We start from the raw sequence: 1045643 nt of genomic DNA, 5'->3' as shown, positions 1-1045643 counted from the left end.
AATAAAAATAATATAGTAAAAAGAATGTTGATTCTGCTCCCAGTTTTGATGTGTGCTTTTTTCCTCCCAGCAAGCAAATCTCCAACACTTGCTGGGTATCCTACAAGTCCATTAAATTCAGACACTATGTACATGGAGATAGGGTGATACCACAGGTGAAGGGCTACCCCCAACCTCACTCCACTTCAGATTCCAGTCAGCGGTCCAGGTTGCCACCTGTGCTTCTGGCTGACCGGCTGTAGATTGGAGGTTCCAGTGACCTGCCTCCTTGGGTTCAACTGATTTGCTAGAGTGGTTCTTGGAACTCAGAGCAACATTTTGAACACTGGTTTATTATAAAAGGATATAACTGAGGAACATCCAAGTGGAAGATATGCATAGGTTAGTGATGCAGACACCGGCCCGCAGTGTCCGCATCATTATGGATGAAATGAGACATTCACACGGACTACCGAGTCAGGTGGAGGAAAAGGGACAGTATGGCTTTTCTCTCAAGGGGAGCAAAAGTCTCGACCTCCGTCATGACAGGCCTTTTATCTCCCTGCACATTACATTATGGTCCTCATTTACTATGCACAGGTTCACTTTAGGTGGTTACCTTTTACAGAAAACAGGAGCCAATGCTAATCACATCACAGAAGAAGGATATTTGCAAATGAAAAGGCAAAAGTGGTCGAACCGGTTACACTCATCCTTGGAAGGTTTAGCATGGTTTTTAGGAAGTTACTTTGCAGTAAATGTTTGCCACTGGGGGCTGGGACCAGGCCATGCAGGATGGTCTACTACAGGTTAGGTTATGGGGAAAGGGCTCAAAGCTCCCAGGTCCACCAAGAGCTCCACTCTCCCAGTACCCCCATATATTCCTCAACTCAGAAACTCCGAACCCGTCCTCTGAGGTTTTACATAGGCCCCATTGTTAGCTGGACTCAGTATCCAGCCCCTCTCACCTCCTTAGAGGCCCCACCCTCTGGTCACATGGTGGGTTCCCTTGGCAGGCAGCCCCGTCCATAGGCTACCTAGGGGCTTTCCAAAAGTCAATTCATTAGCATAAAAAAGACACCTTTCACTTTCATCACTTAGGAAAGTTTAAGAGTTTTAGGAGCTCTGGGCCAGGAATGGGAATGAAGACCAAATATGTATTATTATAAACACAATATCAAAAAGGAACAATAAGGGAATTAAAAAGATACACTAAAAAATATTTAACACAAAATAAGGAATAGAACACAGATATAAGATATTCAAAAACAAATAGCAGCTCTGGCTGGTGTGGCTCAGTGGACTGAGTGCTAGCCTGAGAACCAAAGGATTGCCGGTTCGATTCCCACTCAGGGCACATGCCTGGGTTGCAGGCCAGGTCTCCAGTTGGGGGGCACTCAAGAGGCAACCACACATTGATGTTTCCCTCCCTCCCTTCCCCTCTCTAAAAATAAATAAAATCTTAAAAAAATAAATACCAAAAATGTCAGGCATAAGTCCTACCTTATAGGTAACTATGTTATGTAAATAGATAAAATCCCAATCAAAAGATTGCAGAATGGATTTAAAAAAAATATGCTGTCTATAAGAGACTCGTTTTAGATTCTAAGACTAAAAAGATGGGAAAAGGTATACTATGGAAGCAGTAATCAAAAGGGAACGGGAGTAGCTTTACTAATATCAAAAAAGCAGACAAAAATTGTTTCTAGGGACTCAAAAGAGGACATTTTATAATGAAATTATAATTATAAGTAAATTATTCTTGTAATTGTGTCTTTCTAGAAAGATGTAATGACTGTGAACATATATGCATCTAGCAACAGAGTCCTAAACAAGAGGAGCAAACCCTGACAGGACTGGGGAGGGAGACAACTCAGTAATAATTTGAGGCATACGTAGCCCACTTTCGATAATGGCTAGCCAGCCAGCAAGGAAGGGAGAGATGTGAGCGGCACTGGGAACCCGCTGCACTTCACTTTCAGCAAAGAAATTTCATTTAAATATTTTTTCATTAAATTAATTGCTGTATCATATTAAGGTAGAATACAAGCATTCCAAAAGCAGTTTGGCAATGTGTAACAAGAGCCTTGATTTTTAACAGATGACTGAATGATTTAGAGAAAAAAGTAGTGTAGTGTTTAAAGATATTTGTCATAGCATATTATAATAGCAAACACCAGGAAGCCTGAATGTAAAATGTAGTAGGCTTTTAATATTTTTTGAAAGAATGGCTAAGTTATATTATACATATTTTCTAGGTAGTTCACTACTTCAACAAAATGTTCATTGAGCACTAATTGTGTTCTCATTGCTGAGGATTCATCAGTAAGAAAAAGAGGGAAACGTAATTCTTACGAGTCTTATGAGTCTGACAGGCATTCACCGGAGACGGAGATTTACACCATGAGTGTAACTAATCAAACACACTGTGGCCCCAACTGCTCCAGAGAGGGACAGTCTCCATGTGACTGTGGACTCGAGACTGTGCACTTGGAGAGGTTTCCTTGTCGGAGGTGGTGTGCACCGACTGTGCTGGGGCCCCCAGGAAGAGTCCTGGATCCAGGGGTGGGGAGGGGAAGAAGAATGTTGCAGGTAAAGGCTACGAAGGGAGGGGAGGGGAGGGGCACATTTGAGTGGCTGCAGGAAGGCTGTGGTGGCTGAAGGATGCCGGAGAAGATGTGGGAAAGGACCAGGATGTTCAGGGAAACCAGGGCACATAAAGGGCGATGACTCCGGGAAATGTAGGCCAACCCAGGCTCTAAGAGCAATTATGCAAAAGAACAGCATGATTAGATTTACATTTTAATAGGGTTGAAAAATGGCTTGGAGACGTCTAAGGGGTAGTGGAGTTGCTAAGTATTCTTGCAGAATAGGTGAGAGGCCCAAGTGGTGGCATTTGTGCAGTGCATGCCCTCCATGCTGACCCCGGTGGCCGAGGTGGGGAGCAGTGGATGGATGAGAAAGGGACCTTAGAAGGTGCCATGTAGAGATTGGCCACAAATTGGTTAGATTGGGGAGGAGGAATGAAACGTCCAGGATGACCCCTGGCTTGAGAACAGGGTAGAGACATGCCGTTCTCCAAGCTGGCTGGTACTGAAAGAGGGCCAGAACTGGGGGAGATCCTGAGTTCATCTGGGGACATGTAAGTGTTGACTTCTGAGGGGAAGGTCAAGACCGTTGTCAGGCATACAGGTCTGGGGTGGAAGGTGAAATGTGTGCATCATTATCGCAAGTTAATAATTAAAGCCTCAAGGAGGCCTGAGATCACCCAAGGAGACAGAATAAAATGAGGAGAGGCCGCGTCTCCAGGAACCCCAGCAGGTAGTAGGGGGCAGGGTGGGCAGAGAGAGAGCAGGGTGAATAGACTGGGGAGATGCACAGGAGGGAAAGCAGCCCTGTAAGTCACAGACACGCAGGGAGGAGGGCGGATCAGGGGAAGGTGAGCGACCAGTGCCAGAAGCCAGGGAGAGCTGGGCTGGGGAGGAAGGCAGGAGGCGGTCCTTTGGAGGGGAGCCAATGACGATGACAACCCAACCAACACTTTTTAGTGGAGTGCTGGTACCAGTGAAAGTTCTCGAAGCATTTTAGTAACCGAAGTTTGTTATACAATGCTAGGTCCAAAATATAGACTACAAATCACAGTTATCTCAATTATGTAAAAATCACATGTTTAGAATCGATGACTGAATATGTATTATTTTAATGACAATAATACAATAAATGGTATAAGGACGTGTATTCTGTACTTCTTTGTGGAGCAAGCCTCTCACCTTTTCCCTCAATAAGATCCTGAAATTGGAACTCAGCCTATAGTTGGAGTTAAATATATGCAAGACAGCATATTTTGTCGGCTGAAAGATTATTTAATCTTCTTTGTTCTTCCAGTGTGCTGGGTTGTTTTTCTCACTTTTTATTTGAATACAAATTGATGAACTCTTTCTGGGGCCCTACTGGCTTAATGCAAGTTGGCAGTGATTAATCTTGTTGGCTATTAGCCTGCTTAGTGCTTTTGTCCTTTACCAGTTTCTTTTCATTTAATATAATAAATCATGTTACTTTCATGACTAGGTTTTGAAGATGTTTGGTGCAGTGTTGTAAATTCATTACATTTTCTAGAGAAAAAAGACCCTTGTGTAGGAGGAACCCAGGTGCACTTAGGTTTATATTGATCGATTTTGGGAGTTCTGGTGTCGATGTTAGAGAAAGAGGGACTGGGAGTGGCCACAGACCTTATCACAAGGCAGATACATCGCAGCTGACTTGAGGGGAAGCACTCACTTCTGGGTGGGAAGCGAGGGCACGTGTTGTAGAAAACCTGAATAGGCGGCGTTTAGCAGCTCCTTTCCTGGTTTTTGCAAGTTCTTATCAAGACAGTGTGAAGCCCCAATAATGCCCTCACCTTCCTCCTTATTGAGAAGAAGACAGCTGCATAGCTAACTAACTGGCTCCCAGCGTGACCTACTAGAAATTCATACTCTGCTTATTGGCTAAGGAGAAGTTGAATAGCATAACTTGGGTTGTTGTAAAATCGCAATGTTCTTTTTGCAAATGGATCCTCACCTCCTGTCTCCTGCAAGGAGGAGTTCCTTGATCTGCCTGTCACTCTGGCAGTTAGATGGCCTGCATGTCCCCCGATATGGGCACCCCAGTCCTCCCCTTTGGAGGAGGGCTAAGTGAGGGCAGAGAGAGAAGGGCCCAGGAGAATCGCTGTTTCACGCCAGGGCAGCGAGGCAGGGTCAGCTGTGTGAGTGCATGACGACAGGATGGGCTTGGACCATTAGAACAGTGGTCTGAGCTCTGGGTTGAGGGCGTTCAGCACGAGTGTTGTGGTCAGGCTGTGATGTCTGCAGGGGCAAAGGGCGGTCCTCTTGTCTTTTGCTTGCTGCACACAGAATTCCTGGAGAAAGGCCCAGAGGCACCTGGGACATTGGGACTAGGGTCCCCCTGACTTGTCCCAGGCCTGTACCCTTCTTCTCAGGGAACCCAGTCAGTGCTTCCTCTGCCACAGTCAGCTTGTGATCCCGTGTCAGCGCTGGGAGCTGGGCTTCGGGATGGAGAGCAAGGCCCTCAGTGAGTCTGGTAGGATGTGGAGGTGTGAGTCAGGGAAGGTGCACCTGGTGGGGAAGGCGCCCCTGAAAGGCCCTTGGTTGCCGGTTATCGACACATGTTCGCCGCATCTTGGGGTTGGGGTGTTAGGTGTCGCTGAAAGAAGACTAGCAGCAGCCGCAGCCCTCTGGCTGATGTTCCATCAGCCTGCAGAGGGTGCTGGTGGACTCATAATCTCAGAAATATTAACACTGACCATTCATTGAGCTCTGCCTGCATACCAGAATGGGGTGCCTGACCTCTGCCCTCCAGACTCAGGGTTTAAATGGCAGGCACTAGTCAGAACTGTGACTCTATGCCTCACCCCAAACTCCATGTGCCTCCTCCTGTCCAGCTTCCAGCTTCACAGGCTGCACAGTGAGGGTTCTAGGGTGCACATCTGACCATGGCCTATCTACCCAAACCCTCCCATGTCTCCTTCTATCCTGCAGGTGAGTGCAACCCCTCAGCCTGACACAGAGGCTGTCCTCGGCTGTCAGACGTACCTTACTCCCCAGTCCTGCAGAGCAGCTCACTGCTCTGGGAACTGGGGGCTGCTCCCTCTGTAACCTCCGTCCTCGCCACCATCCCCAAACAGCTCTCCCTTGGTTTCTATACTTGGGCTTCTGGGTTTGTGATTTATGACTAATGTTAGATTATTTCACTGGCCTGGTGGTTAAAGTACACATATGCCTTGATTTTTGCCTTCCACCAATGGCAACTTAGCACAGAACTTTTCAACATATTTGCATAATTCATAGCATTTGTCTATGTTATCGAGGGAGATATGGCCCTGGTGGCAGAGCGGCCTTGTTTGTGTTGTCCTGTCCTCAGGACCACGTGGTGAGGACAGGGGAGGAGCCAGACTCACGTGATCAGGCAGCTGACCCGGGCCCTTTGGGTCATGCTCAAGCCACAGAACATTCTTATAAAATTGTTTATATTACTATACCATCATTACTGTAAGACTAGGTCCTGGCCCTGTCCAGAAGAAAAGCAGTACCCACGAGCCAGAGATAAACATCCAGTGAGGTGAATGCAAAAACTCTTGGAACCTGGGGACAAGAGTTTGGACTTAACTTGAAATAATTGGTAGTTGGAAACAAAACATGAACAATATTTTAATAATTGTCAATTTTGAGGTGTTTTTGTCTTCTCACTTTTCTAAACTGGTGCTAGATGGGAAAGCATGTTGTTTATACTGTCGAGGACCTCACTGTCATCATGTATCAGCCTGTTTCCTGATGCCAGTAACAGAATTACCCACTAAAAGTGGTTTTAAATACTACATGTTTTTCTTGTCTCATATGAACAATGTAGAAGTTGGTGGTTCCCAGGTTGGATCTAAGGGTGAATAACCAAAGATCAGGCATGATCTAGTTTTCCCACTGTGTCATTTTGAACGTGTTGACTGTTGGCCTCTTGGTCTCAAGATGGTTGCCACAGCTCCCGGCATCACATCCTCATAGTTGTGTTCAAAGACAGGAAGGAAGAGGACAAGGAAGAGAGCTCTCCTCTCTTGAGTTATGTTATTTATTGAGAAGCGGGGGAAAGCTCCTTGGAGACTTCTCTTTAAGTTTTATTAATCATACATGGGTCACTTGGCAACCCCCAGTTACAAGAGAGGCTGAGAGCACATTTTTAGCCTCCATTGTGGGGAAGTGGGTTCTGTTAGGAGAGAAGAAGGTAGACAACAACTCCATCTGCCACAGGAAATATACTCTTGCCTGCACAGTTCATCTACTTACCAAACAGGTATGGGGCACCTGTGCTGAGTGTCAGGGCCTTGTGCTGGGTGCTAGAAGGGGAGCTTTACACTGTAAGACTCGGTCTCTGTCCTGCCCAAGGACAGAAGCGGTACTCATGAGCCAGGGATGAAAATTCAGTGAGGTAAATGCAAAATACTCTTGGAGACAGGGAGCAGGGCTGAGAAACGACCTTGGTCTTGGAGCACTGAATGCTTCACCGAGCAGGTGACATTTGAGCTGTGTCTTGAAGGATGGACAGGAGGTTACCAGATGAAGAAATCAAGAAAAGGCCATTTTGGGCCAGGGGGTGGCCAGGGCAGACTCAGAACTCTGCAAAAGCTGCTTTTGGTTTTTTGGACCACCACATCTCCTCCTTAGTTACCCAGCACCCTCCTCCCACCCAGCTCTGAAGGAGCTCCACCCTGTCTCAGAGCTGAGCTTCACTGTCCATTCTGGCTGCTGGGCAGCAGAGGTGTTTCGCGCCTCTCCCCTCAGGTGCCCTTTGTTTGCAGGGACATCAGGTCCCTCAGAACAGCAGTGGGTGGTATGGGCTGCCGTGTGGGCCTTTATTCTTTGTCAGCCCGCGATGACATCCCCACTTTTGGGGGATGCCCTGGCTCTCTCCCACTGCATAGAGGTTGGGGTGGGCGGGGTCTGGTGATCACTGCCTTTGTCCTGACCCTGAGATTGGCCACATAACCGGGAGTCAGCCGCTGTACCGCTGCCTGGGTATGGTGATGAGTCCAGATGTGAGCAGGACTCGGGCTGAGTCCTGGATTTATTCAAATCAGCTGAAAGGCCTTCTTTCCCTCTGTGGGCACAGCCATAAGGATGAAAGATCAGAGCCCCTTCCTCGTCCCTGGCAGCGTGCAGAGGCTGCTCTCAGGGACCCAGGGCTATCCTGACTGTGGTCGATCCCGTATCCCAGCGTCCCTCAGCCCACCTTCCCCACACAGCCCCGTTGTTTTACTTGGATCCACTGGAGCTGGTTCTGTCACTTGACTAATGTAACAGTCCATCCTCAGCAAAAGCCCACTGTCCTGCTGTCACCTCTGCTGGTGGTGTCCCTGTCCCTGCAATGCCTTCTCTTTTGTTCTGCTGAGTCTGCTGGAGGAAGAAAAGTGCCTGCGAGGCCTTCCTCGGCCTCTCTCTCCTCCCATCTCTCCAGGACCTTCCTCCTCTGGATCCTTTTCGCTTCTGTCAAAGGGCTCCTGTGGGCCCAGCAGCCGGGGGTGGACCTGTGGGCAGCCAGGGACCTGCCCACAGCTGCATGGGGTACCAGGTCACCCATAAGTTTACCAGGAGCAGCTGGAGCCTGTTGCAGATGGCAAAACTCCCTCCACCTCTTCGCGCCCTTAGGAAGGAGTGTTCACACCCCTCACAGTAAAGGTGGGGGGTGGGCAGGGTTTGCCTGCTGGAGCCCATGAGCGCAGAGGTGCAGGCCCAGGCAGCAACGCGTCGCCACCCCATTGGATCTCAGTGTTCCCTTCCCCAGATCGCCCGCCCACCCACCCCTGCTGGGCTTCCTCTGGGCCTTCACCCACAAGCTCACCTGGCTTCCTGGTGCCCCTACTCCACCCAAACCTCCTGGGGAGAGGAGCGCTCCCTGTGCTGTGCATACAGGGGGATTTCGAGCTCACGGAGACAAGAAAGGGCACTGCCGAACACAGGAGAAGTCGCTGTCAGTGCTGACATTTCAGACATCTGAGGGGACATCTGAGGGGAGGGGCGGGCTTCTAACACCCTTCAAATGCCGGCATATGTCAGCCGTGCTTCAGATGCAGACGCAGACCCGGCGGCCACTGTTCCTTCTACAGTATTCCTTCGCCTGTGCCTGGCTGGGGGGCTCCCTTGTGGGAACCAGGCTGGCTCTGTAAAGAAAGCCCCCAATCCGCCCCTGTCTGAGCCAGCTGCTGTTTCTCCCTCGCCGCCGCGAGGACTCGGGAAACTCACTGGGACCTGGGGCCAGGGTGTCTAGCAGGCCTCCAGGGCAGCCTCCAACTAATCTTCTGTTTGGAATCCAAGTAAGTGTTCAGCTGCGGCCGTTGCCCACAGGCTCCTCTGTCTTGGTCGTGAGGCAGGGTCACCCCAGATTCTGTTCTGAGTCCTGCAGCCTGCCACCACCTGCTCTTAGGGCTGGCTGACCTGGGAGGCACGGGAGAACCACCAGGCTGGGGCCCCAGGAGCGTGTGAATGGGAGGTGGGCAAGTGCAGCCATCGCTGAGGGGTGGTCGTGCGCGGAGGAGACCGCAAGGGTCTGTCAGCGTGCGGTTGGTGGTGAGTGGCAATCCCACGTCAGTAGTGGCTAAAGCCACTAAAAGACATTCAATCATGCCATACAGCGGGTGTTCCGCATTTGCTTCAGTGGCTCAGCAATGCGAGCAAGACCCAGATTCTTTCTCTCCTTCCATTTTACTGTCCTCGCAATACGGTCACTGTCGCTCCAGCGTGACATCCACGTGCCAGGGCGGGCAGGCCGGGAGAGCGGCAGATCTCATGCTCGCTTGGCTCTCACCCCTTTCAGGGAACGGCGCCTTTCCCAGAAGCCTCTGAGCACACCTCCCCACGTGTCTCCCTGGCCAGAGCCGTCTTTGCTTATGCCCGCTGTTAGGCCTGGAACCAAGACAGCCTTTCTGCCAGACAAAGCAACTGTGCCTGGTACCTGAGCAAAGTCACAGGTGTGTTACCAGCAAGACAGGAGGTGCGGCCTTGGCAGCCACCACCCTAGATGGCTACTGGGAAGGGGCACCCAAGGATTCCCTGCCAAGCCATGCCCTAGAGAAGGTGCACTGGAGGAGTGAGATACACAGAGCAGGACTGGGAGGGGATGCAGCTCAATGTTGGGGCTCTGTGCGCTCCTCAGTGCCCTGGGGGGAGGAGGCTGGGCTGATGGGGGGCCAAGAGGAGTTGGGCCAAAAATCGGGGAACCCACTGAAAGTCCTTTGAAAGCCAGAATGGGGAGCTATCCACAGGGCCTATAAAAAGACCCCAGTTGTTGGGTGAAGCCTTATACACTGGCCTAAAAGAGGGAAGGTTTGGCACCCCCCACCCAGCCCACCCTTCCCAAGTACAAGATGCCGATCTTGTGCTGCGCTGGGCAGGCCAGCATCCGGCTGATGGAGAAGGCTGATGTTGCTCACCTGCGAGGATGTCACCACATCTAGTCATCTGGTTTCCGGAGCAGACTGTGCCCCTTCCTTCCCCTAGCCAGTCTCCGTCACTGCCAGGCCCACTCCTCCCCCACCCAGACCTCCTCTCAGCAGGGCCCTTCTGTCACAGAGAGGGTGATCTGGAGTCCTAGTGGGTGTTGGCCCTTGAGGGATCTACTGTGTAATTGCAAAATTATGCTTCCCCAGGAGGTCGTCCTGATCCCCTACCCTTGCTGGCAGGATTCCTGGGATACCTTTCTTAGCCTGTTCCAGTGAGCAGTGAGGCTGGTCTTCTTGGGTTCCTTCTAGTTCCTTTGTGGGGGGTGGGGGGATTCTGCTGGAGGTAAGTAGAGCCCTACCTGGCTCTTGTTCTAAAAGCTCATCATGTTAATTCCCAAAGCTTTTACAGGGGACAGGCAGCAAACACAGCGGCAGTAACGTACCCTGTCTGCTTTCTAATTATGACAATTTATGACTCAGAACCTCAAATTGGTCATTTTTTTGGCCACTGCACCACTCTTCCCAGCATGCCCTCCATAAGAGTCAGCCCCCACCCTTCCAGAAGGAGGGGACGCTGATGTAATTCATCATATTACACATCGTGCTGTGGAGGTGGAATATCGATGCTGTTTGCAGCAGGGTGACAGGAAAGACTAAAACTTATTTCATTAAAAAGCAAGGGAAATCACACTCGTTTCAGTTTGTTCTGTTTGCTAATGCTAATGTGTGTTTATTTAATTTCACTGGAAAATAATAAAATGCCCCCAAAATTGCTGTTTCACACAGTCACCCCCTAAAAGGAAAAAAAATGAATGTTTATGATGCTTGTGGACTTTACTGCATTGAGAGACCACCTCCCGGGCCTGGTGTGACCCTGACTCCCACCCACCGGGGAGCAGAGGCAGGCATGGTGTCAGGACACAGAGCTTCGGGTGGGGGCAAGTGCCCTGCTCCTTGGGGTGTCGAGTTCCCCCCAACCCCGCCACCCTCCCTCTACTGTGAAAAGGCTTTCATGCACATTCTCTCCATTTATGAGCCCTGACCCCATCCCTGTTTCAGGTTTCCTCCAAACAACTGGAAACTCCCCTCTAAACTGCAGCTTTGTTTTTCCCATTCTGATGAATGAAAAAGCAGGCGACAGGAAGAAACCTCCTTTCTTATCTCCAGCGGGTCCCCCTGTCGAGTCTGCTCCCACCTGGCTTCACTCCCAGTCCCACCACTGGGTCTGCCTCAGCCAGTGCCCAGGGATGCCCCAGCCTCAAGTCCAACAGACCCTTCCCCTTCATCCCCTCTGCTTCTCCCATCATTTGACACCAGCGTGGCTTCACTCTTACCTCCCCTCCCTGGGACCCCGAGCCCCCTGCCTGCTCCCCTGGCCTGCTGAGGCCTTTCCTCACTCTGTCTCTCACTGGTCTCTTTCTCTACCCCCTGCCCCCCGGCGATCTCAGCTTCCTTCCCTGTGCCCCTCGGAGCTGGACCACTCTCTGATGGACGGGCACAATCTCTCTTCTGAACCCTGAGCCTGTTTGTCGCACTGCCTCAGACACCTATCAGCTCTGCACACTCGGCTCACCTGCCCTCACAGCCATCCTGAATGGCACCCCAGCCAGTCACAGTCAGGGCCCAGCAACGGAGAACGGCAGGACTTCCCCTGGAGCTGCACACACCTGCCGGCTGCCATGGCCTCCTTACCTCCTGCTGGGCCCATGTAGGTCTCCCCACTGTCTGCCCTGCCTCTCAGCCAGGAGCCTCTGCACCTTCAGTGACCATGCACCCCCATAGGAGAACAATCCTAGCAGGCATTCCTGGGCATGCCTGCGAATTCATACATCACACTCGTAGATCTTTCACTCATATAAACAGTAATATAAATGGGGCCGGGGCTGCCATGCCAGGGAACTGCCTGTGCAGGTTTTATGCCTGGAGTCTTTGGAATGTTAAAAGGGGGCAGAACAAACTTTGCCTTGAACCTGAGTAATATTGTTCCCCAGGGAAATGTTTGCAAAGATAACACAAGGAAAAGAATTCCAAAATAATCAGGGAGGGCTGGAATTCTAAGACAGGGCTCAGCCAGTCTCCCCATTGTGAAGCAGGAAACTGGTGGGCCCCGATGGCCCCGGCTGGTATCTAGCATTGGGTCCAGCCCTGGGGGCAGCACTTGGTGGCCTTCTGTGGATCCCTTCGTAGTCACCACAAGAAAGCAGTTATTATCAGTCATTATGTCTACTGGACTGAAAATAAAAACATGGTTTAGAACTAATGAGACTATTTTATGTTATCTGCACCAATGGAAATGCCTTCCTTCTATTGATGTTCCCTTTCCCTTTCCAATTAATACCCCGTGTCTTTGTTTCCCAATCAACATTATTTGGGCTTCTGCCTGAATTAATGTTCGCAGAATAGCTATTCTTACTGATCTCAAATAAATGCTTATTTGCCTCTCAGTTTGAAAGGCCCTTTATTTTTAAGTGAACACTAACATACTATAAAATATTCACCAAAATAGGTGTTTAAAAAGATGCAATGCAAAATAGATAAAAATGCAAGCTCTAGTATTTTCTCTGGCAGCTCCAGGGTTCTCACACTACCTGGAGTCTTGTGGTCAAGGTTCTGGTACCCCTGAGACCTGCCCTCAGTGACCTGTCCTCTGTGACATGTCCTCTGTGACCTGCCTTCAGTGACCTACCTTCTGTGACATGTCCTCTGTGACCTACCCTCTGTGACCTGCCCTCTGTGATCTGTCCTCTGTGACATGTCCTCTGTGACCTGCCTTCTATGACCTGCCCTCTGTCCTCTGTGACCTGCCCTCTATGACCTGTCCTCTGTGACCTGCCCTCTTTGACCTGTCCTGTCTGACATGTTCTATGGTCATGGCAACTAATTGCCACAGATTCCGTGGCTTAAAGCAACACGAACTTATTCTCCTATAGTTCTGAAGGTCCGAGTCTGCAATGGTTTCGGGGCCCAAACCACGGTGGCAGCAGAGCCACGCTCCTTCTGCAGGCTTGAAGGGAGGGTTCCTTCCTCACCTTGTCCAGTTTCTAGAGCTGCATTCCTTGGCTCATGTCCCCTCCCTCCACCTTCAAAGCCAGACATGTAGCATCTTCAAACCCTTCCCTGCTCCCATCGTCTCATCACCTTCTTCCTCTTCTGTAGTCTAAGCTCCCTCTCCTTCTCTTCTAAGGGCCCCTGTGACTGCTTTGGGCCCTCCCAGGTGACCCACTCATCTTTTTAACCACAGCTCCTCCTACTGTTTCCCTGCCCAACACACAGGGCCCTGCCACCCTTGACTACACTCCATGCTCTAGTCATACTAAATGCTCAGAGTCCTGCCGGTGAGGCTGTGCATGGCCAGATGATCCGACTGTGAACTGAGCAAGGAAGCCACAGGTAAGTGGGTTCTCAGCAAGGACGTGTACTAATTTTTCCGAGAGCACAGAGGCCGTCCCATTGAAACTGCCCTCCCATATAAACCCTCACAGACACACACTTAGGAGAGCACACAATAAAATTCCTAACTGACTTCTAATACCATATAAAGATGGCATCTTTTCTAATCCCTATAATGTACACTGCACGCATAGAGGCAGCCCTGCTCCATGTGCACTGAGCAGTCCAGACCTGCTTGCCCCTGCACCTGCTGTCCCCCTCACCTTCTGTGTCCTCCCAGCTGTCCCCTTTGCTTGCTTGCTTGTCCACCTTCAATGCCCAGGCAAGATATCATGGCCCTTCCGAGACCTCCCATGCCCGCACGGAGGGAAACTGCCCCTTTCATTGTATGTACTTCTAAAATCATCCATTGCACATTGGGGTTGCAGTTTATTGGTTTAACTAGTTGCCTTCTCTTCCCCACCCAGACCTGAGCCCCTGAGCTGCAGACTGTGCCTAAATCACCCCCCTCAGCAGTGCCCACATCTGTGCAGGGCCCGTGCAAAGCCACTCTAAGTATCTGCAAGGAATGAATGTAGGCATAATTTCTTTTGGCAAGCTCACAAAATTTGTTTTCTTAAATTTTAAAATTTATTTATTGATTTTAAAGAGAGAGAGAAAGAGAAACATTGATTTGTTGTTTCACCCGTCCCTGCAATCACTGATTAATTCCTGTATGTGCCCTGACCGGGGACTGAACCCATAACCTTGTCTTGTTGGGATGAACTACAGGGCCAAGACTAACAGATTTCTAACTGCCCTAATTATCTTCCCTTCCCTCCTACTCAACCACTTCTCAGAGCCCTAACATCTCATGAATACTTTCTAATGCATGCATTTATAAAATTATTCTTTTCTTTAATAAGTCAGGGGTAACTCATCATGTATATTACTAATGGCTGCTTTCAAAATGTCTTGGTACCTCTTTTGGTTTTGAAATATCCTAATGGTTTCTCAGTTTCAGCAGGACCAATTTATCTTATACCAATCTATAATAAGAACATTTCTGAATGAGTCATAATTCTATATTATAGCTTTCTTGCAGTGGATTCAAATATTTTAATACCTTTGATACTTTGATCCTGATATGTCAGCAGACCAGGGCCCCCTTTCACATGGCCATGGCTCCCTGGGCTCTGCAGTAGTATATTGTTTGTCACACATACTCACTGCCCCTCTCTGGGCCCATCACTTCTGGACCCTCCCTGGGACCTCCCCCATGGGAGGGCAGACTTCTCTCCTATCCCATTGGCTTCATGCTTGGCTATTCAACTTATTTTGGCCAATGACATGTGAGAAGATATGACATAAATCATATCCCAGCAGAAGTTTTAAGAATCAATGAGTGTTGCCCTGGCCAGGGGGTTCAGTTGTTTGGAGTGTTATCCCGTACACCAAAAAGGTTGTGCCTTTGATATCTGGTCAGGGCACATACCTATGTTGCAGATTTTGCCCTGGTCAGGGCAGGTACAAGAGGCAACCAATTGATATTTCTCTTTCACACAGATGCCTCTCTTTCTCTCTCTCTCTACCATGTTCTCTCTCTAAAGTCAATAAACATATTCTCGGCTGAGGATTAAAATTTAAAAGAAAAAAGAATCAATAAGTGTTGCCAACACATAGATCATTGGAACAGAATAGAGAGCCCAGAAATAAACTCACACCTATATGGTCAATTACTCTATGACCAAGGAGGCAAAAACATACAATGGGATACACAGAATCTCTTCAATAAATGGTGGTGGAAGAACTGGAAAGATATATGCAAAAGAATGAAACTGGGTCACTTGCTTATACCATATACAAGAATGAACTCAACATGGATTAAAGACTTAAACATAAGACCACAGGCCATAAAACTCCTGGAAGAAAACATAGGCAGCAAATTCTTTGACATAGCACTTTATAGTATTTTTGGGGGCCATATCTCCTCAGGCAAGAGAAATAAAAGAGAAAAGTAAACAAATAGGACTACATCAAACTAAAAGTCTTTGCACAGCAAAGGAACTCATCAACAAAATGAAAAGACAACTTACTGATTGGGGGATAGTAACCAATGATACATCCAATAGGGCTCAATATGCAAAATTTATAAAGAACTCATACAACTTACCACAAAATACCCCAAAACCAGTTAAATATTGGGCAGAGAACCTGAATAGACATTTCTCCAAAGAGAACATACAGATACATATGAAAGGATACTCATGTCATTAATCATCAGAGAAATGTAAATGATCACTTCACACCTATCAGAATGGCTATCATCAATAAATCAACAAACAACACCTGTTGGTGAGGATGTGGAGAAACGGGGAACCCTCATGCACTGTTGGTGGGGCTGCAGTGCAGCCACTATGGAAAACAGTATGGAGTTCTTCAAAAAATTAAAAATAGAACTATCTTACAACATAGTAATTCCACTCCTGGGTTTTCATCTGAATAAATTCAAAACACTAATTCGAAAAGATATATGCATCCCTATGTTTGTTGCAGCATTATTTACAACAGACAAGATATGGAAACAACCTGTGCTTATTGGTAGATGAACGGATAAAGAAGGTGCAATACATACACAATGGAATATTTCTTAGCTGTAAAAAAGAATGACATCTTACCATCTGTGACGATGTGGATGGACCTAGAGGGTGTTATGGTAAATGAAACAAATCAGACAGAGAATGACATATATAATTTTACTTATATGTGGACTCTAACAAAAGAACAAACAGAAACAAATTCATTGACACAGAGAACACATGGATGGTTGTCAGATGGGGAGGCAGAGTTGGGGGACCGGGTAACAAAGGTGAAGGGATTAAGAAGAACAAATTGGCAGTTATGAAGCAGTCATGGGGATGTAGTCAATCATTTTGTAATAAATATATGTGGTGCCAGGTGGGCACTAGACTTATCAGGGGGACCACTTTGTAAGCCGTATAGATGTTTAAGCACTGTGCTGGGCATCTGAAACAAATATAATATGGAATGTCAACTCTAATTGAAAGAAAACCAATGAGTGTTTCCACCCACTCTCTTCTTTGCCCCCTTTGCCAAGAAGTAGACTGTCCCAGGTTGGAACTGCGCGTTCAGTTTGTCCCCCTAGAATGATAAAAACACTTGGATCAGGGCCACTGCGAAGTCAGTTTGTAACATGAGCAAGCAACAAAACTTTGTGGCTATACTTGTAGTAAGCTCCTGGGGTTTTTAGAGGTGTTCGTTGCTGCAGCTCAACGTGGCAGAAGCTGACTGATGCAGGTGCTTATGGTCACACAAAGAAGACAGAGGTTTATGTTTTGAAAACTCTAAGAAGATTTTCTTACTAACCCATTGGATCATAGGACACCTGCTAGCTTGCTAAAGGGGGTACATTTCAAAGAAGACTCATTATACCCCCAAAACCCCATTTCCCATTGCAGCGTGTCACAGTCTCCCAGTTTTAGCATCCATTCTTCCCATCACCATGGCAACACATATTCTGGGACAGGGGCAGGAATATCCTCAAAAGCCATGGGGAAGCAATTTTCACTTCTTCCTCTGACCTCTGAAACCTCATCTTACCTTCCAGAGCTTTATTATCTATAGTAAAGATGAAGGTAAACTGACCTCAGACAAAGGCAAAGGTAGACCAGGGGATCTGAATGGATGAGGAAATATTACCCCTGTAGCTGCTGCTGGAAGAGAAAGGGAGGGAAGATTACTCAGAGCAAATGGGACTGCAAGGGAATCACATATCTCTGGGACTCCAGAAGATGTTCCCCAAATCCAATGGAGCCACATTCTGCAGTAGTAGCTCTCAGGTGACTTGATACGGTGACTAGCCCATAGGTTACTAGGATCAACCACATCTCGCAACCACCATCTTTGGATGTTCTGATGAAATGTGCATATTATGAAATTGTTGAGTCTAAACCAGTACAAACAGCTTATATCTGTTAGGATCTGGCAAGTGCATCCTTTCCTTCTTGCATGGAAGTCTTGGTTTTGGTTTTGATTGGCTTCATATCCAGTCATGTAATATGAAAAATAGAGACATTTATTGAAGAAGATACAAGACACAAGAAACATTGTTCATAGGACAATGATGCCTCAGTCCCCTTCAAAGTAGGCATCATGGGACCTCACACAGATTTTTGTTGATTGCAGCCTGTATATATTCAACATTCTCAGGTGTTCTGCTTGTTGCAGGCCTTCCAGAATGTGGATCACTTTCAACAGATTCTAGGCCATCTTTGAAGTGTTTGTGCCACACTTCTATTTGTGCTGCACTCATTGCATCATCCCATAAGCCTTCTGAATCATCTGAGTAGTTTCCACAGAGGAATGTTCAAGCTTAATGCAAAATTTGATGCAGATCCATTGCTCTACTCACTCATTTTGAAGGAGATAGCCACATAGTGCACATGTTCACTAAACAGCATCTACCACCCCCACTGACTAGTACAGTGAAGTTGTCGTTGTTCACACATGTGCACTCCAGTCCACTGTCCTTGGCTGCCAGGTTACATCGATGTTGATGCAAACCATTCTTGTTATATTAACAGTGGCTGGAATTTTTCTGGACAGACCTCATACACCTGGATTTTTTTAAAAGAGAAGAATCAATATTGGGCTTAGGAAATAAATGTCCTGGTAACTTTCCATGCTCTCACCTGACTCAGAACAAAACGGGGCAGATGGGAGCAACATGCCTGTGCCATGCGTATGCATGTCATTCTGGAGAGCTTGGCTCTGAGGCACGACGGGAGGGGGTCGGCAACATGGGACTGCTGGGCCTGTCAATAGGGTTCAAGAGTAAGAGAACCAAAAGGAGATTTTATGTAGTGATTGAGAGGGACTGGCTCATGCAGTTTTGGGGGCTGAAGCGTTTGATGGCCTAGCATCTGCAAGTGGAGGCTCAGGAAAGCCCGTGGTGTAATCCAGTCTGGAGGCTTAGGGCCCAGGGGAGCCCAGTGTACACATTCCAGCCTGAGGGCAGAAGAAGGTGAGGTGAGATGTACCAGCTCAAGAACTGAGGCAGGAAAAAAGGAAGGCGAATTTTTCCTTCCTCCAAATTTCGTTCTATCCAGGCCCTCAATGCATTGCAGGATGCCCACCCACACTGGGGAGGGCTGTCTACTGTGTCTGCTGATTCAGATGCTGATCTCATCTGGAAATGCCCTCAAGACACACCCAGAAATAATGTTTAATCTGGGCACTGTGGGGCCGGCCAAGCTGACAAAGTTAACCTTCACCGGAGAGAAGCTGGAAGCAGACCCAAGGCTGGCCCAGAGCAGTGAGCAGGTGAGGTAGTGCCGGAAGTCTGGAAGGACTGGGAAGCCAGGCTCCCATCTGAGGAGGCCTGATGAAGCAGGATGGACACAGCCCCGGACAGGGTTACAGAGGCCTCAATAGTGGGGTCTCCGGGTCATCCATGGTCATCTGGACTCTCTCTAGCAGCTGGAGCAGGGTGGGAGGGTTGGAAAAAGAACCCAGGGGAAGGCGGGTGGCAGGAGGCCAGCAGGTGGGAGGGCCCCTTTGGAGCAGGCAGGGCTGAACTTTCTGTAGAGCCTGCCTGGGGTGCTCTGAGAGAAACCAAGGCAGACTTCACAAGACCAGATTTCACTGGATGAGCACACCTAGGAGGTCTGGAGAGGTCTGGAGCAGGACCCTGTGACTTGTGAACTTCGGGACCCCCAAAGTTGCCCCCAGAGTGGGGACACAGAGGTTCTGGTGGTACAATTCATTCCAGCCTCCCCCATGGTGAGCCTGCTCGCTGCACTGGCCCTCACCAGGTCTTTGCGGATTGTGTGGGGGGTGGAGCCCACAGACCCCCCCCCCCCAACCCCCCCCCCCCCCCCCCCCACCGCCATCCTCGACTCAGGACTCAGTCGGCTGGTCATCCCTTTAATCCCCGCAACTGCGCCTGACAGTTTCAATCTCCGGGGCTGTTAAGATGTCCATTTCCTTTCAGGTACAAATGGAAATTAGACGGAATAAAATGCCCTAGGATTGTTTGATGCTTTTCTAATTTGATTTCCAGCCGCCCTCTGAATCCGATCATCTATCTCATCATTGCCGCAGAACAAACTGTGAGGACACTGATGGGGAACTTGGCCTGCGTCTCTCCTGATACCGCGAAAACCATGTGCCCCCTGAGAGAAGAGAGCTGTTCCCATTTTGTCACAGATAGATAGATTCCATAAATTAATTGAAAGGCACTGAGTTGGGTTTTTTTTTTTTTTTTTTCTGAAGAAATACTGAGAGCGTTGTGTTCCTGTTTATGATTAATTCCTGTTTCCTCTTGCCTGTTTTCCTGGGCGGGAGGTGCGGGCAGGAAGGCGGCATTCAGGGGTCACAGTAACCGTGGAGCCTTGAACCCTGAGATGGGCAATGTGCTTCCATTTCATGAGTCTCAGTGAATGTTTCTGTCTCCTTCCATGTGGTATGGGGGCCTGGGCTGGGCGTGGGGATGCGGGTTTACTGGGCTCCACTACAGCTTTGCAAAGAGCTCCCGCTGTACCTCTGCCTGGGGTTGGGGGAAGAACTCCCTCCATCAGCTCCTCCAGCTCGCGCCTCTGGCGGAGAGGCCGGCACATCTCTGCCAGGATAACTTGCCGAATTTCTAATGAAAGGCAGAATGATACGGGTTAATAATGTTCCAGTTTTCCAAAATGGGTTGGAAATGAGCTACAACAAATTGAAGACTTGAAGTTGAAGCTTTTTAATGTTGTGCGTGTGTATGTTAAGTCTCTCCTATGAAATCTTCCCAATATAAATGCAGTATTAACCTGCCTAGTAACTACAGCACACAAGATGCAAAGAGACCTTCAAAGACCTTGAACCCGACTCCCAGCAGGTGTTTTGACTATTTTTACAGACTTCTGACCCGAGCTGTCCAGCACACTTTTACAGGGATGAACTCAGTACTGATAGATTCCTCAGGGCGACATGCAGCAAATCTTTCCCAGTCGTTTTCATGCCCTGGTCCTGGTTCTCACCTGTGGGACGGACAGAGCCGGTTGGAACTGCTCCCTGAGGTTCCCTTCTCCGCTCTTCTCAAGACCAACACTCCAGTGTCTCCCGCCATTGCCCATATGGCAAGGGCTAGAAACCCCTGGGATTTCTGGCATATTCTGTTCATCAGTCTCTGGTTTCCTGAGCAGGGAGGCCACTCCCCCTACATTGAGAACCTGAGGAGCAGATGCAGGGCACTGTGCTTTCCAGCTGACACACTTCCAGCTGATTTCCAGCTGACATATGCACCAGCCCTCCCCACCCTCTCAATGCAGATGTGTGCAAACAAGGACTAGAGGCTAGGTGGTACACTCCATGCCTGCTGAGGCCTTCAGGCCTTCAGACCCCAGGAGTGGGACCCTGGACCTGGAGAACTGAAGGCTTTTTATTTATTTATTTAAAGATTTTATTTATTTATTTTTAGAGAGGGGAAGGGAAAGAGAAGAGAGGGAGAGAAATATCGATGTGTGGTTGCCTCTGGCATGCCCCCTACTAGGGACCTGGTCTGCAACCCAGGCATGTGCCCTGAATGGTAAACGAAGGACCCTTTGATTCGCAGGCCAGCACTCAATCCACTCAGCCACAGCAGCTGGAGAAAACTGAGGACTTTTTAAGCATTGTTGTTAATGAATTGATTGAGGTATAAATGACCTACAGTAAGTTGCACATATTTAAAGTGTGAAATTTGGTAAATAGACAGGGATACATCCATGACACTCTCATCTCAATCAGGATAGTAGATTAACAGGCAACTGCTGTTCTGCTTACTATCATTAAAGATTAGTGTGCACTTTATAGACTTTTATATAAATCGAGTCATGGTACATATGATTTGTCTGGCTTCTTTTACTCAGTGTATTTATTTTGAGATCCATCCGTGTTGTATACATTAATAGTCACTCCTCTTGATTGTTGAATAGTGTTCCCTTGTGCAGATAAACCTCAGTTTGTTTTCCCTTTCACTTGTTAAGGATATTTGGGTTATATCCAGTGTGAGATTGTTACAAACAAAGGTGTTATGTCCATTGATGTATAAATCTTTGTATGAACACAGGCTATCTTCTTTCATCTAAATATACAGAAGTAGAATGGTGATCATAAGGAAGGTATACATTAACTTTCAAGGGAAATGCCAAATTCTAAAGATTTTTTTTATCATTTTACATATCTACCACTAGAATATGAGAGTTCCAGTTCCTCCACATCCATATCAATATATGGTATGTTTTAGGCGTTTTAATAAGTACATAGTGGTATCTCACTGTAGTTTTAATCTGAATGTCCATAATGACTAATGATATTAAGCATCTCTTCCTCTGCTCATTTGCTACCCACATATCTTCATTAATGAAGTTCAAATCTTTCACCCGTTTTTAAAAATTGGGTATTTTATTTGCTTATCATTGTCTTTTGGGAGTTATTTATAAATTCTGGATACAGTTTTTAAAATAAGATATATGGTCTGTGATATGTTCTTTTAATCTGTGGAATATTTTTCCTTTTATTCTCTTAGTAGTGTATTTGTAGAGCAGAAGTTTTTAATTGATAGTATAATGTATCATTTTGTTCTTTTATAAATCATACTTTTGGTGTTGTATTTAAGAAATATTTACCTAATGCAAGGCAACAAGATTTTTTTCTGTTTTATCTTAGACATTTTATAGTTTTAAGTTTAGTTCTCTGATCCATTTTGCATTAATTTTTTCATATGGGGCAAGGTATGGATCAACACACTCTCTCTCTCTCTCTTCTCTCTCCCTCCCTCCCTTAGCATCTAGATACCTAGTTTTTCCAGGACCATTTGTTGAAAGGACTCTTTTTCTTCTCTGAATTGCCCTTGCATCTTTATGAAAAATTAGATGTTCCTATATATGTGGGTCTGTTTCTGGACTCTTTTTCGTTCCATTGATCTATTTGTCTATTTTTACTTCAATATCACAATGTTTTGATCACTGTATCTTTATAGTAAGTTTTGAAATTGAGGTATGTTCCATGTTCCATACCTCAATTGGAGAACAAAAGTCCTCCAACTTTGTTCTTATTTTACAGTATTGTTTTGGTTATTCATGGACAGTTGCAATTCCATATAAATTTGAAAATGGGCTTTTACACTTCTGCAAAAGTGACTACTGGAATTTTGGTAGGAATTATATTGAATCTATAGATCAATTTGGGGAGAGCTGACATATTCACCGCAGTGAGTCTTTTGACTCATGAACAGGTATATTTCTTTCCATTTATTAGGTCTTTAATTTCTTTCAGCAATATTTTGTAGCTTTCAGGGGAAAAATCTATCATATACTTGGTCAGATTTTTCCCTTAGGTCATAAAGTCTTATCTATCTATCTATCTATCTATCATCTATCATCTACCTATATACTTATTTGAGATATACTTGACATGTAACATTAGTTTCAGGCGTACAACAGAATGATTTGATATTTGTATATATTGTAAAATGATCACCACAGCAGGTCTACTTAACATTAATCACAATATATAGTTACAAAAGTTTTTCTTGTGATGATAACTTTTAAGATCTACTCTCTTAGCAACTTTCAAATATGCAATACAGTATTGTTAATTACAGACACCATACTGTATATTACATCCCATGACTTGTTTATTTTGTAATGGAAAGTTTGTGCCCTTTGACTCATTTTGTTGTTTCCCCCTGCCCCTCCCTCTGGCAACCACCAATCTGTTCTCTGTATCTATTAGCTCAGTTCCTTGGCTTTAAATTTTTTTTTAGATTTTACATGTAAGTTAGATCATGCAATATTTTCTTTCTCAGTCTGCCTTATTTCACTTAGTATAATGCCTTCAAGGTCCATTCATGGTGTCACAAATGGCAAGGTTTCCTTCTTTGTTTAATATTTCATTGCATATACACCACATTTTCTTTATCCATTCATCCATTGATAGACACTTAGGTTTTCCCATACCTTTGCTATTATAAATAATGCTGCAATAAACATGAGGGTGTATATACCTTTTCACAGTAGTGTTTTTGTTTTCTTCAGATAAATACCCAGAAGTGGAATTGCTGGGTCATATTGCAGCTCTGTTTTCATTTTTTCAAGAAGCCCCCATGTCGTTCTCCACAGTGGCTGCTTCAGTTTACAATCCCACAGACAGTGCACAAGGGCTCTCTTTTCTCCACGTTCTCGCCAACACTCGTTATCTCTGGTCTTGTTGATAACAGCCACTCTAACAGGCGTAAGGTGATGTTTCGTTGTGATTTTGGTTTGCGTTTTCCTTGGTGATGCTGAGACTCTTTCCATGTACCTGTTGGCCCATCTCTATGTCTTCTTTGGGAAAATGCTTATTCAGAACCTCTGTCCATTTTTAATGAAATTACTAGTTCCCTTAGTTCATAGTTTTAATGCCATATGTATGTTATTATAATTTATTTGAGTTTTCAGTTGTTTATTGCTAGTTATAGAAACACAGGTTTTTTGTATATTAATCTTGTATTCTGCGATGTGGCTAAACTCATTTATTCCGGTAGCTCTTTTGAAGATTTTACTAATCATGTCATCTGTAAATATAGTTTTACCTATTCCTTTCTAACTTGAAAAACTTTTGTTTCTTTTTCTTCTGTGTGTACATGTGCCTTATTTCACTGTTAGAATCTTCTAGTACAATGCCATTTAGAAGTGGTAAGAGCAGAAATGACTGTATCTTCTTCACTGTATGGGGAAACGGTTCAGTCATAAGTAAGTATGATGTTAGCTATCAGTATTTTGTACATGGACTTTTTCAGGGTTGAGGAAATTCCCTTCTATTCCTAGTTTGGTGTGAGTTTTTATTAGAAATGGGTGTTCAGTTAAGTCAAATGCTTTTCTGCATCTATGGAGGCAATTGTGCTGTCTCTCTTTCTTCTTTAGTCTGTTAATAGGGTGAACTACACTGATTGGTTTTTGAATATTAAACCAACTGCCTTCTTGTGTTAAACCTCACTTGGTCATGGCCTGTGGTTTTTTTTATCATTCGATCCAATTTTCTAAAGTTTTGTTAAAACCTTTGCATCTATATTCATAAGAGATATTGGACTGCAGTTTTATTTTCTTGTACCATCCTTTGTCTAGTTTTAAAGTAATGCTGGGCTCAGAATGATTTGAGAAGTATTCCCTCTCAGTCAACTTTCTGGTGGAGATCAAGTAGAATTAGTTTTATTTCTTTGTTAAATGGTAGAATCCAACAATGAAGCTATCTGGGTCTAGCAGTTTCTTTGTGTGAAGTTTTAAAGCTACAAATTCAATTTCTTTGACATAAGCTTTTCAGGTTATTTATTCTTCAGTGAGTTTTGTGATTGTCAATGAAATTTGTTCATTTCATCTAAGTGATTGAATTTGTAAGTATAACATTGCTAATAATATTTCCTTATACTCCTTGTAATATCCATTGAAACTGTAGTGATATCATCTCTCTCATTCTGAGTATCTCCTCTTTTTGTATGACCTGTCCCTTCTAAATTCATTGTGATGTGCTTTATGATCTAGAATATGGTCTCTCTGAATACATGTCCTCTGTGTGCCTGAAGATAATGTGTAGCCTGCTGTTGTGGAAGGAAGTGGTCTACAAATGTCAGTCAGATCAAGAAATATTGTCCAAATCTACTGTAAACTTACTGATTCTCTCTACTTGTTCAGTAAGTTATTGAGAGAGGAGGTATTGAAATATCTAACCATAATTATGGATTTTTATATTTCCCCTTGAGGTCTGTTTTTGTTTCATTTGTTTTAAAGCATTGTTACTCACATTTAGAATTGTTATACCTTCTTGATTAATTGACCCCATTACTATAATGAAGGTAATATTCTTTGCTCTGATATGAATATATCCACTCCAGTTTTCTTTGACAACTGTTAAACAAACTTTTTCAATATATTTACTTTTTGTTTATTTGCATTTGTTTATACTTAAGTGCAATTTAAGGGCAGCGTATAATTATGTTTTGCTCTTCTTTTTTTTTTTTTTTTACCCAATTCGACTATTTATGTAGGATGTTTAGAGCAATTTAGATTTAGCGTGATTATTAATTTAGTTAGACTTAGATCTTATCAGCTTGGTATTTGTCTCAACTATTCTCTGTCCTTTTCCCTATTCTTTCTACCTTCCTTTGGTTGAATGAGTGTTTTTTTATGATCTCATTTTATCTCCGTTGTTGGCTCATTAACTCGTATACTTTTAAAGCATTTTACTGGCTGCTTCAGGGTTTATTGAACACATCAAATGATATTATACAACTTCATACAGATGATAAGAACCTTTCAAGAGCATACTTCCATTCCTCTCCCACAACTTTTATGATATTGCAGCCCTGTGTTTTACTTTTACATGTGCTATAAACTCGACAATACATTGTTTTCATTTTTGTATACTCTATCAGTTATCTTTTAGAGAGATGCATACAGCAGCAGAATTTTTTATTTACCATTTCTGGCATTCTTCAATCCTTTGTGCAAATCCATACTTTCCTTTGGTATAATTTTCATTATGCCTGAGGGAAATTCTAACATTTTTGTACTGTGACTTTGCTAATAATTAATTTAGGTGTTCTATGTTTGAAGACTTCTTTCTTTTACCTTCTTTTTTTGAAAGATATTTTCACTGAGTACAGAATTTTATGTTTTCAGCTCTTTTCTTTCATCACTTTAAAGATGTCACTCTTTTTTTTCCTTTTCATTTTATTATCTTTTTAAATCTGCTGTCATTTTTATCTTTGTTCCTGTGTATATGACATGTCTTTTTTTCAGCTGGCTGCTGCTTTTAAAATTTTCTTTTTTATTACTGGTTTTGAGCAACTTGTTGCTGACATGTTTGGGTATATTGTTTTCATGCTTCTTGTTTAGAGTTTATATCACAGTTGAACATTTTTCAGCTATTATTTCTTTAAACATTTTTTTCTGTCCCCCTTCCCCCTTTTTGGGGTCTAGAATTAAATATACATTAGTCACTCAAAGTTGCCACAGCTCACTTAGGCTCTTTTCAATTTTAAAAATTATTTTGTTCTCTGTGTGTTTTATTTTGGATAATTTACCCTGCTGAATATTTTTTAAAATATATATATTTTATTGATTATGCTATTATAGTTGTCCCATTTTTTTCTCTCCTTTATTCCCCCCTGCCCTCCCTCCATCATCCCTCCCACCATCATTCCCCCACCTTAGTTCACATCCATGGGTCATACATATAACTTCTATGGCTTCTCCATTTCCCATACTATTCTTAACCACTGCTGTCTATTTTGTACCTACCAATTATGCTTCTTATTCCCTGTATCTATACCCCCATTCTCCCCTGTTGCCATCCCCAATGATAACCCTCCATGTGATCTCTATTTCTGTGAGTCTGTTGCTGTTCTAGTTGCTTGCTTAGTTCATTTTTGTTTTTGTTTTTTTTAGGTTTAGTTGTCGATATTTGTGAATTTGTTGTCATTTTACTGTTCATAGTTCTGATCATCTTTTTCTTAGATGAGTGTCTTTAATATTTACTGTAATAAGGGCTTGGTGATGATGAACTCCTTTAACTTGACCTTATTTGGGAAGCACTTTATCTACCCTTACATTCTAAATGATAGCTTTGCTGGATAGAGTCATCTTGGATGTACTCCTTGCCTTCAATGACTTGGAATACCTCTTTCCAGCCCCTTCTTGCCTGCAAGGTTTTTTGTTTTTTTTTTTTTTGAGAAATCAGCTGATAGTCTTATGGGAACTCCTTTGTAGGCAACTGTCTCCTTTCCTCTTGTTGCTTTTAAGATTCTCTCCTTATCTTTCATCTTGGGTAATGTAATTATGATGTGCCTTGGTGTGTGTTTCCTTGGCTCCAACTTTTTGGGGACTCTGAGCTTCCTGGACTTCCTGGAAGTGTATTTCTTTTGCCAGATTGGGGAAATTCTTCAGTATTTTTTCAAATAACTTTTTAATTTCCTGCTCTTCCTCTTCTCCTTCTGGCAGCCCAGTTTTCTTCCCTTCACTGTTGGTTCCCTATACATTTTCCTTTTCATAGCCTTCACTTTTTCCTCTATTTTGTGACCATAGTCAACCAATTCTGTGAGCATCCTGATTACCAGTGTTTTGAACTGTGCATCTGATAGATTGGCTATCTCTTCATCGCTTAGTTGTATTTTTTTCTGGAGTTTTGATTTGTTCTTTCATTTCAGCCATTTTGTTTTTTGTCTCAGCATACCTGTTAAATAGTAAGGGGTGGAGCCTTAGGTATTTGACAGGGCAGGTCAACCATGTCACTGGGTTGTGGCGCTGTATGTGGGAAAGGGTCACAGAGGGAACAATGCGCCTTGCTCAACTCTCTGTGAGCTTTCAGTCACCTCTGCTGCTACCCACAAGCAAACTGGGCCTTTCTGGTCGTGATTCCTGTGTGGGTATATTTGTGTATATTCTAGGACCCAGTGTGTCTCTCCAACAAGCTCTACTGTGAGGCTAGGAGTTTCTCCTGCCACTTCAACCCTCACAGGTTTTTTCAGTCAGAGGTTTTGAGGCTTGATTTCTCTGCACTGGAACCCTGGGTTGCATGGTCTGTCTGTGAGTCCTCTCCGCCTGGCTGCACATCTCCAGCCCTCCTATAGCTCTGGATGAATGTTTCTTCTTTAACTCCTTGATTGTCAGACTTCCATACAGTTCAACTTACTGGCAGTTCTGGTTGTTTCTTGTTTTTGTTGTCCTGTTTTGGTTGTGTGAGGAGGCACACTGTGTCTACCTACACCGCCATCTTTCCAGAAGTCTCCTTCTCTTGCTAAATATTTGAGTGTTCTCTTCTTTGGCTAAGTCCAATCAACCATTAATACTATCCATCTTTGGCATTGTTTTCATCTCTAGAATCTTCTGTTAAACAGCTCCCATGTCTCTACTTTACAGAATACATTTACAATGACTGTTTTAGTGCTCCTTTTTAATAGTTCCAATGTCTTTGTCAGTTCTGGGTCATTTTCAATTGATTGCCTTTCCTCCTTCTGATGGGCCCTGTTTTCCAACTTTTCTGCATGCTTTATAACCTTCGATTGGGTGTGAGACATTATTCATTTTTCGTTACTGGGTGCTGAATATTTTTGTATTCCTGTATTCTTGACTTTTTTTCTGGAATGCAGTTAGGTAGTTTGGAAACAGTTTGATTCTTTAGAGTCTCACTTTTAAAGAATTGTTGGGTAGAACTAGAACAGTGTTTAGTCTGTGGTAATGATTTCCCACTATTGAGGAAAGACCTCCTGAACACTCTACACAGTGCCCTATGAACTATGGATTTTTACCCATCTGACTAGTGGGAACAGGTATTATCCCTGTGCTTATGTGAGCACTGGGCTTTGCTCACTCTAATCCTTTGAGTTGTTGAATGGGACTAGCTTCCTTAAGCACTGAGCTGTAGTTTCTGTGTAACTTTGCAGGAGGGTTGAGTCCTATTCTGTAAGGATATCCTGCATGGAATTATTCTGGGAAATATTAGCTTTCAAATTTTGAATTAAATTTAAAATTTAAATAAAAAAATTACACAGCAAAATAAAATCAAATCTGTGCAAAATACATGCCAGGGTGTAGTGGATTTGAAGTAGCACATATGAAAATATGCTAAGAGTATTAGTTGACATCATTTGAGTCAGAATTGATATGGCTGACTGACCACCCCCCACCCCCCAAAGTAACATGACTTTAGGTTGCATTCAAAGAAACATGATACCTAGGGCAAAGAAGGTGACATTAGCTCCATTCTGGTAGCCTGCTACGGAGGCAAGAGCCTTGATGATACTGTTGCCCTGCTCACCAAAACCAGAATTATTTCCTTCTATACTTTTTGACTTAATAGATAATTAAGTATCTATAATTTAAAGCTTCTTTTGGTTGGATATTTGATTACTTGCAGCTGAATACATCTTTACTAATGCAACCTCCTCAAGGGAAATTAATTGATCCCCACTATGAATGCTTATGTCCTTCACTGCTTAACTATGATCTTATGGGACTAGACTCATTAGCCATCACATAATATATTAAATATAATATAATACAATATAATATAGTGAAATATAATATATGTTGAATGGTACATTGGAAAATGGAACCCTGTACACATCTGACAGTGTTGCCCACTTTCCTCCATTGATGATTAATGACAGAATACAGAAAAATGATTCTCAGAGTCCGGTGTGTTCCAAACTTGTTGGTGTGTATTAAACTCTAGATTTCAGATTTCACTGCGCAGAGATTTACCTCAGTAGATGTGGGGTGGGGATCTGGAGTCAGCCTTTTGCATCAGCACACAAGAAGGCTCTAATGTTGAGAGTCTGTAAGCTACTTTGACAAACACTGACATAGAGAACCAAGAGTTGGTACACACATGAGGATTTCCCCATATTTAGAGGGTAAATTTTACTTACATTCACCACCCAAATTATCTTTAAAAGGTCTTTATGTGTCTATAAGTCTTTTCTGAATGTGTCTTTAAGTGCAATAGGTCAAAATCTCTTTCCCAGGATGTCATAAAGGTCCAGTTCAGCCTAGCCCAGACCCAATCCCAGGACAGTGGATTTCCTCGGATAGTCCCCTGAAGTCTTGCTCATGCTTACTGTTATCATGGCTCAGAAATTTCTCCCTACCATTTCCTAGGTCTTCTTGACACTATGTATTCTCTTTCCCAACAAACAGGTTCATCTGCTAAGCTTGGAGTGTATTTTTGTTACAAGTCTAGAACAGAGAAGAGAAGGAGAGAGGGAGAAAGGAAAGGAAAAAAAAAACATTAAACACAGATGGTCTATTAAGTCTTTTCTTTTCTTCTTTTTTCTTTTCTTTTGGAGAGTTAATTCAATTCCTCTGGTTGATCTTTTAAGAACATTTGAAAACATTTCCTTTTAATTCAGAAGAAAAATCTATGTGCTTCATCATTTGCACAGCAAAAAGACTCCCTACACAAAAGAGCATTGGAATCAACAACATGATTTTGAAACAAGAGAAACATATTTTCAGTTCTGTTAGCCACATACAAGTTATGCAGAAATTAGAACTTTTTAAAAAGTATATTTTATTGATTATATTATTACAGTTGTCCCAATTTTTCATCCTTATCCCCCTCTGCCCGGTATCCTTTTCCCTCCAGAAATTCCCCCTTAGTTCATGTTCATGGGTCATGCATACATATTCTTTGGCTTCTCCATTTTCTACACTATTGTTAAGCTCCTTCTGTCTATTTTGTACCTACCAATTATGCTTTTTAATCCTTGCACCTTTCCCCCATTCCTCCCTCCCAGTTGATAATCCTCTAAATGATTTCCATACCTATGATTCTGTTCCTTTTCTGGTTGTTTGCTAGTTTGTTTGTTGATTTTTTTTTTAGATTCAGTTTTTGATAGTTGTAAATTGGTTGCCTTTTTACTGTTCATAGTTTTGATCTCCTTCTTTTTCTTAAATAAGTCCCTTTAACATTTCATGTAATAATGGTTTGGTGATGATGAACCCCTGTTGCTTTACCTTGTCTGGGAAGCACTTTATCTGTCCTTCCATTCTAATGATAGCTTTTCTGGATAGAATAATATGCATTGTAGGGCCTTGCTTTTCATCACTTTGAATACTTCTTACCATCCCTTCTTGCCTGCAATGTTTCTTTTCAGAAATCAGCTGACAGTTTTATGGGGATATCCTTTAGGTAACTGCTTTTCTCTTGCTGCTTTTAAGATTCTCCCTTTATCTTTAACCTTTGTCATTGTACGTATGATGTGTCTTGGTGTGGTCCTCTTTGGGTCCAACTTGTTTGGGACTCTCTGAGCTTCCTGGACTTGTATGTCTATTTCCTTTGCTAAATTATGGAAATTTTCTTTCATTATTTTTCAAATAAGTTTTCCACTTTTTGCTCTTCTATTTCTCCTTCTGGCATCTCTTATGATTCAGATGTTGGCATGTTTGGAGATGTTCCAGAGTCTTTATATACCATGTTCATTTTTTCGAAATCTTGTTTCTTCATTCAGTTCTGGTTGCATGTTTATTTCTTCTTTATGTTCCAAATCATTGATTTGAATCTCAGTTTTCTTCCCTTTACTATTGGTTCCCTGTAAATTTTCCTTTATTTCACTTAGCGTAACCTTTATTCCTTCCTTTATGTTGTCATTGTACTCAATGAATTCTTTGAGCATCATAATCAACAGTGTTTTGAACTCTGCATCTGATAGGTCGACTATCTCCATTTTGTTTAATTCTTTTTTCTGGGCTTTTGTTCTGTTCTTAACATTTGGGCCATATTTTGTTGTCTCCTCAATTTGGCAGCCTTTCTTGTGTTTGTTTCTGTATATCAGATAGAGGTGCTTTGACTCCCTGTAAAAGGCACCTGTCTAGATGAATGTGACTCATTTAAATCCTTGGTTGTTGGACTTCCATGCAGTTCAATTTTCTGACAGTTCTGAGTGTTATTTGTTTGAGATTTAGATGTAATTCTTTTTGCTGTTGTGTGAGGAGGCAAAGCATGTCTACCTATGCCTTCATCTAGACCAGGAGTCAGAAATTAAAACTTTTTAAAGGAAATGTTCACTGTTATTTTTGGTCAGATTCATTGTAGAATATTTAGTTAATATGTAAAACTACAAAGAATACCATACATATCATTACTTACAGCTCAATAACCCAGATATAACCATGGTAAAAGTACTATGTTTACAAAAACAGGTATTTTAACTCTCAAAAAATTGGAACAATAATGTTTAACCTAAAACCTATGTCTTCTACCTAAATTATTTATGAACATGTTTATGCAATCAAATATTCTTAAAAAACATTTTTAGTGACTGCATCATATATATATCATAATAGATATAAACTAATATCTGCCTAATATTGCTGGATATGTGCCTAATATTGCTGGATATCTAGATTATTTCTCATTTTTCTCCATTAAATGTAAATGCTAGTCTGTATTTTGCCCTTTCTCTTTCCTTCTCATACTCTCTTTCCTTCTCTTCTCCTTCCCACCTTACTTTGCCTCCTAGTGTGAGGATGTCATTCAGAATCCAGGGAAGCAGGCTGACTGGAGGGAGTGAGGCTATGCAGAGGCCCTTGTGGGTGTTCCCAAGCACCACTGAAGCAGGCAAAGGAGTTGGCGTGCCAGGTGGGTGAGTGGGCAGTGTCCCCAGCAAAGTTTGCCTACATTTCTAGTTAATTCCTAGATATGGATTTAATGGGTCTCAGAGGCTGCATTTTTGAGGATTTCCAGGAGAGTCAGTGATATCATATTCTCCATATCAGTGTGCGGGGACCTGTCTAATGACATCTGACTAGTATTATTCCTTAAGCCATTGCCAGTGTGATAGGTTATATATATGTGATTGATTCCTGATGAATTTCAAAGTTCTTTATCTTTATTTTCTTATTTTTTGAATTGTTTGTTCATGTTCTTTCCCTATTTTTAAAATTGATGGGTTAATATTTTACATATAGATTTTTTTAAACTAATTATTTTAAAGGCTATTAGTCCTTTGTTTCCTTGGAAGTGTTTTTGTCATTTTGCAAATTTCCTTTTTTTGAATTTTTAAGTAAGTAACTGAATGATTTTTACATAGTGAAAATATAAGTCCTCTAAAAGCAATGTGTCTTGGATTGGATACAGTATATCCTGAATAGGAAAGAAGGCATTAGTAAAAAAAACTGGTGAAATTAGAATAAAGTGTTGAATTTAGTTAATAGAAATGTACCAATGTCAGTTTCTCAATTTTGAAAAAAGTAGTCAATACCATGGTAATGTAAGATAGCATTGGGGAAAATGGGTGAGGGGTGTATGGGAACTCTTTATACCCTCTTTACAGCCTTTCTGCAAATTTGGAACTATTCCAAAGTGAAAGTTTATGAAAAACAAACGGAAAAACCAGTCTTTTCATTTTTACTTCTACTTTCATTATTCTAGATTTGAAAAAATTTTGCCCATATAGAGATCACAGATATATAAATCCACATTTTCCTCTAATGTTTTCATGTTTTTTTCAAAGTATATTTTGTTGATTATGCTATTACAGTTGTCCCATTTTTTCCCCTTTATTCCCCTCTACTCTGCAACCCCTCTATCTCTAGCATTTTTCCTCTTAGATCATATCCATGGGTCATACATATAAGTTCTTTGGCTTCTCCATTTCCTATACTACTCTCAACCTCCCCTTGTCTATTTTGTACCTACCATTTATGCTTCTTATTCCCTCTACCTTTTCTCCCATTCTCCCCTTGCCCCTCCCTGCTGATAACCCCTCAATGTGATCTCCATTTCTGTGATTCTGTTCCTGTTCTAGTTGTTTGCTTAGTAATGTTTTCATGTGTTAAGGTTTTGTATTTTACTGTTTTGTCTAATTGTGGCTTATTTTGGCGTATGGCACAAAATCAAGAACTAATTTTGTATGTGTCTTCCAGACTTCCAGACTTTTGCTACTGATCAAGAGGGAATAACAGGTATGGGATTTACCCACTAGCCTGAAACAACCAAATATTGGGCAAAATGTAAGACAAAGCATGTGAAATAATGACTCCTGTGAGAGTGGCTGCCAGAAAGTGAAGAATGGCGATCCCTGAAAGACAGGAAACAATGAGATGAGTCCCATGCTTGTCTAAGAGTGTAGCCTAAGGTCAGTTTTCAGGCATGGGTACACGGACGGGAAACCAAGACAAAGCCAATGATCTCTCTGATGTGAGGATACAGGGCTCAGAGTCCAGGGAGAGCAAGCTGTGTAGAGTTTTCAGGAACAAGTACTGGGAGAGAAGAAAGCTGCATAGAGAGAGAATGCCAGAGGTCGGCAGGGCGTACCCAGTCTTTGGCTGAGTTCTGAACAAGGTGTTCATGTAAAGAACTACCTGGCATTGGAAAAGAACCCTCTGCAAAGGTTAGCAGAAATGATCCTCAGAGTGCAGACAGGACCAGGAACAGTTTCTGTCTCTCCCAGCCATAATAGCCTTGGACAGAGCGCTAAGAAGGGTTTTACCACAGTGGTGAGGAAAACAGAACAAAGAACATGTGAGGTAAAGAGAAACACGTAGCAAATGGTAGAATTAAACTCTACCATATCATTAATCACATTAACTAAATAGTATAAACACCTGTTAAATTAAATGACATATAGAGGCATCTTTTTAGTTAAAAGGCACAGATGATCAGATTGGATAAAATAATAAGACTAATTATATGCTGTCTTTAAGAAAATCACTTTAACTCTAAAACACAAATGGCTTAAAATTAAAAATGAATGAAAGAAATATACCATGTCAACTCCAATTTTAAAAATGCTGGAGTAGCTATATTGATATCAAACAAAGTAGATTTCAAGCAAAGAATATTACCGGACATAAAAAGTCATTTCACAATGATCAAGAGTTCAATAAATGAGGGAGGACACAACAATCCTAAACATTTATGCATCCAAAAAGAGAGCTTGAAATATATGAAGCAAAAACGCAGAAATGGCTATAACCATAATTATAGTTGAATATTTCAACAGTCCTCTAAATAACTGACAAAACAAGTAGACAGAAAATCAGTAAGGATGTAGAAGAGCTTAAATGACCCTCTCAATCAACTTAACTTAATCGATATTTATAACAATCCAACAACGGTGTAGGGAAGGGAAAACTTCCACTCTCCTAGGTTCTAGGGCTGGCCTAAGAACTAAACAGACATGTAAGAAAGACTAACAGGAGAAAAGCATACAGATTCATTTTATATTTTTACATGTAGGTAGGAATTTTCAGAAGAAAAATTAAGACCCGAAAAAGTTGTTAGGCCCCAAAGCTTATATACATTTTTACACAAATTATAAATTGTGGGAGTGTGACAAGGGCTGCAGTCAGTGAGTTGAGGGATAGTGATCAGGAAATATATGGGAGATGCTAAAGAAGACAAGGGTTATTTTAGGCAGCTTGGTCGTACAGATGAACTGTGTCATTGACTCTCAGTCTCTACTAATAAGAGTACTCTTCCTGGTGGAGTAAGAAAAGAGGAGTACTCTTCTTTTCCTTTTCTCTTCTTAATCTGCTTTTAGGTAGAAAGAGGGAGGTCAGAGAGCCCTTGTCATCTGCTGTTCTTCAAGTGCCTTCAACTCAAAACAATCTATGTACGAAAGTGGCATGTTTTGGAATGGCATATTCTGAGCCTCTGCAACCGCAAAGTACACTTCTTTTCAGGATAGACCATATTCTGGGCCAGAAGTCTTAATAAGTTTTAAAAATGCAAGTTATACAGAGTATAGTCTCTGATTACAATGGAATGAAATTAGATATTAATTATAGAAAGATATCTGGAAAACACCAAATATTTGGAAACTAAGTGACACATTTTATTTATTTATTTATTTTTCAATTACAGTTGACATACAGTTGACAAATATCAGTTTTAGGTGCACAACATAGTGATTGGACATTTATATAACTTACAAAGTGATCACCCTGATGAATCTATTACCCATCTGATACCATATATAGTTATTACAATATTATTGACTACATTTCCTGTGCTGTACTTTACATCTCTGTGACTGTTTTTATAACTAGCAATTTGTACTTCTTAATACCTTCCTTACTCCCCAATCCCCATCCCATCTGGTAACCATCAAAATGTCTGTATTTGTAAATTTGTTTCAATTTTGTTTATTTTGTTTCGTGGATTCCACAATGTAAGTGAAATATTGTATTTGTTTTCCTTTGACTCACTTATTTCACTTAGCATAATACCCTCTAGGTCCATCCATGTTGTCTCAGACAGCAAGATTTCATTCTTTGTTTATTGCTAAGTAATATTTCATTGTATGTATGTACTACATCTTCTATATGCATTCATTTATCAGTAGACACCTAGGTTGCTTCTGAATCTTGGCTACAGTAAGTAATGCTGCAATTAACATAAGGATGCATATGTCTTTTTGAATTACTGTTTTTGTTTTCTTTGATAATACCCAAAAGTAGAATTGCTGGGTCATATGGTAGTTCTAAATTTAATTTTTTGAGGAAGTTCCATATTCTTTTACATAGTGGCTGCACTAATTTACAATCCCACCAACAGTGCATGAAGGTTCCATTTTCTCCACATCCTTGCCAACACTTATTGTTTGTTGATGTATTGATATAAGCCATTCTGACAAATGTGAGGTGATATCTCATTGTGGTTTTAATATATCTGTCTAATATATCTTTTCATATGTCTATTTGGCATGTGTATGTACTTTGTAGAGAAATGTCTTTTCAGATCTTTTACCCATTTTTAAGTTGGGTTATTTGTTGTTGCTTTTTTTTTGGTGTAAAGAATGCATTTCTGAATAACTCATGAGTCAAAGAAGAAATTAGAAGAGAAATTAGAAAAGTTTTGAACTGAATTAAAATGAAAATAAAATACATCAATATTGGATATTCTAAGCAAAGCTTAGCAGGATATTTATAGCAATAAATGCTTATATAAGAAACAGAAAAGGTATAAAACCAGTGATCTAAACTTGTATATTAAAAAAGTAGAAAAAAGATAAAATCAAATCCAAATCAAACAGAAAGAAATAATAAAGATAAGAACAGAAATAAAATTATAAGCAAACAGCAGAGAAAATCAATGAAACTAAAACTTGTTCACTGGAATTTTATTAAAATCAATAAGCTTCTAATAAGGTTGACAAAAATAAAGAAAGAAGTGACAAGTGACTAATATCAGGAATGGAATAAGTGATATCACTACACATACCACACAAAATTCAAAAATAAAAAGGAAATGCCACAAATATCTTTATACCCATAAATTTGATAACTTAGATGAATGAACCAATTCCTTAAAAAAACTACAAACCAGTAAAACTTACTCAAGATGAAATAGATACTCTGAATTGTCCTATAACTATTACAGACATTAAATTTGTAGTTAGAAACCTTCCAAAAAATAAATCCCCAGCTGCATTAATTTGCTAGGGCTGCCATAATGAAGTTCCATAGACTAGGTGGCTTAAACAACAGAAATTTATTTTTGCATAATTTTAGACGATTGAAGTCAAGAAATTAGGAAGATTGTTGTTTTGAGGCCTCTCTCCTTGGCTTGCAGATGGCTGTTTTCTTCCTGTGTCTTCACATGGTTTTCCCTCTGTGTGTCTCTGTGTCCTAATCTCTGCAAAAGAGTATCAGTCAGATTAGGGTCCACTGTAATGACCTCATTTTAACTAACTCTTTAAACATCCTACTGTCCCAAAATGAAGTCATCTTATGAAGTACTGGGTGGTAGGCATTCAACATTTGAATTTTTGGAGGATACAATGAAGCCCATAACAACAGTCTAGATAATTTCAGTTGTGAATTTTACCAAATATTTAAAGACGAAATAACAGCAAGTCTATATAACCTCATTCAGAAAATAGAGAGGAAACACTTCCCAACTAATTTTATAAGACTGACATTATTCTAGTATCAAAACCAGAGAGAGTACAAAAAAGAAAACCACAGAGCAATATCCCTAAAAAATTGGTATAAACATACTAAATAAAATACTAGTAGATTAATTTCAGCCATATATGAAAAGAATGGTGAAATGCAAGGGTGACTTAGCATTCAAAAACCAATCAAGATAATTCATCATTAACACTCATGGAAGAAAGTCCTCATGTGGTTCTATCAATTGGTGTAGAAAAAGCATTAAACTAAATAAAAAAATTATTAAAAATCTTAGCTACTAGAAATAGAAGAGAATCAACTCCCTCAATTTGATAAAGAACATCTACAAAATACCCAAGGGTAACATCATAATTACATTAAAAATTAAATGATTTTCCCCTAGCATTAAGTACCACATTGAAATTACAACTAAATTACAGAACAAACACCCGTGAGAACCACTTGAAGACTAGCTGAACAGAACTTCTATAACTAAGGATATAAAGGAGAAGCCACCTAGGGACTAATAGGAGGGATGAAGACACAGAACAAGCAGGTCCTTCACCCACAGCATAGAGGCTAAGAAATGAGAGACATATCTTGGCTGTAGAAGCTCCCTCTGAGGAGTGAGAGGTCTGAGCCCAACACCAACATCCCAGCCCAATACTAAGCTCTCAGCCCCGGACTCCAGTCCTGGGAAGAGAAGTCTCTATAACTTCTGGCTGTGAAAACAAGTGGGGATTGCGGCTGAGTGAGATGGAGGGCTTCTAGACCTAGGTATTTCAGGTCTTAAAGGGCCTAGACTTACTCATTGATGGATTCACTTGCTCTGAGATCCAGTGCTGGGGTAGCAGGTTGAATAGCGTCAGGATCATTTGAAGAGAAGCTGAATTGACTAGCTTTAAGGCGAGGGCTAGAAGGGGCTGGAGTCAGGGCCGCTCATATCTGGGACAAAAGTGCTAGCAGACACCATTGCTCCTTTGTTTAACCCCCTTCCCTCCCTACAGACAGCAGATGCAAGAGGCTACCACATCCACCCAAGTATCCATCTACCTGGTTAACAGTATTCCCCCTGCCCCAGTGATTCTTAGAGATATTGCCCAACTTAACTGGAATGTCCAGCCCAAACCACTTCTAGCAGCTTTTCATACAAATGTCCTGTCTTGGCTCATGCTGCAGACTTTCCAAAAATATCTTCTTGGTCCACAAAACCTAGATAAGAGCAAGGGACTTCAGAGTACTTTGCACATCTTGCTAAGTGGTCCCAAGCCTGGCACTAGTGTCAGCCCACTTGGCTTTGCAGTCTGGCCTCTCCCAGGTGCCTATGAGCCCAGCACAGGGGACAACCATCTGCAGCTCAGTATGTACTTGTTACTACCAGGTAGTTCCCAGCAGTGGCTAAATTTGGCCTGCACCAGAGCCCCTACCAAGATGTCCCAGAACTAACACACCTGGTGGCCGACTTCAGGCCACACTGGAGCACCGCCCAACCAGCTCCACAAACAACACACACAAAGGGCAGACTTGGCGGGCACCAGAGCCCCACTGAAGTGAGTACCATTCTGTGGGGTCAGCCCCCACACAACAGCTCCTCCACTGTAGTCACTGCCGTTCCTCACTGCAAATCAGTTTGAGGGTCAACACACCACCTAATGATGTGCCAAATGCAATTCTGGGTCCACTGCAACAGGAGGGTTCACACAACCCACAAAAGGGACATCTCTGGAGCACCCAGCTAAGGTGGCCAAAGAGACTGTGCCACTGGGCCCCACAGGACACCTACTATACAAGACCTCTCGACCCAGACTGGGAGATGTAGCAGATCTACCTAATACATGGGAACAAACATAGGGAACTAGACAAAATGAGGAGATAAAGAAGCATGTCCCAAATGAAAGAACAGCAAAAGAAAACTCCAGAAAAAGAACTAAACAAAGTGGAGAAAAACAAGCTACCAAAAGCTGAGTTTAAAACATGGATTATAAGAATGTTCAATGAATCTAGGAGAAAAATTAATGAACTCAGTGAGAACTTCAACAAAGACACAGTAAGCATAAGAAAGGACATAGAAACCATAAAAAGGAGCCAGTCAGAAATGAATAATACAATGACTGAAATGAAGGATACATTAGAGGGAAACAATACATTAGATGAAGCAAGAGTTTGAATCAGTGATCTGAAAATCAGGGTAGCTGAAAACAACTAATTGGAACAGCAAAAAGAAAAAAGGAGTACAAAAATAAGGATAGTAAAAGAGAACTCTGGGAGAACATCTAGCATGCCAACATTTGTATCATAGAGACCAGAAGGAGAAAAGAGAAATCAAGGGATTAAAAATCTTTTTGTAGAAATAATAATGGAAAACTTCCCTAACCTGGCAAAGAAATTGGACATAGTAGTCCAGGAAATACAGAGTCCCAAACAAGATGAACCCAAAGAGGCCCACCCTAAGACACATCATAACTAAAATGCTGAAAGTTAAAGACAAAGAGAAAAATCTAAAATGTAGCAAGCAAAAAGCAATTAGTTACATAGGGGGAACTCCTATAAGACTGTTGGCTGACTTGTCTGCAAAAACTTTGCAGGCCATAGGGATTGGCATAAAATATTCAAAGTGATGACATGAAAGGATCTACAACCAAGATAGCTGCAAAGCTGTCATTTCTAATCAGCGGTGAGATAGTTTTCCAGATGTGAAAAAACTGGAGTTCATGATTATCAAACCAGTATTACAAGAAATGTTCAAGGGACTTCCTTAAGAGGAAAAGAATAGATCAAAAATATGATTAAGGAAATATAGGAAATAAAAAATTCTAACTGACAAAGACAAATACAAAATAAAAAGCAGTAGGTCAACAAACTATAAAGCTAGCACAAGGGATAAAAGGCAAAAGTAGGGAGAGCAACAATGTACAATTACAACAATAAATTAAGGGATAACACCCATAAAAAAGTGAAAAATAACAAAAAAATAAGTGTGCAGGGAATGTGTAAAAATAGTGATTTTACAATATGTTGGAACTTAAGTGACCACCAATTTAAAATAGATTGCTTGAAGATAGCTTGGTATATAGAAAGCACATGATAACCATGAACTAAAAATCTGCAAGAGATATGTAAGAAATTAAGAGAAAATAATCTCAACGCAAAACTGTACAAAGGCATCAACATTGAAGGGAAGCAAGCAAGAAAATAAGAAAGAAACCAAGAAAAACTATAAATCAGTCAGAAAACAATAAAATTACAGTAACTCCATACCTATCAACAATTACTTTGAATGTAAATTGTCTAAATGCTCTAATCAAAAGAAAAAGGGTGACTGAATGGATAAAAAAAACAAGAAGCATACATATGTTGCCTCCAAGAGCCTCCCTTCAGATCAATAGACACATACAGACTGAAGTAAAAGGGTGGAAAAAATATTTTGTGCAAATGAAAAAGAAAGAAAAACTGGAATAGAAGTAATTATATCTGACAAAATGGACTTTAAAACAAGGGCTGTAATAGAGGTGACAAGGGCATCTTGCAGTGACAAAGGGATCAACCTGACAACAGGACAACAGTCTCATAACACCTATGTAAACAGCATGGGACCACTCAAACATACAAAGCCAGCACTGATGGACATACAGTGATAGTAGGAGACTTTAACACTCCACTGACACATCAATGGATGGATTGTTCATACAGAATTTAAACAAGGAAACAGTGGCCTTAAAATGACACATTAGCCCAGATGGACTTAATTAATACTTTTAGGACATTTTACCCCAAAGCAGCAGAATACACATTCTTTTCAGGTGCACAGGGAACATTTTCCAGGATAGAACACATGTTAGGGCACAAAACATATCTCAATACACTTGAGATTGAATTCATACCAAGCATCTTCTCTGACCACAGTGCTATGAAACTAGAAATCAATTATAAAAAAACTGAAAAATACACAAACCCATGGTGGCTAAGTAACATGCTACTAAACAATGAATGGGTTAAAAACAAGTTCAAGGAAGAAATCAAAAATACATTGAGGCAAATGAAAATGAAAACACAAGGACCCAAAGCCATAGTACAGTGCCAAAGAAGTTATAATAGGGAGATTTAGGACTTCCGGCAAGATGGAGGAATAGGTGGTCGCACCGTACCTCCTCATACAACCAAGATTAGAAAACCAATAATTTACAACAATAATTTACTATCAGAATAACACCCAGATCTGGCAGAGGATTTATCTGAATGGAAGTCGGGCAGCCAAGAAGTTGAAGTAGACGCGTTCATCCGGACTGGTAGGAGAAGACAAGACGGCGGGCGCGGGGCTGGCTCGGGTCGGCGGCGCGCAGAGGTCGGGGGAAGGTTTGGCACGAAATCGGTGCAAAAGCCATCCGGCGCGCAAGAAGGCAGCGGTGATCCCTGAGTACGCAAGCTGTGGCTGGCAGACCCAGAGGGGCAGCGATTGTGGACCAGGGCAGAACTCGCGGCCCGGAAGCCCAGAAAAGGGTCTGAGTCCAGGGGAATGGAACTACCGCCATTGTTTGCTCCCGCCCCGCTCCTGCCCCGCCCCCACATATAACGCCACTATCTAGCGACCAGGGTGCCTAGCCGCGGTGAGCACCTAAGGCTCCGCCCCCCCACTGTAACAAGAGCAACCAGACCGGAAAAAAAAAAAAAAAAAAAGGAGAGACAGGGGGAAAAAAAAAACCCCCATGTTTTCAACAGAGCAAATCAGTCCCCCAGGACTCATCCTTTTGAGCGACCAAGAATTAGCCAATCTATCAGATGCGCAGTTCAAAACACTGGTGATCAGAAAGCTCACGGAACTGGTGGATTTTGGACGAAATTTAGATGAAAGAATACAGAGTACCATAAAACAGATGCAGGAAGACTCGCGGAGGAGAGCCAATAGTGAAAGGAAGGAATATGAGTCTCAAAACAATACAGTGGACCAGAAGGAAGATAGAATCAACCAAGCAGGAAAGCATGATGAAATAAGAATTCAAAAAATTGAGGAAAAGATTAAGAGCATCCAAGACACCTTTAAACGTTCCAATATCCGAATTATAGGGGTACCAGAATCGGAAGGGGAAAAGCAACAGATTGAGCACGTATTTGAACAAATAATAAAGGAGAACTTCCCCAATCTGGCAAAGGGAACAGTCTTCCAAGAAATCCAAGAAGCTCAGAGAGCCCCAAAGAAGTTGGACCCAAGAAGAAACACACCAAGGCACATCATAATTACATTAGCCAAGGTAAAAACAAAGGAGAGAATCCTAGAAGCAGCAAGAGGTAAGGGGACAGTCACCTACAAAGGAGTTCCCATCAGACTGTCAGCTGATTTCTCCAAAGAGACCTCACAGGCAAGAAGGGGCTGGAAAGGAATATTCCAAGTCATGAAAGACAAGGACCTACATCCCAGATTGCTCTATCCAGCAAAGCTCTCATTTAGAATGGAAGGGCAGATAAAGTGCTTCTCAGATAAGGTCAAGTTAAAGGAGTTCATCATCACCAAGCCCTTATTTTATGAAATGCTAAAGGGACTTATCTAAGAAAAGAAGATAAAGAAAAGACATGTATAGTAAAAGGACAGCAAACTCACAAATATCAACAACCACACCTAAAGCAAAACCAAAAGAAACTAAGTAAACAATTAGAACAGGAACAGAACCACAGAAATGGAGGGCACATGGAGGGTTAGCAGCAGGAGGGTGGGAGGAGGAGAGAGGGGGAAAAGGTATAGAGAATAAGTAGCATAGAATGTAGGTTGAAAATAGATAGAGGGAGGGCAAGAATAGTACTGGAAATATAGAAACTAAAGAACTCATAAATATGACAAATGGACATGAACTAAAGGGGGAAATGTGGGTGGGAGGGAGGGTACAGTGTGGAGGGGAGAGAAGGGGGGAAATGGGACAACTGTAATAGCATAATCAATAAAATATATTTAAAAATTAAAAAAAAAGAAGTTATAATAGGGAGATTTAGAGTAATACAAGCCTACCTCAGGTAAAGAAGAAAAATTTGAAATAAAAAATCTAAACTTAACCTTAAAAGAACTAGGAAAAGATGAACAAATAAAACCCAAAGTGAGAAGGAACTATATAATAAAATGTGGAGAAAGCGAATTCTTGTGCACTGTTGGTGGGACTGCAAACTGGTGTAGCCACTATGTGAAACAATATGGAGGTTCCTCAAAAAAATAAAAAATAGAACTAGCTCTTAACTCAGCAACGGCACTCCCAGCTATTTATCTGAAGAAATCCAAGACACTAATTCAAAAAGACACATGCACTCCTATGTTTACTGCAGCCTAATTCACAATAGCCGAGATATGAAGGCAACCTAAGGGTCTATTGATAGATGAATGGATAAATAAGATGTACAACTATAAAATGGAATATTACTCTTGCCAAATGTGATAACATAGGTTGACCTAGAGGATATTATGCTAAATGAAATGAGTCAGATTGAGAAAAACAAATACCATATGACTTTACTTATATGTGGAATCTAAAAACAATAAATGAAAAACAAACAGAAACAAACTCATGCATACAGAAAACATTTTGAAAGTTGCTCAATAAGAGGGGGTTTGGGAGAGTGGGTGTAAGAGGGAGAGTGATTAAGATAAGATGTACAAATTGCCAATTACAAAAACAGTCACTGGGATGTTAAATACAGCATAGGGACTATAGTCAATAATACAGTGACTTTGTATGGTGTCAGGTGGGTACTAGAATTATCTGGGTAATCACTTTGTAAGTTTTATAAATGCCTAATCACTATGTTGTGCACCTGAGGCTAATAGAATATTATATGTCATTAATTTAAAAAAGCAAAGTAGACAAATAAGTGAAGTGACACACCGTGTTCATGGATTGGAGGAGTCAACGTGGTCAAGATGTTGATTGTCCCTGAGTTGATTCAAAATATATGTAATAAGAAATTGGGTAGTTCAATGGATTGAGTGTGGGCCTGTGAGCCAAAGTGTCGCCAGTTTGATTCTCAGTTGGGGCACATGGCTGGGTTGCAGGCTAAGTTCCTGGTGGGGGATGTGCAAGAGACAACTACACGTTGGTGTTTCCCTCCTCCTCTTTCTCCATCCCTTCCCCTCTGTCTAAAAATTAAAAAGGATAAGAAAATAAAAAGAATGTTTAAAGAAAAGAAATTGGGCCTTACCCAAAGAGAGGTGTGGCCATTGTCTCTGGCTCACTCATAAACCTTTGACATGTCCCAAGTGTCTTTGTTATTCCTGGTGAGCCCTTTAGGCCAAACATAATAGTTTATGGTAATAAGCTTCTCCATGTTTGAATCCTTGGACCATGTAATATGAGCTCAGTATGCGAGAAATAGAGTATGGGGGCTGGGGATTGAGTTAAACCACTTGGCCAATGAATTAATTAGTCATGCCTACGTAATGAAACCACAATAAAAATCTCTGGGCACAAAGCTTGAATAGATTCTGTGGTTGGCAATTGTTTTTGTGTAACATGAGACATCATGGCTCAGAGGATATAACACTATCCGTGGCTTCATGGGGAGAAGAGTGACCCATCCCAGACTCTGCCCTATGTGTTCCTTGCTTTGGCCAGTTCTAATTTGTATCTTTTCCTTGTGAAAAAATTTGACCATAAACAATAGTTTTCAATGAGTATTAGGACTTATCCTAGCTGATTACTGAACCTCTGGGTGGTTTTGGGAAACCCCCAAACTTATAGTTGGCTTCAGAAGTCTTGAGCAGACTTGGCAGTCTGAAGGATTTTGCTCTCAAACTTTGTAGTCTGGCTAACTCCTGATAAGTATTACTGCAGATTCTATCAAAATCCCAGGAGGAATTTCTTTTGTAAGTAAGTTGGTTCTAAAACATATGGAAAGCTAAAAGGATCTAGAATAGCTAAAACATTTTTGAAAAAATTTGAGGGCTTACACTATCCATTTATAAGAATTACTAGAGAGCTGCAATAATCAAGACCATATGGTATTGTCAAGGGGATAGAAAACATATCAATAGAATAAACCCACACAAACACAGCTGACTGAATTGTGAACGAGATGTAGAAGCAATTCAATGGAGAAAGGATCATCTTTTTAACAAATGCTGTTGAGATTATTGGATATGCATTAACAACAACAACAACAACAACAGGAAACAAACCTCAACCTCACACCCTTTGCAAAATATGCCCTCAAAACTGATCATAGACCTAAACAGGAAAAGTTAAACTTTTGGATGAAAACATAGGAGAAAGTCTTGGAAACGTGAGGCTATTTGAATTTCTTAGACATTTTACAAAAAGCACAGTTAATAAAAGATAAAAAATGATAAATTGGACTTTATCAAAATTAAAAATTTTGCTCTGTGAAAATAATATTAAAAGGATGGAAAGAGAGCTGTGGACTACAAAACTATTTGCATTCATATATCCAACAGACTTGTATTTTGAATATATAAAGAACTCTCTAGCTCTGGATGGTGTAGCTCAGTGGATTGAGTGTGGGTTGCAAACCGAAGGGTTGCCAGTTCAATTCCCAGTCAGGGCACATGCCTGGGTTGTGGGCCAGGTCCCCAGTAGAGGGCACATGAAAGGCAACCACACATTGATGTTTCTCTCTCTGTCTTTCTCCCTCCCTTCCCTTCTTTCTAAAAATAAATAAATGAAATCTTAAAAAAAGAACTCTCTAAACTCAAGAGTAAGAAAACAACCCAGTTTAAAAATGAACAAAATATTAGAAGACATAGTTCAGCAAAGAGGATATAAGGATAAACAATAAGCACATGAAAAACATTTAATATCATTAGCCATTGAGGAAAAGCAAATTAAAGCCTTGATGAGTTACTGCTGTATATCTATTAGAAATAGCTAAAATTAAATATACTACAAGCTTCAGTGAGGATCAACTGATAGAGGAGTTGGAGCTCTTCTATATTGCTGGTGGGAATGCAAAATGACATAGCTACTCAGGGGAACAGCTTGTCAGTTTCCTTGCAATATATATTTACTACATGACCCAGAAATCACTCCCAAGAGAAATGAAACTTACATTCACACAGAAACCTGCACAGGAATATTTATAGAAGCTTTCTTTTTCATGGCCCAAACCTGTATGCAACTCCAGTGTCCTTTGATGGCTGAATGTTTAAGAGATGTGGCATCACACATCCATGTGATGGAATACTACTTAGCAACAGTATGGGAGGAACTGCTGACACATGCAACAGACTGGATGGATTTCAAGGACATTACATGTGGTGAGAGAAGTCAAACTCAAGAGGTTATGCACCATATGATTCCATTATATAATACTGTAAAATGACAAAATCATAGTGCCAGAGAACAGAGCAGTGTTTGCCTTGGTTAGGAGATGATGAGATCTTAGAGGGGCAGCATGAGGGAGTTTTTGAGGTAATGGAACTTTTCTGTATTGTGGTGGCTACACAAATACACATCACAAAATTCACAGAACCAGAGATGAAAAACCCACCTGAGTGCAGATAAACTTCATAAAATCCAAACGAGGACTGTATGTTAGTTGATAGGGTTGCATCAATGCCTGTATCCTGCTTTTGATCATTGTACTAGAGTCGTGTGAGACTTTAACATCAGGGGAAGATGAATGAAGCATATTCAAGAATGCTAGACACTTAGCAACTTTTATAGAAGTCTAAAAATATTTCAGAGAAGTAAGCGGAAAAAAAAAAAGGCAATTGGATCCTCGGCTCCTTACCTGGCTGTGCGGCCTGCACCTCCTCCACCCTGGCCCAGATCAGAGGTTTCTCATCTAAGAAGCAGCTGTGGGTTGTGGTGGATGGGGGATGTGAGGCCAGATGAAGGCAGGTGAACTGTACTAAGTAAAATGAACATTTATATTCCAAATTCGGAGACCCACCCCCAGCCCTCTTCCCTTGCTTAAGTCCCAATATGGCAAACAAGTTTTTGAAGATGATTCCAGCCAGCCCAGGAAAAAGACGTAAAGATCTTGACACAAAGTTCTCTCCAAGGAAATGGTGCAGTCAGACGACCTGCCATGCTGGGCCATGGCCTGAGGGCTCACAGGTTTCAGCCAGGTCTTTAGCCCTGGACTCCTAAGCATGAGTAGAGCTCCAAGGAATATCAGACGTCCGAGGAAATGATCTAACGTAAGAAAGTGTGATGTAGACAAACAACAGGCACCTAGGGGGGAACAGACAATTCAGGGAAAAGAAAACTTTAAAAAGAACTTTAATCAGTAATCTCAGAGAAGTAAGAACGCTTAATACGCTCATTAAACAAGAACATAATAGGACGCTACGTGCACGCGCACACACGGAACGTCCAGAACAATGAGTGCCTAGAAATTAAAAATGAGAAGGCATGACAAATTCAATATAGAATATTTGGAAGATAAAATTAAGAAGTATCCTATAAATCAGAGCAAAAGGATATGCAAATAGGAGAGAAAAGATTAAAAAATTCAGGCACTACTCAAAATATCCAACACCCAAATACTGCAAGTTGTAGTGACAGCACACAGAGAAAAAGAAGGGTACCCAGAACGAACGACACAGTTCCAGAGCTCCTCCTCAAGTAGTTGATACAAATGAAAACAGACCCACTCGGGACGTCCATTCGTTTCTCTGTCAGTAGATGCTTACTGTGGCCTCACAGGGCCTTTTCTGTGAACGCGCAAAGAGAGACATCCAGAGTCCCTTCCTGTTCTTTAAGGACACCAGTCCTACCATATTAGGGCCCCACCATTATATGACCTCATTTAATCTTAATTACTTCCTTAAAGGCCCTATCTCCAATATGGTCACATTGGGGGGTGGGGGGTGAGGAGTGGTGGTGGTTAGGGCTTCTTCAACCTATGAGTTTCAGGGAAACACAATTCAGTGTATAACAACTCCTGACATCAAATTTCATAACAAGATTTATTTTTGACACCTTTGCACTTTTTGGATATATAATATGTGCTGCTATTTATTTTATTTGTCACCATTATACATTTGAGTTCATGTTAAGTCTTTTTGCATCAGTCAGAACTTCCACACACTATAAAATAGTAATCATGCTTTTCACAAGCAATCAATTAAAGGGAAGGGAGAATAAAGATATTTCAGCTGTGCAAGGTTCTCAAAATATAATCTCTTTGCCCATGTATCTTCTTTCATAGTGTTACCAGAGAATGCACTCCAACAAAATAAGTCAGATGGAAAAAGTTAAGAATCATATGACTGCCCTAGCCAGTGTGTCTCAGTTGGTTGGACATCATCCGGCAAAGCAAAAGGTCACCAGTTCGACTCCCGGTCAGGGCACAGCCTGAGTTTTGGGTTCAGTCCCAATCAAGGGGTATATGAGAGTCAGCTGATTGGCAGGATTGATGTTTCTCTCCTTTTGCTTCTCCCTCCCTTTCTCTCTCTAAAAATAAATAAATAAATAAATAAATAAAATCTTTTAAAAAAGAATCATATGACTTCACTCAGTTGTGAGATATCAAACTGAATGCAAACAGCCTTGGCCATGTGGATAAGTTGGTTGGAGTGTCATTCTGTGCACCGGCTCCATTCCCTGTCAGGGCACATACCTAGGTTGTAGGTTCAATTCCTGCTCAGGGCATGTATGGGAGGCAACCAATCAATGTTTTTCTCTTTCATTGATGTTTCTCTCTCTAAAATCAATGGGAATCTATTTTTGGGTGAGGATTAAAAAATAAAACTGAAAGCAAAAAATGAACAAACAAGAAAAACAAACAAAAACTCACAGATAGCAGTATGGTGGTTACCAGAGGAAGGGGTTAGGGATAGAAGAGTGTAAAAGGGGCAAATATCCGGTGACAGAAGATTTGACTTTGGGTGGTGGGCACACAATGCAACATCCAGATGATGTATCATAGAAATGTACACTTGAAACCTGTATAATTTTATTAACTAATGTCATCCCAATAAATTTAATTAAAAAAATAAAAAAGAAATGAAAATGAGGGAGAAAACCAAGAAATAAGAAAACCAGGGACTCAGGAAATAGGGATCCCACACTGGTGCCTGTCCCCAGGGCCAGGGGGCAATAGGGTCCTAGGGAGCAGGTCAGGAGACACCCAGAGAGAGTTTTTCAAGAATATGAAATTGACAAATATCTGTTGCATTGTAATATGAGGAGGGGAGTTGCAGACAATGGAAAGAGCATTTAGTTGTGAATTAAAGGTAGCTATGTGGCCAGGTGCAATGAGACAGCAGAAAGATCAGTGGTTGCCAGGGGTCCTGGAGGAGGGACGGAGAGTTGGGGGAGGAGCAGCACAGGGGATTTTCAGGGCATTGAACGTATTCTGCATGGCACTGAAACGGTGGATACATGTCATTATACATTTGTCAACATGCACCGAATGTATAGCACAAGGAACGGACTCTCTATAAACTGGAACATTTAGCTAGAACTAAAGTACCAATATCGGCTCATTGATTGTGACAAATATGCCACAGTAATGTAAGATGTTAAAATACGGGAAACTGTGTGTGTAGGCAGAGAGGAGGTACATGAGAACTCCCTGTACTTTCCACTCAATTTTTCTATGACCCCAAAATTTCTCTAAGAAATAAAGTCTATTAATTTTTTAAACGTGCAATGAAAAACTCAAGAACTGTATTAACTGCAGGGAAAACAGAAGTTGTGTCTAACAGGAACAGGATTCACAATCTAGCCAGGGAGTACTGTGTAAACAGCATGATATTAGCGCACTGGGAACATGGGGATGGGCTGTTCCATGGGAGTTGTGGGAACAGGGCATGAAGACGGTAAATCCTCATTTTCCACAATGGAAATAACATAAAAATACGGGAAACCAAAAAGTCAAGAACTAGTCTTATGTCAGGGAATTGGGTGGGGGAGCGTCTTCTAGAACAATTTGACTTTTTAAAGTGTGCACAACACTTGTTAGTTAAAATAAAACCTTTAAAGATAATTCTATGTCAAAAATATATTCAATCTTAATGCTATTAAAAAATCAGAGAAATTTCTTGTTAAGTTTATTTTAGATATTTTCATGTTGTTTTTTAAAATAGATTCTCTCCCCAGTTTCTACTTTTTTCTAAGTGGAAAGCATTAATTTTAAAAGTTCTTCCTTCTTTATTGAATTTTCTTGTTAATTTTCAGAGTTTGATTTTGACACATTTGGATTTCTTAGGTATTTGATAATATGTGCTAATATTTACTCATTTGTGTCTGTTTCAAATCTTTTTGTATATCTGAACCTCTATAACCCTGTAAAGTTGTAATCATGCTGGCTGACATATTTTTTGTTTTTGTTTTTAATCCTCACCTGAGGATATGTTTATTGATTTTAGAGAGAAAAGAAGAGAAGAGGAAGAGAGACAGAGAGATGAGAGAGCGAGAGAGTGAGTGAGCTAAAGAGAGAGAGAGAGAGAGAGAGAGAGAGAGGAGGAAACATCAGTGTGACAGAGAAACATGGATTGGTTGCCTGTTGTTTGTGCCCTGGCCAAGGATTGAACCTGCAGCCTGGGTGTGTGCCCTGACTGGTAATTGAACCCACAACCTTTTGGTGTATGGGATGATGTTTCAACCATCTGAGCCACCCGAACAGGGCTAGCTGTCATCTTTATATTAGTTTTCATTTTATGGAAATACTGTTTCCAGCCAAAAGTATTCTATACTGTAAATGATACTGTTGGCTATTGAATTAAGATATAAAATCTTTATCAAGATAAAGAAGAATCCTTTCAGTTTTAGTTAATTGTGTTTCATCAAGAATGAGCATTAAATAGCATAGGTCTTTTGAGGCTTCTTTGAAATTTGTTGTTATTTTCCTTACTGGTCCTAGTTTTGGTGACTTTTTATAATATTAGACATCTTAATATTCACCATATTCAACATCTTAATGTTGCATTCTTAAGATAAACTCCAGGTTGCCATGACTCTTAATGTATCATTAGGTTTTGTTTGCCATCATTTTTTATTCTACATTTATAAATGAAGTTTCAGTAGAATTTTCTTTCATTTTGCCCTCCACCCCCTCCCTGCCTCAGATTTTGACATCAGAAGTCTTATTTTCTTTTTCGTTTCTGTATAGCATTAAAACCATTTATTCCTAAAAAGTATACGGTGTTCTTCTTTAAGATGTCAGACTCAACCCACCTTTGCCTTTCCTACCTCCTAAATTTGCTTTCAAATGAGAGTATGAAGAAGTACAAGAAGACATGTACATTGGGAGGGGAATTAAGGGTGGGGAGAAACGTAAGTAGACCGGAGATGTTGAGAAACTTCTGGGAGGATTTTGCAGCTTTGGTCTGAGAGCTGCTATGATGGGGGAGCTCTACGCTCAGTGGGGTCCCGGAGGAGTCTCAAGCCCACAGCGAAGGATGACGAGCAAAGGGGAAGAGGGCAGAAATTCAGGTGTAACCTAAAGTTTAGCCAGGGAAGTAGCCTTGTGCTGTCCCTCCTGTGTGCCAACTCCATCAGCCTTGTTTTTTTCTACCCTGTCTTCCAAACCATTGATTCGATCCTCTGCTTCATCTAACCTACTGTTTGTTCCTCCCAGTGTATTATTTATTTCAGGTATTGCATTCTTTATTTCTGATTGGTCCTTTTTTATGGTTTTTATGCCTTTTTTCATGCTGTTGAGTATTCTTTTAATCATTACTCTAAATTATTTGATAAATTGCTTGCCTCCACTTTATCTAGTTCTTCCTCTAGAGAATTCTCCTGTTCTTTCATTTGGGGTCTGTTTTTTTGTCTTCACATTTTGGCTGCTTCTTAGTCTCTTCCACCTTAGTTGTTAAACTAATGGTGATACAGCCTCAAGATATAATCAGCAGCTTAAGCACTACAGGGTGGGTGAGAGTAAATTGTGTGGGCAGGGCTATTGCTTCCCCTCTAGCCCATGCTACTTGGAGAGGAGTGTTGTGCCTGTAAACAATGAGAATGACACAGCACAGGAATTCTGGTGGACTGTTTGTTCAATTCTTTCCCTTGAGCCACTAACCCCAGACACTTCTCAAGTGTCTCTTGTCCACCCTGCCTTACCTCTGCCAGGGCCCAGGGTAAGTGCCTGCAAATGAAATTTTGAGCTTTGGCCCTTTAAGAGGCTCTCCGCATCTCTAGCTGTCTCTTTCTGGCAGATGTAAACCCAGCTGCTTTTCGCAGCTGAGTGTTATCTGGATTCTTTTCTGGCTCTGGTATTGCAGGCTGGGGAGTCCAGCTTGGGGTTTAGACCCCATACTTCTCAGGGGGAACCCCTGTACCCTAAATTATCCCTCTAGAACTTCAGCTGCCTCCTGTGGGAGCCCAGCCAGCCCTGTCGTGCCTCCTCGGGACTCCCTACTAGTCTCATTCTGGTGAAGTGGTGTGTTCTGTCCTTGGTTGTGAGGCTTCTCTCTAGCTAGTAGTCGATTGGCTAATCAGTATCTTTCTCCATAATTTAGCTGTAATTCCAGATTGGTCCTGGGAGGATGTTAGTGCAGCTTCTACTTACTCCTCTGCCATTGTGGATCTCCCTCCTCAGAGTTTTAGAATTTTAGCTCTTACATTTGGATCTTTGAATCATTTGTGGGTTTTTAAAAATATAGTATTGTGTAGGAGTACAAATTAATAATTTTTCATGTGATACACAGTTTTCCCAGCACCATTTGTTGAAAAGACTATTCTTTTATCATTGAATTTTCTTGGCATCTTTAAAAAAACTCTATTGACTGTAAATGTAGAGATTTACTGTGGAGTGTCTCAGTTCTCTTCCTTTGATCTATCTGTCTATCCATATGCCAGTACCACTTACTGGCATTTTGAAGTCAAGAGATGTAAGTTCTCCAAATTTGTTCTTTTTAAAGATTGTTTTGTCTGTTCTGGATCCTTTTGAATTTTCATGTGAATTTGAATATCAGTTTTTTTTCCTGCAAAAAAAGCCAGCTGAGCCAGCTCTCTTTTTTTAAAAAAAATTTAACTTACTTTTTTATTGTATTTTTTTCATTACTGTTTATCCCTCTTATACTCCCCACCCCCACTGCCAATCACCACACAGTTGCTCACTTTTATTTCTGCTTGGAAATGTTGTTAAATACCTCCGATTCATTCCATCCTCTCTCCTTGTTCCTTTGTTTTCTATGACTGTGTTGTCAAGTGGCTCTCATGAGCTGTTGACAATTGTTCTGGAAGTTTTGCTGAAGGTAGTTTTAATCGTTCAGGGCAGGACAGTGAGGCCCTCTGTGCCCTGGGACTAATGTGATCCAGAGCCCCCCAGTGTTGACATACACTGATTGCAGAAGAGTTAAAGTGTGACAAGAATGTGTGTGTTAGAACTGGTAAACTATGATACCTGATTTCTTTTTTCCATCCTTGCCCCAAAGTATACTTTTGTATACAGAGCAATGTGTGAGCTTTTAAAAAGTAAGTCGAACCATATCACTTGTTGGCTGAAGACCCTCTGACGACTAATCATGTCAATCATCGTAAAATCCAAACACATACCATCGTATTCAAGACTTTACAGCATGTGATTCCCACCAAAAAAAAAAAAAGTCAGCCTCTTAGGTGGCATCTCCTATAGCTCTCCGATGGCTCGTTCTAGTCATCCTGGCCTCCTGGCAACTCCTCAAACACACCAGGCACATTCCTAGTTCAGGCCTTTTGCACTTGATGCTCTCTCTGCCTGGAATGTTCTTCCTAGATACCCTCACAGCTTACTTCCTCACTTCATTTAGATTTCTGCTCAAATGTCACCTCTCAGAAAGGCCTCTCTCTTTGCACAGCTGATTAGTAGAGCCTCTCTTCCTAACACTGTCTCCTTTCTCTGTTATTTTTCATGTTACCACCATCACCTTCCTCCTCACCTAGAGCATAATCTCTGTGAGAGTAGGGAATTTGTCTGGTTATTACCCTGTGTTTGGAATGACCAGTGTGTATTAGGTTCTCACTCAGTATTTGCTGAATAAATGAATAGATGTATAAAGCACATGGAAACTGTTTACCCCTTGCTAATACTGGGTGAACCAAGTTTTGGAGTAGGAGCAGAAAATTCAAACATGTGAACAGGTCTAAGACAGTAGAGAGTGGTGGGGGTTGTGGAAAAGTGTTAATTTTTTCCTAAAGCATGTCTGTGGCTTAATCTGGCTCTGTGTGTGTGTGTGTGTGTGTGTGTGTGTGTGTGTGTGTTGGGGGAAGTATGGAGGGAAAAGAAGCAGATTCTGGTAGAAGGTAAAATGAAATTGAATGAGTAGCTTGAGAATGGTGGGGTTTCTTTCTTTGTTTTTTTAAAAAAGATTTTATTTACTTATTTTTAGAGAGGGAAGGGAGGGACATAGAGAGAGAGAGAAACATCAAAGTGCGGTTGCTGGGGGTCATGGCCTGCAACCCAGACATGTACCCTGACTGGGAATCGAACCTGAGACACTTTGGTTCGCAGCTTGCGTGCAATCCACTGAGCTACGCCAACCAGGGTGAGAATGGTGGGGTTTCTAATGAGGGTCTTCTCATCTTAGAGTAGTGGTCTCCAAAGAGACCGTTCATCAGGTAGAGTTCAAGGTAATCCACCAGCCTATGAGAAGGCAATATTAGGACTTTTATTTATATTTATTTTTATGAAAATAAAAAATTAAACTTTCCTGGAATTTACCATATGGACAACCCTGGCCTCCTCACTTTCTGTCTGTGTTGATAGTCATGGTCATGGGCACCACACAAGGGGTCCTTAGGGAAGAATGGGAGTAAGGATTTCAGAGGTCCTCAGTGCCTTACCCCAGGTATTCACTGTCAGAACATTGTGGTGTATTGCAGTTTGCATACTGGATGGTTGAGTAGATACTTGGATTGTACTGTCTAGTTTAAACTGACATAACCCTCACAAGATGGACAAATGTCTTTGAAATTGTCTGCGGAGAAACTGTAGATGAAAGGTAATACTAATCAAAAGAGGAATATCACCACGGCAAAATAGCAGAGTGCAGCACTAACCACCAAGTAAGAGCAGTAACAATCACTTCAAATTTGTACATTCACTTCCTTTGCTGTGATCACTAGTCACAGGTAGCAAAGAAATGTATTTTTACACCGTTAAATTTGCTAAACTAAAAATAAAGGGCCTTTCAAAGTGAGAGACAACAAGCATTTATTTGAGATCAATAAGAATAGCTATTTGGGACACACTGATTCAGGCAGAAGTCCAAATAGTGTTCAGATTGGGAGACAAAAACAATGAGTATTTATGAGAAAGGGAAGGAGAACAAGTCCATCAATAGAGGTAAGGCACTTCCGTTGGTGCAGATAACATAACATAGTGATGCTAATTCAAAACAATATTTTAAAATTTTCAGTCTGGTGGTCACCAGTCCAGTAGTCATAATGACTGCTTTCTTGTTATCTTTGCAAATAGTTTTTTAGGGTACAAGGTTGCTTTAGTCCCGGTCCAAAGGTACTTTGCCCTGTTTTCATCTTCCAAAGGTTTGAGGCATAAGACATGTGAAGCAGTTCCTCTGATGTGGCAGCTCCAGCTCCATTTTAAAGAGGCTCTGTTTATTTTATTTTTTGACATATATAAATTCTTTTACTGTTATTTATTTATTTATTTATTGATTTTTTGAAAATTCTTTTACAACTTCTATTTGTGTATTTTTCATAATAAACTGGTATAGTTGTACATGCAATTTGTAACTGACTGTACGTGTGTTGAGGTTGTGTGCACATTTTAAAGTTTTACTTTAAAACTTTACTGATGAGGCTGTATTGTTGGCCCCTGGGAGGGCTTAGCAGGCCTGGCTGAGCCAGACCCAAAAGCTCAAAATGAAGGGTGCTGATTATTCTGTTGTTCACCCTTTCAGAGTCACAGGGGAAAGGTTGGCCAGAATAATAAATGAATTAATGTCAGGAGAAGTAAGATCAGCTTTCCCTATTAAGTAGCCTAGTCCTTTTTTCATAAATGTAGCTGACAATTCAGGATCTCCACATATTTTAAGAAAGTCAACAGCATATAAGACAAGGATCAAGATGAATAAACAGAACAAGAAAATTCAGAAGAAACAGTTGACTTGGTAAAAACAGAAATTACATAATTCTAATTAATATCATCAGAAAGACTAGAGGAGATCTTGTACAGAATAAGAACCTAAAACTAGAATAGACTGCTAAAAGTGAGTAATGAGACAATAAACAATATCAGGTACATTTCAGATATAAGGAGGCAATCTAACAAGTTGAATATACCTCTATTTAGTATTCCAAAAAGAAAAAAGAGAAATCTATATTTATCTTTTTTCACTTTTTCTAATTACTTGTATGAAGCAAATATAACACTGATGCCACAACTTGCTAAAAACAGTACAATTAGAGCCTTGACCTGTGTGACTCAGTTGACTGTCATCCTGCAAAGTGAAGGGTCATCAGTTTGACTCCCAGTCAGGGCCCTCGCCTGGGTTTCTGTTCTGTCCCTGGTTGGGGCGGCTGTGAGGGGCGGCGGTCACTGCTTCTCTCTCACATTCTCCCCTTCTCTTCCTCCCTCCCTCCCCTCTCTCTAAAAAACAAACAAACAAACACATAAATAAATTAAAAAATTAAGGACCTAAATCACTTACGGATATTTATTTAAATGCTTTCTATAAAAGAATTCAACACCACATTACTAAAATGACGACGCATCATGACAAAGTGGGATTTACTTTAGGAAATCAAGGTTGGTTCAGTGTTTGAAAAGCCATTCTGTAATACACTGTGTTAAGAAATGTAGGTAAAAATATATGAGTATCTCCATATGTGCTGAAAAATTCTACAACATTCAATAACCTTTCCTGATAAACACACTCAAAAAAAAAAATTGATAATGATATATAAAAATTATATATACAATTTTATACAATTATAATAAATATAAAACTACATAATTATATATACTCACAAATATATGTTATATAAAAATTACATGTTATATAACTTAGGGATATTATATATTTGCATATATGTTTACATATATTTACATTTAAACATATTTCTACATATACATCATATATAAATTATATAATTATAAAATGTGTAATTATATAATATACAGTGGTACCTTGGTACTCATTAGCTTCATAACTCATGAAACCTGGTGCTCATCCCATTTTGATAAGAAAAAATGCTTCAGCACTCGGCACTTGCTCACCACTCGTCATACTTGCTAGTATCTGTATGAATCACGATGCCACTCTGCAAGAAATAATGCTTCATCTCTCATTGCTTGCTTGCCACTTGTTGGAATGAATTGACAATGAGTACTGAGGTACTACTGTATTATATATACTAGATATATTCCTAAATGAATTTATAAATCCAGTGTAATCTCAATAAAAATACTAACAAACTTTTTTAATGGAACTAGACAGGTGAAAACTAATTCCCCAATGCACTGGAATCTATTTTTATATGTGGTATGAAGTATGGACCTATTTTAACTTTTCCCAGTTGTCCTAGCATAATTTATTCAAAAAGTCCATTTTGCCCAACTGGTTTGAGATGCCACCTTCGTTATACACTGAAATTCCACAAGTACTTGCATCTATTTCTGGATGTTTTGTTCTAGCCACTGGCCCATATTCTGTTCAGATACCAGCACTACACTATTTTATTTTAATTATTAAACTTCATAGTACATTTCGATAGGGCTAGTTGCCTCTCTTAGTTTTTATTTTATAGTGGTTTCCTGGCTATTATTGAATGTTTATTTTTTCATATGAAGTTTATTTTTTACTGATATTTTCTTTATTACCTAATATATGATCAGTTCTTGTGAGTATTCCATGAGTACTCAAGAAGATGGATTTTCTGTTACTAGGGGTAAAGTTTAATACGTATTCATAAGGTCTATATATATTTTTTATTATGGTGGTAATTTATTTTACATTCTTACTTATTTTTGTATGCTTATTTAATGCCATTGAGCAGGCGAGATTTATCCAAAGGATACTTCAGTCCTGATGACTTTGAGGTTTAAACTTTTGTCCCATCAGTGAGAGATTTTCATTGGTTCATGCTGTGCTTCATAGAACTTCACCTGGATATGCTGTTTATGCTTGCCTTGCAGTTCTCTGTAGATTAACAGTAGGACGCTTGGCTTCTCTTTCCTTCCACACTCCCATCAATCACTTGTAAGCTTATTTTTCTGGCAAAAAATTTATGGTGGTCTTGAGTAAAGGTTTAATATCATTTTTACCATTTTCTGGTGTATACCTAAATCTGGGAAAGAATATTTTGGGTTATGGTACTGAGGCTCTGTCTGGGACAGAGGTGAGCTAAGGTTTCTGAATATGGACATAGGAAGAGAGTCGGGGAGTTTCTCAGAGGCTTTGGGTATTTGGTACCCTGGAAATGTTGGACAAAGTCTGGAGGAGCTTGTCAGGAGAGAAATTAACTTCATGCCAGCCTCTTTCTGTTTCTCCAGGTTTGCCTTCAGCACATCTGACTCTCAGCAAAACCTCTAGAAGGCATGCCTGGATGGGAGGGACGTCCAGCATGGCAATTTGAGTGGATTTTCATCCCCTCTAGACCCCCTAGGATGTCTCCATTCAGCAGTCAGCAGAGACTGGCAACTGGTGGTAAAGAAGGTGGACTTTTCTTAACATCCCAGAAAACCAAAGAGCTGGGGGCACTGGCTCTTCTTCTCATTCTGTTAGCCCTCTATAACCCATTGTCTTCCCCAAGGCGTCTTCTGTAAACTTTTTACCTGAATTGCCATATTGGGGTGGCCTTGGGTGACTGGCCTTACCCCCTCTTTCCTATGGCCTCAAAGCTATGGGGCCAGCCTCTGCACACTCCATGTGTGCATGTGTGTGTGCATGTGTTGTGCATGCACACATGCACAGGGAGAGGGAGAGACAAAGGGGAGTGCTGAGGGCTGTTCTGGAAGGAAGCAGGGAATTCATTTTCAGGCAGAGGCAAAGTAATCTGAATTTCCAAGTGATAACCTATATTATAAAAGAAAATTATGCTGCCAACCTTGAAATGGGGAACCCAGATGACATTCATTTTTACAAAGCCTGTGTTTCAATTCATTTAATGTACTCATTGGAGTTAGTTTTGTAAGTTTCATAATCCATCAGCCAGCTGGCCTTGTAGAATGATATTTCATCATGAAAATAGTCATCAGGGAGGGGCAAGAAGAATCAGAGACACTTGAGATTTATGACACACCAATCACAGATAGTAATCAGGTTTCTGTCAGAATCTTAATCTGTATATTACAGGAGTCTCAGTCCGAGCCTCAGCTGTGGCCAGCCACGGAGTTCACCCCCATGTGGTGTCTACCAACTCAGGAAATGGACACCTTACTGGAGAGTCATGACATAGCAGAAAAACAGGCCATTTGTTTCTCTCTCCTCCTCTCCCTCTTTATCCCCTCTATGTGTGACTAGATTTGTTTCTAGACTCTTGGAAATAAGAGTAGTTATAAAATATTTGTTTTTGTGAAATTCTTTGTGAGCATTTCCACCCTGACTAATAAACCTAGGCATTTCCACCCTGACTGATAGCCCAGGTGAAGCATTAGCATATGCAGCACATCCCCAGCCCTGGCCATAAGCCCTCAGAGATCTTCACAGCAAACGGGATGAGATGATATGTGTGGACCAAGGATGCTGCAGGATTCGTGTCCAGGTGCTGCTGAGAAAAGCACGACAGTTTCATTTAATAGATTGGGAAACAGACTCAGAGAAGGATTGTGGTACTGGGTAAATTGGTTTTCAAAAAAAGCCATAATAGAAATAAAGTTTGGGAAGATAGAAATAAGAAGAATGCATGAAAAGGAGAAAACAGAAACTCAAGTTAGCAAATTGCAGAAAACAGAAACTCAAGATTGCAGAGGGGAAGGCTAAATGCAACACGGAGTTGCATGTCTGAACCTTAGAAGGCTGCAGACCTCTTTGAATGTGGGGATATAGCTTGGGTTCAAATAGAGGAATGGTGGAAAGTCTATAACAAGAAAATGGATCTTCATAACCCTTCCCCGACCCTACAACTTTGGTGACTCTGCCCACCTTAACAGAACATTATAGTATTCCTCTTATGAGAGCTTGATCTAAATGAATCTGGACTCAGGCATATGGGACCAGGCACCACAATGACAACAGGGGGTTTAAGTACAAAGGAACACATTGAAGGGTTCCGGCATCCTGGCTCTTGCCCCTCATTTGCCACCTAGAATAACTCATAGCTAGGATTACACATTTGTACAAAACTACTGATAAGGGTAGAAAAAAAGCAAATGAAAATATGAGACAATCAGTCCTGGCTGGGTAGCTCAGTTGGTTAGAGTGTTGGCCTGATATGCCAAGATTTTGGGTTCAATTCCCAGTCAGGGCACATACAAGAATCAACCAATTAATGTATAAGTGAGTAGAACAACAAATTATTATTTATTTCTCTCTTTCTCTCTCCCCCTTCCTGTCTCTCTCTAAAATCAATAAATTAAAAAAATATGAAACCGTCATTATTAACCTAAAGTAAATGATTATAAGAGAGAAATTGTTTTTATAATATAACCCTCAGTCATGAATAATATTTATGTAAGCACTGTGTGGTGCTTTAACCAAAAATCACACTGGAACAACATTGGAAGAATGAGGAGAAATTTATGAGAAATTTAAATCTTCATCTAACATATTAGGAAGTCAGTAGTTAATACTGAAAACTGAGAAATCAAGAAATAGTAGGCTAAATATGCAATTCTATAATGTAAAGATAAGCACATACACACACATGGCTACAAAATTATGGACATATTTACTCTGTGCAGCAGGAATGGTGGAATTTATTTTAAAGTTTTGAATATATGTAATAGTAGTAAACAGAGACATAAGGTGTTTGAATTATAATTATATATAGTGTATATTATATGTAATACATATATATATACACACATAATATGGAGTAGGTAGAGAGGATGTCACAATTTGAAAGATAGGTCAAAGTGCTCAGATGTTTATGGATTGACACCTCCGATTTCAGACTTCAATCATAAAATGTTCTGAAGACTCCAAAGTCAAACATTTACCATCATGGTATTTAAATGAAATAATTCCCCTTAAGCAATTAGACAATGAAAACATAATATTCAGACCTCCCATCTCCCAAGGTCATAAAGTTTCTTCCAATAATAAGCACAGCAGGAAAATAAGTGTCAATAATTTATGAACATGTAACTCAGGGGTGTCAAACTCATTTTCACTGGGGGCCACATCAGCCTCATGGTTGCCTTCAAAGGGCCGAATACAATTTTAGGACTGTGTGAATGTAAATACACCACACAACCCAGGGTTCCAGTGTCAGGAAATTAAACCATCAAAACCTCTGGCTGAAACACCTGTGGGGGTTGTGGTGGCAGGAGAAACTCCCAGTCTCACAGGAGAGTTCGTTGGAGAGACCCAGTAGGCTCTAGAATATACACAAATACACCCACCCAAGAATCAGCACCAGAAGGGCCCAATTTGCTTGTGGGTAGCAGGGAAAGTAATTGGAAACTGGCTAGAGCCGAGCAAGCAGCATTGTTCCCTCTGTGAGCCTCCCCGACATACAGTGCCACAATGCAGTGAAGTGGGTTGTCCCACCCTGGCAAATACCTAAGGCTCTGCCCCTTACAACATAATAGGTGTGCTGAGACAAAGAAATATGTCCCAAATGAAAGAACAGATCAAAACTCCAGAAACAGAACTAAGTGATGACAAGATAGACAACCTATCAGATGCAGACTTCAAAACACTGGTAATCAGGATGCTCACAGAAATGATTGAGTATGGACATGAAATAGAGGGAGAAGTGAAGGCTATGAAAAGTAAAATAAAAATATACAGGGAACCAATAGTGATGGGAAGGAAACTGGGACTCCAACCAATGATTTGGAGCAGAAGGAAGAAATAAACATCCAATAGGAACAGAATGAAGAAACAAGAATTCCAAAAACTGAGGGGAGGCTTAGGAACCTCTGGGGAAACTTTAAATATTCCAACATCCAAATCATAGGGGTGTCAGAAGAAGAAGAGGAACAGCAAGGAATTGAAAACATATTTGAACAAATAATGAAGGAAGATTTTCCCAATCTGGTGAAGGAAATAGACTTCCAGGAAGTCAAGGAAGCTCAGAGTCCCAAAGAAATTGGATCCCAGGAAGAACATACCAAGATACATCATAATTACATTACCCAAGATTAAAGAAAGGGAGAGAATCTTAAAAGCAGCAAGAGAAAAGGAGACAGTTACCCACAAAGGAGTTCCCATAAGACTATCAGCTGATTTCCCAAAAGAAACCTCACAGGCAAAAAGGGTCTGGAAAGAAGTACTCAAAGTCATGAAAGGCAGGACCTACATTCAAGATTACTCTCTCCAGCAAAGCTATCATTTAGAAGGGAAGATAAAGTGCTTCTTAGATAAGGTCAAGTTAAAGGAGTTCATCATCACCAAGACCTTATTATATGAAATGTTAAAGAGACTTATCTAAGAATAAAACTATGAACAGTAAAATGACAACAAACTCGCAACTAACAACTGAGCCTAAAAAACAAAAACAAACTAAACAAACAACTACAACAGGAACAGAACCACAGAAATGGAGATCAGTGGGGAGGGAGAGGTAGAAAATGGGGGAAAAGGTGCAAGGAATAAGAAACATAATTGGTAGGTATGAAATAGGAGGAGGTTAAGAATAGCATAAGAAATGGAGAAGCCAAAGAACTTATATGTACAGCCCATGGACATGAACTAAAGGGGTGGGGAATGCTGGGGGGGTGAAGGGATACAGGGCAGAGAGGGATAAAGGGGAGAAAAAAATGGGACAACTGTAATAGCATAATCAGTAAAATATACTTAAAATGCAACTGAATTCTAAATATAAATTTTGTGTCTTGCTACTTTACTGAATTCATTTATGAGTTCTAATAGTTTTTTGGTGGAGTCTTTAGGACTTTCTATATGCAGTACCAGGTCATCTGCAAGTAAATGAGACTTTTACTTCTTTCTTTCTAATTTGGATACATTTTATTTCTTCTTTTTGTCTGATTGCTGTGACTAGGACTTCCAGTAGTGGGTTAAATAAAAGTGGTGAAGATGGTCATCCTCACCTTTTTTCTGATTGTTAAAAAAAAAGCTTTTAGCTTTTAAATATTGAATATGAGGTTAGCTGTGAGTTTGTCATATATGGCCTTCATTATGTTGAAGTATGTCTTTTCTGTTCCCCACTTTGATGGGAGATTTTATAAAAAATGGATGTTGGGCTTTTGTCAAATGCTTTTCTGCATCTATTGATATGATCATATGATTTTTATCCTTTATTTTGTTCATGTGGTATATAATGTTAATTAATTTGTGTATACTGTTATGTTGAACCTGCCTTGAGTGTCAGGAATAAATCCCACTTAATCATAGTGTGTGATCTTTTTAATGTTTTGCTGAATTTGATTTGCTAATAATTTGTAATGTGTTGTTCATATTGTTAAGAATAGTTGCATCTATGTTCATCAGGAATATTGGCCTATAATTTTTATTCTTTAGTAGTGTATTTGCCTGGTTTGAGATCAGGGTAATGCTGGCCTTCTAAAATGAGTTTGGGAGGGTTTCCTTGTCTTCAATTTTTGGAACAGTTTGAGAAGAATAGGTATTAATTCTTTAAATGTTTGGTAACATTCACTCATGAAGCCATCTGGTCCAGGGCTTTTGTTTCTTGGGAGGTTTTCTGAATAGTAATTTGATTTCATTGGCAGTTATATGTCGATTCCGATTTTCTCTCTCTTCTTGATTCAGCCTTGAAAGATTGTTTGTTTCTAGGAATATATTAATTTCTTCCAGATTGCCCAGTTTGTTGGCATATATTTGTTCATAGTATTTCCTTATATCTTTGTATATCTGGGGTGTTTGTTGTCACTTCTCTTTCATTTCTGATTTTTTGATTTGGTATATATTTTTTTCTTGATGACTCTGTCTAAAGATTTATCAATTTTGTTTATCTTTTTAAAGAATCAGCTCTTTTGAAATTGATCTTTTGCATTGATTTTTAGACTCTGTTTTATGTATTTTCACTTTGATCTTAATTGCTTCCTTTTATTCATTTTGGGCTTTGTTTATTCTTTTATTGCTAGCTCATTTATGGTTAAAGTTAGCTTGTGTATTTGAGATTTTTCTTCTTTCTTGAGGTAGGTCTATACTGCTGTAAATTTCCTCCTTAGAACTGCTTGGGTGATGTCTCCAGATTTGGGGTCATTGTGGTTTTATTTTCACTTGTCTCAAAGTATCTTTAGATTTTTTCCTTGATCTCCTTGCTAACCCATTTATTGTTTAGTAGCATGTCACTTAGCCTCCATGTGTTTGTATGTTTTTCAGTTTTCTCCTTTAATTGATTTCTATTTTCACACCATTGTGGTCAGAGGAGATGCTTGATATGATTTAAATGTTTTAAAATTTGTTGAGACTTGTTTTGTGTCCTAACAGGTAGTCTGTCCTGGCAAATGTTCAATGTGCTCCTGAAAAGAATGCAGATTCTGCTGCTTTGTGATGAAATATCCTAAAAATATCAATTAAGTCTATCTGGTCTAATGTGTCATTTAAGGCCATTGTTTCCTTGTTGATTTTCTCTCAGATGATTTATCTATTGGTGACAAAAGAGTGTTAAAGTCCCCTACTATATGATTGTACCTCTGTCAGTTTCTCCTTTTATGTCCAACAGTATTTGCTTTATATATTTTGGTGGTCCTATATTGGGTGCATAGATGTTATGAGAGTATATTCATTTGTTGGATTTATTCTTTTATTGTTATGAAATGTCCTTTGAGAGATTTTAGGGAATTCTGCCTCTTGAGCTGAGATGGGCCATTTGTGTAGAACAGCTGCTGGAGGAAGTTTGGGCCTGGCTTGGGAGTATAAGTTAGGTGGGGCAGGGTCTCAAGGAATCACTTGGGTGGGGTGAATGATGTTAGCCAAATTATGGGGAGCTCAGATGAGATGCCCACCTGTACCTGCCAGCTGTGTGTGTAGAGGGCTCAAGAAAGGAAAAATGTCACTTGCTCACCCTTCCATCCCTGCAGAGAACTTCCCTGACCCTTACCCTTCATGCCCTTGCCCTGAAGCTAGTTAATTCATTTCCTCTCTGAAAGTCCCTGGTACTTTTCAAGTTGTTGCTGCACTGAAGCTCAGAGCTAGGGAGTTTGTGAGCAGGCGAGTCTGTGTGCAGGTCCCTTAAGAGGAACGCTCGGGACTCGAGAAGCCCTTTGTTTCACTCAGTCACAGCCCCTGCTGGTTTTCACAGCGAGAAGTATGGGGACTTCTTTTCCTGTCACTGGAGCCCTGGGCTGGGGAGTCCAGTGTGGGGCTGGGACCCTTTACTTCCCAGGGGAGACCTCTAAATCCAAGTTATAGCGTTCATTTCTTAACAGCCACATGTGGGTGTGGGACCAGCCCGTTCTATGTCTGCGCCCATCCTACCAGTCTCAAAGTGGTTTCTCCTGCATACCTTTAGTTATAGAACTTCTGTTCAGCTAGTCTTCAGGTGGTTCTCAAGAATGGTTTCTCTGTAATTTTTCTGTAATTTTCATATGGTCATGGGAAGAGGTAGGCACAGTGTTTACCTACTCCACCATCTTGACTGGAAATCTTCTTCCAATTTTTTAAAAATTCCCTTTTGCTCCCCTTTTCCTGAAACTCCAATTACACATGTACTAGGATGTTTGATATTATGACTTTATCTGGTATTATTTTATGTTGCAGTTCTGTTCATATCTTTTTTTAAACACAGACTCTGATTAATTTTGACCAATTCTATTATTTGTCTTTAAATCAATAATCTTTCTCTTTCCCATCAGATCTTCTGTTAATGGAAGCTTACTTCCATTCTTCCAAAGCTTGTGTACCCCTAGTTTCTTACTGCTTTTGGTTCTAGGGTTTCTCCTTGGTACTTTTTAGTTTCCATATATTTTTTGAGATATATATATTCATTCTATCTATATTCATTCCATATATATTCTTTCTATCTCCATTCATTATACCCATTTTTTCTGTAAAATACCTTAACATATTTATTACTTATTTTAAAGTCCTTTACTTCTAAATCTTAAAAGTGGATTTTCTTTACTGACTGTTTTTTTAAATCTTGACTTGGCATCACATTTTAAAAAAATTTTTCACATGTATTGCGATTTTTTTATGGTAAACTAACACACCGAAGAGAATCTGGATGCTGTTACCTTTCTCTTAAGAATGTTAAGTTTTGCCCTGGCTGGTGTGGGTCAGTGGATTGAGCACCGGCCTGCAAACCAAAGGGTTGCAGGTTTGATTCCCAATCAGGGCATATGCCTGGGTTGCCGGCCAGGTCCCCAAGCAAGGGACATGCAAAAGGCAACCACACATTGATGTTTCTCTCTCTCTCTCCCTTCTCTCCCCTCTGTCTAAAAATAAATAAATACTTTTTAAAAAATGTTGAGTTTTGTTTTAGCTATTTAGCAGGAAGTCACCTGGATTTTGCATAGGCTTGGCTCTAGTTTTGTTAGGGTAAGTCAGATTTACTTTTGCCCTTAGTCCTGAGATGTGCTTCCTAATGCTAGGACATGGATATTTTAGAGTTTTATTAAAAAGCCTGATGTGTTGCCAAAACTCTTCTAAAGTGGGGAGACTTGAACTCTGAAGTCTGTCTCTACTGAAATTTCTGTTCAGTATTTTCTACCTTCCAGCTATTCTTTTCCTCTGGGCTCACTGGAGTCTTTCCCTGTGCATATGCATTTTCAAAGTCAGAAAGTATGTGAGGAGGTGTTTATATATAAATATAATGACCCCCTTATTTTTCATATTTTCCCAACATCTCAATTGCAAACTTCTCTGGTAGCCCTAAACTCTCATCTGATTCTTCAGGTTAATAAGACTATAGCTTTTTTTTTTGAACTTTAGTGCCCATTCTCTAGGCAAATTGGGAAGTACCTTTAAGAGAAAAGCTTGTTCACATTTGTGAATCTCACAGAGTTTGCTTATGTCTTTCCAAGACATCTATAACTCTAATTTCTTATTGCTTTTGGTTAACCCCTAAGGACTTATAACGTTGTTTTAATATTTTATCTATAATCTGTATTTGTCTTCAGCAGGTAGGTTTTATCTGATACAAGCTACCCTGCCATTACTAGAGATGGAAGAAAAAAAGAATTAAGAAATAAAAAAGAATTGAGAAATAAAGTAGTCTACTCCCATTACTTCTATTCCACATTATACCTGTGGTCTTAACAAGTGCAATAAAATAAGAAAAAAGAAAACATATATGAATTGGAAAGGAAGAAACAGAACTTGAATTATTTGCATATGAAATGAAAATTCAAAATAATCTATAAAAAATTTAATTATAAAAAAAGTTAAGGAAGGAAGCTAGATATTGGAACAATATTTAAAAATCTGTTGCTTTCTATACATCAGATTCAAGTTCCCTAGATTATATTCTAAGAACAATAAATATTTGTTTCAGATTCAGGTCAACCTTATCATCCCAATTCTCGTTCACATTTATCTGGTTTCTTGAAGCAAGTTGACTTTTGTTCTCTGTTATTTGCTACCAGAAGAGCTTTGGCTAAAAGAAAAGCAATTTCTCTGAGGTCAGATATGGAGAAGGTGGATAAGGGGTCCCTTGCTCAGGTGGTGTGGCATGGGCCTGCTGGGATGGGGTGAGGAAGCTAAACCAAATGAGCCTTTGGAGGCACAGACTGTATCTTATTTTTGCTGTATCCCCAGCAGCTAGCACACTGGGCCTGGTGCAGAGCAAGTCTCGATCAATGTTTTTTGGAGAAACATGGTTGCTGTTTTTAAGTATTTAAAGGTCTCACAAGGAGGAGGAACTGACTCAACCTGCAAAGGAGCTCTAAAAGGGTCAGAGCTGTCTGAGGACAGTGGTCAGAGTTGGGACCTTGAACTCCTGGCTGCAAAGATTCAAGTAGAGGTTAGAGGAATACCTGTCAGAGGTTTAAAGAAGGGATTCAAACAATAGCTAAGAGTTTGGATTTTGACATTCAGGATACCAAATGGAAGAAAAGCTGAATAGTAGTGTGGTAGCCATACTCCAAGAGGGCCCTTAATGATTTTTGCCTCCTAGTAGTCATGTCCTTGTATAGGCTTCTTCTGCATTGGATTGGGGCTAGCTGTGTGACCAAGACAGCATGGTAGATGTCATGGTAGGTGGTGGCCAAGACCAGGTCATAAAAGGCATTGTAGCTTACAGCCGGATTCCAACAGTCCTGTGGGAGGCCTATGTGGAGAGGGACAGTTTTGTCAGCATCAACTTACTAACTTACGTAAGTGGGGCATTTGGGAAGCAGATTACCCAGCCCCAATTAAGCTTTCAGATAATTCCAGCCCCAGCTGACATCTGACTACAACTTTACAAGAGACCCTGAGCCAGAACCACCCCACTGAGCCACTCCTGAATTCCTGACCCATGGAAACTATGAGAGATAATAAATTACTATTATTGTTTTAAGTTACTTGGCTTTAGGGTGATCTGTTACCCATAACCTTTGAGTTTCGGTGCTGTGGAATTTCATTCCAATTCTCATTAGCTCTGACAGTCTATGCTGTTTTTACATTTTATCACCTCCCTTTAGGTTGCCTTTGACATGGCACCAGAGATGAGTGTTCTGGGAAGTGTCCAGTTTCAGCAAATTCATGAGATTAGGGAGGTTGTGTTGAGCAGGAGTCCCAGCATGTGGCTGGAAGAACTCCTCCAATTGAGGAGTTCCTGGAGGACAAGAATCACCCCCAATGTTTGTATTACTACCAGCACAGTGCCTGACACAGTGTAGGTGCCCTTTAAGGGTTCTTTGAATAGTGAACACATAAAGGTGAGTTTGTCAGAAACCAGTCCTCTGGCGTCTCTTCACAGTCTTCTGATTTTCAGTTTTCCTGGCCGACTACACAGCAGAGGGCAGTGTAGTGCATGCTGAGATGCAGGAAAATTCATCTGTTGAAATAGACTTTTTCCCATTTCAAGGCTCTGTCATTTTGGGGATAATTTCTTCTTACAATAAACCTTAGATTTATGTATGACTAGAATGCTATACCCATAGAATACAGCTAAACATTCCTGAAGCCAAGGTATCCAGTGACTGTTGATATACAGAGTGACTATTGATAAACAAATTGATTTAACCCATCTTGGGAATAATACATGCCACCTACATTAGCTCACTAAAAGCTTCAATAAGTTGAACTTATTTTCATTCTGACTTACAATAGTAAGGAAAATGTTTGAGGATGGCCCAGAAGGCACAGTAGAATCTAGAAAAGATGCTGTAAGAACTATGAAAATAAGAATTCCTCTACAGCAGTGACTTTCAGCCAATGTGCTGTGGCACACTGGTATGGTGCAAGAATTTTTAAAACACGCAATACCTACTTAGTCAGGAGCACTGACCTCTTTTCCCTCAGATTGTCAAATAAAAAAAATGTCAACAGCCAACAGAACAATAGCCATCAACGTGAAGGAATCAAAATTATACCTATTTCTTGTTAGATCAACAAAAAATATATTTTTTGGTGTGCTGCAGAATTTTAATAATTAGTTTATGTGTGCCATGAGATGGAAAAGGTTGAAAATTGCTGATCTATAGCACAGATGAACCTTGAAAACGTTATGCTAACTGAAAGAGGCCAATCACAAATGACCACATATCTCATGTGATTCTGTTTCTATGAAATGTGCAAAATAGGCAAATCTATAGATATAGAAAGTAAATTAGTGACCTAGGGCTGGGGGGAGGAGGGATGACAGCCAAGGGGTGAGGAGTTTCTTTCTGGGGTGATTAAAAATGCTCTAAAATTAAATTGAAGTGATTGTTGCAAAGTTTTGTGAATATACTAAAATTTTGAATTGTATACTTTAAAGGTAAAATGATATACTTTGAATTGTATAGTGTGTCCATTATCTCTCAAAGCTCTGAAAAAAGAATTTCTAAAGTTCAGCCAAGCATTTACATTTATCTTGTTATCCCCCTGGTTTAGTCTCTGAAAATGGGTTAGTCATCTGTGATGCATATGATGAATTTCCAAGGACCAAACGTATCACTGCCCACACATCCAGGATCGCACATGCTAGCAGGGGTCCATGTAGAAACATGACTCTTGATGCTGGGCAGCCAGTCTGCATTCTAGTCGTTGGTGTTGTGAGGGGCTCATCTGTTGTGTCCACTCACAGGTATAATGCCCAGGCCAGGATGAGAGTCAGTGTTCTCACTCCACTCAGCAGCCCCACTACTGGAGCCATGGGGGCTGACCTGGAGGTTGGCACGTGCTCTCCAGCCCTGCTGGCATTAACTAGGAGCCTGAAAGAACCTGTGGCTGTGAGGAACAGCAGCCTCAGAATACACGCAGGTGGCAAGGCTTTGCTTACAGTTCTCACTCAGCTTGCATCTGAGATCTGCCTTCTCCAATTTGCATGGCAACTCCTATAGTGAGCACTTTCAAGAAGATGGCACTCTCTGAATCGCTAATCTCAGCAGTTTTGGGCAAAGTGAAATCCATCTTTAGAGGAAGCATTCCTGGCTGGGAATTAGGAGGCTTGGCTTCTGGTCCTTGCTGTGATAGTTGAATTGACCAAGATCACTCCCTGAGTTCTCTCTGACCTTGAGTATGTCAGTAAATCAAACTTCCTCTGGGGAATCAAGGCTAAGAACTGTAAGGTCATTCCCAGTTCTAAATTTCATGAGCTAGAACAGATTCACACTCCTGAGGACAAATGTAATTCAAGTGTTGAAAGCCAACAGAAAAGGTGGCAAAACTCTAAATTTCTCTTTCTTGTCTGCTCTCTCTCTTGCTTGCAATAGTCATAGTTTGAGAGGCTGTGGTTACTATGTCTACTGCCCATCTTAGGTGACTGACCCTTTGTGCCTGGCTGGGGTGCTGTGACTGGGAGCCTGGCAGGGTGCTGGAGAAGCTGCTTTTGACAGCTTGAGTCTCTTGTTTGGTCTCCATGGTTTGACCCATATCTGAGTTAAAGGGAAATTCTCCCCATTATGTGACATTTGCAGGAGGTGAATGGAACCAAAGCACCTTCAATGTCCTATAGCCTGAAACAGCATCTCAGCATTTTCTACTTGCAGAAAATATGATCCTTAATGTTCTTTGGGTCTTTGGCCACTTAGTGACAGGAAAACAATGCAAATGTGTGTGATGGCCTTCCTTGCTACTCCTGTGGTTACCGTTACCTGCCCCGCCCCCTGCCCCCACTGCAGCTGACTGCACAGAGCAGAGGCTCCTCTAGCAGAAGCAAGCCCTGTTTGCACACAGCAGTCCTGAACACCCTTGTAAGGAGCCTCATTGAATGCACCTAGGTAGAAAAACTCTTGTTGGGCTGCCGAGCCTGATGTGGAGTGTGCAATGTATGTTCATTGTACAAACTGTGGACAATACCGAACAATAGAAGGAGAAAGTTACGCCCGGTCTCACCACTCATGAGCCACAATAGTCAGTAGCTTCCGATTTTTGAGCATTATTTTAAGTACTAGGTACTCTGCTGTGAAATTGCAAACATTATATAACGTAATTTCCACGACAACTCTACGAGGTATCATTTCTACGCTATTATTTCCTTCTGTAGAGAAGGAAATTGAGGTTCGGAGAAGTTAGACAACATGCCCACGGCAGCATAGCTATGCGCCAGAGCTGAGACTGAAATCCAAATCTGGCTGACTCCGGTGTCACTGCAGTGTGTAACCAACCTTCCCTCCTAACATTGTGTAGTACTTTCTGCCAGTCTTTTTGTCTGCACAGGTTTTGTTTGTTCTTTCCTTGCATAATTGTGGTCGTATGGTATTCTCTAGAGGTGTTTGACCTGCCAGACTCCCAGGTTCTTAGGGGCTCTTGGGTGTTAGCTGTATGCAGAAACCCACACTATAGATGAAACCACTTCTGGAGGATTCTAGTGTACTCTGTTTGGCAGGGAGAACTCCTGGTCCCTTTTTCAATCTTTCTTCAGTCCCTAATCTCTTGAAGCTTTAGTTGCAATTCCTTTGCCTAAAGAAGCAAAGACCCAAAAGAGAGTTGTCTATTTCTGGGATGATCTCCACTGGGCTGTCCAGGGAGTCCCAGCTGGGAGCCAGGAGGCTTGGCCTCTTGTGAGGGCCCAGGCATGTGTGAGCAACTTGATTCCTGAGATGTACAATGAACACATTGAGGTACATGCCCCAGCAGCCTTGGAAATGAGGGAGTGCTGAGAAAGGGTCTCTGTGGGGCCCCACAGGGAATGCAGCCAGACTATTACAAGGGAACCAGCACGTATACCCAGTTGGGGGGCTCCAAGTTGGGGTTGCATCCTGGATGTGAGCCTCAAGCAGGAGCCTGCCCATTGAGCTAAGCCTTTCCCACCCATCCTCATGCAAATGATTGACTCCCGTAGCACACTTGATTGCCCCACCCCCTCTCCCCTTTCTCATTGCTCCTTCCAGTTTTCAGGAGTATGAAATAAAGGCTCTTTCAAGAGGCTCCCTTGAGGCAAACAGCCAAGAAGCAACATTTAGTGCTGCATTTCCTGCAGGTGAGCCAGCTTGATGGGATTCATCCACTTTAATAGAGAGACTCCTCCTGGAGATTTGACTGTGCTGGGCCTGATCTCTCATACTTCACAGGATACCAGGGTTACCCCGAGAGAAACATCTTATAAAGAAAACGTGAGTAAAAAATAAAAAGCTTCTGTTAAGAATATTTACAGATAAGATTGTGTCAGATATTGAAGCCCCAGAAGGGCCAGGGACAAGGATACTAAACAAGTGTGTCTTAAAGTTAGAGAAGCTGGGATGATTCTTTTTGGTAAAAGGGGGATGATTGTTCTTTTCTCCTGTGTTTTCAGAGAGGAGTCACCCTCTGGTCTGTGCCCTGGAGGAGGAGTGTTGGAGTGAAAGCTTCCACACCAGTTCCTGCCTGGGTGGGGAGTGGTGGATGTACTCACAGAACCCAGCTGTCACTGATCCATGTCATCAGGGGTTGAGCCACTGTGCTTCAGAAGCAAAACATATTCCACTACCACATCTCTTTAGATTGTCTGCCTCCTGGGTGGGTGAGAGAATCTATGGGCTCCCCTCAGCTCTGGATCCTGTGAGCCAGGACAGGGGCCAGGTTGGAGAAGTAACTGGGTATGTGAGGCAGGCCTGTGGTTCCCCCCCCCCCCCTGCCAAGCAGGCAGGGTAAGAGGAGATCCTCCAGGAATCTGGCCCACAGCAAAGCTCTAACAGTTCAGCAGAGAGCCCTGTTCTTTAGGAGCCACTGGTACTATGTGGCCCATTAATAAGGCTGATTCTCTGGTATCCGCGTGTCCACACACAGCATGTTCTCTTATCAGCTGGAAACCTGGAGAAACGGGGGAGTGAGCCTTAGTGTGCTTCTAAGCACCAGCAGTTTCCAGGGTAAGTACTCATCCTTGAACTTAGACTCAAACTGCTCCCCAGGCTGCTTTCTACTTTCTCATCCCCCAGTGGGAGGGCATTCTTTTCTTGTCTCAAAATGCAGAAGAAGCTTCTCTCCCAGTCTTTTTATATGAGTTGAGCCTCATAACCTCCTCTTTTGGTTCTCCTCTGGTACCTATTCATCTTTTCTTTTTTTTCATACTATTCTCCCAAATGGTCTACCCCTGTAACCTTTGTACATCAATGACCCACATCAAAGAGCAAGTAGAGACACATTACATCTGTGATAATTATATGTAAGTGTGATAATGTGTGATGCATAGCATGCGCCTGTGCACCATACTCCCTTGAATATTGTTGGACTTAGAACCCTTTAACATTTTTTTATAGATGCAAAATAAATGGTCCCCCAGATGCATTTTATAACTTTGTAATTAAAGGAGCCATTAAAATAATTTAATTTGGTGTTATATAAGTAAATCTACTAGCATAATACATAGTAGGTTGTGTGATCTTTATACGATTATCTTTGGTCAACTTTTCTGAAAGGTTTACTTTAAATGAGGAAAGATCAATAAGTGAATTAGAACAGAGACTGGCATTTGTTAAAAGCTAGGAGTTGGTAGTGTTGCCAGGGTGACACTTTTTATACTGAACTGGGCAGGTTTGATTCCTCTTGATTCCCCTGGCTTGAGAAAGTCAAGGAAGGATTTCTGGAATAAGTACCCTTCAGGCATATTATGAAGTTAGCACAAAAGAAGTCCAGGTGAGCAGGTGGAGCAAGAGTCTTTCAGGTTCAGGAAATAATGAGGCTGGGGGAAAGTCAAGGATGAAAGAGACCAGTGTGTTTGGGGGTGTGCTTGGACTGGGGCTCTGGGGACATGTACAGAAGTACCTAGAGAAGGGCTGGTGAAGGGCTTGGGGCCTGCAAGGCTCTGTGTGTCCTGCCCAGGAGTTGACAATGACCACAAATTCCTGTCGGATTTTAAACCCTGCAGGTCCATGTTTGAAGACATTTTCCTAAGAGCATAGCTTTCCTAGGCCTTCGGGAGACCTCCACAACCCATCCATTGAATCGAGAAAAACATCAACATCTTGGAAATAAGGCAAAGGAAAGAAAATATATTCTTTCAGTATCACACAGTGGCATTGTTACCCTCCAAGCAATGGTTAATGATAAGGGAATATACACTTGCTTGACTCATTAGTCATCATTGATTAAAAGCCCAGACATTGTGGGGTTACATGTTAACTTGATTTTTTTTTCTGGTGGAGATGCAATTGCAGATGCAATTGATTTCTGTCTGGTAGAAAGGATAAGTCCAAATGTTATTGTTTTATTGCTCTAACCTTACAACTTTATTCTAACATTTTCTTTAAAAAATCTGTGAATATCCCATTCCTAAAGTGCTTTTGAATCAGCTTTACCCAACCCTCCAATTCTCTCATTAAGAAGTTGAATAAATCTTTGATGTGTGTTCCTTTTACATTTGTATGACAACCATATTATTAACTTTTTGAAAGTCGTATTTTGACACTGGTGTTTCAGCCAGAAATCCCTGTGAAAAAGTAAGTAATGGAACTGGAAAACCTGGAAATAATTTTTCAGTCTGAGTCTTAAGATGCCCAGCTGAGAGGGCATCAGTGAGCTCCTGAGATAGTTGGAAATGTTACTTTGAGCATTAGGAGGAGGTGTCTTGACTTCAGTGGGCACCCTGGGACTTCAGCGGCTTTGACTGAGGGGCAGAGGAGCTTATTCAGCTAAGTGTGCATGCATGGGGTTTGGTTGGGGTCAACAGATGGGACAGGCAGGATTTCCTGCAGCAGGTAATACCAGAGTCAGACCAGTAGTAGCACCCCTCCCTGTATGCAAATCTGTTGAAGGCAGGTCTTGAACCAACATCTGGCCAACAGCCAGGGATACACGCATGCAGCAGGTTCAGCCCCTGTGGGAAGGGTAGCAAAAGTGTTCAGGCTGCAGAAACTCACATTTCAATGGATAAGTGAAAACAAGACAAAAGCTCCATCTTTCAGACCTGGCCAATGGGTTGGGGGCAGGTAAGAGTAAGAAGACTACAGCTTAAAAACATGTGAGGTCCTGGGGCTCAATCCCAAATATGTCAGGTATTCTGTCTGAGGTGAATAAGATCTGCCTACATTGCCTCATTTGTTCATTCATTCACTCAACAAGGGTGAATTGCCTAGCAGAGCCAGGCTCAGATGGCAGGTGGGAAGGTTTCCGTGACTATGGTTGATTGGGCCAGGACATGTGGTACCGTCATATCCTGTCTTTCTATTTTCCCTTTACCCTTGCCTTCACTGGAATGAGACTGGGAGGAGAAGAGCATTATTCTGTTTACCAAGACTAAATAGCACCTCATTATGACACCCCAGCGGTAGGCAGCTGTCATTCTTGTTAACACTTAGCTCCTTTGACTGCCCAGCCTGTGTTGGGAGAATTCCCTGCTTGATGTGGCAGCACCTCCCCAGTGTAAAGCTCATGAATAAACTTCCCAAGCTACCCCTGCAGCTGGAGGCAGGCATGTGCCTCAGGGTCTACCAGTCAAATGCTCCCTGGACAAACTTCAGTTTGGAAGCAATGACCCAGAGGTGGAGGCCACAGGGGCTCTACTTTGGTGAAGGTGGGGCAGAGGAGACACAGCCTCCAGAAGCAGAGCAGGTCCGGCCTGTGCCCAGCGATGGAGTGGGCATGTGTCCTCAGGGAGTCTCAGGGATAAACACCCACCAGTTGTTGGTAGTCCTTCTGCAGCATGTGGCTCAAGCTGGTTGCCCTGAAGCCCTGACGGTTTCCAGGCCCTTAATGGGGTACTTCTTCTAGGAGATCCAACTCATCTGTTTCCATTTAAGGATTCACTTAAACATCTAGAGATGTTTCACACAAAAGAAATTCTGGGAAACAGAAAACCCTATAAGCTCTGTCTTGCCTGTTTCTTTAATAGAAGTATGGGATGATGAATGATATTGCATCCCTTCCATCAAGGAGGGAGCAGTGAATGTATATAACTGAAATAGATATGCTATGCAAACATTCTGATGTTTGCCTTCCCTTCTCACCAAGCTTTTGACAACAATAATTTGTGTGGACTTGCAGGAACCCTTACTCCCTATTATGGTATCCCATATAGCACTTAAGAAATGAATTAATTAATCAAGAAGCCCATCTATAGCACAGGAAGTAAGAACATATAAAAGACTAATGATGTCTCTTCTGCCTGGCCTGACTCAGGGTATGCCTGAGTCAAAAGATCTACCCTCAGTGAACACCCTTCTAGAATAGGTACATCAGTTCTCAGAGTAGTCAGCACATGACAGGTCTCCGTGGTCATTTCCCGATTCCATTTTTGGGCTATTTATTGAGCAGAAACCCTGGGCTGGATCCTTTATATACCTTATTGCACATATGCCGTTCTTACATCAGTCCATTTTTCACATGACAAAACTGAGGGCCAGAGAGAATAAGTTGCCCAAGACTACAATAGCTACTAGGCTTCAGAATTGGGCATGAACCTCATCTGAGGACATGCTTATTGATTCTAGAGATATGGGAAGGGAGGGAGACGGGGGAAAGAAACATCAATGTGAGAAAGAAACATTGACCAGTGCCTCTTGTATATTCCCAGATTGGGGACTGAACCCATAGCCTAGGCATGTGCCCTGACTGGGAATCAAACCCACAGCCTTTTGGTTTACTGGACAGTGCTCCAATCAACTGAGCCACACTGGCCAGGACTGGCCAGTGGACTTTTGTCAAAGATGTTAAGACCAATCAATGGGAAAAGAATATTCTCTTCAACAAATGGTACTGGAACAATTGAGGATTTACATAAAAAGAATGAAGTTGGACTCCTACCTCACACCACATATAAAAATATAAACTCAAAATGGATCAAAGACCTAAGTATAAGAACTAAAACCATAAGACTCTTAGAAAAAACATAGGGGTCAATATTCATGACCTTGGATTTGGTAATGGAATCTTAGATATGACACAGAAAGCATAAGCAACAAAATAAGAAAAATGTGAATGAATTGGACTTTATCAAATCAAAACCTTTTGTGTGTCAGAAAACATTGAGTAAATGAAACGGCAACTTACAGAGTGTGAGGAAAATTTACAAATTGTATGCCTAATAAGCATCTATGATCCAGAATATATAAAGAAGTCTTACAACTCAACTACAAAAAGATAACCCAATTTAAAAATAGGCAAAGGATTTAAATAGGCATTTCTCTGATAAAAGATATACAAATGATCAACAAAGCACATGAAAAGATGCTCAACATTATTAGTCATTAAAGAAATGCAAATCAAAACCCCAGTGAGACAGCACTTCACAATTACAATGATGGCTATTAAGAATAATAAAAAAAAGGAGAAATGCTAGCATTGACTTCTGGTCCAGATGGAGGCATCAGTAAACATGGATCATCTCCTCATAAAACTAAATTATAGACCAATGATCACTCAGAACTATGAGAAATTGAGTTGAATGGAAGTCTTGACAACTACAGAACTAAAGAAACCACATCCATCCAGAAGGGTAGGAGTTGAGGAAATGCAGAATAGGTGGGTCCCCACACCCACACCCACACCCACACCCACATGTGGTGGATAAAAGTTTGGAATATCTTGGGTGTAAGGGGTCCCAGCCTCATGCCAGCCGCCCCCCCCAGTACCCTGAGATCATGGTACCAGTGCCAGGAAGATAAGTCCCTATACCTTCTGACTAAAAAACCAGTGGGATTTGAGTTGGTGAAAAAAACTATTGGAGTCCCTGGCAGTTCCTCTTAAAGGGTCCATGCCAGGCTTACTCAGATGTACTCCCTCTGAGCTCCAGAACCACTAGGGTAGTAGCTTGAAAGGCACCAGTGGCTTACAGGGAGGAATTGAAGTGTCTGGCATCAGGGTGAGTTGGGGACAGCTTTTTCCCCCACACAGAAAGGTGGGCAGAGGCCATTGTGCCTTTTCTGAGCCCTCCCCCAACAGAGCCACAGAATAGGTAGGTAGAAGCCATATCTGAGACTCCATTAACCTGGCTTACACTGTTTACCTTGCCCTGATGTTTACCTGAGGCTCTACCACACCCAGCTTATGGCCTGTCCCCAGACTTTCAGACCTCTGGCTAAGCAACCCCAGGCCCAGCACTAGCAGCAGCCAGCTTTGGATCACAATTTGGCTCTGCCTGGGAACCTCCAAGCCCAGCACAAATATCAGCCATCTGCATATTGCTTTGTAGTTCACACTGTCTGGCCCTGGAAAGAACACAGGTGGTGGCTGACTGTTACCTGCACCACCGGGGAGCACCCAGTGGACAGCTACAGACCACATCAGAGCACCACCACCTTTCCCCTGCACAGCTGATTCTCCACAGAGGGAGAAGGTTGATGGTCAGTGGTCACAGCCAGTCATTGCAGCTGATCAGCCTCAGTAAATCCCTCCCATAGACCTTCCAACAGCAATCAAGGCTCAGCTACAAGAGGAAGGTGTACTCAGCCCACATGGAGGGTGTACCTTGAGTCCCTCATTTGGGTGGTAGGGCAGGCTGTGTCACTGGACCCTATATACAGGCCATACTACTAAGACAAAGAGTCATAGTGACTCTACTTAATACACAGAAACAAACATGGTGGGGGAGCTGCCCAAAATGAGGAGGCACAGAAACAGGGCCTAAATGAAAGAACAGATAAAAACTCCAGAAAGAAAACTAAACAAAATGGAGATGAGCAATCTATCAGATGTAAAATTCAAAATATTGGTTATAAGGATACTCAAGGAACTCAGTGAGTACTTCAACAGTATAAAAAAGAGCCAGGCAGAAATGAGGGATATACTAATGGAAATGGACAATTTACAGGGAATCAACAGTAGAGTGGATGAAGCTGAGAATCAAATCAATGATATGGGACATAAAGAAACAAAAAACAACCAATCAGAGCAACAAGAAGAAAGAATCCGAAAAACCAAGGATAGTGTAAAGAGCCTTTGTGGCAACTACAAGCACACCAACATTTGCATCATAGGGGTGCCAGAAGGAGAAGAGAAAGACCAAGAAATTGGAAATCTATTTGAAAAAATAATGGAAGGAAACTGCCCTAATTTGGTGAAGGAATTAGACATGCAAGTCCAGGAAGCACAGAGAGTCCCAAACAAGATGGATGAAGAGAGTCCCACTCCAAGACACATCATAATGAAAATGCCAAAGGTTAAAGTAAGGAAAGAATCTTAAAAGCAGCAAGAGAAAGACAGTTATCTACAGGGGAGTTCTCATAAAGCTGTCAGTCAGTTTTTCAAAAGAAACTTTGCATGCTTGAAGGGGTTGGCAATAAATATTTAAAGTCATGAAAAGCAGGGCTCTACAGCCAAGATTGCTCTACCCAGCAAAGCTATCATTTAGAATGGAAGAACAGATAAAGAGTTTCCCAGGAAAAGAAAAAATAAAGGAGTTTGTTGGCTACAAATTATTATTATATGAAATGTTAAAGGGACTTATTTAAGAAAAAGAAGATCAAAACTATGAATAATAAAATGGCAATAAACACATACTATCAACAACTGAATCTAAAAAACAAACTAAGCAAACAAGAACAGAGACAGAATCATGTTGATGGTTACTTGATGGCAGGGGTGCTTGGGGGAATGGGTGAAGAGGTAAGGGGATTAAGAAGTACAAATAAGTAGTTACAGAATAGCCATGGGGATGTAAAATACAGTATAGGAAATAGAGTAGCCAAAGAACTTATATGCATGACCTATGGATGTGAACAAAGGTGGGGGGACTGCCTGGGGGGTATAGGGGGTGTTTGGTGGGAGGGGAAAGGGGGAAAAATTGGGACAGCTGTAATAACACAATCAGTAAAATATTTTTAAAAAAGAAAAAAAGTCAGTGAGAATGTGGAGAAACTCAACTTTTATATGTTGCTGGTAGGAATGTAAAATGGTTCGGCCACTATGGAAATACTTCAGCGATTCTTCAAACAGTTAAACATAGAGTTACCATATGATCCAGTAATTTTCCTCTTAGATTAATAACCCAAAGAATTGAAAGCAAGCACTCGAACAAATAGTTGTACCCCAATGTTTATAGCAACACTGTTTATAATAACCAAAAGGTAGAAATACCCTCAAAGGTCCATCAATGGATGAATGAATAAATAAATTGTGGTGTATACCTACAACGGAATATTATTTGGTCATGGAATGAAATATTGACATATGCGACAGTGTGGATGAATCTTGAAGATGTTATGCTAAGTGAAAGAGACCAGACACACACACACACACAAAAATCACATATTGTATGATTCCATTTATAGGAAATATCCAGAATTGGGAAATTCATAGACACAGAACCCTAATTGTGGTTGTCAGGACCAGGAGGTTGGGTGAATGTGGAATAACTGCTTAGTAGGTATAGGGTTTCTTTTTGTGTCTATAAAATAAGATAGAGGTGGTGGTGACTGCATTGTTCATTTTATGTTGAGTTTTACTTCAATAAAAAAAGATAAAAGTGAGACAACGGCCTGTTTCATAACAGAGGACTCCATCCAGAATGTGTTGCTGGTGGGGGTCCAGCTCAGATTTAAGCAGCAAATTGAAGACAACCAGAAGCATGTCCAGAGGAATGGAGTAAAGGAGATGCAGCCCCGCCAGCCTGGGTGGGGCTCTGAAGTGGGCTTAGAGGTTGCCGTCAGCCTGCTGGTTCTACAGCTTCTCAGGAGTTAATCTGATCCTCTGGAGGTTTTACAACGCTCTCTCTCCAGCTCCTCCTCCACCTGGCTGTCTGGCCAGAGAGGCCTGGCTGGACTCCAGGATGCTCACAGCTCACTTCTCCCTCTTGCAGTTTGAGAAGGCAGCCTAGCCAGGGTCTGGCACAACTTCAGTGGGCTCCAAGGGGCTGAACTGGGGGCAGCTCTGGAGTCGGGCTCCCCAGTGTGCAGGCACCAAAAAATCTATCTTCTCAGCCCAGCTAGCAGGATTGGGACCACTCTGGCAGATCCAGGGAAAGGTTTGGAACTTCCTCCAGGAACACAGGTAAGTGAAAAGGGCCTCATAAGGGGAATTAACAGGCAGTAACACATCTGAGTGTGTGTGACTCCACACTGGTTTCCTTATCTTAGACCTGCAGGAGGGTCTGTAGCCATTCTCCAAGGGAGGGGGATACTTCAGGGACATACTTTTGGTTAAATTTCCACTTGCTCTTTAGAGCTCAACCCAGACATCACTTTCTCCAAGACGCCTTCCTAAGCCCTAAAGTGCCCTTTCTCCGCATCCTCAAAGCATCCTGCATGTCGACATAACATTTTCTAAAAGCCTAATGACCCCTTGGTTCCCCACACATACTAGATGTGGACCACCTCATGGCCTGGTGCCCTCCTCCAGGCGTCCCCTTACTTTCAAGTCAGTGACCTTGTAAGTGTCTTGGGTTCTTGCTATTAACCTGGGGAAGGAGGGCTAGATCCTTTTCTTACTTTGACAGACAAGTGCCTGTTTACATGTGTGTACACACACACACACACACACATACACACACACACTCACGACCTCAAGGAAAGTTCAGTCTGTTCTTCAATCCAAGTCTCTGTGATAGAATTTAAAGAACTGGGTGGCAATGGTCCAAGTTGTGGATATTGTGGCCTCAAACTAATGAGCTCAAATCCTTGCATAATACCAATCATGGTATTTAGGGTGTTGGCCCCCATGTGAATGTCCTCTTGGTTGACAAGATCTCCTACTGGGACCTGTTTTTCATCCCCATTCTGCTCTGTTTTGCTTTCCTCTTTTCCCAGGCTGGGGCTATTCCCTTGGTTGGAGTGTCCCAGCTCAGCTCCTTATCAGTAGTAGAGTCTCCATTCATTTTACTGCTGCTCAGAGTGAGGGGGAGGCTTGGAACCTAGAGTCAGATTAGAGAAGGGAGAGGACCCTTGACCTGTGGGTGGAAGCTTGCTTTCTCTTTCTATTCCTTGATGATCGTCCCAAACTACTTTCAACAACAGATCACTTACACTGAAAGTGTTAATCTCATGCCCACACACAGACAGACTTCAATGATCTATGTACAAAATTCACATCTTTCTGTTAGCATAATTTTTGGACTTTATTATGCTGAAAGAGTGTCTGTCTCTTCCCCAACCTTGACTGTGACATTACAAAACCCTCTTCTGTCAGTTTGGCCTTGGAGAGCTCTGCTTTCAATTCCCATTTCTCATTTTCCCTGGCTGCCGCCATTAGGGGTGGGGGTACAAATAGGCACAGGGCATGTCTTAAAACTCAGACTGGGGCTGGGGGCACCCAGTCCACTGGCAGGTGCAGAAGGTCACTGCTATAACCTCCCACAAAGGCCAGTAAGACCAACCCCCTGGGGCTCAAAGCACACAGTCTAGCTTGTGTTTGGAAACAGAGAGGTGGCCAGGAATTTACAATATGATGTGATAGGTATAGATAAGAAGTACAGAGAACAGGAGCCTCACCTTGTGAATGATGGAAGACTTTCTGAATGAGGTGATGTCTGCATTGAGCCATGAAGAACAAATAAAAGTTATCCAGGAAATGTTCATCTGTACTCGGATCCCAAAATTCTCACTTTCCCTCAAGCTCTGAAGAGACCAGAGAGAGACACTTGAGATACCCTGCTGTGCTTTGTCCAGGATATTTGGGTTGGTAGCCTGGACTCTGCAGCATTAGTTGAGCTGAGAGTGCCTGTGGATATTCCTAGGGGACCATGGGCAGATATGGAGACGTGAAGAGGGACTGGGAGGTTCTCGGAAGCTTTGGGGGCTGATGGATGGTGTGGTACCACTGCTGGTTTCTGTCTGGGAGATTCTCAGACATGGGTTAAGTCTGTTTGGGACATAGGACCTTGGTGGTTTCTGCCTTCAGTACCTTTGCTAAGTGTTGGCATCTATCCCAAGGACTAAAATTTGGGAATCCAAGTAGAACCCATAAGGCATCCTAGCAGTGCCTTATCCTCCTGTGGCTGAGGAAGGGGACTGGTGATGTGGCTCTAACTTTACTTGAGTAGTGGAGTTATTTAGGTTATACTATTACCTGGGCCAGCTGCAACTGGAGAGTCTACAGTGGGCCTTGTTCTTCTAGGCTTAATGATCAATCTCACATGGGCTGAGGATCATCAAGCTGAAGGACTTGGTAGGACCGTGGCCACAAGGAACAGAGGGCTAAAGGAAAAAGCCAGAAATATGTGGGGTTAGCATGAAAGAATGGGCTAGTAGTGGGATGCCCTTGGGGTGGATGTGCCTAACATTGCTATTCGGCCATCACCATAATATGAATTTAAGCAAAGGACCTCCTCTTTCTCCCATTCTTCTCCTTCCTTCTCCTCTTCCTTCTTTTATTATTATTACTACTGAGGGGGCTATGGTGGGCTGGGAAATGATAATATACAAAATAAGAATGATTTTTTTTTATTTTGGAAGGAAACATTAATCCTACTTTGCCCTAGCTTTTAGTGGTATCCCTGAGTCCAACTGCATACAGGACCCAATAAAGAGACAGCTGTTTATTCATGACAGCTACGCAGGATCCAATAGAGCTTATATTACTGGTTTTCTGTACTTTGGATTGAAGCTGTATAAAGATCCATGGTGGGAGTGGGAGCTTTTCCCAGGGTCTCAATGACAGTGAATAAAATAAACTTCAATGGCAGTGACCCTGAATGGAGGCATTTGGGGAGACTACCTTTCTGCACTTTCTAACTTTCAATGATGAATGCACATTAGTTGTGCAGCAGTTGTATAGAATTAAAAAGGACTCTGTCCAGGGAAAACATAAATCCAGTCCAACCTCAGAATGGACCATGACAAGTGGCTAGGCTGAAGTGAACCACATGGGGGTCTTTTGGTTTGGGGAGGGGAGTGGGCGCTTTGAGCATCCTGGCAGCCCCCATCCCTTTTCCCACTCCAGCCTCCCTGCGTGGCTCCCACCAGCTGGCCAGAAAGGACCGTGGTTATAGGGCTGGCTGGTGGTTGTTCATACACCTGAGAGGCCTGACCTGTGCTGAAAACCTCATAGCTTGACTGTACCTCTCTCCACAGTGCGTTTTCTGTGTTTGGACCCAGGATACTGAGGCTGTACACATGGCTCTCTTTTGCTTCTTCTGGTCTCAGCTTGTGTCTGTACACACAGGCTTGTCTGACTGATCTGCTTTCTCAGAAATCGATGGTTTTATTGTTGGGTTTGGCAGCTCTTCTGGCAGTGAGGTTGGAGAAAAAGCTGGGCCTTTGAGCTCTGGTAGATGGCCTTGGCAAGTGACAGCAGCATGATTTAGGGAAGGGACACTGCCACTCACAATGAACATTATCCAGAGTGCCCTCCTGGGCCTGCTGTACTCTAAGAGACTTGGATGGCCTAGCCAGTGGTGCTGGTGGCCAAGGTCAGGTAGATGGAGCAAGGCTACTCATCAAACTGTTTGTGAGCTGCTCATCACCTCCAGGGGCCTTTCTGGGGACGCCTCCCTGCCTCCTTGCCTCTGGGGTCTGCAGTGTTAGTCAGCAAGCAGCTTGGGAAAGCCAATGTCAGCCTAGGCTGCACCTCTGTGTCTGGACTTAGAGAGGGCTCCCAAGGCTCAGAGGTCCCCAGTGCTCTGGGAACTGATTTTGCTAATGGCCCTTTTATTCTTCACCTGTTCTGTTCATGCTTTGAATTTGCCATGCTCTCTCATTAGATATTCTGTGGCACAGGAGTGCCACTCTCTCAACCAAGGGAGTGGGATAGAGAGAAGGAAGGGTGAAGGAGAGGGCAACTGGAGAGAGAGGAATCTGGGATGGTTGGACAGAGAAAAACAGGGTGTCATTTCTGCTATTTGCAAATCCGCTAGGCCCTTGATCTTCAGGGTCTTAGAGCAGAACACAGATTCACAGGTGATTCAAGAAGACAGAGGCCTGTGCCCTGCTGTGGGGTATGTGGATGTCAGGGAGACAATACCTATATCAAATCCACATCTACCAGGTAACTGTGGCCATGGAGCCTGACCCACGATAGGTCAGAGAATGGGGCCTAAGAGCTGATCAAGAAATTAGACCTGGGACTCAAGAGGAGACTTTGACCAAGAACTTACATTTATACAATTGAGCCCATGTGTTCATGAAAATCTCATGGGATGGGAAGTGTGGAGATTCTCATCTCTACTTTATCACTTGCAGAATGAGGTAGATGTCTTTCTACCTTTGTGGGGGCAGGCTGTAAGTTGGCTTTGAATTTGGTGCTATTGTTAGCTGATAGCTCCACATCCCATGCACCTGCATTTCATGCACATGGAAGCCAGGCTGTGTTGGACTGCTTATTCTCTAAATTGGGATCGTATGCATTTGTTTGGATTTAGCAATCATGGGCAAGACAAGAGGAGCAGTTGCCTCCAAGAGGCCTTCCGTTCTGGCATTTGTGTCCATCTACTTCTGTGGGTAGGAACATAGTGAAACAACAACTCTAGAAAATTTGACTAATGAGAGGAAAATTAAAAAATTAAGAAATTATGGCTTATATATTATTCTAACAAATAAGACAACTATTTACTTATACTTATTTACTTGAACAGACTTTCCCTTGATTACAGACCATTAGTATCTCTAGATTGTTGACATTTTATTAGAACTTTATGGGTATGAGTTTTACAAATTTTTCATTTTACACCAGAGAGCTAAGCTCACTTAGCTTATTAATGTGGAAATATATTCTTCAGTTCATTTTAACCAGAACTTGCTGTGGGATCACCCTATGCCAGGCACTAAGAATAGGAAAGCAGAGGACACCTGCCAGTGGCCTTACAGAGTGGGAGACAGTCATGGGGAAAGAAAAATGGATGTACTGTGTGGTGATTGCTGTAGGAGAGGTACGGACCTCTTTCTGCCTGGGAGAAAGAGGTGGCGGGGGAAAGCTGGTTCTTGGTGGAAGGTTTCCCAGAGAACGTGATAATCTGAGTAGAGCTTTGATGGATAAGTAGGATTTCACTAGGGTAGCAAAGAAAGACATCCCAAGCTGGATGAATGGCACGTGTTAAGCCCAGAGATGTGCAAGACTGGCCTCTCATGGGAGCTGCAAGTAGTTTCACGTGGCTGTAGCTGGTGTGGATTAGAGAGGATCTGGAAGGAGAAGAGAGGTAATCAAAGGCAGATTGGGTCAGTAGTTTATTAAAAGGCCTGTTAGGTAGATTAAGGAGTTTGGTTTTATCCCAGATACCTTCGGTAGCAAATATTTTGTATTTTAGAAAGATTGATCCAATTGTAAACTCTTGTTCAAGTTTCCTGCACTGTTTACTTGGATTGTACAACAGATTCTTTAGAAATCCCATACAGATGAAGGACCTTTTGTAGAGCTGCCTCTTGCATTATGCCATGATCCAACTTGGCCCAGTAGCAGCTCCCTTTCTCCCTTACCATGAAGTCTGCAAACCTCTCGAGTGCCCTCTGCTCACCTCTCCATCTGACCATGGCCTAGTCTCTCCCCCATCAGTGCTGGCTTTCTGCCATTCTCCATCCTTGCTTTGTGCAATTAGAGCCCATTCTGTCTGTCCAGAGCAATCCCTGCCCCCTCACAATGTCAACATGCACTTATCTTCCAGATCCCAGCTTTACCACCCTCTCAGGAGCCTTTCCTGATTCCCTGAGTCAGCCAGTCCTCTGATGAGAATCGGTGGTGGCACTCTGAATTTCCTGTTTTTTGTCCTCATCTTCTTTGCAATTGTTTGACATTTGTCTTTCTGCAAGCTCCTGACCGCCGCCCCCCCCCCCCCCCCCCCCCCCCCCCCGCACCCCGCAGGGCTGGACTTCATCTCCTCAGTTTGCCACTGTATCTCTGACACCTAGCAGGATACTAGGAACTATTTGTGAATGGATGGAGGTAGGGGATTAATTTAGGAATGTTTTGGAGGAAACTAGACGAGAGATAAAAGGGCTTGAGTGAAGCCAGCAGCAGTGGGAATGGAGAGGAGGGGCCTTGCATGGACCAGATCTCTGGGGTAGCACACAGTGGATTGTACTGGATGTAGCATCCTGGAAGAGTGGAAAGAGGCAAAGAAGATGATGTGAAGGACTGCAAACACATTTTGTCCGCTCTCCCCACCTTCTTACCCATGCTTGTGGAAGAGGGGACAGTTTTGCTCTATGTGAGTTTTGCCTTTCTGCAGCCCCTCTCTACCATGGCCTCCTAAGAGGAAGAGGCCTTCCTAATCACCAGGCAGAGGCTGGACCTGGATCAGCAGGGTCTGGTCCCTGTGTTCAGAAAGTTCACCACCATACACAGTTGCTGTGTTGCTCTTCCTGTCTTTATGCAGATAGCCTACCTGGACAGGGCATTGCTCAGAGCAGGCCTTGCCTTGCTGCCCTTGCTCTATGTGCATCTGGGTGATGTCAGACCAAGGCTTGCTCTCAGGTCTCATCACCAGGTGTCCAGTATGGAAAAGAAGACAATAGGGTCCTTCCTCGCATCTTCTGGCCGGCAGAACCTTGTCCAGGCTCTGCCCAGAGGCCTTTCATTCTTGGTGGGCCCTTCTCAGGACATAGATCCCTGAGGGAATGAAATAAGACATGAGTTAAGGCTCTCTAATTGCCTAATGTCTTGCACTGTCTGAGTTCCAAAGTATTAATGAAACGTACTAACATTTACCTAACACACCTAACACAGCTAAGTAATAAGCAGAGCAACAACATGTGCATTGGCCAGAGTTGTTCCCTGTGGGGCTGGCCTTCAGTTCAGTTCAGTTCTCTCGAGGCTGACTTCCTAAATTGCATCATGAATTTTTTGTTGTATTTTTTCCATTGCATTTTTTTCCATTATCATTTTATCCCCCTTATACTGCCACCCCTCCCGCAATCACCACGCAGTTGTCCATGAATTCAGTAGATCTAAAATTAGTCTGGGAGCATTTCTTTCTTCTTGATATGTGCAAATGTGGTACAACAATTCACAAATATGGGATATAAGGCTGTGCTTGCCAATGGGCTCTGACCTGCAGAATGATCTCAGAACTTTACTCTCTCTTGTAATTTCTTTTAATTTGTTAACATTTATATTAAAAATATGTACTATGTGCCAAAATGTTCAGATTATGCCTCGATGATGACTCTTAGAGCACTCCAATTTGAGATCTCCAAGGAAAATTCTTGTCCAGTCACAAACAAAACCACACTACATGTTTCAAACAGATGGCATTAAATACAGAGAATTAGTTACTCTGGACTTGCAAAGCTGAAATGATCCAAGAACTAATAATTGTAAGAATAGCTACTATCCCTAAGGCTGGGGAAACAAGAAGGAAAGAGGACCCTAGGAGGCTGGTGCTCAGAGCCCCAAGGAGGCATCAGGCCAGCAGGGCTGCCATGCAAAGGGGCAGGGTGTGTGGGTGGAGTGTGGCATGGCAGGTGGTCTGACTGCCGGGGGTCATGGCCCAGCTACTGCTGGCATCTCTATAGGTGAGCAGAGCTGGGGCTGGACATTTGAAAGGGGTGCAGTGAGGCTGGTCTTGGCAGTAGTAAAGTGTCCCTCTGCAGCTCTCTCCCTCCTGGCCTGTTCTTTTGTCTTTGAGTCCTCCTTTGGCTGAAGCAACAGGAAGCCTGTGGGTAGGATGCCTGGGAAGAGTGGTCTGGGAAGCCCAGCCTCAGCACTGCACAGTGTGAGGGTGGCCAGATTGAGGGGCCACAGAGAATAACCAGAGTCACAGAAGCAGATTTGAGGACAGGTTAATTTCAAGGCTCTGCACACTCACTCCTACCTTATATGGAGATTAGGCCTCCTGCGCTATATTCTGATAAGCTCATCTGGTACAAGTCCAGTAAAGTTAAGCTCCCTCGGATAGGAATGAAGAGGTGGATTTTTGTGTGTGTCAATCACCAGAGAAGAGGCAAGCCATTCTTTGGACAAAAGGGTGCAAATGGTGGGTCTTAGACTGGAGTGGAGGGAATACCTGCTGCTCTCCGGGCTGTTGGCTCTTCAGTCTGAACTCTGCAAGATGCTTTCAAAGGCACTTCTTGATGGTGGCCGAGGCAGAGCAGAGTGAGCCATTGCCTCTGCATAGAGCGCCCTGCTTTCTGTTGTTCTCTGGCTTCCTAGCCCTTTGTTCTGAGGAACCACAGAGAGAGTTGAGGAAAGGCTTATAGGGCATGGAGGCCTATGGAGGGACCTAGGACCAGCCCCCTAGGGGCCCCCGGGGGCCATCATGCTATAGTGATGTGGGGAGAGTTCTCCAGGTATACCCTAAGCAAAAAGGCGACAAGGTCATTGTTCTTCCTCATATGAGCATTCTCTTAGTGGTCAGTCTCAGAATTATGAGACCTAATTTTATTAATAAAACTGGGATTAATAAAATAGATCCCAAGGATTTGGGGACCAGGTAGTAGAGATAGAGCTTGGAATTTCCCTCCAGATGTTTCCTTATCAAGTGGTTCTTGAGCATCTCTCTGCCATGCCAACCTCTACCGATTCCAGAGTCCACCTTCCTCAGAGATTCCTGTGAAGTGGCACAGGGCTCTGGGTTGTAAGTCCGGGAACACTCTTCGTGCCAGGCACGCATCTCCCACCTCCACCCCAGCCCTGTTCTCACCATTTTCCTTGCTCACTTTCTCTAAAGGCGAGAAAGAGTGCCATATGCAAGTCTCCCTGGAAGGAGACAGGAAATTACATTGAACTGCTGTCTAAGTGGGTGATGGCAGACTCTTTGCCTGTCGGTGTGAGGGCTCAGGCATCTGAGGGTAGGAGGAGGATGCCAGGCAGGGGTAAAGTAGGGACAAAGAGGGATTTGCTGGAAAGGTGGGGAGAGACAGTATTGCTCAGTGATTTTGCCCAAGGTCAGCCCGGAAGTGCCCTCTCTTTCTGACCTTGGTCAGTCTGAGTTGGTTGTGTGCATGCCCCATCTCTCAGAGCAGAGTTTGTGGTTGGGGTGAGTGTATCCACCCCACTCCATCCTTCACTGACTCTGAAGCTGTTGGAGATGATTTTGCAAAGAGTTTCTAAAGATTTTTTAGCACATGCCTTCTGCTGTGTCTGTCCCCATCAGCCAAGATTTGGTTAAGCATAGAACATGCTTTCTAAAGTCCCCATGTTTTAACTTTTGCTTCCTCTCTCTGTTAAGAGCATTGCAGTTTAGTTTAAAACTGCCATTTCGCAAATGAGGAAATCCAGGCTCAGCAGGGGAAGGGCCACACACGTGGGCTTCTTCCTGGCCATGCTCTGTGTCACAACTATATCTCTTGGTGATCTACCTGTAATATATGGGTATATGGAGTGGTCATCTGGCTGGCTCCAGGCCATGGGCCTTTTCGTCTGCTTGGAAGGTGGACATGTGCAGATATGTGTATACATGGGCATATGTATGTGCACATGGGCAGATGTATGTGTAGTGCTAGGCATGTGTGTGTATAGGCAAGTATGTGTACCTGGGTAGGCACGTGTATGCATGGGCAGGCATGTGTACCCATGGGCACGCATGTGTGTGCAAGGGCAGATGTGTGTGTACATAGGCAAGCTTATGTGTACATGGGAAGATGTGTATGTGGGAAGGCATGTGTATGTACATGGGCAAGTATTGTATGTACAGGGGTAGATAGATGTGCATGTGCAAGGGCAGACATTTTTATGTGGATAGACTTGTGTATTCATGGGCATGTATGTGTTGTGCATGGGCAGATATATGTGTACATAGGCATATTGTTCACGGGCAGGCATGTGTGTCTGCACCTTACATGTGACTGTCACCCAGCAGCACTCTCAGGAGAGGAGCACACAGCAAAGACAAATCAAGTCCTGGGGCACTGTCCATCCAGCTCCACATTTGCAGAGGGTGCCCCTGATACTGCTTGCACCAAAGGGTCCCAGCTTTTCTCCCTGGTCTGGCATGTGGACCATTGATGCCCTGATTCAAACCATGCAGCCTGCGACCTTCCCAGCTGCACTTTTCCACCTCCACAGCTCTGTCTCCTTGCAGAAGTAAGAGGTCTGCAGGACGCTGTTCCAGCAGCAGCCACGGCAGCAGCAGGAGCAGCACCGGCACCCTCCAAATTGGGACTCTAGCCCTTTAAATCTGCTCAGTTACCAAAAAAGAAGAGGCATCAGACCCTGTTAATTAAAGCTCGCCCTGGTCCATCATTCTGAGGAGCTGCAGTGCTCTGCTCCTTCCTGATGGCTTAGAGATTCTCCTTAACTCCCAGCCATGGATCTTGGAGAATTTCCCCCGAGATCAGCAGGAGGTATGATCCTTATCGATGGCACTCTGGGGCTTATGTGGCTCTAAATCAATAATAAAACTGACTGCATGGATGCTGCCTGGCCCCTCTTCCTTTCCCTCTTCCCCTCTGCCTCCTCTCCAATTTCCCAGCTTGTGTTTAGTTGAGACAAATCAAGTTTTCGTGGGTTTCAGAGGAAGGGGAGGGGTTGGGGGTCTGCAGGTAGCTCCCATTGCATTTGCTTTGGTCCTGGCTTCACCCAGCTGCCAAAGGGGCTTGGAGGGGATGGGGAACATGTTTCTTCCAGCTCAGGATCATGCAAAACCATTTCCTCCTGACTGGGTGCCTTCCTTCAGGTTAGCATTAAAAGGGCATAACCCTGACTTGACTTGCTCCTTAAATCAATGAGCTGCCACTTGATTAGTCTGAAGATGGTTGCGCGGCTGTTCCTGTTATTAGAAAACTCGTTGCATACAACTTTCTCTACGAGCATTGTCCCGGCAGGAGCACCTGTCCTCCAGTCTGCCCTCCCCTTTACTTTGAATGCTGCTAGACTAAAATGCTTGCTGTAAGATTTCAGGAATTCATAACCCTTTCCCTGTGCCTTTTGAGGAAACTCACTTCCAGACGAGTCTAAGGTTCTGTTGCAAAGAGTTGTTTTTATTCAGGAATCTGCTCTAGCCTGGCAGAGAGAGGGAGATTTATCTTCTTTTACATTGCATTTTGTAAATTGTACTGGAGCCCAGGGAACATCTATCTGCAAATCCTTCATTGATTTGTTTTTGCCCCCACAGCTTCCTTCTGGGTGAAATGTTCTCTCGAGTCATACCCGAAGGAAAGGTTTCCTTTCAATCAGCTTGACATGACTTCACAGATGTCCCTGAAAGCCAGGCCCTGGCAGAGGGAGCCATTTTCATCGTCCTGAGGAACAGTTCCCAGGAACCCAGAACCAGGACCCATGTGCCTTGAGAGGGGGCGTCCAAGCTATACTCCCCTGTCCCCTCCCCCACCCCAGGGGAGTAGCTTAGGAGGGAAAGCACTTTTACAGATTTTTTCCAGGGGCTTTAAAACACTGTGGATGATTAACACTGCTTCTCAAGTCTTGAGAGGGAGCTGAGCCAAAACACAGCTCACAGGAGTGGGAATTTCCCCCCAAAGTTATTGCCTGCCGAGTTCAAAGCTGTTTACACAAACAGTAGTTATGATGTGTGCAGCTAAATCCTCTCCAATCCCCCAGTGAAGGATGGAACTTTCTCTGGGTAAAAGTCAGGGAAGTCAGCATATCTGCCTCCCAGTCCTGTGCATGCAATCTGATTCGTATTCTCAGAAGAATAAAACTCTCAGCCATGGCAGAAAACAGTCCAGTTAGGAGAGACGGTTCAAAGTCTGCAAATGAAGCACTTGGTGGAATTCCTAATCACTGTGCCCATCGGTGGACTGAGGCTCTGAGGGAGGCAGAAGGGAGAGATATTTCCTGGAAACAAAAAGCCACCAGGGAGGTATGATGAGGGAAGCCCCCAGCAGAATGGGGAGAGGAGACCTGTGGGAGGCAGCATTCTGGGTCTGGTGCTCTCTTCCAGGCTTTGCTTTCCAGCTGGTCTGTGAATGGCTCCGCTGAGGGTTGGGCTTGCGCCTGGAGCTGGGGATGTAAGGAGGACTGTGGCCCTAGTAAGCAGGGTGACTTTCTGAGCTCACAGACAGAGGGTCCAACCTGGGAGGTCCTCTCCTAGTTCTTCTTTCCTGACCCCCTTGGGGGCTAAACGTCCTGGGTCCTCTGCCTCTCTGGGACTATTGCTCCAGAGTCAATACTGTTTTTCCACCAAAAGAACCTGGGCATCACAAAACCCTTGCTAGGGCAGGGAGAGGCCGGGACAGACGTCACTACTGTGTAATCATGGCTTTGGACTGGCGGGACCTATGAACAATGCGAAAATGAGTAGACTGTTCCTTTGTGTAAGTTTTCTTTTCAGCTTAATGATGTGTAAATGTGTTTTGTTTTTTAATTTACTGGATGGCTGCTGGCTTTCAAGGAGCTGTAAATAGATCCTAATGGGGTGTGTTTAGACCTGGCAACTTTGCAGTTCTGTGGTCCATGGGTGTGCTTTTTGTGGCTTTAGTGGGTGTTCCCATTACCACGGTGCTGGAGCAGAAAGGGCACAGCCTTGGGGAAATGACAGATCTTCACTGGCATCTCAGTTCCACTGGCTTGTGTGTGGCCTAGGCCAACTAGGTAGTCTCCCGAGGCTCAGTTTCTTCATCTGTAATATGGCGACGTTGTCAGGGTTAAATGAAATAATTTAGCTACAGTCTGGGCACACAGCAGGTACAAAAGAAGCTTTCTCCTTTCCTTCCAATGAAGGCACCTGCCTTCTGTTAAGGAAACCTTAACATGAAGGATGGAACCACTTAAATAGGACCCTGCCTTCTCTAGGGCAGGGGCAACCTCTTCCTGTAATGAGGGGCAACCTCATTACATCTACCCCCGCCCAATGGCTAGTGCAGGACCTGATGTGGGGTAGAAACTACATAAAAATTTATGCCTGAAGGTCTGTGGACATTTAACCTTCAACATAGGTGATTTTTAATGACTAAGCGAAACCACTTCTCACTCACTTACGAAATACAGCTGAGCCAGACAGATCAAAGAGTCCCGTGACCATAATAAATCTGGCCTAAAGTATATTCTTTTGTGAATTGTAATAAAAAGACTATCCCACACTAGGACCTGCAGCAGGCACCTATGGATTCCTGGAGTGTGCCGGGAGCCATTCGGGTTGCTGAGGGGTGTCCAGGTGACTTCTGCCTTCGCTCATGAGTGCTACTTTCTCTTTTTCATGGTCCAAAGAAGAGACTCTGAAAAGGAAAAACAGCTCTGGTTGGAAAGAGGCACTTTACCCTGTCATTCTGGTGTGTAGGACAAGTCAATGAATTAATCAATAAGCCAGTCTGTGTATAGCCACTACTTATTGGGCAGATTCATTGATTTCATAAATATATATCAAAATAATGATAATGGTAGCAACTCATACCACCACTACAGCCTATTATTCACTGAGGGTCTCCCTGGCTTCAGGCTGGGTACCAACCTGAGAGTAACAGCTCCACTGCTCTGAAGTAGGGGACAGAGTAGTGAACAGTGTGGCCCTGGCAGACGGGTACAGGCTATGACAAACAGGAGTTGAGTCCACTCTGGGGACCCAGGAGAGATGTTTTAATATGGTTCTTCTAACTACTGTGCTGGAAGAAAGATTATAGGTGGCAAGGACAGATGCAGGAAGATCAGCTAGGAGGTGAATAAAAAAATCCCAGTGAGAGGTGATGGTGGCTGGATGAGGGGGAACAGAAAAGGATTGAAAGGTGCTAGGAATCTGGATTTTTGGAATTTTTTCCCTTCCTTCCTTCCTTCCTTCCTTCCTTTTCCTTTTCCTTTTCCTTTTTTTGGTGGAGGCAATGGGATTTGCTGATGGATTGGAGAGTTGTGTGAGAGAAAAGGATGAGTCAAGGATGACTCAAACTTCTTTGGCCTCCAATGGGGATGACTGGGGGTGGAGCATGTTTGGGAGAAAATCAGGAGTTCAGTGTTTCTCCTGTTAACTTCAAGATGCCTGTTGAGCATTCTGGCAAAGATGTTGAGTGGGCAGTCATGAGTTCATAGCCGAGGTCTAGCTGGATACAGAGCTTTAGGAGCCACCAGGGCACAGATGGTATTTAAAGCTGTATCAGATGAGATCATCAGCAGATGGATTAGGGATGGAGAGGACTAAGGGCTGAATTCTGAGTCATTAGGACTATTTACAGGTTCAAGAGAGGAAGTGAAGCCAATCGAGGAGACTGAAGAAAAGTGTCTCTTCCATTTAAGACAACTTACCCCATTCCTGTGTTCTCCCCCCTCTCCTGGGATCAAGATTCATAGACCATCCTCTTCATTTTCAAATCATTCCCTTTCCCCTGGGTTCTCCCCATTTCTTTAGAGACCTGCTCCGGTGACTCTAAAAAACCCCTTCCTTGACTCCTAAGTTCTCCACTAGCTTTTGCCCTGTTTTCTCTCTTCCTTTACAAATAAACTTCTTTATTTCAACATTAATTAAATACATAGTATATACTAGCTGTGAGGATGTAGAGACAAAAAGTAGACTTTAACCTACTTGAAAGAGTATCTATTTATTTCTACCTTTCCTACTTCCATAAACCATTTTGGATAGCATTTTGGATGTATATATATAATGGAATATAACATATATAATTAATTATAAACTAAACATAAAAATTTCATACTAAGGAAAATACAATTTAGAATACAAGAGTGAGCTAAGAAAAAAAATACAATGCACAAATAAAGGTCAAAAGATTCTGTAAGAATATAATTGAGCCACCAATCTGATCAGAATTTCTGGTTAGAAAAAGGAAAATGGAAATGTCTTTTAAAAATTTACTGATATATAGCCCCCTGGCTGGCATAGCTCAATGGATTGAGCGTGGGCTGCGAACCAAAGCATCACAAGTTTTATTCCTGGGTTGCAGACATGTGCCCTGCAACCACACATTGATGTTTCTCTGTCTTTCTCTTTCTCCCTTCCTTCTCTCTCTAAAAATAAATAAATAAAATCTTAAAAAAAAGAAGGCTACTGCCAACAACTGAGAAACCGAGACAAATTTCCCTAAAAAAGTTTTACTGACATACAAAACACATCCAAAAATTTCTAATGTAATTACATGGATCTATACCTTTTTATAAACTGAACACCCTATTTAACCAGCACCTGGATCAAGAAATAGGACATTATTCATACCTCAGGCTCTCCCTTTGTAGATATTTCTGTCTTCAGAGGGACTGACATTGAATTTTCCCATATCAAACTTTCTGGGAATTACTTTTTGAGTTTCATTGTTCATGAGATGATATGCTAGTACCTCAAGGAAAATGAGTTTTCTGGAATTTAATTCTAAAAAAATATTTTATTCTGGAATTTAACTTAAGAGACACTGAAAAATTTGGATAGACTATACCTTGTCTGTTTCTGTAACATTTTAGATGGCATATGCATAGATGTGTTTATATAATGAAAGATAAAATATAAAATTAGAAACTAAAGATTATAAAGGGCAAGAGTGGCAGCTCTTTAGCATCATTTGAAGCCTGACAAGGGACAGGCAGAAGGTAGAACATGGAGAGGATAGTGTGATAGATGCCAGAGAAATCAAGCAAGACAGGGGCTGAGAGTGCCCCTTGGATTTGCAAAGTAGGAGGCAGCTGGCCCAGTTTCCTGGAGTGATGGAGGCAGAAGCCACATTGAGGGAGGACAAGAATAGAATTGGAGCTTTGAAGTGATGGCTCTGAGTGGAGACCTCTATTTCTAGAAGGTCCATTCTCATGGAAAGGAGAGAAAGGGTGGTAGGCAGAGAAAGTTGCAAAACCTCTAGGTTTTGTTTATTTCTCAATAAAATGGGAGAGGCTTAATTGTGTTCTTGGTGAAATAGGCAGTCAAGAGGGAGACGAGATTGATAAAGGGGAGAGAAACAAAAAAGAAGCAAGGACCTAGATAAATCATCATACTGCGTATACACACACACACACACACACACACACACACACAAGTTCTCTCTCTCTCACATAAACACACACCCACTAAGTTGGTTTCTCCCTCTCTAACTTGTTCTGGTTATGGGCCCCTCTCCTTGCCATTGTTCTTTGTTTTGAAGCCAAGATGGCCCTCAGCAATGGCATACTCAGCAGGGGGCTCTAGGATGGGATCCAATCGGCTTTCTCCCTGAAGGGAGGGGCACTGTGGGGTATCTGCTGGACTTTACTTCGGCCATCTGTCCCAGAAGGTCAGGGCTGCAGGGGACCTTAGATAGTGTACAGTCTGTGTCCTTATTTTCCAAATGAGGACACCGAGGCCCATGCTTCCCTGTCAACGTAGAGCTGACAGCAGCAGAGCTGAACCCCAGACCTCTGGGCTGCTTGTTCATAGCTTTCGTTGGCCTTTCCAGAGCTCACCCCTAACCCCCTTCTGTCAACCTAGAGTTTCTCAAATTTCAGCATGTATCCAAATTGCCTGGAGGGTTTGTTAAGACCCAAATTCCCTGGGTCCCACCCCAGAATTTCAGATTCAGTAGGACTGAGATGGGGCCAAGAATTTGCATCTCTAATAGCTTCCCAGGTGATACAGAGACCTCTGGTCTGGGGGTCATACTCTGAGGACACCTCTGAGAAGGTGCTGGGGTCAGCAGTGACACAGAACATGACAGGGAGGGAGGAAAGCTAAACCTGGCTCCTGGGAGCTTTTCCTTCGGGCTGCTCTCATTTCTCTCAGGTGAGGCCTGAATGAGGTGGAGGTGGAGGTGGCCAGCAGCCAGCCCTGAGAAGATGAGCCATTCCACCTTCTAGCCACCAAAGATCCAAGGAATGCAGTGGGGCAGGCTGTACTCTGAGACTAATCCCGGCAGAGTCAGGCTGTTGTTAAACACAGTGCAGTCTAGCCTATTGCGTTCCTTCCCCATCCCTGGGGAGAGTCACAGGGAAACCCACTGTTTGGACCCCGGCTGACGTTCAGATATTACACTCCACTTCCAGCAACTCTGAGAGCTGCTCCCCCCGCCCCTGACCCAAGGGACGGGGGCTTGCCTTGCTGGGTGCGACCCAAGGTTTTTCTTCTGCATATTCCATTAACTTGGTGCTCAGAGCATATGTCAAGTGAATTCTGTCTCTGGCAGTTTTTTACGCACTGAATTAGTGTGGTGAAATAAAAGCTATAATAAAGCTGTACCAGACTCTTAAATTGTTAAAATTTATTATAAAATGTGCATACTTATTAACTGATATTCGCTTGTGTGCATTTGCCTGAGCCTGAAGGCAAAGAAGATGAAAAGTGACTCTGTCAAAGGGAGGCCGGGAGTTGGCTCCTGGAATCCTCCAGAGTCCCAATGGGGCCGCAAATTCACAAATTCATGGAGAGCACGCTGGCCTCGCCCCAGTGCCGATGCCCACAGCTTTCCACATCATGGTCCCAGGGGAGGGAAGCCTACCCTTCCACTTCACGGAAACCTCCGGGGCCAGCCAAGGGCAGCGTGCATAAATGGGACCTTGCTAGAGTGTTTACACTCAGAGGCTCAGTTACTCACGCTCTCTAATCCTGGGACCGAATGTTCGAGCCCTGGAGAGTTGCTGCAGACGGGCTTCCCCCTGCATTCACTTCTGCCATATCCTCAGGCCTGTTTCCTACTCTGCCTTTTGAAAACCATACAGAGGTGCCAAATTTCCTCCACTCAGCTAAGGCTGTTTCCTGATTGGCCCATCACCGAGGAGCTGGCCACTGGGCTGTCCATGCCTCCCAGGCATTCTCCAGAAGTGAGGTTGGTGTGTTTTCCCTGCCATTCCCCTGTGGGAAGCTGAAGGATGATGTTTTTCTCTGTTCGGGAGAGAAATGCTCTGTAGTGACCTTGGGATGGAGCTGGGCTTCTTGCACATTTTGAATCAGGTCCCGGATTGCTGAGTTGACCCTGGTTCCAACCTGCTTTGTGCTTTTGAGTGACATCCTCATTGTTTCTTTTAAAAGATTTTATGTATTTATTTATTTTTTAGACATAGGGGAAGGGAGGGAGAGAGGGGGAGAGAAACATCATTGTGTGGTTGCCTCTCACTCGCCTCCTACTGGGGACCTGGCCCACAACCCAGGCATGTGCCCTGACTGGGAATCGAACCAGCGACCCTTTGGTCCGCAGGCTGGCACTCAATCCACTGAGCCACACCAGCCAGGGCCTCACTGTTTTTCTGTTTTTGTTTTTTTTTTTAGCCATGGCTCCATATTGCCACCCTGAGACCAGCTAGACTGTAAATTCACTTGAAGTTGGAGACACCTGTACCCAAGAAAAAGTGGGAAAGAAAAGCTCAGAATGTTTCCCAAACGCCAAGGCTGGAAGTGTTCTTATGTCTCTGCCACTGTACCTTGGAGTTGCCCTTGGTGCACTGTGGGTTTCTACCCAGAGCTTCCTGGAACCACAGGCACCCTGGTTCTTGAGGTACTGGGGTCCTTGGGCCCTGATCTTGTGGGGCTCTCAGCCTCGTCATGATCACCTGTGTGGTCTGTATGAACTGAAAACCCCAAAGCCAGCTTGGGACGTCTCCTTGGTCTACTGTCCCACTGGCAGATATTCTCCTCCAGTCTTTTTTTAAAATTCTCACCCAAGGACACGCTTATTGATTTTAGAGAGAGGGGAAGTGAAGGAGAGAGAGAGGAAGAGAGACATCTATGTGAGAGAGAAACAATTGGTTGCCTCTCCTATACTACCTGACCAAGGAACAAACCCTCAACCCAGGCATGTGACCTGACTAGGAATTGAACCTATGGCATTTCACTTTACGGGATGATGCTCCAACCAATTGAGCCACACCAGTCAGGGCCAGCCTGTTTCTATTTGGCCCCTGTGTATAAGGCACTGCTGATGCCTGAGCCTGAGTTCACCATCCCACTAAGTGGGGGAGTACTTCAGAGTTGAGGTTCTGCTTTCCTGTGGATGTACTGCTTTTGCTGATACCTGTCCATCCATTTTCTGACCCTGGGATAATAGACTACCACTTGAGTGGGGTGTGGAGAGGCAGATGACATATATTTTAAAGACTATTGGATGGTACAGATTGCTTTCTGCCTTCCAGTCACTAATTGGAGAAAATAAAATTTACCAGCAGAAATTTAAGATACATAAGGTGCAATGACTACTCAAAGCCCCAAATTCTCCTTTTTTCCCCCTTGACCTCATCAAAGCCTAGAGATACTCCACAGGGAGTGAAGGGAGAGTAATAAATGTTTGGATTCAAACAGAGTGATGAGTTTGTTCCCTTTCCACCTCCCCTTGGCGTGGTTGTGTGGTATACACAGAACATAACAGGATTACATCAATATGCAACAAAGTGAAATCTAGTTAGTTCATCAGTGTCATCTCTCTGGCCTAGCAAAGTGATTTCCTGGTTTTCAAAGGCAGTGAAATTGCCGATGTGAGAGCTGGTGCCTGCTGAAGTCGATCATAAAGTGGGATGCTTAAGAGAGCCATGGTGCACTGCAGAAGCCCCACAGCTAGGATCCATTTATATGTGTTCCGCATTGTCCCTGAAAAGATGCAAGGTGGTTTGCACAGATACATATCCCACAGCAAGATGTAATTAAATGAAAATTAAATGGACAAAGAAAATAAGACAAAGGGAAAACAAGACAGAGAGAGCAAGAATGGATCTAGGAATAAGGTTAGAACACAAATTCATGGCATCAGACCCTGCATATTTGCTAGAGGTGGGACTCTGGGGCAGTCCTCAGCTGTCTCTCGCCAACAGAGGGAAAGAAACAGCTCTTTGCAGACACATCATCTGTGCAATAAAGGCAAAGCCACTGCTCAGAAAAGGCATAGCCATCCCTGTTACTGGAGGCAGGGAGAAATACTCCCCTTGGTCCTCACAGGGAGGACATGTATACTGCAACAAAGAGTGTCCCAAGGGGCCTTAGAGTCCACATGGCGAGAGTTTAATAGGCTACCTCTTGGAACTTTCCTCAAGGTAGGGGAGGTGGTGAAGGGGATAGATCTGCCCCAGAACACTCTCTGAAGGCCTGACTCAATCTTTTTTCTTTAAACCTTCACCTGAGGGTATGTTTATTGATTTTTAGAGAGAGAGGAAAGGACAGAGGGGGAGAGAGGGAGAGAGAAACATTGATGTGAGAGAGAAACATTGGTTGGTTGCCTTCTGTATGCACCCTGATTGGGGATTGAATCCACTACCTAGGTATGTTCCCTACCTGGTGATCAAACCTGCAACATTTTGTTGTATGGGGTGACTCTCCAAACAAATGGGCCATCTGGTAGGGCTGACTCAATCTCAATCAGAAATTAAGTTATCTATGATAGGCTGCCTTTCTTTAAAGCCAATTTCATGAGTGATTCTATGTTGTGTCAGAGGCTGCTGCAGTGTGTGTGTGTGTGTTTAGGGGATGGTGAAGGACAGGGGTCCACTGAAGGTTTATATATCCCAAGCCCTTTGTTCCTGTAATTTTTCATGTTGGGGTTCCTCATAAGACTTACTTGAAGAAGTAAAGGGTTCCCACTATGAATAATAGCTTAAAATCATGACTTAGGAAAATAGATGGATGTAATTCAATGGGTGATTGTTTTCCAAACAGTGTGAGAATTGGGCAATGAATTTTGAGCTGATTCTCCTTGACAAGTACTTGGAAGGCAGCATCCCTGGGCTTCTGGTTAGGTATAGCCCCATATGCTTTAACAGTTGGTAGAGCTGGAGGTGGCCCCCAAATCCTCCCATGAAAACCAAGGAGATGACCAGAACACTGTCCTGAACAGAACATTATTCAGGACCTAGCTACTGACATATCAGTTCCTTAGAGCATGTCTCTGTTCTGACAGGTTGGTGTTTGCCCAGCACCCATTCTGACAGGTCAGTGCCTGCACCCTAACAGTTGTTACACATTCAGAACATCAGTCTGCCGGGGAGCAGGACTTTGAAGCTCCTCAGGGAGCATTAGGGGTCTCCTGCGAAGTCCAGACCAAGGGTCTAAGAACTCCCCAAACTCTGGCCATGGCAGAAAAACTTTTAATCTAGAAAAAATTTGAACAATTACCTCAGACATTAACCACTTCATAAAAACCCATTCTGTTTAACTTTAGACACCATAATTTCCTCTGATAATAACTGGCCACAAATGAAATGCCTAGGTCCTGGAATGAGCTAACTTCATACACGTATTTTATACTCTAGTACAGTTCAGTGATGAAGAGTGTTTTTTGAAAAATGATGACATTGGGTTTCAAAATAGCTGATCTACATGTTTTCTTCCTGGCAATAACTTGAGATCAAAGCCACTTGTCTAGAACAGCCACTACTCATTCATGAGCATGAAACCTTGCCTTCTGTTCAAAAAAGAATGGTGATTATTTTGGTTATTCTGTTCTCTGTCAGCGTTCAGTTCACCTAGGAGGGGCCTCAAGTTATGAGGTAGCAAACAAGGAGGAAAAAATACAATTCTGCTTTATACCACATTCACATTTTGGGGTGTGTTCAGTGCACCATCTGCTATTCTGGATGCTGGAGAGAGAGCAAAGCACAGAACTGGTAAGGTTCCTGCTCTTTCAAAGCTCACATTCTAGTGGTGAAAGACAGACAATAAAAATTTAGAAAATATGTCTTTTATTCCAAAGTCTGAGGTTGGTGTCCATCAGTTTACCTTTCTCTTGAGTATGGATCATATTTTCCTGTTTGTTTGTACATCCAGTAATTCTGAAAAGTGCCCTGGACTTTGCAAATGATATGTTGTAGAGACTTGGGTTCTGTTATGTTCATCTGCAGAGTATTGATTTGCTTGTTGGTGTGTTTGTTTCAGCAGGAAATTAACTCAGCTGGACAATACTGAAGGGTCCATTCTGAGGTTTAGCTGAGCTGCTTGAGTCTTGCCTTGGGAGTCATTTAGAAGTTTGGCAGAATTTCGATATTTGAGTCTCCCCCTCCGTGATTCTCTTTGTTTCAATATGTCCCTCATACTTTCTAGCTGCTGGTGATGCTCTGAATTTTGACTTCTGATTCCACAACAGTAAGACTTCAATATTTCTAGCCTCACAGGGCACTGACAGGGGTTGGGGTTGGGGTGGGAAGGGGCTGCTTTCAGGTGAAAACCATAAGAAATGGGAACTCACCTGATGCCTTTCTAATGTTCAAATATCAACTGCCTGTCAGTTTCTTCCTGCTTTGGGTCACTCTCCAGTGCTTTTTGGGCATTGTGTTTTATATATTGCCCAGAATTTATGATTGCTACCTGTAGCAGAGTTGGTCTAATAGGAGCTACTCTGTGATTATTACAAGCAGAACTCCCAAACTTAGCAAACAAATAAATAAATCAGGTCATTCATCTTAGGTGGTGAGAAATGCTATGATGGAAAAAAAATAGCATAGACAAGTGGAGTGTGCATGTGGAGGGGGTATTTCACCTGAGTGACTAGGAAGAGCCTCTCCTAGGAGGTGACATTGAGCTGAGACCTGAATGATAAGGAGAAGCCAGATATTAATGGATTTGGGCTCCAGCACCCCAGAGAGAGCATCAGGTCTACACATGCCAAGGCAGGAAGGAGAGGGTGTGCTGGAGAGGCAGGGGTTAGGCAGCAGGGTTAAGGGAGCAGGTCATCAGAGAGGTGGGTGACAACCAGAGCATACAGGGCCTCATAGACCATAATGAAGCATTGGTGTTTTATTCAACATATGATGAGAAATCACAGGAGGACTTTTAAGCAAGGCATCATGGGGTCTATTTTATGCTTTCAAAAGATTGCTGTGGCTCTGCAGAAAACAGGCAAGAGTAGGAGCAGGCTGCTGCTGTCATCTAGGTGGGGGAAGACAGAGGCTTGGGCAAGAGTGGAGCCCAGCAACAGGCCCCACCCACTGTGGGTGATGGGCCCCAGCAGCGTAGAGTCTGGATGAGAAGTGAACACCAGGGGTCAGTGCTGACCATCTCTGACCAAGACCTAGATGTGGTGGACAGAGTGGTTCCTAAGACACTGCTCACAACTGAACAGCCCTGTCCAGCCCTGTCTCTCTGGAGCCTGGCCTGGGAAGTCTAGGCTCATGACTTTTCACGTACGGATCTAGCAGGCATTAGATGGGCCAAGAGCCTTGTCAGGATGGGCTGGGCTGGGCCCATACCTTCTGGTCCTTAGCCAGGTGGGGCTCTTTTGGTCAGTCCTGGGGTAAGTGGACTCAAGTCTTGACCTCATATCCTGCCCCATTTCCTTCAGTTTCTCGAAGACAATGGCAGAAAACCCCCTTGGCTTCCTGGCCTGAGCTGGGCGGCCAGCACAGCCCAGCAGAGAAACCCCGACCGGGACAGTAGCTCACCTTTGGTCTGAGGCATTTTGCTCCTTTTCAGCTGGGGTTCTTGACATGTTTGGCTCCTTTGAAGAGCACCTTGGAAAGGAAGGATGATCATTACAGTTATTGGAACCTCTTTCCCAAAGCCAACAGGGGCCATTTCCTGGGCTGAGAGAGGCAGTGAGCAGCTCATGCTTCAAACTCTGTGTACAGACAGGCGTGGGTTCAAATGTGGCTCTGCCACTTTCTGCAACCTGTTTTTTTAAAATCCCCACTGGAGATATGTTTATTGATTCTAGAGAGAGAGGAAGTGGATGGGGGGAGAGAGAGAGACATTGATGTGAGAGAAAAACATTGACTTGTTGCCTCTTGCACGTGCCCTAACTGGGGATCGAACCCACAACCTATGTATGTGCCCTGCCCAGGAATTGAACCCACAATCTTTTAGTGTACAGGATGATGCTCCAACCCACTGACCCACCTGGCCTGGGCTCTGCAACCTTTTTAAGCCCCATTTCCTCATCTGTCAGTGGAATAGGAACACCTCCTCCTTCTTGGGGTTGCTGTGCCGATCAGAGGAGGTACTGACAATGGCCTGCAAAGTGCTCAGCAGGACTTGGCAATAGGAAGCACTCAGTCAATATCAGCGGCAATAATAATAATACATATTACTTTCCCTAATTAAGGCTGGCTGGTAACCAAAATGAGAATGTCTTCACAGATCATACAGATTAGAGGTACCTGGAGCTACGCTAGAGTCATGACTGATGAAGAGTGCCACCATGGGCACCTGTGGCTTGATAGTCACAGTCCCTGGGAGAAACCAAACAGGAGGAGCTCCCCCAACCCCGGTAAGCCCAGTACCCATCTGACACCACACATAGTTATTAGCATATCACTGACTATATGCCCTGTGCTGTATATAATACATCCTGTGACATTTTTATAACTGGACATTTATACTTGAGAAGCACCTTCTTAAAATCCCTCAGAACAAGGGGCCTCAATCTGGAATTCATCACACGATAGAGGCTGGTGCTGGTGTCTCTCTGCCGTCTTTCCTGTGCAGGTGTGACAGACACTGTGGCAAGGCATGGCAGCCAGCTTTTTCTCTCAAGGTCCTGCAGCAATGTAGGTGCTAATGGAGGGGCCGTGCCAGTGAGCCTGGGAGCCTGAGGGTTGATTAAATCATTGTGTAGCATTCTTATTCCCAGGAGAGAACCCTCAGAGATGGGCCCAGCCTCAGCCCCACCCGAATCCTGAGAATTATGTAGTTCATCTAGCATGAGCTTCAGTAATAAATGTAGAAAACAAGAAGGATAGAATGAAATAATTGTTCATTCCATCACATTTTTATTTTTGTGGGGCCCATGGTTTTGAGGCGAGGTGGTCCTGAAATACTGGGTGGTGTTAACTTGTCCAAAATTCACCCTCACAATTTACAAGTGCCATCAGGTCAGGGCACTGAAAGTTTTGGTCCCCAGTTCTAGGAATTTTAGACCTTGAATATGTTAGAGCCCCAGAAGTGAGCACTGCACTGAAGCTGGGCCTCTGCTCCAGCAGTCTGCTAGAGCTAACGAGTCGGCGTCTCACATACTTGAGTACAGAGGCAGAAACATCTTTCTTTTTAAATTACAGTTGACATACAATATGGCATTGATTTCAGGTGTAGAACATAGTGATTATACATTTATATAACTTAGAGGGTGATACCCCTCCCCCATACATCTAGTACCTAACAGATACCATGCATAGTTATTAGAGTTTTGTATCCTGTGACATTTTTATAACTGGACACTTGTATGTCAGAGGTCTCTTAAAATCTCTCAGAGCAAGGTGTCTCAATCTGGAATTCATCGCATGACAGAGGCTGGTGCTGGTGTCTCTCTGCCATCTTTTCTGGGACTTGACCAGTCTTGGAGGCTCCTGTTCAGGGTCAGGAAGCCCGGCCCTGCACCCCATCTGGCAAGAGGGCACAAATGTGGATGCATGTATTTTCCAGAGAGAGAGAGAAGCTGGGCTATAGCAGGTATGGCCCCCTTCTTGAGTGCCTAGGAGGTGTGGGGCATCAGGATGCCAGGCCCTTTCTGCACAGTGGGTGTGTCTCCTGTAGGGAGGTGCCACCCTGTGTTTCTTGGGCCTCCTGAAGGTGAGGCTATCTGGAGAGCCAGCCAGATGGAAGGACTGGAAAGAAGGAAGAATGTCTCCTCTCTCACCTGTGTGAGGCCTGGCTCTCCCTGCCTTGGGGCTCAGCTTTCTGCTGGTGCCCCAGAAAAATAAAAAAGCATAGAGCAGATGAAAGGAAATAAGGGGAGCATATGTGTACAGTGATGCAGGACTGGTAGGAAGTAGAAAAACTGCGATTTGAGATTGAAGGAAAAATAAGAGGGAGTGAAGAGAAAAGGGAATTAAATAGAAATACAAATTCTGAATAATCAAACACATAAAAATAAAGGTGAGGTGATAAAAATAAGATGAAATTAATGATACCGGTGTCAAAGATAAAGCCAACAAGACAAGTTAAAAACAGGAAAATTTAAAAAAAGAGAAAGAGGATGAAAAAATGAAAAAAAAATTTACACAAAGGATTAAAATTAGGATGCAAAACAGTCATGGCAGCTCTGGGGGATGGACTACATCAGCCTCTGGACTCAGGTGACCCAAGGCTGCCTGCTGCTCTGAAGGCCAGTGCTTGAGAGGCAGGTGCTGATGTAAAGGAAAGTGGTTTATTCAGATGCCGGCCACTGGGAAGATGGGGGACTCATGTCTCAAAGCCCATCTCCCCATCTCAGTGGTAATAGAGGTTTTTATAAGGCAGGAGAGGGAAACAGAACAAAGATCAAGGTGGGGGACTGAAAAGTCATCCATGTGCAGATGAGCACGGTCCATTCCAATAAGGCAAGCAATGGCCCGGTGTGCGTCATCCTGCTTTAATCATCCCAGATTCACGTCATCCTGACTGCAAGGATGAAGGTCAGTGAATCTCCCAGAGCTGGATGCCTGAAGGTCGGAGTCTGTATCTTTTGAAGTTAGTTCCTAGGATTCTTATGCAAACATGCTGTCCATCTACAAGCTACATATTTAGTCAGAGTCAGCACTTACAGAAACAACGTCAGAAGGATGGTGGGCTGGGTTACAATTCCCCACTGTTATAATGTCCCTTTGCAAAGGTGCTGGGTGGAAGGGAAAGCGCAGTGCGGGCCCGCCCAGGTTTCTATGCCCAGGGGCCCCAGCAAATAGATGAGCCCAAGCAGGCCTCCTGAGACCCAAACTCAGTTGCCTTTGCTGGGTGAGTTTAAGAGGGAAGTTCCTTCTCCTACAGGGTAGGTGCTCAGGTGAGTGTGGATTCTCCCCTTCTCTGCACCCTGACACCTCCACCCTTGGGCATTTAGGGGTAAAGGAGCCCTGAAATTCACATCTCCATCTGAAGTGAGTGCAGCCTCTCAGGCAGCACCTACCTAGCAAGAAGCAAACACAGGCCTGTTTGGGGGTGTAGCCTCCTGTGGGGTGGAGGGCAAGATCAGGTCATTATTTCACCCTGGGTTAGAGCAAAGTTGTGCAGAGTGTTGGTTGTATCTGAAGCTTACTCGTCTGGCTACCTCTTGCCTTCTTTTCCCAAGCTGCTTTCTGGTTTTTCTGGTTTTGTCTTCAAATAACTTTAGGGTCAGGGAATGGTTAGCAGCACGAGGAGCACCTGATCTGCATACCCACCCTGGGAATGCTGGGAGAAAGGCAGGTCCCTAGGATGACTCAAAGCTGGGGAAATGGTGGGGTCTCTAGGACACCAGTGTTCTGCCGTTGGAACTAGGAGAGGCAACGGCACTCCCCGAATGCAGCCTCCAAGGACTGCCTGAGAAGGACCCTCAGACAGGATTGTCCCAGACAGGACCCCAGAGTTGAGATGATGAGCAAATGCTCTGTCCTGGTGCACCACAGGGCACATCAAAGGAAAGCTAGGTATTGCTGGGGTTTTATTCTCTTCGTTTTTAGGCTTTTAAGTGGGTGGGGTTCTGTCCAGCTGTCCAGGAGAGTTATCATTAGATTATGTAAAGAGCTTGAACCTGTGGAGACCTATCCAGAAAGAGTCAGCCAAGAGGTATTTTCCATGTGGGAAGCTCTCTGTAAGCTGGAGGAGCCCTAGGTGAGTTGGGAGCAGAGCTGAGAGGGATGGCTGCCTAGAAGCGGTAAGTACATAGCTCTAGGGAGCCCTGTGCTGGTGTTGGGGACAATGTGAGGAGAATGTTGCCTGTACTCTGGGAGGGAAGGCAGAGTCTTCTTCCTATGATGAGGGGTGGGCATGTCCTCAGCCAGTGTGGAGAGCTCCAGGTGGAACTTGGGCATTGCGTACTCCAGACCCATTGATGAGCACCCACCCCCAACCATGACCGAGAAATACGAAAAAAGCAAAGGACTCCTCTCCATTCTCAGAACTTCTGCCAACACTGCCACCAAGAATAATAAGCATGTAGAAACTAATTATACATCTGGACAAATCTGTTTCAGTTTACTGGATTGAACATAATCATATTAAAATATAATGAATACAATCAAACACACAATGTGTGATGGAATAACCACTTAGGAACCGGCACTGGCAGAGGACGCTGGCAGCTGGCTGAGAGTGGGGTGACTGACTGAGAGTGGAGTGGGGTGACGGGAGCCTAGGTCTGCGGTACAGTGGGAGTGAAGCCCCCCACAGGTCTGTGGCTGATTTCCTTGTCAGTTTTGGTGTGGGTCCTAACCTGCTGCCTTCCACCCTGATGCAGGCTCGCCCACACAAACCAGTGGTGGTTCTGCAGCCTGAATTTGTTGTCTGGTGTTTAATCTTTGTCTCATTTGGTGTGCAGGGGTACAGAAAGGGTTGTAGAATGTTTATGGTGAGGGCATACTGGTGACCATAGCCCTCGACCCTCTGGGCAGCCAAAGTCCACTGAACAGGTGGCCTTGCCAATCCTGTTGTGTGGGAGGTCTCGCCCATATCCTCCCAAGAAAGGGACCAAATAGCTCTGGTTCTTCCCCAACCCCCGGCCTCCAGATGCCAGCCTGGACCTCCCTCAACTGTACTTCCTGAGCACATGTTCTGGTCTCCAGTGTGGGTGAGACCCAGGCCTCTCCTGGGAATCCCAGAGAAGATGCAGCTCCTTGGCAGCTGACCTGGCACCTGAAGCAGGTTTTGGCTAAGCACACCCTAGACTGAGGCTTCAATTCAGCTCCCCATGGCTTCTCCCTGCTGCCCTGCCTTTCTCTGCCTCCTGGCCCCACCTGGCCCAGCCCGGCACAGTCCTCGGCTGAGTGTGATGTCGTAGGTGGCACTGGGAAGTGCCAAGGGCAGAGTGAGGGGCTTGTTGAAGCACCAGTGGTCAGTTCCCAGAAGAACAGCACTGCAGTGGGAAGCAAATTGAGTCTGGCCGACACCATCTGTTTTTGTGCTACCTCTAGACAGGGGTGCGGACTCCTGGACCCCAGGAGTACATCTGTGAGGGGCACCTGGGAGACTGCAGGTGAGGGGAGTCGCAGGTGAGAGAACCTGACTGTGCTCCCAACCGGGTCCCCACAGCTCTGCACGGTCAGGTCTGCTCCACACCCCACAGACACTCCTGCCCTGACAGGCCCCTGCTCATGACCTGGGTTCCACCATGTTAATCGCTGCTCAGGCCTTGGGTGCCTCACAGGCAGCGCCGGCCCACTGTCTTGCTGCTGCTGTTATTGTGTATGTGTTGTTGTCATTTGCTCACAAAGAGCTTTAAAACTTTGAAGTAGTTGCCGGCATTGAAAAATTAGCTGGTTAACTATTTACCTAAAAATCAGCTGATTTCTTTTTTAACAGTCCGATTTCCAGCTTCTCTTTAAACATTACCCCCGGCCATGCTGGGCCACACTCCCTACAGCAACAGCCAGTCTGTGACAAGCTGTGGCTGCCCCTTGGGACAAGGTGCACCATTGCACCATGGTCTCCTGCCACCTCTGGGATTGACATTTGGTTGCTTTGCCCCTTTCCATGACCAGGCAGTGCTGTGGACATCTAGGTCACCACACCCTGCTCTACATTAAGAAGGGGGCAGTGCTGGTGTGTGAGCAGTGGATCACACACTGGTGTGACTTAGACTCTAGTGCTCTGGCTGAGAGAAGCCTGTCAACCTTCTCTCAGTCAGCTGGGGCTGCAGGACAAAATCCCACTAACTGGGGGAGGGGCTTATACCCCAAACTTTTATTTTCTTACAGTTCTGGAGGCTGGACCTCTGAGATCAGGGTACCAACTTGGTTGGGTGCTGACGAGGCCTCTCTGGCTACTTCTCACTATGTCCTCACATGGCAAGCAGGAAGGGAGAGAGAGGGAGAGAGAGGGATTGACAGTATTTCCTTTTCTGATAAGGCCACACACAGCCCTCTGAGCTTAGGGCCCTACTTTTATGATCTCATTTACCCTGAGTTACTGCTTTAAAGGCCCTGTCTCCAAATGCAGTCACGTTGGGCTTTAGTGCTGCAACCTGTGAATTTGTGGGGGTGGGGGACACGGTGCAGCCCAGCACATACCTGGAACTCAGGGTGTGCCTATGGAGACAAGAAGACAGCCGTGGGGAAGGGAACATAAATGACCACTAGGAGTCTCAAGCCATCCAGTCATGTCGTGAAAATGGAAAACACACACACAAACGCTCGTGGCAGGGGTGGACTCAGCAACCGGAAGGCTGGGGCTCAGAGCACAGGTTCTTCAAGTCCACAGCTCCTGCCTCTCAGCAGCCCCAGGAGAGATACAACTTATGGAAAATTTTGGATATACTCCCTCAAACATTTGTTTGGACCATCCTTCTTGGCAGTTTATACTGGACATTTCTAAACTCTGCTACTCAGTCATATCTCTAGAGAGTCCTGTGTTTCCTTTCTGGAGTGACGGTGAGAGCAGTGTGGGACCGGGATGAGTGGCATGAGGATCCTTCCACTGCCTACCACGGGCGCCCCTGGTGTCTTGCATCAGGAAGGCTGCTGGCCTGTGAGAGAAGCTGTGTGACCTTTGGAAATATCTCAGCCTCTCTGAGTTTCAGACTTCTCAACTGTGAACTGAGAAGTGACTGGGTTGGTCTCCTTCACAGGTTGCCTTTCTGATTTCAGCATATAATTTTAATCCCTGGTTAGGGACCCATCCCTCAACAGGGCCCAGTCCCTGTCCCACCACAGACTGTCCAGGCCTCCCGTTAAACTCTCTGAATCTGGATCCTTCCACAGTCTGATTACGATTCCATAATGTGATTCAGCCTTCTCCTCCACTGCTCCCACCCAGTGAGGTTGATGAGAAGATATGGTATTAGCTGATAATTAAGTTATTAGCTGCCAAAGCTTAATTGCTCTTGGGAGTATTTTAATTTTAACAGGGGACTCTTAAGAACAGAAAGCCTTGGAGACAGCAGAAGGAAGGGGAACTGTGTGCGTGCGTGTATGAAGCAGAACCAACTTCAGCAGCCCCTTCCAGGATGCCCAGCAGTGGAAAAGCAGGTGTTGACATCTCCTTGTGCATGAGGTGGCCCCCAGGTGGGTTCCATGTGCCAACCTGCATGGCCTTCAAGGAACATTCTCAAGAATAGGACTAGCAGTGGGCCAGAGGCAGGTGGATGGACATTGTCTGGCCTGGAAATCAGGCCTGGGCTGTGGCCTCCATGATGTGGGAGCTTCTGTTTAGGGGGTAGAGGGATCTTACAGAGACTACTGGGGGCACTGGGGATTTCTCTGTCCTTTGCATGGCTGGTTTTAGAAACTGTTCCTAGGGCTGGGGACAAAGGGCTTTAACCAAGGCCTGCAGCTTGACTTGGAATGTGGCATATTTTTGATGTGCCAATTTGGTTTTCTCAAACCAGGTTCAGTGGGGTGGGGTGGGGTGGGGTCGGGGGACAGGGGCAAGGGGTCAATTCATTTAGTGGCTGGCCCTGGATGGCATAGGAACCTAGGGCACGCAGGCTCATCTATGCTGCAGATGACTACCAGGACCTGGCTGGGCCAGGGTAGGGTTCAGGCAGCAGTCCACATTCTGAGCCCACATTTGGGAGCCATTGGGATACTTTTCGTGGTCTGGGGAAGAGCTCCAGTGTGGCCAATCTTAGCTCGGGAGCCTGGGCCCTTGGGGACAGTTCCCTAGTGGGGGAAACACAGTGGATGAGGCAGGGGACAGGGCCCAGACAGGGTTCATGACAGGATACTGAGTGCCCGAAAGCAAAGACAGTACTCCTGGTCCTCAGTTTCTGACATGCATGCCAAAGGCAGTAGAGAACCGTGTTTGCTACCCATGTTCATGACATGACACATGTGGCTAGGGACAACATCGCACAGTGTGCTAAGTGAAGAGAGAGGCTGCTGCTGGCTAGAAAGGCCCTGCCAGGGTACTCCCGTGAACCCAGGGGCTGGAGGGAGGGATGCTAGCCAGGCGTCCCTGTGGCCTGTCCACAGAAGCTCCAAGGGCCCTGATAAGGAGATCGGATGAGCCACATTCGGGAGCGTAGCCTGCAAGTTCCTGATTCTGCCTCTCACCAGCTCTGCGCCTTGCCTCAGTTTCTTCATGTCTGAAATATTAACATCAGTCCCTGCCTCCTGGAGTTATTATGAGGATTAAGTGAATAAATTCATGGAAAGTACCTAGAAGTATGCCTTACATGAAGGGCTTAATTTGTGTTATTATGACTAGATATTTCACCCAACTCAGGACATCAATGAGTACAAAGGGCTCCCTGATTTCAGAGATGTTAAAACATGAAAATAATGAGTTTTGGAGCTCATTAAATAGGATATTATTTTGTGTTCATTATGAGTGAATCAGAACAAAGGGGTCTTGCATAAAGGGAAGCCAGATTCTGCGACCCATGGTGACACAGCAAGTAGGACATGATTCTACTTTGAGTCCCATTGCCCTGGGGTCAGAGGGTGGACCTGGGGCCAAGATGGCAGAGACTGGGTGAGATTAAGGTAGTTGGGAGCAGTCTGGGTCCCAGCAGAGCTATCTGGGGCTCAGAGGCCAGGCCTGGGGGAATTACTGACCACCGAGTCCTGCTTGGCCTGCCAGCCACACTAGCACCTGAAGCAAGGTTGAACCTATCAATGCCTTTCAAGGCCAGGGCAAGGCAACAGACACCCCTTCTTTCTCACTATTCCATGCAAGATTCTCTGGTTCTGTTACTATCCTTGTACTATGAAGTAAGACTAATGATACACTTCTCTGTCTTTTAATTGAATTTATTGGGGCGACATTGATTAATAAAACCATACAGAATTCAAATGTTCAGCTCTATAACACATCCTGTGCATACCACATCGTGCACTCACCTCCCAAAGTCAACTTGCTTTCCATCACCATTTATTCCCTGTTTGTCCCCTTTTGCTGCCCCTCACTCTTCTTTCCCTCTGGCTATCACCATACTCTTGTCTATGTCTGTTTATTTCCTTCTTCATCCCACTTTTCCAGCCAGTCCTCAAACCCTGCCTCCCCTCTGACAACTGCAGTCTGTTCTCTGTATCTATGAGTCTGTTTCTATTTTGTTTGTTAGTTAATTTTGTTTATCAGATTCCACATGTAAGTGAAATCATATGGTATTTGTCTTTCTGTGACTGGCTCATTTCAGTTAACATACTACTCTCATGGTCCATCCATGCTGTCACAAAAGGTAAGGTTTCCTTTTTTTTACAGCCAAGTAGTATTTCATTGTGTACATGTACCACAGCCTTGTTTATCCACTATACTGACTTGGCCGTTTCCAAGCCTTGACTATTGTAAATAACACTGCAATGAAGATAGGGGGTGCATATATTCTTTATTTTTATTAAATACTTCTGAATTTTATTATTGTTCAAGTAAAGTTTTCTGCCTTCCCCCCACCCCTCCCCACCATCCAAGTCATTCCCATCTCCCTCCCCTGTTTCCACCCCCCTTGTTTTTGTCCATATGTCCTTTTTTTAATAAAGATTTTATTTATTTATTTTTAGAGAGGGAAGGGGGGGAGAAAGAGAGAGAGAGAGAGAGAGAGAGAGAGAGAGAGAAACATCAATGTGAGGTTGCTGGGGGCCATGGCCTGCAACCCATGCATGTACCCTGAATGGGAATCGAACCTGTGATGCTTTGGTTCGAAGCCCACGCTCAATCCACTGAGCTATGCCAGCCAGGGCTCATGTGTCCTTTATACTTGTTCCTGCAAACTCTTCACCCTCCCCCCCTCCATTAACCCTTCCACTTTCTCCTCTGGTTACTGTCAGTTTGTTCTTAATCTCAATGTCTTTGGTTATATTTTGCTTGCTTGTTCGTTTTGTTGATTAGGTTCCAGTTAAAGGTAAGATCATTTTGCATTTGTCTTTCACCACTTGGCTTATTTCACTTACCATAATGCTCTCCAGTTCCATCCATGCTGTCACAAAGGGTAGGAGCTTTTTCTTTCTTTCTGCTGCGTAGAATTCTATTGTGTAAATATACCACAGTTTTTTGATCCATTTGTTTACTAATGGGCACTTAGGTTGCTTCCAGCTTTTGGCTATTGTAAATTATGCTGCTATGAACTGTGGAGTGCATAGGTTCTTTTGGATTGGTGTTTCTAGGTTTTTAGGATATAATCCTAGCAGAGGAATTGCTGGGTCAAAAGGCAGATCCATTTTTGTTTTCTGAGGAAATTTCATACTGTTTTCCATAGTGGTTGCACCAGCCTACATTCCCACCAACAGAGCACTAAGGTTCCCTTTTCTCCACAGTCTCTCCGACACTTGTTGTTTGTTGCTTTGTTTATGATGGCCATTTGTTGCTTTGTTTATGATGGCCATTCTCACTGGTGTGAAGTGGTGTCTCATTGTGGTTTTAATTTACATCTCTCCTATGGCTAGCAATAGTGAACATCTTTTCACATGTCTCTGGGCCCTTTGCATGTCCTCCTTGGAGGGGTGTCTGTTCAAGTCCTTTGCCCACATTTTAATTGGGTTAATTTGTTTTCTTAGAGTGGAGCCATGTGAGTTCTTTATATATTTTGGAGATCAAACCCTTGTCTGAGGTACCATTGGCAAATATGTTTTCCCATATGGTTGGTTCCCTTTTCATTTTAATGCTGTTTTCTTTAGCCATGCAGAAGCTTTTTATTTTGATGAGGTCCCATTTATTTATTCTTTCCTTTATGTCCCTTGCTTTAGGGGACATATCAGTAAAAGTATTGTTGCATGGAATATCTGAGATTTTCCTGCCTATGCTCTCCTGAGGGACTTTTATGGTGTCATGACTTATATTTAAGTTTTTTATCCACCTTGAATTTATTTTTGAGTATGGTGTAAGTTGGTAGTCAAGTTTCATTTTTATGCATGTAGCTGTCTAGCTCTCCCAACACCATTTGTTGAAGAGGCTATTTTTGCTCCATTTTATGTTGCTGCCCCCTTTGTCAAATATTAATTGACTGTAGAGACTTGGGTTTATTTCTGGGCTCTCTGTTCTGTTCCATTGGTCCATGTGTCTGTTCTTAATCCAGGACCAGGCTGTTTTGATTACAGTGACTTATAATACAGTTTGATATCAAGTATTGCGATCCCTCCTGCTTTATTCTTCTTTCTCAGAATTGCTGTAGCTATTCGGGGTTGTTTATGGTTCCATATAAATTTCTGAAGTGTTTGTTCTATATCTGTGAAATATGCCATTGGTACTTTAATAGGTGTTGCATAGAATCTGTAAATTGCTTCGGGTAGGATGAACATTTTGATTTTAATTCTTCCAATCCATGACTATGGTATATGTTTCCATTTATTTGTGTCTTTCTTAATTTCTTTCTTCAGTGTTTTGTAGTTTTCTGAGTACAGGTCTTTTACCTCCTTGGTTAGGTTTATTACTAGGTATTTTATTTTTCTTGTTATTATAGTAAATGGGATTTTTTCCCTGATTTCTGTTTCTGATATTTCATTGTTGGTATACAAAAATGCCTTTGATTTCTGAATATTGACATTTTTTCCAAATTCATTCATTAGGTCAAGCAGTTTTTTCGGTGGAGTCTGTTGGATTTTCTATTGCATATATTCTTTCAAATTAGTGTTTTGAATGTCTTCAGACATATGAGAATTCCCAAAAGTGGAATTGCTGGGTCATAAGGCAGTTCCACTTTTAATTTTTGGAGGAAAATCCACACTGTTTTCCACAATGGCTGCACCAATCTGCATTCTTACCAGGTTCAACAGTACATGAGGGTTCTCTTTTTTCCACATCTTCACCAACATTTGTGTGTGTTGATAGTCATTCTAACAGGTGTGAAGTGATAGCTTGTTGTGGTTTTAATTTGCATTTCTCTGATGGTTAATGATGTTGAGCATATTTTCATATGTGTATTGGCCATCTATATGTCCTCTTTTGAGAAGTGTCTATTTAGGTCTTTTGCCCATTTTTAACTAGATTGTTTGCTTTTTTGGTGCTGAGTTGTAAAGCTCTTTATAAATTTTGGATACTAATCCTTATCAGATGTATCATTGGTGAATATGTTCTCTCATTCAGTGGTTGTCTTTTCATTTTGTTGATGGTTTCCTGTGCTGTGCAAAACCTTTTTAGTTTGATGTAGTACCGTTTATTTTTTTTCTTTTGTTTCCCTTGCCCAAGGAGATATATCAGGAAAAAAAACATTGTTATGAGAAATGTCTGAGATTTACTGCATACACTTTCTTCTAGGATTTTTATGGTTTTGTGACTTACATTTAAGTCTTTAATTCATTTTGAGTTTATTCTTATGTATGGTGTAAGAAGGTGGTCTAGTTTTATTTTTTGCACTTACCTGTTCAATTTTCCCAACATTATTTATTGAATAGACCCCATCTTTACCCCATTGTATGTTTTTGCCTCTTTTGTCAAATATTAATTGACCACAAGAGCATGGGTTTTTTTCTGGGCTCTTTGTTCTGTTTCATTGATCTATATGCCTGTTCTTATGCCAGTACCATGCTGTTTTGATTATTATGACCTTGCAGTATAGTTTGATATAAGGTAGCATGATACCTCCAACTTTGTTATTCTTCCTCAAGATTCCTGTGGTTATTTGGGGTCTTTTGTAGTTCCATTAAATTTTTGGAATATTTGTTCTAGATCTGTGAGATACGCTATTGGTATTTTAATAGAAATTGCCTTGACTCTACAGATTGCTTTGTGTAGTATAGACATTTTAATGATGTTAATTCTTCTTCCTATCCATGAACACAACATATGCTTCCACTTATTTGTATCTTTCTCAGTTTCTTTCTTTGGTGTCCTATAATTTTCCAAGTATAGGTCTTTTATCTCCTTGGTTAAATTTATTCCTAGGTACCTCGTTTTTTTTTTGTTGTTGTTGCAACTATAAATGGAATTGTTTTCTTCATTTCTGTTTTTGATAGTTCATCATTGGTGTATAAAAATGCCACTGGTGCCCTGGTTGGCATAGCTCAGTGGATTGAGCATGGGCTGCAAACCAAAGCATCGCAGGTTTGATTCCCAGTCAGGGCACATGCCTGGGTTGCAGGCCACAGCCCCCAGCAACCACACATGGATGTTTCTCTCTCTCTTTCTCCCTCCCTTCCCTCTCTAAAAATAAATAAATAAATAAATAAATAAATAAATAAAATCTTAAAAAAAATGCCACTGATTTCTGAATATTGATTCTGTATCCTGCTACTTGACTGAATTCATTCATTAATTCTAGTAGTTTTTTGGTGGAGTCTTTAGGGTTTTCTATATACAGTAATAATATACTTCTCTTAAATTGCTTTACTATTACTAGTAACAACCTACTTGTCACTTACCTTATAACCAGTTATGGCTCACCACTGCATAGAGACACTACGTTTGAGAACAATTGTATTAATAACAATGCCATGGGCCAATGGAGTGTCTATAATTGTGGAAATTGCAGCTATTTTGATTAGCTTGTGTGAAAGGGATAATTTTGAGTGGAGGCAGATTGTTTGGAATGGATCACAGCACTTCCTGTAGATAGTTGACTTAATAACATCTGACACTCATTCAACAAACATTTGCTAGGTGTCTACTAATGCCAATCCCTGAGCATATTTGTAGGGACAAGCCTAGCTGCCAGGTCAGCGATCACAGCAACGGTGGCAGAAACCCACCTATCCATCTTACTTAGCCCTGGAAAGCTAAGAAAAGACTCTTGTCCTGTGCTCTAGTTTCTAACCTGGTTTCCCCACCTCCAACACTGCTTATTTTAGTCAATGGTGTTGAGTGTCAGCCCCCCTTGAATGCAATACTGACCATATAGGTCTAAAGCATATTTCTTTTCCCTTAATTTACACATGATGACCTTGCCAAGATTCATACTCACCAGGTTCTGTTTCTAACCATTAAACAAAACCATTATTGTGGAAATTTACAAATACACACAAAAGTAGAAAGACTACTATAATGAAACTACATGTATCCAAACACAAACTTCAGTAACTAATGATATTCTTCCAATCTTGTTTTATATTTCTTATATAACATATAATTCCACATGTGAATACTTCACTATGTATCTCTAACAGATAAGGTTGCTTTTAATATAACTAAAATACCATTATCACTCACAACAGAATTAACAATGATTCCTCAATGATAATCTCCATGTTCTATTTTCCCTGTTGTCTCCATTATGTAGTTTATTCAAATTAGGATTCAACTAAGGTCCATAGCTAACAATGAATAGTTCTGTTAAGTACTGTTTAATCCATAACAGTGCCCTTCTTTTCTTCCCATGCTATTTATTTGTAACAGAAATATAATTAGTCCTGTAGGATTTCCCACATTCTGGTTTTGGCTTACTCAGTTCTCTTGTGTTATTTAACATATTTCTTTTTGCTTGTATGACCCTATATTTAAATCTGGGGACTTAATTATATTTGTATTCTGTTCTTTATATAAAGGACACTTTTAGGTTGTGCTGTGTGCTTCCTATTACCTCATATGACAAGGCATTTACTATTTGGTCATCCCACTTCATTCATATTAAGGCTGAGGTTCTGTCTGCCTGATTTGTCCATGAGCAAGTTGTCTATCAACCTTACACCTAATGATTTTAGTAGGCATTGATGATCATTACCTAGATCTATTATTTCATCAGAGATAGCAAAATGGTGATGTTCTTTCTTTCTTCTTAATTGATTAAGTGTGATTCCTCTGTAAAGAAGAACTTGTCTTATCAACTATTTGGACTATTTGGTTACCTTATAATATAATCTGCATAGAAAATCTGTGTTATAAAATAGTCATGAAGATGTAAAGTACAGCATAGGGAATATAGTCAATAATATTGTAATAACTATGCATGGAGCCAGGTGGGTACTAGACTTACTGGAGGATCACTTCATAAATTATATAAATGTATAATAACCACTATGCTATACATATGAAACTAATGCAATATTGAGTATCAACTATAATTGAAAAATAAAAATTAAAAAATGAAAATTCGGGGTAATTACTTAATACTTTCTTTCATTTATCATTTACAAATAATAATTAGTTGCCACCTTAGCAGTTATATTCATCTCAGTTTTCAGAATAGTGAATTGTCCCATATCTGGCCATTGGACATGTCTTCACATTGCTCCTTCTGTCACTTGACATCACTGGGAGCTTACCTGTGTTTGAACCTGACAAGAAATGCCAGACTGATTTTCACAATTTCTCCCCTGGAGCTGATTATTTCCAGCTGGAAATGGTATTTAGAGATCACAAGTTGAGTGCTAATGGTGTTCATTGCTACTGAGTTTTATTACTTTGAAGCCTTTTCAGTGACAGGCATGCCTATCTGTCTGGCATGACTGGCATGCATATTCTTGAAAGAAAAAAAATTCTGAGTTCATTCTGATGTTCTTATTCAAATTAGATTTCAGGGTTTTTCTTTCATGTTAAAATTTTATATTTATATCTCTTTTCTCTAGTATAGAACACCTTGTTTTCTAATGATATTAATTTACTTATGATTATTCTGTGGTTCTTTTTGTCCTTAGATCTGTCGCACTTAGGATGTCAAGTCAAAATATTATGTTTTAAAATAATTTGAAAACATTCTTCTCTCTTCAATTAAGCCATCAACCTGAAATATAGTTGTATCTGCATGTTTTAATTTATTTTCTATTTTTAGAAATTGCTTTACTTTTTCTTTTGATATACCTTTTAAATATATAAAACTTCTAATTTATTTAATTATTTTTGCCATTGTAAATAGATTTTGCTCATAGATTACTTTTCTTGAGGTTGTTTTCATACATGAAATCTAATAAGTTGCTCTTAACTCCTGCAAATGTACTGAATTCTCTTATTATTTGTGATAGTTTTTTTCAAGAATTCTTTTGGGTTTTCCAGATACATAATCACATTATTTTTAAGGAGAGATAGTTTTATCTTGGTTTTTCTTTTCCAATCTTATGTCTCTAACTCACTTATCTGATCGTATTGATTAATGTCTACAATACAGTATTAGTAGTGGAGACAGTGAGCAACGCAGTGAATAGTTGTGGTGACAGTGACTTTTTACTGATTTTAGCAATTGAATCTCTGGCGTGGCTAGACTTTGTTGCTCATTAGCACTTCGAGCAGAGTGTTTATTTCTCTGACAACCTCTCTCATGTAGAAGGAGCATCAGTACTCACATGTCCAGTGAATGCAGGGCTCAGCTTTGGGGTCAGCTAAACCTCACACTAAATTGCTGATTTTAGCAATTGAATCTCTGGCGTTACTTGCTCAGTAAGAGGCTAGATGCTGGCTTATGGATTAATGTGGATTTATGTATTTATGTTAAGAAAATAGCCATTATTTCCTATTTTCTTATAATTTTCCACTTCAACTGCTCTGAACCACTTACAGTCTTGGCTTTCATTTTGAGGAACCAAGGTCAAGGATGTTTCCTGGTGTGGATCTGAGCCGGGACATGGAGGGGATGTTCAGGCTCCTGAGCAGCAGTCCGTGTAGAGCTGTAATGCAGGTGTTTCTAAGGAATCGGTCCTAGTTTTCAGACTTAGAATTTGGGCTTTGCCTGGGTACACATTTTATCTTCATGATATCCAATTGGTTTTGGACAGAAATAGAAAATGAAATTTAAAAAATTAAATTTGTTGGGGTGACATTGGTGAATAACATTATGTAAGTTTCAAGTGTACAATTCTATAACATACCACCTGTATATTGCACTGTGCTCACCACCCAAGTCTAATCACCTTCTGTCACCATATAGTTGACCCCCTTTGTCCTCTTCTTCCCCCACTCTGTTCCTCCCTGGTAACCACTCTTCTGTGGTCTGTGTCTGTTGAATGTGGTATTTTTGTTCATTTGTTGATTTCTGTGTTATACCCCACATGTGAGGGAAATTATATAGTTCTTGTCCTTTTCCATCTGATCTATTATGTTTGGCATGATACTCTCAGATCCATTTGTTTTTACATGATATGTAAGGGATCATTAGCATGTACTTCTGTGTTTTCAAGAGCTCAACAAATATTTTCTACATGCTAGACCAGCAGTTTATTTTTATCTTTTATATGTGCTTTGAATACTCCTTAGTAATAAACCATTTAATACGAAAAACAGTCGTTTTTACAAGATGACAGTGTCTCAGATTCAGTAAATACAGGCACCGTGGCTAGACTTTGTTGCTCATTAGCACTTTGAGCAGAGTGTTTACTTCTTTGACAACTTCTCTCATGCAGAAGGAGCATCAGTGTTCACATGTACAGTTAATGCAGGGCTCAGCTTTGGGGCCAGCTAAACCTCACACTATGCCTCTGACTTCAGGTTCTCAGCAAATTGTACTCCACTGAACATCATGTGGCATGACTCACTTCACTCCACATTTTGTCCAAGAGATACCTTCAAACCAGAATTATATTAAAGGGAACACTATGCACTATTAGTAAGAATATAAATTGCTACAACCACTATGGAAAATGGTATGGAGTTTCCTCCAAAAATTAAAAATAGAACTACTGTAAGATCCAGCAATCCCACTTCTGGGTATATATCCAAAGGAAATGAAATCACTATCTCAAAGAGATATGTGCACCCTCATGTTCTTTACAACATTATTCACAGTAGCCAAGAAATGAAAACAACTTAAGGGTCCACTAATAGACAAATGGATAAATAACATGTTGCACATATATAAAATGGAATATTAACCTTGCCAAAAGAAGAATAAGAGAAGAAGGAGGAGGAGGAGAAGAAGGAGGAGGAGAAGGAGGAGGAGGAAGAAATCCTGCCATTTGTTTCACTATGAATGAACCTGCAGGGCAGTACACTAAGTAAAATAAGGCAGACACAGAAGACAAATACTGCACGATCTCATTTATATGTGGAATCTAAAAAAAGAAAAAGTAAAAATCACAGTAACAGAGAATGTAGTAGTCTTTACCGGGGGCTAGAGTGTGGGGGAAAGGGCAGAGATATTGGCCAGAGGGCACAAACTTTCAGTTATAAGATGAATGAGTTCTGGTGAGCTGATGTACAGCATGATGACTGGTTAATAACAATGTACTATGTACTTAAATATGCTAAAAATAAGTTAAAAGTGATGAACAGAAAACTAGAATTATATTCAGTTGTAACAAAAATAAATTTTACTCGTGGGTCAAATTTGATGGCATGTGTGGAAGGTTTAGAGAGAAAAGATCCAGGTGCAAAACCCTTGTCAAACATTACAGAGGATACAATGATGGTTATACATGGCCACCAACAACTGTAAAGTGTGGCAGTGGCCACAGGCACAGAGACTCTAACCTGATGATGTGGTCAGAATGGAGGAAGTTTTTTTGGTGAATGTTTGAACTGAACCTTGGAGTATCAGTCTGGGAATCGCTGTTCCCTGGGGTTCCCAGAAACTAAAACCATCTACCCCATATTTATGAATTATTCATGCCAATAAAAGTTCATGCTTATACACTTTGTTCATAAACATTAGGTTTTCAGCATCTCCTGCTCCCACAGTGACTGTAATTTTAGACACTCCCAAAAGGACCAAAATCCATGAAGGACTGAGTTTGCCTGTGGCCCATACATCCAGCTGAATGCTCATAGCTACATATGCTGGAGTGACAAAGTTGGCCAGTTCACCCAGACTGTATCCCTATGTCTCTCTTCCTCAGGAGCAGGAACAGGGATTCATTTAAGAACACACTTTGTGGGATTGTAAGGGAGAATCAAAACCTCTTCTATCTGATACTATTAAGGACAAACTGACTCTTTGAACTGAAGGAATAGGAACAGACTCCTTCTTTGGTCTGTGTGTTTGTGTCTGTGTCCCTAGCTTCGTTCTCAGCTCGGTGGGACTGTACATGTTGTGGATTCACTCTGTACCTGCCTCCCCCTTATTCTACTATGGATTTAGCCCAACACCCATCTGAGCAGAGTAGGTGCTTAGATGAATAATGATAACTAGCATATGTAGTACTTACTTTGTGACAAACACTTTACAATAATCCTAAAAAGTAGGTGTCGTTATTACCAATCCATTTTGCAGATGAGGGAACTGAAGTGGAGAGAGGTTAAGTAACTTACCCAAGATCACATAGCTTATAAGTGGCAGAGCCAGGACTTGAACTGCATGGTCTGATTCAATTAGCCATGTTCTTAACTACATCACCACCCAATCTCTGCATTAATGGGTTGGTAAAAGTGATTGAGCTGATGGAACACCTTGAGGGCAGAACCAACATAGTGTCCCTTTTTGGATAGCCTAGAGTGCCTCACACTGGGTGGCCAGTTCTTGAGGAACATTTCAGGTGTTGAGGGAAGTTGGTAGGTCATTTGCCGAAACAAAAGCTAAAGACGTCAGTCCAGGAATTAGCACAAAACTCTACCATCAGGACTTGGGCTCATAAACCAGCTCCTGGCCAACCTTTTGGACGACGACAATAAGGGCAAATGGACTTAGAGGGGAAACTCTGGAAATTAATTGCCTCTAGGAATCTCATCAGGAAATGAGGCAACCAGTTAATTTGGAGACCAAGAGTCATTTCTCAGTAGGTATTTACTGTGGGTCCCAAAGTGCATAGACCACTGAGATCTTTGGAGGTGCATGCATTATGGCTCCTGTCATTGAGAAGCTCCTAGTGAGATGGGGAGCTGCATGATCATCTTCTCTGCAGGTGCCACCTCAGGCTGATGCATTAGTTGGCTGTGGTTGGCCTGTCCCAGCCTGTGGAGGGCAGCTTGGCTCCCTGCACTGTGTGTCAGGCCAGCCCTGACCTGCAGAGGAGCATCCCAGTGAGATGGCTTCTGGCTGGAGGTGCCAACTCCCATTCTGGCTGAGAGCCAGCCCCTTGGCTTTGTGATTTTCTGACAGAGAGTAAGTGCTGCAGTAAAGGGCATCAGAGGCCAGCTGAGCAGCAGGAGCAATTGTTCCTTATGGAGAAGTGCCACCTCCAGTGTCATGTTCCTATTGAGCTATGAGCAAGTTCCAAGTAATTAAGTGGATTGGGTTCTCAATCCCTGGTGACCATCAGCTTGGACATCCTTGCTGAGAGCTCCTGGCAGGTCCCATAGCTGGTGTGGCAGCTGGAATAGTGTTATGGTGTGGCCCTGCCCTGGTGTCCACTTTGCCTGGAGAGGACTGGTGAGGGGGAACACTTAGTGTGTTTGGAAGGTCTTGTATGTGGGGAGCTAATTATTCTTTTTAAATCTGCATTTGCCACCAATCACAGCTTTCATGGTTCTGGGACTGTCATGGCAACTAAAGACATATCTGAAAATAAAATGTCACTTTCTTTTTTCATTTCTACTGTAATGGCATGGGAAAATTGCTTTCCTTTTTAACTTAACACGATAACTAGAGATGAGTAAAAATATAGATGTGTGTATAGCTTGTGTGGATAAGCAGGTGCTGTGGTATATATGAACACATGAGGGGTGTATGTGTGTGTGTGAAGGTATGTATTGCTGTTCATGCTAATGGGGATGGTGTGTGCAGCTGTGTGAAGCTGCGTGGCTGTGGAGTGAGCCCTCCTTGTGAGTATGTCTAAGGATGGGGCTGAATGTAGGTCTGAGATCACACATGGGCTGTAAGTGTTTGAAGACTGGTCTGAGAGCATGTGTATGTATGTGTACTGTCCTGGTATGTGTGTGTGTACCTGAACACAAGTGGTGTTGGGTACATGTGTCTGAAGACAAGTGCTATTGCATGGATATATTATACCTGCATTGTTTGGTAAGAAAAGGCTTCAACCTTTCTTTCCACAAGGTGTCCCTGTGGGAGTGTCCACCCAGTCACAGGAGATAGAGCCCCTTTTTGCAGGGAGGACCCAGCTCCTTGCCATAACCAGAGCTCTTACAGGAGCACCGAGACACCATCTGGCTCAGTCCTGACCTAGATGATGAGGATGTATGGTCAAGGTGGAAGTTACAAAGCATAGTCAATTTTGTGTGTCTGTTATTCACCCATTCCAGTAACTGACATGTAACACATAGCACTGTGCTTATCTCCTTTGTCTGAGGTGGGACTGCCAGATTTACAAACACAATTCACAACAGTAATGACATTTGCACACACCTCTGCAAGGCTTCATGCTTTCTACAGTCCTCTTCTGAGTCCCATCTCCTATGGTCTGGCTTCTATAGGAGAACACTTCCCAGGTGTGGAAATACCCCTCTGGTTAGAATCAAGAGGCTGAAAGCTGAGCAGGGAGCTCCTTCCCAGGATGTGATATGCAGGGGCTGAGCAGTGAGGGTGGGGACTACTTGTTGCTGGGAGGAGCCTCTGCCCACTGTGGTGTGTAGCCATCCTCCACCCCACTTTGACTTTCTCAGGCAAGGACTCCATCCATGATGACCAAGGTTCATTCTGTTCATAACCAAAATTCTTCCAGTTAAATTCTGTACTTTACATCTCTTGAGATTCTTTGTTTTGTTATTAATTTTTCAACTTTAATAAAGGGAACCAACATTGATTAACTGTGAGTTTAAAAAGTGTTTATTGAGTACCAGTTATTGTAAGGTTGTCCCTGCCTGGGCCCAGATAATACAGCATGCATTTGAATTACTCTCTGCCTGGAGCTTTGCTCGGCGCAGTGTTGGGGAGAGAGAGGAACAGAAATCACATTCAATAACAGAAGCAGGCACAGAGGAGGGGTGCCTTGACCCAGTGGGGTGCCTTAACCTGAGTGGATTCATAAAGCACAGGTTAACCAGGGGTTAACCAGATACCCAGGAGAGATGGTGACATCCAAGGGACCCAGAGACTGACTCCCTACATGTGGGAAGCAAGTCCAGACAGGAGACTGGTAAAGGGGCTCTAGTCCTGGATACTCTTTGCTTTGTCTAAGGAAGTCAGGATGACATTGCTTCAGGATCATGATGGCATCACAAGCTTGGGAGTTTTGGCAAGAATCCTCTCCATAAGACAACTATCTCTAACTCTGTCCCCAACTTTGTTTCTGGGGCTCTGTTGATGTCAACGGCAAGGAAACAAATTATGCTGGCAAGAGGCTGAGCTTTCTTGCAAGTTGCAATCACATTGGCTGCTATAGCTCTCTCCACTTTATACTACAGCAAGTGCCACGGGGGTGTGCATGGAAAAGTACCTGTAAATATTAAGGTTGGTTCCAAAGGCATATTATTGTTTTATTGTGTAATACCCTCTGGTGACATTGAAGCCTATTAATAACTAAATATCTGTCACAACTGTAATTACATTTCTTGTGCCAGGATTGTGTTTCTACCATTGTCCTGTTTAAACTGGAAGGGAGGGCGTGAATTATTTAGGCAACTGACTTTGAGTAAATAACCAACCAGCACTGTGCAGGCAGTAAGTTTCTGTCACTCCTTGCAGAGTCTCATTGTCACCGCTGACGTTCCCTTGATGTGCTCACAAATCTCTCTGAGAACATCGCCCTGGACCCCCGATGCGGCTGCCTGAGCAACCTGGAGAGGGGAAGCCTGAGAATGAGGAAAAGGGGGGCAGAGGAGCCCCTGGAGGGGGAGAGGAGCCGCCGAGGAGCCAGGCCCCCGACTTCCCCACTTGGCAAGTCTTCTCCCCCCAATCCCCCCGGAAAAACGAGCTTTCTCAAGTGTTTGCTCAGGACTTGATTGTTTTCTGCCCTCAGGTAGGGGGTGGGGCAGGGTCTGGAGCCTTTGCTGCTGAGTGTTGGGGGGTGAGGAGACCAATGGACAGGACACCTGGGAGCATTCCTGAGAGGACACATGTCAGAGCTGGATACAGCGTTATGTGGATGGGTGAGGGGAATGGGTTTGGAAGCTGACTCTCTCAGGTACTAATTGGGTTGGGGTGATCCTTATTGTTAGAAAAACAGGAAAAGTTATCATTGATAGAGTTGGACTCTGTGTCGGCATGGAAGCGGGAGTGCTGCATAGATAATTTCAACTAATCCTCATAATAACCCCATAAGGGTGTTATTAGTGCCATTTTTTACAAGAGAAAAGTAAGACAAACATTAATCAACTTGGTCTAGATTGTACAGGCAAAGGTAAACCCATGATTTCTACCACAGATCTCTAAATCCAAAACTGGTATTTGTAGCCACTGGAAAGCCCTGCCTCTCCTCACTTATAGGCCAGGAGGTCAGTGCAGGGGGCGGGGTTTTGTGTTCCCAAGCCACAAGCTTCCCTGACTTTGACCCTGCTCTCTTTCTTCTTGGAGACATTCAATGCTGTATAAACTCAAGAGGAATTTCAACTCTGGGTGGTTATATATAGAAGGAAATTTTGATCTGTGTGATGCTGGCATTGAGGAGTTGGTCTGTGGTGAGTCCTATAAACAGGTATGTTCTGAAGTGGTCTCCTTAAGGCTGTTGCAATGGGACCACCAGCCCTCTGTGCCACCAACTCCTAACAGTGATGGAATGAGTTTATGGTGGGGCCATGAATTTAAGTTTATGCTTGTGGAGGAAATACAGAGATTTCTGATGATAGATTTGGGTTTTAGCAATTTCTCCCAGGAGCTGGGGGCTGGGCCCAGCATAGAATACTATGAATCTATCTAGAACCTTCTCCACCACAATTCATTGTTTGGGAACTTAAAGGTGGGGCCTGACGAAGTCCCTGGCCCAGGGCATGCTGATCTGCCGGGTGAGCCCTTCCCATCTACTCTGAGTAAAGGTCTGGAGGAGGGCAACACGAAGCTGCAAATGACATATGCTGCAGGGCAGGCCCAGAGTGAGTTCTGCTCAGGAGGTTTGGACAGGGACCAGAGCAGCCTGGGCTGGGCCTCCTCATCTCAGCTCACGCCTTCCAAGAGAGGAGCCCTGGTAGGAGGCATGGTCTAGTTCAAGGGTAAGATTCCTGGTTGGCTTTTCCTCAGGCTGGGATAAATGATAGCAGCCTGGGTACTTGTCCTGGGAAGGGGGGCATTTTGAGGCAAGGAGATAAGGCTGGGGATGACAAACATCTGCGTATCCTCCAGGGGCTGTAGCAAGTGACAAACATGGCAAATGCTACAGAGGAGAAGGACAGGTTCCTCCCTTAGTGCATGTGAGGGTATTATACAGCAAACAGACAAGATCTGATGGAGTCAAAAGTATCCTTTTTACTCAATATACTCCCAGATTAAATATTTTTCCTTTTGTTCCTGTGACTTTGGGATTTAGAGTTTGGGGGCCAGACCTGTGATGGGCACAAATTAGGCAATTTAACTGCCCCTGTCTCTGGAAGTAGCAATAGCCCGTGTGGAATGAACGAGCTTCTCCAAAACCATCAATTTCTTCTTGGGTCATTAACTCTTTTTGGATCCAAGACTGAAGGTCTCTAGGACTCCTGGCTTGTTCCCATCCACACCCATGTCCACACACAAATACACATAACACTTTTGCGTATTCCTTTCTTGGGAGCATACCTACCCATTTCTTAAAGATTTCTTGGTGCAGTGGGCAGGGAGATGCAGCTACAAAGGAGAGAGAAGAGATGGGGCCATGAGAGGGAGTCCTGTGGTTGTGGGCTCAGCACCAGGGATTGGATAGGAAGGGAAGGCAACACAGCTCACCTGGAACAGGTCCCCACATCTGTTTCCAGCGGTGAGGTCCCTCATAGTACATTGCCTCGCTGTTCTTCAGCCCCGTGGCTGGGGACCTCCTTCGGATAAAGCACAGGCTGGGCATTGGGACTACTGACAGGGTGTCAGGGGCCTTCTCATATCTCAGGCCCTCTGGGCGGTTGCCTAGGTGGCTGTGCCTGATGTAGGCAGGGTAGGCAACATTATAAAGTAGGGAGAAGTCTCCTCCACAGGTCCCATCTTCCCACCCCAGCTCAGTTTCACACTTCCTGGTGCCATTTTTGTTGCCACTAACAGAAGTCCAGTAGAGCTCTCCTGAATGAAAAGAGAAACATGTTAGAAAGACTTCGGGCAGGGGTTGGGGGAGGTGTCTCAGAATACAAGGCCTCAGAGATGGCTAAACAGAGGGCCTAGAGGGATTTTGAAAGCCAAATAAAGCTGCTTCTCTCTGCCTGTCCTCACCTTGCTGGTTTCTCTGACCACATGAAACTTATTCCTGTCAAAAGCTTCCAATTTGGCATCCAGCCCCAACTGGGAATTAGTACTGTCTCAATTTAAAATTCCCCAATGAACAGGCTCATTGCTGCCCACTTTTGGTCAAATAAATAGTACCCAGGGAAGAGGGTCAGAGATTATGAACATGGTTGTTTCCATTATAAATATGGGGATGGGAAAACGGGAGAAGCAGTGACCAGAGTGGTGCAGCACTTGTTCACCCCCGTTCTACAGATGCTGGTTTTGTATCCCATTCTGGAAGTTGGTTGGCTATCTATTAGATGCTGGTAAGGTGCTTGCTACTAATGCTTTAAGTCACAGTCTTTAAAAATGGTGGTCCCCACAGGGCCCAGAAAAGCGAAATATCACTGGTGCAACAAGCACAATGGGGTAGATAAAGTTGGCTGCAGGCACTGCAGTGGGGAGGGGGGGCAGTGGAGAGAGACCTTACACAGAGGGCAGGACCGGAGAAGTAAGACCTACTCCCAGCCATCCTCCCAGTGGGTTCTCCTCCTGTTTGTCAGCCCAGAGGATTGTAGAATCCCCCAGCCTGTCCATTCCTATGTTTTTGCCAAGGTGCGGCCAGGCTTTTTCTTGACATATCTGGAGGAGATGACCTGTAGATGGAGAATTCTCTCTCTTCTACTTCGTTTCCTCAAGAGTCTCACAAGGGCACATAGCAATGAAGCCCTGACTTGTCTTGGGTCCGCCAAAGTGCCAATTCCTCAGTCTGGTGGCCTGAAAAGATAGTTTTCCCCTTTCACCCAGACTATGAGATCCAGGGCTCTTTGGGTCAAATATGGAGCTGATTTATGGAAGGTCTGTAGGCCCAGGAGGCCAGCTAGAAGCGTGTTCCCAGAGGATAGAGAGATGCCCAGGTGGCTTCAATAAACTACAGCTAAGTAAACAATCCTACTACTATGGTGCTGCTCCAACTAAATCTGAAGAAAGACATTTCTAATATGGGGAGAAATGGATGTGCACTATTGATATAGAAGCTAAGAATAGCTCATGTTCCAAACAAAGTGTTTTTTAGTATTTTGAAATAAAAACTTGTAGACAAAGCAAGGAATTAGAATGTATGACTCATTAAATTGCTGACTCTGAGAGCAATAGAAATTCAAAAGAAATTTTTCTCCCCCTATTTCTCCCTCCCACCCCTGTTCTGAATAGCTTATAAAAAGAGTCTCTGCATAAACAGGACCCATAAACTCCTGCAAGATTTAAGGTCCAGCACAGTGGGAGGTAGAAAGAACTAAACTTTTACTGTCTTGTTATTAAGCTGGCCTCCCCAGGTAGACTGGAGTCATTGACCAGAGCCCCCATGGCCTTCTGATCCTCATTTCTCCTCCTCCTGTCTCCCTGTCCTGTCCCTGCAGGTATTCAGGAAATTTCATGGACCCATTGTGGGCACTGCTCCTCCCTCCCTCCCTCCTTCCTCAGTCCCTGGCTCTGCTGGACCTCAGTAGACTCAACTCATCAGCCGTGACAAGGATGTTTCATAAACAAACATCAGATCTAGAGGCTATGTCTTAGGAGAGGGTGCACACTGTGTGGTATGGTAGCAGAATGCAGCAGTGGGCACCTACATCAATGCACTGGGTAGTCTCGAGTGCATTTGAGTGTTGAATCGAAGGGTTGGGCCTCATCAGTGGTATTCAGGTTTTTTTTTCCCCTCACAAAATCCTTTCTAAAATAAGTCTTACAGGAATCTAGGACTTAAAACAGGAAAGAGAGAACACATTCTGGTTGGAGCAAGGCACATGTGTGTGTTTGAGAGAGAGAAAGAGAGTGAAGGAGAGAGAGAGAGACAAGACAATGGGGAGGTCCTCCAGGACCTCTGAGAGGAACAGCAAGATGTTTCACTTGAAGGAACTATTGGTTGACCTTCATAGCATGATTCCTTCTCACCTCCGACCTCTCCTTGCTGCCATCTGCTTTCCTTTTGAGCAATCCCACACTCCTTGAGAACTTTAGCAGCCTGTTCAGATATCTTCTCCAAGTCTTGGTGTCATATGGGGAAGCTGAGACAACCATGGGGATGACCAGGCAGCATTTCCACCTCATGTTGCCTCAGCTTCAACTGTGTGACTTTCTTCTTGACTTTCTCTCCCATGGCCACACCTTGTTCCTGTCACCCTCTAGAATACCCCACCTCTGAGACCCCACACAGCAATACTGCTGTCTTTGACAATCTCCTCTACAACTGTTTATCATTGCTAGACTACTTTGGGATGAGTAGCATACTGAGAGAAAATTTTATATGAATACAGGACATGGTTAGTTGACCCTACAGACTCAGCCTTCAACTCTAATAGGCCTTCAGTGTGGCTCAGCAGGTTTTTTAGTGGTCGGGTCTCCCCCTGCATTCTCCACCATGACTGTTCAACCCCTATCCATTGTTCTAAAGATGATGTCAGTTCCTCATTCACATAAAATACACAGGTCTCAGGAAGAAAATTCTACAACTTCCTGCCCCTCTGTTACCTTTTCTTCATTCATGTCCCTCTTCACCTCTCTCTGGCCATTGCTGTGGAGGACTGGGCCCTCTGCCGGGCCAAGGACCATCTGCCACATGTGCTTAGACATCTGTTCCCTCTCTTATGGGACCTAATCCCATCAAATGTACTTCCTCTGTTCTTCTTCAACTTCTTGCTTTTTCCCCTGAGCCCAAATATTTGGTCTAATGTCACTCAGCCTTTTTTTTTTAAAAAAGCAGATACAAAATTTTCTTCAAAATTTTTGTAAAAAAAATTGCCTACACCTGTTTTATTTCTTCCCCTGTGATCTGGCCTCTGCTACCCTCAGTCCACTGTGCACATTCTGGCCAGAACAGGATGGTGTTAGAACAGAAGGAGCAATGCCAAAGGAATGGGCCAGGTCAAAATTTAGTTCATCATCAGAATGTATCAACTGAGTATATAAAGTCTCTATGTGGTTGTCAGTTGTGCCTACTAAGCCAGTTTTCTCAAATAGGACCTGGAAATCGCTGCCATCAACTCCCTTCTCACTGGGACCCCCACTGATGGCTCTACAAGTCCTCAGGCACCCTGTGCGGAGGGTCTTTACTGCCATGGTGCCACACCAACAAATGTGCTTTGCACACTCTTGTCACATTGGCCAAATCTTTTTTCCTTTCCCTTTCCTCATCAATTATAGCCATCCACTTGGAATTTTGAGTGATTTTAGCCAAGAAAATTTTAATCACTCTTCTGGAGATTTTCTGACCCAATTCTTGGAAATCTTCCTTTCAACCAGGAACTATTTACCTCCTTTGTAATTCCTCTAATGCAACGTGTTACAAATTGATGATCCTCAGAACATCAATGTAAACAAATATCCTCTGAAAGTGCTTCATGGTCAGTAAAATTCTGATGATGCTCTACACTAGATCTACATCTTGGAATACACATTAAAATCCTAGAGATGCCTGAGAACTAAGAAAATGGCTTATCTTTTTCTAACTCAGCTTTTCCAAACACAGTTTGAGCCAAGGACACTGGGTATGAGTGAATGTGTGTGTGTGTGTTTAGAAGCCTAGAAGCCACATACTAAGTGTTTATTTCATCTTTCTAGGACATACATAGTTCTCAGATCAATGCAAATGACACAAAACTGACTTCCTCTGGGCCCAGTGAGTGGTTACATTGGTATTCATTCAATTGCCATTAGTTGGTGTGCCAGGCTCTGTGCTGGGTATTGGGGATAAAGAGAGGAATAATCCCTTTCCTCATTTAGTTTGTAGGCTCATGGAAAAGATGGATTAGCATTCACCATGGAGTTTATGATTTAGGATAAATTCATGCACAGGGCATGCCTAAGAGCTTATTAAGGGACACACACAACACACAAAGTTGCATAGCTCCAGAGTCCATCATTTATTTATAAAACAAGAATATGATGTGAGTAGTGCTCTATGAAGCTATGCAATACAATAGAATGAACATATATCCATCCAAATATGCATTGTTTGTTGTTATTAATGTGGTCGCATTACTTCACAAGGTTTTTCACTCAAAAATTTATTATCAACATCCTTTTGTATTGCACTGTGATTTATTTAACTTGTACCCTATTGACTGTTGTTTAGGTTGCTCTGTTTGCTTTCACAAGCAGGGCTGCAATGCACATCCTTGTATATTTATCCCTGTGAACTTGTGTAAGTATATCTAAATATAAATTTTCTAGAAGTGAAATTTCTGGGTCGGAAAGTATATACACTTTAAAAAAAATTTTGCTAGATTTGCCAAATTGCTCCAGAATTACTACCTAAGGTAGGGCTTCTGAGGACAGGAGACACTGGCATGGAGGAGAGGGAGGCAAGAGAGGAGAAGGGCTTGAAGATCAGTAATGGAGGCATGTCCCTGAGGAAGGTGAGGGGGTGTAGGATTGAGAACACAATTTCATGAAGAAAAACATTTTGTGTGTCAACCCAAGTGTAAATTATGGACTCCACAGAAAATATTACAAACACTCTCAGCTAAGAAGTTTTTATCACTCTTCCATCCTCCTGGAGATGCTCTGATCCAATTTCTTGGAGATTCTCTTTCCATGTAGAACCCACTTACTTTCTGCATGATTCTTCTAATGACACACATGACAAATTCATGATTCACATGAATATTAGTAAGTCTTTCTCTAAAGGCGCTTCCTGGTCAGTAACCCAATTGGCCCCTAGGAACCCAATGTCTTTGGAAGAGCTTTGGGCATCAGGACACCATGTGCTTGCCCTTCCAGCATTTGCATGGGGGATACAGAAAGGGACCAGAGCATATCCAGCATCATGGGACAAACAAGGTACATCTTCATGCAATGTCCATTTCATCTCATGCCAGATCATCTAGGACAGATTAATATTAAAACAAAGTTTGGTATGTTATGGTGCAGAATACTAGGTTTTAAGAGAAAATGTGGGACTTCAAAAGTGGTATCTTGCTTGCAGGCAACTGGTTTGGGCTATGACCACTTAATGCTCTGTCATCAGAAGCCCTTTGATGGAAAAATTTAGAATCATTGGGACAGGCCATATTCATCTAGTGCATTCCTGGTGTTTGTATCAAATTTTAATTGGGGCATTTTGCTCCTATTGAGAAAGTGAGGCAGGGGAAGGGGAGAGACAGTGAAGTTCATGCCCTAATAGACTTGCCATTAGCAGAAGACAGCACTTTACCTCAAGTTCAAGTCAGTCCTGCCCATCACAGAGTCCAAAGGGAACCAGAGAGACACAGAGGTCTCTCAGGCCTGCTCCACCAGGACCCCCTCCTTCAGTCTCTGCTCCTGGAGCCAGGCCCAGCTCTCAGTCCACAATCCACCATGTGGTTGTCATAGGAGCCTCTTCCTTATGAACCTCTTGTCTCTTAGTCCAGCTACTGTTGCTTTGTAACAAACCATCCAAACTCAATGGCATAAACCAACAAACATCTTATGCTCACTGGAGTCAGGAATTCAGTACAGATGGCTTCTCTGCCCCATAAAGTCTAGTGCCTCCAATGGAAAGACTCAGAAGTTGGGGATGTGAATCATTTTGTCACTCATATGCTTGGTACCTGGGCTGAGGTGGCTGAAGGATCAGCTCAGCTTGGAGAATCTACCTATGACTTCTCCATGTGGCTTGTGCTTCTCACAGCGTGGCGTCTGGGATGTAAGATGAGCATCTAGGGATGAACCTTCCAAGAAGGCCAGCTGGGAACTGCTTGGCCTTTTATGACTTTACCTTGTAAGCATCACTTCTGGTGTATTTTAGTGGTCAAAGCAGTGAAATCCTCCTAGATGCCAGGGGTGAAAACATAGACAGCACTTATTAATGGGAGAAGGTTCAAAAAAATTAAGGACCATGTAGTAAAACTGTACTTTTCCTTCATGGACCCTGGATCCTCTGCTACTTGCTCCAGGTGATGCACCTCTTTCAGCATCTTCCAGTTCCCTGTTCAGTGGTGTGGGAGAACAGGATGATGGAAGAGTCAAGATAAGGGGCCTTCCAGTGATCTGAGAATCCTGTGGATCACTTGGAACATTATTATGTTAGAAGTGTTTGTCTTCCTAAGTTAGCCTAACCAGAAAGAGGAAGGACAGGGAAGGAAACCCATGCTGGCACACAGAGGCACTTCAAACACATGTACTGGGACAATAACCAGGACAGGGTTTCAGGAAAAGTGATAACAAAGCACTTTCCAGGAAAGAGGGTGGCCAGCTGGTCGTGGCATATCCTTATGCAAGTGGTACACTCCACAACCCTAGGGGTTGCTTAGAGCATATAATTAACTGGGCCCTAGTCACACAGACCTTTTATAGGACACATTTAAGGGAAAGCAGTCACTGGTTCCATTGTGCCACTGTTATGCAAATGTCAGCCACAGGGTCATCTTCTCATATTATATTTGGGGAGACAGCTGGGCTTCAGATCTGTACATGAGTCAATTCACCCTGCAGTCTGGTTACCTGCTCCCATCCACTGGCCTAGCACCCTCTCAGCACTGTGCAGCTTCACTTCAGGGCCCTGCCTGGGACTCTGGGACCACCCCACCAACTTCTCTCAATGTGTAGCAGCCACCAAGTCCCCAGTCTCCAGAAGGGGGTGCTGGAGAGAAAGCTCAATTTCCTTTGCTGTATGGTGTCTCAACTTCCCACAGCACCACAAGCGTGACAGATGTATAGAAATCACAAATTTTACCAAAGACTTGGGAAAAACTGGGGAATCACCATGTAGGAAAAAAAATTACAATATACAAGAAAATCTTCTGGGAGTCAGAGAAATAAAAATATTTTTAAGGGGTCTTTTCATGCATGATTCCTTTGCCAATCTGGTCAAGCTTATGAATTATGTTTTTAAATGCATGAAATGAAGTAATTAAGGCCACCACAAAGGAAATCAATTTAAATACAATATCAAAATATTAAACAGAAACAAGCATGTGATAAAATAATACACGTGCTCCTTTGTGAATGTGTTAAATAATCGGCTCTAGCAGTGGGTGTAATGACAACCACAGTTTTGACATACTGCAGTGGTTAAGCGTAAACAACACTGTGAAATAATGGGTGACAACCGTAACCTGATGGAAGTAGATTAGTGACGAAAGCACAGTACCGCTGGTTCCACAGTGCCTTGTGGCTTGCACTCATAATTGAAAAAACATGCTAGCTTGCATTTAGAGGTTTATAAAAATAAAGGTATATTCTTCTCATCCGAATTCATGGACCCCTTGAATCCCATCCTCAAGTCCCCAGCGTCCCTCAGGATTCCCCAGCTAGTGTTCTTTAGCTGTATTTCCAGCCTCAGTGGCAGCCCTACCTTCTCATTTCTCGAGCCAGTGCTCCTGTCTTCAGGCCTCCCCAGAGAAAGTGTTTACTGCTCTTTAGGAAATTGGGTCCCCCACTACAGAATCCATCTTTCTGACTTCTTCTCCCACTGGGACAACCTGTAGAACTCAATCCACCCTGCCAGGAGGTAATAGGATTGATATTCTGACAAGTATCACACTGGTGCATGTTAATATTAAGGCTAAGCCCAAGTCGCTGATTTCCTCCCCCAGGTCAGAACAACAGGTACTTGACTTCTTAGGGAGACAGGAGGCTTCAAAGCCAATGCTCCTGGGCAGAGAAAACTTGCAAGATTAAAGGTTCAGACCTCAGAATTCCCTTCCTAGTGTAAAGATGATCTCTCAGACCACGTTTCAGGTTTAGTGGTGAGGCTGGAGCCAGGACAAGTGATGAGGAGGTAGGTGACTTGGAGGTAGGTGTGTTCTGCTTCCACCACTCTCTCGGCACCCAGGGACAGGGCTCCTACTTCAAGCCTGCATGGGGTCTTTGGGAGCCCACCAAACAGGGCACCTGTCCCAGGATGCTGCCTCTGGTCTAGCTACAAGTGTGGAGAGTGGAAAAAGGCACTCCCTTGAGTCTCACTGTGGGGCAGACGCTGAATGAAGAGCTTGCTAGTCAGCTGCATGGGCACAGCAAGGTGTCCCTAGAACAGAGGACGGATGCTCTCTTTCCTGGCCAGACCTGGGCAAGAGAGCAAAGCAGAGACCCAGGAAAGTGCAGCCAAAGAGAGCTGAGAGAAGCCAGATAGTAAGGGCAGGTACGAAGCCTCCTGAAAGCACTGCCCGTGCTAGAAGGCCTAAGTCTCCAGTTCTAAACTTCAGGTTTGGAGGCCAGGAGGACACCTGTGACTGTGTGACAAGACACATCACCTTGGGAGACAATATGCGAATCTACATAGTCTTTAAAATGAATTTTATTCAGTGGTAGGAACATTTTTAGATTTACAGCAACTTTGAGAAGATAGTAGGAGAGTGTTCTCACATACCTAACCCTCAAGTTTCTGTTGGCATTGAATGTGAACAGGATACACATTTTACAATTAATGAGCCAATACGACTACAGTAAGGTCCATAATTGATTCATATTTCCTTGGGTTTTATCTAACATTTTTTTCTCCTCCAGGATGTCACCCAGGATATGACATTACATTTAGTAGTCACACCTCTTTAGGCTCCTCTTGGTTGTGACAGTTTCTTAGACTTTCTACTTTTTTGATGACTTTGACATTGTGAGGAGTACTGGTCAGGTATTTTGCAGAATGTTTTTAATTGGGATTTTTCTCATGGCTAGACTGGAGTTATAGGTGTGGGGGGTTGGGGGAAAATGGTACTGAGGTAAAGTGCTGTTTTCAGGACATCATATCAAGGGTACACATTATAAAGGTAGGTTGATGTCAATCAACCAACCTGAGGTGATGCTTGTCACCCTTTCCCACTGTAGTCACTGATTTCCCATTTCCGTGCTGTCCTCTTTTGAAGAACGTCCCTCTGCACAGACCCCACTTGAAGGAATGAGGAGTTACGCTCCACCTCGGTGAGGGCAGAATCTCTGCATAAACTGTTTGGAATGCTTCTGTACAGGAGATTTGGTTTCTTTTTCCCTATTTATTTATTTAATTATCTATTTACATACATATGGACTCATGACTATTGATTTCGTATTTTGGGTAACAAGCCAATACGACTTTATTTGCTTTGTTGCTGTAATGGCTGTGGTCTTGGCCATTGGGAGCTCTTGGTTCCTCACTTTCTGATGCTAGAACATGCTCCAGGCTCTTCTTGTGTATTTCCTGCCCCAGTTCTCTGGCCTGATTTCTTTTATTAGGAAATGGTGTTAGAAACCAACATCTGAACATTAGGTGTGTTTGTTGCTACTGTGGTATTATTGCTTCTAGGCCCTCTCAGCTTTCCTCAGATAAGGAAATATATATCTGTGTATTAACCTATGTATATGCATACATCCATACATATTTCTGTATGTAACTATTCCCGCGTTTTCTAATAAAGGGAAACACGGGTTTATACTGATGTCTCCAACTCTAATCCATTACTACATGGATCATTTAGTGTCTTCCCCTTCCTTATTTGTAAATGTCCTTTCTAACAGTGAGAAATCAGGCTCTCACTATCCACCACCTGTTTATAGTTGGCCCTTGACCACTGCAGGCATTAGGGGCACTGACCCCCATGCAGTTGAAAATCCATGTATAGCTTTTCACTCCCTCATAACTTAACTATTAATAGCCAATTGTTGACCAGAGGCCTTACTGATAATGTAGACAGTCAAGTAAAACACATCTTGTATGTTATGTGTATTATATACTGTATTCTCATAATACTAAGCTAGAGAAAAGAGAATGTTATTGAGAAAATCATAGGGAAGAGAAAGTACATGTACAGTATTTATTGAAGAAAATTCACATATAAGTGGATCCGTGCAGTTCAAACCATGTTGTCCAAGGGTCAATTGAACTTATTTAATTGCAATGCTGATGTATAGTGGTATCAGAACTGCTGGCACACACACCTGTAGGAAACAACTTCGCCAACTAAAAGGCTTATGGACAGTGAGTGCCTTTGCCCTTTGTTTTACAGACTCTACCCATTTCCAAAGTGACTTATGTCAGCACTCTCCATGCTGCTCCCTCCCACGAGGCCATTTCGTACATTGTGAGACAGATTCATTTGTCACATTCTGAGTTTTATCCTGGGATTTGCTGACCTGCTCAAGGATTTTTAAAATTTGCATCCATTAAGGTTCACTCAGCACTGAAGTTCAGTGGATATTTGCCAAATGCCTATTTTCCCATAGCCACAACTACAGTATCATGTGGAGTAGTTTCTGTCCTAAAATATACCCTGTGTTTTACCTGTTCAAACTTCCTCCTTCACTCTTAAACTCCAAAAACCACTGGCCTTTTTATGTCTGTATAATTTTGCCTTTTCCATAATGTCATCCAATTGGAACCACATGGTATATAGCTTTTCAGACTGATTCCTTTCATTTACAGATATTCATTTATGATTCATCCATGTCTTTTGTGGCTTGATACCTCATTTTTATCACTGAATAATATTAAATTTTATAGATGCACCACAGTTTATGTATTCACCTACTGAAGAACAGCTTGGTCCCATCCAGTTTTTGGTAAATATAAATAAAGATGCTTTAAATGTATAAATCTCTATATATTTTTAAAGATTTATAAATAAATATTATGCTATAAATCTACATGCAGATTTTTGTGTGGACATAAGTTTTCAAATTAGTTAGGTAAAAACTTAAGGGTGTATTTGCTGGGTAGAATGATAAGGCTATGTTTAGCTTTGTAAGAAACTTCCAAACTATTTTCCAAGGAGGATGTGCCATTTATGCATTCCCACCAGCAAGAAAGAAAGTTCTTGCTTCATATTTTCACTAGCAACTGGTCTTGTTTTTTCATTTTTGGATTTTAGTCATACTAGTAGGTATGTAGTAACATCTCATTGTTTTAAATTTGCATTTCCTAATAACATACGATGTGGGGCATCTTTTCATATGTTTGTTTGCCATCTGTATATTTTCTTTGGTGAGGTGTCTGCTAAAATCTTTTCCCCATTTTCCGCATTAAGTTGTTTGTTTCCTTATTGTTGAATTTAATGATTTCTTTGTATAATTTGGCTGTGAGTCCTTTAATAGATACATGTTCTTCAAATATTCTCTCCTAATCTGTGGTTTGTCTTTTTACTTTCTTAGCAGTGTCTTTTGCAGAACAAATTTTAATCTTAATAAAGTCCAACTTACCATTTTTTTCATAGATTATGCTTTTGGTGTTTCATCTAAAAGCTCACTACCAAACACACAATCATCTAGATGTTCTATATTTTCTTCTAAAAACTTTATAGCTTTGTATTTTACATTTAGGTTTATGATCCATTTTTAATTAATTTTTATGAAAAGTATCTGAGGGGGGCCCCAAATCCCCCAGAATTATTTTCTGGAGGGCAGACCCCTTATAGTACAGACTTACCCCACGAGGTGAGTATTCTAGGAACCCATCTGTATCAGGGTACTGGCTGGTGTTGTTGCGAGAGGCTGTGTTCAGCTTCAGTGAGTTTTTTGATTAAAAAAAAAACAAAACTCTTTCAATACCTTTGCCCATTTCATGATGAGTAATTTACACATGTACCTGCGCACACCATGGTGATTGTTCAGCAGTTTTTGACCAAAGACAGCATGACCCCTGGCCCCACCCTCCCTATTCACCTGATCTTGCCTCCAGCAACTTTTTTTTGTTGTTTGTTTCCCTGGATGAAAAAAGTCCTCAAAGGGAAATGTTTTGCCAATGTGGAAAAGGTGAAACAAAAAATAGTAGAAGCTTTCCAGTTCCATCCATGCTGCCACAAACTAGAAAGCATTATGCTAAGCAAAATAAGCCAGGTGGTGAAACACAAGTACCATATGATCTCACCTTTAACAGGAACCTAAACAACAAAACAAACAAACAAACAAACAAACAAACAAAATATAACTAAAGATACTGAAATAGAGAACAGGCTGACCAGAGGGGAGAGGGGAGGGAATTTCAGGGGAAAAGGGGAAGGGTTTACAGGAATAAGTATAAAAGACACATGGACAAAAACTAGGGAGCGAGGCATGGAAATGGGAAGGATGTGGGGAGGGCTGGGGGTGGGTGGGATGGGAGTAAAAGGCAGAAAACTGTACTTGAACAAAATTAAATTAGAAAAAAGAAAAAAATGGTAGAAGCATTATAAAAGGCATCAAAATTGAGGAGTTCAAAAACTGTTTTGAGCAGTGGAAAAAACGATAGGTGAATTGCATCAAATGGAGAGTCCTTTGAAGGTGACTGAAGTTTAAACATGTAAGAATAAATACACAATTTTTAATAAATGCCATTTTTTGGGTTCCCCCTCATAGGTTCTGTGTCTAGGTTAATTTGTTTTTGCATATGGATGTCCAATTGTTCCAGTCCCGTTTGTTGCAATCAACATATGCTTTTCATTCTCCCTGTGGTCTTGTGGTCTCCCAGGACTAGATCTTGTAGAAAATATTCATGCATGCACACATTTGCAAACACTCACCTCCCAAGGACAAACAGTAGTCCCAGAGACAGCTCAGTATAAGTCCACAGAAAAGGAGAAAAAACTATTTTATTAAAGTCACTGTAATCTGCAAGATGTCTCCTGTCAATAACAGAGAAAGCATTTTGCCTCCTTTCTTTAGGTCATACTCAGAGATGTAATTGTGCACATTAAATGCAGAATGTTGTGACCATAATGTGACAACAGAGCCAACTGCTCTACATCCCCATCTTGAGTTTCACTGTGGATTGAATATAGTCTATGAAATCATTGCTTTCTCTATTGGCTGAGGAGGAACTAATTTTGAGACAGGGCTTTTATCCTCTTCAGTATGACGATGCATTCCTACCCCTTCCCAGAAAGCCTCTGGGAGGTGTGAATGAAGTTGTGTACTTGCAGTTATACAAGGATCTTCTTTGCCAGCTGCTAGAGACAACAGTGAAGATAGCATCACATAGGTCCTGTTCTTCAAGGGTCACATTCTAACCCAAAGTAGACTTGAGTTTAAAATGCAGTTAGGAGAACAGTCACCAGCATTTTTCAAGCAGCATTTTTCCGATTGTCTGTCACTCATTGGGAACTAAAGCTTTCCCAAGTCTACATCAATATTTCTCACATGTCTGTGTACACAGGTTCAAGAGACCCTTGCCTGGTGGTCGCCATTTTTCTCTGGTCACCGTCAAGGTGATGCTTCCTCTGCCTGACAGAAAATTTCCCATTGTTGCTCCTCATGGACGTGGCCAGTGCCAGGACACAGCAGGTCACTGCCCATGGACTGAGTCAGCTGAAGGACTTATCACCAACACAGTTTTGATTCACCTGAGAGTCCCTCTAAGAGACTTGTTTTCTTTTCTTTAAGTCCTCACCTGAGAACATGCTTAATGATTTTAGAGAGATGGAAGGGAGGGAAAGAGAGAGGGAGAGAAATAGTGATGTGTGAGAGAAACATGGATTGGCTGTCTCTCACACACACCCTGACTGGGGAGCAGACTTGCAACCCAGGCATGTGCCCTGACTGGGAATTGAATCTTCAGCCTTTTGGTTTATGGGATGATGCTTCAACCAAACCACACTGGCCAGGGTAAGACTTGGTTTTTCTTTGCTTGTTTTGGATTCTTTTTCTGTCTGTAGAAGCCAGTGATTTTGCTCCACATCCTTGAACTTCAAAAGTTTTACCAGTGTGTATCTCCATGTGGGTCTCTTCTGATTAATATTGCCAGGAAGGTATGATCCACTGTGATCTTCATACTTACCCCTTTATCAATTTAGAGAAAAATTTCTTTGGTTATATTTTTTATTATTACTTCTTTTCTATAGTTTGGGTTTATTTCTTGGGGATACCCATAATTTCTAGGTTGAGTCTCCATTTCTTTGCCCTATAATACCTAACACATTTTTCTTCCAACATGTTTCTTTCAGTCATTTTGAATGAAACAGCCACACAGTACACATGCTCACTCATTGGCATCTATCACCCCCACTGACTAGTACAGTGAAGTCATCATTGTTCATACATGCTTATTTTAGTCTTCTCTCTTTGGCTGCCGGGTTACATTGATGTCATGCAAACCTTTCTTGTTATATTAACATTGGCTGGACTTTTTCCAGACAGACTGTGTGTGTGTGTGTGTGTGTGTGTGTGTGTGTGTACTAGGCTGAACTAAGTATTACATATTATTATATTATGTTTATTTTTTCTTCTGGTTTTAGAAAGCATAAAATTAAAACATTTTGTGGACCTCTATATGTACTGTGGGCCCTGGGCACTATGCCTACTGTGCCTAATGATAAATCAGCCTTACTAAACACAGCAGATATTTTTTGCTGTTTTTCATATGATCTTCAAAATAAACCTGTGATATAGGTATTTTTATCCCTGTATTTCATGATGAGAATACTGAGGATCAGCAAGGTTATTTAAATTGTTTGTAAACAAACTAATCAATTTTAGAATCAAGGGTTAAACCCACCTGTGTTGGATTTTGATACCCTGCAGTTTCCAAATTACCAAGTCAAATTATTTTCTTGGTACAAAATATTCAAAATATTTAATTATATTCCTTACTGTCTACTGTCCTTTCTGCCTCTATCCTTTCCAAATTCTACCCTTCATCACTTAAGTACATATTTTATCATAACTTTCATCACAGAAGTATGTACTGAGTGCACATTTTAATTTATAGCAATTTACTTACTTTTAAAAATACAATCTGCCACGTAGGCATTAGTATATGTTTTCAAATGATAAAGAAACTAAGGTCCAGAAAAATAATTTGCCCAAGCTACTTTGTTAGCCAGTAGTAGACTCGTTTAGTGACATATGAAGGTAGCTTGTAAATACCATAGGGAAGAAAATCTCAGGTAAACCACTTACTTTTAATATAATTATTAACGTGTTTAGATTTATGCCTGCAACTTTATCGTTATGTATCTGTTTATGTCCTCTGTTTTACATTCTCTTTCCTTTTTCTTTCTTTTGGGCTATTTGAGCATCTTTTTAGTATTCCATTTTAATTTATTATTATTATTGACTATATCTCTTTGTATTTTTTACTTTCGCTGTAGGAATTACAATATACATACTTAACTTTTCACAATCTAATTAGAATCCATATTTTTAAAATTGTTTATTGAATGTATTTTACTGACATCAAAAATACGTAACATGAAATTCATAAAATTCATGCATTTAAAAAAATTAGTTTTTTATTGCTGTTCAAGTATAGTTGGTATATAACTGAGTGCTTGATAGTATATTTACAATGCTGTGCAACCATCACAACTATCTAATTTCAGAACATTTCCATGACTTCAAACAAAAATCCCATAATTCCCATTTCCCTCTTCTTTCCATCCTAACACAGCCACTAATCTATATTTTATTTGTTTACATTTGTCTATTCTGGATATTTCTTATACATGGAACCATACTACCTGTGGCCTTTTTTGTCTGAATTATTTCACATAGCATAATGTTTTCAGGTTCAGCCATGTTGTAGTTTGTATCAGTACTTCATTCCTTTATTTGACAGAATACTATTTTATTGTATGGATGTACTGCATTCTGTTTATTTCATCATCACTTGATGGACATTTTGGGATGTTTCCAATATTTAGGCTATTATAAATAATGCTGCAATGAACATTCATATACAAATTTTTGTGTGAAAACATATTTTTATTCTTTTTTGTATATCTTAGGAGTAAAATTGCTAGGTTCAATAGTAACTGTGTGTTTCATTTTTTGAGGAAATGCTAACATATTTTCTTAACTATATAATTTTACATTCCCACCAGTAATGCATAAGAGTTACAATGTCTCCATATCCTTACCAACACGTATTTATTATTATTATTATTATTATTATTATTATTATTATTTATGATTGTCATTCTAGTGGATTTTGGCCTCATTGTTATGATTTACATTTCTCTAATGATTAATGATGTTGAGCATCTTTTTACATGCTTATTGAACATTTATATATCTTCCTTGGAGAATGACTATTTAAATCTTTTGCTTATTTTAAATTGGTTAGTTTTTGTTATTGAGTTGGAAGAGTTCTTTATATTCTAGATATTAGATGATTATCAGATATATGATTTGAAAATATTTTCTTTCATTCTGTAAGTTGTTTTTTTACTTTCTTGATAGGGTCCTTTGATTCACAATTTTTTTTTAAAGATTTTATTTATTTATTTATTTTTAGAGAGGGAAGGGGGGGAGAGAGAGAGAGAAACATCAATGTGAGGTTGCTGGGGGCCATGGCCTGCAACCTAGGCATGTGCCCTGACTGGGGATCGAACCTGCGATGCCTGGTTCGCAGCCCGCGCTCAATCCACTGAGCTACACCAGCCAGGGGATTCACAAATTTTTAAAATTTTGATAAAGTCCAATTTATCTATTTATTCTTTGTTTATATTCTCTGTGTTATGTTTAAGAAGCTGTTGCCTAACTGAAGATCATGAAGATTTACAAGGGTTTCCTTCAAAGAGTTTCATAGTTTTAATTCTTACATTTAGGTCTTTTATCCATTTTGAGCTAATTTTTATATGTGGTGTGAGATAAGGGTCCAAATTTGTCCTTTGGCAATATGTATATCCACTAGTTCCATCATCATTTATTGAAAAGGCTGTTCTTTCCACAGTAAATGGTCTTGCTACTCTTGTCAAAATTTAATTAATCATAAACATATGGGTTTTATTCATGGAATCTCAATTCTATTCCATTTTATTTTTATGCCAGTACCACACTGTTTTGATACCTGTAGCTTTGTAGTAAAATTTGATATCAGGAAGTGTGAGTACTCCAACTTTGTTATCTCTTTCAAGATTGGCTATACAGGGTCCCTTGAAATTTATATGAGTTTTAGGATAAGCCTGTATATTTTTGAAAAAAAAAAAAAAAACAGTTGGAATTTTGCTAGAGATTTCAAATTTGGAGAGTGTTGTCCTTTAGTTCTTTAGATAGACTGCTTGTTATTTCTTTGAACATTTTTTTAAAGTAGTTCTTTTAAAGTCTATGTCTAGTAAGTCCAACACATGGGTTTCCCCAAGTATGACTCCTATTGATTGTCTTTTTTTGCAATGGGCCATATGGTTTTTTTTTTTTAATTTGCATGTCTTGTAATTTTTTTGTTGCATATAGATATTTTGACTATTATAATGGAATCATACTGGAAATTAGATCTTCCACTCCTTAGGGTTTGTTGTTGTTTGTTTGTTTAGTGACTTCTCTGAACTAAACATGGTGAAGTCTGTATATTTTGTCATGTGTTACCACTAAAGTCTCTGTTCTGTTAACTTAGTGGTCAGCTATTGAACAGAGATTTCCTTAAACTCTTGAAACCAAAATATCTCCCAGTCTTTGCACAGGGATTCTGTGTAGCCATGCCATCAATACTGAGCCAGAAGTTGATTCTCCCATAGTCTTCATTTTCTACTTGCATTAAGCCTGTAGGTCAGCCACAAGTGAGTACTTAGGGCATTCTCAGGTCTTTCCTGAGCATGCTTACAGCCCTGGGAATGCATGTTGCCTCCTAAATCCCCAGGAATTTGTTGAGGCTTTTAAAAATACTTTTTCCAAGTGCTGGAAGCAGCCTAAGTGCCCACAGGCAAATAAATGGATCAATAAACTATGGTACAGTTACACAATGGAATACTATGCAGCAGAAAGAAAGAAGGAGCTCCTACCCTCTGTGACAGCATGGATGGAACTGGAAAGTATTATGCTAAGTGAAGTAAGCCAGGCAGTGAAAGACAAATACCATATGATCTCACCTATAAGTGGAACCCAATTAACAAAACAATCTGGCAAGCAAAATATAGCCAGAGACATTGGAATTGTCAGCAAACTGACAGTGACCAGAGGGGAGGTGAGAGGGGAATAACATGAGCAAGAAGGGAAAGGGACGTAAATAAACATGTATGAGAGACCCATGGATTGAGCCAAGGGGGAATGAGATTGAGGGTGGGAGCTAGGCATGGGTGGGGCAGGGGAAGGTGGTGGTGAGAAAATGGAGACAACTGTATTAGAACATCAATTAAAAAAATACTTTTCCTCTTTAGGTGTTTTATTTCCCAGAATTACTACTTAAACTTCCTTGTTAGTCTATTGTTTACTCTAATTTTTTTTCGGAATTTAAAAATTATATAATTATTCTGTTTTCACTATATATTCTTTTTTTATTGTTGTTCAGTTATTGTTTTCCCCATTTCCCCCCCAGTTCTCTCCCCCTGCCCTACCCACCCACACTTCCCATTCAGGGCTGCCCCCAGATGAATTTGTCTTTGTCCATGGGTCCTTTATACATGTTCCTTTGACAAACTTTCCCCTTCTTTCCCTTGTTATCCCCCTCTGCCTCCCCAATGGTTACTGTCAGTTTGTGATTTATTTCCATATCTCTGGTTCTATTTTGTTCACCTGTTTGTTTTGTTGATTAGGTTTCACTTAATAGGTGAGATTATATAGTATTTGTTTTTCACCACCTGGCTTATTTCACTTAGCATAATGCTCTCCAGTTCCATCCATGCTTCTGTGAAGGGCAAGTTTTCCTTCTTTCTTTCTGTTGCGCAGTATTTCATCATGTAATTGTACCACAGTTTTTTGATCCACTCATTTACTGATGGGCACTTAGGCTGTTTCCAGCACTTGGCTATTGTAAATTGCACTACTATGGACATTGTGTTTAGACACAATGTTATTAGACAACAGTTACTAAAACATCTGCCTGTAAATGTTTTCAACTAATGACAACTGAGTAGTGGCTTTCACAGTGGGTGAGTTTTAACTTAGGTGAGACAAAGTCAAGACTTTAGGGCTACAAGACACATCAAAACAAAAACAATTACAATCCTTTTGAATAAGTCATTTTGTTATCTCTGGTATCAATACTGGCAATGTGAGCTGTTATTTTTGAGGCTTCTAGCAATCTGAGGATCAGAAACTAGGATCAGTTAGCATGCCACAAAGCTTATTGTTCTTACCAAAATTTAGCCGTTTATCTTGAATAAGTTGTTCCTGTGTTTCTACAAGCTTTTGGCTAGTTTCCAGACTTCAAAAAAAAAAGTTAATTCTGACTTTTAAAAAATTTGCCCTCTTTGTCTTACTTTATGGAGGGGCACATTTTAGAGTTTCCTACACTGCCATTTTCACTGATGTCACTTCCCTATCTTCTACTTCAAGTGGAATGTAGAAATTTTACTACCATAAGGACCCTTTATTCTCTCCTTTTATGTTGTAGTTTTATATCCTACATGCATTGAAAACCTCATCAGATGTTATAATTTGTACTTTCATCCATGAAGTGTATTTCAACAGAATAGTCAGCCAGCCTATCACATTAACCCAGATAACTTACCATTATGGTGTTTTTCTTTATTCTCAATATTCCAAGTTTCTTTTTTGTATTATTTACTTTCTGTCTAAAGAACTCCTCTTAGAAATTCTTTTAGAGTAGGCCTGCTAGCAATAAATTCTCTTTGTTTTCCTGTACCTGAGAATGTTTTTATTTCACCTTAATTCTTAAGGTTATTTTCACTGTATACAGAATTCTTGGTTAACAGTTCTTTTCTTTTGGCATTTTAAAAGTATTGTTGTATTTTCTTCTTGCCTTCCTGATTTCTCATGAGAAATCTGTAGGAGTGAATCATCATTTTCCTATAAGCAATTTGTTGTTCAGATTGCATGATTTTTATTGATCTATCTTCATGTTCTCTGCTCTTTCTTTTATTATCTCATGTGGAGCTTATCACATGTATTTTAAAGTTTTAAAATTTCCATTTAGTTATTCTATCTTCTGTTTTTTAGCTGAGACTTTCTATCACTTCTTTTTTAATTGTTTATTTTTTATTGTATTTTTCCCATTACCATTTATCCCCCTTACACTCTCTTCCACCTCCACCTACCCCTCACCCCCACACAGTCACCACACTGTTGTTCGTGTTCGTGAGTTCTTTTTCTTTTTTGCTCAATCCCTCCACCCCCAAACCCTCCCCACCCCAGAACTGTCAGCCTGCTCTCTATTTATGAGTCTGTCTCTATTTTACTTGTTAGTTCAGTTTGTTCCTTTTCATGTTTTTAAAAAGTATTCTCTTTTACTTCTTGGAGCATTTTATGATAACCATTTTAAAGCATTTGTCAGATAATTTTAATGTCCATGTCCTCTTGGCATTGGCATGAATCAGTTATCTTTTTCCAACAAGTTTCTATTTTTCAGGTTCTTTGTATTTTGAGAATTTGGGATTATATCCTGGACATTTACAACATTACTTATATGACTCAGGGTTTTGTTTATACACCATGGGCAATATTGAATTTTTTTTGAGTTAAGTAGTCAGACTGGTTGGTTTCAGATCGCAAGTTGCAACCAGTTTTATGTTGGTTATGATTCCAATTTCACTTCTTTCAAAGTCTTCACATTGTTATTCAGATCTGTCCAGTGTGTGACACCCATGGCTAATTTGGCAACTGGTCTATTGTCTAATATTACTATAGTGTTTGGTTCTCAAAGTCTGTATGTGCTCATTAAGGTAAGATCAATCTGCTTATGTGGGGTTAAACTCACAAGTTTATAAACAACTCAAAGTAGCAAGCTTTTAGCAAATTTTTCCCTATCCATGAGTTTGTCAGAACTTTTCATTTCCCTAGGACTCTCAATCTTGGTCTTTCAACTAGAAAACTGCAACTTAGTTATCCCAATCTACTGCCCCCTTCATGTGACTGCATTTGTGTCAGAGATAAGTGAAGGGATGACAGAGAAGGACAAGAAGCATTGGAAGGACTTTCGACTCTCTTCGAATCTTATATTATCTAATTATAAAGGAAGGTTCTTTGTTCTTAAAGTTTTAGGATACTAGTGGCTATCATTGCTAGTACTACTTCAGCTTCCAAGAATTATTGAGGGTCTGAGGTACAAGAGAATAAAGAAAAGAAAAAGAAAGAAAGAGTGGTGGGTAATCTCCATATTCTCTCTGAGTCTTGGGCAACTACTTTCTCATTCAGCAAGCCAGAATCTGAGGCATCTCTGGAGCTTTATTTGTTGTGCTAATGCTCACTTTCAAATTTTAGGCTACATTGCATTCAGGCTTGACACTACCAGAAGAAAGAAATTATAAACTCATCATTAGTTGGTATTCCTTTGAATTCTCATGTTCTTCTCTAATCTTATTAGTATTTGTATTCAGAGTCTTCAAATAGCTATTACATGCAGTCTTCCATAATTTTAGACTGTATTCAGTGGAAGATACAGGGTTTAATGATATGCTCATTTCATCATACCCAGAAGTGAAAGTCTAGTGAATTGATTTTTTAACAAAAATGCAAAGACAATGTAAAGGAGAAAGGATAGTTGTGTCAATGAAACTTGTTGAAACACTAGGATATCCATCTGTAACACACACACACATATATAAAAACATATATCCATACTTCAATTTATGTACCTCACCATATATAGAAGTTAACTCATAATGAATCATAAACCTAATTGGAAAGCATAAAATTATAAAAATTCTAGAATGAAACATAAAAGGAAAACTGTGATCTTGAGTTAGAAAGTATTTGAAAGATATGATCCCCAAACTATTATTCATAAAATTTTATTAATTTAATATACAAAAGAGACTCATTTAAATTAAGAACTTTCTTTTTGAAAGACACTGTTGTGAGAAGGAAAAGGCAAGCCACAGAGTGAAAATGTTTGTAGATCACTTATCTTATAAAGAACTTGTATCCAAAGCACATCAAGAGCTCTTCAAATTCAATGAGAAAAGAACCCAATATAAAAAGGGTAAAAGGCATGACCAGATAATTCAACAAAGAAGGTATACATATGGCAAATAATCACTTGAGAAGATCCAACATTATCAACATTAGGGAAATGCAAATAAAAATACAAGGAGAGGAAATTACATACCTATTAAAATGTCTAAAATTAAAATGACTAACTATACCAAACTATGGTGAGAGTGTAGAGCCGCTGGAATGCTCACACGCTGCTGGTGGACATGTGAAGTGGTATAGCCACTTTGCACCAGAATTTGGAAGTTTTCCAAACAGCTAAGCATACATCTTAATACATTAATTAATGCATTCCTAATATATTTATCACATAACTTGCCATTCCACTTCTAAGTATTTAACCAATATAAATAAAAGAATATATTCAGACAATGACTAAAACACGACTGCTTATTGCAATGTTACTTGTAATAGTCAAAAACTGGAAATACCCTGGCTGGTGTAGCTCAGTTGATTGAGTGCAGGCTATGAACCAAAGTGTCGCAGGTTCAATTCCCAGTCACGGTACATGCCTGGGTTGCAGGCCATGACTCCCAGCAACTGCACACTGATGCTTCTTTCTCTCTCTCTGTCTCCCTCCCTTCCCTCTCTAAAAAGAAATAAATAAAATCTTTTAAAAACCCTGGAAATAACCTAGATGTCCACCAATGACTTAGTAGGTCAATAAATTATGGTATATTAAAACAATGAAATACTACTCAGCAAATTGTTGTTACATACAAACTTATGGATAAATTTTGAAATAATTATGCTGAAATAAAGAAGGCAGATAACAGAAATGCATACAACACATTCTTCTATGTAATTCTAGAAAATGGAAACTATAACTCTTATAGGTAAGGAGAGAGGATGAGAGAAGTGGGTGGAAGGGATTAAAAAGAAATGAGAAAATTTTGGGAGCAGTAGATATATTTACAATCTTGATTATGGTGATGCTTTCACAGATGTATACATATATTAAAAACTTACCAAATTGTATAGTTTATATGCAGTTTATTATATGTCAATTATACCTCAATAAGCCTGTTTTAAAAATGAGTTTTCAAATGAGTTCTCTGTGATGGTGAAATCAACATAAATCCCCTAGTTTTTTGGCTTATGATTAAGTTTCTCTTTTCTGTGTGTGTGTGTGTGTTTGTTTATGCATAACTTCTTATGACACAGATTACTTTTGCCAGATTTTAAATCTTATTAAAATATGATCATGAAGCATGTATCTTACTTTGTCTGTCTTATTTCACTCAACATTATATTTGTGAGGTCCCCCCACATGGTCTAGGGGGTTGTCATTCATTATTGTTGAAATCTATTCTTTTTCCACTGTGTGAATATATCATAATTTATCTATTTTATTGTTGATGGTCATTTGGCTGGTTTCCAGTTCTGGGCTATTAAGAATGCTGCTGCTATAAATATTGTAGTGCAACTTTTATGAGCATACAAATGCTTTTTTATTGGTTATGTACATAAGAGAGATTGTTGGGTCAATACATGCAATTTAGGTGTACATAACTCTGAATAAATGGTATCATACGAGACAAGCTATTTTTAAATTGCTTTAATCATTGAAGAATAAATAATAGGCATCTTTCCATGTCAATTTATATTATTTATCATATGGATGTACCATACAGTAATCAGCTAGTTGTTTATGAGCATTTACTTTGCATATGATTTTTCAATAATATATTGAAACAATATATATATGTAACAATGCTATATTCCATATCTTTGTTTAGTTGACTGATTACTATTTTAGGATAAATATTTAGAACTGCACCTAAGGGTATGACCATGTACATTTAAAATCTGATACACATTATCCAATTTGCTTTATGAAATGAAGCACAATTTACAAATTTCCTAACATTGATGAAAAGGGAACATTTTCTTATATTCTCACTCACACTAGATGTTTTCTGTATTTTTAAATCTTCACAATATGATTGGAAAAGAATAAGCTCACATATTTGCTCTAAATTATATTTCTTTTTTAGCAAATTTAAACATCTTTAAATGTCTTTCTCATTTTACGTACATTGCTAATTATTTTATTATATTTTTCTCATTGATTGATAGTTCTTCATATACTCAGAAAAATAATTACTTGACTCATATCTATGTTGTGAATAATTATTTCTGGTTTTTGTTTTCCTATTAATTTGATTATATATGTTATGGTTGCTGTTGTTTTGGTACACATTTTTATTGGTACTAATTTTGCTTTTTTAGTAGTGGAATCAACTTCATAAATCTTTGCTTTTATGGTGTCTAGCTTTGTTTTATACTTATTTGGGGTGATCACTATGTATTTATGCCCCTTATAATTCCAAATAATTTCAAAATTTTCAATAATAAAATACATTTTGTAATAACAAGATACAATGTTTTTCAGGAAAGGAAAGATCTATGTTTTAAAATATTTCTTTATTTTTAAATTACAGTTGACATTTAGTATTATATTAGTTTCAGGAGTATAGTATAGTGGTTAGACAATCATATAACTTAGAAAATTTTCTCTGACAAGTCTAGTACCCATGTGGCACCATACTTAGTTATTGTAATTTTATTGACTATATTACCTATGCTGTAATTTATATCCCTGTGACTATTCTTAACTACCAATTTGTACTTCTTAATCCCTTCACGTTTTTGTCACCAAACCCCCAAACTTCCCTCCTATCTAACAGCCACAAGTTTGTTCTCTGTACAAATGAAGATGTTCCCATTTCTGTTTGTTCATTTTTTCTGTTTTTCAGATTTCGTGTATAAGTGAAATCACATGGTTCTTGCTCTCTGTCAACTTATTTCACTTAGCATTATACCCACTAGGTCCATCCACATTGTCACAAATTGTAAGATTTTATTCTTTTTATGGCTTCATAATATTCCATTGTATATGTGCCACATCTTTATCCATTTGTCTGTCAATAGACATGGGTTGCTTCCATATGTTGCCTATTGTAAATAATGCTGCAATGAACATAGGGATGCATATTGTTTTTAAATTAGTGTTTTGGAGCTTAAGATAAATACCCAGGAGTGGGCTAGTTGGGTCATCTGATAGTTCTATTTTAAAATTTTGAGGAACCTCCATACTGTTTTCCAAAGGGGCTCCACCAATTTGTAATCCCACCAACAGCGCATGAGGGTTCCTTTTTTCTCCACATCCTCACCACTACTTGTTGTCTGTTTTCTGATGATGGCCATTCTGACAGGTACTCACTGTAGTTTTAATTTGCATTTCTGGACTTCTGGCTAAGACAGAGTCATGGGTAGATGCATTGTGCCTCCTTATACACCCAAAAGAAGGATAATGATAATTTAAATACAAAAAACAACCAGAACTGACAGAAATTCGAACTGTATGGAAGTTTAACAACCAAGGAGTTGAAGAAGAAACATTCATCCAGACCAGTAGGAGGGGTGGAGATGGGCAGCAGGGGGGAGAGGACTCATGGAAAGGCAGCAGATGGAGGACTGGGGGCAGGCAAGGTGGCAGCTAGCAGACCATGCAAGGTGGTGGTTGGCAGGCTGGGTAGTCCCACATTCATGTGCAGGTAAACCAGGAGGAACGATTGGGGAATGAGACAGACTGTGCAATCCTGGGCCCCAGAGCAGGGAAATAAAGCCTCAAAGCCTCTGACTGTAAAAATTTGTGGGGGTTGTGGTGGCAGTGGGAGAAACTCTAAGCCTCACAGGAGAGTTTGTTGGGGAGACCCACAGGGGCCTAGAATGTACACAAACCATTTGCTTGTGGGTAGTGTGGAAGTGACTGAAAACCAGCAGAGAGCTGAGCAAGTGACACTGTTCCCTCTCAGACCCCTCCCCTACATATAGCACCACAACACAGCCATGTGCGTTGCCCCTCAAATACTTAAGCTCTACCCCTTACTACATAACAGAAAAAAATTCTAAGAAAAAAAATTGGCCCAAATGAAAGAACAGATCAAAGCTCCAGAAAAAAGTACAACTAAGCAATGACGAGGTAGCCAATCTATCAGATGCACAGTTCAAAACACTGGTAATCAGGATGCTCACAGAAGTGGTTGAGCTCAGTCACAAATGAAGGAACAAATGAAGGCTGCCTAAAGTGAAATAAAGCAAAATATACAGAGAACCAACAGTGATGGGGAGGAAACTGGGACTCACATCAATGGTTTGGAGCAGAAGAAAGAAAGAAACATTCAACCAGAACAGAATGAAGAAACAAGAATTCAAAAAAATGAGGAGAGGCTTAGTAACCTCCAGGACATCTTTAAATGTTCCAACATTCAAATCATAGGGGTACCAGGAAGAGAAGAGGAAGAGCAAGAAACTGAAAACTTATTTGAAAAAATGATGAAGGAAAACTTCCCCAATCTGGCAAAGGAAATAGACATTCAGGAAGTCCAGGAAGCTCAGAGAATTCCACAGAATTTGGACCCAAGGAAGCATACACCAAGGCACATCACAATTATATTAGCCAAGATTAAAAATAAAGAGAGAATCTTAAAACCAGCAAGAGAAAAGGAGACAGTTACCTACAAAGGAGTTCCCATAAGACTATCAGCTGATTTCTCAATAGAAACCTTGCAGGCAAGAAAGGGATGGAAAGAAGTATTCCAAGTCATGAAAGGCAAGGAGGACCTACATCCAAGATTACTCTATCCATCAAAGCTATCATTTAGAATGGAAGGGCAGATAAAGTACTCCCTAGATAAGGTCAAGTTAAAGAAGTTTATCATCACCAAGCCATTATTATATGAAATGTTAAGGGAATTATCTCAGAAAAAGAAGATAAAAATATGAACAGTAAAATGATAACAAACTCAGTTATTAACAGCCGAACATAAAAAAAAACAACAAAAACAAACAAACTAAGCAAACAACTAGAACAGGAACAGAATCACAGAAAAGGAGATCACATGGAGGGTTATCAGTGGGGGAGTGAGAGGGAAGGGCAGGGAATGTATAGAGAATAAGTAGCATAAGTGGTAGGTACAAAATAGACAGGGGGAGGTTAAGAATAGTATAAGAAATGTAGAAGCCAAAGAACTTATATGTGTGACCCATGGACATGAACTGAAAGGGGGGAATACACATGGGAGGGGGTGTGTAGGGTGGAGGGGAATAAAGGGGCAAAAATGGGACAACTATAATAGCATAATCAATAAAATATATTTAAAATATTTGCCTTTTTCTGATGATTAGTGACATTGAGCATCTTCTTATATGTCTATTGGCCATCTGTATATTCTCTTTGGAAAAATGTCTATTCAGGTCGTCTGTCCATTTTTTAACCGGATTTTTTTTTTTCACTTTCAGTTGTTTGAATTTCTTACATATTTTGTATATAAACCTGGTAACAGATGTATTGCTGATGAATATATTCTTTTAATCAGTAGGTTGTCTTTTCATTTTGTTTATAGTTGTCTTTCCTGTGCAAAAGCTTTTTAGTTTGATGTAATCCTCTTTGTTCATTTTTTCTTTTGTTTTCCATGCCTGAAAAAATATATCTGAAAAAAATATTACTAAGAGCAATTTCAAAAGTTTTCCTAAGTTTTCTTCTAGAATGTTTATGGCTTTCAGGTCTTTTATTTAAGTTTTTAATTCATTTTAAGTTTATTCCTATATATGGTGTAAGAAAGTGGTCTATTTTCATTTCATGCATGTATCATTCTAGTTTTCCCAACATCATTTATTGAAGAGAATGTCTTTAACCCATTGCATATTCTTGCCTCCTTTGCCATAGATTAATTAACCATATAAGTGTGGGTTTATTTTTGGCTCTCTATTCTGTTCCATTGGTCTGTGTCTATTCTTATGGCAGTACCATGCTGTTTTGATTACTATAATCTTGACATCATGTGGCATGATTCCTCCAATTTTGTTCCTCTTTCTCAAGATTGCTGTGGCTATTCAGAATGTTTTGTGGTTTGATATAAATTTTAGTATTATTTGTTCTAGTCTGTGAAAAATGCCTGTGGTATGTTGATAGGCATTACATTGAATCTATAGGTTGCTTTGGGTAGTATAGACATTTTAATGATGTTAATTATTCATATCTATAAGCATGGTCTACACTTCCATTTATTTGTATCTTCTTTAATTTTTTTCTTCAAAGTCCTAATTTTTTGAGTATAGGTCTTTACTCCCTTGATTGACTTTTTCCCTCAAATTCATATTCTTTTTGATGCAATTGTAAATAGGATTGCTTTATTAATTTCTCTTTCTGATAGTTTGTTATTGTGTATAAAGATACAACTAATTTATGAATATTAATTTGTATCCTGCTGCTTTAATGAATTTATTTATTAACGCTAATTTTTTTTGTGAAGTCTTTAGGATTCTCTCTATATAGCAGGCCATGTGCAAATAATGACAGTTTTACTTCTTTCTTTTTACCTTGGATGCCTTTTATTTTATTTTCTTGTCTGTTTACTGTGGCTAGGACTTCCAATAATATGTTAAATGAAAGTGGTGAAAGTGGACATACTTGTCTTGTTCTGATTTAAAAAAATACTGTCATTTGTCATATAGGCCTTTGCTATGGTGAGGTATGTTCTCTATATTTCCACTTTGCTGAATTTTTATCATAAAAGGATGCTGGATTTTTCCCAATGCTTTTTATGCATTTATTAATATAATATAATTTTCCCTTCATTTTGTTTATGTGGTGTATTACGTTAATTAATTTGTGGATGTTGAACCACAGTTTCATCCCAAGAATAAATTTCACTTGATCATGATGTATGACCTTTTTAATATATTGCTGAATTCAGTTTGCTAATATTTTGTTGAAGATTTTTTTCATCTATATTCACCAGGGATAGGGTCTTATAATTTAATTTTTTTGTAAACTCTTTGTCTGGTTTGGAATCAAGGTAATGCTGGCCTAGTAAGAAGAGCTTGAGAGCCCTCCATCCTCAAATTTTTTGGAGAAGTTTGACAAGGATAGGTTTTAGTTCTTCTTTGAATGTTTGGTAAAATTCATCTGAGAAGTTATCTGGTCCTGCACTTTTGTTTGTTGGGAAGTTTTTTATTACTGAGTCAGTTTTGTTGGTCGTAATTGTTCTGTTCTGATTTTCTGTTTCTACTTGATTCAATCTTGGAAGATAGTATGTTTTAGAAATGTTTCCATTTCTTTCTGATTGCCCTATTTATTTACATATAATTGTTTGTAATATTTTCTTATAACCAATTGTATTTCTGTGTTTCAAATGTCACTTACCTTTAATTATTTTATTTTATTTATTTGGGGTTTCTCTCTTTTTTTTGCGATGACTCTGGTTAAATGTTTATCAATTTTGTTTATATTTTTCAAAAAACAGATCGTGGTTCCATTGACCTTTTATATTTTTTAAAACTCTGTTTTGTTTATTTTTTATTTAAACTCTGATATTTATTATTTCCCTTTTTCTACTCATCTTGTGTTTTTTCTGTTTTTCTTTTTCTACTTAATTTAGGTGTAAATTTAGATAGTTTATTTGTGGTTATCCCTGCTTTTTCAGGTAGCTTGTATTGCTATGAATTTCCCCCTTAGGACTACTTCCACTGTGTCCCTCAGATTTTGGGTTGTTGTATTTTCATTTCCATTTGTCTCAAGGAATTTTTAATTTTTTTCTTGTTCTTAATGTTTATCCATTCATTATTTGCTAGTATGTTATTTGGTTTCCATGTGTTTGTGTGTTTTTGTTTTTTTCCTTGTAATTGATTTCTAGTTTCATATCGTTGTGGGCAGAGAAAATACTTGGTATGATTTCAATCTTCTTAAGTTAATTGCAATTTGTTTTGTGTTCTAACATGTGGTTTATTCTGGAAAATGTTCCATGTGCACTTGAAAAATATGTATATCTTGTTGCTTTAGGGTGAAATACTCTGAGAATATCAATTTAATCCATTTGGTCTAATGTGTTATTTAAGGCCAATGTTTCCTTGCTGATTTTTTGCCTGGAAGCTCTATCCATTGATGTCAATGGGGTGTTAAAGTCACCTAATATGACTGTATTACTGTCAATCTCTCCCTTTATGTTTGTCAATGTTTGCTTCATATGTTTAGGTGTTCCTATGTTGAGAGCATAACTGTTTATAAGGATTATATCCACTTGTTGGATTTATCTCATTATCACTATGAGTTTACTTTTTCTGATATAAGTATTGCTATCCTAGCTTTTTTTTGGTTTCTATTTGCATGAATATCTTTTTCTGTCATTTTACTGTCAGTCTGTGTGTGTCTTTCAATCTGAAGTGGGTGTTTTGTACATAGCCTATATAGAGGTCTTGTTTTCTTACCCATTCAGCCACCCTCTATCTATACATTGAAGCATTTATTTCTTTTACATTTAAAGTAATTGTTGATAGGTATGCAGTAAAGGGTATTTTATTACAATATTTATATTTTGACTTTCATTTCCTTCTTTTTAAAGAAGTCCCTTTAACACTTCTTGTAGTACTGGTTTGGTGGTGATGAAGTCCTTTAGCTTGTTCTTATCTTGGAAACTCTTTGTATCCTTCAATTGCAAATGATACCTTTTCTGGGTAGTCTTTGTTGTAGGTCCTTGCTTTTCATCACTTTGAATATTTTATGACAATCACCTCTGGCCTTCAAAATTTCTGTTGAAAAATTAGCTGACAGCCTTATGGGAGCTTTATGGGAACTCCCTTGTGGGTAACTAACTGCCTTTTTCTTCCTAGCATTAAGATTCTCTTTGTTTTCAACCTTTGGCATTTTATTACGACGTGTCTTGATATGGGCTTCTTTAGGTTCATCCTGCTGGGGACTCTCTGTGCTTCCTGGACTTGTATGTCTATTTCCTTTGCCAGATGAGGGAAGTTTTTCATCATTATTTCTTCAAATAACTTCCTAATCCTTTGATCTTTCTCTTTTCCTTCTGGTACCCCTGTGATGTGAATGATTTTATACATGATGGATGTTGTCCCAGAGGTCCCTTTAATTATCCTCATTTACATTTTTTTTTCTTTTTACACTTCTGACAGGGTGTTTTTTACTACCTTGTGTTCCAAATCACTGATTTGATCCTTTGTTTTACCTAATCTGCTATTGATTTCACCTAATATAATCTTCCTTTTAATTACTGTATTCTTTTATGTTTATTTTTATGGTTTCTTCCTCTTCATGTGAATTCTTATTAAGTTCATCCATTCTTCCCCTAAGTTCACTAAGCAATCTTATATCCTTTCTTTGGACTCTGTATCTGGTACATTGCTTACCTCCATTTCATGTAGTTCTTTTTCTGGAGCTTTGTCTGTTCTTTCACTTGGGATATACTTCTCTGTTTCCTCATTTTGGCTGAATGTGTGTTTTTTTTCTATGCATTTGGTAGATCTGCTCTGTCTCCTGGTCTTGGCAGGGTGGCTTTTTAAAATCCATGGCCTGTGGAGCCCAGTTTCCCTGGCCACATGAGCTAGGTTCTCCAAGGGCATCTCTTGTGTGGATTGTGTGTACCTTCCTATTGTAGTTGACCCTTGACTGCTGTTAGCATGTCAGTGGGTGCGATGACCCTCAGACTAACTGACTATGAGAAATGGCTGTGACTACAGTGAATGAGCTGTTGTTCAGGGGCTGAGTTGGCTGTAGCAGGGCTCTGATGCCTCCTGAGTTTACCCTTTGGGCGTGTCATTTGTGGGACTAACTGGGTGTTTCTCTGATGTGGTCTAAAGGCTGCCACTGAGTATATTGACCTTGAAGTCTTTTGGGAGTGACTCTAGTGCATGCTAAGTTCAGCCACTGCCTTTGCCTGGCCAGAGGCCACCTGGTAGGAGCAAGAAAGTGATCTGCAGTTGGTAGCAGCCTGTATTGGTCTTGGAGGTGCCCATGAGAAGCTATGATGCAAACTGAGGCTGGCTGCCATTACCGTCAGGTTTGGGGCCACTGAGCAAGAGGTCCAGGGCATGCTGAAGACAGTCACTGTTTGTATAGGGTTTGTGGATCTTTGAGAGTTTCGGAATGTCTGTAGCATGGGCCAAGGGTGGCAACTTGTATGGAACCTCTGCCGGAAGAGGTTAGGGGTGATGCACTAATTAGATGGTGTTGGGTCTCGAGGAATCACCAGGGTGTGGTCACTGGTGTTAGGCAAATTAATGGAGCCTCAGATTTGGTGCCCACCTGCACTTGCGGGCTGGGTTGGGGGAGATCTCAAGAAAAGAACAATGGTACCTGCCAGCCATTCTATCCAGAGAGAGCTGCCCCTCCAGCCCTCACTCTGAAGCCAGACCATTCAGTTCTTTCCCATATCTTCTTGGTGGTTTTCAAGATGCTGTCCCTTTGCTGGAACTTTTGATGTTTGTATGGAAGTAAGTCTGTGTTTGGGATGTACAGCTGTCCTGTCTCACCTCAATGGAATCCTTGCTGATTTTCACAGCCAAAAGTTGTGGGGTTCCTGGCATTGGTGGTCTGGCCTGAGGAGCCAGTGTGGTATTGGGACCCCTCACTCTTCAGGGGGACCTCCACTGCCGAGATAACCCCCCTGAATCTTAACTTCCACACATGAATGTGGGACCAGCCTATTTCACGTCTTCACACCTCCTACTAGTTTTGACATGGCCTCTTCTTTATTTCCTAAGTTGCAGGAGTTCTGTTCAGCTAGTGTTCAGGTGGTTCTCAATCATAGTTATTCTACAGTTTAGTTGTAATTTTGGTGTGGTCATTGGAGGAGTCAAGCACAACATTTGCCTACTCTGCCATCTTGACCAGAAGTCCCTGTTTTATACTTTAATAAGTATCTCATACTTTAAGGTTATAATAGTAATCTCTATTTTTCATGTAATATTATTATTATCTATTTTTTCTAGAGACAAAGAAACATCAATGTGTGGTTGCCTCCTGTGCAACCACAAATGGGGACCTGGCCTGCAACCTAGGCATGTGCCCTGACTGGGAATCAAACAGGCAATCTTTTGGTTCACAGGCTGGCTCTCAATCCACTGAGTCACACCAGCCAGGGCAATGTGATATTATTATGATTTTACGTTTTACAGTTACATTTTGATCCACCTGGAATCTCTTTATCTCTATAGGATGAAGGGTTTGGTTTAATTCCTTTTCAAACAACAAGCTAGTTTGTCCAACATTTTAATAAATTGTTTTGCTCTAATTTGAAGTATCACTTGATCATTATCTGAAATCCCTAAGTATCTGTGTGTCTATTTCTGTACTGAAAATTCCTTTCCATTGCTTTGTTCACCATTCATACAATAAATATTTACATGCCAGGCTCTTTCTAAGCATTTGAACTACCTCAGTAAAAAAAGAGAGTGAACTCTTCTCCTTACAGAGCTTACCATACCGAGGGAGATATAAAGACAGATAATAAACTAGAAACATTATTTTTATTTCCTTTCCTGAATTACTATGATGAAGTGTTAATTATTATAAATTTATGGTTTATTTTAATATCAGGTGGAGCTAGCTTTTCCACATTAATAATTTTGCCTCTTCATAAATATTAAGTCTTACAGATGTGCTTTAGAATCATTTGACAAATTTTAATATAAATCCCACTGAGGTTTTCATTGTAATTGTCTGGAATTTTGAAATTAATTTAAGGAGATTGACATCTTTACAATAGTTATTTCTTATCAAATAATAAGGTATTCTTCTCTGTTCAAGTTTCCTTTTATTCAAGTGTCCTTCTATGACCCTTAGTAGAATTTAAAATTATTCTCCAAATAGACTGAGTACTTTTTGTTTGCTAATGTAAGTGAAGTTTTATTTTTATATGATTTATACTTTGTTATTGTTGTATATGAATGCTATTGATTTTGGAAAAGATTTTCATGACCTCCCACTTAAGTGATTTCCCATGTTGTTCCTAATCACTTTTCAATTGATTTGTTCTTACGTTATTCACTGCATAACAGTACATTACAAATATCTTAACTGTGGTCTGCACTCTTATCACTACTAAAAGGTTCTCCTTTTCCCATTAACCACTTTCATTTTGAATTCAATTTTGTCTGATATTTACACTATAAGCTTCATTCTCTTCTTTAAATTGGCCTATGTTACTTACACTGTCACTTAAAAACTTGTTTTTCTGATACAAAAGATGAAGTTTGTTATTCAGACACCAGAAATTCTATTCTAACCCCAAATGGTTACTGCATTTCCGTTCTGGCACTAACCCCCTGGAGTTACCAGAGCCCCCACAGCCCCCACAGGTTAAGGGGGAGGTCTTCTACAAAACTGCCTCACTTCAGACACCACTCTGAAGTTTGCGTGATGCCCCAGACCTTGTACACTTTTGACCAACTGCAAATTTGGGGGTGGGGGTTCCAGGATTTCCTCTTTCGTAATTTGGTAGAATAACCTGAAAAACTCATGAGAGTGCTATACTTACGATTTCAAAGGATTCAACTGAGGAACAGCCCAATGAAAAGCCATGGAGGATGAAGTGTGGAAGGGTTCCCAGGGCAGGGCTTCCCTGCCCTCTCCCTATGGAACCAGGGCATGTCACCCTTCAGGGCACAGCAGTGTGTTTTACCTACCAGGAGCTCCACCAGTCTCAGTTTTCAGTTTTTATTGGGCTTTCTTTCCATAGGCAGGTTTGATCCAATCACTGGCCACCTGATAGAACTCCATCTCCAGCTTCCTTCCCTTCCTGGAGACTAGGCTTGCTCAAAGTCCCAGCCTTCTAATCACAGGGTCAATATTTCAGGTGACCAGCCCCCATGGTGAAGCTACCTGGGGGCACACATGAGTCATCTCATTAGCGTAAACTAAGGTATGATCCAGGGGCTTATGAATAAACACACTACCACTTGGGAAATTCAGAGTTTTAGAAGTTCTGTCCCAGGAGTTGGGAACAAAGGCCAGACACATTCCTTATTATACAACACTCATGTAAAAGTTTAACAGCATAGAAAATGTTGTATAGAAAACAAAAGTGACGCACAACCCACAACCCAGGGAACCAATGCTGAAGTTGGAAAGTTGAGTGAATGTTCTACAGCTGTTATCGGTGCACATGTCAGCATGTAAGTAAAAGTGCTTGTATGCAAATGTTACCATACTTAACACCCTATTTTGAAATTCATTTTTTTCCAGCTAATAATTCATTTAGGATCTATCTAAATATCACTACATATAAACCAAACTTGACCTCATTATTTTAAACCCTTGTATGAAATACACCACTGATTGTTTTCTCAAACAAAAACAGAACACCCATTAGTGGGAACTAGTGTCATTTCTAAATTTTTTCCCTTTTTTGGAAGTTAGCACAATTTTTCTGTCAATACCTTTGTGTATTTGTTCAAGTACACATGTAAGTTAAATTTCTATAAAAGAAATATATGGATAAAAATATGCATGCATTTGAAATTTTACCATATATTGTAAATAGCCCTTTAAAAACATTTAACTAATGTATATTTCCATCAATGAATGCCTGCTATCAATTCTTTTACTTTCAATTTTTTGTGTCTATTAAATATAAAACCTTTCTTTTTATTTTTTTAAAGATTTAGTTTATTTTTAGAGAGAGGGGAAGGGAAGGAGAAAGAGAGAAAGAAACATCAATGTGTGGTTGCCTCCTACGCGATCCCAACTGGGGTCCTGGCCCACAACCCAAGCATGTGCCATAACTGGAAATCGAACTGGTGACCCTTTGGTTCACAGGTTGGCTCTCAATCCACTGAGCCACACTAGCCAGGGCTCTTTTTTCTTACACAAGGTGAATTTTATGTGTATTTAAAAAATGTGTTAAAAATTCTTTTTCCTCTTTGGTGAGTTGCAATGTACACTATATATATTTTTATTTCCACTAATTTATAACTTTAATTTACATGCTTAAATTTATACATTCAATTAAACAACTTGTTTAATTGAAATTGTTTCTATTTGAACTTTTCCTCTGAAAGATAAGAAAACATTATTTTTTCCCAACTCTTCTACTCTTTCTCCTCTGTTTCCTCCTCCTCCTCAGTTGACTATTCCTGAGTTTGGTATATAACTCAGTAAACTTTTTGCAAACTATGCTATCATATAAATGTGATATCACTTGGTCCAGTGTGTAATATCATGGTAAACTTGAAAAAAAATCTACATGTACAAATAAACATCTGACGTTATAGGTAAAATCATTTTTACTTAACATCCATTCTACATAGTAATAGATTTTATGGGAAATGATATTCAAAATACTTAGCATCCAGCCTTAGGGACCAGTGTGCTAGACACTTCCCACTGAGCCCTGGTTGTAGGATGTGGGAAATCCAGGAGCTCCAGGGGCGGGGTGAAGAGGATTGTGGGGGCTACTTGGAGACACTTGATGCTTAATCCTGATTTGCACATGAATATCCAATGGAGACTTTTTTTGATTATGAAAAGTTAATTAGGAAAAGTCCAACTTTTTTGGACACAAATGATCAAAAACAATACATTCTCATTATAACAAATGCTAACAAGGCAGGACTAAATAGAGGAAGGAGTGTTGTAGTGCTTACTCCACTATCCATTCCTACCCTAGCCCACCCCTCAGGGGTGACTGACAACCAACATTACCAGGTGGCTTTTATTAAACCCAATTTTTTCTATGCCTATAGAAACAAGTGTGATTTCTTCATCATGTCTTCAATTTTTTAATTTAAAACATGTCAAACCGCGAAAAAGTTGCAAAAAATATACAAAAACACCCAGATACCCTTCACATTTTCTTTCTTTCCCTATCTGTTTGGAAACATTTGAAAATTAGATGAGAATACATTGAAGACATCATAACAGACTTCACCACTAAGTATTTAACACATATTTCCTAAGAAAAATTACAGTTGACCTTTGAACAACATGGGTTGGAATCATGTGGGTTCAATTTACATGCAGTTTTTCAGTAAATACCTGTGCTGTTTTTGATCCATGACAGGGAGTCTGCAGATGCAGAGGGCTGACTGTATGCATTGTTCAACACCATTTTATAATGTACAGGGGACTTGAGCATTTGCAGATCTGGGTATCCTTGGGGGGGGGCTGACACCAACCCCCTGTGGATACTAAGAGACAATTAAGTTTTGGGGGCACTACACACAAATTTTTGATTATGTGGGGGCCAGTGCCTCTAATCCCTGTGTTGTTCAAAGGTCAACTGTACATTCGTCCACCTGACCATAATATAATTATCACACTCAGGAAATTTAACATTGGTATAGTAAAGCAAATACAGACCAAACTAAAATTCCCCGATCATTGCCATAATTGCCACAATGTCCTTTAGAGTTGTTTGTTTAAATCCAAGATCCAATCATAATTGCACTTGACATTGAGTTGTCAGGTGTTTAATCCAGATGAGTTTCCCAGCCTCTCTATAGTTATTTCATTGCGTTGGCAGTTTTGCAGAATGTAGGTCAGTTGCTTTGCACAGGGTTTATATGATATTTCTTTGTGTCTAGAATAGGGTTATACATTTTGGCAGGAATTCTACATACGTGATGTTATCTTCCCAGTGTATCACATTAACAAACACATGATACTGTCCTTCTATGGCATTTATCCATTGGTTAAAGTGATGCCTGCCATATTTCCCCCTATCTCTTCTCCAAGTATCTTTCACCTAATGCAGAGGTAGGCAAACTTTTTCTATGATGGGCCAGATAATAATATTTTAGGTTTTATAGGCTACATTAAGTCTCTGTCACATATTCTTTTTTTTCCCGACCAGTAAAAATGTAAAAGCCATTCTTAGTTCGAGAGCCATACATAAATAAACAAGGAGACTGATAATTCTTGTCTGTATTAATCCTTACTTTAGTGATTGTAAAATGGTGTCTTAAAATTCTATCATTCTTTATACATTTATTAGTTGACATTCCTCTACAGAAAGAACTGTCCCTCCTCTCCTCCCTTACATATGTTTTTGGAATTAGTATAAAGTTATGAATCTGTGTCTATTTTTTAATGACTGCAAAAGATGCTGAATGTGTTATTTTATTATTCAGCTAGAATTTACAGAGTGCACACTGTGCTAGTGACTGGGTGCGTAATGTTAAACATAAATAGATACAGTCCCTGTCACCATGGCATGTACCTTCTGGTGAAGGAAACAGGCATTAATACAATAATTGCAAATGAATGTAAACTCTCAGCTGTAGTTTACTGTAAAGGGGAACATTTATCATGAAGATATGAGCTGGTCAGGACAGTCTACACCCCTAAGGAGGTGATGACCTGGCTGAGATCTGAAGGATAAGTACCATTACTTGTGAAAAGGTGCTGTGAGAAGAGAGACTCCTGAGGACAAGGGAGCAACCTGGAGATGGGTGGGAGCTGGGTGCACAGGTAGACCTAAATGACAACCTGCAGAGTGAAAAGGCAGAAAGAATGCACAGGAAAAAATCGTGTCAAATGAGCACAGAGAGGTCATGGAAGCAGGCCATGGGTGGGGAGCTAGGGGTCATTGTCCATAGAAGAATTTGGATCTTCGTCCAGAGAGCAAAGTGAAGTCAAGGAAGTGTGATTTATAGGTGGGGTGGTGCCCAGACCAGATGAGCCTTTGGGAAAATCTCTCTGCTAGTGTGAGATGATGGGAGAGACCCATCAGTCAGCCAGCCAGCCTGCCAGCCCTCAGTGAGGCTGGTAGAGAGAGGATGGCTATTTGGATAAAGTGCTCTATTGGCTGTGAGATTGGCAAATCAAAAATGTACAATACAAAAGCAACATGACTCTAAGTGTGGAAACATTCTATATTTTGATTGGGAGGTGGTCACATGGGTTTCTTTCTTTCCTTCCTTTCTCTTTCCTTCCTTCCTTCCTTTTTTTCCTTCTCCTTCCCTCCCTCCCTCCTTCCCTTCCTTTTTCACCTGAAGACATATTTTTCATTGCTTTTACTGAGAGGGGAAAACAGAGAGAGAAACATCAGTTGGTTGCCTCTGGGTCATTCCCCCAAGAACTGGGGATCGTTTGTACCCCAGGGGATCATATGCATCCAGACCAGGAATCAAACCCACAACCTAGGTCCTTTCCCTGACCAGGAATTGAACCCGCAACTTTTTGGTGTATGGGAGGACACTCCAATCAACTGAGCTACACCACCCAGGGTGCATAAGTGTATTTTTATCAAAATTACCAAGGAAGATTCAGGTACCTCATTACATGTAAATTTTACTTAAAAACAGTATCCTGTCAAGTGAGAGAGAAAGGTGCAAAACAATATATATGGTTTGGTGGTATTTGTATAAAAAAAAAAGCAGCACCTGTCTGTACAATATCTCTGGGAGGACACACAGGAAATAATAACAGTGCTTGCCTGGTGGGCAGAGAGCAGACTATCCAGAAAACAGAGGTGCAGGGAGGTGTTTTATTGAATACTGTTTTTTACTTTGGGATTTTGAACGATGTGAAGAGACTTGCAGATGTACTGGGGATGGGGTCGGGGAAGAGAAAGAATGACTCCAAAGTGGTCTGGCCTCCAAAATAGAGGGTTATGTCAATTATTGAGGTAAAGGTACAAATAAAAGATCTAGTGCAGAATTGCTGGGCAGCAGGGGGAGGAGGGAATGTGACCCAAAGCACGGAAGAGGGATTGGTCTGAGGCAGGAAGAGACAATGGGGCCTTTCAGTGAGGAGAAGCAGGGCAGGATACATGCAGACAAGGGCGGCAGGTTTGCATGGTTGGTGGCAATAAACATTACTTTTACATGTATTTTTGTTGACTTTGCCACTGCCGACAAATTGAGAGGGATCAATACATTGCACTTTTTTCTCCTTTGAGTTAAAATTGTTTCAAATGCTGGGGTCAGGCAGATGGGAATCAAAATGCCAGTTTTGTTATACTACACTTGAGATTAGGTAATTTACCACCTGGCCAGTCACTGGAGGTGAGGGACACTTGCAAGCTCGAAGCCAAACAGCATCCTTTGCAGGCAGGAATAGCCCACGAGAGACCACGAGAGGCTGAGTTACCAGTCCTTTTTCTTCTTCCAAATGTACCAATTAGAGAAGAGAGTGAGGAAGCAGTGTTACACTAATTGATATGACTGCATGTGGAAACATGAAATGCAAAGGAGATTCCCTACCACTAACTTTCCTTCAGTATTCCCATAAACATGTTTATTTCTCTACACTTCTACCAAAATTGGGTGTCATGAATACTTTTACATTTTTATCTATTGAGTGGGCTTAAACTGTTACCTCATTATGGAGAGAGTTTTCAACTACAGTTGCCTGGGACTCATTTTCATTGATTTCTGATTCAATTGGTTTGGCATGGCTCTCATTTGTGCATTTAAAAATGTTCAAAAATCTCATTCCTGGTAATCATGCTATGTATTGATAGTTACCACTGAAATAGCTCTGACATTTTATTGGGGGTGGGTGAGATGCTGTCAGCAAATACTTCTCTCTACCTTTGATTTTGTGCTTTGGTTATAAAATTGCTTTATTTCTAATCTAATCCCTCCTTTTCCCAATCAAAAGGCTGGGGTACATTAAAATTGGTGGTGGTGGGTCTGTAGCCTCTGCCCTATAGCTGATCAGAGGTGAGGGGGAAACCTTGCTCTTTCCAAGGCCCGCCCTCGCCTCCAGATCTCTGCTCCAGCTTGGCGTGGGGGTGCTGGGAGGAGGCCCTGGCCTGCAGTGCTGAGCTGGTTCCCCAGCTCAGGAAATGTGGTCAAGCCCCAGCATCCTATTTCATTTTGGTTCAAGTTGTGCTGTGTCTAGCAACTATTCTTTGCCATTTGTAGGAAAAGGTTAAGGTTGTTTGAAGTTTCGGTTTAGTTTTCATTTTAATTGTTAGTGCCTTTGTTGATTTTTGTAGGTTTCATGGAGGAGGCCTTAAAAATGTCTGTTTATTCTGCCATATTTCCTGGAACTTCTTCTTGCCTTCCCTGAATTAAAAGGAAAAAAAGCTCAAAGTGTTTATGTTGAAAAGCAGTAGTTTCTAGCTCTAGGTTTTCTCACCTGCCCTGAGGTGACTATGTTTAAACAGATGTTTCAGTATGCACCGATTAAATAATATGCTCAGACATTTTTCTCAATTTATAGATTTTAGATATTTTGATTCTCTTGTATTTATGTTCTGTTTTTAGATCTTTGCTTACTTATTAGATCAGTCATATTGGGCTACGTGATGTTTCTAATTCTGTTTATTTTGCTTTATATATTTTGAGTTATTAGCTATGTCTACTTTTAGAAATATTATGTCTTCCTGGGAGATAAACACTTTTATCATCACAAAGTGTCATTCTTTATCTGTAGTAATACTTCTTTACCTTAAAATTTGCTCTGTTTAAAGGAAACTAGACTTTTGGTGGTGAGCATACAATAGAGTACACAGATTCTGAATTGTAATGCTGTATACCTGAAATGTATATACTATTAATTTTTAAAGAGAGTATGCCATAAACTAAGGATTAGGATTAATTCAGTTCTGTGCTTCTGCAGTCTATAAACAAACAACCAAACAGTAAACCAACAGATATGGAGACTTAGAGGTCCAAGCTTTCACAGTCCTTTCCTGATCCTTCCCGTCAAGCTACCCCTCAATCTGTGTTATTAAAAGATGTAAATAAAGTTCACTGCTGAGACAAATAGGAACAAAAATTCACTGTGTCTGATAATAGTATATCCATGCCAGCTTTCTTTACTTAGTGTTTGCATATACCATCTTTTCATGTTTGAAAATCCTCATATTTAACATGTATTTATTATAAGCAAAATCTAGTTGGGCATTTGTGTATTTGTATCTAATCTAACAACCTTTGACATGAAGTCAGAATATATTCAGTCCAGCAATACTGAATGCGGTTACCGATTTATCTGGGTTTCAGTTTACAATCTTACTGTTTACTTTCCATCCATTTCATCTGTTTTATTTTGCCCCTTTACTCCTTTCTTCCTTTTCGTGGAATGAATCAAGTATTTTTATTATTACATTTACCTTTCATTAGTTATACAGTCCTTTCTTATTCTTTTATTGATTATCCTAGAGACTGCCATGTGGATCCTTGACGCCCTGGCATAAATGCTAAATTAGTAAATTTATTGCTTCAATACGATGCCAAGACCTGAGAAAACTTCCACTCCATTTAGCTCACCCCTACCTTTTGTGTGATTGTGATGAGTTTTATTTCTTTACATATTTAAAAACTTACCAAACATTATCATGAAGATGTATTATTATTAGATTAAAATATAATTATTACTTAGATTTACTACATATGGCCATTTCTAGTGTTCTGTGTTCTCTGTCTCTCCCTCCGGAATCATATTTTTTCTACCTGAATAACTCACTAAAACATAGAATGGTTGGTGACCAGTCCTCTGTCTCTATGTCTAAAATGTATTTACTTCACCTTTAATTTTTTAATCATAGTTTTTTTTAAGGCTTAACTTTTTTATGTTTTAAAAATCTACTATATTAAAGATAATTTACATGCAATAAAATGCACTTGTATTAGGGGTGCAGCTTGATGAATTTTGACAAATGTAGAAACCTTTGTAACTATCACCATAATCAAGATGTAAGCATTTCCATCAGTCCAAAGGTTCCCTTTGCCCCTTTGCCATCAACGCCCCTCCCAGTCTCTACTGTAGGCATCCATTGATTTACTTTCCTGTCACCATCGATTTGTTTTGCCTGTTCTAGAGTTTCATAAGAATGAAAAAATGGAGTATATATTCTTTTCTGCCTGGCTTCTTTTACCCAGAATAGTGTTTCTGTGATTCAACCATGTCATTTTGAGTATCTAATTCATTCCTTTTAGTGGGTGAGTAGTAACTCTTGGTATGAAGATTCCATAATTTGTTTATCTATTCACCTATTCATGAGCATTTGGATTGTGTCCAGTTTTGGCTATTAGGAACATTCTACTCCAGTTTTGGAGTAGAGCTGCTATGAACACTCATGTAAAAGTCATGTTGTGGGCTTTATTTCTCTAAGAAAAATACCTAAGACTGAAATTACTGAATCTGAAGTGGTTATATGTTTAACTTTATAAGAAAGAGCCATATAGTGTTTTTAAATTATCAAAGTATTTACATTCCCTACAGCATTGTATGGAAGTTCCAGTTGCTCCACATTTTTGTCAGCACTTGGTAATGTCATGTGTTTTAATTTTATCCGTTCTTCTGGTTGTGCAGTAGTATTCCATCCTGTTTTTAATTTGCATTTCCTGATGACTAAAAATGTTGGGCATTTCTAAAATGTGCTATTGGCCATTCATATGTCTTGCAAGGTATTATTCTAAACATTTGTCTATTTAAAAAATTGAGTTATTTTCACATTATTGAGTTGTAAGACTATATATATAATCATACATCACATATAATAATTAAAGATAATATTAATCTGTTTGTGACATGTCTTTCATTTTTTCAAAGGTGTATTCTGAAGTATAAACAGTTTTAATTTTGATGAAGTAAAATTACCATTTCTTTTTATTATGTGTGTTTTTTGTGTCCTATTTAAGAAATTTCTGCTTACTCAATGTTGCCAAGATTTCTCCTGTTTTCTTTCAAAAGTTCTGTGGCTTTGGCTTTTACATTTAAGTCTACAATCTACTTTGAGTTAACTTTCTGTGTATGGGATAAGGTTAATATCAAAATTAAATTATTTCTACATGAATATCCAGTGTCCAGCAAAGTCTCATGTAAAGACTATTCTTTTCTCCACTTAATTAACTTGGCACTTTTGTCAAAAATTGATTGACCATGTTTGTGTAGATCTATTCCTTATCTAGTATGTGCCTTGGATCTTCCTGTTTATTATTTTGCTAAAACCACAATCTCTTGATTAGCTTTACAGTAAATCTTGAAATCAGGTAGTCCTTTTCAACTTTCTTTTTTTTAAAAGTTGTTTCAGCTATTGCGTGTCCTCTGATTTTATATATAAATTTTAGAACCAGTTTTCAAGTTCTGCAGAAAAAGCTTTTTGGTATTTTGATTTGGACTTGTAAAGACCAATTTATTTTTGATCTTTACTGTCTCTCAACAGTGTTTTGTAGTTTTTAGTATACAGATCTTATAGCACTTATTAGCACTTAATAGCATTAATTTTGTTAAGCTTATTCCTAATATTTCATGTTTTTGGTACTATTGTAAATGGTGCTACTTTTCAAAATTCATTTTCCAATTTCTTATTTCTGGTGTTGATCTTTTATTTTATGACCTTGATAAAGTTACTTGTTGGTTCTAACAGCTTTCTTTTGCAGATTCCTCAAGATTTTCTATGTACATACTTATGTTGGCTTTCAATGAAAACAATTTTACTTTTTTTCTTACTAAATATGTACTTTATTTCTTCTAATTGCCTTATTTCACTGTTGGATCTTTCAACAAGTTTTCAGTCAAAGCCTGTTCCTGATTTTAGAGGGATGGCATTCACCTTTAGCTATTTGGTGTGATGGTAGCTATAAGTTTTTGTTGATGTTCTTTGTCAAGTTCTATTTCTACTTTCTGAGAGTGTTTCTGATAAATGTCTGTGGAACTTCATTCAGGGCTCTTCACGTACGCATGAGGATGAACATGATTTTCTTCTTCTCTGAATGTGATAAATGACACAAATTCATTTTTTTAAAAAAATCAATCAATTTAGTTTGCTTGGGAAAACTTCACTTTTTCAAGTTATATCTTTTCTATGCACTGCTAGGTTTAGTTAACTAATATATTGTTCAGGCTTTTGCATTTATATTCATTTTCTTGTAAAGAATTTATTTGATTTGAGTTTGGTAACAGGGTAACACCGGCCTCATAAAGTGATGAGACACGTGATCCTGTATTTTCTGAAAGATTTTAATAATATTGTTTGTTGATATTCATTAAATGTTTATTAGGATTCACCAGAGAAGTCATCTGGGCATGAAGGGGTTTCTTTTTGTTTTTGGAAGAAGGAGGTTATTAATTACAAATTAAATTTCTGTAAGAGATATAGGGCTATTCAGATTTTCTATCTCTTCTTGGATCTGTTTTGTTAACTTGTATCTCTGAAGGAATTGTTCTATTTACCTTTATCAAATTTATTGGAATAAAGTTGCTTATAATATTCTTTTGTTATTTTTAGTGTCTTGAGGACTTACAATGAATCCCCTTTCATCATATACAATCTTGGTACTTTTGTTTTCTCCATATTTCAAAATCAGATTAGATAGAGATTTATCAATTTTATTGAAATTTACATTATTTTTCTATTGTTTATCCATCTTCTATTTTACTTTTTTCTGCTCTTATTTTAATTATTTCCTTCCCTCTGTTTTCTTTGGGTTCATTTTGCTTTTTTTTCCTAGCTTCTTAAAGTGGAATCTTAGAATATTTGCTTTAAACCTTTCATCTTTTTCTAGAATAAGCATTTGAAGCTTTAATTTTTCTTCTCAGCACTGTTGTAACTGCATTCCACAAATTTTAAAATATTGTGTTTTTATTTTATTTGGTTCAAAACATTTTTAAACTTCCTCTGTGGTTTATTCTTTGACTCATGCATTATGTGAAACTCTGTTTTACTTATAAAATATATGAAGATTTTTCAGGTATCTTATTGTTATTTATTTCTAATATATTTCCATTATGGTCAGAGAATGTTTTCTATGATCTCAATAGTTTTGAATGTATTGAGAATCCATCTGTAGCCCAACATATCGTCTATATTTTATGAACATTCCATGTGTACTTGAAAAGCTTGTATTATAGTTATAGATACTCTATTAATTCGATTTAGTCAAGTTATTTGCTAGGGTTCTACAAGTTTTTGTGGAACACTAAGCTCTATATCTTTACATGTTTTATCTATTCTGAGAGAATTGTGTTAAAGTGTCCCACTATGTTTATGGACTTGTGTTTTTTTTCCTTTTTTAAGATTTTATTTATTTATTTTTAGACAGAGGAGAAGGGAGGGAGAAAGAAGGAGAGAAACATCAGTATGTGGTTGCCTCTTATGTACACCCTATTGGGTCTCTGGCCCACAATCCAGGTATGTGCCCTGAATGAGAATCAAACCAGCGACCCTTTGGTTCACAGGCCAGAACTCAATCCACTGAGCCACACCAGCCAGGGCTGGACTTGCTGTTTTTATCATGTATTGTGCTTCATGTATTTTAAACCTTCATTATGAGTACACTTGAAATGTTATATTTTTTAACAAATTGACCATTTATAATTATGAATTAACCCTATTTATCTTTGGCAATATTTCTTTTCTGATATTAATACAACTGTTCTTTCTTAGATTAATATTTTCATCATGTCTTTTTTTTAACAAGATTTTTAAAAAGATTTTATTTATTTATTTTTAGAGAAGGAAGGGAGGGAGAAAGAGAGAGAGAGAAACATCAATGTGCAGTTACTGGGGGTCATGGCCTGCAACCCAGGCATGTACCCTGACTGGGAATCGAACCTGCGACACTTTGGTTCGCAGCCCGAGCTCAATCCACTGAGCTATGCCAGCCAGGGCTTGTCATGTCTTTTTTTAATCTTTGTACTTTTAACCTGCCTGTGTTTGTATATTTAGAGTGTTTCTTGCAAATAGTCTTACTATATGTTTATATGGCCTGATGATCTATGATTTTTAATTATAGCACCAGACTCTGTAAATGAAATGTAATCCACAATATATTTAGGTTTAAAGTTACCACATTTTGTTTCTCTTCTATTTGTCCCATCTATTTTTTGTTCACTTTTTCCTCTTTTCATGCCTTCTTTGGCACTAATTATTTTCCACTAGTCCAATTTATCTCCTGTATTGGAGATTATTTGCTATATTTCTTTGTGCTCTAGAATTTACAAGATGCACTGTCAATATGTATCAGTCTAATGCTAAATAACATTATACCCCTCATCGATAATGCATGTTATAACTGCATCATATAATAGCATGCTCCGATTTTCTCCCTCCTGTCTTTTGTGTTGTTGTTGTTGTATACATTTTACTTATACGAATATCATAAATTCCATAATAGATGGGTATTATTTTTGTTTTAAACAGTCAACTGTCTTTTAAAGGAACATAAAAGTGAGAAAAATTATTTAAATTTACTCACAATTTCCAGCTCTCCTCATTCCTGAGTTTCTATTTGTTACTACTTTACTTCAGCCTGATAGCAATACATTCTTTTTCTTCCTGTTTATCTGAAAAACTCTTTATGTTACCCACATTTGGAGAATATTTCTGCTGGATAGAGAATTTTAGGGATTTTTGTTTGTTTTTGTTTTCTTTTTAAGCTCATTCAAGTTGCTGTTTGATTATTTTCTAGCTTGCATTATTTCTGAAAAGAGGTTGATGGTTTCTTATTTTTTGTCCTCCTGATACACATACTTTCCCTCTGGTCACTTTAAGATTTTATTCTTTGTCATTGGTTTTCAGTAATTTGATCATCATGTACCATGGTGTGATTGTCCTTGTTTTTATCCCGCTTGGGATACACTGAGCCACTTGGATCTGTGTATGTATAGCTTCTATTGAATTTGGAAAATTTTAGCCATTATTTATTCAAAAAGTTTTTTTTGCCTAACTTCCTCTCTCTCTCTCTCTCTCTCTCTCTCTCTCTCTCTCTCTCTCTCTCTCTCTCTCACACACACACACACACACACACACACATTTCAGATTTTAAAATCCAACTTGATAAATCGCTTCATGTCTCACAGGTAACTGTCATTTTCAGCCATTTTTTTTCTGTGCTTCTGTCTTTAATGCTGTGCTGTCAGGTTCACTTTTCTTTTTATCTGCAGCATCAAATCTTATGTCATGACCATCAAACAATTTTTAATATTAAATACTAAACTTTCAGCTCTAGAATTTCATTTGCTTTTTAAATAGTTTCCATTCTTTTGTTTATTGTGTTCATATTTTTCCTGTAATTTCTTGAGCATATTTATAATGGCTACATGAAAGCCCCTGTCTGCTAATTTCATCATTCCTGTTATTTCTGCTTCTGTTCTATGGGCACTGTGAGTGTTTATGTTGTAGAATTTCTGGATTTTGCTTTTGTTTTTTAAGAGTTTTGAAGTTTTTTTGTTAGGCAGATAAGTTACTTGAGAACCAGCTTTATCCATTTGATAATTTGCAAAGCTTTTTTAGGGTAGTGGAGAGCTTCTATTTTAACACTATTTCAGTCCTGCTGCTAATGTACAATCTATCTGGGTCTCTACTGTAATCCCAGGTGTTCTCTTTTTATTTAAATAAATATTTTATTGTTATTCTATTACTGGAAAATATTATGCGAAGTGAAATAAGCCAGACGGTGAAAGACAAATACCATATGATCTAACCTATGAGAGAAACCTAATAATGAAACAAACAAATGAGCAAAATAGAACTAGAGGCATGGAAACAAGGAACAGACTGGCAGTGGCTAGAGGTAAGCAGGGAGGGGGATTGGGGGCGGGGGAAGTAGGGGGAAGGACTTGCCAAGTTACATGTATAAATGACTCATGGACATGGACAATTGGGTGGGAATTGTCTGTGGGACCAGGTGTTCTCTTCACTCAGGTTCAACAGAACTTGAATGTCTTCCAGTTTTTTCTTACCCCTAGAACTGTTCAATTTACAGCTCTTTACCAACTTTTTGCCTGATCACATGGAGTTTCATCCTGTGTATGTACATCTTAGTTGTCAGTCAGTAACTCTAAGGAATTCCTATAAAGATATTCTCAGCTCTTTACCTATATAGCTTTCTGTTTTTACACTTCTGATTGAAAAATTCTAGTTACCTATGTCTTCACAAACTCTCATCTCTGTCTCTTCAACTCAGTGGGACTGCTGTGCTCTGTTTTGGTTTATTTTCCATTTACAGTGGTATGGAAAATGCCTGCATGCAGAAAGCTGGGCAACTGTAGGGCTCACCTCATTTGTTTCTCTTCTCTCATGGATCACAGTCCTGCATTGGATATTATCTAATTACTGAAAATTCGTGTATTTTGTCTAGTTTTCTAGTTGTTAAACACTTGGGGGGTTAAGTCTGGTACTAGCTCAGAAACAAAAACCCCTCACCTTTCCTTTTTCATGTGAATTTTCACAGTATTCAGAATTTTAGGTGGACAGTTATTTTCTTTTAGACTGTTAAAAATTATATCAATGGTTGTAAGTTTTATAATTTTGAGAAATCATCTGTTTTTCCTCTGAAATTAATGTGTGTGTGTGTGTGTGTGTGTGTGAAGGAGAGTGGAACTGGCATCTTTTAATATTTTGTCTTTGGTCTTTAGAAATGTAATTATGATTGCCTACATGTGGTTTTCTTTGTATATATCCTTCTTGGGGGTTCTAAAACTTCCCAAATCTATGGCTTAATGTCTTTATCAACTTTGGAAAATTCATAGCCAATATTGCATCACTTTCTTCTTTCTCTCCATTCCTTTTAAGACTTCAATTACATGTCTGCCTATTCACCATGTTCTGTGTATCTCTTAAGCCTTTTTCTCTATTTTTCATTCTTTCTTCTCTTCATAGTTTAGTAGAGTATTTTCTACTGGCCTAATAGTTCATTAATCTTTTCCACTTTATCTAATCTGCTTTATATACATGTATTTAGTGCATTTTTTGTTGGATTTCAGAATTACTATTTTTTGTTTTTAAAGTAAATTCTACTTCTTCCTTGATGAATTTCTGTCTTGTCATTTATTTTCTTGAACATTTATTGTAATTGTTTTATGTTTTTTAATGTTTGTTTTCTGCAATTTTAATAATGGATCACCTATGTTTTTATTGTCTGTTTTTTCTCTTTTCTTTTTCTAATTTGGCCCTGTCATCTGGCATGTTTGGAAAATCTTTATTAAATGCCAGATGTTATTTTTTTTAAATTGTAGCGGCTCCACATGTTGTACTCTCCCCTCAGAGATACTTTAATTTTCATCTGGCAGGCAGTTAGGATTGATGTAGATTACCCTTTGCTAATCAATAACTGAGGTAATTTGAAGATAGATACGAATCTCTGAAGGTTTTTGGTTTGCACTTAGTCTTAGTGGATATAGTCTGTCAAGAGCTTCAGCTGAAACCCTGGGCTTATCTGTGCCCTTGCTGCTTGGGAGATTCTAAACTCCAGTTTTTGTTCTGTTGGTGTTATGAGATTCCTGGGTATTCTCCTTCACTGTACAGTCACTTAGCTGTTGCGTTGTTCCTTTTCTTTGCCTTTTACCCAGTGCAGCATCAAATGAGGCAAATGTCATCAAGGGAGAAAATGGAGCAGAATGATGCAACAAGTTTTCTGAGGTTTCCTTTCCCTTGGGCTTTAGTCCCTCAGATCCTGGCTGTAGTGGTAGCCCTGAAACCTGATTATTTTCTCTCTTTGCCTATACTACTCTCAAGATCTCAGAGATTACTTTCTTTTTGACCTTTTGGTCCAAAGCTACTTGGAAATCAGCTCTTCCAAAAGGAAAGGCAGCAGAGAATGTCAGGCTAACACCAATGATTTTCTCTTCTCTCTGGACTCTTGGCCTCATTCTTGAGTTCTTAACTTTGATTCCATTTTTTTTTAATTGGCTAAGACAAGCCTTTGAGTATTTTTTTCCAGAAAAACTAAAAAGCCATCTATTTTCTCACTGGTTTCATTAGAAGATATTTTTCTCTTATTTTCATACATGATAACCACCTCAGTGAATGTACAAGTCCTGGATGAGACAATTTGACCCTTTAAATTGGTTCATTTTTCTTTTGTTATCTGTTACATACAGTTCCTGAAACCAACCTTGATTTCTTTCTTTGATGACAACTTGTTTTTTCTTAGTTGATAACTTGAATTTTTCTCTAGCCTAGAATTAAAAAAAATTATCAACTTATATGTCAATATAATTTCTTTTTATTAATAATCATGTAACAGAGTGAACCATTAGTTTTTTTAAAAGCAATGTGTTATTCTTGTAGGTATACTCTCTATATTTATTGCCTTGAAATAAAATAAATATAAGACTTTTTTCTCATGTTTTAAAATAGTAAGCCAATATTAAAAATATTTATTGTGTAACATTCATATGAAATATTTCTAAAAAGTAGAAGTCCTCCAATACCAATTCTCCAGAGTGAGTCAGGTAACTGGTAGCATTTCAATTATAGTGCATGCAGATGTATTATGTTCATATGGATACAAAGCTTTTTTTATATATAAATGGTATCATGCAAATTATTTTGCAACACTTCACAATATAGTTTGAACATCTCACCCAGTCAGAAAATTTTTCTGGTTATTTACTGTTGCATAACAAATCACCCCCAATTAAGTAGCTTAAAGTAACAATTTATTACTACCTCTTTTAGTCTGTGGGTCAGGAATTTAGGCAGGGCATAGTGGAGATGGCTTGTCTCCATCCTATAAAATACGGGGCTTCAGTTCAGATGATTCTATGGCAGGTGCTTGAGTAGATGGGAACTGGACAGATTTCTCTCTCTCTCTCTCTTTCACTCCCCACTCCCCCATTTCACTGCCTTCACACATCTTCACCACACAGCTAGCTTGGGCTGCCTCACAGCCCGGTGGCCTCAGGGTAGTTGGACTTCTTAGATGGTGATTCAGGGCTCCATGGGTATTCCAAGGGACAGGAAGTGAAAGCTTCAAGTTTCTAAAGTTGTAGGCCTGGAAACTGGTAAAAATAACTTTATTCTATTAAGGAAGTAACAGATTTTGTCCGGGTTCAAGGGTAGGGAGAGATAGATCCCAACTTTTTATTTTTCTAAGATTTTATTTATTTACTTTCAGAGAGAGGGGAAAGAAGGGAGGAAGAAAGGGATAGAAATGTCAATGTGTGGTTGCCTCTCACACACCCCCAACTAGGGACCTGGCCCACAACCCAGGCATGTGCTCTGACTGGGAATCAGACTGGTGACCCTTTGGTTTGCAGGCCAGTGCTCAGTCCACTGAGCTACACCAGCCAGGGCAGATCCCAACTCTTAAAGAGAGTGAATTTGTGGCCATATTTAATTTATCATAGTAAAAAATTATTTACATTATTCCAACATAAAAACCCCCCCAGAAACATCCGAAGACCTCAAAAGTTCTCACCTCCTGTAGAACAAGGCTTGATGTCCTGGTCCTGTTCCTCTAAAGCAGGTTCAGTTGAATAAATCTCCTTGGGTGAAATTCTCAATCTGAAGATCTGTGAACTGAAAAGACAAATTATTTCTTCCCTCCTCTTCCCTAAACACCCGACATACACCAGTGAGGCAAATATATAATAACTGTAACAAATACCTCATTCAATAATGGAGGGTATGAGAGGTATTTCTTGTAGCAGTGGCTGGTTCATAGCAATTTTGAAATCAGTCTGGGAATATGTTATCCACTCCTTAATTTAAGCCCAGTCCTGCTTCTTGGGAATGATTCTCCATGGCTCTTGACATCACCTTTTGGGCTCTTAGTTCCCTTGTCTGAGTCATTCTCCCCCTTTCGTTAGAAATGGCCCCTGTTTGCAGCCTGTTTATTGCCTCTTGGATTCAGGATTCAATACCTCCTTTCGTTTTTTTACTGTCTTTGCCCCTTCAGTCCCAAGCCAGTATACTTTATTTAAAAACATTGGAGGATCCCTGTGATTCAAATTATAATCCACCCATTAGACAAAAGCCATACTTACAAACCTCTTTAAGAATAGAACCTTCTCTATCTTCAGTCCCCAGTGAGGCTGCTGAGGTACCATGTCTATGAGATCTTCAGAAACTCTTTTAGACATGCCCTTAAATACGTGTGATGTCTTAACAAAGGACCTTATAGCCCCATTCTTAACTTAATCTTTATCTGGAGACCACATTTTATTGCCCTGGGTTTGAAGTTTTCACTTGGAGATACCAGAATGAGAAAGTTATCCTTTCTAATTCAGCAAGTCCTAGTTCTTTCTATTTCCTCTAAGTTCTACTCAAAAACCAAAGTAGTTTCTTCTTTAACTCATGTCTGCTTGTCTTTTAGCATAGGCAACTAGAAAAATTCAGTTGACACTTTCTCATTCAACTTGGAAATCTCCTTAGTCAGAGGCTTGAGTTCATTAGGTATCCTTTCCATTTGTCACATTTGGCTGTCCTACCAGCATATGACTCAGGTGCTCTTTTCTCCAGCTTCCATCAACAGTTTTCTTGGCTTTCTCCAAGTCCCCTCCCAGAGTCTCCCGTTATCTTGCAGGTTTTGAAAGGATCTTTCAGGGCACTTCTAGCTTCTCCCCATTTTCTAGTCCCAAAGCCAGTGTTTTAAGTTCTTGTTACAGCAGCATTCTACTTCCAGACACCACATTTTGTTCTGGTTATTTGTTGCTGCCTAACAAACTACTTGAAAACCTCTTGTCTCAAAGCAGAGAATGTGTTGGAAAGAATCCAAAGTATTCTATGCTCTGTATTTAATGGAATACAAGAAAAACTTTACCCTCCAACATATGCTTGCCCAAATAATTTTTCCTTTTCTGCCTATTTCTGTTGGGAATATAACACACCACTTTATCACTCCTACCCTTGGCTGTCTTGGGCACTGGAAGTAGATTTACCGTATTTTTAGGACTATAAGATGCACTGGACCATAAGACACACCTAGGTTTTAGAGGAGGAGAATAGGAAAAAAAGTTTTAAAGCAAAAAATGTGGTAAAATATTTAATAACCTATGACCCCACTCCATCACCACCACCCCCCCCAACAGTGAGCCAGGTAAGCTACATTCAGACTATAAGACACACCCCCATTTTCCTCCCAAATTTGCAGGGAGTGTGTCTTATAGTGCAAAAAATACGGTACTTACTGAGGGTAAAACAAAAGAAGGAAGGCTAGGGGAAGGGAAGAGATAGAGGCAGGAATGACTTTGGCCATGTGGTAAGGTAGCAATTGTCCAGGTGTCTGATTTGTGTGCCTCTGAGTCCCAAAGCTAGAGGTAGGTGGTTGAATAAAGTTAATGTTCATTTCTAGCTGTTCCCTGGAGGGCTGCATTTTTCTGGGTTGGACAGAATACTTATGCTAAATCCACTTGGAAATTTTTCATAAAGGAAAGTCTCTCTCACCCGTTTTGTTTTATGTTGATTTGAGTTCCAGTTCTTACAATGGTACAAGAGCAGACACATTTTGACCTTTAATAAATATATATATTGAACAAAAGAATAAAAGTTGGAGCAAGGGTATCAGGGTCTTTGACACTGTAACTCCCTTAACGTGGAAGTCCCCAAATCATCGTAGTCGGTGAGGACCAGAAAACTGCATTAGGCGTGCCCACCAAAGTTTGCCGCCTGGCTTCTCTAGTTCTTGAGGTCCCTTGAGCTTAGTTTCCTCAATTCCTCCCCCTCCCCAAGGTAATGTCTTTGATATGTGTCACTCACTAATTTATGCAGACATTTGTTGAAAGCTTATGTTATGTCTGGAACTGAGTTAGCTGAGGGGACTGCTATTCATGTCATCACATTGAATCCTTACAACATCTTTATGGGGAGATAAGTACTGTAATTATTCCCATTTTACAGATGAGGACGGTTGAGATTTGGAGAGAACGACTTGCCCAAATTCACACAGGCAGTAAGTGAGAGCAGAGGACTACTGCCAGAGGTGTCCCACCCTGGTTAAATGGTGACCCCTACATTCCACCATGTGTGTATATAGACTGGCCAAGGGGCTTTGGTGACACAGTTGCCATCCAGAAAGTGACACACAATTGCTTACATAAAAAACAGATTGGTACAAGATGCAGCTTTCGTCCAAACTAATAGGTAAGAGGGAAAGATCATGCCAAGACACCAGTAAGTCTATCAGTTCATCTGCCCGCAACCCTTCATGGAAACTCTTGGAAACATTTTCTATGCACATCTCTTAACTATGTACATAAGATTCAGCCAGTGGCTCAAAAGATTATTAGATAACTTGAAAAGTGCAGCTATTACCAGAAAAGATAGTAATAATACGGAGTAGCAAATGCTAAATGACAAAGGTGTGGTACCCTTAATGAGTGCTGTGGGGACTCAGGAACCACACCCAGGCTGCAAGCCAGGAGATGCAGACACGGAGGGGACCCTGCTTAACTTGTGCCGCTGGCTGGCAGTGCCAATGCCCACACTTCCTTGGCAGCTGCACCAGCCAGCAGAAAGGTGATGGCTGAGCTGTTTGGATGAAGTGCTTGTGGCAGCATTGCCTGCTTCATTTCCGATTGGTGTAAGAATTTCTATGCTCCATCTTTTCTTTGATTCTGGGAATTGGAGTTGTCTGAGCTGGTGAGCAGTCTCTCTGCCACCTGGAGCAGGCACAAAACGGGAGAACCTGGAAAGGAGAGTGCTGCAAAGAAAGGCCAGCATGCTCCAGCCTGGTGGGTTGTTCCTTCTCCGTTGGCACTCAGGGAGGAGCAGAAAGGAACTGGCAGGCTTCTGAGTTTGTCAATGGGACAGTCTGAGATCCACCTTGCTGTTTTTCTTTTTACTTACAACGCAAACCTTTCTTTCACTGTGTATTCCCTCAGCCTCCGGGCACATGAGAGGTAGACAAGTGGGGAATAGGAAAGGTGACTGGAGACTCTAAATTAAGCTAATATGCTGTCCTTGAGGCATGGGGCAGAAGAGAAAAAGGGGTCTGTCTGCGAATGGACTTGACAGAGGTCAGCGCTGGGCAGGTTGCAGATAGTCTTCAAGATTTCTAGCTCCCACTTGTGTCCAAGCACCCTCTCTCCCTCATCAATCTACTATTTGACCTTGGAGGTTGGCGGGCAGCGGCCAAAGACGTGCCTCCTTAGATGGTGGTAGAGGTGGGCACGCCAATCCTCCACCTCCTCCACCCACTTCAGCTGCCCCATGGACACACCACGGACGCAGGTGTGATTGTGGCCCAGGGGTGTGGGCGCTGGGGATGAAGTAGTTAAGGTGGGGGGCGCCTGGGTGAGTTGTCCAATACCGAGGAACAGCAGTTTGCCAGAGTTAACGTGGGCAGCTTCTTTGGGTAGGAAAGGAAGGAGGACCGTCTGCCAAGCTCCAGCTCGCCCCCCGCGTGTGCCTGTGTGTGCGCGCGTGAGTGTGAGTGAGCGCGCCGAGGCGTTCCTCAGGTTGCGCTGCCTGGAAACCAAGGGAGCTTGGTTATTGGCAAGGAGACGGAGTGGGGGTGGGGGCTCCCCGACCCTGGGAGAAGCTCGGCGCGGGCTGCCGAGGCGAGCTGAACCCCGGCTCCTCTTGCGCGCTAGGGCAGAGCGGGGCGGGCACTGCAGGAGGCCTCCAGGCCCCTGGGGGCCCGCCGGGGAGGAGCTGGGGAGGAGGCCGAAGCTGCATGGAGTTTCTAGGGCGCGCAACTCCAGCGGAGCCTCGGCCACTGGGCTCCCGGGCGCAGCGAGACAGCCGCGCACATGGGCTGAGACCGCGCGCTGGGGCTTTGCTCGGCCAGCGGGAACGGGAGGGGTAGAGCAGCGCGCCGTGCCGGGGTGCGGGGCACGCGTCCCCAGACCGGAGCCGAGGACAAGGACAGGGAGACACGCGCCCAGATAGCGCTCCTAGCCGAAGGGGGGCTTGTGCCGGCTCGGCGCGCGCTAGGGGAGCGGCCTGGGGCGCCGTGGGAGCCGGCGGCAACGAGGATGCCGGCGCGGGGACGCGGCTGCCGGCTGGGTGTGTGAGCGTGCAGCGGAGAGCTGCCCGCCGGCATCCGCATCCGCGCCACCCCCTCCCTGAGGGCCTCGGAGGGAGCCCCCAGCACCGCGCCTCGGCGCTACCGAAACCGGGCTTGGGGGCTGCTGGCCAGTGCGGCCGGCCCTGGCCCATCGAGAGGTGAGTGCTGCCTCCCTCTTGCCCCCTCCCCTAGTCTCCTGCCCTCGCCTTCCCCCCTGCGTTCTCGCCCCTCGGTTCAGTGCTTAAAGCCCACCGCTGTAGCTGCCCAGGTCTCTGGAGTGGGCGGGCAGGCGGGCGGCTGACAATGCTTTCCATACCTGTTGGCCCGGGCAGAGGGCATCCTAGCTTGCTTGAGCCACCTTGCTCTCCCTTGGGGTGGTTCCTGGACTCCCGCCGGGGGCGTGGGGCTGGGAAAGGGGCAGTGGGTGTCCCGCTTGGGTGTCTTGGAACTGTGCGGGCTGTAGGTTGGGAGCTCGGCGCCTGTGCGTTGGGAAGGGAAAGGAAGGCAGGGGAGCCGCACACCGCAGCCCAGGTGGGAGAGCAGCGAGGCTTCCAGGTCTTCGGGAAGCCGGGAGTCATGGCGATCAGGCGAGGCGGGAGGCGGGAGGCAGGATCCCCTCCACCTCCGGTCCCTAGCGCTGGCTGCTCGCCTTCCTGGACCCACGCTCCTGGCCGCCACCGGATCGGGGTCTGGAGCCCTGCGGATAACTGGGAAGGCCTCTGGCAGCCCAGAATGGGACCTGGTTACTGCTAAGCTGGTCCCCGGGCCACAAGCAGCTCCATGGGTCCGGCGCCCGGGCAGCGGCGGGCTTCGGCTCTCAGGGTAGTTCGGTTTGAAACGCGCGTTCTAGCCTCCCTGGACTGGCGCCACAGGGAGTGAACTTCCTGAGACTTGGCCTGAGGGCGCCTAGGCAGCAGCAGGTAGTTCTGGGACCAGGCTAGGGGCAAGGGCGAGTGGGAACGCCTCATACCCGCGGGATGATAGTGCGGAGGGTGAACTAAGGGGTTCGTTTTGCTTCCCAGGCGCCAGCCACGTGCGCCCTCTGCCCCCATCCGCAGCAGCCTTTCCCACTGCTCTTTTCGCTTCGGAGAGGCGAGTGTGAGGAAGGCACCTTTCTTACGGTTGGTATGAAGCCCTTAGCCCAGGTGAGCTGCTGACTGCAGTTCCTTGGGTGTCAAGACTGGGGCGCCATCCCCAACCCCTGAGCCTGGTTTTCGCAGAAAAAGGAGAGTTTCCTGAGCTCGGAGAACAGCGGCTCAGTGCCGACTTTGTGTGGCTGTGTTAGGTCGTGAAGTCTGATTCGTATTAATAACTACAATGTAGAGTGAATGACAGCAGCCTCGTGAGAAAGGTGACGTGACATTCTCTAGAAAAATGGTTAGATCTCTCTGCCCTCTGTATGTCCACACACACACATTCGTGAAATTCGAACACCCATTACTCTCAGAATTTTCATATTCTGCTTCTTTAACTGCTGACTTTCAGTCAGAAAGATAAACTCTTTTTTGATTCAGGCATCAGAGCTTTGGAAAGGGTTTTAAAGCCAATTGGTGTGAAATTGTCTTGAGGCTAGAGCAGGACAGTTATTTTCTTTTTCTTTTTCTTTTCTTTTTTTTTTTTTAAATCAAAGCTTGGGTTCAGTTCTCCTCCTTGGCTTGTTGATGTTTTTTATTTCATCTTCTTGGGGTGGAAAGAAGTGTTGGTGGAGTCCCAACTTTATTTGTTACTTAGGTCTCTGAGGCTTTGGTGGAAGCCTAGATGGCAACTGAGACCTCCCCTGTGCTTGCAGCTCTGTTGTGACACTCAGTTTAGGATGCATTCTTGGGATCCAGGAGCTGCATGCCTTTCCTAGTCCCTTTGGCAGTGGGTGGTGGCCCCCCTGAGTGCCCCATGGATGCCCCTGGGCTGCGTTCCCCCAGCGGCCTGCTCTGCTGGAAGCCCACGGCGGGGCCCTCCTTTCTGTGCTCACTGCAGAAGTGTGGGTTTTTCATGGCAGGAGCTGCCTGAAGAACAGCTATGTTTACTGAGAAGCTGGTCTACGACACTGAAGTTGGTTACTGGATACATCCAAGTGGAGTAATGAAAACAAAACTCGAGAAACCCAATCCCGAGGCTATTTTATTGGAGGAGCGCTAAATCCTCTTAGAATTGTTCATCAAGATCACCTTTCTCTGAACTCGGAATGGAACTATTGCCAGTAATCAGGCCTTCGGTGAGGGTGCAGAATAAGGGCTTTTTAGAAGGAAAATAATTTAATTCAGCTGGTTCTGTGGAGAAAATGATGGGCAAGACCTGATGAAAATACACCACTCCCTTTCCTCTCTAAAGGGTGGTGGGGACTGGGGTGGAATGAGGATGTGTGAGTGTGACAGCTGCTTGGTTGACTTTAACACTGAAATCCACAGTCGGAGGCCTCTGATCCGTGCTTAAGGTTGGGGAGAGTTGGGCTCCTATCTGGAAATTGCTTTTCTATAGCGAGTGGACCCTGGGCTCCTAGGTCATCAGCCAGCGAGAGAAGTGTCTGTGCACTGGTTCTTGAGCCTGAGGTCCAGGCTCCGCCAGCCCAGTCCACACTACTGACAGCCTGGTCCACTACTGACAGCCCATGTCCTGCTCTTGGGTGGCAGAAGGGGGCGCTAGTTCTTACCTTGAGAGGAATTCTCAAGGCCCTGCTAGGACTTCGGACATTTAAGGTCTCTGAAGGCCCTCTTCTGAGCTGCTGCTTGGTGCGAGGCGCTTTCACCCATTTCAGCTCACATAACCTTCATTCTTCATATTTGGGAACTGAGGCTAAGGGAGGTTAAATAACTTTCCTGGGGCTGCATACCTTGTGAGTAACAGACATAGTTATGGTTTGATTTTAAGAGGCTGAGCTTTCAACCTTTGATCTTTGGTGCCTCTTTAGAGTCAGAGCCATAGTGGGTGCCCTGTCTGTGATTGCTGAGCGAATGTAGGTCAGCGTCTCATTCTTCATTCTTGATGAGGAAGCTCAGGCACGGGAAGAGCTGGACATTCTGTGGTGGGTCAGGGGAGGAGGCCCTGCCCTCCAGCAGTGTCCATCCACCAGCCATGTGAGGTTCGAGCTCAGATTTGGTTTGGTTATAGGCTCCTGCTTCTTTGTTTGCACTTCCTCATCCGTGCTCACATTAGTATGGGGTAGGTGGCATCTTTGCCCTTCACCTGAGGCTTATACTACATAGAGTGTCTGAACTGTCCTTTCATGATGAGCCATTAGGTAGTGCAATGAGCAATAGTCTCCCGCACTTGTTAAAACCGCGCGCATCCTGGTTCTCAAGCAGTGAAACCATCTTCAAACTGATCAGAGCCTAGACTGATCCTGCAGTCACTCAGCTTGAGAGTAATACTGAATGTGTTTAGAAAGGAGGAAAATAAAAACACGATTGTTGCATCTGATCTGCGTTTTCAAAGTGAATTATGTTTTTAATCATTTAAACAAAATCATGTAACAAATGGTTAGTTAATACATCATCTAACAAAAATGTATTGAGTGCCTGTTATGTGGTGTGAATATTGAGATAAATATGACACAGCACCTGTGATCAAAAACTCACAGTTGAGTGGGGAAGGCAGACCACGTAATAGGAGGTACACATTTGTGAGCAGAAACAGAAGGTGGCCAGCCTAGGATGGAAGTGATGTGTGAGCTCAGGTTAAAGGGTGATTGTGAAGTGGTCAGCCTTAAATGGGTGTTCCATGGCAGATGAAACAGGGTGTGCACAGGGTAAGAGGTAAAAAAGAAACCAAAACAACAACCAACAACAACATGTAGAAAATATGAGGAAGCAGCTGGTAGTCTGGATTTCCTGGAGCTTAAAGTTGAGGCAGGGAGCAGCAAGAATGATCGGCGTATGGAGGTCTTTGGTCAGGACCAGGGGGCTCAGCATTCCTCCGTCAGGGGGTGGGCAGCATGGTCAGATTTGAGTTTTCGGTCAGCCTGGTTGGAGACCTTGTGGAGAATGGATTTGGCAATAAGAAGAGCAGAGGTGTGGGTACCAGTGAGGCAGCCAGTGCTGAGGCCATGTCAGCACTAAGAGATGGATTGGGCAAACATTTAGGAGAATTCTCAGGGCTCCTAGGTTGCAAGCAACAGGTGCCAACTCTGTATAACAACCAAAGCAAAGACAATGTATTATCATTACTGATGGGAACTTACAGGACTGAGGACACACCTGAAGAGCCAGACTTAGAGCAGACAGGAGTTAGGCAGTCGAGGGGATCTTGGTGGCAAGAACTGTCTATGGTTTCTTTTAGCTGAACTGATACTATGGAAGAAAATGATCTCTGACCTTTTCCTTCTGCTCCTCCATCATCATCACCATCATCATCATTGTAATCATCATCATCATCGTGGTATTATTCTGCTACATTCAAAATGCCCAGAGGAAATGTCTCCTTGGCATAGTTTTGGGTCTTCATATCTAGTAGTGGTTTTCTGAAGGGTCAGTGGAATGGGGAGAGGTAGTTTTCTGAAGGAAACTGGAATGATTCTGTGAAGACACAGTGACTTAAATGTTGGGCATGTCTTCCATAGGAGGGGACATTGGTGAGACTAATTCGTTAATTGATGTAGGAGCAGGAGAAAGGGAAGGGTACAGTGTGACTCCTGGGTTTCTGATTTAGGTAATGGGGTAGGTTAAAAAAAATGAAATTGTGCCCAAGGCCAATTTTTCCCCACCGGCAGGGCTGTGGGCACCTCTCTGTGACCAAGAAGGTGACAACCTATTTTTTTTCTAAAGTCTCATTAAAGTGCTATGCAGCTGTCAATAAGACTGTATAAGTAGTTATGTACTTTATCTCATTCCCCACAAATCTGAGTACTTTGAATACATTTTCATTCATTCATCCAATATTATTACATGTCTCTGGCTTAGGTATGGGGGAAAATGGCGAACTGGGCAGAGGTAGTATGCTCATATTCTAGTGGTATAGGACAATAAAAAATAGAAAATAAAATTAGTTGATATAATAGAGACAGGTGCAGTGGCAGATTAGGTGGTCAAGAAAGTTCTTACTGAGGACACATATTTAAGTAAGGGCAAGATGGGGGAAGATCAGGAGAAGAACTTCTGGGCAGTGGGAGCATCCAGTGCAAAGGTCCTGAGGTATGAATGAGCTGGATGAATTAAAAGAACAGGAAGGAGGCTGGTATGGCAGGAGATGAGTTCAGAGAAGCAGGGGTTAGTTCATGGGGGCCTCAGAGGTCACCCTACAGAGTTTGAATTTGATACTAAGTTTGATGGAAGCCACTGGGGGCTTTTACTATAAATGGGAGAGTGAAGTGACTTAAATAATGTTTTCAAAAGGTCATACTGGCAGCTGCACATTCTGTATGCACTATCTTGGTACAATAAAGTGAGTCTTTTTATCTGTTAGAGTGTAAAATGAAATGTATAATGTTTAAGAGTAACAGATGGAGAGAAAATGCTTTGGTGACCTTAATTTAGTGGTTTCTAATGTACCAGTTAAATGTGGGTGCAGATAAAACCACATTTCTGAAGAAAAATGGAAATAAGTGGACTAACAGTGTTCCCACTGCTTGTTCAAGAATACTGCCATTTTGAATAATTTTTATTTTTTGAAAATGAGCACACATTTATTTTATAATCAGAAAAAAATTGTTTGAAAATGTAGATACTGATGACCACAAATGTCTTGAATGGGGTGTTGTAAGAAGTATATCTACGAAACACTTTTTCCTACCATTTTATTTCTGGAAGTATTTTGCACCAGTGCCCCAATGGTTGGCTCTTTGTTTCACTCTTAAAAATATTTTTAGTTATGAAAGCAAACATTCTTTTTAAAAATTAAAGCAATATAGAAATGTACATAAAAATGATAGTGTTTTTTTCTGTACTCTCATTTCCCAGACTATTAACATTTCTATACTATACTGTTAGAATTTTTCCCTATGCAGTTCAAATATACATCTATATTTTGTTGAAGGATTTCGGATTATTCCTATAACAAGTTACCCTATCTCCACATTACTCTCCAAAATTCCTTCTACAACTCGTAACCTAGATGACCTTTTCCCCCTTGAAAACAAGTCATTAGGAAACTTGAAAACATAATTTAGTTAGGGGAAGCTGAACCTTCTCTTTTTGGTATTCTGAGTGTTCACTGAAAGCATACTTTATACTTATAAAGAATAGAGCAATTACATATTCATTAAAAGTTCATTTCTGAGCATTTAAATATATTACTCTAGTACTGGAGCCCAAAAGTTGGTATCATGATTACAAATCACTTGCAGTTTTTCATGAACAAAAGCTAGCCAATATGAAAACTCAGAAGTGCAAATTAGAGAGCTTAGCTAATTATTTTGGTGAAAAGTTTATGACAACAGAATACTATCCTTTGAGAACAAGAAAAGAAAAACATTCAGTGAAATGTTACTTAGACCCGTTGCCGTGTTTGGGAAGAGCTGTACTTCTGTGTGGTCTCACCGTGCAGATAGGGTTTGGGGCTGCAGTGCAGGGAGTGAAACTCAGTGTTGGTGTAATAGAACAGGGTCGTTTTGGTCTCATTTTGCGATTCAGCAGAAGTACTATGTTCCCATCACTATTTTAATTACACACATCCTTTCTTGGTGAAGAGAAGAGCGGTATGTGCTTAGGAGAGAATGATTGTGAAGTAACAGCACCATGGAATTTAAGGGGGAGCAGGGACCTTGCTTATCTCATTTTATAGATGGGAAAAATGAGGACCAGGGGGAGTAAATGACATGTGTTCTGTTGAACAGAGTCGATTTCCTCACCCTAGTACCTCTTCCCTACTCCCCTCTGTGACTCTGTGTTGTTAGAAAATGTATTCATTTCAGTAAACCCAAGACTTAGGAAAGCACTCTGAATCTAATGCAAAATGGGAGGGTTTTGAGCCGTTGTTCATTTATTCTGTAAAATGTAATTTGTTTGTGTGCTGATAACAAGCCTAACTACTGTGTAAACATTTTTATAGCTGGTAAGAAAACCCAAACATCTGTACTGCACATTGATGTAGAATTTCAGCCTCCAGCATTCCTAACTGCTTCTCCTTAAAACCAATTGCTCTGTTGTTTAAAGTGGTGCATTGCTGCTGATTCATTTAATACACAGACACATAAACATACATTCCATGTCCAGCAGGAAATGCAAGTGTTAATCAGCCTCTGATTGTTAGTATTTCCCCATTTTACAGATGAAGAAATGAAGATGCAGCAAGGTTGAATAACTTGCACAGGGTCCCAGGTTAGCCTGTGGTGGGTGGGATCTGCTTCCACCATTGGCCAGCTCCAGAGGCACGTGACACGCTACCTAAACTCTCCACCTTCCCTTGCCTCCCAAAGATTAGCAAATTTTCTGCGAGGAAGAGCAGAATCTGACTTTGTAAATTGCTTTAACTAGTCAAGTCACTTTTTGTCTGGGTAGTCATGGATGTAGACCTCTAAAAATCGCTTCTCAGGGATCGTGTTTTCAAGTTTTGTGGGTTGTTCCCAATCCCTTCCCTTCATGAGTCACTTGCTGGTAGCAGGTTGAGGACAGATCATCTTCCCTCAGCTGAGGGTGGTGGTTCTTTTTTCATTCCAAGACCCAATCCTCAAGTTAGTTGCATGGACACTAAACCACCTCTGAGCTCTGGTAGATTCAAATACTGTGGATTTCTAGCTTGGCTCCTGTGTTATCTTTTAATAAATACTGAGGTTCTCTATTTCTCACATGCAAAGAGATAACTGTTTCTTTCAGAAACCTATAGGCACAGAATCCAGAGGGCCCTCAAAGGGCAGGCATCCCAAAATTAAAAAAGGAGGGAATTATAATTGCTGGCAGATACTGTCAGTGCGTCCTCACTCAGAGATCTTAGCCTTAAATTATTAGTTATGGTGTAGGCTGACGCAGTCTTGCACAGCAGAAGGGACTGAACCAAGGAGCACTGGCCATGGACTCTTCTCCCTCCCCTATATTAGCTAGCCTCTTTCTCTGGGGTCCCTGTGCTTGGAGATCCCTGCATGAAAGGTGTTGCTGAAAAAGAATGTTCTGTCCTCTGATTTTGAATGGTGCAGTTGGAGAGAGAGAGAGAGAGAGAGAGAGAGAGAGAGAGAGAGAGAGAGAGAGAGAGAGAGAGAGAGAGAGAGAGAGAGAGAGAGATGAGAAGCTAAAAGGTGACTTTCTCTGGTAATGACCACATCCTACTGGAGCTTGGAGGTCCAGGGAGAAACCTCAGACATGAAGGTAAACTCGGGAGGCAGGTCCTGATTTGCAATGCTGACCAATCATCAGAACTCCAGTGAGTGGAGTGGGTGACACTGCTCTGTTCTTGGGAAAGGTGGTTCAGAACTCTTCAGAAGGAAGTCAGCTGGCCCTGGATTTGAGTTTTAGAACCTGAAGTGGAGAATGTAGTTCAGTGTTTCTCAAAGTTTGCTGCACATTAGAATCCTCTGGGCAGTCTTAAAGAAGTCCCAGTGCACTGTCACATCTCAGACAAGTGATGTCAGACTCTTGGGAGGGAGGGAACCCGACCCCCACAGGTGATTCCACTGTATAGTCAACTTTGAGAACCAGGGCTCTAGACAGCTTTTTGCAAACTGAGGTACCCTGTAAATCCCCTAGGGATGTTGTTCAAGTGCAAGTTCTGATGCCCAGGTCTGGAGCAGCCTTAGAGCCTGAATTTTCAACAAGCTCCAGGTGCTGCTGCTGCTTCTCATGGGCCACCCTGGGAGAACAAGTCCTAGTTAGGAGAATCAGGTTACTGCCTTGGTGAGCTTCATGTGGAGGGCTTCTGGAACCATTGCTTTTTCATGGGATTACAGCATCTTTGGTTCATTCAGGGCAGGGTAGGAGGACAAAGAGCTCAGACCCTGCCTCCTCCCTTTATATTGTAGAGAATAGAACAATTAAGTATTCATTAAAAGTTCATTTCTGAACACTTAAACATTATTACTCTAGTATTGGAGCCCAAAAGTTGGCATCAAGATTATAAATCGCTTGCACTTATTTGCCCTTCAGAATCCAGTGCATGCTCCTGCCCCTGGTCAGCATCTACAGAGTGAGAATCAGAGGCTCAGAGAGCTGCAAAGGACCTTAGCAATTATCCAGTTTAAACCCCTAGTTTTGAGAGGGAAGAAACTGATTCATCCGGAGTCACAGATCATCAGGCCAGGGCTGCTGTGGACCTGAGACCAGGAGGAAGGACATGGCAGAATGAGGCCTGGGGAGAAGGAACCCCGTGCTGCTCTGAATGCAGGGGAATCGTGAGACAGAGACACCCGGAAAGACTGAGGGTGCAGTCATATTAAAAGCACCTGTGAATTGAGAGACATTGCTGTTAATTATACCTGTGATTTTCCATCCTCTTCCTCCAGCCAACTTTAGTTAACCACACAGAAGCTTGACGTTGCTTCTGTGCTTGGAGTTGACACCTTGACAGATGTTTAACAGCTCGTTCCCAGGTGGGATGCTGATGCAGGCTGCCCTACTTGATGCAAAATAATTACATTTACTATTTTCACCCCAAATATTTTCCTCCTGTCACTGAAACAAATAAAGAACACTTTCAACATGTAGCTTTCTTGATGTCATGGTGAAACTTGTAAGAATAGTTCAAAATTGATGATCTTGGCATTTATCACCTAGCTGTGACGTGTTCAGCATGTGATGACTAATAGATTTTATTTTGTGGGATCTTTTTTTTTCTTTTTGCTTTTTTCAACTCAAGGCACCTGTTTCAGCATGCCAGCATTCAAGGCACCTGTTTCAGCCTTTCAGGGTTGACAGGGACAATTTCCTGCCTATCACTTTATGCTGTGGACACTGACTTGACATGAAGGTTCTGGGACTGAAAGGGACATTGCTTTCTTAGAGTGGGTGTACTTTGCCCTAGAAGGTCAAGTCTTTAAATAGAGTAGGAAAAGACTTAGGGGCACATGCAAGTTAGCATAAAGATTGAAGCAGTGTAATTATAGCTAATGGTTATATAAGTACTCCTTTCTGAGTACCTCACATATGTTAATCCTTTCGACAACCCTGTGAGGTGAGGTAGGTAACATAAGTACCTTGCTGAAAGTCACCCACTAATGAGTAGTAAAGCTTGCCTCTCAACTAGAAGCCATGCCCTTAGGCCATGAGGCAGTATAACCTCTGTACTGCTGACTGTTCAGGACATGCTAGAGGTTTTAGAGAACTTCCACAGAACATTTTTCTGTAGACTCCAACCCTGACATTCCCTCCTGGAGCCCACTTTTACCTTCACGTGGATGCCTGCTCCCTCACACATGGGAGTCAGTCCTGCTGGTGCTGTCCCTGTCCTGTTTCTGCAGCCTTTGCCCTTTCTAGCTCTCTGTAGGTGTGTCCATTGAGGGGCCCACATGCGGGCCAACCATAGATCATAAAGAAGAGCATTGCAGCTGTTAGTAAGGTTGGAATGTCAGTTGCCCCAGATACCTGCTTTGCATTTGACTTACAGACTTCACTCCTAGACTCAGTTTTGGCCTTCATTCTCCTTTGGTGGCCACCATTTACCCATGTTTTCCTAGGCTCCAGGGACGGTGCGTCTGCTGTGCATGTGTGTGGTAGCCTCTGTCTCATTCTTGCTGGATTGTTCAGCTTGGTTGATCTCATTCCCCCAGTCATTGCCCCAATATGAGTTGCTGGTAGGGGTTCTGCACGTGATGGACAGATGGAACTCCCTGAGTTCTCTCTCACTTCAGGTCTGCTCTCTGGACTGGATTTTCTGAATCTGTTCCTTACCTTGATTGCTGTGCCCTTGATCATGGGCTGGGGCTACTTGAGGGCTCATTGTCCCTAGCTCATGCCCATTGTCTTGGTCATCAACTGGCCTGTCCTTGATGCTCCTTCTCTTCTTGCTTGCCTGGTGTTATTGCCTGATTTTCACATTGTGGTGTGTTCTGTTAGTGGTTGGCAAAATTTTTCTGTAAAGGGGCAGATAGCAAATATTTTAGGCTTTGCAGGTCATACGGTCTTTTTTGCAATTACTCAGTTCTGTAGTTATAGCTGGAAAGCAACCATGCACAGATGTAAATGAATGAGTGCGGCTGTGTTGCAATAAAACTTTATTTGAAAAGGCAGAGACAGACTGGATTTTGGCCCATGGTTGTAGTTTGCTGATTCTGCTTCTAGGTAATTAGTCACTGCCTCTATCTGATTTCCTACCTGAAATGACTCTGTCTCTTTAGGTAATTAGCAGGCCTAGTCTAGTATCCCAATCACATTTCTGGATTCCCTAGAACTTTTTACTTGGTACCTTTCTGGCCTATTGATGCATTCATTCATTTTTCAATCTCAACCTAGAATAATATTAACCGTTTACTTTTTCAAATTCTCAGTCAGCTAAACGGATTCCATTAAAACTTTGCATTGTTCAACTACAGTTGGGTCCTAAATTATTTTTACTAATCCTTTCATTGAACTTTTGGCTGATTTCTTCTCCTGTTCACTATGGCTGTGTTTCTGAATCTCTTCTACTTTTCTCAATTTTCCACTATCCTCCCCCACATTCATTTTTAGCAGAAGACCTTGCCCCTGACTTTGATAGATTGAAAGCATGATCTCCATCACCTCTTCCTTTGACTTCAGCATTCTCTATCATTTCTACTTTAAAATTTCTTTCTTCCTGTTTCAAAGAAGTATCTTTACTCTCTTACAAGGAAACCATGGCTGTGCCATTAATCTAATCAGTTTTCATTTCTCCTCATCCCGAATCTCTTATTTTCCTTTCTTAAGCTAATAAACATAAGTCTCTCCAAAACTTTGCTCAATCTTACAGCCTCCTGGGCTGCCATCCCATTTTGCCCCCCTCTTTACTGCAAAGCTTCTGAAAAGGGAAGTCTGCCCTTGCTGCTGTCACTTGTTCACCTCATTTTAGTCTTGTCCCTTAATGCTTTGCTGTTGGCAAACCCCAGGGTTGGCCCCCTACTATATTAAGTTTCAGATACTTACTAAATTATGAACTTGCTTTTCAAAGGTCACTGCCATCCTCACTCTGAAGTCCAATGAAACAAGTGAACTTGTTTCTCATAAGTTGGCTATATTTGACACTGCTCACCTGCCTTGCCTTATGGAACTGCCCTGGATGAACTCCGCCGGCTTATCCTCACCTCTTAGATCTTGGTACTAGTTTCTAGGGCTGCTGTAACAAAGCATCATAGACTGGGTGGTTCAAACAATAAAAATCTATTTCTTCTCAGTTCTGGAGTCTACAAGTCCAAGATGCAAATGTCGGCAGGACGGTTCCTCCTGAGACCTCTGAGGGAAGGACTGCCAGGTCTCTCTCCTCCTTGGCTTGCAAATGGCTGTCTTCTCTGTGTCTTCACATGGTCCTCCTTTGTGTGCATCTGTGTTCAAATTTCCTCTTCTTGTAAGGACACCAGTTATATTCAGCCAGGGCCCACTTGACCTCATTTAACTTAATTACCTCTTTAAAGCCTGTCTTCAAACACGGTCACCTTCTGAGGTTAGGAATTCACCATATGAATTTGTTGGGAGACACAATTCAGCCCACAACACTTTTCTATCTCATGTGTTCCTTTCCAACCCTCAAATGCAGGTGTTCCTAGAGTTCATGTGTTTGCCTCTTTCTTTTCATGCTCTCTCTAGTTTCTCTCTTTGAACAATCTTTTTTCCTCTGTGCTCTATCTCTTGAACATCACATCTTATCAGACTTTTATTTTTTTAGCTTCACCTGAGGACACTTTTTTCATTGCTTTTAGAGAGACGAAAGGAGAGAGGGAGAGGGAGAGAGAGAGCGAGAGAGAGAGAGAGAGAGAGAGAGAGAAACATTGATGCAAGAGAGAAACATTCATTGGTTGACTTCTTGTACCCCTCTGACCAGGGATCGAACACACAACCTAGGTATGTGCCCTGACCAGGAATTGAACCCATAACCTTTCAGTTTACAGGATGATGCTTCAACCAATTGAGCCACACCAGTCAGGGCATACCTGATCATATTTTAGATGTAAATTGTCCCCAGGCACTCTGAACTCAACGTGGTCCAAACAGAATGAACCATGTGCTTCCCATCCACAGTGTGTTCTCCTGCCTGGCCCAAGGCCTCCAGCCCCACAGACGCTCTGCACAGGAAGCTTGTTGTTATCTTTCTCTCTCCCCACCCTCCTGTGCTTGACCCATGTGTCAGTTCTGTTGTTTGGCACTCGTGTTCTGACCCCACTGCCACATTCAGCTCCTACAGGTTCATCCACTGAAAACACAAGGCGAGTCATGCCACTCTGGTCTTCCAGAAGCTTCCATTTGCATTTTGAATTCTTAGTGACTTTCATTTGGCCTCCTTGGGCATTGAACACTGCTACTTCTGTGTCTTCAAGTACCACTGATGACCAACCTCTGTGTCCTTGCCGGTGCTTTTTCTGCTCCTTGTCACATAGAGGCAAAGTCAAATCTGACCTTCCCTATGAAACTGAAGTTAATGTCTCCCTCCTTTGTGTTTGTATGATATTTACCTAGACATTTACCCTAATGCTTATTGGCTTGTGCTAAGTATTGCATTTAGAATGAGAGTCCTGGAAGAGTAAAATTAAAGGGATTTTAGAAGGCATCTTTTTTCAGTGAGAAATAGACCCTCCATGAGCTCACTTGCAGTTATGTCTCTTCTTCCTCTTCTAAATTGTGAGCTTTTTCAAGGGGCTTGGTGTGTGTGCGTGTTTTCTCCATAGTTCTTGGCACCGTGCTTTGCCTGTGAAACATGTTTAGAGATGTTTGTTAAGTTTAATTGGAAGGCAGTACTATGGGGATCTAGCTGTGATCTTAAGACTCGGATTCCAGCGTGGGAAGAGCAAACTTGTGCTGGTTTGCGAGGTGGTCTCGCTGCAGTGATCTTTGTGTCCATCATTGGCTCTGTGATCATTTGCTCAGTGTGAAGTAGAGATAATACATCGGACTTTTCTCCCACTAGGGAGGTGACTGGTAGGGGAGGAAGTGAGTTAAGTGAATGACTTCTTTTAGTACCTTGAATTCTTTGGAGAAGAAGCTGGAGAGGAAGCAAAGTAAAATCAAGGTATTTCTTAAAGGTACCCTTTAGGTAGGTCAGAAGAGATGAGTAAGGGAGTGATTTTTGTATTGCACTTGAATAATTCACTATAGGGGCCGCTTAATCAGGGACTCCCCTTGTAAATTTGAATGGAGTTTCCAGATCATTAGGTAATTGGCAGAGGGAGGGGAAGGCAGATAAAATCATCTGTGTGAACAGCAACGAAAGCACAGTCAGATTTAGCAGCAAGCAGGTCAGATATTATAATGCAAATCACTGGGAAATAGAGATTGATTTGTTGTGCAGAATAGAATGTTCTTTGGGTAGGGTGTGGTCGTTTAACGTTCTTTTTTCTGCCTTTTTAATGCACAGAATCTTCATGTTTCACTTTTCTCAAGGAAGCTCCCTGGAACCCTGAATTTAGCAGGACTGGTAAACAGTGTGGATGCCCCCTCTTGGAGGGGGCATTGAGCCTTAACCCTGGAGGGGCTGAAAGTAATGCCTGCTGCACACCCCTCAGCCTTCTTCCCTCTGGCTTAGTGCTCTTGCTTCATCTGGGGGTGAGGAGACCAGGCCTGTCTGGATACCACAAGGGCCCTGCTGTGGTCACAGCTCTGTAGGTGCTAGCTGTCATCCGTCTCCTGGTGGAGCCAGCCAAGCAGAGAAAACAGAGTTTCGGCAATAGTTGTAGCTCCAGATTGCCCAGCACTGATCCATTCAGCTTTCACTTAGAACTGTTCGGGAATAAACCGCCCCCGGGGGCGATGGACATTCAGACTTACCAGTGCAACAGGGCTTTCTGAAGGAGAAGGTGCTGCCATCTGATTAAACACCAGAAAATAAGCAAATAGAAGAAAATAAAGTTACTTTTAATCCCTTTATTCCAGAGATGACCCTGGATCACAGGTTGGGGATAAAATCTCCCAGAATTTGTGTTTGTGTGTATGCACATGTGGGTGTGTGCATTTATGAAGCATTCCTCTCTTTGTTAGCAGGGGTTGTGAGGTGAATGCTCTAGTACAGGCTGCCTTTTAACTTAGTACTTTGTGGATGTCTTTCCAGGTTGTTACATATGCTCCTACCTCATCATGTTTAATGAACACGTTCTGTTCTTCAGATGGGCGTGTGTTATTTTTTACTTTGACTTAGTAAATATTGTACATCGGTAAGTATTTCTCTAGGGGTAAATTCTTAGGAGTGGAATGATCAGGTGAAGGACTTGGACCCCTTTCCTCCAATGTTTCGAGTCCCCACTTCCAGCCGCAGTGGGTGGGGCAGGGCTCATCTCCGCACATCCGCAGCAACGTCCAATGCTGGATGGACTCTTCCTCAAATTCGGCAAAGTGCTTTCAAATCGTAGTTTTATCCTGGAGTTCTGGGTTCGTAAGCAAATGCATTGTATTATTTTAAAATATTTATTTATTTATAATCCTCACCTGAGGGTATCCTTATTGATTTTAGAGAGAGGGGAAGGGAGGGAAAGAGAGAGGAAGAGAAACATTAATGTGAGAGAGAAACATTGATTGGTTGCCTCCTGTATGTGTCCTGACTGGGGATCAAACAGACAACCTGGGTATGTGCCCTGATTGGGCATCAAACCCCAAACTTTCGATTTCTGGGATGACACTCCAACCAACTAAGCCACATTGGCCAGGGTGCATACACATTTTTTTTAATGTGCTTATTGGCCATTTGATTTTTTTTCTCTTGTGAGTTGTGTATTAAAGCTTTATGTTTATTTTCCTTTCTTTTTTTAAAAAATATTTTATTTATTTATTTTTAGAGAGAGGGGGAGGGAAGGGAAAAGAGAGGGAGAGAAACATCAGTGTGTGGTTGCCTCTGGAGTGCCCCCAGCTGGGAACCTGGCCTGCAACCCAGGCATATGCCCCGACTGGGGTCCACTGGTTCACAGGCTGTGCTCAAACCGCTGAGCCACACCAGCCAGGGCTTATATTTATTTTTCTATTGAGGCATTGTCTTCTTAAAAAAATGACTTGTAAGAACTCTAGTAAAAAGAATAGTGTCCTTTGTTTATTAATGTTGCAAAAATTTCCAAATTTGCTGTTTATTTATTTCTTTTACATTATTTTTAACTTTTTAGTTTTTTTAATTAATCAATTGTTGTATCCTTCCCTTTTAAATATATAAGTCTTGGAGTCATACTTAGAAAATCCTTTCTTATCCCCAATATTGCATAAATATTTATTTTTAATTTAAAAAACTTTCTTTCAATGAAAAAAACTTGTTTATTAATGTAATGTACTTCAGGTAGCTTAAACATTGAATAGCATTCAATAGCTTCTAACACCAAGCAGCAGTCCCTTGCTGTCCTGGGGAGCAGCGTTGTGGGGTGGGATTCCCAGGGGCTATGGGTACAGGTACAGGAATTCTGCCCTTAGGCTGGGGCAGGGGGGCTGAGGGCCCCCAGGTTCCATGCACAGACTGGACCCTGTGTTCTTGTTCACTGAAGGCACCTCACCCTAGTCCTGCACTGTGCCTTCTTTTCATTTTTGCTGAGGCTGACCTGCTGGGTTCCAGGACACAGGACACAGGAGCAATGTGCTAGCTCAGGGCTAGGGACAGGACTCTGTCTGTCGGTCTGTCTGTTTCTGACCAGGGCCTTCCACAGCACGGATACCACCACTGTGTGCTTCTCAGGGTCCTGGCATCCACTGGCTGGCTCCTTCCTAGCATAGACCTGTGGTGGATGTGGAATCCGTCCTCCTCTTTACTCCCTGAGGCCAAGGCGGTGACCTCCCCTGTGCCTTCCTACTTCCAGATCTCCTAGAGGCCCCTCCCTCCCCTCCTCTTGGTCCCCGCGTCTTACAGAGGAATGCCCCCTGCCTCCTGTCCTTCCTCCTTCATTCCCGTTTGAGCAGTATCTGGGAAAGGAGAGGCAATAAATGAGTGACAGTGATTTGCCATCTTTTATCAGAAGTCTAATGTATATTTTTATTGTTACATTAAAAAATCTACCTACTATGAATTTTGTTGTGGTATGCTACAGGGAATCTGACTTTATTATTTTTTTGAAATGATTTTCAATTTTTCCAGTATTACTTATTGAATAGTCCACTCAGTGGTTTAGAAATGCCAGTTTTGTACTTTACAAAATTGCCACATTCATTTGGGCTGAACTTCTGATCTTTTGGCTCTCTCTACTGTTGTTCCAGCCTTTCCCAGTGCCACCCTGGTTTAGATTATAGCAACTTTAAAAATCTATGATAGGGCAAATTTTCCCTTATCTTTCTTATATTTTTAAATTACAGATTTTTTTCAGCGAGACCAAAACCATTAAAAAATGATGCAGTTGTCATTTTTATATCGACTGACTTTCCTCAATTTTCTTAACCTGAAGTGCTATAACCTTTAAAAAGTTATATGCGTTTTTTGGGGGGAAAAATCCCCTGGACTGGGGATTCTTTTTTTTTATGACCATAAAAGGAAATTTCTTTTTAAAAATTATAGAGTTTATTATTTCTCCCATACCTGGCCCATGATTTTCAATGAATATGGCAAAAATGATCAGAAGAGTAGACTATTATGAGAAAGAATGACTCAGGATTGTAAGGCTTGTAACATGCCCTGGGTCAGCAACTATGGGCTGAATTCAGTCGTTTTTGTTGATTGATTCTCCTTCACCATTAACATTTGAATGTTGGCACATGTATTTAAAAACCAGTATGCATAAGAATCTGGGATTATATAACACTTACAAGTCTTATTATACTGTTACCATACCATGTCTTTTAAACAATGTTTATTTTTAATTTTTGTTCAAGTATAATTATCTCCATAAACAATAGCCTTCTTAAAAGCTAACTCTTGAGATGCTTTAAATGATAGTAACTTAATAACACATTTTAAGAAGTTAAAGATTTAGATTAAATCAAAATGATAAGAAGCTGATGTCCTTGTTTCCCGCTTGACTATGTGCTCCCATTCTCTGAAGTTCTGTGATATAATGTCACCTATAGCATGGCCTGTCACTCTTGTGGTATTCAACCCTTTAAGAATATCCTATTAAAAAAAGCAAAAGCTTCACCATGAAACAAAATTTTCCTCTGATATATATACCACTTTAGAATGATAAGGACCTTTGAAAAAAGACAACTCCTTCAAAAGTCAGAAGTAATATATCTTCAGCCAAAGAATTCCATCGTTAGGTTCTCCCATTTAATATCAAGAATAGAAGAAATTTAAAAGGAAAGAGATTGAAATATTCAGAAGTTGTATTTGTGATTTAATCTTATTTTACATGGTTAAAAGTGACTTTTGCTGTTAACTGGGGATTTCTTGATGTGTATGGCTCACCTGTGGTCCAATTTCCTGTCCCCTATACTTCAAAGTGGCACAGTGTTCTGTATGATGGGGGACACAGTTTGTGGCTACCCCCAAGTCAAAAAGCAAAAGCACAATAATATAGGGGAGCGAGTCATTGAGACTGGGATTCTCCTTGTGCTCTGGAGCAGTGGCCCTGTGCCATGCTGAGAGAAGTCAACTATGTGTCCCAGGGCTGAGTAGTTCTTACCTGCCTGAAAACGGTGCCTTGTGGCACCTGGCCTCTGTCATCTTTGGTTTGCCCCTTCCCTGTTTTCTCACCACTTTCCTACGTACATCTCTTGGGTCTTTCCTATTTCCTTGAATCGTTCTGAGTTTTCTTTGAAGTCTGGGCCTTGCTGTGACCTCTAAACCTTTACAGATCACCTTCCCCCTCTTAAAAAAAAAATATGTATATATATATATATATATAGTCTATGGCTTTTACTCCTTTCATAGACCATCCTCATTTTCCTGTTGGCCTCTTCTAAAACTTCACACTCTGGCTGTTGTGTTTTAATACTGATGTCATCAGATGCATCAAAGAGCCCCGCTGCTGTCCCAGTTCATGACTGAGGTATGCAACCACCTGAGGTATTGTCTCAGGTGGTGCCAGGGTGGTGTCGACATTACAGCCACCAAGATGACACTCTTTTGGTTCCACCTTCCCTCCCTGGCCTGGGCCTTCCTTAGCCACTGATGTTCCTGAGTGCTGCTGTGCTGAGGCCATAGCTGTGGGTATTTGGCAGTATCCCTAGTGCCAGGAGCTGGATACATCTTACCATGTGCCAGGCTCTGTGCTAAGTATTCTCTGGATAATTCCAGTTAATGCTCACAACCACTCAGTGAGGTAAATACCTTAACAACTTGAATTTTATGGACGAGAAAACTAAGACTTAGGAGAGTTGCATTGTCTAGAGTTTTATAGCTAGAATGTGGCAGAGCCTGGAGTGGACCAGGACTGGGCCAGGGGTCTTTAGCTTGAACACTGATCTGCTAGGCAGCTTCTCTTTGTGTGTTTAGAGCCTAAGGGTTGGGAAAGGCCTTGTTCCGGAGTGTGTCCTTGAGCAGGACATGGAAGAAGGGCCATCATTAACAGTCAGATGATGAAGGGGTGGTGAGTGGGCATGGCTGGGAGAGCATGGAAGTGGGAGAGGGCTGGGAGGGGACCCTCTGGAAGTGTCGGCACCTTGACTGGAGTCTGCATCTTTCTTCACACTCTGGTCAGCCTTGAAGCAGGAAGCACAGGCACAGCTCCTCCTTCAAACCTGGAACATCTCCCCGGACCCAGTGAGTAAGGTCATTTCAGGAGAGAGTGGAGAGAAGATGACTAAATTAGGTTGGTTTTTGCACCTCTCTGGCATGGAGTGGAATGTGGGAAGCAATCCAGTGTTGCACCTCCTGGCAGACTGTGGGGAAGAAGAAGACAGCAAACAGTGGGGGACCTTGCACTTGTGTTTGTTTTTCCTTTTGGTGACCTTCCCTGCCTGCCATTCTGATCTGTCATCTTGCCTCTGATGCCTTCAGTCAAGGGCTTGTGAAGGTGGCCTTCGTCTCCTCAGCAGTGGCTCCTCCTTGCATTCTGTGAGTCCCTATTTGTGTAACTGTGTGAACGTTCTCCTCCCCACCCTTTTCTGTAGTGCCTCTCATACTCCACATTACCTTGTCTCCAACTTCTTGCTTTGTTGGAGGAGAGGGTGCCATTCCCTGGTTCCTCAGACCCTTTCAAGCCTCACACTGGTCCCCAGTGCCTTTGTTTGTAGACAGATCTGTGTGTCTGTTTCCAAGAGCAGAGGCCCAGCCTTATGCTATGGCTTCAGAAAGACGAAGAGGGCCAGCAATCCACACAAATTTCTACGATGAGTAAATGACTTTCGTTGTTGCTCCCTGTCCATCCCAGGGACAACCTCGGTAGATGTCACCTTAGGTGTTGCCGCTGTAGCCAAGCCACTTGGGTTTGACTTCCTGCTCTCCCTCTTGCTAACTCTGCAGTTTTGGATCAGTTATTTAATTGGTCTGTGCTTCATTTTCCCATCTGTAAAATGGTGATAATAGCAATCCTGTCTCATAAGGTTTAACAGAGATGTTACTTAACATTGCTTAGAATTGCCTGCCACATAAAAATATTTTTCCTCTAAAAATGTTCACTATTTTCATACATGACCTATTCGTAGGAATTTTCCTTTGGCATATCATGCCAGATGGTCATGGTCCCCAGAGAAACTTCGAGCATCATCGTGACTCCATGAGAGTTTTTGCTCCCAAGTTTTATGTTACTGCTGCCACTGGCCCTGGGGATGTGTTTTGCTGCAGGTTTACTGTGGAAGGGAGAGTAGTTCCAGGGGAGGGATTATCTTATTTCCTCTGTCTTGGCGCTTCTCAGAAAGACAAGCTCCTTATCATTCATTTATGCATGCACACATTCCACAAACATTTTTGAGTTTACCTCATATGTCTGACTCTGGGCTCCATGCTGGGAGAACATCGTGTCCAAGGAACTCATAGTCTGGTTGCACTCTGTGGACTTTTGTTGTTGTTGATGATGTTTTGTTTTTTATGTCTCTTGAATATAGAAAGGCTTCTCATTTCTTTTAGCAGATTCCTCTACATCACTCATCTTTGCAAAAGTTAGGTAGAGACTGAGAGACCGCACAAGGTGACTTTCTGGTGAACTCACCATCTTAGCTTGTGCTTATTTTTGGTTTCTGCTTTTTGCTTCTCCCCTCAGCTGGGACTGTCCTCTTGCCAGAAGTCCCCAAGGTGACTGCCATCCTGCATTCACTGTCCTATGCCCAGCCATTGGGATGAACTTGTGTCCTGTTTTTGACATTGCTGATGCTGCCCAGATTCTTGGGCATGGTTCTCGGCAGGGAACCAGTGTCTGGCTTGCAGGTGAGACATGTGCTGTGTCAGCCTCCCCACATCACCTGGACTGGCAGCTCAGTCAGCTGCTTGCTTCTGTTGCCACTCTTCTCTGCCCAAGTATGCATAGTTCTCATGGTTGCATGGGCCAGATAGTAATCTCTGAGACTCGTAGCCCAGTGGTTTGTAACTTTTTGAGGACATGAACTGTGACTGCTGCTGTAATACCACCCTGTATCTCAGCATACTAGGTGCTTTAAGTCCCTACCACACAAACAGCTGAGGGAATTGACCTCTTCTGTGGCTAGATTGGCTTCAGCCTTCCCTGGGCACACCCTCAGTTTTATGGCAGATTGAGAAGAAAGCTCAGAAAAAGATGAAGACCCTGTCCTCTGTGCTACAGTCTTATTTCCTAATATTTATGCTGTGAAGTACAAAATAGTGGGTAAAATCCAAACCACTTTTCATCTGAATGATAGGTTGAATGAATCCAATTTACATGCTTTTCATTTCATGTAAATTGGACAAAATGAGGTTAAATCTCCAGGGGTCCTATACCTTTCTCTGTGAATCTCTTGTAGCCTGTTTCTGGTAAGGCAGGGATAATGCAAATTAAAAAACAAAACAAAATCTGGTAAGGCAGGGATAATGCAAATTAAAAACCAAACCAAAACAAAACAAAACAAAAGCAATGACTTTTAGATGCCTGCTTCATTTTGTCCATCCTCAACTATATTTACTGTCAATTTGCCTACTGCTATAGACCAAGTTCTGTCCCTTTTTAAAATATATTTCATTGATTATGCTATTATAGTTGTCCCATTTTTTTTCTCCCCTTTCCTCCTCTCTGCCCTGTACCCACCCTTCTACCATCATTCTCCACCTTAGTTCATGTCTATGAGTCATACATATAAGTTCTTTGGCTTCTCCATTTTCCATACTATTCTTGACTCCCCCTATCTATTTTGTACCTACCATCTATGATACTTATTCTCTGTACCTTTTCCCCCATTATCCTCCCTCCCCCTCCTCACTGATAACCCTCCAAGTGATCTCCGTTTGTGATTTTGTTCCTGTACTAGTTGTTTGCTTAGTTCTCTTTGTTTTTGTTTTTTTTAGGTTCAGTTGTTGATAGTTGTGAGTTTGTTGTCATTTTACTGCTCGTATTTTTGATCATCTTCTTTTTCTTAGATAAGTTCCTTTAACATTTCATATAATAATGGCTTGGTGATGATGAACTCCTTTAACTTGACCTTATCTGGGAAGCACTTTATCTGCCCTTCTATTCTAAATGATAGCTTTGCTGAATAGAGTAATCTTGGATGTAGGTCCTTGCCTTTCCTGACTTGGAATACTTCTTTCCAGCCCCTTCTTGCATGTAAGGTCTCTTTTGAGAAATCAGCTGACAGCCTGATGGGAACTCCTTTGTAGGTGACTGTCTCCTTTTCTCTTGCTGCTTTTAAGATTCTCTCCTTCTCTTTAATCTTGGGTAACTTAATTATGGTGTGCCTTGGACTGTCCCTTCTTAATGGCATATGTTGAAGCCCTAACCCACAGTGGGATAGTTTTTGGAGATAGATTCTTTAGGAGATAATCAGGTATAGATGAAGTCACAAGGTTGGGGTCTTCATGATGGGATTAGTGCCCTCCTAAGAAGAGATAGAGATACTAGAGAGCTTGCTTACACACTCTCTTTTCCCACCATTTGATGACACAGCAAGAATCTGACTATCTACAAACCAGAAAGAGGGCTCTTAGAAGAAACTGACTATGCTGACACCTGTTACCTTGGACTTCTTGCTTTGATAACTGTGAGAAAATAAATTCCTGTTGTATAAGCCACCCAGTCTATGATATTTTGTTATGGCGGCATGAGCAGACCAAGAGAGCGAATGAAGAACTGAATGTGCCATCTTGGAGAACTCTGCACAATCAATGTTGGGCACTTTGTGCAGGTATTTCCCACACCCAACAATCTCATGCCCCCACTGTCTTGGCAGAGGGCTCCCCCCTCAATCAACAGAGTGGCTCAACTTTGCAGAAAGTTGCCTAGGGCTCTCAGTTTGGTACAGATGCCTGAGCAGACAGAATTGGCTAGAAGAAGTTAGCAGGACAACCTTACATGAGGATCTCAAAGGAAGATACATAGAAATTTATTAAAGTTAAACCCTTTAATATTCGACTTCTTAATTAAAGAAGATTATAATAGCCTTAAGGAGAAGCCTTAAAAAGCAGCTGAACTTTTTGTCTAATTATTTCAGAACAACACAGATCCTCTGCCAAAAACTCTGTTGGCAGGCGAGTGTCAGCATCCCCATGACACTGGTGTAGAATTCCTTCCAGCAGGTGCATCCACCTAATTGCCTGCAGACCTTTGATCCTTGGAGATTCTTGGGGAGATAGATCCACTCAAAATTGAAATTGTTGTAGGAGATGCACATCTCTTCTGGTTGACACAACCAGTTATTAACACTAGCCCTTAACTTCCTTTTTTTTAAAAGATTTTACTTATTTATTTTTAGTGAGGGGGGGAAGGGAGGGAGAGAAACATCAATGTGTGGTTGCTTCTCACATGGACGCCACGGGGGACCTGGCTCACAACCCAGGCATGTGTCCTGACCAGGAATCGAACCAGCAATCCTTTGATTTGCAGCCCGTGCTCAATCCACTGAGCTACACCAGCCACGGCAGCCCTTACCTTTCTCTGGCTAAGGCTATCTCTTCTGAAGATAGCACTGTAGACACAATGTGTGCTGGCACATGATGGCTGTGGGTCTGTTGAGCCCTGGACTTGAATCAACTTTGGTCCTGTCTTCAGACTGTCTAGGGCCCAACCCCCACATGGAGGAAATTCTAGGCAGGGTCTTTAGTTTATAAAATCATGTTAGCTTTTTTCCTAGCTATAAAAATGAATTAAACCCATGGTACTAAGTGTGGAAAGTTCAAACAGATAAGAATGCAATTACAGTAAGTCCATCACTCAGCAATAACTACTGTAGTATTTACATTTTGGTTTATTTCTTTCTGATAGTTTTTTCTATGAACACACACACACACACACACACACCTGAATACACATATATATGACATGCATATGAATATGCATGTGACTAGGTGATTATATTTACATAGTTGTTGCATGCTGTATAACTTTGTGATCTAACCTTACAAAAATAATACATGCCCCCATCCTCCTTTATGAAAGACAAGGAAGTCCCTGCTGCTTTGTAGCTGTCCCTCCCCTTTCACCTTCCGGTCTCTGCCAGTCACATTTTTATTTCCAAATCTGTGAATTGAGCTTTATTGCTTTAGCTCATATACTAAATCTTCTTTCCTTTGTTAACTTTAAACAGTACCTTTGATCTCCCACTGCGAGAGACTTTGCACTCCTCATTCTTTTGCTCCTCCTTCCCCTCAACCAGTCTTACAACACTCTGTTCTCTATCTGGAATTGACATTTCCATGATTTGTCTATCAATTTTGGATTTGAAAACAAAATAATTAGTGTTTATAATACTATGATTATGTAGATGTTATTCACTGCAGAAATAGATATTGTATCATTAATCCTGTGCCATTTCTCTGTGGGAGAAATATTTAAAAAATCCCTCATGTTGGAAGGAAGAGTGAGGAAGGGAGGGGGAGCCCACTCCACTTGTATTTGACATTTGATAGTGGCATTTGGCTTCTCCTCTCTTCTTGCTGGGAAGACCCAGCTTCAGCCTGTTGTTTGCTTCCCCAAGTCCCATGCCCCTGCCCTCAGCACTTGGTGCTGTGGGTCCGATTTGCTCACACAGTGTTCTTCTGGTAGCACACCTCATTGGTAGATTTCACTCACAAGTTCGATCCCATGTTCTCCAATTTCTTAAATTCCTTTTGTGTTTTGCTAAAATAATTCATTAAGTGATTCTGTTAGGAAGTGTCTATGACTCATGAACTTGCAAGGCCCCTGCCTTGACTGGGTATTGACTGGATATAAGTTATTCTTCCTGTGAGGTTTAATGGCTTGCTCCACTGTCACCTAGTATCTAATGATGCTGAAAGGTGTCTAATGAGACTGTGATCATCATTCATTAGAATGTCGTCTATTCTTCCCTGTAGAAGCTTTAGAGTGATTTTTTAAAAAATTAATCCTTGTGTTCTGAAACTGTGAAGTTTTGGACTATTTGACAGGCCTTTCCAGTCTGAAGGTTCATATCATCAGCTCTGGAAATTTTTCTTCCATTATTTTTTCTCCTCCACATTGTCTTTCCCTTGTTCTGAAATGCTTGTTAGGTGGATGTGGCCCTTCTGAATTAATCCTTGGTATTTACTAATTAAATTTCCTCTGATATTTTCTATTTCTCTTTCTTTGTGTACTGTGAGATTTCCATGACTTTTTCCTCTAGTCCTTCTATAGATGCTTTTTTTTCTCAGCCAAAATTTTAACTTGTTTGAATTCTTGATCTCAGACTGCTTATTTTTTGTAGCCTCTCAGATCTCCCTGATGTGTCACATTAAAATTCTTCCAAGGTGTCTTTTCTTTGCAGAATCTTCATTGCTGTCACTGAAGTCACCTTACCTGTCCTGCTTTTTGGCGATGCTGATTTTCTGGCAATCCTCATTTGGCCATTGCCATTCTGACATTTCTAAACAAAACACGCCAGTGAGAGTCAGGTTTCCCTTCAATACCAGCTTTCCCCCTGACTCAGAAGAATGGTTGCACACCATTAGATGGGTGGAGCAGGTTGACCAGCAGGATTCATTTCAGGCTGTAAGATGGGGATGGGGTGAACGGGTGCCCAAGTGCCAATCCATGTTACAGGAAAAAGGCCCACCCAATCTCAGACAGATCACTCCTTTAATAGAAGGGGTAGGAGACCCACCCTGCTGTTCCAAGTAAAGGGCTTAAATCAGCCATCCTCAGTTCACCCTCTCTGCATTCTTCAGTACCGGCCCATGTGGCTGCCCACGTGGCTGTGGTGTTCCGTGGCCTTCCCCATGACATGCTCCCAGCCTGTCCCCACTCTGCTCACCCTTGTCCATCAGGATGAGCAAAATAATTCTGCCTTCCAGAGATTCCGCAGTGTTTTTGGACCAATGATGGTCCCCCTTTGCCATATTCTAAACTTTTATAAACTTATTCCATTTTGTTCCTCTATCCTATGATTTTTATGGGATTTTAAGACAGAGAAGTGCATTCTGTTTTCCTAGTTGAAATGGTTTTTAGAGTTAACAATTTATTATAAAGAATTCTGACATCATTAAATTTAGTAAATGTCATTGATTCACAACATACTGATATTAATATTCTTTGCTTATAAGTTCTATTCTTCTTGTCTTTCTTTCTTATCTTTGTTTTTTCATTTAAAATATAACACAGTACACAAATCTTTGACCATATTTCGGGATAGAGTTGAAACAATAGTTACTGTGTCCAAGGTGCCACCATTTTTAGACTCTGTACATAATTGCCTTCTTGCTTTTTCTAAGCTTTTGCTTCAACTGCTACAGAGTCCCAGTCCCATTATAGTCTCAACAGCATGTTAAAAACAAAAAATAACACCCTTCCATGTTGAAAAAGAAGGTAATGGCATACAGATTATATTTCTTTGGTTACTCATGAGACCAAGTATTGTTTTCATATATTTTATTAGTTGTTTGCTTTTCTAGTTTTGTGAATAGTCTGTTCATGTCCTTTTTGTATTCCCTCTTTGCCTGTTACTTTTATTTATGCTGTTTGTAATTAACGTTCAGAAGTTTATGTTTATGCTGGCAAGTCTCTCTTTTCCTTTGTAATTTCTTTTCTTTTTAAAGACTTTTATTTATTTATTTATTTTTTATACAGAGGGGAAGGGAGGGAGAAAGAGAGGAAGAAAAACATCATTGTATGGTTGCCCCTCGAGTGCCTCTGGCTGGGGACCTGGACTGCAACCCAAGCATGTGCCCTGACTGGGAATTGAATTGGTGACCCCTTGCTTCATAGTCCGGTGCTCAATCCATTGAGCCACACCAGCCAGGGCTCCTTTGTAATTTCTCGTAGTGACATTTCAACTTTGAATGTCCTTTTACTATGAAAGATGAGTGAAATCTTTATATCTGTTTCACTCTAGGTTTTTGATTGTTTGATTTTTTCTTGATTTATCCCTTTAAATGGTCTCTTAGTTTTGTTCATGTTTTACTGCATTAAGTAGAATTTCTAGGAGTTAATTATAGAGGTAATGGGTATCTTGTCTTTTTCCTCATCTTAATGGATTATCTCTACAGGGATTTTCAGAGGAGGGTATGTAAGATGTTCCTCGAGGGTGTAGGAATAATAGAAGAGGAATTAGCACTTCACTAATTATCTACTACAGGGAGGGCCCACATGCATGCCAGCCCAGTGTGTGGGAGGGACAGGTTCAGGAAATGTGGACCTCCCATGTAAGGGGGCAGTGGCAGTAGGACCTTCCTCATGCACTTGTTTTAGTGATTTGTGGCACAGGTGCCTGGTTAGGGGGATTTACAGATCATGCTGATTAGTGTTAAGTAGACACTCAGACACTCAGAAAATAGGTGAGATGTGTGCCAAGAAGCCCAGCTTTTGGATCCTGGTCATGCAGACCCAAGTGGGCCTCTCAAGAGCGTGGCCAAGTTGGCATCTCCTGTGGGCCCCAAAGGAGGCTTTCATCAGACACTTTATGAATGAAAACACTGACAAGCCCATTGGCTTGGACACAACGTGGCCAGAACAATTTAAAAACTTCAAGAAGACTTTAAAGTGTCGATCCATATCCTCTCTCATGATTAATGAAGCCTGACTGCAGTCTTTGAAATCAGATGGGCAATGCCTGCTGGTGGCCTTTATGCCAGAATAAAGCGTGTGGCATATTTCAGGGCAAAGAGCTTAAAAGAGTTGTCAGACACAGAGATGAGCCACACACTTCTTGTCATAAGCAGGCAAATGATGCCCATGTGCTGATCTTTTCTGTGATGGCAGGCTGTTGTCTGACATCTTAACAAAGACTGAGGAGAAGTAACTGCTTTTTGAGGGAAAGTCATGCTAGGGAAAGGACATTTTTGAAAATGGAGGTTTTTTGAGATGTTTCAACCATTATAAGAATTTTTTTTTTTGTCTAAAGAAATGATTTGAGTGTGCTATCTGCAAACCCAAATCTGTGGAGTTCAAAAAGTCTGGAACCAACATTTTTTTAATTGGTTAAGAATCTTCCCAATGAATTGATCAGGTGTTTTTAAAATGAACCTCTGTCGATCAGTTTGCAAAATCAGCCATTGACATCAGAGAAGATGAAGCTTTACCAGCCGAATATCAGCAAACATGTTGGTGTGCATGTGGGATGGAATTGGAAAATGAATATAGGGATTTAGTAACTACTACCAGTGATATTTTTCTTCTGTTTGGATTTGTGTCTTTTTCTGAGGTGTGTTATTGTTTATGGCAGACATTAAGATCAAGTATGGAAACTCACCCAACACAAAACCAGCTCTTCAAATAACTATATGACGAAGTGTTATGTTAAGAATTTTAATAAGCATACATAATATTAGGTTATAATGTTTCTAATACGAAAATCCAATTTCTATATGCTGAGAGAAAAAGCATTCATTTAAGCTGTTCTAAATGTATTGGTCTAGATTTGCACATAGAATTCTCTTATTTCAGAGTGTTATTTATTTGTGCTTTCTCTATTTGTTTTAATAAACTTGTGAGAATTTGTCTGGTTTATTGCCTTTGTTTCAGAGAATCAGCTCCTTTAATTTATCTATTTTATAATTCATCTCTTTCATTATTTCTTCCCCCCTATTGTTTTATTTTGCTGTTAATTTTCTAAGAAGTTAGCATTGAAACTGAATTTAATATTTATTTTTCTTTTTAAAATAATGAGAGCATTTAATACCTTACATTTTTGTCTGAATAATACACCCCATGCTTTTTAAATAAAAATTATTTCCATTTTTTGTTATTTTAAAGATAACCTTTAATTTTAATGTCAGTTTTCATGTAGGAAGTGTTTATGAGAGTGTATTGAATTTTTCAATTTTGATGGGTGACTTAGGGGATCTAATATACAGAATGGTAATTGTAGTGAACAATATTGTAGCATATACATGAAAGTTGCTAACAGAGTAGATATTAAATGTTCTCATCACAAAAAATGAAAATGGTATGATGGGGTGTTAATTAAAGCTAAGGTAGTAATCATATCAAAGTATATCCAATCAACATACAAAGTTTTATGTCAAGAATATCTCAGTAAAGCTGGAAAAATTTTCAATTTTAGCTTTTAAAATATTGAGTTTTAAATTGTTTTTACTTATATTTAGCTGTGCCAAACCTGCTTTCAAACATCTTTACCAAAGTTTGACAATTTTTTGAATGTTCTACAGATTATCTGAACAATGACCTCTGGGGGTTACACACACACAGTCAGAAAACTGTGGACCTTATTCATAGCCTCTTTGTTTTCACTTTTTCTCTTGAAAGTCCTCATTAATTTTTGTCACTACTTTTTAAATCAATTTTTCTTTATACTTATTTTTACTTTATAACAATATAATGTATGATTCATAGGGGTTTGTGACTAATACGTTATCATTTTGGGTTGTACCCTTTTTAAACATAAAATGACTTTCATTGTAGTTCAATGCTTTTTATTTTGAATTATTTTGAAGTTAGAACTTCCTTTTCTTTTTCCTTAAAGCCTTTTCCCATAATTTAACTTGTAAAGTTCTTTACTCATTTCACTCTCGGACTCTCCAAAGGCAGCATCAGGCAGCTGCTTACTGTTCTGAGACCCACTTTGTTAGCTCCTCTGTGAGTGACCTGCATTTTCTGCATGGATGCTCAGAGGGCTTTTCTTTGTCTTCAAAACTGAAAATGTCACAGGATATCTAGTTCTGTCAGTGTGGTCACTAAGCATGGATGCTTTTCCTGCTAGAAACACAGAAATGCAGGATATAATATAACAAAATGTAAATGCATAGCTCTGCCAGTCGTTTGGCTGCTTGCTTACATATTATGCTTCTCCCTGCCCCCGCTCCAGTCTGCCTTGTAGGGACCCATTCCTGAAAGCTCCATTTCCACATTCCCTGGTCAGAGCAGCTGCTGGCAGAAGAGGAGGCAGGGGTAGACAAAGAGTCCCCTCATCTCTAACTGCCTTGGACAAATGTCTCCAGCAGTGCCTACCTCTCAGGTTCCTGCTGGATCTTGGCGGGGCAAGATCCTCCCTCCTTAGTTCTAGTTCCTGTTTGGCAGCCCCTACCATGGTTCTAGCCTCTTCTGAGCACCCCAACCTTGAGGTTCTGGTAATCCTACCTTCTCCATATGTCCCTCCAGACTGGGATGGGAGCAACTTTCTGCTATTGCTCATTCAGCCCTTCTAACCACTGAGGAGATAGCTCACTGGTTTAAATCCTTTTATTGAACTACCTGACTTGGGCTCTGTTTTCCTGACTACACTGGCTGGTGAAACAACTTCATGTGAAAGGAAGGAAAAGGAAACACGGAGACTGCCACTGAAGTATGCTTGCTGCTCCTACACCTTTCTCTGGACCTCCCAAAAGATGCAAAAGCCACTGCTGTTCTTTTTGCCATTACCACCACTGCTTCTTCACAGGCAGTGAGCTGGAGAGGGCATAATGCAATGTTGCTTCAGGAAGATAGCATGTTTCCATGACTTTTCTTTCCTGTAGAAAAAGCTAGAAGTGGTCAGGAAAAAGGCCTTTGTCCAGTGGCATGCTGGAGTCAGCTCACACCAGCTTGTGAAAGCTGGTTGTTAAATTTTCAGGAATTTTACTAGTGGGTTCAGAAACACAGACATACTTAAATGATAAATGAATATAAACTTATATCCTTAAAGCATAAACTTACCATTAAATTATATTAAAAACAAAGGTAATAAATACTAAATCTCTTCCTCATTATTTGACGGGATTTTATTATCTATGATTTTGTGGTGAACTTAGCCTATGGCAGTGTATGGTGGAAATACTGTCTAGTGGTGTGCTGGTGTACAATTGCATAGCCCTTCCCAAGTCCATGTTCAGTGACATCGTGTTGTTAGCTTGAAATTGGCCATTTGGGAGTATTTACATCAGTGGGCAAATGCTGCAAGTCAAGACTTTTTTCGAGACCCAGATGGTATAACATTTACCAGTATAATACTGATTTCATCCCACTTCTACATTCCAAACTTGTGAAAGTCTTTTGGATATGGGAGCTACACCTCATCTGGAACTCTTGTAGCAAGGGACTCTGGAGAATATTATGCTAAGTGAAATAAAGCAGGCAGTGAAAGGCAAATACCATAGGATCTCACCTATAAGAGGAATCTAATGAACAAAATAAACTAATGAACAAAATAGAACCACAGGCATGGAAACATGGAACAGATCGAAAGTGATAGTGGGGAGGGGACAATGGAGGAAAGAAGGGGAAGGGACTAGTCAAAGAACATATATGAATGACCATGGACATGGACAACAGTGTGGGGATTGACTGTGGGAGTGGGGGGTGGGAAGGGCAGAGAAGGGCAAAGAAGGAAAGGTTGGGACAACTGTAACAGAATAACAGTAAAAAATGATTAAAATAAAATGCAGTTATTACCTCTTCAGCTTCTTTAATCACTGGAGTAGCAATGGGTGCTGAACGAATCAATCAAGAGTATCAAGCCTGGATGGAAATGTCCAACATGCATCTTATAAGAGTTTACAGAAGAGAGGTTATAAAGACTGAGAGACAACCTGTATATATCTGGAAATGTAGACATAGAATTGCCCAGAATGAGTCTTGACAGGTGAACAACAATTAGGTTTCTCATCAGGGGCAAAATACCCTCTGAGTTCTGAGGAAATAATATTTATAATTTCTGCCAAGTAGAACTATAATTCAAATAAAGTAGAAATCAAGAGTTTTTTTTAAGACAAAGAGTTAAAAATATTTCCACTTATAATCCCTCAGTGAAAGAATTATAATTCCTCTCATTAAGGGAATTGAACCTGAAGGAGAGAGTGCCCTGCAAGGAGCAACAATGAGCAGAGAAACAGGCAAATTTGTGGAAAAGTCCAGGGGAGCACTAGTTGTGAGATGTAACAACAGCAGCAACAACAGCAGTAATGACTAATTTGGGGGGTTAAAAGTAAGGTTGAACTGAAATATTGGGCAACAGTAACACAGAAGAACAAAGCAGTCCAAAGATGATAAACAACCCACTAGATAACGATGAAAAGCAAATGTATGGAAGAGGAAATCAGAATGGCCCCAAACTATACAACATGATGCCTAAACTAGCAGTCAAGGAGATCTGATTTAGAAGAATGGAACAATTTGAAAACACCAAGTGTTGGCAAGGCTGTGGGGAAATAGGCATGCTGTTAGAATTGTGGTGGGTCTGCAAATTGCTACAACCACTATTATGGATGGTTTCGAAATATGTTCACAAATTCTTTGATACTCTTTCAATAGGTAGAGCCTGATTCTGTACGTGTAGGCTGCACTTGGTGACTCTCTTCTAATGAGTGGAATGTGTTGAAAGTGATAGTATGTGATTTCTGAGACCAAGCCATAAGAGTTCCCATAAGAGCAGCAAAGTAGTGAGAACACTTCAGCAGACCTATGTAATGTGGGGGGTGGGGTCATGAGGAGTGAGATTCTTTGTGAACAGTCAAATGAGTGTACCATTTTGGAAGTGGATCCTCCAGCCCCAGTCATGCCTTCTGATAGTCAATGTCTTCACTGCAACCCCCGGAGCCAGAACCACTCAGCTAAACAACTCCTGATTCCTGACCCACAGAACCTGTGAGGTGACAACTCTTTGCTGGTTTAAGTTGCTAAGTTCAGGAGTAATTTTTTAATGTAGCAATAGAAAACTAATCCTACCACTTTGGAGCGATTTGACAAAATTTGGTAACATTTTATCTAGGTACATAGACAAAAGACATAGGCTAAAAGACATAGACATAGGCTAGAGAAGTTCCTGCAAACTTACACAAGTACAAGGAGACACAGGAGGTTATTTATTATAAAGTGCTTTTTCTTTCAATTGGATAATGGATAAATAAATTGCAATGTATTTATACAATGGCAAATTATGGAACAGTTAAAAATAAATTAGGTATATGTGTGTGTATTTGGATAAATCCCTAAAATCTAATAGAGGGTGCAGTGTGTAAGTTGCAAAAACATATGTATGGTGTGATATTACTGATGTAAATTTAAAGATATATATACCAATACTATAATCTATATCGTTACATCCAAATGTAGGACAATTTAAAAACATGGCAGGGAAGATACATTCCACTGCAGAATAGAGTTGTCACAGTGGAGGGAAGGAGGTAGAGGAATAGAATAGGTGGGCCAGGTCTTCAATATGTAATATATTATTTCTTTTTAAAAATCTAAAGCAAGTGAAGCAAAATATTAGCCTGTGTTCAATCTGATTGGTGGGTCCATGGATACATTATATTATTTGCTGAATTTTCTGTTGTTTTGAAACACTCTTTATTGCCACTAATATAGATTTCCATTCTGCTATTATTTTCAAATTTGTTCTTTGCTTTGCAAAGGCCTATACCTTTTCCAAATTAGCTTGCCTCTCAGCAAGCTCTCTTTTCTTTTTGAGTAAGGTACTCTGATATTTCCTCATGCATTTGCATTCTTATTTCATAGACACACCAATCTCTGAACTTGCTTTTAAGGACATAACCAGAAGATTTGTAAAATTATCTTCTTTCCCATATTATTATTGACAATATACTTTTTTGCTCTTGAAAGTGCTTCCTCCTCTAATGATGCAGAACTTTTAGATAGACCCCCACATTGGTGTTTTCTGCTTACTCATTCCTGTCTGATTTGAGTTCTATCCAAACCCTGTTTGCCAACTGGCATGCCCCTGCAGGATCTTAACAAGGGAACACAGTTGTTTTATAAGTGCTTAGCCAAGTGCCCAGTATTTTTGCTGGATCTTCTTGTCCTCATGACTTAACTCTTGGACTCTGAGGAGGGGATGTACATTTCTGAGGGTATTTGAGGTCTTCTGCAATTCTTTCTTAATCAGAAGTCATGCATGAAAAAAACCTTAAAACCTCTATAAGTCACTGCTCCTAGGGTCCTTCCCACTGACACCTTTGTCTTGCAGCAAATTTCACATTGGGGCCTCTGCCTCTGACCCCATGCCGCATATTGGTAGGTACAATCCCTGAGTAGCCAGAGGAAGGGGTTTGCTGTTTACCAGTGGTGCTGAGGACAGCAGGGATTTGACCCTGGCTACTTTTAAAAACCAATTCCAATGTAGTCTGAAGCGTGATTGATTGTCTGATGTCTTCGTTGGTCATCCATGCCAAGAAATGGAAGAGAATTTGGGTAGATAAAAATCTTTTCTCATCCCTTTACTATCAGGCTCTATTATTTAGTTTCCAAATCCAAAGTGTGGGTCTGCCACTAAATGTCATCAAATCCTTCTAATCCTTACTGTGCTGACTTAATGGAAGCTTAATCTACACCATCAGGAATATTATTAGTTTTGTGTGCCCTCATGAGTGTATTCTGGGAAATTTGACAAAGGCCCCATCAGGGTTGACTGGGCTCTTTAACTTTCAGAATGCGAGATCAGTGTCACCCCTGTACGTCTGGCAGTTAGAGGACAGGGATTCCTGTGAGGCTGGCAGTGCATTCCACGTGTACTGTGGGCACTCTGCAGGAAAGCCCACACTTCAGAGGAGGTCTTGCACCTCCTTTCCAAAGTCCTTCCCTCGTCTCTGTGGTCCATTACCAGAAATCTGTGCAGCTGAGCAAAGTACTTTAGACAGTGCTTCCCATATGAATTGTGGGGAAAAAGTAGTTCTTTTTTTAATTCCAGTTTTTGGCAGACTGATACTTTTGTAAAATACAGTAAGAATGAATTACTGGAAAAATAAAATAAAGCAGAGATATAAAAATCAAGTCAACTGGTCACATGTGTAGATATTGGGACAATGCTGTGGATTGCTATAAAAATTTCAATGCTGCCTCTCAGTCCTGTACTTAGCTCATTGCAGACCAGCAACAGTGTCTGGCAGTGGTCCACAAAGCACACGTTGAGTAGCCCTGCTCTGAAGGCCCTATAAGGATTGTATTTGGGTACATTCTTTGTCTGTAGTAATAATATCAGCCTATAGCAATACGAGTTGGGTCTTTGGTACAGGAGAGGAAAAAATGGAAGGTGTATTAGTCTGGGTTCTCCAGAGAAACATAACCAATAGGTATATAGAAATGTAGAAAGATTTATTACAAGGAATTGGCTTACATGGTAGTAGAGGCTGAGAAGTCCCACCGCCTGCAGCTGGCAAGGCAGAGACCCAGGAGAAATGATGGCGTAAGTTCCAGTTGAGTCTCAGTTCCAGTCCAAAGGCAGAGACCAGTACTCCAGCTTCACAGTCAGGCAGAGAAAATGAATTCTCCCTTCCTCTGCCTCCAGCAGATCAGCTGAGCCTCACCCCCAAGGAAGACAATCTGCTTTACTCAGTCTATGGATTCAAATGTTAATTTATCCAGAAATGTCTTCCCAGACATACCCAGAATAATATTTAACCACATATCCGGGCACCCCGTGGCCCAGTCAAGTTGACATGTAAAATTAACTGTGACAGGAGGGCACCATCTCATGTCAATATGAATGGGGTTCTTTGGCTTATTACTCTGCCAAGAAATGCACCAGTTCCTTGATCCTAGAAATAGGAACTACCTTTTTCTTTTAACCTCTTGACACCTTGTCCATTATGTGAGCACAGAATCAGGCTCCTCAGTGCCCAGGAAATAGACTCTTCTTCAGCTCCTGTGCTTTCTGTTCAAAGAGCCTCCTCCTGATAAGGCCAGCTGCTAGTTCACCAGGACCCCTGGTGCTACTCAGCCACTCATGCACCTGAACCCTCAGAACCATAATGCAAAATGCCAGCCAGCTTCTCTCTGAAGCTCACCCTCTGCCATGTCCTCATGTACCCTCCTTCATAACTCAGAACGTTTGTCTTCAATCTAATAGATCTATGACCTCTTCTTTTCCCTGTATCTTGCTTCATATAATCCTTAGCAAACAATTACTGGTACTTATTGAGAATGTGCCTGATGCTAAGTCCAATGGTTTCCATACCTTATTTTATATTTACAAAAATACTATTCAGTATGTATTACAACCCGCATTTACAGAGGAGGAAATTTATGGAAGATAAATAACTTACTTACATGTCTATTAAGGGCAGAGCTAGGATTTCAATCTAACACTGTTTTTGCCTCCAAAGTCCTGATTCTTAATGACAAAATCATATCACTTTACAAAAGACACAGAAAAATTGTCCACATGATAAACAGTCACTTAAATACTGTTTCTTAATGAGTAAAATTGCCATTGAAAATATTGATATATTTATCAATATATAAATATTTTTTATATTGATATATTTATCAATATATAAATATTTTTTGTTCATCGCCCTCCATATAAGGATCCATCTTTAAGTTTTAGTTCAGGACCATGTTTATCTTTGCTGATGAACTTACATGTTCTCCTTCTTTCGCCAAAGATAAAATCTTGCTTGGGTTTCCCCAGGTGGCTTGGAGTGAAATTTAGTCCTTAATTGCAGCAGCTGTTTTTAGCTTACTTGAGATGATGTTCTTCCCTTTTCTGAACAGGACTTTATTTATCTGTATGGATAGTTCAATTGCACATGTTTTCTTTCCTACTAGACTTAGAGCATTTTGGGTGCAGAGACTGAAGGAACTGAATATGTACCTAATTTTGTAAGCCTCTTTTTCCAGAAGCAAATTATGTTGATATATCAAATGAGATTCAGTTATGACTAGTTTTTTTTCTGTGTTTATTATGTTGCTGTATGGCAGTATGGCTTAGATATGTTCGTTCGAGTATAACCTTGTTACTAAGCTGTACAAGTTCGTGTGGGGGATCCAAAGCTTCAGAAAACCAGGTAAAAGGTGGTAGTGGGAAGCTATTTATAAGATGCTTAGAAACTAGGGGATGAGTGGTGAAATGGGAAGGAATGTTTTCAGTGCCTGTACTGATCTGAGTGGGGCTCCTACAGGTAGGGAAAGTAGATAAGCTTAGTATGGGGTCTTCCCATGTTTATGAAGAACTTCATTGAATGAGAAACTAACAGTGGGTGAGGCAGCCTGAGTCCTGGGGCCAGTACTGGGAGAGAGAAAGCACACAGGGAGCGTCAGCCAGCATTGGCTTCTCATTCCCTGAACCTTGGGAAGCTAGTCCTTACTTAGACGATCACGGCTCCTGGTCCCTGTGACCAGGATTGGCCTTAGGAAAAGGGAGAGTGACCCCAACTTATACAACTAATACTCACTTCCATTTTTATAGATTTATTTTTTAAAAATTTCCTTTTATTGATTCTAGAGAGAGGGGAAGGAAGCGAGAAAGAATGAGAGAAACATTTGTGTGAGAAACATCACTTGGTTGTTTCCTGCATGTGCCCCAACCGGGGATCAAACCAGCAACCCAGACATGTCCTGTGAGCAGAAATTGAACTGCCGACCCTTCAGTTTGCAGGATAACACCCAACCAACTGAGCCACACTTGCCAGGGCTGATACTTGTTTTTAAACCTGTTTAGTCTGAAATTTAACTAGGAGAAAAGAGGAGATGGCAATTGAAGTGTTCTTCCAGAAAAAGATTCTTGTTTTCTAGTTGTGTGTAAGGATAGATTTGGCTTGGGAGGGGGAAGTCTTGCTTATAATTAGCGGAAGATGTACATCTTATAATTGGCAAATGTGTGTGCACTTTGTGACTAGCATCCTGCCATTTACGACGGGCCTGTGGATGTGTGTTTTGTGGATTGTGGAGAGTTAGGATGGTTTGGAGGCTGATGGCTGGCTCAGGCTTCAGCCGTGTGTCTGTTTTACTTTTCTGGGCCCAGAACATTTGTGAGAGTTGCCCCAGTTGTTATAATGAATGAAAAGTACCTTTGATAGAAATAGAGAAATCAGGAAGTGTGGCCTATTTTTTAGGAAGATAATTAATTCGTTTTTAGACATCTTGAGTTTAAAATGAGAGTTTGACATCCGGATGGAAATGTCTTGGCTCAGCTGTGGCTGCTTAGTTGAAATAGCCACTTAGAAGGCTTGTGTTCTAGAAAGGATTTTTTTCACTAACCAGTTTTGTGCTCTTGGTCCAGCACTGAAAATTTTAGAAGTCTCATTGGTTGATCTCTAAGTCAGCAGCTCTCAGCCCCAACAAGGAAACAAGGACATGGCTGATGTGTGCTCTACCCTGGGGAGAGTGGGGGAGTGCCCAGCTGTGCCTGTCACTCAGTGGTGTCCCAGGGAAAAGAAGACAGGATCCCCCTAGCCCCAGGTGCATGCAGGCTCCAGCGTTCCATGAGCATGGACCGTTGCCACCACGTAGATTATTTTTTCTCAGTGAGCTTTGAGGGTTAGCAAGGTTTGAGTGTTTTGAACAGTCATTCTCAGAGACTGGCCTTCTGTTGGCTGTCTTCTTGTAATGTATACCTTGTTATTCAGCAGTCCACTCCAGCTTATCCTGCAGACACAAGCTTAATGTTGGAAGGGCCTCTGCAAATGACTTACATGGAGAATGATAGGTGTGTGGGGAGAGTGCACAGGGTCCATCTTTCTCCCACAGAGCTCCTGGCAGGGAGGCCCCCGTCATCGACTTGAATACCCCCAGTGGCCAGGGGACTCCTTCCAGTGCTGCCCAGTTCACCTTCTGGGAGCTCTGTTAAGAAGATGTCCTTTACCCATGCCCTGTAATTGACTCCCTATTCTTCCTACCTATTTCCTAACTCTGCTCAGCAGCTTACCAATCCTCTCTACCCCCTTTCCAGACGGGGGAGTGGAACCTGAGATGCTCAGTGGCTCGCTCACTATGACAGAGAGACATGTTCTTTCTGTAGGCGAGGGCCCTTCTTTCTAACTGCCTTTCCCCTTTTTCCTCGGTACCTGCTCTTTCATTCTCCAAACTACATCCCTTTCCTTTCATTTTCCTTTAGCCTGGAGCCTCTGGCCTGCCTTGCACTGCTGGAAACTTCTAAGGCCCAGTGCTGCCCATCTGGTCAGAGGAGCTTTGGCTGGAGAGTTTGCTAGTTTGGGCAAGGGGATGCTTTAATTTCCTGAGAGGATGCTGGAAGCTGCTTAGCTCTGGGATACTGTGAGGTGTCATTCACCTTTATAGTAGGGCACATGTGACAGGGGCCTCAGGAGTGTGCTCATAAGCCACTAGTACAACCTGGACAGGCGTGAGGACTGCTTCTCAGAGATGCAGACTATTCTGCATATTTATCAATACTTAGTGCCTGGCTTTTCCTTCCTGCTTTGAGTGCTGTGTGAGTAGAATACCTGCTTTGCCTGAGAAAAGTGAAACATTTGGATCTTTCAGGTTCACAGCCAAGATGCCCTGTCCCTGGGCAGCCTGATGTTTCTGAGCTGTGTAGTCCTTTCCTATGAGAACTGGGACACAGTTTATCAGGCCAAGGAGAGGGGTATATTCCTATGTACATGGAGGGGCAGCCTGATGATCGTGTGGTGTCCCACAGCCTGCAAGGAAAACAGGTTCAAATTCATAAGTAAATGGGAAAAATGAAGTGAGACATAAAATGAAGGAAGGGGCAGAACTTGAGATCCTTTGGGAATTGTGCAGGCCATGGGCACCCCGGAGTTTTGTGACTTTCCCTCTAGAAATGTTATTATTTAAAAGAGAACACTAGCCATTTGAAAATGGGGGTGGTCCTGTAAGGAAGGGAAGGAGGAATGAATGACAATGTCTGTTTCTCCTTGCCTCTCTTCTCTTGTGAACAGGGAGAAGATGCCTTTCCACCATGTGACCGCTGGCCTGTTGTACAAGGGGAATTACCTCAACCGCTCTCTCTCTGCTGGCAGTGACAGTGAGCAGCTTGCTAATATCTCTGTGGAGGAGCTTGATGGTAAGGAGCCCGCCCTGTCTGGGATCTTAGCCACCCAAGAGAGCCATTCATGGCTTTTGGGCCTCTAAGGGGAAAGTGCCAGGCTCTGGCCACCACTTGTGGCCAAGTCTAACTGTGGTATGATGAGAAAGGGTTCAGGGATAAATTCTGCCTGAATGACTTCTCTGTGCGGAATAGACCTTGTAGCCTGAAAAATCTATGGTGGCTATTTCTGTTTCCTTGGATACTGACTGGGAGGGCAGCCTTCAACTCCCCAGGTGTATTTTCCAGTTTATGGAAGCTTTATCACCAATGGTGTTGTCCTGTGTCCATATTGTCATTTACGATGGTGCTCAGCTGTGGGGGAGGGTTAAGTCCTGCTAATGACTGTCTCTTGACTTGCGGCCATGGTGCTTTGAATCCTGCCCAGATCAGAACCATCTGGAAACTGTGTCGAGGTAGGAATGGACAGCAGTTATTTTTATTGCCTCTGTTCCTTCATAACACAGTGCAGCCCTTGGTGTTCAGGGCAGTGTTAGGGATGGGAAAAATCTGAAAACACAATGACTAAATTTGTCCTGGGACAGCTCCTCATTGTATCCCCACTGGTAAACCAACCCCCAGTAAAAAAATTAAGACAAGGAAGAAGGAATTTTTTTGTAGAATAGAGAATTAGGTTGATTCAGCCAGATGCTTGCCTAGGTGCCACATCTGCTGAGGCCAAACCAGAATCAGTTTTACCTAGTGTTTTGGAATGCTGTGTTCCTTATAACACATTTTAACACATGAAATCTAAATTTATTTTCTAAACGAGAGAAGTCAAAATTAACCCCAGATGGCTCACAGCTTTGCTTTTAAGTGTAATGACCCCAACGAGTACCTTTCTAGGTGCACATCTCTCACACGGGCAAGGTGGGCAGATTCAGCTCTGGGCCAGGGAAGCTGAACTAGCTTCACGATGGGCAGGAAATGAGGGAAGCAGAAGACAGGGCTGTCCATAGCTTTTCCTGCCCTTGTTTATTTTGTGGACATGCTTGTCTAAAGGCTTGCTTATTTACAAGAGTGAGTGGCAGAGGCTGGTCAGCTGGGTCCAGAGGAGAGGCTGGGATGTCAGGGGGAGTGGGAACGATGTGAGCAAGGCCAGGGTCCTTAGGGCCAGCTGCTGCTCACTGAGGTCTTGCAGACTGGTGGCCAGAGAGGACAGCAGGACCCTCAGATATCCTGGCCTTCAGTTGGCCAGAGAACGGTTAGACATAGGACACAGACGAATGCAAAAGAGCCCTAACTGCCTCTGAAGTGACCCAACCTGGTGACCACAAAGAACGCTGAGGCTGGGCTGGCCGTTTGGCAGGAGGGGTGAGGCTCATGCTTTCCCACACCCCAAGGAGTCCCCCCACCCAGTGGAAAACAAGGCAGGCAGTGTACTGATTTGGTGGGTTTATACCTGTGTTGTGTAGGTCTTCTGGGTTGACCAGTTAGCAGGAGTCCCCTGTGTGGGGGCCTGCTGAGCAGAGGCCCTGAGAACTGTCAACTCTCGAAGAGGCTGAGATCACTCACCAAATCAAGGTTGAAAATCATCGCTGGCTTTCCCATATCCTGCTTTCCATCTCCCTTTCTCCTCCTCTACCCTCCCAACTTTGCCATATATAATAATAAAGAGGTGATTTCTCCAAGACGTCTCAGGGCAATGGCTTGGCTTTTTTTTTTCCCCTGTTAAGTCTGGGGCACATGGCTTTTCAAGAGGATGGCTGGCTAGAGTTCAGCCCTTCTCTCTACTTCAGGCACCTGGCTGAAACACCATCCCTGTTCTTGGGCAAACATCAGAGTTCACCAGCTGTTTTACCCAGGTCCAGGCAGCTGAGCAGGGATGAAATTTGTCTTCTTAGCAGGTGAGAAGAACAGGGAGTGATTCGAACAGCCCTCAAGCCCAGGTGAGCAGGCTCAGCAGTGAAGCCCTGGGGGTGGGGTGGGGGCTTGGTGGAATGAAGCAGGACTTTATGGCCCGAGGGTGGCTGGGGAAGGTGCCGTGTTTGTCCTTCAGGAGGGTAATCCTGGCTCTCGGCCTGGTGAGAGGCTGTTTATTTTCTGACAGAAGACTTCTTCTACTTCTTTATTTTTTGCCAAGGTGACTCCTGAGTTATGAGTGCTCCTGCTTTTTTACCAGCATTGTGGGACTCGGGCAGGGCTGTGCAGATGTGCACTGAGTTTAGAGCAGGCGGACAGGGTCTGAAAACCAGCTGGTGTGGATCAGTTCGGAGGACTGCATGTTGGTGTTTGGGAAGCTAAGGTTCCCTAGGCTTTGCCTGTTTGGTGTTCTCTCGGGCCGCCTCATGCCAAGCTGAGTCCTAAAGTCCTGCCATTCGAGGCCACCCATTTATCCTCAGAGGTCTTGTGGTGTTGCACAGGGAGTTGATGTGGTGGATACTGGTGAAGCATCCTTTGTGGTTTGTCTGCCTCAGGAGCAGACTTTAGTTGGGCGCCACCCTCACTCCCTGCTCCTCGCCCCATACAGCACTGAGCCTCTGCTTCAATGTAAGGGTCAAAGGGGCCCAGTCCATGGGTGGGTCCCTCTGAGAACAGGCATGACAAGAGCCTCTCTCCATGCAGGCCATCTCTAGCTGACATCCACAATGGGAAGTTTCTGTTTCTTTTTTTTACACAACACTCAGGGAAATAATGCAAAGCTGCCTCAAATTGGCTAGGTTGGAGGTGGAAACCACCCAACAAACAAACTCATCAGGATGAATTTGTCATTCATTCATTCATTCATTCATTTATTCATTTATTCATTCCCACTCATTCATTCATTACAGGAATGTTTACCCAAATGCTTCCTGGGCAGAGGAGGAAATCAATAAGTATATTTGTTTCCAGTCCCCAAAGAGTTTGCAGTCTACCCAGGGAGTTCATTTATATACACAATTAATTAGCGGTATCTTGCACTTTTACAGGGTGCCATGTGAAATTTTGTTTGACATGTGAATTATAATTTTTAAAAAATAGTTTTTGAAATGCTATTTATTGAATGATCTTGTGATGCCATCTTAATCTTAAACTGATTTCACCTCTATCTGAAGTTCATTCATTTTCATTAATATATGATATATTCCATTATATATAACTCAATTTCCCTAGCCATTCTCTTCAGGATGGATATTTGGGTTTCTGGTTTGGGGCTATGAGGATTTCACCCAGCTGTCTCCCTTCTTGGAGCAGCTGTGATGTTAGGGTCTGCAGTCCTCTTGGCTTCCTCACAGCAGTTGTGAAATGTCAGGGTGTAGATGCTTCTCATTATTTTGCCAATGACAGTGTTAGCCCCTGGATTGCTTTCTCAGGCCTTCCTTTGAGCTTAGGTTTGTTTGATTTCACATCTTTGATGGTAATTATTTCTGTTTCTTCTTCAGGAATGCCTCTCATTTTAATGCTAGATTTTCATTCATTTGTCACATTACGTGTCTCTTCTCTCATCATATTTCTCTTTTTTGCACTTCTGCATTCAGCATTGCTTTTTGCGCGTACCTTCCACATCGCTGATTTAGTTGTCTGCCATCATTTAGAATTGTTAAAATTATTTATTATAAAATTTTAAGTGATTTATGTACATATATTATATATACATAAATTTTATATGTATACATATATCATATATATACATACAAAGACTTTTAATTCAAGTGTTCTGACTAATGCTGCCTTTATGTTGCATCAGATGTTTTTATATGGTCCCTTTTGCTTTTTTCTGTTCTGCTTTGCAATTCAGCCATTATATTTCTTTGTAGGACCAGTATGTGTGAGCAAACAGTGTTCGTAAAAAGTCTTTAACCTTTTTTGTTCTATCTTCGCTTTATCCCAAATCTGGGATATTTTCCCCCTTTTTTGGCCAGATTGGAGAGTCTGGTTTCTAGAAGACATTTATCTCTCTAGCCCATGGCTGCTGGGCAGAAGTGGGGTCTTGACTGCCCCTCCTGTTGGGTTGGCCCCTGGGCCACACAATTATGTAACTCCTTTGTTCTTCCCCTCTCCTGCTCTCCTCCCTGCTCCCAAACTAGTATCCAGCATTTAGGGACCCCAGGTACATTCTGGTTCTCATTTCCTTTGCAGATAATCCAGAAAGGGCTGCCCTAAATCATGTCTCTAGTTACTCTCAGAGTTGTGTTTCCTGAAGAAGCTTAAAAAAGAGGTGCCACCAAAAAGAAGAAGGACTCATAGACCTGGACAGCAGTGCGGTGATTGCTGGGGGGTGAGGTGGGTGGAGGTGGAAAGGGATAAATGATAGTGGGAAAAATGCAATAAAAAATTAAAAAAAAAAAAAAAAAGAAGTGCTGCCAAAGTGGGTTCGGCTTCGAAACTGGATCACCACGGAAACAGTCACTAGGAAATAAGGGAGTAACTGCTTGCTCTGTGGGTCAGTGTGGCCTCTGGGTCCCTGGCAAGGGTGAACAGTGGTGGTAAGTCAAGTCCTCCTTCACAGTGTGCCACTGTAGTTCTCGGGTGGGTGGAAGTTGCATTTCTCCAGTTTCACTAGTGTGGCAATTAGCAAACATTCTTCAGGCTCACACATGTGTCCATATCTCAAAATCAGTATTCCTGGTGATGTGCTCATCCATATATTTTGGGTGGTATTTTCATTTCAGTTTGGGAATGCATGTCTTGGTCTGCCATTCTTCCATCATGAAGCCGCCTTTTAGTAGTTGGCTAACATCATTGGGACTGTCCCAGAATCCCGGCTTCACCATGTTCCTCAATGACCCACATTTGCCTAATGCAGTGGACACTCAGTATCTGTTCTGGACTTCTGCAGCATAGGGCAGTGTTTGTCACACCTTTGGTTGTGAAGTTTGTCACTGCGCTGGCATCATGTCACTAGCTGGCTCTCCTCCTACCTCTTTTCTACCTCTTTGTTATTTTCACTCTTCTTTGTGTGCCCCTTATGTCCTGCTCACTCCTTACACACTGCTGTCCACCCCCTGGACGTCTGTGTGCCAATTGCCTTAAGATCTTCAGTTTCTGCCTCCCTCCTGAATTTTAGACTTGCTACCTATAGTCCTGCATAGATGTCCCATAACTTTCTTAAACTCCAAAGATCTGGAGCCCTACAGATTTCCTTTGTTCTCCCAACCTGCCCTTTCTGGGGAATTTTTCCCAGGAAATTATATCACAGTGTACCCAGTCAGCACAGTGGTAATTTGGGAGTCATCCTTGGTTCCTCTTTTTCTCTTACTTCCCACATATAACTGGCGAAGTGCTGCTGATCAACCTATTTCATAAATATTCCTTCCTCCCTGATGACCTCGAGGTTCTCTTTGGCCAGGTCCCCACTTTCTGGACAACAGCAGTCGTCAGTAGAAGAGCCCCTTGTACCTCGCCCATGGTATCACCTGTACCAGGCAGTTCAGTTCCATTTCATCGGAGGGCTGCTCCTCACTTATGTACTTGATTAAGTTTTCCCTCTGCTATAACTTTTTTTCTTTGTGTCCTACAAATACTTGTATATAAGTAAGTACATATTTAAGATTTCTTCAGCTTTTAAAAAATCCTCAGATCCACAGAGGTTTGGAAAATATAGTGAATACCTTTCATTTGAGTGTTAATATTGCACTGTTTGCTTTTTAAACTTTGTTATCAATTACTAATTTGCTTTACTCAAAACATGAAGTTCACTGTCCTATTTGTTTTTCTGAATGGAAGCCCCTTGGCCAAGCCAGACCTGGATGTCAATTGTATGTTGGTGAGGGGAGAGCAGGTCTGGGGAAGCATCTGCTTTCTTTCTCTTTCATTCTCTCAACACACACGCAAATAATTTTTTTCAGTTTTAGAATAAATTTTTTTAATAGTTTCCATTTCTCTAATGAAATAATCTATCTGTTTACTCATTAAAACAGTGTTTTAAAAATTCTTTGGACAAGCTCTGACTTGTGTGGCTCAGTGTATTGAGTGCTGGCCTGTGAACCAAAGGGTCGGCGGTTCAGTTCCTAGTCAGGGCACATGCCTGGGTTGCTGGCCAGGTCAGGCTCCCACTTGGGGGAGTGCGAGAGGCAACCACACAGTGATGTTTCTCTCCCTCTCTTTCTTCTTCCCTTCCTCTCTCTCTAAAAATAAATAAAATATTTTAAAAAATCCTTTGGACATATTTTCATATATTTATAATAGCCCTTAAAGTCTTCGTGTATTATATCCAACATGTAGGTTCTAGGTTGTCTTGGGGTTAGTTTCTACTGTCTTTTTTTAGATGATAAAATTTTTTGTTTTTTTCTTGCAGGTCTGCTAACATTTGACTGTATACCAAACACTGTAAATACTGTGTTATACAGACTCTGTGTTATGTTTTCTTTCTCTGAAGAGGGCTGATTTTTGCTCTACTACCTTAGTTACTAGCTGACAACCATAAATGTGTGTGGGTTTGGTTTTATGCTTTGTTAAGGTATGCTTTGTTAGCTCTTAAGCTCCTTGAACTTCAGTCTCAAAACTCTACCTTCCTTGTGGATCTGGTCAGGGTTGGTTAGAGTGAGTCTAAGGTAGGCTTGTATAGTGTGGTCCTTACTTTTACCACACGATCTTTCTAGTGTCCCAGCTGGATGTGCAGGGATGTTAATGAGGTTTTTCAGACATCTGCTAGGGTTGCTTAAATTCTAGTATCTGTTCTCTCTTCCCAAACTCATAGCAGCTGCTTCCTGGTAGTCTGGTTTAATCTCAACTTGTATAGCCCAGTCTTCAGCCAAGTATGCATAGGGAACTCATGGGCTTCTGGGGCCCCTGTCTGCATAGTTTTCTTCTCTTTGCTGTCTTACCCCACAGATTCCAGCCCCTTCATCTGTCCCAAAGTATGAGTTGTCATTGGGCAGTTGTCCCCAGGCAGAGAGCCAGGGTGAACATGGGCTTGTCCTGGGCATTTCTCATTTCCCTGTAATTACAGTCTTGTACTGCCTGTCGTGTAGTACCTGAAAACAGAGGGTTTGTATATTTTGTTCAATTCTTTGGTTGTACAGCTTCTGTTGGAAATGATTTGTCTACATGGGAAACTCATATTCATCTTTTAAGTTTCAACATTATCATTGTTATCATCATCATCATCATCAATATCATCATCATCACAGCTGAGTAATTATTACATACTAGGAACTGTTCAAAGTACATTATATGAATTCACTCATTTAACCCTTTCAATAATCTTATGATATAGGTACTATGATTAACCCTATGTTTGCAAATGTGGGAAATGGAGAGTTTAAATCACCTAGTAGCATCACTAGCACATGTTAGACCTGGGAGGCAAACTGCCACCTGTTGTCAGAGCTCATGCCTTTTAACTTTAATGCTCTGAATCCTCCTGCCTGGTAGATGAGACCCTTTGTGCCTTCCCTGCACCCTCTGCCTCTATCATGCATATCACTGCCACCACTGTGACACATGGGTGAGAACTTGGCTGATTAGTCAAACTTCCTGTGGGTGGAGAGATATTTTTAAAGCTCTGTGTGAGCCCAGTGTGCTCCTCATGGGGAGCAGAGATGCCCTGCAGCCCAGGAGGGCTGGGGATGGGCATGAGTTCATGCCGGAAGGGGGCTGGCTTCTGTGCCAGACCTTCCAAATGATCTTTCCCCACCCCCACCCACCTGGTCCATCATATATTTTCTTGTAAAAAAAACTCTCCCCCACCTCCTTCTTTCTCTCCTTTATTTTTGCTCGTTGATGAAAAAAACCAGAGGCATACCCTACTTGCCTTTTATGAGACATTTCCTTCTGCAGCCTCTTCAAGAGGGGTTTTCAGGAGGCAGAAACATTACTGTTACAAGAAGAGAAGCTTATGACTCTTATATGAGAAACCTGGTGGCTCAAAGTTCACTCCTCTGGAGGAGGCAATAAAACCTACACAATGAACCCCATTATCCAACCAGGGTAGGAATTCCAGATATGCAGCTCTGCTCCCAGGCTGGGAATTAGCCTTACAACCTGGGTCTTTTATCTGTGTGGGTACTTTCCTTCTGGGGGACTGACCTGCCTTTGAGCTTTAAGAGAGAATTGTTGTGTGGAAAGTTAGGAAGCTCTGTTAACAGAGTACAGAGGGGCTTCTCTGATGGTAGCTGCTTCCAAGGACCCACTCCTTAAAGGGACATTTATCTAAATCTTCTTGTAATTTTCTGCATCATGTTCAGAAAATATATTTTGATAGCTATGGTCAAGAAGGAAGCCTGAGTATTATCCCTGCCGCTTTCATTTTATTCATTTGTAATCTATGTGGTACCTGTTGCCAAAAGTGATTGAGACATTGTGTGAAAAGAAGAAACATGAACTGCAAAGGCTGTCAGAATAGAAGTAAAAAAGAAAAACCCACATATAAAGAGGAAGAAAAATTGTGACAGTCTCTAAAACAAATACATGTGGATAAGTATTACATTTGGCTCCAGGCTTTTAATTGGCTGGGGCAAGATGGTAACATGAGTTTCATTATTCCAATGAAAGCTGTAATGTGTCCCATTAAAAGAATAGTCTTCTCATTTATGTTTTAAATAGGTTCCCTTGGCCCATAATAAAAATACCCAATATAAAAGCATTTTAAAAATCTGTTTCTACTTGTAGTAATGGCTTCTGATAGTGGTGGTTGTCAATGAAGAATGAGGTGCTAATCTTAGACTCCCTAGCTGCAGAGACGAGGGCAGATTGTAGTCTACAAAGCCTTCCCATCAGATGATTCTAAGTATGCTGTAGAACACGTTTCTCTGATTCCTACTCCTAAGCCCTGCTTGAGAAAGCAGGAAGAAGTAATATCTTACATGAAAATTTAAGAACCTGCATTACAAAGCATGAACTTGACTTGGGATATTTGAGGAACAGGAAATACGAACCACTTATTTCTTTTGTAAACTAACTTTGAAATTGTTCCTGTGGAACCTTCCACTTTCAGCAGAAGTGCATCCTAATAGATCTAAAGTAGTTAAGCTCCACAGCGCTTCCTCAGGTAATTCAATAAGTTGACCTGTTGAGTAGAATTGTTCAACATTATCCATCTGGTTGCTGAAGACATTTTGCCAAAACTCATTGTTCTGATGTCAGCTTTATTGATTCTGGGTTGTCTCTCCTCATGGTAATTGGCCAACAGCAGCTTCAGCTGTTTTCTGGGACTACATAGGGATGTAATGTTAGTAGTATGTTCTAGCAGGGTTGTTCACTGGCCTTTCCTCTTCACAGGGGCATCCAGGGCTCCTCATCTAATCACTGCTTCAAATAATTAAAAAGCAGGTGATGAGCTAGAACATAGCCATTTAAAATACAAATTTTCTCTATCAAGGTGGTCATTTCTAATTTCTCTAATTCTCAAGCTGGAAAATGACTGAATTTACATTGAGGCTTGTATTGCTATATTGCTGTGTAACAAATTACTCCAAAGTTCTTGATTTAAAGTAAAAAAAAAATTATCTCACAGTTCTGTGGATCAGGAATTCAGGTCAGGAATGGTGCAGATGGCCAGTCTTATCCAAATTCTTTCAAAAGGTTGCAGTTAAGACATTTGCTAAGACTGCAATAATCTGAAGACTTGACTGGGGCTGGGAAATTCAATTTCAAGTTCACTCACGTGGATCTTGGCTGGAGGCCTCAGTTCTTCCCACAAGGACCTCTCCATAGGACTGGAATTTGGCTTTTCCTAGAACGAATACTCATTTTATGATCTTGTCTCAGATGTCACAGATTGTCACTTCTGCCTCATGTATTTGTTAAAAGTGAGTCACTAAACACAACCCACACTCAGGGTAAGTGGAATTAGGCTCCATGTTTTGAAGGGAGGAGTATCAAAGAATTAACAGGTATATTTTAAAAGCTTCAAAGACTATATAAATTGGCTTAGAGATGGCTCCTTGCTATTGAATTAAAAGCTAATGAAATGTTATAGGAAGTTCTAAAATAATACTTAGAAGTTTCTTTACGCAGCGAAGAAGAGAGAGCCAATGGTCATTGCTGTAAAAACAGGAATTAAAGCCTACCTGATTTTTTCCTCCTATTTATTTGCTTTTTATTGAATGTATCAGGGTAACTGGTTAATAACAGTATATAAATTTCAGGTATACAGATTTATAATATAACATCTGTATACTCTATGTGTTGTCACCACCCAAAGCCTAGTCTCCTTTCATCACCATATATTTTATCTCTTTTCCCTCTTTGTCCTCTCCTCAAAGCTTGTCTGATCTTCAGGGAGCAGGGTCTCTGGAGTCCCTCAGACCAGGGTTCCCATCTCAGGAGTACTATTGAGCAGCTGCAACAGAGGTGGTTAGTTCTTCCCTAATATAATTTTGTAGTAACAGACATTTTAGCTGGACAAATGGATGCTAGAATAAAGACTACATTTCCCAGTCTCCTTAAGAGCTAGGTGTGGCCATATTAGTGAATTCTGGCCGATGAGATGTAAGCAGCAGTGACATTGGGTAACTTGGGTACACTTTGTTGCATCTTTTTCTTATTCTCCTCTTACTAGATGGGAGTGCCATCATCTGACACTAAGGGAATGTCACCTAAGTGTGACAAAGTGGTGAGTTGGAAGGAGCCCAGGTGCCTAAAGATGGTAGAAGGGAGAGAAACTAACTCCTATTTTGCTTTTTTTTCGTTATATGGACCTAAACCCACCGAATGGGCAGCTGTGTATCCACAGACAAGAAATCCAACCTCTAACCCTATTTTCCAATAATTAAATTAGCATCTTATATATAATACTACCTTTAGGAATCTCCTGCTTACTATTTTTGAAGAGGAAGTATTGTAGATGATTAGGAATGGTGGATCTATAATTTCAAAGCATTGAAGATTTGTTATTTTTATAATATATACAGTATATATTTTTATACTATATACTATATTTCAAATTCATCCGTGAAAGGAAGAAGTTCAGCAGAGCCAGAAGGAAAGGCTGGACGGCACAGACCCTGGAGGCTCCAGGAGAACATTAGCTTCTGGTCAGTTGGTCTACCCTTGAGAGTGGGGCCTTGTACCTCAGGTTCATCCCTGTGAGCACACATAGTGAAGGCATCAGCACATAGTGACTGCTCAGAAACACCTGTTGAATAAATGAATGCCAGGTTTTCTGATAAGAGGAGTTTGTGGCAAAATGAGCTAATTGTTCCTGATTATTCATTCTATAACAAGAGTGGAATCGGGATGATACACATGGCAGTGAAGTGTGGTTGATCATACATGGCATTTGAAGAGGAAGTATTGTAGATGATTAGGTTACCTACTTCAGGGCTCCATGAGATTTGGTTTTCTTACCTGTACAATGTGGACAATAGTATATACTTTACAGAGATAATATGAAGGAATACATGTAGAGTGAGTTACTGTTGTGTATTTGTCATATAGTAAGTGCCCAATGAATAACAATGGTATGAGTAATAGTAATTGTTGCAGTTGTTGTTATGACAACAGTGACAATGATGATGACTGTCATGACAAGGCACACTCAGACAAAGGGTTATTACTCCAGCCTTGGGCAAGTTGGCTCTTCAGAGGAAAAAGCAAAAACACTAGTCAGTATTATGCAATTGTCCTGTTAGGACAGACACACTTCAGAATGTGGGTGCCCCTAACTGGAAAGGCCTATTAAAGTGGAAGTATATGGACACCCCACAGTGATTCTCTGTCTTAGCTCTAAGCTCATCAGAACACCTTTCCTAGTCCCCTTGCCTCATCCAAAACCCTGCCCTCATTGGTACGGAGGTCAGCATCTAAATTGTCAAGAAAGGAGAGGAAAAGGGACCCAGTGACACTGGCTTCTAAGCCTTCTATTGTCCTGAGAACTAGAACGGGGTGTCAAGCTCATTTTCACCAGGGGCTACATCAGCTTCGCTGTTGCCTTCAAAGGGCTGAACGTAATTTTAGGACTGTATAAATGTAACTACTCCTTAACTAGAGGCAAGGAGCTTGGCACTGCCACTGGGTAGAAACAAGGTGCCAGGCCAGAAAAAACAAGGCGGCGGGCAGATTTGGCCCACGGGCCTTATGTTTGTCACCCGTGAACTAGAACAAGGATCCTTTATGACCTGGCCTTTGACATGGGAAATATCCATGGATGGTTGGAAATTTAAACCTTACAGGTTCTCGTAAGGTTTACAGGTTCTGAGATGCTCCTAAGGATGAGAAGTGCACATGGCTGTATATGTCCTTAAAAACAAAGTGAGACCTGATTTTTCCCACAATAGTTATTCTATGGGTTGGAGGAAAGATGGGATGGGAAATGGAGGAGGACCTGAAATCACAGCTCGATGACCAGAACTCACACCCCCTTCAGAAGAGAACATCATCAGCTCTTTGAGTTCAACACATTAGAAGGAAGTTTTCCATTCTTCCTCTCTGAAGTGGGAGGCTCTTTTGGAATAGTGATGGTTTCTGGAAATGAAAGAGCCTGACCACTGGTTTGTTGGGGTGTAGCTTTTGTGAACAGTAGCATCCCTATCCCCTGCTGTTCCTTTACCCAGCTTCTTCCCACTTCCTCAAGGTTCCCCTGACTTTATTTCGTTAAAATTCAAGGTCATTTTTCATTTTAATGTTTCTTCTAAACTCAAAACATCAACTTCAATATTGTTTGTTACCCTAAGGTCTTTTTTGTGATATGAGAAAGGTATCCTTCTTTTTTTCATAAAGCTGCTAAAATAAGTGGCCCTAGGATCTGAAGTAATGCTGGCTTAGGGAATGTGCCACCATTTGCACGCTCAGGTGTAGGAATAGTTAGGCTGGTGCCAGTTGTCTGTGCTTTATTGGTAATTGCTCTGTTGATACTGCTCTGCTTGAGGCCCTAGTGAAGTGGGCCTCAAGATACGTAGCTGGACCATCTGGGTTGCAGTCTAGCATCTCTGCCTAGAAGCATGGTACCAGGGACGAGTCCTAAAATTCTTGGTCTGTTGCCTCCATGCAATTTGTAGGAGACTTTAGAGAGCTTAGTCTCCCTGCCATCTGGTGTCCAAGTAGGAGAGGTGGGGAAGGAGAATCGCAGGGACAAACCTGAGAACTGTGTTTCCTATACCTCCATGGGGCCTCTCTTCAGACAGCCATGTGCAGTTTCTCAGCCAGCACCTACTGGGGCTGAAAGAACTTCTGAGACTTTCAGGTGAATGATTGATCATAATTTTATGCTAATCTCTTTAAGAACCCTTCAGAGGTGCCATCTATTTCTGGGAAAAATGCCTTGAGCTTCCTGCTGAATTCTCTTGCTAGATTTTGAAGACCCTGAATATGCAAATTAAGAAACGTGTTGTTCTGAATTTTGAGTCCCCAGAGACTGAGGTTAGTCAGCCTAGAGGACAGGCTTCTGTAGAGCCTCAAAGATGCTAAAGGCCAAGCCAAAGAATATGCTAAGTCAGGGGCTTTGAACCTGAGGCCTGTGCTTCACTTGGAATTTCTGAATATTGTGTATGTTTATGAGTAGTGCTTTTTTTCTGGGGTGAAGAGATACAACTTGTGACATGTTCTTAAATGGGTTCAACAAAAGGGGTTGAACAAAAGTCATACCAATTACTTAAAGGGGTTGAACAAAAGTCATACCAATTGCTAACCTACACCTTGTGAACTGGGCCTCTCTTATACTCCTTACTACACAAAAGATTTGTTTGGTTTTGGTTTCTCTGGGGACACAAGACAAGGTGTATTGTTTCATGCTTGTGAGGCCCTTCTTGTCTTTACAGAGATTGCATTGGTTGTGGAGTGGAGAGAGCATTTTAGGGAGCAGATCTGGAAGCTAGGGCACCACCAGGAGCCCATTATCATAGTCAGGGGAGAAATGGTGAGGGCCTAACCTTAGCAGGTGTCCCAGCCTGGCAGAGAAGTGGGCTTGGGAAGTTAAAAATGCAGACACTTGGCCATGTTTATGTTATCCAATTTAATGCCTGCATTGACTCTGGGAGGCATCATTGTCCCCATTACACACATGAGTGAAATTAGCGTGAAAGGGATGATGTTACTTGCCCAAGGTCACACAACTAATAATTGATAGATGAGATTCATGCTCTGCTTTCTCTGACACTGAAGTTTCATGCCCTTCATTAACTCCACGGTATACCATCTCTCGAGACCACCAGAGCAGGTCTCGAGGTATGGATGTGGGGTGGGTGAGGCAGAAGAGGAGTCAGGTGCATAGCTACCTAATTAGGTAATTAGGTGCAGGTGGTGCCAGTCACTGAGACCAGAAACACAGGAGCTGGAACAGGGCAAGAAGAAGGTGATGAGAACCAAAGGCTGTTTCACTTGGATGGAGATGGCCAGTGGGCCCTTGGACATTGAATTCTGGGGCTCAAAGCATTTGGGCAGGAGATAGAATTTTGGAATCTTCATTATACTGAAGAGATGGATAAAAGAAAGTATCAAAGACTGAATCCCAAGGCCCATCAGGCATTCATTTCTTTGCTCTCAGATGGTTGCTGGTGATGGGGTTTGAGAAGCATTGTCTGCAGATAAGCATCTTTGTACCCTTTAACTGTGTTTTACATGCCATGTGTGGTCCCCCTGGTTATTATATTCTCAAAAGCCAAAACCCACTGTCAGAAGGAAGAACTTTGTATTAAAAATAGGTCACCTCTTTGCGCCCAATTAATTCGTTTGGTTGATTGACAGGACCCCTTTCTTTTAAACTTTGTTTGAGTCAGGAACTTTCCTAAACTCATTGGCTGTATTAGATTTTCAAAGTTTGCTACAGCTGCTGATGATGCCAAGTCTCTTTTTAAGGGTGTCATAGAAATACACTGTAGTTTACTCTGCTAAATAGACCTAAAAGAAACTGTGCTACTTCAAAGGTTGCCTGCTTATAGTTAGGACTGCCCCAGGCAACCCCAAGGCCGCAGATGAAGAGCTGGACTTCCTGCCGGCAGTGGCGAATGCCAGGGATTCTGGAGTGAGACTGAACTTGATGCGAGTCCTGCATCTGTCATTGACCATCTCTGTGCCTTTGGGCAGGTTTTAAACACACATGTGTCAGTGTCCTCAGTGCAAAGCAGGGCGTATAGTACCCACCTCATAGGAAAAGCATGTGGCAGGATGCCCATGGTGCCTTGCACATGGCAGAGTGCTCTGTAGGGGCTGGGTGTTAATCTTACTGCTTGGCAGGCCAGGGGGGAGCAGTAAGAGTAGATGGAAACCCTGACTTTCTTTTCTCTTTCTCCTGCCTTGGCCAGTTGAAAAAAAGTTGATTGAACCAAACTGGAAAGTGCGAAACATTGATTTCATTTGAACGTGAAAGAACAAAACTAAGCCTTAGTTGTGATTCTGGAACTGGGTCACATTTTCATCTTTTTCAGAGGGGTGTGTGTGTGTGTGTGTGTGTGTGTAGAGGGCAGAGGTACCGAGAACCCTGATTCTGGCCTCGCCTGCAAGCCTTCTCCATAGAACCTCTGGAGGTCCTCAGACCACAGGGGCCCTTCCACCCCAACATGCTACCACGGTGGTATGAACTTAGAATTCAACAACATTTTGCTGACGTTATTGTGCTGGACAAACAGGGATATCAGGGGAGAGGGATCACATTTACTGAGCATTTATTTTGTGCCAAGTACTTATATGAGGATTTTACTTTCCTCTTCCTCCTTCTTCCTTGTCACCCGAAAGAGTTACTCTCCTCCCTTACCCCACAGTTGTTTTCACCTTTCCTTTCTTTGCACTTCAGGAACATGCTGGTTCTGCTGCAGGAGAGAGGTCAAATGGGTAGGAGTACTGGAGAGGAGGATACTCTCAGGTTTAAAGGGCCTAGGGTGTATTTCCTCATCCAGCTATGATCAGGGCCAGGTTTGCCCATGATTAAGGCAAGAATTATTCAAGATGGAATGTCTTTCTCAAAGTATAGAGGCAATAAAATCTGCCATCTAATACAACACTAATGGTGTCCTCACAAGTTGTTAAATCTTGCAAGTTACCCATATGTTTAGTATATCTCTCTTTAAAGGATATTTAAGTGCGATAAGATGTCAAGATAGGTGCTAATGGCTTCGGGTTGACTTGTGGCACATGTCACAGCTGTGAGCTCAGAACAGATGCCATCCCCTCTGCAAACAAACAGACAAACAGCTGTAGAAGGGATGTGTTTTCCTCTGAGCCACCAATGATAGTTTTTTATTGTAATATGGTTTTTGGTACTAAAGCATTGCCCACTCGTGTCTCTATGACGACAAATGTCTTCATAGAGAAAGAAACTCTGTGTGTGTGCTTGAGATGCTCCAGGTCACTCGGGAGGCTGAGGAGTGGGGACAGCAGACAACAGACCCAGGGCAGAGAACTCATACATCATGTTGTATGTTCATGGCCTTAACAAATTACCAGGCAGAGACAAATTGAGCACACTCTCACAATCATGCTCTTTGCATTCTTCCCAAATTTGACCCAGTTCTGAACAAGTTCTAAGGAAAAAAACACAAAAACAGAAAAGGGTATTTGTAGAGAAGACAGCTATAAAATCGTCCAGTGCCAGGCTAAGGAAACCCAATAAAAAAAAATACCTTGTGGTGAGATTCTGCAGCACACTGGGCAAGAAAGACGACATGCCAGCCAGAAGGCTGAGAAGTTTCCTGTGTATTCTGGGCACTGGTTGGTCTAGTTTGCAGTCAGGCAGTGTGGTACAGTAGGTGGAACCTCAAAGAGGAGCAAAAATGGAGCTTCAGTTTATCTCTAAGTAAAATAGGGGTCGTTATCTCGGAGTCACACCTTGCCTCACAGAAGAAAATTGTGAGAGCTAAGCTACCAGTTGCATACCACTAATACATACATGAGAAATAATAACGGAAGTTGTTAATTACATTTTAATAGATAAAAAGTTGCATTCTTTGCATCCTGCAATATACAAACATGAGGTCAAGATATTGAAAGTCAAAATAATCCATCAAGGGAAGGGAGAACTGATTGAAAGATGGTGAAGGTAGTAGCCAAAGAACATATATGCGTGACCCATGGACATGGACAACAATGAGGGCATTGACTGAGGGAGTGGGGGTGTTGAGTGGAGGGGAGCAAAGGGGGAAATTGGGACAACTGTAATAGCATAAACAATAAATACATTTAAAAAAGTGATCCATCAGGCATGGTCCTGCTCTTAAGGACCCAGCTAAGAGTCCCCAGCTACTTTAGGTAGAGCAGGGTGCATGAGACGTCCTCTCAGAACAGGGGATCTGTGACCCTCACACTGTGCAGGGCCTACTGTCTTTCTCTGAGCTGTGTTTTCCTCACTTGTGAAAAAAAGAGAGAGAGAGATAGTAATGTTGACCTCAGAGGTGTTTTTTTAAAATATCAAAGGCATAATATTCATTGATTTGTTCACTCATTCCATGAATGTTTATTGAGTACCTGTGATGTTTCAGATACTGCTCTGAGCTCTGGGACCCAGCATGGAATGAAGCAGAATTCCCTGCCCTTGTGGGGCTTCTGCTCCTGTGGCAGCAAAGTTTATTGTATGATGACGAAATAGAACAGAGGTGGGAAAGGGGGGTGTTTGGTTGGGGGGTGGCTGTTGTATTAATCTAGATGAGAGATAATGGTGGCCAGTAACCAGGGTGGTGGCCACGGAGGTGGGAGGAGTAGTCAGATTCTGGATCTGTCCTGAAGGAGGATTTATTGAGATTTGCTGATGGGGTGGATGTGGAGTATGTGAGAAAGACTGGAGTCAGGGATGACCTCAAGGTTTTTGGCCTCATCATCTGGAAGAATGGAGAGGAGATTCACTGGGGTGGGGGAGCACAGGAGCTCAGTATTAGATGTGTAACCTCTGAGATGCTTGTTATGCAGGTGAAGATTCTGAACAGGCCGTTGGATAATGACGTCTGGAGATTGGGGAAGGTTCGGGGCTCATCTAGGTAAATGTCTCCAGTGGTGTGTGGTAAAGGTGGGTACTGAATAAACTATAAGTTTATATTAACTTTTAAATTAAACTTATTGTAAGGTAATTGAGAGTTACATGCAATTGTAAGAAATAAAACAGAAAGGCCAGCTGTAGCCTTTACCCAGTTCCCCAGTGCTAACATCTCGCAAACCTGTAGACAATGGCACAGCCAGGATACTGACACTGATATAGTCCACATGAACAACATCTCCACCACTGCAATTAATCCACATGAATTTAATCCATTCAATGCCAAAAACACATCACAAAATGAACTATAGGATTTCAGTGGGAAGAGCGATTGTGCCCTGGAGTGGGGGTGGCATCATTGGTCAGCGGAGGCTTCTAACAGAGGGACGCACTTGAGCTGGACCTTGAAGGATGGGAAAGGCTGTGACCTATGACAGAAAGGGCAGACTGGAAAAAATCTGGGGATAGGAAAGTTTGGTGTGTGCTGGGCCTTGGAGGCTGTTTAGGGTGTCCTTTCCTTTCTCTCTGATGATCAGTGTGGGGGGTGAGAGGTAAGCATATCACAAAGCAGGGTTGAAAGGTTGTTTAGGTGCTAGGGGCTCAGAAGCCTAGGCCAAGAGGTGGGACTTTAGTGGGCAGGCAGTCAGAGGAGCTGAGTTTGGAAGTCATGTAAACTAAGCTCCAGGAAGGTTCGTCTGGTCTTTATGTCTGAGTATGCTGGAGCAGTGGGAATTTTGGGGGACCAAGAGAGGGCTAAAGGGAAGGTGAGGCCATTGTCATCAGAGAGGAAGGAAAGGACACCCCAAGGATGCCTCCATTCAATGTGTGAGTGGTTTAGAGTGCAGGCTTAGGAGCTCCACTGCACTTTGCATTTCTCATTCAGTTCTCATAACTGCTTTTCCAGGCCCTTGCCGCTACGATCCTCATTTCTGGAAGAGGACATGAGGGCATGGAAAGGTTAGGTGACTGTCTCAAGGTCACACAGCAACTGAGGTAAAGCCAGGTCACAGACCCAGGCTGTCTGACTCCCGAGTCCCCAGATTTAGCCTCTAGTGGTTCAGCCTCTCATAATCATCTTATTTAGATGATACAATCATTTTAAGGAGAGGAGTCAGGGGATGGAAAAAAAAACCTGAATGCATCCAGATAGAAATTTGTAGTTATGTTTAGGGAGTGTCTGAGAGAGCAGAAGGGAGCTGGAAGAGGATAAGGAGAATTTGGAATGATGCTTGTAGGGAATTGTGGACAAGGGTCTATTTAAGATAAAGCAATGATCTTAGCAAGATCAATCCAGGTTCTTTGAAGGTTTATTTTATTGGTGAAGATTCCATGGATGGATTTGATGGCTACTAGAGGGAGAAGTGTACCCTCTGGACTAGTTCTGCCTCTACTTGTAATTCAGCATGTGGCTTTGAGCAAGGTTCTTGACCTTCTTGAGCTCTGATTTCTTGATGTAGCAAAGGAGGTGGAGTGCCTGGGCAGCCTCTCTGCAGGGATGCGATGATGGTCTATGATGTGCATGGGCAAGTGTCTGGTGCTTTGCACAGGAAGGTGGTGCCTCTGAGACTTGCAGCTGGTTTCATGAGGCTGGCAGGTTCCTTGGATTTTCAGCCACAGGGACACTGAGCCAGGCAGTGGTGCCCTGAGCCTGTCTCCACTTGGAGACGACACTGGGTAGACTGATGAATCTGTATGTCTACGTCTAACCCTATAGTGGAACTATAGGGTTTCTAGGTGCTTTTGAGCACAGGCCATGTGGTTCTTCAATATTTCTTTATTAAGGAATTTGTGATCGACCACTGCTTTTGTGCTTTATCATTATTTTGTCTAGCTTTCCTTTTACCTTCTTTTTTTTTTGAAGATTTTATTTGTTTATTTGTAGAGAGAGGAGACTGAAGGGAGAAAGAGAAGGAGAGAGCATTGATGTGTGAAAGAAACATCGAGAAGTTGCCTCACACACACTCCCAACCATGGACCTGGCCCGCAACCCAGGCACGTGCCCTGACCAAGGAATTGAACTGATGACCTTTTGGTCTGTGGGATGTCGTCCAACCCACTGAGCAACACCAGTCAGGGTTTTCCTTTTTATCTTCTTGATTAAAAAAATTTAATTTTTGCCTTTCTATTATATCTTGGAACACCTTAAAACTGAAAACATCCTTTCAAAAATGTTTCCCTCAGCAACAAAAACATATTCTATTACAGACTATCCTGATTCTTAAAATGTGATTTTGATTATATTAAAAAAATCAGATTGAAACGTAATGGCTGGTGTGGTAGGCTGAAAAATGTCTCCCTCAAGAAAAGTCCCTCAGAGATGTCCATGTGCTGATTCTTGGCACCTGTGAGTACACTGCCTTAGGTGCCAAATGGTACATTGGAGGTATGATTGACCACATTAGGGATCTTGAAATGAGGAGATTATGCTGGATTATCTGGGTGGGAACAATGTGATCAGAAGGATCCTTCTAAGAACTCGGCATGGGGGTCAGAGTCAGTAGAGATGTGAGGATGGAAGCAAGAGAGAGAAGGATTGGAGAAGACTTTGTTGCTGGCTTTGAAAATAGGGTAAAGGCCACAAACCAGGGAAGTGAGTGGCCTCTAGATGCTAGAAAAGGTACAGAAATAAGTTCTCCCCTCCAGGCTCCAGAAGGAATGCAGCCCACTCCACACTTGACTTTAGGTTTTTCTGACCTCCAGAACTGTAAGAGAATATGTTCGTGTGTTTTAAACCACTAAGTTGTGGTGATTTGTTCCAGCAGCCCTAGGAAACTAACAGATGTCTACTGGGGGGCACTAAGTTGCCACATCTGTATAGGGAATATGATAATTATGATTTATCTTTCATTAGAAATGATCTGTTGAAATCCCCACCAGCTTCAAGATTCAGGATTCTCGTTTATATGTTCATAAAACACCCCATTGTCTCAGCTCCGACTGTGCTGGTACAGGCAAGGGGAGGAAGATGGCCACTGCAGGTGCACTGGGCCATGATTATACACGATCTAATTGGTAGGAATGAGAACAGTTTGCCTGACGGTGGAGAGGGGGCATCCATTAGATAGTCCTAGCAGAACAATAAGGTGGCTAAAGGGCCACATCCTTATTCTGTGTCTTTTTTTCCTCTTGTCACTCTCAGGCATTTAAAATCTCCCCCCCCCCCCAATACTCTCATATCAAAACAAGCTCTCAGAAGAGTATCTGGTCATTGTAGTGTACACCTTGTATGAATTCATGAATTCCACATCCATAGAATTGTGGGCTCACTGAATGTCAGCCTGGGAAGTGACGTTGAGAACAGTGAGGCCGACTGCTCTGTGTTCAATGCGTGCAGCACTTAGTAAAGGACGTGACTCGACCAGGCCCAAGTCTTCACACTTGGAGTCAGTCCAGAGCGGTTTCCAGGAAATCTCACCAATGGTGTCAGCATTTAAAGGCCAGTTCCTAAGTTTGAAATGAGAGCTTATGTCCTCTGCCAAAGATAGGGATTTCAGTAGATCTGAGAGAGAGGGGGGCGGTTTCTATGGTCCAGGGGTCGCATTGCATAAGAAGTTGCTTACTTTATTCCAAGACCCAATGAGAGTGGATCCAGGAAGACATCCCCTTAATAAGAAGATATCTGGAATTACTTTTGTCAGATAACAGGAAATTGTGGGATTGGGGATCGGAGAGGGATCTGTGTGTGGGCAGGAAAGACACAAGGAAAGTCTAGGTACATCTTATGTCTGAGTGACATTTTATAGTGACATTTTTTCAATTAAAAAATGTGGAGGAGGCATAATGATATGAGCATTGCTGCAAGGACTGGGGAACTTTGTGGGCAGCTGCATTTCTCTGCCATTTGTTGCTGATGGAACAGGAAAAAATGTAGAGACGGTAACTCAGAATGTTTGTGTACAGTTCCTACCGAGGGAAGAATTGGGCTTTTGAGTTTTGTGAAGCAGCAGCATAGCTAAGACTGGGCTGAGGATTCGCTTGGACCTGGGTGAGGATCCCAGCTTTGCCTCTTGCTTAGTGTGTGACATCTGACAAGTTACTTCAGCTCTCTGTCCTTGGTTTATTCAACTTTGAAACGCAACACATCACAGCGTACCACGTGTGGGTGTGGGGGAAGCCTGGGACATGGTCTCTCCCCAGTAACCAGTGGCCAGGATGCTGACTGTACTTTCCATGATTGACTGGGCTGCTAGGCACAGGGAGTGCAGGGCAGCTGGAAGACTGAGAACTGAGAAAAGCAGTCAGCCCCCACAACTCCTCTGGAGGAATTGGTTTGTCTGCCTCACCTCATTTGAGCACTTTCCTCCAATAAACGAATGCATTTATTGATTTGAGAGAGAGATGAGTGTGAGAGAGAAACATCGATCAGCTGCCTCCCATATGCACCCCAATTGGGGATTGAACCTGCAACCTTTTTGGTGGACGGATGACTCTCCAACCAACTGAGCCACGTGGTCAGGGCAGAATTACATCACTTTCTATTTCCCTCACATGAGAAGTACGAGGCTGGTGAAGTGTCATTTCCATTGCTCTATCCTATGACGAGGATAAAGCACCGAGGAGTTGGTGTTGGAGTGAAAGGCAGAGTCAGAGGGTTTGGTATAATTTAATTAATTGGAATTTGAGTTTTCTCTCTTCAAAGTCAGTGCTAGGTTGCACACCTTATTGCTGGATATGAAGTTGAGAAAGACAATGATTATTTACTCTGTAAAGTGATATAGAAAAAACACATTTTAAAAAAAAACCTCCAAGCTGCTTATAAATATGTTTTCTCTGTCTGGGCAGCCCTTTCTGCCCATTTTTTAATCTGCTGGGGTCCTACCCCACCCCTGTCTCTTTCAATCGCCTCTCTTCTATGAAACCTCAAAAAACCCACCTCCAGCTGCACAGAATTCATTCTCTGTGCTCTGGCTTGGCTTATTCCTCACTTATATCACAATAACAGATTGTAGAGCTTTTTTATTTTTGTGTGTGTGTGTCTTGGTGTTTCTGCTAGATTATATCCTGGAGGAACACATTTATTTTTGAACCCCTGCAGAGTTTACAACAGTGCCTCGCACATTGTAGGGGCTTAGTACATTGTAGGGACTTGTCAAACTGCTTTGAATAGAAATATTTGAGTCGACTCCCCAAATTCTGAAATGATCACATTTTGAGGGATCTTTACCCTGTCATTTTATTAGAATCTAGTAAAGATTTGCTGAGTGACTGCCACATGCTGGGCGCTGGGAATGCTGGGATGAAACACTCAGGGCCTCCATGACTAAAACCAGAGATTTCCTCAAACACATAACTGAAGTTCTCTTCTGGAGTTCTGTAAAGGTTCAGACCATCTCTTGCACCTTGTAGGTCTCTAGTCCTAAGCAAGGAGATTTAACCTTCAGCATGGTCTGCTTCAATTCCAGACAGACTCTTCAATAGCTCCTGAGAACATCATCACACAGTACGTGGAGGTGGAACAATGGGCACTCCTGGTGGCCTTGGGCCTGTAAATAAAGATTAAAGAGAAGGAATAGAAGAATGTAATATATTTTGGAAACATTTTCATTCAAATTTATTAGATAGAAATCATCTCTGGACCTTGGTGAGGTAGAAAATTCACTTATGTGGAATGAGTTCTTCCCCATGGATCAGTCAGGACCCACAGCCCCATGGCCCTGTGCTGTCCACATACAGGGTCTGGTTAGATCAGTCTAGCACTTCTATAGGCTCAGAGAGGAACATCCACCTCTTTGTTTTTTAAATCGCTGTCTCTCTGGCACCCAGCACGGACTGAGCAGACTCAGCTGAAGGTGCAGGAAAGATGCAGTGTGGGCACTCAGAGGAATAGCTCCCAGAGAAGGAGAACACAAGCCTTCAACCCGCAGGACTCTGTGGTTCTCCTGGCTGGGTGAATGACCTTGGACAAGGACCTTGACCTCTTTGAGCCTATAGAAGTGCTAGATCAAAAAGGGATAAAATCAAGGGGGAGTAGTAGGGGTGGCTGGGGTGGGGGAAAATGGAGACAACTGTACTTGAACAACAATAAAAAAATGTGAAAAAATCCAAAGAGGTAGATTGATGATGTCTCCCAGTTTTGGTAGGGTGGCCTTATGTAGTAGGCCACCCTACTACACATGAGCTGGGTGCTCCAGGAATGTCCCTTGTGTGGGTTATGTGAGCCTTCTGTTGTAATTGAATCTTGATTGGTATTGGCCTGACCATACATGGGATCAACCCTCAGGCTGGCTCACTGTGAGGATGGACCCCAACCAGTACACGTGGAAGCTGAGCACTGAAAATGCCAGGGGACACTTTGTAAAGTATGTGATTGTCTAGCTACCATGCTGTACACCTGAAGGTAATACAATAGAATATTGAGTGTAAACTATAATTGAAAAAAAAGCTTTCTAAAAGAAAAACAAAACAGTAGACAAAGGAAAAAGTCAAGTTTTCTTCTCTTTATCTAGATTTTTGGTTAGGTTTAGATAGTTGAATACAATTGGCTTTTGGGAATATCTGTGGATGTCAAATGTCCTTACTAACCTTGGTATCATTTTTCTGGCGATAGTTGAGAGCCAATTAGTTTTAAAATTCTAAATGTACTTGTCCAATACTTCTAGAAGTCTCTGTATGATCATTTCATTTATTTGAATTATTTATAAATAAGTGAAACTTGACATTTCCAAATTCACCGCTAGAGTGGATTTTATTTTCTCAACAGCGTATAAAAATTTATGAATTTTATCCTCTTACTCCCGAAGGTTAAAAATACATTTAAGATTTTAACCTCAAACACAGAATTACAATATGATCTAGCATTCCACTTCTGAGTATACACCCAGAAGAACTGAAAGCAGAGATTCACACAGACATTTGCATACCCATGTTCATGGCAGCATTATTCACAGTAGCCAAGAGGTAGGGACAACCCAAAGGTCCATCAGCAGAAGAACAGATAAATAAAATGTGGTCTATGCATGCAGTGGAGCCTCACTCAGCCTTAAAGAGGAAGGAAATTCTGACACATGCTACAACGTGGACAGATCTTAAAGACATTATGCTAAATGAAATAATCCAGTTACAAATCACAAAGACTGTATGATTCCACTTATATGAGGTACCTACAGTCTTCAGATTCATGGAGACAGAATGCTGGCTGCCAGGGGCTGAGAGGAGGGGAGATGGCATATTATTGTTTAATGGGTGCAGGGTTTCAGTGTGGGGGAGAGTCCTGTATATAGATTGTGGTGATTCTGACACAACAGTGTAAACATACTTAAATGCCATGGAGCTATACACTCAAGATGGTTAAAATGGTAGAAAGCAAAAGAAAAAAAAAAGATCTTAACTCATAACCTTCCATGATGCTGCCTGTACTTTTCAGACAGCATGTGCTGCCTTTGATGGTGGAGAAAGTATGTTTGAGTCACAGTCTCTGCCATTTTAGACATAGAAAACGTGTCTTAGTGGATATGTTGGAACCTTCCTTCATTACATATGTGAGAAACAAACAGGATGGTGCTTCTACCTATCTTGACTCTTTAAAAAGATTTTATTTATTTATTTTTAGAGAGGGAAGGGAGAGGAGAGAGACAGACAGACAGACAGACAGACATGTGCGGTTGCTGGGGGCTGTGGCCAACAACCCAGGCATGTGCCCTGACTGGGAATCGAACCAGCAATGCTTTGGTTTGAAGCCCGCACTCAATCCACTGAGCTATGCCAGCCAGGGCAAGTTTTTAAAATAACTAAAAACAGAGCAAAACAAAAACACCAAAAGCCTCAATGGACAAGTTTAAAAGACGGTGTTACCACTTCACATAGGCTCGTGCCTGGTGCACATCCAGTGCCCAGTAACTGCCTGTTCAGTGGGTGGGTACTAGACATTATGGAAGGCTGACTATAAAGTCATGTGAGTGATTCCCAGGCAAATCTACTAGAACTAAACTATTCTAGTTAACAAATATAAACTGAGAGTATGCTGTGTGCCAGAGAGTATATTAATGCTAGATCTGAGTTGAAGGGGTTTAAAAATAGTTAAACCCCATTTTAGTCCATTGAGAGAGGCAACTGTGGACACTAGTAACAGAGTTTATAGTGCGGTTCATGCAGCAGAAGTATGTATGCACAAGGTCGGAGGAGGGAGGTAGACTCTCTCATAGGAGGCTGGTGGGAGCACTCAGGGAAGGTGTCCTGGAGGGTCCGATGACTGAGCTGGGTTTTGAAGGGTCAGGTGTTTGTCAGTGTAAACAGGCCAAGGGAAAGGGCATCCCCTAGGCAGAGGGAATGGCAGGGCAAAGGCTGGGAGGCAGGATACTTGATGGACACAGCGCCCACTCTGAAACACAGATCAGTGGGAGTGAAGGGCCCCACAGTTTTCTCTAAGAAAGCTGCCCTTGCTCTATGAATGACTAGATCTTTTTTGTGGGAACTGACTGCAAGCCCTTGAGACATCCTTGGGAATATATATACTCACTGGTGACAAATCTCTCTCTTTGAAGAGTGAACGTAGTTTTAGCATCAGCTAATGACTATTTAGAGTCCAGTCATGTGGACCAGTTGACTGACAAAGCTGGCAAATCACACTGCCTGTGTGATTACGCAGTCACCAGGTGGATGTGTGTTCCTGGGACACTGGCTTTCAAGGACATTCTGAAGAAGATTCCCCAAAGTGTTTTGAGCAGCAGTAGGAATAGTAGATCCTGTGAGGCCTCCCTAAGTGAACTCCCTGCTTGCTAGAGACTCTGTGGAATTCATCAGCCTCATGTCATTACAGTTAAAACCTTTAGGGGAACACCCTATCCAAGATTGTTTAGTCATGCATGCAACAAAATGAGCTGGTTGTGAGGGTGTCGCTCATATTGAAACATGAAATTTAATTTCAGTGCTATCATGGCCTCAGGCAGAGCCCAGACTTGGAATGGAAAGCTCTAAGTCCTGTTACCCTTGGCTTGAATATGCATTTCCCTATGTTTGCTGGTCTGCAACTGCCTGGGCTGGCCTACTTTTGGTAAGACAGGCACTTGGAGGGCTGTCCTGTTGGTTTCAATAAGGGGGATGGCAGTATTCTAGGCTGCACATGCTGGCTGGGACTGGGCATCCTCAATCATCAGACAAGCCATGTTTTTGTTTTTTCAGTAGAATTGTGTTAGCCTACTGAGCCAACTGACCTACAAGTCCACTTACCCGGAGGACTTAGAAAATTAACACCTTAGAAAAGTGAAACTTGGAGATTTTGGATTTTGCTGTTTTCATATAAATTATAGTAGTGCACTAAATTTTTATTGTATGTTGATATTATGACTGGAGGATTACCATATGCAGGTTACAACAGTGTAAGAGAATATTATCCCCATACTCCGAGTGTGCGCAGAGCTGAGAGAACAAAGCACCACAGAACATTCTAATGGGAAGCACCAGGAGGCACATTAGAAATCATGGTGTACCCAACTTACTTTAAGATAAGGAAGTGAAGACACAGATTGGTGTAGACCCACACACGGCTGTTGACCATCTGTGTAGGTCAGGGGTAGGAGGCCCCTCCCTCTCCCTCCATAGCCCTGACTAATTAGGTGGGAGGTGCCACTCTGTGATGGGTTTCTGTCTCATTATGATCTGTTTTTCTGCAATGGCCCTTTTACCAGTGATCCCCAACCTTTTCTGCACCAGGGACCTCTTCATGACCCATTTTGTGGAAGACAGGTGCAGGGGCTGGGGGTTGGAGCTCAGGTGAGTGCCTGGGGCCTGGCAGTTGAGGACCCCTGCCTTATACCGTGAATTCCTGTAGGTGTGAGTGGCTCACTCAGGTCCTGTTACTTGTTATGGAAAATTGTTTCCTTGAGTAGAGCAGGCTCTAGTTAAAATTAAAAAGGCAAAGGGAAACAAAGTTGCGATATTGAAACTCAGTTTCAGTATGCCCTTTAAACCAACATAAATTCTTCCCAGCAACAATTTTAACATTTTCCTAGGCCAGCAGACACATACCCCAACCAACCAACCCTTACCTGGAGCTTTGGTGGGCCCACCTGGTTTTCATAGGGCTTCCTTTCTTTAGGGGTCACTTTCCTCACAAGCTTCTGGAAACTATCTCTGTTCTCGGGGAGCTTCAAGATGCTAGATATGCCCATGCATTATCCTGGTAAAAATCTGTTTCTTTATGTATTTGTTGCCAATAATTCCAGGCAGGGAGGACCATGGCAGTGCACACTGTGGTAGCATTTCCCTGGTGCTGCCTGTTGAATGATTCCCATTCCCCTGGCACAGGCAATCACAGCTTTCTTACAGATTTCCCCATGAGTGGTCAAAGGAAGTCTGATTTGTGGAGGGTCTGGAGGAGGAGCCCTCTCCTTTTGCTTTTGTGTTAGGCATTTTGTTGAACTCCTAGGAGATGGAGTTTCCAGCTAAGTTTTCTGATGGCTCTTGAGTGAAACAGGCCACTTACGAATCAGCCAGAGCAACCACCTCAAATGCCCAGCTGCCCACAGGTGGTTCTTTTGCCCCTCTGTTCTGGCATCTCATCTCCCTGGCCTGTGTGCTGGTCCCTGTATCTCAGCTCCAGCCTCTGCCCCTCCAGGTCTGCGGCTCTCTCCAGTCATCTGTTCAGCTGCCTCTCTGGCCCTGTGTTCTTCCCATCATCTCCATTATTATCCAGAACAAGGAGCTCTGACCCCAGCTCCTGGGCAGGGCAGCAGGATTCAGACCAGCAGATGTTGCAGGATGTTTGTGAGATTGCACTTTATCACACCTCAGATCCATTTGATAGCCTCTCATCAACATCACTGATGAGTTCTCCAACTCGTCTGCTCTGTACACCAACTAAATTGTGCAGAACCCCACGTATTGCATGGTATCATAGGATGTAAACCTGCCCCTTTGACATAGACCTGAATATTGTGTATGAAATAGTAATAGGTAACATTTGTTGTGTCTTTTCCATGTGACAGATACTCAACAGTACCTGCATTATATATTTAAGTTGAAAACTAGTCACATGCTTAGTTCCCCTCCCCCTCCCCTCCCCCACCTCTCCCTCACCTCTCCCTACCACGGCACAGTTAGCTCTGGGACATGTGGTTCAGATGGTTCAGATAACCCACTTGTGGTGATAATCTGACTTTTAGAGAGAGACTGGTATTATTCACCATTATGCAAAAAGAAAAAAAAATCTGCCATTCTGCACTTTCGATACACAAGTGAATAGCAAGACTTGGGTTCTTATTGTGTCTTTGCTACTGTCTTTATGGCAAGTTTTTTTTCTGCTTTCCTGGTTGGTTCAGAATACTTGAAGCTCTGTATTGTGTGTCCCCAGGAGAACTGCCTTGGGGAGAGATCCCCCTTGTGTTGGTTTCTTCTCTAGTTGATATGGGTGGCGGATAAGCTGGATGAATAAATCTAAATGCTACTTGAGTAATTTGACTTTGAGCATTTTGTATGTACTTATTTGGCTTTATAAAACAATCAATTATTCCTTAGGAACTTAACAGAAATACCGAATCTTAATGAGCCCTTACTATGTGTGATAGATGTTGTGTGCATAACAACCTTTCAAAGTTGGAACAATCACTAATCATTTTTAAAGATTAGGTGATTTTTCTGAGATTTAGTAGCTAGTAAGGAAAGGGTGGGGCCACAAGGCAAAATCAGGTCTTTTGAACTCCAGGGCTTTGTCTTAATCAAGATGGTACCCCCCCCTCGGTGCTGGGCTTTCACCTTGCAGGGGGTGTGAGTGCAGGTGTGTTAGAGTGAGGTGGAGGGTGGGCAAAGCTCAAAGGGAGAGGCGATCATAACTGGACCTTCCAAGATTGGATGGTCAAGTTGGGGAGACCAAGCAGAGATTTGACTGGTATTTAACAAAAACATGAGACACAGGACAAGAGATATTGTGGTAGAGTCCAGGGCTAGGGAAAACTGGGGCGCTTTCCTGCATGTTTAGAAGTGAGCCAGGTCCCCTCAGAGGTGTCTGAGCACTTTCATAGTCTGCCTCAGAGTGCTGCTTGGCATCCTGCTGCACAGCAGTGTGTGGGGCTCCTTCTGGTGGCCCTGTGAAGGGCTTCATTTGCAAGCCTGTCTGTACTGCTGTCAAATTTTATACCATGGAGATACTTCTTTAAGGATTGCCTCCAGAATGGATTTTATAAGACAAACTTTTCTTATCCTCACTCGAGGATATGTTTATTGATGTTAGAAGAAGAGAGAGAGAGAGAGAGAGAGAGAGAGAGAGAGAGAGAGAGAGAGATCAACTGGTTGTCTTCTACATTCACACCAACCAGGGATTGAATCTGCAACCCAAGTATGTAGCCTGCCTGGAAGTTGAATCCACAACCTTTTTGGTATGTGGGACGACACTCAAACCAACTGAGCCACCTGGCCGGGGCAAGCAAACACTTTTGAAAATGCACAAAGGGAGCTCAGCATTTCAAGAAATTCTATACAGCATGGTTACACTCTAATTGTGTCTGTTTATAAGTTTTCATCTATTGGGTTTTTTCAAAGCAAGTTTTAATCAATATGTTGGGAAACTCTGAAGTATTGCTTCTCCTTCATTCCTCCCCTCCACCCATCACAAAGCTCTGATTTGGACCTTTAATGAGACCCAGGATCTGGGGTGCATGCAAGCTTAAATTAGAGATGGTCTCTATACTCAAGAAGTTGGGAAAATGAGACATTCTTATTTAAGTAAGAATGGAAGCAACAGTTCAGGGTTATGACAAGGTCACCCTGGCGGATTGGTCTCAGGTATGTTAGACCTTGGGTGAGATATGGAGGGCTGGAGGCACCTAGGTAGAGTCTCATTGTGTCTGGGTTCTCAGGGAACCTTCTTCTCTTGTTGATACCCAAAACTTTTTCCTCCTCTCTCTAAGGCTCAGCAACTTCTCTCCACTCTCAGTAAAAGTCCGAGGCTGTCCTGGCACATCAGCCCCTCCATGACCCCTTCCCCATGGTCCAGCGCCTCCCTGGCTCACTGTCCTGGTCTGCAGCATAGCATCCTGCTCGGCTACCTTACTCCCTTTCTCCTGCTACTCCAGTGCCTCTTACACACTGCCCAAAACTTAATCTCACAAAAATGCAGCTCCAGTTTATCACTCAAGTCCACTCTTACCCTGGCAGTCAAGCTTGCCGCAGTATGGAACCTGTATTAATTTCTTATTGTGGCTGTAACCTATTGCCACAAACTTAGCTTAAGCAATACAAAGTTACTGTCTTACAGTTCTTGAGGTAAGAAGTTTGAAATGGGTTTTATAGGGCTAAATCAAGGTATTGATAGATTGGTGTTCTGGAGATGCTGGGAGAGCATCCACTCCCTGGCCTTTTCCAGCTTCTAGAGGCTGCCTGCCTTCTGTGGCTCATGGCCCTTCCTGCATCTTCAAGTCCATCAGCATCCTCCAGTCTTCTCTCTCTCTGACTCTTCGGCCTCCCCGTTCCACCTTTTAGGAACCCTTGTGATTACATTGTGCCCACTCAGATAATTCAGGGTAACTCCCCTTCTCCTGATCCCTAACTTAATCACATCTGCTGAGTCCCTTCGTCATGTATGTAACATATGTGCAAATTCTGGGGATTAGAATATGAACATCTTTGGGGAGCCATTTTCCTGCCTATGACAGCACTCAAGCTTTCTTTCACATTATTTTTCCTTTCCCTAGTTGTATCTTTGGTGCTGAACCAATAACAACAACAACAACAACAAAAACAACAATAAAACAATAGAAATAGCAGCCAGCACTTGTGGAGTGTTTGCATTGTGCTAAGCACCTTCCATACATAATCTCATTTAACCCTCACAAGTATTGTATAACATCAGTTATTGTTGTCTTAAGTTACGGATGAGGAAACTGACCTAGAGAGGTAATTTGCTCAAGGCTATGTACTAATGTTGATGGAGTTTTTATCAAGTAGCTTGACTGAGCTATAACTTAACCTGTGTCAAATGTACAAGTCAATGGGTTGTCAGATAGTTATAGAGTTGGGCATACATCACCACTATCCAGTTTTAAAACTGTTTGTCGTCCTCGAAAGGTCTCTAGAGGAGCTGTCAGTCTAGTGGGGAAGCCAGACATTTTAACTAGTGGTTATGTAATGTGCTAAGCCCAGGAATAGTTACTTATGCATGTTACAGGCAGGCACATAGGGGGAAGGGAAAGCTTTCTAGTCCCTAGACATACTATTTCACCTCTTTGGCCCGTTTACCATGGACCATGGACATCTCATGGACTTGAGCCTAATCCTGATTAGGCTGCTGGCTTGACCCAAGTTCCCACAGTAACAGAAGGCGTTGCTGATGGCACTCACTGCAGGGCCTCAGTGCTCCAAAGCCCATTCCGAACAGCTCTGGTTTGCCGTGAGCCCGAAAGCTGACACTGGAGGGGCTCAGCAGAAATGAGACCAGGGGTCATGGAGCATGAAGCCCCTTAGGAGAGGGCATGGGTGAGTCCCGGACACCGCTTGCCTGGCTGACCGAAGACCTTCAGCCTGGGCCCCATGGCGTAACCTCGGGGAAGCTGCCCCAATGTCTCTGTGCCCCAAGTCCCATTTCATAATGGCACAGTAGACTTTCTGCTCGCTCTCTTGTTTCTGTGGGTGGTGTGGTTGGTGATGACTTTCATCTTGGCCAGGTGAGCCTTGAAGACACGCAGATGGTGGAATCTGACCTTGGAGGACACGTCTGACAGGGAATCCTAATGATGTCTAGGGTTGAGCTGGGTCACCTGGTATAGCTGTCTCCCTCTTTGACCCTACCTTGCACCTATATAGGTGAGGAAACAGAGGCACCAAAGTGGCAGAGAAAGGACCTACAGATGTTCTGGACTCTGTTCCAGGTGCTTCTGTGCATTATGTTGTTGTGTCACCCCTGAGAGGTAGGTGGTAGCTCATCTTGCAGTTGGGAAACTGGGGGTCAGAGAAGAAGCCCTGCTTTGTGGACAGTTTTCCACTGCTATCTCTCTGCCTCCACCCTTTTGCCTAGCAGGAAATGCACACGGTTTTTTTTTTTTTTTTTTTTTTTTTTTTTTTTTTTTTTTTTTTCAATTGCATGCTTAGACATTGTGGGTGCTCGCTGAGTTCAGAAGCAGCTGAGCTGGATTTTCTAGCAAAGAGCACACGGAAGTGGGGAACAAACAAGATGGTGCGACATTTCATGCCCTTTCAGTGTAAATTCTACAAAATCACCAAGGTAGCATGAAAGCTTGGCTTTAAAATAGAACACACGCTGAATTATCTGCCTTCAGAGACTGGTGGTATATGATCTCCCTGTCCAGCCACTGGTCTTTGGCACAGAAAACTGAAAATGACCCCTTACACTGTCTGCTCCTTATGAAGATCTATAAACAGGGTTAAAACTTCCTGCTCACATTTTTGAAAATGGTCCTTCTGGGGTGTCATTGCCCACCCCCATCCCTGAGACTGGAAGTGGGCACTTAGGCTAAAGTCAGTGGGAGGAAGTGGAGACATGCAGAAGGGCGGCCCCTGCTTAAGTTTGCCCTGGTGCCCAGGGAAGGAACCTTTCTGATGAGAAAGAGACATCAGAGTCTGAGCTCTGGGCGGGGACCTGGGTGGTACTGCAGAGGGTCTATGAAAGTCCAAGTTCAAGGAAAGTGCTGGGAATAGCCTGCTCTTTTGAAACAGCAGAACTGAGTCAGCCTTCAGTGCACTGGGTTTTATTTCTGAGCATGTGTAGCAGCAGTGGGAGAAATCACTTGTTTCCCTTTTCCCTCCGGTAATGTCCACCAGGAAGCCCATCACTTTCCGGACCACTTCTAAGCTGAAGGAGCGGTTTCTTTGTATGGGCTCCGTGTGTAGACCGTATTTCCTTTGCATTTTCCCTCCTCTGGGACTTCATGAGCCACCTGCTGGTTTTAGTTCTTCTGGTAGGTTCATGGCTGCCCAGCTCCAGCACCAAATTCAGACCAAGTTCAGCTCTGCTGTTCCAGAGAATGGGATCATCTCTCTCCCCTCTGCCTGATGACAGCACACCTGGCAGCCAGGACACCTGCCATTCTCATCCTGCTGTGCTGCCTCTGTCCGGGCACTGACTGTTTGACTGCAAGCCCATAGCCTGCCCGGGGTGGCAGGCCACCTGTTCCCTCTTCACAAGATACATGCAGAAAGGTCCTACAAGGTGGGTGAGAAATCAGCACTGGCCCCTCCAAACCAGGCACCGTGTGGTAGGGATTAGGGCAGGCATCGTAGTATTATTAGAACTGGGGAGCTGCTCCTAATTCGTGGGCCTGGCCATGTGCCCCAGATTCTGGCACAGTCTCTAACGAAGCCCCAGCATGCAAACTGGCATAAAGCCTGAGCTCAACCAGTCAAACAAAAGTCCTTCGTGGTTGGCTTTGTTTTGCACCTTGGCAGTGAAGCATTGTTTTTTTTCAGAAAAGCCTGCAGCATTTTGGTGGTAGGCACTGAGGCTTCTGTCCTCTGGCAGGGCGGGCAGGGCTGGGATGGGATGGGGCATTAGGGAGAGTTTGGTGGGGTCAGCCTTGGCTGGGGCTCCATTGGTCTTGGCTGGCCTGAGAGTGCCGCCAGCTCTGCTTTCCTATCTCTGACCTTCTGCCTTGCAGGTTGTAGCAATGCCTCTGTTTAGAGCTTCAGCCTTTGTTTCTCCATTGGAATCTGGAGGGAAATAGAGACACTGGCTTGGAGGCAGCAGCCAGATGGAACCAACTTTCACTGATTGAATACCTAGTACATGCCTGGCATCCCTGTCTCAGCTAAGCTTCCAGGAAGCAGGCAGAGAGGAGAAGGCACAGGGATGGGACTGAACTGAGGACCTTTCTGCCCTCTGAGGCCTCACAGTCCAGGGGAGGAGACTCAGGACCACTGGGAAGGTGGAGAGTGTGGGTGCTTATGTTTGATGAGGCAGGAGGGAGCTTCACCCATAACAGTTCTCAGCCTTTCTTATATAAAGTCATATACAAAGGAAGCATGAAAATTGCTGTTTTATTTCAGTACTTGATAATAATGAATCTTTTCAACGGAACCATCCTATCTTTTTTTTTAAATTTTAAATCAGACAGTAACAACTCTATTACCCAAAGTGTTTCCTGCTCTGCTGAAGCTGTCAGAAATCACAGTGCCTAAATTCAGTACCTGATTGTAATGTAACAATTAATCACTCTGTGGTGCCTGATGGCAATTATTTTTCAGACCCTTTTATTCCTTCTCCTTCTGTTCTTATTTTTAATTGTTCTACCTTGTTTTGTGGATTTAGTGTTTGCAGGGATATCAAGTCGTTTCAGCCTTTGGGAAGAACATAACTGTAGAAGAGAAATCCTAAATAACTAAAATTTATTGGCCAGTTCAATATCCTACACATCATAGGATATGAAGAGAGGAAGGAACATTTCCTTCCTCTATTCATTTCCTCCTTGAATGTTTGGCTCCAGGTTACATAATTCATCTCACATTCAGAAAATAAACTCCCGTCTTGGTTAGCTGGACCGACGGAAGCCCTGAACAGGAGGTGCAAAGCTGGTTCGGGTCAGATTCTGCCCAGTGGGGTGGGCACAGGTCAACGGCGGGTCTGAGCAGGCAGTATGCCCGGCAGCATGGCCGCTGATGGAGTGATGCCCCTACCTCCATTTGTTTAGTTCTCTCCTGTTGTTGGTCATTTGGCTGTGCTTCTGCTTTGCCTGATCATAAGTAATGCTGTGACGAGCTGTTGTAGAAGAAATTTTTGCCTGTATTTGTGATTGCTGTTTTAAATCCAGACTTGTGCAAGTGAAGACACTGGGCCAGTGTAGGGCTGTTATTAATGTATTGCCAAATTGCTTCCCTGAAAGCTTGTCTCAAGCTTCACTCCTACCAATTGTGTATGAAAATGCCCTTTTCAGCACACACCCAACATTGTATTTATAGTTTGAAAAGTTTTTGCAAAAATTTCATAGTTTTAAATAATATTGTATTTTTGCTTTACTTTGATTACTAGTGAGGTTGAATTTTTTTTCTATGTAGAGTTAGTCAGAATATTTTCCTGCATTCTTTGATGGCTGTACAGTTCTGGTTCAGAAGGTCACTCTTGCCTGTTCCAGGATTTGTTTCTCAAATGGACCCTCTTGACAATTCAGCCACGGAAACTTTTTCCATTTGCATAAGACATTTCCTATTCTATTGCCTGTGTCTGTGCATATGTGTGTGCATGTATGCATATATGTATTTGCATGTGCATGTGTATTTGTGTGTGCATGCATGTGGTGTGTATATGTGTGTCTCTGCATGGATTTTAATGGAAGGTTGGATCAGGTGATACTACCTGTGCTCTCCATGTTTACTCAGAAATTCAGCTGACTCTTCAGTGAAGGACATTTGACTCAGTTACAGATGGCTGCATGGCTGTCACTAGGGAGGAATTCTTCATATTCTGTACTCATGGTCCCATCCTAGACTAAGAAATTCCACAGTCGAGAGCTTATTTAATGAATGCATATTTGTTAAAAGGGCACGTCCTTAGAGTCAGGATGATAAATACAGGTGGGCACATTTTCCTATGTCAGTGTGTGCTTCCCGTGGCATCTGCAATTTTCTGCATCTCTTTGCTCTTAGAACAGGAAAATCGGCACCTGTCTCCCCCACGACTTTTTACCTGTAGTCTAGGATATAGAATTCACAGAAGTACTGCGGAGTGGGTCATGAGGCACACTCCTCTTACAGAGAAAAATCAAATGGTGGACACAGTGCCTGCTACAGACTGAATGCTTGTGTATGTTTAAGCCCTAACCCCAAGTGTGATGGCATCAAGGAGTGGGGCTTTTGGGAGATGAAGATTAGATGAGATGAGGGTGGGGTCCCCATAGTGGGATTAGCACCCTTAAAAGAAGAGGAAGACACACCAGAGGTTCCTCTTTCCATCACATGAGGACACAGCAAGAAAGCAGCCATCTGAAAGCCAGCAAGAGAGCCCTCACCAGGATCTGAATCTGCTGGCACCTTGACCTTGGACTTCCAGCCTCTAGATCTGCAAGAAATAAATGTCTGCTCTTTAAGCCATCCAGCCTGTGGTATTCTGTTACAGCAGCCCAAGCAGACTGACAGTGCCTTCCAGTTACTGTTTTGTAGGGTCACATCTACTCATGTCCCCAGTGAGCATGCTGCACCTACGGTCCCCAGTGCTTCCTCTTACTTCTTTGAAGGGCAGTTATGTTTATTTAGACCTTGTGTACTAAAGCAAAATGATGTTTAGTTTTTGGAAATTTCTTCATTGAACAAGCTGTTCTCCACATGGCCAGGGTAGGGATTCCCATCAGTTCCCTCTGCAGAAGAGAAAACCGACAGATCGCCACCACAACAGACGCAGTGCTGGGCACTTCACTATTGCTTCAGGACACTCTTGTTTGGTCCTAAAGATGCCTCTTACATCTTCTTTTCCCCAGACTTTCCTTGATGCTGCCCTCTGAACTTTTATGTGGCTTTGTGATCGATTCAGTCACTTAGCACTACTTAGTGCCTTCAGTTTTGATTCTGGTTTTTCGTTCTCCACATGTTGGCCTTTGAAGTGCACTGGTTGCCATAGAAGTGGTGATGTGTCAGGGGGAGAGAGCTTTATTGGCATGGACAAGTGCTGTATAGGGTTGTTTTCTATAATAATGTTTGGGGCTGGTGTTGATCATACTATGAGCATCAGGAGGCCTTCGCAGACCTGCTGCCACCTGAGGCTCCTAGTTCTGCTACTCACTGGGTGCTCTGCTCTCCTACTTTGGGGAGCTGGCTGTGCAGCACTTGCTCCACAGGATCCTTCCTGTCCATTTAGACACGTCCTGCAGTGGAGTGGACACAGCCTTTGGGGGAGGCTGGAGGTGGGACAGGGCTGTGTTTCCTCAGTGGGGAAGCGAACACCCCCACAAGGCATTTACTGCCACCTCTCCAAGTCCTTTCTGGCATTTCTCACTATTTCTTTTAACATCTTGTCATATTCACACATTGCTTTAAAAATGCTAAAATTGTGCCTCTTTTGGAGAAAGAGCTTGGGGGGCAGGGAGGAACCATTTAGCTGCACTGTCTCCTGCTTTATTCTGGGATCAGAGGAGCACCTGGCTCAGCTTTTGTGCTCAGTGCCCACCAAAAGGAGGATATCCCCACCCCTGGGTTACTTCAGACATCAGGAGCAGAAGACAGGTGAGGGTGAAAGACTGATATAAAGGTCAGAGACACTCACCCGAGCCTTTCCTTCTCAGGGATCCATGCCGACCCCTTGCCACCTCCCCAGGGTCAAGGCGCTTTCCACTCAGATATACTCTATGATTGGCAGAATAATAACGGCTCCTCCAAACATGCCCACATCCCAATCCCCAGAACATGTGATATATTATAAAGGGCAAGGGGGAATTAAGATTGCAGCCAGAATTAAGGCAGGAGAATCAGGATGGATGTGATGATGCTGGAGAAAGACTCATCCAACTGCTGCTGGCTTTGAATAGAGCAGAGGGCTTAGAGCCAAGGGATATAGGCAGCTTTCAGTAACTGGAAGTGTCAAGGAGACTGACTTTTCTCTAGAGTCTCCAGAGGAACTCAGCCATGCCAGCACCTTGAGATTTACTCAGTGAGACCCATTTCAGACCTCTGACTGTCAGAACTATAAGATAGCTGTTTTAAGCCACCCAATTTGTACACAGCCATAGGAAACTGCTGTATACCTCTAGGCCCACCCAAAAGACTTGGTCTCCCACTGAAAGACTCCAGCCCCTTACACATTGTCCCCATGGACTGTGTCTCCTTGGGGTTCAGGAACATCAAGACAGTAACCCTTGCCTTGGAAGCGAGAGTCAGACCAATTGCAGGTTTGGGTTTGGGATGGTCATAGAAAGGGGGCATCACAGTGACTTTCAAAATCACCCAGTGTGTCAGTTGGATCTTCTTGGAAGCAGATGCTGAGAGATGAGTGCAAGGCTATTTGGAGGCAGGGAGATAATAATGGCTCTGAAATATGAGAGGCCAGAAGGAGGACTGGACGGGGGAGGCTTGGACGGTGATGAAGATCTGACAAAGCCTTGGCCAGACCAATGGGAAGTTCTGCAGCACAGATTACCCATTCAGGAGTCCTAGGTTGGGTAGGTCTGATGAGGACTGAGTCTCACTGGCTGAGGCTGCCCAGAGGAACAGTGGGCGTATGTCACACCAGCAGGTTCTTTCTCGAAGGGATATCCTGATGGTGTGTCCATGGCTGCCATATGAAGGCAGTAATTACTTTTGGAGTTGTCTCTTGATTTTAAGTCTTTTTGAAGTATTATAAGTAAACAGTGATTGGTATTGGCTGCCTGTTCCCTCCCCTGACTTGAATGTTTGAGAGCGCTGCTGAGCAGAGGTGGCCACTTACTTTTGGGCCAGGCTTCTGTGTGGCATCATGTGGTAGTGTTGGCAGTGCATAGTGATGCAATTCAGCTTCTGCACCATGTGGAACTGTGCTCTTGACCTCAGTCTCTGTCACCCCTGACATGCGAGAAGCTGCAGGATCCTCTCTGGGCTTATGTATGCCCCCAAAGTGCAGGAGGATGGGAGCTGGTGGGAGCATTCTTCTCCCCCTCGCTCCCATCTGGGACACATAGGTTTAGGACAGAAAACCTCTTGGAAGGGGTCAGGTGAGGAGATGGGTCCAAGTGGCTGTCCCTCCTTCCCTGCTGCATTCCTCTTTCCCTTCACTCTTGCTTGCCTGGAGATTCTGTCTTCCAATAAAGTGTTAGCCCTTAAGCTTTTTTTCTTTTAATAAACAGCTTTACTGGAGTATAATTTATATACCATAAAATTTACAGCACTGCACAACTATCACCAAAATCCAATTTTAGAACATTTCCATCACCCCCCAAACAGCCTTTGGGACATTTACAGTCCTTCCTTGTTCCATTCCTGCGTCTGGGCAATCACTAATCTGCTTTCTGCTTCTCTAGGTTAGCCTTTTGTGGCCCATAAACTTTTGCCTCAGGCTTTCTTGTTTAGGGAACCCAGGTTGAAACATAAAGCAAATAATCCAGAAAATTCCTTCATCTCAAAAGATTGCCACTTGGCCTCTTCTGACTGAGGCAAAAGTGATCATTCTGGACAACTTGCTAGGAGCAGAGACCGAGGATGTGTTAACAGTTTGGTGTATTTTTAATTAAAACGTGAGGTGCATTAATGAGGGTCATAACAAGGCATGCTGGAACTAGTCTCAGTGCTAGAAAGGTTTCTGCTGAGACAGCCCCATTCCCTGGGAGTGATTTTCATTCTGACCAGAAATTCATCATCTGATCGTATGGCCTGGGAAATGAGGGGCCAGCACAGAGGGCCCTCAGTGTGGGGCTTTCTCAGGTGGTCCTGCCAGGTCTTTTTTTTTTGGCTCCATCATCAAAAGTTAACCTCAAGAACTTTCTCCAGGCTAAGAATCATCCACAAACAGTTTTGTGTTAAAGAGTTTTTCACCATAACTCTGTACAGGTTAATGCGCTACCCTTTTAAGAAGTATGTTCCTATTAAGTTAGGTCTTCAACATGTTAACCCAAACATGTGACTGGAGACGAGGAAGACACTTTGGAATGGCTGTGGTGGGGGGTGGGGGGCTCCTCAATCAAGCCCTTAGGACTTCCCATGTCACTTTTGTGTTGAGTGGGTTCAGCTCCTTTATGGTAATTAAGAAAAAAACAAATGGTTTTGAAATATAAAACAGATGTCTGGGAACCATAAAAAAGGTTATTTGTCAAGCATCTATTATGAGTCAGTCTTGAATTATATAAAGCTATTTATTGTGCCTTTGATGTAGGCCAGAATATGTGCCAAGTGTTTGCTCTCATTATCTTCTCCAGTTCTTCTAACGACACTATCATATTTCCATTTGAAAGATGTGGAAACTGGCCCAGCTTGGGTGGCAGAATATTAATTCAAACCTGGAGGTGAACCTATTGCAGGCCATTGCATTATCAGCTGGCAACTTAGATGAGTAGGACAGTGCTCAGGGGCTCCCATTTTAGAAGCGTGGAACATAAATATGAACAAGCACATCCAACGAAGTCTGATAATAATATCTAGCATTCGTTGACCATTTATGATGTGCCCTGCAGGCACCGTTTTTCATGCTTTAGGCAAACAGGAAGGGGAGCTTAAGGAAAGGGCACTTCAGGCAGAAGGCAGAGCTTCAGCAAAAGCAAGGGTGCGTGCAAAAGCATAATGGATTTGAGAAACTGTTCAAGATGGCCCTTGTCTGGAGCATGGATCCTTGCAAAGACTGAGGTCTGCAGTGGGGGGAGGGGCAGGGCAGGGACAGCCTCAGGGGTTAGGATATAGGGAGCCTCAGTTAACTTTGAGGAGAGCCTTTGGGAAGATTTCATTAAAGATATAATAATCACATTTTTATTTCAGAATTTCTACCCTGATAGCACAAACCATGTTAACACAAAATAATTTATTCTTCACATTCAGCAAAACTCCCAGAGGATAGGATACACACAAGAGAAGTCTTATTGGGGTGCAGGGAAGACCAGAAAAATGGAACTGCAAGCGAGCTCAAGAGCCTTCTCAGGGAACCCCCAGGGGGAAGAGTGTGCACAAACGTCTTGTCCTACATTGTCCTTCTCAGGAGAACGAGGGAAGTGGTATGCTAATGGGCTAGAAAGAGTACCCCGTAGCGAGAAGGGAGGGCGCATCTCCAGAAAGGAGAACCTCAGGTGGACCCTGCTGGAACCCTTCTTGGGGCGTGGAAATTTTGATTGCTTGAATTTATATTGAAGTATCCCACATGCACAGAAAAGCACACAAAGTATAACATGCAACTCAGAGAATTTTCACAAAGTGGGGAGACCAGCACCTAGTTCAAGAACAGAATGTGAGTCTTGACAACATGATGCAAAATGAGAGAAGCCAGATGTGGAAGACCACCTATTGTGTGATTTCATTTATGTGAAATGTCCCAAATAGACACATCTCTAAAGACAAGTAGATTATGGTTGCTTAGGTTTAGGGGTTGGGAGTGATAACTGAAGGGTATGGGTTTTTTTTTGAGGTGATGGAAATGCCTACACTGTTAACCATGTGATCACATGAAATGCACATATCCATGAATGTACTACCAGCCACACACATGTAGAAAGAAGGAAGGGGAGAAGAACAACCAGACAATTTCAAACCCTAATGGCAATGCCTCCCAGCCCCCAGCCTGCCCTGAGGATAGACACTAGTTCACTTCTAATCCTGTATTTGCTTCATCTGCCCTTTGTATTTTACATAAAAGGGACCAAGTGGTCTACTGTTTCTGGCTTCTTTAGCGTACATCAGTTGTGAAATTTTCCATATCGACATACCCTTTGGCTTTTTTAAGAACAACAATTTTTTCCCATTACAAATTAATAACATCCATCAAAAAAAATCCCAGGAAAATACAGAAAAGCAAAAAGAGGAATAAAGATCTCCAGAGGTCCACCACCCAGATGCAACCACTGTTAAGATATTGGTGTATTTTTTTTCAATTTTATTTTTATTCAGCACATTGACTTTAAGCAACTGCCAATAGGAGGTATATCCCTGTGGTTTTCAGAACACCTTACATGAAACTTCAGTTTTCTGAGGATGTGCTCTCTGGTTGTGTCTTTTATTCATACTTAGTGTTTTAAATATGCTCCAATCTGTTTAGAGATATAACAAAAATATAATAGTACACCAATTTACTAGAAACTGCCAGTGTGAAAATTCATGTAGTTTGGTTAATTTGTGATTGTATAAGCTTAAGAAAACCTTTCTTGCTTATACCCTGTTTAACTGGTGGATATCTTGAGAACAGGTGACAATAAAAACTGTTGCCATTTGAAACTATCCATCTACTGAACCAGGACTTTCTCAATACTAAAAAGCTAAATTAAAATAAGTGAATGCCATCTGAGGTTGTCATTAAACAGAAACGTTCGTTCACACTTCTCAATTTAAATTTGCTTTCATTACAACAGCCTCAAATTTTATTGCTTGATTTATAAGGAGCAAGTGTTATAATGAACTTAGAAATATGATAATAATAAAATACAGCTTTATTGCTTTTTGTTGAAAAGAATACACAAAGATTTTGTTTAAAGGATTTGCAGCTAAAAGCTTTGAAAGCCAATAGGACATAAAAAATTGCATAGAGTTTTTGTTTTAAAGTCTACTTTTAAACTATAAAAGTAATATGTGTTCATTATAAAATGAAAAATGGAGAAAAATAAGAGAAAAATAAAATCGGCCAAAAGCCTGTCGACCATTATTCACTTAAAACATTTATTGTCTGTCTGATACTTACACAAAAATGGTCTAGATTCTGGAGTTAGATTAATGAAAATGAGAAAGTTCCTGTTCTTACAGCCTATATTTTTTGGCAGAGGAGACATACATGTAAGATAACAACAAGATGATATTAGTTACTGTCAATACTATCAAAAAATAAAACAGGCTGGTGAGATAGGAATGACATAGGAGGGGGGCGATTACAATGGTCAAGGAGAGGCAGGCACATTTGAAGGGAAATCAGAAAAACAGAAAGTTGTCTGCCGTGGGAAGGTGCTAGGTGGGAAGAAGTTTGAGCTCAACCAGGAGACAGAGGCCAGGGCGGCCAGAGCACAGTGCGTCGGGAGAATGTGGAGGAGAAAAGACTGGGGAATGGTCAGGTCATGTAAGTCCTTGTTAGTCATGGTACAAAGTTCTGTACCATGTGACTGGTACAGAACCAAAATGTTGATGTGACTTCATCAACATTTTGAGTGGTTTTCTAGAATCTTTTTATTTTGAGCTTATGTTAGTCTTTGATATTTTATTATTTATGTTGATGTTAGGTAGAGATGGTATAGGAACTATATCGACAGCTTCTCAAGAGACAGTGAATGATGTAAAGAGGGGCTTCAAGACAGATGACATCTGCATTTGGGCAGATTACTGGTCTTTACTTCTTACGAAAACATAAAGGTCTAGGTCATTCAACATGATTCCAATGATGCAGACTTCCCAGCTTCCAGGTGGCCCCGTGAGAAAAGTATCACGGAGGGATAAATCTATTTTCACTGTAGGCTGAACAAGCCAGACTAACAAAACCCTCAATATGGGACAGATAAACAAATCTGCCACATGGAAGGAGATAAACATATTCTACAAGAAGTAAAGGAAGGGCATATTTTTAAAAAGATTTTTCTTCAAAAACAAATTTGATTCAGCATCCGGTTTGGTTGTAAGGAAACTAAGGAAACCATAGACTTTAAAACAAGAGACAAAATAAAAGAAAGATAAGTTCATGTTATAAGGCAACAGACTAAGATGGAGGAAATTTAATGAAATTTTAAAAAGATATAAGGAAGAGTTGTTGGAAGCAAGCCTGACTGTTAGAAGCAGTAAGGAGCAGAATTAATATTAGAGTGAACCTGTTTAATGATGAAGGTGGGTTTGAGAAAACCTCCAGAAGGTAGAGGACAAGGACAAGATATTAAACGTTATTTATGATGTTATGGGTACAGAGGGGTAGACAGTGAACATCCAATATATGGATAATTTATATTTTTAAAGAAGAGCCCCAAAACAAATATAATAACAGCTGCTGTGTTTCAAATATAACAACAGAATTCCCACTGGGCTTTTTGGGAATGTGACAGAATTATTCTAAAGTTCATCTGAAGAATATTGCTGAGAAGAGCCAATTAAGTCACTTAAAAAACAAAACAAAATGGTGAGTGGGCACCTGCTGTTCCCGATATTGGAACTCACTTTAAAACTATCATAATGAAAAGTGGCACTTGTGTCAGCAGAGGGAGAGCGATGAAATGGAATAGAGACGACGGTGGGATGTTTGAGTTCACGTGGTTGGTATATATACAGCACAAAGACCTGAAATTGGTGAGAAAAGTATTCAGGAAACACAGGTGGGAAAATTTGTTAATATTTGGGAAGAAAATTGTTAGTTTATTTCATTATGCTAATGTATAAAACAAATTGGATTTGGATTAAAGGGTTAAATATGAAATATCACATTGCAGAGGACCGGCAAGGAGGGCAATGTTGGTGGAATGCGTGGAAACTAGGTTTGGGCAGGCCTTTTCAACTGTAACTCCAAAATTGTAAACTACAAAGACAAAATTTGGTGGATTTGATATTATAAAGTTTAAAACATTTAAAAAGTCAAAACATTATAAACAAATGTTTATAATAATGCTAATGACAAATTGAGGCAAAAGATTTTGAATGGATAACATGCATGCTTATCCCTAAAACATAGTTGTTTATTTTGCAACAAGTACAAAATTACTCCTAAGAAAAATTGAGCAAAGAATATGAATAAGTTTTGCATAAAGAAAAAAGTAAAAATGATTGATAGGTCTTCAGAAAATATGGTCAGCTTTATTGGTGATAGAAATGTAAAATGAGGTGACAAAATGTCAGTCTCATGCACTGACTCAGTGGAGTTGTGGGAGAAAATGTAAATGTACAGTGTGGCAAGGCTGTGTGAAAACAGGCATTCTCATTCTTTGTTGTGGGACTGTAAAATTGTACAACTTTAGTGCCAAAGTAGATAATACATACACAAGTTTAAGAATATGAATTTCTTCTGGATCCAGCAATTCCATTTCTAAGAATTTTGTCTTAAAAATAATTGTATAACTCAAAAAGAAAAGTACATATAGGAGAATGCTCATTGCACACCATAGCAAAGAACTGGACAAAGAATGACCTAAATCTATAATACTTGTGATCAGGTTGTAGGTGGTGTTCTGAAGCCTTTATATGTGTTAATTAACTTAATTCACACATCTCTGCATTAAGTACTGTTATAATCTCTGCTGTGCTTACGAGGAAACAGGCACAGATTGTTTAATTAATTTGCCTAACATTGCATGGCAAATAAGTGGTGGAACAAGGATTAGATGTCAGGAAACTTCATTTCCAAACCTAAATTTTAGTTACCTCATTGCATAGTACAATGTCTAATGTATAGTATAATTCCTATAATGTCCAAAATACATGCTCAGTGATCAGGGATTGACTCATCTGTGAGGCAATTATTCATGGGAATGCTGTACTCCATCTAAAATAATTTTTTGATATGAGAATTTTTTAAATCACAGAATACTTTGTAAACAAAGAAAACTACAAAGTGTGTATAATTTAAATACATTAATATGGAAAGTAGTACTCATGTAAGAGGATATGTGTAGGAAATGCTGTGTGAACAGTATGAAATTTAGCATTGCTTCTGTTTGGGCATTGGGATTATGGGTGCTTTTCCCCCATGGTGTTTTTCTGTGTTTTTGGCATTGCATGTGTATTGCTTCTGCATTTAGAAATGTTATTCTTATTTTTATTTTTTTAAGATTTTATTTATTTATCTTTAGAGAGGGAAGGAGGGAGAAAGAGAAAGAGAGAAACATCAATGTGCGGTTGCTGGGGGTCATGGCCTGCAACCTGGGCATGTACCCTGACTGGGAATTGAACCTGCGACACTTTGGTTTGCAGCCCGCACTCAATCCACTGAGCTATGCCAGCCAGGGCTAGAAATGTTATTAAGTAAAAAACAGAAAATGTTAAGAAACAGAAAATCATACATCAAGTTGCTTGATGATAATAGCACACTTTAAACTGTTTATGTTGCTCTGTTTTAGGGAAGGAGAAATAAAATTCTTTGTAGTAATTATTTAAAAATTCTTTTTAAATGTTCAAATCTTACACAGTATGCAGCAGGGTAAGTACAGGTAATTCAGTGTTTGCCAATTAGAATGGCACAGAGAAGCACCTAGTATTGTTTGAAGTGGTCTTAAAACTCAGCACGAACTGTAGGGTGCAGAATATGATGGAGGGTGCAGACTGCGATCCTGGGATAGGGATTAAGTAATAGAGAAACCCCAAGGGTGAGGGAAACAGCTCAGAAAAGTATTACAGAATGCTCGGCCCCGGGCCCCAGAAACATCCCAAGAGTCCTTAACTCACTTGGGCACTAGGAGAGTTTGGGAACACCTGCCATTCCATTTATAACATGATCTACTCATTTTTGGGCATGCATTTTAAGTAATTTTTAAAAAGAGATGGTGATCGGTGGTATATATTCTCAAAGCAGGAATAGCCAACGATGTTGTCTTCACAGACTACATGAGTGTGTTTTCAAACTCCTGGGTTACTCCTTGGGCTTGTAATCCTTCCCCTCAATTGTTAGATGATATTCCAGTGTTTTCTGGAACTTTTTATTGCAGAGAAGCTAGAAGTCAATCTGATTTTTGTTTCTTTCTAAGTATTTTTTTTTCCTCAGATCTTTGAAGGGTTTTAACTTTTCTGGTATTTTAATAAATATTTTGCCAGGATATATCCATGTCAGGATCTCTTTTCATAGAATACGATTTTTCCAAAGGTCAAGAAAAATGTTTTCCATTCCTTTTTTCATTACTTTGTTATTTTTGTTCTTTTCTATTCTGAAAAAAATCAATTATCTTTATATTGGAGTTTTAAAATTGGTTTTAACATATCTGTCATTCTCATTACTTTAATTTCTTTATCCTGTTCCTCTACATTCTTGGAGAACTTCTCAAGTGTATTCTTAACATTACTGATTTGATATTGTGCAGAATCCATCATGAGTCACTATCTAATGCATTTTGATTTCTCTCTATTCTTGTGTCACTCATAACCTTTTCCATCTCCTCCTCTTTCCTTTTCTCTCAGGCTGTTCTCTCTATAGATTTTTGCTCCTGTTGCATGAAATTCACGTGTTCTTGAATTCTTTGGAGGCATGCTCTTCCCCTGGGACTTTAGGGTATGATTCTGAAATACTTTTACCTACCTCCCTGTCAATTTTTACCCTTTATTTCAAAGCAAGGCCTGGCCAGATGTAGTCCTGGCTAACAGACAGGGTATGGTGGACTGTTATGAGCTACACCTGCTGTCTGCCTGTTTGATGGGCAGCCAGCTCTCCTTCTAAAGCTACAGTTAAGTGTGATGTACATGCTCCAAATTTAGGTCTCATGTTCTAGTCAGCTTTCACCTAATACAGCAACTATTTTGACATGTGACATCTTGTCGTTTCCCTGGCTCTCTCCTATTTTAAACCAATGAAGCACTTGAAAAACAACCATCATCACCATATACTGTGACTGGGTTGGCGTTTGCTCTATCCTGGTGTGTCATCCTTTCACCCACGGTGGCAGCACCTTCAAGGAGGTAGCATGTATGTTGATAAAACCCCCTTTTCGATGTCAGATCCCAATTCAAGTCCCAGCTCCACCCCTCTTAGCTCTTACCTTGGTGCACTTACATAGCTTCTCTGAGCCTCAGTTTGTTCATTCATATAGTGGGGTTCAAAGCATTTTTGTGGTGATTAAATGAGATAATATGAAATACTTCTTGTAAAGTGCTTGGAACCTGAGTGCTTATTATGGCCACACACTGTTCTGAGTACTGTATATATTTTAAAATATGAGGTAGGCATTATTCAGACATCCAGTTCACGGATAGGAATGAGTTTCTGAGAGGTTCAGGTGTGTGCCATGGTTGCACAGCCGGTAGGTAGTGAGGCCAGGATTCACCCCAGGCAGCCCAGCTCCAGAACCTGTACTTTTCACTGTTGTGTCCCTAAAAATACTGCCCCCCAAATGTATCACTGACACTCTTTCACACTCTGCACGTTTCACATTCATTTTGTTCTTTTTGAATTGATTTCTATGAACATTAAAATGCATGAAGAAAGACAATGAGATATAGAGGCAATGGGGATGAGAGGGAATTTGGGGGTGCAGAGTGTCCTGTATGCCTCAACCTTAATTTCTTGGCAGCCCAGTGTTCTCTTATGTGAAGACAGAGGGAGGTAGTAAGTAGAGGTTCCCTGGAGCATCCTGCTGACTTTCCCAGCTGGCTTTGCTTCATGAGCAGAGGTAGACCTGGGCAGTTTTTGTCAAACCAGTCTTATAACTGGGGATGGGGTGGGGAGATTGCACCTAGACTTGGGCTGTAATTTGACCATTGGCTTAGTTTTTGAGGGTGAGCTGAATTCTTATCTTTTGGGGTTTTGGCCTTTCATGGGAAGTTGGGAGAATGGGCATTAGATGCTACCAGTTAAGCCTCTGCTCCTTATTCTTCAGATGTTTCTGGAAAGAGCCTTCCATGAGGTACCTTTGAGAGTACAGAGGTCATCGATTAAATTAGTGCGAGCTTGATGACTTGGACACCCGTCTCTGGTCACAGCACCTCTTAGACTACTCTGGCATTAAAAGTCTGCCCAGCTTGAATAAAAGCAAGCATGAGGTTGTAGGATACCTGTTTGCCTTTCACTATTGACTATACAGTGTATGGAGTGATGAATTTGGTGCCTAAGGACCCTCCTGATTTTCTCTGGCACAATTTTGATGAATTTTTTGTGCTTCCCTGTTCTTTTTTTAGGTTGGTGCCATGCTATAAATGTAGCTGTTGGTGGAAGGCAGAATTGGTGGGAGTGGGTTATTTTAAGGGGAGGGGTGTGTAGCAGGCAGGGAAGAATGGGGAAGACGGAAGGAAGGGTGGGAGGAGAATGGTTTCTATGTATAATATACTCAGAAATCCTGTTCTGTAGACTTTGATGTCGGGACAAAGTGATCCTTGTTTGAAATATTGCACGTCATCTTTGGAAAAAGCTTGGTGTGATTTGATAACAGTGATGTTTTTATCTAAACTCAGGTAATAAATAAAGCAAAATACCTGCAATCCTTTGCCAAAATTCAAATGTCAAATTGACTATGTAAAAAGCAGAGGAGGCCAAGTCTTTAACAAGAAGGTTTATTTATATCTTTTTATGGCCATTCATTGTGCTAAAGTAAAAAGCCTTCCAAGTATTGAAATATTCGATTACAAATGTCTGGGTTCTTCCTGGCCATTTGAATTACTGAGATGTATTCTTCTTTTAACTTCTAAGTGTGTTGCTTGCATTAAGAATTCATTATTGAGAAGGCCATTGCTATTTTTAAAGTCATTTAAGAAGAAATTGGAATTTTCTTTTTTTGAAAGTCATTAAACAGTAAAATGTATTTATTATATCAGGGGAGCATTAAGCACCTCCTCTGTAAGGATGGAATGAGCTTTCTTTTCTAGAGTTCCTGGGTTTTTGACAAAACTTGATAATGTAGTAGAGCACAAAGAAAATGTATGAAATCCCAATCCCTCAGTGCAGAAACTGTGCAGACACACAGTCTGGCCATCGTGTAGTGCAAGGCTGAAGAGACAAAACTACCACTTGAGAATGAAAAACCAATATAAGGAAATCAAATATAGAAAAACAAATTATTTAGACAAAAAGTTATGTCAGTCCAAATGGCTTATGGCCAAAGTTCACTTAAAAATTACACAGAAGTAACTTCATAGGTTTAAGTACTTTCATTATTGAAGAAAGTAATGTATTCAACTGAAGAATTCTAAAAGACTATTATTTCTTTCAGAAAACCAAAAGGAAAAACTCCAAAGTGCCACTTAGTCTATAAACAAAGCCAAGTGGTACACACTGTGGATTTTGGAGCTATTCTGCTTGGGTTCAAACCCTGGCTTTCACCCCCTACTAACTGTGTGCCATTAGGCAAATATCTGGAACTGTCTGAACCCTAGTTTTTCATCTGTAAATAGGAGTAAAAGTATGTAACTCATGGAAACTAAAGGAGAACATACAGGTGGTGTGCCTGGCATAGTGAACAATAGGTAGTAAGAGTGGAGTATGTATTAAGTCTTAGTCACTTCCCTGTTTCTCACCACTTGCCTGGATGGAAAGCCATCACTAGTTGGGTCTATCTCCCACTGTTTCTCTGATCCTTTCCTTTTTATCATTAGTGAATCATATTTGGTTCTAAATATGACATTTTTGGTAGCTGATTTACTGAGATATAATTCATGTACCATACAACTCACCCATTTAAAGTGTACAATTCAGTGGCTTCTAGTACATTCGTATAGTTGTGCATTCTTCAGCATGAACAGTTTTAGAACATTCATATTAACTCATAAAGAAACCCTGTACCCCTTAGCCTTTACCCCTACATCCCCCTTCTTATGGCCACTGCCCCCAGCCCAAAGCAACTAATCTACTTCCTGTCTCTATGGATTTGCCTTTTATGTTCACTTTATAGGAATGGAATCATATTACTTGCGGTCCTTTGTGACTGGCATCTCCACTTAGTCTACTGTTTTTGAGATTCATTCATATTGTAGCATGTATTGGTACTTTATTCCTATTTATAGTTGAATAATATTCAATTTAATGAATATACCATACATAATGAACAAAATGTATCTTACAACTTATAATGACTTTATTTTATTGTTCCTATTTCTTCACCGATGGACATATTCATTCACCAAACATTTATTTAGAGTCTATAAGATACTAGGTGCTATGTTAGCCACCAAGAATGGGGTTAAGAATAAGGTACTTTTCTTGATTTCAGAATATTTATCTTACAGCAGCAGGAGAAGTATGGATCTAAGTCTATTCCTGTGTTTAAGTAGTGGGAGCCCATCCTTAGTTCATGATATGGAGAGGGCAGTGGTCATGTCCCCTGGGAACCCCATGAAGGAAGGCACAGAGGAGCAAAGACTCCAAAGGTGAGATTGTGTGCACAGTGACAGTTGGGACAGGTAGTCCAGGCAGGGGTGGCAGTAAGAGCTGATGCAATGAGGGCACCTAACAGTGTGCCATATTGGATAACAGGAACTATAAAGTGATTTGACTTGGCTAAAGTTGTGAGTGGAATGGGGTGAGTGGCAAGAAAGATATCTGAAGGCATGGATAGGGGCCAGACCATGAAGTACCTTTATGTTGGACTGCAGAGTTGATTTTAACCTAAACCATGTGAGACCACAGAAGAGTGAGTGAGAATAGTGGGAGATGGAATAGGGGCTAGGAACAGAAAGTATGAGACCCGTAAGGAGAATCCCTTTTTGCCCAAACCCGTTCCACTTGGGAGAGTTTTGATCTTGGTTAATGGCTTAGTCCTCTTCATCTGATCAGTTATCAAGCCCTGTCAGCTCTACTTGTTTCAGTAATTAGATCCTGCTTACAATCCTCACCGTTACTGCTTTGCCTTTATTATATCATCATGCGTTAGTAGGTCTGCCCCTGCTCTAGGCTGTCTTTCATATTTCTGGCAGAATTCTTTCTTTTTTTTTTTTCAGATTTCATTTATTTAGAGAGGGAAGAGAGAGAGAGAGAGAGAAACATCAATATGTGGTTGCTGGGGGTCATGGCCTGCAACCTAGGCATGTGCCCTGACTGGGAATTGAACCTGCGATGCCTGGTTCACAGCCTGTGCTCAATCCACTGAGCTACGTCAGCCAGGGCAGAGTTCTTTCTTATGATCTAATCATGTCACTTTCCTGCTTAAAACTCTCCCATGGTCCCTGATTGCCTGCGTATAAAACCCAGACTCTAGGCAGGGTATATGAAGGCCTTGTGGTTGAAAGAATAATGCCCTCCACCCCCAATGATTTCCATATCTGAATCCCTGGGACCTGTGAATATGTTACATTCAATGCAATCACAATCTACTTTATAAGAGGGAGGTAGGAGGGTTAGAGTGAGAGAAGGAGATGTGATGACTGGTCAGAGGTCAGAGGGGGAAGAAGATGCTACACCACTGGTTTTAAAGGTGGAGGGAGGAGTCACAAGTCAAGGAAAGAAGGGGTCTGCAAGCTGCAACAGCCAGGGAGACATTCACCCCTAGAACCTCTGGAGGGTGTACAGCCCTGTCAATACCTTGGTGTGTCAGCCCATGGAAACCTGTTTCAGACTTCTGACTGTCAGAACTGGAAGATGATAAATTTGTGTTGTCCTAACCCACTGAGTTCATGTTAATTTGTTACAGCAGCAACAGAAAATGAATTCAGGCTGAAACACACTTTACCAGCCTTACCTGCCATCCTCGGCCGTGTTCTCCAGACTCCACCCTTCCTTTCTCCCCACGCCATTCTCGCCTTCTCTTGCTGATCTGTAGCCTCTTCCCAAATTGCTGTCTGGTTCTCTGTCAAATTTTTAGGACCTGAAGTCTTTGAAGACAGCACCAGTTTCTCCAGGTTGTTAGTCATGTTATTGTCTTCACAGCCTGTTTGCATGCTTTTATTACATCTCTTTTTATGAGGAATTGAAATTATTTTTTTACGTGTCTGTCTCTTATACTAGACCATGAGTTTCTCAAAAGCAGTGACTTAGCCATTTTTCATGCCTGGTTTCTGCTCTATGGTAGTCACTTCAAATTCTTTGTTCAGTGAATGAATGCGAAAGATAGAACAAAATGAGAAATGAGAATGTGTATATGACAATAGCTATGAAGCATATTTAAACAGGAGAACATGTACTTGAATATGAATCAGGTTTTAATCTTTAAATAAAGGAACACATTTATTTTACTGAGAAAATTACATTTTTAAAAGTAGGATATTTGACTAGGGCAGGGTAAATAAGGGCTGAGTGAGTTTATACAATTTATCAAAATGATACCCTTTCCCATGAGACATATTATGGAATCACTGTGAATTCTTCCATATTTTCAAGGTATAAATGGCTCCTATTTTTAAAAAGCCCTTGGAAACATGGACAAGTTTAATAAATTTATTCTGTTAGGCAAACATGATCTTGAATACAACCCTCAATAGAAGGGTTTCAGAAACAAACAAACTAAACTAGTCTTGCTTTTAAATTAACCAGCATTTTGCAAACTGGTATTCTGCAGAATGCCATTCTGGGAAATGGAAATAGATATGCTGGAAAAAAGTTCCATAGTCAAATAAGTTTGGGAACTGTAGCTCCCCCTCTGTCTGCCTTTGAGATTCAGAGTGCAAGCCAGCCTGTTAAAGCTTCCACATGTTCTTGCAGTAGAGACCTGCCAATGTTGTTTTAACCCACCATTTCTCAAGCTGGAGAATAAGTCCTTTTAAAAAACCATTGCATATTTAATAACATCTTGCTGAATGGTTTAGAAAATGCTGATGTAGGCATAAAAGTGCAGAAGAATTTACTAGTGGACAGAATTTGGCTATATGCATTCAGAGCATTGCATCTCAAGATGGAGAAGTTTGTTGTGGGAATGCAAGAATAGTTTAGTATGAAGTAATTCACTAACATAGTACATCTTATTATGAGGTTAAGAAAGGATAAAAATAATCTCAATACATATTGAAATGATTTAATAAAGTCCAATACTTATTCCCAAATAAAAGTTTGTAGTTCTAATATAACAAAATCTTATTTGATAGCAAGAACCAAATGTTCAGCTAATAGAGAAACAAAGTCATTTTTCATAAATCTAGGAATAAAGCAAAAGTGTCCCTTATCTTCATAATGTCATGAATATTATGTGGAATCAGACACACATAGAAACAATATACTACTTGAGACATCAACTCTGAGGTGGGGACACCAATAAACATGCTAATTTCCTGTGATGATAATCCATGATGATTTTACCCATGACTATGTCCATAACATTTCTGAAGCTAATTTATGTGTTTAACCGGAACATTTTTGGAGGTTAAAAATTTCTTACTTTTAGCCATGAGGCTATATAACATTATCTTAGGCCCACTCATTTCTTCTTCCTGATTTCTTTTTTAGTCTCTGTTTTAATTTTTTTCTCATGCAGGACCCACAGTCCTAAAGACAGAGAGAGTCTTGGTGGGAAGAATGCTTAGTTGTCCCTTTGAAACCAGCATGGGGGAACGTCATCTGGGTGTGGCTGGGGAAGATGAAGGGCCCTCACTGCCTATCCACCCAGCTCCTATATCAAGCCTTTGGTTGGTTATAGTTTGGAAAGGAGAGTGATCATGCTGTACAGAGTCCCCTTCCTGGGGACAGCCTACTGTCAACCTCATCTTTTGTCAGGTGCCAAGGGTTTGATCCTTGTGGTGCCTGGTCCTAAGCCACTGACTATTTGGGGTCCCTCACTAAGGCAGCTCCTGGGAAGGTGGAATGGAGACAGACATACGTGCCTTTGGGCTTTCTTAGCCATGTTATAACTCTGTCCTAATAATATATTACAGGATGAATTTTTGGAAATGTGTAATCATTACTCTCATACAGATACAAAATGAACATGTATCAAAGATTGTATTTAAGTCATCAATCGAGGGAGCCAGTGAGATGATACAACTTGTTCCAAAGGAAAAATCCAAGAGCCATACTTACACAGGCAAAAAAGGAATGCTGAAGTGAATCCACAAATAGATGCAAAATGGATCCATCCACTGGCTCATAGTTGTATTCCACCAAATGCTACGAATCTGCGTCTCTGTGGACAAGAGTCACTTACATTATTGTTAGTTTTCTATAGTTTACAGATTGTATGATAGCTCGAAGTGGATGAAAGGCTGAGAGAACCCGCAGAAGTGTGTTGGACAACACACCTGGGAATCCTTCCCATCCATTTCAAAGGGTCACAATTTTCCCCACAAAAGCATGATAATAACTGCAATAGCAATAATAACCTCTTTGCTATCCCTGATTGGCTGAAGCACGCACATTCTTTTACCAAATTTTATCAGGCTCAAATTGCTTCCACTTTCATTTCTTCTGAACACCCCCACCTGCCTGTGTCACTTTTAGCTTCTGGTTTGCTAATTCATGCACTTCCAACTTTTGCTCTTACCGTATTCTTGCAGATTCAGGGTTCTATGTGACTTTGCTTGTAGTCCCTACTACTTTTTTACCTTGTGTCTTTGTTTCCTATTGCTGCTGTAACTATTATCCCAATTTTGGTGATTTAAAACAGCACCACTTTGTTACCTTCTAGTTCTGAAAGTCAGAAATCTATGGCAGGCCATCAGTCTGGGTGCCTTCTGCAGGCTTCAGCAGAGAAGCCATCTCCGTGACTTTTTCAGCTTCCTGTTCCCACATCTCTGTTGCCCATCATCACAGCCCTTTCTCCGATGCTCCTGCATTCCTCTTAGTGAGGATTTGCAATTACATTAGACCCACCCAGATAATCCAGGAGGACTCCCTCGTCTCAAGATCCTTAATTTTACCTACAAAGTCTGTTTTGCTCCATAAGGTGACATTCATAAAATGTGGACATCTTTGGAGGGACACTCCTCTGCCTAATACAACCTGATTGCCTGTGTCCTCCTCTGCTCATTTCAGGGCCTTTCCTGGACAGCTTCCTGAGCAATCCTGCTAAATCTCTGGCTTTTCTCCACCTACACCTTTGTCATAAACTCATCCCTCTTTTTTCTTAAGGCAGCCTTTAGCATTTCCAGCAAATGTTCTTTCTTTTTATGAGTCAGCGTACATTTTACCAAAGAGAGATTGCTATGCTGGGGCTCTGGGTGAGCTGGCTGACCCAGAGAAATGGCCTTTAGGCTTTTTGTCCATAGGCTACAAATTCTTCACATGCATTAAGAGTTGCCTTGGGTGGATCCTTCTGACTTCTCTGTCCCTCTGCAGAATTCTTGGGCATTCCTGAGGTTCCTCTGGGGAGCTTTGATGTACATTGGGATATTTTACTACACAATGGAACAGAGGGGTAGCAGTGGGGTAAGAATGAGAAAATCATCCAGTTTTTGTATATCAAATGCTATGTGTTTATCTCTTCTGAATTGCCAGAGGACATATGTTATAAACAATACTAATCATAGCCAACAGTTATTGAGTGCTTATAATGTGCCAGACCTGTGTCAGGCACTTTAAATATATTAATATCTGATACTCACAACACTATGAGGGAGGGCACTGTTATTATCTCCATTTTAAGATGAGGAAACAGGTACAGAGACATTAAAGAATTGTTCAAGGCCATATTGATAATAAGGACCAGTGCCAGGATTTAAAGCCAGAGACAGAGCCTGTATCCTTAGCGAGTATGTGACGTGTAAAATCATGGCCCCAGATATGTCAGTCTGTTTGGGGAAGATGACTGGAGAGTTAATTGCTCTGTGAGGCTGTGCCTCCAGGGTTAACCCAATGAGGAGGGATGACCTGTGCTGGAATACATACTATTGAGGATTTTAGATTCTTCAGAAGGTGGGGTGCCCCCTGCTGGTTGAGCTAATTCAGTTTTCTTTCAGTGAACCCAAATCATGAAATCATTTTTTAAAAAATATATAATCTTTATTATATTTTTCCATTACCATTTAGTCCCCTTGTACTCCCCACCCCCCAGGAATCACTACCCTGTTGTCCATGTCCATGAGCCCTTTTTCTTTTTAGCTCAATCCCTCCATCCCACCACACGATCCCCTACCCCCCGCCCAGTTTTTAATGATCATTTTCCCTGCTCCTGTTGTAGATTTATGAAAGACATTACTGGAAAAAAAGAATTGTCATTGTTTCTCTGCTCAAGGGGACTCCGGTTGCTAGGCAACCTGTACCTTAAATTTGGGAATCCTCTTTAACTCTAGGGATGGCATACTGGACATTCATCATTTACTATGAATGGAACATTAAAAGTTAAAAATGGAGAAAGTGTATATGTTAGTTGCCATGCATGTATTGTCAAAATGGTAGTCCTGACAAGTTTATTTCTCTGAGATGTTTTTTGTGACTTGCCTATTTACAAATATACTCAATATTAATTCCTAATCAATTTGCACTCTGATTTGGCTAGTTAGTAAATGGAATTGCATTTCGACTATTTCCTGTTTATGCTCAGAGACCTCAGAGTCATCCTCTATTCTCACATTTCCTTGGTCACCAAGTCATGTATGTTTCATCTCTGAAAAGCTTCTTGATTCAATCTCTGCCTTCTTTTCTCTACCTGCAAATTCAGGGATGTCTGTAGGCTTCATAATTTTTGATTTGGACTACGATAGGCTTCTAATTCACCTTTTTTCTTTACTTTCTGTCCGTTTTTATTCATCTTCCTACTTCCTCTTCCTGCTTCTTCAGAGTCGTCCTTTTAAAACATAGATCTGACCGTATTACTCTTGCTTGACCAACTTGTACAGCACGATGTTCCAGTCCAAACTCCTGGTTGTGGCATTCAGTGCCTTCCCCACAGGGCCCCCCTGACATTCTCTGCAACTAGCAAACACATTCTATTTCCTGGCCACATAAAACCCAGAACTGCTGTCCATATGATTGTCACATCTCAACGCCTTTGCAGAAGCTGATCTCCCCGCCTGGAATGCCTTTTCTTTCTTTTTATCAACGTGGGTTTTCAGTTGTTCAAAGCCCAACTCATGTTTACCTCCTCACAGAGATTTCTTAATCAGATGTTCATCGATATTTTTATAGCATTGTGAGAATATGTCACATTGTATTATATTTATCTGATGACACATTTCTCTTTCTAGACCAGCATTTTTTTAGACTGTGACACAGTTCATCAGTGATGTATATAGGGACACACTGCCATCTACCCCCTGATCCTCTGCATAGTCTGGTGGGCAGCGTTATAGGGACAAGATTGAACCTGTTCTCATTTCTGTTTTTTAGAAGCAAGTCACTTGTAAACATCCTTACTGTTATCTATGGCAAGTGATAAATGATTTACTGAAAACTTCCCACTTGATCCTGAAGTGTGAGGTGCTGCAATGCTGGACTGACAGTAGCTCCAGTCCATCAGGCTCTTAGGAACAGGGAGTGTGCTGTGCTTTATCCACCTGCACAATCCAGCCACCTTACACAGTGCCTGCCGCAGAGAGGAATCTAATACACTCTCATGATATTGGTATATTGAGTAGGATGAATATGTGAGTTCTTATTGATCATTGTGATATGGGAATGAGTTTAGCTTTTATATAATCATAAGTAAAAGTCATAGAACTCCTGACTATGAGCTAGATGGTATGCTAAATCCAAAGAGTAATGGGTCATCCTAAGGACTAGGAGCCACAAAAAGGGGCTCTGCTGCCCCAAATGGGGTAATGTAAGTATTGGAAGGAATAATATAGGCAACTGGAAGAAACCCATTGGAAAAAATATATAAGGACTCCTGGAGAACATTATGCTAAGTGAAATAAGCTTGCCAAAGAAAGACAAATACAACACAATTTCACTCATGTGTGAAATCTAATGAACAAACTGAACTAACAAGCAAAATACAGACCGACTCATAGATGGAGAGCAGGCTGACAGCTCTGGGGAGGAGTTTGGGGGTGAAGGGATTGAGCAAAAAAGAAAAAGGACTCATGGACATGGACAACAGTGTGGTGACTGTGGTGGGGAAGGAGGCCAGTCGAGGTGGAAGAGGGTATAAGGGGGCAAATGGTAATGAAAAAAATACGGTAAAAAAGTTATTCCTCAAAAACATACACATATATAAGTACTTATATTTATACATATATATATTTCAATGTTTCTACCTAAATATTTATGTATAGAAATATATAAATGTATATTTTTTATATCTACATACATACAAATCTATACTTGCATCAAGCAAAGGTTATCCATGGAAGAAACTATTAGAGCACAGGTGGCAAACACAAGGCCCGAGAGCCGAATCTGGCCCTCCACCTTGTTTTATCCAGCCCGGCACCTTGTTTCCACCCAGCGGAAGTGCCAAGCTCCTTGCCTCTAGTTAAGGAGTAGTTGCATTTATATAGTCCTAAAAATTACATTTGACCCTTTGAAGGCAACCTTGAAGCTGATGTGGCCCCCAGTGAAAATGAGTTTGACACCCCTGTATTAGAGGAAAGGTAATGGGGAAGTTTACAACAGAAATTTCAGGCCTTCACTACCCGAACCTGTTGACCCTGTCTATAACTGGGAGATCCAGATATTGTGGTGTCCTGATATGAAGCAGCATGAAACTTGCTGCATCAAATATCAAGTTATATTCCCTAAAAAACAGGATATGAAACTAGTCAAGCCTCTAGAGCCAGATTTTGTAGGAAATCTGAGGGATAGAGGAAAAAGTTAATGATATCACCAAGGCTTCCAGAATGTGGGCATATAGAAAAAACTGTTTTCCTTTGCTCTCATACTGCTACCACACTCACAACACTTGGACAGTACATGGAATTATTGATGGGTATTAGATAACTTTGAGGAATCATTGCTTATTTTGTTAGTGTGATAAAGTGTTGTGAGTGTGTGGGTTTATTCCCATATTGACCAATTCTCTGACACTACCTGGCTGTCCTACCATTCAGTTCATTTCTGATCCTATGTACCTGGACATAGTACCAGATGCCACAGTTAAGTAAGGACTTGGTCCCACAAGACGGCCCCCAGTTCAGACACCAGTAGCAAGTCCCAGGTTGTCTCTGGTACTTCTGACTAACTGACTATAAATTAGATTTCCCTCAACCTGCTCCTTGGGTTTAATAATTTGCTAAAACAGCTCACAGACTCGGGGAAACACTTCACCAGGTTATTATACAGGGTGGGGAAAAAGTAAGTTTACAGTTGTTTGTATGGAAAATAATACAACAATTAAATAATAATACAAGAATAAACTGTGTTTCCCATACTCACAGCTGTAAACCTACTTTTAAAAACAATTATCTATTTTTTTCGAGAAAAGGTAAGGGAGAGAGAAAGAAAGAAATATTGATGTGCAAGAGAAACATCTATCAGTTGCCTCTTGTACTCTCCCAATTAGGGACCTGGGCCACAACCCAGTTGTGTTCCCTGACTGGGAATTGAACCAGTGACTTTTCGGTTTGAGGAAGGTCTTTCCCCCACTGAGCTATACCAGTAAGGGCTAAAAACGTACTTTTGCTCCACCCTGTATAATAAAGGATATGATAAAGATACAGATCAATACCAGATGAAGAGATACACGGAGTAAAGTCTGGAAAGGTCCTGAGGGAAGGAGCTCTGTCTCTTTGGAGTTGGGGTGTGTCACCTCCTGGCCTGTGGATATGTTCACCCATCCAGAAGCTTTCAAAACCTGTAGTTTTGGTATCTTTATAGAGGCTTAATCATGTAGGCATGATAAATTTCCAGCCCCAACCCCTCTCTGAAGAATGGGGGTGGGCTGAGAGTTTTAAACTTTTCATCATGGCTTGGTCTTTTCTGTGACCAGCCCTGGTTCAGCAGGGTTGCTTTATTAGAACAAAAGATGCTCCTATCACCCAGAAAATTCCAAGAGATTTAGGAGCTTGGTGTCAGGAAAGGGAGGCAAAGAACAAATATTAGCAAAAAAAAAAAGAATATTTATATTCCTTTATTTTCACAGTGGGACTTTCTATAGGACAAGTGCCTTTGTTTGTGTAACAAGTTAGTGGCTTAGAAAGAGTGGAAGGCAGGGAGGAGGGTACCTGGTTCTAGATGAAGACAGGTCACGTGTGAGCCTTTTGCCCTGTTTGTACCCTGATTCCATCACGTGAAATGACCTGGGGAGACAAGGAGATGGGATTCTTGATGGGTACTAGATAATTCTGAGGAATCTTTGTTGTGTTAGTGTGATAACAGTATATTGTTATATAGGAAAAAGTTTATTTATATATGTGTACTGAAGTATGTAGTAGTGAAATGACATGATGTCCAAGGTGTGATTTACAATACTTCAGCAGTGAAGGGGGGAAAAGCATAGATAGTGCAAATATGGCAAAGCCTTGAAAATTATTGAATCCAAATTATAGTTATGTGGAGATTAATTTTATTATCTCTGTAATGTTGAGCATGTTTGAAAACTGCAGTGAGACATCCCTTCACACCGGTCAAGATGGCTGTCATAAACAAATCAACAAATAATAAGTGTTAGTGAGGTTGTGGAGAAAAGGGAACCCAAGGACACAGTTGGTGGGAATGCAGGCTGGTGCAGCCACTGTGGAAAACAGTATGGAATTTCCTCAGAAAACTAAAAATGGAACTGCCTTTTGACCTGGCAGTTCCACTGCTGGGATCATACTCTAAGAATCCTGGAACACCAATTCAAAAGAACCAATTCAAAAGAATTCAAATTCACCCCAACGTTCATAGCAGCACAATTTATAATAGCCAAGTGTTGGAAGCAACCTAAGTGTCCATCAGTGAATGAGTGGATCAAAAGACTATGGTACATTTACACAATGGAATACAATGCAACAGAAAGAAAGAAGGAGCTCCTACCCTTTGTAACAGCATGGAGGGATCTGGAGAGCATTATGCTGAGTGAAACAAGCCAGGTGGTGAAAGACAAATACCATATGATCTCACCTTTAACAGGAACCTAATCAACAAAACAACCAAGCAAGCAAAATATAATCAGAAACACTGAAATAAAGAACAAACTGACAGTAACCAGAGGGAAGGAAGGGAGGGGGTTGGGGAGAGGGAAGGGGAAGGGTTGTCAAGGAACATGTGTCAAGGACACATGGACAAAACCAAAGTGGGGTAGGACCGAGGGTGGGAGGTGAGGATGTGTGGGGCCAGGGTGAGGAGTGGTGGAGGAAAAATGGAGACAACCATACTTAAACAACAATAAAATAAAATAGAATGAATTTATTAAAAAACCACATATGCATATACAACTATACATATATATGTACACATGCATATATGAATATGATATTTATTTTCTATTTTGGTTTTAATTTCCATGGTGATAAGTTTAAGTTACCCACAAAGGTACAATGAGACAAGACACTCTCTCTGTTAGAGAAAACTTGCCAGTTTGGGTTGATGAAGACTGGGGTCTGCATTAGAGTGTTAATAGTACTTGCCTTACCCTGCTTGGTTTTTGGGGACAGATGTGGTCAGCAGGGCCAGCCATTAGTCTTGAGTCACGTATGGACATTCAAGAAAATTGTATATACTTTAAAAATGAACTTTTAATCTTAGACATATTAGTCTTCATACAAATGATATTAATTACTCATGAAACGTGTTTCATCTTCAGAGCTGTCCTGATTCGACATATAAATAAAATATTTTTTTACTGCTACCCATTTTTATTGAATGCCCTTGCAAGCCATGAGGAATTTAATTTAAAGAATTTTTAATTAATACCAATATTTTACCCTAGTAGTCCAATTAAGGTTTGAGTTCAATTAAGGACTTACTTGCATTTGTGAAAATGTATCAATTTTACTCTTGTTAACTTTAGTCTTAAAAGATCACCAGTTTTCACTTAGCATCTCCTTTTTTTTGCAAGGGACACTATATGTTGTTTTGAAGTCAATCACAATGCCAAAAGATAAAAAAAAAGTAAAATGTGGAAAGCTTGGACTTCAGATTTTATCAAATATAAAAAATTGATATAAAAAACAAGATAAAAACATTTTAGAGTTTACTGTTTATTTTTCAATGAACTCTAAATTTGTCAAAATAAATTTTGCAGTCCCTAATTGAAATAGACATATATGATATGCTAAAAAATATGAACCTCAGGAAAAACAAAATGAGAATGTCAAAAAACCCATTTTTAAATTGTTAATCACAGTGATTATGTGTTGGACATCACTCAGTTCAATGTCTTACACAAAGATTAAGTGCATCCTTTTACGGCAGTCATACTTCCCATTGCCTTTGCCTTTACTTAATCAGAATTTCTTTAATATAGAGCTGAACTAATTCTCACAGCGGACTGGGGCCTGATTTGAATTTTCTGGAAAGGGGTCTTTCCTCTTGTGCCTGGCCCCTAGCTGTGTTTCTTCAAGGGTTCACATTTCTTTGCCCAGTACATGTTGGACTTTATTCTCCCTCAGAATAGCTTATGGAATTTCCCATTTTACTTTCAGGATGTTATTTGGAAAAACTAAGTGCAAACAGTTCTCCCTATTCTCCTTTCAAGTTGGGGCCAATGAGATCAATGAAATTAAAAATCCTCAAATCAAGCTATTGACCAAGTGACTTCCCTCTGTGAGTAGGAGCAGTGGCTGCAAAATAGGTGGTTGTGTTGGAGTGAATTCCCTTTTTTGCCCTTGCTTAGCACCTGGTGAAGGTGCTAATTAATGATTACTGACCTGCCCACAAAGGAGAGCACTAGAGTGGATAAGAAAGAGCCAAGAGCTTGGCAACCTTGGTGTCTGGAGTCCTGGGGAATGACACTTCTTCCTACAATAAAGTAAAATTTCTAAAAAATGTCCCATTTTAATATAAAGTTTGACTTAGAGGATATGAACCCTGAACCTCTCAAACAGTTGGAAATTAACAAGGTGTTTTTCAATCTAACACGGAGGCTCTGGGCCTTTATGAAAGTCATGGGGTGGCCTGGGAGGTTTACTCATATATCGAATAGGTCTCTTCCTATGAGCCTCCTCCTCCCTAAGTTGGGTGAATCACTTGAAATAACAATGAGAAGAACCCACAGTCAATGCAAGGGGAGTGTCCTGGTACAATACATCAGAGTGCTCCCATGTTCAATGAATGAATGAATGAATGAATTAATGAATGGAGTTCTTATAGTCTTATCATAATGCTTAAGTATTACACCCACACATGTCTCCAACACACTGTTTCAGCAGGAGGCAAAGTTATGAGTTAGATATGACATGAGGATGACTTTGAGACTAAGCTGCCACAAATTATAATAGGTATTTCCATTCAGCCACCACTGTTTATGCTAACTTCAGAAAAATTATTCATGACAATATGAGCTTTTGGAAAGAAGCAAAAACAAAAATCATCTATCTTCAGTGAAAGTGTTCCTGGACCAAAAGAAAGAAATGAATCAGATGCCAAATAGAGAGGGCAGAATATTCCTCCTGAATTCCATCCTTTTAATTCTCTTTGTGGAAAATCATCTGGTAATGCAGATGATATAACTTTGGGCTTTTCTATGCCAACAACAAACAACAAGGAACTTCTAGTCCTGCAGAATTCTAGAACCTTCAGGTTGGAAGAGGCTCTCTGGGTCATCTCTACTTTTCCAACATTGTTTCTACAAAGTCCTAGTCTGTGCCACTGCTCCACAAATACCTGCAGTACCCGAAAACTCCCTCTCTAGTGTAGCAGCCATTTTAATCATTGGACTATTTTTCTTGGTTAGGAAGTTTTTTTTTTATTTGCAAATGAAGTTTGCTGTCTTCAGATTTTACCAATTTATCCTGGTTCTTTCAGTGAGAGACTGTGCAGAACCAGACTCTTGCATTTGAAGGGCTCTTTAGGCATCTGGTGGCAGTGATTATATTGCCCAAGAATTTTCACTTGTTTTTCAGATGAAATGCTATCTTGCTCTCTCACCCTTATTATTTCTACTTTTAAAAAAAGTGCATCGAGCCCTGACTGGTATGGCTCAGTTGGGTATTATCCTGCAAAGCGAAGGGTCACCTGTTCAATTCCTGGTCACGGCACATGTCTAGGTTGTGGGTTTGTCCTCGGTCTGCATGTGTACAAGAGGCAACAAATCAATGTTTCTCACTTTGATGCTTCTCTCTCCTTCTCCCTCCCTCCCTCCTCCTTGAAATATAAAAAATATATATATTTTTTAAAAACCGTATTTAGATATAGTTTCCATAAGCAATTGCACATATTTAAAGTGTGCAATTTGATGAATTTTGACAAAGCATACATCTATGAAACTACCACCATAATCAAGACATGAAATATTTCCATTATACCCTAAAACTTCCTTATACCACTTGCAATCCATCCCTCCCTCTATGCTCCCTCTTTCCTATTCTCTGAACTGATCTGCATCCTATTACTACAGACTGGTTTTCATTTTCTAGAATTTTATATAAATGTAATCATACAGTATATACTTGTGTGTCATACTTCTTTCTCTTAACATAATTATGTTGAGATTCATCCATGTTGTTAGGAATCAATAATTTATTGCTTTTTGTTGTTGAGTAGTCCTCTATTAGATGGATACTGCACAATTTATTTATTTACTCACTTGCTAATGGACCTTTTTGTGCCATTTTTTGACTTCTATAAATAAATCATGCATGTAAAAGAATTTCTGTTGATATATATTTCCATTTCTATTGGGTAAACACCTGAAAATGGAATAGGTGGTGATACAATGTTTCTATGTACTCAAAATTCATATGTTGAAACTTAATCCCCAATGTTGTGATATTTGGATATGAGGCTTTTGGGAAGTGGTTAGGCCATAAGGCAGGAGACTTCATGAATGTGGTTAGTGTTCTTGCAAACGAGATAGGACCCTCTCTTGCCCCTTCTGCTATGTGAAGACATGGTTAGAAGATAACTATTTATGAACCAGGAGTATGAACCCTCACCAGTCACCAAATCTGCTTGTACCTTGATCTTGAACTTTTGGAACTGTGAGAAATAATTTTGTATTGTTTATAAGCTTCTGAGTCTATCGTATTTTTTTATAGCAGCTCAAACAGACTAAGCCAGGTGCGTTGTAGTATGGTAGATGGATTTAACTTTTTATGAAATTGCCAAACTGTGTTCCAAAGTGGTTGTACCATTTTACATTCCATCATTGGTGTATGAGATTTCCATTGCTCACATTCTTACCAACAATGATATTGGTAGTCTTTAATTTTAGCCATTCCACTGGGGCTGTAGTGGTATATGATTGTTGTTTTTATTTCCATTTTCCTAATGATTAATGACATGAATCTTTTCATGTGTTTATTAACTATTTGTGCCTGTTCAAATTTTTTATTAGGTGTGTTTTCTTATTATTTAGTTATGAGTTTTTTTAAATCCTCACCCAAGGATATGTTTATTTATTTTATAGAGAGAGGAAAGGGTGGGGGAAGAGAGCAAGAGAAAGAGAGAGAGAGGACGTTGATTACTTGACTCCTGTACATGCTCCAACTGGGGACTGAACCCACAAACTTCTGGTGTATGGGATGATGCTCCAACCAACTGATCCACCCAGCCAGGGCAGTTGTTAGTTCTTTATATATTCTAGATAGAGATTCCTTTGTCTGATATACATGTTGTAAATATTTTCTTTCAGTTTATAGCTTGCCTTCTCATTTTCTTAACAATGGCCTTCAAAATTTAAATGTTTTTATTTTGTATAGAGTCAAATGTATCATTATTTTCTTATATGATTCATGCTTTTTGTGCTGTAATGAATCTTTGTGTGTCCTGAGATCACAAAGATTTCTCCTATTTTTGCTAGTGTTCTATAGTATTTAGTTTTTACATTTAGGTCTGTGGTCAATTTGAGCTCATTTTTATTTATGATATGAAGTAATGGTTAAAGTTCTGTTTTGTTTTCTGGAGATATCCAGATGTTCCAGCACTATTTATTAGAAAACAAACAAAATAGCAAACCTTTCTTCTGACAGTAAATTACCTTAGCATGTTTGTAAAATATCAGTTGATCACATATATGTAGGTTTATTTCTTGACTATTTTGTACCAGTGACCTATAAGTCTATTTTTCATTACCATGGCTTTAAAATCAATCTTGAACTCAGCTGGGGTAAGTCCTACATTCTTTCTTTTTGAAAAATTGCTTTGGATTTTTCTAGATTTTTTAGCATTTTCATATTCATTTGGGGATCCAAATGATCAATTTCCATATGAAGCCCGATGGAACTTTGATTGGGTTTGCATTGCATGTATAGATCAATTTGGGGAGAAGTAACCTCTTAATATTATGAAATATTCTAATCCATAAAGATGGTATATCTCTATCTAGGTTTTCTTTAAGACTTATATAACCTTAAATTATAGCTTTCAATTTGCAGGTCTTGTATATCTTTTGGTTAGATTTATTCCTGCCTACTTTTTTTTAGCATTACTGTAAATGCAATTTTTATTTATAATTTTACTTTCATTTTTCCTGCTTCTTTATAGAAATACCACTAATTTTTAAAAATATGAACCTTTTTAAATTCACTTGTTAGTTCTATAAGTTGTTTTTTTAGATACCTTGTAATTTTCTCATTTATATCATTTACAAAAAAGGGACAGTTTTCTTTTTAAATATTTATTTATATATTTATGTATTTATTTATTGTTTACTTTTTATTGCAACAGCAAAGATCTATAGTCTAAACATGAATAGAAGTGGTAAGAATGAAAATCTTCACTTTGTTTCCAATTTTAGGGGGGAAGTCTTAAGTCTTTCACTATCAAGTACAGTATTAGCTATAGGTTTTATCATATTGAGGAAATGATCCACTATTCCTAGTTTGGTTTTAGGTTTTATCATGAATGGTTTTTAAGCTTTGTCAAGTGCTTTACTGCATCTTTTGAAATGAGATAGAGGTTTTCTATTTTATTCTGTTGAAATGATAATTTATCTTAGTATTTGAATGTTAAACCAGCTTTGCATACCTGGGATAAATCCTACTTAGTTATGATGTATTATCCTTTTTATGCATTTCTGTACATCACTGGTTTAATTTGCTAACATTGTGTTAAAGAGTTTTGTATCTTTGTTCATTAGAGGTGTCATTTTTTTTACTGTAGTTTTCTTTCCACGTAGTTGCTTTGTCTGCTTTTGCTCCAGCACATGATTGAACACAAAGTACCAGGGCTGTGTGTGTCTGGCTGGTGGGCACCTTTGGCCACTGAGGATTGTTCTTTAGTGGTTGCTAGGAAGAAGAGAGAAGTGGTTTGATGTGACTGAAAAGGCACCAAAGTGCTTTCCTGGTCGACACCTCACATATTGGTGTGGCATCCTTTGTAAGCAAGGATGACTGACCTATTTTTTCCCAGGCAAGTCTTAGAAAGTGAAGGAATTAGCAGCAGCCTTGGAACGGTGGCTGTGAAGAACTCAGCCTTTCTACTGGTTCCCTGCCCTCTGCCTAGTCATGCCAGTCCAGCTTCTGGGGGTCTGCTCCCCTGTAGGTTGCCTTTTTTTGTGACTGTGTTGGAGATGGTAGTAGGACCAGCAGCCAGAGACACTGCTGGGGTGTTTCCTGCTCTTGTTCTGGTTCTGGCTGTGCTACTTCATATACCTCTGTGTCCTCTTGGTCTTTCTGGACCTTAATTTCTTTGTCTTTCAAATAAGATACTGATACATTCCTGGTAAGGCTGTAAGAATCACAGATAATGTGTGTGTGAGAGAGGGTCTGTGTGTATATAAGTAGTAACCCTTATTACTACTTCAGTTTTTAAACTCTCTGAACTTCAGTTTACTCATTTGCAAAACAAGTGTAATAGTATGTGAAATGAGAATGATCCAAGTGTTACTTGAAACTAAAATGAAGTGCCTGCCTCGTAAACAGTAGGTTCTCAAGCAATTCTTTCTCTCCTCTTCTTTCCTCATTGACTTACTAAGCCTGTTTGTGTGGGTATCTGTTTTGCACATCAAACAAATTTGTACTAAGAACACACTAGGCTAAATAATACAGGTTTTTGTTCATTAATTTAGCCATTTATTCATCCACCCACTTATTACAAATCATCTCTAGGTGAGTCACCATACATTTTAGAAATGTATCTTAGGAGATTTTCAATTGTATGGAGGCCTACAGATCCCATTAATGACTGTGAAGTTGGATTTGCTGAGAAGCAAGCTTGTCTTTTGGGGTTTGGGTTGACAAGTTTAAACCTGGCCAGGCCTACCCTTAACTATGTGGGGTACCTGTTCAGTGTCCATCATTATACCTAAAAGTTCTGACAGGTCTGAGTTACATATTTATTCTTAGCTCAATTACTCAGTTCATCCAAATCTGTGATAAAGTATATTAAATAGCTCTTCTCTTTCTCTGAATAGAACCAGGAAGCTGGGTATATCTGGATTCCTTAGTCGTTCTCAATCCTTGGTAAAGACATGGCAATGACAGATGATCCAAATTCAGCTGAGAATTACCCGGGGACCCCATTTTGGCGCCTACACTCTGGGGCTCTTCCTCATACCCTATGTTTTCTGTTCTTTGGGGGAACGATGGGAATGGTGCCATTGGCTGTCACACATAGCCTGACATTCCTGAGACTGTGACTGAGTTCCTTATAAATGGCTGTGAACTTTTTAAATCCTTTTAAGTTGTTTTGCAAGTATTTGCAGTTGCTGCTCCTCTGGTTGGCTTACAGTGGACCTCCTTGTGATGGAAGACTGAGTGGTGATTGCTGAAAGAGTATGGGATGCTTTCTTAACTCCCTTCAGAGTCATTAAGATCTTGAAAGTACAAGAGGGTGGGACTAAATGGCCACAAAAAATAAGTTAGAGGGAGAGTGAGGGTGTAGACAGGAGTCAAATTGGACCTGTAGAGAGTGAATGAAAAATTTCATTTATTTGGAACATTTTTTTCTTTTTCCTTTAAGTCCTTTTCTTAGGAAGGAAATGCAATGTAAGAGTTTTGGTCCTGCATTCAGTATCATAATTATTTATTTCTCTTCCACTACATCAAGTATGTGGAAATGTAGAGGAGAGGGTGATAAAGATGTGGATATCACTGTCTGCTCCTTGAGGAATTTATCAACAAAACATACTGCTATGAAACTAGCAAGTGAAGGGTATGATGATGAATTGTATTGGCAAGTTTAAAACAAAGAAAGATATGAGTCAGAACACTATCCCTTTTACTTTTCTAGTTATTGTGCAAACTCTAGTTTTGAAAATATATGAAAAGAGACGGATGGGCACAATATCTAGATTCATGCAAACATTATAAATAAAACATTTTTGTAATCCTTAGAATTTTGTTTGGTGCATTTTAAAAGACCTATATTTTAAAGCCCTGAGCTGTAGATTCACCGGAAAATGTAATTTTCACTACTGATGCTAAACATAAATACATATCCATGTAATTTTCTACAACTTGAATAACTTTATTTTTCAATGTATTCACAGTCTACTTCACAAATAATCAACTTCTGTACCTTCAATCTGAAGATTATCAACTTCGTGGATTGTCTGTGAATATTTCATCTCAGGCCGTCTTCCCAATTCATGGTTCAAGTCACTTCTTGTTTTCTGTCTTTTGTTAATGTGCAAAATAAAAGTGTGTATTGAGAAAATGTCAACTAATGTTAATGTTGACTTCAGGGGAGAAACAATTTTGACGTCTAAGAAAAAACCCAACACTGTGTCCTCACATCAAATAAAAGTGGTTTTGGGACCATTAACATAGATTGTCTAGCTGTCACAACAAACCCATATCTGAACCTGGACAATAATTTCTTTCTTAAGTTCATGGCTGCTGTATTAACATGTTTAGAGTGTTAAGAAGTTATTATCTTTATTGACAAGATCCTGTCTTCTCTATCCTGCACTGATTATTTGTGCCAAGTTTTGGAGCTTGGGATAATCAGTTGCTATAGCCCTTGTGGCATGACCGTGATGTTTCCTAAACATTTCATGGGTTCTTACAAATCTAGCTAAATTACTGGGGTCAGAATAAATGGGTTGGAAATTAGAATGCTAGATCTCAAATGGAACCTTTGTATAATTTTCTCCAACATTTGTCTTTTAAGGAAGAAAAACTATCCCAGAGATAATATTGAGTCATTTCCCAAATTCATTAAGCACGTGAATATACTGTCAAAACTAGAATGCTCAACTACTGACTCTCACCCTGGTACTCTTTTCTCTGTTATGCAGTTTTGGTAGCTTCTCCAGATACTTGGTTGGCTCTAACATGCCTACTGGCACTGTTTCTTGACATCATCATGATATAAGAGTTATCTGAATAGATAATGCAATGCATGTAAATGGCTTAGACATTAGGAAGGCACCAATAAACGTTAACAATTCTTACTTTCCTCTTCTTACTTTTATTATTAACTATTATACTTTTACTTTAATATTTTCATGGTAGAGGTGGCCAATAAGTAAATTTAGATATATTTATAGCCCTTGAAGAATATTTATAATACTTCAATTCATTTGCCACCTTCTCTGTTGCTTATTTTTCTCTCTCTCTCTTGCTAGAACTCCTAGGTAGGAGGAATAACATTGTTAGTTTAACAGTTAGGAATGCCTTTGGCAGCAAGTAACAGAAATCTTGATGAACAATGGCTTAAATCAGAAAGATAATGTTTACTTACTAGGAAAGTAGACAGGTTATAGCAGATGCAGCAACACATGGATGTCCTTAAGTTTTCAGGCCTTTCTCAGCTTTCTGCTCTATTGCAAATAGCCATTAGCTTTTTGTCTCCCTGTTTGGTGCTTCCTGATCTCAAGATGGCTGTCTAGGTCTGTGCATCACACAAGCATCTGAAGCGTCAAGGAAAAGACAAGGTAAAACACCTTTGCCTCCTGAGACTCACTTTGTTTCAGAACAGAAGCTTTCTCCTAATGCATTTTCTGGTCAGAACTGTGAGACATGGGCAGCCCTAACTGAAAGTGAGGCTAGAAAAGTGAAAATTTAGCTTTTTAGCCTTCGAAGTACAGGATGATAAAGGAGAAGGAGGTTAGAAATGGCTGCTAGGTCAGCCAATTAAAAGGTTCGTTGTAGACCATGACAGTGGCTGCCCAGTTAGATGCACACCCTTCCTTCTTACCTGCCTTTTATCTAGTAGGCACCCAACCTTCTGTAATGAGACAACCCTCATTGTTGGAGTTCTGTTTATTTTCCTGCAGTTTTAAGGTGAGTACTACAGCTGAAGATCTTTCTTAGATGTCATTAAAAATATCTGATTATTCCTATCAGTTTCTATGACTTTTGGTGTTAGAACTAAGTTTCTGGACAGTTACCTTGAAGAAATTTGGAACATTTGGTTTGGGTGGGTTGAAACCATGGTGAATCTATTTTTTTTTTTCTACAGGATCCTCAATCTCATATCTTGGAAGGCCTCCCCTTCCTTGTTTATATTTTTTAAAGCATTTTTAAATTACCAATTTAGAAACTGTGAAATGCACACATCTTCAGTGTACAATTTGGTGAGTTTGGTAAATGTGTATGCCCATGTAACTTTGAAAATATGTGTACCCATGTAATCAGGAGTACTAGTTTCCCAGGGCTGCTTGCTGTAACAAAGTACCACAGACTGGGTGGCTTCAACAACAGAAATTTCGCATCACAGTTCTGGATACCGCAAGTCTGAAATCAAAGTGTCAGCAGGGCCACACTCCCTTTGAAGCCTGTAAGGTCAAGTTCTTCCTTGCCTTTTCCTAGCTTCTAGTGATTCCCAATGATCTTTAGAATTCACTGGTCTGCATTTGCATACTTCTCTCTCTGCATTCCCTGACCACATGGCCTTCTCCCTGTCTGTCTCTGTCTTCTTACAATGACATCAGAGATTTTAGGGGTGCATTCTACTTTAGTATGACCTCGTCTTAACTATTTATATCTATAGCAACTCTTTCCAAGTAAGGTCACATTCTGAGGTACTGGGAGTTAAGACTTCAATATATCTTTTAGGGGCACATAATTCAACCCTTAACTCCATGGGAACATATTCACCAATGTAACAATGTTATGCCATGTAATATGTTACATATTAGAACAGGGATCAATATACTTTTTTTCTGTAAATGACCAGATAGTAAATATTTTAGGATTTGTGGGCCATGCTCTCTACTGTACCTACTGAACTCTGCCTTTGTAATGCAAAAATAGCTATAGTCAATATGTAAACAAGTGAGTGTGTTTGAGTGGCAATAAAATTTTGTTTCCAAAAACAGGAGGTAGGTTGGATGTGACCAACAGGCCATAGTTTGCCATCTCTTATAGTAAGACATTTCCACCACTCCCAAAAGCTCCACCAGTCCCACTTTCTGTTCAGTCCTCTCCTCTCATAGGTGAACACTGTGCAGCAGAGGTGTCCAAACTGGGGCCCATGGGCCCCATGCAGCCCAGGATGGCTGTGAATGTGGTGCAACACAAAATCGTAAATATACTTAAAACATTGCGAGATCTTTTGGTGATTACGTGTTGCAGTGTATTTAATGTGTGGCCCAAGACAACTCTTCTTCTGCCAGTGTGGCCCAGAGATGCCCCTGCGGGTATGTAGCTTTCTATCACCATCAGTTAGTTTTGCTTGTAGCTGCAAGTATATAGTCAGTTTTATTGGCAACTGTCAATCCCTTCTCCCAAGATGTGCTATTTTACTCCCTCACCAACTATTATGAGAGATCCAGTTGTTCCATATCGTTGTTAGCATTTGCTGTTGTCTGTCTTTTTAATTTTAGCCAATCTAGCATACTAATGTTACATTGTGAATTTAATTTATGTTGCCCTGATGACAATGATGTTGAGGTGTTTTTTTTTTTAAAGATTTTATTTATTTTTTTAGAGAGGGAAGGGGGGAAAGAGAGAGAGAGAGAAACATCAATGTGTGGTTGCTGGGGGTCATAGCCTGCATCCCAGGCATGAACCTGTGACACTTTGCTTCACAGCCCGCGTTCAATCCACTGAGCTACACCAGCCAGGCGAGGTGTTTTTCTTACATGTGCCATGGTGTGTGGTCTCTTTCTTCATTTTTATTCTTTCTTTTTCTTTCTCCCTTCCATTCCTTTTTCCTCCTTTCTTCCTTCTTCCTTTCCTATCAATTTCTGAAACAGGGATGTTAAAATTTCCAACAGTGGTTGTGGGATTTTTTATTCCTTCCTTTTATTCTCTTCATTCTAGCTTCATGTATTTTGAAACTCTGTTATTAGATCCACAGACATTTATCTTAGGATTGTTGTGACTTCTTGATGAATTTATTTATTTGTTTGTTTATTTATTTATTTATTTATTTTTAGAGAAAGAGGAAGGGAGGGAAAAAAAGAGGGAGAGAAACATTGATGTGAGAGAGAAACATCCATGGGTTGCATCTCGTATGCATCTCAGTCAGGGGCCAAATCCACAACCCAGTCATGTGCCTTGAACAGGAATCAAACTAGTGACCTTTTGCTTTCAGATACCCAGCCAACTGAGCAACATCAGTCAGGGCAATGAATTGATTCTTTTTAGTATTATGAAATATCTCTGCTGTCTCTATTAATACTGCTTGCCTTAAAATCATTTTTTCTGATATTACTTTAGCAACAGCAGTTTTCTTCTTTCTTTTACGTATATGTTTTAAAGTACATGTCTTGTGCCCTGGCCAGGTGGCTCAATTAGTTGGAGTGTCATATGTATACCAAAAAAGGTTGCAGGTTTGATCCTTGGTTGGGGCATGTATGGGAGGCAACCTATTAATGTTTCTCTCTCACATTGATGTTTCTCTCTCTCTCTCCCTTACTCTCTCTTTACTCTCTCTAAAATCAATAAACATACTCTTGGGTGAGGATTAAAAATATAATAAAGTAAAGTAAAGTAAAATAAAATAAAATACAGTACATATCTCAATGTCATTTGATCGAGTGTTGACATTTTATTTAATCAGAAAATCTCTGCCTTTTTAATTGGAATGTTTAGTTCACTTACATAAAATGTAATTATTGTATAATTGGTTTTATTTCTACCTTTTTGTTATTTGCCTTTTATTTGATTCACACATACTGTTTTTCCTTCTGTTTCTCCTTTCTGACCTTCCTTTTGGTTAATTCAGATTTTTGGTATTTAATTTTATTTTAATTAATTAATTTATTTTTAAGATTTTATTTATTTATTTTTAGAGAGGGAAGGGAGGGAGATAGAGAGAGAGAGAAAGAAACATCAATGTGTGGTTGCTGGGGGTTATGGCCTACAACCCAGGCATGTCCCCTGGCTGGGAATCGAACCTGGGACACTTTGGTTCCCAGCCTGTAATTTTAATTTTTTGATTATATATTTAGCTATACTGCTTTGATTTGTGTATGTTTGTGTGGTTGCTTTATGGATTATAAAATACATCCTTTATCATCATTTACTTAGATTTAATATGATTCCATTTTATGTAAAATTGTTAGGGGAATTTGCAACACTATACTATATATACATATGACAGTATATTACTTATACAGTAAGTCCTCACTTAATGTTATCAATAGGTTCTCAGAAACTGTGATATTAAGTGAAATGATGTATAATCAAACCCATTTACTGTGGGCTAATTGGTATAAAACAGACTGAAATGCCAATAGCAGATTTCTGGTCACAAAAGCATTACCAAAGCTCTAAATTAAGACCCAAAATACTTCTAATATTAAAGATGGAAATAAATAGAAGCTATCCATACATTTAAGAAAGAATAATAAAATAAGTAAAATAATTATATTCTAACCCAGTTATGCCAGGTCATGGTCATGGGTAGCTAGAACCTGTCCAGGCAGCTAAGGGCACGTGGTTGGAGCCCATCCTGGACAGGACACCATTTTGTTACAGAGCGCTCACGTGTGCGTACACACACTCATGCAGGGACAATTTAGGCATGGCAGTGAACCTAACATGCTCGTCTTTGGCATGTGGGAGGAGACCAGAGTGGCCAGAGAAAACGAATGCAGACATGGGGGGGGAGAACTTGCAAACTCCACACAGACAGTGGCTCCAGCCAAGAATAATTTTTTCTCTCATCACTGTTACAATGACGTGACATTGAATTAAATGACATCATTTGAGGACCTTTCTATGTGTTTGTGTGTGTATGTTCTTCCTGTCCTGTTAGCTTACATTGTGGTGTACTTTGCATCTAGAGATGTTCAAATTCCTCAATCTTAAAATTTGTTTTTCATTAAATAGTAGGGTTTTTTAAATTGAGAAAGACAATTTTTCTTATTTACCCAAATATTTACCATTTCCAGTACTCTATTCTTTCCTGCAGATATAGTTGCCATCTGGTGTTGTGTTTCTTCAGCGCTTCAGGCAACAAATTCATCTAGCTTTATTTTGTCTAGAAATATCTTTATTTTGCCTTAATTTCTGAAGATGGCTTCACAGGATATAAAATTCTGGGTTGAAAATTAATTTTTTCTTTCTTTTATAACTTCAATAATTTTATACCTTATTCTTATGGCCTCCATTTTTTCAAGTATTAATGGTAATTTTTAATCTTTGTCCCTCTGTATGTAGTAATGTAATGTGTCCTTTTCTCTGGCTTTGATGTGTTTAGATTTTCTTCTTTCTTTAGCTCTTTTTCTTTTCTATTCTCCCTTCCTTCCTTCCTTCCTTCCTTCCTTCCTTCCTTCTTCCCTCCATCCCTCCCTTTCATCCATCCTTTTTTTTGTTGTTGTTTTTCTTTTGCATTTATCCTGGTTGGGGTATTTTGCTCTTGGATCTGGATATTGATATATTTTTAAGAAGCTTGAGAAATTTTCATTCAGTATATATTTAAACAGTTATTCTTTTCTGTTCTCTCCCTTTCCCTTTTGGATTTTAATTACATGTATGTTGAGTATTTCCATATCTCAATCATTGATTCTCTGTTGATATTGTTCTATATCTTTTTAATTTTGTCCTTCAGATTGGATAATTTCTGTTGACCTCTCTTCAGTTCAGTGATTTTATTTTTTTTTGTCATGTCCAGTCTTCTGTGAAGTCTACCCAGTTATTTTTTTTTTATTACTGATACTGTACTGGTCAGCTCTAGAATTTTTGTATGGTTCATTTAAATATGTTTTGTTTATCTGCTGAAATTCATCTATTTATTCATTAAGACATATTTTCCTTTGAGTCTTTGAACTTATTTATAATTACTGTTTTAAAGTCCTTACCTGCCACTTACAATATTCAGGTCATCTTAGGGTGTATTTCTGTTGACTACTTTTTCTTTTGACTATGGCACATCATTTTTGTTTCTTTGCCATCTCTAAAAAAATTTTGGTATGCTGTACATTTTGGATAAGACCTTATAGAAGCTTATTTTCTTTTCCTTGAATAATGTTTTTATTCTAGTAGGCAGGAAAATTATTGGCTAATCACTTTGAACTTACAGAGGTTTGTTTTTATGTTCTTTTATGGCATTTCTGTTTCAGTTTTGTCCTTGGTCCTATGATGAATCCTTTAGTACTAGGACTTAATCTTTACCTCAAAGGAATAGCCATTCTAGGGTTTCAATGGAAATTCCCATATTTTTACCAATATTTTCCATTATACAGTACTTGAATTCCACACTGCCTCCTCCCACCTACCCCTATTGGACAGTGTAGCTGAAATCTCTCTCAACTTCTTCAGCCCTCCAGCAATTTTGTTCCATTGGGCTCCTTAGAGTCTTCCTTGCTTGTGCCTGAGTGGTTTAGAGGTAAGCCATGGATTTGAGGGGATTTACTATCTGTACCTTCTTTTTTTTTCTGGGATATTCTCCTTCTATTTTCAACTTTTCTGGCAGCCTCAAACTTTGTGTCTGGCACTTGAAGCCATTTAGACTTTGGGTTATCCTTAAGTTATACCTACTTCATGACTCACACAGACTCAGGAGTGTCCTCAGAAGAAAAGCTATATAAACATGGATCTCTTCCTGTGACTTTTTTCTTTTTCCTGAGTCTAATCTCCTTCAGTTTCTGTCTGCTTTGGCCATGAGCCTGTGCCTTCAAATATTTCTTTTCTATGTATATTTTTGGAACTTATTATTGTTATCTGCTGGAGGGTTAGTTTGGTAAAAGATACTTTGTCATTACTGGAACCAGTACTCCTTGCCACTATTTTTATATATTTAGCCTAAGGCACAGAAGTTGGTTTGTAAAATTCAAGGCAATGAATTATGTGACTCAAAGTTCACTGTGATTCCAAGCTGAAGGTGAAGAAAGTCTTTAGTAGAAAAGCTGAATTTTATTCTCTTTCTGTATTGAGAAGAGCTTCCTCTAATATAAGTTTGTCATTTCCTTATAAAACTTTGATGAAAACTTCTGGAAAGCCCTGGCTGGCATAGCTCAGTGGATTGAGCGTGGGCTGCGAACCAAAGTGTCGCAGGTTCGATTCCCAGTCAGGGTACATGCCTGGGTTGCAGGCCACAGCCCCCAGCAACCACACATTGATGTTTCTGTCTTTCTCCCTCCCTTCCTTCTCTAAAAATAAATAAAATCTTAAAAAAAAAAAAAAAACTTCTGGAAAGAACTGCACATATCAACAACATCTGGAATTTTTTCCTACCATTTCCCTAATATATATACAACTAAGGTATATATATATATATATACTATACACAATATACAACTCTTGTAACTTAGATACAAATCTAGGAGCTGAGTCTATATTGACTGATATACATATATAATATGTACAATAAGTATTATATAACTATGTTATAATATAATAGGATAAAATATATAAATACAACATTATAGCATATGCTATATATTGTATATAGCATGTTATCTATAGTATAGTATTAATTCTGCTATATATCATACCATATATATAATACTGTAATGGTATAATATATGCTATAATTCTCTATATAATACACTATATGTAACACATACAATATGTAATAATGCTATACTATTTATAATATGTATAATAATTTAATATAGTATGCTGTATAACACTATCCTGTGCAATACTATATAACATATATTACATCATACATAATATAGCATATTTTATATAATTATAACTATGTAATATATACATAATTATATATACCATTTATCATGTATTATATATTACATATATATATATGCACACACACACAAATCTAGGAGCTGAACCTGTATTAACTGATGTATCACCCACACACTTTCAACCCCTAGATTTGTATTCACTGCATTATAAGGATCAGGAAATTTTGAACCTAGGATAGTTTTTTCCGCCTAGCAGTGTACCTCTTTATTTTGCCAGTTTCACATTTTAGTATCTGTTACCTGCAGCTAGCATTTCAAGTACTAAATTCTAGGTAATTGAAGACACATTTAGCAATAAGTAACCAAAACCAGTGTCTTAAACAAGTAGGATGAATTTTTGTTTTACGTGGGAAATCTGGAGGCAGAGGTTACTAACTTGGGTTCTACTGATTTATGACACCACACAGGTCTCTCTCTGTACTTCTCCACCACCTCCATATGTCAGCCTTTCATTGTTTTTGCTTGTCCCCTCATGGTCATAAGATGAGGTGTTGAAGCTCCAGTCATGATGACCTGACTCTGTAGAGAGAGGGAGAAGGGAGATGGAGAGTAGCCATTTGTCTGTCCTTTCTGTCAGAAAAGCAAATGCCATCCCAAAAGCCTCTTGTGAATACCTGCTTAAGTTTCATTGACCGCCACTGGATTTCATGGTTACTCCATCATAGAGTGGATGCTGGGAAAGTGACTACCTGTGGCTCTGTGGTGAAGGGATAAGGAAGGAAGATGTGAAAGAAGGTGTGGAGTCAGCTTGGCATCTGTGCTGCCTAGTGGAGATGCTTCTTCCTTTCTCCACTCAGGGACTTGGTGTCAGCATCATACCCTTCCCAGGCCTTGGTGTCTCAGGCTGTAGGGAAGTGAGGTATATCCCCTTATTATAACAGTGCTTTGGGTCCATGGATTTATTCTGTCATTTATCATGTTGGAATGAATTCTAAATGTCCATATTGGGCAATTACTAAGCCCTTGACACTATAGCGCTGTGTAAAAATAGAGTTCTCTTTAATGCTGGTGACCCTGACTGATGCTCCCCTCTTCTCTGTGCCTGTCATGAGAACCTGACGGGAGCTGACCATTTGATGGTGGCCTCATCCCTTGCTCAAAAGAAGAACCATGTTCTGTGTTCAGTTGTCATTGTGTAGCAGATTGATGAGATGGGGAAATGCCAGGTGGATTTGTTTGGGTTGGTTGCCCAGACCATTCCATGTTTTTTGTCCATTCTCTTCCAGCCTTCACTTGGACATCTCAAAGGAACCTTGAAATTGTCCACATCTGCTCCTCTTCAGTGTTCCCTAACACAGCGAATGGCAGTTGACCTGTCAAGCTATTGAAGTCACAAACTTCAGAGACATTTGTTTCTACACTGACAATTAATCACCAAGCCCTGCCATTTCTTCCTCCTAAATACTTTTTGCACCTACCTACATCTTTAAACTTCCACTGCCAGCATCCTAACATTGAACATTAACCCAGTGAAGCTGGTTTTGGTTGAGATAAATAGAATACTCCCAAGGCAGCTGGAGCTAGAAGAGCTTTGTTTATTTCTTTTTAAATCTCACATGGTAAGAAGAGGACACTTCCAAGTCTAACTTAGTGAGTTATAAATGTCATGGAGACTCAGGTGCTTTCCAACTTTTTATTCCACTACCCTTAATGTGTCAGTGATGCTGCCTGCTTGGGGTTGCAAGATGACTGTGGCTGTTCTTGGCATCACTTGCAGACACAACTACATCAGGCAAATGGGGGAGACATTCCCTTCTGTGTGTCACTTTTTTATGAGCAAGGAAAACCTTCTTAAGACATCCCTCTGCGGCCTTATTCTCAGGTCCCAGTGGTCACGGTTGGGTCACTTGTTCATGTTCTAGCTAAAGAGGACTGAAAAAGTGAGTTTCTGGCATGTTCAGGTGGAATAGTGGATGGCAGGTTCTGCTGGCCAAGAAGAAGGTTGAGATAGGGGTGTAGAGGGAGGGAGTGTTATTTTGGGGAGGCATTCAATAAAGTCTGCCTCATGCACAGTCATCTCTGACCTGGACTGTGGCCAGGGCCTCCTACTGTCTCCCTGGTTCTAGTGTCACTCTCCTCAATCCATTTTCCGCATACTCCAGCTGCCAGTGGAGTCTTAACAAATGTGTACTTATATGGTTAGTTTATTTGCTTACTTGTTTATGGTCAGTATCTTTCATAATTATGCAAACTGCATGAGGGCATAGACCTTATTTGTTTTGTTCACAACTTTGTACCCTACAATAGGGCCCCACACATCAATGGTACTCATTGGATGTTTCTTGGCTGACTGACTGAATGAATGAATGAGTGAACCTGATTCTGTCAGTCTTCTTTTAAAACCTTCAAATGTGCCCTGGCTGGTGTGGCTCAATTGGCTGGGTGTCATCCTGCAAGGCAAAAGATCGCCAGTTCAATTCCTGGTCAGGGCATATGCCGGGGTTGCAGGTTCAATCCCAGGTCAGGGCATGTGTGAGAGGCAACCTATTGATATTTCTTTCCCTCTCTCTCTCCCTCCTCTCCCCTCTCTCTTAAAATAAATAAATAAAATCTTTTTAAAAACCCCATTGAAATTGTTCTCCATTATCTATGGGTTAAAGTCACATCTTCTGGAAGTTGTTTGTAAGTCCTTTTCTGACATGACCTGTGCCTATATTTTTACCTTTCCCCACTCCTCCACTCTTCTCCAACTTTCCAGAATTTTCTCGTTTTTCAAATATACCATGTGTTTCCTCTCCTCTGCCCGCCTAGAACTGTTTTAGCTTCTCACTTTGTCTGACTAAGTCCTTTTCTAGAAGCAAATTTCAGTTTAAATGCCACCTCTTCTGGGAAATCTTCCAGACCTTTCTCTCACTAGGCGTTGTTGGAAGTCCCTAGGTACCACCCATAGCACCCCAGACTTCTCCATTTAGAAGTCATCACAACCTTTTGTAAGTTATTTAATAATTGTGTTTCTCTATCATTGTAATTTTTTTCTTAAAATCAACTTTATTGAGATTTATTAATTGACATTCCATACATTTACCTATTTAGAGTTGTGCAACCACCATCACAATCTATTTTAGAGCATTTTAATCACACCCTTTTCCCACCCCAACACCCATACCCATTAGCAGCTCCTCCTCCTCTCCCCTCAATTCCCTCAAACCCAAGCAACTACTAATCTTTCTATGTCCAGGGATGTGCTGATTCTGGGTGTTTCATAGGCTGGACCTTATCCTCTGTGCCATCTGGGACTTCTCAGTCCTGTTACCACTGTATGCCCAGAACCCAGCAGAGGGCATGGTATGTGATTCGAGCTTCAGATACATTTGTTGATTGGCTAGTTGGTTGAATAATTAAAAATTTAGACACTCCCAAAGCCAATTACTTTATTTTCTCTTCTGTGTATTTACTACATTTTTATACATATTGCTATTTTCATTACCCAGCATTGATGTTTTCATGTTCTTGTTTATCTTCCTGGATCAGGAGCTTGAAGACAAGAGCCATGACTGATTCATCTTTGTGTATCTTTGTTGAGTGCAGTACTTGGTGTGCACTGCATTTGACCAATATTTGCTCAATGTGTAAATGAACAAATGAATTAGCTATTACCACTTGTTCCCAAATCACCAGTTGAGGTCTCCTGCTGGGACGGCTGGCTGAGTTCATTTGTGTATTCATTCTGCCACTGTTTGTTAACAAATGAGAACATTAGTTTATACCTCCCATCAACATTCTGTGAATATCCATCTGATCCATGATGATTACCCCTCTCTGTGGGCAGAGGCCATGTCTCGGTAGTCCTGGTGTCCTCTCAAGGCCTGCACAGCCCCTCACACAGGCTTAGGGGCTCATCAAATGCTATGTGACTTAAATCCATGCCTTTGAAGCTCTGAGGCCCTGGACATCAGAGGGGGCTGTGATGTTTAGCTCTATCATTTGCAAGCACTTTAGTAGGAATTGGTAACTTCTGAGCCTCTGCCCCTCCCCCCACCATCCCCCAGAGGACTTTCATCAGGGGAGGTCAGTCCCTCAGAGTGAAGCTGTTGTGACACAGGGAGAACACTGCCCAGGTAAGAGACCTGTGTCTGGCAGTGGGCATGTCCTGATGTGTTGAGATACCTGGCATGGGCTGCACCAAACCCTATTCCAGGTCACCTCTGTGGTGAGAGGAAACTGGTGGGCCTGGCCTTACAGCTGGTTCTCTGCTGGCTTCCAGTTACAGAGTTGGTGCCTCCAGGCCGATAGGTGGGGCATTAGTCGAGCTTTGTGGCCTAGGTTCTGGTGCCACCGCCCGAGTGCCCATGGCGCGGCTGAAAGATTGCTTTCTGCAGCCTGACCTGATGACATATAGTGGGCTCTTCTGGCACCTTGGGCCCAGAGGTTCTTGAGCTGCCGGTCCAGTCCTATCCACATTGTTTTGTCTGGAGCCCACTGGCTCCTGGTTTCCCTGGGAAATGATTGCCCTTTGCCTGATAAACCCATGCCCTACCTTACACATGAACACAGGGACCCATAGCTGGGCCCTGATGGCCTACAGGCCCCTGCTCCCCTGGGTTTTGGCCTGTTGGACAATCGCACATCCTGCTTAGAGATTAAACATTGCCTGTGGTAGAATGAATAATGACTCCCCAAATATTCATGTCTCAACCCTGGAAAATGAATATGTTGCTTTATATGGCAAAAGGGACCTTGCAGATCAATTATCCTGGATTATCTGGGTGGGTCCGATGTAACCACAAGGGTCCTTACAAGAGGGAGGCATTTGCTCAGAGATAAGACGAGATGCTTCACAGCCAGCTTTAAAAGTGGAGGAAGGGGCATGCCCAGTTTCTGGAAGCTGGAGAAGGCAAGGATTTTCTCCTGAAGCCTTCAAAAGGAGCCAGTTCTACCAACTCCTTGATTTAACCCTATAAGACTCATTTCAAACCTCTGACATGCAGAACTGTGAGAGAATAAATTTGTGTTGCTTTGTCACTAAGTTTTTGGCAGTTTGTTACAATAGAAAATTAATATATTGCCCCTATCCTGGGGTTGCAGCTGGCCCTAGTTTGTCCCTGGTCAAGTGGGAGTGTTTATTTTTTGAACCCAAGGTGAGGCTGTAATTGCCAGCTTGGGCTGCCATAACAAAGGACCACAGACTGGGTGGCTTAAGAACAGAAATTTATTTTTTTACAGTTCTGGAGGCTCACAGCCCAAATTCAAGGTGTCAGCAGGACAGGTTTCTGATGAGGGCTGTGTCCCTGATTTGCAGATGACCCCCGTTTAGCTGTGTCCTCACATGTCCTATGATCTGAGGCTGCGTGCACAGAGAGAGAAAAAAGCTCTTGTGTCTTTTCCTCCTTTCATAAGAACTCCAGTTCTGTCAGATCAGGGCTCCACCCTGTGACCTCATTTAACCCTGATTACCTCCTTGAAAGGCCTATGTCTAGATACAGTCACATTGGAGGTTAGGGTTTCAACATATGAATTTAGGGGGGACACTTCCATCAGTACCAGAGGCCCTCTGCAATTACATCCATGCAGAGGAGCCAAATGTTCCTCACACCATTTATATCCTGGAAGCTCAGTTCTCTTTGCAAATAAGAGTGGCATGTGGTTTGGAAGCCAGTACAACAGTGTCCTCAAACCGATCCCCATGTAAGCATGCCTCGTGTTTCTTTCCTTCAGGGCTTCACAGATGAATTGGAGGTATTTGAGGGTGTGTCCCTGAGCTTGTTTGGGCAGTCCTTCACAGATGGCAAGTGTAACCCCTCATTGGAAATGCCTGCTGAGGGCATTGGGGGTTAGGGTGTGGAGTTCTTAGGCGAAGTTTTATTTGAGTTCTATTTGGCGAAGTCTTCCCTCATGATACTGCACAGGTGATAGCAATCTGGTAGTACGGCTCTCAGGTTTCTTTTTCCTTTTTTTTCTTTTGCTGCTGCCCTCCTTAGTAAAGGAAGCAGTTTGTTTGGTCCTTAGCAGGGATTTAATATTTCTAGGAGTTAAAACTACTATATATCTTCCTATCCCAGCCTTCTCTGAACTAGCCTGATGCTGTACTGTTCAAAGGATGCTTCCAGCACCATTCCAGGGGTAGCTCATCATGGGAACTGGTCCTAGCAACCTGCATCCTGTGTTTCATTCATGAAAAAGTACTTCTGGTCAAGTACACTGCTGTGAATTTTTAGTGGTTCAGGCAACCTGGGAAACATAAAAGCCTCATCTTAGGAGAGCTGGACACTGTGAAAGTGGCTGCTAGACACCAAAGCTGGGTTACCCAGAACTAGCCCCCAGACTGACTCTGGACAGAGTGCTCCAAAGCAGCAGGGGCTGCCGAGTTGATGTGCCCTGGTGGGAGCCACAGGCCCGAGGGACTGCAGAGGCCCCTGCCCCCCACTCTAAGAGAGCCTCTCCTCTGACAACTTTGTGAAAATTGTACACTGGCAGCAGGCAGACAATTCCTGACCAAGATCTAGCCACCCCCACAGCCACTCCAGAGTTCCCAAAGGGGAGAGTAGACAGGGCCTCTCCTGTTGGAAAGTAAGGAGCACACACTTAGGTGTGGTGGCCCTGCAGTAATGTCACACTGGCGGGTGATACCTCTGCAGCTCAGAGCTGTTATAAGCACATTCTTAAATATATTTCTTGGAACAGAATTTAAATCTATAAGCATTAAGTATCAGTCTTAACATTCACCATTTGAGACTGATTCATAAGGAAAGTTTGGTGAGTGTCTTGAATGATACTCAGTTATGAAGGGACATAGCTTCAGGCACTGAGAAAATAGCTGTATATTTGCATTTATTTGTCCAAGTAGACAAGGACAGTTTGGGGACAAACAATGCCTTATTTGGAGTTGCTTGTTTTTTTCTATACCTCTCCCCCATGGGTGACCTCAGATAACCTTCCCCAGCTTGGGGACACTGGAATCAGCTTCTGCACAACCCAGGAGGACTTGTCCATAGCTTGGGGAAAGCCTCCATCATCTTCAGAGCCCTAAGAAAAACTAGCAAGGACTCGAGTCCTGTCCTGGTCCCTCTCCCTTGGCTGGTGGACCAGGATTTTCCCAAGGAACTCCTGGCAGCACCTTCGAGTCCCACTTCTGGGAACATAAACATGGATTTCTTAAGGTGGTTCCTGGGGCTAGGCTTCTGAACTGCTGCTCCCTGTGGTTCCTGAGGCTTTCCTCACAGTGAATCAGTTGTCTCAAACCCTGTCATTAGCCACTGGATGTTGATGGATGGAAGTATCTCTGGAAAGCTGTCTCCCATTTATTGCTCTCTTGGCCTATGTGAGGTTCAACTTCATGAAGACTATGCTCAGTGGGGCCCCCACAGAAAACCAGATACCTACAGAAATGGGTAGCCAATGTGATAGTGGCTGCCTTGAAGCCATAACCATCTGGCATGAGCAGAACGCCCTGGTTTTCTCCCTGAGAACACTGGGCTCCCCCTAGGGGAGGCAGAGAGATGAGTGAATTCCCATCACAGCTTTGTATTTGGAAAGAATATGTATCAGCTGGGCAGGAACATGGGTCCAGATATATGGCTGGTCTTTCAGTTGCACTTGAAACGTTCTCTGTTCTCTGGATTGTCTGAAACACGTGTCTGAGAAGAGGAAGTGGGAGTGGGGATGGCATTGGACAGGTGACCTGCACATGTGAGACAAGGCTGATGGCAGAATCCCAATGGGAGGTGTGAATTTGTTATGGGTTGAATTATGTCCTCCCAATAAAGATTTGTCGGCTTGCTGACTCCTCAGTATCTCAGGTACCTCAGAGTGTGACCTTATTGAGAGATAGGGTCTTTACAGAGGTTCAAGTTAAAATGAAGTCATCCAGGCGGGCCCTAAGCCAACACATCCTTATGAAAACAGGGAATTTGGACAAAGACACACACTCAGGGAGAACACCAAGTGAAGATAAAAGCAGAGATCTGCAGGCCAAGCAACGCCAAAGATGGTCAGCACACCGCCAGGTCGGGGGTGTGACAAAGGATAGACTGCCTCTCATGGGCTTCAGAGAGAACTGAAGGCAACTTGACCTCAGGCTTCTAGCCTCCAGGGCTCTGAGACAGTAAACTCATGCCCTTTATGCCACCCAGCCTGTGGTTTTGTTTCAGCAGGGCTACTGAACAGATATGGGGTCTTGCAGAATCTTACAGGCAGTGATGGGCTTGTGAGAACCCAAATAGGAGGATGCCAAGGACCAGAAGGCAATGTGGGCTAAGGGCAACAGTGGGGTCTGTTCCATAGATAGTACTAATGGTTCTGTCATTGGGAGTGCCAGCCTCACAGTGTGGGCCCAGCATGGCATCATCATGGTTATCATCATCATTGTCATTGTTAAGGCTGATGTTTACTGAATATCTACTCTGTACCTGGTACATGTACTTTATATGTCTTGTATCATTGAGTCATTACAACCTACAAGGTCAATGTTATTATTATTCTCCTTTTACAGATGAGGAAACTGAGACACTGATAAGGAAGTTACTTGCCCAAGCACTGATAGGTAGAGAGGCCTGAATGCAGCTGCTTCTGGCCCCACTCATGGTGCTCCAGTTCACACCGATTCTCGCTGTTCCTTCCATGTCAACTCACCCTCGGCATCTTCTCATTGGCTGCTCCCCTGCCTTGGTTGCTTTCCTATTAGATTTCTACGTGGCCAGCTCCTTTTTCTATTTGGGTCTCAGCCCTAAAGCTTCATCTTCAGCCAGAGCCTCTCGCCCTCCCAGTCATCTTAGCACAATGTGTATTTTATTTATTTATTTTTACTATCTGAAATTTCCTTCTCTCTTATTTGTGAGTCATCTATCTTGACCCCATAGAACATAAGATTTTGAGGCCAGGGAGCTTGTCTGGCTTCTTTAATCCTCTATCCCAGAAACTGGATTCATTCCTAAAGCAAGAAAACTGTTCAGTAACTCAGTTCCCTTTATTTAATTATTCAAATCATTTGCCACCCACCTCTACCTAATTGGAGCTTGGGCTCCATCTTGCATCTATAATAGACTCACAAAGATTGTCTGCTAAACGAAGGCAGCTACTGTCTGCCCTAATACTTATGCAGTGCCAAGAAACTGTAGGAAACTAACACTCGATTCCCACTCCCCCCATCCCTCCCATTGGTCTGTCAGTGGAAAAGAGAGACAGGGAAATTGACTTTATCATTGGATGATTATTGTTACTCTTTCCAGGAGGCAGGAGGGCTGAGGCCAGTGACTATGGCCTGGGGTTGGTCAAAATCTGGCTCAGTTCGTGGGGACTGAGTCTGTCGTGTACCATACTGGAGGTGGGTCTCTTCAACCCTCCCTTGTAGGGAGATTCAGGATGGTGCTACCTGCTTCCTCCTCACTGGAGACCAGCCACAAGAGGGCTGCAGGGCAAGGCTGTTGTGCCCCAGGTGGGCAGCCATGTTCACCCTGGCGCACTCTCCCCATCCCCACAGTGGCTGAGGCAGCCAGGACTCTGTGTGGAGAGAGGTGGAACCACATTCTAGCCTGTCCCTTAAGTCAATGAGCTCCAACAGGTTGCTCCCTGGGATGGTCAGTACACTTTCTGGGGCTCTGCCGAGGACTCTCTCCATGTGCAGAGCCAGCTCATCACATTCAAACCTACCCAGCATTGCCTCAATTCTTCATTCCTCCTGCCTTTCAATAGTCGTTTACTAAGCACCACGGGGCAATGGGACAGATGGTGGACCAGTAGCTACAGGAGCAGTTATTAGGGGCATTATTTCACTGGGACGTGAATCAGGGACTGAAGTTCTGTTTGGCAAGTGGTTGCATTCAGTGTCCTCAGACCCAGCTGACCACATCCTACCTGCAGGGCTGGGATGCAGCCTCCAAGGGGGCTTCTTCCATTGTCCACTCTCCTGTGACAATGGGGGAGATACCGTCACCAAGATTTCCTGTGAGAGGACCTCTCAGTAGTGCTGCATGTGTCCAAAGCATTGGGACAGTTCCAGCAGGAGGCACAGTGACGTGGGGCTGGGGCCCAGGCACTTCTGAGTACCCTTTCCTAGCTTCTGCTCCCCATTCCAGTGGGGTATCCCTCAGGATTCCAGAGGAGACAGTGAGCTCTGTTCTTTCTTCCTGAGGAGACCACAGTAGGAAATCTGACTTTGGCTGTAAATCTTAAAGAATAAACAGAAAAATGTCATTTGCAGAAGAAAGGGAAGAGAATATTCTGAGTAGCAATATAGCCCATAGTGTTGAAAGAGAAGGTCTGCTCTTCATACAGTAGAAAGCTGGGGTCTGGTGTGTGGCTTGGAGTGAGGTGGGGTGGGGGGCTGAGATATGGGGAGGAGGTGGGCGTAGCTGAGTTTAGGAAGAGCCTGACACAGCAGAGAAGGGGCCTGCCCCTGCCCTATGGCAGTGGGCCCTGACTTTGAATAGCAGACCTGTAAGTGCTTGCTGGACAAGGAGTGAGTGGGAGCCACTGAGGGATTTGCAGCTGCTGTGAACCATGGATAGATGTGTTGTTTTAGGTCCACAGTTCTGGGTGATGGAGGTACAGTTGTTACCAGACAGGGGCCTGGCTCCGAGTGGGTCTGCCTAGGGCCCGTTGTAGTGCATGGGTTCTTGACTTTATGTAGGAAAGATTTCACAACACAAGTCCAGGTGACTATGAGGATACATGTATTAAAGCTGGGGGCAGTGAAACAAGGAAGGGCTTGGCATAAAAGAAGCAACAGGAGAGCTTGGGCTGGGCTGCCTGAGCTCACTGGAAAGTCAGAAAAAAGGGGGCTTTGCGGACTGGCTCAGGGGATTAGCCTGGGACAAGCTGCCAGCTGCCCATTGCCTTAGAGTTTAGGAGACAGTTGCCTATAAAGAAAGAAGTGGGGGAAGGAGAGGGGAAAGGGAAAGGCAAAGGCCTGGGCTGCTCCCCAGAGGGAGAACTAGTGCTGGGTCCTTTGTCTTGAAGCTTTTATCTCTTTCTTACAGGTATGAATCTTAAGGGAGGTCACAGGTTTCAGCAGACTATTTGTGAGTTCTCCAGGTGTGCCATTTCAGGGTCATGGTCTCTGATTGGTCAGTGACAGGACAGGGGGTCTTTAGTTATTGTAACTGGTCCTGATGTAGCCCACCCGATTTTGCTGCTTTTCTGGGCCTGGAGCTGAAATACAGCTGAGGCCTAGATGCTATCTCTAGGGAGGAAAGGTTACATTGGGGGTGAGGTCCTTGTTATCCCAGTTTGCCCCCTGCCAGGGACTGGGGATCTTCTGCCCTGGTGACCATCTGCACCTGGCTGTAAATTGCTCAGCCATTGTACACAGCAATCTGTCTCAGTTTCCCTATTCCATTTGCCAAGGTCTATTCCCAGCTTCTCACTGTCCTGTCTCATAGTCACCAAGAAGGGGAGGGGTCGAGGTTGAATTTTTGTGGCTGAATTATAGATGATGTGTTCAGGTAGAAAGAGCAGAGTGTTTTGTGGTGTGTTTTTTTTTGTTTGCTTTTTTAAAATAGAATGTGTGAACAGTCTTGGTGCACTAATCCAGAGTTAAAACAAATGTCCCAACTTGTTTTTCCATTGAGAGAACCTCATTTTCCATTCGAGTGGCACACTGAGAGAGAAAGGGTAATGAGTGAGAGAGGGAGGATGCAGGCGGGGAGATGGGCCTGCCAGCGGTTCATTTACAAGCTGTTTTTATTAGGCATGTTGTTGTGAACCAATTTTCATGTTGAAATGGCTTTTCTCCCTCCCCCCCAACAAATTGCCTTTTGTGTTGTTGAATGGGATAAGAGGCGCCCTCTTCCAGGATTAGCTAACTCTGTTCTCAGCCTGTGCTAAAATAAGCACCTTGTAAACCCATCTAGTGGCAGAGTCTGGGACTGGTTTGCTCCTCCCGGCTGACTTGATGAATATGAGCTGGGAAATAAAGAGTTTCCAGAGAAATTGGGTATAAGAACATATGCCTCAAGTTTTGTGAAAGATTTCCGTTCTGAGACTTCAGATGATCTCAGAAAAAGGCTCCTCAGAATGGAGAGAGTGGCTATAGTCAAGCATTCAGTTCATTTATTGCTTTGTTTTTGTTTTTAAAAATAACATTTGGTTCTTATAAAAATTTAGACACATGGACACATTTGTACATAAAGGAAAACAAAGACTACCTCCAACTTCTTGCAGTTATCTGGAATATCACCATTTTATGGTAATTCACTTTTAGATTTTGTTATTTTTTTCTGACTTTTTGCCCTAGGCACATGTTTTTACAGTTAAAATCATATTGCTTATATAATTTTTATCCTGATTTTTAAAGAAAATAGATTTTCTCATGTCACTCAGTAAATGTGATTTTTGATCGTGTATAATATTCTACCATGTGGATGTAATTAAAGTGACATTACACAGTCTTTTTTTTTGTTTTTACTGTTCTATTTTAAATAATTTCAAATATAGAGAAGAATTTCAAGAATAGTACAATGAATTCCTCTGTATCCTTTTCCCAGTTCTTTGATTGTTGGCAGTGTCCACATTGCTTTACCATTCTCTCTCTCTCCCAAACAGCTACAATTTTTTTCCAAACCTTTGTAGAGTAAGCAGCCGACAGGATGTCCCAGTGCTCTTGAATACTCAGTGAACATTTTCCACACTCTCCTGCATAACCACGGCGCAGTCATCAGAACCAGGAAACATTGTACAGTATCACCGCCTAATTTACAGTCTCCATTTCAGATTTCCCCAGTTATTCCAATATTACTCTCTATAGCTAAATCATCCACTCCAGAATCAGATATTTAGCATTTATCTGTGATGTCTTTTCAGTTTTCTCCAGTCTCAAGAGGCTCCTTAGTTTTGTTTGCTTGTTTTCACTTTCATTACCTGGACATTTTGAAGGTTGTAGGCCACTTATTTACAACATGCCCCTCATATTGGTTGTTGGGTTTGTCTAAAGACTTTTCATGGCTAGATTTCAGTTGTGTGGCTTTGGCAGAAGTATCACAGAAATGATGATGATGTGTCCTAATGAGGTGACACATAACGATGATTTGTCCCATTACTAGTGATGCTAACTTTGATCACTGAATTAAAATACAGTCTGCCAGGCTTCTCACTGTATAGTGACTCTTTCCCCTTTATAGTTAGTGTGTTTTGTGGAGAATTACTTTGAAAATATATAAATATTCCATCTTCATCAAACTTTCACCCTCAAGTTTTTGTACCCACTAGTGACTCTTGCCTGAATAAATTTTTTCTGAATTAATTATTATTATGGTGGTTATCCAATGGTGATTTTTCTAAACCCATCATTCCTTCTACATTTATTAGCATTATGCTGTATGCAAGAACTTTTTCTTTTTTTATTTACTCATTCATTCATTCAATCAGTATTAATACATCAATTCCCATTTTATTCAATAGATCACAATCCCTTCTCATTGTTTATTTTGATGTTAGAATAGCTTCTTCAGGCTGGCTCTTGGGTCTTTTTGGTATAACTTTTTCATTAAAAATGATCATGATATAATGCAGACACAGTAAAGATTTATTTTGCCACTTAACAACATATAATGAATATTTTCCATGTCATTAAGAGTCCACGATATTATTTTTAGTAATTTTATAGTGTCCGTCAAATATACCTAGTGCTTTGGCTTTCATAGTGGCCGAGATGGTCTGGGAGAGGCCCTTCTCCTGTGTGAAGGCCCTCGTTTCATTAGCCAGGGACATAGAATGTTATCAGAAACAGAGGTGGACCCCTAGCAGGAGCAAGTTCTAGCGTAGTCGAGTACGTATTTTTTGCCCTGGCCCCAGCTGTCACTGGCTGTGTAGCTATTAGAGAGAGGTACTATCTACAGAGGATGTAAGAATACTTTTTGTGGGGATTCCATCTATATGAAAATTGTCAGCAACCTACATATCTATCAACTGGAGTTGGAATGTTATATAATAGTTAAAACAAACTAGTTATATGGATCAATATGCATATATGTGTGTATCCATTATGTATATACAAAAGCATACACACATACATGAATGCATATATGTTCAGAATAAAGATGAAAAATTCCAAGGCAACATTATGTACTGATATCATGATAGTGGTTACTATTGGGATGGAAGGAGAAGAATAAAATAGAGAAGTGATTTATTTATATGGATCTTCAAACTATTGTATGGAAATTATACTTCCATAAAGCCATTTTAAAAGAAGACCTAAAGTAAATATGGTATAATGAATATACTTGATAAGCCTGGGTTGGGTAAACACATATTTATTATATTATCCTCTTTTCTAGCCTCTTATGTTTGAGATGTTTTATGATAAGAAGTAACATGAATGGTAATGATAAGTATGAAGTCAAACATAGTGATTATATCTGGGGAGTGAGAGAAATGAGGTCAGAGAGAGAGAGAGATATACAAGGAGTTTCCTTTGTATTTGTGATGTCTAATTTTATTTTCCTAAAAGTATTAAATCAAAGTGACAAAATGTTAAGATTTGATACAGCTTGGTTGTGGATTTACAGGAGTTTGTTCATATCACTCCCTAGGTGTTTCTGCATTTGCTGAAAAGATGTGCTGTAGAAGTGAGCGAATAGCTAAGATTGAAAGTCTCTGGACAGAAAGGAAGTAGTGGAATTCATAGCGTGCCTGGCATGTTAGCTCTGGGAGGCAGAGCCTCAGGCAAGGCTTAAATGCTGATGCCTTTGGGGAAGTGCAAACCCAGGGTAGCAGGAAGGAGAGAAAAGAGAAGTGAGAGAAGGAAGGATGGAGAGCAACACCAAGTGATGCATTGCTAGGTTGGCCACTGTTCCATGAGGTCTCAGCTATGCAGGATGTTTCCTGATAGGCTGTAGAGAAAAGTCTATTGGAGAGAAGAATAGAGAGGGAATTTATTTCCTAACTCTTTTTTATTGTCTTTCTGATTGGTCAAAACTGAATTTTCAGAACATGAACACTGTCGGGCTTCTGGAGTGTGTGTGTCATCTAGCCCATTTGGCCGCCACTGTGGAGGCCAGATTGCATTCACAGTGTGGTGCTTCATCCAAGGTTAGAAACTATGGGGAAGCAAGAGACCCTGGCAATGGCTTCAGGCCTCAGGGTTGAATGGCCCTAAAGGAGTCTGATTGGAGACTTCGTGCTACCAACAGCTACAGCAAAGCAAGTGGCCAAGGGCATGGGAGATGGATGAAGTCGAGAGAATCTGGATTCCCATTCAATGAGTCTGATACAAATAAAATGGGATACCTCTTTTGTCTAAAAGGAGAGAGGAAATGAGAATAAATTTTGGAGCAGGCAAGTTTACAGGGGAGAGGAGGTGAAAAATTGAAACCATTCTAGACTGATAACCTCTCTTTTTTTTCTTTTTCTGAAGAGCAATTAGTCACTGAGAATTTGGGGATGGATTTGGGAAGTAGGATTGGGAGTTTGTGGAGAATCATGAAGATCTTGAGGAACAACCATGGGGAAAGGATTGGGTCTGGTTAGAGAAGTGGAGAGGCTGCCTGGGAGGCAGAGAACAGGCCTAGCAGGAAGTTAGTAAGGGAACTGGAAAGAGAGTAATTGAATTGAATTGGGCTCCAGGTAACTTGCCTAGCTGGGCTGAATAGAAAAGGAAGACTGTGGAGGCTCATGGTCTGGAGAAATGCTGAGGAATGCAGGTCTCAGAATCTTGAAGAGCAGCCAGTGGGAGTGACAGGTGGGAAAATAGGAGGCCATGGTATGAGAGTACAATTCTAGACCTTAAGATTTCAGAGCAGTGTTGAGTGAGAACAAGGACTACACTCTTGTCACTTGGGGGTTTCTTGAGTGGAATGGAAGTAAAATCGGTTGGAGAAGCGGTGGTGAAGGAAGTTAAAGTCACTTACAAATAGTAGCAAGATTGCTGTTGTGATGTACGGTCAAAGTTTAAAGTCATGAAGAGGAGTGATGGTAAATTTAGCCTAGCTCTTCACTGGAGGACCAGTGCAAATGATTAGGAACTGTTTTGTGGCTGAGTCACCGCGGGAGGCCAATTAACAAATGGGGTCAGCCATTCTATCCATGACACTGAACTGAATCATCGCTATATAATCTGGAATCCAATTACCATCCATCTTTAAGGATCTTAAGCATTTTCCTACTGAAAAATTAGTTTCCTCCCATGACCTCTTCCCCCGCCCCCACAGTTTCCTTAAGTTGTGTGTATTATGGTGCTTATTACATATGGTTGTTACTGCCTGTTTGTCTTCTGTCACTCTCCCCACCTGCCCCATCCGAGTGCTTTAAGGGCAGGGCCAGATCTTGTCTAGCACTGTGTCCTTACCCTAGCCTGGTCCCTGGTGGTCCGGGGGTGCTCAGTGTCCTGTAAGAGGGCTGTGGCCTGTCTGGCCTTGAAGAGTCCGTGGGTCAGTCTGTTTGATGGTTGAAATAAGCTCCTTGATTAAGTCGTTTCCTATTTTTTTGTCCTTTTAAACACAACCTTGTTTCTGCCCCCCACATTATTTAGGAGATACATGTTCCTTGTAGAATGCTTGGAAAATAATAATAATCACCCATAACCCTACCCTTTAGCAATAACCACTATTCATGATTTAGTCACTGTATACTTTTTACAATCAGACATTGTATTTATTTAGTTATTTAATAGATAGCACATTAATTGTAAAGCTTCAAAACTTAGAAAAGTGTATACAGTAGTCCCCCTTATCTGTGGTTTCATTTTCCATGGTTCCAGTTACTTCCTGTCAACTGTGGTTTAAATATATTAAATGGAAAATTCTTTTTTTCTTTTTAATTGAATTTATTGGTGCTATATTAATTAATAAAATTTATATAGGTTTAGTCTGGGCTGATGTGGTTCAGTGGATTGAGTGCTGGCCTGTGAGCCAAAGGGTCTCTGGTTCGATTCCCAGTCAGGGCACATGCCTGGGTTCTGGGCCAGGTCCCCACTTGGGGGTGTGCAAGAGGCAACCTATTGATGTAATCTCTCACATATCAATGTTTCTCTCCCTTTCTTTCTCCCCCCTTCTTCTCTCTCTAAAATTAATAAATAAATGAATGAATGAATAAATAAATAAGTAAAGTCTTTTAAAAATCATATAGGTTTAAGGCGTACAATTCTATAGTACATTATCTCATGTCTCTTCCATTACCATTAAATGGAGAGTTCTAGAAAAAATTCAAAATATTACATTGTAATCCATTCTGAGTAGTATGATAAAATCTTGTACCCTCCTGCTCCATCCTACTCTGGATGTGAATCATCTTTTAGTTCCATGTCTCTACACTGTAGATGCTCCCTGCCTGCTAGTCACTTAGTAGCCATTTTGCTTATCAGATCAACTATCTCAGCATCTGAGTGCTTGTGCTCCAGTCACCCTAAGGCTACATCACAGCTCTTGTGGTTATTCACCTCACTTTATCTCATCATGTAGACACTGTATCATCTCATATCATCACAAGATGGGTAAGTACCATACAATTAGATATTTTGAGAGACACCACATTTACATAACTTTTATTACAGTACACTGTTACAATTGTTCTATTTTATTAAGAGTTATTGTTGACCTCATAAATTAAATTTCATCATAGGTATGTGTGTACAGAAAAAAAAAACATAGCATAGACAGGGTTCAGTACTACCCACAGTTTTAGGCATCTACTGGGAGTCTTGGAAGGACCCCCCACAGATGAGGGGGATGGCTGCATCATGAAAGTGTTCCTCTGTTCCTTTCCCTCCTCCCAACTTAGTCCCCTTCCCCAGGAGAATCATGGCTACCTGTTTCTCATATATTCATCCATTTACAAGCAAGCATTTATAGTCTTTTATTCTTTTACTTACATGGTAGCATTTGATGCACATTTTTCTGCATCTTGCTTTTTTCATTTAATAGTACATCTTTCAGGTCATTCCACATTAGGATATAAAGAACATTCTTATTTCTTTTCTAGCTTCATACTCTTCCATTGTTTGGATATACTGTATTTAACCAGTTTTTTTTTTTGTTAATGGGTATTTGAGTTGAGGCTGATCTTTTTAATATTTTATTATAGAAGGCTCAAATATAATGAATACATATTACTTAGCTTTAACTTGTGACTAAGCTTGTTTTATCTATACTCAGTTTGCCAGCACTCCTCCTTCCTCTCTCATTTTATTGTTTGAAGACTTTATTTATTTATTTGTTTATTTATTTATTTCAGAGAGGGAGAAGGGAGAGAGAAAGAGAGGGAGAGAGCCATCAATATGAGATAGAAACATCAATTGGTTGCCTCTCGCACTTGCCCTAACCAGCGTCCGAACCCACAACCCAGGCATGTGCCCAGGCCAGGAATCGAACTGGTGATCTTTTGCTTCATGGGACAATGCCCAACCCATTGAGCCACATTGGTCAAGACATCCCTCTATTATTTTAAAGCATATCTCAGACATTATATCATTTCACCTGTAATTATTCTAGTATAGATCCAAAAAATGACTTAAAAATACCAGTATCATGCCTAACACAATTAACAATAATTTCTTAATATTATGAAATCTGATCTTTAAAAAATACATATATATGTATTTTTACACCCTTATATGTATATATACATGTAAAATACATATATATGTATACATCCATATATATACATACACACACACACACACACATACAAAGCTGCAACTAAGGGCCTGGTTCATACTTCATTACACATGTGTGTGAGCATACTGGTAGTATGCCTTTATAGATGTGGAATTGTTGCATTAAATTGTTCACTTGTAATAGAAAAGAGATTGCCAAATTATACTTCAAAGAGATTATACTAATTTATATGTCTTCCACCAAAGTTTTTGAGGACTACTTCCTCACAGCTTTATCCACACACTGTGTTATCAAACTTCTCGATCTTTACCTGCCTAATAGGTGAAATATATTATACAAATGTCATTTTACTTATTTAAAAGTTTCTTCAAGACTTAAAAATTTTTTATATTTAATATATTTTATTGATTATGCTATTACAATTGTCCCATTTCTACCCTTTATTCCTCTCTGCCCTGCACCTCCCCTCTCATCATCATTCCCCCACTTTAGTTCATGTCCATGAATTGTACATATAAGTTCTTTGGCTTCTCCATTTCCCATACTATTCTTAAACTCTCCCTGTCTATTTTGTACCTGCCATCTATGATACTTATTCTCTTTACCTTTCCCCCCATTCTCCTACCTCTCCCTGCCTGCTGATAACACTCCATGTGATCTACATTTCTGTGATTCTGTTCCTGTTCTAGTTGTTTGTTTAGTTCAGTTTTTGTTTTTTTAGGTTCAGTTGTTGATAGTTGTGAGTTTGTTGTCATTTTACTGCTCATATTTTTGATCATCTTCTTTTTCTTAGATAAGTCATTTTAGCATTTCATATACTAAGGACTTGGTGATGATGAACTCCTTTAACTTGACCTTATCTGGGAAGCACTTTATCTGCCCTTCCATTCTAAATGATAGCTTTGCTGGATAGAGTAATCTTGGATGTAGGCCTTTGCCTTTCATGACTTGGAATACTTCTTTCCAGCCTCTTCTTGCCTGCAAGGTTTCTTTTGAGAAATGAGCTGACAGTCTTATGGGAACTCCTTTGTAGGTGACTGTCTCCTTTTCTCTTGCTGCTTTTAAGATTCTCTGCTTATCTTTAATCTTGGCTACTGTAATTATGATGTGCCTTGGTGTGTACTTGCTTGGGTCCAACTTCTTTGGGACTTTCTGAGCTTCCTGGACTTCCTGGAAGTCTATTTCTTTTGCCAGAATGGGGAAGTTCTTCTTTATTATTTGTTCAAATACGTTTTCACTCTTTTGGTCTTCCTCTTCCCCTTCTGGTACCCCTCTAATTCAGATGCTGGAACATTTAAAGATGTCCTGGAGGTTCCTAAGCTTCTCCTCATTTTTTTGAATTCTTATTTCTCCATTCTTTCCTGTTTGGTTGTTTCTTTCTTCCTTCTGGTCCACTCTATTGTTTTGAGTCCCAGTTTCTTTCCCATCACTATTGGTTCCCTGTGCATTTTCCTTCATTTCTTTTATCGTAATCTGTAATTGTTCATCTAATTTGCAACCAAAATCAACCAATTCTGTGAGCTTCCTGATCACCAGTGTTTTGAACTGTGCATTTGATAGTTTGGCTCTCTCTTGGTCACTTAAAAGGATGAGTTCTGGGGCATTGATTTATTCTTCTGTTTGAGCCATCTCTCTCTCTCTCTTTTTTTGTCTGGTCGCTGCTGTTATGGTGAGGGATGGAGCCTTAGGTGTTCACCAGGGCTGGGCACCCCAGTCAATAGATTGTGATGTTATATGTGGGGGTGGGGTCGAGAGGGAACAATGGCAGTTATTCCATTCTCTGTTGGACTTCAGTCCCTTCTTTGGGATCCTGGGTTGCACACTCTGCCCTGGTCCACAATCACCACCTCACTGGGCCTGGCAGCTGCCACTTGCTTACTCAGGGTCCACCTGCTGCGATCTTGCACGCCCCCAATGCCTTATGTGCCCCCCTGTTGCCTTATGCGCCTGACTCTCTCTGCTCTCCGGGCTGCAACCCTGCGCCCAGCTGCTTGTCTCCACTCCTCCTACTGGTCTGGATGAATGGGTCTATTTCAACTTCTTGGCTGTCCGACTTCCATTCAGATAAATTTTCTATCAGTTCTGGATGTTATTCTGCCTCTAAATTGTTGTTGTTCCAATCTTGGTTGTGTATGGAGGTACAGTGTGTCCTCCTATGCCTCCATCTTGGCCAGAAGTCCCAGCATCTTTTCCTGTAGTATTTTAACGCAAAATCCAGACATAATATCATTTCATCCATCTTCGCATCAGTAAGTTAGCAAAATCAGCTTATTTCTCTATCATGATTCTCTCAAAAATCTCCATTTCAGATTTTCTCTAATCAGGATCCAGACAAGGTCTATATTTTTAAAGTTTTTGGTGCTTTTGGCCCTGTGGCCCCACAGGCAGAGCAGGCCTGTTCCTGCTTTCACCAGAAGTACACAGCGTGGCTTGGACCCTGTGTCCTTGACGATTCTGAGCTCATCGTCAAACAGGCCTTGCTCATCTTCCAGAAACCTGGGGGCCTTCCTAATGTGCTCCGTCTCCCACATCCCATCCACTGTCTCTCAGGACACTCAGCTAGCTGTGCCTTCAGCTCCGTCTAGGACCAGACCGCTTCTCCCTCCTTATTGCTGTCACCCACTCTCCCCCCACCACTGCAGCTGCTTCTCTCTGCCCCCATGGTATCCCTATAGTCTGTTATCAACCCAGCAGGCAGAGGGGTCTTTTTTTTTTTGCTGTATATTTGACATATAACATTATATCAGTTTCCATTGTACAACATACTTGATATTTCTATATATTGTGAAAAAATCACCGTGGCAATGTCTAGGTAGCATTCGTTATCATGCTTAGTTACATAGTTTTTCTTTTGATGAACACTTTTATGAACTACTTTCTTAGCAGCTTTCAAATACACAATACAATGTCATAACCACAGTCACTGTGCTGTACATTATATTCTTATGACTAATTATTTTATAACTGGAAGTGTGTACCTTTTGACCCCTTTTACTCATCTTACCTATCTCTGCCCCTGGCAATCACAAATCTGTACTTTCTATCTATGAGTTTGGGTGTCTTTTTTGGTTTTGTTTGTTTGCTTTAGAGTCCACATAGAAGTGGAATTTATGGTATTTGACTTTCTCTGTCTCTCTTATTTCACTTAACATAATGCCCTCAAGGTCCATCCGTGTTGTCACAAATGGAAAGATTTTATTCTTTTTTATGGTGAGTAATTATTCCATTGTGTTTATGTACCACATTTCTTTATCTATTTGTCTATCACTGGACACGTAGGTTGTTTCCATATCTCTATTGTAAATAGTGCTGCAGTGAACATGGGGTGCATATGTCTTTTCCAATTACTATCTTTGTTTTATTTGGATAAATACCCAAAAGCGGAACTGCTGGGTCATATGCTAGTACTATTTTTAATTTCTCGAGGCATGTTCATACTGTTTTCATAGTGGCTGCACCAATTTACATTCTCCACTAATAGTGTACTAGGGGTCCCCTTTCTCTGTGTCCTCACCAGCATGTTTCTTGTCCTTTTTAGTGTAACCATTCTAACAGGTGTGAGGTGACACCTTATTGTTCTTTTGACTTGCACTTTCGCGATGATTAATGATGTTGAGCATCACCCTTTTATGTGCATGTTGGCCATTTGTATATCTTCTTTGGAAAGAGTCATCCTTGTAACACACAAGCAAGGCCACGTCATTCCCCTGCTCAGCAACCTGCTGTGGCTCCCATCTCACTCAAAGTGAAATCCAAGTGCTGGCAATGGCCTATGGGCCCTCCATGCTCTGCCTTCGCACCCCTGGGGCTCTACTACTCCACCTGTTTCCCCTCTCACTGTCTCCTCTCTACCCCAGGTGCTCGCCCTTCTCCAGCACATCAGGCGTATGTGTGCCCACTTAGGGACTTAGCAATGACTTTCCTCTGTCTGGAACACCACTCTTCCCCGGATAGCCCATGGCTACTACACTTACCTCCAGATGGCTTCTCACAGGCCTGCAGTTGCCCTAACCTCCGTATTTACATTATTACTTGCTCCTCACCTCCCCACAATTCCACACTTCTGTCTACTCTACTTTATTTTCTTTTCCTTAGCAGTTACTGCATTCCCACACACCATGTTACTTGCTTTACTGTCTTCCCCCCATGGATGCAAGGATGTGGGTCAGAGGTCTTTGTCACGCTCACTGTCATATCCTAGCTCCTAGAACTGTGCTCGGCACATACTTGACCCAACAAATGCTTATCAACTGACCACAAATCTGATAGACAAAACATGGTGTAGTGTGGTTCTGTTCATTTGCTCTAGTAAAAAATACCATGGCTGAAAAAAATCAATAGTGAGATAGAATTCTATTTCATATGATTTTTGGCTATTTGTATTTGTCCTTTCAGGGAAAGTCTATTTGTATCTTTTTCATTGTTCTGTTGGGGCTTTTGGTAAACCTTTCACATATCAAAGATTGTCTTTTTGTCTGCCATGTGTCAACTTACCTTCATTTTGCTTTTTATTTTCCAGGTAGTTTCTTAGCTTTTTATTTTTTTAATGTATCAATCTGCCTTCAATTCTTTGTTATTACTTTCCTAATCCTCACCCAAGGATTTCTCCATTGATTTTTAGAGGGGTAAGTGGAGACAGGAGAGAGAGAAAGAGAGAAAAAAAACATCGATGTGAGAGAGAAAGACTGATTAGTCACCTCCTGCATGTGCCCCATCCAGGGATTAAACCCACAATACAGGCATGTGCCCTGACCAGGAATCAAACCTGCAGTCTTTTGGTGTACAAGACGGCGCTTCAACCAGCTGAGCCACACAGCCAGGGATGCCTTTAGTTCTTTAGAAAGAACTTCTTTTTTCAATTACCATGCAGTTCCCTTACACCCTCACCTCCCCACAGTCACCACACTGTTGTCCATGTCCTTCAGTCCTTTTTCCTTTTTGCTTAATCCTTCAACGCCCTAACTCTCCCACCCTGCCATAGCTGTCACCCTGCTCTCTATCTGTGAGTCTGTCTCTGTTTTACTTGTTAGTTCAGTTTGTTCATTAGATTCCACATATGAGTGAAATCATATGATATTTATCTTTCTCTGATTTGCTTATTTCACTTAGCATAATGTAGAAAGAACTTTTGTCATCTAATTATTCTTGTTTCAATTCCTTGAACTTTCTCATTTCTCAAAAGTATCTTTGAGCATATGGTGTAATGTACAGTTGTAACTTAACATTTCCCAAGTCCTCAACTGACTGTTTTTACCCCATTATTTAGTAACCCTTCTTTTCTCCATGGATTAAAATGTGGCCTTTATCACACTGCTTCCCTTCGTGATCTGAAAATCCACATGAACATGCATGGCCCCTCGGCTTCCCCCTCATCTCCCACCCAGGTTGCCTTCACTTCAGCAGAAATCTGGAATGGTTTGTGAGAGTGTGAGCATGGATGCGCATGTGCGTGTGTGACTCACTTAGGATTAAGTTTCTGGGTAGGATTCCTAAGCAATCCCCCATCTTTTCTGAGTTGCCCTTTTCATATTGGAGGGCTGGGATGGGATCTGTCTACTCTGACTGATTTCAGTTTTCTTCCTCAAACTGGGGAGAGTGTGAGCTTTGAAATGGTCTTTTCAAAGGTTTGCACAGGCTTATTCTAATGGAAAACCAGCACATTAAAACAAAATGAGAGAGCTGGCCATTGTAAGCAAGTAAATTGTTTCCTATCGATAATGGAATATTTATGCAGCCTGCAGAGGAGAGCAGTTTCTTTCAAATCCAGGCCCTTTATCAATGATCAGGAAGGCAAAGTGGAGTAGGAAGTAACATGATGGGGAGCAGATGGGAGGGCTGTGCAGAAATTTGGTGAGCTAAGGGAGCCGGTCTCTTTGTGGACTTCCCCTGAGCAGCTGTGCATCAGTCCACACCTGTACCTTTTGTTCTTCACACTTTCCTGGGGGACTTGGGCACACATTGTCTTAAATGTCACCTGGCTACCTTTCTGTACACAGCAACTCTGGGGTCAATTCCATTTGCAAGGCCATTAGAAACAGAACTTGGGCCATGTTTACATGTGCTCCTGTGTATGAGAAAAGGAAGGACAGGTGTGATGAGAGTTACAATTGAAGCATTATACAACAGAAGGGGAGTTCTTTTCTGGATTAGAGCCAGTCCCTCCAGCTCCCACCATTTGTCATTTTGCCTTGAGCCTCAGTGCTATGAAGTATTTGGAAGATGGTTTTATGAGAATTTTTTTTCCACGGGCTGAGCTGTGCGAGCAAAATTTCCTGCTCAGCACGGGTAGCTAGGAGTCCTTTGGGCCCCGTTTTAGGGACTGGAGCTGTCTTGGTCTAAGACTCTGCACAATGGATGAATTAAGAGTGGAGAAGTCAAGCTAAAAATGTGTGGCCATCACTGTCCTCTTTTTCCACTGGGGTCAGTCTGTACAGCTAGTAGATGATACCCATGGTGGGCAGAATCTGTCTCCTTCTGCCCTCTCCCTGATTGAGAACTGAGGTTAGTTCAGATGGGACAGAGCAGGCAGTGGCTTTGGGCTGGAGGTGCAGCTGGGAGGTTTTAGACCTGCAAGGACTAAGTCTATTACTCAGCAGGAACTGTGTCTTAAGACAAGTAGTCCTATGGTGGTTAGGAAGACAAAGACTTGTCTGTATCCTTGTGGAGTAAAACATCCCTCTGGGAACTCAAGGAAGATGTTAAGTAGATGGTGGTCTGGAGGAAGATACCAGTGTGCTGTTTTGATAGCAGTGACTAATTGCTCAGTGCAGAGGTAGGGAGCAAAACGGACAGTCCCACTAGGGAAGCAGTGATGCAGGAGAACATTGATTCACAGGAGGCAGAGAGACGCCAGGGGAGTCCTCAGACAGGCTCTGGAGGCTACTGGGGAAAGAGTCCAAAGTAGTAACCAGAGGGGAGAAGGGTATGTGACCGAAAGTAAGAGTGAGCCAGAGGGCACTCTGTGGAAGCCAGGATGTGGGCGAGGTGGGGCTTCTCAAAGTGGGGGTCCTGAACCTTTGTGTGTAATGAGATTAATTTAGTGAAGGGTGTTGTGCATTAAAAAAAAAGAAGAAAGAAATAGACTAGAAAATACTAGCACGTGCCACATATGAAAAGGATATGTACTGTTTCAGGAGACGTGTGTTTCAAGAGGTCAAGTATGAAGTTTAGGAGTGCAGATTCTAGGGCCAGAAGACTTGGGTTCAAATCACTGCCCTGAAACTTGGAAGCACGTGGCCTGGGGGGAAGGGTAATGACAGAACCTGCCTGGTGGGTTGTTGTGAGGAGTAGATGAACTAATATACAAGAGGGCGTAGAGCAATGCCAGGCCCTCAGTAAGCACACAGCAGATATTAGCTACTGCACAGTAGCTGGAACCAGAAGACATTGCTGATACTGACCATTTTTTAAACCTATACAAAAACACAAGAGCATGGGTAGGAGGCATCGATTTTAATGACTGACTATAATATTTCTGTAGGGCTTTGGCTCTGCAGGACCTGTGATGAGCTCTTTGCTGTCTCTGTCACTTAAGGCTGGGCTGGGTACTGGGGTTCCCAGCAGTCCCCCTTACCATGTGGTAGGTCACTCAGGAGGGCCCCAGGCCTCCTTCCTGGCTCTCCTTGAGTCCCGTGTGCTGGGCTGCACTGAGTCTTCTCTCTTAGCATGGACTGACAGAATCGAAATGAAGCTGTATCGTCTTCAAAATTATTCTTTTTTTCCTTATTAAAAAACATAAACAAAAGGAGCCACTCATGTTTTCTTGGAGTTAGTTGTTGATCTTCTAAGTTTTTTTTCCTTTCCAGCCTAGAAAAAGTTCCAGAGGTCAGGGAAAGACCTGCTTTCTAGATAATAATACTCTTGAAGGGCCAGAGAGAGAATCTGAGTTCCAGCCGCCAAGCAGCCCCGCTTTGGTCCCTCTCCACTTTGGGCTCAGTGTGGCCCCACCTCCTCCTGCTCAATGTCCTGTCTGCTGTTATACCTGGCCCCCACTACCTAATTGGTGCCTGACACACGGTAGGTATTCAAGAAGCATTTGTCCAATTGAGTTGAATCGAATCATCCAAAGAAGAATTTAGCATTTTGAGAGGATTTTCAAGATCCCGGTAAGGGAAGTAGGTATAAGCCCAGCCTGAGAGGCCCCCTCCTCCCCTCCATTCATTCTGCCTCTGCATTACTTCTGGAATTTGGATCTCGTTCTTCTGGCCTCCACATCGGTTCTAAGTCCACAACATGATTTTATTTTCTCAGATGTTGATTATTCCCCAATCTCAGGATGTTGACATTTATAGCTTAGGAATAGTGTGATTTAATGAAAAATTAATTATATTGATTGTTACCATGTTGTTCACAGATAAATTCTGCTCAGTTTGCTGCTTGTAGATGCATTTGATTTTGCTCTATGTGCCAAATAATGTGATGCCTCTTTTCTGCCTTGGGATATGTGGCTTGTTTTCCCTGAGCAGGTACTTATTGCCATTTGAGAAATGGCTCCTTTTGTGGGAAAGGCCAAGCTTGTCTCCATGATGCTGTCTAGTCTGCTGGACCCTGGGGAGGGTCCATTTCCTTGTAGGACTACCCAGCATTCTGCCCTAGAAGCAGTCCAGCCTGGTGTCAGGAGAGTGGCTTCTCCCCGCTGACCTCTTCTTCCCCCCAGCCCCTTTCCCCTCTCTGAGCATCACCTCCATCTCGGCCATGTGTGGGCATTTCCTGGGCCTCTTTTTTGGACCAGCTCTGTACTGAATGTGGGTCCACTCATGGTCCTGGGATTGCCCTGCAGGTCTTTTTCAGACATCCTGTGAGTTGCCTGGCTTTCCTTGAAGGCTCCATTTGTAATCATTTGGGCTTTGAACTTCAGGAACTAAAGCCTAAGAGATGACTAGATGAAAGGCATGTCCCATGGAGACTGGACTTTTGTCATAAAAGTGTTGTTAAATGGAGGATGGTGATCATTGATACTGCCTTTTTGATGTTGTGATATAGTAGGAAATATATCTCGTATATTGATCTTCTTTCCTGGTTCTTGGCCCAGAGTCCCTAAAACCCTTGGAACCTCTAGACTGATAAGTGTCTTCTGTGTGCTCATGAGATGACTGGTTACTGGGGTCCCTGGATACGTCCAGGACGGGGGCTGGTTGCCAGAAAGATCAAGGCGTGAATAGAAGGTTGGAACTTTTAGCCCCATCCCCCTATCTCTGGGGCTGGAGATAGAACTCAGTTACAAACTGCCAACAATTAATCAGTCATGCTTAAGTAATGAAACCTGCATAAAACCCCAAAACAATGGGGGTTGGAGAGCTTCTTGGTTGGTGAGCACATCAAGGTGCTGGGAGTATGGGGCACCCAGAAAGGGTATGTTGGAAGCTTCATGCACTCCCCGCCCCCGCATACCCAGCCCTATTTATTTCTTCCATTTGGTTGTTTCTGAGTATATGCTGTATATAAGCTGGTGCATGTAAGTAAAGAACTTTCCTGAGTTCTGTGAGCTCTTCTATCAAATCATCAGATCTGAGGAGGGGTTGTGGAAACCCCTGACTTTACATCTGGTCTGTCAGAAGTACAGGTGGCCTAGTGGGTCTACACTAACTCTGAGCAGTCAACATCAGAACTGGATTAAGTTACTGAGCACCCAGTTGGTATCCAGAGAGTTGAAAAACTAGTTTGTGTGGGGGGAAAAAAACTCACACATTTGGTGTCAGAAGTGTTCAGAGTAGGAACATCATAGAGGGCAACTTGGCAATAGGCATTAAGTGCTTTAAATAGAAACAGAAATGTGGGTACATGGAGCAGACTGGCAGCTGGCAGAGGGGAGGAGGGAGGGAAAACTGGATGAAAGAGGTTGAAGGGATTGGCGAGAAAACATGTATACACTGGTGTGATGATGGTCAGAGGGAAAGGGGGGTGGAAGTGAGTGGGGATGGGCAAAGAGGAGGAAGTGGGGTCGGAAAGAGACTTTGTCTGGGGCGATGGGAACACGATGCCATGTGCAGGCGATATTTTGTTGAGTCGTACACTGGAAACCTGCATAGTTTTGTGAAGCAATGTCACCCCAATAAATTCAATATTAAAAAAGTGTTCCCAACCCAGTAGTTCATTCCTAGGATATCGTCTTAAGGAGATGATCATCAAAATACATGAAGATTTATGTACAAAGCTTCCCACTGCAGCATTATTTAAAATTGGAAACGATTTAAATGTCCCATACTAGGAGTTTGCTGAAGTCAGTTTGGCTGTAGCCATATTTCGGAACACTATGTAGCCCCAAAGGTGATGTGTTAAGGTTCGGTTAAACAATATGGAAAATTAAAATGATAGTGTATTAAGTGAAAAAAAAGATCATATAAAGCTACGGAGAATGCCTGACCCTAATTTAAGAATATACATAAAAATTTTGTAATAAAATACCTCAATATGTTAACAATGGTTATTGCTGACCTGTGAAGTCTAGATTTTTATTTTACTTTTTATATATTTTGGGGGCAATTATCAGAAGAAGCGTAAATGAATGTGAAACCTGAAAAAATGTAGCATTCCTGTGTAGGTCTAGCTCTAGTCTTTTGAGGGGGCTGTCCCCACCTCAGATGTCAGGATCAGAACCACTCAAGACAAAGAGAACTGCCCCTTGCTAGGTGTCCCCCCATCTCTCTTCACTCATCACCATGACTTTTTGTACAGGGACCATACAGCCATTCTCAGTTTCATACATATTCCAACTTAATTAGTGGTTTTCCTTTCAGTCCTGCCTGGAGCTTGCAGTCCACCACAGGGTGCCCCTAGCCTATGCTTTTACTGTTGGGAATTTTTCCATTAGCTTTGACTGACCTGGCTTGCTATCATCAGTTCAGTCTGATCTGTCGAGGTATATGCCCCTAGCTTTCAGACTGCCTTCTGCCACCCTATTTTAGGAAAGAAATGATTATTTTTCATGAGTTGGGAAACTTAGTCTTTATCTGTATAATTTTACCACCTAATAAGTTATTGAAATGCTTTTTCTTTCTGAATGCCAGCTAGAGAAAAGGCTGGCTTTACTTTTGAATTCCAATTGTCATTTGGGCCATGAGGTAATGAAAAGAATTGGAAGTGTCGGGACACCTGGCCCTCCAGCCTCAATCACTGGGCCCTTGAGCTATGTTCCAACACCACCTCTTGCCTGCTCCCAGGAGAACAGTGACTTCCTCTGAGTCTGGGGCTGGGAGTTCACTGGAGCCCTGCTAGAGCCTGGATTTGAACCTCAGTCACAGATGCAGTTGTGCCCTCAGGGAAGGATGGTCACTATTGCTAGCCTTGTCCTTCTGCAGGAGTCTCCCGGCTGGGCCCTCGCTTCCAACCAAGGGCCCAGAGCCTGTGAACACAGCCCCTTCCTCCCCCTGTCCACAGGTGCCCCTGCTGGAAGCCCTGTCTGTTGCATGGACTCCAGTTCTCAGCCTCTTTCTAGGTTGTCCTATGTTTCACCTTCTCCCTGAATATTTTCCCAATGTTTCTTATTTAGTCTTCTCTCATTCTTGTGCATGAAGGTTTTTCTCTTAGGTAACTTTTAATGTATCTGGACCTCCTAAAATTCTTTGTGAAACAAGAGTATATTTAAGTAGATATATACAAGAAGTGCCCCCGCCCCCCTGTTTAGGACCCCCTCTAATGTAGCTCTTTCGTGCCTGCCATGGTATTCATCAGATCTGAGCCTGGAAGAAGCTCAATACATGTGTTGAAATGGATTTGGTCACACCTAAAATGGCAAATAACCTACAAGCGAGGGTTCTTTAACCCTTTAAAAATGTACTGAGAAAAAAAAAGCCAGGTTGAAAATGTGAATTGTATGCTGCCACCACCACCCTGCCCCACCCATGTGGCCTGTCCCCAGCCAGCGTTATTAGATGCTGGGGCACTTGTGAGGTCCTGTTGTGTCCCCCCTCCTCCCAGCACACTCCTCCTCCCGAGTGCCCTGTCCCCTTTGTGGCCTGAGCTCTCACCTAAGTCTTTCATAATTACTGGAACCAATTAGTTGTTTTTGTGGACTGATTGATGATAATTAAATTGGAACTCATTCACACTAAAACTTGCACTGGGACTGGACCAGTGTTTTATATGTAATTATGGCCATTCTATTCCCATTTTCTCCATTGCTAGCTGCATGTGTCCACAGGCTCACCACACCGAGCGCCTGGGTATCTCTCCTTCCCTGTACTCTGTGTGACCAAAAGGGCATCTCCCTCCCCTCCCTGAAAACTTGTGCCTCCTCCTGAATTCTCCCTCAGTTAATGTCCTCACCTCATCAGGCTAACTGGAACCCCCAGCATTTCCCTCAAATCCTCCCTCTGCCAGACCCTATACACCGGCAACCCCTCCCCCGACCCCCTCCCTGAGCACTGGCCGCTCTCCCAGCAAAGTTTCCAGGACTTTCCCACCAGTACCAGGTTACTTAGCTCCAGGCTCCTCATTCCCCCCTTGGCTCCATGGGAACCTCCAGGTGAGGGTCCTGCTCTCTTCTCTTATCATTCTGGTCTTAGCCACTCTGGTGCCAGAGTTCTCAGTTTAAAAAATCAATCTGATCCTTTTTCTTTAAAAAAAAAAATTAAACTCAATGAGTGAGTTTCCTGTGGCCTACAGTGGGGTTCACAAACTTTCACAAGGCTATAGTGTAGATATTTTAAGCTTTGAGGACCAAACCACCTCTGCCACATTTTCTCAATTTATTTGTTTAGTACAAAAGCAGTAGACAATGGCCAAACAGACAGACACTATGTCAATGTGGTTGTGTTCCGATAAGACTTTATTTACAAATTTCCAACCCCCAGCCTGCAGGGTTAAGCTCAGATGGCTCCAAAGGCCCTTTGCAATTCTGCCCTAGTGCACTTCCCCACCCTCATCTCTCGGTGTTCATACGTGCACCATGTAGCCAGTGTGTTAGATAGTCCCATCTTGACCATTCTCTCCACTCTGCCTCCTTTCCCCCTCTCCATGGCCTTGAGGTTCAAAACATCCAGGGGTGACCCTTTCACAGAGCTGTCTCTCTGTCATGTCTTTCATCCCCTGGAGGGACTTCCATGGGATTTTGTGCATACTTGTATTACTAAACTCGTCTTTCTGTGTTATGAATATTTGGTCACCTCTCTGTCTTTCCAGTGAGAATGTAAGCTTCTCATAGTAAAAGAAAGTTTCTTTTACTACCTATCTATTCCAGCATAGCACTGGCATATAACAAGTAAACAGCAGCATTTTGATTAATAATCTCTAAATATTCACTTCTTGTCTTTCTTAGAGAAGGTGGAAACCTTCCTAAACCTCTCTTGTCATTGGCTTAGTCCCTGTCTTAGTATTTCTTCTGAAAAATGACCTCCAAGTTTGTGCCTTATATTTTCTGGTATATTTGTGTTGTTATTTAATAATCAATTTTGCCTAGCCTTGCTGAACTGCATCTATCTCCAGTTTTGCAATTTCTCAACAACGTATATCAATAGAATTCATCTTGTTCATTAATAGAGCCATCTCTTTTTGTGGTTAAAGCCCACAGTCTTCCTAAAGATACACTTCTGTGGAGAATAAACAGATTTCACATATGATGGGGACTGAGATGAGAAAACTGTGTTCTTTGTTACTAATATTTAGCACTGTAAATTTCAGCTGAGTCTTCAAAGCCAGACATTAGCCAATGAATATTGACTCTGGCTGGAGTCTGTATTTCATCTGGTACACACTGTGTTTAGGCGGCCTGATTGATGAGTCTGTTCCGTATGGTTCGTATGCCCTTGGCGTTGTTATTGCTGGAATTGGCTATGTCCCTAGAGGGCATTACAGAACTGAGGCTTGGTTCTCAGAGGGCACTAGGTCAGGACACAGGTGGTGCCTCTGGTGGCTGTGGATATCTTCAAGAAAATAGACTTGCTGGCTTAAGAAGGAGTAAATCTGTCAGGCTCTAATGCAGGACCACATCTAGAGTAGGACCATGTCTAACATGGGCCTTGCTCAGCTTCAGAACATGGACATCACTCCATGGAGGAGAAGCACAGATCTCTGTGGTTCTGAGAAATTCCATGTGCAGAGAGTGGATTGCTTTTTCAGAGGATGTGTCTTACCATGTTTCCTTTCGCACAATGACTGTTGGGCAGGCCCTGATCACCACTGCAGATGCCCTTCTTGGGCCTGCTAAGCCATCTTGGGGATGGTGGACTTGCCGGGCTGGTGCCTGTTGTGCACATGTTGTGTGAGACTGAGACTGAGTTAAAAACCAAAAGCATGACGTGCTTATGTAACTCTGAAACATGAGAGACGTTAGCCCAAAGAGGGAATGGATTCCAATAAAAAGTACACGGCATTACTGGGTTGTTCCTGAAAACTTGATTTGTGGTTCGTACTTCCCAAGAGTGTGGAAAGTGGCCAGAGTCCCTTTGTGCCGTGAGCAGGCCGCCTGTAGCCGGAGGCAGTGGGACCTGGCCTGCTCCTGTGTCTCCGATGGTTTTATGGGCATATTTCTCACACCCTGTTGGCTATTAAATATAAAATGAGGCACACATCACATGTCTCAGACTGCAAGACCCATTTCCTGCTAATAAGCTTCTCATTTGCCTGGGCTTTCCCTAGCCTAACTCCCCAGAGGCTCCCATTATGGATTTCTAGTTTTGTACTTTTGGGGTTTTTTTGGACTCTGATATTTTGAAAGAAATGATGTTAGTGAGCTTTATTCAGGGAGCCAGGAGCAGATATTCTATGCAAACAGAGAAAGACAGCTTTGTCCCACTTACCTGGGGGCCACAGAAAACAAAACTCTGAGCTGCTCTGTGCCCACCTACCCTGTCCTGTCCTGGGCTGGGGCAGGGCCTCCCTGGTTACACGCTGCAGATGGGACAAACCACCAGTTTTGAGGCTTCAAAGGAGCATGTTCCTTCACAGTAGGGCAATGCTAGGGTGGCTGCTGCCTTCATTCTGCCTTACCAAATCCAGTAGCCCCAGCATGAGGCAAGTCTGGGGGGAGCCCAGGCAGCTGGGTGGGGATCAGCAGGCCCACATGTCAAGGCCTTCGTTTCCAGGCTAAACTCTCAAACATCCCCACCCAGGCCTCTTCGGGATGTCCCATGTAAGGATACAGGCTCATTTGTTGGTAAAATCTAGGGCATGCAGAGGGAACACAGGCATGGGGCTGGGTCTTGTTGCCCTTTCAGAGTTAGAGCAACAGCCTGGAGGGTGCAGGCTGGCGTCAGAGGGGTGGGAAGTGGAGTTGGTGCCTTGGGAAAGGAGTGGTCCAGAGAGAACTCGGGGCAGGGCTCTGCCTGCAGCTGAACCTCCAGCTGGCCCACCTGGGGTCCTGGCCTCTTCTGTGACCCCAGGTGGAGTTCCTGCTATCATCTGACATTTTCTACTGTTGCATAGTCTGTGCCAGCCCCATGTAAAACCTTGCTATAAAGGCTGGAAGGAGAGCCACCCCAATCTATTTTTCAGATGGGGAATCAAGCCTGGGGGAGAAGACTTGAAGGGCAGAGCTGGTCTGGCTTCCTTGTGTGCCTACTCCCACCTCGGGACACCCAGTCTGTGTACCCTCCTGGCCCTGGTGTCTGGGATCTGGGCCCAGGTGCAGCCGTGGTCTCTGTCCCACTGTCCTTGAGTGCCGTGAGCCACCACCTCAAGCTGAGCAGCAGCTTTAAGCTCTTTTCAGGCCATCAGGGACTTGGTAGGGAAACATATGGCTGTTTTAGGTTATCTTAGGCATGTTTTGTTGATGAAAAGCCTGAACAGGGGGACAAACCCCTTGATTCAGTGTTTGGACTTGACTAAAAATTTTTTTCTGTATCGTCAATGGAAAAAAGAGGGGCATTTGAACAGCAGATTAACAGGGTATGAAAGAGAACACGGGCTTCCTGTTCTTCTCTTAAACGCTTTAATGATGTCCACAGATCTACAGAAAGGAGGGCTGGAAAGTCCTTCGGGATCCTCGTGGCTAACCAGCTCATTTTACACATGAACAAACTGAGGCCTCAGGGTTTGGCTGCAGACTTAATTAGCTAATATGCCTTGGCCAGGAGCCGAGGGTCCTGGCTCACTGGCGTCTTGTCTGTGCTGGAGCCCACAATTATTCACAGAAAGCATTCGGCGTGCTGAATTAGTATCGATGATGAATTTGCTACCAACATACTATCCTTATTTATTCAGACCCACCACCCATTCAACAGCTGTCTGTCTAGCGCCTCCTTCTGAGTGTGGGTGGGAACATACAAAGATGAATGAAGTGTACCAGGAACTTACAGCTCAAAGGAGAACTGCTTTTTTCTACACCAGTCATCTCATTTCTAGATGGGTCATACTACATGTCATATGAAAGGAATGAGTGACCTTCTGACTGGTTGGTAGAGATGACTTTGGTATGGTGAGCAAAGACATTTTTGTGGGTTCCATGGCCCCTGGCTTGGCCTTGAAGGGCTAATTTTATCTGGGCAAGTAAAGAGGAAGTCAGGGTGTAGCAGGTGAAAGAACTGGATGAGATAGTGTAGTAGTCTGAAAAACAGCCCATGAAAATATCAGGTGCTCATCTCTGGAACCTGCAAACATTACCTTGGAAAAGGGGCTTTTGCAGATGTAAAGCAATTTAAGGATCTTGAGATGGGGAGATTATCCTGGATTGCCTGGGTGGTCCCTAAATGCAAACACAAGAGTCCTTATAAGAGGGAGGCAGAGGGAGATGACAGACAGAGGGGGAGAAGGCAGTGTGACCACAGAGGCAGAGAATGGAGTGATGTGACCACAAGGCAAGGGATGTCAGCAGCCACTGGAAGCTGGAAGGAGGCAAGAACAACCCCACCCTGGAGCCCCCAGTGTCCCTGTCCACACCTTGACTTTGGTGCAGTGATAATGATATCAGACTTTTGGCCACCAGACTGTGGGAGAATAAATTTGTGTTTGAAGCAACCAAATTTGTGGTAGCTTGTTACAGCAGCCACAGAAAATTGACATACACAGGAAAGGGCAAAGCCTGTTTGGGAAAGGGTGTGGTTCCAGATATTTACTGGAAGCAAGTCAGATATTTAGAAAAGTAACTAAATTGGTGAGGGCCAAGTGTCTTGCATTAGTTTTTAAGGGTCCCTGCAAGTTTCTGTGCAGATCTTACCTTCTGACTGGAGTGTAGGGCTCTGAAGGAGAACCACGATGCCAACAAGTGGTGGTTATTTCTCCGAGGTACTAACTATGGCGCTCCTCAGGTACAGAAAGCCAATACATGTTGAGTGTCATGATGAATGTTGGCAGCTGCCATACTTGGGCTTGCATCAGGTTGATGGGTGAAAAATAAAGACTGGCCAAGTCTCGTGCTCAGATATGATGGATGAACCTCTCATTTTCAGACTGTGATCTTGAATTCACCACATCATGTCTTGCAGGGGTGTGATGTGTCAGGAAACACTCAGCCAACCCAGAACTAACGCCATGGGGGCTCTGGAGGGAGGGACTCTGGGTGCAGCAGAACAAGTCCTGTTGGGGTAAGAAGATAGGAGACCACCTGCCCAGTGAAATGGCCTTATTGATAGCAGGATCCAATTCTCTGCCAGTCTCAGAGAATGTGATTAAAGACGTCTTTGGGGCTTTTATTACACCCTTATTAATCTGAAGTTGTTTGTAGCCATGAAACTACCGTAAATTAGAGGAATGAGATAAACCATTAGGATACTTATCTCCTATCCTACTGTGATGTTGAAAAGCTTTCTGCACAGCTACTGTGGCAGCAGGGTGCTGAAATATACATCTGTGTAGGAATCTCATTCTTCTTTCCTCCTAATGGCCAAAGTTACGAGGTAGCTTTTATTCTTACAGATGAAAACTCATCTTCATCCTTGCTTGGAAAGTGCCCTTGGTTGACATGGTTCTCTGCTGGACCGCTGTCTAACTGTGTACCTACTACGGGGTTTAGGATGCTCTGGGCCAGTTACCTTCTCCTGCCAAAGACCTTTTCCTTTTCTATCCCTGTCTTCTCCCTTCCCCTTTTTTCTCCTCTCCCTTTCTGTCTTCCCCACTTTTTTCCTTTCCTTTTTTTCTCTTTTCTTTTTTCCTTCTTTTGGACACTCTTTTACTTAATTAAAGGTTTTTGATGTATCACTATTTTTAAATCAGTTAGGAGTTTTCAGTAGACAATCACCAATAATTTCAATGCAGTAAACGAAGCCATGTGACCATTGAACTTTCTTTGCCTTCTTCTTGTAGAAATCCGAGAGGCCTTTCGGGTTCTGGACCGAGATGGAAATGGCTTCATCTCCAAGCAGGAGCTGGGAATGGCCATGCGCTCTCTGGGGTACATGCCGAGTGAAGTGGAGCTGGCCATCATCATGCAGCGCCTAGACATGGACGGTGAGACCCTGGCCAGCAGCCTTTCTCCTCAGCTGGGCCTTAACTCATCAGTGAGACTTTTGATTTAAAGGGCCCTGCACTTGGAGTAAAAAAAACTTGGGTTCATGTCTTGGTTAGCATTTGAGGAGTAAGCACTTGGACTAGATCATTCCACATAGCTCTAAGGGGCCTACAGAGGTGGTTCTGGGGCACTTGGAGGGAGCAGGGTAAAGGAGGCCTGGTTGGCAGAGCAGTGAGAGCAGGTGTTTTTTTTTAACAGCTTTATTGAGATAGAATTCACACGCCATAAAATTCACCCATTTAACTTGTGCAGTTCACAGGTTTGTGCAACCAGTGCCATAGTCAATTTTATAACATTTCAGCACTCCGAAAAGAAGCCCTGCATCTCTTAGCCATCACCTCCCGAACTCCTCTCCTCCCCTCAGCTTAGGCAACTGCTGAGCTGCTTTCTCTCTGTATTGATTTGCCTCTTCTAGACATTTCATACACAGGGAATCAGGCAACACATGGTCCTTTGTGGCTTTCTTCACTTCACATAATGTTTGCAAGGTCCATTAATGTGGCAGCACGTGTCAGCACTTCAGCTCTCTTTATGGACAAATAATATTTTACTGTGTGGATAGTACAGCTTCTCTTCTCTCTGTTTTATATACTGGATTTCTACATACACCCTCGTGGGGAAAGAAATATCACTGTATTTTGAAAATTCTAAAAACCAGTGGTATTAGATAATCTTTAAGGCTTTTTCCCACCTTAAAACCCTAAGACTTTATCCCATATTGGTTGTGACCCTCCTGATATTTATGTCCTGCCTTGGCTGAAGGTCCAGAAAGGAGCCTTGTTATCTTTTCTTTAAACACACACACCCGCTCTGAAAAGAAGCTTGATTCCAGGCATAAGGGGTCCAGAGTGGTAGGCTGTTGGGACTCTTGCTGGAACAGGAAGTACAGACCAAGTGAAAAAAAGCAGAGGAAGAGATCGGGACATCTTTTTGAAACAAGGCCATTTAGGGAGATGCTTGCTTGGTCTGCAGGCTAAGTGGAAGAACGAAGCTCTCTTCTATTATCTTGCAGGACTGGTGGGAAGATGGACAGCAAGGGTGACCACGTGGTGAATGAACCACAGCACCAACCTCCAGGTGCATCTGTGGACATTGGTTTTCTAATTTAGGGCAACGACATTGTATCAGGGATTTTCAGTTGTGTGAGCAGATCCAGCCTTGTCCTTCCAGCTTTGACTGATTGTGAATCATCCTGTCTTTTCAGGCCTGATTTGACCTTTCTTTTCCTTTTAGAAGTTTTTCTGAAAAGCTGGAGCAAAGCACATACTGTCTAGCAAAATCTCTTTCCTATTGACCCCATCATTATTTTAGAGATACATTTCCAGAAAAAAGTTTCCTCTTTAAAATGATAAAAATTTTTATCTACACCTCTGCATACTGAACCGAGAAAGTCTTGTGCTTTGATTCTCCCCACAACTCCTCTAGTGACACTTAGTCAAATGGACTAAGAGCAGATGGAATTAGCAACATTTATTGAAAAATGAGCTGGGGATATTGCCAGAGAGTAACTCCTAGGAGATGTGAAAAGTCTTCATCAAAGTCCATCCTTGTTCCTTGTATATTCACTCAACGTCACCCAGCTCTTGGGGACTTTTTACATTATTGCAAATCCACCCTGATTCCTGGAGGCCTTGGGGTCCCAGGGGATCTCGTGTGATGGTTATTCAAGATGCTCCACAGGACTCAGGCAAATGCTCCATATGGGATGCAATTTAAGAGACTTCAAGTTTCACCAGGTTTTCTCTCTCTCTCTTTTTTTTTTTTGCAACTTATCATACTTTGCCTTCAATGCCCAAAGGCAGAACTTCTGAGCAAATCTTGCAGGGAAATTTATATTAGTTTCTTTAACAAAAGCCCAAGTCATTAGCTATTTCATGGTGACCACATCAGGTAAAAATACGTTTATTTACTTCTGGAGTGCAGCTTCTTCAAAGTGTTGTTGCCTACAAAAGATTTAATGCAGAACATGAAAACAGTGCAGCTGTGTAGGCAAAAGGAGTTGCCTACACAATTTATTAAATGCCTATGTGTATGAAGAGCTAAGTGAAGACTCCCCAGTCTGAGGCTAAAATGTGGGTCTTTAAGTGTTTTGTACATGATGCTGATAAGTGAAATTTCTGGGGTACCAGTTTCTAAATGTGGATGAATAGACTGTTTTTCAGTGTCCTTCTCTTAATGGGGTCTTTTGAGCTGTTCTATTTTTTTTTTAAGTCAGGTTCTAATTATATCCTTCCTTCCTAGCTTCTGTAACTGGGAATTCTCCACAGAGATTTGGCCCTACCTAGTTAAGCTTCTCTTTGGTGTGAAACTTGTAGAATGACAGCAGTTTTTATGGGGATCATGCCAAAAAAAAGGAATGTTTGGGTCAGAACTGAGGTTTCTTAGCTGTGCCTCCTGGCCTGCAGGCACTGGACACTGGTCCTCAGGGGCTTCAGGAGAGGTGGCTCTGTCTCTACCCATCCCAGCTGGCCATGATTAAGGGCAAGTCTGGCATCCACTCCCATCTTCTCTTTCTGGGGTGCCTGGTTTCCCCAAGTGTGAGGTCATGCCTTTGGCACAAGGCCCAGCTAGAATCAGCCTGAGAGCCTGTGCAGCCTGAGCCAACACATGAGGCTTTCATTAGGGTGGTTTCTTGGGAGTGGGTGCCTTCCGGGCTGTGCGTGCAACAGTAACCTCCCTGGATTAGGGAATTCAGTGGGGTTTCCTGGACACAGAGCCTGCAGGAGCCAGACAGTTCCAGTCTGTGTGTGGAGTTGGTTTTTCTAGAGAACAGAATAGACAATAGGCAGTAGGGTCTGGGATTGCTCTCCCCACCCATGGCCAATTTGCCTTTAGTGCTGGGACTGACTGTGTGCAGAGGGTTGTGTGTGTGTGTGTGCATTGCATGGGCTGAACTTCTCAGTTAAATACTAAACAGAAAACCAAATGTTTTGCCTGATGCATATAGGGCTTCCTCTCTGGCCCATTACTGCAAAGGTTCATTTTTGGAACTTCAATTCTGCATTCCCTGGTGGTCACTGTCCCATTCCTCTTTCATCAGCCTCTGCAGCTAGGTGACTTATGCCCTAAAGCCACTTAGGGACCAGGATTCACTCTATTCTGGATGCTTTTTGCCAGGATCTCTCCTTCAGCCCAGGTTCTGGAAACCTGCAATCCTCTCCATTAGGCTCCTGGAGACATTTAAGCCTGGTGCCCTAAGGCCCTCCTTACATGTCAAGCACCAACTTCTGTGCAGTGCATCATGGTGCGAGTTATGTATTGTCCTTGGAAAGACTGATAAAATGATCGCCCAAAAGAATCTCCAAAGCTTAAATCTTCTATAGAGGTGGGTAGAGAAAGGCTGCTGGAAAGTGACTGTGGGCACTTCCCCACTCCAGCTGCTCCCCTCAGGTCTGTCGTCCCATAGCAGCTCTCGGGGCCCCTCTGAGCTTCCTGCATCATTCTGTGGGGAATACGGATTTGGTATCTTCAAACCCAAGGGATATTTTTCACTGCTTTCTACAACCACACCACTGTGGCCATCTGGAGAGAATCCAGCTAGCTTTGCAAACAATTTCCTGGAACAATCAAGCCAGGAGACGTTGTAGTGGTCTGAGGTCCTTCATTGCCCTGTTCCTAATGCAATCTTCTCTTTTTCTTACAGAACAAAAGTCCCTCCCCCTTTGAAACCAATTCAGACTTTGCCCTCTTTCTCCTTAATTTTCCTTCTGCTCCTCCAAGATGTAAAATATCATGAAATTCTAACAAATTTGGGGGTTTGATATGAATTCTTATCGCTCAGCAGGTTTGTAGTTTTTGTTTGGTTGTTTTAGGAGACTCACCACTGCCTGGATAGTGGATTTAATTCAGTTTAGTTCAGTTTAAAAAAGGACTTATCTTGTGTCTATTATGTGTGAACTGGCTTAGTTTAATGGTTGGCAAGAGTTACTTTTGGTTCATTTTAAGTCAAACCACTGAGCTGCAAAGAACAAAATGATGGCCATTCACACGGGAGAGCTATCCTGCATGGCCACATCTTCCCTCGCTGACGACCCATTTCCCGCAAGTTTTAGTTGTTTGCTGATCAGTTATATGATTATGACCTTTCTGTTGTCATTTGGGATGTCCTGGGAGACAGAAACACGTATGCTGAATTCTGAGTAGTGCTCACTTCTGCTTCCTGTCCAGACACATCAGTGTCTTAATTTGGATGCTCTGGAGTTGGCATGGGTCTCATTTGTGAGCTAGAATGCACACTGCTTTTCTGAGGGGGGGAGACACTTGACCACAGATTCGATGTGAGACTGCCAGGAGTGAGCTGGAAGCAGCTGGGACTTTTTAGCCAAAAGCAGAGGGTCCCAAATCTGAATGCATATCAGAAAACACTCAAGGAGTGTGTTAAACAAATCAACAGACAAGCAGACAAACAAACAAACACGGGCCAGTAGAATCAGAATCTCCAGGATGGGGAACAGGAGCCTGCATTCTTTAGCAAGCTTGTCAGATTATGGATGACAATGTGTGTGCATTGACATAACTGGGACCCTTTGGTCAAAAGAAAAATCTAAAGCTAAAGAGAAATCTTCAAGCCTGCAAATGTTTGTATGAGCTAAGGTCCGAATAGAAGGTTAATTCCTGAAAGGCAGATAAGGCATTTTCCTCTGGGCATTTGATGAAAGCAGCAGCAGCTGGTGGTGGCTCAGGCAGCCCTGCTTCTCGCACATACAGAGACCTCAGCTTCCTTGCTCCTGTAACTGTGGTCTAGGGGCCTGCAGAGTCTGCATCACCTGGCAGCTTACTTAAAATGCTGGATTTCAGGTCCACCCCAGACATGCTGATTCAGAGTCTGCGTTTTAACTAGAGTCTCAAGTGACTCCTATGCACATTAAAGTTGGAGATGGGAGCACACAGTGAGAAACAGAGGGCAGACACAACTGTGTTTCCTTGTGTGAGGGCCTCTCCAGTGTGGTACAGCCCCTCCCTAGCTTCCTGCCATTAACTCAATACATGAGATTTGTAATTCTAAAAACTGGAAGTAATCCACAGAGCCAAAGTACTGGTGATGGTCAGTTATAGGAAAATGCCTCTCCAAAAGTTTGCATTTGTGATCAAGCATGATTGGTATTAAATCATGATGATTAAAAACATCATTCTGTTAGTGAATTATTGCTGTACTTTGATCTAACTGTGGTAAGTCTTAACTGGGTAATGATGATGATAACTAACACTTATGTCATGCTCTCCATGCCCCCACAATAATGTTGAGTAACAATGATATTAGCCAATACATTACAGAATCTTTACCATGGGCCAAGCACTGTTCTGAGCACTTTAGTTATTAACTTATTTAGTCCTCATAACAGCGGTAGGTACTATTGTGATCTTTACTTTATAGATGAGGAAAATGAAGGACACAGATTTCAAACAACTCACTCAGGTCATGTGACTAGTAGGAGCCATGTGAATATAAGATCTTTTTTAAAAATATTTCATTTATTTATGTCTAGAGAAAGGGGAAAGAAGGGAGAAAGAGAGGGAGAGGAACATCCATGTGTGGTTGCCTCTCATGTGTTCCAATTCAGGGACCTGGCCAACAACCTAGGCATGTGCCCCTGACTGGGAATCAAACTGGTGGTGACCCTTTGGTTCTCAGGCTGACACTCAATTCGTTGAGCTGCATCAGCTAGGGCCTGAATGTAAGATCTTAACCACATATCTTTTATATATTTGTGGTTTTAGTGGTTATAGGTCATTTAGTAGAATGACAATAGGACATTGAAGCCGTGACTAAACAGAACACATAGACATACACACAGACACTCCAGAGTCATGACACTACATAGAAATTTCAAACCTATACGTGAATGTTTTGGTTACCAATTACTGTTCCAAATAGCCTCCTGCTATCACCTTTGGTGGGCAAAGATCTCTAGCCACTCCCCAGGTTATCCTTGTATTAGTCAAGCCTGACTTTAGAGCAGAGTTTGTGAAATGAAGATGGTGTCTTTGTATTTCTTGTTGTTTTAGCAAGGGGAAGCCCTTTAGGCCTCTTGGGGTATGCAGTGGTGGTGCACATTTGTGATGAATCCTCTCCAACATTCCTCTCTCCCTAAGCAGTTCCTTCCTCTGTATTATGCCAGGCACGGCCTGTCGTCTTACCCTTACTGACAGTTGGCCACATTGAATCCAGATTTCACCTACAGACCCAACTGTTTGATTCACTTCAAGTTACTCATGCCAACATAACAAAAACTGAACTTCTGGTATGTGCATCCATTTTTAATAAGACAATGCCCAATTAATAATATATTCTGTCTTTCTTGTTTCAATTTCTTGGAACCCATTGCTGAACTTATCCCCCAGGCTTACACAAATATAAGTTAGCTACATTTTGCACCTCTGTGTTCTCCCATATCAGACTTGAAACTGCTCCTGAGATGTGCCAGTTTGGTTCTCGTCGCAGGTTTAGAGGCAGTGAAACATGGTGGGAATGGGCTTTGAAAATTCGAGGAAGCTGCCTCAGCTGTGTTTATAATGGGTATTCAGGGTCTCTAAGTTCTTCAAGCTGGTCTTTACCTGACCTCAGGGAGACATCAAAGATGACATCAGGGATACTTTGGCATTCAGTTTTCTAAATCCACCTGGAGGTCCCCACCCCATGTCTCAGGTTCCACTCCTTTCCAATTAGTACCCTAAATTTCATGAGACTTAATGAGCCTGTGATTTCAAGTTATAATTCCAAAGACCACACACTTAAATTTGGGGTCTTCTCTGAAGTTGTGAAGAAACAAGTGGTTATTTTTGGGCACCCTAGAAGCACCCTGGTTCTCTGTGACCCAAGCTGAGAATTAGAAGTTTCAGTGCCCAAGCTTTTCTTTTTCTTTCAAGAGTAGAGTTTGCTCTTGAGAGAGCAGCAACTGTCCTTGTAGTTACCGCTTCCACCATAAAGGTCAAAATTAGGAGCTATATGGGTCTTCCAAAGCCTTGCTTTCAATAATTAGTTTAGTCCAAGAAACTAAAGATGACATTTAATTATGATGCTAGTGTGTAACATAGATACGATTATCCTATTTTTCATTAGCAAGAATGTTAGCACTTCATTTAAGGTCATAAATAAGCAAACCACTCTCAGAATCTCACTTAGGTAGCTTGTTTCTTCCTGATACCACGTACTTCATCATTGTGAAAACAGAGACTGCTGGATTTCTATGAGTAAGAGTATTATGTGAATGATGATAAGGATGATAAAAATCCTTCATACATAAATAATGTTTCTCTCAGTCTAGGTTTACTAAAAGGAATATATGAGAATGCCCATTTTAAAACACCCTGACCAGTATTGAGCATTATTTAACAAATTATTACTAATATTATTGGTGAAAAGTAAAAACTTCCCTGGCCAATGTGGCTCAATTGGTTGGAGCTTCGTTCCATAGACTGAAAGGTTGTGGGCTCAATTCTGGGTCAAGACACATACCCAAGTTGTGGGTTCAACCCCTGGCTGGGATGAGTACAAAAGGCAACCAATCAATGTTTTTTTTCTCTCTCACAAAGGAAAATGAAGAAATGTCCTCAGGTGAGGATTTAAAAAATAACATAAAAGTAGAAAAGTAGGAACTTATTTTAACTCATAAGGGAGATAATGTAGTTTTATTATGTTGAGTTGGTTATCCATTTTTTCCCCTCTGCAGATTGTCTTTTGTGTGTGTGGGGGGGTATCTTTTTCAGTAAGGATAAGCTGCGGTAATAAATAATTCCCCCCAGGTATCAGCAGCCAGATGCCACAAGATAAAAGCTCTCGCTTGTGCTGTATGTCCATTGTAGGTTGGCTGGATATTTCCTCTTTGTCCCTCTCATTCAAGAGTCCTGGTGGAGGAAGGCTTCCATGTCTATGGAAAAGAGACAGAGCTATTCTTGTAGTGATTTGCCACTCCTCTTCACATCTCATTGGCTAACCAAGTCACATGGCTGTGCAGAATCTGACTCCATGCCCAGAAGGAAATAGTTGGTGAATAACAATAATGATGATAAGGATTTTAAGCTTCAGAAAAGAATTAGAATGTCACATTCATTGCAAACTTTTTACTTCAGGAAAAACTTTGGAAATACTATGAATATGGGCAAAAACAATTATAATGGGAGATTTTAAACATTTCCTTTAGGTTGATCAAATAGATAAAACTAAGTAACATAATTTGATGACATCGAATGCGCGTGTATGTGAGCATGTGTGCATATGTATCTGTGTAACATAAATTTTGTGCCCTAAAACTTAAAAAAGAAGAGAATACCCTTCTTTTTAAAGTGATTCTGGAACATTAACTATCTATGGCTATGTATTAGGCCACAAAGACAACTTAACCAAATTTCAAAGGACAAATATTAGGGGCACATTTTTATTACATGCAATAAACAAGAAATAACAAAAGTTTGATTAAGAATCTCGCCCATTTAAAAACTTAAAAATTAAAAACCAAAAACCTTTTAATTTAATGATCAGATCGAAGAGTTGATTCTTTGGGGGGGGGAGCAGTACATTGACAAATATAGCATATTCAAGAATTAAAGCGAGTATCACTAAAATAAACTAGAAATGGAAAAAATGGGCGATTTTAAAAAAGAATACTTGGTACAGTTTTGTTGAATACATTTTAACATCTACATGAAATGGAGTTTTTCTGGAAAAATGTTATTGAAATTGGTTCAAGCTGAAGTAAGTAGTCTAAATCGGAAGTTGCATATTTGCAGCCTACCAGCCAAATACAGCTCATAGCTATGTTTTATTTGGCTCACAAATCATTTTATAGAGCAGGGGATCTCATATTAAAAATCTTCATTTCTCTCTCCTCTGAAAATATTGGAGAATTTGGCCCTGGTTGGTATAGCTCAGTGGATTGAGAGCTGCCCTAAGAACCAAAGGGTCAACAGTTCAATTCCCAGTCAGGGCACATACCTGGATTGTGGGCCAGAACCCTTGATTATGGCACACAAAAGGCAACCACACATTAATGTTTTTTTCTCTCTCTTTCTCCCTCCCTTCCTCTTTCTCTAAAAGTACATAAATAAAATCTTTTTAAAATATTGGAGAAACAAATATTTTTGTTTCTCCAAAAGTATAAGATAAATATAATATAAATATAAGACAAATATTTGGCAAAACAAATCTTGCATTCCTTCACTGCAATAATTTGATGGACTTAAGTAGCTGTCCTTTATAGGCAGGGCAAATGCCACAGTCTCCACTATGCCTTACTGTCTTATAGCTGTCTGTTCCTTTCTGATGGACAATCTTGACCCCTGTTGACTTTGGAGTTTGTCACTCTGCCTAAATAAATGGACCAGTGAGTGATGAGGTCATCTACTATTGTGGCAATTCATCTTCATTTCCCATAGTTTTAATTGTAGGATATTTTTGTGTTTGTTTTGTTAGTCTGTTTTTATTTCTGTTTTACTTATTTGATGTCATTTCTAGCAACTTCAGTAGATTATTTTATTGTAATTCTTCATTATTCTACAATTAAGGCAACTAGAATGAGAACTTTGCCATAGTCAAGAGCTTAATGATATCTCCCAAATTTTGATAGTTTTGTTTCATTGTTTTCTTTATAATGTTTTATTATACTTTTAAATTCCCTCTGCTACTCTACAATTATTTTTTAGGAAATTATTTTATAATTTCCAAGTCATTGGAATTTTAATTTTCTAGTTTACGTTTAAATTTTCTATTTTTGTTTCATATTGGAAAATAAATATGACCTACTTTTTGGTAGAGTTTTCTTTGAAAGCAGGAATAAGATGAATTTTTACAAAGGTATTGCCTCTTTGGTATAACTTATGTATGTATATGCTTAGAAATTATCTTCATATTACCTGTATCCCATCTACCTGCATTGTTGGTTGTTTTATTCGAGATAAATTACTGTGATAGATTGAAGTCTCCCACAGCTATGCTGCTTCTTCAGTTTACTTCCAATGGTTTTCATTTTAATTTCCAAAGCTCTGTCTGCCCTCAGAGTGGATTTTACCCTTTATCAATATAAATGTCCTTTAAATACTTTTGAGTTTTACTTTTGCTCTCTGTTGGTTTTTGACACATAACCTTTTTGCCTGTGTTTGTATAACTGTTATTATTATGGGTGGTCATTGGGGAACATTCACAGTTATTCAGCTTCTTCCAAGAACACAGTGCACTGTGTTTCTGCCCTTTCTGTGTGGTTGTGTTAGGTGAGAAACTCTTGCACAATACATGCCATTATGTTTTTATTTTTAATTATTCTGAGAGCCTTTTTATTGACAAATTTAACCTATCATTTATTTCAGAATTTTTGGTTGGGTCTTAATTCTGTCATCCTTTTTTTTTTTTTTTTTTTACATTGGTTTCCAAGTGTATATAGTATTGGATTTGTCTTTTTTTTTTTTTTTACTATAGTGGTTTTTTTAAAATATTATCCTCTCACCTGTTTGAAAGTTATATATTTTGCTATTACTTTTTCTAGTAATGACCACAAAGCTTTTGTGAGCTTTAACTCTTAACATCAATTACAAATGAATAATACTCTCTTTTATGGGAGATGAGAAATTAAATGTTTCTTCTTTTTTCTTTTCTATTCTTTGGTCTCTTCACCCCTTTTTTGTAACTTTTGTTTTCAATTAAAAAATATCATCAGTTTTAGAACCCCATTTTGAAACAGTTATTTTGCCTGTACCTTTTACTGGATTCTGTGCCTATACCTACCAATACTTAACTCATTTTCTGCTTCTCATTTTAATTAATAAACATTTGTTATAGCATACGTTTTCCAAAATTTCTTTTTTTCAGGAAGTGTACCTTAATCCTAAATCTTCTGACTATTATAAATCTGAGGAAATCTTTCTCTAGACACACATACACACAAATGACAATTTGATTTAGATATAGAATTTTGGGGTTTCAGCCTTTTGCTTTTAAAGTTCTATGATTGCTACTCTGTTATTTTTGTTTTTTTAATATTGTGAAGAAGCTCCTAACCAGCCTATCGTGCATTCCTTGTGAACACCCTAATCTCTGTGAGGATCTAATCTCATTCGTGAAGTGTGCACCTCTCACTGGCCCGTTTCCTTCTCTGCTGCCACTGCCAGTGGCTGGGGCTCTGGTGGTCGCTGTTGGTAGTTCCGTGAGATATGGTTCACACTCTCAATTTTTAGACTGACTTTATTTCCTAGAAAACATTTCTTTGATTCTTTTTTGTTTTCCCTATTTGTGCCATATTGTTTCAGTCCCTCTTCTAGCCTTATATGAAGAAGGTTAGATCTGGGCTGAGGTCTCCACATTTTTTTCCTCTCATATCTGTCTTTTCTCCATGTTTTTCTTAATTTTTTTTAAAAAAAATTTTAAATATATTTTATTGATTATGCTATTACAGTTGTCCCATTTCCCCCCTTCTCTCCCCTCCCCCCTGTACCCCCTCCCACCCACATTTCCCCTCTTTAGTTCATGTCCATGTGTCATACTTATGAGTTCTTTAGCTTCTACATTTCCCGTTCTATTCTTGCCCTCCCCCTATCTATTTTCAACCTACATTCTATGCTACTATTCTCTATACTTTTTCCCCCTCTCTCCTCCTCCCACCCCCCTGCTGCTAACCCTCCATGTGATCTCCATTTCTGTGGTTCTGTTTCTGTTCTAATTGTTCACTTAGTTTCTTTTGGTTTTGCTTTAGGTGTGGTTGTTAATATTTGTGAGTTTGCTGTCCTTTTACTATACATGTCTTTTCTTTATCTTCTTTTCTTAGATAAGTCCCTTTAGCATTACATAAAATAAGGGCTTGGTGATGATGAACTCCTTTAACTTGACCTTATCTGAGAAGCACTTTATCTGCCCTTCCATTCTAAATGAGAGCTTTGCTGGATAGAGCAATCTGGGATGTAGGTCCTTGTCTTTCATGACTTGGAATATTTCTTTCCAGCTCCTTCTTGCCTGTAAGGTTTCTTTTGAGAAATCAGCTGACAGTCTGATGGGAACTCCTTTGTAGGTGACTGTCCCCTTATCTCTTGCTGCTTCTAGGATTCTCTCCTTCGTTTTTACCTTGGCTAATGTAATTATGATGTGCCTTGGTGTGTTTCTTCTTGGGTCCAACTTCTTTGGGGCTCTCTGAGCTTCTTGGATTTCTTGGAAGACTGTTCCCTTTGCCAGATTGGGGAAGTTCTCCTTTATTATTTGTTCAAATACGTGCTCAATTTGTTGCTTTTCCCCTTCCCCTTCTGGTACCCCTATAATTTGGATATTGGAATGTTTAAAGGTGTCCTGGATGCTCTTAAGGTTTTCCTTGATTTTCTGAATTCTTATTTCATCATGCTTTCCTGCTTGGTTGATTCTCTCTTCCTTCTGGTCCACTGTATTGTTTTGAGACTCAGATTCCTTCCTTTCACTATTGGCTCTCCTCCGCGTATCTTCCTGCATCTCTTTTATGGTAACCTGCAGCCTTTCATTTAAGTTGCGCCCAAAATCAACCAATTCCATGAGCTTTCTGATCACCAGTGTTTTGAACTGCACATCTGATAGACTGGCTATTTCTTGGTCACTCAAAAGGATGAGTCCTGGGGGACTGATCTGCTCTGTTGAAAACATGATTTTACCCAGTCTCTCCTTTTTTTGTTGTTGTTTTTTTTTCGGTCTGGTTGCTCTTGTTACGGTGGGGGGCGGAGCCTTAGGTGTTCACTGGGGCTGGGCACCTCAGTCGCTAGATTGTGACGTTATATGTGGGGGCAGGGCGGGAGCGGGGACAGGAGAAAACAATGGCAATAGTTCCGTTCTCCTGGACTCAGACCCTTCTCCAGGCTCCCGGGCTGCGAGCTCTGCCCTGGTCCACAATCGCTACCCCTCTGGGTCTGCCAGCCGCAGCCTGTGCACTCAGGGATCACCACTGGGTTCTTGCGCCCCGGATGGCTGTCACGCTGATTTTGCGCCAAACTTTCCCCAACCTCCGAGCGCCGCCAACCCGAGCCAGCCCTGCGCCCGCCCGGCTTGTCTTCTCCTACCAGTCCGGATGAACGTGTCTACTTCAACTTCTGGGCTGCCCGACTTCCATTCAGATAAATCCTCTGCCGGATCTGGACATTATTCTGACTGTAAATTATTGTTGTAAATTATTGTTGTTCTAATCTTGGTTGTGCGAGGAGGTACGGTGCGTCCACCTATTCCTCCATCTTGCCGGAAGTCCCCATGTTTTTCTTTAGTCTTCTCTCTCTCTCTCTCTCTCTCTCTCACACACACACACACACACACACACCCCATGTCTTCACTAAGAGGTTTTCCAGTGAACATTCTACTGATCACAGGATTTTATTTCTGTACCAATACTGTCTCATCTCTGTGGAATTTCATCTTGTCACTTTTCTAATTTGGTTTATATGACATCTTCTCAGTGTTGTTGAGGATGTAAAGCAGATGTTCGAGATTCAGGCAGTTGCTGGGCTCTGAGACAGTTGGTGGTGACTTTTGAATGGCAACATTCATCCCCAGGTCTCTTATTTTCTGAGCAGAGGCAGATCCTGCTTGCCTAATGCAGGAAGCAGGCTCTAGCAGAGATGGATACAGGGCAGCAGCCAGATGCCTTTCCCATGCCAAGGAAAGAATGAGAAGGGACGAGGGACTTATAATCAGCAACTGCAGAAAACTGAAGAAGAAGCTGAGTAGGTGTCTCTGATAGTCCCCGTCTGCACGGAATCCCCGTTAAAAAGGCTCCCTGTGGTTGCTGAGTCTGTGCTATGTGAGGTCCCTCTTTTTTTCATTTCTGTTTCATTTTAGTAGGTACAACTTTTAGATCAAATAATAATGGTAATTACAGGCACTTTTCCTTTCTTCTGATTTTAATGGAAATGTCCTCAGTTTGAGTTTACATTTGCAAATGGCATTGGTTACTATATGAGATGGATGTTATTATGGTAAGGTAATATGTTATTTGTGGTTTACCTTTCTTCTTTTAAATTGATGATGCTATTGAATAACTTTTTGTCACAATGTTATGCATCCATAACCAGTATCTATCATTAAGATTCTTCCATCATCCCAAACAAAAACTCTATAACCATTAAACAATAACTCATCATTACTCTATGATCCAGCTCCTGGGAACCTCTAAGTTACTGGCTTTATGAATTTGCCTATTCTAGGTATTTCATAGATGTAGAACCATATAATACTTTTTCTTTTATAATTGGTGTATTTGATTTAGCATAATATTTTCAAGGTTTATCCATGTTGTAACATGTGTCAGAACTTCATCCTTTTTATGGCTGTATAATATTCCATTGTATGGTTATATCATATTTTGTTCATTCATCTGTTTAGGGACACTCGGTTTGTTTCTACCTTTGGGCAGAATAGTGCTGGCATGAGTGTTGGCCTACAAATACCTGTTTGAAAAAAATGTCTTTATTTTGACTTCATTTCTGAATAATATGTAAAAGATGCAAAATTTTAGGTTAACAGTTTTTTTCTTTTGGTACTTTGAAGATATTATTTTATTATCTTCTGGCTGCTGTGATTTCCTGTGAGACATCCATGATTATTTTTAGTGTTGTTACTTTTTGCTATCTAGTGTGTCTTCTCCATTGGCTGTTTTTAAGATGTTTTCCATGTTTGTGGCAGTTTGGCTGTGCTATGCCTAGGAATGGTTTTCTTTGGATTTATTGTGCTTGATGTGTGTCAAGCTTCTAGAATGTATGGTTTGATTTCTTTTATTAATTTTGGTAAATTTACAACCATTGTATATATTGGAATACTGCTTTTCCTTATTCCCTATCTTTTCTTCTTCTGGCACTTCAATTACACAGTTGTTTGGGTATCTGATACTGTTCCCCAGCTCTTCAGTGCTGTGTTCTTTTTCCACTCTCCTTTTTTATGTGTGTGTTTCATTAGACATTTTTAATTGACTGATCCTTTTATTTGCAGTGCCTAGTCTGCTTTTATGTCTGTGTGATGAGTTCCTTATTTCTATGTTGTAGTTTTTATTTATAGCATTTTATTTGTTTCTTTTGTATAATTTCTTTGTCTCTGCTGAGATTCCCATTTGTTCACATGTCTTCTATCTTTCCATGAGATCCTTTAACGTATTTATAGTAGTTATTTTAAAGATTGAACATTAAAACAGCTGGGCCATCTCATAGGTCTGCTTCTGTTGAATTTTCCTCTCTGGACTATCAGTCATACTTTCTTGCTTTTTCTTATAATTTTTATTGAATGCCAGGTATTGTGTATAAAAACACCCTATAAGACTGAGCCCTGGCCTGTGGCTCAGTTGGTTGGAGCATTGTCCTGTGCATCAGAAAGATTGCAGGTTTGATTCCTGGTCAGGGCACATACCTAGTTGTGGGTTCAGGGTAGGGGGATTTGGTCCCTGGTCAGGGCATATACAAGAGGCAATGGATCAATGGTTCTCTCTCTCCCCCCAGTCCCCCACCCACTGCTCCCCCTTCCTCTCTAAAATCAATAAGCATATCCTCAGGTGAAGATTTAAAACAAAAACACCCAAAAAACTCTTATAAGATGGAAATAAACAAAATTTATCCCTGGAGAATGGCAGGACCCTCCTTCTTCCAGGCACCAAGCCACTCTGACCTGTGGTTGAGTGGGACTGGGGCTTTGTTACAGCTTTAGTTAGATTTGACTCACAGTGACCTCAAAGATTTTGAAAGAAGTGACAAGACTTTCTACTCACCACGGCCTATGATCTTAGCACTTGTGAGACCCTGCAGATCTCTTTATGCTTCATGACTGAACTGCCAAGCATTTTGAGGCATGGTCACTTTTTGGTCACTGAGGAGCTGCCTTCTTTGCTCTCCAGTTTTACCTGAGGTTATCTCAATTTTCAGGAGCTCTCGCTCCACCATGCCACCTGTTCCTGGTCTAATGGACCTTGGAGGGCAGGTGTAGACACTCCATGAAGCCTGGGCAGCCTCAGAGGGATTTCTCTCAGATCTCCTGACCTACCCCCAGCCTTCACCTTCCTTACTGTGGTCACAGAGATAAGTGGGTAGGGATAGAGTCCTCTGCCACCAGTCTGCTCAGGCTTCAGATCTGTCCCCGTAGCCCATATGTAGCTGTTACAAGTTTGTTAAAGGTTGGGCTGATTCCTCTTTCACTTTGTGTTGAGCATGAATGAAGACAGCTTCCAGTCTCTTCTCTCCTAAGATGGTCTCATCACTTTTTGGAATTTAGTTCATTTAGATTTCTTAATTCCTCTGGTCTTTGATGGATCAAGGAGGGCAGGAAGGAAGGAAAGAAGGAAGGAAAGGAAGAAGAGAGGGAGGAAGGAAGGAACAAACTGTGATTTCGTGACTTATCCCACCTGTTCTCATTAGGTGAGGAGGATGTGACCTTCACATTTCATCCATAAGTATAGTTCCCTCCGTTTCTTTTTGCTTGTCTTTCACAGTCCATGTTTTCTAGGAGTTTCTGAAGTACATGAAGTAGATCCTTTCTAAACATTTCCTTTCTAAACGTTTCTGTAGTAAAATTTTTTTCAAGGGTATGCTGCTCCAGAATATTGTTTCTCTATAGCAAAATCTTTTTTGCACTCCCAAGGCTATAACACTGCCACTGCCATATAGTGGTCCTTGAATGAGAAACTAATGACCAGGCCTGACCTGACCATTTTTCAAAAGAGAGGGTATGTGGATTTTGTTGCACCTATACTACTAGTGCCTCAGATCTACCAAGCATGGCCCTTCTCTCATCCCCAGATGAGGCAGCACTCATCCAGGATGCCCTGCTAGTTTGAATGGGCATTTTTCCTTTCTGTCCAAACCACAGCAAACAACCTGCATGTTACTTGCCTGCCTCTGTGGCTCTCCAGCTTGCCCTGTTCTGCAGGCACTTCTCTGCTCCTCTACTGACATCTCCCCTCCTGTGTCAAATACCTTAGGACACAGTACACCAGTGATTCTCCCTGGTACCCTCCTCACACCCTCTACACCCCTCACTCTGAGGAAACAGCTAATTCATTAATTCTACAAACATTTACTGAGCATCCTCAATGTGCTCCAAAGGGTTCTCGGCACTTGGCACAGTTCTGTGAGTGACACCAACAGACCAAATCTCCTCCTATGTGGGATTTACATCCTACTGGGAAAATACTCATTTTACCTACCTTAACTCATTTAATTCTCATAACAACCTTATGAACTAGGCTTCTTTATTGTTTTCATTTTCCATGTGAGAAAAATGGAAGTGCAGAGAAATTTAGTAAATTGCCAAAATGATATGGAGGATGATTTCTGTGGGAACAGAATTTATTTGCGGTGCAGGAAGGGCTGTCCCCTTCCCAGTCATTGCGGCCACTGACATTTTCTTACCCGGAGCACCCTCCTCCAGGCAGCATGGCTGCTTGACAGTCGTGGATCTGGGCTCTGGTTTTCCCTTGTCCTCAGTATAAGTCACTGTTGCCAGTTGTTGTCTGTTTATGAATTTTCAGAGTGCTTTAATTAGGAATCAGGGGAGGGTAAGGCAGGCACTACTAGCCTGCTGCCAGGACAGCTTGGAAGTCTCTTACCCACGTGGAACAGAAGTTGGACTTACTGTTTGTGGTATAAATGTTCACTGCAGTTTTCTCGGAGGGACACAGAGTGTACATAGCCTATTCCATGTGTTTTTGTTTAATCCCAGTTCCCTTATCAGGGTCGCTGCAGATAAGAATCACTTTATGTGGCTACCAGCAAAGATAATCATTTCTCATGGTAACCTCTGAAAACAAACGTTTAACCAAAATTTTACTAAACATATGCTTTTCAAATACCCCATCCCTCACTTCTGAAGCCTCAGAAAGGACAAGCACTTAGCACAACTGGCAAATGATGAATATCGTTTCTTCCCTCATTTACATACCTATTCATTAGCTGGGATTGCTATGGCAACTGTGCCTTCCAGACTCAGACCTGTGGGTCTAGCACAACTTCATTTTGGAAACTGTCTGGGAGCCTTGTACTACTCTCCCAGTCCTTGATGGGTAAGGAGAATTTTACGGGGCAGGAGTTCTGGGGTTTCCAATGGACAATGTCTGTAGTGTCTGTAGCCCATAGTCTGTAAGTGGATGTAGGAAGGACAGCATTTTGCTGGAAAACATTCTCAAAACTCTGGTTTTGATTCCCTGCCTGTCTGTCCTTGGGTGCAGGGGTGTGAACTAGTCAAATGCAAACACAATGGGGGCACTCTTGTTCCAGCAGCATCACTTCCTCCCTTAGATACCTGCCTACATCTCGCATGCGTGAGATCTGATACCCCTACACACATCCCTGCAGAATTTTTCCAGGGAAGTCAAGACTCCTTTTGGGGAAAGGAGGGCTGAGATTGGGAGTGGAAAAGGGAGAGAGAGGGTGGGACACTGTTGGAGGTGTGTTCTAAATGTTTGCCTGTCTCTGGCTGGTCCAGGATCCTGGCCCAATTCAGTGGCCTGGAAGCCTGTTTCCCTAATGGGGAAATGGTTTCATTTTCTACAAATGAGAACTTTTGGAGGGAGAGCAAACAACCTCCAAGGGGCCACTGCTTGATGCTATCTTCTTGGTAATCCTGGGGAAGTGGGTGGCAGCTGGACAGACAGCTCAGAACCAGTAGCTTTGTTGTTGTAGTTTTGCATTTTGAAGTGAGGTTCTCAACCACTGTAAGCTTTCCATCCTTGAGGATTTTTACTGGGCTTGATGAGCTATTAGCTTAGAACAGAGCCTGACATTTCGTAGGTGCTCAAGAAGTATTTATGAAGTGAATGAATTAGCCTTATCTGTGCTGGGCTTTTCCCCCTCTCCTCTTGACACCCCCACCCCAGCATGCTAGCCTCTTTCAGCCATACGTCCTTCTGCCCTGTGCTCCAGAGAAACTTCTGCCCTCTGATTCTTGACATTTCCACCTTCCACCTCCTTACATTGGTTCTCTCTGCTGAGCTTAGCTTCCTCCCACACCCAGATTATTCTGTCTGTTGAAATTTCACCTTTTATGGCATGAGGCACCTATTCTGGGTCAGGAGCCTTCAAGGATAGGGCAGGAGAGCCCGGGATCTGATGGTGGAGTGAACTGGACAGTGAAACCCTGCCCATGTGCCAGGGTGTCGGAATGAACGGGTGCAGAGACAGGGCTGATCAGGAGCTGGGCCTGGGCAGGGTCTTCAGGAGACTCAGGGGTGATGCTGTAAAGCCAGGACAGTGCTGGACTGGATGGGGCACTGATTTCCCACCAGTGTTTACTAAGCCCTTTCTTTGTAGTCAAGGTGGGCTATATTCCTGGTAAGGCACAGAAAATTAATAGTAAAGCTCCAAAATTCTATAAAGGAAAGGAAACTTTGCTTCAGCTGAACTAAAGTGGGGGATGTTTCCAGTGTGTACTTGTTACCTTCGACCCCACATGCCTTTATTTCCTCTTACGATGGTGAATTTTATGTGTCAACTTGACTGGGCCACAGGGTATTCAGATATTTGGTCAAACCTTGTTTGGGCTGTGTCTATGAGGGTGTTTTGGATTAGATTAACCTTTGAATTGGTAAACTAAGTAAAGCAGATGGCCCTCCTCATAGTGGGTGGGCCTTATCCAATCACTTGAAGACCTAATAAACAAAAAGGTTTACCCTTTCACAAGGAAGGGGGTGCTTCTCTAGCTTGACTACTGAGCTGAAATATTGGTCTTTTTCTGTCTTCATACTTGGATTGAAATATTGGCTCTTCATGGGACTTAAGCCTGCTGGGTTTTGGTCAGAAACGGCACCATTGGTCCTCCTGGTTCTCAGGTCTTTGAACATGGACAGGAATTATACCATTAGTTTTCTTGGGCCTCCAGGTAGTTGACTACCGATCTTAGGACTTCTCATTCTCCATAACCTCATGAGCCAATTTTTTATAATAAACCTCTTTCTGTATTTATACTATCTAATAACCATCGTACTGCATCGATTTCTCTGGAGAACAGATGCTGAGCATTGTTCTAGAGGAACAAAATTTTAAGGGTGATTTTTCTTAATTGGATCTGAGGTCTCTAGAATTAGCTCTCTAATCTTGATTAGATATAAAGATGCTAATGATTCTTTCTAGCAGTAAAAAGAGCTCTGTTAGTCTTTGGGGTGTGAACTGGCAATAGAGATAAGCAAAATGTCACCACTGAATACTCCTAATCAAACACTTATAAGAAGCAAACCTCTGGGTGACTGTGTATCTAAAACTTTCAAGCATTCTTGGCAAACTAATGAATACATTGAGATTGTTTGGTCCTGACATTGTTAGACAAAGTAGGAAAAGAAAAGGATGATCTCAGGGATTCAAATTCCCGGCTTAAGGGCTACACACATGATCTGAAAGCTTCCATGTGTGTGCTGAAGGAAACGCTGATCTGTTGTAGTCCCAGGACTGAGATTGCTGAAAAATCAAGCCCGGGATCTCATCCTGCAATTGGCTGAATTACAAAGCAAGTCGAACTTCCAGCCTCATAGTGTGTCTGCTGTTATCATGAGGATGTTGACTGGGAAGGGATGGGATGCTGAAAGATGGGATGAGGGTGTGAGAAGACCCTGACGAAGCTGGGGACATTGAGACCCAACATTCTGGTGAGGCTTCTTTGCCAGTGGAAGAGGTCTCCCCTCCCCTAGTAGGAGCAGCCTCCCCACCTCTGAGGGGATTAACACTGCTTTGTCTGAGGAAACTATAATGGACTCCCCTGAGGCAGTTGCCACGGGAGACCATGTAGAGTCACCTCCACCACCCAGTCAACTTGACTGTGCCAAAGGGCGCCCAGATATTTGGTTAAAGATTATTCTGTGTGTGTCTGTGAGGGTATTTTTGGAAGAGATTAACATCTGAATAGGTAGACTGAGTAAAGTTGATGGCCCTGCAGTGTGGATGAACCTCATCCAACTATTTGAAGGTCAAATAGAACAAAAAGGGTGACCCTCCCACCAGGAAGGGGGACCCTCTTCCTGCCTGACTGCACATGCTGGAATGTCAGTCTTTTTCTGCCTTTACAGTGGAGCTGAGACATCAGCCCTTCTTGGGTCTCGACTCTGATGTTTGCACTATTCCATTGGCTCTCCTGAGTCTCCAGCTTGCCAGCTATAGCTCTTGGGACTGCTCAGCCTTCATAATCATGTGAACCAATTTCTTGTAGTATATATATTGCACATATATAATATACATATTATATATATATTTGTATATATACCTGCATACACACACACACTCACACACTTCCTGTTGCTTCTGTTTCTCTGGAGAACCCTGACTATACACCACTGTTCCCTCTACCTGAAGCACTGTCTTCCCATCTCTGTGAGTCCACATCTTTAGATGCCTTCTCCTCTACAAAGCCTTCTCTAATACTTTCCTGCCTGGCTGGAGGTAATGTCTTCTTCAATTTTTTTTAACATCTAACTGATAAGTATTTTATATCTGTTTATAGATCTTATCTCATGAGACTGTAACATCAGTCTTTCTGGATGAGAGAGTCAAGAGGTTATGACTAGAAATTTGTACTTTTTGACTCCCTTCATGCATCCCACCCATCCCCTGCCTCTGGCCAGCAGACCAATCTGTTCTCTTTAGCCATGATTTCAGTTTTTTAAAAAAAATATTGCACACATAAATGATATCATACAACATTTGTCATTGTCTGCCTGACTTATTTCTCTTAGCATAATGTCCTCCATGTTGTCACAAAGGACATAATTTCCTACTATTTAACAATTACTTCTATATAGATAGTAGATAATATTCTACTTTCTATATAGAATAACACATATGGGGTGGGCAAAAGTAGGTTTATTGATGACAGTAAAGAACTTTGTCAAACGAAGTGTCCTTGAGTATAGCAAGAAGACTAGAAGGATAGAGAAATAATGAAGGCCAGCAATTTGAGCACTTACAAGATTGTATCTAATGACACTGTGCCACTGTGACATTCTTTTGAGTTAATAAAGCTGTTGTAGTAATCACAGCCTGCACGTCTTTTTCCATACAAATAACTGTAAACCTACTGTTACCCACCCCTGTATATGTGTGTGTGTGTGTGTGTGTGTCATTTATTATTCTTTCATTTTTTAAAATCCTCATTTCAGGATATGTTTATTGATTTTAGAGAGAGAGGATGGAAGAGAGAGAGAGAGAAAGAGAAACATTGATGTGAAAGAGAGACATCCATCAGTTGCCTCCCATATACAGCCCAACTGGAGGTGGAGCCCACAACTTATGTATATGCCCTGACCAGGGATCAAATCCGCAACTGTTTTGGTGTATGGAATGATGCTTCAACCAACTGAGCTATCCAGCCAGGGCTCACACTTTCTTTACTCATTTGGGATTGTCAGCTTTTTAAAGGCAGGGAGCTGGCATATTGACGTTTGATTCTCTCAGTTCATAACTGATCCCTCATACGTACTAGGTGCTCAATAAATATTTCTGGAAAGAGGGACTAAATCCACATGTAAGCCCACCTGTTATGTTCCCAGAGAAATAATCTTATGATACCTTCCCTTCTCCCTGGCCCCAGGGCTAATGTTTAACACCTACACTTGTAGTCTGGAATTGTAGGTTCTTGAAGCCACAGGGAACTAGAAAGAAAGTGGGACTGATTTGGAGGCTCCCCATCTAGTTTTGTTTTGACCCACTAGGTGAGCTCAGTCAGGCCTGGCAATGGGAATTGCCTCTATTTTATTTTACAACAAGGGTTTATGAACCAAACTTCCAAAAGGACTTAAGAAATTGAGTCATGGATGGGGGGGAGGCTGTACTAAAACATGACAAAGTCTGGTCCTCTCAGGATGAAGATGAAGAGGAGATAAGATTAAAACCTACGATATTATAAACTGGAGACTGTGAACCCAGGATTCCACATCAGACTTTGAAACTGACGCTTTGGGGTCCTTTTGATCTTGAATGAGAGATTTTAGATACAAAGAGGTTCAGCTCTACTTCTTAGGCACATAATAGGCTCAGGAAACTATTGCCCCTTGAAGAGGGTAGAAGTGGGGATATAAATGGATCCCTAAGGGGTACAGGCAGATTCATGAATCACATATGGTTAATGTTTGAGGTTGCGCTCAGAGAGGATTTCCTGCCTGAGTCCCAGAGGCCTCTGTGAATAGCACAGTGCTTGGCCAGGTAAAGCCTCATGGGCCCAAGGCAGTCAGACAAACTCTCTGTCCTAGAACATTCCTCACATATTTTCCTAACTTTTGGAAAGGAAAAAATGAAAATGTGATAACTGTTCTGCATTCCTGATGGCATTTCACCTTCATCTGCCCTCTCCCTTCATATGGGTTGTGGTTGACTGCCTAAACTAGTCTTGACAGAGAGGCTGTTTGTTTTGTAGTGACAAGAGTTTTTCCTAAAGCAATTAGGAAAAATTAGGTGGCGTGAAGAGGAGAATAAGATGGATGAGGGCCAGAGCAGGGAGGGTGTGCTGCCTGGGGACCATTGGGCTCTGGAGCTCTCCTCTGTGCCTGTCAGGGTTTGGGAGCAGATGCTATGTTTATGGGAAGGGATGCTTGTTATGGGGGCCTCTATATACTGCCAGGAGACCATGGTTGGGTTCTCCCTCCTTCCCTGACTACTTTTACATTAAATATGTCACTTACATAATACCTTACTTGTACTGAATACTATTGCATATGCATAAATGGTAGGATCATTGGATCTCAGGGTATAAGGAAATTGGGGAGAATTATGGCTCACTGAAAAGTGCCCCCCCAAAGATAGCAGGTCCTAACATTTGGAACTTATAAATATTACCTCATTTGGGAAAAGAGTCTATGCAGATATGATTAAATTAAGCTTCTTGAGCTGAAGAGATGATCCTATATTATCAAGATGGGCCCTGAATGCAATCACATGCATTCTTTCAGGAGAGACACAGAGGGAGATCTGACACCCAGAGAGAAGGTCATGTAAGACAGAGGTAGAGTGTTGGGAACCACCCTGCCTGGTTTCAGAAACTGTAACCCCCCATGGCCAACGCTGAGTGAGAGACCTTGAGACCCTAAGCCACTAAGGAGACAAAGCTTGTCTCCCTGGCAGGAGCACCACCTCTGCCCACTTTACTTCACCCTGCCTGGCCCCCAGTACATGACTGGTTAGCCAATGACAGGTAAGATTCCTCAAGGGAGGGATGACCTAAGACAGGCAGGGCATGAGGGAAGTACTTGGGGGCTATGGAGAAAGGGAGTGATGGACCCTCACTCCTCAGCTTTGACATAGCCTGGATCCTCATTCTGTCTGCAAGAAGTCTCCTTATCTCTTGGTTGCCTTACTTCCCTTGTTTGACCCAAGCCTGGAACAGTGCTGGAGGTGGGTGCAGCCCTGTGCTGGAAAGGGCAGGTTCCCCCGGGGCGATCAGGCCTAAGAAAGAATGCATAAAATCCTGTGAAACCTGCTTTGCTAATACCCTCAATTTCAATGATAAGTGTCCAAGCATGAAATGAGTTTGTTTCCTCAAAGTTTTATGGCCCTTTAGTTATCTGACGCTGACTCAGAATAGGCCCTCAGAGTTCTTTGAATGTTGTCCATTTGATTATTACTGCCTGATAATGATTGATGAGCTTTCCATATATACCCTGTATTCCTATGCAAATTAAGCCAATAAAAGCTTGTCAAGGCAAGGTTTGGTGTGCTCTCCTCTTGAGAGAGTGGCTGTGCAGTCCCTTTTCCACCACAGGAGTTGGTAGTCTGTGTGAATTTGTCTTGTCTCAGCCACAATCCGGTGTCCACGTAAGTGGAGACTGGGTGATGTGGCCAAAAAACAAGGGATGCAGGCAGACACCAGAAACTGGTAGAATAAGGAGTGGATTCTCCCCAAAGGCCTCTGGAGGGGGTGGACTTAGTTTTGGTCTAGTGATACAGATTTCAGACTTCTATCCTCTAGAACTGTGAGAAAATAATTTTTTTTCTAAGCCATTGAGTATGTGACAATTTGTTATAGCAGCAACAGGAGGCTAATACAGGGTGTTACTTACTTAGGCAAGTGTCCCACTAGAATGTTCCTTGATGGATGTCTGCCTGAGTAGCCTGTTTGTACCTAATACTTTCTGTACAGCCCATTCCTCTGTCAGAGTTCTAATGAATAAGGTCAGGGTGGTTCTGATGCAATCTGTAATTCAACATGTGTCCTCCACCATTCCTCAATGTTACCTGGCCTCCCCATGTACTTTGACATTTGCTGCTTGCTTGACTATTCAGATTATCCTTAATCTGAAAGTGATTTTCACTGTACAGTCCTAAGTCACTTCATGATAGGGATGTGCTCTGAGAAATGTGTCATGTGATGTCACAAAGTGCACTTACACAAACTAGATGGTACAGCCTACTACACACCTAGGCTCTACGGGATACCTTATTGATCCCAGGCTACAACCCTGTACAGCATGTTACTACACTGAATACTGTAGACAGTGTAACATGATGGTAAGTATTTGTGTATCTAAACATAGAAAAAGTAGAGTAAAAAATATGGTATAAAAGATAAAGTGTGTGTCTGTGCAAGTGTAAGCACCAGTGTCTTGGAGGGTAGGGGAAGGGCTGTGGAAGGAGGTACATTTGGAGGAAGGTAGACATCAGTGGGAGTGATGGAGGGAGGGAAGGAAGAGAAGGGGAGGGAAATGGTGAGGCAGAGATTAAAAAGACCCAAAGGTGGAGGCTAGGGCAGGCTCCCAGGATCCCCTTCTCTCCATCCTGCTCCTCTCTGCCCTCTCCAACTTCAGGCTCCAGCCTTGGACAGGCTCATGGCTGGCAGGTGGACAGCATGCTGGGCTCTTTCATCCATTTAAACTGCCCAAGAGGTAGCGGTAAGTAAATTTAGCATCATACTTGGGTTCAGCCTTTTATTTCAACATTGCAAACTTTTTGCTTATAATCCATTGTAATCTATGGGACTAACTGCCATTGTGTATGCAGTCTGTCTTGATGACAACATCCTTTGGCAGCACATGACTGTACTTGAAAATAGTTCTAAACTCTACTGCAACTTAGGAACAGTCTCCTTCTGAAAGTGCTCAGTGTGTCTTTTCCCCCCAGCTTTTCCACAGTCATCAATATGATAACCATGATAATAAAACTAGCATTGTTTTATACTGACATTATGGTTTAAACCTGTACTGCCTTGTGTGAGGTAGCTAAATGAGTATTAGTTCAATAGAAAAATATGGACAGTGAGGAACAAAGAGGAGGAATGGCTTGGCCCAGGTCAATAAGTACTTAATGGTAAAGCCATGATTATCATCTGGGATCCCTTCAACTTCATCATAGTGTATATCAGTTGAATCCAAAATGTGGAAAATACCCACTGAGGTGTGGGAAGGAAATACTAGAACTTCCTCATATGTATTTTAGTCTAAAATTAAGGGAAAACTGAACTTAGCTAATATTTGACAAGTAGTTACACATGTAATTTATGAATAAATGAATGTCATATATGTTTGAAAATCTTTTACAGGTGGAAGTGTATGCTTTAAAAAGTAGGGAGGTTTCTCTTTTCCCGTTCATTTTCCTTTTTTAGCCAAAACTGACGATTTGAAGTTTGATTCAGGATGATATTTATGCATGAACATGTAGGTTGGTGATAATGAGGCTACTGAATTCATCTAGTTTAAGTCATTGTCTAGAAGGGGAGGCAACATGTAAGCCATAACTAACATATAGTGCATATTAAAACAGAGAGGGATGGAAATTAAGACATACCACAAAGTTTGTGAGGTGGAGTAGAATTGGCTGACTTTCCTTGCCCCTGATCCCTGGCTCCTATCTGCCTCTTTATGGAGTTGAGAGGGGCAGCAGGAGGTGGCCCGGGGTTGGACTCTGCTGGACCAGGACCCATGCGGACAGTGTGCCACCACAGACGTGGCAGAGGCAGGCCACTGAGTAAATTACCAGGTAGCTGGTGCCAGTTCCTCCCTAGCAAAGTGATTCATTAACTGAGTCCCCTAGACTTTTTTGTTTGTTTGTTTTGTTTTGTCTTGAGTGATACCTGATATATTTTTAAAACATTTTTCTCTATAAAATATTGCTCTCCAGAGTGCTTTGGATGCTTGGCAGGGCCATGGAAAAGGAATAAGAGATCCATTTTGGCTCTAGATTTTAGGCTCACCTTGAATTTCTGCTTCTACTTCCCTGTCTCCCCATCACTGGACCAAAACACAGAAGTAGCCTTTCTTTCCACTTCAGATCAGTCTTACTTGAGGGAAAAAGTACTTAAGTAATCCCCTCTTCAGGGGCTCTTCACTGCTCTGTGCCTCATTTTCCCAATTGTAATATGGGGGTTAAAAATAGTACCTACCTCAAATGGTTGTTGTGAAGATTAAGTGAATTAGGTGTTTAAATTCCTTGGAATAGTGCCTGCCATATAAGTGGTCGAAGCTATAAGTTAATGTTATCATTGCTGTAGTCAGAGTGACTGATAAAGCTGTGGATCTAACGCTGCTGTGTTTCCTAAGTCTTTCCATTGGTGGGGAATCCTCTTTTGAAATAGGTGCCTGGAGTTCTCTGAACCTGAACTCCTCAGATACTGAGACTTTCTGTCCCTTTCTACTGCTGGTGTGAAATACCCATAATGACCCTCAAGATTCCTTTAAAAGTTTCTAGGTGTCCTCAGGCCCCCAGAACAAACCTACGGCCTTAGAGCAGGGGGTCCAAAGGTTGGTCCTTACTGATTTCTGCCACTTCCACTGGGCTTTGCAGAAGACAGGTCACCCAGAATTCCATCATAATTTTAGTATCATTTCTGCCAAAGATTTGAATCCTTAAAATTCACAGGGCAGTGGTCACCAAAGGCAGATGAAGTCATGTGTGATTGTATTTGGTCTGACAGCAGGAAGAAGAAAAGGATACTTGGTTCCTGGAAACATTTGCTTTTATTAAAAGCATATGTATCTACAGAAAAGGAGTGAAAATGGCTGCCCTAGACAGAGTGTGTCTGGGTCTCACCAAGGCATTAGACCAGTTTTCTTTCAGTATGTAAAAGTAAAGGACTTGTTACTGCAATTAGGTAGATTTATAACTAGAAGAATAACTGAGCTCTAGGGAAGGCTCCCAGTGACATGCCACAGGGCTTTGTCCCCAACTTTATTTTATTCAGAAATTTTAGCTGTGATTTGCTGAAGCCAGGGCATGATGTAATTAGGATCCAGAAAGGTCTTGACAGGCTGGAACAATTAGGCTGAATCCAACAAGCTGATATTTAGCAGAAACAACTGTAAGGTCTTGTACTCGCACCTAAACAAGCAACTACACAAGAACAGGAGGCGAAAAGCATGACAAGAGAGGAACAACTTCAGCACAGGTGCAGATGCTTGGCACTAGTTGTGGTGTGGAGTCACAGGATGATGAAATTGTACTTCTAGGCTGTGCTGTTGATGGTATTGAATCATAATGAGAAAATCAATTATGTTTCTCTGTCCTTGCTGTTTAGATCACAGATGAATTATGGGTTCAGTTCTGGTCTCCTGATGTTAAGATCCCATAGAAACCAGGCAGAGGACAGAACCAGGATCCCAGATGGACTCCAGAGCATGTTCTCTGATGAATCAGAGACAGGATTGGGAATGCTTGCTTTATAGAGAAGGTTCCGTGAAGAAAGCATAGTTGTCTTTGAATACAGGGTCTGGCAGAAGTAATGCCTGCTTGAGTGTGGTTGGTAGGGTAATAATATGGGTGCAATAATTTATAGTTTTAATTTGAACATTTCACCTAAAATGTCATAAGGTATGCTTGAGTGTGATATTGTTATGTTACAGAATTACATACTTATCATTTTGTAATAAAAGATTTTGTAATAGAAAAGGGACGTTATTTGTCCCAGACCCTGTATTTTAGGTTGCCACTCAATATTTGAAGGCTGCCATGCTAAAGAAGAATTAAACAGTTTCAGGGCGGCCCTCAGGACTAGAACAAGGGCAGTGGTAGAGGTCTCATCTGTGAATCTGATGTAGTGGAAGGAGTGCCATTGCTACTAACACTTCCAGCAGTTTACGGAAGACTGGAATGCAGTGGGAGTGTGCCTTAGAACTCATAGCTAAGAGTTGAGATTTTTTGGGGGGGCCAAGTTTGAAGATATATTGTTGATTTAAAGGTGGCTCATTTTTCTCAAGATTCCACATGTGTAAGTACCAAAGATCATTACAGTGTAATAGCCTGATGTATGTTCATGCCAAAATTGTAGTGGTCCTAGAACCATGTAAAAGCAAGGCCAATATTTGTTTTCTCAAAGAAGAGTTTGGGATGAGCAGAGTGCCTGATCTAGTACACATTTGGCAGTGAGGGGTTCTGCATCCTGGGATGTGAAGGAGATGACCTTGAGTCAAAAGATTTGATGTCAGGACTTACAAACACCACTTTCTACATTAATATAATATAGTTATTGCAAAATATACAATTTTCAATGGAATTACATCATCACAGCTTATCAGGATGAGCTGGCTACAAAACCCCCTCCTACTTAACTGGATGACTTGCCTGGTCTAACAGTGTTGTTTAGAATTGTCCATCTGGAGAACAAAAGTACCTGCCAAAGGTGATTAGTTTTATATTACGTTAATTGGTTTTGAGTAGTTTTCCCAGTAAAAGGTTCAATTGCACCTAGATAGGTCATAGAAATTTTCAGAGAAAACCTTTTTTTCCCTTATTTGCTATTAACAAGAATATATGTGTAAAATTCATCTATAAAAGCTGTACAGCGTAGTTCAATATACATTCAACTGAATCATCTAACTTAGACGTTTTTAGCTGCCAGTACATGAAATGTCATGGCTTTATTAACTCTCATGACAAGTCTGGAGGTAGGATGAGTTCCTGGCTGGTTAAGTCAGCCACCCAAGATGTCAGAATTCTAAGTCAGCAACTCGGCAGTTTTCTTGGCTTCATCTGATGAAGACAAGATGGCTGTCACCTATCACATGTCCACAGGACATTTCTTTGATTCAAAGCAGGGGACGATCAATCCCTTTTAAGAGAAAGAAAAGCTTTTCCCAAGAGACCCTCAACTTCCTTGCCTTACATTGTATCACAAGTCATGCTATTTTGAAAAATTATCACATGGTTTTGCAGATGTTGAAGCTTGCTAATTCATGAAGTCTAAGAGTTGTAGCCCTAGAAGATTTCATTTCTTTTTAATTTTGATTTTTTAATTAACATACAGTAAACTTGTCTTTTGGGAGCATATAGTTCTATGAATTTTAACATACGTAGATTCATGTCACCACTAACATATTAAACAACATACAGATTGGCCAAAAACCTCCTTGTGCTCGCCCTTTGTGTCTAAGTTCATGGTAGTTATTAGGCTCAAGTTTTTTGTTTTGTTTTGTTTTTCTTTCTCATGTCTTTGACTGGTTTCCATATCGGGGTAATGTTAGCTTCATAAAATAAGCTGGGAAATATTCCTTTCTCTTTCAATTTATGGAAGAAATTGTGTAGAACTGGTAATATTTCTTCTTTAAGTGTTTAGTAGAATAGGTCAATAAAGTCATCCAGATTTCTTTTCCAGAAAGTTTTAAATTATGAATGCAGTGTCTTCAGTGGGACTGTTTAGGTTGTGTCATTATGTCTTTCATCATTGGAGTCATCTTGAGGAGTCAGTTCACTTTGTCATTATTGCTTGTAGTTTATACATCTACCTACATTGAACACTCCATCAGATGTGTTATAATTTTTGTTTTCAACCATCACACTTTTTAAGAACAAAGTGGGATAAGAATTATGTATTCTATTTACCCAGATATTTATCGTTCCTTCATTCCTGATGTTCTAATTTCTTTTCTGTTACCATTTTCTTTCTCCCCAGGGAACTTCCTTTAAAAATTATTTTAGAGCAGGACTTCTGACAATGAATTCCAATGCTCTTGTTCTGAAAATTTCTTTATTTTACCTCCATTCGTGAAGGATATTTTCACTGGGTATAGAATACTGGGTTAAGAGTTCTTTTCTCTTTGCACTTTGAACATGTTGTGTTCACCTTCCACCTGCTCTCTGTGTTTTATGATGAGAAAGCACAGTCATTTGAATCATCAATTGAGATGTTTTTCTTTATCTTTATTCACCAGCAAGTTGATAATGATATGTGGGCATGTGTTTCTTTAGGTGTATGCTGTTTGATGTTTGCTGAGTTTCCTTCGTCTGTTGATTTATTTCCATTAACAAATTGGGAAGTTTTCAATCATTGTTTCTGTAAATATTCTTTTTTCTCTGTAGCCTTTTTCATTTCCTTTTGTGAATCTGGTAGAATGGAAATTAATCACAAAAAGAGAGGGGAAAGACCCATAATTTATATTGATCTATCTTAAAGCTTATTAACTCACTCTTCTACCATTTCCATTTTGTAATTGAGCTCATCTATAGAGGTGTTTTCTTATTAATGTTGCTGCTGGTGGTTTTTTTTTCAGTTCTAAAATGTCTATTGGGTTCTTATTTATGCCATATATTTCTTTGTTGAGACTTTCTGTCATTTCATTCCTTTCAAGAGCATTTGTCTTCACTTTTTGCAGTATTTCCACAGTGATTTTATTAAAGCCTTTTTTCCTGATAATTCCAACACACTTGTCATTGGCATCTGTCAATTGTGTTTTCTTATGTAGGTTGGAACTTTCCTGGTTCTTCTGATGCTGTATAATTTTGTTTTCTACTCTGGACATTTTGAATATTGTGTTATAAGTCTCTGGGTCTTCTTTAGATCCTATAGAGAATGTCAATATTTTTGTTTAAGCATGCACTTGATTTGATTGGATTTAAGCCATATTCTAACTGGCTTTCTTTGAGTTGTGGTTCCAATGTCTGTTCAGTTTTCAAAGCCTTTGCAGTGCAACTCAGATGGCTCTGCTTGTGCTTTATCCACTGGCCATTCTGGGACCTGAGCAGTGGTCAGTGCTGTTTTCCAGGTCAAAGTCGATGGTATGCTGTTTAGAATCATACTCATGCACGAGCAGCCTATGGGTGAGTCCAGGATCCCATAAACAATATTGTGCAGTAGCTTGCCCAGTTCTTTATTTCCCAGCTCTTCCTGGTACTTTCTCATTCTTTTCTTTCTTATTCCTACAGCCAGAAATCTGGGGTTTTGTTAGAAATTCTGCTGCACACGTTCCAAGGTTGTGCCAGCTTCTTGGTCCAAATAACAGAACAGAAAGAGAAAAAAGGTGTCAGGGTGTTTTTTTTCTCCATGAGACAATGGCTCCTCTGATTAGAGGGGAAGGTTCTGTTATCTCAGAGCTTTTAGGTACCTACAAATTAGCAATGGGTTGGTACTTGAAGGGTTGGAGGAGTTAAAAAATATTAAGTATTTTTCTCACTTGCTGTGCGCATTGGCAGACTCTTTTCCCACCTTGAAGCCAGAACTAGAGGGCTTCCTAGAGCACTTGCTGACCACACCAATGTCAATCCAGGCTTCACACTGCATGTAGCCTAGGGATACTGGAGGACAAAATATAGTAAACCTTTTGCTGGTTTGGTGGCACTTCAAATTCAGGTCTTCTTCCCTAATTCTCCTGCTACTGTTTTCTTCTCAGAACCTTCAGATGGCTGCTCCATGCATTTGGTTCAGGTTTTATAGCTGCCTTCTATGCAAGAAAGAGAGTGGAATGTTGTTTCATTGACCAATTATCAGAAACCCCTGGAAAATTTTCACAAAAGTTTTCTTCAGCCAAGGTGGTTAACTGAATGTTCTTTCATAAAAAAGGCCACTATTTCTGAGCTGTGGAATATCAGGGGCCTATAAGATACTGAGCTGATGCCACAGGATTCACAGAAACAGGCTGTCAGCTGTCATGGGTCTTTCACTGCTGGTAAACTAAGAACATTTAGGTCTGTGATTGGTAACCGTCTGATAGCTCAAATCTTGATCTAAGCTCTGAAGTCTATTATAATTTAATTTCTTTTTTGAAATATTGTGCTCATTACAAGATTTCAAAGCAAACTTAATTCTAAATAATTTCCTTTAAATTTAAAGTACTGATTTTACTGGATTTTCCTTTCAGGGAGCTCTTGTCAATGCAAGCATTCTTAGGGAGTTCCCTAGGTATGAGGAATGGGAGGATTTTTGATCAGCCTGTCCATATTTCCTTGGCTCATGTTTTTAAAGAAACCTTAATCACAAATATTCTCATTTAAGCATTGCTCATGTACACCATCCCTATAGTAGCATTGCTAAGGAAGAGACAGGGCTAGTATTAGGGGGAAGTAATCCCTCCTGACCTAGGTTAGGAGGTCTAGATCCTGGAAAGAAATAAGTGGATAGAGACTCTGAAGGCCATAGATTGGATAGAATTCAAGAAACTATTTGAAATAAATAAATTCTGCATATTTCTTGTATATTTTAGAATTTTTTAAACTGCTTTTGTATAAATGAAATTGGATATTCACAATCCAGGAAGCATAACATTTATGTTTAGTCTAAATCTAAAACCTTGAATTGTCAACAACATGGAGACATCAGAGTTATTATACTCCCCTGTTCACTGCAGGTTTTAAAGCTGGACAGTTCCACGAGTTATTTTCGACCTGTGCCTGTTTAGTGCAGAATGTCATACTTTGTTTTGTTCATCACTGTCCCTTGGTATTGCATTGTCTCAGTGCGCCCAATGCTTATGACCTGCATGGGGCAAAGGCATTATTTTTCAAAGGGAATTTGGTAAAGTTATTTTTCTCAACTACTGTACTTCGGTTCAGAAGTCACTATCTTCCAAAGTTCTGGACCCCTGGTCCTCTGCCCAGTGTGTGGACACGGTGTCAGGGAGACTCCCTTGGGTGTGCTCTAAAGACTCCAGGTGGTGTCAGCCTTCATCCTCCCCAGCAGTCACCACACAGTGTTTACTCCCACTTTGTACTCAAACAAGCTAATAATTCAGGAGGCAGAAGATTAAACTAATTATCATCCAGGGACTCATTGGGATGACATGTGTAACATATATAGATATTTAACGTGTTGTGATTTTTAAAAATATGTAGCATATTAATTAGGGCCCAGAAGAACAATTCTAATTTTGAGTGAAATGATCTGAATGGTGGTTGTATGGCATTCTATATAAGAGCAGTTGACGCCAGGTGACATCTTACTTCTGTGCAACTTGGAGAGCTCTGGTACATGTTCCACACAGGGAGTCCTCTGGATTCAGCTCTACTCTTAATTAGAACTATTTCATATAGACACATGAAAGCATTGAAAAATAGAAATAACTTACTCTTTTATCACAACTGTATTACATGCTATTATAGAAACAATTAGACCTTCCAAAATTAGGGGAGTGATTGAGAAAACTGTGGGTCTTTGTAAGCTGTTATATGACCAAGTACGCTTTAAAGAGTTTTGGTAACGTGGGGAATGTTCTCAATGGAATGTCAAGTAGAATGAATGGGCAAACATTATTTCAATTACTTTATTTGTTTGCTTAAAAGAAAATACTCAAATGTTATCTCTGCGTGATGGGTTGATTTTTATTTTTGTACTTATTTTCTTTATTCCTTTTCATTTTTCACTGTTATAAATGATGTTACTATAAACAACGTAGCGCAGGGATATTTGTCCACATTTCTGACTAATTTCTTAGGAGAGATTCCAGAAAAAGAATTATTGAATCAAAGGAAAAGAACATTTTTTTAAATAAAAAAAGGAATTTTTAATCTAAGTGGTATTTTTCAAATGACTGTCCAGAAAGGCCGTGCCAAGGCCTGTTCTCATCACTGTGAGTGAGAAGTCTCGGCAGGCTGTACACAGTCTGTCCCTCACTGAGAAGTGAGGTCTCCCCATGCTTGGGATGTGAAGAATGCTATCTCATTATTGCTTTAATTTGCACTCACTTTCATACTATTGAAGTTAGACATTTTCTGCATGTCTAACAATCATTTTTCCTTTGTGAATTATCTGTTTACATCCTTTAGCATTTGTCTTTTAATGAATTCCTTTGTATTTGAAGAGTATTATCCCTTTGCCATATTCATCACATAGTTTTCTTAGGGTTTTGGGTTTTTTTTTTTGCCAAATATTTAATTTAGTTTCTGATGTTTTTAAAATGCAGAGTATGTTATCACGTCTATGAATCTTTACTTTTCTGCTTTTATTTTATTGAATTTAATCTTAGAAAAGCTTTTCCTTATTTTACCTATATAGTCCTCTAATTTATATCTTAAGTGTTTTAGAATAAAATATGAAGTCAGGAGCAAAATTAATTTTTCTTTCCAAATTCTTAACCTATCTTCCCAGCACCATTTGTCAAATAAACCTATTTTCTATTCAATTATTTCTATTTACCATCTGTATTTACTGTATCTTATTTGTGAACAGTCCTGTTTTATCTATCTCTCTTAACATAAGTACTCATTTTTCATTATTATAGTTTTGTAATACATTTTAGTGTTAGATATAGCATTGTTGTTCTCAATTATTTTTAAGGTTTTTCTTACCTGCTCCTTCTTCCACATGACCTTAAGAGTCATTGGGAAAGCTCCCAAAAATTTTCACAGTGATTTTTATTGGAATTGCATTAAACCTAAGAGTTAATTTGTTAAGAATTAACATCTTTACAAAAATCTTTTCATCAAGAACCGTGGTATTATTTCCCATTATCTTTAAAGGTTTTTAAAAAAATATCTCACTGAAGTTCTGTAGATTTCTTCATGTGAGTCCCAAATACTATTTTCAAGTTTACCCCTTGTTATTTTATCTCTCCTTTGTGGCATAAATTAGAGACTTTTCTTGAAATGGGGACTTTTTCTCTATTACTTGTTTGAGTATTAATTTGGCTTTGTGGCTAAAACCAGGGACCCTGGAGTCAGACTGCTCACAGTCAGACCTCACACAGCTCCAGGCCTGGCTGGTGCAAATCAGGCACAACCTGCCCAGGTTTCTGCTTGCTGACACAGGACATGAAGTAGTAATGACAAGGCCTACCTCAGAAATGGGCTGCGAGAGTTAAGCAAATTAGTTCATGTAGTTCTGAGCACAATGCATGGCAGATAGAAATCCTCCGGGAATGTTAGGTAGATATCATAAACAATATTCTCCCCCACTTGCTTCTTTGCTCTTTCTTTGGATTTCCTGTTCTTCTCAGGTCAAATCTCAGGGCTCTAGGCTCCAGGCCCATCAGCTCCAGGCTGCTGCTTCAGCTCTCCACACTTATCACCCTCTATTTCAGTGTGTCTGTGAATTTGTGTCTTCAGAAATCAAGCTCTTTGCTTCCTGAGAATCTTTGGTATACCCTAATTCCATTCTGTATAGTCTTTGCTCAGCATTCAGTATATGGCTGATCATTGTCATTGCAATTCTATTGCTTAAGTATCTTGGATTATAACATGGCTCCAGTTCTAGTACCAGTTAGTGTGTGTAAATGCATTTTCCCCGCACCAAACAATTCTATGACACCAGCTCATGTCCTACAATTCAACTCAGATCTCACATGTTAAGGGAGATCACACAAGACTGCCCACTTTAGATGCCATTTGCCAGTCCAGGATTTCTGTCACCTGGACTTGTGACTGGTCAGCTATAGATTGGAAGTTTCCTCAACACCCTCCTTGAGTTTGATTAATTTGCTGAAACAGCTCACAGAACTCAGGCGACCATTTTATTTACTTGAATATCAATTTGTTATAAAACGATATAACTCAGGAGCAGCCAGATGGGCAAGGTATGGGGAAAGGGAGCAGAGCTTCCATATTCTCTGGGCATGCCATTCTCCCCAAATCTCTATGTGTCTGCCAACCCAGAAGCTTCCTGACTCCTGTCCTTTTTGGTTTTTGTGGAGACCTCATTACATAGGCACACTTCATTAAATCATTGGCCATTGGTGATTGATCCAACCTCTATCCCCAAACCCTTCCTGCAGGTTAAGTTCTGACCCTGTAATCACAGGGTTGCTTTCTCTGGCAACCAGAGGGGACCTAGGTATATTTCCAAAGTCACCTCATTTACATAAAAAAGATACCTTTATTCTTCTTGTCACTTAGGAAATTCCAAGGGTTTTAGGATCTCTACCAAGAACTGGGTAAAACCAAATACATATTTTTTATTATAAATCACAATGTGGCAATGGCCTAATGGAGAGGGCAAATGTTGTAGAATCAAGGTCAGTTAAGGTTTAAATCTGAGTTTTTGTTAAAATTCATCCATAATCTTATACAGGCGACCTGATATCTAAATCTCCTCTATGCCTTAGTAAAATGGGGACATCAGTCCCTACCTTTCAGTGTTGTTGTGAGAAGCAAATGAGGCCCCTTAAGTAAAATACTTTAGTAGCTTGCCTGGTCTGCAGTTTGTCACAGTAAATGGCAACTCTAATCCTTTATTGCCTATGTGATCAGCTCTCTTAGCTCAGGAAAATGTCTTGTAAATGTGCTTTGAGTATTCCTGGATACTTGCATTTTTTTTCCTTGTGTGAAATTTATGTATAATTTTGGTCTTTCATCTCTTTCATCTTCTCTTTCACCATTGTATTTCTCTTACTTCCTTCTGTGATTATTTAGAGTAAGTCAGGATTGTAGGTTATTCATACAATTGTTTCTGCTTCTACTGCTACTTAGTTCTGTAACTGCTATTGCTTTTTCCCCCACATTATATTATATTTTCCCAAGGGCACTTATGGTTGCCTAAATAAAATGAATATACTAATACATGACTTTTAAGTAACAAAAAGGGTATATTAAGTAGAAGTGTATAGGTAGAAAGTTCATAATATGCAGATTTCAGCTTTTCTAATACACAATGACCTCTCTATTCTGCACCCTGCCCCTCCCTGTTATTTCTTCATCATGATATATGCAGCGACTGCTCTACTGATATTTTTTGGACATTATGACACATCCCCAAGAATAGAAGTTAAAAGGATGAATACAAATAGATATGATGGAGCTTGTAATTTTTTTTCTGGCACCACAGTGAATGTTCTTGAGCATCCTTGGCTTGCTCCCACCTTGGAGACCACTATCAGAGACAGTATCAACGTTTGTTTCTGTAGCACTTTCTCACTTCCTGTTTTATTCTACAATGGTCAATTGATGCTTTCCATTCAAATGTAAAGTGTGAATAAAAGTATCTTTTCTATTTTGATTTTTCTGTATCTATAAGTAAAAACTATGCTTGCTTTAGCTCTCATTGAGAACAGGCTCCCCGGAATGCTGGGTAGCGAGAGATAGGCATACTGCTCTGGGTTGTCTGGACCTGGGTTCTGCTTTTACCAACAGGGTGAGGATGGGGCGCGTCAGGAGCTAGGAGAGCTTAATGGATGTAAAATTCCACAAACAGAAGTAGAGGGGGAATAGACTGTGCTAGTCCTTTCGGGACAATGGCCAAGCTGTGGTGCTGCACAGAGTTAAGCATCTCAGACCTAGGAAGCCCCTACCTTGTGTCATTGTTAGCTTCAAGGCCCATGTGAGGCACTAGAACCATAAGAAGCCATGTATGTGTTCCTGTGCTAGGAGGAAATGTTGATTTCAGTAAATTTCTGTGGCCTTGGCTCAATGACATGAGAGCTTGGAATGAGGATGGGGATGTGTGTGGAAAAGAGTTATCACAGCAGGCTGAGCTTAGAAAGGCCTGCTTGCAAGGTTAGTCCTACACTGGCATCTGGGAAATTGGATTTGGGGAGGGTTTTCCTCATCCTAGAATTGATAAGAGGGGCTCACCATGCCTAAACTGTTTGTGCATACAACACGGTTTATGCTAAGCACCTGCCTTTCTTCTGGAAGTCTTGAAGTTTAGTACATGCCAGGTACACAGTGTCTACGAGACCAGCCCCTAGTAAATACCTTGGACACTGGGACTCTACAGAGCTTTCCTGGTAGACAGGATGTCACATGTGTGGCCACTTCTTGTTGCAGAGGGAATTAAGCATGTCCTATTGGCTACGCTGGGAGAGGATTCTGGAAGTTAATGCCTGATTTCCTCCAGACTTTGCCCATGCATCCTTTGGTGATTGTGCTTTATATTCTTTCACAGTAATAAATCATAGCCGTGAGTAGGACTACTTGCTGTCCTGGGAATCTTCTTAGCAAAACATTGAACTAGGGATGGGTCTTGAGATTTGTCCAACGCATATGCCATCCAAAAAGCTACGTCCCCTTCTAACAAAGATGCTGCTTCTGAACCCCTTCTGTGTAAAACTTGAGGTGCTACCATCAGGACAAGGACATGGTTTTGGCCACCACCATCCCCAGGTCCAGTGATCAGCATTACAATGTCCCTTTCTCAGCTAGCAATCCTCTTTGGCCCTCTGTGGCATTTAACATTGCTGGAGACTAGCTACTTGTCACTTACAGAAGATCTATCTTGATATTTAGGGTAGCCTAAATATCATTTTTATCAAAATGGGACTCTTATGTCTCAATTTTAGGCCCTAAAGCACAGGAACAATACAATACAATAAGGGCTGAATTTCCCAAGAGCCCATTGTTCTTCTCTATGTTCTGTGTTAGTCAGCTCGGGCTGCTATGACAAAATACCACAGACTGGGTGGTCCAAACAACAGAATTTTTTTTTCCTTTCAGTTCTAGTAGCTGGAAATCTAAGATCAAAGTCCAAGCAGGGCTAGTTTCTGGTGGGGCCCTCTTCCTGGCCTGCAGACACCGCTCTCACTGTGTTCTCACGTGGCCTTTCTCTGTGCACACTCTCCCGTTGTCTCTGCCTCTTCTTAGAAGGACATCAGTCCTATCAGATTAAGGCCCTACCTTTCTGACTTCATTTAACCTAATTACCTCCTTAAAGGCCCTATCTCCTAATACAGTCACATTGGCATTGGGGCTTCAACCTATGAATTTGGGAGAGGGGGGAGACACGGTTTAGTCTCTAACACTTTACGAATGCTTGAAGCATTAGGTGAAAACAATTTCATTAGAAGAGCTGGTGGTGAGTTTGGGGTGTTCCCTAAACTCCTTGCCATGGGCAGTGGGTGTTTTTCATTCAGTTTGAGCTAAACGTATTTCCAAAGAGCCATTTTGTAGAGACTGACCTGTGTTTGCTGGAGTTTAAAGTATTTAGGGGCTGGTGTTTTTATCATTTGTGAACCGTCTGCAGGCCTGTGCGGGAGCCAGAGCTGGGCCTTCTGCCTCACCAGGGCTGTCTTGGAAAGGGTCTACCTGTCAGTGACACAATTAGCAAAGGGGAAGCCAGTTTGGAGTTTAGGATCACCTAGAGGGTTGATGACACCCCAGTGGAGGGAGATACCACCAGAGGCCCAGGGATTCAGAGAGGGGTAATAATAAGCAGCCAAAGTGGTAGAGCCTCCTGAGTCTATCCCATCCCAGGTGTGGCCAAAAACCACGTCCAGAGAATGCAGTGGGAGGTGGACCTAGGAAAGTGTGAAGAGTCCTATCTCCTATACCCTGTTCCAGGTCACTAGCCTGGATCAGTTCTAAGTCCAAGGAAGGAAGATGTTTCTAACTAAAGGAGGTCTGGAGTTATGTTCTCAGTAGCCTGGACTGGAATTTTTATTCCTTGAGAGTGAATAACAAAGCTATGAGACCAGCCCAGTGCTTTGCCCAGATACTGGAGGAGAGCATAACCCAGGGTGGCTTGAACAGGGCCTTGTGAGATGGTTGTTTCTGCTTGTATCTTATGGAGTCTGGTAATTACCTTTTAGCCAGGTAATACATGCCATGGTTTGAAAATCATAAAGTATAAAAAGATATTTGGTGAGATGACTCATTCTTGTACCCTATATGCCCAGACTAACCCTTGAATAAACCATTAACAATTTTTAGTTATTTGGGGGATACACTTCCAGATATTTTTATGAAAATATTTACTCAAGAAAATAGGTATGTATATATATATATATATATATATATATATATATATATATATATATACATTCTCTTTGACCTTTTTAAACCAAAATGTAACACACTGTAAAACAGTGATTGGCCTTGCTTTTATTTACCTGAAACTGTATTTGAAGATCTTAGAGAGCTTTACCTAGATATTGAAGACTTTTAGATCCACATTTTTAGCCGTTAGTTACTCCCGTCATTTTGCCACTCTGCCAGCACCTTAATCTAGCATTTCCCAAATACATGCCCCTCATGACTTCTTTGTTCCTGATTAACTCCTCCTGATTTTTTCTTTGTTCCTAATTAGCCATCCAGTATCTCAGACTCAACCTCAGAGTCACCGTTGCCTCTTCCCACTTCCTGTTCTTTTAGTCAGTCCCCTGTATCCAGTCTTCTCTACCCCCACTCCTCCACCCTGGCCTTCCTCTTCTAGTGTCTAACCTAACACCACTTCCTGGCCCAGTTCTGCCCTTCCCTTCCAGTCTGTGTACCTTAGCCCAGCTGATCTGTGTTAGGAAACGTGAATGCTCTCATTCCCAGATGTAGACACTTTCCACTGGTTCCAGATCAATGACAAGTGGGAGCACAAGTGGGGGGCGTAATATCCTCTCCTTCCACAGGAATGCTCAATCCAATGTAAAGGGAGGACAGGCTCTGCTCCCAGCCATTCTTCATCCTTCCTGGTGTCCCCTGACTGCTCAGAAAGCTCACTTCACCTTTCCTTGTGCCTTGTTAGAACTCTTCTCCCCCTTAAACACTCACTGGCACACCATTGAGAATTTCCTAACTGGAGCTTTTGCTCCTGCCCTCGTCCTGCCTTAGCACAATGCTTTTAGGCCAATCACAGCACCCACCTGACTGCTGGGTAACAGATTGCAAGCACCCGCAGGGTAAGCCTATGCCTTATTTATCTCCTGTTGCTCTACAATACATGGCCTACTGACCTGCTGCATTGCAGGTATTCTTTTGGAGTGTAGTTAATTGATTCGAATGGAGTCTCAGACATTTTTTCCCCCTCCTAACCTGTGTCCTTGTTACCCTTCAGAACTCATCCATTCTTTCTATATATTGTTTACCTTCCTTTATTTTACAATGATTTTTGTTATTATTTTCCCTCTCTGTGAGTTTCAGCTGGTTGGTTTTAATGAATGTTGTATAGTCCTGGCTCTCCTGCAGCTTCCTGCCCCAGTTCAAGTTCATTACTTTGGCTTACATAGCAGTGGGAAGTAAGAAAACCTTAGCAGGTTAGCTGCCTGTACTTCCTGCTAAGTGGGTAGTGATATTGGAAGGCTTCTGGAGGGAAAATGAAGCCTAGTGGGGGTGAATTCCATTCTTTAATTCTACAGTTACTCGAATATTCAAGATTGGTAAAAAAAATTTAACCCAATGAAATGTTTGCAGTCACATTCTGTGAAAGGTGGCAGGTCTGAGAAGTTGCCCACCCTTTCTTTGGGGGCATGTGAATCCAGATACCCTGCCAGGCCTGGACAGGACTCTCTCATTAGACCAATTCTTTTAGGTGGAAGAGATTTTAGATGCCTGGGGGTTGTATGTGAGAGACCTGTGTCCACTGAGAACTGATCACCAGAGGAGAATTACTGAGGTCCTGACTGCCGGCCAGTGGGAATTTGGGGAACAAATAAATGGTTTTCAGGCAATGGTCTTTTGTATTAGAGCCCTTGAAGGCTATCTCTCCCAATCTCCCACTAAATTCCTTCCTAAATGCCCAGCTAGGAAAACATATTCTCTTCTCGCACTTTGAAAAGAGGTATAAAGCTATGCCAGGACTTATGTGGGAGTCTCTAACACAGAGGGGTGGGTACAATGTGAAGGTTAGTATCAGGATTCCAAGCTGAAACACTGTGCTGGGGTCTCATACTAGGGGCACAGCCTTGATCTGGTTGCTTTTAACCTCTTTTTGCCTGAGTTTTCTCATGGGTAAATGTGGAAGGGGAGAGCCTGTTCATAGTTTTGGGATAAAATCAAAGATAATAAACATAAAACCCTGAGATCAGTGATTGGCATAAAGCAAGTGTTAAATAAATATTTCCTTACTTTTATTATTACTCTTATAAATGATTAAGAAAGGCCTCTAGGGGTGGACCTGAGATGCAACAACTAGATCAGAGAGAGCAATGTAGATTTCACTTTGCCTTCAGGTGCCAGGCAGCCATGGCACCCTCCGGCCAGGGAAGGCTAGAATCAGGGGAAAGAGGGTTCCAGACAGGGCTCATCATGACCCGGCCTCCTAAAAGGCAGCAAAAGCACAGGCAGACAGCTGGGTTTGGAATCCCAGCTCGGCTCATTATGTGAGCTTCTGCAAGTTTCTGAACCTCTCTGTGCCTCAGTTTTCTCACCTGTAAAATGGGCTGCTGGAAGAAGCCCATTAAGTGAAATAGTGCATGGAAATGTCTTTAAACTGTGCTCAGCACATTGTGAGTGCTTAGTAAATGTTAGATATTTTGATTATCCAATTTCCAAGACCTTGCCTTGGCCAGGGAATTGTTTTCCTATATGGGACTTAGTGAAAAACCTCTCTCTGAAATTCTATTTATCTCAGTTCTCTTGAGATGGATGGAGTGAGGGGATGGAGATGTGGGGGCAAGAGTTCTGGGACCAGGGTTGATAGTTTGTGGGGTGTTCCCAGTTCTGTTTGTCTGTTTAACTACAAACTGCTGGAGAGAGCTTTTCCTCATATTAAACCTGAAGACAACCTGGTATTGTTGGTAGAACTGGTGTCAGGCTGTGTATTGGCAGGAGCAGCCTTCATTTATGGAAGGTCTGCAGAAAATGTTCTATGTACACACATACTCAGGAGTCAGAGCTGAGAAAACCCTGGGAGAAGTGCAGAGAGATGAGAGCCCCCACCCCACACACACACTGACATTCTTTCTCCAACTGTGGGCCTGTAGGAATCTCCCTTTGCTCAGCGATAGTTAAAAGGGGGGGATCATATTTTGACCAATAAAAAATCTGATGTCCTCATGTCCTCTGCTAAACAGGAGCAAATCCTCCTATGAACTAAACCTCTCCTCTCAGGAGCAGAAAGCCTCTGCCAAGCCACCTGTACTCCTGTACTGCAACTGGCGCTGCCCGTAGGATCCCCGGCACTCCTCCCCCAGTGCTTCCCCTCTGGCCAAGGACTGAGTCATGAATGAGCTGCTGTGCTAGCCAGTGCCAGGATAGAGTTCTGAGGCATTGTTTCTGCTTGTCAGCTTCAGGTTTGGTGTTCTCAGCCAAGGGCACCATCTGTGAGCATTCCTTGGTGACTTTGACCAGAGTTCCATGTGGACCCTTGAAATGCACCAGTTCCATGTTACTTCATTCCCATCACCCTAGGGGGAGGTTTCAGAGAGATGGGTGGTCTCTCCTCCTTCCTGAAAAGGGGCTACTCACAGACAGCCCCATTTTCCTGGCACTGAGAAGCAGGTGTTTTACCACAACCTATGGCCCACTCCCCTATCAGGCTCCCAATGGAGAGACAGCAATGCCCATTACCATAGTCAGGAGCTTGAGTGACCCAGCCTGGTAGACATATTTTAGTTAAGGTCTCATGAAGTCTTCATGAAAAAATGATCTACATCCTTGAGCTGCTAAGCCTTTATGAACTGTTAGACCTTGCCACAGGTGACAGAGAGTTGGGATAACTAATGTTCACCGCTAATGGACCAACACTCCAGAGGGAAGAAAACCTGGGGAAAGAGAACCACAGTTCTTGGCACATCTTCTAGGCCAGTGTTTCTGGACCTTTTTCTTTTTTTAATAGCCACCCTGCTCCCAGGAGCCTTTTAAGACATTTGTTTCCCTGGTTTCCCCACCCTCTTGAAATTTAATAACAAAGATACATTGCTTATTTGTGTATGTACTGTGGCCCCAGGAGGGCCACAAACCATTGTAATATCTGAGATTTTTTTCATCCCTGAAGAATCACTTTTCACTTCTTTGAGGGTGATACTGTCTCTATTGAGGATGTATATTTTAGTCTGAGACTCTTTGGCCTTCCAGCCCCAGCTATAACAGCAGGGGTGATTTGAGGTGGGCAGGAATAGAGGAAGACCAAATAGGAGATGGACCTACTCCATAAAAGAAGCCATGGACATGAGTCTACAGGAGCTGAGCAGGGCTGTTGCAGGACACTCTGGGCAACATTCATTCATTAGGTCACCAGAAGTCAGAGCCAACTCCATGCCGTGTAACACAACAGAGAGGGTTAGTGCACATGTACAATGAACATGCCTGTCTGAGACTTGGAGCCACGTGAAGGCAGCTCAGTGTGAATTCTAGGAAGACTGGTACATTCTCTTTCTCCAGCTTCCAGTTTTCCACTTTCATAAACACTAGATGACTATCTTCAGGCAAGCAACTTGGTCTGCATTTAAGATAATTTCCTTGCTTTTTTTAAAAATTAAAAAGGAGAATTATGTCAAAAAGAAGCAGCATGTTACAGTGCTTAAACACTCCTAGTCCATATCCAGATGTGTATACCAGGGGTGCCAAAGAGAACCTCTCTCTCTTCCCTGGACCTCTGTCAGGATTTCACAGTATACTTTTTACAAGTATTTGCTAATTTGAAAAGCAAGACGGTAATTCATTGTTGCTTGAATTGGCTTCCTTGTGGTAATCAGTGAGAGGAATTTTTAGATCCCTTTATCTTGTTGAAGGGTGAAAGATGAATCAGTTTCCTCTCAGTAGCCCACTGACTGCCCCGCCCAGTGTGGTGGCTGCATCTGTTCTTTCCCTGCTGACTTGTCATGCCTCCCTTAATCTTCTAGAAAGTTTTATCTGAATTAGTGACATCTTGATGATGACAGCTGCTTGGATTTTTGAAATCGGTTTTGAACGAGTGCTTTTTAAAGGCAATTACACTCTGGGGATGGACCAGTGTGTCTGCACTTGGACAAACTTGGGTGCAAACACCTGGGTTGTCTTTACTGTTGGCAGCCAAGACGTGGCAAGTTCTTGGTGGAGACTCTCTCTTGAGCAGTTATAAGGATTGGGATGCCACACTGAAGAGTCACTGAGGCTTGGATAATTCCTTGAAGGTCTGCTTTTGTCAGGCTCAAGTTTACCTTTTGGTCAGTGTCAGCTCTGGCATGAAAGATCCCATGGATGCTGAACTGAGCAAAGAAAAAGCAAAAGGCACCCTGGCTGGCATAGCTCAGTGGATTGAGCACGGGCTGCGAACCAAAGTGTCGCAGGTTCGATTCCCAGTCAGGGTACATGCCTGAGTTGCAGGCCATGACCCCCAGCAACCACACATTGATGTTTCTCTCTCTCTCTCTCTCTCTCTCCCCCCCCATTCCCTCTCTAAAAATAAATAAATAAAATCTTTAAAAAAAAAAGAAAAAGCAAAAGCAAAAGGCAATATCCGTTCATTCTGTAAGTATATACTGAAGGCCCACCATGGTGTTGACTGTACAAAAATGTTTCAGACTAGGTCCCTGACCTTGCAGGGCTCACAGTCCAGCAGGAAGATAGGCATGCAAATGGGTTACTGAGATATGGGGTGATAAGTTCTATAATGGATACACATTAAGTTAGGAGGAGAGATGGATAAAAGTTTGGGCAATTTTCTCTAGTGAGATGAGGAAGGGTCAGAAAGAAAAAGAAAAGAGAACAAGATATTGAAGCTCCATCTTGGAGAACCTGATGGTGTTCATCAAGTAAACAAGAGGGGCAAGGCATCTCGGATGAACAGAGGCACGGAGCTCTGAAAGAGCATGGCGTTTTGTGCAAAGGTGGGGAGTAAAAGGTGACAAAAGTGACAGTGGGACTTGAATGCTGTCCTGAGGTGGTTTCCTTGTTTTCAAAGATGCCATTGATATAAAGCATGATCAAACCTATTTTAGGGAAGTAAATTCAGAATTGTCTGGAGGCTAGGGTGGAGGTGAGAGCATGAGGCCAGAAAGCACTCTACTAATAACGTTGTAATTATAACCAGGCAAGCAAATTCTTGGAATCATTTTCCCACTGTAGTCTTTGGAAAGGGAGTAGCAATTGGATTAACAAGGAAAATAGAGCAGCCACAATTGTTTAAGAGGTGTATTCAATAAAACATGATGACTACATGTATGTGTGAATAACGAAGGTGAAGGGAGAGATGGGGTGAAGCCCCCATTTCTGTTGTGGACAGCTGGGCACTTTGAGGTCCAGGAGGTGCAGCAGGTATGAGGTGTGGCCGTTTAAGTAGGAGGTGCTCCTTGAGCATTTGCTGACAAATAATTAGGAATATGTAGTATTGGATGTACTAATACTTGCCAATAATTTCTTGGGTTTCTTTTGGTATTTTAAGAATGTTGCACAATTTTCAGTAATGCTACTAGTTATTTGTTGAGGTGATGCCAAGGAGAAAAACATGGAGATGTTTATTCCATGGGATACAGGAGGTCAATTTCAACTAATTTTCTACTCATATTCTCACATTTATATCTTCTCCTTCCAGGGGATGGCCAGGTGGATTTTGATGAATTCATGACAATTCTTGGCCCCAAACTGGTGTCTTCAGAAGGCCGTGATGGTTTTCTTGGAAACACAATAGATAGCATATTCTGGCAGGTGAGTAAGAATTTTTTTTAAAGATTAAGTTTAATAGTAAACATGTGTCTAGGATGAATTATTGACTTTGAGTTCTTGGGCTTCTGTATGGCACATGAAGATCTCCTCTGGGCTGGAATGACAGATGCTCCTTGTTGTCTAAACTGAGTCCATACTAGGTCCTGTGTTCCTTGTTGTCTAAATTGAATCTGTACTTGGTCCTCTGAACAGAGAATCAGACTTGCACTCGTTTAAAGGCTTGAGGAATGAAATATCCCCTATACTTTCTTTTTATAAAAAAGAATTTCACATTTTAAAGAAATGAGATTTCTGCAGTTCTGATTCACAAAAATGTTTTTCCTTGCGATACTTAAAAAGGACATATCAGTATTATCTGAGCTGAGTTCTGTCCCTGCATCCAGGAGACCCTTGCTGAGAGGATGTCATGGTTATCTTGTGTGTTGGGATGCTGTTGATACTCTTTTCCTTAATAGGACAGAATGGTTTTATCTAAAAATTTGTGTTCAGTGCTTCTCAATTTGCTCCTATTTCTGTCTTGTAAAATCTCTTAGGAAAATTCCCAAAATCTAACTTTGAATTATTAATGTGCTGTGAATCATTAATCTTATAATGTGGCTATTATTTCTTGATTATGGAATTTGGTGAGTGGGTTATCAATGACTATGTTAAAAATTGGAGTCAAATAATTTGACAGGTTCAGTCGACTTACTGGTTAACATGTAAAACACCACTCGAATACAGTACCATTTCTTTAATTTCTTGATGTGTTTTTTTCCTTAATCAAAGATGTTTCTGTAACTTGGATAGGGATTACAGTTGATACGTATCTTTTGTCTGATTCTGTTACCCATCTTGCATAAAACCAACACGTAGTAAGAACAGGTCATATGCCCCGTACTCTAACAGTCACTGTGATGACTGTTAGATGACTGATTTTACAAAAGATGCTTAAGACACAGTCCTGGCTGAGAATTTGGTTGGGGAAGCACAGTTAAGGAAGAGAAAATAAAGAAGTGATTAATTGGTGTTATGGTTACTAGACCGTAATCTCTTTGAAGCTGGGGACTTCATTGTTGTGGCACCCTTGGCAGCTGCCACACTACACACAGCAGGCCCTTGGTAACATTTTTTTAAAATAGAAAATACAGAAGTTTAAAAAGACATGTGGTGTTGAGGGGTCAGATAAGGCTTCAGGAAGTGGGCCACTGTTTCAAACCTTGAAATATGAAGGGGATGAAGTAAGTAAAGACAGAAAAGAGAGAAGTCCAGGCCTGTCACAACGAGAGTTTGGAAAGAGTGAGCCTATGAGTGTACGAAAGGCATTGACCACAACACAGGTACCACAATAGTTTAAAGGGAAAGACCTCAGGACCACTGGCAAAATGGATTTAGGGCCTGAGGAAAGAGAAGAGTTGAGATGAGTTGACTCCAAGGTTCCCAGCTGGCTTTTATGGACAGGAATAAGATCACGGACAAAAGAAGTCTTTGTGGAATTCTAAATTGGACATGTTGGATGTAAAGTGAAGTTCAGTAACCAGGAGGAGAAGGAAAGTCTGTGCACAGCTGAAGTCAGGGATGGATCACAGGCAAGAGACCGGGCCTGAAAACCTGGGGGTTCCTCAGAGCTGGTGGGTGAAACCCAAGGCAAGGATAAGCTCACCAGGGGAAGACACATAGATGAAGGCAAGCAGAGAGACAGGATCTGTTCCTGGAGAATCTGTGGCAGGGGACCGTGAAATGGGGCCTCTGATCTCCACCGTGCACAGACACATCTGGGGAACACTGTCTCCCCCCCTCCCCCACCGTGGTCATGAGCAGCCCTGATTCTTCCTCAAGAAGGACCTCCATGACTCTACTTGCCACGTGATAAAAATGTTTCACATTAACCCTTCAGGTATGACTCCTTCAGGTATGATTCTATGTTTGAAAGGACAGACAGGCAGAGTACCTGGGCAAAAATTTAAAAATAGATGTACAGTTAAGAGAGCAGAGAAACACCTCTTCCTACCTGGACTTCTTTCAACCCATGTGGATCCACTCTGGGTGAGCATCGGGTGTTCTCTCCCTGGTTTCCCTTCTTCTCTGCTCCCTTTTATTCATACTTGGAGTGTTTTCTACCCTTTGGTCCTGCTTTCAGGGCCCATCCAGCCTAGAAGAATGCTGCAAGTTCTTCCAGGCTGTAAGCATTCTTCTTGACCCCCAAACTGAAGGCAGCAGAGCTGCTGGCATCTTCTGGGTTCTTCATAGTAGAACATCTACATGGAAAGCAAATGTTTCTCTTACAATAGATTGACTGCCTCTTCCATAATTTGGATAGGCTATAATGCTCACAAAGCCTCTGTGTTTTTGTCTTATCAAAAACCCTCCTCCTCACCAAGGGTGAAAAATGGGATGAGGAAGTGAGAGGAAAGGGGGACATTCCATTCTGCATATTTAAATGAGTGCAGGAATGCACAGACTTGTGGCTGTGGCTCTCCTCTCCTGCTCTTGCTCACTCAGCTCAGAACTGTATGACTAGCAAAGGGGAACAAACACATCAATCAATTCTCAGTAGTTAGCTTCTCCCCTCCCCCCACCATCTGTCCATTCAGGGACAGAGTGAAAAATGGTACTTTCACATCTATAGCATCTGGTTCTTCCTGGAAAAAGTTCATATTTTCAGCACTTGAGTGATTTTTTGGTTTAAAAGTAAGTTGTGTGTGTGCGTGTGTGTATTTGCACATGTGCATGTGTGTATTCACCCATGTGCATGTGTGTATATGCACATGTGCATGTGCATGTTGGCTTTGCTGCAGTGGTTGAAGATGGTGTAGAAGAGGAGCAGCAGAAAGACAGCTTACTGTGTTGGATATGAAGGCTGGACATAGTGACATCAGAGATATCAGCATTCCAGAAAGGAAAAGACCATCTATTTAAGACACTCTGACAAGGCTTCTGACCAGGGATGAAGTCAGCTTCCTGTGGAAACAGAGTGGATGGTACACCTGACAGGGTGCATTAATGATCTATTTGCTGCTTAATTCATTACATCAAAAGCTGGTGATATAAAACAGCGCTAAATATTTACTATGTCACACAGTTTCTGTGGGTCAGGAATTTGCAAGCAGCTCAGCTGGGTGGTTCTGGCTCAAGGTCTCTCATGAGGTTTCAGTCAAGATGTTGGCTGGGGCTGTGACCATCGGTAGGTTTGCCTGGGACTGGGGGGTACGCTCCTTTATGTTGCTGGCAAGGGGATGCTGGCTATTGGCAGGAGACCTCAGGTCTGGCCACAGGGATGTCTCCACAGTGCTGCGTGAGTGTCGTCATGGCAAGGTGACACTCAAACCAATAGATCCAAGAGAGGACAAGGCAGAAGCAACAGTGTTTTTATGATCTAGGCTTGGAAGGCAAACTCGTTATTCTGCATTATCTTCTTGGTTACAGATGTCACTCCTATTCAGGGTAGGAGACAGCCAACTCTGGAGGGGGCCCTGGGGCCCGGCTAGAGGCTGGCTATGACATAGGGTAAGGAATCTGTAACTGAGCTTCAGTTTCTGATCTGACATTGCTTCCACAGGCTTCTATTTCTCCCAGGCTTTGGTTTCCTCCTGCCTTAGAAGAGACCTGTGACTAGGGCTGTTCTCAGTGTTCTAGAAGTGATCCTACCAGGCACAAGGCCCATCTTGCTAACGAATCTGTTTCCAGTGCTCCCTCCTTGCTGGCTTTCTAGTCTACAGTGCCCAGGTAAAAAAAATCAAATGGGATTTTGCAAAAACGGCTATGTATCAGTAGGTGCTAGTCTCAAGAGTTATGAGCTCCTGGCTCTTTGCAGGAAATTGTATCAGTGAAGGCAGATTGTAACAGGTTACCAATGCAGCCTCCCTCCTGAAAAGGATGGTCTAAGGGCCGTGCTGCAGAGTCTCCATCCTCCCAGGGTGTTCAACCCTTGGGGTGTGAGGCTCACATATTTCTTGGCAGCCAGTTCAGAACCTAAATGTCTTGAACTTCCACTGGCCCATATGCAAGCCAATTGTTATCATAGCTAGTTTACTCCACAGCTGTGCACAATGTCCAAGACACTGTAAGTTACCCTAACTTAAAAGTGTGTGGGACACCCCTCCTCAGATTTGGTCCAGATTAGTGCCTGCTTGTCACACTGGCTTCTCCAGCAACAGATCTGCTCAGCATCCCTTTCAGTTATCCACTCCTCCCCATCTGGTGGGACAGCACACAGTGCTGTAATACAATGCCCAGAGCTGCTCCCCAGGCATCGCTCCAGGCTTGCCCTCTGTCCCTCCACCCAAACTTCTTGCTCTGGTTGCATGTCTTCCATGGCCTTCCATTTCTGCCATGGTTCTCAACTCTTGCTTGCTGTCCCATGGGGACATGTGTGTGCTGGCCCGAGGGCCCTGCCTGAGATGGGCGAGAAGCTGGACTTAACATTCGTGACTTGTGGGCAGTTGAGAGCACTTGATGTTCCATGTTCATTATATATGAGAGAAACACTACATGAAGCTACAGGCACAGTATAATGCATACCTGGTTTGCATAAAAGAAGTATAACAGAACATTGACCATGATTTTTCATGTGTGGTAGGCGATGAGTGATCCTGCCTCTGTATTTTACGAAGTCTTCGCGGGAGCATGAGTTACTTCTGTAATCAGAAAAAGAAACCTAGTGTCCCAGGTTCGATTCCCAGCCAGGGTACATGCCTGGGTTGCAGGCCAGAACCCCCAGCAACCGCACATTGGTGTTTCTCTCTCTCTCTCTCTCTCTCCCCTCCCTCCCTTCTCTCTCTAAAAATAAATAAATAAAATCTTAAAAAAAAAAACAAAGAAAAAGAAACCTAAAAGAAAATGTGGTCCCAAGTTGGTCAGGTCTATAATTTTTTCACCTGTAAAACTGGAGATTACCTGCCCCATGATGTTGACTATTAAAAAAACTTGCAGGCAAATCAAGTTCAAACAAACAGGAGAAATTATGTTCATTCCTGTGAGGCATTTGTTGCATGGGGCCAAGACATAGAAAACACCAGGACCTTTTCTTCCTTACCTGAAGACGTTCTTCCATTTCTTTTAGAGAGATAGGAAGGGGGAGGGCAGAGAGAGAGAGATAGAGAGAGACATCGATGCAACATCTGTCAGTTGCCTCCCACATTTGCCCCAACTGGGATCAAATTTACAGCCTTTTGGTGTATGGGACGACACTCCAACCAACTGAGCCACCCAGCCAGGGTGGGCCTTTGCTTTCTTTTAGGATGACTTTTACATGAGGCAGTGTCTCTCCTTACATCAGACCTGGCACCACAGGAGTGTTCTCCTCTCAATGTTTTGTCAGCGTGACAATCTATCAGAGTTTTGGATCCAAAGCCGCTGCTCCTCAGTTCATAATCATCTGATGGAACCTAAATAGCTTTTCGCAGCAATGACCATCATGAGGCTGGTTAGATTTATGGCAAGTGCTTGAATCCCCTAAGCGGTTTTACTGCCTTTGACATATGGAGGGTGGGAAGCATCAGTGTCAGCAGTGGGTCTCGAAGTGTGTTCCTGAAGCACCAGCAGCAGCATCACCTGGGACTTGTTAGAAACGCCAATGCCTGAACCCCACCCCAGGAACTCCAGCAGTGGGCCCATCAGTCTGGGTCACCAGGAGCCCTCCAGGTGACTGATTTCTTGCCCAAGTGTGAGAGCCACTGAGCCACTGAGATTTCAGTGCCCTGTCCTGTGAGGCAGGCATCTGGTCAGGCTTACTGGTCTGACTCAGACCTTGGTAATTTGATTTTCTTACAGATTTATTCATATTTATGAGTGCATTTGGTGTTTGGTCTTTATAAAACTACAGGCATATTTTGGAAATATTACAGGGTCCATTCCTGACCATCATAATAATGTGAATATCACAATAAAGCCAGCTGTAGTTTTTTAGCCAGTGGAGGGCCTTGAGTTCAGTTTGTAAAAGTGCAACATGTGTGATGTGCAATATAGTGAAGCACAACTGAATGGTGAGTGCCTGTATGAGTTTAAAGGGGAAAAAGTTACATGTCAATAAGTAACTAATTTTCTAACATGGAAATGCCTTTCTAAACATTAAAGCAATGGAAGAACTCATAAATAAAAACTGCTAACGAATTAAATTAAAAGAACATTTCAAAAAACTAACAAACAGGAAAAATATGGCAATTGATAGACTAAGGCATATGTGAAGGGCATTGCTGGAGCAACATGGGGGGAGACCTCTTAACATGACAGTAGAGAAATGGGATGAGGCGCAACAGGCAATCAATACATACTCTCAGTAAACATGTTTACACAGTTGAAGCTCCCTGGGAATCTAAGAAATGTCAATTAAAATAGTAATTGTGTAACTTTTCCCCCTGTGAGATTAGGAAAGAATGAAACATATGATAATACTTAGTGCTGTCAGGAGTGAGCTCAAACGTGCCAACTGGTAGAAATGCAAATTGTGAAATTTTTCTAGCTACCTGGAGATAACTTCACCACTTTTCAAGTGTCTCAACCCTCTAATTAAAAACCATTCTAAGTTCAGGACCCTATCATTTGAAATTAGTCCGAGATGGAGCAAATACTGTTACAAAGATGGAATATTGTACAATTATTTAAAATAACATTTTAATTTTACAGTCTAGAGAGATTGACTTTATAGTATAATTGCATTGCTGTTCTACATCTATTATATATTCATTTATATTCACAGAGGGACCAAAACTGAAGAAAATGGAATAATTTTGATACTTATTATGGGTTGGAATACAGGTGAATGTAAATTTTTTTCTTTATCCTTGCTTTTATTTTCTGAAATTTCCACAGTGAGGCCATATCTATTCTGTTATTTTCCATGAAGTTAACAAGACCTCAAAGTAACCAAATTGCATTCTAAAACAGCTGTTTTCAGTGGTGAAAAACAGTGATTAGAGTTTCTGAGACATATGCTTTTTGTATGGTAAACAGAGCACAAAGTTAATATGAGTATGTAAAAGTATATAATCAAAATTGCAGCCCCCAGCCCCCAGGAGGAAAGAAACTCTCAAGGCTTCTGGGTGGCAGTTGCCCACCCAAAGCTGCTGGGCAGCCCTCCGCTGTGGAAACAGCTGGAGACCCACTCTGGCTGCAGTCCCCCAACACGGCAGTCACCACATATCCACTTAGTATGCTGAAAACTCACATTTTAGAACATCCGAATTGATTTTATAATCAGGAGCAAAAGAATGTACAGTAATTTTTAGAATCCCTTCTAAGTAAATCCATGACTGCTCCCTGAGTCTGTGGCTGGGATGGACTGACAAGTGACCTCAGCCAAGAAGAGGAAAAAAAAAAGTCATTGGTTATATAATCAGGAAGTCCTGGAACCAGTGGCTTAATTCATATCTCCGATAGAATCTTCCCAAGTGTAATGTAAAGTTATTTTCTTTCATTCACTCTGTTTACCATCAGGGGTCTAACACGCAGGGTCCATATATCTGTAGACTCTCAGAAAAGTGTAGTTTTTATCCAAAGTTACTTAAATGAAGAGGAGAGGAGAAAAAAGGAAAAATGGTTATATTGATTCTATCAAGGGTAGAATCTTGCATTCAAATTCAGGGGAGCAGGGAAAGGAACCAGGGAGGCATGAAAGCTGTAGGGACATCCTGGGGTCAGACAGACAAATCCTCTAAAACCCTCAACAAGCAGCAGCCAAAGGAACGCTTCTGAAGGGGACACAAGTCTCCCGTACTTCAGGGATGGTCTCTTGGAGACACTTAAAATTTTTTTATTGAGTTATGATTGACATGTAAACAGCCATACATATTTAATGTATACAACTCAGTGAGTTGGGGAATAAATATATACCCGTGAAACCATCACTACCATCAAGGCCATATGCATATCCATCTCCTCCCAAAATTCCCTCCACTCTCTGTATCATTACTTGCATTACTGCTACTGTTGTTATTATTTTGTGTGTGTGTGATAAGAACACACTTAACATAAGATCTACTCTCTCAGCAAATTTGAAGTGTGCTATATTATTAGCTATAGACACTGTGTTGCGCAGTAGATCTCTAGAACTTACTGATCTGACATAATTGGCTGTCCAGAATGAAGACTAACAATGGACAGCCGTGTTCATCAATTTTAAAACTGAGGGTTTTGTGGCTGTTAAGAAAGAGCGAATTGACGCTTAGGGACGGGCTCTCTGTTTCAAGTATCATCAAGACTAGAAGTGTGGACAGGGCTTTTGTAGTAGTGGTACTCATCGGAGTGGTTTAAGCGGTGGAGTGGCATGTAATTTACATGAAAATGACATCATTGCTGCTGTGCTGAAGGAGTGTAGGGAGGAAGCATGGAAATGGGGACCCAGGGAGCTATTTCAGGAGTTAGAGAGACATGCAGATGGTTTGCACAAGGGTGGGAGCCGCTGAGGCAATGAGAAGGGACAGGGACAGGCTTTGTGTTGGAGGTAGAGCTAGTCACTGAATAAAATTGTGCTATTTTCATTACGTATCCATCACTATCATGTATATCTACAAATAGCCTTATTGGCTTATCCATTGTTTTTGCCTTGAATGCTCTCTTTTGGATATTAATATTAACCCTATCTCATATTTTTATTGCCTTTACTGTACATATTCCTACCCATTCTTTTCCTTTGAAAATTTCTACTTTGGTAGGTGTTTCTCTCTTTATAAAAATCATAATGTCAGATTTGTCACTTAATAGTGTGGTATAATCTATTGGCAAGACTTTTATAACCGGTGTTTGTTCACAGTTCAGTAGTCCTATATTATTCTTTTTGGTTTTAAGCTTTGTCCTTTGTCTTCTGTCTTTTTCTATATTGATTGTTTTATATGCTTATTCTTCTAAATTACATACAAAGATCGCTTTTCTTGCTATAGTCATTTTACTGATTTTTACTTTTTCTTTAAAGATTTTATTTATTTATTTTTAGAGAGGGAGGGGGGGAGAAAGAAAGAGAGAGAGAAACATCAATGTGTACTTGCCGGGGGCCATGGCCTGCAACCCAGGCATGTACCCTGACTGGGAATCGAATCACGACACTTTGGTTTGCAGCCCGCGCTCAATTCACTGAGCTACTTCAGCCAGGGATTGATTTTTACTTTTATGAAATATGTATTTAAAATGATATTTGTCTGAATGTTAAAGTCAAAAGAATAAATAACTTCTGACTTTCCCTAAAAGGAAATTTGGCTTTCATTTATTCTGTTTTCACTTCCTGATTTCCGTTAATTTAATCTAGCATTATATATTCTGTTTTTTAAAAAAGTTTTATTGTAATGGGAAGGGTTTACAGGAACAAATTTAAAGGGCACAGGGACAAAAACTGGGGGTGGGTGGTAATGGGAGGGAGGTGGGGAGGGTTGGGTGGGTGGGCTGGATTGGGAGGGAGTAAAAGGGAGAAAACTGTACCTGAACAATGATTCAAATAAAAAAAGTATCAAAAAAAGAAAGTTACTGCAGAAGTGGCATTTCAGAGCAACATTACTACAGTAGTGTTAAAACTGTATGAATGACTAGAGATGCCAGACATTTCAAATTCTACTGAAAAAAATACATAGAGTAATGTTATAAACTCTCTGCAACATGTTTAATTAAACCTGTTTTGTTCAAGGGAAAAAAAAAGTTTTATTGAAATGGTGGTAGGATTCACATACAGTTTTAAGAAATAATTCAGAAACAGACCTGTGTACACCCCACCCAATTTCCTCCAATGGTAACATTTTGAAAAAGCTGAAATACAGTATATAAATGGGATTTGACATTGATAAATCCACTAATATTCTCCATATTGTCCCAGTTTTACTTGTACTCACATCTGCGTGTGTGTGTGTGTGTCTCTTGCTCTTCAGTTTTATTATGTGTGCAGGTTTGCTTGTCCACCACCACAGTCCAGGTGGTGGGCACTCCCAGCACACCTCACACCTTCACCTGCCCCCCTCTGCTGTGAACACCCATCTGCTTTCCAATCTAAAATGTTGTCATTTCAAACATTCTATATAAATGAAACCATACAGCATGTAACCTTTTAGGATTGACTTTTTTTTTTCCACTCAGCACAATATCCTCGAGATTCATTCATTCATTCATTCATTCATTCATTCAAGTTATTGTATATCAATGGTTTGCTGCATTTGAGCCACGTATCAATAATAATATATCATAGTATGCATGTGCCACAGTTTATTTAACTACTCGCCTGTGAATGTACATCTATGCTGTTTCCCATGCTTGGCTATTATGAATAAAGCTGCTATTAACATTTGTGTGCAAGCTTTTATTTTATAAGAAATTTCCCAACTGTTTTCCAGAGTGGCAGTAATAGTTTACATTTTTATCAGCAATGTGTGAGTGATCCAGTTCTTCATATTCTCTCTAGCTTGGGTATTGTCTTTCTTTTTATTTTAGCTACCCTGGTAGGTATATAGTGATGTCTTATTGTTTAATTTGCATTTCCCTGATGGATAATCCTTTCTCTTCCTTATCTATCATCTACCTATCTTCTTTTGTTCATGTCTTTTGTCCGGATTCTATTTGCACAGTTGTTTTTGTTTTGTTTTACTGTTGAGATTTGATAATTCTTTAGATATTCTAGGTACTACTCCTTTGTTAGATATGTTTTTTCCAGACAACCTTCTCTTAGTACATAGTTTATCTTTTCATCCTCTTTACCTAGGCTTTAGCAGAGCAAAAGTTTTTAATTTTGATGAGGTCCACTTTATCAGTTTTTACCATTACAGATCATACTTTTAGTGTCAAGTCTAAGACTATTTGCTTAGCAATAAATCATAAAGATTTTTCTTTTTCCCTCCCCAAAAGTTTTTATACTAAGCACATATCTCATAATGAGTAAACATTTGTAGAAGGTGTATGGTTTAAGTCACAGTTTATTTTTTGTCTGTGGATGTCCACTTGCTTCAGCATCATTTATTGAAAAGTCTGGACTTTGTGTATTGAATTGCTTTGACAATTCTACAAAAGTCAGTAGAGTGTGTCTTTGTGGGTTGACCTCTAGGTCCCTGTGGCTCCACTGGTCTATGTGCTTACCCCTATACCAAAAGCACACTATTTTGATTACTATAACTATATAGTAAGCCTTCATATCAAGTAAATGATTCCTCCAAATTTGCTTTTTCATATTAAGATTGTTTGAGCTATTCTAGGGTCTGTTTTTCCATATAAATTGTAGAATAAGCTTGTCTATGACTACTAACACTTCACTAGAATTTTAATAAGAATTACACTAAGCCTAAAGATTAATATGAGGGGAATTGATGCCTTTATGATCAGTCTTCCAGCCCATGAACACAGTATGTCTCCTCATTCATTTTAGTCTCTTTGATTTCTTTCATCCACATTTTATAGTTTTCAACATACAGATTTTTCACTCATCTTGACAAGTGTATACGTAGGTAATTTTTCTTCTTTGGAACAAATGTAACTCTTTATGAAAAATCATAAAGATTTTTCTTTTTCCCTCCCCAAAAGTTTTTATACTTTTGGGGAGGGAAAGTTTTTATAGCTTTTTTAATACATTATTGGATATAGCTTCCTAGTATTTAGGATTCTTACATCTAAGTTCATTAGAGATAATTGGTTAGTAAATAGAAATATGACCTTATTTTTTGAGTTTATGAGGTGATCTGCAAATAGAGACTATTTTATTTCCCCCTTTCCAAACTGTATGTCTTTTATTGTCTTTTCTTACCTTATTAAGCTGACCATAACCTCTATAACCTACAGTATTATGTTGAATAGCAGTGATGAGAGTAAACATTCTTGGCTTATTCCAAAACTTATGGGGAAAGCATTCAGTCTTTTCAGTCTTTCAAATAAGTGTAATGTTTGCTGTAGGATTTTTGTAGTTGCTCTTTACTAGGTTCAGTTAATTCTCCCTTTGTTCTTGCTGAAAGTTTTTGTGATGAATGGTCTGTGTCAACTGATATTATTAAATGATTTTTAAATGTTTTGCTTTGGTCTCAACAAAAGTCACATTGTTTTTATTACTAAAGTTATTTATAGAGCCCTGACTGGTGTGGCTCAGTGGGTGGGACATTGTCCCACAAACCAAAAGGTCCCCCAGTTCGATTCCCAGTCAGGGCACCTGACTAGGTTGCAGGCCAGTTCCCTGGTTGGAGGCAAGTGAGAGGCACCTGATCAATGTTTTTCTCCTTCTCTTTCCCTCTCTTCTCCTTCCTCTACAAATAAGTAAATGAAATCTTTTCAAACACTTTTAAAAAGATTATATATATAGTGTTCACTAAAAAGTAATAATCTTATTACTAAGGATTATATATAGTGTTCACTTACGGATTTGAACATAATTAAGGTTTCTTAGCCCAGAGCTTCTCAGACTCTTTTTAATGTATTGATTTTTTAAAATTTAATTTTAATTTTGGATGACATACAATTTTGTATTAATTTCGGCTCTAGCACATAGTACTTCCACATTTGTGTACCTTACAAAGCAATCACCACAATAAGTCTAGTAACCATTTGTCACCATGCATGGTTATTATGATATTATGAACTCTATTTTCTGTGCTGCACTTTGTAGCCCTGTGACTTATTTTATAACTCAATGTTGTATAACTGGCTGATATGGTGATTTTTTTACTGTTGAACTTGCCTTGCATAACTGAAATGGATCTGGCTTGGTCAAGGTGTATAGCTTTTTTAATACATTATTGGATATAGCCTTCTAGTATTTAGGATTCTTACATCTAAGTTCACTAGAGATAATTGGTCTGAAGTTTACTCTTTTTGATACCATTTGTCTGGTTTAGTCTTCATAAAATGATCTGGGAAGTATTTTCTATTTTATGGAAGAGATTGTGTAAAATTGGTGTTAATTCTTATTTAAATGTTTGATAGAATTTTCCACTGTAACTCTCTGGGCCTGGAGATTTCTTTTCTCAGGAGATTTTAAATTATGAATTTAATTTTCTTAATGCTTCTAGCACAGTTCAGATATCTATTTGTTCTGTTTGAGTTTCTGACAGTTTGTGGTTTTTAAGGAATTGGTCCAATTCTTTTAAGTTGTTGCATTTATGAATATAAAGTTGTTTGCAGTGTTTCCTTATTATCTTTTTAATGGTTAGGATTTATAATGATATTATAGTGAGATTTATAGTGAAATAGTGATATTTCATTCCTGGTATTTATGATATGTCTTCTCGTTTTATTTTTTATCACTCTTGCTAAAGTCTTGCAGATTTTATTCATTTTTTTCAAAGTATGTGCTACTTTTGTTTCATTGAGTTTCTCTACTATTTTCCTGTTTCTAATTTCATTGATGTCTATTCTTTGTTATTTTCTTTCTGTCAGCTTTGTTTTGTTTTCTTTTTTTCTCTTGTTTTTCTAGTCTTTTCCTGAAGGAACTTATATTATTGATTGATGTTATATTTTCACTTTATTCAGTTCTCCATATTTTTATTAACTTTTGAATCATGGGTTATTTAGAATTATGTTGTTAAATTTCCACATATTTCCTAGTGCCTTTCCTCAAGACTTTCCTAGTGTCTTTGTCACTGGTTTCTAGTTTGACTCCACTGTGGTAAAAAAAATACACTCTGTATGATTTCAATTATTTAAACTTGAGGTTTGTTTAATAGTCTTGGATGTGATGTATTTTGGTGATTGTCCCATGAGCACTTAAAAAATGGGCTTTTCCTCTGTTGTTGGGTAGAGTTTTCAGTATATGGCAGTTGGATTCTACTGGTTGATTGTGCTATTTACATCCTTCATTTGCTTGCTGATTTTCTCTCTAGTAATTTATCATTGGTTGGAGAGTAGAGGGAGCATTCAAGTCCCCAACTATATTGTGAATTTTTTATTCCTCCTTTAGGTTCTATCTATTTTTGCCTTATATATGTTGAGGCTCTGCTTTTGGTGTGTTCACATTTAAGATCATAAATCCTCTTATTGATTCATTTGGTGAATTGGTCCTTTCACTGTTATGTGATGTCTTCCTTTGCCTGTAGTAATTTTCTTGTTCTTAAGTCTACTTCACTGGATATTAATATAGCCACCCTGCTTCTCAAAATTACTATTTTCATGGTATACCTTTTCCTATACTACCAATGTTGTTGAATTGGAGATGAGTTTCTTATAAACAGGATACAATTATGTAGTGTTTTTATACACTCTATTGATATGTGTTTTTTAATTTTTAAAAAGATTTTATTTATTTTTAGAGAAAGGGGAAGGGAATGAGAAACAGAGGGAGAGAAATATCAATGTGTAGTTGTCTTCTGTGCACTCCCTACTGGGGACCTGGCCTGCAACCCAGGCATGTGCCCTGACTGGGAATCAAACCAGTGACCCTTTGGTTCACAGCCTGTGCTCAGTCCACTGAGCTACACCATCCAGGGCTTCATCTCTGCTTTTTGATTCACATACTTAATGGCCACTTACATTTAATTATTGACATATAATTAAATGTAAATGAAGTATGTCTGCCATTTTATTTGTTCTCTGTTTCCTCTGATTCTTGTTCCCCTGTGATGTTTGTTTTGTCTGCCTGTGGGTTATTTACGGTAGTTTTGAGTGTATGTCCTTGTATAGTTTTCCTAGTGGTTGCCCTGGGTGTTAAGACATGCATACGTGACATCACAGTCTACTGGTATCAACATTTCCTCTTTGAGTGGAGTGTGAAAACAGCACTTCCATTTAGGTCTTTTTACCTCAACACTTTTAAATATCATTGACTGGAGTATCACATGGAATTACATTTTTTTGCCTTAGTCATTATATATGATTTATAAAACTCATGAAGAATGGATTGTCTGTTGTATGTGCCCATATGTCTTCTCTTTTTGTTAATCCCTCTGCCTTCTTGCTGCTCCAAAATTCTTCCATTGTATCCTTTTTGTCTGAGAAAATTTCTTTAGGCAGTCTTTAAAAATAAGTCTGATAGTGATAAATTTGTTTTTCTTCATTTGAGAGTATCTTGATATCCCCTCATTCCTCAGTGATAATTTTGCCAGTTATATACTACAGATAATAGTTGCTTATTTTCAAAACATGAAAACTGTGCCAATTCCTTTTGGACTCCATGATTTCAGATGAGCAATCTGTTGTCATATGAATTGTTTTTCCACTATAGATCATGCATCATTTCTCTCTGGCTGCCCTCCAGAGTGTTTCTGAGTTTTTAATTATTTAAAGCTTAATTATGATATGTCTTGAAATGAATTTGAGTTTATACAGTTTGAGGTATGACTAACTTTTTGAATTATAGGTTTGTGTTTTTGAAACTTGAAAACTTTTGGCCACTACTTTTCCCACCACCTTTTATCTCCTCTCCTGAGATTCTGATGCGTGCTGAATCTTTTTATTACCCCATAGGTCCATGAGGTTCTGTTATTTTTTAGAAATCTATTCTCTTTCTGTTGTTTATATCGAATGAACTCTATTAATCCATCCTCAAGTTCACTGATTCTGACCTCTGTCATCTCTGCTCTACTATCCCATTCAGCAACTTTAAAAAAAATTTCAGCAATTGCATTTTTCAGTTCTATAATTTTCATTTGGTTTTTTATAACTTACATTTCCTTGTTGTGATTTTTCTCATTTTTCATTTGTTTGAAGTTATGACTGATTTTTGAAGAATTTTTATGATGCCTTCTTTAAAACCCCGGTCAGGTAATTCCAACATCTGATTCATCTTGGTGTTGAAGTCCACCGTGTATCTTTTCTCATTCAAGTTGTGATTTTCTTGGTTCTTAATGGGTGATTTTCTGTTATATCCTGGAAATTTTGCCTAATACATTATAAGACTCTGCATTCTATTTCAACCTATTGAAGCAGGAGCTCATCCTGTTTGAGATTTTTGTGCAGGTCTTTGTTTTCGTGGGTCATGGTTCCAATGAGAGCTCATTTCAGAGCCTTTGTGGTGATATTTTGGTCTATTTGGTGCACCTGGTGCTGTGGGAGCTCCCATTGTTCCTTCCTTGTGCTGCTTCCAGCTTAAAGGCTGGAAAGGATTTCCTTAGGCCAGGATGACAAATGTCTCTCCTTGGGGGAGAAGACCCTCAGGCAAGAATTGAGAGACTCCCTGAGACAGGACCTTCTCATGGTGGGATTGTCTCCTGCCTGTGGGCTCACCTGGTGTTGTCCCAGGGACTCCCATTCAATCTGGGTGAGGAATGAGCCTATCCAGGCTGCCATCTGTCATTGGGATTGAGGGACAGGAAACATCAGATCTGGGTGGCTTCCTTCTGTTGGGTGGGGGAATATTACTGTATTTGCCATGTATAGTGCTCACCCACATTTTTGCCCCAAACTTTCAGGGAAAAAATTTTTCATTTACATTTTTAATTCAATTTTTTGTTTATTTATACTTAGAAACAAAACCAATGATCATATTCCAAGGTATTATTTTTCATGTGGATATCATTATTACTTTCTGGAGTGATACTTTTAACACATAAGCATAAATAAAAGAATTAAAAACATTTACATAGATACAAAATTAGTACTACCCATGTATAATACGAATCCTTATTTTTCCCTTAAAAATTTGGGCAAAAAAGTGTGCATTATACATGGCAAAATATGGCAGATATCTTACTGCTATGTTGTACCTCCAGTGCTGGGTCCTGAATTGGTTCACCTTCCTCTTGGCACTTTTGAGAGTTCTCCTTTGGTTGCCTCTGACACTATTTTCATGGGTTATAGTTGTACTTGGCAGAGAAGCAGGGAGAAAAAGGTCTACACACCATTTTGTCTGGGCTAGAAGTGCCATTATTATTAAGTACCTCTTTTTAATCATGAAATACTCTTTTTCCAGAATATTTTTGGTCTTTGTATTTAGTTTTATGTCCACATTTTCAACAGTTAATTTTACTTATCTCTAAATGGTTTTCATTTACATTGTCCTTCCTTTGTGCTCTGAATTCCTTATATTTGAATTGTTAATTATAATTCATTTGTAATTGTAATTACAATTTCAGTTGGTTGGAAAACTGCTTTTGTAATTTTTCATAGTGGGGGTTGGGGGTTACTCAAGAAATATGTTTTTCAAGTCCTTTGCAAATTTGAAAGTATCTTTTTGTTAACTTTGCTCGTGAAATAAAAATATGGTTGAATATAGAGTTCTTGAGCCACGAAATGTTAACCTCAGCATCCTATACTCAATTTTCATAGTATTTTACATAGAACTTTACTTTTCCAGATGCCTCCTAGAGCAAATATCAAAGTTTCTTGATGAAATAAATGGTAGAAATGCTTCATATTTCCTGGAGATTCAGGATGTACATTAGTTTAGTGAAAACTCTGATACAGCCTTCATTTGAGAAACTTGTTTCATTTTGTGTAGCTTATTGTTTCTTAAGTGATGCAATGATGATAATGGAATCCCTTTTTGTGATTTTTTTCTACTACCATTTATATCCTCAATGCTTTCACTTATGAGTAAGAGAACAGATTGAATATTGAAGACATGGAACTAACTTAAGAAGGAGTCTGGGGTGGCTGTAGCAATGTGATGTAGCAGAGGCTCAGTAATGTCGTCCTAGCCTCTGAGCCTCCCTCAGTGAGTGAGCTCACTCACTCTGCCACTCTCAGCTTGCTGCAAGCGCATTTTTCATCCATGTTGCCTCTTGGCTGCAAGATGACTGCTGCATCTTCCAAAATTGTATTTGGAATGGGGTGGAGGTAGCAGCTAAAGGTCTTGTTTCTGAAAATGATTCTCTTCCTTATAAGCAAAGGAAGACTTTCTCAGAAGACCCTGAGCCAGTTTTCCCTCTAAACGTCATCCACCAAAGTAGAATCATATGTTTCCTCCCAGGGGAAGGCGAAAAGATGAGTCCCTGGAGAACAGGAGAGTGATAGCTTAACCAGCTTACTAGATATCTGATCCATGCTCTGGGCTTGACTCATTGTTCTCCCAAATAAATCAGATTTCTTTAGGAAAGGGAGATGGGAGGCAAGTGGCTGCTGAGTATGCCACCAGTGGTGCTGCCACAGCCTTGCTATAAGCCAAATGGCAGGCAGAATACATCATTGGAAATGCATTTAAGTATCTCCCCATCATCTTTGCACTTGGTAGAAAAGAAGTTGGAGGACAGCTTGATCAAACTCCACACAGAGAACCTACCTGGTCCGTTCTGATACTTACAATCTTTCTTAATTATGTAAAATTATACATGGGTCTCCCTTTTTATAACTTTGCCTGGATCTCAGAAAGCTCCTCTGATAAGTAAACTCAGCCTTTCTTCCAACCAATAGTTTTCTTTTACTCTCTTTTTAATTATTGCTTCTATTCTTACTGTTGTTTTCTCCCTGTGCAATAGATAAAATTCTTAACCTAGACTTCTGTTCTCTTCCTTACTACGTGTCAACTTCTCTCACTCTGCTCCATTCCTTCTGTGCCCTGATTCTGAGAAGGTCTACCACTGGTTCTCTGCACATTCGCTCTGATGTCCGGAGTGCGGGTCTGTTGTGTAGGGCCTGCAGTGTAATTGTACTTTTCTTCTTGGCTTTTGAGTTTAACATTGTCTTTTCTCTTATTTAAACCCTTTCATATTTCTTTCTTTATATCAACATTTTTCTCCTATTTCTGTCCTGTAGTGCCCAATCCTGTTGTATGTTTTGAAGACTCTACACCAAGTAAGATATTTAAAGTATCATTATTTTATGTGAACAGCATTTTTTTCTTTTTCAGGGTTAATTTACTGCCTCTAATCAGAGTAATGCTTATATTCCCCTGTTCTTCATTATCTTTTCAAAACTACCATGTTTACAGTCTTTCCTGATCCCCGTTGCCCAGTGTCCCAGGACTTGTCACAGAGCACAGAGGTTACTTAGTATGGCTCCCCTGCTTCTTTGGGCCTCTGCTTCCCTCCCATGGCTCAGGCGGTATAGTTGGTGTTTACTTTCTTCGTCCATCCCTTGGCCATTGTGAAAGTTCCCCCCAGATTTTTGCCTGTTGTTTTCCCTTATCTTCAGCCCACACTTGGTACTGACTGTCTCTCCTTTTTATTTATTTCTGTACATGTTCTTTGGGGAAATTAGCAAGGAAATCTAGTTTGACTCCAGGCCAGCACTCAACCAGTTGGTGGACATGGGAAATTCCCGGCAGAGCAATGTGTAGTCAGAGGGAAAAGCACAGGGCTTTCCAGGCAGGTGGTCTTCCTCCAGTTTTGCCTCTTGCTTGCAGTGTGACTGTAGGCTGGGTACAGTTCCTCTTGGAGCCACTGCTTCCTTGACTATAGTAGGAATATCTGCATGATGGGGTTGCTGTGAGGATGAAATTGGGTAGCACTTCTGAGGGGCTGTGTGTTCAGTCCCCTCCTATCCCCAAGGCACTACATACAAATGGCAAACACAGAGCTGAACTTTCTGCCACCCAGCTCTGCCCTCATGGCCCAGACCCTGCCTGTGCCCAGACCGCATTCTCATAGCCTGGGCCTGCTTCATATTTAGAGACACATTCCACATGGGTGGTGGGCTTGGGGTATGGAATGTCCTTTCTGAGAGATCTCTCTGCCACTTTTTCTCTGTCCAGCAGGATCTCAACATTCCTTTCTGAGAGGCAACATAGTGTAATGGTTAGGATCATAGGTTGCTTGTGAATCCCAAATCTGCCTCTTAGGAGCTGTGGCACCACAGCCAGACTCCTCCTTTTCCTCTCTGCTTCAGTTTCCTCATCTTACAATTGGGATATTGATGTACCTGATGCATGGAAATCAGTGAGCTGTGTAAAGCCCTTAGAACACCTCCCAACACGTGGTAAGCATGGTACCCATGTTCGCTGCGGTGATGATGATGATGATGTTGCAGCCATACTGTCTTTGTCATTAGACCCTCCTGCTGAGATCACCGCATCTGGGCACACTGTGTTCGGCTGACCTCATACAGGCTTCTGTTGGTGCAGCGGAGTATGCTACCCCTCCCCCATACCCCTGTGTCTTTTGTAGCTAGGAGTTGGGTCTGATTCCCTTCCCCATCTGCCTTGTCCTATGGCGGTCACCTTCCCTACTCCCAGCTATATTCACACAACATATAAAAGATGAAGGATGGAGGCTGCAGTCTCTGTCCTTGGAGACATTGAGAAAGAGACAAACCTGCCATCTGGAAAGATTTAGACATTTATCTGCCTCAAGGCAAGAAGCTGAACTGGATGACCCTTCAAGGTCAAGCCTCTGCTGAAAATGTTTCAAAGATTCCACTTTTCCCTCAGGACAGGGTCCAAATTCCAAAACCCTTTATAACCTGCCCGGTGTTCCTCCTTAGCCCAAGCCCTCACAACACCCTTGCTAGCCTTTCCAGCCAGTGTCCAGAAATCCCTGTGGTCCCTACCACCCCACCCCACTGGCTCTCACTTCTGTCCAGGAAGCCCCTCCCTAAACCTGGGGAAACTCCAGTGCTCCCCGGTGGCCAGGGTGCAGCCTGAGTACCATTCGGCCCTCCCTGAGGAAGCAGACGCCCTGTGCTGGCCTGGGACCCTGCTCTTGTCCTCACAGCATCCTGCCCTGGCTTATGTAACAGCACTTGGGCCGCCAGCCGGAAAGCAGTGGTTTCTTGTGGTAACAAGATGCTGAATAAGCACTACTCGTCGCATCATCAAAGTACCGCTTCATTTTTGTCCTCTGTTGCTCCTTTCAAACGTGTCCAGTCACAGTCACATCACTTTTTTGTTAAGACTTTTAAGAATTAAATATTTCACTCATATGGGAAAGTCCAGAGCAAATGTAGGAAGCACAGTGTTGTATAACAAATGACCTATATTGAACAAATGGTACCGTGATACAGTATTTGCTTCAGAATTTCTTAAGAAATTAAGTCTTATAGGTCTGGTCTCATGTTTCTCCCTTTCTCCCATTATGCTAAAATTGTTTTTTATCTATTTTATCCACACTTTTATACTTTTGCTATGTATGCACATTCTGTAAACAACAATTTGTTTTACAGCTTTACATAAAGGTGTCCCTGGGAGGGGGTCTGCAAACCCTGTGGTGCATTTTAAGATCAACCCTTTGATCTCCACTCCGATTTCCACTCTCTGTGTGTCTAGAACAAGATCTCATCTTAATTGTCTTAAAATTTTATTGAAATGGTGTAACACTGTAACTAGCTGGGTTCCCCACCATTCCTCCTGCCCCCCACCTGCCCCCCGATGCTGTTAAAGATTTAGGCATGCTGATGTGTGTAGATCTGGATCATTTTAAGTGCTACAGAGTATTCCACTGTACTGTCATTGATATATTCAACTGCATACCATTGGTCACTTAGATTGTTTCCAGGTTTTTGGTGTTATAAGTAGTGCTGCTAGTAAAATCTTCTTAAGTGGCTCTGCATGAGTTTCTCTAGAGCACATACCTGGGAACAGAATTGTGTGTTGTGGGATGCACATCTTCAGCTCTGTTAAGAATTGCCCAATTGTTTTTTAAAGAGCTAGTTTCCATTTACAATCTCTCCCATGCTTTATGTGAGCTCCTGCTTACCCACATCCTTGGCAACTTAATCTTTGTTAAAATGCAGCATGTGAAATGGTGTTTCATAGTTGTTTCCATTTACTGGGACTTTCATACTGGAGAGGGTGCCCATTTCCCCCTATGTACATTGGCCATTTGGAGCTCTCTTTTGTGATTTGCCTGTTCATATTCTTTGCCAATTTTTCAATTTGGTAGTGTATCTTTTCCAATTTGATTTGTTTGACTCATTTTTCTGATCTTTCCTCTGGGTGACTCAGTGCTCCTGGGTAATAGCAAAGGTAGAGAGAATAATTTCAGCCCAGACTGCTACAAACTCAAGCCAAATCACCACAGCCCTGGAAGGGACAGAAATTCTGCCACTCCCCAGTAGAAGAATCTAGATGAAATGAGTAAAATATTCAAGACAGTGTAGCTGTGTAAATGCAGGCTTTGCACTCTGTGGCTTATTTCTTACACTGGCTTAGCTAGCATCACTGGATGTTGGAACTGGTCAGCATTACTTGAATGCTTCTGAGTTTTGGGGGGAAAATTGTTCCCCTTTAAAACATCATTCTTGCTATTTTTGCTGCTGTGGCTCTTAAGGAGGGCTCACTAAATCTTTCTTCAAATTACTATTTATTCTGTGGGCTGAGTGGATCTCAAAGCTAGGGTAACCCAGAATGGGTCACCCTCCTTACAGTCTCGATCAATCATTTGACTAACTACTTTGCTGGATTCCTGCTCTTTTCTCGGCCTCCTCATTTATGTGGTCAAACCATTGAATAAAAACCACTTCACACTCTGCCTGTTCCTGCTTGCTCTTGCCTAAACCCTCCGATGAGATCTGATTTCCCACTAGGCCTCTACATCCGGTTTCACTTGAATCAAGTGACTTCATTGGGCAGGTGGCCCTGATGTTTTTCTTGATCTCTTTTAAGAGACTGTCCCTTCAATTGTTTATACTTAATAATTTATAGAAAAGTTTTGAGAAGATTGGTGAGAGATCTACCCATTTCATTAATCTATTCAAATTATCTTTTGGGTTGGTTTATTATCTCCTACTTTTTAGATTCTACTTTATTAGTGTCTGCTCTTTCATATAGTTCCTTTCTATTTGCAAAATTTCTGTGTATTTTTTCTAGGTTTGTCATTTTAAGTAGCATATAACTGGATTTTAAAATCTAATTAGATACTCTTTGTCTTTAAATAGATAAATTGAATCCATTTTGTGAGTGTGTGTGCACATGTGAGATTATAGACATGTTTGCATTCATCTGTATTAGCCTTATTTTTTGTTCTTCATTTATCATTGGATAGATTACATTGTTACCTATTAAATAAGTTAACCACCCTCTCCTTTTTTCTTTCCTGATTTGGAAGCTATGCATTGTATAATTGTATAAATTATATCTCTATTATTTTATGGTTAAAATAAATGCTTTAACTTTTTTTACAAAGTTAAAAATTATTCAGTATCTGTATAATCCTCATACATTAAAGAGTGACCACCACTCTCATGTCCTGGGCAATTATTTTCTAGAATTTAGGTGAATAATGATATCATAAGTTTAATGTGACTGCCAGGGCAGCCTGGCCATGTCCCATGGCGAGGTTTGTCTGCTCCCTCTGCCTCAGCCCCAGGGGGTGGGTATAACTTCGAGGCCTCCTTTCCTAAGGAGGAGGCTGGTCTCAATGCCTGGTCTCAGCAGTGAGGGAGCTCAGGATCCTCATTCACGTGGGGCAGTTTTCCTTCTTTTCCCACCCAGAAAGAAGCTCCTCGCTACGGCTAAAGCCAGCAGGCCCTCAGGTGCAGCAACTTTCTGCATTACATTTGGGTTCTGGTTTTGGCCCATGGAAAGAAGCAATTACTTTGTCCTTTGGTGGGACTATGTTATTTATTCTGGATTGGGTGGAAGTGGTTCTCAAATCATGGCCCTCCTACTGCTGACCTGACTACTGCCCTCCTGCTTGATTTTGAATTTCTTGAAGGTAAGAACTGTTTCTTCGGTTCATATGCCCCTATCAGAAGCACTGTGCCAGCTTTACAAAGTGTTGAGACCTGTGATGGGTCTGAGATTTCATAGCACCTGCAAGGTAGCAAGTGCCACAGTTTCACGGATGCTGGAGAGACGAGGACTACTGCTGACAGCAGTAGCAGTAGCCAAAGGATCATCATATTTAGCTGATTCTCTGAGCCCCAATTGCCTTGAGGTGACACTAGAAGGGCCTGGTGTCACCTGCATGTAATTATAGGAGAGGACCCCTGAGCTTCAGGAAATTGAATCTTTTATAATAGGCAGTAATCAAACCTGCCTTTTGGAGGGATACATTATCTCTGCAAAGGTTGTTCCTCTACAAACATCCCTGAGAAGGTTGTCCTGAGCAAAGGCCTATAATGCCTGTGCTGTATAACATGCAGAAATGTGGGACCCAGAGGGAACCGTCTCCCAACAGGTAGCTGATCAATAAAGTCTTCCCTGTGGTTCCATTATGTGCATAAGTGCATTGTAATAACAGTGATATCATAAAAGCAGAATAGTCATAGAAGTGGAGGGTAGTGTGTTGCCTGTGGCTATAGGAGTAAAAGGCAATGACTGCAGGAAGAATCTGGTCTTTTGTGTGTGTGTGTGTGTGTGTGTGTATGTGTGTGTGCAGGAGGGATTAGGCAGTAGGACCAGGTGCAGGCCTGTCAAGACTGGGTGTCAGTCTCTCATAGTCTCTGCTGCTCAGCCCTGGAGCCACAGCTGATGTTGCCTCCACCTTCAGTACTGGGGCCACTGCTACTCCTCTGCCAGCTCCGTAAAGAGCCCTCTAGAGTCCCTGATTTTTGCAATGCTGGCCCAAGCTTCAAAATCCTAAGTGAATGCATCTGGTCAGACAAGCCTTAGGCACAGAAGCTGCATTCTTGAGGATTTATTCTGAGAATTGGGCTCAGATTTTCACCAAGATGCTTATGGTGAGGAAGTTTCCAGACATAAGAAGGGAATCCCAATCCTGAGCTTTAGCACACGTGCTTGTACACACAGACCAAGGGAAAAAGCCTGAGACTTAAAGTCTATTTCCATAAGCAGGGGGCTGGCAAAGACTGAGGAAAGAGGCTGGCCACTCCACTCTGGCAATTAATGGAGTTTACTAAGGCAAACTTATGTGCAAGGCTGGTGTTGGATGACTGCAAGACAAAATGGATCCCCACACCACTTAGCAGTTGCCAAAAAATTATATATATACATAGGGTAAAGGGAGGGGGGATAGTCAGGGATAGGAGTACATGAATGCTACTAGTACAGGAAGTTACTTTTCATGCTTGACCAGGTCAGGACAACACTTGTTCTGGAACCAACACAGAGCAGGAGGTGAGGGGGGGTGCTGATTTATGACAGAATGAATACCAGTTACGATCAGTCTATAAGGGGGTTTTCAGAGAGCCACCTCCCTCTGGCCTGGATCCAGCTTGTGGGACAGACAGCAGTCTCGTCATAGAACAGTCTCTCCTCCAAACTCCACCCCTGGTGACTGGCTCTTACAGCCTCACATGCCCCCCCTCTTCTGCAAGGTGCCCTGAGTGGTCAGAGAGGGGCTTTAACCGCAGGGACATAGCTTGCTTAGTTACCAATTGACCACATTGGGGACATAGTTCACAGCAATAGTACATATACATACAAGAAAAAATTAAAAGAAGCAGACCAAGTATCAGTAATAATTTCTTCCAGCATGCTTCCCCCTCCAGACCCAAAGCAATGGGTTAATTGGTCACCTAAGCTTGGAGCCAGATTATTTAAGGCCTTTAGAGTTTTCATATATGCTAACAAAGAAGAAATATTAGCAGATTTATCAGGTATAAAAACACAGCATTTAGTTTGGATAATGGCACAAGTGCCCCGCCCCCCCCCCCAGAATTGGAATAGAAATAGCAGCACTCTAAGGTCAGAAGGACTCAATTTGGGAGATCTTCCCCATCTGTGAGAATTACACATGTAACCTGATCTGTAGACATTAATGTGGCTGTGGCCTTTGGAACCAGGCTAGACTGTGTAAACCATATGTGTTGGCCAAGGGAGGTGGAGAGGGGGTGCTCTGTGGCATAAGGAGGTGAGTAGGAGGGACAGTATGTCAGACTAGGACCCCTACCTTCTCCCCTCTTTCAACAGTGCATGTACAGGTCCTTATATAGCATGTCTCCATGAGCCCTGACTGCTTTAGAAGGACAGGGTCCCTCTGGAGACTGAGCAGTTCCTCCCCACCCAAGGGCATGAAGTAAGTGACTCATCCCAGTGGAACATCCCAATGCAGACTCCAGGAAGTGGTTCCCATTCCGGGGACAGTGAGGCTTGGTGTTCTCATTATTATAACTTGGTAAAGGACAAGCGTCAGGACTGTTGTTGTGTCTTTTGTTTTCCACACCTTTACCATCCTGGGTGCCTCAGCCTGGTTCCCAGCCAGGTACATGAAGCAATAGGCCCCATAGATTGGTCACTTAAATGTATTAATGGTTGGAAAGTACCTATGTTCACCTGGCCAAAGTAGGTTTTTCAGTTAATAACTTAATCTGTTGTTTAAGGACCCCATTTTTCCTTTCTACCAGCCCAGCTGCCTGGGGGTTCTATGGGAGGTGGGCCCTGCGTTCCATAGGGACACTGACCATGTCACTGTATTTTAAAGGCAGCCCTTCCTTCCTCCTTATCCACACCCCCTCCTACTGGGGCACTACCACACCCACTCCTCCAGTGAACCCTGCCTGCAGTGTCAGTTGGTGGGTCGGTTGCTAAAGTGGGTATTTTTGCCAAGACATTTGCTTCCTGGTTACCTGGAGGTGTAGATATCTTATGGACAGGGACACGGAAGGCAAGATCTGCCTCGAGCTCTTGTAGATCAGCCCAAATACCTTTCCACATCTCTGTCTCCATAAAGGTTTGCTCATAATAATCTACCCCTGCATTTCCATTGCCTAAGCCATAAAGTCAATCCCTTAAAAATGACCCAACTGTTAGTACACAGGGTCAGTGGCCAAGGGTCATGTGTGATCACAACCAGGCAGCACTTAATTCAGCCTGCTGACTACTATTTTTGTTCCTGTTTCCACCCAGAGACTGTCAGCAGATGGTTGGGTGGATCTGCTGTTCAGGTAGACTGATGGCTTTGGCTAGGGCTGTCAGAGTATCAAGTCCTAGCCAGAATCTCCCTATTCCTTCTTTGCAGGTTGCAGGGACCAACAGAGGAAGGGGAGCAGGAGCATTCAGAGGGTCTGTATATTCAGCAGGGCCTAATGATTGCGTCTTTCTGGAGACAGAGGGCTGTTTGACAGAGTGCTCCTCTGCTATAGGTAGACATGCTGCTTAGTCAGTGTAGGAGTCTGAACGATGGCAGAGGCAGGCTGGTGGAACATGCTGCCCGTCCACTTCTTGAAGAGAAGGGACGCTCTTACTTAATTGGCTGCCTTTTGGTAAGAGGCTCCACCTGCAGGAACACTGTATACACTGCCAATAGTTACTGTTCTATTGAGGTGTATCTGATTTCTGCCCCCTTCCACAATTGGGACCAAAATCCAAGTGGCACTCTCCTCTTTTGTGGGTTTTTGCCACAATGTCTACCGTGCTTTCTGGGGTTACTGAAACATCTAATTCAATTGACATCCCCACCTGGGAGAGTCCAAGGGCTTCAATCTGTTTGACTAGTATTTTGCTTTATCAAAGGCAGCCCGCTGTTCAGCTCTCCAGTCCCATATATGCCCCTTTTACCTAGGCAATATAATAAGGAAAGGCATTGTGCTAAATGGGGTATAAATGTTGACCAGTACTCCCAAATTCCTACAAAACCTGTTCGGTTTCACAGTTTTGGGTTTGGCGTAGGGGGTATGGGGTAGCCTCAGGGACAATTTGGATCCTAGCCATGCACCTCCCAAGAACTTTGCTGCAGTGCCAGGACCTTGAATTTCCTGCAGGCTCATGGTCTGTCTTTTCTGTTGTAGGTGGCCCAGCAAAGCCTGCAGGGTTTTCTGCACAGAGGCAGATCTTCACAGGTTAACATTATGTCCTCAGTAGAATGAGTCCATTGCATAGAGACCAGGAAGGAAAACAGCAACAGGTCCTGAGCCACCAGCTCATGGCATGTGCTGGGGCCAAGGAAATAGCCTTGAGGGAGAATTTAGGGGGTATACCTCAAGTGGGAAACACATTTTATGACAGTTTCTCTGTCACTGTGAAGTTATCAGCCTTGTGGCAGGAGAAAGCTTCAACCCCTCCAGAAAATATACATACAACAAGAACAGGTTGATGATCCCAAGTGTGTGGCAGTTGAGTGAGGTTCAGCTTAAATGCACTACGATGTAGAAGGAAAGCAAAGAAACTGTAGAATGGGGCTTACCAGGGAGCTGGGAAGAAACAAGCAGCCATCTTGGGGCTGTCATGGCCTTAGCTGTTTATTTGATTTACAACCATTGTTTGCTTATCTTAATTTCCCTGATTCAGGGGCAGACTGTTGCCCTATACAAGGACGTGAGGATGGCCAAGTCTGGCAGTGAAGGGTTATTTTTGCAGAAGCAGAATGGACTTCATCCACGTGTGCCATAATCTTAATAGATTTTGTTGCTTTTGCCTTTTCATGAAAGTCAGCGAGGTCATTTCAAATACAGACATTAGCTTTTACAATTGAGAAGATTCAAGTTTCTTCATTAATCAAAGACCTGATTAAAATAACATGAAACACAGGAAATTATTTTGCTACAACATTAGAATCTTTGCTTTCTAGGTAGAAAACTTGTTGTATCTTATCAGAAGCAGACCCATAATCCAAGAATAGTTTGTTCCTTTAACAGAGAGAAAGACAACAAGCTCTTACTTTGCATTTGCTTACATTTGATGTTTAAATCCACTGACTTAATTAAATCGATTCTAATATTAGCCAGCTTTATCACACATTAAAATTTTTCTGCAAAGATTTCTTTTTCACAAACCTTCTACAATTATTGCTAATGTTTTTAGCTAAAAATCCTTTTTTCTACTTAAATCTATTTAATTTATTAGTTCTTAACAGTTATGTTTAGGTTACGCACAAAATCTTCATGAGACTTTAGACAAATTAGACATCATTCTGTGATTATTTTTGCTGAAAAATTTATACTAGATAAAATAAAGATATATTTAATGTTGACAACTCTAAAGACATTCTGTTTTAATTAAATCAACAAACTTCATTTAGCTTTACTATAATAGATTTTCCCAGATCATGTGATCCTGAAAAGCATTTGGGTTAGTACCTGTATTTCTGATAATTTTAGAATACCCAATCCTTAATTTATATAAGCACTTAATCCCTTTAGGCTGATTAAACATAGCTGTTTTACAAGTGAGCAATATCATCTGGAGGGAGAAAATACCACAGGAATACAACACATATGTAGATACATATGAACATACAACAGATGCACTCAAAGACCTCATGACTATCATAAAAGAAGTAGAATCTGTCCACAGAACCGTTTCTCCCCCGTCCCCCCTTTATTAGCCAGTCCTGATGCTGACAGAGTTGCAGACTTTCTAACATCTTTTTCTAGTTTCAGTTCTTTCTCTAACTTTCTAGCCCTGGCTTCTGCCTCTCCTGAGCATTGGTGGCCAACCGAACTGCCCATAAGAGGGACCAGCCCACAGCTGTGACCCTAAGTTTTTTTTCCTTGCCTCAGTGTGTAACACAAAGTTCCTCAAAAAAATCAGTAAGACCAGTGGCATTTGGGGGGCATCCCTGTACTCCACACATCTGGCATAGGGGCCATCCCTCTCCACATGGAAGCAAGGTAGCCAGTTTGGGATTTTCCTGGTGGCTGTCTCTTTCCGGAGGCCCATTTCTTCAGCCTCCTGGCTTGCAGTGGGTCATATACAAAGATGCTGAGAAAAGCCCTGAGACTGAAAGTCTGCAGGGAAAGACTGAAGAGGCTGGCCACTCCAATCTGGCAATTAATAATAGAGTTTCTAAAGGAAAATTTACATATGAAGCATGTCTTGGGCAGCTGCAAGACAAAATGAATCCCCGTGCCACTTCATAGCTGACAAAGAATGACATAGGGCAAAGGGGGTAAGAGTCACATGTACTGGTACATGAAGTTGCATCATATGCTTGACCAGGTCAGGACAACAGCTGGTTCCAGAAACCAACACATAGAAGGAGGCAAGGGAGGGGTGCTGATTTATGTCAAACAGGCATCGATTATGATCAGACAGTCTCTAAGGGGATGTTGCAGAAAGCACCTCCCTTCTGGCCTGGGTCCAGTTTATGGGACAGACAACAGGTATGTCATAGAATAGCCTCTCCTCTAGAACACATCTTTGGTAGCAGATAATACATGCATTATTAGTCTGCTATGCTTTGACTTAGGAGCTGATGATTCATGAAGACAGATGATTTTGTTTTTATTTGCATTGTTTTTGTAAGCACACAGCACATGTATGTATTGAGTGAGCCCCTACAGGTATCCACCATCCATGGGACAGCCCTGTTGGGTTGAGTACCATTTATCAACCCCTCTGACTATAAAATCTGTTGGGAGGAAGCAGATAATCTCTACCTGCTTGTAAATCCTTGTCAAGCACACACTATCAGATAGGATAAGCATTGAAGGTAGGACCTAGCTTACCTCCCATTTTGGGGAACACCTCAGCTCTTCACCCACCTGGCCCTCTTTCCCCAGATGATTTGGACCTGGGCCACATTTCATGTAGGAATCTATAAACTGTTGCTCAAGGACAAAGTCCCCTGGTGTTTCTGCATTTTGGGAGGGGAAAGCTCAGCACTTGGAGTATGTGGTTGCAGACCATCTCCATCAATTGTCTCTCTGAAGGAAGGGCCACCTAGGACATTTGTTCAGTTGCCAAAACTGCCTTTTCCTCTAGCTCCTTGGACAACCCTGCTCAGGAACATTATGGTGTCCATGACCTTTTAGTCATTGCTGTGATCAGGCAGGCCGCCTTATTCTTTACTCTCATGTTTCACTCCACTTTACCCTATGACGCTCTTTTTCTTGACTGAAATCATTGTCTAAGCAAAGTCAGGGGTAACCCACCCATGTAACTCTCTGTTCTAAAAGAAAAATTTATCTTGAGAATCCTGTAAATCGGCTGTGCATAGGTTGGAAATTATCTCCCATTGAGCCCTAAGTCTGGCATAATTAAAATGTACTAGAGATCTCAAATAGAAACATCTTAATATAGGTGATCATACCATGTGTCATGCTGGAGCAGTTATCCTGAAGAGAGGATGAAGGAGCAAGAGGGTGTGAAAGTTCATGCATAGGGGAGGGACCAAGGGGCCCCAGAGCCTTCAGGAGCATAAGCGTTTCCAGTAAAGCACATGGCAGATGTTGGGTGTGAATCATATCAGGAAAATTAACAAGGGGTGATGGATGAAGAGGAGATACAAATATTGATTCTGACGTTAGACTTAAACTTCATTCTTTTCTTTTAGTATTTTATTGCGATGTTACTGATATATAACATTATATTAGTTTCAGTTGTACAATATTATGATTTGATATTTGTATAATTGCAAAATGACCACCACAGTAAGTCTAGTTAACATCCATCACCACATGATTGTAATTTATGTTCTGGTGATCTGGACTTTTAAGACCTCTTGTGGCAACTTTCAGATATGCAATACCTGAAAAAAGTGGCTACAGTCACTGTCTGTACATTACACCCCCAGGACTTATTTATCTTACAACTGGAAGTTACCTTTTGACCACCTTCACGCATTTTGCTCAGTCCCCATCTTTTGCCTCTGGTGACCACCAATCTGTTCTCTGTATCTGAGTTCAAATTTTGTTTGTTTTTAGATTCTACATATTGCTGAGATCATATGGTATTTTCTTTTTCTGGCTTATTTTACTTCGAATAATGGCTTCAAAGTCCATCCAAATGGCAAGACTTCCCTTTTTTTATGGCTGAATAATATGCCATTATGTACATGCATACTGCATTTTCTTTACCCATGCATCCATTGATGGGCACTCAGGTGTCCACATCTTGGCCACTGTGACTAATGCTGCAGTGAACATGGGGGTGCTGATATCTTTTTGAGTGAGTGCTTAAACTTCATTCTTCTCAATAACTGAGAACACAGATGGCACCCACCAGAGGAGCCAATGTCAGACAGGTGGCACAAGAGGGAAAGAGGCTAGAACATGGCTCTAATTCACAGCTAACTGTGCCTCTGCTGTAGTACCTCTATCTGCACCTGTGTGGCTGGGTGGGTCAGCCCAGAGAAGCACATCTTGTGTGTATAGCACCCTTCTTTCCAATGAGAGGAAATTGAGCAAGGAACTAATTAAATTCACTGGACAACCCAGTTTAGGAAGCCCTGCTGGGGGTGCTTGGCTTGCAGACAGGACCTTCTTCCCTTAGACAGAAGGTTAATGAGTACAAAGAGCAAAATATCTCAGGAACCTTGGTCTCAGCTCTCGGAACTGCTATCCAAATGGAGCTTGTGCTGGCTTCTAAACTCATTGTTAATCTGAGCAGAACTGTCTCAGCCCAGTCAGGGGCTGCAGAGCCAGGGCAGAGCCAGGGCCGGGTTGTTACTGGCTCCTTCCAGCTGACAGCAGGGCTGGGAGGGAACATCTGCTCTTACATTTTCTGACTCACCGCTGTCTCTGCTGATGGTGCGTTCCTTGGAACTTGCCAGTATGTGCGTACTTGTTCTTGCCAAATCATCCAGGTCGCAGAGTAACACAGTTAGTTGCCACTGTTGTCCACCACATTGTGCCTTAGAGCCTTTAGGCACAGAATGATCAGCTGGTGTAGTAGCAGAAGAAACCACCCCAAGGGAAGAGCCCCAATGGAGAGAGAACTGGCCACTGGCTCAGACCGGCGAACAGCAGTGGTGCCTCTGCCTTTCCCACAAGGATGACCCAAATAAATAAGGACGGACGTGTTGCTTACTGCACATTTGGCTGAACTGCATCAATTCCAACTATGAGGGAAGGCAGCGTACATTAGTTAGAAATACCTCATTACCTTGGCATTTTTAAGAAATAGGGTTTTATGGCAATATACCCTACATTTTTGTATATGGTAATTGGAAGTAACTGCTACTTTTAAAAAGTGTTTTTAAAAGGAAGCTCTGAGACACATTGATAATTAACATCCATTTACACCCTCAATTAAACTGCCAAAGTCCCTAGCAGTTTTCTTTTTTCTCAGGTTACTTAAATAGAGCTCTGTCATTTTGTTTACTCGATTTGTTTACCCCGGCAGCTCTATTTCAATGATAATGAAGAGGAAGACTTGGGCCCCCCCCTCACATCAACTTATCATAAATTCTAAATTTGCCAAATCCAAAATTCTCAATGAGGGTTTATAGTTCATAAATGCCACTTTGGTTTTAAAACCTACCTCTTGAGCAAGGAGAAGACACATTTCTGCTCTAACTACACAGTGAGTCTGCTATACATTGGCTCACAAACTCATCTACTAGCTTATACATTTTTTTCCTATAGTGCAAACATTACAAATAGAGAATACTTGTCGCAGAATTCAGTTTTCAGGAAATGCATCTGTTAAGTAGTACAGGATTATTTAAAAAAAAAAAAAAACACATTCAGCACCTACTTGTGCTGGGTGCTATGAGACCACTGACCAGAATATATCAGTGGCTGCCCTCAAAGAGCCTGGCATCCTGTGTGGGGATGGTATGAGGGGTTCATAGGGCAAGCATGGCTGTGACCTGCTGGAAACCTTCTGGGGTTCAGTGCTGGCAGCACCATGGGACTGTTCTGAGCTGCAAGACCTGGGGAACAAATGTGAGGGCATGAGAGATCACACCATGGCCAAGTGCTTTGCAGGTCTGCAAACCAGTTTCTCCGGATTGCTGCTGAGACAGCTGATGCTTGATTGCTTTACTGGACTCAAATTAGGGGAGATAAAGCACCTATCAATCACTGCCAAGCACAGGAGCAAATGAAGCTCAAAGTCAAAATCTGTATGGTAATCAACAGAGATTAGCTCATTAAAATACATTAAATTCCCTAATTTGAAAATTGATTGCTGCCACCCCACACACCTTCTAAATCTCCTGACAGATTTGTCTGGCATCATTCATCACTTATGACAAAATACCAACAGGGTGGACACACCTTTCACTTAATTATCATACCTTGGCTTTATTTTTTTCTGCACGTGTGGGGTTGACTGAACTCTCTCTTAGCAACAAAAATAGAAGAGGTAAAAATGTTTTCCTTTTATATATAAACTAAAACAATAAAAAAATTGATCAGGATTCCATATAATAATTTCCTATAAAGTCCACACAACTTAACTCTTTTGGGCAAAACAACCTTGAAGCCAGACTCACACTGTTTCTTTTCCCAGCCACACAGCAACGTGCTAACACCCACTAATGAGACATCCTATGGGAAGTTCAGAACCAGCTGAATGTCATCATCATTAAGCTCTGGCCTGCGTGCTTACGGTTTCAGAAAAATAGGAAAATTATATCAGGATCCAGATGTTTGGAGGCCATTGTGTGGTCATTTGTTGGATTTGTTTGTCGGTTTTAAACCTGTATTCACTGTTTTTTAGTTGAATCGAACTTGGACAGCTAACTTAAACACTCAGAATCTCTGTGTCTTCACCTATACAGTAGGAATAATAATGACCTACTTCTTGCAGTCCTGAGGACCAAATGAATAATGTACTTAGTAAACACAATGGTCATCTTTATTAATTTGGATCAAATGAATAAAATACCTAGTTTGGTACTTTAGCACAGTAGTAGGTATTCAATAAACATGTGTTGTTTTGAATTCTTTGTACTTCCCCTCTAGAAATACTAATATCACAGTGGAGTTTTCTAAGTTCAGAGCTATGAAATTCCTGACATAAAATATATTTGCTATGGAGGATTTTCTTTTGGGTTTGGGGAGCCTGTTAGTACCTGGTGAGGTAGTTAGATGCATTCTGATATTGTAAGTTGTCTTTCCTTCCCCAGGTTTGTTGAGATATAAATAATTGACATGTAACATTGCATAAGCTTAAGCTGTACAAGTGATTATTTGCTACATGTATATATTACAAAATGGTCACCACAATAAGATTAAATAACACCACCGTCACCTTATATAGTTACCTTTTTTATTGTTGTTTTTGTGATAACATTTAAGATTTACTCTCCTAGCGAGTTCCAAGTATTGTTAACTGTAGTCACTGGTCTGTGCATGAGATCCCCAGAACTTAATCTACTTATATCGGAAATTTGTGCCCTTTGCCCACCATCACCCATTCCCCCACCCCCAGCCCCTGGCAATTCTGTTTCTATGAGTTCAGCTTTTCTAGATTCCACGTATAAGGGAGAGCATCTGTGTTTGTCTTTCTCTGAGTTATTACAATTTAGCATAATGCCCTTTATGGTTATCCAATGACAAGATTCCCTTTCCTGCATTATATGTATTATATATACACACAGACGCAATGGACTATTATATATTATATAATTATATGTAGTCCATACAATATATATCATATAATTTATAATGTATATAATTATTTTGTATACTTAATACATATTTAACATATAAGTATACGAAATAATTATATACACAAACACAACAGACTGTTATTATAATATATAATTATTATTCATCCATATTAATGTTATTCAGCTATTAAAATGTTTTTTACATAAAACGAAGCTTACGTTTTCTTTATGCATTCATGTGTTAATGGGCTTTCAGATTGTTTCTGTGTCTCGGTGATCGTGAATAGTGCTTCATTGAACATGGGGGTGCAGTTATCATTTCAAGGTAACGATTTCATTTCTTTCAGATATACACTCAGAAGTGGGATTGCTATTTTTAATAGTAGTTTAATTTTTAATTTTTTAAGGTAGCTCTATTTTTAATTTTTTGAGGAAGCTCCAAACTGATTTTCACAGAGATTGAACCAATTTCCATCCCACCAACAGCACCCAGGTGTTTCCTTGTCTCTGCATCTTGGCCAACACTTATCTCTTGTCTGCTTTTTCCCTATTTTTGTTAGTATTTAGCAAATATAGCAGAAAGAAAGGAAAATGACTAGTTAATACAAGAGAGAATGAATCCTCCATTCTTTAACAAGAAAGAAGGGAAAATGTACAAAATGTCGGCATGGAGCTGGAGGCCAGTGATTGGGGCTGCCCCCCTGGTCTCGCGAAACTTATGTACAAGACAGATTACCAGCCATACAGCATCTCATTCTCACATGTGTCATTTCCATAAAGATGGTGCAGAAAGAACACAATGACAAATGCTTACTCAGATCACCAGGGAAAAGACAGATGCTCGTAAAGGGGATGTTGTTGTCAAAGTGAGGTTTTATCTTTTACTTTTAAAATTTTTTTTCAATTACAGTTTTTTATATTCAGTACTGTTTGTGTTCATTTCAGGTGCGCAGCATAGTGCTTAGACAGTCATATACTTTAAAAAGTGGCTCCCTGACATTTCAAGTACCCACCTTGCTCCATACGTAGTTATTACAATATTACTGACTGTATTCCCTGTGCTGTACTTTACATCCCTGTGACTGTTCTGCAACTGCCAATATGTACTTCTTAATCCCCTCACCTATTTCACCCAGTCCCCCAACTGCCCTCCTCTCTAGCAATCATCAGTCTGTTCTCTGTATCTATGAGTCTATTTCAATTTTGTTTGTTCATTTATGTTGTTCTTTGGATTCCACATATAAGTAAAATCATATGGTATTTGTCTTTCTCTGACTGACTTATTCCACTTAGTATAACTTCCTGTAGGTTCATCCATGCTGTTGCAAGTGGAAAGATTTTATTCTTTTTATGACAAAGTAATATTCTATTATATGTACATACCACAGTTTTTTAATCTACTTTTCTATGGATGGGTACTTGGGTTGCTTCCATATCTTGGCTATTGTAAATAAGTTTGCAATAAATATAGTGATGCATATATATTCTTTTGAATTAGTGTTTGGGGTTTCTTCAGATATTTACCCAGAAGTGGAATCACTGGGTCTGAACGCAGATCTATTTTTAATTTTTATATCTTTTGTCTGAGGATAGCCATTCTAACAGATATGAGGTGATACCTCATTATAGTTTTGATTTGCATTTCGCACCTGATTAGGGATATGGGCACATTTTCAGGTTCCCCCTGGGTATTTCTATGTGTCTTTGGAAAAATGTCTTTTCAGGTCCTTTGTTCTCAGCCTTTTACTACTGTCTTCCAGAAAACACACTCATTATCCACCCTTTCCCTCCCCATCCCTCACCAGTCTTCTTTTACAGCCTTGTGCCTGCAGTTTCCAGTAATCATATATATAGTACTGCTTTTACTCTATCCTTTGCTCAGTTCCTAGTTTGGTTATCAGACCTGAAATGCCTTCAGGGTGTTTCTCACCAGTTACTCAGGCCTATTAAGATGGCTGGTTGAGCCCACTGCAGCCATGGAACCCAGGCATTTGAGCCAGCCTGAAATTGTTCTCCATCTTGCAGAACCAATCACCTTCAGGGCCCTCATGCTGATGGAAGTGAGTTTTAAATTGTAGGTCTGGCTGTTTTGTCAAAAGACTGGGCTTTGTCAAATGGGAGAGTGTGGGGATGGTGCTGGCTTGAGCTCTCCCATGAATAAGGAGCACTTCTCTCCACTTGTTATTGGCCATGTCAGGAGCTTTATTAGCAGAGTGTTAAACCACAAGGACAAAGTGGGAAATCACTTCAACTTCCATTTAGAGAGCGCTGAGTTGCCCACCTGACTCCAGAGTGCAAAAAAGGACAGCTGGCTGTGCATAAAAAGGGTTTATTTTACAAATCTGATTCCCTAGAACTCTAGTTAAAATTTTGTGTTTCTTTTTTTAAGGGTCTGATACTAGAATAGTTGTAAGAATACCTGCTTGCTACAAACTTTTTAACTGTTCTAACTTACTGGGATTATGCTACAATTTAGTATGATAAAATAAATTGGTAAGTAAGAAAATAATGGTGTTTGCTTAGTCAAAATATGTTTGTTTCATGTTATTGGAAGGGTACTATTTTCTCACAGGGTTAAGTAACTATTGAATCTTGTATTAGTAGGAAGCGACCATTTATCTAAGTGAATCTCTGTATGAGTCTCAGCCAAGTGATTATCCACCCTATGTCTAGTATATGTACTGCCAGAAACTCTTTCCTCAGACAATAGATCTCACCTGTGCTGTGCTTCATTAGAAATATGTTTTGTGTTAAGCCTCTATTGCTCCTGTTGTTTTTCTGCATACCATTCAGTGTATTTTTTCCTGATAATGCTGTTTGATCCTCATTCTTCATAAAGGGAAGCATCCAGAAATAAATACAACAAGCTAGGTATTGTGTGATAATATGCTTTAATGAATTAGGATTTTATGGCATACATTCATATTAATGTGTGTCAGGAGGAGGCAATTCTATGATTTATTTCATATTCCATGATATATTTATTAGTTTATATTTACTGTATCTTAGAAACCACTACTTAGTTTCTGAAAAGTACATAAACCATATTAAGGGAAAACAATTTGCTAGGAGGAAATCAGGTCTAAAAGCAAATGAAAATAGGACAAATAAGATGATGTCGAAGGTAAGATTAATACTCAAAATACATGCCAGTCACCCAGCTTCCAGCTTTCACAACTCAAGCAAAGAATCAGTTATATGATTCAGAGTCTCCAAAAGATAAAAATAAGAGTAGTGTAACCATTTCTGGTACTGAGACATTTCTTCTGTGGCTCCATGGGAAAACGATGCTGGATGAAGTATTTTGAAATAAAATTTTCAAAATGTCTTTTTATACACTTCCATGAATCTTGAAAAACTTACACACTTATGTAACCACCATCACAATAAAGACATAAAATACTCCCATCACCCCAATATGTTGCCCAGGCTGCTTTGGAGTCAGTTCCCCCAGCCTCAGCTTCTAGCAGCTATTGATCTCATCTTCCTTCCTATAGTTTCACCTTATCTGTAATGTCATGTGAGTAGAATCACACAATATGTGACCTTTTCATCTGGCTTCTGTCATTCAGCATAATGTTTTTGAGATTCATCCATGTTGTATATCAGTGACCCATTCCTTTTCCAACCTGCACCCAGTTCATTTGTCCCTTCACCAGTTAGTGGACATTTGGGTTGTTTCCAGTTGGAGTGCATCTTAGTCCACTTGGGCTGCTATAGTAAAATCTCACTGACCAGGTAGCTTATAAATGGCAGGAATTTATCATTCACGGTTCTGGAGTCTGGGATTTTAACATCGAGGCATAGCAGATTTGGTATCTGGAACAAGCTCAATTCCTGGTTCATAGCTGCTTTTCCAATATATCCCCTCCTGGCAGAAGCACCAAGAGAGCTCTCTGGGGTCCCTTTTAAAAGGGCACTAATCCTATTTACAAGGGCCCCTCCTCACCCTGCCAAGGCTCCACCTCCTAATACCTCGAGGGTTAGGATTTCAATGTGGGGATTTCTAGGGACACGAATACCAGGTTCATTTCCAGAGTGATTATGAATAAGTTGCTATAAATATTCACATACAAGTCTTTATGTGGCTATATGTTGTCATTTCTTTTGAGTAGATACCTAGGTATAGGAATGCTGGATCATATAGTAAGTGTATGTTTAACGTTATAAAAAAAATTACCAAAATGTTTTCTAATGTGGCTGTACCATTTTTCATTCCCACCAGCCATGTGTGAGAGTTCCCATTGCTTCACATCCACATCTGCACTTGATATTCTTAGCTTCTTCTTTCTTTTAAACTTTAGATACTCTAATACTGATATGGCACTGTGACTTTCATTGCTTTCTTTTTATTTGCTTAATCTTCTTTAGTGATATGTATGTTCACGTATTTTTCTTATTTTTTATTGTATTGCCTGTTTTCTTATTGAGTTTAGGAGTTCTTCATATACTCTGACAGTGTTTTATTTTTAAACAGGCTTTTGTTTTACAAATATTTTATGCCAGATTATGGCTTATGTTTTCATTGTTTTAACAATGTCTTTTGAAAAAAATGTTAAGTTTTTGTGATTTCCAACTTGCTATTTTTTTATGATTTGTGTTTTATGTGTCCCATTTAAGAAATCTTTGTCTAACTCAGGACCTCCTATGTTTTCTTCTGTGCATTTTATCATTTTAGGTTTAATATTTGGATTGTGTCAATTTTGAACAGTTTGTCTGTTACATTATTGGAATAAACCTATAAATGAACTTCAAAGATATCTTTCCTGCATAGCTCAGTGGATTGAGCTCGGGCTGCAAAGCAAAGTGTCGCAGGTTCAATTCCCAGTTAGGGTACATGCCTGGGTTGCAGGCCATGACCCCCAGCAACCACACATTGATATTTCTCTCCCTCTCTCTCTCCCCCTTCCCTCTCTAAAAAATAAATAAATAGTATCTTTTTAAAAAAGATATCTTTCCTAAACAGCTTTTAAAGAAAGTCAGTGCCATTGTATTGGGGAAGCTTCACCAAGTGCATAATTTCTCTGTTTTTCTGACATAATTCAGCGACCAATTATAGAGCATCTCAGGAAAGCTTCTTGACTTGGTGTGGGGGGCGGTTCTTACACTTACAAAGTTGCACACAAAATTAATCTACTTGAATTGTTATGAAGAGAGGAACTATAATTTTCATCAGACTTTCAAAGAAGACAATGCACACCACTTACCTCCCAAATGTTAAGGACCATTGACCACGAGTAGGTGTCCACAGCTCATCGCTCATGGGCCAAGCCTAGCCTGCCATCTGTTTTGTAAATAAATTTTACTTCAACATTGCCATACTAACTTGCGTTGTTTTATCACAGCTCTCCCCCTACAATAGGGAGGTTGAGTCATCAGGACAGACACTATAAGGCCCATCAAACCTGAAATATTTATCAGGTCTTTTACAAGAGAAGAGATAAACTGTATATTCTTCAGGTTAACCTGAAAAAATAGAAATTTTATCAACCAGATTTCTATTAAGTTCTGTGTGTGTTGAATTCAAGGTTACACTCTTGGATAGTACCTGGAAAGCAGGTGGATATTGTTGATGGTTACATACAGAACTCCATATTTTAACAGTTGAAAGCTCTAAGAAGCACGCACTCTTGACTGGAAAGCTACCCTCTTTTTCCTCACAAAGAAGACCAAGGAAGATTACAATGAGCTTGTAAATATCCAGTTATCCTTGCAAAATTATCTGAAGGTCACTCAAAGGAGGGATCCTGGTGCTCCATTTTACATCACAGAACATGGCTGCAATAATTTAAATTAAGACATATTTTAAGTGGTCCTTATCATATGCCCAGCATTGAACTTTGAGCTATGTGGTTTTGGTTATAGATATAATGGTTGAAAATGGTCCTCTAAAATGAATTAGGTGACTTCCTACATAGGAAGTTAGCTAGAAGCCATTAAAACACACTTACTGTTTGTTATTATTGTTTTTTAATGGTATGTCTGAAGTCCTTCTTTGTAGAATGAATTTGATGTTTGTTAAAGCTACTCCTGACTCATGACAGTAAAACCATGTTGTTGGCAACTGGAAGTCTTTAGTTTTCCTTTACAGAAGGTTCAATAGCATCTTAGTGTTACAGGGTGCAGCCAAGAGGGGGGACCCCAAATGGGCATTTGAAATGGGGTCCAGAACTTAAGGTGTCCAGGAGATTTTGGGATGTCTCCATCCCCCCCCCAGGGTGTGGGTTGGGGGAAGGGACAAATGGAGCAGGGCCATTGAGAGCTGTTTAGCATAGCAACAGCCTTGCAGCTAACCTCTGGCTTGTTCATTTAACATATCTATAGCCTTGGGCTGGTCGCTTAGATATGTTAAATAGCTGTGATCGGCTCTAAGCCAGGGGAATCGAAGTAACTTTCCCACCCAGATGTAACTGGGGGGGTGGGTCCCCTGAGTAGAGCGCCTGTATGGGAGCTCAGAGAGGATTGGCTCCAGGACATGGGGCCACACCTGCCCAGACTCATGATGGCAGCCCAGTAAAGCTGGAAGGATACAAGTTCTGGCATGTGAAGCCGAGTGTGGGAGGAGTCAGAAATGAGGCTGCAGAGGAAGATTGGCTGGGGGGATTTAAAACCCAGATTTGGCGGCCATTGAGAAGGAGAACCATGCTGCTTTAGGAAGGAGAACCATGCGCAACCCTGGGAGGAGGAGAACCACGCGGACTTGATGGAGTGGAGACTCCTGCAGCCCTGAGAGAGGGAGAACCACGTGGCAGCCCTGAGGGAGAGAACCACGCGTCTTTAGCAGAGTGGAGACTCCCGCATCCCAGAGAGAGGGAACCACGCGGCAGCCCTGGAGGAGAGAACCACGCAGCCTGGCAGAGTGGGGACCCCCACAGCTTTAGAAGGGGGAACCACCACCTGGTTTTAGCAGAAATCCCGGCGACTCAGCTGAGGGTGCCAGGAACCCAGGGAGCTCTCCCAGTCGAGATCGAGTACTAACTGGGAAGAACCAGAGGACTACCTAAGCCATGGACTTCTATTTCCTTTCCTGAGATACGGTACTCTGGACTGGGCAAAGGGGGAAGGAAGGAAGGACTGTGTGTTTGTGGGTGTTTTTAGGGACTTTGGGATTTTGGTGAAGACATTAGGTTACTACTTTAAGTTTGTATAGCATTAAATAAACATTTCCTTTCCTTTTCACAAATCTCTGGCATTGAGAGATGTCTTTCCTCTGGCGGCGGACATAATGGACCCAGGGCCTTCTTTCAATAATAGTATATCATCCAGGCCCCCCTTGTTGTGTTCTGTAACATTAGCAATTAAAGGCACACTTTTAAAAATGTGTGAGCCAGAAGACATTTCTCTTTTTCCCTGAGTCCCCAAAAATTATTTCTACAAACTCAGATTTTTTTGTGTGTTTGGTGCTGATTCTGAGTTCAACCTAATCTCTAACACCATCTTATTCTTTACAGATTTTTTGATGGAGTAGTAGAATATTGTATTGGTCAGTATTGAAGAGCTATATCTAAAGATTACCTCATTTAGAATATTGTTTCAGAAGCCCAGTCTTTATATAGAAGAAAACAGGCTTTCTCTTTTAATGAAATGCTCAATAAGTTAAATGTGTTTATATTTAGAAGGGAATAAAGAGTTGTCCTTTTGAAAATGATATTAATGCTCACAGCAAGAACAAGATAGTTCAGGGCCATACTCATACCCATGGAATTGATGGAAACACTTTTTTTTTTACCACCTTAACCCATTTTGCCCACCCCAATCCCCATCTTTGGTAATCACCAATTTATGTTCTTTATATATGAGTTTAGGTTTCTTTTTGATTGAACATAATAAGTAAAATTATACAATATTTGTCTTTTTCTGTCTAAAGGAAACACTTTTAAATTGACTAGACCCTAAACTCAATGTGTTAGTTTCCACATCTTTTTTGTCCTTATTTCCTAGTTCAGCGCCTATCACACAGTAGGAATGAAATGAATGAATATTTCCTTGACCCAGTTAAAAAGTTACTTGGGCAGGATCCAAGATAGTGGATGAATAAGTGGAAGCTACACTAACCTCCTCCCAGGACCAATCTGGAATTACAACTAAATTGTAGAGAAATCAGTCTAAATAACCAACTGAACACTAGCTGGAGAGAAAAAATCACTTCGCCACAATGAGACTAGTAGGGAGTGCAGAGGAGGCACAAGAGGGCTGCCTAGGCTCCCATGGGTGGCAACTGAAGTTCCAGAGGGAGAGTTCAGTGGCCCAGGTTTCCCCCTGTGAAGTGTGGGGTCTAAACCCCAAGCTAGGCTCCCTAGACTACAACACTAGAGCCAGAAATGAACCCTGATAACATCCAGCTATGAAAAGTTGCAGATAACAGCCAGCTGAGAAAAGTTGCATTCTGTCTTCCAGGAAGAGACAGCTGGAGACTCAGATAGCCTCTTAAAGGGCCAATGCACAAATTTTTGTTTGCAACCACTTACACTGAGCTCTAGCAGAGGGAGGACAGAGTGGAGTGGAGACACTCTGGGAGAGCTGGGTTTGGTGGCTCTAGGGAGAGAACTGAAGGAACAGCCACCAGGATCCCTGTACTGAGTCATTCCCCATACTTCAGAGATTGTCATCCTCAGGCAGAGCACTCCTCTCCAAGTGGCATTAGCCTGAGGGGAAGCAATAGCCCCACCCACAGGAATTACTATGGCCCACCCTGTGGAGCTTAAGCTGCACTGCTGATTAGGCCAGGAGGCTTTATCACTGATTAGGTTACAACTAAGGCAGATCTCTGGGACCTCTATGAGACTTGAGCTGACCCTCTTCAGGGCCAAAGCCAGCCTTGGTATGTACCCTTGCTCTTTCTGCACACAAACAGTCTCAGAAGAGGGATCCACAAGCTGTAGATCACTGATAGCTCCAAACAGGTTGACCAGAGCCAGTTACAAGCCATTTCTGACAAAGGCCTATACCAGGATCTTTGTAGATCTACCTGACACATAGAAACAAATACAAAGAAGCAGCCAATATGGGATGGCAAAGAAACAGGCCCCAATTGAAAGAACAAGAAAATTCCTGAGAAGAAGAACTAGATGAAATGGAAGCAAGCCAATTTGTTTATAGATAGAGAACTTAGAGTAATGATTATAAGGATACTTGACAGCATGAAAGAAGACATAGAAACCATAAAATAGGACCAAACATAAAGAATGCACTATCTGAAATAAATAATACGCTGAAAGGGATAAACAATAGGTTAGATGAAGCAAAGGACTGAATCAGTGATTTGGAAGTCAAAGTAGGAAAAAAACACAAGGCAGAGAAGCAAAAAGGAAAAAGAATTTAAAAAAATGAGAGCTTACGAAACATTTTGGACAACATGAAGCATAACAACATCTATATTATGGGAATACTAGCAGGAGAAGAGAGCAAGCAAGGAACTGAAAATGTATTTGAAGAAATAGTAACTGAAAACTTCCCTAATCTAGTGAAGGAAAAGACACACAAGTCCAGGAAGCTCAGAGAGACCCAAACAAGTTGGAACCCGAAGAGGCCTACACCAAGACACATCATAAGTAAAATGACAAGGCTTAAAGACAAGGAGAGAATCCTAAAAACTGCATGAGAAAAGCAGGTAGTTACATACAAGGAAGTACCAATTAGACTATCATCTGATTTCTCAACAGAAATATTTCATTCCAGAAGGGAGTGTGTGAAATATTCAAGGTGATGAAAAGCAACAACCTACAATCAAGTCTACATTACCTAGCAAGTCTGTCACTTGAAATGGAAGGTGAAATAAGGAGTTTCCCAGACAAAAAGAAGCTAAAGAAATTTGTTAACACCAAACCAGTACTGCAACAAATGTTAAAGGGCTTGCTTTAAGAGGAAGAAGAAAGAGAAGATAAAGAAAGAAAGAAAAAAAAACAGAGGAACAGAGTCTGACAATAAAATGGCACAATAGATGAGTGGATAAAACAACTATGGAACATTTATACAATAGAATACTACTCAGTCACAAAAAAGAAGAAAATTTACCTTTTGTGACAGTATGAATGGACCTGTAGAACATTATGCTAAGTGAAATAAACCAGTCAGAAAAAGACAAGTACCATATGATTTCAGTCATATGTGGAATCTAATGAACATACTGAATTCACATGGAAAATTGGAACAGATTTATAGATGGAGAACAGGGTGACAGGGGTGGTGGTGGTTAGGGGGTAGAGAGATTGAGCAAAAAGGAAAAAGGACTCATGGGCATGGACAACATTATGGTGATTGCTGGGGAGAGGGGGTGTAAGGGGACTAAATGGCAATGGAAAACAATTCAATAAATATTAAATAAAAAAAATAAAATAAAATAAAAAGTTTCTTAGGCAATCTGTAAGTACTTAATGACATTAAGTACACATGTAGCCAGAATTCCCAGCCTGGGTATTTTTCTAGAGACATTCTCACACAGAACTGTAAAAGTGCATGCAGGAGGATGCTGATTGTGGTCTGTTTGTAATACTAAGCTGGAGATAGTCTAGGTGTCCATCCCTAAGGAAGTGAGTAAATATATATGTATAATGTGAAATACAGTGGGACCTAGGTTCTCGAACTTAACTTGTTCTGGAAAACTGTTCAAGAAGTGATTTGTTTGAGAATTGAATCTCCATTGTTTGTCACCTGAGAGATTTGAGACTGATTGTACAGGTCCTACATTCATGAAAGCATGAAACCCTTCAGCACGGAAGGGTTGTTGGGTAGAGAATCGAGACCTGAAGTTTTGTTAGACAGCTGAGATTAAAAAAAAGTAAGAAAAACAATGAGATTTATAGCTGACACATTTATGTAGTTTAAAGTGCACGGACATTTAATATAACATACTTGGAGGCCGGGTATCAGAAGGTATGAGCTCATCGACTCTGGAGTCAGGCTTCAGGGGCCCAAATCACAGTTCCACCACCTACACTGCTTATTTTAGGCAAGTTACTTAATCTTTGTGCCTCAGTTTTCTTATTTGCAAAATGGTGATACTTCCTTGTGTTGTTATCCAGATTAGATGAGTTAAGGTAGGCAAAGTATTTAGAACATAGAGAAAGTGCCCCATAAGTGTTATCTATTATAACTGTTGTTAAAAAGGGATATGCATATCAAACACTTTAGCATATGTGACCAGGGTTTAAGGGAAAGGGAGTGGTATTTGGAGATGAAGAGGGGAAGGAGGAAAGAGAAAGTTACTTTGAGCCTACCGTTTGAGGCAGGGGATCTTAATTTGTGACACTGGGAAGAGTAAACTTTTACATTTCCCTAAGTATCTGAGATTCCAAAACTTCAATACCACTTTCAGACACTGGATACCTATGTCTAGACCTGTCCTCATTACAGTGTTTGAAAGCCTATTCTTCGATCCTTCTATATAAAGATTTATTATTCCTTAATCTTTCAAGGTTACTAGAAATTTGATTAAGTGTTGAATTGATGAGATCTCTGCTGATCTCTTCTGATTTCACTTTTTCCTTGTCACTTTGTTCACCTCACCAGGGTTGGTCTTTTTTGGGGGGTTGGGGTTCTGGTAATCTCTGACAAGCCACTAGAAGGGAGAGGCCCACATTTGCTATGACATATACTATAAATAAAACTAGTTTTAAACTTCCAGCAATATGTAGATAAGCTAGGGATGAGAAATCTTTTCCTCAAAGTGCCCAATATGGAATTTTGAAAGGTCACTGAATAATGAATGGTTTCTAGTGGAATTTGAAGTCTTCCTAATCAATCTTATTCTTCTGAGCCCCCTATCTCACCAGTGTAAAGGGTGAAATGAGGAGACACATTCAATCTTTATATAGTCCAAAATATCTATTCAGATGTAAGCAGCAAGCACAGAGGGACCAAATATGACTGGGTCTCAGTCAGTGGTTCCTCAACATGGAGGCAGTGTTGGTTGTGAGGTTTGTTGCAAGTAATTGGCTTCTACTAACAATGTTTTGTGCATATATGAGTTGATTAAGGTTATTCCTATACTAGTTTGCTTCTCCATCACTTGCATTTTGTATCAGAATTTCATGAGGAAGCAGAATGGACCCAGATACAAATCAAGAGGCATTAATGAAGAGACTGTCTACATAGCATAGACAGGTTAAAGGAACACACAGGAAATTGCAAGGCTCTCAACACTGATGTGGCTAGAAGATACCCCCCACCCACCTTGCTACCAAGGGCTGAAAGGAAAGGGTTACTGGAATTCATTAGAACTGGAGGAGGTGCCACCTAATGTAAGCTGTCACAGCCAGTGTAGCACAGTCCTATCAGGAAGTGAGCAGGAGAGAAGCACCCCAACCTCTCTCTGCTACAGCTCTAAGATTTCCTGTTTTTGTGTCTCCCATTGGCCCAATCCAATCAGAAGGCAGTAGCAGGGTTGTCTAGGAGATGTAACCCACAGGGTCCAGGACAGAGAGGTGCAGAGAATGGGTTAGGGAGGGCAAATGGAGCATTATCAGCATACATTTCCATTTTCCTTCCTCCCTCCCTCCCTTCTTCTTTTTTTTTTTAACAAGGAGAAAAAGAAGTTTTATAATTTCACTTAAACAGTTAAATTAAAATATTGATGAATCAAACAAATCATAGTGAAATGCCACTACACATTTATTTGCATGATTAAAATGAAAAAGGGAGGCTATATTAAATGTCGGCAAGGATACAGAGTGGCCAGAACTCTCATTTCATGCAAGTGGGAAATATAATTTTTTTGGAAAATTCTTTGTTACTGTCTTCTTATGCTGTGCCTACCTACACTCAAGAACACCTCTCATTATGTGCTTTATCGAGGAGAGCACACACAACACCAAGACCCACAAGTGCCAGTGTGAAGGCAGCATTATTCCAGCTCTTAATTAGAGCCAACCCAGATATCCATCAAAAGGAGTGAAGAAATAAATCATGGTGTACTCTGTCCCTGGAATATTACATAGGATGAAAAAGACAAACTACTGCAGGAGATGCAGGGTACAGTGATAAACTCATCGATCAGTGCAATCTCACAGACTTCCCAGGCAGGCACCAAAGATCCCATATTAGATTCAAAGAAAAATTTCCCAGTCTTAAAGTGACAACAGTGCTATTTTTCCTTCTTGTTAAAAAAAAATTAAAATCAACAACTAAAAAAAAAAGAAATACAGAGTATCAACTAGCTCATTTCTGTCTAACTCACCTCCTAGAAATTATGTTCATGTGCCTGAGAACTGAAGTTACTTAATCAGAGGCTTGAGATTTGTAAGCTGAGGAAGGCACTGAGGTTTGCTGTGGTCGGTGTAGGTGACAGTGGGATGAGGGCCTTGCACAGTGGGGTTGAGAATGAAGGTCAAGTTTTGGGAGCAGTGTCATTTTGGGCTTTGAGTTTTCAGAGGGTGAAATATTTATTCCTGAATTTCCTACTGCAAAAGGCTATCCATGTTTTATTTTTTAAAACTTTTGTTTTACTTTCCATGCTTTTAGATCATATTTCTTCATGTCTTCAACCTTTCCAGAACCAACAACAATAAATTTCTTGCAGTCAAGAAAAATATTAGGTTTAATCATGAATCAAAGAGTCACCATCCCACCTACCTCTATCAACCTCACCAAAACGAGCAAATCAAAATTCTTTCACAGAAATGAAAAAGGATTGTCAATCAAATCTGGGAGTGGCTGCTAGATTGCTTGAGAGTCCAGACCAAAACTTTCAGTGACATAACAACAAGATGATTAATTTTAAAGTCTCTATTCTTCCCCACCAATTTGTAAAGCTCGCATAAAGGGAGATAAAAGGACTAACTATAAAAAAAAATACATAAATGCTCCTGACTCGCTGTTGTCTGCATTACTAAGTTCAATCAAACGTTTGAATGAGAATAACACAGAACAATAAAAAGTTCAGACACCCGAATCTGCAGCCTTTGCCTTGGTTGTATCTCCTCCCCCACGGTATACAGTGTTCCAATCACCCCATCTATCACAAAGAGGGTTCTAGTTTGCTATTAAAAAATCAGACATAGAAGGCTATCAGACACACTTTCCATGCTGGCAGCTTTCACCAAAGCTGCCTGCCCTATGGTCACCTGGGACAACCAGGTGCCAGACTCCACAGTTGTCTTTCAATCTTGAGCCCCCAAGCCCTTCTGAAATATTTATTTTTAAAGATTTTATTTATTTTTTTAGAGAGGGAATGGAGAGAGAAAGAAAGAGAGAGAGAGAGAGAGAAACATCAATGTGCGGTTGCTGGGGGTCATGGCCTGCAACCCAGGCATGTACCCTGACTGGGAATCGAACCTGCGACACTTTGGTTCACAGCCCGAGCTTAATCCACTGAGCTACACCAGCCAGGGGTCCTTCTGAAATATTTTGTATTTCTGACTCTCCTCCCTGGGGGCAATTATTCTCACACTTCTCCTTTAGTACATCATAGCCGAATCATACTAGAATCTGTTTCCCAGCCTGGTGGTTCTCCTGAGTTCCATAGCATCACGGCCTCTTGAGCCAGGGTACCCTCAATCTCTTCGGTCCTCCCCATATCCTAACCTGACACTGATTAATTAGTTTTGGAATCTAAGGAAACTGATGTGCATGTCCCATTTCCCATGCAGAATTGTGGGAAAAGAACTCATATGGGTATCCAAGAGACCTGGGTTTGGACCCCAGGAGCACCATTTACTATATAATCTTTAAATTCATTCACACACAGCCCTCACTTACAAAATAGAGATCATGTCTACCTCACTGAGCATTTTGAGACTTAGAGATAAGAACATGTAAAATGTTCATCAGCCTCTCCCTCTCCACTGTATCATTCACTAGAAGATACAAACATGCAAAGACAACTCTCATTCAAGGAAACAAGAAATGAAACTCTGTTCACCCTTCTGCCCTCTCCAGCTTGTAATTCATTTTCCTTCTTTTCTCCAACCCTCCAAACACTAGTAGTGAGTCTGTGCTCACTACTGCCACTTATCCTTTCCTTGCCATTTACTTCTGAAGTCACTCTGTTTGGCTAGTTTTCATTCCTATAGCTTTGCAAACAACCCTAGTCAAGGTCACTGATGCCCTCTATGTTGCTAAATCCAATGGTCAGTTCTTGGCCTCTCAGCAGCTCTGGCACAGCTGGCCACACTGCTCTCCTTGACTTGGCTTCTAGGATTCGACTTCCGTTCTGTCACCTTCTACTCCATCTCCTTTGCTGAGTGCTCCTCACCCCTTGCTGTTAAACCCTGGAGGGCCCTGACTCTTCTTGCCCTTGGACTCATTTCACTGTAGACCTCACACATGATCAGAAATTTAAATACCTCTGTAGTAAATACATACATACATATATACATATATGCCTATAGATATACACACATATATACATACCTCTGTATGCTGGAGGCCCTCAAATTTATACATCCAGACATTTTCCCTAGACCTCCCCAGAGTCCAGTGACATCCTCACTGCTGGTTTTGTCTCTCAAACACCACATCCAACCCATTAGCAAGTCCCAGTAAAACCAATCCAGACTCTGGCCACTTCTCCCCATCTTTTCCTGGTCCAAGCCACCATTGTCTGTTGCCTGGTCTATTAATATAGCCTCCTTGCTGGTCTTTCTTCTTCTGTGTTTGCCAGTCTCCCCTACATCATCACAACAAGAGTCATCATGCTACAATGTGGGACAGATTATGTCACCCTTTTGCTGTTCCTTTCAGCCAGTTTAAAAGCCAAAACCCTCTATGGTGTGCATTTGCTACCTTTCTTCCTACTCTCACTGTCACTCGGCAGCAGCCACACTGGATCTCTTGCTGCCCCTCAAACACACTAAGCAGGTACCTGCCTCAGAGCCTTTGTACTTGCCATTTCCTCTATTGGAAAACCCTTCCCCCAGACACCTAAGGTCTCATTCCCTTGTTCTCTTCAAGTCTCTGCCCACATAGTAGAAAGATCTTTGTAGCATCTCCTTGCCCTCCCCTGGCCTTCTTTGTCCCCCTTGTCCTGCCTTAAAAATAAAAATATATATATATTTTTGTTAATTTATTATCTTCCTCCCATCATTAAAGATAAAGTCCTTCAATAATGTATGAAACCTATGTCTCACTTTCCTGTCTAACCAAATGGGTAAAAAAGTCCATTTCCGTAGCTACCACCTAAGGACACTGCAAGAAGCAGACATATTAGATATAGAAGTAATTGTTAATAAAATGTAAGGCATTAATTCTATAATCATCACCATTAATAAAGAAAATTCTAGGGTGTTTTCTGCTTCTACTCTCTTTGGGTACCTGCCTGTAGAAAGGCTTCTTTTCTTACAACTGGGGGGAAACCCAGATTTCTCCTTGCAGACAACAGAGAGGGTAGCTGAGGCTGCTGAGGAGCTGAGTAGGCCAGGAAATGGGGTGAGTGGCTGTGAACAAGCTTTGGTGTACTTCAGAACCTTAATTTCCAAATATGTCAAAAATGAGGTATTTATGATACCTCTAATGTCTTGGCTCTCTGAGTTGATACAATTAAAGGAAATACAAATGCTTCATCTACACAAAAGTTCTAGCAAAGGGACTAGATGTAGGATGCTAATGCCAACATATTCTAGTTGTCTAGCCTATAACCTTGGGTAAGTTGCTTCATGCCTCTGACCTCTGTTTCCTCACGTGTAAAGCAAGGTGCTAACACAACCTGTCTCTTTGGGTTGCAGTGTAGTCAACTGCAAAGCACCTAGAATGTGACCTGACTATGCTAGTAAATGTTACTTACCTTTATTATTCTAACAAATGAAGAAAAAGTAATAGAAAGTATAGAAAGACATAGTTTAAAACTCTGTAACATGTGAATGATTGGAGTATCCGAAGGAGCATTGGGAACAAATTGAGCAGAAGCATTATCTAAGCAAAGATTGCTATTCACCTGAGGGAGTAGGAAAATAGAGACCAAAACAAACAATTAGGAGAAAATTAACTTAGAGAAAACAGTTTCTGCAAAGGGAAGAGAAGTTGAAAAAAATGACCATGAATATCCTTAGCAAGACAAGAAAAGATGCTGCACCCATGAATCAAGAACACAATGCTACTTCTCAAGGAAAACTCAGAAAACAATAAGAACCATTAAAATGTTTTGAACTATGACTGCAGAAATTTTTAAAAGTAGAAGAAATGGATATAAAATTGGGGAAATGATTCCCCCCCAAACAGACCAAAATATCAAAGATATAGAAAAAAGGCAAAAAAAAGTTTTTCTTTAAAATTACAGAATCAGTCCAGGAGGTACCACATCTTAATAATGGATTTTCTAGGGAGAATTAAAAAGAAAAACAGAGGGGGAAGTACTCAGCAATGAAATTATCATAGAAAATTTCCCAGAGCTAAAGGACATGAGTTTCCTGATTGAAAACACTTGCTGAACACCTGGCACAATAGATGAAAATAAATCAATGCCATGTCACATAACTGTAAAATTTTAGAACAGTGGGAGCAAAATAAAGATCTGACCAAAAAAAAAAATCAAGCATAAATGGTCAGAAATCATAATGGCTTTGGATTTCTCAAATATTGACAGAAGACAATGAAGTAATACTTTCAAGTTGTGAAATATATTCCAACTGTGATTTTTATGCCCAGCCAAATTATCAATAAAGCATAGGGATAGAATAAAGTCATTTCAAACATGTGAAATGTTTGTTGTGTGAGCCAGATTTTGCCACACAACAAACAGCCACAAGCTCACAAAGCCATATATGATGGATATTTTATTATTCCACATGTTTATGGTTTAGCAGAGATAATCTCCTTCAGGCTGTAAGTCTGGAGGTCAGCTGGTAAGGCTCTGATTTGTGTGTAAATACTGAATATCGATCTAAACAAAATCACAATATAACTGTATTTGGAGAATGGGGACATGGAAAGGGAGAAAATGTGTGGTACGGCGGGAGAGGAAAGAGAGCCAAAGCCTCACTTTAGAGACAGAGTAACACAGTAGAAAAATTTTAATAATAACTGCTGTAAAAAAATAGCAATCACTTTTCATGCCCATTCTACCCTCGATTCTCTAGTGATAATGAATTAATTCTAGTTGTTCCAATTAGCCAGTTTCTCTTACCTTAGGGCCTGGGTTATGTTTTTTTTTTCTTTTTTTCTTTTTCTGCACTGCCAACTCCAGCTTGCATGGCTAGCCCCTCCCTCTCTTTCAAGATTGTCACTAGCTTTCACTTCTTCTCAGCGAGCAGTCCCCCCTATGTACTCCTATAGAAACATATGCCTACCACCATCAAATAATTTGCATAATGATGTGAAAATTGCTCCTGTACCTGTCAGTCTCAGTGTTAACCCTGCAAGCCCAGCTAATTATTGGATGCCTCGTACCAGCACAATACCTGGCACTTAAACAATATTCAATATATAGTTATTCCTTCAGAAATTTTATTTACAATTGTTCAAAAACCCTTTTACACACATCTTGGAAGAATTCTTATGCAGATAAAATGCCATAACAGATGTGAAAACACCTTAGAAAGCTAAAAGTACTATGAAAAGAATAACATACAATAAAATGAAAGAGAAGTTTCAGAAAAACCTTGAATGTATAAAGAGAAAAAGAGACAACCACATCTTTCCCCTACCAATGATACAGATATTTTATTGGCCTACAGTGATCATTTAACCTCTTTAAACTAATTAACCCATTCTCTTAACACTAGTGTGTGTTAATAGCATCTACTTAAACAGGGCAGGGCACAGGCTGCATGGAGGACACAAAGGTGAGCAACAAAGTGGAGAAGTTAAGCCATAAATATCGATAAATCAGGGTAGAGAGTATGGAGGACTGAGGCACAAAAGAAGTACAGAGGCATTTATGAAAGTTTAGAAGGGGAGCACTTCCTACCACTATAGGTATCAAAGAAGACTTTATAGAGGTAACTTGAAGGCTGAGAAGAAGCTGCAGAGGTTCTGATGGACTTGGAATGTGAAGGTGAAAAGAATGCCAGGAACCCACTGTGCTAAGCTGACAAGAGCATGGTGGGAACTTGGTTTTAGAAAGAATAATCTAGGAGGTCATGTAAGGTAGCCTGGTCCAGAGCTTGGAGCTTCACTCAGGATGCTCCTACAATAGTGCAGGTAAGGGCTGAGAGGGTCTCTTATAGCTGGAGGCAGGGAGGGGAAAGGCAGATATGTCTGGAGAATGAAATTTTTATGGATATGTGTGGGAGGCTACTGGGAGAATGTTGAGGACTCAGGGATGGAGTCGAGAATGTGAGGACCCCGAACAGGAGGATTTTGTATCTCAGGAAGGTGCTGCCAAGTTGCTTCTAACTTCTTTAAATTAGCAGTTGCAGTCAGCGAGCGTTTCCAATTCAACAGATCAGTGACTTGATTGAGGCACAAGGAGGAAGATGTTAGAATGGCTAGGCTGTTAATTTTTCATGCTTCGGCAAGCAATCATTTTCCTTCGAAATGCCCCAGAAAGCTGACTCTGTTCTGTGGTGGTCCTGCCCCAGTTCTCCCTCTGCAATCAGCAGCTGCATCTGTTAGTTTGGGCAAGTGATTGATGGGTTGAATCTTCCTCCCAGGTGGGAGGGGGAGAAGGCTGCAACAGTTTGACAAACTAGAACACAGGGGAAAAAAAATGGAAAAGAAAAAAGATCTACAATTGTTCAGGTCACTTGACTGCATTTCCAAGTCAAGTGCTTTGATTTCAAATGTTGGCGCAGCATGAACCAGTCAGAGCAAGTCAGTGTGCCAAAGCTGCTGGCTTCTCTGGTTATTATTATATTGGTCTTAGTAATGGTATGAGACAGCGTCAAGTTCAAAGGGTATATTTTGAGATGTTCTAATAAGCCAAATGGCTTGCTGAGTTTTCTAGGAAGCTGAAAAGCCTTCCTTTTGTTATCCTTCACTAGAAGTAGTGTTTTCCTGAAACTACCTGGTGCTAGAGCTCTTTGATCACATCCAGGATGCCATCCAAAAAAGGTGTGCTATGCCACAGGGGCAGCCATGCTTGTCATCTTTAACAGAATAATTAAACCCATAGTTATTAAGAGTCCACTGTGTGCCAGGTGGGTGTCAGGCACTGGCAGTGAATGAAACAGATGGAGAGACAAATAATAAACAAGGAAATGTCATTCACTGATAAGTGCTATGATGAAACTAAAACAGGGTGATAAAATAGAGACTGGGGGCAAATTAGGAATGGCTGGTTAGGGGGCTTCTTAGAGGAAGTGCATGGCTGGGGAATGAGAGGATAGAGCTGGCTTGATGAAGGGAATGGCATGTTGTGTAGAAGGAACAGCAAGTATGAAGTCCTAAGGTGGAAACAACTTGCCATGTTCCCAGAACAGCAAGAGAGCCAGACAGGCTAGAGTACCTTGAGGCGGGCGGATGGACTGGGCAGATTGATGGGAGCATATGAGCCACCATATGGAGTTTGGGTTTTATTCTTCCTGTGGTGGGAAGCCACTGTTGAGTTTAAACAGAGGTGTGTCCCAACTGAACTCATGATTTCAAAGGCTGATGACTTGGTGACTATATGGATCAGGAGTGTCACAACAGCAAGCACAGAGTAGGTATCTTCACAAAATGGTTGTTTGTAATATCAAAAAACATGGCAGTGGGAGTCAGAAACTTGGATCCTATTCTAGCCTTCTACCTATTCATGTGTGACCTTGGACCCCTCCTCTGCCTCAGCTTCCTCATCTGTAAAATGATGGAGTTGGAGCAAGTCACATCCAGGATCCCTGTTCACTTGCCCTTGCCTGGGATACATGATAAAGCTTGTGGGCACAATTATTCATAAGGAGCTTCCCAGCCGGACAGTCAGGGAACAGCTTCCTTTCTCTGGATGTGTGTCATGTTTATGTCCAGTCCTTCAGTCCAGGCCACACTGTAATAATGGCAAATGGATAGCATAGGAAACAAATTCTAATAGAGTCAAGAGTAACAGGTATGGTGATTCCCTGTCAGATAGCCATGGCTTCCTCGCATCACAGGAGGGATGTAGAGATTGAGCATTTTGAAGACCCCTCAAGTCAGCTTTCACTTGCCACATGCCCCAAAGAGGAACCTTTGCTACCTGGTCAGGGGAGAAGGCTACCTGGCCCCCTCCCTCTGACTCACAGCAGAGTCCATGTAAGAGAGCAGCTCCTTCTCTGGTGACATTCACACCTTCCCTAGACCCCTTGCTAAGTCACCGTGATGCCTACCATCTCCCTCAGGGGGCGGTTACTTGGTGTGCCCCTTCCTGTTGTGCTCCACTACTATGTCATTCATGAGTGTGGGAGATTTATTATCACCTGAACAAATCTTGGAGTCAGTCTCAGCGAATGTACCAGCACTCACTGGCCCTGCCCTCATTCTTGCTTCCTGGTAAGGAGAGAAAGAAAGCACATCTGCCACCCGTTGAAGCTTCTTCAGTCTCTATCATTCATGATTCCTTTGGCAGGTGTCTAGCTTTGGGACTAGACATCTCAAACTTCCACACATCTACTTCTTTCTGTCTTCCTTCTAAATTAGTTCTAAGTAGAGAGGAAGGCAAGAATCCTGTGGGCAGACTGGAAGTTTCCTTGGAAGAGTGGTTACTTTAGCCCAAACCTAAGGATGGGTAGATTCAGAGGTATTGGGAAGATAGGGAGGGCACAAGACCCATATGGCTACCATGGTGGGGTCTAGAAACTGCCAAGAACCATTGAGGAAAGCTAGCTCAGTCTGTCTGAATAGTGGTTCTTAGGGCAAGTAACATTTCAACAGCAACAGGTTGGCACTGCCAAGTCACCAAAAGGGGTGAATTAGAATGGGTATGGGCCATTTATGCTTGGCGATTTTTCTATCACAATGGTGTCACAGGAATAGTAGTATACAACAGTTTAATTTATGTTGAGATTTTTAGGGAAAAAAATAGCTACAGTACAATTTCTTTTTATTTTTAATTCCAATTATATTTTCAGGAATTCCAAAAACTATGGCATAGGGAAATTGTTAAATTTTAAGCTTCAATTCCTAGCCTAATTCTTATTGTAACTTAAATAAATTGCTTAATCTCTATGATTCTTAATCCACATGTATAAACCTGGCTTATTTCATCGTGTAGTCACATTAACTAAGATACAGTAATCCCCCCTCATGCACATTTTTTTCCACAGTTTCAATTACCTGGTGGTTTATGGTGATCCAAAAGTATTAAGAGGAAAATTCCAGAAATAAACAATCCATAAGTTTTAAATTGCCTGCTGTTCTGAGTAGTGTGATGAAATCTCTTGCCATCCCACTCCATCCTGCCTGGAACGTGAATCATTCCTTTGCGCAGTGAATCCATCCTATGTATGTTCCCCACCCATCAGTCACTTAGTAGCCATCTGGGTTATCAGATCCACTGTCTGGTATCACAGTGCTTGTTCAACTAATCCCTATTTTACTTAATCATGTCTTATTCATATAACCTTTGATACAAAATATTATTATAGTTGTTCAGTAGGTGAGGTGCATTAAATGCATTCTTGACTTACGGTATCTTCAACTTATGACAGACTGATAGGTATGTAACCCCACTGTAATTCTTGCTGACCAATTGAATTTACCAGGGCCCTGTCCTAAGCACTTTATGCGCTTTTACATACATTGTTTATAATCTTCCCAACAATGCTATAAGTTCTTATTTCTATTTAACAGATGAAGAAACTGAGGCACAGATATGTTAAGTTGGTTTCCTAAAATCACCCGTTTAGTACACAGCAGAGTGAGGACTCAATCCAGGCAACCTACACACAGAACCTGAGCTCCAAGCACTCTGCAGGACTGTATCTATCATGTATCTGTGTTTTAAAAATGTGTTTGAATATCATCATGCTGCTATAGATATCTTTCTACATCTTGCTTTTTCCATTCTCCATTATGGTTTTAAGATCCTGAACACACCTGTAGTTCATTGGTTCATAGCAATCCATCAAACACATCATCCCCAGTTGACTCTTACTTCCTCAGTGATGGACACTTGCAATGTCTCCCAACCCCTAATCTTCTAGCATTGTTGATATAACACCCTCATGCACATTTTTTCATAGACCTGTGTGAATGTCCCTAGAATATATTTTTTTGAAACAGGATTGCTAGGTTATAAACAGGTTAATTTCTGGAGTGCTTACTCCAAGCCATCCACCAGCAGCAGCATACAAGATTCTTTCTTTCCTGGTTCTCATCAACATTTACCTGACTTTCCAATTTGTACCAGTTTGATGATCATGAAATAGTATAACATTGTTTTCATTCACATTTCTCAAATCACTCATTAAATTGAATACCTCTTCATAAACTTGTGATTTGGTTTACATTTCTGTGCATTGCTTATTCACAATTTTTTCTCATTTTTTTTTGTCCTCGGTGTCCTATCTTGTAGTGTCCAGTACTAGCTGTTTGTTGGTTCTAGAGGTTGCAAATACTGCCTCTCACTCTCCCACCCATCAGTTAACTTTGTTTGTGGTATCTTCTGTTGAAGAAATTCCCAATACAGATATAATTACATCAACTGACTTTTTTCTTTTATGTTTGAAGTTTGGATTCTTGTTTTAAAAATAATTCCTTTAAATATCTATTTCTGGAAGATAAAATGGAGTGATTTTGTATGACTAAACTTCCATCACAAAGAACTATAAAACCTGGATGAAGAACAAAAAGTTCACATGTTTGATGGCATTGGAATATAACCATGGTAACTAAGACTTGTGGGTCCAAAACACAGAAGGAAGGGTTACTGCACTGAAGTAAACCTGATATTTGCTACAGCATTTTACCTCTAGAGAATTTACTACAATGAGTATAAAGGTTAAGCAGAAATCAGTGGCTTTGAGCTTGTGATATTCCTACTGGGATAGATATACAAAATCAAAGCTAAAGGATACCAAGTCAGCTTGAACTTGAAAAGACACTATCCCAGGACAAAGGACTGCATGAAATTTTATCTCAAGGCATTTGCCAACTCCTAAGTTACAAATATACAATTTAAGATATCTTTGTTTCTAAGTTCTAAGAAGATAAAGAGTCAATCAGAGACTGTCAGACTCACAGTGCCTGAGAGACAAAGATAGAAGCTCTGGGCTTGTGAAGAGGAGCCCTGGTGAATATTTGCTATTTCCCTGAGGAGACTCTTAAAGGGATATTCTCTAATAGTGAGGAGATGAGCATGAAACGTCTTTGACTGAATTACAACATTGGTCCATGCAGTATCTATCTACCCGACAAAATAAAATTCAATCCTCTGTGAAACAAAAGTAACTAGACATTGCAAGAAATGGGGCCAAATGAACAAAACTGATAGAAAAATAGACAATGGAACCAGACCCCAAAGTTAATTATATCTGAGTTATGAGAAATGACTTCAAAATAACATGTTCAGGAAAATTGATGAAAGGACAGAATAATTTACCAGAGGCCTAGAATCTGTTTTTAAGGAAAGATTCAAATTAAAATTCTGGAAATGAAAAACACAATTACTGAAATTGTTAAATAGGTTTAACAGTACATCAGACACATCAAAAATAGGATAAAGGAACTGGAAGACAAATGAGAGAAAATATTCAGACTGAAGCAAGAGAAAAATGATAGAAAATACAGAAATACATAATTTAAAAGTCTATAACTTATGTGAATATACTTGGAGTATTCAAAGGACAGTTGAAAGAGAATTGGGCAGAAGCAATATCCAAAGAGCTAGTAACTGAAAAATCTTCAACACTGATGAAAATATCAGGTCAGTTGTGTGTTTGGAGCTTAGGAGTGGCCACTGCTTTGAGGCAATATTTCATACAGTCCTTTTGGAGGAGAAACTTCAGGAACTTTAACCAAGATAAATACTGTACAAAGAATATCATACCTACGTACCTAATAGAAAGATTGATGAAAACACAGGACAACGTAAAAAATCTTAGAAGTAGTCAGAGAAAGAAACCATAGTATCTTCACAGGAGTGACAAGGACTCATAGCTGACTTTTTAATAGATGTGGTAAAAGTCAGAAGACAATAAATGGAATCTTTAGAGTGCTGAAAGAGAAAAAAATCATTGTAAAAATACATAACCATAAAAATATCCTTCAAAAATAAAGGTGAAATAAAGACATTTTTAGACACACAAACACTGAGAGATTTTGTTGCTAGCAGACATGAACTAAAAAGAAGCACTGAAAAGAGTTCTTGGGGCAGAAAAATGAAGTGATAATTCAGAAAGTAATGGAGAGCACTAAGAAGGATGAAAAATGTGGTAGATATGTGTGTAAAACTAATGAATGTTGATTTTTTTAAACAATTGATAAAATAATATATTGGAGGCAGGGGTATCCAAACTTTTGGAGTCTCTGGGCCACACTGGAAGAGAAAGAGTTTTCTTGGGCCACACATTGAACAAATAAACACTAACAAAAACTGATGAGCCAAAAAAAAAAAGAAAAAGGTTTTGCCCTGGCTGGTGTAGCTCAGTGGATTGAGCATGGACTGCGAACCAAAGCATCGCAGCTTCAATTCCCAGTCAGGGCACATGCTTGGGTTGCAGGCCATGTCCTCAGTGGGGGCCACGTGAGAGGCAACCACACATTGATGTTTCTCTCTCTTTCTCCCTCCCTTCCCCTCTCTAAAAATAAATAGATAAAATCTTTAAAAAAAGGTTTTAAGTAAATTTACAATTTTGTGTTGGGCTGCATTCATAGCCACCTGGGTGGCTGCAGCCCCTGGGGGTTGGACACCCCTGTAGGGCTTAAATATACATAATTAAAAGCATGGTAACAATAGTACAAAAAGGAAAGAAAGTAGATTGGATTAAAGTGTTGTAAGGTCCTTGCATTTTCTCGGAAGTGCTGAGTATACCAATTCAGAATCATCTCTTAAAACTCAAGTATGCAATTAACAAGCTATATTTAGGCCCAAATATATCAGTGATTATATTAGCTTTACTAGGAGTAATATTCTAATAAAAGGTAAAGATTTTCAGAATTAAAAATAATCAAAACCAGTTTGCATCTTATAAGAAACGCATGCTAAATAGAAAGATGCAGAAACATTGTAAATATAAAGGCAAAAAAATAAGTACCCAATAAAGATGATCCAAAAGAAAAATGATGTGGCTGTGTTAATATCAAAGTGGATTTTTAGATAAAAAGCATTACTAGAGATAAAAGGGTCAATTCAACAAGGGGATGGATGGCTGTTGAAAAATTCTAAATTTATATGTACCTAATGACATAGTTTCAAAATTCATAAATTGAAAACTAGCTTAAGTAAAAAGAGAAATCTCAAACCCACAGTTATATTTCTAAACTTTAATATGCTTCAGTAACTGGTAGAATACACAGGCATTTAATCAGTGAGGATGGCTATAGGAGCTTTGAGCATCATGAGTAACAATTATCCATCTACAGGTTGTGTATTGTTTTCAGGTGCATATGGAACATTACCAATATAGACCATATGGTAGAATGTATAACAAATCTCAACAAATTTCAAAAGTAAAATAATATTGTGTGTTCTTTGACCACAGTGGAATTACCCTGGAAAATGATAACTGAATGAGAAATTTTAAAAAAGAGAGAAATAAACAAGAGAAATTAGAATATACTCCTAAACAAGCCAGGGCAAAAAGAAACCACAATAGAATTAACAATATTTGAAACTGAAAGGAAATTAAAATATAACAGATAAAAGGCATCCATGTATTTAACAACATTTTAATTTTTTCCTGTGATCTGTTGAGTTTATATCCTTTGATTCATTGTTGGTTTTATGAATGTGTAGGAGCTTTTAATATAATATGTAAATTAGTGTTTTTATGTAATTTAAGTTGCCAAATTTTCCCTGGTACATCAGTTGTTTTTTTATTAAAAATGTTAACATCATCAAATTTATAAATCTCTTTCATGGCTTCAGGATTTTGTGTCCTAGTTAGAAAATCCATCCCCACTCCATGTTTTTCTAGTACCTTATATTATTTTACATTTAAATATGCACCCATTTGGAATTTTTGCTAGTATAGGGTGTGAGATGTAGATTCAATATTTTTTCTCTAGATGACAACCCTTTTATCCCATTACCACTCTTCTATTGAGAAGCATAAAAGTGGTTTCCAAGATTTTGCTATCTCAAGCTCTTTGAAACAATTAAATTCTGTCACTGTCCTTTGTACTTTTGTTATTGTACTTTAGTCATCGGCATAGGTACGAGCATAACTGAGGAACACATTTTTAGAGGTAGAGTTGCTAGGTCAAAGGATGTGTACATTTCTAAGTTGAATCCAGTGTTGTGCTTATTCATAAGTATGATGCCATTCATATTCTCAGAAATGTCCCGGAAATCTCCTGGAGGGGTTCAGGAAGGAAGCCCACAGCCCATTTTGGATTTCCACTTCAGTAGCGGCCAGAACCCCACCCTTGGATCTCAATGTATTGTTATCTAGAGGGGAGATCATGGACTGTAGGCCAGAGACAGGTGAATCCCAAGGCCTGCACTGCCACTTTCAACCAGGGAGACTTGGGCAGGTGACCTCCTGCCTTCCTCAGTTTCCTTATCTATAAAATAGAGGGCATTTTCATAACGGTTGTCACTACCATCTATAAACACTACGCATGTTTATAGGTCACTTCTGTCTCCTTAGCATCTCATCTGGTAGATGGTAAATGCAGAATAAATACTACCTATTACCTTATATGATTGATTCCTGACTGACTTGCCCTTGTCTGTTATTTGCGTATAAAGAAGCTTAACATTTATACCTGCCTTTATTCTGTCCTCTTACTCTTTTATTAGAACTTTGCTGCAAATATTTATTTTTCTTCTTTTGTATCATTTTGTTTCCTTTCAACATTCCACTTAAGATTCAGTTATTCATGTGTTCATTCATCCCGCAAACATTAAGTGCAAATTTCTGGCTGTGTCTTGCTCCTGCAAAGCTGTGCCACCCGCTGCAACCCTACCATGTCTCTCTCAGTTCTCATGGATCTCTGTGCCAATCCCATCCTTAGAGTGCTCCTCTGGGACGCCTCCCATTCTCACCTGTGCACCTTCCCCAAAGACACACACATTTTGACTATTGTGCCCCCTAGTGGGAGCCCTAGGAAGCCCTAACAAATGACCACCCTGATTCCTGCCCTTCCTATCATCACTGACCTCACTTCATTTGTTTGTTGGTTTAGTCACCAAATGTTTATTGAGCATTTTCTGTTTTCCAAGCACTGAGGATATAGCACTAAACAAGCAACCAATACCCCTGTCCTCATTGTGCCACATCTTTCTCTCTCTCATTCTGGTCAGGGTAGGGACAACTACTTATGTCTACCTGGAAATCACCAGTGTAGGACGAAGGCCCAGCATTCTGGTGGAGGGTAGCACAGAAGCCCATTTGACCCTGTGGCATGAGGAAAGGATGAATGCAACCCCCCATACCTATGATACTCCCCGATTTATTTGCTGGGGACATTACTGATTCTTTAATCTGCTGAACTCTTTCTCATTCCCCAAGCCCCAACTCAGATGTTGCTTAAAATGCTAAACTTTCCCTGATTCCCTCAAGGTACCTCTCTGAGTGCTACATAAGTCTTTGATATATAAATATGCATGTGGATAAAGTCAGTGTAATTCTGGAAAAGGGCCACCAGATCAGTGGAAACATGGGAGCTATTTCACTTGAGTAGTGGTTGATGGGACCTGGATTTTTTTCCTTGAAGAAGAGCAGGTAGGAAGAAGGCATGGATACAGCCTTCAAATATTTAAAGAGCTTCAGTGGAGTTTAGAATCTGGGAACAAATTGGGCAGTGCTTCCAGGAAGGTGGGTGATGGTGACAGAATGCCTTGGGAACAAGAGCAGCTGGATGCACAAAACCCAAATACCCACTCTGAGCTTTTGTCACAGCCCCGCATCCAGCAGGGAGAGTCCTCGTGTTCTGGGTCCCAGAGTCCATGCTGACATCCCACCAGGGCTTCCTGAAGAACCAGGGGATGGTCCTTCCAGCTTGGTGTTCAACAGCTAGAGCAGAGCTCTGTGCACATCTCTTTTTAAGCAGGCAGATTTACACAGCCATGGCCAAGGGGCCCCGGGAAACCATTTATTGTTAGATTAAACCTGTGGTTTCTGGAAGCCTTTTTCTAACACAGCATGCTGTGCCATTAGAGGCCTGACATGCTTTCTAGTCATGCAGAGAAGAACTTCCAGGGTATTATTTAAAGAGCATCTCAATCCTTTGCTCAACTTCACCCAGCACACCTGGGAGTCTCTACTATGCTGACGAGTCAGCAGTCCCCACTGTCCTGCATTTCCAAAATGAGGTTATAGGAGCAGGTTCAGAGATGAGTGGAAAACTGCAGGTGCCCATTTAACCTGCAGGCTGCATTTTGTGGCTGAGTGTCCCCAGCCCTCCATTACCACTCAGCAGATGAGCATCTTCTTTTCACTCACAGCTGAAGGAACCAGAAGGAGAAATCTGTGCCTTGTGCTGTGATGGGGGATGGGGGCATCTTTATTCGCTCCTTGTAGCTGCTGATCCATTCTTCAGACAGCCTTGCCCCTGACCCAGGGGCCTTTCCACTCCTTGCTCTTTCTCTCACTTATGTAAGTCATTTCTATTCTGTCTCCTGCTCACTTTTCTTCATCCCACCCCTCTCCGGGCTAGGAAGAGCTAAAACAACTCCTTTTCCAGCAGACACAAATGCCAGCAGCCCTGTCCAGTTGTTCTCTGGCAAAGCCCCCCACCACTGGCTTGTCTTAGACCTCACAAGCTTTTGCATCTAGCCCAGACCTGGAGGTGACAACATCTGCACTGGTGACTTCAGCTGCACACATCCCAAGAGTACTATCAACTTTCCCCCGGGGTGTCTGTCCATTCCAGTCAATAGAACGTTTTCAGATATTAGGTGTAAGAAAGAATAACTCTCCTTCAGTTTGATTTCTTTGATAATTCAAATTCTTTTGGGGTATCATGAGAAGTATTTAAGACAGAAGTTGTAAACTATTGGCTTATTAGTTAAACCTAGCCTGCAGACTTTGAGAATTAGAAGTTAAATTTTTTTGAATTGGTTCACAACATTGTAAAATAAGGTGACTCCATAGAAAACCTCAGATGAGCTGTTCTGAAAGGAGTAGGCCTGTAGTCCTGCATGGCAACCCCTCCTGAGGCTGTGCAGAGCTACTGCCCTTGGGTACAAATTTCCAGTTTCCTCCAGCCCCAGAACCTGGACTGTTCTGCACTCACCACATCTCAGCCACTAATGATACCTGCCTGGCCCTGGAGTCCGCGTCCCTCAGCTCCTCCAAGGCCCATAATTACCAATACTGCTGTGAGCCTTGCAGTATGACTTAGAATATTTTACTTTTAAAAACTCTCCCAAATAAAAAATGGGCAGAGGACCTGAATAGACATTTCCCCAAAGAGGACATACAGATGGCCAATAGACATATGAAAAGATGCTCAATGTCACTAATCAGTGCAGAAATGCAAATCAAAGCCACAATGAGATGTCATCTCACACCTGTCAGAATGGCTGTCATCAATTAAACAACAAACAATAAGTGCTGGCGAGGATGTGGAGAAAGGGGAGCCCTTTTGCACAGTTGGTGAGAGTGCAGATAGGTGAAGCCACTGTGGAAAGTAGTATGGAGATATTCATATGTAGAATCTAATGAACAAACTGAACAAACAAAGAAAATTGGGACAGACTCATAGATGGAGGGCAGGTTGACATCTAGGGGTGTGGCAATTAAGGGTGGAGAGTTTGAGCAAAAAAACAAAGGATTCATGGACATGGACATCAGTGTGGTGATTGCTGGGAGGAGGAGGTATTAGGGGACTAAATGGTAATGGAAAATACAATAAAGATTAAGTATAAAATGAAATGCAAAATAAATTTTTCAGAATAATGCAGCTTATATTCTAACTGGGGAATAGGTTAATATTTATCAAAATGAATTAATTATAGAACATAAAAACTTAGAAATGCCTATATAGCCTGCCAGGGCACTTCTTTAACACACTTTATTGACATGTTACTGACTGTCATGCAACGGAGTTTAGAGTTGAGTAAGACAAAGTGCCTGGCCACAAAAGCTTGCAATATAATGGAGAAAATACATAAGAAAATTAGCCACTTCTTTAAAACATAATACATGCACTGTCTAGAATTATGACAAGTAGGGATTATAAGTGGGGAAAAGCATGTAAGAATTTTCTACACCATCCTAGATTCTAACACTTATGTCTAGGAGTGGGATTGCTGGATCATAGGGTAGTTCAATTTTTAAGTTTTGGAGGAACTGTCATACTGTTATCCATAATGGCTATACCAATTTACATTGCCACAAATAGTGTATAAGGGTTCCATTTACTTGGTATCCTTACCAAATTTTTTATCTCTTGTCTTTTTTATAAAAGCTTTCCTAACGTGTGTGAGGTGATATCTCATGGTGGTTTTGATTTGCATTTCCCTGATGATTAGCAATGGTGAGGATGACTAATTGTGTACCTGTTAGCCATTTGGATGTCTTCTTTGGAGAATATGTCTATTCAGGCCCTTTGCTCATTTTTTGATTGGATTACTTGCTTCTTTTACTGTTGAGTTGTATGAGTTCTTTATATATTTTGGATATTAACCTTTTATCAGATATATGGTTTGCAAATACTTTCTCCCATTTTGTCAATTACCCTCAAGAATTTTTTTGAAGTTTACTGGGATGACATCAGTTAATAGCCTTTTCAGTTTATTAATTATTTCTAGTCCCACTTGTGTTGGTTTTTTTTTTTTTCATTTTTGTTGCCTATACTTTTGGTGACTTATCCAAGAAATCATTGTCTAGACCAATGTCAAGGATATTTTTCCTATGTTTTCTTCTAGAAGGTTTATGATTTCACATTTTACATTTAAATATTTACTTCATTTCAAGTTAATTTCTATGAGTGATGTAAGGAAGGGGTACAGCTCCATTCTTTTGCATGTAGATATACAGTTTTCCTAATTATGTTTATGAAGATGCTATTCTTTCTTCATTGTATATTCTTGACACCCATGGCAAAAAGTAGTTGGCCATATATGTGGGGGTTATGTCTTGGCCCTTTATTCTATTCTACTGAACTATGTGCTTGTTGTTGTTTTTATGCCACAACTATACTATTTTGATCACCAATAGCTTTGCAATAAAGCTTGAAATTGGGAAGTATCATGTCTCAGGTTTTGTTTTACTTTTCCAGGATTGTCTTGGCTATTTGAGGTCTTTTGTTGTTCGAAACAAATTTTAGATAGTTTTTTTTTTCTGTGATAAATGCCACCAGAATTTTGATCAGGATTACATTGAATCTGTAGACTGCTTTGGGTAGCATGGACATTTTCACAATATTAATTCTTTCAATCCAAGAATATGGAATATCTTTCCATTTATTTGTGTCTTCAATCTCTTTCACCAATGTCTTATAGTTTTCAGTGTGAAGTTCTTTTACCTCCTTGATAAAATACATTTCTAAATATTTTATTTTTGATGTTGTTGTAAATTGGATTACTTCATTAATTTCTCTTTCAGATAGGTCATTATTAGTGTATAGAAATGTAACTGATTTCTATACATTGATTTTGTATCCTCAACTTTACTGAATTCATTTATTAGTTATTAGTTTTGACAGGTTTATAGTGGAATCTTCAGTGTTCTCTAGATATGGAACCATATCATTTGCGAACAAAGTTAATTTTACTTCTTCCTTTTTGATGTGAATGCTTTTTATTTCTTTTTCTTGCCTAATTTCTCTGACTAGGACTTCAAGTGCTATGTTGAATAGGAGTAGCAAGTGTGGGCATCCCTGTCTTGTTCCTGATCTTGGAGGAATGGATTTTAACTCTACACCATTGAGTATAATTCTGCAAATTTTTAATAATTTTTAAAGCCTAAGTGGGGGCTGTTACCCACTCACAGATTCTTGTCCTTGGACCTCTACCATACACCCAGAAGAAATATTAAGGATGAGCAGGAGATGAGAGAAAGCCCTCCTCACTGTTGAAAGTCTGGAGGGGATGAGCAACCACCTCTGTGGGAAAGTACAGATCCTCACCAGGACCTTTCTTCTTATGAATCAGAAGCCTTAAGATGCTACGGGAGGGGCAGCACATCTCATCACCACCAGGGTATAGGGAAAGACCACTGCTGCAGGAGAGAGGTAAAAAGAAAACCTCTGAGTGTTGGAGTCAGGCCATTAAAGATCTCCTACTGTTGGAGGGAGGACAAGAAACTCTCCCAGACATAAGACCTGCCAAAGATTTAAAGTATAGATTAGCTGCTACAGGGAAAAGAGGCAAGGCTGAGAGACACAGGGCTTGGCTTAAGACCAAGGCTGGACTAGGAAAACAGAGACACCCCTCCCCCTGCCCCCACCATCCTATATACTACCACTAGTCTAGCAAGCACAAGATAACAACAACAGTCTACCACAGAGAAAAGAAATAATAACATGAAGAGAGACTTTCTCTGAGGTGTAGACACACAGGACAGACAAAAGCTAAGGGTTTACCAGAAATATTAGAAAAACTTTGCAGTAACCCAGCCACACCCAAGCCACAAGGTAGCACTAAAAGACTTTGAAACCTGTGGTGCACTGAAGGTGACCATAGCAACAACAAACCCAAACACAAACCAAACTCTTGACTAGGTGTTCTCTGTATCCCATCCTAACAAGCTAGCAGCAAAAGAGGCATATTGACTTCCTAGTAAAAATACTATTACCTCAGTCTCTAATGTCACACATCACAATGTACCACATATGATTACAAGTTATAAGACACACAAAATGCAAGATAAAATATCCCACTGTCAAGAGTCAAACTAATCAATAGAATCAGACTCAGAGATGACCAAGATGCTGGAACTGTCAGGCAGAGAATTTAAAATAACTGTGATTAATATGATAAAAGTTCTAGTGGAAAAGATGGGCAACATGCAGGAACAGACAGGGAATTTCAGCGGAGAAATGGAAGCTATAAGAAAGAGTCTAGTGAAAATGCTAGAAATAAAAGACAATAACAGAGATAAATGACAATAACAGAAATGGTGGTAGACTTCCGGCAAGATGGAGGAATAGGTGGACGCATCGTACCTCCTCGCACAACCAAGATTAGAACAACAACAATTTACAGCTAGAATAACACTCAGAACTGATAGAGGATTTATCTGAATGGAAGTCAGACAGCCAAGAAGTTGAAGTAGACCCGTTAATCCAGACGGGCAGGAGAGGACGAGCCGGGTGGGCGTGGGTCGGCGGCGTGCGCAGAGGTTGGGGAAAACTTGGTGCGAAATTGGCGCGAAAGCCATCCGGCACGCAAGAACGCAGCGGGGGTCCCTGAGTACGCAAGCTGCAGCTGGCGGACCCAGTGAGGCAGCGATTGTGGACCAGGGCAGAGCTCGCAGCCCAGGGTCTCAGAGAAGGGACTGAGATTCCAGAAGAACAGAACTACCGCCATTGTTTCCTCCCGCCCCTGCTCCCGCCCCCGCCCCCACATATAACGTCACAATCTAGCGACTGGGGTGCCCAGCCCCGGTGAACACCTAAGGCTCCACCCCCCACCATAACAAGAGTGACCAGACCAAAAAAAAAAAAAAAAAGAGTGAGCAATGGCTCAAATAGAAGAACAAATCAGTGCCTCAGAACTCATCCTTTTGAGTGACTAAGAAATAGCTAACCTATCAGATGCACAGTTCAAAACACTGGTGATCAGAAAGCTCACGGAATTGGTTGATTTGGGGCACAAATTAGATGAAAAGATGCAGGTTACCATAAAAGAGATGCAGGAAGATACGCAGAGGAGAGCCAATAGTGAAGGGAAGGAAACTGGGTCTCAAAACAATACAGTGGACCAGAAGGAAGATAGAATCAACCAAGTAGGAAAGCATGATGAAATAAGAATTCAAAAAAACAAGGAGAAGCTTAGGAGCTTCCAGGACATCTTTAAACGTTCCAACATCCGAATTATAGGGGTACCAGAAGGGGAAGGAGAAAAGCAACAAATTGAGCATGTATTTGAACAAATAATAAAGGAGAACTTCCCCAATCTGGCAAAAGAAATAGTCTTCCAAGATATCCAGGAAGCTCAGAGAGCCCCAAAGAAGTTGGACCCAAGAAGAAACACACCAAGGCACATCATAATTACATTAACCAAGGTAAAAACGAAGGAGAGAATCCTAGAAGCAGCAAGAGATAAGGGGACAGTCACCTACAAAGGAGTTCCCATCAGACTGTCAGCTGATTTCTCAAAAGAAACCTTACAGGCAAGAAGGGGCTGGAAAGAAATATTCCAAGTCATGAAAGACAAGGACCTACATCCCAGATTGCTCTATCCAGCAAAGCTCTCAGTTAGAATGGAAGGACAGATAAAGTGCTTCTCAGATAAGGTCAAGTTAAAGGAGTTCATCATCACCAAGCCCTTATTTTATGAAATGCTAAAGGGACTTATCTAAGAAAAGAAGATAAAGAAAAAACATGTATAGTAAAAGGACAGCAAACTCACAATTATTAACAACCACACCTAAAGCAAAACCAAAAGAAACTAAGTAAACAACTAGAACAGGAACAGAACCACAGAAATGGAGGTCACATGGAGGGTTAGCAACAGAGGGGGTGGGAGGAGGAGAGAGGGGGAAAAAGTATAGAGTATAAGTAGCGTAGAATGTAGGTTGAAAATAGATGGGGGAGGGCAAGAAAAGTACGGGAAATGTTGAAGCTAAAGAACTCATAAGTATGACACATGGACATGAGCTAAGGGGGAGGATGTAGGTGGGAGAGGGAGTACAGGGTGGAGGGGAGAGAAGGGGGGAAAGGGGACAACTGTAATAGCATAATCAATAAAATATATTAAAAAAATAATAGAAATGGCTTTGATGGGCTTCTCAGACTTCACATAGTCAAGGAGTTTGTGAACTTGAAGATGGATCAATAGAAGTTACCAAAAATGAAACAAAAAGGAGAAAAAAGTATAAATATCTCTATATCTATTGTATATTTGTATCTAGCTATCTCTCTCTCCATATGTGTGTGTGTATATGTATGTATGAACATTATATATATGAACATTAAAGCACAATAAGCTAATATCAAACAATCTAAAACATGTGCAGTTGGATGTCAGAAGGATTAGGAAGGGAAATAGGGACAGAAGAACTATGTGAAGAGGTAATAGCCAAGTATTTTCTAAAAATAACATAAGATATGAAACCACAGATCTGGGAGCTCAAAAAACCCTGTATAATATAGTTTTAATCAGGAAATAGAAACCATACAGTAAACAGGGTAAAGTTTAATATAAAGAATGGTTAATTATGGTAAAAGAATAACTATAATAAATAGAGAAACCCTATATGGCACCTTAAGATAGAGAATACCTAAAGAAGTTCAAATGTAGAAGGGGTTTAGACTTCATTGGAGGAGGTGTGGTTCAGTCACTGCATAGCAGGGGAGTTCATTGGTTTGGTCTGGAGTCATGGGAAAACAATAGGTAACCTTCCAGAGTGTAGGCTGGTGAATAGGTATACTGTGGGGGTCTGGGTGCAGGCAGGGGCAAAAGGCCTTCAGAGTGCATGCCTGGGGAATGGGAGGAGTGGAGAGGCGATGACTGTTCAATGTGTGGCCATCCAAGGCACATGCAGCTGTATGCAAACTGTGTGAGAACTTGCCAAGGGAGTCTAGGCAGACAGCTTCATGGGGCAGGTGGGGAGTTGGCTTCCATGTTGAGAGGGATATAGAAAGGTTATTTCCAGGCTAAGCCTCCAAGGTCACAGAGGAGCCTCACTCTGAGCAGCGGCTAGGGCAGTTTCTACTAGATAACCGTACAACTAACTGCATGCTGACTCTCCCTGGCCCACACCAGAAATTGCAGGAAGCCTCCTCTTCCCCCAGTGTCTTTTTAGTACTCTCTACTGAGAAAGCTTAACATTGCCTCACTTTAACAGAGAAATGCTTAAAAAATTATCTTCTTTATCACAGAGCATATATCAAAGGTTGCATTCAGAGTGGAGAGGAAATAAATTGATAACTGACACAGCCTCAAGCAGGATAAATACCCACACAGCTCGCTCTCTCTCTCTCTCTCTCTCTCTCTCTCTCTCTCTCTCTCTCTCTCACACACACACACACACACACACCATTAGATATATCATTTTAAAGACAAGAATCACAGCAGGCTTCTTGTCAGGAATTATGCATATCAGAAAACAATGAAATGATATCTTTAAAATGCTCACAGGGGGAAAAAAATCCATCCAGAATTCTATGCCCAGTGAAAATATTTTTTTTGAAATTAAAGGCAAAATAATGACTTTTCCAGACCAAAAAAATAAATAAATAAAAAACAAGGATAGGGGCCTTGAGAATCCATTACCAGCAGACCTGTACTATGTAAGAAATGGCAAAGGACATTTTTAAAGTAGAACAAATGAGACAATGAGAGAGAATTGGATCTACATAAAGAAATGACATTTCCAAGAATAGTTGCAGTGCAGGGCAATGCAATTTTAATTTTTAATCACTCTAAAAAACAATTGACCTTTTAAAGCAAAAATAGTTGTAAGGTATTAAGTGTTTGTAGCACATGTAGAATTAAATATATGACAACAGTAGAATAAAAGATGGGAGGGAAGAATTAGCAGCGTACTGTATTCAGGTTGTTATATTATGTGTCAGTTAGCATTATATTACTTGAAGGTAAATGCATCATAATGAAACTGCTGAAAATTCAAAGTAAAGAGAAATTATAAAGGTAGATAGAGAGGGGAAAACATAAAGAAGAAAATAAAATAATCAGGGAACTCGAAACATAAACTTTACATACTGTTTTATCTGAGATAGTTTGCAAGAAGCTGGGGTAGAGGAGATCCCCATGGGTGAATTCAGTAATATGGGTCATATTCTGCTTCTCAAAATGGACAATGGGTACATAGGTGTTTGTTCTATTATGATTTATAGCTTTGTAAGAAATATACATTCTTCTTGTATATATTAAATATTATATAAAAATATTGAGATTATTTAATTCTGTACCTCCTACCAAGAAAATGCATTTTGTATCTGGAATAGCAGGTTCTGAGTTGGGGGGTAAATTCTACCACCTGCTGCAGAAAGACCTGCCTTAGGAGTGTTTCTGGAGACTGACCCACCAAAGGCAGGGCTGACATTGGTGACTAAAAAGCAAGTGGCCACTGGGGCAGGGAGTGGTGCTTGTTCTCTTTTGTGACACTCTAAAAAATATGTGCATCTCCAAATAGCTCTACCAAGAAGAGGTGTGAGTATTCTTATGTGCACTTTTTAATTTTTCACAGACTTTCATAATGATATGAGAATATCATCCCTGCTGTAAATTGTCTTGACATCCAGAAAAAGCAGTGAGCTAGCTCTTCATTTAAATTAGGTAATCACACTGCCTGCCCCTCAGAATCTCGAGGAAGACAGGAAAGTGTGGGCTGCAGATGGAACTGGTTTAATGAAGGATTTGGAATAATAGAGTGAGTCTTCTGTCTGGACCTTGCTGGAATGACACAGCATTGAGGTTAATGGGAAGACTCACACATGTTTGCTTCCTCCTTAAATCACAAGTGCATGGGGGAGCCACCATTTCCCAAATAGAATCCATTCTTCCTTCATGCCCGCTCTAGTTTGAAGCCATTGATTATGTTTCTGTTGATTATGTTCTACATTGCGGCCTGAGAGAAACAAATAGCCAAATAAAATAAAGTATCAACAGGACACAGAAGTACCATATTTTGCTATGTATAATGTGCACCCACATTTTTGGCCCAAGCTTTCAGAAAAAAAACTTTCATTTTAATATTTTAGTTCAATTCTTTATTGATTTATATTTAAAAACAAACTGATTGTCATATTCCAGGGCATTATTTTGTATATAGTTATTGTTATTGCTTTCTAGAGTTACACTTTGAATGCATAAGCATAAATAAAAGAATTAAAAACATTTATATAGATACAGAATTAGTACTACTCATGTATAATGAATATCCTTATTTTCCCTAAAAAATTTGGGCAAAAAACTATGCATTATACACAGCAAAATATGGTCATTGTTGTGAGGTTGGCAGTGGGCTTTTTTAGTCAGAGAACAGATGCAGGTGCAGAGCATCCTTTCTGCATCATGTGGTAGGAAGTCCACACAGAGGCCACCCACAGGCAACAGCAGGCAGGGCAGACCGAAAATGAAGAAAGGGCTCCCAACAATACCCATTGCTTAGGCCTGGAAACTAAGTGGCATGAGTTGTTGGGATGTGCTGGCAAAAAGAAAAAATATATATGTATGTATATATGTAGGTACATGTGTACATGTATGAGGTCTGTCCAGAAATTGTCCAGCCATGTACTATGAAAAATAGAGACATGTGTATCTTGAAAAATAGAGACATACATTACATGTATGTAATGTGTATCAAGAAATATTGTACATAGGACAATGACATCTCAATCTCCTTCTTTTTAAAAACTTTTAATTGTTCAAATACAGTTTTCTGCCTTTTACTCCCATCCCAGCCCACCACCCCAGCCCTCTCCACCTCCCTCCCATTCCCACCCCCCCTTGTTTATGTCCATGTGTCCTTTATACTTGTTCCTGCAAACCCTTCCCCTTTTCCCCTGAAATTCTGTCCCCTTTCCCCTTTGGTCACTGTAGGCCTTTTCTCATTCCCTTTCTAAGTAGGCATCTTGGGACCTCACATAGTTCTCTCACTCTCCATCAGCTGCCCTGTTGTATTTTCCTGAATCTTATCAACAGTCTGAAATCTCTTCCCTGTCAAAGGTGATTTTAGTCTTGGGAAAAGCCAGAAGTCACAGGGTGACAAATCTGGGCTGTAAGGGGGCTGAATCACCTGGGTGATTGGATGTTTCACCAAAAATCTCTGCATGAGATGTGATGCATGAGGTATGTTGTCATGACGAAGAGCTGCCAATCACCATTTGTCCATAGCTGTGGCCTTCTGAATCATTGAAATAGTTTCCATGGAGGAATGGTCAAGCTTAACACAAAATTTGATGCAGATTCATTGTTCTACTTGCTCAGTCATTTTGAATGCAATGGCCACACAGTATACATGCTCACTCAATGGCATCTACCACCCCCACTGACATGTACAGTGAAGTCACCATTGTTCATGCATATGCATTCCAGTCCACTCTCCTTGATGCCAGGTTACATCTATGGTGCACAAACCATTCTCATTATATTAACAATGGTTGGACTTTTTCCAGACAGACCTCTTGTACAGGGTAGGCAAAAGTAGATTTACAGTTTTGAGTACATGAAATCCAGAGTTTATTCTTGTATTATTACTTATTAATTATTATTTTCCAGATGAACAACTAACTGTAAACCTACCTTTGCCCTACCCTGTATATATATATGAACTACAATATGTAAAGTACATAATATATATAAAAGGTATATAATATATATGCTTACAAGTGTTCTCCCACTTTAAAAGAAGGTAATACCCCAAATTGTCACTAATTACATGTCCCCTTAGGCAAGCCCTGTGTGTCTCAGTTTTAACTCATTGGATTCATTCAGTCATTTATTTATTCAGGAGGCAATGCATGCTCAATACATACAGGTACAGTACTCTGCCAAGTTACACAGATGCAAACCAGATGTTATACTCAAATACTCCTCACCCAGCAGATGAGACAACAAGTAAATAATTAAAACACAACACATCTGACTCTTTGTTACAACATCTCTTTTATTGCACTTTCTCAACTGTAATCCTTTACCTGTCTGGTGTCTGCTGTCCCATTGGACTCTAAGCTCCTGGAGGGCAAGATGACCTCTGTCTGGCTAACAGTTGTTTCTCCAGAGTCCTGGCTGCAGCAGCAACTCACTAAGAATACATTAAACATCGCCTAATGGACATGTGCATAGATGCTAGAGGAGCCAAGTGGGTATTATCTAATTCAACCTGGGGTGGGGGTCAAGGACAGCTTTACAAAGGAACGATGCTGGGGCTGATGGGTGAGAGTTTTCTAGGAGAGGTGAAGTGAAGAAGAGTTTTCCAGGCTAAGGAGAGAGCACATGTCCCAGGGCCCATGTGGAAAAGAACAGCTTCCTCCCCTGCCTTTAGACACCTGCAAATTAAGATTCCTTGCAACTCTAACATGTCATAATCCCAATCTTAACATGGTAGCTATTTCTATTTTCAAGACTGCATTTCAGATGGCTTCTTTTTGAATCACTACAGGGCATTAAGTTATTCTGAACATTACAATACCTCTCTTAAGAAAATAAGTCTAATCCTGATAGTATGTGTATTAAGGTTGCTTTTTCTTCTTTCTGTTACCATTTTTATAATTGAGATATTTCATGAAATCCTTTTCTGCTGAGGTTTGAGTATCAGTAAACAGAATCTTTTGAGAGCCACAATAAAGAAACTATGCTAGGATCCTGAGGGAGAAATAAAACTATATAACCCATAAAGTTCTTACAACTAATTTAGCTGAGATATTAGATGCATAACTGTTAGCCATTGATAATGACAGGAAATTCTCAGGCAGACACACTCAATCAAACCACCTAATGGAAAAAGTATATTATATTCCTATGTAATATATGTATGAGGGCATTATATAGGCATATATATGATATGCATGTATTAGGAAACTTGCCATCAAAGATGTTAAGTAACTTGTCCAAAGTCAATCCGTAAGGAAGTGATGAAGACAAGACTCAAAACGAACTATGTTTGTCCCTGAAGCCATGCCTTCATTTATAGGACAGTTTGGGTATGCATAATAAGTGGGGTAGAGGTATAGACCAGTATTTCCAAAACTGTTGGTTGTTCAGAAGGTACATGGTAGTGTGGTTTTCTTTAGTTAAATAAATTTGAGACACTTTAAATAGTGAGTGTTGTTTCAAGACTTGGCAGAACCATTAATATTCTTTTGAGAATTATAGCTTTCCAAGGTGGAGGAAAACTTATATTTACTTTGCAAACTTTCTGACCACAGAACACTTTTAAAAGTTTTTTGGTCCTTATGGTGATCTGCCTGATGCCTCTTAGAACTAGGTTCAGGAAGACTAGTTGAAAAATGTTGACATAGATAATAAATGCCACTTCACACATATCAGGGATCCCTTTTAGTTTGAGGTCAGCTTCAACTATGTCTTCCTGAACCACTTGTAATTTTATACCATGTTTTCATAACATCCTTGGTTTTTCTACATATTTATTTTCTCTCTGTTTCAAATGCCCTCTCTTTACCCCTCCATACTAAGTCTTCTCAGAAAAACATCTCTCTGCACCCCTTTTCTGCCAACCTTCCCATGACTCCCCCAGGCCAACTTACTCACTGGCTCTTCTGCACTCCCAGTATCTCCTGTCACTTAGACTTGTAATAGGCCCTTTACTTTCCACCAACACACTGAATAGTAACTGCATTGAGATCAGGGACTGTCTTTTAACATAGAGATCCCTACCACCTCAGACAATGACTGGTATATAGGAAACAGTGAACTCATTCTTGATGAATAAATGAATGAATGAATGAATGAATAATAGATGGATGGATAGACAGATGACTAAGTTAACTAGCCTCACTGATTTGTGAATGGGTTGGTTAAATGAGTTTAAATTGTTGATTGGGGTAAGCTGGTAGAGAGTCTTACCTTCACTTTGAAGTTTTTACCTTATCAGGTAGGCAGGGAAGCCTTTAAAAGATTTTGAGTGGGAAATTTAAATAATTTATTTAAAAAATGGCATTTAAAGAAGATGAATCAGGAGGCCAACTTGAAGACAAGAGCTCTGTTAAGCAGCATTGCCACATCCAGGCATCAGGTGATGATAGTAAAGATCACCCTCATTGCTTATTTATAGGATTTGCTTTAGGTGAGTGATAACATGAGATATTTCATTTGAATACCAGGTATCATTATGGAGCAGCATGAGGGATACAAAGATGAAAAATACACACTCCTTGCTCTCCAAAGTCTTATAAGAAAGATAGATACAAGATGCACACAAATAATAATGCTATAGAAAACTGTAAGTGTGCTATGTAGTGGGACAAAAAAAAAGAAAAGAAAAGAAACAGGAAGGAAGGAAGGAAGGAAGGAAGGAAGGAAGGAAGGAAGGAAGGAAGGAAGGAAGGAAGGAGGGAGAACTACAGAAGCCAAAGAAATTCCAAATGAAGAGGTGTGGGAGTATCTCAGAAAGCAGGGAGGTCTTGAGCATGGCCTTAAGAAATGGATGAGATTCCAAGGGCCCCAGGCTGGGCTGGACTGAGCACTTTGTGGACACCAAGCAGGACCCCATCATGATGATTCTCAGCCAGTGCCCTTGGTCTAGGTCAGTTCCTGTTGACCTTCACCATTCTGGGGACATACATTTTTCTTCTTGGCAAGGCGAAGGCGGCAGCATTTGTCCTCCACTCCTTCAAGAATTTCAAACCTGTGGTCAACTCTCCCTGCAGGTTTTCCCATTCTGACACTTGTATGCAAAAATGAGCAAAAGAGAAAAAACCTTGACATACTTTGGTTCTCTTGGTGAGAAAGTAATCTACACATACACCTCCTTTAATGGTCAGAAACCCGATGAGGGCCAAGTTACCCTTCCAATTTTGCAGATTAAGAAACTTGAGGCTCCAGCCCTGGCTGGCGTAGCTCAGTGGATTGAGCATGGGCCGCGAACCAAAGCATCACAGGTTCGATTCCCAGTCAGGGCACATGCCTGTGTTGCAGGCCACAGCCCCCAACAACCGCACATTGATGTTTCTCTCTCTTTTTCTTTCTCCCTCTTTTCCCTCTCTAAAAATAAATAAAATCTTAAAAAAAAAGAAGTAAAAGCCCAAAATCTCTCTTGTTTAAAAAAAAAGAAAGAAAGAAACTTGAGGCTCCAAAATGTTAGTGTCTGTGCTCAATTTAGTCTTGTATCAGCCTAATAATATGGAGTCCTGATTCACACAGATACATCTTTTCAAAATGAACAGTTTTTGTCAGTAACCTGCCTGACAGTGCTTTTGGGAGTCTTCAGCTGGAGAAAGATGATGAGAGATGCTTTTTCTCAGGTCCCCATGAAAATAAGTCACCCACGAAGCTACAGGGGCATGCTTGGTGTTTTAATATTGGTGAGGGTGGGGGTCAGAGCCTATATTTGCATACTTTGCAAAGCATGCATCTATGTGCTATTTAGTTTGATCCTTACGCTATCCCTATCTTCCAGGTTATTATCCACACTTTATAGGTGAGGAATCTGGAGCAAAATGAGGAATCAGATAGAATCATTTTGCAACATGGGTCATCAACCCGAAATGCATTTGCTTCTAAGTCTGAATTTTAAGATCCTGGGGTTTCTTAAAGTTCCCCAGCTCCCTACCCCAGTCGCAGCTGACCTGTTGGTCATGAGACAAGTGCAGTGCTTCTGCTGCTCTGGGCTTGTTTCCGAACCACAGGGAAGCACACTTTGAGCAAGCTCGGTTCTCTCTCTTAGGCCATTTCCATTATCTTTAGAGTGAAAGGTGATGTTTGCGGGCTCTGCTGGGTATGGGGTGGAAAATGGGGTCTTTTGTCCCTGACTCCCTGGTTGAGGCCCCACAGTCTGGTGAGGACCCCAGCAGTCTCCAGACAATCAGGGTGCCATGTCAGAGGGCCGCTCAGGGCTCAGGGGAAGAAACTCAGTGGTTGTTCAGCACTCACACCACTACCCCTTTCTTTCCTCCTTTGTCTTCTCTGTTTGGCCCCTTTATTGATGCTTAAAAAAACTTCCATTTGCTTCAACCCTGCCCTCTGCAGTTGCCTCTCTATCTGCTCTGGAGAAGGAATCTGCATTTCACCTCCCAGGTCATCTCTCCTTTCCTGGGCTGAGAACAAATAACTGACTGTCAGAAACTTTTGTACCTCTAGAATGGACTCAAGATTCCCTTTCTTACGCTGCTGTCCTAGGCAACCTTAATAGGCACAAAGTTTTGGGCTCCTGAAACACGCCTTCTATCTTGGTTCCTGTCTTAACAGCCCATGTTAAGAAAATAACCCTTCCTTAGCACTGATTTCCATGAAAATTCACTATGGATACAATCAAGATCTGCTGGCTGGAGGTGGGTTGAAGGGACAGGGTGAGGAGGACAAGTGCTAGTTCTGTGTTGCTTTAATTCATCGCCAGAATTGGTGGGACTAGGGTTGTCTTTTTAGCTTTTATACACATGTAGCTGCACATGTGCAGTGACTATGGTGCCCCCACTTCCAGAGGATGGGTCTGGAAAGGGCCGTGTCCCTGGGAATCCCACGCACAGCCTCCCAAGGGCAGTGTCTTGGCCCCAGGGCCCTGCTCCATGCCTTGGGTGTTTCTGATTGCTTGTTTGTTTGTTTACTAGCTGCTAGACATCTTCCAGGCTGTGTCCTTCCTCTTAGACATTTGGTTTCCGAGCCTTATGTGATGATTTTGAGAGGAAGAAGAAAGGGAAATAGACGGTCAGTGACCCAGCTGGTTCACCTCCCTTCAAGGCTGCGCCATGGACATGGCTTCATTTCTTTGCTCATTTCTAAGGAGGGAAGTAGAAGTGTGGCTCGGAGTCAGTTCTTGCTTGGTCTCTTGTGCTGCGGAGCTTGAACCTGTCAGGAGGTGAGATTTGGGCCTATGAGAGAATTAAGGTTACGAAGAGGAGAAAACTTAGGCTGGATAAAACTTAGGCCATCCTGAAAGTTGTCCATGGGAGACCCTAATCCCTGTATGATTTTGCCTTAAACAACCACAGAGATGGGGTCAGGTGCCCATGTCCTGTTGCCACCGCACTCTACCTGTAGAGTGTGTATATCATTCAGTAAGTGTTGGAGGTATTTTATAAATGCGACTTTTGGAAAAGCAGCACAGCAATTTAAAGAATTCCAATTCTGGCCCTCACTAGCTTGTTATCTCAGGCCAGACACTTCAGTTCTGTCATCTGTGAACCAGGGACAGATGGTTCCTGACTCACACCCTTACGGGCCTGTGATGAGGATCTAATGGACAGTGTGCACTGAAACTTTTGCAATTTGGATGCTTCTTGTCTCATTAAAAAGAGAAGCTAGCCCCCAGATTCCTGGTTGGTACCTGTGCAATGGGCTCTGTCTCTCTCCTGGCAGGAACGTTGTCCCCAGGGGATTACTGACCTTTGATGTTGTACGTAATTCCCCAGTAGGGAAGCTTTCAGAAGTCAGATCTCAGAATCCCGAGCTGCAGTAGGGCTTAGCCTCCTTGCAAGGTGCAGAGAGCTCCCCTAGCAGCGTGCACTCACATTGCCAAGCACTTTGTTTTGACAGGGCACAGTGTCTGTGTCCTCCACTGAGGCCAAGTGACTTGCTGCTAGAAGTCAGATCTGATAGAAGTCCCTCCTGGCAAGCCCTCCTTTGTTCTCTTCACCTCACCCCTTCCCCCTCCTTCTCCATGGGGAGAAGCTGTCAGCGGCAACCACACCAATGAGACAGCCCTGAGAGACTGTGCACATCTGGCCTCAGCATCAGCCTGTAATGGTAAATGCTCTTTAATTCATCATCTGCAAGTGTTTGTGCTGGATGCTGCTCCCACCTCCACTTTATAGGTGCTGGCTCACCACCAGCTCAGCACCCAAGCCTTCGCTTGAGGACTTTTGATTCGGTTCCAGCATTGGCTCAGCTGTTAAGCCAGTCTGAGCTGAGTGCTGGGCCTGTGAGAATCTCGTGTGCACACTGTTTTTACAAGGTGATGTCCTGGATCTGAACCCTGAAAAACACAACTCAGAGCTGCCAGATTCGGAGTTCAGGCCATAACGAATCATTGGACACCCGATTCCCGGATCCAGAGGATTATCCCACACCCAAACCCACAGTGCTCTGAGTCCGACGTGTTGCTTCTCGGGTTGCACAGACACAGCTTCCGTTCTGCCAAATTCTTGGGTTTGTTCTCTCCTGCCAAGGTCAGCAGGAATTCAATTAATCTGCTGGGTAAGTCTAGCTGAGAACCAAACCTGAGGAGAAACAGTTCATTTAAAAAAAAATCCCCTACCTTGCATTAAAGGTAGAAATGTGTCAAGCCATACTTCAGACATCAAAAGTAAACATGCACCTATTTTGCATGGGTGACCTCTCTGTTTCTAAGTTTCTTGGAGAGTAACAGTTGCAACGGCATTTGAAACATGGGAGAAATTGGAGTACTAACACAAGCATGCCCTCAAATTGCCAGGGTTTGTTTTGACAGGGCACAGTGTCTGCTTTCCTCAACTGAGGCCAGCAGTTAATAGGAGCATTTGCTGGGCACATTCTGTACGGACTTCGTGCCCAGCAGAAAGCCTCAGATTTCACACAAGAGGCCCTGGATTGTCAATACCTTCTGGAATCTCTGGGCAACCGGATCTCTCTTCTGCTCAGCTACCCAAGACTTTTTTCTCACCTAATCCAGAAAAGTATCATGAATTGAGATCCACTTTAAAATGTGGGCCTACTTGTTCGGCCCTGGGGTGTAGAGGTCGAGATTCCAGAAACTGAACCATCTACTCAGGCAGATTTGTAGAGAGAAAAAAATCTACAACCGGGTGTTGCCTTCTGACTACACCCTGTGGAACCAGCAGCTCCCAAGGCTCCCCCGACCACAGTCTCCTGGGTTTGGTGAAGCCCCTTTAGGTGTGTGAAAGACGGAATGTCACCATTGCCCATGGTAGAGCCTGGTCTTCATCCTTACTTGTCCAGGGCAGAATATCCTGAAAAATACTTTTATAAAAAAATTAACCAATATGAGAGCTATAGAGAAACTCCTTTGACTAAATGCAGGAAGAATCAAGTGTGCAGACAGGCCCTTCTGATGTAATGAGTCACTCCCATCTCAGTGTATAACCCTCTCATTCTGGGCAGAATTTTAATCAGAGGTGAAACTTACTCACAGGGAATGTCATCTGATTTTTTATCTGTGCACTCACCTGCTGAGAAATACTTAGGATTTTCTCTCTGCCCAGCTCCTGCAGTTCTTCTAATCAGAGGCAGATAGCTGAGGGTTTTGTAATCATTATTTATATTGATATCACTATATCACAATGTTCTGGAAATGTCAGGTTCTTCTGCCTCTTGGGGACTAAGCTGACATGTAAACGAAGAAACCCAAGTAATGAGGAAACACTAAAGGATGCCGTGTGTGGTAAATAGGGATCTGATGAGCCAGGAGCCTGATTACCCGCATTGAACGCCACCCTGCTGCCGAGACGAAGTCCCAGGGTGGGTGGCAAGCATATCCTCCAATGGATGCTGGGATCTCCATGCACTTGAAGTGTACAATAAAAGCACCCCATGAGTTCCCAGGTTAATGTGATTCCAAGCAAATCTGTAGAGTTGACAGGTTATTTATCAAAGTGTGGGGCCTGGTTTTGGTTTCAGAGACTGAAATACAAGGTTTGTGCTTGTTTCAGCAGTCCCAAAATGACACAGTCATGGACCACTGGAGCCAGAAAGGACTTTGAAGATCAACTTGTTTCAGGTTCTCACTTTGCAGTTAAGTTTTTGAGTTTGTCCAAGTTCACACAGCTAGACAAGTGACAGAGCCGAGACTGGAATCAGGTTTTCCCGGCTTTGAGCCTGGCACCCTCCCCCGTCTCCCCCTGCAAGTCCAGACCTGTCCATCTGTCTCACAGCACCTGGCACATCACATCAGTGGGGCATTTTCTTCCCAGAAAATTGTGGGTTCAAGTAACAACTCTTACCAACCAGAAAAGAAATATCTTGGGAGAGTATCAGTAGACCCCATAGTTCATAGGAAAGCTAAAGAAACAGGCAGAAAGCAAGGGTAGCTTCAGGGGGACTGGCCTACGGAAAATAATTGAGAGGACTAGCAGGGGAGGGCTTTGAATGAGCCCCTTTTTCTCTTCTTTTATAACTCCACTCAAGAACAAAAGTCCCTAGAGTCCCTTGATCTGCAGAACTGGCTAATTCATTGGTATTGCAAGTGAAATAAATGTTGTTTGTCATTTGGGATTATAAAGCTTGTGCATTCGGTGCCTTGGGTTTCCTGGAGAGAGCATCCAGTGGGCCCCGCTCAGATTACCTGCAAGTGAGGTGTGGATGCTAAGCAGCCAACACCAACAAATGTCCATGGGGCTAAATATAGCCATGAGGCTTGACTTAGCTAGTGAAACTTGAGCAGAAGTGATGTGGGTCACTTCTAGGATAGAAGCATTTAAGAGCAGGTGTGTGTCTCTGCACAGTGTCCTCCCCGGCACCACCCCTGGCAAGCCCACAGGCCTTGTGCTGGCACAACAGCATCATAAGCTAATAGAGCCTGTCACCTGGGTCTCTGTGGATGACCCAGGTTATTGAAACAACATGACCTAGACTCTCTAACCAATGCACCCACTTACACATTGCCCTTCCGAGTGTTTGTATAAAGGGAACCCAGCAATGGCAAAAGGCTCACTGTCTACCTTGGCCTGCAGATCAAAGCCTCTGTAGTATGACAACAAGATGAATAGTCTGCCATTTACCCCCAATCCTGTTCAGAAGAGTGTCTGCTGAATTTCATCCCACTGATCTAGAATGCACAGATTTAGAATATTATTATTGGTTAAGAAGCTAATGTGCCTGGGATGTCAGGCACAAAACACCTCCATTAGCAGCCAGCTTGTCTTTTTAACCAGTGAGTGCTTGTAAAAAGGAGGAATCAACGGCGGGTTTGTTTAAAGAATATATGCCCCTCCTTACATACATCATTCTATCTCAAAGCAGTTATGTCTGATAAGTAAAGTGTGTTTGGAAGTGCTGGATCTCCTAAAGGAGAAAAATACTCTGTGTGTGTGTGTGTGTGTGTGTGTGTGTGTGTGTGTAAGACCCCCCTGATCTACTCCTGAATCAAAAGACCCAGTTAATTCACTGGTGCAGGGTGGACACATGTATGGCTTGGCATCATCCAGCTGAAGTCTCAGGGTTGCCCACCAAAGGAGCCCCTGGCTCATTCTCCTTGCAGAATACCAAACAAGCAGGGCATTTCTTTGTCTGCCTTTTCCTCCTTCTTGGAAATGCGGTAAAGATACTGAGTCAGACACAGGAGAGAGGGTTTTGAGAAAAAAAGCAGCCATTTTAGGTAGCTATTTATTTCTCTGTGCATTTCACAGAACCTTTTAACATGTTTGCTTTTCTACTAAGTCTGAGAACTTTGAAAGTCAAACAAAGTAATTTTCGTCTTCCAATCCTGGCCAGTCTTCCCAGGTCACCTTTGGGTTTGTCTTTCTCCAAGATCCTTAGAAACCTTTTGATGTTAACTTTGTGATTTATGTTCTGTCTCCATTTGGCATTGAAAGTAGCTGTTCTTAACCAAACTCTGTGCCCTGTGATTGGGTCTAAATTGGAAGAAAGATAATGCCAAAATAAAACAAAGTGATTTAAAAATAATTACGTGGTGTATGTATAGGAAAAAGGTTTGCAACACCTGAAGCTCAAATCTGTTGGAGACTAGGGCCCACAACAGGATAACTCTGGTTGGAGGATGGGGGCAGCAGCGGTCAGGAAGGCAGGGAGAGGAAACAGGATTCAGTCTGAGTTAACTGCAGATGTGATGTGAGAAGCCAAGAAAAATCATGTGTCTGAAGGGCAACAGAACCCAGTAAGAATGACTAGGACAGCCTTGGCCAGGTGGCGTGGTTCATAGGAGGGTCATCCCGTGCACCAAAAGGTTGTGGGTTTGATTCCCAGTCAGGGCACGTATATAGGTTGTGAATGCAATCCCCACTCATCGTTATTTCTCTCTTTCTCTCTCCCCCCTCTCTCCTTCTCTCTCCATAATCAATGGATATATCCACTTGCGAGGATTGAAAATAATAATAATTAATTAATTAACTAATTAACTTAGCCATTTATATCATGCCTCCCTGAACCATGCTTTATGTAGCTCTGCTCCCCTCCATCAGCAGGTCCTGGCCTGGGGTGGAGTGGGAGTGGGGAGCACAGGGCAGCTCCAGGCTGGTTCTTTACCCTTGTCACCGGCACCGGGCCTGGACCCCTCCCCACCCAGGCAGCACCAGGGCAGGAAGTGAAGCAGACCTGTGAGCCTCAAAAGCACATGCAGACGTTTCTTTCTGCAGAAAGTAACACTGCACCTGTTCGCCACCTGAGCAACCTCCTGGTCACCTCTGCTGCCACCAGTGTCACCTCCTTGCTCTCTGTTTCACTCTGTGCATTAGGGCCCACACCCTAACTTTCTGTCATTGCTATGCTTATTTCCTTCATCATGCTCCTGAAAACTTGCATTATTTTGTCCATTTGCCTGTTTTATGCTTTTAGGTTTTTTAACATCTTGTTTTCCAACTTCCCCAATCCAGTGTCAGCTCCTTGGTGCTGGATGGCCTCAGTCATGTCACTGTCATATTCCTAGCACTTGCAAGGTACCTGGTCTGTAGTTCCCAGGCGATATTATTTGCTGAGTCATGAATGAACTCTTCAATCTGGCTTAAATATGCCATTGCTATGCGCTGCCTTTCTGGCTCCCGACTGAAGTTTTGTTTGTTTGTTTGTTTCATTTTACTTAATTGTTGTAAGAGCACTTCCCATGAGATCTACTTACCCTCTTAACATATTTTAAATGTACATTACATTATTGTTGACTAAAGGAACAATGTTGTACAGCAGATCTCTACGGAACATCTTCATTTGCTTAACTGAAACCTTGTGCCCATTGGTCTTAAGCTGACTTTAACCTGTGCCTGCTGTCCTGAGCTTCGGAACTCCAGTGACCCACTGTATTCTTCCCTCAATTCTGAGTCCCAGTTCACGCACATTCCACGTCTGGTTCAGTGACTGAGCCCCTCCATTGTCTGCTGGCTCCTGGACCCCAGCCCCGGAAGTACATTGTCTACATCTAAACTGCACTTCCAAAGCCTGGAAAATGGAAAGTTATGCTTGACAGCTGCCAAACTCCACAGCATGAAATCTTTGTACTATGGACTGACAGAGCACGCCAGAGAGGCTGCACCAAGAACAGTGCCCCCAGCGGCTGCTGAGAGGGTCCACTTCACAGCAGGAAATACTAGATGTTTACAAAAAGTTTTGCCAACTTCATATTATTTAACTTTCTTGTTTGTATTTGCCAGTTTATTTTAAAAAATCTTTTTATTGATTTTAGAGAGAGAGAAGGGAAAAGAAAAGGAGAGAGAGAAACGTCAATTTGGTGTTCCACTTATGCTTCATTGGTGGCCCTGACTGGGGATCAAACCTGCAGCCTTAGCCTACCAGGACAATGCTCTAACCAACAGAGCTACCCAGTCAGGGCAAAATTTGTCATTAAAAAAAAATTATAGCTGTTTGCACTTTATTTTCTGTGACCTGAACTGTTTTACTTATTGATCTATATAATGAGCTGTTTTACTTACTGAGCTATAAAACTCCGATACTCAGGTTGTTAAATACTTGTCTGTCATAAACATTTTGCAAGTTTCCCTTTGTGTTTTAGTTTTGTTTCTAATGTTTTTGAGATGTTTTCAAAAATTTAAAGTTGACAAGTCTAGAGGTTTTTTTTATTTTGTTATTTATTCCATTGCTTTTGTGACTAAAAAGTCTTTCCCCATCTAGTGATTGGTTTAAAAGTTTCTTATCCTTCTAATTTGTGTGGCCTATAGTTTGATTTAGTAACATTAGATTTTTCATTCCTTCTAGAACTTACCTTCATTTACATAATAAGGATTTCACTTGATTATTTTCTCCAGAGGACTGTAACGTGCCTTGCATATGTCTAGACAAACCCTGTGCCACGGGTACATGTGCTGCTTATTTTGCCATTACCGCGTCATGTCAGCTATTCTGAACTATATTAATATGCTTTACTAGCTGGAGGTCCATTCCTCCCATATTATTCTTCCTTGGTTATTTTTCGTATGAACTTTAGAATGTGTTTTTCTAATTCCAAAATAAATATCCGTGGGGTGTTTATTAAATTACTTTAAGGACTGACACCTTTAAGATATAAGCTCTTGCCATTCAGGAACGTGGAATAGCTCTCTACATATTTACATTTTGTTTCTAAATACCAGTAGAGATTTTCAAAATTTTCCATAAAAGTCCCACAGATTTCTTGTTAGTGTTATTTCTTGACATTTTATACAAAGTGTGTGGGGGATCTGAGAGGAAGAGTAAGAAAGGAAACTTGGGTGTGTTGTGAGTGAAATTTTTTCCTTTATATTTTCGTGTTGGCTGTAGAGAAGCCACTGGGTTTTGCTGAATTTTGTAAATCTTACTGCATCGGAGTCTCTTAGGTTGTATAGATATATGATTATGTACAGCTCAATAATTACAAGTTAGTCTTCTAACTGATAGTTATACCTCTTATTTCTAGGTAAACAATCCCTTTCTCATTCTCAGTGTGACAATATCAGTCTATCATCTCCTTACTTCTATTGTTTATCTATTGCCTGAATATTATTTCTTTGAAGGTACTCTGTCAGCTGTCAGTCTATCTATTGCTTCTTTGAGGATAATCTCATTTTTTCCTCTGGCTGCTTTTGGGGATATTTCTTTGTGTTTGAGATTTGCAATTGTGCTACAACATGTCTAGTTGTGGGTTTCTTTGTATGTATCTTCCTGGGGCTTTGCTGGGCTTTTTCGAATCCTGGATTTTGTATCTCAGCCTTTAAATCTTCACATATTGCCTGTGCTCCATCATCTCTGTCTTCTCTGTCTGGGACTCTGAAACTAGCCTGTGTCAGATATTCTCACTGTATCATTTATGTCTCATATACTCTCCTACCATTACCTGTTTCATTCATTCATTTCTCCTGACCTATATTTCAGTTTATGAATCATTTAATCAGTTTATTAAAATTTGCCAATATCAGTTATTTTTTGATAATTTCTAATTCATTGCCAAAATTGTCAAGCTGGTTTCTTTCACCATGAACATTCAATGTGTCATTGTTTTGTAAACCATAAGGTAACCTCAATATTGAAGACCCTGTAGGTCTATTTCTGTTCTCTGTTCTACTCTATTCTCTGCTCTATTTCTGTTCTGCTGGTTCTAGCTCATGGTGTGTTGGCTCTTCATGTGCCATACCATTTTTGATTGTCTACTGGGCATTGGATTTGATTAGAATTTTGTATAGAAATATTTTGAGACCTGGAATACTGTTATTTTCCTCACCCCTTTCCCCATTTCCAAGAGCAGGGTCTCCTTGCATCCTGTTGATATTGAGCAAATGCTCAAATCTTTTCCTTCTGTTTCCTAGGAACACAACTGCAAAGATAGATACTCTGAGTACTCACAGTTATGTTCCCTTTATCTTGGGTTAGAGTAATGTTCCATAGATTCAATATAGGATTTTTTATTTTCTACTTCTTTTTTTCCCTCTCTTTTAACAGGAAGAAAGGTATGTAGAGCTAGTATTTGGCAACAAACAGCTCATGTGACAATTCCTTGGTTCTGCTTACTGTCCTTTGGGTGCTTGGTAGAATCACCTTGATATGTCCTTGTCTGGAGGATTCATTTCATTCTAGAGCTGCTTGTAAATTTCCAGAGATTTGTTTTTGTTTTGTTCTGTTTTTAACAAATATTTATCTACTAAGGTTCTGCTGGACTAGATGGGGTTTTCTCAAGGACTGATTTTCTTGTTCCCTGAAAGATAAAATATGGCAAAGAATGTTAAAAAATCTCTCCCCCACCACATTCTATTCCCTTCTTTCACTCACATGTCATGCTCTGCAGGTGAGGGCCCTCCTCCCAGGAAGCTCTCCAGTCTTCCCCTACCTGGGAGTAGAGCGTTACCAGGGAGTTGCAGACTCTGTATGGACAGATACAGAAAGAAGTTGACATAAAAGTGAAGGAAAGAACAAGCTGTTAGACCTCCTTCCTCTCCATCCCTCAAAAACCCTGTGGTGTTGGGCCAGCTTTGCTATTGGTTCAACCAGTGGTTTTCATGGCTCGAGGGAGATGCTGATGGTTCTCCTAAGCTTTTTCCTCCTTCCTTTCATCCTCTGCAGGAGGAAGCTACACAAAGCCTTCTATTGCGTTTGTTAACTTGGCAACACAGTCCTTTTGTTGTGAATTCCTTCAAGATTCTGGTCTAATTTCAGTGTATACTGTCTTTCCTTCTTTCACAACAAGTATTTTAATGAGACTTTGGGAACTGTTGTATCAGGCCTTGTAAGCTGATTCCATTTTAACCAGATCAGCTATTTTTTTTGGAGACTTACTCTTTATTAAACATTAGGAAGTGCTGAGCTTACAAGAGAGAAACTACTTCTACAGGGACATGCATAATTAATAAAGAAAGCTGACCGTTTGTGAAAAAAATCAGTCCTCAGTTGTCTAGTATAAATAGTCACAGAATTTCAAGTATTCATATTGTCTATAAGGTTCAGTGTCCTGCCAAGAAATGTGACATTACCTATCAAGTCACATCCCTTCTCACATCTGGGTGATGGCTCCAAATGAATGTACCGTTAAAAAATTTTAAGCATATATTATGGAAATTGAAACACATTGTATGTGTCATGTTCATGATAATTGGTGTCCTTTATAAAGCTGAATTGACTTGTAAGACACAGCAGGCATTATATAGGCATCATACTCCTATTTCAGATAGCTTACTGAGATCATTACTTTCAGGAAGTAAGCATATTGAGATATTTTATGGTCAGCATGGTTCCAAGCTTATTAACCACTTAAATTTGTAGCATCTCTCCAACTAGTTTAGAATCTAAGTTAATGATGTTATGAAGCTATCATATTGCTTCATACTTGACTAAAATGATTGTCTTACAGTTTTCTGGCTGGACCAAATCCCAACCTCAGTGGGTATGTTTCTGGAAAATCTAATTCTCCTCCAGTGCCTTTTTTTAAAGGTGATTTTTGTTCCCTTCCTAGTATTTTCTTATTCCACCATTGTTCTTAGAGACAGGTATGGTGGGCATTTTGGATAAGTGCAGAATTTACATCGCAATTCAGTCCCTTTAAGAGAAAATCAGATTTTCTCCAGAGAGTGGGAAAAGTCAACCCAGGCAAAGATGATGCCCAAGATGTGTTCCCACCAAAACTGAAAAACAAAACAAATCATTAGTCAAATGAAAGAAAAAACAGGATTATCATAATTACTTGGCATTCTTCTAAAACTTCTAGGCAATTCAATAATGTAAAAACAAGAACAATTTAAATGATATAAAACTGTCAAGAGAGCCATTAGAAATAACACTACAATGAAAAATAGAATTCAGCTAGGTAGCTGAATGCAGCATAAATATTCCAATCAGTTTTTCGTCTATAGCAAAAAAAAAAAATGGAAAAATGTTTCATTTCTAATAACAACAATAACAGGAATAACCTGAATAAGAAATATATAGAATTGATGTAAACTAAACTAAGCTACTGAGAACTAAAATAAACACTGAGTAAATGAAGAAGCATATGCAGTGAAAAAAGCCAAATAACATAGTAAAGATATGGATTTTTGTTCAAGTTATGCATAAGTTAATGCAATTTGACTCACAATTTCAGTGGCATTTTTAATGAAATAGCAGATGTATTCTAATTTCATCTGGGAGAATAAAAACTTGAGCATATAAAGAAGAAAAATACTTTGGTTGAGTGATGCTGGAAAGAATAATTAAGATTTGTTTAACAGGATATTAAAACATATTATAAAACTATAGTATGTAAGTCAGTGACATCAGCAGAACAACAGATTAGTCTAGAACTAAACCCCTATGTAAATGGGAATGTAGTATATGACTGAGGAGATGCTGCGTCACTAAAGGGAAGCCCACAGGTATGACCTGAAAATATGGTTAACGTATCAGATTCCAGGACCCACTTGTAATTGCTATGGGATTTTGAATTCTGGGGAACTTGACAGAGTAGGAGACCAATTTCTCAAGCTTGGTAAATCTTGGGAGATTTTACCAACTTTGTCATTTTTGCCCAGGCAGCACCATGGGAGGCAGCCCATGCCTGACCCCAGAGGGAACATTTATAGATCCTTCAAAGATGACCATTGGTCCAATATTATGTCCTCTGCCTCTTCTCAAGTCTGCCCATCAAACTGAGATATTTTTATGGCCAGTGTGGTTTCAAGCTTATTAACCACTTAAATTTCTAGCATCTCTTCAACTAGTTTAGAATTGAAATTAATGATGTTGCTAAACTATTTACATATTGCAAAAAAAAGCAGTCAGAAGATGGAAAAGAGATTTCATTTCTAATAACAAAAATATGAAGCACACAGGAATAACCTGAATAAGAAATATACAGAATTGATGTAAATTAAACTAAACTACTGAGAACTGAAATAAACATTGACTAAATGAAGAAGCATATCCTGCTCTGAGAAAGAAAATAAATATAGTAAAGGTATGGATTTTGTTCAAGTTAATGCACAGATTACTGCAATCTGACTCAAAATTTCAAGTCTCCCCACAAAGTCTCAAATTTTGAAATGAGAATAATGAAAGCAGGTCAGAAGGGAACCCAAGACTTTTTGACATTGTAAGCGTAGCCCCAGGCTTCCCAGAAACATCTTATTTAACTAGTCACACTCTTCAGTTAAAACAGGATTTCTTAGCCTCCGAATTATTGATGTTTGGGAGCAGATAATGCTCTGTTATTGGGGGACTGTCTTCTGCTCATCAGGTGCTGGAAGCACTCCTCACATTCCTCCTGAGTTGTGACCGTCAAATACATCTCCAGACACTGCCAGTTGTCTGGGGTGGGGGCTGCAATGCTTCCCCTGCCCAAGTGAAAACCACTGGGTTAAAATCATTCATAGGGAAAATGTGGACTGTGATCATAGTATCCCAAAGTATTTAACCAGGACAAAAAAAGGAAGTTATTAAACAGAACCTACTGGCTTTTTGGAGACAATGTAAAAACCCTTCAAGCTGAGATTCACCTTGACCTATCACACCCCAGTTATCATTTTAAGCTTCCTAAAAATTAGGTGTCAGGGAACAAAAAATGACAGCGGTCCTTATCTCATTCTATATACCAAAAGAAGTTCCAGATGGATTAGAGAATTAACTCTTTTTAAAAATCAGGCCATACAAAGAGTTAAGGGAAACAGAAGTGAGTGTTTCAAAATTCTGCATGAGAAGCTGTTCCTAAGCCTCTTCATTAAAGACCAGCATGAATGAAATCAAAAGCCAAACCAGGAAAAATATCTCCAACAATTATTACAGAGAATTTTGGACCTTTATTTAATGAAAAAAAAAAATACTGGGGTCTTGATAGTTATGTGAGGAAAAAGCAGGGACAGAAATGAATGAACAAAAGCAGGAAACTAGGTACCTAATAATTATTTGAAAAAAATCTATCAACTTCACCAATTATCAAAGAAAAATACATCAAAACAAAATACAGTGTTTGACTATGAAATCAGCAAAGATTAAATAGCAACAGAAGGCCCAATATGGCCAAGATTCTGTGCATTTCAGTGAACATTTATTTATTGATTATCTGCATGTCAGGCACCAAGCAGGGAGCTCTGGACATCAAGGAAATCAAGATATAATCTCTGCCTGCAAGCTTCTAGTCTGGTTAGTCAACTTAATTTAACAAACACATAGTACGTATTAAAAAGGCACTTTACAAATACTGACTCTTACAGTGTTCCTAAAACCCTATGCAGTATCATCTTCCTATGTTATTGATGGAAAAATAGAGGCATCAAGAGACTGAGTAGCTTGCAATGTTACACAGCTGTGGCAGAGGTGGGAGTGTCTATAGTCAATGGTTTGCTCTCAACCACTATACCAGGCTGCCTTCAGAGAAAGCATGATAAAACAGGTTAGGGGCTCTCTTGGTCATTGCTGGTGGAAGGGTAAGTAGGATAAGTCTCTGGTAAGCAATTGGGCAGCATGTATTAGGAGTCTTTAAAATATTCACAGTACCTTGAACCAGTGATTTCACTTCTGGAAAACTAGAGCTACAGACAAAAATTGCAGTCATTTGCTTTAATGCTATTTTTAATAAAATAAAAATGAAAACTACCTAAGAGTGGAAAAATATTCTTATAATGATATATATCCATGCAGTGGAATATTATGCAGCCATTAAAATTATGAGTGCAGCTCTGACTGGTATGTCTCAGAGGGCTGGGCATTGTCCCACAAGTGGAGAGATTGCCAGTTCAATTCCCGGTCAGGGCACATGCCTGGGTTGCAGGCCAGGACTCTGGTTAGGGGTGTTTGAGAGGCAACCAATGGATGTTTCTCTCACACACTGATGTTTCTTTCCCTCTCTTCCTCCCTCCCTTCCCCCTTTTCTAAAAATAAATAAATAAAATCTTTTTAAAACTCCAAAATTTTGTGTTCAGTTAGAATTTAATATCAGAAAAAGATCTTTAGCATGGAACCTTAGGTTAAAATCTGAGAAGCAAAATTGCACACTGGTTGTAGTAACATGAAAACACGCAGGTACCTAGGAAGATATCATAAAGAAATATGATAAATGTTACTAGTTATGTCTAGATGAAATACTATGGATGGGTATTTTTCTTCTCAATAATTTTCTCTATATGTAATAAATATGCATTGCTGTCATAATAAAAGCTCTGTAAAGACTTTAACAAAGTATTGATAGAAAACGGAGAAACACAGCATGAGGAGTGACAGGGTGTCAGCAGCTGAGGAGCTGAGGAAAGAGGAGAAGGAAGATGAGCTCTGCCTTACAGTCTGCTGGGACCCAGGCCCCTTTCACAGGAACGGCCCCAATGCACAGCGACCTCCCAGACACCTGCTGTCACAGGGGATGTGCCCATGTCGGAGTCTGTTCCTAAAAGCTCTCTTCTTATTCTCACTCCCCTCATTTAGAGAAAAGAGATAAGGATTCAAGTCAGATAACTTTTAAGGCAGGCACTGTTGTATCTTTCCCAGAGTAGACCCCAAAGTGATTCAGTTCTTTCCAAGAAGATCAGCTCCCGAGTCCCAGGCTTTGTGGTACAGTTCTTGGCTTGGTCTCCTGCTTGTACCTTCCTGGTCCCCTCCATTGTAACTGCTCCTCCAGGCTTTCACTGCTGCTTCCCTCCTGCTCACCGGAGGCCACCCTACTCTCAGAACAAAAGAGAGGCCTCACTGGAGTCCAGGGCACTGGATCCCAGCCTCTCACCTTTCTCTGCTAGGACTGTGTCCATCAGTTCCTCCTAATCTCTCACATTGCTCTTCAACTTCTTCCCTGCAAGCTCCTGACTTGTCAACTTGCTCATGACTGACCCTAAGAGCAATTCACCCTCTTCTCTCCCAGCCCTTTGCCTGGTGGCCTCTGACTCCTGCTTCACTGGCATCTCCTCCACAACTCCCCTAACTGACAAACTCAGACAGCTCCCACACCTTTGGCTCTGTGTGACACAGACACTCACTGTCTTCTTTTGAAACTCTTTCCTCCTGTTTTAAAAATATCGATTTTATTGGGACATAATCCACATACTACACATTTCACCCATTTAAAGCGTGCTATTCACTGGTTTTTAGGATATACCTCAAGTTGTACAACCATCCCCTCAGCCACTTTAGAACATTTTTGTCAGCCCAAAATGAACCTGTCTGTACCCATTAGCAGTCAGTCCTCCTTTGGTTTTTGAAATGCTTTTCTCCCCTGGTTATCCTAAATTGTTCTTTCTCAGTCTTCTTCATCCAGGGTCTTAAATATTTCTAGTTCCCAGACCCCATTCCCCAACTTTCTTCTCATATTACTCCCAAACTCAAGGAGGCCCCATTCAAGCCCATGGTTTCAACCTGGTGCTTCTATGACCCTCATTGCTGTACTTCAACCACAGACCTCAGTCCTGGGCTTCAGTCACCTGGTTGCACCTTCCCAATGCACCCAGTAGTCCTACAGACACGTCAGATACCATAGGTTCAAATTGAACCTATTTGCCCTTCAAGCCCATTCACCTATTCTGCCACCAGATGTGCTCTTCCCCCAGTGTACCACATTCCATGCACACATTACCGACATCGTGCACTCTGTCACTCAAGATAAGCCTCGTCATCTGGGACTCCTTCTTCCTTACCCTCCATCCCAGCCTGTCACCAGGCTCTAATGATTCTGAATTCCCATGCATGTCTTATCTGCATCCCTCCTCTCTCCTGCACTGCTGCTGTCTTAGTTCACACATTTCTACCTCTTGCTTTGATTCTCACAGAGTCTGGTCTCCCTACCTCCAGTTTGCTGCCAGGGCTCTCTTCCTAAACTGCCAGACATAATCATGGCCTTGCTGGCCAGAGAGCCAACAGTGGGGTGTGTCCAGTGCACGTCACCTACCAGAGCAAGCCCAAACCCTTGAGTAGTGTTTTGAGGTCCTGCCTGAGCAGTTTGTCTTTCTTGCTAGCCTCACATAGCTGTCCTCCTTGCCCCAGTGCAAGACCCCTGACTTTCCCCACACATGCCGTCCTTCTTACACATTCACATATTTGAAACTGTTTGAAATTTCCTGTTTAAGAGTTCCCCCTTAGCAGAATCTCTCTCTTCCTCTAAGATGCAGATGGAGGTAGACATTCTGTCCTCAGTTCCCACAACACCTTGTACCTAATCATCTTCTGGCATTTCCATATTTTTGTGGTTTTGTTACGTGTTCCTCTGCCCTAGCAGAATATGAATTCTTCAAGAACATGTGTTCGCCTCAGTCCTCTCGGATCCCCAGTGCCTAATACCACACCCACAAAATAGAAGACGTGCAATAACTCTGTTGATTCATTCATTGCACAAATGAATGGGTAAATGAATGAGCAAATGAACCTTTCTCTTAATTTCTTTCAACACAGGACATGACATGCTAAGGGAGAGTGGATGTGGCTGGCATGGCAGACATTGAAAGGAAGGGCTGGCTCTGTCAGTGCCTTTCTGGGCGCTGCAAGCCTGCACAATCCACTTGGACCGCCTCACTTCAGGTTGTCCTGTGGGCCCAGCTGGGTTTAATAATGAAGCTTTCAAAGGGGATGTTGCCTTAGGGGTGAAGGCTTTGTAGGTCACCTGAGATGATGAATCACTCCCATCAAAGCAGGAGAACTTGCTTTCTTTTAGCTTTCTGTCAAAATTGTGTTGGGTTGTTTGTTAGGACTTGGAACCCACCCCGAATTTCTGAGCTAGCTGTTTCTTTAGACTCTCAGATTGACTTCACATTTTAAAATTGTGGATATGTTTGCTGGAATGGATCAAATTGACTCACTCTACTGGCAGCCCCCATGGTTCTGAGCCTGTTACTATGGAAATGAATTTGTTACTTCTGTGGTTCCTTCCTGAGTTTGAGCCTGAGCAACATTTGTAACGCTTCTGTGAATCTCTCCCCAAAGAGGAGAGGATGAAAATAGAATCACTGGAATGGAGAGTCCAGGATTTGTAATAGCCATAAACACTTGTCTTTGCTCCGGGTCAGCGCATCTCACTCTTGTTTATTTGTTTTGTTTATAGTTTATGTGCTAAGCTCAGCAATTCCCTGAGCTCACTCACTTTGCCCCAGCAGAGCTCACTTTATAAGCGAAAGACAATGTTTTTTATAAAGCGACTATCTCCAACATACATTACCACCACCAAGGGACCAACCTGGCCCAAGTTGGGAGTATGGTGATTTTGTGGCCCCAGTGCCCGCCTCCCCCAATCCCAGGGTCAGTGGCCTTTGTCCAGTTTTCATTCCACTGATTTCCATGGCGTTCTGTGGCATGGTAGGGAAACACCTCAGCCCTGTCTGATGCTTTGAGAAAGGGAAGGAAAGAAGGTGCTCATGTCTTCTGAGGTTCTGGGACATTTCCAGCACTGCATGTGGAGGTCACTTTGGACACCTTACCTCTTGCTCATTGTACTGCTAAGAATAAATAGAAGGAAGGGAAACATTTACAATTTCAGGACTTAAAATGCTTTTGCATTCTGAGACCTCTTAAATGTAGCTTCTCATTCTTGTTGTCATCCTACATTGTCAAAAAAAAAAACAGGGCTTCATTCTTTTATTCATACAACAGCAAATACTGTTTCTACCCTTACGCAATATACCTATTGATTTTAGACAGGGAGAGGGAGAGAGAGAAGGGAGTGAAACACTCATGTGAAAGAGAAACATCGATCCAGTTACCTCTTACATGTGCCCCAACTGGGGACCGAACCTGCAACTCAGATGTGTGCCCTGACTAGGAATCTAACCCGAGACCTTTAAGTTTATGGGGCATTTCTCCAATCAACTGAACCACACTGGCCTGGGCCAACATCAAATACTTTTGAGTACCTATTTTGTGCCACACACTTTTCTAGACACTGAAGATATGACAGTAAATAAACAAAATGTGTTTGCGTGTGCGTGTGCATCACTAACCACTATTCTCATAGAACTTAGTGTGGTGGAGAAAAAAGAAAATGATCAAATAAATATATAATAGGTCAATGATAAGTGTTATACAAAATAGAGGAGATGAGGGAATAAAGTGTGGAGGGAGTGATACAGGATTGGCAAGATGGCCTTGGGACTGAAGTCCCAAGGTGTTGCTATGGCACTTAGGGAGGTGAACTTGGAGTTAAGCAAGTGTGGTAGGCTGAATAATAGCTTTTCAAAGATGCCCATATCTTAATCCCTGGAACCTGCAACTCTACATTACTACATGGTAAAGGGGGCTTTGCAAATGTCATTAAAACCTTGAGATGGGGAGATTATCCTGGATCACTCACGTGTGTCCAGTATAATTAAAAGGTCTTTATAGGAGGGAGGCAGGAGGGTCAGGTAGATAAAGAGAAGCTATAAGGAAGCAGAGGTCAGAGGTCAGAGAGCAGAGAGATGCTATGCTGCTGGCTTTGATGATGGAGGAAGAGGGAGGAAAGCAGGTCTGATCCAGAGACAGGCTCAGAGATGAAGAAGTTGAAGCATGGAGACCAGTTAGAAAGAAAAGTGATGATGGGTAGTGTGGGAGGCAGTGAGAAGGAGTCAGATCTGGGATGTTTTAAAGGCAGAGACAGTAGGACTCGCTGATGAACAACACTGAAGGAATGTGAGGGAAAGAAGTGGTGAGTATAACTCCTAGCAAACAGCTGGAGTGACTGAGCGGTGGAACAGAGTTGCCAATACTAAAAGTCCAAAAGAACTGGGAGGAAAGAAGTGGTGGTGGTGGTGGGGGCGTGCTGACTGTTGGTTATTTAATTTAAAAATAAAATTTTGTTATTTTTGGAGGATGGGAAGGTTAAAAATTTTGTTTTGAATGTAAATTTGAGATGGTCATTAGATACCCAAGTGAGAAGTTTAGTAATCAGTTTTATATACAAGTCTAGAACTCAGGTGTGAAATAACAGAAAAAATGTTTTTTGGTTTCTTCCCCTGGTTTCTGGCACGGAGCTCCTGAAGGCCTTGCAAGTTCCTCGGTGATAGAAGTGTCTTTTGTTTTGATGAGGCAGCTCCTGAATGACCCCTTGATGGGGGCTGGTTACCAGAGAGCAACCATGATTAGAAGCTCGGAACTTTCAGCCCCACCCGGGGTTGTGGGGGTGGGGCTGGAAATTGAGTTAATGATCAATCATGATCATCAATTAGTTAATGATCAATGAAGCCTTTATAAAAATCTCAGAAGAGCAGGGTTTGGAGAGCTTCTGTGTGGGTGAACACATCCACAGGCCAAGAGGGTGACACCCCCTAACCCTTTGGGGATGGAGCGCCTGCACTCAGGACCCTCCCAGACCTCACCCTGTGTATCTTTTCATGGAGGCAAATCCTTATCACATCCTTTATCATATCATCAAATAGTAAATGTAAGTAAGTGTTTCCCTGAGTTCTGTTGTTGCAAATAATTGTGTCTGAGTCATTCGAACCTCCAATCTGTAGCCAAATCAGACAGAAGGTGTGGGTAACTTGGGGACCTGCTACATGGCATCTGAAGTGGGAGGCGGGAGGTGGGTAGTCTCATGGGACTGAGTCTTTAACCTGGGAGGTCTGCGCTAACTCCAGTTAGTGCCAGAATTGAATTTAATTATAGGACACCCAGCTGATATTACAGACAAATTGCTTAATGTGGGGAAAATCCCGCACACATCTGGTGTCTGTGAGGTGTTGTGAGTATGGTAGTAGTGGGATACTAAAATAAATACATGGGAAGGGTGTGTGTCTCTAACTCATCAGGGGAAAGATTGAACCAGAGAAATAAATTCAAGGGTCATCCAGAGAGCCAGAGAGGGTAAGGGAAGAACACAAGGAGGGGTGGGATGAGCCTTGGGGCCATTCCTGAATTTAGAGCCCCCCTCTACCAGCCCAGTGGCCGCAGGAGGGCAGAGCAAAGCACACTCGATAGTAATGATGAGGTAATTACATTCCTCTGGAGACGGAATCCAAGCTGGTAGAGGAAATAGAATCAACCTCAGGAGAAAGTGATAGCCTGTAGAATTAGCAGGTTAATTTCTTTCCAGCCTCACCTTAAATTGATGAGCTTACTTTAAGGATCAAGCTAATCAACCTTGAGCAATTGTGAAAATCTCTAGTCTCTGCTTTCCATGGCTTTCGCTGACATACTCAGAGCATAGATGGATCTAGCCAAATTCTGTGTTCGTAAGCAGCTATCAATTCACTTCACAATTAAATTGAATCTGGTCCTAAGCCTCCCTAAGTGCCGATTTTAGAGCCCCCCTCCTCACTCCTGGAGGCAGGTGAGAATCCGTGGCACCTGGAGCTCTGGGAGGTTCCTGCCTGGCCCTGATACTTAGAAGTGTCCCCTCTACCATCTCTTAGGCCTGGGTACTTCTCAGAGTATCTATCTTCTCCATTCAGCCCTCACTCCCTAAGCCTGAGAAAGGACTGGCCAGCCCATCAGCCTTCCTCCACTCACCACATCTGGGAAAGAAGCCACAAGAAGGGCCAGGTCTCTACAACTTTCAGAAACGCCCCACGTCCTGCCCCTTCTCGGCCTCTGAAAGGAGACCTCTTCTGCCTTCCCACTGCTCACAAGAGTTCCTCTCCCTTCCCCTAAACAGGCCTTGGCTTCGCTCACAAAGTCTTCAGAGAGGAGGTGGGTAGAGTTATGCTCTTGATGCCAGGCCATCCCGGTTTCCGTGCTAAAACTCTACAGCTATTAATGGCCTCCAAGAGATGGTGTCCCCAACTCAGAGCACAGACACAATGTTTTTCTAGTGGGAAGAGGAAAGTACATCTCAATTTGTTTTATTATAATTCATTTAAATATTTTATGATTTTACACAACTCTTAAATTGAACAAATACTCTGTTGAAATAAAGCAACTCTTTTTGTCTCCCAATTTTTCTTCAACCTTGTTCTTCCCCTCCCATCAGGGGAGAAAATGGGGGAGATTTTTCTGGCTACTCTTAGAAGCTACAACGTTCTGCACTGTGGTCACTGTGAGCCCCACCCACCCCCAATGCAGTGTGCAGATGACGTGTTACAGAATTGTGCACCTGAAACCTCTATAATTTGTCAACCAGTGTCACCCCAATAGATTCAATAAAAAGGAACAAAAGCAGCTTTTAGTAAAAAAAATAAGTCCCATACATAACACAGTTTCAATTCAGTGGTTAAAATGTCTGACCAAATCTGCAAATTTGGTTTAATGTTACCTTTTCTCCAGGACCCCTGGCCTTGCCTCAGGTTGTGGGGGGAGATCGGTGGTTAGGGAGGGGGCTGCGTGTCTCTTCTCCCACCTGGTTCTCCTGTGCTTCCTGCAGCTCCATGGCAGCGGCTTCAGAGCCCTCGGGCCGGGGCCGGGCTGCAGGGAAGGAGTGGAGGTTGTTCCTATTGACTGGCACGTCTGTGGCGTCCCATCTCAGCTCTCCAGACTTGGCAGCTGGGTAAAGCCTCCTGTTTCCCACGTGGTTGTTGTCATGTTTTTCAGACACCCCTGCCTTCCTTCCTCAGGACCCCTCCCCTGCAGTTCCCATGTCAAGTCAAATCCACCCCTATTCCAGCTGGTCACTTCCTGCTTCTTCAGCCCCTAGGGGGTTGGTGGCACTGACGTCTAGCTTCTCTGCACTGAGGCGCCTTGTCCCCTCTGGCAGGCTCTCTAGGAAAAACTCACTGTTTCTCCTTTGCTCTCACACTCGCACTTCTGCTGGCACCAGGCGTGTAGGTTTTCCATACCACAGAATTCTGACACTAGCTGCCTCCGGATGGCATCAGATCTGACAGGTTAAGGACTCAGTCCCACAGGACTGTCACTGCCCCCACCTTCTGATGCCAGCCAATCAAAAGCCTCAGGTTGTCTGTCACCTTTAAATTGGGGTTCCCTCAACTCCCTCCTCGGGTTTGATAATTTGCTACAGTGGCTCATTTGTTACAAAGGATATTAAAGGATGTGGATGAAGAGCCCAATGAGCGTTACACAGGGGAGGTCTGGGAAGGTCCTGAATGCAGGAGCTTCTGTCTCTTATGCAGCAAGGGGTGGTGTGTCACCCTCCTAGCAGGTAGATGTGTTCACCAACCTGGAACTCTCTGAATCCTTCCTATGAGGGTTTTAGGGAGGATTCATGATGTAGACGCCATCAAAGGTTCACTCAGTTTCCAAACCTTTTCCCTCCTCTGGAGGATGGATCATGGGGCTAAAAGTTCCAAGCTCCCAAGCATGACTTGATCTTTTTAAAAAAAATTTGCATTATTAACATTTTCTCCACCACTGTCTCATTTTTCAGCATTATTGAGGTATATTCAACAAGTATGTTGTAATATAGAGTGTACAACATGATGATGTGATATCCGTTTATACTGTGAAAGGATTCCCACCGTGTGTTATTTAGTAGATCCATCAGTTCACATATTTACATGTGTGTATGAACACGAGCTCTGCTTGCTTAGCACATGTCAAGTATACATGGCGGTATTATTAACTATGATCCCGTGTTATACTAGATCATCAGACCTTATGCATCTTATAGCTGAATGTTTGGACCCTTTTACCACCCTCCCCCTACATCCTACCCCTTGGCTCCTGGTAGCCACCATTCTAGTCTTTTCTATGAGTTTACCTTTTTTTTTAGTTTCCACATATAAGTAATACAATGCAGTACTTCTTTTTCTCTGTCTGACTTATTTTACTTAGCATAATGCCCTCCAGCTTCATCTATGCTATTGCAACTGACAATATTTCCTTCTTTTTTTAGGCTAAATAATATTCTTTTGTGAATATATACCACATTTTCTTTCTTCGTTGTCTTTCAGCAGACACTTAGCTACTTCCATATCTTGGTTATTGTGAATAATGCTGCAATAAACATGAGAATATTACTATCTCTTCTAGATAGTAATTTCGTTTCCTTTGGATATATACCCAGAAGTAGGATTGCAGGATTATATGGTAACTCTATTTTTAATATTTTGAGAAATGTCCATACTCTTTTCCATAGTGACTGTATCAGTTTACATTCCCACCAACAGGGTTCCCTTTTCTCCACATCCTAGCTGACACCTATTTGTCTTTGATAAATGGACATTCTAACAGCTGTAAGGTGATATTTCATTGTGGTTTTGATGGCTCGATCCCTCTGGTCACCAGCCCCCATTCGGAAGCCATCCAGGAGCCTACCAGGGGTCATTCCATTAGAGCCATAGGTGTCCCTATCACCCAGGAAATTCCAAGGGATTTAGGAGCTGTGTCTCAGGAAACAGAATTGGGGTCAAAGACCAAAGAGAATAAAAGATGTACTACTGGTCTTATCACTTAGGAAATTATAAGGGTTTTAGGAGCTCAGTGCCAGGGACTGGGGGCAGACACCAATATAAATATGTTCTGTTATTTCACAGCAGCCCCCTAGACAGCCCCATAGCAGCTCTGCCTCAGAGTGTAGCCTCTGGGCCATGAGAACCTCATCCTGTGCTTACAGAAAGCATACATCCAATTTTCCTAGGACCACCCGTTTATGCCTGTTTTCCTAGTATAATCCTTTCATGCTCAGAAGTATCTATTTTTTAAGAAAAATTGTGTGGTCATTCTCCCTATTTTCTACAACTTCTTGGAGTAGAGAATACCTAACACAGCCACCTGTCTCTCCTACCATCCTCTACCAGTCAGCAAGCCTTGAGATTTTCCGGGCGGAAGTCAGGCCACAGTTCACTCTGCCTGAGCTGCAGGAACCCCTCTGGAGACCCTTCTCCAGGCTTGAGAGGAGGGGCAGGTGCTCTCCACTCCCCCTTTTCAGTGCGAGTATTCGCAGCCTGCTGGTGGTGCTCCCTGAACACCCTCTCCCCAGTGCTGCCAAACCCTGTGATGTGGGTGAACCTTGGGAGCCCCGTAGCAAGTTTCCCTCACTTTCTTTTTGATAAATTCTTCATGGTGCAGATCCACTGGGATGAGAGCTACCTGAGAGAGAGGGCTTTATTTTGTTTTCTGTCTAAGTCAGAGCCTCAGACATAGTAGCTATTTAATATTTATTTGCAGAGCAAATGACAAATGAAGTGTCTGGCATCTCATTTTGGAACGTAGTTTCTATTGTCTTTGGATCTCGCTCAAGCTCTTTTAACACATCATTAATCATGGCCTTGTGTAATTTCACTCAAATGTGATCATGTCATATATAGTGTTAACTTTCTGGTGCTGCGTTTATTCTTTTCCTTTTGGCTGCACTCGCCTACTCCTCTCCTTACCCATCTTCATTTCCCTCAACCCATATTAACCATGTATATGCAAAATATTTACACACACACACACACACACAGTGTTGTATTTTCTTTAAGACCATGTTATACAAACTTTTATGCACCATACTTTTTTTACTCATTCACACCTCATGAATATTCTTTATTATTTATTAAATACTCACATATATTAGGTTTACTTGTCAGGTTGTTTTCTCTTTTCCTGCAAAATTATGTTGACTCATTACAGTAATGGTTCTCAAGAAATATTCCCAGCCCAGCAGCATCAGCATCACCTGGGAACTTGTTACAAATTATTGGGCTCCACCCCAGATCTGCTGAGTCAGAAACACTGAGTGGGGTCCAGCAGATGCTAATGCAGGCTAATGTTTGAGGAGGCGTCAAAACAGCTTTCTCAGATACACGTACATGCTGCACTACCTCATTAAGCAGATTCCCCTATTAGTCTTTCATTTCAGACTTTCTTGGCTCTTCTTCAGCATTTGTTCTTTCATATGAACATTAAGATAATTTCATCCAATTAAAAAACAAAAGCTTGTGGTGCCAATGAGAAACTGCCATAAGTTATACAGAAGTGTTGAGATAATTGATGTTTTTGTGACATTAAGTATTTCTATTTGAGAACATAAAATGCCCCTTCATTTGTCATAAATTAGATTTCATTATTTTATTTTCATAAAGATCGTCTGACTTTCTTGCCAAATTTATTCATAAATAATTATTTTTTTGTTTTTTTTTATTTTAGGGGTAATATTTTAAATTATGTATTCTCTATTATGCTATTATAGTTGTCTCAATTCCCCCCCCCCCCCGTCCTCCCCTCCACCACCTCCCACTCCCTCAGGCAGTTCCCACACCCTTGTTCATGTCCATGGGTCATGCATATAAGTTCTTTGGCTACTCCATTTCCTATACTGTACCTTACATCCCCATGGCTATTCTGTAACTACCTATTTGTACTTCTTAATTCTCTCACCTCTTCACCCATTCCCCTCCACTCCCCTCCCATATGAAAACCATCAAAATGCTCTTTGTATCCATGATTTTATCTCTGTTTTTCTTGTTTGCTTAGTTTTTTTAGATTCAATTGTTGATATATATTTTTGCCATTTTATCATTCACAGTTTTGATCTTCTTCTTTTTCTTAAATAAGTCCCTTTAACGTTTCATGTAATAATGGTTCAGTGATAATGAACTCCTTTAGTTTTTTCTTGTCAGGGAAACTCTTTATCTGCCCTTCAAGTCTAAATGATATTTTTACTAGGTTGACAAATTGTGGCTTTAGGTGCCTGCTTTTTATTATTTTGAATATTTCTTGATAATCCCTTCTAGCTTGCAAAGTTTCTTTTGAGAAGTCAGCTGACAATCAATCTTATGAGAATGCCCCTGTAGATAACTAATGGTTTTCTCTTGCTACTTTTAAGATTCTCTCTTTACCTTTAACCCTTGGCATTTTTTATGATGTGTCTTGGAGTGGGCTTTTTTGCATCAATCTTGTTTGGGACTCTCTGTACTTCCTGGACTTGCATATCTATTTCCTTCAACAAATTAAGGAAGCTTTCTTTCATTATTTTTTCAAATAGAGTTCTCATTTCTTGCTCTTTCACTTCTCTTTCTGGCACCCCTATGATGAGAATGTTGAAGTGCTTGGAGTTGTCCCAGAGGCTACTTACATTATCTTCATTTTTTTTTATTTTTTTCTTCTTGTTTCTCTGATTGGTTGTTTTTCGCTTTCTTATGTTCCATATCATTGATTTGATTCTCAGCTTCATTCACTCTACTGTTGTTTCCCTGTAAATTGTTCTTCATTTTGATTAGTGTATCCTTAGTTTCTGACTGGATCTTTTTTACGCTGGTGAAGTCCTCACTAATTTCCTTGAGCAACCTTATTTATAACCAGTGTTTTGAGCTCTGCATCTGATAGATTGCTTATCTCCATTTTGTTTAGTTCTTTTTCTGGAGTTTTGGTCTGTTCTTTCATTTAGTCCATGTTTCTTTGCCTCCTCATTTTTGCAGTCTCCCTGTGTTTGTTTTTATGTATTAAGTAGGGCTGCTATGACTCCTTGTCTTAGTAGCATGGCCTAATGTAGTGTGTGTCCTATAGGGTCCAGTGGCACAGGCTCCCCTATCACCCAAGCTGGGTATTCGAGATGCGCCCTTTCTGTGGGTTGAGTACACTGTCCTCTTGTAGTTGAGCCTTGAGTGCTGTTGGCAGGACAATGGGAAGAATTTACCCAGGCCAGTCAGCTTGCAAGGATTGGCTATGACCACTGACCACCTTCACCCTCTGTGGAGGATCAGCTGTGCAGGGGCAGTGTGGTGGTGCTCAACATGGTCTGTAGCTGTCCACTCAATGTGCAGGCTCTGGGGTTTCCCAGGTGGTGCAGGTCAATGTCATTCCCCACCCTTGTTCTGCTGAGGGCCACACTGCCTGAGGTATAAAACAATCTGAGATGGCTGCTACTTCTGCTGGGCTTGGAGATTTTCAGGTGAAGCCAAGCTATGAATCTAGGCGGGATACTGCTAGTGCTTTGCCTGGGGCCACTTAGCAACAGTTATAGGGACTGGGGGCTCACTGAGGACAACTGTTTGTTTAAAAGGATTTAGAAAGTGTTGAAGCATGAGCCAAGACCAGCCAGTTATACAGAAAAGCCACAGTAAACAGATGTAAACTGTGTGGATGAAGCCTCAGGGGATCTCCAGGGTGGGGCAAACAGCGTTAGCAACTTGATGGAGTTTCAGATATAACACCCACCTGCCAGCTCTGTGGCTCTGTTGGGGGAAGGTTTTTGCACAACAAAGGAAATCATCAACAAAATAAAAAGACAACCCACAGAATGGGAGAACATATTTGCCTATATATCTGATAAGGGGTTAATGCCCAAAATTTACAAAGCACTTACAAAACGCAACACCAAAAAACAAAAACAAAAACAAACAACCCAACTAAGAAATAGGCAAAGGACCTGAACAAACACTTCTCCAAAGAGGACATACAGATGGCCAATAGACACACGAAAAGATGTTCAATGCTACTAATCATCAGAGAAATGCAAATTAAACCACAGTGAGATACCATCTCACACCTGTCAGAATGACTATCATCAATTAATCAACAAATAATAAGTGCTGGTGAGGATGTGGAGAAAGGGGAACCCTTTTGCACTATTGGTGGGAATGCAGATTAATGTAGCCACTGTGGAAAGCAGCATGGAGATACCTCAGAAAATTAAAAATGGATCTGCCTTTTGACCCAGCGATCCCCCTTCTGGGAATATATCCAGAGGAAGCCAAAACACTAATTCAAAAGAACATAAGCATCCCTATGCTCACTGCAACATTACTTACAATCACCAAGATATGGAAGAAGCCCAAGTGTTCATTAAGAGATGAATAGATAAAACAACTATAGGACATTTACACAATGGAATAATAATTGGCTGTAAAAGGGAAGAAAATTTTACGCTTTGTGACAGTATGGTTGGACCTGGAGAACATTATGCTAAGTAAAATAAGTCAGTCAGAGAAAGACAAATACCATATGATTTCACTCATATGTGGAATCTAATGAACAAACTGAATTAACGAGGAAAATGGAGACAGACTCATAGATGGAGAGCTGGATGACAGCTAGTGGGGGCCGCTTAGGGAGTGGAGGGTTTGAGCAGAAATGAAGTAGGACTTATGGACATGGACAACAGTGTGGTGATTGTGGGGGGCAGGGAGGACTAAAAGATAATGGAAAATTATTAAAAAGATTTTAAAAAGACACAGTGTCCTCTGCCTGCCTTTCTGTCTGTGAGAAAACTGTCCCCCACCCCTTACCTTGATGCCAGACACCTCAGTTTCTTCCCATATATCATCAGTGCCATTCAAGCTGCTACCCTGGTACTGGAGCTCAGAGGGAGTGAGTCTGAGTAAATCTGTGTGTGGGTTCTTTAAGAGTAATTGCTTGTTACTCCAGACGTTTCTTCCTCTGACTCAATCTCCACTGGTTTTTGCAGCCAGAAGTTATGAGGACCTATCTACCTGGCACTGGAACCATGGGCTGGGGGGCCTTGTGTGGGGCTAGGACTCCTCACTCCTGAGATATTCCTCCCAAATTTTTATCCACCACATGCGGATGTGGGACCAGCCCATTTTGAGTCTCTGTCCTTCCTACCAGTCTGGATGGATTTGGTTTCTTTAATTCCATGGTTGTCAGATTTCCACTCAACTCAATTTCTGATGGTTCTGGGTGATGGTTGTATATTTTAGTTGTAATTTGATGTGGCTGTACAAGGAGGTGAGCTGTGTCTGCCTATGTTACCATCTTCACCGGAAGTCAATAAATAATTATAATTTGAGGTCTTCATATTGGATTAAATACTTTCCCCATTTCTATTTTTAGAATAGACAGAAAACTATATAATAACTAAATGTTTATCTTATATGTAGTCATTTTCTTGAATTCTCTTGTTAATTCTGGTAGTTGGTTACTAATTTTCATTAGTAACATTTTGAACAAAGAGATAATTGCATTTCTTTTTTCCCTGTGTATATACTCTTCTTGGTTTATGCTGCATTCACTAGAACCCACAAAGCAGTACTGAAAAAAATATAACAAAAGCAAATGCTCCTGTCCAGTTCCTGATTTAATTTGAAATGGCTTTACTGTTTCAACATTTAGAATAATATTTACTATTGGGCTTTGGTGGCTTTTAATACATTTGAGGTGGTTTCCTTCTAGTCTGATTTTAATTAGGATTTTTATTAGGAGTGGCTATGGATTTTTACCATGTGTCATTTCAGCATCTATTGATACTGATATGTTCCTGTGGTTCCTTTTCTTTTAATGTGTTATTCTCATTTTTGAGTGTGCTACTGTAGCAAGAATGAAACACAAATTACTCTCTCAATCAATTTTTCTGTGTCATTAGTTTTCTTTTTTTTCAAACCAAGGGTCTAATGGCTTACTTGGATAAGCTATTTGAAGCTAAGAGGCTGGGGGAGAATACATTATGACTCTGATAAGCCAGCACACAAATGCAGGCACACCTAACCCTTGGAACTGTTTCCTCTTTGATCAGCTCAACTACGCAAAACGGCAAATAAACAATCACCTTCGGCAGTAATTGTGTAGTAGGTCAGAGCACAGGTTTCCATGCTAAATAGGTCTGGGTCCAGATTTTGGTTCTTGCAAACCAGGCAACTTTGGGTAATAAATATGGCCAGCATTTATTCAGTTTTGACTGTGTTTTTCTAACATTTTATGTGGATTCCTTTTGGTTACTTGCTCCCCCTCTAAATCACATTCTTCTCCTTTACTAAACAGAGAATATTGTATCTACTTCACAGGGTTGTTGCAATATGAATTGCAAGGAATTCAAAAAAGTTAGCTCTATACTCTCAGGGATTATTTTTTTCATGAAAAGACTTTTCTTTTTACTTTTTAACTGCCAAAAATTAACCTACCATGCATGAAGTAGAGGGAATCACTTGTGTGGATTGTTGGCCAAACACTCATCTGGTAAATAGTTTCCTGTGGAGGTGGGATGGAGCTTTCCTTTTGCCTGCTGGCCTGCTCATGGTCAGGCATGTCTGCCCTACTGACCACGCTTCGTGGGCACTACCTTTTCCTCACCACAGTGGGCTGAACAGAGAATAACAAAAGCACCAACAGATCATGTCCTCCCCATGGATTCTCCTGGGGACAGAGACTTGCCCAGGGTAGGGTGAGAACCTAACCTGGGCTCCTTTAGGCCACCCCTCCCCCTTTCTCACCAACAAAGACAAGACTGGCAGCTCCTTGGTAACCCTTCTCCAGATCCTTTCTCTGTGTGCCCCTCATGGCAACTGCTCACTCTGTGGCTGAGCACAGGATATGGGACATGCTATTCCAGTTCTCTTCCTGGTGTCAGTGTCCCAGTGACTGGCTTTCTGTCATGACCTCCCACTACTGGCTTAGAATTGAAGATTGTACCTTTAACCCAGACCCTCAGTACCTGGCTTCATCATGCCACGATTCAACGCTCCCTCAGCTGGCTTCCCACCACACTTTCCCAGGCTGCCGGCTGATATACTGTTGACTTAGTTCCTGCTGGGAATCCAGGCTTTCCTGTAAACTGACCTGAGATGCGGTGGCAGACTTTAACGTGGCCCCCAGCTCTGGGGTGTTCTGCCCCAGTCCTGGTGGAGCTCTAGACTCCTGCACTATTCCATGCATTTGCACATTTGCTAACACAGCTGCTGTTGCCAATCCTTGGAGACCCCGTATTAACAATACACCCCAGAACACACACAGCCCTCACCCCAAAACACACACAGTCCTCTGGACTGTGCACACCACCTTGCTTGATGTGGCTCCTATGTCCCCATACACTTGCACTTCCCACCAAACCCTGGTCTCTGCTAGACCTGCCTCTTAACACTCAAGTCTCAGAAATCACAGTGAAAACCAAAAACTTCTCCAAGATCTCTCCTTGGTGGGAATGTACTGGAGGAATCACAGAAAAAGAGAATTGTCCTCTTGTCCTCTGGACCAGTGACTGGTGACCACACAATGCCAAAAACTCAAGGTGGCCCCCAACCACACATCTATGGAAGCACTAGATCACAGAGCCATAGCTTGCTCAGGAACTTGGGTTGGTGAATATGAGTGCACTTGCAGCACACACACATTTGCCTCTGCTTCAAATGACCTTGTGTAGCTTGAGGAATAGTCACCTTTGAGATTCCTGTTATTAGTCTTGATGGCAATGTTATCCTGTTAGGTCTTCCTACTTGACAAATGGGTATCTCTGTTGCCCAGGAGGCAGTGAAAGAATCTAGAAATATTTTTTGACCTATAATCTGTCATTGAAACACATTTTTTATTGATTACATTTCTACTTACAGTCTAGTCCAGTCAGATTAGTTGAATGTATTCATATATCAGTGTTTAGAATCCTCACTTGGTTGGCAACAGAGCAATTGTTACAAGTTTTTAAGTAAGGAGCTAATAAAAGTAGTATCATTCTTTCCCCTGCAGAATAAAAACAAGGTAGCTTATTTCACTTATGTTCAGAAACTAAATTTAGCACAGTGGGTCTCAAACTCTCCTATGCATCAAAACCATAGATTTCTGGAGTCTGGGCCCCCCAAGCTTCTCATCCAGTAGGTTTAATGAGGAGCCCAACACAGGTGATTTTTAGTACATGGTTTTTGAATCACACTTTTGAGAAGCAGTTTTTAGATGTGAGAACTTTGGACTCAGAGGAAAACACTTGGGTTTTAATTCTAGCTCTGTGGCCTCAGGTTTCAGTCCTTTGATCTTCATTTTCCAGTCTCTGAAATGGACACAGTGGTAACTGCCCTTCTTTGTTATGGCAGACATTACTTTCATGAAGGTTGTGTGTATAGGCAGCCAGCCTCTTCGAACAGACTATGAATGTGTCCACAGCAGAAGCCTTCACAAATCCTATACACTTAAGTCTGCAAGGGAATAGAAGTACCCTTGAGTCTTTTTTGGTTAGTTCTTTGGAAAATAAAGCACAGTCTGGAGGCATCAGCAAGAAGTACTTAATGATAAACCGTTAGCAGACAGATTATGAAAACCTAGCAATCCGCTTCAGTTAATGAAGGGATGGCATTCATGGTCTGTGAGAAAACAATTTATTGTAGTATGGCAATTTATGTATAGAAAAGGGACACTGAAGTTGCAAATAAACAATATACTCTATTAGTAAATTAAGAAAAGAAGAGATACATAAAGCTTAGAACAACTTCTAAAAATGTTTGAAATATAAGCTCTGGCACTTAAAACGATAAACTTGAGGTAAAGCATTGTTATTGCATAGTTTTTATGTATCAAGCACAGAAGAAAACACCTTTATGGAGCTTGCTTTCCAGGGAGGAAGGTGAGTAAATTATAGACATTATGTCATAAAATCATATTTACAGGCATCCAACTTTTGAGCAAACTTGTGGGAGTTTAAGTAAATTACAGTAATGCATAAGTAAATTGTAGACTCATTCTATCCAATACAGTAGCCACAAACCACATGCAGCTTTCTAAACTTAAATTTAAATGAATGAAGATTAAGCATCATTCAAAACTCATTTCTTCAGTTGCACTGGGTACTCTCACATGCTCAGTAGCCACATGTAGCAAGTGGCTACCCTGCTGGGACAGTGTAGAATCAGCACATCCATTGTCACAGGAAGGTCTAATGGACAGTGCTGACCCAGGTTGTCATAGAAGATGAAACACACTGTGGTGGGAAGTAAAGCAGGACACGAGAACAGGCCATGCTGGGAATGGGCTTTATCAATTAAACAGATTGGAGACTACCACTAACAAGGTGACATTTGAGGAAAGCTATAAAAGAGAGTACATCATAGGAAATCAGAGGGAAGAGCATTTCAGGAGAGGGAACAGAAAATGCAAATCCCCTGAGGAGGAGGTAAGTCTGGAGTGTTCCAGAAACAACAAGGAGACCCTATGGAGATAAAGAGGAGGTGGAGGGGTTGAAATCGGAGATGTAAGGTAAGGATCACTTTCCCTAAATGGTGGGGACATCCCTTCTCGTTTGAAGAGGAACAGACAGCCATCCTGCTTTTGTGGGGCACATGGCCTGAAAGAGAGCTGAAGCAAAAACCAGTTAGGTAGCTTGGACCACCATGGTAGCAATGGGGTGGGAAAACATGGCCAAACTCTGGATATACTTTGAAAGTAGAGACAAGAGGATTTTCTGCATATAAGGGGGAGAAGAGTTAGGGCTGAACTAACAGGAGTTCAGAATGTGGGCCTGAGTTACTGGCAGCACAGACTTCCCATTTACTGAGATGTGAAACAAGCAGATTTGGGGGTCCATTGAGAAGGCCAGTATAGGGCATGTTAAGATGGGAAAGCCTAGTAGACTCCCAAGTGGAGAAGTAGATGGAATTCGTGGGTCTGGACTCCAGGCCAGAGATACGTCTTGATGATCACCTGTACTTTCACCATGAGATTGGATGAGTTCATTTAACAAGTAAGGGTAGATTGAGAAGAGTTCCAGGTACCCATCCAGGCACTTGAACATTATGAGGTCAGAATGATGAGGAAGAACCAGCAAAGGAGGCAAACAAAGTAGGGACCCAGGAATGTGGTATACTGGAAGACAAAAGAAGGAAGGATTTCAAAGTGTCAAAAATTTTGACAGGTCAGATAACCACACCTCCTTCTGATTTGCTGGACTTGGTTCTGGAGTCCACCTGTTACCCTGTCACAATTATTAATAGTGCCTCTCTTCATTCTCAACATTCATAAAACAGTAAATTATAACAGATTGTCCTACTGAGAGGACCAGTGAGAAATGAACCATTGGATTTAGCAACATAGAGCTAGTTGGTGACCTTGACCCTCTGGTATTGGAGTCACTAGAGGATGGGTTGGATTCACAAGAGGGCAGGGGAATAGGCTTTGGAGACTGTCAACATCATCAGCTCTTAGGAGGAGTTCTGCTGAGACAAGAAACAGGTGGTAGGGCCAAAAGTTTGTGTTTTTCCATAGGGCAGCTCTAGTAGTGCTTAGTTGTCTTTAACTTCATTTGAAACAATTTTGTTAGGTTGTATGTGACACCTGTCATAGCAGCATGTATATTTAAAAAACTTATCCAAATTGGTAAGTTTTTGTGTAGCCATTTTAATACTGAAGATGAAAGGAAGTAAGCAACATTTTTGATATAAGATGCTTTATTATTTCAAGAAAGGTAAAAATGCAATTGAAATGCAAAAAAAATGATTTGTGCAGTGTATGGAGTAGGTGCTGTGACTAACTGAATGTGTGAAAAGTGGTTTGCAAAGTTTTCTGCTGGTGATTTCTCCCTGGATGATACTCTGTGGTTGGGTAGACCAGTTGAAGTTGACAGCTATCAAATTGAGACATTAATTGAGAATAATCAATGTTATACCATGCGGGAGATAGCCAACATGCTCAAAATATCCAAATCAATAATGTTATTGGTGAAAATGAAAAATGTCTTTTATTTTATGAAAAAAAACTAAATGGGTTTTTTTTTGACCAACCCAACATAAGAACAATAATGGTTCATTTGTATGCTGATGGGAAAGATCCAGCAGAGAGGAAAATGGATGCAGGACAGAAAGGACTCCTGCAGAAATGAGTGAGGCTGTGCTACACTGTGCAAGCAAGGGTGGTGGAGGGGCACTTGCAAGGGCACAGAAGGGAGGGCCAGGTGTGATGGCTCAGAAGCAGGGCAATGGGAGGGGGTGGTGGGTCCTTGTGGAAGTTCTCTTCTGTCTGCTTTAATGTTTTCAGTAAAGAAGAAAACTCAAGTCATCAACTGAGAGGAAGCATGGGGAAGTGAGTGTGGAGGGGTGAGGGCAGAGGAGAAGGTGTGGACCAGTTGTCTAGAGGAGTAGGAGATCATGGACAGGGCTGGAATGCAGCACCAGGTGCTCCTGAGGATGGGGCTGGTGAATTTCCAATGAGACCAGGCACCCTGGTGGGTGTTTTTCTCCAGCTATGTTCAGCTGTGCAGGTGTAGGCCTGGAGTAGGTGGGGAGCTGGATGTGCCCAGTTTTCCTTTGAGAAAGGTTTAGGCTACAGATACTGGAAAAATGAGGCTTCGTGATAATTCAGACTAATTGTAAAAAGAGGTCATTGTTAGCAAATACACAGGATTTTTTAAAGCTCTTTGATTCATTAAAAATTTATTCCGTAATTGATGTTCAGCTGGATCTTGCTACAGTGAATAAATAAAGCTGTATTTAATTAGCTACAATATTTACATTTCATCACTTAATGAGCTAACAGCTATTAAAACAGTTTGTTCTCTTTAGTAGATTGAAAATCTCCCTGAGATTTTGCTTACCTTTTTTGCTGAGTCACTCCTTCAGCAGGTATGGGTGTTTAGCCAGTCAAGGGCCCCCAAATTCTCAGAATGGAGATTTTCTGGCAGGAGAAACGAAACATGTAGAAAACATATCCCCTGCTTGGAGGAAACATGCAGTTGGGCTAGAGGATATAATAAGATTTAAGAATACAGTGCCACCTGGTAATAATAAGCAATTCTTTCTTCACCAATTGTGCAAGATCCAACCCAATTGTTCACTAACCAATTACAATAAGTAAACTACAAATTAATGAGATTTAACCATATTTTGTGCTTTCTCATTGCCTTTTTCATTTGCTATTTTATCAGAATCAACCTGATTCATCTTCCTTCCTGGTACATTCCTATTTATCTCAGTAACTTAGTTATATAACTTTAAAATGGAATTTCCTAATTATAATAGTAACAAAGATTCAATTAAAAAGCTTTAGAAAACATAGAAAATTAGGAAGGAGGGGGCAAGCACATTTTACTCTTTAAAGGCAGCCACTAGTACTATTTTGTCTCTTTTTAGCCTTTTTTCTTAAAAAGTAATTTTAATTATTAATCATTTCAAGCCTGCAGACAAGTAGAAAAGAATAATGAATAACAAACAACTTGGATTAGTAGATGTTAACATTTTGTTATATTTACTACAGAGCCCTATTTTTTTAAAGAAATAAAATATTGTAGCTTCAGGTAAAACCCATGCCCTTTTCTTGGCCCCCTTCCCTCTCCAGAGGTGACGACTGCCTCTGGCTATTGCTTGTGGTGCGCTGATTCATGGCCACCGGGATTTGCTGTCCCAGTTCTGGCAATGTGAAGAAACCTCAAGGGTCTGGTCAGCAAAGCTGAGGCCCAGCCCAAGGACATGGTCATCCCTACCCCTACCCCCCAGACTATTAGAGCAGTCATGTTCCAGCTGTACTACAAGATCCCATTTTCTCCTTCAGATAAGTTATGAAAACCCAAAGTGTGGGGTGCAAAATAGCCTACCTCATACAAATATTTTAATATATGGAACATGTTACAAGAATGAAGTTATTGCCAGGTTAAAATGGTAGTAAAGTAGTCCTGTTTGCCCTCTCTAATTCAAATTCACATTCAAATACTGAGTGCCTGTTATGTTTTCTGTGAAAAACACCAAAGGGCAAATATAAAAGTATTAGATCCCAGGGCCAGAGGTTGACCATATACCAGTATGGAAGGAGCATTCTTCCCAGGTTTCAGAAGGGTCCAGAACCCTCTGGGGTGCAGCTCCCCAGGAATGATAATGCTTAGGTGCTGGGAGTGCTTGTTTCTCCCATTCTTAACAGAGAGGGAGAAGCTCTGTGCCCCTCCCCGCCATTGCCATTGTGGGGCTGACCCCCACTGAGGTGGCTAAAAGCAGAATTAGATGCCTCACCCACTTGTTTTTGAAAAGATCATTAAATCTTAGAGGAAAGAATTCAGAATGACATTTTGGCCAGCTCCACTGGCCTCTCCTTGTCTCCTACCCTGCCAACACCACATGGCCCCTGCACACGCAGGAGCAGAGGTGGTGAATGCTTGTCATGTAGTTTATTGATCTCAGCAACCCAACACAATCATGTCAAGGAAGTTTTTCATGGGGCACATGGAAGCAGCTTCTGCTGAACTGGAAACTGCCCTTCGTGTGGCAGCCAGCTATCTATCTGTGTCGTGGTCATGACCAGCATGAAAGGAGGAGGTGGTGACATTGCACCTAACTGGGCTACAGTAATGTCAAATAGATGATTTTTATTAAAGGTGCAAAGGTGATTCGGTGGGGAAAGTTTAATCTTTTCAACAAATGGTGAGGGAATAATTAGGTATCCATATGTAAAAACAGCTTGGATCTATATGTAGTACCGTATAAAAAGTTAATTTCAAAATGGATCATACCTAAATGTAAAACCTAAACCTATAAAACTCCTAGAAGAAAACAGAGCAAGTTGTTATGATCTTGGGTTAAGCAACGAGTTCTTAGCTATGATACCAAAAGCATGATCCAAAAAAGAAAAACTCAATCTAATGAGTTTAATTTAATAGAATTAAAAACTTTTCACTCTGCCAAAGACACTATTATAAGAATGAACAGATAAGCTACAGACTTGGAGAAAATATTTGTATAAAATATATTTTAAAATGAGTTGTATACAAAATATATAAAGAACTCTCAAAATTCAATAGTAAGAAAACAAACAATTCAATTGAAAATGGGCCAAAGATTTGAACAGACACATCACCAAAAAAAAAAAAAAAGATATATGGATGGTAAATAAGCCCATGAAAAGATGTTCAACATTATTAGTTATTAGAAAAATGCAAATTAAAACCACAATGAGATACTACTACACAATTATGAGAATAGCTATAATAAAAAATAAATAACAACAAGTGTGGGCAGGGATGTGGAAGAGCTGGAGTTCTCCTACACTCCAGGGGGGAATATAAAATAGTATGGCCACTTCAGAAAATAGTTTGGCAGTTTCTTAGAAAATGAAACATATACCTATCATATGATCCAACCATTTTGTACCTGGGTACTTTCCCAAGAGAAATGAAAGCATAAGTCCATACAAAGAGATGCACATGAATGTTCACTGTAGCTTTATTTGTAATAGCCAAAAACTGGAAACAAACCAAACGTCCATCAACAGGTGAATGGATAAATAGATTGTGGCATACCCATACAATGGAATCCTACACAGCAATAGAAAAAAGAACAATTGATAATGCAGCCACGTGGATGAATCTCAGAATAATTATACTCATTGAAAGAAGCCAGATATAACAGGCTAAACTTAATATATGATTCTATTAATTTACAGTTTTATAAAGAGAAAACTATTTTATATCAATAGAAAGCAGACAAGGAACTGCCTTGAGACAAAGAAGAGGTGGGGGGAAGGTATGGAGGAATTACAAAGGAGACTTTGGAGGTATGTTCACTATACTGAATATGGTTATGGTTTCATGAATATGTACATATGTTAACACTTAGCAAATTGTGTATTTTAAATATATGCTACTCAGTATATGTCAATTATTCTTCAGTAAATCTGTTAAAAAAGTGGATTCAAGTGCAAATAACAAATGAAAGAAGGGCAGAGGAAAGAGGAAGGAAGGGAGGGAGGGAGGAAGTGAAGAGCGAAGGGAGGGAAGAAGAGAGGGAAGGAAGGCATAAAACTAACTGAGATTGTTGTGCATAACTGGCAGAGGGAGGTTTGGGACTGGATGTGGCAGAGCAGAAAGAAAGTATGGATGACTTTTAATACAAAGTATCTATGGGACTTGTAAAAAGGAGAAAGAGAAGCTAAGGGTGGCCCCAGGAGCTGCCACTCAGCCAGGCTCATGTGTGACATGGTGTGACTGAGGCCACAGTATGGCCGAGGCAGGATAATGGCAGAACTGGAAGCCACTTCGTTTTCAGTCTATTTTTTTCAGAAGGGAGCCTCTTGTAGACAGCAAATAGTTCAATCATGTTTTTATTCATTCTACCAGCCTCCGTGTTATGACTGGACAGTTTAATCCATTTTCAGTTAAAGTTACTACTGATAATAAGGGACTTAATTCTGTCATTTTGCTACTTGTTTTCTATATGCCTTACAGTTTTTTGTCCCCCCTTTTTTGTATAACTATCTTCTGTTGTGCTTAGTTGATTTTTGTAGTGAAATGTTTGCATTTATTTTTCATCTTTTATTGTACATTTTATAGCTGTTTTCTTTGTGATAACCATGGGGATAACACTGTAATCTGATTTTATACCAGCTTAACTTCAATAATGTACAAAAACTCTGCTCCTTTATAGCTCCATGCCTCATCCCTTTCAGGTGTTGATATCTCAAAATTACATATTTTTATATTGTATGCCCAAACACATAATATATCTTAAAAATTCATTAGTATCTTAAATTATATAGAAAACAAGACCCAGATCTCACACACATACTTATAATAATGCTAGCATTTAGACTAATAATTTTTAAATCAAGTAGAAAACAAGAAGTACAGTTACCATCCATTGTTATAATAATACCAGCTTTTATAATTGCCCACATACTTACCTTTAGTGCAATCTTTATTTCTCAGTGCAGCTTTGAGTGATCATCTCTTGCCCTTTCATTTCATCTTGCAAAACTACCTTGAGCATTTCTTGCAGGGCAGGTCTAGTGGCAACAAACTCCTTCAGCTTTTCTCTATCTGGAAATGGCCTAGTTTCTCCCTCACTTTTGAAGGACAGTTTTGCCAGATATAAGATTTTTAGTTGACAGTTTTTTCTCTTTTAGCACTTTGACTCTGCTGGCCCACTGTTTCTGGCCTCCAAAGTTTCTGATGAGAAATATGTTGACAATGTTACCGAGAATCGCTTCAAAGTGATGATTTGCATCTATCTTGCTGCTTTTAAGATTCCCTCTTTTGTCTTCAAAGGTTTGATTATAATGTGCCTTAGTGTGGGTCTCTTTTTAAGAGTTAATCTTATTTGAATTCATCAAGCTTCTTAGATGATTATATTCATGTATTTCATCAAATTGGGGAGTTTTTAACCATTATTTCTTTAGATATTCTTTCTACCCCTTTTTATTTCTTCTTTTTATGAAATTTCCAAAATGTGTAAGTGGTCTGCTTCATGGTATCTTATAGGTCTCATAGGGTTTGTTTATCTTCTTTTTCAATCTTTTTCTTTTCTCTTCCTCAAGTTTGATAATTTCCTATTGCTCCATCTTCAAGTTCACAGAATCTTGCTTCTGCTTGATCAAATCTGATTTTGAATCACTCAAATGAATTTTTCATTTTAGGTATTATACTTTTCAGCTTCAGTATTTCTTTTTGTTTTGAGGTTGTTTCTTTTACTGATACTTCCTTTTGGTCCATCATCTTTTTTTTTTACTCTCTTCACGTCTTTCTTTAGTTATCTGAACATTTTTAAGAGGGTTGTTTTAAAGTTTTTGTCTAGTATATCTGCCATCTGGTCTTTTTCAAAGACATTATCTGTTGATTATTTTTCTCTTTGGCCCATACTTTTCTGTTTCTTTTGTATGATTTGTGATTTTTTTTTGTTCTTGAAAGCTGGACATTTGGATCTAATAATGCGGTAAATTTGGAAATCAGTCTCTCCTCTTGCCCAGAGTTTGCTGTTTTGTCATTGTTTTTATTGTTTTTATTTTATGATTGTTATAGGCTGTCTCTGTGTCATGGGTCAAACTGAGGTGTAAACTTAGGGTTTTCCCTAGTCTTTTTTTGAGCCTGTGGCTTTCCCCAGGAATGCAGAGTAACTTTCTAATTTTCCGTGGATATGCAGTTGTTTTTGAATGGCCTAGTCTTTTATTTATAGCTCTCAAATAAGAAAAAGAGAGAAACAAAGGGGGACAAGTAGTGGAAAGAGTGGTCGCCCTGAAGTTACTTCACCAGGAAGAGAAGGGGCTTGCAACAATGGGGGAAAGTGCAAGAACAGTGACTGCCTTCTTCTTGGCAGGTATGTGATCAGAAGCAGCAATCATGATTACAGTAAAGATCCTCAATATTTGGAGGACATGGTCCTTTTTGCCCATCATGGCTCCAGAAAGCTATGTGCACACTTCTCCAGGAATGTGTACACAGCTACTTGTTTGGGGGCTGTGTTGGGGCTATTGCACTAAGAGCTGAAATTAATCACAATTTACCATCCAGGTCTTCTGCTAGAAGTTGCAAGCCTTCAACAGACTCCAGAGCTCCAATGCAGTTACATAAGACAACACCATTTTCTAGCTGGGGAGAGAGATTCCTGGTGCTTCCTACTGTACCATCTTTCTGGAATCTTCCCAGCATAAATAGTTTGAAAGCATAGTATACCATAAATCAAAATAAATCATGAAAAGGAAAAAAATTATCATGTATTTATAAAAACAAAAGTGTATTATTTTAATATGTAAATAGTCCTCATAAATCAATAAGAGCTGAGTCTCAGAAAAAAGTTCTGCTCTCTGTAAGCCTGTGTTTGGCATGGCTGTGTTTGCTCTCATAGCCCTAACACCCCTCTTTGTAAATACAGATCTTTGATGGTTAAAGGAGCACACACACACCAGAGAGCAGGGCATGGAAGAAAGGAAAGGGATGGAGGAATGGAGGGGGAGGGAAAGGAAGGGAGGGTGGAAGGGAGGAAGAAGGGAAAAGAAAGAGAGAAAGAAGAGCAAGAAAGAATGGAAGCACAAGACAAAGTTGTCCCTATCTTCTTATAACTCATCATAACATGGATTTAAATACACATGTGTTCTAATTCTAGTGCCTTTTATGCTTCCAAGGATATTTTAATTTATTTTATAGTTTTTGTTATTGTACATAACAAAATCTTTTTTCCTCATGTTTTCTGATAGACTCCTTCTGGTGTATAAGAAAGTTCTGATTTTGTATGTTTATTTTAGATCACAATTTATTACTTCAAGTAGTGTTATTGTATGTGCTCTTAGATTGTTTTAGTAGGCAAATTTCCCACAAATAATGTAGTTTTTCTCTTTTCTTCAAATAACATATCTTTTTTTCCTATTTTGTGTACACACTATACTGGTTTTAAAAATTCCAGAGTTATGTTAAATCACTTTGAAGTTGAAGGGCAACCTGCATTTTCCTTGATTTAGCTGGATCTCCTTCCAGCTTCATCATGCAGTAGAATGCCTAGTAGTTTCAGTTAGATGTTCTCATTCATGCTAAGGATTCTACTCTTTCTATTATTAACTTGCTAAAAGGTTTAAAAATCAGAACTGAATATTGTATTTTACCAAATCTCCTCCCAGCATTTCTCAGTTATCCACATTTTAACCTATACCATGTTTATTTTAATATACATAACATAAATAACAAAAAGGGGAAAATGTCTATAATACAATATGTTATTACTTGTTTTATATACAGTATTTATGTAATATGTGTATTGCACAGTAAATATATAACATAATTAAAATTTCTCCAATATTAAATATTTTTTATTCTTTAGAAAACTATTACTATACTTTTATTTGCTATTTTTTTCCAAAATCGGTAATTTTGATTTGGACTTTTTGCATTTAAATGTTAAAAATGAACACTTGAACATGCCATTAACTATTATTCTAGAAAAGGTACCCTTCCTCCTACCTGAATTTCTGCTCTTTAGTAGGTTCTCATCTTGGGCAGCTCTAACGTGCTCACCGTGCCAGGTTCTTTAATAGGCTGAACCAATAAAATCATAAGTAGCCATAGTGCCTTACTTAGAAGAAACACTGAGCAAAATCTGGGAATTTTTGTCAAGCATGTCAAGATTGCTTGAGTCTTTCTAGCAATTATAGATCTAGAATCTAGAATAGATTTGCTTGTCTATTCTAGGTCAAGATGCTTAGGCCTTAAGAGTATACAATAAGGTCTCCAGCATGTGCTAAACTGATTCCAGCCCCATCCTTGATTGTTCAAGGTGGGAATAAGCCTTGATTCTGGAGTTGCTCAGAGAAAATCAGGTAGTTTTGCTGATTATGAGAGCCTGGATGTTCCTCAGAATTAGGTTCAAGATCTCTGTCTAGTCCAGAAAGGACAGGGAAAGTTCAGATGAAAGCATCTTAAAGAAAGTTAGTGTTACCTTTGGAGGAACCAAGCATATCTTATATGCCAGCCACCTCAAGATAATGCTCCCCCACCCCCTGCTTCTGCCTGTTAGGATCTTTTAGATGGTCAAGGATTTCCACCTAGTAGACTGTCAGCCCCGGAATCTGCTAAGAAAACTGCCCTTAGTGTCATTAGAGATCTGCAAAGGTCTACAGCAGGTTGAAGTGAAGTCCCTGAGGCAGTAAACCCAATTGACATTTGGGGACATGAGTCATGAACACATGTTTCATAGACCACAGAATCCTGAGAGTGGAGCTCAAATATGACTTCCCTCTGATACTGTTAAATAATAGCTGAAGGAACTTAAAAAGACATTTTATAAGGACAAGAAAATTAAGGGAAGGGAGCTGATTCCAAATCATGGGCAGTCATGGATACCTTGAAGTCAGGGCAGGTATCTTCCTTCTTTACATACACAGTTTGGTGCACACCACAGGTAGAAACACAATAGATGTTCAGTGAATGGTTTGTATTCACATAAGCATTACACACACACACACACACACACACACACACACACACACACAATTTGCTTCATACATACAAAATACTGCTCCTCTTTCCTTGTTCTGTCTCTGTGTCTGACCCAAATGGTCCTTTTTGAAGATGCACACAGGACCATGTATTAATCTAATAATGAGCTAGATGTTTTCCATGATCACTGTAGGTAATTAAACTCAGGTATTAAGCGCCCTTGATGGAGGGCTCCTTGGAAGCTTCCTTTTGTGCACACCCATGGCTCCAAAGACTTCTTTACTGCCTCTTCCCTGTCTTTCACTTCCACCTGCCTCTCCTGGCAGTGGTAGGTGGCTGTAAAAGCTTGTAGCATATTGAACCAGTGATCAGCGTCATGACATTTTTTGTGGGTTATGTCATAACTGTGGGTTTGCATCAGTATAGGTTAAATTAGGCTGAACTAACAATGGTTTTCCATCCTATGGTCATTCAAGTGCACTAGTGGGGCAGTGGCAGGTGGCCTGGAAGAGCAATATTTGACTTGGTTTCTGGTTTGATAACTTTTACTGAATTGGAATATTTTAAGTTTGAAATGGGAGGAAGAACCAAGTCAGATGAATTTGCAACACACTCAAATGCAGGAGTCAACACTCAGTCTAAAAGTCACATAGCCAAGTATCATGTTGTAAATTGGGAGTCAGAGGTTGCAGCAGAAATCAAAGTTCATAGGAGCTGCTGTCTGGAACAATCCACAGCCTTACTTTCAAAGACAGCAGTGAGTGACAGGGACACAGCCACACAGATGTGGGCTGAGGCTGAGTATCATGAAGTAAGTAGACAAAGGAAAAATGTTCCTACTACTTTGAGCTCAGGGAAGCTTGTTCAGTTTAAGTGTTCTGTAATTCTTTTATTAGTGCCTTATGTCCTAGGATTCTGAAGTTTCTTTGGCCTGCTTCCTAAATAGCAGAAATACAGAACAAACAAAGTTCCCATTCATGCGGTGTGCTCTTTGGGGCAATGAATCATGAGGAACTCGGCTATTGCTTACTATGCTCTTGCCTTTTCTAATTATATTTTTATATTTTCATCAAACACCTTGGTTAAAGATACCTTGGTCTTGCACTGGCTGGTATGGCTCAGTGGATTGAGTGCCAGATTGCAAATCAGAGATAACCAGTTTGATTCCCAGTCAGGGCACATGCCTGGGTTGTGGGCCAGGCCCCCATTTGGGGGCAAGCAAGAGGCAACCGATCTATGTATCTCTCATACATAGATGTTTCTCTCCCTCTCTTTCTCTCTCCCTTCCCCTCTCTCTAAAAAGTAAATAAATTCGGGGGCGGGGGGGAAGATACCTTGGTCTTTATTATTAGAATGAATGAGGGAGTGCAGAGCCCTTGCCTGGAACCATCAGCCTCGGCCACTGGTCTGATTAAGTGTGGGCAGCATGGCCACTGGGAGAGCTGGGAGAGTGGGATGGGAGAGGGAAAGGAGTCAGTGCGACAGCCAGTTTCTAGAGACAAAGATGAAGGAATGGATGGGTGCCAACCGCCCTAATGATTTCCAAGAGGATCAGTCCTTTGAAATGCCCCGGACAACAGCTCTCTGCCAGCACTTTCAGACCCTTCATTTGGATCACAGACTGAATTCCTATTTCTCAAATTTCTTATTAATTTTATATTGAATTCTTAATTATGAGAAGTATGGCATTTGCTCTGATGTGCCAGAGGCATCAAGACACGTAATGAACATTTCTACAAAATTCAAATATTTCATAGCCATATCAGATTCTAGAGTATGGAGACACCAAAACTTATTTAACTGTTGACCATTTGTGAGATTATTTAACTCATTTCCTTTGTGCTAATTGCAGATAGGTATAACAGATGCTGTTGCCCTGGCTGGTGTGGCTCAGTGGATTGAGGCCAGCCTGCAAACCAAAGGGTTGCAGGTTCTATTCCCAGTCAGAGCACATGCCTGGGTTGCAGGCCAGGTCCCCAGTGGGGGGACACAAAAAGGGGCAACCACACATTGATGTTTTTCTCCCTCTCTTTCTCACCCCCTTCCCCTCTCTCTAAAAATAAGTAAATAAAAATTTTTAAAAAACATATTATTGATATAAATTTTTGTTTGTATTTATGATATTTTAAAAGGAAGGCCAGTCCATTTGAATAACGTGATTTCTACACTTAAGCCTTGACAAGTTAACAGTTTAAATCACACACAGACACACACATACACATACATACGTTATCCTGTCCAAAACTAAGAATATTTTTATAATTTTTTACTTAGACTTTAATGCGTATTTTGGGGAAGACAAATATTAAAATACAGAAAAGTGAAAGCTAAAACAGAGTGAGTGTATAGTCTGGTCCATTTTGTCCAGACTTTTTTTTACTTCCCACATACAGACATATATATGTTCATATACATGACTGTGTTTTTTCAATTCTATACTGTCTTGGACTCTAACAAAGACCACTGATGTGAAAAAAACCTTCAGAGAAAAAAATAAAACAATAATCAATAAGCACTGCAGTAAATGCCCATGCAGTTGGGATGCTGAATGCCAGCCACAGAAATCTACTCAGGCTAATTTAAGCTAATTTAAACAAAAGAAATTTATTATAAAGATTCTGGGTAGCTCATAGGATTGATAGGAAGGCTGGTGGGGTGGGCCAGGCTTGAGGAAGGTATAAGGAACAAGTGAGAGTATGCAACTAGCACCAGAGTCCAAATCCCACCACAGAACAGCCCCACTGAGGCCTCTGCTGGCGCCCCTGGACTCAGAGTGCTACTGGGTACTGGGACATTGCTTTCCAAGGTCAGGTGGAACCTCCAGAGCAACTCCTCTGCAGCCCTATTTCCATATAAAAGCCTGGAGCAGTATATCTGATAGGCCAAGCCTGAGTCACATGCTCTAATCCCAGTTACTTGGGAGGCTGGTGACATTCATGGTGTTTGGGGCTTTTCAGGTGAAGTTTAGGAGCTGGTCAAGATGCTCCAGAGAACCAGAACCAAAAGCAGATATATATCTGATGATACAATAAATCTCCTTATAAGTGAGCACTCAGGTTGATGCTGATGCTGCCCTACAGACCACACATTCAACATGACCTTGGAGCACATATTTATTTCTAACTGACAGTGCATGTATTGATGCATGTAGTTACATAGCACTTGCTTCTTTATTAGCACAAGGTTTGAGTTAAAATTGTATTCACACTTGGTATGAAGAATGCTCTAAGTCACTTTTGGCCATTGGCAGTTCTTTATACAGAACTTCAAAACAACACACAGCTCTTTACCATATGCACTCTTCGTCGTGACAAATTTAGCGTTGTTTTGAATTACAGTAGAATGTGGAGATCTATCAAAGAATTCTGGGGCTTTGTGCTATCCGTATTTAGAAGAAGCCATAGTTTCTTTTCTTTGCTTAATTAAAATTATGTTTAATTTCACATTAGTTTCTCTTAAAAAAAAATAAGCCTGGAGCCTATGACAGATATTACTGAGTGACAGACATTCACAGTGAATGAATCAGCCACAGAGCTTCTCCAACTTAGAAAATTTTCTGTGGTATTTTGAAAGAGACTTGGCAATTTCTACTGTATTTAATTGCATTGTCTAGCATGAAAATGCCAACCCTCAGTGTTCAAAGTAACTTTTCTTATTGCTGTTTCATGTCGTACTCTTTTACTTTTTAATTACAAAAATATTTTAAATAAGAAAAAGAGCAAGGCCATTGCAACAAACACCAAAGTAGCCATTATGCAAAAATAATATCACCAACTTCCTGTAATTGCTTCTGACCCTTTTCTTTACTCTTAAAATAAACATTATTTGTCTAGTAGGTATCCCTTTCTATGCCTTATCAATCCCTCTCCCCTCCATGCCTTGTAGAGGAAACCACTGTTGTGAGTTTGGGGTGTTATCTTCTAGCTCAGGTTTTGTAGAATCTTTTTTTAAGCAAAAAATCAAGAATTCAATTTAGGTTAAAATTCTATCATCTGCTTGGCCCCTACCTCATACTCTATACACACACAAAGCAATGTAGGGTGATTCATACACCCCAAAGGCCAGAACTATAAAGAGTCTAAAAGAAAATAGGAGAGTTTCTTTCTTTTTTTCATATATGTGATTTTTTAAAAATTATTTTATTGTTGTTCAATTACAGTTGTCTGCATTTTTCCCCCACCACTCCACCCCCAACCCCAGTCAAACCCAACTCTTTCTCTTGCTTGTACCCTCCCCCTTGGTTTTGTCCACATGTCTTTTATAGTAGTTCCTGCAAACCCTTCCCGCCTTGTCCCCTCCCCACTCCTCACTAGCTATTGTTAGATTGTTCTTAATTTCAATGTCTCTGGTTATATTTTGTTTGCTTTTTTCTTCTGTTGATTATATTCCAGTTAAAGGTGAAATCATGTGGTATTTATCCCTCACTGCCTGGCTTATTTTACTTAGCATAATGTTCTCCAGTTCCACCCTGTTGTAAAGGGTAGGAGCTCCTTCTTTCTCTCTGCTGCATAGTATTCCATTGTGTAATGTACCATAGTTTTTTGATCCACTCATTTACTGATAGTCACTCAGGTTGCTTCCAGAACTTGGCTATTGTAAATTGTGCTGCTATGAGCATTGGGGTACACAGGTTCTTTTGAATTGGTGTTTCAGGGCTCTTAGGATATAGTCCCAGCAGTGGAATTGCTAGGTCAAAAGGCACATCCATTTTTAGTTTTCTGAGGAAGTTCCATACTGTTTTCCATAGTGGCTGCACCAGTTTGCATTCCCACCAACAGTGCACTAGGGTTCCCTTTTCTCCACATCCTCTCCAATACTTGTTGTTTTGTTGATTTGTTTATGATGGCCATTTTGAACATTGTGAGGTGGTATCTCATTGTGGTTTTAATTTGCATCTCTCTAATGGCTAGTGATGCTGAGCATCTTTTCATATGTCTCTGGGTCTTCTGTATGTCCTCCTTGGAGAAGTGTCTGTTCAGGTCTTTTGCCTATTTTTAATTGGGTTTTTTGTCTTTCTGGAGTGGAGTAGAATGAGTTTTTTTAAATATATTTTTGGAGATCAAACCCTTTCTGAGGTATCATTGGCAAATATGTTTTCTCATGAAGTTGGTTCTCTTCATTTTTAATGCTGTTTTCTTTAGCCATGCAGAAGCTTCTTAATTTGATGAGGTCCCATTTATTTATTCTTACCTTTATGTCCCTTGCTTTAAGGAACATATCAGTAAAGATGTTGCTGTGTGGAATGTCTGAGATTTTCCTGCCAATGTTCTCTTCTGGGACTTTTATGGTGTCACAACTTATATTTAAGTCTTTTATCCACCTTGAATTTATTTTTGTGTATGGTGTAAGTGGATGATGGAGTTTTATTTTTTTTTTGCATGTAGCTGTCCAGATGTCCCAACACCATTTGTTGAAGAGGCTATTTTTACTTCATTTTATGCTTCTTCCCCCTTTGTCAAATACTATTTGACCATAGAGACTTGGGTTTATTTCTGGGCTCTCTGTTCTGTTCCATTGGTCTATGTGTCTGTTCTTATGCCAGCACCAGGCTGTTTTGATTACAGTGGCCTTGTAATGCAGTTTGATATCAGGTATTGTGATCCTAGGAGAGTTTCTTTATAGCCTGGAGACAGGCAAAGGTTTTCTGGACAGAAAACAAAAATCTCTAACCATGAAAAAAATTGATACATTGAATTTCACCAAAATTTAAAATTTTGCTGTTTAACAAGAATCACTAAGATATGATAAGTCAAATAATGGATTAGGAAAATAATATTTTCAATATATATAGCTTAGACGAGACTTAAGTTCTCTCCTTCTCTCTCTCTACAAATATATATAAGTCAACCATCAACATGGATGACTCTACAACCACTGTGTCTGCCCCTTAGGATTCCACATTTATATAAAGAACCTCTTATACACCCTCATCTCCTGGGGTCTACAGGTTCTTCTCTCTGTCCCTGGTGTTCTACAAGGTTATCAAAGCTATTACTCACAGTCATGAGGCTTGTGCAGAACCTCTCAGGAAGAAAGCCAGCTCAAAGTCCTCCTTTATCTCTGGGTTCCTGCTTATACTTAGAGTTTGCCCTCTAAAGTATCCTTACTTTTCTGCCAGTTCAGAGACACCATTGTTTGTTTGTTCATCTTTGTGCATCAAGGGCAGAGTTGATTTAATTACATTCCCCAATGTACGGCACCCATCATCCTAGATGCACACAAAGGCCCCTCTTATTTAATTATTTCCTATTCTCTTTATTCCCTATTCCTATACCAACTTCATCCCATTTTAGTGTTCATCTATTGGGACAAAGATTTTTTTGTTTTGTTTTGAGTGTATGTACTTTTAATGAACATTATGGTATTGTGTTTTTTCTCATTCATTCATCAAATATCTATTGAGCACTCATTATGTTCCAGGCACTACATAAGCACAAGAATACAACATTGGACAAAATTGACAAAATATATTTTATTCTCTCCTTTAACCCATGTTTTTAAGAATTTGTCATGCTGTATGTGTGCATTCACCACACTACCACTACCTGCCTGCAACTCTGGGACTCTCTGGAGCTAGCCACTCTCTAGTGTCACTTAAGTATGGAGACTTCCAGAATTATTTCTGTGCACAATCCCAGATGAAAATACTATTTGATGATTGTTTTTCATAAATATCATAACATTTACTTAGCCTTTTGCTTTTTATTTTGCACAATAATTTGTCATATATTGAAAAAATCACATCTTTTAAACTATGGCATAGATTCCATGTTAAGGATATAATATATTTTACTTGGTCATTTTCCTGTTGCTGGACACTGGGTTGCAGAATTTTCTCCTTTTACAAAAAAGTGTTTCAGGGAACGTGCCTGTTCTGGCCTCCATGTGCACACACATGAGGTTTCTGTAGGGGAGATACAAGGAAGTGGAACTGCTAAGTTGTAGGCCATGTACATGTTAAGCTTTAATGGACATTGTCAAATCACCTTTAAAAGTTGCTGTACCAAAATAAAACTTTTCTCACCACACCCTCTCCTATTCTTAGTCATACTTGAAACTAATTTCACTTCTGTGATGCTTCAGTTTATGTGTCAACTTGACTGGGCCACAAGGTTTCCAGATATTTGGTCTAACATTATTCTGCATGTGTCTACAAGGGTGTTTTGGAATAGATTAACATTTGGATAAATGGACTGAGTAAAGTAGATTGTGCTCCCTAATGTGGGTGGGCCTCACCCAGTCAGTTGAAGGCCTAATAGAACAAAAAGGCTAAGTAAGAGGGAATTACTCCCACCTGACTTTCTTCTAAGTGGGATATTGTGTTTTTTGTCTTCCTTTAAACATGAACTGAAGCATTGGCTCATCCTAGATTTTGAGCCTGTGTTGTGTGCCTTTGGACTGGAACTATACCATCAGTTCTCCTGGGTCTCAGGCTTTCAGACCTAAACTGGATCCACTGGATCCCCTGGATCTCCAGTTTGCTGAATCACCCTGCAGGTCTTGGGTCTTTTAGCCTCCATGATGTCCTATTGGTTCTACTTCTCTAGAGAACCCTAACTAATACAACTTCCCACACAGCTGGAAAGCAGAGGTTGGTGGGTTTCCTGCTCAGGAGACAACTGAAAGCCTTTTCCTCCTCTTAAGGGTTAGTGTTGCTACTTTAATAACCATGAACAGGGCCTTGTTTTTGTCATAACCTCAGCATGACATCTCCCAAGGGTCATCTGAACTTTGTAAAATAAGGGGATCAGCATTGCAAAAATTATACTATTTGAGGAGCTTGACATAAATATATACAAAATGAGAAGTGTATCTCGCCTCACAAGTAATCATTTGTATGTACATGCTAAGTGCCCCAGGCAGTGCTGCAGCTCCAGCCCCCCTCACTCGTGGTGTTGCTAGTCAGCGTGGTCAGCAGCCGGGTGGCATGCAAGAAGCAGTGGGAGGAGAATGGCAGTCTTAACCCAGAAGGAAATTCCAGGGCAGCACCAGTAGTAATGTCTTACCTGGGTTCTGAGTATTGGGCCCCACCCCAGAGTCTCTGGGTGGGGCCTGAGAATGTCCATTTCTAACAAGTGCTCCAGTGATGCTGATGAACCTGTTCATGAGGGGTCAGGGTTGGGGGAAAGAGTTAGAATTAGACGATCATGAAGCAGGCAGTCAGGAGCTCCATAAGAAGATCAGTCAGCAGAAGGCAAGGTTAAAGAAGGACCAGGACCTGGGCATGGCCAGTGCAAAGATATCAAGACCCTGTTTACATTGGACACCAGCCTCTAAAAGTGGAGATGGGGTGGGCTATTTAAACACACAGGGCCTCACCACACCTAAACAAAAACACAAGTATGAAGGAAACCATGCTGAGGCCTCCCCCTCAGTCCCTTTTTCCTGGCAAGTGCAGTGCATGCCAAATTGGAAAGAGCAATGGGTTGTGTCAATATAGATGTCCAGTATAAAAGGCTAAATTGACATTGACTTTCAGACTTAGCTTGTTTCAGACTGGAGACAAGAGTTATGTGAAGCTGAACTAATAAGACACATTATAGAGCTCAGATGGGGGAGTATGTTGCCTCCTGTTTACAATGTATAATATTTCCAATAAGTTGTGGACCCTTAGGTTAAGGCAAGTTTACTATAGAATGATATTTCTTCCCTGCTTTGAACATATTTAGAGGTGATGAGTCCATTTCACAATTGTTTCTTAGTTTACCCAGGCTTTTTTCCTCTTCTCACCTCTATTCTTCCAGTCAAGTGCAATAGTTCCCCTGTCACTCCAGCCTGTGTTATACTCATTCCTTTCCATCATCTTAAAAACCTTAATTAGCTATTTTGATATATTCCTTAAGAACTCTGGGGTCTGATTCATCAAAGTGGTTAAAAAAAAAAGAAGAAGATATTTTGGGAATTTGTTCCAATTTAAATGACTAAATTATTTCCCCACTTGTTATTTATCTGCTTATGAACATATATTCCTGCTTAATATCAAATTTACACTCAGGAAGCTGGCTACCCATAAGACAGCTTTTGCCAGGGCGAGTGGGGCACAAACTTAGAACCTGAGCTGAGCCGTGTCTTGCAGTAACACATTTCTGAGTCATTTGGGAGCAGGTAAGACTGAATCTGAAGAAACAGGGCCTTGCTTGAAACCATTTCCATGGGCAGAACAAATCTCAGCTGTCACTACCACAGTGACATCTGACAGAAAAGGAAGTAGATCCCATCATAAAAAGAATCCATTCCAAGTGTGAGGCTTCAGAAAGACAGCTTTTCCACCCCAGGAAAATCAGTCCTCTTTTTTGTAGCCTGTCATTCAAAGAAAAAAAAACACATCACACTGTGCTCCTTGTGCAAATGTGACATAAGTCTCCCACCTTCAGGGACCATCCCTACAAATGCCAGCATGCCCAGTGCGGCCCATTGAATACGAAGCGGCTGAGATCAATTTCTGAGGAATCTGCATTGTAGTAGCATCTTGCCTGCTGCCCTTACCCACTTCCTCTCTCTTAAATACCAAACCAGAACATCAAGCATGCCACGTCAGACCGCTCAGGCCATCTGGTGTGCAGCCTTCAGTTGGTGCACGAGAAGAAGGAGAGACTGGGGGACGGAATTAACATTTATTGAGGCCTGCTGGTGTAAGGCACTATGCCAGGCATTTAACATACCTCACATCATAGCAGCCCAGGAGACTAATCAATTAGCTGCATTTTAGCCTCATTTTACAAATGAGGGAACCTGGGCTTAGCTTCACCATAAGGAACTTAGCTTAGCTCTCTTTTATAAATAAAAGTAATGTAATAATGTATTCAACAGTCTCAAATAATGTTTCATTTTAACATTAACATGCTATAGGAACTTAACTTTTATTTATATCCATTAACCTATAATAAAATGGGTTTAGTTATACATCAATTTGCTTAAAGTCACAGAACCTACCAACAAAGTTAAGTGAGGACTGTGCCACTTATTATATAGGTTCCAGGCAGTGTGTACCTAACCCTCACACCAGTCTTACAGCATGGTTGTTATCATCCCCACTCTACACTGGGAGCACTGAGGAATGGGGAGCTGAAGTAGCTTGCCCTAAGTCACAGGGTGAGACAGAGCAGAGCTAAGATTTGAATCTAGGAGTTCTGGCTCGAGTCTACACTCTTAACCACTTAATGATACCATAGTGTTTCTAGCTACAAAACTGTACTGTTATTTGGAGTGAGTGCTCACCCAATAGTAGGTGATGGAGCCAGAAGTTTACCTCATGTATGTCTTACGACTGCATCAAATAAGAGCTGGAAAAGTGTTCGGGAAAGCCTGGTCACTGGAGAAGTAGGCTTTACATAGGTGGGTGACAGGGTTTGAGTCTCCCCATGACCAGACCTGTCATTAGATTTTAGTTAACATTGATTATCAATCTCAATCCCCAATTCTCTCTGAATCTTTATGGGAGCCAGTTCATAACGACTCTTTGGATTTAGAGATGCCAGTTTCCCTAGTGACCCCCAATAGTGAGGTAGTTCTTGGCCTACCCAGCAGAATCTTATCACAATCAGCTTTAGATTCTCCTTCCTGTCTCCTCAAGTTTTCCTGGAGCTGAACCTGTCATCACCACTTACTGACAAACAAAACAAAACACAAAAGTCAGAGGTAGGGATTGAGAGGGTTGTGTTTTACTCCCAGATTAGGGCTGTGATACCAGAAATCCCACCCAATCTTGCTCAAGTAAACAGCAACCAGGAATGGACTCATCCAGCTCTATTTTTTGTCCTCTTACGGAAGGAAGACAGATTGTGTATGAGATGGAAATTGCATCTGACTGCATATAAAGAAGACTGACTACAATGACATAAACACAGAAGGATCTATTTTTCTCACTAAGGAGATGATCAAAGGGGCCAGCTTTTGTTGTTGGTTCAACAGTTCAATATGGTCAGGCCTGAGGTCCCTGCAATTCGATTGCTCTTTCCTTCATTGTCCCCAGATGGCTGCTGCAGCTCCAGCCATCAGGGCTAGGCAGAAAGGAAGAGGAAGGAGAGAGGGAAATGGATGTCTAATAACTGAGTAAGGACTCCTGTTCAAGGGCTTCCCCCAGACTCTACCCGCTACTTTTGCACGTGTCTGTCTGGGAACCTAGCCACCCCAATTATGTAGGACAAAGGGAAAGTGGGACAAAGGGGCTAGGCAATAAGCAGTTTCTGCTGCAAATTCCTGTGGGCCCAAGACTAGGTTGCCATCACCTCCAGCATCTCAGCGCTCTAGGTCTCTATAGCCTACTAGAAAACCTCTGGGAGCAACGGGCTACTGCAGCATCCTTGTTGGCTTGGACCAAAATTCTAGGACTTGGGGAGCCCAGTACAGTCCCAACTGTGAAAAACGAAAATGAAGCAATCTACATTTCTAAAACTCATTTGAAATGGAGAAAGGGCTAAATCTATTCACTCTTACTCATGACTGGTGCATTGGTGTGAATTGCTGCCACTTTCTCTGTTTGAGAGTCAGGATTGTGGGCCAGTGCATCTATGAGCTGCCCCAGCTTGTAAGAGATCTTCAGGAACCATAGAAAAGAACCATATTTAAAGAGGGGAAGGTGACTGTTTCCTTGTCAATCAAAGGTAGGGGAGAATAACAATAAGATGTGGAAGCCGTGGTGGATCTGATTCCTATGAATTGTGATTTTTACCCACATGTCTTACTTTGAGGGTACCCAGTGCCCATCTCCACATCTCTGTCTTTATTCATCGGTGCCTAGAAAAGAACAAATTCAAAAACAACCTTTCGCTACCCTGTCATTTTGGGTATGCAGCATTGTCCTTTGCTGATATTCCAAGAAACACTGCAAAGCAGATAAAATCTAAATAGATTGCAGTTAGGATAAAGTGCAGCCCCGTATTACATTCTAGTTCAGTTATGTTAAAATCGAAAGATAATTCCAAGGAGGTACAACATCAAAGCTGGCAGTGCTGGGGGTACAGGGAAGGACCTGTGGGCTTTGGGGGATAATGACTTACAAAGTACTCATAGTTATGGGGTTCAAGGCCCGGAAGGCTCCAGGAGGCCCTATTACTTATGTTTTACCTTGCTCTGTGTATTAGGGTGTTACAAAAGTGCTCTACAACAAGCATGGCTTGCAGGCATGGCAAATTCTGCAAATGGAAGCAAAGAAGCTAATGTACTGGTACATTTCTCTGGCTGGATTCCAGCCTGCACTGAGGTTTTCTTATTTTAAAATTGACTGTAAACTTGGGTGCCGTGCTCTTGCGCCACCAACCATGCTGCCAGCATCCAGGGAAGAAATCAGCTAAGCCACAAGGACAAAATACCGAGGGTTCTGACTCATCTCTGGATTTTCTGAAACTAGTGTTGAGCCCCCTGAGGATGGATTCTGAGTGAGTCTCTGGCAACCCACACAAAATGGCAGCTGTCAACATCAGAGGAGAAATTTGGAAGGGACAGCCTGAATCGGAGTTGGCTCACAGGACAGTGCAGAGCCCCACTTTGTGTACTCCCTGGGAGGCGGGTGGGTGGGAGGGTGCACAAGCAGCCCCAGTGTGGCGGCCTGGCATTTCTTTCTTGACTCATCCAAGTTCCCATGTTCAAGCTGTGATTTTCCAAATGTCACACTCGGTGAATCCTGCCCTGCTGAACAGACACGTGACTTGATCCATCCAACCTACCTCAGTCTCTCTCAGTGAGGGATGAGCCATGCATCTCTCCTTCCTGCCACAGCCACGGCCTGGGGCCTTTGACCAGGATGTGTCCACCTTGTCGAGTTGTCCCTTGGCTAGCCCATTCAGTCTTTGCTGGCATGAACCGAATGGTCAGGGGGGACCCCTTCCCACCATGTAGGCAGAGAAGCAGAAAAATTGAGGGTCTTGGAGTACCAAGGGTGTGGGGGAGGTGGGACAAGCAGCCACCTTCCCACAGTTGGTGTTACCCTTCACTTGCCCTCCTAGGAGTCTGTGTAACCCCATCCCTGCCCCTGTATCTTTTTCCAAATTAGCCCATTTGTTGTAACTTGGTTTAGATGGATTTCAGTTTTTTTGCAAAATTTTTACACTAAAATGTTGAAGGTCCTTCAATAATTATTTTGTGATAGATACTTCAATAAATTCATAAAGCGTGCACACACACACCCTAGTAAAATATAAAAAGGATATATCCTAAATATGATTTCCCCCCCAAATGCTGCCATGTATAATGGTCACACTGTGCTAGTAAAGGCTATCATTTATTGTTTTCTCTGTGCCAGGCACAATAATAAGCATTTCATCCTCACAACAAATCTATTAGTATTATTATTCCCATTTTACTGATGAGGACACTGAGGCTCAGCCCTGAGAGGTTCAGTAAATGCCCAAGAAAACCCAGGGGTCAAATCACAGGTCTCCCTTACTGGAATATCTACACTCTTTGCCAGTATGCAAGCACTGTCTGGACAATTTTCCCTACAGACTTGGCTCTGCAGGATACTAATTAATAGCTGTTTGTTTCTGTTACAATGTTGTTGCTGCAAGTAGCAAAAGCACCAATTCAAAGGGGCTTAAGGGGTAAGGAAATATCTCAGATAACAGAAGCGCAGAGGTGGATGAGCTTCAGGAGTGGTTGAGTCAGTAGCTTTGCCCCTCTTCCTCCTTCTTAGTGTTCACATCTGTGCCGATTATATTTTCCAAATATCGCCACAGCACTATAAGTTCTGTGCTATGACCTTGCCAATCCTCCCATATACAAGAGGGTCCACCTTCCACCCCTTGAATCTGGGTGGGCTTGGGACTTGTTTTAATCAATTGAACACAGGCAGAGTGGTGCTGTACACCCTCTCGGGCTAGGTCAGAAAAAGCTGTTCAGTGTCCACCCAGTGCACTGGAATACTCATAGCTGGGGCCCTGGGCTGTTGGGTGAGAAATCCAGCAACCCTGAAGCCTCCACACTGTGCAGATGCAGCTGCATGAAGAGGCCACAGGCAGGCTCTGTCGCTGGTGATCCTAGTCTCAACCATCCTAGCCAGACTTGTGAGTGATTGAGCCTTCAGATAATTCAACCCCAGTTGTCAGGTCACCCCCAGCTTTCGAGGTTTTCCAAATGAGGCCTCAAGCATTGAGGAGCATAGACACACTTATAACCAGAACAGTATTATTTTCCTACTGGTAACGAGTAGATTGTAGCTGTTCCAGATATCACATCTCTAGATATGACAATACCCAGAGCTTCATGAGGGGCCATCTCTTTCTGCTGCTGTCTCTCTCCCCCCTGCTCCCACTCTCAAGGAACATAAAGGCTTTGCAAGGGCCCTCAGCAGTCATCATAGCGTGTCGCTCTGGTCAAAAGTTGGTCACACAGCCACCTGGCATGGTATAGGACAGCCTCAATGTTTGCTACAACATGACCCAAGAAAAGGTTTCCATTTAATTATTAGCAAACACTTGTCTAAAAATGTTAAATGGATCTTTTTAAATACAAGACTGCTCAGAGAGACTTTTTCTATTACGTTTTTCATCTCCAGCAGGGAAAGTTTTTCTCATATTTCTCATTCTTATTTACCATGAAAGTTTTTTCCCTCTTTCTTTTTCTTTTCTTTTCTTTTTTTTTTCTTGAAGAGCACTTCATGAAACTATTTTCTACAGAACAAAATTTGGAAAAGACAATATAACTACATATAGCCTCTAAAAGCATTTCCATTAAGATCAGAAAAGTGATAAATATGTCTGTCACCACAACTATCATTTAACGTTCATTAGTAACCAGTGCAATTAAATAAATACTTTCCTGCCACTTAAATGAAATAATTTAGTACATTTTCCTTCTTCTTATTCTTCCAGTTCCTCCTTTTTGACTTTCCTTTTGCAGATATCAATCCAACTTATTATGGTTAAATTATTGGTTTTTCATGTCATGTCTTCCCTTTTAAGAAGGAGCCACCTTAGCTGCACTTTGTTCTATGGTCATGTTTACAACATTTATCTTCAGTTCTAGATGAACAGGGTTTGAGCTCTCAGAAACAGTTCCCTAATGCCATGTGTTCTCCATTCTTCAACTCCTTGTTTTGACTCATCTCTCAGTGGGCTGGTGTGCATTCTAAATAACATATTTAGGAAGGGTGATGGGTTTTATACTTTCTGAGCTCTTGCATAGCTGGTTTATGTTCTGTTGCCTTTGCAAATGAATCATAACCCTGCCAGGTGTCAAACTCTTCAGTGAAAGCCTTTTCCCAAAAAGCTCAGTTATACCTCTCCACTGGAGTTTGGAGTCACACAGGGCAAGTCCAAGAAAGCCTGGTCCTCTCACCCTGGAGTTAACCTACTCTTTATACCAAGAGGTTTGCAGAATTTTTCCTTTATTTTCCTATATCTTGTATTTCAAGCACGTCATCAACATATGTCCAAGTGTTGACATCTTTCAAATTATGTTGATAATAAGCCCTAAAGATCTAAAGAAATGAATTTTCAGGAAGTTTGTATATATATCTATTTTTATGATTGCTTCTCTTCTACTTCTGCTTGGCTTTTCTTCAGAAATAATGATTTTCCATATATTTCTATTCTGTGCTCTTCACATTTATCATCTCTTCTCATATGTTTTTCATCCCAGAATTCCTCCTTCTGCGTGGCAAAGCTAATGGTATCTACTTTGCCATCTGAATCACTGAGTTCCATCTCTACTATCAATTGTGTCCTCTCCTGCTTCTGTCATCACTCCTACTGTGGCGTAATTAGGTTTTTAAAAACATTACTTCTTATATATTAGCTAGTTTTCTTCTAATCGACAGACATGTGTGTATATGAAAAGATAGGGAACACAAAGCAATTGGTATGTAAAGTTTACTTTTATTTCCTACAAATATTTTTCAGAATTATGTTTTCTTCAGTCCCCAAGTGCTCGGTCATCCTGCAGTTTTTATGTCTTGAATCTTTTCCACAGGTTGAAAACTTTGTATGTTTACTTCCTCCAGTACATCCATCTTTTGCATAAAGAAAGATAAGTAATGCAGTAGAATTTCCCATAACTAGAACAAGCCTTAGTGAGCTGGCAACATTCCTTGAGCCAGGGACATGGGCAGGTCCATCAGGGAAACTTTACCCCGGGGGTGGGGGGGCTGCTTCTCCACGAAGGAAAAGCCAGTGAGCCTGGGCTCGGCTCTTCTCTTGTTTTTCGTTGGGCCTGACCTCCACTCCAGAGGTATGTCTAGCTGTGTGGCCTTTTTCTTCATGCTGCTTCCTGCTCCCATTGTGTGGTTACTCTTGCCCTTGGAAATTCCAAGCATATCAATCAATCAGTCAGGGTTGCACAGTGGTGCTGCACAACAGATCACTCTAAACTCAGTGACCTGTATAACAAGAGGCACTTATGGATCTGGAAGCCAGCTGAGTGAGGCCCAACTGATCTACACTGAGGCTCTGCTGGGAGGCTCTGACCCTGGTGTGGGTTGGATTTGGGTTTGCCCCACATGTGTTCAAGACACAGAAACTGAGGGGCCCAAGACACAGAAACTCAGGGGATGCTTTTCTCATTGAGATGTCTTTCGTAGAGGAAGGCATGCCTAAGTACTTCTCTCTAAGCCACACCATTAACATTCCATTGCCCCAAAGCAAATTACATGGCCAAGTCCAACACCAATGGGGTAGGAACATACCCCAGTCACAGTAAAAGTGGGGGGAGTAAATATTTGCTTTACAGTAATTCAAATTCTAACACCCAGGTCTTATCCAATGTGATGATCCACAATGACAAAAAAGCTTTAGATGGAATGTCCTTGGTCTACCCCATTGCTGCTCTGATGCCCTTATGTTGCCAAATCTGGTGGAGTTGGTACACAGAATCCTTCACCTTGACTCCCTAACCTCCTTGACATGATTGCAACCTGCCTTTTTAAGGGCTTATATGGAGCTAGCGATTTTATGGCCTTGCTTATATTGTTTTTATAAAATGTTTGTTTTTCTTTAGCTAATAAAATTTTACAGGCAACAAATAAAATTTTAAAAGATAAGGTTGGGATGTATAATTGAAATTTAAAAAGTCAGCACTGCACAGTTTAGCAGTGTGCTCGATTTGTGATGAGAGAGGCAGTGCCACCTGCTGTGTGTGTGATCTGTTTATTAAAAGGGAGAGGCTACGGCTTAACCGCAGTCTGAGTCTGTTGTCTGGTTCCTAAAGTGGAAATTTCTACCACTGACTCCTGTGCCAAGTTTTGTGATCTGGTTGCTAAAACAGAGTTATAATTCCTGACCACCTGCCTTCCTTGTGATTTGGTGAGGCAACAAAAGCTAGCGTGACTTACCCAAGTGCTATATTAGTGATCTGGTTACTGAACAGAAGATCATACAGCTCAACCACATATCTGTGACCTGTTACTAAAACAGAAGGCCAGGGGCTTCACCGAGTGTCATGTCTGTGATCTAGTTACTAAAACAGGGTGCTCTACTGCATTCCCGCACACCATATTTGGGTTCCAGTTACTGGAACAAAAGGCATATGGCTTAACTCAGTCGCATCTGTGATCTGGTTCACAAACAGAGGGCCACGGGCCTCACCTGGGGCTCCTGTCTGGTTTCCTGGAGAAAGGAGGCAGTCTCTGAACTGCGTGGGGTTTTCACTAGGAACCAAAATTGGGTCAGGGATACTCTAATGAATCTGGGCTTCTAAAAATATAACTACCTTAATGTCACTTCCTACAACCAAGTGTCTTACTTTTGTTAATTTTTAACATCCATGCTAATATTCCCAAGGCATGGAAAGGGCACAGTGTCCTACGTCACCATTATTTTCCACCACTTCTATACACTCATTTCTTTTCTACTCCTCATTTAGCCCAGACCCATTTGATTTTTGTTTTCTGATTTTTTATCTTCTATTGGATCATCTTTTCTTTTTTTATACATTTACATCCTATATTTTCCATTCTTTAAGTCTAATAATTGTCATTAGATTTTATTCAATTCCTCTTCTTGCATTTACATTCATATGTAACCATAGCCTATTTTGCTGAGTATTTCTGTTTGCACGTGTCTGTCCTTGTGGGTGGGGATTTCCCTCGGTGCATTTGTTGTTTTGCCCATTTCTCAAGACAACACACACTCATTCTTTGATTCAACAAATACTGATCTAGGGCTAACTTTTGCTAGGTACTATGAAGTTGAAACTGCCAATAGGACATAGCTCTATCTTCCAGGATCTGACGGTCTAATGTAAAAAACATAATTGTCGGCAGGCAATTTTTATACACTGTTATGGCACTGTGTGTATAAAGTCAGGTGTGGAATACATGGATCACAGGTGAAGGGAAGCACATTCCATCCTGGGGGACTCCAGAGGCTTCCAGGGGAACGTCAGACAAGTTGAGACCTGAAGGAGGAATTTGGAGAAGGACATGGTTCAGGGAATGGTGTTGCAGACAGAGGGACAGGCAAAAGCCCAGAGGTGAAAGAGAACCTATGCGTACAGCAGCCTCTGAGAAGGTCAGGATGGCCACATGTGGAGGATGGGGTGGGGTGAGCAGGACAGGTGGCAGGCCAGAAGGATTAGCTAAAGAACATATATGTGTAACCATAGCTACAGACAATAGTGCAGTGATGCCAGAGGCAAGGGGGAGCAGGGGCTGGGGGGAGGGGGGCAAAGTGGGAGAGGGGGACATCCACCATGGTGTCAACAATAAAAATAAAGGAAAAAAACCGAACTTGGACTCTATGATGAAAAAACTAGAATGTCACTGAAGGATTCCAGCAGGTCACCTTGTCTTCTGGCCATAGGTTCGATTCCTCTCTTGAACAGCTTGTTTCCTGTTAACCTCCTGTCAATAATCATCCCAATTGTCCTGAACAAGTACTTGTTTCAGGACAAGTACCCATATCTAGAAAAGTCAGTCTTTGCAGACAGAATCCAGATGAATCCAAACTTCGTTCATTTGTTCAGCCCAAGTACATATCCATTTCTTATCTGAAGTTCCAGGTTGCTGCTGTTTTGCTCTTTTCCCTCCTCTGCCACCCCTTCAGAAATGACTTTCCTCTGTCTGAAAAGTCACTAAGAATTACTCACCGAAGGTCACGGGTGTGGTAAAAGGAGCATTCCAGAGTGAGACAAGTCACACGATGACATCTCCTCCTAGTGCTTTGTGAGATGCCAGATGGGAGCTGTCAAGAGAATCCTGAAAGCTTAACTGACATTCTTTAAATGAGAAAAGAGCAGGTGTGCTTTAGCCATGAGGACCTTAAACCTCACTGTTCTAAGACAGAATTATGTGTCGGCCAACTTCAGTCTCTAGGCTGCAGCAGAGATGGTTACCATGAGCCTGAATGCCATGACAAAATATCATTAATAAGCCTATCAAAATTATGTCTTCTATTGGTATTACCATGGCATGCATTTTCATAAAAAAGATTTAACATTTCTTGTTTTGATATAAAATCTCTGTGAGGTCAATAAAGCAAATATTCTTCTTATTAAGAATATATAATAATAATAATATATTCTATATTATTATTCTTTACATAACTATCTTTTTTTTAATGCCATCTTTTTTTAAGATTTTATTTATTTATTTTTAGAGAGGGAAGGGAGGGAGGGAGAGAGAGAGAAAGAGATAGAAAGAGAGAGAGAGAGAGAGAGAGAGAACCGTCAATGTGCGGTTGCTGGGGGTTATGGCCTACAACCCAGGCATGTACCCTGGCTGGGAATCGAACCTGGGACACTTCAACATAACTATTCTTATTGTTTTTATTAGTAGTAGTATCTATTAATGGGATGAGGAAACAAGTTATGAGCTATTAAGTGACCTGCCTAAGGACACTCAGCTAGTTATTGGCAGCACCTGCCTTAGATGACAAGTCCCTGCACACAGGAGATTTCCATCTACCATGTGCTCAGATTCTCTGAGCCCCTTTCTGCATTTATTTTAATGAGGATGCAGAGGACTCAGCTGATGAATCTCGTTTTCTGGAACTGCTTCAGTTGCCGACTGAGATGTGGTGAGAGAACTCTGGGCTTGGAATCAAGGTGCCCGTACGTAACACTGCGATAAGTAACTGAATGAGCTATGTTGCACCAGTCATGTGTGGGCCACGACAAAACAAAGGTCAGGGAAGCAAAATGCATGAAGTCCAAAGAACTGCATTTTCAACTACAAAGAGCTTTATCCACAGAACAACCCAATGAGGTGAATGACATTATCTTGGTTTTTCATAGGGGAGAACTGCGGAACAGAGAAGTTTAGTAACTTCACTGGGTCACACAGCTACTATGTGATAGTGTCCGAACAGAAACCAAGGTCATGGACCTTTTCTCAATTCATTCCAATTAAGAACTTAGATATACCACACACACACACACACACACACACACACACACACAGCCTCCCTGTCTCCTCCTTCGCTATGCTTGCAGCATCAGACCTGTCATACATGCTTGCCTTAACAAGCCATTTCACATTATCAACACGAGCCACTTGGGGCTGTCAGCACATCCTTTGAAATGTGCAAAGGGGACTTTTATGTGTTTTTTTATTCTCAACAGTTGCTGTGTGGACATGAATATTTTTCCTGTGCCTTGCTGCTTGTTTCCCATTTTCCCACTTCCACATCCTCAGACACCACAGATTCTGCAGACATCTCCCAGGGGTAGAACAGAGTGGGTTCCCTGTTGGGACCCTCTGCCTGTGTCTAATGGGAACCAGCCCTTAGGAGAACATTCACCATTTACCCTTGCCCGAGAAACCACAGTGTCCCCTGTGCCCAAACTCTCAAAGAGGAGATGAGTTCTTCCTGACCTCAGTGAGCTCTTGGCAAAAATGCCTTTATGTAATAAACAAAAGCCAAACATAAACCTGCAATAGATTGTTACTGCAGCTATAAAAAATCACCACAAACTTTGTGGCTTAAAACAATACAATTTTATTCTCCTAGAGTCCTGGAGATCAGAAGTCTGAACCTGCTTCAGTGGCTGAAATCAAGGTGACAGGGCAGCACTCTTTTTGGGCTCCTAGGGGAGAATCCCTCTCGTTGCCTTTTCCGGCATCTGAAAACTGCCTATCCCATTGCGGAGGCCTCTCCCTCTACCTGTAGGTGCATCGCATCGCTCCAGTCCCTGCTGCCTGCACCACTTGGCCTCTCCTTTTTAGGATCCAGGATAATCTCCCCCATCTCAAGTTCTGTAATTTAGTCACATCTGCAAAGTCCCTGTACCCTAAAGGGAACAGCTTTATAAATTGCCGGGATTAGGACACAGACCTCTTTGGGGCCTTCGTTCAGCCCGCCACAACACCCACTTACAGGAAGGCAAAAATGATGGTTCTCTGGAGCTCTCACAGGTCCACACACCAATGGGACAGAGCAAGCTGGTGGAGGGCTGAACACAGGTGAATTCTTATTTCAGTGCCGACATCGGTTGTGAGGGCTGCTGAAATCAGGAGCAGAGAGCCTCTAATGGGCCTGTCCTCAGAAACTACAATGGGACCTGCACTCAGAAACTACACCTTCGCTTTTCCTCTAGGCAATGCATGCAGTGCAGTCACCATCTCCGTTTTAAAAGGAGAAACACTGCCCTGGCTGGCTGGCTGGCTGGCTCACTAGGTAGAGCTTCCTTCTGTGGAGCGAAAGGTTGCCCGTTCGATTCCTGTTCAAGGCACATGCCTGGGTTGCAGGCCTGGTCCTGGGTTGGGCACATGCAAGAGGCAATAATAGATCAATGTTTCTCTCCCTCTTTCTCCCTCCCTTTTCCTCTCTTTAAAAATAAATAAAATCTTAAAAAAGAAAACAGGAGAAACACTCTCCTGATTCTTAGTGAGAAATAACCCTTGTAGAACCATGTGCCCTCTGCTCCCACCCAGCTCAGGCCTTGCTCCCTGTCCTCTGTGAGATCAGCGAGTAGATGCCCACCTCACGACCTTGGCGCTCACCATTCCTTGTGCCTGGAATGCCCTCCCCTTGAATACCACACCACCCGCCCTTACCTCCTATTTATGCCCCTGCCCAAATGGCACTTTCTCAGTGAGACCTTCCCTGACACGCTCATTGAAAACTGCAGCTCCCCTCCCACCCCAGGAATGCCCCAGCCTCCTTCGGGCTCCATTGGCTCCACACATATCTCATCATCTTTCATTCTGCCTCACTCGTTTCTTTGTGCGCTTTGTCTCCCACAGCTACATTGTAGGTCAAGGAGGACAGAGGATTTTCTGTCTCATTCTCTGCTATATTCCCAGTTCCCAGAGCAGCACCTACTAACCAGTAGATTCTCATTTTATATTTGTTGAGTAAGAGCAAGAAAAGCATACAGAGAAATAAATATTCCAGCCGCAGTCAGAGTCTGGGGTTGGCCTGTGGCTCTCTCCCTGTCCCTGGACAGTGTGGACATCATGTGCTTATAGCAGCATCAGGGAGGGTGAGGTGCACACCTTGAATCCAAGTTCAGACTGAAGCAGCAGAATGAACTGCCCCTGCACAGAGCAGAATATACATACGCTGACCATTTGTACCACATCGTGCATCTCACTCCCTTGCTTCTTGTCTTCAGCTACATCATTCAGCCTCTGAGTCCCAATGTCTTCATCTCTGAAATGGGCATAATATGGACTCCACCTCCTCATTGCAGTAACCCCTGTGAGGCTTAAATGAGGCCACAGCGGGCCCAGAGAAGGCCCCCCTACACCTAGCCTCCCCACCTCCATCTGCTACCAGACAGTCTAGCTGGAAACTAAGCATTTGGCATCCAAACAAAGTAACCCTGGTGGATGTCCCCTCTCTGATCTGCAGTCAGAGGACCCGTCCATGGGTCCAGCTCTGGGTAAGTTCTCTGTGTTTACAGGCCTTCTTCTAGAAAGGCATTCTCAGATGGAAAAGCACCCCTCCTTTCCCACACTGTAGTGAAACAAGTCTTCCATGGAGCCTGGGTTCTGTGACCATTTAGAGACAAAGTGACCCTGGACTGTGGCCACATGGTGTCAGTATGTGCATCAGGGGCATCACAGCGGCCACATACATGGAGTGGGCAGTGGGAGAAAGTGGCCATCGCTGAATCCCCTCCACCCTGCTCTGTTGTCAACAGCTTTTGAAGAGGAGAAGAAGGGGCAGCTGGCCAGGAGGTCTGAGCTGCTTCAGGAGCAGAGACTGGGGACAGGCACCTGTCCTGGGTGTTAGGGGGGCAGGTCAAAGTGCCTACTTGCTTTCCTTCCGAACGGTGAATCTTTTCCAGGAGACAAAGCTTTTCAATGTCAGCCACAGACTCTGAGCCACATGTCTGCTCCGTCTGACGTCTGCTCTGTACGTTTTGCAGTGAGTGGAAATTTTCTCCCAGACAGTGGCAGTAAATGGGTGCTCAATCTCAATTCTGGTGTGATTGTGTGTTTCCAAATTTTTCTGCAGCATCACTGCATTCTAGGGGGAGTTTGCAGAGGCTGAGCCACGTTTATGACCCAGTCCCTGTGCTAACTTGAACTAAGTCCTTGCAGGGCTAGAGAATGTAGCAAGTTCATTCTCTCTGTGTCCTCATGTCCCCACACCAAGTGGGGGACACATACAGGAGTCCAGGCGGAGTCACCGCAGCTGGCACTCCCTGTTGTTTTCAGTACTGTTACCAACTCCCATTCCTTTCCCCTTCCCACTCATCCTGCCCAAGGCCTCCATGCATCTGCTTCATCGCTGGGGCAGGGAGGGTCTCACAATGCCTTGAATTCCTTTCTCACTAATTCCTCCTGTGGGGAAAGACCTGGAGCCAGGAAGGACTCTGGAAGTCTCTGGTTACACTGATGTTGCTGGTACTTCACATCCTGGCACCACTGGCACGTTGGTGGCAGGACAGTCCCTTTGGGGGGCTGCTTACTAGAGACAAGCAGTGTGGCCCATGGTGTGGGGAAGGCACAGGCAGAAAATTCTGTAGACCTAATGCCCTGTGTGACCTTGCCACACCAGTGCTTGGGACACACTTAGAAAATGTGCGTTTTATGCCACACCAAGAGAAATGGATGAGAGCACCCAGCCCTGTGGGCGGGATCCTGCCCAGACGGCCACGTAAACTGTAACCAGTTCCACCCCTGGCACAGAGGCTCTGACCTGCCGATCTTCTCTTGGTGGGTGGTGCCTTGCGTAGATGGACAGAGAAAAGAACAGAGGGGGGGCAGGGTTCCAGAGCTTATTCAGCCCATTCTTGTCCCCAGAGAAAGACCTGTGCCAACAAATTAATTCCACACTTTCTGAGAAAGTTGAATTGAGTTTGGATTCACCTAAAACCTGAGCATGGAAGATGTGGCCCCCAGCTGTGTGGGTCTCTGCATGAGGCTGCCCTGAGCCTGGAGGCGAAGGCCTCACACAGCCAGTGCCCGGCATAGCAGGAGCTCACCCTTCCTGCGGCAGCATTTCATCTTATCAGAAATTCCAGTCCGGACTGGAGACTCAGGCACCCTGAGGTTCCTCTCGCAGCAGGAAAACACATTCAATTACTCTGCTCTTCCACCTTGAAATGGGAGAGAATGTGAACGTGGCGAGTCCCCTTGCACAGGGCCTTTTCTGGCCCTCTCACAGATTGGGGGTGGGGGCAGGGGCAGCTCCATGACCAACCCTGTCAGAGGCAGTGCGTGCCTTCAGAGGGCTCATCATCTGCTAGCAGTGGCTGATAAACAGACAAAATTAACTCCCAGTGGGAAGAGTGATTAGATTTCTGGCAAGCCCTAGAAAGGCCCCTGACCTGGAGGAGGGAGGCAGACTGAGAGAAGATGCTTGCAGTCAGTATTACCTGCTCCTCCCTGGGAGCCAGACCAAGGCAGAGGACCCTGCAAAGGCAGTAATCCTCTGGCTCACCTCCCCTGTTTGCACCTAATCCCTGGACACAGTGACCAGAAGAGAAAATTCCTGCCCAGAAGAGAAAAACAGGGTATCCTGAGAGAATGATCTTCCTTGCTTGTCAGCATCCCAGTGCTGCCTGTCCTCTATGTCCCGTCAACTCCTCTGTTTCTGTGCTGACTTGGAGACTTTAATTCCCAGCCTAGGATGAGGATAGATCCCAGCAGGAAGGCCTGGGACAGTTTTGTCACCATGGGGGACAGTCACATGAGGGGGCAGCATGCACTGGGAGAGGGATCTCCTTTCTGTACTAGAACTTCATGTGCTTTTGCAAACCTCATTGAACAGAGAAATCCTCTGGGGAGTTCATGTCATACAGGTGGCTGAGACTCACCCCAGAGTCTCTGAGTCAGTAGGTCTGGGGTGGGGTTGGGGAAATTACATTTCTAACCAGTTTCCAGGTGCTGCTGGCCAGGAAACATACTCCAGAACCACTGTGCTAGAGTAACTGGGTAAACAGCAACCTTCCCACCTTCAGAGAACTGTGCTTCCTGGCAAGGAATCATCTGTATCCACAAGGCAGCACCGAGGAACTGCAGACCCAGCTCATGGTGTGCACAGCTCCCGATGCTCCACAAGTACCCCCAACCAGCTGTGCAGGAGGGACGAAGAATGTCCCAGCCACTCTCTCCTTTGCAAGCCCTGCATTTGGGTTGCCCATTTCTCATTCACATATGCATAAACCCTAACAGCAGCAATTTGAAAGGCAGATTAATGACCCCCTAGCCTAGCCCAAGGAAGGGAGATGCAGGGAGGGGCATAGCTGTAAAGAGTGATTCAGGTGAGAACTGCAGAAGATGCCTGTTGGATGTTCTTCAATGTTTTAATATTTAAAAGCAATGTAAGAGATTTGGATTTTGGTAAAGCAACAACCATAGCAGTCTAGGGCACAAAGGGAACAGGCTAAAATAATAAGTGTGTGGAAGGAACCAGTATGAAACTGTAGAATTAACATCTTTACTAGAGACAGTAGGAACAGAATTAACAATACAAGAAAATTAGTGATATGAAATACAAGACAAGAGATGAAAATTATTAGAGAAAAGATGAAAATATGGATACCAGAATAGAATCTAATTAGGACTGATCTGTGTTCTAGAGAAAGGAACCCATTAGACAGAACAGGAGAAAGACAATAATCCAAGTGGTTTCTAGGAAATATCATGAGGCTGAAAAAGATACGGATGTAAATATTAAAAGACCCCTCACACACACAAAAAAAACCTCCAGCAAAATTAATGCAAAAACATATTGCTAACATAGCATGGAAAACATCTTTTTAGTACCATGGAAAAAGAAGTATTCTTACTAGTGTCCAGGAAGAAAAAAGAAATGATCTTCAAAGTAAAAACCAAGGCCACCATCCAACCTCTTTGCTCCTCCCACATTGAACATCTGAAGGAACCAGAGACATTCCAACTGAGCACAGAGAGGAAATTCTGTGCTCTTCGAGAACTGCATGGTAAACCAAGCGCCCATCCTGGGAGAAGGGAGGAAAGGATTATCAGATTATGAGAATTCAGATGATGTAATGTTCACATATGCTCCATTATTAAACTTTTGTGAAAAGTTCTTCAGCAGATTTTTGGATGAAATTCAGGCACTGGGTTAGGATGATTGTAGAAGAATGGAAGTAAGCATTGAAGTCAATTAAGTATAATGAAGTAGCAGTATCTGTTATACATTTTGTTACAAAATTAAATGCAGAAGCCAAGCACCATTCTAGAAAAAGGTGCCAATAGTAGAAAATACGTCATAGCGAATCTCAAATTAAGTTCACTGAGACTGTAACATGTCTGGAAAGAGGCAGGAAAGTAAGGTATAGACATTTTCTTGTCACACACAAGGAAAGGTGAGGAAATGCAATTTAATTTCTTGAACTTGATAAGATAAGAAAATATGCCTTAAGTAATGCATTTGATAAAAGAAAAGATATTTATCAGTGTGATCAAAACTAGGGCAACAGTGGGTTTTGTTTTGTTTTGTTCTAAATAAGGAAGGCCGAAGACTAGAAAGCAGGAGATGAATTACCAGAAGTACAGCCCAACATGTTTATAACAATATATGAAAATGTAATTAGACTCCACTACTGGAAGGCCAAAAATCCCCAATTAGAGTTTTTAAAAATCTAACTTCATTCTCTTTATAGGAGACATACCTTTTTAAAGAGATGTGTTTAATGTAACACAGACAGTTTAAAAACCAAAGGGGAGACAAACAGCAGAAATTTCGTGCAGGAAGAAAATAAGCATAGTCATAATGATGTAAAAAATAGAGTTTTTCCACACAGAAGCCCCTATTTTTAATGACTCATTCTGTATACTGATAAAAGGCACACTATGGTTCTGCACTCGATGCCAGTGTGTGAGTTTTTGCCCAACACCACCAAGCAATTTTCCAACACCAGCTGGGTGCCCTACACTTCTCAATCCTGACACTGACTACTCTGTGAAAGCATTGGATTCCAGAAGCACTCGGTTTCATAAGACTGCCCTTCAGCTCAGGTTGCCAATCACAGGTCTGAGTTGTTACCTGTGCTTCTGAATGACTGGCTTTACAAGCATATCACGTTTGTTGTGCTTTGTGTATTGTGTTCTGCAGATATTGCGTTTTTTTTACAAACTGGAAGTTTGTGGCCACCCTATGCTGAGCAGGCTATCGGCACTGTTCCAACAGCATTTGCTCACTTTGTGTCTCCATGTCATGCGTTGGTAATTCTTACAATGCTTCAAACTTTTGTTTCTTATTTCTATTATAGTTGTCACAGATGCCATGAACTGCGACCATGTGACAGCAAACTTGATTGATAAATATAGTGTGTGTTCTGACTGCTGCACCAATGGGCCCTTCTGCTATCTCTCTCCCTCTCCTGGGCCCCCTCTATTCCCTGAGACACAACAATATTTAAATTAGGCCAGTTAATAACCCTAAAATGGCTTCTAAATGTTCTAGTGAAAGGAAGAATTACATGTCTCTCACTTTAAACCAAAAGCTGGAAATGCCCTGGCTGGTGTGGCTCAGTTGGTTGGAGTGCTGTCCCCTAAACGGAAAGGTTGTGTGTTCCATTCCTGGTCAGGGCACATGCCTAGGTTGCCCTGCACCCCAGTTGGGGTGCATACGAGAGGCAACTCAATGCCTACACTCATGTTTGTCTCTCACATCCATGTTTATCTCTCCCTCTACCTTTCCTCTCTCTCTAAAATCATTAAACATATCCTTGTGTGAGAATTTTTTTAAAAAGCGAGAAATGATGAAACAGTGAGGAAGGCATGTCGAAATCTGAGATAGGCCAAAAGGTAGGGCTCTGTGGCAAACAGCCAAGTGCTGAATGCAAAAGAAACATTCTTGGAGGAAATGAAAAGCACAACTCTAGTTAACACACGTGTGATAAGACAGTGAAACAGGCTGATTGCAGTAGAGAGGAAGTTTTAGTGGTTTGGATAGAAGATCAAACGAACCACACCATTCTCTTAAGCCAAAGCCTAATCAGGGCAGGGTTCTACTCTCTTCAACTCTATGAAGGCTGAGAGAGGTGAGGAAGCTGCAGAAGAAAACTTTAAAGCTAGCAGATTTTGGTTCATGAGGTTTAAGGCTCAGATGATGGTTAGCATTTTTTAGCAATAAATCATTTTTAATTAAGCTAACTACATTGTTTTTTTGATAAAATGTTATTGTATACTTAATAGAGTACAGTATGGCATACACATAACTTCAATATGCACCAAGAACACAAAAACATTTGTGAAACTTGCTCTTTTGTGTGACATTTGCTCTATTTGTGGTGGCCTAGAACAGAACCTGCAATATTTCTGAGGTCTGCCTGTAAATCAGAAGTTCCCACTAGCCCCTCCTTGGGTTCAATTAATTTGCTAGAGCAACCCACAGAACTCAGGAAACCAGTTTACTCACTAAACTACTGGTTTATTATAAAGGATATTAAAAGATACAAATCAACATCCAGATGAAGCAATATGTGGGGGGAGATCCCAAACAAAGGAGCTCATATTCCTGTGGAGTTTAGGGCTTGTCATGGTGGCATGTGGAAGTGTTCTGGTTCACCAACCTAGAAGCTCTTTGAACCTGGCCTTTGTAGGTTTTTATGGAGACTTCATTGCATAGGTACCATTTGCCATTGGTGACTGAAGTCAGTCTCCAGCCCTTCTCCTCTCCCAGGAGGTCAGGGGATGAGACTGAAAGTTCAACCTTCTGTTCAGCATCCTCATCTTTAGGGGCTTTCCAAAAGCCACCTATTAACATAAACTGAGTTGGGATTGAAGAGGCTTGTTATGAATAATAACACACTCATGTACGGCTCTGAAGCTATTTCAGGAGCTGAGGACAAGAAACCAAATATTATAACAAAGACTGTTCCCATTGCACTTACCACTTAGGAAATTCCAAGGGTTTTGGCAGCTGTGAGCCAGGAACCATAAGCATAAAATCGAAGTATATATTTATTATAAATCATGGTACCACGTACACTCTGCCTGTTCCATAATGGAGGCTGGCCACCTGTTCATCTTGATGTCCTCCCAGTGCATTTCCTGGGCATTTTCACACTTCCTACTATTGCCATCCTTTCTGATGACTTTCATTGTCATCTGTATACAGATGGCTTCCAAATCTGAACCATTAGCGTGTATCTGTATATCCTGTTGCCTTCTGGGCTGTTCTATTGGGCTGTCCCTCTGGCACCTCCAATGCACACATCCAAAATTTAGCTGGTTGCCTTTCTCTCTAAGCCTATTTTTTCTGCTGTTACCATTCAGCTAAACATAAAGCCCAGGTGTCACCCTAATTGGCTGGTCGTCCTTCACATTCCACACACAATGACTCATCAAGTCTTGTCAACCTCTCCCCTACAGGTACTTGAATTCTCTCTTGTCCCTATATCCCATTGTGGTTTCTAAACCTGGTATTTCCACAGCCTATCTGAGTGTCCTGCCCCTTGTGCCACCAGCAAAGGGGAACTTTTCTCACACTCAGACCTGATGAAGTAATTTCTGTGATGGAAATCAGTCAGCAGTACTTCGTTTTACCCAAAAGATAAAACTAAGCTTTATTCCTCCAAAATTAAACTCAGAATTACCAATATGATTCAGCAGTTCTATTTCTGGGTATACACACACACACACACACACACACACACACACAAAATCCTGAAAGCAGGGACATGAGCAGGTATTTTTTCACCTGTGCTCACAGCAGCATTGTTCACCATAGCTACAAGGTGGATGCAGCCCAAGGGTCCATAGATGGGTAAATAGATGAACAATTAGCATAGATGTACAAGGGAATACTGCTCAGCCTTATACAGGAATAAAATTCTGCAGCACGCTACATATGCTACACCACGGATGGACCTTGAAGGCTATGCTAAGTGAATCAGCCAATCACAAAAGGACAAATACTGTATGATTTCACTTACGTAAGGTGCCTAGAGCAGTCAAATTCCTGTTTGACTTTCTCTAGAAAGTAGAATGGTGGTTGCCTGGGGTTTGGGGGAGGTAGGACTGGGGAAATAGTATTCAGTGGGTACCGAGTTTCAGTTGGGGAAAATGCAAACAATTCTGGAGACGATGGTGGTGATGGCCGCACAACATTGTGAATGGACCCGATGCCGCTGAACTGCACACTTAAAAATGAATATAATGGTAAGCTTTATGCTATGTGTATTTACCATGATAAAAATGTAAAAACAGACAAAGAGCAAAAAACAAAAATTCAACCAAGTTCCTCACCATGGCATACAGGCCTGTATTGATTAGCACCCCAGGTACAGCTGTGACCAACACTCCTAACACCTCCTACTGTACCTAGCCCTCAGGACTCTGTGTGTGGCCACTCACACCCCTACACGGCATTTCCTCTGCTGACAGCCCATTTCACTTCTTTTCCCACCCTCTCCTTCATCTCCACCCTACTCACCTGGCAAGTTCATTTTCCTTTTTTTAAAAAAAAATATTGATTGATTGATTTTAGAGAGAGGGAGAGAGAAAGAGAAAAAGAGAAACATCAGTTTGTTGTTCCATTTATTCACGCACTAATTGGTTAATTCTTCTATATGCCCTGCCCAGAGATCAAGCCCACAACTGTGGTGGGTGTATTGGGACAACACTTGAACCAACTGAGCTACCTGGCCAGGGCTCTTCTTCCTTTAGCCTTAGGTTGCACGCCTATGTTCCAGGAAGCATCCTAGGACCTGACCCTTCTTCCCCAGGGGTTTCCCCGCCGTCCTGTGCTTCACTTGCCACAGAGTGCATCGAACTGAATTGAAACCACTTGCTGGCTTGTCTTTTTCTATCAGGACCTCCGTCCCGGGCTCTGGCCCACCTCCATGCCTCCATCTCAGTACCTGGCATGAGGTCACTAAACACTGTTTGTTGCAGTAGGGACTCAGTCTTTTGGCACCAAAGAGCAGCCATTTAAATTTATCTTTAAAGTTACTTTTTATTAAAATAATTTAAAAATATTATTTAAAAACATCAGGACTGTAATTTTTAAAAAATACTTTTAAAATATTAGGACTTATTAAAAATATTAGGGCTATAAGAAAATGTATGGAGATACAACTCCCTTCACAGGCTTCAATATGTGACACATAGTCTTTGACAAATGAAGTCATCCAAAAGAAATTAGGTTATAGAAGATAGAGATTGTAATTATAAGGTTATATAACAGAATTAATAAAGATAAGTATATTTGTGTAATTGACCCTACAAAGGTCCAACTATAATGGAAAACTTTGGTTTCTAAAAATAAGAGATATATGGCCTGCAATTTTTAAACTGGATTCACTAAAAACAGAATAAAACAATAAAAATAAAACCTAGAGGAAAGGAAAACAAGCAGGATTTATAAATAAGAAATGGGATATAAGAAGTATTAAGAGAAATTTAAAATTTTCATGCTATTGTGCATAGTTACACACCAATAATAATGAAAAACTTTTGACTAATTTTCTGAAAAAATATAAAATTCCAAAATTGACTCAAGGAAACTCAAAAAGCTAAATGGACTGATAATAATGGAAGAATTAGTTGTTGACATTATATCCATGTTTTATAGTGATTTCTTTTAAATTTGTAAAAAACAAATCTACGCTGACATGGAATTCTACCAACTAATTTTGTTTAAATATTAGTTTCCTAAAACATGACCCAGATAGTCAAGTAAAAGGAAAACAAGGAATTTCTGGAATTTGCACTTGTCCGGCTCTTGTCATAGCCCCTGGCCAATTCTTTCCCCCCACTTTCTGAATTTAGCAAACTCTCAGCTACCTAGAGTTTTCCCAGGTACTCTAGTCCTTCCATTGGTCTTCGGGAATGCTTACTTGTTTTTGGAGTCTCTTTGGTTTTGTCACTCTTCTTCTCAGGCCTGTTTTCTCACCTGTGAGGCGCATCACCCTCACTGTGCACTTTGCTAGCCTTCTCCCTGCACCCAACTGACAACCACAGTTTCCCCTATCCAATCTAAGGCACAATTCTGAATGTATCTCAAATTTTACTTTTATATTCAATAAACTGGGATGCAGAAATGAATATACTTTACATGCTCCCCTTCAGTTGCTTTTAGCCCTAGAAATAGCTTTGAACTTGAGTCATTTGGATGTCCAGAAAGATTCAGTAACCCAATTAAATTTTTTAGAAAAAGGGGTATACTTAAAGGAATCACTTTAGAAATAAAGCAGGGGAAAATGTCTAAAACTTTCTTTTATCATGATCCAGCCTAACTTAAAACATTGATTTCTGTATTCATTTTTGGCTAAGTTATACTGCAGAAATCCCAAAGTCTTAGTGGTGAAAAACAAGGGTTTATTTCTCACTCAACTTTACATGCCTCTCATGGGTTAGCTCTACACTGTATTCATTCCAGGACCCAGGAGAAAGCAGGAGCCCCTATTTGGTGTACATGTTTTTGTGGCAGGAAAGAGTGAGGGGGTAGAGGAGAAGGTGAGAGAAATGGCAGTATACACAATGGCTTTTGAGCCCTTCCTCACTTTAATGGCCAAAGCCTAAGGTCAATGGGCAGGGAGATATAATTCTCTCACAGGGAGAGGAAACAAATAATTGGAAATAATATAACCTATTACAGACCACACTCTTGCCCATAAGTGTTTATTTCTTTCCCTTCACCCACAAAATATACTTATCCCCTCCCTAAGGGAAACATCGTAAAAGTCCCATCCAAAGACAACATAAGACTCAAGATTTAGAATCTCATGAGATACAGTAAATCTGGGTGTGGCTTCTTGTGGAGACACATTTTAAAAATTGAGAGATGCATAGGAGTCTAAGACTCAGCAATTCTGAAATTCTGTTGGACAGACTTTGGGGTGAAGGATATTTTTAAATTAAACCCTAGTTCTGCATCCTAGAAATTGCTCTGGACTTTATTGCATAATTTGAAGTATAATTCCCAGCTTTATTGTTTGGGGGATCCAGCCTTTTCCCCTCCTATCTAATGAGGGCATTGGAAAATATGTCCCTCTTGGGATCTGTGGAGCTTCTCCTCATAATGGCATATGCCTGTAGAAGGTTGGGAGGCCAAAGATCATAGAGTCATCAACTTGTTAAATCCCAAGCTGCTGGCTCTTGACCAGTACAGCTCTCTCAAAAACTTAGTCATCTTTTTACCTATTTGATTCTAATTGCTTGTGCTAATAGCCATGCCCACAATTATATTTGAGACAAACTTCTTTTGCACTTAATAGTCAGCTTCCTGGGAGAGTCACTTAACACATTCAGAGATTGTAACAAAGGACACTTTGACTTTTTAAAGATTTTATTTATTTATTTTAGAGAGAGGGGAAGGGAGGAAGAGAGGGAGAGAAACATCGATCAGTTGCCTCTTGTACGACCCCAACGGAGGACTGCACTCAAAACCCAGGCATGTTCCCCGACAGGGAGTTGAACCCATGGACCTTTCACTTTGCAGGATGTTGCCCAACCAACTGATCCACAATGATCAGGGCTGAGTTGTTTTAATAGGCTTGTAATTGTTAAAGCATTTCCCATTTTTATCTCTTCCTGGTTGAAGATGAGAAACACCTACTTTCTTTCCTGCAAGTCCAGGATTTTCCAAGTTGTCTCCATTTCTGGCTTGCAAAAAAATCAGTTCTTTTCTGAGCTCATCTCTTTCTTGCAGCATCCTGTCAGACACAAACCATTTGCAGTCAGAGCTGCTGTTCCCCAAACTTTCCCTCCAAAGCCACAAAGTCATTCAATGCATATCTGTCCTGTAAGTTATCACAAGCAACAATTTTACCAAATGTTTTTCTACTGCATACAAAGGGTTATTATCTTTCTAACCCCCAGTAACAGTTTTCTTATTTCCCACTGCCTGGCCCTGGAAGCCATGCATCATATTTTAGAATTTGTGTAATGGTAGCCTGTCATTTCTATGTATTAATTTCTGTATTGTTGACTTAAAGACCATTATGCTATGGCAGCAAAGAAGTCCAAAGTCTCCATGGCTAATAACAAAAAGGGCATTTCTTACATGATTTTCCCTTTATGGGATAGCTGCAGGAATTTCCCACTTTATCCTCATTCTGGGACCCAGACAAAAGGAACAGCCCCTACATAGGGCATGCTATTCTCATGACAGAGGGAAAGGATGAATGATAGAATCACACAATGGCTCATACAGCTTTCAACTGGAGGTGTCTCCTCACATGTCATGGATTAAGTAACACAACTGAGCCTGGTAGAAACAAACACAGTGGGGAAACACAGTGCTGTCACCAGGAAGGGAAAAACGTACCTGGGATGCTCCCCCTCCTCTTTGCTGCTCCTCCTCATAAACACAGGGTTGAGCTTGCATTTTCTCATGTTATAATGAGATACATACTTAAACCAAGATGGGAATTGGGGGCTTCTTAAGAGATCATAAAATTTTTAGAGACATATGCATTGTCTGAAGTGTGACACTACTCCCAAGTATACAAGGGGTGACAGCAGATGGCTGGATGAGTAGGAAACCAAATTGGCAGGTGACATTTTTTTCCTCCAAGAGTCTCAGTGGGGGGGGGGGGGGATATGCTGCATGCACTGTATCCCCAATAAGTTATTACAAGTTCACAAGAATGCTTAGAGCTGAACATGATGGAAAACTGCTCATCTGATGTTCTGAAAAGCTAGGACAGGTTTTCATAAAGGAGTTTGAAGACTTTAGGGCTTGCGGGTAAAGCCCTAAGCAGAGTTCTCACCCCCATGTGCCCAAGACCCTCCCACTCTTCTTTATCTCCACAGTTTGACATGCAAAGGATAACTCTGGAAGAGTTGAAGCACATCCTCTATCATGCCTTCCGGGACCACTTAACAATGAAAGACATTGAGAACATCATCATCAATGAGGAGGAGAGCCTGAATGATACCTCGGGGAACTGCCAGACAGAGTTTGAAGGCGGTAGGTACCCCCACTTCAGCTTTCTTTACCAGGGTGTGGGATGGGCCAATACCTTCACGTCCTCTGTATGAAAAATGTATTTACAATGGACTTGTAGTGAAGCCAAGAATCCAGGACTGAGGATAAAAGGTCCTTTTTGTGAAGATGCAATTGGTTTCTCTTTTTTCCCCATATTTTCCCCAAACTCTGTATTTTTACAAAACCTCCATTGACCCTCTCCTTCCTCCAGGGACTCTGAGGTCAGTGACTAGAAGTATGGCTTTGTGGTGTTTGCCTTTACTTAGTAGAGGCTGCATAGGGTGGTGGGAAGAGCCTGTTTAGACTGTTCGTAAACCTGGATCAGGTCCAGTGGCTGATTGTGTGACTTGGGCAAGGGGTGTACCTTCTCTGAGTGTGTTTCCTCATGTGTACACATCAAGATAATTACACCTGCTTCATAGGATCTTTAGGAATGGATTGCCTCTATGCTATGCTTCCTGATGCACTGGTGAGAAGGAGCCCTATTCATGCAAAGACTCTCATGAAGCTTGATGATGTAGTTACAGAAGAAAACGGTTCCCTTGGGGCCAAAAAAGAGACCCCTGAGAGGCCTTTTTTCTTGGGCTCATGAGAGAAAACAAGGAAAAACAAAAAAACAACCTATCTTATTCCTAATCGATAGTTCCAGGGAAACTAAATGATCTAGCCCCTCTTTCCAACACTGAAAAAATCAGAGCTATTTAACAGCTCCGATCTATAGAATTTTTAACCTTACATTAAAGTAGCATAGCAGACTACCAAGAAATATTTAACCTATTCAGTGTTGAGGTTTCTTAAAGAGATCAAACTATTTTTTTCTATATTTTTTTTCTGAACATGATCAGAAGTGAATACATATAGGTGGTAAGCTATATACAGGGTCTGGCACAAATAACGCCCCTTTTTATTTACAAATCTTTTATTACAAAATCATAAGCTTGTAATTCTGTAATATAACAATGTCACACTCAAACACAGCATATGACATTTTAGATGAAATGTTTAAATTGAAACTATAAATTATTACACCCATATTATTATCCTACGAACCACACTCAAGCAGGTGTTACTTCTGCCAGACCCTGTATATTGTCAGTATATACCAGTGAATATATACAGATGGTAAGCTGCCACATAGGCCCCAGAGTGACATTTGGTTCCCTTGTCTTAGAACTGCCATATTAGAGCCAACCGGGCCATGGCAGGGAGGCTCCTTGGGGCTGAGCTAGTCCAGGTGGCCACAGCCATTCCTTCAGGTCTGGGCTCCCACACACCCTATCTGGGCTTTACCCCTATGTCAGTGTGCAGCATTAAAGGCCATGACAAGAGGGAACAGGAGACAGCTTATATTCCAAGGTGACAAACTAAGTTAATTCAAACCAGGGAAAGAGGAATTAGTAGGGACTGGGATAAAGTTGAAAACAATGCCCCATTGTAAAGGTGTTCACATTTAAAATTTTCACAAGTGCTGTGTATAGCCAATGGAACAGCTGTGGTCCAGAAGCTGCCTTGGTCTCTTTTCTTGTGACCTGGGCCATGGCATCTATGACTGTGTTTGGAGTTGGGGCCGCACAGACCACATAGGGCAGCATGGTCACAGCCGGCAACCATTTCTGACCACATAGGCAAGGGGACTGGGAGGGTGAATAGAGGCACTAGGGCAGGGATTGGACTAAAACTTGGGGAAACAGTGGGCCTGGACCCCCAAGTCATCGCTTTCCTAGCTGACAGACTATGTGCTTCAACAGTGGAAGCATCTGGGGCTCCAGCCCCCCACTGTCAGCAGCCGCTCTCAGGACAGGAGGAAAGAGTACATCTGGGCACCTCATTTTCCACAGAGCCTTTGTTTGTGGATCACTGTTTTGTTCAGAGAAATGTCACAAGTCCTTAGTAATTTGAGAAAGGTCAGACTGCACTGGGAAGTAATCTGAATTTAAGCCATGTCTTTTTAGTACTCAAAAGCTCATATATTAGTGAAATAAATGACTGACAAAAAAGACACCCAAATAGAAGCCTTACTGGGTCTGCTTTAATGATTCATACATATAACATTGGCAACAGCTATTATTTGGAGTTGGTAAATGATAAGAGCCAGGTACTGTACTAAATGCTTTAAAATTCATGGTCTTATTTAACAAAAGAAACATTATTTTTGTAATTAGCACACTGCTTTTTGAAATGATCTCTGGGACCCTGATTACATGATTGCTTTTGCATATTTTCATGCCAGAGAGTTGGGTTTTGGGTTTTTTGTTTGTTTGTTTGTTTGTTTGTTTAACATTCTGTCAGCATTATTTGACCTTAAAAGCAAACCCATTGGTTTGTGTTTAGGTTTAAGATTTTTCCAGTTTTGTGTATGGTTGAAGCCTCAGGTGTGTATATTTAATGCCCATCTCTCCATGTTCAGAAAAGGGCCTCCCTGATTGCATTTTAGGCAAAGATGTCTAGGAAGAGATGATACACAGGGACTGAGTTCACCTGGTGCCCTAGGACTGAACACATTCATTTAACATCATGTGGGTGACCTTGGCCTCTTCCTGTCCCTCCTTTTTGCACACTTGCTGTCCACAGACAGGGACCTGTTGGCATTTTGAACCTCTCCCTGCTCCTACTGCAATCTGATGGTGCAGTTGCATGGCTCATGCATCCTAAATCTCCTCACCTTCCTCCCAGCCCTTTGGGCCCTGCCCTACCCCAAGCTGTCAACTCCTTGCTGTCCTTTCTTGCCCTAGCTCAGGCAGCATGCCTGGTCAGTCACTTCAGCCATGCCGTTGCCAAAACCTCCAATCCTTCACCCACCTATCAGGCTTCCACCATGCCATGTTTTGGTAAATCCAGCATCTAAATATGAAGGCACAAGGTGGTTTCTTCCTTCAAGTGATGACAAACTTTTCTCCTTTAATCTTCTGCATAACCCACACTGACCAATGAGAGGGAAGGAAGCAGCAGGACATTTGCCCCACACTCCAGAGGCCCAGTCAGGCCCCTCTGCTCTTGCTACCCCCTCTCCCTCGCCACCCCCCCCACCCCCCGCACCTAGGAAGCCCTTTCCTCCTGCTCTCTTTGGAGCTTTGCTGCCGCAAGTATGGAAGTGATGATTAGCTCACCTATGGGGCTGCTGATCCAAACCCTGCCTATTTGGTGTCAGAAGAAGTAATCAATGACAAAAAACACCTAAAGGTACTCTTGTACTTGCGTTAAAATGGTGAAGAGTACTGCTGGTGTGGCTAAGTGGATTAAGTGCTGGCCTGCGAACCAAAGGATCACCAGTTCAATTCCCAGTCAGGGTACATGCGTGGGTTGTAGGCCAGGTCCTCAGTAGGGGGGGTGCAAGAGGCAACCACACATTGATGTTTCTCTCCCTCCTTTTCCCCTCTCTCTAACAACAAATAAATAAAGTATTTAAAAACAAAAAGTGAAGGGCACATTTGTCTGTGAGCCAAGGAAGGAAGAAATGGTCCATAAGCAGACATTTTATGGCACAGTTGGAATTTTTTATTATTATCCTCACCTGAGGATATGTTTATTGACTTTAGAGAGAGAGGAAGGAAGCGGAGAGAGCAAGAAAGAGATGTGAGAGAGAAACATCTGTTGGTTGCCTCCCATACCCTCCCTGACCAGGGATTGAACCCACAATGTTTTGGTATATGGGATGACACTGCAACCAACTGAACCACCTAGCCAGGGCCAGAGTTGGAATTTAAATAAAGCGCACATCAGATGGCTTTGAGGTCAGCAAAGCTGGAGTCACAGTTGAGATTCTGGAGTGTGGAAAAGGTTTGAAAATGCCTCTGTGGGCAACCTGTGTGCCATGGAGTCAGTTAGAAATTCACAGGAGGACCTCCAAATGCCATCAGCATCATTTTATATCAGTGATTATATTTTTCATTTTTATAAATCTTGTGTCTGATACTTTTACAAAGGTGGTCAGATTCTGTCCATTAAGTTAAGAAATGTCAATTATTCCTTCCACATGAATGGAAGAATAAAGAACAGAGAAATAGGCCAGGAACCCATGGGGTGTGGAGCCACTGATGGGAGAAGTTTGAGGGGTTTTGTCCTCCTTTTAGTTTTCATTTTGGCTTGATTTTGTTTTCTTTATTTGTTTGATTTTTAGGTCAATACAAATAACAAATACACACACACACAGCCCCTCACGCACCCCTACCTGCCTTATCCTTATGGTAGCTAGGACTCGGTGATCATTAGGAAATAGCAAGTATTCCATCCTCTCCTAAGGAATGGACAGGAGGAAATGGGATGAAATTCCAAGCTACCTAATCAAAGCTTTCCTGACTTCCTTAGGAAACCCTGAACATACCATATATAGAACCCATTTTCCTGGAGCCCCCAAAGGTCATCTATAGCAACCTTTATGCCTGGCTGGTATAGCTCAGTGGACTGAGTGCAGGCCTGCAAACCAAAGGGTTGCTGGTTTGATTCTCAGTCAGGGCATGTGCCCTGGGTTATGGGCCAGGTCCTCAGTGCAGGGGTGGGGGGGGGGGGGGGGAGGGGGCAAGAGGCAACCACACATTGGTATATCTCTCAAACTCTTTTTCCTTCCCTTCTCCTCTCTCTAAAAATAAATAAATAAAACCTTAAATTAAAAAAAAAAAAAAGAAACGTGGGGGGAAAAGGCAGACAATTGTACTTGAACAACAGTAAAATTTAAAAATGGGAAAAAAAAAGAAAAAAAGAAACCTGTAGGGAAGCAAGGAAGAAACTAGAAGCGTCTAACTCAAGGGCTCCGAAGTGGACCCTTCCTGCATTCAGACCTGGCTTCTGTGAGGGTGGTCATTCACACTGAGTCGAGCACTTCAACAGTTGTCACCCACTGTGCTGGGTGCTTTGAGCATGAGGTCACTTGACTGCACTGGATTCAGGGGCTCTCAGCCATCCACAATCCGTTGTCTATATGAGAATAGTCCAATGAGAATATCTGGCTGAACATAAGGCTTTCAGGTAATCCCAATTCCTCAAATCTTTTTTGAATCCCCTTATTAAGAAAACTTATGCTCAGTGTACTTAGTTGGCAATTATTTGGAAAAATAAATAGGTCCATATCTGCCAAAATGGATTAGAGTCAAGATTATGTGATACCCAAAATGCCCATTCACCATCCATGCTTCATAAGAGAATTTTGAGATATTTTGCTTCAGTTCAGCCACTTGTAATCAGCATACATTTTGTCTTTAGAGAACATACACTCAGTGACACTGAGAGACAAATTTGTATTTTATTATCTGATTTGAGTCACTGACATAGGTGAACTGAGTGGGCATGTGGTTGAATTATCTATTCACCCACCACTGAATCCTTACAAAGGGTTCTTCTGACAAACTAAATACTAAATCTGGTAGTGCTTGCTTCCAATGTTTACTGCTTATCCATGTTAGTATAGTCCAGGAGGAAGAGGATGGAAGAAAACTGTTGAGCATGCCTGCCAAGGGCTGGTCATTTGTTAACACATTTCATTGACCTATCAGCACAATCTGAGAGATAAATTCTGTGGTCCCTGTGGTACAGATGAAGAAATGGAGGCTCAACAAAGTGGAGTAATTTGTTCAAAGTCAAATAGCAAGTCAGGATTTGAACCCAGGCATACCTTACAAAGTTCTGCCCTGGCCTTTTCATTTGTCAGGGTCATTTCCCCAGGTATAGGCATTACAGAGGCTCCTTACAGGATGGAGCTTCATCTTCTTTCTCATTTTCCATTTCCTCGTCAATGAAATCATATTATATTTGGAAGTTGAGTAGAAGCATGAGATCTGTGTGAGCCCTTTCAAGATATCTACCCCAAGTGTTCTCCCTAAATGGAACACCAGCTGTCCTATTTTTCTAGACATTCTGACAGCATGCACAGGAGAGGGGAGTATAGACCATCACTCAGGGAATAAGTAATTTCTGTGAAAGTCACAGCAGAGCTGCTTTGCACCATTCAGTGCCTCTGTATGAGGGACAAGAGGAATGATGGCAAGGGAGGTGACGCAGGCCAGGCAGCCCTAGTAGATCCTTGTGTAGACGTGTGGGTTCTGTTCCCTGTCCTGTGTAGATGTGCTGTGTGACAGTGAGTAACTTATTTTAAAACTCTCTGAGCCTTATTTTCCTCATCTGTCCAATGCAAAGATTGGAAAACAGTTATATCTAGATTCAAAATTTTCTAGGCTTAGCAGAAGGTCAGAAAGAGTTTGTGGTCAAATCCAAGGTCTATAGTTCAGCCATCCGGCTGAAGTTGCAACATTCCTGTCTGGATGTCAAATGCACACCTGGATGGGGAGACCTGGCTCGTCACCTGGTCATGCACATTGAGCATTTCATGCCCATCCAAATGAAAAGGGCATGATATGTCATCTACACCATCTGCTCCCAGTTCTCCTTGTGCTATGACTTTCCTGAAATAAAATCTGTTCTCCTTGGGCTGATGTAGGAGGGTAAGGTGTGGTTGAAGTCTGTGGCAGGCAATAAGACAGGAAGCATTTTTCAAAGAAACTTGGGGTCTCAGACCAAAGATGATTTATTTCTACTTGGGGACCCTTCACAGCAAAGCTATAGGAAAGTTTTTCTGGAGCCATGACTGAAGAATGATGAGATTCTGAGACACGAGACAGAGACCTAGAGAGCTGTTTTCTGCTAAATCTGCATGGTTAAGAATTCTAGCTCTGTACTCTGGACAGGGTTGGTTTAAAAATCATGCCTCAGCACCTCTTAGATCACTTTAATATTAACAAAGTAAATATTAAAAGCCTAATTTTCTTCATCTGCAAAAATGGGAATCATATAATGACCTATTGTTGTTATGGCATTAAATGAGGTAACACATGAGAATAGTTAGTACAAAGCTTAACACATTAATAAGCACTCAAAACAAACAAATTAAAAAAAAACTAGCCAGGCCCTAGTCCCAGTTCTTGTCTGATTGTTATTTTTTCACCTGGAGACATCATCCAGTACATCCTGCTGGAATTCCATATCTTTGAAAGATGGGGTAGGGAACAAATTTACAGAGTTTGAACTATCCTCTTGGTACATTCACTCCTAAAGTCAAGTCCTTGCCAACACTGTAGTTACCGAGAGTATTGGTCAACACTCTTTGGGTTTCAAGTTACAGAAACTCAACCCAGACTCCCTTAAACTAAAAAGCACTGACTCAAATAATTGAAGGGATAAACGTTAGCTTAACTGGACCCAAAATTCTGAAGCAACATTCTCTCCCCACTCCTACTTTGCTCTCTGTCTCTTACTTTCCTCCTTTCCTCTCTCTGGGCTTCCATCTTGGGAAAACTCTATCTCTCTGAGGTGATAGCATTTTATCTCTCTCAAGGTTCTTCTTTATTCCAAGAAGGGGCTCTGATCAAACCTGCTTGGACCATGTGCCTACTGTTGAACCAAACCAAGAACTTGGGGTACTCTACCTGGCCAGTCTGGTTTGTTACATTGGGAAAGGTGAAGACCTAGAGTGAGAGCCCAGTAGGTGGAGAGGTACAGATCCCCAAACAAAAAGATGAGTGTCGTTGCCTTGGTTGGGTGGCTTAGTTGCTTGGAATGTCAATCCTGTACACCAAAAGGTTGCAGATTTGATCTCCAGTCGGGGTGAGTACCAGAAGCAACTGATCAATGTTTTTCTTTCACATCAAAGTTTCCCTGTCTCTCTCTATTCCTCTCTCTCTAAAATCAGTAAATATATCCTTGGGTGGGGATTTTAAAAAAGGATAAATTTTGTTAGAAGAAGGGAAAGAACTTCTGGAAAGGCCACAACAATACCTGGCCACTATACCAAGGGTACACAGTAGGACCCTCAAAGCCAGACACTAGAAACCCAATATGATTTTGTAGTGGAGAAAGGACCAGCTCCTATCCCCTGATAGTGTTGGACCCTATTCCTCTTAACAAAAGCATCATAAAACACACAAGCCTCACTCCTATTCCCTCAAAGGCTTCATCTTTCACCTCCGCCTTCATGTTTTACTTGGGTGCCTGGACATTCTGATATCACTGATATATAGAAAATTTTTTTTCAAAAGCTCTTCATTAGTTCCCCTTTAGACCATGGAAATATCTAGTTTCATAGAATCGGAAAGTGTTAGACCTGGAAGGATCACAGGACAATAATAGCTCCCAGACCTGGTAGCTCTGGCTTATTGTGAGAATCACCTGAGCCGGGTTCTGTATTGTTTTAACCTTCCTGAGCCCCAAATTCCCTGCCAGAAATATCACTTATGTAGGTCTATGTTGGGACCATTAATCAAAATTGTAATGAATCTGATTTGCTTCATTTGGGAGCCAGTGCCTCTGAAGACATGCAGCTCTGTTTCCAAATACCCATACTGAAGCCAGAGGGATTAAAATCCCATTATATCCAGGGTCACCCAGTGGGTCATTGGCAAAATCCATGTCAAATCCTGTCTCCAGGAGAAAATCCAAGAGCCCTTGGACAAGGGTAAGGAGCAGTCTGTCCTGGAGCTCAGACACCCAAGCCCTGCCGCGGCAGCCAGGAGTCTGTCAGTGTTTGGGGCTGGCTAACAAGCTTTCAAGAAAGCAGGGAACCCCACTTCTCTGTCCTCCTGTGTCCTCCCCCGACTCCCATTTCATCCCCTTGTACCGTACTTTCTGGGCTCCTTCTGTATCAACTTACTACGCTAAACAGAGAGTGCAAGACCTTCTGGGAAGGTAGACATAGAAAAGATTGCCAGCAGGATTGCCGTTTTTAGTGTTCGTAAGTTCCAGAAAGGAAGTTTCCTCAGAAAGTTAAACATAGAGTTACCAAGTAGCCCGGCAATTTGAAACACAGATTATTATATCCAAGAGAACTGAAAATATGTCCACACAAAACTTGTATACAAATGTTCATAGTTGCATTATTCATAATAGTAAAAAAATAGAAACCACCCAAATACCCATCAACTGGTGAATGGATAAACAAATGTGGTACATCTGTTCAGTGGAAGATCATTCAGCCACAAAAAGAAATGGGTACTGATGTGTGCCACATTATGGATGAACCTGGGAAAGATTATGCTAACTGAAAGAAGCCTGACATGAAAGGCTACATATTATATGGTTCCATTTATATGCAATGCCAAGAATAAGCATGTCTATAGAGGCAGAAAGCAGATTGGTGATTGCCAGTGGCCAGGGAGAAGGGGGAATGAAGGGTGATTTCTAATGCATGTGGGGTTTCTTTTCAGGATAACAAAAATGTGGAATTCAGTAGTGGTTTCACAACCTTGCAAATGTTCTAAATGCCACTGAATGGCACACTCAAAAATGGCAAATTTTATGGCATGTGAATTCTATCTCAATTCAAAAATAAATAAATATCAACAGGTAGACCAATTTAGAAATTAAAAGATCTGTCCCTTTGGGAGCAGGATGTTTAGGAGAAGCCTCTTTGGGTTGAGCCCAGAAGCAATGAGAGAGAAGGTCAGGGCCAGCCCCAGCAGAGGGAACAGTGCGACCGTGCTGCCAAGTCTCATGGAAAAGCCAGTCAGAATACCTGCTTGGCTGAGACAGGCTGCAGGGGAGGCACAGTGGTCTAGAGGCATAGGGGGGAAAGGGGCTGGAGGTGATCTGTGGTCCTACCCACTGAGCTCAGAAGCTGGAAAGAATGGAGCATGCTTCTCCCAGCGAGGCAGGGGGTGAAGAGAAGGCTTTGCAAGAAAGTGGCAGGGAGTGCTGATGCATACTAAGCACTGCTTCAGGAAGGTGATTCTAGCTGCAGTTTGGGATGAATTAATGTAGGAAGGGACCAAAGCAAAGGTTTGGCATTGCCTGCTGTGTCCTCAGTGCTGTGCTGGAGGCTGCAGGGAACAAGAGGAAAGGAAGTAGCTCTTTCCTCCTGTCTTCCAGAGATACAAGAAGGAAATTTTGCATTTTGCTAATAATCCAGGGTTGGACATAGCTTTTTTTTTTAATTAGCTCATTGATCTTTGAAAGAATTCTTGAGATAAGAAAAACAGATATCGTTAACTCCTTTACAGGGAGAGAAACGGGCTCAGGGAAGTTCAGCCCCTTGCCCACAGCTGCTCCTAAGTGGCAGTTAGGAGAAGAAACGAGATCTCAACTCAGCTCATCTTAATCTGACCTATTGTCTTGTTGAGGAAGCAAAGAGTAGACACCATGAATAAATGGATATACAAAAATATAGTGCAATGCAAATATGTGGCAGCCAAAGACAGGCTTTAAATTATTATCCACAAACACATTAATTAGTGACAGATTATACTCTGCCAATCACACCAAGTGTTCAAAGTACATTTTCTTTGCATCTCTCTATTGCTGAACTTTGTCCCACCAAGCAAAAGATTCAGAAGAGAGAGTTTGTGCAGAGATTTTGAACCTGGAAATTAAATTACGCATGGGCTCAAATCCCATCTCCACCATTTGCCAAATGGCTTTGGACTCCACTTCTTGGAGCTTCAGGTCCCCTACCTATCAAATGAGGACTCCAGCCCTTGCTCACGAAGGACTACCATACTACAATTCCACAATGATATATATAAAGCATATAATGGCTACCCAGCTCATGTGGCAGTGGGGGGTGGGGAAGCAATGGGGAGATGCTCAATGTATAAAGGGGAGTTTTTAAAAGATTTACAAAAGGGAATTCACATTCATTGGGCATAAACAATATTGCAGTAACTTTGGTAGCCTTAATCTTCACAACAAGGAAGGTCTTATTACCCCCATTTTATAGATGAGGAAATTGAGGCCCAGGGAAATTAGCTTGGCCAAAGTCACACAGCTAGGATGTGAGGTAATCACAGTTCACATTTGGGTCTGGCTCTGAAGTCCTTATTTTTTCACTCTGCCACAAGACCTATGGTGATGTCAGAAGTGGACATAAAAAGATTCTCATCAAAGCACAGAGTCTGAATCATGCATGAATGATTATCCATTTCAGAGCTATGGAGGAATGAGCTGGAAGCTCCACTCTGTGTACAGGACCTTGGTCTGGGTTTAGATTTGCATGGTCTCACGTACAAACTATTCTGTCTCCTGGCCTCTCCTTCCCCATCTCTCCCCTCCTACCACTTAAGGATTTTTACATCAAAGGTGCAGCCTCTGTCCTAAGGGATAATCCTGTCACCTGTAACCTTGACAAAGAAGGGCTGCAGCAAAAACTTTCTCCCTCAGTTCAATCACACAGCTGTGCATTTCCTTAAGCCCTCGCCAGCCAGCCATTGGGATGGAAGGTAGACAACTGCCTTCAGAAGCATTTTTATGCTGAGGAGCTGCTCAGAATAAATTAGCCAGTCCTCAGAAAGTGTTAGATACGCTACTTCCACTTCCACACTTTATTTCTGCTCCAGTCCTTCCCTTCTCAAACGCCACCTCCTTTTCCCTTCCTGAGAGCTGGCATCTCTTCACATTTGCCCATCCTGGGGGGAGGCACATCTCAGCACAAGGGAATTTTCTTCCCTCTGCTAAGAACCTATAAGATTCTAAAACTCAGACATGATCAGCAAATAAAGAACTGGACCAAAAATACTTTCAGTCACCTAGGGGAAGCAGAAGCCCCATGGAATTAAAGGTAACTACATAAGACCTAAGAGACCATGGCAGAAATAACCAACAACTTTTGTTGAGAGCTCTGCCTGGGCACTGGGTCTCTAGGAAGCAGGGCTTTCTGGGAAAACTCCCTGACCGACATAATTTTTAGAGGCCCCTGGACAAGCCCCTGAGATCCCTTCTATCAGGGAAAGTTCTATTTGCCTTTGAACACATCACCAGACTCCTGCTGCTTCCCTTGTATTTCTAGGATCTGGAGGAGTCCCTGGATGTCAAAAGGGAGAGGTACTTGAGACTGAACATTTTGTTTTAAGGCTCTTTAAAGGTGTGTCTAGCAAAAGGACCACCTCTTTTTAAAATGGAGTGTAACCTGAAAGTGTTCTTCTGTGCTGGTATTGAGTTTCTTAACAACTGAATGTAAAACAACCATCTTCCCCAATACCCCTCACTCCAGTGTCCCTAACATACACACACACACACACACACACACACACCCGTCCTGTGCCCAGCAAATCAAATGAAGATTCTTTGGCTGTACCCAGGCATAATGAATCAAAAACCCTGGGGGTGGAGCCTAGCAATTTCCTAATCACCTGGAGAGCTAGCTTATTAAAATACATGTTCCTGGTCTCCACCCCCAGAGATTTTGATTCAGTAATTCTGCAGCAGCGCCTGAGAATCTGCATTATATGAAACTCCCAGATCATTCTGATGCTGCTGGTCCAGTGAGAAGCTCTGCTATAGGGAGCCTCCCAGCTGCCTCCAGGGCACAGATTTCTTCCATAAACTAAGTGGTGAACTATGTGCAAAGGCCACTGCAGGACTGGGACCAGGAGGGGAGGAGTTATAGACAAAAAGAAGAAGAAAGGGAAAGAAATCTGGCCCAGGAAGTAAGGCCTAGGAAAGAGACTTGTTCTTTCTCAGCATATGTTATCAAAACTTCTTTCTTCTTACTTCCATTTTCTGCTGCGTATTTGCAACCCACTAAGTAATACTTTGTGTTAAGACCCATTAATGGTGTCTTATGGGCCTTATAAAAACAGTGGTATGAGACCCGACCCAACAAAAGGATGAAGAGTACACAACCCTAGGACCCAAGGTCAGACCCCTGGGGCAGCAGGATCTTAAGACACCCTACCTCTGGAAAGTTGGAGGTGGTTTTGTGCCTGCCTGCTTCCCATCGGTCTTGTCCCCAGAGCCTGTGGTCTCCACTTCTCAGATATCAGCAGGCACCAGGGCCACCTAGTTAAACTTCAATTGCTGGCCCCACCCCAGACTCTCTGATTCAGTAGATCTGGGGTGGGCTCCACCTGAAAATCTGCATTTTTAATAAGCTCCGAGTGATGCAGATGCTGCTTGCCCAGAGACCCCTCACTAGAATCACTGGTGGGTGCATCTGAAATAATGCCAGAGTCACTTGGAGTCATTGGGACCTACAGCCACCCAAGAATAATTCTGGGAAAGGTAAGTGCTTCCAGCCCAGCACTAATAGGTGGGGACCTCGCTCCAACTGTAGGCAGCTGCCTGGGACAGGGCAGCCAGGCATTTCCAAGAAGCCAACACAGTCGTGCCTGGGTGATGCCCTCTGTGAGACTCACTCTGAAATGTTCCATGTTTCCTCACTCAGAAAGTCACTGTAACTATTATGTCTGCAAGTTCATACCTTACTCTGCACATCGTATTTGTCATGGTCTTTGTCGTAGAAGTGTCATCATTTCATGCCATTTACAGGAGGATGTGGTGTTCAATCTCCTGTGAGAGTGGTCCCAGAAATGCTCATGGACTTGACTAGTCTGCATCCTATGAACTGGACACTGGGCTGGTTGAGAAAGAGGTGAAGCCTGTCTCACAAATGTCATTTCTCTCTCCCCCCTTCTCTCCCATGTCTCCTTGCCCTCTCTACTCCTCCACCCCCAGTGCATTCCCAGAAACAGAACAGACAGACCTGCGTCCGGAAGAGCCTCATCTGCGCCTTTGCCATGGCCTTCATCATAAGCGTCATGCTGATTGCGGCCAACCAGATCCTGCGGAGCGGCATGGAGTAGCAGCCTCCAGCCACCACACTGCTGCTGCCCCTGCTCCCTGCGCATGCGCATGCCCTGCGGGCAGACTCGGTTCCTCCTCAAAAGCAGATTTGGACGCAGTGGCACAATTCAGTGAAGAACCCAAGGTTGCAGAGCAACAGGTGTTGCAAGGCCACTTCATCTCCTTGGCAGGGACACAAAAGGGCTGTCTCAAATGCTTTAATGGTTTTGTTTCCCAATGCAATAAAATAGCCAGGAGTTCCGAATGATTGCTTCAACCACTTGCAGGAACTCTGAAGATAAACTACATTTTCATCGCGGAATTCCAATGGCCATCCAGGCCAATGGTGTGAGAGAGCAAGAGAGGGGCGTGAACACGCAGTCACCTCTACACCCCATTCTTTCAACCCATTGGGCAACTGGACAACCCTAAGGGTAACCCAAGGGGCTGACTTTGGGGTTGCTGCAGAAAAAAGGCTCTCCTTCTGACCCTGGCTTCCTTCCTCCACCTAGCGGAGCCTTGCAAGGCATGGGAGGAAAGCCACCGGATGGGGTGCAGGACCTGGCGGCCTGCAGCTGCTCCCATGCTTCCGTTCTTACTGCCTTTCTACAGGACTCTTGGCAGAGTTGGGGAGTTCTCGGTTTCCATCTGTACTTGGCTTTCTGTTCCTAGAGCCCATCACGCACCAGCATTTTGGAATCTGCAGAGAGCCTTCCTCCCAGCTTTGCTGCCTGTGCTGCCATTAAAGAAAAAAGAAGCATAATCGTGGGCATCTCTATAATAACATAGACAGGTAGACAGATGTATCTATTTGGCTTCTTCATCTGTGACATCGTTCTTCCCTATTCACTTACTCCTGATATAAGCTTGTCCTCTGACACAGTCCCTACCTCCTTTGGCTAGGAGACATAGTTTGGGGGACAGGGGACTGAGACGGGTGGTGAGGCAGTGTTACAGCCCACACCCCAGTCGTCAGAACTGATGGAGCCGCACACATTTCCCTGCCAGAAGACCTCTGTAAGTTAAGGTCCTTGTGCATCTTACCTTCTTCTCATCTAACGGTTTGCTTTGTAAGTTAGTCTTCCCCAGATAAAAAGAGGAGTATAATTCAGAGTGGAAAGATGGAAAGATCAAACTACTGTATTTTACATAATAACTTCAGGCATTTAGATTTTGCAACTGACTCATTTCCATGAGAAAAGACAAAAAGATGTTAATAAGCTTAGCCAACAGGACAGGTAATTTACTCCTGCCTGCAGAATACTTCTGTTGGGGAAGGAAACTGAATCCAATAGCCTGTTTTCAACACCATTTCAAGTCTGTAATATCCTGACTTTTCCTAAATGTCATATCAGTCACCACTGTTAATTTGAGCTTGCATAGTCTGATTAGCCAATAATATTTCAATGGAATATTTCCCTTTGTACTTTTCCAAGCTCAGGTCCTTATTTCTAAGGAATTGTCTTGCTCCTCTTTCTTCCCAGTGCACCCAAAAGCTACATGCTTTCCCCTTTCTTCCAATATTGAGGCTCTAGAATCTTTCCTCTCTCACTGCAGCCAGGTGGGCTACTTGGTGCAGTGTGTGCTCCTGAACCTCTCTCTCCCCAGCCTCCCCTTCCTCTCTGCTTTCTCCCTACTGCCTTCTCAGACTTGGAGCATCCAAGGTCTCAGTTTTGGGTCTTCTTTCAAATCACCTCTGCAAGCACTTCAGGCAACAGCCTGGGGGTAACTGTAGGAATTTCCCCACTGTGGGAAACTGAGAATATTCATGAATAGCACAAGAAAAACTAGGGTTTGAGCCATAGTATGGAGGAAGAAGCAGGTGTAAGCTTTCGAGAGCCCAGGAGTTTGAGAGACTCTCTGTGAAAATGCCTGGGGTCTCACATATCCAGTCCAGGAAAGTGCCAGCCTGCCTGTCCCTCTTGCCTGCCCTGCCCTGTCACAGTACACCCCACATACTGCCTCTTTCTCTCTCCCCTGGCCTGACTCAGCACACACCACCACTGCCCCCTCCATCAGAATCCTGAATGAGAACAGGTCCAAACACAGAAGTCTAATAAGACAGCTTCATCATTAGCTCCTGCCCAAAGCAGTTGCCCCCCTTCTCAACTGTACTTGGGTGGAAAGGACTCCCTGAACCACTAGACCACATCAGACTAGGGAGGGGAGTGCAGGATCCTAAGTAGACTGGATAGAGACCCTAAGGATGATTCTTAAAGGACTATGCCCCATGAGTGGGGATTGCAATGTTATAGGTAAGGCTAAAAATGAATACTTCTTCAAAGGCTGCTTTTCTGCCAGTTCTTTTGCCTTCCACTGGAGAATGGGGACCCTGAAGATGTGAGGGTTAGACTTTATTGGAAGACAGATTAGCCACCATGCAAGGGGTGGAAAGTGAAAGTAGTTCTGGAGAGGGACTGACAGCCTGTTCCCCACAAAGTCCTCAGCATCCTCTCCCCAAAGAGGACCTCTTTCCTCTCCCAGTGACCCAGTGACTGGGAAGTCAGCCATCCTACCCAGGTGTGCATCCATTGTGGGGGTTGCTAGGGAGGGAGGACACAAAGGAAGGTACAGAACTCTCTTTGATGGGCTGAAAGTCAACTTCCTCCACGGTGACCTCACAGGTGCCACCCACAGCCTGCAGTGTGTGGAGACAACCCAGGGCAGTGGCATTCCTGAGACTTCGGGGGCTGAGACCTCATCCTAGTGATTTGCACCCCAGCTACTTTGTCTGGAGGGTCATCAGGCAGCCTGAGATACTGACTTCCCACAGTTCCGCCCCAAGCCCTATCCACACCAGTGCTACTCCAGGGTCCCCACCTGTCAGCACCTTCACCACCGGGGTTGCAATGCTCATAGTGAAGATTCTGGAAGGTCTTGGTCCTCCATGCTTTGTGGCCCCAGTGTGGAGAGGAGAGGAGTAATCCCAACTCTTCCTCTGTGGTCCCAGCTAATAGACATAGGGGTCTATTATAGGACAGCTGAGTAACTAGCAAACTGAACTTGGCTCATTCTCTTTGCAAGAATGGGTGTCCCCCCAGACCACACAGTGATGATCAAGGAGGTATTTTGCTTGTGATACAAGGGATACAGACCCTGATGCCTTTGGCCTCCAAATAACTGTCATTCATCACTCTAGAAGCAGACAGAGCCCCTAAACAGGACCCAGCATGGAAATGATTAGCAGTGGCTTCCAGAATGTGTGTGGGTCTCATGTGACCAGTATGTAAAAAAAAAAAAAAAAAAAAAAAGAGGTGTTGCCATGGCAACCCTTGCATTCCACCCTGAGTTTGCCAAGGCACATAAAAATAGGGAACATTTTCTTAAAGAACACTTGGGTTCTGCCTGATTGCAACCTGACTCCCTGCATCCATATCCTGCTGGTGGGAGAAATTACCCTTAAAAAATCTCATGGTTTCTCTGCCTCTTTCTTTTGTATTTGAACCTACCCTTCCATTTGCTCAGGAGAACAAGGAGCTACCTGTGAGACAGGTGGTATCCTTCCCACTCTCCCCCACCCCTACCTCCCACAGTCCAGAGCAAAGACCTCTTAATCTGGGTGAAAAGTCAGAAATGTCATCTGGAAGGCAAAAAATATTTTAAGCCTCACCTCAGTCTTCAAAAGCATCTATTTGCTGGTTAAGAAGCTCTTCCACAAGCCAGAAATGTGAAGTGAACCGAGGCTGGCGTGTGGTCTTGGGCAAGTCCAGTGGTTTCAGAAGATTTTAGGTGTTTTATTTGCAGAGAAGATGTATCCTGTTAATCTTTATTCTTGACACCTGCTCCTCCCTCAGATTTCACATGACAAATGGTCCACTCCAGCAGTTTTCAATCTTTTTCGTCTCGTGGCACATATAAACTTCTTACTAAAGTTCTATGTCACACATACACGAAATTATGTCTTTGCTGATCAGACAAAAAAAATAGGTATAATTTTAATTCATGCACACCAGATGGCTACTCTTGTGTTGGCTGTTGTCATTTTTTTATTTGACAGTCTAAGGGAAAAGAGGTCAGTGCCCCTGACTACATAGTCAGGTATGGCCTGTTATAAAAATTCTTGTGGCACACCAGTTGAAAATCACTGGTCTACTCTCTTATAGTTAGCCAAAAGAACCTAATGAACTTTGACAATAATGCCCTTCCACCTCCCATCCACAGAATTATAAAGTCATATATCTAAGAACTGGGAGAAATAAATTTACCTTTTAATTCAAATGCCTTTTCTAGGCTTAAGTCAAGACTCAGATCATAAATCAAAGAGACCTTTGCTCTCCGCCGGTAGCTCAGGCTTCCCTGGGACGATATGAAAGCATGACCAGAAGAGTCAGGGTGTGACTGCCCGGCACAGCCCCTTGGCTGGGCTGGCCTGGCCACGGTGGCCACGTGCCATGGAACTCTGTCCTGCTCTGCTCTTGTTCTCCATCCCTGTGGAAGATGCTGAACTCTGCTTCTCCCAGCTGGAAGTCGGAAACCATACTGAGTTATTTTACTGCACGATTTCTCTGATGGCCCAGAGTAATCATCTTATTCACCCTGTTCCACTGAGATATAGAGAAGGTCTTGAACCCCACTGTGAAAAGGAGGTACCCCTTTTTATGATGTCATGGTGATGCAGATGGACTGAGCTTAAGCTTCTAGACTTTAGCACATACTGGTTACATTACCAGGAGGACTGCAGAGCTGCCTTCCCCAGAGAACGTCTGTCTGAAATGACCGCAGATCAGAACTTTCACATGGCCTCTTCAGTGACCTCTCAGGGCTAAAAGTCTGTAATCTGAAGGCCTTGCCATAGCCATCCTCCCTCACCACCTCATAGCTCAACTCCCCCAGAAGGGAAAAAATCCATCAGAGATAGAAAAGAAGCATTATTCAGCAGCTAGGGTTTTCAACTTAAATTATTTAAAGCGATGGCAAAATAGAGGAGGATTTGGGCTGCTTATTACAGACCCTGTCTCCATAACAATTCAAATGTCAGAACTGTTCAGCTTCACTTCATACTTCCTTTGACTAAATCACTCAGGGGACTGTCCTCAGTTATGTGGCCTTGCTGGAGACACTGATTTGGAGGAATAAGGTCAAGTACACAAACCAGCCAAGCACTTCTCTTAGTATCCTAAGCAAGTTGTAATGCACACGGTCATTTTTACAGCTATGATTTCTACTTAATATTGGTTTGGGGCCCTTTTATATGGTCTCCAGGGACATTATAATAATGCTCAAAAAGTCTTCAAGGCTAAATTAATTTGATTCAGTTGGCTTGAAATATAGCCACAAAGAATCAGGTTTTGCCAGTCCCACAAAGACAGTCTTCTGAAACTGGAAGAGACCTGGCCAGCCTCCTGTCCCTACACCTGCCTTGGGCAGCATGCTGAGCACGCCCTGACCCCATGCTGGTGTAGCCCCCACCACCTCTTTCCCTTGACCACGATGGGTTTGCTTTCAAACCGATGCTTCTGACATTGTCCAAGTAAGAGGAGGCAGAGGCTGGAATTTTCCAGTGGAGTAGAAGATCTGGATAATGAGGAAAGAATATTCCCGGGGATGAAAAATTCAAGTGTGATGTTGCTCCATCTTGGGACCTGAGAGAGAAAAAGAAAGTTTTTAAAGGGCTGCAGAGGCTGCTCTCTGAACGTGCTCCTATCTTATCTGGCTTACTTTGGGAACATACAGGGCATTGAGTGCCACGGGGCTGCTGCCCATCAACCTGATCCCAGTGACGTGCACTGGGAACTTCAAGAGGAGGCTGGTAGCGCTCCTATCCTTGGGGGATGCTGACATCTGCCAAGCCCAGAATGCCTCTCCCAGAGCTCTCTGTCAGGGCTCAGGCCTGTTGAACTGAAGCCAGCAGAGCAGAGCATAGGACCAGAAGTGTGGGCAGCACTGTCAGCTGGGAAGGGCACAGGAGGCAGGACCTCAGGTGCCCCTGCCACCCACCAGCCAGATAATTTTGAGTGACTTCCCTTCTTGGCCTCAGATTTCTCATCTCTAAAGCAAGAGGAAAGGTAAACCAGATGACCAAGAAGAGTCCTCCCATTGTGACTCTGTTCGAAACAGATCAAAATGAATGCCCACACTTGAGAGGACCCTTACATCCCCTATGAATCACATTAGGAACTGGCAGTTGCTTTTTTAACCCAAGTGCCAAGAGGCAGTTATAATGAACTATCTCTTTTGGTGTCCATTGTCTATACACGAAACAATACAAATTGGCTTACATCAAATGTGTTGTATCTTGCGGGCAAGAGTTTTTATTTACTTCCTATGGTCTTGCTGGTTTAAGGGAGCATCAGGGATGTGTCCTAGCTTAGTCAGCGTGAAAATCAAGGGGATTTGATTACCTTACCACAGGTCATATGAATCAGAATACATGCATAAGTAGGTGAAACAAAGCCAGATTCTGGGAAAAGATGCTTGCTTTTCCATTTGAGAAAGCTCAAAGAAGATAATGAATAAAGAGCACAACTTCCAAACAGTTCTTTCTTTCCTTTTTTTCTGGCCATTGGAACAGTCGTTCCAGTCGTTCCAGTATATGTGATCATGGTTTGCAATTATTTGTAACACTGCAGAAGGAAGAGAGTCGTGATCTCTCATGGTTGTCAGGAATTAGATGAACAGTCTTGGGAGAGCAGCTGCCTACGATTGCCCTTTAGCTGGCTGATGAGCGATGCTGTGCACAGGTGCCTGCTGCAGATGCCGTCCCACCACGACGGGGGCAGAGGGCAGGGGGAGAACAGCTGCAGAAGCCCCAAGTCCCCAGGCCTCCTGCCCCATAACAACATCAACTCCTAGGTTTCTGTCCTTTTTTTCTCAGTTTTTCATTGCTGTTCTTCCCTGGAAAGACCTCGATTGGCCAGGAAAGTGCCCTTTCAGCTCCTGGTGGAAATTTAAACAAGTCTGTGTTCCTCAGTTCTCTCCAAGAAAAATCAAAGAATATTCTTTCTTTTTGACCTGGAAATCAGGTTTCGGGGTCTTTGAATGGCTTCTTAATGGGGTTTGATTTTCTTCCCCAATTCTGAATCCAGAAAGAAGCTATTTGTCCAAGGACTAACCAAAGACGATGCCCTTGGAGGAGAATCAGACCCTAAAATGTAGTCGGGGAGTGGGGTTGGCAACTGGTCATCTACTGGGGGGAGTCGCTGTGAATCTAGGGGTCATTAGACCTGAGACGTGAATTTTTTCTCAACGCACAGCAGTAAATGGCGGATGCAAACTGGAGTGCAGCTGAGGGCTATTACGACCAGGACAACTGGAGCTTGGCAGCTCTCACATCCGGAATGGGCCATGAGGACTGAATTCCTGGGTCACAATCTGCCCATTTACCTCATTCTCGTTCCATTTTTCTTTCCATTTAGTATTGGTTGGCGATTTCTGCTATTCAGTGATGAGAGAGTCAGCAGACTAATCAAAAGAATATCTTTATATAAAATGTAAATATTAATATAAATTAACCTGGCATGCAACTTACTGATCCAATGAAGCATATATTATTAATACGTTATCTCAGTGTATAAAGGAAAACTGACTGCCATATTTACCAGATGTTTTCTCTAACCTGTCTGTAAATATATAATCTGTATAAAAAAGAGTCTAATTTACCATTATTTATGCAATAGAAAAAATAAAAGTTTTTTTTTTCTTTTGATGAGAGATTTAGCTCATTATATGTGGTGTGATTTACAAATGGGTCATGAACTTCATTCCTGCAACCCGATGGGCACCCAGATCTATTGGGATGACAGCTCAGCGTCACAGGTTTCCAAGAAGCCAGTGATCCAGTCCTGTGGTGAGGCTTTGAGGGGAATGATTGATATAAAGGGAAATAAGCTGACTGTGGAGCATATGGTGAGAAATAGGAAACATCTCCTAACCAGGGAACAGATATTATAACTGAGAAAGCTTTGCAAACACCCAAGCTAATGCTGTCGCTCTTTTGGTATTCCATTTGCCAAATTCTTCCCAACATTACTGTTCAGGCATTGCATACCTTTTGCTTATGCTTTTGGAGATTGTAATGTTATTTGAGCTTCTTGGACATAAAAAGAGACACTAGTTTTTTTCTCTATCAATAAAGAAAAAAAGGAAGACCAAAAAGTTAAGGGATTTGGTTAAGGGCACAAGCTAAGACCCAGCCCAAATTTGGACCAGAAATCTACAAGTACCATGAGGGCATCTCTTAATTTTATTACTTCTCAGTAATGTTGTCACATATTTTTCTAAATGTCTTGCACTTAAGCCAAAAATCTGAGTTTCCATGTGAGTAGGATCTCCCAGGGTCCCCAGTTTTAAGTGTTGCAATTTATACACCTTCTCAGGGAAATTTATGAAGTAAAATCACTAAGCATTAATTACTGCTTAAAAATTCCAAAAGTAAAATTCCAAATTCTAGGCATAAAGCACATGTTTTCCTCTCTGTTAAAGGGGGTTTCTGGCAAACTCCAGTGAGATAATAACTTGGAATTTGTTATCTTATCTGGGTTTTAAGATTTTTTAAAATTATTAGGAAACATTTAGTCATGAATATTTATTCTCCTGGGATACTGGCCAGAGCAAGGACTGTCTTACAGAACAAAGGCCCCCAGGGGACTGACATCAAAAAGTCTCTGACTCCTGACCACGGAAATAGCCACTTAGAAGCCTGAAGACTCATTGTCCAGCCTTGGCCCAAACTAAATAATATCCAAGGTAAAACAAAGCTTGCCCTTACTTAACATGTGGACATGTCTTTGAATCCTGGTGGGATTTTCCCATAATTTTGCTGATAAGTGAATGTCAGGGCTTTTCTTTCAGATAAATGTTTGTGGTCTAGCCATGCGCACAACTAGCAAGTCATGCCTGTCACTTCTGCCAGCTCTGGACACATCCACCTATAGTATGTTGCTTGGCCTTGAGTGACAAAGGATTAGTGCCTTGGCTGATGTGAGTACCTGAGGCCATGTTTCTATCTGACACCCACTGGGTTATTTCCCCCCAGCACACCTGGGCTTCCATCACTGGGTGATGGGCCAAGGGAGAAAGCAGCTGTGCCCCAGCCTACCCCAGTAAGAGTCTCCCGGTCCTGCAGCATCAGACTTGGGGCCATGCTCTGGCACCCAAGTGTAGCCAGTACATGGTCAGAAGGTTTTTCTGCCTCAGGAGGTCATCAGCTATCAGTCCTACAGCTGTGCTCGAAGCTGGCAAGGACCCTGCTCTCACCTCTGAGTGTCCTAGGTTGAGGAAGGAGGGAAGACAAAGGAGCCTCCTTGAAGAGGAGCTTCAGGGCTATGATAAGAGGACATGCCGGCTCAGACTCTGTGGGGCTCACCCCCCACTCTGGCTCTCATAAACTTTGTCACCCACTCTCTCCCTCTTTTCTCTCTGTCCTCAAGATAGTTTGAAGTTAGCTGACCTTCAAAGATTCCCAAGGTAATGATCTCAACCCTGGTGGCACATGGGAATGGCCTGGGGCACTTTGAGAAAATGCCAAGTCCTGGCCCTACCCCAGATGTTGTGGTTCCATTGCTCTGGGAGGCAGTCTGGGTAGCAGGGAGTTTCACTGCCCAGCTGATTCCAGTCAGGGTTAAGAATGAAGGCAGTGAGTTCCTCATTTTTCAGATTTGGGTGATTTCCAGGGAGGCAGGCCTATCCTCCTAGCAAATGGTTCTCAAAGTGTGATCCTTCAACTAGACCTTGAGAACTTGTTAGAAAGGCAAATTCTCAGGCCACTACCCAGAAGTCAGAGGTTCTGGAGATGGAACCCAACAGCAAGCCCTCAAGACTGAAAAACCTCTGTCCTAGTGATGGACATCAAAACCAGTACATAATTATGATTATTGTTGGAATCATCAGGTGTGTTATAGACAGAGAGATGCCTGGGCTCCACCTCAGCCCTACAGAATCAGAGCCCCTGGGAAAAGGATCACTGCCAGGGGCATTTGAGGAAGCCCTGGGATGTTTAGAAGGAAAGTTTGAACTTGAGTGAGCTCAGGAGCCTGCTCTGGCCAGGCTGGGACCAGAAGCCACTTCCTTGGGTGACCCCTCAGTAGTGTTCCTTGCTCCTAGTCTCAGGAGGTGTTTCCTGGTCTCCAGATTGTCACCTATGATTAAGTGCAGCAACAGAAAACTGTGTTGGACTGCAGAGACCTCAGCTCTCACTCCTAGGAAGGAGCTGATGGCTTATGAACAGGAGGTTCTCAGTGGTTTTCCCTCCTGCCTTTCAGTGTCAAAACCATGGCTGCCAGGCTGTCCCTGGGAAGCCAAGGAGTGGGAGGGGGGAATGTAAAATACATGACACTCTCCTACTTTTCCCTAAGGTGAATGTGGATGACAGAAGAGTAAAACTGAACACAAAGAAAGAGTGGATGGCATGGTGTGTGAATACAACTCAATAAAGCTACCATAAAAGATGAGCACAAAACCAGCATTGATGCCCTGGCTGGTTTGGCTCAGTGGTTGAGTGCTGGCCTGAGAATCCAAAGGGTTGCTGGTTTGATTCCCAGTCTAAGGTACATGCCTGGGTTGTGGGCCAGATCCCCAGTGGAAGGGCACACAAGAGGCAACCACACATTGATGTTTCTCTCCCTCTCTTTCTCTCTCCCTTCCCTTCTCTAAAACAAACAAACAAACAAACAAACAAACAAACAAACCTTTTAAAAAACAGCACTGAAAAAGGAAAAAGAAGGAAGAAGTGCAGGCATAGGGACTACTCAGAGCCCCTGGCATATGTATGTGTCTCAGGTCATGATCTGGGCAGCTGGCAGAGTCCTGGCTTCTGTCAGTGGCCTCAGGCAGAAGTCCTGCATCTCAAAAGCATTGCTGACCAGGCACTGACACACCTCATCCTTCAGCTAGGGGCCTCTCTGCTAGGGGTCTCCTCCAGACTTGGCTCTTCCCAGCCTTTCGGAATGAAGAGGCCCAGCTTGATCCCCGTGCATTTGGGCCTCTTTGGTCCAGGAACCACATGGACTGGTTTCTTCTTGGTCAGTGTCACTCTAGTGCCAGCCCCCAGCCCTCCCCCAGCCCTCTCCTCTAAGGATGGCATGTCTGTCTAGAAAAGAGAACTTGGAGGCTGGCCAGGGGGAACAAGAGGTGCCTGCAGTGCCATAACTTAAGGGAGGAGATGGGTTGTGCTGTGTGGTCTGGAGGCAGGCTGTGCACAGACTTCAGTTTATCTGTGACCCTGGATGGACAAATGGCCTCAGCCCTGAGACTAAAATAAGCTTCTTAGACACAAGACAGCTTATGTCGCTTATCATTTTTATTCCTAGTGCCTAGCATTATGCCAAGCATATAGTAGGTGTATTTGCTAAGTAGATAGACCAGATTACTTCACACTGCTCAGCTATCTGAATTCTCTGGGTGTGCAGCTTTCCTGTGTCCTCCCTTCTCTCAGCCCCATTCCTCCATCTGCATCCTCATGCCCTGGTTCCCATGCCTTTGTCAAAATCAGGTACACCCTGTATTTATGTTTATCTGTTCTGTGTTAGTTCCTCTGGCCTGTCCAGGAATTCTTTATCCTCTTTCAAGAGCCAGGTTCAGCCCCTTCTGCTTCAATTGGAGGACACTAGCAGCTGGCAGCTGGTCTCCTCTGGCTGGAAGACAAGCCCATCACCCTCTCTGAAAGCCACAGTGTCTGTCTCCTTGGCTTGGTCCAAGGTGGGATCTCAAGGACTTCACAGCTGCAACACATTGCCTTGCCGGGCTGGGTTGGATGTGGTTCTGCCAACTACTTTACGTAGCTCCCTCCTTTCATCTCTGCAGGTCTCCATGGACACCTGCTGACTGCCAGTCCCACCATTTAGCACCAGCCTTCACTAGACTGGCTGATGCTTTAGAAACTCATTCCAGTAACTAGCAAGCGTCTACCAGGTACCCACAGGATTCAGATAGAGACACAAACAAGACGCCAGGAGTTTTTCATCTAGTCACTAGCCTAGTCACTTCCTAGTCACTAGGAAGTCAGCCTGTGATCACAGCCCAGGGTCAGAAGCCCTGTGGAAAGCTCACTGCTGCAGAAGATGATAGCAATATAAAGGAAGCGGCATGGCTTATTTTAAAACATATTCTATTTATGATCATAAAATATTTCAAAGACACACAAAATAATACGACAGACAAAATAAACTTCTAATTCACATTTAGCAGATGTTAATACAATGAAACCTCAGTTCTAGAACTTAATTCATTCTGAAAAACTGTTTGAGAAGCGACGGTTTTGAAAACCAAATCTCCTTTGTTGGTCACCTGAGAGACATGTGAGTGACCACACAGGTGTCAGCCTGTGTGAAAGGGTTGTCCGGTAGAGAATCGAGACCCGAAGTTTTGTTAGACAACTGAGACACTTTTTTCCATGAACAGCTTGGTCGAGAACTGAATTGTTTGTGAACCAAAACTTTTGAGAACTAAACTTTAACTGTATTATGACTGAGACACCTCCCTCAGTCAAACCTTAGAGATATAGATAATGCTCCATCCCAGTTCTATCATTCTCCCTTCCCTCCCTCTGATGTGGCCACCTTCCTGGAATTTATCATTTCCATTCAGATTTTTTGTAAGGTGATTCTTGGAGTGGCACAACAAAGATGTTAGCCAGACAGAGGGGCACAATGCATTCCAGGCAGAGGGATCAGCATACACAAAGGCCCAAAGATATGGCACACTCTCCTGACAGACTAAGTTATGAGGACTTTATATTTATCCAGAGAAGACACATTAGTGGTCTAAATTTAGAAAGTGTGGGGGTCAAGAAAAGAGGGGGGACCTAGGGTGATTGAGAAAGGAGAGACTGATGATTAATTTTGTATGTAGCTTGATGGGGAAGCATGAGGAAATAAAAGTACTACATTTCTGGTTGGAGAAGGGGTGGGGAAGAGATTGAATTTAAGTCGTGATTACTTTGCAATACCTGTAGGGTTTTTAAATAATGTGGAACAGCAGATAGAGAGATCTGAGCTGTAGCTTTTGATGAAAAACAAAACAAAACACAACAAAACAAAAAGCTAAGTGCAGGGTGGTCTGCTTGTCCCCTATAGACTAAGGAAAAGGCATCCAACTGGAGAAGTTTGTTTTCAAACCTTTGCCATTCATTTGTTCCTTCCTCTTCTCCCTTGTGTCAAGTGAGCAAAATTCAGCCTGTCTTGGACAGCTACCACTGTTCAAAATGATGAGCATATCTGTATCTACTGTTAAGGTAAGTTGCTCACTTTCTGTCCAATTCTTTGGTATTATACAGAACCAGAGTCAGCCTTGCTCTTGGAGACTGGGAAAATGATGGCGCTTCATGCTAGTGGCAGGCTGGAAAGTGGGAATGAAATCAAAGCCATTTTTGAGAGGGTAAACAGGCTGCTTTCCTGGAGACAGAACCTGGTGCCTCAGTTGCCTGCATTGCAAGAAGTCCTGCTGCTATTTTTGCCATTGTTTCCTTTGCAGCCACTGACTTCCCAAAAAATTCAAGGAGAGGCTCTGCAGGGATTTCCAAGAGCCTAGATAGGCAGAGGTGGTGGCTGTGGGATTAGAACACCATCCTAAGAGCCTTTCTCTGCCCAACTCATACGAACAGTCAGCACAGCCTTGTCTGAGCCCTTTTATGATGTGTACACCTAAGTAGTTCATCAGTCACATTCTCAGCCATGATGCCACTGCTCCTCCCCACGCATAGCTAATCTTGACTTTAGCTCAATTATTTAATAGATTCATTGCCAAACCTGGGTTTTCATAAATAATTTCCAGGAAATGTGAGGGTTGAAATCAACTTGAACTCATGTGGTTTTGCTCTTGAGTTTTCTCTGTGATTTCTGGAAGATCTTGCAGTTTAGGACTTCAGCAACCTCTGTTGGTTAGTTGTTTTGACTCCAGGAAGCTGCAAGGTAATCTGTCCTATTAAACCCCAAAGAGAATGTTGGCAAGGAAGAGTCTCAATATCAGCCCACAGAATACAATAGTTTATCTTGTCTGAGAAATATAAAATCAGGGGTCTATATCATGGGAGCTGATTTTCTTTGCTTAGCTTTTAGAATAAAATGTACTTCGAACTCTTTTCCCAGAGGTTAAAAAAAAGTTACATTTCTTTGGTTGAGTTGTTTTGGCAAGACCATTTCCTCTGCCTTCTATCTGCAAGTTGGGAAACTTCAGAATTTTTATGAGACTGTCTGAGGGCTGAGCCATTTCCTAAGTGTCCTCTCTGCAACTACACATCACCATACTTCACCGTATTGAAGGCCCTGCACTCAGTTTACACCCATTTGTCAGGATAAAGACCTTTGGTGTAAGAATTGATGGGATATATGTGACCTTCACAATACAACTTGATTATTGGAATGACTTCTGACTTTATATGGTTGTTTCTTACTTTCCAAAAGTACAAGTGTATTTTAGCTCAGTGAGATTTATGTACCCTTAGAGATTCATATTATATGTGAGATTTATATGCCCATAGAGATTAGTACCTAGACCTTCCTGACAAGCATCCTCTTTGCCATTCCACAAAGGGGAGAGAGACAACTATTCATGAGGAGCCATCTTCTGTTTTCAATCATGGTAAAAATTTTCTATTTTCTCCATGCTCTTCCCTACTTCACTGCTTATCTGTCATGTAAATGCCACTCAAAAAGTTATAAGCATTTTAAAAAGATAATGCTTCATTTTCTCTCTTCCATGTTCCATTAACATAATCACGAAGATGTAAAAGTAGAAGGGAAAAAATACAACACTGGAAACCAAAGATAAGAGATTAAAGGGAACCACAGACCAGTGAGACTGAATGAAGAAATTCAATGGATAATCAATTCACATTCTACCTTCTGAGCTCTGATAACTCTGCCAAACCACAAGTGATAAGGAGTCTATAGCCAGCTTAAAGTGAAACATGCTCTGACTTACCTCTCTTACATAATCAGGGACCTCTTCTCTCCATTACTCCCCCAAGCTGTGGCTTCAGGGAGCCAGGAACTCTCCATCCTAGGCACCATCACTATTTTCTCCTTGCACTCATCAAGGGGAAAACAGTCTGGGGCTTAACAGCTGATATTTTTTTTTTCAGAGACCAAAAAGGCCAAAGCTAGTAGGATGATATATTTAAAGTGCTAGGGAAAAAAAAAGACTACCAATCAAGAAGAATTTTATATCTAGGAAAATTAAAGGCAGCGTAAGTGTATTTTTGTCTGTGATTCCTATTTTCTACCTGACTTAAAAGATGACTGTATTCTCCAGTTTAGTATGCTGAGTGAAATAAGCCAGTCTGTGAAAGACAAATACCATGTGATCGCACCTGTAAGAGGAAACTAATGAACAAAATAAACTGATGAACAAAACAGAACCACAGGCACGGAAACATGGGACAGACTGACAGTGACCAGAGGGAAGGAGGGAGGAAGGGGAGTAACGGTGGAAAGAAAGGGAAGGGACTAGTCAAAGAACATGTATGAAATGACCCGTGGACATGGACAACAAGAAGGGAATTGACTGCGGGGGCAGAGGGTGGGATGGGGGGAGGAGGGCATAAGGGAAGAAATTAGGACAACTGTAATAGAATAACAGTAAAAATGATTAAAAAGGCAACTGTATAAAGCAATATTTGTAATAATTGTAACAATAAACATACAATGTACAAAGGTATAGTTTGTAAAAATAACAGCATGCAGAGAAGAAAGTATATAGGAGCAAAGTTATTATATATTATTAAAAAGAAGTTGGTATTAATCTGAGCTAGTTTGTTATACATTAAGATATTAATTGCAATTACCAGGGAAGCCACTAAGATAATAACTCAAAAATATAGTAAAACAAATGACAAAGGAATTAAAATGGTATACTGAAAAAAAAAACACTAACACAAAAGAAAGGAGGCAGTAATGAAAACTAAGGAAAAAAAGGGCATGTAGAAAACAAGTAGTAAAAAATAAAAGAAAATAACTAGTAAAATGCCATAACTTTTTCATTACTGGTAATTGCATTAAATATAAATGGATTAAATCCTGCAATTAAAATGCAGAGTGTGGCAGAATGGATTTAAAAACACAAACCACGATCCAACTATGTGCTAACTACAAGAGAATTGCTTCAGATTCAAAGTTACAAATGTGTTAAAAGTGAAAGGATGTAATATGCTATTCCATGCAGAGCACTATAGGAGATGGTGGACTAAGGATATTCAGGTACCTGTAGATGGATCTAAACTACTGTTGAGCTGATAGGAACTGACTGAAACAACTAGTTTGAAACCCTGGAGTCTGCTTGAACACTTGCAGTGTCCAGACAAAGCATGATGAAGAACCTAGTAAATTTTAGTGAGTTATGGCCTTTTTCTTATTGGAAACCAGCTCCTAGACCCACCGCAGGCAGCTGTGGGGAGAGCAGCTAGTATTCCTGATATAGCTTGCTGGAGCCAATGTGGGCAGTATGAACTTTGCCCTTGAAATGTCAAGGTTGTGTGTTTTAAATTCTGAAAGTTGCTTTTGATTGGTGGGGGTCCGGCAAAGAGGCTACTTATTGTTTCAAACCCCATACGCTAAAGTGGTTTACAGGGAATTTAAAGAGACAGTATCTGTGAGATCATTTCTCCCTTTTGGAGCCATTTTTTAAAAAATTTTGTCAGGTCACAGGCTAGCCACAGAGATAGCAGAACAAAATTACAGTAATCACATACTATAAGGAATACATGCTTTGAACAAATGGTTAAGAAAGTCACAAATGGAAGACTATAGCCCTTAATGAGCAAGTTTTGGCAATCCCTGAGGAGTGAGAAAACTAGATCTCTAGAGTTTCAAAAACATAATACTGTAAATGTCCAGTTCTTAACAAAAAATTATAAAATATATAAAGTAACAAGGAACATTTGGTCCAGGGAATATTTCACAGGGAAAAATTTTAGTAAAAACAATCCCTAAAGAATCCCAGATATTGGTAATATTAGTCAAAGATGTTAAATCAACCAACTTAAATATGTTCAAGAGCTAAAAATAAAGTAGAAAAACACTAAAGGAAACAAGCAGAACAATATATGAACAAATAAGAATGTAACTAAAAAGTATAAAAAGGAGCCCAAAAATTCTAGAGTTGTAAAGTATAATAACTGAAGTCAAAAACTTGCTAGGAAGGTTCAATAGCAGATTTGAACTGGCAGCTGAGAGGATCAGCAACCTTGAAGACAAAACATTAAAATTACCCAATCAGAGGAACAGAAAGAAAAATAGAATAAAGAAAAAGCCTGGAGGACCTATGTGACTCCATCTAATACATCAACAGATGCACTGTAGGAGTCCCAGAAAGAAGAGAGAGAGAGAAAGCAGCAGAAAAAGTATTTGAAGAAATAATGGTCCCAAACTTCCCAAATGAGTAAAAACATGAACACACACATTCAGAAGCTCAATGAACTTCCAGGAAAGTAACGAGATCTATATCAAGACACATTATACCCAAATTGTCAAAATCCAAAGACAATGAGAAGATTTTAACTGCAGCAAGAGAGAGAGAGAACTCACCACATACAAAAAAAAATGTTCAATAAGAGTAACAGCTGGTTTTGCCTCACGAACCATGGGGCTAGAAGCAAGTCAGATGACATAGTTAAAGTCCTGCAGGAAAAAGCCATTATTTTTATACTTTTGGAATGGTTTGTAACCTCTAATTTTTCTAATGATTTAATAGTCAATAAATAATAGACATATTATAAAATAATAATTATAAATTTATGTTAATGGACATGCAATGTATAAAGACATACTCTGCAACAATAACAATCTAAAGGGGGAGGGAAGGAAGTTTATAAGAATAGTGTTGGTATGCTATGGAGAATAATTTAGTATTATTCAAGCTAAAATGTTATAAATTTAAGATATCAATTATAATCCCCAAAGTAACAACCAAGTAAAGAACCAAAAATACAGAAAATGTAAGAAGGGAATCAAAATAGTACCCTGCAGAAAATCAACTAAATAATGAAAAAGGCCGTAATGAAGAAATTGAAGAACAAAATACCTATGTTAAATGTAAAAGAAATAGATAAATGCCAGAAGTAAATCCTTCTTTATCAGTAATCACATTAAATGTAAATTCATTAAACCCTCCTATTAAAGTGCAGATATTGGTAGGTTGGATAGTAAAATAGGTTCCACTATGTGCTCTCTACAAAAGCTCACTTCATTTACAAGGACATAATGAGGTTAAAAGCAATAAGATGAATAAGAATATTCTATAAAAATCGCAACCCAGAGAGAGCTGGGTAGTTACACTAATACCAAAAAAATTAGAGTTTAAATTTTTAAACTTTACAAATGACAAAGTAGGTCATTATATATTGATACAATGTCTAATATATCAAGAAAATACAACAAGTACAAACATACAGGCTTTACAACAGAAGCCCAAAATATATTCAATATTAAGCAAAAATGACAGAATTTAATGAAGAAATAGACAGTGGATATATGATAATAGTTGGATATTTCGGTACTCCAATTTCAATAATTGATAAAACTGTGACAGAGTATCAAGTGTTACAGGACAGGGGTCTGCCTCAGACCCGTGTGCAGCGCGTGGGCTGTTGACTTCACGCAGGAAAGATTTCACAACACGAAGCTGGGAAATTTGGGGAGTGTGTTTATTAAATCTGGGGACAGTGAATCAGAGGGCAGCTTGGGGTAGAAGAAGCAACAGGAGAGATCCTAGGCAGTGATCTGCTTTGGCTCCCCAGAAAAGGTACAGGAAAGGGGTGGGCCAAGGTGGGGCTGCTGTTAGCTCCCTGGGAAGTCAGACAAAAAGGGGGCCTTGGAGACAGAACCAGGGATTAAGCCAGGGACAGGCGCTGCTGCTCATGGCTTCGCTCTCTTCCAGTCTTGTGTGGACCCTTAGAGTCTAGGAGGAAGTAAAAAGTTCATGACCAGGAAGGGGCATAGGTGTGCTTTAGAGCAAGCCCACACTCAGTCTTTGTCCTGAGGGCTTTTTATCTTTTCCCATGAGTGAGAATCTTAGGGGAGTGTTTCAACCAAGTACTCATCAGCTTTCCAGGTACATTGCTAATATGCTGACACATCAAAATGAGCATGGTGGGGGGTAGGATTATTCTTTGGCCTGCTTTACTGTTTTACTTTTATCTGACTCTGTCTGGCTTTTGATGGGGTTTTTGTTATTTGTTCCCCTGAAACAAATCTTCCCTAACTCAAGTGTCCTTGGTTAGGGAAGATAAGGTCTTATAATTCACAAGCTGACTGTAAGTTATACAGATTGTTTGGCCTTGTTTAGCTTTCTTGTCTCAGTTTCCCTGTTTTACTTGCCCAGGAATTTTCCTAGCATCTTACTATCTTGTCACAAAAGGACTGATGGTAAAGGTAAATCTCAGAAGAGTTAAATAGAGGTAGTGCTAAATAATCGTGGCAAATATTATAGGAAGGGTTAGTCCCAACCCCCTAAATTGAAAGAGATATATCTAGAAAAATGAGTACAATAGAATATAATGGTTATTAATGATGATTACTATGAGCACTTTGCTAAGTATTTTTATTATCTTGTTTAATCCTAAGAATAACCATGTGAGACAGATTTTTTAAAGGGCACGTCTGTTCATTTATTTTGACATTTTATGATTTAGTCTGATTATCTTTGAAGGCTATTAAGCTGGCCTTCAGTATAGTTGTGAAAAATAATGACATTAGTCAAAGAAGCATCTACTTTAACTTTTTCCTTTAATTTATTGGGGGTGACGCTGGTTAATAAAATTCTATAGGTTTCAGGTACACAGTTCTAAAATACATCATCTATATATCGTTTTCTGTGTGTGCTATCCCAAGTCGTCTCCTCCCCTCACCCTCTTTACCCTCTTCTACCTCCCCACACTCCCCTTTTCCTCTGGTAACCACCATACTGTTGTCTGTGTCTGTGAGGGTTTTTTTCTTTTCTTATTATTAATTCTCAAGTGTCAGTAAAACAACAGGGACTTAGAGAGTTTAACTACCTTTTACAAAGTCACACACCAAGAAACTAGGAAATCCTTGACATAGACCTAATTTTACCTGACTCCTTGATTAATTAGTGGAAAAGGTAGGGAAAACATGGAAAAGGGTGTTGTTAGGAAGAGATCCTTTGCTCCTCATCTTATATGAAAGGAGAAGATACCTACAGATGTCTCCTAAGTTGGAACTGAAGAGATAAAAGGTTTTAAAATTATTTCTAAAATGTAACACTTGTTTCAAAAAACACATACACATCTAAAAACACTACAAATGTAATAGTGATATAAACTCTGTAATGAGTATTTTGCATAAGTATCTCAATATGAAATTCATGATTTTTCATTTTAACTTATTAACTGGCTTTTTCCATAGAAAAGGCACAGAGAAGCAAAGATACTCTTAGAGCAATGAGGACCCCTGGTGACCAGAGCTTGCCTTCCTAATGCCACCAAAGGGAACTGGGACATCCCAGAGCTGGGGGTAGGAGAGGAAGAAGCAAATCTGGGACGTGTTATGGCGCCAGTAATTAAGCAAGATCCAAAGACCAGTGGAGACCAACCAGAATCGTCATGAAGGGAACACCACTGGCCAATCTGGACAACTGAAATCAAAAAGAAGAATGACTGTAATTGAGTTTAACACAATGAATAAATATCATGAGTTGGTAGTCAGAGAGAGGAAGGAGTGAAAGGAGGAAGCAAGCATGGGAAAATGTTAATAGTTGTTGCATTTAGATCAAAGGTACAGGTGTGATTGCTTTACTATTTCTTTTAATGTTTTTATATGTCTAAAAACTTTAAAGATATGGAAAAAAGAAAATAATAAATAGCATTTATTTAAGAGAAAGCAGATGACAAAAACTCATAAAAAATAAATCTTAATGCCAAATGATACACCCTGGCCAGGTAGCTCAGTTGGTTTGAGCATTGTCCTAATATGCCAAGGTTGTGGGTTTGATACCCAGTCAGGGCACATACAATTATCAACCAATGAATGCATGAGTGAGTGGAACAGCAAAGTGATGTTTCTCTCTTTCTCATCAATTAAAAAGAATTTTTTTACAAGCCAAATGACAGATGTGTTACCTACTAAAGAGGGAAAAATCTCTTCATCAAGATCAACAAAGCATGAATGAGACTCATTTCTAGATGAAACAGAGTAACCAGAACTGATCATGCCCCAAGAAATAACAACAAAATCAAACAGAAGGACAAATTATTTGAAACTCTGGCTGCACAGTGCTGGACACAGTGAGTGCCCTGACTTAGCAAAATGGAGCTGGGCACTGGGCAATGCTGGCTGGCTGGAGCTCACAGGCAGAGGACCGAGGGGGAGGGCTGCTTAGACAGAGCTCCGAGGACCTGTGGAGTGTCCCTGTTTAGGGTTCACTTGCACACTGATCATCACATGTGTTAGGACTCTACCAGAGGTTGGGAGGGAAATTTTCTCAAATAATGCCTGTTCCCAACATCCAGAATAGGAGCCCCATAATTCACCAATTATGAGCATCAATTAGAGCACGGTACTGGTTTCCCAGGGCTGCAGTAACAAATTATCACAGACTGATTGACTTAAAACAACAGAAATTCATCCTGTTACAGCCCTGGAAGTGGAAGGTCTTAAATAAAATGTGGGTACTGCTCCCTCTGAAAGTGGTGGGGAAGAGCCTTCCCTAACTCTTTCCAGCTTCTGCTGTTGCTCCTGGCCTTGATGTTCCGTGGCTTGCAGCTCACCACACCAGCGTCTCCCTCTGCTCGCACACGGCCATCATGCCTCTGTCTGTCCCTGCTTTCTCTTCTCTTTGGGACACCAGTCATTGGATTAGGGCACACACGAATTCGGTATGACCTCATTTTGACTGATTATATCTGCAAGATCCTATTTCCAAATAGGGTCACACTGTGAGGTTCGGTTGACATGAATTTTGGGTGGGGGGACAATATTCAACCCAATTAGAGTACTAAGAAGGGTCTTGCCTCAGTAGTGGAATAAAGCTACCCCTAGACAAACATGCTGATTTGATTCTACCTAACAAGGTTAAAAGCAAGACCAAAAGGTTCAAACTACTTCCAGATAACTCAAGCACATCCCAGTACAAAGTTCAAGAATTTTATTGGTGATACAAAAATATCCAACAACTAACTAGGGAAAATTCACAATATCTGGTATTTAATATACAATTATATTTGAATAAATAATTTCTAAAACTTTTCCAAATTTGATAAAAACTATAAACCATAGATACCAGAGTCTCAATTAACCTCAAACACAAGAAACATTGAACAATATTACACTGAGTTGCTTAAGCCTAGTGATAAAGAGAAGCTTTTAAATATCCAGGGAAGAAAGACATTATATATAAAGAACATCCCCCCCCAGAAAAAAGGAATAACAGCAGATATCAAGAAACAGTCTAGAAAAGCTTGGAGAAATATCTTTAAAATACTGAAGGAAAGATTCACTCACCTGGGATTTTTTACCCAGTGAAAATACCTTTCAAAGACAAGTGCAAAATAAAGAGTTGTCAGACATACAAAAGCTGAAAGAATGTTCAGCAAGCCTTCACTACTGGAAATGTTAAAGTAGTCCTTAAAGCAGATGGAAATGATAAAAGATCAGAAGGGAAAATGAATGAAAAGGAAACAGAAAAAACAATGGAGGAAATCAATGAAACCAAAAACTTGCTTCCGGAGAAGGTTCATAAAACTGACAAACCTCTAGTCAGACTTAAAAAGACAAAATAAAAAGAGGAGAAGGCACAAATTATTAGTATCAAGAATGAGTTAGGTGATGCTATAGATTTTGTAAGTATTACAAGGATGAATTTTAGTTAAAAATTCTCCCACAAGGCAATTCTTCCAAAAGCTTCAGTAGTAAATGTCACTAAACATTTAAAGAAGCATTAATACCAAATCTACATAAACTCTTCCAGAAAATTTAAAAGGATAGAATAACTCCCAACTTTTTCTATGCAGCCAGAATTACCCCAATACCAAAATCAGAAAAAGTCATTACAAGCAAAGATAGCTATAGATCGATCTCCCTCATTAACTTATAAGCAATAACATTTTAATAAAAACTTTAGGGAATCTAATCCAATAACAGATAAAAAGAATAAAACATCATAACTAGCAGGGGTTTAGCCCAGTGCAAGCTTGGTTTATCATTTGAAAATCAGTCTATGTGATTCACCTTAATAACAAACTAACAAAGAAACTCATATAATATTTCAATAGATGTGGAAAAATCGTGTGAGCAAAGCCAGCATCCATTGCTGATGAAGACTTTTAGCAAAGCAGAAGTGGAAGGGAACTTTGCCAGTCTGATAGAGGGTAGCTACAAAAACCCTACAGTTAACATCAGACCTAATGGTGACAGAATGTTTTGAGCCAAGATCACCAACAAGACAAAGATGCTCATTCTCACCACCTCTATTCAGTTTTGTATTGGAAGCTTTAGCCAGTGCAATATGGCAAGATAAGGAAATGAAATGCTTCCAGGTTACAAAGAAAAAGGAAAAGGAAAACTGCCTTTATTTGCAGAAGACATGTTATGTATATAGAAAATCTGATAAAATCTTCAGAAAAGCAAAACCCATTCTGTAGCAGTTTTCCTGGTTCAGTGCTGGCTTCTGTGCCCAGAGCACCAATGTTCCACGTCTGGTAGCTCAGAGCTCCTGCCAGTCTCAGCTCCCTCAGCCTCAGCCTATGACTGAGCACCTCCCTGTCTATTCTGTGGGCTCTACCAAGCTCTAGTCCTTCCCCACACAAGGAATTAAGGGATGGCACTGGAGGCCCCCAGACCCAGCACCAGCCTTGCTTCCAGGCTCTCAGCTCCACATGGGAAGGGGCTTTACTGAAGTTACTACTGTGTTCCCAGAACCTACAACAGTGTCTGGAGAATAGATGATGGTGCTCAAATAATCATGGAATAAATTTCAGTTCCTATTGTTTTGAGTCATAAGGACCATTTTGTCCTCTTTGGACCCAGGATGGGCCACAGAAGTCATAGAATGTCAGCATTGTAAAGAATACTTGACAGCCCCTTATTTTACAGGTTAAAAAATAAATAAAAAACAAAAAACCTGAGGCCCAGAGGGAAGTGCCAGGCTCAAGGTCATGTACCAAGTCTTTATTGGCATAAGTGGGGCAGTAACCATGTCCTCCCAGTCCTGGCCCTGCCTCTTCCCTCACAGCTTTTCCTCTCAGCATTTTAACAGCTGCAGCAGAATCTCAGTTCCCAGAATGGGTCTGAGCCCAGCAAAGAGGATGCCAATCAGTATGCTGGGAGCGTGGCCCACAGAATGTCACTGTTAAGGACCATCCTCTCCATCGGACTCACCATTTAGAGCACAGATCGTGCAGCAGAAGGATTCTGGTTGCCAGCTCAGGCTATGAAGAAGCAAGAGAGAGGCATTGTCCCAGAGAAGGGAGGTTCTCAAGAAAACAGGGATGCTGGAAAAGAGAGGCTGAGCAGGAAAGCCATTCCAGAATCGGGGGAGCTGCTACCAAGCAGCCATCATAGCTGCCATCAGATTGGGAACATGGACGAAAAAGGGAGGGGAGAACCAGGCGGGAAGCAGTGGGGGAAAGGGGCATACAGGTAGGGCAGACGAAGGAGCCCCTCTGCTTGTCCTGCCCATTACCTACCCTGAGCCAGCAGAGAGTCTCAGCAGGCTCACAAGTCTCCAAGGGAAATTGCCCCTAAATACCGCTCCACACCCTTGACTGTGCCTGTTAGTTCAGTATTAAAGATAAGTTGAGTGGTGACTTTTCAGTTTCCAGGATGATGCAAATATTTCTTATCAGGAATGAGATGCTCAGCTCTGGCTGTACATTCAAATCGTCTGGAGAACTTTGAAAAAATACTGATACAGAGCTCTACTGCGGACCAGTTACATCAGATGGGTGGGGGGAGTGGGGAGGAGTGCCCGGACCACAGTATTTTAAAGCTCCCCAGGAAGTGGTAATCTGAACTGGGGAAGGTTGAGAACCAGGACTACTTGCCTACTTTAAATGTCAGCAGAGAGGAGCTCTAGAAATCATCAAATCCCTTTTTGGCAGATGGGGAAACTGAGGCCCCAGAGAGGGGCAGGCCCAGGGAATCTGTGGCGGAAACCAGGCTGGAAGGAGGCTGGGTCCCTCTGCTCCCTCCTGCTCTGAGGGAGGTATTCTTCTAAAGGCAGCTCTGAGGAGATGGTGTGGAGGAGAGGGAAGGAAGGGGGGAGAAGCACTGGGTGGGTGAGAGGGCCCCAGCCAGGCTCCTGGATTGGGGCAGGGCATCAAGACGCACTGGTGCACTGGGTGGCTGTAGGAAGAAGTGCCAGATTGACCATCCTGTCCACAGGGTTCAGGCATGGGTGGGGGTCTGGTGAGGGCTGCATTTTTGACAGAAGTCTTCCTCTCTCTCTGTCCCCTGATACCCCTTGCTTTCTACTTCCTTCCTCTCCTTTTCTTCTTGGTGACTTTTATTCAAAGCTCACCCCCTGGATTTTTCCCCAGCGACCTAGAAAATGAAATCCTGAAATTACAGCTCTAGAGAAGGGTCTGGAGGGCAGAAAGGTGGGGTGACCTGCATGCAGTTTCACAGCAGGCCCTTCCCGGGCTGACAGAGTTGCAGGTGCCCCTGCCCCAGGGGTTCTTCACCAGCGTCCTCTCTTTGCCCCCTCCTGGCCTAGAGTTAAGGAGGATGCTGGGCTGGTGGGTGACACCTGCTTTCCCTGTCAGCTGGAGGGTGGAGGGCAGGCACTGGCTGGCAGTGGTCCTCTGCGTATACTGGCATAGACTTCTGCCCACACCACAGCCTGGGCACATCAGGACCCAGGGGAAATACCCTTCTCTGAGCCACCCTGCCTGTCACAGGTCGCCACTTCTCCCGGATGTCATCTGTAATGGTGCAAACCCATGGGTGTGCAGAGAATCAGGTAGATGTCTGGACTGCCCCAGCACGGAGCCTTTGGGACCAACCAGAGCCCTTAAGTGCCTGGACCTTGGCGCAGACGGCAGCACGTGCCGGGAATTACCACCTGACCTGTTGTGGCCACAGATGGGGCTGAATAGGGTTGAACAGCACGGCCCGGAGCTCAAGGACCGACCGCAGGCCAGGGCAGTGCAGGGTTGATGCCGGCCCATCTGCATCTTGCTGGGCGCTCTATGTTGCCTGCCGGTTTGCCTGAGCTGCCTTGAGCCCGCGCGCTGGCTCGGAGCCGCTTCCTGCGGCGGCCGCCGAGCGCCCTCTAGCGGCTCTCGGCGTTCCCTGCTACAGCCGGGCCCCAGCCTCGACGGACTCCCAGCACCCACCTGCAGAAGAGAACTCCTTTCCCCCAGCAGGTCCGGGCAGAGTGGCGTCCAGGCTCAGCGCCTTCACCCACGATGAGTCTTAGCCCATCTTTGCCCTGCTGTTGTCATTGATCTTTTTGCTGTTGTGTTGCACTCCCTTGGACCCTGCATTCTGAAAGATTTTGTCTTTATTAAATATTACTTAACAATAGCCCTGGCTGGCGTAGCTCAGTGGATTGAGCGCAGACTGGGAACCAAAGTGTCCCAGGTTCAATTCCCAGCCAGGGTACATGCCTGGGTTGCAGGCCATAACCCCCAGCAACCGCACATTGATGTTTCTCTCTCTCTCTGTCTATCTCCCTCCCTTCCCCTCTAAAAATAAACAAATACAATCTTTTTAAAAAATATTACTTAACATTTTTTCTTTAAAAAATAGGAATTCCAAGTGGAGTGAAATCAGCTAAGGCAGCAGGTGTGACAACAGGAAACTGCTCTAACAACTTTGCAGCCAAAGGCGAAGAGAAAAAAAAACCTTGGGCTAGCCTCTATTGTCGCCAGCATAGCAGAGTGTGACCCTGTGCCCTCATGCCTGTGTCAAGGCCAGGGCCATGACCTCTGTCATCCCACACAGAGCCTGGCACCAGACTGGGTTCACACGTGAGCCCTGCGATGTGCCTCGTGGCCACCTATTTCTGCTTCAAGCCAGCAGCCTGGACAGCATGAGCCCAGGCTCCCTTGGGCCCAGGCCCCGCCCAGACCTCTTTCCCTTTCTCTAGTCTTAGTTTCCTCACCTGCCACACGGAGCTCACAGTTCTTGCCTCACATCTTGGAAGTGCCATGTAATGAAGAATCATTCAGTGAATGTGCTGAACACGTTGTGAGCGGTAAGAGTGTGTAAGGGATTGTGCCGTTGCCCGCTCCTGGGCTGCCCAAGCCCTCTCCGTGCTGAATGCGCCCTGCTCTGGTCCCCACTGAGCACTGTCACTCTCGTCCCTGCCCTCGTCCAGGGAGCTGTGCATACTCAGAGAAGGCCCGGTTTAGGTCCAATCTAAAGAAGGCTACATGCTTGGCTCAGCGCTTCTCAAACTTGAGCGCACATCAGAAGGGCTTGTTGGACCCTCCTGGGATGACTTCAGAGTCTCTGATTTGGTGGGTCTGGGAGGGAGCCCAGGAATTTGCATTTCTAACAAGTCTCCAGGAGATGCTGCTTCACTCTTGGAGACCCATTGAGTTAGCTGTAGGATCTTGAGCACTGGGTAGCACTACCTAAAAGAGTGAGAAAAGTTAGAACAGCTTTCTTAAACCTCCTGAACACCCCAGCACCAGCCACACGAATAATCAAATTAGAGCAATGTAAAGCATGAAACCCCTGACTCTGGAGAAGCTTGAGAGGCCTAGCTCCCTCCAGCCCACTCACTCCACACAGCCCTCCCTTACCTTCCACCAAAGCATTGGGGCAGCCCTCACCAGGATCCCCCACAGACATGGAACGAGTGATGGAAGCAGGTAAGGGAGTACGAACACAAGTTGTGTGATGCCAGGTGCTGTCCACAGGAGGCTGGCTGTGAGGGACAGAAGCTCCATTGGCATCTCTGGGTCTTGGTCCCCAAGGCGAGGACATGGTCTGGCTGCAGGACAGCATCGTCACTGAGACACAGCCCCAGAGGCTACAGCAAAGCTGAGGGACAGGACAATGTAGGAGAAGGTGGCAGGTGTGTGTGCCTTCAGGTAAGGGGCTTCTTCTGCCCTGTCCATCGAGGGGCTGCCTGCATTGATTTGCTCCACGAGCACATCGTACCCCTTGTAGAAGCACCTCAAGGGCACCTCGGCCAGTGGTGCAGGGGACTTGACCATCTTTGCCAACCTTTGTGTCTGGCAATCCAACTCACTGCCAGACCACTCTGTTTATAAATTCCCCCCTCCCATTCAGCCTGACTGGGCAGCTGCCTTTGTTGGGCCCTCCAGGTGCCTGATTTTCCTAAACCTGACCCTTATATTCTCATTTTTACTTAAATGCGGAAGCTGATAATGCCTATGAGCTTCCCTAGCTTGCAGATTAAAGTCTCATCAACCATATAAATATTTTCTTCTCCCTGGGCTGCAGGTTGGGGCTCTCAGCACCCTGACCCTGCTAACCAGCACCCCAGCGCATCTCTAACAGCCAGGCCATGGCTCACTGCCAGGTTCCTGCACCAGTAAAACCCTCACACTATCCCTGGGCTCGAGGGACTTAGCACTGCTTATCACACTCTGTCCTTCCTCACATAGTTTCCTTGTCTTGACTCTTGAACTGCACACCTCTAGGATACATACAAGAGCACTGAGCTGGCAGTAGGAAACCCTACTCTTTGTCTTATCATTTGCAACATTGTCATATTTCAATCTCAGTGTCCGTGGGTATTGGATGTTGACAGTAATTCTTGCCGGTCCTTCCCGTCCATAAAGGGTTAACTCAGCAGACCTGGGTGGCCCCAAGCCCTGTATAGTCCAAAGGTCTCCAGGCCCTGGACCAGTTCCCTGGAGATACCTCTGAGCCATTAGAATGTCCTGCCTGATAAGCATGTCATTGCATGTCTGGGGCCTGTGGCCACACTGGGTAGTTTAAGTTAACAATGTGATTGATGGTGGATGTTTGCTTTTGTTTGCCAGGTGCTATCATTTTGACCCTGGGGGTGCAGTGTGGGGCTGGAGACTGGGCACCTAAGTTCAGTTAGGAGCTTTATGCCCATATGATGCCCAATAAAAATCCTGGACACTGAGGTTCATGGGAGCTTCCCTGGTTGGCAATAGTTCATACATGTTGTCGCATGTTGTTGCTGGGAGGGTTACATGCTCTCCGTGTGACTCTACTGGCAGCACAACTGGAAGCTGGGCCTGTGGGACCCTGCTCGATGTGCATTTTCTGTTGCCGGTTTTCATTGGTATCTTTTCATCGGAACAAACCAGTTTTGAGTACACCAGGTTTTCTGGATCCTGAGAGTCCATCTTGTGAATCACTGAACCCAAGGGTGACCTGGGGGCCCCTGACACCCTGCCTTGCAGGGTAATGACCTTAATGATCATGCTTACTCCATATTGTGCTCGGCAGTTTTACAAGGCTCTTGAAGAGACACGAGCTGTCTCTTGGCCACTGAATAAGTAAGGGGCACATTATGAGGAAGCCTGGGGGGCAGCCGACCTCCAATAAGCCTTAAGTGGGGGAATCCGCACCTGCTGTCAGGACTCCAATCCTCACTCTGACAGGAGATGGAGGCCCGGCGTGCTCAGGACGTGCCCTTGATGTCATTCCAGAGGTCAGAGCAAGCTTGGGGCACTCTGCTCAAATCATTACATCGAGGCTGGTTACTGGAGGGGCTGAGCTGGACCCCGGAAGAAAAGCCCCACTCCTGTCCCACTGCTCCCTCACACCGCCGTCTCACCCCACACAGGCCCCGGCATTCACACCCCGCCAGGACAGGGACAACCTGAAGCACTGTTGTCAGCCACTGAGTGCTGTGCTCATGGTGTAAGGATCACAGGAGAACCCGACCAGAGCAGAGTTTCTCAGGCCTCTGTCCAGGGGCTTCTGACCTGTAGCGTTGGGGTGGGGCCAGGAATCTAAAGTTTTCATCATTCCTCAGGTGCAACAAATGGGCACTACCATCTACCCGGTCCTGCCAAGTCAGAGGCACAAACCTTCTCCAGCTGAAGTTTTGAAGTAACTCAGTTTTATGCCTGAGCCAAATACTTAAAACCTTTGTTTTTAAAAACCTATAGATAATTCAGTTTAGTCCCTATAAGCAAAAACATTTGAGAGCAAGTCTGCTCGCCACCATGTGGAGCTCATCAGAAGGAAGGACCTGGGTTGCTTGCTGTGTATGCTCCAGGCTCTACGTCTGTGGTGGTGAGACCCGGCCCAGAGAGAGGACCTTGCACACTGCAGTCACTTACGAGAAGGCCTCGTAAGGGTCCACAGCTGAGCACAGGCCTGGGAGTGGGGGCAGAGAAGAAAAAGAAGAAAGGAGGGAGGGAAGGGAGAGAGGGAGGGAGGAGGTCTGCTCTGCTTTACGTCACACAAGTAGGAAAATTTGCCTGAGCAGATCATAATGCTGTTGGCATTTACTGAGCAATTAAAGGTGGTGATTCAGGAAAAGGCTTACCTACAAGACAAAGTTCTTAATGCCAAGGAATTTGATTTGTTTTAAGAAGAGATTCCTTATAGAATTGTTATCACCTGTTTTTTAAAATAAATATTTAACGTCATTTTTAATCCCCTCCATCTTCACTTTTCTGTCAAACCTTGAACTTCCCAGTTATGCTTGGTTGGCAGCAGCATTTTCAGGCACAGAAAATGGCAAGAAGCTCTCCTGCCTGTGGGGTGGGAGATCCCCCGTCTCTCCCAGCCCGTCTCCAGGATGGATCCTATTCCACTGATGAGGCACCTGTCCACCTAGTCTTGTTTCTGTACGGCTGGTGACCATGGTGTAAGGGGAGACAAGTCCCTTCCCCTTTCATTTCCTACTCTGAAAACCAGCAGGATTGGACGAGATAACTGCCAAGGCCCTACTCATTCTGATGTTCTAGGTTCTGAGGCATTCTCTGAGCTGTAGGCTTTGTGGACAGAGAAGAGGATTTCCAGAACCCAATAGCCTCCCTTTCCAGTCCAGGAGCAAAGCTGGGTGGTGTGGGTGCGTGTCCGCCAGTGGAGGGAGGCTCCGCCCCACAGGAGGGAGAGCAGGCTCTCTTTCCCCTTTCAGTTTTGAAGTTGTGTGGGAGAGATACAGAGAGGGGGAGAAAGGTTTTTTTTTGTTTTTTTTTTTGTTTTTTTTTTTTTGTTTTTTTTAAAGAAGACAAGGCTTTGGAAATTAGTGGGAAAGCAGGGTACGTACAGGGTGCCCTAACCAGCATGTGGTGGCCAGAGTCGTGTAGAAACAGTGCTCAGCCCAGACAGGCAGAGGAGGCCTCCAGTTCCGGTGGTACGGGTGAAGCCCACGGGAAGTTCGGAAGTTTCTGCAGGTGCCACTTAGGGACCCAGAATCACGGAAGGTCCCTATAGCACAGAGGAAGCCTGTGGACAGGATACAATGGCTACAAAGTGTGGCCCCTTTGCTGGTAACTAGGTGCCTCTAGTTGTCAGAGGTGGATGCCACCATGACTTAGTTTGTCGCTGAGACCATTCCTGGGATATGGGATGAGGAACTTCCCAGGAGAGGTCAGCAGTGATCCCGAGGCCTGCACACAGACCAGGGACACCAACTCCCTGAACACCTGCAAATATGCAGACCTGATTGTTTGAAATAACAAGAGAGAGATCAAATTAAAAGCTGCACAGCAAAGAAAATCATCAACAACATGAAAAGGCAACTTATGTAATGGGAGAAAATATAGAAATATTGTCAAATATTGGCTCATTCATGGGCCCCTGAAGAACTATGGAAAGGCTTGACTTCATAACACCCTGCATCACAAAGGAGATTTGAGGTGGACGTGGAGAGACAAATGATTTTCTTGACCAAAACACCCTCCCAGTCAAAGCCACCCCCTCCCAAATGCACTCCCAGATTTCACTCCTAAAACTTGGAATGAATAAAACTCAGGTCCACATGCAGCTGAATCTGACTGGGCCCAGCCGGCCCGGCCTTGGCTCTCACCATCCCCAGGCAGCAATTCCCCGGGCTCCGTCTGCTCAGGGGGCCCAGATAGGGCCTCTCTTCCCACTTCTCAGTGATCACAGCTCCACAAGTCGACCACCAAGGTGAAGGAAATGCTGTAGAATATTTGCAGAAATTAGGAATGGCTCTTCAGGCAACTGTCAACTTCCTAATCCTCTGAATTATTATGTATGATTGACGTGTGAGGCTGTGGGGCATGAAGCCTGAAGCTGCAGACTGGGGGTGAATGATGTTTTTAAAATGAGGTGGTGGGCACCACCACGGCAGGAGGGCCACAGCTCCTAGAGCAGGCTGGTATGCAAAGGGGATCACGCAGAACAGAGAAAGTCCTCACTGAGTCTTTCTTTCTTTTTTACATCTGATATCAGCATATATGTACTTGTGAGTCTGTACAGCACAGCTTTGTGGATTAGCGAATATCTCAGTCTTCACAAAATTGCTGCCAGGTAGGTCAAAGCGCTGTGATTCTTCTCAGCTGTGAAGGGAAATGGGTCTAGGAGAGCGATTTTCAACCCACATGCCATGGCACACTGGCATGCCACAAGAATTTTAAAAGTATGCAATACCTGCCCTGGCTGGGTGGCTCAGTTGGTTGGAGTGTCATCCTGTGCACCAAAGTTTGCGGGTTCAATCCCCAGTCAGGGCCTGTGTGGGAGGCAACTGATCAATGCTTCTCTTTCACATCAATGTCCCTCTCTCTCCCCTCCTTTCCTCTTTACCTAGAAAATCAATAAGACATATCCTCAGGTGAGGGTTAAAAAACAAACAAAACAAACAACAATGAAACCAACAGGCAACACCTGACTATTTAGTCAGGGCACTGACCTCTTTTCCCCTGGACTGTCAAATAAAAAATGACAACAGCCAACACAATAGATGTCGGAATGAATGAATCAAAATTATACCTATTTTTTGTCATATTGGCAAAAACTATATTTATTGGTGTGCCACAGGATCTTAGTAATCAGTCTATGTGTGCCATGCGATGAAAAAGCCTGAAAAACGCTGCTCTAAAGAAGCTAAGTAGCTTGTCTAGTTACACAGCACAGACCCCAGTCCGGGGACAGTGCTCTGGGCTCCTGATCGCCACCCCAGTGTCGTGATCTGTCTGTCATGGGTCGCTGGGTTGTTGTGGAAAACTATAAAACCCAATGCAAAAGTAAAGTGCAAACTTGTTTGATTAAATCCAGTTCCACTGAACCCAGAAAATCTACTGTGGTTAAGAGTAAGAGTCGAATCACAGTTTATGGAAGTAAACTTGAATACATCAAGGTTTTGTGCTAGGTTTGTAGGTTTAGACAGAAAGTCTCACTCCTTTCCTTTTATATTTTCCTCATCTTCTTCTTGCAGGGCTGGATGAAAACAGGGGAGGACCCCCTGAGGCTCTCAGCGGGGTGGGAGCTGCAGCGGCTGTCTGAGTCACAGGGCTTCGGGGGATCCCCGGGTGGGATTCTGGAAGACATCGCTCCTCAGCACACTGTGCCCAGAGACAATCCCTTTCTTCACTCTTTTGAGGCTCCATTTCACATGGGCTAGATTCCAAGAAGGGAAGCACTTAGGTCTGTACCTGAAGCTGCAGCAAAGCCCCGCCCTCCAGGTCGGATAGGAAGCACTCACTCTGAGCCCTGAGGGCTCCCCAATGGGTAGTTTAAAAGGGAAAAGAAACAGAAAGATTCAATGAGCAACTAGGCAATGAAAGCTTCTCCCAGAGCAGCCCATAAGCTCTGTTTGTGACTTCCATACCCTGGGCGGAAAAGGTTTCCCTGCCAGGCAGTGGTCTGAGTTGGGGCAAGGGGATGGGCAGGAGAAGCCTGGGGGAGCCAGATATGGATAGAATGTTTATCCTGATGGATGGCAGGAAGAGAGTCGGGGCTGCTCCTGAAACATCCTAGAGCTGCCTGGGGCTGAGTACGGGCCCTAGGAGGGGGCCTCAGAAGAGCTGCGTCAAAGAAAAATTGTATCAGACAAAGCTGAACCGGCAGGGAAGACCTTGTTCAAGACCGCTGCAGTAGGAGAAAGAGGCTGAACTGAACTCTGCTGAAACAAAAGCTGGGCGAGTTTTTGAGCGCTGGGGCGAGCAGGTGGAAGAGCACTGCAGGGTGCTGGGGGCATGGGGAGGTGGATCAATGGGGTGTGTTTAGCACATGGAGTTAGTCCTGACTTTGCAAATGGTTTTCTCTGTGATCGGGCCATCTGTGTTTGCTAGTTGGCAGCCATCTATGGTAGGCTCCTAACCCCTCCCCTGGAAACTGGGCCATATTGGCACTGCCTTCCTTGATGATTATGATTCAAAGGGATGGCTCCCTGGTCCTTGAGAAAAATTTCCCTGTGTTGTAAAATTGGCAAGAGGCTGAAGATTTCTACATGTTTCAAGGGGGCAGAGGAAGAATTTCCAAAGACAAGTTTTTTAAAGTAAATGCTCTGTGGGGAAGTAAGCCAGGGGGCTGGAGTCAGGTGGAGGGCCGTTTGAAGTTGAGCGGAGGGGAACTGAAGGGGGGCTTGTCAGCCACTTCCCACCCCTGAAGCAAGAGGTTCCTCACCCAGTCTGAGGATCCTCTCGGTTGTGACACTGTCTCTTGCTCACTAGGTGGCGCCGCTGCAGTGTTTGCTCCTGAAACTTTTGGGAAGGACGCTCTCAGACCCAGGCAGCGCCTGGAAGGCAAAAAGAGTTATCAAACCTCTCAGCCAGTGGTGTGCTCCCTGAGGTCCTTTTTGGCGTCTGTGGGGCCTCGGATTCTATGTACACTTAGACCTAGAGCTCTTCTGGAGCACATTCCCCTGTCCCAACAGAAATCTTAGAAGGGGCGTTTTCCTGGCCATGCCCACCTGTGAGCCATGAGTACAGTAACTGGCCTCTGGCAGGTCCCCTGGAGGACAGAATTAACCAGCCCTGGATTCCTATAGACCTTGAGACTCTGGTTACAGCCGTAAGAGTTCATCCTTGCTCTGTGCTCTGAAGATAGAGCGGTGTATCTGGAGGATATGATCCCAGATGTGGACATCATTTGCCTAGCTGGCCCCAGCCCTCCCCTGTATCTTCTGGCAGGTGAGCTACAGCTTTGTCTTAGGGGAGAATTGGGGCTGGTCATTGTCTGAAGTGCTATAAGCTAGATGCTTTTATCCTTCGTAAAATCCTAAACTCAAGGAGGGGTGTTCACTAGCTATCCTGCAAGGAGAACTTGGAGCAGTGTCTCTGAAGACATGGAGGAGGAGAGAGACTCTTATCCCAGACTTGGAGAGGGTGTAAGTATTAGGAACCTTCTTCCTGATCCATAGATACACCCACAGTGTCCTCAGCTGACGACCACATGCATGGAAGCTTTAGAAAGACCCCCACAAAGAGCTGACCCCTTGCAAAGTGTCTACAGAGGGCTGTCAGGGCCTAGGTTTGGGGTCTGAGGGTGGAGCTGGCTAACTGTGATTTCTACTCCTCAGATAGCCAAGGACTCTGGACCAGACCACAGCCCTTCCCCTGGATACAAGCCTTCCAGATGGGGTTGTGGCCCAGTTTCCCTCATAAACAGATGCTGAGACAAAGATTCAAAAACAGGTTATTTATTTGGGACATTCAAGAAACAAATAAGGAGGTTATAAAGGGACGAGGAAGGCAACAAGTAAAGCCACATACCACTGTGGGTAACTGGAGTTTAATCCCACGAGGGAGGTTCAGAAAAATGGCCTGGATGGCCTCCAGAAATTATATTGTCTTACATTTTTCCCACCTGAGCAGTGAGGGAGCTGGATCGTTATATATTTCTCCTGCCAGGCCTTGTTTGTGGCTGTTGGTGGCCTCTAGCACAAAGATGGCAGTATTGTATAGGGAACCATTTCTCATGGCGTGGAAATGTAGCTCAGCACCCACGCAGAAAACCAGTGGGGAGCAAGTCAGCATGCAGGTCCATGCCTGTGGAGAGGTTTTCCTGTGGGGAATTAAGCCTGCATTGTACCTAGGCTCCTATGAGACTTGCTTTTGCAAGTCCTGAATTCACCCTGAATTGAGGCAGCAAGTGCTTACTGTAACTTCCTAAAGTCTGTGCTAAACCTCCCCAGTAGGGAGTGTAACCAGTTCAACCACTCCCCACACCCCCTGCATCTGTAACATCCTTCTCTTTAAAGTAATTAGCAATATTCCTTTGTTAGCATTTTTCCTTTGTTATCAGTAAAAGGTAATCACCTGCAGCAAACCTGTGCATAGTAAATGAGGATCATCTTCCATGTAATGTACCCAGAGGAGCAATAGAAGTCTGTCCAGGCAGGGACTGGGGCGCTCTCGCTCTCTCTCTCTCTCTCTCTCTCTCTCTCTCTCTCAGAGAGTGGCCACACCGTCCCTTTTTCTCCACAGAACTTCTGTAGTCCATGTGTATTTGTCTTGCGGCCACAAGGGTCTGCATCAGTATTGCATTTGGAAGTCAACCTATGCTTCCTGAAGTGTAGCACCTGAGGGATAGAGGTAGGCCACCCACAGCATCTGTTACTCCCACTGTCTTCTTCTGCCAGCAGGAGGCTGTGACTGGAAAGGCTACCCCAGGTCCCGAGTGTCCAGGAGAAGGAACAAATGTTTCATATCTAAAGGACAGAGAGACACTATGGGGCAAATGTTCAATCAGAGGCCAAACCAGAGAAGCCAGGTTGAAAATAGGTCATCAGGCCTGGCTGGCGTAGCTCAGTGGATTGAGCGCAGGCTGCGAACCAAAGTGTCGCAGGTTCGATTCCCAGCCAGGGCACATGCCTGGGTTGCAGGCCATAACCCCCAGCAACCCCACACTGATGCTTGTCTCCCTCTCTCTTTCTCTCTCTCTCTCCCTCCCTTCCCTTTCTAATAAATAAATAAAATCTTTAAAAAAAGAAAAAAAAAGAAAAAGAAAATAGGTCATCAGAGGACTGACATAGACAAGTATTTTTGGCCCAAGGAAACGTAGCGCAAAGAGCAGCAGTGGAGAATCAGTTCCCAGAACAAATCCCAGACTGAGAGTGTCCTACAGAGGCTTCCCAGGGCAGGCCGAGAGGCAGGTGCCCAGACCCCTTTCTGACCTGCCCCTCCAGAGACCTGTATATGGGTGCTGGCTGTGGTGACCCCAGAAATCAGCACCATTCTGAGCTGTTGCAGGTCATCCAGGCTGGTTCTGAGGGTTGGGGTGGACAGATGGAAGGAGATAAAGCCCTTTGCATAGTGTACACACATAAGCCCTATGGGCCACCAGTCTTTTTCTGAAGTGTATTACTGCCACTGTTATCATCGGTCACCAGGAGATCTGTTCTTCAATTGCCACATGCCTTAACCCTCTTGGGATGTCAGCTCCAAGAACCCGCCTGGCATCAGGCTGTGCCTTGGCAAGGTAAGATCTGGGAGAGAATGCCACCTCTGCAGCATCTTAGCCTCAGGTCCATGGGCTCCTAACGCCTCTGCCTGTGGAGTTCAGGGAGCTTGTGACCTCGGATGGGAAAAAGTTATGCCCTTAGTTTCACCTCTAAATGAAATTCAGCATTTCCTGCAAGTATCACAATAGACAACAAACCCCAGTAGATGAAAAGTAGCTGTTCTGTACCTTTGTCACCAATGGAAGTACCAGTTAAGTTTCATGTCAAATTGTAATTGTGGTAGAAATTTTGTAATATTACCTCATATATATGTATACATCATACATACATATACATACATACATACACATATTCATACAACTTTGAAATGATAGTCATTAAACCATCACATATCTTATTTAATGCAATAATTAAAAGGTATATGTATATATTTCTAAATAATAAACTTTGTGTATTTCTATATAAGTGGGTTTATTTGTTGTTCTATGTACTTTGTTTTACACATTTCTAAAGTGTTATTCTAAGTAGGGGTCCACAGGCTTCTGCTGATTGCCCGAAGTTTCCGTGGCCTGGAAAAAGTTCGAAACTCTCCGCAGGCCCTCAGGTGACAGGAGGTACAAGATCAGCCCAGGCTGGGTGTCCGAGGCAGGTACAAGGCAGCTCAGGTCCTCCCTGACCGCCGGTCCCTCGTCCCCATCCCTGAGGAATCACTCCAGTTTGCACAACCTCTGAGTTTTCTCTGAACTCCTTTCAGAGCAGCGGAAATCAATGTCAGGCACCAGCAGAGGGTGCAGCCACACCGTTCTGAGACGCCTTCAGGGGTCCTGACCCTCAAGGAGCCCCATCTTTTCACACATCCAATCATCAACACCCCACCCCACTGCACACCCTGCCACCGTCCGTGGCAATCACGACAACCACTCCACACACTAGGGACAAACCTAGCTGTGGGCAACCCAGACAGCTCACAATTCTCTCTTCAAACTCCACAGTTTACTGCGTGTGTTCTCTACAGGTACCTGGACGCCATGCTCATTTCATTGAGGAATATAATTCAAATTCCCACCAGGGGGCGCTGAGTATGCGGGTGTCAGGAACGCCCACCTGCATTTCTCCTTCCCTGAAAAAATTCGACTGGTGGCCAACCAGCCTGTTGATCACACTCTCAGTTCTCTCCTTCCCTTCTCTTCTTTTTTTCCTTTCTCTTTTTCTGTCTTTTTGCCTTTCTCTCTTAATGCCTTTCCCCTGTCTCCCTCTATTTTAAATTATCTTTATTTCTCTCTGTAGTTCTGTGCTTCTTTCTCTCTTTTTCCTCTCGTCATACATGTCTCTTGTCCTGCCCCTATCTGCCTCTCTCTTTTCCATTCCTGCTTACACACACCCTAACAATTCCCTCCTAACGCTGCACGCAGCTATTTGGGGCTGGGGGCTACCCAGCAGTTCCTGAAACTGTGACTCCGCAGGGGATTGCAGTGGGTGGGCCCTGATCTGGCAGGCTGTCACGTGATTGGTTGCTCCTCAGGCAGCTTCACGCCCAAACGAGGCACCTGCAGCCTGGACAGTGGAGGTGTGGTGAGACAAGCACAGGTGCTGGCACTATGCCAGCCACCTTCATCTACCACAGATGACCTGAGTGACTCTGAACAAGCTACTTGACCTCCCTGGGTCTTAGTTTCCTTATATAAATGGGCCTAATCCAATCAGATTAAATATCGGATTTAAGTGGGGTTCCTGTGAGGCCTAAATATGTGTAGTAGGCAGCCTTTGAATGGTTCCCAGTGATTGCTGCCTCTGGGCATCCAGGCTTTGTTGTACTTCCTGAGCATGGCCAGACCTAGTGACCTGCTTCTAGCAAATGAAATGTGGCAAAAGTGGTGGGATTTCACTTCTGAGGTTAGGTTACATGGGATTGGAGTTTCCATCTGGGGGCTCTTGCAAGCTCAGATGGTCTTGCTTGCTTGCTGTGATGAGGCAGCCATGTTACCAGCTGCCCTGTATAGAAGGCCACATGGCAAGGAACTGAGGCCCTTAGTCCAACTGAATCGTCCCAACAGCTTTGGGTCTTGGAAGGAGATCGTCTCCCAGTTGAGCTTTGAAATGACTCAGCCATAGCCAATGTCTTAATTACAGCCTGTGGGAGGCCCTGAAGCAGAGGAGCCAGCTCAGCTGCCTTCAGAAGCTGACCCACAGAAGCTGTGAGCTCATATATGTGGTTTTATGTCACTCACCTTTGGGATCATTTCTTGTGCACAAATAGATAACGAACACAATATGTAAACAATCTTATATTAGCTAGGTTTGGCTAAAGTGAAGTGACAAATAGACCCAAACAAGGAATGGCTCTACAAAATAGTCTTGGTTTGGTATTCAGGTCAATGAGAGGGGTCTCTTTCATGCAATCATTCAGGGAATGAGAATCCTTTCACCTCATGGCTCCACTACCCTCTAAGACCCCACTGTTGTCCACACCCAGCCCAGAAGCGGAAAGGGAGCATGGTGGAGGCAATCCCACTTCTGAAAAAGACCAGTCCCAAAGACACACCCATCACACACACTCACACTGTCCTGGGGAAAATTTAGTCACATGGTTCCACCTCTTTTCAAAAGGGACCAGGAACTACAATATATCTAGTCGTGGTGTCTAGAATCTTAGAGAGGATGGATATAGATGGCATAGGCCCAGTCTAAAACACTTAGTATATACTTACTGGTCAGTGAGAGCCTGGCCCTGGACTCTTCTTCTTCAGGTCTCCATTCCTGACACTGGAATTGTCAGGGACTTATCTCAGAGAGGTCTCTTTTATGGTCTATTTCTATTCAGATTGTGGATTCTATAGAGTATTTGGGTTGCTTCAGGGATCGGCCTTTGTATTATGCAGTGGTTGATTTATTCCTAACTCACCTGAAAAATTAAAAGCTCCAGAAGTTTCCCATAGCACACCACATCTTCACCTTTAGGGTTGAACCATTGCTTCAGACAATTTAGACCACAGAATTTCCTTAATCAGCAGAAATTTTGTTTCTGAATCAGCCTTAACTAACTAATGGCATGTATCAAGAAACTCAAATAAAACTAAAAAACAAACCCAGAACTAAAGGTTTATTTTTCAGTTTACTTCTCTCTCATGTAAAGAAACTCTTAAGTAGCTGACTCAGAGTTAGTCTGGTAGCTTCACCAGGAGCCCAAGGTACCTTTATTTTCTGCTGTAGTCATCAAGGTCACCCTGTAATTGCAGTGTGGTCGCTGCAATCCTGTTCTTCTTCCAGGCTGCAGGAAAAGGAGGGGCAAGGATCAAAGGGGCCTCTTCAAAGGCCACTCCCAGAGGCTCCACCCAGTGACTTCAACTTCTCATCAGCTATCTGATCTGCAAAGGAGGCTGGGAAATCTAGTTTCCTAGCTGGGAACCTGGCTGTATATCGTATCACTGAGGTTCTCTTACCAAAGAAGAAAGCAATATTTGGTAGGCAGGGAGCAGAGAGATAGATTTCTCCCAGATACAAATCCCAGCTACCTTTTCCATAGTAGCCATTAATTAATGGTATCAGCTAAACTGTCTGTATCACTCTGAAGAACCCCCCCCCCCCCCCCCCCCCCCCCCCGCCACAGCTCCATTGTTACTGCTAATAAGGCTGAGTGTGAGAGAGTGTCAGCGCTATCTCCTGGGCAGGTGGACAGTCCCTTCCTGGGCCCTGGCATCCAGCACTGACCAGGGCTGTCTGAGATGGCTGGGTTAGATGATGCCCATGGAGTACTTTATTCACAGTAGTAGCAGTAGTGGTAATAGTAGTAGTAGAGTTACTTCAGACAGTTTTAGATTTACCAAAAAACCTGAGCAGGTAGTACAGAGTTCTTATAATACACTCCCACCACCCAGTTTCCCTATTATTATCTTACATTAGTAGGATACATTTATTACAATTAATCAATATTGATATATCATTAATAACTATAGTTCATAATTTCTTCAGATTTCCTTAATTCTTTTACCCAATGTTCTTTTTTCTATTTCAGGGCCTCATCCAGGACACTACATGCAGTTGTTCTGTTCCCTTAGGTGTCTCTTGACTGTGACGTCTTCTCCGACGTTCCTTATTTTTTATGATCTTGACAGTGACAAGTCCTGCTTGTGCAAGGTGCCCCTCTGTTACATTTGGCTGATGTTTTCCTAACGATGCAATGGGGGTTATGGGTTTTGGGGAGGAGGACCACAGAGGGGAGCTGCCGTTTGCATCACATCATATCGGTGTGTCATACCATCAACATGATTGATGGTTGCTCTGTTGACCCTGATCGCCTGGCTAAGGCGGTGTTCGTCGGGTGTCTCCACTGTGCAAGGACTCTCTCCTCCCTTTCCACATTCTATGCTTCAGAAGCTATTCACAGTTAGGAAGTGGGGAGTTGTGCTCCCCCTATTTAAAGTGAAGTATTGACATAATTTATTTGCAATTCCTCTGAACAAATTTGTCCCTTCCCTCAGAAACATTTTAAAAGTATAAGTCGATGAGAGTTCCTTCTTCTCCTCTCATTGCTAGACCTAATAGAAACCTGGTGCATTTTTGTGAAACAAAAACTCAGGGATGTGCATTTGGACTTTACCTGTGACTAAGCACTTAAATTTTTTTTAATATATTGATTTGAGGAGGGGGGAGAGAAAGAGAAGGAGAGACTGATTTGTTGTTTCACTTATATATGCATTTATTGGTTGATTCTTGTATGTGTCCTGACTGGAGATCGAACCCGCAACCTTGGTGTATTAGGATGATGCTCTAAGCAACTGAGCTAAACTATGAACTGTCAAGTCTGGTCCTCCCCTTCCAAAGTGAAACGTAACAAGTGGAACTGTCATCTCCCAGCTGGCATGTGAATTTCCACAAGGAGAGCTCCCAAGAACCACTTGTGCCGCCTGAGCACACAGCTCACACTCTCACCAGCACTGGAAGCTGGGGTGGGAACCATCAGGAGGTTCACCTAAGAACAGCCAAGTCGCATAAGCACAGGGCTGGCAGTAACACCGAAGGCCACCCACTCTGCCAGTGCCTCTCCAGGAACAGAACTCAGTTCCTCCTGAGACTTCCACCCCAGCTTGGGGAGGACGGCTCTACTAGAAAGCAGATTCTTATACCAAGCTCAGAGCCATAGTCCAGCTTCTATCCATGTGACCCCATTCTGACTCTCTGAGTCATAAAGAAGAAATCCAAACCAGGCCTTTTCTCCCATAGATGCTCTCCAACCCCCCACCCACACCCCCCACCATGGCCCACTGAATCTTTAAGGCAGTGACCATCTCCTCCAAGCTCAACACCCTTGGTTTCTTCCTTGAGAAGATATGATTTCCAGGTTCATTACCATCTCTACAGCTGCCCTCTTTTGTGGAAATCCAAGGGGGCAGGACAATCGCTTCATCCAGCATTTTCCACTCCAAGATCTGACTGGCTTTTCTTGGAAACTGCTGACCCATATTGAGGTGACTATTGAATAAAGTCCATTTCATTTTATACTCCCCTAGCATACATTAGTATGGCTGGCTTTTCGGATCAAAGTGCAGGGACTTCCATTTACTCCATTACATTTAAGCATACCATGACCCCATGATGTATTACATATGTATATGAAGTCATAGGGATCAATATGAAAGGAAAAAATAGGGGAGGATGTTCACAAACATCTCTGGATGGTGAGATTTCTCAGGCTATTTTCCTTCTGTTATTACTTACTTCTACTTACCATCAATTAACTTGTAAATTACCAACAAAAAGGTGTTTGGGTTTTTGTTTGTTTGCTTGCTTGTTTTTTTGCTCTTGTTCTTGTTTGAGCAACACTGTTTTCTTAGCCTGATGAGGACACACTGAACTGTTTCAGACAGAACTGGCCATTCTTTCTTGTGAGTCTTCTAAGTATGTACATTTGTAGGCACTTCAACCCGACAAGGGGGAGCAGATGTCTGGGGCAGGAGGCCAGGGCCTCAGGCAGCGCTGGCTGTTCCGAATCAGGTGACGTCTCCCTGGGACAAGGGCCTCCCGGGGCCCAGGAGGTGCTAATGAAGTCACCGTGCTAAATGAATCTGCTCCTCTTGGCTCTAAGGTGCATGGCAGAGAACCTAGACATGGCCCTGCTCCTCCCTTTGTACCTGAGGCTTTCCTGTTAGAACAGAGACCCTGCAGCAGAGCAGCTGGCTAAGTCGTGAGGCCCGTTGGTTATGAACCAGCAATTCTGAGTGACATGGACTGAGTGTGAACCCCACACTGAGTGTGAAACCCACACCTGCCGCTTACAGACTCCATGATATTGGGACAAGTGCTTGATCTCTCTGAGCCTCCATGTCCTCATCTGTAAGGGAAAACAGTTGTAACTGCTGGGGATTTGCTGGGAGAGTTGGGAGAGCGGATGCCCGCAAACGCCTTTGTGTGGTGCCTGGAACACAGTATGTGTCCGTGTACTGGTGGTGGTTATAGTTATGGAGGCCATGACACTTTCCTACCTACCCCCCAGGAGCAGTGCTGGCTCTGTCCTGCCAGCATACACCACCAGCATTGGCAGTGAGCACCCGAAGAAGGAACCAGCCCACCAACAGCAGGAATTACAGGAAAGCAAAAAACACAACAGAAAACAAAAATATCAAAACAACACATATAACAAACCTGTAGCCACTGGTGTCAACCTCCTTATCTCTCTGGATAATTATCCTGGGGTAAGAGAGATTTTTAAGAAGCTGAAACATAAAAATAAAAATAGAAACAAAACCCCAAAACGTTCCCACCACGGCAACCCAAAGCACGGACTCTTTCCTCCTTGGGCAGAGGTGGCAGCTTTCTTCCACCAGGCTGTCCTCATTTGTGTTCTTGTCACAGGCATCAAGAGCTGGGCCCTGTCTAATAGGACAGCTCTTGGAGATGGTCATGTGCACTAGGAGAGCCTAGGAGAGTGCAGGCCCTCCATCAGGGTCAGGGGCAGGTCAGGGGCAGGCTGCTGATGGCCTGAGCACAGCATTGCTGGAAGCAGGAGCTTCTGGCCTTCTCTTTCCCCGGGCTCCCGCATAGCCAATTTCCTCTGCTGTCACCTACATTGAACCCAGCACTGGGCTGGCCACTGCCTAGGACCCCACAGAAACTCTCCAGGAAGAAATGCAGCTTCACTCCAGAGGACTGGAGCAGTGACTCCACCCTCTAAAAAATTCTAGAAGTAGCCCCAAGACATGCTTGGCACATCATTAATTTGGGCAAATTCATGGTAGGTTAGGGTTGGGCCTGTGGGGGCAAAAAGAAGCTAAATTGTAAAATGGTGGTGAGCAAACACAGTTTCAGTGCACACGGGAGCAGAACTTCCCTCTGTTTTCTACCTTGGCACCGGGTGGGGGGCCTTCCTTCCTTCCTTCCTTATCTGAGGATATATTTATTGATTTTAGAAATAAAGAGAGAGAGAAAGATCTATGTGTGAAAGAAACATTGATCAGTTGCCTCCCGTAAGTGCCCTGATTGGGAACCAAACCCACAACATTTGGTGTATGGGAAGATACTCTAACCAACTTAGCCACCTGGCCAGGGCTCTGCAGGGAGACTCTTTAAAGAACACCTAAGGAGTGGGTACAAATATCAGAGTGGTATAATGTCAAGGGAGGTCTCTGAAGCACTTAGAAGCCATGCAGTTAGTAAATAACTTTGTGTTTAAACCCTTCATTTTCTAATGAACTGGAGAAGTTCATTAGAAACTTCCAATGGAGTTTCAGAGCTTGATAAAAACGTGACACCAACAGACTGATGACAGCTCTCATCCATCCCCCTGAGAAAACAGTTATTCCAACTAGGGCTTATTTTCACTTCTTGCCTTTCTTCTCATTGCTCACCTTTGGGTCATTCTCAAGCTTTCTGAACTGGAGAAGTCGTGGCTCATAATGATGCAGAGAAAGTTAAGTATGTGAAGTTAGACACCAGAAACTTGTTTTGGTGGCCTGGGTCAGGACAGGGAAGTGTCATTTCCCCTTGTGTTTTCAAGGGCAAAAGAGTCTGGAGAAAATGTAAAATCTGGGAAGTGTGTATTCTCCTTTTTGTTATTTTCATGACAGGATTATAAATGCAATTTCTTTCTTTCTTTAATCCTCACCCAAGAATATATTTATTCATTTTAGATAGAGAGGGGGAGAGAGAGAGAGAAGGAAGCATCGATGTGAGAAACAAACATTGATTCCAGTACGTGCCCTGACTGGGATCGAGATTCAACCCACAACATTTTGATGTACGGGATGATGTTCCAACCAACTGAGCCACCTGGCCAGGGCTAAATGCTGTTTCTTATGATGTTTCTGTAGACACCTCACCATCTGGAGTTCATGCCGATGCTCACCAGTGCCTCCTGTGACATGGATTTCATGCTAGGTGAGAGCTCAGACTCCTGGGAGAGTGGGAGTGTTCATAATGTTAGCTACCAATGGACCAATAACCTCACTCTGACCAACACTTTCCAAAATCCTCCCCAGTGAGATTTTGCTTCACATTGAAAATGAAAAAAATTCTCTGATTTTCACTTAGGACATTTTGCTCTTTTCCAAGTATTACAACAAGCTTGAGAATGACCCAAAGGTGAGCAATGAGAAGAAAGGCAAGAAGTGAAAATAAGCCCTAGTTGGAATAACTATTTTCTCAGGGGGATGAGAGCTGTCATCAGCCTGTTGGTGTCACGTCTTTATCAAACTCTGAAACAAGTTCCAAGTTTCAGCGTCACACAGATGCAGTGACTCAGGCTGGGCTTCTCTATTGGGTGCTTCACCAGCACCTGGGAGGCTCTCTGACTCCTGCAGTTGCAAGATACCAAGAAGATTTTCAAATTTTGTGTCTTCATTTCGACAGTTATCTGAAAACTAACATAAGCATTTTCTGGATCATCTGGATGACCAGGTTGGCACTGATGGTGAATCTGGGACATAGGTTTGTGTGTGTGTCACAACAGCCTGGCACAAGGTAGTTCCACAGTGATTGTCCCAGATGAAAGAGAAGGCTGATGTGGACACTGTCATCTAAATGTGTTTGCCCCTCAGGAAAGTCAGGGGGATACAGATTCCTGGAGAGCTGGGTTTCTATCTGCTTTGCTCACTACTTCATCGTTAGCCACACCCTACACAGGTAGTAAGTGGTCAGTAAGCAAACACTTTAAAAATACCTGGAGCTCCGACAAGCGGGTGGGAGGGTCAGGTCATCAGCAGGCACAGAAGACCCTGGGTGAGAAGGTGGTGTCATCAGCAAGTCCAGTGCAGCAGCCACTCTGTTTCAGGAGACAGTGCTGCCGCCAGATTCAAGCCATGTTGTTAACTCACGTTTTATTGACTTTGGAGATAGATTTCTTTGCATTGACTTATAAACTTATTTATAGTTTATTTATAGTTATAGTTGTAATGGGCCTATGAGCAAAGCCATTTTATGTTTATACATATTTGAGAAACACCAAAATGAAAAATAAATTAGGTCAGCTGTAAAGGTATATGAGAAATGATTTTTTTCCTGTACAAGGATTCCATCTATTACTTTTCTTAAGAAATGGTGGATAAGCATTTTCTACAACATATGCCCAATCCTGTGGCAAATTGGGGCATGGCTTCCCCAGCCAAGAAAGGTAACCATTTCTCCAGGAGTGTGGTCTGCCCACCGATAACGTTGCCGCCTGTGGAATACTGGTTGCTTCTCTCAGTTACAGTCAGCTGTGCTAATGCTTCAAGGAGGGGCTCTGACTCTGATGCCCACAGCAGATTTGAATGGGCAGTTGGTCTTGTTTTCAGAGCTCCAGAGGACAGCTGGAGCTCTGAAAACAACTGTGGAAAGAGGTTACTGAGATTTGGACTTAGCTTGGCTCACTGTCAGAAAATTTCCTGCCCTAGAACAAACAAGCTGTCTCTAGACTTTATCAAGCAGTTATGGGGTGATTACCTGGATGGTGAGTGGGCATCTAGTGGGAGAGTAGATTACATATATTGATCCTGCTGATAATAACTGGCTCCACCTGGCAGTCTCCTGTGTTCTGTGACCATCAGCAGCATTGATGACCCCTGCCTGGCTTCCTTAGTTTCTCAGCTTGGCTCTTTGTGCTCGGGCTGTGCTGGCGTCCATGGCGATAGGCGGCAGTCAAGCTGGGAGCCATACTGCAAGATCCAGCCACCAGCTAGAGCCTCCTGGGCAAAAGAACCCTGAAATCTGCAAATATGCCAAGGCCCCCATCCATGCCAATAGATGTAGACCCCTTTCTGACTGCCCAGGCTCCAGGCTCCAGGGTGGCGAGGCCTAATGTATTGTGTCTCTTTTCTTCTCTCAATATAAGCTTTAAAGGCTAAAGGTCATGATAGTCATTGTGTACTTGCTTAATGTATGTTAGCCCCTTTTTCCTCCCTTTCTCCTTCCCTTTGAGAAGTCTTAAAAGCAAACCACAGGATATGTGCCCACATATATTTGTTGAACTAAAATGTGCCTCTAGAGTTTGGGGTCCACGACTGATCCCTATAGTCAGGTCTAAGAAACTTGCTTGATAAGTGATAAAACAGAGTGGCCAAGAGACTCGGATTTGTGGTGCAGGAAAGGAAGGGGCAGCTGATTAGGAGCGGATGATCTGCCAGCCCAACTGCTGATCAGAGCTCAGATCAAAACAAGAGGCTGCAACACTGGCAATGAGTGGGGATCGGAACCTGAGTCCGGCCAGCTGGCAGTTCCCAGATTTCAAGGGCCACCTGGCTCCTGAGCCGGCCCCAGGCCCCTCCCAAGCCTGTTCAGCTCCAGCCAGCTGTCCCTCGGCATTTCTCAGAGCAGCAACGTGCAAGGAGAAGAAACCACATGCAAATCAGGGACAACTTCCTCATTCCCATCCCTGGGAGAGTTGCCAGCTCTGCCCAGGCCTGACTTCTGCCCTTTGTGAAGTGGGGGGCAGGGGGAGATACTTTTCAAGAATGGTGGGAAAGTGTCAGCTAAATAAAAAATGGCTTCCGAAGCCCAAGTGAAAAGGCGTGGAGTGGCTTCAGGCCCAAACTGTGCTTTCCCAGTCTTTTCTATTTCTTTCCCTTTTCCAGCCACCAGAATAAGTATAAAGAACACATTAGAGAAATAACATATATAGATGCAAAGACATCAGCTTTGGTGGCTTGGATATGTATCAGGAAAACCATCTGTGACATTTTCTGCCATATAAATTGAGGGAGGGAAAAATAGAGAAAGGAGAAAGAAATAGCCACCAGACGGGAGCAGGGAGCGGCGGGGTGAGGGGGCTGGGTGAACAGAGGGGGATTAACAAGTGTTGTCAGAACTCAGCTGTACCGGCAGCGTCCACCTCTGCCGACTGAGAGTGGGGTAGACGGATTCGTCACATCTCGAACTGCAGATGGCGCTGACTTCCACCGAAGGAGGGTAAGATTCCCCTCAAGCTGCTGCCCACAGTCCCATGCAGAGATGTGGGTCTCTGGAATTCCAAATTCCCCCACATGACCAGGGACCCCAGGCTCCCCCAGGGCCCTGCTTCTTTTCTCTCCACCATCTCTGGCTTTCTTAATTCTTCCTCTCTGCTTTGTCCCTTGGCCTACCACCCCATGGCCTTCAGGGCCCTGGGACCCTGCAGGGCAAAGAAGGTACCGACTGGGGATGTTGGCCTCTCGCTCTGGCTGGTCTTCCTAGGCAGCCTCCCCTTTGGGAGGAAGCCCAGCTGAGTGCTGACAGCCTGTGCTGACAGAACGGATTGCCCAGGGCTGCCGGACACTGAACCAAGAGCGGGAGCTCACATACTTGTGTCTGGAGGCAGAAAGGGCCCCCCAGGCTCTGAGCCAGCTTCTGCACCCCAGCTCCCCAAACAGGGAAACCACCCAGACATCCTATCCTGCTGCTGGTGACACTCAAGAAGAGTGGCATTCATCTTGCAAGTTCCAGGATACTTCCTTCTGTCGTATTTTAAGGCTGCAGCAGGAGGACAGGTGAGCCAAAAGAGCCGTGAGCTCTCTGAATGCATGGGCCCAGACCTGGGTTTGGGCCTTCTGGAAGAATAGAGCACATCTTTTGGCTGCTGTGGTCTGAGGTGGTTTAGGCCCATTTCCTGCAGGAGGAAGGATCAGACAGAGGCCCACTGAGAACCTCACCAGGATTTGGGCTCAGTCTCAGCTAATAGTAAAAGAAGGTGTTGCTTTCTTTGAACTTCTACTCTAAGACCCGCACAGGAGAGAGAATGGCTCAGACAGGGCGGGACTCCTCCTGGAAGCACTGCCTTGAGCTGTGATCTCAGCATCTCCCTGGACCCCCATGGGAACACACAGATCTTCAGCTAGTTTCACTTCACAGCTACCCTCAGGCTCTGATATTTAAGGTTGATGAACTCATTACCAAGTAGCATTTTCCATCAATGTGCCTGTAGACCCTGACTCTCATAGAACCCAGTAGAAAAATGGCAACTGGTAAGCATGTGTGTGTGTGTGTGTTGTGTGACACCAGACAAGATGGGACAGAGGCACAGGGCTGTCACAGCCTAGGGGACCCCCACTGAGATGGGGGTCCCATGTTCATGTTCATGTCTTCCATGAACATTTCCGTGACAGAAGGTCTGGCATCCTTTTGGATTTCACTCTTCCATGAACCAAAGGGGCAGATGCTTCCACCACAGGCTCCATGGTCCTCAGAGTGTAAACAGGTGCCTGGCAGCAGGAGTGGGCGGGTCTGGATGGCTCAGCCAGGTCACTCCCAACCCTTCTCTTCCTTAGAAGTTGCTGCAGCAGCCTGACTCTCCTAATCTATAGGGGTAAAGCACCAAACGGCGTTTGTTCTGCTTTGGGGTGGGGCAAAGGCCAGTGCAAGGGCAGGCTGAATTTTTCTCAGCCCCAAGCTATGAGGGCTTTTGCCTGTAATAAGACCAAACCTCCCAAACCAAAGGAGCCCTCTACCACACCCCAGGGACTCCCCCAGCTCCAGTCCCCGGAGAAATCAAGAAGCAAACAAGGCTGTTTGGGAAGTGCTCACGTGTGTTTATTTCACAAGGGGGGTATGGGGGGGCCGATCACCAACAAGATGCCACCAAATGAAACATATGAACCCCAAACTGGGCAACTATAGGGTTTGGTTCTGGGCAGGGCTTGGTCTTTGGGGACAGCATGAGGGAGAGAGATGGGAACTGGCAGAAGCACAGCATTCTGTCTAGAGTACCACACAGGGCAAGGCCCAGCCACATCCTTCCATCCAGATATATGGCCACCCCCCAGCCCCCCAATCTTCTCAGCAGCCTTGTCCTGATCCAGGCAAGCAATGAAGTGGAAAGCCTGAAGCCACACTTCCATACCTACTCTACCACACACTCAGACATACACCCAGACACACACGCCACGTGGTGTCACACATGCATGCACGCACATGCAGCCACACACGCCCTGCCACACACACACTAGCGCACACACTCAGATGCATGCACACACATCCATATATTAACTCTGATTTATAAGTGCACCCTAACCAGAGGGCAATCGAAAAAAAATTATTACTCTTCAGAGAGGAATCGACTGCCTTCTCCCCTGTCAGCCAACAGAGCATGGGCTGAAATGAAATGAGCACAGAGCATCCTTGAGGGCCCTGGCCCCCTTTGCTGTGCTGGTTCCAGTCCCTAGGCTCCAGGTGGAGGGCCCTTGCTGAGCCCCCTGCAGTGGCCTCCATGAGTCAGGGATCCTGGTCCTTAGCAGGCAGAGCTGCACTGCCTGACTCCAGCCTGGGGGACCTTGCACAGCTCGGGCCACCCTGTGTGCTCAGCCTACGTCTGTTTCAGCTCCCTCCAGACCCAGGCAGAAGAACTGTCCTGGGAGCACAGGAACCTACTAATGCCCAGGTGACTATGAAGCGTCAGCTTCTTACAGGCCAGCTCAGGGAGAGTCTGGAAAAACCCAGAGCTAAAGCCACACACCACCTAATGGAAAAGTTTGGGGTGGAGGCTACCTTGGTTATGAATGGACATCTGGGCAGAAGTGACTTCAGGGAAAACTGAGTCTCAAGGCCTCACTGCCTCCTCTGAAATGGGGGGATCTAGGATGTGGCTGAGACCTGCAGCCCCCAACTTTGTTGAGGGCTAGGGTGGAATTCAGAAGCTGCTGCTGTAAGAAGTGAGAAAGAGGAGAGGCCCCTGCCAGTCCAGTCCTGATGGTGGGTGGGGAGATGACAAAGGAGATGTGGATGTTTCACTCCTTGGTACCAGGTTCACATCTGGGCTGCAGAAGACACAGCTCCTGGGTTCCCAGTGAAGGGGTGGGTGGGGGGTGCTTTCCCAGGGTCCAGGAGCCTCATGGAAGCTGAGTGCCTGATGTGGACACAACGTCTCCATCTGGGGCCCCCATGCTGCCCTGGAGAAGCCCCGGACACCCACAAGCACCTGCTGGCTCCCAGCTGTCTCTCCACCAGTGTGGCTGGTCCAGAACACAGGCAGACACTGTCCCAGGAAGCCAGGCTCTGGGGTCCCCAGCTCCTTCCCACTACTTGATGGAATTCTTAATCGTCCACCTCTGTCCTGTGCAGCTGCGGAGGATGAGGTCGATGCCAGCCAGGCCACGGTTCTCCACCTCCAGACAGCGCCCTGTGCCCTTATTCATGATGGCTCCATTCTGGGAGGAGATGGGGGTAAGTGTATGAAAGAGGGAGAGAGGGAAGGAATGAGAGAGGGAGAGAGAGGCTTAACCACCACAGTGCCTAGCACCTGGCTTCTTGGGGGGTACAATCCTCAAATTCTTTGTACACGGGGAGGGATCACTGGAGCTTCCTCTGGAAATTCTAAAGCATGGGTGTCAAACTCATTTTCACTGGGGACCACATCAGCCTTGTGGTTGCCTTCAAAGGGCCAAATGTAATTTTAGGACTGTATAAATGTAATTACTCCTTAACTGGGGAGGGGTGGGGGCAAGGAGCTCGGTGCTGCTACCGGGTAGAAACAAGGTGCCGGGCCTGATAAAACAAGGTGGAGGCCCAGATTTGGCCTGCAGGCCTTGTGTTTGCCACCTGTGCTCTAAAGTCAGAAAATAAATAAGCTTCATCAGTGGCTTGTCTCTTTTTGAGTGGCTGAACCAGGTAAGGAGCATCGGTGGAGAATGCTGTCGGAATGAGGACTTTCCAGGGATATATGAGGTCTGACTTTCTCCATCCTACTGGCTGTAGGTACTTAGCATATTTCAGGAAAATCACCACCCCCCATTCACCTCCCAACGCTAATCAGAGCCAACCCAGCCTGGCGCTGCCACGGGGATCCAGACAGCTGTCTCCCGTGGAACGCCTCCATCGATTCCCCCCAAATGTGTTTCAGGTCCAGGTGCCTGCCCCAGGGTTGGAAGACCTTTGCTCGATGCACTTTCCTGGGTGCCCCTGGACAAGTCAGATTGCCCTGTGGTCGGCAGCACCTTCTTCTGCTCTGGAGTGTTGGCCCTGTCCATGGAGCACTTACCTGGATGAAGGTCCACCGCTTGTACAGGCTGCTCTTGACCTTGTCACAGTCAAGCAGTTGGGGCAAGCGACTCTTGGAGTTGTCTACTAGGCAGCGGGTGTCAGGGAGGAGCGTGGTGGTCCCCAGGGCTCCCAAGTGCAGAAAGCCTTCCTTGGTATAGCGGGCGAGCTGTGGAGAGAGCAGCGTGCCCAGGGAGCAGGGCCAGGAGGAAGGAAAACAGGGCTCAGGCCTGCAGGCCTCACCCATGCCTCTGTCAGTGCTGCAGTCCTGGCCACCATTTCAGGCCTGTCCCACCCACCAACACACACACCCACCTCACAGGGGAGCCCTGCCAGGAAGCCCTCTGGTTTGTGAAGACTGGATATAGATTCCTCTGGGTTGCTCTCTGATTTTCTTTTCTAAGCATGCCCTTGTCAATGTTTCAGGAATCTAGCCTTCTATCCAGCAACATGGGGAGCAGGGGTAAGTGAAAGAGCAGGACAGCTGATTTCTGAAGCCTGGCTCTGTCTCCAGCTGGCCGGGCCACCTTGAATAATTCACTTAACCTTTCTGAGCCTCCATTTCCTCCTCGATTATAACTGGGAATTAACTAAATCTGTCCTGCTGCAAAGGGCCCACAGAGGCAGCACATGAAAGAAGAAACAGACATTATTAAAAAGCATTCAACCTCATAGATTTTTAAATAAATAAAACAGCAACGAGATACCACGTTTTTAAAAAGACCTTATTCCCATTTTGTCAAGGTTTGCATAAGATGGGCTGATGAGAGGGTAAATTACTACAACCTGGCAAGAAACGGATTTCAAAATACATACTCTGTGCTTTTAAAATGTCCTGCTCCTTTAACTCAATAAATCCACTTTTAGAAATCTATCCCAAGGGAATAATAAGAACTGTGAACATACGTTTATGTACAGGGTATTTACTGCAACGTTTTTAATAGCATCCTGAATGTGCAGCACAGTCCTGGTACTTGCTTTCTGCCCCATGTACCGCAAGGAGTGCTGGGAGATTGTGGGAGATTGGAAAAATGGTCACATCCTTCACACTTCCTTCTGTACACCGGTAGTAATGTCAGTCAAATGGAGTCTAATTTCCCATCCCTTGAATTTGGTGACTTGCTTTGGCCAACAGAATATAGCAGAAGTGTGGATGTGCCTATTCCTTGATTAGACCTTGCATACTTCCACCCTCTGGAAACCCTGCTGCCACCATGGCAGTAAGCTCAGGATGGTCTGCTAGAAGGTGAGAGACAGCCACCAGACAAGGGGGTGAGATCATTGGAGATCAGGTGGTCCTCAGTCAACCTACTAGCTGATAGGAGATTCGTGAATGAATCCCGCCAAAATCTGCTGAGCCTGGTCCAGGTCACAGAACCATCTGGCTGGCCTATGGACTCATAAGCAATAATGAATGCATATGGTTTTAAGCCACTAACTTTGGGATAGTTGTTATGCAGCAATAGCTAACTAATACAGAAATGATGTTGCCTGCCAACTCTTCCCCCAGCAGGGCTCATACGACTTCAGTAGCCTCCCCTCTCCTGCCTGCCCACACTTAAAACTCTGTTTAGCACAGCTTTTAAACAAATGCTTTCGCCTGCCATTCACACTTCTTTATGGGCAGGGACTGGGTCTAATCCATTTCATTACTTGCTAGGGGAATTATCACAGACCAAGTGCTCAGAAATGTGTTTATGAATGAGCACATTGTAAATGTGGTGAGCATCCTCACTTAAAAAAAATGAAGCCCCATCTCTCCAAGCATGTTTTGAAGAATCCTCTGTGTGCCCAGCCTGGGGAAAGGCCTCAGGGAGTGTAAGGCTGGGGCTGTGTTCCCACTGTGATGGTCCCAGTGCAGGCTGGGTGGGGGAGGGGTGCGGTGAGAGAGGCAAGCACATTCTTCCTGCTTGTCCTTGCAATCCTAAGAGGTGCCTAGGAGGGGAGTGGTGATCACTAATATACAGCTAGCTCCTATTTATTTACTTATTAATAAAATAAATAAATAAAATTACTAGCTTGCAGGTAGTAAAGGCATACTCTGCATCATTTCTAAGATGGTGCAGAGGATAAATGTTGGAATTTGCATAAACCCCAGTGAGGCAGGTGCTACTGCCCATTCCATTTTATTTATTTATTTAATTTGGGGGCAGCAGCACTCACCTGTTCTGAGGGCCTGCCTGCAAGGAGCTCATAGCCTAGGGGCTGAGCCCCCACATGTGCTGGGTGGGGGAGGAAAGGAAGTACAGGAAGAAAGGAAGTTCATGCAGATACCGTGGCCCGAGCAAAGGGTATGCAAAGCAGGCACAGGCAGTGGGGTGTCAGGGGGATGGCAGCCTGGCAAGTCCTGCCTAGACCAGGGGGACTGGACCAAGCAGAAGCATGAAGCCTGCCCCATTCCCACTGGGGTGGGCTCACCTAGGGGTGCACTGGAGGTGGCCCAGTCCCTCTAGCTGCTGAGCTGGGCCCCACTGGCATGTCAGTGTGTCAGCCCTCTCCACCCCATACTCCTTGACCATGCAGACCCCTGAGGGAAAGCAGGTAGCTAGGGTCTGGGACCCCAACCAAGACAGCAGGGTAGAGGTGGGCTCCTGAGGGAGCAGGTTGAAGCCATGATGGTCCTAGGTCCCTGGGTAAGTCCCCAAGGAACTCCCAAATTTCCATGGCTGCCCCTGGGCCAGCTAAGGAGGGAAGGAGGGAGGCACAAAGGAAGCAGAACCCCAATAACCAGGGACAGGCCCCAAAAGGCCTAGCCCCTCAAAACTTATGCTGATAAGGAGGTTTGGGAGTACACAGGTGGAAAGCTGAGAGGAACCCACCTGAGGGGAAGGGAGACAGCCAGACACACAGCAGCCAGGAGGGCAGCAGCAGAACAGAGACATGCATACTCGGAAGGTGTATGATGGAAGTAGGGAGGGGAAATATGACCACTTACAACCACACAAAACCTCCATACATGTCTAGCACCTGGCAGAAGGGAGGGCAGCAGGGCAGTGGTGGGCGGGGCCAGCTCGATTTGGAGAGGATGTCATAGTGTCCATAGCACTCAGAGAAGATTTATGTGTTGGTGGTATGACCCTCATCATGGTGCATGTACTCCATGTGGATGGAGGCGCTGAGGGCCTGGGCCATAGCAACAGAGTGGATGTGGTCACTCTCCTTGCACATGGGGTTCCACTTCCTGCTGGCAGAACTTGACAGTCTGCCCACCCAGTGCAGGTAGCCCGAGGTGAGCCACTGCAGGGAGATCACCAGGTAGTCTGAGGTGTTCTGGTTGTTGAAGAAGGCCAGCAGGTCGGCTACTGAGGTCTCTTTTGCATCAGCTCCATCAGGCCTGTGAACCAGTTGTAGAAATCCTCAACTGTGAACTCGGTGGTGCCCTGGACAGCAGGTCTTCTTTGCTCTTGCCAAACATAGCCTTTACCCTCTGCAATTCCTTGCTATATCACCTAGCAGTGCCTCCAGGGGGAGAACCTGAAAACTCAACAGAAGCAGTTCCCATTGGGCCTGATCTTGCCGATGTACAAGTATGGTCCTTTTTGTGAAGGTCCTTGATCTTCTGTTGATGTTGTCATGCTCATCATACTCCTTGTACAAGACAGTGAGTTCTGGCTGCTCCGAGGCTGGAGGGTTCCGCATGGCAATCTCTTGCTGAATTTGGCCCTGCCAAGCCATGTTGGCTTCATCATAAACAAGACTGTCAACACCAAAAACACACGTGGCAGTCCTCAGGGACACTCACACCCCCAGCCACCTGCAGCATCCCCAGAGGCCCTGCCTAGTCCTTTGCACCTGCACCTGCTATAACTTGATGCCCTCCTGGCACAGACTGGGGAGGCAGGGCAGGGGATGTCACTCCATTTTAAAGATGAGGAAACCAAGCCATGAAGACATCTGGTCACCTGGATGGATCTTGGCCTCTCGGGTCCATAGAGACCCTGTGCTTGGTGGCCCAGGCCCAGCAGCTGAGCAGCAGAGGAGCCTCCTCCCAGATGATCCTCTCCTTCCCCTGAGAACCTGGGCATTTCTGGGCAGGAATGGAGTAAGAAGACAGCTCTGCTGAGGGATGTGGGTGCCTCTTCTCCAGGGGATAAGATTCTCAAGGGCTCTAAGCTCCTGGTGGAAGCTGCTTAGAAGACCTCTGCTTTGATCCTGAAAGGGGAGCCCATCAGATCCCCCCAAAACAAGTCACAGGGATTTCATTAAGTGCCCTTGAGAAAGATGCAGTTAACATGTGTTTTCAACCCAAATTAGTTCCAAATCAGTAATTGTTAGAGGCAAAATGATAAGAAAATCAGAAACTCTCTCCCATCCCTTCCTAACAATGTCTCTGAATATATTTAAATTCACCGAATGCAAAGTGATGAATGACAGCAAGCTGTCTTTATGTTCAGGGGAAAGATATACACAGCTGCTTATTGAAATTATGAATCAATCTATTATCCAGCAGGCAAATGAGTAGCGCCAAGAAAATTAATTAACTAAACATATCTGTGACCCAGATGTTTAAAGAGTGAAGCTAAATGCCACTGGGAGTTAGAGTCTCTTTTTTCTGAGGTCTGTTAGGACATGACAACAATGAGACCCCGGCTGCAAGGACCTGCCCCATGCCATGCAGGCTTCAGGGTGGGCAGGGTGACTGAGGAAGGCTGGCAGGATTTTTGTTCTGGGGGAAGGCCGGTTCTCACACCAAAAGTACCAGGCCAGGCGTATAGGCTCTGTTGGCCTGGCCCAGGGGCCAGGGTCAGGGGAAGGGCACTGGTCTGAAAGAAACATGGGGTTTCACAAGGCAGGAGGTTGGTGAGCACTGAGACCTGACATCAACGTTATCTCTCTCTTTGCTCTACTCCTGGAGTGGGAGTCTTCCTAGTCCACCGTCCACCATTTCCCAGCCCTATGCTCTGCCCCTGTCCTCTGCATGTCCAACGGGCTTCCCTGTCTTCGGGGCTTTGCTCAGCTGTTTGTCTGCTGGAAATGCTATTTTTTGGCATTATTCTAGGACTCTGGCTTCAGCATTCCTAGACCCTAGTGCAATTCTCTCCACTTCACGATGTCTAACTCATGCCCTCATCTCCTGTCAAGTCTCTTGTGCAACCTGGATCCATACATTGGGGGTGTCCCACCTCCTCTGACCACTCCGCCCCTCCATTCGCCAGGTGATGTATGTCTGGTTGTTTCTACTTTGGGCCATTATGAAATATACTGCTATGAATACAAGTGTAGTTTTTGTGTGAATGTGTTTTCAGTTCTCTTAGGTGTATATATCTAGGACTAGAATTGCCAATTGGGTCATCCAGTAAGTCTACGTTTAACTTTTTGAGAAACTGTCAAACTTTTCAAAGCAGCCATGCCATTTTCCATTCTTAACAGCAATGAACCAGGGTTCTAATTCCTCCACATCCCAGTCAACCCTTGTTATTGTGGTTTAAAAACATTTTTTAAAAATTCTAGCCATCCTAGTGGGTATGAAATGGTATCCTATTGTGGCTTTGACTTGCATTTACCTAATAATTAATGATGGTAAGCATCTTTTCAAGTGCTTATCAGACATTTGTATATCTTCTTTGCAGAAATGTCTATTCTGATCTTCTGCCCATTTTAAAATTGGGCTATTGCCTTTTATTGTTGAGTTGTAAGAATTCTTTACATTTCTTGATGTTAGACCAATTTCAAATATATGATTTGTTGATGTTTTCTCCCATTTTGATGGTTATTTTTTCACTTTCTGGGTAGCATCCTTCGAAGCACAGAAGTTTAAAATTTTGATAAATTCCAATTAACTTGTTTTTTGGGGGGTTACTTGTGCTTTTGGTGTCATAGCTAAGAAACCATTGCCACATCTGAGGTCATAAAGGTTTACCTCTATATTTTCTAAGAATTTCATAGTTTAAGCTCTGACATTTAAGTCTTTGATCCATTTGAATCAATTTTCATAGTATATGGTGTAAAATATGGGTCCAAATTCATTGTTTTTTTTTTTATGTGAATACCTGATTGTACCAGCACCGTTTGTTAAAAGCACTATTCTTTCTCTATTGAATTGGCTTGTCTTGTCATCTTTGTTAAAAATCACATGACTTGAGAGGCTTATGTCTGGACTTGCAGTGCTGTTCCATTGATCTACACATCTGTCCTCAGAGGATCTTACATCCCAGTTTGCTTGGAAGTTATCTCTCCTGCCCCTTAACACCTGAGTTCCTTCACATTTCCACACTTCCTTTCAGTTGGTGCCTTCTCCTCATTCAGCAGGTACCTTAACTCATTATTTCTCCCGTCTCTTTCATTTCTTCTAAGCTACAAACATAACCAAATCTTTATGTCCAGAAAATCTTTGCTAGCCACAGTTTTTATTACCTCCTAATTTCATCCTTGGATTTCCTCTCTCTGATTTCCTAGTGACTTACAATTTGATTCCTACCATCACGATGAGTGGCAATTGATCTCTTGAAGGTCAAAAAGACCCATTAGTTATCAACTTCAATTGTTTTTTCTTAGTCGTTATATTGGGCACCAACTGTGGGCCAGGTGCTGTGCTGGGTGCAGGTGATACCACCTCTTCTCTCTGCACCCATTCTCTTGGAGAACTTGCCATTCCCAGGGCTTTTACCTATGTGGTAACTTTGCTAACTGTGCCAAATTTCTATCTCCAAACTAAACTTTCCCCTCAGTTCCAGATTTGTATACCTAACTCCCTATTTGACATACTACTTGGATGCCTAATAAGCATTTCAAATTTACACAACCCAAACCAAATTCCTCCTCTCCTTTTTACCCTCCCCATACCCATCCAACATCTGTTCCATCTTGGTAAGGACAACTTCATCCTTCCAGTTGCTTAGGCCAAACACATTGGCTTCGCCCTTTATTTGCCTTTTCCCCTGACCCACCATATTCAATCCACAAGCAAAGCATATCCAGATCTCACCTCCATTACTGCTTTCCTGCTTCAAGCCACCTTAATCTTTGGACTAAATAAGTACAACGGCCTCCTCATTTGTCTCCCAATTCCTACCCTGGCATCCCTTGGTCATTTTCAATAAGATACCCAGAGTGATTGCTATTAAAATATACTATTTAAAATTATATTTCTTTAAATTGGATCCAGACTGTTCAATTCCTCTGCTCAATTCCTCTAAAGGCTCCCCATCCCACTCAGAATAAAAGTTCAAACTCCCTCCTATGGACTCAAGGCCAAAACAATCTAGTAATCACTCCCTGAGCTCAGCTCCCACCACTCAGCCCCTTGCTCACTCCACTGCAGCCACACCGGCCTCCTTGTAGGTCTGTTAACAGGACAGCTTTGCTCCTGCTCAGAGCTTTAGCATTTGCTCTTCCTTCTCTTTTGAATGTTCTTCTCTCAGATATATGAATGGTTCACTCCTTCACCTCTGTCAAATTTCTACCAAAAAGCCATTTTCTTGGTGTTTTTTTCTCTTAACCATCTTATTTAAAATTACACCTCCACCACTTGCTCTTTATCCCTTCCCTTGCTTTATTTCTCTCTCCAAGAACATATTATGTTCTAATAGACTATGTATTTTCCTTATCTATAGAGCTTGTTGTCTGGCTCCCTCCTTGAGAATGTGGAAGGTATCTTTTTTTTTTTTTTTGTTGCTGTTCACATCCCTATCCTTAGCTCTTAGGAGGGCGCTTGACACATAAGAGGTGCTCGATAAATTATTGTTGACATCATGAATGAATGGCACAGTACCTGCCTTCCAGGAGCTCACACTTTACTTAGGTAGGCAGGGAAGCAAAGAGGCAAGAATGACAAAGTGTGAGGTAATGCTATGAAATATACTAAATGTCTTCTTGGAACCAGAACAGAAAGGGCCCTAATCCACAGAGGGAGAGCAGAGAAGGCCTTCCAGAGGAGGGAGCACTTAGGCCAACCAGATGAGTAGGAGAAGGCAGACCAGACCAGACAAAGGCAGGAGAATGTTCCAAGACTGGGACACCAGAGATGATGGAGTGTAACAGCTGTGATGGGGCAGAAGTAGGAAGGTGTGGGTACAGTGCTGATGAGGCTGCACTGTACGAACAGATCATGGCCAGGAATAAGGGCTTTATCATGAGGGGCCATCTGAATTATAAGATGACCAGACTGGCTGTTGATTGGAGGGTGAACTGTGGTAGAGAGTGATGAAAGTGCAGGCCTTGGTGAAGGACTGAACTCAAGTGACAACACTGAAGAGGGAGAGAACATGACAGATGTGAAAGATGCATCCAAATTAAGAAAGACTTTGTCTTCCTGGTGAGCAGAATCTTCTGTCATCATGAAATGGCACACTTCATCTTTAATAATGCATTGTGTGCGGAAGGCCACTTCGTTTGACATTACTGTAGTCATCCCAGCTTTCTGCTCTTTAGAATTTGCCTGTCATTCCCTTTTCCATCCTTCTACTTTCAATGTTTCTCTTTATGTTTTAAATATGTCTCTTGAAAACAGAATACCCCTGGAATTTAAAAAATTTAAGGTGACAGTCTCTGTCTCTTAACCAGAAAGATAAGTTCATTTGTTTTTATCCTGATTAATGATATTCTTGGACTTTTTCTACTATCTTTCTTTGTGCTTTCTGTGTGTCTAGCCTTCTCTGTTTCCTCTTTCTCAGCTCTTTGCCTTTGTTTGGGTTAGTTGTATTTTAGGTTATTTGTTGACATGTTATCATGTTTTATTGTTTCCCTCTATACATTTAGAAGTTATATTCCTTTTCTATTTTTTATTGTTCACTCTCAAAATTTAGTCATTAACGACTTAGTAAAATGTAATGTTATTCAATATTTTAACATCCACTTCCATTTAATAAAATTCATGGACATTAGGATACAAAATCTGATCACCTCCTTCTAACTGCTCAGTCTTTTGGATATATTTCCCAGAGGAACAAATAGACATTATTCTTATTATTTTATGTAAAAATTTTTGCTTAGATTTACTTATATGTTTATAAGTTTCTTTATTTAGGATTCGTTCTTGCTTCAAGACATTCTTCTGGGCTCGTTTTCCTTCTTCTTGAAGTACATTTCTTAGAAGTTCCTTTGGTGATTGTCTATTGTGATAAACCCATTCAGGTTTTGTTTATCTGAAAATGTTTTGGGTTGATTTGTTACTCAGCAAAATGTAATGGATACAATCACTCCTGTGCACCTAGAAAGGTTCTTTTTTGAAAAAAAATTGGATTTATTGTAGATGATCTGGAATCCAGTTATACAGTACCAGGGAGTCCCTTCAAAACATCTAACCTGCTCTATTGTTGGAACCTATAAAATTATGACCAAACTAATCTCTGTGGAATTTGTCACTTCAATATGATGCTCACTGTTGCCAAGGTAACCCTGAAGCATATGTTCACATATCATGTGCAACTGAGGGGCCAATGGGTGGAGTTTCCTCCCGAGTCAATGACTGCCTGAAACTTGTTGACTCTCACTCTTGCAGGTATGGTCAACAGACACCTGGCTCCCACAGCCCTGATCTTTCCTAGGTTCTGGTTTGTGAGCTTGAGTCACCTTTGCACCCTTCTCTTCCCTCTTCAATAATGTTACAGTCATAGATTCTGCCTCCATTTGCCTCTTTGATACATTTCTTCCTAATAGCTCAGGTGAGGCTCTTCTGGGACCTGAACTGCTGCAGTAGCTTTGTAACTGGTCCACCTACCCCTAGGCCTTCCCAGTTCCCATCTGTTCTGTCCAATCGTGCAGCTTCAAATCATATCATTCCTTGTCTCAGCCTTCAGTTGCTCCCACTGCCCACTGATTTAAGAGAAAACTTTTTACCATGATATTCCACTCCAGGGCTCCAGTTTACCTTTCCAAGCTTAACTCTTAGCTTCTTGGCTTAGTCTGACAGATGACTTGAGAATTCTCAAAAATAGCCAACAATTTCCTTATGTGGTGGATATCCCCACCCTACCTTTAGCATCTCCACAAAACCCTCACCCGGATATGATCTCTTTGACTTACATAATTGTGTTTTATCAATATATCTTTCCTTGCTACAGGTTTTTGTTGACTGTTTTAGGACATTGGCATCCTACCGACTTTTATATAGCATAAGGATCAAAAGTATCTTGCAAAAAGCAAATGCTCTATTAATGTCTTCTGAATTGAATGGGATTATTCTAGGTTTGGCTGCTGAGCCTAAGAAGAGAAATGAACATCATTATCTACAACACTAGCACATGAGGGGAAAAAAATCCTCTGAGCTCAAATACAGTTACTTTAGGAAAAAAATTTTTCTCTATTTGAGATGATCTAAGAGGCACACACAAGCATTAACCCAGATTTAACAGGCTTGAGGGAAAACTAAAACAGTCAGAGTATAGCCAGATAAACAAAAACCAGCCAAATAATTGTGGAACAACTCTGGAACATAGGAAAATCTGTTGGCATGTCAATAAAAGCATGGCTTGCAATTGCTTTCCTGTGAAGGGTCTTTCTCATCACTTTAAAATCAGGTTTAGTTTGTGTAGAAAACTATGGCTACATGAAAGATGCAGGTTACCCAGCTTCTACTCAGGCGCTAGAGAGATGGGTTCCATTGACTCAGGCCTGTGTTGGGGTGAATTTCTTTGTTGCCTGGCTGAAGCCACAAGAATGGTTTCTGGTGATTACATGTGTGCATGTATATTCTCAAAACCGAATAGCCTTTCTCTATCACTGTCTACTGGCATGCCAGATCCCAAACTGAATGCAGAAAAACATGTCTCCACAGCGTATCTCAGAGTCGAGTGATGGCTGCCAGGGTGCTGGGGATAGAGAAAGGGGTCAGGAAGAATCTCTGAGGGAGAAGGGAATGGAAATGTTCTGTATCATGATTGGGGAGGCAGTTGCCAGATGTTCTGTATCATGATTGGGGAGGCAACCGCCAGATAGGCAGTTGCCTATCAAAATTCATCAAATTTAACCCTGGCTGGTATGGCTTAGTGGACTGAGCACCAGCCTGCAAACCAAGGAGTTGTTCATTCAATTTCCAGTCAGGGCACATGCCTGAGTTGCAGGCCAGGTCCCCATTTGGGGGCATGTGAGAGACAAGGACACATTAATGTTTCTCTCCCTCTCTTTCTCCCTCCCTTCTCCTCTCTCTAAAAATAAATGAAATATTTTTAAAAACTCACCAAATCTATACTTTAAATAGATGCACTTTATTGTATTTACCTTATACTTCTATAAAGTTAATTAAAATATGTATCTGGGAACTTAGAAGGCACGTTAGAGAACCAGATACTTTTTGCAGAGAGCCAGTTCCTAGAGGTGGGAGGGTCCCAAAGGCCTCCCTCCTCAGTCTTCCCCCTTCTGTCATTAATGGTTCATCATGCTGGATTAAAGCATTATGGTTCCAGAAAATACACTGGCTACTTAGAATGAATGGGGAGAGATGTTTGTGCATTGGAACCTTTGGTTCATTTTCCTGCAGAGACAGGTGCAGGAATGGATGGAGCAGGGGCAATGCCAATAGAGGTGGGGGGGGCGGGTGGTGGCAGGGTCTGGCCCACATAACTTTATGGAGAGAGCCTGGGCCTCTTGGAGAGGGGGCCTAAATGTGGGGAGCTCCAGTATGAGGGTCAGAAGAGCCAAGTGGGAGAGGGGATGGATGGTGAGCAGTAGAGCTGACTCCAGCTTCCCAGGGGTCAGGAGCAAATTCCTGAGCATGCCTTCCAAGCTCACTCAGACTGCTAAATCACTTGGAGGGGCAAGGATTCTATTTTTCAATAAACAGCTGCATTTCTTTTTTGTCTCTGTGTGAAATGGAAAGGTAAGATTGTATATTGGTTACAGCATGGAAGTGCATGCAAACACTTTGCTCCCCTTTTAATGTGATCTTAGTTAAATCTGTCTCACTTTCTCATTTTGCCAGTTGAAACAGCATCCCTGGCTTTGTGCTGCGCCTTCAAAGGAGCAGAATATGATATGGTTAAGGACTTGGACTCTGAAGCCTGCTTATGAAATCCAAGCTCTGCCACTTAATGGTTTTATGACCCTGAGCCAGTTATGTTAGCCCTACGGGACTCTGTTTCCTCATCTTCAGGATGGGGATAGGATTTGCCTTATAAGGTAGTTATGGAATTAAGTGACTGATTGAGAAGGGGGCACAGTGCATAGTAAGCCCTGTATGTTTGTTATTCTTATTTCCCTGACCTTGTGCACCACTAGTGGAAGATGGGCCTTGCTTCAGCTTCCTGCAGACTTCTGTTCTTCCCTACAGACTCCTATGTGCCTCACATGGCCAGCATTTCCTATCCCTAGCTCCTTCCTAGCACTCAGCCACTCTGTCCCCTCTCAGAGCCATTTGATCCCAAGGACAGGGGCTGTTGCCCCAAGTGCTTCAACAATACTGCTGGGCAGCTGAGTACCCTTTGCTGGCTATCCAGCCCATCGGGCTCTCTTAGGCTGGTTCAGTGGGTTTCTTGTGTTGGACTCCTGACCAGAGAAGGCTGAGGGACCACCACTTGTTCTGCTCGCTCCCTTCTCCTTCCCTGCTCTACTTCACTTCCCTGATTTGATCCAGATCCTGTGTGACCTTGCCTGGAACAGCCCAGATTCCTGGAAGGCTCAGGACTTGCACAGGACTGGTGGTGCTCAGCTCTGTATCCCCTGTGCTATCCCATTGCCCCCAGGTCCTTAGCTGTCATGGCCTGTTGTCTCTGACTTGCACCCCTCCCTCACACTCCTGCAGTGGAGACAAGGGCTGTGCTTGTTTTCCGCCCCTGGCAGGTTTCCTGAGGAGTCCTAGGCAAACCATCTACTTGGTCAGCCTCAACCACCCAGGAATTCAGAGCCTTAACAAAGGAGTTAGACTTGGGCCTGGGAATGACGTTCATGTGTGAGAGTGGAGGTGAAGATGCTCTGAAATGGAACCAGCCCCTGAGACTCAGGCCCAGGTGTCCAATGTCACCAAACAGGCTTTACACTCTAGGCCTTATTCTGTGTCTGTTCATTTGCATAATGTTATTTCACCAATAACAATGGCCCTAAAAAAGTGGGGGTACATCCCTTTAATACTCTCTACTGAAGACACCGTATCTTTTTTTCTCTATTCTAGAAGCCAGAACTCCCTCCTCATTTTGTGGACCTCTCCAACTGGACTGGTCCCTCTCATGCTGCTGTCGCCACCTTTTCACCTGAGCCCAGGAGCTTATTCTGGAGCTGTGTCATGCTGTGGCCACCCTGGGCTCACCTCATGGCCATACCACAGGGCTGGCCAGAGGATCTGGGCCCTTCTCCACCAGCACTACTACACCATTTGTGACTCGTCACTCAACACTAAACATGATTTCTTGCCATGTGCCTCAGCCTCCTCAGTCAGAGAGAATACTTCCCTGGGATTTGTGGCCTTCAGGTAAGAATTGTGGTTCTCAGAGGGGTAAGTCTGGGCTGGCAGGTCAGTTGATTCCCATATTTCTGTCAAGATAAATTCTCTCAGGAAAAATTCTCTCAGCTGCTCCTATATCCCATAATTTGACCCAGGGGAAATTTAGTTTGCTCAGATTAAGATTACAGAACATCTACCTTCTCAGCATTAATCCTTAGTGTTTTCTACATCTTCCACTAATGTTTTAGAAATGTAATTCCTTTGTGTTTAGTTTCTCTCTCCCCTTCATCTTCAGCATGCTCTCCAGTTCTGGCCCTCTGCAGCCACACTACCTGTCTTCTTGTTTTCCTGAAAGTCAAGCTTCCAGAGAGTTCTCTCCATCAGGTCTCTACCTCCTTGTCTCCCTTTATCCTCTACACCCACTCCAGGCTGAATGCCACTCTGTGCTTCATACAGAGTCCTCTCGCCCTCCATTTCTTTGCAACATCTAACATGCAGTGTCATCTAGCTTACTCTGGGCAGCAGCCTTTGATGCTACTATGTCTTTGGTGGTATGACACCTATCTTTCCGGTGTCAGCTGCTCTGGCTATGTTGCTCACTAGATGTGAAGTTGCTCTAGGACTGTTGTCCTGTGTCCCTTGGTACACACCCTGGAGCCCCATCTGTCCTCAGCACTGGGTCAGAATGTTTGGCTAGGAGATGACACTACTGGGATTCCCAAAGCCCACTCTTCCCACAACTCACATTTGCCCAAACAGAACTCATCTTCCCCTACGAAACCTTGGTCTGTTCATGGCCAAACGAACTATTTATGTGCCAGATACTGAGGCTGAGCTGATGAGAACATACCCCTGTGCAAAAATCCTTCTTGTGAAGCTTCTTGGGATTTACCTTCAAGATTTGGCTGGTTGGCACTTTAGTCTCCATGGAGGGGCACACTCAGGCTTTGCAGGGATTTTACAGTTGTGAACCTAGTCTTCTGAGAGCAGTATATGGCCATCAAGATGGTTGATAGGAGTCCCTTAGAAGCAGGGCCCATCATCTGTGATAATCAGCCCCCTAAAGCTGTAGGAGAAGCCATAAGGAGGCATGCACTCTCAGGGGTCCCTACATGGGTGAGATTCTAGCACATTGTCTGATCCATGGCACTTTACATAACACCTAGCTCCTGGGACAGGCAGGTGGTATGATGAGGACAGTCTAAGACATTTTGCTACCCATATGTGGTCTTCCTCTGACTTCCTCCAGTGGGAACCCAGACTCCTGAGGCCCTGACATCCTGTACCAGTGGCCTGAACTCCACTAACCCTAAACTCTTCCAGATCTACCCTTAATTCTGATTGATTATATTCTCAGACCTCCTCCATTCCAAACAAGCAACATATTTCAAAAGAATCATTCAACAGACACTACTGATCTGGAGAAAAATCAAAACTAAATTGCCTACTAATTTAGACCTAAATTGCCAACTAATGCTGTGCACTAACTCTGCTATACCTTGTAGTGTTAAAACCCTAAATACCTTCCCACAAGAGCCTTTGCCTCCCCCTTCATGCCCTTTAGAAGCAGTGGTATTGATTCTTTACTAATTCAGTGATGTAAAAACATCCTAAAAAAAACAAGGTATTTCTTTAAAAAAACAGAGTAAAAGCAGGCCTCCAAAATGATAATAGTTTTTTCAGGGTGGTAGGATTATGAATGATTTAGATTTGTATTTTTTAAACTCACTGTAATGCTGTTTGTCTTCAGTAAAATAGAAAAAGATTAGCAGTGATTTTCTTTGAACTTAACAGCTCTGGGCAAGGTAGGAATGTTTAGTTGATAATAAAGCCACCATCACATTGTTCAGTCTGAGTTCCTTATTCCAAGCCCAACATGAACAAAAAACTTGCCTGGGTCACTTTTTGTGTTTGGAGAAAAATCAACTAAAATATAAGGAGATATAAAACTTTTAACTAAGGATTTTGAAAACAATTTTTGATTCAAATTCTGATTTCCTGGAAAGAGTAGCTCACAAGTCCATTCTGTCAAGAAAGAAATAGCATAGTAATTCCTCCTTAATCTGAGTTCTCCTTGAGCAAGATCAACTTCACATGCATTTCCTTGTGTGTGCTGCTTCAGAAACCAAGCATTCCAGCTCCCTGTATGTGGACTTTGAGACTACTTTCAGGGATAATTAGAAGGAGGGAACTGGAAACTGGAACTGGAAAGGGGGTGAAAGAGGCTTGAGTTCCCGGAAGCTTCCACAAAGCCTCAGGAAGCACAAAGGCAGTAACCCAGCACTCCGTGGAGGTCTGTGAAGAGGGTTGGGCATCAGGGAAGCACACACAGGCTGGACGGAGGCAGGCTTGGGAGGCAGGAACTAACAGCCCGAACTAATAAAATCAGAAATGTTTTGAATATTTTTAGAGAAGATGAGGCAGAGGAACAAAAAAGAGGCTCTTAAATATTCTCACTATCTGCAACAAGGCAGATGAACTTATGAATGTCTTACTGGAAAGCAGGGGGAGGACTTTTAATTAAAATATTACATAAGAGATGGGGGATAGAAGTGAGCAGTACAGAAACTCCATGGTGTGTAGAACAGCACCAGTGTTTTCTTTTTTGTCTTTCCCTGTTGCTCGTTTGTGTATGTGGTTGGTTGTCCTAACACAGAAGTTCCTGCCTTCACTCCTCCAACCCTGTTTGCCCACAAGCTCTGGGTTCCCTGCTAATAGGTTCACTTCATGGTGCTTTCCAGGAATTGGAGGAATTCCTGGGTTTGCTTCCTACCAAATGTGGGAAGCCCTTTCCCAGAATCACAGGCTTGTTTTGTGGGCAAAGCATCTTTCCTTGAGTGTTAACTCCAGTGTTCTCTTAATGGCTCCATCCCTAAGCCCCAACACTTACATGACTTTGTTTGGAATCCAAGAGGCTGCTGGATGTCATTAACTTCTGTGTTTTCAAGCATCTTCTACATGCTAATAACTCACCAGAGCCCTGTCACTCCAGTGGGGCACTGTGACTTATTGGCACAATGCATCATCATGACAAGATGTTGGATGATGTATCGCTTGAAAGATGAAGCCATCAGAGAGTAAGTCCAAGATCAGATTAAATTTAATTATGGGATAAAAGAATTCTCATCTGTCATTCTGGTGATAAATTAACTGAGAGGAGGAATGTGAGCTTCTCAGAAAAGAGGGGAGAGAAAAAAGAAAAGGTACTGACAGAAGGACAAACAGAAGGGGCCCTGTAGTACCCTCCCCATAGCCCACTGAATCAGAAAGGTCCTCGGCACAGAGGCTGACACCCCTCAATTCCTCCCCATGGTACACACCTCATTTTAAGAATGTCCCACTACAGAGAGTAGTTGTGTCAGAGTGCCTCTGAAAGTCCCCAGGGCCACTTCATTTAGACCGTGTGCTGGCCATGCCCTGTCCATAGCATGGGCTGCTGGGAATTGTGGTTCTCAACTGGGAAGAGCCAAACTCAGAATCAGCGGGGACATTTTATTTTGTGCATGTGTGGCCATCCATGGGGGCGGTTCCCATGCACACTCCCAGTTAAGCTGGCTCTCAAATTTCATGTGTACAAAGCACTTGGGGCAGAGGCAGGGATTAACTACAAAGGAGTCCAGGGGATGTAGAGGGTGGAAAAATTGCTCTATAGCTTGATTGTGGTGGGGTTACTTGACCATGTGTTTGTCAAATCTCACAAAACTATACATTATGAAGAGCAAATTTTACCTTAAAACCTAATTATATAAAAACTGAAATAATATTATAAATTTTAAAAATTAGGCTGGACATTAAGCATAACCTGGACCTGCTCTGGGCAAACAGAGACACACCATCACTATTTTATGTCTAACACATAACTTTGCCCATAATAGATGATCAATATCTGTGTTGATTGGAAAAAAAGCACTTGGAGATGACTGTAAACATGCAGCTTCCTGGGTCCCACTTTTAGCATGTCTGGGTAGGACTTAGGGATCATCACTTGTAATGAGTTCCTGGTGGCCAGCAGGCCCATGTACCACACCTGATATGCTGGGTAGAAAGCCCAGGGCTCTCAGTACTCTCTTCCTGTTGGCCACCCTCATAACTTGCCCTGGCCAATTGCCTTATTGTCCTCCAGACATGGTGTATGCCCCTCCTACCTCCTCATGTTTGCCTGATATACCACTTGCCTAGTATTGGCTCTGTGCTTGCTCAATTTTTCTACAATTGCCTGCTGTGGCCTAGGGAACATTTGAAAGTGCAAGAACTTGAAACATGCTCCACAGATGGCACAACAGAGTATCCAAGTCAAGGAGTCACAAAACTTGAGTTTGAAGAGTGGAACAGCACTGCCTGAGTCTCAATTTTCTCATTAGTAGAAGGAGAGGTCACTACCCACCCGACTGGATTGAACGTGTTACTAAAATAGAAATGGGTTTATTATCATCAGCATTTTGGTTTTCTGCCTCAACCCAGCCATGCCTGGCCTGAGCACTCAGAGCTGTCTGTAGGCAGAGCTGGAACCCACAGCTCTGAACCACAGGCTTTGCAGCCTGTTACACTGCTGGGCCCTTGGACAAACAGCTCCCTTAGAGAAGCCCTAGAGTTGTCAGAAAACTTAAAGGGGTGAGAAAGATGCTATGAGCCCCTGAGCTCCTTGGGGCAGCACTGCCCACTCCATTTTCTCCTCTTGATCTTTGCTGTCAGGGAAATCAGAAGCAGTAGTTGGGGAGGGTTGATGGGGTGGGCTGAGAGAGAGGGCAGGAAGGAGCTGGCAGAAGAGACTGTTAAATACCCCTGTGGGGTGACTTTGGCTGCTCCAGCTTGGAGACCCATCTGACCTGGGCCCAGGATGGCAGCAGCCTGGAATGGGGTGGGGAGCTGAGGCATCCTAAGACTAGATGTTGCTGTAAACAGGGTCAAGCTGTCACCAAAGGCTGCTGCTGTGTCCTTGACATCCTATTTTTAAATATTACTTAGGCTCAAAAAAGAAATGGATGTTTTTCTAATCCAAATTAGTAACCAGAAAAAACCAAGGCTGGTCATGAGCTCATTGACACACACTCATGAGCAGGCAGGCTCTTTGAGTGGCTGAGAACCGTTTCCATCTTGTTAACAAACACATGTTGCAAGACAGGAAATTACCCTCCTCAGTGCCTGTTTTAGCTCTGTTTAATTGCTGTCTGATAATAAATTACAACAGAGTCCATTAATTAAGCTAACAATGTCCATGAAACATCAATTCCTTCTTTTGGGAGTTGCCTTATTACAGAGCCTTGATTCAGTTTCTGTTAACCCACAGAACTTTGTGAAGCAGTTTATAAAGATGCACAGATAGGTGGCTGGTGGGTACCAACTCCCCATGCAGAGGGAGCTGGTTAGAAGGAAAGGAAGAAACTTCGATGAGCAAGGGTAGGGGCAGCTTGGTGGCTGGAGGGCAGTACCGAGAGTGCACTCTAATACTGAACATGTGGTAGAATGAAAAAGCAACGTTGATTTACTTTCAAAAATTAGTTGATGGGCCCTGGCCAGATGGCTCAGTTGTTTGGAATGCCATACCATACACCAAAAGGTTGCGAGTTTGGTCCCCGGTCAAGGTGTGTATGGGAGGCAACCAATTGATGTTTCTTTCTTATATTGATATTCTCTCTCTCCCTCTCTCTCTAAAATCAATAAATATATCCTTGGGTAAGGATTAAAAAAATCAGTTGACATGGCCAACTTGTAGGTATGCATCCTGGAACTGGAGGGCGCAACGAGCAGTCTAATCTATTCTGCCATTCTGTAATCAGCTACATGGCAAGAGCATGCACTAGGGAAAGTTCTGCATGCAGGTAGAACAGGTGCAAGATAAACTCCAGTTATTTCCTAGTAAAGGCCTGGGTCCTGGGCTATGAATGCCACTAAGCTCCCAGCAGGAGAGAGTATGCTTGGAGCTGTGAGCAGTATAAGTGCATTAGAGGGTATTCTGAGTAGCCAAGGCAGATAGGGAGAGCAGGAGACCTTGGAGGAGACAGCTACAGGGCACAGAAGACAGACACAGCCACCCCAATGCAGTGGTCCTCATGTTTAGCCAAGAGCTTACCCAAGGCTTAGAAAACTTCCCCCTGAAATTCTCAAGCCTAGACCCACCTGAAGAAGCCCTCAGAGCTCTGGGAGACATTCACTTAACCATTCTTATTCCTTTTCTCATTCATAGGAGTTGGCTTTGCAGGCCAGTTTTTGATTATGCAAATATTGAAATGCTATAGTACCTATGTCATAGTTAATGAGTACTCAGTTCAAATGTCGCCTATTTAGAATATTGGACAAAGAACCCTGGGAATTAAATGTTCTTCTAGAGCTATTCCTGGTGTGTCCCCAAATGACGGTCATATACAGCAATGCGGCCCAGAAGGAGATATCCCCAAGGCTCAGTGTCCAGGTTCCTGCTGTCTTCCTGGTGCAATACCACTGTGTCCCCATCTTGCTTGAAACAAACTGTGGTCCATTGTTGGCTTGTCATTTGGCCTATCCCAAGATGCAGCCTCTTTTTTTTTAAAGAATTTTTAAAAAGATTTTATTCATTGTTTTAGAGAGGGAAGGGAGGGAGAGAGAGAGAGAAACATCAATGTGTGGTTGCTGGGGGTCATGGCTTGCAACCCAGGCATGTACCCTGACTGGGAATCGAACCTGCGACACTTTGGTTCGCAGCCCACACTCAATCCACTGAGCTACGCCAGCCAGGCAGATGCAGCCTCTTAAAAGACTGTCTTGGCCATTCCTTGTAGTCCACAGCTCCCCACCACACCCATTTCTCCTGTCACCGAGGCTTTCTGGGCACTTTACTCCTTAGTCCCCAGGAGGAGAAAACAGTATGTAGTCAGTAGGAGCCCAAAGCAAGGATGGCTCCACAGCATCCATACTCCCCAAACTCCTCTGGGGCTCTCTGTGCATGGTCTAAACATATCATTCCCCCAGGGGAACCCCTCAGTGACTCTCCATTGCCCTCAGGGTCAAGTCCCAGTATCACTGGCATCATCTGGGAACTTGTCAGAAATACGAAATCTCAGGCCCTATCCCAACCTCCTAATTGAGAAACTCTGGGGTGGGGCTCAGTAGTGGGTGCTTTCACAAGCCTTCCAGGTGATTCTGTTGCACACTGGAGTGTGGGCACGTGTGCCGTGGAGCACACCTTATCAGGCCACTGCAGATCTGCCTCTCCATCTCGCTTCTCTCTCAGCACTTCCTTTCCTCTTGCATTCTAAGCTCCTGGCAAACAGGGCCACCTCTCTCTTCTGGCACCCAGCACCCCAAGCTAGCTCGTTCCTTCCACACTTACCATGCTGTAGGTTTCCTGCCTCTTTACTTGTCTGGGCCTCTTAAGTGTAAACCACTTGAGAGCAGGTGGTTTACACCTGAGAGCAGGGTGGATATCTCATCCACTGCCATATACAATTGTGATGAGCATCTACAGTAGGTGATCAAGATGTACTGCTGAGAGAACGAATGAATGAATGAATGAAGACACTCACTGGATTCTTTAGTCCATACTGCCTTTGATGCTAATGCCCCATTTCCCAATGTGTAGGAGTTGGTCTTCCTGCTCATTCTCCTGCTCCCTATGGGCAGTTTTAGTCAATTGTAAATGGTGGTGGGGCTCAGTAAATAATCTTAACTTAAATAGAATAGATTTGAATTTAAAATGCTTTGCTTGTGCTAGAGGGCCTGAGTTCTAGTCTGCTTTGTTAACAGGCACTTGCCCTTCCATGCCTCAGTTTCCTTATGCTGCCTGCTACCTCCCAGAGATTTGACCTGTCTGGCATTAGCTCTTCAAAGGATGCATCACCTTGAAGAGAGGCCAAGGTGGACTATGAGAACTACCTGTGGTGATAGTAGAAGGAATACAACTCTTCTCTTTCTAGGTACTGACTTAATAGGAAAGCAAAGTTCTATGAGCAGAGAAAACCTGTGAGCCTTTATGAATGCATACATGAATATGTGTATATGCATGTGAACTTGCACATGAACATGTGTGTTCATAGGACACGAGAGACACTGAGGACTTACAGAGTGTTTTGTCCAGTGTCTTCCTGTCACAGGAGAATCTGTGAGACTGGCTTTGCACCAAACGTCTGGTGCTCCTCTGGAATTGGATAATAAATGTTTTCCCAATTTGTAGCTTGCCTTTTATTACTGTTGATTGACATGAAAATGCTTTACATTTTCATAAATGTCAAGTGGAATGACATTTTTGGATACATTTATTCCCAATTTTAGAGAATTTCTGCTAAGCTCTGTGTGTGCACACACAGACACACGTTGGCTAGCACAAAGCTGTCAAAGAAAATCATTTACTAGGCTTTGTTTTCACTTTGTTCACTGATCATTTTGTCCTTTTTGAACTATCTTGTATGTTCTCCTGAGAGATCAGAGAACACATGTCCTTGGAAATGTACCACGAGCACCTTCCTCCTTCCCAGTCGGTGCCTGGCTTTTGTACCAGCGCTTACAGACCAGGTCATACTCACCACCAAACAGATGATGGCCTTTCAGGGTGAACATGTCAATCAGGTTTTTCATGAGGGAATCTGCTCTTTCTTTGAAGTTGTAGCAGGCATATTGGGTTATAATTACAACATATATACATGCCTATAAGTAAATGACCCTCAAGTTTATTTATATTTTTTTCAGTATGACACATGCCCAATGACCCTTTTAATGTCTGTGCTGATGTATCCACTTGTGAGCCTTTTTTCTGACTCACAGAGAAACAACCAGAAAGCCCCAACAGAATGGATAATAATTACCCAAGTACAGGACAAAAGAAGTTATCAGAAGTCCTACAAACACCCTGAATTTACTCTTTGCCTAGTTAGAAATAGCTCCTACCTGGGGTCCCCAGCCATGGCATGGGTATAGTATTGCTGTGTGGTTCTCCAGCGGGCCCTGGTCCAAGCAGACATCTTTTGCTTTGTTGTTGCGAAGCTGCAGGAATAGGCAAAACATCACTCATGAGAACTCATCTGGTGGAGCTGCTGCTGTCCAACCACTGTTCCACCACGTATTGGTCCCAACCACTCAATGAGAAGGCCAAATGACACCCCACCTGAGGACCTAGGCTTGAGCCTGTGAGGTGATCCCTCTAGCAGAGTCCTTCAGTGGATGCCATGGGCACCACCCCTTGACCTGTGACCCCCACCCACACAGCTCCCCTGTCTCCAGCAAAAGATGTCAGGAAGCTTTTGGATGTGGAAACACTGGTTAAAGTGGGCTTCAGCACCAACACTGGTTATAATAACCTTGGGAATCATAGGTCAGCTTCTCAGGTCATTACTAGCATAGAAGTATGAAAAATAGTAATCAAAAGAGCAAACATAAGCCTTGCCATCATACAAAGTGCTGACAATATTTATTTATATATTCAAGAAATACTTACTCAATGTCTACGCTGTCCCAAGTCCATCCTAGGTGTTTGGAATGTACTTTCGAGGAACAGACAGAGGTCTCCAAGACAAAACTTACCTAATTCGGACCTCCAGATACACTGTGTTCTACATGGCTGACACCCACCATCCTGTAATCTCAACCAGTGGGAAAACGCCAATGCTGGTCTTCCCCACATACACACAGTCCTCCCCAGATTATACTCTCCATGGAAACCAAACTAGCCAGGGATAAGTCAAGAAGAGGGGTTCAGAGACTACAGGGAGGCAGCTCCTAAGCCAAGTGGTGAGAAGGATAAGTGGAAATCATGCTGGTGGTGTTCCGTTTTTCAGCCGAGTGGTGGTTACATGGAGTTTTGCTTTATATTGTTATGCTGCACATGTACTTTATGCACATCATATATGTGTTGTATTTCATATAAATAATGTTCAAAGGAAAAAAATCAGCAGGAGTGAATTAGGGGCCAGGGCAGTTCAGGCCGTAAGGGGAGTGTGGGCCCACCATTAAAATGTTGAGCAAAGGAGTTGGTGACCCAATGGTCCTGTGCTCGCTGCGGTGCCCTTACATATGGAAGGCACTACCTCATACCTATAAGAGTCAGGATGTAAAGCACACACATACCTTTCTTTCAAAATTATCTTAAGACATTCCAGCTAACAGAGGTAAATAAAATTTTAAAAATCAACAAAGTAAATTATTTAGTATCTAGGTCAGCCTCGGCACTGACACTGGATGTCTCGTGAGGCAGAGATGCCAGGGCTGACTCCTGCTCACAGGCATCTGTCTCCCCTTGCCACTGTGCTGGGGTCTGGTGTGGTGGCAAGAACTGGTAGGAGTGAGCATTAAAGTACAGTGTCCACATGCTGATAAATGTTGTCACTAAACTGAATTTGACTTCAAAGTTATTCTTAAAGAAGGTATAAAATGCAAATAAAGTATAATAATGTTTGGGTCTATAATCCCAGATAACATTAACAAAACCTGAAAACTTGATGAAGAAGTCAGGAGAAAGTGTGTTAAGGTTCTGGTATTATATTACATACAACTTCACCTTTCATTTTGGAGGATCAGAGGTTTTGGTTTAGAGGTTATAATGTTATCAAGAGCAAGACATAAACAATTCAAATGACTAGAAAGATTTAAAAGACAAAAAAACAAGCCAGGTTAAAAAAAAAGAAACTAGGACAGAGAAAGGAGCATAAAACCCAGAAACGTTCATTGGCCTGGGGACAGCCTCTCCAACAGAACTACACATGAAAAATGAGGGGTGTGACCTGCAGTACAGCATGGGGTTCCAGTTGCCCCCTCCTCTCCACTGCTCAGGGGTCTGCTGCGGTGAAGAGAACCAGCAGGAGCTCAGCGTTAAAAATAGAGTTGTCTAAATAATGGTGGATTTTGTTACAAACTGAATTTGATTAGTTTGATTTCTTGCATTTAATGCTATAGTCCATCTGAAATATATTTCAGTTTATGGTGAGCTCAGCAAATGGAGGAGTAATAGCAAATGCCTGAAATGTTAATGCTGATCATGCTTGGGAATTGGGAATTGGAGTAAGTTCCATTTTCATCTTTATATTTTCTACAGAAGGTATGCTTTGAATTTATTACTTGAAAGAGACAGAAAATTTTGACCCTGGCTGGTGCGGCTCAGTGGATTGAGTGCTGAACTGAGAACCAAATGATCACCAGTTCGATTCCCAGGCAGGGTGCATGCCTGGGTTGCGGGCCAGGTCCCCAGCTCAAGGGCATGGGAGAGGCAACAGATCGAGAAAGAAAATTTTGCAAAAACAAGACGTCCCCCTTCAAAAATCAGCTTTGTGCTCTGTGTCACCTCCAAGGCTCCCCACTGCTCAGCTCCAAACTCATCATTCGCACTGAGCTGCACGTGAGTGTCGGCCCAGGACATGCAATGCGCAGCCTGCGGACTGCACTCTGGCCCTCTTCTAGCCTTTTCCCATCTTAATTCTTGCTTTGTGAATACCACTTTTTCTTCTAATTTTAGTATTATCACATAAACACTAGTGATTTATGTGTTAATGCTATAAACTGGGAAACATGACAAAGTACCCTCACAAAAACTGCCTGTCCCACTACCCAGAGGTAACTGTTAAAACTACCATTTCCATTTCCCAATGCTATTCTCTCACTTGCTTCCCATCTAAAATAGTAGTGAATCCAATTTTATTATCCTGACTTTTTGCTTTTAAGAATGATATCATCAATATTTTTGTCTTGTCGTTAAACTTTTGGGCATAAATATCTCAAAAGGTTTGTACAAAATATTTAAACCATTGAGATAGTGTACATATTAAACTAATTTTTAAGTTAGAGTCAGAATTTTTGATTCCCCAAAAAAGGCACTGAGAGAAACAACTCTTCTCCCAAATCTTTCTCCTCATTTCAGATTATTTGCTTAGAACAAGAATAGAATGACTATCATTAAGCCTTTTAACACATGCGGTTTAAATTGCTTTTTAAAAACCTTATTTAAGTTTGTGCTCTCACCAGAGGGTATGTGGTTTTTCATGCTGCCAAGGCCTTGCTGGCAAAGCACAAGCACATATTCTAAAAATGAATAGTTGTTCACTTGGTAGTAGGAAAAAAGCTATCGCAGTGCATTTTAAAATTGTTTATGTGTTTTTTGACTATTTGTATTTTCTTTTGGGATTTTTTATTTTCTTATTTAGATTATTTTTTATTTAAATCAATTTTTAGGGCTCATTATATATTAATGGTATTATGCATTCATCTACAATATTTATGTCATACATATTTCTAGTTTGGTATACTATTTCTCTATTTGGTTGATGTATAGATTACTTTAATATTTACAAGCTCACATCCATTATCCTTTTCCTTTGCATTTCTTTCATGGCTTTGATTCTTAGAAAGCCCTTCTTCCTCTTTCAGAGGTCAGATTCATATCTATTTCCAAATGGTTCTATTATTTTTTTTTCTTTCATTTAATGCTAGAGTTCATCTGAATTCACTTTGGGATCTGGTGAGCTGTAAGACTCTAAATCGTTTTTGTTTGTTTTTTCCCAAAGAGCTAAGCAATTTACCCAATTGTCTTGCAAATAATCCATCAATGCCCATCATCTTCCAATGTTTCCATTACATTTATCTTACTTTGATGACAAAAAACAAGCAAATCAAACAACCCAAACCATGCTTCTACTTTGAGGAAGAAAAGACAAGCAGCTTGGACCTGTGAATAGTTACTGCTGCATGCCAGGTACCGCTGTAAGAAGTCCACACATCGCCGTCCTTTCACCTTCCCAGCAACCCCATGTAGTAAGTATGTTCCTTCCCCTGTTTCACAGATGAGGGAATGAAGCTGAGAGGGGCCACTCCGGGTGGTAGACTCATCCAGCAGGCTGACTCCAGGCTTCATGTGCCCCTAACCAGGGCACAGACTACCCCTGCAAGAAGCAAGCTGCCCATTCCAAACTCCTCAGGAGGGACACCTCGCCCAGATCCTGATGGTTTAATCTAGGGCTGATTTACAAAAACCACAGTTTGGAAGCAGCCCAAGAGTGGATAAAAAAGCTGTGGTACATTTACACAATAAAATGCTAGTTGACCAGAAAAAAGAAGGGAATCTTACCCTTTGTGACAGCATGGATGGACCTAGGGAGTATTATGCTACGTGAGACAAGCCAGTCAGAGAAAGACAAGTACCATATGATTTCACTCATATGTAGAATCTTATGAACAAAATAAACTAACAAACTAGAGACAGACTAGAGATTCATAGATACAGAGAACAGAGTGACAGCTGTCAGAGGAAAGGGGAGTTGGGGAGCTGGGTGAAAAAGGTGAAGGGATTAAGCAAAAAAAAAAAAAAAATCCCAAACAAAACAAACTTCACAGACACAGACAACAGTCTGGCAACTACCAGAGGGAAAGGGGGGTGGGGGAGGTAGAAGAGGATGAAGTGGGTTAAATAGTGACTGAAGGAAACTTGACTTGGAGTGATATATTATAGAATTATACACCTGAAACCTATACAATTTTATTAATCAATGTCACTCCAAAAATTCAATAAAAAATAAAAAAATAAAAGGCATCAGGCATAACGTAGGAAAACTCACAGTTGTAGAAAAAGTAAACACTTTAAGCTAAAGAGATCTTTGTTAGCATCAGCTTAGATCTATAGATATAGATATGTGTGTATAAAAAGCATATATGTGTGTATATAAAAACAATTTTAGTAAAAAGATATATTCACACATAGTAAAGATGACCATACATCAAAATGTACACAGTATCTGGAATCAGAATGCCTGTGTCCAATCCCTGCTTCACAACTAATAGGCTCTGAAAACGTAGGCAATTTTTTTAACTTCTCTAAGTCTTAGTTTCCTTATCAATAAAATGAAAATAATACTACTACCTCATAAGGTGACAGTGAAAAGCACTTAGAAAATGTGTGGTGTTTTGAAAGTGCTCAGTAAGTGTTCATTGCTATTAACGTTATTTCCAAATTTTTCTAGAATGCATATTTATGATATTTGTAATATGAGAAAAGCCACACTGTTTCATTGTGTAGAAAGGTCATATTATCTCATCACAGGGAGTTTGAGAACAGCATCTGCACTCTTTCTTGGTGACAAACAGTTCTGGCCCACAGCACCGAACAAGGGAGTATTCCAGCCCCCTCCTCATTTTATACCTAACTTCCTAGCTAATGTCCCATTCACAGGTCCCAGGGGACCTCAAAATCAAAATGTCTCAAAGAGAACTCATCATCAACTCCACACCCCAGGCAGAAGGATGGCCCAGGACACATTGTATTGAATAGCATTGCATTTGTCCCTCTACCAGCTGGTGAGACCCTTGCCGTCAGGGACTGCATCAAGAACCACTCACTGAATGAATGAATGAATGAATGAATGAACGAACGAACGAACGAACAAATGACTCTGGTCCTCATTTTCCCCCGTCAAAGCAGTATACAGCCCATTGCACAGCCATCCAAGCTGAGAACAAGCGTGGTCTTAATTACCTCCCCATAGGCAATGGTGTTATTGTATCTTCTCATTTCTGGGTAAACGTGATCCAGGTACCACTGGAAATTCTTACACTTTAAACTTTTCCTTAAGGCTCTTCTTTCAGAGACATCACCTATGTCAATTCCTGGATTCTGAAAGTAGGGAGAAACGACGGGCATTAGTGACAGGGGGAGCTCTGGCCGAGCAGCACAGGTGGCATCACCCTTGGAAAAACTACGGAAGAGAAATCTTAATCTCTCCGCTTGCTCACTCAGAGGTCAGATGGAGGGCACCTTTCTGATCCCCCAGCCCCAAGCGAGACACTGCCGTCCCCTGACTGCAGCACGCGGCTCTGATCATCGCTGTGTGTAAGGAATCCTGGACACACTGATGTGGCAACCTATGTTCCCAGCCCCGTCTCTCCCACATTTCCTGAGTGACTTTCCGAGCCAATTATTAGAGGAGTTATTTGATTAAGACAAGAAAATGGGTGCCTATAAACCACCTCCTGTCTTTCTTTTCTATCCCTGTGTAATTTCCCCTTTTGTTGGCTCTTTGTGAAGTTCATTTATGCAGAAGTGAAAATAATTTTCCATTGCAAAGCTTGTAATGATGTTCTAATGAATAATTCACTCTGCTTTTACAGAAATGAACCTGTAATGGGCGGCTGTGTGCTGACAGGGAGAAATAAAGTAGCTGAAATATGACTCCACAGACTCTGCCGCAAGATGGCCGTGAACTGGAGGAGATGGGATGCTCTCTCCACAAAGGGGCGCAGCCGGGCAGCTCCTGGAGGCCCCGGGAAGAGTTCAAATTATTTCATTGAGATTTCTTCTTCAACAGCCAAACAATGATTTCAAAGGAACATCCCTTTAAATGTCAAACATTAAAATTCAAAGGCAAACCTGGGTGGCAATATTGAACTATTTGTTGTAATATACTCTGCATCATTAATGAGAGCAGCTGTCTGTGGAAAGTGTGGGAGGGACACTGGCACTGGGGACCAGGGGTGGTTTGTAATGATGGAGGAAGCATCAGGATAGAGTCGGCAGCTCTGAGCTCTTAGGACTCTAAGTCACATCACTGTTCCAGGTCACAGCTCCTTGCTGCAAAACAGGAAAAATAACACCTATTCCACTGACATCACAGGGCTGTGGGCAGAAGTGAAGGAAGACTCGACTCCACATCCCTGCCCTGCCATGTGCTATGCACAGGACCTTGGTTAAACAAGTCACTTAACCTCCAGAGCTTTGGTTTACTCATCTGTAAAATGGACACCACACTAGGTTCCTATCAAGCTAGCATTTATTGAGCACTTAATATTTGCTATGCTCTGTCTTAAGCCTCATTTCTAGCTTCACAGGAACCCTAGGAGATAAATGTTGACAATCTCTGCTGTACAGATGAGCAAACCGAGGCAGATGATTCCTCAGTCATGAGGCTCTCCTGGGTGCTAAATGAGAAAATGCAAATAAGGGACTTATCTAGTGTCTGGGACATAGGAAGGGTTCAACAAATGGTGCCCAGCTTTATATCATAACATGTAAAATCACTTATAGTGTAACAGCTCAAAAGTGTACATTGCCATGGGCATTTTCAATGCTTTAGAACCTTGTTTCTATAATTGTAACAGCAATGATAAAAATTCTTCACTTTTGCCTTTTTTATCCACAGACCTTGCACATATTCACCTGCATTTCTGCTGTCCTAGGCTGCAGCCTCCTGAAACGCAGGGGCTGTATTTCCCAGTAGGACCAGTTCTAGGCAACTCTCTGAAGGCTGTGGCTCAGACACCTGGCTGAGCAGATAAACCCAATTGTGGCTGAGAGTTCAGGTCACCCTGCTGTGCTGTGGAGGACAGCAAACACTCACCAACACTCCCGTATCCCATGCCAGGCACTGGTCTAAGTATGTCACATGTACTTAGATATAGTACTTTCGATTTAGTTCTCACAACTGCCCAAGGAAGGAGGACCTGCTAATACGCCCATTTTATAGCTGAGGAAACTAGGGTACAAAGGCAAAATGAATGGATTTATTCAAAATCTCATAAGTACTAAGTGGCAGAGCTGGGATTCAAAGGGCTGCAGTAACACGGGAATTTTTATAGGTAACATTCTGGGTGGAATCTGGAGGAGAACTGAAGAACCATGGAAACAAGGGCTTCAGCACATGGTAGAAACGTACATAATCCTGGAGGCAGCTGGAGTGCCAGAGGGGGCACACAGAGCAGATGAAAGGGTCTGGTACCAGAAACTGGGCAAGAATCTTCTGGACGCAATGTATGTTCAGGAGCAGGGCATCCAGGTTAATGTAATATGGCTGGGACTAACACAATATGACCCTTCTAATCTTTGTAAATGGATTTTGAGACTTCTGCTGTCACCGTCCCCACCTGGAGATCTGTGGACTCCCTCAAAATGCATTCATAATTTTGCAAGTATGAGCATCTTTCTGGGGAGGAAGCATCATCTTATTAAAGGGAGTGACCTGTCAAACACAAGGATGACAGTTCTAAGGAGACAGGGAGGGCTGCTGGGCCCTACCTCCAGCGGCAGATTCCACGCTATGTACACATGAGACTTGTAATCGTCCATCCAGACCTCAGCCACCCGGAGAGCATTCCTCTTGGTGTAGAAGCCAATGTTGCTGTTGTAGGGCTTCTTCTTTCGCTCAATGTGGGCCACCCGTGAGCAAGGCAGGACCTCCATGCTGCCCCCGCAGAGCCATACCTGGAAGTACAAGGACATCATCAGCCTGACAAAGAAATTCTTAGGCGTCGTTGCCCTTCCCCAAGGCTCGAAGGTAATGGCTCTGGAGACTTAGCATGAGTGAGAAATAACAGTTTAATACATAAAGCCACTGAGATTTTAGGATTGGTTTGTTACTGTAGCACTGCCTAACCTAACCTAACTAAAACAGGTAGAAAAGAAGATTTGGGGACTTTTTATAGATATAATAGTTTAGGATATTAAAATCCAGTTCTGGATAAGAGAGGCCCATATACCTAAAAAGCTCCTGATGACATCTGGTTTTCTTAGTTCTCAGTAATACATTGGAGTCCATGAAGATTTCCCCCCACCTGGTTGAAGCTGTGCCTTGCAGATATAGACTGGAAAATTCAAATTAAAAAAAGACTGTCTTTATTCAAATCAGCACAAAGTACACAGTGGTCTAGTTCTGCATTGTTAATATGATCTATTTTAGAGTCCCAGCCTTCTGGAAGCATCTACCCAAAACGATCATGTGCAGATGTCACTTGTTGCTGGGATATTCAGGTGGAAGGCTGAAATGGTAGTTGCCTTTGAGAGATACAAAAGCCCAAGGAAGCGACACTTGCCATCCTTTGCCTGGGCCTGGCAAGGATCCAGGCTCCCAGGTCCTGCTCCCCAGGGAGGCCTGTACCAGCCATCTACTCTCCATCCCAGGCAGGAAAAACAAAGTATTTCTGATCATCCAGAAAGACTAATTTGAAAAAGTGAATGTCCTGGCACTGGTAGGGAGAAGAGGAAGAAGCCACAGAGAAGTTTCGGGGACTCGTGAGACTGTCCTGCTGTGAGGCTCCTGCACACTCTCCATGCATGACAGTGCGCTGATGAGCTGACTCAGGTCAGCACAACCTGTGCTCCTCCAAACGGGGTCATTTCCAGCCTTTCCACCTCTAGTCTCCCAGAAACCCTTGCCTCGAGCATACTGGGGTGTTCTTAAGTATTTGTCCAACTTTCCTGGTTCTTTAATGATTAATTTTGGTCGCACAATTTATGCATATGTGCGATCTTCTGTTTCTATTCCCCAACTCTGTTTATAGCGCAGGGAATCAGACAGCTGGAAAATCCTCCCATCACCAAGAATCCTTTCCCACTTTTCTTGTTTCTTCAATGAGGAGACTGTGAGCTCAGAGACTGGTAGACAGTGGGTGGTTCACACTAGTGTAATTTGGGACCTGAAAATTAGGTGCACCCATGGGCTGGGGCAGACCCACTAGAAGGAAGCCAAGTCATGGAGGCAAAATATTGTAAGAGGCCTATAGGGTAAAATGAGGTGGCTGAATTTTCCGGGGTGGGTAAAGACACAGAGTTCCACAGTTATGTGGCATTTGATAGTTTCAAGATTCATGGAATGAATGGAAACACTCTATGTTCACCAATTAAAAAAGTTAACATTGTTAAGTCGAGTATTGTCATCTTCACAAAGATTGGCAAAGGCCTGTAACAAAGGCCCAAACTAATGCAAAGATTTAGCTTTCAGCAAGGGTGCCAAGACAATTCAGTGGGGAAAAGAATAGTCTTTTCAACAAGTTGTGCTGCAACAACATGCAAAAGAATGCATTTGGACCACGACCTCACAACATATACAAAAATTAACTGGAAATGGATCAAAGACCTAAATGTAAGAGCTTAAACTATAGGACTTTTAGAAGAAAACACAAGAGCAAATTTTCATGAACAAAGTAACAATGAAGGAATGAAGAAAAAAATGGAGGGAGAGAGGAAAGAAGGGAGGGAGAGAAAGACAAGAAAAACACAAGCACCCAATGAGTGTGGGAAGCAAACTGAGCTCAGTCCCTTGGACCCTGAGTGGAGTTACAGAGCTAGGTCAGGTCCAGGCAGCTCCTCTCTGCTTTATTCTTCTTCATCCTCCTCTTCTTCAGTCACCTCCCTTCAGAGAGGTAAGTGACCCCATTCTGCTTCCTCCAGACCAAACACCAACTGATTCACAAAATCTTCACAGATAAGGAGGCTGAGGATCTTAGAAGTTGAGTAAATTATCAATAATCCCCAATCAGTAAGTGGGGGAGCCAAAACCCACAACTTTAGCCAATGCCATATAAGAGGCCAGCCCTTATGTGGTGGGCACTGCAACTCTGATCCCTGGCTGCCCTGGTCCTCAAGCTCTTCTTCCTCAGCCACAGATTGCACCTCACTCATGGTGCCTGGCCAGCACCTCTAACCTGCATTGTAGCCAGGGTGAGTAAGGGGAACAGGTGTGTGTGCACATGGCCTGAGGAGGCTCAGTGGATGTGAGTTGACACCAACAACACCCTCAAGATGATGGGTGTCATTGTCAGGGGGGTCAAGGTGAGGCTCCTGCTGCACAAAATGACCTGGTAGGGTGGCACTGTGAAGGCAACTGGAAGGATCCAGGGAGTCAGCAAGTCTCAAGTCCCAGCAGGCTGTGCTTCTGGTTGGTCAGAGCTCATGGGCTGGCCACACGTAGTGATAAGTTGGTGTGAAGTCTGTCCATGGTCAAGTGACTGAGACTGGACAGTAGATGTGAAGTAATTCTACAGAGCAGACTGAATACTTGAGAAAAAAAGCAACAGGGTAGCTAAGGTAGCAGCCAAGGGTATTCCAGAAGGAACAGTGTTCACCTCACTCCTGCCTCTACCCAAGAGGTGTGAAAGCCAAAGAGGAGCTTCCTAAGCAGGGTGTGGTCCAAGTTATCTTTCTGTGCATCATGACAACTAGGTTCATGTGTCTCAAGTACAGATGATCCCAAGCAAGGCTCCCAAGGATCTGTTCTCCATATCACTGTTTTTCAGCCAAAATGGCAAGGTCCTATAGAGCCTGGAAGAAATGATACCAAAGAGAAACCAATAGAAAGTTTGGAGTGAAAGAGTGATTGGCATATCTTTGATGCCAAGGAGAAAAAAGAGGGGAACTAAACCCCTGGAAAAGCACACCAGGCCCAGGGCTCCTCCATAGAGCAGGGAGTAGACCCTTCAGATGGGCCAAAATAGGCCATGAAAATGTATATTCTAAGCTCTGGGACCAGTTCTGGGGGCAGAGAATCAATGGCACTACTCTTGGCAACCCTCTGCTAGGGAAGTGGGAAGGGACCATGCATAAATATCAATGGGCCACCAGGTGTAATTATTCCAGGAACAGGTATTAATTTATTCACCCAGAAAAATCCATTCAGAGCCTACTTGCTAGCATGGGAATAAAGTGGGGAACAAGACAGGTCCTTGCTTTCATGACATCAATGATCTTGCAAGGGAAACACATTGATTAAATTAAATTAATCAATGAACTAATATTGATTAGCTCAATGTGATTAGAAACACATTGATTAAATTAAATTTAATCAATGAACTAATATTAATGATCTTTATTAATTAAATCATCACAGAGTATCAGAAATGAAGCTAACTTCTATGAAAGAAAGCAGTACACTGCTAGAAAAACTAGCATTTGATGAAGGGATGTAGCCAACAGGCTCAGAGAAAGCATCTGTAAGATGAGACACTCAACGGGAAATCTGAAGGGCTAGATTAAGCTAACTCAGTTAAAGAAATAGAGAAAGTGGACAGGAGCCCCATGCACAGAGGCAGCCAGCACACCCGCAATGACCTTGTATAGGAAAACGTATGGTGCTGTGATCTCATTCAGACAGTAGCAACAATTCCTCCCATGCTTCTTTGTAATGTCAATTTTTTGCTCCTCCTATCAAAAGGTTATATCTATTTTCCTTCCTCTTGGATCTGAGCTGGACTTATGACTTGTACTGATCAACAGAATGCAGTAAAAGTGATGTTTTGCACTGTCCAAGGCCAGGCCTTAGGAGGCTTTGCAGCTTCCAGTTTCTCCCACTTGTAACCCTGAGTCCCCCATGCTGTGAAGGAGCTGGGAATGAAAGATGGTGGGACCAGGGAGGTGTAGCCCTTGCAGTCATCCTGGCTGAGAATCCAAGCATGTGAGTCAGGCCAGAAGGGACCAGACACCCCCAGCCAATGCCACCGAGAGAGAAGAACCCCCAGCCAATGCTACTGAGAGAGACGACCTCAGCCTAAACTGCCAAACTCCAGAACTGTGAGCAAATCGTTATTTTAAGCTGCTAAATTTGGGTTTATACAAACTTAACTGATACACACAGGATATTCAAAGAACTAAAAGAACAGCCATGTGGCTGGAACCCAGGGGTAGAAGAGAGGAGAGTAGTGTGAAAGGAAGGTGGGGGGCAGGTGGGGTTTGCACCAGCAGGACCTGTAGGCCACAGTAAGAAAATTGGTCTTTGTTCTCAATGAGAAGCTGCTGAAGGATTTGGATTCAAAGAGATCAAGTGTGGGAAGCATGTTAGCAGCAAGAGAGACATATTAGGAAATGGGGACAGAGAAAACAGGAGGGGCTTGCTGTCATCCAGGGGAGAAAGGTCAGTAGCTGTGGCTAGGACACCAAGATACAGAGATACAGAAAGACTGGTGGGTTAAAAGGCAAAATCACCAGGAACTGATTGTATGTGGCAGGGAGGGAGAAAAAGGGTCAAGAATGACTCCCAGGTTTCTTGCTTGTGCAGCTTAATATCCAGCGGTAGTATTACTCACTGGGCCAAAAAGCCTGCCCAAACCTACCCAGGCCTCTGGAACCAGAAGATATTAAGGAGAGTAGAAAGCAAGATTGCTGCCTTGAGCTGACATGCTGGTCTTCCTCACTCACCGTGGGACACCCAGCTCCACCAGTCTTTCCTGCTGAGGTATATGCAGGCCAAGATGACCCATGATGGCATGTGTCAGTGTTCAGTGTCACTCACGAGAAAAGAAGTGGACATTTGCCTGTTCCACTGTCAAATGTGGGTTTCTTTGGTTTGGGGAATGTGGACTTTTCTTGATCTATGAAAGTTAGTTAATTAAGAAAGAATTAATGTAATAAAAATAATTTTGTTTTGAACTCTCATCTAGCCCAGACCAAGGTCAATGTCATGTCCAGGCCCTGCCCAGGATACCATGTCAGCCAGTAGGCCTGCTTACTGCCATTGAGTAGGAGTGTTGGAGAGCAGAAGCAAGCTGTTCATGGTGTTACTGGATTTGTCTGAAGATGCCCCACAGAGAACAGAAGGGGAATCAAAGTCTCTACCAGGTAATTGTCAGTGAGATCCACATCTGCAAGAGGCTAGGAGATGCTGCAGAATGTTTGTAGCATACAACCAAGCAGAATAAGGAGGAGATGCAAAGTATGGAGTGAGTTAACTCACAGGACCACAGACTGGAGGGCATCAGGTCTGCTAAAGAGGCAGTCTTAGCAAGTTAAGGTGTTTGTTTATTTGTTCTTTCCTAAATATGTAATGGTTTTATTGAGATATAATCCACAAACTATAAATCCACCTACTAGGTTGTGCAGCCATCATGACAATCAATTTTAAAACATATTCATCCTCCTAGAAACCCCAGACCCACTAGCAGTCCCTCTAATGTCCACCACCCTCTCCTAGCTCTAGGCAACCACTACTCTACTTTCTGTCTGTATGGATTTGCCTATTCTGGATACCTCCTATAAGTGGAATTATATGCTGTGTGCTCCTTTGTGGCTGACTGCTTTCCCTTAGCATAATATTTTCAAGGTTTATCCATGTTGTAGCATGTATCAATACTTCATTCCTGTTTATGACCAAATAACATTCCATTGTATAGATATACTATGTTTTGTTTATTTATCACATGTTGGAGATTTGGGTTGTTTCTATTTTGGCTACTATGAATAATGCCACTAAAGCCCTGGCTGGTGTGGCTCTGTGGATTGAGCGCAGGTCTGTGAACCAAAGGGTCACTGGTTTGACTCCCTGTCAGGGCACATGCCTGGGTTGCAGTCCAGGTCCCCAGTAGGGGGTGCTTGAGAGGCAACCACACATTAATGTTTCTCTCCCTCTGTTTCTCCCTCCCTCCCTTCCTCTAAAAATAAATAAAGAAAATATTTTTTAAAAATAATGCTGCTATGGGCATTCATGTAAAAAGTTTTTATATGGGTATATGTTTTCATTTCTCTTGGGCATATACCTTAGAACTGGAATTGCTGGGTCATATGTTAACTCTCTGTTTCACCTTTGGAAGGACTGCCAGACTTTAGCAAAGGGGCTGCACCACCTTACATCCCCTCAGCAGTATAACAAGGGTTCTAACATCTCCCCACCCTCACTAACCCTTGTCATTGTCCATCTTATTGATTATAGCCACTCAGTGGATATGAATAGCATGCTGTGTGGATTTGATTTGCATTTCCCTGATGGCTAATGATGTTGAGCATATTTTCATGTGCTTATTGGTTATTTGTCTATCCTCTTTGGAGAAATGTTTACTCAGATCCTTTTCCCAATTTTTACTTAGGTTATTTGTTATTGCATTACTAGCTGGGGCCTTATGGAGAAAATGAAGTTGGCTTCCAGTGACTTTTCTCTCCCTCTCTTCGCTTTCATCATCACTATTTGGGCTCTGTTGTTCAGGGTCTCTCAAATCATTCCTTACCAGCAATGTCTTCCCCAGTTCTGGGCAGAGCGGCACGAAGGTGGCCATGAGGTGCAGAGAAATGAAACGGGCTGATATTCCTGCTCTACCTCCACCAAAGTCCTGCTGTGGAGTCCAAAGTCCAGAGTGTGATGTTAAGCAAGTCACTTCCCCCTCTTCTCCCAGGCCTCAGTTCTTCTTCAGCTCTAAGTTGGAGTCATAATACCCACCCGCCCAGCTCACTGAGCTGTTGTGAGGGTCACTTGGGCTGTTGGATGCAAAAATGTTACACCATATAGTCCTTCAGCCCTTCAAAGGTAGACCAGAAACATGGTTCCTGGACTTGGACCTGGTTCCAGACTCCCTGCTTGCAATCCTGGTTCCACTGTGTATTAGTTCACATTGGGCCACTTAGCCTTTCTGTGTCCCAATATCCTCACCTGTACAGTAAAGAATAATAATAGTTTCTATCTCTCAGGGTTGTTGGGAGGCTTAAATGAGATGTGCTATATGTCAAGTGCTTAGAGCAGTGGTTGGTTCCAAATAAGTACTGAATACACGTTGGCTAGGTCACCATCACTACCATTACTTCCAGGCTAGGTTTTTGACCCCAAGTTCTCACATGCTCCTTGTGTTTCCAGCACCACCTGAGAATAGGAAGGTTTCTCCCCAATCAAGCACTGACTATATGGGCAGGTGCATGCTGATGAGCTATGCTGGTTTGTCCAGACTAACAGTCACTCGTCAAATGCCCAGGCCTGTGTCCAAAGTGCACGTGTGGACTGTACCCTTTAGAGAGGTGGCTGACACTCTCCCTCAGACATGTGTCCTTAGCTCCCTTATCCTGCCTCTCCCTACTTAGGTCCCCATTATGGCCACTGGAGGAGACCAGAATATGCCATCCCAAAATATGCCTCTTTGGTATAAGGATATTTTGATGTGATTATTTTGATAAACAGTAGGGCACAGGAAAAGCTCTGACGACACAGTAGTAGTTCCCCTTTTGTAAGGGAAATTAACATTTATAAAGGAATCTCCATTGTGAGGGAGTCTCGCCCTGTACCTGGAAGAGGAGGATTCTAATTTTAGGCTTTGTCCATGTAGAAGGCCTTGAGTTACATCTGCATGACAAACCTTACTCTTGTTTACTGTATTTTCCTGGCCCCCTTCCCATAACTGGTCCTCCACACCCCTCTTCCTTTGTTTTAGTTGAAGATGGTATATGAGCCCCAGTTCTAAGCTGCCCCTTTGAGTTACTCATCCCTGAGTTTCTCCCAAGTATATATGAGATATACATGTTCTTCAGCATTTGTTTGGTTTTCTCTTGTTAACCTGTCTTTTGTTATGGGAGCCCCAGGCAAGAACCTAGAAGGGTAGAGGAAAGATTGTTTCATTTTTCTCTTCTATACCACCCTCAACCACAAGGTTTGGGACTGTTCCAGGGGTAGCCATGGGCACCCCATGCTGGATATTCAGGTCTCTCAGCCAAACCTAGCAAAGCAACTCTGCAGTCCCCAAGCTAACCAGTAATTGTGTAGCATCCTACTCTGATGTCTTATAGGCTGTCACTGCTCACAAACTCTGCTATCTTCACAAGTTTTGTTTAGCTTTTCCCTTATGAACGTAAAAGAGACTATACAGCAGACTCGATAAGCTTAGGAGGGCCACATGGCAGGCCTGACAAGCTCAGTGACAGAGAGAACCACACAGTATGGTGTGATCACAAATTCCTAACTGGGCAGGTCATGAGGGGTAGTTACGTCTGTATCTTCCTAAGCAAATGTCAGTCTTTGCCCTAAGTGAGTGAGCTCTGTTATGCCTGTAGGGTGACATACCTTTGAAACACAAAAATAATCTTTTCCTCCAGACCCCTCTGAGGTGCAGTGGCAGGCACCAGAGCACAAGCACAAACTCACTGTTGTCTTGTTGCTTGCACCACATCTCTACGGGCTGCAAATGTTAACTACCCTGTACCTACCAACGGAAGGAAGTATGCGTTTCTCTGTTTTACTTTTTAATCCAATCCTAAAGATTTCCCCTCTTTACTTTCTACTGCCTCAACCTATCACCAGCGGATTTCATGTAAGTCTCCTTAAATTTTCTTGCTTGATTCTGATGTATAAAATAATCTGCAAAACTGCCTTTCTCTGGAGCATTTTCTCAATCCACTGAGATCTTGCTTCCTGACCTGTCCTCAGACTTTGCTTGAATAAACTCTTATAAAGTTTCTCTATAGGTTTGAACTTTCTTTCATTGATAGTACAAAAGAATGACAAATACTGAGACTTGAATGGGAGAATGCCAAGGCAGTCAAAACAGGTCCAGTGGCCAGAAAGGGGTACAGGAAATAAAGCTTCCCCATGAAGACCCCTAGTCTATGTTCAGTAAGCTTTCTTCCCAACCCGTACACCTGATGTAGCAGGAAATTTCACTGACACCTCTCAGGAGAGAAGAAAACATAATTTTCTCTATACAGGTATTTTATTATGGAGATTTGGAAGTCAAAGAGCCCCAAATTAAATAAACACTCTGATAGCTTCCTGTGGTTTGTGACCAGCACCTCCTGACACTCTGGATAATCAGGGGTTCTGGGGCCAGATAGACTCCTGGAGCCCTGTGGCCATCCCCTGAGGTGAGGTGGAGGTACCTGGCCTTGGGCTCCAAGATCCTCACTCTCAGGACCTCCTTTCAAGGCCTGACCTAGGTATTGGACCCCACAGAACCTGGAAGTCCCATACTGGGGCCTCTCCTACTCTTCCCCTTAGTGAGAGAAGCCCTGTGCCTCTGGGGTCTCTCAGACATCTCCCTCTCAGAGACAGGAATTCTTCCTGGTATCAGATCGAAGTCACTTCAGAAGCCATGTGAACCTATTTACATGGTTAAAAACAACAGTAGAGGATCATTCAGCACAGAAATTACATAAATAACCCCATTCAGTAATAGAAATGCAGGCAAATTTTAGCCCTTTGTCTGCAAATAAAATCTGTTCAAAATAGCAGTGATTTCTGGCTAAGAGAAAGTTTAATTTGTTACTTACATCCCATCCGTCTTTTTGGTATCTACCTGGTAACCCACTTCCCAGCAGCCTGGGATCACCCCCTTCCCCTGAAAATCAGGGCTCCCGGAGATGGCCCTGGCCATCAGCACCCTCCCCCCTGCCATCCTGGAGACAGTGAGCTGGCTTTTCCAAGTTTAAATGCACATTCTATCCCACAAAATTGGATGGCCACATAATGGCTTTGCTTCTAAAGTCCTTTCCTGAGAATTCAATTTCAATCTTCTGCTTTATTTATTACTGTTTCTCACAAATAGGATTTACAAATAGAGACCTCAAGACATATCTCAATTTAACTACCACAGTGACAAGAACCCCTAAATACCTGGATTCTATTGCCAGTCGATGCAAGTCATTTCTCTTAATACCAGATGAGGAATTAAAATGCAGCTTGTAAATGACATGTGATTCAGAGGAGGAAAGAAATGCACACTGAAAGCGGCTTGATTTATCGAGCATGGAAGAGGTGTTGGGAGAGTTTGTTCCTTCTGATTTTTGTTGCTATCCCTTATGTACCTTGAAAGTATAATATTGGGTGGGGGATGATAGAGGGTCTGTGCTCACTCATGTACAATTTACACCAGCTTGTAGCATACTATTGTCAGAGAGGGTCTGGGCTTCTATGGTAGAAAAATAGCCCCCAGTAGCTTCAATAAGGCACTTGTAGGTCGGCAGGCCCTGCCTTCCCCTCATTTCTTTGCCTTCTTCTCTCTTTCCCTACACTCCCTCTTTCTCTACCTCTTATGCATTCCCCATATCAGTTTTCTCTGCTCCTGTTCCTGTCCTCCTATCTCTGCCTTGTTCACAGACTCCTTCCTTTGGAAAGTCCTTCCTTTGGCAAGAGCAGCTCCAGCTAAGCAGGTATTAATCACATTGTCCTTCTTTGCACCCAGCCTGGTGATGTCTTTAGAAGGCCTCAAAGGCAATTGCTATCTCTAGTGCCCAAACTCCCTCACTGAAACTACCTTGGCTGGGGCTACATAAAAGGCCTTGCCAATGATCACTCCAAGAAATCTGCAGAAGGGGACAGTGGTTGTAGGGATGCCAGCAATTTGAAACTAGGACTAGAGTAAAGCCAGAACAGATCAGTCCACTATAGATCCACCAGATTAAACATCTGTCCATTGGATATCATCTACTAACGACCTTCCATTCATTATAATGCAGCCAAAAGGTCCTGTCTGAGACATGCCTTGGAAAGAACTTTGGCCGGCTACTTATTTAACCCCTCTCTCTGAGGCCCAGTCTTGCTCCTTATTGGGAATAGAGATGTGAGAACCCTATACTCAAGGTCACAAAGTTTGGATTTAGAAGATGCATACCAAAGTCGATCAGTGGAGAGAGCCTGATTGAGGCAGAACTTAAGAAGTCCCCCTTGACCTTGACTTGAACAAGCAGTCAAGTTTAGGTACCCAAGACCAGGATCTTAAGCCAAGACAGAGCCAATGGCAGTGGGAGAGCTGGGAAGTCCAGAGAGAAGCACAGTGGTGACAGCAGACAATGGGAGGGCAGGGACCACCTTTGCAGACACAGGAAGTGGACATGAGGAGCCTACATGACACCCCCCAGAATGGAATGCCAATGTCCTGTGAGCCCACTAGCTCTGTGCTTCCCACAAGCAATTTCTGGGCAATTGTAGGGCATGCAATCATGAAAGGTCTGGGCTAGACTGCAAGCACTGGGCTCACATTCGGCTCTGCTATGTAGCAGCCTGGCTACTCTCATCCATGTAGCAGCTTGGTCTCTCAGACATAAAGTGCAGCTCATAACTTAGAGCACCTGATCTAAGGGTTGTTGTGAGAAAGGAATGGGGTAATATATGTAAAATTCTTCAGCATGATGATGGTTTATAGCAAATGCTGAAAGAAAAAAACAGTTAGCTATTACTTGATGACCACAAGTGCAGCTACTAAGAGCTGTGTCCTGAGCAGTGATGAAATAGTGACTTCTTGTGGTGTCCATAGGAGGGGCAGGTTGGAGATGACCTGATGACCATGGGGAGAGTGAGGCCTACTGGTTCTGGGGCAGGGCTGCAAGCCTAACTGTCTGGGCTCCATGAGTCCTTTTGGGCACATTCTGGCTTTTGTCCATGGCAGAGACCCACTATTGGATGGAGGCTCTCTGGTAGGTCAGGCCCCACCCTGCCTGGCTGGGCAGACTCACAGCCCTCTTGTTCTCCCCTAAGGGTCAGGCCCAGGGATTTCCAGTTCCTAGAATGGAACTGCTGTAAAGTGGTGCTGGGCATTTATGGAGGCTCAGAGACTAAGGACATGCACTTAGGAGAAATGCAGAGGGACCCTGAGCACCACTTGCAAATCTGCGGTGCCATGAGGATGGTTCTGAGACTGTGACCACAAACACCTCCTCTGAGGTTCAGACAGGGCAGCATTTGGTGTGAGTTGCTTACAGAAAGAGGAGGTGTAGGTTTCCAGGGCCTCTTCCTGTTCAGCTGCCCTAAATTCCATGTGGGCAGTGGTCCATGAGGGCAGAGGTGGAAAGGCATCAACAGAGGACATGAGAAGTTGCCACTCATGCTCTTCCTCTCCAGTTTTCATCACCATCTATAAATAGCATATTTGGACATCCCTGTCAGAGGAGCATCACCAAACACACTGGCCTTTTTGATAGGAGATCATGAAGAAGCATTGTCCAGGTATAGGGAGATTTTAATTTTTCCTACAGCTGAGATGAGGAGCATGATCAATTTCCTTCCCTTGAATTGATACCCACAGGGAACCAGACTGGTAAATAAACACACATTCATGTTCCCAGGCTCAGCAAAGAAAAAGAGTGAGAAAAATAATTATCAGTTAAATTTAAGCAGAAGGTGAGTCTACCTCCCATTTCACTTAAAGACACTGAGTCCCTTCCAGGCATCTGATTACAGAGAAAGTTCATGGTTGAGGCTACTGATGTGTTGGGAGCACTCCAGTCCTGCCTTCCTGAGTTGGGTCCCCCACTGCTTCCTTCAAGGCTGGAGTCACCTTCCAGAAGGCTGGAGAATCCTTCTAATGATTCTATACCAGCCTTTTCTTTTTGCATAAAATGCTAAGAACATGAACTCATTTTTAAAATCTTGCCATGGTTGTGGGGTAATATGGGATTTCTGAAACTGATGATGAGGTGTAGGCCAGCAAAGGGAAGGAGAAGATGTTCTGTGTCGCAAGTTGGAGCAGGGGCAGGGACTTGGGACAAAAATAGTTGACCTTGAATTGAAACCTGGATGGGGGTCTTACGGGTAAGCAAGCTGCCCCATAGGAGAGTCTGAAGACCAGAAATTCTTGGCCTTCATTTAATGCAGTGCCCTTGGGGATGTTGGATAATTTAAAACAGGATAAATACAAACACAAACCCTGGTTTGCTTAGGTCTTGGCACAAAATGAAACTTCAGAACCATTAAATGAGCCTCCTAAGTGAATCTAGGCCAGCAGCTGGTGGCTTGCAGCTTGAAGAGTTACAACAGCAGAGATTGCACAATCTCTTCAATTTTTTAATGCAAACATTAGGGCTATGATTAGCAAAGGATTCTAACAACTGAAGGGAATACTCACATGCTAAGAAAATCACAAACCTCAGTCCCTGCCATTGAATTCTAACTTCTATTTTGGTCCTCTAAAAGACAAGCGAATCATATGATGCTCTACTTGGGCCATAATCATCTGTTGACAAACCCAACACAAACATGAAAAAGATCTGGGCCAACTTCTCTGGACCACAGGCTGCAGTGTGGGCACCCACATGCCAGCCTCCCTTGCAGCTAGGTATGCTGGAAGATTCCTTCTCACCAGTGCGGATGAGCCTAGGACAGGTGCATCACCCCAGGTCTGATGTGCTTGAGAAGATGGTATGCCTTCTCTACCCTCTCTCCCACTGCACAGGAACCTTGTTGAAGGTGGAAAAACCACACATGGAAGAAACTGAGGGCCTGAATAACCACAAGGAAGGATACTTGCCAACCATAAATATCTACAATGGGTTTTTACCAAAATCCCAGTTAAGTCACAGAGATTTGGAGGTTTCCATGTTCCAGTGGCCAAAGTGACTTGCCCGAGATACTCTCCATCCTGTATTTTGACTTTTAAGTGTATAGAATTTCAAAATGTATACAGGAACCCCATGCTTTGGATGGACTAGATGTTCTGAAGCAAGTGGCCTCTCTGAGATTCATTCCAATCCAATAATCCTATTTTTGTTTTGTTCTCAGAAAACAATACATTCCTCAGCTTATAAGGAGGCTGGTTATTGCACCTGGATATTGAAAATGTCACTGATGTGCCCCATTTCATTCTATTCTCTGCTCTGCTTAGGGCCAATTTCATGTTCTGGAAATTGCTGGAATAGTAGGCAGCAGCAGAGCTGATAAAGGTAACTGGTCTTTTAAATTTTTAAACAGTTCTTTCTGGCGCTGCTTTGTCGTGCTCTCTTAACACTATGTCTGACATCTCTTCCAGGCCTGTGGTCTATTTGAACAATGCTAAAATGTCATCTCCTACCTGCTGACTTCTGCTGCTGAAAGCGGCTGGCAGCCTGGCTCCCACAGAGCCTGTGAGGCAGAATGTGTATGCACACTACCCATTCACAGAAAACACAGTCAAAAAGAGAGCCGGCTTGACCAAAATATGTCTATCTACTGTCTAGCTCAGAGAAAACATAGGAAAGATATTGTATTATCTTGCACACATGCTCTTTTTTCCCTTTTGTAAAGACCCTGGGCTTTGTGGAGTTGGGTTTTACTGGTTCTTAGACAGAATGATATTGAATAGCATTGATCTTGAAAGCATAAAGAACCACCAGCTTAGGGCTTCTTCAGAGGCCACCCCAGGCCTTTGTCCTGGAAAATGTGAAGCACAATACAACCTGTGATTGAATTTCATCACGTCTGATGTTCCAAACTTGCCACCACTGCATCCTATGAGAAGTGCTTAGAGGGCAGAAAGAAACCATGTCTGTTGTGGGCTCGATTGTGTATTTCCCAAATTCATATGTTGAAGTCTTAACCCCTAGCATGTTAGAATGTGACTGCTGTACTTAGAGATAGGGCCTTTAAAGAGGGAGTTAAGGTTAACTGAGGTCATTAGGTTGGGCCCTAACTAATATGACTAGTGTCCTTCCAATAAGAGGAGATTAGGACAGAGAAACATACAGAGGGAAGACCATGTGAGGACAAAGAAAGAAGATGGCCATCTGCAAGTGAAGGAGAGACATGTCAGAGAAAACCAAATCTAATCTTGGACTTCTAGCCTCCAGAACTGTGAGAAAATAAATTTCCTTTGTTTAAGCCACCCAGCCCTAGCTGACTAATGCAATATTCTCCCTGCATTTTCCCTTGATTTCATGACAGAATACTGCCTAGGGGAACCCAGCTATGACTGACCAATAGAAGGTTCTAGAGAATCTAGGAGAGGATCTATAAAGGGAAACCTTCCTTCAAAGGATTTAACCTTTTAGGAATTGAGGCAGTCAGTTGCTCATGAAACTACAGCACCTTCTGTTATTATCTTGGAGGCCCACTTTAGAAAAACATTCTAAATTTCCTCTCAGAAACAGAAGAGATATAAAGTGCTTCCATATGGAGAAAGAAATGCTTGCTTCTGGCCTGCAGACTGAAAGGTGCTTATGTGGCAAAATGAGGCACTTTGTTCCATGCAAAGAGAGGGGTCAGCCAGGAGCGACGCTGTAATCTGAGGACTGCAGAAAGGGCATCTGCAGACAGCCCCGTACTCCTGGTGGCACCCCACCCCACGGGGAAGGGTATAGCTGGTGCTGGGGATCCTGGGAGCAGCTGCTCCAACCTAGCTGTTCTGTAATCTGCAGAAGAAATGCCTGAGAAAACTCTGGAAGCCAGTCTTCCTGTCTGTCATTCTATAACCACTGCTTCCCTTCTCAGCCTTGAAAGTGTTGCTGGCTCACAATCAAGAGCATCATCGGCAGTGGCAACTGAGACTTGCTATGTGTCAGTCACTCTGCAAAGGGCTCTATGATATTTTATTTCATTCTCACAACAGGCTCTGTGAGGCAGGTCCTCCCTAAGTTACAGGTGAGGAAGCTGAGGCTCAGGGAGGTCTGACCATGCCCCAGGCACACACACAGTAAGTGAGGGGCCCAAATGCCAACTTGACTCCATTTAATCCCCTGCATTCCTTCCCACCACACATACTTCCAGGAGTCTCTCTACAATGGAGCCTCTCCACAGTGCCACCAACTCTCCAATTCTGAGGTCCTGGTTGTTGGGACACAGGTAATCTAAGTCAGAGGTTTTCTCTAACCTGGGCTCACTGCAACCCCCTGATGTGGGAAGCTTTTGAAAAACATACACATCCCAGGTCCCAGACCTTGAGGTCCTGATTTCTTAGGTTTGGGAAGGGGCCTGGACATCAGCATTCTAATGGGCTTAGGGAGTCTTCTTGTCTGGGGCTAAGCAGAGATCCTTACACATTTGGGCCAGGGACACTTGTGCCATCTGGTGTAGCCTATGGATCCCTTCTCATAATGAAAACACTTCAAATACAACAAAATGCACAGAATTATAGGAGCCCAATTATGTCAAAATACAGTTATCAAATTTGTAAAAGTCATGATACAGTAACATGTGCTTCTTTAATACATTAAATAACAAGATATAAGGTGGGTTTAATAACCATCACAAATTTGAAAGTAGACAGGAAGATACCTACATATATTTCACAATACCCACAAGAACTAGGATGTGAGGTGTATGTGTGTCTGTGGTTAATTAGTACCGGGGGCAGAAGTGCAGGTATAGCCAGTGGTCTGGAGATCTACTGCCTATGCTCATAAGAGAAACAATCCCTAATACCAGTTGAGGTGAACCAATATCAACATGCATTTTATAATCCTGGCCAACTTTACAGACCCCTGGATTCTACCACAGACTCCTTGCAGGTGCATGCCCCCTTGTTTGCAGACCAAGGCTATAAATTTCTTTTAATTAAAATATGGATTTCAAGAGATATTTGTCATGTCTCCACAAACAGGTTTTCCAAGAGGTAAAACCAGGCTGAAAAGGTGTTTGATTTTCATTGGCAATGTGAAGTCTGCATGGATATTTCGATCTTTTCTTCCAGACAGAGGGGCTATATTAAATGATTGATTTGAAAATTAAGCACCACAAGTGGAATAGTAACCATAAGAAATCACATTTATGCAAATCTCACAGGGGGAAATGTTGCATGATTTATCTTTTTGTCAGCATTCTGGCATTTTGAGATGAAAGTTATTTTTTCCCCACTCTTGCTTTATTTTGCACTTATCTTAATTTTCTAAAAAACATGGTTTCCAGGTTGTGAGAAATGATTATCCTCATTCAGAACAAATGGTGCTGAAGATGCATTCATGAAAAAGGCTGCACTCTTCCTGTAATCAACCACCATCTCCTTGGCCTTGATGAGATGACCTGAAGGTCCAGCTGGTAAAGCAATAATGAAAAACTCTACATTGCAGCTAGGAACAATGCTCTCTGAGCACCAGAAAGTTTGCTGTGCTTAGTTTTTCAATAGATACTGGAGTAATAGGATTTGTGCATGCTCACCAAGCATTTAATAGCTAGAAGCATTTCTTCCTGGCTGCTTTCCATTGTGTGCTACAGTTTAGGCGACTTTCGTGGTTCCCAGGCTGCTCACAATGATTCATCTCCATGGCAGAGGTACAGGGAGGTCAGCATCTCCCGCTGGAGTGAGTGAGCTGTCCCCAAAGCCCTCCTGATGGTGGATTAGAGCCAGCCTGTTGAGGATGATGGAGAGCTGTCACCTCCAGGGCACCAGTGGGCACAACCCAGACCACCAGGGAGACAGTGGAGCCTTTCTCCCAGGTGTGCAAATCGGAGGTAAGAGTGTAGTTGACTCAGGCATGTGTTCATCCATGAGAGGGTCTTACCAAAGAACCCAGTATCATTTGAGTCTCCTCAAGTCTTTGTTTTGTTGATTCCTTTTAAAGCTATGTTCATCCCTCACAGAGCACATCAGGCCAGAGTCCAGACTTTCAGGCCTCACCTAGACACTGAGGGCAGCACCAAAGCCAGGATATCAACAGGTCTGTTTCATTGTGTCCACCTGTTACTCTGGCCTAAGCCTCCACTCACAGATTTACACCTCCACCATCCCTATTAGACTTCCTGTCCATTCTAATCTCAGAGGTTGTCCACACTATGCCCACACCAGGACTGCCCTCTCCTGTCCTCTCTTCCTGTCCAAATCACACTCACCTTTCAAGGGCCAGGGACCCTCCCTAGAAAGCATTGTCCTAACTCTTCAAGGAAGGAACAGCCTCCTTTCTTTATCTATTACAACACTCCCTATTTGTGCCACTATATCACAGATGGAGCAGATGGTCTAAAATGCCGGCTAGGCATGGGGACATTGTGTGTGATTCTAATTTGTAAGCTGCATACTGAGCCAGTGCTGAGAAATGCTCCAACCTTCCTATCTCCACTGACCCTCATGCTCCACAGCAACCCCCTGTTTTCACAGGTACACCCTGGCCACTCTGACTTCAGAGTCCTTTTCTTTTCTGCTGGGCCTCTCATTCCTTTATTCCTACTAAACCTGTTCAGAAGAAGAGTCTCAGGCCACATAATGACTGTAATAATATAAAAAATAATACTAACAAAGTAATAAGAGCTAACAGTTAACTGTGTTTTAAGTACTTTATATTTACTAACTCAATCACATAATGAGATAATCACATTATGGGAAACGTGCTAATATCCCCCTCATTTTAGAAACAAGGAAATTGAGGAAAAGAGAGTTTAAGCAAATTGCCCAAAGACACCCAGTGTCCTATGCTTTCTTGGGTTCTGTATCTGTTTGACAGACATTAATCACAGGGCCAAACTAACAGCCAAAGTCGTTTACAGCTCCCCTGTGACACAGAACTCACACTCTGAACCATCTCCTGATCTAAGGCTCATACTCCAAGCCAATATTCCCCTTGTCCTAAATCACCCAGCGCCAGGGACCAGACAGGCGGGGTGCTTGACAAGCACACTGGAATTATTCAAACCAGTCAGTCCCAAGCCGTTTACCTGTCCTGCTTTGCCTTCCCCACAGGAACCCCTAGGCATTCTCCTTGTTCCTCTGCTTCCTCACTAACCCTGATGTTTCTCCTGTGGCCAGGCACCACGTGCCACACCTCTCATTTTTCAGGGAACTCTGAGGCACATTAAGCTTTTCTTTCAATGGCATTGACTTCTGTGTGTCATCATTCAGCCATCTTATAAATGCAGACCCCAGCACAAACCATCCAGCTAGGTGGTGACTGAGGTGGTGGGGTTTGAACCCTAGCAGTCTGTATATGCTGCCCCTCCTGCTGTGCTACACCAACCTCTTCCTTCCTCCTCAGCTGGCAGCCCAGTCTCCATCACTTTCAGCACTTCTACTCCTCTCTCTGCATCACTGCCCTTCTATTGCACTCCCCTGGCAAAAACACAGGGTTGAATTGGATCAAGTCTTCATTTTCAGAACCAATATTCGAACTACCCAATCAACTGGAAGAAACCTTATAATCATTAGTTGTCACCATAAGTGTATGTCCCTAAAACTCAAGAGGGCCCTTCATATGCCTAAGTATCCCTGGAAAGCTCCTTCTTTGGTCCTTACTGAAGCTGTTTCAGTCTTCCTGGTTCTCTTCAAATCTCCAGGTATAACTGAATGTAGGTCTGGCTGCCTGCTGCAATGAAAGCCAGTACTCTGGAGGCAGGTGCTGAGGTAAAGGAAAGTGGCTTATTTTCAGGTGCCAGCCACTTGGAAGATGGGAGACTCATTTCAAAACCCATGTTCTGAGAAGATTGGGGATTCATGTCTCAAAGCCCACCTCCCCCTCTCAATGGAAGCAGAGGTTTTTATAAGGATAGAGAAGGAAACAGAACAAAGATCAAGGGAGGGGACTGAAAAGTTCTCTACTTGGGGACAAGCACAGTCCATTCCAACAAGGCAAGTGACAGTCTGGTGTGCATCATCCTGGTTTAGTCATCCTGGCTTCACGCTGTTCTGGCTCCATGGCTGAAGGTCCGCAAATATCCTGGAGCTGGGGTGCTTAAAGGTCAAAGGCTGTATCTTTTGAAGTTGGTTCCTAGGATTCTTATACAAACATGCTGTCCATCTATAAGCTACACATTAGTCAGAGTCTGCACTTACAGAAATGACCTAAAAAAATGCTAGGGTGGGTTACAATTTCCCACCATTAAAATTTTCCACTGTTATGCAACCACACTCACCTTCAGCTGATGACATGGCCTGCAGGTACCCAAGTAGAGAGAAGCCACCAGCTGGGAAGCAGTTCAGCCCTCTGTCACCAGGCTGACTTGCCCTCAATCTGGCCAGTTCCCATCTGCCTCCAGTTACAGGGGAAATGCAGTCTCCTTACTGTGAGGGATGGCACCTTGCTTCTAAGCCCAAGGGCACTTGTAGCCTCTTGTATGATTGCACTTCTTGGCCCTGTTGACCCATTCCATTCATTCATCTACTGAGCACCTACTATGTATCCGGCAAGCGCTAGTGAAAAAAAACAGAAGATCCCTGTCCCCATGGAGCTGATATTTTAGCAAAGGCAGGTAGATATTAAATAATATGTGTAGTAAATAATAAATTGTGTAGTACTTTGGAAGGTGGTAAGTCCATGGAAAAAAGTAAAGCAACATGGAGGACTCCACAGGGCTGGGGTGTGTGCAGGGAAAGAGGGAGGCAGTGTAATATGAGATGAAATGGGTGGGGTCTAGACTAAGGCAGGGACTAGCACTGGGAGAAGCCTAGGACTGGGTGGGGTCTAGGACTGGGGTGGGGTCTAGGACTAAAATGGTGAGCCTGGCAGCCTCACACCTAGGCAGAGAGTGGAAGGAACCTTCTAAGGGAGAGCTCCACTGGATGCCAGTGTGCCCTCCAGGCAGGGGCCAGGCCTGACCCAGGCTTCCCTCCTTTGTCTCTGTCTTGCCTAGGGCTGTCACCCACCCGATTCTTGGTGTTGCTGAGCAAAGGCTCCATTCAAGTGAAAAATAAAAATGGGCTTTTTCCTTGGGTCCTTACCTGCACATGCCAATTATGCCTTGGATTTGCCACCAGCTGGCTTGCCTCTAATGTGACTCACTTCCGCTCTGGTATTTCCAGAGGAGCGATTAACCAGCAACTAGATTTCAAGAACAAATTCAACTAAACAAATGCTACAAGCAACCTCTCCAGGGCCTTCAGAGAGCAATGAGGCATGTTATATGAAGATTAGCAGAGAGAACAGCCAATCCCCCTTAATAAATAAGTAATGAGGTGGCACAGACCAACAGTGTATTCATTTCCTCCCTGTAGGGGAAAGGCATTTATTTCTTCCCGGTTCAGAGGGATTCTGGGGGTGTCCTCCGCAAATGCATCTACTGACTGCAGGGCTATCCCACCCTCAAGACAAGCTGCCTTGTCTCAGTCTGCCCTTTGCAAAGTGTCAGGGTAGGCAGGCCATGATTCTAAGGCCCTTCCTATGATTTTATGATGCAAATGTCCCACGTTGCTACCAAAAGCTCCACATTGGGAAACCTCTCCAACCCAATGTGAGGTGAGTAAGGCACTCTCTGCCCACAACATTTAAGGCACACCACAAAAACTCAGGAATCAATATAAATATTATGATGCAATATTTAAAAAATAAAAAATAATATAAAAAAGTCCACAATGAGCAAAATGTCAAAATTTTAAGTAAAGATGGGCTCCCACCCTGGCCATTCTCAGCTCACCTTATGCACTTGCCCCTGGTCCCGACTCCAGAGAACTTGTACATCTATGATATGGTGGCATTTTCTGCATCCCCACTGGTCCTCTTTGCTCATGACACTCCAGCCATATTTCCCATGTCGAGGAAGGTGCAAGGTCCTCACTCCCTTATCCCCAGTGCTCTCAGACTCACAGATGCATCTGGTGTGGCTAATAGTGCTTATGCTTCCAAGCTACTGTTCTCTTCATCCTAACCTGGATGGGAGCCCCTTTAGGAACTCTCTCATCCCTCAGACAACTCAACACTGTCTCTGAGGACAGAGTCTGGATCTTGTTCAGTATTCAAGGCCCAGCAGCTGGCAAGGGAACCCCATACGTATCCAAGGGATACATAAGTCCACAGCTGACTATGATATGGGGCGGTTCCCAGTGCCCACAGCATCCTGATGGGGAGTTTCAGGGGGCCCCACGTCCAGTGCCAGGAGCTCACCACCTTCACTGAAGCAGCCTTTTCTGTGGTAGGAGAGCTGGGCTGACAGATACCCTTCCTTATCTAGTGCCAGAACAATCCGCCTGTAAGAGCATCTCTTCAGGCATCTGAAGAAAGAGCTCATGGCCCCCGGTTCTTTCCCTTTATCTGTTTAGGCTAAACATCTCTGGCTTCTTTAAAGGATCCCCCTTTGCTTTTGCTTTCAGGCACTGCTGAGGGTGTTGAGGGTTACTTCAGGTCCTCAAATACTTAGACTAGTGATTGACTAATCTTTCTCCAGTTTGCCTTCAGCTTCAAACACCGACACTTACTTGCCCATCTGAGTCAATGCCACCTGGTGTTCTCTCAACAGGATTACTGCCACCTTAACTGCCTCACCTGACCCTTGTTTCTGCCCCTGTCTCACCATGGTAGAATTCCCATATAGCCATGAGGGATCCTTTGAAGGCATGAGTCTCATGTGTCACTCCTCTGCTCAAAACCCACCATGCTTCCCACCCTAGAGGACACACCTGAATCCAAACGATGGATGATGGGCTGTCTTGTCCTCTCCTCTCACCCTCACACCCATGCTCATGCTGCTCCACTCACACTGACCTCCTGCTGTTCCCCAGCTGGGCCAAACTTGTTCTAGCCTCAGGGCCTTTGCCCTTGCTATTCCTTCTGTATGGGATATTTCTAGGGGTATTTCCCCTAGAAATTCACATGGCATGTCCTTTTACTGCAGTCAGGTTTGTTTAAATACTTCTTTATCCCCCAAACATTCCCTGTCTGCACTATTCTGAACAGTCTCTTCCTCAACTTCCAGCCTCTGTTGCCTTACTTCATTATAAGTATTTATTTGTTTACTGTCTTCTCCATGAGGGAGGGAATACGTCTGTTTTATTCACTGCTACATTCTCAGTGCCAGAACAGGGCCCAGTATACAGAAAGTTCTCAGTGAATACCTATTGGATGAATAAATGAATTAAAGAACCTGTACCTGATTTTACAGTCCCGGTATCAACAAATAGTATTCTTAGGTATGATTTCAGCAATGTGGCTCATGTCAGATTTTCTTCTTTCTTTTCTCTCTCTCTGCCTTCCTTCTTTTTTCCTTCCTTCCTTCCTTCCTTCCTTCCTTCCTTCCTTCCTTCCTTCCTTCCTTCCTTCCTTCCCTCCCTCCCTCCCTCTCTCCCTTCCTCCCTCCCTCCCTCTCTTCCTTCCTTCCTTCCTTCCTTCCTTCCTTCCTTCCTTCCTTCCTTCCTTCCTTCCTACCTTCCTTCCTTCTCCTCACTCAAGGATGTGTTTATTGATGAGAGAGAGAGAGAGAGAGAAACTTTGATGTCAAAGAAAAACATCAATTGGGTGCCCTGACCTGAGATTGTACCGGCAACCTAGGTATGTACCTTGACCAGGAATCAAACCTACAACCTTTTGGTGTATAGGACAATGCTCCAACAGAGCAACCCAGCCAGGACTGCTTTATTTCTTTACATCTGAAATGGCACCTCTCTCCTGAGTCCTCAATCTTAGACTCCATGATTTCAGGATTTCATTGGAATACCCAAACATTTTGTCCTTGTCATTTTCCACCCTTGCTGAGTAGAGTCCCTGCCCTGTCTTTTAGAGTGTTGCCCTGGTATTTTTAGAAGAGCACTTCTTGTATGTTTGTGAGGGCCAATTATCCCAGATGCCTCTTTGGGTACATTTTCACTTGCTAGTTCATTTTTATATTCTGTACAAACACTGATGAAATTGCCCACTAAATATGTGCCAATCCTAACAAAACTCAATGACTTTCCAATCCTGAGTGGTTTTGGCCACAACAGCTCATCCGGCGGAAGCTCACAGTAAGTCCACAAAAGGGATTAAAGTGCAGAGTTGGTATGACATGGAAAGTCAGGGAAAGGATGACCAGATGGCACTGGGGGGGGGGGGGGTTGTCAGCATGCTAGGAGAATGCTGAGCACCTTGTCCTCACAGGATGTCTTTGGTTTAGCCTCTGCTCCTCCAGCATGGTTCTCTGCCAAAAGGAGGGTCTGGCTTTGCCCCAGCTCCCTGGGCTCTCAGTCACTCTGAGTGGTGACTGTCCCCTGTGTATCTGACAGGCCTGATAAGACTGGGGTCAGCACACTGTTGGGAATCCATAAATACAGCTGCCTCAATGAATGAGCACATGAGGAGTGTTCAGAGGGATCAGCTCGGAATATGGGGACTTTGGATGGACTTATGTGAAACTGTCCCCTCAGACTGTTCATACAATGTCTTGAGTTTTTTCAGTATTTGGGGAGGGGTCCATCAGTGCCACAAGAATCTCAAGGTGGCCACTGACCCCCCAAATGTCAGGTGCCACTTGGTTAGAACAGGGTGTGAATGCAGCCCAAAGGGCTGGAGGTCCTGTCTCTGCCTGGGGCCATGTGCTCTGCCTTCCTACTTGGCCTCCCTTCCTCCTCTGGCCCTCACCTTCTGCTCGAGTCTTACCTTGCTATTGCCACCTTCACAGTTGCCAGGTGATTCCCACTTGGTGCCTTTGTCCAAGCTGTTCCTTCTGTTGAAGCACTCTCTCATTTTTCCCCACCAGCCAACTCCCATGGTGTTTCTAGACCCCTCAGGGTGTCTTCCTCAAGGTCTGTCCCAGGCACCCCTGCTTCTCTCCCGCCCCACCATCCCAGATCAGGACCGTCCAATGTGTGGCCCAAAGATCGCTCCCTGTCCTCTAGTGGGCTGCCAAAAAGATTCACATGGAAATTGTCAGTAAGCTTTAAAAGCAACTTGAGGAATTTTGTGTCAGTTGAATCTCATAATAAAAACTTGGGGCTTGTGTTGTTTCTTTTTTCCCCATTTATTTTTCTAGTAATTCATTTTTATTGTATTTTGTAAAAGGATCAATCTGTGATGGACTGGAAATAAAAAATGTATCCCATCTTTGACTGTACATCAGTGTTTCTCAACCTTTTATTGGCCCCCCATGGAGCATTTTAGACACCCCCCATTGCCATCCGCTCTGCTCCCACCATGAAATTTTAATACTACAGATATCCTGTAAATCTGTTTGTGTGCTCTTTGTATGTTTGTGCTTTATACATAACAGAGTAATACTCTTTTGTATCCCCCTCCAAGGTCCCATTTCCACCCCATTGGGGACCATGCGGATGAGAAGTCATGCCGTAGAGGGTTGAAGTACGGCTGCAGTCCCTGGCTAGGCTGGTGCTGCCTGCAGGAGGGGTTTGGAAACCTGTGGGGTGTTCTTGTTGGCTAGTAGTTGTGCTGCAGAATTGAAATATACATATTACTATAAATCACCTTTCTTTTTTCCCCTTGTACATTATAGTTAGGGCACTACACTGATTTTTTTTTAACTGTGGAAGTTGATAAGTTTGATTATCTATTATCCTCCTGTTGGACCTTATGACACTTTGACAGATGATGAGGAGGAGGATAGTCATGCTTCCCAGTTGGTCATCCCCAATGTTGTTGCTCCTCTGGTCTTTCGCCTGGCGACGACTCACCGATTGTAATCTGGACATCTCTGGGTAGCCATGGGGTGCCCTGCGAGCCATCTGGTGAGGCCGTTTCTGGTGTGTGGGCAGGCAGTGCAGCAAGCAGCTCTGTAGGAAACACCAGTCTGGAGATCGCTCCTCCCAGATACACCTGCATGGTAAAGAGCTGGGGAGACATGGCTACTCAGCAGCCATGCCCACTTGTCTTTAAGTCATAGGCTTCTAATGTGTCATTACTTTTACTTTCACTCAACTCCTTTATGTTTTGCAGGAGACCTACAACAACCCAGGGAACTAACATTTCCAGGAACATACTTTGAAAAAAACTGAGCCTGAGGTTCATTTCTTGGTCCATTTTCCCAAGGTCACAAGTCATTGGAAATCAATCAGTAAGAATCAGAGCATCTTCCTTGTCTTGGCTGATGCAGAAAGGCTGGAGGTTTCTGAGGTGACTGCACTTGTGCATTCAGACCTTATCACCCATCATGGGCCCTGGAGCAAGTCTGAGGAACATCACAGGTCCTGAAGTTACCATGCTCTGGGTTATGGTCATTCTCTCTCCCCAAGGTTTAGCCAAGACTTGGCAGACACTGGAGATTTATATTCATTACCTAATTTCTCTTGAACCAAAGGTGAATTCACTCTACTTGAAGATACTGAGAGTTTCTCACTCTCTATCTGCTTGGGAGACAAGACAAAGTGTGGGTGCACCACGGTCACAATTAGCACCCAGATACCCCAAGCACTCGCTGGAGCTGTCCAGATGGATGATGTATTTCTTCAGAAACTGTGGCCATTCATCTTTTCCCAGAGGAATTGTTTCAAAAACAAAGAAATCAGTCTGAGTTCAAAGCAACAGCCTGTTGAACTATTGGATGCAGGCTGAACACAACGGATGGTGCATTAGGCTAATAGGGCTGCCATCAAAAAGTACCACAGATGGGGTGGTTTAAACAAGAGGAATTTATTGTCTCACAGTTCTGGTGGCTGTATCAGTAGATTGGGTTCCTTTTGAGACATCTCTCCTTGGCTTGCAGATGGCCGTCTTCTCCCTGGGTTTCCACGTGGTCTTCCCTCTGTGTGTCTCTGTGTCCTAATCACCTCTTCTTATAAAGGCACCAGTCATACTGGATTAGGGTTCACTTTAATCACTTCATTGTAGCTTAATTACTTCTTTAAAGACCCTACCTCCAAATACAGTCACAGTCTGAGTTATTGGGGACTAAGACTTTAGTGTATAAGTTTTGGGTGGGAAGTAATTTAGTCCATAACAAGTTTATGGAAAGTCACAGGGAAAGTCACAGAGAAATGCAGACTGTGGAAGCTTTGGAAACTATTGAACTCATTCATTTTATTAAATGGAAAAATGAGGGCCAAGAAGAAGTAACTGTACCCAGTAACCCAGCTCCGGGGCCCTGGGTGCAGACCTAGGGTTCCCAGAGCTGTCAATCCAGTAACTTTCCCAGGCACCTTTCCTCCCTGCACTGCCATTGCTTCCCCCACAAAAAATCAAAACACAAAAACACCCAAAAATTATAAGCAATTTAAAAAGAAAGAGACAAATATGTCTCTAAGGGTAAGGCTAACACTTTAACAGAGATTCTTAGCTTGACCAAACTTTAGTCAGGTTCTTGAATCTCCTCCTAGGCCCATCTGTGCACTTGCCTGTAAAATCCAGTTTCAGCAGGAACCCTGCTGAAGTCCATTTGCTGAGAACCCCTTGATCAGGTTCCTCCTCCTGCACCATTCCCCGGTCATGTGTGACACTCTGGCCTATCTTAGTAAGAGTCCTGTTAGGTACTTTTACCCCTGAAGTTTCCTCTAAGTAATTTTCCATCTACTGATCCTTACCCTGCTGTTTGGCTATAAATCCCTGCTCGCCCACGCTGGATTCAGAGTTGATCCAATCTCTTTCCCTCACTGCAAAATCCCAGTGCAGTGGTCCCTACAGCTATGGCGATGGTCCTCAATAAATCCTGCCTTTTCTTTGAAAACTTGGAGTCTGGTTTTATACAGTCTGGATACCGCAAAGGTTCTTCAGCTGCAGTTTTCAAAGTATGGTCCACAGGACCCCTTGGGGGTCCCTGAAACCTTTCTAGGGGTCCACAAGGTCAAAACTACTTTCACAGTTATGTCATTTACTTTTTTCACTTCCATTGTCTCACTAGTGTGAGAGTTTTCTAGAGGCTATATCACACAGGATGATGTCATTGCTCTGACAACTAATGGGATGCATGAAGCAGATATGAGAAAACAACTGTCATTTAAGCCAACCATCAAGAGATTCACAACAAGGTATGACAATGCTACTCTCTTTCTATTTTTTTTTGGAAAATACGGTCATTTTCCATAAAAATGTCTTTACATCAAATGGATTTATTATTGTCATTTTTGAATGATTAAATAAATATTTTAAAAATTTGTTTTAATTTCCAAGACCATAAAAGCCAACAGAAAGGACATATATAAACAAAAGTCCTTTTGGGGTGTGGTTCTCCATAATTTTTAAGACTGTCAATAGGTGCTAAAACTAAAAAGTTTGAGCATTAGTGCTCCAGAGCAATGAATAAAGCTTATTGGTGAAAACAGCAGGCATTTTTCTTCATTCTGCTTTATATCATTTTCTTACAGTTGCTTTCTTTTAAGAGCTGACTTGATTTTCCCCAGGCCCTCACAGAAATGGATTACCTAGAACCCAGTGAGCACCTGGTTCTAAGGGCCACTCCTCCCAAGCTCCATGGCAACTGCCTCTCAGCACTAGCTTTTCAGGACTCACATCATTAGTTTCTGATGGGCCCCACAACCTGTGGGTGATGAGAACTGTGGGAAATCAGTAACCTACTGCTATTAAGTCAGGTAATAAGCACAGAGAGGGACAGTGGCTGACATCACAAAGCCATATAGAAATGCTCTGGCTTTGTGATGTCAGCCACTGTCTCTGCTAAGGCAAATTACACTTCATGTGGTCAGCACTTGCACAGTAGCTCATACACTGTGGTTGGGGTTGATCCTCACAGTCAGGCAACCTGAAGGTCGACTCCACACACAAACAATGCAATAACAATCAAGAACAATTGTAACAGGGGGCACATAACCCACACAATGGGCATTCCTGGGGCACCCAGCTCTGGTGATCACAAAACCCATGCCATTGGGTTCCACAGGACACCTACTACACAAAGCCACATTACCAAGACTGGGAGTCATAGCAAATCTACATAATACATAGAAACAAACACAAAGAAACAGCCAAAAGGGGGAGATAAAGAAAAATTACCCAAATAAAAGAACAGAAGAACTCTCCAGAAAAAGAACTAAGTGAAATGGAAGCAAGCAATTTATCAGACATAGAGTTCAAAAAAGGGTTATAAGAATGCTCAAGAAACTTAATAAGAATTACAACTGCATGAAAAAGAACCAGTCAGAAATGAAGAATGCAATATTTCAATGAATAATAATATAATAGTAGGTTGGATGAAGCAGAGGAACAAGTGATTTGGAAGAAAAGGTACCATAAAACACCCATTCAGAGCAGGAAAAAAAATTTTTTTAAATGAGGATAGTTTATGGGACCTTCGGGACAACATGAAGTATAACTACATCTGCATCAAAGGGATACCAGAAGGAGAAGAGAGAGAGCAAAGGGTTGACAATGTATTTAAGAAATAATAACTGAAAGTGTCCCCAACCTGGTGAAGGAAAAAGACATGCAAGTCCAGAAAGTGCAGAGTGTCCTGGAGTCCCACACCAAGACACATCATAATTAAAATGCCAAATGTTAAAGACCAAGAGAGAATCTTAAAGTAGCAAGAGAAATACAGTTACCTACAAGGGAACTCCCATAAGACTGTTAGTTAATTTCTCAACAGAAACATTTCAGTCCACAAGAGATTGGCATGAAATATTCAAAGTGATAAAAAGCAAGAACCTACAACCAAATACTTTATCCATCAAGTCTATCACTTAAAACTGAAGGAAAAATAAAGAGCTTCTCAGACAAGAAAAAGCTAAGGAAGTTCATTACCACCAACCAGAATTACAAAAAATGTTAAAGGGTCTTTAAGAAGAAGAAGGAGGAGGAGGAGGAGGGGGAGGAGGAAGAAGAAGAAGAAGAAGAAGAAGAAGGCGACATAGAAGAACATAGTTAAAAGAATAAAATGGCAATAAATACATACCTATCAATAATCACTTTACATGTAAATGGCTTAAATGTTCTAATCAAAATGCATAGGGTGGCTTAATGGATAAGAAAACAAGAACTATGTATTTGTTGTGTACAAGGGACACACCTCAGAACAAAAGATACACACAGACTAAAAATAAAGGGATGGAAAAGATATTTCATGCAAATAGAAATGAAAAAAACTGGGCTAGCAATACTTATAACAGATACAATCAACTTTAAAACCAAGGTTGTAGTAAGAAACAAAAAAGGACACTACATAATGATAAAGGAAACAATCCAACAAGAGTATATAATCCTTGTAAACATTTATGCACCCAATGTAGCAGGACTTAAATATGTAAAGTAAATCTTGATGGACATAAAGGGAGAGAGCAACACCAATAGTCATGGTAGGGGATTTTAACACTTCATTATTATTTATAAACAAAATAAAGGATAAACACCACATGATCATATCAATAGATGCCGAAAAAGCATTTGAAAAACACAGAACCCAGTTATGATAAAAACTTTCAGCAAAGTGAGAATAGAGGGAACATATCTCAATATAATGAAGGCCATATATGGAAAACCCACAGACTACATCATAATGAACAGGCAAAAACTAAAAGCATTTTCCTTAAGATCAGGAACAAGACAGGGATGCTCACTTTCACCACTCTTATTCAATGTAGTACTGGAATTCCTAGTCATAGCAATCAGAGAAGAAGAAGAAATAAGCATCCACATTGGAAAAGAAGTAAAACTTTAATTACTTGTAGATGACATGATACTGTATATAGAGAATACTAAAGATGCCACCAAAAAACTACTAGGACTGATAAGTAAATTAAAGTAGCAGGATACAAAATAAATGTCCAGAAGTCAATCTCACTGTTATATAATAATAAAGAATTATCAGAAAGGGAAACTAAGAAAATAATCCCATTTATAATTGTATTAAGAAAAATACCTAGGAATAAATTTAACCAAGGATGTAAAAGACCTGTAAAATTATAAGAAAATTATAAGAAACTGGAGAAAGAAATTAAAGAAGTTACAAATAAATGGAAGCATATTAACATCATTAAAATGTTCATACTATCCAAAGCAACCTATAGATTCATCACGATTCCTATCAAGATACCAATGGCATATTTCATAGAACTAGAACAAATATTCCAAAAATATATATGGAACCACAAGGACCTGGAATAGCCATAGCAATCTTGAGAAAGAACAACAAGGTTGGAGGTATCATGCTACCTATTATCAAACTATACTACAAAGCCATAGTAATCAAAACATCATGGTACTGGCATAAAAACAGACATATAGATCAATGGAACAAAATAGAGAAATAAGCTCACACTTTTATGGTCAATTAACATTTGACAAAGGAGGGAAAAAAGCATACAATGGGGTAAAGATAGTCTATTCAATAAATGGTGTTGGAAAAATTAGACAGATACATGCAAAAAAAAAAAAAGAAATTAGACCACCTCTTTATACCATACACAAAAATAATGGGTTAAAGATGGATTAAATGGATCAAGTGGATTAAAGATTTAAATGTTAGACTTGAAACTATAAATATCCTAGAAGAAAACATAGGCAGTAAAATCTCAGACATTTCTCATAGCAAATTTTTTCAAATATATCTCTTTGGAGAAGAGAAATAAAAGAAAAAAATAAACAAATGAGACTACATCAAACTAAGGATTTAATACAGCAAAGGAAGCAATCAACAAAATGAAAAGACAACCCATTGAATAGAATACATTTGCTAATGCTACATCTGATAAGGGGTTAATAGCCAAAATTTATAAAGAACTTATACAAATCAACACCAAATAAACCATCCAATTAAAAAATGGACAAAGTACCTGAATATATATTTCTCCAAAGCAGACACATAGATGGCCAATAGACATATGAAAGGATACTCAATGTCACTAAACATGAGAGAAATGTAAATTAAAACCACAATGAGATATCACCGCACATCTGTCAGAAGAGCCATCGTCCATAAACACAACTAACCCTGACTAGTATGGCTCAGTGGATTGAGTGTGGGCCTGTGAACCAAAGGGTCACTGATTCGATTCCCAGTCAGGGCACATGCCTGGGTTGTGGGCTAGATCCCCAGTAGGGAGTGCATGACAGGCAACCACACATTGATGTTTCTTTTTGTCTTCCCCTCTCTCTAAAAAGTCTTAAAAAATTAACACACAAGTGTTGGTGAGGATGTGGAGAAAAGGGAACCCTCATGTACTATTGGTGGGACTGCAGATTTGTACAGCCACTGTGGAAAGCAGAATGGAGTTGCCTCAACAAATTAGGAACTACCTTATGACCCAGCTATTCCACTTCTGGGAATATACCCTAAGAATCCCGGGACATTGATTCAAAAGAATATATTCACCCCTATGTTCACTGTAGCATTATTTATAATACCCAAGATCTGAAAGCAGCCCAAGTGTCCATCAGTAAATGAGTGCATAAAAAAGCCATGGTACATGTACACAATGGGATACTACTCAGCCATAAAAAAGGAAGGAAATCTTACCTTTTGCAACACCATGGATGGACCTGGAGAGTATTATGTTAAGTGAAATAAGTCAGTCAGATAAAGACATGTACCATATGACCTCACTTACCTGTGGAATCTAATGAACAAAATAAACAAAAGAGAAACAGAACCATATATACAGAGAACAGACTGACAGCTGTCAGAGGAGAGAGGTTTTGGGGACTGGGTGAAAAAAGTGAAGGGATTAACCAAAAAGAAAAAGAAAGCCCTCATAGACACAGACAACAGTGTGGTGGTTACCAGAGGCAAAGGGGGACATGAAAGGTAGAAGAAAGTAAAGGAAGGATATTGGTGATGGAAGGCTTGACTTGGGGTGGTGAACACACAATATAATATATAGATGAGGTATTATAGACTTGTATACCTGAAACCTATAGAATTTTATCAACTGATGTCAACCAAATAAATTCAATTAAAAATAAAAAAGAACGAAATGCCCCGGGTGGCTGTGTCTTCCCTTCATCTGTGACAGGTCCTCTCTTGCTTGGCTTTCTTGATGTCACCAGAGACATTCTCATTCTGATGAAGGTTTTGGTAACATGTTGGTTCACTACAGATTCATCTTTTGGGTCTTTCAGCAACCTAAGTTTTTGTCCTTCCTTTGCCATTGCCTAATGATGGGAGAAGGGAGGAGGGAGACAGTGGCAATGAGGTGAGAGGTAAACAGGTAAACGGCTGATCACTCAGAACGCTGGTTTCCCAGGAATCTCAGTGCTAGGAGGTTTTGTTCCTGATACTAGTTACAACAGCTTCCAGGCACCAATGTTTCCTCTGTACTAGGTACCATTTTGGTTATTTGCATGTATTTGTTTATTTAATACTCACAACCCTGGGAAGTAGGTACTATTGTTATTCTTATTTTGCTGATGAGGAAAAGGAGGCACAAAGAAGTTAAGCAACCTGTCCAAGGCCATACAGCAGAAAAAGGGTTTGCATTCCAAAAACCTGGTGCCAGCAGCAAAGAGTCTATGCTCTTCAGCTCTGTGCCTACAGAGAAAATGTGTTTGATATCCTTTCTCAGGTGGCTAAGGAGCTCTCATTGTGAAAGAAAGGATGAGGTCCATACCTAGGATGTTGGAAAGGGGCAGATAAATTGTACTGCATGTCAAATACCACACTCATTCAGAAGAGAGAACTTGGCCCTGAATAAGGAATAAAATGCAGACAGGAGATGTTGAGGAAAGGGAAAGGGCAGGGTGTTATGAGCGGTTGAGCCAGTGAGAAAAATCCAAGCATGAAGACCTTGGCTCATTTCTCTGGAAGTCCTTCTATGTCTGTAATGTTTTATAGGAGATATTCCAAATGTTACCGAAGAGCCTACTGTCAATTCCCTGCTGCCACAGTGTCTCAGCACTCAGCTGGGAGAATCCACATTTATGGAGAATCATCTGAAGTCCTTCTCTCTCCTCCTGTCTCCAACCAGACCTGAAGGGCAGTCTCCCAGCCTATGAACAGGAGTGATGAAGTCCAAACCAGACAGACTCCTGGAGATGCCACATCCAGAAAGTGTCAGATCCTGAAGTGACATGGAAAGAAATTTCAAATTGCAGTGGGCAAGGCAGGAGTCAGGGTGAGTGGATGCATTCAAGAACAAAGCCTGCAGAAGCTAAGAGAGATGGGGTGTGGTGAGAGCAGGCCTACAGAGGGTGCACAGACAAGGGCCATGGGTCCTGGAAACAACAGGACTGCTTCTGAATACCCAGGGTTCCAGCTGCTCTCAGTAAGTTTTAATGACCTCAGTGTCCAGTGTTGAACTGATGTTCCTACCACTTGGGAAAGCACACTCCCATTTTCTATTCTAATATATAGTGAGGCCATCATTTTGTGCTCAGAAAGACCCAGGGAAAGAATGCCTAGGACCATTTAATTAATACAATGGAGCAATTTCATAATGTTAGCTGCAGAAGAAGCCTTCTACGTGCCCAATAATAAGGCCATCACGTCACACACTCCAGGGTCTTCTGTCATGTAGATTCTATGTTGGGGCCCTGCTCCCTCCATACGGTACATTGTTCTGAAGCTGTAAAGCCTGTGGTCCTGCCCAGCATGCTCTTTTGCTGCAGGACCGTCACTCCAAAGTACCAAGTGTTAGAAAATCCCTTGTAGCAAAGGCGCTGGGCAGACGGCAATGTGGACTCTACTGATGTCTCATCTCCAAAGAGTGTAAAACAAACACATTTCCAGGCATTGATCCAGGAAGAACACTCTCTTTTTCTTGTTGACAGATGAAAAAAATTGAGCCCCAGAGACTATGATCAAAGAAAAGATATTTTGCTGAACTTTACTAAAAAAAGGACAAAAGTCCTTTCTTAGGGACACAGCATGTGGCCAATTTAGAAGACAGATCAAGGGAACCCTTTAATGCACAATGAAGGTCCTGTTTCCAGCCTAGGATGCTATGATCTTATCAAAAATAGAAGACAGAAAAATAAATATTTTTATCCACTGCCTGCACATCCATCCATCCATCCATCCATCCAACCACCCCTCCACCCATCCATTTATCTGCCCATTCATCCTACACATATTTATTTCTCAAAGGCCAACAAAATGCCAGGCACCATCTAGGTTATCAGAGGATACACTGATGAATAAAACAGACATAGATCTTCTTCTTTGGGAGTTTACAGTCTTGCAGATAAGGGAGCTAATGAAGCAATTATAAGTATCTCCAGTACACCAAGAAGGAAAGAAGATGTTCTGGGTGCCAAGAGAGAGCACAAATGTATGGCAAGGGAGAAAAGAAAAAAGAAAAAGAAAGCCAGGCATTAAAAAAGAAGTGCATTCACAGCGGGGTTGTTCACCCTGAATTAAAACCAGGCTCAAACCTTCTTCACCTAAGGATCCAATTAAAATGTGGCAATGCTGCATCTCTCATATCTACATCTGAATATATGACTGAAGCCTATAATTAACAGAGTTTTTAAAAAATGCAACCCAGTGAAACTCTTGGGCTATTTACTAACTCCCTGATTAGCACTCAGACAAAGGCCATTGTCCCACAGGCAGTAATTTGATCTTCAGTGTAATCTGAATTTGCAAGCCTATGTGAATTGCGAATGAGAATAAACCTGATATTTATCCAAAAGGGAAGAAACAGTTGCTGATGCCAGTAAAGAATGAACTAGAATAGCTGAAGAGGTCAGCAGAAACTTGACATTGAGAAGGCTTTATGCTTCTGACAAGTATCCCTTTTTGTCAGAAAGGTTTGGTGCCTTTTCCTATCAATTCTCTCCACCTTGTTTCAAAGTCTCTGTCTGAGTGATAAGAATGGTTTAAAAAAACTCACAAATTACGAAGAATGAGCAATGTGTTGATGAAAGAAGAAGACAGAAACGTTCACATTTCTCCACATAAAACCCCAAGAGAAAAGTGCACACTTCCAACTAATTTTAGGATTAAAAAGGGAAGAACAACAGTCCACTTGCTTGTTGTGAATCTCATTCATAATTATGAATGACAACATGACGAAGGCCTCACTTCAGGTCCTGGTAGGAGTCCCTGGGCACAAGTGACTCTAGAGCTGGTGGTGGTCTTGGTTGACAGTGGCAACATTCCTGACCCACTCTCCAGAGAGAGATGCTTGTGGCCAAATACATGCTTGAAGCACCGGACCCACGGGTGCAGTCTCCACATAGAGCACAAAGTCTAGTGAACGGGGTGTCAGCAGTCCTTTCTCCCCTGGGCTGCTAAGTGTGGATGCATGGGTACTCTATAGTCTATAGATTACCTGTGAGGGGGCTCTCCAAGGCTCCCCTCAGTGTAAGAATCAAGTGTTGAGCACACAGTACAGACAGCACCCCTGAAACCGTCCTCCATTATGGTGGATGGAGGATAAGACTTAGGTGATCAACAGGAGAGGGTGAACTCCCATTCTCAAAGGAGGCATGCTCTCTTCTTTCCAATAGGAAATACAGGTTTTTTACTCCAGGACCTTTAACCACCTATCATAAAAGCTCAAGAACAGGACATCTTTAAATTAATAGAGGAGGATGATTGAGCCAAACTCCTTTTGGCTGTTCTTGAACTAAAGAGCAGATTCCCTCGAGAGGAGGAGAATGGTGGGGTGGAGGTGGAGGAGAGTAGGGAAAGGAAAAGTCCAGGGTGGCTCAGTGGGATAAGAAGTCAAGATGTTCATACAAGGTCTCTCATGATTGTAGAGAAAGCAGTTCCAGAAGAGTCACCCAGCAGAGACAGATGGAGGAACATCGAAGGGGGAGGCAGTATGTGGGGACCACCTTTTATTTCCAGGAGCCTGGGCCAGCACAGGAGGAGAGAAGACCACTGGTAGACAGGAAGGAGAGCAGACTGTTTATATAATGAAAAAAGGGGCCAAGAAAAGGAAGGGCTGAGGAAAAAGGGAGGACAAGAGAAGCAATTAAGTTTCTGACCAGATGGGAAAGTGAGGAGTCTTGGGTTTAGTTGACTTCAAGCTTAGCCTGAGGCACGACTGTGAACTGCCCACTTCAGGTTGCAGGAATGGTCTGATTCTAATAAAAGCCCCATTCTCTTCTGCTTGAGGCATAAGCTGGAGACCACCTGCCAGGCACACCTGTGCAGACCTTCACAATTTACATGGTGCCCTCCACAAGTGTATCATCTCAGGGCCTCTCTCCGACTTCACCTGTGAGGTTAGCTGGACAGACACTTGCTCCATTTGATAGAGGCACCGTCTTACCCATCAGACACCACACTCAGAACTGGAATCTAGCTTTCTGACCCCAAGCTCCTGTTGCTTTGTGCTGCACCTGCCCTTGTCAGAGGTGAGAGAGATGAGGGCAATGCCTCCTCCACCTGGAATCATCCGAGAAAATCTCGTGGCTTTCTTCCTGCCAAGCTGAGTGTAGGGTAGCCTCTTCTTATGGCCTCATTCATTCAGAGTCCTTTGGAGAGGAAAGATGCTGACGTAGAATGAGGGAATGAGGAAGCAGAAAATACTATGATTCTAAAGAGCAGACAAAAAAAATGGAAGCCAGGCTGCTTTAATCTACTCCAAAGGCTAGAAAATCTCCACCTGAGGCCAATATCCTAGGTGAAAGTGGGCGGGGCGGAGGGGGGGCGGGCAGTTCCATCAGGGCCGGGGCTGGCCAGTGGATGGAAGGCTGGGAAAGTAACAGAGTAACAGAGCTTGGGACAAGGGGAGAGCGCAGGCTAGCAGGTTAGAAGCCACTCTGGATAAGATCCTGACTGAATAATTACATATAAAATTAAATATGACAAACAGCCTGTTCAGTTACACACAGTACTGGCAATGAGATAAACCTCTCACGTTTTGTCCTGATGCGCTGGCCTCATCACACCCCCGCCCCCTGCTGGCACCTTCTCTTCCAGGGCAGTGTTCCTCCCCACCAGAAACCACCATGGTGACGCTAGAAGATTCTTGCCAGTCACACAGATCTTGAAACAGGCTGTCTTGGCAGGAAACAGTTATCCATTTCCTCCCTAAAGAAAACTAGAAGTGTGAGGTTGGGAATGGTGCCAGGGGTGATCTCTTGGCCTTCTGCAGAAGAAATATTTGGGTTGGTCCAATGTAATATGATCACAAGAAACTGGAGCTTAAAGAACATTTTTTTTTGTTTTGAAATACTGACTTTATAGGTGATGAGGTGGAATGGTCTTATTGCAAAACCATTAACTAATAGGTCTAAAGTAAAGTTAGCTAGTTGCAGCTACTGATGAATGCCCAGAGAGGTTTAATGACTTGCTCCAGATCTTAAAGTGAGTAAGTTAGCCCTAAAAAAAACTCAGGATTCTTGACTCTTGGTTTTACAACTTTTCTGAGATTATGCATCTTTGAGCCAAACAAGATAGAGAAGGTTATTTAAAAACACCTATACATAAGCATTGGACCAGTGGAGGAGACCGAAGGCAATGATCTGAAATGCCTCTTCAAGCTCTGTGTCCTGATTGGTCCTCCCAGGAAGCAGAGCCTGCTCATGGGGAGACAGACACTGTTTCGGCGATGCACCTGCAGCATAACTCTGCTTCCCAGTGCTGGTTAATGGTGACCCCTTAACATTTTTCACCTTTGATTTCTTTAAGGTGATTGCTGTGTTTCCTTGCTGTCTGACAAAGGTCAATACCTATTTGCCCTCTAATAAATGGGCTGCTTAATGCTGAGGGGAAAGAAAACGCCAACAGAAAACCCTCATGGCTGTCTATAAATAACTCCAAAGTCAATCATCTACTTTTGGTTTCTTCTTTGAACTTAAACATTTTTATCACATACGAATGTACCATCATTAGCCCTCGCTGGCAGCATCCAGCCCTTTATGGAGTAATTGCCTCTCAAAAAACATCATGCTTTTCTGAACATGCTGTATTTTTGGCCACAGCCTCGAACTGCTGGGAATGCAATTGCTTTTTAATTGGAACCAACAACCAGTGTTGGCTTGGATTCAGAGCTGAGCCTCCCTACCTCAAAAGTGTCTGCTGGAGCCTGGAGATCACGGAGCAGGTGGCCAAGCCATCCACCTTCAGGTTCTGACTCCCAGGGGAAGCTGTTTGTGCCTGGGGACTATACTGTCTCAGAAAACAGAATTTCCCTTCTTCCCAGAAAAAAAAGTACTTGTCACCCATGGGGACCACAAACAGAAACTGAGTGGTCCATGCAGGAAGTGTTCTCTTGCCTGGTGGATGTCTGCAAATGTGTGAATAAACCAGAAGCTCAAAGATAAAGGAAACAAAAGAATCACCAAGAAAATATTCAGTGTTTTCCATCAATGTGCCAGACCAAACTGTCCTTTCCTTTCAAAGGGAAGCAATTGTAAGAACAGGTTCTCTTGCCTTCTGTCACTGAGGGGAATAATCAGCATTCTGGAAACCCATCGCTTTAGGTTTTCATTCTATCAAGCAATTATCTAGCATTTACAGCTTATTAATACAGCAGTGCGTCTCATTGACACGGTATGCTAAAAAGCTTACACTTAATCAGAATATCAGCACAATGGTTTGCTAAACACAATCTCTTCTCCACGCATTCCTTTGATTTAACTACTTTTAACAGCACATGAAGGGCGTGAGCTGAAGGCCAGTCATCCACAGTGAAATGCTGGCACAGTAATTATGCAGAATATGAAGTGCCTGATCCTAAGTGTCTAAAGGACTATTTCCATATGCAAGCACTCAGATGGGTTATGTGTTGTGCCAGATTAAGCCGCTGTGCAATGTGGGATGAAAATCAACAAAGGGGAAAATTCCAAACAATTCAGTAAAATTCTCGCTTCTTGCACTCACACAAATTCAGGTCTGACCTCAAATGCCTTTACTCTCTTAGTCTAAGATTGCAAACTTTAAAGTCTTCTACATTGTGGGAACATTCCATTTAAAGTTGTAGACATTGTTAATTCTGGCTGAGCAAGGTTTCCAAGAACAAAGAAACCTACATTGGTCCAAATGATGCCAGTCGATTGCTTCAATCATCAGTGCTCTAGAGATGTGAGATGGAGCCAACCCTCGCCCCAGCTGTGACTGGAGGGTGGGTGTGTGGCCTGTCCCAGCTCATTTCCTGTGCCACTCACTGGGTACTCACCTCTACAGCTAAGGTGGCCCCTCCCCTGTGCCCGCACTCACTCCTTCTATCTGCTTTAGGTCATATTCCTCTAGCCACCAATCCTAGGCCATGAGCTCCTTCACTGTTTCAAAGTTTATCCTTCTGCAAAGTCAGCACCATATCAGATTATCCTGGGTTATTCCACATGATGATCTTCCACTTTTCCTGAATTCCTTTAGCACCTTCATAGTACTGCTTAATATACATTTTTCCCTTTTTCCCCCGAGTTTAATTTATTAACTCCAGTGAGCAAGTCAATTTGTTTTTAAGTGCCAATGACTGCTCTAGGCCCTATGAAGAATTCTCTGTCATCTAGCAAACATGTTTTATATTTCTATGTTGATAGCATTGTGCTGGAGTTCAGTAAGGATGAAGAGGGACAAAGAGGTTTGTGAAGGTGGCAGGACATAGGAAAGAAACATAAGCTACTGGGGAGAAAAACAAGTCAACAGATGTGTTTTTGTCTACAATATAATAGTGTCACAACTATGAACAAGTGGGGAGTGTTGAGCTGGAATGAATAATTACTTGTAAGTAGAGGTCAGCTGGCCCTTGAGCTGGATCTTGAAATCAAGTACATTAGATTGAGGACCTTGAGTGCCCACCCACAGAGGACAGATTTCGATCTGACATCAGTAGGGACACAGCAAAAGTTTCTGATTTAGAAATAGGAGACTGCTGACAAATCCCAGGAGAGTAGAAATAATGTTCTAAATGAGGGTAGGCAATGGGCACAGACAATCTGAGGATGCTCAGAGGAATTCCTGGATGAACGGCATGTGGAACAAAACACAGAAGTGGGGCACAGGGTTAGAGGCTGTGTAGCCACCAGCCAAGGGAATTTTTGACTGAGATTGAATATTCATGATTTCCCCACCTCTGCATGTAATTCCCTTGGCTGGTGGCTACACAGCCTCTAACCCTGTGTCCCATTTTCCAATGAATTCAGTGAAAGATGTTAATTTATCTTTGAACTTTACTTTGTCAACATACCTTGGGTCTAATAGTGCTGTTTGCATTTATATTATTTCTTAGTAGCTTGTTAGGATTTTCTTGGTGTTCTCCTTTGTCCAACAATGCTGTATTTAGAAACATCTTTAAATGTCCAAGTTGTCTTTTGCTGAGGGGGTCTTTTTATTCAACCCCACATTATTAATTTTGGATTAATTACATTGTGATCAGAGAATAAAATCTGTAAAATTTCTGGTTTTTAAGATCCATGAAAATGTTGCAGGTCAGTACATAATCAACTTTTGTGCCTGATCCATGGACATTTGAAAAGAAGTTATGTTCAGGCCCTGGCTGGCGTAGCTCAGTGGATTGAGCGTGGGCTGCGAATCAAAGTGTCACAAGTTCAATTACCAGTCAGGGTACATGTCAGGGTTGCAGGCCATGACCCCCAGCAACCACACGTTGATGTTTCTCTCTCTCTCTCTTTCTCCTTCCCTTCCCTCTCTAAAAATAAATAAATAAATAAAATCTTAAAAAAAAGACTCTAGAAACTGAAAAAAAAGAAAAGAAGTTATGTTCTTCTTCCGAAAGACATTCAAGTTCAAATATATACCTTTATTCATTACGCATGCTCAATCATTCATTCATCATATAATTGATGAATGTTTGTTAAATGTGACTAAGTCAAATTAATTCTATTCTTCATAACTGCTAAATAATTTATTTCTATATTTTTCTCATTTTGCCATGTGTTAAGAATGGTGCACTAGCCATTTCTATTTCTTGTGGAATCTCTGATTCACCTGATGTTTGTACCTGGATCCTTCTTCATCTCCACAGCAGTTGGTCCTCTGCCCTCTTCCTCAAGCTCTCACTACTCACAAAGGAACATTTGTGGCCCCACTCATCCTACTTCGACCTACCATACTGGTACCTCATTATACTTCAAATTCTCATTCATTCTGAAACCATACTCTCCACAGCTAAGCCCAGCCAAAAGATTCAGAATAAGTGAACCAATACCAGGGAAGTGGAATAAGGTACATCCTTCATTGTAGACATCAAGGCCGTCATGAAGGTTCTGGAGAAGAGTTAGACAGGTGAACATCCTCTGTTGGCTTTGACCAGGAGAATAAAGGACATCCATGTGACTATATGGGTGGGTCAAAATACGAGCTGTGTGGTGTGGACCTGGGCAGGGAGTGGAGGAAATCAGGCAAGGTTCAGGTCCCAAATGTGGTTACCATAGAAGAGCTAAAAATTATATGATGGTACTTGAAAATTTTGTTATTTTGATACTGCTTTTATTTATGTAACTATTGTCCTTTAGTTTTGGTTTTTACTAAGGTTATTGTGACAGTGATATTTGTTTCCTACTGAGATTTTTGATTGAAATTTAATATCCCTGATTCAATCTCAATGCACATGCCCTGGCCTCCCTGTGATTAGATGAAGCTCTGTGACTCCAAGTAATGGTGAATGGAAATAACACGCATTGCACCTGGGCCAAAGCGTTTAAGAATGAAAGTGGTATATGAGTTTCCAGTTTCTCTTTCTTGCTATGGTGACCTGGAAGCGAGTTCCAGGTGGTGTAACTGTAAGATAACTAAAGGATTACTCACATGAACGTTTTGAGGAATGCGAGAGGCACTTGTCATCATTTTGCCAGGACAATAGGATCTTACTGGACAAACAGAACTATGGGTGCCCTATGTTATGCAAGTTGAAAGTAGATTGGTTCCCTGAACTACCACTTGGAAAGGAGCTACTCTGAAAAGTCACCCAACTCACACTGAACTTTACACAAGTGACATATAACTTTTTTGTGGTAAGCAAGAAAGTTCAAGGTAAATTTATTACTGCAGCATAGCTTATCCAATCCTGATTCATACAGTTCTTTAGAAAATGTCATTGTGCCTAAATGTGCAAACCACCAACAAAAAATGAAGAGGGTTTGGTTCAAATTTGGTCTATTCTGTTGAGAAATCACCAAAGGAAGAGTGAAAATCAAGAGACAAAGAGATTCTTCTTATCTCCTTTTCATCTGGGGACTTATTTTCTATTTTTCTTTGGGAACTTCTATTATTCATAGATTATATCTTTGTGTTATATTACTATGTCAGTCATCTTCTCTCACATTCCTTTGGAAATATTTATTGTTTATCTGTTTATTTTCTTCAGGTTTCATTTTACTTTTCAGTGCAACAACAAGAAAAAATAGTACACGGTTTCTTAGCATTGTGATCCCACTTTCTTATTATGTGCCACACTGTTCATGATTTATAGATATAAAGCCCTCCTCTGTCTTGCTGAGAATATTTAATAGTTGTTTCCAAACTTTTCTGTGGCTTTTGGGTAAATAATAATTTAGGTGTACCTTTAAGCTCTTATGACTTTATTCTTTTGTGTTACAAAATGTTTTCACAGGCTTCAGATATTTTTTTTCTGTTTGTTCACATACTTTCCTGACATTAATGAACTGATGATAAAGCTTTTATTTCTCAGGAAGTATTAGAAACATTTTAATGAGCTTCTCATCCTAGCACCATCTTGGATAACATTAATTTATATTTTAACAAGACATCCAGTTGATGGGGGCCAGGTGGCCCAGTTGGCTAGAGCACTGTCCCATAAGCCAAAAGGTTAAGGCTTTGATTCCTGGTCAGGGCACCTACCTAGGTTGCTGATTTGATCTCCGATTGGGGCACTATGGGAGGCAACCAACTGATGTTTCTCTCCACATTGATGTCCTCTCACTCTCTTTCTCTCTCCATCTCTCTTCTTTTCTCTCTAACATCAATAAACATACCTTTGGGTGAAGATTAAAAAAAATGCAGTTGAAGAGAAAGTTCCATGGAGACAGGTCATTTATTTCTGACCACCAAAAATTTTTGTAGCTTTGCCTTTCCCCCACACTGCCCCACCTCTTTCAGATACATTGTTTACTCTGTTAATACTGCTTATGCCTTCTTGAATGTATCGGTCTGTCTAATCCTGTTGTACAGACCCATACTTCAAGATTGTGAGCAAGATAAATAAAAATGGGATTTGCGTGTGTGTACATGTGAGCATATGTGTGAGTATGAATGAAAGTGAACAGTAATGGCTAAAGCTGACAGAAGTAAACTCAGCAAAACCAAATATCTCTTAAGAAATAGTCACTAATCATAAGACCATATACATACTGGAAGAGCAGCGGGTGGTAAGGGTTGGTATCAGGCCACCTGAGACTTGAGACACTTTAATCAGGCCACCAGGATACCACAAGTAAGAACCTTTAGATCCTCTATGAAAGTAGAGAGGTACTATTACTGCTGTGAGATAAGATCAGATGCTATAAAAAATCAGTAAGAATAAAGCGTCCCTAAGGTGGAAAAAGATAGGAAGAAGGACAATTTCACAAAAAGGTAATGCTGCCAACAGCTGTGGTTCCTCCTTTACACTCTTCATGTCAGGTGCTGGCCATCCGAGCACCCCGGCCACAAGTGACGACAGGTTTGGAACACACAGAATGACACAGGGAAGAGTGTACACATTAGTTGCAGTCCATTAACATTTAAATTTGGTAAGCTCCAATATGATTTATATCAACTTACCACCTTTGATCTTAGAAAGTTTCCCTTAGGCTAAATGAATTTATCTTTCCTCTATGCATGTTCTCCCCTTCCCCTGTAACACATTACTACTGTGTGTCTTTAAGGGACAGTCAGAAGTGATTCTGGGTCCAGGACCTATAAGTTCTTCAGGTTTATATCCCCAAAACCTAATGCTCTGTGTGAAACCTAGTAGGCTCTCCTTTGCTCTGTAGGTATTGAATAACGAGTGGGTGAGAGAATGAATACACAGAATGCTAGCACAAAAGTGAGTCTTCCTTAAGTTTAACTACATCATATTGAAGACTAGGGCAAGTCTGAGAGTGAAAAATGGGGACAGCTTTCTAAGTACCCCTGAGCCATGTCTTTCCAATGTAGCTTTAGTGATTAGTTTTGAAGGGAATTCCCAAGAACATTCCTCTGTGGGAAAATAGATGGGTTTATTCACTCTGTATCCACAGTGTGATGTGATCTTCAATTTTAAGCATAACTTCTAGAATAAGAAATAGGACATGTCCCTTAACCCCCCACCCTACTATTTGTCATATATGAAGACTTGTTCTTTTCTGGGCAGCAAAAGAGGAGAAGGCCTAGGCAGTGGGAGGGAGACTTGAAGCATGAGATTAGAGCAACTAGGTATGTTTATCCTACAGAAGAGAGGACTGGGAGGAAGCGAGGTAGTAGGACAGGATAGGCTCCACCACTGGGATCAATTACCTGAAGGAATTTTGTGCAGAAGAGGACCCAGTATCCCTGTATGAGAGTCACAAGGAGACACTGCGTGAAAGCTACAGTATAATAAATTACAAGACTATATCGCATGGTGGTTCATTATGCCTCTGAGTCAGATGTCTTGTGTTTGCAAGCTCTAAGACTCAGCTTTGCTGTCTATGCAATGGTAATAATAAGACTAGCTGGCTGGGCAGTTCTCAGAATTAAATATTGAGGACTCAGTACAGGCTTATGATCAAGACTATAAAATGCAAGCCACTGAAAACACTGCCTAGTTCCAGTGGTCCAGGTAGTTCAGTGATAGGAGGGGTGTTAGGTGGTGAGTGTTTTAAGCACAGGCTGGCTGACAAGTGCCCCATTAACTTTTCATGGGTGAGACCCATTTACTGTAGATCTCCTGACACACCCCTACAGTAAATCAGGGAGCCAGAAAAAACCTGGTGGGCATTTCCCATGCAACATGGCTTCAGGCACTCTGGACTCCTCAGCAGCTGCAGAGAGAGACAGAGACAGGAGTGCTACCTAATCTGTGTGCAAGAACCACCTTGGAGAGAGCAACACACGGAGTCAATTATCATAATGCCATTCCTAATTTGAAATGCTCCAATTACTGTACATTAAAGCAACTTTTTCAAAGTTGAAACATCAAAGATATAGCAAAGGAGAGTCAATCTGTTTTGGGTGCATGCTGGGGGCTGGGATCTGCCTCTCAAGCAATGGGCCCCGTGGACAGAAACTTAAAACATTTCTTCAGCACAGATTGAAGATAAAAATAGCTAAAATTTTGAGTCTGAGAATAGAGCAATAGTTGCCCCCCCAAATGGCATGAAATAGTGTTATTTGTAGATATATAGCTTCGGTGGAAAACACTCTGCATTTCTTTTTTAAAATTGGATGCTCACAAAATTCTTTCTTTAAAAGATGATGAGCTTAGGACAATAAAGGAGTCAGCTGACATAAGCCAAGAGGGAGGTCAGGTAGCATACTGATTTACTTAGCAAGTGTGAAAGAATATGGCAAAGGCCAGCCTTGCATGGGCCCTTTGGAAAGAATCCATTTGTAGCTGCCCAGCCAAGCCTGCTCCAGTCCCACTCTGCAGCCACTGGGGAGGAACAAGCCTGCAGAGGCACCAGGAGAAGATTATATTAAGTATCTCCCCAAATCCATTGTCTCTGGAGCTCAAGGCATTATCTGTCATGCTCTCTGTCTGGAGCACTCTGGCTGTTCTCTGCTATTTCCTTCCCCCTTGATGTCATGCTTCATTGTCATTCCTTCAAAAGGTTCTTCCTGACCATGATGTCCCCAGCTCACACACAATCCTTCTGTTCTTTTTTCTAGCACTCAGTACTCTCTCTTCATCTCGCTTATTCCAATGTACTACTGTTCATTTGTGTGTGCTTAGTTACCTAACATTCAAACTCCCAACCAGACTGTCAATTCTATAATGTTAGAGACCTCTGAATAACCCAGGCCTTGCAGAATGTCAACATACAGTAGATGCTTAATAAATATTTTTTCCAATCCTCACTGGAGGATATGTTTTTTCATAATGTGAAAGAGATGAGAGAGAAACATCAAACAGTTGCACCCTGACTGGTGATCAAACCCACAACCCAGGTACATTCCCTGACCAGGAATCAAACCTGCAACATTTTGGTGTATAGGGTGACACTCCCATCAAATGAGGTACCTGTCTAGGGCTTAATAAGTATTTGTCAACTGACTGAACTCTAGGCACTGCCATAGGATTCTTTACACCTTTAATTCCATGCTAAAATATCTCTAGAATGTTGGTTGAGACGTCTCATTCCTATAGATGTACCTGTTAGGTCTTTTTATCTTAAATCTACACTAGATTAAAAAGAAGGGAAAAATGCTCCAAACAAACTCAAAGTCACATGGGAAAGAAAAAACTACCATCAAATGCAGATTAGAGAAACTATAAACACATTTCTCTGCTGAGTCTTCACTGGTGTGAGCTCAACACCCCCACTGCGTATTAGCTGTATGCCTGCTGACCCAGAAAGCCAGCTGTTGGCCATGATGTGTAATGGACACACTTTGTTGCTTCTCAGGAGTCAGCCAGTACTATGAGAGAGACAGTTCCTTTTTAGAATGGGAGATGTTCCTATCTTCTGAATTAGGAACTACATGTCCCCTCAGAGTTAGAGTTGAAGCCGTGGTGTTGTTACAGTAGAGTGAGGGGGGTCATGAGAAAAGATGATCACCAAGACAAGGATAATAAGGATTTGGAGGGGCACAGAGAATAGTGGGGGTCAGAAGACCCACTGTCCCTTCTTGCCAAGTGAGGCATCATGTGTTACTGGCACAGGGGTCCCTGAAATGGAGCCTACCCTCAGGACTTCCTCCAGGAAACCACATTTGGTCTCCAAGGTCCCCAGCACTTTCTTCCACCTGCTGTGCTGATCACACTTGGCCTTGCCCTACAGTCAGCTGCTTGTCTGCCATTGCCCTCCATTGCTGTACCTCCTGTAGGCCAGCAACTTCATCTGTCTGCCAACACAGGGCCTGACACAGTCTTTCGATCACTTTCTTGCACTCAGGACTCAGAAAATGTTTACTAAATGGAATTTAATTCCTCCCTGGGGAGACCAGACTGAGTATATGAGGACTGCATGTAGCAGCACAGACAACCCATAAAGAAGATGGCAGAATTGAAAGGGGAAAGGAGGGAGAACAGGCTGTTTCACCCCACCTTCTTTTGATGGGTATCTAATCCACCCAGCTGGGGGTGGGGTGCATTCTCCAACATGCAGGCTGTACTGTCCCAAAACTGCCACAACTATCTCTTCCTTTTAATGTGAGACTCTGACATTCTGCCTGTCAGGAAGTGGAGTCTATGTTCCTCCTATTGAATTGTGACTACAGTAGACCCCCTTATTCATGGTTTCACTATCAGTGGTTTCAGTTACCCATGGTCAACTACAGTCCAAAAATATTCAGTAGAAAATTCCAGAAATAAACAATTCATAAATTTTAAATTGCATGCTGTCCTGAGTAACATGATGAAATCTAGTGACATCCCATTCCATCCTGCCTGAATATGAATCATCCCAGTGTCCAGTGTTGTCATGCTGTAGATGCTCTGTGCCCATTGTTCACTTAGTAGTTGTCTTGGTTCTCAGATTGACTACCATGGGACCATAGCAATGCTTATGTTCAAAATTCCTTATTTTACTGAATAATGGCCCCAAAGCACAAGGTTACTAATGACAGCAATTCAGATATACCACTTTGTTATGGAACTAGGGCTGGAACATCAACCAATTCCCACAAACCTGTCAAACCTTTTCATCATCTGGTCCCCAAGTGCCTCCCACTTTCCTGCCTGAATTGGGACTTCTTCCTATCTTAGCTTTACTGGACTGTCTTAGCTGCTGGTTCTTTAAGTAGCCTAAGCATCTTGAGAGCACACTCCCCCAACCCCCAGAGTAAGCCCCACAGGGACCACATGCTCTTAGACTTAGGTGTGCCACCATAAATTGTCCCAGACCCCTGCCATGCCTCTGGGATAATTTTCCTCTGATAACTTTCCATAAAAGAGCCCCAAGTTCCCCGTAACCATTCTAAGCCCAAAGAACTGGCTGATTTTCTGGGTAAGCAGAAAAAGAGAACTTGCTGTGAGTATCAATGGGGACAAAAACATAAAACAGAAAATGATAGCTTTTCACTGCAATCTGTATATTCTTTTGGTCTCTTTTGCAATAATAGAATGGACCTTTTTAATTTCCTGCATGATTGTACTTATAGGAGGAGTGGAATTGGTCTCAAAAAGGTTAAAGAGAGTCTCAAATGCAAGTTTCAAAAATATGTAGGCTCTAATTCTTTCCATTTCTGTCACATAGAAGAAACACATAGTTGTATTTCATAGCTTGAGCACTTTAAAATTTATGAAGTTGTCAAGTGCACAATATATTTTCATTTTAGATTTTCAAATGGGGAGCGAATCAATTACAAAGTAGCCCAACGGGGTGCCATTTCATGCTCTGTGAAGCAGACAGTGGCTACAAGTGGCTGTCAACTGGAAGAAGTCCCCAGACATGGCATTTTGCATGTGTATGGACAGTAGCTTCAAAGCTGAGGGTCACAACTGGCAAATCCATCCACCATACTTCATTTAGACTTCTTTTCCCAGAACACACTGGTTTGAATAAGAGCTTCCACAATAAGAAAGGCCATTAGCATAGAAAAAGATTTTTCTTACTGAGCTAGGCTGATATTTAATACTTAGGAAATGACCTTCAAGGATGAATGGTTCCAACTAGGTAGAGCCCCTAGGACAAACCTTGCAGATTTAGAACATGACAGAGATGTCAGACACACTTCTGCACTTGAATCCAGATTCCTCAATGGGGACTGCAACCAATGATAGGTTGTTCTATTTTGAGGGCCTTTGACTGCAGCCAGCCCACAGAAGCATCATGAGGCACAATGGGTGGGAAAGCCATCCCTGGGTACAGGATCTTGCCTGTTCCAGGTACCCTTCCCCCCAGGATATCTCTCCTCATTGCTTGCTGAGCCCATCATTTCTCTCTTGGATTTTCTTGGCTCTCCAATTCCTTGGCAACCTACTGCAGCCTCGATTCCTGCTCATACCCTTACCTCCTGTTTTAGTGATTATTCAGGCCCTCTTCCCATTGCCCATCTCCCTGGCCCTGGAAGCATCCAGATTTCTGGGCCCAAATTGTTTTGGTCCCACGGGATCCCAGACAGTGCAGAAGGATATCTCCCACCTTGACATCTTAGCAACGTAGGGGGAGATAAAACATGCCTATATTTCCCAGACAAGTTCTTCTCCAATGGGCCAAAGATTGGGATGCCAAGAGAGATAACCTAGACCTGCTGTAGGTTATGCATAAGACAGCAAGGGTCTGAGAGGCCCCCAGCCATCTGGCTACTTTCCGGCTGGGACCCCGGAAATTCTGCAGGGGCCATTCCTGAAGGCAGAGCACATTCCAGGGTCCATGGTATGTTTGCAGACATCTACCCAGCTTCTGGATCCAGGGCTGAACAGAGCAGTTCAGGATACTCGGGCTATTCTTTGTGGCATGATATTCAACAGGGCAACATACTACAGAAAACAAAGCAGTTTCAACCCAAATAGAATAGCAGCAGGTTGAATCCTACTCCCATTCCCATGGAAATAATGGAAAATGGCAACAAACATACCAGGCCAGGATGCCACCTTCTAGAACCCTACCCCAGAAACAGCTATAAATCACCCACATCACTACGGTTCCAACTGGAGAGGATGGTGTAAATTCAGGTTCACAATTATAAAGAATCAAATTATTGCTTTATTCCCAGGGAGATGAATGGGAGTGACAGACTTTTCAGAGTAGTAAAAATAGATGGATGCTTTCTGTAAAATAACTCACAGATGCCTACAGTAATTTACAACGGATCTGGCAGGCTGGGAGCAGGCAAGTGAAATTCCAGCTGGAATACCGCACTATTTTCCGGTGGTAGAGTAAATGGTTTGGCTATTATGATAATACATTTCAGCACAACATTTCTCCCCTTAATAGAAATACATTAGACACCATTTATAAAGATATCAACATTGCAGTTCTGTTTCTTGAACTCTAAGTTAGACATAAATATAACACAATTTATGGATGAGAAAATCCAATTTCATGCTGTTTCAAGTGCATTTTTGTTTATTACATAACTACAATTCTTTCTATATGAGACAGTGTATTACATGAAATAGATGTTTGGCAATGATATCTATCTGTGTCTACATAGGAATTACCAACATTGTATCCATTACAAATGGAATTATTTTAGGATATGTATTATGTACAAACAACATCGCAAGTGCCTACTACTCGATGACATCACTGCATAATCCTAGCTATTGTTTTAGCTATTCCAAGGGTACAGGAATGAGGTGCTCTGGATAAATAAATACTCTAAAGCTGCAGAGAGCTTTAGAATCAGATTTTGGTTGAGTTCTGACTCTTCTATTTATTAGTTGCAAGATCTTGGACAAATTCCTTGATTTCTGTCAAGCCCAATATCATCATCTGTAAAATGGAATCAATACTGATTAATTTTTGTGAGGACTAAATAATATAATCTTTATACAATGCCAAGCATAGTGTCTGGCACAGTGCTAGTGCCAATCAAAATAGATATTTTTAAGTACTTCTCTCTCCTACTTAAATGTAATGACACTTACAGGAACCCAATTTCAACCTTAGTACCCACTTGCTTATCTTTTTTCAATCCTCACCCGAGGATATGTTTATTGATTTTAGTGAGAGGGAAAAGGAAAGAGAGAGAGATCAATGTGAGAGAGAAACATTGATCAGCTGCCTCCTGTATGCACCTGAACCAGGGGCCAAACCTGCAACCTAGGTATGTGCCCTGACCAGGCACTAAACCTGCAACCTTTTGGTGTATGGGACAATGCTGCAATCAACTGAGCCACCTGGCCAGGGCACATTTATCTTTCTAAGCCCCAAACATAGACTAACAGAATGCAGACTAACTGGTCTACGAAGAAGGACACAAAGAAGGCCTGAGGGCTCTTTGCACTGTTGTTTTTCTTCCTTTCTCACTGGTGGCCGTTCTAGTCTCTAGTCTCTATATTGTCCATTATTGAGGACAATATAGGTTTTTCTTGATACTTTTTTCCCACTTTTAGCATTTGGGAGCCTTTCTATGACCTTTACCCCTATTTCTTCTCTCTGGCTTACCTCTGGTATGCAAAGATTGAATTTAGCTTTGACAAGACATCTTTGGAGGGGGGTGTTTTTTTTTTATCCCTGGCAATTCTTGGATTTTTTTCCAATGCTCTAGCAATAATAATTATAGAACCCCCAGCTAATCAGACACATGAGCTTAGCCACAGTGAAGGTGGGCTGGGACAGAGTTACATGCAGAGTGAATCCATGTGAAGCAGCAGTCCAGGCATGCAGCTTCCCTGGTTGTGTGGGTTGCTGGATACCAAACCAAAAGCCTGAGAGGGTTCTGAGAAGAAATCAGCCTGAATACAGTGTTTGGTACCTATTGCTATGACTATACAGCATAGCCATAGCAGTGTTTTTCATAATTATCAAAGTGTGAAAGCAACTCTCCTTCGGTAGGTGAATGGATAAGTGAACTGTGCTATATTCAGACAATGAAGTATTATTCAGCACTAAAAAGAAATGAACTATCAAGTCATGAAACTACATGGAGAAAACTTAAATGCATGTCACTGAAAGAAATAAGCCAATCTGAAGAGGCTACATACTCTCCAATTCCAACTAACTATATAGCATTTTGGAAAAGGCTAAACTACAGAGACAGTAAAATGATCAGTGGTTGTCAAGGACGGGGGATGTGGGGATGAGGAGATAGAGCACAGAGGAGTTTTAGGGTGGTAAAAATACTCTATGCGATACTATTATAATGGGTACATGCTATTTCATATTTGCCCAAACTCAGAGAGAGAGAGAAAGAGAGAAATCTCACAGAATTTTGAGAAATACTTTTGAAAAACATAAACTGGGCATTGAATTTTACTAAGTGTAATTTTATGTTGAGCCTATGTTTTAAAAAGCCTCTCTCTGTTAGCAGTACACTCTAAAGTGCTTATAGGTAAAATGACGTGTTGTCTGGGAATTTGTTTTTAAAAAGCTGAGGGACAGTAGCTGAAAAACACATAAAATGTTGATATTTGTTGAAGCTGAATGATTACAAGATTGGATTCATTAGACTGTTCTATTTTTGTGTATGTTTTAATTTTCCATAATTAAATGTTAAATTAAAATAAGAGAAACTAACATAAAATATAATGACTAAATTCTTCATTCTCCAATTTGTTTCAAAGGGAAAAAATGACAAGAAAGAAAATAATCTAAACCCCTCATCCACTCAGGGTGGTATTCCCAGCCTGTACAAAATTAACATTAAGGAATCTTAGAAGCTCTGTGGAAGCCATTTTATTCTACAACTGATGTCATATTGCTGACTGTCCTTCGGAAGGTCTCTTGAGGAAGATGTGTGTGTACATGGATGTGTGTGTTTTCAGCTTTCTACACACAGTCTATTTTTCTTGTTTAAGAGGTTGACAATACATTTCAATCAAGATAGCAAAATGACCCTGATATCTAATGCCAGAAACTCTGTTTAAATTAACTTTCTCCTCTTCTTTCCATGTTCCATAAAGCACTGTTTTGCATGTGGTATGTCATGTAGCAGTGAAAGCTGGAAGAACAAGATATCACTAAAGATTTTAAAAATTTACAGGGAGGTGGCTCATCAGCTGCAACTCTAGTGGGGGCCTCACCATCTCTTTTTGGGAGGAGCCACAGAAACAAACAGGTAAACACAGTAGGACTAGATGAGCAGCTAGGAAATCCATGTACTTGCATGAGGCGTGAAAGTTCTAAACATCTTTAAAAACTAAGATCCTCTCCCCCCAAAATTTCATCAAAGATGACAAAGACTCCTCAATTTAAAAACACTCACTATTTTCCCAATTCTTCAATTCCTTAGGCAATTACCTTCTGTAAGCTGCTGGCCCAAATCATAAAAGGGATCCTCACGTCCTAGCTCCTTTAAATCAGTCCAAACCCTAGGCACTGCCGTCCGCAGACACCAGAGTGGAATGGTGAACATATCATACTTGTCCTGGAACCCCTCTGCCAATTCCTACTCTTGGTTGGGACCCTATCCTACAACTACGTCACCTTCCAGGTGACGGAGGACTGCTACTCTGAAAACCCAAAGTTTCTGAAATGGAACTTCTTGAGTCTCCATCTAAGACCTTATTTTCCAGTGTTCTCTAAGTGAATCCACCCTGGTGCTAAGAAACCTGGAGGTTTTCTTCCCACTGTCCTCTCATTCTTTCCTCACATTTAATCACCCACCAGGTCCTGTTGGTCATATTGGTCATACCTCCTAAATGGCTCTTGCTTTCACCCCTGCTCTCCATGCCTACTGTTTCCACGTCCAACTTTGGGTGGTAACGTGCTCTTCTCTCATCTGCCACATGCTCACTCTTCAGGTCACTTCTTCCCAGTCTCCTTCCAGCTGCTCCTCCCATGCCTTAAAGGTACTTTTTTCTGTCATATCCCTTCTTCTCATTTATTTAGGCAATCATTTCCCCCTCATAATTTAAGGTATGACATATGACCACCCATGGTCAAGTCTATTGCAGGCCAAGTTTTCTCTCCTTTACCTGGTCCCCACACAGCCAACTGCTTACAGGATGCAGTGTTTCAGAAACTACGGAGTCCCCATCTCTAAAACAGAAAACATTATCGCATTGCCTTCCCCCACACCCCTTCCTGTGGTGTTCCTTATCTCAGAGAATAACACCAGTATCTCCCAGTTGCTCAAGCTAGAAACTTGGGGGTCAGCCTTGACCTCACTTACCTTCAAAATTCTATTTCTGAATATATCTGTTTCTCTCCCACTGCCTCAACCACAGTCCAAGCTCTCTCACTGCCCTTCTGAGTCTACTCTGTTTTATAATCCACTCTCCACATGGCAGTCATAATGATCCTTTAATTTAAAAAAGCCTAATCTTAAATCTCAATCCCCTTAAATCTCTTCAAAGGAACTGGTAATGGGTATATGAGACCCACACATATAACAATACATAGTTATACTATGTAACTATACACACATATGCATATATGTATATATACATGTATAGTGTATAGCATATACATGCACATATATAATACATGCACATACACATATATACATGTGACTGTAATTATGTGCATGTGCATACACATATACATTAACATATGTATGTGTGTTTTCTTTTCAAAATGTTTTCATTGGTCCCTAAGAAAAAGTCAATTCTTGTTTACAAGTCCTCCCTAACCTAGGCCTTGCCACATTGCTGCCACTACATCTAATATGTTTTCTTCTTCCCCTTTTGTCCAGCCATATGGAATACCCTCTAGTTCCCTGACACATTTTCCTCTTAGAATTATAAATGTTTGCACATTTTTCTCTTTGACTGAAATATTATTTTTCTTTTTTAAACCACTTTATTGAGCTATGATCAACATAGAAAAGAGCTGTACTATATGATCTATGCAACCTGATGAGTTCGGGAATAAGTATACACATGTGAAACAATCATCACAATCTATGCTGTCAATATATCCATCACCTCCAAAAGTTTCCTCCTGTATTCTTTAGTTTTATTTTACTATTTTCATTACTATCATATTATTACTATTTTGTGATAATACTTAAATCATATAATCATCTCAGTAGATGCAGAAAAAGCATTTAACAAAATTCAGCATCCGTTCATGATAAAACTGTTAATAAATTAAGTATGGAAGAAACATACCTCAAACTTATGAAGCCCGCATATGATAAGTCCATAGCTAATATCATACTCAGTGGTGAAAGGTTGAAAGCTTTTCCTCAAAGATTAGGAATAAGGCAAGAGTACCTACCATCACCACTCCTATTTAGTATAGTACTAAAACTTCTGGCCAGAGCAAGGAAAAAAATAAGTGAACGACATCAGAATTGGAAAGAAAGAAGTAAAATTGTCTTTTTTTGCAGATGACATGATTATACATATTCTAGAGACTCCACAAAGAAACTGTTAGATTGAATCATGAATTCAGTAAGTTGCAGAATATAAAATAAGCACATAAAAATTAGTAGTGTTGCTATACACTAACAACAATAAATTATCTAAAAAATAAATTAGATGATCCCACTTGAAATAGCATCAAAAACAATAAAATACTTAGGAGTAAATTTAACCAAAAAGGTGAAAAATTTCTACTCTGATAATGGTAAGACATTGACTTAAAAAATTGAAGGCACAAATAAATGGAAAGTTATTGCATGATCATTAGTTGGAAAAAATTAATATTGTTAAAATGTCCATACTACCAAAAGCCATCTATAGATTCAATGCAATCCCTATCAAGATTCCAGTGATATTTTTTACAGAAGTAGTAAGGAACCCCTAAAATTTACATGGTACTACAAAAGGCCCCAAACAGTAAAAGCAATTCTCAGAAAGAAGAACAAAGTGGCAGACATCACACCTCTTGCTCTCAAAACTATAATATAAGATGCTAATAATTGCCCTTCCTGATGTGGCTCAGTTGGTTGGAGCATCCTCTCATACACCAAAAAGTTGGAGGCTCAATTCCCAGTCAGGTCACATCACAGATGGCAGGTTTGATCCCCACTTGGGGCATATATGGGAGGCAACCAATTGATACTTCTTTCTCATATCAGTCTCTCTCTCTCTCTCTCTCTCTCCCCCATCTCAAACCAATGAACATATTTTTAAAAAACTATTAAAAAACTAAGGTAATAATAATCAAAACAGTATGGTATTGGCACAAAAACAGACAAATAGATCTATGGAACAGAATTGAGAACTGAGAAATAAACTCAAGCATATGTGGTCAACTAATATTTGACTAGGGAGCCAAGATGACTCAATGTAGAAAAGATAGTCTCTTCAATAAATGGTGCTGGGACAACTGGATATTCACATGTAAAAAATTAAAACTGAACCCCTCCCTATCTTACACCACTCACACACAAAAAAAATAAACTTGAAATGGATCACATGCCTAAATATAAGACTTGAAACCATGAAACTCCTAGAAGAAAACATAAGGAAAAAATAGCCCCTTGACATGGATCTTGGCAATGACATTTTTTTTGGATATGACACCTAAGCCACAAGCAACAAAATAAAAAATAAAAAGCTTATGCACAGCAAAGAAACAATCAACAAAGTGAAAACACAACCTAAGGAATTAGAAAAATATTTGCAAAACAGACATCTGATGAGAGGTTAATATCCAAAATATATTAAAAAACTCATATAGTCCTGGCTGGTGTGGCTCAGTGGATTGAGTACCAGCCTGAGAACCAAAGGGTCGCAAGTTCAATTCCCAGTCAGGGCACATGCCTGGGTTGCTGGCTTGGTCCTCAGCAGGGGGCATGAGAGAGGCAACCACACATGGATGTTTCTCTCCCCCTCTTTCTCCTTCCCTTCCCCTCTCTCTAGAAATAAATAAATAGAATCTTAAAAAAAAAGAAATAAGCCCTGGCTGGCATAGCTCAGTGGATTGAGCGTGGGCTGTGAACCAAAGTGTCGCAGGTTCGATTCCCAGTCAGGGTACATGCATGGGTTGCAGGCCATGACCCCCAGCAACCGCACATTGATGTTTCTCTCTCTATCTCCCTCCCTTCCCTCTCTATAAATAAATAAAAATCTTTAAAAAAGCCCCAACAAAAGTGTGTTCTCTCTAATGAAAGGATTGGGAAAGCACAGCTTTAAAAAAAAAGAAGTAAAGAATCCTTAAAAAGATCATACAATTCAATACTAAAAACAATCTAATTTTTAAAAATGGTCAAAAGAACCAAATAGACATTTTTCCAAAGAAATACAAATGGCCAACAGATGCTCAAGATGCTCAATAGTTGTTAGGGAAATGCAAATCAAAACCACAATGAGATATTACCTCATACCTCTAAAATGGTTGTCATTACAAAGACAAAAATAATAAATGCTGGCAAAATAATAAATGTGGAGAAAGGGGACTCCTGGTACATACTGTTGGTAGGGTTGTAAATTGGTACAGTCACAATAAAAACAGGATGAAGGATCCTCAAAAAATTAAGAATAGACTTACCACATGATCCAGTAATTCCACTTCTGGGAATATGTCCAAAGAGAATGAAAACACTAACTCAAAAAGATGTCTGTACCCTCTGTGTTCATAACAACATTATATACAATAGCTTAGACATGGAAACAATCTAAGTGCTCATTGATGGATGAATAGACACACACACACACACACACACACAATGATTTGTTATTCATCTGTAAAAAAAATGAGGAAATCTTGCCATTTGTGACAATATGGATGAACCTTGAAGATATTATACTAAGTGAAATAAGTCAGGCAGAAAAAGACAAATACTGTATCATCTCACTTTCATGTGGAATCTTTATAAAAGCCCCAAATTCATCAAAATAGAGATCAGATTTGTTACCACAGGCAGGGGGTGAGAGGAGAGGAAATTGGAGTAAGGTAGTCAAAGGGTATTAACTTCCAGTTAAAAGATAAATATTTACTAGGGACACAATGTACAGCATGATGACTACAGTTACTGCTATATGATATGTATGAAAATTGTTAAGAGAGTAAAGCCAAAGAGTTCTCATGCAAGGAAAAATATTTTTTTTGTTTTCTCTTTTTACTGTATCTATATGAGATGGGTGCTAAATAAACTTACTGTAGTAATCATTTCATAATACATGTAAATCAAACCACTATGCTGTATACCTTAAACTTACACAGTGATGTAAGTCAATTATACCTCAAAATAAATAAATAAATATTTTTAAAAGAACACAAAAACATATACACCCTCTTAGCAAATTTTTAAGTATATAATAAACATTAACAGTAGGCATGAGGTCATGCAGGAGATCTCTAGGACTTAATTCATCTTGCATGAGTGTAACCACCTGGAATATTCATACTCCCACACTCCACTCCCATACTCTTTTTGTCTATCTCATGGCAAATCATTTTTAAAGTCTTAAACATCATTTCCCTGGGGAGGCTCATCCCAACTCTCTAGACTAGGTTATTTTCCTTTGATATATTCTCCTATAATGTTCCCCACCCTATCTTTTCATACTCATCACATTTGTAATTAATTGCTAAATGAATGGATTTTCTGCCTGATCATAAATTTCATCGAGGTAGAGATCATGGCTGTCTACAGTGGTCTCCCCAGTGCAATTGCTTGCTGGAGTCAAGACGGCACTCAACACGTCTCTGTTATATTCAAAAGCATTCAATCCAACTGTGGGTCACCTATAATACATGCATCTAGATTAAAGACCAGTCTGTGAAACCCAAAGGCCTACTCTATCCCTAGATGAGACCAGGAACTTTGCTCTAAGTTTAATCATAGATATACTCTAACACTGCACTGTGAAGACATTCATAGATCCAGATCAATGCTAACAGCTAAGGGAGAACCAAAGACTTGAGCAATCTAGAGTTTAAGAAAACTAAATAGAACTGATGGTCTGGTACCCTCCAGGGCAAGGGTGGGAGGGGCATTTTCCAAATCATGACATTCAACAGATGTAGCAGACTTGAGCCCAAGAGGTCCAAATGGGAGACAAAGGTCACAGAGGCTTCTGGACATTGGGATCTTGATGTCAGGGGTTTCAGAGAGGGCAGGGGGAATCCACTCTGATTAAGATGGATGCATGCTGGATGACAAGTCCCAGACTGACAGAGGAGTGGCTGGGATCAGAGCATCAGTCTCACATTTCTGCTTGAGCTAAGACATCCATCTTCTCTTGCCCTCACACACATCAGCACTTCCGGTTCTTGAACTTTTAGACTCAGAATGGGACTGTGTATACCCCTTGATTCTCAGGCCTTCATTTTCAGACTGAATTATACCACCCAATTCTCAGAGATAAGAGACAAGGTGGCAGCAAAACTATAAATAAGAGATGGGACAAAAGAGACCAGTGTGAGTAGCAGATTCCATGTTTGTTTGGGGGTCTGGGGCTTTAGCCACCCTAGGCAGCCCATACTTTTTAAATGACCCCACTGAAGGAGGCAATTCTTCAAATTTATTGATGATGTTATCCTGGTTGGCTCAGGGACTGTGGACGACCCTGCAGATCTTCAATGACTGGAGCTCAAGTGGAATGGGCTCAGTAAAGCAGCAAGGATACCAATCTTGAGGCCACCTGAATCATAAGAATGACATCCCAGATCTTCAGAAAAATGGCATGGCCCAGGGCATCTTGCAGCACACGGGTCAAACTCTGCTTTTTAAGATTACTGCTTCCTTGTTCAAATTAAAATACCCAAGTCTTTTGCCCATAATTCACCAGGACATGAGTCTAAGTATATTACCTGGGACTATTGTGGAGCTTCTGGCAAAAGTTGCTCCCAGGGGAAGACTCCAGGGCTGGGATAGGTCAGGTAAGAAGGTTATCACATTTGTGGGTCTCCATACCCACCTGCATACTTCTCTTCATCATGGGTCCTTGGTCTCACAGATATTTTTAACAACAATGTATGTAGCTAACATGAATCCTGTCTTTTACTCAGTTCTTGAGGTTCCTGCTCGAGTCAAGATATTTTCTGATAATTAGAGGATCTGACAGTGTCTTACTTTAGGAATGGCTGCCTGACAGGAATCAGCAGCCTGGTGTGTCACTCTTTCCTACGAGGGTTCAGAATAAGTGGTGCCTTTTCTTCCCAAAGAAGACTGACATACTGGAGAAATCTGAAGCCATCTGATTTTATTCCACTTCAAAATTATCTATCTGCTCTTCTTTCTTTAGAGATTCTTTTTCCTCTTACCATTTAGATATGTTACAATAATATTTCTTATTAGAAGTTTCTGATTAATGCTACTCAGAACAAGATGAAACATTTCCATTTCAAATCTCGTCCATTTTCTCAGCCCTGGGAAGCTCCCCCTGCCCCTTTACTGTATTGTATTGATTGTTTTGGTCACAGGCAAGCTGCCTTTCATCTGAGCAATAGTCCTGGATCAGCCCTGAACCACAGTAAGACTGTCTATTCTTCCTATGTTTGTGATACTTCTTTACTTACTGAGGAATTAAAAAATAATAGTTACTTTTAGAGAATAGTTAGAAAGACTGCAAGTGGACCTATTTCTTGGTGAAAAAAAATCCCAAAGAAATAATGGTGTTCTCATATTAAAAACTTTCCACTTAACTAAAGCATAGGAATTTGAATTATTTCTTCTAGGTTAATGTATATAAATGTATGGATGTCCACAGTATTAAAATTATATATGTGTGTATATATTACAGAGCTCAATTTTACAAGCAGTGGATATGGATTACTTAAAAATGTACTTATTATTCATTTAATTTGCACTCTAAGCAGCATAAAATAGCATAGAATAAAAGGAGGGACAATATTATTTGTAAAACAAAGCACCTTACATAGATTATCCCAGGAAAAAGGGAACCCTGTCCAGGAACCTTGCAGTCACCTAGACCAGACACCTGCACATGACGGAGAAAGCAGGTCCTGCTACCTAAGGGGAAGGGGCCATACTATGTGGACTGCAAGTGAGGAGAAAGGACCCACTGTGGGCCTGCAGTGGCCATGAAGACACCTGGAGGATGGCCCTGGAGGATGGCCCTGGAGGATGGGCTTCTTTCTGAGACAAGCAAGTATTTTCCAGGAAGTTGGCTAAGGTCAGAGTGTAGACCCAGTGGCTCTTAAACCTGACCACGGAAGTCATTAAAACACAGGTTGCAAAAATGATGGAGGAGTAAGTGGGACTGTTGTGAGCTACACTAATCTCCTCCCAGAACCAATCTGGAATTACAACTAAATTGTGGCAAAATCATCCAGAATAACCAACTGAACACTAGCTGGAGAGAAGCCTTATAACCAAGGTCAGACAGAATAAACCACTTTACCACAACAAGCCTGGTAGGCAGGTGAAGGTGGCATGAGAGGGCTGGATGGACTCCCACAGTTGGCAGATGAAGTTCCAGAGGGATAGTTCAGTGGCCAGGGGGTTCCCCCTGAGAAGTGTGGTGTCTAAACTCCAAGCTGGGCTCCCCAGCCTACAGCAACAGAGTCAGAAAGGAACCCAGATAACCTTCAGCTGTGAAAAACAGCAGGGTTTCTATCTGCCAGGGAGAGACAGCTGGAGATGCAGAGACCTCTTAAAAGGCCAATGCACAAAATTTCACTTGCAGTCACATACCCTGGGCCTTGGTAGAGGGAGGGCAGAGTGGACTAGAGATGCTGAGGAGAGTCTGGTGCTGGTGGCTCTGGGGAGAGAGCTGAAGGAATGGCTACCAAGATGCCGGTACTGAGTCATTCCCCACATTGCAGGGGCCATTTTTCTCAGGCAGAGCAACCCTCTCCACTTCATTGGCCTGAGGGGAAGCAATAGCACTGCCTGCAGGAATTACTCTGCTCCACCCTGTGGATCTTAAGCTCTGCTGTTAACCATAGCTTGATTAGATTAACAAACTGATCAGTTTGGCAACTGATTAGTTTAATAGCTAAGGCAGAAAATATGAAGAAGCAGCCAAAATGAGAATACAAAGAAACAGACCCCAAATGAAAGAACAAAAAAATTTCTCCAGGACTAGATGAAATATTGGCAAGCAATTTATCAGATAGAGAGTTTAGAGTAATGATTATAAGGATACTCAACAACATGAAAAAAGACAGAGAAACCATTAAAAAGGACTGGACAGAAATAAAAATACAGTATCTGAAACAGAGAATACACTGGAAGGAATAAGCAGTAGGTTAGATAAAGCAGAGATCTAATCAGTGTTTTGGAAGACAAGATAGAAAAAAAAAAACCCAACCTAGGCAGAGCAGCAAAAAGAAAAAAGAATTTTAAAAAATGAGGAGAGCTTAAGAAACATTCTGGACAACATGAAGCAGAACATTTGCATAATGAGAATACCAGAAAGAGAAGAGAGCAAGCAAGGGATCAAGAACCTATTTGAAGAAATAATTACCAAAAACTTTCCTAATCTGGTGAAGAAAAAAGTCACACATGTCGGGGAAGGTCATAGAGTCCCAAACAAGTTGGATCAAAAGAGGTGTACACTGAGACATACCATAATTCAAATGACAAGGCTTAAAGACAAGGAAAGAATCCTAAAAGCCACATGAGAAAAGCAGGTAGTTACATACAAGGAGGCACCAATTAGACTGTCATTTGATTTCTCAACAGAAACATTTCAGGCCAGAAGGGAGTGGTGTGATGAAAAGCAGCCAACGCTATATTACCCAGCAAGGCTGGCATTTAAAATTGAAGGAGAAATAAGGAGCTTCCCAGATGAGAAAAAACAAAAGGAGTTTGTTAAGACTAAGCCAGTACTGCAACATATGTTGAAGGGCTTGCTTTAAGAAGACAAAAAAGAGAAAGAAAACAAAACAGAGGAAAACAGTCTACCAATAAAATAGCACTACATATGTACCTATCAATAATCACCTTCAATGTAAATGGCTTAAGTGCTCCAAATAAAAGACATAAGGTAGCTGAATGGATAAGAAAACAAGATCTACATATATGCTGCCTCTAAGAGATCCACATCAGATCAAAAAATACACACAGACTAAAATTAAAGGAATGAAAAAAGACATTTCGTACAAATGGAAAAGGAAAAAAGCTAAGGTAGCAGCACTTATATCTAACAAAATAGACTTTAAAACCAAAGCTGTATAGTAAGAGACAAAAAAAGGACACTGCATATTAATAAAAGAAACAATCCAACAAGAGGATATAACCATAGTAAACATTTATATACCCAACATTGAAGCACCTGGATATGTGAAGCACATCTTGATGGACATAAAGGGAAAGATCGACAGAAATACAGTCATAGTCAGGGATTTCAACACCCCATTCACTTCAATGGATAGATCTTCCAGGCAGAAAATCAACAAGGAGATAGCAGCCTTAAATTATGCAGTAGATCATATGGATTTAATTGATATCTTCAGAGCATTTCACCCCAAGGCAGCACAATAAACATACTTTTACAAGTGCACATGGAACATTTTTCTAGGATAGACCACACATTAGGACACAAAGCAAGCCTCAATAAAATTAAGAAGATTAAAATCATATCAAGCATCTTCTCTGACTACAATGCTATGAACCTAGAAATCAATCACAAGAACACTGCAAAACACACAAAGACATGGAAGCTAAATGACATGTCATTAAACAATGCATGGGTCAGCAATGAGATCAAGGGAGAAATCAAAAAATACCTTGAAACAAATGAAAATGAGAACATGACAACCCAAAATTTGTGGTACCCTGGGAAAGCAATCCTAAGAGGGAAATTCATAGCATTACAGGCCTATCTCAAAACCAAAAAACAAACAAAAAAAAACAACAAAAAAAACAAACCACACACACACACAAGAAAAAGCTCAAATAAACAATCTAAGTTCACACTTAAAGGAACTTGGAAAAGAACAACAAACAAAGCCCAAAGTGACTAGAAGGAAGGAAATAATAAAGATCAGAGCAGAAATAAATGAAATAGAGTCTAAAAAATGATACAAAAGATCAATGAATCCAAGAGCTGCTTCTTTGAAAAGATAAACAAGATTGACAAACCTTTAACCTGACATATAAGTAAAAAAAGAGAAAGGACCCAAATAAATAAAATCAGAAATGAAAAAGGAAAAATAACAACTGACACCAAAGAAATACAAAGGATTGTAAGAAAATAAAATGAACAATTATGTGCCAACAAACTGGACAATCTGGGTGAAATGGATAAAACACACACAATTTTCCTAGAAAATTCTAGAAACATATAATTTTCCAAAAATAAATCAGGAAGAATCAGAGAATCTGAGTAGACAGGTTATACCTAATGAAATCAAAGCGGTAATCAGAAAACTCCCAACAAACAAAAGCCCTGGGCCACATGGCTTCACAGGTGAATTTTACTGAAGATTCTGAGAAGAACTAACACCTCTCTTTCTCAAGCTACTTCATAAAATTTAACAGGAGGAAAGGATCCCAAACTCATTTTAGAACAGCATTATCCTACTTCCAAAACTAGATAAAGATACTACAAAGAAAGAAAATTACAGGCCAATGTCCGTGATTAACATAGATGCTAAAATCCTCAACAAAATATTAGCAAACCAAATACAGCAATGCAGCAAAAAGATCATACACCATAATCAAGTGAGATTTATACCAGGAAGCAAGGTTGGTACAACATTTGCCAATCAACAAATACGATTCATCACATAAAAAAAAATGAAGGATAAAATACTACATGATCATATCAATGGATACAGAAAAACTTTTGATAAAATTCATCACCCATTTATGATAAAAACTCTCAGCAGTGGGATTAGAGGGAACATACCTAAACATAATAAAGGCTATATATGACAAACCCACTGCCAGCATCATACTCAATGGGTAAAAACTACAAGTGTTCCCCTTAAGATCAGGAATAAGACAGGGGTGTCCACTTTCACCTCTCTTATTCAATATAGTACTGGAAGCCCTAGCTACAGCAATTGGACAATAAGAAGAAATAAAAGGCATCCAAATTGGAAAGGAGGAAGTAACACTATCTTTATTTGCAGGTGACGTATTTTATATAGAAAATCCCAAAGATTCCACCCAGAAACTACTAAAATTGATAAATGAATTCAGCAAAGTAGCAGGAAACAAATTAATATCCAGAAATCAATTGCATTTTTATATGCCAGTAATGACCTAACAGAAAGGGAAATTAAGAAAACAATTCATTCACAATTGCTTCAAAAAGAATAAAATAACTAGGAATGAACATAACCAAGGATGTAAAAGAACTGCAAGCAGAAAATTATGCCTCTGAAGAAAGAAACTGAAGAAGATACAAATAAGTGGAAGCACATACTGTGTTCATGGATATGAAGAGTTAACATCATTAAAATGTCCTTACTACCCAAAGCAATCTATAGAGTCAATGAAATTCCTATCAAGATTCCAATGATGTATTTCACAGAATTAGAACAAATATTTCAAAAATTTATATGGAACTACAAAATGCCCCACATAGCAACACAATTCTGACAAAGAAGAACAAACTTGGAGGAATCATGCTACCTAGTATCAAACTGTACTACAAGGCAATAGTAATCAAAAGAGCTTGGTACTGGCATAAAAACAGACATATAGATCAATGGAACAGAACAGAGAACCCAGCAATAAACCCACACCTTTATATTCAATTAATATTTGACAGAGGAAGCAAGCACATACAATGGGCTAAAAATAGTTTATTCAATAAATGGTGTTGGGAAAATTGGACAAATAATGTGCAGAAAAATGAAACTTGACCATCTTCTTACACCACACATAAGAACAAACTCAAAATGGATCTAAGACTTAAATGTTAGACCCAAAACCATAAAAATCCTAGAAGAAAATAGGCAGCGAAATCTCAGACATTGCTCATAGAAATTTTTTCACATATATATTTCCCCAGACAAGGGAAACAAAAGAAAAAAATAAACAAATGGAACTACATCAAACTGAAAAGTTTTTGCACAGCAGAGGAAACCATCAACCAAATAGAAAGACAACCCACAGAATGGTAGAACATATTCACCAATACATCTGATAAGGGGTTAATATCCAAAATTTATAAAGTATTTATAAAATTCAACACCAAAAAACCCAAACAACCCAATTAAAAATGGGCAAAGGACCTGAACAGATACATCTCCAGAGAGGACATACAGATGGCCAATAGACATATGAAAAGATGCTCAACATCACTAATCATCAGAGACATGCAAATAAAAACCACAATGAGATACCATCTCACTGTCAGAATAGCTATCATTCACAAATCAACAAACAAGTACTGGTAAAGATATGAAGAAAGGAAAACTCTTTTGCACTGTTGGTGGGAATGCAGATTGGTGCAGCCACTGTGGAAAGCAGTGTGGAGATACCTCAAAAGCATAAAAAATGGACCTGCCTTTTTGACCCAGCAATTCCACTTCTGGGAACATATCCAAAGGAACCCAAAACACTAATTAGGAAGAACATAAGCACCCCTATGTTCATTGCAGCATTTCCAATCACCAAGATATGGAAGCAGTCCTAGTGTCCATCAATAGATGAATGGATAAAACAACTATGGAACATTTACACAATGGAATTCTACTCAGCCTTAAAAAAGAAGAAAATTTAGCCCTGGCTGGTATGGCTCGGTGGATTGAATGCCAGCCTGTGAACCAAAGGGTCACTGGTTTGATTACCACTCAGAGCACATGCCTGGGTTGCAGACCAGGTCCCCAGTAGGGGGTGTGTGAGAGACACTGATGTTTCCCCCTCCCTTTCTTCCTCCCTTCCCCCCTCTCTAAAAATAAATAAATATTTTTTTAAAAAAAGGGAAGCTTGCCCTTTGCAACAGTACAAATTGACCTGGAGAACATTATGCTAAGTGAGATAAAGACAAATACCATATGATTTCACTCATGTGTGGAATCTAATGAACAAACAGAACTAACAAGCAAATCAGAGACAGACTCATAGATGGAGACCAGGATGACAGCTAGTGGCAGCAGGGTGTAGGTTAGGGGGCAGAAGGAAAAAGGAGAAAGGATTCATAGACATGGACAACAGTGTGTGATTGCTGGGGGGTGGGGAGTATAAGGGGACTAAATGGTAACAAAAGATGCAATAAAGATTTAGTTTAAAAAAAAAAAACAACACAGTTGTTGGACTTCACCCCAGAGTGTCTGATTCAGCAGGTCTAGAGTTGGGCCCAAGAATCTGCATCTTTAACACGTTTCCAGATGAGGTCAGTGCTGCTGGTCAGAGACCACACCTGACCTCCACAGAATGGTGTGGAAACAGTGGCTAAGAGGACCCTGAACCCAGGCTTTGGTCTTTATGGCACCAACAGCACTCAACTCCTGCTTTAAGAATTGACAGAAAACCAAGGCCTTCTGTGGAGTCAGCTTGTAGTTCACAGGAGGACATGGTCAACGGGAAATAAGAGGCATAAACCTTCTGCATCTCCAGCATGGCTACTGGATATGCCTGGATGTACAATAAGAGGCGGGTAATTGCACATGAGAGTGGTCTCTATGTCCAATGCACCCACCACTCTTATAAAAGAGAGCAGGTAGCAGAGCTGAATCGCGTGGAGAAGATAAGTCAGAGGGCAGGCTCTGAGGCTGTTCAGCCCAATCCGTTCACAAGACGTGTGTGGAATAGAATTTGCCAGCTCCTCAGCTGGTGCCACAGAGGCTTTGGTGTACTGGATTGTGCTTCGAGGTGGAAACAGATGCCCCCTCTTCCCCTTCTTCAGGAATGGGGACAGGCACACAGGACTTGGTCACCACCATCATCACGGAGTCTGATCTTTGCCAGGTCTAGGCTGATGCAAAGCAAATGTCTCACAAGTGTGGGGAGACTGACATCTTAGCAAGTCTTAGCAGTGAGTTCCACTGTCACATCTTTTGTCTCCCCACAACACAGCCTATGGTGGCAATCAAATCTTGAAGTCCCACATGTCCCCATAACTCCCACCTGTGACCCCATCTCCATAGGGACAGCACTCTACCCATTATCCTGTTCTTCCCTTTGTTGGTAATGAGGTCTTACCCTTCACTGGCTTCATAGCATGTAGAGACATGCAAATTTCTCTTATCTTAAAAATGAAATTTAAAAGTCTCAACTCTCTCAATGCAGGGCTTCCTTCAGCTCCTTCCTTTCACAGGTAAGTGCCTGGAACCAGTTATCACCTCCCATTAAGCCATCGACTCATTCCAATCAGGCTTGTCTCCACCACTCCACTGCTTCTACTCAAGTCAAATTCCCAGTAGGAATTCATTCAGTCATTAGTCTAACAGATGTCTACTGAGCCATGTGCCAAGCATGATTCTGAATGCTTGGGATGCAAAGATCTGCGCCCCACAGGGCTTACAACCCAGTAAGAGGAAGGTGCAGAAAAACAATACACATGATAAGTAAATGCCATGGCATGCTAGATGAGAGCTAAGGAAGAGAACAGCAGAGAAGCACAAGAAAGGATAAAAAAGATGGGAGAAGGGCCAATTCAACATGCTGGGTCCAGATCTTTGTCTTCAATTAAATTGAAAACTGACGAAAGACAGTGTATTAGCTATGATAACATATTTATGAATTTTTAATTGCTGGGCTTGACCATGAAATCCCATGCAAATTCCCTTGAGGAAAGAACCCAGCCTAGAAATGAAAGCACAGGAAGAGTCTGTGGTCTCCAAAGGGAGGGATTTTAGAATCCAGACAAGGTCCCCACCATTCCCTTCGCTCATGTAGCCTGGCCATTCATTACATCATGTGGGCACAAATCCTTTCATTCTACAAAGGGGGCCCAGTTGTAGATGAGGGGCTGATGGGGTGTCTTAAAGGTACTGAACAGCTAGGGATAAGCCAGTGAAATCATAAACAGAGCAGGCTTTGATTAGTGGTAGGAATTCTGCATTGAGTACCTGCCTGTTAGAACAAAATCAAGAACACAACAGAAGGAAGTGGAAGAAATTCAATAAACTTTAAACCTTACAATTGTGTCCTGAGTCATTTGCAACAAGCCAAATTTTAGGGGCCTAGGTATGCAACCATTTAAGATGGGGGAAACAGCTACAGAGACCCCAGCAAGGCATTCTCCCAACATTAATTGTTTGTAATACGGAGGAAGACTTGCACTTGGCAGGAGAAGCAAGTCTACTTGTTGAGTGGCTGCTGGGACCTGAAGGAGTCCCCTCACCTGTTGGTGGAGTTCACTTACCCTCTTAGCTCTAAAAAAAAGAGGTTGGAATGTATCAATGTGTCCAACTTTTTTTTAACAATGGAAATTTTTTCAAACAAAATCTTAAGCAAAACCCAGTGTATAAAATGTCTAACAGTGGAAGTGACTGGGCCAGAGGCCCAGCAAGAGGCCCATTCTGTATTCTCCTTACTCCTCTCCTTGATCGTTCTCCTTAGAAGCATTTCTGAGACAAGGGAGGGTCCCACAGATAATGCTCCTTCTCTCCCCTGGCATCTTATGGTTCTATAATGTACATGAACCATTAAAATTCATAGAATGGCAATACTAATTTAAGGAAATCATTTAATTTTAAGAAAAAATGTAAGGAGAGAATGATACTGGAAGAGAATGGGAAACAAATTCTCTGCCTAATGTCCAGAGTCAGTCATCTAGGCCTGAAGAAATTGTTCTATGGAGGGGGAAAGCCCAGGATTCCCTGTCTAAGGAGGGGTAACAATCTTGCTGGAACATCCCCAGGAGCAGGGGTAGGACAAAGGAGTCTGTCTTTCACCAGCTAAAGAAGCTTTAAGTACACACTAAGATGACCAGGCAACTTTCCTCACAAATGTGAATGAATCAAGAGTAAAGGAGACTCTATGTCACAAACCTTGATTCCAAGTTCAATATTTTCTCCTCCATATACATCCATCCCAGGGTCCAGAAGACCGATTTCACCAAAGAACTTCCTGTTGACCACGAAGGAGCAGCCAATCATGGCTGGTGTCCTGTGGAAGAGAGAGAGAAGCTAAAGTCATTAAAGACATGTGGTACATACATGCATACACACATATACAAGAGAACTTACTCAGCTACTGGAATGAAGGATATCCCACCATTTACAACATGGGTGGGCCTTGAAGGCATTATATGAAGTGAGGTAAGTCAGACAGAGAAAGACAAATGTTCTCACTTACATGTGGAATCTAAAAAAGCTGAACAGTAGTAGAAATAGAGAGAATGGTGGTTACCAGGGACTGTGTGGACCCAGAAGTAGGGGGATGTTGGTCAAGGAGTCTAAACTTGTAGTTAGAAGATGAACAAGTTCTGGAAATCTGATGTACAGCATAGCGATTGTAGTCAACAATTACTACATTGTAAACTTCAAAGTTGTTAGGAGATGAGATCTTCAATGTTCTTACCACATAATGAAATGGTAATTATGTGACATGATGGAGGTGTTAGCTAATGCTATGGTGGTAATCATATTGCAATATATAAATGAATCAAATCAATATGTTGTGTACCTTCAATGTACATAAGGTTCCATGTCAATTATATCTCAAGTAAACAAAATGAAGCTAACACCATTAAGTATCAGTAAAGGCAATAGTACCAGAAGCCCTTCACAGATAGCATCATAACAGGTGCTGGGTTCCACTCTGGCCACTCTAGTAACTTCCTGAAGCCCTCAATTCTCACACCACCATTCTCCATAAAGCTGCATTTTGGCTTCAGGCAAACTATGGTACACAAAACATCTAGGGATAAATGGCACCTTTGTCTCTAGAACAAGAATAGGTCTCACATATCACGTGAAGTCTGTAAACATGTGATCTGGATCTCACTGCATGTCTGGTGACAGCTGTGTGGCAGGATGAGTATCCATGGGCAGTCTCAGAGAAGCTCAGAGGGGAGGAACAGGATGTGTCTGTCCTCTGTCCCAGGAAGAAGAACTTTACAAGTTGGGGGCACGAAGGGGAACTGGAGAAGGGAAGGTCAACAGGAAGATGTGTAGACTGCACATTCTGGTAGGAGAAAGTGGATCAGGATGCTGGTTCCTTTAAAGGGGACAAGACTCAGGGGAGATCCCTGGTATCCAAAAGGGACAATAAGAAACCACAGAGAGACTGTCTCAGCCCACAGAGAAAGGGCCCTGAACAGGAGAGATGAAAGGTACCTACAGGGTGGCCATTGGCCATAAAGTCTGGAAACAAAGATTAACATTTTATTTGGTACATATAATCCTGATTATTTCTTCTGAAGTAGGCTGAGGGCACAAGTCAAACTCCATGAAAATCTGAGACAAAAGCCACCTGAGAGGCAGCACATCATGGATGCATGTGCAGGAATCGATGGAAATGCAGCATTAACCTACCACATTCATTACAATTTTGCATGAAGTGTGGGACCATGTATTGCTAATAAGGGACAACCCACTAATACATTTTACATATTACATTGTATTATATTATATTATATTATATCCTGTACTATAGTGAATATCAACAAATCCTTTATGTTTTTTCATCTGTTTCCCGCCTTTATAGGTACCCTTGTACAATAAATCCACTCAGCAAATATTTGCTCAGTACCTACCATATCTAAGGCATTTTACTGGTGCTGTAGGGCATAGAGAAACACACAGTATACTTCATTCAAGGAACTAAGAGTCATTTTCATTATTACTATATTATTATTATTACTATTATTGCAGCTATTTAATGAGCAACTACTATGTCTCAAGCACAACGCAAAGCACTTTCCTGCACTGTTTCATTTAAAAATTTCCACAGCCTTGTGAAGGAGGTAGGACCATCTCTATTTAAAAGCCAAGCCCCATGGGGATTTAGTGACCTGCCCCTGAGTCACCATCCAGCTTCAAAGCCCTTGACTCTAGCCCTTGTGATTTGTGACACTCTCTAGGAAAGGCTTCATGGAAGAGCTGGCAAACCCCAAACTCCCAAAGGCCACACATGCCATCAAGATGCTTTCATGGGCAAAAGAGGCATCTCATTCAGGAGACCCAGTGAAGCTCCCCTGGGGCCACTGGGAAGGCATCAGGTGGCATTCTCTGGAGCTGAACTATATAGACCTCAGTCTCAGGTCTTCATAAGCTCTTTCTGATTTTGAGCTTGCCTTTGACCTCAGTGTCCAGATTTCTGACTCCATGGAATATCTGTTGCCACCCAGGAGATGGGGCAGCAGTGGGACATGCTGGGAAAAACAGTGTTGAGAGTTGAAAGAACCTAGTGGGAATGCTGGCACTGCCACTGAAAACTTACCTGGGTTACATTAATGGAGCACTCTGGATCCCAGCTAAGTCTCTACAGAGTGCTACTGTGAAAAGATGCGAGATGAGCCTGTTGCAAAGGACAGAAGCTCAGAAAATAATGTTCCTTTGCCCTCCTGCTGGGGCTCATCCACATTTTTTCTAGAAACCTCATACAGATAACTAGGTACATAGGATGCTGCCCTCTGCTGGTGCAGCTGTGCCACCCCAGCCACACCAGGGACAACAACTGCTTCACTGTCCATCATTTCCTCCAGCCCTAGGCCACCCAGAGAGAAGCAGCAGAGTCCCAGCCTGGAAAAGCACTGTGTGAGCCTATCACCCCCCACCTCAGTTAACCAAACCTAAACAGTCAATCAAATTATGTTTTTCCTTAAACTTGGAATTGAGACAGTGGTGGGAGGTAGAACTAGATGGTCTCATCCAAATGTGGAGCACAGACCACTATGTGGGGCAACTCTGGTGCACAGGGGTGATGGGACATAGGGAGGAGGGAGGTGGACAGTGGAGGAGACAGGGGTTGGAGCTACCTGGTGACTTCAGCTTCCCATCTGCTGAGAGGTGTGGCTCTGATCTCTGCCTGGGGTCATATGAGAATCCCCTGTGTCTTTGTGGTCATCTGAGAGTCCCCTGTGTCTTTATGGTCTCTCCTCTTTGACTTAAACCCTGTTAGATAGGTGTCTGTTCTTTGCAACCAAACTGTGATAATGACACATGCTGTCCCCTTGTACTTATGACCCAAGGGCAGGGTGAAGGGAGGTTTTCCTACAGCCAGAAGAGGCAAACTTCAGGGACGATTCATTCAGGGAGAATTAAACGCCAGGGTCCACCTTGCGAAGGAGAAATGCCAGAGAAACATGTGCTTGGAGACCATAGGTGCAGCCTGGGAGTGCGGGAGTCTGCAGAAAAGGGGGCAGGAGGCAGCCTGATATTAACTCAGTTTTCTGGGAAGAAATTGCTGAGCACATCAAGAAATTCTAAAAGAAAAAAAAAGAAATTCTGATAAGTCACTACAGTCTCCTGTAAAAGCTTGTGCCTGGTGTCTGATGTTAACACCCCTATGAAGTTAAGAGCCTGCTGCACGTTTCTATATTTTCTAATCTCTTAGAGGCAAGCAGGATAGTTAAAAATCGCAGGCACAGTCAACACACACTCTCAGCGGGCTGGCTTTGGACACTGCCTCCCGGGAGAGAGCACTGTTTCTCTGAGATTGGCTCAGCGCCCACCTGGGCCCACCTGCACCAGCATCATCCCATGGCTCCTTAGAAAATGCAGACTCCTGGGTATGGCCCAGGACCACAAAACCAGACTACAGAGATGGGACTTGGAAATGTGTGTTGTACCAGCAGACCCAGCCTGTGGAGCTGTCTCACTGGGCAAACTGTCAGGCCCCCCAGAGCAGAGAGGTTAGCCCTCTAATTTCTCATTGTATTCCCAGGGTTAGTATTTTGCCTGACACAGACAGGCACTCATTAGATCCTGTTAAACAAATGAATGAGTGCAATCATCTGGGTGACTGCCCCAGGTGGGGAAGGGCTCCATAAAGGCATCCATGTGCACCCAGAGCTGCCCCACATGGCGGCCTGTGCTCCACATATGGATGAGACTACCTAGTCAGTTCTAGCTCCCAGCACCGTCTCAATTCCAAATTGGCTGAACTGAACCAGAACCCAAGGACAGGAGGGCATGTGCTATAGCTAGGGCTGGAAGGGATGGGGGAGGGGAGAGATGAAAGAAGGGAAGAGAAGGAAAGAGGGGGGAGAGGTGGAGGATGGAGGGGAGGAAGAGGAAAGAAGGGAGAAGAAAGTGCTGGAGGGAGGAAGGGAAGAGAAGGAGAGATGGGAGGGAAGGGTCCAAAGCATGTAACTTTCACAATCCTGGAGGGTAGACAGGATTCTGGTCCTTCCAGACCCTTTCAGATTGCCCTTTGGGAAATATCTTCCTTTGTTAATTGGACTGATAATTTAATATAATTGGCTTTATCTGGATGCTATTTTTGGTTGTGGTGGTGAGGAGAGAATTCACAGTACAAGTCACCGTGGATCCCCTGTTGCCTGGGCACTGCTCTCTCTGTACAGCATATTTGACCAGGATCTACTCAGAAGCCCTGGGATTCCTCAGGACAGAACTGAGAGGTCCCCTGGTGCCTCCTCATTAAAACCAGGTCACTGCAGGCACCCAGGCCTGTGCAAGGGCCCACAGGAGCCCCTGGTGAAGCAGGACTCTGTCTGTATCTGGGCTGGTTTCAAAACCCAAAGATGGAGGGCAGGAGGCAACTCCCAATGCAATGAAAACATAGAATGAACATGTGACCATCACAGCTATACGGCTGACCTGTGAAATGGTCCCTAAAAGCCACAGTCAAAAATCTGCCACAGTGTTGAGAAGAATGTAGCAGCACTGTTCCAAGTCTTGGCTCCAGCAAGGTTGTCCCTGATTGGGATGGTGGGAAGAAGGTCTGGCAGTGGCCAGGAAACCAGCCCGCAAGAGGGAAGCAGCCTCCCCACTGAGCCGAGTCCCCGGTCCTGCAAGCAGCACGGCTCCAAGGCCTGTCCCACTGTGCAGGCAGCTAATGGATGGTTGGTGAATTTGGAGACTAAATAATTGAGAGACACATCCTCACCCATGGGGAAGCTAATTCTGGAACTACCTGACTGGACTGATGATGACTAGCTGTCCTCTCTGTATGGGGAGAAATAGGTCTCCAACAGAAAGCCACCACTGAGCCCTACCTGGGACCTACCACACCAGTTAGCCAGACTTGTTCTTCCAATCAGTAAGCCCAAAGCCAAACGTGCCCACCTTCCCCTCCAAGGCTCTCTCACCACCTGCCCAGCCACATAAGGTGCAGTCAATGGTACCTGAGGGCTGATGAAATTCTGGAATATGGGTCTACAACCTCATTCTCCAAATACAATGGTGGCAATGACCACCATTAGTTCAACCATTTCCAGTCAAAATCATCCAAAAATGCTAAACATATTAAGGGATCAGCCAAAGTCCAATAACTCTATTAGATAGGACAAGAACAGAAATGAAAAATAATCACTCCTATTGTTGCTATCACACAGAATATATGCAACATACACAACTCTTGCAGGTGAGAAAGATAAGGGAGGAGAGGGATGAGCGAGGAGAGGTTGGCAGTCCCGGGAACTTTCACCAAGAAAGGCAAAACTTTCTCAATGTCAATACTTTCTCTTCTCATTGGTGACAAAAACCCATCTGTGTTCTAGATATTCCTCCTCAAAACCCTTCACTGGCTCTTCATTCTTGCCTGGATTAAGTACAGGCTCTTCCTGGGAATCCCCGCCCTCCTCAGTACATCCCCAGCCATTGCCCCACAGACGCCATAGCCTGGCTACCTGGGCTGCCTGTGGTTTGGGAAATGTATCCAGTCTGTGCTTGTACCTCCTTCTCTGGAACTTCCCTCCATGAAATGCCTGCATCTACCCAAGTCCTACCCACACTTCAAAACACACTTCTTTCCTCTTTGAAAGAAAATTTTTATGTTCAAAAGCTAATCCATAGCTCTTAAGAAAATATACCTCAACAAGCATAAGAAAAAAAAATTAACAGATTTTTACACATAGTGAAAATATCTGTATTTTCTAAGGACTCAGCTCTGATGAACATCTATTCCGCATCGTTCAGATTACCTCCTCAAGTATCGGGGACCTCCAGTCCATGGGCACTCCTACCTCACAATGGACACCCTCCTTTGTGCCCTCTGTCCCCCCTCTGCCCAGCTAAGTCTGTGGTCTGTTGTTGGATGGTACCCTGGCACCCTCCTTGCACTCTGTTGTCCTCAGCTGGCAAAACCATAAAGCTGATCAGCACAGCACTTTGCCTTGGTTAGAGAAGTATGTAACACCTGTACCACACAGCTGCACTTGGGTAGACAAATATGTAACCATGTGAGCTGATTTCACTTTATATTCAGGGCCACAAGTCTCCAGGGGTCCTCAGGGCTGCCCTTCACTCCTGCCACAGGCCCTGAGCTGCTCCTCTCTCACTCTTCTAGAAGATTCTGTGCAGGCCTCCTCCTCCCTCTCAAACCTCCAACACCTCCTCCTCCTTCCTCATTCTCAACTGATGAGCTTGCCTCCTACTTCCCTAATCAAGGAGCAAAAAAGAGAATGTATCACCTCCCACATCTACCCAATTACCAGTATCTGTCACCCACTTCCCTTCCTTTCCCTTTGCTATAATTGACTGTCCCTGCTCTTAGCTGAGGCCAACCTATTCTCTTTTACTGTGAAAGGACCTCCTCACTCCAGCAACCCCCTCCCCCTAAATATACATGTATTAAATATCTTTACTTATTTTGTGTATTCTCAGTGCTTTGGTACTTAGGACCATGGTGCCCCTCTCAGGAAAGCCAATTCCTAGAGAGAGCAAAGACCCGCTGGGGAGCATGACTTTCCAATGCAAACTAACCAGTCCAAAGTCCATAGTTCCAGCTACTTTCTCCACCTGGCTGTTACCCTTCAGGAGGCAATCTTTCTCTGCCTTGCTCATCCCAGGGCCAGGCACCAGATGACTGGAGATAGCCCATCCAAAATATTCCAACTAGCCAATCCTAAGCCTAATGAACTACATCCCTGCCTCAGTCATTCCTTCTTGCAATCAAGACTCAGGCCCCTGACTTCCCCTCCTTCTGCCACCTCACTGACCCAGGTGCTTCTCCATATGGCCTGTGTGGCCTGGCAGGCCTCTTCCTCATGGAAACTGTGAGTAACAAACTATCTTTTTATGGCAATCACCTCCTGATCTGTTGTCCTCCGCATACCTGAGTAAAATAAGTATTGTATCAAACATTTTAGAACAAACTACATCAGCAGCTTCCCTCCTGAGCAGTTCATTCCTCGCAGCTTACACAGTTTACCAGTCCCCATCCTGGCCATCTGCCTTATAACTTCCCTCTCTCTTTTTGCTCCCTTAACAGCAAAATCCTTTGAAAGAGTTGTCTACACCTGGTGCCTCTGATTCCCCCCTCTACTTTTCTTCTAAACATGTTCAACTAGGCTTTACCCTCACCATTCCATGCAAGTGCATTTGTCAATGTCAGAGGTGACTTGTCCTTTGAAATCCAACAGCCAGGTCTTGGTCCTCATCATGTGCACCCTACTAGCTACATTTGACACAGTGGATCATTCCCTTTTCCCAGGAGCAGGATCTCCATTGGCTGTTAGGGCCCCACATATGCCTGGCTGTCTTCCCAGGTGCTTTTTTCAATCTCCTTTGCTGCTTCTCTCTTTTCTCTCCAATATTTAAGGTAGAAGGACACCAGTGCAGAGCCCTCAGATTGCTCCTGCATCTGCACTCACTCCTTGGTGATCTCATGGTTTTCAATAACATGTATATTCCAGTAGCTTCCATATTTACACTCCTATCTGAATCCTTCCTCTAAACTCCAGACTGGCATATACAACTGCCTCCTCAGTGTCTCCATTATGTTTAAGAGATCCCTCAGACATGGTTGAAATGAAATTTTTAACCTTCCTTCCACTCCAACCTGTCCCACCCAGTCCTTCCTATCCTAGATAATGTCAACTCCAAATGCTGAGGTTAAAACCTCAGTATCTGCCTTGGTGCTAATCGGTTAGAAAATATATCTACCTTCAAACTATATCTGGCCTCAACAGCTTCACCATCGTCAGAATATTGGCTGAATTACCACCATATCCTCCAAACTGGCTTCTGCTTCTGCTCTTCTTCAGTCAACTCTAGACACAGCATCCAGGATGACCTGTTGAAATGTAGACCAGACTGTGCCTCTGCTAGAAAGGCTCTCCATTTCCTTCAGGGTGAAAGCCAGAGCTCACAATGGCCCACAAGACTTCATCCACACAGTCTGTGTTCTTGGAGCTTCTCTGACATTCTCTCCACTTCCTCCCTGCTCCAGCCACATTTCTAGGTACACACCCAAAATAACTGCAAACAGGTGTTCTGACACCAACTTGTACTTGTACACTCATGTTCATAGCACCATTATTTACAATAGCCAAAAGGTTTAAACAACCCAAATGTCCGTCAATGGATGAATGGATAAACGATCTGTAGTACACCCACACAAGGGAATATTGCCCAGCCATTAAAAAGAATAAAGTTCTATTATAGGCTACGGCATGGATAAACCTCGAAAGCATTATTCTAAGTGATAGAAACCAGAAACAGAGTCACACATTTTTTTTATTCTATTTATATGGAATGCCCAGAATAGGTGAATCTGTAGAGACATAAAACAGATTGGAGGTAGTGAGAGGCAGGGGAGAGGGGATATAGTAGGTAGCAGGGAGTGACTGCTTCATGAGTATGGGCTTTCCATTCTGGGTGATGAAAATATTCTGGGAGTACATAGTGCTGATAGTGGCACAACCCTGTGAATGTACTTAATGCCACTGAGTTATAGGCTTAAAATGGTTAAAATGATAAACTTTATGTGTATTTTAACACAATAAAAATACTGAGCTGGTGATAACCATCCTCAAAATTGCTTTGACTGGCATATTACATTATTAATGTGAAATCAAAATTTCTAATTGCCATTAGAACAGAGGGCAGGAGTCTGGAGGGTTGGTTCTATCTCCATGTTTATCTTCCATTCACAAAGACAGATTATCCAGTACTCTGACAATAAAGTCCCAGAATGTTTCAAGTCTTAGCTCAAACACTGTATTTTCACTCTAGAATGAAGAGCACAATCACTCTGGTCCTCCCTCTAGGACGGGTGGGAACAGTGGCCCCCAGGCTCAGGGAAGGCACACTAATCTATAAAGCCTGCCCCCTCTGGGCAGTCATCCAAACATCTGTGACTCAGTTTTGTCATTAGTGAACTGGGCAAGAGACTGTCCCCTGATGACCTAAGAGGATTGTGGTGAGAGCCTGACAAGATACTGAAGACAGATGAGCTCTGTGCATGACAATGTGCTCAACACATGAGTTGTTATTGAGAACTTTAAAAAAATGTGACTGATGAAGGGCATAAGGATGTGTGGGCAGAGTGGGGTGGGGGAGTGTAGACAGGGAGGGAGAAGTTGGTGAATATACTGGCAAATGGTGTCACTCCAGGAAACAGTTCAGTTGTAGAGAGAGACAAACAGAGATGAAGTTCTAGGAAGAAAGAGGCAAGAAAGTCTGTACAACATGGCATGGAGCTGTGAAACCTGAGGTGAGTATTAGGAACAGGTGTGTGAAAACACCCTAGGGAACTGAGAGAGGCAGTTAAAAAAATGTCTGTCTACCCTTCAGTGACAGGGTGGGGGACATCTGCTCAGCAGATAGCCAACCCAGACCCAAGGTCATCTTCTTTCAGCTTCATAGCCTGACCTGAGGTCATCTTCTCTCAGCTCCATGACTGAGTGCATAGTCTGTGCCCGTGCATCAGGAGTCCAAGAGAATACGTGTGAAATCCACCTCTCTATTCCCCCAGGACCTGTTCAATTCTGAACACCTTTTCCTCATTTGCAGGGAGGGGTTCTGAGTCAGAATCAAGTGCAGGATCATGCTCATTTGTGTATTCATTCATCTGGTCAACCAGCATTGTGGGACAATGGAGATGCCTTTGCTGGACTAAGTCCCAAACACTTGAGGATATAAAATCATATTATACCTTTCTAGTGACCAGGCAGGCACTATTTTGTTGTTGTTGTTCCTTGGTAAAAACAATTTCTGGTTGAAGCCATGGTACCCCCTGTTATTTTTTGATGAGCAAGGCCGTGGGAAGGGGAAGAGCAGGCTTCACTATTAGAGAGGAAAGAAGGAGCTAGAAAATGGAGGACTGGGTGATGTGCTGTATTCAGAATGAAGCTTCCTTTGGGAAGGGTCTTCCCTCTGCCCCTTCTTGGTGACTGCTCCTACCAGGGTATGTACATGTCACTGTGTGGCTGGCAGAGTATTGGGGCCAGGGTGTCTGTGTTTTGCTTTGCCCCGCCTACCTTTCACCTTCTGCTGCTCTTGTAGGTCCCAGCCACTCACCTCTGGTGGCCACATCTCCAAATGCATGTCAGGCTGCATTTGAGTTGTTCATGACCCAGGGTCCCCAAGCTCATCCTGTTTTCTCTTTTCATGACCCCAGCAGGCCTCCCTTGTTGGGACTTGCTACCTTTCTCTGATCTCAAACTCAAACACCTGCCATTTTCATTGGCCCCAGGTCTGCCTCAGCTAATGCCATGGCCTGTTGCTGGGCACCTTCTACTGACAAGGCCTTATTTGTAGAAAAAGCACATAAAGCTCAATACCATCTCTGTTGTCTTGTATGACTTTCTGCCAACCCTGTTCTCAGGGTACAACCAACACTAGGTATTTTGATGGTATTGTCTACTTCTTCAGCAATACTTGTTGCTAGCTTGGTTAATCAAAATGAACTTAATTTCAGTGTACTTGGCTATACTACTGTACACCATGAATTCTTTTATACTACTGCCTAATCAATAGAATGAGTACCTGATGTGGATGTTGCCTTTCCTCAGTCACCTTCTAGCACAGCCACTGATATGCTCAAGTGACCAAAAGACAGGCCAGGGAGGGATAGGAAAGTGGGTGGGCATTGCATCACCCAGGCCAGCAACACCCAGTACCGAGCAAATTGATGCATCTGGTGCTGTATTGGGGCAATTCATATTTGTTTCTAAGCCTCAAAGCAGTTCTACTTGGTAGATATTATTAGCCCCACCTTCCAGCTGAGAAAACTGAGGCTAACTTAAGGCTAGGGGAACTGCCCAAGGGCAGACACATGCAATTAAGTGTGGAGCTAGGAGCAGCCAGTGGTGTCTGACCCTACAGTCTCCTAAGTATTCTACAACCTCCCCAATGAAATCATTGAAAATTGTCAGCATTTAAGAGCTTCGCACCAAGTAGAATAAGTGGTCCCACTCTGAAGATTTCTGGGAACTTGCAGCTGCTAAACAGTAAAAATACAATCTTGAGGCAGGAGTTTGTTGCTTGCATAGAATTCTCAGCTGGCACAGTACAATAATTTAATACTCAGAGTTCCATTTGCCTCTGCTATACATATAAACAACAACTGGCTAAGTCCCGCTGCCTTTTTAAAAATCAAATGCTGTCTCCAGCACAAAAATATCTCACAAGAAAATAGGACCCAGAGGCCAGTGCTTCACCTGTTAAATGCAGGTAGCACTTTCCCTTTTGTTGCTGAAAAGATAATTCACGCTGAAACAACATCTTCCTCCAGATGGGGAAGTGAACTGTCTGGGTATGAAGAGCCTTTCCCTGCAGAGGATAAAGGAAATGCTCATCCCTCTGGAGTGTGATATTTCACAGATGCAGAAAGCACGGGTGGGGATTGAAGTTGCCAGTCCCAAATGCACTTCCTTGGCTGACTGTAAAACAAAGACCATATAGAAACTCCCTAGTAAATGTTTTCTAAAGGTCATTTTCTCAGCATAACACTTTGCTTTTTGCTAATTATATTTTCTTTGAGAAATTGATTTGCAAATAATCCCTAGAAGGTGATTTTTGTAAAAGCACTAAGTTTCTAAAGAAGAGGAAACACATAGAGCTATTATCAGCCATTGGCACTGTGTGTGTGTGTGTGTGTGTGTGTCTGGTGAGCTATCATATGAGATGAAACATATCTGTGTGGACACTTGAGAAAGAGAAAAAGAGAAAGGGTCTAGAACCTAGGTCAGCAAATGAAACCACTTGTTTTTGTCCAGCCAGACAGCTAGGAATGGTTTTTTGTTTTTTTTTTTTACATTTACAATCAATTTAAAGGTGGGAACACTAGCTTTGAACCTCAGTGAAGCAAAATGTCACCCCGGCCCCAAACCAAATCCATTTTTCATCATTCATAGACCTGAACTCCAAAAATTTATATGCATTACTATTACATTTTGGATTTCATCAGTAAAATATTTGTAGAAATTTGTTTTTGCCCTTGTTTATAGATACCTATATAATAGCCTTGATTTTGTCTTGGATCATAAATCCTAAAATATTTACTATTTGGCCCTTTACAGAAAAATGTCACTGAAATCATGAAGGGGATCACAGTCGCCACATGGAATAACTTGGTCCTTGGTGACTGGCAGGAAGGTAACTTTGAAAAGGACAGATAAGGGACTCAGAGGGAGAGGCAGACTTGAAAGATGGATGAGCCTCCTTCTCATCGGTGAAGGAGGTAATAATCTCTTGGCTCCCAGGGCTGATGTAAGAACAAGTTTGATAAAGGTTTTGGGCTGTACACTTGAAAATGGTGTCAGGCTAGCGAAACACATGTCATTCTATAAAGAAAGAAAGACTAGTGAGATTTGTGCACGTGAACAATTTTTTTCTGAGAAAGTTTTAGAACATCCTATATTGCAGGTGGCAAACACAGGGCCCACAGGCCAAATCTCCCTCCACCTTGTTTTATCTGACCTGGCACTGTGTTTCTACCTGGTGGCAGCACCAAGCTCCTTGCCCCTAGTTAAGGAGTAGTTACATTTATACAGTCCTAAAATTACATTCAACTCTTTGAAGGCAAACACAAGGCTGATGTGGCCCCTGGTGAAAATGAGTTTGACACCCCTGTCCTATATAAATGCAGGCACTCTGAGATAAAATGAAATAAAAAATAAGTAAATGAGAACAAGAAAATAAAGTGGGGGCAGGTGAAGAGCAGGAAAAGATGATACGAAGGGTGAGCCCGGCGTGCAAAACGTTCACTTAATAAAGGTGGGCCACAAACTCAGCTCCACACTTTCTGCAGGTAGAATCACTGGAATGCTCTGTAGTGTCTGAAAGATTTTTTAAGAGAAGTATAGCTACTTGGCCACAAAAGCCCCAAAGAAATTTCTCTACTGAGTAACTTGGTGAACAGTCTCCTTGTCACACCACTTCAGTAATACAAAAAGCTTTACAAATTTGTTTTTTTTAAGTTATTCCTTGGCATTGGCTCACAGCATTCCCCCAATTATGGGATGAGAATAATTGTTTCCAAGGCCAAAACAAGGCCATAACTTTCTGATGGCCTTGTTTATTTAAGGGCTAAATTCATAGAAAAATAGATCTAAGAAAGTAGTCAAGTAAAATAACAATATATTTTGAAATATATGATGGACTTGTCTATTCTGGATTTGCTGTGTCATTCAGTGGCAACTGCACCTTTGAGATACATTAAACCTGTCAGAACTGGGATGAAGAGGAGCAAAGATATTAATTTTTGGTTGTGATTATAAAACCAAAACTTGAAGCTAACTTCTGAAACAGTCCTGAACCTAGGATTTCAAGTGCACAAGCCATGCCTTAGATGAAAGCATTTCCTAAATTCTGAACCTCTGCTGAAATATCAGGGACAGCAGAAATACCGAGGCAAAGCCAGAAGATGGAGGTCGTGACACAGCCAGCTGTGGGTCTCAGTGCTGGCTCACCTTAGGGTCACCTGGAGAGCTTTAAAAAGTTACATGTGCTCGGGCTTATTCCCAGGCACTCTGATGCAACTGTTATACATTCATAACTGATTCAAAAGTGCAACCAAGGTTGAGAACCACTGACAGATGGAGTATTTCCAATCCCCAAAGAAGGCTAATTCTTCCCGGCTTGGTGGCAAAGTCTGAAGAGAAAGTGGAGGAGGGCAGACAGACCTGTGGAAAGGCTGTTAGCTTAGTCTTACTGCTCAGGGTGGCATTCAGGGTGTGGAGAGAGAAATTCTGCAAACAAGTTGAGGCTACAATGGCAGCTGAGATGATGCTGTGCCTGCTGCCTAGCCCTCTGTGGGAGGGAGAAAGTCTTGCAGAGTGCCCGCTGTGGGCAGTGGGGCAGGCATGGTGGAGTGATGTTCAGGAAGAGGACCCACAACAGTGCTCCCAGTACCCACAGCCAGCTCCTGGCATGCGGGAAATCCTGACATTTCTGCACTCTCCAGGGAAGGGGTGGCAAAATGCTAAACAGGCAGGATCACAAGAGGAGTTAGAGGATCAGAGGGCACAGGATAAGTGGATTTTGCATCCAGAGTTCAGTGAATAAAAAGGGGATAAAACTCTGAAGATGGGACAGTGTGAGATATCAGTAGGGGCCAGAAGGTTCCGCAGCCAGGCCCCTCTCCCCATCTCCATGGTACAGTGCCAGCTTCCCCTTGCTCCTAGGTGCTATTCCAGAGGGGCCACAGGAGAGAGAGACCTTTTGAAGTGGAAGAGAGGCCATTACAAAGAATAGCCTGTTTTAATCCCAATTTCACTGAGCAATTGACTTCAGAGAGATGGAGTTTTAAATTAGAAGAAACTCGGTTACCTTGAAATGACAAGATTTGTTTTCTTTTCCATCAGCAGTGAAATGGGGTCTAGAAACCAAATTGAATTCAAATGTGGGGGGAGGGAAGTCAGCATTTTTTTACATCTGACTTGCAACTACAAGTTAAAACCTGCTCCAGGTTTTAGAGTACTTAGAAGAATGAATGGACTCTAACACACCAGCAGAAACTAGGAGGAAAAAAGAACAAAGGATTCATATAAAGAAAACAAGTTTTTTGAAATTTGGGGTGCAATATGTCTCACGAGTCTGAAAAAATGTATATGCCTTGTACCTATAAATTCCACTGAGAGAATAATGTTGATTTCCACAAGTGAGAATGCCAGATTATGTGATGGGGACAAGTCTACAGCTGAAAACCATGAAAGAAACTGGGTAAAAAAAAATTGACTCTTAATAAGGCCATCAAAAATGAAGAAAATGGAAACAATTGAGTTGAAATCTGGCTGAGACTAGAACAATGAAAGAGAAGCCCTGCCCTAGGTTTGCTTCTGCCCAAAGGAAAGTACCAGTGCAGCAAGGGTGCTCAGAGGGTGGGCCCCCTTTTGACATTGTATTTCTGGAAACCTCGGAAGACCAGGGAGTTAAAAGTTAGACTTCAGGGCCTACCAATGATAAGCAACCTGACAAGCCACCCTCCATTTTTACCTGGGATACTGAAAGGCTGTCCCTAAGGCCAACTCTCCACTCAAAATCAACAGGCTGCAGATCTGCTTAATTTCACCTGGGTGGCCCAGACAACCTCAAATCTTTTGTTTCAATTAAGGGATCAGAGCTGCTAGCACTCCTGTGTTCTTGATGAAAGGAATCAAAAATTCTCAGGAGAGGCAGATAATATCATCCTAGGTTTCAAATTAATTCAATAAATATGTCTTCAAATATGATCTTTAGCACATAATCAAAGGAAAGCAGAAGCATCAGGAGTCAAGACATTGACAGTCAGACCTGTAGAAATGACAGACGCCGGCAAACAACCTCCAGATGGTGGAGCTCAGACACTAATTGCAGAATATCTATGTTTATTCTGTGTGAGATGATGAGCGAGTTTAACATTTTCATCAGAAAAATACAAACTATAAAAAGTGACACAAAAGGTTTGAAAAAGAAAAAAGAGAAAAATCTGGAATTGAAAAGTTGAATAAAATTAAAAACCCACTGGGTAGTTTAATAGCAGATTAGACACAACCGAAGACGGTATTATTGGAGTAGAAGATAGGCAAGTCAGAAGAAACTTGGCAGAATGAGATAAAAAGATGGAAAATACAGAAAGAAGAGTAGATGACACAAAGAATACAATAAGTCCTCATACAGGTTTGAGACACCAGAGGAGGAGAAACAGGGCAAAATCAATGCTTGAAGATACAATGCCTGAGAATGTCCCCAAACTGCAGAAAGACATCAACCTACTGATTTAAGAAGCCAAACAAATGTCAAGCAGACTAAATAAAAAGAATACATTTCTAGACACATCATAATAACATTTAAATAACAGAGATGAAATCTTATTAGCAGCCAGAGGGGAAAAGACAAAGAAACAGAGATTTTAAAAAATGTTTTTGTGCAACAAAACATTACTTATCATAGAAAAAACTAAAAGCCTTCTGAATTTCCATCAATGGACATAGTGAAATATATTTTGGCCTATCCTCATGAAAAAATGTACGCATCTACTAAAACATGTTTTTTAAAAAATAATGAATAATATAGGAAATTTTATACTACAATGCTAATGAAAAATGTCAAAATACTATTGTATCTATGTGTGATCCCTTTATTTAAATATATATGTTATAACAAAAGGTAATATGCTAAAAATGTTGCCAGTCATCATTCCTAGGTTGTGAGGTTGTGGGTTAGTTTTATTTCTTCTTTAAACTTCTTTTCATGTTTATACTGTGACCCTGTTGGCTTTTATAATCAGAAAAGAAAATGTGCTTTTGCTTAGTTTCATTTAAATACACAACACTAACAATCATGTTGTTCTCAATTTCAAATTGGGGCAGGACCCATTTGTGCTAGCAATTACTTTGCATATGTCACATTCTAATTGTTCTATTTTAAGTATGCACTGAAACACAGGCAGGAGATGGTTGTATGTTCAAACATAGTATTGCTTGAGCTGAGAAAGTCACATTTTTTTTTCAGATGCCTCCATGGACATTCTACCAAGATTATTTCCCTCTAAAACTTTTTCTTTGCTGTCCTCCTAGGAGACCCACATGACAGGATAGAATTCTTTTCTCCCAGAATTTTTCCAGGGTTTGGCATGTCCCCATCCCCTCCTGGGTCTGACACATACCAAGCTGGGCTTTTTCTAACATAACTCAAGGAGAGAAAAGAAATGCCCTTTTAGTGTGAGACATACTAAGTCTTATAACATATTACAATAAGATTAATAGTAACATCTCTTTAGATGCTTGACCAAGAAGCTCATGACAAACTCTCTTATATCACCACTTCAACCACATGGGTCTAAAAGCCTCTAAAATTACACTCAGGAATCACATCAACAAACGAGCAGGTGCCCAGGACTGAAACCAAGTCCATGTAGAACTGGAGTGTGGGAGACGTACTGGAACAACAGCGAGACCTTGTTAAATGTGAAGTATGCTGTTCCTGTCCCAGAAATGAGAGATGAGAAAGGGGTTATACATGGGGGCCATGTGGTTACAAGGGTCCAGAGACTGGTGAGGGACTTTATCCAGAACCCCCAGAAGCTTAGAGACAAAGTGGTTTCTCGTTTGCTTCCTGGCTCTGTGAAATAAATTGCGAGTGCAGTGAGTTGTTTTCTTAAGTGAATGTTTAGTTAATAATTACGTGGAGAAGATATAACATAGAATTAAGTAAAACTCTACAGGAATAGGGCTTTTGCTGCTTTTTTCCCCTTAATGAAACCATTCCTTTCTAAATGTTTCTGTTCTGAGGAGGAAAAGACAGGACACCAACTCTACTCACAGTGACACCAGTTGGCTCTGCCTCAAAACACCATCCAATGCCTGAAACATTTTCTCTCATCTGCCTCCAAGTGTAAAGAACATAAATAGCCTTTTGAAGGTCACTCCCATGCTCACTTCCAAGGTATCCCCAACATTGGATGGATCCCCAACTCCTAGGCAACATTCAAGGCTCACTGAGAACTGACCCCTTCCTTTCCAAAGTTCTTTTCTTCATTCCTCTCTATGAATCCTCTGCTCCTCATGCCAAGAGCATTTGTGCTTCTTCCCTGTGTTCAGGCCATCCCCTGCTATCTCCTATTCAACTCCAAGATTGTATGGGGTTAGCTTCAGCCCAGCTGGCTGCATGAATCATTCTCCTAGCTCAGTACAGTGGCTCTCAACCTCCAAAGTACCTATTGTCTGTAGCACTTGTTTGGCAAGTGCATTGTTTAGTTTTTCATTCTTTCTGTGTCTCCCCACCCCTACCTCAGGCCCCAAGACTGGGAAAATGGCCATCTTGATTTCTTCCCAGTAGCAGGCATTGGACACATAGCTTTCAGTGAGAATGTGGGCACCAGGAATAAGCAGTAGAGCACACGTCAGCCTTTAATGGATGTGATGACTGCATTGCATCTCTGCCATCCACACTCATCAAATTGAGTCCAAAAGAGCAGAACAATTCTGTTAGGAAGGGCTTTGAAAGGAGGCCAGGAGATGAGATACTAAGAACAGCTTTGACTCATGATGTATTGGGAGCAGCTGGGTTGGAGGAGGGAGCTTGGCAGCGATGGAGCATGAGCCTGGGCTGTGCCTGGCAACCCTGCTAGTACAGACTATAGAGGACAGGGCTCCAGACGTTTACCAGTGAGGAAGCCAGAAAAATCCAAGTTCAGGGTCAGAGTCAAGTCTAGACCCAGAGGGAGGAGTCACAGAGTGAAAATTAGAGCAGATGTGTGCATTTGCAAAAGGCTGACTGAGTAGCTGCAGTTTTTGCTGGTGTTTATGGGCCTGGGGTCACTCTTCTCACTCACTTGTCCACTGTGAGGGGCCTCAACTGCCAGCCTGGATAGAAGGAATTTCTGGGCCATTAAATGCTGCTTTGCCACTGACACCATCATAACTGAGGTTTATCAAGTGCTTGTTAAATCCTAGGTATTTACATTAATTATTTTGCTTAATCCTCCCAACAATCTATGAGGTAGGTACTATTAACATCCAGAATTTAAAGATAAGGAAAATGAGGCACAAAGAAGGTTAATCACTTCCACAGCATCAAACCACAAGTAGGTGGTATAGCCATGACCTGAACCCAGGTTCTCTCAGTCAGAGTCTGTGGAGTTTCCTCCCACCTGACCACTCTACTGGTTTGCATCATCTTTGCTGGGTGCTGGTCCTTGCCTCAGGAGAGAACCACATACTGGGAGTGGTCCCTGAAGCCTCACTGGGCCCTCCCCTGGCACGAGCACTCCTTCAGGCAGATTATCCCTGTCCCACCTCAACTCCATCACCTCCCTGTTCTTCTGGAATCCAGCCACTTATCCCAGAGAATGACTATCTTCCCAGGTCCTCCAGACTGCATCCCTCCTGCTTCAGCCAGGCCACTGGCCCTGTTCTTTCTCTAAGACACAGCCTGGTGAGGGTCACAGCCTGCACCCTGAGTCCTGTGTAGTCAGGGCACTGGGTGCGGGGAAGGGGAGAGTGGCCTGAAGTGTTTAGGGGGAGCCCATTTGAGATTCATTACTCAAATCTCAGTTAATGACATTTGTGTCAGTGTCCCCAACACCACCCCAGATTTGATCATTTACTAGGAAGATTCACAGGGCTCAAAATATGGATATACTCAGGACTATGATTTATGATAGCAAAAGAGTATTTAAAAGAATCAGTGAAGGGAAACTGCATGGAACAAAGAAACCAGGCACAAGCTTTCAAGATCCTCTCCTAGTGGAGTCACACAGCACATGCTTAATTCTCCCAGCAGTGAGTTGTGGCAACACGTGTGACATGTTGTTTTCTAGGAAGGCTCATCAGGGACTGAGTACCCTGAGTTTTATTGGGAGAGTGACCATGAAGAAACCGTCTACCTGGCATGTACCAAAATTCCATCCTCCTTGAAGGAAAGCAGGCACTTAGCATAAACCACATTGTTTGTTCCAATAGTTTAGGTGCAGGGAACCACAAATCCAAGTTCCTAGAGGCCAGCTGAGGGCCATCCTTGTAAGCAGACCTTATTAAAAATAAGCACTTAGGCCTGTTATGTTGGCCCTTTCTGCACACAGTCCTGCATAGAAAATATAATATCACAACAGATGATCTTTCTCTTCCCATTTATGCCAGATTCCACCCTTCCTAAGCTTGCCTATTTTATTAAAGCCTCATAATAATCTTGTACAGGAGATAGGCAGGAATTGGTTGCCTTGCAGATAAGTAGGCCAAAGGCTGAGAAGATGCTTGGTTCTAAGTCACTGAGGAAATGACTAGGAAAGCTGGATTCTAAAGCCAGCCAGTCTCCTCCCTTCAGACAAAGAAAAGAGGGAGACATAGCCCATGGCACAGGGCTGGATGAACCTAGATAAAAAGAAGGGAAACATAGCCCATGGCACAGGGCTGGATGAACCTGGATAACCCCTGTGAGCAAGTGTATAAGAAAAGGTTGTGGACTTCTGGCAGATGGAGGCATAGGTGGACACACCGTACCTCCACGCACAACCAAGATTAGAACAACAACAATTTAGAGGTAGAATAACATCCAGAACTGACAGAAAATTTATCTGAATGGAAGTTGGACAGCCAAGAAGTTCATGTAGACCCGTTCATCCAGACGGGTAGGAGGGGTGGAGCGGAGCAGCTAGGTGTGGGTCACAGTGCTTGGAGAATGGGGAGAACTGGGCGCATAAGGCAACCGGGAGCATGTAAGGCCGATCCGGGGCATGCAAGATTGCAGTGGGTGGACCCTGAGTGGGCAGGCAGCAGCTGGCGGACCCAGTGGGGCAGCAATTGTGGACCAGGGCAGAGCGCGCGGCCCAGGATCCCAGGGAAGGGACTGAGGTCCCGGGAAAATGGAGCTACTGCCATTGTTCCCTCCTGCCTCTGCCCCCACATACAACGTCACAATCTAGCAACTGGGGTGCCCAGTCCTGGTGAACACCTAAGGCTCCGTCTCTCACCGTAACAGGAGCGACCAGACAAAAAAAAAGGAGAGAGAGAGACATGTCTCAAACAGAAAACAGATCAATGCCCCAGGGCTCATCCTTTTGAGTGATCAAGAGATAGCCAATCTATCAGATGCACAGTTCAAAAAACTGGTGATCAGGAAGCCCACAGAATTGGTTGATTTTGGGCGCAAATTACATGAAAAAATGCAGGTTACCATAAAAGAGATGAAGGAAGATTCACAGAGAACCAATAGTGATAGAAAGGAAACTGGGACTCAAAACAATAGAGCAGACCAGAAGGAAGAAAAAAACAACCAAACAGGAAAGAATGAAGAAATAAGAATTCAAAAAAATGAGGAGAAGCTTAGGAACTTCCAGGACATCTTTAAACGTTCCAACGTCTGAATTATAGGGGTACCAGAAGGAGAAGAGGAAAAGCAACAGATTGAACACGTAATAAAGGAGAACAAATAATAAAGGAGAACTTCCCCAATCTGGCAAAGGAAATAGACTTCCAGAAAATCCAGGAAGCTCAGAGAGCCCCAAAGAAGTTGGACCCAAGAAGAAACACACCAAGGCACATCATAATTACATTAGCCAAGGTAAAAATGAAGGAGAGAATCCTAGAAGCAGCAAGAGATAAGGGGACAGTAACCTACAAAGGAGTTCCCATCAGACTGTCAGCTGATTTCTCCAAAGAGACCTTACTACAGGCAAGAAGGGGCTAGAAAGAAGTATTCCAAGTCATGAAAGACAAGGACCTATACTCCAGATTACTCTATCCAGCAAAGCTTTCATTTAGAATGGAAGGGCAGATAAAGTGCTTCTCAGATAAGGTCAAGTTGAAGGAGTTCATCATTACCAAGCCCTCATTTTATGAAATGTTAAAGGGACCTAGCTAAGAAAAGAAGATTTTTTAAAAAAGCATGTATAGTAAAAGGACAGCAAACTCACAATTATTAACAACCACACCTAAAGCAAAACCAAAAGAAACAAAGCAAACAACTAGAACAGAAACAGAACCACAGAAATGGAGATCACATGGAGGATTAGCAACAGGGGAGTGGGAGGAGGAGAGAGGGGGAAAAGGCACAGAGAATAAGTAGCATAAATTGTAGGTTGAAAATCGATAAGGGGAAGGTAAGAATAGTATGGGAAATGTAGAAGCTAAAGAACTTATAAGTATGACACATGGACATGACTAAAGGGGGGGATATGAGTGGGAGAGGGTGTACAGGGTGGAGGGGAGTGAAGGGGGGAAAATGGGACAACTGTAATAGCATAATCAATAAAATATATTAAAAAAACAAATTGTGCTATGTCCATACCACATAATGGAATTCACTACTCAGGAGTAGAGGACAAATATTAATATATACAATAGCATGAATCACACCGAATAAACAAAGCAGGAAAAATGTACACAGTACAACTGCATTTAGACAAAATTCTAGAAAAAGCAAACTATGGCAGAAGGCATCATAGAAATTGCCATAATGTGACAAAGTAATCAGTGGTTGAATGGGACAGGTGTAATAAAGAAGTTGGAGAGAAGTATTACAAAAAGACACTTTCAGGTATGTTGAGATATTAATTATATTGGTTGTAGTGATGATTTTATGATTTGTATGTGTAGGAAAACTTATAAAATTGCACATAATAAGTAAGTTCACTTTATTGTGAATCAATCATCCTCAATAAAGCTGTTAAAAAGGTAAAAAAAAGAGAAAAGGTTGTTGTCTTTGTTGTCATGTGGAAGTGGAGTGAAACAGGAATGTATCTCCACCACTGAAAGAAACAAAAAGATGAACAGAGCTCCCGGTGTTCATGAACTTTTAACTCTTCCACATGGCCCTGAGCTCAACCTATTCACAGAATATTAGTGCTGGAAGTGTCCTTTAAAAATAATTGTGAACAACTCATTTCTTTATCTGAAAGATATAGAAAACAATTAACTTTAGCCTCTATTGCATATGGCTAATAGCTCATTGTTTAGAAAAGACTAGAGAATGGGTAATGAAAGCCATTATGTGAGATATTTTTATTGTGTTTTCTTAAAAAAAACCTTTATATTTTTTAGGGAGAGGGGAAGGGAGGGAGAAAGAGCAGCATAGAAACATCATTGTGAGAGAGAAACATCAATCAGCTGCCCCTCGTATGTGCCCCAACCGGGACTGCACCAGAAACCTCTTGTTTTGCAGGATGACACCCAACTAACTGAGCCACACTGCTCAGGCCTTATTGAGCATTCTTATGATTGGAAAATTGACTTCATTATCAATGAACAGTGACAGTCCCTTCTCTGTTATCTCAGCTTTCTCTCCTGAGGCAGGCTGAAGGCAGGGACCCAGTTCTAAATTTGAGACAGAATTTAAGAAAGCAAAGACAAAAATAAAATCCTGGGCTCTTCTACTATGTAAAGGCAGGTGAATTTACCCAAATGTGGTCAAGTGGACCCTTGAGAGAGTTTCCGAGTAGAGGATCGGGCCTGCAAATGAGGCAAGGACAGTACCCTGCCTAGTGGCGCCACAACCGAGTCTTTCTGGACCTGAGCTTCCTCACTTCTGAAGTGGGGAGACTAAGAGCAGCTACCGATAAACTGCTTCCTCTATGAAGGTCTGAGGCTCTGAGATCTACACATATTCGATCCCATCTGATTCTCCCAGCAACACATTTAAGCAAACTACACCTGCTTTTGAGATTCAAGCACGCTGGAACACTGAAGTTCAGAGAAGCTGTGTGCCTCCCTCTAACACAGCAAAGGATATGCCATCCTGCTCTCCCTTATGCCCAGCATGGTGATTATATCAGCTGTTGGCATTCAGAAAATCTGCTCCAAATATAAGTCACAAAGAAACATAAGGAAATCTGTCTCCTCTTGGGCTCTGGGCACTAAAAAAAAAAAGTCCCCTGAGAACTCTTAATGATTTGCCCATAATAGAGTTTGAGATTTTAATTTTCATTTTGCTGCACAGTCAAGAAACAAGCAGCCTAGAAATTTATATGAAATTGTAGTTCCTGCTGGTGATACCCAGGAGTGACTGGAAAAGCCTTAATGGAGAGACAGTTCAACCCAGTTCTAGACAAAATAAAACTCCAACCCAGGAGCTCCAGTGAAGATGAGCTCATAATCTAAAATTACAAACATGTGAGGAAACATTCCACCATGAGTGAGAGTCAGCAAAAACTCATTTGAAAAAATAATGAAGGAGAACTTCCCCAATCTGGCAAAGGAAATAGACTTCCAGGAAGTCCAGGAAGCTCAGAGAGTCCCAGAGAAGTTGGACCCAAAGAGGAACACACCAAGACACATCATAATTACATTACCCAAGATTAAAGTTAAGGAGATAATCTTAAAAGCAGCAAGAGAAAAGGAGACAGTTACCTACAAAGGAGTTCCCATAAGACTATCAGCTGATTTCTCAAAAGAAACCATACAGACAAGAAGGGGCTGGCAAGAACTGTTCAAGGTCATGAAAGGCAAGAACCTACATCCAAGATTGCTCTATCCAGCAAAGCTATCATTTAGAATGGAAGGGGAGATAAAGTGCTTCACAGATGAGGTCAGTTAAAGGAGTTCATCATCACCAAGCCCTCATTATATGAAATGTTAAAGGGACTTATTTAAGAAAAAAAGAAGATCAAAACTATGAGCAGTAAAATGACAACAAATTCACAACTATCAACAACTGAACCTAAAAACAAAAAACAAAAACAAACTAAGCAAACAACTAGAACAGGAACAGAATCACAGAAAAAGAGATCACATGGAGGGTTATAAGCGAGGAGGGTGAAGGGGCAGAATGGGGGAAAAGGTACAGGGAATAAGAAGCATAAATGGTAGATACAAAATTGAAAAATAGACAGGGGCAGGTTAAGAATAGTATGAAAAATGGAGAAGCCAAAGAACGTATATGTATGACCCATAGACATGAACTAAGGAGTGGGGAACGGGGTGGGGTGGAATGGGGTGGATGCTGGTGGGAGGGGGGATGCAGGGCAGAGGGGAATAAAGGGGAAAAAATTGGACAACTACAATAGCATAACCAATAAAATATACTTTAAAATAAATAAATAAAAAGAAGATAATAAAAAATAAATAAAGAGCGGAAAGCAGCACACCTTCAGGGCTCTGGGGAAAAAAAAAAGGATTAGAACCCCCAAGAACTTGAGGTAACAGAACCATCAAATATCAAATACCATAAAATAAAAATGTTCAAAATGATTAAAAACATAAAAATAGGGGTCAAAAACATAAAAATAAAGACCCATGAAAACTAAGTGAACAGATGTGAAAAATAACCAAACAAAACTCCTAGAAATGAAAAATAGTCTTTGAAACTTAAAACACAGCAGGCAGGCCAAATAGCAGATGACACAGAACTGAAGAAAGAAATAGAGTGAACAAAGGGACATGTTAATGGAATTACCCTCACAGCATATAAACAGATAGCAAATATAAAAAAGAGATGACAAGATACTGAAGTTGGATCCTGCCATGCAAACACTAGTCAGAAAGCTTCCGGAGCCTGGGCAGTGTCTCCTGATTATCAACAATAGTGGGAATTACTAAATTACTACTTTGAAATACAACTTTATAATTTATAAATCTAGCTTTTGAGGTTAATTCATATAATTCACTTCATCCTCAAACAATCCATGTCAAGAATTAAATTACTTATCTTAGAGATGATGAAATGGAAACTCAGGAAGATTTAAGGAACTTGCACAAATACAGCTCATCAAAGAGGAAGATGAAAATCAAAGAGAATCTTCAAAGGAGCCTTTCCTGTCTACTCATCCCCTCTTGGTGAACATTTTCCATGAAAGAGATGTTGCCTTCATCCTTTTGCACTGCTGTAACAAAAATACTACAGACTGGGTAGCTTATAAACATTAGAAATTCACTTCTCACAGTTCCGGAGGCTAGAATTCTAAGATCTGGGTGCCGGCATGGTGCATGGAAGAACCTCTTTCAGGCTTCTCATTGTGTCCTCATTTGGTGGAAAAAGAAAGAGCACTCTCTCAGACTCTTTTGTAAGGACATCAGTGTCATTCAGGAGGGCCCTGCCTTTACTGCTTAATCACCACCCAAACACCCCATCTCCTAATACTATCACATGGAGCATTAGGATTTTCACATATGAAGTTGGTTAGGACACTCATACACAGACCACGGCAAATGCCAGCTGGGGTGCTAATGGAGGAAGCTTGAGTCTCCACAGTGTGAAGTGAACAATAGCCTCAGGCAACGCAACTTTCCTTCATTGGCTTTGAGAGCTACCCCGAGCTGCTTAAGTGGAATCAGGCTGCAGCTGCAGAGGATAACAGAAAGTATGGGTTGTCTTGCATAAAGGTGAATTGCTGGCTGCAGCCAGTTCTCAGAATAAACTCCTATCACCTTGGACTTCACCATTTTGGGTGGAAGGAAGAAAATGCGCCATTCATTTCCTCCCTATTTTAGGGGAAATAAACTGGATGGGAACTATACTAGGGTCAACTTCACAGGCAAGGCACAGGATGAGAAATACATCCTCAACCATGGGTTGCTGAAACTCTTTGACCAAAGGACAAGGAAAAACGAAATTCTTTTAGACTATGGGCTTTCTTTTGAAAAGGTCAAGCATTTTCAAGCATTTCCCTCCAATGACACTATAAAACAAATCACTTGGGCATCATGTTTCTGTGAAACCCTCCTATAACAAACAGGCTTCATCTCTACATTCCAAGAGCTCAAATTTGTAAGTTATTGGGACTCAACACATCTGCCAGGTGGGATCTTAAATCTGATGAGGCTCTGGATTCATTAACCTTGGCAGAAAGAGTCTGGGTCAATCTGCTTGCAAAAGATCTGCTGTATATTTTAATTCTCAGAGGGGAAAGGAAAATATACTACAGGTCTATGTATCTGGCTTCAGCGACATCCTTGACAATTTCAACAACCTTCTCAAGATTATCATTACCTTTCATTAAGAAAGAGTGGCTTCTCCCAGAGTTAGAGCATCAACCGCAAAGCGGAGTGATGCTGCCTTCTCTGGACTGATAAAGCTCAGCCCCTTACCGCTCTTAGGCTCATATTTCTTTCCACCTTAAACTGCAGTTGCTCACCTATGTGGTCTAGTTCTCCTGCTCTAAAGATATGTTCATGTTTCAGTCCTCTTGCACATCATCAACAGCATTTAACATAAAGTTTTTCATTTAGTAAGTGTTCTATAAATATTTGTTGGGTAGCAAATGAATGAATGGGCCTGATTGGGACATGCTTTCTTCAGTAATTCTTCTGCTTGAAGAAGTCTTCTCTGGAAAGGACCTCTGTGCGTATTCATGAGAGAGCAGCTGTAAGTCAGAAAGAAATGATGTGCAAGTCAATAAGTGGTCGTATTTATAATTAAGTTGTTCTTTCGGTTCTTGTTTCAGATTTACAGTATAATCCCATTGGGTTTTCAGGAAGAATTCATAAGAAGGTGCTCCAGCTTCAACTCAGATCTCCTCATGTTGTCAGGGGTTAGAAAAAAGCAGAATAGGTTCTACACAGGTTACACAGCTGGAAGGGGAGGTGTGAATGGGAACTGGATGGGGCAAGAGATTGAAGAATTAATTCTCTCTCCTCCATACCATCTGGTAGCAATGGTCACTGTTCTTTTGGCTCAGCATGGTGCTGTGACTTAAAGAATGCAGGGCAGGCAAGTGCAGAGTAGGGGTTCTAGGCAGGAGAAATAGACCTAAAGCAGCTATCGATGGTAACTAGCCTTGTGTTAGTGAAGAAAATGGCGTTCTGGTTTGTGAATTATAACATGGTCATGCTCACCTGACTGAACAGATTACTTCTGCTTCTAGGAAATGGGCCCAGAAATACATCTGTGCAGTGAACTATAAATATACATTTAAGGTTATTAACCGTTGCATTTGTTGTAATAGAAAAAAAAAACAGAAATAACCTAGTGTGCATCAATAGGTCTTGATTAAAATGCTGCACAGGGCAGACAGACTTCTGTTTGTCCTGTTACTGCTATAAAGCCAGGACCTAGAATACTGCATGACACACACTAGGTGCTCAATAAATATTGGTTTATGAAATGAATGGATGGCATTCACCTGTTAAGAAGACTGAGGTAGAACTAAATTCCAGATATGGATATGTGCTTTTGGCATATTTAGTGGGGGGAAAAAAGTGAGCTGCAGGATAATATGAAAGATGTACTCAGAATTTGGCATGTCATAGGTGCTATCAAAATACTTATTGAAAAACATTTGTTGAATTCATGTAAAATTGGAGTCGTGTATGTTTACGAGCATATGCAATGAATGCAAACACATATTGGTATATGCATAAAGAAAAGGGTTGGGAAGTCCAGATATCCACCTGTTCAAAGGAAGGGGCTAAGATAAGGAACTCTTCTTGGCTTATATCATTCTCAATGGGGTCAATTGTTTTACAACAAATATGGACAAATACTTCTATTTTCATAATTCAAATGGTATTTTAAAAATTTCAACCTGCAAGAACCGCCACCCCACCCTCCAGGCAAAGGGCCTGCCACAATGGGTTATGTAAGGGGCAATCAGTAACCACAGTTGCCCCTGCGCTGCCTCCTCCCATGCTCCCACAGAATGTGAGGAAAGAGTTCCTGGGTCAGATCCTGAGCTCACAGGGAGAGCAGGGAAGAGGCTATAGAAACCTTTCATAAAATGAGGGTTAATTTGACAGTGGAGAAGCTATTCCCATTGCCACATTACCAAAAAAAAGGGAGGTTGATAAGGGCGATTGATCATTTTATTTCATCACTTCAAGGGACTAGAAAGATCTTTCACAGGAACTGAACTCGCTCTCAAGTTTAAAGGCCTTTAAATCAATTTTATTAGGTTAATTGATGATGTCTTCTGTGCACTTGTGCTCTGCAATCTGCCATGTCCTATTAGGTTGACTGGAAAGCTCAAAGTGCAGTGCTTGGTCCTTCATCCCTGCTGAAAACTAGAAACAGAGGGGATGCAGCTGCTGGCTTGTGGGCTAAAGCACTAAGAGGCCACTTCATTCTTCACAGAGGAGCACAGTGCTTGAAACAGCATTGGTAAGCTCTGATTTCCAGGGTTTCAAGTGGACTCATAAAATGCGATTGGGGTAGAAGACACATTGAGAGTTTTCTCTTTTCTTTGAAATATGCTTTCTCCTTCCTTTTAAATATCTTTAACAACTTTGTGTTCTAAATTCAAAATTATCACTGTTTATTCATTTAACAGCTAACCCCTGACTTTGTAATAGTCAGTCTACCTAGAGATAGGTAGGTAGGTAGGTAGGTAGATTTAAGTTTCCTAGGGCTGCTGTAACAAATTACCACCAACTGGGTGGCTTACATCCCCAATTTTTCCTCTCAGCATTCTATAGGCCAGAAGTCAAAAACCAAGGTGGAGGCAGGCTGTACTCCTTTCAAAGGCTCCAGGGAAGAATCTCCTTGCTTCTTTCAGCTTCTGGTAGCCCTAGGATCTCCTAGGCCTGTGACTGAAGAACTCCCAACCCATCTCTTTCCTCTGTGTCTGTGACTTCTCCTCTTCTGTCTCTTATAAGGACATTTGCCATCAGACTTAGGGCACCCCTGGATAATCCAGTACTGTCTCATCTCAAGATTCTGTGAACCAGGTCACAGTCACAGGTTCCAGGGGTCAGGATGTGGATATATCTTTGGTGGGGGGAGGCACTATTAAATCCTCTACCCTATACTAAGCACTGAAGATCCAAAGATACATACCCACCATTCTTTCCAAGGAAGAGTCATAGTTTGTTACATGTAATCAAATAACTGCGATACAATGCAATATGAAATCTAAAGGGTGGATGGAAACAACACTCTTGAATCAGAGAGCCAGATTTAGGAAGAAGGGTAAAGGTGGGGAGAGTATTTGGGCTGAGCCTTAAAGAATGAATGGCCCCCACCAGGCAGACAGATGCAGTGGGATGAGAATGGGCATCCAGACAGCAGAGAGATCGATCATGGACTCGTGGAGGAAGAAACTGGAGCTTGAACATGCATGGTGTGTTCAGGGCACGCAAAGTAACCTGAGGGGACAGGAGCATAGGGTCCTTGTGCAGATGCCTCGGGAGAGAAGGAACCAGGACATGAGACTGACCATGCAGGGTCAGGATATGAAGGATCTTGTTCTTTCAAGTTCATGTGCACCAAGCACTTGCCATCATTCAACCCTTAGCAAACTTCTAGTCACCTCAAACTTATGTGTCTGTGTGCCCACCATTACCCAAGAAGATCTTCACAGCTGAAGGCCCATTTCTTTGTTCTGCCTGAGCAATGAACAGTGTCCAGGACCACAGCCTGGACCAGGGCCCAGATCTCTGTACAAGGCTGCTCCAGCTGCTGCTAAAGAAAGGTGAGGCCCAGATGTAGGAGGCTCCCAAAAACAGAGTATTAAGTATAATCAGAAACCTGGAAGAACACATCTGTTAACCAGCCCTCTCAGCGATCTCTGGGAAAAGGGGCTTACTGAGAAGAGCAGTGACTAGAGTTAATAAACAGCCTCTCCTGATATTTGGTCTTTAATCTTGGATAGCTAAATGCCCAAATAGACTGATTGTTAAAATAGTCAGTTGGATCATAAAGTGAATTGTTAGACCGAATTCATTGATTTTTATTACCAAACAAGCTCCAATAACAGCCTGGCCGGGTGTTATACAGACATGGCTTCAGTGGTAACAGTATACAGAGTCAGAAATTCCAACTGTTGGAAATTAAATGCATTTCTTTCTACAAATTCAGTTGCCTTGGGAAATCAGCCTCAGGTGCAGAAATACTCACTGCTTACCAAGTAGTATTCCATTTGCTAAAATGCCCTGTTGGGTATTGACACGCATCCCAGAAATGACAGCTATCATTTTGATAAGCAGATGAAATGAAATCATGGCCACACACCAAGGCGTTCACGCCCACCTCTTTCCGACACAGATGCCTGATGCAAACTGTAGAGACAAAGGCAGTGCGGTCATTATCAGACCATATGTGAGAAGGAAGCATCACAAAGTGGAATGACTCACTATTTGTACAATCATCTGCTGATAGCAAAACTTAATGGTCCCCAAATAGAATTTTGATATAGTTTTACATTACAGGTAAAAATACATAGAAATGATTTTACTAAACTACCCTTCTTCTATACAGATCTCATCTTGTGTCCTCATCTGTCAGGCAGCATGAACCTGGGTAACATTTCAGAACAAGGAGACAGAAGAATAAGAATAGAATGAGCCAGACTCAGATGTCAGCTAGCTTCTGGCTAGCACCCCCTCATGCTACATTCTCAACAGGTGGCAAGATGTATGACAACATAAAAGAAAATAAAAATTTCTAATTATTCTAAAGTTTGCATTCAGTCAACCTACTGCCAGAACCTAGCAGAAATCTCTGTTAAGCACATCAGTGGGGCTGGATAGCCACAATTGTGGCTTCCTTCTTAAACAGTGTTCTTGCCCTCTTGTAGGATGATACAAAAGCTATATAGCCCTTCCTTGCCACCTCCCAACTGGTCCAAAGGCTCAGAAATGGAAAGAAACAGAAAACTGGGCAGCTTGGCTCCCTCTACTTTGAGGGACAAGACACCTGGTTTGTACCATTCTTCTTTGGGAGCCTGAAACTCCCAGAAAACAGTAGGCTGGGAATGGGACTAGAAGGAACGTGATGCATATACCCTCAAAGTGCAGTTCTCATAAGTGAGCAGGGAAGGGAGGAGGTAGCACTGATTGTGTCCATGTGCAAAATGCACACAAAGAAACCCAAAACAAACATATAAGAGCAAACCTACAGAGCCTCAGAGACCCCAGGGGTGGGGTAAAGAAATGATGCCACCTCAGTCCAGCAGAGATGCATGAATGAAGCTTCCAGAGGTACACCTGTGACCTGTGTGCATCTTCTGCCCCCAGCTGTAAGGACAGAAAACAGACTCTGACCAGCAACTCAGGCCTAGATAACCAACCATCTTGCATAGTGTCTCTCCAGAGGATAAGAATCTGTAAAAAGAGAATACCCTCCTGAAGTCTCCAAGAAGGGGTATAGCTCGGAAATTATTTGCTACAGGAATCAGAATATTTTTTAAGTTTATCATCATTAACTGCAATATGTCAAATATATGGTCTCATGATCTTCCCTAATCTGTTTTCTAAGACATCATACTTCATATTTACTTTATGGATTCTGGCAGGGAAGATGGACATATTTTTGTTCCCCTCCAGTTTAATACATTCATGAACTAGTCACTCATATTACTAACTCATGTTGGTTCCCGCCTTAATTCCTTAGCTTGGCTTCCATGTGAGGGCATTTGAGCCATGTGATGAAGATATGTTCCTTTAGATAATTCAAATTTTTGTAAGAAAGATATTTATAAATGTCAAGTGACGGGTAAAAGAGAAACTTGAGCATCGATTACTCTCCTCTCAGCCACAGTGTGATCATTGGAGGGTGGGGGGAAACTCTGTCCCACCCAGCTCCAGAGGTGAAGAGATCTGCATACCCCAGGCCACAAGGGAGAGATACAGAAGACCTACTAAGGGGAACTTTTACAGGGAGACGCAAAAACCTGCCAACAGGTGTAGCAAAGACACACGCATTTCCATGTATTTTTTATTCCTTTCTTCCTCCCCACTTGGGAGCAGTGAGCTTTGAACAGGAGTGGACAAGGTTGTCTCTAGAACTTCAAGTTCTGCACAAGGCTCATCAGAGAGGAGACCAGTTAGCAAAATAGGGGTGAAGGCCCCATGAAAGGAGTTGGCAGCCCCTTGTGCACATAACCTATGCACAGAAAGGACCTTGCCGTGGTAAATGTGGAAACTGACCATTTGTCAAAATTTGGCCCTCATGTCCCAGGCTGTTTCAGGAGGCATTGTCTGACCTGTGTTATTGAGTTAGGAAAGTACTGACATCATTAATACATTTAGGCACATGTAAGTTTAAGAGAAGTGCTAATCAAAAGACTCTGTGCAGGTGATTTGTCTTTTCTCTCACAGCAATGCCACACTGTGATACTGGGGCAGGGAGTCCCCCAAACAGCATTTTGCCTGATTATATTCTGATTAAATTTCTGATTAGATTCTGATTAGATTAGGTTATACAGATTATATGTGCCGTAAAATTAGATTCTGCCAATTGGAGTTACTGCCAGGAGGCTTGAAGTCAGGAGAAGGAAATGAGATTCATTCCCTGTGTTCAGCTTGGGTCTATAGCTCTCAAGGAGCAAAGGGAGGCAAAGAGCTCCAAACTCCAGTGAACCTCCGAGTTCTTGGCACCACCTGCACAGACCCCAGGTGAACAGAACACCTGCCATTAACAAACAAGCCAGCTTTGAAATACCTAGTTTGGCTTCTATGTTCTTGACTGGACTGACTGACCCACTACCTTTAGGAAATATCCTGTAATTTTGTGAAGTTTACATGTTATTATATGGAAAATACTTAGAACAGGGTCTGGCACATAGTAAACTTGAAAAGCCCCAAAGTCAAGTCATATGCAAGTATTGAATATGGTCATTCCTTCCATCTGCTACTATTGTTGAATTATCATTTAACTCTGCACCATCCAATACAGTATCCACTAGCTACTCATCATTGTTTACATTTTTTAGTTTTATTGTATTAAAATTTTTTGTTCCAAATTTTTTTTATTGTTGTTCAAGTACAGTTGTCTCTGTCCCCACCCCACCCCCGATCACTCTCCCTCACCCACCCATCCCCACCTCCCCACCTGGGGCTGCTAGGTTCCCAAGCCACACTTTAAGAACAACTAGATAAGCAATGGGGTATTTATTTCCTAACATTTCTCCTAAAAGTCTTTAAGAGAAGTGTGTGTGTGTGTGTGTGTGTGTGTGTCATATAGATGAACATAAATACTTTTAACTCACAATTAACCAGAAATCAATATTTTTGAGATGAGTCTAACTCAAAACAAAACCCCAGTCAACCCAGATGATTGGGATCTTACTGCCTGTGCTGCAGGGACATTGGGGACCCAGACTCATCACCTTCCTACCAGGACGGCAGAAAAAAGGATGAGCAGCGAAACTGCCTGAGCCATAGACTGGTTAGTTATTTGTTCCTGTTCATCTTTCTAATCACAAAGCCACAAAGCTCCTTATCTATTAAATGCTTCTACTTTATCACAATTAATCTTTACTTTTCATCAAAAGTTTCTTTACATGTGTAAGTATTTATACTTCAAAAGCTTTTTCATAGAAAATCCCAGGAGTCAAACTTATTAACAACACTTTTAACAGAATGAATTCTTTTTTTTTAAGATTTTATTTACTTTTTAGGGAGGGAAGGGAGGGAGATAGAGAGAGAGAGAGAGAGAAACATCCATGTGCGGCTGCCGGGGGTCATGGCCTGCAACCCAGGCATGTACCCTGACTGGGAATTGAACCTGTGATACTTTGGTTCGCAGCCCGCGCTCAATCCACTGAGCTACACCAGCCAGGGCTCAGAATGAATTCTTGATTGTATATTTAGCACTGCAAATACTAGGGTAAATATACCTAAAATTCACAGATTATTAATTACATAGCTGTGCTGTAACACATACACCCAACCTTCCCCTCTTACAGAGGAGGTGCACATGGTCTGCTACTGAGGGTGATACTCAATACACCACCAATCCCTTATGCAAAGACCCAAATAACAAATGCTTCTTGAAACGCAGAGCAGGGAAAGTCCCTTAGAATGTACTTCTGTGTATTTCACTGCCAACAAAGGGGAGGGAGGTGGTCATCCTCCTTCCTTGCCCTGACTGCCAGGTGGGCCATTTCCATTATGGATGCATTCTTTTTCCATTTTATGTGTAAACTTACTTTTTATTTTACAGTCTTTTTTTTTTTACATTTAATCTTAAGTCATATGGTTTAAGTCTTTCATATCTGTTTTTTTTTACCTCAAGTCTCCTGATATTTTTTTCCACAAATAGGTGATTATTAATTCATCCATCCCTCCATGCATTCAGTGACACTACTCTTCTTTGCTGTGGGTAACAGCTATAATTCGGTAACTAATTTCACTAGGATTTCCAATCCCCCACCCAGAATTTACTGCAATTATAAAGGGAGATAGACTGTATTAATGAAATACAATTCATATTCTCCTTGCTCTGACCATGCTTTCCTGAGCACTTCCTGCCTCACTGACCATTAGCTTGGTTGTGTTACTTGACTGGGCCAGTGGCATGTGACAGGAGGTGATGCAGGCCATAGTCAAACAAAACTTCATGTGCCTTTGTTGTGGTTGGCTCCAACTGCCCCCTCTAAAAGAACAGCAGGTCCCACACTAGTACTACACTTTGTCCTGGGTCCCCAAATGAGAAGACATGGAACAGACACCCAGTCAACCCATATCCTGGAGAACAGTTGTTGGATTGTCTCCAACCTATAAATGACATGTGACATGAGCAACAATTGGTGAAACCACCAATATTTGGGGTCACTGGTTGTGCCACCTAAAAGAGCATAAGCACTCTTCTTAATTTTCCTGCTGCTTATGTGAAGGGATGGACTGGAGCACTGGCCACACCTGATGGGGCACTACCTACTAGGGTCAGCTTACAGGATACCAGACCTGACATAAGGTCAGAGATACACAGGTTATGTGTTGTCAGGCTGGTCTAAAACCTTCCAGCAAAGAACACAGAAGTATGTGAAACAGAAAGAATCCCTGGACAGTGAGGAGATACCAACCACAACAATGAAATTCAAGGGTGCAAAGCAATCCTTGCCCTGGACTGCAAGGGGAGGGGAGAGCCCTGTCCTGTTATGGGTCATTTTCAGGCTCTTTATTTAATGCCACCCCTGCAGAGACCCTTTGGGTTTGGCACACTGGCCTTGATGACTTGGCCTCCCAAGCTGAAGGGAATTTTGGAAAAACCTTCAATCAACATTCATATTTCAAAAATGAAGAGAAGATGGATAAATACAGAAGGGATTGCAGTGGTGGTAGTGATGGTGTGTGTGTATTTATGGAGAAAATAGAGGTCTCTTCTTAAGAATTGCCAAGTTCCTTGTCTTGCTTTTACTGTAGACATTTTAAGATTTTCTACATTTTAAGATTTGCTACAGATGGCAAATATTTATTAACAAACCAACTGTAAAATGAGCACAGTGAGAAGATAGTTAAAAGTTTACACAAGCATTGATGTCGAGACTAAAGTGAGCCTTCAGCATCAGCCTAAGGAGAACTGGATAATAACCAGTCCAGAAAGGAGGGAAATGGATCTCCATGTACCTGCAGGTTTTTTTCAATGACATACCAGCCTAATGGCATTCTCACAGGGCTGACCTCACATAATCAGAGGTCAAACAGTAGTTCTTCACACTTAAATGGTGCTGGTACACGAGGATTTTATTCTAATTTTTCTTTTCTATAAATTTGTATTGCCTAATGACCTGTATAATGGTTTTTCTGTATGATTTTTATAAATCATATTCATTTATCTTTTAGACCTCCCTTCCCTTTTAATATTTTACTGAAGGAATGTCTTCACATATGCTAAATTAACTTTATTCACTCAGAATTTAATAAACATCTCTGTGAACAATCATAATTTTTGCAACCAGAATGGATGAAATGCCTTTTATTTGTAATCCATTGTGTTAGATACAGGCTGAACACAAAAATATTGTAAATAGGACCAGATTCCATCACAAAATTCTAATGTCAGAATCTAATAGAGCTCAGAGGCTGATGGAAGTAATAAGGATATGAAATTTAATAACTAACAAGGCAAAGAAAGTGCTCATTGCCAGATTGGGGCACAGATCCATGGGCTGTGGAGGGATGACCTTGAGTGTGGAGGTGGCAGCCGGCTACGTGGAGGAGGTGGCACAGAAGGGCCGAGGCAGCTTCTGGGGTCGCTGGATGAGGGGGTCATTTGAACTAGATGTAACCATGTCAGTAAAGCTACTGGAAGCAGGCAGGCATCTGGAAACATTGGCAGCATGGTATGGCTCCAGAATACAGAAGAATATATTTTGCATTTCATTGTGAGAAGTCTTGCCTGGCCCCTTAACTTAGGCTCAACCAGTTTGTGGGGAATTAGCTGAAGATTTCAGAAAATATGTTGGAGAAAGGGGTGGAGTTGGGGGGAGAGAGAGAGAGACAGAGAGAGAGAGAGAGAGAGGAGAGGACAGAGGGAGAGAGAAGGAAATTGAAATCCCCTAGGTCCTATTTCAAGTCCTGGTACTGTATGTAAGCAGCAGTCACATCAACTTTTCTTTTTTTCTATTTTCTATTTTTGATACTCCTTATTCTTGTTCTATTACAGTTGTTCAAATTCCCCCCCATTGCTCTCCCCTGAGCCGCCTACCCCCCACTCCCACAGTCAATCCCCATCCTGTTGTCAATGTCCGTGGGTCATTTCTACTTGTTCTTCAACCAGGCCCTTGCCCTTCTTTCCTTGCTTACCTCTCTTCCCACTCCCCTCTAGTCTCTGTCAATCTGTACCTGTTTCCATGCCTCTGGTTCTGTTTTGCTGGAGAAAAATCTAACATCCCATTAAGAGAAGAATCAAAATGAAGAAGGAAAACTGGGAACATTTTGGATTAAGAAAACTTATGGTTGGCACTTAAAACATCTAAGCAGGTAAGTGTAATAATTAACATACATGTGGTCACAGAAGGAAATGTGACTGTCAAATAGTTGTCAGAGAGAAAGTAGCTAATGTAAAAAATTAATAAACTGATAATAACATAGACCTAAAACCTTAGATTTTATTAACAGAGAGCAGGAGAGGAGGGAAGAAGAAGGCAAATTTTAAATGAGTTAAATGCTTTGCCCTGGTCAGGTAGCTCAGTTGGTTAGAATATTGTCTGGATATGCCAAGGTTGTGGGTTGGATCCCCCGTCAGGGCACAGGCAAGAATCAACAGTGTGTTGATTGCTGGAGGGAGGGAGGTATAAGACTAAATGGCAATGAAAAAAAATACAATAAAGATTGAATTTAAAAAACACAAGAATCAATCAATGAATGCATAAATAGATAGAACAACAAATCAATGCTTCTCTTCCTCTCTTTCTAAAAATAATCAATAAATAAATGAGTTAAATGCCTTTTCTTACTTAAAGAGAAGTAAACCAATAGAGATTTCTTTCTGACTTTGATCATTTAAAAACAGTTGCCAGATGGGAGGGGTTTGGGGGATGGGTGGAAATGGTGAAGGTATTAAGAAGTACAAACTGATAGTTACAGAACAGTCATAGGGATGTAAATTATAGCATGGGAATTATAGTCAATAATATTGTAATGACTATGTACGAGGCCAGGCAGGTACTGGAAATATCAGGGGGAACACTTTGTAAAGTATATAATTGTCTAACCACTATGCTCTACACCTGGAATGAATACAGAATAATACTGAATATAAACTAATTTTTTAAATTAAAAAGATTATTTTGGAGTACGAAAAAAGTTAAGCCCATTTATGGGTGAGCTTCTTAGGACCATTCATCTGCCACTCTACTAACATCTGACTATGCACTTATGAGGCACACTCAGAGAAGTCTTCAGTAGAGATAAATAAATAGGCATGTATTGTTTTAAAAATATATAGGCTTTAAGCACTTAAAAAATAAAAGTAAAAGTAATAGAACTAAAAACAAAAACAACAATAAAAAACAAAACATGTACTTTCCAAATCACCAGAGGAGATAAAAACAAAGAAAACATATATCAGAGGAAAAGATAGAAAACCAAGGCCAAGGCCAAGGCCAAGGAAGTATGCCAGTAGAAGGTATTAACCCAAACACACAGAAAGGTCAATGGTGTTCATTCTAACAATAATCACATGTAGTTCAGACTCCTATACCAAAATGAAAAGACTGCACTGAGTTTAAAAACAGAATCCATCCGTGTACTACTACTGTCAAGCAACATGCTTAAAACAAAACAACATAGAAGATTAAAAAGATGACAGAAGTAGCCCATGGCACCACTTTCAAGACAAAACAAAACTACAGTTTACATATTCCCATTTCAAAGTACTGTTGTTCTCCTTTCCAGAGAAAAGCTGGTGGCACTGGGGACAGTGCCTTGGCAGCGCTGCATTCCACTCTGGGACCTGGTACAGCGACTGATTTTTTTGGTAGTTTTTGCTTCCCACAGTGGGACAGTGAAAATCTCGGTCATGTGGGCAGAGCCCTTCCATAGCACAGCCTCTGGGCATCATGTTTCTGGCTGTTGAGCCTGAGATTGGATATGAATGTGGTCACAGGTCCATTGTTGCTGGACAAATAAAGAATTAAGGATACCCCCACCCCTGCAAAAAAGGGCACAGGTTTGTTGGACAAAAGCAAACAAAAAGAAAGCAGGGATGCAATGTTGATTTCAGACTGGTGAGAGTCTATGCTCGCTATCCCTATATACACCAGAGACCTGTGCTGGGAAGGCTCACTCAGCATTTTTCATGAGATGAAAACAAGAAGTTATATACTCAGGAACACAATGACTTCACTTTTGTGAACATCTTTCTCTGAAGGCAATTACCAAGTGTTTCAGGAAATGCCATCTGCTCAGCCAGTTAGAGACTGAGGTCATATGTAGACTTTGGGTACAGTTTTGTCATAGCCTTACCACTAGTGACAGCCTAAGCCAGTCGTCCTCAGGTGTGGGTGATGGATTTGTTGGGCCTACTTTTAGAGTTTCTTGGTCAGTAGGCCTGGGGGGCCTAGTTGTCGGCATTTCTAATATGTTCCCAGAGGATACAGATGCTGCTGGTCCAGTGAGCAAACTTTGAGAGCCACTGGCTTAATGATTTATTGCTCTACTGATCCAAACATCCCCCCTGAATTGAGAAACAACCCCAGGGGAAAACAGGACTCCTCTGGGTAGAAGGCCTTGGCTTTGTGGCCACTTTACTGGCCTGAAGAGCAGAGCTGGTGGGTATGGTCAGTCCCTGCCAGCAGAGGCCCCAGGAATCACCTGCACCAGCAGAGAAAGGGCCAGCCATGCGCATGAAGGAGTGAGGACTGATTGCAGCCCAGCGCTGATGTTGTGCCAGAATCATATCAACCCTGTGGGCTTCTGCTTTCTTCTTTGAGAGAAGACAAAGCTGGGATCCAGAGGATTCTATGCTGCGCAAAGAATATTGTAATGAATGTCAGGGACCCAAGTTTTATTCTCAGCTACTGATATCACTAAGAGGCTCAGTGACCTTGGGCAAATCACTCACTGTCTCTGTACTTTTGGCTTCTTTTCAAATGAGACATTTGGATGAAAAGACTTCCAGGCGCTGTAACAGCCTAATGTTCTATGATTCCTTCTAGAATCAAAACTTTGGGGGGGAAAGTCTCTTTGATTATGGGAATACTCACTCAACAATTACACTTTTAATACAGGCCATCTGTTACTGCTTCAGGTGTGCCCTGAACGCAACAATGGCATCAGCTGGTAATCTGTGTTCTTCCCTCGCGGTATGATTGATGACATTCAACTTGCCACCAAATGTATCAGGAAGAAATCATTTTCCAAGCAAGCTAGTGTGGCAAAGCATGCTGGGCTTGGAGCCTGAGCATGAGAAGTCCAAGAAGAACAGAGTGGAGCTGCTTTAATCGGCAGCAGGCCCAGAGTTGGGTTCAGACACACCAATATGATTACACTGCCACACTCATCCACTGGGGGCAGAAAGGCTGGCATGTTGGGTTCCCAGGACATATATGGAAAATGCACGGGTAGCCACAGTTACTACAATGATGGGTTCCTAGGTAGGCCCTGGAAATCTGTGGTCTAGACCCAAGGAAAGATGAGCAAGGGCTGGTGGAGATTCTCTGGGCAGACGATTAAGAATGGGGAAGAAGGCAGCCTTTATATTGGGCAGACCTAGCTGCTCTGATGACCAGGCACAGGTGTGCTAAGGCTGGCTTTTGACTGACGCACTAGCCACTAACCCATAAACGCAGAAATGCATGACAGCCCTAGAACCTGCTTTCAGAGAGAGAGAGAGAGAGGGGGAGAGAGAGAGAGAGCGGGCTGGCATGTATCTGAGCACCCACAGTCACAGCTCTGTTGTGTTACAAAGTGTGACAATCTGGAACCCCAGCACCCATTATGCGTGCACACACATCCAGATCTTCAGTTTACCCCCATGGCCCTCAGGAATGTTCCACAGGCAGCTTTTGCTGTCTGCCGCCCCCCCAACCCCCACCCGCCAACCCCACTTCCCTGGACACCAATTGGCTTTGCCTTCAGAGAGTGCCAAAAATCACAGTGACTCCTTAGCAGATGTTACTGTAGGTGCTGTGGTGAAACAGAGGGGAGTGACACCATGTGCCTCTCAGAAAAACCATGCAGTCCACCCAGTGACTGCTCCTGCTGGTTCTCTCCCAGTCTCTCTTCCTGATGGTCCTTTTGCTGAGTCCCTGCATCTCCTGCCCCATCTTCTCCCACCATGCTTCCTCCAGACTCCTAACCCCTCTCCCTGCCCAATAATCCTCCCTGGATATACACTGACCAAGAATAACATGGTCAGCCTACTGGCATCAGGATCAGGGCAAGGCATGCTCGCCCCTCCATCGATCTGCCTTTCCTGCCATCCACTTCACGTGTGTGTTCACAGCTTCCACACACACTGCCCTGCTGCCCACCTCCCTGCCCATACCCTTGCAGGTTCCATCCACCTCCAGTAACAGGGAATTCCAGCACCACTGTCTTCAGAAGGAGTCCTGGACAGGCCAGGTAGGACCAGAAGGCTCCTGTGCAGAAATTGGCCATAGTCTAACCCCAAATATTACAAATTCCTGTTTAAATGTATGTCTTCCCCTTAACTTTGAACTCTTGGGAAGGCCAGGACCACATCTTACAGACTTCTCAGAGCTTCATACAAAGCCCAGCACATAGTAAGTGCTCAGTAAATGTTCACTGAGTGAATAATTATGCTGCTTTCTGGTCGAATAATAGCCCTGGTTCATTTCTGCCCTTTGTCCTCCCTGCCTGTCCTGCATCCTGCATTTACACAGTGGTTACACACACCCCTTAAAGAACTGCTGAACTCACTTATGGACCACACTTCTCTATTTCTCATACTCCCTGAGGCAGCTGGACTCACACCTGGTCCCTCCTGACTGCTTCTGCTCTGAAGCCACCCGACCTGATGCTGACACAGTCACCTGGCAAATAGAAATATGCCCAAATGACTGTCAACCACAACTTGGAAGAATCCTTGTGAGTTCATGAAGGGAAGAAACAATGTCTTTCTCCTCCCAGTGCTGCCCAGGACATTTGGCAGAGGGTGTGGCTACAAAATGAGTCAAAGTGAGAATAAATTACTGAATTGGCCAACATTTGCTGATTAAACCATTCACCTAATCCAAGCAAGGGACAGGGAGAAATAGGCATGGAACCACTCTCTGGAACCCAGAGAGTCTCTGGAACCCAGAGCGTCTTCTAACTTGATTCCAGGCAAAGGTTTTAATCTTGTCTGGCTGTGGGCTTTGAGAAATATGTGTTGTTCAGAGCATCACCTTCACCTTCTCCACCCAAGGGGCAGTGTGACAGGGCATCTAAATCACGTGTGGAGAGAGCTGCCGTTGTCTGGAGCTCTCCAGCTCTCCCAAAGCTTCCTGGTGACTCACCTAGTGAGGAGGCATTCTGGAAACAACAATCTCAAGTCATCCTGATTTCAGTAACACATGCTGGCCTGTGTCTCTTGGGTGATTAATGCTATCCTGGCTAAATCCCACAGCTTATCCAGGGCTTTCAGAAACACCGCATTCAAAGCACAGCAGGTTATGATGCCTTTAAGGAAAGGCACCCAACCAGAGAGCCTTGAAAAAGCGATTTCTAGGTAGAGCTTGGATCCCAAAGGAAAGGAGCAGTAAACACTACAATGTGAAGATCACATCATTGTCATCTTCAGAAGTCAAGGAAAACAGGAAATGTAGAGATTCAGTAAAAAAAAAATAAGGAAGAAGGTGCATACATGAGGGGACAATTACTGATGAGCTTCCTCACACATCGTTTTTATTGTTATAAACTAATGCCATGGCTCTGCTGAAAGCCCTCTAAAGGCTTCTGCTTGAGCTAAGAATAAAACACTTCCTGCTGGCCTGGCAGAGAAGGCTCGCACCAGCTGACCCTGGCCACCTTCCCTGCTCCCAGCACAGACAGGCTCCGGCCTCCCTGCTGTCACTGGGGATGAGAACTCCTGGTCCCAGTGCTTTCCCTAGGACCGGTCCTTCCTGTCCTTCACGCTGCCAGCAGCAGTCTGCATATCACAGTCCCATTATCCTGTTCTGTTTCCTACGTAGCATTTATCACAGGCTTAGGTTTCCTACGTGCACTTACTTGGGGGCTGGTTGGTCCCCTGTGTCTCCCAACTGCAGTCTGTAAGCGTCATGAAAAGAGGGGCCTTCTCTGTGCCACTCACCACTGAGTTCCCGAAACCCAGGATGGGCCCTGGCACGTAGTTGCAGTCAATGAATAATTTTTTATTAAGTGATTGATTTTCATGATCCTATATTTATCTCTAAGTCTGATGCAATGTCTAATCAAATAGGAAAAGCAACAACTGCAAAACTAAAAAGTGAGTAAAAAGAAATAAAGTAGCTGGAAGATACTCTAAAGCTGTGTCATCCCTTAAAATGCTGCACATGCAAGTCAATAAATTGAGCAAACAAGCAGGGTGGTGGCAGTTCCCTGCTGTGGCCTTTGGCACCCGTGTGTTACTGTCAGCAGCCCCTGGGATGATTTCGGGCTCTGAGGAACGGGGACACCAGAGAGAATACAAATACATTGGCCGAGATGACACTCATCCCCGGTGGCTGAGTAAAGCCCACACAGGGTGCTGTGCTTCGAGCTTGGGCACTTGGCCAAGCATGAGGCTAGGAGGTTGTGGCTGCTGGAAGCTAGGACAAACAGCGTGTTCAGCCTCGAAGCACAGAAGCAGTTCTCCTGGGTGGGAGTCCTGGCATGAAACCATGGGGGACACTACCATGGGTGGGAACAATGGGCAGAAGAGGAGGAGTGGGTTCAAACCCTGGCAGGAGCCTGGAGGTTGGGCTGCTCTGTCAAGCATGTGGGCCGACCTCAGGTAATTCCTGCATGTTTCCATCTTCCCCAAGGAGTGCTACACACCTGAGGTGTGTGCCGCACCCCTCTGCTCTCTGACAGAAGCCGTGGATCTGAAGCAAGCTACCCAGGGGCAGGCAAGATGAAGAGGAAGGGCCGTTTCTTCCCTCCTCAGATGGCTGATCCCACAGCCCTGTGAACACATGCTTAGAACTGCTTCATCTCACCTCTAAAACCATGAGACCCGAGTCCTAGTCCTTCTCTGCTACTAATCACTGTGGATTCTGGGCTATTACTAAATTCCTCCATTATCAGAATGAGAAAGGTAATAGCTCTCCTCTCCATGGGGAAAGCAAAGGAGAAGAACAGAAGATGAGCCAATTTAAAGGGGACTTATAGCCATGAATGAGAACAGAGCACCGTCAGGGGCCTTCTTGCAACCTCAGGGAGTATTCCTAAGAAGCCCAACCTCAAAAGGCCCTGCCGCCAGCCCTGATAAATTTCTTTTTAGACCATGAAGCCCACGAGTGGGGGAACAAAAGACAGAGAGAAATGTGGGTGATGTATGTAGCTTATTTTACAATGGACACGCTTCAGTAGGAGGTGAGTAGTAACATCTACACAGGACTGTCCCCCCAGCCCCAGTCTGCCTGCATTCTACTGGCAAGAGTCTCTTGGCAGCTGCACAGTCCAGAGGATTCAGGGGAAGGGAAGATGTGCACTCCTGGGGGATGCCAACTCCAGACTCTCACGGGCTCCGGGGGCAATTCTCTTTACAACCTTTGCAAAGGGACCAAGGGGTAGTCAGACTGTAGTGGGAGGGCTCTCACTGCCCCATGGAAACTGGCCAAATCAAGAATTTTCTGACTGTAAACCAAGGAGTTTGGATTTATATTGGGGGAGAAAGGGGAGTCACTGGAGGCAGAGTAAGGCTGAGCAAGGGAATGACAGAATTAGAGCATGCTTCCGAAAGATTAATTAGACATCCAGGATGGGGGTTGGACAGATGTGAGACTAAAGGTGGTGAGACAGCTAGATTTTATAGCAAAAGAGAGGGACCACATGAGCCTCTACTGAGGGTCCGGGTGGAGGAGAAAGGGCAGATGGTGGACATTGATAATGGCAGATCCCCATCTCTCAAGGAAGGCAGACCTGACAGCAAGGCCCCAGGTCCTAGAAAGGAAGGGGCACTGTATTCAGCTTCCCCAATCACACCTGGCTGGTTAGAGACTGTTCATTCCCTTGTGCTTCTATAATGCCTTTTAGGGCAAATGGCAGCGACCACCTCCTGGGTTCTTCTGTTGGACTCATCTGATTTCCTAACCAGGCCTTAAACTCCTCAGGGCAGGGGTGCCGTTCACCTTAGTCACCTCTGCACCCACAGTGCTGGGATACAGAAAGTGTGTAGTCCATGTTGACTCCTCTTACCAGAATTTTTTTACATGCTTTGTTCTATTTAGTAAAACAGATAAATAACCAAGGGTTCACAGCCTCGAGTTGATATTTGTTGAGAATGGGTGGTGGGTGGTAGAGGTGTGCTATACTAGTCTTCCTACTTTTGGATATGCTTGACATTTTCCATCATAAAGAGCAAAAACTAAAAAAGTAAATGACAATTGCCAAGGGAAGAGTAAAAGATTTAGAATTCAGGGTCCTTTGCCTTTCATGGAATGGCTCAATGTGTAAAAAGACAACTCAGCCTTTAGTTACAACAGCCATCCTTGAAAAACAACACAAACAGCCTAATCAACCCAGGAACATAGAGAAGGCTGTTTGTGAAACTTAATTGCCATTTTAATGTGCTTTAATTGCACAGAAATGCTATTTAATGTAGTGTTTCAGTTTCCATTTGCCATTTGGGGAGATCGCAATGCTCAAAAAGAGGAGGCCAGGCTGTAGCAAAAAGCGTCTTGGCCCATTGACAACAATGAAGTATTTCCCTTGGCCGGTGACCTGAGGCTCAGGCTGCTTCCCCTCATGCCCCCCAACCCTGATTGCACCTCACCCCCAACACAGGGAGCCCAGTCCTTGCCTGGCTGTCAGAGGGAGAGAGAAAAGTGCTCCAGGCAACACTTGGGTGCAGTCACTACCAGAATAAATAGGTCACAGCCAAAGTCGGCCACTTCCCATGTGGAGAAGCTGAGAGCCTCAAAAACCTCCCCAGCCTCAAAGGTCTCTCACATCAGTCTGCAAAGGGGCTCCAGAGCAGGACGAAAGGAGCTGCAAAGCAAAGCTGCCCTCTGAACACTTGTGCTGATGACCCAGGCAGACACATTTCTCACAGGACTCCTTCCTAAATGCTGTGAGTCCACAGGCCTTGGCAGCGAGACTGACCTACATGCTGGAAGGCAGAGGCTGTCCACACAGGTGACTAGATGAGAGACAGAGAAACTGTCACCCAAAACTACTCCTCACTGTCACATCTCATAACACAGCTGCGCAGTGAGGTCAGGAGGCTGGATCCCAAATTAGCTGCATGTCAAGAAAGAGTCAGCTGTGGGGGAACAGACTCCAGTGCAGATAAGTGAAGATATACTTAAATTTTTAAAAAGTCAGTGCAGTATACAGGTGATGTATGATGCCTTGTATGCTTGGAACTTATATAATGTTTTTAACTGATGAATTAAATTCAAAATGTCAATTATACCTCAATAAAAATAAATAAAAAACAGAAAAGAAGAATTCTTTCCATCCAGGCAGATGGGACATGGATCCTAGGAGTACAGTGGTGTGTGGCAGTGACACCAGAGGGGTCTAACATAAGCAGGACTCTGGGATGTCAGACAAGAGAAGGGGACTCTGGCTGATCCAGGCCACAGCACTGGAGCAGCCTGTCGTGGGTGGCAGGCGGGACCACCACGCATAGTTGTGCAGGTTGTGCACTTCCCCCGCCCCCACCTCGTCGTGCACGTTAACTGTGACAGCTTTCCAGCAGATGGCAGTAAAGTGTCTTGTGCCTTCTCCTAATGTGCACAAAGTGCTGCTTGGGCTAGCAAGGGTGCTGGAGTCAGCGCCCCTGTCGCAGACTGGGGTGTAATGGCCAGATGTGGGCCAGGTAGGGTTGGGGAGGGCCAACAGAAATCCAGTGCTGATGTCCTAGGCAAAGGGGTGCAGCCTCAGTAGGAAATCAGATCAGGTTGCCTCCCTGCTCACCACACTTCAAGGTTTCCCGTTGCTTTAGAATGAAAGGAATAAACTCCTTACAAAGTCACCAAGAGCGAGTGTGCAGGATCTGCTGCTCCACACTCTTGTCCCACTTCATCTCGCCCTTACCCGTTACCACCCCCATTTCAGGCCCCCACCGTTTCCTGTCTGATCCTTGCAATCTCCTTGCTGATTCTTGCTTCCCCAGCTTTGCAAGTGGGTGCTCCTCCTCAGAACTCTGTTCAGGTCTCAGTGTAGAGAGGCAGGCACACCCTGCCTATCCTCCCTAAATGCATGTTACCCTCCCACTTGGGAAGAAGATGCAATAAAGGAAATGAATGGGATAAGGAGAGACTGCTACAACAGCTTTCCTGGGCCTTGGAAGAAAAGAGGTGTGCAATTTAATGGAGGGAAGCAAACAAGAGGGTAAGAAGAGGACCACGGGCAGCACAGGGAAGCAGCATGGTCAGCAGATGCTGTCAGAGCCGGCCCATGCGCCACACACCCACCACGGCCTTCAGCTTCCGGGCCTGCCTGACAGGGTGTGTTCTGTGTTCCCTGTGGGGATGTGGCCTTGGCCCGTGAACCTGCACCCTGGGCAGGCTGGTTATGCCAGGGAATCAGCACCAGGAGGTACCCAACTGATGGAGGACAGGATTTTGGTGGACAAAAATCCCAATGTCGGGCCAATCTATATAGAGAGAAAGCAGACTCGTGGTTGTCTGGGGCTGTGGGTGGAGGGGCTGGGGGACGATGGCTAACAAGTACCAAGTTTCTTTTGGGGATGATGAAAACGTTCTAAAATTGATTATGGTGATGGGTGCGCAACTCTCTGAATACAGTAAAAGTCCTTGAGTTGTACACTTGAAATGGGAGAATTATATGGCATATGAATTGAATTTCAATAAAGCTACTTTAAAAAAAGATCCCAAGTCCTCACTTCTGGGAAAATGCTGTGTCTCACTCTGGGTCTTAAGGGTCCCCCAGGGCTGAACCTGACAATGGCTTGCCCATGAAAGCCCCCTTCGCTGCCTTGGTTTCCCCTTTCACAGTGCTTTCTAGGGCCATCCTTCCGGTAGACTGCTTGCCCCAGATCTTAGCCTTGGGGGTCTCAGGGTCTTGGCAGCGTCCTAGACTGAGACACAGGCTCTGGTTTGCTTCCTAGCTCTGCCACAGACTTATAAGCTTTAGGCAAGTTTAAGGAGCAGGGAAGCCCAAGTGTTTCCTTAACCACAAAATGGAGATAATTATACCCACTTCATAAACATTCTTGTGAGGATTAAATAAGACAGCAAATATAAACACCCAGAACAGTGCCGAGCACAAGAACCAACAGAGATGGGAGTTAGTGGAGTGGGTAGGCAAGTGGCTGGAAGGTAACTCAGATCAGGGACTACACACACACACATGCATACACACACATGAACACACACACACACAAAGGTGTTCAGGGCCTCTTCCCAGGTCTGACATTCCAGAACCAGGCGAAAGACTCAGAGTAGAGAACTGGAGAGCAGAGATCTGGTCACATGGTAGCCTCTGGGTGTGAGGATTGTAACTTGGGAGGGACCAGTCCCCTGCAGGGAGTGAAGCTGGGAGTCTGTAAACCAGGGCTACAGGACCTGTGCAGCCATGGGCCAGGGACAGTCACCTAAACCAACAAGGACAGCAGCTCCAGCAAACCCCCCCGCCCCGGGCTCAGCTGCCTCACTATGGCAGAGCTGCCTGCGTTCATCTCTCTGGTTTTTAGTTAATGCCTGCTCTAGCTTCTAAGGAGCCCGGGAAAAGGGCAGACAGTATCCCTGTTTGGGTGATGACAGCCAGGTTTTTGTCTGAAAAAGCCCACTGGAAACTACACAGTATCACAGATGCAAATACAGGACCGGCAGTTTTGCATCCTGGAATCCTGAAGCTGACTGCCCCAGTGTTTCCAGGTTGCCAAAGCCCAGATCTAGGATTAGCTGGCTTAACATAATTGCAACAGAGACGGTAAAATGCCTTTTTAAACTATGCTGATGGATGTCACATCCCTGTGGTCTTCATTGAGGTTTCATTTCTTTCGTTAGCTGGGAACACGGTCCCCCGCTCTGCAAATCACCCCAGGGAAAGGAGCAAAGCCAAAGAAAGGTGAAGCCTGCGCAGACCTCATCCGAGGCTGCAGACTCGGGCCCCCCACCCTCAGCTCAGTCCCGTCTCATTAAGATAAGGGAGCCCAGTACAATTAGAATGAGGCGGCTTAATTTCTTTGGGGTGGACTAGTGTAGCTTAAAATAGTTAATATTTTGTTTTATCTTCATTGACTTGTCTAATAATGCAGAAAATATCCTCCTCGGGCACTGAACAAAGGAGATTATCCTGTCACACAAGCTTAGGAAAGCCTGTGAGCTGAATGCTGATCCCAGGTGTGTGCAACTTGAAATCCCCTGCTTAAAACAATTAGGCTCATCTCGGAGGGAGACACTTCCTTTTTTTTCTCCTCGGTTCAAACACTTCCCAGCCCTGCAGCCCTGCAACGCGATTCCTTGCTTCTGGGGGAAACTGTGCAGCGTTCTAGATCACTCTTTTATCTGACAGGTAATAAACAGGTAATCAGAAGGCACAAATGACGACTGTGGTAAAGGGACGCAGCTCAAAGATTAAGCAGCACATTGGCTCGGGGTCCAGTTGGTGCACAGATGCGAGCAGGTTTCATTGTCTTGGCGTGTCAAGGCTGGCCCACGAAAAACTAAACTCAAGGGTCAAAAGGGACTGTGAGTGAATGTCTACTTCCAGACAGGAGTTTCTGCACAACCATCTCAAAATATTCTGGACCTACAACAAGGGTTTTTTGCCCCCAGAAATCACCCAAGTTGAATGCATAGGTAAGTGTTTCCATCATTTGAGCTAAACTTAATTTTCATTGTATACAAAAGTAAGTGACCAAATAAGTTCAGGATCAAAATGTGTGTCCTGGCAGGGGAGGGCAGGGCACACAGGGAGTGGGACCCAGACCTAACCTCAGACCTTCTGGCCCATGGAGCATGCCTGTTAGAGCCTTCCTTCTCTGCCCCAGCTGGTGTCCTCTTGTTTGGCTTCAATTCTTGGGTTTGCCTTCGCCAAGAGGTAGAAAGAGAAACTAGAGCCACAGAACTTGTGGCTTCCATATTCTAGATACATATAAGTTATGTTTATTAAGGAGCTGAGAGCAATGTTGGGTTGGACAATCTGAGAGATAAGTATTCAATGCCACAAAAACATAAATAATCACTTTCTGGCCTCACATTTTTTGCCAGTTCTTTGAGGGTAAGAACCTATGGAGAGTCTTCAAGGTGGTTATATTGGGGGGGGCACGGATGGGATAAAAAATAATCATACAAGGAACTGCAATTGAACACTTAGAAGGAGAAGCACATGGTAGGAGCATATAAATGGAGGAGCCTGATCTGTCAGGAATGCCCTGGGGGTTCTCTAGAAGAGAGATGAAAAGGAATTAACTGGTGGAAGAGAGAGGAGAGGACATCCCAGCAGGGGGACCAGTATTTGCAAAGACCCTGGGGCAGGAGATGATGTGGTAGGAAGAAAAGGAGGGCTGGTGTGGTGGAAAAAAATAAAGCAAGGGCTGAGTGTGTTCCAGCTGGGGCTAGGAAGATGTAAGATAAGAGTACCCAGCTCCTCAGGCCAAGTAAAAGATTAAACTCCTAATCTTAAAAGCCAAGGGAAGCCACTGCATTATTTAGTGTGTGAACAGCTCAAGCCTGTGGGACGTGATCCAATTTGCATTTTGACAAAAACCCTGGGATTGCATTTTGGGATAGGAAGGAGAGAATGTCAGGAGGGGATGAGGTAAACCACCATGAAGACTACAGTACAGGTGCAAGTGAGAGATGCAATAACTTAGTCCAGGGTGGCTACAGCAGAGTGGCAGAGGGGGAGAGAGGTTGGAGAGATGCTCAGGACAGAGCGTCAGTGGCTGAATGGGATGTGGATGGTAAAGGACAAGGACATATTTCGAATGATGATTCTGGCTGGGTGGCCAGCTGGGAAGCAGGACCACCCACTTTTCCTTTGATCAAATGTATCTCACACTTCCTCTTTGCTCTCGGGCTGCTCCTCTACCTGTCAATGTCCCCAAGGCTGTGTGGCGTCTCCTTTTCTCTCTGTGAAACCACCCATTTTCCTTCCATGACCCCTTCAGCCACATGGGTTTAAATAACAACCACTGAGCCACCAAATCTCTGACGTCAGCCCTGATTTCTGTAGACCCATATATCCAGCCAAATACTCAGCATTTCCATGTGAATGGCCAATAGGTTTCTCAGATTTAACACAGCCAAATAAAACTCTTAAATCAACCCCCGACATACATCCCCCAGTCTCTGCCATTTCAAGAAATGGCACTGTCATCCTCCATCCCATTGCTCAAGCTAAGGGTGTAGGGATCACCCTCTCCTCATATTTAATACTCACAGATTCTGTGACAGAAGCTGCAAAACACATCCCAAATCTACCCAATTCTCCCCATCACCATCATTCCCACTGTAGTCTGACCACCACCCTGTCCTGCCTGCCCACCTGCAGCAGCCTCTGCAGTCTTCCTGCTTCCAAGTGTCCTCTACAGCCCAATGTCTGCCTGGCGGCTGGAGGGATCTTTTCAAACCAGATCATGCCACTACATGTTTAGACCACACCATGCTTTTCCTCCCATTTAGGACACAATTCAGGTCCCAGTTCTGGCTTCCCTGTGTGACCTGGCTGCTGCCTCCCTCTTTGTTCGTCTCAGATCATCATTCCCTTCACTCTCTAGAGCACACAGTGGAATTCATCAAGCTCCCTGTGAATTCCGAGATTTTGTTTCCACCTCAAGTTTCTCTCTGCCATGAATGCTTTTGCAACCTAATCTCTACATTTTGGCTCAGTTTTATTTTTACAAAAGCTTTATTGAGATAGAATTCACATACCTTGCCATTCACTTATTCAAAGTGAATAACTCAGTGGTCATTAGTGTTTTCACAGAGTTGAGCAATTATCACAACAACTGAGTTCAGAACATTTTCATCACTCCGAAAATGAACCCCACATCCATTAGCAGTCACTCCCTATCTCCCCTCTACCCTCTAGACCAAGGCAAATTACAACCTACTTTCTCTTTGTATAGATTTAACTCTTTTGAACATTTCCTATAAATGGGATCATTTACTATGTGGTCTTTTGTGTCTGGTTTCTTTCGCTGGCACCATGTTTTCAAGATTCATCTACCTTTTAGCATGTACCAGTATTTCATTCTTTTTCACTGCAAGGTGGCTCTTTTTGTCACTTACATCTCATCTTTGTCACTCATGTCCCCTCTTCATGACCACTCAGACTTTCTTCAGCACTCTATGGTTGTAAAATCTGCCATCTGGTGTTTGTCACTGTCTTATTTTTTTTTATTTGTTACCATGTTTATGTATTTGATTGTCTGTCTCAAGTTTCTAGAATAAAAACTCCACTAAGACAGGAATGAACTTTATCTGTCTTACTCAAATACTAGATAGAAATGGCATCCCCATAGTGACCAAGTCTCACCAACCCCAAGGCAGAGCAGGTGTGGGGAGAAGCAGATCATGAGAACAGTTCTGAAATCTTGGCCATGTAGAATTTCAGGGGTCTTTGACAGCCCCAAGAGGGGATTACTAGTGATGGGTCAGGAGCTCAGATGAGTGATGTGTATTTGACTCATGTGCACAGAAGTGGTCACTGAAATGTGATCATGAAAGAATTGCCTAGGAGAGCACACAGAGTTAGACAAGAAGAAAGTCTTGGCTTGAGTCTTAAAAAATTTCAGTATTTGATAGTTAGGGAAAGAATGATATAAGAAAAGAAAGTGGAAGTAGCCTGAGAAGTACAGAGAAAAATAAAAGAGTCCAGAAGAGAATTATACAATTGATACCAAGAGAATCCAGCATGTCAAGGTGGAAAAGGTGAACAGCATAGATGGCTAGTTGCCTGGAAAGAGGAGGTCTGAACAATATTTGTTAGACTTAGCAATGTGGTGAGCCTAGTAAGAGATATTTCAAGCATATGACAAGGCAAAGGTGGTTTTGAGTAGGTTTGGGGGTTGACTTGGTTAGCTAATGCTGTGCGACAAATCACCCTAAAACTTAGTGGCTTAAAACAAATACTTTTGCTCACTAATTTAGTTCACAAATCTATATTTTGGGCAGAGCTCAGTGGGGGTGCTTTGTTTCTGTTCTGCTCAGTGTGGGCTGGGGCAGTTCAAAGGCTGGGGACCTGGAATCATCCAAAGTCTTCCTCATGGTTATGGCTAGTGTTTGATACTGGGAAGACTTGAATCGCTGGGCTGGAATAGCAGGTATTCTTGGACATCTCTCCGTGTCCATGTGGTCCCTCCACATGGTCTTTCCCACATGGTGGCTTTGAAGATGCCAGACTTCTTACATGTTGGTTCAAGGCTCCTAAGGTGTGTGTTGAGACAGAGAGATAGAAAGAGGCACCATATTGTCTGTTATGACCCAATCTCAAAGGTCAGACTGCAATACTCCACCACATTTTATTGGCTGAGACAGTTATGAAGGTCCTCCCGTGACCCCACGTCTTGATGCAAGAGTGTCAACAGTACAATGTAAGAAGAGCATGAAAGATAAGATTTATCCTGGGGTTATCTTTGGAAAAGAGAGTCTGCCACAGAAATGAATGGAAAGTGAGGCAATAGTGAGCAAAAATTTAGAGGATTGGTCGTGAGGGGTAAGAGGGAGTACATGTCCACAAATATGATGTTAACTGCTTTTTTTTAATGTAAGAGATCAGCATGTTTAAAGGCCAGTGGGACAGACCCATTTAAGGGGAGGTTAAATCAATAGGAGAGCAAAAGGCTCATCAGTTCACATGTAAAGTACCTGCAAAGATGGGGATCGAACCCCAAGTGTATGTAAAGAAGCCTGCTTGTGGACAGATTTCCAAAAGTGTGTACTTGCAATCCTGAGGCTGGGGATGGCTTCCGCTTCCTCTGTGCAACAGATGTGCTCACTTGCTGGGAGCACATGGGAGAAGGGAGGTCAGAGGCTTGGGAGGGTGACTAAACTGAAGCACGACCTCTGGGGAGTTGGAATTGCTCTCACACTGTGGCAGGAGCAGGTCCACCTGGGGTTGGTGATCAGGAGCCTACATGCCCTGTGGTAAGGGTCCCTAACACCACTCAGGGCATGAGTTCACGTAGGAGACCCATCCAGGGTTGAGGTTTGGCCATAGGTTTATAAAAAGATGCTAGAAGAAGAGCATTTAGTGTGTAGTGATAGTATGATTGAAAAAATGAGTCCTGGAATCTAAACTAGATAAGGAGGAAGTGATGAAAAAAGAGTACCCTGGGAGGAAGAATGGGGGGCAGTGCTGCAGGTTCTGATGCCATCAAAGGACACTCAGAGTGGTGAGCCAGGGGAGCAAGCCAACAGGTGGTGGAGTTACTGTTTTGGTAAGTTATGATGAGTTCTGGAATTATGGCCATGGGAGAAGGTGGCTGAGGTCAAGTGCAGGAGATCAACAGAGAGAAGGAAGTTGAAAGCCAGACAAGCCAGCATATCAGAAGGGGTGTCTCTTAGTTGCTAAAGTCCCCTATGGTGCTGACAGCATGGAGGGGTGAGGAAGACACCATCAGGGTCTGCCTCAGCTGAGTATAAAAATCATTGTGCAGTAAAAACTCACTGCTTTACAATAATAGTGGCTTTCCAAACAAATCAGAAAATCTTTATTGAATGCCAATTGTTTTCACAGCATTTTACTAAACACTAAGAGGAGACATAAGCATGCGAAAATGTTTTAATAGAGGTTCAAGACTATAAAAGACAGCACAAAGTAGTGCAATCAATTGCCAATAACTGCTCTAGGAAATTTACAGAAGAAAGCAATTAATTGGGAAGGATGAGGCAGAATTGGGTTTTTAGAGGAAGAATATGGATTTGAAATGGTTCTGGAGGAGCAAATAAAATCTGAGTAAGTAAAGAGAAAGTGGGAGAGCATTTCAGGCAGATGAAGCTACAGCAAACACCCCTCTTCATGATTTGTCTGAGTTTAAAGATGTTTTTCCTTAGAATCTTTAAAGCACTCATAAAATTATTATACCATTAATGTATATGATATGCAGTACTTTATCTTACTAGTGATCTAAGCCTATAGTTTGGGACCAGGCTTGAGTTACAGTTCATCTCTCCCACTTACAACACTGTCTACAAATCAACCTTATCTGAGATAAAAAAAATTCTAGGTTCATGCAAAATACCAGTAAATGATAAGCTCACCCCCAGATCTTGCCAATGCTGGGGCCCAACTACAGGTAATGGTATAGTATTTAGATGCAGGGAAAGGGAAAATCTGAGAAAGAAATGCCATTTCATTAAATGAACATGAGGTTTGGATGTGAACAAGTAACAACACACTGTCTTTCTGCCTTTGGATCCTCCTAAGAATATACTTCCACAGAAAGAGTTGCTGTGGAGATCAACACAGTATTCCAACATCCTGTAGGTCATCCTTACCGGTAGAGTTGGCACAGTGTAGATTTCAAATAAAATATCAACAACTGCTCTTTAGCATCAAATGTCAACATGTCCTCAAAGATAGCTTAACTCATGGGTTTTCATTTTCACAGAACCATAGCATCTCAGGTTAGAGGGGACCTTAAATGTCATCTATTCCAATCTTATGCATCTCTTAGATGCAGGTATCTGACTGGAACATCCATCCCCAGGGTTTTGTGAGGTGGCTCGATCCTTTGTTTGTTGCTGCTTCACAGCTGTACAAAGGGTCTTCTACCCCCGGCCTCCGCCGTATCCCCATCCTCTGCTTCTGGCCATTGTGACTCTGGGTAATGGCCAAAGTCTACACTCCATTCTCTCTGTACCCCCAAGCCCATGACTCTGACATCTGTTAAAATTAAATACAAAATAGAAAGCAGACTTGAAAATTCCCTGAGCACACAAAACAACTTACACCACAGAAGCAAAACTAAATCTAGCTTACTTCATGGACATGAGCCAAATTTAATTTATTTATTGTAATATCTTCTGATAACCATAAGAGAAAGCAGTCACACTTGTACATGTGGTGTAGTAACTTCAGCCACTCCTCTGTCCTCTGGAAACCCCCATTGTAATAACCAGCCTTTGTAAAGGTTAAACAACAAAAGTTTCACTGTAGAAGCCATCTTGTAACCTCAGGCCTCTGAGCTCTGCATCAGTTTTGGTTTTGAAAGCTCCCAGTTTGCAAACTATTGTTATATGTACAATCAATTCTTATTAAATACTATTTTGTTGATCTGGTGGTTTTCATTTTCCTGTTTCTGGATTTTTGATACCATTTTAAGTCCTGACTCAAAAATCCAAATTCTATTCACTGACCTCCAACTCTGAAGCCAGGTATTCACTTCTCCAAATCTGCCTCCTTTGTTTCTTTGTTATGTACCCCTTTCTCCCTTTTATATTACTAAAGTAATATATAATTCATTGCAGAAAATTTGACATATGTAGGTAAGAATTTTTAAAAATGGAAATCCCCCCTCTTGCCACCCCACTGTGGGTTGTCATGTCAGATTCTTCGCTTGCAGGTACTGGAATATGATCACAGGTGTGTGTGCGCACACACATCCTTTTCAAATAGAATTGTGCAGTACCATCTGCTTTATAAAACTGCCTTTTCCAACGTATGTTGTGAATGTTCTTCCTCCCCAAAGTCCCAGCCATCTGTGGGACAAATTGCTGCAAAGAGCACCTGGGTTCCCCAAGCGAGCTGTTCCCACTGGAGCCCCACAGGTGGTGATCCTGTCACTCTGGCCCTGCCGCTCCTCGGCAGCCGTGACAGCAGGCCTGGGTGGTGGCAGCAATGTCACCGACCTTGGCAGGCTGTCCTCGGTCCTCTGAGTATGTGCTCCAGGAAGTCAACACACTTCCCAAAGGACACGGCACTTGCACATATAATAGAATGTTATGAATGGTGTCCTCTCTCCAGAAAAACATATTTTTTGACTCTTTGCCCGAGCATACCTTTATTGATTTTTTTTTGAGACACAGAGAGAGAAACATTGATCAGTTGCTTCACTTACCTGCACTGACTTGGGTCTAAACTCACATTCTAGGCAAGTGCCCTGACTGGGAATCAAACCCAGACCATTTGGTTCAGGGGATGAAGCTCCAACCAACGGGTCACCCAGCTAGGGCCAGAAAAACTTGTATGTTTAAATCCTCAGTACCTCAGTGAGAATGACTTTGAACATAAGGCCTTTAAAGAGATAATTAAGTTAAAATGAGGTCATTAGGGTGGGCCTTCATCCAATGTGGCTGGTGTTCTTATCAGAAAAGGAAACTCAGACACACACACACACACACACACACACACACACACACACACAGAGGGCACACCACACAGAGAAGATAGCCATCTACAAGCCAAGAAAAGAGGCCTCAGAAGGAACTAACCCTGCCAACACCTTATTCTCAAATTTGCAGCCTCCAGAACTGTGAGACAATAAATTTCTGTTTAAGCCACCCTGCTTGTGGTAAATTGTTATGGCGACCTGAGCAAACTAATGTGCAGCAGAAGGTCAACTCCTTGGAGACAGAACATTAAATGATTTATTTATCTAGTCTCTGCTCCCTGCTCAACAACAGGAATCCAAATTTCCCTCCCGGGACAGATTTCTTCACTTAAGGCCATTTTCATTTAGGGAAATTTAGACCAGTTCAGTGGAGAACATGGATCCCATTCTGCTTCAGTCCTCTCTGCTACCCCAGGACCGCTGGAAGGGTCTGGGACTAGAAAGAGGGCATGTCAGGCTCTGAAGTACCTCTCTCCTCATCCTCCATGGCCTAACTCCTTAACCTTCTGAGGTTGGGTCTTGGGGAGCACGAGGGGCAGAAAAGCAGGATGGGGTGTGCTGGGAGAGGAGGCAGAGGTTGTTTTGTGTCACTGGAGGATGTCAGTGCTGGGAGGGGGCCCTGACCTCATTTTGAGTCCCTTGGAACAAGCTGTGGCTAGTGGCCTCACCAATGTGGTGGCCACTAAACAGGCTGTTTACCATGCAGCTTTTCTAGGGAAATGCCTCCTCTGATGCTAAGGACCTCCTTACCCCCCAGAGAGGGCCAGCCCTGTCTCCCACTGGCTCCACCAGGTCTCTATGCCTATGAACACTCTGGCCAACTTTTACACCCAGGGATACCAGTCACCAAAGCCTGTCTCTTCTGCCCTGCCAGGGAAGAACCATCCATCAGATACTACCCAGAGGTGTCCAACCTGTAGCCCACAGGCCTCATACAGCCCAGGATGGCTATGAATGAAGCCCAACACAAAATCATAAATTTACTTAAAATAGTATAAGTTTTTTTTGTGATTGTGTGTCACAATGTATTTAATGTATTACCCAAGACACCTTTTCTTCTTCCACTGTGGCCCAGAGACACCAAAAGGTTGGACTTCCCTGCCAGGGGATTAGGATGCTGGCTCCTGGCAAGGTCCTGAGAATAAGAGCCAAAGAACTGAGGGTTTCTACTGCTACCAGGGTTGAAAAGTTCTAGTACACAAAACACTAAGGAAGGTGGGTATAAGTGAGAGGCTTCTGGCAGCTCTGTGGGTGGGAAAGAGGACCTAAAACAGGCCCAGTTATTCTGAAGCATGGACTCAGAATCTGGCTCATGCTTACAGAAGAGAGAACTTAGCATAGGTTTCCCAGGTCAGTGCTTGTCAAAATGCCTCCTGACCAGCAACACTGGGGGACTTGTTGGAAATGCCAGTCACCAGGCTGCCCCAGGTCTTATGAATCAGAAAAGCTGCATGGGGCTCAGCAGTCTGTGTGAACAGGTCCTCTGCACAGCTGCTCCAGGGATCTTCCCCCGACTGCACCAATATGGTGCTGGGTCTGCCGCTAAGACCACCCTGCCAGGCCAGCCTGCCTGGGCTGCTAACAGGACTCTGCCTCTCTCCACAGGCACAGAGAGTGGATTAATACACTGGGGTTTGTGGGTGCTCTAAATCTTCCCAGAAAAAGGCAGAGAACAAACATATAAATAAGACTGTGTGCTCCTCAGCCACGATGGCCCTCACTACAAATCATTGGCTGTGAAATCCAACTAGTAGAGAAATGTTGTTTTGGCAGCTTCTTACATTCCCTGCCTAAGGAAAAATACTGAAACACCTGTACCACCGCCCTTCCCCTACTCCCACCACCACTCCCTTTTCCCCAGCTATTTAGCAGTACCATGAAGGCCAGGCAGAAAGAGCTTGACACAGAGCCCATGGCTCCAGAAGCCAATGTTTTAAAGGGTCTAACTCCCCTTGTCCATGACACTCAAGATGCTGTTCCCCTGACTACAACCTCTGTTGGACCTACAAACACTTTCTGGGACCTTGCTATCATGCCATCATTCTACCATTCTATTGAGTTATCTTTCTTTCTACCTAGTTATTCCATCTGGCTATCATTCCATCTAGTGAGAGCTTTTTCTGACCAGACATCATGCTAGCATCTTCCATACTTTATCTCTGTCATTTCTTACAAACCTTATGTGATAGCTAGTATCATCCTGCTTTTTACAGGTGAACAACCAGGCTCAGAGCAGTTGAGTCACTTCCCACAGTGAGTATCTGTCTCCAGAGTCTGTTGAATATAACAGGTTGTCTATTTTGTCTTAATCTCCTGACCTTATTTCAGGCTTCTGGGCCTAATTCTGTCTTTGCCTAGAAAGGGTAGGTATGAATGAGGTATTTTAGGGCTGGATTTGGGTGTCTATGTCAAGCTGACCTATCTTCTGGTCTTGCTCTCTGTCAAGGTTCTAAGAGCATAGCCCCAGACCATCCACATCAGCATCACCTGGGAATATGTCAAAAATGCAAATCACCCTTGACCTGCTGAATGAGAAAAGCTGGAGGTAACACTGAGAACTTTCCCATATAATCCTGGTGCTACTCGATTTCGAGAATCTGGGCTCCAGATTGAATTCCTATGAGTAACATTGACAGGTCTCAATCATCTAGGAAATCATGAAAATCTGCCACTACAGGTACAGTCAAGACCAGGGAGAAAATATATTAAATTTACCATAAGTCATTTAGATCTGTTGAAAATTGGTAGCTTAGCTAGAGATTTATTTGTTCTATTACTATAAAATTGGGGTCAGTGAAACATGATTTTGCTCCAACTAGGAAAAGGCAATAATTAGATTATGAATTTCTAAGAGGAAGTACTATGCCCTATTGTAGCTGGAGTCAGCAGATGAGCAGCAATGTGTGTGAGCTACAAAACAGCTACTGCTTCACCTCTACCCTCCACATTTCCCATACAGGTCTCTCTTTAGTCCATCCTATGGGAAAACATCCAGGGAAGGGAATACCAGGAAGTGTAGTTCAGCCAGGCCATGGCGAAATATCACCTAGTTATTACACCCAGCTTTCAAGTAAGCTGAGTCTATTAGGACTCATCAGGTGGGCTTTCATAAGAGATTTACAGTTACCTTCTGAACAAGTGCACCAGTTTGGTACAAAGCTGGGGGCCACACTCAAAGGGAAGAGATAACTGCAAGCTCAGAATGTGGGTATATGTCTCACGGGCTTCACAGGCAAGCTGCAAAGGCTTCTGCTCTTGAGCTCCGTGCTGACTGGCCTGCAGTGAAAGGATCATTCAAAAAAAATCTCTATTGGGTTTTGAAAGTGCAAGGTCTCAGCAGAATAGGCACCAGCCCCTTCTGCAATGATGAGAGACACAGTGGTGATCCTTGACATCAGACACCAGTGGTAGGCAACATGTGTCCCCAAAGCAGCCTGGCTGAGTGTGGACAGCTGTGCCTGTGGTGGCATTTCGTGTGTCACAGCAACAGGAGACATCACACAAGAGCAGAAGAGGACATGCAGAGCATCATGCTGGTGGCCCAGAGGACTGACAGCAGAGATCCTACCTGGGAGGGGCATAGTCAGGACCATGGACAAGTCCTCAGGGAGATTTCCCAAGAGCCACAACCTGTGACTGACACAAGGGACCAAGTTTTAACCATGGGACCGTCTGGTGTTACAATGGCCTAAAAAACATGAGTTAGATTCAATAGAAGATGGGAGCACACCAGGTGGCAAAACATCTGCAAGGACAAACCTGCTTGGTTGAGAAGGGATTGACTTCAAAGGAGAAAGAATATGGCTCCATCAGGGTTAAGGAAGATGTGACACCTCTCACAAAAGCAGCTCTGCTATAGCATTTCTGTTTGAACACTCTAGAAAAATGGCTGGAGTGGCCACAAAGTGGGCTCTGTTGCTTGAGAATATCAGAGCAACCCTCAACTCAGGCACCATTAGCAGCTCTTCAAACCCGGCCATACAAAAGCAATTATGTTATTCATCTGAACATGAACTTGATGCTATCTCTGCAAACATAATCTTAGATCATATAATCTCTGGACATTTTTACTGATATTTAAACAACTTCCTATTTGCAAATAAATGAGTTCTAGCAAGAGAAAGTCATCCTCTAAGACTGAATTAGGGAGACTGCTTTCTCACTAACCAGCTGAAAAGAAAAAGTCTGTGCTGTTTATTAGTCACCAATTCTCTTGTCTGGATCATCAGTTAACTACTTGAGTATCATTTGAAGCTGGGCTGAGCTGTAATCAAGGCCGCTTTCCCAGCCTATCATGGCCTTTTTCTCTGTGGCACCTTCCGAGAATCTATTAAGACCGAGCCCACTTGAAGCCATGTGTGCTGAGCAACAAAGTGAAAAACTGGGTGAAAAAAATAACTTGTTGCTTTTACCTAAATGTTACCTTGAAACATTTTTTTAAATTGAAATACAGAGAGTCAGTGATATAAATGGTTACCCTGGGCTGTGCAAAACCCCTCTCATAAAACCACTGGTCTTGAACTCAACTGTAAAAGACAGCTTCTAGTCTATATATAAGATGCTACTGTTAGTGAGTTCTTCCAAAATCTGCCTAATTAGTGTGGGCAGCATAGAGGAGGTAGAAACGGTGCAAGTTTGTCCAATGGTTACAATGCGTATTTCAAGAAAATGCAGAAATGGCGAATGATTTGGTCTCTAAGATGCTTCCATTGTATCATTTCTCCTCCTCATCAGGCAGAGTTCTGAGTTGAGGTACACAGACCCTAGCAGTTCAGCAGAACAGGAATGTATTAAAGGAGGCCCTAACCCAGGAGCCATTGGGCCATGCTAGAAACAAAATGTCTCAGAGTTTTCTCCTCCCTGACACTGAAATGGATTTCCTGTGGTACCGCCTTCTCCCTGCCCCAAGCTTCACACAGGTAAGCCTGATTGGAGAAGCTGGCTCTCGTGGCTGGCCTTAGTTTCAAGGGATGTGGGCAGGTGAGTTTCTGTTTGACCTTAGGAAGACAGGATGCATGGTGGAAACTCCCCCAAACACAGTGCTGGGCAGCCACCAAGCAGGAAGACAGCAGGATACCCTGTGTGTTCTTAACTTTCCTGGCCCGTACCACTCTAGGTTTGGAGGAGGCAAAATATAGGCTGTGGCTATTTAAATCTCCAACTTCTAGAACATGCACTAGAATTGGGTAATTTCAGCTGTAAATCCTACACCCTCTAAATGTTCAGAGCCAACTGCAGGGTAGGCGCAGTAAGTGCCTCTGTAAATAGTCTCCATAAGATTCTCAATAAATGAAGATCTCTTTTATTGTATCCAGTTATATGTGTTCATTATGGTCTTTCACACTACTGTTGAGCAGCAATAACACCCAGCTAAAACGTTCAGTTGCTCAGCATTCAAGAGCAGAGGGAAGGAGGGCTGGTCACGTGGTGACAGCTGGAGACCCCCCTTCCCTGCTGGTCCCTCTGTAGCTCCCAGGGCCTCCTCATTCCACCCTGTGAAATCTCAAGGATGTCACTCAAAAAACCATGCAACTTTATGATTCCTATGATCCCTTTGAGGGCTCTGATTCTAGGGGTCTTGAACTCTCACCCTAGATGCAAACTTCTCAGCCTCAGCACTATTGACATTTTGGGCTGCATAATTCTTCACTGTGGGGCCATCCTGTGCATTGTAGGAGGTTTAGCTGCATCCCTGCCCTCTAACCACTACATGCCAGCAGTATCCCTAGTTTTGATGACCAAAAATGTCACCTTATATTACCACATGTCCCCTGAGGGACAAAATTCTCCCCCTTCCCCTTGAGAACCACAGTCCTAGATTAATTCAAAATTCTATTAAATGTCACACTCCATTTCTTCAGCATTCTCATCAACTTATGGCTTTTCCTCATTTATTTAAAAAAAATACAGTCTCCTTTTAAGCTAGCAATAAAGCACTTGTTTCCACTATTCAGGAGGTTTGCAAGCCAGTATTTTTATATTCTATTGGCACTCTCCATAATTTTTATTCTTTGAAAGCCATGCATCTTTCCATTTAATTGTCCTTTTTGCTATCTGTATTTCCCCAGGAACCCAGGACTCAAGCTGGGAGGCTTGGGTAATACAAAGCCCATCACTGCCAACACCTCACTCTGTTCCACTCCTACACCTAAAACGTGAAACACTAATCTCCAACTAGAGCAACCTTCCTTTCACTCATATTCTCATTATTCTCTTCCACTGGGACATAAACCCCAATCAGTCAAGTGACTCATTGGTTCCCAATCAACACAGACCATTAGGTAAAAAGGACCAACCAGGACATGAAAGAAAATTATGATGATAACTATGATGATGAAAATGCTAATAATTAACTATTAGTACCAGTGTTAGAGCTAACACTTACACAGTAATGCTTATTATGAATTGGATGCTTTGCATATTTCCCAAGCACTTAAGACTTTATATATACGTGTGTGTGTGTGTGTGTGTGTATCCCAAGACCATTGAGAAGACTTGTCCAAATGTGGGAATGGATAGGAAGTTCCTGTCCATGCAGTGCAGGGTCTGGCCCAGCACTTCAGAATTAGTTAATTAATTAATTCAAAATTAATTTAGGACTGTGACTACAAGGAACATGTGCCTTTGAGTGACTTTCTGTTGAGGAGGCTATTTTACAACTCTGTAGCCAACTGCTGTGGCTGCTATAACAAATCACCATAAACTCAGTGGCATAAAACAACAGACATTTATTTTATGTCAGTTCTGGAGACCAGAAGTCTGAGATCGGTTTCACTGGGCTGAACCTGTGGCATCTGCAGGGCTGCACTCCCTCCCCGCCGCAGCAAAGAATCTGTTCCCTAGCTGTGCTGGCATCTGGTAGTGGCCAGCATTCCTTGGTGGGTGGTCACGTCGCTCTGCTCTCTGCCTCTGTGGTCACACTGCCTCCTGTGTGTGTGCACATGCCTGTGCATGCACACCAAACCTCCCTCTGCTTCTGTCTTATAAGGATACTCATAAATGGTGATGGAAAGAGACTTGACTTCGGGCAGTAAACACACAATATACAGATGATGTATTATAGAATTGTATACCTCAAACCTACAGAATTTTATTAACCAATGTCACCCCAATAAATTCAATAAAAAATGATATATATGATTCCACTTAGAGCCCAGCAGGATAATCCAGGATAGTATTTCATCTCAAAATCTTTAATTTAATGATATCTACAAAGCCCTCCTTTGCCATATAAAATAACAGTGACAGGTTCCAGAAATTAGAATGTGAATATCTTTGTGTGGAAGTGAGGTTAGAGGTGGGGGGCATTATTCAGTCTCCCATCTTAGGGGTAGCTATTACATTGCAGAAAGCTGAAAATAGTGGAAAGGCTATCTGTAATGAATTATTTATGGTAAAGAATATAAATCTCTGTAAATCAAACTTTCATTTGACTAGACTTAACATTTTATTGATTCTTCCATGATTTAGTAACTTGTATAAAATGTTATGTTTTCACTTTATATTCTCATGCAAGACATGATTTTACCTTTTTGGAAATTCTACTTCAGTGATATTAACTCATTAATCTTCACAAGTCCATGAGCTAGGTGCCGTGATAAATCGCCATTTTAAAGATTATAAAACTGAGTTCCAGAGAGGATAGGAGAATTGTCCAAGGCCACACAGCCAGGAAGGATGGTCTGGCTGGAGGGCTCACTGTACTGTATTGTCCTAACATGATGGCTGAACTAAGTGACCTGTAATGTACCATTAGCCTGGCTTTGCCTTGAGTCCATCAAAGCTTCTGTTTGCTTCAGAAATTCAGTACACATGTTCCACAACAACCACATGGAGTACGAAGCATGGGTCAGTCTCTCTGAGCGCAGACTCAATGATGAGCCTGGTTGAGGAGAATTAGGTTGTTTTGCTCCTACTTCAGAACACAATCATAAAATACAAATATTAGGATTGAGCCAACACGCATATGCAAACTGAAAAATAAACATCTGTGATGGGAAAGCGTTATTTGGTGTTTACAATCCCCAACTGCAAAAGATGGAGCGCTGGAAGTGTCCTGTGCTTGCTGAAAGAAAAAATGGGTTTGAGAAAATCCGATCAGAAAAGCAGAGCTGATGTGCTTAGCATAAGAGAAGAAATATAGAAAGTTGTGAAGGAGTAAGAGAGAGGAACTGGGAGCCAACGAGGAAATTGAAGGGTAGAAGCAGGTACTTAACAGCAATTTTAAGGTTTAGTGTGGCAAGTGACATGCATGGCTTTCTCTACTGTCTCTTGCATTAATTGCCTGTAAAACCTACTTTACATAAAACATGCTTTGTGGAGCTGGACTTGTTATTTAAAGATACAGTGCTGAGTCCTATTTCTAGAAGGACAGAGGGATAGAAAAGAAGCTGCCCATGGGGCCCAGTCACGTTGGAGTTATACATAATTTATTTGAAAATTACATGTATGCTTTCCAAAATGTCTAAAGGATTCACTATGGTTTGAGGAATCAGATTTGGCAGGATTTCAGTACATTACTGCATCTCAAATTTAATGAACTTGCATGACATTTTTTACAAATTTTAAAAAAGGTAAGAGGGAGAAATAATGATCTGTCTTTACAAAAAATGATACTAACCCAAATATTACTCAATATGCAAAACACGTAATCTCATTCCCTGAAGTACAAGAACCAAATCACTGACTTAGTCTGTGACTCCCCATCACTTGTTCTCATAATGCTCAGTTCCTCTGGGCACCTTTCAGTTACCAGATTCTCCGGTCTGTTCATTTTCTGATCCTGTTTAAATCTCTGCCTGGGTTGTGATTTTTATATCATCTCCCTCTTTCTTGCTTGGATCAGCCTTTTAATTTCAAAAAGCCAGCAGTTTAAAAAGTTTTTCCTTCCTGAGTTTGAGTCTGAACAACCAAAGAGAGAGACCTATGAATACTCCAGATGGACAACACTGGGAAGGGGACTTTTAATTAAAGCTGCTCCCTTCAACTTGGCTTCTGCTGGTATTTCACTTCCAACCACAGGAGTGACCAAAAACAAACAACCAACCAACCAACCAACCAACCAAACATGCCCCCTAAATTTAATGCTGTATTCCTACCTTTCCTCTTATTTTGGGGAATATATCATTGGTATTAATTTCCTAACTAGACTACAATATTAAATTTAAGGGTAGTGCATACCTTAAGACCAACATTTTTTCCCATTGGACAAAATCTCTCATTGCATGATGAAGTCCTGTTGGTTGTCCATTTCCTGGCCTATCTTCAAAGGCAACAGACAAACACTGGCTGGCATTACTGGCAATTACTTTAGGTGAACAGGTATTATGTTATTTTTTTCCAGCTTTATTGAGATATAATTGACATACAGCACTGTGGAAGTTGAAGGTATACAACATGATGATTTGATACCTGTATACACATATTGTGAAATGATCGACAAAGTAGGGTTAATTCACACCTCCATCACCTCACATCATTATCATTTCTTTTTTGCAGTGAGAACATTCAAAGTCTACTAACTCAGCAACTTTCCAAGATACAATACTTGTTGACTGGAGTCACTGCGCTGGCACTGCTGTCAAATTACAAATGAGGAATCTGACACTTAGGAAGTTTGAGTAACTTGCTCAAAGTCACACAGTGGAGCCAACATTTGAATCCAGGCCTCTGGAACTCCAGAACCTTCTTTTACACGGTTTCTTTATCCCTCCTCCCTCCGGGACACTGACCTCCCAGTGATTCCTGGAAACTGATTCTTCTTTCTACCCCAGAGCCTTCAAGACCATTCCCTGAGCCCAGAATATTCTTTCTCCTTTCCCATCTCTTTGCTTATTTGACCCTTACTACCTGCCATCTCTACTTCAATGTCCCCATGTTGAGGACACCTTCCCCAATCACCTTCTGCTGTCACCACATTATTTACCAGCACAGCACTCAACTCTGATTTCTTAAGAGGCAGGAACTTCTATTTTGGCTTATAATTATGACCCTGAACCCAACAAGCTATAATAGCTCAATAAATTTTTATTGAACAAATGGGAGAATAAATGGATTATAGACTACTAGATGGATAGATGGAAGAATGAAAGTAGCCCCAAATGGAGAAGGCAAAGTTCACTGGTACAGGGATAGACATCACAAGCTCTCTTGTCCAGATGGGAGGAGCATGGACCAAGGAGAGTTGGAGGGATACTACCTATTATATCAAGAATGCCCCAGAACATACCACAGTCTCGCCACGTGCCAAGTCATTAAACCAGATGCAAGACCCGGCTGGTGCAGACACCAGGTTGGTGTAGGATGCCCTCAGTAGTTTCACCCATCTGTGCAGATACTGGCCAGTATACTTCGGCTCTGAGACTGCTTGGTCTCTGTCACAGCCATCATCCATGTCTGATTTTCCCAGAATTTGAATTTTAGGTTTCTGCATAGACTTTGGGCTCTTTCTTTTGGTTTCCTTTGTTCTCTGCTGTCTAGAATGGAACTCTATGCCTAAGTCTCTGCTGTCTATCTGGAACTCTATAGATTTGAGGTTCTGGGGGCCTGAGTTCCCCCAGAACCTCAAATCTATCTCCCATCACTAAACTGATAGCTCACCAGGCCGAGCCCTGCCAGGAGGAGGGGTAAGATTAGTAGGATTCCGATGCAGAAATGACTTTAAAGGCCATTTTTTTCAAGCACAGACCTCTTATGTAAAACAAGATGTTTCTGTACTTTAGATAACAAATAGAACTTCTTGCCTTTGCGTTTTTAATGACTGTGGCCTCCATTGCCCCAAATTAACCCAATTATTTTAAAAGAGTAATGCTTTTTTATGCAGACAATCGGCATTTACTCTCCCATGGGTCTTATATAAATAAAAATCTTTTTAGAAACACGGGGTCCTCCTAATCTATAAGACAGTATAGCTGACATGCAAATGGCTCTAAGACATGTTGCTTAAGCTCACTCCAGCCCCTTTCCAATCAGAAAGCAGTCCCTGGTTGGAAAAGAACACATTTCCAACTGCTTTATAAATGCTGCCACTATTGTGGTCTGCACAAGAACTGCTTAGATACAAAACTTGAAAGAGGGAATAGGCTTGAAGAAAAGAGAAAGTAGGTGAATAGAAGGCAAGGCAAGAGCTAATGCTTTCACTAAGCAGCCTCAATGAGATAAGGAACCTGTTCTGGAAATTCATCCCCATGTATGTTGGGCTCTAGTGGTTTAGACACAGGAGGAGGAGGCGGAGCTGCATCCCATTCATACGTGGTCTATCACACAGTCATCTTGGGGTGAGTGAAGTCTATCAAAGCTTACATGTAAAGAAGTACAGTTGACAAAATCTCTCTCAAGAGAGCAAGCTAAGTAGGTTTAATTAAGTTTCTTTAAAGCTTTTCTTTTTTATGTGATGTTGTAACTCCAGAGCTAGGGTGTTTAGGAGGCTGGAGACAACAATAGTTAGGGAAGTGAAACAGTCAGAGAAGAAAGCAGTCTTCTCTCTGTCTCTCATTGGCCCCCCAGCACCAGGGTTCTGGGCATCTTCATGATATCAGTGGACTTGATGGGAGTCAGGATTAGCACATAAAAGGACTTCCAAAGAATGTTCTAATCCCTATTCTATTAATTCCCACAAAGAAACAGGCAAGAATGAAAAGATAATTTCCCCAGCAAATCTTTGTGGACTGAAGGTTATGCTGGGAAAGGTGGAAAGGAGAGTCAGTAAAATAGCTTCTTTTTAGTTTTAGAGGCGTTTCTCAAGAAACCCCCCACCCCACCCTTGTTAGAGGTTAGGTCCATTGTTGGCATGGAGGGAGAGTTGGGGCAGTAGGAGGGTGTCCCTTGATGAAGACTCTCTCCCTTGACCAAACTTTAGTTAGGTTCCTCTGAACCCTCTTCTTCACCAGGCCTTGGCCTTGACTCTCTCTGTCTTTTTGCTGAGTTCAGTTTTAGTAAGGATCCTGCAAAGTCAGTTTAGAGAAACACCCCACCCTTCACATCTAATCAAGTTCCTCAACCCTTACTCTTGATGTCTAAGCACTGGGCCTGGCCTTCAGCAAGAATCTGGTTAGGTGAAATCACAAGTTCCCTCCCATCCTTGATGTTCTCTTGGAAAAATTTTCATCCACTGACCCCATCATGCTCTTCCTTGGCTGTAAATCCCCAATGTCCTTGTTGTAGCCAGAGTAGCACTCAATCTCTCTCCCCTATTACAAGAAAGTTAACCTCCATTGCAATAGGCTTGAATAAAGTCTTCTTTACCATTTTGACAAGTGTCATAAATTTTTTTAACACCTTTAAGTGGAGGAGATAAAATGGCTGGGGGTGAGCATCAGTGAAACTAAGAGGATCTCCACTACAACGGGCCCCCTTATATGCGGTTTCACTTTCTGCAGTTTCAGTTACCCACAGTTGACCACAGTCCAAAAATATTAAATAGAAAATTCTAGTAACAAACAATTCACAAGCTTTGAATTGCACACTCTTCTGAATAGTGGGATGAAATCTTGTACTGCTCTGCTCCATCCTGCCTGGGATGTGAATTGTGCCTTTGTGCAGCATATCTAAGCTGTATGTGCTATCTACCTGTTAGTCACTTAGTAGCTATCTTGCTCATCAAATCAACTGTCCCTGTATCTCAGTGCTTGTGTTCAAGTCATCCTTATAGTAGTAGCCTAATGCTACATCACAATACCTATATTACTCACCTCACTTTATCTTATCACATGGGCACTGTATCATCTCACATCGTCACAAGAAAAAGACTGAGTACAGTATAAGATATTCTGAGAAAGATCACATTCAAATCACTTTTATTACTGTTATAATCTATTTCATTATTAGTTATTGTTATTAATCTCTGACTGTGCCTACTATATACCTTAAACTTTGTCATAGGAATGTATGTATAAGAAAAACAGTCTATATAGTATCTGTTATGATCTATGGTTTCATGAACCCATGGGGGTCTTAGAGCATGTCCTCCAAGGACAAGGGGATCTCCTACTCTATAGGGAGATCTTTGTCCAGTGCCCCAATAGAGAAGGGCTGCTCAGATGCATTTGGAAGGCTGAGCGGCAGAGAGAACCCTCTGGATCCACAGGAGGGGTGTATCTGTAACCCAGAGCAGCTCCTATCCCCATGGGCTCTGAGCACAAGGATAATGCTCTGCTTTCCCAGGATTTCAGCATCCTTGACAAAGTGGGTGGGAGCAGGGGAACCAAATGATGGTGTTCCCAGACATGAAGCTGATTAAGCCAGTTTTCAATTGATCCAAAAATTAAAGATATGCATCATTGCTTATCCCAGAGGATCACAGAAAAAGTTCATAGCAATTATATAATAAATAACTCAGGCCAGTTGGGAAACCTGTCAGAGAGAGTGCCAAAATGAGGGAACCCGCTGGGAGTGACGCTCTAGAATAAGACATAGAATGATGGCAAAAGGCAGAGAACCAGGAGGGGCTCAGCAGGGGGTTGGTCAGGCCAGCCCAGCTCCAAGGAGGGAGGCAGCAGCATCAGGCAACCATGTGGGAAGCACTCATTCCCCCAAGGCTATGTTAATGAAGGTCCCATTTCTGCCTTTGTATGTTAATTTCAATGATGTATATTTATGCCCCACTGAGCAAAAAGGATATTGAATTAATACACACATGAAAGAAAACCATAGCTCTCAGCAGTAATTCTCCAAATACTCTTCAAAAACCTTTGATGAAGGATTGCTTTACTCTGCTTCTAAGAAATCTTTCTATTATCACCTCCCTAGTTTGAATACTTACCATGAAATCTTGGTTAGTAATGAGAAAAGAGTATAGTAGGTCAATAGCTTAGTTTACAACTCCTCCTGCTGAAGAAAAATGAAAGGCCTATTCCTACATTCTCTCTCCATTTTTTTTCACTTAGATTGCTTTTTAAGTGTTTGTCTAACATCTGTGAGATAATATTTCCAATATGCATGGTGAGGTCTGGATTTTGGCTTTCTCTTGACAAGTCTATGGTGTCATCTGTTAAGATCTGGAAAAACAGGGTGATGATGTTCTGACCAATGCGTTCTCAATGCCTGGGTTTCAGCCATAAGAATGAGAAGTTTTCAGGAATGTGAAATTTGATATCTCTCTAATTTGCCCTATAAACCAAAATTAATTTTAAACTGTAATAAAGAATTTTTAAAACACTTATTTGAGCAAAAATTTGAGCCCAGGAACCTCAGATTCAGGTAGCAACCTACACTGTGTTCCACCAAGACAAAGGGAAGGCTATCTTTTACAACAGAAGCTCCCACCCAGACTTTTCACTAGGTCTTTTTTATGTAAAGGAGGTATCCAAACTCATACAGTTCTGAGTGGTTGGTGTATATATATAAAAAAGGATACAATTTGTGTAGTTCTGAGTGGATGGTGCAGGTCTTGGTCCATTGGTCAAAAGAGGAAGGCAGGAACTCCCTTAGGATAGTTGATTCAGATGGTGTAAATGAGCAGGGTGTGGTATGGGAAGCCAAGAGTTCAGTCTACTGTTCTCCCAGTATGCAAAGTATGTGAGGAGCCTCTGTCAAGCAAATGGTCACTAAGATCTTATTATTCATAAAATTTGGGGCTTTGGTTGACTATGGAAAGTCCACCTCAGTAGGTGAATTCCTTTATGGGGTTCACATCCAATGCACCTTTCTTCTTGGGACCCACAGCCATACTCCCTACTTTTTACGTTAGTCCCAAACCCAGTCCCTTGGTGTGTGAGCTACTTTGTCCCCTGTTCTTCAAAAAGATTTGGCCATCACACATGGACAGTTGCCACCCAAACTTATAGTTGTTGTTAGCATGGTAGTGATTTAGTTTTGTAGGAGACCCTAATATGCCACCCCCAAAAATGCTTCTTTGGCATGAGTTACTTTGAGAATTAGCAGGACACAGAGAACACTTCAACGACAGAGTAGAAATTCCCCTTTTGTAAGGGAAATTAACATGTATAAAGGGATCTCCTTTGTAAAGGTCTGTCACCCTCTGTACCTGGAAGAGAGATGACTCTATATCACAAGAGAGGCTTATCTGCTTCTCGCTTCTCCAAGTAAAAAGCTCTGACTTTAATCCGCATGACAAACCTTACTCTTGTTCACAGTACTTTGCCTGGTCACCTTCCCATAACTGGGCCTCCATTCCCTGCTCTTGTTTTAACTGAAGATGGTATTTTAAGCCTCAATTCTAAGTCACCTCTTTGAGTTCATTCATCCCTGAGTTTCTCCCAGGTATACAGCGGACCCTTGAACAACTGGAGCTTGAACTGCATGGGTCCACTTATGTGCATGAAAATGGCCTCACACAGTTTCAACTAGTTCGTTCAAGGATCATCTGTTTTTTCAGTTCACTGTTGGGAATCCCTGTATGCAGAAGGCTGACTTAAGTTATACTTGGTTCTTGGCTGTACTGGCGGTCAGCACCCTTAGCCCCTGCGGAGTTCAAAGTCAGTTGTATATGAGATATACACGGCAATCAACTTCTGTTTGTTTGTCTCTTAATCTGTCTGGTTACGGGGGCCCCAGTACAGAAACTTGAAGAACAGAAGGAAAGATTTTTCCTCCCCTACAGTTTCTATTTATTTTTACCTGATGTATGTGACCAAAACTTCTACTTAATGTAACTGCAGCTCAAAATGGCTCTATCCTGTTTCTAACAAGACACCAAAAATTTTTAAGAGACAACAGAGCAAAATCACAAGTCATGCAGCTAAAGCATGTGCTGAGGAGAGAATTTTGACTTCCAGCTGCACCTGGAACCAAAGTCATGAACCTCCCCCTCCACCCTGACCCAAAGGACATAGACATAACCAGAACTGAACACCAGAACCCTTTCAAAAGCACAGCGTACATTGTCCTGGAAGATTGGGTGCTGAAGCCCTTACTGTAAATGGCCAAGATCCAAAGCTGTCTAATCAAAACCTGTCCAACCAGTACTTCCAAATAACAGCCTATTCCCTCTAATACCGTAAAGCTCATTTGGAACTCTGGACTGGGGAGACAGATTTGAGCCTTGCCTCCTATCTCCTGGCAGGTGAACTTAGCAATAAAAGCTTTTCTTTTTCCAAAAGCTGGTGCCTTAGTATTGGTTCTTATACCTGTTGGACAGCAAGCCCTTGCTTGGTAACACTAAAAAATCAGATTCTTATGTCATTTTACTATTCCCTCCCTGCATCCTATGGTTCAACACTGCCATCCTTGTCTATCTGATGGAAATCTCTGATTCTACCTGTGTATCTGATGTGCCTATCTATTGTTCCATGCAGCTTTTAACTCAATGGGAAAGCTCTGTTTTCTTTGTTCCTGGAGTAACCAAACATTAATCATATAGTAGTCTACTAATTCGCAGAAGAGCGTCCCACTACACCTGTGATAGAAAAGGACTGGCCAGCCTCAAAGCCTGGCAGCACATCTGGGATGACCCTTCCTAATGAGCTTTGCTGCAGTGCTCTGTGGAGGGACAAGAGTAGGAGAGAACAGCGGACCTACTGAGGAACACAGTGTGGCTTCACAGAGTGGCATGGTGGGGGTGGCTGTGTGCTCTGCCTCCTGTTTATGCTTGCAGTTCTAGATAAATTGTCATTGGCTCCTTTCTATAATGACACATTTAAAAATGCAAATGCAATAGCACATTCTTTTCCTCCCCTTGCAGCCCTCAGACTCAATTTTCAGAAGAATAGAAAAGAACTGACAGACCACTGGCTCCCATGGTACACTGTGGATGCAGGTAAATGGCATTGCACTTATCATTGACCTTACCCTTTACAGAGAAGCTCTGACACAGAGCAATCTCTCCTAAGACTTCGCATGGGATCTGGGGCTCCCTGAAATTAACCAGGACAAACAGTTGACAAGTGCTGGGACCTACCAAACTGAGGTTTGATCCAGTCTACTTGGTTTTCAAAGTCTGACTTGTTCTCTTACACAAAGAGGACTATCCTTTAAGGAGAAGTCATCCTCTCCCCAGAGTGGTGTTTGCCCAGTGGGATTTCAGGTTCCAGATGGGAAGCTGGGAGGTGTGGACTACAAGCATTAGAGATAGCAGTCTTTTCCAGGAGCAGGAATTATCATTTGTCCCACAGGGTCTGGTACAGTGCCCAATTCCTAGTGATGTTCAAGGAATGCTTGCACAATGAATGAGTGAGAAGATGAATAAAGACTGGTTGAAATGTTAAGGAAATACCCTGAAATGTATTAATACTTGTGGGACATATTAATGTATGACACAAACTTTTAAAACTGTAGTGTGAACAAGTGTATAGGAGATGAGCAAGGCAGTCAGGGAGCAGGGCTTGGATGGATGAAGCTCTTAGAAGAGGATGTGGAAAGTTCAGTTAGGAGCTGGAATGACAGAATGCAATGGACCAACTCAATGTGTCTGCTGTCAGACAAAAGGAACCTTTGTGAAGACCCTCAGTGCCCAGTGCATTTGTGGAGAAGGGGAGAGGGTGCTGCTGAAAGATATGGAACAATCGAAAGGAAGAGGATGGCAGAACACCCAAGCATGTTGCTCACTTTATGACCCTTCCACCTCTGCCCTGCCATGCTATCTTACATACAACAGATAGACACCAAAGAACATCAACAGTGAGTATTTCCCATCAAGTTTGCTGGTTATGCTAAACATAGACAAAAATATCTGGACTATAGCTACAAATGATGTTCAAAATAAAATCTGGAAGCACTCACCCCACCCCCACTCCCACCCAGGCAGCGACACTCAACCTGAATTCATGCACAACATGTTTATTTACTATGTTTCAGGCAGGGGCTAGAGAGATAACAATGCACAAGGTAAGTATGACTCTTTTGTCTCCTGAGTCTGGGACTCACTGAACCACCAATGAGAACAGAAAAATATAATGGATTGGACAAGTAATAATACTGAGAGTGACAGAGAATCTAGGGCCAGGATCTAGGCAATCGTTTTAGGCAGATGGAGCAAAACTGAGAAAAAAAAACAACCCAAGATTTAGCAAAGTGAATACCTGAGTACATGTCACAAAACACAATTTGACAGAAAAAAACTAAATTGCTAGATGCTTCATGCTTGCTCCAGGGCCCCTGGGCCTGCACCTTCCAGAGATTCCCCTTTCCAAGAGGCACTGCCCTAGAGAGCAAACAGGCATGCACCCCTGCTCAGCTCAGCTCAGCTCAGCTCACACCGCTCTTCAGGGACCAACCAAGAGGCAAATACCAAGGATTCTGAAAATGCATACCAACTTTCTACCAATGGATAATACAACTTTTCTAGTAAACATCATAAAAATTGACCATATATTCGTTTTCCCCCAAATTTTAATAGTTAAAAAAATCACCACAATGCAGTTAAAGCAAGAAATTAAGGATAAAGACTTACAATTTTAAAACCTAACCATTGGGTTATAAAAAGTACTTCTAAATAACTTTTAGATCAAAGAGGAAATAAAAACTAAAATTATACACTATTTAGAAAATAGTGACAATTCAAACACTACATATAAAAACTTATGAGCTGTAGCAAGATCTGTACTCAGAGGAAAACACATAACATTAAATGCTTTTGCTATTAAGCAAGACAAAAGGAAAATAAATGAACTGAGATTTCAACTCAAAAGGGTGGAAAGCAAGAAAATAAGGGTAAAAGGGCAAAAGACAAAGCAGATTGTAGAATTCATATACCAGGAAGGAGGAGGATTGATAACTCAGGAGTTGGTTCTCTGAAAAGGCCAACTAAAATTAAATCTAATTTTAAAAGGAGAGGAAAACACATAAATGCCATCAGGACTGAGAAAAGGGCTTTGACCACAAACATAAAAAAGCTTTTAAATGTTTTAATAATAAATGAATAGAAGAAATGTTGATCCAGGCAACTCTTGGAGACAGAGTAGAAAACTGGTGTAGACTAACCACTGAAAATCCTGAAAAAGTCATCAAGAATTACTATCCAAAAAGGCACTAGACCCAGTTTGCACTACAAATAAATTCTATCATTTTGTGGAGGAACAGAAAAACAACATGTGACCTGAAGTACCCCAGAGCATGACTTGAGGACATTGTGCTAAGTGAAGGAAGCCAGCCACAAGCTACCACTTACTCCATTTACGTGAAATGTCCAGAAGAGTCAAATTGACACAGACAGAAAGTAGATCATTGATTGTGAGGGCTCTGGGAGTCCGGAAGAAATGAGTGAGGGGTTTCTTTTAAGGGTGATGAGTGTGTACTAAACTTGTGGTGCTGGATGCACAAGCCTGCAGATATACAATACTGAAAAGCATTTAATTGTACATACTTAAGTGAATAAAAGGTATGACATTAGTTGTATCTCAATAAGGCTGCTTTTTTTTAAGATGGTACATATGTAAAAGAGAAAACTACATAGGAATTTCACTAATAAATTGAGGGTTGAAATTTTTAACTAAAATACTGGCAATGAACACACCAGGACAAATAGAGTTTATTATAGGAATACAAATATGGCCCTATTTTACACTCCATATTAATATGATTCAAAATAAAACATTATTATCCTCTTAATAAATGCTAAAAAAAAGCATGTGAAAACATTCCACATGTGTTCCTCACAAAAACTCCCAGTAAATTAGGAAGAAAATTTTCCTAACCTCATGTCTATTTAAAACAAACCAATATTAGTCATAACAGCAACATGCTCAAGGCATTGCATTAAGTGAGGAATGAGATAAAGATCTGCTGTCACAGTTAATACTCAGTATTGCTCTGTAGATTTCAGTTGAGACCATAAAGAAGGGTAGAATGAAAAGAAAAAAAGATAAAATTATATATGTTTGTTCATAATATGATCTATTTTGAAAAATTAAAATAAAAAATCAACAAAAATTATTAGAACATCTAAAGGCTTCAGAAATGTGTCCAGTTGTTATTTATGAGATTTTTTATTGAAGTAGGACAGACATAAAGAAAACCACAGAAATCCCAAGTGTTCAGCTCTACTGGTTTTCATAAACAGAATACACACATTTAACCACCACCCAAGTCCAGACACAGATGACCAGTCTTCCAGAACCCCCCATGTGCTCCTCACCCTGTGACAACCCCCCCAGAGATAACTACTATCCTGAGGTCTGACACCAGAGGTTAGGTGTGCTTGATTTTGAAATTTACATAAAAATAATAAAATGGTACATACTCTTTGGGATCTGGATTCTTTGATTTAACACATGTACGAGAGACACACATGACTTTTGTTTTGAAAAAACAGCATTAATATCCTCAGATAAATAGACAATATATGGTAGTTATGAAACACTGGGTGCTGTGGCAACAGATCAGTTAGAAAACCAATAAGTGTCCTTGAAAATTAAAATATAAAGATAGAAATGGAAAGTTTAGAAAATAAAACTAAAGAAATTTTTCAGGAAATATAGCGAAAAGAGCAAAACCTGATGAATAAGAGAGGAAAGATAAGAAATTAGATGAGTCCAGAAGGTTAAACACCCAAAAACACAAGTTCTAAAAATGAAGAACACACACACAGATGAAGGAAGGTTATCAACAGTGAACATGAGTTTCCATTGAAAAGTTTTACTGAGTTCCTAACACAAAGGAAAAAAGTAAATCCCAACACATTACTATGAAATTTCAGAACACCTGGGTTAAAAGGATTTCTAAAAAAGTAAAGACAAGTCACCTTCAAAGAACTGGAGGCAGGCTAGCTCTGGAGTTCCCAGTAGCCATGCAGGAAGTTAGAAGACAGTGAACCATGGCCTTCAAAGTCAGGGGGGGAATCTGCCCACGTGGAAAGTGGGAATCCTGGTATTCTTAGACATGCAAGGACTAAAAAATTTCCTCAGAGACATGCAACACTGAAATGAGAGAGCAAGCCAGGGTGGGGGGAAGGGGCATGGGATCAGGCACAGGGTCAAGCACAGGACAGAGGCGATGGGAGCCCCAAAAGCCAAAATCTGTGTTATATGGGGCAGCCAGTCCTGATTGATGGAAAAGGCTGAAGCACTCTGGAGAGTCTTCCTCAAAAAGATGAGTGGGCAGAAAACCTAATGTGGCTGAGAAGACTGGGAGGGAATCCAGACAAGAAGCAGAGGGTCTGGGGTTGACGTGGTGAAAAGTGAGCAAAAACTGAAGCAAGCAAACAGACAAAAAGGCAATGATTAAGTACAGGAAAAGCAAAAAGGGAAAATAACCAAAGTATACCATGTGGATGAGCTGTAAGTAGTTACAATAAAAGTAAATATTTTAAAAAATGATCTAAAACAAAACTATAATATAACTCTAATGGAGGGTGGGGAAAGGAATGAGAAGTGTGTGTAAATGTGGCAAGGGCAAGTGTGGGTGACCTCGCTTCCCACAGCAGAAAGTTAAGAAATCACGCGTAAATCTCAAAAAAGAGAAAGCCCCCCAAAACAACAAAAACAACAATAACAACAAACAAGAAGTAGGAATGTAAGTATGTTACTTAGACACAGAGAGGTAAACAAAAGGCTCGTTCACCAGAGTGGAGGGCAGTGCCTCCAGACAGGGAGTAGGGCCTTGTAAAATACGTATTTGATTTCTGAAATACAAATACATGTAATTTTTATAGAACTGCAAAATAACTTAAAATATGTTAGATACTAATGAAATATCAAGAATGATTGTCACTGGGTGGTGTGATTATGAGACTTTTGGTATTTTTTACAATGAATATTAACTTTATAAAAAACACATGACAGATTTTACAATAAACAAATAACAAAAAAATATTTTTATAATGTGATTTTGAAATTCTCCACTCTGCTCGTCACTGCCCTTGTTCTCTGCTGGGCTACAAGACAACATCTGGACTAGAGCCAAGGATGGAAACCATTCTTATTTCCCCTCCTCCTGAAAGCCTCCAGACAAATTACAGATCTCTAGTGCCGAGGCTGTCAGCCTCTGCTCCTCCCTCCTCATATTCTCTAGGATTTGAAGTCTCTGCAATTTCAAGTTTCTTCAGCAAATATTCCATTTTTCCAGAGGTAATTACAAGATTTAAGGAATTTCTTTCCTGTGCATAGTTACTTTTAAGAAACTCCTCTAGGGTTTGGTGGAGAAGGGTATATATGTCCAAGTCACATGAAATTTACAAGCAATCATACCCCCATCTTTCTCCCCTTAGGCATGACAGTACATTCAAGGGGCTCTACAGAGACTGGGGTTGGAAAGTCAAGGCAGCTATTTGGAGTCAAGGAATGTTAAGTACTCACCATGGGGACACAGAGTGGACTGAAGGAGTTGAGCCCTTCGGGCAAAGTCAACGCATTGAAGGGTTTTGGCAATCTGCCACCAGAGCTCAGTGACCTGGGCACCAGAAATCCAAAGGAAGACCGTGGAGCTGGGGTAAGGGCTCAGCAGCGCAACAAAGAAGGAGTTATTCCAGGGCAGGCAGGCACAACAACAAGTTCCAGGAGCCTAGGACTCTGAGTGGACCCCCAGTGTTCCAGGGAAGGACTGGCCAGAGTAAGAAAGGCTCCTGGGAAGCCAGGATGCTTTGGATAGGGCACAACACTCTCAGGATGGAGCACTGAGATGTAAGGGAGGGAGACAGGGCAAGGGTGCCTGCCTGGGAGACTCAGGGTTCAGGAGAACGCTGCTTCTCAGCTCACAATGTGGGCCCGGAACTACGTCTTGACCACCCGTGTCACATGCCCTGGCCCAGGACCCGGACTGGGACTGAGACTGTGGATGAGAAGGCAGAGCAGGGGTCTCAGAGGAGCTGGGGAAAGAATAAGCCTGGAAATTGAGGACAAGGCTGAAACAAAGACAGAGGTCCTCACTGCTGTCCCCTCGTGTCCTCTAAAACCTGGATGAAGCTGAGCCTGGGGAGCAGCTACTCTCTGAAATCCCCTTCTTTCTGCTCTAGAAAAGGCAAAAACCTGTTCAATGCAGGTGACCACTTGAAAACTGCTCACATGTTTTCCTGTTAGGGACTACGTGATCTCTACCATAAATTGCAATACAGGTAACTGTGAGTTTTCTTGGTTCCCTCACTTCTGTCTTTGGGAGGGGATGATGCACTGGGAGGACACAGACCATGGGCTCCCACAGTTGGAGGGTAAGGCCTTTTGCTCCACTAAAGCTGAACTCTGGGACTGGTGCTAAGAAGAATTAAGCAGCGATCTAAATGAAAGGCCAGTCTTTCTAGCTGCAGTCCCACAGGAAGGAGACAGGGGAAAGGAAAGTGGTGAGAGGTGATGTGTGCCTGGATTCAGCCCAGAGAGAGGGAGAAATGAGTTCCATAGTGAGGTTGGCCCAGAGGGCAAAGGGGGGCCTTTTCCATGGGAACTGTGGAAGGAGCCTGCCTGACAGGCGGCCCCCTATCCATCTGGGGCCCACCTAATCAAAGTGAACATGATGGCGCACAGTGGCTGGTGGCAGGAGCTCAGTTTCCACGGTGGGAAGGGGGAGGAGCCTCTCAGGGTCTCCCATGAGGGCCAGAGGAGCCTGCAGCTGAGGCTGGGATGGGTGAGGAGAAACATGACCCAAGCTTGGGTGTCTACAGCCAGCACAAGCCATGTGGAGCCAAGGCAGATGGGACCTGACCAAGCAGAGAGGTCTGATCACAAGCTAGGCAGCTAGAGCTGCCTGCCAGTAACCCCTGCAGGGCAAGGAGCAGCCAGGTGGGCCACAGACACTGCCTGGGGAAGGGGAGACACACTAAGACACTGAGGCTTGCACTAAGCCACTAAGAGGAATACTCTGACCTACCTGTCCCCACACACCCAGAAGCCATCTGAGACTAAACGTTCTCCCTGAGGAGGCTGAGCATTTCCCAAGGGACCGAATATTATCAATAACCTAAACACAGCCACAGTCCTTTGCATTTTGAATTGGCTGAGCCTGACAAATAGTAAGAGCTCAACAATTATGTGCAGGTGAGTGAATGAAGGATTGAGTATTCTGTACTTCTCTAAGACATTTGATTTAAAACTAAAGAAATTTCATATCATCTTGATAGCAGGTGTGATATTTTATCATCATCTCCATGTCCAAGCATTTAATTGAAACTAGGGTGTCAGACACAGGATGAAATTGATGTTCACAGCCTTTCTTTGTCTTCACTGCCTTTTTGCTTCCGTTTAGTTCATCATAACACAGATCAGTCACTTCTGGCAGTGGGGTAGGGGGCGGGGTGGTGTATACAAAGTAACAGTAGCCTCTGGATTAAGAGTGTTTTTCAGTATAAGCAAGCAAGCTTGCTGCAAACATTTACTGAGTGATAGCAAAAAGATAAAGACTTACAAAATGCATAATTACTTATATATATTCATAAACTAGACTGCATTGCATTGGAATGGAGATCAAGTTGACCACTAAAATAAAAAGCTGCGACTTGCCCAGAATCATTCTCAGAACCCTTCCTCCAGCTGAAACTTTGGGTGCAGCTGTAGCACAAGGGTGGCTAACTCCCTGTGGGTCTGTCTAAAAAACCACCTGCAGCCACCGCGGACACTGCAGTCAGAAACGCAGTGTTAGTAAAAAGCACTCAAGGAATATGTCTCTCTTTCTGTCTTTACCTTAAACTTCTTAGGAACCTGGGGGGCTATTGAACTTCACACAAAGAAGTCAGACTCCAAAGTACTCGTGTGGGCACCCTCCCAGGTCTATGAAGGGCCTCCCGTGGGGCCTCTGCTCCATTGACACTGCTGGCAGTTGCGTTGTTCACAGCAGTAAGGCCAGCCTGTCACAGTCTCTCCGCTGCTATGAGGAAGTGCCGCTACCAGGGCAGTTTAAGGACACTGGGATCTGGACTTCTCAGAGAAAATGAATCCCATTGCTCCTGACTTTCTGTGTGCCTGGCTGCAGAAGCTATTTTTAGAGCCACATTGATAGCAAAAAGACCGAAGACGGTGACCTAAAACTCCAAATAGATACTGCCAAGTGTCAGCCCCAATTTCCCTACTTCGGGAGAGCCCAGAAAAAACTTGACTGCCTTCGCCCTGGTCTGGTGGTTCAGCTGGTTGGACCATCATCCCGTACACCAATCGGCTGTGTGTTCGACCCCCAGTCAGGGCACATGGCCTGGGTAGTGGGTTCTATCCCTGGTAGAGGTGCACATGGGAGGCAGCCAATCATTGTTTCTCTCTCACATGGATGTTTCCCTCTCCTCACTCTCTCCCTTCCTCTCTCTCTCAAATCAATAAACATATCCTCAAGTGAAAATTTAAAAAAAAACAGCTATGCTGGGTCAACAGACTAAACATGCCTCAGAATCCAGTAAAGTGGCGGCAACCGGCCGTTTATGTCTGCTGGACTCCGGCTCATCGCTGAGCAGTGCAGGCACCGCAGGCTCCACCGTCAGTGCTTACAGTGAACTTCCCAAGCTCGGCAAGGAAAATCTATTTGCTTCCTCTACAATCTAAGAGAAATGAAATAGTCATGCATTCCTGTGTTTCCATAAAAGAGGAGGAAATGGATAGGGGCCGGGGTCCAAATGGGGCCTCAAACATAGCAAATGCCACACAACTGGGAAGGCCTGATAAGAAGGGAGCATCTTGGAGGATGAAACCTGGCAAGTACGACCAGGGAGCTGGGTGAGTGGAGTGCGCTGTGTGGTGTGGGCTTGAGAACAAGTTACAGCCTGTATCTTAGCCGTCTCATCCAAAGCACTCCCTAAAATCAACTGAGGGATAACACCCTGAGGACCGGATGGGCCAAGAGATAAGAAAAGAGTTCTGAACTGTGCTGCGGGGAAAACAATGGGCTGAGGGGAAGAAATGAAGAATGTGAGGGTACTTTGTGCTCTGCACTCAGTCCCAGAGTCTTCCACAGTGACTTCTTGGGCTTTGAAGGCGGAGTGGAAAAGAGAAATGGGAAGGCAGAAGGAAGGAATATAAAAGGGCCCAGAACATGGCATATTCTAGAATCTTCTAGCAAAGGAGGATTAAAGCTACCAAAATACTGGCTGGAGCCAACCCCTTCCCACTCCATCCTCAATGGTACCTATCTAGCTCCAACCGAAGAAGGATCTGAGCTCTTCCTGCAAGATCAACTTGCTAAAATGAATGATGTTGCTTTCCCCAAGGTGCATCCAACAATAACCCAGAACTGGGCATTGAACACAGAAGGAAAGCATCTTATTTTTTTTAGTCTTAAATTTAAAACAAAATTTATCTGCTCTTCGGCAGCCTGCCACATCGAACCTCTTCATGAGTGAGGAGGAAAGCCCTTCCGACGTTATTCCAATTCACCCACTTGCTGCTGTGAGCTGTCACAATGCATGGTGGTTGATGGAGGCAGATCCCTGCTCGTCATCTCAGGAATAGTTACCCTGCAAGCCCTGCTCTAGCTCCAGGGCATTCACTGCCTGGGGCTTGGCTTCCCAAGGAAAGGTATCTAGCAGTGACAGCATTGTGTCATGCAAAGAGGAAAACTGATCTACCCAGCCAGCACTGAGGTGCATAGGTGATGTCAAGAAATACCCTTCATTTCACCCAGAAGCAGTGTGTTCACCATTGTGTCAGCACACTTCCTTTAACAATGAACAGCCTCCCTAAAGGGACTGACGGGGCATGTGGGCCCCTTTTGATCCTGTGCAAATCCCCTGGCATTAAAAATGCCTTCCCTCTACTAGCACCCGCGGTTCTGCTCCATAAGTAGGGTACCAATCAGGGATAACCCAGTGATCGTGTTGTTTGTCATAATCATCTGGTGGCATGATTGGACCAGATAACAAGGAAAGGGCTGTAGAATTCCCATGGTGAAGACTAAGAATTGCCTTTGTAGGATGCAGAGGGAAAAAGTAGCAACAGCATCAGCAATCATAATAGCTAGCATTTCCAAACATTTTACATGTATTACCTCACTTAATCTTCACAACAGCCCTGAGAAATAGAGTTGTATCCCCATTGACACAGGAAGACTCTGAGGCACAGAGAGGTTAAGTAACTTGTCTAAGGTCTCACAGAATGGGTCTGTAGCAAATCTGGTTATTTTACACAGAAGTAAACTGAGGCTCAAAGCCAGTGGTCACATCTAGCCTAGAAAACTAGTCTTAGGACCCCAGGCATATCGTTTCTGTTCTATCACAGAGCCAACACATGGGGTCATCTGAGAACCACATGCTCCCATCTGTGGAGTCAGGCATTCTGCAAGCACCATGAGAAGGCAGTAGTCAGCTGTGGAGGTGGAGTCAGGCATTCTGCAAGCATCATGAGAAGGCAGCAGTCAGCTGTGGATGGCTATGCTTAGCAGACAACTGCACAGTGAGCCATACCTGCTGCTTTCCCAGGAAGTGACAAAGTGGAGGGTGATGCTCCTCCAAAGTCCTGACAACTGGGATTGTTACCAGGCATGCTTTCCAGCTAACTGACCAAGCAGCAAATGTTTTAAAGAATCAGATGTGTCTTCCATTAGACCAACTTACAGAAGGGCAAACTCCCATTCTTGCTTCTCCAGATGTCATTTTCATTCACTGAGTCCTCTCTGGGGTCTCAAACATGTGTCAACATGGATAAATTGGAAGAGAACTGAAACACAAGGAGAGTACCCTCTATTCTGCTTACAACAGAGATTCATACACAATGGGAATCAATATGTGCTCATGAAGCAAAGACATGAACAGATGCGGCACTACAGAGCCAACCCCTAATCCCAATCCTGTTTTATAACGATGCTTCCTCCAGAGTGATAGGAAAGCCTGCAGTACGGACTGAGCCGACACCTTCCACTGACTGGGCTCCAACAGGATTTTCCCCTGAGGAAAGCAAATAGAGTTTTATAGAGGTTTTTTATTTTTACCTATAAATTGCCCTCTGTCTTGTTTCTGTAGTAGAACTCTATTAACTAAAACATTTGATTTTCTACAGCACCTCATGCCATAACTTCAGAGAGTTTACAATTAGTGCTTGCTTTTTATCTAAGGAACCAAAAGCTTTGTTATGGAAAATTTCTGCTACTGGAATGGTACTTCTTTAAACACTGGATAGGTTTTATGGATAAGAGAATTAAGAGCTCATTTATACAGATGGCAGGTGACCTGTTGGTGACAAAACTAAACAGGTCATCCCACAGTTACTGGAAGGCAGGAAAAGAAGGTAGAGAATGTCAAGGTTTTCCACTATGATTTGTCTCTTCCTGTATTGTGACAGGCTTCACCTGGCCCTGGAGCCAGGTTCTTTTTCCCAGACTCTCCTTTGCCAATCCCCAAATGGAGTACTAACCACTATGGTGTTCAGCTTGTCCTCACCTCCAGTGTGCTGCAATGGGCCAGCATCATACACATGGCTCAGGTTCTTCCACAGTCCCAGCTGGGTCAGTCCAGCTCGGTGCAATTCTCACTTCTGTCCAGGATGCTCCTTGGTTTCTTAATCCCTGCTTGTGACTCCACCATGACAAATTCTGCTGCTCTGGGATTTGACCCCAGGACAATGGCCTGTTGTACTCTGTGCTGCTCTGTAACCTCCCATGAAAGAGGGACCACCCAAGGCTCTGAGCCAAAATTTAAACCATCTTCATCTTGTTGCAAGATTGGCCATCTGCCATCTGCTGCTGGCCTCCAGCTCCTAAGATACAATTCACATTTCATTCAATTCAGCTATTTAAAGTATACAATTCAATAGTTTTTAGTATGTTCAGAGTTGTGCCGTCATCACCAAAATCAATTGTAGAACATTTTCATCACTCTCCCCTCCAAAACCCCATACCCATTAGCAGTCACTGTTTTCCTCACCTCTCCCCTCCCAGCCCTACCCAACCAGCACTCTACTTTTTGTCTCTCCCTATCAGCTTTTTATTCATTTCATTGAACCACTGGATAAGGTCTACACTCCTCATTTTGGCTTTTAGAATTCTCCCTGAAGTGACCTCCTATTTCTCTCTACTCTGTCCTTTCCTCTACTTTCCTCTACTCTTTTCCCTCTAATTTTTAATGCACATTCCCCACCTTGAGTCCCCTCACCAGATCCAAAATACCCTCTCCTATTGGGTTAACTCAATGGACCTGGGTGCCCAAACTCTGCACATTCCAGAGAAGGAACTGGCTCCTGCCAGCCACCTGGAAGACAACTGCTCAGCCTCAGAATATCCTACCTGATAAGAGTGTCTCTAGGCCCCAGGCTATGCTATCTTAGTCCAGCCTCTGGGGTGGTGGTGGTGCTGGAGACAGGGGAGCCAAGGTTAGTTATATGGCTGCTCCATGCCTGCATGACTGACCCCTGGTAAAAACCCTGAACACTAAGGCTCAGGGGAGCTTCCCTGGCTGGCTGCACTTCATTTGTGTCATTACATATCATTGCTGGGAAAACAAAGCAGAGTTCATGCAACTCCACTGGGAGAGGATAACTAGAAGCTCATGCCCGGTTTCTCCTGGACTTTTCCACGCCTTCTTATCCTTGGCTGACTCTAGTCTATACCCTTTAAATGCAATAAATGATAACCTTGAGCATAGCAGATCTCCTGAACTTCTTGAGTCCTTCTACGGAATCATGAAACCCAAGGGTGATCTTGGGGGACCCCACATGCCCTTGTTTTCCCAACTACACCCCTAACTGTGTTGTCTTCCACAGACGCTGCCACTGCCAATCCCTCCGGTTTGTGAGGCCAGCAAGTCACACCTCTGCCAGGGGTAGAGTGCAGCACAGAGGGTAGAGTGCAGACTCTGGACTGACTGCACCTGGCTCCCAGCTTCTGCTCTTACTAGGTGTGTGACTTTGGGTAATGTGCTTGCCCTTGTGCCTCAGCAGCCTGTCTGGGAATTGGGGTGTATAATATTTCAAAAAGCCTGTATGAGGTGTAAATGGATTTGCACTGTGTAAAGCATAAGAACTATGTCTGGTACACAGAAAATTCCAGTGTTAGTTATGGTCTTTATGAGCTTTTCTATGCACTCCACTCACAATGCTCCCAGTTCCTCACAAATCCACTCTTACCTGTGCCAAAGTGTGATTATGTGTACTTAGGCCCCGTGTCTCCAACTAGCCTGCGACATCCTTCTGCAGCATCATGTAATTTACTAAAACTGTCTCCCTGGAAGTTCTACCACAGGCTGAGCATATAATTGGTTCCTAAAATATATTTGCTAATGCATAGGGAAGCTGTCTCTATTACAAAGTCTAAGAAAATCAGATTCTTCACTTAATTTCCTCTGTGTAAGCTAGTCATAGTCCTCTGTGGAGGAAAAAATAACCTCTTTTTACATACATTTGTGCACAGAATTTGAGATCCTAGCAACTATATATATCCAGGACAGCCTTTTCAACCGAAATTGTCTAACAGGCTCTAATGGCTCCTGTACCTTATAATTTATTATCAAATTACATTTTGAATTAGGATTGCTAATTGTTAATCATCAGCTTGAATGAGTTGTTAATGAGTAATGCTACTAATTACAGGGCCACCTAACACAAAGCAGGCGGGCACCACCAGCACCTCACAGGAGGCGGCTGACTCAGCGCACAGGCAGTGCCCTGAAAGCAGTATGCTGTGAAGTGTCCCATCTCTGATGACACCATAGACCTTCCCTCCTGTGGGAAAAGTCACTGGATTTCACAGCTGGACGGAACCATAAAGATCAGTGATCACCAAGCTGTGGGCTGCGCAACTCCAAAGCCTGCAGATGTAAGCCAGGTTTCCGTGAATTCGTAGTGCACCCAACCAAGGTGGCTTTAGGCTAAATATATTATACCCTTCATTCTTATCTTTGCTACTGTTTTACACATATAAGGGGGGGCAAGAGTAGGTTTACAGTTGTGAGTCCATGAAACACAGAGTTCATTCTTGTATTATTATTTATTACTATTAACCTACTTTTGCCCAGCCCTATATACAGGCATACTGTTATGAATAATAAAATTTAAGTTTGCTTCAAAACACAGCTAAATTCACAGTAGTTGTTGTTAAAAAAAAATCCTTGTGAAAAATTTGTCAAATCTGTATTCTTGGGCCCTCAGAACAGCCAGTAATTAGTTTTTGTGTTCTTGGCCCGCTCACCCATTCCCATTCCTCTCAGCAATTATTCCAGACCTTTTCCACTTTTCCATAGCCCCCTAGCCAAGGCCTACCTCTCACTCTTAGCAGAGATTTTCTCCTCTCAATTCACAAGGAGAGTGTGGGTCATATACCACGAGCTCTCTCTTTCTGTTCTTCAAGACCAAACTGCTGTTCACGTGCTTGACCCCACTCACTGGTCCCTCTTCAGGGTCCTTCTTTTCTTCTCAGCCCCTTCTGTCTATGGCTTCAGACCTTCCCTCTATCCTTGTTCCAGGCCCTCAGCTATAGCTACTGTTGAGACCTTTCATGTTCTCATTTAGGCTAAGGACCATTTAGACAATAGGCGCTATATTCAAAGAGATCATGCAAAAAGTTCAAAGCAGATAGCCAAACAACAGTTAGCTGGCTAATCAGGATGACTGTGTGAAGCCTGGGAGAGGAATGTGTCAGAAGTTTCCTTGGACTGAGGTGTACCCTGAGTCCTCCTCCCCAAGGACAGAGGGTGGGGATCTTACTATCTAACCTTAAGCCCATAGTTTGGTGCTCCTGGCAGTGGAGAAATGTCCTCCCCTGTGCCTGAGTCATCTGAGCAGAGGGAAAGTGGCCTGTGGAGCCGGCGGAGCCCTGTATGCAGGGAGTCGCCTCTTTCCTTCCATGCAGAACAAAGATGTATAAATCTTGGAAATCAGATATGGAGTCCAAAAGGGATATTGACCTATGGCCACTTCAAAAGTTGTGACTATAAAAGCTTACTTTTAAAAAAGGATAAAGTACTGATACATGCTACATGTATGAACATGGGTAAATCTCATAAACTATGCAGTAAAAGAAGCAAGGCACAAAAAACTCACATTTTGTATGACTCCACTTGTATGAATTGTCCAGAACAGGCCAACCCATACAGACAGAAAGCAGACTGGCACCTGTCAGGGGCTGGAGGAATGGAGGAAATTTCTGGAACTAGACAGTGGTGATGATTGCACAACATTGTGAACATACTTAATGCCCCTGAATTCTACTTTATGTTTATTTATGTTTATGTAAATTTATTAAATTTATGTTATGTGTAATTTACTGCAATTAAAACAATTATCAACAAAACAAAACAAAAAGGGGATCTCCAACATGGTGGTGTACAAGAATATAAAAAAACCTCCAAGCAGAATGGATAACAAACATGGCTACATGTACACACGGAAATACGACTCAGCCTTTAAAAAGAAGGAATGGTGCCATTTGTGGCAATGTGGATGGGCTTGGAGAACATTGTGATGAGTGAAATAAGCCAGACACAGAAAGGCAAATACTGCGTGACCTAACTGTACGTGGGAACTAAAAAAGTTGAACACATAGAGTGTAGAGTGGTGGTTGCCCAGGGCTTGAGGTGGGGGGAAGGGGTGGTACTGGTTAAAGGGCGCAAACTTCAAATTAAGAGACGAGTAAGTTCTAGAGACCTAAAATACAGCATGGGGAGTATAGTCAATAATAATATACTACATACCTGAAATTTGCTAAAAGAGTAGATCATAACTTTTGTCACCATAAAAAAGGTAACTATGTGAAATAATGGGTGTGTTAATTAACATGATTATGATAATCATTTCATGGTTTATATGTATACCAAAACATCACATTGTTCACCTTAAATATATGCAATTTTTTATATCCTAAGTTAAAAATTAGGATTTAAAGGATATGCTTATTGATTTGAAAGAGAGAGAAACATGGATTGGTTGCCTTTGTTCATGCCCCAACCTGGGATCAAACCCACTACCTTTATGGTAATATGGGATGACACTCCAACCAACATGTCACCCAGCCAGGGCAAATACATATATTTTTAATGTGTTGATCATACCTCAATAAAGCTGGAAAAAATAAATGTTTTAAATGCATGTATACATTAATTAATTAGGAAAAAGGCAGTGGCTTGCTGGAGTGCAGGGGACCCAGCAGCAGGAGGGTGTGGAGCAAAGGCAGAGGTGGAGGGGGCACTGGGAGCGGTGGCTGAGGGATAGTCCCTGCTGCATTAGAAGGCATGGGGACTCTGACCCCCCACTGCCCACACTTAGCCATCAAAAGCACCTTCCATGTGCCCCAGGGTAAAAACCAGCTTTACCCACCTGCTGCTCCAGAGAGCACAAAACCACTATAGGTCCATCAAACAAGAATCCTCCTATCCCCCTTTCTCCCCATTCCCCCATTTGGCCCCAGTGGGGCCAGACACTGCACCTCCTAAGGGAAAGATGAGTGAGGGAGAAAAAGAATAAGGGTTGCAGCCCCTCTTCCACTGCAGAAGGTCAGCGAGCAGCAGACCACAGCCGAGGGAGAGGAGGACAATTTCAGTATCAGACTGAAGCTGGTTTGGGAAGGAAAGTGAGCCTAGGACTTTCAGTACCCAAGTGACAACAAACACTGGGTGAACTTCTGGAGTTTTCCTGGTGAGGAGGGAGAGGAAGACCCATTGTATTAAACAAGCTAAATGCAGCAGGATGGAAGGAAAGCAACTGGGGTTTTACAAAGATAAACCCTGAATTCTATTTGATCATTGTGTTAGAGGTTCTTGCTCAGAGCCTCTGACTCTAAAAACAAACATGTAGCTCTATCTTGTCACTCCATCTGGTTGCTGCCCCTCCTCTACTCCAAGTGTCCCCAACCCCCACATCCTATAAGTATAATCCACAATTACTTTCTTCACTTCTTCTTGTCTAACTCATTTCTCCACCCACTGCCATCTAGCTTCAGACACACATATTTCATTAAGATGGTTTCACTGAGATTATGACCAGCTAATCCCTTAAACCAAAGGGTGTTTGTCATCTTCCTGATATTAAATCTTTATGACACCGCTTTTCTGGTTGTCCTCATACCTCTCTGAGCATTCATTACTTGTCAGTCTCTTTTATGAAGGCTCCCTTCACCCCAGAAATATTGGAGTTTTCTTTCTCCTCCGATGTACCTTTGGACAATATCATCCTCTTTCTCATGGTTCACTAACCCTGACCTCAATTCTGAGCCTCAGATGTCACTCATCCGTTCATTCATTCAATACGTATTTTCGGCATGCCTGCAAGTGCCAGGTACTCACTAGGTGCTGGTGATACAACTGAAATAACCGCAGTCCTGGCTTCATAAGGCATATACACCAGCAGGCGACTAAAAAAATGGTAAAGAAAGGTTTTCCAACAGGGAAAGTAGAAATATCTAGGAGTCATTCTGAATATAAGCCTTGTGGATCACTAAGAAGTTGGTTTCATGGCACCCACCTGTAAACTTCATAAAATTATACACAAAGTCTGTCTGTTTATCCATGTTTAAGGGTGATATGATCTTTGGCTTTAATTAGATTATCAGAGATTTCCTTGACTCAGAAAGGCTTAAACTCAACTGGTCTAATGATAGGTTTTTGATATGACATTGGAGATGATGCCATTTTGGACAAAAATCAGGACTTAAGATGTAGATTTGAGAGCCTCCTCTACCCAGAGGCGAAAGCTGGATCAAGGCTTCCCCACGCCTGATCCTGAACAATCTCAGCCACAGGCAGGGGACAGTGGCACACAATGGAGGCAGGAAGGGGGTCTCTCAGGCCTTCACTCAAGCTCCAGAGGTCCAACCACGTTCTCCTGGAGCTCTGAGTCACGTTCTCACCAAGTCCCTCAGCCCCATAACAACGCCACATGCAGAGGTGCCCGCAGCTCCCAGCGTGAGAAGTGTGGAGTAAGGCTGTCCTGGGAATGACAGGGGTCCCCAAGGGAGCCTGTATGGAGTGTGGACCAAAGACCAAATCCCAGGGACCTGCATGGTCAAATCCAGTCTAGAGACATGTTGTTTGAGAGAAGGGGGATTTATCACCAACTTTCAGAATTCAGGAGATTTTATGAAATGATCTGGATTTGTGTCTTTTCTTAAAAGTCTGCTGGCCGTGTGTCCCCCAGCACCATTACCTGGCTGGGCAGCAGCAGACTCCTTGGGGGCACGTGTTCTTCCGCCCCGTCCCCACACCTTACACTTGGCACGTGTTCTTCCGCCCCGTCTCCATGCCTTACACTCTGTAATGGCACCTGCCCACTCTCTGCACACAAAACTGGTATAGACAAAGGAGAGTGGAGGAAAAACAGAAAACCTTGGTTTACTAAGCAGAAGATATATAGGAAGAAAGAGGGAAAGAAGTAAAACAGAAAGGAAATAAATTCCCTTAATGTAAAATCTCTTACATTATGTTGTCTACTGAGAAAGCTCTTATATAAAGACTAGTGCAAGTTAATGCCATTTGGATTGTGAAAAAGTTCTCCTTATCCCATCCTATATCAGAATAAAAGCAGTACTATTAAAATATTGGGACCACAGTGGGGACAGGAAACCACCATGGCCTAATGTTTATGAATTGTATCTGCTTACATTGGAAGGGCCATAAAAAGTCCTCCCTACAGTTAAATATCTCCATCATTAACAAATTAAGCATTTTATAAGTGATGATACATGAAAAGAGATTATTGGTATGTAATTCTATTTTGTACATCAGAGATGCATGTAAATTAATGACTTATGATCAGGACTCAGTTTTCTTCAGTCTTTTTAAAATACATATTCATCATCTGTTAATGTTACCAGAATTCATAAAATACAAGCTAAATTTTCACTTTAGTGCCTTCCCTATGGAGGGACAGCCACGTTTTCTGGGCATCCCACAGCAGTACACTGCCATCACTGCCTCCCCTCTGCCACTAACAGCATTGTCACACCCTCCTTCCCTTATTTATGAAGGTCAGAGGTCAGCCTTCCTGTATGTCACAAAGGAAGCATCATTCGGCCAAGAATATGAAACTCACTGTATGTCGGTCCATCATCTGAACTTCATTTCTTCAAAATCTGAGAGCCAAGGAGTCTTTAAAGTGCTCCATATTAATTTTTTATAATCATGGTAAAATACACATAATAAAATTTACTATCTTAACTGTTTTTATGTGTACAGTTCAGTAGTACCAACCAATTTCCATAGCTCCTTTCATTTTGCAAAACTGAAACCCTATGCTCACAAAACAAGAACTCTCCATTCCTCCCCATCCCCAGTCCCTGGTGACCACCATTCTATTATCTGTCTCTATGAGTTTGGCTGTTTTAGATGCTTCATGAGTGGAATCATGTAGGCTTTTGGTGACTGATTTATTTTATTTAGCATAATGCTCCCAAGGTTTATACATGTGATAGCATGTGTCAGAAGTTCCTTCTTTTTTTAAGGCCAAATAATGTTTCATCGTATGTATATACCTCATTATGTTTATCCATTCATCTGTAGATGCACACTGGGTGACTTCCACCTTTTGACTATTGTGAATAATGCAAATTATTGTGAATAATTTGTATATGGATGTATAAATATCTCTTTGAGATCCTGATTTCAGACCTCTTGGGTATCTACTCAGAAGTGTAATTGATGGATATGGTAATTATATTTTTTAATATTTTGAGGGACTGATTTCCACAGTGACTACACTATTTTGCATTTCTACCAATAATCTACGAGGGTTCCAATTTCTCTACATCTTTGCCAGTGCTTGTCTTTTCTGCTTTTGTTTAAATCATAGTCATTCAAATGGGTGTAAGGTTATAGCTCACCCATTAAAATTTAAATACCCCAGTGGTTGTGCTTTGGTTCTCAGATGACACCTTAGTGACGTATCTACATTATTATTTGCAAACAGCCAAGAGTGTGGCCCTACAGCACTGCACAAAGTCATTGACCATCTAGGCTGGGGTGCACACTGAGCCACGGAGGCATCTCCAGCTGAGACATTTATTGGCCCAAAAGGTCACCTTCCTTGTTACAAAGATTTGCCCATAGGTGTCTCTACTTTAATGCTGTTCTTCAGCTTTCAATTTAAGCAGAAAAATAAAAGAACATAAGGCGAGGGTAGGGTGCTGGGGTGGGGTGAGTTTCTGTACATCTCACAATCTTACTCTTGTTTATTGAAACTTTGTAAACTGAGAGAGAACTGCACGGCTACCTGTACGATGTTCTTACTCCTATTCCACTATTCATTCTTGCTATCCCCCTTCACACCGACAGTGTTCTAACTAGGACAAAGAATGCCTCTCCCATCTCCTCTAACTTAAGACAGAACCAAGAAGATTTTAAATCAGTTTGGCCCTCAACTAGAAATCACAGAAAGTATGGAACTATCATCTTAATTGAAAAATCAGGGCATTCAGAGTGGGCTGAATAATGACCTCCCCCCCACCCACAAATCTACCTGCAAATGTTACCATTTGTGGGAAAAGGACTGGGTAGATGTGATTAAGGATCTTGAGATGGGGAGATTATCCTGGATTGTTCACGTGGACGCCAAATGCCATCACAAGGGTAGTCAAGAAAGTCAAAGAAAGAAGAAGTCCATGTGATGAAGGAAATGGGGGAAAGGAGTAAGATGCAGTCAAGGGCCAAGGAATGGAGACAACCTCCTGAGGCTGGAAAAGGCAAGGAAGTGAATTCTCCCCTCGAACCTCCAGAAGGCCCCAGCTCCGCAGACACCTTGGGGTCAGCTTCATTAGGCTCACTTAGGATTTCTGACCATTACAATGTAACAGATTTGTGTGCTTTAAGCCACTAAGTTTGTGGAAATTTGTTACAACAACCATAGGGAACAAACATGGCCTCAAAACCCACCTGCTTCATTCAATACCCTTTGTATATGAGCTTCGCAACCCGAATACCATGAGGCTGTGATCTCCTTGTCTCCAGGGAGGCTATCTGGGAACTAGGGCAAGGCTTTTGCAGAGCCACCCCAAGGCCCTCGGTCACCCCAGGTGCCACATAAATATTCTTCTTTTCTACTCCTGTACCATGAAGAAGGGTGGGGAGGACTGAAATAATAAAGGTGGCAAGTATGAAAGAGCCCAGGAATTAATGTTTCAAACCTCACACTTAAAAGGTCCTGAACACAGTGTATCAGCTATAAGGAAAAATCAAAAAGTGTGAGCATTCATTCCTACTGACACTCCACAGGAGGCCTAAATGGCCTGGTTAACCCCTTTCCCGTCCCTAACTTTGTTTATCTTGAAGAAACAGGATGACTAGCAGGTAATAATAGTTCCTTCCTAAGAAGGAGTCAGTTAAAGCCAGCTGAAATCCAGATGGCCACTCAACAACCTCAAATCTCATTATAATCTAATCTCCATACTAAATGACACACCCACTGGCACCCTGACAAATGGCAATCACCATGACGATAACCAGAAGGGACCATGAAAGGACAAAAAGAGGTGGAACCCTGATTCTGGAGAAAACTTCCATCCCCTTCCCAGAAAGATAGTGAATATTCCTCCTTCTGTCCTCCTGTATGTACACCTTGTCCACCACAAGCCAAAACGAGAAGTTGACCTGAGAGCCAACATAATTCCACTTCTCCATTGTCTGGCCACTTTGTTATTATTTTTTATATGCCTCCACTTTTAATGCTGGTTGGAACAATTAAATTTAGCTTGTGCTGAACAACAACAAAAAAGCTCACTTGGGGTCTCAGAAAGGGGACTTTGACACCTTGAGTTACACTATGCATTCAGTCTTTCAGTATTTTTGTTTGGTAAGCCACACTGGAAAACTGTAGCTGAAGGAGTCAAATGCTGTGACAGTCGGGCACCCAGGTTTCCTAAAGCAGCCATTCACCTCTGCTGCTCTGTGCCCAGGGGTCTCTCCCAGCCTCCCTCCCTTGGCTCCTGTCCTCTGGTCCCAGAGGGACTCAGTGGCTACCAGAGCTTGCCTGCCACAGACCTGATGGGGAGAGAAGGGTCTCCGGCGTCCCACCAGTCTTTCGGGGGACTGATGTACATGCACCACAGCTCCCAGCTGTACCCATGGGCCGAGTTCTCGTACCGCTGCACCTCAAAGGTGTCCTGTTTGATGTTGTCGATGGACGGGAGGATCACCCGCTTCCGGTTCTCCTGGATTCGGGAAAGAACCGGCTCGGCCCTGAAACAGAGAAGTAGAAATAAAATCTCTCTCCAGTGGTAAACCACACGTCAAGGTGCACAGACCCCCAAGACCACAGGAAATGAACAGAAGCCACGTACATAAAGGTGGGGCCTTGGCAGGCTGGAACTCAGACAGAAACTGCAGCTCCCGAGCGACCTGCCCCAGTTGCAGCATGTGACTCGGCCCTTGCCCACGGGGGATGCTCACATGCTGACACCCGCAGGAGAGGCCTGGAGGGAGGTTTCGCAATGTGCCTGGCCTGTCTTTTATGCCAACAGTGCAGGCCAAAGCAGGGCCGTCTGACTCTATGATTGCATCGCATTACAGCTATACAGTGTTTCCAGTTTCCCCTCAGGGCACTGGTGCATGCCCCTTGTATTTTCTGCAGGAGCTGAATTCCCTTTCCCAAAATAGGTCACTTCTGCTCTTGATGGCCTGGTTTTAATAAGCTTCTTTGTGTGTGTGACTATTTCAGTTGTTTTAATTGATTATTTAATTGATTTCTTAAACGAGATCTAATTGAATTGGTTAGCAATGGCCACCAGATGAATTAAATGCAAACGTAGGCAGAATCCTGCCTTCTAGCAAATCTGCCCCTTAGGGCATCCTTGGAGATAGGCAGGGAGCTGGCTGGACATTCTAGGTGTAGTTCTGTTGGCTTAGGAAAAAGCAGATGGTAAGACACCTTGCCAATGTGTGTCTCTGCAGCAGATGCAGGAGGGGATCATTCCCCACATTCAGGAAGGAGAAGATGGCTCTCACAAGCCAGGACATTAATCTCCCCACTTAACTTAGGGCACAAGCTCTGGAAAAGAGTCAAGTGAAAATCCCATTCCTCTGCATTATTTGGAAAAATAATGAGAATGCTCGGCCGACATCACATCTCTTTTCATTTGCAGCTATTGAATTACCTGTTGGCTCACCTCATCTTTCTATTTAAAACGAGCAATAAAATATATGCTGGACCATTTACTGCCTCCAATACTTCTGCTCACCCCATCTAGGCTGAAGCCAAATGGGACAGACTTTCCACAGCTTTCAGCCATGCTTCAGTGCTATGCCCCCTCCAAATCTTCACTCATGCTGTTCTCATCCAGGAATGCCCTTTTGCCACTGGAAGTCTGGCCACCTACCAAGGCTTATTAGATCATTTACCACCTCTTCCAGGAAGACTTCCCTAATTTCCCACAGCAGGAAGGCTCTCTCTTACCTTTCAACTCTTAAACCATCTTCTCCATCTTATTCAAGTGACTCTTGACCATATGATGCATTTGCTAATCTCTGAACACACATTTTTCCTAATGAGCTAATAATAGCTCATATTTATAATTACTACAACTTGGGCACCATTCTAAACTTGTCACATGGGCTGGCTAATTTAAATCTCACAATAATCCCATTTCAATAGCTACTATGGTCACCCTTTTACAAATGAGAAAACAGTTCCAGAGGGAGGTTAAGTCACTTGTGTCAGGCCACATACCCAGCTGGTGGCAGACCAGGTTTCTAACCCAGATGGTCTGTCTGGCTTCAGCCCTAACCCCAAAACCTCACTGCCTCCTTGAATGGGTCACACTTCATCCAGGGTGGTCTGGTACAGTGAATTTAGAAGCATCCAGCTCAGTCCATCTCTCTGGTAGAAGTTATTGAGTATGGGGGCAGAAAACCATGTTCAAATATTGCTTTTGAAGTGAGGAATTTGATCTCCGGTCTGTGATAGAATGTACAACTGTTCCCAGTAATTTGCTCCCCTCTTCCAGGGGACATCCTGATACATATACTCTCTCCCTCAACCCCAATCAATGCTTAGTTTGGACATATGACTAGCTTTGACCAGTGGGATGTGAGCAGAAGTGACAGTGTCACAACAGAGCAGAAACTCTCATAGCCATTGCAAGGTTCCGCTGTTCTTTTCTCTGAGCCACAAACAATGCACAGCGGACCTGGCACATGGACAAGATAGAAAGCCCTGTCACCATCAGTCAGGAGGTTGCAGATGATTGCTACAGGAAAACTGAGTGAGAGCTGACACATAGTGCCTGCCCCAGAATGAGGAATCACATAAACATATGACAATGACAATGATGGACTGAGTGTCAACAGACAAATTTCTCCTTGCTTCCCAGTCTTATCTCAGACTACAGTCTCACCTTCTTTTCCAACCACCCCCTTCTCCATTCTTCCAGTGGTCTCGGGGGAATGAGGCTCAGTGCCCCACCTCCTGACCACTCCTGACCACCTGCAGGCCCCTAGGGTTCAGCTTACAACCTACCAGCCAGCAGTGAATTCCACGTGGGCATCAAAGAAGCCAGTGACCTGGCCAGTGGCGGCCTTCCAGCCCTCGATTCGTGCTCGGATCAGGCCCTCTCTTTTTTGATTGCGCACCACCTTCACCAGCCCTGGGTAGCGTTTGTGCACATACTCCTCCAGGGGGGCTTTCAGCTCCTCTGTAAATGCAAAACACAAGAAGGTCTGTAACTTGTCATTTCAAATATGTGTCCAACCCACTGTGATGCCAACAGATCTTCAGGAAGTTCAGAGATTGCAGAAAAATTGGTGTGTCAGTAACTCTAGTAGAAAAGGCAACTCAGCCATTGTGAGTCAGAAGACCACTGATGCTCAGCCCACCATGCCAGCCCAGAACAGCCGTGCTCCTTCAGCACCCAAGGTGTACACCTGGGTAGAATCCAGGCCTGGCTTTTAGGTCTCCACTGCTGCCAACTGGCAGACATCCTCTAAGGTTTCTTCTCTTTATGGCCCCCTGTCCTTCCCTGGCCAGCATGCCCACCCTCCCACTGTCCCATGGTCCTATTTATCAACTGCTGTATGGGCATGTCCATCTGCACATACACCGGTTCTTACCGTACATGTGCTAAGTGATCCAGACATGTAGTCATGCACCAGATGCAATGTTAAAGGATTGGCACTTTGCTCTCAGGATGCAAAATAAATCTTTGCTTAGTAATGAACATGCTACCATGAGGCAGAAGTGGCGCTGACAGAGCTCGCACATATCTCCTTCTACAACAAGCATGTGGCGTCGAGTGCTTTATTTATATGATCTAATTTAATCCTTACTGCAGCCCTAGGAAGTTGCTAGATTAATTCTATTAATTACCTAGATTAATTCCTGCTTTTCAAACTAAGAAATAGTCTCAGGGATGCTAACCTGCCCTAAAGTCACACACCTAGTAATGGAAGAGCTGAAACACAGGCCAAACGTGCCCAATTTCATAGACTTAAAGGTTGATACCTTTATATACAAAGAATCACCAGATGCAAGAGTCCAGGAGAGGCTGACAGAAAAGGGGTTCTTAGATACGCACACCCCATGGATCTACCCTTGGAGAGTCAGGCTCATGCAATAGGACACTCAGGGGTTCTAGGAGCAGCTCAGGTGATTGCAATGACAGAGGTTCACAAATACTTTAGAAGACTTTTTAGAAGATCTCTGAGTGGGCTCTAATGAAACCCGGGAAAGCTGTATTTACAGATACTATGCAGAAGTCTCACAACCTAGTTACACAGGGCAATTTTTGGCAAATTAAAGCCATACTTCTGCAGCATACATACAGGGTTACCTCGCTAGGTCAGACTGTTTTTCCTGGGAGTGATGCAACCTCCTGAAATATGAGAAAGTAAATTTCTGTTAAGATACCTAGTCTCTGGTACTTTGTTATGGCAGCCCTAGCAGACTAATACAGCTGCTTGGAAAGGATTAAAAATGGAACCTGGGTGGGGAGATGGCAGAAACCTCTAAGGAGGCATAGAGTGTGGCTGGGAGTGCAGACCGGCGTCAGATAGCCTTAGGTTCAGAACCTAGTGCCAGCATTTATTACCTGCGTGGCCCTGGGAAATTCAACCAATCAGTTTGTGCCTCAATTTCATCATCTGCAGAAGGCAGACCCCATAGGGTTTTGGTGAGCATTAAACAAGTTAATATACACAGATGTCTAGAATTATCCCTGGCATCATATACATGCCGAACATTGAGTAACCAGTCTTCGTAATTATTTTCCCTCTATGTAGGTGTAGGACACTTGAACAGAGATATCAGAGCAGCCCAGGGAGCCTGAGTAAGCTGTGCTCAAGATGAAAAAATAGACCTATTTGTTAGAACTATGGTCCTCAAAAGGGAGGGAACACCAGCATTACTGGAGGTGTTGAAACATATTGCTGGCCCCTTCCCCACAGTTCCATTTTCAGAAGGTCTAGGGTGGGGCCTGAGTATTTCCGTTTCTAACAAGACCCAGGAGCATCCACCCCTTAGTACAGGGACCCACACTTTGAGAACCATAGAGTTGGAAATACACAGGACGACAGCCTTAGGCCATGCTTAGCACACAGTATGCCCTCACGGGGTTATCTATGTCGATGTTTTTGCCGGTACGGCTACCATCTTTGCCATCCCCTAGAATGGGTGAGGCGACTGGTAAAGAAGCCAGGCTGCAGGCGCCCTCTCCTTCTTCACTCACCATGAACTAGAAAGATAACTGAGTAAAATGAGACTGGGGTGGCCCAAAGAATGTTCAGCTTCTAGAAACCATCTACTATCTATTGGCTGGGTTTTTCTGTGTGTTAGTTAAATTTCTTGGAACAAAATTAAAAAGAAAGGTTAGGCAGGCCATGCCCATTTGGTTTTTCATTTATTCCCCATGAGTTCCGGGGAGGATGAAAGGACAGGCCTTGGGAGGCAATGTACCTGTGGAAGGTGTGGTGGAATCCTGCTTTCTCACCAGGGGTGAGAAACTTGGCCCATGGTGGCAGCAACTTGGACGAGAACAGTTGGAATGCTGAGCACTCAGCACCATGCTGGGGGACCCACAGGCACTGTTAACCCTCAGCTGCCAGGTGACCTGGAACCCCATTTTGACTTTGCCCAGTAACTGGATGTCAGTCCTGGCCATGCCAGTCACCATGTCTAAGTGTCAAGTGATCTCTTCATTTGTTTAGTGGTTGTGACTGAGGCATTTCAGGGGAGAGAGAGGATAGAACAGGCATTTACAAGTTTGGCAAAAGACAGTGTGGTCCACCACCACTGCTCTTCTACATCTCACAGCTCCTGAGATGTGGACTTTAAAGGGCTTCAAAACATATAAGGGCATAAAAATGGTACCCTATGGCTTTTAAGAATAAATGAGATTTTACATAAAATTGCATGCATTCCATAAATACTATTTCTAATAATTGGTCTGTTAATATTATTGATATAGATCATTTTGATAATTTCTCATGAACAACAGCTTGTCTTTCTAGTCAGTCAATATTGTTTTGAAGTGTGTGGCCCACTGTGCATGGGTGACACCGGCTTCACTCTCACATGGTTCAGGACACATTGTTTCACGTGCACCTGAAGTGATGGCCTATGGGATTCTGAGGGAGATGGCAACCACTAGCAGGGCTTGAGAACAAGCAACCTTGAGCAGGCTTTTCTTCCCAGACCCTGCATGTGAATCTGTGCCCCATAAGGTATTGGCCTGCGGCCCTGCCCAGACTCAAAATCCACTCAGACACAAGTGCTCCTTCAAAATGCTTACACTCTAGTTAAGGAGATGAGACATGTTCAAAAAATCGCAATATTCAGTAATACAAGGGAAAGGAAGGCAAAGGCCACAGGGGAAAAAGTGGCCATGGGAGGAAAGTGCCATGCAGGGTCACCGAGAGATTCTTGTGGTTGCAGGTGTTCATGGAGAAGGTTCTGTTTAGTTAAGCAGAGGTTTGAACGGGGGCTCTCACTCATTATTCCAGACAAAAAACATAAGCATTAAATTGGATCTACAGAATTACTAGTGTCTGTGAGACTGGGAAGATGCTATTAATTAGAAAAGAGAAAAAAAAAAGAGAAGCAGAAAAACAAGTTGATGAGTTCCCCTGGGGACAGGTTGAAGTGTCTGCAGACATTCAGGGGTAGACTGCTGAGCCAAGTTAATGGTCCAGAGGTGAGAAGAAAAGGTGCAGAGTGTTGGGGACACAGTGATGAGAGATAATGGCTATGAGAGGGTGAGAGTCCCACGAGAAGGAGTGAAGAAGCCTAGAACCGCACTTTGGGAAATGCATATTGAGAAGGCAGGGGGACAAGCTAGAGATTAAGACTGGTTAGAAATAGCATCAAAAAGGCTGAATCACATCAAGGGTCAAGTTTACAAAAGCAGGATACGTGCATTCTTTTCACAAATATGCATTCCTTTCACAAATATGTATAGAGTGTCTACATGGCTGAAAATGATGTAGTTCTTCACCTCAAAAAGTTACTCTATGTCCAATGTCAAGAAAACCAATGTATTAGAGGAAATAATAGTTGAGAATGGACCATTGATTTAAGCAAATAGTAGGTTCCTGATGGGACCAGTGAGAAAAAGGAATTCCCTTCTGGATGCATCTGGGCCCTGTGGGTAAAAGATGATGGGTAGGACTGCTCAGGAGAGAGTTCCAGACAGGCGGTCCTGGGGGAACCTGACTGTGACAGCCTGAGGGCATTGATGTTCTGAGATGTGGAAATTGCCTTAAACTGAGAGAACCCACAAGTTAACCAAGTAAAAACAAGTCCCCAGGCTCACAGGGGAAGGAAACAAATTCCCAAATGTCACACTTAACAAATGAACCCATTCTAAGACATTATAATAACAGTAAGAAAAACACTTTGCATAAGAAATGTCATCCTTAACAAATGAACCCATTCTACCACAGTACAATAACAGTGAGAAAAACATTTTACATAAGATTTTTCTCACTGACAAACTCAGAGAGGAAAACAAAAACTCATTTCTGCAAAAATAAATGTTTACCTTCCAGTGTTATAAAATCCAATACTAAATGGGTCTAGAGCCATTTGGGAATCCTTGTGTTTGTTAGCTTTTGGTAAATAGCATTTGGAGAGGTCAACAGGGAAGAAGCAAATACTGCCTGTGATCAGAAAGGACCAGGAGGCAGATATATCTGCTTCTTAACAATAAAAGAAACACCTGTCATCTAGGCTTAAGGAGTACACATTGACAACAAGAAAGTTAGAAACAGTACTACAGCAAATAAAGCATTATTATGGAATTATATTTAGATACTGAACTTTGAGTGATGTTAGAGAATAAACAAGTAGTCCACTCCCTTGTTTGTAAGCCCTGCTCAGAAGGAAGTGTTGAGCCAGAAGATATATTTCCACCTGCTCCCTAAGCAAGTACGTGAACATCAGTGCCACACAGATGTGCATTTGGAAGTGGCCATGCCCCTTAGGGTTGGGCCATGTCTGTGCTACTGTGGTTGTTAACTAGTTATTAATGAAGGGGGCAAAGGGAATTAGACATTGAATTTAATAAACTGGGGAGCATAAGCCTGTTTGCTTTACCAGGAAGCTACAGATTCACACCCCAGTGGATCATAATATTGCTCTTTCAAGAGGGATTAACACTCCTCCTTTCTACATTCTGGCACCAGATTGTTGAGGGCCACAGAGAAAGGTGCTTGACCATGGAGGCCTGTCAATCTAACTAAGGGGTAGACCTGTCAAAAAGCCTATGAAAGCTTGGGAAATTGATTGGGTATTTTGTAAAAGCACATGGTCCATCCCAAATCCAAATTAATATAATCCCAGGGGAACAAAGAAGTGTTCTCTCTTTCTCTCTTGCTAGCTCTCTTTCTCTTTCTCCCACCCAGTAAAGCACTCATCCCGTGCCTTTGCGTGTTCTCTCCCATCCCAGAACATGTGACCATGTAAGTCTAGCAGCTACTGGGACCCCCAGCCAACTGCATGGGCTCCAAACGACTAAGCTTTAATATGAAGCAGAAGCTCTGGACACTGGTTTATGTTTTGGCTTTACTAAGGACATGGTTGGACTGTTTCCATGATGGGACGGAGGGAGATGGGACACCAGAAACACAGGGGCAGATTCCTAGACAAATAAACCATCTTGCCACACCACAATCTCTGTGCATGGGTCCTTGGAATGCTTGCCTCACGATCCCATGGACGACCCTGATTTCTACCAACAACATTTGTATCTCTCAAATTTGACAGTTATCAGGTCTTGATGATGAGACTTATTGAATGTCCTAATGCTCCCTCAAGGTATGGAAACTTGGGAGAATCATTGTAAGCTTAGATGAGTGTTTCTCAAACTTTAACCTGTACCAGCATTACCAACAAGTCTGGGGTGTGATCCAAGACCTTGCATTTCTAATACATTCCAAGGGGCTGCTGTTCTGGTGAACACATTCTAAATAGGTCTGGCTTACAGTTGGCCCCCTACCCAGGTCCATCTGCAATGAATCAGCCTCTGTGGGTGGAAGAGGACTCATCATAACCAAATAGGTGTTCCAGAATCTCAATGTGGCCACTGCCCATCTCTGCATTTCTCACTACCTCGGCCTTCTTGTCTTGTCTCATCTGCAAGACTGAGCCCCTTGGAGATGAACCCAGTCTACATAATGAGGGTTTGTCCTGTCATTTCCAAAACTGGGATCCTGATTGCTGGCTACCCCTGCATGGAACACCCTTATACTTAGGTGAGTCTCTTGACTAGGACCCCATATGTTCATGGCACTGTTCTCACTCTCACTATTCCTCTTACTACTGCTACTAGTGCTACAATTCTACCAGGATCACTTCTACCACCGTCAGTGCCAATGTCAACACCACAGCCACATATTACCAACCCTTCTCCCTGCCAGCAGTTGCTGAGGTTTGGGCATGCTCTAGCTGGGAATGCACAGGTTGTGACAGCTAGGACAAGAACATAGCATGCATACCATGTTCTTATTAAGAACAGAAGATGACTGCCTCAAAGCCAGTGTTCCTCAGAGTGTGGTCCCTACCTGGAAATCAGCTGAGAGCTTGTGAAAATGCAGGTTCCCAGACCTGCTTTAAGAGTTCCTAATTTAGTGGCATTAGTGGTGTTGACCAGCACTCCAAACAATTCTGATGCAATCCCCAATGTTCTCAAAAGCACTGGCTGTTTTGTTTTGTTTTGTTTTGTTTTTAATTGCTTTTACTGCAGTCAATACACTCAACCTGAAAGTTATCATTTTGACCATTTTAAAGGCTACGATTGAGTGGCACACAGTACATTCACTGTGTAGTGCAACCGCAAGCACTTTCTAGTTCCAGAACTTTGTCATCAACACCAGTGGAAACCCTGCAGCCAGGAAGCAGTCACTTCCCATTGCCCACCCTCCCTCAGCCCCTGGAGATCACTAATCTGCCTCTTGTCTCTGTGAGTTTGCCTCTTCTGGATATTTCATAAAGTGAAAACATACAATATGTGGCTTTCTTGTCTGTGAGCCCTAGTCAGTTTTGAAGGTGGGGAGGAAGAGGTAAAGGGGATTTTGGATGTGAGTCAAACCCCTGGGCCGTCCTGAAGATCTGATTCCAAGTTCTGTTGCCAGTTAGCTTCTTTGATCCCCATTTTGGTTGCCGGTCCCTGACTTCTGGAAACCAGATAACCAAGACTGGGATTAGAGAAACTAACTCCCAAAGCTCCCCCAGACTCAGGGAAGAGACTTCTGACCTCTCCGAGGGGAGGACCCACACCTTGGATCTGTGCTCATCCCTCTCCTCCAGCGCCCTGGTTCCCCAATGGGATCTTTCAGCTTGAGAAAGTAGCATAGCCCAGGGGGAACATGGTTTTCAACACAGAGTTCCAGTCCAGACATTGGTCATGATGCTGTCCAGTTCTGCTGTGTCTTTTAAACCAAACGTATAAAATATTCAGTACTGTATACATGTGAATATGATGCCATAGAAAGAACATAGAAATAGACTTAAAACACCTGGATTTTCAGGTATGCCTGGTAATATCGTTATGTTTGTAATAACCAGCAAAACAAACACATACAAGTAGCCATATAAAGGCCAATAATGAATTTTTAAAAATTATCTTTCAAACAGAGAAAGACAAATATTGTATGATATCACCCATGTGTGATCTAAAAAATTAAACCTATAAAATACAGAGTAAAACATTGGTTACCAGGTGGTGAGGTGGGGTAGAGAATAAGATGGATGGTGTTTAAGGCTACAAATTTAAAACAAGTAGTAAATAAGCCACAGGCCTCTCATGCCCAGCATGGTAAATATAGACAATAATACTGCCCTACACAGATGGTTCCCGACTCACAATGAGTTGACTCACAAGATTTTGACTTTTTGTGGCGCAAAAGTGTTGAATTTTGAGTTTTGATCTTTTCCCGGGCTAGTGATGTTATGCAGTACAATACTCTCTCTTGATGCTGGGCAGAGGCAGCGAGCCACAGCCCCCAGTCAGCCAGGCGACCAGGGGGGTAAACCTCCCATACTCTACAGTGTGCTGTGTTGTCAGCGTTTCTTGGATATTGTACTCTGAGCATGTTTAAGGTGATAGGGGCTACGCTATGATGTTCAGTAGGTTGGGTATACTAAATACATTTTTGACTTAGGATACTTCCTATTTACAATGGATTTATCCACTTCCAGTGGAAGGACATCTGTAATTACGTAACATGATAAATACCGCTACATCAGCAATCACATTACATATATAAATGTGTCTAAGTAACACACTGTGTACCTTAAATGTACACGATGTTACACATCAGGTTTATTCAATTGAAATTTTTAATTCAAAAACAACTTTTAAAACTGAAAAAGGAAAGGTGGAGAAACCTGATGTATATACTGGGCATGCTGCATCTGGGTTTCTTACCTGTCAAATGGAGCTAGAAAGTTCCAGAAATCAATGCAGGCTTCGTGGGACCTGAAGTTCACAGAATTTGGAGGAGCTTCTTTAAGAAGAAAATCTCTCTTTTGTAAATTCCATGAAAACAAATGCACATGTGAACAGTTGTTTGGCCTCTCCCTTCCTGAGGGCCCAAAGGGGCTCTGCAAGAGAGGGTCCTCCAGCATAAGTTTCATGTCCATTACACCCTGGTGAGGCTGGTTTCCATGACCCAAAGCTCCTTTTTTGCTGACAATGAACTACTTTTCAAACATTTTAAATACCATACCCATCTGTATCTAAAATAAAACATTAATATCCAAAGAATTGCTAACCAAGCTGACTCAAAACGTCAACTAATCGTGAAATGCTCCGAAACACTCTTTGGATTAATTCCCCTTTCATATGTAACCAGAGAATAATCTATCTTGCAAAGTCATAGCATTCTGCAATTTTTATTTTAACATTTACTGAGTCCTAATTAAGTGCAACTTACTGTCGTAACTGCTTGACCTATGTCAATGCTTTTCACCATTGCCAATAATTCTGTGAGGTAAGGGGTAGTGTTAGCCCCATTTTATGGGTGAGGAAACTGAGGCACAGAGAAGATAAGGACCTGGAGGAAAGCTTGTTGGTAATGTGCCTGCGCCGCCTGCCATTCTGCCTCTGATTCCTGTGGATGTGATGCTGTGAAATCGGCAGCTATCTGTGTGTTCATATGGAACTGTCAGAAGCCAGACCTAGGCTTCTCCTGGAACTGGCCGTCTCAGGCCCCCACACTGTGGCTCTGGTCTTGCCCCATGCATCTGCCCTTCCAGGGTGTTGTCCTCTGATGGTGCAGAGGACAGTGGCCCTCTCCAGAGAAGAAGCCCACTGGCTGATGGAGGGGCTCAAAAGGGGCGGGCATTGGGGAGAACCTGCTGGGCTTCAAATTCCTCCAGGCAATCCCATCAAACTCTGGGAGACAGCAGAGCCACAAGAGCCATAGTTCCACCTCCACCGCGTGGGCCTGTCTGGCTCTGAAATTCTGGCCTTTAAGGGCACGGATGCCGAGGAAGGGAGCATGTGAGAATGCAGGATGAAATAACACAGAAGGCGGCTCTAGTGAATTTTTTATTCCCTGAGCATCTCTCAGCTTTGTGGATTAAATAATGCATGCTCTGACTGTGGGAACAAAAAAAGAGGTGAGAACAAGAAACTTCAGGAAGAATGGGAAGGATTAAAAAGGGATGTTTTTGCTGTGTATGAAAGCATTTTTAAAGGCAAGTCCACAGTGAGATCAAAGTGAGGACGAAAGAAAGCAAAAGATGAAAAGAAGTGAGAAAGAGATGTGAGGTGCAAACACCACAGCGTTAAACTAAATATATCACGGGGAGTTGTGCATTCACGTGAGGTGGCTTGAAAAGGAAAGCCATCTCTGCTTTCAACTGCTTTGTTAAGAAATTCCTCTCCACCACTTCATTCATTTAAATTTCACCTTTAAAAAATAGGTACAAATAGCCCAAACCAATGGATAAACAAAGAGCATGTAGGTGATTTCTCTAAGTTGTTACCCCAAATTACAGGAGTGTTCTCTTATCTTGCCCCATCAAAAGGCAGTTGAAAGTCTGGTGTTTGCAGCTGATTCTAATAATAACATATGAATTTAAGCGATAAAATTTCCCTACAGGCTCCAGTGTGTTTTCCTTTCATTATGGTTCTTATTTGCTGCGATATTGATTCTGAATGCTCCGAAGCTAGCAAACCTCTTGCTTGAAATAGCAAAAGTCACAGTCATTAAGGGGGGGGGGGGCAGCAAAACCACACACAAGACATGTGAAGTCCCAGAGAGAACAGGGTCATGTCTTGGCACTTGGCCACTTGAGTTTTCTTTAAACACAATTGGCAGCCAGAAATGGAATAACTAGGGCAAGGCATCTGGTCAGTCCACCCTTCTCTAGCATTGGAGGACTTCTGTACGCAGATCCCTGAATTTTCCAAGGTCAAAGGCAGCGTGGACACTAGGCACAAGGATTTTATGCATGCTCACACAAATCAGTGCATGTTAAAGTGTTGTGCAGCATAAAGGTGTTCTATAAAGAGCAGCTTCTTATTAGGGTCCCAAACGCCTGCAGCACCTACCATTGTCTCTTCTAATCCAGGAAAGTGTACCATCCAGAAGCACAGTCGCTGACCAGTCAGAACAGACGCCACCTGGACCGCCAAACCCGAACATGCTGGCTGAGTAGCAGCTCGCTAATACCAACCCACCATCACACCTGACATTCCCACTCTTCATACTCATTTGGGCTAAAGACGCACAAAAGCACTACTGATTTTAGGTGCACACAGAGAGTACACATGGCAGGAATGTTTTGATCTAGAAAAAGATGAAAATGGGAAGGTCTTGAGAAAAAGGGTGCCACAGGGCCAGGTGCATTATGTGGTTTTACACTGAGTTGGAGTCACATGGGGAGGCAGAGACATACCTAGTCAGGGGCATTCACCTTGAGCTGCCGCATGACATCAGGGGAAATAGTTAATAGTCCCTACCCAATAGGGCAGTATGGGTATTTCATAAATAAGATAACACATGCTAAGTGCTTAGCTCAATGCTTGGCACATAGCAAGCATTCAATAATGCTTAAAATTCTTACCCATTTTTATTATGCATATAGTTTTTTATATAGGTGAAGGGAGACTAGAGATGTCTTGGGAAACAAAAAGATGAATCATAAGGGTGTAGGAAGGGTGCAGGAAGGGACTCCACAGTAAACTGGGAGGGAGAAGCACAGATAGGAGGAAGGTTTGGAGTGTGTTGCGGGGTGCAGGGAGGAGGCCTGGTTCCAGGGCTGGGACTGCTGAGCTGGGGCGTGGGCTCCTGTAAATCCTGCCTGTGCCTCCACAGGCAAGGCACTCACCTCTCCAAACGTCATCTTGTTTTTAAAAATGGGTACCAGTGACCCTCTCCCAGTGTCAGAGAGTGTGGACAAGACCCAGGGAGAGTTGTGCACAGTTAGCCCATGCAAGGGGCCAGTTCATCATGCCTGCTCTCATCTGCCCTGAAGCCTCAGGTGTTCCTGGATGTCCTGCAGTAGTAATTAGCTATCAGGCCCCACTGAAGCTGGCCGGCTGACTGTCCTGCAGTCATCATGCTGTGTGTGTTAGAGAAGGGGGGAATTAGGGGCCAGGCAGGACTCTGAAGGCAGCCATCCCACCCTAAAGGGTTTGCTCTGGGCAGAGTGCCGGTCCCCCGCACAGGCCCTCCCAGACCCCCAGAGCACAGCCCATGGCCTAAGAGCCTCTGTCCAGCAAGCTGACCAGAATTCACACGTACAGTGATTTAAAGACACTTACATCAGCCCTAGCTGGTGTGGCTCAGTGGATTGAGTGCCAGCCTGTGAACCAAAGTGTCGCTAGTCTGATTCTCCCTCAGGGCACATGCCTGGGTTGTGGGCCAGGTCCCCAGTAGGGGGCACAAGAGAGGCAGCCACACAAGATGCTTCCCTTCCTCTCTTTCTCCCTCCCTTCCCCTCCCTAAAAATAAATAAATAAAATCTTTTTTAAAAAGAAGACACTCAAGTCAATGTCACCTCATGTTTCCAAATACAATAAGAACAAAGCTCAAATGCTGCTTTTCTAAGAACTAAGGTCAGAATGGCCACCCTGGCCTTCCTGACAACTATTTCTGCCAAGCCCAGGGCTTCCTGGCCCCACCTCTCCCTCTGCCTCACTGTCAGCCTCACTGATCCCTATCCCTGGCAGGGCTGTTCAAGGATGCCTTCCACATCCTTCCAGCTCTAAGGGTTGTCAGAAGACCTCAAAGACTTGTCTGTTTACACTCCTGTGGACCAGGAAGGCTCTCCATCTCTGAATGGGACTCTCTCTCTGAACCTCTAAATCTGCCCATCAGTTCCTACATATTGATCCTATGTGCACACTTCGGTCTGTATGCCCCAAGCTTCTTTGCCTCTAGATCTCAATTCCTGGGCTCCCCACCCTCCACCACTTCCATTTCCTCACAGTTCCACCTGTCTAAATTGTCTCCCGTAGTCCAACTCAAGTGCCACATCCCTCACAAAGGCCTTATTTATTTCCCCAACTTGTGGAAATACCACATTACCACATGCAAATCCACTGATGTTGTTGCATTAGGTGCCCATGGTATGCTTGTCCACTCAGCCCCTCCCTCCTTTTCTGGAGCTCTGTTTCACTGTTACCAGTGGGTGGTGGTTCTGTGCAGGACTCTGCTCTCCTGGTCACAGCTGACAGATCCAAGGAAGGGCATCTGACCCAGACGAGAGCACCATTTCCCTCCCTAGGATTCCCCTATAGAGACGCTCCCTTCCCTTGCCAGTGGCTGAAGCTGTCATTACAGTATCAATTTTGAGCTGTTCTGCAGCCATATTCCCCTCCACATGACTTGGAGAACTGGGGGTGACAGGGGAAGGAGGGGCTCAGAGACAGCAGAGCCCCTGAACAGAGGACCCAGCAGCGTTGGGGTGCCTGGCCAACTTCCCCCTGGCCTGGCCTCATTCCTTCTCCAGGTTGTGTCGGACCCCTCTGTCATTCTTTTATTGTTGGGTCCCAGTCTAACGGGCACCCAAAGTGTAATTCAGGGCAAAACTGTCAACTTTCTGGATTACTCCTGGTGCTGCTGGAATGCAACCCATTCCTCTCAGAGGCAAGGCTGGAAGATTACAAATTAATCAGATATTTTTAGAGAGGTGTCATATGAATGGAATAAATGACCATAAAAAACTTGCTTGAACATGCACTTACTATAATTCAAGCAATTGTACTCTTAAGTACTTATTTTAGAGAAGTGAAAATTTATTTTCACACAAACACCTGTACATGAATGTCCATAGCAACTTTATTTGTAAAAAACCCAAACCGAAAGAACCCAAATGCCCCTCAATAGGCAAAGGGTTAGACAAACTGTGGCAAACCCCAACCTTGGAACACCAGGCAGAAGGAAAGAGGAAGGAACCCGTGGTGCTCACAGCATCTCGCATGGACCTTAAGAAACTTATGCTGAGTGTAAGAAGCCAATCACAAAGGTTATGTACTGTACAGTTCAATTTATAGAACATTCTTGAAAACACAAAAGTATAGAGATAGAGAACAGATTAAGTTGTCATGGGTCAGGGATGGGGTGGGGGATGGGAGTGGTTATAAAGGAGCAGCATGGGAAAGCTCTGTTCTGCATCTCGACTGTGGTAGTGGTCACAGGAACCTACACATGTGATAAAATGGTACAGAACTACCCACCACACACACAAACACGTGTTAAACTGGTGAAATCAGAGGAAGTTCTCATTGTCCAAAGTCAACTTCCTGGTTGTGATGCTGCACTGGAGTTCTACAAGGTGTTACTATTAGAGGAAACTGAGTAAAGAATACATAGTACCTCTTGTACATTCTTCCAACTTCTTACAAATTTATAATTATTTTAAAATAACATGGTTTTCTGGTTGTTGTTATTGTTTTGGTTTTTTTTTAAGCCAGCTGGCATATGAAGCTTTAGCTGGGGCTCTTGTGTTATCTCTTGTGTAAAGATACACACTCTCCTTCTTATCCTCTCCTCCACATGGCCTAAAAACACACAAGAAGAAATGTAAAGGCACAACCCATTTGTGATTACAGACCTACAGAGCAAATGCTGTCACACTGCAGTGATCTGGTTGGGGACAAAAACAAGTATTATTTCTGGTTAAGAAGCTCTTTACAGGTAGGGGGAGGGGCAGGTGATGTTCTAATGGGGAAGCCTGGCCCCGCATGGAAATGTGTGATAACGAGGTGTCTCTCGGCTGCTTCACTAGGAGCCTCAACAACACAGGAAAAACGTTATCTTCCCAAAACACAGGACTCCTCCTATCTTTGCAATTATAAGCCAAGAAGAAAAGCAAACAATACCAGCGTGCTTCTCCAAAATCCCTTCGGAAAGTCCAGAGGGCATATCCTTTCTCTCTAAGAAGTTTCCTAACTTGAGCCTTCCTGCTTTCGACCTTTGAGCACACCAACTAAGAGAAGAGCTCAATCAGGTGTGCTTGTTCCACTGGGAAATGTCAGTGACCGGGTGTCCAGCTGTCCAGATCACTAAGGGGGCTGAATGATAACTACTGGAGATAGGCAGTCTTTGGAGTTCTAAACTGAAGTAACTACAGGGTAGAAGCCAAAATATGTACAATAATGCCAAAGACAAAAATTCCCAAGACGACGTCAGAGAAAGTAGAAAAAAGAAACCTGCACATGTGCAGTATATGTTAACCTACTCAGCAATAGCTGTAACGTAGCCATGTGCAAGGCCCTGGGACACAGCACAGAAAGAGCTACAGTTCTCACCCTCAAAGGTCTTACAGTTTAAAGATGGACAAGTACACAAATGCAATACAGAACTCCAAGTGTTACACCAAACTACACACTGGTGCCCTTGGAGCAGAGGCTAAGGGCCCCCAATGTGGCCACAGCTGGGAAATCTGGGAATACTTCCTGGAGGGGGTGAGACAGAAGTAAAATGTTGAGTAAAGAGCTGGAGCTGCCAAATCAAATATTGTCATGAGCACATCCCACAGTTATACTCTTTAATATACTTCCAGGGATTGAACTATGAGCTTTTGCAAGTATTGTCTCTAAATCTCACAATTTAAACCCTACAGAAAATCCACTATTATTCCAAACTTGCTCAAGATCAGAAAAAGTACAATATCAGAAAAGGTAAGTACCTTGGCCAAGACCACACAGGATTTGATTCCACCTTTCCCTCCACATGCTATTGATGAAGCACAACGGTGATGAGGCAAGTTTTTTTTAAAACATAGTGAAAAACTATTGATAAAAATTTTATTAAAGATTATAATAGTACAAATGAAGGAACGTCTAATATTATTTTAAGGGAAACTCATGGGCTAAAGTTACCTGGGAGGTTTAAAGGCACATTAATTTCCCACGGGCATTTGGACTTAACATACCTAAGAAAGTGAACTTGATCCCTTTCCCAAACCCACCATTCCCAGCATGTTCCTTTTACTGATGACCACCACAGCCTGCCCTGTCACCCAAGCCAAGGCCCTAGGCGTCCTCTTTGACCCCTCCCTCCTCTGCACCCTCCTTTACAACCAAGCAGTCCTTGTGTACTTCAGCCTCAAAGGTTCCAAGTCTAAGGTGCTGTCGTGCAGGAAAACAGGTAATTCCAAGTCAGTGGTTAAAGGACAGGTTATTAAATAAATTGAGATAACCAGACTTTGAGACAAGAGTCTCTGAGTTAAAACTATCATATCTTAATATAAAAATACTTAATCAATTTGGAATTTATTTTTAAAGAAATCTTTGTCATAGAGAAGACATACATGAATATTTGTACCATCTATGGATAATGAATGACTTTCTTAGGATATTATCATCAGAAGAAAACTGATTGACTTGACTATATAAACTGTAAACTTTATGTTTGTTAAAAATACTTTAAACAAATTGAGAGAAATACCTGTAAAATTAATATAAAGTAGTTTCATATATACATTTTAAAAATCAATAATGTAAAGATAAATACCTCAAAAGAAAAAGGAACAAGGAGTTATCGATAGACAAATCCCTAAAACAGAAACACAGTTAAGCATATGAAAAAGTGTTCATCATCACTAATATTCAAAAAATGCAGATTTAAAAATGGTGTGCCAGTTTTCACTCCTCATGACAGCAAAGATAACAAAGATAAATAGTATTCGGTGTTGGTGGGGAGACAGAGAACACACCTGCATACACTTATCATGGGACAGTCCCACATATCTGGAAAACAATTTATAATTACCATTAAAAATTCTTAAAAAGGAATACAGAACTTTCGGGATAAGATAATAAATTTGAATCAGATATTGTCCCCTCCTGAAAAGTATGGTAAAGGGATTAAAAATAATAATAAACCCATAACCTTCCAGGTCAGGAAAACATAAGAGACACCAACCACAACACTAGGAAAGCTGGAAAGCAGATTCATAGGGTAACCACAGAGACAGATGTGTCGGACCCTGTGCGGTCAAAGCCAGGGTGTCCAACCCAAGCTTGCAGAGAGAGAGACAGAGAGGCAGAGAGAGAAAATAAAAAATACAATATTATATTTTCCATTTAATCATGTTTAAGTGTAGTCTGGTGGCATTAAGTATAGTCACACTGTTGTGCAACCATCACCACCACTCTTCCGCAGAACTTCTTTGTGTTCCCAAACTATACCCATTACACAATAACGTTCCGTTTTCCCTCACCCACCCCTGGAGCTGTCTAAGCACCTTTTAAGAAACAGGTAATCACGAACAGACAAGTAGTTCACTGCACGTCCAAGGAAAGTGTCCAACATGGGAGACAGAAACTGAACAACAAAAAGAAAACAGCAACTTATGAAAACAGACTATGTAGGGAAAAAAGCTAAAAAACAAAATAGGACATTATTAATATCCTCCAAAGAATAAAAAAATATTTTGCTTCTATTAAATAAGAGCAATATGCTATAAAAAGGAACTTTCAGAAGATAAAAAGAGCACTTGAAAGTAAAATCATGATAGCAGAAAGGAAAAAGCACTGAATGGAAGAAAGATAAAATTGAAGAAAGCAAGCAAACTAGAGCAAATGATACGATAGCAGAGAAGATATAAGAAAATTAGGGGTTCAGTTGAGGAGTTTCAATAATAGAAAATGGGAGCTGCTGAAGGAGAGAATAAAAATGGGGAGGGATTATCAATTCAATATTCTAAGAAATTTTCCCAAAGCTGATAGACATTAGATTCCAGAATGAAGCCACTAAATGCCCAGCCCAATGGATGACAATTGACCCACCCCAGGGCTCATCATTGTGAATTCCAAAACCCTGGGCACAAAAATAAAGATTCCACGAGCTTTAAGAAAGGAAAAAGAAATTGTGAAGGATCAGGGATTTGGACGTCATTGGTTCTTTAAAAAAAAATCAAAAGATAAAAGATAATGGAACAAAACCATGAAAATTCTGAAAGAAGGTGAGCTTTCTTCAGACATCAGTGATCTCAAAAGATTTTGATCTTCCTTATAGTCTGTCTTAAGAAGCTTCTAATTGTGTGTTTCACCAAAATAAGCATGTAAACCAAGAAAAAGAAAGGCATGGAACCCATCACAGGAGGGGAGCAGAGGAGATGCCCAGGAGCAGGGTGAAGGGAGATTTCACAGTGACAAGCGTGCATAGGCCCAGGGCCACGCATCCACAGCAGAGCAGTGTGACTAAAGGCAGACACGGTGAGAGTTGTAATTATGATCTCTCCTGCAAACTTACCTCGCTTTAGGCTAGGGATAGACTGTCTAGATGAGACAAGGACTTCTAACATGAACTGATAGTTTGTTCTCCAGATGCATGGAACTAACCTGCGGAAAGTATATAAAAGTGTCTTTTTCTCTGTATTTCACGGACACTGAACCTTTGTCATCTTTGCTGTCCTGATGAATGGAATGATGTCTGAATGAGGATGGATTGTCCCTATTCTCTTCTATAATTGGATGTTCTGAACACAGGCTAAGTTTGAGCTCTCTCTGCATGCCTGCTGCCTGGATCAGTTGAGGATATTCATTTCATCCCTTAAATATGATCAACTTTGACCTTCTTCTGAAGGTTAGAGGCAGAAATCACAGAGCAGCCATTCCACCTACCCGGGTTTTTGCCTTATACCCAGTAACTAACAGGTTCACACAATAGCCCTGCCAGATGCCCCCATTGGAATAAGCCCGTGTTTCCCTGAGCTGTCTCATGACTTAGCTGTCTTTTCCAAAAGAGGCTTTTGTAAACTCTTAGAAAAGCACATATGTCAATGTTTATGTTCTTGACCTGGTAGGTTAAGAAGCATTTATTAATAAGTACAGTTAAAAAAAATAAAGAAGCCAGGAGAGCTGAGTAAAAAGAAAAAAGGAAGAAATAAATGGCATCCAGTTTGGAAAGTAAGATTATCACCATTTGAAGATGGGATGATATTATATATAGGAAGCTATAAAGAATATACACGTACACACACAGAACTATTAGAGCTAACAAAAAAGTTTAGAAAAATAAAATGATATAAGGTCAATGCACAAAAATCAGCTGCATTTCTCTACAGTAGCAATGAACAGTCCAAAAATAAATAATCCACTTAAAATAGCATAAAAAATAATATAATATTTAATAATAAATTTAACCAAAGAAGTGAAAGGTTTGTATCTTAAAAACCACAAAACATTGTTGAAAGAGATAAAGGCATGTCTAAGTAAATAGAAAGACACTCTATGTTTAGGGATTGGAAGCATTTATGTTGTTGTTGACAATACTCCACAAATTGACCTTTATATTTGATGCAATCCCTAACCAAATTACAACTGCCTTTTTTGCAGAAATGAACAAGCTGGTCCTAAATTTCATATGTCAGTACATAGGACCCAGATAGACAAAACAATCTTGAAAAAGTAGAACAAGATTGGAAGACTCACACTTCCTGATTTTAAAACTTACTACAAAGGAACAGTTATTGAGAAAGTTTGGTACTGACAAAAGGATAGGCACCTAGATCAATAAAACAGGAATTACAGTCCAGAAATAAACCCTTCTCACATTGGCAGTCAGTTGATTTTTGACAACAGTGCCATGACCGTTCAATGGGGAAAGAATAACCTTTTCAACAGGTGGCACAGAAACAACTGAATATCCTCATGGAAAAATGTGAATTTGGACCCTAACTTAAACTACATACAAACACTAACTTACAGTCAATAAGGACCTACATGCAAGAGCTAAAACAATACAATTCTTAGAAGAAAAAATAGCTATAAATCTTTGTGATGTTGGATTAGGCAACAATTTATTAGACATGACACCATCAGCTCAAGCATCCAAAGGAAACAAGAAACAAACTGAACTTCATCAGATTAAAAAACTTTTTGCATCAAAGGACACTATCAAGAAAGTGAGCCCTGGCTGGCATAGCTCAGTGGATTGAGCACGGGCTGCGAACCAAAGTGTCGCAGGTTCGATTCCCAGTCAGGCCACATACCTGGGTTGCAGGCCACAGCTCCCAGCAACCACACTTTGATATTTCTCTCTCTTTCTCCCTTTCTCCCTCCCTTTCCTCTCTAAAAATAAATAAATAAAATCTTTAAAAAAAAAAGAAAGTGAAAAGACAACCCATAGAATGGAAGAAAATGTTTACAGATGCACTTGCAAAAAAAATACCTACAGGATATATTTAACAAGAGTACATACCCAGAACATATAAAGAACAATTACAACTCAAAAATAAAAAGACAAATAAGTCATTTTCAAAGTGGGCAAAGGATTTGAAAAGACACTTCTCCAAATAAGACAGACTAATAGCAAATAAGCACATAAAAAGATGCTTAAAATAATTACTTGCGAGGGAAAGGCAAATAAATCCACAAGATACCACTCATTAAGTTGGCTATGACTTAAAAAGGAAAACAAATGTTGTTGAGAATGCAGAGAAATTGAAACCTTCATACATTACTGGTAGGAATGTAAAATGACTCAGGTGCTATAAAAAAGAGTCTGGTTGTGGATTCAGAAAATTAACCATAGAATTATCATATGGTCCAGCAATTTCATGCCTAGGTACATTTCTAAGAAAACTGAAATGTATGTGTCCACATAAGAATGTGTATATGAATGTCCATAGCAGTATTATTCCTAATAGCCCAAAACTGGGAACAACCCAAATATCCATCAACTGCTGAATGAATAAGATGTGTGATAGCCATACAACAAAATAAGATTTAACCATAAAAAGAATGAAGTACTCATATATGCAACATGGATTAACATAGAAAACATTATGTTAAATGAAAGAAGCCATACACAGAAGGCCACATATTGTGGACTTTGTTTATATTGAAGGTCCAGAATAGGCAAATGCATAGAGACAGACAATACTTTCATGGTTGCTCTAGCAACTGAGAGAGACTGCTAGAAGATTCAGGGTTTCTTTTGGGAAAGTATTCTGGAATTAGATAGTGACAATAGTTACAAAACATTTTGAATATACTGAAAGCCGCTGAACTGTGCACTTTAAAATGATGCATTTTATGTTATATGAACTATACCTTAACTAAAATAAAGGAAAATAAAAGCTATGAGTGTTTCAAGAATAACGATCCATATAATTCCGTGTACTCTAAAATCCTCAAACAAATTTCAAGGCAAAAAATGCCAAGGGCCTAAACAAAAAGACCAATGGCCTGGGATATGGCCAAGTAGGACCACACTCAAGAGTAACTAACTGTTGGCTATGAACCTAAAATTGCTCTAAAAAATTAAGTGTATTAATTTTTTTATTAAACTTGGACTAAAAAAAAGTAACTAACCTGGTGCTGCTGGGCAAGGGAAGAGGAAGAGCATGAAAAGACTTCCAGTCTTTGAAGATGAGATGCCTGAGAAGGTGAAGCTCTTCACTGAGACAGGAAATAAATGACTAAAAAGAGTATTCTGACACTGAGAGTAAAATGGTAAGTCAATCACTGGACCAGCTGAGCTTGTGGTTTCAGAGGGGCCCAGAGCATCCACAGATGGGGCACATGGGTAGGGAGCTCAGAGGAAAGGCTGGGTTGCTCTGGGCTGGAGTAAGGGATTGGAGGACCATCAGAACATACGCAGTGGAGGAACTACCCAGTGTCCCAGTGGTGAGGGTCATGGGTGCTGAGATTCCAATGCAAGCAGGGAGCTAAGGAGGAGGAAGGCGAGAGGAGAATCAGAACAGAGAGAGTAGTGCAAGGCCTCAGGAAGAGAAGAATGCCAGGAAGGGAGCTGCCAACAAAATCCAACGTGGCCAGACTGGAGCAGGGAGGTGCCCACTGGATTCGGTAAGCAGTGATCACTGGCAAGTTTTGCCTGAGTGATTTCAGTTTAATGTAGAAGAGTACAAAGAATCATGTCTTACTTGGGCTTAATGTCATCCAATGTCAATATTCAAGTTTAATAAAACAAATTACTTTTTAAAAAAAAAACAATAAGGGAAAGATCCTGACTTGCCTGTACACACAGATCCAGTCATCTGGCTTCATTCACACATTCCCTGAAGCAATCTTTTTCTTCTTTTCTGAAAAGGCCTTTTATCTCAAATGGATGAGATAACTTATGGAAGTGGGAGGGGCTATGGTTCCCACCTGTGCCAGACTTGACCAGCCTGAGAAGGCACCATTCCACCCTCATTAAACTGCTTTTCCCAGAGCTTTTTTAATACAAAGGGAAATGTCATGCTTCACAGTTCAGGGGGAACATGAGAACATTAACTTCTTTTCACTATAGGATCATAACTAGGTAAAATGTGCATTAAAAGAGGGTGAGAACATGTTGCCTCTGGCTAGTCTCACAGTATTTGTTTTTTGCCAATATGTACTTTTAGATACATTTAAATTTTCCTACACACAACATGCATTGCTTTTAAGATTAGAAAAATGGTAAGGCTGGGGAAAAAATGTTTTAACAACTCAAAACAGAAGGTAAGCAAGGATAAAAATATTAATGCTAGACAAAGTAAATGCAAGGCAAGAAAAAAAGGTATTTTTTTGAAGATAAAAGTAGCATTACATAATGGTAACAACCACCACTACTAATGAAGCCATGCAGATACAAATCTATGTTGCCAAAGAAACTGAAGAGATATATAAATCAAACATTATTAGGATTATGGAGAGGAACAGTCATTGTATAAGGTAATGTTAAAACACCTTTATCACAAAGACTTAAGATAAACTCAGTCTATCTAAATACACATAATTGATGTCTGGCAGGAATTTACTTCCATGATTACAGTGTGCGGGTCTTTTCAAGTATATACAAAACATTTACAAAACTCAATAATACCCGTCACAAGGAAAATCTCAATAAAGAAAAAATGTTAGATTTCTCTTCCCATTAAAAAGAAGGCACTTCTGGTTTGGAAAAAAAATAGAGAAGCTAGAGCCGGAGAAAGAAAAGAGAGGAATAGCATTAATATAGCCCACTGCTTGGTCCTCTAGATGTTTGGGGTACAGGAAAGCATGAATGGGAATTAACTTTATGGTGAGAATGCACCAAATTCCCCTTCCTGCTTTTTCTCACCCACTCGACACTTCATTAAACCTGAAGCACAAACCACTGAAATGGTACTTAACTCAGTGGTTCTCAAAGTGTGGTCCCTTCTCCAGGAGAATCATCCAGGAGTTTGTGATAAATGCAAATCCCTCTGCCCCACCCCAGACCTCCTGAAGCTGAACCTCCTCCAGGGTGGGGCTCCAGAAAGTTCCCATGTGAAAGCATCTGGTGTTAAAGGTGTACAAACACCCAGGTGCCCTCAGCCCTTGAGCAGGCCAACTCTGAGGAGTGGGTTTTACATTGGCTACCAGAGTCCCCTTGGGATGAGGCTCCTGTCACCCAAAGTAGCAATCTGTATGACACCCCTCTTGAGGGGTGCCTTCCCTTCCCAGTCCTAGGTTCCCTCTCCTCTCCACTTCCCAAATAAACCAATGCACTCAACTCTCTGTCTCAGGGTCTGTCTGTGGGGGGAAACTCAAGCTAAGGCCCCTGCTCGCAGAAGTGTGTGTTCTGCTTGAGGCTGGCTTGGCTGATCATTCCTTCCTCTCTGGCTGGGCTTGGCAGAGATTTTCTTGGGAGAGGAAGCCCCACCAGCAGCGAGTTCCCACACCAGTTCAGTCCAGCATTTGCAGTTCCCTTTCTTTTCTGGGTCTGCCAGCTCTTCTGAGTGGCACCTCCAGCCACTCTGGCACTAGCCCCCTTCCCAAGGGTCAGCTACCAGCCAGGCCCTGAGGAGCAAAGTGCTGCCCAGACCTGAGTGTGGATGTGCAAGTGGTGGTGGTACTGCATGCTACAGTGGGGTACAGGGTGCTGAGACAGCACTGAGCCTGGGTCAGCAGAGGCTTCGAGGATACAACATGCATGGGATATCTGGGGAATGAGTGGGACTTAGCCAGCAAATGAGGGTGGTGTGTAGCAGCAGAGACTCCCTGCAGGGGTCTGAAAGTGCTGCTGTAGCAAGAGGTCTGCAATGGGCTGCAGAGAGGGGTGCTTGAACCAGTCGGGGACAGACTTTGCCAGAAGACTTAGAGAACTGAAGAAACCTCCTTCTTACAAGACTCTCAATGATAATTTTAGAAGAATCTATAGATAACTAAATGACCAGAGGTCAAGGGAGAAAAATAGGAATGTGAAAAATTCAGCAAGTAACCCGTCTATTCTCCCAACCTGGAGCCTTGGAGAGGGCAGTGCCCTGAGTGGCATATGGCTGAGTCCAGACACACAGGCTTTTCACTGGTAATTGTGATGCCAGTTCAGAAGGGACAGGGTCTTCAGCTCTGGAGCCAATGGAACATGCTAAGTTCATCCTGGAGCTCCTGAGGATTTCAGGCTTCAAACAGAACCTGTGGTTCATCCTACCACCTCCTCGCCTCTCCTGACCAGCTGTGCACAGGGTAAACCTTCTGTACTCAGCATGCTGAGAGCAAGGGGTTTAGCCTGCCCCTTAACCTTGTAGTTGCTCCTTGGCCTTAAGCATGCACACTGGCTGGCTTTCTTTCCTGTCATCAGCTTCTGGGGTTTCTCCCTGCAGTGAGCATGGTGGAGTTTGTGGGCTAAGAGCCCATACAAAGCCACAGTTAGCCAAACCAACCCCCTCCCCACTTCGACAATGGGCCTTCCTCTCCACGGAACTCAAAGGATTTTTTCTACTGCCATCCAGTATTCACTTGCTTTAAATTTAAATAAAAATATTTAAATTACTTTAAATATTTTTAAATTGAGACATTATTCCTAACATACCTAAATTCCAAGTGGCCTGTAAGCAGTGTCATTTCCATCTGCAGTCATTGTGGGCATAGTGGCACACAGGGGAATTCTAAGGTAAGACAAGAGTTCCCGTCACGGGACAGAATTTCACTTTTCCTTTTGCCTCTCAGAAAAGGACAACAGAGATGGGGTTGGGGATGGGGAGTGTGGGTGCATTCAGCCCTTCGATGTCATCTCCTGTAGTAAAAGGAAGAGGGAAAAATTACCCTAGATACATAACTAGCCATTTATCTTTAGAGCCCTGGAGGACTCGTGGACCAATGAACCAGGATTTGCCTAGACTTCTTCCTCTAAAACATCTCCCAGGGACGGGAGACCGGGATGCCTAGGTTCACGTTGGAATGAATGAAGTGGCATCTCCCCCTCCTGATACTGTGAGTCTGCATCTTCCTCTCCAAGAAGCCTGTGCTGGTTGGCTGCCCCCATACCTTCGTCACTGTTGTCATCCACCAGGATGATCTCCTTCAGCAGGTGTGTCGGCGTGTGGTTGACAGCGCTGTGGACTGACCGCAGGATCACCGACAGGGCCTCATTCACAAAGATAAATATGATGGATATCTGGGGAAGCTCCTTGGAGTACTTCAACTCCTTACACCTGGGGAGGAGAGCAGGGGGAGCGGGGTCAGAAGAAGAAGGAAGACACAGGACTATGTCTGGACACAGTAAGGATGTCAGCCTGATAATCCTCGTACACGCTCTCCCAAGGCATGAGTCATTGTGCCCTATAAATCTCTCTTGGTTAAGGAGTAAGAATCAAACCTAAAGAGGATAGTGTAAAGCAATCCAGCTCCACTTCTCCCAAATTTACTACCCATACAAAATGGGAAGCATCAGTCTTGGGTGCACACCTTCTGTGTCACAGGCTGCTGTGCCCACAGGTACCCCCTGGTCCAGTCAGTACCCACCTGCCCAACTGTAGACTCAAGACTTCTGTATTTCCTTGCCTGGAGCTCCCTTGTTTTGATGCCACATAAGCAGTTCACCTCCTCCATCAGCTCTCATCCAGAGACTGCTAGGGGTTGATGCATAAACACCCCAGCTCCCTCAGCTCTTGCACAGGTGGACTCTGAGGGGTGGGCTCCCAGGGTCACCCAGGGATAAAGCTCCTGTCACCCACAGTAACAATCTGTATGACATTGCCTTTAGGAGATGCTTTCCCTTCCCAATCTTCCTTCCCACTACCCTCTCTATCTTCCAAATAAACTAATGCACTCCAGTCTTTGTTTCAGGGTCTTTTTCTGGGAGAACACGTACTAAGACATCTACCCAGAGACCCCTGCTCTCATGGAGCTTACATTCTAGGAGACATAAAACGCACATGCAAATAATCATAATCAAGGAAGTGGGTCCTCTGCCTGTGTAGGAGTGTGCTGCCTGACACACCCCAACTCTCTCTGCCAGTGTTCCTAGATCCTCCTTGGGGGCAGGAGATGCTGCCACCTGCCTAAGAGGTCCTCCCTTCTAAGACCCAGTAATGCCCCCATCCCCAATCACAGGGGTGAAAGGGGAGACTCCTTTTCACCAGGCTGGACTGAGGGACAGAGAGCTAGTAATGTCAGAGATGGTAGAACACCCACAGAATGTGCTCTGTATGGCTCAGTCACAGGAGCACACACTTTGTCCAGGGAACACCGGGAATTTGGCTTTATGCTTAGTCTGAGCCACAATGGCAATACCAAGTGGGAACAAAGTGGACTGGAATCCAGAGCCAGTGCATTTCCATTCACTCCCTTCCCTTGCAAGATTCTGCACAATGTAGAATGCAATGTATGAGAGAGCAAAACAAAGGCAACAAGAGAAAGGAACGGAGTGAGCGAGGCAGCGCTGGAGAAGGAGCAAGAAATACGGCTGTTTTTTATGCTTAACAGCTTGGCCTGTGTCGGGCCATATTAATCATGTAGGCAATTTTCTGAAGAAAATAAAGTTTTGTTACAGTATACATTTGTGTCTCCAGGAAGAGACCGTCCAGGGATCCATTGATCATGCAGCCTCATTTTTACCACATCGCCGTAAATTCACTTCTGGGGCAACCAGGGAGATTAGAATGGTTATTGACGGGCTCCTGGGCAGTCAGTGGGAATGATCTCATTTACTGCGTGGTGATCCGAGAGAGGAGGGCACTTCGGAAGATCCCTCAGAGCCCCCTCAATGGGGTGCTGGCAGTCATCCGGAGCCTGGCAGGCTGGCAGCTGCTCCTTCTCAGCCCATTACTCATCAGCCCATACACGTGAGCACACACACCTTCCACATCCACCTACTCTGAGCATTCACTCCTAGGGATGGTTTCTTTGGTCCTTTGTTGTTAACAGTTTCTGGCCCTTGAAATGAAGAAGCAAACAGCCAGACTGCACTGTACCTGCATTGACTCCTCCAACCACAAGCATTGGGGTCATGCTGCCATCAAGCCTGTAGTGAGTCAAGCCTCTTGGCCAGAGCAGGTAGTTCCCCCTGGTGGAATGGAAACATGGGTACCTCAAGGGAACAGGGGGCAGAGGGGCTGATTTGGCCTGTTCAAGAGTCAAGGTGGCCATTCAGTCAATTGTGGGGGAATTTCAGAAGTGAGAAGTGCTCTGCCACCCATTGGACCTGTTAACCTGGGCACACCACTCATGTTTTTTCACTCTAAACCTATAAAAATAAAACAAAACAAAACCTCACCATTCCCATAGCTCTGGGTGCCCAGCTAGGGTTCTTGTAAGGATCACATGAGTCCGGACTTTGGGAGCCCTGTGAAAATGCTACGCCACAACTAATGGAAAGACATCGTCATCCTGGTATGCCCCTCCACCCTGCCTCCCACCTCCTCTGTTCTCTTTTGTGTACTACCCAACACCATTGGCCAGGCTTCCAGAGTTTTCACTCAACCTAGGCCCTTCCTGCAGAACTCTCCCAGGACTCTCTTCCCCAACAGCACCCAGGTCTCTAACCTTGGCCAGCTTATGATACACCTCTCCTGTGCCTGACATCCTCAGGGTCTTGCCTAGGCAGAAAATACAAATATAGTCATTATTATGAAAATCAGCATTGTTTTTGTTGGTCCTTAAACTCCAGGATGGTAGTTCTGCCTTAAAAAAAACTTTAACTGGTTTATTGTCTGCTGCATAGAAGATGCATGGAATACGCTGGGGAGATGGACAACTAAAGTTTTAAGCACTTTCTGTAAGGAGTGGGCATTGATAGGTACAAAGTTACTTCCAATCGAATGCCCAATAACCAAAAGAGCAGCAGGTGAGTGCGGGGAGGGAGGATGGTTCAAAGAAAGAGACAGGCTCCCAGGCCACAGAAATACCAGAGACTACACAGAGGAAGAGAACAAATAGATAGGGCTCCTGCACCTAGGAGTTGGTGCTGAAACAACTGTCACTGTGGCCGATGACCCTCAGGACAGTATATGCAAACACACATATCTGGGTATCCCACACCCTGCGGACTGGGGCTTACATGCCAGAAGCCCCTCCCCTCATTCCCAAGTTCCTACAGAGCTGAGGGGGTGGAAGGTTCTCAGTGCCCAGGGCCCCAGGGCTGCACATGGTGCTCTTTGGGTGACCCCAGGGGTAGCCAGTGCCAGGTAGTCTGGGAAGGCAGGCCTGAGAAAGGCAGAATTCAGCTCAGCTTGCCTTCCAGCCCTGTCTCTACATAATGGAACATGAAGAATTGGCCATGTTTCCTACTGCAAAACCCAGGTAAGTAAGAGTACTCTGGGAGTGTGTGAGAATAAAAGAACAGATCCCAGACTGAAAGACATGCAGGAAGTGAGGAGAGATGGCACACCACAGAAATGACAAAATACCTCAGAATCTATAGCAGTGTGTGTGCACGTGCACACATGTGTACACACGGTGTGTACTTCCTCTAGCAAAGAAGACTCAGATCTAGGTCCCAGGAACCACAAATTCCTTTCAGTAAGTAGCCCGAGAGCATTAAACAATCCTCTGTCTGAAAAAGATGGCCTGGATCAATGTCAGTGGGTGCCCCAGGAGGAAGGGGCTACAAAGAATTTCAGGAGCAGGCTCCTCTCCTCAAAGGGCTCACAGGGCACAGATCCTTGCAAAGCTGTTTTCACAGAGAAAAGAAAGCAATCAACCAACCAATTGAGATCTCTTAGACACCTTACATCTGTTCATCTGACTGTCTATCCAGCTGTCCACATGCCTGAGATGCTTCCTTGAACTCAGCAACTCCTTTCAGGTGATCCCTGTTTCCCCTCCTTTATTCCCCATCACCCCAAAGCCCTTGACATTGACTTTACTTAGTACCAAAAGTGCCCACACTATTTCATTGATGGTAAGGAAGAGGAGGAAGCCAGGAGACCCGACCGCCACTGGGAACCCATCAGAGAGAATCACAATTGAAGTGAAGGAAGGTCAAGGGCTGAGGCCTCCAGCAGGGAAGAAATCAAAACCCAAAGAGTTGGCTTTCTCATAAGTGGATCCCTGTCCATGACCACCTTTTAAGGAAACAACTTATATGACCCAGTGTTGTACAGATAAGAGGTATCAAGAAACACTGTGACATAGTTTGCCAACTTGGAAAAAAAAAAAGATGATCCCAAACATCCCCATTGTTGTAAAAATGCATTGAAATGCAATGTGGTCCAGGGTTACAGATAATGATGATGACAGTAATAACCAACACATACGCAGTAGCCTACATGCCGGAAACTGCTGGGAGCTTCTATGTCCAGTACTGTCTCATTTAATCCTCACAGCAACCTGAGGAGTAGGCAGCATTATCATCCCCAGTTCACAGATGAGGAAACTCAGGCACAGAGAGTGAAGTCACTTGCCCTAAGCCACACAGCAAGTCTGAAACAAGAATGCCTGGATGTGAACTTCATCATCTGATGTTCAGACTCTCCCAAATGCTCCTGCCAGACCAGGGTACAGTGTGGTAACTGCAGCAGACAACCCACCACACAATTTCTAGCCCTGCCTCTTCCTAGCTGGGGGACCTTGGCAAAGCTGTTCAGTCTGAGCCTCAGCTCCCTTATCTTTGTCTTAAAAGGCCTGATGAGGAGACAGAGACAGCCCTCCATGGACAGTTGCACCATGCCTGTGACCTGCTGGGGGCTAACAGCGTACAGACCAAGAGAATTCCCTTCAAGTGGGATGTGGGTGAGCAGAAGCCAGCCCCTCAAAACCCAGGATTAATAAAGCCAGCAGGAACATGGGCAAAGATCCTGGTATTCTGGCTGTGAATCTGGGCAGGATGCAAGGTCAGGTGGTGCCCCCAGGGAGTTGTCACAAGCTTAACTGAAGCACCCCAGGGTCAGAGAGCTCTAGGACCTACAGGGACTGGGTGTGGACGATGTACCTGTGTGTGTACTCTACATGGCTGGGTGGGGATGGTTCCTGGCAAGTGTGCAGGCCTCTCAGGCTTCAGTTCTGTTCCTGGTCCCCTTCCTGGCCATCAGTTCCTCAGGTCCCATCTAAAGCGAGGCTTTCCTGATTTATCCACGGCACTTGACTCACATGGTCCATCACTGTGAGGTCAATCTGCAGGGTATTCCTGGCTGTTCACCTCAGCTTTAGCTCCCAGGTGCAATGATGCCCCACCCTAATGAAGGAACCAATTACCAAGTACCACCCAAGCTCTAATCGCCTGTCAGTAACTAAGAGTCCTGGTTCTGACAGCTGAAACACATCCACTACTCTAATAAGGCTGTTTATAATGCAGTGCAATAAATGCTAAGTGCCCAATGGCTGTACCTCCACCAGCAGTGATAGATGAGCTGAGGTGGACCAGGAGGGTAGGGAAGATGAGCTGTGAGCTGGATTTGAAAGATGGATCAATGGATCAAACTTCCACAGCCAAGAACAGAGGGAGGAACAGGCAATTAGAGCTCCTTTGTGCATACAGAGGCTCTGGGGGTCCCCTTATTTTCTTTTCCAGGGCCTTCCCAAAGGAATCTAAGTTTGTTTAGAGATGGTAGAGAGCCAGATGTCAGGACCACAGACTAACATCAAACTCCACAAAGTCCTACAATGCTGATCTTCATTTTCAAAATGCTTCTAAGACAGGCATAAGGTCATAAAGACCCATGAGTAAAGATTCTACAGCTAATGGCAGTATGCACTCTCAGTGCCAGGCCTCTCGCTGGGCGCCAAAAGGCAACACAAATGGAAATGAGAAGGAGGAAAGTTCACGGAATAGAAAAAAATAAATAAAACACCGCCTTGCACTCCAAGAGCAGCCAAACTCTAATGAGAAAACTCTTGATCATCATGGCGGACTCCGGGGGTGGGGGCGACACAGCTTCACAGCCACTCCTCACACTGCTGCAGGCAAATGTGGGAGGCGAGGACTTCCGTGAGGGCCTCACCATCATCATCACATCCATACAACATCAAATCCACTTCCAAACAGAGAAGTATCCATCCTTGAGTATCTACCTTGTTACTTCTGAATGTGCTTTAGCTATGAAAGCGGACTTGAACTGTATCTCGGTGCAACCTCCCCTGCACTTCCAGAATTGGCACACTTGTTCCCAGCCTCCAAGGCCGCACTCTTCCTTGGTCTGGCCACACCCTCACTGGTCAGTATCACACATATATACGCTAAGCCCACATTCTCAAACTGAGAGGCAAAAGGGCTCTATACCCAGGAAGACATCAGTGTGGTCCAGCCACTTGGGGATAGAATTCATTTCTCCAATAATGGCATCTAGTTGCCAGGTAGAGACCATCAGAGGGGAAAGGCAAAGGTATGCAGTAGTAATCTTTTGGCTGCTGCCTGAATTAGATGTAGCCATGAGCTTAACCATAGCCACAGCTTGTACATGTCAGTACAAGTGACACCAAGCCATAGATTATGACCAGTAAAGGATAGAAATGGGGCTCTTCCTTGGATGCCCTGTTGCAAAAGTGCCAACACTCATGTTCTTGGCAATGGCCATGAACATGATGCCATCCATGCCTGTTAGCAGACACAAACCATCAGAACATCCCACATGCTTTTCAAGGTACAACACTGCCAAAAACAAGGAGACAAACTCCTCACTCCTCTCTCTCACTCACTGTGGACATGGGGCTGGGTGATGGTCAGGTCGCCATGCAAATCTAACTGCCTATGAAGGTTAATTTTATGTGACAATGTGGCCAGGCCACAATACCCAGCTGTTCTGCCAAATATTATTCTGGGTGTTTCAGTAAAGGTATTTTCTAGATGAGATTAGCATTCACTTTATAAACCCTTCCTGGGTGACCTCATCCAAGCCCATGGCCCCAGTCATTACACTGCCAACTTCCAAACCTGCATGTCTAGCCTGGACTTTCATTCAAGCCTCCACTCCTCCTGGACATCTCCACTTAGACGTCTCCTATGCCTTCCAGCTGACATCTGCTCCCTCTGTACCTTCCTGTTTTCATTCAAGGGCATCCCTCTTTCTCTTTGGGAGTCAAGTTAAAATCATGACCCAGTCGACATGTCCAATAGTTCACCAAATCCTGGAGAGTCTGACACCATCAGGATTCCTTATAACACTCATCCCTTCCCTACTACACCATTTCCACTGCCTTAGTTATGCTGCTCATCAATTCCCTCCTGCATGACACCAAAAGGTATAACTGGTCCCTTGCCTCCAGTCTGCCCCTCTGCAGCCAAACCCCATTCTAACCACCACATGGTTGCCACAGAGGGAGCTTTTAAAAACGCAGATGTGATCATGGCACTCGTCACGCTATCTCTTCTCACACTATCTCTTTGCCTTTCCAGAGCTTTTGGAATTTGGCTCAGATTCCATTGCCTGGTGCCCAAGTTGAGCCCAAGCTTCTCTCTCCAACTTCCTCTCCCACACTGCTGTCCTCCAGCTGCTGTACACTGCTCATATTTCCTAGGACTGGGGATGCTGGCTCTCAATGCACACACACTTTTCTCTCTGCCTGATGTGCCCTTTCTTCTGCCTAACACACCCTCCTCCCTCCAGTCCCAGCTCCAGGCACCTTCCCAGAGGCCAAGCAGGAGGTCAGGCCCTTTCTTTTGTTGCTCCCTCTCCTTCTGCACACGGCCATCCTGGCATTCTTCACTCTGTTCTCTCCCACTGCAGGGCAGCTAAGTGGGTCTTCTTGGTTTTCTTTCCCCAGCACAATACTTGGCACACAAAAGGTTACTGAATGAACAAATGAAAACCCTCCTGCCTTCTCTGCTTATTCCCTCTGCTCTCCTTGGGATCAAAGGCATCACTTATCTCCTCTCGCAATTATAACATCCATGATGGCACCTCAACACTTAAATGATACCATCTGAGCACAACTGCCTGCTGTCTCCCTGGATTTACTAATCAGGCCTCAAATTCTGAAAGTTGCTTGGGTCAAGTGCATTAACCATCCCAATACTTTTTTTCTCTTCCCTCCTCATCAAGCCTTTCCCATAATCCTAGGAAAGAGTGGTATCATTTTTAGCAATAGCAAGCCTTGCAAAACAAGTCGTGGGGCTGCATACCTGAGATGTACAAGAACCCTTCTTTTAGAGCTCTCATTATTAGGGAAAATGCACACCTTGCTGAGTGGTTTAATTTCCTCCTACTGAAGGAGCAGCACACCTCATTAGCTGGGTTCCCACAGAGAGTAGTCTCTGGGACAAACTGCCTATTCTGGCATTCAAGTCCCTGCATGTTCTGCTTGCCCATGAGTGGCACTGGGGCCATTTTTAAGTTCATTTTTTATTTTTTATTTATTGATTTTAGAGAGAAAGAGAGGGGAAGGAGGAGAGAGGGAGGCAAGTGGGAGAGCAAGAGAGAAAAAAAGAAGCATCGATTTGATTTTCCACTTAGTTACGCATCCATTGGTTGATTCTTGCATGTGCCCTGACTAGGGATCATACCTGCAACTCTGGCATATCATAATGATGCTCTAACCAACTGAGCTACCTGGCCAGGGACCTGGGGCCATTTTCATGGATCAAGACTCAGCCTGCTCTGTGCATCACATGGGTTCTTAACCTGGGGTCCATGGAACCCCAGGAAAACCCTAAGAAATTAAATGCAAGATGTTGTGGATACAGGCATATCTGATTTTTTTGTGGGGCAAGAATTTATACCTTCCATGGGTTTCTCACGGGAGCAGAGTTGGAGGGGTAAACACGGGCTGCGAGGCTCAGGCCACAGTCAGCCTGCAGCCCCTGGTCAAGGCCCAGTGGCCACGCCCTGTTTTCAAGCAATGTAGGGTCAACAAAGCTCTGTGTATCCCTTGCCAGCCTGGTTCCTACAAACATTTATTTTGGACTGTTCCCCACACCATTTTTGCTTTTTTGGACTGATTATCTGCTGGCTCCATGGCCTCTTAGGAAATTGCTTTCTCTGAGTTGAAAAGAGTTGCTTTTCCAAGGACAAGGCAATGGTCATTAGCCAGAAAATCCACAAGACTCCGCTCTCCTTGACCAGGTGGCAGCTATGCGCATACAGTTTCAAGGTGTAGTAGGAGATGATGACATGGACAAAAACCTTCCCTGTCTCTTTCTATCTTTTCTGGTGTTTTTTTGTTTTTTGTTTTTACATGCTAGGGGTTGGTTCACCTTCTTCAACCTTCAGTTCTGAGCACAATTCCCTTCTCTGTGCACACATTTGGGGCTGGGACAGGGGCAGCCTTCAGAGGCTCAGCTGAGATGAATCTGTCCAGGTATGAGGTAGCTTATCTTTCTGTATTCAATGGATGGGAACACAAAAAGAAAAGAAAAACCCTAGAGTTTTATTAAGCAATGGCTCAGGAACAGAATTTTTAAAACAATTAAGGGCAAATTAATGCAGACAGTTTCAGGGCAAAGCTAAGAAAACCTCAGTGCATTTAAAGCACAGGAAATGCTGCCTAAGGTATTCATACTCAGTATTTATCCTATAACTTTTCAAGGGTGAGTAGAATGAGAGGGGACAGCTCCGACCACTGCTGGAGGGATGAAAATACATTAGGAAATTATGCCAATTGGAAATAATAAATAACTGTATTCCAAGGCCCAGCAGATCCAAAATTTGGTCAATAGGATTCTTCATAGAAACTGAAAGCCATAAACACTCCGTTTTCAGCCAGTCTCGCCTTCCCAACCCCCTGCCCCGCACAGAGCTCTGGTTTGTTCCGAAGGTGGTTGTTATCCTGTAACTTCAGCACAGCAATGAGAAACATATACTGAATTATTTTTCCTTTTAATGTCCCAGCCAGATTGGCCAGTCAAGCCTGTCTTTTTTTACTGACACTGACCCTGAAAACACTTCTGGGCCACTGGTCTGTCCTTGGTATTATTGTTGTTACTTTTATTATTCTTACCTCCATCCATGAAGTCTTCCCTGAGGCCAGGCCCCCCAACCCCCAGCCCAAGTCAAATCCCACACACCAGCCCCTCCAGGCCCAGTTTGGTCTTAACCTGGCCCTGGCTCTCACTCAAACTGAAAGTGCCTTCTCCCTCCCTGAACAGCTGGTGTGATTCAGAAGATTCTGCTTATACTCTGATAAATACATTAATTCTCAATCCTTGCCCTCCATGTGTGCACACTGTTTGCCATGTGACTTCAAAGTTTTTCTTGCTAAAGAGGTTAAGTCTCCTTCCTCATACCTGGATCTGGGCTCAGCAGCATGACATGCTTTGACCAGTAGAACAAGGTGAAGTGCTTGTGCCAGAGATAAGCATGAGCCTCAGAAGTGCTTCTTGTGCCCCTGGCTATAACCTGAGAACCACTGGGCTAGCCCTCTGGTCCCAGAAGAGTGGTGGAAGATGAGTGGTGAAAAGATGACCTCTGTAGGCTGCGCATGCATGCAGGAGCCCAGCCCCTGCGGCAGCTCATTGGGCCAAGAGCTTGACAGTGCGTACATGATCTCATTACTGTTCACAGTGAGCCAGTAATGCAGGCATCTCCATTCTGCAGTAAAGAAAAGTAAGACTCAGAGCCCTGTGCCCAAAGTGGTAGGCAGAGCTGGACTTTAAATGCACATGTGCCTGACTCCAAGGCCCTTTGTTTTAGTCTCTGGAAAAAGAAATGATTTATCAAGGAGGATCTGAATGGAGAGATTTTTAATGGCTTCTGTTTAAGATTTTTTATTTATATATTTTTAGACACAGGGGAAGGAAGGGGGAATGAAAGAGACACATCAATGTGTGGTTGCCTCTCATGTACCCCCTACTGGGGACCTGGCCTGCAGCCCAGGCGTGTGCCCTGACTGGGAATTGAACCAGTGACCCTTTGGTTCACAGGCCAGCACTCAATCCACTGAGCCACACCAGCCAGGGCTGATAGCTTCTGTTTATTCATTTGTATTTCACTGTAGTCTTCAGATTCTACACCAAACATGCACTACTTTCATAACTTAAAAATACTATAAATGTTACTTTTAAAATATTTCTATTTTAAAAATAATTTTAGCACTTGAGTAATGATTTTGACATTGACCTGATGAAATAAACAGATAAGAATGACAAAACTATTGAAGGGAAAGGGGCTTAAGAAAACCTAGAGATATAAATGATGTTAAAATCCAATCTAAGCTAATGTAATTTAATCAAGAACAAGCTAACTGAAAAGTGAAACAGAACCAGGAGAGCAGAAACAGACCTGGTCCTAGAGACTTTATGCCAAGAAGGTGCCACAAGCCAAAGAGTTAAGGGAATCATTCCATAAATTGTGTTGGAAACAACGTTTCTCTCTTGGGTAAAATAAATAGAGGCTCCCCCTCCAAACACACTTCAAAATAAATTCTAGCCCTGATCATTGTGGCCCAGTCGGATGAGCATCACTCCTCAAAGTGAAAGGCCACTGATTCAATATCTGGTCAGGGCACATGCCTGGGTTGTATGTTTGATGTCTTGTTGGGGCATGTGCAAGAGGCAACCAATTGATGTTTCGCTCTCACATCAATGTTTCTTTCCCTTTCTTTCTCCCTCTCTTTCCCTCTCTTTAAAAATAAATAAATACATAAAATCTTTTTAAAAATTAAAAAAAATAAATCCTGGATAGATTAGAACACCAAATGTAAGTAAAATAAAAATGTAAGTGAATATTCATAATACTCTGGATACTGGAGAAACTTCAACAGTTTGATAGTAATTTGCAAGCCTCTTGAAAACAAAAATAAAAAATTTTAAAACTGCAAAGATATTTTGTACCAAGTACAAAAGAGTAAAAGATAATGAAAACCTGAAGAACACAATTAGATAAACAAAAACATGAACACCCAATTCAGAGAACAAAAGACATGAAAATAGGTGGACCCTCACTAATAATAAAATAATTTCAAATTAAAATAATAATGAGATGTCATTTTGCCTCTACATGATGAATTTTTTTCTTGCTTCTTCATACATTTCCTCTTTTTATTTTTTATAGTGAACAAACACAAACAGCAGTTTGGATGAACACCGGGATGACAGAACCACACGGCAAAGTTAAAGAAAACGGCCGTGCTTGACCACAAATTCTCGGATCTTCACACGGGCGAGGGGTCTGTCTGCCTGAGCTCAAGACACCCCAGGCCATCCCATAACGTGCCCTCCATGGCCCCGATCAGAGATGGAGTTCTGAGTCACAGCTGTGATCATTCCTACTCTACCTTTTCCAACACAGGTGCGGAGGAAGGATGGCATGAATAAAAATGTGCAGTGTGCCACCAAGAGGCAGAAGTAGAGGTTTCAGGGTATGACTGAAATAGGCACTCTGACCTCATGCTACCCATTCCAGAAAACAAACACCCTTACCACTGAAATGGACCTCCAACTTTTTCTTTCTACCCGGAAGCTGTTCTGTGACAATTTTATAATATAAGCATAAAACCGATCACTCCCAATTAGAGGCCTTCCCTGTTAGTCAACATGCAGCTTCGAAACTCAAATATAAAGTGACCATAATTTTCTTTAAAAACCGACTTAGCTCCGGCTTTATGCCAGTTTCTGAAGGTCATGGGAGCTGCCATTCACAATGATAATAAATACTGAGCAGGATGCAAGCCCAAGCCCGGGCATTTTATAAAGGATCTGAACCAACCCACTGAGCTTGCCAGGTATCCAGTCTCATTCATTAATTCCTAAACTTTTGTGACCGATTCCTAACTCTAGAACATACCTACACTGTGGAGTACAATGGCATGAAGAGAAACTCTGCTCCTGTTTAAATCCCATTTCCATTGTTTTTGCAATGTCCTACAGAATCCCTCCTGCCACTTGCACCATCCCCCAGATACCTACCTCCAGGTAAAGCCTCCCTTTCTGAAGTCCCACAGGTAAGATACCTGCTAACTTGGAGCTGTCTGGTTGATGCAGCTCCTCACATCTCAGCTGGTATAGAATGGTCGTGGACACGTGAAGCATGTGGTTATAATAACTCTTCCCATGGGGCCTTCGGCCCAACACTTACCCTTTCCATCCCTAGCCTGTAGGCCTGATGGAGTCAAGGACCACATCTCTTTGGCTGATATAGTTCCAGCACATAAGAGTGTCCAATAAATATTTGTAAATTCATTAATAAACAGCATGGAAAAAAATTCTAGTCATTTTTGGCTTAAAGGCATTGTTTGGACCATAGAGTTCTAGGACTCCAGTGATTTCATGAAGAGCCTGCCATCACAGGGAGACAAGAGTCCCCTCCCAGGGTACCTCTATGCCTGCTTTGAAGATGCCACATTAGAGCAGCAGAGAAGCAGCTCAGCTTACGAGGATGGTGACTTCATCTAATTCCAAATATTTTTTGTCCTACTAGCAAGAACCAGGAGAGAGAAAACCCCTAGAAAACCAAGCAGTACAACTATGCCTCAATGCTTATGAAAAATGGAAAGAAGTACCTATCCCTCAGTTTTAATGTGGATCTTGTGTACATTAAAAAACCTGTTCCTTTTTTTTAACACACCAAAGGACAGGTGTATCACTGATATATCACCTGGAAACATCAGCTTGACTGTGACATTTGCACACCTTGAAGAGCAACATGGACCAGCAAAGTGTTGAAGATAAAGAAAGTTTTTAATCATCACTGTTACCCTGGAAAAGCTCACAGTTCTATAAGAAATAGAAAATAGGTAGGTAAATCATAATGATGATTACTGAATGAGAAACGTCACAAGGGAGGTTTGCTCAGGATGCTGTGGGAGCTTATTTCCTCCCTGCAAAGAGGTAGATGGGGCTCACCCCATGAGGGTTTCACAGGGGAGATAACATTCGATCTGGGTCATGAAGCATGAGTATGTAATTTCCAGGTGAGGGCCTGTAAGGAGAGGGGAAGAAGGAGAGAAATGCTTTAAGCAAAAAGAAATGGATGGCATGTGCAAAAACAGAGGAGAGAAAATGTGCGGTGTGCCACCGAGAAACAGAAATAGGTGTTTCGGAGCATGACTGAAACAGGTACTCTGAAGGCAGCTTGTATAATGCAGACTGGATCCTCCAGCAATGTGAAGCCACAATGTCAAGGATTACTGAGCAGGGAGGTGACAAGAGAACACTCAGCATGTGTTTAAATCAAAGATCGGCAGTCGGACCAAAATGCAACCTCAAAAGCAGAGATCTAGGCTCTCAAAAAGGACATGGGTATGAACATTCTCTGCCCAAGGAGCACACTTATGTCAGACTTTGGGGCCTAAACCCTAGCTCCTCACTGTGTCTGTTCATCCGCTCCTCACGTGGCCCCAGAGATTCTGCTTCCCTTGGCCCTGGGCAGTTTGGGCAACACAGAGACCTCCTCCAAGGGTGCCTGTGACTGGCTCTGATACTGCAGTCCTCTCTTAGGTCCCAAAGCCCTGGCCCACCTCCTAGTTCTCAGAGTGGATCTCTGACAGGTCTTCCCTACCACATCCTGAATAAAAACTGCAATAAAAAGTACTTCCTTGTTCATATAACCTTACAGCTCACTGCCTTATTGGCAGAAGACAATGTTTTTTAGTTCTATGAACAAGGCATTTTATCCTGTAGGCAAGCACCAAATGGAATGGAGCTGACCCCTGAAATTAAATTTAGGAGGAGCTGGTGGACTCATCAATGGCTGGTGAGACCTGTCAAAGAAGCAGGCAACTTGACAGGTTTGATTTCTCAATTTCCCAGTGGCCCCAGGCACCTGGAGGCCTCACCCTAAGCCAGCCCCACCCCTCAAAGGCAAACCTACATAACTTGGGGTGCCCCTCCAGAAATCACCAACAAACATGTCAAACATAAGGGCAGCTCTGCCTATCCCAAAGGCCAGTGGACCACAAATTAAAATGGTAAGGACTGGGATTCAGGGTTTCCATCAGCATTCTTTTAGACCCCACACATTTCAACCATTAATCCTTGCACTAATACCCAGCTACAACCAAATCGACATTTGAGAAGGTATTCTGCAGGCACCAAGGAAGAAGTTTTGAAAAGAGGAGGCAAAGGAACCAAGAAGATCAATATCATAACTCGGGTGGTTTTCCAGGTGTCACGGACGGATCCAGGGTCAGAGGAATGAATGCTTTCTTACTGGTGAAACATATGACTTAGGGTAATTCAAGAATCATGAGTGTGTGCACTTAACAACATAGTCTGAAAACACATAAAGCAAAAATGTATTGAAAATCCAAGAAGTAAAAGACAAATTCACAATCAGAATGAGAGAGAGTAACATCTCTCTCTCAGAAATCAAGAGAAACAAAAGTATCAAATAAACATACAAAAGAATGATCAATCTCTATGGTAATCAAAGAAATCAATCCAAGAGCTATAAGGAAATATGTTTTTATTTCTTCAGGTTGGCAAAACAAATTGAAGACTGACCTGGTACAGGATTATCAAGTATGAAAAAAGACACTCACATACTGTTGGTTGAATAAATAGACAAAGTTCTTCGGAGAGCAAGTGAGCAGCATCTATCAAAATAAAAAATGAGTAGGCCCAGCCTGTCCCAACATCAGACCATGCCAGACAGGTGCTCGTGAAGCAGCCGACAGGGCCTATCCTGGTCGAGGAGAGTGAGGGTTGGGGCTGGAGCTTGCAGACGGTTGTTGTTACTGGTTTTTTATTGTTGTTGTTCTTTATATACATTTACATCCTTAAGTAACATGTTCAACTGTTATTTTCTTTCAATTAAAAAAGACTTAAAACACATTCAGTACTGCAGTTAGGAAGTCATAGGAGACATCTGTCAACTTCAGCACAGTGTTTCCTGGGGTGTGGAGAGAATGGCAGATGCAGTGAATTAAGACCATTCCTCCCAGGAGCCTGGGAGTGGGGAGAAAGAAAGCACCGGAAAGTAGGTTTAAGAAGAGGAATCCTCACTTGGCATTCAGCCCCAGCAAATGAGTCCCTCTGGTCCCGCACTCCCACATCCTTGAAGCATCTCGGTCCCAGTTCTGCCAGCAGGACTGATTGCAGGCAGGAAGCGTGTTAAGGTCTAGCAGTCAAACTAACGGCTTTCAGAATGAGTGTCCTGGCATCTCTCTTTCCTTCCTGAGACATTTTACTTCCCCGCCTGTGTGCGTGTGTTTAAAAATTGCTTTGATGAATAATTGCAAGTGGGTTCTAATAAAAAATATGTAGCAAAATGCCTGCAGTACTCTATAAAATGGTCTACTTTGCACAGTGGCCCAAAGGAGTATTTATAGGAATGTCATTATTTGGCAAAATGATGTTGCTATATTGGGAATTCCACCCCCTCACAGGCACCTCCCAGAAGAGGGGCTGGTTAGGGCTGGCTGGGACATTGATGGAGGACACTGAGTCCGGGGAGGGCAGGGCCAGAGCCTGAGGCAAAGACAAAATGGTGCAGGAGCACCGAGGTTCAAAATGCCACGAACTATGGGAGACAGATGATAAACCTATGTTCAAGGAGTCAGAATTGGCACATTAAACCATGGGTGTGCATCCAGGATTCACAATTGAGCTCAGTATTTGGGCCAGCCAGTATTTGAGACTCAGGGAGACAGCCTGGCTTAAAAGGTCACATATTAGACTGACGCCAGCCTCAGGTACAATGCTCCTCCTCTTCTGTCCGGATGAATGTGGAGCCTTCCTGAAGCAGGAAGCTGGTTCCAAAGGTTCTTCCTTACCGGGTTCAGGAGCTGGTGGTAGCACTGCAGAACTCCCAAAGTTTCCCTCATGTATTGTCTCTGCGTCCAGGTGAACGTGGGAGAGACAGCAGGAAAACTGCAGAAAATGCAAAATGCTAGCAAAAAGATGGGGCTTGCTAGCGGTGGAATGTCAAATGGATTCTGGAGCTATAAACAGCTCCCAATAGCCATCTTTAGTGTCAGCAAGAGAGATCTGTGCACATGTGGAGACGAGTGTTGGAGGGCATCTCCAGCTGGGATTTCTCCTGATGACGTCCAGTAATATCTGACAGACCCTTCACTCTGCTCACCCTGGAACTTCAGAGGGGACTCTCAGAGTCCCCCTGGCAGCCTGTGCACCCTTCTGGTTCTAGCCTGCTTGGTGGTGGGCCAGAAGGAGGGAGCAACAGGCTCGTTGGTAAGAAGAGCAGTATGTAGGGTACAAAATACTCATCAATCTGGAAAAATTCAGTGAACAGTGCCTCAGTATCAGTCTGTGCATGATAGTTCAGCACCTTTGGGAACCCCTTCACTGCTACTCCTTAACTTGGCTGAAAGTTTATGAAATACAGTTCTTTCTGCTGCTCTCTCTACACTGCCGGTTCGTTTTAACAATATTGGCTATAGTGAAGGTCTCAGGCCTGGATAAGATGGGGGCAGCACAGCCTCTTTGCCCTGGGGTATCTACTCCAGGGGTCTAGCTACCAGGAGCACAAGGGATAGGCAAGTCAAGCCATTTGAAGAATATAACTGACCTTGGCTAGTGGGGACTCAGCCAGAATGTCTCACTGCTTGCTCCAGAAGGTGAGAAGAATAAAGGTTAATGAGAGGCTGGTTGGTGTACTGGTCTAACATGGGGCTTCTCAGACTTGACTGTGCATGTGGAACATCAGACTGTGCATGTTGTTAACATGCAGATTCTGATTCAATACGTTTGGAGTGAGGCCTGAGATCTGGCATTTCTAACAAGCTTCCAGCTGGTGAGGAGGCCACTTGGGGTCATGAAGACTTAGAGCAGGCCTGACTTTGAATCCCAGGTCTGCCACTTACTAACTGTGGGCAAGTTACTTAAATCCTCTTGGCAGGAGTGAGGAATGGGAGGGACCTGGGAGAAGGAGCAAAGGAAGGCTTGTTTGAAGTCAGAGAATCAGCCAAGAGGAAAGTTCCAAGCTGGGGAGATGAGAGTGCGAACAGAAAGGTCTAGATCAAAGGGGATGGAGGAGGCAGGGCTGTCTAAAATGAAAAGGGTCTAAAATGGCAGCAGCATTGGCATCTGGTTGCAACAGAATGACTGGGACATAAAGAGAGTTTGAAAAAGATTTCTCTGCTCTGAGGGCAAAGACTTGGCCTCACAGTCCACACTGTATTTTCCAGCGCCTGGTGCAATCCAGGACACATCATCCATACTCCAAAAATATTGCTTCTGAGTAAATTAACACATTGGAAATGGAAGGAGACTTGAGGAGCCATTTGTTCAAGGCCCTGTATTCACAGTTGAGGAGAGTGCCCGGAGCAGCTGAGATCAGCCCAACATCAGACAACCAGGGTATGATCTTGGAACTGGGACCTCAGTTGCCCTTCTAACAGCTGCAAATTGGCCATGCTTCCTCCACAACCCATTGAGAACGCTGTTACTGGGGAAGGGTAAGGTGGAGCATTTCCTGTAAAATACACATAAACTGATTTGTTTTCTTAAAACACTTTTGCCAAGAGAATGCCAGCAAATCAGTGTCTTGGCCATGAAAGAAAGCAACAGCAAGTCTTCATCTGAATCACAGAGCCATGTGTGATGCATTCCCTTTAGGCCTACGCACGAGTTTTAAGGAGACAAAATGGAATCAATGAATTTCTTTGTTAATCTTGATATTTGCAAGAAACAAATGAATGAAGCATTCTGCAAATCACTGGATTTAATCTTCAGAATTACTTATAGTACCATTTAGGAGAGTTCTGTTTTCTGGAGAGATTTGCACACAGCAGGAGGCAAACATTCTAATTGCTGTTAAGTACATTTGCTGTAATATGTTGGGGAGAAATGTAGTCGTTGAATTAGTTAAGCATGAACACACGTGCTCACAGGCAGAATGAAAATTTGCACACAGACATCCTCACTGAAGTGTTTTAGTCACAGAGACAAAATCTCACACAGGAAAAGAGGCTGCCTCTTCTAGACATTAACAGCACCTGCATCCAGCCACAGTCCAATTTCATAAACCGAGGCCCAGACAAATTGTGCTCAACCTCATATGTTCCTCTCTGCCCATGCCTCTCTGAGTTCATATGCAGTCCAGAGACAATGCTATTTACTATTTAAAGCATATATTTTGCTGCAATCACCAGGATTTGCAACCCGAAGCGGGAGACATTCAATCTGTGTAACAGGAGTAAAACACAATGGGAACTCCATGTCATAAATATTTTATTCTGCTAAGTATCAGAGCCACACGTGCCCACCTCTCCTACCAGACTAAGAACTCCTTGCAGTCAGGCAGCATGTCTTGTTCATTTTCTCGTTCCTTAAACTGTTAGCTGTGTATATGTCACATGGTAAATAAGCAATCACTATTTGTTAAACTAAATTGAAGATTCTTCCCAAGAATTAGAATGAGAAAGAATACAAAAAAAAAATACCATGAAAAGGGAAAGGGACTTTTAAGACCATCTTAGGTCATGGACAATTACAGTTTTAGCTGCTAAATTAAAATTCAGTTGCTAAATTGGAAAATTAAGGTTTCTGTTGCTAAAACTTACCAGGAAAGGCATACTGATAAAACTTTTTGACTCTCAAATCACAGCTGAAATGTGAAACCAAAAAAAAAATTTTTTAATGATAATCCAATCCTGGGTTGATTTACATTTATATTGCTGAAACCATTTAAGGACTTCCATTCAAGTGTAAAATAATTCATTTAGTCTTGGTACAAAAGAAGAACTTTCTAAAAATCAGAAAACTTTTAGCTAAGTAGATAATTTACCCCTAATGAAGAGAAAGGTATATTGTGGTTAACTTATTATTCTGATTTTAGTGGGAAGCCATTAACTAAACCATACAAAGGGCCAAGTTTAAAGAATTAAAGTTTAAGGTTGCAACATCTGAAATTGTCAAATATCAGCAATCTCAGATGGCTCAGCCAAATACAATGAAAATACTCAAAGTACTAAGCTAAATCAATCAAACACAGTTTGATATCTTAGCTGTTTTATAAGGACTTTTAGTGAACATATTTGTTAAAAAATGAGTTCATCTGCTGATCATCCAGAGACTAACACAAACAATTTAGATAAGATGTGACCTCCACCATCAAGAGTCATAAGTAAAAGAAAGAATTGTGACTTCTAGTTCAGATGAGCCACTGAAGCAAAAACCCAAAAGGAAGAACAAGTTTGTGATGGAACTTGGAAGGTTCCAGAAACATGGCCTTGGAACATCAGATATTACTCTAAATATAGCAGACAGGCACAGAAAATTGGTCTGATCCATACATGACATAAAGCCACCTGTCAAGACTGAGAGACATCGATCATCTGCCTAATACATAGAAACAAACACAGAGAGGCAGCAACAATGGGGACACAAAGAAACATGTACCAAAAGGAAGAACAGAAGAAATTTCCAGGAAAAAAAAAACCCTAAATAAATGGAGGCAAGCAATCTATCAGATAGAGTTCAAAACACTGTTTATAAGGGTGCTCAAGGAACTCAGTGAGAACTGCAACAAAGAGATGATATGCATAAAAAAGGACATAAAAACCGTAAAAAAGAACCAGACAAAGTGAAAATACATTAACTAAAATGAGGAATACACTAGAAGGTATCAACAACAGCTTAGATGAAGCAGAGGACCATATCAGAGATTTGGAAGACAATGTAGAAAAAACACCTAAAAAGAACAGCCAAACTTTTTTTCTTAATTGAGGATTGTTTAAAATATTTCTGGGACAACACCAAGCGTAACAACATCTGCACCACAGGTTACCAGAAGGAGAAGAAAAAGTGCAAGGGATTGAGAACCTATTTAAAAAAAAATGACAACTGAAAACTACCCTAACATTGTGAGGAAAATAGATATACAAGTCCAGGAAGCACAGAGAGTCCCAAAGAAGATGAACCCAAATAGGCCCACAATAAGACACATCATAATTAAAATGCCGATTGTTAAATACAAAGAATTTTAATGCAGTAAGACAAAGGTAGTTAGTTACCTACAAGGGAACTCCCATTAGACTGTCAGCTGAATTCTCAACAGAAAATTTGTAGGACAGAGGGGACTGATACAATATATATCCAAAGTGATGAAAAGCAAGACCTACAACTAAGACTACTCTACCCAGCAAGGCTCTTATTTAAAATTTGAAAGAGAGATAAAGAGCTTCCCAGATAAGAAAACACTAAAGGAACTCATCAGCACCAAACCAGTATTAAAAGAAATATTAAGGGACTTCTTTACAAAACAAGAAGGAAAAAAAAGAACATAAATATTTTGAAGGGGGACCCAAAAAAGAGATTATCTTCTGGAGGGTACACCTGCTGAAATACAGGTTTCCCCCACTATGTGAGTGTTCTAGGAACCTGTTTTTATCAGTGTACCAGCTGGCATTATTATGAGAGGCTACATTCAGATTTAGTGATTTTTTTTTGAAGACTCAATGCATTTGCCCATTTCATGATGAATGGTTTATGAGTGCACCTGCCCACACCAAGCTGAGTGTTCAGTTTTTGACCAAAAATAGCATGACTTTTGTGCCCTACCCTCTCTATTCACCTGATCTTGCCCCACAAGTGACATTTTTTTATTGTTTCCTTAAATGAAAAAAGTCCTCAAAGGGAAACATTTTGCTGATGTGGAAGAGGTGAAATAAAAAAGGCAGAAGCATTGAAAAGAACCGTAGCCAATGAATTAAAAAACTGTTTTGAGCAGTGGAAAAAATGTCTTGATAGGTGTGTTGCATCAAATGGAGGGTACTTTGAAGGTGACTGAAGTTTAATCATGTGAAAATAAATACATAATTTTTGTAAATAAATTCTGTCTTCTGTGTTTCCCTCATAATAACAAAATGGCAATAATGTTGTCCTATTAACATTCACTTTAAAAATAAATGGATTAGCCCTGGCTGGTGTGGCTCAGTGGATTGAGTGCCGGCCTGTGAACCAAAGTGTCACTAGTTCGATTCCCAGTCAGGGCATAAGCTTCGGTTGCAGGCCAGGTCCCCAGTAGGGGGCATGAGAGAGGCAACCACACACTGATGTCTCTCTGTCTCTCTTTCTCCCTTTCTTTCCCTCTCTCTAAAAATAAATAAATAACATCTTTTTAAAAGTTATGTTTGAGGAAAATATTGAAACTATTAAAAAATAAGTGGATTAAATGTTTTGATCAAAAGACATAGGGTAATGGAATGGACAGGAAAATAAAACCCACACATGGGCTTGCTACAAGAAATCCACTTCAGATTGAAAAATACATCAGACTGGAAATAAAGGAATTTAAAAAGATATTTCATGGAAATAAAATATTTTTTAAAAGGCTGGGGTAGCAATACTTATACCAGATATAATAGACTTTGAAATAAAGGTTATCATAAAAGACATTACATTATGATAAAGGTATCTATTCAACAAGAGGATATAACCCTGTACACATGTATATGCCATCCTATAAGCACCTGAATATATAAGGCAAATATTGAGGGATATAAATGGGGAGATCAACAGTAATATAGTCATAGTAGGGTACTTTAATACCCCTTTGAAATCAATGGGTAGGTCTTCCAGGCAGAAAATCAAGAAGAAAACAGCAGCCTTAAACAACATATTAGACTATTTGGATTTAATTCATATTTTTAAATCTTTTCACCCCAAAGCAGCAGAATATAAGGTACACTTTTTTTCACATACACATAGAATATTTTCCAGAATCGATCACACATTAAGGCACAAAACAAGTCTCAGTATATTTAAGAAGACTGGAATCATATCAAGCAACTTTACCAACCACAACGTTATAAAACTAGAAATTAATTACAAGAAAAATCCAGAGAAACACACAAATAAGAAATGAGAAACACTCTCACATGGAGACTAAATAACATGCTAAACAGCCAATGGGTTAACAATGCAATCAAAGTAGAAATTAAAAGATACTTTGTGACAAATGAAAATAAAAACACAACTACCCCAAATTTATGGGTCAGAGCAAAATCGTTCCTAAGAGGGAAGTTCTTGCAATACAGGCCTATCTCAAGAAACAAAAACAAAAGAGGACAATCTAAACTTACACCTAAAGGAACTGGAACAACAAACATACCCAAAAGTGAATAGAACATAGGAAAGAATGAAGATCAGGGTGGAAATAAGCAAAACAGAGTCCAAAAAAAAAATACAAAATATCAATGAAACCAAGAGCTTGTTCATTGAAAAGATAAACAAGACTGATAAACCTTTAATCAGATCCTCATGATATAAGAAAAAAGACCCAAATAAATAAAGTCAGAAACAAAAGAGAAATGACAACAAATACCACAGACATACAAAGAATTAAAAGAAAATACTACAAATAATTATATGCCAACAAACTGAAGAGTCTGGAAGAAATAGATAAGTTCCTAGAATCATGAAATCTTCCAAGACTGAATTAGAAAGAAACAAAAATTATCTGAACAGACCTATTACAACCAATGAAATAGAAGCAGTAATCTAAACATTTCCAACAAAGTCCTGGACTAGGTTCATAGGTGAATTTTACCAAACATTCAAAGGAGAATTAACACCTATCTTTCTCAAACTATTCCAAAAATTTCAAAAGGAGAGAGTATTTTCAAGCTCATTTTACAAAGCCAGCATTATCTGGATTCCAAAACTAAATATGCTATAAAGAAAGAAAAGTATAGGCCAATATCTCTGATGAACATAGATGCAAAAATCCTCAACAAAATTAGCAAACCAAATTCAACAACACTTTTAAAAGATCTAACACCATGATTAAGTGGGATTTATTCCAGGGGTTCAAGGCTGGTTCATATCCACACATCAATTAATGTGATGCACCACCTTTTAAAAATGAAGGATAAAAATTTTATAATCATATCAATAGATGCAGAAAAACCATTTGACAAAATCCAGCATCTATTCATGTTAAAAACTCTCTGCAAAGTGGGAATCGAACGAAGATACTTCAACATAATGAAGGCCATCTATGACAAACCCACAATGAACATCATGCTCAACAGGAAAAAGCTAAAAGTATTTTGCTTAAGATCAGGAACAAGCCAAGCTTGTTCATTTTCACCACTTTTATTCAACATAGTAGTGAAAGTCCTAGCCACAGCAATCAGACAAGAAAAAGAAGTGAAAGGTATCCAAATTGAAATGGAATAAGTGAAACTGTCATTATTTGCAGATTGCATGATGCAATATAGAAAGAACCCTAAAGATTCCACAAAGAAACTACTAGAACATAAATAAATTCAGTAAAGTAGCAAGATACAAGGGGAAATCCCCCCAAACTGGAATTTATTTATTAAAAATTGTGTATTTACTCTTACATGTTTAAACTTAGTCACCTTTGAGGTACTCTCTATTTGATGCAATAAATCTATTGAGACATTTTTTCCACTTCTCAAAACAGTTTTTGACTCATCAGTTTTGATGCCTTTCAGTGCTTCTGTCATTTTTTTTCACTTATTCCACATCAGCAAAATATTCCCCTTTGAGGACATTTTTCACCCAAGAGAACAACAAAAAAAGGTACTCAGGGTGAGATTGGGGGAATAGGGAAGGTAGGGTCATGCTATTTTTGGTCAAAAACTGATGAACACTCAGCAGAGTTGGGGTAGGTGCACTTGTAAATCACCCATCATGAAATGGGCAAACACAGTAAAAGAGTCTCCTAAAAAAATTTACTGAAGCCGAATGCAGCCTCTCACACCAATGCCAGCCCATACACTGATACAGATGGGTTCCTAGAACACTCACCTAGTGGGGGAAACCTGTATGGCAAGGGCTCTGCCTTCCAGAAGGTAATTCTACTTTTTTAGGATGTCCTCCCTCATATAAAATTCATATTTATAAATTGGTTGCATTTTTATACACCAATAATGAACTATGAAAAAGAGAAACTAAAAAAATAATCCCAGCCCTGGCTGGTATGGTTCAGTGAATTGAATGTCATCCTGTGAACCAAAGGATCACTGGTTCAATTCCTAGTCAGAGCACATGCTTTGGTTGCGGGCCACATCCCCTGGGCGGGGCACACAAGAGGCAACCACACATTGATGTTTCTCTCCCTCTCTTTCTCCCTTCCCCTCTCTAAAAAAATAAATAAATAACATCTTTTAAAAAATGTTTTGAAAAATCCCATTTACGCTTGGCATAAAAAAATACATTGGAATAAATTTAACCAGGGAAGTAAAAGACCTGGACTCAAAAAATTGCAAGACACTGAAGAAAGAAAATGAAGGAGATACAAATAAATAGAAGGATATACCATGCTCATAGATAGAAAGAATTAACCTTGTTAAAATGTCTATACTACCTAAAGCAAGCTATAGATTCAATGTAATCCCTGTCAAAATACCAGTAGCATATTTTACTGAACTAGAACAAATAATCCAAAATAACCCCAAATAGCCACAGCAATCTTGAGAAAGAACAACGAAGTTGGAGGTATCATGCTACCTAGTATTAAACTATATTACAAAGCAATAGTAATCAAAACAGCCTGGTACTGGCATAAAAATAGACATATAGATCAATGTAACAGAATAGAGAGCCCAGAAATAACCCATTCCTATATGGTGAATTAATAAACAAAAAAGAAAACAAGAATATACAATGCAATAAAGACAGTTTATTCAATAAATAGTGTTGGGAAAACTAAACAGATATATTCAAAAAATGAAACTAGACCACCTTCTTACACCACATACAAGAATGAACTCAAAATGGATTAAAGACTTCATGTAAGGCCTAAAACCATGAAAGAAAACATAGACAGGAAATTCTCTGACATTGCTTTCAGTAATATTTTTTTCTGCTATATCTCCTTGAGCAAGGGAAACAAAAGAAAAAATAAACAAATGGGATGACATCTAACTAAAAAGTTTTGGCACAGTAAGGGAAGCCATCAACAAAACAAAAAGGCATTCTACTTAATGGGAGAAGATAATTCACCAATTATCCTCTATTAACCTATAAAGGATTGATTTCCAAAATTCATAAAGAACTGATACAAGTCAACACCAAAAAAAATCAATCCAATTGAAAAATAGGATAAAGGGTCTGAATAAACATTTCTTCAAAGAGGACATATGGATGATCAATAGACATATGAAAAGATGCTCAACATCATTAATCATTAAAGAAATGCAAATTAAAGCCACAATGAGATATCAGCTCATTCTTGTTCAAAGAGCTATCATCAATAAAGCAACAAACAGCAAGTATTGGTGAAGATGTGGAGAAAAATGAACCCTTGTGCACTATTTGTGGAAATGCAAATTGGTGCAGCCACTACAGAAAACAGTATGGAGGTTCCTCAAAAAATTAGAAATAGAACTACCTTATGACCCAGCAATTCAACTTCTGGGTATATATTTGAAGAAATCCAAAACACTATTTTGAAAAGATAGATGCATTCCATAGTTCACTATGGCATATTTACAATAGTCAAGATGTGGAAGCAATCCAAGTTCTTATCAACAGATGATTGGATAGAGTGGCACATATGTACAACTGAATGTTACTCAGTCATAAAAAAGAATGAAATCTTACCATGTGTGACAACATAGATGGACCTAGAGGGTATTATGCTGAATAAAATCAGTCAGGCAGAGAAATATAAATACCATATGATTTTGCTTATATGTGAAATCTAAAGAAGAAAATAAATGAACAGATAAAAACAAACTTGAAGATATGGAGAAGAAACTGAGGGTTGCTAGGAGGAAGAGGGGTGGGGTGCTGGATAAAAAGGTTACGGAGTTAAGAAATACAAACTGGTAGTTACAAACCAGTCTTGAGGATGTAAAGTACAGCATAGAGAATATAGTCGATAATATTGTAATAACTATGTATGGTTCCAAGTGGGTACTAGAATTATTGAGGTGATCACTATGTAAATCATATAACTATCTGACCACTATGCTGTTCACCTGAAATTAACACAAAATAATATTGAATGTCAAAAAGTTCATAATCTCGTATGTTATTAGTCCATGGAACTTGAATGGGTATATTACAACAAAGAAAGGAATAATCCTGATAGAAGTTATTGGTGACCAGTAAGTTCTTATTGAATGAATATATAAATGAATGATACATTGGGACCCATAAATATTATGTGAGTTATCCGAAGTCTCCAAAATTCCCAGTTTGTAGTTCTGTAGCCAACAGTAGTTGTTCCAACATCTGATTTTATAGCCTTTACCATGTGTCAGTGATTCTTGAACTTTAAGATCCTAAGAACCATCTGAAATAGCACTTGAGCAACATATTCCTGGGCCCAGGTCCAAAGGTGTTAATCCAGTCTGTGTAGGCTGGTGCCTACGTACCTGTAATACAACAAGGGCCCCACAGAATTTTGATCCAGTGCCTCACCAACATAGGTAAATACTCCCATTAGCATAAACCTTGAGTCCAATACCTCCCAACTTAGAATCAACATGAATATTTTGGGCTCCATAAATACACAGCTCTCAACACAGTCTCCAAAATAATAATAATGACTAAAACAAAAAATAAAACTATAGCAATACTATAAGACAGAGAACTCTTAAAGCTTCAAAAACAAAAAAGCAGGGTTTGTGATCCTGATACCACAAACAATAGAATTCAAGCCAAAAAGCGTTAAATGCAACAAATTAAATGTAACAAAGAAGGTGATCTTTTAATGCTAAAAGTAAGTTTGCAGTGGAAATGTAACAGATTTTGATATCTAAGTACCATATAATATATAATCATCTTTCTGAATCAATACAGTAAATACAATAAGACATAGGCAGAACTCCCAATAATAGGAAATATTACCACCCTACTCTTTATAAAGCAATGAGTAAAAATACAGAAAACCTAAGTAATATAATCGATGAGAAGGAACTTATGCATATGCATCAAATTTTACTGCCAGAAAATAGCAAATATACCTTCTTCTCAACCTCAGGGTAAGAGCTGTAAAAAAAATAATCACAAAGGGAGCATCAGGGCATTTCAAAGAATAGAAATATTACGAACAACACTCTGATCACAATGCAATAAAATTAAAAATTTTGTAAAGCCATCCACCTGGAAATTACAAATCTTGACTCCAGGGTAAATACAGACCAAAATTAAAGAGTTCCTAAAAATAATGATAATAAAAAAAATAAAAAAGAATCCGTTGAAAACTTTCAGGCAATAAAAAGAATAGCGAAAGCTTTAAAAACTTTTAGCAATAAAAATACTTGAGTTTCAGTACCAGCTCAGAAAGCCAGGAAAATAACAAGAAAGCAAAGCAAAAGAAAATACAAGGAAGGCAGTAACAAATATAAAAGCAGATATCAATGGGTTAACAAATAGAAAAACAGTAGATCTAATTAATAAATCAAAATTTTAGTTTTTAAAAGGCAATAAAGAAAATAAAGCAGTTTAGCTAATTTAATCAAGGGAAAAGGGAGGAAGCAGAAATATATAAAATAAGGGATGAAAGGGGAAATAAGCGTTGAAACAAGATTTTTTCAAAAACAAAAGAGAGGCTAATTTGCAGATGTGTACACAAATTAATTTGAAAGCCTAGATGAAAAAGACAATTTCCTAGGGAAAGGCATTTTACGAACCTTGACTTCATTAGGAACAGAAATCTTTATCAGACCTATTTCTCCAAAAGAAACAGAAGAAACTATAAAGGAATTACCACATATAAAAATCATCAGAACCAGGTGGTTTAACAGGTGAATTCTACCAAACTTGCAAAAAGACCAGGTGGTAATAATGCCCCATAAACTGTTCCAGAGTATTGAAAATTAAAAAAAGCATCCTAATCCATTTCATAAAGCATTGATACCTAACCCTCTTAAGGACAGTACAAATAGAAAGAGAGAGAGAATAAATTACTAATATTGATACAAATGTTCTACATAAAGTATTAGTGAATATTGCATTAAGAAAATAATACTCTATGGCCTAGTGGAATTTATTCCAGGGATGCAAACTTGATTCAATATTAAGAAAACCATAATACACAATATTAATAGATATGGGACAAATAAAATCTATGACAGTCTGTATAGATACTGAAAATACTGAAAAGCCTTCAACAATTTCAACTCATCCTAAGAAAAAACTCAAGAAAATAGAAATTAATGGATACTTTCTTAACATGGTAAACAACTATACTATAGTTATATAGAGGGGAAACAAGGCATTTCTATTAAGGTCAGAAACAAGGCAAGGGTGCCCACGCACTTTACTAATTGCACATGGTACTGGAGGGGTTAAGAAACGTAACTGACTCCCAGACAGACACCACCTTTAACCAAGTGATCAACATTAACACCATCAGGATTAAGACAAATAGATCGCCTATGCATCCTTATAAGACAGGCCGAGATGAAAAATCACTCTTGTAGTATCCCTGAATGACAGCATAACCTGAATCTGATGAAATAGATAAATCCAAATTGAAAGATACTTTTAAAAATAACTGGACTGCAGTCTTCAAAAATGTCAGTCATGAAAGACAAAGAAATACTGAAGGACTGTTTCAAAACAAAAATTCATAACAATGAATATAATAAATGATCTAGGGCTTTCTTTTTATGTTATGTACATTATTGAGACAACTGATAAAATATGAGTAAGTTCTGTATATAGATAATAATAACACATTGTACTGTGGTTATGCAAGAGAATATCCTTGTTCTTAGGATACACACAGGGAAGTATCTATAGGAAAAGGGGCATTGTGCCTGCAACTTATTCTCAAACGGTTCAGGAAAAAAATGTGTACGTATGAAGAGATATAAATATTGCAATATGTTAACATTTGAGGAATCTGGGTAAGAGGTATGTAGAATTCTTGCAACTTTTCATTAAGTCTGAATTTATGTTAAAATGAAAATTTAAAAAATGAACAATAATGATAATAACAAACTGCTTTGGTTCTCAAGCTCTGAGCTACAACCTCCCCTCATGACTTCTCCCCTTTACAATAAAATCCGTCAAGAGTAGTCAATTTGTTCTTGCCATTTCTTCCCCCCCACCCCATTCATTCCTTAAGCAACCCTACTCAGGGGTTGAGTTATACCCTTGATCTCAGGTATACCCTTGAGATCATCAATGAGCTTCCTGTGGCCCAACCCTCTGCACACTTGTTTTGCCACCTCAGTGCCACTCATGGTGAGTGGCCACTCCTTCTTTCTGGAAACACTCTCCTCTTCTAGATCCCATGTCACTACATTTTCCTGGATTTCTTCACCTGTCGTTAACTCTTCCTTCACCATATCTCTTGCTGAATTTCTCTCCTCTTCTATGCTCTGAATGTTGGAGTGGGATAGCACTCAGTTCGGGGTCCTCCTCATCACCAGCTCTCTTTAGTGATCTGTGTCAATGAAATGCTGTCTCTGTGCTGACACCTCCAAGGGTGTTACATCCAACCCCAACCTCTCTCCTGAGCACCAGATTCACAAATCATTCAGCCACCTGTTTGATATCTCCAATTGCATAACTAAAAGTCAAATGATCGCCCTTAACATGTCCAAAGCAGAATTCTTAAACAAAGTCACCCAAATCTGCTTTTCAGTCTTCCCCTCTAGTAAATAGCACTAACATCCACCCATATGTTTCCATCTAAAGCCCAGCTTTCTCCCTTCATTACCTCCCATGTAAGACCTGTGTCTTCTTTGCTCCATCTTACTATCCTCTCTGGAGTTGGAGCTTTGGAGCTCCTACCTGAACTATCCTCAAGACTGGACAACTTGCTTTACTCTTGCTCACTACAACCCATCCTGCCGCAGAATTTAAAATGGCCTTTTCAAAACATAAACAAGGTGGTGACACTTCCCTATATCAAATCTCAAGTCACTACACATATTACTACAAATCTTAGTATCCTAGAGCTGATAACAAAGTACCACAAACTGGGTGGCTTAAAACAGCAGAATTTAATCTCTCACAGTTCCAGAAACTAGTTAGCCAAAAAGTTTGTGTGTTTTTTCCTGTAAAATAAAACACACATTTTTCATTTTCAACAATAACTTTATTGATGTAGATATTTTGAATATCTTGGCTATCTCCCACATGGTATAACATTGATTGTTCTCAATTAGTGTTTCGATTTGATCACTGTCAACTTCAACTGGCCTATCTGACCATGGAGCATCATCCAGAGAGAAATCTCCAGCATGAAACTGCACACCACTTTTGGCATGTTCAGTCACAGCACCTTCTTCATACAATTGTATTTTAGTTGCATTTTTACTTTTCTTGAAATAATAAAGCATAATATGCCAAAAATGTGGCTTATTTTCTTCCATCTTAATATTAAAATGGCTACATGAAAATTCACTAATTTTGATAATTTTTTTAAATGCACACTGATATGACAGCTGTTACAATACAATTTAATAAAATTCTCTTGAATGAAGTTAAAGACAGCTAAGTGCTACCAGAGCCATCATACAGAAAAAACTAAACAGACTTTTTGGCCAACTCATAGAAGACTGAATGAAAAGCATCAACAGGGCAAAGCTTTCAAGGCCACAGGAAAAATGACAGCTGGCAGTCCTTGGCACCCCTTGGCTTGTTTGTGCATCCAGCCATTCTGCCTCTGCCTCCCTGCCACCCACTTCCCTCCACATCTGCCTTGTCTCTTTGTCTCTCCTCTTCTTATAAAGACATCAGTCATCTTGAATTTAGGGCCCATCCTAATATGACTTCTTAACTAATTTCTTCTAAAAAGACCCTATTTTCACATAAGGTCACTATCTGAGGTTCCAAATGGACTTGAAGTTTTTAGTGGGGGTACACTCTTTGACCCAATATGCCAATTTTATTCCCAGTGGAATAAATTCCAAATTTTTTATCATTGCAGAGTCTTGCATGATCTGGTTCTTACCCACCTTACCATCCTCCTCAAACCCTTTGCCCATACCCCCTAGCAGCTCCCAAATAAAGTGAGGCCCATTCCAAACTCAAGGCTTTTCTAAGGACCTTTTTTTTTTCTGTCAGGGGAGTGTTTCTACCAGGCACTTGATCTGCTGGCCTATCCTGATCTTCTCTTCTTCCTTGGTGAAACTTCTCTAAAGTACACCCCCATTTCCAGTTACTCTGTAATTAGCACCCTGTTTATTTACTTAGAAGTACTTATCACAATCTATAATTATCTAGTATTCACTTTTTTGCAGTTTATTACGTCTCCCATTATAATCTCAGCATCTAGCATAGTACCTGGTATGTGGGAGTGAATCACTGAGTGTTCACTGACTCAATCAACAAATTGAAATGAATACAGAGACTCTACCATATGCATCTGTTATAACTTGTATGGTACATGCCCATGGCTATCCACCTAGCCCTTGAATATGTTTGTTGATATCAATTAACTAATAAGTTCCATTGGCCTTGTCTAAACCACAATTCCTGCTTGAGAACTCTTCTGATCAGACTTTGTAAGACAAAAACAGTGCCTCTAATCCTGCCACTAGATTACAAATATTTATTAAGAATTATTTTTTGGGGGGAGGCAGCACACTGGATGAGAAATGTAAAAGGATTAAGAAAAACAAACAAACCCTACTAGACAACAGTATGGTGATTACCAGAGATGAGGAAAGGTAGAAGAGAATAAAGGGGGGATAGTGGTGATGGAAGGAGACTTAACTTGGGGTGGTGGTAAACACACAATATACCATATTTTTGGACTATAAGATGCACTTTCCCCCCCAAATTTGGGAGGAATAATGGCTGTTAATGCCACTGTGGAGTTCTGTTTATATTTACATTGGTGAAATATTACACTATTTATGTTATTAAATATTTTACCACATTTTTTGCTTCAAAAATTTTTTCCTATTTTCCTCTAAAACCTAGGTGCATCTTATGGTCTGAAAAACATGAGTAATATACAAATGGTGTGTTATAGACTTGTACACCTGAAACCTATATAATTTTATTAACCAATGTCACCCCAATAAATTCAATAAAATAAATTAATTACATTTTAATAAGAAGTAAGTATCTAGCATAGCGTGGCTAAAGACTCATCAAATTTCTGATGATCAGATATTGCTTAAGGAGACCCACCCATATGCAAAGTGGGACTTCATCAAAGTGGGGTATTCATCATGATGAAAACAAGCTATAGCTTATTTAACTTTTTCAAGGTCACATTATGAACAGGATTGTGCTATTAAAAAGTACTTTGTGTCCATATAATATTTGAGAGCTAGGAGAGCTCAATATTATTATTAAGGCTCAAGTGTACAGCAAGGTGCTGCCCATGGAGGCAGCAAACGTACCATTAAAGGAATTTTCACAGAATAGCAATTTACAGTACATCTACTTGAAGCAATTTTGTATTTATTTATTCGATTGAATTATTTATATTATTCATAATGAAATGAAACTTGCACAGCATTGATGCCATCACGTTTTCTTCTGCTTTCATCTGGTTTGCTGCGTATGACTATTTTTATGCAGATGAGGTTATGATGACATTAAATATTTCCTACTGATTTTCTAAGAACAAATATGTTCTTTCCATATGCCACAGTCTTCTTTTTCCTGCATCCATCCTCAAAGCTCTGTTCACTGATCAGAATTTCTTCTAAATTAACTCTGAGGACATTCCATCTGTAATACTGATGAGCCTGTCTCCCTCTGCAGTACCCATGTAGCACTCCCATCAATACCTGAATTTAGCCCATTTCGCCCATTCCTCCAGAAGCCTTACTTATCCCCCCAGCTCTTACAGTACTGTGAATCTCATCTTGTTACAAAGTGTTGTGGCACTCCCCTGTTTTACTCACAGTACAAAAATAATGGAGAATCCCACATGTGGAAAAGTAAAAAAGCAAAAAGACATTGTAGTTGCAGAGACCTTTGCCTCCATTGACTATATTCAGGGCTGAGGAACAATTGTTTTCAGGACAAATCAGAGTGGAATTCAGCAGGCTGCCTACCCTGGGCTCATGTAGGCTAGCTTGGGCTCTTTTATAGGTATAAGGGTGTGTATGTATATCTGAATTTATTTTAACTTAGATTCACTAAAGGGTAAGGGTCAGTGGAAATGGGCAGGCAGAATAATCCCCTAGAAACATATAGGTTGCAGATTCCAAGTCTAGATCATTTCTGTTTGTTACAAGAAGGGAACTATTCTAGTTCCCAAGTGCCTACAGCCCTTTCACAAAGCATCAAAGGGCTAGAGCAGCAAGAACAACCATTTATGTAAATTCCAACATTGGTTTGATTTAAGGTTATAAATCCAGAATCCCATTTCTCATAAACACATTTGGGGAACCTGATTTGGAGGAACATGAATTTGGAGGGCAGTGACTCTAGAGGTTGTGAACAGGCCACAGGACACATTCATTTGCATAGGTAGGACAAGGTTCACATTGGTTTCTCACCACTAATTTCAAGTTCCTCATGCACAAAATTGAAACTTGTCCAGAAAGCTCTCTAGAACAGAAATAGAAGGATATTTTTTGTGGCCTCACTTTAATGCATTTAGATGAGCATCCAGTCAGGTCCCAATAAGAGACTGAATTAATTTTGCCAATTCATAAACTTTTGGGCACAGAAAGCAGTGGGAATCCTTTCTTAAAAATTAGCCAAGTCGTTGACCCCCATGGTGTTTATGGTGCTTCTCATAATGGAAACAGTAAGTTGGTTTCATTGTGTTCTACATCTCCATGTTTGAGATACCCCAGAGAGTTGTCAACCATTCATGGGGTATAATAAAATTCTAAAAAGAAGATAATTCAAAATGAGGTTGATTTCTACTAACTTTCATTTGTTCAATAAGTGAATGAAACGTGAGAATACAGGATAGGAAGGAACAAGTCAGAAGAGGGAAGGGACACAAACTAAACCACCAACAAAGGACAGGAACTTCCCTGAGTGTGGGAACCCCTTCCCCATCCTGACCCTCATTTTTCTTCCACCTGCCTCCATACCTGGAGAATCTCAGATGGTGGGGCCCCAGGATGCTCAAATTTTTAAGATAAAAATCACTCAGAATAACTGGGAAAAATATACATTTACAACTCCTATTCTGGTCTACCAACTCTGCAGCAGGACAGACAAACACATTTTAACCAGCTGCGTTGGTGATACAAATGCAAGAACCATACCTCCCCAAATATGGCAGGCCCACTAGTTCTCAATCTTGTGAAACATTGGGGGCATCTGGGGAACTTTTTAAAAATAATATAATACTGATGCTTGGGCCCCATTCTCAAAGATTCTGGTTTGCTTACTCTGGGGTACAGTCGGGGCATCCCAACCTCAAATGCTCCCCAGGTGATACACAGTTGAGGCTGGGAACCATCAGTATAGGGACATGAGAAGCCTTCAATCAAGCAGGGGGAATGCAAGCCCTATGGGAGCTTCTCTCTTTCACTTTTGCAATTTCTGACGCCTTTACCCAAAGAGCATTCCAGGCCTCTGTTTGAATAATCATATTGATTCTAAAAGTCACATCTTTTCATAGCTGGCAGGAAATATGATGAAAACTGAGTCATTCACTTCTTATCTGTAACATTTGGGGATATTAAGACAGGAGCATCTGATTGAGGCAACAAAGGGTTTTCTTTCTGCTGCCCAGATCCAAGCACAGCCTGTGAGATGCAGAAGCAGTGACTTCACCCCTGCCCAGCCACCCCCGCATGCACTTTGGAGGCCCAGTCAAGCTCCACATTGGAGCAGCTTCACAGAAAGTCTCAAAAATCAAAACTTCCCTGAGTGCACAGACGTTCTGCAGACAAGGCCACAGCTGAACAATGCCCCATCTTTCAAAATCCTCCTTACGCTTTCAGAGGTTCTCAATGTATGGAATTAATTCACGGAAAGTGGCCAAGACCTCAGACCAGGAACTCTGTTGGGCTTGGCAACCAACATTTTAGCAAGCCCCAAAGACCTCATTTTGAGAAATACTCTATAATGTGCTTTTAAATATTCAGCCCTTCTCATAAAAAATTATTTTCATATGTGGGGAAAAAATTACTTCAATTCGTGAAAAAGTAAGAACATACATTGTACTGTGTTTGTAGTCTGACCACAATTGATGATGGCAAAGAAGAAGCAGGTGGCAGCTGGCCCCAGCCCACCAGCTTTCCCAAGTCTCTCTGGCCCTCAGGACACCTGGACTGAGCCTCCTTCATATGGAAGTTGTGATGAATCGCAAAGCTGAGCCTTCTGATCCCACAAGGAAGAGCCTTAGGGAGCTATGTGCCCTTCCCAGGCACTCACCACAGCCTGGTGTCTGTCTCAGGCCCTGGGTTTCTGGGCCAAGTTGGTGACAAGAAATGCTAATTACTCAAGATCGAAGTTTTTCTTGTGAGTGAAACACACAGTTAAAAGCCACTTTTCAGGAAGATACTTTCCTGAAGATTCTGTCATTCCATGCAATGTGTTTTAAAGATAAGAGTCATGTATGGCAAAGGGTCTCTAAAAATAACTAGAGCTAATGTTTATTGATCAGATATCATTAATCCATGAGAAGGTCTGAGACTAATGCCTGGTATACTAGTCTATGCATTCCCCATGTAATATCATGGGAATAACTTACTCTCCACAACAATTCCATTAAGTAGGTATCATTACATCGCCATTTTACATATGAAGAAACTGAGGCACAGAAAAGTTACATAACTGGCGCAAGGTTGCATAGCCAATAAGCGGTAAAGCTGGGATTAGAACACACAGTTCCAAGTCCATGCCCTTGACCTCTATGAAAAACTTTCTTAGTAAGGTTTTTTTCAGTGATCTACACATGCTCTTCAGATGTAGGGAACTCACAAATATAGGATCAACATTCACCCACAAATACTTCAGGAATTATCACCCTCACATATTAAAAGGGAGGACACCCCTACTTGCAAATTTCCCTTCACCCCACAGCTAGGGGAGGACCAGCTCTGACAAAAGATGTCCCTTCTGCTTGTGTGTCTGGGTTAAATCAACTCTATGGTAAGACATTTTCTAAACTTAATAATATTTTTAAAATGTATTTTTCCTGAATTTTACAAAAAACAATACTATATCCCTTAAAGAGGATTTCAACTATACTACACTACATAACTACATACTAGGTGACCTTAATGGACAATGGTTAATCCAAATGAAAATACTGTAGAATTCTGTTACAGTCAGAGGAGTAAAAGAGACCAAGAAAACTAAGGAAGTCTACATGCGTGTGCGCACGTGCACACACACACACACGCATGCACACACTTGATTCCCCAGAGACTTGTCTTGTCTCTAAGACTCGGCATTTCTTTTTCTTCTGGGCATACCAGTGTGGAGTAGGAGGTCCCAGTCCCCCACAGGGAAGGCTGGGTGGGGCACTGGGTGTGGGAGCAGGCACAGTCCTGAAGACGCACACACAATTGGGTCTGAATGTGGGCGCCAGCACTCACTAGCTGTGTGACCTCAGGCAGGTTGCTCAACCTCTCCACACCCTCCTTTCCTCATTTATAAAACAGGTGGCAACAGCTACTTCAGAGAGTGGTTAAATTTAAACAAGATCAATAAAACATACAGCACAGTGACAAAAACATAAAAGGCAGTCAATAAAAGGGAATAATTATTGTGGTTGGTGATTCAGAGACACTCCTAAGATATACTTATTTATTATTTCAACCAACAAGTATTTATTGGATAACTACCCTCTGCGCCCACCTCTGTGAAAAGAAAGTTTAACACAGTGTTCCCAACCCTCTTTAAGGTGCTTTCATTCTACATGACAACCAGCCTATGAGCCACAGGATAGCTATCGCCCAAGGAATGATACAGAAAAGGAAAAAAAAAAAAAGCCCAGCCACAGCATCCATTATCAGACGTGTCCTTTGCATGGGGTTGGGAAAACTCGAGTTGAGTCTTAACGAATGAGTAGATTCATCCCCCTAAATTATAACACCATAATTCACATAGGCACACAACTCACAAACACACAGAGACCCAACCTAAAATACCCCTTAGGCAGGCGTGATTCCCAAATCTCCATGGTCAGTCCAGGCACCAGTCCTGACCTCCAGACCCAAACATGCAGCTGTCTGCCTAACATGATGTGAGATGGTCCCCCGACAGCTCACGTAGCACGTCTCTAAAGCAGACGCTGTTGGGATATAACAGGTTTGAGTTTGTGGCAATAAAGGGAAGAGGAGACTTTCTGAGTGAAGCAAAATGAATTCCAGAGAGATTTGACATCTGGATTTATAAGCAGGAGGCCAAAGGAGAAATTGAAGATAACAGTAGTAGAAACTGCCCATAAATTACCTACACAGTCTGAGAGGAGGAGGCAAACTACAAAATGCGGTCAGGGACCTCAGCAGTGCCGTTAATAAACAGACAGATTTCTGTGCTGCTAGGTGGTCCCTCTCCTACATTACAAGATAATTGGGCAAGCAGATAATTAACATACCATTCTATAATATAGAATAGTATGTCTCAGCATGGGGAAGGAGTAGGGGTTTGCAAAGCCTTGCCAGGCTTCTGGTGTCACCAAACATTACCTTCTTGCTCACACGCACAGAGCCAAATAATGAATAAAGCTAGACAGATTCCTCTCATGTTGTGATCTCAAGAAACCCATAACTAGGGGAGACCCTGCCCAAGTGGAATTGTGATCTTCCCTACAAAACAGAAACCTCTGTAGGAGTCGCTCTCCTGGTTAATGAATTCACTTCCTCTTCGTCTCCTCCGAAGCTAGAAATTTCTGATTGTCCCAATTCATCCATATCCAATTACTTGCCTCCTTTTGTTGATTCTCGGGAAATTTTTCTTGAATCTGGCCATTCCAGTCCATCTCTTCTTAGCCCTTGGTTTGTTACAGAGAAATAACTGTGATCCTTATAAAACACTCACTGTGGTATTAGATGTCTCTGTTCTCTCCATTGGCAGTGCCTTGCACAGAGCTGACACTCAGCAAACGTTGGATGGATAGAGAAGAGACTTATATTTAGCCATCCTGCCAGCAGCTTTCATCTCCTCTAACCTTTTCTCCCAGAGTTACCATAATTTTTAAAAATCAGAGTATAACAACAACACCATCTTGCCTCACGTCCTTCATTGGTGTCTACTGAAATAGTAAAGTCTCTGCCTAACACAGGCTGGCACATGAGGTGCTTTGCGGGGCTCCCCCTAACCCCGCAAACTCTTCCACAATTCACTCTGGAAATTCTAAGCTCAGCCAAAAGATTTTGTGCTGTTCTAACCTCTAAATCCAAGAACTTCTCCTGTCCTCCTCCTTCACATGCTCTTCTCTCTTTCCCTCTCTCCCCCTCTCCCTCTCTCTCCCTCCCTCCCTCTCTCTCTCTCTCTCTCTCTCTCTCTCTCTCTCAAATGCCCTGTGTTCTCTTTAAAAGAAAAATTCCTGCTCACCCTTAAGACCAAGGTCACCTCTGTGCTACCTGGCCTCTGACCCCCCAGGATGGCACATTCCCTTGTCTGAGTGAGAGCAACCCTAAGGACTCTGAAGAGTCACTGCCACCCACTCCCTCTCTGATTTCCCAGGAAGCGCAGATGCACCTGATCCTCGCCTGGCAGCCAGCACAGTGGAGATTGGAGATTTCAGCCAACAGTCATTTTTAATAATTCAAAAAAAGAAAGAAAAGAAATATAGACCAAAGGAACAACATAGAGCCTAGAAAATAAGCCCACTGACATATATCAAAAGCATAAAATGTATTACATTTAGCAATTTTGAATACAAGAAAGAAAAGAGTTATTTATAAAATATTTTTTGAAAAAAAAACATTGCCTATGTTTTGAAAAAACATAGGCAAAAATTTTAAACAAAAGATACATACCATGTACTTTCAAAATAAACTCTAGTTGGATGGAGGGGTGCAATGTGAGAGTCACGGAACAGAGCAGAAGAGAATATTGATAAGTGCTCTGAGGGATGCTATCTCCCTCAGCTTTGAAGCAGTGAAGAAAGGAAAATGAAAAGATTGACAGTTTGAGATTCACATAAATTTAAAATATCTGTCCAGTGGAAGAAATCAAAATCACAGAGTTAAAGTAAAATGAAAAGCAGCTTTTTGGAATCCATTTGCATGAAATATGACCAGCAAATGGTTAATCCCACTACTACCTGAAAATTCATTCATCTTAAAAAGAGAGACAATTTTCTCAAGAGTAATCTAATGATAACAAAACAATAAAAATTAAAACAACGTGAGGTTTTGCATAAAATTTGCAGTGGAATTAGCCAATTTAAATCCTCTAAACTTGGGGGAGCTTTTGGGAGGGTTCACAAGAAGGCTCTTGACCAGTGGGAGTGGCTCTGGACCCAGAAAACTGCCTCCCTCCCTATCCACAGGGCTCAGACATCAAGAAAAAGCAGCTTCTAAAGGCAAGGCCTTTACCACTCTAGGACAGCAAGGATTAATTTGCAATTAAAAAGGCTAATTTGGTAATGGCTGCTCTGAAGCCCACAATTTACAATGGTGCCCCTGGTTATGGCCTCTGGGCAAGTTCTCAAATTTATCCCTAATTCTACCTTCAAATTCCTCCTCCAAAGAGCTGCCAGGATAACCTAAAAAGGCCAATGTGGTCCTGTCATTCAACTTACATCTCCAACTCTTTCTTCTCCTCTACTTTCACCCTTCCTATCTTGTACTTAATTTGTTAGTATAGATTTATACTTATTGCTTAATTAAACTTCTGTTTTATTAAAACAAGACATATAAGCCCTGGCTGGCGTAGCTCAGTAGATTGAGCGCGGGCTGGGAACCAAAGTGTCCCAGGTTAGATTCCCAGCCAGGGTACATTCCTGGGTTGCAGGCCATAACCCCCAGCAACCGCACATTGATGTCTCTCTCTCCCCCCCTTTCCTCCCTAAAAATAAATAAATAAAATCTTTAAAAAAACAACAACAACAAAAACAAGACATATATGGTCTCATCCCATTTCTCTAATCTCCATTTCTAAATAATAATGATTATGCTACTATTTCTTGATGTATAAATTTTAGACATTCTCAATTGATTTTCCATTTCTAAAGATGAAGATATAAATTTCTTATACTATCCACCTCACACACACGTCACTTCCTCTTCCTTCCAATATAGTTATACCATAACTCCTAGTTAAGTAAATATCCATTATTTATTTACATTTGCATGACTGTATCGCTCACAGCTGAGCCACAGAGTGCATGGGATTGCAATTCATTTCTTGAGGAAATTTTGTTTTTTGTGTAGCTAATAATTGGTTTGCTTTTCCACAAGCTTTTTTTTGTCAACCACTAATTCAGTCCCAAACTTTCTGAAAGAATGGTTTAAAAATTCTTGCAAAAGCAACAGAAGAAAAATAAACAAGTCGGATTACATCAAACTAAAAAGCTTCTACACAGTAAAAGAAACTATCGACAAAATAAGAAGCCAACTTACTGAATGAGAGAAACTATTTACAAATCATATCTAAGATAAGGGGTTAATTTCCAAAATATATTTTAAAAAGTATACAACTCAATTGCAAAAAAAAAGAAAGAAAGAAAGAAAAAGAAAATCTGATTTAAAAATGAGCAGAGGATCTGAATTTTTCCAAAGAAGACATACAGAGAGAGCCAACAGGTACATGAAAAGATTCTCAACTACCTCTAGTCATCAGGGAAATGTAAATCAAAACCACAATGAGATATCGCTTCACACCTGTTAGAATGGGTATTGTCAAAGAGACAAGAAATAGTAAGTGTTGGTGAGGATGTCGAGAAAAGGGAACCCTGGGGCACTGTTGGTGGGAATGTAAATTGGTGTAGCCACTGTGGAAAACAGCATAAATGGTCCTCAAAAGGTAAAAATATGACCCAGAAATTCCATTTCTGAGTATTTATTGACAGAAATTGAAAACACTAATTCAAAAAGATATATGCACCCCCATGTTCATTGCAGCATTACTTGGAATAGCCAAGTTGGAAACCTAAGGGTCCACTGATAGATGAATATGTAAGGAAAATGTCACACACACACACACACACACACACACACACACACTGGAATACTATTCAGCCATAAAAAATGAATGAACATTTGTCATTTGTGACAACATGAATGGACTCTGAGGGCGTTATATTAGGTGATATAAGTCAGACAAAGACAAATACCATATAATTTCATTTATATGAAGAATCTAACAAGAACAACAATCTCATATATACAGAGAAAAATATTGGAGGTTGCCAGAGGTGCAGGGTGGCAGAATGGGTGAAGAGAGTTAATAGATACAAATTCCCAGTTATAAAATAAGTCATGGGGTACTAATGTACACTAGAGTGACTGTAGTTAACAGTACTATATTTCACATTTGAAAATGGCTGAGAGTAGATCTTAAAAGTTTTCATTACAAGAAAAAAATTCTGTAACTGTGTGGTGATAGATTTAAATAGATTTAACTCGATGGTCATTTTGTAATGTCAACAAATATCAAATCTTTATAACATACACCTGAAATAAATAAAATTTATATCAATTATATCACAATAAAATATTAATTTTTAATAATTTTAATGTAGTAAAAAATACCAAGTATTCAAATAATTCTAAACCCTGCTCCCCTTAGATATATACCTCCTATAGCCCTCCATCCTTCTGTTCCAAAGGGAAATGGTTGATCTCTTGGCTTGCTACACAGCTAGCACCCTGGAACAGCCCTTCATCATCTTTCTGGGGTCTGCTTTCAGTATTCTTTTGTTTGAATCCCATTTCCTCAATCCTATTATCATTCTCTTTCTTATTTTATTCCCTTATTTTATTCCCTGGAGTATATCCCTGAGTAACTTCCTGACAACAGATTCAAGAAAGGTAAACTTGTTGAGAGCCTACAGAAATGTAATTTGTTTACTTTGTGATTGTTCTTGGTCCAAAGTATTCTATGGCTGACTATAGAATCATGAGTTGAAAATAATGTTTTCAACTTGTCTCCTAGTTTTTAATATTGCTACTAAGAAATCCAATACCAACTGTATTTAAGGCACTTTTCCCATTAAAAGTTTTTAGGACTTGCTCTTCATCCATGTTGTTCTGAAAATTTATATTTACATTTCTTATCCTGCATTTAATTTGTTTTTCCTTTCATTCATCATGTAGGCATTGGGTAGGACCTTCCAATCTACAAACTCTATAGTTCCAGGAAATTTTCTTGTATCATTTGTTTGATGATTTTCTTCTCTCTGTTTTCTCTGTTCATTTTTGATATTCCTCTTAGTTGATGGTGAACTACTAGACTGATATAATTCTTTTTAAGTCTTTTCTCTCCTATTTTTATTTTTTATTTTTCTATCTTCTAGAAATGAAAGATGTTATCTTCAATGTTATCTTCCAACGTTTTAGTGAATTATTTATTTCTATCTCATTTATAACTTCCAAGGCTTGTTTTTTTTAAAAAAAAAAAATTCTCTGATTATTACTTTAACATAGCTCGTGGCTCTTGTTCTGTGAATAAAACACAACTTTTCATGATATCTCTATGTCATGAATTATAGTTTTAAAGCTCATAGTCTCTGTTTTCTCCAAATGTGTTTTCTGATTTTGTCGTTGCTGAGGCCTTTTATGACAAAGTCTCTCCTGAGATGTCTGGGGATCCTCTCTCTCCTTTCTTATTTTAGAGTAAAACAGCTATGTGTAGTTGAATGGAGCTTTAATGACAGGCCTAACTTACTAATAATAGTTAATGAGCAGAACCCAATCATTTTGGGGGTATACCCCCAAGTATCAGATATATTGGCCTTTTTCTTGGGCTAGATGGTTTGTTTCCTCAGAATGGTTTCTTCAAATACTTACTATGAAGGTATAAAAAAAATCTTGAAGGATAATGAGGCTGAGGGTGTTCTCGTTTAATATGGAAACTTATCTTCTGCCCTAGGCTACATCTTATGAACTAAAACCCAGAGTGCACCTTCTCCAGAGAGTAAACTTCCCATATTCCACTAGGTAGAAAACGAAAGACTCTGGTGTGCAGAGGTGAAGAAAGGATCTGGAGACGCAATTGCAATCCTTCTGCTCCAATCCACCTCCCAGCTGTCAGAAGTACCCAGAACTGTTGGTGTTTCGAGATGTAACTAGACTGCATTTTTCTGCTCTTACCCACTCTCCACCCAGGAGATTGGGTCTCAGCATCATACAGTTTGCTGTCAGTTACCTTTGATCCATCCTCTTTCCACCTTCTAAAACTTTGTAGGTGACTCTTCTCCACTGTTGTCGCCTGTTTACTTGTCCCTTACAGGTTGCCATACTCTCTAGCCCTTAATTCTTATCTTAGTAAAATTTCAGGAGTGACCAGAAATAAGTGGTATGCTGAAGCCACCATACTACACTACAGAGCGCAATGGAGCTATGTATTCTGAGCATACCACATTTTTACTTGCAACCCTAACTCTGATATTACTGTTCCCCTACCTAACCTGCCCTTACCCCCCTCCCTTCTTCAATTTTCCAACTTTTATTGGTCCTTCAAAATTAAGCTCAGGCTATATCTTAGGCAGGAATCCTTCCCGCATCCTCCCTACACAAGCTGTGTTTATCTCTGACCTGATACACACCATATAGACCACACTGTGCTGAATAGATCAGCTTGCGCATCTGTCTCCCTCCCTAGACAAATAGTAAGTAGGTAAGACCTGTAACTTATTTGATGTTCTGCCTCTAGAGTGGGGAAGAACATCTGGCACATAATAGGTACTCACTAATATTTGTTCAACTGACCCATTTCCAGTAGCTCCATGTTGGAAGCATTTTTATTCTCGTAGGAGTGAAAAAAAAATGACTCTATTTATTTGCCAATGTCCAAATAAGGAAGGCTAATCAGAGAGTACCAGAAAATGAAAACAGCCAGATGTTTTTGAGAGCAAAAGTCCAGGAATACAAAATAGCTTCCAACAGGGTGATGTATGTTTTCCTAGTGATTCAAATGAATATATGCTTATTAGGCAGGGAGAGAGATTTAACAGGTTCCTCGGCTAATCCTGCAATTTTAAATCCATTTAAGATAATTTTCTTTATCTCAAATCTATTTTTCTCAGTAACCAGGATACTTAACTGATTTGTACAAAGCCCATTTGAAAAACAAATAATCTGCTCTAAACAAGGGCACACTCTGAATGGAAAAAGAGAGACACTACAAACCTTACAGAAAACGAAAAATCTGTTTGAGATGCCAAAGTGGACTCCTGCCTAGAAAATAGGTTTTCCTCCAGCATCTTGATTCTATGAGCAATTTCATTTCTCTATTTCACAAGGAGCAAATAAATAATTCTTAAATCTGAGCACACAGAACAAAGACTTTCCATAAGACAACTAAGGGGCAAACAAGCTGTTTAAAAAGTGAAAATCTCAGACAAAACAATATAAGCAGAAACCATCATGGGAGGTACTTTCTAATCTATCATCTGGCAAAACATTTTTTAAATGGGAGCACCCAGTTTGAGAAGGGCCAGTAAAATTCCAAAAGGGGTGGAGATTGCCATAAATTTTCTGTAGGGCAATATCACAATATGTGTCTAGAGCCTCCAAAAATACTCCTACAATGTGATCTAAGAATTATACATTAACAAGTGTGGATTAAGAAAACAAATATGAAATTAATACACATAAGGACCTAAATGGAAAAACATTCATCAAAATGTCATTTATAATAATAAAAAATAAAAATAATATAAATCCTGAACAATGAAAATAATGATCATAACTAATAACATCAGGAAATGCTCAAAATAATGTTGAATGGAAAAAAGATAAAACAATATATCACATGCTTTTAATCTGTAGAGAAAATTGACTTGAAGATAATATATGAAGATTTTACCAGTTGCTATTCTAGAGATCATGGTGATTTCTATTTTTTTAAGTGTATATATGTTTTTAATACATTTTATTGATTATGCTAATACAGTTGTCCCATTTTCCCTGCTTTATTTCCCTCTGCCCCGCACACCCCCTCCAACCTGCGTTCCTCCCCTTTAGTTTATGTCCATGGGTTATACATATAAGTTCTTTGGCTTCTACATTTCCCTTACTACTCTTAACCTCACCCTATCTATTTTCTACCTACCATTTATGCTGCTTATTCTCTGTCCCTTTTTCCACTCTCTCCCACTCCACCTCCCCTACTGATAACTCCCCATGTGATCTCCAATTCTGTGATTCTGATCCTGTTCTAGTTGTTTGCTTAGTTTGTTTTTGAGGGTTTTTTTAGGTTTGGTTGTTAATAGCTGTGAGTTTGTTGTCATTTTACTGTTCATATTTTTTATCTTCTTTTTCTTAGATAAGCCCCTTAACATTTCATGTAATAAGGGCTGGGTATGATGAACTCCTTTAACTTGACCTTATCTGGGAAGCACTTTATCTGCCCTTCTATTATAAATGATAGCTTTGCTGGGTAGAGTAATCTTACATGGAGGTCCTTGCCTTTCATGACTTCAAATACTTCTTTGCAGACCCTTCTTGCCTTCAAGGTTTCTTTTGAGAAATCAGCTGATAGTCTTATAGAAACTCCTCTGTAGGTAACTCTCTCCTTTTGTCCTGCTGCTTTTAAGATTCTCTCCTTATCTTTAATCTTGGGTAATGCAATTATGTATTTTGGTGTGTGCTTGCTTGGGTCCAACTTCTTTGGGACTCTCTGGGCTTCCTGGACTTCCTGAAAGTCGATTTTCTTTGCCAGATGGGAAAGTTCTCCTTCATTATTTGTTCAAATAAGTTTTCAATTTCTTACTGTTGTTCTTCTCCTTCTGGCACCCCTATGATTCAGATGCTGGAACATTTAAAGATGTCCTGGAAGTTCCTAAGCCTCTCCTCATTTTTTTGAATTCTGGTTTCTTCATTTTTTTCTGGTTGAATGTTTCTTTCCTCCTTTGGCTCCAAATCCTTGATTTGAGTCCTGGTTTCCTTCCCATCACTGTTGGTTCCCTGTAGATCTTTCTTTATTTCACAAAATGTGACCTTCATTGCTGCCTGGGTCTTTTTAATGCTGTTGAAGTACCCAGTGAGTTCCTGGAGCATCCTGATAACCATTGTTTTGAACTGTGTAACTGATAGGTTGGCTATCTCTTGGTCACTTAATTGTATTTTTTCTGGAGCTTTGAATTGTTCTTTCATTTGGGCCACTTTTTTTTGTCTCAGCACACGTGTTACATAGTAAGGAGCAGAGCCTTAGGTGTTCACCAGGGTGGGGCAACCCAGGTCACTGTGTTGTGACACTGTATGTGGGGATGGAATCTGAGAGGGAACAATGGTGCTTGCTCCGCCCTCTGCCAATTTTCAGTCACTTCCTCTGCTATCCACAATCAAATTGGGCCCTTCTGGTGCTGATTCCCAGGTGTGTGGGTTTGTGTACATTCTAGGACCCTGAGAATCTCTACAACAAACTCTCCTGTGAGGCTGGAAGTTTCTCCCACTGCCACCTCAACCCCCACAGGTGTTTTCAGTCAGAGGTTTTGAGGCTTTATTTCACCACACTGGAACCCTGGGTACACAGTCTGTCTCACTCCTCAGTTGTTCCTCCCTGTTTATCTGCACACAAATGTGGTACCACCCAGTCCACCAGCCGCTGCCTTGCCATGAGTCCTCTCTACCCAGCTGCCTATCTCCACCCCTCCTACTGGTCTGGATGAATGTTTCTTCCCTAACTCCTTGGTTGTTAGACTTCCATACAGTTTGATTTTCTGTCAGTTCTGGTTGGTTTTGTTGTTGTCCTTGTTTTGGTTGTGCAAGGAGGCACAGTGTGTCTACCTATGCCTCCGTTTTGGATGGAACTGATTTCTGCTTTTATTTAAATTATTTTTGTATTGCAGACCTTTCTACATGTTTCTGACTTTTATAAAAATGTAAATTTTTTACTTAGCTATTATTTCATAATCGACAGTACTCAGTATATTGGTTGTGGAGGAGAATGAGATAAAAGCCACCTCACTAGTTACAAGTACCATGAGAAAATGTCACAGACTGGGCCTGCACCACCCGCATGATCCAGCCAGCTCCTCTGCATGACTGAATCAGAACTTACTTGGTGGGTCGATAATCCGGAATGGAACGATCCAGTGAGATTTTTTCACTGAGGTAGGAATTGTAGCCATATTTCTCATGGGGTCCCTTGGCTTTTTCCTCTTCAGCCGGGGAAAGGGTAGCAGGAAGGCCCCCTTTGCCCCGCCCACCATAACCTTCAATGAGCCCAAGGGATTTGGATAAGCCTAGAAGAAAAGAGGGGAAAAAAGAATTGTTTGAAAACCACCATACCAGGGTCATTTAAGTTCAGAGGCAGCTTCAATGGAAACTTTACCATTATCTGTCACAGGAAAAGAAAACATATTCTCATTTTATCAGTCTTGGGAATATTCTCTGAACACATTTCTATTGAGAGGAAGAGCAAAGCAACTGTGAGTTGCGGGATTAGGTCCTATTGCCAGTGAGAAAACTCTCCCCGTTTTTGAGAACTAGGGCCTATAAAAGAGAGTGTGTAGACCGGGAGAAATGGGAACCAAGGAGGACACAGGACACGGGACAGAACTGGGGCCTGCTGGCCTCTCTCCACCATCAACTTGGTCAGGAGACACTTGATACAACACAGGACAAGAAAAGTCAGTAACAGGAAACTGCCAAAATGCAGGTGTTTTTACTTCATTTGAACAGAGGACAATATACAGATTGATTTTATCATGAGTTTAAAGTGTGTAACAGCCTGACACAGTTCTTTACCTTATGGTTTTACTTACATTTCATCTAAATGGCAAAGTGAATACAAAATGCTTGAGAATAAATCACAGAGGATAAAACCCCATAAAAGAGTGATTGTGCCAAGTAGAGTAGGAGGCCCCTGTCACAAGCCTCACTGAGCAACTGCAAGCTCCTGGATGGTGGCAGCTTTATAACTATTGTTCCATGATACGATAAACAGCTTGATGGGCAACTTTTAAATCCTAGAGTTATAAGAGGTTTTATTACTTAGCTAGAAAACTTTTGTTGTTAAGTGCTCTCATTCCATTTGGCCATTTCAAATGCCCAAGCTACTTAGTACACATACACACACACACACACACACACACACACACACTCACCACAGGACTCTATCCACAAAAGACTCACTGCTGCCACTAGCAAGAAGAGCATGGACTACAGCCATAGACAGCTCCCTCAGCCTTCACAGTGGGCAGCCCACCTAGCCTAGGAGAATTCCAACCTCTCAAGAAGGCATCTCCAGGCAAATTAAAAGCCCACAGATCTGCTCAGATCACATGGTCCCCTTTATCACATAATGGAAAGACTTATAGTTATTCCCTTTCTTGCTTCTCTAAAAGAAGAAATTTATTTTCTATGATATCAGGATTAGAAAGCAAAGGTTGAGCAAGCATCTCAGAGTCTAACTCAGGTAAACATTATTTTTCCGCCTGAGAATCTTTTCCATTGTCCACTATACTCTTTGGGAACTCTGACATCTTTTCTGCCTGCCACCAGCCCAAATAGAGGCACCATCAGCTGAGAATTCAATTACTCCTGCACTTCCTACAAGCTTCCTGGTCTTTAATCTCTTGTTCCACATCAATGTGCAACAAACATTCCAATAACATTACTTTCACCATGCTCAAAAAATCTGTGAGAACTCTTTCCATTTCAAGTACAAACACCTGTGCTAGGTTTTAACCCTACATTACTAGGGGGTGTAGAATGCTACAGCTACTTTGAAAAGTAGTTTGGCAGTTATGCAATATGTAATATGACCCAGCAAGTCCACTCCTAGGTATATACCCAAAATAAATGGAAAGATATGCCTACACAAAAACTCACACACAAATGTTCAAAGCAGCAGAATTCATGTAACTAAATGCTCATTAACTGAAGACTGATAAACAAGATGTGAAATATCCATACAGTGGGATATAATTGGAAATAAAAAATAATGAAAGAGTGATATACATACAACATGGGTGAACCTTAAAAACATTATGCCAAGTAAACAAAGCTAGTCAGCAAATAGCACATATTGTATGATTCTATTTCCATGAAATGTATGGAACATGCAAATCTTTAGAGACACAAAGTGGATTAGCATATGCTTAGGGCTGAGGGGGTTAGGGGAAGAAATGGGGAGCAACTCTAATATGTGTGGGGTATTTTGAGTGATGGAAATATTCTGGAGTGAAAACTCATTAAATTGTACTCTTTTTAAGTGGATGAATAATATGGTATGTGAAAAATTCAATAAAACTATTGAAAAAACCTACTCTGATAGACAATTCTGTTTCCAGCAAGATGGGAGGTTAAAAGAACATGAGAACTTTCCAGTAAAGTACCTAGAACTTCTGACTTAAAAAAACTTTTAAAATATTTTAAATTCATAGCTCAGCTTGCAAGAATGAAAGGGAAACTTTCAGAGGTAAGTTAAAATTGGAGTGGAGCCTTTATCTGCTGGGGTAGGATGAAGGAGGGGTTTCTCATTAACTAAAGGCTGGAGTGTTAGGGCTCATATATGCATAGACATGAAACTTTTTTATGCCTTAAATGTTTCATAGTAATTTTTAATTATGAAGGTATGAGTTTCTTCTGTCCACCCAAGAGCTGTTTGGAGAACCTATTTGGTTATAGGGTCTTTGTATAACCAAATTAAGATTGCTGATATTCTTATATGAAGAGAGAAATTTGGACACAGAGATAGAGACAGTCACAAAGAAGGAAGAAGGCCATTTGACAAGGGAGACAGAAATTGGGGGCTCAGCTGCAAGCCACAGAATGCCAGGGTCTGTCCCCAACTCTCAGAAGCTACAAGAGGCATGAAAGGATTCTTCCCCAGAGCCTTCAGAGGTCATGGCCTGGCCAAACCTTTATGTTGGTTTTCTAGCCTCCAGAACTGTGAGATGATACACTTTTGTTGTTTTAAGCCACCAAAATTGTGAACAATTAGTGAAAAAAAAAGAAAGAAAGAAAAGAAGAACACAGGAAACTAATACAATGAATATTGAGAGAGAGAGAGAGAGAGAGAGAGAGAAACAGGGTGAAAATGGATAGAGAAAATATATACCAGGCAATTACCAAAAGAAAGGTGGAGTGGCTCTCTTAATATCAGATAAAAGAATTTAGAGCAAACAGCCTCATGGGGATAAACACAGTCGTTGCCTAATGGAAAAGTAACAGTCCACCAGGAACCTGGGAAGAATTATAAACTACCATGCACCTAGTGGTATAGCTTCAAATTATATACAGCAAAAACAGACACATTACAACACAGACCAACAAAAGCACAATCATAGTGGGAAATATTAACACGTCTCTGAGTACTCAACAGAGGAGAAGGACAAACATTTAGCAAAAATACAGAGGAACTGAACAACGGAATAAACAAGCTTGATCTGATGGGCTCTGCAGCTGACTTAATAAGTACGTGTTCCCTAGCAGGGCATATGGGACACTCAAACAATTGACAGGCTACAGATAAGTCTCCCTATCTTACAGATAATCTCTAAACATAAAGCAATTAAAAAAAAACAAATACCAATAGTAAAATACCACAAGGAATTCACATATTTTGGCAATGTACAAAGTCTTTTAAAACAATCATGGGTCAAGTAGTTTATCAGCGTGTCACTAGAAGATACATGAAACTCATAGAATTTTTAGGATAGTGCTAAAATAATACTTGGAAGGAACTTTGTCAATGCATATATTGGCAGAGGGGAGGAAAGGCTGATAATTAATGAGGTAAGTATCTAATCCAAGTAGTAATTGAAAGAAGAGAGGAAACCTAAAGAAAGCAATAATGAACAAAAGAAAAAAAACTTAATCACACACAAAAGAAAGACAGACAGAAAGGAAGGAAGAAGTAAAAGGGAAGGAGGGAGGGAGGGAAGAAAGAGAGAGACAGAGAGAGAGAGAGAAAGAGAGGGTGCACATGTTCCTTTCAGGGAGGATTCATCTATTCATCACAGCAGACACAAAGCTTAGGGGCCCCAGGATTTTTAGGGACCCAGGAAAAGGTTTGATTTTCTTTTAAAGTCATAACAGTGCAGTCATATGACATAATTTTAATTTTTTTTTTACTGTGGAAGGAACCCATGAAGGCCAAAGTTCCCAGGGCCCACAGAAATCAGAATCTAGCCCTGACTCTTGAATTTAGAATTTTACCTGGAAGGTGGATAGCACAAGGCACTAGGCACTAACAGTAATAACTAGTACTGTTTATTGAGCATCTATTGTGTGCTGGGTACCCTATTAAGCACTACTTAAACTCATTCATTATGTCATCTGATCTGATAACTTCATGAGGAAGGTATTAGAATCATCTCTAGGTTACAAATGGGACAGTGAGTCTGAGAATGTAGTGACTTTGTTAAAGTTCCATGGCTGAGAAAGGAAGATAGGCCTGGGTTCTGGATACAGTCAGAAATATAAAGGAGGATAGACCTGGATTCTGGACAGTCAGAGATATAAAGGAGGACAGAGCTGGATTTTGGGTACAATCAGAGATATAAAGGAGGATAGACCAGGGTTCTGGGTACAGTCAGAGATATAAAGCAGGATAGACCTGGATTCTGGTTATAATTCGAGATACAAAAGAGGATAGACCTGAGCTCAGTGACAGATAAGGAGACTAGTTCCAGGGCTTTTGCAGCAGCCCAGACAAGGAATGGGAGGGTCTCCTTTAAGGCAGTGGTGGTGATCAAGAGAGTAGAGATTGAGAAATATTTAAGAGATACCATCACAAGACAAGAGACAGACAAGTGTAACAGTGAGGGAGAGGGAAGAAGTGAGTGAGCCTAGGATTTCCAGTGGAAGGCCTGGGTGGTGAAACCACTCACAAGGATGAGCATACAGAAGAAAGCCTGAGGAGTTCCATTCTCTACATGTGGTACATGGGGCACCCATGGGACACTTGCATCAGATTGAATGTCCAATGGGGAGCTGAAACACATGAGAATGGAAGTTCAGATGGCTGAGGAGGCCCCAGATATGAACCTGGCACCATCAGCATGGAAGGGATGGTTGGCATGGTAAAGGGTGGGGATTGGGCAGGTGAATGCTGAGCAGCAAGAAGGAGAAAGATAGACAATACTCAGGAAGTGTTCTCTGACCACACTCCTCGAGTATACTTCCACTATATCTACAGTAGGAATCGCACACTTCAAAGCTTATTTCTTCTCTGCTCTAGAGGCCTGTTCTGTCATCAAAGCTGCATTTGAAGCTCAAGACTTCAAGGAACTGAGGCTTAAACAGTTACAGAATCATCTCAATATGAACCAAGTGGTTAAACTTCCTGCTTGTCTTCATATACCCATTTGCCCACTCTCCACTCAGTGATGATTGTTGTTTAGACTTATATTTTTTCAATGCTTTTATATCCATTTTCCTATTAGATATGCAGGGTAGATATGACCATGATCATTTTAGAGATAATGGAGGCTCAGATGGATTACTTGGCCATCCAAAAGTAATGGAGACAGAATACAATGTTCCTCCCAACCTTGAACACACACACAAATGATCTATTCGAGAAAGGCTGTGGGAAAGAAGAGCCTAACACCAAAAACAAGATGAAAAGTGGTAAATAAATGGTAGGAAGCTCATAAAAAGAATATTATACAGCAATGAAAACAAATGGCTTGTAGATAAATGGAAGAATATCATAGACTCAATGTAAAGCAAAAAGTAAGCATCAGAAGATGCACTTAACTCCATTTATACAAAGTTTCAAAAACTAATCAAAATACAGTTTAAGGATATAAACTTATATAGTGAAACTATGAATATCCACAAAAAAGAGAGTGTATTATGACTGGGGAAGGACACACAAAGGAACTTAAAAGGTCTGGTAACGCTCCATTATAAAGCCAGGGGTGGCTATGACTAGTAATCATTATATAATTATTATCTGACATGTACGTAGTATATGCTATCTGTGGGCTATTGCATAATTTTTAAGAAGATTATAAAGAGAGCACTGATGGTGGTTTTTCTTCTGGCTTTATGGACTTCTGTTCATTCACCTTGAGTTTCCCTTTTCCTTCCCCAGTACTTGCTTCCTCTTCTTACAAGCCACAAACTCAGCCTTCTGTGGTTCTCCTGCCAGCATTGGGGCCCAAGAATCAAGGAAGGAAACTATTGGAGTGGGGCAGAACTGGCCTTCAACTCAGCAGCTTCAGTGGAAAACATCTGATTCTTTTCTTATTTCATCTGTGTGGTTTGGTCAGCATGTCTTTTTCTTCCCTTTATGGTATAGCATTTCTTTTGTCCAGTCTAAAGAGATAGCTTCCAACCCCAAGTCATCAAATACTGCCTTGGAGCTAAAGTGCATCTCAGATGTGCTTGCCCAGCATGCTCCCATGGGCAGCCTTTCCAATGCAGACAGAGGGTCTGGGGAGGAAATTTATTATAAAATGGCATAGGAATTAAGGCCAGGAATGCATGCTAATCCCACCAAGGATACACTGAGAACAAGGGCTCCCAGTGAGATTTTATTCTCCTTCCTGTGTCATTATTTCCTCCATTACGAAAGTCGCCCATTTAGCAGCCTTAAAAAGATCATTCCTCACAGTGCGATGTGACAATGAGGACTTATATGTTTTGTGGTCCATGTACTCCCATTCCCCTCAATTTAATCTGCCAAAATGGTTCAACAAGGCAGCAAAAATTTTCACTGGCATTTTAATGTGCTTACTTAGCAGGTCCAGGAAACTATTGGCAAAGATAAATAAAAGTTCAAGATCATCAACAAGGCTCAAGTTGGTCTTCACTTTGCTGGGAAAAGTTGCCATGGGTGCAAGTTGGGATGATTCCATGAACCAGGGAGCCTTGTTTTCTGAAAAAACCCTTTGCTCTTTGGCCAGAAGCAGTGGCAGCCATTGAAGACCATATGAACTTGTAGGCATGGAAGCTGCAGTTGGCAAAGGGAAGAAGCAGCAAGGAGGGAAAGGGGGAGGAGAGTGGAGTGGCTGTTTGGTACCAGGCCTTGGAGGACTCATGATTCCCTTCTTCTGTGTCAGGCAGTGCCTCCTGAGTTATCTTAGCTGAAGACAGCAGAACCAAGGGGTGTTATTAGACAAGATGATGAGGAAAAAGGGAGGAAGAATAAATTGATGTCAGTCATCTCATAGCACCTATAGTGAATATTCTTCATGTTTCTCTCCATATCCACTCTCTACCTTTTCCCCCGCTGCATGCTCCAGGAGTGAGACCTGTATAGACAGCATCAAGCACCCTTGCCTTGGGTTGGGTTCAACCAACAGGTGACAACTTGAGGAGGATGATGAATAGAAAGAGGGAGAGGTTGGGGCATTTATTCCCCCAGCTCCTTCCCAATGGGCAGTGGTGGTCGAGGCTGCATTCTTTCACACCCCAGCTGCAATCAGGCAGCCTTCTCCTAGGCTTCATCCAGGGTCACAGCTAAGCCCGTGTTCTGTCATCTGCTCCCTCCACTGGCCCCTTCACCCCTTGGCATGGCAACCCCCTCCTCCTCTGCTGCCAGCCTTAGAGTAATTCACTGTCTCTTGTCATTCCTTGCTGATTTCCCTTAACTCTGCCCAAACCTTTGTAAATGTTTTGCTAAATCTCTTCACTCACCCCACCTAGTGTGCCATCTGTTTCCTGCTTGAATCCTGACAGACATAGCATCTTACCTATCCCTACGGGAAGACTTCTGGTATTCTCTTTAATGGCAGGGATGTGGTCACCTTGGTGCCTGACACATTAAAAGGTCTTAAAATCTTTTGAGTATATGGATGACTACAGACAAGATCTGGAGATTGAATTTGGGGCTATTTATTATAAAGTGATGTCAATAAAGAAAATTAAAAATCCATGAGAAAAACATCTACTAGGAGAAGAGGGTAAGATTACTATGATGGTATGTTTATATTCATAAAGAGGAAGAGAGTCTGCCCTGATGTCACACACAAAGCAAGTCTGGGAAAGGTCATTTGATTTGGCAGTGGAAAGGGCCCTGGTGACCCTGCAGATGGCCATGCCAGGAAAGTAAGTGCTTCCAGGGTGCTAAAAAAGGCAGGATGCCAGATTTGTCCGGAAAAAGTCTAGCCATTGTTCATGTAATAAAAACAGTTTGCATGACATCGATGTAACCCAGTGTAACCCAGCAGCCAAGGAGAATGGACTGGAATGAGCATATGTGAACAATGACAACTTCACTGTACTAGTCAGTGGGGTGGTAGATGCCACTGAGTGGGCATGTGTACTGTGTGGCCATCACATTCAAAATGACTGAGCAAGTAGAGCAATGAATCTGCATCACATTTTGCATTAATCTTGAACATTGCTCTGCAGAAACTATTTGGATGATTCAGAAGGCCACAGCTATGGGCAAGTGGTGGTTGGCAGTTTCATCATGAATATGTGCCAGCTCATGCATCACGTCTCGTGTAGAGTTTTTTGTTGAAACATTAAATCACCCAGGTGACTCAGCGCCCCCTATAGCCCAGACTTCTTAATGTCCTTGGTGTCCTGGGACTTCTGGCTTTTCCCAAAACTAAAATCACCCTTGAAAGTAAAGAGATTTCAGACCATTGATGAGATTCAGGAGAATACAATGGGGCAGCTAATGGCAACTGGGAGAGCTGTGTGAGGTCCCAAGGTCCCTACTTTGAAGGGGACTGAGGCATCATTGTCCTGTGTACAGTGTCTCTTGTATCTTGTATCCTCATCAATAATGTCTCTGTTTTTCATAGTACATTGCTGGGTACTTTCTGGATGACCTCGTATATACTGGGAGGTGAGGCTCTAAGTTTTTTTTCTCAAATAGTCATCAAATTTTCCAAACACTAAGTAATAAAAAGAACCTCCATTTCTGAAATTTTAGAAATTTCCTTGTAGTGCAGTCAACACCTAATATCTGCACAACATCCCACGTGGATGGTGGAGCAGCTCTGTGTCCATGGAGCCCGGGGGGTGCCGGAGGTGCACACTCTTGATGCCTGCACGGCAAGAGAATCACTCGGTCCACGTCTGTCTGCAGTTGCACCCAAGCTACAAAGGTTCCATAGTGGTGGCAAAAGTAAAGAGCCAAGGTTCTAAATCAGCTCCCAGCTGCCTTCGCCCCTCCCTTCATACAACTAAGGACATAAGTTTTTCTGGGGTCACAGTTTAAACTTATGAGTTTAGAGGTAGCTGGCACTATTATTTTAGAAACAGGGATGGTACTCAAAACAGATGGACCAGATGTTTCCAGAAGAGACAGAGGCTGCATCAAATGCAACCTGGGGCCTTGTCAAATCATGAAGTTGCCCATCAGCTCAGCAGCCACAGCCCAGTGTGGGAAGACCACCTACCCCCCACCCCGCACACACACATAGCCAGAGAGTTGTCATGTCATAGGGCTTTTAGTTGTACAAGCATGTGTTAGGTGGTCTCTGCAGGAAGGCCCAACGCCTCTTCAAGGCCCGAGAGCCCCAGGGAGATCCCATGATGTGAAAGGATTTGGAAGTTGATGAAAGTTATAGACAATCAGGGTGCTGCAGCCATAAGCTGAATAGAGAGCAATAATTCCAGGTTTATTCCTGGCCCACTTCCATGTCTGCCCGGGAGAGTGCAGAGCCTTTCTGAGGAAGCCAGCCTCATAATAGAGATAAATAGGACATCTGAGAAGTGCTTGAAGAGGGGCCAAGAAGGGACTTAGCCTACCAGCTAGTAAAACATACTGAAAAGCTCTAATAATGAAGATAGTGAGATAATGGAACAGGAAATGACAGGCAGATCGATGAAACAGAAAAGCTAGTCCATAAATATTGCTGAAAAAGGGAGAGGATAGCACCATTTTGGACACAAATGTTAGTGATAATTAGTTAAACTGACAAATATTCACTAGATAAAAAGCAGCATACTAAGCACTTTCATTATAATATATCATATATACAATATTTGCTAAACATATATGTTAACTATATATTTGCATTAAGTCTATATATTTAAATTAACTTAATTCATATACATAATATTTTAAAAGTCATTACTCAAATGCCCCTTGGTGCTAGTTCTTACATCTCTTGTCTCTGTCCTTCCCTTCCTTGCCATCCCTCTTGCTACCACCTGGATTCAAGCTCAAGTCATTTCTTCCTTAAGTTATTGCAGTCAACTGCTAACAGTCTTTAGAGTGAGCATTCTCACCTGCAAACCTGATTATTGCTTGCTTAAAGTTCATTAGTGCATTCCTGCTGCCTATGGGGGGAAAAATCCAAAAATCTTCATGTAATATGCAAAGCTGCTCATTAGCTGATTCCTTACCCAGTCTCATCCTCTGCCTTTACCTCTGTAGCACTCCCTGCTTTAGAAATCCCACTCTCTTCTGATGCTTCTGAAGCTGCTGCCCCTTGGTGCTGCTGCCAGTCATCCTTCCTACTCACCACAGCCCTGCGGACCCTTTCTCAACACCACCCTGCCCAGAGAGCCCAGTGCTGCTCCTTGGTGGCAATCTCAGCCTCAGCATTGCTCATATCATATTACATTTGTTGACTGTTCACTCACAAGAGCACAGGACTCTGTGAACAGGAAGACATCTCTGCTCTTGTATGTGGTCTGGCACAGAGAAGCACTTCATACATGCTGTACCAAGAATGAATGGCTGAATGTGCAAAGTGAGTGAATAAATGAAAAAATCAACGAATTACCAGCTGGGTTGGCCAAACACAATAGTATGTTTCAGGGCTGATACAGAAATCTCCTGGAGACAGCCAGAATTGGTAAGCATGCTTCATGAACTCAGGTCAAATCATTATTGATTCCCCAGTTCACATGTTTGTACAAGGATCTTGACATTTCTTGACATCTATATTATGATGATTTTGACATTCTCTGTCCTATATCCTCAGTATTTCCAGACAAGATGGCCCAAAATTTATGTTAGTCTTAATATTTTGAATGAAGTCTTAAGAGTTCAACGTGGTGAAAGAGAACTGAGTAAATTGTTCCTGAAGTCTGACACCAGCAGTACACTGGGAGTCCAACTTAGAATCCTGAGTTGGAAGGTAGGATATGTCAGCTGGCAAGACCCCTTGGATCTGGTGCAGGAATTCCAGAGAGAGGCCACTCCGCTTGGATTGTGTTCCTCCCAGAACGAAGAACTCACCACCTTGTAGAGCAGGGCATTCCTGATTTACAGCTCATATAGATAAAATTTCAAAAGTATGTAGATCAGTTTCTTTTACACAGTGGTCTTATTTCCCTCCTCTACATGTATCATGCATCTAATTACACTTTCATGTAATTTTGAAATATTGCAAGACATTTTCATGACCTATCCTCATATCTTCTTTTTCACAGGCTAAACATATCTGCTCTTCCAACCATCTTTATATGATTAGTGTTTTCAAATTTCCCATGATTTCTTAGTGTCTTCAGGCTTCCATAACAAAATGCTATAGACCGAGTAGTTTACACAGTAGACATCTATTTCTCACAGTTCTGGAGTTCAGGGGCTGGCAGACCTGATTCCTGGTGAGGGCCCTCCCTCTGGACTGCACACAGCAGCCTTCTCACTGTGTCCTCACATGGTAATGAGAGAGCAAGCTTTGGGGTCTCCTCCTCCTTTTATAAGGGTGCAAATCCCATCACAGGGGACTTACCCTCATGACCTCACCCAGTCCTAATTACCCCCCAAAGGCCCCACCTGCTAATACTATTGCAATGGTGGGTAAGGCTGCAATGCGTGAATTGAGAAGGGAATACAAACACGCAGTTGGTAATACATGGCCATTCACTGCAGAACTCTGTCCTAGAAGACAAAACGATGACTAATAGGTCTTTGGCTGGGTGCTCCCCACCCCACCCCCTACTCGCCCCCCAGAGGCCTGAATATTGGACATACATTTTTGCCCATTAAACAAACTGTTCATACAGCATTTGCAGTTCCAAGAGATATGAATCATTGTTATGTGCTTGAAGTGTCTCTGGAACAAACTGTCCATAAATTTTCAAATTGCAGTTTTATTCAAAATGACATGTCTTACATGTATTATGAACTTTATTCTTCCTGGAATCTTTCTACAAAGGTTATTTAATTTGTTCCTCAGAATAGCACCAGCCATGTTCAGCAGATGAGAAAAGGGAGGCCCAAACAAGAACCAAAAAATGTTTCTGGGGACACTGAAGACAGTCAGAGGTGGATTTAGAACCCAGGTAGGTATTTCAGGTCGCCAAGCGTGGCTTCAGGAAGTGCACTCTCAGATTTCACACCACTATGATGAAGAGGATTAAAAAGACCACACTCAGGGCCCAATTAACACAGGCACACACTTCCCACTGTGTGGAGGTGATAAACACAGAGCCCTGGCCAGTTCCCCACTCTGGCTGATGCATCCACCTGAGTGTGTAGGCGAAGGGAACATTTCTAACAAAACAAAGACTTTGGCAATTGTCAGGATGGCTTGGAGCAGGTGGATGAAAGACACTGGCTGCACAGGTTAATTGTGTCACTTAGCCCCACGTCACTTATAAAATTACCTAAGGGGTGAAAAGCTGACCTAGAGCCAGGTGGGAAATGTGCTGAATTGAAGGACAGCCCTGTCAAGACCTAAGAAATGTGCTGGAGTCAAATGTGAAAGGCCCTGCAGGCCAGGCTGTGGGCCACCCTCACTCAGCACCTGCTCAGCCCAACAACCTTCAGAGGAAATTTCTGCTCCTCTCTTCTCATGCCCCAGGCCCCAACACAGGGGTTAATGTGAGAGGTTAAAGAGCAGGGACAGAGGGCAGTGAAAGTATAACCCTAACCTCCATCAAATTCTGCAAAAAGCCTATAATTTTTTAATACCCCATGATCTACAGATTTAGAGTGACAACAACCGTGTTGTGTCATAAAGGGTAAATTATGAAATCAGAAGAGAGATAAGAAAGAACAAAACATAACAAAACTGAACCACAGCAGGAAAATGTTGCTATGTCCTTCAGCCCCCAAAATCATCAGCATCACCTCCCTTCCACACACCCACCCACCACCACCATGACCATCCCTAGTTAATTATTACAACCTGGAAACAATAAAATACCTACTCTCAAAGAGCTATTCAGAAGCACCAGAAGTTTAAAAAAGAAACATCCAGTTTCTCAAAAAAGTCTCTGTTGACAAAATCCCATTATATTTTGGGTTGGCCAAAAAGTCCGTTTCGTTTTTTCTGTAAAATAAAGACACATTTTTCATTTTCACCAATGACTTTGTTGATTTGGATATTTTAAGTTTGTCAGCTACCTCCTATGTGGTATAAAGTTCATTGTTCTCAATTAACATCTCGATTTGATCACTATCAACTTCATCTGGTCTACCTGACCATGGAGCAACATCCAGTGAGAAACCTCCAGTTGCGAAACACAACTTCGCAAACCACTTTTGACACATTCAATCAGTCACAGCACCTTCTCCATACTCTGCAGAAATCTTTTTTTTATGCATTTCAGTTGCATTTTTACCTTTCTTGAAATAATAAAGAATAACATGCTGGAAATGTCGCGTATTTCCTTTCATCTTCAATATTAAAATGGCTACCCCAAATTTACCAATTTAGGTAAGTTTTTTTAAATGAATGCTGATATAACAGCTGTCACAATATGATCTAACAAAATTGTTTTGAATGAAGTTAAAAACAACTAAGCACTACTAGAGCCATCCTATGGAAAAACTGAACTAACTTGCTGGCCAATCCAGTATAAGTAAATTTCCTCCTTTAATCTCTTCTCCAAGGGGGTATATGAGATTCCCATTCAGTAAATATAATTTCTGCCCTCCACATCCAGAGAAAGAGTACACATCCTCACTCAATGGATGCTGGGCCTGACCAGTTTTGGGGGCAGTGTTTTTCCCTACCCTTAACTTTGGGCTTGGCCAGGAGATTTGCTTTGACTAGCAAGGTACTAGTGGCTGTGACATGAGCAGAGGCATGAAATGTGCCTGCACTGTTAGTCTAGGCCTTTGCACTCTGGTGTGATCATGACAACATGCTCAGGTGGCCCACTGCTGCAGTTAGGATGAGAGACACAGCTTCAGCCGACCTGTAGTTTAGAGCCAAGCCCAGCTAAATTCAGTCTGGACCAGTTTATCCAAAGACACACAAGAGGAAAAGGAGTTCCAAGAATAGCTTACTTTTACAATTTTGACCTGAGCAACGAAGAATGTTGGATATTGGTGCTATCTGTTCACATGCACAAATGGGGGAGGAAGAGATTTTGGCTATGATTGGATGTAACACACAATCAAGAGTTTGGTTGGGACATCTTAAATTGGAGATTCCCATGAGACATTGAAGGGGACATGTCAAGCATGTGATAGAGGATGAGGTCAGGCTTGGAGATATACAATTGGAATGTACTAGTGTCTAAAGGGATTCACAGACACATTTCTTGAGGAGTCACCTAGGCAACGGAGATACACAGAGAAAGAGGAAGCCTGAACACTGAGCCGCAGGCACCCCAACAAGAAGGGAAGCCAGCAAGAGAAAAGCTGAGAAAAGAAAACTGAGAGGAATATAGATGGAACCCCCCAGAAATGGTGGCGTCTGAGAACTACCCCTTGGATTTGGGAAGGCTGAGGCATCAGCAAAGGTTGCAGGATGAATTTCAGGGAAACAAAGCCTGGAGGAGGTTCAACAGAGAAGAGGTGAGGAAATGGAGCAGCAGATAGAGGCACCGCTTCCAAGGAGTCTGCTGTGAAAAAGAGAAACATGGAGCTGCTTCTATTCCAGGCACCATTATGTTGAAACAATTACCCTGACAGGAAAAAAATACATAAGTAAAGCTTGGCACAGGTGGGATGTGGTTCTGTAGTTCCCAGGGCCTGCCCTGCCCTGGTCTGCCAAGGGCCTCAGATGAATGCCCACCACCGAGCTCACACGTGCAAAATGGGGATGTGGTCTGAGGAGTGTCCGAGACCCCCTGTAGCTCCCAGGTTTCACGCTGCTGTCTCAGCAGCTCCAGTGTGAAAACATGACAGAATGAGGACATGAGCAACAAAGCACATCCGTCAGTAAACTAAGAACGTGGAATAGCATGACTGCATCAGGATCAGTAGATTTCTAAAGGTGTTTGTCACTGCGGTTTTATGGTTCTGTGTATCTCAGGCAGTGGGGAATTGTGAGGCCTTAACACCTGACTCAAACCTCAGAGCGTTGGGCATCCCAGCAAAACAGAAGAAGGCAATTGAAAGGCAAAGGTCTTCCTTATCTGGGCAGGCTCGGAAGGCAATACAGGCACTAGCTTAGAATTTATCCACTAGATGTACAAGTGGTAAAATCCAACTTCCCCAAAATTTGGTAGATTTAGCAGAAATGAAATAGCTCTCGCACTTCGCCCCGAACAAATATGAAATGACCAAATACATGAAAACCCAGACTCTCAGGATCACCCGGGGCCCCTCCAGTCCTCCACCTACTGCAGTGCATGACCTCCACGCTGTGGCCAGGGCAGACCCAGCCTCAGAATCAACACTCCCAGAGGTACACACCCACTCCTGAGCCCCAATCAGCCCACTCCACGGGACTCCTTTTACATGTTCTCTAAACAGAGTCAGTGTCAACCCCATCATTCTGCCTGTGGACACAGAGAAAGCTGGTTTCCTCAGAGCTCCAGGGCTATCATGTCACAACGATCCCCAGGCACAAGGCATCATCTGACCAGAACAGATTTCTCCATTTTGGTCTCCCCAGTTCTTCTGACATGCTCCTTGCCATGCCACGGAGCTCGGTTACTCCTCTCACGGAAGTTCCCAGATGAGAAAAACAAACAGCAGGCACAGGAGACGTAACTGTTCCGTGAAGACACATACAGTCTGTGTGTCGTGGTTAACAGACCTGCCCAGCTCAACCTGGCGGTGGCAGGTTTATGCAGGTGAATGAGCAGAACCATGTGGATAGTTCCCTAAAGAGAGATTAAAGTGGGTATAATAGATCAAAAGAAAACGTGGCCATGCCCCAGTTATTCTCTGCCTCTCAGAAAATGCCTTTATGACCAGAGTTTGTGGAAATAATCTATGAGAACACCCTGAATTTACTGTTCTTGGCTTGAGAACATCTGGAAGCCTTGGGGGGTTAATGACCCACAAAACCAGTGCATCTGAAGAGGCCCCAGCAGTGAAATGCCAATTTCCATTTGCAAAGAGCTGCAGTGAATGTATGTGTACGTGGAAAGGATGTCTTCATTGTTCTTGTTTCTGGCAACAGAGCCACTCTGCCCAGCATGCATCCATCAAGCCCAGGTCAGGGCTAGAACATTCAGGAGGTGTAAGACAAGCACACCTGCCCAGGTGTACAGGGGTAGTTGGTACCACCACCCTTGTCTCCCTCTGGACAGTGGGCAGGAGGCAGCTAGGTTACATGGTACTCATTTGACTTGGCCTGAAGGAGCACTTTAACTTGGGTTGTATTTATTTATATCCTTTTTCTGCAAAAATAGCAATAATAATAATAAAGCAAAAAACCAGAAGTATGAGAATGATAAACAAGAAGGGACAAAACTAAATCATGGATCAATACTATTCTGGTTCCTGATCTCAGGCAAGTATGAGTGGAGACAGGCAGAGATGGGCAAGATGTACAAGTGGTCCTAAGGATTGTCCAGCCACTCCCACCTGATGGGGCTCCAGTGACTACAGTCAGGGACTGGGCCCAGCACATTCTGTCCTTTCCCTGGCTCTGACCTATGGTGTCCTCCTGGGCCCCAAGCAGCCTGTGAGGCTCTAAGCTTCCCTTGGCTTCGGCTCTGGTCCCAGCTGCAGACACAGCGGAAGGTTTATTACTCCACACAGCTCCCTCTGCTGCACTGGATGCAGACTCCCGCCCAGTGCTGGTTTGTTGCATTAGTTGACACTGGGCTCATTTCCGCCATGCTCTGCTGGGTCACAGGCCTCTCCATCTGCCCTCCTGGATACACTTACACTCTGTCCTCCATCACCTAGTGCAGGATCCCAGAGTTTCAGTGTTAGATAAAACCCCATGGTTGCCAACCTCAGGGATTCCTCTCTGTCTGTATCTCTCTTTCTCTGTCTCTGTCTTAAACTCTCAGAGCCTCAGTTTCTCATCCTATAAAGGGGGAATAATGACTCTAAGCTCATACAACACAACCTACACTAAGAGGACAGCACAATGCTTAGCAAACCATAGGGCTCCCAAAGTGAAGATGCTCTTGTATGTTGCTGGTGTACAATGTACAGCCATTTCAGAAAACAGTTTCACAATTCCTCAAGAGGTTACATATAGTGTTGCCACATGACCCAGCAATACCACTCCTAGATATGTACCTGTAGATGGATGAGAACATATGTGTACATAAAAACCTGTACACAAAGCATTATTCATAATAGCCAAAAGCTAGAAACAACCCACATGTCCATCCACTGTTGAAGAGATAAACAAAATGTGATCCATTCTAAGAATACAATACTATTCAGCCATAGAAAAGAATGAAGTGCTGATACATGCTACAGCATGGATTAACCTTGACATTATCCTGTTAGAGAAGCCAGACACCCCCCAAAAAGGATTATGATTCCATGTATATGAAATGACTAGAACAGGAAACTCATAGAGACAAAAGAAAGAAGGAGGAGGAGGGAAAGAGAAGAAGTAGTAGTAGGAGGAGGAGGAGAAGAAAAAGAACAAGAAGATTAGTGTTGCCAGGGTGGGTAAAATGGGAATTGACAATGGTTATAAAGTTTCTTTTCAGGGTGATAAAAATATTCTAGAATTAGTGGTGATTAGTAGCCTTTAAAAGGGTGAGTGTTATGGCATATTAATTATATCTCAATAAAAATAATAGAAAAATTAAAATAAACAAAAGTAGATATGCAGAAAAAAAACAGAAAATAGTAAGGACTCTATGCCTCTTTTCTGAACTTTCTTGTTTCCATTTCAAAATCACATGACCATTGAGCTTGGAGCAGCCTCTTTGCACCCTAATATGGTGGGCTGAGACAAAAATAGAAAGGCTTGTTGCTATTTTAGGCCATATATCTAGCTCTAACCCTCTATCTACTATTTATCCATCCATCCACCTTAATTCTACTTCATGGTATTTCTTGTCCTCTGCACAGTTCTCTAGCTGCCATAGGTATCCTGCCTAATTCAGTTGCTATGGCCAAATAAATGAGAAACAGTTTTGTGTCATGGTTACACACATACACACAATTCTCTGATCTTCAAGAGTAGTTTACCACTATAACTTTTCTATTCCATTGTCTGCAGAAGAATAAACTACAGACTGAAAAAACTCAGTTATGTTTTATTTCATAAAGGTAGAAAAACTCACTGTCCCAATAAGAATAAAGGTGGATCTGCCTTTTGACCCAGCAATTCCACTGCTAGGATTATATCCTAAAATCTCTTAACCAATCCAAAAGAACCTATGCACCCCAATGTTCATAGCAGCACAATTTACAATAGCCAAGTGCTGGAAGCAACCTAGGTGCCCAGAAGTAAATGAGTGGATCAAAAAACTATGGTACATTTACACAATGGAATACTATGCAGCAGAAAGAAAGAAGGAGCTCCTACCCTTTGCAACAGCATGGATGGAACTAGAAAGCATTATGCTAAGTGAAATAAGTCAGACGGTGAAAGACAAATACCATATGATCTCACCTTTAACAGGAACCTAATCAACAGAACAAATAAACAAGCAAAATATAACCAAAGACGCTGAAATTGAGAACAGGCTGACAGTGACCAGAAGGGAGAGGGGAGGGAACTTCAGGGGAAAAGGGTGAAGGGTTTGCAGGAACAAGTATAAAGGACACATGGACAATAACAGGGGTGGGGGGTAGAAACGGGAGGGAAGTGGGGAGGGCTGGGGGTGGGCTGGGATGGGGAGAAAAGGCAGAAAACTGTACTTGAACAACAATTAAAAGAAAAAAGAATAAAGGTCTGCCTCTCCCTGCCCATAATGGCTAATAGTGAGCCAAAATTAATCTTTATCCAAATCCATTAAGAAAAGATTATTACCAAGTAGTCAACCTAGGTAAGCTCCTCCTGATTTTTCCTGGCATCCCACATGACAAAAAGTCTCCTTTAAATAAACCCTCCCCAAGGCTAACAACTGCAGCACCTCAACCCTTCACATTTAATTTTCTTTTAAAACTAGGCTCCTGAGGGGGCTCAGCATCCACCACAACAGTTCCTCTTGGAGGATTCCAATGAGCAACAACTGCCTCAAACCCAACGCATAATCGCTGTTATGCAAACTGCCATCACGGAGTGAAACTCGGAGTCCATATACATTTTCTCCCCAGACTAGTGTGTTCTGTCCTCTCATTAGCTTTTTCTGAACTAAGGCTTCACCACTTTTTAAGGTCAGAAAGTCTTCTTTACAGAATATTCACCTGATATATTGAACACTTTGTTCTGAGGCTCCTTTCATTCTCAATAACTATTGCTTCCTAAAGAGAAACAAGCAAGCACTATGGCTTGTTTATGTGTCTTTGTGTCACTGGGCAGCTGGCTGCATGCAGGAGAACCTTTGTTCCTCAGTTACTGCCCTGTCTCATTTACTCTTTCAAATGTCATCTCACTGAAGGAACAGCATTCCAAACACTCAGACACCTGGAGGGAAGAAGACCCCCGAGGAAGAAGCCTTGCTCTTCTATAATCTACAGTCTGGGCAGGGAGCTGAGAGGCACCCACGCTGCTTCAGTGGTAAAAATAAAGACTCCCTAGAATGACTTTCACCATGATTCAGAGAACTGAGAGACCAGTATGGGCTTAGAATAATGTATTCATGTTCATAATATCCAAAGATGCTAAGAAATGATGCTCTTAGCCCAACAAGTGAAAATTCTGGGGCTCGCCCCAACTTGAACTCTAAATTGGGATTTCACAGATCTCTCTTTGGGGAAGCACTCACCCACCAAGCCCACCAATGTGCACTCCTCCAGTGAGCACAGCTGGGAGGGTGCTGGTCCAGGAGACATGTGGTAAAGGCGCAGCAAACAGAATGGAAGAGGGAAAGAGTCATTCAGGCCATCAGCAGTTGTAGATATACTGGGCACATACTATGCCCCAGGCCTACAGATTTGGCCACAAATAAAGCAGACACAATTCCTGGCCCCTGAAGGGGAAGATGGATGTTATGCAACTAATCATGCAAGTAATTAATTTCAATTAGGGAAAATGTAACAAGTGAGGTGTACAGCATGCTAACAGAATATGTAACATGCCCTGTTACATGTTGTAGTCCCAACTCCCAGACCTCAGAATGTAACCATCTATAAACATCTCTAACAGGGTGATTAAGTTCAAATGAGGCTGTTAAGGTAGGCCGGACTCCAGTCTAGTGTCCTATATAAACAGGAAGAGATGTGAGGAATCAGCACACACAGAAAGACCATGTGAAGAAGATGGCCATCTATAAGCCAAGGAGAGAAGCCTCAGGAGCCAACCCCAGCACACCTTGACCTTGAACTTCTAGCTCCAGGACTGTGAGAAAATAAGCTTCTGTTCTTCAATCCATCCAACCTGTGGTATTTTGTTATGGTAGCCTAACAAACTAAGACATGATCACAGACCATTCTGCTAAGCTTTCAAAGACTTTTTTGTAGCAGTGACCCAGAGACCGGTGTTAACGAACATCACGGTTTTGATCCAGGTCATGGGTAATGATGAAAGGAAGCAGACAAAAGGACAGTCAGTGCAGGGAGGAGAACTTTACCGTAAACCAACATTCTCTGACCTCTCAGTGATCTCAAGGTCCTTCTCAGCTTTTGCACCTTACACTTCTCCTGCACAGGGACCAATGAGCAACTGCATCTGTACCCTTAAAAATGAACACTCCTGTTCCTTCTCCAGCCTACCACAAGAATTATAATGAGTCCAGGGAAGGCGCTCCCAACTGTGTCTTCCTCATAGCTGCACACTGACAAGTCGTGCTGCCCTGATTAATTTCTCCACGGCCCTGGGTGTGCGTTCCCTCATTTACAAAATGCAGACATTGTCCTAGACCACACATGTCCATCTGTGCTCTGGAGAAAAGGGAAGCTTGAGCTTTGACCCCTACCAGAATTCTCCATTTTTTATGTTATTCATACTTTACTCTAAAAAAAATTCTTCCCCCTTGAGTCTTTGTTTTTCCTAAGCTTAAATATTTATTTTTCAATACTCTATTTTATTCTTTCAAAAGTATTCTTACCAATGTATTTTTAACATTTATCTTAAATATTCTTCCTTTTATTTTTATTTTTAATTTAATGCTGTTCTAGTTTTCTCCTTTATCAAAACTCTTGATCATTTTGTCTTCATGTTTTATTTCCTATAAACATTTTATTTCCCTGTTTTACTTTCTTTCTTTTAGAACTATTTTAACCTTGCCCTCCTTGTAGTATACTACATTTTACAGTCACATTTCCCTATTATATTATTGAGCATTTGTTTCTATGAGCAAGGACCAAAAACATCCCAGAATTTATTTATTACAAATTGTGTATTTATTCTTACATGTTTAAATTTCAGTCACCTTCAAAGCACTCTCCATCTGATGCAGTATACCTATGGAGACCTTTTTTTGCACTGCTCAAAACAGTTCTTGAGCTCTTTGATTTTGATGATTTTTAGTGTCTGTCATTTTTTGTTCCACCTTTTCCACATGGGCAAAACATTTCCCTATGAGGACATTCTTCATCTGGGGAAACAAAAAGAGTTACTCTGTAAGAGATCGTGTGGGACATAGGGTTCCGGCCATTTTTGATCAAAAACTGCTGAACACTCAGCGCAGTGTGGGCAGATGTGCTTGTAAATCACCCATCATGAAATGGGCAAATGTGTTGAAAGAGTTTTTTAAAAAAATTAACTGAAGCCAAATGCAGCCTCTCACAACAATGCTAGCTGGCACACTGATAATTCTGGGTTTTTTGAGTCCTCCTTCCTATACTGGTCAACACACTGGTGAGAGGGGGGATGGACAGGCTGTAACACCACCCCAGGGACACTGGAGGCCTCCCCTCTCCTAACTGCCCCCAATCCACCCGCCTCCAGGCTCTCCCAGCCCTCCTAAAGGAAGCTCTTAAGAAGTGCACTGTCTCAGAGGGTTCTGAAGGCCTTCCATGTGACAGCAGCACAACTGAGCTCCCAGACAGGGGATTCAAGAAACACAGCAGCTTTCCAGTCCTTCTATGAGGGATTGACTATTTGAAAATTGATATTGTTGGATTTGGGATGAACTAGGCCCCCAAGCTGTCATAGCACAGAAGTGGGGAATGGAAGCCACTGGCAGACAGAGCAGAAACCAGGAGACTGGCTTTGCTTTCATCCAACCTGTCTGCCCCTGGGATATTTATTTCTGAATTGTGCCGTCTTTCTTCCTTTCTTGGCTGAGTTCTGGGAAGATATCTTTGTCAGGAAGAAGGGGGTAGAAGTGGGTGGGGGCGGGCTGGGCCAGAGGTGGAGACAATTTTGCTCTGGCTGTGCTCTGGTGGAGTCCTTGGGGTTTGGAAAGGTTGAGATTGAGCCTCTATAATCCCTACTTTATGTCCCAGTTCCCAAAGAATATATGCATTTCTCTATGGGGTTTGCATCCCTGATGGATGATTACATCTATTTGCAGAGCTCAGGTCATAATTGCAATACCTGCAACTAGTGGGTTTTGATTCTATTCTACTAAATGTTCTTATTGATTTGCCATGTAGAAGCCAATGAAAGGGAGTTCCTCACTCACAGGGACCTTATTATTGCTCAAACTTTTCTGACTGTGCCTCCTACCTGCTTCCATAACAGCACCCTTGACTCACTGTCCACTGAGGGCCTTGACCCTCATGCTGTCTCCCACCATAAGAAGCTTCCTCATCTGGTTGAATCACCAAGGAGCCCCACCCCAGCATGGCTTAGCCAGGAGGCCTGAAGCAGAGGAGCCTCTGCCAACACTAGAGTGCGCTATTCCCCCAGGGGGCTACCCTGCGCACATCTGGGAACCAAGCACCCTGATTGTGTCCATCAGCTTTACTTAGAAGATCATGGTCACTTATCCCCATCCTTTCAGAGGGACAAAACACAGGGTTAGCTGGTCAAAGAGCAAGTTATTGTCAGGAAGCAGATCTTGTCAGAAAGCTTAATTTTCAGCTCCCTGCTGCTCGGGTTATGGGTAAGATCAGTGGGGGAAAAATAATATCCACAGAGGCTTGCTGAAATGAAATACAAAGCGGCCATTCCTCTGAAGACTCAAATTATTAGGGGAATAAATCGAATCATCAGTGGGCTGCATACTGGTTTTGCCACCTGTAGCACAAAGGTGTGTTAGAGGCTGGCTGTGGGCGTCACTCTTAGCCGTCTTCACAGGAGCCCTCCCTCTTCTTCTACCTTTGTCCTTGCTAACAAAACACAGATCATGTGGCATTTTGCCCAGCCCTGGGATAACCATGGCTGGCCTGGGCCAGGCATGGTCATCTGTCCAACACCTCTCCAGCCCTCTTGCTGCTATGGGTTCCATGACCTTGTTCAGACCAACTTAAAGGCACGTCTTCTAAAGAGATTCTGGAAAGGCTGCTCCTCTCTGGTAGAAAGGAAAGCCCTTTTCTACTTGCCCGGCATGGGATGCTGGCATCAGGATACAACATTTGGATGAACCGGGAGGAAAAGAGTACAGCCGACCGAGAAGAGAACCACTCTCCTTACGTTGTAGTCATGAACAAGCCTGGGACCTGGAGAATTCCTGATGAGTACATAGTGAATGTCTTCACGGTTTCAGACACTGCTAGGCATTCTGTTATTTGCAAACCAATGCGATCAGGCACATAAAAATTTGAGGTTATGTTGACCTCATATGCCTTTGAAGACAAAATGAGATGATTCAGGGTGTCCTTTATGACAACTTAAGGGAAATCTCTCTAATGTTTCAGTGCCAGGCACAGCTGTGCCACCTCTAACTGGCTTTATCCTGCAGATACTGTGAGCCACAGGGATACTCCTTGGTGCTGGCTGGTAGGAAGCACAAGTGAAAAGCTGTGCTCCATTTCCAGCAAATGTACTGACCTTCACAGCATACGCATTCATAGTCACATAACCCCAACTTCATCCTCACTCTCCCTTTACCCTTTATCACAATTTCTTAACATCAGTCTTCTCATTACAACTGAGAGAGACAGAGAGAGGCAGAGGCAGAAAGGAAAGGTCCTCCAGGAGCAGAGGGGAGGGTTGGACACCGCAGCGCCCCCAACAGCCATCACATCCAGTCATTCACGTGCCCATGTTTACTGACGTCCCACGGGGAGACACTGCAGGGGTCTGGGACACAGAGGGGCTCTTTGTCTATTCCGAGACATAGACAAGCTTCGAGGGGGCCTTACAAGGAGCATATGCTAAATATGCGAGTACTAAATCAAACTGGTGGGAGGCAGGGGATAACTTGATACAGGAGTTCAGTGAAATTATTCTCTCTCTCTCTCTCTCCCCATCTCTGTCTCTCCCCATGCCCCCAGGAAGACACACAGATCTTGTGCCGTCAGACCCGCTGCCCCTTCAGAAAGCAGCGCTGTAAGAGGCGATGCAGAGGAGTGAGAACGGAGATGGAGCGGTCTGGGAGTCAGGATGGCACCTCGCACGTGGTGAGATCACACTGTGCCGCGGCCCCCTGCCTGGGAGCCAGGCTGCCCACCTCCGAGCTGCAACCCAACCCTTCCTTCTTCCTCTGCATATGTCCTCGAAGACATGATGAGTGTGAGTCACCACACCAAGAATAGCACCGTTCCTAAATAGCAGGCCTTTATATACTTCTTTTTTCTGCCCATAGTTGCCATCTCGTCGCTGCACCTTGCCCATGTGACAAAATTCCCCGGAATGAAGGAGGTGGCAAACACATGTCACCTCAGTCAGGCCCAAAGCTCACATCTCCCATATTTATCAGCTATGCACATTTCCCCCAAAGGTCTCAGTTTGGCCTCCTAAAAGCCACAAACTATGACGTAAGTAACCTGTACAATCTCTCAGAGCCAGAGAGACACACACACCAAAAGGAAAAAAGCTTCAAACATCATTCTATTACACAAATGTTGCCCTACTCCAAATCCATCAACCATATGGAGTTCAGATTTAGTTTCTCATCTTCTGGTTCCTTCTACTGATTAGCTTTACTAACAGTGCTTTAAGAAGTATCCCCACCTCAGGGAAGCCTTCCTTGATTGCACCCACTCTGCTTTCTTAAGACCTGTCTCTATCATGACACTTATCATACAGTATTATTATTTTCTGTTTGGATGCCTCTCTCCTCCAGCAGACCATGAGATGCCTTCTTCATGGCAGAAACTGGGTCTTACGGCCTCTGTGTACTAGCACCTGAAAATGTAATAATGCACAGGCAGCAGGCATTCAAAACTGTGGCACAAACCACAATGAGATACCAACACATTCCCATTAGGATGGCTATGTAAAAAAAAAAAAGGAAAATAACAAGTGTTGGTGAGGATGTGGAGACACTGGAATGCCATACACTGCTGTTGGGAACGTAAAACGGTACAGCTGCTGTGGAAAACAGTATGGCAGTTCCTCAAAAAATTAAAAATAGAATTACATATGACCCAGCAATCCCATTTCTAGGTATATATCCAAAAGAATTGAGAGCAGGGTCTCACAGAGCTATTTGTGTTCAAACAGCAGCATATTCATAGCATCATTATTCACAATAGCCAAAAGGTGGAAGCGACCCAAGTGTCCATCAACAGATGAATGGATAGACAAAAGGTGGAACATATTATTCGGTCACAAAAAGGAAGGCAATTCTGACACATGCTGCAACATCAATGAACCTTGAGGACATTACACTAAGTAAGATAAGCCAGTCATAAAAAGACAAATACTACAGGACTCTTTTTATTCGACATACCTAGAGCAGTCAAGTACATAGAGACGGAAGGGAGAATGGTAGCTGCCAGGAGCTGGGAGGAGGGGAGAAGGAGTCATTTAATGGCTTTGGGTTTCAGTTTGGGAAGATGAAAACGTTCTGGAGATTGTGATTGTACCACTGTGTGAATGTACTTAACACTACTGAAATGTACACTTAAATGGTTAAAAAAGTAAATTTTATGATATTTTAAATAATTAATCATTTTTAAGCATAAATCAAATCACAACACCCTCCTGCCTATAACATCCAGTGCCTTCCCTGGGAATCTGGAATTTAAAAAAGAACGAGTGACAGAATGAATCACGCTATGTCATGGGAACGGTCTTCTTGGGCCAGGCAGTGAGTTAATAACTGTGATCTCTGAAATCCGAAATGTGCATTGAAACATGGGAATGGGCAGGCTCCAGGGCCAAAGCCTGTAAGGCCAGATAACCAGCCTGACATGTCCTTTGCCACTGAGCCCATCATCCAAGACAGAGGACCTGCCCTAGCTAATGTCAGGACATTTACCAAAAACGCTGGCACTGTGAGGAGAATGAATGGCAGATTTCAAACAGGAGACACGTCAAAGACACAGTCTCTGCAGAACAGATAGGACCAGATCTTCAGAACAACTGCTAACAATTTCACTCCTGTGAATTTCCTGGACAATCTGCCATCTGAATGGAAAAGCAGATTTATTCTTGCTGGTGGGTCAGTCAAAAAAAGAAAAAAGAAATCTTGGTGCTTTACCCTGGAGCTGTATTTGATCTCCAACTTAAAGAGCATGGTCCAGGAAGAAAGATGTAGGGTAAAGATATGCTAATATATAAAGTTTTATATTCTCACTTACTAATTTACTAGTCCCGGAAGCAGGAGTGTGAACAAATAAATAAGTAAACCCCACCCAATAAACTAGCAAAATTTAAATCACTCAAAACCTTTTTGCTCCAAATTGGATTCTATTTGATAGAAGAAAAACAATGGAGGTGGGGATTAAGGCATTTAACCTTTTATATCCATACACTTGTATCTTCAGCTACATCTACATCTACCCCAACCCTGTCCTTTTTGTTTCTGTGTTATGTTAGTCAATTCAGGGCACTATAACAAAATACCACAGACGGGGTGGCCTTAACAGCAGAGATCTATTTTCTCACAGTTCTGCAGGCTGGAAGTCCAAGATAAAGGTATGGGCAGTGTGGCTTCCTTCTAAGGCCTCTCTCCTTGGCCTCTAGATGGCAGTCTTCTCCCTGTGTCTCTACTTGGTTGTGTGTGTGTGTGTGTGTGTGTGTGTGCGCGCGCACACACACACCCTAATCTCTTCTTATAAAGGCACCAGTGATATTGGATTAGGCCCTACCTTGACCACTTCATTTTAACTTAATTACTTCCTTACAGACCCCATCTCCAAATACACCCACATTCTGAGGCATTGGGGGTTAGGTCTTCAACATATGAATTTTAAGGGGACACAGTTCAGCCCATAACATCCATAGAGGGAAAATACTGGATTTCTAAGAAAAATACTGTACCTTTAAGTAAAACTAGTAATGGATGCTCATTTAGCAGATCATTTTCCAACAATGCTGGGATGAGAAGCACACACCAAAGCTCTCCAAACTGCAGGTATCCCCTTGGCACAGGTAGGCAAATGCAGAAAATTCACATCTTGGGAGCCCCACAGACTGAGTGGTCTCCAGTAGATCAGACCTTGACACGGCCCAAGAGTGATGCCCTTGGAGCATTTCCTAACAAAAAACATCTATGTAATAATCCTGAATCAAAACCCTCTCCATTTTCAGTGGTTTACTCATTGATGGAATATAATCAAACACAGACACCTATTCAGGGTCATTAGGGTATTTTCCCAAGATTATTCAAGCTTTAAAGGGAGAGAACCGATGCCCAAACCCATGTTGTCAACGCCCCCCTTACCTTCAGTTTCCATCTGTACACCAGTGAGTCCCTCACCCAACCCTTTCGCTCAGTTTGGTGTTAGACCTGTGTGTGTGGTTATGGACTCTTCCAAAGTGGAAGTCAGTACTTTTTATCCCTCACTTTTCTCCCTCTATGCTTTTTCTTCCCCATTGGGAAAAACACTAGATTTCTAAGTGAACATAGCAGATTGGGCACACACATATAATTTGGTTCTCTCCCCAACTAACCACCCCAACTAACAGTTCAGAAAGTGGATTTATTTCTGAGAGTACATGCCCTCATGGATGGGGTGTGCGGAGAGCAGACAACAGGAACTGGATTTTGGAAGCTGGCAAGCATGAGGATGAGTGGTAGCAAACTGGACCCAAGTAACAAAGCTGCATCTTAAGCCAACAGTGAGGAAAAGTGAGCACAAGCCTAGTTCCCTCAAAGTCCTCAAAGTTTGTAGGGGATGGTGGCAATGCAGGTAGCCCTCTGACTGCCTCTTCCAGAAGGAACTTGTCCAATGGACAGCCTCTGGCTGTGAGCACCTTTGGGATCTGCCTTGCCTTTGGGGCTGTGGTCATGCTCTTCCTGGTCAGCCCCACCAACGACTGAGTACGACCAGCATGGGACGGACAACCAAGAGTCAGCCAAGAGTCTGACTCTCTCAGGTTTATGTCATGGTCAGAGCTTCTTCCTGCTCATTCCTACTTCTGCTCCCTTTCTCCCTTTCCTTCCAGTCATCACATCTACATAATCCCCCTCCCCTCTCCCCTCGTCTTCTCTCCCCATCCAACCCCTCCCCTCCCCTCTCCTCCCCTCTCCTTCCATCCCACCCTCCCCTCCTCTCTCTCTCTTCCTCTCGCTCTCATTTCCCCTTTCTAAACCATACTAAGTCCTCAATAACCACAGGATTCCATCACTCCCTCCCTGAAACATTTATTTTCCATTGCCATCCCAGGACATAAAACTCTCCAGGTTTTCCTCTCATCTTACCACTGGCTTCTTTTCAGTCTCCTTTGGTGATTCCTTCACATTTTCTGGCTTCAAAAGCTGGCCCCAGTCTCAGTCCTCAGTCTTCTCCTCTCCTCAGGCTACCCTCATTCCCTAAATCCATAGAGCCAGGCCCATGGCTTTAAACATCCATACGTTGATGATCTATCCATCCTGAACCTCTCCCCTCAACTCTGAACTCAAACATCCAACCTGGAAGCAACACCTGTCTCATCCTGAGTGTCTGACAGGCATGCCAAACTCAACAAGTCCAAACCCAAGCCCCCAAGGCCCCTCCCACACTTGCTCCCAGACCTCCCCATCTTGTCACAGGGCAGCTCCACTCTCCAAGCTGCCCTTCTTGTTATCTGCTCCTTCATTAACTCCCTTGAAGGCCTTAGGAAATTCTGTCAGCTATTCCTATGAAATACACCCATAATTGACCACTTCCTCCCACCAAGTCACCACCATCTCCTCCAAAATCCATCTGCTCAATCTTCTCTGCTTCCCACACCTGCTCTATTTCCCCGAATTTTCAACACAGAATTCAGAGTGACATTTTTAAAATATAAATCAGCTCATGAAATACATCTGTTCACATCCCTTACCACTCACTCAGTGAAAGGCCAAGTCCTTACCATGGCCCAGTCCAGCCTGGAAGTAAGACAAAGACCTGCACAGCCCTCGGCCATTGCCCTGACTCAGCTACCACCCTCCCTTGCCTGCCCTCCCTCTAAGCTACAAGGGCTATCCTGTCTATTCTGCGGTTCCTTAATGGGTCCAAGAAGGCTCCTGCCTCAGGGCCTTTGCAAGTGCTGCTCCCTCTAATTAAAGTCCTCCTTCCCCAGATGTCTATATGGCTTCCTTGTATATTACTTTAAGATCTTTAAATGTCACTCGAAATAAGACCGTACCTCCTACCATTCTCCATCCTCTACCCTGCTTTATTTTCTTTCCAGCCCTTCTCCTCACCTTACACAGCATGTAAACATCTATTTGTCAGTCTCCCCAGGGAATAAGCTCCAGGAGACCAGGAACCTTGTGTTCCCAGAGCCTTGGGCATGCTTGGCACTTTGTAAATGCTCAAAAACTGGGGGGGAAATAGCAAATGAATCAGTGAATGAATGAATGAATAGTGCTTCAGTACTGCTGATTCTCCGAAGAAAAGCTTAAGTGGGAGGGGGTTCAGAGCAAACCTCCCCAAAATGGGCCAACTTGGCACGTGACCTATTTTGAGCTAAAGGCAATCAAGACCTTGCATGCTCATGAAAAAAGTTTACCTCTCCCTTAAAGAATTTAAATGAGGTGAACTGCCCAAAGTAAGAGTTATCACCAGAAATAACTTTTTAATGACCTATCTCTACAGCTGGGCAAACTTCTAATTACTGAACATCTGCTGTAACGACCTTCCTCCCCTCTGAAGCCCCAAGGCCCCTTACCTCATCCTTAGCTCAGGAAGTCATATTCATGTCATATATGCCGTTTTAACTCTCTGTCCTGGGACCTCTCATGTATGTAGGGTTCCCATGAATACATATGTAATTAAGTTTGGTTATTTCCTCTTGTTAACCTGCCTCATGTAAATTTAATTATTAGACCAGCCAAAAGAATCTAGGAGGGTAGAGAAAAGTTTCTTCCTCCACCACCCTTGGAAAAATCAAGTATATGGCTACCCAAAGAGCAGAGACTAGATGTGTTTTTATTCAAACCAGCAAGGCATGCTTTAGAGATGAGTCAGAGAAATGACAGTGGAAGACTCTTCATATATTCTTGAGGAACAAGCTGATTTCATATGTTAATTGACCCAAATACACACACATGCTCCCTAAGACACATGAGGAGAAATAGAAGCCAACCCTTGTTAGCAGTCTCCAGATAACTTTAATGTGGTTGTTTGTGAAATATTTGCCTTACAGCTGCCCCTGAGGAGCTCAGTTACTATTCAGATCCTGGAGAGAAAAATGCACTGAGTTTTGTTGTCAGACTTCTAGAAAGAGAAATTCAAAGGGCTGATCTCAAATGTCTAGGGTCAAGTCTTACAAGGAAATGTGGCTCTTTGTCAAATTTAAGGGCTTCCTCTTTAGAGGAAAATCCAACTTGATCTGAGTCATGAAGAAATAAAGGGAGTAATTCCCCAATACCAGAGAATATGTGAATCATTTCCACGTAACAGATCAATATGCTAACTGACCATAATTACTGCATTAATAAGAAAGATTAGAATCAGACATCTTTCCAATACAAGTTGGAAAAAAGACTGGATTTGTATTTGATCGTGAACTCTTTCCCCTCAAGCATCCCCACGTACATTCAGGCAGACCCTGCCCATTTATATGTACAGATGATTCACTCAAAAGAGGCTGGCTCACTTCACCCTGGTATAATTTATAAAGAAAATAGAGAGAAAGAAAGTAAATGGTATAAATAAGACTGGCATGCCTAACCTAGCAAGCCATCATATTTTTAAGGACCTTAGAATACTAATTAAATGCATGAAAATTGCTGCCCCTAATAACAAATGAGTACCCCATGTTGAATGAGGCAAGTTTTAAAAAGTCTCAATTTAGACCATTTTTTCATAGTACAGTCATGCTATGTTTCTGAAAATGACACATTTATTAAAACTAACAAAATTCAGTAAAATAGTATCCCTGGGTTTTCACTGACTCAGACCGGCTTCCCGGGCCACCGCAGTGGCATTCTGTGTGTTCGAAGCATCTGAGCCAGGAGCGAGCAACAGGGAGGCTTACGTGCTAGGGGCAACCGAAGAGGGCGTGTGTGCGCACAGGGCTGCCACATGCCTGTCCATGCTTTTCAAGTCCTGAATTACTGCCTAGTCTCCCAAGGCAACGTTTTAAAGTTAGAGAACTCTCACTTCAAAAACGTAAATTTCAGTATATGTTTAAGGAACTATGTCATTGTTTGTGATCATACTTTGTACTAATTTAGACTTCGTTTTCAAAATTACTATCCATAGCAAGTTCATCACCTTCCTCCCCTGAATAAAAAGTGGAAGCTACCAATAAGAGGTTAATTCAAATAATATTTACATTCTTTTTCACTTATATACACCCCTTAATTTATCTATAATTTACAGTACTTGTGTTTTTAAGGTTTATCTTACTGTAATATGATCAGTTAACATGAGATTTTCCCTCTTAACAAAGTTTTAAGTGCACAATATTGCATTGTCACATATAGATACCATGTTGTGCAGGTCTCTGAAACCCGTTCATCTTCCTTAACTGAGACTTTCTACCTGCTGACAGGTATAAACACAGACAAAAGAACCACAAGACTAACAGAAAACAATGAACAAAATGGCAACAGTGAATCTTTCTCTATCAGTAATTACTTTAAATGTAAATGGATTAAATGTTATTCATTTCAAAAATAATATTCTTTTACTCTATCCAGCGAAGTTATCATTTAGAATGGAAGGGCAGATAAAGTGCTTTCCAGATAAGGTCAAGTTCAAGGAGTTCATCATCACTGAACCCTTATTATATGAAATGTTAAAGGGACTTATCTAAGAAATAGAAGATCAAAAACTATGAACAGTAAAAAGACAACACAGTCACAACTATCAACAACTGAAACTAAAAAATGAAAACAAAAACTAAGCAAACAACCAGAACAGGAACAGAATCACAAAAATGGAGATCACATGGAGGGTTATCAGTGGGGAGGGAGAGGGAGGAGAATGGGGGAAAAGGTGCAGGGAATAAGAAGTATAATTGGTAGATACAAAATAGACAGGATGAGGTTAAGAATAATATAAGAAATGGAGAATCCAAGGAACTAACATGTATGACCCAGGGACATGAACTGTGGGGGGGAATGCTGAAGGATGAGGGGGATGGTGCAGGAAGGAGGGGAATAAAGGGGAGAAAAAAATTGGGACAACTGTAATAGCATAATCAATAAAATATACTTTAAAAAATAAAAGTCCGGTAATGCTAAAATCATCATCATCATCATCATCATCATCAAAGTGAAATAAATGGCCAATAATAAATTTTGGAAAAGGACCAAGTCCAGTTTTCAAGGTCCTCAGAGCAAGGCTAATGTCTCTTCAGTCCCAGCAGGAGGGTGGAGGGTGGGCCCAAAAGCTTACAGCCAGGGTCAAGTGCACCTCAGGAGCATGCTGTGTATGCCAGGACACGTAAACATAGCATGTGCCTGGGAGGTTGCACAGCAATAGAAAGTGCATTTGGATCTCTAGAGATCCCTTTTCTCTTCTTTCCCTTTTAGAAATACTGTGTGTGATTTTTAATTTTGCCTAGCAGTACGTTGACAATGATGTGTGTGTGCATGTGTGAGTGTGTATGTGTGCAGAAAACAAATGATTTGCCTTCCAAGCTAGGAAGAACAGCTGTTTCTCACTTATTAGGATCAGAAAATAACCCCCTTCCATTTGTTATCCTGTCTAAGCCCATGAATGTCCAATAGTCAGTGAATCGAAAAATCTCAGGCATGCTTGCTCTGCAGAGAGGGACACACGAGAGAAGACTGACACGTCTTGCTCAATGTCATCTGATGTTTAAACTCAACAAGCTTCCTTGTAGGAAGAAGAACCTCAAGGTCAGAGCCCAAATTCACCTCCTCTCTTTAATGAGAGCGCGCATTTATTCCTTCACCCTAAATTCTTAAAAGGAGCCCCAACTCCCACGGGTGTTATGAAGGCAATTTAAATAATCTCCCTCAAAAGTGAGAGGGAACGTAGCAGTCATTTTTCCTCCATCAGGGCCAGATGTATGGGAGTGCAGGCCTGTGATGCTGTGATTAGGGGCAGCTCATTCCCCCAGAGAGCTACCCACCCAGGCACATCGAGGACACGTGGCTCCATGTGACCCGTGGCGTTCTCCTCACCACATGCTGTCTCTGCCCCCAACCCCCTCCTTTCCACCACTGTGGAGGTCACAGCCCTGGTGGAAGCTGTGGGGCACCTTGCACACCCCACGAGGGCAGAGGCATGTTTGTGCCTGGTACATAGCAGACAGCCAGCCAGTACCGCAGATGAAAACTAAGGTTGTACTACCCTGCAGGCACAGTGCTGGGGAAACCACAGTGTCGCAGACACAATGTCTGCATAAGCCTCAGTGTCCTTATCGGTTCCCCACAGGTGTGCTGTGAGGAACTCTGGAGGTGACATATGTCAAGCCCCTGGCACATAGAGGGTAACTTTCCATAGTGTCTGCACACAGGGACTTATGACAGAGTAATTTAATCCACACGGACCAAAACAACATCCAGGAGAAAAGTTAATAATATGCCAAGCACATAGGTCTAGGTGGGCCCCCTTTGCTCCACAGGTCCTTCACCAGCTGGGGGCTCAGGTCTCCTCACTCATCAAATGAGGGATGGGTCCAGGAACACAAGGTCCTGAGAGCAGACTCTACCTTTCTCTGTCTGTGTGTGGCTAAAAGGCTCCACCCTCTCCCATTCATAACTTTGCTAGTTAGCTGCAAGGGCAGGGACTCGGCATCCACCAGGCGCCAGTGTGAAAACCCTTGTGTGCTCACTCGCAGAGAGGTGACAAATCCACCACCACACCTTCAATACTACTTCCCTGCTAAGGTCCTGTGCCAGCTTCCATTTTTGAAAATCATAGTCCACATTTTGGGGTTAAAATGGCATTAGTTTACCAACCTCTGAAACAGTCCTCCCCACACCCAAAATAAATTTCTATCAATATGCCATCGAAGGCACAAGCCCAGTACACATGGTGGACACACAGGCTGAACTCACAGGAAATAAAGTGATGTACAAATCTGATGGATCTAGATTGAAAAATATAATCAGTGACCTGAATGCAGCTTTACCCTTGGTAATAGAAAAACTCAGCCACTCGGAACAAAGACAGGAAATCTGGCTGTAACTGTCACCTGTGGTCAGCTCAGAGGGAAACCCAAAGTCTGAACCGGAGGGACAGAGGGGCAGCTCGTGCCTGGGACCAGCCCCAGGAGGTGCCAGGACTCACCGTGCCCCCTAGGTCCTCAACTTCAACTTCACTAACTCTCTTTTCTTAATCATATTCATATTTTGTTTTGGTTAACATGCCTTTTTGTTCCTCCAGTATTTTTTTTGTTTAATGGTGCATTGACTTTTTTGTAAATTGAGGTGAAATCCATACAATACAAAGTTAACCATTATAAAGTGTTCAATTCAATGACACTTAGCACATTCACAACATTGTGCGAGCAGCACCCTCTATCCAGTTCCAGATAAAGGAACTCCATACCCATTAGACAGCCACATCCTCCTCTTCTTTCCCCCACCACTAGCAGCACCTAATCTGCTTTTTGGATACTCATATAAATAAACTCATATAATATGTGACCTTACATCTGGCTTCTCTCCCTTAGCATAATGCTTTTGAGGCTCATCCACACTGTGGCATGTATCAGAACTTCACTTCTTTTCATGGCTACACAGTGTCCCATTATCAGGATAGATCATGCTTTGTTTGCCCATTAATCCACTGATGGACACTTGGCTACTATAATATACAGTGCTGCTGTGAACGTTTGTGTACAAGTATTTTTTGGAATACCTGTTTTCAATTCTTTTGAGTATGTGCCTAGGATTGGAGTTGCTGGGTCATATAGTAATTTTGTGTTGAACTTTTTGAGGAGCCACCACATTCTTTTCCACGAGATGCCTCACTTTACATTCTTATCAGCAATGTGCAAGGCTTCCAATTTTTCTGCACATCCACACAAATACTTACTATTTTCTGCTTGTTTTGACTATAGCCTAGTGGTTGTGAAATGGTATGTCATTCCCTTAGTTTTTATTTTTGCAAAAAAAGATGTGGTTATTGATATATAACTTATCTGCAACAAAATACACAGATCCAAAGTTCAATGTGGTTTGACAACTGTAAAGACCTGATGTGTTACCACCCATGACAAGATCTAGAACATTTCTAGCTCATGAGAAAGTGCCATATACCCCTCCCAGCCAACTCTGCCCTCCTCTAGACACACACAACACATTGTTACCTCATGCCAGAGGTTACTGCTGCTGTTCTAGAACTTCTTATCAATGGAATCCCTCCATAGGTGCTTCTTTTGTTCCGTCTTCTATTTTTCACATTTACCTGCTGTGTTGTATGTCTTGGCCACTGATCCCTCTGTGTTGCTGACTAGTACTTCCCAGAATGAATGTACCAGTTTGTTTATTCACCCACCTGTTGACTGACATTTGGGTGGCTTGTAGTTCAGGCTTGTTATGTGTAAGGCCTCTATGGACATTTTGATCCAGACCTCTCTTGTTTTAGAGGATCGGCTTTAAGAAGGTGGCTCCCAGGAGAGAGCATGGCCGAGAGCAGAGGCTAGCATGGTGCCACATGCAAGATGTATTGGGTTGGCCAAAAAGCCATTTAGTTTTTCACATAAAATAAAAGACACATCTTTTAATTTTCACCAATAACTTTATTCATTTGGATATATTGAGTGTGTTGGCTATCTTCTGTGTGGCATAAAGTTGATTGCTCTCAATTAATGTCTTGATTTGATCGCTATCAACTTCTGCAGGTCTACCTGGCTGTGGAGCATCATCCAGCGAGAAACCTCTAGCATGGAACTTCACAAACCACTTTGGACACTATCAGTCACAGTAACTTCTCCATACACCGCACAACTCTATGTTTGTGTTTCATTTGTGTTTTTACCTTTCTTAAAATAATAAAGCATAAAATGCCAAAAATGTTGCATATTTGCTCCCATCTTCAATATTAAAATGGCTACACAAAAATTCACCAATTTTGATGTTTTTTTATGCATACTGATATGACAGCTGTCACAATACAATCTAACAAAATTGTTTCAAATGAAATTAAAGACAATTAGACACTACTAGAGCCACCTAGTGAAAAACAAACGAATTTTTTGACCAACCCAATACCTTCATAAGGAGATGAGGGGGAGGAAGAGCCTGAGTTTTCACTTAGTTCACCTGGAGAAAGTGATGGAAGACTGGGCAATGGCATCAGGGAAGGCCTCTCCTTTGTCTGCCAGGGCAACAGCAGAAGGATGCCAGCAGGCAGGCAGACATGGGCCAAAGACCTGGGCTCCTATCTCTCCTGATGTTTGTGACCTTGAGAAGAAGAATCTACCAACGTGGCATGTACATGAGCCATGGTTGTTCCAAAGCTGATCCACACAGCAAAAATACACACAAGTGTGCACATGTATGTACACACACATATATCATATTATAATATTACAAATGTTGTCATATTGTATTTATACATGCAATGGTAAGATGTGTTTCATATATTATAATATGTAATATATAATACACACATGCTGAGTCTGAAAGGCCAAGGTCAAGAGTATGTCTGTGTGCCTGTGAGGAAAGGAGTGAGAAACACTAAAATGCCTCCTACACAATGAGGAATTGAAAGAAATTACCTCATTCTTGCCTCTGATAAACAGAGACACATAAGATCAAGACCTGATTTTTAAACTTGAAAGATTATTTTTTCCTTTATTTCCCTTGCCCTAGGAGTATATCAGCAAAAATATTGCTGTGTGGGATATCTGAAATTTTACTGCCTATGTTTTCCTCTAGGACTTTCATGGCATCACAACTTACATTTAAGTCTTTGATCTACTTTGAGTTTATTCTGGTATATGATGTAAGTTGGTGGTCTACGTGCATTTTTTTGCATGTATCAGTCCAGTTCTCCCAACACCATTTATTGAAGAGGCTATTTTCACTTCATTTTATGTTTCTTACCCCTTTGTCAAATATTAGGTGTCCATAGAAACTTGGGTTTATTTCTGAGCTCTCTATTCTGTTCCATTGATCTATGTGTCTGTTCTTTTGCCAGTACCAGACTGTTTTGATTACAGTGACCTTGTGATATAGTTTGATATCAGGCATTGTGATCCCTTCTACTTTGTTCTTCTTTCTCAAGATTGCTGAGGCTATTCGGGGTCTTTTCTTTTTTTGGTTCCATATAAATTTTTTAAACATTTGTTCTAGATCTGTAAAATATGTCACTGGTATTTTAATAGGAATTGCATTGAATCTATAGATTGCTTTTGGTAGTTTGGACATTTTAATGTTAATTCTTCCAATTCATGAACACAGTATATGCTTCCATTTATTTGTATCTGCCTTAATTTCTTTCCTCAGTATTCACAGCTCTCCAAGAAGGATATAAAGAGGGCCCATAGACATATGAAAACATGTTCAACATCACTAGCCATCAGAGATATGCAAATTTAAATTGCAATGAGATATCATCTCACACCAACCAGAATGGCCATCAGTAATAAATCAATAAATAATTACTGGCAAGGTTATGGAGAAATGGGAACCCTGATGCACTGTTGGTAGGAATGCAGACTGGTGTAGCAACTCTGGAAAACAGTGTGAAATTTCCTCAAAAAAAAAAAAGAACTAAAAATGGAACTGCCTTTTGACCCCGAAATTCCACTGAAGGGAATATACCCTAAGAATCCCGAATCACCAATTCAAAAGAACTTATGCACTCCCTATGTTAATAGCAGTGCTGTTTACAATAGCCAAGTGCTGGAAACAGCCTAAGTGCCCATCAGTAAATGAGTGGATCAAAAAACTGTGGTACATTTACACAATGGAATACTATGAGAAAGAGAAAGAAAGAAAGAAAGAAAGAAAGAAAGAAAGAAAGAAAGAAAGAAAGAAGAAAGAAAGAAAGAAAGAAAGAAAGAAAGAAAGAAAGGGAGAGAGAAAGGGAGAGAGAAAGAAAGAAAAAGAAAGAACTCCTACCCTTTGTGGTAGCATGGATGGAACTGAAGAGCATTATGCTAAGTAAAATAAGCCAGTTGGTGAAAGACAAATATCATATGATCTCACTTATAAGAAGTATTTAATGAACAAAATTAACTAATGAGCAAAATAGAACTACAGGCATGGAAACACGGAACAGATTAATAGCAACCAGATGGGGGGGAAGACATAATGGTGGAAAGAAGGGGAAGGGACTAGTCAAAGACGTGTATGAATGACCCATGGACAACAGTGTGGGGATGGACTGTGGGAGCAGGGGTGGGGGTCGGGTAGAGGAGGGCAAAGGGGGAAAAACTGGGACAACTATTATAGTATAACAATAAAAAATTTTTTTAATTAAAAAAATAAACTTGAAAGACAATTACTAAAGGAAGCAAGAAAGGCAAGCAAAACACTGTCCATTAAACCAGCAAAGGAAACAGCACTAAGTGTGAGGAAGAGGGCAAAAATAAGATGTCAGAGGACTATGCACATTACTCAAAACAACTGGTATAATTTGGAAATGTCTTTCATAAAGGATAAGAACTCTAAGGATTAAAAAATATAATTCTATTATGTGACCAAGAAACACCTGTAAATCGGATTAAAGGCTGGGTGGAGTGAACCAAAAGGGCAGACTGGGAACTCTGCCTCACAGATGTAGACACCCATTGGTGGAGGCAGGCTGGGGCATCTGGAGGGGGACAAGCCAGGCCACAGACTGCAGGGGAATCCTGCAGTTAAGTGGAGTCCTGGGAGGCCTGTTAGCTGCCTCGGAGGAGGAGAAAGCTGCCTGCTGGCGCAGGAGCCAATCAAGGATGCCTGTCAGACACGCGGAGGAAAACAGGGTTGGGGAGATTGATGGGAACTGAATCAGAGGTGTTCCTCTGTGCCCCAGAACTTAGGAGGAGGACCCTGCAGAAATACAGCCCTTGGCCTGTCCACAGGAAGCAGGAGGTTAAGGACATGGAGTGAGTGTAGAGTACAGAAGTGAGAGTATTCATTTAACCCAAAGCATCCCTGAGGAGAAAAGGCATTGCGTTAGGAAAAGAGAGGCATCATATACATTGATATAAGGGAGAATTCACAAGCAATATAGACTATCACTGCATTGGTGGGGAATGTCAGATAACACGTAAAATTATAGAAAGCAAAATTGTTAAATAAAAAAGAGAAAATGAACAAAACAACTCTTTCCAGTAATCATACCCTCTTAAAATGTGTGAAAGATCAAATTCAAAAGTGCATACATAACATAAAGCATTTGAATGTATAAAGTCAAATTAACAGATGTATACATACATAGGCATACTCCATAAACTGACACAATGCTTTTATTCTAAGCATCCATGGAACATTTATAAAAACTGATCACCTATTAAGCCACAAAAAATAACCTTAATAAATTTCAAAAAGCAAAAACTGCCCACATTCAATTCACGACACAATAAAACAAGAAAATAACATTTCAAAACATGCAAACACATGAAGATCTGAAAACAATCCTTTGATGAACTGTTGTCTATACAAACCTGACCTCCTGGGCAGGCTTCTGTAGCCGGGCACCCGGAGGCCCACCTGCGGTCACATGGCCACCAGGGGTTGGCCCTTCACCACACACCAGCCCTGCGTCTACGTGGCATCCTTCATAACAACGCTTTCTAGACTGTTTACTTGACTGTTGACTTCACTCTCCCAGGACCCCAGTGCAAAAAGAGAATTAGGAAAACCATTAGTTCAAAAAGAGAATCAAATCTACATTTGTAAACAAGTTTGAAAATACCTAAAATGGTAATCATCCAGAGTCATATGTACTCAAAATATAATTCATGGCCTTAAATATTTTTATTATTGAACCAAAAAATTTAAAATAAGTGAACCAAACACTTCACTGAAGAAGACAGAAAAACAAAGAAAGAAAATGAGAAGTGAAAAATAGGGATAAAGAACAGAAACTAATGAACCAGAGAACAGAAAAAAAAATTGCCTATATAAATAATGATAAATAAGTGCAGAAATTTATTTAAAATAATAAAGAGGCAATCTTCTGGCAAATCAAACTAATAAAAAGATAAGTTATCATTATTTGTATATTCAATCATTATATGTCTAGAAATTATGAGATAATCAAAATAATAATTTTGAAAATTAAGCTGTAAATTAGTGGCATGGTTGAACAGAAGTAAATATAATATAAAAATTAAAAATCAATACCTTTTCTAAAGCAAAAGCCAATTAGAATGCATAATGGGGAAAATACAAGTCAAAATATTAACAATGAATTAACTGCCTAGGAGCAACCCTGGCAATAAACACTCAGAAAGGCATTAAGTGGTCGACCCAGTGCAGAGGTGCACTGTCTGGGCAGACAGCAGGCACTCTGGGGAGGGACTCTGGTGCTGGGCCGCAGAAGCCACCAAGGACGTCAGTCAGGTTGTACAGGCAATAGTTAGAGAATTGTTTTGAGATCTTCGTGTTTTCTTGTGGTCACTAGTATTAAGTGCACTTTGAGTTGATAATATTATGAGTATTCTCGGAAACTATTTCTACGTTAGGGCAGCTCAACAATACATGGGAGACAGGGAACCATCATAAACCTATTCCATTGAATCTTGTTGGAAAGCCAGTTTTCACAAACCAAAAAATAGACAGATGAGGACTGGATCTAATCACTCTCAAAAGAATATGGGGGAAATCCAACAAAATAGCTCTTAAGAACATATACAAGGGCCCTGGCTGGGTAGGTAAGTGGTTACAGCATTGTCCCAATGCACCAAGGTTGAGGGTTTGATCTCCAGTTAGGGCACATACAAGCATAAACCAACAAGTACATAAATAATTGGAAAAACAAATCAACGTGTCTCTCTCTCTCTATCTCTCCAAAATCAATCAATAAAAAAGAGTAAATAAAAGAATAGGAGGGTAAGAAGAGTTAAAATTCTTTTAGTTATGATCATTTAATAACACAATAATAATTTTTAAATTATTATTTTAAGAAAACAATCAACAAACCAAGAAAATAAAACTGAGTGCAGTATCAGGGTGCAGAATACAGAAAAATTGGCCCTGGCTCGTGTGGCTCAGGGGTTTGAGTGCCAGCCTGAGAACCAAAGGGTCACTGGTTCAATTCCCAGTCAGGGCACATGCCTGCGTTGTGGGCCAGGACCCCAGTAGTGGGTGTGTGAGAGGCAACCATACATTGATGTTTCTCTCCCTCTTTTTCTCTTTTTCTTCCCTCTCTCTAAAAGTAAATAAATAAAATCTTTTTCAAAAAGGATACAAAAAATTGAATATATAATAAAGAAGGTGTTAATAAGTTGAAGTGTCATAAACTATCAAATGGTATTGTAGAAACTGGCTATTTGAGAGTTAGTTCTGGCTGGATAAACCAGTTTATTAAGGTTAATGTATATAAATTATAACCATATTTCTATTAATAACCATCTATTGAACACTTAAGCTGTGTGTCACACATTGTGCTGAAGGATTTACTTTGGTTATCTCCTTTAATCCTGACAACAACTTCTATGAAATAGGTACTACTACTTCTAGATCATCTGTTCCACCAACCCACTTAAAAGGGATCAAACCAAGGCCCAGAGAGGTAAGTGACTCGACCAGGGTCACACAACCAGGCAGACAGCCAATATGAGTACCATGTCCATTACCACATCTATCAAACCATACTGTTTCCAATCATCATCTTCAAAAAACGAACACAGCCCTCTGGGGTCCACACATTGGAGTTTGTAAAACAAGAGTAGTCCACAACAGAGAGACACAAAAAGGTTCAAGTAACACATGTATATCAACTTCAGGGAGCATTTTCAGAGACAAAAACTAAGGATCCAAATCAGGATGGGACCAGTCAACAACGGATGCTTTTGTCCAAATTGTTGAGTAGACCTTTACCAGACAGCCTCCAACCACCTTGGCTCCCTGCCCCTTTCTGCAGCCAGCCCCCTGCAGCTCAACGCCTGCCTGTGCTGCCCTGGGTCTGACTCATGGGGCTCAGAAAGCAGCAGGGCTCCAGGGGCACCCATCTCCACCCCACCCACTCCTACAGCCTATGCTCAGGGCCTTCCTGCATGACTTTCCCTAGTGCACTGGTACAGCCTCAGCCAGAGAAAGGAGGCTTCACAGTCCACAGTGGTCCAAACAATGAGCATATTCCTGGACATGCCACCTGGACAGATACTTTCCTGAAGATGCTTACAGTGAAGTGAAAGATGTGTGCCCCCCAGGGGAGGGCACACATGCAGGCACAGACTGGGCATCAGGGTGTGCAAATCTTCAAAATGGAACATTCATCTGGACAGGTGTGGGGTGTCTGGGGATGATAAAAATATTCTGGAATTATTAACAGATGGTGATGGTTGTACAAAATTGCAAAAATACTAAAATCCACTAAATTGTACCTATAAAATGGTTAAAATGATGAATTTTATGTTATGTGAATCTTATCACAATAAAAACAAAAATTTAAAAATGGAAAACTAAGAGAAGAAATAAACACTTAAATTTAAATACCAAACTACATATAAGTGAATCTCTACATTTACATGTAATAAATAAGTAAATGTATGTACAGGCAAAACCCCACCATATTCTAATTTGATAATTTCCCTATTGAATATGCCCAACGGTAACTCTGATAATAAGGCACAAAATAAGACTGCGAAGAAAATGCGTGTGGTCCAATGATGGACCCACAGGATGAAGCAATCTCAACACCTGCTCCAGGTCCCCAGTTACCTGCCTGATCAGGGCTGTTAACCTCTCTTTCCTAACTTCTCAATTTCTCCATATGTAAAATGAGCACAACGAAGTATGTAGTTTACAGTCTTTTTTAACTATATGAACCAAATCATGCTTTTGTATTATTTTAAATAGAGCGTTTAAAGAAAAATCTAATAAACTGCTAGTCTCATCCAAAGGAGTATACCCAGATCCAAAATGTCCCCAGGCTCCATTGACACCCCTGTCCTTCACCCTCCAATAGGATCTGCTCTAGCAATGTGTTTTGCCCCAGCCCGATTCTGAGACTGTGGGAACCTCTGAAAGTCAAGGTGAATGTGTGCATCAAAGCAGAGGAGGAAGCATCAGAACTGCAGTACAGGAACCTGTCCAAAATGCAGGGCCACTGCACTGTCACCGGGCTATGAGCACACAACACGACCACTCTGGGGAGACCCTGGGTGCTTAAATGCCTGCGGATCTGAGATCTGCTTCTGAAATCAAAGGAGCATGAAAACAATTTCCACGATGATCCACCAGCTCAGGGCTCAAAGTCAGGAAAAACGTACACTCATAGGATGTCAGAACACATGCAGGAAGTAAAAGGGTGTTAGGAACTAGAGAAGTAAGGAGAGAAAAAGCTCCATTGGTTCTACATGGATGCGAGAGAACAGGCAAGAACCCTGCTCTGGATCAAGTAGGGGAGAGTGTAGAAAAAGGGCCTTAAAGATTGTGTCTAGGAGATGATTTCTCCTTGACAAATAAGAAAACTCAGGTTTGGTGAAGGCTAAAGACAAGGAATCAGGGCCAGCTTCCCTGGAGCTGGCCCGGTCACAGCCTCTGGACTGGTGCCCAGTGGTCCCTAGTCAAACCTAGATGCCTCCTGCTGTGAATGCTCCTCCTGAGAAGAGGTGGGAAAAGCCCTGGCAAGCTCAGAGCCTGTTTCCTTATTTGCCAACAGGACTAATACTGGCCCTGTGTAGCTCACAGGGCTGGAGTGAATATGAAATAAAGCATTGTGAGTGCTTGCAAACAACTACCCAGATGGAAGAAGGAAATGTAACTATCATTTGGGCAAGTATTCTTAATGCTTATTTCAAGAAAAAATTTTAAGAAAAAATTTAAAGGCCTATTAGAGAAGAGAAAACACCAGGGTGTGCTATTCCAGTTCCTTCACCAAGGGGATTTAGCAAATATTCACACTCAGAAGTAATCAACGAGGTACAGAGCTGGATTTACCAAGAAGCTATTGTAGCTTAAGCTTCAGGGCCCTTCACTTACATGGACCCCTTCTAACTCCTTGAAAGTGTCCTAGCAGGATGTTCACATGGTCAGATATTACTGTAAAATTTGCAAAAGCAAGGCACTTTCATTATAATCAGCTAAGATGACTGTCTCTTTCCACTCCCTTTTTCCCTCTGTCGCAGTCCCCCCATGTGGTGCGGGTGAGTGCGGTAGCCTAGGGCAGTTATGTGGACTTTGGTTTGGGGAATTCAGACTGGGAACACATTTAGTTTCCCTTTAGTGGACTATGTTTATGATGGTTCCCTGTCTCCCACATATTGTTCAGCTGCCCTGCAGTAGGAGTAGCTTTGAAGAATACTCATAATGCCATCAATTCAAAGTGCATTTAATATAAGTGACCACAAGAAAATGTGAAATGTCTTCTAATCTTATAGCTCATGTAGCGAATGGATGGAGGTTGCCCCAAACTTGACAACAATTAAAACATTTACATGACATTGACAATATTGAGTTGTGAAGCTAAAATTAATTTTCTGAAAGATCAACTCTTTGAAAAAAATGTAGAAATCAGTCAACCACAGTGGAAAAAAGAATAAATTCCCTTTCTATTTTCTCAACAGAAAAAGATATTCCAAGTCACTGTCAGATGCAGAGTCAGTCAGATAAACACAGTCAAAATATGCAAGAGCAGAAAGGGTTGTAGAGGTGTGCCAGGTAGCTGACAAAAATACACCACTTTCCTGGATTTTGTGATGTTGGTGAACTGCCAGCTTTTTTAACTTGGCAATTTTTTACAATTTTTTCTCATTCTAGATATTTATTTTTACACCTAAAAGCACTAATTTTACATTCTTTTTCTTAAAGAAGGAGCCAAAATTATATAAGATGCCAGCCCCAGGAAACCTGCATGCCAAGCCTGCTGACTTAGTGTTCACAGGTTTTTCATTTATCATATTTACTCATTTAGGGGTAAAACACTCAGACTTTCCTTTCATAAAAATAAATGCATTGTTTTTAAAGCATTTTCACCAAGGACTGAGAGAAAATGGATCTGAACAACCACGGATAGAACAGCTATACATACAGAAGAGAAAGAACCTTCTAAGCACAAAAGCTCATAGGACACCACCTAGAACTCCCTGAGAAAATACTTTGTCTGAAATAGACAGAAAAAAATCTTAGTTGAGTGCACACTGATGCTGACTCCCAGAGAGGAGCACCTGGCTTTTTTAAGTTTGATGAAGAGCCCACTTCTTTTTTGCTAACCGGTTTATATGCAAGTGTTTACATATGAGAATAATCACAATGTAGCTTATGACACAATAAAATTATTATGATTAGTGCAACACAAGCATTTGAACCACAAATTAGAAGGAGAAGGAAAGAAGACAGCTGTTCCTGGGAATCACTTGACTAAGGAATACCACAACCACTGCTCCCCCTGCCCTCCACTGTCGGAGGACTCCCTCCAGCTAATGCCACCACCACCTGTGTGTCCCGGTCACTCTCAGAGCGTCTCCTGCTATCAGTCCATTCTTGAACCTTTACCTCTCTCCCCTCCCACCAATCTGCCACCTCTCTCCTATTGGCAAACCCTTCCCAGGTGGCCTCTAAGACCCTGTTTTTCGGCAGGTAGCTCTATGTGGCTTCAGCTTCTTCCCAGTGAATTCCTCACACCATATATGCTTTCCCAGAAACCTGATCCTGCCTGAAGATGCAGACACCCCATGCCAGGTGGACTCTCACCCAAGCCCTGAGTCTACATAGACTTTCTCCCCAACCCCCAGGCTATTTGCACACAGCCCTCCCTCCTCTTCCCTCATGCCAGGCTTTTCCTTTGGCGTATAAAAATACTCCAGACTCCCATCTGTCTATCTGTCCGTCCATCCATCCATCCCTCCATCCATCCATATAAACATGCTCCACACTCTCCATTTTGGCTGAGATCCATCCATCCATCCATCCCACAAACATGGACCAGGCATCCACCATGTGCCTGGCATAATGATCAATGCCAGGCCTATAATGGAAAGCCAAGAAAAACACACCATTTTCTTTCATTTATCCCCAGCACTGCTCTGCCCACACTCTGCTGGCTCCCTGATTTAATCACTGTCTCTCCCGCAGGGTTTGAAGGTCCCCATGTGGCTGCATCTCAAACCCCAAATGTTTGCTAAACTAAACTGAAAATAAGATAAACTTTGTAGATCTCACTCTCTCTCACTGTCAGGAGTGGCAAGCTTGCCAGTTGTCCCTAGGATGGAAAGCTTTGCCTGAGCTTTAGCTCACAATAAAAAGCACCCCACTGAACAAGTTTCAGATTTCATGCAGCGGCCTTAACTATGTGGATACTTCTTGGGTTTGTCCCCTTGAAAGCAAGGTTCAGGGAGGACACAGGGGCCCAAGGAAGGTGGTGTCCTCATTTATCAACAAGAAGAACCTTGAAGAAGAAACAGTTCACACGTCAGGAGACCACCCGTGACCTGGACCTTAGTAGGCCTGAGGGAGAACCAGGTTCATTCCAGAACAGAATCAGCTCTAGCAGGTACTGTCTTCATCCCAGGAGGCTAATCTGAAACCTATGGGTCACTTTTTTTAAAATTCAAAATGAATTTTCAAACAATAAGTATACAATCATAAATTGTTCCTACACAGGGAGATGGTCCAGTCAAAAGGGATTTTTTTCTGATATCAAAAAATACATATAATTTTCTCCCAAATTCAAAACTGTTGACACAATTTCCAGCACATGGAAACACTGGCGCATTGACACTACAGCTGACTTTAGAAAAGGCTCAATTCAGTGATATGATCACAAAAGAAAAGGTGAGGGATGGAAGAGGATTACAAATAAAAGAGACAATGCCTGTGTATGCTCTGCTCATTAGACTTTGACTGAGAAGCCGCTTCATGGATGCTGTCATTCTCTGGGCAATCACAGCATGTGGAGCCAAGTCCAGTCAAGGCTGCAGCAACAGTAATTCCTTTCTCCAGCCTGTTCACCTGCATGTGGCCATTTGCAGACTCCAGGAAATGGGCTCTTTTCCTCTCTGCACTGGAGCTGGAGTCAAGTGAGCCAATTCCTCCAAGCTACACAGCATTCTTTTTTCTATCCCCCCTCAGTGAGGGGGCCACATGCTGGAAATCTGAGGTGGCTGTCTCTCTTCCAACAGCAAGGGAAGACCACCAGGGTGGCCTCTACCTGCGTGGTCACCATGCGCCAGTCTAGGGCTGAGGGCAGGACCAGAAATCAGCCACAGTCCAGAGTGGGGGGTAGATTTCCCCTGAAGTTAACTCTGGGGGACAGCTAGGAAGGCTATCTATCATTAATCCAAAATCTATCTATCCAAAATTAATTCATCAGTTTTTATACATATCCAAGCTAAAACATCCTACTGGTTCACCTAAGAATGGGTTCTCCTTGGCTGGCCTGGGTATTGCCAGCCCTCTGCTATTGACTAAATATTTGTGTTGCCCAAAGATTCACAGGTGAAGCCCTAATGTGATGTCACATAGAGGTGGGTCTTTGGGAGGTATTTAGGTCATGCAGGGGGCAGGAGACTAGAGTTTGTAATTGGCCTGGCTGCATCACATGCTCACTTCTGCCTCAGTGGGCTGGCATCACTCTGGTCCACATGGGGTGGGGTTTGTACAGAGAAGAGGAGTTCTGTTTCACTAAGAAGGTGGTCAGGATGCTGTACCAGGAAGATCCATAAGTGAAGCCCTAATGTGATGTCACATAGAGGTGGGTCTTTGGGAGGTATTTAGGTCATGAGTGTGCTATTAGTGTCCTTAGAAGGAGGGTAAGAGAGCTAGTCCCCTCTCTCCCATGCACGGACGCCGAGAGAAGGAAGATGGCTGCACGCCAGGAAGCAGCCCTTCCCAGAATCCCCCCCACCCTGATTTCAGAGTGCCTAGCCTCTAGACTGCTCCCCAAACTGCTCCTCGAACCTGTATCCCTGGCATTCCCAGCAGCCAGCACTGTGGTTCCTGCATTTCCTTCTCTTTGTGCATTCATGGGCTGAAGCCATCTGCTTTCTGGGCTAGACCATCACCACTTGCATCCTGTACAGCAACCTGTACAGCATCCTGACCACCTTCTTAGTGAAACAGAACTCTTCTTCTCTATACAAACCCCACCCCATGTGGACCAGAGTGATGCCAGCCCACTGAGGCAGAACTGGGCATGTGATGCAGCCAGGCCAATCACAAACTCTAGTCCCCTGTCCCCTGTGAGGGATTCAGAGACATGCATGTGCCTCAAACCAGACCAGAGACTTTCCTAAGACTTCTCTGATGGAACTTTCCCAGAAAAGCCTGTTTCTCCAGCTGCCATCCTAGCTGTCACATGGAGAAAGCCTGTCTATGATGTAGAAAGGGGGTAGAGTCTTCAAGACATGGCCTGAACCCCATGGATTTGGCCTTATCTGAAACCAGACTCTGCCCTTGACTTCCCAGTTATAGGAGCAAATAAATCCCTATCTCCTTCCTCCTTTTCATGTTTAATCAAGGATAAATTGGTTTTTCGTCATTTAAAACCAAGAAGGTCTGGACAACTAGATAACTCTACTCTTAAATCAGTGTCTTAATTATAGTCTTTTTCACTTTTGTACTCACCTGCTGCCTTCCTCTCTTGGTGGAAGTAGAAAGTAGAAGCAGGATGATATAGTGACTTCATCCTGCCATGTCACTAATAAGCCACATGACCAGGGAAGTTACTTCACACAACAGCCTTCAATGCAGTAAAATGGGGATAATCCCACCCACCTCACAGGGTAACCATGAAGATGGGAGAATACAGGGAAATGAGGACAATTCTCCCAGTGCCCTCCTGCGCTTCCTTCTCTCTACTGCAGGGCCTCCACTCTCTCTACTACAACTCCCTCACATCCAAACACAAAAACCTCCCATCAGGGTAGGAAATGCTCCTCTCTACACCTGTGCAAAGCATACTTAAAACAACATAATCCAGACATCAACTGAAATCATGCCCCGAGATACATTGGCCTAACACAAATAGAAAGCAAGAACTACAGGTCAATATCACAAAGGATGGAGAAACAAAAATCATTATATGGGCCATACAACTATTTAATTTTGATAAACGGTAAAATCCCTAATGAAGACATGGCAGTCAAAAAAGTTTACATGCCAAATAACATGAAGAGCCTGACCAAGGCCAAACATCACCCCTCAGTAGAATATTCTCCCTGCTCCTGGGCCCACTCTGCCCAGCCTTCCTCCATTCCTGCAGGGCTGGGCACATCTGCACAGCAGCCTCCATGCGAAAGCCTATGGAGGGCATCTGAGAGGACACAGCTCTGAAGTCAGACACACAGGGCTGCAGCGGCTGAATGCTGTTCCCCTAAAACTCGAGTTCGCCAGAACTTTAGAATGTGACCTTATTTGGAAGATCCTTATTAGGGTCTTCACAGATATCATTAAACTCAGATGAGGCCATACTGGATTAGGATGAGTCCCAAGTCCAATGACTGGTGTCCTTATGAAAAGAGGATGCACAGAGGGAAGAAGGTCAGGTGGAGATGGAGACAGACACTGGAGTGATACAGCTACGAGCTGAGGAACACTAAGGCTTGCCAGCAGCCCCCAAAGCTAGAAGAGGCAAGGAAGGATCCTTCCCTAGGGGGCCTTCAGAGGGAGCACAGCCTTGGGGACACTTTACCTTCAGACTTCTAAACTCCAGAAAACTGGAGTGTTCATTGTTGTAAGCTACCCAGTGTGTGGCAATGTGTAACAAAAGTCCTGGAAAAGTAATACAAAGGATGCAGGTTACTACATTCTGGGACAAGTCACTTAAACATCTGAGCCTCAGTTTCCTCATCTGTGAATAGGGAATCTAATAACAGGACTGAGTCATAGGGTTGTTAGGAGAATTAAATAAAAGCATAATGTGATGGTTAATTCCATGTGTCAACGTGATTGGATACAGGGTGCCCAGATTAAACATTATGTTTGGGTGTGTCTGTGAGGGTGTTTCTGGGTGAGATTAACATTTGTAAAGCAGATGGCCCTCTCCAATGTCAGTTGGCATCATCCAACCCACTGAAGGGCTGAACAGAATAAAAGACAGAAAAGACAGAATAAAAGACAGAAATTCCTCCCGTTCTTTCCTACCTCAGTGCTTGAGCTAGCATTTCTCATCTTCTGCCCTCAGACTTGCATTTATATCATTGGCTCCTGTGCTTCCCAGGCCTTTGGGCGGGGATGAACTATACCACTGGCTTTCCTAGGTCTCGGGCCAATTCCTATAATAAACCTCTCTCTTCAAATATACATATCTGTATACAATATACAATAAGTAGTAATACAATTTTATTAAGTAATAATACAATTATTATATGTAATAATTAAGATTTTATAATATCATACCTATTTATAAGTTAGTATTTTCTATTACAGGAGAATTACTGTATTATATAATATTATATGTTACATATAATTATTAAATAGTATATATTATATAGTGCACTATATACAATAAGCAACAATATAAATATACTATATAATCATATTATAATTACATTATAAATTATGTATGGTATGTTGTACAGTCAAATATGTATATGATATATGATATATGTTATATTTCATATCTATGACATATAGCATATATCTAGTTATATGTGATATAAGATATTGTTATTACATACAAAATAATAATTTCATTTTATTAATTATTACATATTATATGTAGTATCACATGTAGTATTTCTATTGTTACTCATTGCTGTATCCCTCATCCATCCCTCCCCTGGGCACAACTCAAAAGTGAAAATGAGCAACTAGCCTGACTTTTTCTTCAGAGTCATCAGAGAGAAGTTAGAAAAAAATGCCTAATTATCTTAGGCTCAAAACACAAGCTCTGCTCACAAATTAATTTTTCAAACTACAAAGAAACAATGGATTTCAAGTCTCTTTCCCCTTTGTGTAAATGAAATACTTTCCTTCAGGGGTGACCATGCAGGGCACAGAAGCAACAAGAAAATAAATCATGATGAAGACCACGGTGGGACTGGGATGAGAAAGAATGCCACTGTTATGACTAAAAAGGAGGAAACTCCCCTCATCAGGACTGCTATCTACTTTTTTTCTTTATTGCTTTACTGAAGTATAACTGATATATGCAAAACTGCACAGTTAACGTACACGATTTGGTGAGACTGGACATATGCATATACTAATGAAACCATCAGTGCAGTCCAGGTAATGAATGCATCCATCAGCTCCAGAAGTTTCCCTATGGCCCTTGGTTTTAAGGAGCTTTCTTTGGGGCAGAGGTAAAGTACATTTAATATGAGATCCACTCTCCTACCAAACTTTTACGGTGCATAATACAGTACTGTTAACTATATGCACTTTGTTGTATAGCAGATCTCTAGAATTCAATCATCTTGCATAATTGAAACTTTGTAGCCATTGAACAGCAAACACGCCTCCCCCATCCCCTGACAACCACTTTCTACTATCTGCTGCTAGTATCTGAGTCTATTTTAAATGCCTCATATAAATGGAATCATGCAGTATTTTTCTTTCTATGACTGGCATATTTCACTTAATATGACATCCTTCAGGTTCTTCCATGTTGTCACAAATGGCAGGATTTCCTTCTTTTTAAGGATGAATAATATTCCTCTGTGTGTATATACCACATTTTGCTTATTCATCTGTTGACAGACATTTAGGTTGTTCCCATGGTTTGGCTGTTGTGAATATGCTGCAATGAATATGGGGGTGCACATACCTCTTCCATATATTGACTTCAATTCTTTGGGATATGGATATATTCCCCAAATGGGATTGCTGGATCGCATGGTAGTTCCATATAGTTCTATATAATTTGGGGGGAAATAATTCCACACTGTTTTCCACAGCGACTACACCATTTTACATTCCCAGCTACAGTGTTACCAGGGTTCCAATTTCTCTACATCCTCACCAAGTTACCTTTGGGTGTTTTTTTTTTATAACAGCCATCCTTACAGGTGTAAGGTAATATCTCATTTGATATTCATTTCTCTGATAATTAGTGAGTCTGAGTATTTTTCATATACCTGTTGGCCATCTGTATGCTTTGTTTGAAGAAATGCCCATTAAAGTCTTTGTCAGTATTTTTAATTAGGTTATTTAGGGTTATTTTGCTATTCCTAAAAGTAGAAAACTCTCTGCCCTCATTGGGACAGTTGTCTTCCTTCCTTCCTTCCTTCCTTCCTTCCTTCCTTCCTTCCTTCCTTCCTTCTTTTTCTTTTAGTTTCTTTCTTCCTCTCTTTCTTTCTTTCTTTTTTTCCTTTCCAGCTATATTAAAATATAACTTATATACATAAAACTGCACATATCTAATGTTTTGCTATTAAGTTGTAGGAGTTCCTTATATATGTTCAATATTAAACCCTTACCAAATATATGACTTGCAAATATTTTCTCCCATTCCACAGGTTGCTTCTTCATTCTTCTGATTGTTTCCCTTGAGGTGCATAAGCTTTTTAGTATGGTATAGAGCCATTTGTCAATTTCTGCTTTTATTGCTTATGCTTTTTAAAAGATTTTATTTATTTATCTTTTATAGAGAAGGGAAGGGAAGGAGAAAGAGAGAGAAGCATAGATGTGCAAGAGAAACATCTATTGGGTTGCCTCTCACATGCCCCCAACCGGGGACCTGGCCCACAACCCAGGCATGTGCCCTGACCAGGAATCAAACCAGCAGTGCTTCGGTTTGTGAGTTGATGCCCAACACACTGAGCCACGACAGTCAGGGCTCCTTGTGCTTTTGTTGTCATATCCAAGAAATCACTGCCAAGATCAATGTCGAGAAGACTTTCCCCTATATTTTCTTCTAGAAATTTTATGGTTTCAGACATTACATTTAAGTCTTTAATCCATTTCAAGTTTATTTTTGTATATGGTCTAAAATAAGGGTTCAGTTTCATTCTTTTGCATGTGAATACCCAGCTTTCCCAACACCATCTGTTGAAGAGACTGTCGCTTCCGTACTGTATATTCTTAGCACCCTCAATGAGGATCAGTTGACTGTACATGTAAGAGTTTATTTCTGAGCTCTCTATTCTATTCCATTGGTCTATATGTCAAACTACATAAAGCAGTATGCAGGTACCACACTGCTTTAATTACTATAGTTTTATAATATACTTTGAATCAAGAAGTGTGATACCTTTAGCTCTCTACTTTCTAATGGCCTTTTCCAGTGTTTCCCAGATCACCAAAGAAATTTTAGGCAAACTGATACAAACCCAGTCTCCTTACATCTGTGAGGTACCCAGCTTTGCACATTTGCTGGCTCTCAGAACACTCACTCACTCACCCTCCCACCCATACATTCTACAGATTTACAAAATGTGAGCTGGTCACTGTTCTAAGTTGCTGGGGAGATGGTGTCAAACAAAACAGGTAGGTGTCCCTGCCTTCATGATGTTTAAACTCTCCTGAGCAAGAGAGGCAAGAGACAAGTAAATGTTATAACAACAAATGTTAAACATAAGTGCATGAAGTAATAAGTGCTATTATGAAAATGAAAGAGTAAGAACATAAGTGGGGGAGGTGACAGGAGCTGATGGATGTGGACTCTGGGCAGGGTAGTCCATCTTGCCTTCCTTTCTACCTCTATATAGTACTGCTCCATGAGTTGAGGCAGAGCACTGGGTCCCAACTTAGGGAAGAGAGCTTTGTAAGCTGGGTAACAATAGTGTAAGGCAGCCCATGTCTGAAAAATAAGACGGTTCTATCAGGTGACCTTGCAAAGCAGCCCCGCTTTCTTCCCTTGGCCGCACCTCAACACAAAGTCACCACAGTGGGCTGGCAGCATTACCTGTCCCGCTTCCTCAACAAGCAACAACTGGAAATGTTTTCTCCTCAGAGTGTCCTCCATAAAGCTACTGCTGCTGGAGCCTACATGTGCATCTGGCCCTGGGCTAAGTGTTCACACACATGGACCACAGTGGTCCTCAAATCACCCCCCAACTCAGTGGGTCTCATGCCTGAGCAGGGGAGGCATCACCTGCAGGGCTCGGCACACACAGGTCCATCACTGGGCCCAAACCCAGAGCCTCTGGTTCCAGGGTTTGCGGTGGGGTCCGAAAAGCTGCATTTCCAACAAGTTGGCAGGTGATGCTGCTTTTGCAGATCTGGGGACCCCCACTCTGAGAACTCCTGTTCTAAGGGAGGGATTATTGCACCTACTTGACCAAGGGGGAAACTGAGGTGCTGTAGACTAATCCATTGCCTGGGCAGTGGGAGGCAAACACATACCCTTCACATTGCCTCTATGTTCATCTTATAGGGTCTCCCAGTAATGAAACTACTCAGCCGTCTGCTTGTGGACCTGACTCCTAAGATAGCACCACCCCCCCCACATCCCCCCAGCATGGAGACCAAGGACAAAGGGCATGGGCTGTGATCTGCTCACCTCTGGACCTCCAGGGCTCAGGCTGAATGAACCCTGGCACACCACTGGCACACCACTGCCTCAATAACCATGTCTTTTGCTTCAGGGAACTCTTGCCTTCACTTTGAAATGCAAATTGGAAGCAAGCCCTGAGCTTTCAGGTCTACAGGGTACCTGGAGCATCCAGTGGGCCCACGCTAACCACAGGGGCTGGGAGCTGAAGCTGTTTCCAATCAAACCAAACTCTGCCAGGCAGCAGCCTCTCATGTGTGCACTGACACGAAGTGCAGTGCTCTTCACAAGTGTCTTTGGAGGGGATGGTGGGACAATTAACCAGGAGGAAGTGGATCACTAGTAGAAGCAAAACATGCCTGGAAATGAACGTTGTGCTGGAGTCAGCTCTGCCAGAGCAGCCATTAAATACTCAGAAACTTTGCACGAGGCTGTTGCCAAACTCTGAAGCTTGAAATCGACCACAGCAGGAGTATTTGCACCAAAAGCCCCAGCCCACCACCCAGGCCCTGTCCTCTGTCCCCTGTGGCCTGCCTGAGAGCTTGCCTCCCAGCACAGCGCTGCTCGGCAGGAGCGTGAGGGCTCTACAGTGCAGTGCCTGCTGTGCTCAGAAGCCAGCCGCCCTCTGTGGGTGGACCTCTAAACAAATCTCTGAAATTGAAATGGAGATCCATGGGGGCCTATGATTCATTCACACACACTCACACGCACACACACACACATGATCTTGTTAGCAAATTTCTCAGGAATGCCTCGATTCTCCTTGACAATCAGTAACAATCAAACTTTTCATGGCTGATCAAAAGAATGCTTAGCCAAAGGCTCTTTATTCTGCTCACTTCTTCTACTTCCCCAAAAGAAAAAGTACAACTGAGCACTAAGCTCCTAAGAAATTTTGTTCCCCAAGAACCGTGAATGTAAAATTCCACTGTGCGGAGGAGTGAAACCAAGGGCCACAAACAGGAATATCTCGTCATCTACCTTTATTCGACTCTTTGCTGACTTTGCTAACAGAGCAAAGAGGGATAACATGAATAATTCACATCCCTAGACACCCCAAAAACTACATTTTAGCCAAACTTTCAACTACAGTCATAACCAGAGAGAAAATAATCCAGTCTACATTTCATTATCTTCCATTTCTCCTGCCTGTCTGAACCTACTGAGAATGGCATTGAGCAGTAAAACAAATGGCCCAAGAGGGAAAAGGAATAATCCACAAACTATATAAACAGCTCCTTTTATGAGCAAGAGTTGACAGTGTTTGAAATTGGAGCAAGGTCTCCAATAACATCGCAGAAGACAGGTATCTAGAAAGTGAGGAGGGTGATTACAAGAGGTTGTCTAGACCCAAAGAGAACTTTATATTAAAAGTCACAACAGAACATGTAGCTTCTAACTCCAGGCAGTTTTTGTGGCATTTTCATGGAATTAGATGTATATAAAATGGTTAAAAACAACAAAACGGATGAAAAATAGTCTCATCGACCTTCACTGCTAATAACAGCAATGCTTGCCTTCAGTCCTGGGGTTCTAGCCAGGGGCAGCCTCAGTAGCAATAAAAATAACCATGCCCATCTTCCTTCTCTGATTGTGCTTTTCCATTTTCAAGGCTCTTCTCTGCTCGCTGGTAGGGTGGGCAAACAGCCATGATTATCTCCGTTTCACAGAAGGGGACAGGCAGGCACAGGCTGCAGATAATTTGCTGGGTGTCACAGGTGTGACAAGTGGAAGAAAGGGAATTGGTTCCAGGCTTTGGAGAGCGTGTTCCTCCAGTCATGCAACACCGGCCCTCATCAGCCCTTATCACCATGCCTGCCTCACCAACCGGCACAACAGCATTAGGCTGGAAAGTCTCACACCAAAGCATCACTTTAGTGGCACAAAGTGCACCCGCACCCAGGGAATCCTGCAGGCCTCTTTCCGAAGCAAATGTTTAAGCCTTGCAGTGGAGACATGGGGCCGATAACTGAGGCCAGGCTTTTAACAGTACATTCTCCCCCTTCCACTTATGAAAATCTGCGTGCCCTCTACACACATAATGGAATAGCTAAAAAGATACCGGATGACACCAACTGCTGAAAAGCATGTGGAGCACCTAGAACTCTGATACATTGTTGCTGAGAACACAAATGCTCACCATATAGCCCAGCAATCCCATTCCTAGGTTCTACCCCCCAAAATGAAAACATGTTAGCACAGGACTGTATATGAATGTGTAATAGAAGCTTTATTCATGATTGCCCCAAACTGGAAACAAGCCAAACCACCAGTCCATACAATAAAAAACTGCTCGGCAATAAAAAGGAATGAAGGTCTTTATAGATGCAACCATGGGAATGAATCTCAGAAGCATTATACTGAGTGAAAAAAGCCAGACCCAAGTGTACATGCTGTATGATTCTATTTCAATGACATTCTGGAAAAGCAAAAATCATAGAGCAGGGAGCAGGTCAGTGGCTGCCTGAGCATGGGGTTGGGGGGTAAGTATGAGAGGGTTTTTTGGGGTGACAGAATGGTTCTGGGTCTCAACTCTGGGGACAGATACATGGCTGCATACGCTGTTAGAACTCATGGAACTGGATACCTGTTAAGGTAAATTTCGGTATATGTAAATTAGATCAATGAACCTCACCTAAAAGAAAAACCTGAATGAGGCCTAGAGGGGTTTTTTGTTTTATATTGTTGTTTGAGTACAGTTGTCTCCATTTTCTCCCCTCCACTCCCTCCTTGCCCCACCCATCCCCACCTCCCACCCTCCATCCTGCCCCCTTTGGCTTTGTCCATGGGTCCTTTATACATGTTCCTTTGGCAACCCCTGCCCTTCTCCCCACCCCCACTATCCCCACCTCCCCTCTGGTTACTGTCTGTTCTTAATTTCAATGTCTCTGGTTATATTTTGCTTGCTTTTTTGTTTTGTTGCTTAGGTTCCAGTTAAAGGTGAGATCATATGGTATTTGTCCCTTATCACCTGGCTTATTTCACTTAGCATAATGCTCTCCAGATCCATCCATGCTGCCACAAAGGGTAGGAGCTCCTTCTTTCTTTCTGCTGAGTAGAATTCCATTATCTGGCAATTCCACTGCTGGGATTACACCCTAAGAAGCCTAAAACACCAATTTGAAAGAACCTATGCACCGCAATGTTCATAGCAGCACAATTAACAATAGTCAAGTGTTAGAAGGAACCTAAGTGCCCTAAGTGCCCATTAGTAAATGAGTGTATCAAAAAACTAGGGCTGGAGTTTTTAAATTTATTCCCATAATATCAGGTTCTTAAGAAAAACCTGCTTCTGGAACTTTAATGAAGCCTATTTCCTAAACACAGGTGTCTGGGAGTGAACTCAGTGAGCCTAGATGTAGTGGACAAAGAGGATGTGGGGCCACTTGGCCATGGGGTGGGGGATCCCTTGGGAACCCAGTGCCTCTCTGAGCACCAGCAACCTCCCGTGGAGTGCTGTGCCTGATGAGTTTGGTGGGGGGGGGCATTTCTTACCTAGGACCTAGGAACAGGTATCTGCAACCAGGGTGTATGGTTTGTGCTATAAATGGGGTTTTTTTTAAAGGAAAAAATGCATCAACCCTTAGGCACAAAATATTGAAAGGAAATGAACTGACAGAAGATTATTATTCTTGGCTTCTGTAACACATTTGAATGAGTGAGTCTTTAAAAGCTTTTGTCAGCTTGCTTTAGAAATGAAATTTGATATTATTAAGACTATCCAGTATGGCAATTATATACATGTAAGTGGAAGATGCATTTAAAGGGTCATGATGAGATGAAATCCTTGGAAAATGCCTTCCTGATCTTTTTTTTTTGTCTGACTAAATACAGTCAGGTAAGATGAAAACAGAACTAAGTCAGCATGCAGAATTTAAATTATTTAAATTGTTTTTCTTTTCTTTTCTTCTTCCCCACTCCCCCTGCAACTGAACTTCAGAATGCAGGAAGGGGAATAAACAGCTTAAACCAAAGCTAAGCTCCTCTGTTCTGTATTATTTTTTTATCTATCTGCTCAGCAAACATCCACCACCTCAAACAAATTTGCTAAAAGAGGCAGAAGAGCATGGAGGTTCAGAGCCCAACTTATAAACTTAGAACTTCTGAAGCTGAGTGAGTGTATATCAAGTCCATTATATTATTCTTTCTACTTTATGTTTGGAAAATTCTGTAGTAAAAAATTAGGGGCAGAAATGACTGGGGGTGGTACAGTGAGAGAGAAAGAACAGTGCAGGAGGCAGAGATCTGGGTGCAGACCTCAGGTCCTTCACACTTGCTGTGTGCCCTTAGTGAGTTTCTTAACCTCTCTGTGCTCTTTGTACAATGGAGCTAATAACAGCACCTACTCATAAGTTTGTTGTGAGGATTAAATGAGTTTAAAGCACATATATTAAACATGCAGAGCAGTACGGAGATACATTTATAAGTGCCTACTATGCATGGAGTAGACACTCTACAAAGAGAAACATCGTATATACAAACCTCATATGTGCACACACATACACACATTTCCTGAAGCCTCTACATCGGTACAAAACAGTTTGCAGAATATATGAAATCTCTGATCCTGTGCTGATACCCTGCGTTGTGTTCCTGTCAGGCTTGATAACAAATTTATCGAATGGGCTGAACTCTGTAGGATAGAAGGCAATGGCTTCATTTTTCTTCCGTCACTGCCCCAGCCACATGGTGCCAATCTCTGTCCCTTGCCCGATGGTAATCTGAAGCAGATCCCACAGCCTTTGAAAAAAATATTTTAGGAAATTATAACCTGGCTCAGGATGTAAAAGGTTCAGTGCAGCCCCGTGTGAACATTTCCATTCACGTCTGACTTTCAGCTTTACCCCTCCCCTCGGCTTAGGCTCTACATAAAGTTCACAAGCCTACAGCGGCAGGTGCACCTCAGCCCATCCTCCAGGCTTCCTCCTCCCCCACCCCATCTCCTGGTTCCTCCAAGACAAAGCAGGAGGAAGAGTAAACTAGATAGAGCGAAGAAGCTAATGTCTGCTGTTTGAAGCCTTTGCTGTACTTCCTGGTGTGTGATGCAGAGTGGCCCGCCAGGCCCTGGTGGGAGGCCCGCCACCCTACAGGGCTCCCTGATATAGTGAAGAGCTCTCCAGCCCTCTCCAGAATCTCTCCCTGGGACTTGCGCTGGACATGACCTTGGCAGTCCCAGTGTTCAGGACCCCTCCACAGCAGACCCCTTTCCCACCTGCTCCTCCCTACCTCCATGGGTCCACAGGAAACTTGCACCTGCCTGCCATGCAGTGGGGCTCAGGGGAGACTGCAGCCCTCCTGGCCTTCAGAATTCCCTCATGTCCATGTAGCCACCCCCACCCCCGCAATCCAGAGAACTCATGTCAATTTCTTGCGCATCCAGAGGCTCCCAAGAACATTCTTATCAAACTCGGCTCCCTGGTGTGCAGACGGGCCTAGGAGAGCTAGAGTTCAGCCAGCACCCAGCCAGGGAGGCAGGTGCCAGCCTCCTTTTCCAAAAGGCACCCCAACTCTACATGTGGTCTGCTTGGATCTTCCCATTCAGGCTGGGGAAGTCACTCCTATTGGGAGAAAAAAGGAAATACCCCATCTCTCCTGTAAGTCTCTCCTCCATGAACTCACCTGATCCTGATAGAGGAAAAGTGTCCTGGAACATGCAGTGGGTCCTCCCCTAAATAAGGAAAATCATCCCCTACTGCTTTCAGCTTTGGGACAAAAACCAGAATTCCCAAGCAATAGGAAAAACCTCCTTCAACATCCCATTCCTCATTTTTAAATAAAGGAACCTATTATATTCTCTGTCACTTTAAGGAATAAGCAGGATAAAGGGCTAAGAAAGAGCCAGAACACACAGGAGACAGAAAGCTTCAAAATCCATCAGCAAATGCACAGAAAGATATTTACTGAAACAGATACAAGAAATATTATCTCAAGGGAGAGCACATTATAGGCAAGTAGCCTTGAAAATTGCTTTCTGGTATTTCCGGCTGAATTTTCCTTCTTGATAAATTATTTCCAAGTCATTTTCAGCTATTAGGTTTATTTACACCCATTTCAAAAACTACATGACATCCTGAAAGATACATGGCTTCCATAAGGGGAGGAAACTAAAATATTATAACCAAGGAGATCAAGGTTAACAACTCAGCCCCATCACCATTCCAGGAAGGTTCAGAGAGAGAGAAAGGTGTCCTAGCAACAGCTGATCTCCTGGTGGCTGGCCTCCACTACTGCCCATGTGCACCCAAATCTCTACCTACAAATGGAGGAACCCAACAGACAAAAACCAGAGCCTACTACGTGGCTAACACCTTGCAGCCTAACAAGTGAGGCAGGTCCTTGCCCCAGGATGCACAGTGTCTACTAACAGGAAGTGTGGTGCTTTGGGAACAAGAAGATAGCACAAAGCACACCAGGGAATCATTTCTAAAACTTCTAAAGAAAAGTAAGCCAGAAGACAGAAGGATCTATATCCTTCTTTTGACTAATGATACCATTAAAAATGACACCATTTTAAACCTGTGTTGCCCTCAATGTTTCCTGTGTTTTCATCCTCCACTACTGAATCCCCACTGTTTTTCCCTCTCAATTCGAGCCCCATGTCCTCTCCACACCAACGACACCATTTGGTGACATGGTTTGGGGGGTCAGCAGAGCTACTCTTCCACATGGGATTTCTCACTGTGTCCCGTTGACTTAAAATTCCTCAGTTGCCCTGTGATAAGCTGAATAATGGCCCCTAAATGTGTCCACATCCTAATCCCCAGGACCTAAAAATATTACTTTATACTGCAAAAGGGGCATGCAGGTGTAAATGAAGGATCCTGAGATGGGGAGACTATCCTGGATTATCTGGGTGAGCCCTGTGTAAACAGAAGGGTCCTTATAAGAGCCATGTGGAGGACTGAAGTCAGAGAAGGCTGTGTGAGCACAAAAGTGAAAGCAGCTACAGCCGAGGAATACCAGCAGCCTCTCTAGGAGCTGGTAGAGGCGTGGGGCAGGTGTGATTCTCCCTCCAAAAGAAACAGCCTGCCAACACCTTGATCTCAGTCCTGCAGGACTCACTTCAGACATCTGACCTAGATACTTGTAAGAGAATAAAGCTGTGTTGTTTTAAGCCACTAGGTTTGTAGTAATCTGTTACAGAGGCAATATGAAGCTAGTAGTGGCCTCATTCCTTAGGAGATAAATACCAATCTCCCAGCAGACAGAGGTGACACCAACTTATCCCCCACCTCAGCTCCCACCCACTGACCTCATGCTTCAGCCACCTTTGACCCCTTAAGTCTCCCCCAAAGAGGACGGATTGTTTCCAGCCACTGGTCCTTTGCACACACTGCTCTCTGAGATGAGAGTGTCCTGTGCCCTCTGTTCTGCCAGGAAATCTCACCAGCCACAGCCCAGGCATGATGCCACCACCTCTGCTGAGCCTTCTTTCTCCCCACTGTGTAAAGTCGGCCACTCCACACTCTATGGCCACATGATATTCACCACACAAAGTTCTTCAGAATTTAGTACATTTTCATAGTAACTTTATTAATGTGTCTGCTTGCCATCAACACCTCTAGATAAGAACAGAGAAGAACCATAGCAGCCCCGGGAGAGTGACTACCAGACTAGCTGAACACAACACCTTATCTCCACATGTGGTACCAAGGGTAGGACTTCAACATACAGATTTTCAGAGACACGATTTAGTCCATAATAGTCCCCAAGAATTAAAATCATGCTATATGAACACCTGCAATTATCTGGCCAATGAGAAGTGACACGTATTTTCATAAGGGACAGTTAATCCTCACATTCTTCTTCTTTACCACCACCATCATCATCATCATCATGCCAGAAGGGGGGACGGACCAAAAATGAAATTTGCTTATAAAAGATTGTGTATTTATCCTTACATGTTTAAACTTCAGTCACCTTCAAAGTACTCTATTTGATGCAATACATCTATCAAGACGTTTTTCCCACTTCTCAAAACAGTTTTTCAACTTGTTGATTTTGATGCCTTTAGTGCCTCTGCTGCTTTTTGTTTCACTTCCTTTACATTGGCAAAACATCTCCCTTTGAGGAATTTTTTCACCCAGGAAAAGAAATAAAAAGTTTCTCAGGGCAAGATTGGGTGAAGAGGGAGGGTGGGACATGGGAGTCATGCCATTTTTGGTCAAAAACTGCTGAACACTCAGTGTGGTGTGGGAAGGTGCACTCATAAACCACCCATCATGAAATGAGCAAATGCATTGACAGAATCTTCAAAAAAAAAATCACTGAGGCAGAATGCAGCCTCTCACAACAACACCTGCTGGTACACTGATGCAGATGGGTTCCTAGAACACTCACCTAACAGGGGAAGCCTGTACTATAAGGTGCCTGCCCTCCAGAAGATAATTCTGGGTTTTTTGGGGGTCCCCCCTTGTGTAAATGGCAGTGTCCCAGCTGTGAGCTGGAGTTTCAGGTGTACCCCAGGTATCGATCCCTTTGGTGCTCACAGCTCCTGGAACAAAGGCCTAGGCTCATCATCTCCATCCTCTGCGGCTGTCACACTTTCATTCCAGTGTGCTGTACAAGTGCCATTATTTTCATGGAGGTGGTGATGTGGAAAAGGTGAGCCACTACCTATCATTACTGAGGGGGTAAGCAAAGTACACACGCAAAACCCCTGGCACAGGGGCCACACCTACCCAGGAGAATAGCTATCTTGTGTTTATTATGGTTGTCGCCATCATACACATCATCAGCATCACTGTCGTCATGGACACTGTCATCATCATTGTCATCTCTGTGGTTATCATCACCATCATTATCATTGTTGTCATCATTGTCAGCATCATCGTCACTGTTGTCATCATGGCTAACAGCACCGGAGTGAGCTCCTTGCCAGAAGCCATATAAAGGACTACACGTGTAAAACTGACCTTCTGGGGGCTCGATACAGAGGCGCCAAAAAGTCAAATAGCTTATTCAAGGTACTCGGGCAGCAGGTGGGGTAACTAAGCTGCTTCAATCAATGCCTTAAAGGTCCAAAATGGAACAGGAACCCAGAGGTCCTACCAGAGAGACTCCAGAATGCATTTTAAGCCACAATTCATAGGTTTGACTACACGTGGGAACCGCCCTGGGAGCTTTCAAACCTTCCAGCACCCAGTCCCACCAAGGGTTTCTGATCTAACTAGTCTGCATGCAACCAGAGCATTTGGATTTTTCAAACCTCCCCAGATGATTCCAAAGTGCAGATAAGGCACAGAGCCCTGTTCCAAAGCCAGCTGCCCATGTGGGAAAGACGTGTCTGACAATCAATAAGATATAATCTTGCCCTGGTCAAGAGGCTCAGTTGGTTGGGACATCATCCTGTATACCAAAATGTAGGTTTGATTCCCAGTCAGGTCAGGGCACATACCTAGGTTGCAGGTTCAGTCCTCAGTGGGTTTTAATCCTTCTGGAATCAAACCCGTTCAAGAGATACAAAAGAAAACAATCCAAATTGCACCCCAAAGAGTAAAAATCCTGGGCAATAATGAGGTGTGGCATAACAGGGGAGGCATAGAGCAACTTCTAGGAAGCTGGGTACCATAAAAGCAAAAGCCTTGGCTAAAAATATGTTCCCCGATTTCCCTTGGCAAATGGATCCCACACACTGAAACAATGAAAGAAAGGCTGGATGTCAGTCAGCCACCCTCTCAGCTTTTGATGTCTTCACAGAGCCACCTCTCCTGGGAGCCAGGGGAGAATGGCAGAATTACAGAAGTGTCGGGAGCATTACAGAACCCCAAATTGGAAGAGACATTGCAGATCATTTGGTGGGATCTCCTACTCAGAGGAGGGAAATCCTTGAAAATACTCCTCTGTTTTTGCCTTCCTTCCAGGGACCCTTAGTCTTTCTAAACACCCTGTCGCAATCTCACGCAGCACCTGTGTTTAGGGGGAGAGTTGCCTTAATGCCACTTCCATCTAAAGACCCGATGTCACATCGGATAAGATATCCTTCTTCTACATGAAATCCCCACAAATATCCAATGACAGGCCCCCTGGAATCTCCTCTGCTCCCTTAATTTTTTTCAGGAACAAGACAAAAGACAGCAGGTCTGCATCCTCTGCATGCACTTTAATTTGTTAAATCCCTTCTCACATGTGACACTATCTGCTAAGCACATCCTCTGTTTGAGATCTGACCCATGAGACAGGGACCATTATCTGCTTTCATCTGGAGGCTGCTATCTTAGTCTGTTTGCACTGAAATAACAGAATATTATAACAGAATATCATAAACTGGGCAGTTTAAACAGCAAACATTTGTTTCTCACCATTCTGGAGGCTGAGAGGTCCAAGATCAAGGCCCTGGCAGATTTGGTGTGTTGCAAGGGCCCACTCCCTGGTTTATGGACGATCATCTTCTTGCTGTGTTATCCCATGGTGGAAGGGACAAGGGGGAAATCTGAGACTCTTTGATTTTAAAAGCGCACTAATAGCATTCACATCAGCTCCACCCTCATGACCTAATCACCTCCCAAAGGCCCCATCTCCTACCATTACACTGGGGACTCGCTTTTAGCATATGAACTTGGAAGGGACACAAGAGTGACCTCTCATATGCTTTAACAATACTTTATTAGATCATGATATAGGACTTGCAAAGAGATTTAAAGCCATCCCCCCACCTTCAAGTGGCATATAATTTATTTGAAAAACCATTCATGGATAAAACAGAAAATACAATCCTTTGTTCATACCTGGCTGAAACAACCTCCTCCTGCTTCTTCTCACACTCTTGTTCCCTCTTCTGCTCAGAGACCTGCGTCTTTGATCCCTGCCTTTGACACTTTTGGGTATGGAATCTCCTAGACACTCAGACTGAGTCATTCCTCCAGAAGGTGGGAGCTCCCAGCTCCAGCCCTAGTCACAAATCCATCCTGGGCCCCCTACTCTCACTGACCCTCCCTGTGGGAACTGCATGCCAGGCTCAGTGTCTAAGGCGAGTGTGACATCACGTGGCCCAGCCAGGATGGCTAAGGCTCATCCTCCATGACACATACTCTCAGCAAGCATCAGTCTCGAGAAACACACTATGCCCCACCCCACAGCCTTTCAAGCCCTTATCTTTTCTGCTTCAACTATTTTCCCCAGGCCTCCTGTTTTCAGCTTGGAAAACTCTTGTGAATGTATCAGTACCCAGCATAAATAACATCTTCTCTGTGGAGGTTTTCCTAAGCTTTCAAAGTCTACGGGAATCCCTTTCTCCAGGCTCCTGTGGCATATTACTGAGTCCTCTCTATACCACTTACCATATGATTCTGTAATCTTCCCATGCACGTATCTGTTAGAAGGCTGAGAACTCTTTGGGGACAGATCCATGCCTCATTTATCCCTGCATCCTCAGAGCACAGCACAGGGCTTGAAATACAAAAGTGCTGTATACATATTTGTTGAATAGAATTGACTTGTAAGCTAGTATTATCAAGCCTTCATGAAAGACACCATACTTGAGCTAAGCCTTGTTAGGCTAATGTGAAACCGTGGAAGAGTTCATGAAGCGTGATGTGTTCACTCTTGGCTGTGAATCAGCATTGCACTATAGGAATTCTGAGCACAGGGAATGGCTTTGGATCAGGGGAAAGCAAACGCTTCCTGTTGACACAGGTGATGGAGAGTCACTCTCCTGGTTCTTGGAAGGCTGGCCACCATGTTCTGTTTCTAGGAAGAAGCACCAGGGGCAGAAGCTTTTCCCCAAGGAGGGACTTTTGGAGTCTGAGTTCATGTGAGCTCAAAGGCAGCCCTGAGTCCAGAGGAGTCCCCATGATGAATCCCATCTGCATTCCTAGGTATCAATGATGGTGGGACACCAGGGAAGGGGCAGAGCAAAGAGACCATCTGGGTTTATGTATAAAAAGGCCATCATAGAGGTCCAACAGAGCTGGGCCACAGTGTCACACTGGTCTTCCAGGAGTCAGACAGTCTGTGCATGCCAGGATGCTGCAGGAGAGAGTGATTCATGGAACCCATCAACACATGGAGCTCACCTGCTACCAACATAATGCATCCTTTTGTCAAATTCCAAGTAGCCCTAGAACCCACAGTGGAACCCACACAGTATAAACTGAGACCTCTGACACATCCCTTCTTCAGACCCATGTTTTACCTCCCCACCATGGACTGGAAGCAACCAGGGGTGTTTTCCAGACACCTCGAAGGGAGCAGTGACCGAACACAGTTATCTTCCTGAAGCCCACATCCATGCCACCCTAAGTCCATTAACATTAGAGGGAAAGTACAGTGCAGAAGCCTTGCAAAAACTGATCAAATCCACAGCTTTTACATGGTAAATTATACTGACAAGTCATTTCTATTTTCACATCTACTTTTTCTCCCTTTGATAAATGGGCAGTGGAAGTACTGGCTGTGCTGGGAAAATACCCTCGCCTTTGGAGAAGAAAAATTCATTAGCTAATCCACCTACTTGGAAAATTCATTCTGAGGCTGAACTTTGGAGAGGTTTTATAATGGATGCCCTGACTAATGGGAAGCATGAATCTGTTCCAGATGGTTAATTACTTTTTATCATTCCTTTTAATAATAGTTAAGAATAATACGACAACTGGTGTGAAAAATGAGAATGCAGAAGGAATTAAATTAAAGTATCTTGCACCCATTTCCCCCCCAAAAAGAACATGAAGTGCAGAAAGCCTTTAAAATACCAGATTTGGAACTAGCAGAGGTTACAAATCATGAGCAAGATAAAAGGGATTAAGTTCTATGTTAGCCAAATAACATCCCAGAAGTGGTCAAGCTCAATGTGCAACAGAAAAGCTGCATAAGAAGTCCCGCAGGTCAAGGGTTAGGGAGCACTTGGGTTAGTCAGACAAACTCATCCTCCCCTGCTCAAAGGGCTTCCCTAGCCCCACACTGCAAATCTTCAGCCCTCAGCACAGGGCCTGGGATGACAGGACTCCTGGGAAACAGGCTGGATTCATCACCCACCTTGCTTACTTCTCAGGTTAACCCCTGGTAATACTGAGTGAGATACAGTGAGACAGCAAGTCTCCCAGCCAGCTGCCATGCCTTTACCCATACTGTTCCTTCAATTGGAATGCCTTCCCCAGGCTAATTCACCTGAAAACGTCAACCTTCAAGTTTCCCTTGAAGAGTTGCTGTCCCTGTGAGCCCATCCTCACGCAGTCTGCAAGAAAAGAACTCTCCTCTGAGCCCACAAGCATTCACCTCACAGACTGGAATTGCCTGCGTGCATTTGCATGTCTGTAAACTATAAATATCTTCAGGGCAGACTAACAGACTTTTCCTCTTGTCATCCCCAGCTTTAGCTCGATCCTTAGCACATGACTGATTAGTAAGTATTTTGTTTAATGGGTGTGTGGCATGGACAGGAATCCGTTGACAAAATGTTCCAACTTGAGCATTCTGTGATTCAAGATCCATCCCACTCGCTGACACTGCCTCTCACAGCTGATGCTGGCAATGAATGAAACCCTCTCTTGGCAGAAAGCCACTAATAGATTAATACATGTTCTCTTGGGGAAGCTCTGGTTTTAAACAGACCGAATCTATCCCTCAGATGGGCAACAGGATGTGATTCTGTGAAAGCAGCATTGGCCCAGTCTCATTTCCTGTTGCCAGCTTGCTAGGTGACTTGGAGCAAGTAATAACTCCCCTGGGCTTCAGTTTCATGTTCGACATGCTCAAAAGTGAGTGTACACACACCAGGGAGAGCCAGAACCACCCACAGAGCAATGGGAAGAGCATGCAGGGTCACAGTCCCGTCTCCAGAGCCTTGTGCCCAGCTGCATCTCAGAATCAGAACTGTGGGGTTATAGAAAAGTAATATGTTACTTTTACATATATGACCTAATACCCTCCAGTGAGCCTGGGACAGCATCCCAAATAAACATGTGAATATTTCTACTATATACATAGTAAACATACCCACACTAAATGGGATACATACCATAAATAGCCTTCTTTTCCGTTAGGGTTAGGTTTTCTCACCTTTTAGAAAAATGTTATTAAAAAATTTATTTTTCAGAGCAGCTTTAGGTTCACAGCAAAATTGAGAGAGAGGCACACACAGTTCCCACATATGCCCTGCCTCCACACATGCACAGCCTCCCCACTACTATCTTTCCCCACGGCCAGCCGAGCTCAGAGCCTGGGAGTAACCCCACAGGATGGTCATACATTCCAAACTGGGCAGGTTGTGAGGGGTGGCCACGTCTACAGCTTCCTAAGCAAAGGTCAGTCTTTACCTTTGGTGAGCTCTGTCCATTGTTCTTATGCAGCAAGGTAACATACCTTTGAAATGTCAGAGTAATTTTCTTTTCCAGACCCCTCAAGGCAGGACCGAGTACAACTCCAATACATCCCACTATTATCTTTTTACCAGCATGCCATTTCTATTTCGTTTAAATGTTACATGTTAATGATCTTGTACCCAGCACTGTACCCACTGATGTAAAAGAGGTAGGTATCTCTCCATTTTACTCCTTATCCAATCCTAGAGATCTCCCCTTTTTACTTTTTCCTGCCTCCTTAATCCACTACCAATGGATTGCATATAACCTTCCTTATGTTTTCTCCTTTGATTCCAAATGTAGAAAAAGAAATACAAAACTGCCATTCCCTAAGATGCTTTCTGCAATTTTTGGAACATTCTTCAATGTTCTCAGGTCTGGTCTCCAGCTTTAGTGCAAATAAACTCTAAAAAACTCTAAAAACTCTTTAGAGAAAACTCTAAAGTTTTCTTTGGTTTGGACTTTTTTTCATCAACAAATCAATGAACCTACATTGAGCATCATCATTGTCATCCAAAGTCCATTGTTCACATTGGGGCCATTAGGGTTCATTCTTGGTGATTTGAATTCCCTGGGTTTGGAAATCACCTTTACTGGCATTTCAGAACTGCAGGTAAAAGATTAAAAGCCTCTATTACAAATTCCGTTACAGTAATGTATATGGATCTGAAAACAAGACAAAGATATTGGGTCTAACCACATGCAAGTCATGCACCAACAGCGGCACCCCTATGGGTGGGCTGTCACGTGTCATAAGAAGATGTGGTGCCTCAGTGAGTCCAGCACCTCCATAGCCCAGAGGAGGAACCAGGAACACTCTCCCTGTCCTAGGGCTTGAGCCCAGCCCACCATGGACACACAGTGCACATGTGCCTGCCCACACAGCAACCACACTGATGCTGGGACACGGGTTTAACAAAACTAGCTTCGGTGAACAGTCAGAGACTTTGATGTTTATGGGGAACATATGCATTGAGGACGATGGTAGTTAAGACCAACAATCAGACACAGCAAAGCTGACACTTTTCCTCCCAATGAGAGCTTGTCTTTAGCCACTGTACAAGGTAAAAACAGTGACAATTTGTACAGATCCAGTAAGAAAAAATGGAATTTACAAGAAGAGTACTGTGGGCACCGATGCACTATCACAGACCATGACCATCACCTAAGAACATATCGTGCCCTGAGCTATTAGCTCAGCATAGGAGAGACCATCACACCTCGGATGACATTTTTCAATGAACTAAAACTGAAGATAAATCTCCACAATGTTTTCAGTGATATTTAACATTATATTAGAGACAATTCAAGCACCTTCCAAATTGCTCCCAAACTAAATGATACGCATTTTGATTGTCTTTTAAGGTTTTTCAACAGCAAAAGGTAAGGAGCCAACCTGGAAAGATGCTTGTGCTTGGACGGCAGGGAAAATGAGCCAGATGTGCTAAACAATTGGCCGCACACTAAATGCTTTTCTTTGCAGCAAAAACCCTTGGAAAATGTATTGAAAACATTGGTGACCATTTGAAGAGAGGACGCTGAGAGAGATGCGTGAGCGTGGAGGTCGGCTGTGCCGAGGTGAGGGTTTCTCAGCAGGTCTCAGTGTGTGGCATTTGCTAGAGGCCGTCTCCATCATGACTTGGGTAAAGTGCTATTTCCTATGGATCAATTAACAAAAGATATGCAGTAATTTCATATTCTGAATTAAAGAACTTCTTCAATGAGAACCTTGTTCCAGTGTAACTTCTGATGGCATGGCTGCTCTCCCTGCATAAGAGCAGGGTGTAGAGGGAGCAGGTGCACAGAGACATCATCAGCACAGTGAAATCCATTCACTCCATCATCCCTGACAAGTGACCGCAGCAAAGGGCCCCAAAGGCTTCCGGATATCAGTTGTAAGAACATAAGATACTTAAAATGTACTTAACTTCACCAAACTTCTTTAATAAGAAGGGCAGTGATCTAAATCTTCTGGAATACCCAGAATTTTTCTGGTTATCTTAGGTCAAAGAACTTGAGAAGAGTTGTAAATTTAAAAATAAATTACAGTAATCACCCATCATCCACAGGCAATACATACCAAAACCCCCAGTGGATGCCTGAAATCTCAGATAGTAATGAACCCCATATATAGTATGTTTTCCTATGCATACATACCTATGATAAAGTTTAATTTATACATTAGGCACAGTAAGAGACTAACAACCATAAGTAATAATAAAATAGAACACTTACAACAATATACTGTAATAAAAGTTATGTGAATGGCTTTGGGGCCATTGCTAAGTACAATAAGAGCTGAACACAAGCCCTGTGATATTTTGACACTCAATCTGATAACCAAGATGGCTAAGCAACTAGTGGAGGGGGAGAGAGAACGCAGCATGGATATGCTAGAGAAAGGGGTGGCTCATGCCCTGGGTAAGACAGAGCAGGATAGAGTAAGATTTCATCATGCTACTCAGAATTTAAGATTTATGAATTACTTATTTCTGGAATTTCCTATTTAATATTTCCAGACTGTGATTGACCAGGGGTAACTGAAACCACAGAAATCAAAACTAAAGGTAAGTATGACTGCAGACTACTGTATGTATTTTTTTAAGTTCAGAATTTGAGGGTATGTTCTTGGATGACCAGTGACTCTCAAGAACATATGGCACCCAGCAGATATTTGCAGGAAAAATAAACATACTTAATTTGTCTCTCAAGGTAAATATGACATTTTAACCATGAATGAAAAAGCAGTGCTTTCCAAAAACAAAACAAACTTGTACTACTGGAGAGGCATTTTGAAAATGGATGTTTGGAAACATTTCCATGATTATTTGTGGTTAAAAACACTATAATTTTTTTAATCCTCACCTGAGGGCATTTTTTCATTGCTTTTAAAGAGAGAGGAAGGGAGGTGGAGAGAGAGAGAGACAGAGAGAAAAACATCGATGTGGGAGAGAAACATCAATAGATCAGTTGTCTTCTCATAAGTGCCCCAACTGCAGATCAAACCCACAATCCAGGCATGTGCCCTGATCAGGAATGGAACCCTCAACATTTTGGTCTATAGGATGATGTTCCAACCAACTGAACCATACTGGCAAGGGCAAAAATGCTGTAATTGGATTTATAAAAACTCATTATCTGCCCACTTCAAAGACTTGGGAATAGATTTTTCCAGTCTTTTTTTTTTTCAAGAAAATTTTTTAAAAATTTACTCTGGGGCAACCCTAGGCCTGGTACCCACTCCCTGCCCTGAGCAGACTTGTGTTGCAGTCCAGGGTAACTGATTCTTCTTCTGTGGGCAAAGGAGACTAACCTGTCTAAAATATGTGGGCTCAGAGGGCATGCCTTTTGACCTCACACTCAGTTCAAGAGCCCTCTCTGCAGAGCCCTTTAGAAGGGAATGCCAGTCTCTGTGTGAGCACACCTCACAGGGCAGCCTCTCCATGGGTACAGAGCTCTCGTGGTTGCCAGGTACTCCAATGACAGCCTCCCTGTATTTCAATTCAGTTTGACTCAACAAACAAAGTCAGTGCACAGGGTTAGCCTCTGAGAAGATAAGACACTGTCCCTGCTTTCAGTATTTGGGGATGATAGGGGAACTTAGACTCTCTGACACAGGGCAGAATGTGACTTTGAGTTTAACAGAAAGGTCAATGGTGTGGGAACGTGGCAAAAATAGACCATTACTGTGGGTGTGGAGGAAATCAGGGAAGCTGCATGGAGGAGGAGGGTATTTGAATTGGGCTTTGAAGACTTCAGCAGATGTGCTGACTATCCTTGGATGTCTCTCAAACTCATCCCTCCTCACCAGGCTCACTGCTCCGCTCTGGTTCCAGCCTCAGCAGAACCTTACCTGTGCTAGTTCTCTGGGGAATTTTCTAGTCTTTTAAACATCTTCCAAATGAAGAATTTCAGTGGGTTTCAAATCCATGTGTTAAAAATATAAAAATGCAGCACCTTTCCAGTTAGTTTGCAAAAACAAGTGGGTGACATCATGAAAAATGGAAATTTACTAGCTGAATTTCAATAAAACCCATTGCATAATACATGGGTAGAGCTGGAAAATGAATATCATAACTTAGTAAGCACCACCATCTGTGAACTTCTTCCCCTTGGGTCTACATATCTTCAAGAGGTATGTTTTCAGCTACTGAAACCAAAAATAAGTGAATTAAAACCAGACATTTGAGTTACCGTATCACAAAAAACTAAATCAAGATTTTGAAAATAATAAAATATACCCGCTAATGCTATCCTCATTGGTAATATCACTAGTAATGATATTTTAATGAGAACAAAAAGGTTTCTTATCTATTAAATAAAACATTATAAAACTATTCATAAGCATTGCTTATCTCATTTCAATTCATGTTTTTGCATATAACCCATCAGCACTGTGATGTACACATATAATTTATCAATAAACAAATGTACAGTTATTGGGTATGTATGCTCAAAAATTTTTACCAATAGGTATATGCAATTTAAAAAAATGAGATCACAATCTGTTAAATGGGGAGACCACTTACATGACTCACCAGTTAATGAGAGAAAAAATAACATGAAAACGCTTTCAAAGAAGAGCATAGTGCCAAAGGGAGGCAAAGCATTATAAATAAAGGGAGGGGTCTAAGCTAGAATGAACTGTTAGTATTTCTGACCCCACTGGTCAAAAACCTGTGCCACTTTGGCCTCATCCAAGCTGAAGGTGTCCAGTCTTCATTCTAACACAGCTTCACTGAGCAAAGGCAATAGCTTAAACACCATTACAGGAGGCATGTTTAACCTATGTAAGAGGAAATCTGTGAGGAATGCTATTATTTAAAGAGGGAACTTAAGAGCTCATTAAAATAGGACACATGCCTGGAAATCCTGCCTGTAAGTTTTACTCACCATATGTAATAACCTCGAGGTACTGGTTCTACTTTTGGGGGTTTTTTTCCTTCCTACTTTATTATACAAACTTTATAATGATGTTGGTGATTAGCAGCTACTGTTGCTGAATTCCTATCTAATGCCAGGCCCAAAGGGAGCATAAATTACCTCAGCTTCTCACAACACATTCAGAAAGTGCCAGGGAAGCAGAGCTGAAGGAGACTGAATGGGGAGGTAGTTACAGTGTCACCTTTGAAGTCAAATGCACAGATTTGGAAGCCCAATTCTGCTCCATATGACAAGTTGTCCAGCTCTCTTGCCTGTCTGTAAGTCCCTTCCTGGCGGGGGACAGAGAGGACTAAATCAGCCATCTGATGTGAGAGAGGCTAAGAACAGAGGCTGTGGGGGAAGATGAGCCAGTAATGTTATGAAGTGCTGTTATACCCATTTTATAGATAACAAAACTGAAGTAATTCAGTGACAAAACTGGGACTTGATTCTCAGCAGAATTATAATAATAATGAAGATACCTAAAAAAGGAAAACAGTAACTCCTACTTTTATACATGAACCCATCACACATTCTGCATGTTCCTTCCTGGTCCTATTCATATGTACATACCTCTATTTTATATATAAATCATAGCATGAACAACATCTTACATTATGCTTATTTTCACTTATGTCATAAAAGGTTATTTCCGATAGATTTATCTTTCTCTGTGGTATTCATAATTATAATCTTAATGAATGGAGAGTACGCTGTGATTCGATATACCATAATTTAAATGACCATTCCATTCCCGCTGGTCTTTTCAGTTGCTTCCAAATTCTCAGCATTAAAAGCAATGAGGCAATCAGCATTTCCATGCATGTGGCACTTTCCTCCTTTCAGATTGATTGCCCTAAGATAAATTCCCAGAAGGGAGATTACTGGTTCAGAAGACATGAAATATTTTTTATGGCTGCTGATATGTACTTCCAAATGTCTTTCCAAAAGTGTGACTCTGAATTTACAAGGCTACCAGCTAGCCGGGAGTCTGTGGGTCTAGGCAAAAGCTCAACCATATTGGGTGGCAAGTATTTGCTGGAAAAAATTCTGCTCTCTGTAGACTTTGCAGTCCGTGCTGGCCTTCTCCTGTTGGTTTCTCTTGCTGTCACTGAGTCTTGTACTTTTTTGTCTTTCAAATTTTCCATCCCCAGAAAGCTAATTTGAAATACTAATTTACACACAGACCTCCCTTTCGCTATCTGTAGCCTTTGACCATCAGAAAACCAGACAGCCCAATTCCCAAGCAGTTCAGTCCCCAGCATCTACAGAATAGTACACCATCATAGACTCCTGAGAAGTGGCCCTTGGGTGTCTGGGGTGCCTGCAGAGCCCCCACACATTCGTGGCAGGGTGATGTTTCCCCAGCTGCACTGGGCCTGGTGCTATGTGCTCTGCTGCCTGCCTCCTCCTTTCCAAGCAGCCCAAGAACAATGGGATGTGCCCACAGGGTCACCACTGACATGGACTCCTTCAGACCTGCACCCTCCTTTATGTCCTGGGTGGCAAACACTGCAAACTAAAAATGGTACAACAGTCTGTCTCACAAAACCAAGATGGCTTTTAAAAGTCTGTCTTTCAGTGCCCGTTCTTAGCATAGCCCCCATTGAATCCTCCACTTATTTACCTACTATACAATGTGTGTTCAGTTTGAAAAACCCACAGACTTTAGTCACATTATTTGTAGGCTAGAATGAAATTTCCACAGAGTAGGTGGATGGAAGACAAGGGTGACAGGGTGCCCAAGAATTAGAATGTAATGACTGAATGGTCTATTGTTTGTGAGTCAATAAACAACACAAATGCCATGAGGCATTTGGGAGTGTCTAGGGTAGGGCTATGTGACACAGATTAATGGCTTTATCTAAGAAATACTCATTTCTCATTAGGGGTCCTTCCCAATAAATACATGGTTTATTTGGTTGATTTCTAATCCAAGTTTTAGCAACAGTAGAGATCCCAGTCTCTGTTTTCATCCTAAGATTTTGTTACCATGAAGGTCTCATGTAATCTCTCTTTTGTTCCTCATCACAAGCCTAACAGGTTGGCACTTCTATTATCCCCATTCTACAGATGGAAACAAAGAGGCTGAATAACTTGCCCAAGGTCACATAGCTGATAGAGAGCAGAGTTAAGGTTCAAACTTAGATCTGTGTGACTCCAAAATCTTAGCTCCTCAACACCACACTCGTTGTCTCTCTTAATGAAATGAATGAGCAACAAAACCAAATACTGTGGTGCTGCAACTCTACAGGCAAGGAATTGTTAACAGTTCCTTGGTGTTCAGTCAATGACAATGACAGCTTTACCGTGGATGATGGCAGACACATGGTGAGGCTGAACAAGAGGGAGAAAAGAAGGATGTACTGAACTAGAAGAGTTCAGAGTGTGGCTGAACTGCCAGGGGAAATGTGCACTGAGCAGGGGGGGCGTGGAGTGGTGGGGGTTGGACCTCAGCGCAGGTTTGGGGACAGGGTGACAGGAGACTCAAGGAGGAGACTGGACTGAAGACCAAAGGTGGGTGGCCAGAAAACACACAGGCCCATCCTAATGAGATGGAGATAGCATCTCCCAGAGTCAGAAACAAAGAGGGGGTGGCTTCTTTCACACCTGGAAGAAACCTAGGCCAAGCCTTCCATGTCTCTCTTTACCTCCCTCAGTTTAACAGAAATTGCTCTAATAAGCCAGTGACTCCTGCAGTATCCTTTCTCTGCCAGCACACAGCCCAAGGTTGACCCTCCAAACTGTTCTCTCACTTTCATTTCAACTCTCAAGTACCCCATCCCCCCAGAACACCACTCAGCCGAACCACACACTGGATCAAGGCTAAAATCCAGCCCCTCTGGACCTACATCACTGTGGTCTAGATTTCCAGAATCAATCACAGCAGCATGTGGAATGCTGCTACAATTCATTTTGGAAGTTCTAGCTCCTCATCTGGGCAGCTTGGTCAACACTTATGCAGGTCTTTTTTTTTTTTAATTGAATTTATTAGGGTAAAATTAGTTCACAAAGCCATACAGGTTTCAAGTGTACAACTCAACAAATCAGACCACTGGTGTCAGCAGATGCCCTTGCCACCTACCTCACTGATTCCACCAAGCTTATCTCCCTCCCTCAGCTTCTGGATGTCCACTTAATACCAGATCATCTCTCCCTCCCTCCTTCTGGTCTAAAAGGATGAAAGGTTTGTCCATCTGTTCAATAATCAAGCAGCCCAATTTCATTCTTACCACCCTCCCCGCTTCTTATGGACTGTGTTCTGTCAGCCAGCCTCCTCTTCTCTGCATCTTCACCTTTTCCCTCAGTCTTAACTCTCTCTCTTTGTAACCTCTAGATCTGATCCCTCCTTTCCCAAAGAAAGGCACAGCACACACTTCCTGTAACCCTGTGCCTTTGCCTCCTTTCCCCTCACTCTGCAATCCAATTTCTTAAACTAGCCATCCACATCAGCTCCATTTTCCCATTTTCTCACTTCATATCTCAACCCACTTCAATCTGGCTTCCACCCTTGCTCCATGAAGCAGACCCATGAATTGTCAAATCTAGTAGTGATATTTCAGTACTTATATTAATGGACATTTTTCATTTTTGGATGAATTTGGATACTGTTGATCAGTATCTCCCTGAAATCTGTTCCCAAATGTATCGAAAAGACTCAAAGAGAAAAACAAGGGTAAGAACAAAGGGTAGAAGTTAGAAAGAAGCAGATTTCTGCCTGCTGGAAAGATTTGTGGTGCAATTAAGAATCACCAACAGCCCTGGCTGGGTGGCTCAGTTGGTTGGAGCACTGTTCTTTGCACCAAAATGTTGCAGGTTTGATCCCTGGTCATGACATATACTTAGGTTGCAGGTTCGATCCCCAGTTGGGTTGTGTACGGGAGACAACTAATTGATGTTTCCCTCTCATATCAATGTTTCTCTTTCTCTCCCCCTCTCCCTCTCACCCTCTCTAAAATCAATGAGCATATCCTTAGGTAAGGATTAAAAAAGAAAAAGGATGACCAACAACACAGTTACATGATGATGCTGGAAATCAGACTGGCCAAATTGACATGCAGAAATAGATATCAGTGAAGAGTGGACTACAGAGATGATCTAGAAGATTTTTTCTAACTCTAGGATCCTAATGGCTTAAGTGAGTGGAGGCCACAGGCTGAAGAAATAAGGTGTCATTCATTTCCACTGGTTGTCTTTAACTGGGGTGAGGACTTGGCCAACTTCATAATTCAGTGAACACTGGGTACCTTCTACAGCAGCCCCAGTGACAGGCACCTGGGCAATCTAAAAGGGTGTGAGTTAGGGTACAATTTCGACTATGCATGACGGAGACTTAAAACGACACTAGTTGCAAGAAGGCAGGTGGCAGTTTTCCTTGGCAAAGTTCTTGAGGTCCCTGGCTCTTCCCCGCTGTGCCTAGCTTGTGGCTCAAAACTACATCCACATCCAGCCAGGGGTAAGAGGGACAGGGAAGGGGACAGGGAAGGGGAGTACATTCCGCTTTCCTTTAAGGACAGCTGAAACAGCATATGGCACACACTCCATTAGTGCATGTCCCTGTGACATATTGCAAGGGCAGCTGCAAATGCAGTGTTCTCTGGGTGGCCATGTGCCCAGCTACACTATCTGTCTCTAGGGAAGATGGGGAGCTCAGACCAGGGGGCAGGGAGCAACTAACAATCTTTGTCACAAAGGGTGAAGGGCACAAGGAAGCATGATGCCTGTCCCCAAGGATCTTGCTTACTCCCATCAGAGCCTTCCCAGATGAAACCAAGGAGGAGAGAAATGCCCAGAAGGCAAAGTTAGTCATCCAAGGTCATCCTTGGGAATGTTAACTTTTGAAATATGCTAAATATTTGGCAAAATAAGCACTTGCAAAGATCTCATGGATAAGCTCAGAACCCAAGAAACAGAACCCCTTGGTCCTCCAAATGCTGCTAGAAAGCATATTTAATATATGAGAATGTGTCTTATCTAGTTCTAACTGACAATTCCAGCTGAGACAGCTGGGGCAACACGTGTCTATTTCAGGCCCTTCCTCAGGCACTATGCAGGAGCTCCTCGGTAAGGACCCCAAAGGCAGCCTGCTTTTAATGTTCCATCCTCAAAGGAAAAAAGTGGGAGATGTCAGTTCTGTGTAACTGTGAGGCATTCTTTTATTTCAATATGTACAAGGTCCCTTAAAACACTCAAATTTAAGGAATCTGAGTTGTAGCTCCCAGCAACTCCAATGTAATATAGGACAAAAAGATGACAGCTTATTTTTCATAAACTCTGCAAACAACCACTTCCTCTGACTCTAAAGTCACTTATCACTCTATTCTTGAAGAGTAATAATGTAAAAATCATTTTCTAGCTACACTCCGTATTTCCTAAATGGATGGCTTAAATTTCAAAGTAGGAGCTGGTAAAGTTATTTTCAAATCTGTTTGTGGAGCTTGATCATGTGGTCCAGCTCTCTGTACATCTAGTCTGAGGCCTGGAGTGAGAAAAATCCTGGGCTCAGTGCGGCTGAGCTGCTTCAGAGGCAGCCTCTGCTCCTTTTAAATAAAAGGTCATGGGTGACACATCACTGGCCGTCTTGGTAATGATACCATACAGGGACCCTTGTGTAAGGAAGAAGAAAGATTTTTCTATCAGTTATCCATCGTTGCATGGCAAATTACTCCAAAATGTGGCGTCTTAAAACTACATGTATTATCTCACAGTTTCTATGGATCACAAATTTGGGCATGGCTTAGCTTGGGGCTTCTGACTCCTGGTTTCTCTTTAGATGGCAAGCCAATCAAAACTGTCAGCCAGGGCTGCTATCCCATTTGAAGACTCAACTCGGGGATGAGTGGAATTCTCTGGCAGGCTCATGCACATCTGTTGGCAGGTCTTCGCCACTTGTTACATGGATCTCTCCACAGACCTGTTTCACGCATGGCATAGCAGCCAGGTTCTCCCAGGCCCAAGAGAGTGAGAGAGAGTATGCCCCAGGTGGAAGTCATGCATCACTTTTGCTGTGTTGCGCTCATTAGAAGGAGTCAGTAAGTCTGGCCCACACTCAAGGGGAGAGGGTTACATAAGGGTGCAAATGCCAGAGGCAGGGGCCCCTGGGAGGTGGCCTACCACGACTTCCTTGTGATAGCACAGGTAGGGCTTTCACTCCATATAACGAGAGGCATCATTTCATTGTTTCCCTGGGGGCCAAGATAAAACATAGAATCCAAGAAATTCATAAGGTTGGGGAACCTGCATTCCACAGGCCTTTGATATTTAACCCAGTGATTTAATAAAGAATGAATGTAGCTAGATGCAAATGTAAAAGACTTCAGAAGCCACCTTTCTCCCCACGCCTCACATTCCCTGCCTTCACCCCAGAACCAGAGTGACCGTCTTGACTGCAGTAGTGGAGAAGAGTCCTTGCTCCAGGCCAGGCCCCTTTGAGCTCTCTCTCTCAACTTTCTCTCTGTTCTGCCTGCCACAGAGAGGGTGTGGCTCATCTGCCCTTTGTCATGGGGAATGAATGTGCTGTCTCACAGGAGAGCTGGCCAGCTCTGGCTGTATTTGGTAGGTAAGTTTAATTCTGGGGTCAAGTATAGAAAACCCACTGTGGCCACAGATCTACGCCTCACCCTTCAGGCTAGCATCTTTTACTAATAAAGTACATTTTTTTTTACTTCATTGGCCTGGTTCTCTTTTGATTTCAAGCTTAGGAAGGGGAGACAGAAGTGCCAGTAATTACCCTTGCCAACCAGCCCCATCACACACTAAGATCCAGTCACCTAGTCCACATCTTTACTTTACAGGTGAACAAACCAAGGCACTATGAGATGGGGCAGGGCTCGCATAAACACCCCTGAAATCCCCGAACTCCTGTTTAGCCACCAACTACTACGTGCTAGGCTCTGTGGTGAGGCCTGAAAAGAAGAGATCTTCACATTCTGCCCTAGGAAAATGACTGGATTCCTCTGAGCCCCAATTCTCTCACCTTGAAATTGGGAAGCAAGGGAAATGAAGCCCATGAAGTTGGTGCAGAGTATACAGTAAACATCAGCAAATATCAGCTATTCTTCCCACCATGAAGTCTGTAGTTGGGAAAGCCCATTCAGGTTACAAATGGGTACGAAAAGACTATCTCTAAAGGTCAGTGTGAAGGATGATGATTCAATTTGCCTACAATCTGATGAACTTGGCATTGCTTCTTCCTTCAGTGACTTATCACCCCCCCCTCCCACTCTCCACCCCCCTCCCCAAGAATGTGTCAGTATGTCTGTGTGTTGTTGTGAGGTTGAGATTCCCTGGGGGTGCTGGGAGCACCCATGGGATTTTTCCAGGGTACCAGCAGGCCAAGATGAAGAGCTGTGGCCACTCCCTCAAGGACACTCAGTGAGCATGTAGCAGAGACAAAAATAGATCCGAGTATGGATCATTTCCTTTCCTGGGCCAGCTTTCTTTCCTTTTCTCCTTCTAATGATTTAGATGATTATTTTTTTCCCTAGCATGACCATCAGCTATTACAGCAGGTGCAGTTTTTGTAAACACCCCACAGAAGTGCTATGAGTGAGGTCAAGGGCAGGTGCCCCCACTGGGGGCTGGCCCGGATTCTGTGTTTCTTGTCATTGTCAGTGCATTGCAGATAGCCAACACAGCCTGGAGGTTTCATCTGGAGATCCAGACGCAATTGGTGGTACAGCGAACACCGGCTGGCCCCTCCCAGGGGACATCTGGAGCTCTGGGGCAAAACAATGCAATCACCCAATTCTGGGGAAAACAAGCAGGCTTAAGGACAGGCAAGGGTGCCAGGTTGCATGGTGTGCAGAGCCCTAAGAAAGCACCCTGCCAAGGAGGCTGGGCCCACCCAGCACTGAGGCTGTAAGGAGCATGGTCCTACTGCTGAATCCCTGTACACTGGCCTTAAAAAGGCGCCACCACTGCCTCTGACAAGGTACAGTCTGCTTTCTAGTGTATGCAGTCCCTGTTTTCCTAATTCAGCATTTGGATCTCGATTTCACACCAATCAAAATAAAAATACCCCAAGGGAAGTCAGCAATGAAGCCTTATCCACGATTTAAACCTCAGTGTGCACAAGTGTGTCATCGCCTTTCCTGAGAGAGCAGACTTCTCAAGGCAAAGGAGACAACAAGGACACGGGGAACCGGGTGGCAGGAGGTTGCCCTGAAGTGGGACGAGCACAAAACACCCCTTCCTATGCTCCATTATGCTGGCCCCTGGGGACATAGGTCACAGGCCTGACAAAGTGGAGGTTTGCTTTCATTTGGTGGAAGATCCACTTTCCATCTCTGGGAGCCTGAAAGGGGCGATGGGAGCTGGCTTTTCAGTAGAAATGGAGAAAAATATCTGATGGTTCTTTGTCTTTTTCCTCTGTGTTTTCTGGCTGTATCAGAACTAATTCTACATAACAGTGGTTCTGTCAAATGCCTTCTTTTCTCCCCCGCCCCTTGCAGTACTGGACAAAGATTTCTCATTTCATACATCATTTATTCCAGTGGTAACACCATCCAAGTCACTTCAGGCCCTTAGCAAACAAAAAAGCAAAATGAAATTCTATTTCAGTATTAAGAATAGAGACACTGGGTGATGGGGACTTCTGTGTAGTCAACAAGCCATGAGCCGAGGGTCTTATCCCCGACTGAGAGCAAAACCCAAGATGGACAGACTACATGTTTTACCCCTATGGCCAAAGTCAAAACTTAGTGTCCTCTCAGTAGGTAGGAGACCCAAGAGTGACTATGTGGGAGAAGGCATGGTACAAATCCCCCAGCCCCCAAACTCAGGAGTCAGCAACCATAATATTGAAATTTGTTTCAACAAGGGGAATAAAACAATCTGGTATGATACTGTGGTTTGTCACTGTAGAATGCTCCATAAGAACATGGTTAATTATTACCATGGATGAAATCAAGACCCAATCCAGAACATTTGGCCAGTGCATAGGAGTTAGTTTAGTTTCTCTCCCTTTACCCACCCTGTCCTTCCCATTCAGCTTGTCCTCTAAAATTAAATGTAATGTCAGCATACACTAGCTCAGAAATCCATTGTACAAAGTCACCTGAAAGAGAACAGATAGCTCCCAGACTATAGCCTGGCTGACTGTGTTAAACCATCTAAAGCAAGAAGTACATCAGCATGGAACAGGAGCCCTAATGTCAAGACCACTCCTCCGTGAGGCTACACAGATGCAGCCACTATCCTAGATGTGCCTGCCATGACATGCTGATTCATCTTCTGTCTCCCTGGTATGGGTTCCAGGCTCACAAAGTAACCTTCTGGCTATTCTTTGGCTTTCCATATGGTCAATGGAGAGCTCTTGGTGCTGGTCATGCTAACACAAACCTTCTAAGCCTTGGAGCAGTTATATCCCTCTGTGCCATTTAACTCATCAGCATTCTAGACTCTTTCTGTTGAGCGTGACTTTCTCTCATACAGGCATGGTCTTTGGAGCTTCCAAACAGAGCAAATTTAAAAATAATCATAATAGCCAAATATAAAAGACAACTATATATATATGAATGAATAACACAGAACAAGATGCTGATAAAGGATGCTGATAAAGAATGATAAGTAAGGGTTCCCCAGTCCTGCTCTCTCCTCTCCCTCTTACACCTCACCCCAATTCTGTGAAAACTGGATGTAAGCCTATGAGGTGGGGAGTGGCCCACAGCCCAGCACTGCCATCTTCAAAGCCCACAAGCTCAGGCCTGTGGACATCTCAATAACTTAGACTCCACACTTGGAGAAGGAGGTGTGAGAGAGGTGTGTGGAAGGAGTGTGAGTGGTGGAGAGGCTGCCAGGGTTAGCCACAGAGCACCTGAGCATTTAAAGCTCAGCTTACTTCCTGTAGCAGAGCAGCTTTCGGTTCTCTGCACCTCAGTCTCTCCATCTGTGATAGAGGAAGTATAACCACTTTGCAGGGTAGTGGAGGGTTAAATGGGAGATGTGTGGGAATTTGGAATTCACCGTGGAAACTCATGCTGCTCTCAATCACCTATGAGATCGCCCTGCCTCCACTCCTACCCCTCTACCTTGTGTCTACGGCCCTTTCCCTCCTCACCTCTCTTGCTACTGCTAAAATACAAGTGACCCTGAGGCAGTCAGTGGTGACAGAGTATGCTCTGCAAGGCTGTGAGCCCCCACTGACCTTGACTGCCAAGGCCCTGAGAGGAGCTTTCACCTCGTGCACAGGAGATGAGGGTGACAACAGAAAGGGGGACAAGAAGTCTGAGAGCAGAAGGCACAGAGGCTTTGCCTCAGGGTTTTAGCAGATGACCCCTTAGTCACCTATCCCAAACTTCCTCAGTCTTCATGGACACCCACCCAGTCTCCCAGTGCTCACCATTTTCTGCAGAAATCCCAGAATTCTCCAACTTGAATGGTGATTAACAGTGTAACTCAGGAATTGCTGGGAATACTTAAGACCTTCATATGCCCCAAAGGAGATCAACCACCTAGACCCAACTTCCCCATTGCTATGGACTGAGTGTTTGTATCCCCAAATTCATATGTTGAAGGTCTAACCCCCAAACCCCCAGGTTGTTGGAGGTGGGTTTGGAGGTCAAGCCTCTCTCCTTCCTACTCACTCCGTTTCTCACCATGTGCAGACACTGAGAGAAGGCAGCCATCTGCCAGTCAGGAAGAGGGCTCCCACCAGACCCCACTGTGCTGGTACCCTGATCTTGGACTTCCCAGGCTCTGAGTCAGTGATTCTCAAATTTGAGTGTGCATCAGAATCCCCTGAGGGCTTGTGAAAACACAGATTGCTGGTCCCTACCCCAGAGTTTCTGATCCTGTAGGTGTGAGTGGGGCCTAAGGGTTTACATTTCTGACAAGTTCCTCGGTAATGATGATGATGCTTGTCCAGATATCACACTTTGAAAGCCTCTGTTATATGTGACACATCTTTGGACATACCCATGTGGGGATGTGCAGAACCAGCAGTCCATAGCCCCCCAAATTCATCCAGGGGTGGGTCTGGATGAGGGGTGAGGTACCCTTCATACCTCATTGGCAGAGCCTACTGCTCATAATGCTCTCTTCTTGCCAGTGCCCAAACATCAGTGTTCACTAAGTGTGCTGCTAACCCAGCCTCATTCCCAGCACCCAGTTCTCTCCATTCCAGCCTCCTCTGCAGCTAGGGGTAGTCATGAGCTAGTGCTCTGACCAAAGGAACAAAGGGAAAGTCTGCTGGAGGGAGGGGGTTGTTGAGAGACCTATTATTCCCCTGATACTGGTGCCAACTTCCCTCCCTCTTTCTTGAATGGAGGCAGAATGGCTGGAGCTATGGCATCCTCCTTGCAGCCATGAGGGAATTCCTGACATGCAACTTCTGGCCCTAAGAGATAGGAACACATTCCCAAATTCTTGGTCATGAATAAAACAAACTCTTATTTAATTTGCTCTTGGTCAGTTTTTTGTTTCTTGAGACTGGAAGCATTCTTAACTGATATGCTAATACTCCACTTTAATTTAAACAAATTATCTCATATTTAGACATTCAGCATGTCTCATGGGCAGATACAGAGATGCACAGAGCAAAAGCAGCAGTAATACAAGGAACACCCTCATCTTTCTCTCCTCTAGTCCAAACCCACTGCACTCCTGGCAAACAGGCCCAGCTGGCCTCTGGCATGGTCAGTCTGAGCCCATCAGACATGTAGGTTGCTGCTATTGGCTTCATCCTATTATTCTCCTTCTACTTGTGGGATGACCCAAGTGGGAACCCACCCCACCCTGGGCATGGCTTGTTACTGACATGGAACTGAACAAATAGTGCAGATGGATTCCATGATTTCTCGCAGCCCCCACATGTAACTAGGGCCCAATTACTAAATTGACCTGACATTTGCTGGTTTGAATTAGGAGCCCTTCAAAGAGTCCAGCTATGCTATACTTCTGTTTGTCTGGATATCAGGGACTGATGGGGACAGCCGGGAGACTCTCCTCCACAGCAAGAAGAAGAATGGCTCATGAGTGTCCCTAAATTTGATTCACATTTGTGGATTTCCCTGGTTGCCCTTAGCCTTCAGACCCACTGGCTACCAGACAGGGAAACTCAGAAATAGCACAGCCTGTGGCCAAACCACATGACCGACAGCTGCTCAAATGTGCTGTGGCTGCTGAAAGATCCAAAAAACAAAAAAAGAGATGACTAGGATCCAGACTGGGCTCATCATGCCCTTACCCCAAGGCCACTAAGGTCAGCATCCTGACAGTCAGGGTGGGAGGGGCCTCCCACATGAATTCTAGGTCAGTGAACAGCCTTCTGGCTACAGCTCTCAATAAGCAGTGGCTTCAGCCAAGAGAGACATGGAGGCAGGCAGTCCTTCAGAGCTCTGGGTTGGATTTCTGTGAGTCTCTTGGACATCTGCCCATGACAGTAAAATTACTACATCACCTCCAAGAATCAAGTCTTCCCACAGCAGCACCCATGCAGAAAAGCAGGAGAAAGAGCAAGAGGACGTTTTCCTGTGTTGCTCTCTTTGTTAGAGAAGGAGGTAATTCCCAGATGCCCACTGCTGACATGCCCCTTACCCCATGGACCAGACTGAGCCACATCACAGACCAGCTAGGTGCAGGAGAATGAACTATAACAAAGCTGTTGGCCAACCAAGGAGGATCAAATGGGTGCCCTGACAGGGAGAAAGAGGGCTATTATAGACTGAAGAATGCTCCAAAGATGGCAGGTACTTATTTGGGAAAGAGGTCTCTGCAGATGAGACCAAGTTAAGAATCTTGACATGGGGAGATTATCCAGGTGGGCCCTAAAAACCCTCACAAATGTCCTTATGAGAAACAGCAGAGGCAGATTAAACAGACGCATACAGGAGAGGAGAAGGCGAGGCAAACACAGAGCAGAGAGATCTGAAGATGCCAGCCTTGAGCAACAGAGTAATGCTGCCATGAGCCAAGGAATGCTGGCAGCTAGCAGAGGCTAGAAAAAGAAACAAATTCTCCCCCAGAACATTCAGGAATAGCAAAGCCCTGCCAACACCTTGATTTTGATCCAATACTGATTTTGGACATCTGGACTCCAGAACTGTGAGACAATGAATTTCTCTTGTTTTAAGTCACTAAGTGTGTCATAATTTGTCACAGTACCCACAGAAAATGGTTACAGGGGAGAATGGCTTCTAACAGGAAACCAGTTGTCAGCCCAAGTTTTCCTCCCTAAGATTCCCACCTCTCTCTCTTTCCCACCTCAATGCCCCCCACACATGCACACACATGCACACATGGAGCAAGGTCCTCCTGAATCTCTGCCCTGATACATCCTGAAGATGGGTCCCTGGAGTAAATACAAAGCAGGGGGCCACTGTTTGCTTCCCCACTGGGGTCAACAATACCAAATGCTTTCTATTTGTGAGAGTGAAAGGGAGTCTTGGGAATAAGGCATTGGACAGGCCACCAGCAAGGAAGCAAAGGAAGTGACTGTAGCACACAGCAAGAGAAGCCAAGCAAGCCGAGGCCAGCGGTATCTTACTCTGTACTTGCTCAGTCCATGTGCTGGAACTCAGAAGCACTCAACCGAAGGCAGGATGTTACCATTTGATGTGCTTTTCAGCAAATCACTCATAAAAAATTCATCACTGCAGCTGACCCTCATTAGAATGTGTTTCATTAAATTAAAACATCAATCCCAGAAATATATGTTTGCTTAACAGGCAGAAATGATTTGGGGACCTCATGGTGCACACCATCAAATCAAATCAAATGGTGGGAGCAGACGAAATTAAGCTATCAAGCACAGGGGGCAGGAGAGGCAGCAGAGTTCTCTTGCCAAAGGAACATAATCATGGCTCACGAAAAAAGCCCAGAGCTTCCAAATTGTGTGTCCATGTAAAGCAGTAGAATGGGACGAGGAGTGTAGCCAGGCAGGATGCCCAACGGAGGCAGACAGGCCGGCCTTGAGAGCACCAGGTCGCTTCCAAACTCTCCCAGGAACCTGCCATTCAGCCTCCAGGGTCTCCTTTCAAAAGGCTTGAAGGGCAGGGCTCAAGAGCTACAGAGGACATGGTGATGCCCAGCTTCCTCCCACTCCAATGTTCCTTAGAGGCAGCCCAGGATGGGACTGTCAACCTAAGAAATGTAAGGGCAGAGCCAACATCCTAGCTCCTTCTGCAAACCAGACCTGAAAGGACACAGAGCCTCTCCAATGATGTTTTCCTTTTGAGTATATTATCTCATTTCTTTTTTTAAATTTATTGTTATTCAGTTACAGTTGTCCTGCCTTTTTCCCCATTACTTTCCCCTGCCCCGTCCCCCACCACCACCACTCCCACAGTCAATCCCTGCCATTGTCCATGCCCATGAGTCCTCTATTTGTGTTCCTTTGCTGGCTCCTTCCTCTTCTTTCCCCTCTTATACCCCTCCCACCTCCCCTCTGGTCACTATCAGTTTGTTCTTTACTTCCATGTCTCTGGTTCTATTTTGATACTTTGTTCGTTTTGTTGCTTAGGTTCCACTTATAGGTGAGAACATGTGGTATTCCTCTTTCACTGCCTGGCTTATTTCACTTAGCATAATGCTCTTAGCATAAAGTTCCACCCACACTGTCATGAAGGATAGGATTTCCTTCTTTCTGCTGCCAGTAGTATTCCATTGTGTAAATCTGCCAGTTTTTTTGATCCACTCATTTACTGATGGGCACTTAGGCTGTTTCCAGCACTTAGCTATCGTAAATAATGCTGCTGTGAATATTGGGGTGCATAGGTTCTCTTGAATTGGTGATTCAGGATTCTTAGTGTCTGCTGTGAAGCAGAGAAGCCATTATCTTGCCCCAAGGTAACAGAGGAGTGATCCAGCCTAGACCACAAAGATAAGAGATGAAAGGCCCCAAATTAGAATCCAGGTTCATTGTTTTCATACTTGTTTTTGCTCCACTGCTCTCCAAAGAAGTTCTGTCTCCCCACACAGCTGCCTGAGCCACCCACTAAGAAGGGCAAGGTGGGTGGTCAGAAAAATATCCAAATCAAAGACAGTTAAGACCTTAGGAGTTCGTTAAATGACCAATGATTAAAGAAGCACATCATATACACAGCATTCAGTGTTCAGAAATTTAAGTTCCTAAAGAAGAGCACAAGAATCAGAAAGCTAATTTTTGTTTTACTTTGTTTTAATATATTAGTTGTAAGCAATATAAACTTATTTAGATAAATAAAAAACAAATCAAAATTATCAAAATGACAAAAATAAGTGCATGCCAATCTGGGAATATAAAATAAGATGTGCTTGATTCAAAATATTTACAGAGCAATTGAGTATTATCTCTATTGCATTCCCTGGTTGCACATTTAAGGTGTTACGCACAATTTCTATAAGAATGAGATCATATTAGGAATAAAGGTGCCAGAAAAGGTGATACACACTGGCTTCAACCATAAAGGGAGTATATTGGTGCATGGGTCAGATGTCCAAACGGAGGTCAGGTGAGGCTTCCTATAGCAGCAATGCTGTTTCTGGCTCCTCTCCCTTCCAGGGTTGGCTTCACCCTCAGGTTCCACATGGAGACAGCTCCCTATGTTACAGAACAACGGGGGGGTGGGGGGGCAAGGCAATATACTATTACTGAAAGGAACCCCCCAGGTTCGTTATGTCGCTGCCTTATAGGAAAGACATCTCTCTCTCAATGCCAGAGATTCGTGCAAAGAAAAGGAAATGTTTATTTAATTCTATACAAACTTAAAGTAGTGACCTAATGTCTTCACCAAAGTCCCTTAAAACACCCACAACACACAGTCCTTCCTTCCCCTTTTGCCCAGTCTGGGCTACCGTATCTCAGGAAAAGAAATAGAAGTCTGTGGCTCAGGCAGCTCCCAGTTCTTCCCAGTAATCCGTCTCAGCTGGTAGGCCTCCCTTAGTTCCCAGCACTATCAGCTGTGTCGTCGGGATCTCTGCTAAAGCTGGGCGGTGGTTCCCCCTACTAAAGTTGCGGGGGTCCCCACTCTGGCAAAGCCACGTGGCTCTCCTTTCTATTGCCACAGCCACATGGTTCTCTGCACTGCCACAGCCATGTGGTCCTCTCTGCACAATGGCTGCGGGAGTCTCCACTCTGCCAAAGATTGAGTAGTTCTCCCCTGCACTGGCTGTGGTCCTCTCTTTGGCAAAGCCACATAGTTCTCCCTCCATTGGCTGCTGCAACTTGATTTAAATCCCCGTGCCAATCTTCCTCTGCAGCCCCATTTCCAACTCCTCCCATAATTGGCTACACTTGCCAGCACTCTTATATCCTTCCAGCTTTACTGGGCTGCCATTGTGAGTCTGGGCAGGTGTGGCCCCATGTCATGGAGCCAGTCATCTCCAAGCTCCCACACAGGTGCTGTAACTCAGTGGACCTGCCCCCAGTTAGGTCTTGGTGGGGAAGTTACTTCTATTCTCCTGGCTCAGAGCATGGTCACAGGTATTTAACATATCTATGTAACCAGTTAAAGGTTATAGATATGTTAAATGATCACACCAGAGGTTAGCTGCAAAGCTGTCACTATGCAAAACAGCTCTCAATGGCCCTGCTCCATTTGTCCCTTCCCCCAACCCACACCTGTGTCGGGGGAGAGGTGAAGACATCCTAATATTTCCTGGACATCTTGAGTTCTGGGCCCCATTCCAAATCCCTATTTGGGCCCCCCCGCCCTTGGCTGCACCCTGCTACACCTATAGCAGCTCCTGACTCTCAGCTCATGGTGACAAAGTGGCTGCAGCAGTTCAAGACCTGAGGTCTTGGAATATGTCTTCATCCAAGGAAAGGGAGAACATTTCTCCCAGTCTCTTCAATGGCATCAAGGGAAGGCTTCTCCTTCCTAGGAGCCATGAAAAAGGCTTTCTTGTGGTTTGCTGGCTCTGACCAAGATGTAAGGTACCAAATGGTCCAAGTAAGTGCTCCTGTGCTGGAGTCTGGGGTTGACAGCTCCCAGCATACCAGGCTAAGGATGGGGGTGGGGGAATTCTGGTTACTGTTTCTGGACAAACAGAGACTGGAGGCACTCCTCCAAACAGATGTCTACTTCAGAGATTATTTAGGCAACAGTGGATAAAAATTAAAATGACAACAACATCATAAGAAACAAAATCTTTATGATCAAAAAATGTTGGGGAAAAACATTGTATTGAACATATGTTGCTTCTCTACTTTCTTCTGAAAACTTATCAAAATAAAAGTAAAAGAATTTTAAAATCTATGAACTATACAAGATGAGCCTAGAGCATTTTGTGGTGCCAATAAGTAAGAAAGTTCTTTTAAAAAACAGCTGGAGTTATGTCCAAAGTATGTAAGAACCAATCTGACAACCTAAAAGAGAATGCCCAACACTGAAACAATTTGAGCAACAAAAGAAAGAAACATATATCAGATATAGACCAAAGAATAAAATAAATATTCACAAATCCATACCAACATAAATAAATGATTGAATGAAAAATAAGAGGGACAAGTAACAACTTTCTTTACAGAAGAATTCCAATTAAGAAGTGTGGGAGGGCTCTAGCTGGTGTGACTCTGGATTGAGCACTTGCCTGTAAACCAAAGGGTTGCTGGTTCGATTCCCAGTCAGAGCACATGCCTGGGTTGCAGACCAGGCCCCCTGCTGGGGGAGCTCGAGGACAACCACACATTGATATTTCTCTCCCTCCTTTTCTCTAAAAGTAAATAAATAAATAATTTTTAAAAATAAGTGTGGGAGGAATAAAAGAAGTAGAAACTCTTTTCTAGAAACCACAAGTAATCATTGCCATAGGCAATGTCCCCCAATGAATGCTGAAATTCGGGGTCAAGAGTTTAAGGACAAGTAGGATATTTGCATAGCCCCCAAATATATATTACTCACAAAGAAAGAAACTTTACCCTCTGCTAGAACCTTCCAAGGGAGAAAGCCGGCAGATGCTCCCCAAGCTGGTGATCACATAACCTCACCCCTGATGCGACGAACTGAAAGAGGACACCATCTCAAATCCAAAACCTCAATCCAATTCTAGAAAATGCCAGACCAGCCCAAACGAAGACATAGTCTACAAAACACCTGACTGACTAGTGCCCTTCAAAAGTAGCAAGGCCATGAAACACCAGGAAATACTGAGGAACTCGGACAGATTAGAAGTAACTAGGAGAACTTGACAACTAAATACAGTGTAGGATCCTGCATTGGATCCTGGGACAGAAAGAGAACATTACTGCAAAATCTGGTAAAATCTGAATCAAGACCAAAGTTTAGTTGTTATATATAGTTATTACATTTAGTTTAGTAAATTTGATTTAGTATTGTGCCAGTGTTAATTTCTTAGCTTTGATAGTCATGCCACTGTTATGTAAGATGTCACCATTAGGGAACTCACTGTACTATTTTTGAAACTCTTATGCGTGTCTAAAATTATTTCAGAATACAATGCTTAAAATAAAGCTCACACCATAGGCAACAGCACAGAGAGATGGAAAGACATGTTTCTAGATCACATTCTTCCACTTTACAAGCACACTGAAGGCCCCTGCCCACTGGCTTGAGCCAATAAAGTTCTCATTTTCCAAAGGGATTTAAAAAAACCTATGGACCACCTTGGCTGGGTGACTCAGTTGGTTGGAGCATCATCTCATACACCAAAAGGTTGCAGGTTCAATTCCCAGTCAGGGCATATAGTTAGGTTGTAGGTTCGATCTCCAGTCAAAACACATACAAGAAGGACCAATCAATGTTTCTCTCATTTCAATGTTTCTCTCTCTCTCTCTCTTTCTCTCAAATCAATAAAAACATCTCCTGGAGTGAGGATAAAAATATCTATGGACTTACAAAGACAATAAATGGGAGAGGAGACTACAGACAGGCAGCATGAACTGAAATTTGAGAGAATGAATGAGGAAGGAGATACCAGGGGGGTAAGATACCAACTGACTGCAGAGGGAGCTTCCAATTCATGCCCAGGACCCAGAAAGGAGGCTCCAGAAGGTGGGGGTGAGGTGTGCAGTTGAAAGAGAAGCATGGCAGCAATTCTGTCTAAGGTAAAGCTATGCCCCAGCTGACTACATCTTCTCTGGAGGCTCCAATACCAGGGTCCCAGCAACAGAGGAGGGCAAGGGGTCAAAAGGAACAGAGAAGGTAACACAAAAGTCTAGACACTGACCCACACACACTGCCCCAAGCCTTCTAATGAGCTCCCAGAATGCACATAGGCAGGCCTGCAATGGGCAGAAGACTGGATGCTTCTTCCAGAGGAAAACTGAATGGCATCAGAGCAAATATCTACAAATACTGACACATGAGCTGTGCCCAGACTATTTGTCTGCTCTGGCTGCCGTGAAAAAGTAGCACAGCCTGGGTAGCTCAAACAACTGAAATGTATTCCCTCACAGTTCTGGAGGCTAGAGGGCTCAAATCAAAGTGCTGGCAAAGTTGCTTTTTCCCTTGGCTCACCCGTGGCCATCTTTTCCCTGTGTCTCCACATGGTCTTCCCTCTGTGCCTAATCTCTGCTTAAAGGACACCAATGACATTGCATTGGGGTCCATCCTAATGACCTCGCTTAGCCTTAGTCACCTCTTTAAAGGCCCCATCTCCAAATACAGTCACATTCTGAGGTACTGAGAGTTAGGACTTTAACATATAAATTTGGGGGAAACAATTCAGCCCATAACACCCAGCAAAATAGCCACACATCTGCCTAAGCACTCACCAGGGAGAACTGGGGGTTGCTCCACCCAAAACCACACAGAAAATCCCCAAGTGCCTCAGAGCCTCCCTCCTAAATCCTAAAGAACAAAGCATCACCAGGCCTTGAGGAAAACTAAAATGACATGAGGTCAGGTGCCAAAATCAACAAACGGACAGTAATGCACTTGGAACTCAGAGCATGCAGATGGTGTGCAGAGGATGGGAAACTCCTTATAACCCTCAGAGAGTTGCAGGAAGGGGACCACACTCACAAAACAGAAGCAGAATATTCAGAAGAGGAGCAGCTAGAGAGTAAGGAAATGCTTCGGAAATTAAATATAATTACAGACATTTTAAATTTTAAGAGAAGAAATGGGAGACCAAATCTCCCAGAAAATTGAATAAAAAGGCAAATAATTTGAGAGGAATAAGAAGTATCAGGGGTTCAGTGGAGGAGGTCTAGCACCTGATATAGAAATATTCCAGAAAAAGAAAACAGAGAACACAGAGGGTATGAAGATTTAATAAAGGAATATATACCAGACCCGAAGATCCCCAAGGAGCCACTCAAAGAGGAAAAGAGGAAGGCTCATAAAAATAGGGTGCTGAGCCCAGGATGGAATCCCCAGGGAGAGGGTGCAAAGCAGGGTGCCAGGAAGACCCTCTGCAAGGAAATAACCAAACATAACTGCAAACTGAACTAAATGTGTGACCGTGTGGAAAAGAGCAGCATCCAGATGGGTTTACAATCTTGTTGGAATGTATGGAATAGTAACCAAAAAACACAAATAAAAACATCCAAGCAAGGAAAAGAAAAAAGTGAGGTATTATTATTTACTCCAGAAGTTGTACAAAATTAAAAGTGTAATCACAGTTTTCCAGGCTTATCAGTGAATAGTACATAAATAGTCACAATAGGGTAAGTGCTAAATATTGACTCAATCAATAGCTATAATATGCAGGTATCAACCAGGAGGAAGAAAGACAGGTGACAAGATAAAGTGACAACAGTGGTGGACCAGGCAGGCAAAGGGAGCTCAACCACTGTGGTCACCCTTATGCGTGGGTGGCTTTCTCTTCCCTCTGGACACAGTCTCGAAGGATGGGCAGGAACCAGCCAAGAAGAACCCACACAAAGTACCTAGAGAGAATGTCTGGCATGTATCAGCTGCTCAATAAATAGTCATTGTTATAACTCATATTCTTATAAAATTATTAATGGTCCATGAAGAATATAGGAGTTTGTCATGCAGAATGTGTATACATTACATACACCATGCCTGGACCACTATAGACACTTCACTGAATGATAGCTATTGTTTGTATTGTTATTAACAGTCCCTTAACTCATTTCTAGCCCTTGGATACTCTGAGCAGTTATTTATACCTCTCTGTTTCAGTTATTTATTGCAACATAAAAATCCACACCCATACCTATTCATTAAAAACAATCAGCATTTCATTATTGCTCATACTTCTGTGGGTTGACTAGGCTCAGCTGCTGGTTTTATGGCTATAATTGGATGGTGGATGATGCTGTGGCATCCAAGAAGGCCAGGCTCAGCTGCACGGGCACGGCTGGCCTTTCTCTCCCTTGCTGTTTCCATTTAGTCTCAGGTCTATCCCTTGCACAGCAGCCAGACACTCAAGGGCATATAGGCCTTCTGAAGGAAAATGCCCAGAATTGGCATGGCCTTACCTCTGCCACACTGTACTGGTAAAAAAGCAAGTCACTGGCCAGCATGGGATCACTGTGGGAGGGCACCAGACACACAAGCAGCATACCAGGCAGCATGGTTCTTTGAGGGTCACCTTTGGAGAAGTACAGTGGCCCCTGCAGAAGAATGGCACATGGCAGAAAGGACATATTTGAAGTACCTATCAGGGGGCTTTGCACATTCTAAGTACTCAGCAAACAACAACCAAACAGAAACAGGACTCATTCCATTTAGAAAATAACATGTACACAGGCATAGAGGCATAAAACACTGTGAGGGATTAGAAAGCACAAAATACTGGTAGCTAAATACAGAGTCCAAGTAAGGAGCCAGACACATGCAAAGGACCTCTGCTGCCCCTGGAGCCCACCTCCCGTTCAGACCTCTCCAGAACTCTGGAGAAATGAGGAGACTGGTCATGAGTATTCATGATGGTGGAATTAAATGACAAAGATGTCAAAAAATTGTGTTCCAGACATTTCAAATGTCAACATATATAAAAACACAGAACCTCACAGAAAACATTTTAAAGTGATTGAGAAATTTTACTGCAGGAAACATTAATTAACAACTTCTAAAAGATTAAAAGTAAAAGCCACTGACAAAGCTAAAAGCCACACAAAACACTAGAAGCAATTACTGGCATTGAAATAACTGTAACGAATGATTGATATCCAGAATGTGTAAGCAGTGCCTACAAAGAACCCAATGGGAAAATGGGCGAGAAAGGAGAACAGGAAATTCCCTGCTTGATGCAACGTTGGGCAGAACAACTTAGTGGTGTGTATTGCAATCTAAAATGTACAGGACTTTTGATTGAGTTTTCCTATTTCTACATTCCCATATGGACAAACACTGTAAAGATCACACAGGCAGCAACAAGAACATTAATAGCAGCAGTGGTTGCCATAAGAAACCATGGACATATCTTAATATCCATAAAAAGCAGGCCAATTAAATGAATCCTTGTGAATCTACAGCAGCACCTAAGCGAATGCAGCCAGAGCTATTATACAAACATGGACAGACTCTCAGGTTCAAGTACAAAAAAATAATTGCAGAAAAATACACAGTTACATACTCATTTACAATTTTTTAAAAACTAAGCATTTACTTTATTTCCATCTGTGCCAATATTTGTGGATAAATGCATAGAAAAAGTTTTGTAAAGGGACACCCTAAATTGTCAACAATTTAACATGAGGTAAAGAGAAGTTTGTAGAGAGCTTTTGCTTTTCCCTCCTACCCTATTATTGAATTTTTCAATAACAATGTATGTATGTATGACTTAGGTACTTTTATTTTTACAAAAGGAAAAAGAAAGTTATGACTAAAAGAACTAAAATGTGAAAAGAGTAGAATGATATAAGGTATTTCATATATAACAATCAGAGTCCTAGATGCAAACAACCTAATTAGTTTGATTAAAAAAAAAAAGAAGAAGAAGAATAGCCCTGGCTGGTGTAGCTCAGTGGATTGAGTGCAGGCTGTGAACCAAAGGGCCACTGGTTCAATTCCCAGTCAGGGCACATACCTGGGTTGCAGGCCAGGTCCTCAGTGGGAACCATGTGAGAGGCAACCACACATTGATGTTTCTCCCTCTCCTTCTCCCTCCCTTCCCCTCTCTCTAAAAATAATTAAATAAAATCTTTTTAAAAAAGAATAAAATTCTCCTTCCGAGCTATATCAAATGCAATAATGTGCTAATTACAGAAAGCTTATGGAAAATAGAAACTATACACACCAAAGTTAAAATACAAAATTGGGTTAATCAAATCCAAATGCAGCATTATATCCACAAATGAGAATTTAAGCTAAAATTAAGTAAAAACAAAAACAAAAAATAAAAAACTAAAACATACATACACACAGGGAAATTGCATAACAATAAAGAAAAGAAATGAAGAAAATATTAAAGATGGATCCCCAAGCAACAGTAATAATATAAAAAAATTTTCACAGAACTAGTGGGAAATCATAATACCCAATATCGTGATATGATAATTAAGTGAAAAATTAAAATACTTAATCTAATTAAAGTAATTGAGAAAACAGAACTAACTGTAAGCATACAACAAGAGAAACAGAATATATATTTTTCTCAAATGTACATGAGACCTTCACAAAAACTGGGTCCAATTCTATGGCCTTACCTGCAACCGTGGATCAATCTCAGCATCAGTAACAGGGGACAACCAGGTCTCACATGCCCTGGTGGGATCAGTAGAAGGACGTGGTACCCACTGACAGGTATTTTTGTCCTCCCTACCCACAAAAAGATGAATCTGAATGTACATGAGCCTCTAGATCAGAGGTTCTCAAAGTGTGGTCTGGGACTCCTGGGGCCCCCAAAGATCACTTCACAGAGTCCACAAGGTCAAAACTATTTTTGTAATAATACAAGAGATTGTCTTTTTCACTCTCATTCTCTCCCAAGTATTCAGCAGAGTTGTCCAGAAGCTACATGATACATAATGACATTATCAACGGCCAATGGAATGTGAGCTTGTGTCTACTAGTATTTTAAAATTCTCAGTTTCCATTTTTTTATAACCTGAATATCAATAGATAGAACCCACATAAATAATTCATTTGGGCTCTCAGTAATTTAAAAATTGTAAATGGGTCTTGAGGCCAAAAAGTTTGAGAATTGCCAGCACTTGATCTAACTATAGACTATGGAGTCTAGAGGAGCAAGTTAAATGGCACCATGAGGAAGCATCAGCTACACCCGGGATTCTAACTTACAGGTGAAATGACGGTATTTGGGATTTGCTTTCAAATACTGCAGAATAAACAGGGTGTCTGCGAGTTGGGCATGAGATTGAAAAGGTGATCATTAGCAAGCATACATGGGTATCTACATGGGGTATGTGAAGGAGCATTGCACGATCCTCTCAACTTTTGTACAGAATTTTCAATTTTATTGTCACAATGCAATTAAGATAGAAATAAATGTAATAAAGTCAATAATTTGCAGTAAGTTATACCAGGGAAAATTATAAAACATAATAGACCATTTGTAAAAATAATGGTCATAAAAACATCTTTCCAGAAACTAACGATGATGAAACAGACTCTGTCATTAAAAATACCAATAAAACAGAAAACAAATAGAATGGAAAAATAAATTTTAACTGGGTTTCAAAAAATCGAAAACCCAGGATTGATAAAAATGTGTTATGTGGCAGAAGCTCAAAGCCCTAGGAGCCGGCCATGGGGATGCCTGGGAACTGCACTTTGGTTCCCAGCTACGGGTGCAGCTACGGGAATCAAAAAACACATTCAGGAAACTGTTGGCATCTACTCGTGAAAAGACGAGAGGGAGCATTACGAAAATCAATCAAGATTAAATTGGGGTTTGAAAGAAGACTGCAGTAAAATGATAACACAATTGAGAACATCCCAGAAATGCAGTCAAAGGCAGAATTGGTTCTGTAACAACACATCCCATCAATGAAACGATATTCTGAAGAATGGAAGAGCACTGTGGGAATCCAGGGGAGAAACAAGGCACACAATAGGGAACCTAACCTTCAAACTGCAAGGGCGACTGTAAAAGCTGATCAGGAACTAGAAGGAAACAGCACCCTAGGAGGAAACAGTTTTCCTATATTGTTTAAAACTTAGTTTGGAGAGGAAAGGGTCCCCTGGCCTTTCTTCCGGAGACCACGTCAAGGAGGAAGACGTCTGTCTGTCTCTTAGGAAATGCCCCCTTCATGCAATGAAATAGGAAAGCAGGTTACATTTAAAGAAGCACAACAAATAAGGCCTTTCTGTGGTTTCTCATTAGCAATAGGCACAATCCCTCAGAAATAAAAGCAGAGGATTCTAGGTATTCTTTACCCCACAAAGCTGTCACTTCATAGCACCTGTGACAGAAGGACCTAAATGTGTCCAATGCCCGAAGGGATCATTTATTGCTCACATGTCTTACTGACAAATTTCACTTCTAAAATTACTGAATACTTCCAAGCAACAACTGAGTTTAAATGCCAACTCCAAAAGATAAATAAGGGACACTAATGGGAAGGGCTGCTGTATTGTGAGGAATAAGAACCACAGATCAATGAGAAACATAAAGTATGAAAGCAAAGACAAAGCTATTAAGAAGGAAAGAAAACCTTTGCCTGAGCTTCCCCAAGTTTCAGCGTACGAAGGAAAGGATGGGAATGGGGAGAGGGCAGGAAACACAACTGCTCTTCCTCCACTGTGAGGATCCCAAATTGCTGACATTATGCTAAGTGAAATAAGCCAGACACAGAAAGAAAAAACTTCATGATCTCACTTACATATGCAGTCTAAAAAAGTCAAATACACAGAAGCAGAGAGAGCAGTGGTGGTTACCAGGGGTGGGGTGCTGGGGGAAATGGGGAGATGTTGATCAAAAGGTACAAAGTCACCGTTACATAGAATGAGTCTAGAGATTCGATGTACAGCATGATGACTGTAGTTAATACTAATACTGTATTGGACGCTGAAAAATCACTGAGTCAATTTCAGGTGCCCTCATCACACACACACAAAATGGTAACTGTGTAAGGAGACACTACATTAAATTAGCTTAACTGTAGTAATCCTTTATATATATATGATTTGAGATCTATATATCACACACATATATGATATATATGGATTATGTGATATATACATACATATATGATACATACACATATCTCAAATCATATTGTTTAACATAAGTTTATAAAATTCTATTATAAATTCTTTTAAAAAACAAAAGTTGATTTAAGTAGTTAAAAATTTAAACTTATGTACATAAAAATAGCACTTGATGACCAATGTGGTATAGTGATATTACAGTAGAAAGAAGCTGGTTACCATAAGAATAAAATAAATAGATGGGGCGGGGGGAGAAGGAACAATGCCCTTGAGGAATGGCCATGGTTCTGTAGTCCTAATTGGAAAGAGATGTCAAAAGGACTGTAAACATGCAAATAAAAATTAGGGTAGAAGAAGATAATCCAAATGTTACTCCAAAAATAAAAGAACTTAATTACTATCTCATGGTTGGGGGAAGAGAAGTTCCTGACTAGATTAGTAAGCACAATCTATTGTGTTCTGTACACATGAACAAAATGTGAATATTAAAACATGTGTGTAGTTTTTTCAATTTAAAAGTAAGAATGCCTAGATTACTGAATGTATGAGTTAAAATTCACTTAACAAATTATATACGGTCATTATAAAATGTTAAAGCCATACTAAGTTCTAAAAACCAAAGAAGGTTGAACATTTTTCAAATAATAAGTGTCAATGAAATATATAAATAAAAACTGATTGCCAATGTAGAGAACTTGATTGAATCTCTGTTGTAGTGATTTGCTACTCAACCATGCTGTTAGAATTCAGTGGTCTAGTCTACTAAAAAGCAATCACATGGATCTGAACAATATAACTAATAAGACTGAATTAATAAAGAATTAGAACAAATAAAATGAAAATGGAATATTTCTCATTTTAAAAAGGAATAGAATAATAATTGAGAATATATTCTATGCTGTTACACACAAAGAAATTGTCATTATGGAAGTCAAAATTTCTGATCACAATATAATAAATTTGTGTTAAGAAAAGGCAGATGGAAAATTTTGGGGAAGTGATAAATAAAAATAAGATCTGTTTCTTTTAAAACTCTAACAAAACAGAAAATCCTGAGGTAAATTTAAACAAAAAGTAGAGAAAACATAAATGTATAATGTTAGAAAAGAGAAATAACAATGCATAAGATGGAGAAAAGTCACTTGAGAATGCTATGCAGTTATACTTGTATACCACTGAATTGATTAATATAATGGTAATTTATGATGTTCTATTAAAGTTTAAAATACCAAGGCAATGAGGTATATAAAATTTAAACAAATCAATAATTGGGGAGAAAACAAGCAATTATAAAAGGAAAAAACCTATACACATACAGACAGATATACTTTCAACCCTTCCAAATCTGAAAGATCTACAATGAATTTAGTAAGTTTAATAGTTTTGCTAAGCACTGCAACATAATTTCAAACATAGGGGGAAAAGATATGTGATATACATCATCCTAAAAGACATCATTCTGCAACCATTAAAATTTAATAAGGATTGTATACAGAAAGAAATTATTCTGCAGTTTCATTTTTGAATGTAGGGAAAATATATTGATCATGACACTAGTCCATTAAATATAAGCTTTTTCTCCCAAAACAAGTTTACAAATATAGAATGGGGGTGAAAATATTTAGAAGAAGCATGAGTTTCAAACAGCTCAAAAGAGTAACAACACTCCCATTCACTGGCCTTGTACTATTATGCTGCTCACTTATTATTGTGCAGCTCTTATAGTCCTCCTGCCAACTCTATAAGGGAAATGCTATTTTCACTTCCATTAACAAGTGAGGAAACTGAGGCAGAGAAAAGATAAATAACTTGAAGGTCACTGAACTTCCAAGTGGTGGAGCCAAATTCACATCCAATCTCTCCTCTCTTACACTACCATTTTTTTATTAAATGTATGGTTAAGTATTTTCATGATGCATTTCCAACAACATGACTTATATAAATATACCTCATTTAAGCATGATGTCCTGAAAGGAGTCTTGAAGCCTGCTCAGCTCAAGCTGATATTTGTCCTATATCCTCTAGAACAAATTGTGGTACTGTTCTGGGTGTTTCATTTTTTTTTTCTTTTTTTGCGTCTCTTCTTTTTTTATTAAAACATTTTTAGACATTTATATAACTTACAAAGTGATCACCCCGATAAGTCTAGTTAGTACCCATCTGCCAACATACATAGCTATTACAATATTATTGGCTCTATTCCTGCACTATCATTAACAGTGATGAAGAGTCCCAAAGCAAACTTGTCCTAGGCTTTATTCATATGTTGTATCTAGGGAATTTATTTATTACTTGAATTATAATGTCCTTCTAGTACAATTACAAAATTGTTTAATTACCTACCCCACAACTGTGTAAATTTTTCAAGAACAGGGATTTTACAGTTAAAACTAAATTCAGGCAAAATGCCATTGCATTTGCCACTGCACCATTCCATGACTATTGCCATATTTTGCCATGTATAATGCATACTTTTTGCCCAAATTTTTGAGGGAAAAATAAGGATGCACATTATATGTGGGTAGTACTAAATTCTATATATAAACATTTTTAATTCTTGTATTTATGCTTATCTGTTAAAAGTGTAACTCTAGAAAGCAATAACAACATCTGTATGCAAAATAATACCCCAGAATGTGATAATTGGTTTTGTTTCTAAATATAAATAAATTAAATTTTGAATTAAAAATTAAAATGAAAGATTTTTTCCTAAGCATTTGGGCCAACAACGGGGGTGTGCATTATATATGGGAGCACATTACACAGGGCAGAGTGCAGTATGTTGCCTTGAGTGAGTCACTGAATCTCAGTGAGCCTCAGTGTCCCCACCTGTTAGTAAATGAACACATAATAATAAGTTTCTGTGAGAAGTATGTAAGCTGAGCTATGAAAAGCATGCAGCACAGTCCTGGCACATACAATGTGTTAGGTAAATCACAGCTAGCCAGACAACCTGAATTATAACTTAAACCAGGGGCTGGTATATTATGGACCAAAATCCAGCCCACAGTCTGGTTTTGCATGGCCTACAGGTTAAGAATGGTTTTGTATTTTTAAAGGGTTGGAAAAAATATCCAAAGAATCATAACATTTTGGGACATGTGGAAATTATATAAAATTCAAATTTCATTGTCCAAAAATAAAGTTTTATTGGCACACAGCCATGCTCATTTGCTTACACAGTAACTGTGGTTGCTTTCACACTCCAGCAGCCGAGTGGTGTAATGTAACAGAGACCATATGGCTCCTGGAGCTGAAAATATTTACTCTCCAGCCCTTTTCAGAAAGTGTGCCAATCCTTGACCTAATCAATTATTGGACAAAGGTAGGAAGTCAAGTATTTATAAATCAATAATTTGTTTCCTGTGAGTATAATGTTATAAATGGAGATTCCATTCCTGGAAGCCCATACCCTACCACAAAAATACTGAAACTATTTATAGGAGAAAATAAATACAAATATGTGTGTTAGGTCACAATCCCCTAGGGGCTTCCCAGGTACAGACTAGAACTGGCCCCCATATGAAGGGCACGAAGACACTGACAAAGAGGCAGGACTCTCCAGACTGGCAGGTGGCAGTTTTAACTAGCAAGGGAACTTACATACAAAGCTTATCCTGGGTGACTGAAAGACCAGTAGGTTTTTTGCACCAGGATCTTAAAAGTTTATGTAGAGGCCTTAACTAGGTTCAGTTGCATACACCATCCAGGTGGTCTCAGCAACACCTTACTTCCTCAAGACTGTGTTCTTAGGCAGCTTCTAGCCTGGGGAAGGCAGACACAGTATACATGCAGAATGCACCTTCCCCGGGCACAGGAGGGAATAAGGAGCCTCAGTTGCCCAGGTCCAGTGCACAGGTCAGCTGGTGGTCACATCATCCAGCAACCATGGTGAAAACCATGCCATATATGTTTCCTTTGCGGGGGAGGGGTTGTCTGCAGGGGTGAGTCTGGCTGAGGCCTTGTGGTTACAGTAATCTGTGGAGGGGCAGCTCCTTCTCCCTTGATCAAACTCCTCTCTGGTAGCAGGTATCCATTGCTGTTCTGGGGACCATCTGAAATTATGGCCCTGTGTTCATCTCATTCCCCAGATGTACACAAATGGCTCTACGTGTGTGTCTAGGACAAATGCCCAAGCAAGAGTAATGACCAGAAAACCTTCTTCGATGAACCTCTGTTCCTCCATTTCAAAAGATGCTGATGGCTTGCTTAGCTCCAACGACTCGTCATGTCTTCAAGATCAAGTTCACATTCATGAATATGGCACAGACAGCCCCCTCGGACTGGGGACTGGTTCTCAGCTTGTTTCTCACAAACTCCTCCCTAAACTCCAGGCACTGGTGACACTTACTCATGGTGGCATATCATTTCTCACCTCAGGTGCCTTTGCTCAGACTGCCCACCTGACATGACAGACCCTACCCTACCCCACCCCTACACCAACCAGCTTCCATCAGCCCTACTATTCACTTAGCCTGATGAACCCCTTTTAGTCCTTAATACATACTAGTGGGATAAGGAACTAGGATGTCTGCCTTCCACCTTACCAGAGAAGATAAAAGTAAATGAAATTATTCTGACTCCACACAATAGAAGATGAGAGGGTACGAAAGAAGAGTGTGGTGGCACAACAATAAAGATGTCAAAAATAAAACCAAAAGAACAATAAGGCTTGACAATAAAAGGGCACAGTTTAAACTTATGAGTTAAAAAAAAGCCATTGAAAGTGGATTAAAACCTGCCTTGACTGGTGTGGCTCAGTGGATTGAATGCCGGCCTGCAAATCAAGGGGTTGCCAGTTCAATTCCCAGTCAGGGCACATGCCTGGGTTGTGGGCCAGGTCCCCAGTTGGGGGGTGTGCAAGAGGCAACCACACTTCAGTGTTTCTCTTCCTCTCTTTCTCCTTCCTTCCCCTCTCTCTGAAAATAAATAAATAAAATCTTTAAAAGCAGAAAATGGTTTAAAATCTAAATATATGTTGCTTACTAAAGATACAATACAATTGATCAAAGGCAAAATTCAGAGAAGAGCTTTGTTTCATGGGAGGAGAGAAAGGCCTCAAAAGTTAGGTTGGTAGATTCCAGAGAAACTGATCAGTCTTGAGAAGAAAAGTTTTGCTCTGTCTTTGCACAGAAAGAGCAAAACCAAGAGAGAATGAGGAGGAACCCAGAGGCCGTCCAAGAACTATGGGACTCTGCCCACACAGAGGCCTTCATCAGAGTTACTCCAGACACCCAGGTCATTCTGACAACAGAGCCTCTCTCTGGAATGTAATCAGCATGAGAACATCCTGCAAATAAAATAATGCTAATTAGAATCAGGGCTACATGTAGTCTATTTAGCTCTATTATGGGAATCTCAGGAGAGGAATTTGGGGAATGAGCTTTTACCTCAAAGACTAATGTTAATGTGACTTAGTAAGAAAAAGATTAACTTGGGCCTTCACACTCAAGAGAGTTTCTGGTGCCACTGCTTCTCCTAACGCCTCTGGTCAAGTCAGGGCAGATAATAAATCATGTAGTTTTATTGTCCTGGTGGGGTCACCAGGTCTATTTATCACTGCTGCAGTCAGGAAGGGGTGGTGGACTGGGGAGCACGAGAAATCTTGGTCCAGTCAGGTGCCCCGTGGTGTTCAGCCACGCAGCCTTCGTTCCCAGCTGTGGTCCCTCTTGCAACTGCTGAATCATACACTTCCTCTCCGAGGAGTGGACAGCGCTGCCCTGGGGCTGTGTTGGGCAGGCTCTGCACATGGCCTGGCCCTTGATGGACGCTCAAGAAAGCTCTGTTGAAAGGGTTAATTGAACAGGGGACACAACTCATGCAAGAAGTACCATATAAATGAGCAAATGGAGAAATGTTCAACCTCAAAGAAATACAAATTGAAATTATGTGGTCACCTTGTACTCAGGTAGTATAAATACTGCTAATTTCATGAGTACAAGGTGACTATTGCTTTACACACACACACACACACACACACACACAGTTGTGGTAAAATTCACAAGAACTTGTTTATATTATACAATTTATATAAATTCTCAAATGGAAAGCAACTTGGCAATTTGTATAAATACCCATATGTCTGTATGCTTTGGTCTATGACCTCCCTGTAGTAGCATATCCTAAAAACTCCTTCTTAACAAGAAAAGCCATATGTACTGTAAAGTTTATTACTACATTATCTGTAATAGCAAAATGATGGAAATGGCCAAATTATTTAACACAAGAAACAGGTTAAGTAAATTATTGACACTAACTCAAATTCAATGGAATAGAGTTTACTGACTCATGAAAAATAATATTTAAAATTTAATAATATGAAGAAATTTTGTGCTATAAAGTTAAATCAGTAAATTTAAAATTTGACACTAAAGTTTAGCTATATTTAAAACCATTTAAACTTCATATAAGTGTAAGCAGAATTATGTGTATGTTTCAAGAAAATATTACAGGTGACTCGGTGAAATTTTCACTTTCTTTACTGTTATTAATAAAGAGCAATCTGATCGGATCACTGGGGAGAAGTAGGGAGGGGCTGCAGAAGGAGTTTGCTGAGGCAGCTGTGGGCAGTCTAGGATGGGATTGGCTGAGAAGCTAAGTGCCTCCATGTTGCAGCATGGAATTATGGGTAAGAAGATTTGAAATAAAAGAGGGGCTCTTTGGCTTCCAGTCTGGCTTTCTCTGGCTCTTAGACTCTCTTCCTCCAGGATGCCTGCATGATTATGCTGCAGTTGCCTGCATTTCCCAATCGGTGGTATTTTAGATGAGAAAGAACTCCAAGCACAGCCTAGGATCGGGTTGGCCTGGCAGAGGGTGGCAGGTTTATTCTTTGTGTGTTCTAGAGGGGACAACCTCTGTGGCAGAAACCTGCCATTCTTCCAAAATTGTGTAGCTTTTGTATCTTATGTTGTTTTAGTTTGTAAACTAACCCTATAGAAATAAGATAATTAAAAGTAACAGGGGGAATGACAGGAGAACTCAGGTGTTGCAGAGTTGAGCCTTAATTGACAGGCCTAAGTGACTAATGCATGTGGAAAGCTGCTGTTCCAAAACAGTGAAGCTTTTGAATGAAGATTCCTCTCCATCACCAAACCTTTGCCTCCAGGATTTTACCTAGAGGTTGGCGGAGGTCTGCGAGACCCCAATGGCTGTTTGGTAACATTATAGTATTGTGTGTGATGGTTTTTTTATTGTGGCCATATAATTGATACATAAAATTATACTAATTTTAGATGAACAATATAATGATTTTGTAAATATTATATATAGTAAATAGATTATCATGATCAGTTCTGCAATGAATTTCTTTAAATATACTTAAAACTTCTCATTATATTTCATTGGAACTAAAGAAAGGAGGAGAGTTGCACTTTAAAGATCTATTTGCTCTGTAAAACTTCTTTATTTATGTATACTGTTGTACATAAGATGCAATTAAAAACAGCAAAAAAAGGAAAAAATGTTACTATTTGGGAGAAAGGGACAAATAGGATTTTCTCCATTAAACATTAGAACATGTTCAAAACAAACATAAAATGAAAGTAACAATGGCTTGAAGTCAAGCCAAAACCATTGAGGCAGAAAAGGCACCCCAGAAGTAGATCCAAAATTTTAAAGAATTAAATAAGTGGGAAGATAAAATGTAATATCATACATTTTGACAATAAAACAAATAACAAAATGGAGAAAAATTAACTTAGACCTATATCCAATCTAAATTCAGAGGCAAAAATGGTAACTAGAACAAATCAAACATAGGAAAAACTAGAAAAAAAACAAAGAAACATTTCTTCTCCCAAATAAAGGGCTTTTTAAGTTATTGTAATAGAAAAAAATTTCAAAGGAAAGATAAATATTCTTACCAGGTAGCTGTTATTATTACATGTAATTGTATAAATATTACCTACATTTATGAAGACTAAAACACCCTAACTAAAGGTAAAACAATAGCATTGAAAAACTCAAAAAACCACTATTAATACACACAAACAGTATATATATACACACATGCCTCATTTGAAGGGAAAACATTCCACGAGTTTCCAGCACAAACATGGACATGGGTGTGAACAGAGCTCTTTTCATAAATCAGTAACTAAAAATTAGTTTAACATGTTTGCAATTAAAGAAATGTAAATCAAAACAGTGGGCGCACTCCTTAAAATCACTAAATTGGAAAAACAAAAAATTATTAAGCCCAATTTTGTCAGGGAGATAATAAGTAAATTGGCTCAATACTTTGGGAAGAAAGTCTGACTAGTTGTATCAAGAGTAATTAAAAATATAACAAGAACAATAACCCAATCATACAAATGTATGTAAGTAATTAAAAGAGTTTGCTTGGGGTTTTTCTTCCTTCTGTATATAGATGCTAGGAATAAAATTACTTAGTTATTTCTAAAAAATAGAAATGACCTAATATCCAGCAATGGGAAATGGAAAAGCAATAAAGGTATATTAAACCATGGACTACTGCGGAGTCATTATGGCCACGTAAGAGCAAGAAAAAACATTTGTCAAATAATGTGAAGTAATAGAAGCTAAAATTTTTGAATATCCATAATGACTACAACCATGTAAAAAGTTCCATGTGTTTAAATAAAGATGGGATCATGATAAGGAGAGATGAAAATAATTCACATATTCTAATAAAAGTTTCTAATGCAAAATTTTTTAACACTTTTGCAGAATGAAAGGGAACACAGAGCAAAGTACCATTTTAAATCCTTCATGACCAGCCTCTAGGAACCTTTCAGGCAGTTTATGCCCACAGACGTGCTGTTACCTGAATTACCTCATCTAGTGGTAAAGGCCAAATGGTACCTGGTCAAAGAGTCCCCAGGAAGGTGCTCTAGAATTACTTACAGGAGTGCTCACTAATAGTTATGAGTACACAGTGTAGGTAGAATCAGCCAGGGCACTCCATCACTGCAAAAACACCTTCCACAACCATATTGCCCAGAAACACTGGCCAGGCTTACTGAAACACACATAGGTCTTAGGATAGCCTGGTAACATGGAGGTTTCTAAAAAATTGCATTGTTATTCAAGAGAAAACCTTTCTGTCATTATAATCAAGAGGCTATGAAAAGCTTCTTTGAAATAAAATGCTTTTCAACACAAGGTATTGAGTTAAAGGCACTTATGCCTTACTTCAAGAAATCAGCAGCTTTCTCAAAACATTTTCTGAAGAAATGTGTATTTGCAGGGAAGCAGCTGTATTAATCCAGTGGATGCAACTGTTAACTCACTAGGAAAAGCAAAATGCCCATTTTGTTTTTCATTAAGGAAGACAAAATAGAGGAGTTCCTATTACAGTGCCATAAACCTCTTGAGGGCAGGGACATGGTCTTATTTTTCTTTATAACTCTGCAGCCTACTAGTACATTGTTGAGTGTGGGGGGAGGGGTTGGGTAAATGACTGGATGGGTAGATCAGTGAATGGGTGGATGGGTTAATAGATGGATTGCTGGCTCAATGGCTGGGAGGGTGACTGGGAGGGTGGATGGATGGATAAATGAGTAAGTTAGTGGATGGATGGGTGAATGGGTAGGTAAGTGGGTGGGAAGATGGATGGATGGATGGATGGATGGATGGATGGATGGATAAGTGAATGGCTGGATGGGTGAATGGGTGGATGGATGGATAAATGGATGGACAAATGATTATGAATCTTAATCTCTAAGGACATGCTTAAAACACACATATCAGAGGGATACAAAAGTTACATTGGTAGGAAGAGTGGTATTCTGAACATAAGCCAAACAAGAGAGCAAACAAAAGGCTTGTAAAATCATCCCATGAAAAAATAAATGAATCATTTGTGAGATCTTTCAAGGAAAACTTCAGGGTTTCTCGCCTTATAAATTAAACTTAAATTCCTTGGCCATTTAATCAGGGTAAACCAGTATAATAGAGTTCGTGAATGAGTCACTCTTGACAAAGAAGAGAGGTGTCTCACAGCCAAAGCCAACTTTGCTGCAATAGAAGCTGCAGTCCAGCAGAGGTTTACAAAGTGTGCCCAGGACCAGCGGCATTGGCATGGACTGGGAGCTGGTTAGGAAGGAAAATTCTCAGACCCCACCCATGCCTATAAATCAGAAACTCTGTGGGTAGGACCTGCGATCTATGTTTAAACAAGCTCTCCAGGTGATGCTGAAGTCAGCTCAAGTGTGAGAACCCATGCAGGCAGCACATAAATGAAGAGAACTCCACACTTAGTTCTGACCCACATTCCTTTTTTTAATAGTGGGGAGGGTAGCAAAATATAGTTTCTCTGAAGTAAAACACAGAGACCTTTCAGATGAAATGCAAATTTAAAACTCTTTTATACTGTAATTTTCAGTCACAACACCTACAGAAACCAGGAGGAAAGGGGTTTGCCAATTTTATGTATACCTATCTTCCCAAGCTACATAAGCCAGAGTGTGGTTAATCATGAGGCTCTTCTTTCTCAGAGTGCTGTGTTGGCCATTCATCACCTACTGCTAGCCGATGCCTCAGAGAAAATTCTGGAAGTTCACAGTCATTTGGCTTCCTCTCAATCCCCCCGGTATAGGGCCAAGTTTAATAGGTATATATATTCAAGATCAACAGAGAGCAAGGAACATAGTTCAATGGATTAAGGAAATGATAATAGGAAACTCAAGGTCTTTCCTTTCTTGCAACAATGCCCATCTACTCATCACACTCATTTTGGTTAGTTATTGCTTCTGGATGGGAGAGCAGAAAAGAACTAATATTTGTTGAGGACTACTATATGCATACTTCTCACTTACTCATTTGAAGTTGGTATTTTCATCCCTGTTTTACACATGAGAAATAAGCAACGTCTCAAGGCCACACACTATAAGTAGCATAATTAGTTGTTAACCTCTGGTATGTTTCAGGTCCCCAAGACAACCCTCAGGTCAATGATTGATTAGGCAGACTCACAGGATTCAGCATCCAGTCATCTTCACGGCTATGGTTTATTGCAGTGAGAAGAAACTGAGCAAAATTAGCAAAGCAAAAAGACACACAGACCAAATATAGAGGATATCAGGCAAAACTTCCAGAGTCTTCTCCCAGGGAAGTCACATAAAATACAATGAATTCCCCCAGGAAGGAGTCATGACAACACAAGTTAAATATCTTCTACCAGAGAAGCTCATGAGAGACTCAGCGCTCAAGCCTTCCATTGCAGGCTGCTCACATAGGCCAACCACACACCAAATTTCCAGACTCTCAGAAGGAAAGCAGGTGGGCAGCATAAACTGTATTATTCACACAAACAGTTTAGGCACAGTAAGCCACTTTTATCAGTTAGGAAACCGTGGGAACCCTCCCAAAATCCAAGTGCTCAGGTGCCAGCCAAGGGCTAGCCTTGCAAGCAGACCTCTGTCAGGACAGCAGTCTTGGGCTTGCTGGATTAAGTCTTTTCTGCGCACACCAAGTGAGCTAGGTGCAAAGCTTCTTCTCTTTCCACTGCTGTGCCAGACAGAAACTTTTTCACACACATTGCCCTAAAAACCCAGGGAGCTCTGTGGCAGTTTTTAAATGTATACATGGCTGGAGGCAATGATTCCATTCCCCAGTGGAGATCCCCCAGGGGAATTAGTCTTTGGTCAGCAAAATTTGTCCAATTGCCTCAATTGTACCACAGGTTTTAATTTACGGAAGTGACTGACAACAGAGAGGTTAATGCCATTGAAAGATTTTTATTACTTGCCTTTCCCAAGAGAATGGGGCATGCCATGCCATACAAGGCCACCTGGGGAAATACTAGGAGTTGGTCAGGAGACAGAAGGAGGAGTGAGAAGGAAACCTAGGCCACCCTTCACTAGGGAAGGCAAGGCAGGGATGGTAACAGTTTGAGATTGACTGGTTTGAATAATTCCAGCATGCCTGGGGCAGAGGGACTGTCCCACCTGTCTGGTCCCTGGCCCTGGGTGATTTAGGGCAGGGGGACATGGGCTTGGAGTGTGGAAGTTAGGTAAGGAGGTGTGAGCTCTGGATCACAGGGGAGTTGTAAACCACTTTGGCCACTAGTTTAGCCCTGTGATGAGTGGCTGCCAAACAGATACAGAATCTAAGAAAACAGAACATCAACCCATTGTGTGTCCCCTGCCTTAGGATCTGGCCCACCCTGCCAATAGACCTGTCTCTCTCCCCCACAGCCTCCTAATGCATGGACAGTGCTCAGTACAGTGCCCAGCCAAAAGCCATTGAGAAGCACTGGCTTATCCATATGGTTATTTTGTGGCTACTTACAAAATAATAATTAAGATCACAGGCTCCAGAGTTAGGCAACCTAAATTCAAATCCCAGCTGTCACCTTAGGTGCATCATTTAAAGGTTTTAGAAAGCACTCATCTGTAAAATGGGGTTAATCATACTACCTACCCCACAAAGTTATTATTAGGATATAATGTGGTGATGGGTGTAAAGTTCTGAGCAGGTGTCAGACACAGACTATTTGCTCTATCTACACCAGCTACTATTACTTCCTCATTTATCCTCTTGACCCCAGGCCAGAGCTAGGCAAACACATTTCTACATCAGCTCACATCTGAGGACCTACAGATGGTGCCGTGGCCAGAGGCCACTATAGTATATCCAGATACAGGGACAGGCAGCTCTCCCCCATCTTCTGATTAATTCCCTAAGGATCTTTCTCCAAAAGGACCATTACAAATCTGAGACAGCGCTGGGAGCTGAAGGGTTCTAGTATTTTGCTTGTAATGCTACCAAGATGTCACTCTTTAATTCAAGGGAGTAACTAAAGTGAAGGAAACTAGAGAGGCTTTAGGTAATGAGTGGAGTTTAGAGCTGGTGGGAAGAAAGAAAGTCACATGCAGATGAGAAAATGGAGGTGCAGAGGGGTTAAATGACTGATCCAGAACACATGGCTAAGCAGAACTCTTCCTCAGGGCCCAGCTGTCACCCCTGCCACGGCATGCCCCCAGCAGTAAGCACCATGCCAGTGGCTGGCTCAGTTTCATCACAGCATGTATCTCTGTATTGACTTCTTTTCCCAAAACCTACCTGTCCCTTCTTCCTCCAATTCCAATATTATACTTTCTTGGGGACAGCATTATTTGAACCTGCAGGTCCCAAAGCTTTTCTTTTTTAAGATTCCACTTCCCCTTTTCCAAGATGGGGGGAATATTTCACTGAAGTACTTTAGACAAACCAAGAAATTTGCAATTTCAGATATCTATTCATCTAGGACCACAGTCCAAGCTAAGTTACCCTGGGCAAGTTATTACACTTCTGTGACCTTTAGATTCCTGTTTTTTTATAAAATGGGCATCACATCTGATAAAACTACTTTACAAAGTTATTTTTATTAGTGAATAAGAAAGTGGATACAAGAATGCTGCATGTCTCTAAAACACCACATCAATACAAGAAGCCAGTATGGTTTTTGTCAATATGCACCAAAAGAAGTAAAACATTATTCCTTTTCTAACTGCACATGACAAACAACACATTACTTTATTATTCACTTGCTATTTTGTAGCTAATTTCCCAGCTTTTATTCTCTCCTTTTATAAAAGGAGAAAAGAAAATCCATGAAATAAGAATACTGCTATTTTCTCACATAAATTAAACTCCCTGTCCAAACAAACAGAATAGCCGGCATATGGGTCTGTTTTCTCAGTCTTCCTCCTCACCCCCGGGGAAAATCAACCATATGGCAGGAAGGAATCGGCTGGTGGCTGGCCTGGTCTGAAGGAGGAAAGACGTGACATTTGTAAAACCAGAAATGATGTCGCTGTTGACATGCTTATTCCAGCTCTGCTCCACCAATGGAGGCAAGAAAGCAGGGTGTTTACACCAAATAAGACAACGGGGGTATTGGTGCAAAATCTTATGCATGTGAACAATTAAAGTAGATGATGGTTAAAGACAAAAATGCATTCTCTCCAAGACTTTGGGTATACACATGCCTCTTAACACATCCAAGCTCTGTGTAAAGACAGACTATTAAATGCCTGGGAGGTTGATAGCAGTGAGAGGTCTCTCCAGCCACCTCAGAAACAAAGACAAGCCTAGAATGGAACCATACCAGTCAAGACATATTCAGAGCACAGATAGGATATCATTCCACACCCACTATCAAGGCTGAATGGAAAAAGACAATATCAAACGTTGGCAAAGATGAAGAACAATCAGGACTCTCATGTGCTGTTGACAGAAGTCTAAATTGGTACAATGATTTAATAAAACTGTCTAGTAGTGTCTTCAAGAGTTCAATATACACCTGCCCTACCAAAGTATTCCACTTGTCAGTATCTATACAAGAGAAATTAAAACATGGGTGAACAAAAGTCTTACATAAAACATTCTACCAGTAGCTTAATTCATAATATCCTAAAACTGGAAATGGTTGGGGTGCCCATCAATAGGAGAATAGGCCTGGCAGGTGTGGCTCAGTGGATTGAGTGCAGGCCTGTGAACCAAAGAGTCTCAGGTTTGATTCCCAGTCAGGGCACATGCCTGGGCTGCAGGCCAGGTCCCCATTTGGGGGTGTGCAAGAGGCAACCACATATTAATGTTTCTCTCCCTCTCTTTTTTACTTTCATTCCCCTCTCTCTAAAAAATAAATAAATAAATGTTTTTTAAAAAATAGGAGAATAAAGAAACTGTGATATATCCATATCCATAGTGGACTATTACTCAACAGAAAGGAATGAAACTGGAGATAAACAAAATAACATACATCAGGGGTCAGCAAATTATACCTACAGACCAGCCACCTGTCATTGTTAATAAAGTTTTGTTGAAACAGAACCTCACCCAGTTAATTTCATGTTGTCAGAGACCTTGTGGCTAGAAAGCCTAAATTATTTACTATTTCCTTCTTTAAGAAAAAATTTGCAAACCCCTGACAAAGATAAGTGCAAAAAAAATTATGCTGAGTGAAGAAAAAAACAGAAACAAAAAAGCATATACTGCTTGATTTCATTTCTGTGAAGTTCTAGAATAGGCAAAAGTAATCTAAGGTGAAAAGCATCAGAACAGTGCTTGTTTCTGGTGGATGTGGAAGACTGACTGAGAAGGGGTACAAGAGAATTTTCTGGGGTAATAGAATTGTTCTATATGCTGGTGACGTGTGGGTTACACAAATGTATGCAGTTTGTCCAAACTGATCACACAGTAGAGTAAATATCTGTGCATTTCACTCTATATGTAAATGACACCTCAATTTAGAAATACCAAAATAAACTTTTTTCTTCCAGAAACAGATATGCAGAATCTTAGCTCTAAACTGGGCCCTCTATCTTTTCTCTTTGGACGCTTTGCATTCTTAGCTTCACATTTGAAATTCAAGTTCAAGCTCATCTTGTACAGCTGCTTCTTCTTAATTACCAGCTGTTCCTAATGACCAAGCCTCAGACCTCTTGGGATCCCTCAGAAGACTTGGTTTTTAACTTGATTTCATCTCCAGGTATACCTCGGAGATATTGTGGGTTCAGCTCCAGACCACCCCAATAAAGCGAGCACTGCAATAAAAGGAATTGTAATCTTTTTGCCGGTGGAAGGTCTTGCTTTCAATTTGTAAAAGAAAGCAACATCTGTGAAGGCAATAAAAGGAGGTATGCCTGTGAAGGCTTTGCCAAACAGTCCTGTGGGACATGCCCAACACAGAAAAAGCTCAAAGCAAACGTGCCCCAGCTGAGGCAAAGGCGAGGCCAGGCCGACTCTTCTCCTGACTGCCCTCTCAAGACATCCTTTGAGGGGCCCCCTCAGAGCATGGTCACAGCACCAGTGACCCACACACTTGCTTTGTCCCTGCACTAACTACTGGGTCACACTGACTGGTCAGCTCTGGTGGACAAGATCTCTCTCATTTCCTCTCTCTGACTGCCCCTTCTGTACAGGGGCTGAGACTGCAGACTAACCAGTCCCCAGCTCTCATCGATCCCTCAGGTGCTTACACATCCGGCGTGCGACCCCACAGCCTCTGTTGGCAGAAACGTCTGAGTTAAGGACCATGAAAGAGGCTGTCATCCAAGGAGCTTCAAACCCTTTTTTACAGACATCCCCTATTTCTCGTTTCAAAACCTCATTTTTTCTTCAAGAGCTGTGGAACATGAATCAAAACACATGCACTTAATATACCAAGAGGTATTTTATACTTAAACTGGGCTGCTCCCTCAGAACAACCTTCATTTTCACCCCCCGCCCCCCGCCCCGCCGGGCCCATTTCTTGTGAGATACACTTGCATCCAGAGAGCCGCTGATGTGTCCAAAGCTTTGCTGCAGACGTTTCAACATATAAAGTGGCGTGGTCTGAACAGGCAGTCCTGCCCTAGCCACTTCCCAAGACAGACCAGGCCAACAGCACCCTACATGCAGGCCAGCATCGCCGGACTTTGACGTACAAACCACACTCTCAAAAGAACAAAGAATTCCACAATGGAAAATGGATTTAGCAGGGGATATATCAGGAAACAATTTATTTTTGTCTTCTTTAAAAACAAAACTACTGAGCAAAACTAAAACTAACAAGAATGATCTAAATAAACAAAGCAGACAAAAGTGAGTATTAACTCAGGAGAGATTTCTACCTGTCCCTGACAAGTTCCTCCATGTCTTTATTCCAGATCTTCTTATTGAATTAATCATTTTGAGGTACCTACTAAGACTTGGAGATGTCCTCCCTTTTCGTGTCTCTGACTGTGGCTGAGTCCTTTTGTCAGAGCTTTAAGCTTTCCTATTAAAGGCAAAATCCAGAGAAAATGGGAAGGGGCCCTAGGGAGCAGCAGTGGGGCAGCTGTCTGCTTGTGTGTTTACCTTCAGGGAGATGAAAAGAAAATAAGAGAAATGCAGGCTCTGTCTGTGGGAAGGGGTTGTGGGCTGCAGCTAGCCCACAAGTTTCTTGAGTTAGGTGCTATTTATTTTTCCATTATAGCATCATTCTTGACAGACATGACCAGGTAGGTGAGTGTGTTTGTACAGGCCCATTTCACTGTGGTACTGGCTTGGGAAATCATAGCTATAAGTCCTTTTGTTAGGGTACTGAGTTTGGAGTTTTGATGGCATTAGGCTGATTGCCCCTCCTGTCCACCATGCTCCCAAGGTTGATATGCGCCCAAAAGGTAATGGCAAGTATGAAGTGAAATCTATTGTCTGCTACACGAGACTTACGATGGAGCTCTAGGAGTTTCTCCCAGTCTCTAAGCCCAAGCCCCAAACATGAGCTCTTATACTCTTTGCTTAAAGTATGAAAGCATGGAGTGCCTACAGGAGAAGAGCAAACCTGGCAGATAGTTGGACCCACCCCAGGAGGTGGGGCTCAGCTCAGCTTAGGGCTGCAGCACAGGTGAGAGAGAGCAAGAGAAGCCACACTCTCACGTGCAAGGTTTTCACAGGCTATGACCCAAGATACAATAAACCCAGCCCAATTTGGATTCTGGAGTCTAACCCAAGTACATAAGTGCTCTCTCCTCTTGGAGCAATGGTTGGGGGATGGAGGGCGGGGTGCAACAAAAGGAAATTAGCTAGAAAATAAGGACTTAAAAGATGCAAAGAAAAGCAGAATTTTTCTTTGTTCAAAAACTGGGGTTGTGTATGGTTGCTGTACATAGATTACCATTTTAGGAGGACCTTAACAGAGTAACTTACACTTAAAGTCAAAGTTATAATTACCATTATCTAATACATCTCTGTGATTCAGAGGGCACACAAGAATCCTGGATTATTTTAGAGGTCTTTACTATCAAAGTACCAATCCGAATAGCTAACTAACCCTTTCTAAGTGTTCACTCCAGGCAGAGCCTGTGCTTCATAACTGGTATCTCTATACTGCACAGTGACCCTATAGCTGGCTGCAATTATTAACCACATTGGGAAGACAGAAGCTTGGTTATAGAAAAATAGATAATGCCCCAGGTCTCACAGTTTGTGTAGCAGGCTAATTCCAGATTCAGGCCTCTTTGTGCACTGCCTTAAACTCCCCCCCATCATTTCCCATGCAAATTTTAGTGCTGCTATAAGAGTTTATCAAAAATTTTGGTTAACACCAACTGACAAAACTTGCAGGCGTGACTACACATAGAATAATGTAACACGAGTCTGTGGTAATACCCACCTCACAGTAAAGACAAGTAGGGAAGTCCTTTTAATGTAACTAGCTGCTTTCCATCTTGAGAGAAGAAAGGGATTTCTGACAGCTGGGTCGGGGATGGCAGTTTCTAACCCAACAGAGCCTATCCTGAGAGGGTAAGTCTCATAGATGGCTGAGCTAAAGATGGAGAGGATTTACCTGAGGTGAAGTGTGTGTCATTAAGACAGAAACCAGCAGATGGATTGATTCTGATTGTAAGCCAGAGCTTGGGAATGTGCTACAATTCAGTCCCAGCACCTAAGCTAAGAGAGATCAAGTCATCCAGAGGATCTAGTTACTTCGCAGCATACACTGTGTATTAGTTTGTTAGGGATGCCTAACAGAGTACCGCAGGCTGCGTGGCTTGGACAATGGAAGTTTATTTTCCCACAGTTCTGGAGGCTGAAAATCTGAGATCAAAGTGTCAGCATGGGTAGCTGCTTCCTTGGCTTGCCAATGGCTTCCTTCTCACTATGTCATCATGTGGTCTTTCCTCAGTCTCCAAATTTCCTCTTCTAATAAGGACTCCAGTCAGATTGGACTTGGGCCCACCCAAATGACCTCATTTGAACATAATTACATCTTTAAAGACCTTATCACCAAACACACTTATATTTTGAGCTACTAGGGGTTAGGACTTTAACATACGACTTTTGCAGGTATACAATCCAGCTCATAACACAGCATGTGGCAATTCTTAGTGAAGGTGTGGTTGTTGCTGCTACTGCTTTGCTGGTTTTTACAGACAAGCAAGAGTCACTGGGTTCTAGCTTGGGGGTAGGGAGGCCTGAGACAAGTTCTCAAAGAGGTCAGACTACAGGGTCTTGGCAAATAACACCTAGAATCAACTCTCACCTGGGAAAACAACTGAAGGCAAAACTCTTCAGGAAGAATTCCAAACTCCCAGAAGGGCCCTCATCTCAAAACTCTGGAAGTGAGGGCCTTTGTAAAAGACATGCCACCTGAGTGGAGAGGTAGGAACTGGGGAAACAGCAGCACCTGGATGGCGTTTCAGGCCCAAGTCAGGTGTGTTTGCTCAGCGTGACTCTCCTGCCTTCAAGAGCCACACTGGGAGGAAGTAAGTGTATGAGGACAGCAAAGCCATCGGTCACATCGCTCCGGATGGGTGAAATGGTTCAATGTCTGGCTAGAGAACGGATGTGTTCCTAACCATTCAGGCTGAGTTCATAGATAAAAGACAAAGGCAGCCAAGTCACTGTCATCTTCTCAGGCACAGTATCTGCCACAAACTGACACTAAATTGAAGAAAGCTGAACCCTCTCACTTTGCACATCTGGGCCATAAAATCATAAAAGAGTCACAAAATTCCACAAGCTCCACAATTCTCCCGAAGCCCTGCAGTTCACTGGCATGAAGTGCACATGGCTTTTCTAAGAAACAATTACCCTTTGCATCCAAAGGTCCAGCTTGCAACATCTGAAAACGTGAAGTGGTTCATTTATAGAAACATTCTTTTCTTTGCAAACCAAACAGAAACCCAAGAAGACCACCCCTCCCCCCAACAAATTGGCAAGATGTTCAGGATGCCCTACCCAATGATACGTGAGGTCGTGATTCTGCAAATTAGCTAATGAACGGAATGTAATCCCAGGAGTACTCCCAATCTGTCTGCTGCTGGAGCCAGCCGGCTCTGCCTTCCCCAGGACGCAGGATTTGCTGTAACACTTGGAAAGCTTCCTCGTTTGCTCACAAAGAATTTGTGGCAGAACATGCGGTGCTCTCAAAATGTTACCCAAGAGGCTCCAGAAACAAGGTTCCAGGGTTTAAGTGAAGTAATAAAGTAGATTTCTTACAAATGTTAAATCATGATTTATGACTCTCTGAATGTCGACTCCAGCAGACAAGACTGGGAGAAAAACATTCCTATACAGTCAGCCTTTAAACATAAAGGGCAGACAGCAAAACTCGTAAAGATTCTCTTGACTTTGAGCTGTTGATTCTCAAAGCATGGCCCTGGGCCAGGAGCATCAGCTCAGCTTGTTAGAAATGCAAACTCGGGGGCCACTCCAGGCCTACTGAATCAGAAACTCAGGTGGAACCCAGTAATTATCCTCAAGGTGATTCTGGCATACACAAGTTAGGGAACTGTTTATTTAGGGGTTTGTAAGCAAGCTTAACCCCCTAGCCTTCTGGCCATTGCCCTTCAATTTATTTCAACATTCATTGATCACTTATATGTCAGCTACGGCTACAGTGAATGGCAGAGGTGTCAAGAATTAATAAAGAGGTTACCCTTGACCGTTTCTCCTCTTTTTTTTCTCTGATATCCAGTCTCCTCTCTTTGCAGTTCTTCCTTTGAACAGGCTCTAGTGTCTGTTTCCTTTCCATTTCCGCAACACCATGCTCATTACATTACCCTGGCTTATTGCACCTGCTTCCCAAACTGGGCCCCTCGCCTCTGTTTTCCCCTGAGCCTTTTCTTCAACACACATACCACTGCCCTTGTTGTCACAGAACTCCCCTGCTCAAACCCTGCAGTGTTCCCCACTGCACCCCACATCTGGCCCAAAAGGCTTTCTTTTGGCTTTCAACTTAGTGCCCAAATTCTCTGCCCCAAATCAAGTCCTGCCCCTGTTCTGAGCCATTTTCCCTCCCCAATCAAAATAAAACTGAATTCCTGAGGCAGGACTAAGACTTACATTCTCCCCAGGTGTGCAGTGGTGTAAGAAAACCAGGATCACGTCACGAAAAGGGCAAGTCACTTAACACATCCACCTCAATTCTTTATCCACAGAAGGGTGATATTAAAAGCCATTGTACAGGTGTCTTAGACATTTTGGGAACAAAATTACCATAGACTGGGTGATTTAAACAACAAACATTTACTTCTCAAAGTTCTGGAGATTGGGAAGTCCAAAACCAAGGTGCCAGTAGACCTGGTATCTGGTGCAGACCTCTTCCTGGTTTGCAAATGATTATCCTCTTGTATCCCCATTGTGGAGAGGAGGGGGCGTGGGGGAGAGAGAGAGTGCTAGTGTGAGCTAGCTCTCTTGACTCCTCTTATATGGGCACTAATCTCATTCATGAAGGCTCCACCCTCATGACCTAATCACCTCCCAAAATTCACCCACTTCCTAATACTATAACCCTGATGATTAGGATTTCAACACATGAATTGGAGGGTGAGGGAGCAACTCCTCAGCCCACAAAACAGGCTATTGTAAAAATCAAAATGAGATATGCATTTGAAAGCAATCAATAAAGTATACAGCATGAAAGAGGCTTCTTTCCCACCACTCATCTCCATATAAATCTTAATAAAACTCAAAAACTCACTGTTATCTTGATTGTAGTGATGGTTTCAAGGATGTAAACATATATCAAAATTTATACAGTTATTTACTTTAAATATGTACAGTTTATATCAATAAGTCTGTAAATACCTCAATAAGCCTGTAAAAAAATCTTATTGTTGACTCTGGCTTCTAGTAATGTCAGAATAGCCTGTGCAGACTAACCCTCCTGCATGTAAAAATTATCAAGTCTGGATAAAATGTATTTTTAATGTATTTAAAGGTACTAGAGAGAGACCAAGAGCAGCAGAAACTAGACAGAAGCCTATCCTTGAAAGACAACTACAAAAAGTGAGATTTCTGAGTTTGCAGCAGATATTTGCCTGAGGGTACTCCCCAGTTTGCATGCATCTAGAGGTGGAAGAAAGCCACAGCCTCCACTGGCTTGAAGTACCAGAGGAAAATTTGGTGGCTAGAAGAACAAACATAAAACTAGAGGTGAAATCCTAGGAGGGAGGCAACTACAGAAATCCTAGGAGGGAGGCAACTGCACACAAAATCTGTGATAAATCCACCCAGATTGTTGGCTGACTACTAACCTACACATGATGTGAGAGAACACCGAGGGTATGATGGAAAAGCAACAGCTGGAGGCTGAAAAAAATAGGTAGAGATGTCACTACTGCCTAGCACAAGGAACTGACTTTGGAGTTTGAGTCCAGCCAAGTTAACTATTAAAACAAAATCCTATTGAAATAAATATAACAGGATCCAGAGTCTCTGTAACATATATTTAATAATACCCAGGAATTGATCAAAAATCACTAGGCATGCAAAGATGGAAATATAACCCATGTTATAAAAAAAGTTTTCAATCAAGCCAAAGATGACCTATATATATTTGATATATTGAAAATTTTAAATAAAAACATATATACAACTAATGAATACATGGATGATTTCAACCCAGAAAGTAGATGCTATGAAAAAAGAACCAAAAAGGAATCATACACATGAAAAGTACAATAACTGGAATGGGATTAACAGCAGATTGAAGATAGCAGAAGAGCCAGTGAACTTCAAGCTAAATCAACAGAAACTATTCAATCTGAAGAACAGCAAAGAAAAAAATGAAAACAGAGCCTCAGAGATCCGAGTGACAATATCAATCAGTTCAGGAGAGGAAAGAGAGAATAGAGCAGAAAAAAATTAAAGAAATAGTCCTAAATCTCCCAAATTTGGTAAAAAGCAAACTTATACATTAAAGAAACTCAACAAAGCCCAACAGAATAAACATAAAAAAAAACTACATGAGGCAAACTGCTGAAATATAAAGTGAAAGTTTTGGAAACAGCCAGTGAAAAATGGCACATTACAAACACATGTGAACAAATTACAAGTGGCAGTGAACTTCTCATCAGAAACCATGGAGGCCAGACAACAATGGAACAGTATCTACAAGCAGCAAAGCAATTCTTCAAAAGGAAAATGAAACAAAGTCATTTTCAAATGAACAATGTTTATTTCAAAATAATCAAACTTAGAGAATGTATCATAAGCAGACCTGTAGCACCAAAAATATTAAAGGAAGTTCTTCAGCCTGAAGGGAAATGACTGTAGATGGTAACTTAAATCTACGGAAAGGAGTGAATACACATTTCAGAATATTTTCCAAATCTTTAGGCATGCAAACTTTACCTTCCTGATTTATTTTTCTAGAATAAATTTCTATAGAAGTTTTAGTGTATAAAACTTTCATATTGATTTAATAGCGTTATAACTCTTTCCAAAACATCTCAAGTTCTGTCTAAAATCAAAATGTTCCCAATGTGCTGACAGTATTCACCTAATCTATAGTCCACATTCAGTTGGATGTCTCTACTTAAAGTATCTTGATAAAACCAAATGCCTACTCATAGGCAAGATGAAATAATGAAATCATTTTAATAAGAATTTTAAAACATAAAGGCAATAACTGCACTCAAATGCTATTCATGCTCTTAAGCAGATCACTGGTAAAATAATTTAGAATAAAACACACCTCAGTCCTGTTCCCCACTTTTTTTCACACTGGCATTCTAACTGGAACACTTTTTCCGTCACCTCCATCATCTCTGTATGATCAACTCCATCTGACTTTCAAAGCAAAGCTCACATACCCTCTCCTCAAGGAAACCTCCCCTGTTCTCCCCAAGCAGAGGGGCTCCCTCCCTCCAGGGCACTCTGTCAGCATTTCAGTGCTTTCTCACTTGAATTACACTCGTTTGTGTATAAACTACAGGGAATAAGATTTTCAGTCAGGGTTTGCAGAATCAATCCCATATCAGAACCAGCCAGGCAAGATGATGCTAAGTCAGAGTCCAGACCCAGAGAGTCAGGAGTGAGGAGTGAAGTGGGTTATTACCAGAGAAGCAGGCTTGCAGGAACACTGGGTGACTGGCTACAGCAATATTTGTCAGGGGCAGCTAGGCACTGGCTCTGCCTTCTGCCCCAGAAGTGCAGGAGGGAATGTAACCTTGTTAATGTTGAGTTTGATTTGGGAATTTGGAGAGCCCAGTGCCTATAAATATCCCAAAACATGTAAGGACAGTGGTTTGGCCTGTCTTCTCAGACAGAACCCTACATGCTTCAAAAAAAAAAAAAAAAAACCAAACTCCAGCAACAGTGCACCCTGTGGGGAAGACAGGCAGGGAAAAGCCCAGCGATCACATTATAAAAATCTGCTTCTCAGGTTCTGCCTCCTTGGAGCTTACCACCAGCTCCCCTTTGAGAGATAGAGTTGTTTAGGGCAATTTGGCACTAAGTTTATGCATGAATTCTTTAGGTCCCAGCATACCACAGGCACTCGATAAATGTCTGCTGGATGAATTTGACAAATGCTGGGTCCTGACTGGCTGCTCTAACCCCACAAGGGGAGCAGAGGCTGTGGGCTGTGCACAGCACTGCTGCCTGGCTTGGGGACACTTGAAAAGCTGGTTGCCTCCACCTGGGCTCAGAATACACAGCAGTCTTCTAGAGGATCCAGGTAGGCCAGGAAACTGAACTCAGTTCAAAGGTATTAGAAAACTACAGAAAAGTTCAGTTGTCTGTCCCTACAATAATGTCTGTCTCTAGGGTTTCTAGTCTAGGAAACTGTTCTGATGCAGGGTTTCTCAACAAATCAATGGGACCCAAAACCAAATGCCTTCCTCATCTCCCCTCTCCTGCTACAGCCTGTCCCTCCACCACACTTCCTTTTGGTGAATGACCACCCAAGTAAGGTATCTGAACCGAGCAGAGTAACTGCAGGTCCAGATGTCATCCCATGCTGTTTGCTCCTTCTCTTTTCCCACATCTCACACCCAGCTTTGACATCCTGTCATTTTAGCCAGTAGACAGACTGTATTTTCCCAAAATGGCCAATGGCAATGTTTCCAGATCCACGTGCTCTTCTAGAATCATGCTATTCCCCACCAAGGGGTGGAGATTATTTTCTCTCCCCTTAAACTTATGACCATCTCCATGAACACAATGTGACAAAAACAATGGGACATGAGTTTGGAGGCTACAATACAAAATTCAGCATCTTTCCACCTGGTGTTCTTATTCTCTCTCCCTCTCATTCATTCTCTCCCTTCCCCTCTGCTGTCTCCCTCCCTCTCCACTCACCCTCATGATCCAGACATCCTATTGTGAAGAATCCTGGGCCACATGGCAAGGCCACACCTAGGTGTTTCCAATGACACCCTGGCCAAAAGCTAGCATCAAACAACCAGAAGTGAGTGAGTGAAGGTTCAGATTCCATATCCCTGCCTTTGAGTCACTACAGGTGGCACTGGGTAGACTGAAAACAAGGCAGCCCTGCCCAAATGGCAGATTTGTAAGCAAAATAAATATTCTCATTATTTTAGGTCATTAAGTTTTGTGACAATCTGTTATAGAGGTGTAATCACTGAAGTAACCTCATGAATATATCTCTGAGCCCTCTACTCTATGGCCCAGCTGTCAAACTTTAGTTCAGCCACCATCACCTCTCACCTCAACAATTTCAGCAGGCTCAGCAAGTCTTCCCAAACTCTGTTCCCTTCCTTCTTTAGTTCATCCCCCAAGCTCCTTCTGGAGTGCTCTGTAAAATACAAACCACTCCCTGTTTAAATTCCAATAAATGATGATAAATGGATGGATGGATATATATATAGATAAGCTATAGAAACACGGATGAAGCAAATATGAAAAATATTAATTTTAGAATCTAGAGGCTGAGTTTTATGAATATCATATACTATATACTTTTATGCATTTTAAAATTTCTCACTTAAAAAGATTTTTAAAGATGAATATAAATTTCCTCCAACTGCTGCCCACAGCTCCTGCTTATACCCCATTCCATTCCTGGACCCTCCCCACAGGCTCCAGAGCTCCAAGTCCCGCATCTTAGTGCCAATGCTCTGGCATGGCCTCTGCTTACAGAAACTCCACCCAGTTTCTTTCTCTGCCAACCTACAACAGAGATGTTCCCTCCACTGAGGGTCCTCCCTGCCCCTGGAGATCCCACCAGGGTCTCCCTAGCAGGCCCCCACAGCACCACTCCAAGTGGCTATGGTTTATTCACTACCATCTCCTTCCTGCTTGAGTAAGAGCTCCTGGAGGGCAGCGCTGGCCTTACCCTCTGCCCACTCCATGCCTAGTTTTGTGCTGGGGCAAAGCAAGCTCTGAAGAATTTGCTAAGTTCTAAAGAATCTCAGGGAAATTATCTCAAACAGATGGAAGTTGATTCAAGTACAAATGTATTCAGGCCTCTTCTCCCTCTCCTACCCTTGCCTGACCCCCATACATTGCAACTATGCAATGTACAAACTCAACTCACATCTACTGAGTGCCTACTCTGTGCCAAGCTCTGCTCTAGGTATTTCAGATACAATGTGAATAAAACAAAAGAACCCCTGAGTTCATATGGCTTACTTCTGATGAGAAAGATAAAAATGTTTGTTAGAAAGACAAAATATTTAGTCATGTCATTAGACTAAACACTCTTCCCCATGAAACAATGATACCTGTCACCTTATCAAAATATTCACAGCCCAAGAGCTGAAGCCTGTGGTTGTAGCAGGACCCCAGCAGCACAGGCCCACCATCTCATTTCCAACTGACAGGGCTGGGGATTCCAGGGTCCACCTCCAGAATTATTCTGCCAAGCCTAGACATTCCCAAGGGCCCCATGCCCACTACCACACCTGTGGCTCATAGAAACATCCAAGTAACTGCGTAGCACCCTCTTAAGTTCTCCTGGAATGGGCATTATAGTGTCCAGCAGCTACACCATGCATCGTGTTATGAAAGAAGAATAAGATTTCTAGTTCTTAAAGCAGACTAATTATAATCATGACAGCACGAAATAGACAGTCTCTTTGCAGTTCCACAAAACCCAAATCCTACTGTAGCCTTGGCTCTTTTCCTGACCCCATCTTCTTCCTCCAGTTTACCTTTACCTGCTGTCAGTTCCTCCATACTCCCTCTTCTCCCCACCTGTAGGACAGAACATCCTCATTTCAAACCAAACAAGAAGCAGCACCAGGACACTTCAAAGCCTCCCTAACTGCCTACCTCAGTAATCAGGTTACTCTGTTTATTTTTAAAAAATCATGAAGCTTGAGCACAATTTCAAAGCTTAGGGGCTTTTATTTATTCAGTGAACATTGATTAAGCTATTATGTACAAGGCACTGTGCCATTTGAAGCATGGTGACATATGCTTTCATTCTAGAGAGCCTGGGCCTTATGGAGTCCTCAGTACCAAAGAGACGAACACGGCATCTATCCACTGCTTTTGGGGGTAGCCAAGCATCTTAGATGAGATCAGAAACAATAAATGATTATTTCAGGAGCTTAGAACCTATTCCTAAACCTGGCTAACCTCATCAGTAGTTCTGATGAACATGTGTGCCTTTACCTCCCTCTTTCACTTTTTTGCCCCCTTCCAAACTTCTTCCTATATTCCTATATCCTGTTCTCTTCTGTCATGTGTGGTTCTCTCCTACCCTATCCTCAATTCACACACATAAAATCACCCTCACATTAGCACACCCAGGTGACCTCAACCGCTGAAAAGAGTCAAACAAAAAGATAAGTCAGGCCGATGTGGGGTGGGAAGGGGGGTTCCTTTCTAGATCATAAATCTAAACCAAATGGAAAACTAAAAATAGTCAATACGAATACTCTAGAAACTTTTTGTTCTAGCTGCAAAATTCCCTTAACCCCACCTTCTTCACAATATTGCCTGTCCCTTTCCAAAAGGGATCACAAAATTAGAAGAAAAGCCATCGCCAGGCCGAGCAATGACTCTAAGAATGATTTACAACATGAGCAGCTGCACTTCTACATTCCACTGCAGTGTGTGGATTTCCAGCATGGTTGATGAGCAATTCCCAGTTGTCTTGGGAAACATCCCAGAATCTTTTTCAAATAAAGCAAAAAATAAATAAATAAAAGCACAAAAACTTCAGAATCAAAAAGCCTTTGGCACCACACAACAAATTCCATTACAGTGGGTTGTAAGTTCCCAAGTTGTTCAAATGGATTAAAAACTGAGTCTGCATTCATTTTAACATTTTATAGTCTGTGATAGCAACAAGCACAAATCACAGAGAATTAGGCAAAGTACACGGCAACAATAATAAGTTCACCTCCCCAAATCATTAACTTGCAAGTAATTGGAAATCATAAATGTCTAATGATATATTTCTAGTGAGACATAAATTCTCTTTCTAAAATAGTTATTCATAGAGATACCCTGTCTGCTAAATTTTTACTCTACTGCTGTTCTCCCCTCAAATGCACTAGATACCTTAAGGGTAGAAAATTCCCTAACAGAACCCTCCTATTAAGCATCTATTTGGGCAATTCTACCCCTATACCATTTAGCAATAAAAGTGAAAAAGAATTAAACAGCACAGATTAGTTTAAATAGCTAGCTATAAAGCATAATGACATCTGTTTAATAAATTTTCATTAAAAAGCAAAGCTCAGGATCATATGGTTCCCAGACCTGTATCAACTGGAGAGAAATGTATCAAAGACCATTAATTATTTTAGAGGCACTTTAACTCCCTGTTAGCCATCCCTTACCAGGGCTAAAAACCTAGCATCCCATCATTACTCTATGCATGCACACAAACACATGCTCCACATTCAAAATAAGCTAAATTTTAAATAAAGCTTCAACCTTTCCATAAAACATATCCTTTTTCATCTACTCCTTTGAGGGAGAGGGGGAAAACAGCATGCTATATATTTTTATTGAAACTGAACACTTCATTCACTTTCATTCATTCATTATATAAATAAACATTTACTCTCAGGGCAAGATGTAAATAAGATTCAGCCACAATCCTCAAGGATATAATCAAACAGGAAAGACAAATAATTTTTTTAAGTGACAGAAGACTAAGTGTTATAAACTTGAGGCAAAGGAAGGGGACCCGGGGTGGATAGAACCACTCACATACAAAAGGTCAGATGGCCTGGCTAGGGCCAGATCCCATCTAAAAAGTAGACCAAACAATATAAGACACCATTATGTAAAACACAAGTAAGTGACTTCCACTTCCAACCCAGATGAAGTAACAGGGACCACATTTACTTTCCCACCTGAAACCACTAAAATAACAGACAAAATATTCAAAAGAACTGTTTTCAAGACACTGGGTATCAGGCAACAAAGCACAGAGATCCCAAGGGACAGGGAAGAGATGAGATGAGCCACTACCTGGAGAGAGTTTCCAGACCAAAGAGAAGGAAAAGGGAACCTAGGCAAAGGCCAGCAGCACCCCCTGAATTGAAGAGACAGGGATGAGGGTGCAGGGAGACCAAGGCAGCTAGAATCCACAGGGCAGAGCATGGGGCAGGGGGGGGGGGGGCGCAGGCGGCGGGGAGATCTGCACAGGGCCCCTACCCCCTACCGGCATCAGTAGAGCACAACTCATTAGTATGAAAGACAGAGCCAAGGCTGAGGAAAAACCACCCAGAACAATCAGAGCTAATAATCACACAGGGCCAGCAAAAGTATCAGTTGTTACCAGCCAACAGATAGATGTACTAATTCTACACAAAATTTCAACACGTTGAATTCAACAATAAAATTAAAAGATGGCCACACTTGCAGAAACTGACTGCTTCCAAAATTCACATGGAAATGTAAAGGACCTAGAACAACCACAAAGTTGGAAGACTCACACTACCCAATTTCAAGACTTTTCATAAATATTAATTACCATCATCACGGCAGCGTGGTGGTGTTGCAGATACAGAGAGCACAGCAGTGGAACCGAACAGGGAGTCCAGACACAGACTCACACATACATGGACGATGATTTTTGACTAACATTCCAAAGCAACTACTGAAGAAAGGATAGTCTTGTCAACAAATGATGCTGGGACAACTGGATATTTATATATCAAGTTTTTTAAAATACATTTCATTCCGTAACTTTCAACATATACAAAAATTAACTCAAAAGGGATCAGAGATCTAAATGAAAAACCTAAAACTATGAAACTTTTAAAATAAAACATAGAAGAAAACCTTTGAGATAATGGGTTATGCAAATTTTTTATTTGTTGTTGTTTTAGCTACATACCAAAAGCATGATACCTGGAATGAAATGATAAGCTGGACTTTATCAGAATTCAAAACTTCTCTTCAAAGACACTGTTAAGAGAATGAAACCACACACCACAAACCAGGAGAAATATGTGTGATCACACATCTGTTAAGGTACTTGTATCTAGACTATCTAAGGAACTCTAGAAACTCAGTAATAAGAAGGAAATTTAAAAAATAAAGTATGATAAAAGGTTTGAACATAAACTTCAAAAAGATAAACAAACAGCAAATAAGCACACTGAAGGATGATCAATATCATTTGTCATTAGGGAAATGCAAGTTAAACCCACAGAGAGATGCCACTATATACTTCAAAATGGTTAAAATCTGAAAGCATAAAAAAGGTTCTAGAGGAACAGGAACTTCCATATAAAGTGGGAAACAGTCTGACCATTTCTTAAAAGTTAAGTGCATACCTACTATGTGATCTACCCATTGTGCATCTAGGTATTTACCTAAGAGAAGTGAGAGCATATGCCCATACAAAGAACCATGCATGAATGTTCAGAGCAGTCTTATTTGGAAGAACCGAAATTTGGAAACAACCCAAATGTCCATCAACAAGAGAATGGATGAACTGTGTTCTATCCATATAATGGAATACACTCAGCAATAAAAAGGAATGAATTATTGATATAAACTGCAACATGGAGGAGTCTCTAAACAATTATGCTGAGTGAAAGAAGTCGGCCAAAAAAGAATACACACTGTATCATCTCCTTCACATAAAACTCGGGAAAGATGCAAACTAATCAACAGTGACATAAGGCAGGCCAGTGGTCACCTAGGGGAAGACAGGTGGGAGGATCAGGAGGGCAGTGTTACAGAGGTGCACAAGGATATTTTGGGGGTGATGAATATGCTTATTTTCTTGATTATTGTGATGGATTCACCGGTGCATGCATACATAAAAATTTACCAAACTGTACCCTTTAAATATGTGCAGTTTATGGTATATAACTTATATTTCATAAAGCTATTTTTAAAACTTTTAAAAAGTCTAAGTAAGTATAAAGAAGTGGAGATTCATGAGCAAATCTGATGGGCATTATCTCCATTTTATTCATGAGGGAATTCAGAGTCGCTTGCCAGGCAAACAGAGAACTTTACTTTAGCTCTATCAGGCACCAACATTTTTACTTGCAGAAAAAGGAAAAAAATTGATGGATGTGCCCACTGTGCTTTAACTGTGAAGTCAGTGCAATTCTGCAAAGGACACTCTTCAGAAGGAAGAAGGTCCACCCTGCCCCTTCCTGAATACTTGTTTACTGTGTGGTACATGGCTACATTTATAGAGCCCGCAGGCAGGAGGGGAGTTTCTATGGGGAAGAAGAATGCTTCTGCTGACATCCTTGCACAACTCAGCAAGGAGGGTTGCCTGGCACTTCCACAGAAGCCATCGCTTCCCATACTCACCTGTCCACTCTAAACATCCAGCTAGCCCTGAACTCCTAAATTCCTGGTTCATTGTATACCTAAAGAAATTAAACAGGCTTAATTTCAACATTAAAGTCAACCCAAGCAAATTTCCTGTGCAATACAAAAAAAAAAAAACACAGTTTTAAGGGTCGAAACAAAAGCATACATTTCAAATATACTAATCAGCAGTGCCAGAAAAACCAGACCTTCCGACTCCAAGCCCAGTCTTCTCCCAGGCCCTCTGTGGTACCTCCAGCACAGTGCCAGCCCAGCCCTTTTCAATCCCAGGAAAGCCTGTCTTTCTGTTAGGCTTCCTTCTTATTTTGAGCTTTGGTCTATCACTGTAAAGCGAATTATTTTTCAAGCTTTTATTTTAAATATTCATCTTCTTGAAGTAGGTCACTCTTCTATGAGCCTCGGCTTCTCTTTGAACTGATTCCCTATTTCTCCCTATCTCTCCTAATAGGAACGCGTAATGCATTCAAAGCATGAAATCCAATTCCAGTTAATTTTATTGATTCCTTTCACAGCCTCCTTATTTCGTATGCTAATTCATGTTTATTTCAAAAAGAGAAAACAAAACAGCCTTTTTGGAGGGAATGTCTTCAAAATTTGTAAAGAGCCACCACATTTTTATTCAATTATGAATGAGTTATACAATATTTAAATCACTCATTGGAAATAAAGGCAGGTTTTAATCCATTTCAGAATGCCCCAAATATCCTTAGATAACATGATCTCTTTTTTGAAAGTGAGTGAATGACAGAGATGATGATAAAATAAATACTGTGTCCCACCCACACACACATTCACCAGGCCACCCGGTTGTTTAACATGTGTTTTCTCTGTCATTCCGGTCCCCTTGTTGAGTTTTGTGCTGCAGACAGAATACACATGGCAAGTCCCACTTAAGTGCATTTCTCCACTACTTCCTTTCTCCTCAAATACTTCTCTTATTTTTGAAAGGGGACAAGTATGTGCATATTTTTTTTCCTGCATAATTCACCACCACGCCTAGGAACAGTCAGCCAGACATAGGGAAAATTGTCCTGCAAGGTTGGACTAGAATGGCCTGGGTCCCCTCCTACTCTTTCTTGCTTCTTAAAAATGTTCTGTTTCAGTTCCAAATCCACTGATTCTAGAGTGACCAGCTTTCTCACAAGTAATGGATTAATCCCATAGTAATGGATTCTGTGGGAAAAGATGAGTCTCTAAGATGTGCATATCAATCCTGGACTTGCTTCCAAAATCAAGACTGTCCAAATCCAACCCCCAAAAGGCCACCAGAGTACCCCGTTGCCATGCATGTCACCTCTTTATGCCTGTCCCTGAATGGGGTGAATTATAACTCCCTGGCCTATAGGTAACAGGCTTTCATATGTAGTGTTTCTGAAAGAAGTCATTTCCTTCTAAATCATTAATAATTCACTATTTAAATGGCAGTAATTCTGTCCTCATCATAAATAAATGCCAAGAAACTACCTTCATCATCTCCCACAAGAGACAAACTAGAAGAAATAGCTCTTTCCGAAAGAAGGAAATATGACTCCATATTCCAGAACCCCTGGTTGCTTAATGAATGGGGGAGGAGAGACCTTAATTTAAAAGCTGGCGCGTTCCATTTTCTAAGTCTGTTTTCTTCTTCTCTATATCCAATCAGTCACCACAAACATTTTATTGACAGTGTCTTCTTTCTCTTCTCCAACAATCTCCTTGGCAAAACCTCTTCCCTCCCTTTCTTCCTGCTCTGAAATCAAGCCTGAATCCATAATTGCACATCCAGCTGTCTACTTGACATCTTGACTTGGACGTTTAATAAGCATCTGAAACTCAATGTGTCCATTGTTGGATGTTTCATCTCCTCCCAAAACTGCTCCCTTACAGGTCTTCCCCATCTCTGTGAATGACAACTCCATTCTTCTAGTTGGTTAGATCAAAAACATAAGTTATCCTTAAGTGCTTTCTCTCCCACCTTTTATTTCATCCATAGATCATCACCAGAGCTATCTTCAAAATATATTCAGGACATGACAACTTCTCACAACCTCCACTATTCAAAACGGGTTCAAGCCACCATTTCCATCTTCCCTTGCCTGGATTATTGCAATAGCCTCCTAAATGCTTCCAGTCTGACTATCACCCATGTCCCCTACACCATCATTTGCATGCAGCAGGGTGATCATTTCAAAACATTTGAATTGGAGCATGTGACTGCTTGAGCTCAAAACCCCCTAAAGCCTTCCTGCATCACTCAAGAGTAAAAGCTTTAAAACATCAGTACAAGCGTTCTCTCCTCCAGAGGCCTGTAGCAGCTGGTCTGATGGAGCAGTCTCTCCTCTGTGCATGTACAAAATCCAGGGCATACCTTCACCAGCACTGACAATGCCACGTGTGTCTCACTGGTGTCCCCCATTGGACTGTGAGTATCTTAAGGGTTCTTTCCCTCAAAACACACAACACAGTGTAGGTGCTCAGTAAGTGTCCATGAAATGAATGAATGCAGTGCCAACTTCATGGGTGAATCATGCAGCCCCACTGAGCCTGTTGCTTAGAAGGGCCCTGCACTTGGTTTAATGTTTTGCTGTCACCATCTTGAAATTATTACTAATTGTTGAACAAGGTGACCAGTATTTTTGTTTTTTATTGGATCCCACAAATTCCATAGCTAGTCCTGGATGGATGGATGGATGGATGGATAGATGGATGCACAGACTCAACATATGCACTGCAATACTAAATGTCAGAATTTAATGTCATAGCTTTCAGGGGAAATTGTCTGACAAAGAAATTTTATAGTTAGCCAAAGCACATATGTATAAAGGAAAAAAAGACTCACAAGATCTCTGAAAGTCTATCGTCTGTGTACCTTTCCTCCGGGAATGTTACTGGTCTTTGAAAGACAAACAAAATTTAGTATTCCAGTATATGGACCTGATTACCAGAAGGACACATGGCATCTTTCAAAAGAAAAAAAAAGAAAGAAAAAGAAATGATGAGGATTAATATGATCATATAATTAATACAACATGGCAATGGTTCAAGTATAGATATAACATTAGAGCAGAACAGACACCTCAGAAGCATTCTCATTCTTTCCATACATAACAACTGAAAGCGTGATAAAGACAGGTCATGAATCAGGGGGAACACAGCATTACTCAAGCAATGGAATTGATATAACCAAAATAAATGGAAAAGGTTGAGTTAGAAGGTCAGCTCCCAAGTATAATTCCTAATTCTAATGTCCATGTATATTTTTAGTTATATGCTAAAAATTCAACTTAATTGTAAAATAAAGCCAGAAAAAAATATGTGAATATTTTTTTAAACACTGAGTGATAGAAAAGTTTACAAGATTAAATTCTCTATGAAAATACCCCATCCAAAAAAATTACCAACATTAAAATGTAAGCAATGAGTTTGGAAAGTGTATTTGTAATAAACATTGAAGACAAAGATAATTTCTTCACTACATAAAAAAAGTACATGCAAATGAACAATTGAGTTAATCAACAAAAAACTCTGTTTTTAATAGCTAAATCAGAACTTTAAATTTAAATGAGAACTAAAAATGCAAATGCAAATAAATAATTTTTGGAAAAATATTCATTCTTACTACCAATCAAGAAAATGCAAGCTAAAATAGGAAAATGTGATTGTTTATCAAATTAGCAAAATGTTATAAATTATGATATCTATTCATTGTGAAAGAGGATAAGGCAACAGAAAGATTTTCACACCTTGCTGGTAAAATAATAAATGGATACAAACCTAATGGAAACCAGTTTGACAAAACATCAAAAGTCTTTAAAAAGCCCATACTTCTGGCCTAATAATTACGCATGAGGCTATTTCTATCTGATACTGGATATAAAGTTTTACATATAAAGATATTCATCACAGCATTATTTAGAATAAATATTTGTGCCCTGCCTAGTATGTCTCAGTGGACTGAGTGCCAGCCTGCAAACCAAAGGGTCCTGGGTTCAATTCCCAGTCAGGGCACATGCCTGACTTGCAGGCCAGGTCCCCAGTAGGGGGCGCATGAGAGGCAACCATATATTGTTTCTCTCCCTCCCTTCCCCTCTCTAAAAATAAATGAATAAAACCTTTAAAAATATTTAAAAAGAATAAATATTTGAAAGCAATCTACATCTTCACCTATAGTGGAGAGAAATTGACTTATGGTCACACCATTGCAAAAAAAATAACATACAACTGATTTTAATGTCTATAAGGAGTTTAGTAAATGAGGGAATATTTATATTAAGAGAAAACATAGGATACAGACATTTATATATGACTGTGATGTTAAAGATGTAAAAATGTTTACAGGGGAAAAAAGCAAAACACTGTTATTTTAATGCTGTAAAATTATAACCATTTTGTTTTTTAATTTCTACTTTCCCTGTTTTCCCAATTTATCACATTGAACATGCTAATTTAACACAATGAACACTCTCTTAGCTGATGCGCAGACTGGCTGGCAGTCTCCATCACCTCTGGCAAACAGAGTGAAGACAGACGCCGGGCACGCTGGCAGCGTGGCTGGCAGCCACCCCTCCTGTCTCATCTACCTGCTTCTGCTCTCAGCAGTTGGGTTGTATACCTGCCAACAGTCCTTTTTTTTTTCCCTCTTCATGCCAGCTGTGCTTGTTACTATAATTACGTAATTCTATTAAATTACATAAATTGATGACATTGTGAGCGAGAAAAGAAAGAGGATTACTGTTGCAGTAAAAGCCAAGTTGAATGCTTTAGAACAACTCCACAAAAAAAAAAAAAGCTAGGAAAAGGAAGGTGCAACTAGGTGTGGGCAAGACAACCACATCAAATTTGGAATAATTTATAAAATAGAGAAGATTTCTGCATACTGCATCATAAAGCTGCCTTCTTAAAATCAAGGGTATCATGCAGCACAGACTGAAAAAGAGCAGATCTTGGAAGCAGAAATGCTTCCAAGACAATGAAATGCCAGAGAAATTCCAGAGAATTCCAGAAGCATTCCAGAGAAATGCTTCTCTGACAATGTCAGAGTCAATTCTTGTAAGACGGAGCCACATTCAGAAAAGGCAGCAGGGGAAACAGTATGGAGGAGACGGGAATTACCAGGGGTGGGCCATGGGTAGCCACTGAGTGTTAGAACATTCAGTGTACTGGCTTATGAAACCAGCAGATTCGTACTATGATAAACTGATTTGGGAAACACCTGAAGAGAAGTCAGTTTTACATTAAAAGGTAAAAACTGTACTCACAGTGCACAGAACAAAACACATTCTCCCAGATCCAGCTTACCAAACAAAAGACATCCCAGATGGCGTGAAATGAAGGCGCAGTGTAGGCAGAACAGGAGGCACCATAAGCCCCGGAGGGATGCCAGCAGCCTTGGCCACAACAAGAACTGCAGTAACACCCCTTGGTCAAGGAGGTAGATCTCATTCCGTGTTCTTACCGCAATAAGAAACAGAGGATGATCAAGTTTTGAAGGTATATTTTTAAATCTTGAAATTAAAGAGGCAAACACCGGTAATAAAGTTAATGGAGCATAAGACAGGAAAGGGAGGAGAGGGGCTGGGAGAGGTGAGGAGAAACTGGGAGGGGAGGAAGGAGGGGAAGAGGGGTGGGTTTACAAGAAGCCAGGCATATATCAGACGTCCCACATGAATAAACTCGTGTAATTTCCCAACAGCTCTATGAAATCAATAATATTTTTACAGATGAAGACATTGAGCCCTGGCTGGTGCGGCTCAGTGGATTGAGTGCCGGCCTGCAAACCAAAGGGTTGCTGATTCAGTTCCCAGTCGGGGCACATGCCTGGGTTGTGGGCCAAGTTCCCATGGGGGGTTGTGTGAGATGTTCCTCTCCCTCTCTTTCTCCCTCTCTTCCCCTCTCTCTAAAGATAAATAAATAAAATATTTTTTAAAAAAAGACATTGAAAGTAAAGGTGGTATCTGCCCCCCAAGAAGTGGTTCAGGGGTATAAGGGCTTGAAAGCTTCTGCCAGGAGAAAAGAACTAAGAAGTACTTCAAAGCACAGGTGTCAGTCATCCCAGTTGCTCCCAGCTGCTCACCAAAATCACACACTGAGCTTTTGCAAAGTAAGGATTTCCAAGTCAAGTCCCACTCTGTATCTGCAAAATGTGAACCTCCAGGATGAAATCTGGGAACTGGTACTCAGACAGACATGAGAACCACTGGCCTGTTGCATCCCGTGGTCTTCAGTAAGTATGAAAGCTGTAGGCTGTGCGTGTGCCCAACTTAACACAAATAAAAACATTCTCACTCTGAGAAAAGTGAGATGTTGATTTGTTCCCTCTGTTATAAAGCCATAATTCAGACAAGCCTCTTACTTCACACCCTACTTAACTAGAATAAAAGTCTGCAGTATTTGTTTAAACTTCCGAAGAATAAGGTGCTCTGTAGCTTTGCAGTATATTCTTTGTAGAAGCACCAAATTCTCCAGGTTCCATAAAAAGTAGGCAATCATTTGTCTCCTGTAGAAACAGGCTCTGTCAAATGTGCCTTTGTCTCTGCTAAGAGATCTGAAACACTGCCTTGTCCAAAACTTTGGTTCAAGGGTTACAAGACTGGACAGAATACTGTGTGTTAGCTAAGCTAAGTGATGCCCCCATGGGAGGGGGCCATCACAGGCCAGCCATGCTTCCTTCTCCCACCTAAACACAGCAGCAGTGCACAGGGGTCCAGACAAAGTCAGAAACTCAGCTAAAATGCGACTTATGCTTGGCCACCTAACCCCCTCTGCAATAGTTAAGCTGTTATCCACACTCTATCAGTGGCATATAAACCCAAGACTGAGAAAAAATATTCAATACTCACTTTTACACCCTTATAAGGTCTTCAGCACAGTGCTGGGTACTTTAAACAAGTGCACAATAAGTCTTGGCTTTTGTTATATTTATTACTGCTAGCACTGTTATCATCATTATTATCATTAGGAATCCCCTCTTTCTTATGGTTAAGAGAATAAAAAAGCACCTCATTAAACACAAGCATACTGGCCTAGTGATCCAGTTATTTAGTGCTATATAACAAATGACCCCAAAAGTTAGTGGCTTAAAAGAACAACTACATTTCTTTTTTTAAGATGTTATTTATTTATTTTTAGAGAGGAGAAGGGAGGGAGAAAGAGAGGGAGGGAAATATCAGATAGGTAGAGTCAATGATTCAGAGAGTGTCTTTTCCTGTGAACAATGATTGGCCAAGACTGGTTAGATTTGCATATTTTGGCAGCAATAAAAAGCTCAATCTAAAGGAATGAGAAATGATTTTCCTAGGCGTGGTGGTTTAAAAATACATCTGCAAATTCTTTGACAGTATTCATTGTGTGGTTGCCTCTTAAACACCTCCATACTGGAGACCTGGCCCACAACCCAGGCATGTGCCCTGACTGGGAATCGAACTGGTGACCCTTTGGTTTGCAGGCTGGTGTGCAATCCACTGAGCCACACCAGCCAGGGCACAGCTACATTTCTTTTGCTCCTGAGTCTGCAATTTTGGGCAGGGCTTAGGGGTGGGGACAGCTCCACTTGGCACCAGCTGAGGAGGCTCGGGGGCAGTAGTGGGGTGGGTGGAGTGGATTTAAGCTCAATTACTCACATGTCTGGAACCTTCACTGAGAAGACAAAAACAGTTGGGAGCTGGAATGACTGAGACATCTTGGACACATCTATCTATATATTTAGCTAGAGAGCCAGCTCTGGTGCTTGCTCGCTCTCTCTCTCTCTCTCTCTCTCTCACCCTCTCTCTCTCTCTCTCTCTTTTCCCACCTGCTCCCTCCCAGCATGGTAGCCTCAGGGTTGCCTGACTTCTGACTTGGTGGCTCAAAGCTTCAAAGATGCACATCCCCAGAGACTCCATTGCCCTTTATCGTCCAGCTTTGGAAGTCAGTCAACATCATTTCTATTGAATTTTGTGCACTAGAAGAAAGTCACTAAGGCCAGCCCATAATAATCAATGGGAGGGGAATTAAACTCTACATTCTGCTGGGAATACTGTCAAAGAATTTGCAGATGTGTTTTTAAACCACCACGCCTAGGAAAATCATTTCTCATTCCTTTAGATTGAGCTTTTTATTGCTGCCAAAATATGCAAATCTAACCAGCCTTGGCCAATCATTGTTCACAGGAAAAAACACTCTCTGAATCATTGACTCTACCTATCTGATCCATAAAATTACAGAAGTTGAACACGTTTCAGATCTTGTCGAGATTTCACAGAGGAGAAAACTGAGTCCTGGGGAGGCTAAAGTTTCTTGTTTCAAGGAGCAGTAATAGGCCCTGGCTGGTGTAGCTCAGTGGATTGAGCATGGGCTACAAACCAAAGTGTCGCAGGTTCGATTCCCAGTCAGGGCACATGCCTGGGTTGAGGTCCAGGTCCCCAGTGGGGACCCAATGTGAGAGGCAACCACACATTGATGTTTCTCTCTCTCTCTCTTTCTCCCTCCCTTCCCCTCTCTATAAAAATAAATAACTAGTCCCTGGCTGGTGTAGCTCAGTGGATTGAGCTCGGGCTGTGAACCAAAGTGTCGCGGGTTCGGTTCCCAGTCAGGGCACATGCCTGGTTTGCGGGCCACGGCCCCCAGCAACTGCACATTCATGTTTCTCTCTCTCTTTCTCCCTCCCTTCCCTCTCTAAAAATAGATAAATAAAATCTTTAAAAATTTTTTTTAAAAGGAGCAGTAATGATTCTGCCTAGCATTGCTATAGTATTAACAAAATCACTTATCAGCATTCTCCTATATTTATTGGCACTCTTCAAAGTATTCTTCAAATAGCATCTTGCACAGTCTTTATCATAGTTATAAGAGCAGCTGCCATCTTCCAGATGGGTAAATGGGACCTCAGTGATGTCATGTGAGTTGCCCAAAATCCAAGCTTTGGCTTGGCTTTGTTAAGTAGCCAAAGGAAGTTTGAGATTCCCTCTGTCTAACTTGAAAGCCTGTGCTCAGTCCATTCCATGGAAGCCCTTGGAGATCAGCTGGTTACAGAGGTCTCACCAGTTAGGGGACCAGGGCTGCAGTCTCTGGCTCTTGTCCGGAATTTACTGCTATGGAACTTTCTCTACTGAAAGTTAAGCTTTCAACCAAACCGTCCCTGAGAGGTACCCATGAACTTACACTCTAATGAAAATGTGCCCTATTAACACTAGATCCCTTCTTGTGGAGAAGAGGAAGGACAGGTCTGGATCCCCAGGGGCCTGGGGTTTTCAGATCCCTAAAGAGGGAGCACCCACCGACTACTGATGCTGGGGGGGGGGGGGGGGGCGGGCTACAAGCCCTTCACTGGCTGCAGTGGGAGCAAGCCAAGATCTGAGTGAGGAGGATGAGGAGGAAGAAATGAGAGCAGCCTACTCCTCCTGAAGTGTCTAGCTATGTGTAAAGGCTACCAGAGGGCAGTGAAAGACAAGAGTTTAATTCAAACCACCCATTAGTAACTACTGTTTAGCTTTTGTTTTCTGCCCAAACTGCTTTGTGCAAGTAAACACTAGCCAAGGGTTCTCATATCTTTCTGATTGTTCACCTTCAGCTAATGAAGGAGGAAAAGAAGCTCTTGAAAAGATATTTCATGAGATTTGTGTGTTTTAATATTGTTCTCAGCCCCTTTCTTCAAATCTCCTGGAATCGTTTCAACAGCTGGAAGATGGGTAGGCAGGAAGCAGGACTGAAGTGGATTTTAGAACAACTTGGCAAATTAGCAAAGTTTTTAACATCATTAAAAGCTCTTAAATATTCTTCCCCAAACTACATTTTTATCTTGTGAATGCATTTCAGTAATTGCTCTAAAGGAAACTGTGCAACTTTGGCACAAACATAAATGTTTGCATGATTTAAAATTCAGTGGCAGAGAAGACCATGATGTTCTTTAAATTGCTAATTCTTAAACTAACCTTTTCGGTTTGTCTCATCTTGAAAAAATGCCAGTTCCTATCAGCAGAGGCTGTAGTAAAGACAATGCATATATTATTTAGTTGTTTATAATTGCAAACAACTTAGCTGTATTTCAATACTTAACCCTCAGCTCCAACACGAAGCATAAGTAGGGTATGATTATAATCATTCCATCATTCTGTAAATAGAACAATAGAATATTGCAACGCAAGACTATTTTCTCAAAGCCAACAGCAGAGCAGACAGTGAAGCTGGTCTAGAACGAAGAGCTTTCAATTTAATGACCTTACCACATGTCGCTGTTTAGCCCAATCAGTATCTGCTGATCATATTAATCAAGGACAGAAACCTACAGTAGATAGACTGGAAATGTCGCTTAAGGAGACAAGTGTTCTAACCCTGCCTAACTGAATTAGGATAACTAACACCAGCTGCTGTAACAGATAAGCTCCACAATCTCAGTGGTTTAGCAAGACGGTCCAACGCACAGAGACATCAAGGCAGAGCTAGGGAGGGCAGTGCTCTGCTCCATGCAGTCATTCTGGGAATGACAATCATTTTGCATGCCACCCAGAGGTGGACTCCAAGGCTACCATAGAAAGGTAAAGAGAGAAGGCATGGAGAACCCCACAGAAATTTAAGTGAGCCAGGCCTGACAGTGGCAAACATCATTTCCACTCATCCTACCCAGAGGTCTCTCATGTCATATGGACCCACCTAAGTACAGGAGACACTAAAGATTACCTCTGTGCCAAAGAGGAAAAGAAAAGTCCACAGTGAACACAGCACTGCCTCTGCCATCCCAGCTAGAGACACGGGTAGTTCTTTGCTGCCTGATGTCAACCTCCCTAATTCAGACCCTGATCTGATATCAATGATACCGTAAAAAAGCTTTGTCCCCTACATTTAAGAAAGTTCAAACTAAAGTTCAACCCCAGATCAGAGGCATAGATCAGGGTGGTGAACAGGAATGAGGAGACGGGTGCACTAAAGCCAAAGGGCTTCCCTTCTGGACACAAAGGAACCACACTGGCCATCTGCATTAGCTATATGTTGACACACAAGCTCTGAAGCTGCCTATACACACCTCTAGGGCCTGGACCCTCAGCTGGATGGCATGGTTGTTATGCAAGCCTTGGTGTCCATTAAAAAAAACGACTATCACAAGATTACACTGCACAATTAAAGCTACCAAGATACCAATATAATGCATATCTGATTCGAGGGAGGGCACAGACAGAAGCCAGGGACAAAGCCAGCCTGAGGCCTGCTGAGAGTTGCCCAGTTGAGGAAGAAATTAACAATGTGCACGTGTCAGCATTCCTATTGTGCTAATTTCCTTGCAAATATAAGCAAAGCCTTTTAATTAACTTAATATCAATTTTACTTTTCTCATATTTTATTTTAATTATGGGCTAGATTTAAAGCTCACACAGCATAAATTACAGCCCTAAAATTAGCAGCTTTACAACTTTACACACTAGTAACTGCTAAACCTGAGGGAAGTGAGGTTCCCTGCCACCATCCTGTCACTGCGTCCCCATGCACGCCCCTCTCCAATCCCTGTACCAGCCGCCCATGCTGATCAGGACTGAGTTCCTCACCCAGGAGTCAGCGAGTGCCAGCTTCACAAAGGAAGACCCAGAGAGGCAGCTGGAGGGTGTCTGTTCTGGGTCAGTATCAGTCTACAGATAGCAATGCTATCAGCTAAATTGCCAGGGAGCTCTCACCTGCGTCCCTACTGCTTGTGGTAGTCCACACAGACATTTCTCTGATTGGAGCTATGTTAAGGCTGGACCAGCCCTTGGGGTTCTTATTATGATTGCAAGAAGCACCTCAGCAACAACTAGCAGGGAACTTTGAGAAAACAAGGTTATGACTCATAATTTCTGGAGGGTACACTGCACATCCCAGGCCATACAACAAGGTTGCAGACAGAGAGGCAGAGTGGTTCTGGGACTCTGTCTTTATTGGAGTCAAGGATGGGATGCCCAGGCTTTCCTAGGTTCGCTCTTTATTGGCAAACTTAAAATATAAGATTGGGAGTTAATGGTGCAGGAAAGAAAACGCAGGGTCACTCAGGTCAGCTGTCGAGGTCACCCGGGGGGCTGCCTGGCTATCTACCTAGTTGTGTGGCTGCCAGTATGTTCATTCAAGATGGATGTCTATGAAACAGATGACTTAGCAATCAAAAGCTTAATGCCAGGCCTTTACATTAGGATTTTTTTAAAAGCTTATCGTCAGGCAATAGTAACTGTAATTATACAACAGTGTCTCTGGACAATTTATTTATGTCTCTGCATTTCAGCTCCCTCTTGTGCAAAATGGGCATAATAGTATAAGAAGGTTTGATGTAGAATTAACTAACATGACACACTTGCTATGTATTAATTAGATGGTGAATACAAACACTGTGTGTGATAAACCACAGCATTCACATGTATGTACAAATATCATGTATGTCATCGAATCTAAAATGCCTTCAACTGTAGGTTGTACCATTTTTATGTACCCATAAGGAAAAAAGTGCTAACAAGTAAAATGTGAGATGCCATTGATCATAAAATGAATCTCAACTTCAAAGCTATAACAATGTGCATCTAGCATTGACAAAATATGGTTATATTTATGGTTGTTTCAACCTATGAGATGTCTTCAAGTCAAATCCAAGTTAACCAGAATGCCCAAGGAATTGAGTATTCTAGTTAATTCAGTTTCTAGTAGCAGAGTCCTGCTTCACTTTATAATTCATTAAAAATATACTGGGGATATAGAGAAAATGTGGATTCCGAATGCAAATACGCTTTCTTTCCTCTGTGGCCTCCACCGTATTTACTTTCTCTAGAAAGCAACTATTTTCTTGAAGGCTGGTCAGAGACACTTCTGGAGACTTTCTTTCCTGATTAAACAATAGGAGGAGATGTGGCTAGTGGTATAGTACTTTCTACCCTGTATAAAGATGCAATGACTGGAACTACAGCAGCCATCTTACAACCATGAAGAACAGATCACAAGAAATGACATTATGTCGTGATGATGACCTCATGATTCTGAACCTATCCTACCACTACTTCTGGGCTTGTTAAGTAAGAACAAGTTCTCACTGATGAGTTAATTCCTCAATGACCTAGAGAGGGATTTTTTTAAATGAATAAAATCTACTGTCTTGCAAAGTATTGAATCCGACCATGTTAACAATTCATTATAATGCAAGACAGACATAAACAAGGGCTAAAAGAAAACCCATGCAAAGCAGAGTCTAAAGTCCAGAAGAAGGAATAATCAATTCTGACACAGTGGCCAAGGAATGTTTCAGGAAATAAAGGGCTTCTGAATCCCATCCTTGGAGAATATATGAGATTCTAATAAGATGGGTAGATGGGCATTATTCATAATCTGATAGCTAAAGGACCATAAAGTTTCGTAGCTCTCATTTTTAGATGCGTAAGCTTTGGTCCCTAGAAAAAGAGTAGACCTGGAACCCTGGTCTCCTGACCATTATTAGTTCAGTACTATTTCTACCAGGGAGGGACAGCACCTAACAAGCCACGGGTAGCCATAATACACCCCTCAGTGAACACTAATCACACAATTAGCCATTGTAGCTGAGTCTGGGGTAGAGGGAGGCCCTTGTGGAACCCGTCTCCCTATTAACTGTCAACACACTCGGATGCTGGTGTCTGGATGCGGCTGCCTGTAATTACGGCAGCGGTTTATTACTCATGCATGGCAAGGCTGAGGATCTGCAATGACAGGAACATTATTAAAAGCGAAAACTTCTCTATCAGTGGGTAAGCCGATTGTCATCCACATGTTAGAACAGTCTAAAGACCTGTGAGGAGCAATAATGAAGGCAGAAGAAGGTCTTTCAACCAAGTGAATCCTGTATTTTGTTTAAGTATTCCAGGCATCAGAAAAGGAGGAAGAAAGGGAGGGAGGGGAGGAAGGGAGGGAGGAAGGAAGGAAGGAAGGAAGGAAGGAAGGAAGGAAGGAAGGAAGGAAGGCTGGCTCTCCTGCTGGGGTAGGGGGACATTTTACCCCCCTTTTTTGTGGCTCCTGTTTCCCATGGTCAAAGGCTACCCCATGGGGAGTTGGCTCCCCTGAACTTCTTAGTTTCATCTTCTGGCCCCTCAGCAACTGCTCAGGAGTCAGCTCCTGCCCTGCAACATGCCCAGCATTGCAGCTGAATCCAGAAAGGGCAAGAGGATCCAGGAGCCTGGTCCTGGACTACCCTCAGAAGGCAGGCCCATGTGGTGGTTGCAGTAGCCAGAGCTGGGACAAATCTTGGTTTGGAGCAGACAATTCCTCTGCTCTCCTCACCAGGGCCTCCCACAGACTCCCTCCAGCCCACCTATTTCCTCTTTGGCTTGGGAAGGCCAAGAGAACAGAAAGAGAGGCCTATCACCAGGTGCAAGACAAACAAGCCCAGCTAAGCCTGCAGAGCACGCATCGTCAGGGCACCAACCCCTGCCACGAGGGGACCTTCTTCTGGAATGAGCTGACTAGGGAGTCACTGTGGGGACAGAGCAGAGGACACAGAGGTGAGGACCCTGGAGGAGCTAACAAGGGAACTCCTGACTGAAAATGAAAGGATGGAGCCACTGGGAGCTAGACAAAGGGCACGGCTGGGGGGTGGGGTGCCCTCATGAAGTTGGGGTGGTGGCAGGCTAGAGGAAAGCACTCAGGTCAGAGCTCCTGAAGGCTGATTCAAATTTTCCAAAGGGAGCAATTGCAGGTGCTAACTCTTAGCTTGAGATGTAGCCAAGGAGGGGGCTCTGAAGTGAGGTGCACCTGGGATCACTGAAGGTCGGAAGGCTGGTTGAGTCCTGAACCAGAGGCTCAGTTGGGCCAGTGACTCCAGCACTTTATACCCACTCCTGGGTTCTAACCCACTGTCCCGCCTGTCCATGCATAAGCTGAATCCCAACATCAGGTCTCCAGGTGGTTTCACCACCTGTCCCCTCTGGTCCATGTGTCAAAACCACTGTGTACTCCTGTTCAAGTACAACACTCATTGGTTAAGCACCTACTGTGTATGAGTTCAAGCCTCACCGTTTCCATACTCACTCTAATATTCTTCTGGGACCTAGTGTATGCTACACACCCATCTTTCCAACCAGGGCACAAATGTCTAGCTGGGCGTAATATGTGCACCTCTCTGTAATCTGGGCCTATGCCCAGCAGTGAGGAAGTGCTCACTAACAGATGTAAAGGATCAATATGCTCTGTAATGAGACTTGACATGTACAGGCTACCATTTCCTCTTAGGCCTCAAAAGTGATGACCGAAAGGCCTCACCGTTATAAGTAAGCAGGGGTAAGGGAGGAAGGGAGGGGGTTAGAAAGGAAAAGAAAATAGAGTTGGCCTCGAACTTACGTGAAGAGAAGGATCTCAAGTTAATTCAGAGTCCAAGCAAGGCAAAGAAGAAGGACCTCCTCTCACTCCTCCTGAGATGTCCACGTCAGACAGCAGTGACCCCCCCTCTGCCGCCACCCCGCAGGCTGGCTGCCCAGTCACTCATTCCAGAAAGATTTGCTCAGCACCTCCTATGAGCCAGTACAGTACTCAACATCAGGGATATGACAGGGAGCAGGCATGCGAGGTTCCTACCTTTAAGCAGTTGGCATTCTCCCAGCTGCCATGCATTGGGCCCTGTGGCTCCTGCAGGACATTTTGAACCCCAATTCACCCTGAGTTAGAACAACCCTGCTGCACAGTTGAGAGGTGAAGTGAGCTACCTAAGGTCACACAGCTAATAAATGATACAACAAAAACCAAACCCAGTCTGCCTGACCCCTAACAACCTTTCTTCTAACATTATATTCTTAAAGGCTGTCTAATCCTAGGTCCTTTCTCCACTTGATATGGGCCTCACTGTGCCCACATTCCTTCTTCCCCTTGTCATTGTTTGCTCTAAGAACTGAGACTTCTTACTGAGACTTCTTCCTGTCCACAAAGGACTCTCCTGATTCAGCAAAACCAAAGGCCCGGGGAGCGGCGGGGGGGTTTGGATTGCCTCCTGGAAAAGGGCACTGGTGGCCTCTCTTGGGTACCAATGGGCTGGGCTCAGAGGGTACATGCAGCACACACTTTGGCCAGTACAGATGTTCCTGCATCAGAGAACTCTCCAGGAACTGCCTTCCCCATCTCTCCAGGAGGAACTGCTGCCGCCAAGTGCTATCAGTCTGTCAGTGGTACATGAAGTGAGCCTCCCTCCAGTGCTCAGGCCCTGGCTTCCATGACTGAGCCTTCCCTACACCTGAGCTCCACAGAGACCTGCTGAGGGCCTGCAGGCAGGAGGAGGAGACACAATGCCCTGGTTTCCTCTTATGCCCATTGCAATGATGGATTTTCATACCAACATTGGCCCTTTGTTCCTCCCCCTTGCCTCCTTCCTGCAGGAAATGCTGGCACCACTTCGCCCTGCAGCCCATAGGAGCACATCTATATCCCAGCAGGAAAGAGGAAACAGCTGTGGGCCAGTCTGGCATCCATGAAGAGATGCCTTCAAACATCATGCCTCTCTTTCTGATCCCACCCTGGAGGCCTATATAGCAAACCTCTACCTCTGACCCTCTGCAGCAACTCACTTTTCCTGTCTGGTGGGTTTGGCTTATGTGTCAGGCTGGGTGGGCTTCACTTGGGTTATTTAGGGATGTTTTGGTTTTCTGCAGTTCAGATTCCAGCCTCATCTGCCTATGTAGCTTGGGGGCAGGCATAGGATAGGTAATTTTTACTTCTCTCCATTCCCACAAAGACTTTCAATTTCTTCAAGCAACCCTGCTTCTATTCAATATCCTCCTGAAATCTAAATTTGTAACCTAACCTGAATCGATTGCACTTCCACTTACGACAGAGCTGCCCTGGGCATGGTGAATGAAACAGTGACATGTGCCTTTCCAATTCATTGCACGGGGGCTCTGACGAGGGACAGGATTGACAGCCAGAGCTCAGGGCTTGCATGGGGCGAGTGGAACAGCACATCCCTCCACTGTCTCTCCCTGAACCTCTCCAGAGGGTGCTGGACTGGGGAAAAAGTACTGTGGAGTTCAGGAATCTTGGCTCTGCCCTTCACTGGCTGTGTCATCTAGGCTAAGTCACTTCATATCAATTTCTCACCTTTCCCAACTCTAAAATGACAGAAATAAATAAATTCCTCAGAAGGTGATAGAAAGCCAAAAGTCATGGATGGAGTTGCATGGGAATTCTGACAAGAAACCTGCCTGTCCCGAGGTCCATTTTCCTAATGCTGGTGCCAAACCACCATGTCACCATTTTCAAAAATATTTTAACACATTATTATTTTCATTTGTGTGACTTTATTCAGATTTTCCAAATTCTTTACAATAAATACAAATTAGTTTTATTCTACAGAAAAAGAAACATATAACATATTCATGTTATAAAATTACATATTCAAAGAAAACATACTAAAATGTGCTGGTCCCTAATCTGGCTGACTGCTTCACTTCCGAGCTCCTCAGAAGGATCGGATGCCCTTCAGTCAAGCAGATGAAGGACGAGAGCAGCCTCAAGATGGTACAGGCAAGATAATGCAAGCAAGATGGTGCAGGTAAAAGAGTGCAGGTAAGAGAGCTTCCTCGCACTCAGTCTCCCCAGCTAAGACTTTCCAGCTCCTTCCCCTTACCATATTCACCCAACCCAACTCAGCCTTTACAGTGTTGAGGTTATTTCCCCTGTGGCTATCAATTACCTCCTAAAACTAGCTCCCATCCAATCAATCAACCAATAAACCTTAGATGCCCACATTATGGGCAAGGTGCTGTGGCAGATGCTGATCACACTAATCAAGGACAGGAACCTACAGGGGATAGTCTGGACTGTCACTTCAGAAAACAAGTGTTCTAACCGTACCTAACTGAACCAGTCAGGATAATTAACACCAGCTGCTGTAACAGATAAACTCCAAAATCTCAATGGCTTAACACAACGCTCCAATGCACAGAAACATTAAGACAGAGCTAGGGAGGGTAGTGCACTGCTGCATGCAGTCACTCAGTGACCAAAGATTATTTTGCATGCCACCAAGAGGAGGACTCCAAGGCTACCACAGAAAGGTAAAGAGAGAAGGCATGGAGGACCCCACAGGCGTTTACGTGGGCCAGGCCTGACCATGTCAGGATAGAAGCGGCATTAGAAAGTCCCAAGTATGGTACAAAAAGTCTCCGACAACAAAGCCTCAAGTAACAGAACTCAGGTCATGCAGCCTAGCACAACTTCCCCACACCCAACCTAGGACTTTCAGCTGGGCTTTAAAGGATGAATGTGGAAAGGGGCCAGGAGAGCAAACCAGCGGAGCTAGTACTTCTCAAACACTGGGGCTAAAATGTGGAAACTACAATCTGAAGGCAAGTGAGAGGTATTTTAGCAAGTCGATCAGTCTGGCTCGAGGAGGCAGAGGACACTGGGCCAGGGTGGGAACTCGGGAGAGGTGGCCCGGAACAGACTGTGGCAGGCCCTGTCTGCCTCCAAGTCTGACCCTGATTCCTCAGGAGACAGAGAGACCCTGGAAGGTTTGGGGCCCTTAGGAGGTGGTGCTTTCCACTCAGATAGCTGGAGCCAGCATGCTCAGTGGAAGAGAAGGGTGAGAGACCAGAGGCAGGGCACTGGGTTAAAGGACACCACTGCCAAGGTCAGGGCCAGCAGTGGGGCTTCACAGAAAAACTGGAGGAGCTGATACAAGAGGGAATCTGGAGAGAAAACACTAATTCATTTCTATGTGCTCTCTCCTCCATACGGGCATCTTCACTGTCACTTTAAAATGTCATTCTCAGCCTGTATTAAGAAAAACAAAAACAATAACAACTACAACTTGCAACTTTTTTCAAAAGGCAGGATTCAGGACCTTGGCACTGAAAGGCTTATCCGAGAGGCCAGTTCTGAGGAAGTCTGGGTCACCGAGAGGCCCCCTAGCCCAGAGGTCCCTCTCAGGGCTTTCAAGGAAAACAGCACGAGGGTGGCTATGCTCACAGCCAGGGAGGTGGAACCCTCCAGGAGTCCCTGCTGCTGGGGATTCATAAGAGTTCACAGGAAAGGTGTAAGAAAGATGAGAAACCTTTAAAACTCGAGCTCCCACTTTGTACCAAGGGCTGGACCCAGGTGGCCTTGTTCCTGCTGTAGGCCCAGTGCCTGCTTCTCGTAGGTCCCTCAAATCCTGAGGAACAAAGAATGCAGAGGTCAAGGTGTCCCTCTCCTCCTTCAGTAGTAAGGGATGGAACAAGCTGCAAGGCAAATGGACATGGCAATCCAGGTCCCATTGCAGAGGCACTGGGAGATTCTCCTCGCATCGCCACCCTCCCACTGCAGCAGGTGGCCCCTGCAGGCCTAGCACACCAATGGGTGGGACTCCAGTACTGGAAACAAGCAGAGGCAAAGGAGGGCGTGCTGGGGGTGGTGGGGGTAGGGGTGGAGAGCAGTGGGTCCTCTCCATTTCACAACTCTCCCTGCTTTCTTCCTCCAGGTGTCATGTCACTACAAATTACACTCTGCAGCCAGGAAGACACCTACCTAGCTGCAGCTGAATTTCTGGCTTGCCCAGGAAAAGCTCTCAACCTAGCTTTCTTCCAAGTCCTCCTCAGAAGCTCCAAATCAAGAAAACTCAGTCTTCTCTCCCCACAGCCCCTGATCCCACCAGTCCCAAGTGTGGGTAGCCTGAACTAACCCCAGGGAATCATTTGCATGACAGAAGCCAGAGCCCCCAGTCCATCAGTAGCAAGCTTTTGGCTTCTCAGAAATCCCCACCCCAACTAGCTTGTGATGGCAGGCAAATGGGTTTTCCCCTTTGCATGGTGTAGGCAGTAGAGTAGACAGCAGTGGAACATGGGCCAGTCCACAAGCTTGTCCAAGGTACAAAGTCTTGAGTCCTCACCCCAGATCTACCAAATCAGAGACTCTGTTGGCGGGGCCCAGAAATCTTTGTCTTAACAGGCCCTCCATGTGACTTTGAGGCACATGGGTCCAGACTTGTTAATACAGCAGTTAAGAGCCACAATTCCAGAACCAGACTGTCCAAGTTCAAGTGCCAGTTCTTCAACTCCCTGGCTGTGTGGCTGACTGTTAACCATCTTCCTGGCAGGTGGGGAGAATAACAGCACCTATCTCCCAGGGTTGCTGTAAAGACTAAATGAGTCCCTGCATGTCTGCGGTATTTGGGTAATACCATCTGGAATTCCATTTTCTTATGTGGGATACTTAGGAGTGCATGCCTATATTATATTTAGTTTCTTAATTGAAACCAGTACTAATAAGACATGTGTCCCAGAGTACAGCATGGCAGTGGAGGAGCTCAGGCTACCTTGCACTCTGTTTTGGTTTCCTGTGGGTACACCTGTGGGCACCCCCAGGTATCTGTGTAGAATAATAAGGACTGCCCCGTAAGCTTCTAATTCCTCCAGAAATGGACTGTGGGTTTTGTTTCATTCTGTGCCTCGATTTTTTGACACTCAGGAGAGTGTCCCTCATGAGACTGACATCAGGCTACATCGACAGCCAGGCCACACTGTCTGAGAGGGGTTGGTGAGACTGTAGCTTCCCACTGCTGTTACAAGTTCAGGGCACCCCCTGGATATTTGCTGACTGACACAGAGAAGACTGAAAGGTCCTTTCAGAGGATGCCCAGAGGTCTGACCATGTCCCACCCAGGAGGACCCAGAAGGAATCATTGGAGAGCAGAAAGAGAAGAGTCTGGTGTCACCCTTCTCCCCACCATAGGCCTGGTCTCTCACACTAATTGCAGGGAAGACGGCTGAGTTGGATCATCTTAATGTAGCATCTTCTTGTCATCAAACTGAATACTCCTTAGAATTAGGAGGAGACAGTAGATAGAAGTTGTCAAGAACATAAGCTCAACCAGAGAATGGGTTCTGGTTCCAGACTCGACCGCTTACTAGCTGCAGGACACCAGGCAACTTCACCTCTCTCAGCCTCCTTTTCTCACGTTTGATGCGGGGATGGAATGGAACCTGCCTGGACTGATGTGAACATTCCAGGAGATAATGTGCTGATGACATCTCTGCACAGGGCCTGGCACAGGGCACGGAACCCACCAGCTATTGTTATCTTCATGCTTATCTGTGATTCTGGAACCACCAGGAGAACATGTGTTGGAAACCCAGGAAGGAAGGAAGCAGCCTTGATCTGACTTACACACCAGCTGTGTGCACCCTGGAGAACTGCCTGCACTCCAGGCGGGGATTCTCAATCTGACCTTGGGGACAGCGAGTGTACAGTGACCTTTCAGTCCCTGGACCAGATGTGACCAGAGCACACAAAGTCTCCCTCTGTTCCTAAACACCGAGGAGAACATTTTAGCTGGGACAGATTCTGACAACTGTCATTACAGTAAGTCCTCACCTCACACCGTGGGTAGCTTCTGTGACTTTAAGAAAACTGGTCGGACGAAACAAATTTTACCACAGGCTACATGATGTATAAGCAAGAGTTAAGTTGCTACAGCATCTCATCAATGTTTTAAGGAAATGAGGTTGAAGGAATCCACGTTATTGGAGGACCTGCTGTAAGTGGGTGGCACGACTTGCTTTACAACACTGTAAAAACCTGCTTCCCCAGCCCACTGAGAACTTTAACAACGCCCTCAGGCAGCTCTCTGGCAGAGAAACCAGGTGTGTTTTTAACAGCAGCCTCCACCTCAGCTGCGGGATGGAGGAGTCGTCCTCATTATTAGCTGTGCAGACCGCCTCATCCAACTTACTGCCAACGTGCATTAGCTCCAGACCTGAGGCCTTGACTCTGCAAACATTTAACCCTGTCAGTGTTCCTCCCCGTCAGACTCCACCAAACGCTAAGCTGTAACGGCTATTTCCTCTAAGTCAGTCTGTGCCTCCAGTCTCATTTGGCCGCACGACTGGTTTCTGCACTTGGGATGGAGTCACCCGGTAAGCATTCCTGCACGCTCCTGCACACAGGGACCGCGAGCCAGTTCCACTGGCGTGTTTCCACAATAAAAGCAAACTTACAGATAAATTCTTCCTAGTAGCCCCTGCCTCCTGGCCAAGACAGGACAGAGAGGGCAATGGGGAACACGAAGGAGCCAGGAGGTCCCGGTTCTCCTGAGCCGCGCGCAAGGCCCCTGGGGTTTACCGAGCCCCGTGGGCACCGGCAGGCGTCCTTACCATTCAGTTGCCGGTAGACGATGTCCTCCAGCAGCGACAAGCGCTTCAGGACCGCATCTTGGATGGGGCTGGCGCTGTGCGCGCTGAGGTTGGTCGCCTCCGCGCGCGGCCGAATCTCGTGGAAGGCGTCTCCGCTGCGCACCGCGATGGGCCGGCACTTGGCCAGAAAGAGCACGAAGCCGGCCACCGCTATCAAGTTCAACACCAACAGCACTTTGACTCTTCTCAGTGAAGCCATCAAACACGCCCGGCCGGCCCTCTCCCCGGACCCGCGCCCTTTCCGGCTCCGGCGAGGCGCGGGGCAGCCGGGGCCGTGCGAGCCTCACACTCCGGAGGACCGGCGAGAATTCCAGTCGCTCCCGGCCCTACGGCGCGATGCTCTGGCAGCCGAGACGGTTGAGATAACAAGGCGCTCAGGGGGAGAGCAAAATCGCTCGCATGGAAGCCCTGGGTCTGTAGAAGTGTCCCCAAAGATGCCTGCTTACTCCACGGCGCGCAGCCCCTTCCAGGTGCCTTGGCTTCTCCGTGAAGGGTCCGGGGTACCGGGGCCTCTCTTCCGCACCAGCAAGTGGTTCGCCGCTGGACCTCAGGCCGCCAGGAGTGGGGCTGCGGGAGCAGCGGACCTCTGGGGCCAGCGGGCCAGCAGGCGGGGCTGCCCCGGCGCCTGGGTGAGCGCGGCGCGCAGGTGCCCTACTCGGGGTTTGTCGCCCGCACGCGGGAGAGTGAACCACCCTAGTCCGCAGGCAGCCGTCTCGACGCGCGACCCGTGGTCTTCAGCCTAGGACCCACTCCCCAGGGCGGGCTCCTTTGTTCCGCTCACCAACCCGCCCCATCAGTCCGGGCAGAGGGAAGGAAAGCCCGCGCCCGGCACCCGCATCCTCGCGGCTCCGCAGTCACACTCAAGTCTCAATTACTCTCAAAGTGGGGACAACACTAGGGGGTGGGTGACGGGGCACAGCGCGACGTCCTTTCCGCCCCTCTCGCCCGGGGACACACGACCCCGCTCCAAACTAACCAGCGCACACTGAGCTGCGGGCTCCGGGACACGTTCCAAGTCCTAACACCACGCCGTGAGCCTTCGGGGCCTGCCGGTCACACTGGCCTCTCTACGGGCTGGCGCGTCAGGAGGCTGGCCGGAAGGAGGAGTCCGACCTTAAAAGTCACAGCAGTTCTCTACCCCCTCCGAAAACGTCGCGGGGAGCACGGCGGGAGGGACTCGCGCGGCGCACCCTGCGCTCGCCGGAACGGGCAGCGCCGCTCGTCCCGCGCCCCTAGGAACCAAACGCCGAGTCTCCTAATTGTCGGACGCAGAGATACCGCTGCTGCGGCACCGAGAGCCCACACGCCACGGCACTGGAGAGTCCGGGCGCCGGGGGAGGTGAAGGGGAGACGCGCAGGTGGCGGCGGGGCGCGGCCCGAGGGGACAAGCTGCAGCGCTAGCTCCTCCGCTGCCGCCGCCGCCGCCCCTGGCCACCCACTCCCCGCGAGCCTATCGGCCGCCGCCCGCAGGCTGCCGAGCGCACAGCTCCCCGGCTCGCTGGCTCCTGCGCGCGCACACGGAAAGGGTGGGGGCTCCTGGAGAGTAGGCACCGAGTGGGATGGGGGCAGTCAAGTCATGTTGGCTGCTGTGGGCGTTGGAGGGACCCTGCGGTTCTCAGCACCTCCCGAACGGGCAGGTCCGTTCCATCCCGGGTGACGATGAAGACATCCCTTTCTGTGTGCTCGCAGCTCCGTTTTGCGTGGCCAGGAATGGCTAGAGGGAAAATCTGGCCTGGAGACTTGGATTCTGTTACTTTGGGAGCCAGGCCAGACGTTAGTGGGCTGGGTGGGTTCCCTCCGTGTAAAAATTCTAACCATCAGAATCACAGTTTCTGTGTCCACCCACACCTCTATACACATTTCATTATAAGAAGCGCACCTGGGGTCCTGGATTTCCACGATCTCTTTTCCTAAAACCAGGAGTTCTAAAATAATGGAATTCAAAGCCCCTGGTTGATCCATTTAATTCCTTGGGCCTAAACATGAAATACGACTGCCAACGAATAAAGATCAGGCAAGAAACCTGATGGTTTCCTCCACGTCGTTTTGACCTCATTAAAGTTTTTATTTTTGTTTTGTTTTGTTGCTTATTTATTGCTCTAAATATTGATTTTTTTAACATAGAAAAGTGCATGGAAACATATAACAAGCATTATATTTCATGCCTTGGAACCCTAGACCTAGGTTCGATATCATTTTCATGGTTTTTACTGTGAATAATGTACAAGAAAATAAATACAAACCAGTTAAATGAAAAAGCCACATCAGAAGCAGAAGGAACAGTTTTCAACTACAGGTGTTGGACACAAAATGTGTTGAGTAGAAAGAAACCTGAGTTACTGAGCAGTTATGATACGGCAGGCACTGGGCCATGCATGTTGCCCACAGCATCTCACTGAACATCCAGTGAGTTAGGTGTTGTTATAACCTCACTACGGATGGAAGCTACAAAGACCATTTTTGGACATTCACTGGGCCACAGGACTGAAACTGGGGAGGTTGATGCCAAGGGCTACACAGCCCCCAGTAGTAAGTGGCTCTACACAGGTAGGTATGACTCCCAGGCATGTGCCAATTTGGGAGTGGGAGGCAGGAAGTAAAGTAGAGAAAGTGGCCTGAGAGCAATGAAGTTTCCAGGCAAGACTCAACTTCAGAGAGCTTTCTTTTCTCCCTCTAAAGTCAAAGAGGTCCCTTACCTAAATTAACTGATTATCTTATCATGAATCTTAGAGTCTTCTCACCTTCTTCTTTCATCCTGGACAGCTTCTTCACTCCTCCGACCAAACTTGTGGTCATACCCTAAAGCCTGTCATCACAAAGAAGTGCTCCACGCCTGCAGTCCTGCACTAAAACCCCACCCTGTGACCACTGCTCTTTAGCTTTTTACCTCTTCTTTTCTCCATTCCAACCTTTCTCCCCCAGCAGCCACCACTCTCTCCCCTCTTAGGTATCCAGGCTCTTTTATTCCACTCGAGTTCTTTATCTACCTTCCCTAGTAACTCTTGAGTTCTGGGTAAGCATTTGTTTCAAACACATTCCTAGTAGCGGCCACAATTCACACACACTCATATACATGGTCTCCCACTGTACCAACCTGGCAACCCCTGTCTCCAAATCAATCTGACCATCTTCTTTCTTGAGCCCATGCACTCAGGCAACAGTGTACCTAGGGAAAACTGCATCACCTGAAAACTTGGGGGCATTACCAAGAGGCAGTGTCTCACTTGAGCTGCATCTTAAAATCTTCTCAAAAATGCTGTTCCTTGTCCCTAACCAGTTCCTCTCCACAGAGGTGCCCAGAGTAGACTTCAGAAGTTCACAAACAGCCCTCAGCTAGATACAAAAAGATTTGTGTGTACATCATATGGTCATTTGTCTAAGGAAAAGATCCATAACTTTCATCAGATTCCCACTGTGGTCAGTACACCAAAAATTTAAGAAGCTGCCTGATATACATTAGGTATGTGAGAACATTATGAGCTAAATATTTATTGTGTGTCAGCTGCTATGAAATCAGTGGTGACGAGGCACAAAAGGTTGGTGGAGCTCTCCGGTAGCTTGTATGCCTTGATAGAAGAAAGAAAACTCTAGGCTAAGGCCAACAGGTTTGTATAAATGATAAATGAAGAGTGAACTGATATGAAGAAACTGAATTGAACAGTTTCAGCCCACCGAGTAAATTCTCAAGCCCTGAAGGAGCACACCTAGCCACTTCAATGACAAACACAGAGATTAAATGATCCGTGTACAGAGTCAACAATTGCCCTGTACCCAGAGGCTCCCAGAAGGATGAGCAACCTCCCTCCAGCAATGACTGCCATCGGTCTGCACACCATTAGCCTCAACCCAGCTAGTAAAACCAACAAGACCAGCCCTTGGTGACTGTGTGGCCTGCTCACCAGGAGACCTGGGTCTTCTTCCACCTCTGTTACCAGGGAGCTTGACTTTAAAACAAGAAATTTAATCTTCATGGCCCCAAAAAGTCTTTTCTGATTATAAAATTCAGTTAAACATTTTTAAAAGAGGTTTATTGGTGTGCTTGTGTAGCAAATTGAAAGGAAGGAGACTGATGTATTTCTATCCATAGGTCACCAAGAATTTCCATTCCAAATACATTTTTCACTCGCACCATGGTTTTTATGACAGGTAGAGCTGACTTGACTCTCACCTTGGCTTGCCTGTTAAAAATCTCTCGCATCTCAGCCTAGTCGATCACAAGAGTTACAGACACTTGTAGGCTCACCAGGGAAAGCCAGGGAGTGTGTCCCTATAGCGGTTTGCCAGCCCACTTGCTCTGCCAGAAGCACAAAGGTAGGGCCTTCACTCTCATAAACCCCTGAGCCTTGGAATAGATACTGGAGTTTTGGGGGTTTGTTTTAAAAAATATGAGTGTACTCCTTCAAGAATCCCCAGTGCAATGGGGAAAGCTAAGAGGGGGATAAGTAGGTGGGGAAAGGCCAAGCGGTGCGGAGTATGCTAGTGTATGCGCTGTGTGCTGCAGTTGTGGTTGCCAAAGTGGCTGTGCAAGGCCACACACTGGGGTAGAGGAAGAAAATATTTGAACTTCTATTTAGTTATGCAAAATAAGAAAGACCTCAAAATTCACTGATATCTAATATATGAAATGACAGTCACACAGGTATATAATTTCTAAAACTATACCTATAATGAGTAGGCATGTTTCACATCTTTTCCAAGGTGGATCCATCATGAAAATGCACTAGGAACTTACTGCCAAGTTAGGGCAGCCATGGGGTTGGTTGCTTTGCACTAAAATGTTTTCTTTCTGCTTTTAGATTCCTTCTAAAACTCCAAGACCCTTTTAAGGCCCAGCTTAGCATCCAGTCTTCCCTGGAGCTCTGTAAGGGAGCACCAAACATATGCAGCTTTGTGCCTACAAATTACCCATAAATTTATCTACAAAAACTACAAAGCACCTATTTATTGACTTACTTATTTATTGAAATTTCACTGAGCATTTGTTGTGTGTCACTGTGTGCAGGTCATGGAGGATACATGTTCCCTGCCCTTTTGGAGCTCATTGCGTAGCAGGTGAGGCAAATAGCAAACAAATCATAACACCAGATTCTTCCATTGTTGTTAGGAGAAACAAGGTGGCCTAACCATGAAGGACCAGTGGATTGGGTCAGTTTGTAGCCATAGTGCTTTAGGGATCCAGTCCAACTAGCTGCTCTGGGGAATGCTTGCCACCAAACTGTCCTTGGACCCTTCTCATTCTCACTCAGAGACCCCCACATGGCTCCCAACTCAACAGCTGGGGATTGCCTGGGCCTAGGAATATTCTGAAATGCTGATGAACCCTCACTACCACATGCAGAAGCTTCTACTTTATTTATGCATGCAACTTTTCTTAATTTAATAGACACTCATCACAACCAAAAGATTGTCCATCATTGATGCTAAGTAAAAAAAGGAGAAAGGTGGGAAGGAGGAGCATGGAAGGTAACTTTTCACCATCTGTTCATTGCCCATTGCTACTATGAATAAAAGCCCTTATAGAAAGATGGTGCTTGCTTGGGCTTTGGGGTGAGTGTGTGGAGGAGAGGCCAACAGACTGGGCACTACCTGCCCGGGTCTCATGGATGCAGTGTGACGCTGACGCTGCTCAGGAGGATTCTGCCTGAGTAGACAAGGCAACTTGGACAGAGAGCTGGGGACTGGGGCCTCAAACCATCCACAAGAGTGATGGTGATGAGGGCCCTCTACCTGCAGTGCCTTGGCCACACTCCCTGACCCCACTCAGCCCCATGCCAGCTCCAGTCCTGCCTGGCCAGTCCTGCTCCAGTTAAGAGGAGAAGATCTAGGTGTTAGGGATCAAAGCTGGAGGCATTTGTTAAACCACTGATCCCCATCCTCTTTTTCAAAGACTAGAACTTTGCATTTGGGTGTTTCAGACACTGCTTCCCTAGTCCACAATTTGATACCGAATAACCCATGCACCAGAGCCATAGGAAATGTGTAGTCAGATATCCCATAATGCCTTTCTCATTATGTGTTTGCTGATCAATAAGGAACAATGACCTCTCTATAATGGGGGATGGCTTGGGCTCACGACTAGCTCTGCTAGGTGATTTCATGAAGCTTTGAGAGGTGGCCTTTGAAAGTACTTCTTCATAAGTTGTTTTGCTGAATATAACAATTCATTTTGGAGAAAATTCCCAGAAAAGCATAATTTTTGATCATTCACATGAAACGGCCCAAAATACTCTGCAAGTATTTGGAAAAGAACAAGTCTCCTGAGTTCTCAGGGTGTAGGTATAATTTCTGGGATAGATAGAAGTTAATGGGATTTTGTCTTGACCAACTTTAACTTACTTCATGGCCAAGGACATATAAATCAATTGTCCCCAAGTTCCCCAGGCTCCTGGGCTACTGTTTTCTTTAACGTCCTCCACAGCACTTGCTGCAGGCAGCCCTGTGCCCTCCCCAAACACTTCTAAGGCTAAGGTGCTCTGGAGTTGCTCACCTTCACCTGGCTGGCCTCGTCACCTCGTGTTCATGACCCCTCGTTTCCCAGTCACCATTTTTCCATGTCTCCACACTCCTTCTTCACCCTGTCTTTTCAATCAAGGACAAAGGTCCCTGAATTAATTTTTCTTGCTACCACAAAAAAATTATCACAAACTTAGAGGTTTAAAACAACATAACCTTATCTTACAGTGCTATAGATCAGAAGCCCAACATGAGTCTCACTGGGCTACGATCAAGGTGTTGACAGAGCTGCATTCCTTTCTGGAACCTCTAAGGAGGAGCCCATCTCCACACTTTTTCTGGTTTCTAGAGGCTGCCTGTATTCCTTGG

At 42.4% G+C, this 1045643-nt stretch overlaps 2 protein-coding genes, 4 long non-coding RNA genes, 1 other non-coding gene and 1 pseudogene across 12 annotated transcripts; 3 read left to right on the top strand and 5 right to left on the bottom strand.

Moving 5' to 3' along the window:
• The first annotated feature begins 60968 nt into the window (after window positions 1–60968).
• On the top strand, window positions 60969–61046 carry TRNAI-GAU. Its single transcript has one exon. It is a non-coding gene; the product is annotated as a tRNA-Ile (tRNA).
• Window positions 61047–81938: 20892 nt separating this feature from the next.
• On the top strand, window positions 81939–569316 carry CALN1 (calneuron 1). 6 transcript variants are annotated; one of them, XM_036020849.1, is made up of 7 exons: window positions 81939–82138; window positions 127894–128085; window positions 226672–226796; window positions 342212–342355; window positions 389569–389681; window positions 547964–548120; window positions 561564–569316. In XM_036020849.1, exons 2-7 carry the CDS (start codon window positions 127967–127969, stop codon window positions 561689–561691), a joined length of 786 nt encoding a protein of 261 aa, XP_035876742.1. In that variant the 5' UTR covers window positions 81939–82138; window positions 127894–127966; the 3' UTR covers window positions 561692–569316. The 6 variants fall into 6 exon arrangements, with proteins under 6 accessions (XP_035876742.1, XP_028386006.1, XP_028386029.1 ...); XM_028530205.2 differs by lacking the exon at window positions 81939–82138 and adding an exon at window positions 92155–92295; XM_028530228.2 differs by lacking the exon at window positions 81939–82138 and adding an exon at window positions 92165–92295 and having other exon boundaries at window positions 127894–128167.
• On the bottom strand, window positions 303370–305193 carry LOC118499551. The gene is made up of 2 exons (XR_004902046.1): window positions 305032–305193; window positions 303370–304835 (listed from the first exon to the last, which is right to left on the bottom strand). It is a non-coding gene; the product is annotated as an uncharacterized LOC118499551 (long non-coding RNA).
• LOC118499552 lies at window positions 430267–432522 on the bottom strand. Its single transcript, XR_004902047.1, has 2 exons — window positions 431843–432522; window positions 430267–430658 (listed from the first exon to the last, which is right to left on the bottom strand). It is a non-coding gene; the product is annotated as an uncharacterized LOC118499552 (long non-coding RNA).
• Window positions 569317–611788: 42472 nt separating the features above from the next.
• On the bottom strand, window positions 611789–1040503 carry GALNT17 (polypeptide N-acetylgalactosaminyltransferase 17). Its single transcript, XM_028526697.2, has 11 exons — window positions 1038783–1040503; window positions 885276–885459; window positions 837551–837717; window positions 812896–813070; window positions 810423–810620; window positions 714482–714599; window positions 644516–644701; window positions 641984–642121; window positions 636421–636516; window positions 614254–614421; window positions 611789–613423 (listed from the first exon to the last, which is right to left on the bottom strand). Exons 1-11 carry the CDS (start codon window positions 1039018–1039020, stop codon window positions 613295–613297), a joined length of 1797 nt encoding a protein of 598 aa, XP_028382498.1. The 5' UTR covers window positions 1039021–1040503; the 3' UTR covers window positions 611789–613294.
• Window positions 614429–617990, bottom strand: LOC118499548 (annotated as a pseudogene).
• LOC118499550 lies at window positions 973757–976846 on the bottom strand. Its single transcript, XR_004902045.1, has 2 exons — window positions 975998–976846; window positions 973757–974864 (listed from the first exon to the last, which is right to left on the bottom strand). It is a non-coding gene; the product is annotated as an uncharacterized LOC118499550 (long non-coding RNA).
• LOC118499549 lies at window positions 1024466–1030031 on the top strand. The gene is made up of 2 exons (XR_004902044.1): window positions 1024466–1025010; window positions 1025423–1030031. It is a non-coding gene; the product is annotated as an uncharacterized LOC118499549 (long non-coding RNA).
• Window positions 1040504–1045643: the final 5140 nt, after the last annotated feature.

Source organism: Phyllostomus discolor, chromosome 3, assembly GCF_004126475.2.
Source record: "Phyllostomus discolor isolate MPI-MPIP mPhyDis1 chromosome 3, mPhyDis1.pri.v3, whole genome shotgun sequence".
NCBI lineage: Eukaryota > Metazoa > Chordata > Mammalia > Chiroptera > Phyllostomidae > Phyllostomus > Phyllostomus discolor.
Note: the sequence above shows the minus strand (reverse complement) of the source record. Positions and strands in the feature narration are given on the sequence as shown.

Coding starts and splice junctions, on each gene's coding strand:
- CALN1 (XM_036020849.1), top strand. CDS start 127,967: ATGCGGCTGCCTGAGCAACCTGGAGAGGGGAAGCCTGAGAATGAGGAA. Junction 128,086..226,671: donor GCCCCCGACTTCCCCACTTG/GCAAGTCTTCTC, acceptor TCTTGTGAACAG/GGAGAAGATGCCTTTCCACC. Junction 342,356..389,568: donor GCAGCGCCTAGACATGGACG/GTGAGACCCTGG, acceptor TTCTCCTTCCAG/GGGATGGCCAGGTGGATTTT.
- GALNT17 (XM_028526697.2), bottom strand. CDS start 1,039,020: ATGGCTTCACTGAGAAGAGTCAAAGTGCTGTTGGTGTTGAACTTGATA. Junction 644,702..714,481: donor ATATTGAACTTGGAATCAAG/GTTTGTGACATA, acceptor TTGTACTTCCAG/GTATGGCTCTGCGGGGGCAG. Junction 614,422..636,420: donor GCCATGGCTGGGGACCCCAG/GTAGGAGCTATT, acceptor CTCTCTCCACAG/CTCGCCCGCTATACCAAGGA.